This window comes from Triturus cristatus, chromosome 7, assembly GCF_964204655.1.
Source record: "Triturus cristatus chromosome 7, aTriCri1.1, whole genome shotgun sequence".
Lineage (NCBI taxonomy): Eukaryota > Metazoa > Chordata > Amphibia > Caudata > Salamandridae > Triturus > Triturus cristatus.
The window spans coordinates 952,773,476-953,671,480 of NC_140590.1; the positions used below are offsets into that span (position 1 = coordinate 952,773,476).

Below are 898,005 nucleotides of genomic sequence, written 5' to 3' on the forward strand. Positions count from 1 at the left end.
TTGTGTGGTTGCCATAAGTTGCTGTGACACGCTTGTAATGGTGAGCGTGTCACCGAAGAATGCCGACACTGTGAACGAAAAAAAAAAACGTAAACGCGCCTCTTCCTGGTGCGCATGAGAAACAGCGAAAGGAAACAAGAAACACTAAACCGCCGAACTTCAACTCATACTGGTGGCACGCCTCATATGTCAAAGTAATGGTGTGCGTGTCACCGGTGTTGGGCTTTGTTATTCTATTTTTGTATTTCCAAGATGGCGGCACATATTACGTGGACGTCGTGCGTGACCTCTAGATCGGAACGTCTTGCAGATTAGTCATAGCGAGACGTCATCGGGGATACATCATAGAGCGAACTTCCAGATGGCGATGGCGAGATTTGAATTCAAGCGGGATACACAGTAAGCGCACGGGCTTTTTCCTTATCTAACTGGTATGCCTCTTTGAAGGTAAACACGTTACGTTCCTCGGTTGGAGTTATGTCCGATCAGTTGAAAAATCGGACTAGAAAACGTACGAGTCTTTTAATAAAGAGGCGAATGGACTTCTCAAAGAGTACCGTTCTGAAGGAGCAAGCTTCACCATACAACAGTCAGAGTCTTTAAAAACAAACTTGCCTCGCTCTACCTTTAACATCAAGCTTGCCTCGCTATATATATATTCGGTAGAATCCCTTTTTCCACAACTTTTTTTCAATGTTCCTTAACGAAAGAAACAACCCAAAGAGGTTGTTCAAATGTGGTAGTTCCAGACTTTCTCAAATAACTGGTGAAAGAAAGAAAAAATCACATCCAAGCAATTTCAAGTGGAAACTGTTACCACTTCTTTGGCTAGGTGGACACTACAACATCAGTGTCAGTATATGTCCAAAAAGACAATCCAGGGGTCACTTACAGTTTGAAGCGCGGTCCTCTTCAGTAAATTATAGATTCAAATCTCATACATTGCTGTCCTCTTCCCTAAAAAGGGATCCCATCCTCGTCGCCAGTTTTGAAGAGGCAGGACACATAAGGAGGTTGAAAGATGGTTTAATGAGATGTCAGGAACGACCCCTGGAAACACCAGCCACCTTCCTCTGCAACTGCTTTCTCTCTCTGCCCTCTACATTCCAATAGCAGGCTCAGAGAAGACAGGTTGCTAGGGAGCAGCCAGTGTTCAAATGCATCTTATAAAATGTACATGTAAAATACTTTTATTAGTTTGGAGAATATAACACACTCTTCAACCAAAAAAGGACTAGTTCACTAAAAACAATATGGAAATGAGATCAAGGTAGAGAAATATAGTAGGCTTTAAGGGATCCACAAGGTATAGAAACAACTTCAGCAACAGTGAAGTTTGCAAAGAGCAGTGTCCAAACTTAACCTAAGGGGGAGTAGTCCACTGCAAAGGTTAAAGAACCACACTAAATAAAAATCTCCTAAAACCAAAAATCAAAGATGCGTGAAGGTGCACTTACTCTCTAAACATAAATTTACACTCTGTTGCTATGTGACGGGAAACTGCCGCAGCAGCAGTGCACAGGAACATCGGATCTCCCTTCAGAAATGGACACTGCCGAAACGAATCTTCCAAAATGGCAGCACGCAGCGTATGTATTCAATGTCAAGAGTGATGTCGGGAGCCTCTATCCGGCTACTCGAGTGCAGCCATTCCACAATCTAATATGGCGGCCTGCACGGTAAGCAGAACGTGGAATGATGATGTTACGCTCAACAATCTAGGATTCCACCAGCACTTAAGCTTCATGGAACGCTGCATACGTAAGGAAACACGATCTGAATTCCACACGCGCAGGAGAAGATGCTCGGTAGATCCGGGAAAAGGTAAAGTAAATTTCCATAAGTTGAATCCAATATACTTTGATGTTAAAGCCGTTGTATCTGTAGTAGTATCCAAGAGTACCAGTAATTAAAACAAATTGTAGCAATGAATACCAACAAGACGCTATCCTTTGTAAGCCAAAAGAAATAAAGTAATCCAAACAAGGCAAATTTAAGCCTCCGTGTGTTTCAGGTGTTCCAACAGCTCATTGCCAAATTTGTTGAGTCCAGACTGTATTTAGCCAAGATACTTTATTGAGGTTAAAACACCAATACAAAGTAGATAGATTCTAGGCTCCTTCCTTCCTCTCCAACTGTTCCCAGTGTACTGCAGCAACGCTCCAGGACACTATCTAAAAAGGACCGGTGGGATGGAAGCAAGTTACAAAAGTAAACAATGTTACATGCAAGGCTGCATGCGCTAAACAATAAAATATTTAAAACAAAACACAACAAGTGACTTTCAGATGTTTTCTGTAGCCCTCGATTTCACAATCGAAAGGAAGATAGAGAGTGATAGAGGAAAAACAAAGACAGTGAGCAAACTGCTGCTGCTGGAGCAAAAGCAGTGGATTCTATGCTTGTCTTCCCTAGACAACTGCCTGGGGTCCCGTTTCAGGAGAGTGCAGATTCAGTCTGATGAACCACCACCCGTGCCCTACCTTAAAGGCACTCACCAGAAAATGAACTGGTGGCTCTCTGGTTTCTCCACTAGGGTCCACAGTCGGCACTCTTCTGTTACCATGGTTTTACAGCAAAGCATTTTGGGAATTGTATGTGCACATTCACTGTGACGCATGTGGAGCCTGGGGCCATCTCTGTACACAGAGTTCTATGGACACAGGTTGCTGCCTTCTGTGGATGGTCACTCCCATGCATACAGAATTCTCTCTGCATGACTTAAGGCATTGTGTTCTGCACTTTGTTAGCAGAGTGTGATTATTTGCTATGCCAGGGGCAGCCTTCAATCAGACTCTCCACTGGATGAATCAAATCTGGCACCCTTTCTTGCTCCATTTTCATCATAGCTGTGACCTACAATTTGATATATAAGATGTACAAAGAGCAAACCATTAACTGCACTGACTTTGCCATCTGGAAGTTGTAGCCCTATGTTTTAGTGAGGACAAACACAATTATAAATGCTAGAATGTAAAGATAAACTGTAGAACGTAATAAAATAATACCACAGATCACCTTTGCTATCATTTATAGTTATTGAGGTTAAGCTGCTCCTGATCCACACCTTCACTGCTTTGCTGGCTGCTTTCTTGTTCGACCATGACTTCCTCCAGGGCAGGCTCTAGGGCGGTGCGATCGGTGCGCCCGCACCGGGCGTTGACTTGGGGTGGGGGCGTCATTTTTGAAAATGTGTATCATCATTTTAAAAGTACCTGCTGCCTAGTTCCTGGCCTCCAGCAACTTTCAGACATCAATTAAAATGTCAAGAGAAGTCCCATGATTAATCGTCTTCCTGGAAAGAGGCTGGAGGATCGTCTAGTGGAAATTTTGACTCGTCCTAAGGTAATGCAGAGGGTTCAAATGCCTGCTGCTAAGAAAGGGTACCTTGCAGATAACAAGTGGATATAATGTAAATAGGTCAGTGGGTTACTGCTTCTGTAAGAGAGCTCCTTTTGTTACTTGTCGCTTCTAAGTCAAAATCCTAATATAGGACATTGAGCTATTAACTGTCACCCTAGAGCTGCTGCAAACTGCAAGGTATATGTTAGAGCTATATGTTTTTTTGCCCAGTCTTTCATTATCCTAATCTTATGAAAAGGGTTTATTTGGGTAGAAAACAATTCTTATTATGAAAGAAAACCCTAAACAATGATGTTGCGTTTTAAATTCGGAATTTGTGCCTTTCCTGAATAAGAACTTTAACTATATTGCCTACCAGTATTGATGACATGCCACTCCTACACTACACCTTGCAGTACTGTCTGATGTAACATTTCCTATACACTGATTTACACACATATGATTGTCTCTGTGCAATGTGTGTGTGGTACAAAGTGCTCTGAAACCTTACACTGGTATGAGTGGTGCTATAAAACTAAATGAATCCGAGAGACAGTTGTTACGGAGACTTGAGAGGCACTGTTAAAGGGTGCTAGTGAGGGAATCCGTGGCAGAGGTGGTCATTGGGGGGCGCCAACAGACATTGTCGCACAGGGCACCACCAGCACTAATGCCGGCCCTGACTTCCTTGCTGCTGCTCAGTAAAATGTGACAACAGGTGAGTCTTTCGTATTCATTGGTCCGGTCTTGGCTGATTACACAAACTTCCCTATGTCTTCCTCACCCTCAAATGAATCATTCACAGCTCATCTCGTTTCTTCAGGCCTAATTGTAGGTAGGGAGTAGATGGGGAATGGGTGGAAAAGAGATTGGAGGGAAGGAAGATGATTAAAAAAAGGTACCTGTGACTTGTTTAAGAAAAACAGACTGATTAAATGCAGTTTTAGCTAAATCGCTGAGACCAGGTTAGATGGAGACTGGTGCATGATCTATATTCAGACATCTCGGTTTCAGTACAGAGACTGCCCTTTTAGAGGTGGCAGATTTGGTGAGAATGTCGGTAGACTCAGGGGCATCAGCGATGTTGGTGCGCCTGGAACTATCCGCGGTATTTGACACGGTAGACCACACAAGACTGGCACAGAGACTCCAGGATATCGGCATTGGGAGAGTGGCACTAGCCTGGTTGAAATAATTTCTTACCAACCGCACTCAGCGGGTGGCTCTGCAACCTCACCGGTCGAAACCCAAACATCTATAGTGTTTTGTCCCTCAGGGATCAGCACTAAGCCCCCTTCTCTTCAATATATATTTGGCCCCACTCTTCTCACTTATTGCCAACTGGGGCGTGAAGGCGATATCATATGCAGACGATACCCAGTTGTTATTCTCTTTTAACGAGCAGTCGGACACCTTTAAGAGTTTTAAAGACATCTCACTATAGATGAAAAATAATAAGCTTAAACTCAATGCTGAGAAAACGGAAGTGTTGTTCTCTAGAAAAAAAACTCCGCCAGCATCGGATTTGTGGTGGCCACTAGAAATGGGCTCTCCTCCCACCTCCAAAGTCATGGTCAAAAACTTGGGAGTTAAGTGGGAAACTGACCTCTCTTTCTCTGCCCAAATGTTGCAGATATCGTTGTCTTGTTTTAGCAAACTTGAGAAGCCTGCGGAAATTCCTCCATCTGCTACCAGAGCAATGTCGCCGAGCAATAGTCCATGCCACTGTGACAGCTAGAATAGACTATGTGAACGGCCTCTATGTAGGACTGCCGGCATACCTGGTCAGGAGATTGCAGATGGCTCCGAATGCGGCTGCGAGATTGATTAGACGGGTACCATTCCGTAATCATATCTCTCCGCACATCAGAGCTCCACTGGCTCCCAGTAGCTAGAAGAATTGAGTTTAAGGCCTTGACATTAGCATTCCGTCAATCCATGGTAACTGCCCTAGCTACTTCAAACAACTACAAACAATGCTTGTGTAGCTATAAGCTGACCCGACTGCTGAGATCTAATGCACAAAATCTCCTCTGCAGTCCTCTATTTAGAAGAGCGCGGATGGGGGGGTGGATCTTTCACGGTGAAGGCTTCTCAACTCTGGAACATTATTCAGGAATGCCGTGAAAACATGGCTCTTCAGCTGTGATTAGTATGACCAGGGCGTTTTCTCTGTTTTAGACCCTCCTCTGCCTGCGGCCAATTGCTATAGCGCCGGGATGCCTCTGTTTGAGGTAGCTGTTTGCACTTTATAAATGTCGGTATTATTATTATTTATCTCAATGTGCCCCTTTAAAGTTCTGCATCCTGGGCCATGCCTTCACACTGTCTGGTAACACCATAATCTAGTATTCACCACGACTGGTTACAAGGGCCACGCCATGCATTCAGTCCTGTGCCCTCAAAATTCCCTTGTAAGTAGTGATAAAGATAAATGGGCTAATTTTTCTCCTGTGGAATTGTGGGAGAATTTTGAAAGTCAGATCATTGTTTAACCCGACTGAGCTTTACATCCTTCTGTTTTTGAGAAAAATTAGTGCAGGTGAATTTGGTGATTAAGCAAATTTACTGTCTTACTTAGCTACAAGGCTGGTTTATTTAAAAAAAAAATAGTCATTACAATAAAAGTGTAGCCTACAAAAAGCCAAAGCTATTGCATTCCAAATGCTTGTTGTATTTGGGTATGCATGTTTCTATTGCTTTGGCTTTCTCCCTTTCTCTCAGAATTTGTATTTCATTCTCTTTAACAGTTTCATGTGTATGTTATGTGCAGGGTGGAACTATGGCTACTGGAAGGAGTTAGTTGCCCTTTCTTCAGGCAATTATGAAGGAACCATCAGTGAGTTTCGTTGCGTCCAGTCTTTGACAGTGCTTCTTCCTTGCATTTTTGCATACCCTCCACCACCACACGCGTTTGCTATATTTAATAATAAGGGACAGAGTGCCTCATTTACAACAATTGAGCAATTTGTTTTAAATACATCCCGTTTTCCTAAATGAAAAATAGAATTCATTTGCAAGTAGAAAATGAAAATGTTTACAAACATGGGACCACTGCCTACTCTTAAAAAAATGTTTTTTTTACCATCCACACAATGGAAGGGGTCCTTTAACCCCTTCAGCGCGGCGGGAATTCCCCCGCGGTGCTGAAGGGTTCGAGCGCGGGCGGGGCCATGACGGAACGGTTCCGTCATGAGCACAGCGCAACCGATGCTCATGACGGAACCGTTCCGTCATGGGCATGGAAGGGGTTAAAGATCCCTTCCCGTTCGCGAATGGCTTACCCCCTCCTTTGATATGTGGTAAAATATTAGTCTTTTGCATCCGGATTTCGGTCGCAAAACATTAATACATACCTTAAGGGATCACTATTTGGAAGGCATGCTCATTCTAAATCGCGATTCCTGTTTCCTAAACGCATTTAATGATTTGGATAACCTTTTCCGGATTGTAAATAGGTTTAGTACATTTCTAAAAGTGTTTTAGTGGTAACAAGGCCTCAGGTTCACCAGATCTCAGAGTTTGTGACTGTTAATATACTTGTACATGGGTCCAGACTCTACTGGGTGAATGAGCAATTTTAGCATTGGGACTTTCTGAAAACACTTCCTCTATTGGCACCCACTGCCAGGGCCAGACTGGGAACCCAAAGCAGCCCAGGCAAATTTTGCCAGACCTGCTCCCACATGGTGCATAGTGATCGAGCATGCCTGACCACTGCAAGGGGGGTTGGTAGGGGTACTCCCCCCCCCCCCCTCACCCCCCCCCCCAGAAAATTTGGGAAAAAATTGTAAAAATAACCCATTTCACAACACATTTTTCATTATATTTTCTATTGTATTCGTTTTTAAAGCATAGTAAATGTACACCGTACTCGTTGACGCACAGATCGCCTGGGATCCTCGATTTTGGATTCTGGAACTGAAGATTTTACTTCGTACAACTACTTGCTAATTTGAACCATTGGACCCTATATAATCAGGGTTTGGAAAATATAGAATCCCTCGTGGGACGGAATTATAACCACGAATTATAAGTTTCAGAGCCTTGAAAAAGTCGCTGGATATTGTCCCTTTGGCGACCAAACACGTGTCGGCTGCGTTTGTCCGAAGAAGTCTTCCAGTCTGAAGACATACAAGAATAAAAAAACAAGGGGACATTTTTTTTCCATATGTTTGAAAATAGCGATATTCTAATTCATCCTCCGCTAACCCTGAGAGGAAATTGGGGATCTCAATTATATCATTCACAGGAACTGCACCCCGTCGCAGACACCAACACACCCATCTTGCCCAAGACGAGCAGTAATGTTTTGTTGTGCTGTCTGACCAAGCTCTGGATAGGAGGAACTCCGCGTGGCTCGAAAGGCCTGGGAGTTTCCAGTGTTGTAATCCACCACGCCATGAGCTACAAGGACCCCTCCTCCCCCAATCGGTGCAGTTCGCGATACGGACATATCAGAATGTGAGGAAAGTGGGGGAGTGGGATTGGAGAAGCCCAGGAAAGTTCCAGTGGAACCAAAAACCACACTTGATACTTTCATATGGGAGGTATCAGGACCACCTCTACAGACCGTAAACTTGAGCAGACGTCTGGGTGATCATCGAGAAGGAGGAAAACGCATAACCCTTCTCCTGACTCCAGTCCTGGAAGAACGCATCTGTCGCCGCCACTAGAGGATCTGGCCTCTAGCTTAAGAATCGTGGTAGCTGGTGATCGAAACGTGAGGCAAAGAGATTGAACGAAATGGGGCCCACCTGTCGGCCAATCTTTGGAAGGCCTGAGAGTCCCACTTCCACACACTCTAGTCCTGAAGGTAACGGGAGTGCTAGTCCGCTACCTGGTTTGCCTGGCGTGGGGGGTCCTCTACTGTAACCGATATCTGGTTCTTCAGGCAGAAATTTCAAAAGTCTTTTGCCAAATTCACCAGGGCTTGCAACCAGGTGCCCCCTCAGTGAGTGATGTATCTCACCGCTGAGATATTGTCCATTTTTAAAAGAACAGAGGATCGAAGGCAATCTTTTGTACAACATTGGACCGCAAAGGACCCCGTCAGGAGTTCCAGACAGGTTATTTGCAAGCGTTGCTCTAGAGGTGACCAACTTTCTTCTGTGGATAAATCCCCAAACTTGGTGCCCCAGCTGGACCTGCTGGCATCCAGCTCTATCAACAGGTCAAGAGAGGATCTAAAGATTGCCGTCCTGTTCCAGTCTTCCATATGAGACAGCCACCATTCTATCTCTTCCCTGGCCTCGTCTGCCAACAGCCCCATTTGAAATTATGTTAGGCCCCTCCTCAGATGGTGCTCCTTCATCCGCTGCAAGGCCCAATAATGGAAAGGGCCGGGAAAAATCATTTGGATCGAAGAGGAGAGGCGCTCCACCAGATGGGCAGTGTTTGTCTGAGCTCGTGTCTGATCTTTGCAATCTTTCACGATGCTAGACTCCGAGTCAACTCTGTGGAATCTATCTTGAAACCCAGGAAGGTCACCCTCTGATTTGGGCAGAGAAAGCGATTTCTTTTAGTTGATAACGAACCCCAAACTCTGTGAAAGTTTATTGTTGTTTGGAGATGCGCTATCAACTTCTTGGGACATTGGGCCAGGATGAGTTTGTTTTCCAGGTAGATTATTAGGTAGATCCCCTGCGCGCGGAGGGACTTTATCACCAGCTTGAGGACCTTCGTGAAGCATCAGAGTGCAGACAATAGGCCAAAGGGACGAGAGAGGAACTTGAAGGTCTGGGAGCGCCATATGAACTGCAGAAACTGCAGATGAGGGGGGGAAATTGGAACCATAAGGTATGTGTCTCTGAGTTCCAGGAGTACCATTCAATCCGATGGAAGCAACATGTTCCTGAGGAGATGAATACCTTCTGTCTTGAAGTGGTGCTATACCAGCCCTCCTATGGTTCCCTTCTGTAGGAGGGCCAGATCATTCTGGTCTATAAACTCTGCGTTGCCCACGGAGAAGCAAATGGGTCATGGGCGAGCAACTTGGTGCGAGGAACTGAAAAATTTGATGTGGAAACTCTGCACTGTCTGCAGGACCCACATATCCGACGTGATGGAAGCCCATGCTGGAAGGTACAAAGCCAGCCGCTTACCAACCTGTATCTGGGTGGAAGGAAGGACTCTTACCATTTCCAGCATTGTAGTTTGCCTGCCCTTTTTAGCATCTGCTGGAGCATTGTCCTCTAGTCGGGTAGAACTTATTGAAGCATGGGTTATCCTGATACTGGCTGTGCCTGGAGCCTTGTCCCCTGGAGTAAGGGTAGGAGGGTTGGCCGGTCAAGTGGCCCCTCCCACGACTCCCCCCCCCCCCCCCCGGAAAACCTGTGGGTCAAGACGCGTTTGATGTTCAGCTGCACCTTGTTGAGTGAAGTAAACGTGGCCAAGAACATCCCCATCTCCTTAACAAATGGTATCCCAAATAATCCTCCCTGGGCCACGGCGCCCGCCTCTGAGGAGGCTAGGTTTCCCTGCTTGGGGTCCACCTTAGTGAGAAGGGAGCAGCTATGCTCCGTCAATAGGGCGCAGTTGGCAATGCCCGTAAAGCATATAGCGCGTTGCGCCCAGCTGGAAAGGACGTCAGGCGCAATCGGAGATCCTGACCACTTGGCCTCTTCAGCCATATCTCGTATCTTGGTCATAGGACCAATGGCATCCAACCAAGAGTTTGTCCTGGCATGCCCGCCAGGACCTATCCATGTCCTTTTATTTGTCCTTTATGAATTTTGCCAAGAACATTGCCATCTTGGTGTCTATGTCTAGGGTCATGGCCACTTTCCCCTCCAAGGAGGGGCGAGGGCATTGTGCCTTAAGTCGATTACAGGCTTCCTTCTCAAGGGGTTTTCTCAGCATTGTGTTGACATAGGTTACCACCTTATCCACTGGGAACCACTCCTGCTGACTTAGGGTGGACTATGTTGTAGGGGCCCAGCATGACTGAATTTCCTGCCACACGGGCAGGGGCTGAAGCTGGGTGCCATGACCTAGATGAACCTGCCTCATTGTCTGATTCTCCATAAGAGTCACCTTCCTGAGGCTGTGGGGTGTCAGGGCAGGGGTGGGGTTCGGTGTAGGGACCCGCAGGACCCTCCGGGCCCTCCTAGGTGAGGGAGCCCCTGCCAGAAACATGCGGTTAAGACGCTCAAACTCATCAACATCCACCCTCTCCTTGCACTTTTTCTTGGGGCATCCTGTGGTGATTATCCTGGGGTAGGGGCAGTGGATTGGGCAATCTTCGTGCACTCCTGTGCAATTGTGTTGGCAAGCCTTTGTCCATAGGGCCCTTTAGGTCATTGACTGACCTATAACTGAGGTATCATCTGCCTCTTATAAATATTCATCCCATTGAAGATAGGTTAGGGAATCCGCCTCCTCATACGCTGTTTGGGTCATCTTTGGTGCGTACATTTAGAGGGGAGCGCAGTGCGTCCTGGGTCAGACCCCTAGGAATGTGTAAGCTATAAGCCCCTGGGGCAATCTGTAGGCCTAAGGCTGGTTCTTGGAGCTGGGGAGGCCCTGCTAATGCTGTGTGCCCACAGGCGCAATTCTTTTTTTAATGGTGCTGGGAGGGAGCCCAGTCTGGTATGGGTGTGCTAGAGGCACACAATCATCTGGGCACGAGCCCTGGGGACACCACACGCCCTTGTTTTAATCTATAGGGCAAATCAGCTGCCCCCACACACAGGGTTTGTTGAACAGTATGGACTCTGCAGGGCCTACACGTGTTGAGCACAATACAAACTCCTCACAGAGGGTTAATTAGTTAATTATGAAAAATGCACAGGACTGCAGACCTACCTGCTCGCAAGGAGTCACCCTTGAGCAGCTGGGACAAGGCTGGAGGCTACTTCAGGCTTGGTCGGCGCTTGTCTGAATTCCAATGCTGGAGACAAGTGACTCCGAGCCAAAGTGTCTCACCTTCTCACAGCACCCCCTACGGGACAGAGAGAACCGTGGTCAAAGCCAGGGATTATGTTGCTTTAGAAGCACTGAAGCGGTCCCCCGACTTTGGGGATCTAGGAGTATAAAAAAACGCATGACAGCACGATCAATGTATACAATTTCAACACCTATCATGCACCAGCACAGTATAGAAAACACTAAACAGCAAAGCAAAACATTAAATCACTTAACTGACAGCCTTCATCCTCTTCGACCTCTCGGCCACCTTCGATACCGTCTTTCACTGCACCCTAATCACGAGACACCACGACGCCGGCATCCATGACAAGGCTGTGAACTGGATCTGTTCCTTCTTCACCGGTAGAACACAGCGAGTCAGACTTCCCTCGTTCCTCTCAGAACCCACAGAGATCAGCTGCGGAGTGCCTCAAGGCTCCTCCCTATGCCCCACGCTTTTCAACATCTACATGGCCCCGCTCGCAGCCATCGTCAGGAGCCACTGACTTAACATTGTTTCTGACGCCGATGACACCCAGCTGATTCTCCCCTTCACCAATGAGCACACCACCGCCAGAAACAACATTTATAACGGGATGAAGGCCGTCTCCTCCTAGATGAGAGACGGCTGCCTCAAGCTCTATTCGGACAAGACCAAAGTCCTCATCCTGGGGCCCAACACCTCCGCGTGGGATGACTCCTAGTAGTCCGTCCAGCTAAGAAATCCCACACCCACTTACCACGCATGAAAGCTCTGCATCATACTGTACTCCTCGCTCACCATGAACCACCAGAATAATACACACACCTCATTATGCTTCCACACTCTTCGCCTGCTTCAAAGAATCTTCAGATGGATCCCCACTGTGGGCAGAAATATGGTCATCCACGCACTCCTCAGCAGCAGACTCGACTACCCCTAAGCACTCTGAGTAGGCACCACCCAGAAACTTCTCAGAATACTCCTGAACGTGTGGAACGACGCAGCCAGATTGGTCCTCAACCTCTCCCCTCCGCAGCAACATCTCCAAACACCTACAAGAACTCCACTGGCTACCAGTCAACAAAATAATCACCATCAAGCTCCTCACACATGCTTACAAACCCCTCCTGGACGCCAGACCTGCTTACCTGAACCACTGCCTCTCATTCCACACACCCACCAGACACCTCCGCTCTGCCCAACTGGCCCTAGCCACCGTCCCTCAGACCTGCAAAACCAGGACCAGAGGAAGATCCTTCTATCTCGCCACAAAATCCTGAAATGTCACCTTAGTCTCTCCCCGTCTCTGACACAATTCAGGAAGGATCTCAAGATCTGGCTCTTCGAATGAACCATAGCGGCCAGTCGGACCTACAACCTCCTCCCAACACCCCTTCCCCCCACACACACAGCACCTTGAGACCCTCACGGGTGAGTAGCCATGCTTAACAAGCACTGATTGATTGACTTCACTGGCTGCTGAGCAGTGAAGAAAGAGGGAGAACAGGATGTGACAGTGGACCTTGTACAGACTTGGTTATGGACAATGAAGATGGACTATAAAAATGTGTCGTTTTTTCCCCTAGTGTTCACGGGAAAAGTAGTTTTTTGTATGGCTTTAATGGCTGCTGTGTTTATGATGGTATTAAAGCGAAAAAGGAATATAGTATAATCCTTGCCTCCGGTCCTGACATGGAATTACAGCGCTAACTAATAAAAGTTTAGCGTGGTCGAAAAAGAGGGGAAAATTAACTCCGAAAATAGCTGTGGAAAGTGCTGCATGTATTCAGGTCTGTAGGTGAGGATACATACGAGTGTTGAAGTCAAGGGCTCCAGTTTGTTTCTTAATCACTGCAGCTACACCACCCCCTTTTTTGCCAGCTGGCCTATTGGCATGAAGTATGTAATAGTCCTCAGGGAGGGCAGCTAGGATGTCAGGTGAGAATTCACGAGTAAGCCAAGCTTCAACCAATAAAAGGATATCTCTTTAGTAGGAGTCTAATAAATGGAAGATTTCAATTTGTTGTTTTACTCGGGAACGAGTATTACGGTACATAATAAGTAACTGGTCAGAATAGGATCAGTGACTAGTGTGATTAGTGCTCCCTGCCCTGTTAGCAAGTAATGGATCCATCGATTCAGCAGGATTAGTAATGGAAGCAGTAGCTTTTGAGAGTACTAAAATCCGCAGGTTAAGCTGGAGTAGGGGTCTAATTGGTGACTCACCGATTGAAGGTCTTTGATTTAATTTGACGAGTAAGTATATTTTTGGGCGTAGATATGTATAATTTCTAGGTACTGAGAATGTTGTTGAATTTAATTTTGTTATATGTGTTAGTTTGTTTAACACAGAAATACGATCTACCTTAGTGTAAGTAACTGATGTACAATTTGGTAGTGTGTACAGGGGATGGGATATCATTTACCTTTTGAGTCAATTGTTTGACAACTTAACAGTTAAGGCAAACCATATATTGAGAATATTATTTTCAAAAGTGTATTTAAGTCTTCATTAGGCCATGACACAACGTAGTGCATGACATTTCTAGCCATAGTCATGTACATTTTTGGAATTCTGGTTCAAAGTTAATGCAAGACAAGACAATGTGATGGATGGACACTGCACCATAGTACTAGTGCTTTTTAAAGTTTAGTACTATTCTTTCCAAGCATGGCCTATATTTCACATTGTAATGCAGTAGGCCTTCTGATTCATAGTACCTCTACACCATTGTGTTCTGTTTATAGGTTAACTCATTTCAAAATGTCAGAGTCCACAGTCCATAAATGAAGGCATGTATGGTCATTGTTTAAGTCAAGTTTATTTTTTGTCAAGGTACTTTCAATATTGACACTGATTTTTTTAAAGTTAGCAACCACACCCAGGACATCCCTTTACTCTGATAGTGCCATGTCGAAAAAACTTTGTCATTGAAACAACATTCACTGTTAGACCTGAAATGCTTAATGATACCATGGATTTTAATATTTGTGTCATTGTTGTAGCCTGCAGGCCCTCAACAGTGTTATAATTTTGTTGTTACTATAACAGCAAATCTTCCTGATTCCTTTTTTTTGCATCCTTTTTTTCACAAATTTCCTATCTAATATTTCAAAGCAGTCCTTAAAGGTACTGAAATATATTACACAGCCGCGGCTTGTGGAGGTAAGAGCGGTGGGGAGGATTTATTTAGTTTTCCTTTGTCGTTGTCTGTCGAAATCCCTCCCCCCCCCCCCCCCCCACCCGGCCCCACCACCCCACCTGTCTTACCTGCACCCCCCCCCCCCACCCGGCCCCACCACCCCACCTGTCTTACCTGCACAAGCCGCCGCTTAAATTAAGTACAACTTCTTTGGGTAATAGAGTTAAAAAATGTTTAAACGTAACCTCAATAATGTTCATCTGTGTGTGTGTGTTTATGATAAATATTTAAATTATTTTTTGACCATGCATTGGCATATCCTATTAAAAGCTGGGTGGTTACCACGGAGGAGACCATGTTTTTCACATTTCTTGGTGTCATTTTAGGCTTATCAAGCCAGTTTATATTTATTGTATAGGCACGGAAGGTTAACATCAAATGTGGTATAACATTACCTTGCTTTTCAATGTCAATTAAAAATAGGCACGGAAGGTTAACATCAAATGTGGTATAACATTACCTTGCTTTTCAATGTCAATTAAAAATTATTTTTATGTCTGATGTGAATATTAAAACATTACTTGTAGTCTGAAAGTCACAATCATTTTTAAATAATCAGACCTATTAATTTAAGAGCATTTAATCTCTGAAGCTTACCTCACTCTGCTGGCCCCTACAGCTGACGTTAATTGATCAGGGTCCCCATCGCAAGGATGTCCAGTTCATCCTGATGAAGTTGGAAGACCTGTCAACTGATCCTTCTGCCATGGTAGGTTCCAGCAGCAGAAAATGAGCAACAACGGGTGAGGAGGCCTGCTGCACTTGAAGGTTTGGAGGCAATTCACGAAATGTTCCTTGAAAAATGTGTATACCAACGGGATGGGTATTGTGTCAACGGACACTTGCACAATGTACAACAGACCGTCAGTCGTGGACCATTTTAACCAATGTTTGACAATGGAGCCAGGAAAAGGTGGGTACAGACTACAGTTATTAGTCCAGCGTCCATGACAGATACGTCAGGCTTCCGCCATGTATTGTCTACCACCGTAAAGTTATATTGTCAGTGTTGGTTATGCCTGAGAATATGGCAGACTGGTAGTGCATTTTCAACGCAAGCATCTGTCATCGGTGATGTTGCTTCCGTAAAAAAAAACTAGATTGGCTGGCTACATTACAAAATATTCAGGTACACTGTCTGATGTAATATATGTCAACTTTGACAGAGGATATGCCAAATAATATTTAATAAAAACAACAATTTAAAAAAACACAGCATACATAGTTAAATTAATATTCTTGTCTAGAAACATATTTTTAGGAGAAATAATATAAAATTTGAGCTAAAATGTTTAATAATCAAATCTAGACATGTTATTACGATAGAAAATATTGATATTGAAAATAAGTTGTTTTATATTTTTAAAGAAAGGTAAACATAATGTATCAAAAATACTTCAAAAAATGTTTGGCTTTATTATATGCATTATGTGTATTCATATTTGCATGGGATAAATCATAATTAAATCAAATAAACACCCATGTGTAAACATACAGTATTGATAAGGTGCAATCCTATACTTGAGATATGCCCATCCACCAGCCCACGGAACAGGATTTGCTCATCAACACAAGGAAAGAGTGTACAAACCACACCCTGATCTGGAAACCATGTGAGAAAGTCACTTCATTAAGAAGTACAGGTTGAACCGTAACTCCATTGAAGCCTTTGCAGACTGCAGTCCCCCCTATTTTGAAGATAATGGCAGTGTTACATTTCTTTGTGAATGACTCCTTCCATCACAGAGTTAACTACTCCAATGGGATGTTGCAGCCAATTTCCTCTGTTGTCCTCAGCCAAGTTCTGGATGTTATGTTCAGACATATGACTGACTTCATCCAATTTCCATCAGATAATGCTACACTCAGCAATATCAAGGTTGGGGTCTCCGGTTTGGAAATCAAACTGCATGTTGTTGGTGCCTTAAATGGAATTCACTTTCCATGCATTTCCAGTCCTTCAATGTGCAGGTGATTTACATACCAGATCTCTACATCACCAGCCTCTGTGCACGTTTTCCAGACTCAACCCATGTCTTGCTAGTACTACGCTGCAGCTGCATACCACAGAAGATGCAGACCTTGCACCAAGTGGGGTCTCGCTTGTTGGTAAGTGTTAACATTAGTGTTATAGTGATATTTTATTGAAAAGTTTGGGTCTTCTGTAAATTAGTGAACTTGTGTTTATGTTTGTGGTTCTATTTCTCAGGGGACTCAGCTTATACCAGCAGCACATAGTTTTAAACACTACGGAGAAACCCAACAATACCAGATGAAGTCTGCTTCAAAGAGGCCCATATGTGAACAAGGATGCTTGTGGAATGGACATTTGGTCTCCTGAAGGTCTGGTTCTGATGCCTTGGCAAGTCTACAGGGGCCCTCTATGCTCCTGGGAAGGTCTGCAAGATAGTTGTGTTATGTTGAATGCTGCATAATCTTGCCCTGCGGAGGAACATTTATTTCTTCCCTGATGGTGACTACCTGGAGAAACCCTAGGGGGATGTTGGTCAGATGTGTCAGCAAGATGACCGTGATGAGGATGAAGGTAGTGTTCTTAGGCATGAACTTAATTAAACCATCTTTGCCTTATGGTAAGTGAATTTAAGTACAATGTAAATGTTTACAAAATAATTGACATATCCTGTTTTGTAATGTATGCTACTATTTTACTAATGAAATCCATTTCAGATTATTTAGGACATTATATGAAAAATGCTTTTTCTTGATACATTTTTATGAAAGTACATTAGCATATGTTCAAAATGTGACATATAAAGATGGGTATACTATATGAGATTGTATCCGTTTCAGCTCTTGTTGATTTTTCTTGGGAAAAAATTACTATTTGGATTTGAAAATGGAACTCTTTGTTGCAAATAAATTATTATGTCTACTTAATACTTCCTAGAAAATTTCATCCTGTCACTAGCTTGAGGACCAGCAAGTCATTGGTGGGTATAGTGTTGCCGGAGCGGGAATCCATTAAATAAAACGGTTTAGCATATTCTATTTCACACCAACAGTGTTGATCTCTGCTCGGGTGTTCGCTCTTACTTTTCTGTGACTGAATTTTGCTGTAGTTAATGAGAAGATCAGGAGCTATGCATTTCATAAATTAAAATTACAATAATATTTCTAAGTTCAGTCAGTAACGATTTAGGTGAACGTTTTAAGGGTTTCATTTTCATAAAAGCTTTGTAAGTTGTAATTTAAAAAATATATATATATATTTTATTCAATCAGTTAAACTATCAGTCAAATTACAGAACTTATCATAAAAATATATGGTGAGAACAAATCAAACAAATAATGCATTCAGTGCGTGCAATAAAAGGAAAGAATTCCTATTTTAAATAATGGGGTGAAAATGTTGTTAGCATAAACCCATAAAGAGTTCAAGTTTGAGAGAGAAGATTGAGATTAGACCATAAAGCTCAGAATTTCTGTATTGGCTGAACTTCCCATAAAGAGAGCTCACGAAAACACAGAGTCTCAGCAAATATAAGCAAAAATAATTAAACAGTAGCAACTGAAATTAGCGATTAGTTTGGATAGGATAGCAAATCAGCATTCAGACTTCAGCATAAAGCTGTTAGCATTCAGCTTCAGAATGGATATGATGTATGGGTCAGAGCATAAAGGGAAAAAAGCGTTAACCTACTCTAGGAACATGCACTAATATAAAAAATCTAAAGAAATGTTGCAGTTGTAGTATCTTCTTCTCTTCTTGTCCAATCAGCTGTCAGTTCTTCTGGGAACAGGCCCTCCTCTGCTTTCACACGATTTTACACAAAGCGCTTGCAAAGATTTATCACAAGATATGAAACATTGAACAATGTGTACATATGAGGCCTTATTGATTCTTAGACCTCCTTTCTGATGGGGATGATCATGTTCTTAACCTTCTAATAAAATTAATTGTATGTTAGCTAAACAATAGTCTATGTGAATTAGAAATATCTACTGCGAAAAATATTATTCAGCACCACATCTCTTTATTATGAAATGAGGCAACTTAAGTTAAAGATCAACATTTTCTATTCATGCATTGTATTCAGTGTGTGAAATTAGGATTCATTTTATTGAATAGTAAGAATTTCTAGCAAGTATTTCAAAATATTATTATTAATCAGTAACATTCTGCAGTATGATGTGAAGCTTTTTTATTAAAGACATTTCAGGGTAAGGTCAACCCTTTGTGCACGTCTAAGCACATTCAGTTAAATTGCTTTGTAAAATAAAGCTTGTTTAAACATCTTGGGCCTACTACTATTAGGTATAGTTACATAGTATATTACGCACATTTTAATGGCATGTCAGTTTAATGCATATTGCACATTAACGTTATACATGTGACTTTTAAATAAATACATTTTGCATTTAAAAAAAACTTTCCCTCAGTTTTGCACAGAAACTAATGATGGAGAGAACTGCAGTGCAAGATGCCTGAACATTGTTGTGATGTATTTGAAAATAATATCTATACACTTCCTCTCAGTCATGGTTTGATGACAATGCCAAGTTTTAACTGAGGCAAATGACAAATGTTTTGTGTCTCCAAGCCTAAAACTAGTTCTTGATTATGTCCTCTTTTAGCATAGTTGTAGTAATTGGTTGTATTTTCTGACCGTGTCTGAGTCTAATACCTGTGTAAAACATGAAGACAGGCCCAAAGAGTGGCTGAAGATTCCCTTTCATGTTGCTGATCTATTTGGAGGAGCAGTTAACAGAATGTAACACTTACTTTTATGTCTACATAATAAGTGAATTTCTTCGATACTTGCCATTGTCCTAGTCACTTTTTTCACTATACATCCTAATCATTTGCTTGTTGATTACTTTCTAATGTTGTGTCTTCTCTGCTTGGTTTATATTTTGGCTAGTCTTTCTAGATTTATACTTTTCCTATGCTGGTCTATTTTGTCCTACAAAATGTATTATTCCACGAATATTTGATTAACGTCCTATAGTGGAACTTCAAAATAATTAGATTCTAGTCATATACAGTTTTTGTGGGAAATGTGTATTGTTTTGGCAAATAAGTGTATTTAAATTGTTAACTATATCCTAGTATGCATGTTTCATAAAAAAATTCAATGCATTTATTTTAGGTTGAATAATGACACAACACACACTTTTTTTTAAATATAATTATTGAAATAATATAATACATTTCACATTCTCAGGATATGAGTCAACCTGTATGTTGAATGATAAATGAAAGTTGAGCCTACAATTGCTTAGAGCCCTTTTCCAGGTAATTGCCCATGGGTAGATTTGAAATGTGTGAACAAAAGGTGAATATGATCAATAGTCCAGATGTTCCTATTATAACATGCCTTTTTGCATACTTTGTTGGAGGCTTGGGTGTTGTCCTCAACCGGGCCAGACAAGCGATCCTGCCTAAGGGCTGCTGAGGTGGCCTGATTGTCAGTTCAGTAAGTGGTGGCAGGTGACTCGATGACCAACAATGTACCCCTTTCCATGGAGCTGCCAACGAGAGATATTTCTGGGACCAAGCTGGCAGCAGATGTTGCATCACCACGTATAGCGCGAGCTAAATTTTTACACTTCTGCAGACAATTCCCTAAAGCCATCTTGCGCCATCCCAGAGTGTAATCTGTAGACACTTGGGTGCCATTCCAGTAGATCATTTTGGGCCCTCTTAGTCTCATTCTGGGCCCTCAAGAGATCGTTCTGGGACCTTTGAAGATCTTGAATCTGGGCCAGCTGTCCTTCTGCTATGTAGCTGCACCCATCATGTTTTTGCCCATGGTCATTACATATTAAGCAGACCTTGAGCCACCCTCCCCGCAGCAGGTCCTGCCCCAGGTTTGCTAAACAGCAGCTGTGATGGCTGTGGTTGCCACAGTATACAGGACAGGGGTGGCCAGAGTTGTTGGGTGGGGACGGGGGGTGTTATGGGGCTACTGGGGTCTTGCAGGGGCAGAGTAGTACATAATTGGGAAAGGACGCTACTTTATGTATTATCCATGATATCTTGGGGAAGAGGCTTAGGGTGTTGACCACAAACCTGATGGGCCAGGCAGCCCTTCAAGATGTTTCTCATTGACTGGCAAGCTGCTCCAATGGAATCCTATGGATCTTTCTTAAGATGAACACTTTTGAAGCTGATGATTGAGAAAATGTAGCAAATAACAGTGTATGGTTTTTTAAATAATATATTAACTTCCGAACATTTGGTGCTTGATTTACAGTTGACCTTTCTGCACTTCAATTTGTTCAATGCAGTGCTGTTTAATTGCATTTTTAATGGCTCCCGCTCCAACAATTTGTGATGCTGTGCTCTTATTCTCACTGAGATCACTTGCTCCAGAGAGTCCCTAAATGCGGTGTTCTCAAATAATGATTTGTAGTCTCCAAGTTGAAATCAGTGTGGCATGAACTACCCCCATCTCAGCCTCGTTATCTGCAGGTTGTGATCTGAGATGTACCCAACATGTGGTATAGCAGTTCAAAAGACCCTGGTTCCAATGATTCGGCCCAGCCTTTTGTGTAGGTCATGTACTGGTGAGTAAAAGGAGTATTCTCTTTCCGCTGAATCTCTGCCTTCAAATACGAGTGAGCCGCCAGTCATCTCACCACTTCAGGAAGGCCTGGACTACGGACAGGTGCTGGGTACCCACTAATGGTGGTACGACCTATCATAAAAAGTGTACAACACATCCTTCCTGTCACCGCCCAGAATGAACGGGAGATTAGGTCATTTGGCTAATTTAGGGAATAGCATATACATGTTCAATTGATCCTTATTTGGAGCATATATACATGCTAATACATTTTCAAGTCCATCCAGTTTACCCTTAACTATGACACATGGGACATCACCATCAATACCACATTCAGATTCTATGGGCAGGTCTACTCCATATGAGTACTCCCCCTTGCATAGGTAGTAAACCCAGTTCTGTATGTCGTCCCTCTCCAACTCTACTGTAGTCTGTTCATTTCTGTTGTACACGTGAAGTTTCCGGAGAAAGGCCGTTTGTACCCACCCCCCTCTTTAAATATGAGTATATCTTGTATCTTTCAACAGCAGTGCCCACTCTTCTGACATTTCACTTAAGGAATGCATATTTCTTTACTGAGGTCATTGTTTATTTTAATGCTATGAATGTAGGGCAATGCAGTACTGTAATGTGACCTCCACCTCTTCCCGTCCTTCAAAGTCCCCATGTCCTGTAGGCAACTCTCCAACTTGTTCTCCCATGGACAGAGCACAAAGCGTTAACAAACCATTCCCAGCTCCCATATCCAGAACAGAACACCGTAGAGTAGAAGAATTGGTGGTAGTGTGGTGTGCAACTTGCCTATAAATAAACTGCTTCTCTGTGGCATCCAAACACCTTTAACTTACATTCTGATACATTCTAATTATAATGATGAAACCATTTCTAAACTGATCTAACAGCACAAAAAGCAGCATTATCCGACAGGCACATCCCATAAAAAGAAACTAAATTAGAACATGCATTTGCAATGCACTAGGTCTCGCATGTACGCGAGTTTAAGCAATTGGCATTGTGAATGACAATGCCTTTTATTTAAGTTTTAAAAACGAAAACAAAAATAAAAGGCATTGTTATTTGTAATGTGAATAGCTCAAACTTGCGTAAATGTGAGACCTATTGCATTGCAAATGCTTGTTTAGGACTTGTGCCCTGTGAAAAAGTCTTGACAAACCAAATATTTCTATATTAAAATAAAAAGCTCAACACCCGAATGTGCGACAATCTCCCAGCGGCAAAGTTAGTGGGAGGTTCAGAATCGCCGCTGTCGCGATTTGAAATGGTGATGGATGCTTTCAGGAAGAAAGAGCAGGAAATTAACGGACTGCACAAAAGGACAGGGAGGGGGGAGAGAGGGAATCAGGAAGCAGAGGCGGAGAATGAACAGATGGGAGGGAGAGGTAAAAGAGATTTGAGGGGTCGAGAACCTGGATGAGAGGGGGGGATGTGGTACAGAGGACAGAGAGAGGAGAGGCAAGAGTGTGGAAAAGAGAGGCAGAGAAGAGTGTGAAAAGAAGAGACAAAAGAGTGTGGACAGAGGGAGGGAAGAGTGTGGAAAGAAGAGGCAAGCAGAGGGAGACGAGAAGAGAGGAAGTGGAGGAAGGCAATTTGAGGGGAATGGCAAGGGAGAGAAACACGGAGAGGGAGCCCAAGACTGAAACAAGGATGAAAAGCATGGAGAGGGAGACAGAGAGTGAAGGAAGAGAGAGAGCGCGCAGACAGGGAGCCCAAGAGTGAAGCAAGGGAGAGAGGAACGGAGAAGGAGCCTGAGAGTGCAGCAGGGGAGAGAAGCACAGAGGAAGCCCGAGAGTGCAGCAGGGGATAGAATCACGGAGAGGGAGCCAGAGAGTGCAGCAGGGTAGGGAAGCACAGGGAGGGAGACAGAGAGAAGCAAGGGAAGAGAAGCACAGAGAGGGAGCCCGAAAGAGCTGTTAAGAAGAGAGGCGCGGAGAAGGAGCCCAAGAGTGCTGTTAGGGAGAGAGGCACGGAGGTGGAGCCCGAGAGTGCTGTTAGGGAGAGAGCTAATAGCGCTGTAGAGTGTCTGCGAAGCCAATGAATGCCCAGCAGCCCAACACTGCCACAGAAAGTGTCCTTGGAACTTGAATGGTGGTGTAAGTATTGCGAATACCTGGAATAAAGCTGCAGTTGGGTTTAGGATATTGTGGTATTTTATCGACTTATTATTTATCGTGTTCTAAAAGGAGCAACAACGTTATGGCGGTAGGGTGACCAGGCATCCCGGATTTTCCGGGACAGTCACTGTTTTTCACAATGGAATATACAAGGTAGCCTAATTTGGAGACTGAAATAATTAGGCTTCTTAGCAGGTACGTGTGAGTGACCCTAATAACACCCAACTCAACCTTTGGGCTGAAGCTCGAGCAAAGTGCCATTGTAGTCCCTTGACTATGTCGAGGGCAGAGATCGATAGTAGATTAAGTTCGGCCTCCTTGTTGACGCTCGCACGCTCTGTGGTACGAGTTGGGGGTGCTGTACTGAGGCAACGACTAACTCCCCCTAGAGGTAACTCCAGTGTGTGTATTTGTTTACCCTCTGCAGCTGGACGCTGCTCGCATGTTACTTAACACAGTAATAAACAAACTCTTCATATTTTTTAAAGTATACGATACAATTTGAGATTGAACTCTAATGCTGACAGTTATGAGAAGCATGCCAGAGGACGCGAACTGTTGTATTTTAAGGCCGATTGAATTGTTGTGACTATTCTTTCATGTCTTCGCGTTCTCTGGTGATCGAAGGTGATGAGATGGAGAATGACAGTTTTTAGGGGATGTTCAGGAAAGGGCAAACGCGTTGTTGGTTGTGCTTTGCTGGGGTCTTTATGCCAATAAAGTGCGACTTATAATAAACGGATTATGCTATATTCACATTTCCCCTTGCCTCACACTAAAGGTTTTAAAAACAAGCACTGGCCGCGCGAGCGGCCACGAGACGCGATCTGGGGGGGGGGGGTAGGGGGGGGAAGCGGGAGTTCAGTGCATACGAAAACTGGTGGGCAATAGCAGCAGGGAAGGGGGCGGAGAGGGGCTATGAGGGAGAGCGACGGCTGCTTTGCGCGTGTGCACGCCTCGTGCACTGTAGCTCTACGACAGGGGAAGCACTTTGAAAAGTCCCTTACAAAATGTCTCTCCGAGCCAGCGCATGCGCTGGGCTCAGCGAGACCTAAAAAGGGAGGAGGTAAGGCTCGGAGGAAGCTTCCCTTACTTTGCTGTTCTAACTGCACCTTCCACCTCCATTGCCACCAGATATTCTGCTGTTGTCTGAATTGTTGTAGATCTTTCTGCCTTTGTCATTGGATGGCTATCTTTTCTAATATATAGTTCCAGTGTTACCTGTTTTTTTATCTTCAAACTAACCCCATGCAGTTTCCATCAGTTATAACTTAGCTCCACCAGAAACAGTAGCATGCACAGGATGCCAGCATCCCACAGGTTCCTCCTGCCTTCAGTAAAATGCTGCAATGTAATCTGGGATAATTGCCACCAGTTAATTCTTGATTTTGAGTTGTCCTTTAGTTTTGGCCTAGTGGAATATTATATTACTGTCTGTGTAATGGAGTCATCTTGCCACCAGTGACCAAGGAGATTAACTTGAGCCTCGGTCACCTTGTTGGCCGTCTGTTTGCCTTCTCAAGGGCCAAAAAAGTTTATCAGGCCTTACATTGACACTTTTTCACTGGTCCACTTTGCCGGAACGGCCACCATATCTACGCCCTCTGCCCCTTCCAGAAGACTAACCATCCTTATATTGTTTCTTCTGTTGTGGTCTACAACATATGCTCTAGTGCCTTCACTCTCATCCAAGACAGTGACACATTTTTTAACGGCATCTGACCTCTTCAGCCAAGTGAACGCTGTCTGACAATTTTTGTTTGGGGTCATCCTGTAGGAGGCAGGAGTCTTATGTTGACTACGACAACCACTGTGACTATTTTGACCTCCAGGGCTTTCCTCGTGGCTGCGATGGCCTCCAGGATTTTGTGAAGTTTATGCTCAGACATGGTCTGTTTGCAACTTCAGCAACATCCTTCGTGGGCTTGGCTGTCTTTGCGGGTGTCCTGTAAGCATACCCTTGTTATTTATTGTTATCCCCATGTTGTGTTATCACTGTGACTCAAGCGTAAGTTCAAACCAGCCCCATATCCCAATCAGGGCGGGTCTGTACAACAGGTGATCAGTTAGATTGCGCAGTTCCTTAGAATGTGCCCTCCTGATAATGTGTCATCTTGATAATGTGCCCTCCTATAGTGCTAAACAGCAAGACCCACTTAAGGGGCTGTGGGTCCAGCAGCCAACTAGGCTATACTCTAAGTAAGCAGGGAGGTTTCACTCCTAGTCTTTTCGCGTTGTGAGTTTATTGATGTGTCTCAGTTGCTGACTCTATAGGGTAAACAGCAACACCCTAGTGTGGTATGATGTGTTCGCCACGCAACCGCATGCCCAACAACTTTGGAGAGGAGTCTTCCAAGCCCCCAAAGGAAGGGGCCAACTTGCGTTTTCCATCAGGCAAGGCATTGACGCCTCAATACTGGATGACCTGGGAGGTCTGGAGGTGTAATAAGTCGTTTTTGTCTCCCCTGAAGGATGGTGTGCCATTACTCTGGCACTTCCTCTGTTATTTACATTCTTCTTGTGTTCCAGAAGCATTACAGTGGTTGTTTTGCCACTTTCATCTGCGGGCTGCTCCATCTTCCCTCCCTCCACCACTTTTAACTTCATCCTTACATTGAGGAGTACCTCTTGGGAACTCTGTGCCTGTTCCCATTGTTTATATCTTAAACATCGCCCCATGGTGAGGCAGTTCCACATGCCACCTCTGCCAGAACAGTGCAGGTAGCATCTCCAGGAACTCCTTCAAACAAACTCCATTCCTCTTCAGCCACCCAAACCATGGCTCACCTGTGGCTCCACGGGGGTAATAGTTGTCCCACGGCAGGTGGTTGTGGCTGAGCTCAGGGTTGGCACTTCTCTTCATTTTTGACTGCTACCCTCTTGAGGCCCAAGTTGGTCACACTCTGTCTGATCCTTTAGCTGCTTGAGGACCAGGGACCTGCTCTCACTGCTTTGGTCCTATGGCACTCACCCCCACTGTCACCTCATAAGATAGTCAGTTAGTAAGCTCTGTCACACACAGATGAGGTAAGATGGTTGCCAGCCTGCCTGAGCTCAACGCATCTTCCTCCATGTGCCTCGGGCCATGCAGGTGGAAACTAGGTATTCTTTGGGGCAGAGACCTCAGCCTCCTTACTTAATTTCAGACCTAAATCATCCTTCTAACAGCTGAAATTACTTAAAACTAAAACCTTCATTCTATTAAAAAAAAACTATGCATTGTTAGTCATGTGTGTCCCAACATTGAGTGACTACAAAAAGGTAAGATTCTCAAGTTCTCAATCCAAAATTTAGCAGAATTATGACATCGGACGGGGACCATTGACGGAAGCAGGTCCACGTTATTTTGAAAAGATTGGCTGAGTAAAAAAAAAGTTACTCCCTCTGGTTATTGCTGACACCGAGACGGCCGCGAAGCAGTCGCACACGATGTGTGCATTTTCACCGTTAAGTTTCGACTGAACAAGTTTTTCTCTTTGCCCTGATGATGACCTCCTAAAAGACTTGTACATACCCCTATTGTTCATGAGGTTGAAGCGCGTTGACATTTCTTCCAGGGGATTTGTTGGAAGTAACACCTCGTATAAAATTATTGTTTAGGATTAAGAATCAATCTACTCTAATAAAGCAACGTCAATTTTATTTGGACACCCCTGAGTGTGGTACCACAGTATAGGCTATACAACCCCATGCTATACACAAGGGGTAAGGTAATAATTGGAGAAAGTTACATTGAACTTATTGGCAACAACTCCGGTTTGTGCAGCAGATAATGTATTTTTGAATCATTTCTATGTTTTGTACTAGATCGTGTTGTGATTTCTCTTGATTATTGTTGATGTAGTTAGTCTAAATTAGTGTTTTGATTGTACCAGATGGATAAGATTATCATAATGACAAGTACTAAAAAGAATATATGTGAAATAAGATAAATACTCAAACACACGAGATTGATGTGCACGTGAATTAATGATTGCTTAATGGCCATGTAGGGGTCTTGGAGAAATTTTGTGTTCTAATATTTATCCCTCCCCGCATTCTCTGCCTTACTGGATCATACCCCCTTTTGCGTTCTTATCACTGGAAATGACAGCACACAATCTCGGCCGGATGTTAACATCATAGGAAATCATGTTGCACATTTTATGACTTGTGTCAGAGGACAGAACCATGTAACATCTAAATCAGATGACATCATGAGAAATGCATGTAATGAATTAATGTGCAACGGAAACATATATGTGCCATGCATTGATGTCTGTCAGAAACACCAGGAGCTGGGAACACATCATTTTAGAAGGATAAGTGAGATTAGAAGGTTCACAGTAACATATTTAGTCAATGAAGAGGGAGACTACATAACAAAAGGTTGGCAAGTATGTCATGGTGCGTTAGTTGAAAATGTTGCTTACTACTCTTACTGCTCGTAGTAATGTTATTACTCTTACAGGAGCTAAGCTGTATGGGACTCATTGGTTTCTTTAATTATGCTCCGAGCCTGTAGCCCCGTTATATCTCGCCTGTTATTACTATAGTCTTTGTTGCACAGCAGTTGCTGGTGATTCCTTTTGGCTTGTTATATTAGTAGTACTCTTGTACTATGAGGAAGCTTATGTTTAATTTTATCAGTGGTATGTGTGGCTGTAGTGTCATTTTCAACTTACCGCCTCTGGCTTTTTCACAACTGATTTGCCGCTATGCATTCATTGTTTGTATTTTTGATATTTGTAATTCACATAATGTTGTACTCTACATTGTGCTAGCTCCTATTTCCCATCCAAAGGTTCTCTTTATCTAGCAGGAGGTCTAGGGGAAGTGGGGTGTTCTATGTCCTCCATGCCTCTTTGCAGCTTAGTGCTTGGTTTTTCCGTTTGCGCCGAGACTACCTTCTTTTCACAGGGCTTTCCACTCTTTGCTTATGGAGTTGGTTGTGTTTTCTTATCTTATCTCTGCTTCTTACCTTTCCTCCTCTCTCCCGCTAGACATGGCTACAGCATTTGTGTTTTGTTTTGCATGCTGCCTTTGCTTATCCTTTGCAATTGCTGTGGGCTCTCTCTCCTAATCATGTGGTGGTCTGCCTGCACTGTATGGTCTTTTTCTAGCACGTGCTCCAACTGCACTGTCTACTTAATTACTCCAGTGGTTTCATGTATGTCCCTATCCCATAAGTCCTTATTGAATTTAATTTCTCTGAACAACAAGGGGTTTAGTCATTCAGTGAAGCATAAGAAAATTCTTGATTGTTGTAAGTCTTTGGGGGTGGAGTCCTGATTTTCCTGCAGGAAACCAAAATAGGATATAGAGAAGCCCTCTCTATGCGACATAGCTGGGCCCATGACTTAACGTGTTCCACAGCTTCTGCGTAAAAAAGAAAATGGTGTACCAACGCGAATTTCCTGTTCCCCTGGTCTCTATAATTTTGGCTGAACATGACAATGAGGGGAGATGGCTGATCTGCCTACAATGTGGGTCATCAGAAGTATATGCAGTGAATATATATGCTCCCAATTCTGAAACTGTGTCTTTAAGCCAGATTATCTCACCTTGTCCCCAACTCCAGTATTATATTGGGTGGTGATTTTAATTTTCCAATGTACTCTATTTTGGATAGGCAATTGGCATGTGCTTATCTTCACCTTTGTGCTCACAAACACATGCATAATTTATGCTCATCTCATGGCTTGTCTGACGTTTGGAGAATGCGTAATCCAACTGGCGGTGATTTCACTTTTTTCTTCTCTCCACATATCACCTTTTCGAAGTGACCTCTTGGTTAATTCATCCCTGCTTCAGTCCTCTTTTGACCCTACTGTAGGACCAGTTGTCATCTCAGACCACACCGCTATCACTGTCTCTTTACAGAATCTACCCATACAACCAAAGAATAAGTCTTGGCTGAGGATGTTCAAGGTCTGTACAAAGCTATATGTGAGCTTATATTAATCAAAACACGCTCTTTTTCTTCCCCTGTATCTTTTTGGCACGCCATAAATGCACAATTAGAGGGGTAATTATGATTGTATGGCGACTAAAAACAAGTTAATAAGGTCCTCCTTTGACATGCTTACAAAAGATATCAAAGATCAGGAAATATTACTTAGAAAAACTACTGACCCTATGGATGCACCTTCTCTCAGAAATCTTAAATCTAAATAAAACTCGATTGTCAGCAATCGAAGTCCAGAAAGGGGGAAAACATTGTTACTTCAACAAAGCAGGTAAGTCCCTAGTCTCTTATTTAAAGGTAATGCTCTCTTCTGGCTCCCTCAAAACTAAAACTCCTGACATCTTAGAAATCTTTAGAGACTTTTATCCTAACAGTAGGGAAAGTGTTGGATAGCGGAGGGCTAAAAATTACTATTCCCACTCCAGTGAGTGCAACAGTTGGTAAAGTGTTGTTTAGTGTAGGGGTAAAAATTACTATTCCCACTCCAATGAGTGCAACAGTAGGGAAAGTGTTGGATAGTAGAGGGGTATTATATATATGTATATATATTTACTTTAAAATTAAACTAATAATTTTAATGTATTTTATAATTTTAAAATTTTATAAAAACAAATAAATGTATATATACACATATACCAATAACATAAAATCTATTTAAAAAACATTCTATAATAAATTAAAACATTAAACTATTTAAAAGTCTTTAAACTTAAATTTCCCACTCCAGTCAGTTCAACAGTAGGGAAAGTGTTGGATAGCCAAGGGGTAAAAATTACTATTCCTACTCCATTGAGTGCAACAGTAGGGAAAGTGTTGGATAGCAGAGGCGTAAAAGATACTATTCCCACTCCAGTAAGTGCAACAGTAGGTAAAGTGTTGGATAGCAAAGGGATCAAATTTACTATTCCCACTCCAGTTAGTGCATCAATAGGAAAAGTGTTTGTTTGCAGAGGGGTAAAATTTACGATTCTCATTCCAGTCCTTTCAAAATTAAAAACGAACAAAATATCATCTACAAAATTAAAAAAAAATTTTTTAAGTGAATAGAAAAATAAATATGTTAAAAACAAATGTAATATTAAAAATAAAATAACATTTTATAATGTTAAATACATATCACAAATATCTACAAATATTCTATTAAATAAAATAAAACATATCTTCAAACCAATATTTTTATTTAGAAATTATTTATTAACAAAAACATTAATTATTGCATAAATTTAGTCCGTTTACTTCCTACCCTATAACGCCACACAACTCAAAACAAAACAAAAATTGCATAATTGACATAATAATCAATCAAACAAATATTAATTAAAAAACAAATTAAAACACATACAATTTAATTAACTTCTCACCCTTTACACCTATAATCCCCACAATGCACACCTAAGATTAAACTGTAAACAAATTAAGTACACAATAAAAAAATGAATCAAATAGCTAGTAGTATTTAACAACTTATTATAAAGTAAGTAAAATGAATTTACTCCCCAACCTTCACCCCTATAAACCCAAAACCCCCACACAAAAAATAATTCAACAACTACCCGACTTTATCAATTAGTATTAATTATCACCAAATAATTAAAAATAAATTGCTTACCACCCTTTACCCTAAAAAAACCCCACAACTAAAATTAATTACACAATTTCTGTATTTAATTGCTAATTAATATTAATTAACAAATAATTAATGAAAAATAAATTACTTCCCTCCCTTTAACCCTATAAATCCCACAACCCGCACCTAAAATTAATTACACAATTACCTTAATTAACCATCAATTAATTAATATTAATTAACAACTAATTATTTATTAATCAAAAATAAATTACTTTCCACCATTTACCCCATAAACCCCACAACCTGCACCTAAAATGAGCCGTAACAAATTAAAAACACAATTAACATTATAACATCTCAATTGAATAAATACTAATCATTAAAAATATTCATTAATTTATTATAATTAAATTACTTCCCACCCTATTCCCCTATAAACCCACAACCCGCTATGGAACTAAAAACACAAAATTTACTTAAAATAAAGTAACTACTAAAAATTTAACACCTATATTAAAAACATAAACAATACTTATACCAAGAAAATACATCACATACATTTTAAATAAATACTAAAATACATAACACCAATTAAAAAAAATCGATATTTTAAACAACTATATTTTTGTAAATTATATTAATGACTTCTATATTTTTAAAATCGATATTTCTTACCTTAAATTTGATATTCCTGACCACAATATTCTTGCTGTCGATATTTCTGTGTCACGACATTTAAAGCTCGATATTAGTGTAAGTCGACATTTCCAAATTAATATTTTGACTGAATACCGGTGAGTGGTGGTGTGTGAGTGTCAGTAGTTGTCTGAATGGGTTTTGTGAGTGGATGTCTATGTGAGTGGGGCTGTGTATGTGAATGGGTGTGTAAAAGTGTGAGTGGGTGTGTCATACGTCCCATTCTGATGGATACATCTGCCAGTGGATTCCTCACCTTGTGAATATCCCCTGCGCCAGCAACGTTCGGAAACTTTTGTAGCAGTCCACGCCGATTTGGTCGAAGATGACGTCACAGAGACACGGCTCCGCTCGCGACTCCGCTGACGTCACCGGCTCCATAAGAAGACCTCATCGGCGTGATGACGTCAGTTCCCTTCTTTCCGCGCCGACGACGCCAACTGATTTTGGGAATCGTTACTTGTAGCTTTACTGGTTACTTTGTGTGTTTTCTGGGTTTTCTCTGTTCTTCTTGGAAAATGTCGACAAGGAAGCCTGGGTTTAAGCCTTGTCGAGAATATGGCAAACACATGTCTATCACCGACCCACACGACGATTGTGTTTGGTGTTTGTCTTCAGACCACGATGTGGAAGGTTGTTCGAGCTGTCGGAAAATGAGCTCGAAGGCTCTTAAAGAAAGAGAGGCGATGCTCTTCATCGCCCGGATGAAGAAGAAGGAAAAAAGAGGAAGAAGGAGGTCTGGATCCAGGTCGAGGTCGGCGTCCAAGTCGACTTCGGGGCATGCTTCAAAGAGTAAGAAGCATAAGAAGAGGAGGAGGCATGCTTCGCATCATCATTCCGATAAAGGTTCGGCTTCGAAGTCGAAGTCGCCTACTCGACGTCGGAGAGAGTCAGTGTCTCCTTCTCCAGTCCCGGCTTCGCCTCCAACTCCTTCTTCTCCGGTGACTTCGCCGGTTCCAGCTGCTTCTCCGGTGCCGGTGTCATCCCCGATGCCGGTTCCATCTCCGGCTCCAGCGAGTCCTCCGGCTCCGTCTCCGGTCCCGAATGAGGATTGTCAGCCTCCGGGTGAGACTGACGCCGCTTGTTCCACCGTCGGCGCCGGCAGGCCCGAGTCCGGTGTTACCTGACCAGTATCCTGCTTTTCCTGGTCCAGGTCAGGACCCTACGCATTACCTAAATGCTATGTATGGGGTGTTTTCAAGGGCCATGTATACCCCTGGTGCACCTATGGGTCCGATGGCTTTCAATTTGGGAGTGCCGCAGGTCTACCCTCAAGCTCCGTTCATGCCATTCTTTCCAGCGACGCCGTCTTGGCAGCTGTCGGCGCCGAGAACATCGACGCCGCTTCCCTCTTCACCGGCGCCGCTGATCCGCATTCGACGCCGCTGCCGGCGCCGTCAAATTCGAACACGGCGCCGCAGACGCCGCAGGTGCGGATTCGTTCAAGAAGGGAAGCACAGAGAGTGCTGGAAGAGAGACGCTTTCTGTTGGAAGAGGCTGAAGAGGGAGAGTTGGTCGAATCTGATGATGTGTTTGAGGAGTTAAAGGAGGCAAGTGGGCTGGAATTGTCTCCAGAGTGGGAGATCACTCCACCATCGGATGAACCCTCTAAAGAGGCAGCACCCTGTCATGCGGTGAAAAGAAAAGCTGCAGAATTGTTGGACCTCCAATTACCGACAACTGAATTTAAGTCCAATATTCTTACGGAGGTGTTGCATTCACCGACTGCGGTCTCAGAGCCTTTGTTACCATTTAACGAAGCTATTCTGGAACCTGTGCTGGAGGTATGGCGCAAACCTTTTTCAGCTCCTGCAGTCTCCAAGGCAGTCGCAAGGAGGTATAGAGTGGCACCTGGGGATCCTGAATTTTTATCTTCGCACCCTTCGCCTGAAAGCCTGGTAGTTCAGGCGGCTTGTTCGGGACGATCAAAAGGGGCATTTCCTCAGGTTCCAGGAGACAGGGAGGCCAAAAAGGTATTTTCATCAGCCAGTATGGCGTTAAAGTCGTCAAATGCAACGTGTCTGTTGGGGCGCTATATCCATGCACTTATGGACTCGGCAAAAAAGTTGGCTCCGAAGCTGTCAGAAGAGGATCGGGCCGGCTTCAATGAAGTTCTGACTGATGCCCAGGCGGCTGCTCGCCAAGTTATTCAAAGTGGTCTGGACACAGCGGACTCTGTTGCCAGAGTCATGGGGTCTTCGGTCGCCACCAGGAGGGGTGCGTGGCTAAAGTCCTCTGAATTCTCCTCTGATATTCAGTCAACTTTATTAGACTTGCCTTTTGATGGGTCTGGTTTGTTCGGGAAGAAGGCAGATGCTGCTCTCAAACGCTTCAAGGAGAGTAAGGCTACGGCTAGGTCGTTGGGCCTTCAATCCCAGCCGAGAGGTACTTTCAAAAGGTATAGAGGCTTTGGAAAGGCGACTTTTCGCTCCTATAGACCGACCCAGCAGCAGCAGCAGCAGCAAGGTTCCTCGTCGAGAGGTTAACAGAGGAAGAATTAGGGGTCGCACACGTGGCCGTCAGCTCTCCTCCTCCTCTTCCTCCTCCTCTGCCCCTCCCACAACCGCAAAGCAGCCCTAGATTCGACATTCCGGATCATGCTGGTCCTGTGGGGGGCCGGCTTACCCATTTTCTACAAGATTGGGAGTCTGTAACTACAGATCTCTGGGTTCTGGATCTTGTAGAAAATGGGTACGCCCTGCCCTTTCGGGAGTTCCCTCCAAATTACCCTCCTTGCCAAGGGGCTTGCTCGGAGGACCACCGTCTTCTCCTGCAGGAGGAAGTTCTGAAGTTGTTTCAAAAAGGTGCGATAGAGGTGGTTCCGGAGCAGGAGAGGGGTCAGGGGTGCTACTCCCGGTATTTTCTGGTTCCGAAAAAGGACGGCAGATTGCGTCTGATATTGGACCTCAGAATCCTGAACTTTTAGCTGAAACAGGAGAAGTTCAAGATGCTCACCCTTGCGCAGGTTCTTCAGGCGCTGAATCAGGAGGACTGGATGGTGTCGCTCGACTTGCAGGATGCATATTTTCACATCCCAATCCTGAAGTCACACAGGAAGTACCTCCGGTTTACGGTAGGATCGCAACATTACCAGTTGCGGTCCTCCCGTTTGGTCTTACTTCGGCACCTCGAGTCTTCACGAAGGTGATGGCAGTGGTGGCAGCCCATCTCAGAAGGTCGGGGATTTCAATTTTCCCTTACTTAGACGACTGGCTGATCAAGGCGGAGTCGTCGGAGAAGGTGCTGCGTCATCTGCAGGATACAACTCGGCTGTTGTACAAATTGGGTTTTTCGATCAACGTGCCCAAATCTCACCTGGTGCCCTCTCAGCGCAACCTGTTCATAGGTGCGGTACTGGACACTACTGTGTGTCGAGCATTCCCTCCTCCTCAAAGGATTCTCGACATACAGGAAATGATTCCTTTATTTTACAACGGAGCGGACGTTCCGGTTCTGAAGGTCCTTCGCCTGCTGGTCTGTTTGCTTCCTGCATCCTGTTGGTCAACCATGCACGCTGGCACATGAGGGCGCTCCAGTGGTGCCTCCGCAAGCAGTGGTATCAACACAAGGGAGATCTCAGGGAGTCTGTGAGGATCTCCAGAGAAGCTGCTGCGGAACTGTCTTGGTGGGGCGTGGAGGGCAATCTGTCTCAAGGAAAGCCCTTTATCTTCCTCCATCGGTGGCCACAGTGATAACGGATGCATCCACCTTAGAGTGGGGTGCTCATCTGGGGTATCTGGAGATCAAGGGTCTTTGGTCTCCAGAGGAAAGGTTACTTCATATCAACCTTCTGGAGTTGCGGGCGATTCGTTTGGCACTCAAGGCCTTCCTCCCTTCCCTTCGCGGTCAGTCTGTTCAAGTCCTGACGGACAACACGACCGCGATGTGGTATATAAACAAACAGGGAGGAGTGGGGTCTCTTTGTCTCTGCAGAGAGGCTCTGCGTCTATGGTCCTGGGCTCAGGACCATCAGATTTGTCTGATGGCAAATCATCTGGCCGGGGTGCTGAACGTGCGTGCGGACTGTCTCAGTCGGCAGTTCTCCGCCGACCACGAGTGGAGGCTTCATCTGGAGGTGGTTGGTCACGTCTTCCGGATGTGGGGAACTCCTCAGGTGGACCTGTTCTCCACTCACGAGAATGCTCACTGCCCGTCATTCTGCAGTCTCCAGTATCCAATGCAGGGAGCGTTAGGGGACGCGTTTCAGTTGAGTTGGGACTCTTGACTCCTTTACGCTTTTCCTCCCATACCCTTGATTCCTTGGGTTCTGAGGAAGATTCGCCAAGACCGGGCCCAAGTTATATTGGTCGCCCCGGATTGGCCAAGAAGGGTGTGGTACACAGATCTTCTCCACCTCTCCTCGTGCCCTCCGCTCCGTCTCCCTCTGAGGGCAGACCTCCTCTAGCAGTCGGAGGGGCAGGTTCTACACCCCCACCTCCAGAGCTTACACCTTCATGCCGCTCGTTTGTCTAACATTTTGCAGTTTGCCCTTTCTCTTGCTCAGCAAGGCTTTGCTGTGGCTGCAGTTAAAGGATATTTATCGGCTTTGTCGGCATTCCTATGCCTGCCGGATCAGCCGTTACCTATTGTTCTTCGTTTCATAAAGGGTCTTACAAATAAGTTTCCTCCTACTCCCTTTATTGTGCCCCAATGGGACTTAAATCTTGTATTAACCTATCTTATGGGTTCTCCCTTCGAGCCCTTACATAAGTGTCCCTTGAGGCTGTTGTCTTTCAAGACGGTATTCCTTATCGCAATTACCTCGGCAAGGAGGGTAAGTGAGCTTCAAGCTCTTAGTTCAAAGCCCCCATTCTTGACTGGTAATCACAATAGGGCAACCCACTATTCCCCAAGGAATTGGGTAGATCAGTTAAGTAACAATAGATACCTTGAGGATTTATTCAGTAGAAATTAATTAATTAGATAGTCACAACCGTGATCTTAATTTCCTTGAACTCAAAAAAGAAGAAAAAACTCACAAAGTGCAATTTTCAAAAAATGACCCAAGTTCATTTTTAGTTTTTTAACAAAAATAAATTTGTATTTTCAATTTTTAAAGTAGTGAAACAATACACTTTACATTTCATGTACGGCAACATAAAACTACTGTCTTCTTTAGAATCTCATTAGCAGTAGTCAATGACATTTCTTACAAACAAAACAAAGCCAACCACATATTTGGCCATATATTGAACTTAATCCATACAAAGTAGAAGGATTTTTTAGGCTACCAATGCCTATTAATTGTGTAAGAAAAATGTCGCAGCGTCGACGTTTCGGTCTCACTCTTGAAGAACAATCACAGAGACCATCCTCAGGACCGAAGTTGCACCATGAATCTATTAAAATATATACATACATTCTGTTCATAAGTTTGTATTGATTATACACGAAAGGAAAACAGGTGTGATCTGTTCCAACCACCCAAAATGTGGTGGCAATTTGAAAGAAGTGGCAATTTGAAAGAACCCGACACCTCTGCACCACACCAGACGAGTCTCCCGTAAATAGTGCAAAACATAACCACCAAATGTATGGTAACAAAAGACTCAAAACTCACTGCAATGAGAAATCGGAAATTCAGCCTGTTCTAGGAATTTAACAGCGTATATACAGCGTTCTGTGGTAAACAAAATACTGGTTTCAAAGAACCAAGAGAGACCACAGTTACTAATCACACCTTAAAATCCTATGTGAATAGCGTATTGTAGAAAAACTCCTACTAAAACATACCGGCTGCTACTCGCCGACAAGACGGCAACACTCGTCTCTTCCGTAATAGTGAGGAAATATGAATTTTTATGGTCAATTGTGTCCCCTATCTTAGACCCCAACGGCTCCATGTACATGCTACAAGTACATGTATGTTCCCTCCAGTTCCAGCTATGAAGACGCAAATACATGTGCGTCCAACGTTAACATGTCCTCTTTCATATCTGCCATGAATGGGCCGGATATTCCATTCCTAAGTATGATTGGCCACCGACTTTATATGGTACACTTTTCACGTTTTACAGTTCAGGCGAGTAGGCCCTGAATGCTGCCATCGAGCTTTTTCTTGCTTCTGCCTCTGAATGCTCCAGCCTGGACCTGCATCTATATCCATGAACTTTGTCCTACTCCCTGCGCGGCTAACGGTGCCTGACGCGGCCTGTTGCCTGCCAAAAACTGTATTTCACCTTCAAGTTATCTGCTCCGTTCCTCATCCAATGCATTCCTGTCTAGTAGTTTAGGTAAACATCCTTCCAGCTACCGAGCAAAGGGCCCGGCCTCACTGTCTTTATGCAAGTAATTCATAGTCCCTGTTACCAAGGAAGGCCCATGCCCCCCCTCGCATCCCATGTAGACACTTAGACGCTTGTACACGCACTAACAGTCAGTATAGAATAGGATTTGTCCGCGAAGACCTTTCCTTCTAGATAATATAGTTCCTTAAACACAAGATATTAGATATGATTTAGGACTAGGTTGTCCTGACACCCCAGACTTCTGTCTCCTCATGTAGGGCTAAATGTCAAGTTCCCTTCACCCCCTAGTTACACGTCAATCACACGTCATGCGGCTGCGCGCGCATCTCTGCCATGTATTTTTGCTGACTTTGCAGGATTCTCTTATGGATCCACCCATTTGTGTCACCATCATAATGACGTTTTTAGTATACGCCTCTATGCACGCCTATTATTACGCCTTTTTTATTACGTATGTGTATTCTTATCTGTATTATCAAGCTGTTACGCCTCCTGCATCTGTCTTAATGTAATGCATTTCTTATATATACTATTACTTGTCAATAATCTATTGCTGATCCCTTCCTGAACCTTCGTGGTGACGGAACTCGATTGCCTGGTTCGAACCATCATTCCTTTGTAAGGAATAAATACCCTATTATACCCTCGAATACCACGGATTCTGCCTCTTATTTTACTGAGTTATTCTCATTGTATTTTACCGCATAAAAATAGTACAGGTAATTTAAATATTTACCACATAAATTGGCGCCCGAATAGGGACACCTCTCACACCCCACGCGCCGGAGGTGCGTTGCAGACCCGGTCTCCTGCCACAGCCGGACGGACAATTACGCGTACCCGCAGGATTTCCTGTATCTCCCTCAGGCCAACGGGGGCGACTGAGGCTGCGATCAACACCCAGACGAGGCGGTGAGGAGTGCGGAGAATCCCGACCAGAGCCTAGCTGAGAGAGCAAGATCCGAGGTATACAGAGGCCCACCAGATTCCGAAGTTCCGAAGTATCTAAGTCACGAGTCGAGTCGAGTCCAGTTTGGTCTAGTCCAGTCCAGACTTCCGAGGCCTTCCGTTCCGTGCTTCCCGGTGAGTACCGTTGCTGAGGACGCATCTAGACGTGCACATTAGTTTGTGCCGGTCAAGACGGGTCTGGGTACACAGACCTGGTCTGCACTGTTTTAGCAGTGTATCTGTACTGTTTAGCAGTACATATAGTATATTTAGTATTATGCAATTAACTAGTTTTATTCTAATTATTATTGTTCGTTCTAAAACGTTTTGATATGTTTTAAATGTCGTGGTATGAGTGATTGTTCGATCTTCATTATTGTGTTTATTGTAATTATTGTGTTCAAGAACCGAGTAAGAATTAAGTAGCAAGGTTCAAGATGCCGTTATTTTCAAAATTAAGACAGATAAAAACTAGAAAAGGGATACTCGAGGAAGCTGTTCCTATCCCACCTAGGGACACTCCAGGGTACTTTATGTACCATAAACATGGCCTAGATGCCGTATTATATCTTGATCTATGGGTGGACTACACCAAGGATTTAGCAGAGAGTCAGAGATGGCCCGCTGCCGGAACATGGGATGCAGATTGCATCATGAGAATAGAAGAAGCGTTATGGAAAAAGAAAGCCAGACAGTCACAGAAAGATGCCATTGAACTATGGCGTAAAGAATCGCATAGGCGCACAGAGAAAGCGCTCAGAAAGGAAGAGAAAAGTAGGGAAGATTCAGAAAAGGCCCGAGAAAACATATTAATTGACGAAGGTACCCGAGTAAAATCAGAACAAGTAGACAGACAACGAAACACTCTTATGAATGGTATGTATCCTCTTTTGGCCGAAGGTTTACCTAAGGCCACTCCGGAAATACCGAAAGATCTGCCACCTCCATTACTCCCGATTAAAGTACATCCCAAGACCGCAAAAGATATTTTCCTTTCTTCCTATTTAGACGATGTAGCTCCCGAATATGTTAATGTTCCACCACACACACCACCTGTCGATGGTGCTCAACCCCAAGATCATCTGCCCCCAACTCCGCAACAACAAACTCCTCCTCACATTCCAACAGTTTCATCTGTTTCTACCACTTTTCCTACATCTACCGTCTCTACTTTACATTCAACAAATCCTTTCGCGCCTAGCACCTCAGAAGGTGCAGCAGGAGGTGCGACAGCGATTTTTTCCACGCCACCGCAAAGAAATAAATTGTCCTTTAGAGATTTAGCATACCAACATACACCTCAAACAGCAAGATCCGATATGTTTAAGGAACATCTTGTGGATTGTAGATATGATCCAGTGCCCGGTAAAAATGACAGAATGCTGCTGTCATCACTACGTATACGACGAGCGTCCACATATTTAATGACACTACCAGGAATGGTTGCTCATCTGGACAATATATATCACTTTGTCCAATCAGGGCAAGGCCCTGAAAGTATTGACAAGGCCATGGAATACCAGAAAGTAGATATACAGAAACTACTGTTAAGCTTCCTCATAAACTGCTTGATCAGAAGCAGAGATAGGCCTGAGGTAGATCAGGATGAAATGCAAGTGCTTACCAGATGGGGTCAGAATATATCAGAAGGGAAACATGATAAACAGAAGTGTATAGTAGCTATGTGCCGAAAGATCAGAAAAGAAATAGAACGAATACATGAAAACAGATTAGAGGCAGACAAAACTGAATCAGAGGGAGAGGAGGAGGAAGAATCAGAAATGCCCACGGGACAATTAGAAACGATAGCTTATGTAGGTAGGGGAAGATCTTGTAACAATACCAGACACTTCAATGATCCAATGCGTCCGATACGTCCAGAATGTAGCAGACATTTTCAAGCCCCTATGTTAAATGCAAGGTCCCCTGAACACCTATTCCAGGCTGCTGATAAATTACTCCGAGACCGAAGGGGGTATTATATGCTCGATTCTATGGATGAACAAGAATTAGCCAGGTCAGCAGTACAATGGGCTGACAGTTCTGAAAAATATAGTGATGATGCGCTAGCACACACGTTTCTGAATCTTACCCCAGACGAACAGCGTTTAGCTGGTATATACATGATACAACACCTCCTTATATTGTATAGAAGCCAACACTCCGATCCTGGTCCCCTACCTGATATACTGATAGAATTACTCATGAATAAATGGAGAGGTTCAGGTACTGATCTAATTAAAGAAATTCTAGAATATCGGCACCAGTACATTGTCTTCGTATGCCCAGAACATGTTTCAGTTCCCACCGTGGAAAGAAAGACGTATCACATAGACAGACAGAACCCCTTACGCGAAGTACACCCAGCCAGAAATGATGACAATACGTTTAGACGCGTGTTCGTGTACACGCCCATAACCAAAATAGAACTATTGGAAATGAAAAAATTAGTGCCCAGCCATGACAAAGATCCAGCAGGTTTTCACCGTGAACTAAAGGACATGTTACTCATGGGTGATTATACCTATCCTGACATTATGAAAATATTGAAAGTATTATTGCCTGCCGGTATTTATGAGAAACTCAAGGAAAAAGAATGGGAGGTGGGAGACCAAAAGATTGATTGGACCGCATTGGAAACTGAAGAAAATAGCAGAACTGCAGGCGTAGGGCTTGGGGGCAAAACAAAAGCATTACCAGGTCTATTAGTACAAGTATTGCCACGTTTATTAACTACGAAAAAGGAAGATTGGGGAGCACTCTCAGCTTGTAAACAGAAACCCGATGAAGACACTAGTGATTTTTATTCCCGATTTTGAAAAATGTTTTGGTATTAATAGCGGCCTGAAAGCAAATAGTGAGTCATATCCACATCTTTTTGTAACAAAACTAGTCGAGAATTCCCTGCCGCAGGTTAAAAACAGAGTATTGAAAGTTGAGAGCACTTGGCAAGCTAACACTCCTTCACAAATGTTACAGTATCACCAGAATAGAATTAGAGAAGAACAAGAACACGAAACAAGGCGTATGAAAGACACGAAAATGAAAATGCTTGTCGCTCAGTCAGTTCCAGCTGACGGTCATAAAAAGGGTACGGCAAGTAACTCAGCGGTTCCCGTTAAAGGGACATGCAACTATTGTAAACAACCAGGTCATTATATAAACGATTGTGCAGTTCTAAAACATAATATCTCCACGGGTAAAACGAAGGAGAGACCACGTCCGCCTAGACAGGATCAGATCCAACAACAAGTACCTCAGAATATACAGCCTATGCAAGCTGCACAACAGACCGTACCACAACAACAGCCACAGCCTATTGCCGCAACACAAAACACGACACAACAGATGTACCAGTATGCACAAAATGACTATCCAGAGTATCAGCGCTACACATGAAATAGCCTAGAGAGGGAAGTTGGCTTACCCCTTATTGAGGTTCCTGTAGATCAAGAGGGTCCTTATGTACAGAGTCAAGTATTAGGGAAAGACAGAAAGTTTCTACTCGATACAGGGGCAAGCAGAACAACTATAAGTCACGATGAAGTTCCAGGGGCACCCCTCTCAGGCTCACAAAATATTTCCCTTGGTTTTTCAGGAAAGCCCACTATTAACGAAGTATCGCAACCACTTGCATTTACCGTCGGTCCATTAACACGGACTACAGATCTATTGCTTACGAAATCATGCCCAGAAAACTTGTTAGGTATAAAAACATTGAAAGCTCTAGGAGCTATAATATGCTGTTCTCCGGACGGAGTACGACTATTTTTGCGTGACTTTAAAGGTCACTACGTGTCTAGAGACATGGATCACCGGTTACAGAATCTACCTGCACATTTATGGGCGCAAGGCCCCACTGATGTAGGTTGTATGCACATTACACCATATCGAGTCACACTCAAAACAGGAGTGGTACTACCACGAATGCGACAATACAAGTTACCGCCAGATGCTGTAGTGGCTTTACTGCAAATCATTGACGAGCTCATTGCACAAGGAGTGGTTGTAGAAACCGACTCCAATATATGTAACTCTCCGATTATTCCGATTCTTAAACGAACTGATCCAAAAGCACCCCCAGTATATCGATTAGTTATTGATCTGCGCGAATTAAACAAATGCATTGTACCACAATACCCCGTGGTCCCAGATATCTCTTAATTACTGACAGCTATTGATTCAGAGGCAACGTTCTTTACTGTAATTGACCTCAAGAACGCCTTCTTCAGCGTCCCAATCGATCCGGAAAGCCAATATTTGTTCGGATTCAGTTTAAATGGACGAAGTTTTAAATTCGCACGCGCACCTCAAGGATTTACAGAAAGTCCTAGCATCTACAGCCAAGCACTGAAAAGACAACTTGACAGTATCCACATGCCTGCTAATGCTGCACTGCTTCAGTATGTCGATGATCTGCTGATCACCGCCCGAAGCGAACCCGAATGTGAAAAAGCATCACTGACGGTTTTACATTTCCTAGCCGACAAGGGGCACAAGGTGTCTCCTTCAAAGCTGCAATTTTGTGCCCAGCAAGTTGTGTACCTAGGGCACTTGCTGTCCAAATGGGGGAGACAGCTCACACCTGACCGTATCCAGTTAATTGTAAACATGCCACCACCCAAGACACAAAAGGAGGTACGGGCCTTCATAGGCCTCACTTCATACTGTAGGCAGTGGATCCCCCAATATGCATTTTTAGCTAAACCACTCATTCAGTTGACAACACAGGAGGCAGCGACATCGACTGTCCTCCCTTGGACTCCAGAACATACACAAGCTTTTAAGGACTTAAAGAAAGCTTTATGCCAAGCACCTGTCTTAGCGACACCATGTTACAGTAAGCCTTTTACACTCTTTGTTACAGAACGGGAAGGTACTGCCTTGTCAGTACTCACGCAGGAACAAGCAGGATCACACAAGCCATGTGCTTACTTTTCTAGCACGTTAGATCCCGTAGCCCAGGCTCTTCCTGCGTGTCTGAAATCAGTTGCAGCGACAGCTTTAGCGATCAGACAAAGTGATTCCATAGTATTAGGACATCAATTGACAGTACAAGTACCACACGCAGTAGAGGTTCTCTTGAACCGGACACAGACACAACACTTGACTATAGCACGACTGACTGGTTAAGAACTCACATTGTTTCAGCCCCACATAGAAATCAGACGTTGTAGTACATTAAATCCTGCCACACTTTTGCCATTAAATGGAACAGACCCACTGGCACATGATTGTATTGAAGTCATTACTATTACGACGAAACCCAGACAAGACTTGACAGATGTCCCATTACCAGATCCAGACTTGACACTTTATGTAGATGGTTCATGTATGAGAACAAGTACAGGAAAGTTAGTGGCCGCCTATGCAGTCACGACAGACACCGAAGTAATTGAAACAAATTGTATCGACACATTATCAGCTCAAGCAGCAGAGCTTATCGCTCTGACACAAGCCTGTATTCAAGCCAAAAATAAGAAAGTCAACATATACACAGATTCACGTTATGCATTCGGAGTCGTCCACGACTTCGGAGTCCTTTGGCGAGAGAGAGGTTATTTGACTTCTCGCGGTGCCAACATTCAACACGGTCCCCTCATTCAAGCTCTATTAGATGCAATACATCTACCTACTTCAATATCTATCATGAAGTGCAAAGCCCATACGAAAGTGACTGACATTATTTCTCAGGGTAACGACCTAGCTGACAGAACAGCTAAACAGACTGCTCAGAATCAGACTCATATAACTGACACGACAAAGACAATAGTTCCGACGCCGACACACTGCATGACAGTTAAGGATCCCGCCCTTGATGTAATTGACATACAGACACATGCCACACCAGAGGAAATAAAGAAATGGACCGAATTAGGAGGGATCCAGACAGATCAGGGATGGATGACGAAGGGAAAATCCATATGGTTTCTCCCCGACTCAATGGTTCAAGTTATCATTAACACAATACATAGTCCAGCACATCTAGGAGAAAAAGCCATGTTAGACAGTATTCAACACATTTGGTTCAACAAACACTTACGAGCTGCAGCCAAACAGAAAGTCCGAACTTGTATGATTTGTTGTCAGTTCAATCCAGGTAAAGGCGTACCTGTAGAGCAGGGTGGATTTCAACCTCCCGATCACCCTTTTGAAGTCCTCCAGATGGATTATATCCAGATGGAACGATGTCGAGGATTCAAATATGTCCTCGTAGTTGTATGCGCTCTTTCCCGTTGGACAGAGGCGTATCCCGTCTCAGATTACACTGCCCCGACTACTGCCAAACAGTTAGTTCGAGAATTCTTCCCACTGTATGGTATGCCCCGTGTCGTGTACTCAGATAACGGCCAGCCGTTCTCATCCGAGCTAATGAAACACGTTTCACTTCTGTTAGGCTATCAATGGAAATTCCACTGTGTCCGACATCCCGAGGCAGCAGGTCTCGTGGAACGCCATAATCAAACTCTGAAAATTAGACTGTCCAAAATCTGTAGAGAAAAAGGTGTCGACTGGATAGTAGCCTTACCAGTTGCGCTCTTTTACATGAGAATGGTAGCACATTCTCGAACAGGGCTATCCCCGTATGAGGTGATCATCGGTAGGCCACCAAATATGTGGTGGACGCCTATACCTCGTAAAATCACTGATGTTGATTGTAATATGCTGACAGATTACCTGGCTTCCTTGATGTCTGCACTACAATCTTGTCGTTCACAGGTAGCTGCAGCTTTTCCCGATAACACTGAGGTGAAGCCTCATGAAGTGGTTCCAGGTGACCTGGTGCTTGTGAGAAACTTCGACAGGAGGAGTCCGTTGGAGCCTCGCTGGCAACAACCGAAACTCGTTTTACTGACCACGAGGACAGCCGTGAAGATAGAGGGTCGCAAAGGGTGGCTGCACTCGAGCCATATCAAGAAATTTCATGGACTACCATCGGATTTAAACGTTCAGCCCTGCATTCCCTCACAGACTGACTCAAAACTCCCCCTGGTTGAAAAGTCAGAAAAAGAGAACTATAAACTGAAACTAAGATCTAGCAAGTCAGACAATTTGATTGTTTAAGTCCTCTCCAAGGTGAATCGGTTGAATTTGTCTCTGACATGTATCCTCTAGACCGCAATAGAGAGAGAAATAGACAGAAACAGCTCAAGAAACATGCGTACTGTAAATCACTTCGTAGTCACTGTATAGTGACATTATTAATTATGTTTTTTCTAAGTCTTCTGATCATTGTCGCAAGTATACTATTACACATGTATTATCCTATTTTCAAGCGTGCTTACAATGTTACAGCCGAACATTCTTTTAGTGAACTACCTCCACATGAGTTGTCCTATAGATTTGCGCTGCGCAACAACACATTCATTAGTATGTTACATCATTCCCATCAGACCAGCAACGCTACAAATTGTTGGATATGTGGCCGACTCCCTCCCTATCAGAAATACAAAGGAGTCCTGCCTCTCTTTCCATATCCGTTTACACACAATGGTTCCTGTGGAGCATGGTTTAGTTTGATTAACTCTTTAGATTCAAACACCGTAGTTTACCAGAGCAACTGGGTATGGGGAAACCTGAACTTAGTTTTGCTTAAAGCCTGTTATCCTAACAAGGAGGGACTTCCCAAAAGAACAGGAACTGACCTAGAAAATGAAGTATATGGATTAGGTAATTTTACACTTAACCTCATGATTCTAAATGTTGAATCCAAAGCTACACTAGTCTTGCCTGCTATGTCCGTATTACCAGTCAAAGGTGAATTATGTGTAAGAAAGAATGGTTCAGTACACCTGGGTCATAGTAAATGTACTACTGTGATCGAATTCAGTGATAAGGGCAAGTCTACATTTAGAGCCTCCCGTCACTCCTACTTCATCTGTGGTCACACCGCATATATACGCCTACCCCTAGATTGGGATGGTACCTGTTACATTGCATTCCTTCTGCCACCTGTTTTCCTAGCCCCTCCTGATTATCATAGAAATACCAATCTAGTACACCATAGACCCCAGAGAGATATCCCGATTGTTGACTACACCGAAACAGCATGGGAACAATATACCGACTTCAATAAAGGTCTCTTTCCTTACATAGGTGTTGTCTCAAACAGTAAACTAATACGTAGATTAACCAGAACCCTTGAAGCAGTAGTGAATGAAACTACCTCTGCCCTAGGCAACTTAACAGAGGAGCAGTCTGCGATGCGGATTGTTGTTCTTCAAAATCGTCTTGTCCTTGACGTCATCCTAGCAGATAGGGGCGGAGCCTGTAGGGTCATCGGATCAAGTTGCTGTGTTTTCATCCCAGAAAACGCGCCATCCGTATATAACGCCATAACTCGTCTTCACAAGATTGCAAACCAGATACATCAAAATGCAGGCACCTGGACATGGTCCGGTTGGTTCTGGAGCGTGTTGTCAGCCTGGGGATGGAAAGTCCTATCCTTCCTAGGTATTGGCCTTCTCATAGTATTCAGTTGCTGCCTATGTCTACAATGTGGACCAGCGATTTGTGGCCTGTGTGCCACATCGTGTATTCCACGTTCAAGTTTTCATTCAAGATCCCGGAAGAAGAAAGAAGAACAAATGATGTTACATGAACAGATTGATGGATTCCTGAAGATCGATATTTCATGAGGGTCCGTAGGGGACAAGGAGGGAATGAGGAAATATGAATTTTTATGGTCAATTGTGTCCCCTATCTTAGACCCCAACGGCTCCATGTACATGCTACAAGTACATGTATGTTCCCTCCAGTTCCAGCTATGAAGACGCAAATACATGTGCGTCCAACGTTAACATGTCCTCTTTCATATCTGCCATGAATGGGCCGGATATTCCATTCCTAAGTATGATTGGCCACCGACTTTATATGGTACACTTTTCACGTTTTACAGTTCAGGCGAGTAGGCCCTGAATGCTGCCATCGAGCTTTTTCTTGCTTCTGCCTCTGAATGCTCCAGCCTGGACCTGCATCTATATCCATGAACTTTGTCCTACTCCCTGCGCGGCTAACGGTGCCTGACGCGGCCTGTTGCCTGCCAAAAACTGTATTTCACCTTCAAGTTATCTGCTCCGTTCCTCATCCAATGCATTCCTGTCTAGTAGTTTAGGTAAACATCCTTCCAGCTACCGAGCAAAGGGCCCGGCCTCACTGTCTTTATGCAAGTAATTCATAGTCCCTGTTACCATGGAAGGCCCATGCCCCCCCTCGCATCCCATGTAGACACTTAGACGCTTGTACACGCACTAACAGTCAGTATAGAATAGGATTTGTCCGCGAAGACCTTTCCTTCTAGATAATATAGTTCCTTAAACACAAGATATTAGATATGATTTAGGACTAGGTTGTCCTGACACCCCAGACTTCTGTCTCCTCATGTAGGGCTAAATGTCAAGTTCCCTTCACCCCCTAGTTACACGTCAATCACACGTCATGCGGCTGCGCGCGCATCTCTGCCATGTATTTTTGCTGACTTTGCAGGATTCTCTTATGGATCCACCCATTTGTGTCACCATCATAATGACGTTTTTAGTATACGCCTCTATGCACGCCTATTATTACGCCTTTTTTATTACGTATGTGTATTCTTATCTGTATTATCAAGCTGTTACGCCTCCTGCATCTGTCTTAATGTAATGCATTTCTTATATATACTATTACTTGTCAATAATCTATTGCTGATCCCTATCCTGAACCTTCGTGGTGACGGACCTCGATTGCCTGGTTCGAACCATCATTCCTTTGTAAGGAATAAATACCCTATTATACCCTCGAATACCACGGATTCTGCCTCTTATTTTACTGAGTTATTCTCATTGTATTTTACCGCATAAAAATAGTACAGGTAATTTAAATATTTACCACAATAGTCTAGGAAGACAACAGTAAAAAACTATCAGTCACTGATCTACTAGACCCGTCTGGATATATAGCAGTGGCCTAAACCGAAGCGATATTAACTTACTTTTTAACGTCTGATTCTAGCAGCTATGAATTCTGCTTCTGATGGATACATCTGCCAGTGGATTCCTCACCTTGTGACCCGCATGACGACTGCGTTTGGTGTTTGTCATCGGACCACGATGTTGAAGGATGTTCGTGTTGCAGGAAGATGAGCTCAAAGGCTCTTAAGGAAAGAGAGGCAAAGCTCTTTATCGCCCGGATGAAGAGAAAAGAGAAAAGAGGTAGAAGAAGATCCAGGTCGAGGTCGAGGTCGGCTTCCAAGTCGACGTCGGGACATGCTTCAAAGAGCAAGAAGCATAAGAAGAAAAGGAGGCATTCGTCTCATCACAAGGCCTCGACGTCGAAGTCTAAATCGCCTGCTCGGCGTCGAAGGGAGTCAGTGTCTCCTTCTCCTGTTCCGGCTTCGCCTCCTGTTCCATCTTCTCCTGTGTTTTCTCCGGCTCCGGCTGATTCGCCGGCACCGATGGCTTCTCCAGGTCCTGCAGGTCCTTCGGCTCCGTCTCCGACTCCGGCCCAGGATGAGGATGATCAGGCTCCGGGTGAGTCTGTGACGCCGCAAGTTCCACCGTCGGCGCCGGCAGGCCCGAGTCCGGTGTTACCTGACCAGTATCCAGCTTTCCCTAATCCAGGTCAGGACCCCTCGCAGTATCTCAATGCGATGTATGGGGTGTTCTCACGGGCCATGTATTCCTCTGGTGCACCTATGGGTCCGATGGGTCCGATGGCTTTTAATCTGGGAGTGCCGCAGGTTTATCCTCAAGCACCGTTTATGCCTTTCTTCCCAGCGACGCCGTCTTGGCAGATGCCGGCGCCGAAAACATCGACGCCGCTTCCCTCTTCACCGGCGCCGACTCGACCTCGTTCGACGCCGGCTGCTCCAGCTGATCCGCATTCGACGCCTCTGCCGGCGCCGTCGGATTCGATCACGGCGCCGCCGACGCCGCAGGTGCGGATCCGTTCCAGGAGAGAGGCGCAGAGAGTGCTGGAGGAGAGGAGCTATCTTATGGATGAGGCTGAAGAGGGAGAATTGGTCGAATCCGATGAGGTGTTTGACGAATTGAAGGAGGCAAGTGGGTTGGATTTGTCTCCGGAGTGGGAGATCACTCCTCCTTCAGATGAACCTTCTAAAGACGCGGCTCCTTATCATGCTGTGATAAGAAAGGCTGCAGAGTTGTTGGACCTTCAATTGCCATCTGTTGAGTTCAAGTCTAATATCTTGACTGAGGTGTTGCACTCTCCAACTGCGGTGTCAGAGCCGCTGTTGCCTTTTAATGAAGCAATATTGGAGCCTGTGTTGGAGGTGTGGCGCAAGCCTTTTTCGGCTCCTGCGGTGTCCAAGGTGGTTGCAAGGAGATATAGGGTGGCTCCGGGGGATCCTGAGTTTTTGTCATCACACCCTTCACCTGAAAGTCTGGTCGTTCAGGCTGCTTGTTCTGGACGTTCAAAAGGTGCGTTTCCTCAGGTCCCAGGGGACAGAGAGGCCAAGAAGGTGGACCAATCGGCCAAGAAAGTCTTTTCTTCAGCCAGTATGGCATTAAAGTCTTCTAATGCGACTTGTTTATTGGGGCGCTATATCCATGCGCTTATGGATTCAGCTAAAAAGTTGGCACCGAAGCTGTCGGAGGTGGATAGGGCAGGCTTCAGTGAAGTACTGTCGGATGCCCAGGCGGCTGCTCGCCAGGTTATACAGAGTGGCTTGGATACAGCAGACTCAGTTGCCAGGGTCATGGGGTCTTCAGTTGCCACCAGGAGGGGAGCATGGCTTAAGTCCTCCGAATTTTCTTCGGATGTCCAGTCGACCTTGTTGGACTTACCTTTTGATGGGTCTGGTCTGTTTGGGAAGAAGGCTGATGCTGCTCTCGAGCGCTTCAAAGAAAGTAAGGCTACGGCTAGGTCGTTGGGCCTTCAATCCCAGCCGAGAGGTACTTTCAAAAGGTACAGAGGTTTTGGAAGGGCGAGTTTTCGTTCTTATAGACCAGCCCAGCAGCAGCAGCAGCAGCAGCAAAGCTCCAAGGGATATAGAGGAAGGCTTAGGGGTCGCTCACGTGGCCGTCAACTCTCCTCCTCCTCTTCCTCTTCCTCAGCCCCTCCCACCACCGCAAAACAGCCCTAGATTCGACATTCCGGATCATGCTGGTCCTGTGGGGGGCCGGCTTACCCATTTTCTACAAGATTGGGAATCGGTTACTACAGACCTTTGGGTTCTGGATCTTGTAGAGAATGGGTACGCCCTTCCCTTTCGGGAATTCCCTCCAGTTTACCCTCCTTGCCAAGGTGCTTGCTCGGAGGACCACCGTCTTCTCCTGCAGGAAGAAGTCCTGAAGTTGTTTCAGAAAGGGGCGATAGAGGTGGTTCCGGAGCAGGAGAGGGGTCAGGGATGCTACTCCCGGTATTTTCTGATCCCGAAGAAGGACGGCAGATTGCGTCCGATTCTAGACCTCAGAATCCTGAACTTTTACCTGAAACAGGAGAAGTTCAAGATGCTCACCCTTGCGCAGGTTCTTCAGGCGCTGAATCAGGAGGACTGGATGGTGTCGCTCGACTTGCAGGATGCGTATTTTCACATCCCCATCCTGAAGTCGCACAGGAAGTATCTCCGTTTCACGGTAGGGTCGCAACATTATCAGTTTGCGGTCCTTCCGTTTGGTCTTACTTCGGCACCTCGAGTCTTCACAAAGGTGATGGCAGTGGTGGCAGCCCATCTCAGAAGATCGGGAATTTCGGTTTTCCCTTATTTGGACGACTGGCTGATCAAGGCGGAGTCGTCGGAGAAGGTGCTGTGTCATCTGCAGGATACAACTCGGCTGTTGTACAGTTGTACAGATTGGGTTTTTCGATCAACGTGCCCAAATCTCACCTGGTGCCCTCTCAGCGCAACCTGTTCATAGGTGCGGTACTGGACACTACTGTGTGTCGAGCATTCCCTCCTCCTCAAAGGATTCTCGACATACAGGAAATGATTCCTTTGTTTTTCAGCGGAGCGGTTGTTCCAGTTCTGAAGGTCCTTCGCCTGCTCGGTCTGTTCGCTTCCTGCATACTGTTGGTCAACCATGCACGCTGGCACATGAGGGCGCTCCAGTGGTGCCTCCGCAAGCAGTGGTATCAGCACAAAGGGGATCTCAGGGAGTCTGTGAGGATCTCCAGAGAAGCTGCAGCGGAGATGTCTTGGTGGAGCGTGGAGGGCAATCTGTCCCAAGGGAAGCCCTTCCATCTACCTCCATCGGTGGCCACGGTGATAACGGATGCATCCACCTTAGGGTGGGGTGCTCATCTGGGGGATCTGGAGATCAAGGGTCTTTGGTCTCCAGAGGAAAGGTTGTTTCACATCAACCTTTTGGAGTTACGGGCGATACGCTTGGCGCTCAAGGCCTTCCTCCCTTCCCTTCGCGGTCAGTCTGTTCAGGTTCTGACGGACAACACTACCGCGATGTGGTATATAAACAAGCAGGGAGGAGTGGGGTCTCTTTGTCTGTGCAGAGAGGCCCTGCGTCTATGGTCCTGGGCTCAGGACCATCGGATTTGTCTGATGGCAAATCATCTGGCCGGGGTGCTGAACGTTCGTGCGGACAGTCTCAGTCGGCAGTTCTCTGCCGACCACGAGTGGAGGCTCCATCCGGAGGTAGTTCGTCACGTCTTTCGGACGTGGGGGACTCCTCGGGTGGATCTGTTTGCCACTTTCGAGAACGCGCACTGCCTGTCATTCTGCAGTCTCCAGTATCCGATGCAGGGGGCGTTGGGAGACGCGTTTCAGTTGAGTTGGGGCTCACGACTCCTTTACGCGTTTCCTCCCATACCCTTGATTCCTCGGGTTCTGAGGAAGGTTCGCCAAGACCGGGCCCAAGTTATATTGATCGCCCCGGATTGGCCAAGAAGGGTGTGGTACACAGATCTTCTCCACCTCTCCTCGTGCCCTCCGCTCCGTCTCCCTCTGAGGGCAGACCTCCTCTCGCAGTCGGAGGGGCAGGTTCTACACCCCCACCTCCGGAGCTTACACCTTCATGCCTGGAGATTGAACGGGGCAACCTGAATTCTTTCTCTCTCCCGCCAGATGTGGTGGATGTTATTTTATCGGCCAGGCGACACTCCACCAAATCCATATACTCCTATAGGTGGTCTAAGTTCGTTCTCTGGTGTGGAGAGAGGTCGATTGATCCCTTGAAGGCTCGTTTGTCTAACATTCTGCAGTTTGCTCTTTCTCTTGCCCAGCAAGGCTTTGCTGTGGCCACTGTTAAGGGATATTTATCGGCTTTGTCGGCTTTCCTATGCCTGCCGGATCAGCCGTCCTTATTTAAATCACCTATTGTGCTTAGGTTTCTCAAGGGCCTTACGAATAAATTTCCTCCTACTCCCTTTATTGTACCTCAGTGGGACTTAAACCTTGTACTGACTTATCTTATGGGTTCTCCTTTCGAGCCCTTACATAAGTGTCCCTTGAGACTGTTGTCTTTTAAGACGGTTTTCCTCGTTGCAATCACCTCGGCAAGGAGAGTAAGTGAGCTTCAAGCTCTTAGTTCAAAACCCCCATTCTTGACTGTGCATGCTGAAAGAATGGTTCTCCGGACCAGGGCTGCGTTTTTGCCTAAGGTGGTAACTCCCTTCCATCTGGGGCAGTCCATTACCCTTCCTACCTTTTATCCTCCCCCTCACCCTTCCAAGGAGGAGGAGAGACTTCACCGTTTGGACCCTAAGAGGGCGGTGAGCTTTTACCTGGACAGGACTAAGGACTACAGGATTGATGACCAGCTCTTTGTGGGCTTTGCTGGCTGCAGGAAGGGTCGTGCGGTGCACAAGCGCACCCTTTCAAGATGGATTGTGCTATGCATCAAGATCTGCTACTCCCTAGCTGGTAAGGAGCCTCCGGAGGGTTTAAGAGCTCATTCCACTAGAGCAAAGTCTTCTACCTCTGCTTTGTCTAGGGGTGTTCCTGTGGAGGACATTTGTAGGGCGGCAACTTGGGCCTCCCTTCACACCTTTGCAAAACATTATTGTTTAGACTCTGAGGTGAGGAGGGACGGACATTTTGCCCGTTCCGTCCTTCAGGATTTTCTGGTATAGAGGGATGGACACCCTCCTCCGGGAGTGGGGACTGCTGTGGAATCTATTCACAAGGTGAGGAATCCACTGGCAGATGTATCCATCAGAAGAACAAGTTACTTACCTTCGGTAACGCTTTTTCTGGTGGATACAGTATCTGCCTGTGGATTCCTCACTGACCCACCCGCCTCCCCGTTGTCCATCCTTCTATTCCAGTGATTCTATGACGGTAATTCTATTGATGATTTCAAATGTATTTATGACTGTCAAGGACATTGGGTTATTTCTAGTGCTTTGATGTTTCTTTTCCACACTGTGTGTGTTGATATGCATATTGTGTACTGTGTATGCTGTTTATGTACATATTGCTGTCAGTCCGTCCGTGTGCCTCGAAGGCACGGAAAAAAGGGGCGGAACTGACGTCATCACGCCGAGGAGGTCTTCTTATGGAGCCGGTGACGTCAGTGGAGTCGCGAGCGGAGCCGTGTCTCTGTGACGTCATCTTCGACCCCATCGGCGTGGACTGCTACAAAAGTTTCCGAATGTTGCTGGCGCAGGGGATATTCACAAGGTGAGGAATCCACAGGCAGATACTGTATCCACCAGAAAAAGCGTTACCGAAGGTAAGTAGATTGTTCGTTAGGCCTAAAAGGAAAAGTTGCCATTTTACATGAACACGGGGCTTTTCCTAAAGTTGCCTTCCCTTGTCACATCGACAGATAGTGACTAAAAATTGGCACTTGATTCAGAAAGCCGAACCACAAATGGCACTACCCCGTTTTGCTTTTAAAAGGGCGAGAAATCTAAGAGATTACCTTGTGAAAACATATAAAGAACCTACCCCGAGCACTAAACCGAAGCGATATTAACTTACTTTTTAACGTCTGATTCTAGCAGCTATGAATTCTGCGTCTCACTCTCCAAGTCAGTCGAGCCCCGAGTGCACGCTGGCTCAGGGATTATAAATCCAGCGGCATGCTGGTCTCGATACGGAAAAAAGAGAATCGGCCATCTTTGAGTGGTATTAATTCTAATAGGCAGAAACCTTCCTATTCGTAATCCAGTTAACATTAAAGGAACCAAACAGACAGTAAGATACTGTTAATTGTAGCTATTCTAAATATTACGTGTGTTACATTTACATGGTATTGTAGTCCTAAGTATAATAAGTAAAGAACCAACATTAGGTATTGTGTCGGCCATCTTGGAATTGTATCAGTTACTACCACAGTATAATGGTGGGAGCCAAAGACCACCACTGCGGTATCTACTGGACATGTGTGTTTTCAGTTTGCTAAATCATATAGCCTACATTCAATATGATCTTTCATAACAAGCATAAGTAGGTGTCACAATTATAAGGTTGACAAGGTTTGCCATTCCACAAAGGAATTTAATACCCTTTCCACTGTTTTAGCTGACCAAATCCACCTGTTTTCCTTTAATGTAAGCAAACGATCTACATTCAGCCTGCGTTTATTCATTTTTACAGTTTCCAGTAGAAACCATTTCATGTCGGAGGGCAAATGTTCCTTTGTTAAATAGTGTTCAACCATTGGTGCTGTTTTAATCCTACATCTAATTCGTCATTGGTGTTGACTAATTCGTTTTTTTACCTCCTGTGTAGTTTTTCCAATATAGAATAACCCACATGGGCACTCTATACAGTAGATGACATTTCTAGTGAGGCAATTTGAGTGTTGTCGTAGTGTCCACTCTTTCCCATTCAGTACACATGATTTTACTACTGATGTGGTTGGACAAGCAGAACAATGACCACAAGGATAGTGGCCAATGATCGGGGGTAAACCCCAAAGATTTGTCAAAGTGCTCGGGGTAGGTTCTTTATATGTTTTCACAAGGTAATCTCTTAGATTTCTCGCCCTTTTAAAAGCAAAACGGGGTAGTGCCATTTGTGGTTCGGCTTTCTGAATCAAGTGCCAATTTTTAGTCACTATCTGTCGATGTGACAAGGGAAGGCAACTTTAGGAAAAGCCCCGTGTTCATGTAAAATGGCAACTTTTCCTTTTAGGCCTAACGAACAATCTACTTACCTTCGGTAACGCTTTTTCTGGTGGATACAGTATCTGCCTGTGGATTCCTCACCTTGTGAATATCCCCTGCGCCAGCAACGTTCGGAAACTTTTGTAGCAGGCCATGCCGATGTGGTCGAAGACGACGTCACAGAGACACGGCTCCGCTCGCGACTCCGCTGACGTCACCGGCTCCATAAGAAGACCTCATCGGCGTGATGACGTCAGTTCCGCCCCTTTTTTCCGTGCCTTCGAGGCACACGGACAGACTGACAGCAATATGTACATAAACAGTATACACAGTACACAATATGCATATCAACACACACAGTGTGGAGAATAACCATCAAAGCACTAGAAAAACATAATGCCCTTGACAGTAATAACATATTTGAAACCATTAATAGAGTTACAGCCATAGAATTACTGGCATAGAAGGATGGACAACGGGGAGGCGGGTGGGTCAGTGAGGAATCCACAGGCAGATACTGTATCCACCAGAAAAAGCGTTACCGAAGGTAAGTAACTTGTTCTTCTGATGGATACATCTGCCAGTGGATTCCTCACCTTGTGAATAGATTCCACAGCAGTCCCCACTCCCGGAGGAGGGTGTCCACCCTTCTATACCAGAAAGTCCTGAAGGACGGAACAAGCAAAATGTCCGTCCCTCCTCACCTCGGAGTCTAAACAATAATGTTTTGCAAAGGTGTGAAGGGAGGCCCAAATGTCCTCCACAGGAACCCCCCTAGACAAAGCAGAGGTGGAAGACTTTGCTCTAGTGGAATGAGCTCTTAAACCCTCCGGAGGCTCCTTACCAGCCAAAGAGTAGCAAATTTTGATGCACAAGACAATCCACCTGGAAAGGGTGCGCTTATGCACCGCTCGACCTTTCCTGCAGCCAGCAAAGCCCACGAAGAGCTGATCATCAATCCTGATGTCCTTTGTCCTGTCCAGCTCACCGCCCTTTTAGGGTCCAAACGGTGAAGTCTCTCCTCCTCCTTGGAAGGATGAGGGGGGAGGATAAAAAGAAGGAAGGGTAATGGATTGTCCCAGATGGAAAGGAGTTACCACCTTAGGCAAAAACGCAGCCCTGGTCCGGAGTACCATTCGTTCAGCATGCACAGTCAAGCATGGGTTAAGTAACAATAGATACCTTGAGGATTTATTCAGTAGAAATTAATTAATTAGATAGTCACAACAGTGATCTTAATTTCCTTGAACTCAAAAAAGAAGAAAAAACTCACAAAGTGCAATTTTCAAAAAATGACCCAAGTTCATTTTTAGTTTTTTAACAAAAATAAATTTGTATTTTCAATTTTTAAAGTAGTGAAACAATACACTTTACATTTCATGTACGGCAACATAAAACTACAGTCTTCTTTAGAATCTCATTAGCAGTAGTCAATGACATTTCTTACAAACAAAACAAACCCAACCACATATTTGGCCATATATTGAACTTAATCCATACAAAGTAGAAGGATTTTTTAGGCTACCAATGCCTATTAATTGTGTAAGAAAAATGTCGCAGCGTCGACGTTTCGGTCTCACTCTTGAAGAACAATCACAGAGACCATCCTCAGGACCGAAGTTGCACCATGAATCTATTAAAATATATACATACATTCTGTTAATATATTTGAGTTCATAAGTTTGTATTGATTATACACGAAAGGAAAACAGTTGTCATCTGTTCCAACCACCCAAAATGTGGTGGCAATTTGAAAGAAGTGGCAATTTGAAAGAACCCGACACCTCTGCACCACACCAGACGAGTCTCCCGTAAATAGTGCAAAACATAACCACCAAATGTATGGTAACAAAAGACTCAAAACTCACTGCAATGAGAAATCGGAAATTCAGCCTGTTCTAGGAATTTAACAGCTTATATACAGCGTTCTGTGGTAAACAAAATACTGGTTTCAAAGAACCAAGAGAGACCACAGTTACTAATCACACCTTAAAATCCTATGTGAATAGCGTATTGTAGAAAAACTCCTACTAAAACATACCGGCTGCTACTCGCCGACAAGACGGCAACACTCGTCTCTTCCGTAATAGTCTAGGAAGACAACAGTAAAAAACTATCAGTCACTGATTCTACTAGACCCGTCTGGATATATAGCAGTGGCCTAAACCGAAGCGATATTAACTTACTTTTTAACGTCTGATTCTAGCAGCTATGAATTCTGCGTCTCACTCTCCAAGTCAGTCGAGCCCCGAGTGCACGCTGGCTCAGGGATTATAAATCCAGCGGCATGCTGGTCTCGATACGGAAAAAAGAGAATCGGCCATCTTTGAGTGGTATTAATTCTAATAGGCAGAAACCTTCCTATTCGTAATCCAGTTAACATTAAAGGAACCAAACAGACAGTAAGATACTGTTAATTGTAGCTATTCTAAATATTACGTGTGTTACATTTACATGGTATTGTAGTCCTAAGTATAATAAGTAAAGAACCAACATTAGGTATTGTGTCGGCCATCTTGGAATTGTATCAGTTACTACCACAGTATAATGGTGGGAGCCAAAGACCACCACTGCGGTATCTACTGGACATGTGTGTTTTCAGTTTGCTAAATCATATAGCCTACATTCAATATGATCTTTCATAACAAGCATAAGTAGGTGTCACAATTATAAGGTTGACAAGGTTTGCCATTCCACAAAGGAATTTAATCCCCTTTCCACTGTTTTAGCTGACCAAATCCACCTGTTTTCCTTTAATGTAAGCAAACGATCTACATTCAGCCTGCGTTTATTCATTTTTACAGTTTCCAGTACAAACCATTTCATGTCGGAGGGCAAATGTTCCTTTGTTAAATAGTGTTCAACCATTGGTGCTGTTTCAATCCTACATCTAATTCGTGATTGGTGTTGAATAATTCGTTTTTTTACCTCCTGTGTAGTTTTTCCAATATAGAATAACCCACATGGGCACTCTATACAGTCAATGACATTTCTAGTGAGGCAATTTGAGTGTTGTCGTAGTGTCCACTCTTTCCCATTCAGTACACATGATTTTACTACTGATGTGGTTGGACAAGCAGAACAATGACCACAAGGATAGTGGCCAATGATCGGGGGTAAACCCCAAAGATTTGTCAAAGTGCTCAGGGTAGGTTCTTTATATGTTTTCACAAGGTAATCTCTTAGATTTCTCGCCCTTTTAAAAGCAAAACGGGGTAGTGCCATTTGTGGTTCGGCTTTCTGAATCAAGTGCCAATTTTTAGTCACTATCTTTTTAATCGAATTAGATTCACTTCCAAATGTCGTGACACAAGTGATCAACTCTTGTTTTAGTGTTTGCTCATCTTTGGTCTGTAACAGTGCCTCACGGTCATAATACCAAGCCCTTTTTAAGGAGCGTTTGACCAACCTATATGGGTAGCCTCTCATGACCAATTTTGTCTGTAAGATTTTTGCCTCTTTGAAATAATCCTCCCGTCTGGTCGAACCCGATTTGGTGGTTATTTAAAACAGATCCAGCAGAGAGAAAATACTCTAATCCTAACGTGATTGGTGTTTCTTCCACCTTTCTCTCCTCATTTTTAGGGTCCTACAAGCCCCTCCACCCAGCCAGACCATGGGGCCTATTAGTGCTACCATATAAGTATGTTGATATGTCAATACGTTTGTACAACGTTACATGTTGAGTGTGTGTTTACTGTCACAAAGCTTGTCCAGGAAGATGAGTGTTTTTAAAAGGTGGTGGTTTTTAAAAGTTGGTGTTTTGTAACCAGTTCCGTTTTCTCTAGACTGGAGATTTGTGTGATAACAACATGAAAACGAGCACTACTAACTGTTCCTTTTATTTGATTATGACAAACAAGCAAAGGAGCTAACTGAAAAATGAAGAGTGCGAAACTACCCTCCCAAGACCATTGCAAAGGCAAAGAAAAGAGCAAGAAACAATCATAGAGATGCCCTGCTTGAAACCTATGAAAGGAATGAAAACGAGAAAGATAAAAGACCAAAATGCATAACAACTTTCAACATAGCTTCAGACAACATCTCAAAACTAGTGAAAAAACATTGGCGGATCCTAAACAGTGGAACTCTAAACATACCGACACCAATGTTCTCACATAAAAGGGAAAAAAATCTGAAAGACCTATTAGTACACACTCGTCCAAAACCACAAACCAAAACCAACCAACAGGTGTTAAGTACATTACCAACCGGCCACCATCCGTGTGGCAATTGTAGTGTCTGTCACCTCACTACCACCACCAAAAGAGTGTCCTTCGACACAGGCAAAACATGGGACTTGGGGAAATTCACTACCTGTAACACTATGGGAGTGGTATACCTCATCACATGCGTGTGCGACCTACACTATGTAGGGATGACCACAAGAAAAATAAGCACAAGAATCTGTGAACACCGAAGTAACATCCGGTGCCACAGAGCAAGCACCAGGATGACAGCGCATTTCAATGACACACAACATACCCCTAATGACATGCAATGGGTAGTCCTTGAGCATGTAAAACCATGCGATAACCTGACACAGGTCCTACTAGAAAAGGAACAAAGATGGGTTTTTAAACTACGCACAGACATTAGAGGGCTGAACGAAGGTATACCTTGGGGACATTTCCTCAGATGACCAAAGTATACACAATCCTGATATGATCCACTGTGGTGTAATAAACCAGCTACACCGGGTATAAAAGCATAGGAATCACGCCCAATCCGTTAGAAAACATAAAAAAGAGGACACTATAACTAAGAAAGTTAAGAATTTACTTAAAGAAGTGCAAAACTACTAGAGATTCTTATATGTGTCACTCCTAAATGTATGTGTAAATGTTATACATCATGTTAAATGTATTTGTCATGTATTTTCCCCAAGAAAAACACTCACTACAGTAAAAATATGATCAGAATACTTGTTTATCTAATTAACAACCCTTAATTATGAATTATCGACCTTTATTTGCCAGACACGGGCTACCAAAAACATGCCCAATCCAAGATGGCTGCCGTTAACACCCTTCATGGAGGGTTCGATTCCTGATTAATCAAGTGGTTTCTGGTCTTCTTTTTTTTTTTATAAACAATTTTTATTAAGACAAACAGAGAACAAAAGTACACCTTTCGTCAGTACATGTTGCATCCGTGTGGTACAGTTTGCTGACCTATTAATCAATTTCTGACATTTAGTGAAACTGTCATACAGTTACATCCAAGCCTATATATCCACCACCCTTCGCCCCCCGCTCATACACCCACTCTTTTCCGACCGGATTCTTATGTCGTGATGATGTCTCTATTTCATTCGCTCAGCTCGGACTCTGAGTCCGTTACAGAGGGTTCGCATATATTGCCTCTAAATGCGTTCCACTTTCCCCAGATTCTCTGCCATCTCCGGGGGCAACCTCTGTTTGCGCACACCACCCTCTCCGCCATCATGGCACTATCTAGGTCTCGGCACCACCTCACGTGGGAGGGGGCTGACTGCGCCCCCCAGTATTGCGCAATATTCCTCTTTGCCAATGATAGTCCGACGGTCACCCATGTTTGGTTAGCCTGGTTAAGATCAGTAGCGTCCCACACATTCAGTAAACACATCCGAGGTTCTGGTGGGACATCATGACCGGTAACCCGTGAGATCGTCGCCATGACCTCCCCCCAGTACAAGGTAATGTCAGGACATTCCCATATAGTGTGAAAGTAAGTGCCCTGTAGGCCACACCCCCGCAGACAGAGCGGAGTAAGTGCCCTCCCCATTTTATGGAGTGTGTCTCTAGTGTAGTATATCCAGTGCAGTATTTTAAGCTGCACCAGTTTTATTTTGGATGGGATGGCCACCTCTCGGGGAGACGCCAACGCTTCATACCATTCTAGTTCGTCCATGGGCCCCACTGCTGCCTCCCACTTTCTTTTAAGGATCTCCGTGGGGTCTTTTTGATGATTCACCAGTTTACGGTAGGTCAATGATATAGCTTTCTTGGAGAGGTGGTCTGTGAGCAGCCGATCCTCTAGCGGGGAGGACTCGGGTAGTGTGGTCCCCTTGGGTATAGCTTTCTGTAGTGCATGTTGTATTTGTAAGAATTTAAAATGCTCGGTCCGGTTCATCTGATACTCTGATTGCAGCTTCTCAAACGGTATCACCCCACCTTTCCTCCAGAGGTCCCCGACCCTGGAGATGCCGATGAGGTCCCACCCCTCGAATTCTTTACGTAAGTGACCCATACCTATCTTAGGGGAGATCCATAGCGGCGTCTGCTGCGTAATCACCCCCTCCCATCCCAACCTGCGCTGTGCCATGCGCCATATCTGTACCGTGTGCGCTGTGGGGCCTTGTAGCTTATTTGTCCCCGATTTAACATATAAGGCTTGGAGGACTCCGTGTAGTCCCAGCATCGCCCTGTCCATTCGTAAAGCGGGTTCATCTTGCGCTGCGTGTATCCATTGATTGATTATTATAAGTTGGGACGCCCAATAATATAGACGTATGTTGGGCAGCGCGATTCCCCCATCATACCAACTCCGCATAAGTTTGCAGAGAGCTATTCTATGAGGTTTACCCTCCCACAGCAGACATCCCACCTCTGCGTCGATCGATTTAAAGTAAGAGTCTGGGACTGGAGCGGGCGCATTTTGCAGCGCGTAGAGGAAGCGAGGGAGAGCCATCATTTTGAATAGCGCCGCTCTCCCCAGTAACATCAGTGGCAGGGAATGCCAATATTTGACATCACTTTTCAGTCTTTTTAGGGGCGGAAGCAAATTGCGTTCTAGGAATAGTGCTGGATCCGGCGTGATGTTTATACCCAGATATTTGAAACCATCCTCCGCCATTGTTATTAACACTCCTTCGGGGAGTTGTGGCGGGGGCCCATGTAGGACGTAAAGCACTGACTTCGTCCAGTTAATCGAATAGCCAGAGAATCTACAATAGGAGTCGCAGATATCCAGTAGTGCAGCTATGGACCGTTTCGGTTGTGTCAAATATACCAAGATATCGTCCGCATAGAGTGAGATACAATCATCCCAGCTCTCCGTCCATTTTAGCCCTGATATAACTGGATCCTGCCTTATCCATGCCGCCAATGGCTCCAAAACCAGGGCGAATAGCAGAGGGGAGAGAGGACACCCTTGTCTAGTACCTCGTCCCAGTGCAAAGTCTCTCGAGAGCCGGCCATCCACCGCCACCTGCGCCAGAGGTTCTGTATAGAGTAGCCGTACCCATGCGCAGGGGGTTTCTGGTTTTTAAAAAAATATGAGGTAAATGTTAGGAGTAGTATTTTGATCATTAAGAAATATTTTTCACACCTATAGTGAGCCTCATAACCAAATAGTTACAATTTGGGAGTTACAAATCCCAACAAAATGGCGCACGCATTGTGCCAAAATCAAGTTTTCGAACCATACACGCACTAGTCTTTTAACAACAATGCCAACATGACTTGGAGATTCACAGAATATAAAAACAGCACCGAGGCAGAGACACGCTAATATGCGGTCGAGCCTAGGACTTACAGGTCACACTGACGGAGGGATGCCGAGAACAGTAAGATTTACCTCGTTTTCTCTCCTAACAGGAACCCGATTTGGTGTTTATTTAAAACGGATCCAGCAGAGAGAAAATACTCTAATCCTAACGTGATTGGTGTTTCTTCCACTTTTCTCTCCTCATTTTTAGGGTCCTACAGGCCCCTCCACCCAGACAGACCATGGAGCATATTAGTGCTACCATATAAGTATGTTGATATGTCTATATGTTTGTACAACGTTACATGTTGAGTGTGTGTTTACTGTCACAAAGCTTGTCCAGGAAGATGAGTGTTTTTAAAAGGTGGTGTTTTGTAACCAGTTCCGTTTTCTCTAGACTGGAGATTTGTGTGATAACATGAAAACAAGCACTACTAACTGTTCCTTTTTAATAACATTATATCACTTTCTCATTTTATTTTGAAAGGCACTGACAAGATGAGTGTGCCAAAACGCAAATACCAGCACCTGCCCATTGAGGCAGCATGTATTTTTCTAACCTGCATTTCTTTTTCTCTAATACAGATACTACGTGTTCATCAATAACCGTATGTATATAACCAAGTGCGCTCAATAGGCGCACGTTATTAGTCTAATTTTTCACCTTAATTTAGGTTTCTGCACGGAGTGGTACACGTGGGGCTGGATCCCATGCTGTCCTGAAGAAGAGGTTAGGGGATACCTCGAAACATGTTGACAAAATAATAGGCAATATAACCACATAACAGTTATATTTTTCCTGTTATTAACCCCTTTTTATCTTACCAGCTAGGAGTAGCAATAAATTGTTAACTCACTAGTTAGGTATTTTTAACTAACACAAACACCACTCCCCCAACACTGCACAACACATAGTTTCACACAAAAAAGTGCTCCTACGTAAATCTCGCAAGTCGTAGCACGCCCCAAGCAGTAGATGCTTGGGATGGCCCCAATGATGAAGCATGTCACCTAGGGGCAACCTTGGGTGAGTGAGGGGACTCTAGAACAGCATTTTTCTTTTCTAAATTGTAGAGGCTCACCAATTTGGTGAACCCACTGTCTGTTGACTGAGGCTAGTTTCTCATGATCCATTATCTATGGATCAATTGAGTGTACTTTAATGATATAGGAGGACAAACCTAGCCTGAACCTCCTTCTCCCTCTTATTCTGACAACTATGTACAAGGCCTACATGTACGTTGTGAAAATGTGTTCGTTATTTTCTTGTGTCCATATGGCGACACAGCTATCTGTAGCACACAAACAATGGTAGCCTCATCATATTTTAGCCCAATTCAAGGATGCCTTTTTCTATAAATAAACATCTGATTCCAGGTGTAGTGAGAGGAGTCAATTCTGCTGACATCAAGATGTCTCTATAGGCTGATGCTTTTGCCCAGCCGCTGACTAACATCTCCGTGAGGGGTGTCCAGCTCGTGACCAAGACAGTGTCCTACATTCTTACCCACCAGGTAATGGGGTTGGATCATTCAGTAAGGGTATTCTTGGCAGAACATACACACTAAACACGCAGGTTAGGGTTTGCATAGTAGCAGTATGCTAGATTGTATATTATTTCATATGCTTGCATATATACGTCGTTTCATTACGATGGTGGAACTTTTTGTATTGTTTACTGTCCCTCTACTTGTAACTGTTATCTGCTTCCCTCTATTTATTATTGCAGCACATATATTCTATACAAGAATCACTTTGGTTCAGAAAACATAGAAAACGCCCCTCTGTGTATTCTTTGTATATTTCTCAGAGCAAAAGTGAGCAAGAGTGTGTAAGCGAAAGGTTCTAGATCTGTCACCACGGTTCCTGAGGGAACGGAGTTGCCATGTTCAGTGGTTACCAGAACTGTTCGCCCTTTGTCTAGGTTAGGAGGGCTTATGGTGGCACTGTGAGCTAGCTGGTCTGAGACCACATATCTTACGGGGGTGCATGGAATCAGTCTGGCACCATCCCAAAGTTTGTTGTCCACAAAAGCGCTGTTCCTATTGATTAGTGGAAACTACATGACATGGTGTCGCCATTTTTGGTTGAGTTCTTACTATGTATGGATCAACTGAGTAGCCTTCTCAGAGACCCCTACACACCTTCTAATCGGAGACGTCTGTGGTGGTACGGAATATCCTCCTCAGCTGAGTATGTATACCCTATGTATTGGCTGTTGGAAGTTCAAACTTGAAATAATCTAGTTCCCATTGTGAAAGCCTAACTCTGTAATTCTTTTTCTCATACATGGCACAAAACATCACTGAAAACTGCATATATTTAATCACTCAAACTACTACAAAATGGTCTCACACTAGATGATGGGGACGTTACCTTCGTGGTAGAGGCCCACGAAGCATATAGAACAGATGCGTCTAATTCTTGGGTTGCATTCCCAGTGGCAGATGCAGTAACACGAGTATTTCACACATACACTGAGGATGAAATACCATGTGAATACACTCCATATGAGGCAGTACAAGTTCCTCTCACTTACCAAGAACATATTAATTGGTTTAAAGGCGCCCTCCCCCACATCATAGAAAATGTGAGGCTGGGCCCACTCAGTAATGAGGGAGCGACATAGCCAGTCCTAGCTAGATACACACCGCATCCAGGTATCAATAATATGTCTGCCGCTCAGATGCGAACATTAACACTTGCTCCTTTGTGGAGTGTTCAAGGTGCACCACCACAATTGGTTACACAAAGCATTGCCCACAAACACTAAATGCAGTTATGGGTAAGGTTCCCACCAAGAGGGAAGACATTCTGTTTTGGATTGCACAAAAAGCAACTCTACTTGAAGCAGTATTTCCCCATACTGGCCCACACAAAAAACACAGAATATTGACAATTTGCTTGCCAATGGGGATGGGGATAGCTCCCTCGGTGGAGGACTGTGCAACTTGGGGTTTGGTCTATCCTGCAATATATACCAGAACACATGGTACCCTTTCTGTGGTTGTTCTGCATAAAGTGCTGAAACAGCTCCAGAATGAGTATGGGGCTGCACCTGCCCTGGACCTGAGGATGAAACTGAAGGGCAACTTTGCCTCAATATCTGCTGTAATGTTGAGCAAGATTAAAGGGGAAGCAGCAGCATTAGGTATACGCCAAAGCCTGAGGGATATGACTCCCGCACAGCAGAAGCGTGAATTACCTAAAATTATCAAAGTAACCTATGCTACACTTGGTAGAGATAATTTGGAAGCCAGACCTGGGAAACCACAGTTGTAGAGTAATTCAGAAAAGGATAACTCTAAGCAAGCACATGACTCTTCAACAAAGATGCAGTGGGATAGTAAGACAAACAAAGATAAAACAAAATTACAGGGTGGGTCTCCTTCACAGGAATCCACTGAGAAATGTTATAATTTGAACCGTGATAATGTTAAACCAACTGACAGGTTTCCAGATATTGAAACATATTCATCTCGTTCCTTCCAGTATTCATCCGATAAACGTTCAGAGCGCAGATCAGAAGAGCATGTGAAAACAAGGAATGACTCACAATGTTCGTCTGACTACATTATTAATCAAGAAGAAAAGCCTGAAAACATCTAAACCTCAATTTATTAAGAAGGTAGCCGGACTTAAGATCAGGCATGCACCGGATATTGAGGACTCTGCTTCTAAATGGGGAATCAGCATTGACATTGCGGCAGAAGTCACGATAGTTCACCAGAACCTGATGGATTGTCTGATGGAATTATTGCTTAATAAGTACATTACGGTGGAAACACCAAATACCAGGGTAAGCGTTCCACATCGTTTGTACGAAATCCAGCTGCGGTTGGAGGGGTACATGCCCAGGATTATTATTGCCCTCTTTTGGGAGAACCTCACTCAAGGGTATTATATTCTTCTGGCTGAAAATGTTTGTCCACCTGATTTTGTAATGGATTACTCAAACAGGGAAATGGTAATATTACCAGGTTTTGTGACCTCGTTCCAGAATCCGTTTAACATTCATAAGAAAAGGAGTGGGCCCTATCGCTAGATCATGCATTATACTGCAACCCTTTGGGGTGGGATGACTGTTCACCTTATCATGACATTCCATTGAGGATGACCCCACAACCTCAAAGACAATATCAAATAAAAAAAGAAGCTAAACAACAAGTTGGGAAAATCCCAGAACTACTTGAATACCAATGTATAAAAAACAGTTGCACCTCTTCAATGAATAATCCTTTGTTTTAGGTCATGAAACCAGATCACTCATATCATCTAGTATTGGATTACAGTCAATTAAACTCCGCTACTTGCACATTTGCATTCCAAAACGCGCACAGCTTTGCATCAATAAATAACATTGTTTGGAAGAAATACAAAACAACACTAGACATCTCAAATGAATTTTTCTGCCAAAGTATAGCACCTGGAGGCAGATATTTGACAGCATTCAGTGCGCTCGGTTCTCAGAAACAATTCTGCCGCTTGCCCCAAGGATATAAGAATAGCTCTGGGCTGTTGTAAACCAGAGTTACAGAAATACTTGAAAGTTTTGATGATGAAGCATTTTCCTCTGTTGATGACATATATTTGACGGAAGATGACCTTATGGAACACTAGAATAGAGTAGATTGCATAATCTTGGGATTTGCTCACATGGACTATAAATTTAATTTTAAGAAATTAAAAATCTCCGCCTCGGTGTCCTATTTCTGGGATATGAGTTGTCAAGTAAAGACAAAAGCCTGGCTGCCCATTTTTTAGAATAATGTGCGTTGCTCCAACATCCAACGACTTTTAAAATATTACACACAGTCTATTACACACAGTCACAGTGGCAGGGCTGAAAGAATGCTTGCCACAGACCCATGTCATTCACACACTGAGCCATCAATGTGTTGGCGTTCATGTTACAGGGATTTCCATGGCTGTTAAAGCGGCAAAAGTGAAAGTTTGCACTGCTGCGGTTGCTGCAATCACTCTTTCTAGTACGAGGATAGACGGGGACATCATGGTGGCCGTCAATGCTGCTCCCAGTGACATACACCTGCCGAAGGGCTTTCCACTCAACTACCCTTACAAGTTAGATGCACAAAACACACCTTATGCTCTGATTCCAGGAGTGTGGAATAGATTATTACCAAACAGTGATCGCAGACGGGTTAATTCTAGCTGCACATGATGGTCTGGCTTCTGAAACATGCAGGGGTCGCTGCTACACTTTAATTATTTCAGCAACACAATTGGTGAGCAGGTCTTTACAAACAGACTAGGGACTTTGTCCTTAGATGAGACATCTGCCAGCAGATGAAGGGTTCCACAGTGACTCGTCCACCAGAGACACCTCTACTGATTTCAAACAAGCCACTGGCTTGTGTTTACTTGGACCACTGTGGCCCCCTATCATCAGACAGGGCTTACAATTATATCTTGGTGACAGTGGATTCCTGCTCTCAATTCCTGTGGGTGTGGTCACAGCGATCAGCTGACACCCGAACTATTATAAAGGATCTGCGATTCTTTATCAAGACATACGCAGTTGGCACCTTACATTGTGACCAGGGTCCAGAGTTTAGCTCCAGGGCTTATGAAGAGACCATGGGAAGTTTAGGTCTGACCCTGTGTTTCACGCCTCCATGCCATCCCCAGGAAAACGCTGTCATGAAGAGGAATAACCGTGATTTAAAGCAGTCTTTAACAGCAAGGGTCCTAGACTCAGGTCACAGTTGGGCCTATCACCTATATGGGGTCCAGAGGGCTTTAAATAACATGTCAAGAAAATCCCTGGGTGGTCTCACTCCCTATGAAAACCTGTTTGGGATTAAGATGTTGGTCCCAGACCTCGACCATGCCAGCAAAGAGGCGGCAGAAACACCATTTGACATCACTGAACGTTTGGCTGTTTTACAGGAACTGAATGATTTCCAAGACGAACAAAGCAACTTCCAAGTAAAACGCCCTGCCACTGGAGATGTGAAGGTAGTTCTGGGAAGGCCTGACTCGACTCTGAAGGTTGGGAATCTGGTCAGGGAAAACATGGTGGACACAAAAGAGTTTGGTTGGGCCGTCCAGCAGAGCGCCTCTGCCTGTCCTGGCTGCTGAAGGTACAATAACTGTACTCTGTCAGCCCCTTGCTGGGCATCGAGACAGAAGGTTTGTCTCTATTGATCTGATCAAACTACACTATGCCGATTGTTAACAGTAAACCATGTGGGCTCCTGGGTGGCTATAAGTCTCCTCTCGCTATTGTTCAGGAGTTTTAGATGGAAGCTTTAATTATGAATGAAGCTTGTTCTCTCCAACGAGAGACAACACTAAACAACAAATAGGTCTTCTACCTGTTGCAAAAACCACAACTGTACAGTCAACTAGTACAGAATCACAAATTTCTATTTGAAATCCTGAAAAGAAAAAGGTCTTCTTAAATGTACCACATATTGAGTCTCCAAGTTCTACACGATCTGCTGAGCTGCCAAGGATAGACCTGATGGCTTTTGGCTACTTCATCGACTTTGATGACTTCTCCTCAAACACATCGAAGCAACCTTTGTCTCCAAGGCACCTACCTTTTGAAATGAAGATACGTGTTTTCTATCTGTGGCTGAAAATAACATACTTTCTCTCTCCATGGATACACCTTTGGGTTACAATTATATTACTTTTCCTGGTCTTTTGGGATGGTTTTCTGACAGTGTTTTTTCTACTTCTGTATGGACATTTCGTCCCAGAACGCTCTGCAGTGCAAATGGTTAACTTGATTCTGAATCATTAACGTGGCCAAGTGTAAATGGTCATTTGGACTGAGTGCACTGCTTTGGAAAATATTATCGAAAGCAGTTCACACTTAGTCCAAATGCCCATTGATACTTGGCCACATTAATGATTCTTCTCACTTATGTTGGCAGCATAAGATAGAGTGTAACACGCAGCACAGGACAAATTGGAATAATTGGACTTAGAGATAATTATCCTTGGAGTGCACATTGCACACTTATATTTGGTTTAAAAAAAACTTGATTCTGAAAACACACACGTCATCACGCCGTGAGCAAAGGAACCTTTCCCTGGTTAACATTTCAGCTGCCCCAGTTCTGGATGGAATTTTATGGGATAAGGTATCATTTGATGTGTATGGTTCCATTAAGCTGTTACAAATTCCACATATGTTTCAAATTTCTTTAAATTATATCATCAGCCCTAGTACTGTTTCTGATGATTGGGACATTGGTACAGTGCATGAAAGGCTTGAATATCTAGAGCATTCAACTGTGTTTTCTTCTGATGAGTTATATACAGCTAACTATGATGAGATGTTTTGTTTTCAACATTACGGACATCATTTTCTACACAAGGCTAATATTCTTAGTGAAATGTTTAACTTTACACAATGGGAGCATTGCTCTACACCATCAAGGGGTAGTTCAAAGGCATACATAAGTTTGATTATTTTTCTCTGTATGACAATACTGACCCAGCCTCTTTCTATTATAGGCTTGCACTGTCACCTGCAAAGAAAAATATGTTAACAGACACAAACCTGATTTACTCTGCTTCTTTCCTTTCCCAGCTCTCTGTACAAGGTTTCGACTTTTGGAGGAACACAATAGATGTGAAGTCTATCTGGGGGACTAAGGATTGGCAGGTTCAGGGAACTGAGGCTTTATTTAGAGCCTGCTTAATACCACAACAAATGGTTTTCCTGATGTAACTGTGCAACCGACAACATGTCTTGGCCTCGCCAAGATAAAAGATTTGAACACACTACAGGCAGCAATCGATACCATACAATGAGGATACTATAGATACCTTGCTGTGTAAGAGTAAGCACAAATCGTCAGACACCACTTGGAACGGATGGTTAATATGGCCATTAGACACAAACAAATGTCAGGCTCGATTCCTAGGTCACAGCAAGGGATTTACAGCTAATTAGCTAGACATTAGATATGTGCAGACTGAACATTCGGGGGTGGTGACAACATACAGTGTTGGAAAGTTGTGCTTTGATTGGTTAAAAAGCCTCAACACTTCCTCAGCTACAACAGCACTGGAACTACAGGACATTTTATTAGGTCCTCAAAAACCACATCAAAAATGCTTTCTTTATCCCATTTATAATGAGGTATGGAAAATATCTCAACAGGAGGGTACTGAAAGATTACGAGAGATTAACAGAGCCAATTTAGAACTGGCTCTTACAGTAGTGGACAACGGTAGGACTACCTTATCATCCAGAATATACTCTTTGGGTAACATTGTATCATCAACAATAGACATCATACAACAAGACATGTCTGCATTACAAGATGGCCAGTTCCAACTGAGGTCTATTCTATTGTTGAGCTGGACGTTACAGACACTACGTTCTGGCCATGTACCGTGGCAATACATTAACATAAATCTGTTTTCACCATACAATCTTTCAGAACAACAGATAGTGTATTTTGCATTCTTTGGTGCCATAACTATGTTACATATGGAAAGACTGGAGAAATTTTCTTTTGCCGCTGCTGAAACAACATCTTTGGATTGGATAATCCATGGGTATATTACACTACCAATCTTAACATTCCACTTTGATTACTGTCTACAACACCATCAAGTGGGCAGATATGAAGCGTTAGGTGAAGGGGTTATACATGAACAGTGGGAGTATCCTTTGAAATTCCGGTGTCGGAATAAGGATGCTGAAGTTTTTCTCAGTGGTTCTGACTGCAAGAATACTTTGAGTGGGTCCCTAGTTTGCAAAGATGTTTTGCTCGGAACATGCAATGGCTCTGTGGCCAACTTGTCTTGCTACTTGAAAGACTCCCCAACGGCCGTGATTTGTCCAATTCTCAGATTACTCTAGAATGGGAGTTTGCTGATGTTGAACAGTCCAAGTTGCTGTGGAATGAAACCAGGGGTTGCCTATGTGGTGAACGTGTCTTCCATTGTTATTTATTGCACACAAGTCCTGTTTCCGCCTGCCCATATAGTTAGGGAGGATACGCTGTGGCCTTCAATTAATCTTCGCAACCTGCGTTTTGGTGCCCTGAGCAAACTGAAAGCCTTATTATTTCAAAAAGATGTTGCCTTAACTTCTGCTAAGGAGACGTTTGATATTCAGGTGGCGAAGTCCTCTTCAGAGATACAGGCGCTACTCCACACTAACTTCCCATGACATTTTGGAGAGCGGGTGCATCATATTTTTAACATATCTAGTACAGCAAGAATAGCAGGGTTTTTAAAAAGTATAGGCTCAGGGTTGGTTAGCACCTTCCAGACTGTGTTTGGAGTCATTCCATCTTTTACCAATCCGTCTTCTGAAGCATCCTTGGAGGTCTTCCGCTGGGCCTGCCCCTAATTGCAGGGATAATGCTTTTAATATTTTTGCTCCGCAATGGCTGTCCCATTTCGAAATCATTTGGAGCTGGCACTGTCTCATGTCCTGTTGTGCCGTGAACACATGGTGTGCTGCTTTGGCACACCTTTGCTTCGGGAACTGCATGAGCATTGATTCCTGTCATGTCATTGCATGCCGCCCGTTTTCTGCTGTCTCCTGTGCACGTAAGAATGTGCTCTGGACTTGTACTTGGGGTTGAACCTTTGGGCATACAAATACTGATGGACCCACTGAAGGCCCATTTGTATAGCTGTCCCCTGTTGCTTTCATTTCCCTTGGGTTCCTTTCCTAGAAACATCGACCTTGCTTACAATAGTCAACTTTGCAATAACACTGTCGGATTGCCTTGGCACTATGTACAAGGCCCACACGTACACTGTGCAAATGTGTTTGTTATTTTCGTCCAATTGGTGATACATATATCTGTAGCGCACAAACATTCACAGCCAGATCACAGTCCTAGCCCAAGGCAAGGATGCCTTTTTCTATAAATAAACATCTGTTGCCAGATGTAGTGAGAGGAGGCACTTCTGCTGACATTGGGAGGTCTCTATAGGCTGATGCTTTTGCCCAGCAGCTGACTAACATCTCCGTGAGTGGAGTCCAGCTCATGACCAAGACAGTGTCCTACATTCTTACCTGCCAGATAATGAGGTTGGATCATCCAGTAAGGGAATTCTTGGCAGAACATGCACATACACCCGAGACACGCAAGTTATGGTTCACATAGTAGGAGCAATCCAGATTGTTATATTATTTCATATGCTTGCACATATATGTTGTTTCAGCACGATGGTGAAACTTTTTGTATTGATCAATGTCTTTATGCTTCTTATAACTTTTATCTGCTTCTCTCTATTGATCATTGCAGCACAAATAGTCTATACAAGAATCACATTGGTTAAATAAACATCCAAAACGTCCCTCTGTGTATTCTTTGTATTTCTCTGAGCAAAAGAGAGCGTGTGTGTGTGTGTGAGCAAAAAGTTCTAGATCTGTCACCACGGTTCCCGAGGGTACAGAGTTGTCATGTTCAATGGTTGCCAGAACTGTTCGCTCTCTGTCTAGGTTAGGAGAGTTCATGGTGGCACTCTGAGCTAGCTGGTCTATGGGGCAACATTTCCTAGGGGGTGCACAGAATCAGTCTGCCACCATCTCAAGGTTTATGTCGTCCACAAACGTGCAGTTCCTACTGAATAGTGGACACTACATGACAAGTGTGAAAGTATTTGATTGAGTGAGTGGCTGCACGAGTGTAGGTCTGTGAGTGGGTGTGTGAGTATGTGTATGGGACTGTGAGTGGGTGCATGAGTATCTGGGTCTGTGAGTAGCTGTGTGAGTGTGTCTGTGAGTGGGTGTGAGAAAGTTTTAGTGGGTGCGTGAGTGTTGGAGTGGGTCAGTGAGTGGATGTACAAGTGTCTGAATGGGTATGTGAGCGGGTGCAAGAGTGTCTGAGTGGTTTGTGAGTGCCTGTGTAGGTCTATGAGTGCCTGTGTGAGTTCCTGTGTAGTTCTGTCAGTGACTGTGTGTAGTACCTGTGTGAGTCTGTGAGTGATTTTATGAGTGACTGTATGAATCTGTGACTAGGTGTATGAATGAGTGGGTCTAGGTATGTGAATAGGTGTGTGAGTGTCTGAGTGGGTCTCTTAGTGGGTGTATGAATGTGTTTGTGGGTCTGAGTGGGGGTGTCTGAAAGTGAAAAGGGGTCTGTGAGTGCGTAAGTATGTGAATGAGTCTGTGAGTGGGTGTTGCAGAGTGTGAATAGCTCTGAATGTGTGTGTGTGTATGTGTGTGAGTCTTTAAATGGCTGTGAAAGTCTGATTGGGTGTGTGAGTGAGCGGGTCTCAGAGTAGGTGTCAGTGGTCAGTGAGTGGGTGTATGAGTATCTCAGTGAGTGTTTTTTTTTTTTTTAATTTACGTCTGAATCCGCAGATCCACCTTGAGTTTTCATGGGGGCCGTGCTGAGCATCGCTGCAGATCTGCGGATTCACGCATGTGGGAAAAAATATACGTGTAGGCCAATTTCTTTAAAATCATGGGTCCCTCATAAACCCCTACATTGCACACATGGGTTTGGGGTACCTCTACTATTCAATTTTTTGTGAATTCTCACGACCAGTGACCGTTTCCTCATATCTTAAATGGCAGCCACAGCTTTCCTCTCAGGTTGCGACCAGCCAATAACAGCATTGGGGGTGTCACGCGAATCCGCAGATTACCTGCGGGGGAGTCACTTCCCTAGATAATTCTATTTATTTTTTCTTTAATAACTCAAAAACTACTCAATAGATGTACACCAAATCACAAAAAGCACGCTTTCTGGACCAACATCTATCTTTCTGCTAAATTTGGTGTAATTCCGTTCAGCAGTTTGGGCTGTAGTCGTGTCTAAAATACCTATGGAAAACTGCATGGGGAAAACATGTTTTGGGACCACCCCTTTTTCTTGGCACCCGCTTGACAAATCGCCCTGAAGCTTTCAACACAGCAGCTGAAGTGAGTGCCAAACTAGTTTTGAAAATTTCATGAGGTTTCATTAAACAATGCTACATTTATTGTCAAAACCACAAAAAAAACGCTTTTACTTTTTGAAAGTATGCATATACTTATCTGGCATAAACGTACATTTTCGTTGTAATAGCATGCATGGTAAAGGCATAGGTCTGGGAAAGTTGTGCTTAGTATAGAGCATGCGTGTTAAAGACATTTGCGTAGTAATGAATGAGTGGTAAAGGTATTGCGTGGTTTTGACCACGTTGCTAGGGAGGGGTCCCTGTAAGGAGTTCCTAAACTCTCTCCCGCACCAATCTCCTTCAGAAGCCAATAAACTCTGCCTTGGAAACCAATCAGCAAAGATCAGATGCAAAGGCCATTAGACGTATCTCAAAAGGTTAGGCCGCAGGGTCTGATGGCAGTCCCAGCACCTTTTATAAAACATTTGCTGATGTCCTGATTTCCCTGTTAGAGACAGTGCCCAACCACTTTGTTTCTTTTGGTACGGTATCCTGCTCTGCAGCCCAGGCCAAATTGTGGCTATCCATAATGTCAGGAAAGATCTTCTGTCTCCTAAAAATTTCAGGATGATTTCGCTAATCAACCTGGAAGCTAATATATATGCCAGAATTCTTGCTAAAGGGCTAAAACCTCCATTGACCCGTTAATTTGTATGCTGAATGACTTGGCTTGTATTGATGTTTCCGTTTCAACAGTATCTGCTTTAAAACGGCTGCATATGCAGAGGTTTTTTTTTTTTTTTTTGTGTGTTTTTTAGAGCTCCCTGGTTTGGCCATCCTGGCAATTTTGATTGTCATTTTGCCTTCTCCAATTATTCCCCAAATAGAGAAAAGACTGAAGTACTTCCTCTCATTGTCCACTGTCTCCCCTCCTGTGCAGAGCATTCTGACCTTTCCTGGCAACTATCTAAAATACTTGGGGATTTGGTTCACTCTTGACCTAACTGACCCCCTGGCTTATAATGAACAGATGACAATCCTTTAGATCAAAGACTTATTATTAGCCTGGTCAACTAAATACATTTCGTGGTAACGGGCTGAAATTGATCATTACCCCTCTGGTGAATTTTCTATCTAGCATGTTACCTCTCATTTATCTCATTTGTTCTCCTTCTCCCTTGATAAAATTGTATCTGAATTATTATCGAGTAACTAAAAACCCAGAATGTCCCTTAAGAAGCTAAGATTGGACTTTTGTGAAGGTGGCGGCAAGTTGCCTAATTGGTTTGATTACCAAACAGCCTTCTTGGCTGCACAAAGTTCCCTGTGGCTTGTGTGCTCCCAATGGTGTCCGTCGTGGTTAAGTTTTGAGCAAAATCTTTGCTACTTATATTCACTGACCACTTACAATGTCCAAACTCCCCTTGGCTCACACTATCCTTCATACTCTAAATGTCTTAAAATTGGTTGACAACCATTTGATGGGTGACTTCTCTGAATCTTCTCACATGTCTCTATGGAATAAAAAAGAAAAAAAGCTTTCTTTGCCTTTTTTATCCGAGATAAGACATGTCTGGGCAGGCAAAGCTATTATTCTGATTTGTGACCTTTATGTGGGATCGGAACCTCTCTCCAACTCCAATTCTCTCTCTCTCTCCAATTTAGACTTCTATACATGTTTTAACTTAAAAATCTTAATTTTGTAACTGGGCCTGTTACAACCACCAGCCTTTAAAACCTTTCTGTCTGGGGGGCGTGGCTTACCCAGCTAAGATGGAGGTCGCACCTTGAGGCCGCTCCTGCACCAATGTCCCTTAGGGGCCCTACTTTGACTGGGTTGTGCGTGCCTTGGGTCCTGAACGCTGCGCCTTGGGGGTTGGTTTGCTGTATCTCCCCGCCTACCATGGTTTGCTGCCCCTGTGCTGGTTCCGCCTGACAGTTCCCTGGTGCTGCCTCCTGTGCCGCCCCCTTGGATCCCCTGCTGCACTTGTCTTGCAGGGGGGGGCGTTCCCCAGCGCCTGGATTACCCGCTCTGAAGCTGAATTGGCTTCCGGCTCCTTGTCTGCCCTCGGTCCCTCCTCCTGTCTTCCTTGTGTTGCCTCTGTTTGGGGAGTGCGCCCCTGGGGGCGCGCTTGGTCACCCGCGGTGGGCGGCATGGGACCCTGGCAGATAGCTGCTCCTGTTGTCCCCCTGCTCCTGAACCGTGGCCCTCCTGGTATCTGGAACGACCTCTGGCCCTGCTGCGGAGGCTGGAGTTGGAACTCTCTACTGTCGCTCTGCCGCGGGCGACCGCTGTTGGAGACCCAGTCGGCAGCGTGTCCCGGGTGCCGTTGGCTTCTGCTGGAATCCTGGCCCCCCTCGGCCGCCTTGATCTCTGACCCCTGCTGTAGGACCTACTCGGGAGCGTGACTGGCCCCCTGTCCTATGGACTGTGGCCATGGGTCGTACCCAAGCCGCCAAAACCTCCGCCACTCAAACCAAAATGGACCGCTTCACAACTGTGGACTCAGGGGCGTCTGGTGGCGGTGTGGATAAGGATGCCTCACCTGCAGCGGACCTATCTACTATTCTTCAAGCTATCCATGCCTCGCAGTCCTCTGGAGAGGGCAAGATTGCTGAGGTCCGGGTGGACGTCACTCTCCTACGGCAGGACCTTCGGAACGCCACTGCCCGGATCAAAGAAACAATCCCGAATCTCTACCGTGGAAGATGAAGTTCAGCAACTCAAGGGTCAGCTCGTTCGCCTCCAATCCCACACTCAAGAGTTGCACCGGCGGGCGGAAGATGCTGAAAATAGGTCCCGCCGCAATAATCTCCGCCTGGTAGGATTTCCGGAGGGAGCGGAGCAGGGCCAGGTGGCGAACTTTGTGAAGAGGTGGCTGCGCACCTGGATCCTGGAGGGCTCCCTCTCTCCATGGTTTGAGATAGAGCAGGCGCACCATTCTCTCGCTCCCAGGCCGCCCCCGGGGGGGCCTCCCAGACCGATTATTATGAGGATTCTCAACTTCAAGGATCGCGACTCTGTTCTGGCCGAGGTCCGTAAGCAGCACTGCCTCAAATATGACAATCACACCATCATGATTTTCCCTGATTACACTCGCGAAGTCCACGGTCAGCGCCGTTCATTTGCGGAGGTCAGACAGAAGCTCCGCGCTCTTAACGTCCAGTACAGACTTCTCTTTCTGGCATGACTGCGAGTGGTGCACTCTCACAGGACCCTATTTTTTGACACCCCCGAAGAGGCCTGGACTTGGGCCACGGAGGAATACCCCCGACGAGTCCGGGCCCATACTCTGTTACCTGGGAGTGCTGCCGAGAGAGGCGTCCAACAAGGGGCGTCCGGTCCCCGACCTCAACGGAACCGCTCGTGTAGACGCCGTGGTCATGGCCGTGCCTGCTCGGATTCCCCGCTGAGTCCTTCTTGACGACCGACACCGCTCCCTGAGAATGACCTGGTCCTGCGGCGGTCTGGCTCCTCTGACCACCTGAACTCTGGGGGTGCTTCGCCTCGCCCGTCGCCGCCGGACCTACCTGACACAGATCTCTCACGTAGCCCGGCGCTCCTCTTAGGCCCCTGCCTAAGCTCGCCTCTGCCTGCCGGGCAGGGCTACGCAGCCGGAGGCGACATGCTGGCTCGCTCGTTCTTCTACTCCTGACGGACTTGACTATGCACATCCTGAGATGAGGAGGGGTCCTCCATGCTTCCCCATTCCCAAGCGTTCTGTTTGGCTTTTGTTAATAACTCATTGTTTGGGCGACAGGTGCTTCCGTTCCTGAAGTATAGGGTGGGGGTTAGGGACTGGGTTGGGGAGGGGGCACCGTTGTCCCGTGTTTTTATTGTTTGTTCTTTTGTTGTTGTCTCGCACCAACCTGCCTGCGGACCTGGGACACGACTGGGCAATGCTCAGAATCGCAACACCATTTGTTACCCCTTGCATCTGCACTTCTCTAGGCGTGCGAGCGCCACCTTGTGCGACCTTGCGCCAGGACACCATACTCACCGGCTCTAGATGCACACCCGCTTCCATGATCCTTGTCGTGCTTGCCCTAGCCCGGCCCCCTGCAATCCTTTCCCCTCCACGGTGACTCTGACGGCGATACACGACTTCAGATATTGTCCTGGAATGTTAATGGCCTGTTAGACAAGGTCAAGCGCACAGCTGTCCTGCGATATGCCCAGCGTCAAGCTGCAGACATACTTATGCTTCAAGAGACCCACTTGTTGGGCAATCATTGCCCCTTCCTGGCGCGGCATGGCTATGGCGGTATTTGGCACTCTGGATTTAGTAGGGGGTCGCGGGGAGTGGCTATCTTGGTGCGTCATTCCCTTCCCCTGGTGGTACGCAAAGTGACGCACGATCCTCAGGGCTGCTTTATTCTCCTGGAGGGGGCTCTCGGAGATCGCCCTCTTAATTTACTGGCTGTCTATTCCCCTTCCACCCTGCTGGCCTCCACACTCCAGAGACTTACCTCAGAGGTCGCTGCCTTACCCTTAGGAGTGACTGTCGTTGGGGGTGATATTAATGCAGTCATGGACCCCAGCCGAGACACCGCTTCACCTCCCTCCGCCTACAGAACTGCCCAGTCTGGCCTCCTCTCGACGTGGGCTTCCAGCCTGGGTCTTGGGGATGCCTGGAGACTTTGGTACCCGACGGAGCGACAATACACCCACACTTCAGCCTCTCACCACACGCATGCACGCATAGACTATGTTTTCCTGCCGGCCCAAGACTGCCAGGCAATCCAAAAGATTGTTATCCTTCCCTGGGGCTTGTCGGATCATTCCCCGGTACTGCTACAAATCGGCTCCCAGTCCTCGCAGCAGATCTGGCGACTTAATGCCTGGTTCCTCCAAGACGAGCAGTTTAAAGACCAAGTGGGTGCCAAACTCCGCCTCTACTTCACCACAGGGGTCGGTGCCTTCATCTCGTACTCTTTGAGAGGCCGGAAAAGCAACCATTTGGGGCTTTGCCAAAGGCCAACTTAGGCTCACCCATATGAAGCGTGATTCCCACCTCACATATTTGGAGGCGCAGGCCACCCAGCTTGAGGCGCTACCTGTGGCAGGGTGGCCAGGTGCGGTCATATGCCGTCGAAGGGGGACCATCCGCACGCTTTAGTTTCACAACTAATCTTAGTATATCAATTTGCTTGGTTGTTCATCTTGTGTGATGTTGTTCACTCTCATACTCAGTGGCATCTTCGACGATTCGTTGTTATTATTAGCCATCGCCACAACTGTAATGTATAATTAGCACCTTTTCTGGTTTCTTATTTTCCACTCTGTATTTTATGGAAATCTTTCAATAAAATGTTCTGAAAACAAAGCAAAAAAATAGATGTAAGAATTGAACATCCGATACAACTGTGAAATAGTGGAGTGCAAACACTGGCCACTTGCTTGATCATGCCTATCTGTTCAATAAGTATATTATGTACCTCTGACACTGAATAATGACAACAGTTGAATATTTTCCTTGAGTGACTGACTCTATTCAAAATTCTTGCATACAAGTTTCAACATGTATACTTGAAATAGCAACTAAAGGGGCACCTTTTATATATTCTGGATCATTTTGATTTAGATTTCACAAGCTCTTTTTCAGGGCCAGAAACTGTGGAAAAGTGGCGTCTCCATTGCCCATGATGGTACAGTCCATGCAACTGCAGATACTCTCACGGTCTGAACCCACTCCTACACTCATATTCATCCTAGGCATCTAAGGTGTTCTGTCTAGAATGACTGGTGGTCAATGTGCTCATTGTGTATCGCCTGGATTTTCTAGGACTGCTTATTATTATGATGTCTCGTAACTCTTTTTAAACTGAGATCACAGGATCCATTTCCTTTGTTTATTCTCTCTTTAGATCCCTCTCCTTTATGCAACCTTCTTCCCTCCTCTTTCTCGTGTTTCTGACCACAATAAGTTACCAGGGACTTGCCATACCACCTTGGTAATGCAGGCTATATGAAATCTGGCTCACTTGAAATATGTTGGAGATGTGATAACTGTGCAACAGGCATCTGAGTCAACCCCTCTTTCTTGGAAATCTTCTGCAGGATCTTCTTCTGGGCTAAAGGGTCGAAGCTGCAGAAGAAAGCTTCATCTGTCAGTGGGTTAAATGTGGGATGAGGCTTCTTCTGCATGATAACACAAAATATGGAGAGGAGAAGAGGTGGAGCCACAAGCAAGCTCAAGGCAGCCTTCTGGATAGAAATATGCTGAACACATGCATCTATATTGAGAATATCTGGACCTTTTGGCAGGTTTTAACACAAATAGGCATGTGGTATCATAAAAGTTACTTCCTATTTCACTGTTTGATCCAGTTAATATTGGTGCTGATGTCCTGAGATTTTAGTAACCCGAAAGGCCAAATTACTGCTACTGTCATTTTGTAATAACAGAATCTTGCTGCCCTCTGGGCTAACCTCCAACTGCTTTTGCTCCTGTTAAGTCTGGTTGTGGCAATGCTGGAGTCTCTTGGGTGCACCAGGCCAGTCATGTATCTGGGTTATCTGATAGAGACTATTACCTTAGAATTACCTCCAGGCATTAGTCTGGATCCAAAGATTTTTCAACAGCACTGGCCCTGTGCATTAGTAGGTGACGTCGGTCGACTCTTCGTCAGTCGTCAGCGTCGTGGGCGCTGGGATGACGTTGCAGGGCCTAAATAGATGCTGCCCATGTGCGCTGACGTCAGTTCTTTATTTTTCTGAGCCACCCTAAGCACCGATCTGGAGAGATCTTCCCCTTGGCCATTTTTGTCAAAATCTTTTTCGAGTCTTGGACTCCTGGTGCATCAAGGATGTCCCAGTATAGGACTGGCTTCAAGCCCTGCGGCTCCTGCCGCCGGATGATGTCCGTGCCGGATCTGTACCTCTTGTACCTTTGGTGCCTGGAGCGCGACCACAACCTGAAGTCGTACTCAGATTGCCGGGCCCTGAATCCGAAGGCTTTGCAGGAGCAGTCCCGAAAGTTGTTGGAGGCCCGGCGCTCGGCTCCGCGTCGCTCCTGTTCTCGTTCTAGAGGAAGGTCCCGAGAACGACTGTGGAGCCCACACTCCTCGTCGCATTCCAAGTCGTTGGGGAGGTCAGCTAAGCACAAGAAGCAGTCGAAGAAGCACAGGCACGGGGGACTCTGAGGGACATTGTTTGAAAGCTCCATCCCCGAAGCCTCCTTCTGAGATGACTCCGCACCTCACCACGGTTCCGGGAGCTGTGGTGTCTCCTGCCCAAATTCAGGATTTTATGAGGCCCTCTCCCTCATTTTTGGGAAACCCGGCTCCACTGGTGTGCCTTAAGGCCCAGCGGAATCGGTTGAGGGCCCTAGGTCTTCGGCGCCAGCGGCTTCGGCCCTGACTCTGGAAGGCACCTGTGGATCCGTTCTCGAATCCGGACCAACGCCAGTCGATCATAATCGACCTTCCCCGACGTCAGCCCCGGCGATAATGCTCCTGAAGTCGACTGTGCCCCCGGTCGGCGTCGACCCCATCCTTGTCCTCGGCGTGGACACTGAGCCGGACTGACACCGCTCAACATTGATTCCGACACTGGAAGGGACTTTTGTCCCTGCATTTATCCGTGTTGTGGATTTTGTGCCAGAAGGTGGGAAAGAGGACTGGGAGGGGCAGCTGGACCCTTTATTTGACCAGCTTGAAGAATCTATGGTCTGGTGGATGGACCTGGGTGAGGCCAGTGGTTTGGGCACCTCCCCTGACACTGGCTTGCTTTCTCCCCCTAGCGTGGCTACAGAGGAGGGAGCTTCTTAGGCCGTGGTGGTAAGAAGGGCGGCCGAGGTACTTGACCTCGAGCTCCCTTCGGTGGCAGTCAGGACTAACCTCCTGACAGAGGTGCTTCAGCCAGCAGCTACCTCTTCAGAACCCCTTTTTGCCCTTCAATAAAGCCCTCACCGATGTCCTCCTGGGCACTTGGTCCAAGCTCAGCACAGAAGCTCCTGTGGATAGGACAATCGCCCGCCGCCATTGCCAGTTTTTCTCACACAAGATCCCTCCCCTGAGGGCTTGGTAGTCCAAGCCTCATCTTCAAAGGGTGCATTCCCTTCTGCACCCACAGATAGGGAATCCAAGAAGCTGGACCACCTTGGGAAGAGAATGTTTCCTTCCTCCAGCTTGGCATTGGGGTCAGAAAATACTGCATGCCTCTTGGGCCTATACTCCCATACCATCTGGGATACGGTTGCGCAGGTGCTGCCTCAGTGCCTGGAGGAAGCCCGGGCCGTTCTCTCCCAGGTAGTTGTGGATGGGAGAGAGGCAGCTAATTTCACCATACGTTGTGGACTGGACACCATCAACTCACTGGGCAGAACGGTTGCTTCGTTGGTAGGACTCAGACACTACACCTGGTGGAGGACTTCTGGCTTCTTTGGGGATGTCCAATCTACTTTGATGGACATACCCTTTGATGGCAGTCTCCTTTTTGGCAACAAGGCGCTTGAGTGCTTCAAGGATTCTTGAGCTATGGCCAAATCCTTGGGCCTCAGGGCTTCCTCCTGAACACCTCAGTCTGCCTTTCATCACTTTTGTAGGTACGGAAAGGGTGCCCAGCCACGTCCTGTTTAGCCCAGCCACAGAGTCATGCAAGCTGTCCAGCCTCAGTGTGGCCATGGACGTGGAACACAGCATTCAACTGGTCAGTCCACCCTTTCACCCCCTGCCACTGCCTCCAAACCTTTCAAGTCTGACGTTTCTGGCCCATCAACTTCCCATCAGAGGCAGGATTCACCATCACCTCCTCCGCTGACAATCCATCACGTCGGACAGGTGGGTTCTGCAGATCGTCTGAAGGGACTACTCCCTCCCCTTCGAGACTAATCCTCCCGCTATGCCACCCTCCTATGACCGAATGTCGGAGGATCATTTGGCACTGCTCCGCGAGGAAGTTGCTGCTCTCTTGGGCAAGGGGACCATAGAGAGGGTCCCTGTGCCAGAAGTAGGACATGGTTGTTATTCCCCCTACTTTCTGCTGCCTGCGCCCTATCTTACACCTTCCGGACCCTCAACTTCTTCCTCTGAAAGGAGAAGTTCAAGATGCTCACTTTGGCCCAGGTCCTTTCTGCCCTCTATCCAGGAGACTGGATGGTAGCATTGGACAGGCAGCAAGCTGATTTCCATATCCCCATCCTGCCTGCCCACAAACGTTACTTACTGTTCACGGTGGACCACGAGCACTTTCAATTTACCGTGCTCGCCTTTGGCCATACCAGTGCCCCTCGGGTGTTCACAAAGGTGAGCGTGGTGGTCGCAGCTCATCTGTGCAGATCAGGGGTACCAGTCTTCCCCTATCTCAATGACTGACTGTTGAAGGCGAACTCGTTCCAGGCTGTCGTCTCCCACCTCAAGACCACTGCGAACCTCCTGCACTCGCTGGGGTTCACTATCAACGTGCCGAAGTCACACCTGACGCACTCTCAGACGCTCCCTTTCATCAGGGCGGTTCTAGACACAGGGCAGTTTCGGGCCTATCCTCCCGAGCAGCGAGTCCGGGATATTCAGGCTATGATACTGATGTTTCAGCCTCTGTCCCGGAATTAGGTGAGAATGACTCTGAGGCGGCAGGGCTTCATGGCCTCCACCATCCTGCTTGTAGGTCACGCCAGGTGGCATATGTGGGGTCTGCAGTGGGACCTGATGTCCCAGTGGGCGCAGCATATGGGGAATCTTTCAGACTACATCCAGATGTTGAAGAGAACTGCACAACAGCTGCTGTGGTGGCTAACGAATCAAGATTGGGTCAGGCAGATCCCTCTCCTTTCCCCCAACCAGATCTTACGGTGGTGACAGATGCGTCGCTCCTGGGTTAGGGCTGCCACCTGGGAGAGGCGGCGATCAAAGGTGTCTGATTTCCAGCGGAGTCCGGTCTCCATATCAACCCTCTGGAGCTCCAGGAGATCAGACTGGCACTGAAGACATTCCTTCCCTCTCTCAAAGGGAAGGTGGTGTAGGTGTTCACAGGCAACACCACACTATGTGGGACTGTAACAAACAGGGCGGGATGGGGTCGTGGACCCTGTGTCAGGAGCCTCTCGGCCTCTGGGTGGAACATCAGGGCATAACCCTGGTGGTTCAACATCTGGCGGGTTCTCTGAACGCCAGAGCGTACAAACTCAGCCATCCGTGCCTGGTCGATCAAGATCTGTTCACCACCGAAGAGAATGCACAATGTCAGCAGTATTGCACGTTGGAGCTTTCAAGGCAGCGCTCGCTTTTCATCATGAGTGAAGCTTCTGCCACCTCTATTCCTTTCCACCTATACCACTACTGCCCAGAGAGCTCAAGAAGATCAATCACAACTGGGCTCAAGTCACTCTTGTGGCTCCGGATTGGGCACAAAGAGTCTGGTATTCCGATCTTCTGAGCATGGCCATCGATCAGACTGCCCCTTCGGGTGGATCTTCTGTCGCAGCAGCAAGGGTCTGTTCTTCACTCGAACCTGTCCAGCCTCCAAATCCTTGTGTGGAGATTGAGAGGCGGCAGTTGACAGCTTTCGACCTCAGACTTCTCACTGTAAAAACTGCTTTCCTTCACCTCTCCTCCAGGCTCTGTCTTCCAAGCCTCATTATCTGTCTGTCCATCTGAAATTGGGGGTGATTCAACACAGTTTGTTCCTCCCTAAAGTAGTCATGCCCTTTCATGTGGAACAATCCATCACTCTGCCCACCTTTTACTCACCCCCACATCCCTCCAAGAAAGAGGAGGGACTCCACCGTCTGGACGCCAAACGTGCGTTGTCTTTTTATCTTGATCGTACCATAGACTTCCGGGTAGATGATCATCTCTTTGTTGGCTCTGTGGGCGCTAAAAAAGGTTGGGCTGTGCAAAAATGGACCATCTCTCAATGGGTTGTCCTCTGCATTAAAATATGCTATGCATTGTTGAAGAAGGAACCCCTTGTGGGGTTGTGTGCTCACTCCACTAGAGCAACAATTGCGTTAGCATGCGGAGTCCTGGTCCTTGATATCTGTCAGGCAGCAACGTGGGCATCTCTGCACACGTTTACCAGACACTACAGATTAGACATCCATGTCAGGAGGGACGGATACTTCGCCTGTTTGGTCCTCCAGGACTTCTGTTATAATCTTGGTTCGCAGCCCCCCCCCCGGGTTGGTATTGCTGGGGTATCTATTCTAAGGTAAGCAATCTACAACTAATAGTCTTTATCAGATGAAAAGCTGACTTACGTTTGGTAATGATGTATCTGGTAGAGACATATATTAGTTGTAGATCACAAGAAGTCGGAGACTAAAACAGGAATGTTGGTGATTTGGTGGTTGCAGTTTGCGCCATACCTACCACATAGGCCCCTTCCACCTTCTCCAACGCCATGCACATGCCTAATGTGATGCTACGATCTTTTTTTATTGTAAATCAGTACAATAGAGACTGCTCCGGCCAGAACAAATAAGGTGATGTGACTTGAGGGGGAGCATAGATTTGTCATGGCCCTAGCAGTATGGTATTTTAGTTTTAACTTTATTGTAGCTTTATATAGAGAAAGAATCAAATTGACACACACCGTTTTTTGACTAATAGTTTTGGCTATATTTTGGTACGGCACAAATAAAATTCTTTGCATGGAGTGCGTTCACGAGGAAAGAAAGATGGTAGTGCATACAGTTTGTAAAGGGAAGGTAACTGAACAATAGCTCTGATCACAGTTGTTTTTAAAGATGGAGGGATTGATTACCCTGCAGAAAATGAAAGCCACCTTATGGAATGTTCAGCGAGTGGTTGAGGGCTACACTTTAACTGTCTCTTATGATATTGCCAGGAGAGGGAAATTAATGTAAACTCAGTGAGGTGGTATTGCCAAGGAATATTCATTCAAAGTGTCTTTCTTTGTTTTGTGTGTTTTTGTTAAGCGTCAGTCGACCCTGAGGACTGAGTTTGCTGGTCTTCGTCAGTACTAGGGATCCAGGATGCTAAAAGTGAAGGGGGACTAAAAATGAGTTGAAGGACTCGAGGCAGATGGTGCTGTAAAACGTAGCTACCTATCCTTTAGAAGGGAGAAGAAGATACGTTCTGTGGGGGGTGAGAAGCGATTAGCTTGGTGTAAAAAGACACATATACAAAAATAGACAAGGAAACGGGGTCCATATTATGGTTTATCAATGGCTTAATTAGGATTTCCTGGAGGAATGGTTGTGAGAAAGGTGAGCAATAACGCTGTTGGCTTATCACTGTTAATGACATATCGGGAAGGAAACACGTGTATTTATAATATCATTCTGGAATACGTGTTAAGTTGTTTAGAGGGCAGCTATGTCTATGTTGTGCTCGAGTCTGCCTTACGAGGGGGCTGTAAAAAAGTGCCCAAGGTTTCCTGTTTTCATATTTGTCGAGCTGGATCATTCTTACTTTGCTGGGACCGGGTAAACGTTCCGGTCCGGAGACTTAATTCTGGGTGCTCCAAATTGTGCAGGACCAACTCATCAGATTTGTTGAGTTTATCACTAGAAGAAAAGCAAGCCCTGTAAGATCACAAACAAGACCTAACAATTGTCATCAAGCCGGCAAACAAAGCATAATTCTTTTGGCCTTCACGTTTTCGGTTGATTGATACCTTCCCTAAATGCAGTGATCTTCTGATTATACAGTGTATCAGTTGAATATTGATATGTAACTGTCGATTTATGACTTCATTAAAGGTTTAAATTTATAGGAATGTTAGAAGTGGGGTTTTCACGGTAGTAGATATTTTTAACTTGACAGGTGTTTAGCAAAACAAGAATTAGATGATTTTGGATTGTCAGTATTATTGGCTATAGTGGTAATTCATTACAAAGAAATAGGGGCAATTGCACGGGTTTTACCACGTTTTCTTGACTCTTATTGGTCTTTTCATCTCTGTGATTTGTAGTTCAGTTCCTAGTACTCTTGTGATTTGAGGCTTTTAATATTAGCTTGGCTGCTGTACCTTGCATAAAGAACACTAAGTTTACTTATTGAACCAGGCCCTTTCTGCAGGGTCACCCCCAAACGTTTTGTCTTCCTCCCCCCTTTTTGCTGAATTCGTTTTTGTTGGCTTTAAAACTCTGGACACTTTACCACTGCTAACCAGTACTAAAGTGCATGTGCTCTCTACTTCAAAACATGCTAACATTGGCTTATCCACAACTGGGAGATTTTAATTGCCCTCTACGTCTAGTAATGTGCACTACATGTGCCCAGGGCCTGTACATTAAATGCTACTAGTGGGCCTGCAGCACTGATTGTGCTACTCACTTAAGTAGCCCTTTAAACATGTCTCAGGGCTGCCATTGCAGAGCTTATGGGTGCAGGTTTAAACTTGACCCGGAGGGCGTGGCCAAGATGGCGGGGTGAGCGGACGCTTCCTCCCGTAGCTCCTCCGGCCCGGCCAAGCTAAAGCCTTTTTGTTATGCTTTTCTCCCCCCGCTGAGGCTCGGCGCGGGAGAGGAGCGTGGCGGAACATCAGGGGCACACATTGGTGCTGTTTTGGTCCGGATCGCCCCGGGGGAACCCCCCCAAAAGTTCGTCTGAGATCAGGGGACGACGGCGGTGAGCCCGAGGGGCGGAGCGTATTGGAGAGCTGTCCGGGCGCCTCGGTTGGGCCTGGTGCTGAAAGCTGCGGTCTGGAGGGGATCTGGCCCGCCGCTCGACGGTGACTGAAGGAGCCTGGCGGGAAGGGGCCCGACGGTGTGGAGGGCTTGGGACGGGTGCCCCGGCACTCGGACTGGTGACGGCGACACCTGGCACTGCGGAGGCCCTGACCCCTAGCCGAGGTACGGCGGACTCCTTGTTGGGGCCGGATCATCTGGCCCCCTGTGCGTGACTAACGGGGGCCGGTGGTGGAACTTATTTCACGGCGGGGCACCTCGGAGGCCCCGGGGGTGTCGCCGGGCCTAGTCGGTGTGGCTTGCTCCGCCCGGCCGCCATTTTGTCCCCGAAGGAGCAGTGGTGGCGACCTCCGCTGAGCCCTGGATGCTGGCTGCACACGACCTCCCGATATTGCTGTCTTGACTACCGGAGGGATGAGCTGTTGGGACCCCCTCGCTGCGGCCCCCTTGGTTGTCTCACGCTAGCTCTTGCGGCTGACGGTGACCGGGCTCGGCCGCCATTTTGTCACCTGTGACGCAGCGACCTCACTTGTGGGGGATCCCCCGGCCCGAGTGCTTGCCGGCGGCTGAGCATCTCTGGGGCGCCTGGATCGGGGCCCGACTGCGGAGCTGACGATGGCTGGGAAAGGAGGCCCGAAGAAAGGGGACCGTACTCTGCCGGACATGCTTGGCAGGGCCCAGCACTTGCGGGACAGGACACAGCCCTCGCCGGGGCCCTCCCGGGCTCCGGCGGATGTGACTGGAGGGGAGCCACCCGTCACGAGGGCCTTCATGGAGGAACTGTTTAGCTCCCTCAGGGAGGACTTCCAGACACTGAAGCGGGAGGTGGCCAGCGAGGTCCGAGAAGTGCGCAGAGAGGTGGAGGGCCTAGGTGAGCGTGTGGAGGCGGTGGAGACGGAGGGCCAACAGCGAGCGGAGGAGATAGTCCACCTCCAGCAGGACGTTCTTCGCCTCCGGGAACAGTGTGTGGAGCTCCAGGCCCACTCTGAGGACCTCGAGAACAGATCTCGGAGGAACAACATCCGAGTGCGTGGCGTGCCGACTGCGGATGAGGGGTCCGATCTGGGGGGCTATCTGCGGGCCCTGTTCCGAGAAATCCTGGGGGAGGCCGCGGACTTTCCCATCAGCATCGACAGGGCGCATAGGGTTGGCCGCCAGCGCCAGCCATCGGCACCCCCACCGGACATTCTGGCCTTCCTGCCCGACTTTCCACTAAAGGAGCGTATCATGGCTGAAGCCCGCAGGAAACAGCCCCTGACCTTTCGGGATCGGCCGGTGGCGCTGTACCAGGACCTCTCTGCCATCACTCTACAGAAACGCAGGTCCTTTAGGATTGCCACTGACTTTTTGCGCGAGCATGAGACGCCGTACTCTTGGGGTCACCCCTTCCGCTTGATTTTTCGGTGGAACGGGGTATTGCATCAGCTACGCTCCTTGCAAGACATTTGTGGTGTCCTGGGGCTCACGGCAGCGGAGGAAGAGGGAGCTACGCCGTCGTGGAGGTCCTCGGAGGGACGGAATCGGCGGAGGTCATCGAGGCGGCGCTCAGCGACCAGTGCAGGGCGCCCGGACTCCCCTACCATTAGGGCGGACATGGCAGACGCCCTGAGGGCGGCGGCCGGGGACTCGATCGGCTCCTCTAGCGTGGCCTTGACGGCCTAACATACACTCCGGGGGGAGATGTCTTTAGCTTCTTAACATGCTTGGCACGGGGCGGGGGGGTTGGGGGGGAGCGGGCGGAGGTGAGTGGCTGGACGTCCACTTTGCTATTTTCTACGGACTTGCCCGTTTTGGGGCTTGACTGAGACTATGGGGTGTTTGAGTTTGGGGATGGCTAGTTGCCAAGGTTGTGTTTTGGGTGGGGGAGGGGGTTGTTTTGGGGTTGGGAAGGTCCCGTCCGATGTTGTCTTTGCCCGCTTTGTCTTGGCTTGTCCCGCGCTGCGGCCCCGCGCGCCCCACCCGCTGATTCCCTACCCATTGCATGGCGCTCCCGATCCCTGCGAGGAATGCCGGGCCTAAAGGTAGTGACCCTTAATGTTCAGGGTCTGAATAACCCGGTGAAGCGCAGGGCGATCCTGTCGTTGCTGGAGGGGACGCAGGCGGACATTTGCCTTTTGCAGGAGACACACTTATTGCCCCGAGACTGCCACAGGATGCGCTCTGCTAAGTTCCCCACCCAGTTCTTTTCCTCGGCAGCGAACAAGACGGCAGGGGTAGCCATTCTCCTAGCGAGCTCCTTTCGGGGGGAGGTGTTGCATAAGTGTGCTGAACAGAAGGGGAGGCTCCTTGCGTATCGCATGAGCCTGGGAGGCATAGCATTTACGGTTGGCTCCGTTTATAGCCCAAACGAGCACCAGGAGCGCTTCCTAGACTCCGCGCTGGTGGATGTCACTGCTTCCCCGGACCGACACGTTATCTTGGGCGGAGACCTCAACATTGTCTTTGACTCTGGGATGGACAGATCGGCGCAGCGCTTCCCGCAGACGGGGGAACTGTCCCAGGCTGGGAAGGCCCGAATTGCGGACATGGACTTGCATGATCTCTGGCGCTCCCTGCACCCCACGGATAGGGACTACTCTTTCTTCTCGCACGCACACCGCACTTACTCACGGCTGGACTACCTCCTGGTGAGTGGACCGATGCGTGCCGCTGCCACGGCGGCGGACATCGGGGTCCTGACCCTGTCTGACCACTCTCCAGTTATCGGCGTTTTCCAGTGGCCGGCGGCCTCCCCCTCTCGGGGGGTGTGGCGCCTCCGGGACACACTTCTACACAAAAAATCGGTGGTGCAACGCATCGGGGAGGTCATACAGGACTATCTCACTCACAATAGCAACACTGACACCTCGCAGGCGACACAGTGGGCGGCATTGAAGGCCGTCCTACGGGGGGAATTCATCTCTATCTCTGCAGCCGAGAATAAGGAGCGACAACTGAAGAGGGATGAGTTGACGGCTCAAGTTCGGGAGCTTGAGCAGGTCCACCGCCGTACGGGAGCGCCGAGGGTCTGGAGGCAGTTGAAGGCAGCGAGGAAGCTCCTCTCGGCTCTGGATCTTGATAGGGCGGAGTACGCCGCCTTACGTTTGAAACATGCCTACTACACTGGGGGGGACAGATGTGGCAAGCTCCTAGCACACCGGCTCCGGGTCGCGCAACAGCGCAGCGTCGTGAAAGAATTGGTGGGCGCGGACGGGGGGGTTGTCTCCGGGGACGCGGAAGTAGCGGAGTCTTTCCGCGGCTTCTACGAGGCGCTGTATGCTGAGGAGCCCTCCCCGCCACGGGAGACCGATAGCTATTTGGAGTCGGTGACCCTCCCGGTACTGGACCCGGCTCAGGCTGACCACCTGGAGCGGGACATCCATGTGGAGGAAGTGATTTCAGCTATTGCGCGGCTGAAACATGGCAAGGCCCCGGGCCCGGACGGGTTCACGTCGCTATTCTACAAGACTTTTTGCACGGCCGTGGCCCCTGTCCTTACGCGGCTGTTTAACTCTTTCTCCGCACCGGGAGCCATCCCTCCGGATCTCCTGAGGGCGACGGTCGCGGTAATCCCGAAGCCTGGGAAGGACCGGGCCCTTTGCGGCTCATACCGGCCCATCTCTCTCCTAAATGTCGACCTCAAGTTGTACACGGGGATTCTCGCAGCCAGGCTGGGTCCACACCTCCCCGACCTGGTGGAGGCGGACCAGGCTGGTTTTGTGCCCGGTAGACAGACGGTTGACAACACCAAGAGGGTGACACATGTTCTGGAGAAGGCCTCAAGGATCTCGGGGGAGCGGATGTTGTTGTCCGTTGATGCAGAGAAGGCCTTCGACAGAGTTCACTGGCCGTATCTTGAGCGGGTCCTTAAGAAACTGGGAATCGGCGATAAGTTCCGCACCATGGTATTTAATTGCTATAAGCATCCTTCAGCGTCGGTGCGGGTAAACGGGTGTAGCTCTGGTAGCTTTGCCATCGAGCGCGGCACGCGGCAGGGCTGCCCTCTCTCGCCGCTCCTGTTTGCCCTCTACATGGAGCCGTTTGCTCAGAGGATTCGTGACAATCCGGATGCTGTCGGGGTCCGGATGGGCCAGTACGTCCACACCGTCAGTCTCTATGCGGACGATGTCCTGCTGACTTTGGACGACCCTAGGAGGTCGCTGCCTACTTGCCTCCGAGAGTTGGACGCCTTCGCGGGGGTGGCCGGCTTCAAAATGAATATGAGCAAGTCGATGGCACTGGACGTGTCCCTGGCTGCGGAAACCAGGAGGGATCTTCAACGGCTCTTCCCCATGCAGTGGTCCTCGTCCACGGTGCCGTATCTGGGGATTCTGCTGGCGCCTACACTGTCGGAGATGGTTACGGCCAATTATGCCTCCCTCAGCAGGAAGATCAAGGACGAGCTTGGCCGCTGGAACAAGGGCCTGCTGTCCTGGCTGGGGCGAATCGCGGCGGTCAAAATGACGGTGCTGCCCCAGATACTATATCTTTTCCGGGCCCTTCCACTCCAACCCCCGGTGGGCTGGATACGACAAATGCAGGCTGACATCTCCCGCTTTGTCTGGCAGGGCCGCAGGCCACGCATGAAGAGGGTCCTCTCCACGCTTGCTCCGGAAGCGGGGGGTCTCGGCATTCCGGACCTCCGTAAGTACTTTCAGGCGGCACAGCTCCGCTATCTGGTGGAGTGGAGCAGGTGGGAGTCCGACAAACATTGGCTCTTCCAAGACCAGGCAGTGGCGGGCCGCACCTTACAAGAGGTTCCATTCCTGCGCCGCGCGCACCGCCCCGCTAATCTTTACGCTTCCTTTGTTACGCGGGTCCCCCTGCGTGTGTGGGACGCGGTCTGTGAGGCCCGGGGCCTTACCACCTTCCCTTCGCCGCTCACGCCCATTGCGGGCAACCCGGACTTCTCCCCTGGGATGGAGCCGGGGGTTTTCTCCCACTGGGTGCAGGCGGGCTGCAGGGCACTCTTCCAGATCTATGGCCCGGAAGGAGTGGTTCCTTTTCAGCAACTCCGCCAGGAGTTCGGCCTGACGGAGCTGGACAGATTGCGCTACATGCAAGTTCGGCATTGGGCCCTCCAGCCTCAGGTGCGTGCCGCCGCTGCCCGTCCAATTACACCGTATGAGCGGTGGTTGGCTACTCGGACCTCCGACGCTAAACTGATCACTGATCTGTACAAACACCTACAACCCCCGCCGTTTCACTACTACAATCCGGGGAGGGAGCGTTGGCACAGGGAATTGGGTAGGACACTCAGCCACAAGGAATGGGACAAAATTGCGTATCGGGCGCGGCACTCTGCATACCACACGGGCCTTACGGAAACCTTCACTAAAGTGTCCACATACTGGTACTACACCCCGGAGAGACTGTATGAAATGCATAGACACACTGACAAGGGGTGCTGGCGGAGCTGCGGGCAGGAAGGTACCCTTACACACATCCTATGGGATTGCCCAGTGCTGACCGCCTACTGGAAGGAAGTTCTGGACGAGGTGGATGAGCACTTTGGCATAGAGCTGCCGCGCCTCCCGGCGTATGTCCTGCTGGGCCTCCCCAATGACCTAATGTACCCACTGAAGTCCCGCAGGGGTAGGCAGATTGCGATAGCGCTGGGGTCTGCGGTTCAGAACATTCTGATCCACTGGCGCACATCCACCGCCCCCTCCATCACCGGTTGGTTGCACAGACTCTGGCATGTGCTGGGGATGGAGAAGCTGTCGCTTACGGTTGCGGGGGAGATAGACCAATTTGAGGAGCTATGGCAACCCTTTCTAGCGCTGCTGTCCACTGAATTCCGGGAGCTCACCTGCCCGAGGTATCTTAGGCTTCTCAGGCTGCGGCCGCCGGTGACCCCGGCGGACTAGCTTACATGTGAGATGGGGACCCCCGGCGGGGGGGGGGGGGGCTGTGCGGGGCTTCCTGGTTAGGGCTACTTTGCTGCGGGACCATAGGACGGGGGGAGGGGGGAGTGTTGTTGTTTTTGTACTGGGAGGATGGGGGATGGGAGGGGGGGGACTGTGTTCTGTTGAGGGGTTGATTGGGGGGGGTTTTACTGCTCTGCTTTTGGGTGTCGGATACGCGCGTGGGATTCCACAGCTTGTAATTCTAGCGTTCATTTACTGTGTTCTTCCCTCTGAGCCAACGCTTCACCTATTGCCAACCCTCTGGAGATGCATCCCTTCTTCTTTGACTGTATTCCACGTATCCTGCCTCCTGTCCCCCTCCCCCATGGTTTGTTTTGTCTCAATAAAAACGTTTTAAACATAAACTTGACCCGGAGTGAGGGTAGGATCCAAGCAAGTTGCTCTGTAGACCTACCATCAGAGCAGTGCTCTGCCACTCCTGTCAGCTTTTAACCCTATACAATTGGGGTCTTTTACCTCGGGATCCTTTAACTCGGGGCTATTATTTGCAGCTGGTTACCATTTGGCAAAATTCCAAACCAGTAGTGCTATAGTGCCAGAGTACCTATCTATTTACCTTGTTCCTGAGGAAGTGCCACTTGACCCGTTAGGGGCTACTAGACCGAAACATGTCGACCTCATGCACCACACCAGCCCTACAGGATCATTACATGCAGTTAGGGGCCAGTTTTTTAGTTAGGCTAGTGTCCCTTGATAATAAATACTATGGGGTCGGTAAAAAGGCTCTACGAATCGTTGTACGGAGTGTTTACCCCGTATGACTCGTAGCCGGTAAACTTTTCGTACAACCTAGGAAGTACGATTCGTACAGAAAGCCTATTTCCGTACGTTTCGTAAAAAAGCCCGTACGGGTAAAAAAAAACTACGATTCTGATCCGGAACAGCTTGTACGCGACGTCCAGACGTATTCAGGCAGCGGTTTCCGGCCCAGCAAGTGTACGGAGCCCCGGTACGCGACGTACACGCCATGAACCCCGTCGTACGTGTCATCCCGGTCCTCTTGGCCTATGACCTGGTGCACTGCACCCGACGCACACGCCGCAGAAGGTGAAAACAACACCCAAGGGCCAGGGAGGGGGTGAGGGGCAGGAAACAAACCCCATACCAAAGCCAAACCTATAATATGGAGGCCGTACATTACCACCAGGGTCTGGTCACATGGGGGGGCGTGGCCAGCAACCCCTGCGTACCGCAACAACGGAAGTGTACGGTGCGTGTCACACGTACCCCTATGGCACCATTAGAACAGTGATACAGACCGTACACACGCAATGAATGCGTGGGTATGGTGCGTACCACACGTACCCCTACGGCACAGTAGAACTGTGATACGGACCGTACACACGCAATGAATGCATGGGTACGGTGCGTGGCACACGTACCCCTACGGCACCATTAGAACAGTGATACGGACCGTACACACGCAATGAATGCGTGGGTACGGTGCGTACCACACGTACCCCTATGGCACAGTAGAACTGTGATACGGACCGTACACACGCAATGAATGCGCGGGTACGGTGCATACCACACGTACCCCTACGGCACAGTAGAACTGTGATATGGACCGTACACACGCAATGAATGTGTGGGCACGCTGCGTTTCACACGTACCCCTACGCCACAAGTACAATGGTGAAACGAAGCGTACACACGCGATGATAGCGGGTGTACGGTGCGTTTCACGCGTACCCCTACGGCACAAGTACAATGGTGAAATGAAGCGTACACACGCGATGATAACGGGTGTACGGTGCGTTTCACACGTACGGGTATGCACTGGTTTACACGTACGGGTACGCACTAGTAGTACAGTGCGTTTGACACCTACGGGTATGCACTGGTTCACACGTACGGGTACGCACTAGTAGTGCAGTGCGTTTGACACCTACGGGTACGCACTGGTTCACACGTACGGGTACGCACTAGTAGTACAGTGCGTTTGACACCTACGGGTACGCACTGGTTCACACGTACGGGTACATACTAGTAGTACAGTGCGTTTGAACACCTACGGGTACGCACTGGTTCACACGTACGGGTACGCATTTCACACGCTTACAATGGTAATACAGGCGCACACATGCCAGGAATGGAGGGCTACGAGTCGCACAAGGATGTCCATCAAGTACTTGTCATTGCATACTGTTATGTGCAGGCCCTAGGTGTGGCAGGCAGTGATATTGCACAGGTCATTTCATCTAGTTGCACAATTGATGTGTGATGACCTGTGGACACATGTCATGTGTGATGGGGCACTATGTGGCACACATCACCTTGACACTTGTGTCTGTAGTCCAACTATGTCATGCACAGCAGCAGTGGGATGGCACAGTCATCACCACCCGCACCTGTATCCTGATGCCAGGGACAGGGACACTCTATCAACTGACATGTCACGATCTGCATGCCCCTTTGTGACTATGTCAGGTGTGTGTAATGTGTTCCCATGACCTTGATGTCAGTGTTCCGTCAACTGCATCTGCTGTTGGTGCATCCAACATGGGTCTGTGTGGAGATGGGCATGGGACACAACTACGCACACCATGCCACATGTGTATTTCCACCGCTGTAGGGTAGGGTCTGTGTGCATCGGACATCATATTTTCCCAGTCATACATGTCTGCGTTGTCTCAATGGCTGTGTCTTTCTCTTATCACGTGTACCCCTTCATCGCAATGTGTTTGATATGTACATTTGACATTCCTTGTGACCTGTGCATGTGCCTTGCAGTCAGCTGCGTGGATGAGATGACATCCTTCCAATGCAGCTATGTGGTTGTGTGTCACTTCGGTGATATCTGTGGCTCTTCACTCAGACTGGCCACCAACTCATTTCAGGGCATGTCATGTAGACTTGACAATCAACAGGTGTATCTGGCTTTTTGTAGGAGTGCCAGCAAGCTGGCATATGTGTCCTGTATGTATTGCACACACCCGACTCCATAGTTACCTGATGTGTATTAGCAGTGTAGCATGTGCTATGTTCATTGACATTGATATTGGCAGACTCTCAATCTTCATTCTTACAAACAATGTCTTGCAGGGCACCGCCTGTACCAAGACCAATGCCAGACTTGGGTGCCATGAGGGAACGTGCCTGCATCCGACGTTACAGATTCACTCAACACTTGATTGAGGACATGACCGACAGGCTGGCACCACACCTCCAACCGCGACACAGGTATCCTACTGCGCTGACCCCAAAAATGAAGGTGGTGGCAGCCCTACATTTTTTTTCCACAGGTACGTTTCAATTCACCATAGCTGATGTTGGTGGCATGTCACAGACAATGTTCAGCCGTGTCCTGCGTGATGTTTTAGCAGCCATGTTGGAGCACCTTGATGAATTCATCACATTTCCTACTCCTGAGGAGTTGACAGATGTCAAGGGTGATTTCTATGCCCTGGGAGGGATGCCCCATGTCATTGGGTCCATTGATGGTACACATGTGGCTTTGGTACCACCACAGGCACAGGAACAAGCCTATCGCAATAGAAAACATTACCACTCGATAAATGCCCTTGTGGTGTGTTTTGCTAACATGCTGATTTCCCATGTCTGCACGTTTTCCAGGATCAGCACACGATGCCTACATCATGAGGCGTAGCAGGGTGCCACAAATGATGCTGCGGCTGCACAACGAACAAGCATGTCTTGTTGGTGGGTATACTCTGTTTGTCCTGTGTGTTGCGGTATCTTTGGCTCTTACGGCATCTCCTGACCCACTTTTTTACATGATGTTTCCACGTAGTGGACTCTGGATATCCCAACATGCCATGGCTAATGACACCTCTCCGCAACCCAAGAACAGCTGCAGATCACAGGTACAACAATGCACACGGGCAGACCAGGCGAGTGATTGAGAGGACGTTTGGCCACCTGAAGAGCCAATTCCGGTGCCTGGACAAGACAGGCGGGTCCCTCCCTTATGCCCCGGAGAAGGTCTGCCGAATCTTCCTCGTGTGCTGCATGCTGCACAACATGGCAGTTGAGAAGACAGTGCCACTCATCCTGGATCCGGATGAGCAGGAACATCCACCCGTGGAGGATCAAGGGCTTGCTCACGAGGCTAGTGAAGAGGAGGAGGATGATATCTGGAGTCAGCTCATACGCAACTTCTTCTCATAATGGTGAGTCACTGGGTATGAGTGTGCAAGCTTGTAGCATTGAGTGGCATGTGTTGCAATGTGTGTGTCCAGCTGACTGAATGCAAAGTGACTTTGATGTGTGTTCTGATGTGTCACTCGAGTGATGTTGTCATGCCACACAGTTTTGCAGAGAGACTTTCTTTGAAATTTACATGTGTCCAACATTGTTCATGTTTTGTAAATGTCCATGTGTGCGGCGAGAATTGTTTTAGGTGACTTCTTGTGTGTCTGTCATTCCCAGGTTTTTGCGCCTGTTGTCTGCTCGTGTCATCTTTGTCCTCCTGCTATTCCTCATGAGGATTGCAACGTGCGCTGAATCAGTGTTCCATGCACGGACATGTGGAAATGTCAGTTTGGGTAAGGATAGCAGCAAAGCCTTTTGGTGGTGGTACGGGTTGGGAATGTGTGGGCCTGCTTCTGTGCATGTTGTGGTACCATGCATACATGTCTTCTCACCATGGAGCATATAACATGTAGCATCACTCCCATGACATGATAGTCACCCTTCTTGACTGTCATCTGTAGTGGAGTGTGGTGTCTGATGAAGGCATCAATGTGTGTAAACCTTGCATCTGAAACATTGCGGACGCTAAGGGTGGACATAGTGTGGGACATCACAACAACAGGCTCTATGGGGAATTGCTGCCTCTCCGTGTGCAGCAGGATGTGTTTGGCTCATCCCCTTGACTTGTGTTACAGTTCATTGGGATTGACATCATCCGTGTCGTGAAGGGGGGGTCCAGCGCATGTCCCACATGTTCTGTCAACTGACCTGTGAGTCTGTTCACATGGATGCATTTCCCTTTGTGTGTGTATGTGGAATAAAGGTGTTCAGCACAATCCAAAGTGCCTCATCTCTGTCACCGCAGCTCTCTTGCCAGTTTGCATGTGTCATCTATGGCATACTTGTCAAATATTGAGCATATGTGTATGTGTACTTCGGCAACATGCATGCAGTTCTTCATGGCTAATAATATCTATTGTGCATGAAGTCCCTGGTTGTGTATGTATTTGTGTAGGTTGCTCCCCACAACGGGACGTGAACACATGCTGATGGTGTGTCTCCTGTGCGCAGCTCCGCATTTTGTTTCCTGACCCTGTGACCGTCATTTTTGGTGATTGGTCATACGTTTTCTCGTAGTGACCCATGAGTTACCTGACACTCCTTCCTTTACATACACCTGTTGCACTGTGCCTTTCTGACCTCCTTGTCTTTGTGTGCTACTTTTTGCCTAGTTTCTCACCCCTTCCGCCTGCTGCTGCGTCACCTGCGGCACCGCCCCGCCGAGTGCCCTGATTCTGCAACCCACACGCCTCCAAAATGCTCCTCCCTTCCCCCCTCCACCCATTCTTAATGCAGCCAGCAGCTTGTCTGTGCCACTGTTGCACCAATGCCGTGCCAAAGGCAGGACCGTCTGCGCCTGCAACGTGCACAGTGCCTGAGCCTCTGGTCTTTGCATGACCCACGTCACACAACAGGCTCATACTGCAGCCAACATCCAAGCAATGTCCTCCACACACTCATCCGCCTGCTATCAGGCAACCCCTAAGCGCACACATGACACCTTCGCATGCTGAGTGTGCAACTCAAACTGTCTACACAGCGCTGCCCAGCCTACCAGACCCTGTCAGAACAACCAGGTCATGTGCCTCCTACTCCACACCTGCTCCGTCCACCAGCACGCCATTGGACTCTGTTACCTCCTCAACACAACAGGCCCACACATCACCTTCATGACAGTAACCTGGACATAAGCATCCTCAGCACACGACTTTTTCATTGCTATCTCAGACGGATACAATAACACCCGCAGGGACGGCACCAACAATCCCGGAGGATGAATTGCAATTCATTCACAAGTACACCCTCAGAGTCACAAATCCGGGTTTGCAGCAACTCACTGGCAACCCTCAGAGTAACACTCATCTACAGATATCCAGGCCTACATCCACAATTGCGCTAAGCCATCAACACGTACATCTGCACGCATGCCCTCACCTCCACAGGCTACATGTGGCTGGGGGCCAGTAACCTCTGGCTGGAGGAGAACCACACCACCATCCATCATTGGTCCATCAACATTTTAATCGACGTCTCCGACAAGCAACACACTGCCCCACACCCTGCTAACGATCCCCCAAAGATGCTTGATGTAAGTCACCACAGACAAGCTGTGTGGGACACTCAAAACAACACCAACGCAACACCCTGAAACCTCACGCACTGGATCAGCAACTGATCCAACAATCTTGCCACATTGACTGACTTTCCTGTGAAGCACAACAATAGTTAAGGCACCTGGGACAAGGCAGACCTACTGGACTCCTACAGACATAGCCGGACTCTTGTGCACACCTTGCAACACAAAGAGCCATCATTTACCTTACAGGTCTGGAAAAGACCACACACAGCCATCACCATATCATCAGCAAGGACAAGTGGAGATCCTTCAGATAGTGCTGAGACACCAAAACACACGACATCAAGGAGCTCATCAGCATTGTGAGTGAACTGACAGCAGATCTCCATCCAAGACACCCCACCCTTGCAAGGCAGATCACATCCCTTGCAACTTTGTACCACTGCTAGCTCATGGCCATACACAACAGCCTTGGCACACAGAGGCAGACAGCACTATTATCCGCAGGACAAACCCCCCTCAGGTTCTGGACTCCCGGCAGCAGCAAGTACACCACCTGGCTCATGTGCACCATCCACTCTGGCTCTCCATCAGGCCCCTTCCCACACAACATCTCAACCACATCATTCCCCATCCTTGAAGCCCACGTCCAGCGCGTCCTGAATGTCTCCTTTGAGTTAGCTTAGATCAGATCGATCTTTTAAAATATTTGAGGCGACTCGTTGTAGATTGGATTTCAGTTCATGTATTTTATTCATACATTGTGAATATCTCTAAATTGATAATCTTTGTAGTTCTGTTTTATGGACTTTTTTCTCCAATGCATTTCGGGTATAGGTACCCTTCGTCAGGGATTAGTCCTGCAGTGAGAATGTAAGTATCATGAACAACTGTGCACAGTAGTATATTTCATATTAAATATTCTGTTGGTTCTCTCTCATTTAGCTGGTATACATTGGTAATCGTATTAGAGCCCACCCCCCTTGACCTCTCAACGGCATTGTACACCTTGTGCTACCACACTGTCAGCTCACACATCTCCAACACTGGTATCCAGAGGAGGGCCCAGGATTCAATCAGAAAGTAGCTCACCAGCAAGGCCCAGGGAGTCTGCCTCCACCCTGAAGCATGTAGTACACTGGGGTCATGTGGCACATGCCCCAGGGCTCTTCTCTCAGCGTGACGATCTTCAATGTCTCCATGACCCCCCTCTCCACCATCACATGCGCACACGACCTCATCATCATCTCGTATGCCATTCACACCCAGCTGCTCCTCAAACTCACCAAAGAGCCAGCCATTGCCAGATCCAAACTTCAAGAAGGCATGAGATCCGTTGACGAATGGCTGAACATCAGCCACCTGAGGCTGGACTTGGACAGGACTGAGGTCATCATCTGAGGATTGTCCCCTTACGGCTGTGTCAACTCCTTGTGTCCCACTGGTCTGGGCACCGCACCCTGCACCCAGTGGCCATGCACGCAAGCTGGTGTTCATCATGGACCCATCGCTGACAATTACCATGCAACTCACCACCATCTGTACCTCATACTGCAACACCCTCCGCATGCTGCAAATGATCCACAGATAGATCCACTACTAAGCAAGACAGACCGTCCCCAAGGTCCACGACACCAGCCGGCTCAACTACAGCACCGGCCTCTACGTAGAACAACAGCAAAACTGCAGGAGAACTTGTCCACATCCAGGGTGCATCCGCACACCTCATCTTCAACATCCCCATCCCCAGTCACATCACCGTCCACCTGAGATAGCTAGAATGGCTCACTGTCTGCTGCAGGATCACCTTCAGACTCCTCAACCACACTCAGGATGCAGTCCACAACTCCAGACCCAAAACAAACCTTGGACGTCTGTCATCCAACACCCCGTTGGCCCAACTCCATGCAGCCCACCTTGCCCTGGCCACCATTCATCACATCCACATAAACACTGCATGCAGGAGATAGTTCTCTCACCTCGCCAAACAGACATGGGACTCCCTCCCCGGGCACATCAACATGACCCATGACCTCTACACCTTCATGATACTCTTCCAAATTGGTCTGTCTGAGCAGTATTGCAAGCCCCCCCTCAGCAGCTTGAGGCCATCACGGGTTAGTATTGGGCTCCATGTCTGTATTTGGTGATACATTGAGACACATGTGTGTCCTCGACCGCACTCAGATCCAAGTGTATGGATGGCTGGAGTTAGTTCCACACTCAGGCATACTTTGACATATCCCCACACGTATGTTGTGGACTCATGCTAAATGACTGCAACATAAAATTTCACGTATTCATTATTTAATTATAGCTCTGTGGCGTGATTTGTGCACTGAAAAAGGTGCAATGCAGGGACCATAGAATCCAAAGTTCACAGGGGGAGATGGGATCCTTGCCATTTGAAGTCATCAGAGTCCAGACCACAGTGTTTGGCATCATTAGTCAGACTGTGACCAGCAGGTCCATGTGGCAGATGATGTCAGTCAATGAGGTGATGCTGTCGCACATGAAGGTCAGGTGCCAGGCCAGGTGACCTGGGAGATGTGGATGGTCCGCTGCCTCTCACGGTCTTTTCCATGGACGACCCACCTTCCTCGGGGGACCCTCAGATGCAGGCCTTGACGATGCTTGGGACGCTCCGTCGGACGAATCCTCCGCCTCCTTCCCTCCCTGTGGCTGGTGGTGGTCTTCGCCTGGTGGCACAGGGAGGGTTGCCCATGTTGTCGGCGATCCGACGGAGTGAATGGCTTATGTCCCTTTGCACCACCAGGAGCTCAGCCAGTCTTGCCTCCATCCGTCCTTGGTGTTCTTCTTGACTGGCGTGTTGCTCGGCCTGCTGGTTCTTGATCTCTGTGAGGGTCACCACTACCTGGCTGAACTCCCTGGTGTCACACCGGTATGCCTCCATGATGTTGCGTATGTGTGACATACCGGTCCCTTCAGCTGGCTGGTCAGGTTCTCGCCTCCGCCTGCCTCCACTCCCACCACCCCTGCCCACACGAGCCTGGCCTGCCGTTGTGGACACATCTGGTCTACGGGACCCCTGAGGGATGGCAGTGGCAGTGTTGTCTGCCTCCTCCTGGGTGCCCGGCGCTCCTTGTCCCTCCTGGTCAGACGGGCTCAGTTGTTCACTGCGGGCAGGGCTCCTCGGTGTCTCCTGGGATGTGGCAGGAATGGGGGTGGTGGTTGGCACAGATGGTCCTGAACCAGGTTCTGCAGGGGCTTGGACACCAGAGGGTCCAGGTCGGTTGGGGTCATCCACGGAATGTTGAAAGGCGTCGCTGCCAGTGGGATCAGGTTCCTCCCGGGCCAGGGACTGTGAATCTTCACCCCCATTGATGGGGGTAGATTCATCACGTTGCCCTGTGTGTGAGAGACAGACAATGTTAATGCTGTTTCATGCAACATGCATGTATCATACACATTCAAGTTGGCACTGTTCCTCCAGGTAGTTGTATGTGCCTAGCATTCTCCTCAATGTTCACTTGTGGATGGGTATGTTGCGGGGGACAGATTGATATGTTCTCCTGAGTCTTTGACATGTAGATTTTTGGCTTGGATGCTTCTTTGCCTATGTATTGGTGTTGTTGTGTTACATGTCCATTGTGACAGTGGGTAAATCCATTGCCTGTCCCGGAGGTGTCTGCTTGTGTAAGGGGTGTGTGTGTGACAGGGCCTGCTGGTGGGTGTAGTGTGATTTGGCACTGGGGCTCCCAGGTGATGTAGCTGCCCCCCCATGGAGCATACTGCCATGACAGTGAGTGTGAGTTCCTGTCCCAGATATCTGACCTGGTTGTCTTGGTGTTTGTACTGGTCACAGGAGGGCCTTGTGCTGTCTACACCCGGGCCGAGTGTGAGCTGTCTTGTCAGTACTTTCCCAATCCCTGTGCATTGCGCATGGTGCATGGGTATGTACCTGGGCCATATGGGATGAGGGCAATTGTGTCTGATTTGGAGTTCAACAACGTGTTTGGTGCCACCCACCCTCCCAGCATACCGGACATCCATTCTTTGGTTGCTGCTTCATGTAGCATGGGACATAGCATGGCCTTGCTTTCTCAATGGAGCATACACATGTTAGTGGCATTAGCGTTATTTTTTACTGTGGTTCTGGCCGGTGGGGGCTTGGGGGTAGTTGTGTGCATTTTGTGTAGTTGGGGTGTGGATGCCATTACCCCCATGTTACGTAAGTTGTTTGTGTACTCACCAGGCTCTGCAACTTCTTCGACTCCGTGTACTCCCACCGGCGGAAGCAGGGCCATCACCTTCTCCTCCCAGGGATGGAAATGTACTGGTCTGCGGGGCGCACCACCTCCAGTGATGTTGCTCTGGGCGTAGTCATCATTCATTTTGCGCTTGACCGCCCTCCGCAGATCGTACCACCTGGCTTGGCATTAATTCCTGGTCCTTCTGATGGGTGCAACAGCAGTCACCCTATCGACGATCCTCTGCCACAGGCGTGATTTTTCAGCTATGCTGGTCTGTCTGACCAATGTTCCAAACAGCTGTGGCTCGACTCTGATGACTTCATTGACAAGGATCTCCAGCTCCTCCCTTGTGAACTTGAGATTCTTGTCTGTGGGCATCGTGTGGGGTGAGGGTGTGGATGGTTGTGGATGTGTGGGTGTGAATGTGACGGCGTGGGTGTGAATGTGAAGAGGGGGTATGTGTGAAGGAGGTTGTGTGACTGTGTATATGTTAAGGAGGATGGGTGCAGTTGTTGGTGTGTGCTCTCTAGCTGCAGTGAGTCTGTTGCAAAGGCTCATGGTTTGTGTGTGTGGGCCCTTTTTATTGGTCCATTTGTGGGTGGGCCTCAGTTTGAATTTTTGGTGGGTGTGTTATAAGGGGTGGTTGTGAGTTTGCCCCTCTGTTTGCCTGTTTGGATGTGTCCAGGTCAGTCATTTCCCTTTTTAATGCACTCTAGACGTGTTTTGTGGTGTTGTGTGAGTCGAATAGACCCTCCTTGTGCTGTTTTACAGTGTCCGTGGTTCAGTACGGTACAGGGGTACGAGTCGTACAGGCACACACCCCCATGCGTTGTGTATCTACGGTGCATACACGGCCATTGCTATGTACGGTGCATACACCGCCATTGCATATGTACGGTGCGTACACCGCCATTGCTATGTACGGTGCGTACACTGCCATTGCTATGTACGGTGCGTACTACAACATTGGTGCGTACAACGACATTGCGTATGTACGGTGCGTACACTGCCATTGCGTATGTACAGTGCGTAATACAACATTGGTGCGTACAACATTGCGTATGTACGGTGCGTACACCGACATTGCATATGTACAAGTCATTCCCCGTGTACGGGACGTTTTCTGTACGATTCGTAAATCGGAAAGCCGGTCCGGATCGTACTTGTACGCTCGGACTGTCTTTTTACGATTCGTATGGAAAAGTGTCCGGGTCCGACTCGTACAACTTTTCCCGCTACGATTCGTACGGATCGGGCCGATCCGTATGTACTTTTTCCTGTACGAATCGTACTTCACGTGTCGGACGTGACTTGTACGATTCGACAGAAAAAAATACGGATACGAGTCGTACGGGAAAAAAAATACAGGATCGGAATCGACCCCTATATGTTAGGGTAACCCTAGACCTATTTTATCCTTCACATTCACTGCACTACCTAGCCCACATACCCGCACTCACCCTAAGGCTTCATCACCAAAAGATCTCCACCAAAGAGTCCCTTCGCAGGTGCCCGTCGGGCATTGCAGCGCCAGCCCGAAAAGAAGCACGCCCAATGATGAAGCATGACATCCTTTGTGGTGTGTTAGGGCACCTTTGAAAAAGACCTCCCCTTCCCCTACCCTAGGAACTGCACGCCCCTGTGATTTACTGCAGGTTTAAACTGTCATGTTGACCTGGCAAGTTAACCTTCTTGCCAGGCCCAAACCTTCCTTTTTAATACATATGTCACCCCTAAGGTAGTTTTGGACAGCCCCAAGGGCAGGTGCAGTGTATTTAAAAATTAGTACATGTACTTTTAAGTTTTACATGTCCTGGTAATGAATAACGTTTACATTTGTTGTTCAGTACTGCAGGCCCTATCTCTCCCATAGGTTAACATTGGTATTATCTTATTACACTTTATAAGTGTAATTTCCAATTGGGAAGAAATAGACTTTTCGAGTTTGGTGTCTGTGGACTTTAATTTGCATGTCTGAAAATGCCATGTTTAGAAAGTTGGCATTTTCTCACTTAAACCATTCTGTGCCTTCTGCCTGTCTCTAAATACACATCTGAGGTGGGTGACAGCTGGGCTTTGTGCATTCCCTCTAGACAGCCACACACAAAAGGAGCTTACGTGTGCCTGATGGGATATCCTGGGCAGGATGGGGGGAGGAGATGACACACCTGAATAGGCTGTGCCTGTCCTCACGCAAATGGCTGCATACCCCCCTGTAGTGAGTCTGGAACGATGGTAGGAAGGCCTCTCTTTGAAGTCTCCCCACTTCTAAGGCACAACTTGGTATAAGTACTGGACCTCAGATATCACCTCTTCAGTACACTTCTGGACCTGACGTTCAGAGCAAGATGAGCTGGAACCAGAGAGAGCATGGCACGAGGCAAGGGTAGAGGCATGTGCAGCAACAGTGAGGCAGTGAAGGAGCAGAGGGCTGCGAGCAGACTGACACCTGACACCGAACTACAATCAAATCCAGGTGCCACAAAATGAAGAAGCAGCGGCAGCAAACACGGCACCCAGCAGCCCTGAGCCTGCCGTTTAGTGCTTAATGGTTGGGCAACTCTAACCCAATAACTCGGAGTCGAAGTGCAGCAACTGCAGCAGGTGTGCCACACCAGCTTATGCAACTCTCACATGCCCTTGCTTCTCCTTGAGGTAGGAGATTGATGTCCCCCTCTCACCATCAGCATTCCGGATGAAATTTGTGCAATTATTTTACCGTGGAGGCACACAATTTGTGAAAATTTGTGCCCAACTGTGTTTAGTTCGTTTTTGAGACTACATTAGTTTATACCAATCTACACTAGTCTACACTAGGGGCGTAAGGCTGGATAATATCAGTGGAGCCTTAGAAGCTCAGACGGTCAAACAAGCTGAGTGGCCATTGCAGGAGAACATACGCTGGTGGGGAACAAGATTGGTCAGTGGAGAGTGTGGTTGTGGTGTTAGAGCCGCCATCCTAGGGTTGAACCAGAGCAATACAGAGGCGGCTGGGCTGGTGCACGGTGCGGCATGTGTCTCTCCGTGTGCTCCCCACCCCCTATGCCCAATGTCTGGTAGTCTCACTCCTGTGGAACACAAATTACATTACTGCAACGGTGGAAATGTACCTTTTTAGGGGTACACTGGTGCAGGGTCACCCTTTTGTCCACGGGTTCAAAGACCAACAAAATGGAGATCGGCACTGGAGTTGGAATAAAACTCATGAGTGGGACCACATCCATTCAGCACTCTCAAGTGCTGCATGAGGCAGTACACTGAATTCACAAACCGTTGTCCCTTTTATACCGGTTTTCTGCAATGTAAGCATGTGAACAGAAATAGGAAGAACAAGTTTTAGAAATAGTTATCAGCAACCAAGGGCAGATGAATAACTATGTGGTGAGCAAAGTGGGAGGGGGAGCAGGAATGCTTATGGCAGCAGTAAATGGTCGACAGTTAACATCTGAGACCAGGTGCACTGGCAGCTACAAACCCTCAGCACGTACATTGCTTTTAGCCGAGTCAGGAAGTCAACTAAAATAGATAACACAAGCAGAGTGAAAAGACGAGCAGCAGAGGATGGGAGAGTTACGAAGGAAACAAAATAGACACCACAGCCAAAATGGCTGTTGCTTATGCTAAGCAAAATATAACACATTTCCACAGACGACCCTTTTAGCATAAGCTAAGACATTTTCTTATACTTTAAAAGGGGTACGATAAACATCATGTATATCAATCAGCATCATATCACTGACTTCTCAGTCTATTGCTAAACGGGCATTTATATTTTGGACATTCGTTTTAGATGGTAGACAAGTAGTACAAGTGGAAATACAGAGGGAACAAAGCATTGGCCCGCATTGGATACATAAACAACAAGAGAAGAGAATTGCATTAATTATGAACAAGGCCGATAATATTTTTAAACCCCATACAGAAAATACGCTCCAGAACCATCCAGCCCAAGTCCATGTTCCTGAATCTTGAGGTATCTCAGTGGCTATTTTATGCATTTTGGAAATGGCATTATAAACAGAAGGGGCATGGTCAGGGATAAATACACAACTACTACCGAAAATGCGACATACTCCACCACGATCAGCTAAAGTAATATTAGCAATTTCAGAGGCCCACAACAGTGCGAACCAGGCTCTACAGTAGCCATTATGTGAGCATGGCAAGGGAATGAAAGGCCTTCCTCCCTTCTTCTGATGAGCTGGCATAATTCCACATACCCAGCAGTTGGTAGTGTTCGTAGCATTAGGAGTATGATGCAACATTTGTATGAAAGTGTTATTGAGATACGACTTTCGGTGCTTTTTTTCATGATAGGGGAAGAGTAAAATAATAATGTTCGGTGGGGACAGGAGTAGTAGCAGTCAATAAGTTTTGAGCTGGAGCTACTTCCTCTACAACCCACATTATTACAGCAATGATGACAACAGTCAAAGTTAGTCCAATAGCAAACATCATATTTTTACTACAGACTTTTGCAGCGTTCGATTTCTTCTCTGGTATGTTCATTTCGTCGGTAAACAACAAAACAGATTGTGCCCTAAAGTCCTGGGCAGGCGTTGGTTTCTTCACTAACATTGAGACGAATAGTCACTAATAGGCTACCCCCCTTTGTAGACAGTCTTTAACCACCCAGGACAGTGGCTCAAACAGTCTCTTTCTGCGATGAAATGTCTTTCTTCCTGGATCGAAGCAGATATCTAGATGTACCAGGGATCGTGTGGGGCCGGAAGACTTCCTCAGGTCTTTCAGGTGACACAGCTCGTCCTTTCTCAGTAACCAGGATGTCGCGGTGATCTGTCAACGCAGCTGGGCTCATGAGGGCATGCGGGACTTAATGGCATGCACCCAATTCTTCCGGTTGGTCACTCGCACTGCAGTTCTGGTAGCCAGGAGGACTTGTTCCGGTCCGCACCAACGAGGTGCCAAGGAACTGGTCCATTGAAACGACTTTGTCAAGACAAAATCACCAGGCCGCAGATCATGGCCATCACCCTGCGACCTGTCTGGAAGGGCATCCCGTACCCGCTGATAAATAGAAGACAAGCTGTCAGTTAACTGGGACAAATAGTCACTCATCAGAACATGGGGTACATCGTGTATAGGGCGAGGCTTAGGGATTCCCTAAATATTCATGGGCCTGCCAAACACAACCTCATATGGTGTAAGGCCAGATTGTGTATGTGGTATTGATCTGATAGAAAGTAGTGCTAGGGGCAGTACATCAGGCCATTTCAAAGACGTGAAAGCCTGTATTTTAGCCAATTTCAATTTCAGGTCGGAGTTGTAAAGCTCCACCAAGCCTACAGATTGTGGGTGAAAAGCGGCATGAAATTTCAGCTTACTCTCTAACCCTTTCATGACATATTCGACAACTTGCCTAATGAAATGAGGTCCGTTGTCACTCCATAAGACCCGACAAATGCCGAATCGAGGGAAGAACTCCTTTAGGAGAACTCGCTGTCGTGAGAGCTGTATTATCCTTCGTAGTATACGCCTCCACCCATTTACTGAAGGCACAAACCTACCAAGACATATTTTAAGTTATTACAGCGCTCAAACTGAATGTAGTCCATTTGCAGGATCTCACAAGGTGCAGTTGGTGACGCAAACCCTCCTGTTGGAGTTTGCGTTCCCTTTCCAGGATTATACTGGAGACAGACCAAACAAGACTGGGCCAACTTTTTAGCAGTGCCGGTAATATCAGGATGATCCCAAACTTGCATATGTTGCTTTGCCATTGAGGATGCACCAACATGTGCCGGCCCATGTGCCATGTGAATCATGGGGTATAAGTAAGCTCTGGGTAACTTCCATTTGGTCATATCTTTATTCCTCAAGCAGCCCTCATCATCCAGTGCTCCCTCCTTAGACCATAGGTCTAGTTCATCAGGGGAGGCAGATTGTTGCATGTCCAGCACCTCTTGCCTGGCATCATGCCAATGTTCAACTTGTGACTTCACAACATACTTAGATGTGGTACTTCGCTGCATTGCGGTTTCACAGGCTGTGATCTGCAAAGGCATTACCTGCTCCTATTTTATCAGTCACTTTCTTGTGTGCACTACACTTAACAATTGCCACTTTCTTTGGCTAGGTTAGAGCAGTAAGGAGATTATGTACTAATTCTCCATTCACTATCTGTGTCCCATGTGAGGTGAGAAAGCCCCTTTCTTTCCACAAACAACCAAAATTGTGTGCCACCCCGAAAGCGTACTGGCTGCCGGTAAAAAGATTAACAAGTAAGTCTGTACTAAGCTCACATGCTCTTATCAGTGCAATCAGTTCGGCTGCTTGGGCCGACTTCTATGGGATACGAGCTGTTTCAACTACTGTTTGAAGTGTTGTAATCGCATAGGGAGCAGATGTAGTGCCATCAGGCAATTTTAGACTCAAGCCGTCAACCCATAGTTCCCCATCAACACTAGGGGGAGGTGTATCTTGTAGGTCAATGCGGCCCTTTGTTTGCTCTTCAGTAAGGAATATACAATCATTTAACTCTTGTGACTGAGACTGAGTAGCTGGAAATGGCAATAGTGTAGCAGGGTTTAGGGTCAAACATCTTTTTAGCGTAATATGAGGGGCCAAAAGTGTCAATTCATACCCTATCAAGCGAGCACTAGTCAAATGCTGTGTTTTCGTTTGATTTAGCAAAGCATCAACAGAATGGGGTACTAACACAAGCAGTTTGTGACATAACTATTCCTTCACTCTGACGTATTGATACAGCGGTTGCTGCCACTGCTCGGAAACATCCAGGCAGTGCACAGGCGACTGAGTCAAGGACAGCTGAGAAATATGCACATGGACAGTTGCTTATCACCGTGTGTCTGTGTTAAAACTGAGGACACAACCTTCCCTCTCGTGTACATAGAGTGTGAAAGTCGTAGTGTAGTCAGGAGTTCCTAATACTGGTGCAGAGCAAAGAGCTTGGCGTAACTGTTGGAAGGCATTCTGATATTCAGTAGTCCATGGGAGGGGCATCGGAGTGTCTTTAGTAAATAGGGCCAACAAAGGTTTAATAATATGTGAAGTGTGAAAAACTGGGGATCCACTACAAAAAGAAGTAAGGCCAATCAGTGCACAGACATCCTTCTGAGTACGGGGCATGGGAGTATCTAAAATAGTCTGAATGCGGTCTGGTGTAAGTGCACGTCCCTCCTTAGACAGGAGGTGACCTAAATAGGTAACCTGTTGTCTACAAAATTGCAATTTCTTTCTAGAGACTTTGTGATTGTGAGAGGCAAGAAATGATAACAATAACAGTGTTCCTTCTTCACACTGCTCAGGGGTATCTGCAGCCAACAAGATATTGTCGACATATTGCATAAGGGCCACCCCTGTAGGTAGAGGAAAAGAATCAAGCTGCCTTTTTAATGCCTGACTGTAAATGCTAGGACTCTCTCTATAGCCCTGTGGATGTCTACAGAACCGAAATGATCTATTTTTCAGGGTGAACCCGAACAAATAACGGCTGTCAGGGTGAATGGGTATAGAGAAGAAAGCATTCTTCAAATCGATCACTGAAAATGTAGTGGCAGTAGGAGGGACCATAGTGAGAAGTGTAGTGATATCAAAAACTACCGGATATTGGGGCACTACAATTTCATTAACTTCTCGCAAATCAATAATGAATCTGTAGATTTTAGTGTCAGTGTCTTTTTTCAAAATAGGAAGGATAGGGCTATTGCAAGTGTCATAGGGGACTGCTTCCACTACCCCTACTTTAATCATATCCTGAACAATATGTGCAAATGCTTCTTCACCTTCTCGGGATATTTTGTATTGGGGCAGTCGAGGCAATGAGACACCCTCCTTTACTTGAATATGCACAGGTGGAATTACCATTTGACCCACATCAGTATCTGATCTAACCCACAAAGTACTGGGTAAGGATGCCAGAGCGACATCCTCATTGATAAGACAAAATCTCTCAACCATTGGATAATTGTCATTCAAAATAACACGCACACCTTCCGGAGAACAACGTATTGTGGCACGAAAATATTTAAGCATATCGATACCCACAATGTTGTCTGGTGTGGTAGGGGAAGGCAAAAATGGACATGCTGCAGTGAATTTATCAAGTCTAAATTCAAGTGGCTGTGAAAATGGGCTAGGTGTAGGTGTCCCATCGAATCCGATCAATGTTATCATTGTGCCGGACAGGGGAGCCCTAGGAACCAATTTTTTTAGACAGAGTTCTACGGGTAGCCCCTGTATCAACCAGAAACCGATCAGTAGATCCCAAGATGTTTGCGTCAACATAGAGACCCATTTGATCTACTGGCACCTCAACCGGTTCCTTACCCCATCCTAGGCATCCCTATGCATGATCGGAATCCGCAAGGGCATCAGCTGAATTATCAGACATTTGATATTGATTTTGTCTATCAAAAGTATGAGAGTAATTTGGTCCTTGTTCAACTGCTTCAAATCTGGGGGGAGCTCCTGTACCTCCCCTGCTTCCTGAATTCGCTGGGCGTCCTCTTATACTGCCCCTTCCCCGCTGATACTGCTGACCTCGCAAAAAGGACACTCAGAGTGCCAATGCCCAGTCTCTTTACAATAAGCACACTGATCAGGGGACAAATTTGCTCGAGGAAGAGGGGGTACTCCAGGTGTATACATTGCACATCCGCCTCTTCCACCTCCCCTAAATGGTGGAACATATACTTGAGCCAGCATAACTTTTGTCTTTAATTCTTTAACCTTCTTATCCTCCCTGCCTTTCGCTTCCTGTTCCTGTCGCTCATAATATTGGGCCATAGTCAAAAGGGAAACTGGGGAAGACGTGGTCCAAGAACTCTCGCTGGCCTTTATGCGACTAGCTGTTTCCGCTAACATATTAGAGACAAATTTGTCAGCAAACAAATGCTTACCCGTATCATCGGCCAATGACTGACCACTAAAATCATGGACTGTCTCTTCAAAGCTTAAAAAGAAATTAGAAACCAACTCATCCTTTTTCTGTTTATAGGACGCTAACTTAGTCCAATCTATTTTCTTAGGGGGTATGAGAGTCTTTAACTTAGTCACAATAGCTTTAGGAAGATCTAATATCTCCTTCTGAGGTTTCTGCGCAGGCTCCCTTTCCGCATCTATTTGTTCTAAATGTTCCCAGGTATCACCATATGCTACATTGTCATCTATTTTGCGTATCGTTCTCCACATATCAGGAGGCAAAATAAGCCCAAAGAACATATCAATATCTGGCATGGTAATAGTGCAGGAGCTAATGGCTCCTACTACCTCCTCATAGAAGGCGGCAGGAGTTTTCCGGGGGTCGGGCAAAGCAGTTTTAAGAGCCATCACGTTAGCTCTACTCCAAGGAGTGTAAACCCAATTATATATAAAATATCCCTTTGCATCATCCGAAGTTTTATCATAATTGGTTCCCGCACCCTTCGGAGGAACATACAGTGGTGCAGCTTCACGCATAGGTTTCACAGTAACTATAGTACTACTGGGTGCAACCTCTTCCACCGGATCATCTACGTCTTGTGCTTGAGTTTGAACTGCTTCTATACCTCTCTGTTTTCGTCTAATCATATCAGATAGGTCAGAAAAAGGAAAGGTCCCCTCAGTTAATTGTTTATAATCAGTATTTATATCAGCTGGCTGTAGTTCCTGAGAAATCCGTCTATAATCAAAAATTACCTCCCAAGCAAATTTCTCAACAAAATAAAATTGTTCTGTATTTTTCCACTGTTGAACCATAGTTACAATGAGCGATGCAGTGTGAGGCCGATGAGCCTCCTCCCTAGCAGCGGTTTTTAATTTATATTTTTCTACTCTAGTCAAAGTAGAGCGAGTCTGTCGCCCATCTTGTTTATCTTTTTCCTCTGAAGACAAATGCTCCTCGTCAGAAACCTCATCCTCAGGGGCACTTGAAGTAGGAAATTTATACGGGGGTGGGGGGTGGTCTAATAGGATAAAATCATCCTGAGGCGTATTAAGTAGTGGATAGATAGGGCGCCTAATAGGGTACTGACCATTTACCTCTAATCAACGTTCTCAATCTTCTTTTTCTATTTTTTCCTTCTTTTTGTTATTTTTGAATTCTAGCGCTTTTTGATATATCGTTTTTCGTTGTTCTTTTTCTGCTATAGCTTCTGCTCTCTTCGCTGTCTCTCGTACTTTTTTCTCCCACATATGCACACATTCAAACATATCCTTTTAAATAAACACTGCTCTACATATTGAACCTTTTTCGAATCAAATGACCCATTCACTGGCCATCGTAGATCGGAATCTTTCTTTGTGTATTTGTTCCATAGTGGACCGTACATTGTGGAAGAAATACCATATTTGACATACATGTCTCTATTAGGTGTCCCTTCTGGGGGAGCTGGCTGACTTTGTTCCAAACTTACTTTGGTACCACCAGAGCAGCAACACCACCTACGAAGTGTGCTGAGAACAGGCATGTTTTATAAATATATGTAAAATATTACTACTCCAAACAAATATTCCAATAGGAGAAAAATCTCCACATTTCCTGCCTTCAAACTTTGCAAAGAATGAATAACAAATCGAAACAAAAATCCCAGGCCAAACAAATCAAGAGTGCCGCTTCCGCGACCTTACCAAATAGAAGTCTCCAACTCCCATCTGCCGATCTCTGGTTGACCTAATGGTCACTGCAAGATTGCGCCAAAGAAAACCCCATTCGAGACCGGCCACCACCTGGAGGGTCAAATCAGGAAAACCGGAAAAATCACGTCTGCCTGCAAAGACAAAGGTCTCCATCTGCAGTGTGCTTCCTCAGCAATATTTTGATTCTCCGTCGAGACCACTCCATCGGACGGCCGCGTCTCCAATAGGGCCCCATGTGTCGGGCGCCAACTGTGAAAATGTACCTTTTTAGGGGTACACTGGTGCAGGGTCACCCTTTTGTCCACGGGTTCAAAGACCAACAAAATAGAGATCGGCACTGGAGTTGGAATAAATAACAAGTTTATTAAACACTCATGAGTGAGACCACATCCACACAGCACTCTTAAGTGCTGCATGAGGTAGTACACTGAATTCACAAACCGTTGGCCCTTTTATACCGGTTTTCTGCAATGTAAGCATGTGAGCAGAAATAGGAAGAACAAGTTTTAGAAATAGTTATCAGCAACAAGGGCAGATGAATAACTACGTGGTGAGCAAAGTGGGAGGGGGAGCAGGAATGCTTATGGCAGCAGTAACTGGTTGACAGTTAACATCTGAGACCAGGTGCGCTGGCAGCTACAAACCCTCAGCACGTACACTGCTTTTAGCTGAGTCAGGAAGTCAACTAAAATAGATAACACAAGCAGAGTGAAAAGACGAGCAGCAGAGGATGGGAGAATTACGAAGGAAACGAAATGGACACCACAGCCAAAATGGCTGTCGCTTATGCTAAGGTAAATATTGCACATTTCCACACAACTACACCTGTTTCACACCTGTTTTAATACCAGCAGCCACAGTAGCGGTTAGTGCCAATATCTCCAATCAGCTTCCAACAAGCCAAACAACCTGCGTTAAGTGACTTTTGTGTGACCTTGCAAGACTTGGCAAGTACCAGCAAGATTTCTGTGATCAGCGTTACTTTGCCTGCAGCATTTTGAAACATCCTGGCCCAGCCTTTTCCCATGCCACAAGTAGAAATCAGGAGCGGTAATGAGGACACACAGTTCGCTCCTATTACAGGCTGTGATAAGGGGAAAAAGTATTTGCAATGCAGTAGGTCTTGCATTTGCGAGAGTTTGAGCTATTTCCATTGTAAATGGCAGTACCTTTTATTAATGTGTTTTGAAAACCTGCAAGCAGTGCGTAAACACTGCTTGCAGGGTTTGAAAACACATAGATATAAGGCATTGCCATTTACAATGCTTAGCTTTCTTATCTATGATTTTATTGCAGAAAGTATTGCCTTAGAGAGAAGAGGAAATATGATATCAGAGTGCATATCGGGTATAGTACTATTAAACAGAAATTGGAGCTTATAGGACTGGGACAAACTGAAACAACATAAATCATAGAATCAAACATGCAAACAATCCTGGGTTATGCGGACGGAGGGAGAAGGTAAAAGGGAAGCCATAGCAAAGCTTACCGAATCCAGAGCAGATGGTGTCACCTTTGGACTCTGTTTCTGCTCCGCCTGAACTTTTGAATTGAGGCTCCAGCCAACACTGCAATTTTTCCTTTTCTCAGCCACAATATTAAACGCACACTGGGCCAAGAAAACCTGGCCTTTTGAACTGATAGAGATAAGGGGTACAAAGACAAAATTAAGAATTGGCGATTGCATACTTACGAACATTGTGTAGCCAAAGCCATGAAGCAGAAGGTAAGAGGATGCGCCAGATGGTAACATAATTCAGTCACCAACAGTGTACCTAACGTTTGCACTTCCAGTTAATGACTGGAGGTCTTCTGGCTTCAGAGTCAGAGACGGAGTGCTGTGGGGTGAGTAAGGGACGGAGTGCTGTGGGGTTCAGGCAAGAGTCAGAGGACAAGTTACCAAGTTTGAAGCGTTATGGAATTGAAATTTAACAAAACTATTTTCCAAAACAAGTGTGACAATTATTAAAAATTCAGGAATCTACCTGTTTTAACTACCCTTGGCTCGTTCAGAGACTGAGCTTCAAAAAATAACAAGCCACACGAAGGGTATGGATGGCGGAGGGAGGGGGAACAATGGAGGAAGCTTCCGCAGATATGTTTTATTAACACAGCACCCGCTTCGGTCAGCGTCGGTGCAGCGGGGTAGGAGGGGAGTCAGAGCATATTTACCATATGAAATGGCCCCAAATAATCAAATATTTTTGTTTAAAAATGTTCATGTATTCAATATAAATAAATAAAAATCTGATATGACGGCAAAACTCTTCCTTGTGTTTAATTTTTAGTTTAATCTGGTTCTGGCCCGCTCGTTGGGGAGGTTCACGGATCCTTGCTCCTTCTCCTCCCCCTCGCTCATGGCTGGGCTGTGAGCCTGAAAGTGGTTAAGCCTGGTGTTGGGCAGCTGCAGGAGCACTAACTACAACCGGACGAGAGGCAATGCTGTGTGTGCTGCGGAGGCACAGCAGACGGAGTAAGGGAGGGTGAGGATTGGCCCAATAAGCCTAGGGAAGAAAAACGAAAACACAATGAAGCTGACACCGCGTCCACTAAAAACAAGCATTGTTAGCACAGCGCTTTCCAAAACAAGAAGCACAGTGTTGGAGTTTACAGCGCTTCATGTTTTGGACAGCCCAGTGCTAACAAGGTTTGTTTATTTTAGCGCAGTTTTGCTAAAATAGACAAGCATTACTAGCACCCTGCCGTCCAAAACATGAAGCGCAGTGTTAGAGAAGCGGGTGCCGAAGGAGTGAGGCGGACTACTGCTGCAGGGGCGGTGTGAGCTCTGAGGAAGGCGCGTCGCTTCAACAGACTATAACAAAATAAAGTACCATTGTTAGCACCATGCTGCGCAAAACATGAAGAGCAATGCCAGAGAAGCGGACGCATGCTGATATATGAATTGAGGGAAAGCAAACAAAGAGTGTGCAGTACGGAACATAAACTAAACAAGTGTATGTACACTGTATTTTACAAGTGCGCTGCAGCCTTGAAGGGAAGTAAGGTATCGGCACGGGAAAGAGACAGGAGGCAGCAAAGAAGAGCGACGCTGGAATGCACCAATGGTAATTAGGAGGCGGAACAAAAGTGGTTCTATTGATAACAGCAGGTCTTTCAGACAGCGCATGCGTGCTGATGCCCGACCTAAAAAAGGGACGATCCTAAGAAAACCCAGACAAGTGTGCACTCAAGAGGGTAGTCCCTCCTACCACAGCACTGAGCAGAGTTTATCGCCTACCCCCTGGTATTCTGACTATTTTCCCATCTACATGTTGCCTATAGAGGTCACAGGGCCAGGGCAGAATTGCCTCTCCCAAGGCAAGAATATTAGTTCCTATTTTAGGAGTGTCTCCAGGAAGCCCCAGTTTGAGATAAATATGCACAAGAGCAAAGAGAAGTATGAAGGAAACAACTCTTTACAGGAAATGAACGTGAACCCAATCACCTTCGGGGGAAACAAAGTACCTGGAATAATCCCGTTAATGTCACCAGATATATCTAGCGAGGATGACCAGGAAGAGGTGGGCAGCAAAGCTACAATTTATCAGCTTTCACCCTCTATAATAGTATACAATAAGAAGATGAATGGCGTATGCACAACAGAAACAGGAGAGAGTGTCTGGGTACAGTGGCGGACACTATTTACCGATGTGGCGGGGTGGGGTTGTGAATATAATTTTTTTTTTTAAACAACACTTTCCTTCAGGCAAGACACCTGGCCAGCCGCTGCCTCTCAGTCCGCTTGCTGCCGCCTCGGAAGCAGGAACCAGGAAACGCCCAGGCTCCTGACTCCCCTAGCCAATCACAGCGTTGCAGTGCAGCGTTGTGATTGGTCTGAGCGCTGTGGTTTGAGCCCAGATGGGGGTTGGGGGCCTGGACATGTTCTGCACCCAGGCTGTAATGCAAACATGCGCATGACTGTTATGGTCAGCCCGAGAGGGCCGGCCAAACAGTTATGTTCCCTTTAGAGTGGGGCAACCCCTCCTCCTCCGGGCCACTGCCCCCACAAGGCCGCACCAGGAAATGGAAAACTTAAATGAAAATACCTCTGGTTATTATCATTTTAGTTTTCCTTTCGACTGCTTGCAGAGAGCAGTAGGGCGACACTCCTATGCCTTAGCGGAGGAGCTGCCACTGTCTGAGTACAGAAGCCACGGACCCTGTAACATCGCTGCTAGTAAAGGAATATTGCTCAATAAAATAATGCAAGGGGCAATATCAATGGCCTTGCAAAATACGACAAACCAGTCAAAAGTTGATGCATTAAATAAATCAATAACAGATCAAGAGCTCTCTGTGGCGTTGGACTTATTTGTCCTTCAACGTAGCCCCATGTTTGAAAAATCTAGTAAACATTCTAAGGATTCGTCCCCGCTCTCTCTAATTCATTTTTTTCCTCAGTAAATCAAAATGACTTTTTCCAGCACTTTGAACATTATAAAGAGCAGTGGGCCCCAGTAGCAAGAACACGGATGACTATAGAACAAGCAATGATACTGCATGCCGATTAACTTGACGTCCAAATTTCGGTATGCAAACGTTGGCCACTTACATTAGGGAAATAGACATGAAACTAGAAAAACTGAACAATTTAATTGCCAAAGCCCAATCGACATTTCAGGCCTCAAAATCACTGTGCTTTTGCATGTACTTAATGGACAAACTAGCTAGTCTTCCCAAACTTTTGTCAAGTTTATTCAAAAACTTAAAGAGCAATTTGGCACCCCAAAAGGAGGTCAACTCCACAAGCACGAGTCCGGAATTAGAGACTTCAGTGGTAGGAAATGACCCACATTTGAACCAGAGCACCAAAGAGGAAACTGTAAAACAAGCACTTGCAACCCTATTTAACAGGGATCCTCTGCAGAAAGAAGACAGACCAACAGAGGATGCGAATGCCCCACCAGTGCTATCTAGGAAAAATTTAAAACGACTGAGAAAAACTCAACAAAATGGAGAAACCCCCAACCTAATAAGTGGACGACTTCCCATGTTTAAACAACCAGACATCCGTAGGGCTTCTTTTGATGGGTTGGAACAGAAAAACGACTTCAACACTAGCAATACGGGGACAACAGCCGATGGAATCACATCCAAGAGTCCTATGGATAGACTAAGTGAGACTCGCACAGAGAGAACTTCGACGTTGTCTGCATGTTCCACTGAGTTGACTATGCTTGAAACTGAGAAAAACCTGATACAGATGGAGTGCCCAAAGGAAAATAGGACGAAACCAGAAGGCAAGAGGCATAACAGTTCAGTATCAATTCAGACTGAGCATTTGATATCAACCATCGCAGGAGACACCAGTAATAACAATGAACAGAACGCGGGTTTGCCATGTTCAAATAAACTTCGCCCCTTGGAGCCATCAACCTACTTAAACCCTACAGGGACTGGAGCACAGTTACTCATTGGTAGATCAACTAAAGAAAAGGCAGTAGAGTTTTGCAAGGCAGAGAAAATCCTAAGAGCAACAGAAAGTTCTATGACAAGAAATTTAAACTTAATAAGACCGCCACAGGGCATAGCTTAAGCCCAAGGAGAGCCAGTCCTGCTACAGTCATTTAAACATAATCAAACTGCCTGTCTACCTCTGAAAGAAGAAACATGCCTACTAGTCTTGTGCCCTGAGTATCCATCCCAAGGGAAGCATGACATATTAAATACAAGTAATTTGCTGGAACTATTCTCTGCATTGTCCGGTTTGAAGACAATCGCCTCCTCCAACATTCTCTTGATGGTCTTTATCAGGGGGAAAAATGGAGACATCGACAAAAGTGCGAGTTTGGTAATGCCTAAGGAAATTCAAGCTAAAATATTATCTCATAAAGCAACCCTTGAAGCATGGGTTGTCCAGATGCTGACCCCCTCCGTTCTCCAATATCCAGAAGTTTTTTCTCGACTAACTGAAAAAGGAATGTTATCCAGGCAAATGGGCCACAGGAATGCACCTGAATACAAAACCCTGCCAAGGTCTTTTTTCTTCGTAATGATTAAGCCCATGAATTAATTGGCAATCCCTTCAGTGAGGTGTCCATCTCAAGATGTGTAGAGTCCATTACTAGTCCCTTGGAATGCAATAATGATCACTGTCCCTAACATTGAAGAGTCTATCTACACTAGAGAACAAAAGGAAACCTTGAATCATGAGTTAACTATTGTATCTTGGAACACCAGAGGCATGAACAATCTGCTTAAAAGACCTGACCTACTAAAGGAACTGCAAAAACACTAAATATTATGTCTCCAAGAGACCTGGTAGCGATCATCTCACCCGTAGCAAAATCATAATGAATTCTACGCCCCAGCCGTGTGGTCGAGAAAAGGAGGAAACCCTTCTGGAGCAGTTGCTATTTATATTACTAGGAACCTGGGAGTTGAAGTCTCAGTATTACATAGAGGAGAGAGTGACCTTGTCATCTTTAAAATACACTTCTCAGTCACTGGCCCTCTGATGCCAGCAACAACAATCATTGGAAATGATTGGATTTGCAATTTTTACAAGTTTGTATGTGCTTTTAAAACAGTTTAAAATACATAGGATTTACTTTTGATTACTTTATGATTACTTTTCAGCTACTTAACTAATTGGGGTGATATGCCTAGATATCACACCAGGGTACTTACAAGTTACAGGTAAGTGCGACAATTTTGGGGTTGAGGCAGCGCTACTTGGTTTTCCATACAAAAATCAGTTTAACACTTAGAACATTTTTGGCACAAAAATCATAATATTGGCTCCCTGGGAAAACGAGTGTTAACGTTTACAGGTAAGTAAACAACTTGCAAGTATAGCTTTTGGAGGTTAGGACCAAGGTTCTCCAAGGTCCAGTTAAACACTCAAATTGCACCACCAGCGGCAAAACGGTGGCCGAGTGCAGAGCGCAGGGGCCCAATGTTAGCCAATGGGATTAAGGGGCACTTCGGTTGGGGGCTGCTCACAGGCAGGCCACTCGGTCCTGGGAGCCAAGCTCCTAGCGTTAAGGTCAGGGCAAAGGGGGTCCCAGGTTGGCACCAAGTCCACACCTCCAGCGGCGCAGGGGCGCCTGGGTGCAGGGTGCTTAGAAGGTGTCAGTAGCTCAATGCAATCCTATGGAGGTTGCTAGTTATGGATTTTGGCTGCAGGCGTGGTCCAGGACGTCTTCTGGGAGGAACCAACAGCTGGGCAGGTAAGATGGAGGGCTCGGGGATGTAGGTGCACCTCAGGTCCTCTTCTCCAGGGCACAAGGCGGCAAGTACCTTTTTGAGGTTGGATTTCACCTTAGCGGGCCACTCAGTCCTGGAGGGGTCAACCCACAGTGGACTAGGACCCTGGAGGGCTGGGGGACCTCGCTGCGACCGGTGGGCCACTTGGACTCAGGCCATAGGCGATGGGTGCAGTGGTGGTTCCAGGCTTCGGGCTTCTTCGTCGTCAGCAGGCTCAGAGTCTTTCTTTGGAGTTTCTTTTGAACAGAGCTGCTGTTCACAGGAGGTCCGTTGTTTGTTGAAGGCAGTCAGTCCCCCCAGGGGTTCTGGAGGGCACCGTCTACAGAGCCAGTACCCCAGGTACCGTCTACAGAGCCATTACAAGCAAAGGGCTTGCGGGAACCGAATCGGTATCCCAAGGCTCACCGGCACCCTGAGGAAGCCTGACAGAACGCTCATAAGGTGCAGGTACTACAGGTCTGACCTCATAGTACAAGAGTGGTGAGTACACCTCTCTGTTAAGAGCCAAAATGGGCTCTGTTTGAAACACCTCGGTCCTGACGAAAGCCCCTAGAGTCTCCAGGGGGCTGAAACATGTTGACCCAGATAGTGCGTTAAATTAGTAACTTGATCTAAAAACGCACAATTTTTATTTTTAGTCTCCCACATCACTACTTCTCAAATAAATTATCTAGGACGCAAGTGATGTAGGGATTTTAACTCAGCGCACAAGCACCCCCTCGTTTTATTTCTGACCACTACTGACAAGCCAGCAGGTCTTCCTCCAGGTGGAGGTGGGTACATTCACAAAGAAAAATACCCGATGATGATGCTGAAACAGTACAAGTAGGCGGAGAATCAAGATATACCGCCATCGGCCTGTGTACTTGTATGAGGGTTTTTTATGACGGTTTCTAAACGAACAAAAGACCCTGTTCACACAGGACAAGTGGTCCATTCTCCCCCTCTTTGATTGGAATAATTAGCTGTGTCCCCTCATCTTCAAGATGGAGGGGACTGAAATGTGTGCTTCTCCTGGCCTCAACCACCTGAGGGGTGGGTTTGGCAAAGGTGGGCCTACCTCTACTCCTAACTTGGTTTTCCCTCTGATTCTTCTGCCCAAAGTGGGGGTCAGAACCGGTGGGAGCCATTTGCTGGGGCCAGTAAAAGGCAGGGACAGCTTACAAAGGTGGCAGGCCTTTGAAGCTTCCCCTGTGTGGATCCAGCCCATCCTGGTGGAGGAAGCATGACACCTCTGCCCAGGATGAGCTTTGTTTCTTGACCCAGCGAGCGGAGGCCCTCTACTCAGGGGTCCAGAAACCTGTCTAGTGGTGGCAAGTGATGGGCAGCCATTCAGGAACCACACCAGGGCTGGCCCTCTGAGTGCATTTTACATTAAATCCCACACTGGCATCTGTGTAGGTATAATGTGCTGAGAAGTTTGCTACCAAACGACCCAGGTGTCAGTAAAGCCATTATGGAGCTGTGGAGTTTGTAAAGACCAACTCTCAGACCATATGCTCTTTATGGCTTTACTGCACTTACAAAGAATGGACTTATTAACAAATATTGAGAGGTACCCCTACCAATGTAGGGGACTGGGTGCACTACAGTGAAATCAAGAAATTATCCCCCACATGCAGATTGTCAAACCTTATTTATATTTTGACACTTCAAATCAAAAACTCACACACTCTCTAGTTTCATAACACTGAACCCCAGTATATGCAAAAATGTCTGATATTTATTATGTCAATTCAATGTACATATACAAAACAATTGGATTAAAAACAGTTAAAAGATCCTTCTATTGATATTCACTATACACGTCATCTGCTATATCCTTTTTTTGTCAATGTATTCATACAGTGTCATAGGAAAATCACGATTTGATTAAAATAAACAATTTAGTTTGAATGTTTACTTTTTATACCACAGTGTGCAAATAAGCAAGATAAAATAAAGAAATGTTCTTATACAAGTGTCACATCAATTAATAAAAGCTAAACAGCATGTAGTTGTCAACGCAGAAGTTCGGTGGAAGAGAATCGATAAACCACCTTCTTCAGGACTTTAGTTCATGGCAACAATCATCTCTTCATATGATTGTCCAAGATAAGCATTTATTAGCTTTCATTCTTGATTAAAATTTGTTCTCCTAATTAGTATTCATGTAGTTATCTTCAGATCTCATAAGTAGACGTTTCGATCTGTATAAGATGATACCTTTTGTTCAAATTCTTTTCCACATTAATAATTTTAACATTAATAATTTTAGTGGTTAATAGGGATTGACTCCTCCAAAAAAGTTCTATTGATAGTCACCAGTATTCTTATTTTCAATTTAGGTTGCAGCACCCTTTTCTCAATTGCTGGTGCTGTTACAACGAACCAACCAATCTGATGTCTACTGTAATTCAAATGTTGAATTAACAGTAGACACTGGCCCCGGTGTCTCTTGTTAATTCAACATTTAAATTACAGTAGCCACCGGATTTGTTGGTTCGGCCCCAGTGTCTACTTTTAATTCAACATTTGAAACCTCATCATCCTCACTACTTTCCCCATCTGCCAGGGGATCTTCTAAGTTGTGCTCAGGTAAGGTTGTACCCAGTTGTTATTTGTTTAGCTTTACACAGAAGACTTAACTCTCTAAACTCTAAGCTCCGGACCTACAACTATATTCCCTATGTGCTCAGGCACACGGTGCACGTTATTGGCTGCACCCACATAACTACCTCCCACGCATTGCAGTTAAAAAGGATATTTCGCACCCTGTACCACCGGCCACCCTTTTCCCGCAGGTAGCTACTGGGGCACCTCGTGCAGGAATCAATCCGGTCCTGAGCACTACGGCGGCTTGGCGGGCACTGGGGTGGCGAGCTCAAAAGCTCCCACTCTATGCTCCAGCCCTCCCACTAATACAGCATACAAATATATCTGTAACGTACGAGCAGGGGTTGAGGACAATCTTGGCTGAGAATGGCTGGCATATTATGGGTGACTTGTTTCACGAATAACTTTTCATTGATTCCCCAGTTACTGCCCAGGACACTAGGGCTGCTCCTTTGACTGTCTTCACTTACCTGAGACTGCAGCTGGCGATAAAACAAATATATCTGTCATTATCCCGGGAACCACCTACGCTCCATACACTACAGGTACTGTACGCGCGTCCACCTCATCACAACACTCTATGCCACAACAAGAGCAACACTGGCAGGCTGAAAAGACGATGGATAAGTGGAGTGCCATGTTGGGCACACCATTATCAACTGCAGAGTGGACATCCTGCTGCTCCTTAACCGAAATGCTTACACCTAACTTTAATTTGTGCATTATTAATTTCAAATTTCTGCTGCAAACATACTACACTCAATGCAATTGCATAGATACGGCCTCCGTGAGCACGATACATGCACATGATGTGGAGCTGCGCAGGCTGACTTTTTACACGTAGCATGGACATGCCCTATTATAAAGGAATATTTTGATAAGGTGATGAAGGTCTTGCACGACGTCATCAGAACAATAAACCAACACTCCACAACTCTGCCTCCTAGTTACAGGTTAAGTAAGTGTTAAATAGTAGACTGATATCCATCACTCTTTTACTGGCCAAACGACGGGTTGCGATGAAGTGGGGTAGCAGGAAAGCTCCCACTGTCAAACACTGGATAACAGACTTGGTCTATTGCAAAGAGCAATTAACAACTTATGTGGAAGAACTGCCATCAGCCTCAAGATCAAAAGACATTTGGGGACCTCTGGGGCTACCTGCAAACACAAGGTGCGGATTAGGGTGGACGGGCCTGATTACATACTGTTCGCTGGTCTGATATGTATTATGCTTGTCAATAGGCTCAATATGGAAATTATTGTCAACAGCTCTTGGGTTATATCCTACTGTACTGTGCATGTGATGGTGGTGAAAAAGTATGCCTAATCGAACAGTGTTAATTAAATGGAAAATAATCAATTAAATAATACATTTAAAAAAAACTCTAAGCTGGAGTAAGGGGTGAGGTTGAGCTCCTCAGTCATCTTCTATGGGTTGCTCATTATTTTACTAAAGTGGGGTTCTTTTTAGAACACCTAGACAAAAGGTTCTAAGTCCTTACCCCCCGAACTTCAGTGAGTTTTAACTTTCTAAAAAATACTACAGGGACTTAATTCAAGGCCCTAACAAGACTTTTAGAAATTTGGAAAATAGTCAGTTGAAAAAAAGAGTTGTATGTACTTAAGTCAATTTTTGTATTCTTATTGTGTGATCAGGTGTTGACTAAGTTAGTCCAATAAATGCAAAGTCTTAGGGGCCGATTACGATGGCGGGTGGATCGCCCCCGCCGGGCCAGCGGTGGTCACCGCCATATTATGATGGCTGGGGGGTCCGTGGCGGACGGAAAGACCGTCTGCCGCTTTTCTGCCGGCCGACTTGTCAACCGGCGGAAAACGGGTTTAAATGGTGGCGGTGTCTGGAAGACACCGCCATCCATATTACGTTGCAGGCTGTGATCAGCCTTTCCATGGCTGCATTGCCGCCATGGAAAGGCTGGCGGTTCCTGCTGTTGGGGGGCCCGTTGCGGGCCCCCAGGGTGTTGGGGGGTGCACATGGGGGGTACCTATAGTATCCCCCTGCGTTTGCATGTACAATGTGGCAGGCACCGAGCGGTGCCTGTCACATTGTGCATGTAAAAGCACAACATGTATTTTTTACATTGCGGTGGGTGCTGCTTGCAGCACCGCCCGCTGCAATGTAAAATATACAGGATGCGCCCGCCACACTGGCGGGCGCCTCATAATTCGTATGGTGGGACCGCCGCTACTATGGTGGGTGGTCCCTTTTGCAGCTGCGATGGTGGGCGGACTTTGTCTGCCCGCCATCATAATCGGCCCCACTTAGATCCACTGCTGATTCTCCAATGTAGGAAGCGTTTCTCCTGAAGCTGTTCATAATTTCCAAATGGACCTGTACTTAGGGCCAGATTTAGGGTTTGGTGGGCAGGGTACTCCGTCATAAATGTACCAAAATGGCGAAGTACCCTGTACACCAAACCCTTTGTCGCTTCTCCTCATTATAAATGGATGGACCTTCAGCTTTCCTATTGACGGCACCCTTGTTGACTCTGTCGATGGAATGGTTGCTTTGATGGCCTGATTGAGTAGGGGCTGTCAAAGGATGAGCATTACACCGCCTGCCCTATTTAGGGTGGATGGTGCAGTGTTCTTTTTTTCTGTCCATCTGAAAAAAGTAAATGATGATCCTCACAGGAAAAAAAGTTCCTGGGTGTAGCAGGATTAACTATTTGTTTTACAGTATACAGTAGCAAAATCTTACTTTGGAAGTTTGTTTTTGAAAAACAAACACTTTGTTAAAGTTTGACAAACGGCCATCTCAACAGATGGCGGCCATCCACCAAATGTTTTGTACCTTAACAGGAACTGTTGTGATGGTGATCTCAAGGCACATAGATCACCGCTGGGCCAATAGTGATCTCTCAATATGGCGGATGGTAGTCCGTCAGGTGACAGACCTAATGTCCTCTGCCACTCTGATGGACTGTACTCCGTCTGTCAAACTTTAAATCTGGCTGTTAGTGTTGACATGTCTTATGTGGCCTCCTTCGAAGTGACTGCACAACTGTTTGGTGAGACCAATGAATGCTGAAAACAGTCTTTCTAATTACCATCACCTCTGCGTGCTGTGTGACTGCATTGTAGGCGTTCTCGATACAACTGCCCTCCACCACCTTCTTTCTGGACAAGGTAGTGATGAGGATCCTGGTGGCCTTCTTATCCAAAGTTGTGATGCCTTTCCACATTGACCAATCTATCATCCTGCCAATGTTTCTCTGTCCACCACCTATTGATGGAGGAGGAGAGACTCCATAAACGGTATTAAGCTATTACATTGGATACACAAGGGACTATCGTGTGGATAACCAGTTCTTTGTAGGATTCTCCAGAGCAAAGAAAGGGAAGGCAGTGCAGAAAAGGACCTTGTCAAGATGTACAGAACTCTGCATCAAACTCTGTTGTGCGGTGGCCAAGGAGCAACCACCTGAAGGTCTGTGAACTCATTACAATAGCGGCTCCTCCACTAAGGCGGAGGAGCGTCGCCCTTCTGCCTTTCAGAATGGCAAAAAAGAGAAAAAAAAGGATTTTTCAATGCTGAAGGAGTTTTGCGGGGCTAGGCTGGGCAGCGCAGGGGGGGGAGTGGTGGCACCCTTCTATGTGTGCATGAATGTTTGGCTAGCCCTCTGCATTACAGCCTGGGTGGAGAACATGCCCAGGCTACCTGCCCAGTCTGCTTGTCGAACCCCAGTGCTCAGACCAATCACAACACTGCATTGCACCGTTGTAATTGGCTATGGGAAGCCTGGGTGCTCCCTGCCTCGTGTAGGAACAGAGGGCAGAGAGAGGCGGCGGCCGGCTAGCCGACAGGCTGGCCAGCAGGTAAGTGATCTTTTTATTTATTTTATCCCTCTCTTAAAATAGTGCTTACAGACTGAATAAGATATACCGTGTAACAACAGGATTAAAAGTGCCAGTGCTCATGGGAGGTTATAAATGAAGACAAGGCGGTACTAAGGAGGGACTAACAACCCTATTAATGAATCAGAAGCCAGCATTTACAAAGAAATATGACACAAGCCAATGAAAAATATGGGCGGACAGTGGGCGAAACTTCAAGTCCATACTTAAATACAGCAGGCCTCGGAAAGCAGCGCATGTGCTGCCCAGGCTCAACCTAAAAAGCAAGTCAGATCTTTGTTTTTGGAGCTCTTCAATATCCCTAGTGTGCATATGTCCCAATTGCCCAGGATGACATGGCCGGACAAGTGGGGCAATTGGGCTATCACTGCAGCCTAGAAGTATGTCAGTGCGGGCCATTTTCTTAGGACCCCACCCACAGACCCTCATCTTGGGCAAGAGACATTTGCTCCTGTTGCCGTAGACAAGCACATATTGGTCTTTGTGCTCTGAGAAAGGTGTATGGCGTTTGCCAGCTGACACCAAAAAGCACTTCGGCATGAGACAGAAATTATAAAATCACCACAGGACATCAACTGAAGTTGCAACAGGTCTAAGAGCACATATATGTAGGACTAGGGAATTGTAAAACAAAATAATATGATGTAATTGGTTATCAGGAGAAAGAGGATATTAATATCTACATTTGGATGAAATAATTAATTTATATGAACTTGATGAGACTATGATACTTATGACAATTTGAAAAAGAGAACACAGCTTTTGTTGGACACTGTTGATGTACATATGGCTAAAAGATTTTATGGTACGAATGAGGATGTGTGAGGTATTGATGAATTTGTTTTTTTTTAAGAAGGGGTGACTTGTGCAAAATGGGGAGGCAGTGATAAAATTGTATTTTTAACTTTATGATTTGGTTTTATAGAATACAAATAATTATAACTATAAAATTACATCTAATTGAATTTTGACAATGAAATTTTGCCTCAAATGAGAATGTTTATATAAAAAATGTATATTGAATGACGATATAGGGATTCTTTAATATTTTCGGAGGCAGTGTTCTTTTGGTGTTTCTTTGCAGTGGACAAGAACGCTCTGTGTCAAATAAAAAATCTAATGAGCTTGAATCTGGCATTTCTTCTTTTTTTAAATTTATTAAGTGTGCAACTCAATTCGCCGCAAAAGTGCTGGAGAAATTGCTGAACAAACAGTTCTCAAGGTACTTACTGGACAATAATTGGCTCGACCACTCGCAATTTGGTTTCCGTGAAGGGCATGGAACGGAAACGGCCCTTCTCACGGCCACCGAGGAACTTAGAAGTATACTAGACAAGGGGGAAAAGGCCGCCTTGGTGCTATTGGATCTCTCGGCGGCCTTCGACACGGTCAGCCACGAGATACTAATAAAACGCATTAGAGAAGTCGGAGCTAGCGACCATGCGTGCAGTCTCATCTTATCCTATCTCAAGGACAGAAAATTCACAGTTGAATTAGGAGAAGCAAAGTCAGACTCCTTTAAAGTACCTTGTGGTGTCCCACAGGGCTCTTCATTGAGCCCAACACTTTTTAACTTATATGTTGCCCCCCTTGCTGAAGTAATAAGAGAAAATGGCTTTACACCTATATCCTATGCCGACGATACATAGATTGTCATCTCCATAGGCAAAGACAATAAAGTAACAGCCAAAAAATTCCAACTATGTATGCTAAAAGTTAGTCAATGGATGCAACAAAATTGCCTCAAAATCAACGGAGAAAAGAGTGAGGTATTGATTCTAGGAGGCAATGCTGATATTTGGTCCCCAGAGTGGTGGTCTCCTGAACTGGGAACCAGACCAGAACCCTCAGAGAAAGCCAAAAACTTGGGATTTATGATAGATACCAAATTAACTTACGAAGCCCAAGTAAACAAACTAGCTTCGTCTTTCTGGCTGATATTAAAAATGATAAGAAAAATACTGCCATAATTGCCTCAAGACACACGTAGAACGGTAGTGACAGCCCTTGCACTGTCTCGACTGGACTACGGTAACGCATTATATGCGGGAGCCAGAATAAAAATTATAGAAAAAATGCAACGACTCCAGAATGCAGCGGCACGACTGATACTGGAAATTCCAAAGTTCCAGCCTATTAGCCACAAACTAGAGTCTCTCCATTGGCTACCTGTGGCCAAAAGAGTCAAGTTCAAATCACTGTGTCTAACCTACAAGGCACTGCAGGGTAAAGGCCCCCACTTCCTGAAAACATACCTGAAACATTACGAACCTTCAAGGCTTCTCAGATCCGGTCAAAAGAAACTGATAGCAATACCCAAGTTTAAACGATCAAACTGGGGAGGAAGAAGTTTCCTCGTTCACTCAGCACGGACATGGAACTTACTACCGTTTGATGTAAAAAACAGCCAAACTCTAGAGATATTCAGAAAGAAAATCAAGACTTGGCTTTTCACCGCATAAAATACACTAATGTCAGACCTACACCGGAACCGGACAATTCTTAGCGCCAAGACACCTACGGGCATTCGTGTGCTTTATAAATAGACAAATCAAATCAAATCAAATCAATTACATAGAGAGAAATTCAGAACTGCAGAGCAGAACATTTATAGAGACCATACAGTATGAATAATCAAGTTTGATAGGTTACACTGATAGCAACAGCGGTCTCAAGTCAATTCAATTGAAATGGCAATATGCGATATAGTACGATCAAAGTACAACAAAGAATGTGGGAAGGAAAGAACATGGGAAAAGTGGAGGGGGAGAATAGTCACAATATGCAAGAGGGACACAGGGGCTTTTGCAATTATAACTCCAAACAGTAATCAAAGATGACCTGGCAATGGTCGATAAGCCCCACTCCCATAGAGGGCGCCGCACGTGGTGGGTGAGTGACAGATCTCAATCATCCAAATTATTCTCGTGCGAATTGGACGATTCAAGAGGGGTCCAGATATCTTTAGGGCGTGAACAGACTGACATTAAGTCCTGATATGCCGTTACGCAGAAAAATGCCGGATGATCTTTCTAGCCATTAGAGCCTCACGGAGTGATGGCCATCTTGCCGCCGGGCTCCCTAGCTCCGAATCTGGCATTTCTGGATGCTTTAAAAACTAGGGCTGATATATGGTCCCATTTAACGTTGTTAAACGCTCTTCCCAGCTCCACCTTCCACTTCTGTCTCAGCTCTTTCAAGGGGATCATTGTGCGTCTAATATGCGCTGTTGTTATTCATTTCATTAAGTGGTGCCCAGATCTCACGTGATGTAGCATTTGTGATACCTTGTGTGGTGGAGGTTCATCTGTGATGTTTCGATATCGCATCTCAAAATGTGAGTCAGTATGTTGTAAGGTAGTAATTGGTCAAGCGGGACCCCATACTCTTCAGTGGGCTCTTATAAGGATAGCAGATGACATACTTCGGCCCTGTAGCTCGGCGGGCGGAGGTTTAGGCAGCGAGTTTGGGGGCTGGCTTAACTGACCAGTGGTAGTCCTGCCCTCCCTGTCAAGGCACAGTGCCAATAGCGTGATTGCTGCACATGCGTAGTTGTTACTTGAGGGGTACTACCTGCACTCTCTATACATACCCCTTGGCCCGGCGGGACGCAAATCTAGGGGCTACTTGTGCCTGCCCCCCGGCTCTGCGGCGCTGAGACGGCAGCACACCTTCCAACCAGAATCTTACACCAGCAGGCTGCACCATCCTCCTGCGCTCAGAAGTCTACAGTGGAGGAGACCTGGTAGCCGGCTCACCTGCTCAATACTGGATCCTTGACGTTGGCTATACGCCGCGGTGCAGTGCATCCTACTCCTCCTCCTGACTAGCTTGTGGATCAGTTCGCCTGGAAGAGACGGTCCTGAGTGGGGCCGGAGCGGTTCCCCCCTTGATTCATTCGGAGGGTGCCTTATAGCAGACCACAACTGACTTGCAGCAACATGTCATAAACTAAAGGTCGAAGGGACAAGCCCCTGAAGGGCCTTTTTGCAAAACACAACGGGCCAATCCGCCTCTCAACCAGATGCCAGGACACCACAAGTGGAAGATGAGGATGCGCCAGCGACCAAAGCTTTTATGGTTGAGTTGTTCACAGTCATCAAGGAGGATATATATCTTAGAGATGTTAGGCGGGATGTCGATGCCATAGGAGAACGAGTCGCGACTTTAGAGGAGCATGACCTGGGAAGGGAGGACGACCTGCACCAACTTCAGCAAGAGATGATTCGGCTCAAAGAACAGAATTTGGATCTACAGGCATATGCAGAGGACTTGGAGAACCTCTCCAGACGTAATAACATTCGCATACGGGCGGGTCCGTGGAAGAGGGAGAAGACCTTCGTGCTTACATCAGTGCCCTGTTTCAGCAGATCCTCGGAGATGAAGGGAGTCGGGAGATCCAACTGGACAGAGTCCACCGGGTGGGACTTCCGCGCGGTGCTAAGGCTCCCCCTTCGGATATTCTTGTCTGTGTGCATGATTTCCAACTTAATGAGCGAATCCTCCGCAAAGCTAGAGACCTCCATCCGGTGCAATTCCGAGGTCAGCAACCCGCTCTCTACCAGGACTTGGCTGCCTCCACGCTGGCTAAACGCAGAGAGTTTAAGCCGATCACCAGTCATCTCCGAGAACGGGGCATCCCTTACTCTTGGTCATCCATTCTGCCTCATGTTCAAGCTCAATGGCAAACTCCTGCAGCTCCGCTGCCTAGAAGACGCCTACACCATCCTGGGCCTGGAACAGCCTTCTGCCCCGCCTGAGACTGCTCACCCTCTCCCTCGGCGACGCCGGCGCTCCTCGGAGTGGCAGCGAGTTGGGAGATCGTCGTCTAGCTCTAAACCGGATGCATCTGCTAGAAAGCTGGAGAGAGAGGCGGAGCTTTCGTCTGTGTCACAGGTGACCGACAACACTGACGTTCCTTGATTCACATGGCTTTGGCATCCTTCTGGGTTCAGTTGCTGGCGCTGGAGGGAGGGAATAGCCCGAAGGCGAGCAGTAACTCCACTCTCTGACGTGCGGGGAGATTGCTCTGTGCAACATGGTTCGGACTGGGAATGAGCTGCACCCCCTTGAACATTTGACCATTGAGACAAACTATTGTCATATCTTTCGACTTCCTGTTTTTGCTTTTTTGCTTTGTTGCTTTTTCTTACTAGTGGGCTGGAGTTTTTGGGGGAGATAAACTTTTGTCATGTTTCCTTGTTTGCTCACTGTTTTGTTTTTTTCTTGTTTTCTCTCTGTTATATCTTTTTCAGGGATTTTTTATGTTGTTGACAGGGGGTATTTTTGGGTGTTCTTTTGGGGCTCCGCATCAGTTCACGGACGTGATAGGCCAGTAGCCCGGTTTGGGGGAATTACCCTCATTAGAGTTGATCCCGTTGGTATGGGGTCGGTGCATGGATATTCCCTCCTTCACTTTTCCGATGAGTAGGGACCTGAACATTGTTAACTTGAATGTACGGGGGCTGAATAGTCCTGTTAAGCGGTTAGCAATACTGTCCCTTTTAGAAAATGCTGGGGGTTATTTGTTTGCTAAAAGAAACCCACCTTTTGCCTAAAGACACCAAGCATATGAGGGATAGGCGCTTCCCACAACAGTTTTGGTCCTCGGGCCAGTCCAAACAAAATGGGGTGGTTATACTCTTTAATGCACGGTCACAATGCAAGTTAGTTTCTACAATAGCAGAGCTGAAGGGACGGTTCTTGGCAGTCAGGGTGCAATGGGGGGATATGCATTTTACGGTTGAGTCCTTATATGCCCCGAATGAGCAACAGGAACCCTTTTTGCGCTTAGCCCTGTCTGAGGCTCTTGCTTCTCCTGATTCAGCACTTCTGATCGGGGGAGACTTAAATGTAGTGATGGATCAGGAGTTGGATAGGTCGGGCAGCGTTCTAATCCGGAAGGGGCATTGTCACGAGCTGGGAAACATTGGCTCTCTGCCTGCGGGCTGTGTGGCGAATACAGCATCCGAAAGAGTGCGACTATACATACTTTTCAGCGGCACACAAAACATATGCGCGTCTTGACCACTTTCTAGCCTCTACATCTCTTTTCCCTCACTTGCGCGCTGCGGATATTACTCCTCGATCCCTCTCAGATCATGCCCTCATTTCAGTCCAACTCCCAGTGCGCTGCGCGAGTTCTACTCCTCCGGGCTGGCGCCTTCGCGATTCCCTCCTTCACTCTGACGACGTCACTTAACGGATTCGGGACGTTATAAAACATTATATCTCTGAGAATGCTCAGGGAGACACACCCCTCGCATCGGTTTGGGAAGCCTTGAAGCTAGTAGTGCGGTAGAATTTATGACGGTTGCGGCATCTTTCGCGCGACTCCGCAAAGGAAAATGAGCGGAGCTGGAGACAGTGGTTGGTGAACTAGAGGCGGTTCACAAGCGCACGGGGGCGCCGATAGTGTGGAAGGAATTGGAAACGCGGCGCCGTATGCTGAAACATCTGGGTCTGGATAGGGCTGAGCATGCGCTCCTGCGGCTCCGGCACAAATTCTACCTCAGTGGGGATAAATGTGGGAGGATGCTCGCACATAGATTACGGGCGCAGGCACAGATGACCGCATTCCCCATCATATGGGGTCAGAATGCAGTAGAGCATACCAAGTATGCCCTGGTTGCATACTTTCGTCAGTTTTACCAATGCCTTTATTCGAGGGAAGACACCCCTTTGCATGACCCAGGGGAATATTTGGCCTCCTGTAATATCACCCCCTTACTCAAAACGTCGGCTGACGATTTGGACTCCCCTATTCGCCTTGAGGAGGTGATATCGGCAATAGCGCGGCTCAAACTGGCTAAGTCGCCGGGCCCGGATGGCTTTTCAGCCCTGTTCTACAAGCAATTTTGTGTGGAGCTGGCTCCCCTTTTAACAAAGCTTTTTAACTCCTTCCTAGACACTGGGGAGGTGACGCCTTCCATGTCTGAGGCGTCCATCTCTGTAATTCTAAAACCCGGGAAAGATCCAGAGGAGTGTGGGTCGTACAGACCGATCTCGCTCCTTAATATTGACGCAAAGTTGTTTACAGGTGTGTTAACCTCCCGACTTAATCCCCTCATGGATAACATTGTAGACCCGGATCAGTCCGGCTTTATACCGACGAGGCAAGGAGGGGATAATACTAAGAGAATATTGCACCTCATTGATTTTATTCACCGATCGCATACTCTGGCCTTTCTGCTCTCGATAGACGCGGAGAAGGCTTTTGATCGGGTTGACTGGGAGTATTTATTTGCGGTGCTACGTACATTCGGGTTCGGAGATAATTTCATCCGTTGGGTTAGTTGTCTACACGCCTCCCCCAAGGCGGAGGTGCGGGTCAATGGCTGCAAGTCGACCCCGTTCCCTATTGCCCGGGGCACGCGGCAGGGCTGCCCCTTGTCCCCCCTCTTATTTGCGCTCTACATGGAGCCTTTCGCTCAACGCGTCCGTTCCAACCCTGACATTGCGGGCCTGAAGTTTGGAGCTGATGTTCATAAAATTAGTATGTATGCTGATGATGTCATCCTCTCCCTCACACAACCCCGAACGACGCTGCGGTACTTGACTAAGGAGCTCTCTACCTTTGGAAATGCAGCGGGGTTTAAGGTCAACTTAACAAAATCGTAAATCCTCAATATTTCTATCCCGGAGACTGAGATACAGGATCTCCAACAAGATTTTGACTTCCAGTGGGTGTTCACGGATATTACCTACCTGGGCATTCGTCTGACCTCTTCCATTGTTAGGACGGCCGCTCCTAATTACTCCCTGTTGCTGGGGCAGACGACCAAGGCACTGGCGTTCTGGTCGCGTCTCAAATTGGCGTGGTATGGCAGGTTGGCGGCAGTGAAGATGACGGTTTTACCGCGCATCCATTACATCTTCCAAATGCATTCTTTGAGCCCGCCGCCAGGTGCGCTTCGCAAACTCCAGGGACTTCTTAATAAATTCTTGTGGGACAAAAAGAAACCACGTCTTGCATTTGCGCATGTGACCTCCCCGAAGGCACAGGGAGGGCTCGGCTTCCCGATAGTGAGCGCCTATTATCAGGCAACATGTCTCCGTTTCATCACGGAATGGAACAGGCCTCTGTCCAGCAAGCACTGGAATTTTATGGACCAGACGGTGGCCAGTCGGAACATATGGCGGGAACTGTGGCTTCCACACCGGCACAGAGCATGGGGCCTACACTCCTCTCCGGTTACCTCCCCGACTCTCAAAGTTTGGGATCGATTTGCGGGCCCGAAAGTGTGGACTACTTTCCTTTCCCCTCTGTCCCCCATAGTAGATAACCCCAACTTTCAGCCAGGATGCGCATCCCAGATCTTCCAACGATGGCGGGAGGAGGGTTGCAAAAGGGTGGGTGCCCTGTTTGATCTCGGTGGCGTGATTCCCTTTCCTCAGCTGCGTAGGGATTATGATTTGCCTGAGTCCGATGCCTTTCACTATTCGCAGGTCGTACACTGGGTTACGCTGCCGGAGAATTCCGCTCTAATGTCTCGCCCCCTGATGTCCTTCGAAAAATGTCTGGGGTGTAAAATGGACGATAGTAAACTCATCTCTGAACTTTATGCCATGACCACAACACAAGCGAAGAGACACCGCACAAAAGCGCAAGTCAGATGGGAAACTGACCTAGGGAGGCCGGGGCGGAATCTGCCTATAAGGTGGTTACTCACTGGTATTATACTCCAGTGCGCATTAAGAGTTGGGACAGCTCCAAGTCAGACCTCTGCTGGCGGGGGTGTGGTCTTGTTGGCACTCTGTTGCATTTACTTTGGCGCTGCCCCAAACTGGTGCGCTATTGGACAGCAATCATTGATGATATTGATGCAGCATTTCAGATTACTTTGCCACGTACTCCCGAGCACACCTTGTTAGGTCTCCCCCATCCTAAGATTTTTCCGCTGAAATCACTGAAGGGTAAGCAAATAGCCATGGCATTGCTGGCAGCGCGACAGGTGCTCCTAGCACATTGGGGATCGCTGATGATTCCAGACTCTCGAGATTGGATTCAGAAACTTTGGCAAATCTTAGCAATGGAGCGGTTATCGCTGAGTGTAGATGGGAAAGGCAAGGACTTTGCAAAACTGTGGGCTCCTTTTTTGCAGATTCTTACCAAAGATATGAGATAAGTCACGTGCCCGAAATATCTGCAAATTTTGCGTCTCGTACCTTTAGAACCGCCTGGTGCAACCATGAATTAACTTACTAGTTGTCTGACCAATGATTGGAGACAAGAATGAACTGGCCTTACCAGATTCAAACTGATGCGGAGGGAGGGTGGGGGTGGGTTGAGTGAGGGGGGTTTGTTTCTTTGTTACTGTTTCTTATAAAGTGGCACTCCCAGTTGGCGCCTTACTGACTCACTATGGCTTGAACTCATTGCGAGGTCGTCCTCAGGGATGTAGACCTACACGTTGTGTCATTCTCAGTGGTTTTCGCTCTGCTGGCGCTATGATGTAGGCAGCTAAGCTGTGGATTTGCTTCCTTGTGGCCACGTAATATAAATGATTGATTCTAAATAAACATTGTAAACTTCCTTTGTTCCTCTTTTTTTATCTTATTGTGGACAAGTATGAATGAAAGAGCGAAAGTGTGTGTCCTGTTACCCCTATCCCTGTTGTGTTCTGGGGTGCAAAATCACTTGTCTCTCTGGAAAGGTTAGGAGGGCAAGTGAGGCACTAAAGCTAGTCGGATTCGGTCTCATAGATACTAAGGTGATATGGTGACTCCGTCCCCAAAATACTGATGTTTTATGGTCTCAAGCATAGTTCTGCTCTTGAGCAGAATCCCTTCAACAGTGTGCCAAGGCCTTCGCATTGTGTGATGTTGGTGCTTGCAGGAGAGGAGTGAACGATGGATGAGTGTGACATCTCATACGCAATTAATATCCTCCAGCCCAGGAACAAGGTAGGTGCATCCATTACACCAGATTGGAAGATAGCCTGGCCAGGAGGAAGAGTTGATCAAAGATGGGAGTGTAGACGCAACCCATCACCAGTGAAAGACCCTCTAACCGGCCATGCAAGAGGACAGTGGAGATGTGCTGGTATGGATTACCCACCCTGATTCAGATCAGCACATCACGAGCAAATGCGGAACAGTCAGTTGAAAAGACCTAGCCATGCAAGTGCCTCTGTCATCGTGTGACTTCAAGGTCAGTGAAATGTGTCTCCTGAAAGAGGGCAATATGTGTGCCTCTACGCTTCAAATAGGAATAGATGGTGTATTGTTTGCTTGCCCTGTGCATGCCCCTAATGTATTATAGTCGGCTAATACCGGAGTCTGAATTGTTGCTGCCACGTGAAAGTTTGTTCAGTGCAGTCATCCACGTGCCACTAAAGTGGTATTGGAAAATCTCCTGGATGCAAACACCTCTGTGTTCGTAGGGTTGCAGAGAGTAATTATCTGATCACACCTCTAAACTGGTGTAACTAAGAACGTAACGGGAAGGCAGCAAATGGCTCTATGTCCAAACATGTGATACAAAAAGAGAACCATTGCAAGGGGAGGTGAATACAGACAGTGGTCAAGCAGGATGAATGATGTCTGTCCATAGTAAGTCGAGGTGATTTTTACAGCACCAAAGGACCTTTCAGGTACGTGGAGTAGCAGGAGCGGTGTGGCCAGAGTGCCAATTGAGGTAAGTGAGCTTGTTGGCCGTTTGGCAGTCATAAGGTTATGCTTATGCAAATAGGGGTCACCACAGCGCAGGCGGTGGGGCATTACAGTGATGAGGAGTGCAGCAGCAGAGGGACCTTCCTACAAAAAAACTGTAGATTGACAAAGCATATCATACGAGGGCTTCACAGTTGAACCATATATCACAGAAGTTCATCAGCAGTCTGATGGGGTAAATCTGGTTGCGCCATTCATTTCAAGAAGAGACAACTTGTAAAGCGGTGGAATCAGGGTCAATAGTGGTGTCATCACGTTTGGAGTCCGGGACATGAGTACTTCCACAGAACGTCTTTGCCCCCTCGAGCTGATCGCTGGTTCTACTCCGCTTGGCTACCGGTCTGGGTCATTTCATTCTGCATTCAGGTCCGTTGCCTGCGCTGGGACTGCCTGCGGGTCTGCGGGAGAGGAGGCTGCTCCAAGCCATCAGCCACTCCATGAGGGGCAGAAAAGGAGAATCGTTCCACCCAGTCCCATGCAGCAACAGGGGTTTTTCAGGAAGTGAGACGGTATGCAGACAGAATATTGAGTTGGAAAGGTCGACTTACACAAATATCGAGTTGGAAATATCCTGATACAGAAATATCGACAGCAAGATTATCGTGGTCAAGAATATAGACCTGAAGGTAAGAAATATTGTTTTTAAAAATATCGGTCATTAATATCATTTGCAAAATTATAGTTGTTTAAAATATCGATTTTTTTTATTTTATCAGTGTTATGTATTTTAGTATGTATTTTAAATGTATGTGATCTATTTTATGGTATAAGTATTGTTTTCATTTTTTAATATAGGTGTTAAATTTTTAGCTGTTTTCAATTTTATTTTAATTAAATTTTGCGTTTTTTAGTTCTGTAGCGGGTCGTGGGTTTATAGGGTAATAGGGTAGGAAGTAAATTAATTATAATAAATTAATGATTTATTTTTTAATTAATAATTAATTTAGATTTTATAGTGTTACTTTTGGAAAGTAATATATTATTAATTAATTCTTAAGTGGTTGTTAACTGATATTCATTGATTGGAAATCAATTATAGTAATGGCTTTTATAGTGCTAATTGTAAAGTCATTATTAATTGGTTAATTATTATTAATTAATTGGTAATTGTCATTTTTTTTAGGAGCTGGCTGTGTGGTTTTCAGGGGTAAAGGGTGGTAAGTAATGTATTTTTAATTAATTAATAATTATTTGTTAATGAATGCTATTTAATTAAAATTTAAATATGGCAATCGTGTAATTTTAGATGTGAGTTGTGGGGTTTATCGTGGTAAAGGGTGGGAAGTCATTTATTTATTAATTCATTATTAAATAGTTAATTGTTATTAATTTATTATTTTAAAATTAATTTTAGAAATTGTGTAATGATTTTTAGGTGTGGGTTGTGGGGTATATAGGGGTAGAGGGTGGAAAGTAATTTATGTTTAATTGTTAATCATTAATATTAAAACATCAATTGATAAATAATTAGGGTAATGGTTTATTTTTTTGTGTGTGAGTTTTGGTTTTATAGGGGTAATGTTTGGGGAGTAAATTACTTTTTATCTGTCTTAATTTGTTTTTTTAATTAATAGTATTTCTTTAATTGATAATTATGTTAATTATGGAGGTACATTTTTTAAAAATTTAGATGTGTTATGAATTGTGCGGTGTTATAGGGTAGCAAATAAAAAGATTACATTTATGTAATGTTTTTGTTTATAAATAATTTCTAATTTGAAATAGTTATTTGTTTGTAAATTATTTTTTAATTTATTTAATATAATATTTCTAGGTATTTGTCCTATCTATTTAACATTATAATATGTTTCTATTTTTTAAATATTTTTATATATTTTCATTTTATTTAAAAAAATATATATATATATTTTGGGGTGGTGATATTTTGCTTGTTTTAAATTTTGAACTGACTGAAGTGGGAATATTAGTTTTTACCCCTCCGCTATCCAACAGTTTCCCTATTGTTGCACTAACTGGAGTGGGAATAGTATTTTCTACCCCTCTGCTATCCAACACTTTTCCCTACTGTTGCACTCACTGGAGTGGAAATAGTGATTTTTACCCCTCCGCTATCCAACATTTTCCCTACTGTTGCACACACTGGAGTGGGAATAATCATTTTTATTCCTCCGCTATCCAACACTTTCCCCACTGTTGCACTAACTGGAGTGGGAATAGTAATTTTTACCCCTCCGCTATCCAACACTTTCCCTGATGTTGCACTCACTGGAGTGGGAATAGTATTTATTACCCACCGCTATCCAACACTTTCCCTACTGTTGCACTCACTGGATTGGGAATAGTAATTTTTACCCCTCCGCTATTCAACACTTTACCTATTGTTGCACTCACTGAAGTGGAAAATATAAGTTTAAAGACTTTTTAACCCCTTCAGTGCCCATGACGAGCTGGACTCGTCATGGGCCGCGGTGGCGCTGTGCCCATGACGAGTCCAGCTCGTCATAGACCCCGCCCGCTAATTCAACGGCCGGCACAGGGCGGGGAAAGGGGCGGGCACAGAAGGGGTTAATAGTTTAATGTTTTAATTTATTATATAATGTTTTTATATTAGATTTTATGTTATTGGTGTATGTATATATATTTATTTGTAAATTTTCATAAATACAATTATAAAATAAAGTAAAATGAATAGTTTATTAATTGTAAAAGTAAAAAAAATATATATTTCATTTTGCTTCGATTTCCTCCTAGAATAAGGCGATCACACAGAAGATACCACACCAGCCGTTGGTTTATTTTCAGTTACGCGTTTCGTCTGCACAGCAAGCTTGATCTCACACTGAATTGTGGGACAACTTGCAAAACATATAGGTTCCAGAAAGCAAAAATGGACTATAGATGCATAAAGCCATTATAAAGCTAAGATGAGCATTCAGGCTAGCGACACATTTTGCGGTAGTAAATCAATAATAAGCACTGATTTCGCTCTATTGAGAAAATTGCAAGCCCTGCAGAGTAATGTTTAACTGTTTCAAATATGCACGTAATATTGACTGCATTGCTAACATTGTATTTGCACATTTCAAAATGGATTCCATTTATACAAATTTGTATGCAAATAGTCCCTTTTTGCTTTCTGGGAACCTATTTGTTTTGCAGGTTGTCCCACAATTCAGTGTGTGATCAAGCTTGCTATGCAGGCGAAAAGGGTAACTGAAATTTAACCAACTTCTGGTGTGGAATCCTCCGTGTGATCGCCTTATTCTTGGAGGAAATAGAAGCATTTTGTCTGGCGCGCTCCGCCGGTACTGGCGATCTTCTGCTTTGGGCGTGGGGAGACGGAAGGAGCACTAATTGTAAAGATATATTACATTTTATATACGTATGTTTACATTTTTTAAATTACATTTATTTGTTATATTTGTTAAAATTTATTTTATATCTAATTTATTTTCTAAGTTAATTTTATTATTTAATATATTTAATATTATTTTTTATACATATATTAAAATCGATATTTTGTACAACTATGGGGCCGATTAGGATTGCGGGTGGACAAAACCCTAGCCAGTGGTGCAACGGTCCAGCACCTTCAATTAGAATGCCACCGTGGCGGTGGCATCCTCTATTCCCAGCATTGTGGCGGGCGGTGCTCACAGCATCACCCGTCAGAATGCTGGGAATGCACTGTGTGCATAAGGTGACAGGCACCGCGCGGTGCCTGTCACGTTGTCCATGACAGTCCCCCCCATGTGCACCCCCAATACTCTGGGGGCCCGCAACGGACCCCGCTAGCAAAATCTGCATGCCTTTCCATGGCGAAAGGCTGCTTCCCTCACCCATGCTAATATGGATGGCGGTGTCTAGCAGACACCGCCACCATATCTAGCCCCTTTTCCGCCCGGTCAACTGGTCGACCGGCGGAAAACCTGCGTGCGGACGGTCTTTCCGTCCGCCGGGGTCCCCCCGCCATACTAATATGTCAGGGGGGAAATGGGTGGCAGGCGGTGGGAAATGTAGGGCGGACCGCCATGCGTGTGGTGGCGATCCGCCCTACATCGTAATCAGCCCCTTCATTTTTTCCATCACTTTTTTTCTCGATATTTTTGTACTTACTTTTATAAAAATAGGATGTTGATATTTTTTACATCGATATTTTTAACTCGATATTTGTGTGTGGGGATATTTTGGGGGTCGATATTCTATCAGTAAACAGTTTCTGTTTTACCCCAGCAAATGAAGCACAATTTTGCATTATGCAATTCTGTGGCTGTCCACTTCGAGTGGGTCCGCCCTCCTTGTTTCTCGCAGTATTGCATTGCACTTTTTATAATGTAACAACTTTGGCATCAGGGGGATAAAGGGGTAGACCCCGGAGGAGGTCAACATCCCAGAACTGCCCACTCTTTCTATGGAGGAAAAGGGAGTCAATGAATGAGGTGCATAAAATCCTTAATCCAGGCCTTCAGGTAAATCATCAAGTCCGGCCCTCCACCCCCTCTGGAAGGCCCACTATCCTGAGATTGCTCCTACAGGAGCAGCCTTCTGTATCTTCTGCTTTTCCCTCTGAATAGCACACCATATCTGTTTGGGCGAGCCCTGTCTGTCTGCATCCTCAATCTTTGACTGCTGCTCCTGAGGGTTTGTTCAGTGATGGTGCCACATTTAACAAGCTTTTTGTGGTCACCACAGAAAAGGCTTACCTCAATGGCCATGGTGCCAATTTAATTAATCAGTCAGGTACTCAGACTTTCTATTGAGTTCAGGTCCTGTTTGTTGGGAGCATTCAATGTTTCTGATAGAGGGGTTGGCTCCCTGTTCATACTCTAAGGAGGAGAGAGGGTCAGATCCCTGCCTGTTTGAGCCTGGGATGTGGATCGAAAGTGCCCTATGTCAGCGCAGAGGCAGAGTGCTTGCTTGCAGGCATGTGTAAAATCACCTAGGTCACGGACAGGTAGTAGTGGGTACAGGTCTGCTTCTGGCGACATGGTGAACACAGTCCACAGCAGTTTTAGGCAGGTCGCCGCCGAAGCAATTGCAGCCCTCAAATATCTGATGAGTCATTCTGGGGCTAAAGGCTGTGTATGAAGCTGTGGGCAAAGTCATGAATGGAAGCACTGGACTCCAACAAGGAGGGTGCATTCAAAGAACATGTTGAGTTGTAACACTGGGAGCGACAGGTTTTTCAGTCTCCCGGCAGCTTCCAGCACAGTGCAGCTCATGAAGCAAGTATTGGTGGCCCAGAGTGAGAATGTCGACCAGTATTTAATGCCTTTGGAGGCTAATACTCAATTCTGTCATCAGCATTGTGTCAGATACTGAGGGGCTTAAGAGGGAGAGGGTCCCTCACGTTTCTAGCACCAACCCTTCCCGTTAAACCTGTGGTGTTCTGCAACAGTTTGCGCTCTTTACCTTCATGATAAGGATCCAAAACAGGTAGGCCAGGTGATAGAGGATGCCCAAGTGGGTGCAGGTTTGGACTCAGACTGCGATTCCACGCCTCGAAGGTGGGGCCCTGTTAGACCTAACATTCTTGGCGTGGTTTTCCCCAACTTTTATTTCTTCAGTCTTCCTATTTTTTCTGACTTCGTTTTTGCTGGGATTAAGACTCTGCATACTTAACTACTGCTAGCCAGTGCTAAAGTGCATGTGCCCTCTCCCTAAAACATGGTAATATTGGCTTCCACCCAATAGGCACCTTTAATTTACTTGTAACCCCCCCTTAAAGTGGTACTATATGTACCCCGGGCCTGTAAATTAAATGCTACTGGTGGGCCTGCAGCAATGATTGTGCCACACTTAAGTAGCCCTTTTAAACAGTTCTCAGGCCTACCACTTTAGCTAGTGTGTGCAGTTTTTAACTATTTTAATCTGGCAAAATAAACCTTTTGCCAGACCTAAATCTTCCTTTTTAATACATATAAGTTATATTTAAGGTAGGCCCTACACCGCAAATAGTGCACTATGCAGTGTATGTAAAAAGTTGGCCTTGTACTTTAAACCTTTACATGTGCTGGTAGTGAAAAACTCGTAAATTTGTTTTTCACTATTGCGAGGCCGACCTCTCCCATAGGATAGGGTTACCTTATTAGATTTAGGTGCCAATTACGATCCGGTAAAAAATTTCCCCGTACGACTCGTATCCGGTCTTTTTACCGTACGAATCGTACAAGTGCCGTACAAACTGGCAATCACGATTCGCATGGTAAAAAGTCCATACGAACCGCATTGGGAATCATTCCCCACACGTCCTCGGGTCGGAAAATGTGTCCGACACGTCCTCGGACGATTTACCATACAAATGTGAAAAGTGAAGTCCGACCGAGGAATCACGATCCAACCCGTGCGTCCGATCTCACAACCGTATGGTAAAAACACCGTCCGCACCGAACTCCCATTGCAACCATGGAGACATGTGCCCGCATACGCGCCCAACACTCCCCCCAGCACCCATACGTTCGAGTCGTACTCCCCGTGAATGTACACCCCCCCCTGTATGTACACCCGTGTACGTGTCGAACCCCCACCCGTGTATGTACACCCCAGTACGTTCGAGTCCTACCCCCACCCGTGTACGTGTCGTACCACCGTGTATGTACACCCCTGTACGTTCGAGTCCTACCCCCACCCGTGTACGTGTCGTTCCACCGTGTACCTACACCCGTGTACGTCAGAGTCGTACCCCCACCCCTGTACGTGTCGTACCCCCGTGTACCTACACCCGTGTATGTCAGTCGTACCCCCACCCCTGTACGTGTCGTACCACCGTGTATGTACACCCCTGTACGTTCGAGTCGTACCCCCACCCCTGTACGTGTCGTACCACCGTGTATGTACACCCCTGTACGTTCGAGTCGTACCCCCACCCCTGTACGTGTCGTACCACCGTGTATGTACACCCCAGTACGTTCGAGTCGTACCCCCACCCCTGTACGTGTCGTACCACCGTGTATGTACACCCCAGTACGTTCGAGTCGTACCCCCACCCCTGTACGTGTCGTACCACCGTGTACCTACACCCGTGTACGTCAGAGTCGTACCCCCACCCGTGTACGTGTCATACCACCGTGTATGTACACCCCTGTACGTTCGAGTCGTACCCCCACCCCTGTACGTGTCGTACCACCGTGTATGTACACCCCTGTACGTTCGAGTCGTACCCCCACCCCTGTACGTGTCATACCACCGTGTATGTACACCCCAGTACGTTCGAGTCCTACCCCCACCCGTGTACGTGTCGTACCACCGTGTATGTACACCCCTGTACGTTCGAGTCCTACCCCCACCCCTGTACATGTCGTACCACCGTGTACCTACACCCGTGTACGTCAGAGTCGTACCCCCACCCCTGTACGTGTCGTACCACCGTGTATGTACACCCGTGTACGTCAGAGTCGTACCCCCACCCGTGTACGTGTCGTACCCCCGTGTACCTACACCCGTGTACGTCAGAGTCGTACCCCCACCCGCGTATGCATGGAGCGTACCCACACCACAACATCCTAAGGACGGAGCGCACCCCAGGCCCCAACATCACAACCGAATGTACGACTCGTACCAAGCCACACACAAGGACAGCACTGTACAACAAAAAGGCCCATGTACACACCGTATACACGCCAAAAAACGCACGTACACAACCAGGACAAACCAAAACGACACAAGAATACACCATTCGAATGGCACAAAGCCAAAAAACATGTCCAACAACTACCAAAACAACACATTCACTGACCTGCAATAGCCAAAAACAAACAGAGGCCCAAAACACCACCACTCCTTATAACACACCCACCCAAAGTTCAAACACAGCCACACCCACCAATGGACCAATAAAAAGGGCCCACACACACAAACCATGAGCTTTTGCAACAGACTCACTGCTGCCAGACCCCACAGACAACCTACAGCACCAAACTAGAAGCTTCACCACACCTTACACTTGCACACCTTCACACAACCACCTTCTCAAACACACCCTCATCACATTCACACACACACCTGCACAACCACACCCACACACCCACAACCATCCACACACCCCCCCCCCACCATCCACACCCACACCCCTCACCATGCCCACTAACAAGAATCCAAAGTTCAGTAACCGAGAGTTGGAGGTCCTTGTCGATGAAATCCTCAGAGTCGAGCCACAGCTCTTTGGAACCTTGGTCAGACAGACCAGCATGTCAGAAAAAACAGCCATGTCGATGCTGTGAATGCTGTTGCGGACACCAGAAGGAACAAGCAGGAATGCCAAGCCAGGTGGTACGATCTGCGGAGGAGGGCCCGAGCCAAGATGCTGGATGAACACAACCAGGCCAACGTCACTGGAGGAGGGCCGTCCCGCAGACCCGTACACTACCATCCCTGGGAGGAGAGGGTGATGGCCATACTGCCGGTGGAGGCAGTCGAAGGATTAGGAGGACTCCGAGACCCGGGTGAGTACACAAACAACGCACCTCACATGGGGGGAACGTCATCCACAACCAAAATCACAAACAGGCACGCAACCACCCCAAGCTATCGCATGACTCAACCACACTCCATGAACACGCACATGACACTGCCGCCACCATGCCCCATGCACCCAGCTGGACAATGTCAAGTCACAGGCCACAGAAGACACCAAAACATGACACGGTAACCCGGATGGCGGGAGGGTGGGCCCCAAAAATCACATAGTGCAACTCAGAAGCAGACAACAATGCCCTCTGCCCATATGGCCTAAGTCACAGCCAGACAAACAGTGTGTCCCCACACAGGAAAGACTTGCCAGCAAATGGCGGACACCTTGCATTAACACATGGGGGTGAAGGCACGTTTTTGCACATGACAGCAGCTAATGAACAGCCAACACTGTGAAAGAGTGGCAGCACACACCACCACAGCAGCAGCGCAGACACAGACACTACACCCAATGGGTGCCTGGAGATCAGAAACAAACTCACAGCAACAATCCAAGTGCCATTGAAAGAACTGCTAACAGTGTGTGCCCAGGAAGCTGGGCTGAGGTGACAGAGGGTGACACACAGAGGGAGGGAGAGGGGGACAGAGAGGGAGGGAGACACAGGGAGACGGACAGAGGGAGGAGGCCGACACACAGAGGGAGGGAGAGGGGGACAGAGAGGGAGGGAGACACAGGAAGACGGACAGAGGGAGGAGGCTGACACACAGAGGGAGGGAGAGGGGGACACAGAGGGAGGGAGAGGGGGACACAGAGGGAGGGAGACACAGGAAGACGGACAGAGGGAGGAGGCTGACACACAGAGGGAGGGAGAGGGGGACACAGAGGGAGGGAGAGGGGGACACAGAGGGAGGGAAACACAGGGAGACGGACAGAGGGAGGAGGCTGACACACAGAGGGAGGGAGAGGGGGACAGAGAGGGAGGGAGAGGGGGACACAGAGGGAGGGAGACACAGGGAGACGGACAGAGGGAGGAGGCCGACACACAGAGGGAGGGAGAGGGGGACAGAGAGGGAGGGAGACACAGGAAGACGGACAGAGGGAGGAGGCCAACACACAGAGGGAGGGAGAGGGGGACAGAGAGGGAGGGAGACACAGGAAGACGGACAGAGGGAGGAAGGAGGCTGACACACAGAGGGAGGGAGAGGGGGACAGAGAGGGAGGGAGAGGGGGACAGAGAGGGAGGGAGAGGGGGACAGAGAGGGAGGGAGACACAGGGAGAGCAAATCAGTCCTTTGGTGTGTGGGAATGTCTGCTCGTCAGCAGGTGGACTGCGTGCATGTAGACAAGGGTGGCCAGTGCCAGCACCCCCCCTCTCCTCCATGGCAAAACACAGGGCCATGTCACAACCTGTGCACGAGCACAACGACAGCTACCTGCATCATTGAAGTGTGTGTAACTACTTCATGTGCCCACGTACAGTGCAACACGGAAGGCGCCAATGCACGGCTCGCCACACCTGCCCACTCCACTGCTGACTGCAGTCACACTTGACGCAGCAAGTAAGACTGTGCCACACATAGTTAAAGGCGCCAAACCTGTGCCCAAGGGACACACCCATGCACAAGTGCACTGTGAGTGGAATGCCAGACAGATCCAAATTCCCAGAGGAAATGTTCCAACTTTGAAACTGATGAAACATGGATGTTGCATGGACCTAAATTAACATTGTCTCTCTCACACACAGGTCAACCTCGTGGTTCACCCCCCAACACTGGGGGGGAAGACTCACAGGACCCGGCTCTGCGGGAGGCCGATCCCACCGGCAGCGACGACTCTCACCACTCTGTGGACGACCCCGACCAACCTGGCCCCTCTGGTGTCCAACGACCTGCAGCACCTGCGTCAGGTACAACGGGGCCAACCACCACCCCCACTCCTGCCACATCCCAGGAGACACCCAGGATCCCTGCCCCACCACCACAAAGCAGCCAGGCTGGCCAGGAGGGACACGGTGTCCCGGGCACCCAGGAGGAGGCAGGCGACAACGCCAATGCCACCCCTCAGGGGTCCCGGAGACCCGATGTGCCCACAAGGGCAGGCCAGGTGCAAGTGGGCAGGGGTGGTGGGAGTGGAGGACGGCGGAGGCGCCAGCTTGACCAGTTGGCTGGGGACCCGGTATATTCCCATGTCCGAAACATCCTGGACACATACCGGCAGGACACCACGGGCCTGGCCCAGGTTGTGTCCGTCCTCGAGGGGATCAAGACCCAGCAGGCCCAACAACATGCGGAGCTACATGCCTGTCTACTGCAACACCAACGGAGGATGGAGGACGGACAGGCTGAGCTCGTGACGGCATACACGGGAATTCACGATACACTCCGTCGGATGGCCGACAACATGGGCAACCCTCCCTGTGCCAGAAGGCGGAGAACATCACCATTCACCACCCACAGGGAGGGATCAGGAGGAGGAGGAAACATCCGATGGAGCATCCCAGACGTCGTCACGGCCTGCTTCTGAGGGTCCCCGCAGGAGGGCTGGTCGTCCACGGAAAAGACCGTGAGGGTCGGCGCTACATCACCATCTCCCAGGACACCTGGCCTGGCCCACTGGAGCAATAGCATCACAGCATCAAAAGACATTCTCTGCCACATGGCCTTGCTGGTCACTGTCTGACCAATGTTGACAAAGACTGTGGCATGGACTCTGAGGATTTCCAATGGCAAGGACACCAACTCCCCTACTGAACTTTGGATTCCAAACAGCCGGAAAGCCCCTCATGTCATACCCCCCTCCCCCCCCCCCCCCACTAAAATAAAAAGTCACACCATGATGAGAAGATGCCTGCTGGTTGCATTATTACCTTACATGTGTCTTGTAAAGTCTAACCATGCTTGAGTTCTCTTTTGACTTCAACCATCCACACCCTGGGGCATGAGTCTGGCACAGGACACACGGGTCACAGTGTATTAGGCAAGACAGACATGGAGCACCATACACACCCGTGATGGGCCCAACCAGCTGAGGGGGTGGCCGCACAACCGTGCTGACAGACATATTGAGTACAGCAACAGTCATGCGCAGAGGTCAGGGATCATGTCCAGTGTCCTGCGGGGCACCCAGGTATGTGTAGACAGGTGGCAGAACCATGTCCTGCAAGCTTGAGTCCGGTGGATGCACCTAATGGGGGCCTGGCCAACGTTGGATGCATGGGGATGGCACATGTCACAATACCCACACAGTCATGGACATCATGCACGGTACACAGTCACATCCCACACACACAGCTTGCATCTTGCTACTCGACACATAGCCACTATCAGGGAAAACCATGCCAGACATGCTGGATGCACCGTGGCAACACACCAGCATTGACTGAGAAGAGGCACCTTGGAGGCATAGGGACACTTTTATTAGTCATGTTTTCGGGATTGCAGAGGCAACTTGAAGTACACATGAACACTTCATGTGGAGTAACATGTGGGTCCAACACTGGCACCCCCCTTCTGCAGCACAAATGCGTGATAGCCATGGAACTGGCACACAAGCGTCGGCTAACAGCTAAACACCCACAGCTGCTCACGGAGAGCCTGCCATACACCATTGATCAGCTGATGTGGAAGTCCCACAGCATGTCAACCCAATGCAAACCGTATGTGTCCGAGGGCAGTGTTACACACATTGATGCCATCATCACAATCCACTATCCCATCAGTGATGACTGTCAACAAGTCTGACCATCTATTCAGGTGTACCCAGCTGCATGTCATGTGCACCATGGTGATGCGACATGTCTGCAGAGGAACCAAACATCGACAGGGGCAGTGTGCATACATCGTGAACAACTGCCACACCCAATACACCCCTGATGCATCCCTTACCCTAAGGAGACTTCCAAACTTGTCCGTGCGTGTAACGCTGAGTCAGCACACGATGACGTGTCCATGAGGAATAGCAGTGCCACAACAATGCAAGCAGCAGACGGCATGCGCAAGTACCTGGGGAAGAGAGACACACAAGCAGTCAGACACAAGAAGCACAGCCACTTGCATGTGCATTTACTCGACACATGTATGGATGACAACATGCTAGGTCACAATTATGACTGGGGAAATACAACCATCACTGGCACCATCACTCCAGTGACACACCCAAACACACCTCTGACTCACGTGCCATACATGCAGGTGGAAACACACATCACAACACATGCCACACGGGGAGCAATGTGTGCACACTCAGACACTGGTACTCACCACTAAGCAAAGAAATCGCGTATGAGCCGAGTCCGGATGTCCTCTTGCGGCTCCACATCCTCCACATCACTAGCCCCATTGCCAAGCCCTTCGTCCTCCACGGGTGGATGGTCCTCGTCATCTTGATCCAGGATGAGTGGCACAGCTTTCTCAACTGCCATGTTGTGCAGCATGCAGCAGACCATGAAGATCTTGCAGACCTTCGCCGGGGCATATGGGAGTGCGCCGCCGGTCTTGTGTAGGCACCTGAATCGGCTCTTCAGCAGGCCAAACGTCCTCTCTATCACTCGCCTTGTCCGGCCATGGGCGGTGTTGTAGCGGAGCTGGGCCGGCGTGATGGGGTTGCGGAGAGGTGTGATCAGCCATGGCATGTTGGGATAGCCAGCGTCCCCTACATGGGAAGCACATGGACATCGTTAGAACAGGAGAAGCGGTCGTGCTGGAAGTCTACGCAAAATACAGGACAGACAGACTGTACCCACCAACAACACATGCTCGTTCGTTGCGCAGCTGCGTCATCATTTCAGGCATCCTGCTACGCCTCATGATGTAGGCATCGTGTGCTGATCCTGGGAAACGAGCACAGACATGTGAAATCACCATGTTGGACAGACACACCACAAGGGCCTTGATGGAGTGGTAGTGCTTGCGATTGCGGAACGCTACCTCCTGTGCGTGTGGTGGTACCAAAGCTACATGTGTCCCATCTATGGACCCAATGACATGGGGCATCCCTCCCAGGGCATAGAATCCACGCTTGACCACAGTCAACATTTCAGGGGTTGGGAAATGGATAAACTCATCCAGGTGAATCAACATGGCCTCTAAGAAATCATGCAGCACACGGCAGAACATGCTCTGGGACATGCCACCAACATGAGCTATGGTATTTTGAAAGGTACCCGTGGCTAGAAAATGTAGGGCTGCCATTACCTTCAGCTTGGGTGTCAGTGCCGTAGGATACCTGTGCAGCGGTTGCAGGTGTGGTGCCAGTCTCGCCGTCAAATCCAGAATCAACCGTTGGGGGAAGCGGTAGCACCGGATACAATCATTCTCCCGCATGGCAGCCAAGTCCGGAATTGCTCGGGGAAGAGGCGGCGCTCTGCAGGAAATTGGAAATGACAAGGAGGAGTGAGTGCACCACAACAACAAATAATTTGTCCTGAGCACATGTTAATCTGTCTATACACATATGCTACATACGGAGTGAGGTATGTGCCACATGCCCTGGACACGTATGGCTGGCAGGTGATACTCCTACCAAGACCCAGCGACACACGCAGATTGAGAACCTCCACATGCCATGGCATGGGATTAGCTGTGTCCCAGTGCAAGTGAACAGCCAGACGCAAGACAGGAGTGACATACACCCACACATCAGCAGAAGTAGGATGTCGATTGCAGAGACTGGTAGCGGAACACTAGAGCCACAGGTCACATGACATTACACGAGGACAGGCCACACACCTTGCCATGAAGGTGCACATGTGATGACTCACCACACATTCATAGAGAGGATGCAGACATGTCCTTGTTACGCTAATCCGTGTCCCATGCATACATATGCACCTCTCGTCCGAGACCACATGTGGCCTGGTGTGCGTAACAGTGTGCCATGGCCATCTACACACAGACACATGTTGGTTGCTGCAACGGCTGCAGCTTTTGAGGGAGCTCAAACATCTACCTAATGTGAACCCCCCACACATACATGACATAGTCACATCGTGCACCGTGGGTAGTGACATGTCAGGTGTGGTAACCCCTGTACCGGGCCTCAGGGGACACTTCCGTGAGTTGGTGTCCGTGCCATGCCAGTGACGCTCATGCCAAGTGTGCAGTACGACATGCACACATGTCAAAGGAGTCAAGGGCATGCCTGGCACACATTGCACCGTCACACATTACATATGTACACATCTCATCATACATCTGGTGCCTTCTCCACTCAGGAGTATTGTGCCACATCACACCCTTTCACACCTGTGCCCCACACATGTAGTACTGCCCAGACAATGCCTTGATGTCCATCCATGGACAAGTATGTCAGCCCTATCCCTTCCTGTGTGCTGCCTGTCATCACTGTGATGTGTGAAAAACACCGTACTACTGCTAAGAGGGTCTGTGTACCTTCCCGTATCACTATGGGAGTGCTGCCGTATGTGTACCCATCGTGATGGTGAGCGTACAGGCGTGTGTACGAGCCGTACCACTACGAGTACGCATACGCTTGGACACCCATAGTGATAGGGAGCGTACAGGCGTGTGTACGGTCCGTACCACTACGAGTACGCATACGCGAGGACACCCATAGTGGTATGGCGTACGTTCACTATCACTATGGTTGTTCTCGCGTATGCGTACTCGTAGTGGTATGGCCCGTACACACGCCTGTATGGTCCCTATCACTATGGGTGTCCTCGCGTATGCGTACTCGTAGTGGTACGGCTCGTATACACGCCTGTACGGTCCCTATCACTATGGGTGTCCTCGCGTATGCGTACTCGTAGTAGTACGGCTCGTACACACGCCTGTACGGTCCCTATCACTATGGGTGTCCTCGCGTATGCGTACTCGTAGTGGTACGGCTCGTACACACGCCTGTACGGTCCCTATCACTATGGTCAGGCTGGACAGTGGACACTTGTACTACATTTCACGTCAATATACATGGTGCCAGGGGACAATGGCACAGAGCACAACCTATGCTGTAGACACAGAGATTGTCGACATTTTCGGATTACACACATGAGACCTAGGAAAATATGCCCCTGGGGACAGTAGTGGCCACACAACTCCATGCTGCTGAATGGGAATGGCTGCAACACACGCTAACATCCCTGCACTATGCGTACCGCACACTCATGCACATCATGTCACAGGCCACCACATAGGACATGCGTGCTGGAAGGCCTTGCACTTGAGAGATTAACTCCCATGTCTGGACTCAGCATTAGTGCCAACTGACATGGAACCCACAAGTCCAGAACCGGACAGGGCACAGGCAAGGTCCCAATACCTGTTACACACCACCCCCACACATGATGCTGCAGGCATAGTACACTTTGAGAAGGTGCCAGGCTACATAACCTTGTGACGGAGTGACTACACACAGACCAGGGAACACATTGCAAGGAGGGGAAGGGAGGCAGGAGAGCACTGCAACACTGTGGGTAACAAGATCCGCACAGCACCATAAAACCCTGGCAGTGTGCCCATGGAACAGTGCACGTACAAATGCTGGTGAAACACAACAAACACACATGTACCTACCCCCTTGCTGCTGCTGCATCTCCTGTAGGCGCCTGTCCAAGTCTGGAAAGACCACCGCCAGCACACGCTTGTGGATGTGGGAGAGACGGCGGCACCCGCGGGTCTTATGGCTCTCAGGTGAGTCCCCCAGCAGGACCCGTGCGATCCTCCGCGTCCAGCACCGGATATCCTGCCAGCGTTTCCTCACCTGGGACAGGCTCCGCCTCCGACCATCCGCACCCCTCACGGCACTGACGGCGGTCAGCCAGATCTGCTCCTTGGCAGTGGCGCCTACCTGTGAGGATGAAAAAGTGACACTACATCAATACACCTGCAACATGTCACAGAGACACATATGGGAACAAATTAGCTGGTTACAACAAGGCATGTCATGCAGCCAACGCATTGCACCTTTGCCATAGGGACATACTCCTCTGGGGAAGGGCAAAAGCAGTATGTGCCAGTGAAAGTACACAGGTGGAATGAGGGCAAAGACACAATCAATTATCAAGGCTCACACTGTGCATCACACCCACCCCTCCTGCCTCTGGGCACTGCTGGGAGTGATAGGCACCCACCCCTCCTGTCTCTGGGCACTGCTGGGAGTGATAGGCACACACCCCTCCTGCGTCTGGGCACTGCTGGGAGTGATAGGCACCCACCCCTCCTGTCTCTGGGCTCTGCTGGGAGGACTCTGCACCCACCCCTCCTGTCTCTGGGCACTGCTGGGAGGACTCTGCACACACCCCTCCTGTGTCTGGGCACTGCTGGGAGTGATAGGCACACACCCCTCCTGTGTCTGGGAACTGCTGGGAGTGATAGGCACCCACCCCTCCTGTCTCTGGGCACTGCTGGGAGGACTCTGCACACACCCCTCCTGACTCTGGGCTCTGCTGGGAGGACTCTGCACACACCCCTCCTGTCTCTGGGCACTGCTGGGAGTGATAGGCACCCACCCCTCCTGTCTCTGGGCTCTGCTGGGAGGACTCTGCACACACCCCTCCTGACTCTGGGCTCTGCTGGGAGGACTCTGCACACACCCCTCCTGTCTCTGGGCACTGCTGGGAGTGATAGGCACCCACCCCTCCTGACTCTGGGCTCTGCTGGGAGGACTCTGCACACACCCCTCCTGACTCTGGGCTCTGCTGGGAGGACTCTGCACACACCCCTCCTGTCTCTGGGCACTGCTGGGAGTGATAGGCACCCACCCCTCCTGTCTCTGGGCTCTGCTGGGAGGACTCTGCACACACCCCTCCTGTCTGTGGGCACTGCTGGGAGGACTCTGCACACACCCCTCCTGTCTCTGGGCACTGCTGAGAGTGATAGGCACCCACCCCTCATGACTCTGGGCTCTGCTAGGAGGACTCTGCACACACCCCTCCTGTCTCTGGGCACTGCTGGGAGTGATAGGCACCCACCCCTCCTGACTCTGGGCTCTGATGGGAGGACTCTGCACACACCCCTCCTGTCTGTGGGCACTGCTGGGAGTGATAGGCACCCACCCCTCCTGTCTCTGGGCACTGCTGGGAGGACTCTGCACACACCCCTCCTGTCTCTGGGCACTGCTGGGAGTGATAGGCACCCACCCCTCCTGCCTCTGGGCACTGCTGGGAGTGATAGGCACCCACCCCTCCTGCCTCTGGGCACTGCTGGGAGTGATAGGCACCCACCCCTCCTGCCTCTGGGCACTGCTGGGAGGACTCTGCACACACCCCTCCTGTGTCTGGGCACTGCTGGGAGGACTCTGCACCCACCCCTCCTGCCTCTGGGCACTGCTGGGAGTGATAGGCACACACCCCTCCAATTTAACAATATGTACGCTTAGTACATACACGTGTGTGGGTTCGCTCCATGGGGGTACGGTTTGTACTTACACTGTTGGGGTGGGAGTCGGCTACATACGTACGCGGGTGGGGTACGGGTCGTACTTACACTGTTGGGGTGGGAGTACGCTCCATACGTACGCGGGTGGGGTACGGGTCGTACTTACACTGTTGGGGTGGTGGTACGGTACGTACATGCATTGTTGGGGTTGGGGTACGCTCCATGCATACGAGGTGGGGGTACGGGTCGTACTTACACTGTTGGGGTGGGACTTATATGTACGCGGGTGAGGGTATGGGTCGTACTTACACTGTTGGGGTGGGGGTACGCTCCATACGTACGCGGGTGGGGGGACGTGTCGTACTAATACTGTTGGCATGGGGGGTACGCTCCATGCATACGAGGTGGGGGTACATGTCGTACATACACGGTTGGGGTGGGGGTACGCTCCATGCGTCCGCGTGTGAGGGTACGGGTCGTACTTACACTGTTGGGGTGGGACGTATACGTACGCGGGTGAGGGTACGGGTCGTACTTACACTGTTGGGGTTGGGGGTACGCTCCATGCATACGGGGTGGGGGTACGGTCCATACATATCCGTCCCCACGCTATGTGATGCTTGTGCGGCCCGTACCCAGGCCTTTGCCACGTGGGTACGAGCCGTCCCGCCATTGTTGGGGTGACGTAGGTGTGGGCGTGGTACGACTCGTACCCACGCTCTTAAGGCGTGGGTACGGGACGTACCTGTCTGGTTGTGTTGCCGGTTCGCGTCGTCAAGAACTTCCGTTGTGGCGGTCGCTGGCTTAGCTGGACACGCCCCCACCCCCTCGTAGTGACCAGGGCCTGAGGGTCAGGTATGTCCAGGGCATGTGTGCTGTGTGACTATGGTGGGGGTTTTGTGTCCTGCCCCTGGTCCTGCCCCCCCCCCTTTCCCCCCTCCCTTTGTTGTTCTGACCTTCTGCGGCGTCTGCGTCGTAACCTGTAGAGGAGGTGGACTGCTATGAGGGCCGGGATGACACGTAGGTTCGGGTCCATGTCTCTCCGTCGCGTACTGGTACTCCTTGTTCGCGTCGTCCTGATTTCCCGGCAGTTTTTGGCTGCCGGAAAATATTCACTGTGCGCTTTCCCGGATCGCATTTGTATGTTTATTTTCGTCGGTCGGGGTTTTGTACGATTCGTACGGAAATGGTGTTTCCGTGCGAATCGTAATTCCATGTTGGTAGATTTTGACGACCGGGTACGCATCGGACGGAGAATATGCTCCGTCCGACGGTTCGTACCCGGTTTTTACAGGATCGTAATTGGCACCTTAATAAGTGAAAACTTTTATTTGGGAGCAAGTAGGGAAGTCAAGATTATTATCTAAAGAATTGTAATTTAAAACCCTCTTTAATTATAGAGTTTAAGTGACAATTCAGAAAATTCCACTTTTAGAACGTTGACATTTTCATGTCCCAACCATTTGATGCATGCAGCCTGTATCCTGGGTCACATGACTAGGTGCAGCTGGCTGTTGGTCTTTGTCTATTACTCCCAGACAGTGAGACAAAGAGGTAATAGGTGTTGTCAGGATGGGCCATCTCTCTCAGGATGAGGGGGAGGAACTGTCACCTACCACACTTTAACATCAGTAAGACTCTGCCTCAGCACACCCACAAAGGGTTTCACACATGTCTTTTGTGCTCCAGTACAAGCTGTGGCTAGGGCAGGGCGAAAGCAAATACCAGACACCTCTTAAGAGGGAGGACTTTAGAAGCTTCTCCCACTTCAAAGTGGGCACCAGGTATAAATAGTGGACCCTCAGGCCCAACTCTTCTGTACACTTCTGGACCTGTGGAAGACTCAGAGGAAGCTGAGAGGACCCGTCTGTTTTACCGATGATTGACGAGAACAACAAGATAATGCGGCTATAATTGTCACAGGACGAGAGGTTGCTTGAAGTTGCTTTTCAATCGTCATATCGCCAGTATCTTCAATGCTTGTACCCCTGATGAAGGGTTTTTTTAAACCCGAAATGCATTGGGTCGCATTTTGAACTTTTATTTTAAACAACATTTGAAGCACAAAGATTGTTTTTGTCAAACAAGTCTTGGCACATAATGACTTGATTTCATGTTTTGTCATTTAACTTTTGGTTGTTATTTTCAACACAAGTATATAACATTGTAATAAGAGATACAGGATTCTAAAGAATTGGTGTAAACGTTTTATTTGATGAGAACTGTATGAAACTTGACATATATATATGAAACCGTAAGGACTCAGCTGTGCACTGCGCATGCTCGGATGTTTCCGGGTCCTCGCATTCATAAGTTTGACACAGGGGTTAGGGCTATACCCCACAACGCAGTAGCACGCAGAATACAGAACATAATTTCTTTGATTTACAACCATAAATTTCAGTTTTTGAAATAGATTGAGTAGGTGTGCAGGTCTATTCTCATACAAGGTAATTATAGTTTACAAACCTGCCATCAGCGCCAGCACTAGGCATGGGCAGTGTGAGCAGCTGCCCAGGGCCCCATAGTCAGCCCTCCAGCGTAAGGCCCTGCACCAGTGTGACAGTCAGACCATGGCATGAAAGGTGACACCTTGCAAGTGCACCACATTAGGAGGCCCACTCTCCTGGCCTCACTGCTTTGGTGTAGCAAGGGGGGGGGGCCCTCCTCATTCACAGTTTCAAACTCAGGTTTGTCCGGCAATTAGGCCTCCACCCCCCACCCACACACAGTGGCACAGCAGGATGGCTATTGCCCTGCTGTTGTTGGCAGTATGGAGATAAGCAACCCTCACACCTTGAGCCCTTGATGAGCTGTTGAGAGGTGCTTGAAAGTGGCTGAGAGGGAGGGGCTGCAGCTTAAGGAGCAGGGGCATCTATGCAGATGCAGACAACCCTGAATGGGTCAAGTCTACACAAATTAGAAGGGCCTCGCACTTTCCCTTTCTGCCCAGGGCCCCAAATATCCTAGAACCGGCCCTGCCTGCCATTAAGTGAGTGCAGAAACACCACAATTACGTACATCTCTAAAGTCACCTATCTATCCAGTCAGGTCCTACAAAATCAAGGATTCCATTATCCTGATTGCACCCCTTATTAAGTAATCCATGTATAAGCACTCTGTGACTCATTGTCGGCACATTGAATCATTAAAGTCCTGGACACCTACATAACCACCTAGTCCTTTGAAAATAATCCTGCTTCACCATAGACTCCTCATCCAACAGCCACTTTCCAGTTTCAATCTTTCAGTTATGTTACAATGGAAAATCGTGTAGACCAAATCAAAGCTAGTGGTACAACCCCCCTCCAATCCAACCCAGTGCACCTTTCTCTTCTGGTCCTCAGCACATCAGCAGATAACCCCTTCCAAAGACATTATCTATCACTGCCTTTACTCAGGTTTGTTCCCTAACATACGCAAGACTTCTACATAAGACCCTAACTCGAGAAACAAGTTTTTGTTCTCTCAGAGCGAGCCCCCTTCAAGCCGATTGCAAAAGGATCCTTCTTAGTAAAGCTCCTCGAAAGAGCTCCCTCTGTGCCTATTTGTAGAAAACAACAACAGGCCTGATTTATAGTTTGAAGTAAACGTACTCCAAATTTATAGATGATTGCTGGCCCAGCAGACATTTGTAGTTATTGATAAGAACCACTTTCACAACAATTTCTATCAAGGAGGTAAACGTTTGACAGACAGTACAACCAAAATGAAAACTTGTTTTTATTTTTCAAAAACAAAATCCCAAGGCAAGATGTTGCTTTTGAATAAACAAAAACGAATGACCCGTATACCATGGGAGTTTTCTCCATGGTGTGGGGGTAATTTAAACACTTTTGCTGTCCCTTACCGCCATATTTTTAATGGCAGTATGGGAGACTAAAAACTGGTCATTCGACTGACCACTTTACATCGGGCAGGCCGTTGGATGTCCAAACGTGATGGCTTGTACTCGGTCAGGCCTTCGGAGAAGTATGCTTCGATGGAGTCAGAGTAGTCTCTGTCCCTGACATACTTAAGATCCGCCCAATCGGAAATCAGATGAGTGGCCCTTGAGTTTGGCTGAGGGTACTCCGTTGCCGTTGCGATGGAGTACCGCCCCAGTTAGGCGCCGATCACGATCCTGTAAAAACCGGGTACGAACCGTCGGACGGAGCATATTCTCCGTCCGACGCGTACCCGGTCGTAACAATATACAAACATGGAATTACGAATCGCACGGAAACACCATTTCCGTACGAATCGTACAAAACCCCGACCGACCAAAATAAACATACAAATGCGATCCGGGAAAGCGCCGACGTGACGTCGGGACGCACGCTGCCTGCCATTCACGAACCAGGAATTACGATTCCCACCGACGTCATCCCGCACGGACAATATTTTCCGGCTGCCAAAAACTGCCGGGAAATCAGGACGACGCGAACAAGGAGGACCTGTAGGCGACGGACAGACATGGACCCGAACCTACGTGTCATCCCGGCCCTCATAGCAGTCCACCTCCTCTACAGGTTCGGACGCAGACGCCGCAGAAGGTCAGAACAACTAAGGGAGGGGGGAAAGGGGGGGGCAGGACCAGGGGCAGGCCACAAAACCACCACCAAAGTCACACAGCACACATGCCCTGGACATACCTGACCCCCAGGCCCTGGTCACTACGAGGGGGTGGGGGCGTGTCCAACAAAGCCAGCGTCCGCCACAACGGAAGTGCCTGACGACGCGAACCGGCAACACAACTATACAGGTACGCCCCGTACCCACGCCTTAAGAGCGTGGGTACGAGTCGTACCACGCCCACACCTACGTCACCCCAACAATGGCGGTACGGCTGTACCCACGTGGCAAAGGCCTGGGTACGGCCCGCACGAGCATTCCACAGCGTGGGCACGGGTACGTACGGACCGTACCCCCACCCGCGTATGCATGGAGCATACCCCCCACCCCAACCGTGTATGTACGACCCGTACCCTCACCCGCGTACGTATGGAGCGTACCCCCCACCCCAACAGTGTAAGTACGACCCGTACCCCCACCCCAACCGTGTATGTACGACCCGTGCCCTCACCCGCGTATGTATGGAGCGTACCCCCACCCCAACAGTGTAAATACGACCCGTACCCTCACCCGCGTACGCATGGAGCGTACCCCCACCCCAACAGTGTAAGTACGACCCGTACCCTCACCCGCGGCCGTATGGAGCGTACCCCCCCAACAGTGTAAGTACGACCCGTACCCTCACCCGCGTACGTATGGAGCGTACCCCCACCCCAACAGTGTAAGTACGACCCGTACCCTCACCCGCGGACGTATGAAGTGTACCCCCCACCCCAACAGTGTAAGTACGACCCGTACCCCCACCCGCGTATGCATGGAGCGTACCCCAACCCCAACAGTGTAAGTACGACCCGTACCCCCACCTCGTATGCATGGAGCGTACCCCAACCCCAACAGTGTAAGTACGACCCGTACCCCACCCACGTACGTATGGAGCGTACTCCCACCCCAACAGTGTAAGTACGAACCGTACCCCCATGGAGCGAACCCACACACGTGTATGTTCTAAGCGTACATATTGTTAAATAGGAGGGGTGTGTGCCTATCACTCCCAGCAGTGCCCAGACACAGGAGGGGTGGGTGCCTATCACTCCCAGCAGTGCCCAGAGACAGGAGGGGTGTGTGCAGAGTCCTCCCAGCAGTGCTCAGAGACAGGAGGGGTGGGTGCAGAGTCCTCCCAGCAGTGCCCAGACACAGGAGGGGTGGGTGTAGAGTCCCCCCAGCAGTGCCCAGACGCAGGAGGGGTGGGTGCCTATCACTCCCAGCAGTGCCCAGAGACAGGAGGGGTGGGTGCAGAGTCCTCCCAGCAGTGCCCAGACGCAGGAGGGGTGGGTGCCTATCACTCCCAGCAGTGCCCAGAGACTGGAGGGGTGGGTGCAGAGTCCTCCCAGCAGTGCCCAGAGACAGGAGGGGTGTGTGTAGAGTCCTCCCAGCAGTGCCCAGAGACAGGAGGGGTGGGTTCAGAGTCCTCCCAGCAGTGCCCAGACACAGGAGGGGTGGGTGCCTATCACTCCCAGCAGTGCCCAGAGACAGGAGGGGTGGGTGCAGAGTCCTTCCAGCAGTGCCCAGAGACAGGAGGGGTGGGTGCCTAACACTCACAGCAGTGCCCATGTAACGCAAAGGGTGGAGTAGCCACAGATACCATGCCCACAAATTTCAGTCATGTGCACAAAGACCCTGCAGTACATGTACCACATGTGTGCGAGGCTGGGAGTATACGCATGCATAGCGCTGAAAAGAAAACATGTCCACATGAAGTCATGTCAATAGTCCACATACACAAGTACAATGACTACCAAGGATGCCACGAATGATGCAGGTGGAGACATTGCTCAGCATGCATGTGCAAAGTTGAAGGAGTCCGTCAAACACCCAGCTAATGTACACACAGCTCAGCGCTAAATATTGGGAACACCCTGCAGGGAAGATGTCAGGGTACACAGAGCAAGGAATACACCTTTGGACAATTTCACCATGCAGCAACTGCTTACATGAACAGAGAAACCTAGCTAACACCGTGTGATGGCACACAGATCCCAGGGTCCCCCCTATGACCAGCACACTACTGCATTTCCCACACACCCAACACATGAACACCACCCAAAACCATGTAGCAGCCCCACCAACAGCAATACCAGCAAAGCAGTAGTGTTCCAAGAGGAAAAAAATTAATTGCTTTATTCAGCATGAATCAAAAAAGTCTTGTGTGTAGGAAGTTCAATATTTACACAGCCCATAGGGCAGTCCAGAAGTCACAGCTGGATGGGGGACACAGTGGGATGCGTGTCCCCTAGCTTGCCTGCACAGTTAGATTCCGTCGTCTTCCACAGGGGTGAGGGCATCATGTGGGGGGAAGAACCAGGCACCGCAGGAGGGCGAAGGGTAGGCGTCGTGGGTGCAGGGATGGAGGACTCCACCACAGGGGGTGGGACTGGGCCAAAGGCGGAGGCCAGGATCTCGCTGCACACCTTAGCAAGGTCCTCCAGGGAATCCCCTGCACCCGAAGGAACCACAGGCCCCAAGGAGGGGGGGGGGTCAGAGGGACGGGTCGCAGCGCCACTGGGGGAGGGTGTAGACAGTGGGGGGGAATCAACCACCCTGACCGGGGACTCCCTTGACCGCTTGCGGGGTGGTGTCACTGTGGGGCTCAGGGACAGAGCGGCCATGAAGGAGTCTTTGTGTGATATGTGGCCAGGAGAGCTGAGGGGAGGGGATTTGGAGGGAGTGGATTGGGTGGAATGCGGACTCCCACTCTGGCTGCGTGTCTTACGTTTGCCCCCCGACCCAGTGGGTGTGCCTACTTCACCCTGTGTGTGCGAGCCAGGAGGTGTGCGTATGACCTTCCCTGCTGGTGTGGTGCCTGTGTCTGTTGTGGTGTGTGCATGCGTACGTCTGGGTGTACGTGGGACAGGCATGGGAGTGGGAAGTGTGGATGGGGCAGGGGTAGGGGGTGGGACGTAGCGCTGCAGGAGACCCACTGCTGCAGTCAGTGTCGAGTCGATGGACCTCAGCAACTGCCGTTGGTCAGCCTGCGATGAAAAAATGCCCTCCAAGTATGCCTCCATGTTGTGGAGCACTTGGCTGTGGCCATGGAGGACATTAAGGATCGCCGCCTGACCAACCTGCAACTGCCGCTGGATGTCCACAGACTCGGCATTGGCGGCAGCAGTGGAGACAGGGGCGGGGGTGCGGTGCCTGGCAGGAAGGAGACATGTGGTGACCGTGGACGTTGGGAAGGGACACGAGCAAGTGGGAGGCGGCTGATGGCAATGGAGGGGGCGGGGTGCGATGTTGTGCCGCTTTCAGCTGGTGGTGCAGCCTCCGCCCACTCGGAGAGATCATCCTCGGACCCGTCGGCTTCATATTCGGTGGTGCCAGTGGACAGGTCCTCGGCCTCACTCTCCTCCGCCTCTGTACCACTCAATGTGCCAGCCACGATGTCAACGCTGGCACTGGTGTCCATGTCTCCCTCCGTGTCCCCCGACGATGCTGTGGGCAGGGTGAGGAGACAGAAATTAATCATACACCTGTATACATATGTCACATGAGTCCAATCAACGTAGGTTACAGTGCATAGCCTGAAAAGTAAGATCAGTAACATCTACAAAACAAGGCACAGATGTAGGGCATGCAACACACAGTTGGTTGACCCACCATGCCAATGAAAATCCATGGAGAGCATGACACAATAGCAAATGACATGAAATGGAGTTTGACAGAGGAGCCAGGCCCTGGGGACAATCCAGCACTGCATCTGCACCACACAGCGTTGCCGGCAATAGGGATGAGGAGGGACAAATTCCATGAGCTTGAGGCACATGCTGCATAGGTAATACTGAAAACATGCCCAACATGACTGGCTCACTGCACCTTGAGTGTATGTCCAGCCAAACATCACACACTGGCCAGAACTAGCAAGGAGATTTCAGGTTTTGACATGTAGGCTTGCCCCGCACCAACCACCCCCTACATGAGACAATCTGTTGAGACACAGGTGGCACGTACACCTCTTAGTCTGGGTGAAATACACAGGGGATGCATAAATGCAAGATTGGACGCCAAATACCCGAGGTGCGCCTGTCCAAATAATCATATACAAATGGCCAGCATCAGATGATTGTAACAAGACACACAGGCACTGGCCACTGTGACTATGAACAAGGAAAGTCAGGTCAGGCTGTACAGTGGACACTTGTACTACATTTCACGTCAATATACATGGTGCCAGGGGACAATGGCACAGAGCACAACCTATGCTGTAGACACTGAGAGTGTCCACGTTTTGTGATGACACACATGACACCTAGGAAAATATGCACCAGGGGACAGTAGTGGCAACACAGCTCCATGGTCCTGAATGGGAATGACTGCAACACACGCCACCATCCCTGCACTATGCGTATCGCACACTCATGCACATCATGTCACAGGCCACAACATAGGACATGCGCACTGTAAGGCATGACACTTGTGAGACTAACTCCCATGTCTGGACTCTGCATCAGTGCCAACTGACATGGAACCCACATGTACTGAAGTGGACAGGGCACAGGCAAGGTCCCAAAACCGGTTACACACCACCCCCACACATGATGCTACAGGCATAGTTCACGTGGAGAAAGTGCCAGCCTAGATAACCTTGTGAAGGAGTGACTACACACAGACCAGGGAACACATTGCAAGGAGGGGAAGGGAGGCAGGAGAGCACAGCTATACAGTGGGTAACTGGATCTGCACAGCACCTTTAAACCCTGGCAGTGTATCCATGCAACTGTGCACTTACAAATGCTGGTGAAACACAACAAGCACACATGTACCTACCCCCTTCCTGCTGCTGCATCTCCTGTAAGCGCCTCTCCAAGTCTGGAAAGACCACCGGCAGCACACGCTTGTGGATGTGGGTCAGTCGGCGGCGCCCGCGGTTCTTATGGCTCTCAGGTGAGTCCCCCAGCAGGACCCGTGCGATCCTCCGCGTCCAGCACCGGATATCCTGCCAGCGTTTCCTCACCTGGGACAGGCGCTGCTTCCGACCGTCCGCACTCCTCACGGCGCTGACGGCGGTCAGCCATATCTGCTCCTTGGCAGAGGTGCCTACCTGTGAGGATGAACAAGTGACACTACAGCAATACACCTGGCACATGTCACAGAGACACATATTAGAACACATTTGCTGTTTACAACAAGGCATAGTATGCATCCAACGCATTGCACCTTTGTCATAGGGACATGATCCTCTGGGGATGGGCAAAAGCAGTACGTGCCATTGAAAGGACACAGGTGGAATGAGGGCAACTACACAATCAATGATCCAGGCTCACACTGTGCATCACAAGCTACACCAGGATAATGTGCAGCACCTCTAAGCAGTCACATGCCACAGGCCACTGACGATACGGCAGCTGAGTACACAGACACACACAGGCACAGGACATTCACCTGCCATTGCCAAATGCAGCGACAAACCTCACTCTGCACATGTGCCACTAGACTGTGGGGTGCTCACAGGTGTGGGGCTGGCTCTGCACGTCAGACACACAGCACTGCTCCCTGCTCACATCACATGGCCAGGGTATATCCATCCCTCATGCAGCTGGGGAGCTACACTCCACATATGCACCCACCCACATGACAGGGGACTTACACACACACCGATGTCCAGGGTACGAACACATCATGTGGACACTCTCAGCACAGGTACACAGAACTAACACACATCTGTGGGTACAGTCACCTGTCACACTGGGCTGACCACATTATCACATGAGGACTGTAGAGGCAACATTCCCAGGAGGATAAGACAGGCAGAATGTGGCATGCACCATGCAGTGATTGTCACAGTAAACACGATGCAAGTGAGGACGGCAGACATGCACCACTGCATGCTCTGGCTGGGAGACATCAGGCATTCCCCCCCCTGGGACCCCCCCTACAGTACATAGCATGTGTGAGACACCTGGACACAATGCCAGAAGTCACAGTCACAAAAAAGGGACACAGTCTGTGCCAGTGGACTCTGCACTCACCTGATACCCTGAACGCCCATACAGCATGGGGTACTGTGGGAGGATCACATCCAGCAAAGCCAGGTTCTCCTCCAGGGTGAAGGGCTGTGACCTCTCCACAGACCTTGACATGGTTCCAGGGAATCAGTAGCAGCAGCTGGGTCGTGGAATCCAGAGATGTGCTCCCTCATGGGACCTGGCTGCCTTATATCTGCCTTGCTGGCCTGTTTCATGCACAGGAGTACAGAGTGATTGGTCACTCACATTTGCATCCTATGTTTCCTCCAATCCCTTCAAACCTAGCACAGTCAGTGGGTTCTTATTGTGTTTTTTTCTTCAGCATGATGTCAACCCCACAAACACATTGCAACAAAGTAGATTCATTCCAACTGACTTCTGCTGTGCACCTTCCAGAACAAATTCAAACTTTAAACTTGGTCTCCATGACAACCAGCATGCATGCAGGCCTTAATACTTGTCCCTCATGTGTCCCCTATGTAATTTTGAGCTTCACACACAGGTACGGTGCGTTCCGGGGCCCTAGGGCACCCCAAATGCATAGCAACGGCCCGTACAGGCGTGTGTACGGGCCGTACCACTATGTGTACGCATACGCAACAACACCCATAGTGGTACGGCCCGTACACACGCCTGTACGCTCACTATCACTACGAGTACGCATACGCGAGAACACCCATAGTGATAGTGAACGTACAGGCGTGTGTAGGGGCCGTACCACTACGAGTACGCATACGCGAGGACACCCATAGTGATAGTGAACGTACAGGCGTGTGTACGGGCCGTACCACTACGAGTACGCATACGCGAGGACACCCATAGTGATAGTGAACGTACAGGCGTGTGTACGGGCCGTACCACTACGAGTACGCATACGCCAGGACACCCATAGTGATAGTGAACATACGCACGCGTGTACGGGCCGTACCACTATGGGTGTTCTCGCGTATGCGTACTCATGGTGGTACGGACCGTACACACGCCTGTACGCTCACTATCACTACGAGTACGCATACGCGAGAACACCCATAGTGATAGTGAACGTACAGGCGTGTGTACGGGCCGTACCACTACGAGTACGCATACGCGAGGACACCCATAGTGATAGTGAACGTACGCACGCGTGTACGGGCCGTACCACTATGGGTGTTCTCGAGTATGCGTACTCATGGTGGTACGGACCGTACACACGCCTGTACGCTCACTATCACTACGAGTACGCATACACGAGAACACCCATAGTGATAGTGAACGTACAGGCGTGTGTACGGGCCGTACCACTACGAGTACGCATACGCGAGGACACCCATAGTGATAGTGAACGTACAGGCGTGTGTACGGGCCGTACCACTACGAGTACGCATACACGAGGACACCCATAGTGATAGTGAATGTACAGGCGTGTGTACGGGCCGTACCACTACGAGTACGCATACGCGAGGACACCCATAGTGATAGTGAACGTACGCACGCGTGTACGGGCCGTACCACTATGGGTGTTCTCGCGTATGCGTACTCATGGTGGTACGGACCGTACACACGCCTGTACGCTCACCATCACTATGGGTACACATACGGCAGCACTCCCATAGTGATACGGGAACGTACACAGGCCCTCTTAGCAAAAGTACGGTGGTTTTCACACATCACAGTGGTGACAGGCAGCACACAGGAAGGAATAGGGCTGACATACTTGTCCATGGATGGACATCAAGGCATTGTCTGGCCAGTACTACATGTGTGGGGCACAGGTGTGAAAGGCTGTGATGTGGCACATTACTCCTGAGTCGAGAAGGCACCAGATGTATGATGAGATGTGTACACATGTAATGTGTGACGGTGCAATGTGTGCCAGGCATGCCCTTGACTCCTTTGACATGTGTGCATGTCGTACTGCACACTTGAGATGAGCGTCACTGGCATGGCACGGACACCAACACACGGAATTGTCCCCTGAGGCCCGGTACAGGGGTTACCACACCTGACATGTCACTACCCACGGTGCACGATGTGACTCTGTCATGTATGTGTGGGGGATTCGCATTAGCTTGATGTTGGAGCTCCCTCAAAAGCTGCAGCTGTTGCAGCAACCAACGTGTCTGTGTGTAGATTGACATTGCACACTGTTCCGCACACCATGCCACATGTGGTATCGGATGTGAGGTGCGTATGTATGCATGGGACACGGAGTAGCGTAACAAGGACATGTCTGCATACTCTCTATGAATGTGTGGTGAGTCATCATATGTACACCTTAATGGCAAGGTGTGTGGGCTGTCCTAGTGTAATGTCATGTGACCTGTGGCTCTAGTGTTCCGCTACCAGTCTCTGAAATCGACATCCTACTTCTGCTGATGTGTGGATGTATGTCACTCCTGTCTTGCGTCTGGCTGTTCACTTACACTGGGCCACAGCTAATCCCATGCCATGGCATGTGGAGGTTCACAATCTCCGTGTGTAGCTGGGTCTTGGTAGGAGTGTCACCTGGCAGCCATACGTATCCAGGGCATGTGGCACATACCTGACTCCGTATGTAGCATATGTGTATAGACAGATTAACATGTGCTCAGTACAAATAAATTGTTGTTGTGGTGCACTCACTCTTCCTTGTCACTTCCAAATTACTGCAGAGCGCCGCCTCTTCCCCGACCAATTCCGGACTTGGCTGCCATGCGGGAGAATGACTGTATCCGGTGCTACCGCTTCCCACAACGGTTGATTCTGGAGTTGACGGCGAGACTGGCACCACACCTGCAACCGCTGCACAGGTATCCTACGGCACTGACACCCAAGCTGAAGGTAATGGCAGCCCTACATTTTCTTGCCACGGGTACCTTTCAAAATACCATAGCTCATGTTGGTGGCATGTCCCAGAGCATGTTCTGCCGTGTGCTGCATGATTTCTTAGAGGCCATGTTGATTCACCTGGATGACTTCATCCATTTCCCAACCCCTGAAATGTTGACTGGGGTCAAGCGTGGATTCTATGCCCTGGGAGGGATGCCCCATGTCATTGGGTCCATAGATGGGACACATGTTGCTTTGGTACCACCACAGGCACAGGAGGTAGCGTACAGGAATCGCAAACACTACCACTACATCAATGCCCTTGTGGTGTGTCTGTCCAACATGGTGATTTCACATGTCTGTGCTCGTTTTCCAGGATCAGCACACGATGCCTACATCATGAGGCGTAGCAGGGTGCCTGAAATGATGACGCAGCTGCGCAACGAACGAGCATGTGTTGTTGGTGGGTACAGTCTGTCTGTCCTGTATTTTGCGTAGACTTCCAGCACGACCGCTTCTCCTGTCCTACTTATGTCCATGTGCTTTCCATGTAGGGGACGCTGGCTATCCCAACATGCCATGGCTGATCACACCTCTCCGCAACCCCATCACGCCGGCCCAGCTCCGCTACAACACCGCCCATGGCCGGACAAGGCGAGTGATAGAGAGGACGTTTGGCCTCCTGAAGAGCCGATTCCGATGCCTCCACAAGACCGGCGGCGCCCTCCCATATGCCCCGGCGAAGGTCTGCAAAATCTTCATGGTCTGCTGCATGCTGCACAACATGGCAGTTGAGAAAGCTGTGCCACTCATCCTGGATCAAGATGACCAGGACCATCCACCCGTGGAGGACGAAGGGCTTGGCAATGGGGCTAGTGATGTGGAGGATGTGGAGCCGCAAGAGGACATCCGGACTCGGCTCATACGCGACTTCTTTGCTTAGTGGTGAGTACCAGTGTCTGAGTGTGCACGCATTGGTCCCCGTGTGGCTTGTGTTGCGATGTGTGTCTCCATCTGCATGTATGGCACGTGAGTCAGAGGTGTGTGTGGATGTGTCACTGGAGTGATGGTGCCAGTGATGAGTGTATTTCCCCAGTCATAATTGTGACATAGCATGTTGTCATCCATCCATGTGTCGAGTACATGCACATGCAAGTGGCTGTGCTTTTTGTGGCTGACTTCTTGTGTGTCTCTCTTCCCCAGGTACTTGCGCATGCCGTCTGCTGCTTGCATTGTTGTGGCACTGCTATTCCTCATGGACACTTCATCGTGTGCTGAGTCAGCGTTACACGCACGGACAAGTTTGGAAGTCTCCTTAGGGTAAGGGATGCATCAGGGGTGTATTGGGTGTGGCAGTAGTTCACGATGTATGCACACTGCCCCTGTCGATGTTTGTTTCCTCTGCAGACATGTTGCATCACCATGGTACACATGACATGCAGATAGGTACACCTGAATAGATGGTCAGACTTGTTGACAGTCATCAGTGATGGGATTGTGGAATGTGATGATGGCATCAATGTGTGTAACACTGCCCTCGGACACATAAGGTTTGCATTGGCTTGACATGGTGTGGGACTTCCACATCAGCGGATCAATGGTGTATGGCAGTCTCTCCGTGAGCAGCAGGGGGTGTTTAGCTGGTAGCCGACACTTGTGTGCCAGTTCCATGGCTATCACGCATTTGGGCTGCAGAAGGAGGGTGCCAGTGTTGGACCCACATGTTACTCCACATGACCCGTTCATGTGTACTCCGACTTGCCTCTGCAATCCTAAATACATGACTAATAAAGTTATCCCTATGCCTCCAAGGTGCCTCTTCTCTGTCAATGCTGGTGTGTTGCCACGGTGCATCCGGCATGTCTGGCATGGTTTTCCGTGATAGTGGCTATGTGTCTATGTGTAGAGTAGCAAGATGCAAGCTGTTAGTGTGGGATTAGACCGTGTATTGTGCATGATGTCCATGACTGTGTGGGTATTGTGACATGTGCCATCCCCATGCATCCAACGTTGGCCAGGCCACCATTCTCTGCATCCACCTGACTCAAGCTTGCAGGACATGGTTCTGCCACCTGTCTACACATACCTGGGTGCCCCCCAGGACACTCGACATGATCCCTGACCTCTGCGCATGACTGTTGCTGTACTCAATATGTCTGTCGGCACGGTTGTGCGGCCACCCCTTCAGCTGGTTTGGCCTATCACGGGTGTGTATGGTGCTCCATGTCTGTCTTGCCTAATACACTGTGACCCGTGTGTCCTGTGCCAGACTCAGGCCCCAGGGTGTGGATGGTTGAAGTCAAATGAGAACTCAGGCATGGTTAGACTTTACAAGACACATGTAAGGTAATAATGCAACCAGCAGGCATCTTCTCTTCATGGTGTGACTTTTTATTTTAGTGGGGGGGGGGTTTGACATGAGGGGCTTTCCGGGTGTGTGGAATCCAAAGTTCACTGGGGGAGTTGGTGTCCTTGCCATTAGAAATCCTCAGAGTCCATGCCACAGTCTTTGTCAACATTGGTCAGACGGTGACCAGCAAGTCCATGTGGCAGAGAATGTCTTTTGATGCTGTGCTGCTGTTGCTCCAGTGGGCCAGGTGCCAGGCCAGGTGTCCTGGGAGATGGTGCTGTAGCGCCGACCCTCACGGTCTTTTACGTGGACGACCCGCCCTCCTGCGGGGACCCTCAGAAGCAGGCCGTGACGATGTTTGGGATGCTCCATCGGATGTTTCCTCCTCCTCCTCCTGATCCCTCCCTGTGGGTGGTGATGTTCTACGCCTTCTGGCACAGGGAGGGTTGCCCATGTTGTCGGCCATCCGACGGAGTGTACTGTGAATTCCCGTGAACACCGTCACAAGCTCAGCCTGTCTGTCCTCCATCCTCCGTTGGTGTTGCATTAGACAGGCATGTTGCTCCGCATGTTGCTGGGCCTGCTGGGTCTTGATCCCCTCGAGGATGGACACAACCTGGGCCATGCCTGTGGTGTCCTGCCGGTATGTGTCCAGGATGTTTCGGACATGGGAAAATACCGGTTCCCCAGCCAACTGGTCAAGCTGGCGCCTCCGCCGTCCTCCACTCCCACCACCCCTGCCCACTTGCACCTGGCCTGCCCTTGTGGGCACATCGGGTCTCCGGGACCCCTGAGGGGTGGCATTGGCGTTGTCGCCTGCCTCCTCCTGGGTGCCCGGGACACCGTGTCCCTCCTGGCCAGCCTGGCTGCTTTGTGGTGGTGGGGCAGGGATCCTGGGTGTCTCCTGGGATGTGGCAGGAGTGGGGTTGGTGGTTGGCCCCGTTGTACCTGACGCAGGTGCTGCAGGTCATTGGACACCAGAGGGGCCAGGTTGGTCGGGGTCGGGTTGGTCCACAGAGTGGTGAGAGTCGTCGCTGCCGGTGGCTCCTTCATCCCGCCGACCCGGGTCCTGTGAGTCTTCCCCCCCAGTGTTGGGGGGTGATCCACGACGTTGACCTGTGTGTGAGAGAGACAATGTTAATTTTGTTCCATGCAACATCCATGTTTCATTAGTTTCAAAGTTGGCACATTTCCTCTGGGAATTTGGATATGTCTTGCATTCCACTCACAGTGCACTTGTGCATGGGTATGTCCCTTGGGCACAGCTTTGGCGACTTTACCTATGTGTGGAACAGTCTTACTTGCTGCATCAAGTGTGACTGCAGTCAGCAGTGGAGTGGGCAGGTGTGGCAAGCCGTGCATTGGCGCCTTCCGTGTGGCACTGTACGTGGGCACATGCAGTTGTTCCACACACTTATATGATGCAGGTAGCTGTCGTTGTGCTCGTGCACAGGTTGTGACATGGCCCTGTGTTTTGCCATGGAGGAGAGGGGGGGTGCTGGCACTGGCCATCCTTGTCTACATGCACGCAGTCCACCTGCTGACTAGCACACATTCCCACACACCACAAGGCTGATTTGCTCTCCCTGTGTCTCCCTCCCTCTCTGTCCCCCTCTCCCTCCCTCTGTGTGTCAGCCTCCTCCCTCTGTCCGTCTTCCTGTGTCTCCCTGCCTCTCTGTCCCCCTCTCCCTCCCTCTGTGTGTCAGCCTCCTCCCTCTGTCCGTCTTCCTGTGTCTCCCTCCCTCTCTGTCCCCCTCTCCCTCCCTCTGTGTGTCAGCCTCCTCCCTCTGTCCGTCTCCCTGTGTCTCCCTCCCCCTCTGTCCCCCTCTTCCTCCCTCTGTGTGTCAGCCTGCTCCCTCTGTCCGTCTCCCTGTGTCTCCCTCCCTCTCTGTCCCCCTCTCCCTCCCTCTGTGTGTCAGCCTCCTCCCTCTGTCCGTCTCCCTGTGTCTCCCTCTCTCTCTGTCCCCCTCTCCCTCCCTCTGTGTGTCACCCTCTGTCACCTCAGCCCAGCTTACTGTGCACACACTGTTAGCAGATCTTTGAATGGGCCTTGGATTGTTGATGTGAGTTTGTTTCTGATCTCCAGGCACCCATTGGGTGTTGTGTCTGCACTGCTGCTGTGGTGGTGTGTGCTGCCACTCTTTCACAGTGTTGGCTGTTCATTAGCTGCTGTCATGTGCAAGAACGTGCCGTCACCCCCATGTCTTAATGCAAGGCGTCCGACATTTGCTGGCAAGTCTTTCCTGTGTGGGGACACACTGTTTGTCTGGCTGTGACCTAGGCCATATGGGCAGAGGGCATTGTTGTCTGCTTCTGAGTTGCACTATGTGATTTTTTGGGCCCACCCTCCCGCCAGCCGGCTTACCGTGTCATGTGTTGGTGTCTTCTGTGGCCTGTGACTTGACATTGTCCAGCTGGGTGCATGGGGCATGGTGGCGCCAGTGGCATGTGCGTGTTCATGGAGTGTGGTTGAGTCATGCGATAGCTTGGGGTGGTTGCGTGCCTGTTTGTGAGTTTGGTTGTGGATGAGGTTCCCCCCATGTGAGGTGCGTTGTTTGTGTACTCACCCGGGTCTCGGAGTCCTCCTAATCCGTCCACTGCCTCCACCGGCAGTATGGCCATCACCCTCTCCTCCCAGGGATGGTAGTGTACGGGTCTGCGGGACGGCCCTCCTCCAGTGACGTTGGCCTGGTTGTGTTCATCCGTCATCTTGGCTCGGACCCTCCTCCCCAGATCGTACCACCTGGCTTGGCATTCCTGCTTGTTCCTTCTGGTGTCCGCAACAGCATTCACAGCATCGACGATGGTCTGCCACATGGCTGTTTTTGCTGAAGGGCTGGTCTGTCTGACCAATGTTCCAAAGAGGTGTGGCTCGACTCTGAGGATTTCATCGACAAGGACCTCCAACTCTCGGCTAGTGAACTTTGGATTCTTGTTAGTGGGCATGGTGAGGGGTGTGGGTGTGGATGGTGGGGGGGGGTGTGTGTGTGTGGATGGTTGTGGGTGTGTGGGTGTGGTTGTTTGGGTGTGTGTGTGAATGTGATGAGGGGGTGTTTGTGAAGGTGTGTGTGTGAAGGTGTGCATGTGTAAGGTGTGGTAAAGCTTCTCGTATGGTGCTGTAGGTTGTCTGTGGGGTCTGGCAGCAGTGAGTCTGTTGCAAAGGCTCATGGTTTGTGTGTGTGGGCCCTTTTTATTGGTCCATTGGTGGGTGTGGCTGTGTTTGAACTTTGGGTGGGTGTGTTATAAGGAGTGGTGGTGTTTTGGGCCTCTGTTTGTTTTTGGCAGTTGCAGGTCAGTGAATGTGTTGTGTTAGTGGTTGTTGGACATGTTTTGTGGCTTTGTGCCATTCGAATGGTGTATTCTTGTGTCGTTTTGGTTTGTCCTGGTTGTGTACGTGCGTTTTTAGCGTGTGTACAGTGTGTACATGTGCCATATTGTTGTACAGTGCTGTCCTTGTGTGTGGCTTGGTACGACTCGTACATGTGGTTGTGATGTTGGGGCCTGGGGTGCGCTCCGTACTTAGAATGGGGGTACGCTCCATGCATACGCGGGTGGGGGTACGACTCTAACGTACACGGGTGTAGATACACGGGGGTACGACACGAACGTAGAGGGGGGGTAGGACACGTACACTGGTGTACATACACGGGGGGTACGACACGTACAGGGGTGTACATACACGGGGGTACGACACGTACACGGGTGTACATACACGGGGGTACGACACGTACACGGGTGTACATACACGGGGGGGTACGACACGTACACGGGTGTACATACACGGGGGGTTCGACACGTACAGGGGTGTACATACACGGGGGGTTCGACACGTACACGGGTGTACATACAAGGGGGGTGTACATACACGGGGGGTACGACTCGAACGTACGGGGGCTGGGGGGAGTGTTGGGCGCGTATGCGGGCACATGTCTCCATGGTTGCTATGGGAGTTCGGCGCGGACGGTGTTTTTTCCATACGGTTGTAAAATCGGACGCACGGGATGGATCGTGATTCCGCGGTCGGACTTCACATTTCACATTTGTACGGTAAATCGTCCGTGAACGTGTCGGACACATTTTCCGACCCGAGGACGTGTGGGGAATACTTCCCAATGCGATTCGTATGGACTTTTTGCCATGCAAATCGTAATTGGCAGTTTGTACGGCACTTGTACGATTCGTACGGTAAAAAGACCGGATACGAGTCGTACGGGCTTTTTTTTTACCGGATCGTAATCGGCACCATAGACTCTAAATCAGCCCAATACTGTCCAATTAAAAAACTACATTCTGTCCTGGCCAATGCACAGAAATATCAAAAATTGCCATCTTGGACCATATCAAGGTACTTTACCACAATATTGTGTATTCATTATTGTCTTGCAGCAGTACTGAGTACATGATAGCGACTACCACTATATTGTCAAGGTAAGTATACAGAGGAAGTATGGTGCTACTATATATAAATCCAAATATATGTACCCTGGCCGTATATATATCGTCAAAGTTTGTGGATGGAGTTAAGAATGATAATTGGACACTTAAGTATATAGTGGTTATCAGTATCCTAGACTCAATATTTTTGCAGGATGATATTTTGTCATTAGATGTTATGACAAATGGCCTTCACGATCAGAAAGGAGTCACTGCTCTCATACGTTCTGCAGCTTTTGATACCATACACTACCTAACTTAATGCAAAGGGTGGGTGAGATCTGAGTACAGGAGACTGCACCGGTGTTTATCTTCTTATTTTTCCTTAACAGATATCAAATAATAATTCTCCATCCGTTCCAGAGCTCACCTTTTCTCACTGATACAATCATCTCTCCGCTTTTGCTTTCTTCCTCTTTAAAACTTACCTCAACCCTCTCCAGGATATTATCAAATCCTTTAATCACTCCTGCTACAGCTAGAGTGAAGATACCAATATAAGGCCTATTGGAAAAGCCTTATTTATTGTATTTGAAGTTTCTATACAAAAGGGATTTAGTTTTGTTAAACAACATATTTTATAGGGCAATGTTTAATGTAGAGCCGCTACCATGCATGTCCAGGCACACCTGCCACCAGTGTTACCAGAAGCGAGGGGATCTTAGCTGGGGACCAATAAAGTTGCATCCCATATTTTTATAGTTCCAGCCCTACTCTTTAATGCAAGATTTGCAAATTATTATTCTTTACACATTTAACTTGTCATGGTCGGTTTGTAGGGACTTACGATAGGTGAGGTGGGTGGTCCGACATTTTCATTCCAATTAAGGCCGGTGGCAATACTGCCCAGTAGCCTCGTTTGTGAAGAGCAATCGTAGTCTAGTCTTTGCCGAGCTGCCTGGAAAGCAAAATGAAGGCCTTTGGGGGGGCGGGAAGGGAGCAGATAAGGCAGAAAATAAGATGGTGAACAATGGAATGTACCTATGTGTTCAACAACCAAGCATGTGATCACCTTCGTCGAGCCAGGAGCACCACAGTCTTTAATTCTGTTAGGCTGGCCACATCACAGCCCCATAACCAAGCCAACAATGGTCCAATGATCTGCCTACCTAAGAAGCGTCACTATCGGGCAATCTATCCAGGGGAGAAGTGTCCTAAACTACTGATTTATCCAACGAGGAGGAGAGCTCCCAGCTTTTATCTTTGTGCTGCACGCTCCATTTGCTAAGTGTCTCAGGGCAGAGGCCCTGCTTGGAAGGGCTTCAGGCCCCAGGACCTGACTGAGGTGATGGTACCATCTCCACATGAGCAGACCGATCCCACCACCACTAATTCCGGGACTCCCATTTGCATACAAGCAATCCCGCAGGTGAACAGCTGCATGATGCATTGTAGGCATTACACCAGACGTGTCTGTGAGTCGGGCTGAAGTCTGGGGTGGTGTGCCCAAGGGGTCAAGAGGTCTCTGGAGATGGGATGCCAGGAGGGCTCCACAAAGCAGCTTCAAACCCCCCTCTAACTTGACTTGGCATTTTAGACCTACCCCCTATGTACTGGCCCCTTGCCTCTAGCAGGGAACCGGTGGATGTCACACAACCATGTAAAACTCAACACTTCAAAAACAGAGGTCCTCACTTATGCAAATAGACAACGCAATATGCAACAACCCCAAGAACTTGGACGTGCCTCAACTAACGCCAGAAAGGTAACACAACGAGGGGTGATTATAATAAATACTCCAAAACTGGTTCACTACATCAGCTATTCCTTGTTGCCAAATTCTCCTTTTTACCTTTGGCAGTCAGGCAATGCATATTTGTATTACAAGGGTTATCTTCCTCAGGGTTCAAGTCTTTATCAGCTTAATTTTCACTCATTTGGATAAAGTCAATCGCCTATACTTTGGTGAACACATTGTCATTTCATGCAAACTTCAACATACACAGAACACCCACGAGTCGTTTTCTACATCTATGAAGGAACGATATCATGGCTCTGTCATGCTGAATACTGATAGTGTTGGGATTGGAATGTCTCCTGCATGGTACATTGGCATATTCCCATATCCTCAGCCCCTGACAGTGTGTGTACCTGGTTATCATGATTTTTATTTTGGCCTAGTGGCACACTAATCTAAGTATGAGCCCTGTCCCTGACTATGCAAGGTCCTGACCCTGTCCTGTGTCCTAAAGGGGTGCACCAAGCTTCTGTTCTTGTCCTGGGAGTAGGACATTAAGTTGTGGTGGCAACATGCCGTGTTTTGAAATTGATAGTGTGACTAGACCTTTTTATATGCGCCACTAAGAATGTGGCTGATAGGCCCCTCTTGTGTAAAGTCCTGGTATTATGTGAATGCCAAGAATATTCCACTGACTTCCTGTATGTCCAGTGCGAGTGTGGGCATAGTGTGCACATGTGCAGTAGTAGGACTCTGTAAATGAGCGAGTTTGATAACTGAAGCCAGTGGGATCCATTTTGGATGCCCCTGGTTTGGAATAGCATGACATGGAGAATATGGGCAGCTTCCCAGATAGTGGAAACATATTGCATGCATTTCTGTGGCCAGAGGGTGGTGGTCCAGACACTGAGGTGAGGCGGATGCAGGCAGGGCTTACCTTTAAATATTCCTTGAGGACTTCTGGTAGCAAGGGTCTGCTGATACGTTTTCTTTTAGCACTGCTATTTGATTGATGGTAGGGGTAAGAAACTGGACTACAGTTTCTGTTGTGCAAAGTGAGGAAGTTTCTAGGTCAGGCTTGCCCTTTTTTCTATCTCTGCTTAATGCCTCAGAAAAGCTGATGATAGCCCGATGCACACACCTCACACTTCATTGAGCCCAAGCTGGGGGTGTTACAGTTTTGTTTGGGACAGCCATGGTGCTACCAGCTGGGGAAAGCATCACTTTACATAAAAGTTGTGTTAGTAAATTACCCTGAGTAGGAAACTTGGAAGAGAACACTCCAAACCGGTTCTGAAGTATGAAACAGTGGGTTCACATCCCCTGTCTAAAAAATGCATACACAAGTGGACCCATCCATCTTGGGATGGTAACATCGCATTTTATGAACTTCACACCAATCTGACACCATGGTATAGTATTCAGTTCAGAAGTTGGACTCTCACCAGGGCTATTTCACTGAGGTTGAGCTTGACAAATGAAGAACTGTTAAGTTGGGTGTTAGTAATGAGTCTTATTTACATGGCCTAGAAACTACAAACAATGCAAATGTTACACAAATAGATATTATCTCTGTACCAATTGCCTTATCCAGTCAGCGAGCACGTATGCTTTAAAAATATACAGATGTTTCTTCATGTCAACTGTAGTTGTGAGGGTCCACATCTACTTTTTCAACTTTTCCCCACCAGATCCTTGTTAGCATATCTGGTGGGCATTAATCTCATGGAATACCCAAACAAAGGCTCTCACGCTACCCCTCAAGATGTGTAGACTTCTGTTTGGTGAGGAGAGGGCCCCCAAGTATCTTCACGCATTGTACTTCCTTCATGAGAGGCTGGTTGTTGGTTGCAGTGATTTCTAGGATTTGGGGAGCACATCCATTCAGTTGTACCCTAGGGATAATGTACACCAATCCTAACATGTAAAATCCAGCCACCTCCCTATAATGCAGTACTTGTTTTTCCACATGTTGGATGCAAGTTGAGAATACTGGTTTAGTGCGTATGTGCCCTTGACAAAAGGTAAAGCAGATGTGTGCCAGTTGTTCAAAGACTTTCATAGTCCTGACTTGCAGTATTTCCTGGACTTTGAGCTGCATGCTGTGCATTTCTCTTAATTTTAAATCTCAGGCTGTGCTGGTATCTGGCAGCACCAGCAGACACACGTGCACCTAAACCCACACCTTTTAGTTCAGACAAAGTTTTTTTATCCATTCCAGTCTGGATTGCAAGTTCTTTGTTCGAGATCTGACAGACTCCTTACTTATTGCCTCACTGAGGGACTCCCTGAGGACCCAGGACATTATAAATAATGTGGCTAGTGCATAGGATTCTGAAGATACAGCATTATTTAGTCTTTGAAACCCTTGGCCCCTTTAATGGGATAGTCATGTGGCTTGCAACCAGCAACTCACAAGATATAGATATTTTTGAATCTAGCAAAACTAACATCTTGCGTACAATACACAGAGTGATCTTAGAATCCGACTCCATTAGTCAGTGGCTTGTTTAGGCCAGAACCTCTCAGCCATTTCTTTGAAACATTGTCAGGTATTTTGGATCAGACAAAGGATTATTTCTCTATTGGCATCATGCTATTGGCTGTTGTGTGTAGAATTCTACCTCCTAGGGGTTGCTTTCGTTGGAGTGCCTAATGCATATTATTGCACTCTTAGCCAATGCTTTGAAACTGTCAGTTATTAAGGATCAGCCAAAGGATTATTGTTATATCACCATGATGCCATTGGCTCTTGTGTGTATTTATCTCAGTCCTAGGTGGTGCTTTCATTGGAGTGTCTTGTGTGTATTGTTTTCATCATATGGCAGAGACTAATTGGTCATGCAGAAGCCATCCTGAAAGAAAGATGTAATGGTTGAAAAACTGAAGTGGTTATGCTCCTGCAGCACCAGAAGTTATTCCTTGGGTCTTGTGGTAACCTGTGATGTAAAGGGTATTGTATCAGGTACAATAGCCTCAAAAGAGGAATCAGATGTCCGAATGTGGAGGTCAAGGAAAGTAATGGGGCTGATTTTTGGTGGGTTGCAAAACTTCAAATAATAAACAAATATGTCTTCAAATTCTATTTTAGGACCAAAGGCGAGGATTATGTTCAAATTTTCTTCCATTTATTAATTCAAGCAGCGTTCAACTTTAAACTACCTTTGCCATCCAACACCGGGAAAGGACTACAAAACAAACTTAAACCAATCAGAACAAATGTCAAGTCCATATAGCCAACTGCGTTCAAGTCAGTGTCCTCTTTCTTTCCTGCTGCCAGCAGAGCTAAGTACCTTTTACTAATATTCCTGGTTTCTGCTACTCTGCTAAGGTGCTAACGTTTTTTTTTTCCTATTTAAAGCCCCGCTGCGGGAGCTCATGTCAGCGCACCATTCGCGGATTGTGTTGCACTTGTTACAGGGCTGTATGAGTGTGGTAAGGCATTTTTCCCACTAGAGGATGCCCAGCCGCTTCAGAGATGCATGCCGTATCTCGTTGCTGCGCCTGGGCTGAGCTCATTCTGTAGTCAGTGACTCAAATGAGCCAGCATCCCGCGGAGCCCTCTGCCTTCCCTGTATTGCATTGGAAGCCCTTAACCTTCCGCTGGGGTCTGTGTATTAACTCATAGAGCAGCTATTATTAATAGCGGCTGATGCCCGATCGATCCAGGTCTGTATTTTTAGTGACATTTCCCTGTCAACGCGTTCAGTGCCGCTGGTGGGGCTGGGCCCAGGCAGTAGTTGTTCTTGTCGCTGCTTGAGATAGAGGCCCCCTCCCAGTACTTATCACGCGACAAATCCATACTGGCTTTACCCAGTGTCAAACGTTAGCCCCCCTGGCCTCCCCTAATTCAGGACTTAAGGTCCTACCGTGCTCTGCACGCCAACATCTGCCCAGTTTCCCCAGAGCTGCGCCATGTCCCTGTTTGAGTCTTTTGCACTGTGTCCCTTGTTGTGTCATATATTTACAATGCAGGAATACCAGAAGGAAGAGACCATTGCAGCCCCTCCCTTGGATGAAGAATTCTGCGAGGCAGTGGACACCTCCATCCATCAGGTGGTGGTGGCCGCCATTGGGCCCTTTGAAAGGCACCTGATGCAACTGGTGCATTCCTACCCAGGTCCCTTAGACCTGCCCTGAGCTCAGTCCAACACCTTTAGTGCTCTTCATGAACCCCAGCAGCCACCGCTACACCCTACAAATGCAAACGGTACCCTACAATGGACCTCAGTGCCTTCGATAGATTAAAGAACGATTTCCTTGCGAGGACTGCCCCTCCTGACCTAGATAATGTGGAAGACCCCTTTGGCGCGCCGCTTGAGTGCCTTCACCTCATTCCCTGCCACTGGGGGAGGACTGTGAATCCCATAGGGATTCCAACAATGAGTCAGGCCCCTCTAAGCCCTGGAGCCCTTCCCCTAACCCCTCCCACGTTGCACCCTCAGAAGTCCAGACGGAAGATACCTCCGACATGCTAGACCCTGACGGCTTGGTACATGCACGATTGGCAGATTGGTTCCCATCGGTGAAACGCAGGCAATTATGTGGGAGGCTGATTGCGGAAACCTCTGGAGAAGGAAGCATTTTCCCGCTTTAGAGCAGAGTGTCTGTACCCCTCCCTAGCCGGCAAGGTGGCCCTTATGTTGGAAATAGACACTTGAATGGCCACTTTCCTCCAGAAGTATATTCAGGACTCCAAAAAGAGTACTGACAGGTCCAGAAAGTTCTGTCAGGACAAGTTATTAAATGTGATAGGTCCCCTTGCAAATCTTTTTTGGTGCTAGCAGAGGAGGCTAAGGCTTCCGGTGCGACAATCTCCCCATAGTCACTATCTGGTTAGGCACAACACACCGTAATCTTCCTAGGGAATGCCAATTGTGCCCCACTGATCCCTTTTAATAAAGGCTGATCCCAAATTAGGGTATTTGTCGACAACTGAGGCAGGCGCAGTGGCACAAAAAGGGTTTTTTGGGGAGCCTTTCATTTAAGAGCTAGGCAAATGTGTTGCCACATTTACATGTATCGACAAGGCGCAAGCCTCAGTTAAGAAAATCTTCCACCCTAGAATTATTGTGGGAGCTGGCCGTGGCAGAAGGTGCTCAGCTGGCCGTTTCTACACACAAGGCCCTCCCTGGGCTCAAAGCTTCCGCAAAGAAAAGGATCTGCCCTGCGCCGGAGAATTCTTCCCCACCAGAAGAAGCTACAGAGGGCGCAACCACAGAGGCGCCTACCAGTCGGCCCTAACAGCTGAGTGTTCTCCCTTCTTCCCAACTAAAGGTGGAAGGTCATTTGGCTCTATTGTTGCACAATAGGGAGTACTATAAACGATACAAAGTTTCCATATAGAATTTTACGGTTCTCCCGCCCAGCCTTCGTGCCCACGTCTGCTAGTTTTTTCAGAGGACCAGGCTGCCTTGATAGATCAGGAAGTAGTGGATCTGCTTTGGCAGCAGGCAATTTCCCCCACTTACGTTCACCTGCGTGGCATTCTCAGCAGTCTGTTCGGGACAAGGACCAGAGGCCTGTTATTGATTTCAGTAAGTTCAATGGATGGTTAGTGTATCGCCACTTCAAGATGGAGGGTTTACATCTTTTGCAGGATCTTCTGAGACAGACAACTTGATGGTGCATTTAGATATCAAGTATGCATATTTAACAGTCCCAATTTTTCCCCTGCTGTGCAGATTCCTCCAGTTCAGGTGGCGAGAACAGGTTTCGAATTCAGGACTTCACCGTTCTGACTTTCTTCAGTCCCTCGGTGCTTCACCAAGGTTTTGAAGCTAGTCATATAGAATCTCAGGGCCCTAGGTTATCACCTAATTATCTAGACGATCTCCTTCTAATGGAACAGTGTCCGGTCACACTGTCGCAACAACTGCAGATGCTGATTCACCTGTTGGAGAGCTTGGGGTTTATAATTAACAAGAAGAAGTTGCTCTTCTGACCCCTTCAAACAGACCTAATTTCTGGGGTTTGTGGTCAGCTCCACAGAGAAAACTCTTTTGGCCAGATGTACGACACTAAATTGCATGCGCAAACGGGTTTGCGACCCATTTGCGCATGCAAAATAGCCCAGGGCCATGTACAATTCCTAAATAGAAAGTTGCAATTTATTTGCGACTCGCTATTTAGGAATTGCGAGTTGCAATTAGGAAGGGGCGTTCCCTTCCTAATTGCGTCCGCAAATCAATGTATGAATGTTTTGTGACCGCAATTGCGGTCGCAAAATACTCGCAAATTACCACCCTCTTCAAGAGGGTGGTAATGCAGTCACAATTTGGAAGGGGTCCCCAGGGGACCCCTTCCACTTTGTGACTGACTCTAACAATATTTTTTTAAGGGCAGGCAGTGGTCCCAGGGACCACTGCCTGCCCTTGAAAAAATGAAACGAAAACGTTTCTTTTTTAATTTTTAAATGCATCCCGTTTTTCTTTAAGGAAAACGGGCTCCATTTAAAAAAAAAAAAAACTCTTTATTTAAAAACAGTCCCAGACATGGTGGTCTGCTGGGCCCAGCAGGCCACCAGACCTGGGAGGGCCTGTCATTCCCAATGGGCCCGCAAATTGCGAGAGGCTCATTAATATTAATGAGCCTCGCAATTTGCGACCCCATTGGAAATTGCAAACAGTGTTAAACACACTGTTGTACATGGCAAATTGCACCTTGCAAACTGCGAATATCAAATGAGTCACAATATGCGAGGCGCAATTTTGCTGGTCGTACATCTGGCCCACAGTCTCCTGTCTCAGAGGATAGCGAAAATCCGGCGGGAGCTCCAGAAGACATTGTCCAGACCCGCAACCTCGTTGCAACAGATTGTACGAGTGGTAGGTCTTCTATCCTCCTCGATCAAAGTGATCTTGCCAGCCCATTGCATTACAGGGTCCTGCAGCTGCTCATAGACTTCCACCTCCCCTGTAGCCTCCAGTACTCGGAACATGTTCCAGTGATGGAGGAACTCAGGAAAAAAATGTAGTGGTGGCTGGCGCATATGGAAGCCTGGAACGGGCAAGCCATTTTCAGCTCGGACCCAGATTTGGTCATCAAGTCCGACGCCAGTAAGTCTGGATGAATCATTTGCTGCGGGTACTCATTTACTGGTGGAAATTGGTCAGCTGAAGAGCAGACACTACACATAAATTGTCTGGAGCTCATGACAGGCTCGTTCGTGGTCCAATTCTGGACCAAAGAAAATGTGACTTGTTCTGTTCTTCAAAAAATGGACAACCTTTTGGCGGTACGTTACATCAACCATCTGGGGGGCACCAGATTAAAACTCCTGGTGGATCTGGCCAAAGATTTTTGGGCCTTTTGCCGGTCCAACAATGTGTCGGTGACGGCAGAATATCTCCCAGGAGTCTCCAACAGGGTGGCGGATTGGTGCTCGAGAGAATGGTCGGACACGAACCTGTTAGAACTACAGCTGAAAATCTTCAGGAATTTGGAGGAACGCTGGGACCTGTTCACTGCGGACCTTTTTGTGTCTCGGCTGGACCAACAAGTGGCCAGATATTTCAGTTTGGATGCTGGACCCGCTGGCGGCGGACACCTTCCTTTAGTATTGGTCTGCGGAGAAGAGAATACACGTTTCCCCCATTTGCTATGATCATGCATCTCTCGACACAGGTACGACGTCAACAGGCGTTCATGGTTCTGATCATGCTGTATTGGCGATCTGAAGTCTGTTGCCGGTTCTTCTGGAATTTTCCTGGGATTCTCCTATCCTTTTACCCTACACACCAAATCTCCTTCGGGATCCTCTGGGCAACTATCACCTGCATATTCTGCAGAGGAGAATCCAAGGTCTGGTGGATCATAGGGAACGCTGGCAAATCCTGGGCTTTCACGAGAGGCTGAAAGTATGTTGGCCATTGCCTGAGCAGATGGAACCATGAAGAACTACAAGTCTGCGTGGCCCTAATGGGTTCGTTGGTGTCTTTAACTCGGCGAGGATCCTGTGGGTTGCAAAGTTGTCCCCGTCATGAATTTCTTGGCCTTACTGGCTTCACGGGGACTTTCGCATCGAACGATTAATTCATATTGATCAGCCATTTCAGCAGGTAATTTGCCAATTCAAGGCATAAACGTTGGGCAACACCTGCTGATGTGCAAAGTGATGAGAGGGATCCATTTGGCCCTGCCCCCAGAGTCGCTGCATTTATCCTTGTTGGATGTTAACAAGGTGCTTCAACTTTTCAAGCCTTGGCAGCGCAACAATATTTTGTCAAGAAAAAAGATTTCCGCTAAGTTGGCAATGTTGTTGTGCCTAATCTCCCGTTGCAGGGTTTTTGAAGTGAGAGCGCTCGACATTACCAGTCAGGTTTTTACTCCACATGGGGTTACCTTCAATATTTTATGAAAAACTAATTAAAATTCAAGAGTGATACCTCATCCGGCTTTTGATAACTCCCCCAAGTTATGTATGGTGAGATGTCTAAAGACCTATGAAAGTATGACTCAGGATGTCCACCCTCCTGGGGAGCAACAATTGTTGATAGCATTAAAGAAACCTTTCAAAGCAGTCTATTCTCCCACCATTGCTCGCTGGATCCGTTGGGTCTTGCAGGAAGCGGGCACTGATGTGTCATATTTCAGAGCTCACTCCGTACGAGGGGCTGTGGTCTCTAAAGCCTTCACTGTAAGGGCTCAACTAGAGGATATTCCTAATGCGGCAGATTGGTCTTCATACTCTATGTTTAAACTGTTTTATTTTAAACCGGTGCTTGATATGGTATCTTTGGTGGTGGACAAGCTTTGAACAAGCATAATCCTCGCCTCCGACAAAGAATGAAAAGTTTCCTAGCTGTCGTAACGGAAAGTTTAAATTCTATTAAGGACACGGAGGCGAAGATTATTCCCGCACAGGTTTCTATGAACTTCAATCAATCAATCAATCAATACATTTATAGAGCGTGCTACTCACCCGTGAGGGTCTCAAGGCGCTGGAGGGAGGGGGGGATCTGCTACTGCTCGAATAGCCAGGTCTTGAGGTGTTTCCTGAAGGTGAGATAGTCCTGGGTCAGTCGTAGGTGTGCGGGGAGGGAGTTCCATGTCTTGGCGGCTAGGTAGGAGAACGATCTCCCTCCGGTGGTGGTTCTGCGAATCCGTGGGACGGTGGCGAGGGCGAGGCTGGCGGAGCGGAGCTGGCGGGTCGGAGTGTAGAACATGAGGCAGTTGTTGAGGTATTCGGGGCCCATGTTGTGGAGCGCTTTGTGTGCGTGGGTGAGGAGCCTGAACGTGATCCTTTTGCTGACGGGGAGCCAGTGCAGGTTACTCAGGTGGGCAGATATGTGGCTGTGGCGTGCGATGTCGAGGATGAGTCGTGCAGAGACGTTCTGTATGCGCTGAAGTCGTTTCAGAAGTTTGGTTGTGGTTCCTGCATATAGGGTGTTCCCGTAGTCCAGTCGGCTGGTGACGAGGGCCTGGGTGACCGTCTTTCTGGTTTTGGTGGGGATCCACCGGAAGATTTTCCGGAGCATGCGCAGGGTGTTGAAGCATGAGGATGAGATGGCGTTGACTTGTTTGGTCATTGTGAGGGAGGAGTCCAGGATGAATCCCAGGTTGCGTGCGTAGTCCGTGGGTGTCGATGCGGCGCCCAGCGCTGTGGGCCACCAGGTATCGTCCCAGGCCGATGGGGATTGACCGAGGATGAGGACTTCTGTCTTGTCTGAGTTCAGTTTCAGACGACTGAGCTTCATCCATTCCGCGACTTCTTTCATTCCTTCCTGGAGGTTGATTTTGGCGGTGGCTGGGTATTTGGTGAGGGAGAGTATCAGCTGGGTGTAGTCGGCGTAGGAGATGATGTTGAGGTTGTGTTTGCATGAGATGGCGGCGAGGGGGCTCATATAGATATTGAAGAGGGTTGGGCTGAGCGAGGAGCCTTGGGGTACGCCGCAGATGATCTCGGTGGCCGCGGAAGGGAGGGAGACGGACTCTCTGGGTTCTGTCGGAGAGGAACGAGGTGATCCAGTCCAGGGCTTTTCCTTGGATCCCAGCGTTGTGGAGGCGGGTTATTAGGGTGCGGTGGCAGATGGTATCAAAGGCGGCTGAGAGGTCTAGGAGGATGAGGGCGGTTGTTTCCCCGTTGTCCAGCAGGGTCCTGATGTCGTCGGTGGCTGCGATGAGGGCGTTCTCGGTGCTGTGGTTGGCTCGAAATCCGGACTGGGATGGGTCGAGGGAGTTGTTTGCCTCGAGGAATGCAGTAAGCTGTTTATTGACGATCTTCTCAATGACTTTTGCCGGAAAGGGAAGAAGAGAGATGGGGCGGAAGTTCTTGAGGTCTTTTGGGTCCGCTGTGGGTTTCTTCAGAAGGGCGTTGATCTCTGCGTGCTTCCAGCTCTCTGGGAAGGTGGCTGACGTGAGGGAGTTGTTTATGACGTTCCGGAGGTGGGGTGCGATGATGGTGTCGGCTTTGTTGAAGATGTGGTGAGGGCATGGGTCCGAGGGGGAGCCAGAGTGGATGGTGGTCATGATGTGGGTGGTGTCTTCAGTGCTGACGGGGGTCCGGGTGGTGGTGGGGGGCGTTGGTTTGGTAGCTGGAGGTGGAGTCTGGGCGCCGAAGCTGTCGTGTATATCGGCGATCTTGCGGTGGAAGAACGTGGCGAGGGTGTTGCAGAGGTCTTGCGACGGTGTGATGTCGTTGCTACTGGCGCTGGGGTTGGAGAGCTCTTTTACGATGCTGAAGAGTTCCTTGCTGTTGTGGGTGTTGTTGTCCAGCCGCTCTTTGAACGATGTCCTTTTGGTGGTGCGGATCAGTTGGTGGTGTTCACGAGTGGCGTTCTTGAAAGCTGTCATGTTTTCTGTCGTCCGTTCATGGCGCCAGATTTTCACGAGAGTTCGGCAGGTATTTCTTTGATTCTTTGAGGTCGTCGGTGAACCATGTGGTTTTCCTGTTGCCGGCCTTGCCTGGGGGGTTCTTCAGTGGAGCAAGGGCGTCGGCGCAGGTGGTGATCAACTGTGCGAGATTGTGGGCAGCGTTGTTGGTGTCAGAGGTGTCGGTTGGTGGGTTCTGGCTCAGTGATGTAGTTAGCTGGTCTGTGGTGACTTTGCTCCAGCATCTGCGGGGGATCTGTTGCGGGCGGTGGTGGGATGTAGTCTTCTTGAAGGTGAAATGGATGCAGCTGTGGTCGGTCCAGTGTAGTCCGGTGGAGTGGCTGAAGGAGACGTGGTTGCTGGCGGAGAAGATGGGGTCGAGCGTGTGGCCAGCATAGTGGGTGGGGGTGTTCACCAGTTGCTTGAGTCCGAGGTTGTCGAGCAGGGTGGTGGTGGTGTTGTCGTTATTGTTCTCCAGGTGGAAGTTCAGGTCCCCTAGGAGGATGTATTCTGATGAGGCGAGGGCATGCGGGCTGATGAAGTCGGCGATGGTTTCACTGAAATGTGTGCGCGGGCCCGGGGGTCTGTAGATGAGGGTTCCTCTGAGGGTGGTCTTGGGGTCGGTGTGGATCTGGAAGTGTAGGTGTTCGGCGGCAGTGAGGGTGTCTTCGGTGTTGGTTGTGACGCTGATGGTATTCCTGTAGATGATGGCGATTCCTCCTCCGGTTTGGTTGACGCGGTCCTTGCGGGTGATCTTGTAGCCGTCCGGGATGGCTACGGCCGGTGCTGTTGTATCGAGGAGGTCCCAGAGTTCGGTGTTGAGTGCGTTGAGGGTGGCGGTATCGTATCTCAGTCGGGTTTCCTGGATTTCGCGGGGGCCAGGGGTTCTGGCGCTGGGCGCGGTCCAGGCGCGGACGGGCGCAGACGGGCTTGCCTTTGGCGCGCCTTCGTCCTGTCTGGGTACAAGGGAGATGTGGTCAAATAGACATTGGTCTTGATTCTGGATATTCGTACGGTATTAGTATGACATTCATAACTTGAAGCTTTGGGAGTATGTATTATTGAAAAATTAATGTTTATTGCATTGTTGTTTGCACTGGATGTAATCTTTTTTTTTTTTTTTTTTTTTTCTCCGAAAACCTTTATTGCACATAAAAACTCAATACAAACATGGGCCTACAACCACCAGGGCCGGCCGCTAATATATACATGTTCAACAACATCAAGGCAGTAATAGGCCCCCTGGGGCTCAGCCGAATTAACAAATTACTGTGTGCACCTCAGAGGTTATCAGGATACATAAATTTTAGAAATACAAACAAAGAAAGAAAAATAAAATAACACCAAAAAGCAAGGCGGAAACCATCGAAAAAGGGGCGTCTAACCACAGCCGGGGGACCACACAATACCTACTCCACCCTCGGGTGGTAAACGAGGATGATCAAGGGGGAGGTGGGGGCGACGGGAGAGCCACAGCCATCTACAGGTAAAAATGTAATAGTCCGGGAACCTCAGGATCAGGGGGACAAGGCAGCATCAGATGTGTCCACGAGGGGGGGTGTGCAGATGTTCCCTCGGTACGCGTTCCACTGACCCCAGATTCTACCCCACGCCCCCGGCTTACCCCGAGCCACATACACAGTCTTCTCTCTGCACATGCACCAATCCATGTTCTCCTTCCATACTGACACGATGGGAGGCCGCCGGGAACCCCAAAGCTGTGCGATGTCCCTCTTAGCAACCATGTTCCCAAGGGCCGCCCACCGAGTCTGAGCCGCATTATAGTCATTAGGCTCCCACACGTTCCGCAAACATCGGCGAACCTCAGGCAACAGAGCGACCCCAGTGACACATTCCATGACAGCATGCACCCGGCGCCAATACTCCGCCACCTCACAGCACTCCCAGAGAACATGGAGAAAAGTGGCGCTGAGCCCACAGCCGCGCCTACAGAGCCCGTCTGCAGAAAAACCCATCAAAACTAAACGAGGGCCCGTCACGTAGACACGGTGGAGAATTTTAAGCTGGACAAGACAGAGACGCGCGGGTATGGCCACCTCCTTAGGGGAGGACAGCGCAGACTGCCAATCCTCATCGTCCAGTTCCACCCCATCCCCGATCCACGCCTCCCGAAGACGCACGAGGAGATCCGCCCGAATGTTTATTAGTTTTTTATAGATAAGGGAAATAGTACTGTCGGGCAAGTGACCGTCGAGTATGCGGTCCTCGAGTGGCGAAGACACAGGGACTGCAGACTCGGCCCCGAAGGCCGAGAGCAAGGCGTGCCGAACCTGAACGTACCGAAAGAACTCCCTCTCACTCAATTCGTACTCACTCTGCAGCGCAGCAAAGGATTTAACCGCACCCTTCACCCAGAGGTCACCTACTCTGCTGATGCCAATCGTGTCCCAACGCTCAAAGCCCTTCGTCGTCCAAAGGCTTCCCAGTCTTTCAGACACAAACAAGGGGGTCGCACCCGTCAAACGATCATTCCAGCCCATGGCCACATTCGCAGCCTTCCACGAGCGTACTGCTATCTTAGTGGGACCGGTTAAGTTCCTCCCAGCCGATCGAGAGTAAAGCGCTCTGTTAAAGTTGCCGCCAGGCAACAAAAATCTATCCATTTCGAAAGCCGGATTCGGACCAGGTGCGTACGTTGCGTGGTTAATAGCAGATAGCTGGGAAGCCCAATAGTACCTCCTGATGTCCGGGAGCGCAATGCCCCCGTCATACCAGGGGAGAGTCAGTTTTGCAAGAGCAATACGTGCACGACCATCCCAAACAAGTCTCCTTTGTAAGCTCTCCACTTCCCGGAAGTAGGCCGCCGGAATAATATCAAAGGAGTTCTGAAGTGCGTAAAGGAATCGGGGAAGAGACATCATTTTAAAAAGTGCCGCACGTCCGAGGGGAGACATGGGAAGCTTACGCCAACGGGCCACGTCTAACCTCAATCTCCGAAGTGGAGAGAGGAGATTATGCTCGTAGCGGACAGCCGGGTCCAATGAGACGTACACCCCCAGGTACGTAAAGCCGGAGTGGGACGCCTTAATGGGAAAACGAGAAGGCAAGAGAGGAAAGCCACCGGATATAGAATAGACACAAGATTTGGACCAGTTAATGATCAAACCAGAGTTCTTGCCGAAGGAAGTGAGGATGTCAAAGAGCACATTGAGTGACTTACGTGGTGAGGTGAGGTACAAAAGAATGTCATCCGCGTACAACGAAACACGATCCTCGAAGCCAGGAGCCCACTGGATCCCTCTTATCGACGGTTCCCAACGAAGCCAAGCAGTGAGCGGTTCCAAAGCCAAAGCGAAGAGCAGGGGAGACAACGGACACCCCTGCCTAGTGCCCCTCCCAAGAACGAAAGGCCGGGAAACCCTACCATTAACGACAACCTGTGCCAACGGAGCAGCGTATAAGAGTTTAACCCAACTAATAAATCCCGCCCGAAGCCAAACTTTGCCAGGGCGGCCCAAAGATACGGCCATTCTATCGTATCAAAGGCCATCGTGGCGTCCAAGGAAACCAAGATGGCCGGCTCTGAAAGATATTCCGCCCTTGCAAGTACGCCATGTAGGCGCCGCAAGTTAAGGGCCGTATTCCGGTGCGGGATAAAACCGGATTGGTCTGGATGCACCAGATCACAAATAACAGTAAGCAGGCGGTTAGCAAGAACCTTGGCAAGGATTTTTGGCTCGGCGTTCAACAGAGAAATAGGCCTGTACGAGGCGCAACGGTCCCGAGGCTTACCGTCCTTGGGAATCACGACTATAGTGGCCAGACGTTGGTCATCAGGGAGAGAACCAAGTTCAAGCGACTCCGAAAACATACGACAGAGAAATGGCGCAATTTTATCCGGTTGCAGTTTATAGAGTTCAATCGGGAGTCCGTTGGGGCCCATAGCCTTGCCTGAGCGAAGGGAACAAATCGCGGTAGCAATCTCGTCGACCGATAGTGGGTCATCTATCTGCTCACGCTCATCCACCGACAGGCAGGGCAAAGCAATATCCTTCAACAAGTGACGAGAGTCAGCCTCATCTCTAGCAGACACCGGGGAGTACACAGCACAGAAGTAGTCAGCAAAACACTCCACAATCTCACCAGGGTCAGTCACACTTACTCCCTCCGACGTCTGAAGCACGGGGACCACTCGATTCACTCTCTCCTTCTTATCAAGCCAAGCAATCAATTTACCCGCCTTATCCCCAGCATCCTACAGTCTACCCTGCTGTTCCCTATACATTGTCCGAGCAGCATCCGTAACAAGGGACTTATATTCGAACTGCTTCAGGCTGAGGGCGTGGAGCCCGTCCTGAGTGACACCCGTCCCCAAGGCAGCCTCCAACCCCGATATCTCAGCCTCCAACGCAACCACCTCCCCGTTCTTAGCTTTCTTGGCCTCCACAATCAGGGATAGGGCGTGTCCTCGGAGAACCGTTTTGAAAGCCTCCCACAGGGACACTGAGGACAAGACGGACCCCTCATTCTCAAGAAAATACTGATCAAGCGACTTAATGAGACCCTTGCGAATCTTGGGGTCGCGCAAGTACCAGGGGTTAATGGGGGAGGTCCGCCCGGCGGATCGCATCCCGGTATCGAAGAGGAGCCACAATGGGGAATGATCGGAAATGCCCCGGGCCAGGTGCTTAACCTCCCGGACCCGGGTGGTCTGGGCCGCGGGCATAAGAAAATAATCTAGTCTGGAGAGACTCCCGTGGGCCCCGGAGTGGAATGTGTACTGACTCTGTGTCGGATGTATCAACCTCCAGCAGTCCACTAGACCGAAAGTGTCCAAGAACCGGCTGAGCCACGCCTGGGTGGCAGAGAGGGCTCTGGGGGGGTAACGATCCAACTCGCCAGAAATCACGGAATTAAAATCCCCACCCACAAGCAAGAGACTGTCAGGAAGTTCAAGTAACATGCGACCCACATCCGAGAAAGTGGAGGTCTGGAGGCCCGGGGGAACATAGACCGAAACCAATGAAAGAGTCTGCCCCTCCCACCGTCCAGTCAAGGACGCATAGCGCCCTCCTGGATGTAATCTTATGTGAGCTATCCGAGTGACACTACTGTTGTTTTTCCCAGGTTCTGATTCAACCAAAGGGATTAAAGAACGCTACTGGAAAGTTTTGGTTGCACTCAAGAAAGAGGACGTTGACCAGGACCAGTTGGTTATATGGACTTGACCCTTGTTCTGATTGGTTGAACTTTGTTTTGTAGTTTTGTGGAGAGGTGTGGCTCACTGGTTAGAGGCGGCAGACCCGTAAGCAGAGGACGGCCCGGGACCAGGGTTCGATTCCCGACGCGGCAGGGTCGTGGACCAGGGTCAGCGGGCTCGATACTTCTCGCCTCGGTGCCTACTCCAGTCAGGGACCACACTCGGCAACTCTGGGCATTAGCTTGCCTCATCTTCACAACGGCCCCCCCAGACCGCCGGGGATGCTTGGTCGCACCTTAGAGATACCCATTAGGGACCATCTCTCAGGGTGAGCCAGGACGGGTTCCCCTGCGGTCGAAGCGCGGAGATACTCCTCCGGGAGTCGATTCTAGCGCTATATAAAACCCACAATTAAATCAATTAAATTAGTCCTTTCCCGGTGTTGGATGGGAAAGGTATTTTAAAGTTGTATTTTTTTTTATAATTCTTTTGTATTGAAACAACAACTTTGTTACTGATGATGAGATACTTAACATCGCTACAATACGATGACAATTCAGTACAATGGAAGGTAACGTGCCATTTTCATACAGCTGCAGATTTGCCCCCGTCCATCCCCTCTCCACTCATCTATCTCATTCATCCGGCAATTTTACTTCTCGTCTTAATCTCTCGACCGGTCTGTATATCATCCCTCAATATTCATTCCATTTCCTCCCATTTTGGTCCATATCTATGGGCAGCCTCTACTCTTGTACATCGCTCTCTCTGCAAGCATACACCAGTCCATATCAGCCTTCCACTCGCCCAACGTGGCGGGCAACTCTGTTCTCTACTTTTGTGCGATATTGCGTTTTACTACCATAAATCCCAATGTTACCCAGAGACGTTCTTTGTTAGTGAGGTCCGAGTCCCCCACACATGCAGCAGGCACCACCTCGGAGATTTAGCCTCCTCGACCTTATATACTTCTCTCATATTTGCCAGTATTGTCTCCCAGTACACTTGGAGAAGTGGACAACCCCATATTGTATGGAAGAATGTGCCATTCTGACCGCACCCCATAGGGCAGAGCGGCAAGCCCGTTATCCCCATCCTCACCAAAGTGGTGCATGTGAAATAGGCTCTATGTAAAATCTTGAGCTGCACCAACCTGAAACGCAGACGAATGGCCACCTCTCTATGGAAGGCTGTTGCTTCCAACCAGTCCTCATCCTCAAGAGTGCCCAGATCACCCTCCCATTGAGTTCGGTTAACTGACAAGGGCTCCAGGACATTGTATATAATTTTACAGAATACCAAGGAGATTGCTTTCTTGTCTAAGTAGTCATTAGCGGTCTATCCTCCAATGGGGAAGCTGCAGGTAGCACTGTCCCCTGAGGTATTGCTGCTTTCAATGCATGGGTAATCTGAAGGTATCTAAAGGTCTCCGACTGCGACATCTGATGATCCCTTTGCAGGGTTGCGAAGGAATTAATTTCTCCTCCTTCCCAGAGGTTGCCCACCCTAGAGGTTCCAATCATGTCCCACTTATCAAAACCTTTCTGTTGGACCATTAGGTCCAGTCTCTTGGAGTCCCACAGCTGAGTCATTAGGGTGATTTTGTTTTGCCAGCCCTGTGCTCTCCGTCCCTCATGCCAGGTTTGGATATGGTGGAGGTTGGCACGTGGAACAAGCCCAACTCCTCCCCCCTCTCCCCCCCCCCCCCCAAATAGATCTCCCTGAGATAGCCACCTGGTTACATATAATGGGAATCCTTTCTGTATGCCGTATCATCCAGGGGTATATGTACCCAGTGGTTGATCACAGTAGGTTGGGCCGCCCAGTAGTATCTCCGAAGGGAGGGAAGTGCTATCCCACCATCATACTACCCCCTGGTCAATTTTGCGCCACCAACCCATAATAGTTTGAAATTGAAAAACTATGGACAGAGCACATCATCAAGTTAGTTTTTTAAACTGACCCTGTTGTCAGTTAGATTTAATCGCAAATATAATGCCAAGGAAAAACACAATGGACAAGGTGATACAGTCCAAATACAAATATGAAAATTTAGAAACTCTTGATGTTGTTGACACGAAGTTGTAGCATAGATGCAGACAGCTGACACGTGTTTCGTCGTGTAGACGACTTTTTCAAGGCTCAAACTTTAGACTGTGCAAGCATATATAAAATTCAGAGTCCCCTGATTAGGTTGGGGAGTTGAAACAACAGTAGAAATCGTCCCAACGTCAGAAGTCCTGAGTATGGAAGCGGCACTTGTGTATAAAACAAAGAAATAGTGTGCTTGTTATGCTACAAGTAGCCTCAATCCAAAGCGTAAGTATACATCTGTAGGTCATCCATAGTCACGGCTGAAGTAACCCGTAATGTGTAAAGTGTCCCGCTTTGTACGGAGAGGTCTCCCATAACAGCTGTCACACTGCAGTGTCTATCTGTTGAAAGTAGGGTGGGGTCACCACGTAGGGCGTATTATGGAGTGCATATAAAAATCTGGGCAATGCCATCATTTTGAAGAGTGCTGCCCTACCCAGAAGGGACAGCGGCAATGACCGCCAGTGCTGGATGTCTCTTTTTAGGCGATCCAGTGGGGGTGCTAAATTTTGCTCAAAGAAAACTGTCGGGTCCCTAGTAATATATATACCTAAGTACCTGAACCCGTTTGCGACTATACGGAGTGTACATCATCTAGTGAGTTTGGGTGAGTCTGCTGCTAGGACGTATGTCACCTATTTCTCCCAGTTGATGGTGTAGCCTGAATATTTACAGAATCGGTCAAATATATGCAGTATCCTATTGATCGTTGTAGTGGGACATGCCGTATATAGTAAGGGTAGTTTAAAGTTGAACGCTGCTAGAATTAATAAAAGGAAGAACGTTTGAGCATAATTCTCACCTCCTCCTTAATAGAATTGAAACTTTCCGTTATGACAGCTAGGAAATCTTTAATTCTGTATTTATCTTATCACATTTGACCCGCTTTAAAGACAGAAGTCAAATGTTAAGCTGTGTCTTCTGAAAAATAGCTGCTTATGTTTTTTAAATGGGATGTGTGTTTACAAACTTCTCTCACGTTGCAATCAGAGAATGAAAGGTAATGTTGAAGTGTGATGTTAACAAAGATTTTAATCGGCATTTCCAGAGCACCACAAAATTAAAGTATCTTGGTCTGCAATCCGACAGGTCCAATAATTGGCTTCAAAGAACAGAGGATTGATAATCAATGAATTAGAGTCCAAAATACGGAGACACGTGTGGATCAGGAATTCCAAGAGCTTTTTATTTATTTAAGCATTCAATCTGATAGTGATCCGAAAATGAAACAGCCGACGCGTGTTTTATCACTTGACTTCTTCCTCAAGGCTGTAAGTTTAAGAAATACATATTTAAAAAAACACTAAACAACCGCAATTGTTTTGATTCATCACGGTGTATTTTATATTGTCTAATGATCATTAAATACGCCAAGCACTCATGTGCCAGATTTAAGACGTATTACAGTTGCAATTTATAGAGAGATCAGAAGGGGAGAAAGTGGCCTTGAAAACCCCACGGAAAAGGTCTTTGTCCAGCTTCCAGGGGAACCACCCAATGCCCAGTCCGGCCCTGCTCATGCCCATTAAAGCAAGGTGGGTCACGAAAGTTTGTCATTATAGGAATTGAGTTGTGGCTCTAAAAAGTTTGGGAAGCTCTTCTATACAAATATTTGTCAGCTATTTTCAAGATCTTTTTCATTTGCTCAAAGAGCTACATTTAAAAAAAAAGATTTTCTTGACATAACACCTGACAAATATAGAGCATTTACATGCTTTTCGTCACATAGTTCAAGTAAGCTTTTATTTTCAGTTTTATAGATGTTCCTGGATTTCCTGCATGGGTTGTGCGAACCTAGAGGAGGCAGGATTTATTGCCTGAACACAAACAGGAGAATATTTCCATCCCTTTCTTTGTATAGATTCTGGGCCGTTTACTTTCCAGGTTGAGACAAGAGCTTCAAAAGTGCTACAGCCATGTGCTTGCATAGCATTCATACAAATACATTTTTCTCACCATTGCAGGTTATTTTTCCGTGAATCTCCCTTGAGGCCAGAAAGACCTTAATACAAGCACTGCTAGTCAGTAGACTAGATTACGGTAATTCACTACTAGTAGGAATGAGGGAGGATCTATCATCAAGGCTGCAAGTAGTTCAAAATACAGCAGCGCAGCTGGCTCTTAACAAACCGGTACGCACCCAGTCATTACCTCTCTTGCGACAATTGCACTGGCTGCCCATTAGGAAGAGAGCAGTTTTTAAGCACTTGACTATAGTGTTTAAAGCACTGCAAGGGACGGGCCTGGCATACCTAAGGACGCCAACTTAGATCGAGTAATCGGAAACTGCTCTGTCCCTGTAAAATCAGTAAAAGTGAAGATGGCGGCCGGCTAAGGAGCCCGGTCGGACGCTCCTGAAGCTCCGGTCCTAATGGCGTGACTTGATTTGAAACGACACAGGATTTCTGCCTGATAACTGCTTAACTGAAAAGATCGTGCCGATGTGTGCTCCGTAAGGCTTCGTACGGCGGCTGGGCGAAAATCAGAGGAGCATTTTTTCGAATCACCGGTGGAAAACGTCTCCAGCCAGCGTTGGAGATCCCTGGGGGCAGAGTGTACGGGAGAGCAGGAAAAGCGGGAGTCACCATTCCCAACACCAGTTAGTCGGATGAAGATCGGGTGAAGATCGCAGGAGTTGGGTGAGCCGAGGTGAGAGAACGGGTGTGTGAGAACAAAAAAAATAATAATAATCCAGCGAGAAGTACAGAACTCACTCACCTCGTCGTCTAAGAGTGTCTTAGACACGGAAATGCGCGATAACGCCACGGTACTGCTCTCTACTATTGTTGGCAAGTCCCCGTCCTCTCCTGCCTCAGCATATGCAACGAAGTCTGCCGTTAGCGCTTGGACCGCAGCGCTCTATGCTCGGCGAAGCTATCGCCTAGCAACGGGGAGATTTTCCTTCCGGGTTGGGCAGGGCAGAGCTGCGGTTTCAGCAGCATCAGCGTCAGCGTTAGCATTTCCTCTCTCTCGGCGATCTCTCAATCCAGCTCCTCTACCCAGCTCCATAATAGAGGTGGAAAAGAGAACTCAGAACCCTCGAGCCTGTATGCATCGAACAGACAACACACGTGGGGTGGTAGAAGGGCGGATTGACTCTGTAGCAGACCACCAGAACTATAAACTAAATAGTGAGACCCCAGGGGAAATAAACAGTCAGTTTGTAAACTCAGAAAAGGGCAGTGGAAACAAAGGACCTAAAGGGATAAGCTATTGCCTTAGAAGCAAACAGTTTTTTGCAAAAAATCCTCTGAACACCACGGATTCAGGCATTACCCCCCTGAATACAAAGAAAAAAACTAAAAAACTAAGTGGTCCTGAGAGAAAAACACTCAAATCTTTACCTAAAGAAGGAACTAGACCTAAGGTGCCCTCTACATCTACTGACTCAAGCTCTCGAATAACTCCTTCACTCAGAACTTTTTTCAAGTTACAAAAGGTCGAAGGGCCAGGAAAGATGAACTTACTGGCAGAGACCTCTCCACTCTCCGGCGCTGTGATGCCTTCCACGTCACCTCTCAGCGTAACATCTCAGGGGTCAAGTCCACTACTCGATCTTACGATGCCTTCTTCGTCATGTTCTAGTATAACTTCTCGGGGGCCGGCTCAGCTGGCTCCGCCGACATCAACTGAGCCCAGGGTCCCAAAAACTACCCCTGATATTCCTGTGTCTCCCCTCGCCCCACAATCTCTCCTGATGCCCCCATATCGAGAAACGGCCCTAAATGGGGATGTAGCGCCAGATGTTGACGCGGGACTCGCAGATGAAGAAATGAACAGAGGGGGGGGAGCAACCAGTGAGAAAGAAAGAGAAGTTAGTCAGACATCAAATACGAGAATGGAGGTTGAAGATGAAGAAGAGGATTGTACCCCCGAGAAAATGGGCAAATCCAATTCAGACAAAGTTCTAGCTCTACTACTGACTGAGATCAAAAACAAATTTGACGTCTCGGAAAAAAACCAGTCAAAGATTCAAGACACCTGTGAAGCTCTAGACACCAAACTAACTGCCCTCACAGGGAGGGTCACAGCAGTAGAAAGGGAAATGGAACTCCTCAACAAAGAGACCAAAACACATCAGAAAGATATGGACGCCTTAAAACTTAATGAAAGCGCATTAAGAGAAAAGATTGAGTCGCTGGAAAATCACTCTAGACGCAACAATCTAAGACTCCTGAACATTCCAGAAGGGGTGGAAAATGAGGACATAAAAAAATTTGTCCTTTCTTTGCTGGAAGAAAGTTTCCCTTGGGCTAAATCTGAAAACTTAGCTGAAGACATTCAAAGAGTACACCGAGACCCATTTGGAAGAAATAAGTTAAAAAAGAACCCAAGGAAAATATTAGTAAACTTCAAATCCTACACTCTTAAAGAGAGATTACTCTCGGAGGCTCTGAAAAAAGGCAATCTCAGAAGCAGTGACTGGACTTACAAAATACGCTCAGATATTTCGAAGGCCACGCAGGACAGACAATGGGAGCTGGGCCAGCTGATACCCCAACTAAAAGCTCTGGGGGCCAATGCACAGATGCGCTTTCCAGCCAGTCTGAGAATTATGTGGCGAAATAAAATGTTTAACATAAGAGAACCCAGAGAAGTCATTTCGCTAATGGAGAACATGAAAGACCCATAAAAAAATAGAAGCAGCAGAATCCTACAGCACTAATGAATTTAAGGTCCGGAGCCAAGGAGTATGAACAGGGCCTGTATGAGGCCCACTAAAGGAAAAAGGGAGGTCCCCCATGGGTGGGCAAATGTGAAGAAACATAAAAAACACAAAAAACAAAACACGAAAAAAAACTTCACTAGGGTGGGGTGCAAAGTAGGGAAAAAACCATATAAAATTAGTCCTCAAGTTGCAGAGTTTACAAAGACCGCAGGAAACCAGTCCCACAGCCACTTTGGTACGAAAACCAAGGCCGAAAAAAAAAAATGGCCAATTATGTAAAGACTAGCATTCTATCTTGGAATGTTAATGGCCTAAGAACACAAAAACGGAGAAAAATCATATTCGAATATCTTAAAAACTCGGCATGTGAAATATTAATTTTACAGGAAACCCATCTGTTGAAGCAGGAATGGGAAGCTTTCACTAAAAATCTAAGGTGGATAGACACCTCAATTTGTACAAACCAGACATGTAACATAAAAGGTGTGGCAATTATTTTTAAAAAGTCTTTGAACATGAGAATAATTTCTTCGAGGGTAGATAGTAAGGGAAGATGGGCAATAGCAGAGGCAATCATACATCAAAACCCATTCACTATAGTGGGATACTATGGCCCCAATTTAGATGATCCAGAACCCCTCCAGAGTCTATACTCACAGCTACTCGATTTTACATCACCTATAATCTGGGGGGGGGACTTTAATATCATTATTGATCCGAAAATGGATAGAACCCCAGTTAAAAAAGGCATCCCTCTCCCGAAAATGAGAGAATGGTTAAAAATAGCAATGAAAGATCTAGCGCTCAGGGACATCTGGAGTCTTAAAGGGGATCAACTAGCAAGGTTCACCTTCCAAAATAAAAGATTGGGTCACTCTTCTAGGATTGATTTCTTCCTCCTCGATAGCACCCTAGCCGTAAAAGTAGAAAAAGTGAAACACTTACCGGCACACCTATCAGACCACTCTGCTGTTAGATTAGACTTGAAGTTAGAACAGCTACCCACTCACAAGAGATGGACGGTTGATAGATCCCTTTTTTTAGATCAATCCTTTATAAATCACTTGAAGCTAGAAACTACTCAGTTCTTCAACCAGAATAGCGATGGAATGAGCAGCCGGGTAGTATGGGACACTTACAAGGCGGTGATGAGGGGAAATATTAAGAGCTTTGCTACTTATAAGAATAAAACGGCGAGACAATTAATAAATAAATTAGAAGGAGAAATAAGAGCGATTGACATACAGCTCCACAGGACCAACCCTGATCCAATAATTAAATCCCTTAATCAGGAGAGGAAGGAGAAAGAAGCATTCCTAAGAAATTCCCTGGAGGCGAGGGCAAAAGAAAAGTGGGAGACGAGTAAGCTTGCTCACTATGAATATGGCGAAGGATGTGGTAAGCTACTCGCCTGGAAAATAAAATCAGATCACTCTAGAAATAAAATCAAAGAACTTTTAGTAGGGAATCCCCCTAAAAAAACCCTAGATGAAATAATCATTAAGGAGGAATTTAGACAATTCTTTGGGGGCCTCTACTTAGAAGATAGCTTTCCTACCAAATCTCAGATCGACCGATATTTAGAAAATTTAACTCTCCCGAGTACGACTCCAGCCCAGATCGCAGAGCTAAATGAAGAAATCTCAGAAGAGGAAATTACCCAAGCTCTAAAAGACCTTAAAAAAGCGAAAGCGGCAGGCCCAGACTCCATCCCAAATGAATTCTATACTGCTCTCCAGGAATCCTTACTTCCTCATTTAACACTTTTATTTAACGAGATCTTTGTGAATAAAATGAAACAACCAGGCTCATGGGATGAAGCAACAATAACTCTAATTTTAAAACCAGACAAAAACTCTTGTAAATGTGAATCTTACAGACCCATATCACTTTTGAACTGTGATTACAAGATTTATACTCAGATCCTCACAAAAAGGTTGAGCAAATGTGCAGTGAACTTAATCCATGAAGATCAGAAAGGTTTCATAAAAGGTAGACAGTTACAAGAGCTCACTCATCAACTTATTGGGGCAATAGACATTTCAGTCCAACAAAAGATACCTCTTTCAATCGTAACACTAGACGCGGCGAAAGCCTTTGACAGAGTTAATTGGGCTTTCCTACATGCTGTCCTAGAGAAATTCAAACTAGGGGCAAATTTCTTGGAGGCCATTAGAAACATCTATAGTTCCCCTTCAGCTAAGATCCTTGTAAATGACAGCCTATCAGAAAAAATCTACATCAAAAGAGGCACTAGACAGGGCTGTCCGCTCTCCCCCCTTCTTTTCAACCTATACATAGAACCCCTCGCCTTATCTATTAGAAATAATATAAAGATAAAACCATTCTGCTACAAAAATTGGACAAAAAAAGTTGCACTGTATGCCGATGATCTAATGATTTTCACTGACAATTTCGCCGAAGCAAGCCCTGACATTGACCAAATGATAAAAGACTTCGGAACTATCTCAGGCTATCAAACAAACCAAACAAAATCAGAAATCATGGAATGGAATACTAGGAGCAACTCATTGCTGGTAAAATCAAAGATTAGATATCTTGGGTTGGATATAATCAAGGATCTAGATACGATCTCACAAACCAATCTTAATAGAGTCACAACAGAAGTACAGAAGCTCCTAAGAACATGGAGTGGTCTTGCTTTAACTTTTTTAGGTAGATCCAATATTGTCAAAATGGCTATACTCCCAAAATTCACCTTTCTATTCAGTGCAATTCCCCTGGAATTTAACAAACCTGCCATACTCAAATTACAGGGAGAAATAAACGGCTTCATATGGAATTCCAAATGCCCAAGAATAGCCTGGAAAAAACTCAGAAGAACAAAAATCCAAGGCGGAATAGCAAGCCCAGACATATTAGAATATTGCAAGGCCTTCCAATTCAAATACACCAGGATACTCCTACAAAATTATGAGGCATATCCACCACACTTACAAGCGATGGTAGATACAGGGGGACATTTCCTATACAAATTTGGACACCAAAAGTTTTTCAAAAAGATTAAACTGAAAATTCTCCAGTCGGCAGCTAGATTATGGCTGCAAATTAGGAAATCCACCAAAATTCCTTATTACAGTCAATATGCCCCACTCTGGGATTCCCCTGGAACTCCGGATTGCCTTAAAGACCAACTGGCCTTACCGTTAAGGAGAGCAGGTATCATGACCTGGGGGGCACTAATCCTAAATGGCAAACTAATTAGCTGGGACTTGCTGACGGACATCACAGAAACTCACTTATCAAAGTTTAAATATTACCAACTATCAAGTTGGATAAGTTCAATAACAGAACCTTTTGAGGGAAACCAGCAACTGGAACTTAAAATGATTGGATCTGGCCCCCAGAAAAAAGAAGTCTCATTGTGGTACTGGTCTCTAATAACAGCAGGAGAAGAAAATTTCACGACTCCAGAATCGACCTGGGGAACCTCACTGCCGACTACAGATCTTTCGTACATATGGCATGCATCAACGAGAAAATGTTGGGATATTATCCAGTCCGCCGCACTAAGGAGAAATCATATTTTCACTATTCATAGAGCTTATTGGACCCCAAAGAAACTTTCAAAGTTCAAAAGTCAACAACAACCGAAAAAATGTCCGAAATGCGGGGAAGATAAGGCAGACGATATCCATATGTTTTTGCAGTGCCCCCAGCTCGAAGACTTCTGGATAAAAGTTGGTAAGACTCTGACGGATCTCTTCGGCAAACAAATACCTGTAAGTATGGAACTGGTGTTTTTTGGGATCCATAAAACAGAGGTAAACACAAGTAATCTAGGCCTAAAACAAGAGAACCTTCTTTTTATATTAATACTTTTGGCGCGTAGAGAAATATGTATAAACTGGGTTTGTACTACTCCACCTAACCATTTAGATTGGTGGAAATCAATAGCTAGAGTTAACAAATTGGACAGAAGTGGAAGACCTAGAAAAAAATACAACTTTTGGGAATTATGGGAGTGCTTTCACAATTCTTATGACCAAAATCAAGTCCAATGATTTTACTACTGGGAATACTCCAAACGACTAAGGGCTATCGGTCTCCTTGAGGTGTCGAGGTGATAAACAGATCTCCAGTTGCAAGGAAAACTCACTGTTGACGAAACTTTGAGTCGCAGCCTTAGGAACCCGAAACGATAGCACTGGTCTCCTATATCAAAACCTGACACATGTATTGCAAAATGAGGACAAAAAAAAAATCAGTAAAATTAAAATGGGTGGGCATGCATTCCCTCATCTTGCCCCCTTCCACTGGAACAGACTACCAGACAAGAACCGAGCCTGCACAACCCTGGTGCAGTTTAAGAAACAGCTTAAAACATGGATGTTCTAGCTGCCTTATTGTCATGAGTCACCGGTAGTGTGCTGCCAAGGTGCCAAGAGATCCCTCTGGGGATGATTCTTTGTGCGATACAGGGTCTAATAATAATAATAATAAATTTACGGTTTTTGGTTGGTATTAGCTCATTAGAATTGCTAGAGATGTACAGGCGCTTAGTGTGGCGTCTTGTAACTTTAAAGATGATGCAAGTTCTCTACTGAGTAATACAAAAAACGATCATCCTTTGTCCTTTTGCATGTCGTTTAGCTCAAGCAAGCTGAAGAAGGCAACGCGAGTCACAGGCGCAGGACAAGACGTTTATTTGGAGATAATGTCCCCAACAGCAGAAAGCAAACAGCACTCTCTGAGCAGAAACGGTCAACTGACAACGGTAAGCAAAGATAACAAATTCAAGCATTCAGCCTGCAAGAGAATACACAAGCCTGAAAATAAATTAAGAACAACATGCACGAAAAGACATAAATGAAACAAAATACTTCAAACACTAATCACAACACCCCTCCATTTAAAACATAATCCTCAAATCATTTATCACTTCTTGCCCTTTTTGGACGTTCAGAGGTACTTTCAGTCGAATGCAAAACCGAATCAAAAGTAAGATTATCCTCTAAATTGACATTGAAGGTATCAGTAGAAATATCCTTAAACTTCATTATAATGGGTGCCGAATCAGCAGATTCAGAAGCACTGTTTCAAAATGATGCATTACCCACTAAGCTTTACCCCGTAAACTCTTAGGAACAGATACTCCAATGCCAGCTGTAAAAAAAGGAAATTGTGAGCAAAAATCTAAACATATATCAAGATCGGAACAATTATGACCCACGTTCATAAGATCGGGCTCGTAGGGGAGGATTCAGGGAGAGGGGTGGGTGGTGGAACTTTGGTGGGTATCTGTATTCTAACATTGGAATATTTCTGTTTAGAGTGGGTGTATGGTGCGATGGGGGGGGGGTTGGGAGGGGGTTGTTAGATCTTGATTGTAATACCTTTAATTTTTCTTGGGTACTACTCTGCAAAATGTCACAGTCAATGATATATGTTCTGATTGTGCGGATGGCCCTGGGGTACAGGGCCCTGCAGTATATGTGCCGCTTGACAAATAAAATTTGTTTAAAAAAAAAAAAAAAAAGATCGGAACAATTATGGTTTCTCAGGACACTCTCACTAATCGTAGACCTATCAGCCAAACAATGAGGCACCTTTAGCCGTTCTGCGCACACTCCACCACATTTCATTGTTGAGCTTCGTGGATGATCTTCCCCCCTGATGACTTTATAAACTCTTGAAAATTTTGACTCCCCTATTTTACCATGACAGTAATTTTATCTTTTTCTTGAATAATCTATTCATTTTTTTCTCCAAAACAACATACAGCTGTAAATACGACGTATTATAAAATATATTGCAGTATATCACCATTTGCATTTTTGTGCCTGCTAGGTAGGGGGAGGGGGCGAGACATCATATTCTACATTACAGATACTGAACATAGACATCTATTCACTTCCGAGTTTATCAACAGATGTCACTGTATGAAGCTGCGTCAAAACATAACACAAAAATACCCCATAATACCATTTAACTAGTGTGCCTGTCCTATGATTACTATGAATATGTTGCCGCTAAATGTGCTGCTCACGAGTGGTGCGATCTACCGGGGTTCTACTGTGGTGCTTAACAAAAACGGTAGGATAGAGGAGGAATTGTGCAGTGCAGATGCCATGTTATGTGAGGGTGTGACCGGGTCTGACGAAAGTATGAGCCTGATGTGTCCATTTGCTATGCACGCTTGTATGTAGCTTGACGCCCCTCTTGAGTGTATGCCTCAACATAGGTGTATAGAGTATCTTAGACATGTCCGCTGGTTGCAACGTCAGTGCCGCCGGCATGTCACCCGTTAGTGTGTGTGTGTGGCGTGAAGGCTAGATTCTATAGTGGTTATGTAGTGATGCAAGTCTACAGGTTGTGTCCTAGACATTGGACGTGGGGTCTGGGATGCCAGTACCTCGTGTTCGCCCACCAAGGCTCACCGGAGCGCGATCAGCCAGTGTCTGGTGGAAGGGCCCGTTGGGGATTTCCAGGCCACAGCCAGGGTGCCTTTGGCCAAAACCAGCGCCAAATCTAGGAGTTTGTTGAGATTTTTTTGGCGTGCATTTTGTTTTGTGGTGCCTAGCAAGTAGTGTGCACCTTGAGCCGGGATTGCGGATCCCGTTGCTGTTGTCAGTATCTCAGATACTTTCCCCCAGTATGTTATGATGTGAGAGCACATCCAGACCATGTGGACAAAGTCAGCGTCTGAATTGTGACATCTGGGACATACATTGGTGGAGGACACGTATGATGTAAATAGTTAAATTGAGTGAATTTTAGCCTAGCGTTTATTGAAATGGTCTTGGGGTTCTCCACGCATTGCTTCCACTGCTTGTCTGTTATTTCAGTGGAGACACCATTGTCAGTATTCTTGCAGTGGAGCCAATGAGGGGGTTGTGTCTATTCTAAGGGAGGTATAGATGGCCGTAATGCCTTTCCTGCCTGTCCCGTGTGTCAGCAGTGTCTGCAGGGCTTCAGATGTTGGGGGTACCGTGCTTATGTCTCCCCAGATTCGTGTCGCCTGCTGCGTTAATGTCGCATAGAGGAGGAACGTTCCTGGTGACACACCATAATCATCTATCAGAGTGTCAAAATAGCCTAGGGTGGAGTCAGTGAATAGGTTGCCCCATGTTGTCAGGCCAGATGTCTGCCATTCGGCCAATTCCGGTCGCTTTAGATGGGTATAGGTCCCTGGTAATGTCTCTATGGGGATATCTGGGGCATACAGTGGAGAATGGCGTTAGGGAATTACATAGTTCGACCAGGCGTTGCGGGCTGCCCGCAGCAGAGTACAGCCCTCAATCCACTGGAGCTGGGTTTTAGAGCCTGATAGCCATTCAAGCAGGTCTGGTTGCGATACCGCCATAGCCCAGGTGTCTAATTCTGCTAAGTTTTTCTTTGCGAGCCAGCGCATGGGCAACTGGAGCTGAGCGGCTGCATAATATAGCTCGTAATTAGGCGCTCCTAGACCTCCCTCCAATATGGGGAGATGGAACTTCGAAAGGGCTACCCTTGCCCTGGAGTTGCCCCATATCAAAGATACTAGTAACAACCTTAAATCTTTGAATAGCTTCTGGGGAAGTCTATAGGGGGGGACGCTGAAAAAATATAGGAGCCTGGGGAGGAGGAGCATCTTGGATATTGCTATCCGACCCATGGGGGAGAGCGGAAGAGTGGTCCAAAACGGAAGTGACGCTCTGTCGCTGGTGAGCGCCTTACCCAGGTTACCATCGATCAAATTGGACGGGGTATGGTAGTCCTGGACTGCTAGGTATTTGAACGAGTCATACGCTCAGGAAAGTAGAGCGTGAGGTTGCCGCTGACCGTGTTCGACTGGGATGGGTATCATTGGGAATAAGACAGACTTGTCTCAATTGATTCTTAAGCCTGATAGCCGTGCATGTGCGTCTAGTAGAGCAACGAGTCATTGGAGCGCCTCATCCTGGTTGCGGAGGTAAATCAATGCATCGGCCAAATAAAGGGACACTATATGCCACTGTGTGCGCGCTCGTATTCCCCAGTCTATGACATGGCTACGGAGCGCACAGGCCAGGGGCTCCATGGCCAGGGCAAATAGGATTGCTGAGAGTGGACAGCCTTGGCTGGTGCCATGCTCGATGTCCAATGGTGATGAGATAACACGACCCATTTTAACTCGGGCGCGTGGGTTGGTATATAATATTTTCACCCAGCGTAGGAAGTTGGGACCTATGCCGAATAGAGCCAGCACCACCACTAATTAATCCCATCCCAGGGTGTCCAAGGCCTTTTCTATGTCAAGGGCGGCTATCCAGTACTGCTCCGCTGCCGTTTGGGCCCATTCTAGGAGTATGAATGAGCGACGAAGATTCAGACCTGTACTTCTGCCTGGGATAAATCCGTTTTGGTCCCTGTGGACAACCTCTAGTAGCCTGTTGGCCAGCAATTTTCCCAGGATTTTATAATCCAAGGTAAGTAATGATAACAGACGTTACGAGCGCATGAGGAGGGGGGGGGTCCCTACCACGTTTTGGTCGAACCACTAGCATAGCCTCACATAAAGAAGATGGCAATGTGCCCCTACCAAAGGACTCTTTGTATATGGTGAGAAACCGGGAAGCCAGCTGGGTCAAGAATGTAGTATAGAACTCCGTGGGCCAACCGTCCATCCCTTTGGTTTTACCTCTGGCTAACTGATGGTGTCAGAGATTTCTTCCTCTGGGTTTTCAGCAACCATGCGAGTGTCTTTCCTGCTTTGTCACCCTCATTGTGGCTTCTAGCCGAGGTCTGCTTGTAGTCTAGGGTGCATAGTTTATCCACTATTTCCTTGTGTGTTAGTCTGGCTTTGGTAAGTGTAGGTTTTATGTGCGTTTCCGTGGGGGCCTTATGTTCATATGTTGTATTTCAGTTTCCAACTCTTGGAGATCTCTAGTTAGTGTCATACGGGCACCTTATACTGCCTGTATGACCTGCCCGCGCAGGACAACCTTAAGGGCGTCCCATTCAATGCCGGCATGTGTGGCTGTTCCCTCGTTAGTTTGGGAGTATGAGTTTATGGATTGCTATATGGTGGCGTTCAGAACAGGGTCACGAAGTGCCTCCAAAGGGAGGCGCCACGTTGGTATGCTGGGTCTAGATGCTCCCCAGTTCAATTGAATTTGCATGGGGCTGTGGTCCGATATCGTGTGAGCTAGACAGTCAGCGTGGGATACGTGCACCAATGCTGTCTCTGTGCAGTAAATGGCGTCAATGCGGGTGTACAGGTCGTGGAGAGTGGAGTAGTGTGAAAAAATATATGGTCTGTGGGATGTTTTGCACGCCACCCGTCAAACAACTGCATCTGTGTGGCCCAGGTGGACATACTGTGTGCAAGCCCAATGGCCTGGGCTCCGGGGAGTGGAGGGCGGGAGCAGTCTAGGACTAGGTCGGGTACGCCGTTGTAGTCACTCCCCTCCCCACCCCACCCCCCAGTAAGTAGGAACCGAATGGTTCCTAAGAAGTGTTGGGGTTAATGTCTTTAGGAATGTGGATTGCCCTGAGTTAGGCGCATAAAGAGAAACCAGGGACAATCGACGACCATCTAGAGAACCTTCCAATATTGCAAAGGGGCCCTGGGGATCGACACGCGTGTGCATTATTTGTAATGGAGTGCCGGGTGCCACCCATATCAGGGCCCCTCTGGCGTAGCCAGAGTTGGTTGTGCCAATTGCCGTGCCCCTCCATCGTTTACTAAGCGATTGCAGTGTTTGCTGTGTTAAATGGGTCTCTTGAAGTAAAGCTATGTCAATTTAGTGTATACGTAAGTATTAGTACACTTTGTGTCGCTTGACACAACCAGCTAAGCCGCGCACATTCCAGGTCAACAATAAATAAATATTTCCTTGCATCTACAATAATGGAAGAAAGAAAGTAACAATAGGTATGTATTCCCCTTATGCAACATCATTTAAAATAACGTGGATAGGACAATTCTGCATCCCAGCACAGCACGTAGGAGTAAATTATGGACTGGCATTTTGTTGTACAACGGAAACCAAACCCCGCCCCCCCCCCCCCCACACCAGGCCATATACACTTTTATGCAAACATATTAAATTAAAGAAAAAAGAATAATATTAGATCACAGAATTCAAGATAAGTCTATAACAGTCACTTATCGTGTGTGGGGTGTGTGGATTCTCGCTCGTTCTCGCCTAGTTCTTCATGACCACCGTAGTAGAGTGTATGTTAGTAGGCCAATCAGGGGTCAATAAGATCTTAATTCCAACGGTTGCTTTCTATTCAAGCACAATAATCCATTAGTGCGAGTCCAACAGTCCCAGTGATTCTCAGTACCATGATTGATCAACCCAGTTCGTCCGAGGTTTGCGAAGTTACGGTGGGGCCATCGCTCAGCATCAACTGTTGCTGTGAGTCCGATAAGGAGTATTCTTGCTCCAGGGAGGGCTCCGTTTCTGAGTCTGAGCTGAGGGGGGAAGCGGTGGCTCTATGCTTTTTGGCATATTGAAGACCTAGCCCCTTTTTTGCGCTGCTTGGGCTTTGGTAGGGCGCTGTTTGTGACTCAGGCCACGACGTCCGCAATGTGTGGCCTTTTTCCATTGTTGGTGTAGGCTCGGTTTGGACTTTGGAGCTGACGCAACCCCATTCTGTTCCACCCAGTTCCAGGTGTCGTCAGGAAAGTGGCAGAAGGCGGTGTTGCCTTTATACTGTATTCGCAGTGAAGCCGGGTATTGTAATGCATATTTTATCTCATGTTCACGAAGGCAACGTTTGACGTCCATGAAGGATGTCCTGCGGCGCTGTACAGATAGCAGGTAGTCTGGATGTATGTGCACTTCTGCGTTTTTGATCAACCATGGACCCCGGGCCCTTGTAACCTGCAGGATGTGGTCTCCGTCACAGTAGTTAAAGAGGCGTACGACCACCGGTCTAGGGGGGGTGCCCGTACGATGGGGACCCCCCTGGAACTCTATGGGTACGCTCCACGGAGAAGAACTTGGAGTGTTTGCCTTGGAGGACTTCTGAGAAGCAGGTTTCTAAATATAACTCCATACTCTGTCCCTCAACGCGTTATGGCAGGCCTCCCAGACGTACGTTATTCTGGTGTGACCCGCCTTCCTGGTCGTCAACACGGTCTCTGAGGTATTCCACCTCCTTTTGTAGTGTCTTGATTTGGGCCACCGTTGAGGACACTGAGGCTTTCACAGTTGCAATTGTGGACTCCACATCATCCACTCTGTCTTTTAGTTTCTTGTTGTCCCCTCGCAGGAAACTGAGCTCAGCGCATAGGGTATCTATTTTAGGGACTAGGGTGGATTTAATGTCCATCACCGCCGCCATTAGGTCGTCGAGGCGGTGTGAGCGGTCAGCTTGTGGCATAGGTTGTCCCACTAATGTCTGGTCGGCCCCCATGGCGCCACACGATGGGCCCCATGGGTGAGTGGTAGGTGGCTCTGTTTTTCAGGTCTTATCTTGCCCATCTTGGTGGTAATAGCACTCCGTAGGTCCCAGAGAGAGGAGGAAAAAAGAACGCGTTGGTTTTAGTAGTCGCGTCCCTTTTCTGGATGGACCGCCGATCAGGGTGGAAGTTGTCGCTGATTTTTGCCCCCAACCCAGGCACAGCACCATGACCAGGGCACTGAGTGGTGGTGCCGAGTGTGGTGCAAAAGGGTGAGACAAGGAGAACTTCAGGTCTCGAGCATCAGTTGTCTAAGGGACGCCATTTGCAGGGTGGTATGGAGGTGTTCGGCCTTGTCTGGTTTTTTATTTGCAAGTAAAGGCACCTACAGTACAGTCTCTGCAAGTAGTTGCCATATGTTGGGGCGATGCATCACGCCAGTTAAAAAGTCACTGTGAGCTTTACACGTTTGCCCCCCTGATCAAAAAGAGGCCTCCTGGACCTGGTGATGAGGGAGTGCAGCGCCGAGTAAATGTGAGGCAGCCATATGCCGGTTCTCGGTGAAAAGCCGCTACAGGCCATGCTCGCTGTCCCCCGCAAGCACAAAAAGGCCTCCCAGGTCCAGGAGCAATGAAGGATGTCGTCTAGCAAGTGTGGTGCAGGGGCTGCAGGGCTGCGTTCGCTGCTGGTCCATGGCAGGCCTGGTGAGCATCGGGGTGTGGGCTGGCCTCGTGGGCCTAGCAATGTGTAGTGTAACTAATGGAGGCCCAGCCCTCTGTGAGACAGTCTGGTTAGTCCTGTGCTATGAGGGGGTGCCCACAGGTGGAGATCTGGCCCCCGGGTGCAGTCGCCGGTGTAAGGCAAACAGCCTGAGAGGTACCAAAGAGTGTTAATGGGTAGCCTACGTGGGTCCGTAGATGGGCCCGTGGATGGGCCCGTCCCCAGAGTGGCGCTGGGGACCCTTTACAATGTCGATGAGGCAGCAGGCGCTCGGCCGGGCCGCCCCCCACTGTGCCGGACTTCTGTTGTACATACGAGCCTGCAGGCACCCTGTGTAATCAGAGAGGGCCGCTTGCAGCAGGTCAAGCACCCTTGGCCGAGTGCACCTTCAGCATAGGTCCGGTGGGGGAAGGGCTGCAACCCGGAGCCAGAGTCTTCGTTGCTCAGTCTCGCTTCCCCGTAGTTGCAGTTATCTCCGAAGGGCTCAGATTGTTCGCAGGACACCCGGGGCATGTCCCGCAGTGATTTTGTGAGCCGCCAGCAGGTTTTTGGAGGCTAGATGCAGGATATTTGGTGGTCGTGGCGGAGCAAGCTGTAGAAGTGTCTGCTCACGTCGCCATCTTGGACACGCCGTGACACAGTAATTTTATCTTAACGAAGTCTCCCACAGATAACTTAATCTTGCTTGTCTTTATATCATTTTCACTACAGTTTTAAATAACATTAGTTTGTCGTGTCGTACATTTCCTTGAGATAACGAATGGGTATTTTTTTTTTAATCCAAGATGGGTTGGGATCAGTACAAAAATGGGGAAACCCCAGTAACAGAATTGGGAGAGGTATGATAAGGCCACATTTTTCTTGCAACAAATTCTTAAACATCATCTTTATTAGCTAAAGCAGTTTGGACTCCCTCCTCTATGATTGTTGAATCTCTCTACTAAACAATTTATTTTGAAAAAATAAAACGTAGTATTCTTATAAAAAGTATATCTGAAAGAAACACGTTAGTTAGGTTCCTCACCTTAGAGTATCCCCAGGCGTCAGGCTGGATCCGGAAAGATTTTTGTAGCAATACCCCTTGCGCGTCGGTAGGCATCGTCTGCGGCTCCGCGTCCGTCTTCGGCGTCGTGCGCCGGAATGACGTCGTCGGAGTACTTAGATGCTGCCCTCGCGCGCTGACGTCAGTTCTTCTTTTTTCCGCTCCAGTAAGCGCCGATCCGGGAAGAGCTTACCCCTAGTCATTTTTTGACTAACTTTTTTGACTCTTTTGGTCTATCGACTCGACTCTGGTGCCGGTAGGATGCCTGGTTTCAAGGCCTGTGACCCCTGTCATCGCCTGATGTCGGTGACGGATCACCATCGCCGGTGCCTGTATTGCCTGGGGCCCGACCATGACGCGGAGTCATGCCTCGATTGCCAGGCCTTGACGTCGAAAGCTAGGCGGGAGCGGTCCCGTAAGCTTCTCGAGCTTCGGCACTCGGCTCCGCGTCGCTCTCGGTCCCGGTCCAGGAGGAGGTCCAAGGACCGATCGCGGAGCCGCAGCCATCGTCATCGCTCGTCGGGGTCTTCGGGTAAGTCGAAGCACTCCAAGAAGTCCAAGAGACGACATCGCTCTTCGGACTCCCCTCGCCGGTCGCGCGACTTGGCTGAGGGTCAGGGTGGTCCTACCCCTGCGGCTCCGTCGGAGCCGCAGGAGCCGCGTCCGTCCCCATACCCGCCGGTCCCTGGGACTGACGCGACTCCGACAGAGATCAGTGCCTTCCTCTCGGCCATGAGGGGCCTGGCTCCGCCGTCGACGCCTGTAGGCGCGCCTTCGGGCCCCGCAGGTTCGACTGGGCGACCTCGCGTGCCGGCGGCTCCGGCGCCGTCGACGGCTCCGGCCCTGACGCCGCAGGCCCCCGAGGGATCCAGGCCTAGATCTCGGTCGGCGCCGGTCGACCTCACGACGCCTCCTCCGCCGGCCCCGGCACCGGTTCCACCTCCGGCGCTGTCTCCGGATGACGCCGTTTCCCGGTTCAGCCTCGGTCCGGACCAGATGCCGGTACAGTGCCGTCCGGCGCCGCACCCGACATTGATGGATGACCATTTCATCTACCGTCCGGCTCCGATCGTTACTCCTGTTTATCAGGAATCGGATGACGGGGGCGACTGGGAGGGGTCTGAGGACCCTATGGCCCTCCAGGGTCAACTTGCACAGGACTGGGCAGACGAACTGGGGGATGCCAGTGGTCTGGACACTTCGCCGGACGCTGGCTTCATCTCTCCTCCGACTGTGGCCTCGGAGGAGGGTGCAGCTTTTTCAGTGGTGCTGCGCAAGGCGGCTGAAGCCCTAGGGCTGGAGTTGCTTGCTGTGGCCGTGAGGACTAACGTCCTCACAGAGGTCCTTCAACCGAAAGCAAGCTCCACTGAGCCTCTGCTGCAGTTTAATGAGTCCCTCATAGACGTTCTGCAGGGCACTTGGTCCAAGCCCTCCACAGTTCCTCCTGTGGACGGAACGTTGCCCGGCGCCACCGCCCTGCTCCGGGCGACCCCAGTTTCCTCTCCTAACACCCCACCCCCGAGAGTCTGGTTATCCAGGCCTCAACCTCCCAATCCTCCTTCCCGTCCGCTCCTCCGGATCGGGAATCCAAGAGGTTGGAATAGTTTGGCAAGAAACTGTTCTCGTCCCTGAGTTTGGGGCTGCGGTCTTTAAATACCGCTTGCCTTTTGGACCATTATTCCCACTCTCTGTGGGATACGGTGGAGGACGTGCTGCCCTTGTGTCTGGTGGAGGCCCGGGCATGACTGTGAGAAGTTGGCCTGGCATATGCTGGTCACTAGTTATAGTGGCCAACTTGCACCAGTCCAATTCGACTCTTATGGTAGATAGGTTTAAGACAACCTTTTAAAGAAAGCTATCCTAGTGGTAGCTGTGGAGAGCAGCCTTCAGGCTAAGTCTCTGAGGAATGTAAAGCAGCTTCGTTTACCTTATAATCTCTTGAATTACCAAATGAAAAGGACACCACACAGGTATATATATCAAATATATATGTATTTATTCTTAGATACACTCTACTAATCTCTTTATGAGATTAGAACCCAGATAAAAACATTCAAATGTCAACACTTCTCAATAAATTAAGCACAAATATGACTGTAGCCCTATGGGCGTACCAGACCATATACTAAGAAAATGGTTTAACAAACTCGACTTGCAAAAGGAAAAGGCCTAGGGCCTTGGGAATCGCTGGGGCTTCACTCCTGCAGTGTTAGCAGGTAAGTAATCAGCCCACGGGAGACGCGTGCAGTGTCTAAACACAGCAGCGGGTTTCCTATTGGTTTCAATGGCACAAGTCGCGGTTTGTAATTTAAAGTTTTAGGGCACTTCGGAGAAGTAAACAAGCAAGCCACTTACAGGGTAAGTATTTCGAGGGCCAACACACACTTGGGCACCGGAGTGCACGAGTTACCTCACCCACGGCAGCCGGGTGCATAGGTGTCTTTTGGTGTCGGGCCGCGATGCTGTTTTCAATGGAGATCACTGAAGACTTGCTGCTTATGACGACTGGAGAGGTGTCCGCTGGAATCCGAAGATGGATTGGAGTTGAAGCGGACCTGAAAATTGAGGGCACAGTGTTCAAAGTCACTTGCCAGTGACCGGTGGCCAGCAGGAGGGATGACCACTGATGTCGCGTCGTTTCAGGTCGTCGATGGTGATTTGTCTCTTTGCTCACGAGGTCCAGGAGAGATCGACGAAGACCAGCAGCTGGATTCGGAGGGTCCCACAACGTCTGCAGCTAATGACGGTGTCGGCAACCGGATTGGAGCCAACAAACCTTGGCAACTGCAAGTCTGGTGTGGAGTGAAGATTGAAGATGATGCAGACCAGCAAGGTCTGATGGACTTACCCAGCGAGGGTAAGTGAGGGCAGGCCCGGAGCAACCAGGAGAGCCCTTGAAGTCAATGAGAAAGTCTTCGGGTGAGTCACTAGCCAACGGGCAAGCAACCGCGAAGACGCCTTTGCAGGAAAAGTTCCACAGGAGCCCACAGTCACTCGGGATGGGGTAGGCCGCTGATTTTCGGTACCAGACCTGCTAGGGACCTGGACTACAGATGGTCCAAAGCACAAGTTCGTAGAACGTTGTTTAGGGTTTGCACTCAAAATCAGTGCACGGTTCCCTGGTATTGCTGTTCCTCGTCACTCGTGGGGTCCAGACGCCACAGCTTCGCTGGGGACTCAAAATGGCCGTCGAGAGGTCAGGAAATCCGCTTCAGGGGACGCAGGGACTTCGGACTCCGGCGGGAGCGGTGAAGTTTGCAACCGTTGATCAAAGTTACTGGTGCCTGCCAAGCAGGGGAGTCACTCCTTGACTCCAAGGGAGATTCTTCAGTCTTCCAGATATAGTGGAACCTCGAAGGGCCAGGATTCTTCTTTGTAGAGCGTCGTCCTGGGATAATCTGAATTGCATTGGCAATGCTTGGTATCTTATAGTGAAGATAGGGGAGGGACTAGCTCTATGACCACTCCTCTAGGAGGGTCAGGGCAGTGGGTGGTTACACCCACTTCCCTTTGTCCAGTTTCGCGCCAGAGCAGGGGCAGGTAGCCCCTGAACCGGTTTGAGCTGGCATATGCACAGAGGAGCCTACTGCTCCCCCAGTGCAGGACTTCAAAGCACTCTAAGAGTGCACCCACTCAGCTCCAATACACTAAATCCTGTCTGGGAAGTGGTGACACCTCCCTGTGACAGGATACCCTTTGTTGGGCTTCCGCCACTGCGAGTTTCGGTCAGCAGCAGGAGGGCAGCCAAGTGTCCGTGCTGGTGGCATCCATTTTGTGATGCCAGGGCTCTAGAAGATTTCTACCGTTTAGTGCAGTGGGTACATGTACATGTCGTCCCCTCTAGAAGGGTGGGATCATACTCCCACACCAGTTACTGGTGTGGGGGTATGATTCCAAGTTGTTTGACACCAAACACGACATGTTTTGATGCAGTCATTCCAAAGTTAGCATTTACCGCGAGGTTATAATGCACTTAAGAGTATATGGTTTAACCGCATCCACAAACAGCAGCAGAGAATAGACTCTGCCAGCTGCAGAGGGGTCCTGCTCATGCAGAAGCACCCCCTCGCATAGTAAACCAAGCACCCTGCCCTCAGGATTGTTAGGGCCTGCAAGAGGGGTGACTGATAGGTTTATATGTGTGTGTATGGTGAGATATAGGGACCTATAGCTCAGTGAGGAGTGCTAACACTACCTCACACAGGCTGCAGTAGCAGGCCTGTGGTGTCAGATTGAGAATGCTTCCCAGGGGTGGCATAATACATGCTGCAGCCCCTGGTAGGCCTGTGAAGTACTAATGCCCTAGGTACCTAAAGGTACCATATACTAGGGGCTCATAAGGTACCACAGTATCCAATCACTAGTGCATCTAATATGAACACCAAGTTGTTTTAGAGAGATCAGTGAGACTGGGGCCCTGATTAGCAGGGACCCAGCCAGACTATAGTCAGAAACCAGTGTATACATCAGAAAAAAAGTGGGGGCAACATAAGTGCAGATCCTACTCTCCTACAACGATTCACTCAAGCACTTGCTGACGGTCGAGATGCAGCACGGCACGCCATACGGTGTGGACTTGACACCACGGACTCGCTGGGTCGGACGATTTCCACCACGGTGGCGCTTCGGCGTCACGCCTGGCTGAGGTCCACGTCATTTTCAGGGGATGTCCAGAGTTCCCTCATGGACATGCCCTTTGATGGCACTCGCCTTTATGTTGAGAAGGCGGACAGTGTGCTGGCTCGGTTCAAGGACTCCCGGGCCACGGCCAAGTCCTTGGGTCTTTCGGCCCCGCGGCCGCAAACTTGCGCCTTTCGTCCCTTTCGTGGCCAAGGAAGGGGCGCCTCCTCACGTCCGCCCAGCCACCGGCCGCAGAACCAACCTGCACGCGGTCGCGGATTCCGCTGAGGCGGTACTGGAGGTCAACGTGCCGGTCAGTCCACATTCACCCCGGCAGCATCCGCCTCAAAGCCCTCCTAGTCCGAGCTTTCAGGCCCATTCAACGCCAGTGGGCGGCAGAGTTCGCCATTACCAGCTCCACTGGCGCTCCATCACGTCGGACAGGTGGGTGCTGCAAATCGTCCGAAGGGGCTACTCCCTCCCCTTCGAGACGACCCCTCCAGCCATGCCACCGCTGAACCACCGTATGTTGGGGGATCATTTGCATCTTCTACGAGAGGAAGTTTCGGCCCTCTTGGCCAAAGAGGCCGTTGAGCGCGTTCCTGGTCCAGAAGTAGGTCGTGGTTGTTATTCCCACTACTTTTTGGTTCCCAAGAAGGGCAAAGGGGGCCTACGCCCGATCTTGGACCTCAGGAGCTTGAACTCCTTCCTCCGGAAGGACCGTTTCAAGATGCTCACTTTAGCTCAGGTTCTGGCTGCCCTAGACCCTGGAGACTGGATGGTAGCATTGGACTTGCAGGACGCTTATTTCCACATCCCCGTCCTGCCAGCCCACCGGCGTTACCTGCAGTTCACGGTGGGTCAGGAGCACTTTCAGTTCACCGTGCTCCCCTTCGGCCTCACCAGTGCCCCTCGGGTGTTCACGAAAGTGATGGCGGTGGTCGCAGCTCATCTGCGCCGATCAGGGGATCCAGTCTTCCCCTATCTCGACGACTGGCTGTTGAAGGCGGGCTCGTCCCAGCAAGTCGTCTCCCACCTCCAGACTACGGCCAACCTCCTGCACTCGCTGGGGTTCTCCATCAATGTGCCGAAGTCGCACCTGAGTCCCTCCCAAAAGCTCCTTTTCATTGGGGCGGTTCTCGATTCGGCGCAGTTCCGGGTCTATCCGCCGGAACAGCGGGTCCGGGACATTCAGACCCTGATTTCCATCTTCCGGCCTCTGTCCTGGGTTTCGGTCAGGTTGGTGCTGCGGCTTCTGGGGCCTCCTGCATCCTGTTGGTACCTCACGCCCGGTGGCGGATGCGGGCTCTGCAGTGGGACCTGAAGTTTCAGTGGGCCCAGCATCGAGGCAACCTGTCCGACCATGTCTTGATCTTGGAGGGCACTGCGAACCAGCTGCAGTGGTGGCTCACGAATCGCGATTGGGTCAGCGGCAGATCCCTCTCCCTACCCCAACCGGAGCATTTCGTAGTGACGGATGCGTCCCTCCTGGGATGGGGGGGCCATATGGGAGAGGCGGAGATCAGAGGACTCTGGTCTCCGGCGGAGACTCAGCTCCATATCAACCTCTTGGAGCTGAGGGCGATCCGACTTGCACTAAAAGCCTTCCTTCCCTCTGTCCGGGGAAGTGTCGTGCAGGTGTTCACGGACAACACCACCGCCATGTGGTATTGCAACAAACAGGGCGGGGTGGTGTCATGGACCCTTTGTCAGGAGACTCTGCGCCTCTGGACATGGCTGGAACATCAGGGCATCACCCTGGTGGTTCAACATCTGGCGGGGTCTCTGAACGCCAGAGCAGACTAACTCAGCCACCGGTGCATGATGGATCACGAATGGCGTCTGAACTCGGACGTGGCGCAAGGTCTCTTTCTGCAGTGGGGAGAGCCTTGGTTAGATCTATTCGCCACCGAAGAGAACGCGCAATGTCAGCAGTTCTGCGCGTTGGAATTTCCAAGGCGGCACTCGCTCGGAGACGCTTTTCGTCGCGATTGGAGTTGCGGTCTGTTGTACGCCTTTCCGCCTATACCACTTCTGCCCAGAGTGCTGAAGAAGATCAGGCGCGACCGGGCCCAAGTCATCTTGGTGGCTCCGGGTTGGGCACGAAGGTACTGGTATCCCGAGCTACTCAGTATGTCCATCGATCCCCCGATATGACTGCCTCTTCAGGAGGACCTTCTGTCGCAGCAGCAGGGGACGGTCCTCCACCCGAACCTGTCCAGCCTCCACCTCCATGCGTGGAGATTGAGCGGCGACAGTTGATGCCATTTGATTTGCCTCCTGAAGTCTGTGATGTCATTCTGGCAGCCAGGCGTCCCTCCACAAAGACGGTATACGCCTGCCGGTGGAACAAATTTGTGGCATGGTGCACAGCAAAGGCTGTGGATCCCCTTTCCGCCCCTCTTTCTGAGGTTCTCCTCTTTCTTCTTTCTTTGGCAGAGCAGGGCTCTGCTCTGGGCACCTTGAAGGGTTATCTTGCTGCAATCTCTGCTTTCTTAAGGCTTCCTGATCAGCCTTCTCTTTTCAAGTCCCCTGTTGTCTCCCGTTTTCTAAGGGCATTACTCATATGTTCCCTCCTGTTCCATACGTAATGCCTCAGTGGGACTTGAACCTTGTTCTTACTTTTCTGATGTGCGCTCCCTTTGAGCCCCTTCACAACTGTCCAATTCGTCTACTGACTCTGAAAAATGCTTTCCTGGTGGCTATCACCTCCGCTAGGCGGGTGAGTGAGCTCCAGGCTCTGTCAGCTAAGCCTCCCTTCCTTTCGGTTCATCCGGATAAGGTTGTCCTCCGGCCCCGTCCTTCTTTCTTTCCTAAAGTCGTGACTCCCTTTCACATCGGGCAATTTGTCACGCTGCCCACCTTCTTTCCGCCTCCGCATCTTTCAAAAGATGAAGAGAGGCTCCACCGTCTGGACCCAAAACGTGCGCTGTCCTTTTATTTGGACTGCACAAAACAGTTCCGGGTGGACGACCAACTTTTTGTTGGATATGTAGGTGCTAAGAAGGGTAAAGCTGTGCACAAGCGGACCATCTTGCGATGGGTCGTGTTGTGTATTAAACTCTGCTATTCCTTGGCGAAAAAGGTCCCTCCTGTTGGCCTGAGAGCCCATTCCACCCGGGCCACAGCGGCGACAACTGCCCTGGGACGGGGAGTCCCTTTGCAGGACATCTGTCAGGCGGCAACGTGGGCTTCACTGTACACGTTTTCTAAGCACTATTGCCTGGACAGCCAAGTCCGGAGAGATGGCCACTTTGGCTGTTCTGTTCTCCAGGACTTTCTGGTGTGATCTTGGTTCGCAGGCCCACCTCCGGGGTTGGTATTGCTGGGGTATCTATTCTAAGGTGAGGAATCTAACTAACGTGTTTCTTTCAGATGAACAAGTTACTTACCTTCGGTAACGATGTATCTGTAAGAAACATTAGTTAGTTAGATTCCTCACCGACCCACCCAGCCTCCCCGTTCTGCAAACCGACATCTAGGGTTAAGGTTCTCCCTTTCAGGGCCCTAGATTTTTTGGCACCAGTGTCGGTCTCTTGCATGGTTCAGCGTCCCTGGCACGGAAAGTTATGTATAAGAATTGACATCAGCGCGCGAGGGCGGCGTCTAAGTACTCCGACGACGTCATTAAGGCGCACGACGCCGACGACGGACGCGGAGCCACAGACGACGCCTACCGACGAGCAAGGGGTATTGCTACAAAAATCTTTCCGGATCCAGCCTGACGCCTGGGGATATTCTAAGGTGAGGAATCTAACTAACTAATGTTTCTTACAGATACATCGTTACCGAAGGTAAGTAACTTGTTCTTATATCCTAGAAAGATTTCTGCAATTTCAAAGAGGTGAACTGCATACCATTATCAGTGACAACACTACATGGCAAACCCACACTTGTAAAACAGTCTGTAAGAAGCTCAATGTCAGTGGTAGGTTGAAATGTCCATTTTACTTCAATCCACATAGACAATGTAATCAATGAGAACAAACGCATAATCTTTACCTTGAGAAAAATTGTCATAAGGACCCAATAAGTCCAAAGCTAATTTCTCCGACGGCTGTTTAGGAAACTGTATCACAAAAATTTACCTTAGTGGTATTAAGGGATTTGTCAGAATTCATACATATTGAACACTATTTAACAACCCTCACTATTTCAGTATCCATGTATGGCCACCAAAATATTTCTCTAAGTCTTCATGGTAAGCGTTTCACCAAGATGTCCCGAATGAGCCAACTTAATAATAGTTTGGTGAATACTTTTGGGAGGAATAATGCACTCCTCTTTGAAGACAATACAATCAGAAACAGAAATTACTTCTCTAACCTTCCAAAACACTTGCATAACAGGAGAAAGTAAACCTTTGTTGGTGAAATCATGAACTTGGTACAAATCATCATCTGCTTTACAACCCTCTGTCCAACTCTCAATAGACAACTCATTCTCACACAACATCAAAACATCAAATCACTGATGCAACCACACATTCTTCAACTATTTCAGATTTGACTTTGACATCACCAACAGGTAGGTTTGGCAAGCCATCATCAACAACGTTAGAATTTCCTGGAATATAACTAGCATGAAAATTATACTCATACATTTGAGACAAAATCCCTACTAGGCGCGGAAAGGCTTTGCCCATACCATTGCTGTTCAGTAAAGTCAATAACGGTTTATGATTCTTCTTGTTGGTAAAGGCCTTCCCCCACAAATAAAATGTTGAACAACCCAAGAACAAACTAATGCCTCCCTCTCAATAGTAGAATATCTAGACTCTGCATCTGAAAGCGGCCTTGATGCAAAACCCGCTTTTATTCGCTTATATGAACCCTCTGATTCAACATGGCTCTGAATCCTTAAGCACTGGCATCAACATAAATGACACAATGCAGTTTATGATTAAATGAAAAGAGTGGAGCAGAATTGATAATAGACTGCTTAAGAGTCTCAAAAGCTGATTTATGTTCCTGTAGCCAAGTGAATGTTTCACTCTTTTTGTTAAGTTGCTAAATATAACAAATTTAGAATAAAGCCCCAGATAAGATCTCAATTTATCTGTATCGGCGGGGGTATGTAGTGATTCAATAGCTCAAAGCAAGCTTTATTTAGGGGAAGTGCTTTTTTTTCAGAAATAACATGTCCAAGATACTCAATCTCTTGAGTCAGGGATCCTCCATGTTTACATTTGTAATGTCATTCATATATCATGTAAGATCTGCAGTATCTTGAAAAGCCTATTATGTGAATCAACTGTAAGCATATATTAATATGTCTTCCTGAAATACCATGACACCATTAATACCCTCAAACACGTTAAACATAAGTTTTGGAAAGACAGACGCAGCTGATGCTCATCCGAATGGCATCCCAATATATCTAAAACCTCCATCAGGAATAATTAATGTTGTCAGATGTCTATAACTTTCTTCCAATTCAATTTTATGATATGCAGATTTTAAATCCAGTGACGGATTGCAGTTGTGCTAGCAACTCACGAATTTTGGGAAGGGGAGGGCAATTTACTAAAATCTGTTTATTTAAGGATTTCAAATCAACACACAATCTGAACAAACCAGACTTCTTTTTAACTAACACAATGTTGGAATCCAATTTAGAAGCATCAGCTGCTTCTTAAAGGTACACATCTGAGTTTATGTCTAATATGAGACACACCCTCTTTGAGCAATATTTTGTGAGAAAATCCTTTAACACCCAATCCTTTATGGAAAACATTTTGTACTGTGAGATAATCCCCTCAATGCCTTGTTGTATGACATGCAAATTACAGGTTAATCAGCAGAGGGATCCCAAACAAGTCCTTAGTTTTATTGGTCTGCAACCCAATACACGTTGGCCATTTTTAGTAACATAAATCTTGCCTAGAATGGTGTGTGATGAAAATGAAATAGAAGCTACAGAATAACCAAGGATATTAATGGTAGACTTTCTATAACCATAAGCCTTAATGTCATTAATCTCTAGGATTCTGTCTTTTTCACATCAGAAATTAAAGAAAACGGTGACCCAGTCAACTAACATCACAGTCTTAATTCCATCAATCAAAACTTTGCAATTGGATGGTTCACATGGCTGTGTGTGAATAACAGTTGACAGTCTCTCATGACCTTATACAACAAGCACCAAGTTCTCCTTCCCAACCATTTTATTTTGGGAATCGTTCTTACACTCCAAAATTGTATTTGTTTCATTGTGACCAGCCCACAATAGAAACAATTCCCACCTTCCCTCATTTGAAACATTATTTTTCAGTAGCAAGACAGTAACTTTAATTGAAATGTGGTCTTGAACCACATCTAGAACACTTTCCTTTGTTAGAAAAAGGGATGTTTCTTACTTTAGTTGACCTATTTCTGGTGTAATTCAAAACAATCGCTACTTGAAACGGACTTTCTTTCTCTTCATTTAGCATTTTGAAAGATCTGACGAATCTTTCAATCCCTTTGGCAACTTAGACAACTTCTGTAAACGAAGGATTTTTGTGTCTGAATAGTTGTTCATGAATGTATTGCCAAAATCACGTGTAGCAGCGAAAATATGGAACGCCACTATATAATTTTCAGTGTGTTCAGATGGACATTGATGCCTAGAATAAGTTTAACCATTTAATGACAATAGTGGGTTCAGCTGTGAAATTTAATTTTGGTCTGTCCAGAGCCTCTTGAATCTCATCATATACTTTAACATCATGAGGGGGAAGTCACTCTGGCAAATGATCAAAAATCTCTTGTGCCTCAGTACCCATAGCATTCAATAATAAAATCTTTGTCCTGGAAGATGTAAATGAACCGGCCTCAATAGCCATCGTAAAGGTATTGAACAAGCCCTACCATTTGCTCCACTTCATGGGTTGGTCCCCAGGATTCTGTAATAAGGGTCTTGGTGGATTATTGCATACTTTAATTGCTGACTAAAGCACAACCCATAAAAATTGGGCGCAATAAAAGAGTAAGTAACACACCCAGGCGCTTACTGAGACACAGCTGTAAAATGTGTAGGAAAGCTGCAAATGGCTGGCAAAATGGCAGCATATAACTTCCATACATGACGTAGGAAAATTATTTTGGAAAGCTGCGACTGTCAGGAAATATGGCGGCACATAAACTGCTGTACAGGAAGTTTGGGCCTATAGGTTCACTGCACTGGCATGCATGACCGCTGCTGCTGATGATGTTCGTACAGTAGTTGCTGATAATGCATGTATAACCACTCCTGCTATAACTTGGGTACAGGCGTCCTCTGAAAGTTGCACTTCAAAGTTGGACAACCGAGAAGGGGTCAAAGAGTCCACCCTGGAAGCATCATAGCTGGGTGGCTGCTAAAGCAGGAGTGGAGTCACCGTGAAGCTGGAACAGAACCCTCCTTTCCTTCCTATGATAGGAAATCCCTTTCCACAGTAGTGAACATGGCTGGGGATACTGGAGAATATTGTTGCCAAAATGAAAAAGACACCGCAAGCATGTGGAGCAGGATAAGAAGTTTATTCGGAGATCATGTCCCCAGCAGCAGAAAGTGATCAGCACTCCCCAAGCACAAATGGCCCATTGACAAATGTAAGTAAGGATAACAATTCTAGATTTCAGCCTACACAACAATGCACGAGGCTGAAAACACAATATGAATAACATGCATGAAAAGACATAAATGAAACGTTCCAGTTCCGTGGCCTGTTGTTTCTTTTCTTGTCATCTTAATAACAATAACCTGTTTTTGCCTTGTGCAGTAAATGCAAACAATATTATTTGTACATATTGAAGCATTTAAAATAACCCTATGCGTAGTGAAATACATCCATACAGGGGCGGCTCCTCCATTATGGCGGAGGAGCGATACCCCAACGCTGGAATCAGCAGAAGCATGTAAAGTAAAATGATAGTAAAGCAATTAATAAAACTGCTTTATTATCATTTTATATCTGAAAGAGACACGTTAGTGATAGATTCCTTACCTTAGACTATCCCCAGGCATCAGACTGGATCCAGAAAGTCTTTTCGTAGCGGTACCCCTGCGCGTCAGTAGGTGGCGTTGTGCGGCACCGCCTCCGTCACTGGCGTCGTATGTGCAGAGATGACGTCACGGAGACTACTTAGGCGCCACCCATGCGTGCTGACGTCAGTTATTTCTTTTTCCGCGTCAGCAAGCGCAAATCTGGTTAGAGCACGTACCTTGGTCACTTTTTTACTACACTTTAGAGACTTTTGTCTCCCTTTTTCTCCTTGGTGCACGTAGGGATGCCTGGATTTAAGTCTTGTGTGGCCTGCCATCGCAATATGTCGGTGGTGGACCCCCACGATGTTTGCCTTTACTGCCTGGAGACCGATCACGACTCCCGGTCCTGTCGGGCCATGGCCCGAAGGCCTTGAGGGAGCGGCGCCAGAAGCTGCTGGAGGTCCGGCACTTACCCCAACGCCGTTCCAGGTCCAGGGACCGTTCCCAGGAACGTTCGTGGGGCCGCAGTCGTCGCTCCTCGGGCTCCAAGTCTTCTCCCTCGGATTCTTGTAAGCGACGACATAAAAAGAAGTCAAAGAAGCGTGTTCGCCTTCCGACGTCCCCCCAGTCAGTCCTCGGATGCGGACGAGGGGTACAGAGGTTCTGCCCCTGCGGCTCCTTTGGAGCCTGGGAGTCCCGCGGCCTACCCGCCTTACCCGGGTCCGTCGGCGCCTCCCGAACAGGTGCAAGAATTTCTTGCCACCATGGACAGCCTTGTTAGGCCTCGGGCTCCCGCCCTGTGGTCCCGTGTCCAGATCCTGTTGGGCGGTCAGCGCCGCTGGCATATCCAGCTTCATCGCCACAGGATCCAGCGCCGTTGGCCCCGGCGCCACGAGGTCCAGCGCTGCCGGCTCCGGCCCTAGCGCCACCCTCGGCTCCGCCTCCGGACCATTTCGTTCCTACCTAGGATCCGCATTGGGACGCAGTGCCAGCTCGGCCCCGGCCGGCGCCGTTCACGGCGCCGTTTCCGACACTGTATGTTCCTTCTACGGCTCCAGCTCTGCCGCCGTGGTCTGTTCCCCATGCAACAGAGGTGGAGAATGACTGGGAGGGGTCCGAGGACCCTCTTGCCCGTCAGTGTGACTCCGAGCAGGACTGGGTAGACGACTTGAAGGACGCCGGCGACCTCGATGTCTCTTCTGACCCGGGGTTTGCCTCTCCCCTGCCTACCATGGAGGAGGGCGCCTCCTACACGATGGTGCTCCGTCGGGCAGCTGAGGTCCTCAACCTCGATCTTCCTACGGTGCCCCTCAAGACTAATCTCCTCACTGAGGTGCTCCAGACAGCGTTCACTTTGTCTGAGCCCCTGCTTCCCTTTAACAACGCCCTCACTGATATCTTATTGGGCACTTGGTCGGGGCCGGCCACAGGGGCCCCTGTGGATAAGAATGTCGCCAGGTGTCACCCCCCGGCGCCTGGTGACCCTGCGTTTCTGACCACTCATCCTACGCCTGAGAGCCTGGTCATCTAAGCCTCGACGTCACAGAGTCGCCGGATAAGGACTCTAAGAAGCTGGAACAGTTCAGAAAGCAGTTGTTCTCTTCGGCCAGCTTGGGGCTGCGGTCGGTGAACATCGCCTGCTTATTGGGCCGCTATTCCCACACAGTGTGGGATACGGTTGCTCAGGTGTTGCCTCAGTGTCCTGAGGAGGTCCACGCTGTGCTGTCCCAAGCAGTTGCTGAGGGTAATGATGCGGCTAAGTTCGCCATTCGGTGTGATTTGGACACCGCTGACTCACTGGGCAGGGCGATTTCTACGACGGTGGTGCTTCGTCGCCACGCCTGGCTGAGATCCACCGGGTTCTCGCCTGATGTCCAGAGCTCGCTCATGGACATGCCCTTAGATGGCACTCGCCTGTTTGGCGATAAGGCAGACCGTGCACTGGAGCGTTTTAAGGACTCGCGGGCCACGGCCAAGTCCTTGGGTCTTTCTGCAAAAAGCCCGGCCACTCCTGGGTTTCGTTCCTTTCGTGGCCACGGCAGAGGCGCCCAGGCACGTTTCTTCAGCAAGCCTGTGCAGAACCAGCCTAAGCGCGGATGCGGCTTCCGCAGGGGCGGGTCTGGGAATCAGCGTGGGAGTCAGTCCACCTCCGCCCCCGCTGCTTCTACCTCCAAACCTTCCTAATCCGAGCTTTGTGGAGTACCCCACGCCGGTGGGTGGCAGGATCCGCCACCATCTCCACCACTGGCGCGATATCACATTGGACAAGTGGGTGTTGCAGATCGTCCGCAGAGGTTACTCTCTTCCCTTTCAGTCCTCCCCTCCAGCCATGCGACCTCGGTGCAACCGCATGTCGGGGGATCAACTTGGTACTTCTCCAGCAGGAAGTCACGGCCCTCTTGGCCAAGGGGGCCATTGAGTGCATTCCTGGGCCGGAAGTCGGGAGTGGTTGTTTTTTCTGGTCCTGAAGAAGGACAAAGGGGACCTGCGCCCCATCTTGGACCTCCGAAACGTCAATCGCTTCCTCCGGAAGGAGAAGTTCAAGATGTTGACTCTGGCTCAGGTCCTGGCTGCCCTCGACCCTGGAGACTGGATGGTAGCGATAGACTTGCAGGACGGATATTTTCACATCCCCGTCCTGCCGACCCACTGGCGTTATCTGCGGTTCACGGTAGGCCAGGAGCATTTTCAGTTTGCCGTGCTACTCTTCGGCCTTACCAGCGCCCCTCGGGTGTTCAAGAAAGTGATGGCGGTGGTTGCAGCTCATCTGCGCAGGTCAGGGGTGTCAGTCTTCCCTTACCTCGACGACTGGTTGTTGAAGGCGGGCTCGCCCCAGGCAGTCGTCAACCACCTTCAGACTACGGCCGACCTCCTGCATTTGCTGGGGTTCTCCATCAACATGCCGAAGTCGCATCTGAGTCCCTCTCAGAAGCTCCCCTTCATCGGAACGGTTCTGGAATCAACGCTGTTTTCGTGTTTATCCTCCCGAGCAGCGAATCCGGGATATTCAGGCTATGATTCTGATCTTTCAGCCTCTGTCCCGGATTTCGGTCAGGATGACCCTCCGCCGTCTGGGCCTGATGGCCTCCTGCATCCTGCTGATGACACATGCTAGATAGCATATGCGGGCTCTGCAGTGGGACTTGAAGTTCCAATGGGCGCAACATCAGGGCAACCTGTCCGATCATGTTCAGATCTCGGAGGGCACTGCACGACAATTGCGGTGGTGGCTCACGAATCGGGATTGGGTGAATGGCAGATCCCTCTCCCTTCCCCAACCGGAGCACACAGTGGTGACGGATGCGTCCCTCCTGGGATGGGGAGGCCACTTGGGAGAGGCGGAGATCAGAGGACTCTGGTCTCCAGCAGAGTCCCGGCTCCATATCAACCTCTTGGAGCTTCGGGCGATCCGGCTTGCACTGAAAGCATTCCTTCCCTCTGTCCGGGGAAGTGTGGTGCAGGTGTTCACAGACAACACCACCGCCATGTGGTACTGCAACAAACAGGGCAGGTGTGAGAAGTTGGCTTGGCATAGGCTGGTCACTGGTTATAGTGGCCACCTTGCACCAGTCCAATTCGACTCTTATGGTAGATAGGTTTAAGACAACCTTTTAAAGAAAGCTATCCTAGTGGTAGCTGTGGAGAGCAGCCTTCAGGCTAAGTCTCAGAGGAATGTAAAGCAGCTTGTTTTACCTTAGAATCTCTTGAATTACCAAATGAAAAGACACCACACAGGTATATATATCAAATATAAATGTATTTATTACTAGACACACTCTACTAATCTCTTTATGAGATTAGAAGTCAGGAACATACGCAAATATCAACGTTTCACAATAAGTTAAGCACAAATATGGCTGGGGCCCTAGGGGCGTACCAGACCATATACTAAAAAAGAGGTTTAGGAAATTCGACTTGCAAGGGGACAAGGCCTAGGGCCTGTGGAATCGCTGGGGCTTCATTAATCCACCCAAGGCAGGTAAGTAAAGGACCCACGGGAGACGCGTGCAGTGTGAGAACACAGCCGCGGGTTCCCAGTTGATTTCAATGGAGCAAGTCGCGGTTGGATTTTTAAAGTTTAAGGGTACTTCTAGAGAGTCTACAAGCAAGTCACTTACAAGGTAAGTAGTTCGAGGGCCACCACCCACAGGAGCACCGGATTGCACGAGTTACCTCACCCAGGGAAGCCGGGTGCATAGGTGTCTTTTGGTGTCAGGTCTCGTCGTCGTTTTCAATGGAAGCCGAAGAAGTTTTGCTGCAAGTGAAGACTGGAGAAGTGTCCGGTGAAATCCAAGGCTGGATTTAAGATGAAGAAGACCTGAAAGCAGAAGGGACAGTGTTCACAGTCACTTTCCAGTGACCCAGGGCCAGGAAGATGGATGCCCACGGATGTCGGGTGATTTCAGGTGATCAAGGGTGTTTTGACTCTTCAGCCACGAGGTCCAGGAGGCGTCGACGACGACCAGGAGCTGGATTCGGAGTGTCCCACGAAGTCTGCAGCTTACTGAGGTGTCGGCAACCGGATTGGAGCCAACAAGCCTTGGCAACAGCAAGTCTCGTGGAAAGTGAAAAAAGTCAGCGGTGCAGACCGGCAAGGTCTGAGGGACTCACCCAGCGAGGGTAAGTCAGGGCAGGCCTGTAGCAACCAGGAGAGCCCTTTGGTTCGATGAGAAAGTCTTCAGGGGACCCACAAGCCAGCCATCAAGGGATCGCAAAGACTCCTCGTGAGGATTCGCTTCACAGGAGCCCATGGTCACTCGGGACGAGGTAGGCCTCTGATTTTCGAGGGAAATCCTGCTGGAGGCTTGGACCACACGTGGTCCAATGCACAAGTTCGTAGAACGTCGTGAAGGGGTTGCACTCGACAACAGTGCACCGTACACGGGTATTGCTGTTCCTCGTCACTCGTGGGGTCCACTCGCCTCAGCTCTGCTGGGGACTCACAATGGCCGTCGAGAAGTCAGGAAATCCACTTCCGGGGCTGCAGGGATTTCGGACTCCGGCGGGAGCGGGAAAGTTTGCGACCGTTGATTCAAGTTTTTGGTGCCTGCCAAGCAGGGGAGTCACTCCTTGACTCCAAGGGAGATTCTTCAGTCTTCCAAAGGAGTGGAACGTCGAAGGGCCAGGATTCTTCTTGTAGAGCGTCGTCCAGGGATATCTGATTTGAAATGGCAAGGTTTCCCTAACTTATACCAAAAGAAAGGGAGGGACTAGCTCTATGACCACTCCTCTGGGAGGGTCAGGGGAGTGGGTGGTTACACCCACTTCCCTTTGTCAAGTTTCACGCCAGAGCAGGGGCAGGTAGCCCCTGAACCGGTTTGAGCTGGCATATGCACAGAGGAGCCTACTGCTCCCCCAGTGCAGGACCTCAAAGCACTCTAGGAGTGGACCCACCCGGCCCCAATACACTAAATCCTGTCTGGGAGGTGGTGACACCTCCCTGTGACAGGATGCCTATTGTTGGGCCTCCTCCACTGCGAGTTTCAGTGAGCAGCAGGAGGGCAGCCCAGTGTCTGTGCTGGTGGCATCCATTTTGTGATGCCAGGGCTCTTTCAGATTTCTACCGTGTTTCCACAGTAGGTACATGTCGTCCCCTCTAGAAGGGTGGGATCATACTCCCACACCAGTTACTGGTGTGGGGGTATGATTCCAAGTTGTTTGACACCAAACACGACATGTTTTGATGCAGTCATTCCAAAGTTAGCATTTACCGCTAGGTTATAATGCACTTAGGAGTATATGGTTTAACCGCATCCACAAACAGCCACAGAGAATAGACTCTGCCAGCTGCAGAGGGGCCCTGCTCATGCAGAGGCACCCCCTCACAGTGTAAACCAAGCACCCTGCCCTCAGGATTGATAGGGCCTACTTTAGGGGGGACTGATAGGTTTATATGTGTGTGTATTGTGAGATATAGGGACCTATAGCTCAGTGAGGAGTGCTAACACTACCTCACCCAGGCTGCAGTAGCAGGCCTGTGGTGTCAGATTTAGTCTGCTTCCCAGGGGTGGCATAATACATGCTTCAGCCCCTGGTAGGCCTGTGAAGTACCTATGCCCTTGGTACCATATACTAGGAGCTCATAAGATACCACAGTATCCAATCACTAGTGCATCTAATATGCACTCCAGTCATTTAAGGGAGTAAGCAGATGGGCTGGGGTCCTGGATAGTAGGATCCCAGCCAGACTAGTCAAAAACCATTCAAACACCAGGAAAAAAGTGGGGGCAACCATGCAGTCAGATTCCACCTTCCTACAGTGGGGTGGGGTCCTGGACCCTATGTCAGGAGGCTCTGTGCCTCTGGACATGGCTGGAACATCAGGGTATTACCTTGGTGGTTCAACACCTGGCAGGTTCTCTGAACGTCAGGGCGGACGAACTCAGCCGCCGGTGCTTGATGGATCACGAATGGCGTCTGCACTCGGATGTGGCGCAAGGTCTCTTTCACCGTGGGGAGAGCCTTGGTTAGATCTATTCACCACCGAAGAGAACGCGCAATGTCATCAGTTCTGCGCGTTGGAATTTCCATGGCGGCACTCGCGCGGCGACGCTTTTTGTCATGAGTGGAGTTGCGGTCTGTTGTGCCTTTCCGCCTATACCACTTCTGCTGAAGAAGATTCGGCGAGACCGGGCCCAAGTCATCCTTGTGGCTCCAGATTGGGCACGAAGATACTGGTATCCCGAGCTACTCAGCATGGCGATCGTTCCCCCCGATCCGACTGCCTCTTTGGGAGGATCTTCTGTCGCAGCAGCAGGGGACGGTCCTCCACCCGAACCTGTCCGGCCTCCACCTCCATGCGTGGAGATTGAGCGGCGACAGTTGACAGTTTTTGATCTTCCTCCCGAAGTCTGTGATGTCATTCTTGCAGCCAGGCGTCCCTCCACTAAAACGCTATACGCCCGCAGATGGAACAAGTTTGTGGCATGGTGCACAGCTAAGACTGTGGATCCCCTTTCTGCCCTTCTTTCCGAAGTCCTTCTGTTCCTTCTCTCTTTGGCCCAGCAGGGCTCTGCTCTGGGCACTATCAAAGGTTATCTTTTGGCCATCTCCGCCTTTTTGCGGCTTCCTGATCAGCCTTCTCTTTTTAAGTCCCCGGTTGTTAACCGTTTCCTGAAAGGCATTACGCACACGTTTCCTCCCGTGCGGTTTATAATGCCTCAATGGGACTTAACCCTTGTCTTGACATATCTGATGTGCACTCCCTTCGAGCCCCTTCATACCTGTCCTTTGCGTCTTCTCACTCTCAAGACTGCTTTCCTGGTAGCTATCACCTCTGCCAGAAGAGTGAGTGAGCTCCAGGCTCTTTCTTCTGAACCTCCATTCCTTTCTGGTCATCCGGACAAAGTGGTTTTATGGACCCGTCCTTCTTTCTTGCCAAAGATTGTCACGCCCTTCGACATCGGGCAGACCATCACTTTGCCTACCTTCTTTCCGCCTCCGCATCCTACTAAAGAGGAAGAGAAGCTCCACCGTCTGGACCCAAAACGTGCGCTCTCTTTCGACGCGCACGCAACAGTTCCGGGTGGATGACCAGCTCTTTGTTGGCTATGTGGGCACCAAAAGAGGTCGGGCTGTGCACAAACGGACCATCTCTCGGTGGGTCGTTCTCTGCATCAAGGCCTGTAACTCGTTGGCTAAGAAGGAGCCTCCTATGGGGCTGCGTGCCCATTCTACCAGGACAACGGCAGCCACTACTGCCCTGGGAGGCGGCGTCCCCTTGCAGGACATTTGTCAGGCAGCTACATGGGCCTCGCTGCACACGTTTACCAAGCATTACTGCCTCGATAGTCAGGTCCGGAGAGACGGCTTCTTTGGCCGCTCTGTTCTCCGTGACTTTCTGGTGTAATCTATTCGCAGACCCACCACCGGGGTTGGTATTGCTGGGGTATCTATTCTAAGGTAAGGAATCCATTACTAACATGTCTCTTTCAGATGCACAAGTTACTACTTGTGTAAGTATATATCTGTAAGAGACCTTAGTTAGTGATAGATTACTTACCGCCCCGCCCATCCTCCCCGTTCTGCGAACTGATTTCTAGGGTTAAGGTCATCCCTTTCAGGGCCCTAGTTTCATGGCACCAGTGGTCAGTTTATTGCATGGCTCTGCGTTCCTGGCGCAGAAAGTCATGTACAGAACTGACGTCAGCGCGCCTGGGTGGTGCCTAAGTAGTCTCCGTGACGTCATCTCGGCGCATACAACGCCAGTGACGGACGCGGAGCCCCACGAAGCCACCTACTGACGCGCAGGGGTACTGCTATGAAAAGACTTTCCGGATCCAGTCTGATGCCTGGGGATATTCTACGGTAAGGAATCTATCACTAACTAATGTCTCTTACAGATATATCGTTACACAAGTAGTAACCTGTGCTTTACACCTCTGAGGGGCAACAGCAGGAGTGGTGGGCACAGGGCACTACAAGAGTGCATGTCCGTTTGGCCAGACTTCTTAGGACAGCTAAACCGACATCCGCACTTGTATATCTTCAAGCTGTTGTCGGGAGCTCAAGAGGCGGCAGGCACGTTTTATTTTTATTTTTTTGTCCCCTGCGCTGCCACACCATTTTTCTCTGCTAACAGCCTCCACTGCATCCACGGTGCTTCTTCGTGTGAAAGATGCCCCCAGGAGATGAAGTTTATGTCCCTATGCATGGGCTGGTCATCCATTTCCCGTCATTTTAATAATAACTTTTTTGTACATAGAGATCCATTTTGTACTCATGCAGTTTGTAAGCGCTGTTAGTAATTAATATAAGCATTTACTTAATTTATGCTACTTCATTTGCCGATTTTGAAAGGATAAAAGTTGAATTAGCCTTGCCATAATATGAACTCATGGCCTTCAAATAAATGCAATTTTTCAGTGGCAAGTGCTGGACTCACTGAGCTATCTGGATGGAGAAGGACAAGTAAGCCTTTGACCTCAGGAAATCAGCTGTGTAGAATCTGGGCATTACGCACTTTGTTATCTTAAAATGAAATCACGTAGCACTCCACCACTGGGTCTAGCTTGCACTATGTAGGACTGTTATCAATCCTGCACACGGGAAACGACCCGATTGGTGCACAACCGTATCCTCACACCTCGCTTAGGGAGTCCTCTTTGTAGGGCTCCCCACTGGACCTTGCTCCCTTCCATGCTCTCCTCTTCCTCACAGGGCACACTGATCTTGTCAAGCAGGCAGGGGCTGGTGCTCCAGAGCATGTGGTCTAGGTTTCCTTGGGTGAATCCCCTTACCCAGCAGGGAAGCTAGCAGGCCTTGGCTCCCAATCCTATTCACAGCCAAAAATCTTGCAGCGCTCCCTCTTCTCACACAGTCCATCTGACTGCTTATCAGATGACAAATTTTGGAGTCTTGAACTTTTCCTTCTTCTAATCCATTACCATTCGCCAAATGTGGTTTAGGGTCTCAATTTTTGAAGTTCTATGTTGGGGTTCTGCTTCTTTATAAGTGAATACTTTTCTTTCTCTTCTACCTCTTGAAATGCTGTCTTTCGCAGCCGGAAAGACTCTGAAGCTGACTGCCCCACAACACAGGCCATAGGAGTGAATAGAGTTCACACCTGGATGTCAGCCACCATGATATGTGCATCAAAAGGTTAATCACTGGCTCCGAACCCAACTCATTATGATTCCCTTATCAGCCCCATATCCTTCCTGAGATGTGTCCGATCCCCTTCTTGTGATCTCTCACTGACTCAAAGAGCAACCTTTTCAAGTGTAATGGGTGAATCTTTCTCCCTTCCTCCAGTATGTCCCATCCAGCACACTGGAATGCAGCAATACACTAATCAGTCTTGGGGAGATTCCTCTATTCCTCATGTCTTCACCAGGCAGGCCTGGGCTTCCCAAAATGGAACCCAGGGTCCTCCATGTAATGTATTATTGCAGGCACATTTGCACTCAGTGAACATTCACAGCACGCATACTGCCCAGCACTGTTACCTCCATGTATTGTTCCACCATAGATACACATACATTCCATCTGCACACACTGTTCAGTACTGAAGCCTTCTTGTATTGTACCAGGATGTGCTGTTGGCAAACACACACACACACACACACAGCTATGTGCGCTGTACAACATTTCACCCTTCATGTATTATGCTTCTTGCAAGCGCACATACATCCAGCACAAGCTTTTAATTGTTCATGCACTGCACAGCACATATCTCAAGTAATGTATTCCTTGCAAGCATACATACACTCAGTACATACACTAATCATTTATGTACTACACAGTACTGCTCTACGCCTGTACTGTAGTCTTCCCAGGAACACATACACTCAGCGCAGTCACTACTCCTGCGCTGCACAGCACTCTACATCTACCTGATGTAGGCCAAAGGTAAGTTAACTACACAGCAGCTGAACTTTAAAAATGTTAGTGAGCCTGTAGACCTCACTCCAGTGACAAATGGTAAAAATGACCTGTTCACCCCTACAGATCAGTACACTGTACGCTGCCACCACCACACTTGTGCAGTTTAACTCGTTGTGAAGGTGGTAGACTTCCACCACTATGACGGTAGCCGTTGGACACTGCTCACGGTCCAACAAGTCTGCAATCTGTGAGACAGGTCCATATAATGGTGCACAAGCAAACTCAGTTTAGGCTATGATAACAAAAATCTACTTTAGGGATCCAGACAACAGTACAGATGGGCACTCAGGGTAGGGATACATGTATTTTACCTTGCAGAGGACTTTTTCGCCCCAAAACATGGCATACCCAGTGTACCCTAACTGTAGCAGTGCAAATAACTGCAATTCGACCTGTCAAAATAAACCCTCTTGAGTTCAAAACCTCTTTGAAACATTAATACGTCACCCCTATGTAGGCCTTGTTGCCCACAAAATAGGGTACATGATTTTTAAATGTAGGACATGTAGAAATGTAATGTTACCTTGTCCTTACATTAACAAGCACCCAAAAGCTATTTTCACTGTAGCAGGGCTAGCTGTCTTATGTAGAAAACTAGACTACAGATTAAAAATCTAATACCGTATCTTGGAAATGGGATGAACTAGAAAAATTATTAAACAACTATTTTTAATAGTTATTAAAAATCCAATTCAATTGTGGTCTTGTTTTCCATAAATGTTAAGGAAAAATAACATTTAGAAAGTTACCTTTTCCCTGCTTAGAAATTCTGTAGGTTACATTTGCTCTCCCACTTCTACCAGCCAGTAATTGGCATTTGTATAAGTGGGAAAAGGTGTGAAGTGCCTCCCGGGAGAAAAACAATAGGCTCACCTAAATGGCCAGAGATTATTCCTCTGACTCACAGAATATGCAAAGTGGGGGTGTGAGCATACTTTTTGACTTTACATTGCTTGAATGTCAAATCCTGCTTGACTGGTCTGCTGGGTTTACATATAACACTTTGAGTACACCTTGAAAGGAAGGGAAACAGCATGGCAAAACAATGTTTTTGTATTATTTTCTGGTTGCTGGGAAATCAGTTTTGTTCTGCTACACTTATTTCTCTGAGTTTATTGTCGGTACAGTGGCTGTGCCAAACTGGGTTTTAGAGTTGTTTGTGGGAGGACACTAGGCTTACCATAGTACACCCCCCTTACACACCCAAACACCCAAGTTTAGTGTGGCCGAAGACTTTCGCCATCTTGAAAATGCCCAAAGTGGGTATGGTTGGTCCTGGAAACTTTTCTGTCATTGGTTAGGGTGTGCCCCGGAATCCTTTCCACCCAGTAGCTATTGCTAGGCATAAATGAGGCACTTCCTGGTACCCACTTTAAAACACTGCTGGGCCTGAGAAAGATCAGAAAAGGTGTGAACCTGCTGCCTGCGACGTGAGAAGAGCTCTGCTTTATCCTGTACCCAGGACAATGAAGTGGGCTCCAAGGTTCATAAGGCTGACCTGTTAAAGCTACAGGGACCCATCAAGCTACAAGAGGACTTTTCCTACAACTGCTCACTTAGCGGTGGCAACTAGACCTGGACTGGACCTCGCTGTTTGGCCTCTCTCTGATAGTTTATAAGTCTCTAAAGTGCCTCCTCTCAGATCCTGGGGAGTTTTAGCAAATGTACTCCTGTAGTGGGTTGGGACTTAAAGGACTAAAGTTAGAAGGTAAAAATGTTGACCAGGACAAACCTGGTTGGTGTATCTGCATACGCCCTCCGCATAGCCTAGTGTCAAATGCTTTTGCCAGGGTTGACTTGGTTCTATTTACTTTGTGTATAAAACGGGTATCAAAGCATTATAAAAAACAGTTACTACTCCTTTGTCTATTGCCCATTTGATGATATAAGCAAGGAAATGCAAGGGAGGCAACAAACACCGAGGAGAGGGGTGTTATATTTTTAGGTCGAACATTTGAGACCTCTTGTATATACTTTAGTATATACTTATATGTGTATGTACTTTGGGGGCTCTGGAGAGCGGCCCTAGGACTTGTCTGCTTCCGCTTAGGGACTTTTTTCTGTTCAACTGCCTCTATTTAAAACGACCAGTAGAGGTCAGTAAAATACCAGAATTGCTTTCTGCGTAGGGACTTTTTTTTCTGGCAATCTGTCAGGGTCCCCTTTATTTCCCCTCCAGTTCTATCCCCTCCACCCTCCCCTTCAAAACCCCTTCACCCACTCGCTACTCTTTCATACAACCTCTAGCCACACGCACGACCTTCCGCTGATTTTCTAACCCCCTATTTACCTACTCTCTCTGTCTCCCTCTCATCCCTTCTCTCTCACCCTCTCCCACCTACTCTAGCCTTAGTTCGAACTTCCCAAGTTAACTAATTTGATTTCTCTTGTAAATAGCATTCGTATTTATCTGCCTTCTTGGTTATATGAACTCTTTTTGCAATGTTTATTATTAAGTGTTCTTGTATACTGTACCTCCTCACATTCCTGTAAAGCGCTCTGATGCCTCTGGGTCTAGCCAGTGCTATAGAAAACCTTTAAAATAAATAAATAAATAAACTGCCTCTATTTAACTTTCTTGACAGAAAACGACCAGCAGGTCAGTAAAATACCAGAATCACTTTAGCATTCTCTAGATTCCAGCCCATAGAAATTGTCTTCCACGAGCACCCGTAGACAATAATATTTTTTTCAACTCTTGTATTTTCAGTGATATGACCGCCGAAGGCCCTGATATTATATTAAAAACAGAGCTTTGACTATAGCATTTCCCGCTGAAAGACAATTTTTCTCTGTGTTCCCGCCTCCCAGCTGCTCCTCCCTCACTCTCCCCCTCATATGGAGGCCGCGAAGCGGTAGAGAGAGCGACCTCTGACCCTGTCCTCCAGGCAGGTCGCTCCCCGCACCGTCACGCGGCCCCCAGTGTGACATCCATCCTCGCTGCCACTCGCTGTAGCCCTCAGCCTTGGTTCCTGCCATCTCCGTGCCTCCACGCCCCATTGCCTTCTGTATCCCGAGTGCCTGCGATCCCTCTTGCCTTCTGTATCCCGAGTGCCTGTGATCCCCATTGCCTTCTGTATCCCGAGTGCCTGTGATCCCCGTTGCCTTCTGTAGCCTGAGTCCTTTTGTCCATTTGGGCCCTGGTTTTTGCCCCCATTTTTCTTCTGTATCCCTCGTTTTTTCGCCTCCTTTCCTCCCCCCCGTCACCCTTTTCCCGCCGCTGCGTCCCAGCGGCCCTGTCCCCTCGCACCCCATTGGCCGCCCCGCTCCCGCCTCCCAGCTGCTCCTCCCTCCCTCTCCCCCTCATATGGAGGCCGCGAAGCGGCCGCGCCGTTCGCTCGCCGAAGGCGCGCCCAAGGCAAGCCCGTCCACGCCTGGAACGCGCCCAGCGCCAGAACCCCTGGCCCCCGCCAGAACCCACAATGGACCTACGGCGCCGCCACCCTCATCGCACTCAACACCGGCCGGACCCCCGGCTGCTGCCAAGCCACCCCAAGACGCACCCACGGACCCTTCGCCTGCCACTCCTGCAAGTTCTCCTGTATCCGGACCCGTACCGCACCCACCAAGCCAAGCACCAGCAGCAACCACCTGAAGTGCATCCTGCTCAACACCCGCTCCGTCCACAGGCACGCTGTGGAACTCTGGAACCTGCTCGACGCCACATCCCCAGACGTCACCTTCCTCACGGAAACATGGATGAACACCTCATCGGCGCCCGACATCGCCATCGCCATCCCGGACGGTTACAAGATCACCCGGAGGGACCGCGTTAACCAGACCGGAGGAAGCATCGACATCGTCCACAAGAACACCATCCGCATCACGACCAACTCCGACGACACCCTCACAGCCGCCGAACATCTCCATTTCCCGATACACACCGACCCCAAGACCACACTCAGAGGCACCCTCATCTACAGACCCCCAGGACCCCGCACACAATTCAGCGAAGACATCGCAGACTTCATCAGCCCACACGCCCTCCCCTCCGCCGACTACATCCTCCTAGGGGACCTCAACTTCCACCTAGAGAACAATAGCGACGACAACAACACCACCACCCTGCTGGACAACCTCGCCAACCTCGGACTCAAGCAACTAGTGGACACCCCCACCCACTACGCCGGACACACGCTTGACCCAATCTTCTCCTCCAGCAAGCACATCTCCTTCAGCCACTCCACCGGACTCCACTGGACAGACCACAGCTGCGTCCACTTCAGCTTTAGAAGAACCACGACTCACCACCACCAGCAACAGGTTCCCCGCAGGAACTGGAACAAGATCACCACCGACCAGCTCTCCACCTCACTGAGCCAGAACCCCCCGCCAGCTCAACGGACCCCAACCAAGCAGCCAACAACCTCACACAGTGGATCACCGACTGCGCCGACGACCTCGCACCCCTGAAAAGCCATCCCAACAGGCCCAACAGCAAGAAAGCCTCTGGGTTCAACAACGACCTCAAGAACTCCAAGAAGAACTGCCGTACCCTCGAGAAAGCCTGGCAAAAAAACCCGACTACAGACAACATGACCGCCCTCAAGCACGCCTCCCGCAAACACCACCAGCTGATCCACACCACCAAAAGGACAGTATTCAAGGAACGACTAGACAACAATGCACACAACAGCAAGGAACTCTTCAGCATCGTTAAAGAGCTCTCCAACCCCAGCGCCGGAAACAACGACATCACTCCCTCACAAGACCTCTGCGACTCACTCGCCTCGTTCTTTCACCGCAAGATCGTCGACATACACAACAGCTTCGGCGCACAGACCACGCACCCAACCACCGAACCAACACCCCCCACCACCACCCTCCGCACCTGGACCCCGGTCAGCACCGAAGACACCATCCACACGATGAACACCATCCACTCCGGATCACCAACCGACCCATGCCCCCACCACGTCTTCAATAAGGCCGACTACGTCATCGCACCCCAACTCCGGGACATCATCAACTGCTCCTTCAGCACCGCAACCTTCCCGGAGAGCTGGAAGCATGCCGAACGCAGCGCCCTCCTGAAGAAACCATCAGCAGACCCCACCGACCTCAAGAACTACCGCCCCATCTCGCTCCTCCCGTTTCCTGCCAAAGTCATCGAGAAGACCGTCAACAAACAGCTTGCCGCCTTCCTCGAGACGAATGGATCCCTCGACCACTCACAGTCCGGCTTCCGAGCCAACCACAGCACCGAGACCGCCCTCATCGCAGCCACGGACGACATCCGAGCCCTACTCGATAACGGGGAAACAGCGGCCCTCATCCTCCTGGACCTCTCCGCAGCGTTCGATACTGTCTGCCACCGCACCCTAGTACAGCGCCTCAGGAACATCGGAATCCAAGAGAAAGCTCTAGAGTGGATTGTAGGAGAGTAGGGTCTGCTATCCTATGGTCACCCCAAATTTTTGCTTTTTGCTTCACTGGTTTTTGACATATTGAGGCTGTGGGCCTGCTAATCAGACCCCCAGCCTGCTGTTCTCTCTACTAAATTGACACTATGCACCCTAGGTGCATAACCAATTGGAATTGGATCACCCTGTGAGCCCCTGTACCAGTGTACACTAGGTACCCAGGGCATTGGTTTATCTAAGGCCTACCAGGGTCTGAAGCATGTATTATGCCACCCCTGGCCTGGCCTAGCAATTTGACACAACTGGCTGATCACTCCGCTGGGGTAAGTTGGTGTAACCACCTCTTACTTAGGTGTAGTATACCTATACCTAACCTTAAATGGGACACCTGGTAACCTATAAGTCACTCCTATGGCAGGCCTTGACAATCCTGAAGGCAGAGTGCTTGATTCCATGTGAGATGGTGCTCTGGCATGAGCTGAGCCTGTCTGCAGTGGTCGGAACAACTTCCTTCTACCGTTTCCAGATATTGTCATACCATATACTCTTAAGTGCATTATGAACCTCGTGGTTAAAGGCTATCTTTGGTTTGGCTTTATCAAAACATGTCGAGTAAGGTGTCATACGAATTGGAATACTAACCCCTCGCCAGTTCTGGCGACGGGGTTAGCATTCCACCCTTCTAGAGGGACACGACATGTACAGTACCTGAAACCCGGGTAAAATAGACATAGCCTCAGCTCCACAAAATGGATGCTGCCACCACAGACACAAGTCTGCCCTCCTGCTGCTGGGAGTCCTTCCAGCTTGGGAGACGTGGACAAAGGGTTTCCTGCCAGGGGAGGTGCGTGCACCACCCCAGACAGGATTTGGTGTATTGGTCAGGTAGGGCTTGAATGGAATCAGACATGCCTGAGGCTCACAAGGAGCCTCGGTGCATATGCCAGTTCAAACCGGTCCTGGGGCACACCAGCCTCGGACCTGGGGCGAGCTGGACAAAGGATTGGGGGTGTAACCACCCCCCTTCCTGGTCCCACCCTTAGGGAGGGACCTAGCAGGTAGTCCGGCCCCTAGAATCCGCTTAAAGGTAGGAGCTGTGTCCTAAGACTTCAGACATCCTGGAATCAACTTAACTACAAGAAGAAGATGGGAACTTCGACGCTCTGCTGCACAGAGGACAGAAGGAAATCTCCCCTATGGTCAGGGAGTGACCATCTTGCTAACGCAAGCACCAACCAGCTACTCGACGTCTGCTTTGCCGCCGCCTCCCGCCGGAGCCCGAGCCCAGAGCCCGACAAGACCTGGACCCCCAGACCTCTCACCGCCCGATCCACAGTCCCTGAAAAGAAGGAACCCGTGGAGGCACCGAGACACGTGGAGCCAGCCATCTTGAAAGACCCACGACAAGCTGCGAGCGCGACAACAGAGGCTCCCTCCAAGTTGTGCTTTGGGTCCTGAGAAGCCCAACATCCGAGCAGCATCTGCACCAAAGGTGAGCCCTCCAGCATCTCCACGATCTGCGTGGGGCCCCTCTGCACTTTGCATCTTGACACGCCTGCCCGGTCCCTGGCCCGTTGGCTAGTGGCCATTTTGGCGACGGACCTTGAAATCTACGACGCTGGTCTGGTTGCTCCAGACTGGCCCCTGCTGCTCTCCAAAGGAGCAGCCCCTCTGACCTTGCTGGTCAGAACAATCAGCTTTCTTTACTTTCCACGACTCCAGCCTTTGCCAAGGCTTGTTTGCTTCCTTCGAGTCGCCGACACCGCCGACAGCGAGAGCCTGCGTGGGACAGCTCGTGAACCGGCTCCTGGACGTCGTCGACCTTCAGGGACCACGTGGCTGCGGAGACAAGCTACACCTCATCACCTGTTTGCACTCGACATCGCCTGGTACCTACCTGGTGCCACGCCGGTCACTGGCTAGTGAGTGTGAACACTGTCCCCTCTGCTTTCAGGTCTTCTAAAACTCCGATCCACTCTTGGATCCACCGCATCTCTTCTGGACCGACCGGCTGCAGCATCTTTGTCATCAGGCTCCATTGAATCGATAGACGAAACCCGACGCACTTCGAGACCTATGCACCCGCTTCCTGTGGGTGAGGTAAAGCTGGCACTCCGGTGCCCAAGTGTAGAGAAACATCTCTAGTGTCTGTGTTTAAAGTCTTAAGTTCGTAGTCCATCCAGAAGACCCTTCTAGCAGTAACTTTTGAACTTTTACGCACCCATTGAAAACCTATGGGAGCCCGCGTGTAACTTTCCTCACTGCACACGCGACCCGTGGACCTCCTGGTCACTAACTGAAGTTAGCTCCTTGTAGGCCCAGCGATTCTAGAGGCCCTAGGCCTTTTCCCTTTCCTGTTCGTGGTACTTATACCACTATCTTAGTATCTGGTTTGATCGGCCACCAGGGCCTATCCATATAAAGTGCAACTTCTGTATATTGTAATACTTTCTTGTTTAACGATTTGTGCTCCTGTGCTCATAAAGAGTCTAGGGGATACTTTGAGTAATAAAAACATATATATTTTGAATATATATCTGTGTGGTGTCCTTTCATTGGTATAAAGGGGGGTTACATATGGTAAAACAGCTTGCGTAACACGCTTTATCGAGTTTAGCCTCAAAGACTGCTTAGCCTAAGCTACCACTAGGGCAGCTAGTCCGAAAAGGTTGACTTACAACCACACCATAAGGGTTGCTTGGCATGGTACAAGGTGGTCACTTTAACTAGTGAACATCATATACCAGGCCAACTTCTCACATGGATCATCTCGTTCCTCGCCGGAAGAACCCAGAGAGTCCGCCTCCCCCCTTCAGATCCAAGGCCACCGAAGTCATCTGCGGCGTACCACAAGTATCTTTACTCAGCCCCACCCTCTTCAACGTCTACATGAGCCCCCTCGCAGCCATCGCACGCCAACACAACCTCAACATCATCTCCTACGCCGACGACACCCAGCTGATCCTCTCCCTCACCAACGACCCAGCCACGACCAGAACCAACCTACACGAAGGGATGAAAGACGTAGCCGAGTGGATGATGAACAGCCGCCTGAAACTGAACTCAGACAAGATGGAAGTCCTCATCCTTGGATCATCGCCTTCTGCCTGGGACGACTCCTGGTGGCCCCCTGCCCTGGGCAGCGCACCCAAACCAACGGACCACGCACGCAACCTGGGCTTCATCCTGGACTCCTCCCTCTCGATGACCAGACAAGTCAACGCCGTCTCATCATCATGTTTCAACATCCTACGCATGCTCCGAAAGATCTTCAGATGGATCCCCACCGAAACCAGGAAGACGGTCACCCAGGTACTCGTCACCAGCCGACTGGACTACGGTAACACCCTCTACACCGGAACCACAGCCAAACTACAGAAAAGACTCCAACGCATCCAGAACGCCTCCGCACGACTCATCCTGGACATCCCCCGACACAGCCACATCACCGGACACCTGAGAGACCTGCACTGGCTCCCCGTCAGCAAGAGAATCACGTTCCGACTCCTCACCCACGCACACAAGGCCCTCCACGACCTGGGCCCCAGGTACCTCAACAACCGCCTGACCTTCTACACTCCCACCCGCCAGCTACGATCGTCCAGCCACGCACTCGCCGTCGTTCAACGCATTCGAAGAGCCACCATGGGAGGAAGATCCTTCTCCTACCTGGCAGCCAAGACTTGGAACTCCCTCCCCATCCACCTCCGTCTGACCCAAAACCACCTCTCCTTCAGGAAGCAACTCAAGACCTGGCTGTTCGAGCAGTAGCAGACCCCCCCTACCCCATGCGCCTTGAGACCCTCCGGGTGAGTAGCACGCTTTACAAATTTCTTGATTGATTGATTGATTCCCATACCTGGCGTGTCACGCAGTTTGGTGCTTACTTTCCTCCATGTTAAAGAACAGCAGATGTTTCAGCACCCAGGCTAATGTACTGCAGAGCTAAATACATATAAGGTCCCAAAGGCGAGACCAATTGCATTGCAAATGCTTGTTAATATATTGTATTAATTACCCAAAGCGCTACTCCTGAGATAGTGGATAAACATCTGCTAAGGTCTTTAGTGCACCATCTGTTACATTATCTGTTAATTAAAGTATATCTTTTGCCAACTATACTGGCTAGTGAAGTGGGGCTTTGTCAGTATGTGGGATCCTTGGAAGGGAAGACGACATTGCTGGAGGCAAGCATCGTGACACCTCTAAACCTTTTTCTGTGCAAATACTGGCATGATACTGCTACAGTAATATGCCTGTAGCATCCTTAATTTTATTATCAAATGCGGACAAGCTTTGTCAAAGCTAATAGATATGGCTTTAATCTACAAATGCGTGGAAACAGCACTGGTGAGCCATTAAAACCGGGCCTGGTGCTTGCCAACCTGGAGCCTACCTGACTCAGTTCTCCAGAACTACTCGGTGTACAGGTAATCTTTCTCTGCAGCCGATGGGTCTTGGGATTCTGGCCCTGCTTACGTATTTTGACCCATGAACCAAATTGCAAGGTACCATGTGACGTAGTACCTTAGGGAATTGAAATGTTTTATGCAGTCAGTAGAATTGGGATAAAAGTAACTGTATTTGACTTTGAAATTAGTTTCTTGGACTTTTTGTTTTTGCTAAAACAACTCAAAATGCAGGTAAAAGGCTAGGTGACTGATACATGTAGTTGATACAGAATCAACCACATGAGATTAAACTACCATGCCCTAGGACTCAGTCATAGACTCCAAGATTAAACACTTTTAGCACCCAAGATGGCGATGGCACTATCCATGGTGCTGAACTCTCTCACACGATAAAATTAGCCAACTATATTCTAAAGTGGTTCCTTGAAAATAAACCGGCGGGGGGGGGGGGGGGGGGGGTGAGGGGTACTCCTAAAAGTATTCTTTTTAATACCTCTTGAAAAGTCAGGGGAGGAATTTCATACGTTCACCGTTTTTTCTCACTTGGATAACCCATCATAAAACTTAAGACAGCTTTGAAAATTCAGTTGGTGACTGGGGTGTCTAAAATGATAACTTGTTATCGAAGTATATTGGGAGCAAACATTCTTAAAAATAAAAATGAATAAACTGCATCAGGCGGGTTGCGTTGCAACTGAGAAGCCACCTCTTTTCGCTTCAAAGCTCACTGAAATGGGATTACTGCTTCGACAAAATCTAAGTTTGATTAACGCTTGGATTCATGTTGGTGTAATGCCTTTTTCATAAGTGCATCCTGATCCTAGGCTGTAAAATGTAATGCTCCAATGTAAAGTGAACCGGAGGCGGTTGGTTGCGAAGCGGGAAATGGTGGGTGTGATCAAGACAGCACTGGTGATATTAGAATGAATAAGAAAACACGACGGCTTGGCAATCTGCCTTCATAAAATCAAACTCGCCCCCTCCAAAAGATAAATGCCAAAGGCAACAGGGGAAGGCTGTGCTACTACCGTCCACTCTTTCAGTTTCACTTCATGTGCTTCTTGAGCTCCATTATTTGTGTCAGGCTCAATGTCAGACCGCTGTATGTTGCAGCTGGAGTGCCACACGTATGGCTGCTGCTTGCTGATTTTCCTTTAGGGGGCGGGAATGAGCGGATACAGTCCAAAGTAACCTGTTAAAAAGAAAGACAGCGCGTGATGGGAAAGGCAAGAGTAACCACCACGCCCACAGAACACGCACGTAACGCTGGCAGACGTTTTATTACATGCGGGAAGGTGATTTGAAATCGATAACGCATTTAATCCGGAAACTAGTAAACCCCCTGCGCTCGAGCTGCTGGGCACCACATCGTTTTTGACACGAGACCACAAGTCCCTTTGCAAGTGGCAAAGTAATTGCTGAGCCCCCGCTCATGTATGGAACGATACAAATGCACACGCTCGTAGTCCAGCAGAAATACGGCAAATTTGTATTTCTTAAAGGATACGATAATCTGAAATGTCTTCAGATGCAAAAACGTACTTGACAATTTGGAGCCCTTCTACGTAATTTCAAGACCGGTAAAATGCCTCCCTCTTTCTTAAACATAAGTTTTCTAGCCCGCTCGAAAGAGCTTTCACTTCTCTCCATCCGCCGTTGGTAAAACGTCTGTTACGGCGAATTCTAAATCGCCATCGAAATTCATGCGCGGAGGGGAGTAACGCAGTTTCATTATTTAAAGCAGCCCGTCTTTCCCTTTTGACGCAGAAAGAAATGAGGAAATTGTAAGTACGTCATTAATATGGCGCCAAAAGATTTTTCAAGTCGGAGCGTTGATGGTGGCGTGGAGGCTGCAGCAGCAGGGACTGCTGCCACTGTGTGTGTGTCGCTTGAACTAAAGGAAACGAAAAGTGAGGGAGGGGGGGGAAAGAGGAGGGGACGGAAAGTGGGCTTTTCTAACGTGCGTTGCGAAACCAACCTGATCCGACTTGCAGCAGTTTGCAACCTGAACCCTCCGAACTGCGTGTGTGTGTTTATGTCAGAGGGAGATGGGAGAAGGTGGGAGAGGAGGAGACTAGCACTGAGATAAGCAACCCGTGCCCATACCTGGGTCCGCGAAAATAAAGGACGCCCAAGAGGATTAAGGTCGATATTTAATTTTGGGATTTTTTGGAAGGGCTTTTTGATCCTCCTAACAGACTTTCACCGGTTGGTTGGATTTGACAGCAGCGGCCATCTCCTTTGGAAACGTTTCATTTCTGTGGTACAAACATGGAGTTAGTTTGTATCCGTTCCTAGAAGAGGTATCCACGTCTTGTTTTTTTATGGGATTTACTGTGTGGTTGTACCGGATTGATCTTGTCTTTTCGTGTTTTTCAATGACCCCGCTCTCCCGCCCGCCCTCTTAATTTTTTTTGCATTTCCGTTGCATCTCTCCCTGGCATTTTGATTGAACTCTGGGACATCGTCGTTCCTCGAGCCTTTAGCGAGGGCGGCACGGTAAGGCAAAAACCACCCCGCCGCGAGCTGGGGGGTCTCTTTGGCTTGTTCTCACAGGGTGTTGGTGAATGGGAAGAGGGAGTGTGCGGCGGGCAGGCTGAGGGATGGCGTATGTTGGCCGGGGCAGCTGCAACTGGATGGGACAGGGGAGGTAAACAACTTTTTCAAGGTTTGCTGGGGGGACGTCATTAATGACTGCGGCATTCAGACTAGTGGTCGCCCGTTCGTGCACTTTGAAAGTATGCAGGGTGCCATGGTGGACTGTGTGTTTTTTGGGAGGGGGCGGGGCCGTTGTTCACGCCCCCTCCCAAAAGAGAAAACCATGCGGAGCAGCATAACGCTGGAGAGGGGCGTGCCTGTGCGAGATGACAGAGGGAGCGTACTTCGATTTATCCTAGCTTTTTGAGAGCATCCTTGGACACTTTGGGACTCTAATGGTCGAAAAAGGTAGTGGATGAACAATCCCCCACGCTGTTGGATAAAGTAATGACGTATTATAATAGTCGCCACCTTTATTTCCCCTCCTTCCCATAACAAATAGTATTCCTGCCTGGAAGCGCCATGCTCGGGTCTTATAAGTGGACTTTTTAGCAAGCGCTGCTTAGTGGTTAATGCAGGTATACCTCCCCATTTTGCTCAAAACATTACTTCTGTGCCAGCAAAGCACTCCACGGGAGGCCGGGGAACCACCCCTATATATATAATTAGGTTACGTGTATCGGGCATGATGTAGACGTTATTAAGAGAGAATTGCTACAGCCGTGCCAGTGATATTGTTGGCGATCCAGGGGGCGCGGTGCACGAGCTGCTGAGAGGGTGCTGCGTAGGATGGACAGTGGAAATGTACAACACCAGCAGGCACTGGCTGCACGCTTCGATGGGGACTGTAGGGGGAGTGGCTGTTTACCTTCTCAAAACTCTCACGGCTTCCCAGAGGACTCCTCTAGGGGCGTCTTACTAGTAGTGCATCACTCCTTGTCTCTTCCCCCCCCTCTCTCCCTTTCCATGGCGTGACAGGCATTCTCACACGGAAACTGCAAGTTATCTTCCCTCTTCACCTCCTTACACAAGACACCCATCGCCTTAGCGCTCACGCATCAACAAACCGCCCCTCCTCTAACCACAGCGCTTCACATATTGCTAACAACGCCTGCCCCCAAGCCACAGCATAGCCCGCCTCCTCTACTATTACACCCACACTGCGAGCTCCACCCCCCGCACATGCATCACAAGCCATTGCCCACCCACATCTCTGAATATTACTGGCACTGACAGCCCTTCTCTCACACATTATGCCAGCCCCCTATTGCGCATACTTCAACAACGCATCTCCCTCAAGCCACAACCTCTACGCACCTACCGAACCCTCCCACTTTCATTCCACGCCACTGTCTTTTCCAGCCCCTTCTTACCCTCTAACCCTTGCATCCTATAGCGCGAGACCCGCGGTACTACTCGCCCACCTCACATGCACTCGTCGGCCTTGCACGTTACGTAGCTGCTGCTAGCTTGCTCGTTTAAAACACCCCTCCCCCCCTTCCCCAGCTCTTTACATACGCATTTACCATCCATCATCCCAGGCCCTGCTGCTAATTCACACTTGTCCTCTTTGACATCGAGGCTTTGCTGACGCAGAACATGATGCAGCATCTGCGGGAGATCCAGGGAAGAATGTGTTGGACTAGAAAATCAATACACGCCTTACGGTTAATGATTTGAAAAGCTCTTGTTTGTGTAACGGAAGGACAATGGCCATTGGCACTCTTTTAATTCTTATATTTATTTTTTTATATTCGTCTCACAAGGTTGTCGCCCCCCCAGTGACTTCAGATCTTCACATACATGTATGTAATGTATCATTTTGGCTCTGGGGTTAAACTCACGCCCCAGGAATAACAATACTTTTGCACACGGCGTCTATTACCAATTACCTCGTACATTCCTGTATACTCCCCTTGCCTCCAGCCGCACTCCAGCATCGGCGGTCTGCTAGGTCCCATCCCATTCATTAAGTACGTTGCCCACTACAACGTAATCTTTTTACATAAATAACAAGCAACCTACATTTCACAGACCAGTAATGCTGTACCTTGGTGTAACATTTAATGACCGGTCTCCGAGTCCATTAACCTATCCGACACCAGTATCGATCTGCTTTCTTGCTTTGCGATATGAATGTGGCTTCCCGCCACACACTGAGTACACAGCCACACCCACTAGAATGCTGCCTGCTCCCATCACACTGTATCAGGCCGCTCCAGTGCCTTTCTTAACCTAGAATGTCACCTCAGTGTGGGGGCAGCCCTTCCTCTTGATTCCCACTGTAAAATAATAGACATGATAAGACTGATTCATAATTGTTTGAACTTTTGCAACCAATGTTTACCCCGAATCTAGCATACGTTCAGGGCCGTTTCTAGATGTTTTGCCCCTGGGCGAGAATTGAAAAATACCGCCCCCTCCCTTTTACTACCATCACTCTCTCCCCTGTCCTCCAGGCTAGAAGAATTAATGCATTAGATATTCCCATAATCATGTCTTTTTCCGCCCTCCCCCTTTTGCCACCCTAGGCGGCCGCCTAGTCTTGCCTAATGGTAGAAACGGCCCTGCATACGTTTCAGGACGTTTGGCATAAATGAATAGGAACTGATTAAGCCTTTATGAGAGCAAGAATCAATCCCTGTTAAGTATCCTTGAGTATTTTTTTGAAAAATTGACTAAAGTAATGCCCTCTTGATTACCTTGTGGATGAAAAGTATTCAGAAATGGAAGGGGTATAAAATGCAGCTGCAAAGGCAGTATCCAATATGGCTGAGAGAGAACACATGGCTTCCTCACTTTAAAGACTACATTGGCTTAAATTATAGGCAAGAAGTATGTTCAACGCCGTCATATTAATAAATATGACCTTGGGTTGGAGGGCTCTGAACCTTTTGAGTGCACTTAAACTGCATTTTAGCAAGAGCGCTGCATTGAGGTAGAAAATGAGTTCTATGTGTACTCAAAGGAGAGTCTTCATATACCCTCTATGGCAGTGCACTCAGAAATTGAGTAATTGAATTGCAGATGTCCTCCCTGCCTTCTAACTACATGTTTAGCGCTTCATAGGCACAGTTAATATTGCTCACTCACTCATCATTCTTTAGTTTTTAATAGCATATCTTTAATCTGTTAATTTATCCAGCATCACTTACAAGTTCGCTTTCTATTTAACAGATCATCCTGTCTTCCAGAAACAAATATTAACCTGTTGCTGTTAAAAAAATGTCATCCAATCTCCTTTTCTGTGTAAATTGTGCTTTGGTGTCAATGAGCAGACTCCATTAATTTCGTAACTCTGAGGTAAATGCTATTTTGGTCATATTTATTCCCTTATTCACTTTGTGTTTTGCATCGCCTCATAATTCATCAATCGACTAATTTCCGACAAATCCTTTATTACCACAAAAGTGAACACTGATGATAGTTCGTTGTTTGTAGTACGGTTCTCAACCTTTTGACTTGTGAGGACCCCCACTTAATCATTACTGGAACCTAGGGACCCCACTGAACAATTTTTGGGATCTGGGGAGCCCCCACTCAGTCATTACAGGAAGCGGGGGACCCCGGCCTCAGCATTATCAATGATTTGAACCGCAAAACAATGCACAAAAAATGCAGAAAAAGCATTCATCAAATACACAATGACACATTTTATTTAATTAGCAAACACATATAAATTATTTTTATTTTAATAGAAAGGTTGAAGCTTTTCTAAATTCAATCGAGCCCTCTCATCGCCCATACTATATTTTGTTTGATGCACCTGCACTGCTCCCATTAATGGGCAAATCACTTAATCTCCCCCGTGCTTAACAAAAATGAATGTGTCCGTCTGTAACGCAACTGGTGTCCATGTAAAGCACTCTGATACCTTCGGTCGAGTTCACGCTTTATAAAACTAAAAAAAATACAATACAATTGGAGGATGCTATCTTAATTTTTAGCCTCCAATTTCTAATTCCTTCACATTTACAGTACATTTAAACATTTTCAGTTGTGCATTTTGCTTATTTACATACACTTTATTCATCTGTTAATATTATTTAATTTTCTAAGTTGTCGCGGACCCCCTGAGGAGCCTTTGCGGACCACAGGTTGGGAGCTACTGCTTTAAACAATTTTCTACTGGCCGTTCATTAACCAAAGAGATTCATATATATATATTTTTTTTAAAGAGATAGACATGCATTCTCCCAGCTAATCCTAAGCCACTAAAACAGGTTTATCTTGTGGACCACACCTAAAGAACCATGAAAAAGTGATACCTTATTTAAGGTGAATGAAGTGCTTGACAATTCTTTTAATGGGATGTTGGGCCCTCACCCACAAGATGTAGCATTCTTTATCACCGGCCAAGAACTTTGTGGACAGGACAGCTACTATTGGTAGTGAAATGTATTTGGTGGTTCATGTATTACATTTGTCGAAACAGGGCAAGGTAGATCTACCTAAAGACGCTTCATTGCTGTTAAAGGATCTTCATGATGATTCCAGTTCTTCGAAGAATATACTCCGAAAAGTATTAGTAAACCTCATTCTTTTACATAATATTTCATCCTACTGATAAGTGATGGGAAAGTGGAATTTCCATAGTTTAGAATAAAATTGTACTTTTGTAAATATTAAAAAATAATGTAATTCTTTGCAGGTATCCATCTTCAAGAATTACTACACATAGGTTCACAACACACGTTTACTTTGATAGTTTTCCCATACAGTCCAGTATATAGTTTACTCAGTTTCATACGTCTTTATTTCGATATTTGAATCATAAAAGACAAATACATAAAATATTACAATTAAACAGTCGGACAACTATTATCTAAAACATCTTTTTAAAATTTAACCGGGGGAGGAGCCAAGATGGCGACCGGGACGGCAGCGTAGATTCCCGGCTCCGTGAACCTCCGCATCCCGCACGGATATCCTGCACGAGATCCTCAGTCTGCGCTATGAGATCGTGTTTGTGAATGAGAGTGGCAACCGATCGTGTGACTCCGAGGTTTCTGGCTGCTGTACCGCCGGAGAAATCTGCAGTTGAACTTTGCGGCCCGTGCAGCCCCGGAGCCGGGACCTCGAGTGGACGCCTTGGCCGGGTGGCAGTTCAACAACAGCGGCCTGTGGTGACTGGGTGGAGTCGGTCCACCGGAGCGGTGCTGCCCTCGGCCTGCATTTCGCCGTGGTCGCTCCCACTGCTGAGCGTAGCGGACCGAGGGCATGCCCGGGGGTGCAATTCTCAGATTCTTCGGTGCTTGCCCCTGCCTTTGACGGTGAGCTGCCCGGACGCCGCCCCTAGCTCGCCCTGATCCTTGCGGGCTGCTCCCGGATTTTCGCGGGAGCTGGTCCGTGGTGGGGACGATTGTTGCCAGTGTCCACGCAACGGCTGAATTTGTGCCTGCCCCCGGACCCCTGTCTCCAGCGACGTGGACCTCGAGGCGCTTGTCCCCGGGTCCCGGCCCCAATACGAGTCGGGCCTTCCCGGCGGCCAACTTGTTGCGATGCAGCCTACCATCCTGTCCACTGGGTCGCAGCAGGATTGGGAGTGTGTGACTTTTGGGAGTGTGGCGGAGCGATCGCAGAGAGCTGTGCTGGGGTACGGCGACCTCCTAGAGGCCCTTGGTGCCCTTCATTTCTCCTTGGCTCGTGGCGTCGGGGTCTTGGGGAGTAAGCTTGATGGTGTGGCATCGGCGTTGGGACAGTGGCGGCATGCTGGTCCACAGGTGCACAGGGACTTCCCACACTGCACACAGGAGGATAATGTCGCGGCCACCCCTGCGATTAGTGCACAGCCGGACACTCCGGACAGTATGCTACCGTGTGATCGGCTAACTGAGGGTTTGATCTGTTCCGGAGGTATTGGACCTGAGTGGAAGGTGGTGGCCTCGTCCCGTGCACGGCCTCCGGCGACCCAGGGACAATTCCAGCAACATTTGTCTACTTCGGCTGATTCAGCCTTCCTGGACCTTGTGTGCAGTGCAGATCCTGGGGCAGCACTGGGAAAGACGTCCCTCCATGCTGCGGACTGTGTTGGTACTCAGAGACTTCCACCCCACCTGTGTGCGTCGCTTCCCGGCTGTTTTTGGACACTCCTTTACCTTGGAACATCGGACATGGTGCTGGGTCGAGGGGTAGGCATGGGCAGAATTGCAAAGAGTGGTCAAGGATGAGGCTGATCCTTCGGGGGTGGTCATCTAGTAGACGGGCGGACTCATGGTTGCGTACTCTCAGGACATAGCTATTAGCATATTTGGTGCATAATGCTCCCCATCCCCTTTTTTGATATGATCGATTTGGTGCTGCTTATTGTTTGCTGTGGGGAGACCTCACCGTGCGGGAGGGAGAAGCCGGGGGTATGTTTTGAAGGCCCTCCTCCAGTTTATTATACTTTCTCCACCCCCCCCCCGTCTGGTGGGGTTCTTTCTTACTCCTTTTTCCCTGTTTCTTCTATATTTCGGGTCTGGTTCCAGGGCGACAGGCACACTGCTGGGGGGGGGGGGGCCATACTCATTCGCAGAGGTGCAGGGTGGGGGGTTGGGGGAGGGGACTCTTTCGTCTTTATCTCTTTTTCCATGGCCTCCTTTTTCTTCTCCGCTTCTTCTTGTTTTTTCTTTTCTGGGATCAGCGCGGTACACCTCCTTTGTTGTGAATCGTCGCCTCTTCATGTGTGCCACAGTTTCCGGGGTGTTCTCTGGGCGTTAGGTACGGGGGCCTGCGGGCGCAACTGTTTTTGATATTCTTCCCCATCCGGAATTTCCTGTGTCTGCGCCATTGATCCAATAGATTGCTGTTTATTGCTTACGTCTATTATTCTGCCTGCCCCTTATCGCTGTTGGGAAATTGTTTGGCACCTGATCCTACTGTCTTGTTCCATTATAAAATGAAAAACCCTTTTTCTCCTGGTGCCCTACCTGCGCGGCTCCCTAGCCGGACTATATTAACATGAAGATTCTGCTCTCCGAGGTGCCGCCTGTGTTTACATTTGATCTTATTGCTCTGATTGCTTAGCGGCCGGCCCCGGGGGGTTGTAGGCCCATACTTGTTAATGATTGAAATGTCAATAAAGGTTTTTCAACAAAAAAAAAAAAAAAAAAAATGTAACCAAAAACACATTTTTAAAAGAGGAGTAAACAGTATTTAAAGACGCAGTATGAATAAATAAAACCCATATTTAAAAGAAAGAGGGAACCGGGATACTTAAAAATATCTGGCTCTAATAGCCCAGGCCCACCCTAGGTACTTTGCTACCCCTATTACAACCAGTTCTGTGGTGTTGGTTCTTAAAGCCTACAATGCCTCTGTACTTCCTCTAATGTTCATCCGTTGAAAGATGGGCCTAATCCATTTATTCCTTGGTGCATAATAGGCAGGACAGGCAAAGAAGAAGTGACCAACACTCTCTTTTTGGTCAACACACCATGGGCAATACTCATTCAAGTTACCAACCCATTTTTTAGAGAAAGACCTTACTGGTAAACAGCCTACTCTAAACTGGTGGTATAATTTGTTATCCAGAGTCTTGGTGATAACATCCCAATAGTTCTCTAAACAGGGATCTAGTTTATGCACCAAAAATCTACCAGTGAGGGAGGCACCGTTTGAGCACACAACGGATTGTAATCTAACTGATGCCCAATATAGTGACTTAAAGGCCTGCTTGGGAGGGAAAACAGAGCTCCCCGGAGAGTCCCACAAATGGATAAGACCCATTTCATCCAGAATTTGTTTCACTTCACGGAACCAAGGGATATTTCTAGAACCCAGGATTGCTCTTACTTCCGCAAGTTCGGTAGCAAAGAGACTTAGATCCGGAGATATCCAGATCCGTCTCCATAACGCAACCAGCCGGTACCGTGCCAGGTCTTTAATATCCAACAAAAGAGGTTTTATTGGAGTGGATTGTGGCAGTCCTATCAGGTTGCGCAAAAATTTGTTTTGGACTGTTATCAGGGGAGATAGATTCAGAAAACCCCACAGGTCAGCCCCATACAAAATAGCCGAACTGATTTTTGCGTCATAGATTTTAAGTGCTGGCGTGACCCTTTAAGTAAGAGACATTTTTTGCTCCTGGATCAGACAGCCCGTGAGGCGTGCAAATTTTAGACGGAGAATGTCGATCTGGGGCTTCCAGCTTAACCGGGAGTCCAGGGTTACTCCTAAATATGTCATAACCTCCACCTGTTCCAGGCCCACTCCATTCATACTTACATAACTCTTTGTTGGGCGTTTTTTTGAAAAGACCATGAATTTAGTCTTGCTCACATTAATTTGCAGATCATTAAGTTTACAAAAATCCTCGAATTTATGTAAGGCCGTTTGTAGGCCCTTACGCGTCTTGGATAAGATTAATGTATCATCTGCAAAGATGAGCAAGGGAAATTTAGTCCCGCCCAAAATTGGTGCATCAGTAGGGGTATCCGCAAAAAACTTCACCACCTGGTCAATAACTAGTAAAAAAAGGGTCGGTGCTAAAACACACCCCTGTCGGACACCCCGTGTAACGGGGAAACTGTCTGTCACCTGCCCTTGACCTCCCCACCTCACTCTCGCAAAATTGCCCTCGTGTAGTCTCACCAAGAGCTCGAGGAGTTCTTGCGGAATGCCTAAGGTGCCCAGGACTGCCCACAGTTTTGCCCTGGGCACCAAATCAAAGGCGGACTTCAGGTCCACAAAGGCGGCGTAGATAGACCCGCCGCCCAACAGCACCACCTTCCAGTATATCAGAATAAATCTGAAGACCTGGTCGATGGTGCTGGTGCCTGACCTGAAGCCAGCCTGCATCGGAGAGAGAATACTCTCCGATTCCATCCACCCCTGAACCCTGGTGAGAACCATCCTAGCAACTATTTTTTGGAGGGAATCAATGAGACTGATGGGGCGATAATTCCCGGGGGCCGAGCGGTCCCCTTTTTTGAAGATTGGAAGAATTTCCGCCCCCATCCAAGACTCAGGGATCCTAGCCCCCTTAACAATAGCATTAGCAAGCTGGGTAACATAGGGAATCCAAAGAGGGGGGTCGATTTTGAATAGATCTGCCGGGATACAGTCCATCCCAGGGGCTTTCCCAGCGTGGACCGAATAAAGTGCAATCTTGGCATCGTCATTCGTGAAGACCAAAGGGTGACTGGGGGAAAGCGACACTGGTACGTATATCCCTTGCTCATCAAGAGGTTTCAAGTCTGGGTCCCTAAACTGGGTTGAGTAAAAATCCACCCATGCTTCTACGGATACATGATTTGCAGGTATTTGGGAATCCGGGTTTCTACCCCATTTCACAACTTCCCAAAACTTAGTCTGATTGGACGTTTGACAGGCCTCAAGCAGGTTGGACCAATGGGCTTCGTCCCAGTCTCTCTTCGCCTCCCACTGAGTCTTTTTGTACCGCTGGCGAGCCGTTTTGATGTCAGTAGACACCCGAGACTTTATGGCTTTAATTAAATCACTGTGGGCTTCCCTGCATTTTTTATTATACCAATTCCCAGAATGACTAGGAGTTTTCAGTTTTCCTGTCTTGGGTGGTAAAGTAAGATGGGTTTTTAATTTATGGAAACACTGCTCGTGTAAGTCGGTTATCCGATGGATGCGGTCATTCGAGGATATGTTCGCTATGGCGATCAAAGTAGATGACACTTCTAATGATATGCCAATTAGTATGGAGGGGTCCTCCAGGACCCTACTCCATTTCACCCTTCTTCTATCGTTGGTTAAGAAAGCCTCAGCGGTAATACACGGGGCTACATGGAATCTATCATGTCCATCAGGGAATTTTATGCTTAAGGACAGGGGGTTATGGTCACTCTCGGGACGGTCAATAACGGCCATGTCCTCCAAGAGCGACCAATACTCCATTTTAACCAAAAAGTAGTCAATTCTACTTCGGCTAGCCCCATTATCAAATGTGGGTTTACCAGCCTTGTCGGATATCGTACGACCATTGGCCGCTCTCAAGCCCCACTCCAAACACAACCCTGCCCAATGTAAGGACGCTTCAGTGGCCTTTTTGATATTAGTTAATGACAGGGATGGAATGTTCCACACAACATCCTCCTCAAACCCCAAATCCTCACCGTCACTTAACAGGGGTTCGAATGTGCAATTTAGATCCCCCCCAATAAGTATAAATTTATCCCTCCCAATAAGCTCAAGATAGGTATCCATCTCCTCTATAATTACCGGGCTTCGCCCACCGGGAAGGCCTCGAGCATAAATGTTAATAACAATAATTTCCCGATGTTTCACCTTTGATAGCTTAATTCCCAACAGATCGGGGTTATTAACAAGAATTTCCACTGGTGTATAACTGATGGATTGCTTGACCCAGATTACTAAGCCCCCAGAAGCTCTGCCCTTAGTGCCCTTCTTCGCTGGTTTAAAAAAATTAAGAAAGCCTTCCCGAAATATCGGTTCTGGGGCCCAACTCTCTTGGAATATTAAGATATCATAGTTATCTATGAAGTCTATCCAATCTTCTGAGGATGTTCGTCCCTTTAGGCCAGCGATATTCCAAGAGGCTATCTTAAGTGAAGAGCCCAGGACAACATAAGGGGATTCAGTAAGACCGTCATCCCTACACACAGGGTCAGGTAAGCTGGGGGCGACCAAGTCTAGATGGAGAAGATTGGGAGTTACAGAGTCAGTGACTTGGGGTATATTCAAGCAATCCAAGTCTGGAGCTAAGCGGGCGGTATTACTGCAGAGTGTATTGGGAGAAATACTAACAGAGGTGGTATGGAAACCATCCAAACCCCAAGGGGCCCCTCCGTGCCCACCCCAGTCTTCCTGCCCCGCTCTAGGGCAGCTAACGTGGCCCACTGGGTTCGAGTACGCGTAGTCCATAAGGGTTGAGGCAATCGGAAGTCAATCAACCTCCTCCAAGGAATTTAAGGGTGCGAAATGATTAAACAAAGGGAGGTGGGGTGGTAATCTTGGCGAAAATCTATAACCCCTAGTCACCCTTTCCCATCTAGTGGATGGTAAACTCGGTATAGTGCGAGAGTCACAAGGATAGAAATAAGAAAGGTCCACAGAGCAGATACCAGAAACACCCAAAGTGTTGGACACAGAACAAATATGGCTCACCACCATAGGATTTCGAAAGTTGATAATAACACAATCACCCTCCACATTTTTTGCCCTGACACCCACCCATCCCACCCTACGCACAGTCAAAATTTCGGCACTGGTTCTTGGTGGTAATGGTGTTATTATTTAGCCAGTGTGTTACTTTATTCTTCAACTCGGTGTGTGACTCAAACTTTTCCTGGGCAAGCCTAGGGACACCTATCAAGATAACAGTATAGGGTATAGACTCTTCAGGAAGATTTATACAAGGAAGATTTGAAGACGAGTCTTCACCCAAGGAGAATGGCTGTCTAGAGGCATGATTGTCCTTGCTTTTACTAGCAGCATAATTGCTGGTTTGTTGGGAGGACGGGACAGCGGTGGTAGATATATGATTTGCTACCGCAGTCAGTTCGTTGTGGTTTGGTGGGGGAGGGGGTCTTCAACCATAACAGTAGAGATAGTTGGAGCTAGACCCATTTGAACAGAAGCATCTGAATTAGATTGGATCTTAGAGTCAGCACGGGACATGATTATTTTCTCCAGATGCGACGTATTTGTTAGGACCAAACTCTCTAATTTCCCTATGGTGGTAGAAAGTTTCTTCATTCTCTCATGAAGAGGTAAAAAAAAGGACTTGAGCAATTGTTCTATGGGTTCAAGAGGGCAAATGAGCTGGGAATTAGACTTAGATAGTGTTTCAGGGCAAGGGGAACATAAAGGACTCTCAGCAACAGAAGGTAAATCTGAGGGAAAATCGGGACAAGCCTTTCCTAGCTGGGATTTGTGAGAGACTTTACTGCGTTTACTTCTAGGTGGCGCTCCCACTAATTTCCTTTTCCTAACGGCCGGCTTATGCTTGTTTACCAATGACGGGATAACTAACCGAGGCTTCTCGGAGGGAAAAGGGGTGGGGATTACATGGGGAGTTACATGTAGTTCAGTACCTTCAGTAATATCAACAGTACCGGGAACATCATCTAGTGAGTTACGTATAGAGGGATTCAGTAGTCCAGGCTCAATAGTATTCAACATGTCTGGGGCTGCTGGAACAGTCCTACAGTCGGGAGATGTGGCTAGCATAATATTGCCAAGTGACGATCTTTTGGCTGATATTTCTAGTGACAAGCGCTTTTCAGTTAGAGAGATTTCCTGTTCAAGGACCCGGGCAGCTCTGGTGATGAAATTGTCTAGGGTCCCAGAGATACAACCCCCCGAGTTTCCCTGCATGATCTTTCTACCTGATCTTAGAGAGGCCATCTTTAGGAGAAGATAGACCAGGAGCAGGGAGAATGATATGTACAATAACCGTGAACCTTGAGACAACAAATAGCTCAATGAACTACAAACTTTACAGAATAATTAATAGGCAGTAACTAGAAGAATGTAACTACACAACCGACAGTAGACAACCTATCAGGTGGCACACATGAGCAGGATACAGGGTGGCGGGTACCATATGAATGAGTGTCCAGAATGAGTAATATCAGAGGGGAAGCCCGTCCCGTCCACGAACGGCCAAAAACGGCCTGCTCTTTGCCCGGTCTTCGCCCCGGGCACGAACCGCTGGCGCGGTGGGGTGGAATAGATATATCGGGGGAGGGAACGAAGAGGGGGGTGGTGCCGGGAAGAGTCTCCAGGTGTGCGAAGTTAGGCAGGCAGGCAGCACCCTGGTCCTCGCAGTCCCGGCCTCTCAAGCTTCACAGCGGCCCCTCCTCAGGCAGCACAGCCCACCCCTCGGTAAGTGAGCAACAACAGGACAAGAACAGACTCCAAGGGCAAAGTCAGCAGTAGCGAGCGGCTCCCGCGAAGCGGGGGCCGCGAGGAGTAATATAGGCAGTGGGGGCGGGGCCGGGAAGAGTCTCCAGGTGTGCGAAGTTAGGCAGGCAGGCAGCACCCTGGTCCTCGCAGTCCCGGCCTCTCAAGCTTCACAGCGGCCCCTCCTCAGGCAGCACAGCCCACCCCTCGGTAAGTGAGCAACAACAGGACAAGAACAGACTCCAAGGGCAAAGTCAGCAGTAGCGAGCGGCTCCCGCGAAGCGGGGGCCGCGAGGAGTAATATAGGCAGTGGGGGCGGGGCCGGGAAGAGTTTCCAGGTGTGCGAAGTTAGGCAGGCAGGCAGCACCCTGGTCCTCGCAGTCCCGGCCTCTCAAGCTTCACAGCGGCCCCTCCTCAGGCAGCACAGCCCACCCCTCGGTAAGTGAGCAACAACAGGACAAGAACAGACTCCAAGGGCAAAGTCAGCAGTAGCGAGCGGCTCCCGCGAAGCGGGGGCCGCGAGGAGTAATATAGGCAGTGGGGGCGGGGCCGGGAAGAGTCTCCAGGTGTGCGAAGTTAGGCAGGCAGGCAGCACCCTGGTCCTCGCAGTCCCGGCCTCTCAAGCTTCACAGCGGCCCCTCCTCAGGCAGCACAGCCCACCCCTCGGTAAGTGAGCAACAACAGGACAAGAACAGACTCCAAGGGCAAAGTCAGCAGTAGCGAGCGGTTCCCGCGAAGCGGGGGCCGCGAGGAGTAATATAGGCAGTGGGGGCGGGGCCGGGAAGAGTCTCCAGGTGTGCGAAGTTAGGCAGGCAGGCAGCACCCTGGTCCTCGCAGTCCCGGCCTCTCAAGCTTCACAGCGGCCCCTCCTCAGGCAGCACAGCCCACCCCTCGGTAAGTGAGCAACAACAGGACAAGAACAGACTCCAAGGGCAAAGTCAGCAGTAGCGAGCGGCTCCCTTTACTCTTTACTGAGTTTCTTATTTTTCTGTTTTATATTGTTTGAATATGGATTACCATCTCTTAATTGATCAACGGTCAGATCCTCCTTGCATGTTTGTTGATTAAATATTTTTAGTGGGTTTTCACTGTACGTGAAAGAAGTATTACCACATTGCGGACATATATCACAAGTCCTGGGGTACATACAACGATGCGGTATAAAATTAGTTTGAAGTAGTTTTTTGTGCTGTTAGCTTGAATCTTCCATTCACTGAACTTTTGTGGGAATTCTAGGTTACGCCTTCAGTTGTTTGCCTAAGTCTCCATCCTATGCTTTGAATTGTTCAAGCATTCTATGAGTCTTTTTTCATAGACTGATCTAATATTTAGATTGACTTGCCTGCACTGCCCAGTGTAGTAGGTGTGTTTGAGGTTGGGAATGTTATTCCACGTTACACCTCTGTATGTGCATTAATATTTGTTGTTTCACATTTGAATTTATTAATGTGTTTTAAGATGGGACTAATGCAATTGAAGCAAAATCATTTTGATGTATTTTAATGTGTTTTTTCGGCTTAGACTAAACTAGGCCTCAGTTAGGCCTCAACACCATCATTTTTTAAAATGGCCGCTGTAATAAGATGTTCATTGTGTGTTTATATTTCTCGCTTAATATCTCACACACCAAGATGTGCACTGTTATTTTGTATGACCTATTGTGCTTCAAGAACTTGTTGTAAAAGCCTTTTGCTACTTTCCAAAGCTATTCCTGCTAGCATACTCTTTGAATTGATTCACAATTGTTTTCTGTTCATGTAACTAGTTTGTTTTGAAATTTCTGAATGACAGTTGGACTTGAGGGAGGAAATCAATATTCATGTAGTGGGTTAGCAGTAAGTTGGTGGGGTTATGTGATGTTTTAGAAATAGGACGTTTGATTTTTTATAAAAATACTCAAACCATGCTGACTTTGCAGATTCCATATGCTGAAAATGGCCTCTAGGAATGCTGCCCGATTTTCCTGTTGATTTGCTGTACATTTGAGACTTAGATTATTTTATAGATTTTTGCCTTATTGCATCATTTCTGTATTTGAGAGCCTTTATGGTAATTGGTTTCTATGTACCTCTATTGATTTATTATGATTGTTGCTATATTTGTATTTTTCTATTTTTTCTGTATTGGGCTTTAAATCTTAAAAACCTGTATGGTTTTCCCCAGTTACCCATCCCAAACTCCCTTTTTGAGTCATTAGTTTCTTATTGATGGTATTTGAAATTGTTTTGAATCTTGTCTCTATGGGCATATCGCCATATAGTTCTTGCTATCAACACTGTCCCTCAACCCCAAAATTTGGCGCTACTCTTCTCTTCTAGATTATCTAAGGGATATCTGAATAACTTTAACTTTATTCGATGTGAAGAAACATCATAATAGTATAAAACAGATTAAGAAAAAGCACTTAATTGATTACATGGTTTGTACAGTATAGTGAACTAATGACCACTTTCCCCATTGTAGCCATACTATACATTCGGTGAGAGATGTAACATACATAATAAAGTAATACATAAGTCGAATTGCAATACATTAGAACCCAACCACATCAAATAAAATGAGATGAATTTAGATCACAGCAAACTTGTTTATCTATTGTTTCATTTTGATAAGCTTTTGTCTTCTCCTCCATGCGTTTCCAAGAAACTTTGCTGTGCCACAGGTTACGCTCGAAATTAATGTCTCGTATGTTAAAATACGTAGAGCCACCCTGTGGGATGAACAGCCCAGGTTATTGCAGACTGGTTTTAGCCACCTTGACAATCACTTGACTATAAGCCCTGCATGCAAACATAAAATGTGCGATGGATTCCGTGGGGGAAGCACAGCCCGGGCAGCCCGTATCATTTTCCGTCTGGCCATTCCAGCCTCTTTGGAAATCACGGAGAGGAAGTGTGCCATACCTAAATTTTAGGTAGAGAACCCTGTCCCCCGGGGTCTCAATAAGGTCCAGGAAGGGTTCCAGTCTGGGGACATGCTTAGCATCCAGAAATCTCTCAGACAAGATGCCGTTCTGATTCTTGTTAACAGTAGCAGAAATCCAGTCCCAGTAGAGCTTTTTTACTAGATGTCTAGGCGGGGGCGTCTGACTCTCCCATGCCTGATCTAAACCAATTGCAACCACTAGTTTTTTCAGGTTGGACACCCAGCCTACTTTATGACCTGCACCGAGATTTAACAGTTCAGTTAGGCAAGAGGCATAATGGCTTAAGTCAGGAGACCTCCTGAGCCGGATCCAATACAGCAGGGGGCGCAGCCTCGCCACTTCATTTATTGGGTGTCTCCCAAGGTCATAGCGGAGCGGGACTAAGGGGGTAGACGAAGGGAGCGAGACTAAATCTCTGTAGAATTTATTCTCAGATCTTACTAGCTCGGAAAGATTTTCGAACCCCCACTGTTCCGCCCCGTAGAGGCACCCAGGCAGGGCCTTGCCCTCATATACTTTAATAGCTGGAGCTACGGTATGCCTATAGGAAAGTCTCTGGTACCTGGCTATGGGCCCTGAAATCCGTTTGTGATTTAGAAGCATTTTTGTCAAATGGAGAGGCCACTTTTATTATTCACCCTTACCCCTAGATAGTCAAATGCCTCCACAAGCTCTAAAGGGCAGTCGTTCAGCTTGATTTTATTCCTGAAGCTTTTTGGTGGAGCCAAAGCCATTAGCTTGGTTTTAGATGTGTTGATAACCAAGCCTCTGGCTTCACAGAACATGGAGAATCGATCAAGGAGTTTCTGCAGGCCCATGGGACTTTTAGAAATCAGGAGGGTTATCATGCCCATAGTTTTGGTGTCAAAAGTCAAATAAAGAGCTAAGAAAAAAATATTTTTTCCGAGATAATTTTAGTCCTTAAACTGGATTTTGTCTAGGCACTTGAGAGTCTGTAATTTTGATTATTTGACGCGTTCCAGGGCTGGTCCTAAGCAAAAGAATTTTGGGCCACATGTACATTATTTCAAGTAGCGATTACCTAATTGTGATTTTCTCCGAATTGCAATTTGGTAATTGCTATTCCTAATGTATGAAACTCCTTTGAGTTTCATTAGCGATTCCTAATGGGTCGCAAATAGACCTAACTCATGCATATTAATGAGGTGGGTCGCAATTTGCAGCCCATTAGGAATTTACACCATCACAGGGATGGTGGCCTGCTGATGTCAGCAGACCAGCATGTCTGTGATTGCTTTCAAATAAAGCAGTCTTTTAAAAAAAAAAAAAAAATGTAGCCTGTTTTCCTTAAAGGAAAACGGGATGCATTTAAAAAGAAAAAAATGAAACTTAGCAGTTTCATTTTTTAAGAGTAGGCAGTGGTCTGTGGGACCGCTGCCTGCGCCTAAAAAAAATGGTATTCCATTCTCAAAGGAGAAGGGGCCCCCGGGACTCCTTCCCATTTGCGAATGAGATGCCACCTCCTTCAAAGAGTCAGTAAAGGGGGCGTGGCCAAGATGGCGGGGTGAGCGGACGCTTCCTCCCGTAGCTCCTCCGGCCCGGCCAAGCTAAAGCCCTTTTCTTATGCTTCTCTCCCCCCGCTGAGGCTCAGCGCGGGAGAGGAGCGTGGCGGAACATCAGGGGCATGCACCGGTGCTGTTTTTGTCCGGATCGCCCCGGGGGAACCCCCCCAAAAGTTCGCCCGAGATCAAGGGACGACGGCGGCGAGCCCGAGGGGCGGAGCGTATTGAAGAGCTGTCCGGGCGCCTCGGTTGGGCCTGGTGCTGAAAGTTGCGGTTTGGAGGGGATCTGGCCCGCCGCTTGACGGTGACTGAAGGAGCCTGGCAGGAAGGGGCCCAACGGTGTGGACGGCTTAGGACGGGTGCCCCGGCACTCGGGCTGGTGATGGCGACACCTTGCACTGCGGAAGCCCTGACCCCTAGCCGAGGTACGGCGGACTCTCTGATGGGGTCGGACCATCTGGCCCCCTGTGCGTGACAATCGGGAGCCGGGGGTGGTACCTATTTTACTGCGGGGTGCCTCGGGGCCCCAGAGGTGTCGCCGGGCCTAGTCGTTTTGGCTTGCTCCGACCGGCCGCCATTTTGTCCCCGAAGGAGCAGTGGTGGCGGTTTCCGCTGAAGTCCTGGCTGCTGGCGGCGGGCGACCTCCCGCTATTGCTGGGCTGCCTACCGGAGGGATGAGCTGTTGGGACCCCTCCGCTGCGGCCTCCTTGGTTGTCTCCCGCTAGCTCTTGCGGCTGCCGGTGACCGGACTAGGCCGCCATTTTGTCACCTGTGACGCAGCGACCTCACTTGTGGGGGATACCCGGGCCGAGTGCTAGCCGGCGGCTGAGCTTCCCTGGGGCACTTGGACCAGTGCCCGACTGCGGAGCTGGCGATGTCTGGAAAAGGAGGCCCGAAGAAAGGGGACCGTACTCTACCGGACATGCTTGGCAGGGCCCAGCACTTGCGGGACAGGGCACAGCCCTCACCGGGGCCCTCCCGGGCTCCGGCAGATGTGACTGGAGGGGAGCCACCCGTCACGAGGGCCTTTATGGAGGAACTGTTTAGCTCCCTCAGGGAGGACTTTCAGACACTGAAGCGGGAGGTGGCCAGCGAGGTCCGAGAAGTGCGCAGAGAGGTGGAGGGCCTAGGTGAGCGTGTGGAAGCGGCGGAGACGGAGGGCCAACAGCGAGCGGAGGAGATAGTCCATCTCCAGCAGGACGTTCTTCGCCTCCGGGAACAGTGTGTGGAGCTCCAGGCCCACTCTGAGGACCTTGAGAACAGATCTCGGAGGAACAACATCCGAGTGCGGGGCGTGCCGACTGCGGATGAGGGGTCCGATCTGGGGGGCTACCTGCGGGCCCTGTTCCGAGAGATCCTGGGGGAGGCTACGGACTTTCCCATCAGCATCGACAGGGCGCATAGGGTTGGCCGTCAGCGCCAGCCATCGGCACCCCCGCCGGACATTCTGGCCTTCCTGCCCGACTTTTCACTAAAGGAGCGTATTATGGCTGAAGCCCGCAGGAAACAGCCCCTGACCTTTCGGGATCGGCCAGTGGCGCTTTACCAGGATCTCTCCGCCATCACTCTGCAGAAACGCAGGTCCTTTAGGATTGCCACTGACTTTTTGCGCGAGCATGAGACGCCGTACTCTTGGGGTCACCCCTTCCGCCTGATTTTTCGGTGGAACGGAGTATTACACCAGCTACGCTCCTTGCAAGACGTTTGTGGTGTCCTGGGGCTCACGGCAGCGGAGGAGGAGGGAGCTACGCCGTCGTGGAGGTCCTCGGAGGGACGGAATCGGCGGAGGTCAACGAGGCGGCGCTCAGCGACCAGTGCAGGGCGCCCGGACTCCCCTACCATTAGGGCGGACAGGGCTGACGCCCTGAGGGCGGCGGCCGGGGACTCAACCGGCTCCTCTAGCGTGGCCTTGACGGCCTAACACGCACTCCGGGGGGAGATGTCTTTAGCTTCTTAACATGCTTGGCACGGGGCGGGGGGGTTGGGGGGAGCGGGGGGAGGTGAGTGGCCGGACGTCCACTTTGCTCTTCTCTACGGACTTGCCCTTTGGGGCTTGACTGAGACTATGGGGTGTTTGAGTTTGGGGATGGCTAGTTGCCGAGGGTGGGTTTTGGGTGGGGGAGGGGGTTGTTTTGGGGTTGGGAAGGTCCCGTCCGATGTTGTCTATGCCCGTTTTGTTTTGGCTTGTCCCGCGCTGCGGCCCCGCGCGCCCCGCCCGCTGATTCCCTACCCATTGCATGGCGCTCCCGATCCCTGTGAGGAATGCCGGGCCTAAAGGTAGTGACCCTTAATGTTCAGGGTCTGAATAACCCGGTGAAGCGCAGAGCGATCCTGTCGTTGCTGGAGGGGACGCAGGCGGACATTTGCCTTTTGCAGGAGACACACTTATTGCCCCGAGACTGCCATAGGATGCGATCAGCTAAGTTCCCCACCCAGTTCTTTTCCTCGGCAGCGAACAAGACAGCGGGGGTGGCCATTCTCCTAGCGAGCTCCTTTCGGGGGGAGGTGTTGCATAAGTGTGCTGAACAGAAGGGGAGGCTCCTTGCGTATCGCATGCGCCTGGGAGGCATAGCATTTACAGTTGGCTCCGTTTATAGCCCAAACGAGCATCAGGAGCGCTTCCTAGATTCCGCGCTGGTGGATGTCACTGCTTCCCCAGACCGACACATTATCTTGGGCGGAGACCTCAACATTGTCTTTGACTCTGGGATGGACAGATCGGCCCAGCGCTTCCCGCAGACGGGGGAGCTGTCCCAGGATGGGAGGGCCCGGATTGCGGAAATGGACTTGCATGATCTCTGGCGCTCCCTGCACCCCACGGATAGGGACTACTCTTTCTTCTCGCACGCACACCGCACCTACTCACGGCTGGACTACCTCCTGGTGAGTGGACCGATGCGTGCCGCTGCCACGGCGGCGGACATCGGGGTCCTGTCCCTGTCTGACCACTCTCCAGTCACCGGCGTTTTCCGGTGGCCGGCGGCCTCCCCCTCTCGGGGGGCGTGGCGCCTCCGGGACACACTTCTACACAAAAAATCGGTGGTACAACGCGTCGGGGAGGTCATACGGGACTATCTCACTCACAACAGCAACACTGACACTTCGCAGGCGACACAATGGGCGGCACTGAAGGCCGTCTTACGGGGGGAATTCATCTCTATCTCTGCAGCCGAGAATAAGGAGCGGCAACTGAAGAGGGATGAGTTGACAGCTCAAGTCCGGGAGCTTGAGCAGGTCCACCGCCGTACGGGAGCGCCGAGGGTATGGAGGCAGTTGCAGGCAGCGAGGAAGCTCCTCTCGGCTCTGGATCTTGATAGGGCGGAGTACGCCGCCTTACGCTTGAAACATGCCTACTACACTGGGGGGGACAGATGTGGCAAGCTCCTAGCACACCGGCTCCGGGTCGCGCAACAGCGCAGCGTGGTGAAAGAACTGGTGGGTGCGGACGGGGGGGTTGTCTCCGGGGACGCGGAGGTAGCGGAGACTTTCCGCGGCTTCTACGAGGCGCTATATGCTGAGGAGCCCTCCCCGCCACGGGATGCCGATAGCTATCTGGAGTCGGTGACCCTCCCGGTACTGGACCCGGCTCAGGCTGACCACCTGGAGCGGGACATCCATGTGGAGGAGGTGATTTCGGCTATCGCGCGGCTGAAACATGGCAAGGCCCCGGGCCCGGACGGGTACACGTCGCTCTTCTACAAGACTTTTTGCACGACCGTGGCCCCTGTCCTTACGCGGCTGTTTAACTCCTTCTCCGAACCGGGAGCCATCCCTCCGGATCTCCTGAGGGCGACGGTCGCGGTAATCCCGAAGCCTGGGAAGGATCGGGCCCTCTGCGGCTCGTACCGGCCCATCTCGCTCCTAAATGTCGACCTCAAGTTGTACACGGGGATTCTCGCATCCAGGCTGGGTCCACACCTCCCCGATTTGGTGGAGGCGGACCAGGCTGGTTTTGTGCCCGGTAGACAGACGGTTGACAACACCAAGAGAGTGGTGCATGTTCTGGAGAAGGCCTCAAGGATCTCGGGGGAGCGGATGTTGTTGTCCGTTGATGCGGAGAAGGCCTTCGACAGAGTTCACTGGCCGTATCTTGAGCGGGTCCTCACAAAACTGGGAATCGGCGATAAGTTCCGCACCATGGTATTTAATTGCTATAAGCATCCTTCAGCGTCGGTGCGGGTAAACGGGTGTAGCTCTGGTGGCTTCGCCATCGAGCGCGGCACGCGGCAGGGCTGCCCTCTCTCGCCGCTCCTGTTTGCCCTCTACATGGAGCCGTTTGCTCAGAGGATCCGTAATAATCCGGATGCTGTCGGGGTCCGGATGGGCCGGTACGTCCACACCGTGAGTCTCTACGCGGATGATGTCCTGCTGACTCTGGATGACCCTAGGAGGTCGCTACCTGCTTGCCTCCGAGAGTTGGACGCCTTTGCGGGGGTGGCCGGCTTCAAAATGAATATGAGCAAGTCGATGGCATTAGACGTGTCCCTGGCTGCGGACACCAGGAGGGATCTTCAACGGCTCTTCCCCATGCAGTGGTCCTCGTCCACGGTGCCGTATCTGGGGATTTTGCTGGCGCCTACATTATCGGAGATGGTTACGGCCAATTATGCCTCCCTCAGCAGGAAGATCAAGGACGAGCTTGGCCGATGGAACAAAGGCCTGCTGTCCTGGCTGGGGAGAATCGCGGCGGTCAAAATGACGGTGCTGCCCCAGATACTATATCTTTTCCGAGCCCTTCCGCTCCAGCCCCCGGTGGGCTGGATCCGACAAATGCAGGCTGACATCTCCCGCTTTGTCTGGCAGGGCCGCAGGCCACGCATGAAGAGGGTCCTCTCCACGCTCGCTCCGGAAGCGGGGGGCCTCGGCATTCCGGACCTCCGTAAGTACTTTCAGGCGGCACAGCTTCGCTATCTGGTGGAGTGGAGCAGGTGGGAGTCCGACAAACATTGGCTTTTTCAAGACCAGGCAGTGGCGGGCCGCACCTTACAAGAGGTCCCATTCTTGCGCCGCACGCACCGCCCCCTAATCTTTACGCCTCCTTTGTTACGCGGGTCCCCCTGCGTGTGTGGGACGCGGTCTGCGAAACCCGGGGCCTCACCACCTTCCCCTCGCCGCTCTCGCCCATTGCGGGCAACCCGGACTTCTCCCCGGGGATGGAGCCGGGGGTTTTCTCCCACTGGGTACGGGCGGGCTGCAGGGCACTCTTCCAGATCTATGGTCCGGAGGGCGTGGTTCCTTTTCAGCAACTCCGCCAGGAGTTCGGCCTGACGGAGCTGGACAGACTGCGCTACATGCAAGTTCGGCATTGGGCCCTCCAGCCTCAGGTGCGTGCCACCGCTGCCCGTCCAATTACACCGTACGAGCGGTGGTTGGCTACTCGGACCTCCGACGCTAAACTGATCACTGATCTGTATAAACACCTACAACCCCCGCCGTTTCACTACTACAACCCGGGGAGGGAGCGTTGGCACAGGGAATTGGGTAGGACACTCAGCCACAAGGAATGGGACCAAATTGCGTATCGGGCTCGGCACTCTGCATACCACACGGGCCTTACGGAGACATTCACTAAGGTGTCCACATACTGGTACTACACCCCGGAGAGACTGTATGAAATGCATAAACACACTGACAAGGGGTGCTGGCGGAGCTGCGGGCAGGAAGGTACCCTTACACACATTCTATGGGATTGCCCAGTGCTGACCGCCTACTGGAAAGAAGTCTTGGACGAGGTGGATGAGCACTTTGGGATAGAGCTGCCGCGTCTCCCGGCGTATGTCCTGCTGGGCCTCCCCAATGCCCTAATGTACCCACTGAAGTCCCGCAGGGGTAGGCAGATTGCAATAGCGCTGGGGTCTGCGGTTCAGAACATTCTGGTCCACTGGCGCACATCCACCGTCCCCTCCATCACCGGTTGGTTGCATAGGCTCTGGCACGTGCTGGGGATGGAGAAGCTGTCGCTTACGGTTGCGGGGGAGGTAGACCAATTTGAAGAGCTATGGCAACCCCTTCTAGCGCTGCTGTCCACTGAATTCCGGGAGCTCACCTGCCCGAGGTACCTTAGGCTTCTCAGGCTGAGGCCGCCGGTGACCCCGGCGGACTAGCTTACATGTGAGATGGGGACCCCCGGGGAGGGGGGGGGAGTGCGGGGCTCCTGGCTAGGGCTGCTTTGATGCGGGACCATAGGACGGGGGGGAGGGGGGAGGGTTGTTGTTTTGTTAATGGGAGGATGGGGGATGGGGGGGGGGGATGGTGTTCTGTTGAGGTGTTGATGGGGGGGGATGCTCTTGCTCAGCTTTGGGGTCTCGGATACGCGCGTGGGATTCCACAGCTTGCAATTCTAGCGTTCAGTCACTGTGTTCTTCCCTCTGAGCCACCGCGCCACCTATTGCCAACCCTCTGGAGATACATCCCCTCTTCTTTGACTGTATTCCATGTATCCTGCCTCCTATCCCCCTCCCCCATGGTTTGTTTTGTTTCAATAAAAAGTTTTAAACACAAAGAGTCAGTAAAATATGAATGTTTTGCGACCATATTGTGACTGTTAATTCCGTTGTAAAACGTTCATACTTCCCATTCAAATTTGCTATTTGGAAGGGACGTCCTAAACACACTCCTCCCAAATACCGAATCGCAAGCACAAATGGTTAATCGGTAACATGTTACCGAATCGCTATTTGTGTTTCATACATATCTAAAAGCATTTTTGCGGTCAGAAATGGATCAATCGGCCAATTCCGAATGCAAAAATGCTTAATACATGTGGCCCTATGAGTATTAGTAGTGTGGAATGAACACTGTGTGGTTGAGAGTGATTTTGGCACGTTGCTAATTCACTATGGGGTTTTTTGCTTAAAAGTGCAGATTTGCGTTAATCATAAATGACACTGCATGTGAAATGTTTGGGTATGCATTGTTAATTTGTAGTTCATTAGGTGGTCTCATCGCTGATTATGATGTTGTCATATCTGTGCGTTAAAATGGATGAATTTGCTTTAATATTTTTAGGCTTGGATTGTATATGAGTCAAAGAAGCTATTCAATATTTATGTTCATTATTGATTAAGGTAATCTGATTTGTCGTAGTCCAGTATCTCGAGATATATTGTTGAAAGACTCCGCAGGGTAGTATGTTGTGTGAGGCACTGCATAGAGACATATACGTTTTCTATCTTGATTTCTGTATTATCCGAACCTCTCGGTTGAGTGTGTTTAACTTTGATTAGTGCTTGTTTATTCTTTAGTGCACAGAAGTAAACACTCTAATCAGTATTGGACTATTTTTGGATGGGAATCTGCCGTATTATGAATTTGTGATTGAGAAGGGCCGCAAAGGAACTGGCTCTGTTTTTATTGATTGTGAGATCATTTTCTTTAATATCTAGTTTCCTTCTTATTTATGTTGCACAGACAGTGTTTGTTGAATTAGTGAGGTGTTATCACACGTCGCTCTGTCATTGGGTGGTTGCCGCTTTAAGTCGTGCTGTGATAGGTTGACTGTTGCCATAGTCACGTTGGGATTGGTTGATCGTTTATTTTGCGAGTTTTTGGAATTAGTGTGAGTGAGAATATGGGTTCATTATTGAAAAAGCCTAAATATCCTAATATATCTGTTATGGAAGGTGAGAAGATTCCGCCAGAATGTTCTCCTGCATTCAAGATGATGACGGAAGTCGTTTTATTTTACACGTATGTGTTAAAAAAAACTGACATGAGTTCACATTTATTGACAAGGACATGCAATTTCCTTTAGAGGGTACTTATAATGCTGGAAAGCATGATTTTTTTAGTCAAGCAATGTGTGAGAGAAAGCCACAACCTAGCCCTACACAATTTGAAGCATCAAGTGAATGGGATCGAGTGGCCATAGACAAGGAGAGAAATAAAATGAAGCAGTTTAGAAATACAATGTACCAGTGGTTAGAATCCAAGTGGGGTATACAGGAAAAGTGGTGAAAAGAAGATGCAATGCAAAGTATGAGGCCATCTCGTGCCATAGTTAATGAAGCAGACCAAAAGAAAATTGGCGATTCCAAAAATGATAATGGAAAAAGAGATCGATAAATTCACTCCGATTGGGAGGATTATTTTTTGACTGACAGATTCTAGACCTCCTTACACTGATGGTGCAGAGCTACAGAGATTGCCAGCAACTGACAGGGGTGTGGGCGATCCAGGCATTAGTACACCAGAAATAACAGCATCTGGTACTGGTACTAGAAGTGCTTTGCCTGAGAGTTAATTGCCAGCTTTACCTGGTCCTAGTGGAACTGCAACTGCTGTGGACACAATGATTTCTTTTGTTGAAGCTGTAGTAACTACATTACCTGTAAATGGGGAAATTTATTTTCGCTAATTTTGAATTTGGGGAGACTTTGAACAGTACAATTGATATAAGAAGATTGCTTGTCTATAACTCAGATTAATTGAGATATTTAATTGAAGCAGCAGGATGAGAAAATTAATTACACAATAAGGTTAAAGATTTAGCAGAAGAATTTGACATTGATTTGCACAAAACTATGATGCTTTATGCTAAATTCTGTAGTGACAGTTTTCATGTGAAGCAGAAAAATAATAAGGAGAAGTTGATTATTGCACAGATGAAAAATATTCAGAGCGGTAGTAAAAATCAGGTGACAAATTCAGGTACAGCTTTTGTGTTGTCTACAATTACTGGTGTGAGTGCAGATTCAAGTTTTGGAGTGTAAGGAATGCAAGAAGTTGGAACGAGAAGCGATGTGTTGGTGTAAGCCCCAGATAGGGGTAGAAGGTTGCGAATAATTCCGCAATAAATGTGAATGTCAATTTATTAAAGAAGAACAATGCTTGTATTAACTGCTGGAAAACTGGTCACTGGAAGCGTGAATGTGGACAAAACCCAGATTGGATTTAAAATGATTTTGTACCTGTGCCTATAGCTCCAGTGTTGACCCATTTTCACCAGTTTGTGACACATTCCCAATGATGGTGCCTAAGAAGGGAGGAGGAGTGCATGCTTGATGTAGTCCTGGAGGTAGACCAGAGTGGTCCATATATAGAAGGTCAGGTGAATGACCACTCGGTATCATTTCTAATTGATGCTGGTGCTACCTGCTCCACGTTTCGTTCCATGGAGGTCCCAAACCTACCCCTCTTGGGGGGGGGAAACGTCTGAGTTGTAAGGATAAGAAATAAACAAATTACCAGTATAGTTTCAGCACAAATACCAGTTAAAATAGAGTTTGGAAAATTACCTCCAAATCATATTTATTCATAAGTTTTGTAAACAGCTACCCAACAGCGACCCCAAAAGGGTTTCCCGGTGCTGAACAAAAGAGAAGAAATGCAGATTACAGCTTAAAACAACCAAGTAGAGAGATGCATTTCCATAGGGACTCGGGAAGCGAGTTCCAGAGTTTCAGACCTAGAACTGCTAAAGAACGACCACCCATATGATCCAAGTGAAACCTATGCACAGTACATAAGGCCTGTTTCAGCTACCGCAGCAAACATGGAGGCAGGTAAGGTACCATCAGATCCTGAATACAGCGTGAGCCTAACCCGGCTCTAGCCTTGAACATGTAGCATAGAGCCTTGAATTGACTACACTTCGTAACAGAAAGCCAGTGAAGCTCTTGAAATAAGTGTGAAACCGAAGCATGCTTTGAGAGCCAAAACAACAGTCTAGCAGCGGGGTTTTGAACCATCTACAAACGGCGTATGGATGCCTGATCTATACCCAAGTAAATGACATTACCATAATAAAGTTTAGATAAGATTTGGGTTTGAATTACTATCCTTTGGGCTGAGTGGGAAATCATCCAGATTATCTTTTTCTCCCACTTGAGCACCACAAAGCAGGTGGAGGTAACTTTGATCACCTGAGGCTTCATAGAAAGATGCTCATCCACAACAGAGCGTAAGTTCTTAACCTTGGGGGATAAGTCCGGGAGGGTGCCTAGAGAATCAGGCCATTGTTGTGGGCCCCAGAGTTGTGGACTCCTACCCAGGATAATGACCTCCATTTTATTGCCCTTGAGTTTAAGGGAGTTGTTGTTCATCCAAATAGAGATTCGCCTCAAGCACAGGTTAACATTGGACAGTCCACGATCCTGTGCAAATTAAAAGTAAAAAATTATTTGGGTGTCATCTGCTTAAGAGGATAAAGTCAAACCACAACTCTCCACTACATCTGCCAGAGAGTGGACATAGATAATAAATAACATTGGGCTAAGCACTGAGCCATGAGGGACTCTGGAAGTCAAATCTGTATCTCTGATCTGCCATTGGTCGAAAAGATTCAGTCAGATTCTTCTGGAATGAAGTTAGCCATGCAAAAGCTGTTAGTTCTAGACCCAATGTTGACAGTCTATCCACAAGATGGAATTGAACACAGTCTCAAAGGCTGCATTAAGATCTAGTAAAATTAATGTGGCAGTTTCACCCCCATCAATGAGTCATCTAAGAAGATCAGTGACTCCAAGAAGGGCAGATTCGGTGCTGTGCCTGGCCCTGAAGCCCGACGGCGAGGGATGAATAACATTTTGGGCCTTAACATGTGTTGTGAGCAGAGCATCCACTGTTTTTCCAAAACTTTGGAAAAACAAGGCAGCAGAGAAATTGGTCAAAAGTTTGACCAATTAGTTGGATCATTGCTAGTTTTTTTTTTAAGAGTGTAAGAACCATAGTTTGATCCAACTCTTTTGGCATATGACCCTCTAGTAAGGAAGCATTACGAAGATTTATCACCATCTGTAGCACCTCCAGGTCCTCAAGACAAAGCTTAGAGGGTGGTAAGGGATCCAGAGGAGAGCCGTATTTAATTGTCTTAATTTGTCATAAAAGTCGCAGTATTCAAAGGAGGCAACGATTTCAGACTAACGATTGGATCCAAACTTTCAGTGCAGTCATTTTGGTCCTGTAGGGAGTGGTTTAAGGTGTAGTTAACAGCAGAATCAGGAGACTGTATTCCATCCTTGAGATTTTTGGACAAATGAAGATGGAAATTTGCTACCTTATTAAAAAAGAGGGCAAGCTCCTAGCAGTGAGACTGAGAGAGCAAGGGCATATTGTGTGATTCGAGTCCTGTTAAGTTACATAACAGAGACTTGCTTTGCTAGATGAATTGTGTGATCTGTTGCTCACTGCATGGTGTCGCAATTGAAGCCTGAAATAAATAATCAGTATTTGAAATAAAATCACAATAATCAAGAGTTTAGTTCCTGTTCTTACAATAGATGACGTATCTCTTGATTTAAGACACATTGTGAAAGAATAGGAAGGACATTTCACAGGTAAAGAAATGTGATTACTGAAGAGTGTGAAACCAGTTAAAATTCAGATCAAACCAAGTGCCGTTTATCCTACAATTCGACAATATAAGTTTTCATGAGAAGCAGAAGAGGGAGTGATACTTCGCATAGAAAAAATGTTAGATTAGGGTATTTTACAAGAGGTCGATGCAGCTCACCCCTGATGCGTGTAATGAATGTCTCAATTATATCCTAGTATATTTCTATATATTATTAACACAGAGTTATAGCATTACCAATATTTCTCTCTTAATTACACAATATAGCTTACGAAGTGGAATCCATATTTGTGCTGCAAAACTATTCACAACAATGCGCGGTATCTATTTAATCATCTTCAATACTACATAACAGTTTACTACTGCATTCGCATATTGCAGCAAAGCTGAAATGTTTGTTTAATACAAAATTATGTTGGAGCCTAGTTGCATTGGTTACATGAGGTCTAATATAAATGAGAACATAATCAAGTGGTCACAGTGAGATACACTCACACATAAAAAAAATGGGCACAGTGTGTAGTTTGACCATGAGCGTGAACGAATGGTAGAAAAACATATTTGCTAATGTCTACATCTGATGCACATCTTTACTCCATAAAAAACACTTGTCGTTACCTATCATGGCTAAGGCTCGTTCAACTGACCTTAGTCTAATTATCTAGGTAGCCTCTTACTTGCAAAAGCTAAACAATCTATTTCCCCCCTTTGGGTAGTTGGGGGTGGTAGCAATTGCATGAAATGTAATACAAATTTGTTCACATTGCACATTTTCTGAGTGGTAATGTTTGGCAAAGGGATAATTGTGATCCAAATTTTAAATGGCTCTCGTGAGCTCTTCTAGTTTTTCCTTGAGTGGTCTTATGGTGCAACCCACATATTTTACAGCAGTGGCCGGTGATTACAGAAGTTGCAAAACAAATATTGCAGTTTATGAAGTTACCAATATTATTGGTTTTGCTGCCATTGAATTGTAAAGTAATAGTTGTATCCAGTGCATAACAGCACACCTTAGATCTACCTCATCATTTGGCATAGTAGTGTTGCCTTTAGGATTGGTGAAACTGTGATATATAGTCACAACTCAAAATGCGCCAATGTTTCATCAGAATTTCATATCTTTTATTACTTTGAGCACTATATTGAGTTATATGTGCAGGAAACTTGAGGCTGGTAGGTTTACAGGACTTTTCTCTCAAGAGAGTTTGCTTTTTGGTCTTGCAAATTCTGTGGCATTTAAAAAAAATTGTGGGTGGGTAACCCTGATATAAGAATCTTTCTTCTAATTTTCCCAATTCTGTCATAAGCACAACATCACTACAATTTCTACGTAGCCCTGTCATCTCTTCCAAAGATATGGATGTTGTTTGTGATTGGGGATGTGCAGTACTTGTATGTAGGATTATGTTGCATGCCTTAGGTTTGCAATAGAGCCTAGAAGTTTTTCTTATCTCATGTCGGTGAGATTTATGTCCAAAAATTCGGTTCTGGACTTGCTATAGTTGTGGGTAATCTTATGTGTTTTAGAGATGATCAAAGAACCCCTTCAACTAACTAAAATGTCCTGTCCATAGCATAAATATGTGTGTCAATCAAGTATCCCCACTCTAATAAATGTTCTGTGAATTCCCCTGGGCTTTTTACCACAGATGGATCACTTCGAGCCACCCAGCGTGAAAATTAGCATATTATGGTTAAAATCGTGAGTCCATCGACTCCCTGTGTCTTGTGTTACTACCTTTGATTATGTATGAATACATTAGTATCCAGAACCAGGGACATTTTGCTGACCAGGATAGTTATGTGTTCGTATAGGTTGGCATCTCGGTTTGAAAGAAAATAGTTAATTGCAGAGGGCCCTTTGTCCTTGAGGATACAGTTGTATAGTGACCGTTGTAACATTTAGGAGCCGATTCCGATCTTGCTGGGAGAAGGCTCTGTCCGACTCTGATCTGGAGGGCTTTCCGACCGACTCATACTCTGGGGCTCAGAGTACGATGCGAACAAGCGCTGACGGACATGGGTCGCTCGGAGCCCCATTAAAGTCAATGGCAGCCTGTTGTACGACGCGTACATAGGCTCACATTGATGAAAAAGGTATGTTGCGCACAAGGGCGCCCCCTGTAGTGGGGACGTGTCTGTGCCACCCGCATCGTACATGCATGTGTAGGGGGGACCCAAGGGTCCTGTGATCGACTCGTAAGTCTACGGGTGAAGGGGGGTCCGGCGCGGACCCCTTAAGTCCGCTTCCCGGAGCGTTTACGTTTCGGATGCCCAGACTCGATCCGCTGTCCGAATCATGCATCGTACTGGCTCGGTTGGAAATCGCCTCCATTGCACAGCATGGATTGCTTACGGACGAGACGTACGGATCGGTTCGGACCTTGAAACGATTCGGTCGGCGAATTCACGTTTCTCGCATCGTACTTGCTCGTACGTACAGCTGTACGAGTCGGTCGGAAAACGCGCGTACGGCTCGTGCTTTTTCCGTCCGGAGCCCTTCCGAGCGAGATCGGAATTGGGCCCTAAGTGTTACAAAGGTCAATTGCTATGCATGCTGTATGCCATTAATTTTATTTAACGAAAATTGTGTCCAGTTTGTGTGATGGTAATTTTGTGCCAACGGTTGGAGAAACACGTCTACGTACTAGGGCATATACGTACTAGGGCATATATTCTATAGGTACATTTATAACCGCAATTATTGGTCTGACCAATAGGGAACTTTCTGGTTTTTGTATCTTGAGTAAGACCTATATGGACAGTGATGCTGGACATGTTTTTGAAAGATACCTAAATTCTAAGTTTGTGATCAGACAATGTTTGTGCAAGTTTCACGGTGTAGTATCCATACATTTCGGTATTGCTGGAATGGGGGTTTGTTCCTGTCTTATCTGGGCTTTGTTTTCTGATATTTGTCCCTCCATCTCTCTGATGTAGTCCTTTTGATCCATGATTCCTATATTTCTCCCTCACCTACTTCCTAGATGACCTTATCATTTTTGTTAAGGAAGAGATTTGAACCTATTGCTCCAAGAGGATTCAAGATCAAATTTGGCCTAAGGACACTATCTAGGTTTAGGGTGTTAGGAATTTCTTGTTTCTAAAGTAGCTCCTTGACTGAAGGTGACCACATCTGGGTCTTCAGTCGAGATCAGGATTTTATGTCCATTATGTCCCGGATAGATCTAGCACAGAGATCTATAGTGGGGGTTGGATAGTACAGATGTTTGTCCTGAAAATTTCAGACATTTAATTTTATGTACAAATTTGAAGAGGTCTGTATGGGTCTTGAAAATGTGCCAAATCTCGTGGAGCGTAAACCAAGATCTTTGCTTGATAGGTTTATTTCATCTTGCTCAAGTACATGATTATTAAGGTTATCATTAGAAATATTATCTCATAACAGGACTGACCAATATCACCAATAAGAACATACACTTACTAGTCACTTTTTGCTGTATTAGATTTATCTAAGTTCCAGTTTTTGGATTGTATATTGTCTCCTGCATGAGTGGTGACAGATCCTTTTGTGGTGTCTCCTTGATCTTTTCTTCCCTATTTTTCTTTTCTTTTTTTGTTAATTGTTCTTTTCTTTATTTCTATATACTTTATTAATTATAATGAGCTTCTTTTGATTATTTTTTGAATTTGTAAAACAGTTGTAGGCCCCCTGTGTAAGCCTTCCAAACCCCCGGGGGTCCTCAGACCACAGGTTAAGAACCACTGCTATATGCAATTTAGAGATACTACTCAAGGTGTCCTGAATCATTCAGATAATGCTTCTTGCAATTAATATTTCATGTGAGTTGGAAGGTCTGTAAAAGGGACCAGCTTTTCCACCCTCTTGTCTTTTTCCTCTCTACTGGGGACAGGAAGCTCTTTTCTTTTATTTTTTAAATATCTTTCTATTAACTGTACCAATTTCTACATTATATTTAGACATTTTGCATTATGGAGACGATAATGTTACAACATCACATTATACAGCACTTTCATGGAGGTTGTTTTGTTACTAAATTTATGGCGTCAACGGTTTGTCTGGGGGGGGGAGATTAAGGGGAGCACATATATTCCCCCTGTATTCGTTCCAATTGTCCCATATAGCTGACCATTTTCTGGGACAACCCCGTACAATGTACACCGTTTTCTCTCTGATCATGCACCAGTCCATGTCCGCTTTCCAGGCCTCAATTTTCTGCAGCGTCTCTGCCATCCACAGCTGTGCCATATTTCTTTTTGCCACCATTGCACCCAGGGTGACGCATAGTTTATCTTTACTAGCCAGATCTGTGGGCCCCCACACATTCAACAGACATCGTTTCACATCCGTCCTAATCGCGGTGTCCAATACCTCTCCCATGAAATCATGGATGTTCTCCCAGTATTCCCATATTCTCCTACATTCCCATGTTACATGTATAAAGGTACCCATCTCGCCACATTTTCTTCTACATCTTCCATCTGTCCCTCTCCCCATTTGGACTAGTCTGGGCCCTGTGACATAGACTCTGTGTAAAATGTTTAGTTGGACTAGGCACAATCTAGACTTCCCTTGGGGCGGCCACCGTGTCTTGCCATTCTTCATCATCTAGTTCTAATCCGTCTCTCTCCCAGCGCACTCGTATCAGTCCAAGGGGGTCTGTCATGTTATTCACTAACTTTTTGTATGTCCGAGAGATTGCTTTTTCTGGGAGGTAGCTATCGAGCAATCTGCCTTCTAGTGGAGAATATTTCTTGCCGTGTGGTAGGTTGGACTTTAATGCATGCCTTATCTGAAGATATCTGAAGTATTCAGTACCGGCTAGTTCGTGTTCACGTTGGAGCACAGCAAATGTCACTATCTCTCCCTTAACCCACATGTCCCCAATTTTGGAGATCCCTGTAAGGTCCCATTTGTTGAACTCCTTTGTGCCCCCCCCATGTTGCCCAGTTGTTCTTACTCCTATAAGGGAGTGGCTAGTGTTAGTCTCTGGTCCCATCCCATGCTTCGATTCGCAGCGTGCCATACTTGGACTGAGTGGTTGGTCGGACCGGTTAGAGTATACCTTTGGGGTGCTCTGTTATAGTTCCCGCCAGGGAGAAGCCACTTGTCAATTCTATACCCAGGGTCATCACCTCCTCAGTATGTGCAGTGATATATAGCTGCCAGGTGTGAGGCCCAATAGTACTTTTAATATCTGGTAGCTCTATCCCCCCGTCATACCAACTGAGCACCAATTTGTGCAGCGCTATTCGGAGTCGGCCATCTCACAGTAGCTCCCTCTGTACGCCCTCTATTTCCTTCAAAGTATCCTGTCTGCACCGGGTCGGGGGAGTTTTGCAGGGCATATTGGAAGCGCGGGAGCGACATCGTCTTGAAGAGCGCAGCTCGTCCCAGAAATGAGAGGGGCAACATCTTCCAACTTGCTACATCACTCTTCAATCTCTGCAATGGGGGCAGAAGATTACGTTTGTATCTAATCTTTGGGTCTGTGGTGACAAAGATTTCCAAATATCTAAATCCCACCTTCGCTACTTGTATAGGACAGCCCCCTGGTGGAGAGGGGGGTATCCGTGCAGTACGTAGAGCAGGGACTTGCTCCAGTTAATGGTGTACCCTGAATATTTCCCAACATTTGTGAAGATGTCAAGTGCTACTTGAAGCGACTGTCTGGGGGAGGCGAGGGATAGTAAAATGTCATCTGCGTATAATGAGATGCGATCTTCCCATCCCTCCTGCAATTTTAGCCCCCTTATCACTGGATCTCTGCGGATCCATGCTGCCAGTGGTTCCAGTGAGATGGCAAAGAGCAGGGGCCAGAGCGGGCATCCCTGCCGGGTCTCGCGGCCAAACTCGAATGTTTCCGATTCTTTTTTTGTAATTTTTTTTTATTATTGACCACTACTTGCGTCAGTGGGGCCGAGTATAGCAGCCTCACCCAACCAATGAGTCTGGTCCGAAGCCCATCTTGTCTAAGACCGCAAAAATGTAGGGCAACTCAATGGTATCAAACGCCATCGTGGCGTCCAGTGATAACACTACCGCGTCTTCCTGTATCGTATCTAGCCTACCTAGAACTCCATGTAGCCTTCGCAAATTTAATGGAGTGTTACGATGGGAATGAAGCCCGATTAGTCGGGGTGTATCAATTTGGTTATAACCTGTATCGGGTGGTTTGCCAGTAGTTTCGCCAATATTTTGGGTACTGCATTTAACAGCGAGATTGGCCTGTAGGATGAGCATTTATCCCTTGGCTTTCCTTCTTTATGGATGGTTACCAATGTTGCTACCCTCTGGTCCAGTGGGAGTCTGCCTAGTTCTCTGATTTCTTCTAGCATGGCTCGTAGCCGCGGAGCTATCATGTCTGGTTTTAATTTGTAAATCTGTATGGGCAAGCCATTGGGTCCCAGAGCTTTCCCAGGTCATAGGGGTCTTATTGCCTGTGCAATTTCGTCATTGGTGAGGGCACTGTCTAATGTGTGCCACTCCTCGTCAAGTAAGCTGATATCTGATAGGAGGGCCCGTGAATCTTCTTCTGGCAATTCTGAGCTTCTTTGGTATATCCTTCTATAGTAATCTGCAAATTCGGTAGCTACTGCTTGCGGCTCGTTTATTTTCTCACCTGAATCACTAGTCCGTTCCGGCACTAGCCTTCTTATCCTGCCAGGCTATCAATTTTCCAGCCTTGTCTCCCTGGTTGTATATTCTACCCTCTTTTTCTCTGCCTAGGGTCTTGGCCATTTCAATGGCGATGACTTTATACTCCTCTCTATTAAGTTTTAGGAGTTGTAGGTTCTCTTGGGTGTCGTTCCCTTCCATCTCTTCCTCCAGTCGGTGGAGTTCATCTTCTTGTCGGGCTAGGTCTTTTGACCTTTCCTTGCGCGTTCCAGCAAGGGCCAGTTGGGTCCACACCGGGGGAATGTCCAGAGATTCCTCTGGCCATATGTCTGATTTCGCGTATATTTGCTATTTGGGATGCGGATACCAGCAAGTAGTCTAGCCGGGAGAAACTACTGTGTGCATCTGAGTGGAATGTGTATTGCTTTCTCTCTGGGTGATCTGTCCTCCATGCATCTATCAGTCCCAAAGCGTCTAGGATGTTTGGTAGCCATTTATGTGCAGTTCCAATATCCCTGGGTGGATGCTGGTCCATGGGGCCCAAAAGCACCGAGTTAAAGTTTCCCCCCCACTTTTATGTAGCCTTCTGGGAACAAGAGCATGGCCGTCTCAAGATCTTTGAAGGTACGGCCCTGTAGACCCGGTGGAACATACTGTCGTTAATGTAGGCGTTTGACCCTCCCACTGTCCAGAGATTGCGGTGTATCGTCCCAATTCGTCTGTTCAGGTGTGTTGTTTGGAGAGTGGGAAGGAAGGCCTAAGCAGAATGCCAGACCCTCTTGAGCACTTGGTGAAGCCAGAGTGGGCTACTACATTGTAACCCCATCTATTTAATGCCTTACAGGTGTTGCCCACTAAGTGTGACTCCTGAAGCAGCACTACATCTGGGGATTGTCGCCTAATATATTGGTGGACCACAGATTGTCCCCCATACTGTTGACGTTCCCACTCAGGAGCTTAAAGCTCCTGTCCCAATGTGTGCTCATCATGGGTGGTGTGATTTTGGTGCATGCATCGTTGTCTCTGAGTTGGCAATGCTGATTGAACTTGTGAGTATAATTTCCCCCCATCCCCTCTCTGCTCCCCTGCACATTGGGCTTAAAACTGCCCATGAAAAAACTATGCAGAGTGCCTGTCACCCAACTTGGAACTAAAAGTAGACATGAATGGGGTGAGCTACTCCACCACTCCCCTCCCTTCATCTGGTTGATCCTATTCGGTCCCCCCTGTGGTGCAGTCCGTTTCTGCCTTGGCCGAGTGATAGTAGTATTGTTAAACGATAAATCTACTCTATCTGGTGTTACCAAACAACCCACATAATATACCACGCTTGCAGGTTATACCTTGCCAGATTTTTAGTGTCTATTAAGAGCACCCTACTTTCTCAATCCAGCCACTTCCTTGGTTGGGAAGGGTTTTACCTTCAGTCTGCGTTATGCTCCTTCGCCCCCCACAGCCCTCCAGCCAGTCCATCGCCTCTTCAGGTTGATTGAAGAACCAGGCTTTACCGTCTGCCTCCACCCAGAGACGTGCTGGAAACAGCATTGCGTATTTGAATCCTTTGTCTCTCAATTGTTTCTTTATTGTGAGAAATGAGCGTCTTGGCATCTGCACTTTGAGGGTGAAGTCAGGGAAGAAGGCGACTTCTGCGTTGTCGTATCTCAGTGGTGGGGTCACTCTGGCATGCTATAAGATGACATCTTGATCATGAAAATTTAGTAACCGCGCTAAGGGACGACCCCCAGGTACTCTGAGCCCTTTCAACCACCAATAATTTGGACAAGTTCTTAGGCTTTAGGTGCTTAGTTATGAGATCTTCGACGAACAGGTCAGTTTCCTGCCCCTCCGCCCGCTCTGGCACTCCAATTATACACACCTTATTTCGTCTAATGCGTCCCTCATAGTCATCAAGCTTCTCCTCAGCGAATTTTCCAAAGTTCTGCAACTTTTTGATGTCACGTTGCATTTGAGATGTGTCGTCGAGTAGGTTGGAGGGGGTGATTTCCATTTGTTTAAACTTCTCGCTGATTTTTATTTGGTCCGCTCTGAGTGACACCTTCAACGTTATTGTATCCATTCTCGCTTCCAGGGATGTGCGGACCCCTGAGATTGCTTCCATGACATCCTTCTTTTTTTTTTTTTTTTTTTTAACAAACTTTGTGTTTTTCTTTTTTCGTCTTCTATTGTCCATATAATATACATACCATACTTTCATGACACATTAAAGTATACAAGTCGCCTTGTAGGGTCTCCATGCAAGAAGTAGTATGTTCATCAGTATTCATGGCTGGAGAATGTGATAACACACATTACAAACAAAAAGAGACATCGAATTTTCCCCATATCTTGACTTCCGTCAGGTAGGTCATAAAGCATGCGCATGTAAAAAACTGTTCAACTATAACCCTTAAACACCCCCCACCACAATTTGTTGGAAATCCCCCCTGCCACCCTCCCCAGGCTCTGACTGTATTATATAAAATCCTAGTTGCTCATCCCTCTCACCCCGTATTGCAGTAAAATGTATTAACTTATCATACCATTACGTTTTGACCTATCCACCCAGGACTGCCGGGGAACTCCATACTTCTGTCTATTGTTGTGTATGTGGGCCGTCGGGGACATCATCAAGATTGGCACTTTTGTGGGTTTCCACCATTGTGTCCCATTCCAAAGAAATTGGGGTTTTCCGCAGGTCACAGGCCTCCTCTCTACGCAGTGCCTGGCTTTCAACCACCGCCCACCTGGTCAGCTCACTATGCCATATGCCCACCGTTGGGCCTTGATCGATTTCCAACGCATAGTAATAGACCTCTTTGCCAATATGAGTGCCAAGTCCAGAAAGCGTAACTGAACCTTGTGGGTCTTTCTGCGCTTACGGATACCTAGTAAACATTCCTATGACACCCCACCTATTGAGAGATGAGTAGTTTTCTCTAACGAGCTCACCACCCTGCCAAAAATTCCCCAAGGCTCGGGCACGCCCATAGCATATGTAGGAGGTCTGCTGCTGGTAATTTGCATCGGGGGCAGTGATAGGCGGTAGCCTGGTATATTCTTTGTAATTTACCCCGGGTCAAGTAAGCTCTATGAAAAATCATACATTGAATAAACTTAAACTTGGCGTTGCAAGGTATTTTCTGTGGTTATTCCAACATATTTTCCCATTCTTTGTCTGTGAACTCTCGCCCTATATCCGCCGCCCATTGTGTTCGAAGCATGTCTAAGGGGACTCTAGCATGTGTGCGGGCGCTAGTGTACAACCACTTAATAAGGTGACTGCCGTGTCCCATGTAATATAGAGACCTAATTCATCCATTCACTTGGGGTTCTTCCCGCCGTGGAGCCCAGTGTTAGATATAATATAAAAGGGCAGCATGTGTCATGGACATTGTGTTAGGTCAACTAGAAAGGCAACGTAGCACACCACCATAGTCTAATGATACCCTGAATCGACCAATTCCTTGGGTATTGTCCATGGATTGTAAAGTTCATAGAAAGATGCACATCATTGTCCAGTCTTGGTAAGGTTGTTGTGTTGAATTTGTTTATTATTAACCAAGTAGATATCCAATGTTCAGAACGCAGCCGACGCGCGTTTCGCCCACAGGGCTTTCTCAAGGCTGCATACATACAAAGAAGAAAATAAAACATAAAGTCTGTTTGATTCTATACGTAAGTATGCAAAAAAAAACATTGCAATCTGCACCAAACCATGAGTAATAAGGGAAGAGAAAATAGATTGTGCTGAAACCCATGTTAAGGGCAAGACTGGAAGAAATAGATCCAAGGAATACCACCACCGAAGACAACCCCGTACTTGGGTGGAATAAAGGATCAGACCGATGAGTAAAAGATGACAAAGTGTAATACCAGTAAAGTATAATAGAAGAACTTTCTGTGAGTAGTATTGAGAAATGAGTTAACGAATGAGTGGATCCCCATTGTATGAAAGACAATTGTGCTAATGGGAGAACCGTAGTCTCACCTTAAATAGTTCGAAATGTGGATTGTACCATAGGTAATTCCTGATATTGTTGATCTTATTTAGTAGAATCTGCAAGTAGACATATGTATATACATGTTATGACTGTCAGGGTCACCGTGTGTTCACGGCACCCGAACTGATAAAATATTTCATAGGTAACTACATTATATCAGTATCGTCCTTGTTTGTTATATGTTGGAAATCTTACCTAATGTGATAATTTCCATCGGGTGATCATATGCCAATACGCCGAATAATCCAAGTAATAAAGCTCCTATTTCAGTATTGTCCAAAAGAAAATGCGTATTGGGACCAGTATCCGTCCTCTCTGTTAAAATACGACAAGAAAATATATTCTATTGGGGGTTGTCTAATATGTACGGCGAACATGTTTAGACATAAATAAGTAAAGCCACTAAGTCCATAATAACGTATCTCAGTCGTTTTAAATGAAATACTAATTGATAGACGATCTGGATTCTAATGATAGAAGGATCATTTACAATCATAATCCAGATATGTTAGACTCCCATAGTAAAATAAAGTTGCTAGCGAGTTTCAAGCCTGCACCCGTGTAACCGGGTAGCACAAACAACGGGCCAAACATGAGTAGGCTGAATCAAACGAAAACATAAATGTAATTGTTTTCGAATAAAGAAACGTAACGTTCTCACTGTTTCAACATTGAACGTCTAAAAGCAAACCACAACTCTATACGCAGTATTCCTGGAACTGAAAGCTCACCTCGTAACCATGTGTGTGATCACCTCATCCTGTCGTTGGCGTCTTCACGCTAGAGGGTTCCCGCCAGTGTGTGTGAAATAAGAAATAAGTAGAATAATGACAATAGAAAGTGGACTATGAGGACCATAGTCAGTACTAGTATTAAAAATTACTTTTCAACTCATCAGTAGGCATGATGGAAATTCTTATCAAGGATGCTGAACTTGAGCAGAGTAAAATTTTGGTAGAAATTACTAAATTGGAAGAGGAAATCCATGAACTTAATTTACCAGAAGTAATGGAAAAAAACCTAGTGATCCTTAAGGAGGAATTATATAAACACCAACTATACTTAAAGGATAAAAAACTACAGAAAATCAGGAGGGATGAAAGGGACTACAAAAATGGCAGAGTTTATACCTTTGCCAAAAAATGTGACAATATTGGAATTGACAAAAACAAAGTTACCTTGGAACATCTTCCTCAGTCAACTGATACAGCTAGTACTCCGGATACATCTAGTATCAGTAGTGCCACCAGTAGTGAATCACTTAACATGCAAACACGTATGGAGGGTATAACATCTGACCCCTTTTTTTTAGAATTACAACGCTTCAGGAAAGGGAACAAACAGGCTTACAAAAGAGATATGGGCCAAAAAAGACAAGAAGGGGAAAATCTAGGTCCAGGCGGACCACAAAAACTGGGTGTGACAACGAGGTCAAGTGCACGCAATCAAAAGAACTAAGCGGCATCAAAGATACTACATATATGGATAACGTGAATGTTGTCAATCTATCAAACCATGTTTTGAACAATCATGAAATAAATGTATTGAGCAAGGGATTGAGCTTCTGTCCTAGTGCTTTGCCTAACTTTACATCTTTACATGTCAGCTGCTTTAAATTTGTGAGGAAAATAAAACTATTTAAGTTTTTCCAAGATAAACATAAATTGCCCAGTACAGCAAATGGTGACACTAATACAGAGGCCATGTCTTCAATTAGGGACATCAAAGACGTACAATTACTGTTATCAATAGGTGAGTGTGATGATATTCCTACATTACAAGATGTATCATTAGATCTAGATTTGAATACATTTGCCAGCATTGACAGTGGTCTAAGACACAAATCTAGATTCACCCCACAAATGTCAGGCTACAACCTGATTGACAAATTTCAACACAATGTTTTTGATGACCTGTATAAATTGGAAGACAAGACTCTTATTAAAAGAACACATCGGTCACAAAATCTCTCGATGGAAGAAAAACAGGCATTACTAAATCTCAAGAATGACCACTCCCTTGTCAACCGAGAGGCTGACAAGGGAGGTAATGTAGTACTCATGAACAAATCTGACTACATGGCAGAAAATAGATAGACAACTGAGTGATGGCACAACATATAGACATTTAGACCAGAACCCACTTGCCTTCACCAAAGAAACAATATATAACAAACTATTGTATTGGAAAGATAGATGCCTGATTTCAGATATTGAATTCAGATATCTATATAATGACACACCAACCATACCATGTATATACGTTCTACCCAAGATTCACAAAAAAGGACATTTCCCCCCGGGTAGGCCCATTATTTCAGGGATTGGATCCCCGACGGAGAGAATCTCGGAATAACATTGACTCTTACTTACAGCCATTAGTGATGAACTTACCATCATTCATCAAAGACACAACAGATGTACTAAGTAAGATTGCGGATGTCGATTGGGTGGAGGGACACTATTTGGTTACACTTGATGTTTGTTCCCTCTACACTAGTATACCTGGTGATTTGGGAATTCAGGCAGCACAATACTTTTTGGAGTCAAGACCAATACAGTTTTTTGAACACACAGTGATGCTACTGGAATTAATTGAATTGGTTCTCAACAATAATATCTTCCTACATAATGACAACTGGTATTGTCAAATTAGAGGCGTAGCGATGGGGCTAGAAATTTTCGCCCTCCTTTGCAAACCTTTATATGGGATACTTTGAGCTTACTCACCTTTGGAGGAAGGGTCCTAGTACACTAATGGAAAATGTACTATTTCTAGGGAGATACATTGACGACATTCTAATGTTCTGGGCTGGAACCAAAGAGATGCTAGAGGAATTTTTTCTCTACTTTAACAATAATCCCTTCAATCTAACCTTTACCAAAACAAAGTATTTCTCATATAAATTTTCTCGACATCACTATTGTAGTTGAAAAGGATAAACTACCATCCAGACCTCTTAGAAAAGATACGGCATGCAATGCAGTGCTTCATGCTAAAAGTGCACACCCTCCTTCACAAATCAAATCTATTCCTTTGGGGGAAATGATAAGAATAAAAAGAAATTGTAGTGACATGAAAATACTAGATGACGAACTTAACGCAGTTGAAAGGAGATTTATGGCCAGAGGCTATAATAATGCAGTGATCAAAAAGGCACGCCATACTGTCAATAAAATCAACGGAACACACTTACTTACAGGCCATGCTAAAACTAAGAAACAGACATGTAATAAAAGATTAATTGGATTCATCACACCATACTCAACTGCCAGTACTGACTTATTCAAAATATTGAAGAAACACTGGCATCTACTAACGGATGACAACAAAATATTGGAGGTAGTGGGATACAAACCAAACATCACATTTGCAAGGGGTAATACGCTCAGACAATCATTGTGTCCTAGCTTCATTCCAACAACTCCTAACAGGACTTGGTTACCGGAAAAACCCAAAGGCTTTTTCAAATGCGGGACTTGTAACGTCTGTCCTTTCACATTAAATAAAACCAGAACTTTCAAATACAATTCGGAAAGAATCCATACAGTTAATGACTTTATAAATTGCAATACGTAGTTTGTAATTTATTGTATCATATGTATATGTGGGAAAATCTACATAGGAAGTACCATCAGACCTCTTAAGGAGCGGATACAGGAGCATATTAGGGTAATAAGAAACAATAATGCCCAATATCCGCTAGCCTCCCACTTTAACACCATGCACAATCTTACAGAGCTGATTAAAATAACCTTTCATGGCCTCGAAGTAGTACTTCCAAATTTGAGAAGTGGCAACAGAGTTACCAAATAACGACAAAATGAATGCAAATGGATCGTTTCTCTTAGAGCAGTGGAACATGGTATTAACATTGACAAAGAGCTGTTTGAATTCTTGTAATGTAACAATGTATATATCACCATGAACATCTGCTTTAGATCCAATGAAATGCAACCTGTATACGTATAGTTCTTGTAAAACTATGTTATATGCGACAACCACCAAGCACTTGCTTTTATTATTCTTCACATCCTGACCTTATTCCACAATTACAGGGGCACTACCTGCTGGCATCTGTCCTTTTCTACCCATGTATGTGCAATTTCTATCACAGAAGAGGGTAGCCCGCTAATGAAGTACTACGCGGTGAACACAACAATAAACCAGGGACACTTCCATTGAAAATTCGGGAGTATTTTTTGGACAGTTAAGAAACTATACACTAAATTTTACCGCTTCTTTTTGATAGCCACAGACACAGTGAAACACGGACATGCACTTAAATGCACATATACTTCCTATACCATCTTTTTACCATCTTAATAGTAGCTACATACGTTAATTAATTAGCCATCAGACTCTCCCTTATGTGGACATGGACTTATATATACTCTACTATTTAACTGCAACATACTGGCAACAGTACGCATATCTGACGAGGTACATAACGTTCCTATATTTATTTTTTTGAGTGGCACCATTCGACCTAATCAGGGTATTCATTTATCACTACAAGATGGCCGCAACTCTTTTAATACTAGTACTGACTATGGTCCTCATAGTCCACTTTCTATTGTCATTATTCTACTTATTTCTTATTTCACACACACACTGGCGGGAACCCTCTAGCGTGAAGACGCCAACGACAGGATGAGGTGATCACACACATGGTTACGGGGTGAGCTTTCAGTTCCAGGAATACTGCGTATAGAGTTGTGGTTTGCTTTTAGACGTTCAATGTTGAAACAGTGAGAACGTTACGTTTCTTTATTCGAAAACAATTACATTTATGTTTTCGTTTGATTCAGCCTACTCATGTTTGGCTCGTTGTTTGTGCTACCCGGTTACACGGGTGCAGGCTTGAAACTCGCTAGCAACTTTATTTTACTATGGGAGTCTAACATATCTGGATTATGATTGTAAATGATCCTTCTATCATTAGAATCCAGATCGTCTATCAATTAGTATTTCATTTAAAACGACTGAGATACGTTATTATGGACTTAGTGGCTTTACTTATTTATGTCTAAACATGTTCGCCGTACATATTAGGCAACCCCCAATAGAATATTTTTTCTTGTCGTATTTTAACAGAGAGGACGGATACTGGTCCCAATACGCATTTTCTTTTGGACAATACTGAAATAGGAGCTTTATTACTTGGATTATTCGGCGTATTGGCATATGATCACCCGATGGAAATTATCACATTAGGTAAGATTTCCAACATATAACAAACAATGGCGATACTGATATAATGTAGTTACCTATGAAATCTTTTATCAGTTCGGGTGCCGTGAACACACGGTGACCCTGACAGTCATAACATGTATATACATATATATACATATTTCTACTTGCAGATTCTACTAAATAAGATCAACACTATCAGGAATTACCTACGGTACAATCCACATTTCGAACTATTTAAGGTGAGACTACGGTTCTCCCATTAGCACAATTGCCTTTCATACAATGGGGATCCACTAATTCGTTAACTCATTTCTCAATACTACTCACAGAAAGTTCTTCTATTATACTTTACTGGTATTACACTTGGTCATCTTTTACTCATCGTTCTGATCCTTTATTCCACCCAGTACGGGGTTGTCTTCGGTGGTGGTATTCCTTGGATCTATTTCTTCCAGTCTTGCCCTTAACATGGGTTTCAGCACAATCTATTTTCTCTTCCCTTATTACTCATGGTTTGGTGCAGATTGCAATGTTTTTTTTTTTTGCACACTTACGTATAGAATCAAACAGACTTTATGTTTTATTTTCTTCTTTGTATGTATGCAGCCTTGAGAAAGCCCTGTGGGCGAAATGCGCGTCGGCTGCGTTCTGAACATTGGATATCTACTTGGTTAATAATAAACAAATTCAACACAACAACCTTACCAAGACTGGACAATGATGTGCATCTTTCTATAAACTTTACAATCCATGGACAATACCCAAGGAATTGGTCAATTCAGGGTATCATTAGACTATGGTGGTGTGCTACGTTGCCTTTCTAGTTGATTTAAAAACTTTGGATTCTCTGTAGTCGCAAAGATAATTAATACTCTTAGTGGATGAGTATTTGGCTCCATGTCAGCACCCAATATTACTTTTTGAATTGTTACTGTTTGTTGGCATTACTTATGTACACCAAATGATGTGCAGATCTTTTCAGCAAATCCACTAAGTTTTTTTGCATGCATACATTGTGTTAGGTGTCCCCGTTTCGCTTGTACATGCATCATGGCCCATGAGTGTCTCCCCCCCCCCCTCCCCCCCCCCAGCCACCTCCCATTGAAGAACGGCCCGACAGACTCCACCCCCGCATCCAACCAGGGCCAGAGTGCCTGTTGCGTTAATCTGCCACTCGCCAGTGGTATACCCACTATCGGAATATTATCTGCATAAAGCTCACCGGTGGAGGCGATAGTTTCGGTGGAGGTTTGCTGTGTGGCAGAAGCAAAGTATGGAGCGCTCCTTGCTCTATATGTCTAGCAGTGTAATCTATTTCCTGCAAATTACTTCACGCCGTCCAGTAGAATAACCATTGAAATTGGCATGCATAATAATATGCCCTAAAGTCTGGCGCTCCTAGGCCCCCCCCCCCCCCCCCCCCCCTGCGTGTCCAACTGAAGTTTCTTAAGACTGATTCTGCGACAACCCGCACCCCAAATAAGACCTAGTAAAATGGTGTCTAGTGTGGTAAAATTGGTTGGTGGTACCGCCAAAGGTAGGTTCGTAAAATAATATAATAGGTGAGGGAGCACCAACATTTTGGATAACGCTACGCGCCCAATAACTGATAAGGGAAGCGTAACCCAGAAAGCCACCTGGGATCGGATACTCCGTATCGCCTTGTTGAGGTTACCCTCCAACATGTCCGCCTGCGAGCGGTATATGTTAATAACGAGATATTTAAAGGTGTGTGAGGCCATCGGTAGTGTGAGTCTCCCAAATTGGATATTGTCCGGGTGCATGCGATGGTGGAAAAAGAAAGCGTTGGATTTAGATTCATTAATGGCTAGACCTGAGATTAATTCAAATTCGGCAAAAATACGAGGGACTGGGCCCAGGCCCTCCAGTATATTCCATGACATCCTTTAAGGTAAGTTCGGTAAACTCTTCCACTTTTTAGGTCTCGCCTTGCTATCGCGTAAGCGATCGCAAAGCGAGACTATTGTAAGGGGGTTTTAAAAGTGCTCCCAAAAAGCGGATTGCATGGCTAGCACGCGCACAATCACGCGCATCGTGCCGCCATGCAATCCACTTTTTGGGATCGCACTTCAAAGGGTCCGCTCCCCCGCCTGGAATGCGCTCCCCCGCCCCCAAGCGCACGCGCGCCACGCTCCGCCGGGCTTGTCTTGTTTTTTTAAGCTAGCCTTGTTTTCCTCCTCCCGAAGCAACATCTCTTCCCCTGGCTTATGGCTACTGAAGCAAAAGCTTCCGGCTTCTACTTGACCCCCTCCCATCACCAGCATAGTGTTCAAGATGCTCCTGCACTATTGCCACACACGAGCGCATGCATTTGTAAATGAATGGCATCACATTCACTTTAGGCGCGCCTTTAATTGTATTTATTTTCATTTCTTTCCCGAACGCACACAGCAGCCTGTTCTTCCCCCATCCCCCAATCAGCCCCTCCCGATGTTCTGTTGAGAGATCTCGCTGTCCTGTCCGACCTTCATCTACCCACCCCTCCTCCACTCTTAACCATTTCCCTTTGCTGCTGTCTCCTGAGCGCCCCTCTTGTTTTATGTGTGTGGTCATTGTACATTGGTGGTGCGAGTATGCATGCTTCTGTCTTGTATGTGTGGGTTTATGTGTGTGCTCTTGTGCGATTATGCATGCTTCTGTTTTGAATATGTAAGTGTGTGCGTGCTCTTGTGCTGCCCGTATGCGAGCTTCTGTCTTCTATGAGTGCGTGTGTTGGTGTGTGCGCGTGCTTCTGTCTTGTATGAATGTGCAGTTATGTGCGTGCGCTCTTGTGCCGTATGTGTGCATACGTGTGCGTGTTGTGCATGTTTGTGCATGCTTGCATTGGCGTGGCCCAGGCTCACTAGAGGCAACAGTGGGCATGCACGCGTCCACGCTATGCACTGGCTGTTGCAGTGCCCATCCCCCAAGAAGCAATACAATTACATGCCAATCAGGAATTATTGAACACGCTTCCCGTCTTCCAAAACACAGGGGTGTCCCTCCTTCGACCAGCGCAGGTCCCTAATCCCCAGCGGGGTTCCCTGGCGTGCGAGTGCCCTGCTAAAACATAATCTCTTTAGAACCACCCACGGCTTATTAATATATGGCGGGCGTGCGATCCCCTGTTCGTAAGTGTCCTTCCGGGTCTTACTACAGCACCAGCCTTAAGAACCCGCATTCACTTGCGCGCGTTTCCTTCATTCAAACAGTTATTTCACATCGCACCTCCTTGAGCGCCAAGCCGTGCTAGAGGTACCTGTCATAAAATAAGAAATAACCTTTCCTGCAGCTCTTCTGGGGAGGCAGAGGGCCGCGTTTGAACCGCAGCGTTTCCTCCTATTAATAATTCTAATTGGCTGGGGTCAGGTGCACTGGAAGGTGTGGTATACGAACACGTGTTTGTCTCCTAGTTACATCTGCCGCTTATACGTGAAATAACAGGATCGGAAAGTTGATGGAAAACGGCGTTATAAGCTCCGAGGGATGAATTGACACATCACACCAGATACCGGAAATGCAGACACGGTTTCAGGAAAAGGCTAATTAGCTAAGGATAATTGTGTTTATTCGTGAAAGACGGCGATTGACGAGGGCTTCTGGTGACATTTGTAGGTTAATCCAGACAGGGGCGTCATTCAGGGGAAACCGATGGGCAAACTCGCTATCAGAATGTTGAGACTTGAAACTTCCGTGATTAACCCACCCTCACTTCTGAGCTTTTCAAATTAAGTATGCCCCCAACATGGTTTCTAGATTTAATACATAGGAAAATAGCCAATTTACTTGCCACAGCCAATATTTTTCAAATTAAGTCTGTCAATAATGATTATAACAAGCATTTGCAATGCAATAGGTCTCGCAATTACGCAAGTTTGAGCTATTGGCATTCTAAACGACAATGCCTTTTTTGTTTTGCTTATTAAAACATAAATAAAAGGCATTGTCATTTACAATGCCAACAGCTTAAACTCGCGTAACTGCGAGACCTATTGCATTGCAAATGCTTGTTATCCTTAAGTGGCTGTTTTGGTGTTGCCGACTTCGGCTGGTTGTATCTGTCCAGTTTATTTTGTTGCGTCACCTTGAGGCCCCTGCCAGACATTGCAGCAGGTTGTGGCGTGCCCTCTGTCCCTCACGGCAGGGCACCGTACTCAGCGGCAGGAGTGTTTTGGTCCCCTTCCTCTCCTTCACAGGAGGCTTGCGCCGTGTCGGTGGTGAGTCGTTAGGGACATTGCAGGGTGGGGGCAAAGCACACCGGTGGCGGGTGGGGGCCCGTTTATCTCACAACCTCTGCCACCACCCTGTGTTTTGAGCACGATGTGCTCTGGTGATGGTGTCCAATCCGATCCCTGGCCCTCTCTCCCTCGGGTCGCAGCTTGCTTGCTTGTGTCTATGGGGCACTGCCTTTTCCATCTATCAGGAGCCTTCCCATGTGATAGGGCCTTTCACTGGCTCATAGTCCTCCCCTATTTCGGGTTTCTTTTGTTTAGCCCCGCTTCACTCACTGGAGCCTTCCGGGGGGGGGGCGATCGGGTCCACTTCTTTCCTGACGACGCTGCGGTGAACCTGAACCCTTTACGTTGCCGTATGCCTCCTTGGTGGTGCTGGTTGATCCCCCGCTAGCTTGGGTAACTACTGCGTTTTAGTTAAGTGGCGGTCGGGTGGCAGGCCCGTGTGTTATTTCGGTTACGCCGTTTTACAGAAGCTTGTTGCCCCTCCTTTGCTGTCTCCCTTTCTCAGAGCGGGCCAGGCAGAGAGGACCGTAGGTAGAGGAATACGGCTCTGTGGCATGGGTCCACGTACCCGCTGGGCTTCCACTTATGTTGCCGTAGTGTGTTCCGTCTATCGGCGGGCCTGCGCTCCCCGTGATTTTCACGACCTCCATCAAGGCCTGGAGCCACGGCCACCAGTCGTTACGGGCCGATGCTTTCCCTCGGTCACGGGGTGTTACTCGGGGCCCTGGCTCCAAGGCCCAGTCCGATTGCGGCTTCCCGTAGCTGCAACTTTCCTAATTAATGTCCGGGTGTCACAGTTTTGGGAGCTATAATGTCCTGGGTGGTTACGACAATCAACCCACAGGTTTGGGGTTCGAATTAGTTTATCGGATTCTTGGAAGGAGCGGGTGTCTCGGGAGCCGCTCTACAACGCGGCCATTCCGCAGCGTAGCCACGCCCCTTTCTTGCCTATCTTGATTGGTTTGTGTTTTTTTTTTTGTGCACCGTTGTCTGTTGCCGATGCAATATCTTTGAAGACCCTCTAATAAAGAAGACAAGGTCGTGGAAGTAGGGGTGTTGGCTGTGGGAACTGGATTGTCATTGGTGTTACTAGCTATGCTATGCTTGTCACTAACACTGTTGTAAAGTGTGCTGGTACCCCACAGCAAATCAATGCAGCTGACACAAAGAGAACAAAGACTGCGGATGAAGAAGTGGTAGTGACAACCACTGATTCACAGTGTCTCAAGTTAACTGCGTGGATCTAGAGGGGGAGAAGAAGATCCTAGTGAAGGTCTAAGTCATCAAATTACAAATTGACAAATTGAAATTCAAGAAGAAACGTTGTTGAAAGTTCGTGAAAACGTAAAGCTGAAAATCTGAGACGACAACCCCCAATGGAAAGAGGTTTAAAGTAAGTTAGTTTGCTGATATTGATCAAAGCACAAGTCCAGGTGTGAATGGAGAATATTCAGCAGAAGTCACAAGTGAAGAAATCGAAGTTGAGAATGCATTTTGAGGAGAAAAGTGGCCTGTATTCGTTAGGAGCAGCAAAGGATTGCACTAGAAGACTGAGTCCCTAATCTATCACAGAAGAACCAGACACAATCGAAATTAATTCTGAGAATAGCGCAAGTCAACCACGTATAGCCAAAAGACCGAGAAAAATAGAGCGAAATGGCAGGTCCACAGTATGTGAGTGGGCTTATCTGCAGACAATAATGTCAATGAAAAATCAGACGTGAAAGGAATTAATATGACAAATTGCTGTCAGTTCATCTTTGAAGATAAACCAGAAGAGCCACATTGAACTTTTGCTATTTCCTGATGAACTCTGAGCTGAGAATTTTGAACCTATAAGAATTGATTTTATTTTGTATTGTGCTTTAGGTAACCAGAATCCTTATTCTAAACATCTAAAGAAGATTGCACAACCTAACTTGAAAATAGTAAAACTACAAATAAGCATGCATGTTGTCTGAGTAAAGATGCGTGCGAGTTTAAGTGAACTAATGAGAGGAGAGTGAAGATCTTGGTAAATTGAAAAGAAGCAAGTGAAATCGGTCAACAAATTGAAGCTGAGGAGAATTTGAGAAATTCAGATCTGCATCCAAGACGGAGAATGTAGCATGAAAGACAGAGTTGTGTATGGTGCGTCAATAAATTAGGCCAGTAGAGTTTGTTGGACAGAGTGAGTGTGAAAGAAATTATGTGGTTGAATTTTGGTTAGTGTGGAACAAATATTTAGAGGTATTTATTACGCATTTGGTAAGACTGTCTATTTTAACCTGCTTTGTAATTGGGTGAGTAGTACTCCCTTGGGTGTTTACCATGTGCATGCTATGAGTGATGTTAGTTTGAAAAGAGTCAAGCGTATATCTGGACAAATTGTTTTGGGTGCTATGATTTTGCTTATTTGAGTGCCTATTAATGATGTGAAAATTAGTAGATTATCTACACTTGTAGATCGCCTTTCCTTTTGCACTGCAGGAACACTAATATTAATCAGGAGTTAATGGCTATGCGTGCCATGATTATGCAGATCCACTGTGCATTAGATATGCTTGCGAAGGAGGGTTGTGTCTTTAGGGTTTTGAGGGTGTAATAGTGCATGTGCCTTCCACCCAGATAACAGTAAGCTTATTAATGATTATAAGTAATGTGACTAATATCTCTTGTGAAGCAAAAGCTTTTGAGGAATTTGGTTTGTGGGTATTGGTTAGCTCTTGGTTTGGTGAGTTTGGAAAGGAATTTAGGAAGGTTGGTTAATAGTTTCATAGTTTAGGTGGGGCATGTTGCGTGTCATGTTAACTCCTATAATCACGTTAATTTGTGCAGTTCTATATTGTTTGTTTAAATTCACTGAATTAATATTCTGAAAAATGGGAACAAACTATAGGTCAAAGAAGATGGTGTTGAAGACGTCGAAGAGGAAATGCGATATGATAGAGTTGGAAAACTTCAAGGAAAGAGTCTGATAGTCTCCAAATGTTGGAAAAATCGAAAACTGAAAGTGAGACATAGTTTATTGTTGATAGTTTTGGATTTAGTGATGATGTAATGATCAGAGGAAGGAGTTCATGGAAGAAAATCCACATTACACCTGTGCATTAATATTTGTTATTTCACATTTGAATTCACATGTGTATTAACATGGAACTAAGGCAATTGAAACAAAATCATTATGATGTATTTTAATGTGTATCTCTGGCTTAGGCTAAATTAGGCCTCAGGCCTCAACACCCCCCCCCCGTGTGCTAAGCCTTTTTTTTTAGCTATTTGGGGTAGTTTTCGCTTAGGCCCCTGTAACTTTTTGACCACATAAGGTATCCACGCCAAATTTGCGTCCTTTTCTTCCAACATCATGGGAATTCTAAAGGTAGCCAGGGTTTGGGGATTCCCCTCAATGGGACCCAGAAATTAGCCAAAATACAGCAAAAGTTGGTTTTATTTTGTAAAAATGGGGAAAAAGTGCTGCAAATAAAAGCGTCTTGGTTTTTCCCTGCAAATGGTATCAAAAAAGGGTTTGTGGGGCTGAAATCTCAATATTTTCCCAGCTTTTAGGGAATGACCAACTTTCGTAGGAAAACCAAAACCTTTTACACAGTTTTGGTATTTTACTGGGACATAATCTGTTTTTGCTATTTTGTCTGCTTTCAACCCCCTTCCAGTTAATGGTAGAAATGGGTATGAAAGCAATAATGGATCCTGGAAAGCTATACATTTTTAGAAAAGTAGAGAAAATTCTGAATTCAGCAAGGGGTCATTTTTGTAGATCCTTCAAGGTTTCTTTATAGAAACTAACAGTTAAATATAGGAAAAATTGAAAATTAATTGAAAACAGCAGCCTTTTGTGTCAACGTTTTCACCTGTAACTTCTTCTAATTATGACAGCTCTTTGAAAGCAATATACCGTTACATCCGCTGGACCTTATTGATTGCGGGGATACATAGGACTTGTAGGTTCGCCAAGAACCCGACGAACCCAGAGCCAAAAACTGAGCAGCGACTTGCAAGGTTTTTTTTATTATGTACCGGGTATATAGCAATTATTCTGGGAAAATGTATACATGGAAAAATCTGTATGAAAGACACCTATTTATTTCTGAAATGGGAACAAAATATAGAGTTTAGAAACAGTAGATATTTGCACATTTCAGAAATTGGGAATACTCATACTAGCATGAGAATTATCGGTCATTTTTCAAAATGACTTTTTTACACATTGTCTTTCATTTGGAAGGCAGAAATGCATCAAAAGTCAATAGTTAATAACAGTTGCTCTACAAATCTGAACTACCCTAAATCTCCCGATAAAAATGGTACTTCACTTGTGTGGGTAGGCATAGTGACCACGACCGGAAACTGCTCAAAACTCAACGTGAAAACACCGCATTTTCACAATGAAAAATTACCCTTTTTTTGCAAAGTGCCTAGCTGTAGTTTTTGAACCCTAGTTACCTAGGGAAACATAGCAAACCTATACATTTTTGTAAACTAGACACCCAGGGGAATCCAGGATGGGGTGACTTGACTGGCTCTCACCAGATTCTGTTACCCAGAATCCCTTGCAAACATAAAAAATTGGCAAAAACCACATTTTCCTCACGTTTCTGTGGTGGAAAGTTCTGGAATCTGCGTGGATCCACAAATTTCCACGCACCCTACATCCCCCAAAGTCTCCCGATTAAAAATGGTGCCTCACTCGTGTGGGAGGCCCAAGTACCTGCGACATGGAAGGGCCCAAAACGTATTGAGGCAACTTCAATATTGCCTATCTCAAAACGACCTGGTTTTGCAAGGGGGGTCACCTGGATTTTTGGCCCCGTGCTCTGCGGCCATCTAGGGAAACCTACCAAACCCACCTGGGGGATTCTAGTGAGGTACAGCTTGCGTGGATCCCCCAATTCACACACCTTTCATATGTGTGACACATACAAAACCACTCGCACCAGCAGACAGCGCCATTCAAGGGCCCATCACTTTCACACGCCCACATTCCTGACACAACAACCACACCAGCTCACGGATTGCATGGAGTGGCGTTTAGCTAGCAGTGTGTGTATTGACCAGCAGCAAGTCACTACTCACACAGTGCCAGCCAAGTGCCCGTCCATGCACCCCGCCAGCCAAGCGCCAGTTCACGCACCCCGCCAGCCAAGCGCCAGTTCACGCACCCCGCCAGCCAAGCGCCAGTTCACGCACCCCGCCAGCCAAGCGCCAATCGACGCACACTGCCGACCAAGCGGCAGCTCACTCACCGCCAGCCAAGCACCAGTCCACGCACACCGCCAGCCAAGCGCCAGTCCATGCACACCGCCAGCCAAGCGCCAGTCCACTCACCGCCAGCCAAGCACCAGTCTACGCACACTGCCAGCCAAGCGCCCGTCCACACACTCCATCAGCCAAGCACCCATCCACGCACACCGCCAGCCAAGCGCCCGTCCATGCGCACCACCAGCCAAGCGCCCGTCCACGCGCACCACCAGCCAAGCGCCCGTCCACGCGCACCACCAGCCAAGCGCCCGTCCACTCACCGCCAGCCAAGCGCCAGTTCACCCACACTGCCAGCCAAGCACCAGCCCGCGTACGCCGCCAGCCAAGCACCAGCCCGCGTACGCCGCCAGCCAAGCACCAGCCCGCGTACGCCGCCAGCCAAGCGCCAGCCCGCGTACGCCGCCAGCCAAGCGCCAGCCCGCGTACGCCGCCAGCCAAGCGCCAGCCCGCCCGCGTACGCCGCCAGCCAAGCGCCAGCCCGCCCGCGTACGCCGCCAGCCAAGCGCCAGCCCGCCCGCGTGCGCCGCTAGCCAAGCGCCAGCCCGCGTACGCCGCCAGCCAAGCGCCAGTCCACGCACACCGCCAGCCATGCGCCAGTTCACTCACCACCAGCCAAGCGCCCGTCCACGCACACTGCCAGCCAAGCGCCCGTCCACGCACACTGCCAGCCAAGCGCCCGTCCACGCACACCGCCAGTAAGCCAAGCGCCAGTTCACGCACGCCGCCAGCCAAGCACCGGCCGACGCACACCGCCAACAATGCACCAGTCAGTGCACACCGCCAGCCAAGCGCCAGCACACCGCCATCCAAGCGCCAGTCCACGCACACCGCCATCCAAGCGCCAGTCCACGCACACCGCCATCCAAGCGCCAGTCCACGCACACCGCCAGCCAAGCGCCAGTCCACGCACACCGCCAGCCAAGCGCCAGTCCACGCACACTGCCAGTCAAGCGCCCGTCCACGCACACCGCCAGCCAGCCAAGCGCCAGCCCGCGCACGCCGCCAGCCAAGCATCAGCCCACGCACACCGCAAACCTAGCACCGGCCGACGCACACCGCCAACAAAGCACCAGTCAGCGCATACCGCCAGCCAAGCGCTAGCACACCGCCAGCCAAGCGCAGACCGCCAGCCAAGCGCCAGTCCGTGCACACCGCCAGCCAAGCGCCAGCCCGCGCACGCCGCCAGCCAAGCGCCCGCCCGTGCACACCGCCAGCCAAGCGCCAGCCCTCGCACACCGCCAGCCCTCGCACACCGCCAGCCAAGCGCCAGCCCACGCACACCGCCAGCCAAGCGCAAGTCCACGCACAACGTCATCAATTTTGTTTTAACAAGGTTAAAAACACAAACAAATTGCAACTAGATACAAAACTATAACTACAAAAACAGCAGTAACTAAAGACATCATTCTAATGCCAACAGTGAAGATGAACAACAAATATATATAACCATACAGACCAGGCAGTACACTATTAGACTCACGGTTGCTCCCACAAACTCTTTCAAGTGTGATACAATCTGAAACTTGTGGGCACACACAGCCCAGGATTAGAAGGACAATCGGCACAGTGCATACGACTGTCCTTCCTCATACCTATTCGCAAACAGACACTACATCTTTTAAAGGGATTGGTTTTTTTGGGTGTTGGAGGAATTAAATCGGGAATTGGCGCTCTTTCAATCTAGGCAAATCCTCCACCACTCCAACTCTAGGAACACTTGCCTGTTCCACAACAACAAGGCTGCCTATCACAGACTCCTGAAACTGAACAAAAGTCATCTTTGACGCAGGAGAACACTCCTTGAACACAACAAAAGCATTAAAAGTTGCTAATTTGAAGAGATGGATGGCCAACTTCTTATACCAAATGTAAGCCTTCTGAACAGCAGTGTAAGGTTCCAACCTCTGATCTACTCTATCAGCACCACCCATGTGCTTATTGTAGTCTACAATGCACACAGGTTTGCTCATTTCACCAACCTGACCCCAAACAGTCAAAGGTGAAGTACTCTCATCATGGATGGTAGTCAGCATGCACACATCCCTCCTGTCGACAAATTTCACAGCTAGCAGTTCCTCACTGCGCAAGGCACTGCACTGTCCCCTCTGAAGCTTGAAGCTTTTTGCCAACAAGCTCTTTTGGGTAACCTTGACGGTTGGAGCAGATTGTGCCACAAGCAAAAGTGTCCACTTTGAACAATTCCTTAACTTCTACACTGCTGTGCAATTGTTTATCAAGGTACAAATGGTGACCTCTGTTAAACAGTCCTCTAGCAAGTTCCCACACAATTTTCTCTGAAACTCCTAAAGTGTACAGACAACCAGGGGGGTCAATAGTGGAATCCTTACCAGTGTACACCCGGAAATTAAAGACCTATCCTGTCCTACAACATGTATATCTTAATTCCATAACGTGCCCTCTTGCTAGGAATGTACTGCCTAGAAACCAAACAGCCCTTGAACAGGACCAAAGACCCCTCAATCAATATTTCTTTGCCTGGAGTATAGATCTCTGAAAATCGATCTACAAAGTAATCAAGAATAGGCCGAAGACGGTCACAGTCAGGGTGATCTCGTGGCAACGCCAAAGCATTATCAACAAAATGCAGCATCCAAAGCAAAAGTAAATACCGATCACGACTCATAACTTCAGGTAATATGGCCGTTGCCATCAAGGGACTGGTAGACCAATATGAAGCCAGGGACGGCTTCCTTATCAAGCCCATCATAAAAGTCTAACCCAAAAACTTCTTCATCTCATCCAGATTTGTGGGAGTCCACCAGCTAGCTCTAGAGCGGGCCCTAAGTCTGGCACTGTTGTCCCTCAAAAAACTGTTCAGCATACAAATTAGTCTGCTCAACTATCTCAGCCAAAAATACATCATCCATAAACAACTGAAAAAACTGTATAGGCAAAAACAAATTCACAATTCACTCTACACCCTTCATCACCACTAAAGGCAGGCAACACCAGCTGTACCATGTTTGGATCAACCCAGAGTCCAGCACTACCAATGGGAAGCCTTGCAGCCCCAGGCTGCAATCTAGATGCCTCTTGCACCATCGGCACATCAGTGCCCTCCTCTAAAACAGGCACTTCATCCGCACTGAAAGTAGCTTCATCATCCGATGATTCCATGTGTAGAGAAAACTCACTGCCTGAATCTTCCACTCCCTCCTCTCCCTCAGACTCGCTATCAGTCTCATAATCATGGTCAGAGGAAGATTCAAAAAGCATAACAACCACCTGCTGAGCAGTAATTCTACGGCTAGCCATAATCCTTACTAATAAAGGTATATTGTCAAACAAGTCAACAACAACAAACACTTTGTAAAATAAGTAATAAACAAAATGTGTGTTTGTCACAAAGACCTATATACTCCAAAACTATACCACTCACTTGCCAGAAGCAGCTAGACTCACCACCACCTACTCTGCACAGTCACAATAAGGATCAACAATATCCCACTAAAAATGAAAAAGAAAAGAAAATTACACATAAGACAATGCAAAACACATCGCGAATAATTTCATGCTCAAAACACTAACTAAATATGCTGCCATTATCACACCACTTACAAAAAAATTAATGCATGACAATAATACTCATTTTGAGTAAACACAACAAAAATGTTTTTCTTACCAAATAAATGCAACTGCGCAAAACTGCAGAACACCACTGCTGAAACCGCAAGCAAGAATCAAAAGCTTTACACTAGAATAAAAAGGAGAAAAAAACATTACAATCACATATGCAAATATGAACCAGCCAAGCTAAGGGGTAGGTGGGCCTAAGAGTATAAATAAAATATTCATCCCCTTAAAAGGGGAGCAACCCTTGCCCAAGAGGCCACACCCCAACACCAAAATTTTAAAAAGCCAGGTGTCTAGTGGCTTCTGCCCCCCATTGGGAGCAGATGGGCCTAAAAACATACTGCTGATCTGCCACCCAAAGAGGGCAGAAATGGCCACAATCATCCTCCCATAAAGGGGAGCGACCCTTGTCCAAGGGGCCGCTCCAACATAAAAAAACAAGCATTGAAAATGCAATAGGTCTCTAAAAGGGCAGGGATGGGGTCCTCAAAGGGTTGTAATCTCTTATTTATAAAGCTGCGGGGATGATCGTCGCTATTAAGCGCTTAGATGAACCAGGACCAGTGCCCACCCATCCCCCCCGCTCTAGGCGCATCCTGCTTGTGGGCAAGAGGGGGCAGCCTCGTAACCGCTCCCAGAGGGCAGAACACCCTCACCTTCGAACAGCTTTGGGAAATTACGGACAGCCCCTCCCAAGACGAAGGACGCTTTCCGTGAACTATTAAGTTTGATGTCAGCACACAATAGGGGTTATTTTTAAAGTTCCGGGGATGTGCCTGAGGCCTTTGACCCTTCCACCGCAGCCTGTATATGGGAAGGGTAAGAGGGGGCTGAAGCAGCTCTGCCCCCCTCGGGATAGAGGTCACCAGACAAACTGAGTAATGAGGATAGCTGGGAAATACGAGCTACCCCCCTCCAGGCTCCATCACACCACTGAACGGGCATCAGCTACCACCCCGCTCATGAAATGAATGAAGCCGGCTGCTACATGTGTGGTGGGGGTAGTATGGTTTCTGTTCAATTAATTGGGAAGTGGGGGTGTTCAACCACAGACGTTTGCTTGAGGGCACATTCACTGCACGCAGAAAACACAGAACACACCCCAGGCCTGACACCCGTGTTAGAGAGGGTGGAGCGCACAAAAGTAGGGCTTCTCTCCACTGTGGACGAGAGAGGTGGCCACTGGCGGTGGGTAAACGTGCCGCTTCAGAGTATATTCTGCTGAGTAAAGATGCATTTTTCGGTCTCATTTTATTTCTTGTGGAGGTGTACAAGGGGAAGGCGCAGTCCCATTATTTCCCATTCCCTGTCCTCCATCGGCCGATTCAGATCTGCCTCCCACTTGCGGCGCAGCGGGTCTAGAGTCACCGCCGCGTGCACACGAAGGGACGTTGCAAACCAGCGGATCAGGTGCCTACCCTGTCCCATAACATGAAGGTATTGATTGGTGAGGTGTTGCGTTAGCTCTTCTTGCAGTTCCCCCCCCATTTAGAGGACAGTGTCGCGATGAGTGTGCGGTGTGGTAGAAATTGTCCCAGTGGGAGCCCCAATTCATCCACCAGAGATTCGTAGGATATAAGCCTGCCGTAGCGATACAGATCTCCCAGTGTGTGTGTACGTCAGCTTCATGCCAGTCAGCGAGTGTTGTCAGCACCCCGGGCCCACTGGGGGAGCCCGCTAGTGGTATGGCCAGCGCATAAGGGATCACCGACTTAGTAAGGTACAGGCTGCGACTATAGCATTTATAAGCCACCACTAGGAGGAGAGGGGTAGGCACCGGGGCCTTGGAGGCCGAGTGTAAATGTCTGGTGATGGACGCAAGGGAATATTTGGGGCTTCTAGTCGCAGTGTCTTCACGTCCTCTATCAGCGAGCCAACGGGCTATCCACTGCAATTGTGCAGCCAAGTAGTAGTGTTCAAAACCGGGCACAGCTAGTCCTCCCTGATCAGTGGGCAAGTATAGCTTCGCCAGTGCTAGCCTGTGACGCGTATTGCCCCATAGGAAGTCCCGTAGCAACTTAGTGAGTGTAGCAAAGAAGGACGCTGGGATATATAGAGGCAGGTTAGCAAAGTAATACAGTAGTCGGGGTAAGACCACCATCTTAGATAGCCCCACCATGCCCGTGACTGTCAGGGGTAGCGTGCTCCAAAAACTCATTTGTGACTTAATTGCCCTCACTGTCCGTCCCAGGTTACCATCGAAGAGATCTGCCGGTTGACGGTAGATCTGGATACCGAGGTAGCGGAATGTGTCCGCACTCCACCGCTCCCTCGTGCCCTCTAAAACATAGCCCGGATCACGTGTGTCTCCTCCAAAAGGGTAGAGGCAGGACTGGTGGACGTTCACTCGGAGGCCCGAGAGAGCGGCAAAATCACGCAGCGTGTGCTCCAACTGAATCGGTATATCGCCCACGTCTCTCACAAAGACAAGGAGATCATCCGCGTATGACGCCTGGTGTCGCGTCTCCCAGCGGTATGCCATCCCCTAGCGTCACACGTATAGCCGCTGCCAGGGGTTCGATGGCGAGGGCGAAGAGGAGAGGCAACAGCGGACACCCTTTTCTTGTGCCCCTACGGATAGGGACGGCGTCGGATATGTATGGTCCCAACCGCACTCTGACAGTGAGGTTTTTGTACAGTAAGTTGACCATCTGGAGGAACCCCAAGCCCAGATCGTACCGTAAGAGCACTGCTGCCAGGTAACTTCACTCTAGGCAGTCGAAGGCCTTCTCTAGGTCGAGAACCAGGCATCCCGCCCTAGGCCAGTCCCTCACCCCGTCTGTGGCCACACGAAAGAATCTCCTCAGATTCAGCGAAGTGCTACGCTTGGGCACAAATCCGTTCTGGTCAGCATGAACCAGCCCGGGGACCACTGGCGCCAGCCGCTCCGCCAGCACTTTAGCGAGTATTTTATAGTCCACGTTTAGGAGCGCCAATGGTCTGTATGACCCTAAACTTTCCGGGTCTCTGCCTGGTTTCAACAGCAACACCAGATAGGCCTCCCGCATCGATGGGGGGAGTGTGCGCTCCTCCAGAGCCGTGTAATACAGGGCATGTAAGTGCCGCGTCAGAGGCTCCCGGTAGGCCCTGTAGTATTCCGCCGGCAGGCCAATCGGGCCTGGTGCCCTCCCAGAGGCCATCGACCCTATGGCATCGTTTATTTCCTCTAGGGTGAGGGGGCCGTTAAGTGCCTCTTGGTGCTCCCCCGTAGTTGTGGGCAATTGGAACGGTTCAAGGAACCTCCCAAGGTCAGAGCTGGAGCATTGTACTTTGGATTGATAGAGCTGGGAATAATGATCCCACATTACTTTGTGTATTTCCCTCTGCGTAAACACAAGGTCCTCCTCCATTGTGCGTATTGCTCCTGTAGGAGTGTGCCTATCTTCTTGTTTCAGCAGCCAGGCCAGGCCAACAGACGCCCTGCCCTGTCCCCTGTGGCGTGGGTACTGGCTGTATGAGCGGTGTAGTTGTGGCACCGTAGTTTTTCTATGAGTTTTGCGTGTTGCGCCCTAAGGTTTCCTAGCTGGGCAGATTGTTCGCCTCCACCCTCTCCCCCCCCCCCTCCCACCCCCCCACCCCCCCTGCTCATATTGTAAAAGCCGTGTTTCAATCTGGCGTAGCGATAGCGACAGTTCCCTGCGGATGTTCCATGTGGCGCCCAGGCAATGTCCCCTAACAGCTACTTTATGAGCATCCCATTCCACTAGTCTAGAGCTCGCCGACTCCTCGTTGAGTTCAAAGTATTCGAGAACCATTCTTTCAAGGGAAGTGCGGAACTTTGGGTCTTCCAGCGCAGTTGTTTGGAGACTCCAAGTGGGTACGGGGGGCCGGCCGGGCTCCCAATTCAACCAAAGTGTCATAGGATTGTGGTCTGAGTGTGTCCGTCCTAGGTATTCCGCCTCCTCAAGGAGCGGAAGCAGTGATTGGGACCCCACTATCCGGTCGAGACGCACATGTAAGTCGTGCACCGCCGAGTAATATGAGTTTATACGGTCTGTAGGGTGAAGTACTCGCCACAAATCCAGTAACGCCCACTGCATCAGCCAGTCAGAAAGCGCCCGCGCATTCGAACCAACCGTTGTTGCTTGGAGGGGTGGGAATGATCTATCCAAGTGTACATCGAGTACCGAGTTATAGTCCCCACCCAACAGCCAGGGGAGTCCAACATAGGGGGTCAGGGCAGCGGATAGATGTGACAGGAACGTGGGTTGGTCCTTATTTGGGGCGTACACGGAACCAAGTAGTATTTGTTGGCCATTGAGTGCTCTCTGCACGAAAGTAAATCGGCCTTCTGGATCTACCACTGATTCTGTGCAAGGAAATGGAGTACCCGCTCTCACCCAGATCAGTGTACCCCTCGCGTGTGTATTGTATGTTGTGCCGTATACTTGTTCCCTCCAGCGTTTACGCAGCCTGTCTAACTCCTCTCTGGTCATTTGTGTTTCCTGCAGGAGGGCGATTGCGGCAGAATGTCTATGAAGGTACGCAAAAATGGAGTAGCGTAGAGTAGGCGTGTACACACCCCGTATGTTCCATGTGACTATGGCCGCACGTTTCATTGGTGTTGGAATTTAGGTGACGAGAGCGCTAGGGGTCGGGGGCACCACAAGGTGTGGAAGCCAGGGGTATATGTGAACGTGCCGATGTGCTGCAATAAAATCAACACCAATAAGAATACTGCAAAAAACAACATCATAACATCTGGGGCAGGCATTGCGAGATGCCTGTCCAAACCTCATACAACAAATGAGCGATATAAACTAGGCCAACGTGTTGCCTATGGGGTGCGTGTACTAGTGTTGTTGTTGTAAAATGTCCACCCCCTCAGTTCCAGTGTGTCTGTTGCGCCAGTTACTTAGCCTGGGATGTTGTTGCATGGGTCCCGTACGTTACAGGCCTGACCATCGAGGCCGGGCGGGAGCATATTGACCCACAGTCTGTGTGCCACAAACTATAGCAGGAGCCCCGTTACTGCCCCTGCGCATTGCATGGTATGTGACCCAGCCTGTCTAGTGTTCCCAGACTGACTAATGATGTCTTAGACAGCAACAGACATAGTTCTACTTGTGTGAGTTTCTCATGCCGCCGGTTTCCAAATCTGTCATGCTTCATATGATACTGTCAGCAGTTTGTGGAGTGATCACTGGCAGGTTAAATTCTTCGGAGATCTCCGTGGACGGGGATGAGGAGTCGCTGGCCACCAGTATCTCCCGAGTGGAGATGCCCGGTCTGTCCGTGGACGGTGGAGTCCCCAGGGTCGTGACCGCCATCAACACATCTGGCTGTTCCTTCCTTATCTTCTCTGGGCTGAGCGCCACAGCCGACAACTTCGCGCTTCTTGGGGGTCCGCGTTTTCGCCGTCTCCGGGGCCTGTTATTTACGGAGTCACCCCCGTCTGGGGGCCTCGTTCCTGTCCACAGTCCGATTCCTCCAGCCAGTCCCATGCATCTGCCGGGGTGTCAAAGAAGCGAGTCCCTTCTTTCGTGACCACTCGCAGGCAGGCCGGGAATAGTATTGAATATGGCAGCTCCAGAGATCGAAGTTGGCGCTTCACCGCTGTGTAATTGCTCCTGCGTTTCTGGACTGAGGCTGTGTAGTCTGGTAAGAGCATGACCTGGTTGCCGCTCATTTGGATGCCATTCAACTTGCGCGTTTCACGGAGGACCACGTCTCTATCACTGTAATTGAGCAATTTGAAGATGAATGGACGTGGTCTAGCTCCTGGTTTAGGCCTCTGCGCAGGGATGCGGTGGGCTCTCTCGACCGCAAATTGCGCTGATAGAGATGCCTGGGGTAGTAGCTCACGTAGCCATTTTTCCGTGAATGCCTCCGGGTGTCTCCCTTCCTTGCCCTCTGGCAGACCCACCACACGAACATTGTTGTGTCGGGAGCGTCCCTCCGCATCCTCTGCCCGGTCCTTTGAGTTCATTCACACGGTCTATCAGGTCTTGTAGTGCAGCTGCGTGGTTCCGCGTTATGGGCTGCAGTTCTGTCAGTGGCTGGTCTTGTGTGGCAACTTTGTCCGCCAGCTTGCGGTGATCTGCATGGAGTAGGGTGAAGTCCGAGGTGACCTTGTCTATCCTAGTTTCTAGGGATGTCCTTGTGTGGTCCAGCGCGGTCCCGAGCTTTTCCACCGCCGCTAGTACGGAGTCCATTTTGGACTCTAGTGTTGCGGTTGCCGTCGCCGCCCCTCCTCCCGCAGGCATGTTGGCGGGGTCCGTGCAAGACGTGCTCTGGGTACCCCTCTGAAGGATGGCTCTCTTCCAATTGTTGCACCGTGGGCAATGGGGGCAAGTGTCAGTTGTATCAGTGCGTGGGCGAGCGACTCAGCTACTCAGCGGTGGGGTCCGGATTCTAACTTCGGATGACGGCCTTCTGTATTCTATGTCTTCGTGAGTCACCGCTGCTGCAATGGCCTCGGTCGGTGCACCGCGCGCCGTCACTCCCAGCGACGCCGGAGCACAGCGACGGGGCAATTATGCACGCCCCAGCCGGGGGTTCGCCGCAGCCGCCACCACCACCTTTCGTCCACTGCCTCACTCCACCGCCCAGGGCCAACCTCCCCTCACGGGGGGCCTACATGGTTCTGTCGTTCTGCAGCCACACACTCTTCGCCGCGACCGATTCATTTCAGGGGTCGTAGTGTACTGGGCTCCGAGCTCAACCTGTGTCGTTGATGCCTCCGATGTCGTGACGCCCACGGGCGCACCTATCTCGCACCTTCTCCACCCCGCAGCGCAGGTGGCTCCACCGCACGGGCTATGCGCTCCTTGTAACTTCAACCCGCAGGTCCTCAGCCATCACCTCCGTCGCAAGTGGTGTTCCTGGAGGTCAGGAGATTGTGGCCAGGTGATTAAAGGTAGGCGCAGCTGAGTCTGCAGGGGCTAGCGATGGGAATCCTGACTGCATGTCTTCGCCACGTCAGCAGCCATTCAGGGCCCCCGGATCCTCTTTCGCGAGTGCCACGCATCCGCTGACTTCTCCGGTGTGACCAGGGCTTCTGCTCCCCACGCTCACAGGGCTGATTGCCCATTCAACGCAGGGCCTCTCCAGGTACCCACTGGTTCGCTAGACCCAGGCTCCCCAGGTCCCTCGCCCACTTCAGGTCCCGTCTCCGCAGTCCCAGTGGTGGAGTTAAACTCTCCCCGGGCTCAGCGGCGATGGCGATGTCAAACAAACTTCTCTGTGCTCCCCCCGCACGTCTCAGGGGCCCCAGCTGGTTTGCCTCGCGCAGCCCCCACCTACAATTGGTCTTCACAACAGCTGGTGTCTCATGTAGATCCCGGCCCCGGTGTCTCGCCGCGAGGCTGCTCAGCACGGTGGGTGCTGGATGCTGGTTGTCACCGCTTCTCACTCCAGCGCCTCGTGGGGGTCTTGCGGGTCTCACTGCACTGTTAGGCGCTCAGAGGCCGCCCGCACCCCACAGTTCTCCACTCACGGGGTGCAGCGGCAAACGCCGGTAGTGTTCTGCATCCCAGGCATCAGGGGGCCGCAAATAGGATCGCGCGGGAGTCCCTGCTGCCGATCGCCGCCAAGGTGCTTCCTGCTCCCGTGCAGTGTTTTTTTTGTCGCTCACCGCGTCTGGTCGGCCGTCTCCGTCCCCCGCCTCCTCCTTATCTCGACTCGTCCGGTTACACCAGGGCTCTCCACATAGCTCCAGTCCACCAGGGATGGAAGGTTGGCTCCCGGGTGCTATCGCGCCGTTGGTTCCTTCACTAGGCGGCGACGCGGGCGGCCATCCTCTTCCGCAAAATGTCCGCGCTCAGCTTCCCCATCAGCCAGGACTCACACTCCGCTCCTGTGTCTTCGGTCTCCCGCTGGGTTAGTTGGCACAACCCTGGTCTTGAGGGATGCAGCACACCGTCCGGTGCCCAGATCTGGCCTTGAGGGACCGAGGCGGCGCTCATAGGAGAAACGTAGCGGATACTGGGGGATTAAGGGACGGAGGACTAGCAGATTGTGTCCGCCATGATGGCCGGCTAGCCACGCCCCCCCATGAGGGTTTGGTTTATAAAGCTCAAAGAGATACTTTTCCCACTCGGAAGGGGATACTGGAGAGGTTAGATAGATGTCCTTGTGCCTGTTGCTTCTGCTGCAAACCTCCAGAACTCCTTACTATGTTTTCGGTTTACTGCACTTTGAATAGCCACCCAGTATTTATCATTTTGTGCACGTCGGATTTTCTCCCTTTGTTGTTGGCACTCTTTTTACAGCTTTGCAATCTTTCTGTCTGGCCCCGGAATATTTTAGAAATTACAGTCTGGTCAGGTTATTTAAGTTAGATTGTACAATGTCTCAATGCTTTAGTGCTCGGTGTACCCTATGCTTACCACACCTGGCTGTATGGCCGGTCAAAAAGATCACAATCGCAGATACCGTCTCCTCGTAAAATGTTATCGGGTCAGTGACTGAACCTCCGTTGGTCAGTTGTGAAGAAATGATAGCAGTATTTATTTTAGCAATCACATTGGAGTTCCATGGTATCCACCCGTTTTTTAGATGAACTTCTACGGTTCCATTTTGGTGAGTTGGAGACCATGCGTCGGAGTATTACAAGGGGTTCTCAGTTCCCAAGTACAGGATTGCATGATCCCTTTCCTTTGTGTTTTTAACAGTCTGGGTCTGTATTTTTCCGAAAAGGTCAAAACTGCATATTATGTTATCAAGAATGGAGGAACTAAAAAGCCCCTTTCTGGTGTAAGCCGCGGGAATGTCGCCTTATAGACATCCATTTAGTATGAGTTCATTGGATGCAATCACTGAGGCGACAAGCATTTCCCCCCTTTTATCTGCTTTCGCATTTATCGGAAATAACGGAAATGAAATTGACAGCATTTCCTCGTGAGCTTGAATCCCCCATTCAGTCAGTAGAGTGGGTGTTCGAGATTTTCCCATTGAAGTCCCCCATTATCGAAGCAAATCCTTTGGATTTTATGACAGAATCGATTTTAGAAAATGTTCTAATCATTAGATGATCATTCAAAGGCCCTTGGGGGGACGTAGACATTAAAGATATGAAGATCATGAATGGAGTCTGGGTTCTCTTTCCTGTACTTGATCTTTATACATTGGGTGTTATACCACCACATGTTGACTACTTCCTGATCCCAGAATATATCTTCCTTCAATAAGATGGCTATACCTCCTTTTGCATGATCCCTTATAACAGCCTCTGCCAGGAGATCGTATACTATATAATCTTTTTGATCGAAGGTTGCTAATGCCCAAGTTTCTTGCAGAGTCACTATCGATGGTGAGTTTTCCAGGATCAGAGATAATTTTCCAGAACCCTTACCAGCTATATTCCAGGATGCAATGTTTTAAGTTCTGCTAATAGGGAAGGTTGTTTGCCTTGCCTTGTTGCTGTTCAGTTTTCTGGATATCCAAGACCAAGAAAGATCGTGAGGCTGGGTCCTACGATTTTCTTTTTTTGGGTATGGTCCAAAATCCTTCGCGCTCTGTTTTTTATGAAGATAATTAACGATCCTTCGGGAGCATTCTTTTTGGCTCCAGGGCGAGGGAGAGTATAATTCTGATTCTTTGAATCAACCCTTACCTTTTGGTTTTCATGGCACTTTGCGTTTTCCTTAATTTCTACCACATCAAATCAGTTTTTGTGGAGGGTATCCCTCTTTTTTAGGATAATTGACGATATCACATTCGACCAGAATTCAACATTTGCCATCATGTACTGAGATTCATTTGGAAAGTCCACTAGTTTTAGTTTAGAAGGTGTTAAAGAGGGGAGTAGATCTATTTTCTGTAGCAGATTTACTATTCTCCCTCGATTCAAAGGGGCCTTTTCTACAGGAAACAGATTGGTTATTTCTAGAATACAAATGGGAGTCGGCTTCTCTTATTCATTTGCGTTTCCTGGGGAAGAATAGCCTTCATTGCTTAGGATTTTCACTAGAGGGCGATCTTTTGTAGAATCTGTGATGAAGTTTGGCGCAAGAGGATTTAAACTGCATTGTGAGACCTAAGATGTTGTGCAAAAGTGGTAACTGGTCTTTTATTAAGACAGATTCTAGAGAATTTAAGATTTGTACATTGACCATCGTTTCCCCTTCTACGTGCGTAGAGGGTGGTAATTTTATTTTTCTTGTTGATTGTTTAGAAAGTTTCCGTTTTACTCTTTTCTTATTCCCTTTACAGTTTTTTTGTTTCTCTTACCCTTATGATTTAACTGTGGTTTGGGCTCTATTGTGGTTGAAGATTTAGGAATGACTATTACCTCTTTGCCGAAAGTTTGATTTGTTATGTCTTAACATAAGTTTTGCGTTGAATGGCTGCTTGGTGGTGTCTTTATTTTCAGTAGCCCTACCGATCTGCGTCGCCCTTTGAGTCTTTACTCAAGAGCAGGGTTCAGATGAGGGAAAAGGTGTCAAACTTTCTGCTGTTTCTTCGTCAATTTTTTCTGGTTTTCTTGAAATAATTTGTTGTTATTGATTAAGTTGTCTTTTCATCTTTTTGTCTACTAAATATTGAAGAATTCAGGTTTGGGTTTCCAAAATCTGATCAGAATTATCCATATAGTTTTCCATGAGAGCCAGTATAGATTCCAGAATCTTTTTGTGAGAAGTTGGCCTGGTATATGATGTTCACTAGTTAGAGTGACCACCTTGTACCATGCCAAGCAACCCTTATGGTGTGGTTGTAAGTCAACCTTTTCGGACTAGCTGCCCTAGTGGTAGCGTAGGCTAAGCAGTCTTTGAGGCTAAACTCGTTAAAGCGTGTTAGGCAGGCTGTTTTACCATATGTAACCCCCCTTTATACCAATGAAAGGACACCACACAGATATATATTCAAAATATATATGTATTTATTACTCAAAGTATCCCCTAGACTCTTTATGAGCACAGGAGCACAAATCGTTAAACAAGAAAGTATTACAATATACAGAAGTTGCACTTTATATGGATGGGCCCTGGTGGCCACTCAAACCATATACTAAAATAGTGGTATAAGTACCACAAACAGGAAAGGGAAAAGGCCTAGGGCCTCTAGAATCGCTGGGCCTACAAGGAGCTAACTTCAGTTAGTGACAAGGAGGTCCACGGGTCGCGTGTGCAGTGAGGAAAGTTACACGCGGGCTCCCATAGGTTTTCAATGGGTGCGTAAAAGTTCAAAAGTTACTGCTAGAAGGGTCTTCTGGATGGACTACGAACTTAAGACTTAAAACACAGACACTAGAGATGTTTCTCTACACTTGGGCACCGGAGTGCCAGCTTTACCTCACCCACAGGAAGCGGGTGCATAGGTCTCGAAGTGCGTCGGGTTTCGTCTATCGATTCAATGGAGCCTGATGACAAAGATGCTGCAGGCGGCCGGTCCAGAAGAGATGCGGTGGATCCAAGAGTGGATCGGAGTTTTAGAAGACCTGAAAGCAGAGGGGACAGTGTTCACAGTCACTAGCCAGTGACCGGCGTGGCACCAGGTAGGTACCAGGCGATGTCGGGTGCAAACTGGTGATGAGGTGTAGCTTGTCTCCGCAGCCACGTGGTCCCTGAAGGTCGACGACGTCCAGGAGTCGAGTCACGAGCTGTCCCACGCAGGCTCTCGCTGTAGGCGGTGTCGGCGAATCGAAAGAAGCAAACCAGCCTTGGCAAAGGCAGGAGTCGTGGAAAGTAAAGAAAGCTGATTGTTCTGACCAGCAAGGTCAGAGGGGCTGCTCCTTTGGAGAGCAGCTGGGGCCAGTCTGGAGCAAAACACAGGGCACTTGTATGGGCAGCACCTTTGCGCCCAGTCTGGCCTGCCTGTAAATGTCCGATTTCGAGTCACGCCACATTTGTCACCATACGAACCCCTACAATACTGACATCTACCTCTGGAAGAGGTTCATAGACGATATCTTGATACTATGGAAAGGAGATATGTCAACTTGTCTAGACTTCTGTAATTGGATCAACACGTTGGATCCACATCTTAAATTCACACACACAGTGTCAGAAAGTAGTATCCCATTTCTAGACCTTAACATTAATCTCCATGGAGGTACACTCTCTACTACACTATATAAAAAACCAACGGATCGCAACAGCCTGCTACTATACTCCAGCCACCATCCACGGAGTCTGAGAGATAACCTACCCGTGGGACAATTCCTAAGGATAAGACGCAACTGTAGCAATCTAACTGACTACAAGACTGAAGCTGAAAAACTAACTAGGAATCTGAAAGCACGTGAATATCCAGCGAAACAGATCGCCCTAGCCAACAAAAGAGCCCGTAATAACCCTAAAGAGGCCTTACTAGAACCTAAATCTAAAACACAAACAGAGAACCTCACGTGTGTTACCTCTTTCACCCCGGTATCTAACCAGATCACCAAGGTGATCAAAAAACATTGGAAGATACTAAACACAGGCTCAATGACCTTAGCAACACCTAGGTTCTCTTTTAAACGCACCAGAAATCTGAGGGACTCTGTAGTACATACTCGTCCTCGACCACAGAGACAGACAACGCAGAGACCACTATGGGAGTTGCCCCCTGTGACCGGGCATTACCCTTGTGGCTCTTGTTCTGTGTGTCACCTTACTAACATACACAAGACAGCTGATATCAATGACAATCTCAAGTGGGGAAATACGTCGCCACACCAATTGCAATACCACCAACTGTGTATACATGATTACATGCCCTTGCACATTACAGTACATAGGAATGACAACACGCCCTGTCAAGACACGCATTATTGAACATCGCAGCAATTTTCGCTGTAAAAGAACTAACACCAAAATGTGTGCGCACTTTGTAGAGAAAGGACACCCCCCTGATTCCTTCAGATGGCTTATTCTGGAAACATTTCCGAACATAACTAAAGAAGCCCTTTTAATCAAAGAACAACGGTGGGTGTACAAAAGTGGCACAGACACCTCAGGACTCTATGATGCCATCCCGTGGTGCTCCCTCAAACCACCTTAAGACAAAGTACACACTAAGCGTCTGAGTTACTGCACACATTTTTGACTAGCTTGCTCATATACATAAGTGGCACAGACACCTCAGGACTCATTGATACCTTCTCGTGGTGCTCCCTCAAACCACTCCTAGACATAGTGCACACTGAACTTCTGAGCCACTACACCTATATCTGACTAGCTTGTTTATATAACCGAGCTATGTCCACACCCACTAGACCTAGTATTAACATTCAGGTCATTAAATAACTAGTGTGGGGACAGTAATCGATTCTATTGATGCCCGCGAGTCTAATACAGGGTATACCTATGGCTGACTAGACCCGGTTGCCACGGATTTTTTAGTTTGGCAAACCGCCATTACGACAACATTAGAGGATATACTACTGTCATATAAAATAGATTTTGTAGTTCCAATACAATCACAGAATATATCCCCCTATATAATCAACAAAATAGATACGTACTCTAAATAGCTTACATCGACGTATACAAGGCACTAATAACATGTTTATATCCACCACATGGTCACTAAGCGACCGCTCCGCCACTCGCTCTTCTTCCAATATGGCGGCCATTTTAGTCGCTTGCAACATTTACGAGTAGCATTGCAGTCAATCCCGCACGAGCGGTTACATGTATCCCTTTAAAACACACGCGAGACCGTTGAACTCCACCCCCCAGTCCTGGTAGTGCGGGGTAGGTCGACGAGCGACACGGACTCGGCGTGTCAGTAAGTAAAACCGCATGGCTTTTTACGAATATTTAGTATTGCTAGCTCTACAACGCGAAAAGGTTTTGAGTATTTTAGACTCACATAGCGATGCCACACTTACCATACTTGAGTTCTTTTACTACCGGTTCACTAAGTTTGAGACCTTTTTCCATCTGCATAAACGGGAACACGCAGACCCGTACAATGCATCACAGTGAGCATTTATACTTAACTCTGAGATACGATTTCTTGTCTTGCTTCCCGCTCTACGTGAGACTTTTATTACTTCAGGAACGCGTATTTATATTGACTGACCACTACAGACAGTAGTTGCTCTCTTAGCGTTCCCGGGCTCTATTCACACTCATTAGTGATCCTCATTAGAGCTGCTATATATAATTGTTGTGGATTCAAGAGAAGGGGTGTTAATGACCCTGGAGTATTGTATTTATTAATCTAACCTGTTTTTAAGCACTGCCCCCATACACCACTACAGAACGCAAGGAACTCCTTGCGCAGCCTACCAGGGACTGCAGTGGTTATCCTATGGAGTATATAGGGTAAGTCCATTTAGTGCTGTTGAAACACTTCTTGAGTGATCACTTCACGTGGCTATTGTGTGTTTTTATAAATTCCCCCCCCCCCTCCCTACACAGAATGTGCACTTGCACTAATAACGCACGTTCCACCCGTACCATGTATGATAACTGTCATTGTGATTGAGCGTTCTATAATGATTTTGGTCTCCCATTTTCCACACAGGTAGACCGAGCTGCAGGTAAAAATACCAGATGTATATATGAATGCTTACTGTCTATCATATAATCCTCCTGGGATAGACTTGTAGATAGAATTTTTAGGTCCTGATGAATCACTTGAGCATATCTCAGTTATAGTGAGAAACATGTTGACCATGACGAGGCAGTGTAGATAACACAGAACATAGACCTGAGTTACTATCACTTTACCTCATGTTTTTAATTAGGTGAGGAGACATCATAATAAAATTGTTGCGATAGTACTCCCTCGCCTATATATTTTTAATATTCATCTACATTCTCATCGAGCCCCACATTTCCATTTGAACTGCCGGCTATCTTGGATATAAAAGATCTCCAAAAGAGTGCTCTCCAAACAAGAGCCTGTCGGGTATTGCACCAGCCGACTCGACGTAGGAGCAGCCCGATGATGTTACATTACATCCTGAAGGGTATGTGATTCACAATATCCCGATGGCTGTGTGAGGGCTCCAATATCCATAACAGACACCTCCTTACATGGTACGTCCTCTTCCCATCCCCTTTAGGAACAGCTTTGTCACTTTTATATTGCCAGTCTGGAGCAACCAGGCCAGCGTCGTAGATTTCAAGGTTCATCGCCAAAATGGCCACTAGCCAACGGGCCAGGGACCGGGCAGGCGCGTCGAGATACAAAGTGCAGAGGGGCCCCACGCAGATCGTGGAGATGCTGGAGGGCTCACCTTTGGTGCAGATGCTGCTCAGGTGTTGGGCTTCTCAGGACCCAAAGCACAACTTGGAGGGAGCCTCTGTTGTCGCGCTTGCAGCTTGTCGTGGGTCTTTCAAGATGGCTGGCTCCACGTGTCTCGGTGCCTCCACGGGTTCCTTCTTCTCAGGGACTGTGGATCGGGCGGTGAGAGGTCTGGAGGTCCAGGTCTTGTCGGGCTCTGGGCTCGGGCTCCAGCAGGAGGCGGCGGCAAAGCAGACGTCGAATAGCTGGTTGGTGCTTGCGTTAGCAAGATGGTCACTCCCTGACCATAGGGGAGGTTTCCTTCTGTCCTCTGTGCAGCAGAGTGTCGAAGTTCCCGTCTTCTTCTTGTAGTTAAGTTGATTCCAGGATGTCTGAAGTCTTAGGACACAGCTCCTACCTTTAAGCGGATTCTAGGGGCCGGACTACCTGCTAGGTCCCTCCCTAAGGGTGGGACCAGGAAGGGGGGTGGTTACCCCCCCAATCCTTTGTCCAGCTCGCCCCAGGTCTGGGGCTGGTGTGCCCCAGGACCGGTTTGAACTGGCATATGCACCGAGGCTCCTTGTGAGCCTCAGGCATGTCTTGTTTCTTTTCAAGCCCTACCTGACCAATACACAAAATCCTGTCTGGGGTGGTGCACGCACCTCCCCTGGCAGGAAACCCTTTGTCCACGTCTCCCAAGCTGGAAGGACTCCCAGCAGCAGGAGGGCAGACTTGTGTCTGTGGTGGCAGCATCCATTTTGTGGAGCTGAGGCTATGTCTGATTTTACCCGGGTTTCAGGTACTGTACATGTCGTGTCCCTCTAGAAGGGTGGAATGCTAACCCCGTCGCCAGAATTGGCGAGGGGTTAGTATTCCAATTCGTATGACACCTTACTCGACATGTTTTGATAAAGCCAAACCAAAGATAGCATTTAACCGCGAGGTTCATAATGCACTTAAGAGTATATGGTATGACGATATCTGGAAACGGTAGAAGGAAGTTGTTCCGACCACTGCAGACAGGCTCAGCTCATGCCAGAGCACCATCTCACATGGAACCAAGCACTCTGCCTTCAGGATTGTTAAGGCCTGCCATAGGAGTGACTTATAGGTTACCAGGTGTCCCATTTAAGGTTAGGTATAGGTATACTACACCTAAGTAAGAGGTGGTTACACCAACTTACCCCAGCTGAGTGATCAGCCAGTTGTGTCAAATTTGTTAGGCCAGGCCAGGGGTGGCATAATACATGCTTCAGCCCCTGGTAGGCCTTAGATACACCAATGCCCTGGGTACCTAGTGTACACTGGTACAGGGGCTCACAGGGTGATCCAATTCCAATAGGTTATGCACCTAGGGTGCACAGTGTCAATTTAGTAGAGAGAACAGCAGGCTGGGGGTCTGATTAGCAGGCCCACAGCCTCAATATGTCAAAAACCAGTGAAGCAAAAAGCAAACATTTGGGGTGACCATAGGATAGCAGACCCTACTCTCCTACACAACCCCCCCCCCCAAACGCAGGGACATTAAACTAGCCTTGACCAGTCTCGTCTTCATGTCCTAAGTGGAAGTACCTGGAGAGACCATCTGCATTCCCATGGTCTGTACCTGGCCGGTGCTCCACTGTAAAGTCCATCCCCTGTAGGGAAATGGACCACCTAAGCAGTTTGGGATTTTCACCCTTCATCTAATTTAGCCACAAGAGGGGCTTATGGTCGGTCTGAATCTTGAAGTGAGTGCCAAACAAGTATGGCCTCAGCTTCTTCAGGGCCCACACCACAGCAAAGGCTTCCCTCTCAATAGCTGACCAATTCTTCTCTCTGGGGGTCAACCTTCTGCTAATAAAAGCAATGGGTTGGTCTTGACCATCTACATTAAGTTGTGACAGCACAGCTCCCACGCCCAACTCAGAAGCATCTGTTTGGACAATAAACTCTTTGGAGTAGTCAGGACTTTTCAGGATAGGTGCAGAGCACATGGCCTTCTTCAGGTCATCAAATGCCTTTTGACAGCTTACTGTCCACTGAACCTTTTTGGGCATCTTCTTGGATGTCAGATCATTAAGAGGAGTCACAATGGACCTATAGTTCTTAACAAACTTCCTGTAGTACCCAGTCAAGCCCAAGAAAGCTCGAACTTGAGTCTGGGTGGTTGGAGGGGACCAGTCCTTGATGGATTGTATCTTACTCTCCAGTGGTTGAACTTGGCCTCCACCTACAAGGTGGCCCAAATACACAACCTTACTCTGCCCTATCTGGCACTTAGTAGCCTTGATAGTGAGGCCTGCCTTTTGCAGAGCCTCAAGTACCTTCTTCAGGTGGATCAGGTGATCCTCCCAGGTGGAGCTAAAGACAGCAATGTCATCAAGATATGCTGCACAAAAGTCATCCAACCCAGTAGGGACTTGATTCACCAACCTTTGGAAGGTGGTAGGTGCATTCTTCAGACCAAAGGGCATCACCAAAAATTGATAATGCCCACCTGGGGTTGAGAATGCTGTTTTGGCCTTAGACTCCTCAGCTAATCTGATTTGCCAAATCAAATGTGCTCAAAAACTTAGCAGAAGCCAGTTTATATATGAGGTCATATGCCCTTGGAATAGGATGTGCATCTGTCCTAGTGACAGCATTGAGTCCCCTGTAATCCACACAGAACCTCATCTCTCTCTTGCCATCTTTGGTGTGAGGTTTGGGGACCAGAACCACTGGGCTAGCCCAGGGGCTCTCTGAGGGTTCAATGACACCCAATTCCAGCATTTTGTCTACCTCAGCCTTTATACAGTCCCTGACGTGGTCAGGTTGTCTGTAAAGTTTGTTCTTTACAGGAAGACTGTCACCAGTGTCCACCACATGGGTACACCAGTCAGTTTGACTAGGTATCAATGAAAACATGTGTTGAAATGATTGTAGAACCTGTCTACATTCAATCTGCTGATGCTCAGTGAGGTTGCCTCCAAGGGTCACTCCTTCAACTGAACCATCTTCAGGGTTCTGAGACAACAGGTCTGGGAGAGGGTCACTCTCTTCCTCCTGTCCCTCATCTGTAGCCATGAGCAAGCCCATGTCTGCCCTGTCAACATATGCTTTTAACCTGTTAACATGGAGTACCCTGTGGGGACTCCTGGGAGTTCCTAGGTCCACCAAGTAGGTAAGCTCTCCCTTCTTTTCCAGGATTGTATGGGGTCCAGACCATTTGTCATGGAGTGCTGCTGGGGCCACTGGCTCCAACACCCATACCTTCTGTCCTGGCTGAAACTCAACCAAGACAGCCTTTTGGTCATGCCAAGCTTTCTGTAAGGCCTGGCTTGCCTCAAGGTTTTTGGATGCCTTCTCCATATACTCAGCCATCCTGGAGCGGAGACCAAGTACATAGTCCACTATGTCTTTTTGAGAGGTAACTCCCATCCTTCCTTCACTAAACACAGTGGGCCTCTTACAGGGTGCCCAAACAACAATTCAAAGGGGCTGTAGCCAACTCCTTTTTGTGGGACCTCCCTGGAAGCAAACAGAAGGCAGGGTAGAAGGATGTCCCATCTTCACCTGAGCTTTTCAGGTAATCCTTTGATCATACCCTTTAGGGTCTTGTTGAATCTCTCAACAAGCCCATTGCATTGTGGAAGCCCATTGCATTGTGGGTGATAAGGAGTGGTGAACTTGTAGTTGACACCACATTCCTTCCACACAGCTGTCAAGTATCCTGACATGAAGTTGGTACCTCTGTCAGAAACCACCTCCTTAGGAAACCACACTCTGGAGAATACTCCCAGCAGGGCCCTGGCCACAACAGGAGCTGTAGTGGTCCTAAGGGGAATTGCCTCTGGATACCTGGTGGCATGATCCACTACCACCAGTATAAATCTGTGCCCAGATGCAGTGGGAGGATCCATGGGACCCACTATATCTATTCCCACTCTTTCAAAGGGGACCCCCACCACCGGTAGTGGTATTAGGGGGGCCTTTGTTGTGCCACCTGATTTGCCACTGGCTTGGCAGGTTACACAGGAGCGACAAAACTCCTTGGTATCTTCATTCATGTGGGGGACGAGCCTGTCCCAAGTCTTGTTCTGGCCTAAGTGTCCTGCTAGAGGAATATCATGGGCCAAGGTAAGAAGGAAGCCCCTAAATTGCAGAGGTATAACCAACCTTCTGGTTGCACCAGGTTTTGGGTCTCTAGCCTCTGAATAAAGGAGCCCATCATCCCAATACACTTTATGGGTACCTTGAGCATTCCCAGCAGCCTCAGCAGCAGCCAGCTGTCTGAGGGGTTCAAGAGATGGACAGGTTAACTGCCCCAAGTCAGCCCTGGAAGGTCCCCCTGTCCCCAGAAACTCAACCTGGTCAGGTTCAAGCTCTTCAGGAACAGTTCCTTCAGGGTTCTCTAGATCATCTTCCTGGGAAGGCTGATCATTACTTGGAGGCAGGGGGGAAGGCACAGCCTTAACCCTCCTGTTCTTCTTCTTGTTAGGTGCTTGGTCCATTGTTCCAGGATCCAAGACCTGTGGTTCAGTAAGGCACTTTTTGGCCTGTGACCTGGTCACAGCAAGGACATGTGGTGATATACCTAACATCTCTGCATGTGTCCTGTACTCCACTTCTGACCATAGAGAACTCTCTAGGTCATTGCCCAACAAACATTCTACTGGGAGGTCTGCACTAACCACAACCCTTTTGAGGCCAGTTACCCCTCCCCATGAGAAGTTAACAACTGCCACACTATGTGAAGTAGTGGCATTGCTGGCATTGGTCACCAGGTAATTCTCACCTGGTATGTACTGTCCAGGGTCCACAAAGCCTGGTGTCACCATAGTGACACTGGCACATGTGTCCCTGTAGGCTTGAGCCACTTTTTCATTTATTAAAGGAGTCTGTCTGTACTTGCCCAGGTTACTGGGGCTTACAGTCAGGGACAAATCCATGTCCCCATCACAGATCAAGACTGCCTGTGTCAGGGTTCTGTCTAAGTCAGAATCTCCTTCAGTTCCCATAGTGATTCCCACTACACCCTCTGTCTGGGGACCAACACTGCTAACAGTAGTACTGGGAGCAGGTGCCTTAGGGGCAACAGTGTTGGGGGCTCCACCCTTCTTACAATCACTAGTCCAGTAAGTTGTATTCTTGCAAGATTTGCACCAGGGTTTCTTTGGACCTTCTTTCTTCTTCCCTTTAGGCTGGGACCCACCCTCGTTAGTACTAGTTTGGGGCCCTGTTGAAGACTTCTGTTCTTTAGATTTCTGATCTCCACCCTTTTGGTCTGTTTTCTTCTGATCACCCCCTTGGCCCTGGTTCTGGTTCTTTTGCTTAACCCTGGTTCTGACCCATTTGTCTGCCTTCTTTCCCAATTCTTGGGGAGAGGTCAGATCTGAGTCAACCAAGTGTTGATGCAGTTGCTGGTTCTGACAGTTATTTAAAATCTGTTCTCTCATCATCAAATTGTACAATCCTGTATAATCCGATACCTTACTTCCCAGCAACCAACCCTCCAAAGCCTTAGTGGCACATTCAATGTATTCAGACCAGTCCTGAGTCTGTGTCTTCTGGGTGTCTCTGAACATTAACCTGTACTGTTCAGTGGTTAAGCCTAACCCATCAACTAGGACACTCTTCAGGGCTCTGTAGTTTCTGACATCCTCCTCCCTAACAGTGAGGAGTCTATCTCTGCCTCTTCCTTGAAAGGAGAGCCATAAGATTGCTGCCCACTGGTCTTCAGGAACCTGCTGCACTTTGCAGGCTCTCTCACTTTTGTAGGGGGGCACAACCTTGGACAGGTTCCTATTATCAAAGACCCTATCTTTGTCCTTAGGGACAATGCTGCCACCAGTGGGTATAGACCCACTCTCTCTAGGTTGCCTAGCCTTACTCAGTTTCTCTTCCATCAGAGCTACTACTATCTCCTGTCTCCTGATTCTCAGCTGAGCTTCCTTCATTCTGGCCTCATGCTCCCTCCTCTGAGGGCTGGTCATCCCCCTTCTGGAGCTACCTTGAGAGCCTCTAGAGGCATGAGAAGCATTAGAGTCACCTGAGTGATTCCTCTGCCTCCCAAACCCCTGGTTAAGTCCACTAGGGAGATCCAATGGGGTGATCCCATTGTCAGTCCCCAGTAGCCTTAGGGTAGCTGGGCCACGTATAACACTTGGCACTGGGCTAGTTCTCCCTTCATCCCCACTACCTTCTGTATCAGTACCCTTATCACTTTCATTCTCTGTAGTATGATTCTCATCTAAGGGGTGACTATTGGAAAGGGGTACCTCAGTAGCATCTTCAGGAGGGGGGCCTCCTGTTCCAGTCCCTAAGGGGCCTAACTGGGAGGCTTTCTTGAGAGCTCTCTGATCTTCATCAGCTTGTAAGAGTTCTCTGAGTTCAGCAGAGGTAGGGTTCTTGGGCTGTTTAAGGCCCCTGATATTTGCCAACTGCCTGAGCTCATTTTGGTTTAGGGTAGCAAAGATGGATGGTGCCCTCTGGGGGTCACTCTCGACAGAGATGGGTACATTATTTATTTATTTAAAACATTTATAGAGCGCGGCTGTCACCTGGCAGGTATCCTGGCACTGTTAGCTTACTCCTGGGGTTAGAAGCGATGGGTATTGATTAAGGGGGGGCGGGGGTGGAAGGCTGGGGGAAGAGCCATGTTTTTATTCGTTTCCTGAAAGGTAGGAGCTGTGGAATTTGGCGAATGTCGGCAGGCAGACTGTTCCAGAGCTTGGCGGCAGCTACTCTGAAAGATCTTGCCCCGATCCTGGCCTTCTTAAATCTGGATACTTTCACAAGGCAGGCGGTCGCGGATCGTAGCGTTCTGGTAGGGATGTACCAAGAGAACAGATGTTGAAGAGGTCTTGGTCCTGAACCGTGTAGTGCCTTGAAGACCAAGCAAAGGGCCTTGAAGGCTATTCGTTGCTTCAAGGGAAGCCAATGCAACTCGGCCAAGGCAGCGGTGGCCGAGGATCTCCTGGTCCATCCAAGGGCCAGTTTGGCTGCTGCCGACTGGACTCGTTGGAGTCTGTCTAACAGTATCGAAGGAGATTCAAGCAGAAGGGCGTTGCAATAGTCGAGGCGACTCAGAATAGTGCATCTGACTATCAATGCTCGGGCTGGAGGTGGTAATAATGGCAGGATTTTGCGCAGTGAGCGCATAAGGGCCGAGCAGGTGGCGACTGTTCTTGTTACCTGCGTTTCCAAGCTAAGTTTGTTATTTAGCATGACGCCCAAATTGCGAACGCTGGCAACAGGTAGCGGATTGTTTGGGACCCCTCTGCCCCAGCCATTGCTCTTAAGTGTGGGTGGATGTGTTGCAACTACCTACACTTGGGTTTTCCTACTAAACCTATCTAGTAGTTGTAGTCAGGGTGTGCTACTCCCTTTGCTCTACAACAACTAAGTTCAGTAGAACTTAAGTATATCTAATCTTGTTTTATATGCACCTAAAGGTACCTGTATGATCTTTCAATTGGTAACAAAGAGATTACAGAGGTAAAACACAGCAAGCTCAAATCCAACCGCTGCTCACCAATGTGAGAAGTTGGCCTGGTATATGATGTTCACTAGTTAAAGTGACCACCTTGTACCATGCCAAGCAACCCTTATGGTGTGGTTGTAAGTCAACCTTTTCGGACTAGCTGCCCTAGTGGTAGCGTAGGCTAAGCAGTCTTTGAGGCTAAACTTGTTAAAGCGTGTTAAGCAGGCTGTTTTACCATATGTAACCCCCCTTTATACCAATGAAAGGACACCACACAGATATATATTCAAAATATATATGTATTTATTACTCAAAGTATCCCCTAGACTCTTTATGAGCACAGGAGCACAAATCGTTAAACAAGAAAGTATTACAATATACAGAAGTTGCACTTTATATGGATGGGCCCTGGTGGCCACTCAAACCATATACTAAAATAGTGGTATAAGTACCACGAACAGGAAAGGGAAAAGGCCTAGGGCCTCTAGAATCGCTGGGCCTACAAGGATCTAACTTCAGTTAGTGACCAGGAGGTCCACGGGTCGCGTGTGCAGTGAGGAAAGTTACACGCGGGCTCCCATAGGTTTTCAATGGGTGCGTAAAAGTTCAAAAGTTACTGCTAGAAGGGTCTTCTGGATGGACTACGAACTTAAGACTTAAAACACAGACACTAGAGATGTTTCTCTACACTTGGGCACCAGAGTGCCAGCTTTACCTCACCCACAGGAAGCGGGTGCATAGGTCTCGAAGTGCGTCGGGTTTCGTCTATCGATTCAATGGAGCCTGATGACAAAGATGCTGCAGGCGGCCGGTCCAGAAGAGATGCGGTGGATCCAAGAGTGGATCGGAGTTGTAGAAGACCCGAAAGCAGATGGGACAGTGTTCACAGTCACTAGCCAGTGACCGGCGTGGCACCAGGTAGGTACCAGGCGATGTCGGGTGCAAACAGTTGATGAGGTGTAGCTTGTCTCCGCAGCCACGTGGTCCCTGAAGGTCGACGACGTCCAGGAGTCGAGTCACGAGCTGTCCCACGCAGGCTCTCGCTGTCGGCGGTGTCGGCGACTCGAAAGAAGCAAACAAGCCTTGGCAAAGGCAGGAGTCGTGGAAAGTAAAGAAAGCTGATTGTTCTGACCAGCAAGGTCAGAGGGGCTGCTCCTTTGGAGAGCAGCTGGGGCTAGTCTGGAGCAACCAGACCAGCGTCGTAAATTTCAAGGTTCGTCGCCAAAATGGCCACTAGCCAACGGGCCAGGGACTGGGCAGGCGCGTTGAGATGCAAAGTGCAGAGGGGCCCCACGCAGATCGTGGAAATGCTGGATGGCTCACCTTTGGTGCAGATGCTGCTCGGGTGTTGGGCTTCTCAGGACCCAAAGCACAACTTGGAGGGAGCCTCTGTTGTCGCGCTTGCAGCTTGTCGTGGGTCTTTCAAGATGGCTGGCTCCACGTGTCTCGGTTCCTCCACGGGTTCCTTCTTCTCAGGGACTGTGGATCGGGCGGTGAGAGGTCTGGAGGTCCAGGTCTTGTCGGGCTCTGGGCTCCGGCGGGAGGCGGCGGCAAAGCAGACGTCGAATAGCTGGTTGGTGCTTGCGTTAGCAAGATGGTCACTCCCTGACCATACGGGAGATTTCCTTCTGTCCTCTGTGCAGCAGAGCGTCGAAGTTCCCGTCTTCTTCTTGTAGTTAAGTTGATTCCAGGATGTCTGAAGTCTTAGGACACAGCTCCTACCTTTAAGCGGATTCTAGGGGCCGGACTACCTGCTAGGTCCCTCCCTAAGGGTGGGACCAGGAAGGGAGGTGGTTACCCCCCAATCCTTTGTCCAGCTCGCCCCAGGTCTGGGGTTGGTGTGCCCCAGGACCGGTTTGAACTGGCGTATGCACCGAGGCTCCTTGTGAGCCTCAGGCATGTCTGTTTCTTTTCAAGCCCTACCTGACCAATACACAAAATCCTGTCTGGGGTGGTGATCGCACCTCCCCTGGCAGGAAACCCTTTGTCCACGTCTCCCAAGCTGGAAGGACTCCCAGCAGCAGGAGGGCAGACTTGTGTCTGTAGTGGCAGCATCCATTTTGTGGATCTGAGGCTATGTCTGATTTTACCCGGGTTTCAGGTACTGTACATGTCGTGTCCCTCTAGAAGGGTGGAATGCTAACCCCGTCGCCAGAATTGGCGAGGGGTTAGTATTCCAATTCGTATGACACCTTACTCGACATGTTTTGATAAAGTCAAACCAAAGATAGCATTTAACCGCGAGGTTCATAATGCACTTAAGAGTATATGGTATGACGATATCTGTAAACGGTAGAAGGAAGTTGTTCCGACCACTGCAGACAGGCTCAGCTCATGCCAGAGCACCATCTCACATGGAACCAAGCACTCTGCCTTCAGGATTGTTAAGGCCTGCCATAGGAGTGACTTATAGGTTACCAGGTGTCCCATTTAAGGTTAGGTATAGGTCTACTACACCTAAGTAAGAGGTGGTTACACCAACTTACCCCAGCTGAGTGATCAGCCAGTTGTGTCAAATTTGTTAGGCCAGGCCAGGGGTGGCATAATACATGCTTCAGCCCCTGGTAGGCCTTAGATACACCAATGCCCTGGGTACCTAGTGTACACTGGTACAGGGGCTCACAGGGTGATCCAATTCCAATAGGTTATGCACCTAGGGTGCACAGTGTCAATTTAGTAGAGAGAACAGCAGGCTGGGGGTCTGATTAGCAGGCCCACAGCCTCAATATGTCAAAAACCAGTGAAGCAAAAAGCAAAAATTTGGGGTGACCATAGGATAGCAGACCCTACTCTCCTACACTTTTGAAGAGTAAAAAGGGCACAAGATAGTAACTCTTGTCTTTTTGGTGAATGTAGAGAGTTAAATAGCGGAAAATCTGTGGCTGTGAGAAATGTTCTAATTGGTCAGAGGTGAAGCTTGGAGTACTATTGAATATTTGCAGGGTCTCCTCTGTTGGTTTCAGGACCTCTGAAGGAGGAGCAGAGTTAAGATTTATGTCTGGTAGGGTAAAGTCATTTATTGATGTTGAAAGTGGTTCCTCCTCTGCCTTTTGTATTTTTGGTTGCTGTAGGTCTTGGAGTTGTTCACCTTTTGTGTAAGCGATGGATAGCTTACTTTCGTGGTCCTTCTCTGGGGCCGATCATGGTTGAGAATTGAGGATTCACATTCACGATGCATGTGTTTTCTCTGTAGGTATCAGTGATCAGCTCCTATCGTTGTCACATTATTTTGGTATACTGGAAAGGAATTTTGTTATTTCAATAATTCCAGGGACTGCTCCAATATGGTATGCTTTGCACTTATTCTTTCCTAAGGGCTGCTCTGTGCCCAATCTTTTCATGTCAATAGTTCTAGTTCTAAGTTTGTTATATGACCTAATTAAGGAGTACGAGGAGAACCCCAATCTTACTGTTACTTCTGATATATGTCCTTTAATGTGCTTCTGCTACCTAAACTCCTGATATTCTGGTCGACTTGCGTTTGGAGGGGACGCCCATGGTCCGGATGGGCAACAGGCACCTCCTGGGCGTGCCTTCTGGGGCTCAAGGGGACCTGCGTGGCACCACTGATTTTCTTAGCCCTTCGTGAGTGAGGGCTGTTACTGTATATCCTGCAGTGAGGCACTGCTGGCAGAACTCCTGATGTCCTGTTCGACTGGAGGTTGAAGTTGAATCACAGGGTCCGGTTGGGCTGCAAATGTCTCCCAGAGCTGCCTTCTGGGGGACGAGTGGACCAGCCAACACCGCTATAGAAAGTTTTCCACAAATGAGCTGCTTGAGCGGGTGTCTTGTAGCGGGCCAGGCAAGATTCCAAATACTGCCAGATGTCTCCTTGTTTCGGTACCGAATTTGCATTTAGTAGCCAACTCTCTCCGCCTTGTTATAAACTCATCAATTGTTTTGTTAGCTCTTAGTAGAGAATTTCTACCTAGTCATGGCAATGTTAATGGGCTTGGCAACTATTCCCATTTCTTATTGGAAGCTACAGGCTTTAGAGGAATTTAAGTGGAGCCATAGTATTGTGTAAGGAAGCCATGCTATGATCTGGGCCACACTTTTCAAAGGTAGAATAATTTATAAGTAGGGTAATTTTTAGGTCTCGCCTGGCCCAGCGCATGCGCTGGTCTGGCGAGACATTTTGTGAGGGCTCCAAAAAGTGCTACCAGGCCAGCCTAGAGCTACAGTGCATGAGCTCGGGCGCGCGCGTCGCACTTTACCGCGATTACTTTCACTTTCGCTGCCGCTTTGATGTTTGATCGCGGCCGCTTTGATGTTCTTTGTGAGGCTTCAATAGATTGCAGCAGTTAAAACAAGCATTGACATAGCCAATAGGTCTCGCTTTTGGGACCTTATAAGTGTTTAGTTATGCAACTGTTGCATGGCTAAACACTTTTAAGGTCCCAAAGGCGAGACCTATTGGCAATGCCAATGCGTGTTCATAGTACCTTTATGATGGGTGTTCAGCTGCTTAGGAAAGAGATGCACAGTTCTATATTTTGCCAGTAGGTGGCAGTGTGGTCGTGATCACATGGGTACAAGGATGTTCTTTTGAGATGTCCGAAACTACATGATAAAGCGTGGAGGATGAGTAATCAATTTGTTTAACAGAAAAACAGGGTTTCGTTTGAGTTTATAACACATTCAAGTCTTTACTAGCATTATGTTTGACTTGGCATTAAACGCACATAAACTTTAAATTACTTGGCCGCTTCCCATGGGTGGCACGCATCGGCATGTTTCTCCAGAGGGTCGCCCGCTTCCGAGAGAGAATGTGTTACTACTGTTCTTGTTGTCTATTTTACTGACAACATGGAAAACCGCATAAATTAGATATGGTGGCAGTCTCAAACTTGACTCTAGATGCTGGAGAGATTGTATGATAAGAAAATTCAATTGTTATCGTTTGTTGCTGTTGAAACGAAGTGCAGCCACTAAAACTGTCTTGGTTTCTTTGTAGCAACAGGGTCCCGTCGCCATTCTGGCCTTTGTTAATCGTTGACACAAATTGTTGTAATAAGGATACAAATACAGATTATCTTGATAAGATTTATTGGTGACAGGACCTGTGTGCCACTGGTCTATGCTGAGTGCGGTAGGACCAATGAGAAATGCGCTGTAAATTGCTTGTTAGGGCTTGAAAACAGTGTAGATTTACAGTTCCCAAATAAATATTTTAAAATGGCATTTTATATTGTATGTCTACTGAGGGTTTGATCTTTACACATTGAGGTTATTGTGCTGAACAAGCAGACATTAAGAAATGGAAATATGTAGACCTCAAAAATTACTTTACCATTATTATGGTTGTAAGTTTCAAGGTTTGGTGCTCCGTAGAATACATTTTTTGAATGAGATTTATATTCCAGGTAAGATATTTCTGAATGTGGGCATTATGAAAGGAATGCAGATATGTATTATTTGCAATTGTTATTCAGATGATAGAGGATCATCATCTAAAGAAGTCTTGAGTACATGTATATTTTGAAATAGAATTTAATTGTTGAATGGCTCATTACTATCAGGTTGGTGTAGTTATGTCGGTATAGAATATAATTAGGTGCTAAGAATGTCGTGATTACTTTTTAAAGACCGAAGGATCAGGTTTAAGGGAGTTAAGGGTAATTTTAGGGTTATGGGGTTGGTAGTGTCAAAGGGTGGTATGGATAATTTTAAGGTTTATGGGTGGGTTGTGGTTAAGGGTGTTAGGTTTACGGAGTGGTAACTCCATTTTTAGGGTTTAGAGGTGGGTAGTGGTAATGGATAGCAGGGGTAATTTTAGGGTTTGGTGGGTAGTTGTTAAGCCCACCACCTCCGGACCAAAATCCTTTTTTGTTTTATTATGAACAGTACTGCAGATCCACTCTTCTGGGCAGGAAACACAACTTTGTTTCTCGTCTGGTGGAAGCACAGAAAAAAGCTGCTCCTGCCTGGTGTGGTTGGGGAGGGGGGAGCAAAGGAATGGAGCAGCTCCACCCCGCATCCCCAAACATTTACCTGTGTTGTGGGTGTCCTAGGTAGGCACAGGGCTACCCACTATTTAAAAAAAAAAAACAAAGAAAACATGTCTCCTGCTGGCACCCAGTATGGGTGCCTGCTAGTGTGCCAGCAGGAGCTGTGGAGGCCTTGGAGATGCCGCCGTAGCACCCAACATTTGCCATGTTGTGGATGTCTCGGGTGGGCACCGGGACACCTATAAAATAAAAGAATAATTAGCGGCCGAAGCCACTTACTTGTTGTTCACAGCTCCACGCAAGGAGTGCCCCATAAAAATCTGCAAGGGCTTTTTAGTTATAAATTTGGATGATGGTGGTGTCCCTAGAAGGGACAGGGCCACCACCAGGCATTTTCTTTACTGTTGTGGAAGGCTGCAGGGAGTGCAGCAGCCCGCCTCCCCAAAGCAAAAACAATTGCAGGAAGTATCCTGGTTCATTGATTCCATGACCAAAGGAGAGCTTACCATATTGTTTTTAAAGCACACTGATCTGGAGCTGTATGCCCCTCAGCTGGAGTGCAGGGGAACCCTGTAGTTGGCTCTATGGCTGTACTTTGTGGTTTGAAAAATGCAAAAAGACTCAAGGACCTATTTAATGTTTTTATGACTTTCTGAAAACGCCAATAATCAGTTTTATATATGTAGAATTGCTGAACCCTTAATAAAGCCAATAGGCCACACATTAAATATGTTGGTGTTCCGAACCTTTGACGAAGCCAGTAGGTCTGCCTTCCTTAAAATTACACAGCCTGTATATTGTTACATGAGATAATCAGCCATGTGCTGTGGTAGAGGGTTTGGCGCAGGCCAAGTGCCTGTATCCAGGCCCCTGCAGCCATCCCTTTGGCTTGCACAGCTGACGGCCATGGGTGGCAGGTGGGTGGGCACGAGCAGGAAGTTGGGCCCTGCTCCCAAACCCCCACACGGCGATAGACGACATCATACTTTCTTTAATAAAAAAAAAATCCACCATAGAAATTCACTGAAAAATCCCAAAGGGTAAAGTGACATTATTTTTAGGAATTATAATATATTGCTGTACATAAAAAAAGAAAAACCTTGGAAATTCACTTAAAAACCAGAGGTTAAAGATATGATATAGCTATATGAAAATATTAGCTAAAACATACCGTTTTAAACAAACAAAACCACTGAAATTTACCAGTTATAGTTATCTCGAGTAACTGTAACTCATTACCTAAGATATCTAGCTCGAGCCCTCACGATTCACTGCTCGGACCCCCCACCCCCAGGAAATTGCGGCATGGTATAGCAAATTTTGCTGACCAAATTGGGAAGTTTTACGGTATAAATGTGGAAATTTTGCGGCACAGCATTTTACCATTCTGCATAAACTAATGCCCCCTGGGCCCACAGCGTGCCCCATGGTCGACGGACCCTAGATTTAATTTAAAAAGAATTGCCCATGTGCCCGCTGCCTACCCTGTGGGTCCAAAACTACATAAAATAATACCCCCCTGGGCCCGCTGTATGCCCCATGGGCAGTGGGCCCTAGATTTAAGACTTTTGCTGTCGAGTCGGAATCACTGTATAACGCCCTCCGTGGGGCCTCCTCTTTCAACGTGTGCATGGGTATCACGCCCTACTAATTTTATTAATTATGCTTTAAGTGTGCAGCACCTTCCGGACTTTACGGTTTCGGAAGTGAAAGCAACTTCTCATTTGCATACACAAAATAATAATTAAAAATACATATGTGAAAGAAATAAATGCTCGACGTCCGCGCTTTTCAGACAATGCACTTTCTCCCCCTGCTGGTCATTTCATTAACAGGCACGTCTGTTCTTAATCTACGGAGCAAGCGGTGGATCTTCGAAGTTCGTGAAGCACCTTTATCTCAAGTCAGGTTATTGGTTTTCCCTCATGTGTAAAGCATCCATCCATCCATACATAAAGCCCACTTAGCATGATGATTTCAAGACACCCTCTCTTCAGCTATGCAAAGCATCGATGCCAGGTCTATTTACGTCGCATCCAACCTGTACGTAAAGCACAATTTTCATGATAGTTCCAATTCTTGCTCCCTAATGCGAGCACGCATTACTGCTTCCCGAGTTAGCCATGCTCAAGTAAGTAAATCACATTTATATACGTGTTCATGTTTCTTCCACCTCAACAACCATGCACTGTCTCACTTTCGTATTAATGGCCCCATGGCCCGCCGCACCATTCTCCAAATTTTGTGGGCACTTCTGTAAAAAGGGCAGCCTTTTTACAAAACTGCTGATTCTACATTTTTGTTTTTTGTGCAAGATCCTGGAGAGTCTGACTGCTGATTAACTCCCATATTACATCACTCATGCCATTTTCTGTGACATCAGTGATAAAATCTGAAATGACATCATTGATGACAACGCTGTTCATTGGGAGGGGCTTTGGGGCACGAGTTTGTTTTCTCCGACCACCTTTTGCTTTTAATTTGTCTTCAATTTACTAAGTGTTTTTTGTGTGAGATGCTGTAGTTATTCATTTAAACAAACACAAGCAATGATAAGGTATGTTGAAATGAGTGATGTCGCAATAGAGAATAGTTTTGCTGTGCTAGGCTCTGAAGTAGCCGCAAGGCAGCCTGTTTGGCACTATATTAAGCAACTTCTATAAATATTCAGTGAAATAATTTTCTTGTTTAGGAATTTCAACATTTTTATATTCCGGGGATGTCATTCAGAGTTCAATTCAGCTTTCATAGGAAATGAATATGTGAGCCATACATGTCTACTTCCAAGAAATGTGGACCTCGAGCCAAAACTTTTAGGTAACTTGTGTTCAAGCAAGCAAAGTCACCCTATTAAAAATAACCTTGAAACCGTTGAAACCTTTCCAGTATACAATTGTGTTCATGTTAGATGAGCATTCTAGAATGTTAAAATAAGATTTTGTTGTTCTGGTGGCCCTTGAATCAATTACGGCTGAACATGTTTACCTGGAAATGGAGCCATTATTTTGACCTTTTGCAAATGGAGATTTTGAGCAAACTCCAAGCTAAATAAGTGGGCATGCGTGAATTTTCAAGCAAAGGGTAATTTAGGTAAAAGATGTTTGTGAAGATTTTGTTGTTTAATAGTTTTCCAGTAATTCACAGGACAGGCAGTATTTAAAAAAGAAAAATGAAATATAATGTTGACTTCTGAACTGCGGTGATTAAAGATTTGCATTGTTACATATGGAGCATTCATGTTTCTGAAAATGTTTTAAACTTCACTCAATTGTTAAATGGCTTGGTTATGCCTTAATTGTGGTAAACCCAAGCGTGACTCCTGCAGCAAAACAATATTTTGTAAATTAAGGGCAGGTTTTAAATTCAACGTATGCGTTCTAGAGAACCCAAAATGCAGCCATTAGCATTAATACCTGTTGGACTTGGCTCTCTGCAGGGTCACTCCCAAACGTTTTGCTGTCATCCTTCCAATTTTCCTATTTTATTGAATTTGTTTTGGCTGGCAATAGGGCCCTGTGCACTTTGCCATTGCTAACCAGTTTTAAAGTGCTTGTGCTCACTCCCGAAGACATGGTAACATTGACTTGCATTTGATTAACATATTTAATTATTAGTCCCTAGTAAAGTGGTATGCTATATACCAGGAAAGGTACAATTAAGTGCTACCAGTGGGTTTGCAGCACTTTGTGTCCCACCCACTCAAGTTGCCCTTTAAAACATGTCTTAAGTCTGCCATTGCAGTCTTAATGCAGTTTTAAACTGCCAATTCGACTTGGCAAAATAAACCCATTGCCAAGCCTTAAAATCTCCTTTTATTACATATATGCCCTCCCTTAGGTAGGCCCAACGTGACTCTTAGGGCAGGCTGCATTGTACTCAAAAGGTTTTAAATGTACTTTTAAGTTTTATATGTCCTGGAAGTGAAAAACTCAAATTAGTTTTTCACTACTGCAAGGCCTACCTCTCCCACAGGATAACATTGGATTGATTGCCATATTACATTTCAGAAGTGCTAACTTTTGATTGGGATCAGGCAGAGATGTCATGTTTGCTGTCTGTAAAGTTGTAATCTAAAATCTCATTAATGAGCGGTTTTAAGTTACAATTTTGAAAATGTCACTTTAAGAAAGTAGGCATTTTTCTGCCCAAGCTATTTGGTGCCCACAGCCTGTTCCCGGGTCACATGACTGGGTGTAGTTGGCAGTTATACTTTGTATATTCCTCCCAGACACCCACACAATAGAGGGATCGGGTGCCTGAATGGGCCATCAAGAACAGGATGTAAGTGGGAGGGCGCAGCTGGGCACAGCTCCACTTGCAAATCAATAGGTTGTGCCCTGTCTTTGCACAAAAAACTTCACACTAGTCCATTGTGCCTGCAGCCAAGCTGGAACCTGAGAAAGGAAGACAGTAAATTCCAAGCACTTCAAAGGGAATCTCTAGAAAGAGGTCACCAAGTATAACAAGCATGTGCAATGCAATAGGTCTCACTTTCATGCGACTTTGAGCAATTGGCATTGTAAATGACAATGCCTTTTTTTATGTTTGGGGTTTTAAAACATAAATAAAATACATTGTCATTTACAATTACAATACTAATAGCTTAAACTCTCGCAAATGGGAGGCCTATTGCATTGCAATAAAGGGTCTTCTCGACCGCTTGTTAGATTGAAAAAATCAGAGGAAGGTGGTGGTATTGGTGGTTTTGGTGGTGGTGGTATTGGTGATGGTGGTATTGGTACTTAACGTATTGGTGGAGGTGGTGGTATATATGGTGGTGGTGGTATTAATGGTGATGGTGGTATTGGTGGTGGTGGTGATAATAAAACAGGCTTTTGAAAACAACCCATCAGCTGGCTTTAGTACAGATGACATGTAACACAGATGTGCTGTTGTCAGCTTCAGCCCATTAGCACAGGATTATGTAGTACCTGGAATTCACATGACTTAATTTGCTAATCATTACTAAATCTATTTTACTTGGGGGGGGGAGGGGGAGTTGTAACAGACTTGAGATAATGCCGGGCTAAAGTGATTGAAAGCGGGCGCCCGTGTTACGGGGGCAGCCGTGCTGCTTAAAAAAAAAAAGCTGTTTCCGTTAAAGCAGCACCTGTCCAGCCTACAGTAAGAGAAACTCAATAAAGTAAATAGTGCTTACAGACTAAATAACAGGTCCAGTGTAACAACCAAAGTAAATGGGCCAGTCGCCATGGGAGGGTACAAATGAAGACAAGGCCATCCTAAGGAGGGACTAACAAGCTTATTACCGAATCTGAAGGCAGCATTTACGAAAGACAATGACACAAGCCAATGAAAAATATGGGAGGAGAGCGGGCACAGCTTCTCTCCCATACTCTACTACAGCAGTCTCGCAGACCGAGGAGTGCATGCGCTGCTGCTAGGCTCTACCTAAAAATAGGACCCTCAAACCCACTCATCAGTACACTCCTGGGCTTGTGGATACTACAGAAGGAGGACGCATTTCTGCTTGAGGTCTGCCTGGCTTGCTGAGAAGGAAGACTGGACCGTCGCCTTTCATCACAGGTGGAAGTGAGTCAACACCACAGCAGCAAGGACATAAAGTGGCAAGTGATTGAACCCAGAAAATTAGACCAAGCTGGCCTGCTTTCCAAAAGGGAACTTTTTTGAATTGACCGATGCAAAATGATCTCTCAGGGTCTGAACACCTTTGATGGCTGGAGGCAGGTAACCTTTACATGTACATTAATTTAAATGAACAATGATAAAAGGATGATATCTTAAAAAAAATTACAAAGATGGATTTCCACCCTCAAATGTGAACTGTGTATTGTGTAGCTAGCTGTCTACCGACCACATGTTAAGCCATTTTAAGAATGTGATATACTGTCTTATATGCCTTTCCAAAGAAGCGGTAGAAAAGTATTACATGCCTTTCCTAGGAAGTATGTAGGAAAGCATTTCTTCCTTTTTTACAGGTCTCCAGCAAAAAGGTTTTTCTTCACTTTAATAAGGTGTTGATCCCCCCCCACCACCATTTCAATTGTACATCTAGTAGTCCACTGACATATGCTGTGCCAGTTTCACTATGTGGTTTGTCACTGACCGTGGCCACTTCCTTCATGAAACCCAGTAGGAGAGTATTTCTTCTACTTTACACTTTTTAAGTATGTGGAATATTCTCCATCCTAAATAACAAGGGCTATATCTCCTTAATTTCTGAAGTTTGTCATCCTATTACATACACAAGCAGGGCAACAGGCTTTCTCTTAGCCCTCTCGCATTATTTCCCCACAGGTATGTGTCCTGTGCAACTGCATGCACGTGCAAGGCAGAGCGTGCACGCTGGCTTTAAATGGAGCGCGCTTTTTCCTCCTCGTGGGTGCGGTGAAAGAGACAGACATGGCTGGCGCACTAAATTAGTACAAGCAAGTCTTGACAGTGGCCTCCTGCATCCTCCGGTTGGCCTGATAAGATACTATTTGTTCCTGTTTATATATTCTTCACAGCCTCTTCAAAACTCAATGAAAAAACCTTCATTGGGTGAGTGTGAAGCACCTTTTTTGGCACCTTGGCTTCACGCTGATTAACATCAAGCACTTTAACGATAAGGTCTTGTTCTCTTTGTAGATAAGAAACACAGCCCTTGAAGTACTCATAATGGGCAGGCAAGTCCTTTTGGTGTTTCGACAGCATGGCTGCACAAAGCCGTTTTTTAAGCAGGCAAATTATTGTATTTTATTGTAATTGCATTTATATAGCGCTTACAACCCCTGACGAGGCGTCAAAACGCTTTTTTGGCGAGTAGCACGCTACTCCGGAACCCATAAAGGATTAGTGTTGAATTAGTATAGTGAAATATGAAAGTCATTTGAGTGGTGGATATGTTAGTCATTTATTTGGATTGAGAAGGGTTGGAGAGGGATAGAAAAGGCAACAAGGTTTGCATTTATATAGCATTTGTTACCTCTGATGGCGCATTGAAGCGCTTTATTAGGATTGGATGCTACTCTGGAACCCATAAAGGGTTAGTGTCGTAAATTAGTATAGTGATATAAAAGTAATTTGAGTGGTGGATATGTTTTTCAATTATTTGGATAGAGAAGGGTAGCGGAGGGCTAGAGGGAAAAAAGGTTTGCATTTATATAGTGCTAGCTACCTCTGATGAGGTGTTGAAGCACTTTTGTGGTGAGTAGCACGCTACTCTGGAACCTATAAAGGATTAGTGGTGAATTAGTATAGTGAAATTTGAGAAGTGAACATGTTAGTCTGTTATTTTGATTGAAAAAGATAGTGGAGGGATAGAAGAGTGAAGGATTTAGACTTTTTTTTTTTTTTTAGGTCATTGCAGTAGGCAGAGGTTTTGGGATGAGTAAAAAGGGGATGTGGAGGGGAAGACTCAGAGGGAGAAGTTTAGAAAGGCTTGTTTTGGGGGATTGTTAGTATGAAAGAGGTGTAAGATGATTCAATGAGGGGTAGAGTATGGCAGAGTCTAGAAAGGGTTATTTTGGGTATCATAGTAGTGGTATGGGGTTTGGGATAAATGAGGGAGTGGATGTAGAGGATATATTGATAGAGTTATAGGGTGAGAAATAGGCTAGTGTATTGGATATGGTGAAACGGAAGTCCGTGATAAATATATGGATCCATAAGTACATGGAAAGTATATAGATGCATAAATGAGGTAGGTATATGTAGATTAAAGATATTGATAGAGATATAGGATGAGAAATAGGGCAGTGCATTGAATATGCTTTTTTAGGAGAAAAGCAATAAATATATAGATCCAAGTACATGGAAGGTATATAGATGCATATAGGAAGTAAAAAGATACATCAGATAAACTCTGGTTTTCAAGTGTTATTGTACTTCAAAAATGATTTGTATTTATTTTTTAACAACACAAATACCCAAAGATAGGTACGTATCTATAGTAAAAATAAATGCTTATATACGGAGGGATATGCTGTAAATTTCTGTTTGCGTATGGTGCTCATGTAGGGAAGAGACAATTTTTGAGTAGTTTTCTGAAGACAAGGTGGTTGTCCGTGGATCTTATGTTGGGGGTAAAGAGTTCCCTAGTTTGGCTGCTTGAACAGAGAAGGATGTCCCACCCATGTTTTTTTTCCTGCATCGTTTTTATCTGATTTTGAGGCAAGGTGCCACTTTAGAGCGGAGGTCCCTTTGTTGAGTGTGTTTTGTGATTTTATTCCTGATGAAGAGCTGTCCCATTCCATGTATTGCTTTGTGGTTGATACAAAGCAGCTTGAATGTGGATCTTCTGGTAACCAATGCAGGGCTTTCAAGGCAGGTGAGATGTGGTCTCGCGGTTTGATGTGCGAGAGTAGTCTGGCAGCCGAGTTCTGAATCCTTTGTAGTCTTTTCATGGTTGTCAAAGGTGGTCCGTGGTAGAGGCTATTGGCGTAATCGAGTTTGGACACAACAAGGGAGATGGTAGCTTGAACCTTGTGTAGAAATCCCAAATGGGGGAAAATTTGTCGCAACGTTTTTATAGTGACAAATCTTGATTTTGCTAGGTTGTCCACTTGGGCATTCATCGATAGCTTGGAGTCCATGGTCATTCCGAGGTTTCTTACTTCCTTCAATTCTTTAGGCAGTGATCCCAGTTCATCAGGCCAGGTGGCAAGCGGGTCATATTTCCATTTTGGAAGCATTCAATTTAAGATGGCCCCAAGTCATCCACTGATCCACGGCTGTGAGACAACTGGAAATTGGAGAGTTTACAATGTCTTTGTGGCATTCCAGTTGAAGGAGTATTTGTGTGTCATGTGCATAGTTATAGCACGTGATGTGAAATTGGTTGATCAGTACCAGTAATGACTTCATGTAGATGTTGAAAAGCATGGGCAAGATGATAGAGCCTTGAGGGACCCCTGCTTTTGTGGAGTATGGTTTGGACGAGAAAGGTGGGGTATGGATGACATTAGTTCTGTTTCGAAGGTAGGACTCTATCCATTCTAGAGCAGTCCCCTCTATGCCGGCTTCATAGAGTCTTTGTTTCAGAGTGTCATGGTCAACCATGTCAAAGGCAGCCGAGAGATCCACGAGAAGTAGCGCAACAACCCCATTGCGGTCTACTGTGTTCTTCAGGTCAACCCAAATGGTAAGAAGGGCAGATTCTGTGTGTCTTCCCGGATGTAATCCTGTTTGGAAGTCTGAAAGTATGGCATTCTCTTCAATGAATTGTGACATCTGGGCGAATGCTGCTCTTTCTACCAGTTTGCCCAGAAAAGGTCCATTTGTAATGGGACTGTAGTTGTCAGGGTTCAGCGGGTCCAAGTTTGTTTCCTTCAGTAAAGGGCGTATCTATGACTTTTAGTTCTTCTGGAAATATTCCGGTAGTTAAGGAATCGTTGGCGATTCTTCTCACTGGAGTGGCAGCAGATGTTAAAAGAATTGTCTTGAAAGTCTGTGGTGGACACTGGTCAGAAGGGCTGCCAGCAGGCCTGCTTGCTTTGACCAGGTTCATAAATTAATTGTGCGAGATGTGTTGGAAGGAAATGAGAGGCTGGGTTAGAGTATTCTTGGATTGTTGTTTTTTTAAAAGGGTAAGTGCTGGTGTTTTGTCTCTGTTTTAAGTACGAGTCCCACATGTCTGCTTTGTCCGTTTAATGATTTGCCAGTTTGTCTGTGAAATCTTGAGTAACGGGATGAGTTCCTTCTAGGCAATTTGGTTTACGAAATTCATTGAGTATTTTATAGAATTCTTTATTTGCACATTTAGCGTTTTGAATTCTGTCTCAATAGTCCCTTTTCCTAGCCTTTTTAATAGCTGACTGTATAATCTGTTAATTTTCTGTAGGTCAAGTTTGTCTTCTTTGGCGTTTGTTTTGAGCCAGGTACATTGCAGCTTTCTAATTTGCTGTTTTATGTCTTTTATCTCTATATTTCTCCAAGGCACTTTTTTCTTTTGTTCTGTTGTGTGGTGAAAAGCTCCCTGTAGCCTCTCGTATAGTTTTTTAACCTAATTTATTGTTTCCAGATCTGTACCGGATGTTAGTTGTGTTTCCAAGTGTTCCAAATTGAGTTTGTTCCACGGTCGATAGGTGGATGCATGTAAGGCAGTTTTAGGTGAGTCGCGTAGTGTTTTATGTTGGAAAGCAAGCAAATGGTGGTCTGACCATATGACTGCAGTTATTGTTATTTAACTTCCCCTTAGGTGATTCTGTAGGCATATTGTTTACATACAGCAACGCACATGCATTCGCAATTTATTAATCCATTGCAGTGCCTGTAACTATTTGTTTTTGTTACATTCAGCATCCCTTTGTGAAAACATTTTCATGTGATTATTTCACGGTGCGCGCTGATGTAATTAACCCCCATTGTCTGCGTAAGTACACTGGAACTTAAACTCATTAGGGGATAGTCTACTACATGGTCCCTTATGTGTAATTTCTTTTATAGATGGAGATTATATTTTTAAATTAATAACCATTTGTTTTTGTTACATTCAGCATTCCTTTGCAAAGACTGTTCCGCGGGATTAATTCATGGAGCCCGCAGATGTTAATAACCCTATTACCTGCATAAGTAAACTGGAACTTGTCAGATTCATGATGGACAAGTCCAATATGCGTTCCCTCATGCTTAATTCCTTTTATAGATGCAGGTGATAATCTCCCTGAACAATTGGGGGCCTTGATGCCTATAGGACCACACCTTTCAATACTATCAAATTCATTTGATATGTGGATCTCCGCGCTTATACATCCATATCACTTTTGGATGCACTATCCTAAACACATCTATTTAATAGCCTTCAGTCTGGACCCGAGCGTTAGTAGATTCTCTCTCAGCCTGGTCTGCTAAAATTGGTGGCACAGTCCTTCTGGTAGACTTTATGATCATATTTCTACCTCTTTACATGTAGGTTCAGGATGCAGCCTGCTTTGAATTTAGATTATTTCATTGTAGCTTCTGTAATACAGTTTTCTGAGGTTTTCCCATGAAACCATGATTGATACATCTTCGGTTGTGGGTCTCTCTGCCCCAATCTTTTGGTATGTAAACTTGGGTTATTCATTAGAACTATGCTCGTAATTTTGTTACAATGTGCACAATTACTTAAATTGATATATGATTCTTTTATTTTTAGGTGTCTCCTGTTCTTATTTTGTCCTGATGATGACCCTGTTCTAAATAAATTGTATCAAAGGGTCAAAACTTTGACATTAACATATGTGGACTTGTTTTAAAATTTTATTGCGGTTTTCGATATTCATATTTTGAGTGCCGTTCGTTATAGCATATTGTCCCAATCAGTAACCTGTATATATTTTTGTATATCGCACAAACACGCTTTTTATTCACTTTGTATCACTTTCACTGCACCGTCACTTTGTTAGGAGCACCTTGTTCTTCGAGAAATTTAAAAGTTGTGTTTAACTGTTATGAACAGTTTCTGCATTATATGGACGGAATTGGCAAAACAAATGCACTTATTGCATAACTATAACTCTCAGAGGAGTTTTCTATGAGACTATTGCCGGGGAAGTCGAAGGCTACACTCCCCCATAGGGACCACCCTTTTTGATAATTGTCCAGCTCAGGTTCCTGGGTTTCCTCGATTGTCCCTTTGTTAGGTCTCGCCTGACCCAGCGCATGCGGTCTGGCGAGACCTATTGAGAGGGCTCCAAAAAGTGCTACCAGGCCAGCCTAGAGCTGCAGTGCATGTGCGCGGGCGCGCGCGCCGCAATTACTTTCACTTTCGTGGCCGCACGGCCTCTTTGATGTTTGATCGCGATCACTTTCGCTGCCGCACGGCCGCTTGGCAAAGCCAATAGGTCTCGCTTTTGTGACCCTATAAGTATTTAGTTATGCATCTGTTGCATGGCTAAACACTTATAAGGTCCCAAAGACGAGACCTATTGGCTATGCCAATGCTTGTTCTAACACAGTTTTTGGATGGTCACAGGATTGGTTAGACTTATCTTTAGGGTTGCTTCAGTTCTTGCTTGTCCTGAGGAAGACCACCCCCATGGGAATTATTTTTAGGGTTCAAAACGTCAACTAACTCCATTGTTACCCAACGCTAAGTTATTCTGTTGTACAGTAAAAATGTTATATATATATATATATATATATATATATATATATATATATATATATATATATATATTCACTGAAAAAACCAAAGGTTTCAGGCACGTTATAGTTAGAAATGAGCAATTAAAAAACCTTAGAAATTCACTGAAAAAAAACATAGGTTTTAGAGAAAGTTATAGTTAGCAGGACATTTCACTTGTACAGAACCAGTGAAATTCCCCCGTTATAGTTAGTTCAGCTAACTATAACTCGCGCCCCCGCAATGCATTGCTGATGACGTCACATATTACATCACTCATGACATGGTCCTGGCACATACTGGAGGTACCTGGTGGGCTAGCTGGCCCCCAGGGACCCTCAGTTTTCAAGGGGAATTAATTCCCCAACGTACAACGCACCAGGAGGCGCGTTTGCACAGTGGTGAAGGGAGGGGCGGGCCACACGCCCTGTGGCTCGTTTTAAGTTGGGGAATTAATTTGTCTTCAGTCCTGAGGGTCCCTGGGGTCCAACTAGCCCACCACGTACCTCCAGTAAGCGCCACAGGGCTGCGTTGCAGAGAGGTGTCCCGGGCCACGCCCCTTTTTACACCACTTTGCAACGCAGCTCTGTGGCGCTTACTGGAGGAACGTGGTGGGCTCGTTGGACCCCAGGGATCATAGCCTTTAAGCTCCCCCGAGGGAACTATTTCTATATGTTATTGAAAGTGAATAGACTGTATTAAGCAAATGTTTGAATAAACTGATTCAGCAAAACTGTTTAGCCAGACTGCCTCTTAGCCAAATAGGAAGAACAATTTTCGTCCTCCCTCACCGATTCAATTACAAATAAAGAATCTACCAAATTCTGGATAATTATATCTTAAACTTTGGATTGGATAAAAAAAAATGGACATCAGTTCCAATTACTGAATATAAGGCACTCTTTTGTGATTCAGTTATATAAAGCAAATAATCCTAAAGATCACACGTGGTCAGTTATAGATTCGAAATACAAAAAACATAGTTATAATCCTAATGCAGCAAGTAGTCCGCTTTATTTCTTCTGCAAAACTCCTTCATTGCCAAGTCCTTTATGTATCTCTGTAGTGTTAATTAAAGAAGCATCCAAGAAATGGACTAGGATCATAAAAATACTTTGCAAAGAGTGCTTAACCTTCCATTTCATCCCCAATTCTGAAACTTTTCTTACAGTCCCCATTCACAAGAAAGTTCCAGGTCATTAAAGGCAGGTTGCCCTGCTAGATAAGACAGGCTAATATCTAAATATTTACTTTGCCTTCTCTGGCCCTGGTTAGGGGAAAACGAGCTAATGTCCATAGAGCAGAACAGCTTTGTGTCAGGTTGCTCTTCAATGGCTATCTTTCTGCAGTTAACTTGATAACCAAAAATATCTCGAAAGGAAGCAATGCCAGTAAACTTCGCATCTATCAATATCTCATCGTTCAGTTCTGTTGACCACCCCACCTCTGTGCGGAACATGTATAACTTAGGAATTCCTCAGGCCTTCTGAAATGATTAGTTCTTTATATGGATACAGGTAGAGGTAGACAGATGCTGATGGAATGTGCTAGGACTCTTAAATTGTTTTTGTCTCAGTGGACTAAAATGTATTTGTATACTGGCTGCCCTTGTTTCTTTAGGTATTTGAGGGATCTCACATCCTCCTTATCTAAAGCAAGAATGTGTCCGTCTGTACTGAGGAAGAAGGTTGCAAGTGACATGTTTTTATTTAAATCACAAAAAGTTCAGTTAGGCTTAAACAACGTTGAGCTGCATGTGCAATACCATCTTCTCCAGATAAATGTAAATAAATCCAATGTAATGTTTTTTAAACATTCTAAAAACTGAATTTCTGGTGGCAGCTTAAGTTCATGTACTGTGAGAGGGTAAAAGGGTAGTCGTTCTCGATAAAGTAGTTCCCTCATAGAAAGAAAAGTTAATTTGGCAACCAAACATGCAATGAGATTGAAGTCTTTCATGAAAGTTAAGGATAAGAGACATATGTCTTCCCTGTTTATGGCGTGTGAGATCAGCAAAAATCCTCGCACTCTCCTTTAGGGGATTGAGAGCGTCTGTTTGGTGAATTGGCACTCTTAGGGAAAATAGAGAGGAGGGCCTTGAAGTTCTTCTGTGGCAATACCAATTCCCTGGTAAATCCCTGAGATTTGAGATACTCCAATTTAAGTAGCAAACCCTTTCTCACTTGTATTAAAACATGATTTTGGTTTTGTGGTGCTTCCCCCAAGCTATGAACAGATTTGTTTATGGAGAGCTGGTTAGGGACAGGTATTCTTCTTATTCAAGTAATTCTTACCTCGAAATTGGGTTCAACAACGAAGTACTAACTTGTTTTATTAGCAGCCCATCTCTTCTTTGTCTCACGCCGGGGTGTGGAATTTAATCAAATATCTACTTGTCCATGGGGCAGGTTGCTTCATAAATCTTCTCATCCTATAACAAAATCCACTTGTGCTTTTTGTGCCATGTAATGCGGCGACAAATTATGGCAGCAATCTCATTATATATAAGAGGTCTGAAATAGCCTCTCTGATTATGCCAGGGCTCCTTCCATAGTATGGTTTGAATTCTAGCAATTCCCTTATGTTGCCACGTTTCTGCAGATCTACATACTGGGGCTGAAGGTAATGGTAAGCAACAGTTTCAGGGATGGAATGCCCTTTTGAGTCTGTTCAAACCTACTAAGTTGCATGTTTTAAGGGTTTTCGCCAACTTTTCTCTAATCTTTTCCCATACTGAGAAAGGTTGGAAATGTCATCCTGACAATACCAGACATAAAACTTCTTCTAGGGTTGGAAAAAGGTGGTTGGAGGTAAAGTGAACTTGCAAACACTCAGATTTTTGCATGAGCAAATCTGCACCTGGATATTTTCTCATGCTGAAATGCAGTTCACAATTGTTTTGTAGGAGTAATATTTCTTCGCCTACTTGTGTAAAGTCTTGTGAATTCACAAAAGTAGAATGTTCGAGGCATGTGGGCTGCTGAATTCATATCTGTGCATAGATCGCCGCCTAGTGTTGGGTCCGGATGTTTGCACGTTGTTGTCCTGGAAGAGTCTTCGAAGTATCCTTGGATAGGTGACTCCTCCCCTGGACTACAGTGCGCATGGGCATCCTCTCCATCCTCAGATTGTTTTTTTCCGCCATTGGGTTCGGATGTGCTATCTTAGCTCAAGTTAGGAAAAAATGTTGTCGAGGCCACAAGGCCTTTAGTTCGCGTCGGTACTGTTTATCGATCGGTTTTCGATACTCTCTGTTAGTTTACTAACTTTCAGCACCGACTTTGTTCGCATTTACCTGTCCATCAACTACTTCGACGATGGAATCGAGGACGCCATTCAAAAGGTGTCCGGTATGTAATGCGAAGTACCCACACATCGACGTCCATCCGGTGTGCAACAAATGCCTTTCGCCGGACCACGACGAGTCGACATGTATGGCCTGTGCCCGGTTCCGTTCAAAGAAGACTCTGCGGAATCGTCGAGCGGCGCGGCTCGAAGCGCAGCACGCGGCACCGGCCCCAGCTGACATCTTCGACGACGCGGACGACGTCGAAGAAGTAGAAGTCTTACCCTCCAGTCCCGTTTCCGACCAAGAACCCGGATCGGACGAGGCCGACGAGTCACTCTTCCACAGAGGTGAAGACGACACCGAGGTAGGAGACGACGAGGAGGCCTTAGGGGCCGAAGAGAGTAGCTCCGATGATGAACAAGGCCTACCTGTTCAAACCGAGAATTCACCAGTGCCACAGACTATGGCTCCGGTCGAGGGATCGCCTTCGGGCCTTACCCGAGACCTATCACGCAGTCCTTCGGCCCCGCCCTCGGGCCCGGCCTCGGACGTTCAGCGGCAGCCATTACCGCTTAAGCCAGCTGGTTTCCCTTCCACGAAACCGAAACCGAAAGCTGCTCAGGTTCCTACGAAACCGAAACTGAAAGTGGCGCTAGTCGGATCGAGGCCTTCAACACCTTCGACGCCGGCGCACCGTGTCGGCACCGACCGCACCAAGGGGGACTTCGGTGCCGAACTCGAGACGGGCGACATGGGAGTCGACAAACTGAAGAAGGCCATCGGCGCCGAAAAACCTGCTCGGTTACCGGCGTCAACGCCACCGACACCGAGGGCCGTCCCGCCTGCTACGCCTCGCAGCACTCCCTCGACGACACCGAAACCTTACGTGTCGAAGACGTCGACGGTGATCTCCGCACCTCGGCTCGATGCACCACGGGCGCAGAAGATATCTGCAGCCGCCTCGACGACCCTGGCGGGGGCCACGACCTCTAAGGCGCCCCGAGTACGGCCTGGCGCAATGCCAGGCTGCAAAACCAAGGCTGCCCTCCAGGACCAGTCGGGTTCGATCGATCCAGCGGTTTCGTCGGTGCCGACCAGCATTACCTTCGGCTTGCCTCCATCCACAATCCCGAAGGCGTTTCAACTCAGGACACAGGCCACCAAAACTGCGGTTACGCCTGTCGAGCCGTCTCCGTCACGCGTCATCGACGCCGACACTGGCAGGATGATTCTCCACGACCGAAGGATAACTTCGGAACCGCCATTGGAACCTTTCAGGATCCCGCTAAAGAGGAAGCTGCCTGTGGACACAGAACCTCTCCTGTATGAACCCTTTCATTCACCCTACCAGGATCCACACCGGGCCTCCCCCACACGCTCCGACACGGATGCATTGGAGGACTACATGGGTGAACAAGTCCCCTACCATGTGGACACGGACCCTGATGACCAGCAGGACCCTGACCAAACTTGGGGCGACCCTGCAGACCCCAGTGCACCTCTTGATGCACAGGACCCACAACTATATGGGGCAAAAACGTCACCCACAGAGGATACTGCGGCGTTCAACGCTCTGATTGAACGGGCGGCGAACAACCATGATGTACAGCTTCACTCTGATATCATCGAAGATGACTTTCTAATGGACACCTTTGCATCCTCAGAAAGACATGTAAAGACTCTGCCAATGTTGAAGGGGGTCCTTAAGCCAGCCACTGACATTTTCAGGGAACCCACCAGGGCACGAGTGATAAACCCCAGGATCGATAAGAAATACAGATCAGCACCTGGAGATCCTACTTACATCAGAGGACAATTACCACTCGACTCCATCGTTGTGGCGAATGCCCGCAAGAGGGCACACTCGCAGACAACGGGTGACGCTCCTCCCCCGGACAAGGAGTCCAAGGTGCTGGAGACCTCCGGCAAGCGAGTTGCCGCACAAGCTGCAAGCATATGGCGCATAGCTAACACTCAAGCGCTCCTCGCTCGCTACGATAGGGCGCACTATGACACAATGGAGCAACTCCTTCAACACCTCCCTGACCCCTACAAAGAAGGTGCAGAAATCCTTATCAGAGAGGGACAGCTACTCACAAATGCTGCCATCAAATGTGCACTAGACGCTGCTGACACGGCTGCCAGGGCCATCAACACTAGCGTCATCCTACGACGTCACGCCTGGCTACGTATCTCAGGATTCAAGCCCGAGGTACAAAACAATATCCTTAATCAGCCCGTCAACCCCGACTTTTTGTTCGGGCCTGAGGTTGACGCCACCCTCGAGAAGATAAAAAAGGACACGGACACTGCAAAGTCCATGGGCGCCCTACAAACTCAGTCCTTTCGGAGCGGCTCCTTTCGTCGCCCCGGAAACAAGGGAGCAGGCAGAGGACAGGGGTCACAACAAACATATAACAAGGGTAATACGCAGACCACCTACGATAAGAACACCCGAGGTGGCTATCGTGGCTCCAGTACCAAGGGCAGAGGACGTGGCTACGGCAACACCAGGTCCTCCCCCAAGAACAAGCAGTGACGCCCTCTCCCTTCCTCCCGACCACATAACACCTGTCGGGGGAAGGCTACAACGGTTCCTGTCCACGTGGAACTCCATCACCACGGACAGGTGGGTCAAAGATATTATAAAATACGGTTACTGTCTGGAGTTAACTTCCACTCCACCCACAATACCACCAAGAAACCGTCCTATGTCCTCAGAGCACTTGACGCTCTTACAGCAAGAGGTAGAAAGTATGCTTCTAAAAGGCGCTATCGAGGTCGTACCCGTCCACGAGCGGGGCACGGGGGTTTACTCCCTCTACTTCTTAATTCCAAAAAAGGACGGGTCGCTCAGGCCTATATTAGACCTGAGACCCCTGAACCAGTACATTCTTTCGGAGCACTTTCACATGCTCACTCTACAGCAAGTCCTTCCGCTTCTCCAGCAGGGAGACTTCCTAGCATCACTGGACCTCAAGGATGCGTATTTTCACATACCCATCCACCCCTCACACAAAAAATACCTCAGGTTCACTGTTCAGGGGCAGCACTATCAGTTCAAAGTCCTTCCCTTCGGCGTGACAACAGCGCCCAGGGTTTTCACAAAGTGCCTAGCTACGGTGGCGGCACATTTACGGAGACAGCACATACACGTCTACCCCTACCTAGACGACTGGCTCGTTCAAGCGAGATCAGCCCAGCAATGTGCAAGCCACGTGTCCCGTACCATTCACCTTCTTCACAGTCTGGGATTCTCACTAAATTACCAAAAGTCTCATCTCCAGCCCGCACACGTACAACAGTACCTAGGTGCGACTATAGACACTCTGGCGGACACAGCTCAGCCAAATTTAGTGAGGATCAACGGCATACAAGCGCTGATCTCCAAGTTCAGACCCAACCACTCGCTTCCAGCGCGAGTGTTTATGCAGTTGATAGGCATGATGGCCTCCTGCATCTTCATAGTCCCGCACGCGAGATTACATATGCGCCCACTTCAGGAGTGCCTAGCACGTCAGTGGAATCAGGCTCAAGGACAGTTGAAAGACCTAGTGTTGGTGAGCGGTCGGGCATACAACTCTCTGCATTGGTGGAATCCACAAAACCTTTGCAAGGGCCGACCGTTCCAAGAGCCTGTTCCACAAATAGTACTGACAGCGGACGCGTCTCTCCAGGGATGGGGAGCTCATGTACTCCACTACACAGTGCAGGGACTATGGACGACACAACAGAGGAAGATGCACATCAACCTTCTGGAACTGATGGCAATCTTCCTGGCCATGAAGGCTTTCAAAGTACATCTGTGCAACAAGGTCGTGTTGATCCGGACGGACAACATGACCGCAATGTACTACATACAGAAGCAGGGAGGGACACACTCTCCACAGTTGTCTCATCTGGCTCAGAGCATGTGGAAGTGGGCCATTCAGAGGAACATGTTCCTCATGGCGGAACACCTCCCCGGCAAGGACAACCAGATGGCGGATCTGCTCAGCAGACACAGCCACCAGATGCACGAGTGGGAGTTACACCCATCGGTACTCCAACCGTACTTCCAGCAGTGGGGTCACCCAGAAATAGACCTATTCGCGACAAGCGAAAACGCAAAATGCCAAAGCTTCGCCGCCAGATTCCCACACCCGCAGTCGCAGGGCAATGCGATATGGATGAACTGGTCCGGCAAATTTGCGTACGCTTTTCCCCCAGCACCGTTGATACCGCTGGTGGCTCGCAAACTCCGACAACACTCCCTGACACTCGTCCTAGTTGCTCCCACGTGGGCACGCCAGCCGTGGTACACCACCTTCCTCGAACTTTCCGTGGTACCGCATCAAAGGCTGCGGATCAAACCCGCGCATTTGACGCAGAACCATGGAGAGGTTCAGCACCCAGATCCGCAACAGCTGAACCTGGCGATCTGGCTCCTGAAGTCCTAGAGTTTGGCTATCTCAATCTGCCACCTGACTGTATGGACATCATCAAGGAGGCCAGGAGACCCACTACAAGAGCTTGCTATGCAGCCAAATGGAAACGGTTCGTCATTTATTGCGGTAATAATGACATTAACCCGCTGGACGCATCCATCCACAACATCATATGTTACCTCTTACACCTATACCGATGCAATCTGGCGTACACCTCTATACGTGTCCATTTGACCGCAATATCAGCCTATCTGCAAACCAGGCAGCACCTCTCTCTCTTCAGAGTGCCTGCCATCAAAGCATTCTTGGAAGGACTCAAACGAGTCATTCCACCTAGTCACCCACCGGCTCCAATGTGGAACCTCAACTTGGTCCTCACACGCCTGATGGGTCCACCCTTTGAACCTCTACACTCATGCGAGATTCAATTCCTTACCTGGAAAGTAGCCTTCCTGGTAGCGATCACTTCCCTAAGAAGAGTTAGTGAACTCCAGGCACTAACCGTTCAAGAGCCATTTATTCAGGTTCACGCCAACAGGGTCGTACTACGTACCAACCCCAAATTCATGCCCAAGGTAATATCGCAGTTCCACATGAACCAGACTATTGAACTGCCCGTTTTCTTCCAAAACCCACAAACTGTTGCAGAGAGGGCATTACATACACTAGATGTACGGAGGGCCCTCATGTACTACATCGACAGGACTAAACCCTTCAGGAAGACAAAACAACTGTTCGTTGCCTTTGCCCCACACCACAAAGGTAACGCCATCTCCAAAGCAGGGATAGCCAGATGGATAGTTAAGTGTATTCAAATCTGTTATCAAAAGGCAAAACGCACATTAACTATTCCACCACGAGCCCACTCAACACGCAAGTTGGGGGCTTCCATGGCCTTCCTAGGAAATATTCCCCTGCATGATATATGCAGAGCAGCCACATGGTCCACTACACACACATTTACAAAACACTATTGCGTAGATGTGCAGTCAAAACAGCAGGCAGCTGTAGGACAGGCTGTTCTCAAAACACTTTTTCAGACCGCTGCAGCTGGCACGGGTAGCCGCCGCCAATAGAGGGCACTGCTATGTATTCTATGCACAGATATGAATTCAGCAGCCCACATGCCTCGAACTGAATATGCTACTTACCAGTATGCATCTGTTCTTGGCATGTAGGGCTGCTGACATTCATATCGCCCTCCCTCCTCCCCGGCGCCTGTCGCAGCTGCAGCTCTCAGAATTATTGCAAGCATGGTCATCACTTTCTGTATCTACTCCATCACTGCCACAATGGCGAAAAACAATCTGAGGATGGAGAGGATGCCCATGCGCACTGTAGTCCAGGGGAGGAGTCACCTATCCAAGGATACTTCGAAGACTCTTCCAGGACAACAACGTGCAAACATCCGGACCCAACACTAGGCGGCGATCTATGCACAGATATGAATGTCAGCAGCCCTACATGCCAAGAACAGATGCATACTGGTAAGTAGCATATTCAATATGCACTTAATGCAAGGACATGGGTGCAGATTTGAGACTTTATTTAATAATCGGGCCCCTAATTAGGTCTTGCGTTAACCAGAACCGTTTGTGGTTATTAAAATTCTCTCTCTCTCTCTCGGCTAGCTTCACTGTGAGTGACAGCATTCTGTTTTTTCCCAAGGAGCATATCGACACACAGTTGTTTTGTTAAGCGCTAGGTACTAGTGTAGCAATGTGTGCTTTTTGAGTCCAAAAGTGTTTGCTTTTGTCATTGTTTGTCATTGTTTGTCATAATGGTGAGGGCCCAGAAGCTCCCACACCAATAAGGTTTTACAAAACCATGCCAAAACAAGCCACGCATTGACAAAACCAAAAGGGTGAGCAGCAATTTCAGACCTAGTGGCTTTACCAGTGCTTGTTTATTTTTGTTTCTCATAATCTTATTAAAACTGGTTACACTGATTTTCCATTATAATATTTTTGGGAAATACTAGCATACATCACATTTTACTAAGTGATGTTGCAAAGAAATGGTACCTAAAATTTCACAGTAGTTAAGCGAAATGTTTTTGCATTTGTTTGTGAACATTTTATTTTGAAAGCAAAGAATTATCAATCTTGCTTTCAAGTGAATCTAATCCAAGAGCATTCTGGGAGCAGTATACATAGCCTCATATTGCTAAACATTGAAAACGTGTGTACACGTTTTTATACTGGAACCACTATTAGTAATGAAGTATGAGCTTACAACATTTACTTAGTGCGCTCACCCTAATTATAAAGGCTTTGCATTAATGAACCGTAAATAAAAGTTTGAACAGCATTAATATATGGAGACCTATAACCTTAACTGCAGACATTGCCTTTCCCTGATCTATTATGTGGTACTGTAAACTGGCAGTAGGGGTTTGGGCCTACTTGTCCCAAGAACAAAATACACATGAAAACTTGTTGCCCTTGACCCCAAACAATATGTCCCGGGTGTCAGGCTATAGGAATTTCACATCATTGCTCAAGTTTGCTGCTCAATGTCTCCAAAACATACTGAACGATATTTTCTGACCTTGATGCTCGCAAGTTTGTTTTTAATTTGTGTGCATGAGTTCTTGCACTACAAGTTAATAAGAAAGGTGGTGTTGTTTTTATCGTTCATCTGTAAAATACAGGGAATTGTAACTGCTTTTTCTTGTAACCTATTTTTTAGATATGTTAGTGAAAATATTTACTGTTGTCCTTCTTCAAAGGGCTATATCAGTTAACAAATTCTTATCTTACAAAATTGTATCCGTCTGTTATACAGTACTCTTTGTCTTTATAGCTATGTTTGTGCTCTATACTTAAACGCTTTGTATTACTATGCACCACATACTGCATTCCTAAGCAGTAAGCTTTGTCTTAAAGCTTGCCCTCCTTTTCTCCTTAAAAATTAACGTAGGCTTTCATGTAGCTCAGGACATTTCTCTTCTGTCATTTTCCCTCGATGCTTACTTCTGCAGATAGATCAGTTGACATACTAGTATAAAAACTGCAAAACCGAGCCTTAAATTTACCCAAGGAAGTGCTTTCTGTACCTCCGCAGTCTCTTCCTTTTAGTTTTGTTCTCTAATCTTGCTGTGATTGAGTGAGTTATACAACACTGCAAGCTTGGAAATAATAGAGTACAGAAAGAAGCTCAATGCAGAGACTTGAAACCAGTGGGTTGTGCACATTTACACCTATGTTTGTATGCGTTAGATTATTAAGCCAGACCTATTGTCTTTGCCAGTGTTTGTTCATTAAGTTTCATCTATGTCCAGTAGCACATAATATTATGAAAATAGTTTCTTGGATATGTTTTCAAGTGAGAACAAATTGAGATTTAATAAAAGAGAGCATGAAGAAATTGCAGAGTAGTGTTTGCCTTGCTGTCCCGACCATGCATCTCAATGATGTTCCTTCACTAAAGGGTTCTTTTTGGTATGGTTTCCTGAAGGGAAACTTTGTTTCAGTTCATAACATAGATTCCATTTCTTTTAAACCAAGTAAATAAAAAAAGAGAGACTCCCTTTATGTTGCCTTATGGTATGAGTAATTGGGTCCCTCTGTGTTTCATAGTCTATCCTTGCTTGACAAAATATGAATGTCTCGCTGTTAAAACGCTTGGTGTTTTGAGCTGTTCCCTGCGCGCCAACCACACTGGCATGCCTAAAGTGGTATTAATGCGTCAGAGCTGCTACTAAATCACCTTTGTTTATTATTAACGGTTGGTTTTAAAGGAATGGTTATATGCCAGTGATTAAACACACCGGAGCTTCTACTTGGCCGGTCCTGCCCTCCACTTCCGCTCTCTCCAACGCGGTCTAGTGACCACAGGGGTTGTCAGGGCTGATTGGCCGGGAGGGGCAGGGGTCACAAGAGGCATTTAAACAGCACGCTGGAGCGGACGCAGTTAGAGAAGACGCACTAGCCCAGGCGGTGCATTTATTGCTTTTAAACTTTGTTTTATTGAAACCTACTCGCTTTTACCCTTTTTTTAAATATTAACTGTTGTAATCCCTTTGTAAACCTGCTCTTTGCCGCGCAAACTTACCAGGCACACAGGAGCTTCTACTTGGCCGGTCCTGCCCTCCACTCCAGCTCTCTCCCAACGCGGTCTAGTGACCACAGGGGTTGTCAGCTGTTGCACAGCAGGGCTGATTGGCGAGGAGGGGCCAGGGGTTACAAGAGGCATTAAAACAGCACGCTGGAGTGGGGGCGCGCAGCGGGCGCGCTGCTGCCGCACCAAAGGCGCACCTAAGTCAAGCCCGTCTGTGCCCGAATGGGCCCAGGGGCCAGGGACCCTGGCCAATTTCGGACATACTCTGGTGATGAATTAAGAGCCCTTGATCATAGATCCAGCCCCCTAAAACAACAAACAGTAAATATACTCCATAGAGAAGGACTCTTCATCTCACAGGAGAGGGAGATACCTAGCTTTATACCCACACACACCCCTGGAAGTTACAACCCAAGCGACAGTAATAACATAAAAATCTCTGTCCTCAACATGCGCTCCCTACAGAATCATGCCCTTGAGGTCTTCACCTTCCTACAAGAGGAAGCCCCTGACATCTTAGCCCTGACTGAAACCTGGCTCTATGAGGACTCCGGACCTACTATAGCTACATGACTCCCCGATGGTTATGACGGCATCTGGCATAACAGGTCAGTTGGGAAAAAGGAGGCGGGTGGCGCTTCTGTACAAAAATCAACTGACAATTGAGAAGTTGTCGGGAGAAAACCTGGAAGCAGCAGATATTTTAATAATTAAGGTCTGTCACAGCTCTTCAAGCATAGCTATCTTGGTAGCATACCACCCACCTAAATGCCCCCCACGTTTCGTGGATCTCCTCACCGAATGTGTCAAGATTCCAACAACTTCTGGTGGTAGGAGACTTCAACTACCACTGAGACCAACAACCCAGAGGGGCACAGGCCCAACAGTTAGAGGAAACGCTGACCACTCTTGGGTTGAAACAGTTAGTAACGACCACTACCCACGAGAGAGGACATACCTTAGACCTGATTTGGGCAACCCTCCCATTAGTGAACTTAGTGGATACAACTCCCTGTAAGTAGTCAGACCACTATTTTATCAATCTCCTACTTCCCCTAGCTAGATGTTATTTACGCCCTCCACTCAACTGGAAACTGGTGCGAAGTTGGAATAAAATCGAGGGTTCCAGCTTAGAGAACACTCTTCGAGAAAACTCCCCTAGGAGGCCGGAGACAGCTGATATTGAAGAGTGGTTGAATCCATCTCCAATCAGCTATCATCTGCCATTAATAAATTAGCTCCAGCTATGAAAATTAAAATTGGAAACAAGGGCAAGGGCGCACCTTGGTTCACGGAAGCGCTAAGGGCTCTGAAACGTACGCTTCGCCACCACGAAAGACTGTGGCGCAAAGCCTATGAGCCGCAAGCTCTCGTAGATTACAGGGCAAAAGTCTCCACCAATAAAAAAGCACTTCTTAGTAGGAAAGCTGAATACTAGGAACACAGGATCTTGGAGGCAACAAACAAACAAAAAAACATTTTAAATCCTCATGGAACTGAGTCAAAAGCAGAAGCTGGATGCGCCGTAAAGCCAGGAACAATGTAATACATTCTTATCCTACTTTTCCGACAAAGTACAAGATATCCTGGCTGACATTGACAAATCCCCCTTTAAACCACCCTTCAAAGAAGAGGCTGTGACACAGGGAAATAGGGTAGTACCGATCTCTTCCTTCCAAGCTCTTGACCTAGAGACCCTGCGACGCATTGCGACCAGAATAAAATCAGGCTCACCCGCAGATCCTTGTCCACCTAGGATCTTTAAACTTGCACTTCCAGCAATTGAGGGAGAAATCCTCGCCATGATGAAACTCTTGCTGGAAACAGGGAAGGTCCCCAGGAATTTAAAGGAGGCAAGAGTAATCCCCCTAGTCAAGAAGACAGGAGCTGACACTTCTAACATGAAAAACTACAGACCTATATCCCAACTCCCTTTCTTGGCCAAAATCATGGAACAACATGTCCTGCAAACTCTATCCAGGTTCATGGAGGACCACCAACTCCTTGGAGACAGGCAGGCAGGTTTCAGAGCTCACCACAGTACCAAGTTGGTGGTGATGTCAGTACTTGATGAAATAAGGATCACAGCAGACAACAAGAAGCCATGTGTCCTAGTCCCCTTTGACCTGTCGGCAGCGTTCGACACGGTCAATCACTCTCAACTCCTGGAAAGAATCCAGGACATTGGTATTGGGGGGACCAATCCTACAATGGTTTACATCATTCCTGACAGACCGCACCCAAAAAATCCAGATGGGTGACTGGGTGTCGGAGAGGGGGTCCATTCCCTGTGGAGTCCCACAAGGGTCGGCGCTGTCCCCACTCCTGTTCAACACATACCTCAGACCTCTAGTGAGGGACCTGGCCCTGATGGACTGCCAGGTATTTAACTATGCGGACGATATTCAAATCATCCTACAAATAAAAAACACCCCACAAGCTCATACACAGGTGAAGGACTTACTGCGATTTGTGGTAAACTGGATGACAGCCAATTCTCTCAAGATCAATCCGGATAAAGCGGAGGTTTGGCTGCCACCAATGATAGCAGCCCTTGGAACCCTCCGTACTGGCCACACGAGCTGGGAGACACTCTTGTCTCCAGCTCCGGTGGTAAAATATCTGGGCATTAAAATAGATGCCACACTCTCATTGGTCAATCAAGTCTCCGCTGTATTCGGGACTTGTGTGGGCTTACTCAAGCAGTTGAGGAAACTCTCCCCCATCCTCTCCTTCTCAACCATGTGGACAGTGGTGGCCACCCTGATCTTGGCCCGTCTTGACTATGGGAACTCACTTAACATTGGACTACCCGACTCATTGCTGGTCAAACTCCAGGTGATGATGAACGATGCTGCCAGGCTAATTTTCAAGTTGCCAAGACTCACTCGGGCCTCAACCCTACTGCAACAACTGCACTGGCTTCCCATCAAGCAGAGGGCTAAATTCAAAGGCCTCTGTATTACACATAAGGCCCTATATGGACAGGCACCCAATTTATCAAGAAACCCCTGGTGAAATATGCCCCCTGCCACACCTTAAGGTTCTCCACGGAGGGCCTGCTAAAATGTCCATGGTTCAACTACACCACTTAAGGTGGCTGAGCCTTCTCGGTCCTTATCCCGCAACTATGGAACAGGCTGCCTGGTCAGCTTCGCTCCAAAAGCGACCTCCTTCCGTTCAGGAAGAAACTGAAGACTCCATTATTTACAGAAGCCCGGGCATAGCACTCCCCTCTGTGAGATAACTCTCCTCTCTCCCCCCCTCCCCCCACTCCCCCTGGGACTATCGCTGATCTTCTTGCAGTGCTTAGAGACCTGCAGGTATTAAGTGCTCTACAAGTCAAAATTAACAATAAACAAGAGTCTTTCCACAGTGGAAGAAAGTGCACAATTTGTTTCACCCCATAGCTCAGCTCCATGTATTCCACTAATTTAATATGCTACTCTTCAAGTGGTACCACTGTCGATTGATCCCTCAGATGTTTAGAGAATTGTCTGTTTTAATACCTTCTAATTCCCTCTGTTCACTGCTCTCAATGTCCACTGAAACTCAAATCAAAATGTAAAGCAATATTTCAGGGAACATCACAGATTGAAGGATTTTGGCAAACCTTATATCTTGAATATACTTTAAATGCATTTGTTTTACTGATTGTAATGGTCCGCTTTCTAGCTCTGCACCAGTTAGTAAAAGTCTGTAATAATTCTTGGTTCTAGCTAACAGCATTGCATCATACTCAAAATATAATTAGAACTGGTTCCCATTTCATTAAATGTACATGTGCTCTAGCCTCCCCCATTTTTGTGGCAAGATCATTGTTTATTTTTATTGATTTTAATGCGTCGTGACATAACTTGCATAAACAGTAATAAAACAGTGCTACAATCCCAACCCACTGCCCAGTCAAGGAATTACTAGTACATTGCTAAGAACAAAATGAAAATAAAAGTACAATCACGTACATTATGTTTAAAGATTTGGGCTGGCACACAGCTCAATAAGATTCCCCTATGCTCTTCTTAAGCTCTCACTTGATATTTCTAAATTAATATTTGTATAATTTCAGTGAGCCAGGTTTAGGTCCCCAGTGAACCATATGTTCCTGAAAGGAGCGTTCTATTAACGTAATCAAAAACATCTAGGAGGTCAGTGACCTTCTGGGACAGCTAACACGTTTTAAGGGAAACTTATTCATAATAATCAAAAGCTGAAAACATTCATTTCTCAAGAGTTCCCACTTACCTTGTAACCCCAGATTGCACAATTGAAATTTGTATTCCTCCAATCAATCATGCACACTGTTTAATCAAAGAAAGAGGTCTATAGTTGGCAGAAGAATGCCAAGAACCTATCCTGAAAGTAGTTACGGTATATGTCCCTTTTCCTGATTCTGAGATATTTATCTTTAATGTACATTTGTATACACAAAATAGGATTGGATCGCAGAGCATGGCGTCTTACATATACAGATCAGCTGGAATTGAGTCCAAACTGGAGCAGTTATTATGCTCTCTGATTTTAATAGCTTCCTGTACTTCTTGAGAGGCAATAAGAGCATGCTCTGTGTCTGAAACCAACTGCTCTCTTGAAGTACTAGTATTTGCCCTGACTAGTATCAGTTAGTAGAAAAACAATCACCCACACATGGCCTCGTATAAGGAAGTTAGGCCCACATAAATAACCATGTCTGGCAAAAAAACTAAAGACAGGAATTTTCTGGTATCTTGTAGTGCAGCAATCAGTGATTTCTATTTTCTTATCTTTTATAATCTTCTTACATGAAATATTCATGCAAGTTATCTCTACAGGTGGCATGTCGAAACTGATGAAACCCTCTCAATTTCCTATGGAGTACCTACTTTGCAATTTGACAATCCAGCATAGTTGTTTTATATGTCATAGTTGGTAAATATTATTGTTGTTATTTAGGGTTTTTCTTAAAACGCTTCTAACCTTTAGTCCAGCCTCACTCCACAGGAGACTGGCCCGTACAACCCCCATAATAATAATCTAAATTATCCGTGAAGCCAGCAATTTGGCCAAGTCTCTGCGTTAAGTAGAGAGATAGGCCGATAGGATGAGAAGCATTCTCGCGGTTTACCTTCTTTATGGATGACTACGATTGTGGCCAGTCTGTGGTCTGCAGGGAGTTTACCAACTTTCCGACTCTATGTACATGTTTTTAAGGTAGGGGCGATCTTAGTAGTCGCCATCTTGTAGAGCTCAATTGGAGGGACATTGGGTCCCATTTCCTTCCCCATTCTAAGCGCGTGGATAGCCTGAGCTAGTTCGTCTTCTGTTATGTCGGACTCTAGTAGTGCTAAGTCTTCCGAGTTTAGGGTGGGAAGGGGCATATCTGCCAATAATTCTTCAGATGCTTCACTAGTAGAAGCATTATTCTAGAAGTAGATCTGTTTGTAGTAGGTGGCAAATTCGTCTGATAACGATTGTGGGTACTGGAGGGCGTGGCCTGACGCAGATGTAGAGGGACAAGGATCTCGGAGCTCCTCCGCGGCCTCTCTCTGTCTGCATAGATCCTGAGCCATTGTGGGTAGCCCCTACTCCCCCAACCTGACTGGCCATACCTGGTGACCGGGTGGGTGCTCCCGCGACGGTGGAGGCGCCCCGGTGAAGACACAGGGCTAGTATTTCGCTCCAGCCGCGTTGCTGATCGGAGCGGCCCAAAATGGCGGCCGCGACCTGCCGCTGAGGTTGCTGTCCCCTGCTGAGGGGTGGAGGCGACGCATTGACTGGCGGAGCGGCGGAGAGGCTTGGCGCTGACCCAGTAGCGGCGGCTGGCGGAGGATGTGCCTGGGGAGAGCGGATTGAGCAAAGGGCAGAGGCTGCGCGTTACTGCTGCCTGGCCCCAAGATGGCGGCTCGGGGCGGACGATGAGGAGCGGCCTGCTGGGCGATGTGGCGGACGCTGCGGAGATCATACGTGGGCGGCAGAGTGGAACCGCTGCTTGCCTCCTGTTGGGGACCGGAGCGCTGATCGGCTCTGTCTGAAGTGGAGCGAGGCTACAGGGAGGCTCCTGCAGCGGAGGGGCAGCCCCTGGGGCAAGTGACTGCCCGGCTTGGGGCCCCCATTACAGCTGGTTCCTGGCGAGGGAGGCGCGGATCGGCTGGGGGCCCGTTGGTGCGGCTTGGCGTTGGCTTGGTACGCTGATGCCCCCTTGGGTGGCCTCTTCTTGACTGGCCGGTGCGAGTGCGTGACTCCCGTGTAGGGGTTGCCAGTGCTGGACGGGGACGGCGGATGCTGGAGGAGTAGCGGAGGGACCTGCCCGTGGTGCCCCGTGTTCGCCGCCGGTGAGCAGGAGACACTTGAGTGTAGTGCGGACTCTGGGGCCCTGCCCGCGGACAGCTGGATTTCGGCGATTCATTATACGCCGAGGGTGGCTTGTGGAGGCACGTGGGCACGAGTGGCCGGTTGACCCTGGTGCTGTGTTGGTGGCTCAGTGCTGGCCCCCTTTCATCCTCCTAACACTGACGGCAGGAGGGTGGGAGTCGGTGCCTGGACTCACCTGGACTGTTGGGGGCCGGTGTGGCTGCCCTGCCCATCTGTGCGCTGTCCGGGGCTTGGCCTGCCGCAGCTGTCGTGCCGACTGGATTGGCTGCTTTGCTCCTTCGCTGCCGGGGCGGACGGTGACCTGCGGCTGGTGGTGGCTGGTGGGGCCTTGAGTGAACGCCTAGGATGGGGCGCACGTCGAGGAGAAGGGGGTTTGAGGTCCTCCAGGGCGAAGAGGGGGAGCACCGGTCGGAGGATGAGGAGGTTGTGACATGTACCCCCGGGGTGGAGATCCCGAGCGGCCCTTCCTTAGCGGATATTATGCAGGCCATCACGGCTTTGCGGGAGGCCCTCGAAACGAAGATAGACTCTATTGGAGTGGACCTTGCGTTGCTGAAGGATGATCACAGGAAGCTGAAGGAGCGGGTGAAAGCGACCGAGAAGACGCTGGAGGAGGTGCCGGATAGGGTGAATGCCTTGCAACAGTCCCACACCATTCAACTCTTAATCTACGTATGAGGACCTTAAAATTTGTAGCGGATTTATATCAAATTTCAGGCCTATTGGACACGTCCAACTAATCATCAAACCGTTAGTCTGTCTGTGAATCCAACATTTTTTAGAATTGTGGCTTTTCCTGACGAAGGCGTACTTTTCGCCGAAACGCGCGTAGAAGACTATTGTTTGGCCACAGAAGTGACCTTATTCATGTATTGTTGTTGGAAAAACTTGTTAACAGAACTATTGTACTGAATGATTACACATCGTGGATGTGCATTTTATTGCTGAAAAAAACTTGTTATTTTTGTGATATCTAGTAATATCAATAATAAACACTACTGTAATATTTTATTTAAATTGTTGTGGCTAGCTTATTTTGACACTCCTCTAGCATCATTACTCTCAACTCACCAATTGCCTAGGAAGTTACTGTTTCATTGCATAGTGAGTACCTAGCCAGGACAACATCTGATCATAATCCACTGCTGACAGTTTTGCACTGGATGCGGGATCGCCCTGCCATTCCCACGTGGCGACTTCGACCTGACACATTGGAGGACCCAGTGTTTCGTGCTACCATTGGGTCGGCCATCGAGGACTATTTTCGACTTAACGCCAAATACGGCATCGTCCCTGCTGGTCGAATGGGAAGCCTTTAAGTCCGTAGTTCGGGGGGCGCTGTATAGGCGAGGTAGTGGGAGCGCGCAGAGTGTTACTGCAGGACGCCCAGAAGGCGGAACGGCAGGTGCGCGATTTGGAAAAGGAGCGTCCGGAGCGCCCGGGCAGGCAGGGTTGCTTGAGGCTCGAGAGGCATTGGCAATCCAAATCGAGAGATTGCGCTGTTTTGACTATAAGGCCTACATAGATGAGGCGCATGTGGAACGCGATAAGGTGGGGACATTGCTAGCTTGGCTGGCCAACCCGGCGCGCAGAGGGACCCCGATAGTGGAATTGCGGGGGCAGGGTGCTGAGGTGTTTTGCACCCAAAAGCACATTAATGATTGCTTCCTACAGTATTACGCCGAGTTGTACCGGAGCAGGGCGGGTCCTGGGTGCCCGGGGGATGAGGAATTTTTTCCAAGGGTGGGGCTCCCACAGCTTGCGACTGTAGACGCTGAGGCTCTGGGTTGGGACATTGAAGCGGGCGAGGTTCGTAATGCCATAAAGCACATGGCCAGGAACAAGACCCCGGGCACAGATGGGCTCCCTGTTGAGTTATATGCAGCTTAGGTGGATGTTTTAGCACCCTGTTTGGTGGCGCTTTATAATGTGGCTCGCCGAGAGGGGGCACTCCCTGCCACCACGCGGCAAGCCCTCATAGTTCCACTTCTTAAGCCGGGTAAGCCTGCGTGGGATCGTTCCTCGTATCGACCCCTGGCGATGCTCAATCTTGATTACAAGATCTTGAGTCGCATTTTGGCTAGTCGGTTGATGCCCATATGCTGAAGCTGATCCATGAGGACCAAGCTGGGTTCATTCCCTCCCGCAACACTGCGATGAATGTACGCAGGCTGTTGCGCATCTTGGGGTCCGACTCCTATGACAAGGAGGAGGCCTGCATTTTTGCGGCCGACATCGAAAAGGCCTTCAATAGCCTGGAGTGGCCTTACCTATTTGACGTGTTACGGGCATTCGGGCTGGGGGAACGTTTTGTACAGTGGACGGCGCTTCTCTATAGTGCTTCCACTGCTAGGGTGAGGACGGAGGGCTTGATTTCTGATGCCTGTGCGGTCGCTCGGGGGACGAGACAGGGGTGCCCGTTGTCCCCCCTATTATTTGCACTGGCAATGGAGCCCATGGCTGCTCACGCCAGGTCAGGCCGGTATTTTTCAGGGCTCTTAGTAGAAGGACGAGTGCAACACATAGCATTTGCGAACGATCTCCTCATTTTCCTGCCGGACGCTGGGGAAGCCCTGCAGGGGGCACGGGGCTTGCTGGAAACCTTGGGGAGGGTGGCGGGCCTCCGGGCGAACTGGACCAAGTCATGTCTGTTTCCTGCCGGTCCGGACGGGATGGTTCGCCCGGGGGATGTCCCGTGGGAACCTCGGTGCTTGCCCTACTTGGGGACTCAGATTTATCATGCTCCCACTGATCTATTGGAGGGCAATTTGGGGCGAGCAGTGCGCGGGGCGAAAACCTGTTTTGATTTCTGGGGGACTCTCCCATTGTCGGTGGCCGGTAGGGTTGCCCTGGTGAAAATGGTCATATTGCCCAGGTTCCTTTATTACTTTGGGACCCTCCCAGTTTGGATCCCGGGTATGATTTTCGCACAACTGAACAGTTTGCTTACAGGGTTCATCTGGGGCGCTGGGAGACGGAGGGTAGCGCTGCTCACTTTGCAGAGGCCCAGGGGGGAGGGGGGCCTTGCGTTGCCAGATCTGGAGGCCTACTACCATGCTGCGCAGCTCCAGTGGTTTACGAAGTGGGTGGCGGGTCACATTAGGCGCCCGGAGGAACAGGGAGGGTCGGATCCGAGCTGGCACCAATTGGCTAGTGTGTTGCTACGAGTCCCGATGAGAGATGCTTCGCTGCCCTCGGACTTAAGGACGGTGCGGCAGTGTTGGGCGCGCTTGGCCAGGAGGACGAATGTCGCAATTCCTTATGCGCCCGAGATCCCTATGCGGATGTGTGAGGCGTTGCCTCATGGGGGAGATTGGAGCCGGTTGTTGGCTTGGGTAGAGGCGGGAGTCGTGGCACTGGGTGACCTTTATGAGGATGGTAGTCTTCTCCCCTTTGACGACCTTAGGGAACGTCATGATCTCCCGCGGGGGGACTTCCTCTTGCATGCAGCTCTGACTGCGGCTGTTAGGAAACACTGGCGGCAGGGACTGGTGGAGCCGGACATATCTCTTGCTTGTCAGTATGTAGTGATGGCGGCGGGTACTTTTAAGGCGGTGACCTGCCTTTATCGGCGGATTACCTGTGATGTGCGTCAACCCCTGACTGCACTGCGACTCAAATGGGAGGCGGATTTGGGGGCACCCATTGTGGACAAAATTTGGGAGGAAGTCATGGAGCGGCCATGGAAATGTTCCCGAAATGCGCGTTTCCAGCTTATTCAGTTCTATGTTTTTCATAGGGCATACCTCACGCCTAGTAAAATAGCTGAGTATTTTGGGGGGTCGGATGCTTGCCCCCGGTGTGACCATGCTGGGGCGGACTTTCTCCACATGTTCTGGGGCTGTCCACGGGCAGGAGACTTTTGGCGGGAGGTGACGACTGCACTGCTGACTGTGACAGAGAGGGCGCTGGAGGTGGGTCCGGGGGTCTGCTTGCTGCATTGGTTCCCGCACACTGCCAAGACTAAGGTCACCAGCCGGTTCATTGACCAGGGGCTGGTCCTGGCCAAGCGGGAACTTACTTCTCATTGGAAGACGAGGCAGGGGCCTCATTTCTTGCGCTGGAATAGGGAAATGGTGAAATGGGCAAGAAGCGAGGGGAACTATAGACTATGTCTGGCTTGGCGTAGTGGTAGTGAGAAATCACAAGAAAAGGCCCGGGCATGGGTGGCACTCCTGGAACTGTTCACACAACCAGCTGAAGACGACGAGGGGGATCCTGGGGAGGGGGATGTGATCCGGGACCCTTGAGACCCCAAACTGCTTCCTCCTGTGATCTTGATGCATTCTCTGCTGTGCCCCGTGGGAGGGGACTCCGACAGGTGGTACGGGAGGCTTAGTTGCCTGCTTGACTGTCTTAGCTACTGGCGACATGCTTGGGAGGGTGGTTGGGGAGGGGGGCTCTGTTGGGGGAGGTTGACGGGGAGTGGGGTGGGGGGGGGGTTCTTGATTGCGTCACACCGTGGCATTGGCTCACCCTTGGTGGGCGGACTGTATTACAGCATAGATGTCTTCTGTGCAGAGAGGTATGTAGTTGTCCTCAGTTTGGTGAGCCGGTCGTTATCCTACAGCCTGGCTTAGTTGTGTGGCTGGGTAGCGGACAAGGGGATTGAATGTATTATCTTTTGCAATTCAATAAAAGTCTGTTATAAAAAAATAAATAACGATTGTGGGTACTGCAGAGTCACCCCTTCACTCATCAAGAGATTGTTACTAACTTACTTGCTCTCTCACCTTTGTCGAGCCAGGCGAGTAGTTTTCCTGCCTTATCTCCTACTTCATAGATTTTATTCTGTATGGCTCTGTCTCATGCCTTAGCAGCATCAGTGACAAGATCTTTGTATTCCTTCCTTTTAATACTCAGTGTGTGTTTAACAGTCCCTGAGGCGTCACCAGTCAATTTTGCCTCTAGTTTAAAAATTTCAGTTTCTAGTTTATCTATTACTACTCACTTTTCTTTCTTAATCCCGGCTATCAAGGAAATAACCTGTCCCCTCGCTACTGCCTTAAAGGCTTCCCAAAGGGTCAGCGTGGAATCCACCGATCCTTCCTTGTCTTGCAAGTATTACTCTGTTTCCTACGCCATACCTTCCCTCACTTGTGGTTATTTTAGATACCAGGGATTGACTGTTGCAATATTCCTGTACTGTTGGGTGTCTGATCCATAGAGGGCCCATATCGGGGATTGGTCTGAGATACCTCTTGCTAAATGGTGTATATCTTTAAATTGTACAACCTGTTCAGCTAGAGTGAGTATGTAATCTATTCTGGAAAGGCTTTTTTGGCCACCCGAGTGGAATTTAAAGTGTTGCCTGTCTGGAATATGGGTTTGCTAAATGTCTACTAATCCCAGGGCTGCTAAAAATTTGGAAAAGTGTGACGGCTTGCGACACAAGTTGCAAGGGGTATAGCGATCCAGAATTTCTGATAAAGCTGAGTTAAAGTCCTTGCGTAAGCATCCCCACCTCTATGGAACTGGTGGAGAATCCAGCGTGTACCACAAGTTTGTACCCCCAAAGTGTTAAAGCTTTACAAGAGTTGCCTACCAGTTGTAGTGTCGTTTTATATATTGGAACACTATCCCACGTTTAAGTTTATCTCCCAGCCCGTTCACATTCCAAGATAGGAGTTTCAGTCCCTTAACCGTTGGTGCGTCTATTTTGGCTTTTGTGGAGTTTGAACCATAATCCCTTCCATGTCCCCCGCACCCCATGCGGGGAGAGTCTGGCAATATTTGCTCAAGGTTTGGCCCGAAGGTCCTATTCTTCCCACCGCAGTGCTTCAGGAGGATCTTTGCAAGGTTTTTCCAGCGTGTCTCAAAGGGTGAGGCACGTGCCCACGTAATATTGACACTTTCACCCTTCATGTGACCTACAGTATAAACAATTAGAACACAAAACATGAATCCCACCTCCCTGCAATCCGGGTTTAAAACTACCCATTCCCCCAACTATGCAGAGTGCCAGTCTCCACATTCCCAACTTGTCTACAAGAAGAACAAGCATTTACAATGCAATGGTCTCGGCAATATTATAGGTAGAGCTATTGGTATTGCTCATTATTTTTTTAATCATTTTTGTATCCCTAAATAAATGGCATTGTCATTTCTATTGGCATTAGTTTTTTTTGTGCATATGTGATACCTATTGCATTAGCAGAGAGAGAGTGAGGTAGTGAGATAGAGAGAGAGTGAGGTAGTGAGAGAGTGAGGTAGATAGAGAGTGAGGTAGTGAAAGAGTGAGTTAGTGAGTGAGGTATTTTCTGACGTAGTGAGATCGAGAAACAGTGAGTGATGTTGTGAGATAGCGAAAGATTGAGGTAGTGAAAGAGAGAGTGAGGTAGTAAGGGATGTTGTGAGGTATTAAGATAGAAACAGAGTGATGTAGTGAAGTAGTGAGATAGAGTGATGTAGTGAAAGAGTGAGTGTAGGTGGCCCCACCACTTTTATCCATGGCCCCTTGTGCGCCCCCTAAAAATCTCTCCTCGAGATGCCACTGCAGAAAGTGTCTGGGGGTGGATGAAAGAGGCATGAGGTGGATTCAAGACTACGCGGTGTGGGCAGTCCTTACTCCGAGCTTTGATAGCAACACTTGGGCACCTGCGGTTATTATTTTACAAATTAAGCACTAGAGTACGTCCCATCACGCAGTCTCTTGCGGCTCCCCCACTCGAGCACTGCACCGTGACCGCACGTTTTGTGCCATTGCACAATTTTACAATATTTACGTTCCCAGCGTTCGTCAGATATATGTCATTATGTGTAAGTAGTTAATCTGTTTTAATGACATAAACGCATTTCTTGCGTGTTTTGCTATGTGCAACTGCGACAGAAGTCATTATGTATGGTGATATTGCCCTTAGCCCAGCCCACTTGCCACACCTCTATTTTAGTGAGTACCTGCACTTATTTGTTCCCATTTAAAGCACTGGTGGTACGGTTCATAGGTTCATAGGGTGGTACAGGAGCATGCTAACTGAAAAACAAAACAGCACACGCCTTTAAAGCTCGTTGCACTCAGTGGTTTAAAAAACACTCATAGGTTCTAAGCTAACAATTACCATCTAACTAACTCAGACTTCTATCCTTCTGAGGACAATAACCTGAGTGCCATCAAATTGGGTAACATCAACATTTGTTATGTATAGCGCCTGGAAAGTGTAATATCAAGCACAGCGCACTATGTTAAAACGGGTTCGTATTGCGCTCAGCTCTTCTGGCATCAGTTTCCCCAGTGGCAGAGATTCTACAAGGGTCCGTTTTTCCATCTCACCTCCTTTGAACAGCGAGGCCCTCACCACGCCCACTGAGGGACGCGTGCATTTTCCCGGTTGGGACCTCAGACTCTCCCCTGGGATCGGCGATTTCAGGCCCTTGGAGGCTCTTCACTGTTCTCAAACCCTCATTGCCTGCTTATATCGGCGGACCCTCACCTTCCCATAGAATTGGAGTCCTCAGACCGGAAAACGGAAAGCGGCGAGACACACTAGTGAGCGGGCGAGGGGGAGCTGAAGGAAGAGAACGAAGGAGAGATGGAAAGATCGGGAGACAACGACAGCGTGAAAGGAGGGGGAAAGAAAACTAGAGGGGCATGAAGAAAGTAAAGACATGAAAGGAAAGAAGGTAAAGGCATGAAAGGGAACGGCGAGAAGGAAGCGTCCTGGGGTGAGACTAGAGGGGGAAAGAAAAAGAGGTGAATGGAGGCAGGGCGAGGAGTGCGTGCTTGGACACTGAAGGACTGGTAATGAATGGCCGGAGGCAGAAAGTGAAGGGAGGGGCGAGTGGAGAGGCGGTCAAAAAAGGGACGGAGAGAGGTGAACAGGGATGGCAGGGCTGAACAAGGCAGAGCAAAAGGCAAGCACACCACTGCCTTTCTCCGAGGCAAAGCAGAAATGCCTCGGAGAAACGCAGCGGCGGTTTCAGATTCGGGGGCGTGTTTCTTTTTCTCTCCTCTTGCCATTGGCAGGAGGAGAGAAAAACACGCCTAAAAAAGGGCGTTGCTAAAAAGTGGAAAGAACAGCAAGAAACACGCCCCCGAATCTGAAAAAGACGGAGCCTATTTGGAGGGACGGCTCTCTCCTCCAATGGCTGGCCTCCGTTTAGGAAGCCAGCCAATGGAGGAGAAGCAAAAAGAGAGGCGGGCTAAATAGCCACTCTAGGAAACATTAAATCTCCGACTTCCGGTTCTGCCTTCGGCAGACCGGTAGTCCTCGACCTAAAAAGAGGGGGGTGCCCACGGTTCAAGAGCGCAGACCCCGCCCCCCCAATTTACTATGACAGTATCTGCATTATGTATTCTACTTAGAAAGGATATTGTTCAGTATCTGCTGCTTTGTCCCTTAGCCTGAGGTCCACCAGGCCAGTCTCTCCTTGTCATCTCTGAGGCGCGGACTGAGCCGCCATTAGGCCCTATCCAACAGGTCAGTTATTTTTGTCCTCGATATTCAACTTTTTTTGATGTTCGCTGTCCTGCGGTCTCTATTCATTAGTATTTTTGTGGGGCTTCTCATGTCATGGTCTAGGACTGTTCCCACCTACTGTTCTCCAAACGTCAAGCCATTCCTGTGCCACCTCTGGAGTCTCAAAGAACCATGTCTTGCCTTCTGCCTCAATCCACATTTTGCTGGGAATAACGTGGAGTATTTCACCCCTTTATCTTGTAGCACCTTCTTGATTTCTAGAAAGCATCTTCTTTGCCTTTGTACTTAGACTGTAAAGTCCAGAAAAAAGGATATAGTACAGTTTTCGTATTTAACCTGCGGTGCACTGCTTGCTGTTTGTAATTTGGCGTCTCTATCGCGGAAGTTGAACAGCCCAGCCAGCAGGGGCCTAGGAGGCGCCCCACGCTTTGGACTGCCCCCCAGAACCTGGTGGGCTCTTTCTTGACCGAGAAAAAGTTGTAAATGCCCCACAGATGCAAATGTTTGTGACTAGATCTTCCACAAACAAGTATGCAGAGGGTCCCTCAGATCGTTCGGGAACTCTCAAAATTCTGACATTATTACGGCGAGATCTGCCTTCGTAATCATTAAGTTTCATTTCCAGAATAGACCGGCGGTTTGCAGTTCTTTAATTTGTTGTTTCAGAGTTTCCGATTCAGATTGAAGCTCACTAGTGACGGTTTCTATGGTTTTGACTTTGTCATGTATTTTCTGAAGGATGGCCCTGATAAGAGTAACCTCCGTGGTAATTGAGTCAATTTGATGTTCAAGTGAGGTGCGCACTCCACTATGTGCTTCCATTATGTCTTTTAGTGTGAGGTCTCCCCGTCTGGCCACTGGTTCCGCTGATGCGACCATCTTGGCTGAAGCCGCCATCTTCATTTTGGGGGCTTTAACATTGTATATTTGTTGAGCTTGGTTTGGAGAGTTTCCTTCTGTCCTTTAGCACCAGGCATGCTGTTTATGATGGGAAGGGGATTTTTCCCCCATGGCTCGCGCACTATAATCCCTCGGGTAATAGCCGCCGCCTGGCCATGAGGAACTAGTACCTCACTCGGCCTGTCTGGTTTCTCTGGGGATAAGGGATCTCCTTCCCAGTGGTATCAGGGAGCCCACCCTACTTATTGATCCTTTGTCGCCGGCAATTTCCCCTCTCTACAGTCATTCGCTCTTCAGAGTATTCGGGATGTTCAACACTTAGAAGGGAAGCTCAGTGGTGTTGGTGAAAGCCAAATGTCCCCCCACGGGTGGTGTTGGAGGTAACTAGTTTGTTATTTAGGCGGGGCGATGAGTATTGCACCCCACCTTTTGGTCGCACTGCTGGACCTACCACACTCATAGGTCGGCCTGTCCACTTTTTCCTGTCCCTCACCCCAGGTATTATTCATCATAGGTGGAGATTCCTGGAAGTAAGCAGTTTGACTCTCCGCCCAGCCAAGGGGGTGTTGTGTTTTCTGGGAGCCCTTCAGTTTACTGGAGCCGTGTTCTCGCCATGTATTTCATTAGGCTCCCCCCAGAAACAAGCAGCCCACAGAGTATGTAGTCCTGGGCTAAGCCTCTCCTCCAACGTCCCAAGCCCCTTACCTGGTTTCCCACGCTGCTTCAGTTCTCCAATAACACCTATGGCCCTCCAAGTCTGGTCTGGGTTACTGTGTTTGGTTGATGACTGTCTGCCCGGGACCCTGCGGCCGGGCCTCTTCTGTGGGCCCCTGCTCCTCCCGCGTTGTTTTGCGGCATCTGATGGCCGCTTCCTTCAGTCTCCACTTGGAGGGGCACGAGACAGTTCACCGATAGCGGGCCGCGTTTCTGGCTTCTGGATTTAGCTGTTAGTCTTCGTCACATGAGACTGCGCCTGGCTCATGTGAGTCCGATGTGGATGGCCCTCTGAAGGCCGCAAGTGAATTCTTCTTCTCCGGTCTCGCTGAAAGTGGTCGATGTTCCCTCCAGACCCGGAGAGCTCGGTAGGTGAGCGGCAGTACCCAGCACGTACTCCGATTTTCGGATTAGTTACGGATTAATTGATGTGGAAGGCAGCGGTCCGCAGGAGCCTCGTTAACTAGTGCCCATCTTTGGCATCTGGCCACGCCCCCCTCAATTTCAAGGGCTTTCTGAATGGAATCGAAAGATCTGTGGGTTGGATGGGGTGCTTATTGACAATAAATACTATTCTTTCAACCTCCGTGGCTCTCCCCTCGCCGATCTGTTACCCTGCTTTTTCACTATGACCTTTGACCCTATTGATCATGGGAGGCTTGCAGAGAACCTGGAGATTAGGCATGGGATTTTCAGGGACTGTCCTAAGCTGGTTTATCTCTTATATTTTCATTTGTACAAGTTGTGTGGAATGGGAGATTTCCCCCTGAACTTACTTGAGGTTTTCCACTGGGCTCAATTTTTATCCCTATTCTGTTCATTTTAACATGGAACTTTTGTGTGTCTGGATGGAGGTGTCTGGTGTTTCCATTCACCAGTATACAGACCACACACAACTTTATATGAACATTGCCACCATCAATGACTTCACCCTCAAAAACATCCTGACCCACATTCAAAGGTGGATATCAACGAATTTCATTCAATTAAATCCTGAGAAGCCCAAATTATAACCTTATGCCGACAGCACCCACCAGAAATGAACAGAAACTGAATATATGTGGTTGCAAAATACTTCATTGCACACAGAGTGGGCCATGAGGTCAAATCCCTTAGCTTTTGTTAGATGCCAAATTCATAAGGAACGCACAGTAAAATTGACTAGACCAGTGGTACGTATATTTAAATGCTTCAAATTTCTTCTGAAGCAGTGTGACTATCATGTAGTCATTCAAGCAGTTACCATCGACAAAATCTACTTTGGGAATGCACTGCTCATTAGAGTGCCATATAGTTTACGGATGACCTTGAAAGCTCTACCACACTGGACTGCTACCAGGCTCAAATCAATTTTACCATATAGAACCAGTACTCTGAGATCTCCACTGGTTACCTTTTGGAGGCACTAATCAAATTCAGACTTGACTGTCTACTTGTGACGCCTTGAACCTTACACACCATAACTCCTTTCCTCCCTTTTAAGATATTAAAACCAGGCTCCGCTGCATCTAAATCTTTTTAGACACTGCCCCCAATCCCCATTATGAAACTCTCTGCCCAAAGATATCCGATGTGAAGACAACATTGACGCCTTCTGTTGAAGAATCTCAAGACTTTCAATTTTTACTTGCAGCTGAATGTCTAACTGATTTTTTTTTTCACTCTCCTCCCATGATAAAACTCTCTTACCCCTCAGTTGATTTACTCCTCTATCTATGCTCCTCTTCTTCCTTCACCTCATTTTCATTCCGTGCACCAATCTTCTCATTACCGTGTGTGTCCCTTCCCTCTTCTTCAACTAAACCTCATGTCGCTGTTTGAACCCTCTCTGTAAAGTGTATTGACTCCTACAGGGTTGAGTAATGCCTTATAAAAACTGTAAATCTGTATGTTAGACATGGTCCCCTGTGCAGGGTCACCCCCAAACATTTTGCCTTCACCGTTCCTGCGCACTTTACCACTGTTAAAGGGCTTGTGGTCTCTCCTTTAAGCATCAGGAAATGGGCTTACACACAATTGGCACATTTAATTTGCTTATAATCCCCTAGTAAAGTGGTATTACAGGTACCCCTTGACTGTACATTAGAGGCTACAAGTTGAACTGCAGCACTCGTTACAGCACCCACTTACGTAGCTTTTTATTTATTTATTTATTTAAATTAATTAAAAAAAAATTCTTAATTTCTCCCTGTTGTGTCACTGTTATTGTGCCTATCTGTGTCTTGCTCAAACTCCACCACTGTTTTTATTTTCTCATGCCTGCCGTTCCTTTCGCCTTTCACTGCTGCTGTCCCTGCGCCCCCTCCCCCCCGGAATTTCCCCGCTCCTGCCTCAAGCCTCTCCTCCCTTCCACCTCCCCTGCTTAATGGCAGGTGCTGCGCTGTCGCACAGCGGACGCGTTCAGCTGGCGCGCCGCCGGCGAGCAGAAACCGCAACAAAGGCAAGCCCGTCTGCGCCCGTCCGTGACCCGACCGCATCCAGCGCCAGAAATTCTGGACCTCCCACTACCCATCGCTACGACACCACCACCCTCCTCGCACTCAACCCTGGAAGACTTAGAGCATGCCAACAGGCCTCGCCGAACACGACCCATGGCCAGTTCTCCTGCCTCCACTGCCGCCAGACCCTCACCGCCACCCCGGCCTCCAACACCGCCGACGCCCGCACCGGTGACACCATAAAATGCATCCTCCTCAACGTACGTTCCGTACACAAACACTCCATGGTAATCTTGGACCTCCAGCGAAACCTTCCTCCGCCGAACACCTACACTTCCAGATCCAGACCACCCCCAAAGCCACACTCCGAGGAACCCTCATCTACAGACCCCCGGCCTCCGAACACCCTTCGCCACCACCATCACTGACGTCATCGCACCCCACGCCATTGCCTCAACAAACTACATACTCATTGGAGACCTGAACTTCCACGTCGACAATCCCAGTGACCCCCAACTCCACTATCCTTTGTGACAACCTCGCCAGCATCGGACTTAAACAACTGGTCAACACACCGACCCACAGAGCAGGACACACCCTCGACCCCAACATCGTCCAATTCAGCCACACAACGCAGCCGCCATGGACCGACCACTACTGTGTACACTTTGCCATCAACAAACCTAAGGCAACCAAACCATCCCCACGCCCACCACGAAGGAACTGGAACTGCCTGAGTTCTGTTGGCCTCTGCAAGAGTAAGTCCCTGATCCCGAGAGGTGCCTCCCCTGGACCTTTGGCTGGCATCAGAGTGCACTCTTATGACTTAAAAAGGAGAAATCCTGAAGTTTTCGATTCTTTGCAACTGTGAACAAGCCTGTTAGTGCAAGATCTTGCCGACTGCTACACAAAGCTCTGGTGAACCTGATTGTTTGCGCTGCAGCGACGACCCGCAACTAATGACAATGCGACATCAACACTTCGCGCTACAGCATAGACAGGCCACGGTGACCAGCAATGCGAATCTTCAGCATGATCATCTGCAACACTTCAGGGTCTACAGGATATTCGTGCTGCAGTGAGAACCGTCCGCAACGACCGGTCTGCTCTTCATGCTACAGGTACCCACGATACTCTCCCTGAACCTCGCGGACTCCTCTCTTGTGCACAGAATTCTTCGCGCTAGACTTTAGAAGGTAATATTTGTAGTCTGACAACATTTTCAGTCAGATGAATCTCGCCCCTGTAGCCAGCCGGCGTTCCATTGCTGTCACCTGCGCTTGTGACTTTCACTCAGTCTTGCATGAACAGATCGCTGCGAGTGCCATTTTGTGCTTTTAGTACTTTTAGTTGTATATCTCCGCTTCTATTCATTGGATTTTTTTCTTTTGGTGTCAATTTATTAAATTTTACTTTATTTTTCTAAATTGATGTGGGTTTTTCTTATTTTGTGGTTTCACTTTATTACTGTTTGAGTGCCGCATAAATACTTTGCACATTGCCTCCAAATTATGCCTGACTGCTTTTGTGTCAAGCTACCAGAGGGTTAAGCACAGGTTAATTTAATGACTTTTTGTGGTTCACCCTGAGAAGGATAGTGGCTGTTGCTTGAATAGTAAGCTTTTTCATGCATAGTTAATTAACACCATTGAATTTACATTACAATTGATACACATTATCATAAAATAATTACAAATATAAACATTAAAACAGATGAGAAGGATGAGAAATTGCCGTCTATGCAGGATATCATGTATTGCATTACGCAAAGGTAACATTTTACAAAGATGCAATATCTTTTTAATAAGAATAAGGACTACCACTCGGTGTAAAATACAGGACTGTTGCAAACCTCCCCTGACCCCTTTGTACTGTATGCTTTCTAAAGTGCGTCTTTGCCATGCAAAGTGTCTCCATGAGGTGCGTAAAATTTGATCGTTTAACCCAGTGCACTTACTTAAACCTCCTTACAACCTGATAAAAATGATTCTGCCTCTCCGGGGCATCGTTTCCTACTATTTCTAAAACAAATCTATTCATACAGTGCAAAATGTAGACGTATAGTACGAAAAAAGGCAGAGGATTAAACCAGCCAGGATATATTCAAGATAACTTTCTTAAGTCTAAGAAGTTTTCATTTATCTCTAGCAATCAGCCATAGTTGCGTTTTTTTCCCAGCACTTCTTACAAATTTCATGTATCAATAGTTATCTCACAAAGTAGTTATGAGAGCTGAACCGAGCTTCACATGGAAGTTGCTGGAAGGCAGTACGCCAGAGGTGAAAGGTAAAAAGAAAATTGTGATGCTGATTATAATTTGTGCTGCTACCAGTGTTAGTGTCCCCATAGCCTGGGTATGAAAGGGTATGTCTTAGTCACAATCCAGTGATGAATGACAGAAATGAAGTCCTCAATATACATGTGGAGCCACTTGGACCCCATACCATATTTACATTCATCAGCATGACAAATACAGCCCTAAAAGTTTATCTTTTCCTGCTGTCATTTCAATATGTACTGTTCATAATTCTAACACTGCAGGCTTTAAAAAAAAAAGATGTCCATGATGGATGCCCACTGACGTTATATGTGGTATCTGGTGACTGATCACAATGCCAAGATTTTATTCATGTCCAGGTCCCATGTTGTTTTCATGCACCCACAAGGCCATCGTGGAGAAGGGAGTCAAAACAATACATTTTATAGGGATTAAAAAAAACATGACGCAGATTTTTGATGTTGACCAATGAGCCACACTCTATGCCAGTGCAAATGATGGAGACTTGAACTATACCAGAAGAGTTTTAGATACCAATGTAGCACTGATGCCTGCTTTGAGAAACAATTGTCATGCTGAGCAACACATTCCTTCTCTAGTAGGTATTTCTCAAAGTAGTTAATTGGACTTGGTTTATGGGTATTCATCTCCACTGGACCTGACCCAGGTTCTCTGCCTCCCCTCAGGGACCTCATGACTAATACAAAACTTGAAACTGCATGAGACAATACTAGGTAAGATTTTGAACCTTCGTTCTCCCTCTGTTTTTTGCCTTGGACTCCACTGTTTCGTATGCTGTCCAGAAAGGAAATCTTATGTATTTATTTGTTTTCTAAATTTACACAGTGCATGGCTACATAAACAGGAATTCTTCATGCTAAGACTCCCAGACAAATTAAAACAGGCAGGTCTTCAGTTGTTCACAGAATCGCGCCTCGGTCGGCCTGAGGCATATGCAGAGGGGGAGAGAATGAATAATTTTGGTGCCAAATATCTAAAGGAATGCCCTCTCTGTCTGGCACGAACAAATCCACAGTACCTGAGCCAGTCTGAGGTTAGCTGAGTGCAGGGATCTCGAAGGACCCAATTGTGAAAGTACTCTGTAGAGAAAGCTTTAAATTGGATCCGTTATGCCACTGGCAGCCAGTGGAGGGGTCTCAGCTGAGTCGAGGCCCCAAAGTATTCAAGAATGTGGCCCATGAGACATGAGACTGCATTCTGGATCATTTGGAATCTTGTAAGTGAGGCCTTCGATGCTCAAAAGTACTAGATATTGCCATAGTCCAGGCATGATATAATTAATGCCTGGGCAATAGTCCTTTGAGTGGACACAGGCAAGAGCCCCGGGGGATCTCTTGAGGCACCTCAGCGTGGCAAAGCAGTAGCCAGTCAGTGTTGATGTGATGGTTGAGTATCAGTTCCTTATCACGCCACATTCCCAAGTTCTTCACAAATTTTTAGCCTCCCGCAAGGGACCTAATACCTACGGCCACCAGGGCGAACCCCACAGACTTGGCAGGTTCCAAACTACCAGAGTTTCCACTGTGTTGCTGTTGAGCTTGACGCATTTCGGCCCCCATGCAATAGACAACAGCTTCTAGACATTGTCTGAGTGAGGGGGACTCTTTTCTGAGTCAGGAGTCTAGGAGAACACTATCTGAGGATCATCTGCCTGGGAGATTATGGAGAAGCTAAAGGGGTCAATTGTATTTATTAATGAGTTGATGTAAATGTTAAAAAGTGTAGGGCCCAAAGGAGAGTCATGCTGCACCCCAAAGGTTACATAGTGTATAGTAGATGGGTATGATTTAGATGCAACCTGGAACGAATAATGCTTGAAGAAGGAAGCCAGCAAAGAGCCTTACCAGTAATTTCGTAGTTCGAAGTTTGAGGTGGTATACTGTGTCAAAAGCAGCACTCCAATCTAAAAGGATGAGTCCTGCAGTTCTACCCGTGTCCCATATCTCTTTGAGATCTTCCATGATCCACAGGATCTCAGGCTTCATACTGTGGCCTAGCCGGAAACTTGATTGAGACATGGGGGAAGTTGTTGGATTCCAGATAATCTGACAATTGTGTATTGATATGTTTTGCTGTGATTTTTAGCCCTTAAACGTAAGAGTATTGGGCCTGTAGTTTTTCAACTTTGATACATGTAAAGTGTTTTTTTTAAGCAGCAGATTAACGGTTGCCTGTTCCATACCTGGGGTGTTGGGGTGAATTTATTAGATTAAGGCGACCTTTTTAGGGGTTCAAAAAACAATAAACTTTCCTTATAAGAGAGAATAGTATCACTTGCAGTGGAGGGCTCGGTGCCAGACACTCCAGGAACAGATGAATAAATAGTGGCAACTTTATTAAGACCTAAGTTGGCCAGTTCATTGCACTTGTTCTCAAATATAGTTTGACTGAATCTATGTTGTCATCCCGCAGTCTTTTTCCTCGCAGGGAATCACAACGCGGTTGTTACAACGGCCGCATTGTGATTCCGCATACCATTACTCCGCAAGTCGGAACAACGTCTTGAGGAGGGGGGGCGCTGGATGTGGGAATAGTATAATTTACTATTTCAACTCCAGTCTGTGCGGACACTAGGGAAGGTGTTGGATTTTAAGTCCAACCCCCTAATCCCCCCCCCCCCCTCTTCCCCGGCAAGTCGGCGTTCTGACTTGCGGAGTAATGGTATGCGGAATCACAACACGGTCGTTGTAACGACCGTGCCAGCCAGCTCCAACAGGGATTTTACGACGGAAAAAAATTACGCGAGTTGTCAATATCTGAAGCATAGTACACCACCCGTGCCTTCCTGATAGCTTTATGATACTCTTTAGGGGCCTCTACGCCAGGTGCATTCTAAGATTTTACATTTTTCTCAAGTTACCAAATCCTGATTGAACGACTGAGCTGTAAGGTGATTCTTACTTTTAAACCTAGTAGATGTTGGGATGAGAGAATCTAATGCCAAATTGATCCAAAATCTCACCCTTTTTCCAGTACCTCCGTCTGAGCATCCAGTGATGGACTGGAAGCAGACCAAAGATTACGGAAACCGTAGAGTCCAGTTTGGGCCATTTCCTAGATGGAACAATTTGTGCCTGAGAGGATCTCAGGCAAGCTCTTATTTATTTTTGGTACAGACTCTGCGGAGATGACCTATGTGGTGGTGGTGGTTAACCTCTTGTTACACCTTTTGGGTCAGATTTCGCATTTTGTTTGGGTCATTTTAAGCATAAAAGCTTAGTTGTGCACGTATGTAATGCCACAAATAGTCATAATATGTTTACAAAACCTGTCATGCCCATTTCTTCCAGCAGTAATTTATGGCCTGTAATTGGACCTGTGCACTTGTTAGTTTCTTTTACTCTACGTGGAAGATTGTGTAGGGGCAAGATGTCGGCTGCGTGAGTGTTGTGGAAAGCCGCTCTCTTGGCGAGCTGACCAGAATTCTATGAAGCGAGAAAAAGGCATTTATCTAATGTGCTAGAACGCTATCCAAACGCTATCCAATTTATTTATAGATACTTCGACGAATTTGGAAATATAACCTACCGCCGGATGAAGAACTAATGAGGCTACAGTTGATCGGTGCCTTGACGGCTTCTGCCTTGAAGGCGTTTTTATCGGCGGGATTGGCGTCCGAGGAAGGCTGCATCGGCGGATCAGGGAGGCTCGCCGATACTTTGTAACCACGGGAGGACTGCCAGAGATTGAAGAGGTGAAGGGAGATCACTACACTGTAGCCGTGAAAACAAAGCCGACGAACAGCGATCTGTGCAGTATGCCGGCGAAAGGGAAATCCAGACAGAAAGACATCGGCGCTCCCGCCAGGGCCAAAAGAGCATCCGCGACTCAGCGCGCGGCCACAGAGGAGAGGGGCCTGATCCCGAATCTAAACAATGGCGATCTGCAACCCGGGGAACGGAGTAAAGACTGGGCAGGAACGAGAGATCTGACGGTACACAACGGCTTAATGAAACGGGAACCAGACCAAAGCAGCAAACTGTTCCCAGAATGTTTGCTGGTCGGGGCTCTGCAAATGCTCTGGGGAAAAAAAAGCAAACAACAAAGGTAAAGATTCCCTTTTCGCTAAAATTAAATCCAGACAGTTCTAGCAAGGTGACCACAGAAGGAGGGCAGCCCAATAATAGCAGCCATTGCACACAAGAGTGTGCACCAGAGGGTGTAGAACTGGATAAATCTACCACTAGATCTGCCTTGTCACACTCAAAAACTCCTGGAAAAACTTTATCAGCCTCAGAGGAGGGGATGTCAAGAAGGGAGGACACTGTACAACAAGAAGCCACAGACACTGATAATATCATGCAAGCTACAGGAGAACTCCCCCTTACACAGTCCACAAGGTGGGATTATCTGTCCGGCGCTCAAGGAGATGGCAAATTTTTAGCTACTCCAGACCTTGATAAATGATACTCTGACAGAAGAATCCGAACTGTCCAGTAGTGAGAAGGATGGAACAGGAGACGACTTGACTGGGGGGGACAGTGGCAGCTCTCCCACGAAATTTGACACACCTGTTAGCATTAAGAAAAGGAATTCAAGAGGGTCATATAAAGACAAGGGGTTCGAGACAGCGCTGAATCTCAATCATTACCTCCATCTATGGAACTAATATATTCAACTCTTAAGCAGATGCAAACTGAGGCACGCCACAAACATAAGAGGGCACACTAGGCAACCAAAAAACTTCAAGGAGCAGTGCGGAAAGTCAACAAAGTCTGCACGGAAATATCAGAACGCACTATGGCTTTAGAAGAAAGAATCGTCTAAAGGCGTCTAACGCAGAGATTTCTGTCCAACACACCTCGATCAATGAAGACAGGATGACAGATGTTCTCTGGAAGTTGGAGGACTTCGAAAACAGACAACGTCGTAACAGCCTCCGATTACATGGGATTCGGGAAAAAGCGGAAGGGGATGACATTCGTGGGTTCGTGCTGAGATTACTTAAGGAGGCCTTCCCTGAATTGGCTCATTGGAACTGGGAGTCTGAGGTGCAGAGGGTGCACCGTTTCCCCTTGATGCTTAAAAAGAGGTCTGGACAAGATGAGAAACCAAGGGCAATCCTAATATTCTTTGGCAGGTTTCTCCTCCGTCAATCCATCTTTGGAAAAGCCAGGCCCAATGCACAGAGGGTGGGGGAAGGACATTCCTTCTTTGTCCAACCTGACTTCTGTCATGCATCGTTGGAGAGGAGATGGAGACTCCGCCTGCTTATTACTCCCTTCCAGAAACTGGATTGCGAAGTTTTTTTACAGAATCCTGCTAGACTTAAAGTTAACTGTAATGGCACAACAAGAATATTTTCGTCAGAGATACAGGCTCTGGAGTTTTAGACTGAACTTTCTAAGAAATAAGCTATAGTAGCAGGATAGCAAATGTAATTGAATAATCTTCTGTTATACTCGCTTTTTTTTTCTTATGCTTTGCATTTTTCTCTACACGTTTGGGTTTTCTTTGGCAGGGAGCGGCTAGGGGGCACAACACATGCAGGAGGCATCACAAGGGTCCTGGGACCTTTTTTGCCTTTTTGTAGGGGTTGGGGAGAGGAGATGGGGGGAGGGGGGGATGCTAGAAACCAAAGGGAGGTAGGGAGGAATCTTTGCACGGTGATGAACACCTGGTAATTTAGTTTGGTATCTTTTGTTATGTACTGCTATTGTTAAATGTTTTGGAATTGCAATCTATTTTGTAATGAGGAAACTTAGGATTGCATCCATTAATATATGTGGTCTGAACGATCCTCAAAAAAGGAGGAGAGTTAGCTATGACATTCAATATTTGAAGGTTTATATTTTATGTCTTCAAGAGACACATATTGAAGGCAGTAGGAAAGGGGTTTTAGAGATTGCTTACTATCAACTTATTGCCAGCACGACACAAGAAACTCGGACAAGAGGGGTGCCCATACTGGCTCGAAAAGGACTAGGTCGTTTTTTGCGATCATCCGTAGATAGAATAGGAAGATGGGTAATTCTGCAGTGTGGTTTTGAAAACAAAATGTTTACTCTGTGCTCAGTATACGGCTCAGTGCTGGATGACCCTGCACTCTTTGATTGGCTGAAGGTTGAATTTATAGGCAGGCCTCTTCCTCTGATTCTATGCGGGGATTTGAATATTAATATGAGCTGCCAGGTCTCCATTGATAGAGGAGTGTCATATCAAGGTTGTAAACCCAAAGTTTTTAAATCACTATTACAACTTATGTTAATGCACGGGGTAGTAGATGTATGGGCGGCAAAGAAGGAATCTGACCCTGGCTTTACGTATTTTAAGGCACCACACCAAGTGCATGCGAGATTGGATTATTTTTTAGTGTCTCACAAGCTCTTACAGGGGGTGTTCAATAAACAAATATCCTAAAGTCATGTCGGATCACAACCCATTGGTGATGGAAATAGACATTTGTCGACAATCCTCTCAGATACAATGGACATTTAACAGTGCCCTACTAAGTGAGGAAGGGTACACTCAGCAATTGGGGGAGTGGATTCCCAGGTTTATAGACGAGAATCTTGGTAGCACTAATATAGGTATAGTGCGGGATGGGATCAGAGGAGAAACATCTAGGTATGGCTGGGAGGTGCAAAGGAAAGAGAAAGCCCTGCTAAAGACCCTGTATGAGGACCTGGGCAAGGCAGAAGCAGAACTGATAAAGGTACTGTCTGCAAGGGCAGAATCCGAGGCAGCTCAACTCAAGATAACTATCGCAAGATCTGCTATCATGGAGATCTCCCTCCAAAAATCGTCTGGCAAGTACTTGGCTTGGAGTAGGGTCTACGAAAACAGCGAGAGGGTGGGCCACTTATCAGCTGTACGCACTAGGGAAAAAAACTGTACAAACACGGATCAGTGAAATCAGAGACCCCATTATGGGTATGGTAAGCGAGCCTGAGGCTCTTCACGCCTCATTTCAAAGATTTTATCAAAGACTATATACTGATGATGTCGGGGGGGGGGGTCAAGAAATTGAAGAATATTTAAGGGGGCAAACTATGGAGCAGTAATCTCCAGAGGAGAGAGCTAGATTAGACTAGCCAATTATAATTGAGGAAGTAATGGAAGCTATAGATTCCCTTCCACCAGGCAAAGCTGCGGGACCAGATTTATTTCCAGGGAATTCTATACAACGTTTAAGTCTCAGATCTCAGCAGTTATGCAGAGCACAATCAGACCTATTAGCCCCTGACTCCTGGAAATACACCAATATTATAGTCTTTCCTAAAAAAGGCAAATCTGTCAAAGAACTGGACTTGTACCGGCCAATCATGCTGGTTAATAGCGACTTTATTCAAACATTTTGGCAAGGAGACCAGCCGTAGTTGTAAAAAAACTAGTTTCCCCCTTTCAGCACGGGTTTGTCCCAGGAAGGGGCACGACTGAACATATTCGACGTATAATCACGCTTTTTGACTATACAAAGGTTTCAGGAGACCCTATGGCTGCAATATTACTCAACGCTGAAAAAGCGTTCTATAGGGTCTCCTGGCCTTTTTTATGGGCAATCATGGAAAGGCAAGGTCTGGGTAAAGGGTTCATTGGGGCTATCAGATGCATGTATCAGGAACCAGTGGCCAGAATAGCCATGTTGGGTGCTACATCCAGTGTAATCAAAATTACCCGTGGTACATGTCAAGGGTGCCCCTGCTCCCCACTATTATTTGCGTTGTACATAGACCCTTTGACCCTTTAATTAATAAAATTGCATAAAATAACAAGATACAGGCTATTCAGACTATTGGCGGTGATTCCAAGATTTTAGCATACGCCGATGATCTGGTGATAACAAGAGCTAACCCATTGGAGACTATTAAGGAGGTAGAAAGGGAGGCTAAAGACTTCGGTAAAATTTCAGGATACTATCTCAATGAGAATAAGACGATGATTTTAAATAACGCCAGAGCAGGCCTGCATGACACAGGGGTAGTGGAAAAAGCCAGATGCTTAGGGGTTGAGATCTCTGCCAATATTGACGAAATTGTGCAAATTAACTTGGAGCCTCTGCTATATAAGACCAAATCAGATTTTAATAGAATCAACTGTTTACATCTTACACTTTAGGAAGATGTAATGCTATTAAGATGCTACTTTTACCTAAAATATTATACTTTTTCAGAGCCATTCCAGTTGAAATAAATAAGGTCTGGTTCTTCGCTTTTAACCAAATAATCTCGAAATTCTTGTGGGCTGGGAAACGCCCACGCAGAGCTCTAAGATATATGTCCCTACCCAGACACCGGGTGGTCTGTTCCCAACCTCCAAATTTACTATTGAGCGTCAGCTCTTCAACAGATGGCTGAACTATTGGGAAAAGAGATGGTGGCTACAGAGGATACATCCTATACCTCAATATATAGGCTAGTATTGGGGGCAGAGGCCCATGGCTGTCTTATGGGGCACATTGATTTTGCATCAACATTTTGTTGGGAGCGTTTAAAGTTTGGACGTTAGTCAGAAAGAGGCTCAAATTAAGCAGGATTCATTGATATACTCCTCTGGCGGATAACGATTTTCTGCTGGAAATTTTCCGAGATGGATATATGAGAATATGGATGGATAGGGTCATAAGACATATTGGTGACCTTATGGAGGATAACCTAATGTACTCGTTTGACTCTCTCAAGAGTAAATTTGGGATTGGAAATAACCATTTCTTACAAATGAGGGACTATTTATCTAAGAAGGAAATAAGGGGTGTTAGTCCCCTTATTGGTTCTGGCATTAGGGGCCCCATCACCATTATCCAAATTTTGTAAGCTGCTTAATAACTTGATGGAGGACGACTTTATAAAGCATATTAACCGCTGGCATGATGTGGTTCAAGCAGGGGTAGGAGAATGTGAGGATTCTCTAGTATTGAGCCAGACTGCATTCTTCTCGGCAAATTTACAAGTCAATGCTTTAAAATTTTTTTGAATATGTATATTACTCCAGCACGGATATCTAAATGGGCTGGCACCACAGGCATACACTGTTCTCGTTGTGGTTGTTTTGCCGCCGATAGTGTACATATGTTCGCAACTTGCCCCTGACTATCAACCTGGGTCGGTGAGATGGGTAATAATCTTAAGCTTCTGCTGGGGTTTGAGGTTGACCTTACGCCACAAGTAATTGTGCTGGGGGTAAGCAATCAAATAATGACTGTTCCAAACCGAGCTTTGTTATTTGCAGCTATGGCGGTTTTTAGGTTTTGCTTGGCCACTGCTTGGCTAGACAAAGAACCTCCCTCCGTACACTGTTGGTTGTGGAAACTGTTAGCTACCTATCGATGGGAGAAAGCAAAATACACGAGAAAGGGTTTCAGAGCTAAAAAAAGGGGGCTTGAAATATGGTCACCAATCACCAAATGGATTAATGAAGCAATTACGTGAAATGAGTTAAACTTCTAATTTTTCTTTTTCTTTTACATGTTGCATTATACCAAACTTCAAGGTTTATAGCACTGCAAGGCATAATCCAAATCTTTCCTTTGGTTTCGGGGGTGGGGGGGGGGGGGGGGGGAGAGGTTAGTTTGAGAGGTTTGGTGGGGTGTAGCTCTGAAAAGGGGGGGGCGTGGAAATAGGAAGAAATAACTGACATCCTTTACATACGCACTGAAAGGATAAAAGTTTATTGCTCAAATGTACTTATTACAAGTGTTTATATGTTCAGGTGTCTAAATAAAGATTTTTTTTTTAAAAAGGAAGAATGTTTAGATACTGTCCAATTCTTGCCTGTGGGTACTCATCTGGCTTATCTTCCACTTGTTGCCAATGTAATGAATGCAGCAAAACTTAGTCTCTTTATTCTTCAGGATATAATAGACTTAGTTACCTATTTGATGTGCTCCAAAGTGAAACTGGGTTAAATTTGCTGTCATGCAATAGCACCATAGTTAAGATTTACTCCTGTCATTAGCTCATGCCAAACCAGTGCCAGACAGATGTGTACACTGTAGAAGTGTATCTAGTAACTCTCTATTTTTAAGTCACTACCATAAGAATCCTATTTGAATACTATTACTCTGCGTTGGAAAGGGATAATGAATGGATGTATATCAATACCACGCAGATGCCTTTACCACGCATATGCCTTTAACACACATGGTATTATAAGGTAAGAGAAATTGATATATATATTTTTCCAATCCACAACGCGAATGCTGGTGTGCTGCCAAATCACCAGTGGTGCTGCTATGCCGAGGCGTCCGCCTAGCCTCATATATCTAAAGTATCTTGTTCTCTGATCCAAAGAAGAGAGTAGCACTCCAAAGTTGAGGGTCTTAAGGTGGTTTAATCAAAAAGAGCAAAACGTCAACACATTTTGATTGCAAACTCGCAACCTTGTTCACGACGGTGAACACCATTTTTCTCTTTACATGTGTAGTGTCAAATGACATGCGTAATCAACACAAAAAAAGGAACAAAGAAAGACGAGCCGATTATATCGTGGCCGCCATTTTTAAACAAGTTCATATGATAAATTCACAAAGCAATTAATTCTAGCTGTGGACTGCTTCTTATTAGAGGGCATATAGTGGTAGAAAATAATAAATATAAAAAAATAAAATGTTAAATATCTCAGTGCATTTAAGTGCCTTTCAAACAATTCTCTAGGCACAGCAATTAAATTGATATTTGCATTATTCAGATTAGGGCTATGCATAACAAACTCGATCTATGCGTTTTACAGAGCGTAGAGATAGGTGTACACTATTCAGTCTCCAATCCCCAAGTGGGTAAAGAATGTCTTGACATATTCATCATTATGGTTTTAACTTTTATTTGGCTTGTAGTATTCCCCAGTGGGTAATACTACCCTGTGATATTAGGACCTAAGATGTATCCTCCAGAGTTGCAGAATCTCCCTATTCTCTGACGTTGTAATACTAGTGTATGAGCTGCTAAATGCCCCTTACATCAAAACAAAACTGAAAATAAAGTCTTTGTGTGGTTTCAAACATGTTCCTAAATGGTATAATACAATGTTATATGAAAAGAACAGCATCAGGAGGCTGTGCACTGGGGGATGAAATAATAGACTCTAGTATAAGCTTGTATACAGCTCTTCATCCACGTTAAACCCATTGTGTTCCTTACTATCCAATGTGAGAATGAAATACGTTTCAAGCTGTCCAAGTTCCCTTTCTCTGTCTCCACCCTCCCCCCTACTCTTAGGATTTTTGTCTGTCCTTTCTCAAAATCACGTGCTACTGGGTAGCTACAGTCATTATTGTTAATCATCCTAATATGTTGCAAGATACGTTTATGCATATGTTACTAGGGTTCCTATGACGGGATCTTACCTAATTAGGTGCCAGTGCTTTTGTAAAGCTTGCTAAATTCTCATATGTTCAGGTTCTTAAGTGGTGATAAATCTGTGAGTCAGACTTTGAGTTCTTTTTCTTTTTGGTCAACTGGGACGAATTGATCAAGGGATATCTCTCACCTTTGTTTGCGTGTTCTCTGTGCTGCAGTGCAGAGTATAGCATTTGAATATCCTCGCTGTTTGAAGCATTCCTTTATTTGTATCTCTACTGCATCATAATGCTCCATAGTACTACATATGCGTCTAGCTCTGTAGACTTCTTCAAAGGGAATGCTCTTGATTAAGTGGGGTGGCGTGAAGACTATCTGCATGTAAGATTGCATTTCCAGTAGTTGGTTTTCTGTATATTGTGGTTTCCAATTTATCTCCATTCACCTGAATGAGTACATCCAGGAATTCGATATGTGTGCAACTAGTCTTGCTAGTGAATTTCAGATTTAAATCATTCTGGTTTATCTCTGTGATAAACTGGTTGGCTTCTTCCTCCTTGCCTTTCCATAGCACAAAGAGGTCACTGATGAACCTAAGCCAAAGTTCTATATTGTCTGACCAATGGTCCTTCCCACTCAGCACCTGCTCCTCCCACCAGCCCATATGCAAATTAGCATACCTGGGGGTGAAGCAGGGGACCATAGCTGTACCTCTTAACTGCTGGAAGAGATCACTGTTAAATATGAAGATATTTTTATTCAAACACCATTGCATCCTTTCCAACAGCATGTTATGTGCTGCATATTTTATAGGTCTCATTCTTTGGTAGTGTTGTGTTGCTTTTAAGCCTTCATGATGTCTAATTCTTGTGTATAATGTGGATACATCAAGGGTCATTAGGAACGTCTTTTTCCCACCGAATATCAAAGACACTTTGCAAAAATTCATTTGTATCCCAGATATATGCTGGGGGTGTCATTACAATAGGATTGAGGAAAAAGTCAATATATTTTGAGACTTTTTCAAAGAGACTGTTTTGTGCAGCTATAATTGGTTGTCCTAGGGGTGTTGTAGAGTTTTTATGTACTTTCGGTATCCTGTAGAACACTGGCAGTTTAGGATGGTCTTGCTTTAAGAAATGAAGAGTATTAAGGTGGGATTAATGTAATGACCTCTCCTGGAATCTGCCCATATACCTTGAAGAAATGTCCCTGCCAAGGAACACGTAGCACAGTTTGATGCACATTATACTTATCCTGGAAGTGGTTTGCTAAGGAATAGGTTTCCCTTTCTTAGAACTCCAAAACAAAAAGATGACCATCAGCAATTCAATCTTTTGTTCTGGAGTCATAAAATCTTGGGTCTTTTTCAGGTGAAGCCCATAGAATATTCCCTTCAGTCATGGCTGGAGAGTAAACATGGTAGGGAGTAAAACATGAGAGTATGCTGGGGGAAAATCTAGTCTTGCACCACTTAAACAGTCTAACCGGTAGTTATTTATCTAAAGAGAAAGCTTGGCATTGTCTCACCTACCAAGCTGATGTGATAGCCACTGGAAAAACAGTTGTCATGTCCAGAAGCTTCAATGTACTGGGAAAGTATAGTCTAAAATGGTTCTGGTATCAACTACGGGTTATTTATTGACGAGAACAGTCAACCACAGGTATCGCTGTGCATTGGTTCAATTCCAATACAGTCTGAATCCGCCAAGTTGGAAGGAGATTGGGAGCAAAAGAAAGTCCTGATTATTTTGGGGATCAATAATCCTTTAGCCTCAAAGTAAGGCACTTAACCTAGGGTTACCCTTTTTAACGATCTTGCCCTGTGACTGCTTTAGTTGTGCTACCTCATGTTCCAATAATTCTAAGCTAATATTCGTACCTTTTATTTGCAACAATAAGAATCCTATTTTCTTGCGATGTGCATTAATAACTGAAAAGCGGCTCTATAGCTGCTATAACTACACCTACCTGCTAGGTAGTACACGCACTGTTAATTTATAGTAAGCCCCGTACTTTTTATATTTTTTGTCATATACTTGCACAGGCCTTACAGAACCAACTTGCCACTCATTATGAGTTCGCAATGTAACGGGGCAAACTATTTTTAGGGCCTACTGGCCTGTTGTGGCGAGAGAGCTCCAGCTGGCAAAAAAAACAGGTGTTCTGTTCTTTCAGAAAGTCGAGGAGCAATACTTTAAATCTTGTTATTATCTTGTAACATTTGCTGTGTATTCAAAGGCCTAAGTCAAATGTAAGTTTGTCTTCATACAATTTGCTGCTTATTTTGTCTGCTTCAGGGCCGGTTGCTCCACACACTGTGTGCCAGGCTCCACCGCTGCTGCCTCGAGCTGAGCTTTTGATTTTTCCTTCGCCGGTTTTTCCGCTCGTGTTTTGTCGCCGCTACCGCTAAGTATTGTATTTTATTGCTACGTATTGTATTCTGTTCTTGTATTTTGTATTTTGCCTTGTCTCTGTGCTCATTGTACTGCCCGTTTTTGTCCTGTGTACCTGCCTACCTCGCCCGTTTTTCCCGCTCTCCTTTCCCCCCGCCGCTGCTCCCCTGCGGCCCCGCCCCCTTTTTCTTTCTGTACCCCCATTCGCCGCCCCGCTCCCGCCTCCCAGCTGCTCCTCCCTCTTCGCCATTTATGGCGGAGTCCACGCGCACGCGCAGCGAGCACGCGCAGGGGGCGTGCCGATTGTGCGCCGAAGGCGCGCCAAAGGCAAGCCCGTCTACGCCCGTCCGCGCCCAGCGCCAGGACCCCTGGCCCCCGAAGATGCCAGCCCACACGATGGACTTACGACGCCGCCACCCTCAACGCACTCAAACCCGGCCGGAACCCCGCCAGCTACTGGGCCACCCCGAAACGCACCCACGGACCCTTCACCTGCAAAGCCTGCAATTTCACCTGCCTCCGGACCTGCACCGCACCTGCCAAACCGACGAGCACCAGCAACAACCACCTCAAGTGCATTCACAGACACGCCGTCGAACTCTGGAACCTGCTCGACACAACATCACCAGACGTCGCCTTCCTTACGGAAACCTGGATGAACGCCTCCTCAGCGCCCGACATCGCCATAGCCATTCCGGACGGATACAAGATCACCCGGAAGGACCGCGTAAACCAGACCGGAGGAGGCATCACCATCGTCCACAAGAGCACCATCCGCATCACGACAAAACCCGACGACACATTCACCGCCGCCGAGCACCTCCACTTCCAGATACACACCGACCCAAAGACCACCCTCAGAGGCACCCTCATCTACAGACCCCCGGGACCACGCACACAATTCAGCGGAGATATCGCAGACTTCATCAGCCCGCACGCCCTCGCCTCCTCAGACTACATCCTCCTAGGGGACCTCAACTTCCACCTGGAGAACAACAATGACAGCAACACCACCACCCTGCTGGACAACCTCGCCAACCTCGGACTCCAGCAACTGGTTAACACCCCCACCCACTACGCCGGCCACACGCTTGACCCAGTCTTCTCCTCCAGCAAGTACATCTCCTTCAGCCACTCCACCGGACTCCATTGGACTGACCACAGCTGCGTCCACTTCAGCTTCAGGAGAACCACGACCCACCACCACCCGCAACAGGTTCCCCGCAGGAGCTGGAGCAAGATCACCGCCGACCAGCTCACCACCTCCCTCAGACGGAACCCTCCCGCCAGCGCAACGGACCCCAACGTAGCAGCCCGCATCTTCACACAGTGGCTCACCGACTGCGCAGATGACCTCGCACCACTGAAGACCCCTCCCAGCAGATCCGGCAGCAAGAAAGCCTCTTGGTTCACCGATTAACTCAAAAACTCCAAGAAGAACTGCCGCACCCTCGAGAAAGCCTCGCGCCACGACCAGACCACAGAAAACATGACTGCCCTCAAGAACGCCACCCGCATACACCACCAGCTGATCCGCACCACCAAAAGGTCAACATTCAAAGAGCGACTGGAAAACAACACCCACAACAGCAACGAACTCTTCAGTATCGTCAAAGAGTTCTCCAACCCCAGCGCCGGAAACAACGACATCACCCCCCTCGCAAGACCTCTGCGACTCACTCGCCTCATTCTTCCACCGCAAGATCGCCGACAAACACAACCGCTTCGGCGCACCAACCACGCACACAACCACCGAACCAACGCCCCCCCACCACCACCATCTGCAACTGGACCCCGGTCAGCACCGAAGACACCACCCGCACGATGAACACCATCCACTCTGGATCACCAACCGACCCCTGCCCCCACCACGTCTTCAACAAGGCCGACTCCATCATCGCACCCCAACTCCGGGACATCAACAACGTCTCCTTCACCACCGCCACCTTCACGGAGAGCTGGAAGCATGCAGAGCTCAGCGCCCTACTGAAGAAACCAACAGCGGACCCCACCGACCTCAAGAACTTCCGCCCCATCTCGCTCCTCCCTTTTCCTGCCAAAGTCTTCGAGAAGACAGTCAACAGACAGCTCGCCGCCTTCCTCGAGACGAACGGATCCCTCGACCCCTCGCAGTCCAGTTTCCGAGCCAACCACAGCACTGAGACCGCCCTGATCGCAGCCACTGATGACATCAGATCCCTGCTTGACAACGGGGAAACAGCGGCCCTCATCCTCCTGGACCTCTCTGCGGCCTTTGACACTGTCTACCACCGCACCCTAGTACAGCGCCTCAGCAACATCGGAATCCAAGAGAAGGCACTGGAGTGGATCATCTCGTTCCTCGCCGGCAGAACCCAGAGAGTCCGCTTCCCCCCGTTCAGATCCGAGGCCACCGAAGTCATCTGCGGCGTACCACAAGGATCATCACTCAGCCCGACCCTCTTCAACGTCTACATGAGCCCTCTCGCAGCCATCGCACGCCAACACAACCTCAACATCATCTCCTACGCCGACGATACCCAGCTGATCCTCTCCCTCACCAACGACCCCGCCAGAGCCAGCCTACACGAAGGGATGAAAGACGTCGCTGAGTGGATGAAGAACAGCCGCCTGAAACTGAACTCAGACAAGACGGAAGTCCTCATCTTGGGATCAGCCCCCTCCGCCTGGGACGACTCCTGGTGACCCCCTGCCCTGGGCACCACTCCCAAGCCAACGGACCACGCACGCAACCTGGGCTTCATCCTGGACTCCTCCCGCTCGATGACCAGACAAGTCAACGCCGTCTCTTCATCGTGCTTTAACACCCTGCGCATGCTCCGTAAGATCTTCCGACGGATTCCCACCGAAACCAGGAAGATGGTCACCCAGGCACTCGTCACCAGCCGACTGGACTACGGAAACACCCTCTAGCCGGAACCACAGCCAAACTACAGAAAAGACTCCAGCGCATACAGAACGCCTCCGCACGACTCGTTCTGGACATCTCCCGACACAATCACATCTCCGGCCACCTGAGAGACCTGCACTGGCTCCCCGTCAGCAAGAGGATCACGTTCAGACTCCTCACCCACGCACACAAGGCTCTCCACGACCTGGGCCCCAAGTACCTCAACAACCGCCTGACTTTCTACACGCCCACCCGCCAGCTACGATCGACCAGCCTCGCCCTCGCCGCCGTACCACGCATTCGCAGAGCCACCACCGGAGGAAGATCCTTCTCCTACCTGGCAGCCAAGACATGGAACTCCCTCCCCATCTGCCTTCGGCTGACCCAGGACCATCTCTCCTTCAGGAAGCAACTCAAGACCTGGCTATTCGAGCAGTAGCGGACCCCTCCCCCCAGCGCCTTGAGACCCTACCGGGTGAGTAGTGCGCTATACAAATGATAGGATTGGATTGGATTTTATCCTGGATATTGGTGATTACTTTTCTTTCTCTGACTGCAAAGTTAGAGTATTTTGTAAACTGAACTTTTCAGACACGTATGTTGAGGTAGAGGGAGAATGAAATGAAAGGCTGTAGCCTTTCAGTTTTTCTAACATTTATCATTTAATTAGCTTGTAAATTAACTGTACAAATGGTTAATGATATATCTGCTGTTAGGAAAACATATTTTTTGTAATTCTGAAGTGTGATGGAAACCATGATTTCAATACGATAAAAACAAATCATAACACTCTACTTTGTGATGTGCAGATTCTAAATATTTGTTGAAACAAATTTCCGCACATTATTGTTTTTACACTATAAAGTTTTATCAGTAAAACTGCATGTCAGTGGGAAATTTTGTGGTCATTTCAATGGAAAATGAGCTGTATTTAAATCATTGCTTTAGTAATATATTTATTAAAAGTGAGTTTTTAAATATGAACTGAGAAACATTGTGGCCCAGCCCTGATGACAATGCTATTGGTGAAATAAGAGGCAAGCCAAAAGAAGTGGGCTATGTCCTTATTATCCATAAACAATAAAGCAAAGTTTAGTGTATTAAATCGAGCAAAACTATTTTTGTACAGCAGATATGCTGAACTCTGATATTTGAAGGTGAAATAAAATATTTGCCTAGGATTGCACAATTTGAGACTGGTTTGTGGGTCAAGTGCACAACAGTTAGGTCAAATAGATTATTCAAGCCAGTAGTCCTTCAGGTGTATATTATGAATTTTCGAGGCCTGTTGTAATACTTATCAATGAAAATCAAGCCCCAGGCAATGATGTGTGCCATCTCACATTGGCCAAACCATTATTTATATATATATATTCAGGCGGCAGGGGAATTTGAATGCTTTTGCACATGACTTGACTAAGAACATAGGGCTTTTCTGGCTGTCTAGGACTTGAACAAAGCCTATTAGATCAGGAGAAGCTGTTACCTAAAATGCAATCCTCCCATTTTATGGTTTAGTATCTTTGGTACTGCTCTAAAATTGATTTATTGTGTTGCAGATGGAAGTAAACCAGAGAAAGTACTCATTCAGCAGCGATGACTCGGACACAGCTGACAGTAAGACCTTGAATTTTATACTGATGAAGATTACTAAAATAAATTAAGTATTTAAACAAATTACTATGTGTAGTTCTGTAGTGGTAATCTCAACGTTAGAGAGCTAATCAGAAAGCTTCAAGATCCGTTTTTGCTGACCTAAAATGCAGGAGCTCCTTATTTAAATTGTCGAATTTTCACTCACTTACCTTTGCTACATTGCACCTAGACTATTAAACCCTCCTAACCAATCCCTTTTCCCGTCTTTGGAAGGCTTCCATTCCTCAGTCTCCAATGTACAGATGTGCATTTTGGGCAACATGCTTCAAATACAGAAACTACGTGGCACAGTCTTGACATAGAAAGCATCATCTAGCTTTCATTCATCATGGCATAAAGGGAATTTCATCCTAGCTAGTTCTGCAACCCGGAGAATGTGCTCCAGTCAGAGATCTGCCTGCAGTGGACATTTCATGCATATGGATTAGCGGTTTAGGTCGAGTTTTATATAAATCTTACTTGATGAGCGTTTGTGACCATCCATTATCATCATCACTAAAACCCTACACCATTTCCCTATTCCTAGACCATTTTTTAATATTCTATTGTAAATGTTTGACATATTTTAGACCAAACTCCAGCATAATGGAGTATTTTGTAGAGAACATTGTCTGTCACTTTGCCAGGACCACCGTTAGTATTTTTATTTCTTTTACTTTCCTCCAACAAAAACTGATTCTTTGCTGCTGTGTTGGGTCCACATACAGAATTGTCGGAGGGAGGGTCGGAAATGAAAGCTAGGAGGCCGGAGAATGGTGGCAAGTGGTTTTATTGGCGTCTTTGACAAGAAGTGTTTGCAAGTGTTTAGTTGTTGGGAGACAAGTATTGTCCAGAGCAAATCCCAAAATCCGAATATGGTGCAGCAGAGGCAGGATGGTTGAGTTGCAGGGGTTGGATGACTTCTACTTCCAGGGTGCGAGGCTCTTCTGGCTGGTGGTGGTTTCCCAGGATACTCAGAGGGAACAGAAATAAAGCGCGGTGAGTATACTTGTTGATATCTACACTACCCTTCACCTATCCTTGTGACAATCGTGCTGTACAAAGGCCACAACGGTGAGGGAAGGGCGTGCCAGGAAAATGCGAAGGAAATCGTGCGTTAGAGTGAAGGTACAGACTGCACCCCTTTTCCAGTCCAAATTAGATACCCCTCCCTTCCCGTATGCCTAAACGAAACCGAAAGATCTAACCGGACAGGCTTTGGCTAATCGAGTAAGAGTTCCTACAAGGAACTTAGGACAAAAAGAAAACGAATAAACTGGTCTATTTGAATGGCTGGTTTTGCCAGTATGTGCTCTAGGTTGTTTTCCCAACCAACCGGTGTTGGCCCTCCATTCAATGGACGTTCCTCGTCCCCCAAACCCCCCCCTTCTTTTCCATTCAGAGTCCCCAGGTCACGGTGTACTCACCGCCAAAGCCGTAACTCTCCCTAAGTTACTGCGGCCAGCTCGTGTCTCCTGGGGGCGTCCACCAGTCTTCGCTCCACGTCTCGGATTCTTCCTCCGGGGCTGCGTTGACTGCGTATTCGGTTCGCGGTGTTCCTTCCCCTGGTTCGGCAGGACTTTTCCACGGCCCGACGTCTTCTTGCTCGGCTCCCGCGGCGTCTTCGGCTGCACCGGCTCCTCCTCCTTCAGCTAACGCGTTCGCCCCGTCTTTTCGCGAGAGGCTTCTTTTCTCCGCCTCTCTCAGCAGGGATTGGTTGTCCTTGTCGAGGTCATTCTGTAGAGGAGAAGGCGCGAGGAGTCTGTTAACCCCTTCATGACTGAACCCTTTTCCTTCTTCCTGCAAGTGCAGAGACACCTGGTTCTCTTCCAGGGGAATCCTCATCAAAGTCATAAGCACTAGAATATTCCCACCCATGTGCGGGACCCCGGAAACACAATCATATATGATATATTGAACATTAAAGCTGAAAAAACACTTTGCTTCAAATCAGAACAAAGGAATATTGACATCTAGAAAGGTGATATCGGAAGAGACACAGCCAGGAAGTCTATCTGTGAGTGACATGGATCTTTTATTCAATTTAAGATCAATGGATAATGAAACTGATTCCATTGACAATGATGCCAGAATAACAGATGTACTTCAGGAACCTGTAATGACCCAACTTTCTGCCAGCCAGGCACAGGATGTAGCAAGACAGCAGGAAGTCGATATTGGTGGCAGTGCCCCTACTAACTTTAAACTTACCTCCAGATTTATACCGTTAACCTCGAGAGATTCAGTTGATGTCTACAATGAGTTAGACATTAATGATTTAAAGAACTTAGAGAAATGCACAAGTGTGAAACATAAAATTCTGTCTAAGCATGAAAAAGAATATTCTGCGTTGATCTCTAAATTAGCAATGGATGATAACTGTATAGTCCGCAATGCGGACAAAGGTGGCAATGTGGTTTTGTGGGATAAGACTAGCTACCTCGCAGAAGCTTATAAACAATTGAATAATGGGAGTAACTATGTCAAGATTACCGAAAAAACGATGCATAGCAACCTTAAGTTGTTTAATGAACAATTGTATGCATGGTATAATCAATGTCTGATTACGCGAGATGAATTAGCATTCCTAAAAATTGAAAAACCCGTTGTTCCAGTATTTTACTTAATTCCAAAGGTCCACAAAAGCGCTGATAACCCCCCAGGCCGTCTGATCATCTCTGCAATTGGGGGGGCTTTCGAAAATACATCCAAATTCATTGACTCTTTTTTATGTCCCCTAGTACAAGCACTCCCCGTTTACATCCAAGACACGGGAGACTTCCTAAAAATGGTCTATGACCTTCCCTGGGAAGAAGACCTTTTGCTGGTTACAATTGATGTTTCCACCTTATATACCAGCATTAGGCACGAAGATGGTTTAAAGGCTACTAAACATTTCTTGGGCAATCACTCAATTAAATTATGGTCGCACACTCAGATGTTGCTATCCATGATTTCTACCGGTCTAAAAAATAACTTTTTCCTCTTTAATGACGAGCTGTATCACCAGATCTGCGGTACAGCTATGGGCACCTGCTTCGCCCCCAGCTATGCTAATTTGCATATGGGCTGGTGGGAGGAGCAGGTGGTCAGGGTCAACTACCAGGCAGAATGGGAGGCAAATGTGTTGCTTTGGAGTCGTTACATCGACGACCTTTTCATTATATGGAAAGGGACTGAATTGGCAGCCCACAATTTCATTGATAAACTTCAAGTCAATGATCTTAATTTAAAATTTACCATTACAGTCAGCAACACTTCGGTGAACTTCTTGGACTTAACGATTTATATCAAAGAGTCAAAAGTCCATACCAAGCTATATAGGAAACCTACATCCAGGAATACATTGATACATGCAACGTGCTTCCATCCCTATAGCCTTATTAGAAGCATCCCGTATGGGGAGAGCATAAGAACAATACACAACTGCAGTGAAGATGCAGTATCCAAGCAAGAACTCAAAAGTTTACAAAATCGCTTTAAAGCAAGAGGTTACACAGAGGAGGTTATCGACAGTGCCATAGCAAGGGCCAAAAAAAGAACTAGAGAGGATTTTCTTTTTAAGGATAGTCGCAGTAAAAGTAATCGACAACAGCGAGAAAACAATCAAAAGAATGATTACTTCCTTTAATAAATGCCATGGGCAAGTAAGGAGTATACTCTCTAAGCACTGGCATTTAATTCGAAATGATCCTCTTCTAGGCCAACAAGTCCAGAAAAAAACGGCGATTTCATTCAGGAAAGCACGTTCCTTTAAACAAATGTTAGTTAGCAACACAAAAAATCGACAGAACACTCAGGGAAGCTCTTGGTTAAAAAGAAAAGAAGGCTTTGTGAAGTGTACCAAATGTAAGGCCTGTAGCTATGGTAAAAACACTGCTTCCTATGCATTGGGTCTTTCAAAGAGAATAAAGAAGATCAAAGGTTTCTATTCCTGCAAAACAGATTATGCTGTCTATGTGCTGCAATGCCCTTGTGGCATGAGGTACGTAGGCAGCACAATCCATCCAGTTCACAAAAGGGTGTTGCAACACCTAAGGGCAATTCGGAATGGTGACAAAACATACCCTGCGGCACGTCACTTTGAGTCACATCATGAGAAAAATGAGCAGGGTTTATTGTACTATGTAATCGATTGCATACCGCCAAATGCCAGGGGGGGCAATCGTGAGAAAAAATTGAGTCATGTTATATTCTGACACTCAATACTCGTACCCCAACAGGACTGAACATGGAAGAAGATTTAATTACACATCTGTGAGGATTAGCATAGTTAATGTAAATGGAACATAATATTAGTAGTCATCCTCCTCGAACTGTTTTTTAATAAATTATTAGTATTTATTTTATTTTGTGCACTATGCTTTTGTTGGAGATATAAGACTTGTTCGAAGGATTTAATAATGCCCATTAGGGCGTAAGGACAGTATATATCAGATGTATAGAGATTCATGTATACAATCTTCCGCTCGTTAATTATACCCACTGGGGTTTTATTACGCTGTTTCGGTTATAGCTGACTGAGCGCCAATAGGATTACGCATTCCAGCTCACATTATCTAATGAGATTCTGTATTTATGAGATTGATCGGCTCAATAATTTACGTGGCCGTTTCAATACTGCATTCTAATAGGAGTGCGGTTATTGAGAAACTTGGGAGTTTTGAATAAAGATATCAATCTTTAATAATTGTTCTAAATATCAAGCATCTGTTTAGCGCTACACTCTACACTATTATGTGACAGTATTTTTCAATTTTGCATTTTTTGTTGATTAATTTTTTAGAGTGTAGCTGCAATGTATTAAAAGAAACTACAAGTCTTTCTTCCAACACACTAACTCTGTAGTCACATCACGTGACATTTCACGAGCACAAACGTGTAAAATGGTTGGTTCTATGTTGTAACGATCGTTGGTGATCAAGCCTGCAGGTCAGGCGAAGGCATTTGGATATATATATATATATATATATATATATATATATATATATATATATATATATATATATATATTATATATATATATATATATATATAGGGATAAACAACAGCAAAGCAGGTTTTAATGCTTAGCATTTAGCACAATCCCTCAGATAGGACTGAAAGCATTGACAGCTCACAGGCTGCATTGCAGAAAACGACAGCCTGGAAAGCTAACTCATAGCAACATAGAAATAAACTGGCACCGTGCCTTTAAGGCAGCCATGACCCCTAGCTTGCCATCATGCCTCAGGGGTGACAGTTAAGTCAGTTGTTCTTTCCGGCGCCTTCAGTCAGGACCCTGATTACACCGCTCCACTTTTTTCTGGTTTTACTCAGAAATATTCTTCAATTTTCAGGAAAAATGTATCTTACTTCGACGTTTTACATCTAGTCAAGTAAGGTGCTCACTTTTTCTGACTAATTTGGGCATTTTTTACCACTCAAAAATGCCATCCCTTTTTGATCCCTGCCCTTCTTGTGGAAAAAAGAAGGCCAGGTCAGATACTCATGCAGTCTGTATTCTCTGTCTGCCAAAAGATCATGTTCCCAAGACTTGTCCTCATTGCCAGTCTCTCTCTAAAAGAACTTTAAAAGACAGGGAGCGTATACGTCTTTATGGGCTGGCAGAAAAGGCTTCCAGAGGCAGGTCTCTGGTGAGAAAGGGCTCTAAGAGGCCCGGATCCTCTTCTAGAAGCAGGAATTCATCAGCGTCGGGCTCGGCGCTGAGAAAACATCCATCGGTGGGGCATATGTCCAAGAAAAGACCTTCGGCGGGCTCGCCGTCGAGAGAACGCAGACATACAGGTACGTCCCTACATTCAAGGTCGACGAATCGTGAGCCTCCGCCGTCGTCAACCCGGTGGCGATCGGCGTCTAGGATCAGCGTCCCTCTGCAGGCGTCGTCTCGACGTTCGGTGTCAAAAGCTGGCAACCCTCCGTCGTCGTCAATCCAACGACGATCAACGTCGAGGGGAGAGAGTCCTCCGCCGTAGTCAACCCGACGACGATCGGCGTCGAGAACAAGAAGCCCTCCGCCGTCGTCAACCCGGTGACGATCGGCGTCGAGGACCAGAAGCCCTCCGCCGTCGTCATCCCACCGACGATCGACGTCGAGACGCAGAAGTACCCAGGCATCGTCGGCGAGACATTCGACGTTGAGACATTCGCCGTCGAAACACACGGAATCGACGCCGAAATCGATCCCAACACCTGGTCGAATTTCGATGGCTAGAAGAAGATCTAGATTGACGTCGAGAAGGGCTCCGTCAGAGCAGGTTATACGCCAGACGTCGAGACCCACATCAGTGAGATCTGAAGAAGGTTCAGTGGTTTTGGTTACTGAGTCAGTGTCACGGCACTCATCCTCTCATTCCTCGAGACGTCCTTCAATGCATTCACCATCTGCGTCCCCAGAACGTCATTCGAGGAGGTCACGACAGAGATCTGTCACGTCAAACGGCTTCCCCTTCGGTTCACCTATCTCCAGGATGGCTTTTACCAATCCATCACTGGAGTAAGGATCCGGTGGGAGTATCAAGAAGGGAGGAACAATATACTAGCCCAATCCACAGATCTCCTCTACAAAGATTAGTACAAGAGGTGGATAGATCACCTTCACCTGCACGTCAGCGCCGTGCGGGAAGATCGCGAGAGCGCAGGCCTTCTACTTCCCATCACCAAAGAAGGAGGTCTCCTACATGGTCATCTTCCTCCACCCGCTCCTCTAAAAGATTATTCACCTACCCTATTGGACAGCCCACAGTCGAGAGTGTCTCCGATAGATGATATTAACACGTATCATGATGTGCTACAAAGAGGGGCTCAGAAGCTGAACATTGAGATGTCTACTCCTCAGGTCGCAACTACGGTAATCTTTGAGACGCTGCACCAAAGATCTGCTTCTCGTCCGTTGCTGCCTCTGATTCCTGGGCTTCTGGAACCAGTGATGGACATTTTCCTAACCCCCTCTGCTATTAAGGCTACACCTGCCAGAATACAGAAAAAATACAAACCGGCTGATACAGACCCGTTTAAAAAAAAAAACGATCCGCCTGCAGATTCGGTTATCGTCGCAGCGGCACGAAAAACGCACGCAGTCTCTGCACATTCGTTGGTCCCTCCGGACAAAGAGAGTAAATCTCAGGATTCTTGGGGACGGAAGGTTTGTGGATCTGCAGCGTCATCACTAAAAGTCTCCAGCGCAGCAGCCTTATTAGGTCGCTTTGACAGAGCCTTATGGGACTCTTTGGATCGTTTCAAAGAGAAGCTACCAAAGGAGGATCAAAAGGACTTTGAGGAGGTCATTACAGAAGGATCCCTGGTAGCTAACCAAATGATTAGCATGGCAGCAGATGGTGCCACACTATCGGCGCATTCTTATGCGCATGGCATTTGCGCTAGGAGGTCTGCCTTGTTAAGGCTTACAGCTCTCCAACCAGATGCTCAACAGAGGATCCTTAACCTGCCTTTTTCTGGCTTCTCATTGTTTGGCACCCATACAGATGAGGAGATGGGTAGAATGAAAGCCGAATTAGACACTCTGAAGGTGGTGAGATAAGAGAAGAAGAAAGAATTCAGGCGGAGATACAGACCCAACCAGCGCAAGGGCTACCAACAGAGGGTTCAAACCCCTCAGTGGTCCCAAAACAAAAATCTAGGAAGATCACAGTTCCAATGCCGAAAGTCAAACAGAGGTAGAGGAGGTAATCAGCAGCAGTCCTCTTCCACAGCTAGATCAGCAGGGAAGCACTGAGCAAGAGCTTCCTCTGGCGCCGTTGCCCACTCCAGTGGGAGGAAGTGTTTCACATCATCTGAAAGAGTGGTGCAACATAACAAAAGATCGCTGGATGCTCAGTACACTGCGCAATGGATACGCACTAAGTTTCCGTGAGTCTCCGAAAGACATCCCTCCAAAAAGATCTCGTCCTCACCAGCTAAAGTTACTACGACAAGAAGTGGTGGCCCTTCTGCAAAAAAAGGCCATAGAGAAGGTTCCTCCCTCTCAGCGGGGAAAAGGGAGTGTACTCCAGGTACTTTCTTGTACCAAAAAGAGATCAAGAGCACAAATTCAGACCTATCCTGGACCTTCGATCGCTGAACAAAGTCATCTTGAAAGAGAAATTTCGCATGCTGGCACTTCATCAAATATGTCCACATCTGCAAGCAGGAGATTGGATGTGTTCAGTGGATCTCCAGGATGCGTTTTTCCACATTCCTATAATTCCCCGTCATCGCAGAAATCTGCGATTCGTGGTTGGCAGCAATCACTACCAGTTCAGGGTGTTGCCCTTTGGACTAAAATCTGCCCCACGAGTCTTTAACAAGTGCATGGCGGTGGTCGCGGCGGCTCTACACAGAAGAGGTCTGTTCGTGTATCCGTACTTGGACGATTGGCTCCTGAAAGGGCCATCCCCTCAGCAAGTACAGAGCGACTTCCAAATGTGTCTATCTCTACTCCGAAGGCTAAGTATGCACGTGAATATGGAGAAATCGGTTCACCGGCCTTCTCAGGTGATCCATTATCTGGGCTCCACTCTGGATACAAGCCTAGGAAGAGTGTTTCCTTCGGAACAGAGACTTTCATCAATTCAACAGAAGTGCAAAACTCTTCTCCAGACAACTCGTCCAACGGTTCGACAAGTGGCGTCTCTACTAGGATTGATTGCTTCTTGCATATTTCTCAGTCCCAACGCCAGGCTGAGAATGAGACCTTTGCAACAGGACCTAGAGGAAAAGTGGGACCAAGCATCGGGTCTCTGGGAAGACCGTATTGTGCTTTCACAAGCAGCAAAGTCGTCCTTTCTATGGTGGACTCGACCAAAGAACCTCTTAGTGGGAGTCCCTTTCCATCAACCTGTTCCGACCCAGTCCTTGGTAACCGATGCATCTCTACAAGGGTGGGGAGAGCACATGGATTGCCTACAGATGCAGGGACGGTGGTCCTTCAAGGAGCAATCCTACCACATAAACATGTTGGAGCTGCGAGCAGTCCATCTAGCTCTGAAAGTTTTTCAGCCCTCAATCACGTCCAACTCGATCCTGATCCAAACAGACAACACGACCACCATGTATTACCTCAACAAACAGGGTGGTACGCGCTCTTGCCTGCTCTCCCTGATAGCTCAAACGATATGGCACTGGCTTCTAGCCCGAGGCCTCTCCATCACAGCGGTGCATCTTCCAAGGGAGCGAAACGTGCGAGCAGACGCACTCAGTCGGCACTTCGAAGATCAGCCAGACTGGGTGCTAAATGACGAGGTAGAGGCAGACATTTTCCATCAGTGGGGGCAACTTTCCATAGACTTGTTTGCAGACGATCAAAACAAAAAATGCCAGGCCTTCACGTCCAGGTTCCACCGTCCAGGGACGAGGGGGAATGCTCTTTTGACGGATTGATCCAGAGTATTTGCATACGCCTGTCCTCCTCTGCCTCTGATCCCGAAGTTGGTACCCAAGCTCATCCGATCCAACATGTCTATGATCCTGATAGCCCCAGACTGGCCTCGTCAGTGGTGGTACCTGGATCTCTTACAGCTGTTGGTGCACCCCCACAGGAGGCTTCCTTACAGATCGGACCTACTGACCAAGATGGAAGGGAAGATTCTACATCCCATCTTTCCCTCACTGAACTTGGCAGCATGGCACCTGAGGTCCTGCAATATGGACATTTGAATTTACTGCAGGACTGTATGCATATACTAAAGGAGGCAAAGAGACCTTCCACAAGGGCATCATACTCCTTTAAGTGGAAAAGATTATACTTATGGTGCACTCGTAATCCTTTTAATCCTACCACAGGGCAGGAGAAGGTAATTCTTCCTTATCTCCTGTACTTGGCTAAATCAGGTTTAAAGTATTCCTCGATCAGAGTACATTTAGCGGCCATTACGGCTTACAGAAAGTCTCCAAACGAGCCTTCCTTCTTTCAACTACAGGTGGTCAAGGATTTCCTACAGGGGTTGAAGAAAGTGTATCCCCCTGTTCGGCCTCCTCCTCCTTGGGAGTTGAATCTAGTCCTCTCTAGATTGATGAGTCCTCCCTTTGAGCCCATCCATAAAGCCACGTTGCAGCATTTGATATTACATCACTGATTAAATATGTGTCTTTCTGAAAAAATAAATATTTGTAATATATGTATAGCTAAAGATTAATGGAAGAAGACATGGGTAAATAGGTGTCTAAGTACAGTGATGTAATATCTGACGTCATCAGCAGAGGATTGCGGTCGCGTGAGTTATAGTTGCCTGCACTAACTATAACGGGGGAATTTCATTGGTTTTTTACGAGGGAAATGTCCAGCTAACTATAACATGTGTGAAACCTATGGTTTTTTAAGTGAATATATATATATATATATGTGTGTGGAGATACATATATGTTTGTCGCATATATGATTGTGTTTCCGGGGTCCCGCACATGGGCGGGAATATTCTAGTGCTTATGACTTTGATGAGGATACCCCTGGAAGAGAACTAGGATTACAGGTAAGTAACTAATCCTTTGCGGTACTCAGTCCCTGTCCGGGCACTCCATGACAAGAATATTTTATGTTCCCTTGATATTGCTTTCTTTGTCAGGGTTTGAATATAATCTCCAAAATGGATCATGGCCAAGTAAGAAAAATGTTAACAAAAAAGTTACAAAGTCAACGTTTTTATTCAAAACCTAGCAATAGTAAGGATAGCACGTTTTATTTTTGAACAGCTTATGTCTCCATTGTGTTTCAAGAAGTATGCTTTAACTTTTTACATTTATATAAACATACCAGAAAAAGCCTAAATCAAGAAGTTTCATATTGCATTTTAGGATGATCATTTACAGCAATGTTTTCTTATCTTATTAAGGTCATGCAACCTCCTGGTCAAGATGTTCTAAAATGGCCACTACGAAAAGCAGCTGGGCAAGACAAAAAGACAAAAAGCCTTCTGAGGTTAGTGTTTCCATACATTTTAATGTGTTTCATCAGTTACAAGACATCAGATTATTTCTAAATGTACTGGTTTGTATGTTATTTGTAGAGTTTCCTGTGTAGTCATTGTGCCAGGTATGTTTTTGCTTGATGCAATCGACGCTTTTACTTGGTCTAGATTTTACCCCACATGCCATCCCATAGGCCTGCACTGCACCATTGCCAAGCACACCTTGTGGTGATCCCCAGCCTTTCATACTTGCATGTGGCTATTCACCTGACCCAGTCATTAATATACCTGCTCGTGTTTTTTAGGTTTTGCATGAAACCATGACATGCACTGACAGTGTAATCTTTTGTTTAAAAAAAACCACACAAAAAAAACCTTTAAACTGAGTTAGTCCACCCAATACTTACCAGTACTTACCATTGGTTGGCTTTTACGACGTCACTCACATTTACTTGCTTCTTATTGGTCATGCGTTCTGCTTCCACCCAGCTGCTCTCCTCCTTGTTTTCTCCCCGCTTCTGTCCCTACCATGGAGCAAGAACCTAGCACTGCATCCTGTTTGCCGCCAATGCCTCTCCACTGGCCGCCCATTCCTCCATGTTCTTTTAATAACAAAATGTTTTACTTTTTGCCATGCACTCTGTTTTCCCATGCAGCTCCCTTGTGTTGCTTCCCCACCCACCCCCCTCCCTCTGTCCGTTGCTGATCCATCCCTACTCCCACGCACCTCCCTATTGTTTCTTGCCACCCCCTTGCGCAACGTGCTGTGCAACAAGAGTTAAAGAAAAAAAGCACTATGATGTGGCCAACACCCGCTGCATCATAGCACTTTTTTCTGTACTTTAGGCCGTGTTACAAAGCAGCCCGCAATGCTGTGCAACAAGTCTAGAAAAAAAATCAACATTGACAAAGTCAATAGATCTCGAAAATACAGCACCTATTGGCTGTGCCAAAGCTTGTTCCCTACTGGTAGTACATCACATGGGAATGGGTCTCTTTTGCTGGAGCTTTTCCAGCTTTACTGTTTTCTGCCCCCTTTTCCTGACTGTATCCTCTCACAACAAGGTACACTCTAAAGGGTCTTTCGACTTTGTTCTGCAGTTTATCCTGTGGAGGGTGTTAGTTACAAGAGTAAAAGGCTAAGGGTGAGTCCAACAGCTCTTTCCTGTCTTTTCTTGTTTAGTGGGTAGGAAAGTATGTGCACTGACCACTTTGCTTTTGGAAATTTCAGGTTGCCGTCTTTTTGTGCTTGCCAAGGTTCTGAGCTGATAGAGTGGTGAACCTCATTGATTCACTCATTCATTGACTAGGGTCTGTACTAAGGGATCTAAGCACACCGTTGTCCTCCTCTTCCTCTCCCCTCCATAGAGCCCCCTGCTCTATATGGTTGATTGCTCGCACACGTTTAACTGCAGTTATTCTAGCATTCCCCACGCACCTACCCAGACAGGTTTATTTTGGCTTTACCTACACTGAAGACAATTTCAACATCTCAGTTCATTAAATTTATACAGTTAATAAACACAATCAAACTTAATATTTCATAAATTTCTAAGCGTACTCAGTAAGTTGAACACGGGATGTCCTCCACCCATGTCCCCCCAAACAATGGTCCAGCTTTGGACCTTTGGAACGTGGGATTGTAATACAGATTCCACCCAGCACCACTTTTTGTCTCCACTAAAGTGCAGGCACTCCCTGGCACCAACACACCAGGATGGTTAAGGAAAACCTGCACACTAGTCGAAGTCTGGGAAGGTTTATCAATTAAAGAAACATTTAAATTTGTTAATCTCATAATTTATCATATATAGCGTCCCTTGAGCCATGAAAAAGAGTGCGGTATTTAAGCAAAGGCAGTACACAAATATACAGTGGTTTGAATATACGCTTTCAATGATGCACACGTGAACTCATAAAACAGAGTATTCAGAACTCTTAGACCATGAAAAAGGAAGTGATGTCTTTCTAATGTAACAAGAACTTACATTCTTGGCTTAGCAAGCTAATTGTTACTTGTTTTGAGGACAAAGATGTGAAAGGAAGCTCAAAATCATAATGGACCTGTACTTCTGCCTTGGGCACTGTTAGCAAGAGCAAGAAAAATATGGCTGCGGTGGTAACAGTTACACTAATATTCAGTCTTCATTTACACTGTAAATAGACTATTTTCTTTAAAAAAAATCCTATTTAGAGATAGATCTTTTTTCTATATATTTTAGTTGTTTCTCAGATCATCATTAAACCATCTACAGCCCCAATATTCCCACTTACGAGGATGTTTCACCAATACGTCTATTTCAATGAAAGCGTTTTGAAAAACATTGTTACAGTCAGTCATAATAGCTTAATTTGGTTAACAAACCTTAAAAACTCAAGATATTAAAACATTTGACATCCTTATACAGCTCAGAGTGATTAATAAATGCTTATTTATTTGCCCAACTTTGTTCTAATCTTAAGTACTGCTATAATCAATTTGGAAACTGCGAACCTAATCATGGAAAGATTCCTCACAAGCCAATTGAAAACTCTACAGGCGCGATATCCGGGATTTAATCATATAGCTTCTAAATGTGGGGTTTATAAAGCTTATGTTCGAGGCATATGAGCTGCAGATCACACACTGAGGATAAGATCGCCATCTGGTGTTGGGCTCGGATGATTGCAGGTTGTTGTCTTCGGAAGAAGCCTTTGGTCACGAGATAGGTGACTCCTCCCCTGGACAACAGTGCGCATGGGCATCCACTCCATCGTCAGATTGTTTTTTTCCGCCATTGGGTTCGGATGAACTTTTTTCCGCTCCAGCAGAAAACTTCCAGCAATCGAAATAACCCTTCAATTTTCATTCCATCGAAATCAACTCGGACCGGTTCCGGAAGCGGCTGATGGACAGGACACCTTTTAAAAAATGCCCCCAGTGTGGAGCGAAGTTCCCCCACAGTGATCACCACGAGGTTTGCAACCTCTGCCTGTCGCCGGAACACAACGAATCGAACTGTCCAGCTTGTGCCGCTTTCCGTTCCAAGAAGACCATCCGGGACCGAAGAGCTCGACGCCATATTATGGCCAAACCAGCTCCAGAACCGGACGACATCTTTGCTCAGGATGTTCCCGAAGATGACACCGAAGATCTCGATCGTGTCCGAGGCCGACGATTGCGATGACCTCATCACTCCAGGGCAGCGTGTGAGTACCATCCCCCCTGCCCCTACCCCATCCAAAAAGACATTGGTCAAGACTCCGCCAGCTGGGCCCAGTCGCGACCGAAACTCCTCTTCAGAAGCCCCGCCCTCGGGCCCGGCTCCAAAGACATCTAAGCCTGTAGGTGGCTCGGGCTCGAGCAAACCTCATGTTATTGTACCTATAACACCTTCGGCACCGAAAACCCCACTGTCGGCACCGAAACAGGCTTCAAGACCGAAATCTCCTTCGGCACCAAAACGTTCCTCGGCACCGAAGTCTCCACCGGCACCGAAACGTTCCTCAGCACCGATGCCAAAAAGTCCCTCGGCACCGAAAAATCCATCGGCACCGAAAAATCCATGGGCACCGAAGATTCCATCGGCACCGAAAAAAGTTCATAAAGACCCGAAACGGCCATCGCCACAACCACTTTCGGAGCCAGATGAACTTTTTCGCCCAGATCCTACTCAAAAGCGGATCTACATTAATCCCAAAACCGGACATGTGACTGCAGTCCCATACAAAAAACGGAAGCTGGACATCACACCACCTCCAGCTCCCATACGGAAGAAGGACTGTGCTACTTCACCACTTCGTCCTTCCTCTCCTGTGTTACCTCCTAACCCATCCCCCCCTCCTCCTCCTCCTTTTCCTTTACCTTTACCATCTCCTTTTCATTCACCACCTCCACAGGATGATGATGATGATTTAGGGGGAGGGGCGGACCCTGATTTGTTTAATGATCTTCTCGATCCAAACGACCCTTTTACATTTCCAGACACAGCACCAGTAGATGACTGGTCTTACCCGGTACCTGACATGCCTGACCCCACTACCTACCCTTCCAAGCCCTCCCCTCCTGATGACCATTTGGGGTTTGGCCAACTCATAAATAGGGCAGCAACATTCCATGGCGTCACAATGCACACAGACGCCCTTGAAGAGGACTTTCTCCTCGATACTTTTGAGCAGTCACAGAAAACTGTTCACATACTGCCCATGATTAAAGGGGTTATAAAGCATGCCACTGAAGTCTTTAAGGACCCTGTTAGAGCTAGGGTTCTCAACCCCCGCATTGAAAAAAAATACAGACCAGCCCCGCAGGACCCCGCATACATCAAACCTCAGCTCCCTTTAGACTCCTTGGTCGTGTCAAATGCCAGGAAGCGTGTTAACTCACAGACAACTGGAGAAACGCCTCCCCTGGACAAGGAGTCTAAGCTTTTAGAGGCCTCAGGCAAACTAGTCGCCGCACAAGCGGCAAACCACTGGCGTATTGCCAATACCCAAGTCCTCTTAGCCCGGTATGATAGAGCGCATTATGACCAACTTGAGGACCTTATGCAACATCTGCCTGAGCCATTTAAATCCCAGGCTAATGACCTCATTCAAGAAGGCAAATTAATATCTAATGCCTCCATTAAATGCGCCTTGGATGCAGCAGATACTGCATCTAGGACGGTCAATACCAGCGTCTTACTCAGACGACATGCCTGGCTCCGTATTTCCGGTTTTAAACCGGAGGTACAAACCACAATTCTAGCTCAACCTTTTAACCAGGAGCAGTTATTTGGCCCTGCAGTGGACACTGCATTAGAAAAAATGAAGAAAGATAATGAGACTGCCAAATCTATGGGAGCACTGCAGTCTCCTCAAACCCGGGGTTCCTTTCGTCACTCCTTTTATAGAGGAGCCTCCAAAAATCTGGGAACTGAGACCACGTCCACCTTTAAAAATTCTGGACAAACATCCCCTAACAGAGGATATTTTCGAGGGGGTTATAGGGGGAAGAACACCAAAGGTCGAGGGCGGGGCAACACCACTACCCGCACCTCCCCAGCCACTAAACAGTGACTTGCCACCACTCCCCCCAGACCATTCCACTCCGGTCGGGGGGCGGCTCCAACAATTCCTGCCTGTCTGGACTTCCATCACCACAGACAGGTGGGTAAGACAAATTATCCAGTCTGGCTACTGCCTCGAACTGATACAATCCCCCCCCAACATACCGCCCAAACACCGTCCAATGTCCTCACATCATCTCTCTCTCCTCAAACAAGAAGTTCAATCCCTGTTACAAAAACATGCCATAGAACCAGTCCCTCTTCAACATCGGGGAACAGGAGTATATTCCCTATACTTCCTCATTCCCAAAAAGGACAAAACGTTAAGGCCCATACTGGATCTCAGACTACTAAACCAGTATATACAATCAGATCATTTTCATATGACCACCCTCCAACAAGTCCTCCCACTATTACAACAGGGAGACTTCCTCGCCACATTGGACCTCAAGGACGCATACTTTCACATCCCTATGCATCCTGCTCACAGAAAATATCTACGATTTGTGGTAGACGGGCAACACTACCAATTTACAGTTCTCCCATTCGGAGTAACAACAGCACCCAGGGTGTTCACCAAGTGCTTAGCAGTCGTGGCAGCGCACCTCAGAAGACAACAGATCCATGTCTTCCCCTATCTGGACGATTGGCTCATGAAAGCCAATACTCACCAAAAATGCGTTCTCCACACTCATCGCACTATTCAACCCTCCACAACTTGGGATTCACTATCAACTACCCCAAATCCCATCTACAGCCCTCCCACGTACACCAGTATCTAGGGGCAACCATAGATACATCCAAAGCCATAGCTTATCCCAGCACCGCCAGGATAACCAGTATACAAAATCTCATCTCTCAATTTCAAACTCATCAATCTCTTCCAGCAAGAGTGTTCATGCAGCTCTTAGGCATGATGGCGTCATGCATCTCCATAGTCCCACACTCACGACTTCAAATGCGTCCCTTACAGGAATGTCTAGCACAACAGTGGAACCAAGCTCACGGACAACTTACCGATCTGGTGTTGGTGGACAGTCGCTCACTTCGCTCACTGAAATGGTGGAACACCATCAACCTGTCCAAAGGGCGGCCGTTCTTAGAGCCTCTTCCACAAGTTGTGCTGACTACCGACGCATCTCTCACGGGGTGGGGAGCCCACCTCCTTCAACATACCACTCAGGGCAGATGGACCAGTCAACAAAAACTGCTCCACATCAATCACCTAGAACTTTTAGTGGTGTTCCTGGCACTAAAATCCTTTCAGGTACACCTAAAGAACAAAACTGTCCTCATATGCACAGACAACATGACGACAATGTATTATATACAAAAGCAAGGGGGGACACATTCTCTCCAACTGGCACAGCAAATCTGGAGATGGGCAATTCCCCAAAACATCTACCTGCTAGTAGAACATCTCCCAGGATTTCACAACCAGGTGGCCGACCTCCTAAGTCGCCACAAACAGCAGATCCACGAATGGGAATTACACCCCAAGGTTCTACTCCCATTCTTCCAAAAATGGGGGCAACCAGACATAGACCTGTTCGCCACTCCCGAAAACACAAAATGCCCAACCTTCGCCGCCAGGTTTCCACACCCACAGTCGAAGGGCAATGCCCTATGGATGAACTGGTCCGGCAGATTTGCATACGCTTTTCCCCCTCTCCCACTCATTCCATTTGTGGTACGCAAACTGAAACAACAGTCGCTAACACTAATTCTAGTAGCTCCCACTTGGGCACGTCAACCGTGGTTCACCACACTTCTGGAACTATCTCTAGTCCCACATCAAAAACTACACCTCTCCCCGGATCTATTAACCCAGAACCGTGGAGAAATCAGACACCCAGATCCTCAAACACTGAACCTGGCAATCTGGCTCCTGAAGTCTTAGAGTTCGGGTACCTCAACCTCCCTCCAGACTGTATGAATATCATAAAGGAAGCCAGACGACCTACTACTAGAGCATGTGATGCCGCAAAATGGAAACGATTTGCCATTTACTGCGCTAATAATGACATACATCCATTGCATGCTTCCATCCAAAACATCATTTGCTATCTACTACACTTGCAAAGATGCAACCTAGCGTATTCCTCTATACGTTTACACCTAGCAGCCTTGGCAGCCTACTTGCAAAATAGGCAACACCTGTCCCTCTTCAAGGTACCAGCCATCAAAGCGTTTATGGAAGGTCTTAAAACAATTCTTCCTCCAAGATTACCACCTTCCCCAGTGTGGAATCTCAATGTTGTTCTAACAAGACTTATGGGTCCCCCATTTGAACCAATGCACAAATGTGAATTACAGTTCCTGACATGGAAAGTAGCTTTCCTTATCGCAATCACTTCCCTACGAAGAGTAAGTGAAATACAAGCCCTAACTCTGGAGGAACCTTTCTTACAACTACACCGTAACAAAGTAGTTCTTAGGACAAACCCTAAATTTCTTCCAAAAGTGATTTCCCCTTTCCACCTTAACCAATCAGTAGAGCTACCAGTCTTTTTCCCTAACCCAGACTCTGTAGCTGAAAGGGCCCTACATACCTTAGATGTTAAAAGAGCCTTGCTTTATTACATCGACAGGACAAAACCTTTTCGAAAGACAAAACAACTCTTTGTTGCTTTCGCGCCACCACATAAAGGCAATCCTATCTCCAAATCAGGTATAGCCCGGTGGATAGTTAAGTGTATCCAAATTTGCTACCAAAAGGCTAAACGTACTCTTACAGTTCCCCCTAGGGCGCACTCCACGCGTAAAATAGGGGCTTCTATGGCCTTCTTAGGTAACATTCCCTTAGAAGACATTTGCAAGGCAGCCACATTGTCTACCACGCATACCTTCACTAAACACTACTGTGTTGATGTGCAAGCCAAACAACAGGCCTCGGTGGGCCAGGCTGTCCTAAAACCTTTATTTCAAACTGCTGCAACAGATACAGGTGACCACCGCTAAGGGGAGACACTGCTATATAGTCTATCCTCAGTGTGTGATCTGCAGCTCATATGCCTCGAACGGAATATGCTACTTACCAGTATGCATCTGTTCTTGGCATGTAGAGCTGCAGAGCCACACACGCCCACCCGCCTCCCCGGGACCTGTACCTGTTCCAGCATTTGTCTTACTTAGACATTGCACATGGACATCCTTTCTTTTCATTCCTATAGACTCCATCTTTTCCCATCATGGCGAAAAACAATCTGACGATGGAGTGGATGCCCATGCGCACTGTTGTCCAGGGGAGGAGTCACCTATCTTGTGACCAAAGGCTTCTTCCGAAGACAACAACAACCTGCAATCATCCGAGCCCAACACCAGATGGCGATCTTATCCTCAGTGTGTGGCTCTGCAGCTCTACATGCCAAGAACAGATGCATACTGGTAAGTAGCATATTCCTTTTGAAGGATATGCTGTCCACATGTTCTCTTCTGCAGCTCTAGTCTTAAGGAGGCTAAGCAATTCTGAAAGGAGACTAAACCGGAAGTGCATTTAAAGTCTTTTTCTTCTTTTTTTGTGATACGGAACCCATCATAAGTACGGCTCCACCACTGAAAAAATCCTAACTAGCTCATAAACCTTCAGTGATTTGCTCAGCTGTCTACTTTAGTGAAGCTACAGGATGGAACAATGAAGCAACTTAGTAATAGATCAAAAAAAATTAATGATGCCTAGTAAAGTATTCACTCATATTTTCTCCAATTTGATCTGAATATAATCTAGCCATGGGATAGCATTAAGAGTTTTATCCATGACAAGAGTATCTGTCAGAACTAATCTTGTTAACCAACAATTTGACCCCATTGACACCCTCAAAAGCACATTTTATTGTGTAGAGGCCAAGAGTCTGACACAATAATCTATTTTCGTCTATTTTTTTTTTTGAAAAACCTTTATTGTGCACAGTTTCATCATCCCACAATGTACACTCACCATCCAAGGTGTCAAAGCAGTTAGACAATAAACCCATGCTTCCAGACAGTAGGACACAGCCATTCAGCCGGCAACCCGGGGGTCCGGCGGCGTTGTGCAGGTTGGCATTGTTACAGGAATTATTTGTGTACTTTGTGAAACGGTAGGTCTATGTTACTTTTTTGGTGTTTTGTTGTGGTGTTCCTTATGCGTGTTATCAGCGACAATGGATGGCGCTGAATTCCAGCCCACACCGCGGCTATCTCGGTCGCCACCCAGGCCCCTATCTGGAGTCGTGTAGGATACCGTGGTTGACCCCAAGTTTAAAGGCCTCCGGTCAGCTCAGTGTCAGTATCGCGCTCGCAATGCGGGCCGTAGCGCGGCAAGGATGTGTTGGTATAGCTCACTGAGACATAGATGCTAACGTGTAGATCCGGCAAATCCAGTCAGCAGCTTCGCAATTCGAGTCCATGCGTGAGCTATGTGGCGCGCGTCCGTCCCTCCAGCGCTACACCCCTCAAGCAGCTGATTGTCGGGGTACATCTGGTAGTCAATACAGTGTGCCCTGGGCAAGATCTTTCCGTGTTCTCTGGGCGTACCCGTCCCTGGTAGGGTGTGTGTGTGTCATCATCGCGTCGCTGCCAGTGAGCGGGGCACGCTAGGTATGGTAGCGCTTCGGGGACGCCCGACGGCGCATCCGCCGTCTGTCACCTGTGATTAGGTAGTAATCCGGTCAGGGAGCTTAACCAGTAAACAAACTGCTCCCTGTGTGTATGTGGCGGTAGGGGGAGTCGAGGTTGGGGTCAGAAACTCAAACTGGATCGAGGGGAAGGGGGGGGGGGGAGGAGATCATCTTGCTTTTGAGCCGGAGGGCTAGCAGCTGTCGAGTGGGGCACAGCGGGACTGCGCGGCGCGCGCAGGAAGCAGCAGGCCGGGGAGGGGGCCGCCAGGCAGGCTGGAATCCCAAAGCGCCGACGCCCACACCCATTTTCTCGATGCATAGGATAATCTATTTTCGTCTATATTGGGAGATTTCATTCTGGTATATCAACGTAGATCAGCCCAATACATAGCTTTTGCAACACAAATTCTTTGTATGGATAGAATGTGCTTTCCTCCACTGAGACTTAATTTTTTTTTTTTTTGAATATCCAGATCATTAATATACAGTGAAAAAAGGAAGGTGCAAGTATACACTCCGGTCATCCCCTTTTTCTGATTTTAAAAGATCTTGTGCATTAACACCTATTGACATTGCGGACTGTTGACCACAGACAGTGATAGTTTTTGGACTTCGCTTTCCAGCTTAGACATCATCTTTAATGCATTAAATAGAAAGTTGTAGCCTAAGGTGCAGACATGCACTAGGGGATAATGGCAGGGAGCTTTGTTTGTAAGAGAAGAGGAAGAAGGAGCACTGCTAAAAATACATATAGCACAAAGATAACTTTATTATTCACAATCCTGGTAATCTTCAGCATAAATAATTCACCTTTCACTTCTTGAAGCAATGAGTAAATATTCAGGTGACCAGTCTTCTGTGTGCTCCAAATGTCTTCCGAGCTTCAACATAAACTGAAAGTCACCTTCTACAGCTGTGCATTGCAGAATAGGTTTAAAGGAACATCCATTTTTCTCCTGGTCCTTTTATGTTGCCTGTCTCCACAGTTTCTTAAATGTTGTTTTTTTTTTTTTATAAAAATGGTAACGTTCAGAGTGATGTCCTAATAAAACGATCTTGATTTCCTTTGTAGAGGGGTCCAAGGTCATGCAGATATGTGGAACTAATCAATGTTAATGCATTTAGTGAGGATTATTGTGGAGGCGAATTAGGATCACTTTTCCATATTACTTTGCTAGCAATGTCAGTGAGGTAATGATGGATTTGAATCATGGCTCTAGTTCAGGAATGGAAAATGAAACTTTTTTTTTTTTGTTAAAGGTTTTTCGTACTGACCTGATAACTGCCATGAAAATTCCCGACTCGTATCAGCTTGGACCAGATGAGTACTATATATTAGCTGATTCATGGAGACAGGAATGGGAAAAAGGAGTTCAAGTTCCAGCAAATGTGGAGGCAGTACCTAATGCAGAGGTTAGGTATGTATATGTGCTCTATTTGCTGTCCTGCACATACTAATCGTTAACTATCTGTATTAGTCATTATCATGCAGTTACTCATCATGTGTTTCAGTGTAAGATGGGTTGCATGTAAAAGTGGTTTTTTTCTGAGTGAAATTTGACATTTAAGACATCAAACTCAATCAGGTTTTTAATGCAACCATATTGGAAAATTTCTAAGGCATAATAGATTGTCAGTTCCTATTGGAAAATATAAAGAATCTACTGTTGCTCAAGAGGTTCTTTCCAGAAACGTATTTAAAGGAATCCAGAACTCTGGTACAATATATTGGGATTATTTAATTCCACCCTAAAAATCGTTCGCAAAATGCATTTCCATTGGCCTTCACTGGCTGGGATTTGCGTATTCCTGTGTTTACACTTTAATGTTCTTGTGATCAGTACAAAAAACAGTCTTTCTTACGACATTAAAAACATACTGATTGTGAAGATACTGAAAATCACCAGACTCTAGCTGACGTCAGTGTGTTGGTCCATAATTTTTTAGAGCATTGTACATATATATAATGTCAGAAATCAGACCGGCAACCGCAACTATAAAACCTGTAGGTAATGTAAAGTTTCCTAGCTTCCATAATGGAAAGTTTCAATTCTATTGAGGACACGGAGGCGAGGATTATGCTTCACTTTCTTCGTTTATTCATCATCATCATCAGTCTTTATTCGATTTAACCCCTTCAGTGCCCATGACGAGCTGGACTCGTCATGGGCCGCGGTGGCGCTGTGCCCATGACGAGTCCAGCTCGTCATAGACCCCGCCCGCTAATGCAACGGCCGGCACTGGGCGGGGAAAGGGGCGGGCACTGAAGGGGTTAAAATGAATCATAAAAGACACAAACATAAAAACAAGAGCACAATTATTGTGCCCACAATGGTACAAAACAGCAATAAATACATTAAAAGAATGTTAAGAAAAACATTAAATAAGTAGTATGCTGATGAATAGATCTTGGAATATTAAAAAAAGAAAAAGGAAAAAAACACACTATCAGTTACACGTACTAAATCACTAGGCAGAAAGACCAGGCTAGACACACGTTAATAGCCCATTTTCCATGTTCTCTAGGAGAGCTCCTGGGGGGTTCCTGATCGCTTTTCTTCGTAGAGACCATGCCCAACCCAAATATTTTGCTAGGGCCACTGAGACAATTGTTAGAGAACTAGTGCGCAGAATTCGAAATGCCACAGCACTGCTCCTGGTACCAAGTGCCTTACACAAAGGGGAAAGCCAGACACGTCTTGGAGTAATAAGTATCGGGCAAGCAAACAGGAAATGAGCAATTGATTCTGATTTAGCCCCACATACAGGGCACGATTCCTCCTGTTTCCTATCCCATCTCCCTGTCAGGGATCTAAGGGGTAGAGACCCAGCTCTAAACTGTAAATAGAGTTTCCTGTCCCCCGTATTAGTAACCAGGTTCCAGTATGACTCTAGAGCAGGGACAATTTTGGCCTCTAGAAAGTTAGCAGACATCCCTGAGGCTCTATTCAATACCTGAAGGTCTACCCTATCCCAGTATGCCTTTTTGAGGGAGTTCTTTGATGGAAACAGGGCTGTCGACGGGTCATACCATAGCACCTCCATACCCATTCCTTTCAGAGTCTCATGTAAATTCTTTAACCATACAATTTTATGGAATTCATCAGTTTTTATAATGTCCATGAGACCGTTGGTGTAATGGGAGAGCTCGGGAGTAGTCCAGAGTCTCCGCCAATATAAAACCGGCCGAAGCTTTGCGATGTCCAAAATGGACCTCCTGCCTAAATCGTGTCTAAGTGGAATCAGTGGAGTACTCTGGGGGAGACCAGTTATACTCCGAAGGAATTTGTTTTCAACACTAGATAAAAGGGATAACTGGTCAAAACCCCAAAGCTCCGCCCCATATAGCGCAGAACTTAAAGCCTTGGCTTCGTAGACTTGCAGTACTGGGCTTATTGGTTTTGTAAATGACTTACTGAATTCCCTACATAGAGCACCGGTCAGTTGTTTGAAACGCAGGGTGGCCAGTTCAATGTGTTTACGCCATTTGTTGTCATTTGATATTTGGATACCAAGGTACGTAAAATTAGTTACCGTCTCCAAGGGTTGCCCATTCATAAATAGCTTTTTTCTTCGAGAACTCACGTGGGGGTTAAAGGCCATGAATTTTGTTTTTGTCACGTTAACCTCCAGACCGTAGTCAAGGCAAAAGTTGTCAAACAAGCGCAGGGCTTTTTGCAGACCACTCAACGTTTTGGACACGATAAGCGTGTCGTCTGCAAACATTAGTATAGGGATGGGAACTCCAGCCAACCTTGGGGCGTCTATGTTTGCAGAAAGCATGAGATCAACTATTCCATTAATATATAATGAGAAGAGCGTGGGTGCCATGGTGCAACCTTGGCGCACACCACGCTCGACCGGGAACTCAGGGGTAACCTGACCTGGCCCGCCCCATTGAATCCTAGCGTAGTTGGACTCATGCAATCGCATAACCAAAGTCAGAATTTCGTTAGGGAGACCTAGCTCTTCCAAAACTGCCCACAGCCGGATACGAGGCACGAGGTCAAAGGCAGCTCTCAAATCCACAAAAGCTGCGTAGAGGCTGCCTTTGCCCAGTGTCACCACCCGCCAGTGGAGTTGGACAAAGCGGAAGACCTGATCAACTGTGCTGGTTGATTTTCGGAAACCTGCTTGGAAGGGTGACAAAATGTTATTGTCATCAATCCACTCCTGGATCTGGTTCAGGACCATCCTCCCAATCACCTTCTGTATGGAGTCTATCAAGCTGATCGGCCTGTAGTTGCATGGAAGTGCCTTATCGCCCTTCTTAAATACAGGGATTATGACAGCCCCTCTCCATGATTTGGGGACAGGAGCACCCTTGGCCACAGCATTGGCCAAGAGAGTAATATACATGCTCCAGCTGTCTTTATCATGAAGGAAGACATCGGGAGAAACCCTATCTGGCCCAGAGGCACGGCCACTAGTGACAGAGCCCAGAGCCTTCAAGGCATCTTGTATACAAAAGGGATCTAGGGGGAAGGGAACATAATTTGGGACCCAAGCAAAATTAAACAGGGAATTACAGGCGTATTGGGGTTTAAAGTATTCATACAGCAGCCATATTTAATGGAAATAGGAAACTATCAATCCATCCGAACAGTATATGAGTGCCCTTTCATAGTCATTTGTTGACTTTCGTTCCACCTCTTTCTAAGTGCGACATCAGCCAGAGTTCATCTGGTCTAATCTTGTTTTATCGACTCAGTTCCTGTGGACCAATGGCGATCGTTAAGTCAAGATCCTTAAATATCGCAGGTAACCTTTACCAATTAAGTATGTATAATATGTTTTTATGTTATATCATGTGTTACTACATAATCTTATAATCCCTAACTGTTATCAAACATTGATGACTTACTCTGAACCCAGCCAACCTTCTCCCTCTATGATCATATGCATTCATACAGGGCAGGTCAGCTGATATTTGATCCATGGGCAAGATAATCCTCACCTCTGTGTCCTTAATAGAATTGAAACTTTCCATTATGGAAGCTAGGATACTTAACATTCCATGTCAGCGACAGAGGCGATGATTATGCTAGTTCAAAGCTTATCCACCACGAAAGCCACAACACTGGGGAGTGACTTAAAATAGAGGTGTTTGAACATGGAGTCAGAGGACCAATTAGTTGCATTTAGAATGTCTTGCAAGCATGCCCCCAAGATGAATGCTTTAGATGCCATTGCTCACCTGGTGGAGTGTTCCCCAAATATCTTTGCGTCGATGCTGCCTTCCCGCATGGCCCATCGGACCCATCTAGCAATCGTAGGGGAGGAAACACCCATGTGGAGCTTTCGAATGGCTATGTGGGGTTGTTCTCCTGAGGGACGAAGCTCCTCTTTCATTGCCTCATACGCCTTTATACAACGAACTACACATAATTTGGAAGAGCCTGCTAAAGCCGGGTATGAGGCAATCCGAGAATTGGTCTTTGTTCGTGGGAAAATTTGAAAAATAATCCCATCCGGGATAAAGGTTCTGCCTGTGATGTCCAGAGCTCCAAACATGGCAGGTTGCCAATTTGGCAGAAAATTCCTTTTGGGACAAATTCTGAGTCCAGGAGAAAATTTGGTTGAGCACTGTATTGACATCCCACAGTACTGAGTACTGTGGTTCAGGTGGCAGCGATAGTAGGATGCTTCTGAGTAATTTTCAAACCAACGAATGTTGACCCATAGGGTGGCCTTCAATCTGAGAAAGCCCTGCTGAAAGAGCTGAATAGAAGCTGTTCGCTGACTTATAAGCCAGTCCCTCAGAGGCGAGGGAAGCCAGGAAGTTCAAGATATGGACAATTCCTGTCCCCACGGGATCCAGGTGCCTCTGATGATGATAACCTATCCAACTGGACAAGACCGATCGATAACGTTTGACAGTACTGTCAGCCCATTTCTTTGAGAGTAAATATGCAGTCTGGCTCGAAAGTACTGGAACTCTACATCGTCTCCGGTAATCCTCTACGCCATAAACTGCAGAGAACCTTTCAGAACCAGATGATGGGGATTACCTGAGGGAGACCCGGAAAGAGGGGTAGAATGATTGGAAAATCCTAAGGAAGTCCCATCATACCGGGATACTAGACTTGAGATCTTTAGAAGGGGGTCACTACCACTATGTCTGCTTACTGTCTCTGGACCTGCGCCGAGAGTCTCTTTATCGTGGAGGACATATACCACCTCTGTTGTAAAGTCATGCAGGAAGATATCTGTCGCTGCAGCATTGGGAGCCAGCTGCAACTGAAGTACCTGTCTATGTGGTGATCCAACCTGGATGCAAACAGATCCACCATGAACGGACACCATTTGGATGTAAGCGCCTAGAACACGAAACAATCCATCCTCTACAAGCTGAGATCCTGGTGATATCTTGACTGCCAGCCTGCTACTAGGTTGGCCGAACCTGGGAGGTGTTCCGCCGTGACCGAGATCTGATGCTCGAGGCATATTCCCAGGAACTCTGGGCTAAGTCCGATAGGGGTTTGGACTTGGTACCCCCTAAATGGTTGATGTAACAGACCACTGCTACATTGTCTATTTTGAGGCGAGCGCAACATTGAGTCTTCTCCTCGGTCCAGCATTTCACTGCGAAGGAGGCCACCAGTAACTCCAGGCAGTTGAAGTGAAGAGCAAGTTCTTGATTGGACTATTTTCCACCGGTGGAGAATTCCCCACACTTTGCTCCTCAGCCTGTGCTGCTGGTGTTGGACTGTCCACGAGGTCTGGTTGGGGCCCAAAGATGGCCTGGCCGTTCCAAGCCTCCCATGTGAGCCAACCACCAACGAATTTCTGCTTTTTACTCATTGGACAGTGGAACTCAGAGTACGTGAGACCTTTCCGGAAATCGAAGATTTTCAGTCATTGAGGGGCCCGATAATGAAGGGGGCCTGGGAAAATAGTCCTGTAACGACAAGAGGAGGCCCACCACCCTTGCATTTTCCTGCAGAGAAGTAGCATTCTGGCCAATATCCTTCTTAGCTAGTGTCTGATTTTGGCTAGCTTCCGAGAGGAAAGACTCAGATTGGCTCAGCCTGAGTCCGCTACAGAACCCAAGAAGGTTAGGGACTGAGTCGCGGATTGAACTGATTACTCCCCAATTATGATGAGGCCCAGGTATTGGAACAGGTCGAGTGTTGACTGGAGATGACCTGTCAAGGTCCTTGGACATTGATCCATGAGGAGGAAATCGTCCAGGTATACTATAAGATGTACACACTTTGAATGGAGGAGTTCCACCACAGGTTTTAGGACTTTGTTAAAGCACCAAGGAGCAGAGGACAGCCCCAAAAGGAAGTGCTGTGAATTGTAATGTCTAATGGTGCCAGAAAAACGGCAGGAGTCGCTGGAGTGGCGTGGAAATCGCTTTGATGCGTCTTGGAGATCCAGATGCAGCAACCAATCGTTGGGTTGTATTAGATTTCGCAGGAGATGGATGCCGTCCATCTTGAAGTAGTGGAAAACTAGTCACTCACTGAATTCTCTGAAGTTTATGACTGCCATGTTGTTTCTCCACCAAAAATAGGTTGCTGATAAAACCCCTGATAAAACCCCTTGGGTGAGGGGTCATAGGAGTGATGACTCCCTTGGAATGGAGGTTCGTCACATCTGCGTTGACCAGGGCTGGCTCCTTATCGGAGAACCTTATGGGAGGAGGACCGGGGACCCATAAAACTTTATTCTAAATCCCTGAATTGTTTGAAGGACCTAAGCGGCGGATTTCACTGTCCTCCAGTTGTGGGCAAAATCTGCCAACCAGCTCCTCAAGCTTACGTAGGAGAAGAGGAGTAAGCTCACAGTTCAAGGAGCTTTGGGAGTGGCCTCCTCTGGGGTCCGCCTCTGTGGCTGGGGTATCCTCTAGTGGGGTAGAAGCCCTTAAATCTGTTCTGGTCCTTACACAGTTCTTGCTTGGAGGTTTGGCCTCAGGAAGAAGCTTGGTGCTGGAAGCGGCTGTCCGAGTGCCTCCTACCACGACCGGCTCCGGTGAAAACTAGAGGGTTGAAGATCTTTTTAATAGATCATTGGGCCTTGTCCAGGGACTTGAGTGTAGTCACAAACTTACTCATTTCTTCTGTGAAAGGATCCCCAAAGAGGCCCCATTATGCTACTTGTCTGGCCTCTGAAGTGGCAAGATCCCCCAATTTTGGGGTCAGTCATAATCAGGAGTGACCGGCGCCGCTCCATGGAGAGGGAGCAGTTTGCATTTCCCAAGACGATGATGACACGTTGGGCCTACCCTGATAAGATGTCATGGGAGATAAGGGACCCTGAGACTTTAGCGTTCTTGGCCATGTCAAGGATTTTTGTCAGAGGGCCGGCAAGGTTAAGCAGTTTATCTTATAAAGACCGCCACAAGCAGTCAATCTCTTTTTTGGGATCCTGGATATATCTGGCTAGGAAGGTTGCCATCCGGGGATCAGTCTCTGGGTTGAAGGCCACTTTGCCCCCCAGGGACAGACAGGGGCACTCTGCTCTGAGGCGGTTGCTTACCTCTTAATCAAGAGGCTTGTGGAGTCTTTCGGCCATGAAGGTGGCCACCTTCTCTTTGGGCGCCCAGTCTAATGAGCGTGGGTGTACCAGCTCACCTGGAGTCAGCACATTCGATCCTTGATCGCGGTTGTCTTTGCTGTAATCTGATGACTTTGGGTCAGAGTATGGACACTAGGGTCTGTTCGGCTAAGTATTCACATCGGAACCAGTGGCAGCGTTGCGACTGTCTAATGGCTATGGAGAGACGGGTGAGTATGCTGGGTTCAAGGCAGATTTGTCAGGGTCTCCTACGGGAGGGGGAGGACACAGTTCTATCCCTAACAGGGTAGCATGGTCCAGAAATGCCCATTTGAGCCAATCAAAGGCATCTAAGTAAACTCCTGGGTCGCTGGCCCGCTTCCATTTCAACTTAGGGGGTCCTGTGTTTGGATACCCTAGTGGTAGAATGGTCAAAGGCCCTTGGGATTCTTCTCTCTTATTGAGGAGTTGAAAGCACTTTTCTGCCATCCTAAGGAGTTTCTGCTCTAATGGTGCAACTGCGTCAGAGACAACCTTGTGAATAGAGGCGTTGATCATAAGGGGGATCTTTCCGTTGATGCTGCTAACTTGAGGGAACTGTTTTTAACTGTTAGGGAATTTTTATAACTCTTTTAACCGGATATGTTTTACAGCTGAAATTGCACTGTTGCACCCTGGAAACGATTGGAGCTGACATTTTTGTTAGCTCTCCAGCTTTCTTGGACTCACTATAAAATGAGAACAGGTTTGCGGACGAGTGCAGTGGACGAGCCGCTGCCACGGCAAAGGCAAGCACATACGTGTCCAACGGGGCCAGGAGCCTTGGCCTCCCACATGTAAGCCATCGTACCTATGACCCCTGCCAATTACTGGCGATACGGGGAAACACTAATGATGGATGACGCCATTCCATAGATCTAAGTAAGGGAGACATTTCATGCAAACTGTGTTTCCTCCCCAAAATTACTTACCCCGTGAAACACCCGAACAAGAAAGATAGGTGGCATACGTTCTAAATTAATTGCAGATTGCTGCCTGCACATAAGTTGGATCTCCTTGTCCTGATTGAGGGGAGAATACCAGATGTGAAATTTTTAACTGAGACCTGGCTCCATGCTGATTCAGATCCAGACCTGGTACAAGCCCTCACTCCAGAATTTTATATTCTGCGGATAGACCGCAAGAACAAGAAGGGTGGATGGATAGCGATTATACTTAAAGATTATAGCTGTCATAGCGAACCAACATTTTAACTGTGAAAGTGCTACCTTTGCTATCACCTTCTCCCCTACCTCTTCATTCTCTGGAATGTTACTCTGTAGACCACCTGTCCCTAGTGTAAAATTCCTCCACTGACTCTGCAGTAGTGGCAAATTTTGCCAGTACCACAGTTGATTTCGCCCTCTTGGGGAAATTTAATCTTCACCTGGAACAATCCGCAAACTCTCAAGTCACATGCCTTCCTTGGGACTTACTTGCCATCCAACTACTCCAAAGGGTCCTACCCATGAGAAAGGCTGTTTTTCCTACCCATCAGAAAGGCCATCTTTTTAGCTCCTATTTTTTTTAATGATATGTTAAAAGTTTCCAATCCTTCTCCAGTCACTTGGCCTGATCATTTTTTGATCCCACTGGCCTTGGAATACTCTTCTGCACCTGCAAACTCCAACCCATCAGCATGAAAGACCGATCTTGGTCTAAAATGCCAATAGAAGTATGGAAACAGGTATTGAGGAAATCAAGACCAACCCTAGGGTCAGATGCGAAGCATGCAAATGACAAGATCTCGGAGTGGCTTGAATCCACGCTTGATCAAGTTATTCCCTTCAAGACCCATACTAGACGAGCGAAAGACAAATCCGCACGTGGTATACTCACAATCTCCAAAAGCTTAAACAAGCATGTAAAAAAGCAGTAAGAATTTGGAGAAGAGATTATGGGAAGATAACCAAGCAGAAATACAGTGATAGTATCGGAGTATATTACACTGAAATAAAAAAAGCTCAAGTAACATACTTTGAAGGAAACATTTATGGCAAGGCTAACTGTTCACTGGCAATATTCTATATAGTAAAAACCCTCCCTTCCTCATCGGGCCCACTTTGGAACCCGTGTCATCACAGTGTACAAATTTAGCAAATTATTTTCTGAAAAACAATCCGAACATTTATAACATGCTCCATCAGTCCCCCGAAACTGGCAATAATAGATCTAAGCATAGTCTGGCTTGCTTGAATCCATACTCGCTGAATGTGATCCCTTCCATGACACTGGATAATCTCACAAATATTACAGGTAAATACAAGTATATTACAAGTAAAATTAAATCTGGCTCCTGGTACCCCCACGGATACTAGCCAGAAAATTAGATGACAATCCTTGTGCTCTCTTAACTGGCTTCCTGTGACCGAGAGGATAACATTTAAATCGCTCTGTATGGCCCATAGGGCACTTCTCAGTAAAAGCCCTCTCCCATCTCCCTACTCCCCCAGGAAATCTCTGCCCTCTTCTAATGCCCATCTGACCAAAATTCCCATCATTCTATGGGCAAACTATGGAGGGTGATCTTTTGCTTACAATGTGGCCAAATTGTGGAACCGCCTCACCCCACCCTAAGACTAATAGGAAAGGAACTTGACGTTCGGAAATCATTGAAAACCTGGCCTTTTTAAGATGGCCCTTCTAGATCCCCTAACGACTGCGTCACACTGTCAGCGCTAGGATGCCCATGGGTAGCTATGCGCTTCACAAGTGTTGTAATAACAATAATATTCACCTCACAAAAATTGTTGGCAATGGATAAGTAGGAGACACATTCCTCCTCCATTTATGAGTCCTAGAACTCCTACATGTTAGGGGCGATCGTAGCTGGGAAGTTTCCAGGCAAATTCAGGAAGTATAGGTAAGCCCAAAAGGTTAAATAAGGGTCAGAGCCCTGGGACACAGCACACCCTTTTATTTCAATAGGGCAATTCTGCGCAGCTTTTATGTGTATATATAATCATGTGAGATCTTGGGTCAGTGTCCCTCCAACTGGATGACACACTCTGGAAGCATTCAGGTGATTGCAAGCACGGAATTGAGGTGAAGGCCTCCAATGCGATCCCCCCGTATTAGGGTGTGCGACTCCAGGCAAGCAGGGCAGTAGCGGAGCTGACATGGATGGTCACGCTGCTTCGAAGGGTCGGGGAAATCGATCGGACCAGGCATGCCGGTCGTGCAGCCCAAGACATGGCTCAGAGCAAGGACGCAGTGTGAGGCGAGCAGGTGCCCCTAATGGTCGGAAGACCGCACTGCAAAAGCCCCGAGACACCTCAAATGAGGCACAGGCCTGTAAAGTGCCTGGGCTGCCATGTAAGGAGTGCAGAAGTGTTTACGCTGTCGCGCTGTACAGAAGCATAGAAAAAATAAGTAAAGACTACTTGATTAAATACAGTGACTTATCAGTGAAAATGAGACCCGAAGGCACCAAGCACTTATCTGCAGGCTGCTTGGGCAGCGAAGAAAGAAGTGTAAGGAGAGTCAACAAGGGACTATGAAGGGGCCCTTACAATCTGATTGGATTGACTGATATTTTCCTATTTCCCTATGGTCAATGGGATTCGAAGTTCTCTTTTATAGAAGTGTTAAATATGACTGCTGTATGAATAAAGTGAAGAAAGTGAAGCATAATCCTCGCCTTCGGTCCGGACATAGAATTCACGTCAGAAGTACAATATTTTGGACAGACTGCAACCTTGTCCTTCTGGATTGTTTTAGCTTTTTAAAATCAAGTGCAAGCTGTAAAGCCTGAATAAATGCTGGTTCTTCAGTGGAGCAACATTGAAGATCTTGTATCCCTTATCCTTAGATAGTTCTCATTTATTGTGGAACTCAGACAGTGGCAAGCTACCCAGTCACACCTTATGCACTGGCTTCATCTTCTGTTTTGTAATCTTCTGAAGCATGCTGTACTGTATCACAACCCCCTTATTAATTATCTGTTTTTGAAAAAAAAAAAGCAATGAAAGAAAACTGTGTGTGGGTATAATCCACTGAATCAGTTTGTCGCCCCAACCCCTTTCCTTTTCCAGTGGGTAAAGATTAATTCAGTACCAAATAAGGTCTGCTGTTTTCATACGTCCAATTCCAACTCTAGGACTGAGGATTCAGATCCTCTAACATTAAGTTTCAACTCCTTCCTGACCTATTAAAGAAGGTCTGTACTGAAAGCTGAGAGCACAATCAGCCAGGAAATCTCTTAATACTTGAGCCTGGAGCTTTTAGAGGTAAGCTGAGCGAAGTGTTTAAACAGTCTGGTGAGTCCATTGAATTAAATGAGGTTGAAGGAACCCATGGTATGGGATCCTAGCCACCATCTTAATATCATACAAATTCCTTACCACGGAAAGTAGGATTTCAGGCAGATCTCGTTGAATAATATTGGAACTAGTATAGTATTTGTATAAAAACACTGCTTCAGAAAATAGTAAAAGCATGGCTAGAAAAAAAAATCACCTTAACCTGAGAGATTTACCAAGCCAGTTAGCACTTTAAGGTTCTTCAGTGGGCTCCTCGGCATTTGTCAATCTAACCATGTACCTGGCAAAGCTCAAATAACATAGATAATTATGCCCTGATTTCAAGCTGTAGTTGTCTTACCGACGACGAGGGCAGTAGCATGCAGCTGGATATTATAGTTGGATAGGGTAATATTTTTGGCTAGATTGATAATGTCTAATGTCACAAAAGGGGAAATTGCCACAAATTCTTCAGTAGTACTGTGTAGGTTAGTCTGATATAAAATTTCCTATGTGGGTGAGCTGTACTCGATGTTCCAAATGAAGGTATCTGACCAGTTAGTTTGCACCAGAAACCTTGATGGACCTCCATGTTCTTCAATCAAGTTCCTAAGTTGTTGTACTGTCTAGTTAGGATTGAAAGTTCTTATGATAGAATCAGTTGTATAGAGACTCATTTTTTTAATACTTTTTATTTTCATTTGTGGGAGAAAAGAACATAATTATCAAACAAAGTAGGCATTGAAAAGAAAAAGGGATAAGGGATGGAATGTTTTTAAGAAATGGACCCTTATTAAATCATTTAATTTATTCAGTCGTATAGGGTTACAATTATAGTTCTATTTAGGCTTATCTATTTTCAGTTTGTTTGTCATGAATTCTGGTGCGATTTCCAAAGTTTTAAATAATTGTAGAGATCTGTGGTTATCAGTGTTTGCTCTTTTTTGTTCCTTAAAAGATCACAGGGATAGTGTTTTTCTGGTGCTTATAAAGAATTTGGCTTTTTTATTTGCTTTCTTCCCTTATTCATTCCTGCTCCTAATTCTCTTCTGTCTACCTTTTCCTTGTATTTGCTTTCCCAAGTAACCTTTCAATATTTCTCTCACCTCCCTTGTCTGTCCGCTTAGCCTGCTCTTAAACTCCTATTTCAAGCAGTCCAGCCCCACCCTATGCTCGGGATGCACACAGATGGGGATATGGTTGCATCCATTAACATTTTATTGCAGTAGATAAAAGGTTAATGGTGAGCATTTAATACACGTTTCTTCTGTTCCATTCCTCAGACACATACAAAGTTTGACTGAATGAAGATTTCTACTTGGGACATGAGATATGTTTTTGGATACTCAGTACTCCAAAATTGCTAATTACTTTGTCTCGAGATAATAAGAAAGGATTGGGTTAATAAATGTGGTACAGCTGTCCGATGTAAGCCTGACCCTGTCCTACCTGTTCTTAGGTGAGATGTCTGCTAAGGAATTAATATGCATACAGTTAGCTATACAGTCTTTGAGAGCAAACGTCTGCTGTGCAGCTGAGGTAGTAAAGAAACATCATCACCTGTAGATTGCCTTTGGTTGTCTGCTTACTTTACATAGTTGGGCCATTCCTGTAGAAATGTGTATTTATTTTAAAGCCAGCACAAGGACTGCTGGAATTTATTTGTATAAAGCATGTGGCTTTTGTTTATTTGAAAAGTTAGGGGACTATGGTCCTTTCAGGCTTGAATGAGAGTTGGCAAAACATTTTATCATTGTGTTGAATGCAGCATTTAGTGTTCCAGTGCATTTCCTGTGCTGGGCAAAAGAGTGAGAGCAGCTCAATATGATTCCATTAAACATGTCACTGTAACTTGAAAATTGAACCTGGTAATCCTTCAGCAATGTCGCGAACATGTTCCACTTCAGTACACTGGTTCAGGACAGGTCTGTGTACTCTCCGAAATATATACACTCGTTGATTTTTTTAGTTACTGTGTGTACTGTTGGCAGCTCAGTTTCAACAATGTCGTGAACATGTTCCTCTTCAGTACACAGGCTTTCTTTGTCATCGAGCGGGCCGGCTCGCTGCTCACCACCTAGGGCTAACCCAGGGCCTTTCCTACTCTGGTTGCTCAACTACAGAGATGGTGATTCCATTCTACGCAAAGCACGTAAGCTGCCAGAGATAAAAGCAGAAATTCTTCCGTCATGCTATTCCCTGAGTACACTACAGCGTTGCAGCGACAGAGAAGCTCATTATTGGTGCAAAGGGCACATGTCCTGAAGTCTGGTGGACACAGAATATGTATCCCTTGTTTGCTTATGATTTTGTACGCCTCCTGTCCTTGGTCTTCTCCATGTCGGACAAACACAGAGGAAGATAAAATGCACTCAGAAGAACAATAAGTTCCTGGGAGTACTGCACTGCTCTGTACAACATTCTTCGTAACTGCATAAACAGTTTGTATTTCCAATGACACACTCATTATGGTCCAGCAAAGTACTCTCCCCACAAACATAGGTAGATGACTAGGTAATGGGCATTAATATAACGGACTGTGATATTCATAGGTGTGTTTCTGAAGTGACTGCAACATGCCTCTGATTAACTCCATAAATCTGTGCGAGTCAATACTACCTGAGCTGGAATCAATTGCACAGAATACAAAGAAGAGTTTAGTCTGAAATGTGAAAAGAATAAAAGAGCAGTAGACTGTGCTTGCAGACGAGCTGGCATGTCTGCCTTCCATGCGGACAGACTGATCTCAGGAAGTAGGAATACTCATAGGCTGATGATCAACTATGGTTTAGCAGAGAACAGCAAACCTCCTTTGCCAGCAAACTCTAGACAAAGGCTAACGTGGGGCAATGGGTCACTATTGACCCAGAAATCTTTAGGTCCTGCCTTTATGGACACTTGAAGCTGTGCTTGAAAGTGTCAATCTAAGCACTGGAGTGTGCTTCATGAGCACACCTTTTCTGAGATATTTATTCTGCATCACACAGGTCTGAGAGAACTACACAATTTTGAGGTTTCAAGATATGGGCATATCGCTAATGTATTGTGTGGTGTAGGATGAAGATCTCTAATAGGGTCATTTGGTTTCCTGTATAAAACAGTGTTTTTATGCTTATCATTATGTTACTTAAGAATATCAGAATTAGGGTTTCTGGATTGTTCAAGTGCCGTGGTCATAATTTTTGTTGTTTGTGGTGTTCAGGTAATGGATTGCTTTCTATGTTTCCAGCATTTTCAGCTTTCTTTGCAAGGAAATCTTCACAGCTGAGAAGAGTTTCAAAGTTTTACCCTCCACTTCACTGTCTCATTTCTTCCTCACCTCCCCCAGCCCATTCAGTATTGACTTCTCCCTCACCCCATTCATCTTGGCCTTCCTTATTTCAAGACTTCCATGGATTCTTTTGCTTTTCTTTCATCTCTATTTAATGGATCTTCCATCCACATTTTCCTGGTAATTGGATATCCGTTTTCCACCCATCGTATTATTTTATATACACATCTATAGTTATATGCAGCGGTTTCTGGCATTGTTTACTCTCCTTACTTAAAAGACCTGGCTATCAACAGCTCTAGCTGGCTGAAGAACCCCAGGTCATCAATTCTGTAAAAAAGAAGTAGGAGAAAGAGAGAGTGCTTTGGGTCAGCCTCCTTCAACGTATGGCTTTTATGGGTTTTTCATGGTTTGCCATTGCTCGAATGAGCTATCCATCAAGGCTAAAGTATTTCATTGACAGTTACATTGTCCCATTTGAATTTTCATTCACTTATGGTGATAGTGCATCAAGTAGTCCTTTTTAAACTACAGAGGCAACATGGCATGTAGCCTGAATTTAAGTCAGTGTGTGTTTTTGGTTGTATTTATTTTGTGGACACAACATTTTTAATACTTGTTAAGCTTTTTGATTAGGAAGTGTGCGCTATTTGGATATGTTAGCCAGTCATTCTCAACTAACCCTTGGAGGATAATGTATTTTACTTAACTGTCATAAGAACATGATGGAATTAGTTTTTTTGTTCACAAAGTAAAGACGCATGAATACATAGGCTTTCTAAAGGATGCAACACAAATACTGGGCTTTTGTCAAAAGTACTCTTCTCTACAATACAATATTTTGCTGAGTTTGCCTTTTCCATTCGCCACTTAAATGTAAACTTCATATTCTGACTCTGCTAAAGCACTCTGCTTAGGAAAGTGGCTAACTCCCAACTTGCATTTTGTAGTAGCCAAAGATGTGCTTCATTTTGTGATTTTGTTTTCTGGAAATGCTGGGGACAACACAAGCAAAATCACCCAATTCTTATCCAGCACTTCCCTTTACAGAAAGCCACGCCTTCTGTTACAACAATGCTTTTCCCCTTGCTTTGTATATCCCATTCCAATTTTAAGTCACAATGATATCTGTACTCAGAATCTGGATTTCTCTGCACCTCTTCTCAAGAAATGGTCTTGTTACAGTAGTACTTCGTTCATATAACTGTAACTGGCCAATTTCAGGGTATTTTCGATTTTGTTAAGAAATCGCAACTTCCCTTTAACTTTCTTTAAAATAATTCTGAGTTCTATGCCGGGGCGAGGCGCATTACTCATAAACAGAGGCTGTGTCTAGAGAGCAGGCTGGAAAGAACACCTGAAAGTAGAACCAAACCAGTTCAGGGGAGCCACATCTCCCATCTGCCTTGACTATATAAAAGTGGGAGTCACTGACCCACTTCTTCCAGTTCCAAGTCCCTTTGGGACAAAGGAAGAGAGTGCTCCAGAGTACTCAAAGGGCTTCTGTACAACCAGAGCTTATGTCTGCCTGACATCCAGCTTCCCAGAGGTGAGAGAACATCACCTGAAGTCTTGCCTTGCTAGAAGAAGCTGTTCCTCTGACCGGAGCACCTAGACGTATCCTGCCTACGGAGGGAGGGAATGAGCCTGACATTCCTGCTGTAGTAGAGAGTATCCAGAGATTGCCAGAGGCAGCTTGACCGAGTTTTGCTGAAGTGGACTGTACTGCTGCAATTAATAGCGGTACCCAGAAAGACTGCCACCTTAACCAAGAACTGTGCCCAAGGCGGACACTGCCCTGCATTTAAAGACTGCAAATGCCTAGAAGCAGTCCAACTCCTGCCGCGAGCCTCTGCTGAATTACAGTGCCTGCGTCGGTCTGCAAGCAGGTAGGGTGGTGGTCCCTGCTACTGTATTGCACTGTGGCCCACCTGGATCACCGGCTGAGGTGAATCTCCTCCAGAATCAAAAGAGAAGAGACATGTGCTGCAGGTCCCTGACAGCTGCCAAAAGAGAAACCTGAGTCATGCTCTGTGCTGGGGAAGGAACATACTACACACAATGGAACTCCAAGCGGAGCAAATTAAAGGGAAAAAAAGAGTCCCTGAAAAACACCCATATAAAAGAAAGAGTAAATATATCGGATATTAGGCACTGCTTAAGTGGGAGTTTACAAATGACAACAGGACTGGACAAAGAAGAAGGCTTAACCACTAATGAAGAAGCCTTTTTGAAAGACAATCCAAGTTACCAATAAAAGTACAATGGGTGGGCTGTAAGCCTAGGCTCGACCTAAAAAAGGAGAGTGCCCATAGTCATTTATACTATTCAACCGCTACAGCAAACCTCTAGAATAAAGACTGAGGCAGAACAGACACGTTTTCTTTCTCATGCAATGTATATGAAAATAAAATTAATCACAACTGCTCATTCAGGCCGACTACAGAGACATGGCCTACAATGAATGAATGAAATTCGACTTGTAAAGCACACTACTTTTCCATAGAGTGTCCCGGCACTGCCTTCATCGGCCACCTACAGAGTGCAGTCCGATCATCTATTCTTGTTGTAAAGGCCAGGCTTTCAGCCTTTTCCTGAAAAGAGATAACATCCACTGAGCATAGCTAAAGAGTAAGCTTGTTCCATGCCACTGGTCTAAAGATAAGAAAAGGTCCGTCCACCAGTTCTGATGCGGCAAATCTTCTTGATCCTTACTAGAAGGCTGTGGCTGACCGCAGGTTTCTAGAGGGGCAGAGAAACGGATTCTGGCCCCAAGATAACCTGTACGGTGAAGAACTTTATGGACCAAAACTAACGTTTAAAGAGAATTCTCTTCTTTATCAGGAGCCAGTGAAGGGCACGAAAGTGCAGGAACACGTGTTCTAGGAAGCAGGTTAAGGAGAATTTGGGCTGCCGTATTCTGACCAATTGAAACCTATTGAACAGATAGTCAGGGAGTCCCAGATATAGGGCATTTTCATAATCCGGCCTGAAGGTTGAGTGCCTGGATGACCGCCTTACTTGCAGACAAAGAGAGGAAATGTAAGAACTTTTTTAATATACACAGAAGCCCGAAACATGTGCATACTACTGACCTGATTTGTGTTTGAAAGGAGAAAGAATTATAACATTTAACGCTCAAATTCTTAACTATTGCCCCTTGAGGGCCTGAGTGTGGGGAGTCTTTAGGCCACAAGGTCTGCCATGTATTGGGGCGTTGGAACCGAAGAATAATATTTCGGTCATGTCTGCTTTACATTTTAGTTGATGTGTGGTCATTCAGTGAAAAACAGATGTAAGGCAGATGTTAATGGATGCTGCTCTAATCTCCTCTCCCACAGGTGAACAGCAGTTGAGTATCACTGGCGTATTTATTCACCCTTGCCCCCAAGGCCTCTGCCAGCTGGGTGAAAGCAGTGAGGTACGCATTAAATAATGTGGGGCTCAGAGCACAGCCCTAAGGCACTCCCACTGTCAGCACACATGCTCTTGAGGAAAAAAGGACGGACCCATGCTTTCTGTCCTCTTTCTTGCAAAAAGGGAGGCTAGCAAGGTCGGGGCCAATTGACCTATTCGGATAGATTGGAGGCATGCTAAAGGCCTGGAGTGAGGGACCATATCGAAGGTTGCTGACAAGTCTAACATAATCAGAACGGCCATCCCCCCCCCAGCATCCAATATGTAATATGTTTGGCGACTTCCATCTCAATACTGAAATTTGGTCTGAAGCTTGATTGGCCAACACAAAGCAGAACATTAATTTCAAGATACTGAGAGAGCTGCTGATTTACAAATGTTTCCAGTACACTGGAAAGGGCCGGCAGTAAGGATATTGGCCTATAGTTTGATTGCACACTAGGGTCAGCCGAGGGTTTTTCTTTAACAGGGGCAGAATTTTTGCTGGCTTCCATGAGTCTGGGATTATTGCTGTAGCCAACGATGCATTGAGCACCCGGTGAACCAATGGGTTAATGGTGATTGTCCCCAATGCTAGCAGTTTCGGAGGACAAGTATCTGATGGAGATCCTGATTTGAAGCATCGTATAGCTGCCAGTGATCTCCCCAAAGGGATAGGCTGGAAGTTTGAAAGTATAGCCATAGTGGTAGTAGCCGTACTGGAGCGTACTATATCCATCAGCCTCTCCTCCAACTGAGTGTCCGACGAAAGGCTTGAATGGTTATCTTATTTAGGAAATCCGAAGCCATTCTGCTGTAGGTTGATGGACTCTGGCGCTCGCCTCCGAGTTTTTTCAACTCTGAAAATGTCCCTTGATTTCTTGCCTGCCTCCTCTATCCTATTCTCAAAATGTTCTTTCTTAGAAGTTCTTACTTTTGTATAATAGTTTTTTAGAGCTTTCTTATTAATGACTTTATCATTAGCATTATATTTTTTCCATCATTGTCTCTGTAAACTTTAACAGTGTTTCTTCTCATTCCTAAGACTGTCTGTAGATGGCTTATTTCTGCAGGGAGTGAGTGAAGAAATTGTTGCAAGCTTATTGGATGGGTTATGGTTCTAGCTGTCGAGCAGGCTGTCATCATCTTCCACTAAGTCATAGAGAGAGAAGGGGTGCAATAGATGAAGAGTCTTTTAAAATACATGGATATCAACCTCCCTAAAAAAACACAACGAATGTTAAGCTGCAATTTTCCCAGGCCTGTTAGACATCCTTTTCAATGACCTATATAGATATATAGGTCAGTATATATTTAAATCTCCTGGTTTGGCAGAATAGCTTGCACAAAAATTAACTTTCTCCCTTGACCTATTTGTACAACCACTTTCCTTAATGATCCACATCCAACACAATATTAAAACAAACTAGAAGCTTTTTTTGTGGAATGGTAAAAGAGCATGGGTCAAAATATCTACATTACACCAACCTGCAAGTGATTGAGCTCTTGCCATTCCCACACAGAAAATTACACTCAACCTGCTCAATTGCAGCCTGCTTTAGATTGGACTCACCTAAACTCAACAAAAATATGAGTTCTACTAGAGCAATAACACTCCAACATTACCTTTACCTATGTGCTATGGTTACCCTAAAGTTATAGTAAAAATATAGGCAACTCCCTAAACATTGTTACATCATTGGGATTTGGGCAAGGTCTCTACAATGAACACCCTTAAAACTTACCTGTCTCCAATGACTCTTAACATTTAAACCGGACTTTTGCAGAGCTCTGAAACTGGAGCTTTCAAGCCCGGAAACAGGATACACCTTTAAAGTTAAGACACTAATTTGGCGGGGGGGAATTGAGAGACTAATTAATGCATAGATCTGTTCCACCTCACTGCCAAAGATAACTTGCTTTTGCTACAATTACAGCACTGGGGTGAGACTACCTGAATAAAGTGAGAGAGACTCCAGGGACTTTTCATATAGAGAGGAATTATTCCACTGTGCTTTATTGTACAGGGGAATCTTTGCTAAGACCATTGAGATTATGTAAATATAAAGACTAACGGAAGGAAAAATGTTGGCATCCGATTCCAAAAGTGCATGATCTATCTATTGAACTAGAGCAGCTAAAGGCTGCTGTATGCACAAAAGATAGAGAAAATGCATATCAAGTTCTAACAAGGTGATATATAACCCTAGCATGCTTTAGAACTATAGATGGGACTCAAGATACATATTGTAATTGATGTGGCCTCAAAAGTCCAGTCAGTAACCTTGGAATAAGTTTCACAATAAGGGATTTCGAGGAAGATTTTGTATCCATGAGAAACCATGTTACCTAAGGTGAATAACTCAATTTACTGAGGAAGAGGCTTTTATGATGCAGTTGAAATAGCTAATGAGTGGCAAAAAAAATTGGAATGGCGTATAGCTTCTAAAAACCAAAACTTCTCAAGGATAGAATTTATTCAAGCATATCTCCAAAACAAAAAGCATATCTCCATTTGTCTATTTTTTCCCCGTTTTGTGTTTTTCATTTTAGTAGCTTTCTGCAGTACTCTACCTTTGTGAAAGACAAAAATATCTGTTTTTCATTTAGCATTTCTTTAAATATTGTGCACTGCATGTTAAATTATGTTTTCTCCCTTAGGGTTTTATATGCACTTGAAGAATATCCTCTTTTGATTTCGAAACGCGTGGCACCTTCTTCCGAGAGTCCAGATTTCTTAAGGACATATGCTGTAGGATCCTGCCGCTATGATCTGGATGAGATTGATGCCTGTTGGATGGAACTTGTTAACATGGAGCTCAAGGAAATGGGTAGGAGTTTATAATATGATTACAAAGTAATGCAAACAATACTCTGACAGTTTTTAGTATCTCATGGAAAAAGTAAAGCCGCTGTGTAAAAAGCCTTTTTCTTTTGAAGGTTTAATCTCTTATAATGCTACTCTCTAGATGTGTCTGTCATCAGGGAGGACTACAGACCACCTTGCAGTTAATAAGTATAAGAAGAATTATACCATCTGGCAGCCTTGGCCCTATGCAGTAAAATCTTCATTGACACAGCTCTGCTAACCCCCCACAAAAAGAACAATGACATGACTTTATTTTGCTGCCCATGATTAAAAGACGTGGCAGACTCTGGCAATGTAACAGTGCCGTAACTTTTTTCACAGACCTATATAGCTTTAGGCTCTGTCATTAAGTTTAAAAATTATGCCAAAAAGTATTGACCTTTTGATTTCTGGGCAGGTTGATTTTAATACACTGTATTTTACGTAGTGTAAGGTTGGTGCAAAATCAAAAAGCATTCGCCATTATCACATCTCTGTTTGCCAAGTCATTGCATTCCTACATCTCCCTCTGTTCTTTTGGGAATTCATGTCTGTGCAGACTTTTCTGTGCAAACTTTTCTTTTTATTTGTTTTTATTGGCATTCGCGTAATAACAGTACATCTTCATACTGGTGTATCACATCAATTTACATAATCCCTACCTCCGCACAGTGGAGATACAAATTTCACTTATCATAGGCTATTATTTACATCTCTTCCTCTGTTCCAACATTATCATACAAATTGCATATATCACTGTCATGTTTTTCAACTGCGAATAACAATAACTTTTAACTCATCCCCCGTTCCGCCCCCGGTCTGTGCAGACTTGTAGGTGGAATCTCGACTCACTAAGACGTGATTTAATTTTACATTTTAGTCATCTCACCTTCGATAACATTCTAGTAAATGATCCTTAGTTCTTGCAAGGGTAATTCTGTCTTCAGTTCTGGGGTATGCTTTCCAAGTACCAAGAAGAATTTCTTTATTACTATGAATGTTATCTAATGCATCATACTAATATGTTAGGTTACACATATTATTCAAATGAGTCCTGTTTGAATTAATCAGATTTCAAAAGGGCTTTTGTCCAGGCAGTTTGGGGTATGTTTTTAACATACATTTCCAAGTCCGCTAGTTCTATTGTCATAATTTCACCATTACAGTTTTTGTACTCCACTCAATTCTCATTTAAAAAGAAAATATAAAATCACTATACTGCTTAACAGCTCAAGGGGAACGGACTCTGCTCTATCAGTCCAGGGGATGCATGGTTCTATCTTATGTGGGTGAAGCATGTTAGGTTATACAAACACAATAATACAATATCTGTGTATTTGGTTCAGTAGCAGGGTTCCTTTTGTCTTGTGTTTTTTTTTTTTTTTTTTAGGCTGGAGAAGAAAGCAAATTCTACAGTACCTCTGATAATCTAAGCTGGTGCCTGCTTATCTTGTTTGGTGTTAACCTGTGAAACAGGAGAACTTTCGATGTTCTCTTTGACGACTGGCTGTCCTGAGTTTTTATACATTTCTGTGGAGGAGCTGGGTCTGTCCTTCCCTGTGTTAGTATTTTGTCACGGGGCGAAGATTCTCATAGTGTCATCAATAGTCCTGGCCCCTTGAGATATATATATATATATTTTTGATTTGTGTTTTTGTATCATTTGAGAAGTAATTTAGCTTGGGTAGACATTGCTGATCAGGGACGAATTTTTCTGGACAACATTTTAAAACCGGCGGATTTGTTGCAGTGATGATGTAATATTTCAGGAGCCATAATACCTATATACTTCATTTTTGTGTCAAAATATGTTTTGGGGGTCGAGTAGTCTTATAGAGACAGCAAATAACTCCTTAAAGCAACCCTTTAGCCATTTTCCAAAATGGCGACTCTAGAATGTGTTTTATCCATCATATTGGTAATTTATTTTAATATTGTTCTTGTTTCAGGTTTTTTGTTGATTAACATTTGTAAACATGAGTGAAGTAGGTGGTGGCAGAGTATCTTTACCTCCTGGCAGAGCGTTGCTAACTACAAAATCTGGGGACTACTTCAACAAAGAAAAATGTGTCCTATGCCAAACTAATTGGAAAGAAAATCTAACATCAACTGCAGCTGGACAGAAGAGAGTGTGAGATGCTGCAGAAACACCGCAAGACGAAGTTCATAAAAGATTGAAACTAATGGGTGAAAAGGATCAAATATTTTATCATTGTAACAAGTGCTACAAGTCATATAAAATGGAAAAAAAGCCTGGGAAAAATAGTTTAAAAGAATAAATAGCAGAATCAATGAATCACAATAAGAATCCGACTCTTCAGAGAAGGCGTTGACAACCAAACCCAATGCCTATCCACTTAGAAGATCGATGACTACCCCTTGTCCACCACCAGCAACTGATCAGAAAGGAGAGGATCTTCAATGGGTTATCTGTGGCTTAGCCAGAACAAGGGCCAAAGGGGTTGCCGAAAGAGCAAAGAATAGAGTATTTGTGTCTCAAAGGGCAAACATGTTTTTTCAGGTTTATATTTGTTTATTCGTTGCAACATAAACAAATCTGCAATCAGTAAAATCTCAGACGTAGCGTCAACGTTCGGCCAGTCAGTACTGTTAGCAATGTTTATTTTAATATACAAAAAGGAACTCAACACCCTTCATTCCTGTCCACCTTAAACCCTCCCTCCATGGGTGTTCATAGAGTCCTATGCATCTGTGTATCTGTGGTTCTTGGATTTCAGCGGGTCTCCTTCATAGAAACATGGTTATGGATGAGTCAAGCGTAGCACATTTAGATACCTAGGACAGGTGAGTACTGTGAATTCCTTCGACAAAAGTGAGATAAACGTCTGCCAGACCTCCCCCAATGCATCCTCTTGTCATTTCAAAGTCATTGTAATTTTTTCCATCCCCAGGAGGAGCCACCCTAGTTTCGTTGGGAGCCTCTCAGTGCCCTAGAGGGCTAGGATTGTTTGATGAGTCGCCCCCAGCGCCTGCGCAAGGTCTCTTCCTCTCCAAGCTTTAAGGGGAAAGGTCAATGGATTAGAGAGGGCCAGCAGTGCATATGCCGGGAAAATCAAGTTTTTATCTGCAGCTAGTTTCTTCCAAGATTAAGTTTTCAGCCGAGTAGCTGATCTAAACAGCGAGGTGAATGTATTTGCAGCAGATTTGTTTGCCCACCCAAACTGCATGCATGCATACATTTGAAAATATGAATGTATGATGAGCTCCCAGCAGCAACGTAACCCCCAGCCTTCAGTTAAGTTTGCTGTCTTTGAAAAAGCAAATTAAGTTTTAAAGCCACTCTTTAGTGCTGGCTGTGGGTTCACACTCAGTGAGATCAGAGAAATAATAGTCAACCTTGATGAAACTGTATTGATCCATAGTAATGAAATTATGATTTTTCTTGTGAGAATTTACAATGACAGAATTCGTTTCTGTCGGTGTAACAAAAAGAATGAGCCACTATGGTGTTCTCAGCTGATTTGATCCGTGAAGTTCTTGCTGCTAAAATAAGATCACAGGATGCAGTAAAATTAGCAGGAACAGTTTTAAGAAACGTCCTGAAAAGTTTAGATTTGGGCTTAATGACCCATTTTGTGATACTCTAGCTCTGCAAATCATGGGCGTCAACAAGAATGCCTGATGTGTAAATCATTGTTTAATATCAGCAAAGCAAAACTGTTGCATACTAAAGTTCTTGAGTTCGGAACAGAAGCCGACAACATTGATGATGGGTTTGAAGATATAAGTGAAGCAGAAGAAGGTAAAACCATGCTAGACAAATGTATTGTCTTTTCCAAATCATGTTTTATTAATTACATCACGTCAAAAAGAAAACTCTGCTACACATGAGGACTGCCCACGCAATCTATACGTAGAGAGCTAATCACTTCAATGAATAGGATTGGTGTATTAACAAGTTATAATAACATAGTACGGAGCAGGAACTTGTTAGCAGCTCATGCTATAAAGTCTTGTGAATCCAACAGCACACCACTTCCAAGTTACTTTACCAGGAAAGGATTTACAATTGTTGCTCTTGATAATTTTGATTTTGAAGACAGCTCTTCTTTGTCCGGAACATTCAGCACACTTGATACTACCATGGTGCTTTTTCAACACTGTACCAATGAAGTATCTGCTGGAAAACAAGCTGTGTCCGCTGAAGGCATAAACAAACGAAGCTGTAAACTTATAACCCAACTGCCTTGCCAATGTAGGCAAAATCACTACAAGCCATCAACCCGTTCCAGTCTACCAGAAAGTTTCAAAGTCGCTGAGGACGAGGACATAGATCTTCTTCTGCCTGGTGCTGCAGTCTGTAAAGCTCATTTAATTGAATTTTTTATATTGCGTATTCAGTGTGGACCGAATGATGAAGAAAAGCCAGTTCCTCCATGGGCTGGATTTCATTCTCTGATCTCCCAGAATACCGTCCCACTGAAGAAGGTGGGGTTTTTACCAGTAATACCATCTCAAGTGACACTATGCAACAGTATACACAGCGCTAAAAAAAGAAATCCACATTGTGCTTGTGTGAAGACTGGGGAGTCACTAATTACTGTGTTTTGCAAATTCGATTACATAAGCCTTCTGAGATATGGGTCCTGGTATTTGGAGAGAGTGAAGAAGCTAGAGGTGGGAAAACTGTACCTCTACAAAAAATTGATCAAAAGACATTGGGTGAAAGACGAAGAAGGAAGGTTCAATGCTGTGGCTCCAGATATAAAACTGGAACAGATGATCCAGAGATCACAGAAAAGCTCCAAGGGAATTTAGTCAGACACATACAAGTGAATATGTTGCTCAACAGCAGCTAGTTTGCAAATAGAAAGGACTTCATGGTAATGTTTTCAGAGAGATGACCAATTGAAAATTAATGGACCATCGTGAAACTTTTCCTCACCACGAACCTGTGGGAAAGAGAGGGGAACGTTTTAATAAACATTTTGACAGCCTTCATTTCATGCTACAGCAGTTGAATTTGAAATGACTGAGCCTGTGCGGCTACACAGCTTTGTGACCAAACAATATGTGGATAGTGATATAAAGACACGTCTACTGGAACATGGATCAAAACTGTACGTAAAACGTAAGCAGGAGAAATTTGTATTGAAAGAAAAAAATGCTGTTTGACATAATCACTGAAGCTAAACTTACACACTTTAATTGCCATCGTAAGAGTTTCGTCCAACCGGCCACTGCAAAATAGGTTACAAAAAACCAGCTTTCACAAGCACATAGAGCGATGGATGTAGAAAAAGAAAGGGCTGAATTTATCAAGGACTACCTGTTGCATGATCTTCTACCAACAAACGCATTATTTGATGGAGATGCTGCATCCAAACCAGTGAAGTACAAACTCGTACAAGAGTTCGAAGTGATGTTTCACCTGAAGAATTTCAGTTCGCAAAGGTGTCCTCATTGAAAACTGCTGTTGTGGACTATATGTCACATTTCCGAATAGTCAAGATTTCATCCGTGCAAAACTTGGAAGAGGTGGTTCAGACTGCTCTACAAATATCAAAGTCAGTGTGCACCTTGCAAGAACTGCACATTTTCTTTGACCGTTATCTTGAACTATCTGTCAGAGAATGTGAAGGAGTCAGACGAATTTCTACAAGTAGAACAATTGACCTTGCCTGTATCAAAATTTCGACACCTATACCTGTGCAGCTTGATAAATTCGGGTCATCAACATTGAACAAGATTAACTTGGAGATATTAACTCTCCAAAACATTGCTGATGCTTCAGTGAACACTCAATTTCCAATTATTGCAAGTGGAATGATTGTCAATGAGGAGTTGGTGCCTGCAGAGATATATTCAAAAGGTATGTGCCATATTGTTCAAGAACTTAACAGCAAATTGGAGGAAGCTGACCTTCGTGTTGTGTCACATGTTGAGTGGGCTGTTCGAAATGTTTACTAACGAGTTATTGTACTGTCAAATGACACAGATGTTATTATTGTGCTACTTAGATTTGTTGCAATGTTCATAAGTCAAGGATGGTCAGAGTTATGGATACGTTCTGGAACAGGCGAGAAAAGACACTTAATCCCATTTCATATTTTGTACAAGAAACTTGACCCAGAGATACCCAGTGTTCTTATCAAATCAAGGCACATATTCTTACGGGTAATAACACTGAGCAAAATTGTAACAAAGCTTGGACATTTAACTGCTGAACCTGTTAAGTTTCTAAAAGGGATTTGCAGAGACAGGAGAAGAATGTGACTTTAAAGACGTAGAAAAATACATTGTGCATGTGTGGAAAAAGAGTTCTGACTCACACATTTGACGATCTTTGGTACAGTGAGTTCAAGAGATCAGTCCCGCTAAGTGACCTTACACCGACATCCTATTCTGTGCATGGGCAAATTAAGAGCATTCTACTTGACAGAATATGTGTACGTGTTTTTTATCATGCATATGTAGCGAAAGATCTGTGTACATTTGGTTGGGAAGATATTGATGGGGTACTGAAGGCCAGGGTGCTCCACAGTATAGACTGCCTCAATTGCGATTCTTCCCAGTGTGCTCCAGGCATTTTCACCTCGTAGACTTCACATGGGCCTGGTGATCGTCCTCCAAGGGCTTCAAACACTGTAGTTGTCCTTCTGGTGCCAGCCTCCGTCTCCTCACCTCAGCAGACAGAGGGCCACCTCAAGCACAAAGTCTTTTCTCCCAGACACAGCCGGAAGGCCAGAGTTGCTCCCCTGCACTGCATCTTGCCTAGATCTGTTGGCTCATGAGTTATAGACACTGTCCCCAATGCTCCAGGCCTTTGTGCCGATCCACTGCGCCATACTACACCGCACGTTCGTCAGGGCTGCTGCCTCCCACAGACGTGTGGGCTACCTTCTGCTTTTCAGGGACGTCAGCCCGGGTTTCACTCCATGCCTATCGGCCACCGACGCTCCTGGTCTTCTCTGCAGTGCATTTGCAGAGCACCACCATCGTGGGGTGCCTCAAGCACCTCTTTCAGGTCTCTGGGTAGCTCCCTGGGTCTTGGGCACTTGCTTTTTCAGTAATGATGGCAGTCTCTGCACAGGATTAGGTAGGATTTTTCTTTTGGATTGGCTTAGATCGTAAATGCTGCCTTCTGGTTTTTGGCTTGTTAGTCCCTCCTCCTGACGGCCATGTTCTGATTTGTATCCTTCCATGGCTATCAGCCCCTTTACTTTAAAAACTATTTAGTTCCTCCCGCAGTCCGTGACTTATCAGGCCCAAACCCTCACCCCCCCCCCCCCCCCCACTCCAAATCGTGCCTTCTTGGACGCCTGCAGTTCCGTTTTGAATGCAATAGGTCTCGCGTAAATGAGTCCTATTGCATTTTAAATGCTTGTTTGTTGTGTGATTTGCTGGGTTAATTTGCACTTGTTTTTTGTCTTGCGCATGCGTGACAAATAAATTACCCAAAACACATATGGTTGCGGGGCTGTTGCTGCACGAGCTCTCAGGCCCCTCCCGGAAGTCTGGAGCTGGTGTCCGTCTCCCACCCCCTTGCCTCCCCAGCAGGCCGCCCGCCTTTCCTGTGCTCAGAGTCAGATCGCAGAGACAGGCTGGCCGGGGCCGCCGTATCTCGCAGGGCTTCCAATTCTGCCAGCACAGAAGTATTTTGCGGCTGGGACATCTGGACTTGAAGCTTCGGCTTACAATTTAAAGTATCATGGCGGATTGGGCTCGCCGAGCCCTTGTTTGAGAGAGCCAGGGAGCAGCAGGAATTGCTGGCCGCGGCGCAAGGGGCCATGGAACACAGCTTGCCCGACCTCCCCCAAGTATGCAACTCAAACGCGCTGAACACCTTCTGCAACGGTAAGGTACGGCGTGCGCCTGCTGCCTTTCCGGGCTGAGGGACATCTTCGATAATGCACTGCTTCAAAAATATGGAACCAGTGTCGATTATCGGCTTCTTAACACTTTCACAGTAAACCGCAGATCAGTCCAACTCTGGGTGTGCTTAAATAAACAATGATTTTGAATTGATGTTGCAACGACCAAAAGCAGAGTATACTTTGCTGTAATTAATTATAAAGGCCTTAATTTGTTTAAAGCAAATGCAAGTTTACTTTCGTTAGTGGTATGAGAACGTATACAATATATCTGGAGTGGTTAATGTTATTATACTTTAAATCAACCCTTGTTTCCAATGTCCCATGTTTTTGTATTTTTCCACTTCTCTGCTACTTGTGAACTGCTCACAGTGTTAGTTTTCATTTTATGTGCTCGTGTTTTGTTTGTGCGACACTACTTAAAAATACGGGTGGGACATGAAACCCTACGAGTACAACATACTTAACCATAGAGCTGCAAAGTCCAGAGACCGATTTGGGTATGTTAGTGAGGTTAGTTCACATGTCGGAATAGTGGGAGAACAGCATATGCGAGGAGCGTCGATGCATTTACGAGGAGGGTGGACAGAAAAGGTCCCCTGCATGGCTCGGTAGAGGGGGCTCCCCTGGAGGGGCACATCAGTGCCTTCTCCTTTTCTGAGTGCGATTACTGTTAGTTTACTGGACGGTGGTGGTAGGAACAGATGATAGTGGCAGGGCACGCCTTTTTACAGAAAGAGTTGTTTTCTGTGTTTTTAAATTGTTCTGTCATTTTTCTATAACAGGGTCCTTTGATCCATCCACGTGCGGCATGGGTGATGCTTGTGTGTGTAACTTACGTATATGCAGTAGGATGTGCATGGAGTTTGTGTGTCAGAATGCCTGTAGCTGCACAGGAATCCATTTTAAGTTCTTGCACTAGAGTGGTCTTCTCGTCTCTCCTTCGTTGCTCCCCTCTCCCTCCAGGCTTCTCTTCCTTCTATGCTGGTCTCTTCTCCCTCCAGGCCCCTCGTCCTTCCACTGCTGCTCTCCTCTCCCTCCATGTTTCTCGTCCCTCCCTTGTTGCTACACTCTCCCTCCAGGCTTCTCGTTCCTCCCTTGTTGCTACACTCTCCCTTTGCTTAATTTGAGCCAACGGTTGCAGCACCCAGGATAATGTGCTGCATGGATAAATGCTTATAAGGTGCCAAAGGCGAGACCGATTGCATTGCAAATGCTTGTTAAACCTTGAGCACCCTCCAAAAAGAGGTTGTACTCTATTCACCTTAACGGGATCACCCTCAGAAAGACTTTACATGACCCCCAATGTTAAATCAAGTAGTGGACAAGTAGGCATTTGCCACTGATAAGACACCTTCTGTCAGGCACTATGGACAACCGCCTGTAACTGTAAAATACACCACACACATTCCTGAGATGAGAACAATGGCATACAGCCTTAGAACCATGTTTACAGTCCCAAAAGAGTTAACCCCCCTCTAAGTGGGTTACCCCTACAGACTACATTATTCAACAATATGCAGTGCCTCAAAATCATCAGTGAAGTTCTTGAAATAAACATCCACATCTTATAAAAGTTCTTGTTACATAGAATTTCTCTATACCACTCTATTACAGCTATTTAACATGGGCACCATACAATTTTCAAAATGCACAACCACACTTCCCTCCAAGGTATACACTATTTCCATAGGAAAGGCATTTTTTGTTTTTTAGTAACTTTGGCACCATTTGCCGAATCTGCACTAAACTTTCCAAACAAAGTTCATCCACTGTGGCTCCTTCGTGGAAATTTTTGCAGTGCTTCATCAAGCCGAGCCCCAAGAAAGGTGAGGACCCAATAGTGCGGTTTCCCATTTTAATTTTCCAATACAGGAAAAAATAGCTGAATGGAATTACACCAAATATGGCACAAAATTATAACTTTACTCATAAAGCGTGTTTTTTTGTGATTTGTTGTAAATATGTTTAGCTGTTTTTGAGACATTAGCATTTACAAAGGTGCTCGGTGGGTTTAAAGGGGTCAGTGGCAGCTGGTGACATTTGAAAGTGGTGAGGCGTAAAAGTTCAGGGTGAGTGCCCAGTTGTGAGTGAGCCTAGTGAGCGAGCCTGACCGCCAAAAGGGGAGCTCGGTGGTCCTCCTCACCATGTTTTAAATCCCTCTGGCAATCACCAGAGCTCAGCTAACCACGGCCATCAGTATTCAGATGCTGATGCAGATGCTGTGTAATATCTCCAACCTGCACACCAAACATTTCCTTTAAGTGCACCCTGATAAACCATCCTTCAGTTTCTGATGCCACATCTCTCCGTCCTTCCACTCCAATTAACCACCCCCTTATACGGCTTCTATCTGTGCCCCAGTAAGCACCTTTTATGGTTATCCTGTTTGCACTCCCTTGTGCTTAGATGCCCCTTCTATTTTTGCCCCATCAGTAACTCCTAGGTGCCTTTCCCGCTGTGACTGCGGAGTCCAGACTTCTAACTCTAAGTTCTCCCTTAATCTATAACCCCAAATCCGATTTTTATTGCCATCCTCCCCAAAACAAATGCACTGGGAGGCCCACACCAAATTTTGAAATGTAGCTGGAAGAAATCAACTAGCAATACGGCTTTGCAAGACTCTTCTTCAACAAAAAAAATACATTTCATTCAAATTAAAACATTCAGTCGGTCTGCATGAAGTTTTACTGCCCATTGAAATACAGATCGCGGACAGGAGAACCAACCTCTGCCATGCATGTCACCCTAATGCAAATTTCCTCTCACTATAAACATTTGGGACTTGATTAAAACATTTATTTTCCTTTTGCATTCTTTATTTCTGGTGTTCTATTTTTAAAAATAAATGATTGCGACCATCTCAGCTATGTCCTTCATTATGTGCAAATGCAATATAGTTGCATCAAAGAGAAAGTCACAAAAGACACATTGGTGTGCACCCTCATTGAGCTTGTCAGATGGCCGCTTAGGCCGCCCACTGGCGAGAAATGAGAGAATCTGACACTGCCGCCCAATCCAGCACCTCAGTTCGGGGGGCTGTGACTAGAACGGGGTCCCTTTCACGTGGTTGTCCTCTCTGTGCCTCAATTGGTTTCTGTAGCAGCCTGCCTTCCCATCTTTATATCCGGCTGCTGTCTGTCTGTGCCATCTATCATGCTCTGTGTTTCCATCCTGAACTCGCCATCTGTCTATACGTACAGTGGGCACATTGGCATCGCTGCACCACCACCAGCCTTTTGTCATCCTCAGAAGGGCAGGGAAGTGTGAGAAGCACCCCCTTATAATAACCGCATCACTGGGGCTCAGCACCGCTATCGGACAAGCACAAATCACAGCAAAGAACTACCAACAACAAACAATTTCGTACAAGGCCTTGCAGTGTGAGATAAACTGCAATTTTGGTGATGAACATAATACACTGTTTAAGAAGCACAATCACTCTTGCTTCCAAAACGGAATGTAAATTAGATCCCGTTTTGGAAGCAAGAGTGATTGTGCTTCCTTTAAAACAGTTTATCAATCGAGGCCAGGCCCAGGGGGATCGAGTAGGTGGAATCTGAGGGGCACGCGGACGATGTATGATGCACATACTTTTACCCTGGGCCCTGATGTACACAAAAGAGCATGCAAAGTTCCTGCGAGGCGAGCGGCCCCTCCCCCCAACTTTCTCGGAAACTAGGAACAAAGACATACGTTTTTCTAAAATTCGAGTCCCCTTCAGCACGCTGGGATGACCTTAAACTGGTGTAAACAGCTTTACAAATGTCAAATATGACTAGCATACCTACTTCCCACAGGTCAAAAACAAACAGGCCTTCTGAAGGTCAGCAAAGAAAGGGGGCACTTCAACAGGTTTCCTGTCGTCTAAGCTCATGCCTCGTAGCTCCTCTACAGACACAGACCGGCCCCAGTATCAGTTATCACCTAAAAAAAGAAATGTCATCTCCAGCACAAGCCCAGAGTGTAACGTAGCACTACAATAATGTATAGAAATAAAAGCAGCTGAACCACTGAAGGGTCGGGCCACATGGGTGGCTCTGGCTCGGCACGAGGTTACCTGGGGTCTCTTGGCCCAAAATCGAGCCAAATCCATCTAATCCCTTCAGAGAGCCTTTGCTCTCTCTGCCTGTGCTGTCACTGCTTCCTTCGGAGAACCCATGCTGTGCCAGTGCTGTCGCTGCTTCCTGGTGCTCCCCTTCAGAGAGATTATACCGTGCTTATGCTGTCGCTTCCTACTGGCACTCCTCTTCAGAGAGCCCATACTCTGCCTATGCTGACAGCAACCAGAGAAATCTGTTCCCCATAATTAAAGAACAATGGTGTGAATATTCTTTCCTAATCTAAAGACTAACGCTTTCCTGGCAGTGTGCTCATTGGTGGATTCATGGGTGCCTCTGAGTCCCTAAAGCCACTTACTTCTGTCATTCCATCTAAAGTGACTGTCTGTCCCCATGACAGTGCACAGCACTTTAAGCAGGACACAGCACAGGGTAGGGTATTCAGGAGTGTGCAGCAGACATTATTGATCATTCCCTGCTTCAGATGATCCCATCGCTTCAAGAGGCAGAAATGCTGTGATTTTTAGCGGCGACCGCCATGCTCACGGTAGGGAGGGGCGGGCTCGCAGGTGGGGAATAAAAAAATTAAAATAAAACGTACCTTACTACCGGGACTCGGGAGTTCCGGATACCGCACCGCCTCCGCTCCTGGCTGGTCACCCTGTAGCGGTGCAGCGGCAGCTGGGTCCGCGTGTTGTTGCTGCAGGAACAGGAAGCAGCCAGCAGGCAGCTTCCCTCCCCTACCCAAGCCAATCACAACACTGCAATGGCAGCATTGTGATCGGTGAGGCGCAGCGGAGAGCGCCCCAGGCAGGCCATTTTCTCTATGTAGACTGCATGCAGCAGCCTACATAGAGAAAAAGGGGAAGTATGCATGACTGCTTTGTTCGGCCCTGGGGCCAACCAAACAGTCAGTATCCACAACAGTGGGTAAGTCACTCCCCCCTGCCCTCGAGCAAGACAGCCCACCCGCCCGCCCCCAACCAGGCACACAGGCCAGGCACTTCTGCTTTCTCGCAGTGCGAGAAACAGAAACATAAATGTTAGTTTTTACCATTTGTTTCTGCCTTCTCGCAGCCGCCACTGAAACTGTAACTTGCACCGCTAACTCACTGGAGTAATAGGGTGAAGTAATATAGTATCAGCGCACTGGGACTTTGGCAATGCTGAAATTAAAAACAAAAACAATTAATACTCAAACCTAATTGGTTGAGGATTTTTTTTTTTCTCCAGATGGCCAGTTTAGTGCTGTGGTTTCTTCTGATTGGCTGCCCGCACACATCAGAACCAATGTTGCGGCTGTCATTACAGGAGTCCAAGACTCTGTCTCTGAGTCCTAGAAAACAGTCAAAAAGTGCAAATAAGGGTGCAGGGTGAAAACCTTCTCCCCAGGTCCACGTTGTGGGGGTCCATAGAGATCACCAGTGATTTACATTTTTTGTTTGTTGTGGTACCGAAGTAACGTAATACACAAAAATTATTTGGAGAAAAAGGGTTTGCTGCATCGCATCTGGTTGGGCACATGCACAGCGGGGGTTGGCCGCCCCTGGGCATTAGGCAGGAGCCAGGCCCTGCAAACAACCCCTTTTGCACATTGACCTTAAGTATTCCGTCACCTAATGGTCACTTAAACCGTAGGTTTTTTTGATAAATTGTTTTATTACTTTTCTTCTTAACGTCATCAAAATATTTTTATCATACCTTTCTGATGGAGACTTCTGCCCGCAGAGTCCTCACCTTTTAAATATTCCTCAGGCCTCAAACTGGATCAGGAAACTTTTCGACAGTACCTCTGTGTGCCAGTAGGTGGCGCCGTGCATCTGCACTCTAGAAATGACATGCAGAGTCTAACTAGGGGCCACTCCCACATGCTGATGACAGTTGTTTTAAAGACTGTGCATGTCCCCAGACGCAGAACCCTAAAAGTAAATTGGCGAGACCAGTGTGCAAATTCCTAAACTTAGGATCTAATAAATGGATCGCGTCCAATCACTTTAAAAAAAAAAATGATGCGGAAAAACATACATTCATATTGCCACAGTGTGTGTAGTTCTACTTAGGTCTATCATAGGAAGAGTTTTTGTACTAATAACTTTGGTGCGAGTGACAAATCAAAAAGTTCATTAAACTTAGCTCCTTCCTGGAAGGTTTTAGTGGCGTCTGTCGGGGAGCGAGGGGGGGAGATTGAGGCTGAAGAAAGACAGGCCTCAAAATGTTGTTTTCCCATAGGAAATTTTGGGAAACGATACAGAAAAAATATCTGAATTGAAGTGGTGTTGGGCTATATGTCTAGCCCCTTGTAGGAAGCTGGCTCTGTATATACTACACCAAAAGGAGGTATGGTATGCACAGAGTCCAGTGGAACCCCAGAGGTAGGCAGAGGTAAAAGTAGATAGCACCTTACTCTTTATTTGTGGTAGTGCGGGCAAGCAGTAAGGCTTTATCAGAGTGTAGTATTAAGCATTTGTTGCACACACTCAATCAGCAAATTATGTCACACACTCAAAGACTGAACCCAGACCAATTGTGTTTGTATAAAAATATTGTTAAGTTATTTTATTTCTAGAGCCAAGCCAAGCCTGACACAGGTAAGTGAAATAAATGCTTTGCAAAATCTTATGCAGTGTTTACAATTGAATGCAGGTTCAAATGCAGTTTGATTGCAGTACGGGTAAGTCAAAATATCGAAATAACTGTTCACATTACTTTTTAGTTACTTTTCAGATTATTTTTTAAGTAACTTTTTCTACTCTGTGTGACATGCCTAGATATCACACTGGGACATTTCCTAGAGAAAAGGTAAGTAAAATCAGTTTTGCACAGTTGTAGTTTTTCAGGTTTTCATACAATTTAACTCCAAACACGACAAGAAAAACAGTCAGTGTATTCCTATGGAGAGAAATGAAGGTATCGGTTAACAGGTAAATACTTGGTCTTTGGGGTTGAGTTTCTGGGGTTAGAACAAGGGTGCCCCCAGGGTAAATGATGCACTCTCAACGCACCCTCAGCTGCACTAGGGTGGCTGGGTGCAGAGTGGTGAGGCCCAATATTATCCAATGGCTTACAAGCAGGCCACTGTGTTGAGGGAGCAAAGCTACTGGTGTTAGGCTCAGGGCAAATGGGGATCCGAGTTAGCGCCCAAAGTACAGCGGCGCAGGGGCGGCTGTGTGCAGGGTGCTGTTTTGGCGTCAGGTACCCTGTTGGTTTCAATGGGTTTCTCCGGTTTCAAAAAAAGACTGCAGGCTCGGGGACGGAGATCTTCTGGAGGTGACCACTGGTTGGAGAGGTAAGTTGGGATGCCTGGGGATGATGGGACACCGTCAGTTGGGCTACCCAAGGCCGTGGGACTTCGGGTGCAGGGGTTTCTTTAGGAGTCTGGTTTATCTGCAAGCTCTGGTCGCAGTTGGTGGGCATCCTCCAGAAAGAGGCTGCAGTCTTCTCTGGGAGATTCAAGGCAGGTCAGAGATCACCAGATATGAGGTCAGGGTTGCCAGGGAGACGTCCTCGTGGTGTTGGGCCACTCTAACTCGGGCTGTGACTGACGGGTGCAGAGTGGTGCAGACTCGTGGATTTGGCTGAAGCCAGAGTCTGTGGGTGAACAAATCCGGTGTTCACAGGAGACAGACTTTTCTGTGGAAGGCAGGGCAGGTCCTTGGGATTCTTGAGGTTGCTGGCTGCTGGGCACACTGGAGTTTTGCTTCTGCGGGTTCGAGGTGGGGACAGGCCGGTAGGGCTAGGGCCAAGTCAGTGGGGGCCCTCCTCTTCTTAGCTTCCACACGGCTGTTCGTTCTTCCTTATTTTCTTCTTGGTTGTTTCTTGTCTGAGGAGCCAAGGTTCAGGGGTGCCCCTAAATACTAGATTTAGGGGTGTTACAGGTAAGTAAAGGTTGGGACCAATGGGTCCCTCCATGGGGTGGGTACACCACCTATTATGCCACCCTTTTGTGGGAGGGGAGAATATGCCTCTCTGGTTTTTTAAGATGGCGGGGCCTTGGAGTTGTGCTTCACCTTGCCTCCCCTACCTGAGGGGTGCTGTTGGCAAAGGTGGGCACACCTACCTTCCTCACTTTGTTTTCCAGCTGATTCTCCTGCTCCAAAGTGGGGGTCAGAACCGGTGGGGGCCAGTTGCTAGAAGCAGCAAAAGGCCTGGGGAAGCTCACAAAGGCTGCAAGCCTTTGAAGCTTCCCCTTAGTGGACCCTGCCCATCCTGGGGGAGGAGGCTTGGCACCTCATCCCAGGATGTGCATTATTTCAGACCTCCGAGAGCAGCAGGCTCTCGACCCAGGGGTCCAGAAACATGTCTGGTGGTGGCAGCTGGTGAGCAGCCACTCCGCCTGGACACTAGTGTTAGGTCATTTTTCAGGGGGCATCTCTAAGATGCCCTCTGTGTGCATTTTCCATTAAAACCCACACTGACATCAGTGAGGGTTTAATGTGCTGAGAAGTTTGATACCAAACTTCCCAGTTTTCAGTAAAGCCATTATGGTACTGTTGAGTTTGTAATGACAAACTTCCAGCACCATATACTCTTAATGGCATTACTGCACTTACAATGTCTAAGAAGTGACTTAGACACTGTAGAGGTACAGGGCTCATGAACCAGTACCCTCACCACTGGTATAGGGCACCCAGCTAGAGGGGTGGCTGATCCATGCCAGGGCAGTGGGTTGTATGCATGGCACACAGGGATGTGTGCCATGTCGACTCTTCACTTTATTCTGCACCAAAGCATGCGGCCTGCAAAGGCAGTGTGTGTGTGTCTGTGTATGTGTGTATGTGTAAAGGTACAGGGCCTCTAAGGGTGGCACAATAAGTGCTGCAGCCCTTAGAGGCCTTCCCTGGCCACAGTGCCCCCAGTACCTGTGGTACCATTTACAAGGGGCTGACTTGTGGCCAGAGAGTGCCAATTGTTTTATTTTTCATTTTAATGCAGTTGTAGGGAAAGATCATAGGCCCTGGGTACCTGTTTGGCAGGAGCCCAGGGCATACACAGTCAACGTACATCAGCAGTTTAGCAAAAAGTGGAGGCAACCATGTAAAAAAAGGGCACTTTCTTACAGCCCTACCTCCAGCTTACCCCCAAATTGTTATTCCATGATGTATGTTTCTACAAGTTAGCGCACCAATTTTTGACTCACTTCGAGGGGTACAATACAATACACACTCTCTTCAGATTGTTGGGCTAGTCACTTCACAAAATTCCAAAGACACATATTGAAACTTGGGATCCCAATCTACTCAAAATACTCTAATTTTCCTACAATTTCCATTGTCAATTATTTGATGGCCAAGAGGTGTTGTATTCTTTGTAGACAGACCTGCTCTCATGACGCGTTCCTCCTGCTTCCACCTGGGATACATCCCCTGTTGAGCAGCAAGTTCCTTCTTCCCTCTCCCAGAATAAAGCGGACGTACGTACTCCACTGGAATGTCCAGTAACATCTCTGGGAGGTCCTTTAGTAGAATGATACTATAAACCCTTGTCATGCACCCAATATCTTGGGAAGGACACGGAGGTAGATCGAAGCCCCAAGAAGAATACTCCGCATACCTCTTTGGCGCAAAGGAGAACCGGGTGGTGTCTCAATCCTTGCTACTTCCTATGTTCATTCAAAAAAGGTGTTAAGAGTTAGATCACCCTGTCAGAGAGACTCCTCTCTAGGGGGAGTATTGTTTATAGATGCAGCTCCATGCCCTGGTTCCTAGAAACACACACACAAACATACCTACATTTATGTACTGCAAGTCTTGTGTATCTGAATGATTGTAATTTTTATGGTAATCACAGCACAGTAATATCCAACAAAATGGACATTAGGAAAACTCCAAGCATATTTAATTGCTTATCCCTACATTCCCTATTCAATTAGACTTATCCCTACCCGATATTACATGTTCTCAGCCTCATGATGGTTATATTGACTAAATTGTAATGAAAATTCCCTGATTATTTCGATGCCAAGTTGTGTAAAGATTCCCACATACCGTCTACATCCTTCCAGTCTGCCGTCGGATATCAGTACTTCAGCATGTCCTCCTTAGCAGTCAGTCCTAGCTGCTGCTCCCAAATGCTTACATCTCTTTACATCTTCTACTCTAATTATTCTCTATGGAGATAGGAGGATGAACTCCTCTGCAGTTGCTCGTATCATCGCTTGGGAACACTAGCATTTCCACTGTTGCATATTTTCTGCACTGTTCAAGACGGAGAATGACATTTTCTGGGGCCGGTGTTGTAACCCAAGCTGTAAACGAAGATTACCTTGTAGCTTCTGTCATGGAAGGAAGAAGAGGAAAGTAGCATTAGCTTGACATCCCAGAGGTGAGCAAAATGAGTATTGCAACTTTTAACATGGATCAAAATGAAAAAAAATGAAATTCAGGTGAACTTAAGGCACTTGAAGGTAACATAACGTGTATTTGTAAAGCGCACCTTCAACCAGAAGGGTATCTTGACACTGAATAACAGATGTTTATTGTTACGCAACTCAGTGGTGCTCATTTTATCGACCTCAGAAGGATGCAGGGCTGAGTGGACCCGCCAGGATTTGAACCTGTGACCATGAGCGTTAAACACACGCCCCTAGAGTGGACGCATGTGTTCACTCAGCCAACAGACCCGGTTAAGCAGCCCCTTTTTCTATCTGTGCCTCTCAAACATAACCATAAATCTAAGAGCCTTTGTACCTGGGGCTTCCTCAAAGCCACTCTATATTGATGATGAAAATGAGGCATTCTTTAGACTTTTTTAAAGTGTATTTTTCTAGTTAGTGTAATGCTAATAAGGTTTATTGATAACCCCTTTTAGAGGGCCACAGGGCATACAGGGGCTACTGGGCCCAACCGTGGTGGTTGATGCCTTTTACTCCTGGTATCCCGGATCCCGGCCTGCTTATGGGTCCTGAGCAACTCGGCCAAGTACCCCTTCTGCACTTGACTCTCCTTGGTAGCTGTGGTTGAGCAGTCAAGGCTCCCTCTCAGGGGGTGGGGAATGTAGATAAGTCAGTGAACATGACTCTTAACTCAAAATGCAAACAGTACACGCAATAAATCAGTCTCCAGTCCAGAACTCGTTGATCTAAGAAACTAAAAAAAGGGAGTAATTTGTTTCTAACTCTTCATATGCAAAGGTATACAACAATCAGAAGCAATAAAACAATCCCCCTTGAGGTCAGGCCAGTAGTAGTTATCAGGCAAATTCTTGTCCCACCATCCTCCTTGTAACACGTTGGGGGTTATTCCCCATTCACTGCTGGCCACATCCTGGTATTTCTGACTATTAGGCCATACTCTAGAGTTCGCCCTTTGATTCTTTAGGAATGTGTCTTTGGTGTCGCAGCACCATTAGCAGCAAGTCCCCCGGGGCCTAAAGGCCCAATTTCAGTTTTGCCCACTCTGGTGGTATGGCAGTGTTCAGCGAGTGCCTTCTCCTTGGGCGCTCCCAAGTCTGGATCATGTATAGCAAAGTTGAGCCACCCGCTATGGACACAGCATTACCCAGCGGCTCAGGCTCTTTCTGTTGAGTAGTGCTTCTGTGCGTTTTCCAGTGATCGGAGCCGCTGCTGTTCAGTAGGCACAAAAGGTAAGTTGCTTCCCCTACCCCCAGCAGAGGTAAGGGGATGCTATTGTGATCCTCCGGCTCCCGACTGGAGCTCCAACGAGGGTGTGACGTCCACGATGGCATCTCAGTGGCTTCGTCAGGTGCAGATCACAGCATGCCAGGCTCGGCCTGCTGGCCACAGCAGTTCTCCTTCGGTCCAGGCAACGACCCGAACCCTAGGTCAAAGTAGTCCCGGCAGCCCCTCCTGGCATACGGGGTTTCCCCGGTAATCGCAATACGTTTGCAAACTATCCTTAAGTGATCACCCTCACTATGGTGACCCCTTCTGGCATACGGTGTCGACGATTTTGGTAGTCACAAGTGGTGCACACCTGGGCCAGACTCAGTTCGTCGACGACCTCCCCTCTGGCATAGGTTGTCACCACAGTGCGGTTGGTGCTTCCCGCCCAGCATGGCCTGAAGTCCTGGTCACAGGCAAAAGTCTTGCAGAGCTTCCCCCTACCCACATAGCCCGCCTGTCTGCATGGCAGATAACAACTTTTTGGGGACTCAGCCTTCCCTTCTTATAGTCCTTTTCCAGGGACCAAATGTGATTTAGGGTATGAGTCTTTGATGTTTTATGTTGGGGTTCTGTTTCTTTTGTTTCTTCTCTTTCTTCTTTCCTCATGAAAGATGTCTCACAACAGGCATGACTCTGAAGCTGATTGACCCACTACACAATTCATGGGCGTGGCTAGAGTTCACACCTGGATTTCAGCCACAGTGATATATGCATCAGAAGGTTAATCCCAGGCTCCCAACTCTACTTTTTATGATTCCCTTATCAGCCTCATCTACCTTCCTGATATTTTTCTAGGCACCTTCCTTGTGATCTATCACTGAACCAAAGAGCAAAGGAGTCTCACCCCTTCCTCCAGTGTGTGTCCCTCCCAACTCACAGGAATGCAGCAATCCACAAATCTGTCCAGGGGGATTACTCTCCTCCTCATGTCTTCACCAGGCAGGCTTGGGCTTCCCAAAATGGAACCCAGGTTCCTCCATATATTGCACTCTTACAGGGACATTTACTCAGTGTATACTCACAGCACACTTACTGTCCAGCACTGATATCTCTATGCCTTGTTCCCTTGCATGTTCACTTGCAGTGAGCACACACAGTCAGAAAGCACTGTTCAGAGGTGAAGCATTCCTGTATTCAACCAGGGTGTGCTTGTTTTAAAAGAAACACTCTACTAGCACACACTCACTATGTGCGCTTCACAACATTTCACTCTTAATGTATTGTATATCACGCACGCAAAGGTACACCCAGCACATGCTTTCCCTGCGCATGCACTCCACAGCCCTGACCATCTCATGTAATGTATTCCTCTCAGGCATACATATACCCTGTACATGTACTAGCCACATATGCACTCCTCAGTACTGCTCCATCCCTGAACCCTTCCCAGGCACACACATAACCTATGTGGAGTCAGTACTCCTATGCTGTGCAGCACTTCACATCTACTTCATGTAGGTCAAGGGTGAGATAAGCACACAGCAGTATAACATTTTAAAATATGAGTGAGCCTGTGGGCATCACTCCAGTGAGACAGGGTGAATGTTCCTGTTCACTATTACTAACACTTTACCGTATGCTGCTACTAATGCACTCGTGTTGCCTAACTGCTGGTGAAGGTGGTAGCCTTCCACTAATGAGAGTAGAGCATTGGGTGCCTCTCCCTTGTCCAACAAGACCGTAATCCATGAGACAGGCCTATGCCATGGCACACACACATGACCCATGACCAAAAAAAGTCTGCCATAGGGATCCAGGCAACAGTACAGTAGAGCACTTAGGGCAGGGTACACTTCTTTACCATGCAGAGAACTTTTCCATCCCAACAGGTTTTAAGCTCACCTTGTATAAGGTGAATTTTTCCACCTTTGTCTTGCAATATTCATATTTATGCTTGTTTTATTAAAATGAAATATTTGTTTCTGCCTTATTCTGCAGACATTCCAAACTTAGATGAATCTACCATGGAGAAGGTTATGGAAGAGCTTGAGATGACGTGCTATCAGAATATGAACATTGCAATTGAGACGGAAGAGGGTCTTGGAATTGAATATGATGAGGATGTAGTTTGCGATGTGTGTCGATCACCAGAAGGAGAAGATGGAAATGAAATGGTTTTTTGTGACAAATGCAATGTCTGTGTGCACCAGGTAAATTGGCGATATGCTCTTTATCTTTACATAATGCAGCATTGTAGCAGCTTACATTTTCAAGAATGGTAGAATGTACTTCACATATGACAAAACGCGGGACAGCAGCACTCAATTATATATTGATGATGGGTACACCACTGAAGTAAAAGCATAATTAATGAAACGTAGCTCCCTAGATAACCCGGAGTGTTCAAAACTGTAAACTAGAGCTATTTGTATTTATTTTTGTTATTGATAAGGGGTTGACAAAACACTTGAGGGAGGTCAGCCACGGCCCGTGCAGGTAAGAGCGGTGGGGCCGGGTGGGGGGGATTTCAAAGGATGATGACGAGGGAACATTAATTATTTATTTAACTTTCATTGTCATCCGTCTAATTTCCCCCTCTCCCCAATCAGCCCCACTGTACCACAGCTCTTACCTGCTTGGGCCGCGGTTGCTCAAGGTTATCAAAGCACTATAGAAAAACTTAAACACTCCATGCAAGGTATATTTGCCGTTAAGTAAATACGCTAGTACTGATAAATCCCCATTTTTAAGCCTTTTAATTACAGTAGATTTGTTTACATGCGCAGGAACAGGTGTATAGCATTCCAGGGAGGTGGTAGAAACAGAATAGCGCCCCTCCCCTAAACCCAAACAGAAGGATCTGAATAAGTATGAGATCAGAAGACTGTGCAGTGAGCAATGATTGAGTCTTTTCATGGTTTTGAAATGGAACTAGCCTGATAGCCTTCAAGTTTTAGTTTTTGCACAGGCAGACTGTACAGGGATAAATCATTCTTAAAGGGCCACATGTATCAACCAAATTTGCGTTCGCAAAAATCGGGCCCGTTTGCCAATGCAAAAAAGGCTTTTTGCATATATCAAAACCCATTTTGCGATTCGCGAACTTGTTGTGAATCGCACAATGGGTTTGCGATTAGGTATTTGGAAGCGGCGTGTTTAGGGAGTCCCTTCCAAAAAGCGAATCCTAATGGTATGTATGAATGTATTGCGACTGTTAATGAGGTCGCAAAACATTAGCATTTTACCACCTCCTTCAAGTAGGTGGTAACCCATTCGCAAATGGGAAAGGGTCCCCACGGACCCCTTCCCCTTTGGAAATGATTGTAAAAACGTTTAAGAGCTGGCAGTGGTTCCATGGACCACTACCTGCTCTTAAAAAATGATAAAACTTTTCTTTTTTTAAACGCAATCAGTTTTCTTTTAAAGAAAAGGAGCTGCATTTAAAACAAGCATTGGCATAGCCAATAGGTCTCGCCTTTGGGACCATATAAGTGTTTAGCCATGGAACAGTTGCATAACTAAATACTTATAAGGTCCCAAAAGCGAGACCTATTGGCTATGCCAAGCGGCCGTGCGGCCGCGAAAGTGAAAGTGATTGCGGTAAAAGCGGCGCGCGCCCCCACGCACATGCACTGTAGCTCTAGGCTGGCCTGGTAGCACTTTTTGAAGCCCTCTCAATAAGTCTCACCAGACCAGCGCATGCGCTGGGTCAGGCGAGACCTAAAAAAGGATTGCTTTATGTAAAAGCAATCATGGACATGGTGGTCTGCTAACCCTAGCAGGCCACCATCCCTGTGATTTTAGCTATTCCTAGGGGGTCGCAAATAGCGATCTACCTCATTAATATTAATGAGGTAGGTCGGTTTGTGACCCTCTAGGAATCGGTATATGAAACTCTTGGAGTTTCATACATTGGAAATTGCGATTACCTAATTGCGATTCTCAGAAAATCGCAATTAGGTAAACGCATTTTCCAATTTTGATAGATTTGGCCCTAAATGTCTTATATGTAAGAGTCTGTTAGACAAACGGATCAAAAGGTGCGTGTACTTCACAAAGTGAGCAGCAAGAGCGAGATTAAGGGGCAGGGAGTGCCTGGTAGTGGATTAAAGAGATCATGAGGTGCTTTAAAATCATCAGCCACCGTATTTGGCGCATCCACCTCCGGCTTCAATCTGAGTAGAGCTTCAACACTGGCAGTCACTGCATTACAAATTAAGCACTGCGGCCTGGGCCTTGTACCATGTACATTCACTGCTTGTCTATTCCTAGGTGATTTTGTTTAGCTCACCAGCAATGAATATTTCATATGAAACCGGGTCTCCCTTTCAAAGGGAAGGGAGCCCACCCTGCCTCAGTCCCTTGTGCAGTTCAACCTGAAATCTAAGTTCTTACCTCTCCAGGCTGCCCCAAAAATCTCAAAGCTGCTCTGAGAAGGTCCTACACTGCACTTTGCACTATGCCCCTCTCCCTCCTTTTTCTCCCTCCCGTTTTAAAACGGACAAAAATAAGGGAGCAACATGTGAACATTCTCATTTTTGTTTATAACCAATTTTTATTGATTTTGAGTAAACAAAACAAAAGTAACAACACAGCACTGATACGCAATTCCAGCTTGATACATTGATGAACCATTATCACCAGCTAGACACAAATATGAGAAGTGACCCAAATCCCTTTACAGTTCTGGAGGGAGAAACCTTCTTTATTTCATTTGGCCCAACAATTTGCCCCAGCCCCAGTGTTTGGCCTGACATCCCCTGGCCTCATATAGTGGTTTTTCCTGCGCTGCACACCAATGTACGCCTTTGCTCCCTTTTACTATACTCGGTGGGGTTTATCCAGAATGCTGCGATGTCTCACTTAGCTACCATGATGCAGTACGTAGGAGGATTTTGTCTGCCCTGGATCCGTCCAGTCCGTCCATTACCCCCCGGAGTAGGTTTAGGGGCTTGTGTGGTACCTCCCAAACCAGGACGTTAGTGAGCTCAGATTCCAATGTTTGGGGTGAGATGCGGACATGTCCACATCATATGGTAGAAGTCAGCCGGTTCCAACCCACACATGCTGGAGTGGCTCTTAGGCCCGCCCTGTGAAGTCGACTGGGGCTGAGATATATGCCGTGATGATAGTATAGCTGGACCAGGCGAAGCTGGCTGAGGTAGTGATGGTTTTTGGTGCCATCAAGGCGCCCCGCCAGTCTTCATCCTCCAGGGGTCCCAACCAGGCTTCCCATCGGTGTCTGAGCGGGTCGAGTGTTGTTGGATATTATTGGTTAAGGAGGGGTATATCCTTGAGACCCCCCCTTTCCCCAGATTTCCCATCATAATCTGTGCTTCCATTGGGCTAAATTCGGAGAGCGATGTGTCTGCTGGTATATGTAAGTTCAGAGCATGGCGTAGCTGTAAATATCTGTAGAACTGAGAGGGATGGAGAGTGTAGCGAGCCTATAAGTCTTGGTATGAGGGTAAGTGATCCCCAAGCCACATGTCACCCAGCTTCATGGAAGGTGGAACAGGGTGTTTTGGACGAAATACAAAAAAAGTAGTAGTATCATCATTTTAAATAAGGCTATTCTCCTGAGAGGGTTAAGTTGGAGGTTTTGCCAGCTTCTGAGGTTCTTTTTGGCTTTCTTAACCAACTTGGTGATGTTGAGTGACCATGCCAAGTCTGGGTCCAGATCCCGCGTTATTTGAATGATTGTCGCCATATGGGGATGTTTGACTGTCAGTCAAAGCATTCTCTTGAGATGTGAAGGGGCACCAAGGCCGAATTGGCGGGAATTAGGCGTAATCCCGATACCCGCTCAAAAGCGCGGAGGAGCTGGAGGCATCTGAGTCCAGATTCTCCTGGGTCTGCTAGGAAGAGCAAGACATCGTCCGCTTAGAGTGCGGTCTTGTCTGCGTAGGAACCCCTCTGTCTCTAACCTTGGACCTGCTCAAATGACTGAATGAGGCATGCCAACGGCTCCATTGCCAGAGCGAAGAGGGGCGAGAGGAGGCATCCTTGCCTCGTCCCCCTTCCGACCAAGAACAACTCTGAAAGTGCCCCGTTTATAAGGACTCGCACCCTGGGTTTGGAGTATAGGACCTGAACAAGGCGGCGGAAATGATGGCCAGACCGGCTGCAGTCAGCACGCTATCTAGATACTGCCAGTTGACTGTATAGAATGCTTTTTCAAAATCGACTAGCAGTAGTGCCAGATAGTCGGTGAGTGGGTGACGGTCTGCTAGGGCTAGGTGGAGGCGCCAAGGGCATTGCCTTGTACCTTATGTCGGCATGAAACTGCATTGGTCCGGGTGGACAAGTTTACAGAGGAATGGTCGCAGCCGTTGGGCCAGTATTGTGGCATATATTTTAACCTCCATGTTGATGAGTGAGATCAGGTGGTAGTCCGCACAAAAGGGTGAAGGGGGTTGCGTTTTAGGGATGATGACCAAAATTGCTGTATCCGTTTCAGGGGCGAGTGCCCCTGACTCCACAGCCTCAGCGAACAGATCGTGGAGGTGTGGGACCAAGACATCATGATAGGCAGCGTAATACTCTTGTGGGAAGCAGTCAGTACCCAGTATTTTCCCAATTGCGAGCCGCGAGATGGCTTCACCTATTTCCTCCCGGGTGATGGGAAGGTCCAAGCTGGCTGCTTCAGCCGCGCAGAGCTGGGGAAGGTGCAAACCTTCCAGGCTAGCCAGCTCTGGTAGCGAGGCCTCAGTCTTCTGGGCTGTGTAAAGCCGGGAGTAGAAGCCAGAGAATGTTTGGGCTATAGCGGATGATGTGCGGTGTGTGACACCGGATGAGTCCTGGATCTCTGGGACTATACGGTTAGCAAAGGGGTATAAGGCCAGTCTGTGCAGTATCTTTCCATTTTTGTCACCCCAGCCATACACCCGGGCAACTGAGGACCTCCAAAGCAGTTTAGCTGAGTCTAGTGAGATTTGCTTTATCTCGTCTCTTGGTAATGCTAGCTGCCTCATGTTGCCCTCCTCCCCCGCCCCAGTCATGCAACCCTCCAGGTGAGTCGCTCGGGCCTCGAGGAGGGTCAGACGGTTGTCCTGGGCCAACCGCCTAGCCCTAAGTTGGCCTTTGGCGAAACCACAAATAGTGGCCTTGCCTGCCTCCCAGAGGGTGCTTGAAGAAGATACTGAGCTCTGGGTGAGGAGATAGTATTGTCGGAGTTCCTCCCCAATTTCTTTTTTGAGGTTTTTGTTCTGGAGGAACCAGGCGTTCATTCTCCATATGGGCGCAACGTGCCTGTGGTGTCCCCCAGGTGCAAAAGGAGCGGCGAGTGATCTGAGATGCCTCGGGGTAGGATATTGATGTTTGTTGCTCTCCGGCTTTTCGGGGCTGGCATGAAGACCATGTTGATGCCTGCATGCGTGTAGTGCGGCGCGGAAGTGTGGGTATATTGAGTTCGTCTGGGATGCCACTTTCTCCAAACGTCACAAAGACCCAAGGGTTTTGCCCAGTCTGCCAGTCGTTTTGCGTGGTGTCCTACTAGATGAGGGTGTACCTGTGGTGTCAAGGTTTTGGTTCATAACCACTTTGAAGTTGCCCCCAATTACTGTCTCGCCTAGGGGCAGATAGGAGACAACCTCGCTAACTTACCCCAGGGTAGCAGTGAGGATAGCTGGTGGCGCGTATACAGATACAAGATTAATAGTGTTCCCACCCAATATCCCTGAGAGGGCTACGAAGCGGCCATGAGGGTCCTTGAAGGCGTGAACGGGTACGAAGAGGAGGGTGCATCTTAAGAGGATTGCCACCCCACGTGAGTCCCGCTCAAATCCGGAATGCCATACCCTGTCGAACCGGTGTTGTGCAAAGAAGGGGCAGTGGTTACCCACAAGGTGAGTCTCCTTGATCAGAAGTACATCAGGGGGGTGTCTGTGAGCGTTTCTCAGGGTCGCTGTGCGCTTGACTCCATCGAGCAGGCCATTAACATTCCATGACATGATTCGGAGGGGCTCATCCCTATTTGACGTTTGTGTCATGACTTGTGTGTGTGGGTCCAACAAATGTGTGGGTCCAGTTCCCCAAGGGGTCAACTAGGGCCACAGGTAGAAGCGCTTTTGGTATTTGGCGTGTGCTGGTTGGTGAAACGGGAGAGTGCTGTAAACATAGAAGAACGGTAAACTAAAACTAAGGACAACTGTCCTAACACCCCCTCCTCAACCCCCCACCCTATACTTCTAGAACTGAAGCATCTGTCGCCCTAAGAACTTCAAAACCAATACGATAAACTGTTGCGTCTAGGGTGTGAGATGCATGGCGGACCCCTCATTGAACCAGGATATGTCCTTTGCATCGGCAGATGGAATCTGATGAATAGGTCATTTGAAAGGGACAGTCTATCCCAACCCCTTAAGCGGGCTTCTGACGGCCCCACGGGATGCCATAGTTAGTCCGCTCCTGATTCAGATCGCTGGGCTCCTGGAAAGGTCTTTGTCAATGGATTCAGTGTCAAGAGTCTGGGGGGGGGGCTACCCCCGGTGGTCGGTCGCCTCGAGGATCGGTTCCGCTGTTGGGGATAAAGGCTGGACGACACATGTTGGGACCTCAGGCCCTGGGTAGCTAGGGTCGGTGATGCTGATTAAACTCTGCGACCTCCATGCCCTCTACGTGACCTCCATGCTCCAGGAGGTGCAGATGGGGAAGCGTTGGCCCGGTGCCCTGGAGGCGAGGTCGTGGCCCGAAGCCTGAGGTGACGTTCTTCCGTCAGGCATGTCCATGCCAATTCCAGGGACTCAAAGAAGTGGGCTTTGTACTGTACGACGACCCGGAGGTGGGCAGGGAAGAGCTGCCTGTATTGGAGGTTAAGGCTGCGCAACTTCTGTTTAACGTCCTTGTACGAACGCTGCTGCGCCTGAACCTCCCTTGTGTAGTCCGGGAAAACCATGATGTTGTGGCCGTGGTAGGTGAGGTTGTTCAGAGAGCGAGATTCCCGTAGGATTGCGTCCCTGTCTTTGAAGTTTAGGATCCGAGCAATGATGGGGCGATGCCAGGTGCCCGGCGGCGATCTTGGTGCCAAGGATCTGTGCGCCGGCTCCACTGACAACCATGCGGATAACGTACCTTCGGGCATGCATGATTTAATCCACTTCTCGATAAGGGTCGCTGCTTGTCCTTGCTCAGACCCATCGGAGGTTGTTGCAGCACGAACGGTTTTCGGTGTTGTACGCTCTTCTGTGTAGCTCTTTCGTGTGGGTTTTTAGGTGGGCCACCTGTTCCTTCAACTGGTGGACATCGTCTTCGACTGTGGGGAGATGAGATTCTGCTTCGGAGGTGTGAGCCATGGCGTTACGGAGAACTTGCCTTATCATGGCCATATCCACCTGGACTTCGCCAATTTTGTTCTCCACTGAAGCTTGTGAAGAGCTAAGGGCTTGAAGGATTGTGGTGAGGCCACCTTCGGGGGTGAGGGTTTCTCTCTGGCGTCTTCTGGGGGCCCAGATCCATTCTTTGTAAATTGGTCCATTTTAGTTTGCGTCGAGGTCGGCTTTGGGCCACGGTCCTTCCCCATGCTGATCAACGTCCTTGTTGGACAGAAACAATGGCTCGTATGGCTTAATAACCAAATATGTAATATATAAAGCCCAATGGCAATAACAACAAAGGGTTAACGTGATGTCAGAAAGGAAAGTTGACCACACACATTAGAAACCTGGTAAAAAACATTGTTCTTTATATTTACAATGAAAAAGTCTTTACTAAAAACTATTTCACAATATACATTCCAAACAAAATGACAGTTTCTTTAGACAATTCTGAAAAGTGTCCCAGTGAAAGACAGTGAATAAACCTAAACAAAAAAATTAACAACAAAGTGCAACATAAAAGGTTTCAATTATTCATTGTATGGGCGACCAAAGAAAGGGAATTAGTGAGATGTAATATACCACCACTTATTTCTCATAAGTGTTGGATAGTGGTTCGCCTCTTAAATCTCGTCAACGACGTTTCGAACCTATTTGCAATGGAGGGTCTCTTCAGGACAATTTAATATAGGGACACCTGAACAATAATAGTATTGACCAACACGTCAAAAGAGTGTCACGGTGCTAGGAGTGAAGCAAAATAACTCTCAGAGTACCCGGCCGGGTGCCCTGTGAGGGTTAGAACGGGAGGAATCAATTCCACAATCGGTATTCGTCTCACATATGCCCAACAAATACTTTTTAGCGCAAGCGAGTCGGTCTGGTAACGAAAAGGCTAAGGGATATAGCCATAGTATGTCAACCGCGTTCTTAATATCGCTGGTATCAGGAGTTACGATATACTCTCCCAAAGACGTTATGTCGTCTGGCGCTACTACGAGCAAACGGCAAACAGTCTGCTTGGTACAATCACCATTTTAGTGCTTGGGGTTTGAACGCTGCTCCGATCGCTGCGGTGGGGTTGGTGACCGGCCCCCAACGTGGTCCACGTCAGGGGTAGGGGAGATTGTTGGAGGTTTCCCTGGTGGCGGGGGGTTACTCTACACCTCCAGGAGTGGTGCAGTAGGTTGGCCCGTATGGTTGCTTGGTGGGCCTGCAGGACTACCCTGCTCCACGCCTCAGGCGCCTCTGCTCCCATGCCGCCGGATGTCAGTAACTTGATGGGGGTTCCGGGGCTTCACCGTCGCCGGATCTGTTTGTCAGTGCACTGTGGGTCGGGGAAGGAAGAACTCACTTTCCTGTGCCGAGCGGCCCTCCGCCGTGTGTCATGTCAGGGCCTATGCGTGTATTTCCTTGGCCAGTCCGGCGTGTGAGTTGTCTGTGAGGCTCTGGTATTGGGCCACGACCCGATGCCTCCAGGCCCCTGCAAGTACTTAGTTGAATGCTGTCTTGGAGCTAGCGGGTTGGAGAAAGGATGTGAGGTAGTCCAGGCCCACTCTTCCAGTGCACCACTCCCCAGCGTTGTTGCTTTGGCTGAGACCGTGGGGTGGCGCAGGGGACCCAGAGTCTTCTGGCAGCGTTGGAATGAATGGCAGGCCACGGGCTGCCCCCACGTTTTGCCTTCCCTGGGGCCGCATGTGGTGGATAGGAGATGGCTGTGGGGTGGTGTAGGGGGCCCGGAGTCTTCTGGCAGGAGTGGACGTGGTCCCCACGTACCGCCCTCCGGGGAACCGCAGGTGGTGGATGAGAGGTGGGGGGGGGATGTCCAACCCCCGTGTGTATCATCACGGACTGCAGCAAAGGCCCGCTGTCTCAGGACCCCCACGGCCCCACTTTTTTTGGCATAAGGGTGCCGCCAGCGTCCTGCGCCCCCGGCCGCCTCCCCGCCCGGGTCTTCTATCCACAGCTCTGGGTCTCTGAGGCCAAGGGGGCGCGAGTCGCTGGGGTTCTGGGCAATGCTGAGGGCCGTGGCAGGGACGGGACACCCCAGGTCCTCCTCGAACGCGCAGCACCACCTCACAGGTGTCCTCTGGGATACAGGCCTAGCCAGGCTCTTGCCGCTCGGGGTCTCCCCTCCCGGTCTGCAGGTTTCGCACTCACCGCTGGGCTCGGGTGCTCATTTTTATGATTCATAGTTGTCTGATTGTCAGATATTCATATTCAACATCGTTTAATATATTTCACAGGTATCCTTCAGGGTTTTTTTTATGAACTTTTTTTGCAAGTATTATCACAACAAAGAAACATCATGCCATAACTACCTTTGAAGTGCTTCTTGAGCAACTAGAAAAAAGTTTGAAAACATTTTTTAAAAAAGGAGCCACATCTGATTGCACCTTTCTTGATATACATTGAGAGGTAGCAGATCGAACATTAATGTTGAAAAAAACCAGTGTCTGTGTTTAACATCCAGGTGTTCAACCTCTAGTGCCATATTGATATTGATTTTGATAAGCACCTGTGTGACTTAAAGACAATTAATGTTGAGATATGATGTCACTGAGTCATCGTCAGACTTCTGAGAATATTGATGTTGCGTTCATCTTATCACTCTTCACTAAGTCCTTTCGATAAAAATTAATTTGTAGTGAGTTCCTACTAGGAAGACCATAGCCGAGAAGAAAAACTGTTCAGCATGTACAATGGCTTTTACTACAAGTGGGTGTACACTGGTGCCATTGTTGCAAGAATCGTGAAGGGAATGGCGTTCCTTAATTTCCAGAATTTGCACATCAAATTGATGTACTCCGGCATGAGTAATCTCTCGAAGATTCAAACTAAGAGGGCTAATTCCATATTGGAGCTGTTGACAATATATACTTCTAAATCTCTCAAGGACTCTGTATCTAGAATGTCACTTTGTTAACCGACAATAATCGGGAAAGTAACAATACTAAACATACAGTGCATGATTGCTCACAATAGCTCCTCTTTGAAGTTTTAGATGCCTAAACACATGGCATCATCAATGTTCCTGAAACCAGTGGCGCCTTCATCCTTGAGCTGAAGATAAACATATTTCTGATGGATACATCTGCCAGTGGATTCCTCACCTTGTGAATATCCCCTGCGCCAGCATTCCACTGAACTTTTCTTTCCCAGCACTCCACGTTGACGTGGGTGACGTCCTAATGCATCGGCTCCGCTCGCGACTCCGTACGACGTCACCGGAGCCATAAGAAGCCCACGTCGGCGTGATGACGTCAGTTCCCTTTCTTCCGCGCCGTCGACGTGCAACGGTTTTTTCCAGTGCTCTCTAGCTACTTTGTAGTATATAGCTGTGTTACTGTTTAAAATTCGGTATGTCTTCGACGAGGAACTCGGGCTTTAAGCCCTGTAGGGAATGCGGAGGTCTGATGTCCATGACTGATCCGCATCAAGACTGCTTATGGTGTCTTTCTTCGGACCACGATATGGAGGAATGCGGGTGCTGTAGGAGTATGAATCCTAAGGCACTGAAGCTGAGGAAGACTAAGCTCTTCATGAAGAAGATCGGTGAGGAGAAGAGAGGGAGAAAAAAAGAGAGGTCGAGGCGGGAGTCGTCGACTTCGAGGTCGTCGAGGTCAAAGAAGCATCACAAAAAGAGAAAGCATTCTTCTCGATGTCGGTCCTCGAAGTCCAGGAAGTCGAGGTCGACTTCGCCCCGTCGGCGTCGGAGCAAGGACTTGTCACCTTCTCCTTCTCCTTCGAAGTCTCCAAGAGGTTCTCCTTCGTTGAAGCGGGCTCCAGCTCAGTCCCCGACGCAGTCACCGGCTCCGTCTAAGGCGTCGACTCCGGTTGGAGTGGAGTCTGATGTCTCCATGGATGAACAAGAACAGGAAGAGCCTGCTCCGGTGCCTGTTAAATCTGCGACTCCGGTGGAAGATACTGCGGAGCCGACGCCGGAGACTCCACAAAGGGATACAGGGTCTGTTCCTTATCCGCAATTTCCTGCTCCAGGTACTGATTCATCAAATTTTCTAAATGCCATGTATGGTATATTTAACAGGGCGGCCTTCCCATCCGAAGCACCAACTGGTCCTGTGGGTCCGATGGCGTATACGCTAGGGGTGCCGCAGCATTATGCTCAGGCCCCCTTTTTGCCCTTTATGCCGATGGCGCCTTCGTGGCAGTTTCCGGCGCCGTCTGGGGATCCGACACGACTTCGGATGGACCATCAGACTTCGGAACCTTCTTCGACGCCGCGTCCGACTCCATCGGCGCCGCGTCCGGCGCCGCCGACTCCACCTGTGGCGCCGCCGACTCGGTACCTCTGGCTCCACCGACGCCGCGTACGACGTCGACGACGCCGGCTCCCCGGATTCGATCAAGGAGGGAGGCCCAGAGGGTTTTGGAGGAAGGAAGATATATGGAAGAAGGTGAAGTCGACTCTTCTTCAGATGAGTTTGAGGGGATTGAAGAAGCAAGTGGGTTGGATATCACCCCTGAGTGGGAGCATACGTCAGCTAGATCTTCTCCGCCTCAGGAATTGGCGCCCTATCATGTGGTGATCAAGAAGGCCGCAGATCTCTTAGATTTGCAGCTGCCCTCTGTGGAGTACAAATCGAACTTACTTACTGAGGTGTTGCATTCTCCATCATCTACTTCGGAACCTTTGTTGCCTTTCAATGAGGCCATCTTGGAGCCGGTCTTGGAGGTGTGGAAGAAACCTCTCTCATCTCAGGCGGTTTCCAGGCAGGTGGCAAGAAGGTACCGGTTTGCACCAGGGGATCCTGATTTTTTGTCTACACATCCATCCCCAGAGAGCCTAGTTGTGCAGGCTTCTTGTTCAAAACATGCTTCGGGTGCTTTCCCTCAGTCTCCAGCTGATAGGGAGTCAAAGAAAATTGATCAGGCGGCCAAGAAGTCCTTCTCCTCAGGAAGTATGGCGCTGAAATCATCTAATGCCACATGCCTTCTGGGGCGTTATGTTCATGCCTTGATGGACTCTATTAAATCTTTGGCCCCTACGTTGCCTGAGGGGGATAAGTCGTCCTTCTTGGAGGTTGTTGCGGACACTCAGGCAGCTGCCAGACAAGTGATCCAGTCAGGGCTGGATACGGCGGACTCGGTGGCGAGGATTATGGGGTCGTCTATAGCCGCAAGAAGGCAGGCGTGGCTCCGTTCCTCTGGTTTCTCGGCAGATGTTCAGGCCACGTTGGTTGGTCTGCCATTCGACGGACAGAAACTGTTTGGGGAGAAAGCAGACTCTGCCCTTCAACGTTTTAAGGACAGCAGATTGACGGCAAAGTCCTTGGGTCTGCAGGCTCCTGCTAGGGGTTCAGCTTTTCGGAAGTTTATGGGTTTCGGAAGAACATCCTTTCGCTCCTTCTGACAGCCCCAACAGCAGCAGCAGCAGCAGCAGCAACAACAGAATCCCCTCTATAGGTCCTATAGAGGGAAGCAAAGGGGTCGGAGAGGTTCTGGTCGCAACCCCTATTCTTCCTCCTCCTCTTCTGCTCCCAATGAGGCTTCAGGGAAGCAGCCCTAGATCCCCCATCCCGGATCATGTAAGTCCTGTGGGGGGTCAGGTGTCCTACTTTCTACGGGGTTGGAAATCTATTACAACAGACCTTTGGGTTTTGAACCTCGTAGAGACTGGGTACGCCCTTCCCTTTCGGGAGTTTCCTCTTCCTTACCCTCCTTGCCAAGGTTATTGCTCAGAAGACCATCTGCTTCTCCTACAGAAAGAGGTTCTAGCCTTGCTTCAGAAGGGTGCAATAGAGGTGGTTCCGGAGCAGGAAAGGGGTCAGGGATGCTACTCCCGGTATTTCTTGATTCCCAAAAAGGACGGCAGATTGCGTCCGATTCTGGACCTCAGAATCTTGAACTTTTACCTGAAACAGGAGAAATTCAAGATGCTGACCCTTGCGCAGGTTCTTCAAGCATTGCAGCAAGGAGACTGGATGGTGTTGCTCGACTTGCAGGACGCGTCCCAATCCTGAAGTCGCACAGGAAGTATCTCCGTTTTATGGTTGGGTCGCAACACTACCAGTTTGCGGCCCTCCCGTTTGGTCTTACTACCGCACCTCGAGTCTTCACAAAGGTGATGGCAGTGGTGGCTGCTCATCTCAGGAGGTCGGGGATTCCAGTTTTCCCCTACCTGGATGACTGGCTTCTGAAGGCAGAGTCCCCAGAGATGGTGCAGCGTCATCTGCGGGTGACATCTCAGCTGTTATACAACTTGGGTTTCTCGATCAATGTGCCCAAATCTCACCTGGTGCCCTCACAACGCGGCCTGTTCATAGGGGCGGTACTGGACACTACTGTGTGTCGGGCATTCCCTCCTCCTCAAAGGATTCTCGACATTCAGGAAATGGTCCCTTTATTCCACAATGGAGCGGTTGTTCCAGTTCTGAAGGTCCTTCGCAGGCTCGGTCTGTTCGCCTCCTGCATACTGTTGGTCAACCATGCACGCTGGCACATGAGGGCGCTCCAGTGGTGCCTCCGCAGGCAGTGGTATCCGCACAATGGAGATCTCAGGGAGTCAATCAGGATCTCTGGAGAAGCTGCAGCGGATCTATCTTGGTGGAGCGTGGAGGGCAATCTGTCCCAAGGAAAGGCCTTCCATCTTCCTCCATCGGTGGCCACAGTGATTACGGATGCATCCACCCTAGGGTGGGGTGCTCATCTGGGGGATCTGGAGATCAAGGGTCTTTGGTCTCCAGAGGAGAGGTTGCTTCACATCAACCTTCTGGAATTGCGGGCGATTCGTTTGGCACTCAAGGCCTTCCTCCCTTCCCTTCGCGGTCGGTCTGTTCAAGTCCTGACGGACAACACTACAGCGATGTGGTATGTCAACAAGCAGGGAGGAGTGGGGTCGCATTGTCTCTGCAGAGAGGCTCTGCGTCTCTGGTCCTGGGCTCAGGACCATCAGATTTGTCTGGTGGCAAATCATCTGGCTGGGGTGCTGAACGTGCGTGCGGACAGTCTCAGTCGACAGTTCTCCGCCGACCACGAATGGAGGCTCCATCCGGAGGTGGTTCGTCACGTTTTTCGGACGTGGGGAGCCCCTTGGGTGGACCTGTTCGCCACTTGCGAGAACGCGCACTGCCTGTTGTTTTGCAGTCTCCAGGATCCGATGCAGGGGGCGTTAGGGGATGCGTTTCAGTTTAGTTGGGGCTCACAACTCCTTTACGCGTTTCCTCCCATACCATTGATTCCTCGGGTTCTGAGGAAGGTTCGCCAAGACCGGGCCCAAGTTATATTGATCGCCCTGGATTGGCCAAGAAGGGTGTGGTACACAGATCTTCTCCACCTCTCCTCGTGCCCTCCGCTCCGTCTCCCTCTGAGGGCAGACCTCCTCTCGCAGTCGGAGGGGCAGGTTCTACACCCCCACCTCCAGAGCTTACACCTTCATGCCTGGAGATTGAACGGGGCAACCTGAGTTCATTCTCTCTCCCGCCTGATGTGGTGGACGTTATTTTATCGGCCAGGCGACACTCCACCAAGTCCATTTACTCCTACAGGTGGTCTAAGTTTGTTAAATGGTGTGGAGAGAGGTCCATTGACCCTTTAAAAGCCCATCTTTCTAATGTTCTCCAGTTTGCTCTTTCCTTGGATCAGCAGGGCTGTGCTGTGGCCACGGTTAAGGGCTATCTTTCGGCCTTATCGGATTTTCTATGCCTTCCAGATCAACCGTCACTTTTTAAATCTCCGGTTGTTCTGAGGTTTATAAAGGGCCTTACAAACATGTTTCCTCCCACTCCCTTTGTAATGCCTCAGTGGGACCTTAATCTTGTTTTAACCTTTCTGATGGGGTCCCCATTTGAGCCTCTACATAGCTGTCCTTTGAGGCTGTTGTCCTTTAAGGTGGTCTTTCTTGTAGCCATAACCTCGGCAAGGAGGGTGAGTGAGCTTCAAGCTCTTAGTTCTAAACCCCCGTTTTTAACCTTGCATGCTGAAAGGATGGTTCTCAGGAACAGGGCTGCTTTCATGCCAAAAGTTGTCACTCCGTTTCATTTGGGGCAGTCCATTACTCTCCCTGTTGTCTATCCGCCTCCTCATCCTTCCAAAGAGGAGGAAAGACTCCATCGCCTGGACCCGAAGAGGGCTGTGAGTTTTTATTTGGACAGGACTAAAGACTTTCGTCTTGATGACCAACTCTTCATTGGCTACGTTGGTCGTTCAAAGGGTAAAGCGGTGCACAAGCGCACGCTATCGAGATGGATCATCCTTGCCATCAAGATCTGCTACGCCCTGGCTGGTAAGACTCCTCCTGAGGGCATTAGGGCTCATTCGACTAGAGCAAAGTCATCTACATCTGCTTTGGCCCGGGGTGTTCCTGTGGCAGATATTTGTAAGGCCGCGACTTGGGCCTCCCTCCATCCTTTCGCAAAGCATTATTGCTTGGACTCTGAGATGAGGAGGGAGGGCCACTTTGCGCGCTCTGTATTACAAAACTTTCTGGTATAGGAAGGTGGACACCCTCCTCTGGGAGTGGGGACTGCTGTGGGAATCTATTCACAAGGTGAGGAATCCACTGGCAGATGTATTAGAAGAACAAGTTACTTACCTTCGGTAACGCTTTTTCTGGTGGATACAGTATCTGCCTGTGGATTCCTCACTGACCCACCCGCCTCCCCGTTGTCCACCTTTGTATACCATGAAAGTGGTCTTGTTGGAATGTTTTGATACTTTCTTGTACATTTGTAGGAAATGCTTGTTTGTTTAGCATTCCTTTTCTTTGTATGATATGTATATGTGTTGGTATACTGTATACTGTGTATACTTGGAGTTGTCGTTGGTTCACCTGTTCGCCTCGAAGGCTCGGAAAAAATGGGTGGAACTGACGTCATCACGCCGACGTGGGCTTCTTATGGCTGCGGTGACGTCGTACGGAGTCGCGAGCGGAGCCGATGCATTATGACGTCGCCCACGTCGACGTGGAGTGCTGGGAAAGAAAAGTTCCGTGGAATGCTGGCACAGGGGATATTCACAAGGTGAGGAATCCACAGGCAGATACTGTATCCACCAGAAAAAGCGTTACCGAAGGTAAGTAACTTGTTCTTCTCTTGCCAACCACCTGAAAGTTTCTCTTCTAAAGTTGCTTAAAAATTCAGTCCGTTGAAACTACATCAAGTATTTCCTGTCAGACCGAGCATCTCCCCCCAGCCCCTCAATAAGAAGGTTCTGCACAGCCTCAAACATCCAAGGTGTGTCTGGACAAGGGAAGCTGGAAACTTGTCGCATTAGACTGGAAGATCAGGTACAACCAAAAAATCATCAAACTAAATATGCCTATTGAAAATATAAGACCAGTCTCTGTATGAGACAATACAGAGATTGCCAAAGAACTATACAGACATCAGAGGCAGGATTTTATAGAAGTGGTGAACATGGACATGCTTGTGTGTAATTGATAATAATAAATGCTTCAGCTGACACTTATGTCATTGGCTGTTAGTTTGGAATGTAGTTGTGAGGAAAACGTTTTATTAGATGGTGTGATTGTGCGACCTTACCGTGAAATAAAAACCCATTTTGGGTACAGTCAGGTTTGTTTGTAAAACCTTGACTCAACCCTGGGTAGCTGTGTCTTCGAGCAGTCACGCTTTATCAAAATAACTGGTGTAAAGCACTTGTATGTGTCCAAAACAGTTGAATAAAGAACACAACACAAGGACAATCTGATTCCAATTAAAAAATACATCTCCTATTTTTATATTTTTTAGAGACCAATACAAACAAAATCATCCAGATTGTTCCCGAGATATAAATTATTAAGCAAATCATAAATCACTGCTTTTCATTCAAATCACAAACAAGCATTGTCAACTACTGCGGATACTTTGAAAAAGTTTGTAAAGTTGTAACTTGCTACTCCGGCCCTCTTTGGGCAACCAACTCCAGCAGGGCGCAAGTGACAAAGGCCAATGAGGTTTGCTTGAGCAGTTACCTCTTAGTCAGAGCAATCTTCAATCAAGTTCCAGGTTCTGTGGGTAAACATCTGTAGACTTCAATGGAGGGGTCCTGATGCAAGGGATACAGGATGCTGATCCAGTGACTGGGGTTTTCCTGGGACTACTCCTCTGTTCACGGTCACAGTGGGGCGACTTTAGCCACAGAGGTCGATGTCCATGGATGTCTGATTGTATCCAGCCAAAAAGAAGTGCCCACTGGTCTACAGATCTCTGGTTACAGCGAAACCAGCATTTCCCTTTAACTGGTGGTAACTCCTGACATGCACTCTGACGACTCTCCCAGGACCAGCAGACTCTGGTGCAACGTTTGATGCTGTACTTTGGTGGTCAAGCAATTGTAGCTACCAACTTTACAAGGCAGGCTACTTCAGCTTTTATGGCGCTGTAGCTGTAACAGGAAGACAGCCAACTAACTCTTGGAGGCACTCCTGTCTGGGGTGGCTTTTCGTCCTCTTTTCTAGACCAAGGATCAGCAAGTGCAGTCCAGTCTTTAGTGCAGTCTTTCTTTGCCAGATCCAAGAAACAACAGGACAGTCCTACTTCGGTCCTCTCTCCTGTGTAGAAATGATCTGAGGTCTGGATGTCAGGAGTGCCACTTTTATCCAGTATTGGGGTATCTTTCATAGATTCACATGCCTGAATCATTCCCCGTCGCCGAGATGGGAGTCCCGCAGTAAAATACAAAAGTTGTGCCATAAGTAATAAATAGGCCAAAGGCTATTTCTTTGTAGCCTATCTACGTCCTTATATGAAAAGGACTAAAAGTCCGCTCCAACCAATCAGCTATCGGCACCCTCTAGAACACTCCCAACAGAAGCAGTTCTCCTCAGATTTTCACCGCACGTCGTGTGTGAAGGGAGTCTCCCTGAGCTCTGCTCAGTTTCTTCAGCTATTACTTATCCAAGATTATACTTCATGTTTAATTTCTCTGACCCTGGCGCTAATATGGCAGTATTATGGCAGAGTGGCAGAAAACAAGGTAATAGACTATGAAATATGTCTAACCTTTTCCTTAAAAACTCTCATGTTCTGAGAGATGAGGCTTATATTGGGACTACAGAAACTTAAATCTGTCACTTCTGATGAGGTCAATGAGGATTCTTTCACCTCATAGGAGAGGTCAAAGGGAGAGGTCGCGCCAAGAGTCTCCAGAGCGCGCGCAAGAAAGCCATAAAGAAGACTTACTTTGAGTCTTGATAAGCCATTTCTCACAGAGAGGCAATAAAAATAAAAAAAAACCTGATCAGAGGCAGATCCTACAACTCCCTATTCATCCCTGACACTACATCATGGAAATCCTCATAACCTGACAATAAGGAGTCTATAACAAAACTCCATGCCTGTTATTACTGCCTCACCAATATTGACCTCATCTACGATGGCCTTGTCTAAGATGGCCTCCGACGACGATCGTCTGCGACAGCCTCATCTATGACGGTCGTCAATGATGACCTCATCTACGACGGTCGTCAACAACGGGCTCGTCTACGACAGTCGTCAACGACGGGCTCATCTACAACGTTCGTCGTCGACGGCCTCATCTACGACGGTCGTCGACGACGGCCTCATCTTCGACGGTCGTCGCGGCCTCATCTACGACGGTCGTCGACGACTGCCTCATCTAAGACGGCCGTCGACGACGGCTTCATCAACGATGTCAGTCTACATGACCTAGTTTATGATGGTCTCGGCCTCATCTACGATGGCCTCATCTCGATGACAACCTCATCTACAATGGTCATCCACAACGGTAGTCTATGACAGCCTTATCAATGAGGCCTCATCTACGTATGGCCTCATCTACGTATGGCCTCATCTACGTATGGCCCCACCTACGTATGGCCCCACCTACGTATGGCCCCACCTACGTATGGCCCCACCTACGCATGGCCCCATCTACGATGGCATTGTCTATGACGGTCGTCTACGACAGCCTCATCTATGATGGTTGTTTATGAAGGTCATCTATGATGGTTGTTTATGAAGGTCATCTATGATGACGACCTAGTCTGTGATAACCTCGCCTACATAACCATGTCTACGACGGCCTAGTCTATGATGAGATCGTCTTCGATGGCCTCATCTATGACTACATCCTGTACAATGGCCTCATCGATGACAAAAGTTTGTCAACATCCGCATAGTTGTCTGCATTTACCTCGGCAACTATGATCTCAATGGCAATACACCATAGGTACAAAAGACATTTAGTCCAGAATAACTTAATGACACAAATTAAGGGAACTAATATGAGTAAGTCTATAACAGCTCCCAATAAATGGAGAGGCAATATGTGGAGCAAACTCACTACTTCGCTCCGCTTCCAACTTTACAGCATAGGTCAGATCTATGTCGCTCTAGTACTAAACCTATAGGGCGTGTTACGGGACTACTACTAGCACTGTCCCGAGACTGCAAAGCCACATTGTTCCCGATATGTCCGCATACTCCGATGCTCCTGCCACAATAGAGTTACCCCAAGGTCAAAAAACAAAAACAAAAAAGGAAAGAAAATATTTCCTTTCCTTTCCTGGGAACGACCCATTCATATCTGGTCTTGATAGGGATTCCCCACCAGATAATTTTTGATGGTTTCCAGACCCTTAGGAAAGTGCAGCCAAACGCTTCTAACTTCCAAAAGCAAATAAGAAATGGTCTGTTCTCCTTCTGATTTTAAATAGAAAAGCTGTGAGACCTATTCCAATTGTTGATTTATCCGGGAGGAATTGCAATCATGAAAAACCCTGTCGCATATAAGCCAGCCTTACCAGCAAGGAGACATTCTCAACTATGCCTGGTGCTACTGTGTGGGCTGCCCAATCACTGGCAATATGGGGCTGGTTTAATTACGAGATGTAGTTCAACATTGCCACATACATAGAATTTCTGCCGGAAGACAGATAGGGCAAAAATTACAAGAAATAAATAAATATAAAAAAATATATATATACAACTGAATATAGAACCTGAGGTGCAAATATATCTAATATTTTTACCATACCATTGCAATGTTCTGTTTGGCAAGCACGTTGCCGACACCTTGCAAGCAGTCAAGGATGACTGACACTGCAATATTTTTTTGTCACATTCAATTTCAGAAGAAACACCCTTTTTGAGGCACTTGTGAAAGAGATGCTCATCTGTATCAAGAATTATGCCAAAGGTAAAAGACTTAATGATGCTATCAGTAGCCTTTAGGCTAGCTTACCTACAGTGACAACGTTCTAGTGCTGCTTACGCCATCCTCTGGGAGAATCAATTCCAAAATGGGGTCATCTACTCCCCCCAAAAGGAGTCTGCATCTGCATCTGCTTCGAAAAGGAGTGATGGCTACGCTACCCGGAGGTTCCATAGAGAAAGGTGTACATTTTAAGCAAACTGGCTTCTAGTCTCGTTTTTTCTTCATAGACACGAAAATAAAGGATTGGATGTCCATCGTAGACCTCTGGAAATCAAACCATTATTTCTGAAACCAATACTGTTACGTGATCACCCTCTCCGACACCACATGGCAGCTCTGAATTTACAGGATTCATACTTCCACTTTTCTCTCACGCATAAAGCCCTCACATTTGGCTTCAGTTCAACTTCCTGCATTTTACCTACTGCATAGCCCTGTGGCAGTTTCTTTCAGGACAGAGGGTCAGTAGGTATTCCCCTACCTCTGCAACTGGTTGATTAAAGTACCAAAGACATTTTAATTGTCCACAGCCACAGATGCTTGCTTAAAGTTGTTTCACAAACTAGGTCCCCTTGTGAAATATCTAAGATCATCAACTCCCTCATTCCAGAATATTCTGTTCCTAGGCCGCAACACGTGATACTATCCAAGACAAAAGACTTTCTATCCTAAACCAAGGAACTAAAGTTGTAGGAACTGGCTCTCAAAAATGAATAAATAAATACATAAATAAACAGTGCGTTGGATCAATTAGCTTCTGGACATCATGTCCTCAGCTATAAATATCCCTTCTTGCGCACCTGGAAATTAGACTCTTACAGGTACAGCTACAAAACAATAGATGCAATCTAAAAAATCGTTCAGGGGTCTGGTGCTCTTTGCACATATATGATAAAAACTCTAGACTGGTGGTCCCAGATCTTCCACCTATTAGAGGGCCTCACGTTCTTACCCTAAATTCCTCACTTCGTAATGACTATAGATGCCACCCTGGAGAGCTGGGGTAGTCATCTACAGACCCTACAAATTCGAGGAAAATGGTCTCCACTCTAAAAGATCATGCATATCAATCGCCTGCAGCTCAAATCCATCCAACTCTGTCTCCAAGTTATCCTGCCAATGATAGCAGAGTCTTTGGTGTTAGTTCGCACAGGCAATACCACCAGTATGCAATGAAGCGGCCTCCACGAATAAAGTTTGATCGGTCGGCACCAAATCGTTCTGGGACAAACTGGCTCTAGATTTCTTTGCAACAAACGAAACCCGCAAATGCCAATTCTATGCAACTTGTCATTCATATCCAAGATCATGAGAAACTTTTCGACACATAGTCTAGAATCTCGGTTTAATTTTTCCCCTGATACCTTTAATTCATAAGGTTCTCAGCAACAGAAAAGCGGAGCAGGGTCCTCTCATCTTGATAGCCCCCACTATTTTCATTTTTTTTTTTTCTTTTCAGTTTGACTGTTATTTATTTTAAAAACAATAGTATTCATGTGCTTACACAAGTAAGTGACAATAAGTGCGATGTGAAAAGTGAGGGCGACATCAAAACAAAGACATCACCTTGACAACAACAGAAGGAACTTTTTGAAACTAGGACAACAGGAACTCCTTTCACTCTGTTAAAACTATTGTTGTCAATGCGATGTCTCCACTCCAACATCCCCCTCACCTCTCACGTCACGCCCACCGTCACTTTTTTTATTTTATTTTATTGGTGTTTTGTTGTAACAAACATGAGCATTATCAGAAACGTCACCGTGGTACACAATGCAGTGGTCATACATCTACAGCGTCATCTAAAGCATAATCTTCAGATACATTTACATCATCAACACATGGCATAAATTACCTGATTCTCTCAAGGGCCAGTTAGGATAGCTTTTGTGGTACAGTTCAACATCATCACAACCCTCCTAAATGAGTACCGTGCAGGTCAGCCACTCGACACTCCACATGATACACAATCCAGCCGCTCCGCAACCGCAGGAGAACATCTGTTATCCGCATGCATAACACCCTACTAGTTTTGCGCTGTCCCCATCCCTCAATCTCATAGCCACTGCCCTCAACCTACTAGTGTGCTGCCCCTCCGGCCTCCTGTCCCGTTGCCTCCTGCGGGTGTTCAAGCAGATAGCAGGTCAAGGGGGCCCATATATTCTGCGGCCTAGAGGCGCTAGGCAACAACTCCGCGTATGTGTCAAGCTGCTCCCGGCAAGTCACCAGGTCATTAATCCAGTCCTTGAAATTCGGGGCACTACCCCAGCGACAGGCCACTCTCCGCTTTGCCATCAAAAGCCCCAGTGCCACATATTTCCTGTGTGTTGCCTGTATTGGCCTGACATATCCAAGCAACGCCATTAATGGGTCGGGGTCAATGTGCGTGTGTACCATAGTAGTCAGCGCCTCAAATACCAGTCGCCAATATTCAGTCACCTCCAGGCACTCCCACGCCAGATGCAGAAAATCCGCTCCAGGGGCCCTACAGCAGTCCGTCTCCCTCAACCTGTATTTATACATTTTGACCAGTGTATATTATAATCTATGCAAGTACTTATAGTGTATCATTCGGAGTCTACTGCTGGCATTTACTCTCTCTGTCTGGAGGCAACAATACTCCCATTGCTCGTCCGAAAGCGTCATGTTAAGCTCCGTATCCCATCGCGCTAGGGAGAGTGGGTCGGGCAGTTCCCTTTGAGTGTGTACTACTTTGTAGAGTAATGAGACCAGCCGTGTTGCTGTCTTACATTGCAACATTACCTGCAGTGGGGCACACGCCGTAGGTTCATGCGGTAAATCCGGAGTAACAGCACGAATCCCCTGCCTCAACCGGACATATAAAAAAAGATCAAGTGGGGTTTGTTGCAAGCCCTGTAACATCTGCTCCGCGGAGCGGAACCTTCCCTCTTGATACAAGTCCCCCCCACCTCTGAATCTTCATTCTTTCCCTAAACTTGTGGAACAATGTCTCCTGCAGTAGAGGTAAATTCGGGTGATACGTGAGCGGCAATGAAGCTGCGTACTGCATGGGTGTCTGTAAGATGCGCCTGATCCGGCACCAGGCATCAACCGTACAAGTGACCGTAGTTGGCGCCTTATCTCGAGGTGCCACCGGCTCAAACAGTACTCCGTCTATCGGTATCTGGTGTGCTAGCCAGTGCTTCGCCGCCACCTGAGGCATATACCGGGGCTGCTTCACCCAGTACCAAGCATAATGGGCCTGCGCACTGAGATAATATAATTCAAAGTTTGGCACCCCAAACCCTCCTTGCGAGTAGGGCCTAGTAATGACGTCAGCCCCCACTATTTTCATGCGTGGCTCCTGAATTCTTTCAATTTAAGGATTTGACTATTACACAGGAGAATAAAGAAATTATTGCCAGGTCTTGTGCGGATGGCACCTACAAGACTTGCAGACTGAGATGTAAGCAATTCTGTCTCTGGTACCATTAAAACAACGTGCATCCGTGTAGCTCTGCTTCAGAGCAAATCTAACCATACCTTGGCAAAATCAGGACTAGTATATTCTTCAATTAGAGTTCATCTAGCAGCTATCTCTCGATATAGATGCTCCCCTAAACGTCTGTCTCTTGGCTCTACCAGAATTGTACAGCAATTCATGAAAAGCTTGTTTCGCATTTATCCACCTGTTAAGGCTTCACCTCCTAAGTGGCACTTAACTATAGTCCTTTCTAAATTGATGAAGCAACCCTTTGAACGAATCTATAGGGCTGACTTCTAAAACCTGGCAAGTAAAGTGGCTCTTCTACTCTCCCAAACATCAAACAGGAGGGTTAGTGAAATTCAAGCGTTAACAATAAAACATCCTGTTCGAGGCATATGAGCTGCAGATTGTACACTTAGCATAGGTCGCCATCTGGTGTTGGGCCCGGATGTTTGCAGTTTGTTTTTCTTCTTGGACAGTCTTTGGAAGTCACGAGTTTGGTGACTCCTCCTTCGGTCCGTACCGCGCATGGGCTTCGGCTCCATCCTCAGATTGTTTTTTTCCGCCATCGGGCTCGGATGTGATACTTCGTGCTCCGGCTTCGAACTTCTACGGTTCCAGCCTCGACGGAAAATCCTCGATTCTTCGAGTTCCTTCATCATCTTCATCTCTCGAAGCGGCACTTTCTCCATCCCGTACATCGACACCGGCCTTCGGGCCCTCCGCGACTCCGGTCCCGGCCGATGGAAAGGACTCCGTTCAAAAAGTGCCCAAAATGTGGGTCTAAATTTCCCCACACCGACCTCCATCAGGTGTGTAACCTTTGCCTCTCTCCGGAACACGAGGCTAGAGACTGCCCCGCCTGCAAGTCTTTTCGATCGAAGAAGACCATCCGAGATCGAAGAGCTCGACGCACCATGGCGCACTCATCCTCTGCAGCTCCACCGGACATCTTCGGAGACGACGCCGAAGCTTCGGGGCAAACACACACCGAGCAGGAGGAAGACGTCGTCAGCGCTTCCGAGGCCGACGACTCCGACGTGGAGGACGTTACACCAGCGCAGCGGGCCGTGAGTACTATGCCCCCTCCCACCCCCGCGCCGAAAACCAAAGAGACTCAGGTTACTCCCTCGCCTGCCGGCCTGGGCAAAACCAAAACCAAAACTTCGATCACCCCACCTTCGGGCCCGGTGTCGAAGCACCCAAAGTCTCATGGCAGCTCGGGATCGAGCCAGCCGACACCCGGTGCCGAAAAACAGCATCCGGCACCGAAGACTGCAAAATCCAGCTCGACTCCGAAACCACCAGTGCCGAAGCCTGGACACTCGGTGCCGACCAAACACAAACACAAATCTGTCGGCACCGACGCTCCGGCGCCGAAACATCATTCGACGCCGAAACAACCGGAGACCTCAAAAAAGCATGGCGCACACAGACCATCGAAACCCCCGGTTCCGAAATCACCGGTGCCGACAGACGACTCGACACCGTTGGCTCTGTTTACACCAGACCCTTTACAAAAGACTTTGTCCAAAGATCCAAAGACTGGGCTTTTGACTTTAACTACCAAGAAAAGACGCCTTGATGCTCCGGCTCCTCCTCCTCCACCCAAAAGGAAGGACTCTGCTACTTCTCCCGTCAGAGTGCCCTCCCCACCACCGCCTCCCCTACCCCCTCCACCTCCTCCACCGCCTCCACCTCACAGGTCTCCGCCACCTTTACCTCACTACGATCCGGCCCCATCCCCAGATCCGGATGATGGGGATCCGGACAATTACCCGGCGGACGCCCCAATGGATCCCACTCCACCAGGGACCCCAGATCCATGGGAGGATTACAATAACCCTGATATACCCAATGTACCTCAGGACGACCTATACCCATCAAGGCCGTCTCCTCCAGAGGACTCCTTAGGGTTTCATCATTTAGTGCAGAGAGCAGCACACTACCATGGGGTGGACATGCACAGTGAACCAGTAGAAGAAGACTTCCTACTGGATACATTTGATATACAAGACAAATCTACTTCCATTTTACCCATGCTTAAGGGTGTCACCAAGCACGCTACAGAGGTGTTCAAAGACCCTGTCAGAGCCAGAGTACTGAACCCTAGAATAGAGAAGAAGTACAAGGCGGCACCCACAGACCCTGCTTACATCAAGGGCCCTGCTCCCCTAGATTCCCTAGTTGTCTCCACAGCTAGAAAGCGGGCTAACTCCCAATCCTCAGGAGATGCCCCACCGCCAGACAAGGAATCTAAACTTCTGGACGCGTCTGGTAAACGCACCGCCTCCCAAGCTGCAAACATGTGGCGCATTGCAAACACACAAGCACTGCTTGCGCGATATGATAGAGCACACTATGACGAACTAGAGGCTCTTATGCAGCACCTTCCAGAAAAATACAAGCACAAGGCTCATGACCTCATACAGGAGGGTAAACTAATTACAAACACCTCCATTAAGTGTGCCCTCGATGCAGCCGACACTGCTTCTAGGGCCATAAATACCAGTGTCCTGCTTCGCCGCCACGCCTGGCTCAGGATCTCAGGGTTCAAGCCTGAAGTCCAGGCATCCATACTCAATCACCCCTTTGACCAGGAAACACTCTTTGGGCCAAAGGTAGACGAAGCGCTCGAAAAGATGAAGAAAGACACAGACACAGCAAAGTCTATGGGGGCACTCCAAACACAAGCCTCCAAACGTTCCTTTCGACGCTCGTCCTTTCGTGGCACAGGCAGAGGCTCCTCCACCGATAACACCTCTACCTCCTACAAGTCCCCTCCTCAAAATACCTTTTCAAAGGGCAATCAGAGAGGTGGTTACAGGGGTAACAACAATAAGGGCAGGGGCAAAACCAACAACACCCGTTCTGCCACCCCCCCGCACAATGACTCCCCTCCGCTCCCCCCAGACCATTCCACTCCGGTCGGGGGCAGACTACAAAACTTTATCCACGTATGGGAGTCCATAACATCGGACAAATGGGTGACCCAAATCATTCGGTCAGGGTACTGTCTAGAGCTAACATCTACCCCACCCAATATCCCACCAAGGCACCGTCCAATGTCTCAAGAACATTCCACACTGCTCAAACAAGAGGTACTTTCACTCCTGCAAAAACATGCTATAGAGCAGGTCCCCGTCAACCAACGAAATCTAGGGGTCTACTCTCTATATTTCTTAATACCAAAGAGAGACGAGACCCTCAGACCCATTCTGGACCTCCGGCCTCTAAATGCCTACATACACTCAGACCATTTTCACATGGTCACTCTACAACAAGTCCTCCCACTCCTCTGCCAGGGAGACTTTCTCACAACCTTGGATCTGAAAGACGCATACTTTCACATTCCAATACACCCCTCTCACAGGAAATACCTCAGGTTCGTGGTGGACGGGCAACATTACCAATTCACGGTTCTCCCCTTCGGGGTCACCACTGCACCACGAGTGTTTACCAAATGCCTAGCAGTAGTAGCAGCACACCTCAGACGTCAACACATTCACGTCTTCCCTTACTTAGACGACTGGCTGATAAAAGCCACGTCCTACCACCAATGTGTGCAACATACAAACAGCACCATCCAACTGCTCCACCAGCTAGGCTTCACGGTGAACTACCAAAAGTCCCACCTCATACCATCTCACACAAAGCAATATCTCGGGGCCACTATAGACACCTCCAAAGGTATTGCCTATCCAAACTCAGCCAGAATCACAAGCATTCAAGCCTTACGCAAAACATTCCTTCCCCAACACTCTCTTCCAGCAAGAGTGTTCATGAAGCTCATAGGAATGATGGCGTCTTGCATATTTATAGTGCCCCATGCAAGACTCCAGATGCGTCCACTTCAAGAGTGCCTAGCACAACAGTGGAACCAGGCCCAGGGTCAGCTGACGGATCTGGTGTTGGTGGACGGCCGCACACATCACTCTCTGCAGTGGTGGAACACCACAAACCTTTCCAAAGGACGGCCGTTCCTGGACCCGGTTCCTCAGGTGATTCTAACAGCGGACGCATCGCTCTCCGGCTGGGGAGCGCACCTCCTACACCACACAATGCAAGGTCTATGGACGCCACAGCAAAAATCGCTCCACATCAACCATCTGGAGCTCTTGGCGATCTTTCTAGCCCTAAAATCTTTCCAAAAACAAATTTCGGGCAAAGCAGTCCTCATTCGCACAGACAACATGACTGCGATGTATTATATACAAAAACAGGGGGGGACACACTCTCCCCAGCTCTCCCGCTTAGCCCAGAGCATATGGAGATGGGCAATTCCCCAAAACATCTTTCTCCTGGCACAGCACGTTCCAGGAGTACAAAACACCATAGCAGATCTGCTCAGCAGACAAACGCAACAACTACACGAATGGGAACTGCATCCACAAGTTCTTCACCCATTCTTCAAACAGTGGGGGCATCCTCAAATAGACCTCTTCGCCACCCACGAAAACAAAAAATGCCCAAGCTTCGCCGCCAGATACCCACACCCATTGTCCAAGGGCAATGCGATATGGATGAACTGGTCAGGCAGATTTGCATACGCCTTTCCACCTCTCCCACTAATTCCATTAGTGGTCAGGAAGCTACAACAGCACTCCCTCACACTCATTCTGGTAGCTCCAACATGGGCCAGGCAGCCGTGGTACACCACGCTACTACAACTATCAGTGGTACCACATCAAAAACTGCACCTTTCCCCATGCCTCCTAACCCAGAACCATGGAGAAATCAGGCACCCGGACCCAGCTCAGCTCAACCTGGCGATCTGGCTCCTGAAATCTTAGAATTCGGATACCTTAATCTTCCCCCTGATTGCATGAACATCATCATGGAAGCCAGACGTCCTACCACTAGAGCATGCTATGCCGCAAAGTGGAAAAGATTTGTAATTTACTGCCGTAACAATACAATCAACCCCCTAGATGCATCCATACAGCACATCATATGCTATCTGCTCCATCTTCACAGGTGTAACCTGGCATATTCATCCATACGCCTACACCTAGCAGCGATCGCTGCTTATCTACAAAACAGGCAGCATTTATCACTCTTCAGAGTGCCCGCTATTAAAGCCTTCATGGAAGGCCTTAAACGAGTAATTCCTCCCAGGGCACCACCTTCCCCTGTATGGAATCTAAATTTAGTTCTTACACGACTAATGGGTCCGCCCTTCGAACCAATGCACAAATGTGAGCTACAGTTTCTCACCTGGAAAACAGCTTTCCTTGTAGCTATCACTTCCCTTAGAAGGGTTGGTGAAATACAAGCGTTCACCATACAGGAACCCTACATACAAATGCATCACAGCAAGGTCATACTTCGCACAAATCCGAAGTTTCTGCCCAAAGTCATTTCCCCCTTCCACCTCAATCAATCAGTGGAATTACCTGTCTTCTTTTCGCAACCCCAATCTGTTGCAGAAAGGGCCTTACACACACTTGATGTAAAAAGGGCGTTACTATACTACATACAAAGAACGCAACCCTTCAGGAAGACTAAACAATTGTTCGTTTCCTTCTCTCCACCACATAAAGGCAACCCCATTTCAAAATCAGGGATAGCTAGGTGGATTGTAAAATGCATACAAATTTGCTATCAAAAGGCAAAGAGAACATTATCTGTTCCCCCTAAAGCCCACTCTACAAGAAAGTTAGGGGCTTCTATGGCTTTTCTAGGGAATATACCCTTAGATGACATCTGCAAGGCAGCCACATGGTCTACACCGCACACCTTCACAAAACACTACTGTGTAGATGTGCATTCCAAGCAGCAAGCTAGGGTGGGCCAGGCTGTACTAAAGACACTTTTTCAAACAGCTGCAACGGATACCGGTGGTCGCCGCTAAGGTTGGGTACTGCTATATAATCTATGCTAAGTGTACAATCTGCAGCTCATATGCCTCGAACGGAATATGCTACTTACCAGTATGCATCTGTTCTTGGCATGTAGAGCTGCAGAGTTGTACACGCCCACCCGCCTCCCCGGCTACCTGTATCCGTTCCAGTACATCTTATTTAGATACAACACATGGGTTTATCACTGTTATTACTACGCTCCATCATTTCCCTGTTGGCGAAAAACAATCTGAGGATGGAGCCGAAGCCCATGCGCGGTACGGACCGAAGGAGGAGTCACCAAACTCGTGACTTCCAAAGACTGTCCAAGAAGAAAAACAAACTGCAAACATCCGGGCCCAACACCAGATGGCGACCTATGCTAAGTGTACAACTCTGCAGCTCTACATGCCAAGAACAGATGCATACTGGTAAGTAGCATATTCCTTCCTTTTTTAAATAAATGGTTATCCTCTAGACGAATCGAATCCCAGATTCATCCCTAAGGTTCCTTCACAATTCCATTTAAACAAACCTGTCATTCTTGAGTTTTACTCAGAACTATGTAATTCTGCGGCTGAATCCCAAGTTCATTCCAAAGGTTGCCACGCAATTTCGCTTGAACAAACCGGTAATGCATTGGATGTAAAAAGGGGTTTGAAGTTTTATCTTCAAAGGACTAAGGATATTAGAAAGACGGATCAACTGTTAGTGACCTACGGTCAAGGAAAACAGGGAACAGCTGTTACAAAGCCACAATAGCCAGATGGGTCGCATCTGCCATTCAATTCTGCCACGAAAAAGCCAACAAACCTCTCAAGTTGAAAGCTAAAGCGCACTCCACCAGAACTGTCGCTGAATCCATAGCTTTGTTCGCTGGAGTTACGTTGTGCAAGATATGCCATGCTGCGACATGGAAGAATGTCCACATGTTTACAACACACTGCTGCCTCCAGTCTGCACAATAGGAGGATGCAGCGGTTCGACAAGCTGTGTTACGTCATCTCTTTCACTAAGGTCAGATTCTTATTTCTTTAATGCTTGTCTTTTAGTAGCTTTCTTTACTGTTGCATTGCTTACAGTGTTCGTGCTCCTATGTTTATCAGCTTATACGTTTCTTATGCTGATATTCACTGTATGATTATTGCTTTTATGCAATGTTTCAAGATTGTGGATGTATATTGGGAGTTTTAAACTACATGTCTCCCACCATCCGCAAACAACAGTACAATTGGGAAACTGCTTGCTATTCTGATTCAGGCATGTGAATCTATGAAAGATACCCCAATACTGGATAAGAAAACAAGTTACTTACCTGTAACTACAGTTATCCAGTATTGGTATCTTTCATAGATTCACATGCACCCACCCTCCTCCCCGTGGAACCAGTTCTCAGTGATTTTAGGGCTATTTACTTACCACTTGTGCTTGGAAAATCTGAGGAGAACTGCTTCTGTTGGGAGTGTTCTAGAGGGTGCTGATTGGTTGGAGTTGACTTTTAGTCCTTTTCATATAAGGACGTAGATAGGCTACTAAGATGTAGCCTTTGGCCTATTTATTACTTATGGCACTACTTTTGTATTTTACCGCGGGACTCCCATCTCGGCGACGGGGAATGATTCAGGCATGTGAATCTATGAAAGATACCTATACTGGATAACAGTAGTTACAGGTAAGTAACTTGTTTTCTTATGCCCAGAGCATGCCCTTGGGATGTTGTGACTACTAGCGAAGGGGCTACCAGATTCCCTTCTGGCTGATGGCGACTTCTTGCAAAGTGTGGCATCTGGCTATCCCAGAATGCAATATTCTGTCCACTCCCAAGATAGCAGCACCCCTCCTCGTGTGTGGGGCATGGTAGCCCACCGTAGAGGTGTGGCAACGTAAGGGCTACAAGCCCAAGGGAAAACTTGGTTTGCAGCTGTTTCCCACTCTGCCCCGACAACAACCTGTCTATCAGAAAAAAGAGCAGCCCTTCTTGTGTGTGTCCACCATTTGCCCTTCAAGGCAGCTTCTCCTTTGAAGCTTGTCTTTTGGTTTCACACTTTTGTTGGCCTTGCTGGCAGGGAGAGGTAACACCTCTTCCAACTGCAGGCCCTTTGTGTTCTTTAATGAGAGTCGTTCACACTTCCCCCAGGAAGCAGAAGGCTATCTTGTGACCAGTAACCATAAACTGTCGCTGGAAAACTTTGAGCAATAGAGTAGCAACTCTCTAAAGTTGTCATATACAAAAGTCACATTAAATTTAAACTTTGCGGGTTAAACTATTGACCCTAAGAGGCCAACTGACCTCGATCCTTAACCGACGGCTTCAGGAAAGATGGGAGGCCAGTAAAATCGCACATTTTCAGTATGGGGAGTGTGCTGGTAAATTATTGGCATGGAAAGTAAAAACTGATCAGGTTCGTAACAACATCAACCAGATCTATGTCAATAATGTCCCTCTTTCTTCGGATGCAGATATCAGAGCAGCATTTAAAGATTTCTATCAAGATATTTATCATGAAGACAAGATATTGGATACTGATATGTTAATGAATGGCTTGGGAAAATAGATCTACCAAAACTCTCTGTTGATCAGTCAGCAATGCTAGATAGTAAAATCTCGGAAGAGGAGGTAAGGGAAGCCATTCGGGATGCCAGGAAAGGCAAGGCCTCTGGGCCCGACGAGCTGCCTGCTGAAATATATAAATCTTTGGAGCAGGAACTTGTTCCTTTCCTAGTTATATTGTTTAATCAGATACTGCTAGATGGAGTACGACCACCTGTGTCATGGGATAACGCATCCATAACTGTTATTTTGAAACCAGGGAAGTCTCCAACCGCCTGTGGCTCCTACAGGCCGATCTCTGTTTTGAATGGTGACTATAAGATCTTTGCCTCCATTCTTGCAAATAGATTGGCCTTGGTTGCTCCTTCCATTTTACATGTCGATCATTAAGGGGCGACAGCTTTTTGAACTAACTTTTGATTTGATTGGTTCAATAGATATGGCATGTTTGAAGTCTCTGCCCTTGGCGGTTCTCACGCTGGACGCCACCAAGGCCTTCGACAGAGTTAATTGGTTGTATCTGTCGGAGGCCTTGGCAAAGTTTGGCGTGGGGGGTAGATTTCGTCAGGCGATTAGTCTTCTTTATAGTAACCCTAGTGCCCGTATCTTGGTTAATGGTATACTCTCTGACTCATTTGACATCTCGAGGGGTACTAGGCAGGGATGTCCTCTCTCCCCACTCCTGTTCGAATTATATGCTGAACCCTTTGCCCAGATTCTGAGGGATAGTGTTAACATCAAGGCATTTTCGTACAGGGGTTGGGAGAGAAAGGTGGCACTTTACGCCGACGATATTCTCATTTTCACCTCTGACCCGCACGAGGCCCTCCCAGTAATATTCAGGCTGGCATCGGAGTTTGGGAGGGTCTCTGGATATGAGATTAATGCTCTAAAGACTGAGATGATGACCTGGAACATCGATCAAAGTATCTTCGATTCTGAAATCCGGCCGGCGAGTCGGATGAGATACTTAGGTTTGGATATTGTATCTGACCTCGATCAGATTACTATTATTAATTTTTTTTAAATTGCAAAGGATTGTCGTAGGTTGCTCCAGTCCTGGGCCCATCTTCCACTCTCCCTACTGGGCAGGGCCAACCTTGTCAAAATGTCCATCCTGCCTAAGGTTTCTTTTTTGTTTAATGCGATACCTTTATGTTTTGATCCCGCCTCTATCAGGAAATTACAGTCGGATATTAGCACCTTTATTTGGAATAAACATCTGCCAAGAATCTCCTGGAAAAAAATTAGGAGACGTAGGGAAAAAGGAGGGCTTGCTGCTCCCGACCTCCAGGCCTATGCCTGGGCTTTCCAGCTTTCACATGCTAGGATTCTATTAAAAAGACCAGTAGGGGTTGGAGTGGGTTCCCTCTATTCAATATTATTGGATGTAGAAGGTGTAAGTCAGTCAGGGTTTCTTTTTAAATTTGGAAACCCCAAGTTTTTCAAAAAAATTTAATTGAAAATTTTAAGGGGTATGGCAAGAATGTGGGCCCAGGTGTCTAAAGCAATTAAAGTTGGCTACTATGGAAGTAGGACACCTTTGTGGGGCCTTCCTGATGGTCCAGCATGGTTAAGGGATGCACTAGCCACACCTATGAGAGAGGCGGGGCTGGAGGAGTGGGGTAACCTATTTGTGGACGGGGACTTGTTACCCTGGGATTATCTTTGTACAAAAATTGGTCCACACTTCTCCAGGCTTAAATATCTTCAGATGTTGAGCTGGTCTCGTGCATACTCTGCTCAACCTCCACACGGTGTTAAATATTCCTTGGGCGCATATAGCTATCTTATCACGCTTTTGGCAGATAAGCCACCTGCCAAAAAGGAAATTTCACTGTGGTATAATTTAATTTTGGAGGAAATGGACGGAACTTTTTCATTGCCGGAGGATCTTTGGTCTCAACACGTCATCAATTCCGATTTACAACATCTTTGGAATTCGTCTTGTAAGATGTTGTGGGATATTGTCAAGCCTGCATGGTTACGCAGGAACCATCTTTTCACCATTCATCGAGCATACTACTCACCCCTTCGTCTTTCTAAATTCTCTGAGGGGAGTAGTGTGGCCTGTGCGAGGTGTGGTTTGGTGGCTGCTTCTGACATTCATATGTTCTTTGATTGCCCACATTTGTCCTCATTTTGGGATGCCATTAGTAAGACTCTTTCACTTTCTGTTGGAGTTAACATTACCCTAGATTTAACATCAGTAATCTTTGGTTGCTACCAAGGGGTCCCCTCCTCGGCAAAAAAGCTTATTTTTTATGCTATCCTGCTAGCCAGGAGGGAGATATGCCGAAAATGGAAGGATTCTTCACCTCCTTCCATTAATGACTGGTATGCTTCTACTTTGCTGGTCTCTAAGCTAGACCTGGCTAGATCTGGTAAGCCAGATACAAGATCTTTCTGGTACCTCCTGAATTGGGTTCATTGAACATCTGGGTTTTTTTTTTTTTTTTTTTTTTTTTTCCCCCCCCCCCCCAGGTCCAATGATTATGCCATCAACCCCATTCCGGGGGTTACTTGTTTCATGGTGCTAAGTTTAGTACCTTGGCTGGACTTTAGCAATTGCCTGTCTGGTAGCAAATTAGTGATCATTGTAGGTTGAAACATGTTGCTGAGGGGTGAGCTTTCCGTTCTATTACTGCCCCAACCAGTCTTGGCTACTGAGGCAGCACAATGTGTGTAAACCTACAAGATTGCATATTGAAACTTGCTTGGCGGATGAGGACAAAAAAAAAAAAAAGTCACATTAAATTTGATTAGAGTATCAGGTCCGGTTTAATGTAACAATTGTTTTGATACCTTGAAGTACCAACTTTAGTTGTCCCATTCAGAAGTTAGCACAGCTGAGTGGTCAGCGTGAAATCCTGTATTAGCCAATACAGCTTCTAGCCTTTCTAGAGTACAATCGACAATATGGTGTTTTTATTGTTTGTAATATACAGCGCTCTGCCTTAGGGCTCGATAGGCCTGCCTTAGGGTGGCATATATATTACAAAGGAAGGTCTAGATTTTGTCATTGTTTTATATTGCAAAGTTGAGTTAACAGATCAGGAACTGCTTTGCCAGCCAGCACTGGCAGGCTAGGCACCATGCTTTGCTTAGTATACCTCGTGGTCGCACAATAATTGCTGCAGTCCACGAAGGACACTTTAAATTAGAGGCCCTGGGTACCCCTTGTACCATAATCTAGTTAACTTATGACATTTGTGGGTGAACCAATCAGGCATACATGTTTTAAGGGTCAGCCTACTGGCACTGAGGCCTGTTTGGCAAGACTCTGCACCTTCAGAGTCGAAAAAGCAGCAGCATCAGTCCAAAACTTTGTGGATGACCATCCAATAAGAGGCATTTCCTTGCAGCAGATTTTACAGTTCCCTAAGTCATTTTGTTTATAAAGATACTTGAGCATATACTGTAAAATATTCTAACCATGAGAGGCGTGGCCTGAGGCGTCAAGATGGCGGTCGCACTCTAAGAGTGCTCCGGACCCCTCCGTCCTCCGCCTCGGATCCCGTTGTCTACGGCTGTCATCTGCACTCCATACCTGCTCGTAGGGATCCCCCGGAGGGCACACGCTGAACCGGTGCGTCCGGACTGTGGATTCTGGGCGACAGGAGCCTGATTGGGTTCCGGATTTCACAAGGCTCTGGGGCCGCAATATGGCAAGATCTGCAGGTGACTGCAGCGCATTATACTGGGAGGCGCCGGTCAGCGCTGCACCTCTTGATCCATAAGGATCCACAAGACGCATTACCTGGTATCCGAGATCTGCCCTGGCCATCTGCCGGCCTGTTTGCTGCTCCGGCTCTCCCGTGCATGCAAGATGGAGGCCTCCGGCACCCGTGGCTGGTGACCTGAGGGACCTGATATCCGCCTTGGTTCTCTGCACGCAATGACCTGGCGCGTGGGGAAGCGGCTGAGGTGTGGGCGGTGGTGTGCTGAATAGCTACAAGCCTGGAGCTGAATCGCCGCGCCGACTCCTAACAACTGAGACTGGCGCGGAGCCTAAGAAAGAGGGATCACCCGGTGAGTGGGGACGGGACCGGGGATCGGCTGCCGAGTCGGGCAGGGGTGCGGCATGTCGCGCTAAGGCCTCTCGCCCCCTCTCTTTGTTATCTCCAGTGCTGCGTGTCCCTAGGCCTGTCTGAACTGTGGCACCTGAGTCTTCCCTGTGTCTGGGGCCCAGCCAAGTCAGGTGTGGTGGGCTCGCCTAGCGAGGTGGTGTGGGTGCCATTCGGCTGCACACTTCGGGCAGCATGGCCCCCGGTGGGTGACTACCACTGACCTCCTTTCGCCCCCGACCTGTGCTCCTTCTGTCCCCTGCGCTGGGTGTGTGAGGGGCTGGGAGGCCTGCGACTGAGGAGCGACGGACCCTGCCAGGGCCTGCAAGCAACATCGAGGCCGGGAAGACCTAACTCCCTGGACCCTGTTCTGGTATTCGTGGGTGCAGAGCGCCCATTCTCCCTCCTTCGACCGCCATTTTGGGCAGCAGCGCGGGGTCCGGGTGGTGCACCCCGGTCCCTCCCCATTTCCTGCAGCCGCCTCTCCTGGGCGCATTCTTTAAGGCGACCAACACATCCCTCCGAGGGTGCTCTCTCGGCGTGGGTTAACTCCCGTTGCATCCGACAGGAAGGGCTGAAGCTGCAGGTCCCCACGTACAATCGGTGGAGGCACACGGTGCCAGACATTAGCTGCTCGGGCGGAGAGTGGGATCGGCAGCATTGGCCGGGCAGCGGTGGATCCCGGGATCGGGCCCCCCCCTCCACCCCTGCGCCTTTGAGACGTCGCCCACAGGCAGTCAGGGCCTCCTAACCTTGGCCTTCAAGAAGGCCACATCGTGCCTCTACCCAGCTCTGGGATCACGGTGGGCGCCTGTCGCCCTTGTCTACGGCCCCAAACTTTACCTCCCCCACTGGAGGGCTTCCCCAGCAACCTGAGTGAGTGAAACCACCCCCGTCTGCCTCTCGTACAGTGGCCTCCAACCCTGCCTTGCGGTCCTCAATCCGGGTGAGGTCGCACACTCTTCATTGGGGCATTTGACTGTATTTGGTCTCCTCCTTCTGGCTCCTGGAGCTCGTACTGAAGCGTGTGCCGACACCCACCATGGGGAGAGAAGGCCTCTAAATCCGCGACCGCCCCTACTCAAACGAAGATGGATCGGTTCACCACTTCCGAACATGACCCCTCGCACAGACTGATGGAGACCCCCCCTTCCCTTCCGGGCAAAGACTTAGCAACCATCCTACAGGCGATCAGCGCCTCCCAGGCTTCGGTGAAAGGGAAGATCAGGGAGGTCAAGGTGGACGTGTCCCTCCTTCGGCAGGACCTCTGCAATGCCACGGCCCGAATAGCAGAGGCCGAATCTCGCATCTCAACGTTGGAGGATGATATCCTTCAATTGAAAGACCAGGTGTCCACTCTACGCTCATACACCAAGGAACTGCATCGACGTGCCGAGGATGCGGAGAACCGGGCACGCCGCAACATCCTCCGCCTAGTAGGGTTTCCCGAAGGGTCGAGACGAACCAGGTACCCGCCTTCATAGAGACCTGGTTCATGTCATGGATGACCAAGGACGCCCTCTCCGCGTGGTTGGTGGTGGAGAGAGCGCATCGGTTCCTCACACCGAAACCGCCGATCGGGATATCCCCTTGCCCTATCTTACTAAAAATTCTTAACTTCAAGGACCGAGACGCTATCCTGCGCGAGGCACGCTCCCAGGAACCTCTCAAGTTCCAGAACCACACTATCATGGTATTTCCTGATTACACCAAGGAAGTGCAAGACCAACGCCGCTCCTATATGGACGTTAAAAAGAAAATGCGATCCTTGGGTCTGCAGTACCAACTACAGTTCCCCGCACGCCCCCGTGTCATTTTCCAAGGAAAAGTGCAGTTCTTTGACTCGCCCCAGGCGGCCTGGACCTGTCTGACGGAGGAACGTCCCCTCCGACAGCGGCCAAACCTGTCCCCATGCCATCGGGCTCTCAGTCCATGAGGCCTCGGTCGCCAGGGCTCCAGCGCCGGAGGCGCACGCAATCTCGCAGGAGGCGCCAATCCCAAGCAGCGTCTTCCAGATAATCAAGCCTGGCTGCCTACAGAATCTGAGACTCTACAAGCCCATCAGGCTCTCCTCCCCGCCTTAGGCACCACTCATCCGGTGCACCATCCATGGCTCCTTCATCACCGGGTCAACGGGGCTCACCGAGGGCGGATTCGGACATTGCCCGCAGCCCAGCTCTCTGAGAATCCAAGGAGCGCTGCCTGAGGTGCGGTCTCTCTGGGAACATGCTCCGACCCCCAAGGGGGCGCGGAGCAGCGGCAGACTTTCTGCTCTATTTCACCGTCTTCCTGCCGAGACATTGCACATCCGTGTACATGGAGGGGTCCTCCACGCAACTCAACCCGAGCATTCTAGTTTGGTTCTTGTTCCACTAGGGGGTCCGACAGATGCTTCTGTTCTCAAAGTATAGGGTGGTTGGAGGGGCTGAGGGGAGGGACTGGGATTATGTTTCCCAATGTTGCTGTTTCTTATTGTTTTGTTGTACCAGCCATCACAAGACATTCTCTGATAATCCCTCACCAGGTATACAAGGCCCCTTCACAAGCGCCCCTCCACATAGATGTGAACCCCCGCGTGTACCCACGACTTTTTGTGAAGCTACACACCCCCACCACAACCACCAACAACCATGACTGACATACCTGTTCCAAGGGCCTCCCTTCACGTTCTGTCCTGGAACGTTAACGGTCTCCTAGATCGACTTAAACTTATGGCTGTCCTACGCGATGCGCAACGCCTCGGTATAGAGGTCCTCCTGCTTCAAGAGACGCACTTGCTGCGTAATCACTGCCCCTTCCTGTCCCGCTATGGATATGACAGAGTGTAGCGCACTGGCTTCGCCCAGGGCTCCCGTGGGGTGGCTATCCTGTTAAAACGCACCCTTCCCTTTGTGCTTACACCGTTTATTCACGATTCTCAGGGAATGTCAGTGGCCCTCTGTGGCTCGCTGGGTGGTAATGCCCTTAATCTCGTATCCATGTACTCACCCCCTCGATGCTCGGGACGACCCTGAAACATTCCATTGCCTTGCTGACTTCCTTGCCCTTGGGCTCCACTATCATCGGGGGCGACTTCAACGCGGTCTCCTCGCCGGCCCTTGACACAACATGCCCCCCATCCACCACTAGACTTGCGCAAGCGAAGCAATTAACGAACTGATCCGAGTCTCTTCGCCTCAGCGATGTATGGCTTACCTGGCACCCTCACACCAAACAGTTCTCATACCTCTGCAGCTCACCACACGCAGGCGCGCATAGATGCGATTTTTGTCCCTTCGACTGTTTGCATCATGATTCAAGATGTCCGTATCCTTCCCAGGGGTATCTCCGACCATTCTCCAGTGCTTCTTAGCACGCCTCCCCCTATCGGCACCCCCGATGATGAGAATGAACGCCTGGTTCCTTCAGGATAAAGAATTAAAAAAGGTGGTGGGGTTGGAGCTTAAGCAGTACTTTAAGACCAATGATGGGTCGGTGTACTCTCCAGGCACCCTGTGGGAGGCGAGCAAAGCCACCATCCGGGGCTTCGCTAAGGGCCAGGTCAAGTGTCAGCGACAGGCGCAGCTGCAACAGATCACCTTGCGGGAGGCGCAGGCTTTACGCCCCGAGCAATCCCCGCCTGCTGCCGATAACAGTTCCCGAGAACGACAACTCGCTCATCTTCAGAGATCCGGCAGCTCTCATTAGATGCCGCCAAGCTCCTTTGGAGATCGTCAGGAGCTAGGGTATACGGCTGGGGTGACAAGAACGGCTTGATTCTCCACAGACTAGCCACTTATCTAGGGCGAATCACATTATTCCTGAAATAATAAACATGGACGGGTCGTCACACCGATCCCCGGTGGCGATTGCTCACACCTTTGCCTCCTATTATTGCCAGCTCTATGCTGAAAGGACCCCGGTAATGTCGCTCACTGCTCTTCTAAATACAGGAGGCGCTCGCCTTTCTTAGCTGGATTCGGCCGCCCAGGCGGATTTAGACCGCTCGATCTCCCGAGAAGAGATAAGCGCTGCAATAACCCTTACTTCGTCGGGTAAGACCCCGGGTCCTGACGGCCTCCCCCCCAGGAGTACTATGCCCTCTAGCGCAAGACTCTCGTCCCACACCTTGCTGACCTGTCCGACATGGCTTTGGAGAAGGGTTCCTTCCTTCCCGAGAAGGACATGGCCACCATCGTGGTCCTCCCACAATCTCAACCGCCATCTCCTAGCTGTGCGGACTACCATCCCATCTCTCTTATCAACACTGAGGTGAAACTATATGCCACAGATCTCGCACAGCTGCTGAAGCCCTACCTATCCATATTGGTTCACCCTGACCAGTGCGGCTTCATGCCCACACGTGGTACTCAGCACTGTCTCCAGAGGCTGTATCTGGCCTTGGCTCACCCCCTATATGGCTATCCTTCTCGTGGATTTTGAGGCCTTTGATTCGGTGGATTGGAGGTATCTCAAGGAGGTGCTGGCAGAGATGGGTTTCGGTCCGCACTTTCGGGATCTGGTACGTGTCCTGTATGCCCGGGCGCGAGTCCTAGTCAATGGAATCTTGTCGGAGGCCTTTCCTATTCAAAGGGGAACGAGACAGGGATGCCCCCTTTCGCCCCTGCTCTTTGCCCTGTCAATGGAGCCCCTGGCGTCCCTGATACGGTCTGAGGATCGCGTTCAAGGATGGGAATGGCCCAACACGGAGGTTGACAAGATCTCTCTACGCGGACGAAGTCCTAATTTTTTTTTTAGCTGATCCCGATCAGTCCGGCCCTCAATGCCTCCAGATCATGCGATCCTTTGGGCAGGCCTCCGGACGAATCCCGACAAGTCGGTCCTGGTCCCTTTGCAATTGTCTAGACACTGCTACGATTGGCATTCCACCATACAGATTCAGCGACAGTCCTTCAAATACCTAGGTATATGGGTGGCTCTTCTCCCCGAACTGGGCTGGTCCTTTAAGTATTACCCCGCTGGTGAAGAAAGCCAAGGCAGACCTTCAGAAGTGGCAGACGTTTCCTCTAAATCCCCTGGGGAGAGTCGCCTGTTTAAAATGATGATTCTCCCCAGGTTCCTCTGTCCTCCAAAACATCCCCTTTTGCTTTCCGAGGGCTTGGTTTCAAGAGCTAGACAGCATGGCCACCAAGTTCCTATAGGGGAGGGGGAGGGCACGCTTGGCCCTGACCGTATGCCGGATTCCTCCATTCGATGGGGGCATGGGGATGACACATTTATACTTGTACTACTTGGCTACGCGCTTACTGTCCATACATGACTGGTTTAATGGGGGTTGGTCCGACTCAGCCTACAGGCTGGAATTGAGCAAACTAGGTCTGTCCAAAATCCAATCTCTGATGTATGGGGAGTCCATTCCATCCAGCTTACCAGATATAACGCGCTCTGCGCTGTTGGCCTGGCGGGCCTCTCTGGCATGGCACTTGGCTCCGAGAGGTCAAAGGGCTGCAGGGCTTTAGTTCATGAGACCTTATAGGGATCTCGCAATTGGGGGATGTGTGGGCGAGCAGCCATATGTGCTCCTTCCAAGACCTCCGAACCCGATATTCCCTGCACCCAACCCAATGCTACAAACATTTGCAGCTGCGACATGCCCTCCACGTACACATATCGGATGACACACGGATCTCGGAGTACAGCTGTCCCTAAGCGCAGACTATGCTGGGTGACCTGGGGAATGGGGGTATCTCCCACATTTACTGGACACTGGTTAACAACACCCTGACCTCACTAGACCGGCTTAGAAGCCAGTGGGAGGAATGGGTGGGTACTCTGGATGAGGAGGACTGGCGCGATGCCTTCATGGCACCCAAGACGGTTACTGCATCAGCCAAACTCCGATTGGTCCAGCTATACTATTTGCACGCTGCCTACCTGACCCCAGTACGCCTCCATTGGGCCGGTTTTTACCCGAGCGCTTCCTGTACGAGGTGTGGCCATAACCTGGCCAATTTTTGCCACATGCCCCCATTTGGCACGGTTCTGGGGTGACATCGAGGAAGAACTCACAGAAATATTGGGGTGAGAAGTCCCTCATGACCCACGACACTCTCTCCTGGGGGTTACAGAGGGGCTGGATGGGTCTAGAAATGAAAAATAGTTTTTCAACACGGCAATGGTAGTGGCTAAGCGACATATAGCTGCATCTTGGAAGCGTCCAGATCCGCCTTGTTCTGGGAGCTGGCAAAGGGGGGTGGATTGGTGTGCTACACAAGAAAAATCCATGTATGAAGTGCAAGGTTCTCCCAAAAAGTATCGCAGGGTATGGGTCAAATGGTTGGGTGCTATGGGATAGTCAAGCTGTATCTGTAAGTTACATATCTGTTTGCACATTAGGGGATCCGAAATCATGGAAGGCTCATGTATTTGACTGTGATCTGTCAGATTCAATGTCCAATGCTGATTTGCTGGTGTTGTTTATTATTAAAACAATAAAATTGCTTATAAAAAAATAATATTCTAACCATAAACTCTGTTTTAACTCAATCACTGTAAACAATTGCAAATCTGTGCACTTACCCCATACTTTTATGCCCACTGTACTACATCCCTTACCTATGTTAACCCATCCCTTACCACTCCCTTGTTTCACTTTCGAGTCAAACCCTACCCACACATTTACCCCTAAAATCAATCACAGTCCTTTTCTCAGCCCTAACCCTAACCCTTTTCTGGTAGAGACTTCTAGTCACAGATTCCTCACCTTTAGACTGGATCTGGAAACTTTTCAGCAGTACCTCTGTACGCCAATAGGTGCTGCCCCGAACCTTCACACAGAAACCGTTTCACTATGGAAATGGCATAGTGGAGCCTACATAGGTGCCACTCCTGCATGCTGTCAGTTCCTTACCTTTTCCACGCCACCAGATGCTGATCCATAACTCTTTTCTCCTCTCTGAGACATTTACCTATCAAAAAAACAATTTTGATCAAATTTCAACAGTGTGCTAGGGAAAGACAGCCCCAAAAACAGGTTTCAATCCCAATAGCTACTGTTGCAGTCAGATGTCTGTGAAAGATCCTCATCAGGGGTGACTGGGGTCGAAGCATGACTTGAAAGCCTGCAGCAACTGGGCGTCAGTGAATTTGAAGGACATCTGGAACCGTGGTGCGAAACTCTACATAATAGTTTGTCTAGATTCAGCGCATATAACATTTCATTTAGTCTGTAGATGTTGCATTAACGTTTGAAGAGTATGTCTTGAGCATCCAAACACACTAGTATGAGTAAATTTTCTTATAGCAGTTGTCTCTTCATTCACTACGGTGGTACAACCAGCAACAGAAGCATTGAAATTGACTTTAGTCTCCACAAAAGCTAAATCTAATATTTTTAGAGATTGTGCAGCCCTCCTGTTCAGTTTCTGAGCCGTTACCTCACTCCAATGAGGCACTCCATAAGCCTGTTTAGCTTCTTTAAAAAATTAATGTTTTTAGTCCCAAGCATTCCAGAGACCAAAAGCTATATGACACATACCTGCTCCATGTGACCCGAAGTTCATATCTTTACATCCTTTGCCAGAAAGTTTGATGGGCCAAGTCTCTATCTTGAGACTGAACCCAAATGTCTATCCCACGGTCCCTCCAGTCCGAGTTTTAAAAAACAAAACTCTATATGATGTGAATTCTTTGTTTCCAGCAGCCTCACCCTCAACACGGTGAATTTCCGGCAGCCTCACCCTCAACACAGTGAATGGCACATGGGTCCTGTGGAGCTGTGTACACGCCTTATAGGACCTTGCAATGCTGGCTGTCTGCAGTCCTCTGGGCCACTGAGCATTGGGCTACAGAGGTAGTACCAGAGAGGAAAAGGACATATGATTTTACACCCTTTACTTCTGGGTTCTCAAGAAAAGCAGATGCTTGAAACCCATTCTAGACCTTTTCCTCCACAATCTTTTTACTTGGCAAGATAGTTTTTAAGGTGTAGTTCTTATTCTAGGTCCTACTGACCCTCAATGCAGTCTATTGGCTGACATCTTTAGATCTCCAGGATGCCTATTTTCATCTTCTAATTCTCCCCACTTGTGTGGGAAGGTTTACTGTGTGGTCATCCTTTATATGCCACCGAGTGCTCTTGGCTCGGGTCCATATTTTCAACTTGGTCCATCCAAATGTACAATGGTGGTTGTTTCCCACCAACCTGATGGGAGTTGTTCCTTCAGCCCTCCTAGGTGCTAGCATTGGTAGTCACAGATGCCTCCTCACTGGGTTGGGTTGCCTACCTGAGTGACATGCTGGTACAGGGTTTTTAGTCAGCACCAGAATAACAACTGAACATAAATGTACTGGAGCTCCTGGGACTCTGACGTGCCATGAAGGCCTTCCTCCATTTATTCTCGGGGAATGCCAGTCAGTTCCTGTCTGACAGCACCTAAACTGTCCCATCTATCAACATAAAGAGCAATTTGGGTTCACGCATCCTATGTTGAGATAAGATTCACCTCCTTGGAAGACCATGAGATGGTAATACCCCCCAAATTATGGCATGATCGTCTCCAGATTGGGGTGTCTATACCTAAATAACTCCTCCAAGGCTAGAATCTGAAGCTTCCTCAGTTTTGTGTGATACACTTCCCTCTGAATGGTTTCCTTTGGACACTACCGGGGTTAGTTGGTCCCGAGACCTGGTATACCCGTTTACATCAAATTCTTCTTCTGGTGAAGTGCCTGTTGAAGTTGCCAAAAGATCAATCACACCGGACTCTAATCTCTGGTATGCTAATCTGTTTGCACTCAATATTACTCCAGTATGGGAGCTTTCATTGATTCACATGCTTGAATCATTCCTCGTCTTCGAGATGGGAGTCCCAGGTATATGAAAATATCAATGCAAAGTTAACATAAACTAGAATAAAGGCCTAGGCCCATTTCAGTTTTGTAATGTATCTTAGTTGTTTTGTAAAAGAGACAAAACATAGGCTTCGGCCAATCAAAACACCCTACCCTCTAGAACACTCCTGAGAGAATCCTCAGATCTTCAGATTTTCTACCACATGTTGTGCTAGGGAGTCTCCACTGAGCTCTGCTCAATTTTCATTTCAACTACTTCATGGTTTTTTTAAACCGTTTTTTCCTTCTTCTTTAACAATTTACTACTGATTGTACCACTTTATTCAGTCCGAAGTTCTGAGTCTCTTCAGAGCCTTTGCCACCTGCTGCTACAAAAGGCTTCATACTGATGACCCTCACAGCGACTGCATCTATTGCCTATATCCCAACTACAAGGCTAAAGATTGCAAGGTATGTTGTACCTTTTCCACCAAGACATTTGCTTCAAAAGTTGAACGCCAGGAAAGAACTACTTTCCTGTGACGACAGTGATGAGGCGTTTTCTTCGTCATCTAGAAGATCTCACAAGAGGGAGAGATCACCTCACACTTATTCACCCAGCGAATGCCCTAAAAAAGCCTCCAAAATGGCCACTTATGGGTCTTGCAGGCGAAGTCCATCTAAATCTCCTCACAGAATAGAGAAGTAGAAAAAGGGACATTACTCAGGGGTCATTATGCTAAAAAGGCAAGTTCTGAGCCGCCTAAATCACCTCCTCAGGGCAGGTATGCTTTTAAAAAGCCTTCCTTTGTACCCCCAATGGATAAACCGGTGAGGAAAACTCTACCGTTGACGACGGCTTCATCGTAGAAGTCACCGTTGGCGAAAATATCGTCATCAATGCAGAGTGATGTCCAGCCTCCAAAGCCAAGGTGCTTTCATGGACGATGTCTGCTGCACCGTTGACACCATCATCGATGGCACCATCATCGCTGACCCTTATCCCACGACGTCCTCATCGTTGGCGGTAACAATGGTGATGACAACGACAACATTGACAACGGGGTCTATGTTGCCGCCTGTATCGACAACACCAAGTGACTCTGTCGACGACGCCATTGCCGATCTCGTTGATGAGGGGAAAATCGCCTAAAAAATTCTGAATTAGACACCTAGCAAAGTGACACCTTTAGTTCCCTCACATCTGCTGGAAGAACAGGATTTCAATGATGTTGATGGGCCTTTCAGCTATGCACGTAACCCATCACAGTTGCATGAGACGTGTCAGGATGATGACTATGAGGAGGAGTATGAGGAACAACACTATTATGTTCCTCAAGAGCAGTATCGCCATCAGTACGAAGAGATAATCTGCATGCCATCTTCATTGCTCACGGACTTACAGTTCATGTTATCGGACTAAAAGAAAAGGTTTCTGTCAGCGTCTGCTCCTGCTAAACACTTTACATTACCACCTCAGCACCTCTGTCTGTCCCTTCCACTCCAAAAGTCCATTTTACAACTAACAGTTACTCCATGGTCACCACTGCCTGCTGCTCACAGGTTCCGGTAACTACTGATGATGACCATGAGGAGGGAGAGCTTAGAGATCTGTACCAGGAATGGGATGATTCTCATACCCACACCCTCTTCCCCCTCTCCAGTTCCCATCGATTTACCACCCGAAGACATCGGTGGATTCCATAATTTGCGGGAAAGGGCTGCCAAACATTTTGACTTGCCAAAGCCAACATCTCAAACGGAAAGCTTTCTTTATGACTTTAAAGAACTGTTTAGGAAGTCTGTATGGGCCATTCAAGTCAAGTCAATAAAACTTTATTCGGTTTTTTACAACCATAAAAGTATAAGCAAATAGAACCATAAAATACACAATACATTTCTTAAACTTATAATTAACATATCCTTAAAATAATATCTTTAAAAATTCTTTTTTAAAACAAGCTGTCCTTTCTTGGGTCTCATCAACCTTCAAGTATGTCTTACACCATACTTCTATCCATATATACCTCATACTCCCTATCACTTAAAAGGTCTATATTTCATCAATACTCTTTACCTTTAAGAAACTCTAACATTGTTTAAATATTTGGTCAGTGCTTACCACGAGCACAAATTATCTATGGCCTTAGACAGCAAGGATGAGGGGTCACTAACATTTGTATTCGCGCAAAGCAAGGACTCATACCGGCTGGAGAGGGTTCTGGACGCTATGTCTCCTGTGTTGGCCAGGAAGCTATTCCTCCAATGGAGATATGGCACATTGCCTCTGCGATCTTACACCTGCTCCTGGTCAACACTGCCATCTACCAAGCTATGTCCGGCATGTGCGGGAGCAGAGGAAAGCGATCTGCATGTGGTCTTGTTTTGTCCAACTTACAAGGCCGCCAGGAAATATTGGCTCCTACCACTCATTAGAAACCTTGGTTTTAGGGAGTACCTCCCGGTGTATAGAATTTTAAAAACTGACGTTTCAGGTCCAATTGTGTTTGCACTAGCCAAATTTCTTACTAATGTCTGGCATATTCGCACCCGTATTTTAAAGTCGCAGGCTCCCACCTAATTTTAAGTTCTAATTTTAATTGTATGGTCTTTTATCTGATGTGTTTCCTGTTTACTTTCTGATGGTTTTACATGTTCATTGTGCTTCTTTTGTACATCTTTTATGGCCAAATCGGCCGAAATAAAGATTAAATTAAATTAAATATTTAAATATTTACCAACGGCACAGGCTATATCTAAATTCATAATTCCCACTAAAAGATTTACAGCTTGCATCCTATTTTTAATATCATATTTTTTAAAAATCGGCCCTAAAATCTCTCTTCGTATATCTAACATCCTCCAGCAATCTACCAATATGTGTAATATATCACACGTAGTACCTAAAGTGCAAGTGCATTTTCCATTGCTGTTTATCATACGTTTTTTTTACCCCTTTGTTCATGTAACAAGGGTTTATCCCAATTCTCAATCGTAGCACTTTGCGCCTATGTATGGGCCATTCCAATTATCAGCTAGATATGAGAGGAAGGCCTCAAAGTCATGAAGACCCCATGAGAAAAAATATAACGCGCCAGAGGATACGAACGCCTGTCTTGTGTACCATCCAAAGCCTGACTCTGTGATCTCTCAGGCGGCACAGAGAAAATCTACTATCAACCCGTCTGCTCCAATTACAACACCTCCAGATAAAGAAGGCAGATGCCTTGATAATGCTGGCTAACGATTCTCCTCAATGTCAGGTTTCAAAGATAGGGCAGCCAATGCTTTTGCGATCTTAGGATGTTATGATCATCAGATGTGGTGCAATCTAGCTCCATACATAGATCAGTAAGATATATAGATAAGTACATACATAGATCAGTAAGATGGAAGCAAAAAAGGTCCTCCAGCAAGGGGAACAGGCATTCTTGGAGGGTACAGACTGTGCCATGGACATAGCTACCACAGCTTTTCGATCGCTGGGCGGCGCAGCAGACTTGCACCGTCAGGGCTGGCTCAGGACTACATCTTTCCAACCTGAAGTGCAAAATAAAATCCTTGATCTTCCCTTTGGTGGAGAGGCCCTGTTCAGGAACCTTATTGATGAGGCGCTTCAGGACACCAAGAAAGACTCTGACACTGCCTAGTCTTTAGAGATGCTTCCGTACAGTAAGGTACCCTTTAGGGTAACACGAGGAAGAGGTCTTTCATCATATAGAGGTGGATACCAACTATCTGTATCCCTTTTACACTGCCCCTTTTCAGCCATATCAACCACAATACACCCAACGCCATCCACCATTTGCGGCATACTACAGATCTGCCCCTAGAGGTAGAGCAGGGTCACAGGGAAAGGATTCCTCGTGTTGCCAATGACAATTTTTAGGCTCCGACTATCTCTTCCTCCCTTTCTTCACATATGACCTTAGGGGAAAAAATGTCTACGCAACTCCAACATTGTCAAAAAATAACAGTGGACCAGTGGGGCCTCAACCTAATTCAGTTTGATATTCTGGAATTTCTTCAGATTCCACCATACACCCGCCCACCTACAAGTGGTGAAACATCTACATCTCCTGCATTTGGAAGTCCTTTTGATGCTCCAAAAAGGAGCAATAGAACACGTTCTTGCGTCCCAAAGTGGGAAGGGGTTCTATTTACAGTTCAGAAATATTTCAGGCAAAGGCGACCTATTCAATACTTGAGAGCTCTTAACACCTACCTCCAAAAACAGTCCCTCTGCATAGTCATGTTGCAGGACATTTTATTACTTCTAAACCCAGGAGAATGCATGGCCACTATCGACATACAGGACTCTCACTTACACTTCCACATCCCCATCCATCTCTCCCACAGGAAGTATCTACGATTTACTATAGCCAGGAGCCACTATCAATTTAAGGTCCTGCCATTCGGCCTGAAGTCGGCGCCAAGAATATTCACCAAGTGTTTGCCTCCGGTGGCAGTCTTTTTGAGGAGGCAAGAACATCAGGTATTTGCCTACTTGGACAACTGGCTGATCAAATCACCATCAATATCTGCAGCTCTGTTATCCACGGCTGTTTGCACGAGTGTTCACCAGTTTAGGCCTTACCTTAAACAAAGAAAAGTCAGTCTTACACCCTTCCACCAACATCACCTTTTTGCGGGCTATTCTGAACACAACTCTCAACAAGGCCTTTACATCACTCGAAAGGCAGCCAAAATTGATATCGCTGGCTCACGTAATCCTAAGAAAAAAGTCACTTTCAGTTTGCCGTTACAAGTTTCTCCTGGTAACAATGTCATCTTGCATCCCTCTTATTCCCTTCTGTCGTCTACGAATGCTTCCTCTTTGGGAAGAGCTGGACTTGCGATGGCAACAAGCAGAAGGAACTTTTGAGGATGTGATTACAATTACACCAAGCCATCTCTTGGTGGACCCAGCAAAAAAAAAATTCTATCTCTTTTGTCGCCACTCCCTCTCTTCCCTCATAATCACCACCAATGCCTCCCTAGATGGATAGGGAACTTTTCTACAGGATCTGCAGGTCAGCTGCAGTTGGCAGCAGCAACATCGGCATCTCTGCATCAACTTACTTGAGCTCAGAGCAGTGCGTTTACCCTTGCAAGCATTCCTGCCAAAAATAAAGATCTCTGCGGGTTTTAGTCCAAACAAACAACACGACCGTGATGCATTATGTCAACAAGCAGGGGGGGGCACCAAATCTCACCTCCTCTCTTAGGAGGCACAGTGCTCCTGGGAATGGGCTATCCAAAATGGAGTAGAGCGGAACACTGTCTGCGCATTCATAACGCTATGGCAGACATGTTAAGCAGGCTCAAGTCATCATACCATGAATGGGAATTAGATCAGGGGATACTCAACAAGATCTTTCTCCGGTGGGGCAAACCAACCGTAGGTCTTTTTGCGACTCCAGAGAACAAGAAATGCCGGTACTTCGCAAGTTGGCATCACCATCCAGCTTATTGGGGGAATGCGTTTTTTGATTACACCTTTGCCTACGCTTTTCTGCCGATTCCCATCCTGTCAATGCTGCAGATGAAGGCAGAACCCTGCTGAATCATCCTCATAGCACCATCATGGCTCCGTCAGAATGCGGATCTCCTCCTACTTTCAGAGAGACAGCTCATCTCTTGGATCCTATTCCATCTCCTCTTATTATGTCTCAGTGACAATGTTTAATCCGGATCCCAAATCGCTTTGATTAGCAGCATAGCTCCTGAACACCTTGAGTTTGACCATCTGAATCTCCCATCTGAATGCAAGGAGATTATCACCAATGCCCGGACACAGAACACTAACAAAACATATAGAATGGAGTGGAAGCGACTTTGCCTTTGGTGTCAAGAATCAAAAGTACATCCTTTTTCTTCCTCACCTCATGATATACTTCCTTACAGCCTTCTTTTCGGCAAAATCTGGATTAGCTCATGCCTCCATTATTTTCATCTTGTTGCAATATCTCGTTTTAGAAGGACCTCTTCAGGGCCCTTTTTATGGTCAGCTAGGATCATTAAGCAGTTCATGAAAGAGATATTTAGAGTCTTTCCACCAGTCAGACCTCCTCCACCGCTCTGGCATCTTAAAGTAGTCCTTTCGCAACTTGAGAGGCAACCTTACTTATCCATAAAGTCTCAAGTTTGTTTTATAGAAGATTGACCTGCTTCTAGCATTGGCATCTGCTAGAAGGGTCCGTGAAATTTAGGCTCTTACAATCCAGGAACCATTTCTTCAATTTAGGGATGATAGAGTAGTTCTGCGTACCAACCCTAGATTAATTCCCAAAGTTCCTTCAGACTTTCACTTGCATGAACCTCTTATCCTCAAAACCTTCTTTACACAACCTACAACACCAGCGGAAGGAGCTCGTCATTTGCTGGATATACAACACTGTCTTAAATTCCATCTTCAAAGAACTAAAGCCTTTCGGAAATCCCTCAGCTCTTTGTGCCCTATAGTGCCCCTCATAAAAGCTATCCCTTATCCAAACAGAGTATTGCACGTTGGATCTCCAGTGCTATTCAATTCTGCCATCAATCGGCAGGAAAACCTCTCCTCGCGCCTGTCGTGCCCATTCTATGGTCTCAGTCGATCTATTTGCTTGAGTACTGATCCAGGACATCTGCCGAGCTGCTACCTTGAAGAGTACCCACAGTTTTACCAAGTACTCCTGCTTGGACTCCACAGTTTGCAGTGACACAGCAGTGGGCTAAGCGGTGCTGAGAAATCTTTTTCATTAACTGTGAGCTTTCTCCTTCACTCCTCCTTTCTTTTTACTTTAAGACAATGCTATTATAAGTTATATGCTATTTATTGCCAATTTAAAGATCATATTTAAGGCATGTCTTGGTTTTAATATTCAGAAGATTGATACTTTAAGCTAGTCTATTAACCAAAAATGTGCTACTAACTGCTGGCTCCTCGGATTCAAGCATGTGAATATATGACAGTTCCAATATTGGAGTAAGAAATTAAGTTACCTGTAACTATAGTTCTCCAGTATAGGACTCTTTCATAGATTCACATGTGAACCACCCTCCTCCCCTGAGAATCTTATCTTTCGGACCTTTGTAGGTGTATATCTTGCACTAGTGCCGTGAAAATCTGAAGGTCCGAGGTTATACAAAACAGCTAAGCTATGTTACAAACCTGAAATGGGCCTAGGACTTTTTTCTATTTTGTTAACTTTGCATTGCTATTTTGATATACTGGGGACTCCCATTTCGATGACAGAGAATGATTCAAGCATGTGAATCTATGAAAGATTCCAATACTGTAGAACTATAGTTACAAGTAAGTTACTTATTTTCTTCAGCCTCCTCTCCCTCTCTCACACATGGTAGCCATCTGAAGTTGTGAATATTATCTTGACTGTAAGAAAACCGATCAATGCGGCAAGTTGGAAATATTGTACATGTTTCAGTCTCATCTTTATGATGTTCTATTCTTTGTACTGTCAGTTTTCCAGCTATGTTTAGAGTGTGTGTACTGTTATTTAGTGGTACTATTCACCACCCTGTGTCTCCTTTGTTTAAGTCTCCACTAATGGAAATGATGTACTACTTGTTTCCTCTGACTCCTTTTTTTGTTCCTCTGTTGGATCTAAGTTTTGTGTTAGCTTTTCTAATGGCATTTCCACTTAAGCCTACGTGCAGTTGTCCACTTTGACTTCTCAATTTGAAACTGTCTTTTTAGTGCCAGTGACTTCAGCTCGTAGGGTCTGTGAACTGTTTTGACCAGGCCGCTATTCGTTATATTCTACCTAGGCAAGATAGATCTTTGTCCCTGCCCGTCTTTTCTTCCCAAAGTTGTGTCTGCTTTTAAATTTTGTCAGTGCATCACATTCCCATCTTTCTTCCCCCCTCCTTTTCCCAGCAATGAGGAGGCTACATAAGTGGCTACATAATCTGAACAGCACTCAACACGTACAGTGGGGGATCAGCATTTTGTGGGCTTTGCCGAAGCCAAGGAAAGCAAGGCGTTGAAATGATCTGCTATGACATGTCCAAGAAAGAGCTTCCAGAGGGCATGTGTGTACATTCGGTCCATGGTGGCTTCTACTGCTCTTTTACCAACATTCCTGTACCTTACATCTGCAAGACAGCTATCATTGTATTCTGTCGCAATCCTCTACTGCCTCAGGGTTCAAGGATACAGTGGCCCGTACTTTGCCCAGGCTGTGTTGCATAATTTCCTGTCATAATCAGACCTACTCACTCCCACCTTCTGGAGAGTATTGCTTTGGAACTAACTCATAAAGCGAGAAATCTACGAGAAAAGGTATCCATCAGAAGAAAAAGTTACTTCTTCTAGTTACAATATTTCTGTTATATACATAATTGTCTGGCAGATTCCTCATCACTGTCCTTCCTCCCATGTCAGACAGTACCATTGTTAATAGGAACCCAAGGTATGCAGCAGCAAAGTTGTGTACTGTATTTGTCTCTCTTCAGGCCTCAATGGGCCATGCAAAAAGCAAGGATAGCTGACGCTAGTGTGCTGATTGTCTCCTAATATGCTCTGATTTCATCACTTCTGGTGGGCAGAGTCACGGATTAAGCCGTTTGGGCCGTTTGGCGACTCTGAATTGGTGCCACTGGAGAAAATGTTTCTGTATCCAAATTGGCACCTGGAGGATAGTCATAAGATGAGAAATCTTCAAAAAGGTTGTGTATCCAACAGAAATATTGTTACATAAGGTAAGTAACATATTCATCAGTCTACAGCATTTCTGTAGTTTCTCCTTTGGTGGTGTGAATACTGACTGAAGTTACTTTCCAAGGGTCTAATTTTCCATAGTAACTAAAAGAATGTGTCTGACATAATTTGTTTATAATGGGATACCTGTATGCTTTCCCATATATGACCAAAAGAAAAGCTTGTAAAAAAAGTAGTTTTAGTATTAGCAGCTGCAATTGCATATTTTATCATTTCTACCTCGGAAATGTGAAAAGTTGAGGAAATCTGGGATTCAAACCGGTGACACCCAGGTTGGCAAAAAATTGTATTTCTGATGGATACTTATAACTGCAGATTCATCACCTTAGAATTTTTCGTAGCAGTGCTCCTGCCTGCTGGTAGGCGGCATCGCACAACTCTGCATTGGCTCCATACTTCTCCGAAAGTGATGTAGTGGAGCTGCATGAATGCAGCACAGTGATGTCATTTCCTTTCTTTTTGCATATTTCGACATGGATCCAGTACTCTGCTTATGAATTTGTCTGGCTTTTCAACGACTTCCAAGCTTTTTATAGTATGCTAGAGTGCGATGCCCCCACCGAAAACATTGATTCAAGCAATGACAGAACTGCAGAAAGCAGATGTCAGTCATAAATCTTCACGAGGTATGTCTGTGGTGCCTGGGCTCAGGATAAGAATCTTAAGTCATTTGATAAGTGTGCCCTCATGCACTCGAAGGTGATTTGAGACCGGGAGGTGAAACTGTGAACTGCTGAGTATAAAAAGCTGTGGCCTTGGCTTCGGTCCTTTTCCCTCTCCACGTTATGGGCTTGTACTCTATACCGGTCACGGGTCCGATCCTGTGACTGTTTCACTTCACACTCAGTCTTCTGGAAATTTAAGCAAGAATAAAAAAGCAAACCAAGACTCAATCTCATCCTGCCAATTCCAAGGAGAAGGTGCAAGGGTGTCAATTAGAGGCAAGTCTAACTCCGTTGAGGTCACTGAGGTGATTCCTCATCTGGTCTCAACATTGAGTTTCTCGGGCCGTCGTTGACCACGCAGCAGGTTGAGGTCTTCAAAGCGGCCATGTTGCAAATAATCAGTGCGCTTCTGGCTACTTTGTAGCGCTTTTGGTCCAGCAGGAATTGCACTTGCATTCACTTGAGTTACCACGGGCAGATCCCACACCAGTGCCATCTGTCTCCTTGAGCCCAAATACCAGGCCTGTACTGCCAATGGTATGGCTTCTATTTCAGCCCCATGATCAACACCTGTTCCCGCCACCCTGGGCCAGTATAGATGCCCATGTTGCACCCTGAACCGATGTCAGCCCAATCTCAGCCGATGTACGAAATGACAAAAGTACAACCGGTTGTCATACTGCTTGACTTTTAACTCTGCTTCAACCACGTTGCAGCTATCTGCAGAAGCTCTATTATCTATTTGGTTCCGTCTCTGACTCCCTGCTGGAGCAAGATGCACCCTGGAATGATGATGGCTTTCTTCTTCCTCCCTACCCTTATGATGTCTTATACCTTTCTTTACAGAACACCAGTGGGTCTGACACCTCTCCTGGCACAGAACGTGACTCGCCACATGGGCAACCATTCCAAGTGGTGGTTCACAGGGCAACCGAGGTGCTAGAAGTGCAGCTGCCCTACTTATAGACTAAAACAAATGGTTTGACTGCAATTCTACAGTTGGAGGCAGCAACATCTGAGCCTCTACTTCAGTTTAATGCTACCCTCATGGATTCTTTGACCAGCGCCTGGTGACATGAATTTTCTCCCTAAGCACACCACTCCTCAGATCCTTATTGTGTAGCCTCGACAAGTAAACACAATCATAGTTAATTTCCCATGGCTGAGCCGGTAGAGAATCTAAAAGGATAGATGCCTTTGGCAAACATATGTTTTATTTAGTAAGTCTGGCATTGCAGTCTATAAACGCAGTCTGTGTTATGTGCTGACAAACTGATGCCCTATGAGACATGGCCAGGGAAATCTTTCTTGCAGTCCTGGAGGATCTGAGGGCCTTTAAAGCCCAGATGAAACTGAATGGGCAAGATGTGGCAAATTATGTTACCAGGCAGGTTTGGCTACTAAAGATTTCCTTGGCAGAGCAGTTGGTACAATTGTAGTCCTTTGTCGACATGCCTGTATGAGATTCACTGGGTTCTTTGGCGATGTGCTGCTTAGATGATGAACATGCTCTTTGATGAGGCAAACCTCTTCAGTGTGAAGATGGATTCCATGTTGTAACACTCTAAAAACAGTGATGCTACAGCACATACCTATGGTCTGCTGACCTTTGCCAATAAATTCCCTCTCCAGTTTTGGAATTTTAGGGCCCACTGCAGAGGGCAGATGTTTAGACAACTCTACCTGCCAGTGATGCAACAGACCGCCCAGTCCTTTCAGGGATATGGATTCTGCAGGCAAAATGTGGGCCAACAGGGGCACTAGTCTTTAGCAAAGTCAGTGAGAGTCCGAGCTGGTGTGCCAGGTGCCACCCTTGTGTCCCGAATAAACAATGGAAGGCTGTCGTGTATAAGGAAATCATATGCGTTCTGTTCCCCATTTGGATTCCTCAGTCTGGTCCAGCTGCTCGATTAGCCATGGCAAGTGGCTCAATATCTTGGGAAAAGAGCAGTGGAGAAAGCAGGCAACCCTGTTGGGTACCCCTGCTTAATGGAATAGGGCCCGAGACATAGGAGCCGGTCTTAACTCTAGCGGAGTGGGTGGTATAGAGCAGCTTAATCAGCCGAATGATTCGGGCCCCAATACTATATTATGTCACAACAAGAAACCACACTCGAGCAAATCAAAGGCCTTCTCAAGGTAGAGTATCCGGCACCCAGAGTGAGGCCAGCGCTGCACAGCGTCTGTAGAGACTCGGAAGAAGGAAGGAATTGCAGGAGTGTGTTCTCAATACGCGTAATGTCACCGTCTAGTTGCTTGCGAATGTTCCAATTGAGCCTGAGGCAGTGCCCCCCTGATGGTTACCTTAAAAGCGTTCCATTCAGTCAGCTTGTCAGTGGCGGTATTGGCGTGGTGTTCAAAGTAGTCCTCTAAGACAATGCCCAGAGAGGTATGGAAGGGTGGGTCTTCTAACGCAGCAGGTTGTAGACACCAGGTGGGTATGACAGACGTGCTATTGTCCCATGCCAGTTGTAGGGGTTGGGGGTTTTGATCATTGCGTGTGCCCCAGGTAGTCCGTGTGTTGAACTGTGAAGAGGAGGCACATCGATCCCACAATTTGATCTAGTCGGACATGCAGGGTGTGTGGTGAGGAGTAGAATAAATATATGCATGCGTGGGGTTTACAGGCAGGCCAGATATCTACATGCTGCCAGTGAAGCAGCCAGTTGCCTAGTGCTTGGGCATTGAAGATAGCTATTGTGCGGGGTAGAGGAGAGAATATGCAGTCCAAGGCTGTGTGTAGTACAGAGATGAAGTCTTACCCTAAGAGCCACGGGATATCACTCCACCTCGACAGCTTGCTCGACAGTGTGCGTAAGAACAAGGTCTGGTCAGTATTTTGGGCATATATTGTTCCCAGCAAAAGGTGGTGGCTATCTAGTCAGCTGTGAATTAATACATATCGCCAGTCTGCATCAATCTTTACCTCATCTGCTGCAAAAGGGATCCCAGGTCTCACACAAACCAATACCCCTCTGGCGTAGTATTAGTAGTCAGTGGCGTATACCTGTCCCCTCCTCTGCTACTGGAGTATGAGAGCTTCAGCCAGTATCAAATGTGTCTCCTGTATTAGCGCAATGAGAGCAGACCTGTGTTTAAGGTAGGAGTGTACAGCATAGCGTCGCGAGGGTGTGTGCCTTAGCCTCACTTTCCAGGTAATAATGTTAGTACGTGACATGAGATGATTGGGTTGGGCTTCCGCCCATGACCGTGTTGCGCAATTCAGAGGCCTTTATTATGTGCAAAAGTGGTGGTGGTGAGTAAGGAAGGCAGGGGGAGAGGAGGAGAGTACTTTGAAGGCAGTTCATGTAAACTGGGTAGAAAAGGGAAATCCGAACTGGAAACATTATGAGAGCGGAGGAACAATGGGTATCTGCCCAAACTGTGAACGGCAGTTACTGGCTGCAAGGGCTAGTTGCAAAAGTCATGGGGTGGGAGAAATTGGGAGAGAGGGGGCTTCAGCGCCCCATGTGTCAAGGTATGGAGATGCCAATTATAGAGATCAATTTTTGTGAATTAGCAAAGCTGAGCACTGCATTAACTACCAGTGTCCCAGACCGGGTAGCGTGCTCCGGGTGGGGTGGGGGGGGGTGGCGGGGGCAAGGCCAGTTACAGCTGTGGGTTAAGAGGTTATTACATGCATGAACAATACAGTCAGAATTAAGGGAGGAAGACCAGTTAAAGGCATGTGAATGACAATAATCATTGTAACTAAAGGACTTCATGGAGGTTGTCAGCGTCTTTGCTGTGGTTATGGGTACGCATGGTGGATGCCATCTGTAGGGCTTCACACGTCTCCTTGATTACTTGTTCCAGATTCGGCGAGGAGCCAGGCCCCGGGGAACGACACCCCTGTTACCGACACCCCCGGCGGCGTTCCCGAGCCGGCCTGCTCAATGGCAAAGAAAGGGGAGGGCGTTGTGTCAGAGAGCAGAACGCGGCTTCAGGACTCAGTGTATGTCATGGTATCCGAGCCCTCCATACCTTCTGGGAGGCCCACCACACCTTCTGGGAGGCCCACCACACGTATTTTGTTTCTTCTTAAACAGTCCTCCGCACCCTCTGCCTTGCATTCTAGTTTGTGCATGTGGTCTACCAGGGCCTGCACCAAGAACACTGTTTCGCTTGTTACCGGTTGCTGTTCAGCCAGCATTTGTTCAACGGTTTGTACATTATCTGTTAGTTTGCGGTAGTCAGCGTGTATCAGATTAAAGTCCATTGTAACTTTGTCTATTCTGCTTCCTAGTGACGTGCGTGTCTTTTCAAGTGCTGCTCCAATCTTTTCCACGCCTTGTAGCACTGACTCGAGTTTAGTGCTTAGGTACTCAGGATGTCCTGTTGCTGCATTTTCTCCCACTTGTCGCACTATGGCTGAAAATTGTCGCGGTGATCCCTGCTGGGCTCCCGAGCATAGGCGCTCCATGCTGAAGTGATGCATGTTGAGCGTCTGGAGGTCCCAACACGACAACGCCCACCTGGGAAGTTGTCACCTCAACCTGTACAAGTGTATCAGCAAGGATTGCATGCCAACTACACTAGGACGAGCCCAGTGTCGGCTAAAGATCCTCCATTCTATCCATTGGGATGTGAAGTGGTGGGGGCTGCGTCACCGGATTAGGCCTGTTTGAGTGCGCCTCAGAGAGTAGCAGGTGTCGCCGCACGAGCAGCCCAGAAGTGTTACAAAAGAATTGTTTCACCTGAGGTCGTGTGGAGGAGTTATAGATTTTAGGGCCAGCTTGTAAACATTAGACCAGTCAATGGCATCACAGGAAGAGCAGCACTGCTCCTCTGATGGGGCGTCCCGTGATTCTAGTGTCTTGGGGACTGTATCTGTGCCGGACAGACACACCAGCTGCCTCCCCCCACTACGTCACCCAGACTGGTTTGAGTAATCTTGGGCTGGCTTGTTTGCTTTCTCTGTGATCCCCAACGTTGTTTAGTCCATGGATGGGTGGCCAGTGATGCCCTGCAGTAGGCCCCAGTACCCCACGGGTCATCAACGACTCAGCCCTACCGGGCTATCTCCTCCGCCGGGCAAGCCATGGACCCTACGGGTTCACAATATCTGGGCCCTGCAACCATCCAGACTCTGCCAGGCAGTTAAAGGGCCCACATCAACATCTAGGGAGGTCCCCCCAGTCTTCACAGGCTGCAGGTATAGCAGGAGCAAACTATCTGCAGCACTGCTAGGGTCCGCGGCGTGTGTGTACCCAGCTATTCTTAATCAAGGCCACCCCGATTCTCTAATGCCAGCTGGTCCTGGACCTGAGAGCGGTATTACATAGGACTGAAGTAGGCCCTGAGGGTCCTCAGGAGGGTAACCAATGTTGTGATTGCGTTTTCTAGCCCCCTGCTCGCTCTGCAGGGTTGGCTGCCAGTTGTTTTCTGTATTATTGCACCCATCCGCCCGCAGCGCCTGGAGTGTTTTTCACAGGTGGCATGCGGTGGGGGGGGGTGGGGTGCGGGGTTAGATGAGCAGCAGCAGGTTTTGCGGCACCACCCAACCGCCGCACAGTGGGGTCAGGCTTCCTCAGGGTCCTGCCGTGTGCACTACTCACTGCCTCGTTTCCCACACAGAGGTCTACTCCAAAGATGAGACTGGTGGCCTGGCAGAGCCTGTTTCGTGGCACATCAGCCTGGGCTCAGGGGTTGTGTTCGACTAGCCCCTCATGGCAGAAGGCCCCGACCGTGATCCCAGCAATGGCGAGCTCTCCACTGTCTAGCGGCTTGTCAATAACCCCTGCAGCCGCAGGACAGGTCCTGGAGCAGGCTACAGCTTTCAGGCAATGTCCATGCTCAGTGGCGGACAGGAGAAAACACGGATAAGGGGCAGCCATGCAGAGCTGCCCCAAGCATGTCTGCCTTTTTGGCCTGGCTAGCTACGCCTCCCCATCACACCGACCGAATCATGCACGCCTAAGGGTGCAGAAAAGGAAATAACAAGTTATTGATGTCCGCGTGCAGGGATAGCACTTACATGTGGTACTGCTTTATCATTTCCGGGGCTCTGTGGAACCAGCGAGGAGCTGCAAAAAACAACCTAGCGCCATGCAGGAGCATTGCTTTGAAAAATCTGGAGGCTTTGAAAAATCTCCAGATCTGATCTGTTGCCTGGAGATATTCTGAGGTGAGGAATCTGCAGTTGGATAAAATATCCACCCAAAAGAGCGTTACCAAAGGTAAGTAAATCTTTGGTATAGTTAAGGCTTGTCCATAACCTTGCATATGGCAAATTACTTTTTTAATTTAAAATTCACCCTTCCTGGCCAGCCTTTTACAAAGAACATGTATTTGAACATTACTTTACTACTGTTTAAAGTGGAATAGTTTAAACGTTGTGTATGCAGATATCAAACATATTTCAACTACTTATAATTACATTGCTATTAGTGAGCAAAAAGAAAACCCTTTTTGATTTATTATGCAATAATACATTGCTTAAAAAAAAAAAAATCTGCAGCCAATATGCCTGAAATATTGCCTTTTTGTTTGTAGGCTTGCTACGGAATCCTGAAAGTTCCCATTGGTAGTTGGCTATGTCGCACTTGTGCCCTGGGAGTTCAGCCAAAATGTTTACTCTGCCCCAAAAGAGGAGGTGCTCTGAAACCCACAAGAAGTGGAACAAAGTGGGTCCATGTGAGCTGTGCCTTATGGATACCTGAAGTAAGATTTTTCTACATGTGTGAGATGGTACTGAACTATACTCCATGATCCATACTTATGGCATACACTGTTTTAGTTAATTATGTCACTAATTAGTCCTTGTTTGGAAAAACTAGCTGGGTCAGCATTAGCTCACTGTGTTAGTGAAATCTTCTACTGAAGGGTGTTGTAGTGGCATAATAAAATGGAGGGGGGCTGCTCATGTTGGCAGATAGTTTGAGCAGTGCAGGTGCATAATCTTTCAGCTGTTCCAAATGCTGAAATTTTGCTGGGGTTTATGGGTATTAATAAGCCAACAGTTCAATGGTGTGAGGAGGGACAATGCTTGAAATGCTTTGCTCAGTTATTTAGAGTACAGACATTAATGCAACACTGTAGAACAACAGCACATTGATTAGCACCTTTAAGCTTTTCTGTTGCAGAGAGATAAGCCAACATGCCATTTTCTTTAGCATCCATTGAAGATGCATAATCATGCATTCATGATTCAAGGGCTCAGTTTACAATCCCAGAACATAGACTCACTTTGTACATGTAAATGTCCGTCTAAATAGAGTGCAGGGATATTCAGGCAGTTCAAATCTATTACAGGCCCAGGCTTTTTTCCTATAATGCAGAACTGAGGACTTTTTCCATAAGCACTCCTGTAACAGAATGAAAAATGTAATTAGTAGACAAAAAGAAAGGCTTACCAATATTAAAGAACTTTCTTAACACCCCCTCCATACCTACCATTGCTATCCTTTCACAGAAACCTTTAGTAGTTCAGTTCATCTAATTTGAAAAGAAGGTCAACAAAATTAGAAACCAGTACATATTAGTAGCGTGCAATGTATCATGTTGAGCATGAACCTGATCAGATACAAACTGTCACAGATCTTCTTCATTTCTCTCCCCAGCAGTTCTGCCAAACTCAGCTCTGTCCAACAGACGGATGGGGGAGGCACAAATATTATCCCTATGGGCATTCCATCTATCCCACAGCTGGTCCCACTTACCAGGACATCTTCTATTTCTATAGAAGTCTTTTTCTGCTTTCATACACTGGTCCATGTCCCCCCCCCCCCCCCCCCCAAGTCTTCCCCTTCTCTGGCTCCCTATTTTTAGGCAATGTTTCGTTTAGCTATGATCATACCAAGGGTAACCCATGTTTGCTTTATGTGGGTCGGGTTGGTGGCCTCCCGTATATTGAGCAGACATAGTTGGGGCGTTGGGTGAAACTCCCTTCCACACACACTCTGCAGCTGGGAAATTATAGATTCCCAATATGTTTTGAAGGCAGGGCACTCCCAGAGAATGTGATAGAACTTGCCCTCTTGTGTACAGAGCCATGTGCGCTTAGCGTCGTCTCTCCTATTTTGGTCAGAGTGCCACAGAGAGATAAGTTCTATGTTGTATGTTAAGCCGGATTGGTTTAAGTTTCAGTGTGATGGCTACCTCACGCGGGAAAGCCAGTGCTTCCTGCCAGTCTTCATCTTCTATGTTTCCTAGATCCCCTCTGCCAAGGTTCTCGAAGACACAAGAGAGGGTCTGGCATATTGTTGACAATTTTTGGGTATGTAATGGAGATTTCTTGCCGGTCTATATGTTCAGATAAGAGCCTATCCTCCAGTGGGGAGGCTTCCGGCAAGACTTCTTCTTGCGGGATGGCGGTCTTCCGAGCAGGACGTATTTGTAGATACCTAATTGTTCAGAACTATATGTTCGAGGCATATAAGCTGCAGATTACACACTTTTGCATAGATCGCCATCTGGTGTTGGGCCCGGATGTTTGCAGTTTGTTTTTCCTCTTGGAAAGTCTTTGGAAGTCACGAGGTCGGTGACTCCTCCCTTGGATCGTATTGCGCATGGGCTTCGGCTCCATCCTCAGATTGTTTTTTTCCGCCATCGGGCTCGGACGTAATACTTCGCGCTCCGGTTCCGAACATTTCCAGTTCGACGATCGAAGCGGAATCCTCGCTCATCGCGGTATTGTTTAGATCCAGATCTCCTCAATCACCTTCTCTTCGACACATCTTCGATTCCAGTCGTCCACGGCAGCCTTCGGGCCTACCCAAGCTCCGGTCCCGGCTGATGGAAAGAACTCCATTCAAGAAGTGCCCTCGATGTGGGTCCAAATTCCCCCACACTGATCTTCATGAGGTGTGCAACCTCTGCCTCTCCCCGGAACACGAGGCTCGAGACTGTCCGACCTGCAAGTCTTTCAGATCGAAAAAGACTATTCGAGATCGAAGGGCCAGACGAAACATGGCGCACTCCTCGACCTCCGTTCCAGTCGACATCTTCGGGGACGACGTCGAAGATCCGGGACAGCAGCACACCGAAGAGGACCTAGTCAGCGCTTCCGAAGCCGACGACTCAGATGTGGAGGACATCACCCCGGCGCAGAGGGTCGTGAGTACTATACCCCCTCCCGCACCCGCGCCGACACCCAAAAAGGCTTGGGTCACGCCTTCGCCTCCGGGCCTAGGCAAAACCAGAGACTCTGCTTCAAACACCCCACCTTCGGGCCCGGCTCGAGCCAGCCCTCCAGCGGTGCCGAGAAACACATTTCGGCACCGAAAAAGAGACCGGCCTCTACCTCGGCACTGAGCTCCGCACCAAAGTCCTCGGTGTCGAAACCCAGCCTTTCGGTACCGACCAAACCCCATAAGGCCCTCGGCACCGACACTTCTACGCCGAAGCCCACCTCGGCGCCGACCAAGAAATCTGAGGTTCCCAAACCCAGTGCTAAGCACGGCACGGACAAGCCTAAAAAGTCATCGGCCCTGAAACCTTCGGCGCCGACAGAACAAACCCTGTCACAGGAACTGTTTACACCGGATCCATTGCAAAAGACTCTTACCAAGGATCCAAAAACTGGACATTTGGCACTCTCTTCTAAAAAGAGACATTTGGACAAACCGGCTCTGCCTCCACCTCCAAAGAGGAAGGACTCTGCTACCTCCCCTTTCAGAATGCCTTCCCCACCTCCTCCACCCTCTCCACCTCCACCCCCTCCGCCTTCTCCACCCCCACCTCATTGCTCCCCGACCCCGTCTCCAGACGATGATGATCAGGGGACCCATATTACGATCCAGGGGATGTGCCCCAAGACCCCACCCCTACATGATCCCCAGACCCATGGGACAAGTAAAATAATCCAGACATTCCAGACGTCCCACAAGATGACCTTTACACTTCCAGGCCATCTCCACCGGAAGACTCATTAGGTTTCCACCACCTACTTCAGAGGGCGGCACATTATCACGGGGTAGAGCTACACACTGACCCAGTAGAGGAGGATTTCCTCCTCAGACACCTTCGATACCGCACATAGGTCTACCTCCATACTACCTATGCTCAAGGGGGTGATAAAACATGCGCCAGAGGTTTTTAAGGACCCAGTCAGGGCTAGGGTCATTAACCCACGCATAGAGAAAAAGTACAAATCTGCCCCCACAGATCCTGCCTATATCCAAGGGCCAGCGCCACTAGATTCCCTAGTGGTTTCCACTGCACGGAAGAGGTCAAACTCCCAGGCGTCAGCTGAAGCACCACCACCTGACAAAGAGTCAGGAAAGCGCACTGCGTCACAGGCAGCTAATATATGGCGTATCGCCAACACTCAAGCGCTATATGCCAGATACGATAGAGCGCATTATGATGAATTAGAAACCATAATGCACCACCTCCCAGAAAGATACAAAAATAGGGCCAATGAATTAATTCAAGAGGGTAAGACTATAACTAACACCTCCATACGCTGTGCCCTAGACGCAGCAGACACAGCCTCCAGGGCCATTAACACTAGCGTCCTCCTCCGTCGCCATGCTTGGCTGAGGGTATCCGGTTTCAAACCTGAGGTACAGGCCTCCATTCTAAATCATCCCTTTGACCAAGAACATCTATTCGGTCCAAAGGTAGATGAGGCCCTCGAGAAAATGAAGGACACGGATACGGCGAAATCTATGGGAGCCCTGCAGTCACACCCTCCTAGGCGCTCCTTTCGCCGCTCTTCCTTTCGGGGTACGGCTAGAGGCTACTCCTCAGATAGCGCGTCCACTTCCTACAAATCCCCTGCCCAGTCCACCTTCACAAGGGGTTATCAAAGAGGCGGCATATAGAGGCAATAACAATAGAGGCAGAGGCAAAACAAATACCGCCCGCTCTGCCACACCGCCTACCAAATGACTCCCCCCCCCCCCCCAGCTCCCTCCAGACCATCCCGCTCCGGTCGGGGGCAGACTACAAAATTTCCTTCAAGTCTGGGAGACCATCACCTCAGACAAATGGGTGACCCAAATTATACGCTCAGGGTACTGCCTGGAATTAACATCTACCCCCCCAAACATTCCACCCAGGCAACGCCCAATGTCACAAGAACATTCCACATTACTAAAACAGGAGGTAATCTCCCTCCTACAAAAACAGGCAGTAGAACAAGTTCCCGCCAATCAGCAAAATTTAGGGGTCTACTCCCTATATTTTCTAATACCAAAAAGAGACGAGACTCTACGACCTATTCTAGATCGCCGGCCTCTAAACACATACATACATTCGGACCATTTTCACATGGTAACACTTCAGCAGGTACTTCCGCTCCTCTCCCAGAACGACTTTCTCACCACACTGGACTTGAAAGACTCATACTTTCACATTCCGGTACACCATGCTCACAGAGAGTACCTCAGATTTGTAGTGGACGGGCAACACTACCAGTTCAAGGTGCTCCCATTCGGGGTCACAACAGCACCAAGGGTATTCACCAAGTGCCTAGCGGTAGTGGCGGCACACCTCAGAAGACAGCACATTCACGTCTTCCCATATTTGGACGACTGGCTGATAAAAGCCACGTCCTACAACCAATGTGTACACCACACCGCCACTACAATCCAACTACTTCACCAGCTAGGCTTCACGGTCAACCACCAAAAGTCCCAGCTAACACCATCCCACATAAAGCAATACCTCGGTGCCACCATAGACACCTCAAAAGCCATAGCCTACCCCAATCCGGCCAGGATTGCAAGCATTCAGGCTTTGCGTCAAAGATTCATACCTCAACACTCTCTTCCAGCAAGAGTGTTTATGCAACTAATAGGGATGATGGCCTCTTGCATTTTCATAGTGCCTCACGCAAGACTCCATGTGCGTCCACTCCAAGAGTGCTTAGCGCGCCAATGGAACCAGGCCCAGGGGCAACTGACAGATCTGGTGTTGGTAGACGGTCACACCCATCGCTCTCTGCAGTGGTGTAACACCACAAATCTTTCCAGAGGTCGACCGTTCCTGGACCCGGTTCCACAAATAATACTAACAACAGATGCATCGCTCTCCGGCTGGGGAGCTCACCTATTACACCTCACAGTGCAGGGCACATGGACGCCGCAACAAAAGTTACTCCATATCAACCATCTGGAGTTACTGGCAATCTTCCTAGCCCTAAAATCCTTTCAAACACAGATTTTAGGCAAGGCAGTCCTCATTCGCACAGACAACATGACGGCCATGTACTACATTCAAAAACAAGGCGGCACACACTCTCCACAGCTCTCTCAGCTAGCACAGAGCATATGTAGATGGGCAATTCCACACAAAATCTTTCTCCTAGCCCAACATGTCCCAGGAGTCCAAAACACCATGGCAGATCTGCTCAGCAGACAGACGCAGCAGATCCACGAGTGGGAACTTCACCCACTGGTTCTTCACCCGTTCTTTCAGATGTGGGGGCATCCACAGATAGACCTCTTCGCCACCCACGAAAACAAAAAATGCCCAAGCTTCGCCGCCAGATACCCACACCCATTGTCCAAAGGCAATGTGATATGGATGAACTGGTCAAACAAATTTGCGTACGCCTTTCCACCTCTCCCACTAATTCCATTAGTGGTGCGAAAGCTACAGCAGCATTCCCTCACACTGATCCTAGTAGCTCCAACGTGGGCCAGACAACCGTGGTACACCACGCTGCTGGAACTCTCGGTAGTACCACACCAAAAGCTACACCTCTCACCATGCCTCCTAACCCAGAACCATGGAGAGATCAGACACCCGGACCCAGCTCAGCTCAACCTTGCTATCTGGCTCCTGAGATCCTAGAATTCGGATACCTTAACCTTCACCATGACTGTATGAACGTCATCAGAGAAGCTAGACGCCCTACCACTAGAGCCTGCTACGCTGCAAAGTGGAAAAGATTTGTTGTTTATTGCCATAATAACACAATCAATCCTCTAGACGCATCTATACAGCACATCATATGCTACTTGCTCCATCTACAAAGGTGTAACCTAGCATATACATCCATTCGGCTACACCTCGCAGCAATTGCCGCTTACCTACAGAACAGACAGCACCTATCACTTTTCAGAGTGCCTGCCATTAAAGCCTTCATGGAAGGCCTCAAACGAATAATTCCCCCCAGAGTACCACCCTCACCTGTGTGGAACTTAAATATAGTTCTCACAAGGCTAATGGGACCTCCCTTCGAACCTTTGCATAAATGCGAACTGCAATTTCTCACATGGAAAACAGCTTTTCTTGTAGCCATCGCTTCCCTTAGAAGGGTCAGTGAGATACAAGCACTTACTATACAAGAACCTTTTCTTCAAATGCACCAGAACAAGGTTGTTCCCTGTACCAACCCAAAATTCCTACCCAAAGTCATTTCCCCCTTCCATCTAAACCAATCGGTAGAATTACCGGTATTTTTCTCGCAACCTCAAACTGTTGCAGAAAGGGCTCTACACACGCTAGATGTTAAACGGGCCTTACTTTACTATATCCAGAGAACACAACCTTTCAGAAAGACCAAACAACTGTTTGTCTCTTTCTCTCCACCACACAAGGGCAACCCCATCTCGAAATCAGGGATAGCTAGGTGGAATGTAAAATGCATACAGATTTGCTACCACAAAGCAAAACTAACGCTATCTGTTCCCCCTAAAGCCCACTCTACACGAAAGATAGGGGCTTCTATGGCTTTTCTAGGGAACATCCCATTAGATGATATCTGCAAAGCAGCTACATGGTCAACACCGCACACTTTCACTAAACATTACTGTGTAGATGTGCAAACCAAGCAACAAGCTAGTGTGGGCCAGGCTGTACTAAAAACAATATTTCAAACCACTGCAGCAGATACTGGTGGTCGCCGCTAAGGTTGGGAACTGCTATATAGTCTATGCAAAAGTGTGTAATCTGCAGCTCATATACCTCGAACGGAATATGCTACTTACCAGTATGCATCTGTTCTTGGCATGTAGAGCTGCAGATCTACACACGCCCACCCGCCTCCCCGGCTACCTGTATCTGTTCCAGTCTATCTTATTTAGATACAACACACATGGGTTTCTTCACTATTATTACTATGCTCCATCTTTCCCTATTGGCGAAAAACAATCTGAGGATGGAGCCGAAGCCCATACGCAATACGATCCAAGGGAGGAGTCACCGACCTCGTGACTTCCAAAGACTTTCCAAGAGGAAAAACAAACTGCAAACATCCGGGCCCAACACCAGATGGCGATCTATGCAAAAGTGTGTAGATCTGCAGCTCTACATGCCAAGAACAGATGCATACTGGTAAGTAGCATATTCCTATATCTTTGTTCGGTTCACATCCTTGAATGATTCACCATTGTTGGGCTAAGAGTCCCATAGCAATAGTCCAACAGCAATAAAATTCAGTAACCTGTTTTCATAATAGTGCCCATTTATTCACTTCATTGAAAATAACTCCAACCTGTGAGGCGAAAGCCAACTGAACCCCACTCCTCCCAGATGTGACAATACTTTATATTCGACCACCCATTGTGTCTGAGATGCTTCCCTCACTCATCTCTGCCCTTATTTTGATAAGTGGCAAAACAAACCTGTTTTTCCTTCTCTTGAATATTCTAACCCTCTGGTATCTTCTACTTCTTGCTGCTTCCGCCGAAAAGACAAATAAATAGGGCCAATTGGACATGTCTAAACTTGCGATACTTTCAGATGTGGTTCTGAAGATGATGTGTTGTGTGCTGCAGTATGAAGTCTGACACACATCTTAAATTATGTGCTGAAGGGAAAGAGAAACACCTTAATTTACTGTTCAAATAGTTGATGACCTCACCTCAGCTTTGTGTGTCAGCAGCACCTACCATGTTTGCCCTACCAATGCCCTCCACCACTCGGCTTCCCCCTGTCAGTGACCTTTGTGCCACTCCTGTCTCTGGCTAGAAGGTTGACAACCTTATATTTTCCATTGGCACAGCCACCATTGACGAGAAGTTCCTCAACACTGCCTTCACAGATGTCAACGCTGAAACTGTCCCTTCTCTAGAGGCTGAAGAACAGGAAAAGGATGACCGCCCATTTGGGCCAGCTTACAGCCCCCTGGCTAGCTGCATATAAAATCCCTGGATGAAAATGATGGTCAAGACGCTGACAAGCAGGATGATCATGAAAATGTTAAGTATCAAAATGACACAAATTACCATGACCTAGCTGATCAGCTGGATCCAGTGGTTAACCCTACTATGGTATGTCTGGCTGTTCAGAGCAGCCTGTGTACCTAGTTGCGATGTACTTCATTAGGGACCTACATACGATGATGAAAGATTTTTACTCACATTTTTTGAGTCAACATCTGCAAGGCCCCCGCCTCCACAACAGCCAGCTCAATTGGTAGTTCTACCACCTCCACCTCCACCACTGCAACAATTGCCACTGGGTCCATTACACCGGCTCTCAGAGCAAATACACCAAAGATACTGAAGCAAAAGAAGAGTATGAAGTGAAGAATCTACTCTGGAGGACAATGAATGAAGCATTTATGTTGCACTGGAAAGGGAGGCTTCTTTACCTCCGCCAGCAGACTTCCCTTCAGTTGACCTATTGAGATTCCAGTCTTGACAAAGGGCCCCAAGAAGGTTTGAGGTTCCTGCAGCCACATATGAGATTTTTTTCTTGTATCCCCTGAAGAAAGTAGTTTGCTCTATCTTGATTATTGATCTGATTTGGAAAGAAGAATATTATTCAGAATACCACCACTTGCCTAGTAGTGGTTCCAAAAGTGGATTCAAAGTATTCAGCACCATCAGTACTCTCAACTTCATCAACAGGGAGCCATAGAGCCAATTGCATATCACAGCTAAACAAACACTTTTACTCCATATTATTTCTGAAAACATGAAATTAGCGTCCTTTTCCGACCTATGCCATTCCAGCAAGTACCTGTAAACACAGTTGTTCCAAATTGTGGCACGCCACGAGTTTCTGCAGCTGTTCCAGCCGTGGAGTTCTTGGCCCTTGGATTTACACAAAATAACAAGCAAGCACTGGTGGCAGTGAAGGAAGAGGCAACAGATATTTCAAAACTTTGATGATTGGTTGTTCAAGGGCACATCCTGGAACACAGCAGAATGATCAACAGATGCTTGCATTTGTATTTTCCACAGATGGAGCTTAACCTTAAATAAGGAGGAATTATCATGGCGACCTTGCTTTTGGATCCAGTTTCTAGGACCAGTACTGGATACATAAATTGCTCATGACTCACTGTAAGCAGGTCAGACCTACAGGCTGTTGGCAACAGTTTGAAAATTCAGAACCAGAACAACATTTTCAAATGCGACAAGGTGTCAGATTGTGACCCTACTGAGGGACTCGTTAGCTTGGTTGGCCCAGAGATGGCAGGTTTCAAAGGGCTTCTGGTTCCAAGCACCAGTGTAAGGTTCATCATGCTACAGATGCATTATTGAAATTTGGTATGCTTACTTGTAGGAACTGTCCACCAAAGGTCTTAGGAGCCTAAAGGAAGTTCAACACTGCATGAACATGTGGCTTACAGGTGATTTACTACATATTGGCGGGGCATCTTTTCTCACCAGGACAGGCATGACCTCTATGTTCTACATACCTTCTCTGGGCCAGTGTGTCTCTACGTCTAGCAGAATTGTTAAATCTGCTCCTTTGGACCAGGAGGTGCTGAACCAGTACTTATGAAACCACTCCCAGCGCTTTTCTGACCATGCTGTTCCCCACCGGAGCTCAGATTCTTTTGGTGTACTGAGTTTGCAACTGATGGCTAAGTAGTCACCCTGAACTCTCAGCCTCCTATCCTAGTGCATTTTCTGCTAACTTTAATTCAGCTAGTGAAACCAGAGATCAGTCTCATGTACCATTCCCCACACCCCCTTCCCAAACTGTTCTGCTCAACCTTGTTCTGCTGCTGGTATTCATTTCCATCCTTATATTCCAGTAGGACCTTCAAGGATGGACAATTTCTCAATGGCTCAATCACCCAGGCCACCTTCATGCAAAAGGGATTGCTTGCTGGAGCCTGTCACTTACAAGTGCTGGTGACCAAAATAACAATATCCAACAAGCTTTTATCACTTTGGAAGCACTTTCCGTTAAGGCGCTCACTCTCTGCAGCAGAACTAGGCATCTATATGCTGATGACAGTGGAGATCGAAATGAAGCATTTAACTAACCGTGCAGTCTCGAAGTTCTTGGACAAGTACCAGTCTCCCAAAGAGAGTCCAGTCTTTGGCCATGCCTCAGCTCAACATTGATCAGCTTTCCTAAGATTGAAGCAATATCTGCTCTCATGGACATAAAGCCATTTGCCAGGGGACATACAAAATGAGGATATCCCAGTCCATTGTTCTCTCCCTGAGACAGAAGAACGTCATTGGCCTAATGGTTTATTAAGGGCCACATCGAAGCCATGTGAATTGACTGTTAAACTGTTAATCCAGTATTAGGGTATCTTTCATAGATTCACATGCCTGAATCGTTCCCCGTCGTCGGGATGGGAGTCCCCGGTACATAAATAAAGTAATGTCCCATTAGACATATATAGTAATAGGCCAAAGGCCTCACATAAGTAACGACTCCATGTCCTTTTGTAAAAAGGACCAAACTCTAGAGTAGAGCCAATCAGCTATCACAACCCTCTGGAACCCACCTGGAAGGAGGTCTAGTCCCTCAGATTTTCTTCCGCACGTCGTGCTAAGGGAGTCTCTCCTGAGCTCTGCTCAGTTTCCCTTCATTTCTGGATTTCCAGTGATTTTTCGTCTTCAGGATTCCTTCTTCTGTGTGGAGCTCCCACTCTCTTCATGGCAGATACTCCTAAGAAAGGCCTTTTTGATGACCAGCACAAAAACTGCCTCTATTTTCTTTACCCGGACCACTCCTCAAAGGACTATAAGGTATGTCGTACCTTTTCTTCAAAGAACCTTAAAGATTGGGAGGGACGCCTTCTAATTTGGCTGCAGAGACTTAAGGATAAAGACCAAGTCCTGTCTTCTGAGGAGAGTGAAGGCTGCTCTACGTCTTCAAAATCCTCTCAGAAAAGGCCCAGAGTTGCTACTCCAGGACCTTCGTCGCAGCCCCCTCAAAAGAAGGTGCACAAAAAGTCTTCAGAGGCTCCCCTTAAAGCTTTCCCATCAAAGGTTTCTCCACAGGAGGTCAGTCATACCTTTTAAAAGCCTGGTTCCACCTCGTGAATGACTGCTTCGTCGACGGTGAGAAAATCCCCGTCTACAGCTGTGGGGATAACTTCGTCGACAGTGACCTTCTCCATCTCTTTGGCATCTTCTGCCTCGTCCACGTCGACGACTTCCTCGTCGACGGCTGCTAAACCTGTATCGTCGACGATAAAAATTAAAGTCATTGTCGACGTCCATGTCCGCGTCGACGCTACGATCGCCGACGAGCGCGTTGACGCCCTCGACGACGAAGAGTGTTTCGTCGAAGTCTATTCAGTCGACGACGAAGACGACCCCGTCGACAAGGGCTCCGTCGACAACGACACAGTCGACGGCGGTTCTGATGCCGACGACACCGTCGACGACTGCTCCGGTGACGGGACCTTTGTCGACGTTTCCTTCAATTGTGCCAGTTGCTACTTCACCGCCGACGACTACACAGACGACAGGCTCGTTGACGGCTCTAGAGTCCAAAGTGGAGAGTGCGTATGTCCATTTCAAAATCACAACACGCACGTTGACACCTGCCCTGACTTCTGCTAGCAGGGTCCCGCAGTTACCTCCGACTCAACTTTTGGAAGAGCAGGAAGATTGAGACGATGGTGGTATGTTCGGAGCTGCCACAAGTCCTTCCGAACTTCATGTCAAGTACCAAGAGAGTTCGGACTATGATGAACAAGAACCAGAAGACCAGCCATATTATCTTGATGACAGCCATCCTTCCCAGCCTCCTATGGTTTGTCTGCCCGCGTCTTTGGTTTCTGACCTCCAATTTCTGATTACTGACTACAAGCAGAGATTTTCTACTTCTGCTACGTCTTCTGTTCCGGTTGTCTCTCTGCCGTCATGGCTGCATCCTCCACCTCTTCCTCAACAGTCTGTACCTGTCCTGCTACCGCCTCCAGATTCCACAGATGATGAGGATGACTAGCAGCAAGAGGAAGGAGAACTCCATGATTCTCAGTCGACTCATGATGAGTGGGATGATTGTTATCCCTTGTCCAGCGTCTCTGGTGCCTCCTCAAGCTGATTCGCCTCTGGAAGATATCGGAGGTTTTCATAATGTCTTAGAAAGAGCCGCACAGCGTTTCCAGATCCCTATGCCTTCTCACCAACAGGATTGTTTCCTGTATGACTTTAAAGAACCTTTCAAAACATCTGTACGATCAGTCCCTATTATTGACTACATCTGGGATCAGGGTGTAAAAATAATACACAATCCATCTTGGATGGGCAAAAAATACAGAGCTCCGGACACTGCTCCAGCCTACCTTACCGGACATCCAAAGCCTGATTCCGTCATCACTCAGGCTGCTCAGAGAAAATCTAGAAACCCTGCTGCCCCACTGTCCGCTCCTCCTGATAAAGAAGGCAGACATCTTGATAATATTGGAAAACGATTTTCTTCTATGTCTGCATTGACAGTACGTGCCTCAAATTCTTTAGCGTTATTAGGGTGCTATAACAGGCAGATGTGGGCGGACATTGCTCCATACTTGGGTGCCTTGCTGGATGACTCGAGGGAAGAAGCGAAGAAGATCTTGCTGGAGGGCGAACGTTCGGCTGCCGAGATCATCGATTGTGCGATGGATATCGCCTCTGCTGGTTTTCGTCAACTAGCTGGCGCTGCTGTACTACGACGCCAAGGTTGGCCGAGGGCAACTTCATTCCGGCCGGAAGTCCAGACAAAAATTCTGGACATGCCATACGATGGTCAGCTTCTCTTTGGCCCGCATATTGATGAGGCTCTTCAGGGTATAAAATAGGATACCGACACGGCTAGGGCTTTGGGTACCTTTCAGTTTAAAAAAAACTTTTTTCGTGGCTCAAGGGGTAGAGGTCAATCTTCCATTAGAGGAGGCTACAAACACGATCGGCCTACCTATTCCTCCTCTAACCAACAATAGCGGCCACAGTACCAACAATGTCAACCACAGCAATCTTCTTACACTAAAACCTCCTTTCGAGGAAAAGGAGGACGACAGAAGGACGCTGCTCAGCGGCAATGACTTTTCTCTACCGCTGGTCTCCATCTCCTCTCCACCCTTCCAAGTTGGAGGAAGGGTTTCCCACTTCCTAAGCAATTGGAAACAAATAACAACGGACCGCTGGGTTCTTCAAATGATAGTTTGGACGTTCACTGGAGTTCATTCACACTCCTCCCCAGACCCCTCCTCACCTATGCTTCACAAAAATCTCGGCCCGTTGCTCTGGGAACTTTCACTCATGCTCCAGAAGGGAGCTATAGAAAGAGTTCCTCTTTGTCAGCGGGGAAAAGGGTTTTACTCCCGTTTTTTCCTGGTGCGCAAAAAGGAGAAGAAATGGAGACCAATCCTGGACTTGAGAAGTCTCAACACATTTTTTAAGAAACGGTTGTTTTGCATGGTTACCATCTAAGAAGTGCTGCAACTTCTCAACGCAAACAACTACATGGTGTCTTTAGATCTTCAGGATGCCTATTTCCATATCCCTATCCACAGAAACCACAAGAAGTTCCTGAGGTTCGCCGTGGCAGGCAGACATTACCAATTCCGAGTCCTGCCCTTCGGACTCAAGTCGGCTCCAGACATTTTTACAAAATGCCTCTCTCCAGTGGCTGCATATCTCAGACAGCAACACCATCAGGTCTTTCCCTATCTCAACGACTGGCTTGTCAAGGCACCTTCTCTGGACGGCGCGACCAGGTCTTCGACGCCTGTCTGCAGCTTTTCAGTCGCCTAGGACTCACACTGAATCAGGACAAGTCCGTTCTCCAGCCTTCTCAGCGGATAACCTTTCTGGGTGCTACTCTCGACACAACACAGAAAAAGGCTTTCCCATCACAAGAGTGGCAGAACAAACTTCTTCATTTGGCAACTCACATAAAATCCAAGAAGTCTCTCTCAGTACGCCTCTTCAAATCCCTTCTCGGAATGATGTCATCCTGTATTCTGCTTGTTCCTTACTGTCGCCTCCACATGCGCCCTCTCCAGGAAGCACTGTCGGCTCAATGGATTCAATCCGAAGGATCCTTCGACGATGTCATTCAAGTGACCCCTCAGATGGTCACTGCTCTGCAGTGGTGGACTAGTCCACGGAATCTTTCTCAAGGTCTGCCTTTCTTGCTTCAGGCTTCTCCACAGGTCATCACAACAGATGTGTCCCTAGAGGGTTGGGGAGCTTTCCTCCAAGAACTTCGAATCATCTGGCTCTCCTGGCATTTCTTCCCAGGATCAAAGGTTCTCTAGTGCTCGTCCGTACGGACAACACTACAACGATGCACTACCTGAACAAGCAGGGAGGGACTCGTTCCTTGACACTATCTCACGAATCTCAAAAAAATCTGGAACTGGTTGCTCCATCACATTTCCCTTCGAGTGGAATATGTTCCAGGTACAGACAACGTACTGGCCTCTTCTGTAAGCAGGCAACAAACAACATGCCACGAATGGGAGTTGAACCAGCGGATTCTCGACCGCATATTCTCCCAATGGGGCACTCCTCTCCTGGACCTATTTGCTACCTAACAGAACGCCAAATGCCAAAACTACGCAAGCTGGTATCCCCAGCGAGGATCTCTAGGGAATGCATTTTCGATCGCATGGTTCAACGTCTTTGCATACGCTTTTCCACAGATTCCCCTGATTCCCAGGGTCCTCAGGAAAATGAAGACAGAACCCTGCACGCTAATCCTAATAGCTCCGGCGTGGCCGCGTCAGCATTGGTTCGCAGAGCTCCATCTTCTCTCTTGAGCCGCCGATCTCTTTGAAACCGTTTCCCACTCTCCTCTCCAAAATGAACCGGGAACAAGTCCTACATCCGGATCCAGCTTCTCTCAAGTTATCGGCTTGGCTCCTGAGTTCCGAGAGTTTCATGGCCTAGACATTCCTCCAGACTGCAGGGCGGTTCTGGCTCGGGCTCGAGCCGACAGTACTAACAGGACATACTCCATAAAATGGAATAGGTTCTGCATCTGGTCAGCGAAAATACACCCTCTTTCGTCTTCCCAAGAACAAATACTACCTTACCTTCTCCATCTGGCAACTTCAGGTCTTGCTCACGCCTCTATTAAAGATCATCTAGCAGCAATATCCCGTTTCAGAAGATCTTCTGCAGGCCCTTCTCTTTGGTCTAGTAGGCTGATTAAACAATTTCTCAAAGGCCTATTCTGGACTTTTCCTCCAGTGAAGTCTCTGCCTCCCACTTGGCAGCTCAACACACTTCTTGCTCAGCTCAGCTTACCCTTTCAAGCCGATACACAGAGCTGATCTTAAATATCTTTCTTGGAAGACGGCACTCCTTCTAGCCCTTACCTCTGCCAGGCGCGTAAGTGTGCTCCATGCATTCTCAGTTCAAACATGACCGGGTCATACTGCGGACTCATCCTAAGTTCGTGCCCAAAGTCCTGTCAGACTTTCACCTCAATGAACCTATAGTCTTACTGACCTTTTTTCCGAATCCTCAAACGGCGGCAGAAAGAGCTCTACACTCTCTAGACCTTAGACGCTGCCTTAAATTCTATCTTCACAGGACAAAATCGTTCCGCAAATCCAACCAACTCTTCGTGGCTTACAGTCGACCTAGGAAAGGTCTTCCTCTGACTAAACAAAGTAACTCTCGTTGGATCTCTGGAGCTATTACTTTCTGTCATCAGCAAGCGGGCCACCCCTTGCTTTCCACGGTTCGAGCCCATTCCACTAGAGCAATGTCTACTTCCATGGCACTCGTTACGGGTGTCCCTATCACAGACATTTGCAGAGCGGCAACATGGAAGATGCTGCATACATTTACCAAGCATTACTGCTTGAATACGGAACTCATGAAGGATGCTGCGGTGGGACAGGCGGTGTTGCGACATCTATTTCGCTAGATGTGAGCCCTTTTTTCATCCCACCATCCTTTTTTTATACGCACATTTCTATATTATGTTCCATAATGGTTTCTTTGATTGACCTTTAGTACTTTCTATGTTTTACATTGATATGTTATTATCTGATGGATTTTTTATATGCTGTGCCATCCGAAATGTGCTTATCATTGCTTACTACTCTGACTCAGGCATGCGAATCTATGAAAGATACCCTAATACTGGATGAGGAATGCGTTACTTACGTGTAACTGCAGTTATCCAGTATTGGTATCTTTCATAGATTCACATGCAACCCGCCTGCCTTCCCTGGAAGGACTCACCTAGTTCTCTCAGTGATACACCTTCTTAGCACTGTGCTTCCGAAAATCTGAGGGACTAGAGCTCGTTCCAGAGGGTGGTGATAGCTGATTGGCTCTTCTCGAAAGTTTGGTCCTTTTTACAAAAGGACATGGAGTTGTTACTTATGTGAGGCCTTTGGCCTATTACTATATATGTCTAATGGGACATTACTTTATTTATGTACCGGGGACTCCCATCCCGACGACGGGGAATGATTCAGGCATGTGAATCTATGAAAGATACCAATACTGGATAACTGCAGTTACAGGGAAATAACGCATTCCTTTGCTCTCAGACTATGGTGAGAATTAGTTTAGGCTCATGCTTAGCCTACTCGAGCAAGCTGCAGAGCAATAGCTAAAATAACTCATTAGTACTGCTGCCAGAACCATGAACACTAGCTTGTTTATGGGCTGGCAGACGTGTCTAAGTTCTTGGCTCCTCAGCCTGTAGCCCAGAATAAGTCACCCACATCTTCTGCAACAGAAAGAACCTGTTTGATCCCTCGATGGATGAGGTCCTAAAGGAATAGATGTTGCCTCATCAGCGAATGCCACCAAGACACCACTCTCTTCCAGCCATGTAATGCCTTCAAGTTCTTCAAGGCCACTCTGGTTCGAGGCATGTGGGCTGCTGAATTCATATCTGTGCATAGATCGCCGCCTAGTGTTGGGTACGGATGTTTGCACGTTGTTGTCCTGGAAGAGTCTTCGAAGTATCACGAGATAGGTGACTCCTCCCCTGGACCACAGTGCGCATGGGCATCCTCTCCATCCTTAGATTGTTTTTTTCCGCCATTGGGTTCGGATGTGCTTATCTTAGCTCAAGTTAGGAAAATTCAGTTTAAGGCCAAAAGGCCTTTAGTTTTCGTCGGTACTGTTCCCATTCGGTATCGACTACTTTCTTTACTACTTTAGAACCTTCTTCCAGCCTTTCGGATCCGTTTGGTCCGAACATCGAACTTACATCAACGATGGAATCGAGGACTCCATTCAAACGGTGTCCTTTATGCCACGCAAAATACCCACACATCGACGTCCACCCGGTATGCAACAAATGTCTCTCACCGGATCACGATGAGTCAAAATGTATGGCCTGTGCCCGATTCCGATCGAAGAAGACTCTCCGGAATCGACGGGTGGCGAGATTAGAAGCGCAGCAATCGGCGCCTGCCCCGGCCAACATCTTCAGCACCGAAGACGAGGACACAGCGAGCGTGGAAGAAGCAAACTCCAGCCCCGCTTCCGAACACGATTCCCGATCGGAAGATGACGATGAGCTGCTTTTTCAAAGGGAAGAAGTCATCGACGAGGTAGGAGACTACGATGAGGCCTTTGGGGCCGAAGAAGATAGCTCTAGCGAGGAGCCAGGCCCACCCGTCGATACGGAGGCCGTTAAAGTGCGTCACTCTAAGGCTCAGGTCGAGGGATCGCCTTTGGGCCTTACCCGAGATCAGTCTCAAAGTTCTTCGGCCCCGCCTTCAGGCCCGGCCTCGAACATCCCGCACGAGCCATTATTAACGAAGACGGCTGGATTCCCTTCAACGAAACCGAAACCAATCGTCGCACCAGTTCCACCGAAACTAAAAGTGAAACTGGCTGTAATCGGCTCGAAGGCCTCGAAGCCCTCCACTCCTTTGACGCCAGCAAAGGCCGTCGGCCCCGAACGCAGTAAAAGGGATTTCGGCGCCGAACTCACTGCAGCGGATATCGGTACCGACCCGAAGAAAAAGGCCCTCGGTCCCCCCAAAGCGCCTCGGCCTTTGGCACCGAAGCCGTCGGCCCCGACCACCAAAGTCAAAATGGCCGCTCCATCTGCGTCGATGTCGGATCGATGACCCCATGGATCCAAAGCAGTCGACGCCTACCTCCACGGTGCCGACCGGTTCCAAAGAGCCTTCCGCGTTCTCCGTGCAACAAGTCGCGGCGTCGTTGCAACGCATCAGGGAACGGGCAGCCCTCAGATCCACGTCGGGCCCCGACACGCACAAGGCTCCAAAAGCACCCTCGGCGCCGACCAACATCACTTTTGGCTTGCCACCGTCCACGGCGCCGAAGATGTTCGAGATCCGAACACGTGTCCGCCAGACACAGTCCCCGTCTACTGAACACACAGATTCTGAGCCTTCACAGCCACAATTCATCGACGCCGACACTGGTAAACTGATGCTCCGCAAGCGGAAAATCACCAGAGAGGGGATTGGACTCCTACAGAATACCTCTCAAGCACAAATTGCCAGCGGGGTCGGAACCAGTTCTTCATGAACGCTTACAACCCTCCTATCAGGATCCCCAGTCCTTTTCTCCTACGCCTTCAGAGACAGACGCAGTAGAGGACTACATGGGAGATGATACCACCTACCCTGGGGATGTCGATGTCAGGACTGGAGAGTCTAGGTTTAGATTTCCCAGGTTGAGTATACAACCCAGGAGTCGGGCTTGGCGCCTGGGGGGGAGGCGAAGAGTGGTTTCAGTGAGATCGCTCTCTGCCTTCCTCCGTTCTTTACGATCGTAGTCTTTTTCCCTCTCCCAAGATGGCCGCTGCGATGTCAGTCTTACTCCTCAGTCTCACTCTGGCAGCGGTGCAGGCATCCTGGGTTGATGTGGCGCGCGCTCGTTCTGAGCGTGGCGCACTTCAACCGTCGAATTTTCTGTGAAGGCGGTGTTCTCTCTGAGCTCCGCGCTTCCTTCAGTTAAGGTTCCAGTCAGAGTGTCTTCAAGGAGGTTTAGGGTTCCTTGGGTTCCCATTTAGTCCAGAGTTTCCAGGGTTCTTCAGAGTTCCTGTTCATTCTGCAAGTTTGGCGGAGTCCTCAAGAGTGTGGAAGAACTAAGGACTCACCTTGCCTCACAGCGCCCCAGTTGAGAGGTAAACAAGAAGTAAGGCTGGCGAACATTCTTCTTGAGAAGTAAGTTCAATTATATCTATATTTTCGTGGAATTGCCAGCGCTCAGCAAAAGCTTCCAGAGACAGTATTATAGAAGGACAAGGATTTCAATTCACAGACTTGAACAGAAAAATTGAGAGAGTGAGAGTCTCATGAATAGGATTTTCATTTTAAGAAGTAGCAGCAGTAAAGGCTTTCATCAGCAAGACTGAGTACTGAATAAAGATTGAAGAGTTTAAAGACTTTCCTGTATCTCCATGTAGTTGCAATTATATATATATATATATATATAAGGGTTCTACCAACGGACTTCACCTGCTTGGTTCTGGATCCAGCAAGAGGAGTAGGCTGCAAGTTGGAACTATAGAGCATTCTGTAAATGGACAAGGTTCTTCTAAGGGAAAGACAGGTATAAGAAGACAAGGTGAAGGGAGGGGAGCAAGGTAGTAGGTAATTGGGTTTACATGTGATTCTATTTGCAGGGTTTCACACACCACCTGTTCGACTCCACTGCTCCTTAGAAGACATCTGTCAAACTAAACCAGAGAGTAGCAACCCACTGTGTCAGGACAGGTATAGTGAGTAATAGTACCACAACTAATAGTGTAATTAACTGTAGAACAGTTGTTGAGTAACTCTCTTTGCAGGAGTTGTGAGGAAGAAGCTCCGAATCCAGTCCAAGAAAGAAGACACGGTGCAGTCTCTCTTTTCTGTCCAATTCCCCTTTCCCCCGCTCTGCTGCTCGTGAGCTATTAGCTGGCGGTAGCGGAGTGGAGGAGTGGAGATCCAGCATCTGCTCCTGTGGAATCCGTTGAAGCTGCTAAGGTACTTGACAGATTGAAGTGCCCGCAATTAAATTCCACCTGAGCACGATGGCTGAAGGAATTGATGTAAAGGCCTTGGCCACAGTTTTAGATAGCATACAAAAGCAGTTAAGTGATACTATGGAGGAAAACAAGTCCCTTAGAGAGGAGGTCAGGAAGTCTGCCCAAGATGCTAGTTATTTGCGTCAACAGTTTGAAGAGTTTTCTGGGGGTTCCCGTTCAGCAGTAAAGGAAGAAAAGACGCCCTCTTTTGCCCCTGCCCCCTCTGCGGCAGAACTCACTACGCAGGTGATTCACGCAATCTCTCCTACAATTCCACTGGCCGCTCCAGAAAGGTATAGTGGGGACCCACACAAGGCCCAAATTTTCCTCACGCAATGTTCTTTACATTATCTTTGTCGGCCAATCATTTTTAAGGAAGACCAGTCAAAGGTGGCGTTCATGCTGTCGTACCTGAGTGGAGATGCCGCCGCTTGGTCCATGCCTTTGGTGAACAACAACGATCCCATTTTGTATGAATTCGAAGGGTTCAAGAGAGAATTTCTACAGATATTTGACAGACGGTCCATCTCTCAATCCACAGATAATGAGTTATTAGATCTTAAGCAGGGGAATCGTGAACTAGTGGCCTACCTGGCTCAATTTAACAAGTTAATTGTGGAAACAAGTTGGCCAGAGGAGAAACGAGCTGCTATATTTTATCGTGGATTAAAGGATGAGTTGAAGGATGGGTTATCACAGATCCCTAAACGTCCCACTGAGGTCTCAGAATTAATTGACTTGGTTCTTCAGATCGATCAGCGTCAAAGTGAGAGGAAGAACGAGAGGAGAAAGGAAACTAGATATATACCACCCCGTTTCGACAGAATGAAATCAGAGGGATCCAAGTCTAAGGATTCGTGTACAGAGGATGAGCCTATGCAGATTGGTTCGGTCAGAGGACCGTTGTCGAAGGAAGAAAGAGAGAAGAGACGTTTGGGCAAGTTGTGCATGTACTGTGGGAACTCCGGTCATTTCGTGAAGGAATGTCCTAAGAAGCCAAAGAACCCTTCCTGGGTAAAAGATCGGCTCCACCAGTAGAAGGGGTTGCCCTGGTGGAAGCGAAGGAACAGTCAACTCCAGATCCGAAATTAGTGGCTAACACCCTGCAATCATCGGCTCCACATTTAATTTTATCTGTCCAAATAAGGTTTGGAGGGAAGGTCAAGGAAGGAATTTCGGTCATGATTGATTCAGGGGCCACGGGGAATTTTTGTGACATTGGTTTTGCCAAGTCACTTGGAATTACCTTTTTGAGGAAAGAGCGGCCAGAGCCAGTACGAGCTGTGGACGGAACTAGTTTGTCCTCTGGGCCGATTGTTTTTGATTCCGAGGAGATTTTATTGTGTGGACCCGGACAACATCTTAGTTCTTTGCAATTCAGCTTAATTGATGCTCCACAATTTCAATTAATCTTGGGTCTGCCTTGGCTCACGGAGCATAATCCTCAAATTGATTGGGCAAAACGATCAATTCGTATGAATTCAGATTACTGTATGCATCATTGCTTTCATTCAAATCCAGAACCATCGGAAGCTTCGCAATCCCAACTCTTAGCAAGCTTTCCAAAGACCATTTGTGCCGTAGACACCCAAGAGATTCCACCAGAGTATGAAGATCTCGCCTCGGTGTTTGATGAAAAAGAGGCAGAACGTCTACCTCCCCATCGAGAGTATGATTGCCGAATCGAGCTGGAGCCTGGCGCCTCCCTGCCTTGTAGCCGAATTTACGCGCTGTCGGAAGCTGAGAATGTCCATCTCAAAGAATACCTGAGCAAATATATGGCCAATGGTTTCATCCGCCCGTCACAGTCACCAGTCTCGTCTCCACTCTTTTTTATTCCTAAAAAAGATGGCCAACTGAGGACTTGTATCGACTACCGCGCCCTCAATCTGGTAACCAAGAAGAATCGATATCCGCTACCCTTGATTTCGGAACTTTTGGACCAAGTCAAGGGAGCGAAGGTATACACGAAACTGGATTTGAGAGGCGCGTATCATTTGGTACGCATGGCCGAGGGAGAAGAGTGGAAGACGGCCTTTCGTACACGTTTTGGATTATTCGAATATCAGGTCATGCCATTTGGTTTATGCAACGCTCCGGCAGCCTTCCAACATTTTGTCAATGATGTTTTGAGAGAATTTCTGGACCGATTTGCAGTGGTTTACATTGATGACATCCTCATTTTCTCGGCCAGTTTAGAGGAACATATCCAGCACGTCAGATCCATCTTGAAGAGGTTGTTGGAGAATCAACTTTTCGTAAAATTAGAGAAGTGTGTGTTCCATTCCACGCAAGTAGAGTTTTTGGGATTTGTTCTGTCTCCAAATGGTGTCTCGATGGATGAATCTAAGGTGCAGGCTATCAAGGAGTGGCCCTCTCCACGTTCAGTGAAAGAAGTTCAGAGTTTTCTTGGCTTCGCCAATTTTTATAGACGTTTCATCATCAACTTTTCAGAGCGAGTGGGTCCACTCACCAGACTACTGAGAAAGAAGATCAAGTTTGAGTGGAACGCGGAAACTGAAGCAGCGTTTAATGAGCTCAAGAGAATTTTTGTGTCATCTCCTGTGCTGCTCCATCCAGATCCGGATGACCCATTCTTTGTGGAAGCAGACGCTTCCAACTTGGCCATTGGTGGGATTTTGTCTCAGCGCCATAAGCAGACGGGCCAGTTACATCCAGTAGCGTTTCGTTCAAGGAAATTAACTGCGGCAGAAATAAATTACCCAATTGCGGATAAGGAACTATTGGCAGTCAAGGATGCGTTCTCAGAATGGAGGCATTACTTACTGGGGGCCAAGCATGTGGTCACTGTTTTTACAGATCATCGGAATCTCCAGTTTTTGAAATCTGCCCGAACTCTTACCCCTCGTCAATTGAGATGGTCCCTATTTTTTGCAGATTATGACTTTGTCTTAACGTACAAACCTGGCTCGGCAAATGGAAAGGCGGATGCCTTATCTCGTCTACATGTGAGCACCGATGTCCCAACGGCAGAGAAAGGTGTAATTATTCCAGTGGATCGAATAATCGGAACACTCACTTCCACAGACATTGAAAAGAAGCTCCCAAGTTTGTTGTCCCCTGAAGAGGAGAGGGAGTGGACGGCTAAAGGGAAAGAATTCCAAGTCAAGAAAGGGAGACCCGTCTACCAAGACAAGTTGTTTGTGTCCGATCTGGAACTGCAAAGACAAATCATTGAACATTTCCATGACGAGCCATTGGCTGGGCATAAAGGGGTGAAGAAGACTTTGGAGCTGATTCGAAGAGTGTTCTGGTGGCCGGCGATGGAAGCTCAGGTGCGGCAGTATGTAGCCACTTGCGAGGTGTGTATCAAGGGGAAGACTCCCAGAAGGGCTCCACAAGGTCTATTACAGCCCCTGCCTTTAGCCCCATACCCATGGCATACCATTTCCATGGATTTCATTGTGGAACTCCCGTCCAGTAGTGGTTATTCGGTCATTTGGGTGGTAGTGGACCATTTCTCCAAGATGAGCCATTTTATCCCTCTAAAGGCTCTCCCTAACGCTACACAGTTGTCCAAACTATTCACTCAGCACATAGTAAGGGCTCATGGTATTCCAAAGATTGTCATCTCAGATAGAGGCCCACAGTTTGTCTCTCGTTTTTGGAGATCCTTCTTGAAGAGGTTGGGTGTAGACTCCCGTCTGTCCACTAGCTTCCATCCAGAGACAGATGGACAGACGGAAAGAGTTAATCAGGATTTGGAGCAATACTTGCGTCTATTCTTGATGGATCAGGAGGGAGAGTGGCCAGACTTGATTTGGGCAGCAGAATTTGCCTATAATAATGCTCAGCATGCTTCTACTGGTTACTCCCCATTCTATTTAAATTCTGGTCGACATCCCAACACTCTTGTAGATAAAGAAAACAGCGATGTACCTGCAGTGGAAACGATAGTACAAGATCTACATGAGGCCTTTCGGTTAGCTGCTAGGAATTTGTCTAAGGCTAAGTTTTCCTATAAGAGGCAGGCTGACAAAAAGAGACGCCCAAATCCAGTCTATAAAAGGGGAGATCAGGTCTGGGTTTCTACTAAAAATTTACGACTGAAGGGAAATCGGAAGTTTCAGCCAAGGTTTGTGGGTCCCTTTCAGGTAGAGCGAATGGTAAACCCAGTCAGTGTAAGGGTTAGGCTTCCTCCCCGGCTAAAGATACATCCAGTTTTCCATGTTTCACTACTTCAGCGTAGTCCAGAGGGTTTGAGGGCTGGTAATTCCCCCTCCCCAGTTTTGGTGCAAGGAAGGGAGGAATTTGAGATAAAGAGAATTCTTGATTCTAGGCCACAAGGAGGGCAGATCTTCTATCTGGTTGATTGGAAGGGTTGTGGGCCAGAGGAAAGGTCCTGGGAGCCACAATCCAATATCCATGCTCCACGTTTGCTCCGAGAGTTTCATCGCACTCACCCCACCAAGCCCAAAGAGGAGAGGAGGGGGGTTTTGGTGGGGGGTACTGTCAGGACTGGAGAGTCTAGGTTTAGATTTCCCAGGTTGAGTATACAACCCAGGAGTCGGGCTTGGCGCCTGGGGGGGAGGCGAAGAGTGGTTTCAGTGAGATCGCTCTCTGCCTTCCTCCGTTCTTTACGATCGTAGTCTTTTTCCCTCTCCCAAGATGGCCGCTGCGATGTCAGTCTTACTCCTCAGTCTCACTCTGGCAGCGGTGCAGGCATCCTGGGTTGATGTGGCGCGCGCTCGTTCTGAGCGTGGCGCACTTCAACCGTCGAATTTTCTGTGAAGGCGGTGTTCTCTCTGAGCTCCGCGCTTCCTTCAGTTAAGGTTCCAGTCAGAGTGTCTTCAAGGAGGTTTAGGGTTCCTTGGGTTCCCATTTAGTCCAGAGTTTCCAGGGTTCTTCAGAGTTCCTGTTCATTCTGCAAGTTTGGCGGAGTCCTCAAGAGTGTGGAAGAACTAAGGACTCACCTTGCCTCACAGCGCCCCAGTTGAGAGGTAAACAAGAAGTAAGGCTGGCGAACATTCTTCTTGAGAAGTAAGTTCAATTATATCTATATTTTCGTGGAATTGCCAGCGCTCAGCAAAAGCTTCCAGAGACAGTATTATAGAAGGACAAGGATTTCAATTCACAGACTTGAACAGAAAAATTGAGAGAGTGAGAGTCTCATGAATAGGATTTTCATTTTAAGAAGTAGCAGCAGTAAAGGCTTTCATCAGCAAGACTGAGTACTGAATAAAGATTGAAGAGTTTAAAGACTTTCCTGTATCTCCATGTAGTTGCAATTATATATATATATATATATATATATATAAGGGTTCTACCAACGGACTTCACCTGCTTGGTTCTGGATCCAGCAAGAGGAGTAGGCTGCAAGTTGGAACTATAGAGCATTCTGTAAATGGACAAGGTTCTTCTAAGGGAAAGACAGGTATAAGAAGACAAGGTGAAGGGAGGGGAGCAAGGTAGTAGGTAATTGGGTTTACATGTGATTCTATTTGCAGGGTTTCACACACCACCTGTTCGACTCCACTGCTCCTTAGAAGACATCTGTCAAACTAAACCAGAGAGTAGCAACCCACTGTGTCAGGACAGGTATAGTGAGTAATAGTACCACAACTAATAGTGTAATTAACTGTAGAACAGTTGTTGAGTAACTCTCTTTGCAGGAGTTGTGAGGACGAAGCTCCGAATCCAGTCCAAGAAAGAAGACACGGTGCAGTCTCTCTTTTCTGTCCAATTCCCCTTTCCCCCGCTCTGCTGCTCGTGAGCTATTAGCTGGCGGTAGCGGAGTGGAGGAGTGGAGATCCAGCATCTGCTCCTGTGGAATCCGTTGAAGCTGCTAAGGTACTTGACAGTCGATCCTGATGAGCATCTGCAGGACCCAGATCAGGCATGGGATGACCCTACAGACCAGTGTACCACGCCAGATACCCAGGACACGCAGCTTTACAGCACCAAGACATCTCCCACAGAGGACACTGCTGCCTTCAATGCCCTCATAGAACGGGCTGCCGCCAATCATGGAGTAGAACTCCATTCTGACACTGTCGAAGAAGACTTCTTAGTGGACACTTTCACCTCTTCCGAAAGAACTGTCAAGACTCTGCCCATGTTAAAAGGAGTTCTCAAACCTGCAAAGGACATTTTCAAGGAAACAACCAGGGCACGGTTGCTAAACCCCAGGATTGAAAAAAAATACAAGCCTGCACCCGGAGACCCTATGTACATTAGGGGTCAGTTACCTCTGGACTCCATGGTAGTTGCTAACGCTCGCAAACGAGCCCATTCGCAGACAACAGGTGATGCTCCTCCCCCAGACAAGGAGTCCAAAGTGCTGGAGACATCAGGCAAAAGGATTGCAGCGCAAGCAGCAAACATCTGGCGCATTGCCAACACACAGGCACTCCTGGCCCATTATGATCGTTCACACTACGACACGCTAGAATCACTACTCCAACATTTGCCAGATGAATACAAAGAGGCAGCGGAGCTCCTCATCAGAGAGGGACAACTCCTTACCAATGCATCCATCAAGTGCGCCCTGGATGCTGCCGACACAGCAGCAAGGGCAATCAACACCAGCGTCATGTTGAGACGACACGCATGGTTGAGAATCTCAGGATTCAAGCCGGAGATTCAAAACAACATCCTAAATCAGCCAGTCAACCCCGACGACTTATTCGGGCCTGAAGTTGACACTACCCTCGAGAAAATTAAAAAAGACAGTGACACTGCGAAATCAATGGGGGCTCTGCAGACGCAGCAGTTTCGTAGTGGCTCCTTTCGTCGCCCCGGGAATAGAGGAGCAGCTAGAGGCCAGGGGTCACAGCAGCAATACACTAAAGGGGGCACACAGAGTACCTACGATAAAACCAACCGAGGTGGATATCGTGGCTCCAGCACCAAGGGCAGAGGACGTGGTTACGGCAACACCAGGTCCTCCCCCAAAAACAAACAGTGACGCCCTCTCCCTTCCCCCCGACCACATAACACCTGTCGGGGGGAGACTCCAGCGGTTCCTGTCCACGTGGAAAACCATCACCACAGACAGGTTGGTCAGGGACATTATCCAGCACGGTTACTGTCTTGAATTAACCTCCACTCCACCCAACATACCGCCAAAGCACCGTCCTATGTCCGTAGAGCACTTAGCATTATTGCAGCAGGAAGTGCTAAGTATGCTGCAAAAAGGTGCAATAGAGGTTGTGCCCGTCAACCAGCAGGGGACAGGGGTGTACTCTCTGTACTTCTTAATCCCAAAAAAGGACGGGTCACTCAGACCGATACTAGACCTGAGACCCCTCAACCACTACATTCTCTCAGAGCATTTCCATATGCTCACCCTACAGCAGGTTCTCCCGCTGCTCAGTCAGGGAGAGTCCCTAGCCACACTAGACCTCAAAGATGCGTATTTCCACATACCCATACACCCATCACACAGGAAATATCTCAGGTTCACTATTCAGGAACAGCACTATCAATTCAAAGTTCTCCCCTTCGGAGTGACAACAGCACCCAGGGTTTTCACCAAGTGCCTAGCTACGGTGGCTGCACATCTACGGAGACAACACATTCACGTCTACCCTTACCTCGACGACTGGCTTGTTCAGGCAAAGTCAGCCCAGCAATGTGCCAGCCACATGTCCCTCACCATTCACCTTCTTCACAGTCTGGGATTCTCACTAAATTACCCAAAATCACATCTCCAACCCGCACACGTACGACAGTACCTGGGCGCGGCCATAAACACTCTGGCAGCCACAGCTCAGCCAAATTTAGTGAGGATCAACAGCATACAACTGCTGATCTCAAAGTTCAAACCTCAACACTCCCTTCCTGCGCGAGTGTTCATGCAGTTGATAGGCATGATGGCCTCCTGCATTTTCATAGTCCCGCACGCAAGACTACATATGCGCCCGCTTCAGGAGTGCTTGGCAGGTCAATGGAATCAGGCTCACGGGCAATTAAAAGACCTAGTGTTGGTGAGCGGTCGGGCATACAACTCTCTGCATTGGTGGAATCCGCAAAACCTTTGCAAGGGCCGACCGTTCCAGGAGCCTGTTCCACAAATAATACTGACAGCGGACGCCTCTCTCCAGGGTTGGGGAGCTCATGTACTCACTTACACAGTGCAGGGACTATGGACAACGCAACAAAAGAAGATGCACATCAACGTTCTGGAACTGATGGCAATCTTCCTAGCCATGAAGGCATTCAAAGTACACTTGTGCAACAAAGTCGTGTTGATCCGGACGGACAACATGACTGCCATGTACTACATACAGAAGCAGGGAGGAACACACTCTCCACAGTTGTCTCATCTGGCTCAGAGCATGTGGAAATGGGCCATTCAGAGGAACATATTCCTCATGGCAGAACACCTCCCCGGCAAGGACAACCAGATGGCGGATCTGCTCAGCAGACACAGCCACCAGATGCACGAGTGGGAGCTACACCCATCAGTACTCCAACCGTACTTCCAACAGTGGGGTCATCCAGAGATAGACCTATTCGCCACAATCGAAAACGCAAAATGCCAAAGCTTTGCCGCCAGGTTCCCACATCCTCAGTCACAGGGCAATGCGATATGGATGAACTGGTCCGGCAGATTTGCGTACACTTTTCCCCCAGCGCCATTGATTCCGCTAGTGGCACGCAAACTGCGACAACACTCACTGACACTCATCCTAGTTGCTCCAACATGGGCGCGCCAACCATGGTACACCACCTTTCTAGAACTTTCCGTGGTGCCGCATCAGAGGCTGCGGATCAAACCCGCACTTTTAATGCAGAACCATGGCGAAATTCAGCACCCAGATCCGCAACAGCTGAACCTGGCAATCTGGCTCCTGAAGTCTTAGAGTTTGGCTACCTGAACCTGCCACCTGACTGTATGAATATCATCAAGGAGGCCAGGAGACCCACTACCAGAGCTTGCTATGCGGCTAAATGGAAGAGGTTTGTCATTTATTGTAACAACAATGACATTAACCCGCTAGACGCATCCATTCAAAACATCATCTGTTACCTCTTACACCTATACCGATGCAATCTGGCATACACCTCAATACGTATCCATTTAACCGCAATAGCAGCCTATCTCCAAAACAGGCAGCACCTCTCTTTATTCAGAGTGCCTGCCATCAAAGCTTTCTTGGAGGGACTTAAACGAGTAATTCCCCCAAGACACCCACCAGCACCGGTGTGGAACCTCAATTTGGTCCTCACCAGACTGATGGGTCCACCCTTCGAACCTCTCCATTCATGTGAGATTCAATTCCTCACCTGGAAAGTAGCTTTCCTAGTGGCAATCACTTTGTTAAGAAGAGTTAGTGAACTCCAGGCACTGACCATTCAAGAGCCATTCATACAGGTTCACGCAAACAGGGTCGTACTACGTACCAACCCCAAATTCATGCCTAAAGTAATATCGCAGTTCCACATGAATCAAACTATTGAACTGCCTGTTTTCTTTCAAAATCCACAGAATGTCGCTGAGAGAATGCTCCATACACTAGATGTAAAGAGGGCCCTCATGTACTATATAGACAGAACTAAGGACTTTAGGAAGACAAAACAACTTTTTGTTGCCTTTTCTCCACAACACAAGGGCAACGCCATTTCCAAAGCAGGTATAGCCAGATGGATAGTTAAATGTATTCAGATTTGCTACCTAAAAGCTAAACGCACATTAACGATTCCCCCAAGAGCCCACTCAACACGGAAGTTAGGGGCGTCCATGGCTTTCCTGGGAAACATTCCTTTACAGGAAATATGTAGAGCAGCCACATGGTCCACTATCCATACATTTACCAAACACTACTGTGTAGATGTACACTCAAAACAGCAGGCAGCTGTAGGACAGGCTGTTCTCAAAACTCTTTTTCAGACTGCTGCAGCTGGCACAGGTAGCCGCCGCTAATAGGAGGTACTGCTATGTATTCTATGCACAGATATGAATTCAGCAGCCCACATGCCTCGAACTGAATATGCTACTTACCAGTATGCATCTGTTCTTGGCATGTAGGGCTGCTGAAATTCATATCGCCCACCCTCCTCCCCGGCGCCTGTAGCAGCTGCAGCTCTCAGAATTACTGTATAGCATGGTCATCTCTTACTGTATCTACTCCATCACTGCCACAATGGCGAAAAACTATCTAAGGATGGAGAGGATGCCCATGTGCACTGTGGTCCAGGGGAGGAGTCACCTATCTTGTGATACTTCGAAAACTCTTCCAGGACAACAACGTGCAAACATCCGGACCCAACACTAGGCGGCGATCTATGCACAGATATGAATGTCAGCAGCCCTACATGCCAAGAACAGATGCATACTCGTAAGTAGCATATTCATTCCTTTGCATCAGGAACCCAATGGGCACTCTCTTTTCCTCAAGACACTAGAAGTTGGCGATGTTGCATTTTAAATAGACGGATGTCTGCTACCTCTGCGGCAGTAGATACCAGTACTCTGGTAACAAGGGTTGACCAAGAAAGATAAGCAGGTACCTGGTACAATTAAACATTTAATGAAAGAATGGTTCATGTGGATAAATTCTAACACACCTTTATATAGCAAGTTAATGTTAAACACAGAAAAATTAATTGATAATTTGAGAGGCCAAGTTGCAGAATATGCAAAGTATTGAATTAGTGCAAAAACTATGTTTTCCGAATTCATACACAGTCCTTATAATCTAGTATACTTATTTAATGCATTTGGGGCCAGGAGTGCGAAGAAATTTTGCATCCGAAAGGCTCTGATTCCAACTGCAAAATGGCCTTTCAATATGTACAAAAGACAAATTACGAGTTGGTAACATATTACATTATTGCAATGTGAGTTTGCAAGTGGATACCAAATCGATTTTTGGAAGAACTGTGTTTCAAATTTTGATGTGCAATGGGATGTATTAATGTTTTGTGACCGAAACTCTTATTTTACCCCTACATATAGGTAGTGGTAACCGATTCAAAAATGGGAAAAGGTTACCAAGGGACCCCCTCTCCCTTGTGAACGTTGACAAACATTTTCTTAGGAAAATACAGTGGTCCTGTGTAAAAGTACTAAAAAGAATTTAAGTTAAATAAACGTATCCCGTTTTTCTTAAAAAAAAAAAAAAAACAGGCTGCATTTAATAATTATAAAAAATAAAAAGGTTGCTTTATTTGAAAGCAATACCAGACATAGTGGTCTGCTGACGCCAGAACAGCACTATCCTTGCAATGGTAATGAATCTTAGTGGATCACAATTTGCCTCTTAAATATTCATGAGGTAGGTTGAATTGCAACCCATTATGGTTCCATATTTTGCCAGCCCACCATATCACAGAATACCACTGGATTCTTGAAAATCGGTGAGCTAGTTGCGAACACTTTTAGCAAATCCAGAATTTGTACATCTAGCCCTTATTTACTTAATCACAAAAATCGAAGACAAAAAGTGGACGGTGTGGAGGTGCTCAGTGTGCTTCACATAACATGAGAGATCAGAAAGTGTGACAAGGACATCTAGCCATCTATACACCTGGCATGTTTTGTACAAGTCATATGGCAAAATGTTGATAACTTTTCCCATTTGATGGAAGAGTCATCAGGTCAAATTACTTAAAACACCCTGAGTAGTAGTGGGTTTAGGGCCACAGGAACCAATTCTGGGCAAGGGGAGCCCACGATTCAAACGCAAAAATATGCAACGTGTTGCAACAGCAGTATCTGAGCAACACAGGAGACTTTACATGAGGACAGAACCGGCAATGCTGGTAGGTGTCGCCGCAATAGCAACCACTGTGGACTGCAGGGTGACAGACCATAAATCTTGATCCATTGTGTGTGTCTGCTTTCTGCGCTCTTCTGACATTATTCAGACACAACAAGACATCTGAACATGGCCTAGAGACTTCATCATCATCAAAAATACTTTTATTTCGGTACACAATGACCATAAAAAGTGTGCACATAGCATAAAGAACACATGTGAAAAATCACAATCAACTTAATTAATTCAATCAGTGCATTCTGGAATTCATACATTGAATACCTAGATAGCACAGGGAGACAGAACATTAAAAATAGATCATAAAATCAAGAAAAGTTAAAACAGTAAATAAAAAAGTAAAAGAGATTAAAAACTAGCATTGAGTTACCACCACTATTAATACACAGTAATAGTCCAATCGATATTAATAACCAGCAATATAGTTAATTAAACAAAATTTCTACGCTTGTGCCACATAGCTGTTAAAAATTGGGAGACAGCAAATACAATACATTCGGATGTGTCAGACTTCAGTATTCTTAGCGCTTGCATACAATAACGAAACCCCATATTTTTGCATAGGGGCAGCAGCCAATATCTCCTAGATTTAACATAAGCCGGGCAGAAAAAAAAGACGTGCGTCTCCGTTTCTTTCTCATACTCACAGGCTGGGCAATTCATTGGTGCTATAAGTGCCCACTTACAAGTAGAGGCCCAGAGAGGGAGAACACCATGCCTATACTGGACATACAATTTTGTGGCTAGGATGGGGTATATAACGTCCAGAAAAGGCTCAAAAAGATAACAATCCTTCGCAGATAAAAAAGAACAAATGGCCGAACCAGAGGAGGGATTAGATTGAGCGGCCATTTTTTTAGAGCGAAAAATAGCTACTAGCATTTGGCGTGAAATTAATTTACATTGACTTTCTGGATCAGCCCACAAGGCAGGAACACCAATTCTCGTCAGTTCATTCTTAATGTAAATGAGCCAAGGGATTTTTTGAGCTCCAGAGAAGGACAATATTTCTTTTAGTTCCTGTCTGTAGCTGGTCAGCTCTCGGGTCACCCAGAGCCTGCGCCAAAACCTAAGGGGTTTTAATGCAAGCTCGTCGTCGATTGACCTAATCCCTAGGTCAAGCCTCAACGGTAAAAGCGGGGTGCTCGATGGAAGTCCGATCAGCTGCCGCAGAAATTTATTCTCAACCTTTGTAATAGCAAGCCTATTAGAATGTCCCCAAAGCTCAGCCCCATACATACAAGACCCCCTGGCTTGTGCCTTGTAGACTTCCAACGGAGGACCAATTAGTTTACTAGAAGACTTGCTTAACAATTTGATGATTCCCCCAGAGAGTTGAGCCAGTTTAAGTTGTGTCTTAGTTATCTGGTGTCCCCACGTCAAATTTTCATTAACAGTGACTCCCAGATAATCAAAAACAGCTACCCTTTCAAGTCTTGTGTCCCCCAGTTTAGGGTTCGGGCGTGTAGAACGGGACGGATTAAAAATCATATATTTAGTCTTGAGAATATTTATCTCAAGACCCCGAAGAGTGCAGAATTCTTCAAAGCTATCAAGTGTTCGCTGGATACCCATAGGTGTCTTAGATAGTAAAAGGGTATCATCAGCGAACATGATAGCAGGCACTCTATTGCCAGCCAACTTGGGAGCGTCATTGTCCTGCACTGCATTAAGATGTGCAATAACCCCGTTGACAAAGAGGCAGAACAGGGTCGGTGCAAGCACACATCCCTGTCTTACCCCCCTGCCAACTGGGAACTGTGACGACAGAGAACCATTCTTCCCGCATCTAACCTGGGCATAATTTGCCTCATGTAATCTCATCAGGACCTCTAATAAGTCAATGGGGATGCCCATCTCGAGGAGTACAGACCAGAGCTTACCCCGTGGCACAAGATCAAAGGCTGCTCGGACATCCACGAACACCATATAGAGGCTGCCACCCTCTATTTTCACCGTTTTCCAATATAATAGTAGTAATCGGAAAATCTGGTCCACGGTGGAGGTGTTCGCCCGAAACCCGGCCTGGTAAGGACTTAAAATTGCAAACTCCTCCATCCACAATTGAAGACGATCCAGGATGAGTTTTGCAAATAATTTCTGTGAGACATCAATTAGACTTGTAGGTCTATAATTAGAGGGTAGGAGAGGAGAACCCTTTTTGTATATAGGCACTATCTCTGCACCCATCCATGTGTATGGTACCGGCATACCACCTAGGACCGCGTTAAACAAAATCTGACGGTAAGGACCCCAGACTTTGGGTTCATGCTTAAAAAGATCGCCCGGTAATTTATCGAGACCAGGAGCCTTTCCCGAGGGGAGTTTAGCAATAACATTGCAAACCTCCTCAACCGTAAACTCGGTCACCTCGCACTGCATATTTGCAATAGATGGAATCATAAATAATTCCGGGTGACCTGGCAAAACCTCAGGAGAATACAGAGCCTGGAAGTGATTATCCCAGACATCTGCCGCTAAGTTAGTCATTGGCCGGGTTTGGTTCACTACTGCCGGTGTTAATTATGGACCAAAATTAGCGAAAGTCTTTAGTGTCTAGCGCCACTGTTAACGAAGACCACTTTTCGTGCTCCCATTCTTCCCTCGCAGCCTTGGTTAATACTTTATAGTCTGTCCTTCTAACTTTAATTTCATCCCGGTTGTTTGCTTTTACAGCCGACAGTAGTTCCTTTTTAGCCTTCCTACATGCAGTGTTATACCACAAACTAGGAAGGGACCTCTTCCCCTTCTTGGGAACCAAGGGATTGACTATTTCAGCCATATTGGTAACTAATCGCTTGTGGAAAACCTCCAGCTGACCATAAAAATCTGCAGGCAGAGATGAATCAACAAGAGCTGCAAGATCTTCTAAAATTGGAATAGCCAAGCTGTAGAGTTTTTCAATTTTACCAGGGTTTTCCAGCAATAGCTGCCATTTAACTCTGCGCCTATCGTTTGTTAGAGTTAAATCACCTGAATTATATTCAGAAGGCAATGCACCAATCTTGCTGACATTAGGTAATGCCATGTCCAGAATCAGGGCATTGTGGTCACTATCAATTCTAGAAACAACCGCAAAATCTAGAATTCTCGACCATGAATATCCACAGAGCCTGGATTTAGTATTTTGCACGTGCATCCCAAGTGGGAACCAATCCAGATGGTTAAACCCCCCGAGGGGCGACCTCGCCCACCCCACACTGCTGGAACAGAAAATGAAGCGAAACCCACCCGATGCTGCTCCGTGCGTGCCCAGGTCTCTTGGAACAGACAAACATCACAGTCATCCACAAAGGAACCTCATTCAACACTCATCATCTTACTGGTTAAGCCTGCAACATTCCATGAGAGAATTCTAAGTGTTTCCACCCACACTCCTTCGCAACACCTGCGCTGAGGCGAGCCTACTGCAATGCGGTTGACTGTGCCCCATCCACTGGGCAGGATGCTACCGACTCATTGGTATGGAAACTAGTATCTGCGGCATGGATGGTAGTGTGGGTATTACTGTTGTTATTAGGGCTGGTGGCTAGAACACTAAGAACCTCTGGGTGGACGCGTTCCAAACACTCCGCAACGTTTCTTGTCCCTTCACTGTGAACTGAGGCCCTGATGCCTGGTTCCTGACTAATACTACACGCGTGGTATGGACTCATAGTTGCCCCACCGGCTATCTCCCCACTTTTGGGCTCGCTATTTGTTTGCGGCACCGGAAAAAGCGGTGCCAGAGTTACATCAGTTGTCCCTTTTCTCGATTTGACAATCAGAGGTCGGCCACTGGTAGTAGTAGTCAAAGTTCCACTTGCTAGGCTACCCCTAGTGGTAATTCTACCACTCCCTACAATATTCTGGTTGCATATGCCAATACTCCCTAAGCCACCCTTCTTTTCATACCCGACTATATTTTCAGCTGCAATTGGTAGTTGCGAGCTCTCAAAATACAGTCAGTCAACTAAATCCAGAGGACTGTATCTATTGTTCTGACTAAAAGCTGTATTAGGGGGTGGTTCGCAGTGTCTCCCTCTGCTATATATACCACCTGTCACTGTCCCTGCAGCATCAATGGCCCGATCAGAACCCGGATTAGGTTGCAATTGAGTGGTGGGATAGAAATAGGACAATGGGTGGGACTCAATGCCTTCCACAGACCTAGACTGGCTCCATCCACAAACATAGTTCACCAGCCAAGTATTCCTAAAATTAATCAAAATACAATCCCCCCTAGTGTCCTTTATCTTATGGCCCACCCTTGCTACCCTCCTGACAAACAATACTTCACTGGTTACGTGTGATGGCAATGGTCTATACTTATTGAGCCAGAACGTAACCTTGTTCTTAAGTGATGGGTAAGACTCCTCCGTATCATTCCCCAAATGTGGTACACCAGTCAAAACAACTACATACGGATTAGATTCAGGGGGTAAATCGACTCTTGCAAGCGGTATTTTATTATTGCTGCGGGGTGATACAGCAGGGTAACGGGTAGTTTCAGGGCGAGATGGAAGTTGGCAGTGCTGATCACTGCCACCGCTAGTGTTTATCGTAGCTGAGCCTGCATTCTTTAATGGTACCCCCCCCCCGGCTGGATAATTAGTTCGGACCATAGCCGATGGCCGCAATCTCTCCGGATTGATTGCGTCATTTGAAGTAGAAGGACAATCAACAGTTAGAGGAGATGGTATTTGGGGCGTTGATTCAGCATTGGAATGACTCTTCCTACCCACACCCCCACAGTTTTGAGCAGCAGTGTTAGCAATAATTTCCAATTGTTCTTCAATATTTGCCAATCTCTTAATAAGTGGTGACAAGCAGCCAGTAATTAAGCCCCCTAGTTTTTCCAAGAGTACATCATTAAATGTTGGAACTGGAGCCTCTGGCTCCATGAGATTCACCGAACATACTGCAATAGGCTCAGTCTGGGTCCCCACACTCTCCACAAACCCTGCGGTCTCCATAGTCCATTCCCGAGATGTCATTCCTCCCCCATCACACCTTGGTGTTTTAGAGTTTTTAGAGTTGTTTTTCTTAAGCTGGCCACCTTTACAGTTTTTCTTCTTGGCAGCACCCACATTTTTTTATATATTTTACTTCTCGTGGAGGTGGTAGGTATCGGATTCGACTTCGACCTAGTTGCGGTGTTCATCGCTTTTTCTTGAGTTATCCCATCCAGCCCACATTCATCTTGGGCATGGCTATTGGGACCGTCCCCCAAAGTTGTGGCGGTTGGTGATACTACCACACAGGGATCCGCATCAGATGTACAAGCGGTCCTTTCATCGTCAAAACAAGGGATTGGCGTACGTGCGTTCATAATGGGACCCAAGGAGGAACGTTTTGTAAATATTGGCTCAGTGGACAGCCGTCGTTCTGTATCCTCTATTTCACGCGCTAGAACACTGGAGACTCGCGTGATAAATTGATCCAGAGTTCCCATTACGCTCCCACTTTTAGTCCATTTTTTATCCTTGCTGCCCGCTGGAGGCATTACACAGTCAAACAAGTGCAGCTACCGGATTCAAAATAAAAGTGGTAGATCTTACGGCAGCAGGTCCAGGGAACATGTGCTGAAGCACACGAAAGAGAGTGGGCCCAGCCCAGCCTACTCCAGACTCGAACGGGCTCAAACGGGCCTGCCCTTGGCCCGGGCTTTGCCCGGCGCGCGCCTACGCGCGTCCCGCGAAGCGGGAGCGGCAAGATGTTTTGTAGCCCCAGACGAGCTGCACAGGTGAGGGAGATTGAGCAGTACACAGCCTCCTGGGCAATGAAGTCCTGTCTTCCCCTCACAGGCAAAAGCCGAAGGCGCAGCGGCTCCCGCGAAGCGGGAGCGGCAAGATGTTTTGTAGCCCCAGACGAGCTGCACAGGTGAGGGAGATTGAGCAGCACACAGTCTCCTGGGCAATGAAGTCCTGTCTTCCCCTCACAGGCAAAAGCCGAAGGCGCAGCGGCTCCCACGAAGCGGGAGCGGCAAGATGTTTTGTAGCCCCAGACGAGCTGCACAGGTGAGGGAGATTGAGCAGTACACAGCCTCCTGGGCAATGAAGTCCTGTCTTCCCCTCACAGGCAAAAGCCGAAGGCGCAGCGGCTCACAAGAAGCGGGAGCGGCAAGATGTTTTGTAGCCCCAGACGAGCTGCACAGGTGAGGAAGATTGAGCAGCACACAGCCTCCTGGGCAATGAAGTCCTGTCTTTCCCTCACAGGCAAAAGCCGATGGTTCAGCGGCTCCCGCGAAGCGGGAGCGGCAAGATGTTTTGTAGCCCCAGACGAGCTGCACAGGTGAGGGAGATTGAGCAGCACACAGCCTCCTGGGCAATGAAGTCCTGTCTTCCCCTCACAGGCAAAAGCCGAAGGCGCAGCGGCTCCCCTTCGACTTCAACTGATGTCGATTTGGAGTGCCCATGGTGAGTTTTTACGGAGTAAGTGGCTTTTTTACTGCACTCCTATGGAAGGTTGCCGAAGTTCTTCACCTGCCCATGTCGGTGGAAGAAGTAAAATCAAATCTCCACACAAAGATTCTCCAGCTTACCTCCAGTGCCTCTGAACTCTTGTTGATCTTCTACAGTGCCTTGAGGGACCTGATGTTAGTGGCTTAGAGGTATACCAGCTTCTGCATGTGCTGTTAGCCTGTTAGTCTTCAGGTGGTTGTGCACCATCATGGTCCTTCCCCTGAGTGCATAGCGCTTACTTCAGTGACAGTCTTTAGATTTTCATTCTTGTTGGTGTCACCAGTGCTATGCATCTCTAGACACGTGTTTCAGGATAGTTGTCCTTGAGTAGAGCTACACATTCTTCTGGGGGTGCTGGACATGCTGCCCAAAGTCTTCTCAGGTCTCTATACCACTGACTGGGAGCAGGCGAGGTCCGAGAGTTAATTGTAAAGTAACAATATGTGGGCTAGCAGCCTGAGGCTTGAACCATGCATGCACTTTCCAGAATCAGAAGACACCACCACCCACAGAACCTGTTTAATGTCCTCAGCTGACAATCTCATACATTTGTCTGACGTTCATCTCCACTGTACCTTTTGAATGGGTAAACGTTTTTCCAGTTAGAAATGCTATTGAAGTTCCTGCAATACAAGATAAATTAGATTTGTAATCGCCGGCATTATATTCAGATAACTGTTGTTTGAAGACCTTTCGAAAAACTGTATTGTATTTTAAGAGGCAGGTTAGTGTTGAATTACACACACCCTACCCACACACGCCCCTTTTACCCACTAACTGCAGCTTGTTGAAATAAATGTTAGCTTTGTTTCCTGTAGTACGTTCTGCCATTTCTAAAACATTTATCTTCTACTCAGGTTAGCATCGGATGTCCCGAAAAGATGGAACCCATCACAAAGATCTCACATATTCCAGCAAGCAGATGGGCTCTGTCGTGCAGCCTCTGCAAGGAGTGTACAGGGACTTGTATCCAGGTATGTCCGTAAATACATGTGGAAGTATTTTATATATGCCGTATGAGGGAAAGGTATCCAACTTTTTATTTCAGGTGGGTTTATTTTTTATAAACTTTGTCAAAAAGTAGGTTTACAGGGCACGATTGTCAATCCTGGTCCAACTTCGCACTCCTGGAGCCCCAATTGAGGCTGCCAGAAAACAATCTGAACTATGCCCATAGGACATATTCAGCAAGTGTGATTAATGTCCCTATGGGCTGCACGGGGGCATGTGCCACAACTGCACAGTATTGAGGTAACTGATCAATCTTCACTCTCGTCTACGTGTAAAGGCTTTGATATAGCGCAGGCCCTGTTCTTGTGTGCTTTATAGGGCTAGAAGTTTTAGATTTCGAATGTCACGTGCCTGTATCCCTTTTAGGAACCACGTTCCTCATGCATGAACCATGCCTTATATCGGTTGTTTCTCCCACCCCTACAAACTGTATGGTCACCGCTTCATTTGGTTTTGTTGCTGTCAGCTGGCAATTTGTATCCTCACACTCTAGTAAAACTTAGCTTGTGCCAATAATTTGGATGTAAGGACTAAACTTTTCAGATGCCTAGGTGGCACATTTTGAGCATATTTCCTACCTCTGGCTTGCCATTCAGCAACGTAAGATTTCTATAAGTTCAGACTATTCACTTAAACTAGATTCAGAAAATGTCGGAGGTGTTTAAGTGTCTTGTTCCAGGAGCATATGTTGACATACCATTTCTTTGAAGGAAGAGGACTTGCATGCTCCCTTTCTGAATGCAGTGTCCACAGCAGCAGAACTGAACTGATAAACTGGACCAGCGTGTTGAATACCTTAGCACTTTTACAGAGTGTAATATAATTTAAAAGATGAGGATTTGCAGCCTCGCTACGATCCGGACTGCTTCAGCTGTCGGTGATAGACAGAATTACATTTGATATTGCATAGAGTTGCTTTTGGGTCAGCCTCTTCCTCATGATTGAGCTATCCCAGTTCCATGCTCTGCTTTAATTGCTTTCTTTCCTATTGTGTTATTTTCGTCCTGGAGCATTTCTTCCATAAAATCACGTTTGATTGGATGAGTTGTACCCTTAAACTCCTGAATCAACTCGCTCAAAATTTAACAAGCATTTGCAATTCAATCAGTCTCGCCTTTGGGACCTTATAAGTATTTCGCCATGCAGCACATTATCCTGGGTGCTGCAACATCTACTGTTCTTTAACATGGAATCTTTAGCACTAATAGACACATTATAGCACTGCATTGAGAAGTACTTGTCATGAAACAATTATGGTCATGTGTGTGTGCAATGTCCAATATAAAAATAAAATAATCTGCATTCCTAATTCTTGGTACTAGAGAGCAGCACACACCCATTTTTAGGCAGTGTATTTTTTTAACGGTCTTGTATGTTCCAAACATTAATGCATTGTGCACTTTGGGGTTTTGAGAGGTAATTATAGGAATAAGCTAGATATCCTTCATAAAATGTAAAATTTACCTAATATAATGAGTATTTTGTTCACCAGCAATACTGATCGCAGTGTATCAATTTGGCTCCTGAAAAGAATGCATCAACTGTTGAATTTTTAGTGTTGAACTGGAGGGAAAATGGATATCATCCAGTGACTGAACTGCAGACAGTGTGACTAGTAAACGTCTGGCCAAAAACAATCTTCTCTGCTTAACCAAACTGTGTGATCCTAGGCAACTAACTTTGATTAACAGAGTATTATCTATAACTATCAAATGTAGGAGTTTAGAAGTAATCCAGTCTAAGTAGGAGTCATATACAACATTGTCCATGATCGCTTCCTCGTTATTCCATTGAAAAACCATCTGCATTCAGCTAAAAAGCCAACATTAAGCAAATTGATACATGTTATGAATCATCAGCCACGGTGACTGCGTAATTATGGTTCAGATGCACTGTCTGCTTATTCAGCCTTTTCTAGTTTGGTAAGAACATTGGTGTCATTTGATTTGAAGAATATGCACAAAATTCAGCATTCACGTGGCTCATCCAGTTAAATATCAGCATGTCAAGCTCATGTGGAAAACGTTTTTAGCAGGTCAAAATGAAGAGTTGGCTATTTGGCTCCAAAATGAACTTTTAAGCTCTGTTAAATAAAAAAAACACTAAAAGCAATTACTTGAAGCATGGCATAAAAGTAAATCCTTATTTAGGAAGACTGTTTTTACTGTTCTGTGTAAATGTACCCAGCAGTTTTTAAGAATCTAGACTTACCAAAAAGTCTCCGGAAGGCATCAAAGGGTTAGTTCTTGTGTTTATCTTGCTGGGAGGTTGAGTGAACCCAAGAATTCTCACTGGCTGGTGGCAATTGAACAGGTTTTTTCCCGAATTCTGTACCCTGAAAAAAAATGGTGGGGCCTAAGGTTGCAAGGGAAGAATGCACTAACTGTAAGTAGAATTGTTGGGAGGGTATGGGGAGTCTCGGAGAAATAAATACTGGCACTCCCAAAAAAGGGTCCGTTTTTTCTGGGTATGCAAATTTGTGAAAAGCATCATTATGCAATTTAATTTTATTTTGTTTCTAATTCCATGACCTCTCTGCAGCCTGGCCCTGCACCAAGAGCCTGCTGTGCATGGCCAAACTTCTTAGGGGCTGTTACAAGGCTTGACCAGAGGCCGGGCCCGCTACTCAGTGAGTATAACTAAAGGTTATGCACTTCAGGCTTGATTGCACAGGCAGCGTTCCTGCATGGAACTGGCACACCACTAAGCCTCGTATCCCACGCCAGCTTAGCACAACTGAAGCTCAAATCACGTGCACTGGTGCAGGACCTGGCCCACAGCCAATTGACGAAGGCCATTGACAGCGGGCTTGGAGGCACAGGGCCAGGCCACAAGACCAGGACAGAGTCGAAGGCTATGTAAAGCTGCTTCAGTGGCATGCGGGCTGCTGAAAACAAACCCACTTACTGAGCACAGCAGGTTTGGAGGCCACAAGGGGGCAAGTGGCATGGAGGCTGCTGCCAGTCTGGTTTGCACTCTGAGACTACAATGCAGTTTGCACACAGCTCGGTGGAAGGCATGGAGACCTGGAGGGCTGGTTCAGGCCATGGCCGCTTGTCAGGCACTGCAGGCAACCTCCTCTGAACATGGGTGAAGGCAGCGTACAGTGCTTTTAACTGTATGGAGTGGACATATTAAATATTCTGTTTGGTAAAGGCTCGGTTAGCATATTTTATAATCTATTTTTTATCTGTGTAAAGAAAACAACAACAAAAAAACAGAAACTTACTGGGGGGAAAACACCCAATGAAAGAGATGTTATAGTTCCAGTGTAATAAAGTCGACGACATCTAACAGCAGGGGACTATACAGAGCGTGTACCTGTTTGAAGTTGGCCAGCAGTTTGCTCCGTGGATAATTGTGGTGGATGTGGAACTCCACCTCAGTGTTCATCCTGCCGTCATTGCTAACTGAGAAGGATTTGGGACCTTATGCCACACAGGCCGGTCAGAGCTGTGGCTGAAAGGGTGACCCGGTGCTTCCCGAACCAGGGAGCTTGCGGCTCCCACAGCGAAGGTGTCACTCTCTAAGACTGTATCAGCGTCAGGCACCTGCTTCCAGGTTTCGACTGACAGGAAGTCTCAACATCACGTCCTTTGCTTGACACGTCATCCAGAGAGTTCATGAACCGCACCTGGCGTCTGGAATTAATGTGGCAATATTTAAAGTTAGTTGTTTATTTAACTGTGTGTAAAGAAAGTCAACTCGGTGCTTTCAGAAAAAGACGCTTATGTCAGATAGGTGGCCTAACTTCGTAAGACACATGAGTCTGTCATATTGACAATAAATACAACAAAATAAAGTAACATAAGCGCATGAATCTGCTGTTAAAAATGCTAACAAATTTGCCAAATGTTTCATGTAAGCGCACTCCGAGTTGCACTACGTAGACACAATGTAAGTAACTCTGCTGGAGATAAAGCATCTTGTTAGCAAGGCAAGGGTGGGGCGTTAACAAACACAAGCATTGTTAGCACCGTGCTGTTATAACCAAAGTACGGTATCGGAAAAGTGGGTGACGATGGACTAAGGCAGACTACTACTGGAGGGGTGGTGTGCGCTCTGAGGGAGGGGAGGTGCTTCAACTAACTGCAACAAAAAAAGAAATGGCCACGGCATCCCTGCTGGAGATGTTTGGGAGATGGGAGGGGTGTTCTTTACATGGAAAGCGCATCAGCGGCGCTGTGTGTGATGGCCTACTAAAATGTTCTCAGAGTGAAATCGCCGGAAGAGAACTGAACAAAGGAGAGCCATTGTCAGAAATGGACCAATAAGAAGCCAGCATTTCTGATTGCTGCAGCTAACAGCTAGTGGCAATGGGTGAGTTTGCCAGAGCCCCACAGAGAAATACTACAGGTCATTGCTAATGCTCGACCTAAAAACTAAAATGGAGGCATAGAACAGAGCTGATTTAGTACTTGTACTTGCTATACCCTCTCCAAAAGAAACAGGGACATACATTGCTTCGGATGGCCTCACAGTGCATAGCAGTTAAAGTTTTCCATCATGGAATTCTTTCTGGTGTTTATAACCTTAGAATATCTTTGTGCATTCGCTGGAGGGGTGATACCAGAACATTGTTGCCCGAATGCAAAACTATCAACTCGTTGGAGTTAATAATAGAAAAGCCACAACCTCTGAAAGGATAACTTTGTAAACAATACTTGGGACAAAATGTGGCATTTGGACTATATTTCTTTATAACATATGGGTCCGAGGACCCGTTTTTAAAGGTATATTTTCAATTTTGAAAATAAATTAATCAAGCTCACATATATGCATGAGAGAATAGTCTGTCTCATTTAAAGCAGCCAATTAAACTGAATCAATCTTAACAAAGCACATTTCACTGATTCTGCCACACCATCAATGTGTTTTAAAACAGAAGAAAGTAACAGTAAATAGTTCTCCCATGTATAGTCTGTTGAATGAGAACTACCATTTAAGGATTTTTAGAAGTGAGGCTGCCCTATAATGCACAGCAGGTTAAATGTGCTATAGAAAGCTGAAGGACACAGACTCAATGAGAGCCTGTCTAGTGAAATAAAAAAAAACTCTTGGGTGCTTTTTCCGAGGGAAGAGGTGTCTTTTCCTACTTCTCTGCCTTGGAAAAGCCACATCTAACCCCCCCCCCCCCCCCTAGAGTTTACTGTCGATACTAGATGTCGCAGTCACTCATGTTGAATGAGATGCCACTCATCTTTCAACATCAAGGCCACTTTAGATGCTCCCTTTCAAGCGGAGGTCATTCTTGAAATCGAGAACTCTATTGTTCAGGGTATTACGGTCTTTGACCTTATTGATGTGAGTTCTGTCTGTCTCATTGCAAGGGCCCTGTTTGTGAACTACCTTACCTCCCACCCTAAAATGTTATTGCTCACTTTAGGAAAACATGGTTTTTCGATTACGCAGTGAATAAGCCTAGTGCCAAGAAACCCCATGGGGTAGTGGACACAGTATAAATTTGATCAAGGCTAGTCCAGTGCATGGTTCTAACCATCAGGCTTAAGTCAGCTCCTCGGGGTTTTTTTCAAAGTGCATGATGGGTGTAGTAGCGTTATTTGTCACAAGATCTTTGTCTCCCATAACCTAAATGATTGACTGCTCCCGGCTGGGCACAGCTCTTTTTCCAGAAATCTTGCAGTTTTGGTCAAATAATTTAGGGCCAGAAGTACAAAGCATTTTAATGGTCGCAAACTGCCTGATTCGCTGTTTGCAACCAGAACATTTTTTTTTTCAAATGTACAAAATGCAATAAGGTAATTTGTTACCGAATCACATTTTGCATTTACGATTTGATATTTGGAAGGGGCGTGTTTAGGGTGTCCCTTCCCAAATACCGAATCGGTATGGTATGTATTACTGTTTTGATACAGAATTCTGGTTGCAAAACAGTAATACTTTACCACCAGTTTAAAACTAATAAAAGTAAATACAAATATGTTCGAGGCATATGAGCTGCAGAATTCACACTTTGTGCATAGATCGCCATCTGGTGTTGGGCTCGGATGCTTGCGCCTTGTTGTCTTGGAAGAAGTCTTTTGTAGTCACGAGATAGGCGACTCCTCCCTTGTACGCTAGTGCGCATGGGCATCGACTCCATCCTCAGTTTTTTTCCGCCATCGGGTTCGGATGTAATCTTCAACGCTCCGGTTCAGTACCGTGTTTTCCAAATTTTTTCGCCGCGCAAATCATCAAAGAAACTCAACGATATTGTTTTGTTCGCGTGTTCTTTGATGCGCTCTTCAAATACCCGATTCCAGTCGTCGACGCGGACCGCTGGGCCTATCGACGCCTTTCGGGCCTAGGGCTAATGGAAAGGACTCCATTTAAAAAAATGCCCCCAGTGTGGAGCTAAATTCCCACACAGCGACCAACACAAGGTTTGTAACCTCTGTCTCTCGCCCGAGCACGAGGAGAGTAATTGCCAGGCCTGCGCCTCTTTTCGATCCAAGAAAACTATTCGTGATGGCCGGGTCCGACGACACGTTATGGCGCAACAAGCAGCTCCGGTGCCGGAGGACATCTTCAGCAAAGGCCCGATGTCCCGGAGGAGGATTCGGAGGATCTGAAAAACGTTTCTGAGGCAGACGACTCCGACTCAAATGACCACATCACTCCAGGTCAACGAGTGAGTACAACCGCCCCTACCCCAACCCCACCTGAAAAAAAGAAGGCTCCCGTCAAGACTTCACCTGCTGGCCCCAGTCGCGACCGAAAGCAAGCTTCGGTAGCCCCGGGCCCGGCTCCGAAGATAAAGGAGAAGCCTTCCGGTGACTCGGCATAGACCAAACAGCATATCAGTGCCCTGCAGACACCATCGGCACCGAGTACTCCCGCATTCCCCAGAAAACAATCGGCACCGAGTACCTCGGCGCTGAAGGAAGAGGCCTCGGATCCGAAACCCAAAAATTTGGAGCCAAAAAAGATTTCGACATCAAAGCCGAAGAATCCAAAAACCCCTTTGAAGGTTCTAGAGCACAAATCCAAACCTCACTCGGACCCGAAAAAATCAGCGCCGAAAGCAACTACTGAAGAGGAAGAATTTTTTCGACCGGATTTCATCGATCCGAAGCAAAAAACATTCCAAGTGGACCCCAAAACAGGGCATGTGGTTAATGTTCCTAATAGACACGTTTGCACAGTCACAAAAAATTGTACAAACTTTACCAATGCTAAAAGGCGTAATTTAACACGCTCCAGCCATATTCAAAGACCCTGTAAGGGCTAGAATTCTCAACCCCAGAATTGACAAAAAATATAAACCCGCTCCCAATGATCCTACCTACATCAAGGGTCAACTACCTTTGGATTCTCTAGTGGTCACCAACGCTAGAAAACGTGCCAACTCTCAAACCTCCGGTGATGCTCCACCTCCGGACAAGGAGTCTAAATTATTAGATTCTTCTGGCAAACAAGTTGCTGCCCAATCAGCTAATCACTGGAGGATAGCCAATGCGCAGGCATTATTTGCCAGGTATGATGGGGCTCATTACGACCAACTAGAAACTCCATTGCAGCATTTGCCTCATCAATATAAGACCCAGGCCAATGATTTAATTCAAGAGGGCAAATTAAAAACTAATGCATCAATCAAGTGTGCCCTTGATACAGCAGACACCGCATCCAGGTCCATTAATACTAGTGTGTTACTGAGAAGACGTGCCTGGTTGCGCATCTCTGGCTTCAAACAGGAGGTACAGACAACTACCCTCAATCACCCGTTCAATTATGAACAACTTTTTGGCCCAGCTGTGGATACAGCCTTCGAAAAATGAAAAAGGACACAGACTGCTAAATCCATGGGAGCATTACAGTCTCCATCCACGCGAGGTTCCTTTCGGCGCTCCTTCTATAGAGGGGCATCATACTGGGATTATGGCGATTCCTACCCTTGGTTACTAATTGTAGCCTATGCTTCCACAAGTTTACTTTGCCCTTCTCGTTCTGTAGACAAACGGGTGACATTGAGCCATGTTCACAGTCGACAACACTGGGGGGTGGCGGCGGCGGGCCTGGAGGAACGCTCTGTACACAGACCAAAAAGGCGTCCATAGCAATCTCTCCTGACTTTTAAACTGGGCACCACCTATTATGTTAAAACTCTTTCCCTTAATGTAAAGGGCTTTTAAGCCCCCAATAAAAGATGCCAGGTATGGTGTTACTTACTTTTGCAGGACCCGGACATCGTATCTTTTTTACAAGCGACCAACCTCCTACACTTGGTATAAGGGTCGCGGAAGCTTTATGAATGCAGAGTCGACGTAATATGCCAGCAGGAAACGCATATTTCATGGGGAGACGGAGCATCCTAACGATTAAAGGGTATCCTCTTGTTGCATGTTCCCCACAAACCTCCACCGTAAGGGGGGTAGCTATTCATGTGAGGAATGGCATTGGCCCTGTAAAACGTGTTCTGGAGGATAAATGGGGAAGATGGGCTATTGTGTCGCTACCCATAGGGCTGACAGTCTGTACAATATATGGGTCAAACCAGGATGATCCAAAGACATTTAACAACCTAGAAATTGAGTTGGCATCATGGCCAGGCCCATTAGTAGTCTCTGGGGATTTGAATGTAAATCTTGAGGTGAGCAAAGACCAAACCCAAAAATACTTTGGAAGGGAGCCACAAGTGTATAAGGCTCTGTCTGCCTTAACGGCTATTCATGACCTGGTTGATGTATGGGCCGCTAAGTATCCTGCTGACCCAGGGTATACATATTTGCGCTCATAAAAAGTATGTCAGGCTGGACTACTTTTTGGTCTCCTCCTCCATGCGCATGGCGGCAGGAATCATTAAATTGCATAAATTATGGTCCGATCATAACCCGCTAATTATGGATCTGGTATCTCAAGTGAGGGGTCAGGCCCGATCTGAATGGACATTTGATAGAAAACTACTTACTAATAAGCTGTATATTCAACATATTAGGCAGTGGGTGGTACAGTATTTTGAGGTAAACTGGTATAGCTCATTGCGAGGTATGGTTTGGGATAGTTTCAAAGCGGGCCTATGGGGAGAATCAATCAGTTTTGTAGGAAAGGCCAAGAAACAAGAAAGAGGAAATTAATGTTTTGATTGAAAGGCTGGGGACATTAGAAAAGGAGCACACCCTAGCCATTAGGCAAAAGCAAGAAGCGGCTGAGTTAATATCACGGCAGAAAACAGTGGTCACGAAAGCAGAAATCAGCAGCTACTATAGTAGGAAGAGTGCTGCAGGATTTCAAACATAAAAACATGAGCTATGAATATGGGGAGTCCGTGGGCAAGCTGTTGACGCTTCGTATTAAACAGAGGGCCACCATGAATAACATCACTAGGGTCAAAGAACAGGATGGACGGCATGTCACAAATTAATAAGATATTATTAGGGTGTTTCTATCAGGACCTATATCGGCATGATAATCTTGACCCTATAACTCCAAATGAGATTGAAAGAATTATGGGGGCTCAACGGAGGGTCGACGAGGAGACCAGGCAGGAGTTGGAAAGGGATATAATAATCGAAGAGGTTTTACATGCCCTACACTCTATGGCCTCAGGGAAAGCGGCAGGTTCTGATAGAATTCCTCCGGAACTTTACAAGGCAAGTCGGGTAGAGATTGCACCCCTATATCTGGATTTGTTTCTAGGAGTACAATATAGTGGGGTCCCCCCAGAATCTTGGCAGGGAGCAGATATAGCTATTTAAAAAAAAAGGAGAATCCTTCAGACAACCCTGCATTCTATCGGCCCATATCTCATGAATGTGGACGCCAAGCTATATTCTAAAATCTTAGCTACTCGATGAGGGAGGATCATAGCCCATCTTGTTTCACCATGGCAACATGGGTTTATACCTAGAAGAGGCACGCTATTGCGCTATTCGACATAGCAGAGGTAACAGGAGAGAAGATGGCTATGATCCTCCTGGATGCAGAGAAGGCCTTTGACTGAGTTTCTTGGCATTATTTGTGGAGTATCTTGGCGCAAAAAGGGTTAGACCCAGGCTTCATAAGGCCATACATGCAATGTATTTTATACCCTATGCAAGACTACTAATTATGGGCCAGGAATCAGGCTGTATCGAGGTAGCAAGGGGGACAAGACAGGGCTATCCCTGCTCTCCAATTTTATTTATCCAGCAAATCCTCCAAGATCAGACAATTAAACCAGTCTGCAGCAACGGCTTTGAAACCAAGATAATGGCATACGGCGATGATATCGCCATAGTGACCACAGACCCTGAAACGGCGATAATGCAAATACAAAGGCTGGGTGGGGAGTATGGTCGTAAGTCAGACTACTTATTGAATACAGGGAAAACGCCGATAGTTTATAATTCCAAAACTCCCTGTGAGTATCCTCGAAGACGGGATGCAGCAGTTTATCTTGGGATCAGGGTTAGCAGCAGGGTTAGTTCCACTTGAGGAATACATTTTAGCCCCATGTTAAATAAGATCAGCACAGACTTAAGGTACACGGATAAGCTCCATCTCTCAATAATTGGAAGGTGCAACATACTCAAAATGGGAATTTTTCCCTAGACATTATATTTATTCCGATCTTTCCCTCTTGAAATCGAAGGCCAACTCTTAAAGAAACTGGACTCGATTTTCAGCAACCTCATCTGGACATATAAGATAATTTGGCGATCCCTTGAATTGTTTACTCTGCCACAAGAACGGGGGGGATGGGTGGTTCCTAATCTAGGATTTTATTACTATGCAGCTTTCTTGCAGCAGATGGCGGTACTATTATCACCAGGAAACGGTATTGTGACTACCAGGGATCAGAAGGTCAGCAGGGATATCCCCTCTACATACGAGCTGGCTATAGGCACATCGGCTCGTGGCATACTCCTCGGCAAGTAGAGGCCAGTTATTTTAAGACGACGTGGTTTAAGGTTATAATAGCGATCTGGAAAATTTGGAGTAAAGTGGTCGAACTCCTGCAGATACACAAATATAATAGGTACACACCTCTGTGGCGATCTCCCTTATTTCCTGAAACATTGTACAATACTATGGGCAGGAAGGGGGTATAATGAAGGTAGGGGATTTGTACTCCACTAATCAAAGGTGCTAATTTATAGATCTGCAACAGAGATATGGAATAACGGCAGGGACTCATTTCAAGTACATGCAGTTCTCTAGTTTCTTAACTCAATTAGGGACTGAAAAGATTTCCAGAAATAAAATTCCATTAGTGGCAGTTATAACTTATCCCCAGACTAGGATCAAATATATATATATATATATGGCGGCATCTACTGCGGGTAATAAAAGTAATTAAGCACAAGTTGGTGTCCGTTTATATATATATATATATATATATATATATATATATATATATATATATATATATATATATATATATATATATATATATATATATATATATATATATATATATATATATATATATTATGTCACAGTTCCTGATGACTTGGACAAGGTAGAAACAGGAAATTGGGAATCCTTGATATGGATTTATATCAATCGATCACACTAGGGAGGGGAATATTTCTCTCAGCCAATTTAAAAGCCCTGCATTATCAAACCATTTTTAACCCTGTTTTACTCCGGCTGAAATCTTCTGCTGGGGCCAAAGAGGGGATGATAAATGTCCTCGTGTGATCAAGGACCGGCGGATACAATACATATGTTTTTCAGAAGTGGGAAACTGGTGCTGCTAAAGGAAGGGATAGAGGAATTTTTGTATGTGGCACTGGGGGTTAGGGTTCGTATAACTCCATCATTGATGCTATTGGCCTATGACAACAAGCAACAACTTGATGCAACTTGATGCATCACAGATCAATTTTGTTTTTATTGTGGTGGCCGTAGCTCGGCTTCTTATTGCTACACAATGGAAGGATGCTGATCCTCCCATGTATCATGCCTGATTGGGACGTTTGTTGGCCATATATAATCTAGAAAGAACTTTATATAATTGTAAGGGTCTGTGCCAAAGCAGGAGAGGCTTTAAAATCTGGGTACCAATGAGAAAATGGCTCACAAAGCATAAGGATGGGAGAGACTGGCTGGCCTAGGATGGAGGAGAAAAGAACGGATGGGTTTATAGAAAGACCTAGGTATTCCAGTGTAGGAGAAATTGAGCACTTACTTTTCCCTCCCACTGGGGTCGTTCTGTATTACTATCCCTTTTCGCCTCTTTATGTATTAGTCATATTGTACCGTGTTAAATTCTACCCATTCTTTCACCTCTTTCATTGCTTCTCCTCGTCTGTCCGTATGTCCTACAGGATGTATATATATGAAATTTTCCGAAAACTGATGACCAAATGGCATTATTTGTATTTGACTGTTTTTATTATTCTTAATATTTAAGAAAAAAGGAATAGTGAGGTCACTTATGAGGTGAATACTTTATCCAGTATTAGGGGTGTCTTTCATAGATTCACATGCCTGAATCATTCCCCGTCGTCGAGACGGGAGCCTCCGGTACATAAAAAAGTAATGTCCTATAGACATACATAGAGAAAAAATAGGCCTAAGGGCCTCCCCTTAGCAGCCTATCCTAGTCCTTATGTAAAAAGGACCAAACTCTTAGAGTCAGCCAATCAGCTATCACCTCCCTCTAGAACCTTCCTGGCAGGAGCCTCAGTCCCTCAGATTTTCTACCGCACGTTGTGCTAGGGAGTCTCCAACCTGAGTTCTCCTCAGGATTTCTTCAAACCAGATTGTTCACTTTTTTGGTGACTTTCTTCTTCAAGGATTTCAACGCTGACTACTTCAGGCCTCTTTTTGCTGCAGTGAGTGTGAGTGTTTATTTCATCTACAGCTCCTGGCATGTCTGACTCCCAGAAGAAAGCCCTTTTCAGGGCTTGCTCTTCATGTGGGAAGAAGAGGCTTCATGTGGACGACAAGCATGACTTGTGCTTGTATTGCCTTTATCCGGACCACGTCCCTTAGGACTGTAAAATATGTAGGTCTTTCCCTCATAAGACCTTGAGAGACAGAGAGGGTCGCCTGCTTATCTGGCTGGACAGGCTCAAGGACAGAGAGAGTGTGGTGTCCTCAGAGGCGAGCTTTTCTGGAACCTCTGAAGTCTTCCTGAAGAGGCCGAGAGTGACATCTCCTGGCCCCTCAGACGCTCCTCCTATGAAGACACACAAGAAGTCTTCAGAGGCAAGATCTTCAAAATCTTCAGCGTCTGACAAGGACTCTCTCACTTTCAAGAAACCTACTCTGTCGGCCACAAGAATTGCGACACCTTCCTCGGCGCAGAAAAGGCCATCAGGACATGTCTCCACACCAACGACGACCGTGTCCACATCGACAGCGTCGTCTGTTTTCTCGTCGACGACGACTACCCCTTCTTCATCGTCAGCAGGTACTCCTATCTCGTCTATTATACTGTTAAAACCGTCGTCGACGTCTAAGTCATCGTCGACGTCGAAGATTGTCCCGTCGACGACGACCTCGTCGATGAGGAGCCCACCGTCGACGGAAGAGTCGACGACGAGGATGTCGACGACGAGTGCGTCGACGACGAAGGCATCGTCGACGAAGATGTCGACGACGAAGGCGTCGACGACGAAGGCGTCGTCGACGAGGAAAATATCGTCGACGGGGACACCGTTGCTGACAGCCATACCGTCGACGACCCCGTCGTCGTCGTCCATGGGACAGAAGACAGCAGGGATTTCTGTACAAGGTTCTGCTTCTGGCAAACTAGCCAAACCACAGATTACACCGGAAACGACATCTCCAAGCAAGGTACAAACCAGTTTGCCTATGGAGATTCTTCAGAGTGAAGAGTCTGAAGAGGAGCTCTTTGAACAGGCTACTTCCCCCTCTGAACTTTATGTCAAATGTCAAAGCACGGACGAGGAGCAGGAAGACATGAGCGCGCAGGAGCGCCCCGTCCAGGAACAGGTTCGCACGGAGGTCACTCCGATGGTTTGCCTTCCTCTGTCAATAGTTCAGGACCTCAAATTCCTTATCCGGGACTACAAGCAACGTTTCCCGGAATCGACGACGTTGGACGCAGGGGTCCCAGTGCCAACTACAAACCCGCCAACGACAGCCCCAAGGCAATCACGGCCGGTTACGCAGGTCTGCCACGAGAAACCGCCTCCGCAGGTGATAGTCATCGGATGAGGAGGCTGAGGGGATGGAAGAAGGAGAGGTCCAGGGTGACCAGACGGACCAGGATGAGGAGGAGGAGTATGTGGCATCCTCACCACCTTCCCCACAACCGCGCCAATCTGATTCACCGCCAGTGGATATTGGTGGTTTTCATAAGGTAATTGAACGGGCCGCGACGCGGTTCCATATGGTCATGGAGTCGACGGAGACTGAGTGCTTCCTGCATGACTTTAAGGAGCAGACGAAGACGACGAAATCGATCCCGATCATCGACTTTCTCTGGGACCAGGGAAAGAATCTAATGCTGACGCCGGCTTCCGTTCCTGCGGTTGTTCCACGCCTGGATAAGAAGTATAAGGCTCCGTCCACGGCACCAGCTTGCCTGACTGGCCACCCGAAACCGGATTCGGTTGTGACCCAAGCGGCCGAGAAAAACTCTCGTAATCCCTCCTCTCCTCTGTCAGCACCACCGGACAAGGAGGGCAGAAAATTGGACACGATTGGCAAAAGGTTTTCGACCACTTCGGCAATGACCATCAAGGTGGCCAATTCCATAGCCCTCTTGGGGCATTATAACCGCCAACTTTGGGAGGATATTGCCCCATATTTAGCAGAACTTCCGAGAGCAGTTCAGGAAGAGGTAAAGGCACTACTTTCTGAGGGCCAGACCTCTGCAGCCGAGATCATCGATTGCGCCATAGACGTGGCCATGACAGGCTTTCGTCAACTGGCTGGGGCTGCGGTCCTGCGCCGCCAAGGATGGCTGAAGGCAACATCGTTCAGGCAGGAAGTGCAGACGAAGGTGCTGGATATGCCCTTCGACGGACAACATCTATTTGGGGATAAAATTGATGAGGCGCTCCAAGCTATTAAGAAGGACACTGACACAGCTAGAGCGCTTGGAACCTTGCAGGCAAGGAACCAGTCCTTTCGGGGCAACAAATCTAGAGGCCAGTCCTCCTACAGAGGATCCTTCCAGAATAGGTCCTCGTATTCCTTCCAGAATAAGACCCAGTACCAGCAGAAACAGCAACAAGGTCGGCAGTCGTCTTATGGAAGATCTACCTTCAGGGGTAAGAACCAGAAGAGGGGCACCGGCGGACGCCAGTGACCAGTTACTCCAGCCAGTCCTGCTACCATCTCCCTCTTCACAAATTGGAGGGAAATTGACCCATTTCCTGGAAAATTGGCGCATCATCACCTCAGATCGTTGGGTGCTCCAACTCCTCAGATTCGGCCATTCCCTAGAATTTACCACCATCCCGCCTGCAACCCCACCACGCAGGTTCCCACACAAGCACCTACGGCTGCTGCTCCGGGAAATATCGGAGATGTTGAGGAAAGGAGCGATCGAGCGGGTTCCATCGGCTCAGAGGGAGAAAGGATTCTACTCCCGGTTCTTTCTGATACGCAAGAAAGAAAAGAAGTGGAGGCCCATTCTATATCTCAGGGCACTCAACGCTTTCCTGAAGAGTCAGTCGTTCAGGATGGTGACGCTCCAAGAAATCCTAGGCATTCTAGAGGAAGGAGATTTCATGACATCCTTGGATCTTCAGGATGCCTACTATCACATCCCGATACTCAGGGGGCACAGGAAGTTTCTACGTTTCGAGGTGGCAGGTCAGCACTACCAATTCAAGGTCCTACCGTTTGGCCTCAAATCCGCTCCGCGGATTTTCACCAAGTGCCTTTCTCCTGTGGCAGCTTTCCTACGTCAAATGGGTCACCAAGTTTTCCCCTACCTCGACGACTGGCTGGTCAAGGCGCCCACGGCTGTAGGCGCAACCAAATCCTCCAACGCCTGTACCAATCTTTTCCAACATCTAGGATTGACTCTCAATCTTCAGAAATCACATATGTCCCCAACAAGAAGCATCACCTTCCTAGGGGCGACCTTGATAACGGAATGCGCGAGGGCATTTCCTTCAGACGAAAGAAAAAACAAGATCATATCGCTGGCCAAGGCGGTGGCATCAAGGAAATCCCTAAGAGTTCGCACTTTCAAATCACTCCTGGGAATGATGTCTTCTTGTATACTACTCATCCCTCACTGCAGGCTTCGGATGCGTCCATTGCAGGAAGCTCTCACGAACCAGTGGACTCAGAGTACAGGTTCGTTCGAGGACATTGTGAGGATAACACCACAAATATCCAAGAGCCTCGAGTGGTGGAAGGATTACAGAAACCTGTCGAGGGGACTGCCGTTCCTGCTTCCAGCGGCGCCACTTGTGATCACCACCGATGCATCTCTAGCAGGCTGGGGAGCTGTCCTTCAGGACCTCAGAGTAAGTGGCAAATGGACAGATCAGGAGCAACGCCTCCATATCAATCTGCTGGAGTTGAGGGCTGTGTACATAGCGCTGCAAGCCTTTTTCCCACGCATCCAGAACTCCCAGGTGCTCGTCAGAACGGACAACACCACGACGATGCACTATCTAAACAAACAGGGAGGAACGCGTTCGCTCACTCTATCGCGCGAGTCGCAAAAGATCTGGAACTGGCTTGTTCTCCATGGGATCACCCTCAGGGCGGACTATGTCCCGGGAAAGGACAACACCATTGCGGACGCCCTAAGCAGGCAGAAATCCCTCTCCCACGAATGGGAGCTCGACGAGAGTGCACTGACACAGGTATTCTCAGAATGGGGAGTCCCAGGAATCGATCTGTTCGCCACCAGGGAGAACGCCAAATGCCCAAGCTACGCAAGCTGGCATCCCCAGCCAGAGTCGCTCGGGAATGCCTTTTCCAAAGGCTGGTTCAGCGTATTTGCGTACGCTTTTCCACCGTTCCCGATGATTCCCAGGGTCCTCAGGAAGATGAAGGCGGAGCCCTGTACCCTGATCCTGATTGCCCCGTACTGGCCGAGGCAGCACTGGTTCTCGGACCTTCATCGCCTCTCCATCAGGACACCGATTCGTCTACCACAGCACCCCAACCTGCTGACAATGTCCAATGGGCAGGTGCAATTCCCGAACCTGCAATCGCTCAGGTTATCGGCCTGGCTCCTGAGCACAGAGAGTTCTGTCATTTGAACATCCCGCAGGAATGCAGGGACGTGCTAGCAAAAGCAAGGGCGGACAGTACCAACAAGACCTACTCTCTCAAATGGAAACGCTTCTGCGTATGGTGCTCGGAGAAGGGCCTGAGACCACTTCATATCATGCCTGAACAGATATTGCCATATCTCCTGCTCTTGGCGCAGTCCGGATTAGCGCATGCATCCATAAAGGTGCATCTGGCGGCAATTTCACGTTTTACCAGGACTTCCAAAGGCCCGTCTCTCTGGTCCAGTAGACTTATCAAACAGTTCCTTAAGGGTCTATATAGGTCCTTTCCAAGACCTCGACGGGTCCCACCGACATGGCACCTCAACTTGGTCCTTAACCAACTCATGAAGCACCCTTTCGAGCCCATTCATCGAGCTTCCATCAAGTACATCTCATGGAAAACGGCTCTGTTGCTCGCTCTAACGTCTGCCAGGAGAGTCAGCGAGTTGCAAGCTCTCTCCATTCAGGAGCCCTTCATGCAGTTCAAACAGGAAAGGGTGGTGCTGAGGACAAATCCCAAGTTCATACCGAAAGTGCCTTCAGACTTTCACCTCAACGAGCCGGTGGTCCTGCGTTCCTTCTTCGCAAACCCTACCACGGCAGCAGAAAGGACGCTCCACTCTCTGGATCTCAAACGGTGTCTTAAGTTTTATATAGACAAGACGAAAACTTTCAGAAAGTCATCGCAGCTGTTCGTGGCCTACAGCAGGCCAAGGTTGGGTATGCCTCTAACAAAACAGAGCATTTCAAGGTGGATCTCTTCAGCAATAGCATTCTGCCATGAAGGGGCCGGACGGCCTTTGCGAGACAGGGTGGAAGCACACTCCACCAGAGCGATGTCCACATCAGCAGCGCTGTTCGCTGGAGTGCCGATTTTGGACATCTGTAGAGCGGCGACGTGGAAGTCACCGCACACCTTCTCCAGACACTACTGCCTGGATGCCGAACTTACGAAGGATGCGGCAGTGGGCCAGGCGGTGCTTCGCCATCTATTCCAGTGAGGTGAGCCTTCCAACATCCCGCCATCCTGGTATGCACATTCTTTACTGATTTACTGTTTTGATGTATGCCAATGTTTCAAACTGTTATGATAATAGTGTATTATCTCAAATATCTTTATGGCATGTTACATCAGAAATGTGCATAATGTATTGCTAACTACTCTGATTCAGGCATGTGAATCTATGAAAGACACCCCTAATACTGGATAAGAAACGCGTTACTTACCTGTAACAGCAGTTATCCAGTATTGGTGTCTTTCATAGATTCACATGCAACCCTCCCACCTCCCCTGGAAGGACTCACGTCTCTCTCTAACTGTATTACGCCTACCTAGCTTGGTGCGTACGAAAATCTGAGGGACTGAGGCTCCTGCCAGGAAGGTTCTAGAGGGAGGTGATAGCTGATTGGCTGACTCTAAGAGTTTGGTCCTTTTTACATAAGGACTAGGATAGGCTGCTAAGGGGAGGCCCTTAGGCCTATTTTTTCTCTATGTATGTCTATAGGACATTACTTTTTTATGTACCGGAGGCTCCCGTCTCGACGACGGGGAATGATTCAGGCATGTGAATCTATGAAAGACACCAATACTGGATAACTGCTGTTACAGGTAAGTAACGCGTTTCTTCCCTACCCTACTATGCATACTACTGTGCCTGAGTAAAGATGTGAGTGGAGAGGTGGTGTCTCTTTACACCTTGCTCTACACACTGGTTACCTTCATGAAAGGTCTCACTGGAGAGGCCAGTCTTTTCTTATAGTCTACTATACACAGTTGTTAGGCTGTGAACATTGTCAGTGAGACCCCAGTGTCTCCTTACACTCTAGTGTGCACTGTTATACTGAGAAAATATCAAATTTTTGAGTCTTTTTTCCCCCATCCTACTAATGGGTGTAGTAGGCATAAGTACTGTAATAAAGGTCAGTATAAGTTCTTCCTCTAAAAAAGATTTACGATCTCTTGCGGGATGGTAGCAAAAAGTAGTGATTGAGCTTTTTCTAATAATAATACATGGACTTAAAGAAAATAAATGAGTATCATTGTGCGCTATGTACCAATGTTGGTCTCATACACACAAAACATGTGGGTGTTTTTCCTAAATCTAAGTGATTTATTTTTCCTCACAATTATATAATGGATTACATTTCGTTGAGCTTAAACACACTGTTACTGTTCTGGTGTATATAAATGATAGATACTACATCAGGATATATTAGGGGGAATGCAAAGTCCATTTTAAACAGCACAATCTTGCGAGAGCCTCACAAGAGCAAACCAGGAAGCACTGCCCCCTTGGACTGCACAGTAGGAATTGCCTGCCTGGCTCTCGTAAGAGTCCAACAAGAGATTTTAGGAACCGGCATAAAAGGGAAACCTAGTACAAACAACATGGATCATGAAAGTAGAGGGTACCTCTGAAACGAACCGGTTGTTACCAGTGTTCAACAACTATAAAAAGAATTGTGTTTTGAAATATTTTAACTATTTTATTTTTGTATTGTAGGACAAAAACATACAACTTGCGGTGTTAAAGCAACATCTCCGTAAAAACAAAAAGGAGAAAAATTTGGGGAAAAACTGCCTAGGGGTAAACTTGTGATCTTGGACAAGCTTGTCTTCGTCAGACCGGCTTGTCTCAGATGAAGAAAATGATTTGCTTACACAGGCAGCAAAGTCCCAGAGAACATTATGTGGAAGCCTCTGCAGTGTCTAGCTCCGACGGATGAGCCAACTCTGGCCGTGGAGGCCTTTGTGAATACATAGATCTGAGGTGTCTCTACATGCCTGTGGTAAACCTGCTATATTGTTTATTTCTGCTCCCCCGCTGAACTCCTTCTTGCAAAGTTTACAGATGACATACTTTGCAGAAGCTTTCTTACTGCCTGGTCTCATATCAAAGAATTGCCACACCAAGGATTCTTTAGGAGGCTGAGATGGCTGAGTTAGTGCAGGTGCCCCCGGCTATTAATCAGAATCTGATGGAGACATCTTTGAGATGAATGGCACAGAGTAAAGGAGAGCAAGTCAAATATGTCCACTCTCCCCAAAATCCAATACTGAAATAAAGCAACAAGGATGGAATATTCTTCTTCTAAATAAAGACATCCATATAAACCAATAACAATCCTTCCTCTTCCGGACCTCTCGCGAGAGGCTCGCGGGCGTCTTACGCAAATGTAAAAAAAAGTCATTGCTTTATATCTTCAATGAACAATACATTATCAATTTTTCGACTTAATCAACATGTCTAATGTTTTACTTCCTTTATAATTGAAGAAAAATACTACAATTAAATTCTAAATGTAGGATCTTGCGAGTTCTTCGCGAGTGCCAACAGGAAATCCATCCCCTCCGAGTCCACGCAGGAGATTGTGCATCCGATTCCTGCGAGCTATCGCTTACAAAAAATATATATATATCTCCAGCCATCTTTTATTCACTATTTTATTATAGATAAGCTTTAATTAATCACTGAAACCATGATAAAAAAAAGTATTCAATAGATTAATATGGAATTTAGAACACTACGATCTCGCGAGTATCCTGCGTGCTGCTTGCAAGCCTCTCACATGAGTGTTCACAACTCAAAAAAAGATTTCTGGTAACATGTCTCAATATGAGAATTAGAACAACTAAGGAAATACACAATCTCAAATCAAATATTGCTATATTAATCTGTTTACAACTCACACATTTTTGTAGAAACAGTTTGTGAACTGTGAATCCTTTCCTGTTATGTTACAATTGAAAAAGCATTCCTATATAAAATATGTTGGGTGCAGACATTATTTTGAAAAGTCATTGTACCATACATTCCTCCGCAAAATACATAGATTTTCTTTAAAAAAAAGAACTTATAAATTTACTGAGGAACCAAAGGTTAAAGTAACATTATAATTAGGTGAATTTCTCAGTGACAACATTAACGTTTTGAACAAAACGAATCACAGAATCTCAGCAGTTATAGTTAGCAGCACTAACTATAACTTGTGCCCCGCCATGCGCTGCTTAGGACCTCACAATTATCACTCCTGTTCTATGACTTACATTTCAAATGACATCACTGATGACATCACTCAAACTTCACTTTCTACATATTGCTCCATAAATATCTATGCCATTAGTAACTATACAATAGCTCTGGTGAATATTAGCCATTCCTACTACCACATCAACAGATACAACTCACTTAGGCGTTTGAAAACAAGCATAATGCTCAACATTAAGCACATAGCATACATTTTACAGTTAGCATATATCAGATTAAGAATCGACCACACAATAAATGCAAAACCCTCATTCACTACAATCTCTGAGCGAATACCAAAATAGTGAATGCCAGTTCAAAATAAAAGTAGCCTACTATGTACAGCTTTATTCTGTATTATACCTGTGACACTCACTGAACCTATATTAATAAAAAAAAGTTGATATGAGCAGAAAAGTGGGTACTGTAAACATTTCTTCCCTATGGAAAGAGTTTACCCTATCAAATAGTTTGCAGACTGAAACCCTCATGCTAAATACACAAGAGTATTAAAAAAAAAAATACTGAGAACAGTTGTAAAAAAAAAAAAGCATTATGTTTAAAAAAAAAAAAAAAAAAAGTACCACGATCTGAATGTGCTAAATAACATACTCCCTGCACCCTTCGTACGTTGGTGAAAACTTTACAAATAGCTCATATTTTCTAGCAAAATTAGGACAATTACATATCTTAGTACTTGGTGCGCACAGACTTCTATATTAAGTATAAATTGGCAAGATTCTCTCTGATAACTCAAAGCTCCTTACAAAAGTTAGTATCTACTTTGTTTAGTCTTTCTCCTCTTGGAATCTATTTGTGCACAACCAAAAAGTTGTGTTGAGCACAATGAATAAAAGTCAACTCTCTCTTGCACACCAAATTACTTTTTGATGCAAACAGAACATCTTCAATGCATCTACACAGCTATAGTGCAATAGGAGTACATGCGTTTGGTAAACACTTACATCCCTTAGCTGGACCCAAACTGTACAAAAGTATGTAGAAATGTAAAACAATAGTTACCCGCCACTATGTAAACGGCAAAAGAAACTTGCACACTCATTGGATGATGTCATCAGTGATGTCATACAATGTTGTCATATGCGTGGTAATTAGCAGTACATGGCAGGGGCGCAAGTTATAGTTAGTGCTGCTAACTATAACTGATGAACATTTGTGGTTTTCTTTTTTAGTTTTAAAACGTTGTAACTGAGAAATCCACCTAACTATACTGTTACTTTATTAACCTTTGTTTTTTCAGTGATTTAAAAAAAAAATGTATATTATATATATATATATATATATATATATATATATATATATATATATATATGTATTATATATATATATATATCCTTTAAAGCGAAGCTCCTTCTGGACAGCTGGCCCCCATGGAAAGTGACGTACACGCCAGCGGAGCGTGCTGGCAATCCTCAATGCAAAAATCCAAAATAGGTACGCTCTCAGTCAATGAAACAAGCTCTCACGAATAAATGCGACTAGGCTTTATTCCACACGACGCGTTTCAACTGCTTCCGCAGCCTTGCTCACGTGAATATGGTGCGCTGACTCAAAACATACATTAAGTAATCACGGACATCGCGTCATAGTCATAAGACATAAAGAAAGGACACTATCTGTAAACATCTTGGCAGCCATGTTGGAAGTGCCAAAACCGTTCGTTACTATTGTACAAAACGTCAAATCAATGTCAGTACATAAATCATATACAGTGTTACGTATATTGTGCCCTCGCATAATAATAATGCAAAAAATCACAAAGTATGCGTGATTACATTCTCATGACAAAATAAGGTAACTGAATGTTAACTTCACACGGAAAAGCCAGGAGGGAAAAAAAAAGTGACACAGCCATATTGGACTCATTAATTATGACTCTCTACTCGCCGTATTTAACTCCGCCTAGTGCGTGTTAAATGAAAAGAAAAGCACAAGTAAAGCGTTTCATGCAGTAAGAGATAAAAGTGTAGAGAGGCACAGTGCTCGTCTTCGTATAAATAACAAAGAGCATTATGGTGCTATTCACTCTGAAAGTATTCGAAAGTGCTGAGAGAAAAAAAGTTCATTATGAAACATATATTGACTAAGCAAATGCCAGATCATTGCGTCTCTCAGCCTTGTAGTGACAGTAAGTAATCAACACCATCTCAAAATAAAGGCAATACTATGCATTGGGCATGTTCGCAAACCTCTTCTAGGTAAAACTTTCAAAGAATATCAGACAATGCATGTGAAAATTCATCAAACAATATTGTGCTTCGTGCACCATAATCTTCTATCTGTTATCTTAGATTAATCCAATGGTCCAAGTGGTAAAATTGTAAATACGATACCAATTTGTCAACCCAGAGGATCTTCGCACTTAAAGAAGAGAGAGTATATACTTGTTACCCTCCGCAAGTGTAATCACTACGAACTGTCCGTGATAACATCATGTACATCAGATTCACAAGATGTAACCAAAATAGTGATATCAAAAAGTGAAGTCGAAGAAAAGGTTAGGCAACCCGTGTAGTGGTTAGGTACCTTCCTTCTCTCCTGCAAAAGAAACAAAATAAAATAACGTTACAAATTGAAATGACAAAATTGTTAAAAACACAGTTCCTAATGCACTCATTACATGGATGGAGGAGGCTCTTCAATACATAACATCGCCTATGATCATTATGCTATAGCATGAAATCCAACGTCCTGAAAGACAGTATAGAATGCAAGAAACTGGAGAAGAGAAGCATGGAACAGAACAAGAGAAATTACAGAGTCACATGATGCGAGATACGGTCTACTCTTTTTTGAGGTGTATCGAAAGTTCTTCATCCTGATTCATGCCACCTGGGGCTCTAGTCTGTAAATCTATGATGTACCTAGACTCTTTTTGCCTGAGTCTAAGTGTTCTATTTCCTCCTCTATGATCCGTCCGGATCTGTTCAAAAATAAAATATTTAAGTAACGAGGAGTTGGAAAAATGTCTTTCTTGAAAATGGCGAGCCACCGGATACTTGGGATCTTTATTAGTGATTGCTCGCTTGTGTTCAAGAATTCTCTTTTTAGCCATAAGAGTGGTACTGCCAATGTAGTACAGTCCACAGGGACATTCTATGGCATATATAACAAACGTGGTGCTGCATGTTAAAAAATTGAGTGATTTCTCTCTAATTAGGACCACTAGTATATTCTTTGCGGAAAGTGCTAGCCGAACACACTTTACAATGCCCACACCGGAAGAATCCTCTGAGATTCTGTATACTTCTGTCATGTATCTGAGTGATGTCACTGTGTACAAGCTGATCTCTAAGGTTCCTACCCCTTCTATAGGTGATATTGGGTCTATCCTTGATGGTATTACCTATACTCCCATCATTTTTTAGTGTATTCCAATTTTGTGCTAAAATCCGTTTGATGCTATCTGATTCAGAGTTGAAAGTAAGGATCATCCTAGTGTCTACATCCATAGTGTCTTCTGAGTTGGATGTTTTTTCCATCAGAGTATCCTTCCTTTCAATGCCTGCTACTCTGTCAATTGCTTTTTAAGGACCCACGTGGGATATGTATATTCTATATATATATGTATATGTATATTATATATATGTATGTGTGTATATATATGTATGTGTGTATATATATGTATGTGTGTATATATATATTCACTTAAAAAACCATAGGTTTCACACATGTTATAGTTAGCTGTACATTTCACTCGTAAAAAACCAATGAAATTCCACGTTATAGTTAGATCAGGTAACTATAACTTGCGCGCCCACAATAAACTGCTGATGACGTCACATATTACATCACTCATGACATGGTCAGTGACATCACTCATGACATCAATGATGACATCTGAAATTACACATTGTGGATTGCGGTCGCGCAAGTTATAGTTACCTGATCTAACTATAACGTGGAATTTCATTGGTTTTTTACGAGTGAAATGTACAGCTAACTATAACATGTGTGAAACCTATGGTTTTTTAAGTGAATTTGCAAGGTTTTGTAAATGATAATTCCTAACTATAACGTGTGTGAAACCTATGGTTTTTTCAGTGAATTTGTACGGTTTTTTAAATGCTAAGTTATGTATTTATTTTTTATTTTTTTTCTGGTTTTTCACTATGCGCACACCCTGCGCGCACGGTGCGCAGTCCATGCCGTGCGCGCCTCGCCTTTTTTTACACAGTAACATTTGTTTTTTTTCTCCCTTGTGGGTCCTTTAATTTATTTAATAAATGTGATTGTTACTACTTTATTTTTTAAAAAAAATTTTTTGCCGTGCGCGTATGGTAAGCTTACCATACGCGCACTCCGCGATTTTTTTTAAAAATTATTAAATGTTTTTTTCGTACTTTTGGGTCCTTCTTGGACCCCCTGACAAACACTAGGGGGGTCTGCAAATCTCTTCGTTGACCCCTTTTCACGTTCCCCACCTTTGTTTCTCAGTGCGAGAGACAGAAAATGGCGGCCGACACTTCCTGATTTCGACCGATTCGAATGTTTACAGTCATGTAACCACCAATCAGAATTGAGCTCGCGCACGGCACCGTACGCGTACGGTAAGTTTACGGTAAGCGCACGGAGCGCGCTTACAGATATATATATGATTTACATGCTATTTTCTCAGGACCTACTGAACAGATTTACACCAGACCAACAAAAGGCACATCCTTGACCTGAGGACTACCTCTCTGCCAAATTTCAAGTAATTCTGTTCAGCCGTTCGGGCTGTAGCTCGGACTAAAGGTCCTATGGGAAAATGCATGGGGAAAACGCGTTTTGGGACCCCCCTTTTTTCTCAGCCCCCGCTTGACGAATCCCCCCGAGACTTTCAGGGTAGGAGCGGAGCGTAGCGCCCCATTAGTTTTGAAAATTTCGCGAGGATTCGTCGACCGGCGCCAAAGTTATTCCAAATAGAATGTTGCGGATTTCCTATGGAAACACGGTCCTAACTATAACTATCTACTGGCGACCGCCAGTAGATAATATATGCATGTGTGTGTGTATATATATGTATGTGTGTGTATATATATATATATATATATGCATGTGTGTGTATATATATGTATGTGTGTGTGTATATATATATATGTATGTGTGTGTGTATCATATATATATGTGTGTGTGTATTATATATATGTGTGTGTGTATCATATATATATATGTATGTGGGTATCATATATATATATGTATATCATATATATATATATATATATATGTATGTGTATATCATATATATGTATGTGTATATCATATATATATTCAAATTGAGTTGCCCCCAAGGAAGAGCCGCCAGGTAGGTTCATATTGCACGCATTTTAATGGTTGACAGCAATGGCGGAAAAGCATCTTCATTTTCTTAACGCCAGATGCGTTTCAGGTTACACCTTTCTTCAGTGGTGTGTCTTGCAGGCAAAGTTCAAGCCAGAAATGCTGCTATTCATACACCTGGACCCTCGACCAGTGGGCGTTGCTGCTCCCGCAGCCTTGTGGTCCTTGTAGTGGCATTAAGTTTTCCTCGAGTGAGTCTGCACCCAAATTAAATCAAATTAAAACCCCAGGGGAGTGCTGTTAAGTAGAGTGCATCTTCTATTTTGATTTGTTTAAGGGCTTTAAAAGAAGCACCAATATGGCGCATTTTAGGTCGAGGAAGGCAGCGTGACTGCCGAAACGCGTCCCTCGTATGCTCTAACATGTGTCTGATGCAAATGATGCAATAAACGGGAGAAACAACCATAACAATGAGTGCAGGCTCCTTAATCAGAAGAAGGTTTGGGAGAATTTTTCTACATTTCGAGCGCTAGCAGTAGCGTTACTTCCTGTGCTCCACCAGCGATTTGGCAGCACGCCAGTATTACCGCAACTGTATTTGAATATATATATATATAATTTAACTCTCAACTTTGCCTTTGGAATCTGTTTCCTGGTGTTGCGCCTTTCTTTGGATGGTGGTACCCCTGGGATCCTGCTGTGGAAAATATATATACTCCTCTCCCGCTCGTCACAGAAAAATGTCCGGACACTCGTGCAAGGTGAAAATAGAGGGTATAATGGCTCCACAAACAACGCGTTTCGGCTTTCGTCTTGATCATGCTTGTATATCTCATATATATACATACATACATATAGTTGAATATCGAGTAGCACCTCTGTTGGAGTTATGGGGGAAGTGCAGCCGAATCACCTGAAAGTGGTGGTTTTTATGAAGGAATATATATATGATAGAAATGTATATAGGTATATATAGATAATAAATGTTTGTTGTTTTTATTTTTATTTATTTCTTTCCTCAACTCACCTTTAACGTTTATAACAGAACACTGCCAAGTTCCACTAAAAGCAACTACTGTTTACCTGCATACGCGTATAGTTCCACTTTAAAACAAAAAGTGCATAAATAATACATTTTAAGGCACTTGATCATACCGGTGACAGTTAATAGCTCTTTATAATAGGCTATCATCACAAATGCTATATTTATAGTAGTCAAGATGTTTACTTAAATTAGCAATATTGACTAATTATCATAAATCAGCTTTAGCATATTAATTTACTGTGTAGAAAACAAGCACAGTCATTGGAGTTGCAATAGTGTATATGCAAATTTCTAGGTTGAAGTCACAACCCACTGAGCAGTATGAAAAACCTTTCAAGCTATTGTATCTGGTGCTACAAGGACATCTATCAAGGGACTTGTGGTATCCTAGCTTTGTAAATTCTTGAAGCAGTTACCTTGTGACTGAAGAGACGCCTAGTAAGAGTGTGTAGTACTACAGCTTTGTGAGTACCTGACGCGAGAAGGACACCTAGTAACCAATTTAAGTAGTGCAGCTTTTTGAAAAACTTCAGACTTCCACTCCTGACTCACGAGAAGCCAAACTCATGTTCTCTCTCTTGCTCACACACACTCGCACATAAAAATATGAATTTCTTATAGTTTCCGTGCATTGCTTTGATGAAATGACTGAGGTTTTATAACAGAACACAGTCTAGTTTTAATAAGTTACTTCAATTTACTAGCACGCATGTATATTCCCATTCAAAAGACAATTTGTTAAGAATATATTTGAAGCAACTTGATCATAGCAGATGGTGCTGGTACCTGTTTATGTGAGGGTGCCATCACAAAGGCTGCATAATAATAAAGACATTTATTGAAAGTAGCAATTTTAACTAAACATCATAATTCAGCTTTGGTATATTTATTTGTGTAGAAAACAAGCTCAAATTATTAGAGTGGTAATGTATATGTAAATTTCTTGGTTGAAGGCACACCCCCAGAGCTTTATGAGGAGTGATATTTTGAGCAACTGCTCCTGATCAGGGAAACTTGGTTGGTAATGACTTTGCATTTCTACAGCTTTGTGAAGTCTTTAATTAGTTAGATCGGACTTAAAAGTCCGTCTAATAACATATTGAGGGGCTGTTGTCAGGTTAATAATGTCATGCTGTTGATTCTGATTCTAGAGGGACAGCTAGTAATGGCTTGAGCCATGCCATAGGCGACCTATTGGCTTTACGTTGCTAGTTTAGAGTTTGGCAGGGAATTCACCGAATTCCAAATAAGGCCCGAGGTGTCTTTGGTGTAGTATTCCGTTTTTTTTTTTCACTCTGGGATTTCCACAAATGGTATTTTTAAAGTCTTTTCGATATTATTTCATTCGTATGGTCCTCTTTGGTCCTGATGAAGACAATACCACTATTTCCTGAAGCATACCTGCTGACACGCCAACGGTGGCGTTAACCCTATTAAAGTATAAAAGCCACTTTAAAGATTCTGTGACATACCAACTAATTAATTCTTAATGAAAGTGAGATATTTGGGTAACTTCACATACAAGCAATCCTAGAGATTAACTTTAGGTTTTTTGAATTATGGCATTGGATGGCCAAATAAAACACAGACCGGTTTATCCATGTTACCTTTGCTAAGTTCAAACTAGTTATACTTGGTCCATAATACGCATGTTGTTTTGCCTATGAATGTGCTGCATTTATAAATACTTGTTTTGGGGCAGATTTTCTATATGTTTGATCCTTATTCGAAGTTTTTTTGTTTAATATATGGGGCACAGATTTATACCAATCATATAGGTACTGAGATGATTAATGAGAAAAAAACATTGACAACAGTATTGTTTTTGATAAAAAAAAAAATTGTATCCAGGCATGGGTTACAATAGATCTGTAGTTAGAGTGGAAATTACAGGCACATAGCAGGGTAAAACTCTTGGAAATGTTTCCGTAAAGAAAGTCTTTTTTAAGGAGCATAAATAAAATAATGGTGTAACGAGTCCCAGGAAAGGCGGTTTTTAGGTCGAGCCTGACCCAGCGCTTGCACTGGTCTGGCGGAGACCTTATGTAAGGAGGGCTTCAAAAAATGCTACCGCCAGCTACAGCATGCAGTGCAAGTGCGCGGGTGTGCGCTTGCACTGCAGGCTGTGGCCGGCGGTACCATTTTTCCCCCCCAGCTTTTTTCTTTGTAAAGAAATAGATGCTTGTTTCTATTTCTTTACTTTTGCTATAATCGGGCACCGGTGCTTTACTTTTAATGTTAAAAATAAAGCGCCGGTGCCGCGATTATAGCAAAAGTAAAGAAATAGATGCTTGTTTCCATTTCTTTACCTTTGGTATAATCGCGGCACCGGCGCTTTACTTTTAATGTTAAAAATAAAGCGCCGGTGCTGCGATTATAGCTAAAGAAATAGAAACAAGCATCTATCTCTTTACAAAGAACAAGCATTGGCATAGCCAATAGGTCTCGCTTTTGGGACCTTTATAAGTATTTATTTATGCAGCACAATTTCTTTGGTGCAACAACAACTTGCATGGCTAAACACTTACAAGGTCCCAAAGGCGCGACCTATTGGCTATGCCAATGCTTGTTCTATTTGGATGTAGGAATAAAGTGATACCACGGGGCAACGTTTCTTTCTACTGTAATCAGAAAAATATAAACACTGATGGGCTCCCTTTTAAATTTGAAGGGTATTACAGGGCACCCATTCGTGCAGAGATATTTTGGGCTGTATTTTATGACGTACTTATGTGAGCATGCAAAAGTATTCTTTAAAAAAATTACACAGCAGTTTACGTTCCCACTGCTAGGTGGGGGGTGCCCACAAGTTACTAATAAAAAAAGAGATTAAGTGTAGCAGAGACTGCTATTGTACTGATATTCCTTAGTCCTACTTCCTCCATATGATCCACTAGCCAATCCTGCTCCGTTTTTGTTCAAGATTTTCAAAGTAAGTAGAAGCTGGGATATTCGATGCCTTGGGTCATACATGGTCGAGGCTATGCTGCTGTGATTATCAAAATACTAAGGAGTCTGTACTTGGGTGCAAGTAATTGCTCTGGTTCTCTGGTCTTGTGTCCAGACAGTTCAGGATTATGGATGTGGAGTTAATAGGGGCAGCCAGTGTCAGGACTCACCGTGTGAACAGTTTACACTTTTTAAATACACGTGTGATTAACTTTTGTACTTTTTTTTTTTTTTTTTTTTTACTCTGTTCACTTAGCTTGTTCTAAACAGGATCCACTGGCAAACACTTCCCAAAAACAAAGTCGTCAATTTAAAACTTGACTGGGATCCCTGTTATTGGTGTTTTTTGCCTCACAAAGCAGTCTAGCCCAGTTCTCATTTTTCTGCCTTACAGTAGAGCACAGGGTTTGACTTGGCTGCCTGGGCACTTTAACTTTTTTGAATCATGCATCTTATTTTCGATATTCTCCTTTGTTGATTATTTCTGCAGTTTTTTAGTTCCAGTTGGCTAAACTAGAGACGGTTCTCTGTTTTTCCTACTTAAGATTTACAACAGTTTTCAAGCAGGCCATTAAGCGCATCTGCATCACGCCCTGGAAGCTGCCACCTTGTGCTTTCTTGTGGCTGGTGCTTTAGAGTTTGACTGAGGAATCGTCTCCTGACAATGTATGCCTAGGTGTTGGAACTAGAGGAGGTTCACTTCGTCGTCAGACATAAGTTGTATATTCTTAGTAGCTGAGCCAACAGTCATCTGTATGTATTCCACCTTCTAGGGCCTTTACCTGTCCATTTCAAAATTAGCATTCTCAGATGTATGCATTTGTGGGTACCTCCGGGGAGGGGAAATGGAAGCTGAACTTGGTAATGGATGGCTCATTCACCCCAGAAGTAAATGATTAACCGAGAAGTGCTCCTGCAGCAGTACCAGTCTTCAGGCTCGAAACACACTTTGGTGAATCAAGCTTCTAAATCCAAACCCCTGGGTAATTAAGGTTTGAGTAAATCATTTACATCTGAGCTAATCTCGATCTCCCTAGCACAGGGCAATACATTTCGAAGAAAACTGTTGACAAATGAGTGCTTGATGGAAACCTAAATGTTACTGTCACATAGAGTCCAGGAAAATGAAAATGAGGGGGGGCGGGTAGGGGGTAGGGGAGTTGCCTACACTGTAATGGACTCAGTTGGCATAGCTGTACCAGAGCTGCCAAACTTGTGTTATTGTCTCTATCTCCTCAGATTTGACTCCATCCTTAAGTACCCGTCCATTTAACGGACACATTCCTCCTACAGACGCTTAATTTTATGAACTAGTCCTAAACGCATAGAAGACAGAGACTTCTAAGTCTGACAGTACCTTTATCATATCTCTCACCATGTTGACTTTGCTGTCTGACGGCAGAAGAGATGTTTTGAACTGTATAAATGAAAGCGTTTATGCCCATCCCGCCCCCCCCCCCACTACACACAAACACACACAATTTTTATTTTTGCTGTTTGGCTACCTAGTTCTTTTTAAAATAATGTATTTTAATGTTACTTCAGAAAACACTGGATGTTTGATCATGCAGATCGCAGAAGTAAACTTTGGTTACATCACCCATGCCAGTGCATTGTATCAGTCGGTGGTTCGTACATTGGTCTAGGAAAGCGTGTTGATAGTCTTCACTTACTCCGCTGAACTGAATGCAGCTGCTGTCAAAAGAGGATGAGAAGATATATAAAAAAGAAAAAACAACAGTTTAAATCTCCTGGTTCCTCGTCCTCCTGCATGCATTGTTCATTTTGAGCTCTAGAAAGGCAAGCAAGCGTCCAATGAGGGTTTTCTGTCTTTCATAGCACCTACTTCCCTCTTTCTCTCCAGGCTAATTATAGAAATTCCGTCTCTGCCATGAATACTTTTAATCCAGCAAGTGCTAGTCACACCCTTACTTCTTCCCAAGCCCTGCTGCGTCTTAGTTGAAAACAAAAATTGTAACCATTGGCATGGACAGTTTCTTCTAAGGTCCCACTGTTGGCTACACTGCGTCAAAAGATACCTATTGCTTATGGGAAAACGTCATGGCCTTGGCTGCTCTTATGCCCACAAAGCCTACCCTATTTTTCAGCACCAAGTTAGTTTTAGAATGGGAAGTGGTGTGGCAAGGCACACTTTGCATAACATACTTGATCCAGTGTACGCAGTTGCTTGCTCTGTATACACCAGAGTGATCCTTTGATTGCATTCATGGATGAGGATGTCTGAGTTCTCATGCACTGTGACTAGATAGTTCCTCAAAATATCTTTTGATATATTCCACATATCTGTCACCTAGGCCTACACATCACTTAATGACAGCAAGACAATTGTTCACACACGTCTCCCAAGAAACAGTTTTCCCAAACGTTCAAGAAATTCAGGCTATCGGAGGGATGGGGGAATGGTTGGGGGGGGGGGGGGGGGGGGGGCTTTCCAGCAGAGATCAAGGCAGATCCTTCTGCAGCAGTTGCTGTACTTAATATTGATCCCCCGGGTGCATAGCTTCTAGTTTACATCCAAATGCCAAAAAAGTTGTTTGTGCTTTGTGTTTCAGCTTACTGCCCTTTTTTTTTCACCCTACTTCTGTTTGGTCATTATCACATAGGTTATTGTAGTAGTAGTTGCTCACCTAAGGAGAACGAGAACATATCCACATTCTCTATGATTATTTTTGTATTGATGAAATCTTTCTTGATTCCATCTGATAAAACAGCCTATAGGTACACTTCTAGACACACACACTAGTTGGGATGCCCCATCACCAGAGAGCAAAGTACTTTGCAGATTTATTGGATCTTTTACTCACATATTTAATTTCTAACAGGGTTGTTCCTTTGAATTTTTAGCGTGAACGTTTTCTGTATATTTATGATATAACTGGCCTGTCTCGGATGTGTTAGCTGCTGCGGGTAGTCTGCACCTCCCGAAACCTGCTCAGTGAGTCACTCGGATTTGATTTGAGTATTTAATTGTGTATGAAGGAGAATCTTTCGGTGGGAGTACCTTATTGCAATTACTGACCAAATTTGAGATGCACAAGGTTTCTTGAGATATGTCAACATTGTAAAATTGAGTGATCAGCTTAGTCATTGTAGGATTCCTCATCTCCTTGGACATTGGTCCTTGGTGCTGATCCTCAGGCAATCGTACTGCAATATATTACCTAGAGGAGAGAATATTAGTGGATTGAACCAGTTGTGGAGCAAACCTCATCTCAGTGAACCTTGCTTATCTGGAGTGCTAGCAGAAAACTTTGGCAGATGCCTTCAGGAGCTAGTGAAAGCTCATCCAGAGGGTAGTGCAGGCAGTCTTAATGAGGAGACAAATCCCTTAGGGAGATCGATCTTCCATGTGTCAGAGGAGCAGGTGATGCCCGGAACTGTTATATTTTTTAAAGACAAAGATCCAGAAGACTGAAAAAACGCCCATACTTCAAGCAGGTTATGCCTGCTATTTACCATTGACCCATTCTTACTAATCTTAGTAATCCTGTGATTTCTTTGGGAGAATAAAAATGTCTAACTGGTTGCCCTGAATGCCAGAGAAAAAAATACATACAAGATAAAAAGAAAAAGGACCCCTTAGAGCCCCTGTTAGACAGGTATCTTAAAGTAATAGCCCAAGGGTTGTGTAGAAAACAGTTCCCTTTCAATATCATGCAGGTGTACATACGACCGCCTATATTCTCTCTCTGGACTCCAACATAGATTCACTTTATATAATTAGTGCATTTGTGCTTTAATACATCTCTAATCCTACTACATAACTCATCTCTTTTTTAAATTTTTTTATTGTGGGCTATTGCTCCTTCCATAATAGAGACTTGACCAGCCTCTCTTAACCAAATAACAAAACGGGCGGCAATGAACTGCCTTCCAGTGTCTGACTAATAAAAGCGCATCCCAATCGTAATCCTTGCCAATGACCTGGGTTAATCTAGAGTCTTGTTGAAGTCGGCAGTTTGAACCTTACATACTGTAACCCTAGAGGGTTTTCCTATCAATCTCTCTTCAGAATTCTGTCAATTCAGAGCATTACTTAAATGTATAGAGATGTTCTGCTCTCTCTTGCTTACACCTAGAGCAATATGGGATGATTGCATTTAACCACATAAAGAACAGGTGGAAAGGGAGTAATCGATGCTTCTCAAATGCATAATGTGGTCGAGCTAACCAATTATACCACTTAATATCCCGTCAGGACATACCAACCATCTCCAGTCTACAAGACCGGTTTTTCTGCGATATGCAGGATTTCTCATTAGCCCATATAAGAGTCAATTATTGACTTTTGTTTCCTAGAGAAATTATTAGGATATATAATAATAAGCCCTGAAACTAGAATAAAGCTTTAGGCATGATCACCATCTTTAATATACTTTATATGGCTTGTCATTGTAAATGGTAGATTTTGCTGCATGGCAAGTATCTTATTGACTTGTCTTCATTTAGCTAAGTAGGTTGATTTAAAAATATAATTTGGATCTTTAGAAATTTTCACACCGAGATATGAGCCTGATGCTAGCTTTCTCTTGCTAGGCTATAGCTGAGAACCACCATTGTCATTGTTCTGTTACCGCATGGTGGCCTAGTCCATACTCAAAGCGAAATTAATCAGATGTTTGCCAACTATTATATAGAACTCAACCTAGCGCAGCAGAAGGTGATCAATTAAGAGATGTAATCCTACAGAGGTCAGGCTAGATGAAATTGCTGCCTCAACAAGTCCCTAACTGCAGCCCAATTCAGGAAAGCAGTAAAAGAGATGACCAGAGGGAAAGCACCTGGTCCCGGAGGCCTACCTGTATAATTGTACGCAGCCTGTTCAGATTTCTTGACCCCAAATCTCTGAGATGTACTTAACTGCCTTTCAGCAAGATATTTTGCACATATAACGTATGAGGAGAAATAGTGTTCTTCCTGGACCCAAGAAGAGACCCAGTAAATAAGACATCCCAGCCACTATTAATGTTAAACACCAAAGCTCTCTCAGCTAAAGTTGAGTTGAACAAAATCACACTTATTCATATTGCACCCTACATTTAACAAGTGCTCCCACCATCCTGCAAAGTAATAGGATGGAAGTTGGTTACATTCTGCTACTTGGGGGTAAGAGTATATTGTGAAGATTCAGATGTCATAGACTGAAATGTAAGAGCAGAAATAGTGACACTAAGGGGCATTGCAGCATTTTTATAAGTCGTTGCCACTAACTGGGAGGGTTGTAGTATCTAAGATGGTGGTTTTGCATCAGACACTGTATATTTCACCACCCAACCTGTGCCATTGCCAAAATTGTTATTGTTCACTTAGCTGTTGGAGCTCGTTCTTGAATTTACCCATATATTGATTGTTTATCAGAGATGAATATGCAGACATAAATATCAAACAGTCCTATTCGCAAAATGGGGCTTTTTTTACTAAGAACTGAAATTGTAATTGATATATAGATATGTCAATGAAGTTTGTTTGCCTGTTTCAAGATGGTAAGACCAAACCAGACTTTCTTGAGGGTTATGCCAAGTAATTACCTTTGCTTTTGATTGATTTTTCCTATATTTTGATAAAGATCCAAAATGATTTAATTTGAGAATAATTTGACTAAACATTTGGATTTCTGGTCAGGATTAGTAAATTGTTAGGATGGAGCTGGATATTAATTGTTCTATCTACAGAGAAGAGATGTCTAAGTGATCTCAAGGACCTATGATTAGTACAATGGATTAATTCTTGTTAAAGAAGTTCACCCTTTGAGGACCGCTGGGAAACCGATTATGAATGGGAATTTTGCCAAGTTAAGCACCTTCCATAGGGTTCCCTTAATTTGAAAGAAGCTTAAGACATTCAGGCACTATGATCCAAAATGCACCAGCGTGGGCAAGGTGGAAGTGACATTCATAAGTGAGGGAACTGGAGATTCTTCATTGGTGAAATGTTTCTTAGAGAAAGGACCTCCTCGCTGCTGAAATATGATGATTGTTTTCTCTGGGGGTGTATTGATTGCAGTCCGCATTAATAGAAGATTATCTTCAGGCTTCTTGTTCTGATGGACATTACGTTGTCTTCAATATGACAGTGGTCATTCAGGTAGCTTCTTTGAATCTTAAAGTTGTAACTGAATTCCACTGTGATGTACTTAATTGGTTTTGGAAACTGTTCAACGTTTGAATGTGTCCAGAGCCACGATATTCTACTTTAAGAGAACACTTTCCTTTAAGGTTTCAGATAATTTATCAAGAGTGGGCGAACCCCAAATAACAAGGCTTGGAAAGCTGCAATTGCAATGCTACGGGGACTTCAGAAACCTCTGAGACTTCATGAGCATTCCGCTTTAGCATTGACGGCTTTTCAAAGGCACTTGGGCATCACATGTATTTCTGGACCAACAACAAGGGGTACTCATGCTTTCTTTAAAAATTGTCAAGGTGTAGACCGTATCTTTTCCCAAAGGCTTGAATCAGCCTTTTTTAATTGTGAAATCAAGTTCCTGACCATTTGTAAAGGAGCCAGAGCTGGTTGAAAGGATAACAAATGTTTACTTTTGTGGTGATTCTCAGCCATCTCCTTATACAGCTCATATCATACTCCAGTCTTATGTGTATGGAAAGTCATGACTTGGGAGTTAGTGGTGCATGGGCAGAAACCAAGGTCTCCCCTTTTCAAGTTTTTCAGCAGGTTTTTCTGATCCTGGCTTCAGTCTAGCCAGGTCCCAACCATTTATGTAGGAGGGGAACAAGGACATTCTTTCACTTATCAACCTTGCTAATACTGTTGCATTGATTCTTATTTTTCCAATCGAGGAGGAGAGATGAGATGAGACTTTTTCACAGGGGATTTCTCTTATTAAAATACTTGGTGTGTAGTTTACCCAATAAGGTTGTCTATTCCTAACAATGCAAGGGGAAGTAATCTGATAATTGACCTTCTCCATGCTTATTGCTTGGCCTGTGATTGTTTACACCACCATGCAGAGTTACTCATATTATGCTTTGTCTCTTTTCCCCCTTAGTGTTCCATGCCTTTCTGTATCACTGCATTTCATGTAACATGTGCATTTGACAACAATCTTGAAATGCGAACTATTTTAGCAGAGAATGATGAGGTGAAGTTCAAGTCCTTCTGCGTCGATCACAGTAGTGGAACAACAAAACCAGAGGACTGTCGTCTCCCAAAACCGGCTGCTCATGCCTCGTTGCTAGAAACTGATCAACAAACTAAAGTGGACTTGGAAAAAGTAACATTGAGGAAACAAAAGCTCCAGCAGTTAGAGGAGGAATTCTACGAACTTGTCAAACCTTCGGAGGTGGCTGAGAATCTTGACTTAAAGGAGTCGCTAATTGATTTCATCTACCAGTACTGGAAGCTTAAAAGGAAAGCTAACTTTAACAAACCACTTATGTCACCTAAGACAGATGAGGTGGACAACTTAGCTCAACAAGAGCAGGATGTGCTCTACCGACGTCTGAAACTCTTTACACACCTTAGGCAAGATCTAGAAAGAGTAAGTCCAACATTATGTTTGATTTCAACCAAGGTTATTGTTAAATCTCTGCTTGCAACTTTTTAAATCTTCCATAAATTAAATGTACCTTCTGCGCAGATTCTAATAGCAGTTAGGTGACTGCCATATTCTTCATCAACTGTTTGAATTTGCTTATTGAATGAACTTTTGTTTTCTGCATATTGGTATGCCTTAATTCTCTGAAGTATGTCATTCTAATAGACAATTGTACATGCATAACTCACACTCATTTGGAGGGTGTCATTTGTCTTGGGTTCATTGGGGCCCTGTTACCTAACAGATGTCTCTGTTAGACTTTAGTGGTGGTCACTTGCCCTAAAGGCCCTCTCCACTTTTGAAAACATTTCTCTCTGTTGGTTCAGTAGTATCACACGCCAACAAAATCTGACTTTAACTGGCTCTAATGATTTACAGATTGAGAAATATGCAGTAGGCTTGTTGGGTTATTTCGTTGTGTGCACTTTCAAAGTTTTTCTTCTTTACCCTTTACCTTATGGGCTGAGGATCTGCGGGATAATGAGTTCTGCAGCTGTGAACAATTGGCATGTCTCTCAAACTCCAAGCAGAGCCAGAGCCTAATTTCACAATGATTTGTTGGACTGGAGCCTTAACAGTTCATTTTAAAATTGGATTTGAATAGTACAGTACAATAATGTTTTGAGGAAGTTACAGTACAAATAGCCTTATAAATAACTTTCCCTCTTCCAGAGCAGCCATGAAGTACAGAAAGGTCGGGTTGAGGGATTTTGAGGAAAAGTGTTTAGTTAACACACTAAAACCAGGGATTATCTGGGGAAAAAAGAATGGAGTGGGGCAACCTGCCCTTTCATAGGTCCATGACACCACGACCTGACGGCCCCAACAGTCTTTGTTCCCTGTGGAAGAGTGTGTATACCGTTTTTATCTGGAGAAGTGTGGAAACTCTGAGTGGCAGCAATTTTGTTGATCGCCTCAGATTCCTGGACTTTCCTTCACATAAATCTGAGGCAAATTGTGTGGTTTTAGCCAAAGGTTGAGGTTTACAGGGCATTCTGGGTAATAAAATGCTGTGGGATCCATGCAACTTAGACACTCGTCTGTATCTAGTAAAACAAAATGTTATTACATTTTGGTCTTTTCTTGCTTTCCTACATGGGAACCAACAAACTGAGTAGCTTCAGAATCCCCAACATGTGGGGAAGGGGGTGTGTATTTGGCCTTGATACCTTTTATGTAGAAAAATAAATAATGCTAATGAAGGATTAAGCTTGAACTTCCTCAAAAATCAAACAAAGGCTCAGTACTTGTGGGATGGGGGAGTCTCAGCTGTTAAGGGATTGAAAGTACTGTTCTTGCAGTGATATTTCCAGTAGAATAGACTTTGAATACTCAGCGAAGATCGGTTTCCCTACTACCTTTGTTCATAACTCTTGTTAATAAGCAATTTATGTAGCAGCAGATTCCAAGACGCAGAATTTATGAAGAATAAATACACAAAAGACACAACAGTAGTACCACATGGTTCCAGGCAAATCAAATCGCATATAACAAATCTGGATATAAATTAAATTTAACCCTACATCTGATACTACATAGATTTCTTGTCTCCCTTTTAAAGCCAACATTTTCAATTTCCCTCAAAGACTTATACCTGTGTTTGTAACCCGGCATCACCAGATTTTATTGTATATATTTTTTTAGGCCCCCTCCCTTTATACACTTATTTTGGGGAAAGCGTTCACCAGTTCATATTTTAACTCCGTGCTGTGATGGATGAGTAGGGAGCTATTAAGTGAAGTGAGAAACATTTTGATATAATGTGCACATTTTTACTCCCTTCTCCCAACACCATGGACTTTGGCCCTTCAATCCACACTTTTTCTGCTTCTTATGACAAAAAAATACCTACTTGTTCCCAGAAGATTCTTAAATTGGGACAGAGTTTGATAGTATGGAAAAAATCCACCCTGCCCCCACAGCCTCTGAGGCACATATCAGTGTGCACCCAATGTAAAAACGTTTGTTTAGTTAGTGTGAATCCTCGCATATTGGTTACTGCGTCGGGATAGTGTAAGGTTTCCTGCTGTTAGGTATCATCATGATCCCCTGGCTCTGACACCAGCTGAGATGTCAGTTTGTTTCGATGTCCTTGGGTGGTGGCAATCAGAGTTTTTGGACTTGCAGACTCCTGGTTTGGACTTCAAAGAACATTTCATGTTTCAAAGATGTTCCAAATGTGATCAAGGTGTGTATCTTTAACACACGCCTAAATTGCAAGTATCAGAATACCTCTACTTGTTTTAGATTATACTCCTATTGTAGTAGTTAAATATTTTTCAGGTAATTGACACCCCTTACATCTCCCAGGATGCTCAACACTTCCCATTTTTCACATCCTTGCAGGTGCCTCAGTGCCTTCAATCCAGTATTTGTCGATTATGGCTTCAGGCCCATCTACCCTACCATCCTAATGTAATTTTCTGATAGCTACTTTCTATGACCCTACTACTAATTGATTGTGTTGTGGTAATTGGTTAATCTGAGCTGCCCAACATAGCACAGCTGGGTACCACTGGTCTCCCAGAGCATATATATCAAACCTAAGTGACAGTTCTTCTTGTGACGGTGTTGGTTTACTACCTTCAAGTCCAATCTATAGTAGTACCTGCGTATATGAGGGTATGCAATGCCACCATCATTAACACCATAAAAAACACAGGATGTCATCTGGATAAAACAGCATTCCGTCTTCTCATGATAATACTATCTAACACCTCTGACTGAAGCATCTCTCCTGACCCGTAGGAGATATATACATATATATAGCCTTCTCCATTGCTTAATTGTAAAAGGATGATTGCTGTTGCCTTAAGCTCTGCTATTAAAAATCTGTCCACCGACTGCCAAGGCTGCGTAGTGTTGAATTCATCTCAGGCCTCTTCAATCCAGTACCAGACACCCACTACCCCTTTATCTCACTGTTGGCTGGTCCCTGCTTTCACGCTTTGTGCCTGCTTTTCTGTCTTTCTCTTCCTCCTCCTTTCCTGTTAGTGAGTTTTTCTCTCGTAGTCAATATCTGATGAGGAAAAATAGGAGCCGGTCCCAAACAATTAGTAGAATGGCTGACATGTCCATTTGACTGTGTTAAAGCCTTTAGCTGCATTCAGTTCAAGAACCACCGTATGCTCTAAAAAAAATTTTTTTTTTTTATTCATACGACCATATAAACATCATACTTCAGTTGGGTTTAAATCCAATCTGGACTGGGTGTTCCTTTAATGTTCTAAAGTTGACTCTGATGGATACTTCCAATCACAGATTCCTCGTGAATATATGCAGGCACTAGACTGGATCCACAAGTTTTTTCAGCATAGCCCCTGAGTACTGGAAGGTGGTGCTATGCAGCTTTATGTCTACTCTGCTGCACACCAGAATTGATCCCTTTGGTCAACATAGGTGCCACCCATTCACACTGATGTCAATTGCTTTCTTTCTGCACCTTCATATATAGATCTGTAGTTAGTTCCTCTTTTTTTCTCATCAGTTGACTAAGATTTTCTTTTGAATAATTTTTTTTAGTGTGTAAGGCAAATGTCACCTCCAAAGACTACATGCTTTAGGCCTTCTAGGAACTGTCACAAACAAATGTATAGATCTCCCTGAGGTATTCCTTTGGTATCTGAAAGTCGGGCCATGTCTCCACGTCATGCGGGGAGTGTACCCTGATATAATTGAACTAGTACAAAAATAGTGGTCCCTAAAATATAAATAAATATAAATAAAGAACAATTGATAGCATCCTCTAGGCTGCGTTTGCTCCCCCAGATTTCAGCCATCCACTCCTACTTAGGAGATAGTAAACTAGAAAGATGACCACTCTCTGCAACACCTACATAATACCACGTACAGGAACCTATTCTGGTAACTGCACTCGGCTTACTGCCCATGTGCTCCTCGAATGGTGCATCCTGTAACCTTACTGAAACCACCACTGAGCGCACACATCCGAGAGGCATTCTGCATACGGTGGCATTCTCATGGGACAGTGTTTTATTACTCCCTACTAAGTTAATCTTTTTCCGTTGTTTCACTCTCTCAATCCCACCGCATTGATTCAGGCATGGTAACTAAGGAGCATTTTCTAACCTATCATGGCTTGACTATTATTCGTGGCACCATTCATTTGAACCTATGGCCAACTGACAACCTGAAATCTGGTGAGCCTTTACCCCATTGTTTAATTTATCTGCTGTTCTTTCCTTTGGGACAATTTTTAGTCACTTCTGACCCTGTTTTCATAGCTTTTCATTTCTTTTTTCCATATAATTCCTCTGACTTTAAATATGTGCGTGTATTGGGTTCTCTAGCCCAACCTATTGACTTCTCTTGTCTATCTTTTTCTTGTACAAATTTCAGCTCTACCCTGTGGCTCCACCATTCAGAGTCCTGATGATGATCCCATATCTCTGATGGGATTGAAACATCATTGACTGTGGCGTGGCGTGGCCCCTTAAAAATATTTAGTTTCATGCTCTGACTGGCTTTTTCGTTCCTGTATATTTGATACACACTTTTATCACACAAGTGTATCACTTTTACCGAGCACGTTATAGTCACTGGCACAAACTGATCCTCGCAGTAATACATTCTCTGGTTTCCGTTTTTTGATTAAATTCCTTTTGGATGCGTTATCAGTTGTTCTTTATTTGTATATTAGAGACCACTTCTTTATTCGAGCTATAATACCCTATGTCCCCATTGATTTATGGGTTTACCCATGTGTCAATCAAACGACCTTTGTGCAATCGTAGGATTGCAAGGTTTCTTTGATTCTGAAATTGAGTTCAGTAACCCTTTCTCCTTTTTCCTGTCAGATGTAGTTATTATGTCTGATTTCACACCAACTTACTCAGAGGACTATAGCAAAACAATTCTTAAGGGCTTGTCTTTGTTCACACATAGCACAGGCAATACTGTTGGACTACAAGTCAAGAGCGTACGAGGTGTATTTACTGAGAATAAGAAGTATAAACACAGGTTCAGCCATATTGGCACTACTTGTTCCAGACACTGGATGGTGATTGGTATTGATTCAGCACTAAAACATAAATAAAACTCCTAGAGGAAATTTAAGTGCTAGAGAAACATAAGGGACTCTTAAACAGTCTATGATGCAAAATCCATTCTTGAGTCAACGATACAGGAATTCAATCACATAGAGCAAGCCAAGAAAGTCACCAAAGTTACAGAAAATATAGAAAATTACAAATTCGAAAACGCATATCCATATTCCGGTATCGACTACTATGTCAATAGAACCTATAGAAATACCAGTTACAGTCAGTTTTTCAAAGAGACCTCAGAAGACTCAGCCGATGGTTCCGACACTGCTGAGGGGATGAGTGGGTCTTCAAACCACATAGGGAAACGTGAAGGTTATTATTTTTTTAAACAAAAGGACCAATCTGAAAGAAACATGTAGTGATGGATTCCTTACCTTATAATTACCCCCAGGCGTCAGACTGGATCCGGAAAGTTTTCATCAGCAGTACCCCTGCTCGTCGGTAGGCGTCGTCGTGCGGCTCCGCGTGCGTCGTTGGTGCCGGCATGGCGTCACTGAAGCTACTTAGAAGCACGCAGACATCAGTTCTTTTTCCGCTCCAGTAAGCGCAGATCCGGGAAGAGCTTGTACCCCTAGTCATTTTTTGGGGGGGGGGTTTTGTAGGCCTTTTGCCTCTTTTTTTCTGTGGGGACTGTCACCGCATGATGTCGGTGACGGACCCACACCGCGTGTGTCTCTTACTGCCTGGGGCGCAACCACGACTCCGTCGTACGCCGACTGCCGGGCCATGGCGCCGAAGACTTTGCGGGAGCGGTCCCGAAAGTTGCTGGAAGTCCGGCAGTCGGCTCTGCGCCGCTCCAGGTCCCGTGGGAGGTCAAGGGAACTGTTGCAGAGCCGTCACCATCATTCTTCTGGATCGAAGTCTTTCCACTCGGGGTCAGGTAAGTTGAAGCATTCCAAAAAGAAGTCGAAGAAGCGTCGTCGCTCCTCGACTTCCCGTCGCGCGACATGGGTGCGGGTGGTGCCACCCCCGCGGCTCCGGTGGAGCCTGCGATGTTGCCGCTGGTCTACCCGCCCTTCCCGGGTCCAACGGCGACGCCTGCCGAGGTGCAAGAGTTTCTTGCGGCCATGGCGCGACTCTTTGGGCCGTCTGGCCCTGCCGGGGCGCCTACGAGCCCCGTGAGCCCGACTGGGGTTACTGACCTTCCATCGCCGGCGGCTATGGCGTCGCCGGTGGCTCTGGTGCCGCAGGACCCCCAGGGATCCGGGATCGGACCCCGGTCAACGCCGGTTGACCTTATAACACCTCCACCGACGTCGACCCTACCGGCACCACCTCCGACTTCGCCCGCTCCTCAGGACGACGTCGTCCACAGTTTCAGCCCTGAACTGGACACGGTGCCGGATCAGCGCCACTCGGCGCCGATTCAGATGCCGATGGGGCAATTATTTCTCTATGTCCGTCCTCCGTATTTTCAGCCTGTTCCACAGACTTCGGAGGAAGGGGAAGACTGGGAGGGGTCTGAGGACCCTCTCACACAAGACTCTGCTTATGACCCGGACTGGGCAGAGGATTTGGGGGATGCCAGTGTTCTTGACACCTCACCTGACCTTGGCATGCTGTCTCCACCTATCGTGGCCACGAAGGAGGGAGCCAGTTACGCAGTGGTGTTGCGTAGGGTGGCCGAGACCCTCCACCTCGAATTCCCTACAGTGGCAGTCAGGACTAACCTCCTGACAGAAGTGCTCCAGCCGGCAGCGACCTCTTCGGAGCCCTTGCTGCCCTTTAATGAAGCACTGTCTGACGTTCTTTTGGGCACCTGGTCCAGGCCCGACACAGGGGCTCCTGTGGACAGGAACGTGGCCCTTCGCCCGGCTCCGGGCAACCCCCTCTTCCTCTCCAAACACCCCATTCCTGAGAGCTTGGTTGTCCAAGCCTTTGCATCCCAGAGCGTGTTCCCTTCCGCACCTCCAGATAGGGAATCCAAGAAGTTGGAGCAGCTTGGCAAGAAGCTGTTTTCATCTGCCAGCTTAGTGCTGCTGTCGGTGAACATCGTATGCCTCTTGGGCTGTTATTCCCACTCTGTGTGGGACGCGGTTGCGCAGGTGCTGCCTAGCTGTCCGTAGGAGGCCCAGACAGTACTCACCCAAGCTATTGCTGCTGGGAGAGACGCAGCTAAGTTCACCATCCATTGTGGGCTTGACACCGCCGACTCGCTGGGCAGGGCGATTTCCACGACGGTGGCGCTTAGGCGCCACGCCTGGCTGAGAACAGTTGGCTTCTCGGGGGATGTCCAGAACACTCTGATGGACATGCCCTTTGATGGCATTCGCCTTTTGGCAATAAGGCAGATAGTGCGCTGGATCGCTTTAAGGACTCGCGGGCTACGGCCAAGTCCTTGGGCCTGTTGACCACTCGGCCCTCTCCACCTTCTGCCTTTCGTTCCTTTCGTGGTGACGGAAGGGGTGCCCCACTACGTTCGCAGGGCCACAGGCCAGCACAGCAACAACAACAGCGTGGACGTGGGAACCGTCGAAGCGGTGCAGGTGGCCAGTGGGCAGGTCAGTCCACCTCCACCCTCGCAGCATTCACTGCAAAGCCTTCCTAGTCCGACCTTTCAGGCCCATCAAACACCAGTGGGCGGCAGAATTCGCCATCATCTCCCCCACTGGTGCAACATCACTTCAGACAAGCGGGTGCTGCAAGTTGTCCGAAGGGGCTACTCCCTCCCTTTCGAGACTTCCCCTCCAGGCATGCCACCTCAATACCACCGCATGTCGGGGGACCATCTTGCGTTTCTTCAGCAGGATGTCACGGCCCTCTTGGCCAAGGGGGCCATCAAGCTCGTTCCTGGGCCAGAAGTAGGTTGTGGTTGTTATTTCCACTACTTTCTAGTCCCCAAGAAGGACAAGGGTCTGCGTCCTATCTTAGACCTTCGGAACGTCAATCGCATCCTCCGGAAGGAGAAGTTCAAGATTCTAACACTTGCTCAGGTCTTGTCTGACCTAGACCCGCAAGATTGGGTGGTAGCATTGGACTTGCAGGACTCTTGCTTTCATATTCCCGTCCCACCAGCGTTACCTGCGGTTCACGGTAGGCCACGAGCATTTTCAGTTCACCGTGCTCCCTTTTGGCCCTACCAGTGCCCCTCGGGTGTTCACGAAAGTGATGGCAGTGGTCGCAGCTCATCTGCGCAGATCAGGGGTCCCAGTCTTCCCCTATCTCGACGACTGGTTGTTGAAGGCGGGCTCGCCCCAGGCAGTCGTCTTCCACCTCCAGACTACGGCCGACCTCCTGTATTTGCTGGGGTTCTCCATCAATGTGCCGAAGTCGCACCTGATTCCCTCTCAGAAGCTCCTCTTCATCGGAGCGGTTCTGGATTCGGCGCAGTTTAGGGTTTACCCTCCCGAGCAGCGAGACTGGGATATTCAGGCTATGATTCCGATCTTTCAGCCTTTATCCGGGGTTTCGGTCAGGATGACCCTCCGGCTACTGGGCCTGATGGCCTCCTGCATCCTGTTGGTAGATCATGCCAGATGGCATATGTGGGCTCTGCAGTGGGATCTAAAGTTCCAGTGGGCACAACATCAGGGCAACCTGTCTGATCATGTCCCGATCTCGGAGGGCACTGCACAACAATTGCAGTGGTTGCTCACGAATCGCGATTGGGTCAGTGGCAGATCCCTCTCCCTTCCCCATCTGGAACACACAGTGGTGACGGACGCGTCCCTTCTGGGATGGGGCGGCCACATGGGGGAGGTGGAAATCAGAGGGCTCTGGTCTCCGGCAGAGTCCCGGCTCCATATCAACCTTCTGGAGCTTCGGGCGATCCGACTTGCACTGAAAGCATTCCTTCCTTCTGTCAAGGGGAGAATAGTGCAGGTGTTCACGGAAAACACCACCGCCATGTGGTACTGCAACAAGCTGGTTGGGGTCGTGGACCCTATGTCAGGAGGCTCTGCGTCTCTGGGCATGGCTGAAACATCCGGGCATTTTCCTGGTGGTTCAACACCTAGCAGGTTCTATGAAAGCCAGGGCGGACGAACTCACTATTATCGTTACCGAAGGTAAGTAACTTGTGCTTTATGTCCACTCAACTTAGGCTGGGGGAGAACAAAGGGTCAAAGATGGCTCTGCAACACTAAAGTGACAGACAAACATAACAGAAATATTACCAGTGGGGACCACTTCCACAAGACAATCGATCAGTGCCCATTTTTTATTTGGCCTCACATATTTTATCTTCTAGTGAAATTTCTCTGAGTAAAGGTTGATCATCTGTTCCCACCCAAGGAATCAATTTTTTCAATTGCAGGCCCAATAATTTTAGATTCTTTTGCATAGTACACCTTAAGGACTTTTATGGAGGGGAGGCCATGCACTTCCAAATTGAATATATCACTTTTAAGGTCTCCTTCGAGCAGCCCCCCGCAGAGATGCTTCCATTTGAAAGATTAGAGTTAAAACATTGCACATTTACAGCACAAGAGTATTTTTACTCCGTACATATTTTTCTAGAACACTCAGCATTCACTAAAATCAAAACAGATACTTCACTGATTATAAAACCTGCTATCTGAACGAGACACGTTAGTGATAGATTCCTTACCTTAGAATATCCCCAGACGTCAGACTGGATCCGGAAAGTTTTCTGTAGCAGTACCCCTGCACGTCAGTAGGTGGCGTCGTGCGGCTCCGCGTCAGTCACTGGCGTTGTAAGCGCCAAGATGACGTCACGGTGACTACTTAGGGGCTACCCATGCGCACTGACGTCAGTTCTTTCTTTTTACGCGCCAGCAAGCGCAGATCCGGATAGAGCACGTACCTTAGACACTTTTTGACTACTCTTTTGGGACTTTTTGTCTCCCCTTTTCTCTCCTGGTGCACGTAGGGATGCCTGGCTTTAAGTCTTGTGGGGCCTGCCATCGCAACATGTCGGTGGCGGACCATGATGTTTGCCTCTACTGCCTGGAGACCGACCATGACTCCCGGTCCTGCAGGGACTGTCGAGCCAATGGCCCCGAAGGCCTTGAGGGAGCGACGCCGGAAGCTGTTGGAGGTCCGGCACTCGTCCCAACGTCGCTCCAGGTCTAGGGACTGTTCCCGCAGTCGTCCGTCCTCGTGCTCCAAGTCTTCGCCCTCGGATTCTGGTAAGCAACGTCAACAAAAGAAGTCTAAGAAGCGTGTTGCTCTCTGACATCCCCCCCCCCCCCAGTCGGTCCTCGGATGCGGACAAGGGGGACAGGGCTTCTGCCCCTGCGGCTCCCTTGGAGTCTCGGAGTCTCGCGGCCTACCCGCCTTACCCGTGTCCGTCGGCGACTCCCGAACAGGTGCAAGAGTTTCTTGCCACCATGGACCGCCTTTTTAGGCCACGGGCTCCCGCTGTCGCGCCTTCAGGCCCCGCAGTCCCGTGTCCAGATCCTGTTGGCCTGTCAGCGACGCCGGCGGATCCAGCTTCAGCACCACAGGATCCCTCGCTGTTGGTCCCGGTGCCCCGAGGTCTGGCACTGCCGGCTCCAGCCCCAGCGCCGCCTTCGGCTCCTCCTCTGGCGCCGCAGTGGGTGCCGTTCGTTCCACCCTTGCCCCGGTTCCAGGACCATTTCATTCCTACCTGGGATCCGCATTGGGAGACGCCGGGGCTGGCGCCGTTTCCGACGCCGTATGTCCCTGCTCCGGCTCTGCCGCCGCGACCGGTTGCTTCAGCAACGGAGATGGAGGATGACGGGTATGGGTCCGAGGACCCTCTTGCCCGTCAATGTGACTCCGAGCAGGACTGGGTGGACGATCTGGAGGACGCCGGCGAACTTGATGTCTCTTCTGACACGGGGTTTGCCTCTCTCCCACCTACAATGGAGGAGGGCGCTTCCTACACGTTGGTGCTCCGTCGGGCTGCTGAGGTCCTCAACCTCGATCTTCCTACGGTGGTCCTCAAAACTAACCTCACCGAGGTGCTCCAGACGGTGTCTACTTCGTCGGAGCCACTGCTTCCCTTCAATGACGCCCTCACCGACGTCCTGTTGGGCACTTGGTCGCGACCGGCCACGGGGGCCCCTGTAGATAAGAATGTCGCCAAGCATCACCGCCCAGCGCCTGGTGAACCCGCGTTTCCAACCACTCATCCTACGCCTGAGAGTCTGGTCATCCAGGCCTCGACGTCGCAGAGTGCTTTACCTATGGCTCCGCCGGATAAGGACTCTAAGAAGCTGGAACAGTTCGGTAAGCGGTTGTTCTCTTCGGCCAGATTGGGGCAGCGGTCAGTGAACACCGCCTGCTTGTTGGGCCGCTATTCCCATGCGGTGTGGGATACCGTTGCTCAGGTGTTGCCTCAGTGTCCTGAGGAGGTCCAAGCTGTACTTTCCCATGTGGTTGCTGAGGGTAAGGATGCGGCTAAGTTCGCCATTCGGTGTGGTTTGAACACCACTGACTCGTTGGGCAGGGCGATTTCGACGACTGTGGCGCTGGGTCGCAACGCCTGGTTGCGATCAACTGGGTTCTCGCCTGATGTCCAGAGCTCACTCATGGATATGCCCTTTGATGGCACTCGCCTGTTTGGCGATAAGGCTGACAGTGCACTGGAGCGTTTTAAGGACTCCCGAGCCACGGCCAAGTCCTTGGGTCTTTCCACGAAGAGCCCAGCCACGCCTGGTTCTCTTTCCGTTGTTGGCCAAGGCAGGGGCGCCCAGGCATGTTCCTTCAGTAAGCCTGTCAGAACCAGCCTCAGCGCGGATGCGGTTTCCGCAGGGGCGGCTCTGATATTCAACGTGGGGGTGAGTCCACATCCGCCCCCTCTGCTTCTACCTCCAAACCTTCCTAATCCAAGCTTTGTGGAGCACCCCACGCCGGTGGGTGGCAGGATCCGCCACCACCTCCCCGACTGGTGCGATATCACATCGGACAAGTTGGTGTTGCAGATCATCCGCAGGGGTTACTCCCTTCCCTTTCAGTCCTCCCCTCCAGCCATGCCACCTCGGTGCCACTGCATGTCGGGGAATCACTTGGTACTTCTCCAGCAGGAAGTCACGGCCCTCTTGACCAAGGGGGCCATTGAGTGTGTTCCTGGGCCGGAAGGAGGGAGTGGTTGTTATTCCCACTAATTTCTGGTCCCCAAGAAGGACAAAGGGGGCCTGTGCCCCATCTTGGACCTCCGGAACGTCAATCGCTTCCTCTGGAAGGAGAACTTCAAAATGCTGACTCTGGCTCAGGTCCTGGTGGCCCTCCACCCTGGAGACTGGATGGTAGCGTTGGACTTGCAGGACGCATATTTTCACATCCCCGGGGTTACCTGCGGTTCATGGTAGGCCCCGAGCTTTTTCAGTTTGCTGTGCTTCCCTTTGGCCTAACCAGCGCCCCTCGGGTGTTTACGAAAGTGATGGCGGTGGTCGCAGCTCATCTGCGCAGGTCAGGGGTGTCAGTCTTCCCCTACCTCGACGACTGGTTGTTGAAGGCGGGCTCGCCCCAGGCAGTCGTCCACCACCTTCAGACTACGGCCGACCTCCTGCATTTGCTGGGGTTCTCCGTCAACGTGCCGAAGTCGCACCTGAGTCCCTCTCAGAGGCTCTCCTTCATTGGAGCGGTTCTGGATTTCTCGCTGTTTCGGGTTTATCCTCCCGAGCAGCGAGTCCGGGATATTCCGGCTATGATTCCGATCATTCAGCCTCCGTCCCGGGTTTCGGTCGGGATGACCCTCCGGCTTCTGGGCCTGATGGCTTCCTGCATCCTGCTGGTGACACATGCCAGATGGCATATGCGGGCTCTGCAGTGCGACCTGAAGCTCCAGTGGGCGCAACATCAGGGCAACCTGTCCGATCATGTCCAGATCTCGGAGGGCACTGCACAGCAGTTTCAGTGGTGGCTCACGAATCGCGATGGGGTCCATGGCAGATCCCTCTCCCTTCCCCAACCGGAGCACACAGTGGTGACGGATGCGTCCCTCCTGGGATAGGGAGGCCACTTGGGAGAGTTGGAGATCAGAGGCCTCTGGTCTCTGGTGGAGACCCGGCTCCATATCAATCTGTTGGAGCTTCGGACGATCCGACTTGCACTGAAGGCATTCCTTCTATCTGTCCAGGGAAGTGTGGTGCAGGTGTTCACAGACAACACCCCCGCCATGTGGTACTGCAGCAAACGGGGCGGGTGGGGTCCTGGACCCTATGTCCAGAGGCTCTGCTCCTCTGGACATGTCTGGAACATCAAGGCATCACCTTGGTGGTTCAACACCTGGCAGGTTCTCTGAACGCCAGGGCGGACGAACTCAGCCGCGGGTGCTTGATGGATCACGAATGGCGTCTGAACTCGGACGTGGTGCAAGGTCTCTTTCTGCAGTGGGGAGAGCCTTGGTTAAATCTATTCGCCACCGAAGAGAACGCGCAATGTCATCAGTTCTGCGCGTTGGAATTTCCAAGGCGACACTCGCTCGGCAACGCTTTTCGTCGCGAGTGAAGTTGCGGTCTATTGAATGCCTTTCCGCCTATACCACTTCTGCCCAGAGTGCTGAAGAAGATCCGGCGCGACCGGGCCCAATTCATCCTTGTGGCTCAGGATTGGGCACGAAGATACTGGTATCCCGAACTACTCATTATGGCGATCGATCCCCTGATCAGTCTGCCTCTTCCGGAGGATCTTCTGTCGCAGCAGTGGGGGAAGGTCCTTCACCCGAACCTGTCCAGCCTCCACCTCGATGCGTGGAGATTGAGCGGCGACAGTTGACAGCCTTCGATCTTCCTTCCGAAGTCTGTGATGTCATTCTGGCAGCCAGGCGTCCCTCCACTAAAACGGTATACGCCTGCAGGTGGAAAAAGTTTGTGGCATGGTGCACAGCAAAGGCTGTGGATCCCCTTTCTGCCCCTCTTTCTGAAGTTCTTCTGTTCCTTCTTTCTTTGGCCCAGCAGGGCTCTGCTCTGGGCACTATCAAAGGTTATCTTTCGGCCATCTCCGCCTGATCTGGAAGGCTTCCAGATCAGCCTTCTCTTTTTAAGTCCCTGGTTATTAACTGTTTTCTTAAAGGCATTACGCACACGTTTCCTCACGTGCCGTTCATCATGCCTCAATGGGACTTGAATCTCGTTTTGACCTATCTGATGTGCGCTCCTTTCGAGCCCCTTCATACCTGTCCTTTGCGTCTTTTTACTCTTAAGACTGCTTTCCTGGTCGCTATCACCTCTGCCAGAAGAGTGAGTGAGCTCCAGGCTCTTTCTTCCAAACCTCCTTTCCTTCCTGTTCATCCTGGCAAGGTGGTGTTAAGGACCCGTCCTTCTTTTTTGTCAAAGGTGGTCACAGCCCTTCCACATCGGGCAGACCATCACTTTGCCTACCTTCTTTCCGCCTCCGCATCCTTCAAGGGAGGAAGAGAGGCTCCACCGCCTGGACCCAAAAGGTGCGCTTGCATTCTATCTAAAGCGTACACAGCAGTTCCGGGTGGATGACCAGCTTTTTGTTGGCTACGTGGGCGCCAAAAAAAGGTCGGGCTGTGCACAAACTGACCATCTCTCGGTGGGTCGTTCCGTGCATCAAAGCATGTTACTCCTTGGTTAAGGAGGAGCCTCCTGTGGGGCTGCGTGCCCATTCTACCAGGGCCACTGCAGCCACTACTGCCTTGGGACGTGGCGTCCCCTTGCATGACATTTGTCAGGCAGCTACGTGGGCCTCGCTGCACACGTTTACCAAGCATTACTGCCTTGATGGTCCGGAGAGACGGCTTCCTTGGCCGTTCTGTTCTCCGTGACTTTCTGGTGTGATCTATTCGCAGACCCACCACCGGGGTTGGTATTGCTAGGGTATCTATTCTAAGGTAAGGAATCTATCACTAATGTGTCTATTTCAGATGCACAAGTTACTACTAGTAATGTCTGTAAGAGACATTAGTTAGTGATAGATTCCTTACCGCCCGAACCATCCTCCCCGTTCTGCGAACTGATTCTAGGGTTAAAGTCATCCCCCTTTTAGGGCCCTAGTTCCATGGCACCAGTGGTCAGTTTCTTGCATGGCTCTGCGTTCCTGACGCGGAAAGTCATGTACAGAACTGACGTCAGCGCGCATGGGTCGTGCCTAAGTAGTCTCCGTGACGTCATCTCGGCGCTTACGACGCCAGTGACGGACGCGGAGCCGCGCGACGCCACCTACTAACGTGCAGGGGTACTGCTACAGAAAACTTTCTCGGATCCAGTCTGATGCCTGGGGATATTCTAAGGTAATGAATCTATCACTAGCTAATGTCTCTTACAGCTATATCGTTACACAAGTAGGAACTTGTGCTACAAGGGTGGAGGAATCGTTTTGCAGGATTAAATGGCTCAAAAATCCGAGATGCACCACCATCTGTCCAATATGAAATCCTTTTCAATGACTCACAAGAGAGCCCACTCCTGGCATACAATTGCAAATTCTTAAAACCACAACTGTAGCATAAATGCCAATAAATATAAGTATTTACATGTAAACAACTCTGAAACACTGTTCATCTAAACCCTCCCAAAAGTCCCCAAGGATGGCAGCAAAACTCCGGGAAGCCCATTATCTCCGGTTGCAGCTCTGTTCTGGAAAGCATTGGCGAATACATTGATTTCTTTATTAAACCTTTCTCCTCCCTGACTGACTGTTACATCTTTGACAGCATGTGTTTTATCAACCTGATAAAGAAAATGCGCTTCTCAGTTTACTCACCACGCTTGACATTGAATGACTTTATCCAAACACACCTCAGGACGAGGGTATCAATGTCTTAAAGAATCTCATCTACACACGAACTAGGCCACACCAGGTACCCACACCATTCCTTATTTCCATACTTGAATTGACATTAACTTGGAACTACTTCCGTTTTGACAAGGAGTTCTTTTTTCTGACCAAGGGCACATCTGTGGTAGCGGATTCACGCCTAACTCTGCTATTTTATATATGGAGAACCACTACCATCTTGGCCCCTGCTAATCTGTTTAGAAACCAGGTCCTCTTTTGGAAAAGACATATTGCCGATATTGTTCTCCTATGGGAAGGGACATATTCCTCTGAACCAAAACGTCAGTGCCCTTAAATTCACTCTGTACCACTATAGTAATGTTAAAATTCCATTTCTTGACTTAACTTTAAAAGTGGAAGACAATCAACTTTACACTGCTCTATATTGAAAACCTACAGAAAGTAAGACTTTCCATTCCTATAAAAGTTATCATCCACGCTCGCTTTGGGACTCATTATCTTACAGCCAGTTTCTGAGAAACTGTCACAATTGTAAGAAATAGGTGGATTTCTTTTGGGAGGCCGAGATTCTAACTGATAAACTCCTGGTGTGAGGCTACCCTGTTGGCTTTCTAAAACACTCAGCAAAAAGAGCTTGGTGTTCACCTAGGGACACTTAATTTGCCTGAAAGACTAATGAAAACTCAGAGAGACTGGTATGTGCCAACACAGTTTCCTCAGCCTTGAATGTTGTCTCTAAATGTATTAGGAAACACTGGAAAGTACTGGCAGCTGGAGACCTTGCATTTGAGCTTCGAAAGTTTGCATACAAAAAAGGTAAAAATGTGACAGACCCACCTTGTGTGTGAGGCTCTGTCGCGGATGAGAACCCCTATCACTGACCACTGGGGCATTCCTCCTGTAATGGGACATTATAAATGTGAAAATAGTATTGTATGTTTCCTAACTATCGAGACGTAGGTGTTTACCACAATAATATGACTGCGCTCTCGAGATTCTCCAGTTGCAACTCATGTAATGTTGCTAATGGCAAATTAATTGTTGCCCTTGTAATTTGCTTTATATCAGTCGGACTACACAAAAATCAAAATCCACATTTGTAAACAGAAAAGCAAGATCAGATGCAAAACCCTAACTGCACCATTGGTCTCACATTATATTGAACATAGCCGGCAGGTGATTCAGACTGTTTCTATCCCTGGAAGAGGTGGTACATTTTTGGGGTTCATCTCCTTAACAGGGAAAAATTGAGAGAGCTTCTGTAAATGGACATGATGGGGTTGATTAGGATGCCTGTCAGACTGGTTTCCGCGGTCCTGTCGGACCGTCAAAGGTTTCTTCGGAAGTGTCGATCCGCCCGCCGGATTACGATGCATGGTTTGTTTTTAGACCGACCGCTAAAAGAATGCCGACTCAGACAGCTTTCTCTGACCGCAGAGATGGCGATTGGAGACAAACTGCTTCCATAGAGCTGTACGGGGATCTACGACTACAGATATGTGTGTTTCCGATGACCCAACTGTGGTGGTTCGACCCGCTGCCTCGAGTCATCAGAAACAAAGGATTTGGGGTACACACCCCAATCCGCTTCTCTCCAGCAGTCTCCAGTGGATCCCTTTCTCCAGATCCCCCCCTCCAAAGCTGAACCCCAATGATAACGATCCTGTGGGCGCCAGAATCAAGGTACGTCCCTCTGCGGTATGCATGCCCATTGACTGGACTGTGATTCTGCCACATTCCTTCACTCATTGGGTACAGGGTGCACAAGGCATATCCCCACATATGTTATGCATGTGTGTACATATCATATTTTTCTTGAGTTTTGTACACATTTGCAGTGACATATTAGGGGATATGTGCATTGCAATACGGCAGGGGGACGCTTCCCGGCCTCGGAGGTTGGACGGTCTGTCTGACCGTTACTGTAATGAGGCCCTATGAAATCGAGATTAAACAGACAAGAGTACCGGACATCACTGATATGCTCATTGCAGTGAGAACTCCAAGCGTTCATAGCTCTTCACGTGCAGTATCCACAAAGACTTGTGTTGAAAATTAGCTTCCGGCATTGCCCCACGGAATTACGATATCAGACATTTTGGGTTGTGGTGACATCCTGATCAGCCCTAATGTGTCCTCCTCAATGACTTTGCAATGTTCAAGAAATGTGTGCTTTATTCAGGTTTTTTTTACATTGATTGTTTTTGATTGTTCAGTATGATTGCGTTGATTAGGAATCGTTATTCCAAGCCTTTCTCCTTTATTTTTCCATCTTCTCCAATCTACCTGCCCACTGTTTTAGGAGTAGTTTTTTCGCTTCATCCTTTTTTTTAAAGGCCTTTTCACCAGCCTTAAAATATATCGAGGTTCCGTTTACCCTTCGTGCTCCACTTTTTTGCACAATCACTTCTAGGCCGAATTTGCTTCCTCCGGATTGCAGCCATCCGCGCCTATTAAGGAGATTTTGAAGTAGACAGACCGCTCTCGTAGGTCCTACTTGTTTTCCTCTCACATTCTATTTACTCTCCATTTTGACTATCCACTTAAAGATGGCTACTGCTCTGACTCTTAACAGATTAGTCTTTTCTCGATTTTTTTGCCCCAGCCTTCATATTTTTGCGCACCAACCTCTAGGCAGAGATTGCTTCCTCCGAATTGCAGTCATCCACTCCAATTGAGCAGAATTTGAACTAGACAAACGACCTTTCACTGTGGCTTCTTTATAAGGCCATCTACAGGAACCTATTCTAGTAACGGCCCATAGCGTTCCACCCATGCGCTCCTCGAATGGTGTGCACTGTAACTTTACTGGCACCGCCATGGAGTGCATACATCCCGAATGCATTTTGCACATGGCATTATCATGGGACGTTTTTTTTGACTCCCTAATAAGGTAATCCATTTTCCTTGCTTTCACTCTCTCCATTCCCCTGCATTGACACAGGCATGATGTCTAGGGAGCATTTTGTGACCTTTAAATACATGCAAGTTATGTATAAGGTTCTTTAGCCTTATATATTGGCCTCTCTTTTCTTACCTTCTTTTTTTCTACTAATTTCAGCTGTAGCCTCAGGCTCCACCATTTAGTCCTGATGATGATCTCATATCTCTGACTGGATCGCAAGTCGCTAGCTGTGGCGGGTACCCTTAAAAATATTTTGTATCCTATATTGGCAGGCCGTGCTGTTCTTGTATATTTGATCAGCACTTTTAATATACTTGTGTGTCACATTTAAGAGAGCACTGAGCACGTTATAGACACTGGCATCCACTGCGTCATCTGCGTTTTTTATTTTATGATTTATTGGTACATTAGGGACCACTGCTTTTACACTGCATTAGCAAAAATACCACAGGTCACTAGTGACTTGTGTCATTAAAACTACTGAAGAATTTGAAGGCAATCCGGGACCGCAAAATTAAGCTGTATGCCGCCGAACATCACCAGAAATCACACAATGAGTGTTCCCACTTAGTCTAGGACTCGGACCTGCTCCCATTACTGGGGTCAGTTCCTCAACAGATCTTAATCGCACTGCCTGCTTTTGGGTAAGCCAAGTCGAAGAAGAAGCACAAGAAGTCCAAACAGGCCTCGCCTGCTTCCCCACTCTATGTCAGACACTTTGCAAAGGTGTCAAGGAGCTCTGCGGTCTCTGTCCTATTTCCCAACCGAGGAACCAATTCTGTAACTGATTCCGAATGCAATCAGAGTTTCATTGTCCATTGGTGATGCCCAACAGATCGCTGCATTTAAAGATGTCATGCTTCTCATCTTTCGCACCTTACCGATTTCCTCACCGTGCCTTTGGGTCCAGCGTCGGCACCAGATACGACTTCTGACCCCAGTTCCACACCCGGTGCCGGCCACTATATATATATATATATATATATGTATGTATGTATATATATATATATATATATATATATCGCAGCATGAAAGCTCAGTGCCTCCTAGCTTGGCACCAGTCCCTTCTGATTCAGATAAGAGAATTCCTCTAACAAGAAGTAGCCCATTTAAACAATTTTTGGGGTCTAACTCAATCTGTACTAGGTGATGAAGGTTGGGATGATTTTATTGGACCCCCTTACAGAGCACAGAAGTTCGTGAAACCGGCACTGAAGAGAGCCATTGGAGGCTTGAAACGCGTCTGCCTGAGCGTTTCAGGAACTTTGAGCACTACGCGCCTTTGAAAATAAAGCCTTTGTCAATTTTACCCCGGAGCTGTATTGCGCTTTTTCTTCATGGGAGGAAGCTTTGGTTTGGATGTTAAAGTCAGCAAGCAGGTCGCTGACTAGCGATACACCCTCTCGTTCTGGAGCACCGTGAAGAGACCAGCACGTTGTGGATTTCTTGCATGGACTGCATCAACACGGCGCCCCCCAGCTGCCCAGACAGCCACATGGTTTGACAAGCGGCAAGGGGAGAGAGTAGGCGAAACGATTCGCCTGATAAGGGGCTGGCAATAGACTTTGTCCCATACCGCTGGGCATCTGAAGCTAACGTGTGGAACACAACCAACTTCGTTGGGGCATCACTTGTTGTTAGGAGAAACGCTGTTACTACACAGACACTCCATGTGAACTACACTAACCAGCATGCATCTGCTCAGCAAGGTGTGAGCTCAAGGGGCTAGCACACCTTCCATTGGAGGAGGAGTGATGACATCACAGAGGGAGCGGTCTATTTCACAGCTGCATCTTGTTGGACCCCCTTACAGAGCACAGAAGTTCGTGAAACCGGCACTGAAGAGAGCCATTGGAGGCTTGAAACGCGTCTGCCTGAGCGTTTCAGGAACTTTGAGCACTACGCGCCTTTGAAAATAAAGCCTTTGTCAATTTTACCCCAGAGCTGTATTGCGCTTTTTCTTCATGGGAGGAAGCTTTGGTTTGGATGTTAAAGTCAGCAAGCAGGTCGCTGACTAGCGATACACCCTCTCGTTCTGGAGCACCGTGAAGAGACCAGCACGTTGTGGATTTCTTGCATGGACTGCATCAACACGGCACCCCCCCAGCTGCCCAGACAGCCACATGGTTTGACAAGCGGCAAGGGGAGAGAGTAGGCGAAACAATTCGCCTGATAAGGGGCTGGCAATAGACTTTGTCCCATACCGCTGGGCATCTGAAGCTAACGTGTGGAACACAACCAACTTCGTTGGGGCATCACTTGTTGTTAGGAGAAACGCTGTTACTACACAGACACTCCATGTGAACTACACTAACCAGCATGCATCTGCTCAGCAAGGTGTGAGCTCAAGGGGCTAGCACACCTTCCATTGGAGGAGGAGTGATGACATCACAGAGGGAGCGGTCTATTTCACAGCTGCATCTTGTTGGACCCCCTTACAGAGCACAGAAGTTCGTGAAACCGGCACTGAAGAGAGCCATTGGAGGCTTGAAACGCGTCTGCCTGAGCGTTTCAGGAACTTTGAGCACTACGCGCCTTTGAAAATAAAGCCTTTGTCAATTTTACCCCGGAGCTGTATTGCGCTTTTTCTTCATGGGAGGAAGCTTTGGTTTGGATGTTAAAGTCAGCAAGCAGGTCGCTGACTAGCGATACACCCTCTCGTTCTGGAGCACCGTGAAGAGACCAGCACGTTGTGGATTTCTTGCATGGACTGCATCAACACGGCGCCCCCCCAGCTGCCCAGACAGCCACATGGTTTGACAAGCGGCAAGGGGAGAGAGTAGGCGAAACGATTCGCCTGATAAGGGGCTGGCAATAGACTTTGTCCCATACCGCTGGGCATCTGAAGCTAACGTGTGGAACACAACCAACTTCGTTGGGGCATCACTTGTTGTTAGGAGAAACGCTGTTACTACACAGACACTCCATGTGAACTACACTAACCAGCATGCATCTGCTCAGCAAGGTGTGAGCTCAAGGGGCTAGCACACCTTCCATTGGAGGAGGAGTGATGACATCACAGAGGGAGCGGTCTATTTCACAGCTGCATCTTGTTGGACCCCCTTACAGAGCACAGAAGTTCGTGAAACCGGCACTGAAGAGAGCCATTGGAGGCTTGAAACGCGTCTGCCTGAGCGTTTCAGGAACTTTGAGCACTACGCGCCTTTGAAAATAAAGCCTTTGTCAATTTTACCCCGGAGCTGTATTGCGCTTTTTCTTCATGGGAGGAAGCTTTGGTTTGGAGATATATATATATATATATATATATATATATATATATATATATATATATATATATATATATATATATATATATATATATATCGCAGCATGAAAGCTCAGTGCCTCCTAGCTTGGCACCAGTCCCTTCTGATTCAGATAAGAGAATTCCTCTAACAAGAAGTAGCCCATTTAAACAATTTTTGGGGTCTAACTCAATCTGTACTAGGTGATGAAGGTTGGGATGATTTTTTTCCCCCCACACTATGAGGATGATATCTTTAAATGGACAGACGAGAGGCCAGGGGGATAGACATCTTCTTTGACACTGGGCTGGGACCCAGTCCCTCTACTGATGAGTGTTCGCCCTTCGCCATGGTTATTAAAAGGGTGACCAAGGTGCAGGTGAATATTTTTTTTATTTTTTTATGGTTATAGTCATCGAACATTGCAGAGCAGTGTGGCTAAAGAGACTTCATGGTTCTAGCTCTTGTATCCTGTTTCAGTCTGCCCTGGCCTCTGCCTGCTTCAATGGTGATTCTACACACATGTACTCACAAGCAGTCCCATGCGACTGGCCCCTTGCTTCTGCCGCCTATTTTGGAACGCAAGGCGATTCTAATTAATTATTTTTCCACTGATTTCTGATGGGGCGTTATTACGCTTCTCAGTGACTGCTAATATGGTATTAGGCTCATGATGGATGTTAAAGTCCTGATGATGATCCTTTTATTCCTTGAGGATAGAATCACTGTCAACTGATTCGAACGCAAACCCAATTTTGCATATATAATTTGTTATGAAGGACTGTGTTCCTGTTATTTTCACACACAAGATGTTCACATTTATCACATGCGTGTGTCACCTATGAAGAAGCATAGAGCACAACGTTCTCCACTGGCACTCTGTGTGCAGATTTCGTAACTTTAATTGTTTCATTGATTGAAATTGTCATTTGACTGCATGTAGTTTTCACGTATTCCTTTATCTAGAGACCTCTGTTCCTTGCTCTACCAATTGCCCCCGATCCCTGGCGAATACAGGGTTTCCTTTGTGTTAAACTATCCATGACAAGGAGGCTTGTTCAGGTTCTCACAGACAACACCACTAGTATATGGTACTGTAACAGAGTGGTGTGGGGTCCCAGATTCTGTTACAGGTGGCATTGACCTCTGGAGCTAGCTGAATCATCACAGCATTTCCCTGGTTGTGAAACCGGGCAAGATATTTAAATGGTACAACAGATTAACCTAGGCGGCGATGCCTAGGAAACCACAAATGAAACCTGATGTTAAGAAACTACTCTCCTGTGGCCGTGCTGCCCACATGCGCTTACCCGTCACGCCAGCTGAGGAGTCTGCTGGGATTTTACCGGGGGATCTTGCAGGGCCTGCCTATGTTCTGGAAAAGGCTGGGAAAACCTCAGTGACCTCACTCATGGCACCAACCACCTTAAAACGGTCCACCGTTTCTTCGAGGTGGCAGACAACAGGTGGTAAATTGTGGCGGAGTTCCTGCTCTCAATTAAAGCCGCTCCTGTTCTCGCCCCACTGTTGCTGCTGTTTTTGTCTGCCACCACTGTGCCGGTCTGCTCGTGGAGACGGGCATGAACGGGTAGCAGGCAGTGTTGCAGTGCTGCGACTGTCGGTACCTGGAAAAAACAAGCATTTGCAATGCAATCGGTCTTGCCTTTGGGACCTTATATGTATTTAGCTATGCAGCACATTAGCCTGGGTGCTGAAACATCTACTGTTCTTTAACATGGCGGGAAAGTAAGCACCATACTGTTTGACATGCCAGGTATGGGAAACACTTGGAGAGAAACATTGCCTTTCAGCAGGAAATGGTATAGTCCAAAGCTCTGTTTTTAACATAAAATGAGGGCCTTTGGTCGTCATATCACTGAAAATTGAAGATTTGAAAAAAATATTATCGTTTACGGGTGCTCGTGGAAGACCTTTTCTATTGACTGGGTTCTAGAGAATGCTAAAGTGATTCTGGTATTTTACTGATCTCTGCTGGTCTTTTTCTATCAAAGTTAAATAGGGACAGTTGCCAGAAAAATTAAAAAAGAAAGTCCTTCAGCAGAAAGCAATTCTTGTATTTTACTGACCTCTGCTGGTCGTTCTCTATCAAGACCGTTAAATTGAGGCAGTTAAAAGTCCCTAAGCGGAAGCAAGCAAGTCCTAGGGCTGATCTCCAGAGCCCACAAAGTATATACACATATAAGTATGTATTAAAGTATATACAAGCGGTCTCGAATGCTCGACCTAAAAAAGCCCGGAGCAGAACTTTTCATTATTACTTTACCACGGACCCCACATCAAGACCTTTCAACATGAAGCAGACCACCGGGTACTGAGTGTGCTTGGAGCCCAACCAGAATGCAGATCACATAGAGGAATGGCACAGTTGTGGGTGGAGGCAGCGGCTTCTAAACAGACAAGGAGAGGGGGTAAGTGACTAGTGGTACCACTCAGAGCTACTCCGTAGGGGCGCTACCTATATCAGTCATATAATTAATTTATCCTTCCCAGACATTTAGCATTTACGGTGTATATGCCTCCACTTCCTCATCCAGCCATTTCACAGCCCACTCCAACTGGTGCTGTGTTTGTGGCTGAAATAAGAAAAGCAGGTTTAACAGGACTAAAGGACAAGTTCTTCTCCCTTTTCTTGGGTGGGTCAATTATGTCCCCGCTGCATACGAGGTCCACTACGTGCGAAACAAAGGCCTCGATCAGCTCATTGACAGGATGTGCTTCAGGAGCTGAATTCTCCAGCCCCCCAGTGAGAGCGGAGTCCAGCCTGTATCCTGAGGTAACAGCAGTCTTGCTGGAGAAGGAGGCGATAACTCTTGGAACAAATCCTGAGCCAAGCCTGCCAACCCTCCATATTAAAAATACCCTATGTGACACAGGATTGTCTGATTACTTAATGGACCCTGCAATGTCTACCCTCTTTCGAAAAAACAAGTAAAGGAGAAGTTTATGGCACACAAGAAGGAGGCTAGGCTTGTAAATATGCTAGACTCTGTTATGGTTAAATCATATGTTCCATTGTTAACTAACAAAGGTGTGTAGCCTTACCTCACATGGGTGAAGGATTCAGGGCTCAGGTTTCATCTCACTTGGCTCCAAATGAATAAGATCCACTTTCTGGTGCCTGGTACCTTGGTCTCCAAGTTTACCATGTTGTCCTTGTGATGGGTGATTCCATCAGTCTACCAAGCATTTTTTCTGTTTCCCTCTCCATATTCTGCTTTTAGGTCACGTTTCTCTGCACCATATTAAGTGGGAGATCTTTTAATAATCATCAGGGGGCTTACTTTTCCCTCAGCGTCTTGAATCTCTGGCCATATGTTATTCAATTCCGAATTTTATCACGCAATCGCTGAAAGTGAAGAAAATATGCTGTGTAATTTGAATGATGTTCGTGTTTTAATATTGAAGTATACTTGGTGATTGCTCTTTTTAGGATTTTTATGAAATGTTATTTATTTATTTATTGACCAACTCTTTATTCTCCCGAGTCTTGTAATGAGAGAGCATAGAAATTTAGTTTTTGATGTATTATAGTTTTACTGCGATAAGATGCTTTTCTGACCCTGTTGTTGTGATATTATGTGCTTTTATGGTCGATTGACGGCATAAAGTGGTTCGACTTACTGGTAACTACATCCAGAGGTTGTGCAGGACGTCTTTCATCAAAGGGAAGAGCCCTGTCTAGATCGCTACCGCTAAAAATGTGCAGTGTCAAAACGTTTGTATGTTGGAATTGCCAAGAAGGCTGTCACTCAGAGATTAATTTCTCCTTGAATGGAGCAAGCTATTTCTATATTGTTTTTCTCCCCTTCTCAGAATTTTGAAAAAAGGTCAGAAATGACTGGCCAAATTCAATGAAATGGCTTCAGATTGGGTCGGGAGAATGTTGTCCCTTAACCTCTGGACAGAAGCATCTGTCCTCCAATCAAGCTGCTGCTTTAGGGGATCGTGTTTTGTAGCAGCAGGGTAGGGTCTTGCACCTAGGCTTGCGCAATCTACACCCCCATGTGTGTTGATTGAGTGGCATCAGTTGACTGTTTCCTGAGGTTGTGAATGTCACCCTGGCAGCTATGCGTTCTTCCACGAAATCAGTTTACGTAGGATGCGGTGTCAAGTTTGTGGTGTAGTATGCTTTACATGGAACTATTACAGGCCAAATTGTCAGATGTGCTACTTTCTGTTTTGTCTTTGGTCCAGCAAAGACTTGCAGTAGGCATTGTTCAAGATTATTTGTCAGCCCAGTTGGCTTTCTTCCAGTTGCCAGACCAGCCATCCTTCTTCAAATCGTGATGTTTCCTTAAAGTTTTTCTCCATTTGTTTTCCCTGAATCATTTTGTGATGCCACAGCGGGACCGTACCTTGGTCCTTACTTTCCTGATGTGCACCCCTTTTGAGTTGCTATGCAGTTCTCACCTTTGTCTGCTGACCCTGAAGACTGTATTTCTCGTTGCGATAACCTCAGCATGTGGCCTGAGTGAGTGTCAAACTCTGTCAGTTCTACCACCTATTGGTCCCAAAGACCACAGAGTGAACAAGCAGCTCTTTTTGGAGTTCTCCAGGGCAAATAATTGCAGAGCAGTACATATGCAGAACTTATTCAGATGGATAGTTCTCTATGTTAAGATCTGCTACTTGATGTTGGAGAAGCAGCCTCCAGAGGGGTTGGGGGGGGGCCTTCCACCAGTCCAAGGTGGCTACCACTGTGCTGTCACATGGAGTACCTGTCCTGGTCATCGGTCAGGGTGCACTATGGGCTTCAGTTCACATGTTCACCTAGCACTACTGCCTCGACAACTGGCCCGACGGGAAGACATTTTGGCCATTAGGTCTAGAAATACTTTTTAGTCTGTGCCATTCCACGGTCCCCCCACCTTGGGAAGTATTGCTTTGGTATTTATTCACAAGGTGAGTAATCTGGGGTTAGAAGTATCCATCAGAAGAACAAGTTACTTACCTTGGTAATGTTCTTTCCTGTGGATTCTCTATCTCATCTTGGATTCCCCACCGCCCTCCCACTGCCCTCTTCTGTGGGATGGACTCTTGATCTCTAAAGCTCCCAATTGTAGAGATCTACTAATGGTCGCAATTGATTACTACTCAGCTCTGCATCTGAGGGTACAGACAATCTTCAGAAAGAAACGGACGTCAACGAGCTTGGGTGGTGCTTATATATGGCTCCAGTCATGGGTGGTGCAGAGTAGACGCAGAGCCACACAATGCCACCTATCAACAGCAGGGGGTATGCTAAAAAATCTTCATAATCCAGTCTGGCACCCGGAGATATTCACTAAGTGAGGAATCTGCGATTAGAGTATCCACCAGAATGAGCATTACCAAAAGTAAGTAGCCTGTTCTGTTCTAGCATGTGCAGCCCAGTCTTTCTTAGTTCTGCTGTGGTATTCTGCATAGTTGAGGATTTGTTGGCCGATGGTAGGTTTGAGGCAATACCCAGCTTGGAAGGCTTCTAACTCGACAGAGAGACCTATTGCTATCAAACTCAATTGACATTGGAAATCAGTAAATAGACCACTTCTAAGATTGAGACTGAACCTAATTTCCCTATATTGTGCTGCAAGTTTGCTCTAAGTTAACTGAGGTTGAAAATAACCCACAGTGGTAGCGGACTATTATAAACTGCAGCATCTATGCATTCATTATTTATACAGCCTTACCTTGCATCAGGAGAACAGGCCAAAGGCAGGAACCAAGGAATACCTACACACCAGTAAATTGCGAACCTGTCTGGCCTGATCATCACATCTGAAGGCCACTTTACACAGTGACACAGCCTCATTAAATCAAACATTTTCTCTGCTAAGTTTGATCCTGCGGCTGTTCATAACCAAATGAAGATAATCTTTACTACAAAATAAACAGAGCAGGTGAAACATTCAGGTCGGACACCTACTGGTGAATTAGAAGCAAACCTAACTTCCTAGTTTCTCACCTGTAAGTATAGAACACATATTAAAGTAGTCCTTAAGAGAAAAGTCAGCACACACAGCTGTGGGAGCCTTACAATCCTGCGGTAGTTTTTATGTAGCCTGATCATCATGTTTTTTGGGACTGACTCACTTTATTTGCCTGGAGATGTCACTGCCTTGAAGCTTCACGACCCCGGCCTCTGCCTTTTGTTGCCTTATTCTTTGACATTGCTACCCTATTCATTAAAAGAGAACACTGTTGCATGCTGACCATGAATACATTGAGGCAGTCGGCCATCACTGCAACCTCCATTTCTAGCATGATCCACCTTCATTGCATTTTCCTCCAATGACACAACCCTGGGTGGACTTACCCCTTTCATAACTGACTTGTCCGTTTACTCACCACTACATACACCCTCTACAGCACACCCCTCACCACGTCACCCTACTTGTTGATAGGCTGCTTGACATATGCACTTTCAATGCTTCTTCATTCCCATCGTCCGATCCAACAAACAGGAATAAAAAATGCACTCTCAGAATCTCGGATCACTGCCGGATCCATACCAAGCATGTGTCTCTCTTGCTTGCTTCCAAATGTAAGGTCAGTAAATTGCCACTTAGTCATACCTAAATGAACATTCCAACTCCATATTAAATCTCTTGGTACCACAAGGCTACAAAATATTCAGGGCAGATAAACAGCAAAGGAGGTGGAGGTACTGCAAACATCTAGTGCCTCAAACTATCTATAGACTGTAACTTTATCACTACACACAATTTACCATGCTCGAAAAAACACCAGATGTGTAGACCATATGACACAGTGTGTAGCAGAAAGCTGCATATTCTGCCTTAACAGCATATTTGTGTGTAACTCACATTAAAGGGGGTAACACTTCAAATACTTATTGGTACTAAAGTACCTGATAACATTAAACAATCCATCAAATGGTCACATCCCAACTCCTGTTTGATGGCTCCAATCGAGTAAGCTTCCTTCGTCTCTTGACCATAGACTGTTCTGTTGATTTCCCTATACCATTTCATATTCTCACCCACACTATAACCCATTCACCTCTGAACTCACCAGAACCAAACTACTCAGTCTATTTGCGAATCTCGCTCCAGCAGCTCTGAAGAGCACATTGCTCCCAAACTCAAACAACGCAATCGTTCCAAAAGTACAGAAGAAATAACACAAGGATACAACAACATTTTTAGAGCAACAGTGGATCATTTGACTCTTTTTCAACACAAAATAACTTTCACAAGATGAAAGACTTTGTTCTCCAAATTAATAATCCCAGCATGAGGCCGCTTTTGGAAAAGCGAAAAAAGATGGAGAAAATGAAAGACCGTCTAACTACTTTTTAGGCTTAGAATGCTACAGAATGAATGTAAACCCATTCATACCAACACCGAAAGCCATTTACATTCTAAAAGAAATTATCACCTCCCCAAACCCCACACTATTGCTGCTCTAGCACCTTAAAAGTCCATTAGCACCGGTTGAAGACACCTTCATCCACATACGGAAAAAATGTTAAGAATTCCTAAGCCATTTCACAGAGAAAATACAACTCCTAAGAGATATCCTCAACAGAACCACTGCTCTAACTGCTCCTCCCCAAATTCACTTGCGCATGGATCATCTTCATCCCTATCACCTAAGTGGAAAAGCTAAAATCACTTCTGGGATCATAAAGCTGCCTAAATTATCGAGGCTAACACTCACATCTTCCAAGACACGTGGTGTGATACCACCAATGCCTCTGATAAAGGCGTATTCCCTACTACTCTGAAGACGTGCCAAAATCATCACTATTATTATCAAGCATTTGTAAAGCAATCGGTCTTGCATTTGTGGAAGTTTGGGTTTTTTGCATTGTAAATGATTTTTTGTTATTTATGATTATTTTTTTGTAGTGGAGTGGATGTATTTTTTGTAGTGGAATTATGTGGTTTGATTTGGATTTGTTAATTGTGGGATTGTTTACGGTACGTTCTTGTTCAGAATTCATCAATCCTAGATGCTGTAAATATTATTAAACCATGATCCAATCATTTTAGAGCGGTGCAACATGAGAGTGCAACAATGCCAGGTGGGCACAGCAACTCAAGAATGGGGGGCCATTAAGAGAGGTAGGGAATTGTGCAAAAGCAATGACGCTGAAGCAGTAAGTCATCAGAGACAAGGCATGGGCAAAAAAAAAATTCTCGCAAACGCAATGCATTTCTTGCAAAAGTGCTAACATTGTGAAGATTTCAAAGCTCAACACAACTTTGCTTTGTGTGAAAATCTTAACTTCTGATGGGCTTTTATGCGAAGAACTGTAAGTCCACTTGTATTTCAGACCGTGGCTACAGCATTAAAGCTTTATACATGTTTGCAAAATTGAACACATGCATGCTAGTCATGATGTTACCGGAATGCGTCTACTTTATATGAAAATGAATGTATAAGCACAATAGCAAAATTGGTTATTGTCTGGTTTGAATAATAAACGTACACACTAAAAACTGCAACTTGAAAAAAGGTTTTCTAAAATACAATTACTAAGCAACTTTAAATGGCATTTATTTGAAGTTGCATTTTGAAAGATTAGCTTGATGCATGCAATACTATTAAAAACCTGAGGAGCCTGTGACACTCCGAAACAGCATGTCTTATTACACTCCGACAAGTTAACTGTCAGACCTGCAACAAAAGACGCGGCGACCTGCAATGTGTATATTGCACGGCTGGAAGGGAGAGGCGGGTAGAAAGTAGGAAGCCCCTGTGTTCACTCAATTGTGCATGTACATCGTGAGCATGCATGCGCTTTAGATACCTTACAAACGCACGAACACGAGCCATACAACACACCGAGGCAAGCACACATCTATGTTCAATCAATAAAATATGTTGCTTTAATGGACTAAAGAGGCTTGCATTTACCTGAACTTTCTGGGAACTGAGTAGTCGACTTCCATGATTTTTCCATTTAGTTGAGCTTTACCGAAGAGGGTCTCTATGTCCCAGATGGAAGGAAGTTAAACAAGCAGAAATGAGGGGAAGGGCGGATGGGACGTTGAAACAACGTTGGGAGGGGTGGGGATGAGTAAGTAACAACAAAAGAAGCAGAAGGTGAGTTTTAAAATGAAGTGTGGCACTCGTGTATCGACAAGTTTGACGCCGTCCAGTAAAAGCGCCCTTCTTTCCCTATAGCCATGATGACGCGCTTCATTGTGACAAGGGGAGGGGAAAGCGGGAGGCAAGGAGTGCGTGCCGCGATGTCGCCTTGTTTTTAGCTTACCTGAGGCACTGATATGCTTCACGGTGACAACGGGGAGGGGAGCGGAAGCGTGGAACTTTCATCTTGGACAGCATAGGGAGGGAGGGGCTAAAGACAACACAAACTATGGGTGAATTGAAAGCAGGACGCATGGGTGCGCTTAGAGCTAGAGGAGGCAATATGAACATGAAGTGTAAAAAACAAGCCGAGGCAAAAGAAAGTAGTGAGCAACACTGCAGTACATGGCCAATCATGAAATTATCCATGCACCCAGGGCAGTCTCCAGGGCGTGACCAAAACAACAAAAGGGGTAAAATGTAAACTATTCACCAATAAAAACAAAAGGATTTGGAAAAGCACATGAAGGAACCAATCATAAGCAACAGACATGCTGAATGCCCATACCCTAGATACAGCATGTCTCAAGAGACAGCGCATGCACTGCCTAGGCGATACCAAAAAAGGCTACTCTTTATTTTACACTGACTTTTACCAGTATCCAACTTCCCCAGGCTTGAAAAAGTGAAAGAAAAATCATGTTGCAGACCCAACTTCACCACCGAAACAGCAAGCCTGAAAGTCGGGGTTGATGTTCTTCACTTCCTAGTCAAAGGGGTTCATGACTTATTGTTCTGCTTCACCTGTTGCCATTCTTTGAAGCAATTAATCATTAAAGGCTACTGCTGATGCAGTAGCACCACATGGATTCTAGTGACAGGATCCTAACCTGATTTTAGTCTTTCTAAACAAATAAATCTAAATTGGTGAAGATTGGTTACCACACTAATACCACAGCAAAAATAACATATGGAATCCCCCAAGTCTCTCTACTGACACCAACACTGAGTAAATTCAACCCAAATTTCTTGGAATTGCTAAAACGGGATGGCTTCTTTCCTCTACCAAGACCACTAACACTCACCCTTCATGTAAACAAGGCGGCAAAAGCTGCAATCTTTCATCTACACTCCATGAAGAACATTTGCCACCATCTCTCTAGATTATCTGGAAAAATCTGTTCATTTACTGCTCATTTTGGGACTCTTCCTCAGAAATTCAGTACTTGCAGGGGCTTACTAATCATCACTGATTCTTTTTAAAGCTGTACTACATTCTGCTGCTATACTCATTGATTTTGCTAAAAAAATGTTGATCTCATCACCCTCATTTCGCTTGTACCCCCACTGACTTCCCATCTCTGCCAGAATTCAGTTTAACATTTACTGTCTTCCCCATAAAGCTGTTCATGACAGATTTCCTCCTGCTCTATATCTGTCCGACCTAAATGAAGGATCAGTTGGCTCATGAAATCATTAAAGCAAAAAAACCTCTCCTACTTGTAATTCTCAAATTTAAAACCTTAGCAGCTCTGAAACAGTACTACGGTGTGGCTGCCACCTCTCGGAACTCTCGGCCACCCTGAGTTTTAATCTCATTCTTTAAGGCAACTCAAGGCTCACCTCCAAAGACAATATATTTATCAGTTAGCTAGTTTTCAAAGACCTATAATGTTGCCTTTTACTATTGCACATCAGGAGAATCTAGGGTACCGGGTGGGGAGGCGTTAAAGTTGGCAGAACCCCTCAGCAGAAGGGTCTGTGGTTAGAGGGAGAGTTGAGTGGGCTTCCTCTTTTCCAAGATGCCTTTTTTGTTCCAGGCATATCAACCTGCGCTCTAAAGGCGCCACCATATGTAACACAGCTATATATAGATCAGCTTTATGGCTTAATTGTTTTTATTGGTTTGCAATTATCGAATAAAATTACGGTCACATAGCTATTCGCATATACAATAGAGATATAACCATAAATCGGGTCATTGTTAAGGTTCATATGAACAGTGTGCGCATAGCTGAATAATAACCTTGGCCAAGAGGAACTCCTGAGTGAGAAGGAAAAACAAAAACCCCCAAATTTTTTTTTTTAAAAAGACCCATCCCCTGCCCCCATCCCTCCCCCCTCCCGTGCTCCGCGCCCTCCCCAAAGCCTTGCCAAACCCCTATCGCCCTCCCTCCCCCCGGACCTCTGCAATACCCAACAGCCGGAGATATCGGGGGCACGTGACTTCCCTAAATTCAGAGGCCAAGAGCGACAAGAAGGGCTGCCACAACTCCCCATATTTGTCCCCCTCTACTGCCATAGTCCGTGCAAATTTTTCCATACCCAGGACATACCACAGACGATGCAACCAGCCTGTGAAGGTCGGTAGTTGAGGTGTACGCCAGTGAGTGAGTATGTTTTGTGTAGCTGACCCTAGCGCGATGGCCATCTGTCTGCCCCTACGAGATTGCAATGGATAGGTCAGAGGATTGGGAAGCCCCAAGATTACATAGGCTGGGAAGCGCGGTATCTCCGTCTCGAAGTGTTTGTCCACTTCATCCAATACCTGAGTCCAGTAGGATTGGAGATGTGTGCATTCCCAAAGCACATGGACTAGACTTTCCACCTGACCGCAACCCCTCCAGCACGTCGCCTCCCGAGAGCGATCCATCGCGTGTAAGCGCTCCGGAGTGTAGTACCAGTATGTCACAATCTTCGTAAATGTCTCCGTAAGCCCCATGTGGTATGCAGAATGCCGAGCCCTATAATAGATGCCTTCCCATTCTTTATGACTCAGTGTTCTTCCCAGTTCCCGTTCCCACCGTTCCCTGCTAGGGTTATATGAGTGCTTGTGTTTAATTTGCAGTTGTTTATAGAGATCGGATATGAGTTTTTTGTCTGACGTGCGTGTGATGAGTCATCGTTCATAGGGGGAGCGGACCTGTGGCTGGAGCGCCCAGTGCCTCACCTGCAGAAACCGCAACCTCTCCGTCTCCGGCAGCCCGAAGTCTCTCCTTATCTGGGCGAACGAATGTACCCCCGCTTCCCCATAAACATGATACAGAAACCGACAACCAGCCGCTCTCCAGCCCGCGAAGGCGGCGTCCTCCATTCCGGGAGTGAAGTCAGGATTGCCAATCAACGGGGTGAGTGGAGACGGGAAAGATGTGAGCTCGTGAGTGAGGTTAGTGGCATCCCACACTTTCAAAGGGACTCGTGTAATATAAGAGGCATACAGATTAGGAGGCCTGTGGGGTTTGCGCAAGAAAGGAATCTCTTTCAAGGGTCGCGCCGCCACCCCCTGGTCTTGAAACAACCAGTGTTTCTCCGATTCCCATCTGCTCCATTCCACTAGGTATCTCAGTTGAGCAGCCTGAAAGTAGAGCCCAAGATCCGGAGCCCCAAGTCCCCCAGCTTCCGGCGCTAACGACACCAGTGTTCGACGCATTCGTGGCTTCCGACCGTTCCAAATAAACCGGGCCAAGTCAGTTTGCATCGTTCGAATCCATCCGACAGGCGGACGGAGAGGTATAGTGCGAAAGAGGTAGAGGATCTGTCGGAGAATGGTCATCTTGACCGCTGCAACCCTACCTAACAGGAGAGGGGGTAGTGCCGCCACCGGTCGAGCTCACGTCGAACTCTGTCGCGCAGCAGTGTATAGTTCGTATGAACCACCTTAGGAAGAGATGGGGCTAATTGAATCCCTAGATAAGGTATCGTGTCTGTCGCCCAACGAATGGGAAGCCGGGTTTGCAAATAGTTTCGGGTGGGACGTGATAACGATAAATCCAGAGCTAAGGATTTCCCTGCATTCACCTTGAACCCGGCAGCCTGAGCAAAAGTATCCAATTCTGCCCAGCAAGCCGGAAGAGCGGACATCGGGTCAGACAACGTTATTAACACTTCGTCTGCGTATAGACTGGTTGTATGGACAAAGCCCCCGAATTGTATCCCCGTGATCTCCGGGTTTTGCCGCATCCTCTGAGCTAAAGGTTCCATGTAAAGGGCAAAGAGGAGGGGCGACAGCGGACACCCCTGCCTCGTACCCCTCTCAATGTGAAATCGAGAGGATGTGCAGCCGTTCACCCGGACCGTGGCTGTGGGGAATCGGTAACCATTAAGGACGTGTGCGCGGAACCGGTCACCCATTCCAGCCCTCTCCAACACCTGTTCCAGAAAGGGCCAGTGTACGCGGTCAAACGCCTTTTCGGCATCGATGGCCAGCAGCATAAATTCCCCCGGGACCCGGGTAGCCTTCTCAATAAGATGCAAAATCCGTTTTGTATTATCCGCTGTTTGGCGTTCAGGGATGAAACCCGCTTGATCCGGGGTCAATGAGGCTTGGCATATGGGGGCTAAGGCGGGCGGCCAATATCCCTGTGTACAATTTAAAGTCTATGTTGAGGAGGGATATTAAGAAATGGTCTAGTCTGGCATAGATCTTATGCGCTTTGGAGTAAAAGGAGTATTCCCTGTCTCGAGGATGAATGCTGCGCCAGAGGTCACATAGCCCCAAGCCATGCAATCGCGCAAGCCCCTCTGCAGAAAGAGCCCCGGCCTGATGAGTGCGCTGGCTGGATCTATCCTGAACATTATCGAAAAACAGGTTGAGGTCCCCTCCCAGGATGACATTGCGATCAGGTGTAGCCATGACCTCTGTAAGAGCGGAATGTAGGAACCGCTCGGACCCCTCATTCGGAGCGTACAAGGAATTACAAGGAATTAATCGTGAACGGCACTTCCCCTAGGGCAAAGCGATATGTCAATAGGCGCCCTTTAATCTCAGCCACCTTATGTAGAACCTCCCCCCGAAACCTCTGAGCCACCAGAATCGCCACTCCCGCTGTTTTAGTAGGCCCAGAGGAGAAGAACTGGGTGGGGAGTTTCCGGGATCTAAGACGGTGGCAATCGCGCAGCAGGAGGTGGGTTTCTTGCAAAAGGCAGAGATCTGCTTGTGAATTCTCTAAACGTGACAGGACAGCCCTACGTTTAACTGGGTTGTTAAGACCCCGACCGTTCAGGGTCAATATCTTAAGTGTGGTGGGTGGCATGATATGGATCGGGTAGAAGACACTGCAGCAGTGAGGCCTCGTGTAATGTGGTCCCGGAATGTCCGGTGCACAAACGGGTCAGGGACGCGTGGGTCGTATTAACCCTAAAGGAAAGGTGGACGCGGAGCACTAAGTTCCCTCCCGAGCCCTCCCCAAAAAACCCTAACAACAGGGACAAACTACCATAATAACTGAGAACATATAGTCCATCACTCGTCAGTGATTGGTGAAAAGTCATTGGGGTGTGTCCACCAACAGGGAAAGAAAGCCCCCCTCCCGCCAACGATCTGGATAAAAGGAAGGAAATCCCTTGGGTACAGCGTATCAATCCAGTCAGCCAAGAGTAGAACCAGAAAGGTCCGCGGACACAGCCTCCAACGCCGATTGTCAGTCCTTCGTAATCTCTGCAGCTGGTGGTTTCCTAGAACGGCGTTAACAACCCTGCTGGTGCCAACGAGGCCCACTGTTCTCTGGTCCTGTCTTGGATTCCCCCTCTCCGCCTTCTTCCTCCGAGAGGTCCACACCTAATAATTTGCTGGCCTTGGACAGAGAGCGCAACTGGTACAGCTTGTCATCCTTACGGAATACCAAACGGAAGGGATGGCCCCAGCTGTAGGGAATGTTGTGTTGCTGAATGTGCGCCGTAATGGGCTTGAAGAGGCATCGTTTTTGCAGCGTGAGGGTGGATAAGTCCTGGTACAACACCGGTCTGTGATCACGAAACTGCAGGGGATGCATGTGACGCACTTTTTGCATTATCGATTCCTTAGTGCGGTAGTCCTGCACGCACACTAGAATGTCCGACGGGGGAACTGACGGCCCTCTGGGGGGACCCACCCTATGCGCCCGATCTATACACAGATCCGTATCCAGAGGACGGCCCAGGATGTGATTGATGAGCTCCCTCGCGTAGGTGAAAAGATCCCTCGAGGTATCATCCACCTTCACCCCTCTAATCCGAATGTTGTGGCGGCGGGAACGGTTTTCCAAGTCCTCAAGGTGAACCTGAAGATCCACCTGTGATCGTGAAGTCTAATGATCTCCTGCTGTAAGGTCGCTATCTCCACGTCCCTTCCGTCGCTCTTGCCCTCCAGGTCTGGAACCCGCTCTCCGATGCCATCCATGTCGCGGCGGACCTCTTTGAGCTCGGATGTGAACTCCTGCTTGAGAGTGTGAATGTCGTCCCGTAACGCAACACACAGGAAGGCCTTGGTGATGGGCTCCGATCCACCAGCCCCCGACGTCCCCCGTCCCGAGCCCCCCACATCCGCAGCAGAGGTAATCTGTCCGACTGGGGTCCGGGAGAACAGGTCTTTAAGAGTTTTGTCCTGCCGCTTCCTGGAGGTGGACATAGCGCTTCCCAAGGGGCCTGAAGAACGTCATGCAAGGATCCACTCCCTCCTCACCAGACCTCCGTCAGGGGATAGGACCCAGAGGAATCCCAGACAGGGGGCGCAAGATCCAGCGTCTCCGACCCCGCAACAGGCTTCTCCAGCGCACTCTGCACACCTGTAGCGCTACTACACCTTGACTCCGTAGGCATGCTGTATAACTCGAGCTAACCTCCACACCCGCGGGGGTATCACTGTTGCCCTCTGGCAGCCTCTGTACCACTAGTCTGGGCACCGATCTCCTCGTCTTACCCAACAAGCCGGTGTCTTCACTTTTATTAATAACAGGTGTGCTGCCCGCCCGTCGTGTCCATGGCACACCAGGCCACGTTCTCCGTTGTGCGGCGATGGCCAGGTGCGGCGCTCCGATCCCAGGGGGCCGCTGGATTCCGGGCCCCAAATGTCCACAGTCCCCGCATTGGCCGCGATGAGGCCCTAGACGATGGCACAGCTGCTGGGGGGGAGAGCACGCAACAAGCCCCCAGTCTCCGCCGCCCCTGCCCCAGCTCCGTTCTCTCAAACAATGGGCCACTCCCCAGCGCTGCTCTTCTTCGCACTCTTCTGTGCTCCTCACTGTCGCGCCCAGTGTCACCGGATGGGGGGGGGTGCGCAGCCCCGCAGGCTCTCGCTGGTGCTTCAGTCCCAGGACATGGTCATGCGGTATGCAACAGGCCCCCAGGCTACACCGCCTCTGCTCCAGCGCCGATCACTTTCCTTCAAAATGGCGGCCGGACCGGGACGCGGCACCGCGCTGTGCTCGCCCGCTGCCTCTCACCTTCACTGCCGCAGCACCTGGGGGTCTCCACCGGACGCCGCCAGCTCTAGACGCGAGAGGCCCCAGTCCTGGCCCCGCAGATCTCCGCCGCTACTGCAGGCTCCGGCCACTCCTGCGCGGCGCCTCTGCGCGCCGTCTCTTCGCACCGGCGCCGAAAACAGCTCTCGGCCGCCGCTCTCGCCACCACGTCGAGCCTTCTGGGTCCAGGGACTCTGGCAGCCGCAAAACAGGTACCGTTGGTGCTAATGACGGCCCGCCGGCCGGTGCTTGAACAGATCCTCGGCGGGAGCTCCGGAGCAGGACGACTGCTCACTCCGCCATCTTGGCTCCGCCCCCTATATAGATCAGCTTTAAGAATAAAGGTGTTCACAGCCTCATAGAATTTGTCAGTTCCCAGCATGAAGAACATGTAATTGTCTTCTTGAGGGGCGTTCTACTCTGTGGCCAGCTAGCAAGAATGGGAACTCTGCAGATGGCACGCTACAATCTATTTGAACCTGACCGTGAAAGAAAGCGTTACTCCAGCAGAGGACCAGAGTACCCTTTAGCGGTCGGAGGGCCACATTGCATACACACCACCTGCTCCGCCAAGTGTGTCACTAGAGGGATGCACAGAGCGCCCCCGCAGCAAGTAACCGCAATCAAGGCAATCTACAAGTACTGTAGCGTAATAGCCTTAACAATAAGAAAATCCATGAATATGAGATATCAGAGACAGACAGGCCCACAAAGGGAGACAAACAAGAGCAATTTAATTGCTGCTACTGGAGCAGTGAAGAAAGAGGATCATTGAGGCTGATTTGGGAGCGTTATATACCCTGCTGGACTATGAGTGCTTGGTGCAGTTTTCCCAAGTTCTAATGGGAAGCGCAGTCTATGAAGTTCTGTTGGCTGCTGTAGGAACAATAAAGAAGAACGTTTAAGCATAATCCTCCCCTCTGGTCCTGACAAAGAATTCTATATCATGGCCTGAGCCAATTTAAGACAATCATGTTCCTTTGTCGATCCCGGGCTAGGTCTGGCTGAACCGAAATGCCCTCAGGGTTCAATGGATACTGCTGGTGTAGGTTTAGCTGTTGGTTTTACAGTGACTGCTGCTTCAGCTTTCGATCATATCGTGCTCAAGAACTGATGCTATGAGTGATGCTTCTGTTTCTGTGACTGCAACAATTAGTTATTCGATCTCTAGATCTATGGGTCTCAGTCTTTTGACTTCTGTGGGCCCCTCTGAATCTGTGGTAGAACTGGTAACACCAGCCTAAGCAGTTACTACAATTTGAACCTTGAAACAATACAAAACTAAATAAACAAGTATACGTCAAACAAATACACAATTTATGAAATGTTAATCTCAGGCCTGTTTGAGTAGGTCAGGCCCTTAAGTGAATCCAGTTGAGGCATGTACCGTGAAACTCAATGGTGGCACGGTTCCGACATCTATCCGTTGTAAGACCTGATTTAGTGTGCAGAGAGCACAAAGTTCTTGGTCAGAGCTTCATACTTAGAGATCTACAATACGGAAATTTGGGATCTGTTGGGCGAAGACACCAAACAAAAACTAAAGTTGAAGGAGCACCCGAAATCGCAGGGTTTACGTAAATTCACTGTCCAAGCACACGGTGCAGAGTGTGAGCAGATTATGGAAGCTGGTTGAAAAAACCATTCTGTGGGCTACACACTGACAAATAAATTCACCATCCACATTGAAATCTGCTCCATTGATGACAAAGGAAAGGACTCACTGCGAGCTGGCCAACTAAACTTGGTGGATTTAGCTGGTAGCGAAAAGCACTTCAGGAAATGCTTTGTTATAATTCATAAACAAAGAGTATACAGAAATCTAAATGTTAATTTTAATAGCAGGTTAGAACTTTTCAAACTTTGATTTTATTTCTGAAAGACAGATACGCTGGACTGCAGCTTATTAATAAGTAATTTTTGCTCCTCATGCATGCGTGCATTTTTTTGTTTCATCGCATTAAGAGTCTTCAATTGAGGCCACTAATCGCCCATTGTATTCATTGATTTACTTGTTCTACTAATCAAGCAAGTAATACCAACTTATTTTTTATGCTCCAATTTCAAATTCCATCCACTTACAGAGTGTTGTCAAATTTTCTGTTTTGCTTTTTATGTATGTATACTTTTTAACTTGCAGGTATTATTTAATTTTCTAAATAGTCACAGAGCTCCCGAGTAGGCGTCACTGACCTGCAGGGGACTAGGACCTACTGATTAACAACTGTTGCTCTAGATGGCAACCACGAGTGCAGAGATGGAAACAGTAGGTTAAAGTACCAGTAACCACAAGCAACCCTGAGCAGTGTTATCAGTTGGGGATATTTTTGGGTGAAAATTGTAGGATTCATAATCTGTGAGATTACACACTGCCCACTATTACAGAGAAAACAAGGTTTCATTCTGTACTTATTCATCTTTTGGTGAGGGTAAGAACAGACAGTTTCAACTATTCTGATTAGACATATCAATTAAGTTGGTCTAAGCCTTTTAGACCTGATGTGTTGCTGAGTGGAGCCATAAAACACGACTCATGGATCAGCTCTCTGACAGATCTCCAAATGGGACAAACTGCGCCCTGTTCAGTGGGAAAGAAGTTGATCATGTTTTACATACCCATGCTGTAGAAACATATTATCACATGACACTACACAGTCTAAAGTGCATAAGACCACCACACTCTATCCCACTAGGGAATCTAGGAGTAGGAAGAAACCAACTTGAGACAGCAAAGCAGGTCTGCGATAACACGAAAAAGGACGCACTGTCGCTGCTTGCAATTTTTCATGGTAAATTCGCAATAACTTATATTCAAGACGTATAGGTGAGAAGGGGATTCAGATAATGGTTTGGAGGAAGAAGCAGCAGAGGCAATCCCAAAATATCAAATGTTCAGGCAAGGAAGATGCATTTTCAGAGGCAGGGCCAGGTTAAGCATTAACAATATAGAGAAGCGCACTCTTTGACCACCCATATCAGTTATGTTGATCACCACTGGATACCTCCGGGAGCCATTTTGAAGCGGCAGTAGCATTTCTTTGCCTCCGTTTTGATTGATAAAATAAATTAGAATAATCCTAAAACGTCACTCCATTTGTATGAAGTATGTTAAATACTAAAGACCTCAAGCCATGCATCGGTTTTAAAAGAAAATTATCTGCAACTTTCTGGTACCCTGTCTGCGACACCTGCCGTATAACCTTCTGCATCGCGAGTTCCTGCCCTCTTTGTACTTGTATTGCTGTAAGGTGTGCTTACCAGGGACTGGTACTACAGGTTACAATTAACTAGTAGTTGACCCGAGTTGTGAACATGGATAAGAGGGGTCTTGTACGAGCTGCAAAGTCTTTCAATGCCGCTTTGCTGCTTCTGACCCACTCGGAGATCATTTAGAAGGACAGGTGTTGATAAACGTGAAAAAAATCAGTGGAACATTTTTTTTAAATCCTTTATTCAGCCCACAGTTAGGGAGCAAGAGTAACAGGCTACATCAATAATTAACCAGGAGGCTTGCCGATGGCCCACAATATGGAATCCTAAACATAAGGAAGCACAGAACATGAGATGGACAATGCTTGATGCATGAGCAACAGGCACAAGTTAAACAAGAACACGAGTGAGAGGAATGCGAATGGCAAACTCAGCATAACATAGGAGAAGATGTGGACATTATAAATGGTATAGCACAAGGCCTAATAGTGTGCACTTGCTGCTACCTTGTAACAGTATAGAAGGAAAATATAAGATATAAGGCTTTTATGGTGTCATTCACAGATATATTTTGGAGACTTGTCCCTATTGTATCACTTGTGCCAATTATCAGGATGCCTCATTTGATAATTCCCAGTTGAACAATGCAATCAGACCCCCTTTTATTCACCATCATGTCCCCCTTACATAGTGAAAAACACACCCAATTGACTTACAGGGAAACATAGGCTTCCCATCCTATCTCAGTGTATTTCCTAAGTAAGGTGGTTCCCAAGATGTGTATCTTTAGATATGAAGTGATTTCGTGTTTTATTTTACTTAGTGTTTCAGTCCTCCTTCCTCCTGTGTTCCATGTATGTGATGATTCTCTTTCCTGCTCCCCTTTCTACAATATTCCTAGTACTTAGGCCACAACTCTTGCAGACAGTTTTGGCTTCCACGGGCCTGTCTATCAATAGTCACTGGGTCGCAAGGGTGTAGTGCCAGCCTCCCTTGTTGGACATTTCTCTGGGTCACTGTCTTTCCACTACACTTCCTCCACCTCTTCTCCTGCTCCTCTATTTTACCATGCTCTTAGCAGCCTTACCTCTTTTTCAGGCTCTGAGATCACTTTTCCTCGACTTTTCCACACTATCTCCCTCTAGCCTGTTCTACATGCTTATGGTGTGCGACTCCTCTGCTCTTCCACTTACTGCTCTTCCCCTTCCCTGATCTTGTGGTCCTCCTTGACATAGCTGCTCTAACCTCTGCACTGTGAACCTTTTTCTCATCTTCACTATGCTCCTTCAGCTCCTTCTGGAATGGGCAGGACCTCTTTAAACTTCAGGGCTAGAAGAAGATTGTTTGGGATTCTGGTCTACCCTGGAAATAGGTGACATGTATGTTTTGGTCCTTCACTCGGGGGTTGACCATCTCTGTAGTTCTGTACTCTGAGCACAGAGCAACTCCACTGGTCAGTGGAGCAGATTATGTACTGCACCCTAGCACATAGCTCGACAGGTGTGCAGGGAGACAGGGCTAGATGTAAAAGCCTCTAGTGGCAAAACAGTGATTCCTGTGGTGCTGAGGACCCTACTGATCTGGGATACTTCAGTTACAATACTGCAGAGTGACGTCTGTTTGTATATTGATAAGCACAAATGTTGGCTATCCTGGGTTTCAGCCTAACTGGATTTCTAAGGTGCATCAAAATCTGTCTATTACCGCATTTAGAAAATGTGTCAATCAAACAATCCAACTTTAATTCTGATATTGTGACTAGGGCAACCTCTGCCTTGTTATCACATATTCTGTGCTGGTGAATCTTGAAATTGATATAGTCCAATTCCTCAGAATAAGCAATCCTTCCTTACGGCTGTCTTGAAAAGATTAGTTTAGATGAGATGGATTGGAGATCATCTTAAGATTTCTATACCGCTAACTAGGCCTTCCTGATTTCAGTTAATTGGACACACTTTTCAATAGCAAGATGCACAAAAGAGCGAACGTGATTTTCTGTGGCCATGCTTGGCTCCATCGTCTCAAGAGAGACCAAACTATTTAGAACCAGTGCCAGAGGAGTTTTTTCAACTTCCATCACCAAGCCTCCAAGAGAAAATTAATCATATAGATTCTAATAAAACTTACAGCACTGGAGATTAATTTAGTCCTTCTGTTTTTAAAGATTCCATCGGGTGGGGCTACACGGGGCTTCTTTTAAAATATGGCAATGTTCCTTGTTCTCTGTTTTCTCCCTCAGACCTGTGTATCTTTCTAGCCCTACATTAGGGACCCTTCTATCAAATATTTTCGTCAGTTTCTGCTGTGGTCTCCAGTATTTCAACAGTGTACACTGACTGCCCTTCCATCGCCTTTTTGTTCATTTAATCTTTAATTAGTATTTAAAGAGAATAAGTATATCAATAAACACGACAATCCTAAGAACAAGCCAAAACATTTGTCAGGATGTGGATGAAGAGGGAGGTCATTGTGTGAAACAGTTCATAGAGTTTAAAATCTAGTTTAGAAAGTCAATTTATTTTCTCTAGAACCAGTATTTGTATGCTATTTTTCCTTACAGAAAATCTGTTACACTGAAAAAATCCAACATTGACGGTAATTTCCTCACTTGGACCCTGGTCTCTTATCACTTCGTGCCACAATGATACTATTATGAAGATAATTTTGATATGGCACCCACTGATTTTGTGACATTTTGGAGGTATATATTCCTTGCTGGAGTAGAAAATGTAACTCCGTTTTCTGCATCTTAGAATCTTTCAGTCATACATTTTAGAATATTCTTGTCTGCCGTGTCAATCTCGTTACTCTCTTAATCTACCCAAAATACTCCTAAACACTTTAAAAATGTGAATCTGACACATTGAAATGAAAAAATACTCTTTGTAGCATATTATATTTTTAACTGCTTTTTTTTTTTTTAAACAATTCAGTGAACCAACTTATTAAACTAAATTGCAGCTTACAGCTGCCAAACAAGATTAACTGTTAGAAAACACTAAAGCTAAAACGTCGTTGTTCCTTTAAGAAGCCAGCCTCTTCCTTATCTCATCAAGCCTTGTACTAGCAGTAGCCTACAGGAGTCTGTGTGATTTTTACTCATTTTCGAAAGGTCTCTGAACTCAGAGGATTTTATCACTCTTTCTTATAAGAAATTTACTCAAAACTCTTCGAATTCTTGTTGCACTCGAATTTTTTAAAATCAAAGAGCCCTTTTCATCCTTTTTAAAAATATTATGCGCAATGCTTTTCCTAGAATGAGCTACACTGTTTGTGTCCTTCCTCTGGCAGAAAGAAAGCTGTTTTAGGTGCGTGCCACTCATGTATATGTATAATCTACTGAATTTTGTAAGAAAATATCGAAACCTCCGATTCTTCCATTGGAGGCAGTACGAGTTCCGTCCATCATCATCCTCCACCACCTTTGTCTACCTTACCTACAGAGGCTCCTATTTTCATCCATGCACCATGATTCAGCCAGCCACCACACCTAGCGAACAGCAGCATGTGTTCCCACATCCATGCACATACAAAAGAAAGAAAACTGCAGCTACAGACTAATAATTTACCTGCTTTATATACCCATCCTGCATATCTTATTGAAAGGGTCCTTGAAACTAAGTATTCTAACTGGAAGTACTTCAAACTGCAGTTTTAATCATTATGGAAATCCTTTGGCCATGTTTTTCTCCAAGACCATTGCTGTCCTTTATTTTGATGGATACTTCTAACCACAAATTCCTCAACTTTGAAATATCCTCAAGGTCCATCCTAGATCCGGATTTTTAACAGCAATTGCACCTATGTACCAATAGGTGATGCCATCAGGCTCCGGACAGACTTGTGCTGCCCTGAAACTGACTGTGAGAAGCCTCATTTAGGCACAACCCCTTTGTGCTGATGTCAGTTTTTCTTTCAGCACCCTTCTACATTGATCTGGATCTCCTCTCCCAACTTTGTTGGTTTTATGGACTCCATATTGAGAGTCCGACCATGTTCCAAGGGAGTTGTCTACCCTCAAGACCACAGGCTTTAAACCATGCTGCGACTGCAGGAAGCAGATGGCAGTCATGATCTACATGACACTTTCCTGTGGTTCCTAGGTTCTGCTCACGATGCAATGTATTGTGACAAATACTCTTTGATGCATCCAAGGGGATCAAGGAGCGCAAACTGGAACTTGGCTTCGCAGAACACAAGAAAAATCTATGATTAAGATAGCGATCCCAATCCTGCTCAAAGTCATAAGACCGTTCCCACATCCAATCTCAATATCGTTCCAAGTCATCAGGTGAGTTGAAATTCAAGTTGCACCATAAGCAAAAAAAAAAGGCCAAGTGTTATTAGTCTTCCTTCTACCACTCCCATGTGGGGGAGAAACAGTGCAGTTGACACTTCTAGGTGCAGACTCTGCATGTGTCATGTGACCTTTAGCCCATTCCAATGCTCGTCCCAATATATATGCTCAGTCTCCTGTACTGGCACCGAAACGCAAAAGATGGAGATCTTCTAAGAGACAATTCTTCAGATTTTCAAGGTGTTGTCTGTTCCCTTTGCAGCAATTTTGGGCCCTGTGGAGTCATGGAGGGCCCCACTTGCACTTCTGCTGACATGCCCTTGCGCTGTGTGAACTGACCTCATTGGGCCTTTTCCTGGCTTGTTGCCGGCACTTGCCCCTGCTTCCACTCTTGCTCTGGGGGATTCGTTGGTCGTCATCATATGGACACATATTTCAGCAGTGCTCACTCTGAATCTAACCGCAGACCCAATGCTGAGGTTGGCACAATATGAAATCATCAATATACTGGTGCTGAATTGTATCTGTAATTACAATGTTAGTGGTCTAGGCACTTTTCCAGAGCCTAAATTAGAATATTCTCCAGGACAACCTACTAAGAGAAGTGTCTTGTCTGCAGTTATTGTCCTCTCACAGCAGAAGTAATTGATTGACAACACCCAACCATTGAGAAGAAACACAACTTATTGATGGAAATCTTGCAGCTTGGGCCACAGTGGAGACCTGGCTACCATATGAGACCCTAAAAGACATCTTGATGACCTCATTGGTGAAGCTATGCTCGACTCTCCCAGTTAGTCGTCCAGTAGCTAGGCAGTGCAGGCCAGCCCCGGGAGACCTGGCCTTCCTTACTTCCTATCTGACCCCTGAGATTATAGTGGTCCTTGTGTCCACCAGCAAGGGTAACTCATATATTTTCCCTTCAGCACCAAATGATAAGGAGTCTGGGTGAATTGATATGTTTGGTTAAAGAGTGTTTTCCTCTGCCTTGTGGCCCTAAAGGCTGTCTGTCTCCTGAGATGATAGACACATGCCCTTTGCGATATGACTAGTGAGATCTTGCTGGCAGAATTCCGGAATTTCCTTTGCTTAACAATTCAGAATGGACAGGACACTGCATTAATTTATATTTTGAGGGCAGGCTGTGATACGACCTTGGACTTCCCCCATGGGCACCAATGTTGTGATTCGACATCATGCCTTGAGAGGTACCCCATATTTTTTACCAGTGATGTGCAGGCATCACTAATGGACTTTAATGACTTAAGACTCTTTGGAGAAAAGGCTGACTCAGTTCTTGAATTCTGAATGCAGGCCACTCTTCAGCTTTATTTTCGCTGGCTTTCAGTTCCACAAACGTAATAGCAAATTTAGAGGGTACTTCCTCAGCATAGTGTATCGCCAACACAAACCTTACAGCCCTTGCAATAGCCAGCCCAGAACTTTTGCTGCTCCAGAGGACGAGGTGGTGTCCGACTTACAGATGCCACTAATAACTAATTTTCATCCATCTTCACCCACCCAACAATGGCTTCCAGGACTCTTTGATTACTTCTTCCACAGGCATGCTTAGCTGGTAAGGGAGCAGGGTCTGATTTTTTGCTTCACGGATTCAAAGCTATAACATAAGATCAGTAAGTGCTCAAAATTGTTCAGAGGAGTTAATCCCTGCCCTTCACATATCCTCTGTTTGCATCCCACCCATTTCCACTAAAAGCCTGGATGATATCCTCGCACTTACAGGATGGATGCTTTCATGTGCCTGTCCTGCAGTTCCATGGACTCTACCTTCGGTTTGTTATGGGACTGAAGCATTTCCAATGTACCCTTCTACATTTTGGCCTCACCTTGCCCCTTCAAGTGTGCACTAGGATCATGGTGGTGTTCAGAGCGAACCTATGGAGGTCAGGGATAAATATGTTCCCATACCTCAACAAATAACTACTCAAGGTGGGCGTGCCAGCAGTCATTCGCAGAGCACCTTAGGATGGCAGTCACCCTTCCTTCACACCTGGGGTTTTCCATCAGTGAACCAATATTGCATCGAACGCCTTCATGGAGGGTTCCCTTCAGCTGAGCGCCATGTTCGACTCTAAAGCTTTCTGGCCCTTTCTTCTCCTGCAATGAGTATGAGACATTCAGGATGTGATTCCAGTACATTTAGCTGAATCCTGGGTCTTGGTTAGAATAGTTCAGAGCCTTCATGAAGTCCTAGCCTCATGCATTTTCCTGGTTTCTCATGCTCGCTGGCACATGCAGGTGATGCAATATAACCCATGTTTCCTATGGGCACAGAACCGGGGTTGCCTAATGAACAAATTCTGTATCTCAAATGAGACAGCCCAAGACCTTCAGTGGTGGCAGGTGATAATCAGGTTGTCCATGTGACATTCTCCCTACTCCAACCAGAGCTCAGTGTATTAAAAGCTGTATTGTCTCTGGCTTGGGGCAATCACATGGAAAAGGCAGATATCAGGGGTCTCTGGTCCCCAGTGGAACGAAAGCTCCACATCAGTCTTCTGGAGCTTCCACCATCCATCTGGTTCTAAAACCTTTTCTCCCATCTATCAAGGGGCCACAAGTGTAGTTCCTGACTGATAACCTGATCGCCATGTGTGCCTGCAATGAGTAGCGTGGTTTCAGGTCTTTGATATTGTGCCAGTAGGAACTACACCTTGGGAAATGGCTTTACTACCAGGGAATCTACCTGGAGATTTGTTATCTGGTGTGCCACTCAACACCAGGGCCCAGAAGCTCAGCAGATGTCAACTGGCAAACCACGAGCTGCGCCTTCACCCCAGGATGTCTCAGGACATCTTGGCCTAGTGGTGTATGTCTTGACTGTATATTTTTCTCACCACCAAGAATGCATATTTTGATGATTATTACACCCAACTGCCTGGAGGATCTATAGGAAATGCATGTCATCTGCAGTGGGGTTGTTAAACGGTAAACAAATGTATTCTGTTAACTTAGCCTCTGCTTTCAGCCATTTTGCCTGCCAGCCCTGTTTTGTGTTTCTACGGGGACTTTCTAAGTTAGAAATTGCGTGTTCACTGAAAGCTGGTTATGCTGATAACGTTTGCGTGTCAGAGTAAGCAGCCCTGCCGAAGGGCCTACGTGCACAGATGTCTAAACTGTTAGTCCACCAACGCCTGTAACCTCCCTTGCTTATCTATGAAAGTGACGTGGGTAGGGGTTTATCAGGATTCTACAGTGCAGCATGTAGGCATTGTGTAAGGGGGTTGTGTAAGTGTTATGTAAAAATGCCACAAGAGGGTTATGTAAAGCGTTATGTAACCATCACTAAGGTGTTTTCTAATGAACTCCTATGGTACCCAGACTGTATAAAAGGCTGACCACAAGCTGTTTTAAGTTTGTTCCCTCACAGGCACTTGTAGTGTCTTTATGACAGAGCCATCTCATGAGATATAATAAATGTATGTTTATTCCCATTCCAGTGTCAATCCTCATTTATTGAACCCGTAGACAGAAAGGTGTCCCTGCACCAGTGAGACTGATAAGAATCTCACTTCTACAGGGTGCTGGGCTCCTGGATATTTTCACACCCCTACCCCTTTTGCTTCGAGTGTTGTGGAACATGAGGACAAACTCCGCTCTGTCATCTTGATAGCTCTAGATTGAGACCGGAAGGTCAGTTACCTCTACCTATTGAGTCTAACCATTTGCTCTGTTATCAGCCTGCCTCTTTGGGCAGACCTTTCTCAGCAGCAGAGCAGGGTCCTGCAACTGAATCTCCACAGCCTGTACCTCCGTGCGAGGAGACTGAGCAACTACAACGGAGCTGTTTCAACTTGCCTGCTGAAGTGGTGGATGTGATTCTTGTGGCTAGATACCATTCAACTAAATCTATTCAGGACATTTGATTAAATTACGGCTTGGTGTGTGGACCATTCTCTTGATCCTCAACAAGTTAAGCTATTTGTTGTTTTATTTCTAGATTTATATTTTGCCCAGCAAGGCTTAGTAATGAGCACAGTTAAAGGTTATGGTTTGTGTTCACCTGGTGAGCCTTCTTTGTTCAAGTCATCCATTGCGATGAGACTTCTAAACTGGCTGATACATGTTTACTCTGACTCTTTTCATTATGCCTCAATGGAACATTAATATTTCTGATATGTATGCTGTTCTAACACATGCATAACTGTTCTCTAAGGTTCCTCACGTTTCAAATGTTCCCTGACAGCAGTGTCTGGTCTCTAGTCTCAGTCTCTGTGCTGTCAGTAAGCTGCAGGCGCTGCAAGGGCAGCCTCTGAATGCCACTTTCCATCCAGACAAACTGGTGCTGAGAACACAGGCTTCTTTTCTGCCAAAGGTTGTATCGCCTTTCCACATAAGTCAATCCATCACTCTTCCCTCCTTGTTCTCTTGCCATATCCCTCTAAAGGAGAGGCTTAGCTGGCTAGACTCAAAGAAGGCTGTCCAATTCTGCATCTTTTGTGGTCCTTGCTGTTGCTTAAAAGGATAAGGAGGTTTGGACTGCATTGGTGAGGGTGGTGGACATCTGCTCTCTCTTCAACACAGGTGTTCGTGCATTTGTCCACCAAGCACAACTGCATCGACAGTCAGGTCTGCAGGGTTGGCCATTTTGCCTACTCAGTCAGAAGGACTTTGTCATTTTTCCCAGCCCATCAATCTTATGAGAGATACTGCTTGATTATCTGTCCAGTAGCTGAGGAATCTGCAGTTGGAGGTACTCATCAGAACAAATTACTTGACTTTGGTAACGCTATTATTGGTCGATGCTTAACACACCTTCCCTCCTCCTCATTCTGTGAAATAGGTGCCAAGTTAGATTTGGAACATTGTTACCTCCAGTCTGTTTTGTTTCATCCGCTTCGTAGAATGAAGACACGTGCAAGAAGAAGTGGATGTCCAAATTCAGGGTTGGCACCTATATGAGGGTCTGCATCGTCACTTCCGGGACGGTGCAAGGCCGTTGTGGACTCTGATCTCTTGCCCCATGGGATCAATTGCTGTTAAAAATCAGGATTGAATCATGCTCTCGGGGATATTCAAAAGGTGAGGAATGTGCAGTTGAGTATCCAGCCACAACAAAAGTGCCCAGTCCATGTCTTTTAAAGGGATTTTAAAGCAACAATCTCAAGCTGTTTCTTTTATTGTATTACCTCTGTGGACTGATAATATTTTAGAGTTTACAGCACTGTTCCATCTCAAGAAGGTTTTTTTTAATTGACATAGGTTATTCATTGTATTACTATTGGAAAGTGAATATACATGCAATGTGTAGTAGCCAGCTCCCCTGCACCAATTCTCCAACTCCATGTGTCTGGTACCCTGACTTTTATTTTTACCCTAGCATCATTCTAATCTAGCAGTAGTGTAGAGGACTAGGCATGTTCCTATAAGAGGTCCTGGGGCTTTTGATGTGACCTGCAGAGGTCTATGCTTGATGAAGGACTTGTGTAACTTTCCTGGATATAGCACATAAAACAGTGAGAGCAGGATACCATTTTTTTTTTTTTAGATTGATAACGTGGCTAGACCTTATGAACTGTGTTATTTAGTGTGGTCAACAGGCCCCACTTGTGTAAAATTTCACAGTTAAGTTTATGCCCTGTTTTGAAGAACGATCCAAAGAGAGTTCAGGCCAGTACTTCATCCCAAGATTGCCAAAAAAAGCTTCAAAAGAGAAGGTTTTTGCATGCCGACTGCCCATAAAATATGCCCTCACCTCAAGAAGAGAGATTAGATTTGTGATGTGGATTTATAGGACACTTACGTCCACATTCCTATCACGACGAAATACAAGGTTTCTGACAATAATAGAGAAATCACACTGATAGTACCCAGTCCTACTCTTCAGCCTGAAGTCTGCTCTGCAAACTTGCACCAAAAGTATGGCAGTGCTGGGGTTTTTCGTATGACACATGGGGCACGTTTGAAAGTGGCCTCCTCAGTCTCAAGCAAATGTTAGCGGACAGTTGAGCAGGGCCATTTTTTTGTCCACCCTCTCCCTGCCCCCCCCCCCCCCCCCCACCCTACCCCCTTCCTCAGCCAGACCAGCCTCAGTCATAGCATGATTTATTTCACGTTGCAGTATCAAAGCCTGTTTGACAGGTCCGCTGGGTTTACATATAACATTTAGGGGGCACTTCAAAGAAGTGAAACAGAATGCCAAAAAAAGTTTGTGTGCATCACCATCTGGTTGCTAAAAACAGCTTTGACTTCTGTCTCTGAGGTGGTTGTAGGTACAAGAACCGCTTCAGCCTGGATTTTGGTGTTAGTTGTGGGAGGGCACTAGGATTACCATAGTATACTACCAACCGAGATCCCCAGCCCTCAAAGCCCAAGGTTAGTATGGCCGAAGACTTCAGCCATCTTGAAAATGGCAAAGCAGGTAGGGTTAGCCCCGGGAACCTTTGCCCCATTGGTTAGGCCATCCCCAAGTGATATTCTCACCCGCTAGCTCGTGCCAGGCGTAAATGTGGCTTCTACATGCCCCTACTTCAGAACACTCCTGGGCCTGTGGAATATCAGATGAGGAATGAACATGCTGTCTGAAACCTGAAAAGAGCCCTGAAGTTCTGGACCTCCTCTCTCTCTTGTACCCAGGGCAAAGAAGTTGACTCCAAGGATTATAAGGCTGACTTTCTGTTCAAACTACAGCAATACAACAAGCTCCAAGAGACCTTTCCTGCACTGGCCCTGCTGATCAGTGGCAACTGGACCTGGAGTGAATGAACTCTGCCTGTCACCGTGTGAGTCTCGAAGTGCCTCCCCTCCTGGGTGGCTTTATAAGTGTACCCCTGTGGTGAATTGGGACTTGAAGGACTAAAGTCAGAAGGTAAAAACTTTGACCAAGATGAACCTGGTTAGCATATCCGACCCACACTCCATTACGGTCAGTGCCAAAGTGTGCCTAGGCCCTGTTCTACTGCAACTGTTGACTATCATTGGCACTTTTTGCTTCTTGGCACCATTTCAACTTAACACTGTAAAAATTCATATCTCAGGTTCATTTTATGTAGGTAATGTTGGTGATATTTAATTAAATTTGACCCTTCATTCCTAATTCATTTTGGGGCTTTTATTGTTTCACTTATCACCATTATTACTGTTTTAGATCAGTCGCTTCAAATTTTTTGGAAGGGGTGAAAAGGGTCTACCGTAAGCCATTCGCTCCATGGAAGCTTACCCTGCTTCTGACTAAATTAATGGCTCCTCCGTTCGATCTTGTACACAACGCTTCAGTGCAGTATGACTCGAAAGACCGGCTTCCTAGCTGCAATTACGTCTGCCAGTAGAGTGAGTGAGAATCTAGCTCATTTTACAGTTCAGCCTTATACAATCTTTTTCTTCAACAGGTTGGTCATGAGAACCTTTCTTTCTTTTCTTCCCTAATTGGTTTCGGAGTTTCACATTAATCAGTCCATGTCTTTTCTGGTATTCTTTAGTAACACTTTCACAAAGGCAGAGCGGTCTATGGATTTCCAGATATGAAAAGTCTTATAGCTTCTTTTGAACATGATTTAAGGACACCCATTCATTTGTTTAAACTACAACCCCCTTAACCCCTTCGACGCGCATAACGGAACGGTTCCGTCATGCACGTCGGTTGGGCTGTGCTTATGACGGAACCGTTCCGTCATGGCCCCGCCCGCGCTCAGAACCTTCAGCGTGGCGCGGAAATCCGCGCCGCGCTGAAGGGGTTAATACAAGTGTGGCCACTTCAAAATACAGTTTTCTAGGTGGATAGTGTCATGTGTTATACTATGTATGGTCAGAGTTATCTGATGAGAGTTTTTCAAGTAAGACCAGCTCCATTTAGTAAGGGCAAAGCTGATATGGCTGCATGCATGAGAAATAGTCCTTTGATTCACATATGTAAGCTTGCGACATGAAGGTCGGTTCATACTTTAACATCTAAATCTGAAACATTAATGCTAGTCTAAGGCGATACGTTTGTTGACAAGCTGATCTGTAAATCTTCTTTGGTTTACTGTAGTTTGCTCTCAGTGGCTTAGCCTTTTGGGTGTTTGTCTTTATGAAATTAGGTAGCTGATTGTGAAGGATAAGCTAATGACCAACAATTTTGATTCTCTATTATGAAGGAAAAGTTATTTAAAATCCTGGTCTCCATTGTAGGAATCTACATTGAAGTTAAAAAAGATTCTCCACCCTCCCCACCGCCACCTCCCTGGTGTCTCCTTTTTCTATATAACAAAATACTGTATGGTTGCAATACATCAAACTTAGTCAAAAAGAACTAGCTCGGCTATTAAAGGGCATGATGGGAAACGGAAGCTGCTTATCTCTTATAGGGGCAGCCATGTGTTTTAGCTTTACTATTCATGCTCCCTAATGGTCTGTATCTTCTTTTATTTTTCCTCATGTTTGTTCTAGTTTCTCTCCCTGGTTAGCAAGGTTAGGATTTATGTTGCAGTGTAGTTTTAGGTGTTGGTCCACTGAAATGATACACAATGGTTTCTGAAAACAGGGTACAATGTAGTCAAGAAATGTGAGGGTAAAATGTTTATTTAATTTTAAAATGTCAGGTTTTTTGTAAATGGTGTTTGGATATATTAAGAAAGTTCTGGAATCTCCGGTTGAAAGACTAAACGTTCATGATTTCAAGGAAGATTCCTCCAATAAAAAGCAAGAATTACAAGTGAATTTCTTTTCCTTACTCGGTTGATTATGATCATGGACAATTTAGTCGCCTCTGCCTTTGATGTGTGTGGGGTTTACAGTTTAATGGAGCAAGGTGCATTGGGACAGTACACCAAATAATGATGTGCAGTCTGATAGTGCACCAAATAATACATCATAGTGCATGAAGTACAACATCCTAGTTCAAATAGGAATTACAAGGAATCCTCTGAGAATTCGGCTTTTCACTTTTCTCAGATTCCTCAATTACCCCCAGGTGCACTACTTCACCTGGGACTTGTCAAAGCAACTGCTCTTGGCCTATTGGCTCCATAGCGATATTGCAGCATCGACACAGAGGTGTATGAAGGTGCAACCCCTGAGTGCTGAAGTCTGTTCTTTTTTTTTCTCTTGTCCTTTGACATTCAACTGGAGCTGGGCTTCCAACTTTTTATCGGTATTTACTAACTCTAAAAAACTAATTTTCTAGACAGTATGCTGAGGAATATGTTCCACCCAAGGACAGCAGACTTCAAACTGTGCTGTGTATGCAGGAAGCACATCAGTTGCAGATCTACATGTCGTCTGCATTTGGTGTATAGGGTCTAGGCTAAAATGTTGAACATAAGAACTGTCTTTTGGGACTTATTCTAACTCGGAGTAATGATTCAGCGGTGTGAAGGCTCTGAATTCTACTTCTTCACTTACAATATGCAGTTAATTTCAACCGCAACCATTCTTCATTGTCAATTGCTCAATACTGATAAACAGATATATAGTCATACGTATGAGAACAAATAAAGGTGTAGTGTGAAAAAGTGAATCAATATAGTGCAGACGATGTAGTACTTGCATGATACAAAGAAGACAATATTTACAACACACTTTACAATCCCCAAGGGTTATGAACACTTTAACGGGTTTATGTATCTGAGGTAGCTTTTATGAAATTAGCCAGTCAATTACAGCGCTTAACTGGTTGGGGGCTTTTTGTCGACATTTTAAGCCCAATATCTTTGAGGGGGTCTCCTATGTGTTCACAAATGAAGTTACGGGATTTGAACAACTTCCACCGGGGCGTACGAGTCGCCGTCTTTAGCAGTGGGAGACATTCGTATTCCTCCATGCAAAGTAATAGCTCGTGTCTGGGACTTTCTCTATATATTAATTTATGTTTTTCCTATGTCCTGTGGGCATACTGGTATGTCCTTGTTACAGACCTAGAACATAATTAATGTGACAGCGCACACTCCAAGCAGCAGACCCGCTCCTGTGGGCCGTTTTTAGGTCTCGCCTGCGCATTGCGCATGCGCTGCATAGGAGGACCTTTAGCCGTTGCTTTGCTCTTTTTCGAAGCACATACTCGTGGCGTCATCCACCTTACGGGAGCGCGCAGGGGCACGCCACAAGTACGAGTATGTGCTTCCAAAAAGAGCAGACTGCGCGTGCACGCACACACCACTGCCGGGCCAGCAAACACCCGATTGCAGTGCCAGCAGTGTATTTTTCTTTTACTTCTTCCCTCTCTCTCTGCCCCACTCTCTTTCTCTCTCTCTCTCTCTCTCTCTCTCTCTCTTTCCCCCTTCATTCTCTCTCTCCCCCCTTTCTCTCTCTCTCCCCGCTTCATTCACTCTCTCCCCCCTTTCTCTCTCTCTCCCCGCTTTCTCTCTCTCTCCCCGCTTCATTCACTCTCTCTCCCCTCATTTCTCTCTCCCCTTCATTCACTCTCTCCCCCCTTATTTCTCTCTCTCTGTCCCCTGCTTAAAGGTATATTTTATTTAAAAGGGCGGATAACATTCAATAGTCCTGTCCGCTTTGATGAGGACGCGGTTTGCGAGGAGATAGTCAGGCACTTTATAATTTTCCGAACGCGGTGCGATCCCAGAGGTGATATGCATTCAGTATTTACTCTTTGATATCAGATTAAAGACCCTGGCTTTTTTTATTCAGAATTTTCACAATCCATGGACAGCCTTTTAACCATGCTTTATGAGGCTCCCCCACAAGGAACTTGCAGAAACAGACAAAAGCACTTTGTAGAAAGAAACTACTCACGTGGCACTCTTCATTCTGGGATAATTAGGCAAATCGAGGTCACCGCGTGAGTTCTGTAACCAGTCCCTTATCCAGCTGTTCCATGTCAACAGATGGTGCAAATTACTGACGGCGTTTGGCTAATTGGTTAATAAGTAGGACAGTCTGAAACTGGTCTTCGGATTACTTTACTAATCAACTTAAAAAAAAGGAACATTTCTCAAGAACATCCCTTTTCAGAGCTGGCAGCAAAGACAATAACAGGCCATCGTGAAGGCTGCTGGTGAATCCAAGACAAGGCGATGGCAGGCCTCGCGCTTGCACAGAAATTCTGCGGCTGTGTTCCACACCAGTCGGTCGCTCACCCAAAACAAAACAAACAAGCATTGGCATAGCCAATAGGTCTCGCCTTTTGGACATTATAAGTGTTTAGCCATGCAACAGTTGATGTTGCACCAAGGATATTGTGCTGCATAATTAAATACTTCTAAGGTCCCAAAGGCGAGACCTATTGGCTATGCCAATGCGTGTTGTTTTTGTTTCGGATCCGGGTCTTGATCTCACTCAAATTTGCCATCTTCGGGTAAGTCGAATACTAAGTCAAGATACAAAACTCACCACAAACGCAAGAAGTACAAGAGGTCCTGTCACTCCTGCTCCAGGGTGATGATGCATAGCTGGCACTCAAAGGACTTGATCCAGCTTCGATTGCTAGATTACAAACCCATCCTGAAGCTGGTCCCGGTGCGTCTGACTTCCGGGGATGCCTCACTTCCCCGGGCCATTGTCTACCTCGAAGATTAAGGCCCTGCTGCTGCTTTATAAGATGATGCAAGCTCACTCTAGAGTGTCTTTGGGCCCTGTGGAGCCTCAGAGCCCCATAGTCAGACATCTGCTTTCAGGACCCGCCCTGGTGCCACGTGACTGCATTAGAAGTCCATGGGGTCGTTTACCAGCGTCAGCCTGTACTTCCACTCCTGTACCTGAAGCCTTGTCATTTGTGACTGCCCCAGGACTAGCTTTGACCCCAGCACCACCTACCCAGACCCGACCCAGATGCCCATCTTAATCGAGAGCCAGTGTTGGCCTGGGCCAGGCCTATTTCTTGTTATGAGATTACTAAGGCGTAGCCTCCAGCTTTGTAAGAACCCCAGCCACTTTCCTGATGCCAGTATTTTCATAGACTAGAGTCTAATACTGACGCTGTTCAAAGGCTTACAGATGCTCCATGTGATCAGGCTAATGAGGAGGCAGACAGTTTGCTCTTCTCTCATTACTATATAGATGCTGGCCTCTACTTAGGCCTTCAGCATGCCAGTGGCCTCGATACCTTCCCTGAGACTGAATTAGACTCCCCACTGGGGCCCCTACTGAGGAGCACGCTTCCATTGTGGCAGTAGTTCCCAGAGGTTTTAGATCTCCAGTTGCCTACAATAGAGACAAATGCAAATGCATTAATAATAGAAATATTACAGCCTGGGCCTGCTAATTCAGAGCCCTTGCTACCTTTTAATGAGACATTGACAGAAAACATAAATGGCATCCTGGTATAAACAGTGTTCAACTTCCCCTGTAAGATGGCTAGGCTCCATAGACCTGCACCAGTGTGCTCCAGATTGTGTGATTTCTTTTTTCTAGGCTGGACCATGCGGCTAAGCTCAATTTGAAGGCTTGTGTTCTCCCCATTATAGTCACAATAACGACTATGCATTAAAGGGGAGATTGTTCACCCATCAGAGTGAATCCTTTGGCCCTTCTGCTTCATGGAATTATCCAGGTCTATTTTATCAGTTGGATGACTCCGGCATCCAGGTATGGGCAGCTTGGTTTTGTTATCTGGTTTTAACCAGCTATAGGGTGTTTAATTGACACAATACTTTTCTATACTCTAAGAGATGACTCCAGCTTTCTCTATAGGTTGCTCCTTCACTTCCCTAGTCTTGATGAAGACCCACGCTTGATGCATTCAGTGGCCCCTTTCCCTCCCCAGGTGTCGAATTGAAACGTTGATGCTCTTTCATTAAGCCTGGATCGTTTGGATATCTGTGCAGAGTGGCTATAGTAACTTAACAACTGGACCACTTCCAGATGTGACATATGTTATATAGAAATTGTATACCGGAGAGGCTTCTATGTACAATAATATGATTTGTGAAAAGGTCTAAAAGATCACTCCTTTTTCTTTTCCATTTTCTACTCTTCTGTTTTTTAAATCTTTTCTACTATCCTAAACTTGTAACTGTGGATTGAATCTATGAGATTGTTCTTCTTTTCCAATTAGTGGTAGGAGCTGTTTTGATATATTCATTTCTTATATGCCTCTTGTTGCTTTTTTCGATCGGGTCAGACCATTGTTTGTCTGTATCACAGGTTTCCTGACCTAGCAGCTGATTCCAAAGGCCTTGGCAATTTCCGCTGCCATCAGAAAATATAATTCTAAAGCATTTCCTCTCTTGAGAAATGCTTACTCCAGTCTGTCAGTTTCATCAACTATCCCTGAAATTTAGAGGATGTGCTCAGGGTCTTGCCTACAACCGGGGGCAGCCCTCAAAACCCATACATCAATCACCACGGCCCTTTTACGGCTCAAGAGGACCAGGCGGCAGCAGAGGTCTTGGGCACCTCCATGCACATGAATTATCTTCCTCTTTCCATGTCGCAACTGTGGTCAACTGCTTTCATTCCCCAGCCAATGGGGGGCAGTTTGTTTTTTACTGCTCAGCTGACATGGTAGAACTGCAGACCAGTGAGTGCTGTAGATCGTCAGGCATAGTTATGCCCTTCTCTACACATCTGCCTTCCTCTCAGGTTCCACCTGTTTCTGTTCAGACTTCAGCACATTATGCCTCCATTTTGCCCCAGATAGTTCAGTCTCTGCTGGTCAAAGGGGTCAATGACAGGTTCTTGGAGGTGGAGATTTACGGGTGTTACTCCCACCGTTTCTTTGTATCTAAAAGAATGGAGGATTTGGGCCAGTGTTTGACCTTTGACTTCGGAACACATTCCTTCGGAAGTTCAAGATTTTGACCGTGCAACCACAACACTGGATAGTCCCCTTATACTTGCAGGATGCATACTTTCATATGCCCGTTGTGCAGTCACACATACATCCTTTGATTCGAAGTGGGGTAGAAACAATCCACTCATTGTCCTGCTCTTTGGCCTCACCTCAGCCCCTCTGTTGTTTACAAAGGTGATAGAGGCGGACAGGGATGCATATATTTCTGTTCCTCGACATTTGGCTGCTGAACGTAGGGTTGCCGTAGTCATTTGTAGACCACCTGCTGACAACTGTCACTCCTCTATCCCCACATTGAGCCCAAGACTTGTAGGTTATGATCCTAATGTTTCATACAGATTCCTGAGTTCCGGTGTGGACTCCTCTGAGGTTTGCTGGCCTCTTGACCCCTGATGGTCCCTTGGATTCTGCAGTGAAGCCTACGCTTGCAGTAGAGTTAACACTGGGACTCCTAGTCAGGTAACATCTGTATTTCAGAGGATGCTGCTTAGGACCTCCAGTTGGCTGTCAATTACCATCTGGACCTGCAGTATACTGTTGTTTCTACCCTACCCATAGTTTATAGTAGTGAGGGATGCATAATCTGAGGTGGTCAGCTGGGAGAGGAGATCTGGGGCCTTTGGTCTCTGGCAGATCAGAGGCACCACAGCAGCTTGCTTTATCTTATCGCCATTTGGTTGGCTCTAGAGGTCTTTTCTTCCACCCATCAAAGGAAAGCTGGTTCAGGTCCTGAAAGATAGCACAAACGCCATGTTGGACAGCAAAGAGAAGGGCAGTGTGGGATTGCAGGTTCTGTGCCAGGGGGTGGTGTGTCTCTGGAACTGGCAGGACACAGATGGATCCCTTTGATGGTCAACCATTTGGCAGGTTCACTGAATGCTAGGGCAGTCGAGATCAACAGAAGAGCTCAGCAGACCACGTTTGGCAGAACACTAATGGCATCTTCACCCAAAGGTGGTTCAAGACATCTTTGCCTGGTTGGGGATACCCTGACTGGATCCTTTCATTATCCAGTATTGGATCATTCATAGATTCACATGCTAGAATCATTTTCTGTCAAGGTGGGAGTCCACAGTACTATAATCAAGCAGTATGTATAACTATCATAAGCTATTATTTAAAAAAAGGACCAAACTTCAACTGTGACCAATCAGATGCTATATGTGAAAAAAGGAGGAACAGGGGACTATTTAGGACAGGTCCAGCATACTTAGCCCAGGCATGAATCTAAACGTACAGAGGTATGCTGTTCCTATAAAGGCTGTCAAAGATTGTAGAAAAGTATGAGTCAGGAGGAGATTCCTCCTTTAGGAAAGAGACCCTCACACATCCGGCAGACTAGCTGTCATATATCGTCAGCAGGTGGCCCAGATGTCAGGTATCATCATCAGGTCTGCTCCGAATCGGGGCGGCGCTGCAATCCCCGATCAGCGACCTCAGAGGCGCCTTTTAGTGGAGATCTTTATTCCATTCTTTGCCGGTTGGTGAGTGCAAGGGAGGGCCCTATTGTGATGTGCGTGTGAGACTAAGTGTATTAAAAATAAGTAGTGGAGATCCTAAATAGCAAATTTTAATAAGGAAGGTCCCACTCTTAATTAAAAACAGTAGCATGCGTAATCTTCCAGTGAGGGTGTCTGATTTACGCTCTAGTGAATAGTGGTCAACATGTTTCTTGCATCGGTCAAGTTGGCCGCAATTCTTCAGGACCAGAAAGTTCACACACTTATTGGTAGTGGTAGCAACTAATACTTACCACTGTTACAGCACCCTAATAAGTGGTTACTTAGAAATATAGAATTATTACGCCTGTAAAAGAGAAAATAAGGGAACAAACATACAAATCAAACAAGCATATTTGCTGTAAACAATCATAAGATAAACTCGCCTCGTGAACTGCACCCACGAGGTGTCATGCAGTATTTGGTGATGTGCTAGTACATAACATGCTGTGATGTGTTAGCCACAATTCTCAATAGTTTAAGGAATGCAATAGTCAAGTGTGATAATTGTAGCTGCAGAGATAGTGTGTTAAAAAATATATATATCTCAATGTTGGGACAAACACAGGATGAACCTAAGTCAATACTCAGACATGGATCTCACTCACCCTGGTATACCGGGCCTCTGGCGTCAGCGAGAAGGCGCTGGAAAAACACTGAATAGTGCAGTGTTCTGTTAACATAAAACACCCCCCAGAAAAAGGAGTGTAAATAAAGCAATCAAGTAAAATGACTGAAAGTCACTTATTGCGTGTCACAGTCCTCTCAGAATCTATCAACATAGCAGTGTCATTTAAAAACGCCCGCTGGGGACGTATGTCTCCGGATGATGCCAACAAAATCATGAGATCACGAAAGAGACATCAATATAATCTTCAAATTCTCATAAAGGAAGTGAGTAAGTATTACCTCTATACTTGTTAGTGGGAGACTCAGCAGAGCCATAAGTTCACCCCCGGACCGTAGTAGTTACTTACGGCAGTTCGCGATTCTGAATGCCTGGATCCTAATCTCCGTCCGCGCCAGCTCGGTGGACAATGCCGATCACTGTCGCTGAACATACATAGGCACTCAGGTCCAATCAGATGCTAGCACCCTCTAGAACACGCCCAAGAGAGGCTGAGTCCCTCAGACTTTCACCGCACGTCGTGTTTGAAAGGAGTCTCCCTGACCTGTGCTCAGTTTTTTCTTCAAGAACAATATTGAAAGCTTCTCTGCTACTACAATGTCTGACAGTAAAGGCCTTTTTCATCCCTGCAAGACCTGTGGGAAGAAAAGGGTACATGTGGATGACCCACATAAGGATTGCCTTTACTACCTCTACCCCCCGCACAAGGTAAGGAGTACAAAATGTGTCATACGTTCTCCTCAAAAATGTTATAGGACCAGGAAAGGAGGTTGCTTGTGGCTTCAAAAAGCCAAAACTCAGAAAACATCTTCTGACGATGACAGTGTTATCTCTCCTAGGTCTCACAAGAGAGCTAGGTCTCATGAAGGGACTTCTGAGGAGAGCAGGAAATCCCTGAAGACTTCTAATCAGGCTAAGGGCTGGAAGAAAAAGAAGAACCAAAAACTATTCTCCTCAGGCACACCCCAATCTGCGCCATCGATACCTTCTAACAGGGATAATGATCATCCTCGTACCTCCTCAGACCCATCGACAACAAGGCATGAATCCTCTGTCAAGGACCCGTTGGCAACATGATTACCGTTGATAGCAAGATCGTCAACCGTTACAACTACCTCGTCGTGAAGCCTGACCACGGCTAAATCTATGCCGACCGCATCCATAGATGTTCCCAACTCGTCAACAAAAATGCGGCATCAACTAAGATCCTGTCGTCGACAACCTCGTTGATGCTACCACCACGGATGATGGCCCCATTGATGAGCCAGTTGACAACCACCCAGCTGACAATGATCATGTTGGCGAAGACTCAGTCGGTGATGACTCCGAAAACGATTGTCTACAAGAGGCACAACATGAGCAAAGGTATCAAGACAATACTTGCATTGTTCTGACGACGTCACTGTCGATGAGGTTCAAGATTACAAAGATAAGCAAGACCTCATTACGTTCTGAGGTTACTTCGTCCAGCAAAGTGCCACTTCTGCCTCCAGGCCATTTACTGGACCTTGAAGAGTCCAATGATGATGGTCCAGCTCACAGCCCTTCAGAGCTGCACGTAAAATGCCAGGAAGATGATGACTTTGATGAGGAAGGGACAGTATTATCAAGACTCTTATCATCCTTCTGATCAAAGACGTTATAAGCTCTTCAGATACTACCTAAACAGTATGACGTACTAATGCCTATATCCTTGGTTCTGGATCTTCAGGCTGTGCTCGCTGACTACAGGAAACGTTTTCCGCAACTTTCCGAGGAGCAACCAGTGACACCATCACAACCTGTGTCTCCTGTTAATCCAGCATGTATCCCTCCACCCACCACTCCTAGAATGACGTCTGCTTCCCATATAGCGGCACCACCAAGGGACGATCCATCGTCATCTGATGATGAAAGAGAAGGGAAGATTTCTGAGCCTCCGCCTTCACTAGATGACTGGGATGACTACGTCATACCCACACCATCCCCAGCTCCCCATTATCCAGTTGATTCGCCCGCAGAGGACATCAGAGGGTTTTCATAACCTCATGGAAAGAGCGGCAAACGGGTTCCACCATCCCTATTTTGGTTAAGCAGGTGGACTGTTTCCTTTATAATTTCAAGGAAAAGAAAAGAAAGTTAGTCCAGGCTATACCCATCATTGACTACATCTGCCAAGAGGAAGTCAGGATAATGGAGAATTCTGCCACTGCTGCGGCTATCCTGCCTCATATTGACAAGAAGTACAGAGCCCCGAGGATTCCCCTACATGCCTAACAGGACACCCCACACCTAATTCTGTCATTTCTCAAGCAGCACAATGTAGATCCAAAAACCTGTCCGCTCCTATATCTGCGCCGCTGGACAAAAAAGGGTGCAGTTTAGCCAACATCGGCAAGAGGTTCTCCACCATGTCTGCCATCACAGTTCATGCAGCCAACTCCCTGGTATTCTGGGCTGCTATGACCAGCAGATGTGGTCCAATATCAGTTCCATCAATGACCTCATTCTGGAAGACAGAAGACTTGAAGCCAAGAAGATCTTACAGGAGGGCTAACACACCTCCTCTGAGAATATAGATTGTGTCATGTACATCATCTCCACAGGATTTTGTTAACTGGCAGGCGCAGCTGTTTTAAGGCACCAGGGATGGCTAAAAGTGACTATTTTTATGCCCGAAGTCCAATCTAAAATACTTGACATGGCGTATGATGGGGGACACACTGTTTGGTAAGCACATAGATGACACACTTCTTGCCATTAAGATCGACACGTACACAGCCAGATCCCTCGGCACCCTCCAGTACAGGAAATTGCCCTTTCGGGGGCACATGGGTGAGGTTTCTCAACCTAAAAGGGTGGCTACCAGCCCTAATACAGGTCTGCATACCAACAGCAAACATACCATCAACCATCCATAGCGGGTTTCTCTAAGCAAGGTCTCTGCAGAAAGCCACCACTTCAAAGCCAGGACACAGGACCCAAAAAATGACCCCATCCTGGTACCAGATACACCACCTTCTTATCACCCTGTAGGTACGAATATCTCCTATTGCCTCCATCATTGGGAAAGCATCACCTCAGACCATTCATCCCAAACACCGCTAATACCTCCGGTTCACTGTAGCTGGTACCCATTACCAGTTCAGAGTCTTCCCATTCGGCCGCAAGTCAGCTCCTCACATATTCACCCTAGTGTTTGGCCCCAGTAGCAGCCGCTCTCAGGAAACAAGGTCATCAGGTATTCCCCTATCTAGATGACTGGCTGCTGAAGATTCAACTGTAACGCAAGCTGTCACAGCTATGAAATCCTGCCTGTCACTATTTCTCAAGATGGGTCTCACTGTAAATCAACGAAAATCTTCCCCTGCTCATCAAACAATTTCCCAAATCAGGGCCTTATTGGGTATCCTTTCGGAAGGCACTCCAATTTAGGAGGAAGTCCTACAAACATCTTCCGACATAGATCAACTGCCGGAGGAGGAGACGAATGCGGCAGAACTGCTCCTAATTAGACGGCAGATCGCAAAGGGTAGAAAGGAAGGGGCCCTGGGCCCGAACGGAATTCCACATGTCCTGTTCAAACAGAGGGCGGCAGAGTGGGCAAGTATTCTTCAACCACTATTCTTGGAAGTGAGATCACTGGGAATAATACCAGACTCTTGGAAATGCTCCACGATTGTCCCGATCCACAAAAGCGGTGACAAGGCCTTGCCTGGTCATTACCGACTGGTGGAACTGATGGACAATGAGGCCAAATACTTTGCGTGAACTGAGTTGGAGGAAATCGCAGCCTGGGCTGATGCCAACAACATAATACCACTAAACCAGACAGGCTTCCACAAAAAGACAGGTACAACAACCAAAATCCTATCAATCTCTCTGCTTATTGATGCAGCAATATCCAAGACAATGCTGCTGCACCTTTGTTTTATTGACTTCAGCGCCGCTTTCGATAATGTTGATAGGGTGAGACTGTGGGGGAAGCTAGCCATTGGGGCATTACACAAGCCCTCCTAAAAAAAAATGTAACACTCTTTCATACAGACACCTGGGTACAGGTGAAACTGGGAACAGGGACCCACCTTTCGAGAAGAGTAACAAAAACCAAAGGCCTGAAACGGGGCTGTGTGTTGGCGCCTACCTTATTCAATCTATTTATGGCAGATCTCCCACAAACTCTCAACTCAAACCATTCTCACACGCTCAGGCTGGGGGGCACAACTTTGTCCAATCTCCTGTACGCCGATAACGTAATTCTGCTTAGCCACACTGCAGTCGGCATGCAACACCTTCTTAATGAAATGCAGGTCTATGCCAGAGGAAACATATTGACAATCTTAAACAAACATGGACAATGACCATTAATAACGAGGAAACTAGCAAGGTCCTGGCACCTGGGAGGCACACAAATAGAATCAGCGTCGGTTTATAAGTACCCAGGCGTTTACATAGATAAACAAGGATCCTTAGCACGACATCAAGAAGAGATTAAAAGAAAAGGGCAGGTGCTAGCACGAACATTAAAAAATCTAAAACGAACTGGTCCAACTCTAAGCCCCTCCTGAAGGTAGCACAGGCAAAGAATTCTACCCACTATAACCTATCGCTGCGAAATAATGCGAGGCAGAGATGCCAAGTTACTGGACAAAACTCTAGCCAAAGCATACAGAACCAACCCAAACTACACCTTCCCGGTGCAACTAAGGCTCAAATTTGGCCTATGGAAGTATTCATGGGCCAGGTACGGCGCATACATCATCTGCTGGACTAAGATCAGATTATCGGCCCCAAACACTCTAATCCAGCTCTTATGGCAAGACATCCAATTAGAGGGAAAATTCCCCTGCAAGAAGCTACCTTTAGCAGGCTCTGGCAAGCACTTGGCTCTCTGTCCTCTGGAACACGCAGATCCATCACCCATGCTTTAAAACGCTGGTCTGGAAATCCCTAAATCAACTTTCATTTATGGAGGATAAAGCCGCCTTTTAGGCCAGATCTCATGCATGGATGACTTTGAATAACTATAAGATTTTAGCCCCTCAAAAATACTTCAACATGGGATATTCAAAATCAAGGAAAATAAAATTCTTAAAACTTCGCCTTGGCATGCTCCCATGCACTCAGAACCTTCCACCTTGGCTGCGGGCATCATCCCCAACTTATTACAGCCTGTTCAAAAATGGCCAGGGAGATATCATCGATCTACTATGCTCCTGTACGGAGATGGGGCAGAAAAGGAGACCGCTGCTAAACATCCCCTTCAACCACAGGGGAATTACTCAAGGAGGCAAGCAGTTCAGACATGCTTTGAACCAGGAACACCACAACTAAATTGCAGACTAGTAAGATTTCTTACATTAGTCAAGCAAAAAATGTAACCATAAGATCATGCCTTACCTGGGATTCAGAGCAAACCTACCAGTAATCACTCTACGAAGGCCTAGTCATTAAGAATTGCCGGCAGCTTTATACACTGGCGATCCTAGCACCATCTACCCAACTAAAGAACAGAGGCCGCTCCAGCTAAGGGAGAACTGTGAAGCCCCAATTGTGGTTAGCAGCATAGAAACACCGTAAAGTACCTTTTTTCACTGATTGCAGCGGTTGATTTGGCAACACTGACTGCATTCCTTACACCAGCAACAATGTTACTGTTAGTGATCCAACTTATTTAACATTTTTAATGCTTATGGATACTATAAATGTGCACCTTATCTTTTATCATGTTCTTACGGTTTTAATTGAAGTTTCTGTTTTGCAATGATTTTTAGTAACTATGCACATGAAATAAATTAATTCCTTAATTCAGTCAAACAATGCATTTTTTAGGAGTAGTCCTAGATATAACTCTGAACAAAGCCTTGCTTTCTGAGGAGAGACAAATGAGACTAGCAGACTTGGCTCACAAAATCTCAAGAAAAAAGTACATTTCAGTGAGGCTGTTCAAGTCTCTACTGGGCATGTTTTCCTCCGCAATCAACCTAGTTCAGCTGGCATAACCCTCAAAATGAGACCATTTTAGGCATTGCAGGGAGAGCTACAGCTATAATGGATTCAATCAGAAGAGTACTTTGAGGACTTGATAACCATAACCCCAAGGATGTTAGACACGCTAGCGTGGTGGGCTCACAGATCTCATCCATCGCAAGGCCTCACGTTTCTGCCTTTGGTACTCGATATTGTCGTCACCACGAATGCTTCGCTAAAAGGCTGGGGAGGCCTCTTGCAAGACCTACAGATCCAAGGAAAGTGCTTGACTCGTCAAAAGGCTATGCACATCAGCAGCCTGGAGCTGAATGCCATTTTTCTGCTAATTACAGCTAGACAAGATCTTCTCGCTGTGGGGGAAACCGCATTGGATCTCTTTGCGACAAACAGCAACACCAAATGCCAGTTCTACGCCATTCGATATCCCCTCCCAGATTCGTGTGGGAATGCACTTTCGATGAGATGGTCCGAAATTTATGCATATGTTTTTCCCTCCTCCCGCTAATTACCAAGGTTCTCATCAAAATGAAAGCAGAACACTGTTGCCTCATTTTGATCGCTCCCAGGTGACCCAGGCAGCACTGGTTTACAGAGCTCATCCTGTCAGAGACTGGTTCCATATGCCTTACAACAACACAAATGCTCCTGACTATGCACCAGGGTAAGATTTTGCATCCGAATCCAGCCTCTCGCCACTTGCTCGCTTGGCTCCTGAGTTCTCGGAGTTCAGAGACTTTAAGATCAATCAAGAATGCAGAAACGTCATATCCAAAGCAAGGGATGAAGGCTCAAATAAAACGTGCAAGTTAAAATGGAAAGGATTCTATTCATGGTGTCAGCAGAATCACTTACACCCATTTGAAGCATCTCCTAAACATATTTTGCCTTATCTTCTCTCGCTTGCCAAGTCAGGCATGTTCATGCATCTGTCAAAATTCACCCTTCAACCATTTCAAGGTACATACGCTCTACACAGACTCTATCTCTGTCAAACAAGATTCATAACGCAAAGCATTAAGGGGCTAATCGGAGCTTTCCCATTTGTGTGAGCTCCTCCCCCCAGAATGGCATATCAATGTGGTCCTCTCGCAATGAATGAAACAGTTATCAAACCCATTCACAAGTCTGGCCTAAAGCTTTTCACATGGAAAGTTGCTCTATAACTCGCTCTCACATCTACCAGAAGGGTTAGCGCATTACAGGCTTTTATGACACAAGAGCCTTTAATACGTTTCACAGAAGAGTTTGTACTTCTCAGAACAAACCCAACATTAATTCCAAAGGTTCCTTCTCAATTTCATCTCAATGAGCCTATCATACTTTGAACTTTTTCCCCCCAATCCAGCTACACCTGCTGAAAAGTGCTCCCCATACATTGGACATTAAACGATGTCTCCACCGATCTAATCATGTCTGCAAAACAGATCAGCTACTAGTATCTTATGGACAAGGTCATCAAGGGACTGCAGTAACTAAAGCATCAATAGCACGATGGATTTCAGCAACAATTAAGTTTTGCCACTCCAAGACGGGCAAAACCCTAACGGTGAAAACTTAAGCACATTCTACAGTAGCAGTGTCCACTTCGGCTGCTCTGTTTTCAGGTAGTCCGCTGGAGAAAACATGCTGTGCTGCAACATGGAAGACCACCCACACGTTTACGCAGCACTACTGCCTAAAATCTATGCAGCGAAGCAGCTGTAGACCAGGCAGTGTTACACCATCTATTCTAATTAGGTGAGCTTCTTTAAATAGAGGTGATTATTCATTGTGTGTGTGTGTGTGTGTGTGTGTGTGTGTGTGTGTGTGTGTCTCTGTCTCTCTGTCTCTCTGTCTGTCTGTCTGTCTGTCTGTCTCCTATTACCTCCATCATTGGGAAAGCATCACCTCAGACAGATGGGTTTTGGACATAGTCACCTATGGCCATACCCTGGAGCTTACAGAAAGACCACCAAACACTCCAAAAAGGGGAGCGCACCCCCTCATCTTCACTTATTGAGAAAGGAGGCCCTCACAATGCTAAGGAAGCAATAGAGAAGGCTCTGGTTTCACAAAAGGGAAGAGTATTCCGCTCCTGTTCTTTTTCTAATACGCAAGAAATCAAGGGACTAGAGACCCATCCTAGATCTCAGGAAGCTAAACAAATTCCTCCACAAGCAATCCTTTCAGATGATTTTGCTTTCTGCCATCCTTTCCCTCCTGAACAGCGGAGACTTCATGACATCTCTGGACCTGGAATATGCATATTCCCATATCCCCATTCATCCCAAACACTGCTAATATATTTGCTACTTGATGGTTTTGTTAACATTTATTTAGCTAAAAGTTAGATCTGAATGCTTACAATCTCAATATGGTCTATTTTTTAATATATATTTATTTCATTTATATATGGACTAATATAAAGGTGTATTGCTTTGTGGCCCATCAACCTCTAAGGGTATTTAAATTACCTGCAGTACTGCTTGCTATTCTGATTCAAGCATGTGAATCTATGAAAGATCCAATACTGGATAAGAAAATATGTTACCTACCTGTAATTGCAGTTATCCAGTATTGGTATGTTTCATAGATTCACATGCTACACACCCTCCTCCCCTGGGAGGCTTCCCTTATGACTAGGGATGTTTGTTCCACTTGTGCTTGAAAATCCGAGGGACTGTTTTATAAACGACATAGATAGGCTATTAAACTGATGGCCTAGTGCCATTATACACCAAAACTTATGGAGTCACCCCAATACAAAGAAAAAGGGGACGGGATGTATTTGTATCAGTATATGATAGATACCTATACGGGATAACTTCAGTTACAGGTAAGTAGCTTATTTTCTTACTGCTGTGAATGCAGTATCCCAACTACTGCACGTTGGAGTTTCCACCATGATGTCTTCCTGAGAACGCTTTGCTCCTGAAATGGGACTCTGGTCGCATGTATGCTTTCCTGGCATTTTCTCTCCTGCTTCCTGTCTACAGTATGTCAGACTTGAATGGGCTCAGATCATTCTGATAGCCCTGGATTGGATCAAAAGAGTGTGGTACCACTCTCTTCTCAGCCTGAGCATCTGCTCCCTAAGCCTGGTGGCTCTTCGAATTGACCTCTTGTCTCAACAGTAGGATAGGTTTCTCAACCCAACTCCTTACATCCTACACTTTATTGCGTTGAGATTGAGCAGCACCAATTGAATGGGTTCAGTTTGTCTGCAGAAGCAGTGAATGTTATTCTAGTGACTAGTTGTCTATCCATCAAACCTGTTCATTCTGTTTATTAGACCAAGTTATTTGATTGGTCCAGAGACCTTAAAGTTGATCCTCTCAAATCAAAACTGACCAATGATTTGATATTCATTTTATCTCTGGTCCAGCCAGCTTTTGCGATGGGCACTGTTAAAGATTACTTGTCGGCTCTTTAGGCCTTTCTACGTTTTCCTGAGCAACCTATGTTATTCAAGCCGCAAGGTGTGATGCGTTTTTAAAGTGGCTCTCATATATGCTACTGTGTGGAATGTTTAATATGCCTCAGTGGGATCTTAACCTACACTTTACGGTTTTGAAGAGCACGCCCTTTGAGCCTATGCACAGTTGCTCACAAATATTGCAGGCAATTAAGACAATATTCCATTGCACAGTTACTTCTTCACTTCGTGTTAGAAAGCTGCAGGCACTGTCCGTGCAACACCTATATACCACCTTCTTTCAAAACAATTGGTGCTACAATCTTACGCCTCTTTTTTGCCAAAAGTGGTGTCACCATTCCATGTGGGACAGTGCATCACCCTCCCTGCTTTCTTTGCCTTACCGTGGCAATTGAAAGTTGTACCCTAGAAGTGCTCTTAACTTCTACATTGAGTGCACAAATGAGCATCGGGTAGATAAACATCTGTGTATTGGCTTTGCTGGTGGTAGGAAGGGGAAGGCAGTCCAGAAGCATACCTTTTTCAGGCGGCAGGTCCTGTATAAATGAAAACAGCCTATGGGCTCCAGTACTGACATCTATCCAGCTCCAAGACCTGCTCTGGGCCTTTCCTCGTCAACACCAGCACTGGAAGAGCTGAAGACGTAGAACTGACTTCAGCCCAATCTTGACTGATGTCACATTACAAGATTACAAAAGAGCCCATGGTTGTCATTCAGCTCTGAACCAGTGCCTCTATCGGGACGGAAGTGCTAGCAGAGCCTCCATTTTCTTTTTGGCTTTGTCTCTGAACAGGGTACACCCCCAGATGGACATCTTGGTGGAGAGGAGCATGGTTTTCTTCTCCCTCACAACATTTACATAGACTTACAAGAGTCCAGGGTGCTTGACACCACCCCTGAAACAGAGTTTGAGTGGCCACTTGGACTAACAGTAGGATGGGTTGAGAAACCTAACTCCTTACATCCTACACTTTATTGCGTTGAGATTGAGCAGCACCAATTGAATGGGTTCAGTTTGTCTGCAGAAGCAGTGAATGTTATTCTAGTGACTAGTTGTCTATCCATCAAACCTGTTCATTCTGTTTATTAGACCAAGTTATTTGATTGGTCCAGAGACCTTAAAGTTGATCCTCTCAAATCAAAACTGACCAATGATTTGATATTCTTTTTATCTCTGGTCCAGCCAGCTTTTGCGATGGGCACTGTTAAAGATTACTTGTCGGCTCTTTCGGCCTTTCTACGTTTTCCTGAGCAACCTATGTTATTCAAGCCGCAAGGTGTGATGCGTTTTTAAAGTGGCTCTCATATATGCTACTGTGTGGAATGTTTAATATGCCTCAGTGGGATCTTAACCTACACTTTACGGTTTTGAAGAGCACGCCCTTTGAGCCTATGCACAGTTGCTCACAAATATTGCAGGCAATTAAGACAATATTCCATTGCACAGTTACTTCTTCACTTCGTGTTAGAAAGCTGCAGGCACTGTCCGTGCAACACCTATATACCACCTTCTTTCAAAACAATTGGTGCTACAATCCTACGCCTCTTTTTTGCCAAAAGTGGTGTCACCATTCCATGTGGGACAGTGCATCACCCTCCCTGCTTTCTTTGCCTTACCGTGGCAATTGAAAGTTGTACCCTAGAAGTGCTCTTAACTTCTACATTGAGTGCACAAATGAGCATCGGGTAGATAAACATCTGTGTATTGGCTTTGCTGGTGGTAGGAAGGGGAAGGCAGTCCAGAAGCATACCTTTTTCAGGCGGCAGGTCCTGTATATATGAAAACAGCCTATGGGCTCCAGTACTGACATCTATCCAGCTCCAAGACCTGCTCTGGGCCTTTCCTCGTCAACACCAGCACTGGAAGAGCTGAAGACGTAGAACCGACTTCAGCCCAATCTTGACTGATGTCACATTACAAGATTACAAAAGAGCCCATGGTTGTCATTCAGCTCTGAACCAGTGCCTCTATCGGGACGGAAGTGCTAGCAGAGCCTCCATTTTCTTTTTGGCTTTGTCTCTGAACAGGGTACACCCCCAGATGGACATCTTGGTGGAGAGGAGCATGGTTTTCTTCTCCCTAACAACATTTACATAGACTTACAAGAGTCCAGGGTGCTTGACACCACCCCTGAAACAGAGTTTGAGTGGCCACTTGGACTACCATGGTAAGAGAGCTAGGATCCTGGATTTTCAGCTGCTGCCTTTCGAGACCAAAACGAACATCCTTGCAGAAACTTTACAAGGTTCTCACCAGTATCTTGTTGTGCACTTAGTCAAAGAAGTGTTTCTTCCCACTGATGAGTAGGCAGGTAGCCAGGCATCACAGGCCGGCTCCGGGTGATCCTGATTTTCTCACTACATATCCTACTTCAAAGAGCCTTGTGGTTCTGATTTAAACCTGCAAGTTGGACCCTAGGACATTCCTCACCACCACTCAGGATATGGAGTCCAAGAGGACTGAGGCATTTAGAAAATGTATGTTCTTCTCTACAAGCCTTGCATTGAGATACAATTAGTGCTGTCTGTTTATTGGTTTACTATGTGTGTACTCTATAGGACATGGTCAGCGAGATTTTGCTGGCAGTTCCGGAAGATCTCAGGGTTTTCTCTCAGTACGAAAATTCATAATGGACAAGGCACTCCCAAATATGTAATTCGCGCTGGTCTAGATACTACCTATTGCCAGAGAGGGGGGTTTGTAGCAGTTTTTACTCCACCAACATACATAGATGCGTTCCATTGGATTGTCTGGATATGGTCAAGCTTTTCTTATGGATATGTTTTAATGACTCAAGCCTTTTTGGTGAAATAATAAAGACAGAAGCCCAACGCACTGTCCATGTTGATCTCTACCAAGCAGTTTCCACATATGTTCAAAAAATGTAGAGGCTACTCGAAGGGGCTGGAGTATAGACAATGGCAACAACCAATAGAGCAGTTACCCCAGTCCTTTCAATGCAGAGGACATGGGTCTTGCAGATATTATGCAGTCCAGCAGGAACACCAGTCCTTCAAGTCCCGTTCTCCTGCAGCGACAGCCACAAAGCCACTTTAGTTTGCCCTTAGTGGCGCACATCCATCCTGCGAAGGGGCAGAATTCATCATCAATCAATCAATCAATGCTTGTTAAACGAGACTACATGCCTGTGAGGGTCTCAAGGCACTGGCAGGGGGGTGGGGGGAGGTGCGGGGGCAGCGAATCCGACTGGGCGCAGAGGTTCAGTCGAAGAGCCAGGTCTTGAGATCCTTCTTGCATTGAGTCAGCAACGAGGATATTCTGAGGTGGAGAGCCAGGGTGTTTCCAGGTTTTGGCGGTGAGATAGGAAGAAGATCTTCCTCCCAGAGTGGCGATCCATTATTTCTGAAAGATAGGTCCTATAAATTGCTGACCATGGATATACCCTACCCTTTATTTTTGCCTGTCAAATCTTCACCTCCCCACATCAGAGTTACTTTCAATGAAGCATCTGCCCTTCTGTTACAGGCGATGCAAAAGTTACTTTCCAAAGGTGCTATTGAGAGGGTTCCACACATTCAAAAAGAGGAGTGGCTTGCTGCTCTTGTTTTTTCCGTAAAGCGCAAAAGGACATAGGCCTTCAGTCTAATTTTGGGTTTCAAACTTTGATTGCCTTCCTGCACACTCTCTAGGAAATGCATTCTGGTTGGAATGAATCACTGGACTATTGTAAGCCTTCCCACATACCCAGCTACCCTCTTTTAATGAGCTCTGAAAAAAGATCAAGAATGACTGGACCCAACTCATCCTAGTGGCTCTAAATGGAGCCAGGAGAGTGTGATACCCAGATCCGTCTCCGCAGCAGGGCATTTCAGCCAAACCTGTGCAATCTACACCTCCGATTTGTGGATATTGAGCAGCGGCAGTTGACTACATTTGATCTGCCGCCTGAAATTGTGGATGTCACCCTCGCCGCCTAGGCATCCTTCCGCGAGATCCATTTTTGCTGGCTGCTGGGACAAATTTGTCGTCTGGTGTGGTATCTGCTAGAATGACCCTTTACATGCCAAGCTGTTGGATGTTCTTTTGTTCATATTGACTTTGGCGAGCAAGGCCTTGAAGTGGACACTAGTAAAGGTTATTGATCAGCCCTTTTGGCTTTTTTACTTTTACAGAACCAACCATCTTTGTTTAAATCATCTCTTGTGATGAGGTTTAGTAAAGGTTTGACACGCGGTTGCTCCCAGACTGTTTGTGGTACCATAGTGGGACCTTAATTTGGTCTTGACGCATCTCATGTGTGTACCATTCGAGCTGATGCACAGTTGGCTTCTCTGGCCTTTATAGACTGTGTTCTTTGTTGCGATTACTTCAGTGCATTGCATGAGTGAGTTTCAGGCAATATCAGTATAACCAACCTACACTGTCTTTTTCCCGGCCAAACAGGTGCTGAGGACTCGGGCGACCTTTTTGCCTTAAATCATAACTCCTGTCTACATGGGGCAATCGACCCACCCTGCCAGCATCTTTTCAGCCCTTCCTCCCCCTTGAAATAGGAGTAGAGGCTTCATCAATTGGCCTCCAATAGGTATTTGGCTTTTCCCTTGATCGTACCAAAGACCACTGTGTGAATTATCAGCTTTTTGAGTTGGTCTCTGGGGTGTAAACAGGGAAGGCTTTCCAGAAAGGGACCCTGTTGAGGGGATACCTTTTGTATTGAGATCTGCTTTGCACTTGTCAAGAAGCAGCTGCCAGACGGTTTGAGAGCCCAGTCCAACATGGCTAAGGCTGTTACCACTGCGTTGGCACATGAAGTGCATGTCCTCGACATAACCCGGGCGAAGTGGCCCACGTTGCATACATTTATGAAGCACTATTGCCTTGATAGACCGGTCCAATAGGAAGAATGTTTTTCCCCCTTAGTCCTGCATGATATTTTCGTACGAGTCCATTCCACAGACCCTTTATCTGGCAGTTACTGTATTAGTATCTCCTTCTAAAATTTTAAATGTGCAGTTAGAAGTTTTAATAGGAAGAACAGTTACGTTTGGTAATGCTCTATCTAACCTCAGATTACTCACTGCTCTCGCTCTTCTGCGTTATGTAGAGTGGTATCTTCTTAACATCTAAAAAGGTCCCTAATTAGCAATCAAACTGGTTTCAACAATTGTTCACACTCTGTGTCTTAGGGGAAGACTAGTACAATCCACTGTTGTCTGCAACTGCAATTGTCAGGTTGAGGCCTCTACTCTAGCATTCCTGGCAGGAATAAACCAGGGCTGTGACTTTGCAGTTCACTCATTCTCACTGTGCCTGCTGGGTCCTCTTTTTTCTTCATGTTTTTTATGATTTATCTTTCTACAAGGAATTTGTAAGCAGTGTGACAAGCTTAGGTCCTGACAAATGACTCCACACCTAATAATGGGCAAGAGAAGGGCAGAAACATGTTCACTACTCTCATTTTGGGGGCGAAGGTCCCCCCAATACTCCGTTTTTAATCCTATCTTTAATAAACTAGTTGTATTGCACCAACAAATAGTTTTAGTTCACACTGCTTCTCTTTGAGCACTCTGCAACACCACCCCACACTTGTGGCACATTCATTCAAAATAGCTCCTCCCAGTGGTAGGAGTTGTACCCTACACCACCTAGTTGTGGTTTGAGGAGGAACCCTATGATGAAGCATGTCACCTTAGGGTGGGCAAGGGTTTTTGTTCTACCAGACACATGTGTGTAAAGCAACACAGACTGCACACTACTCTCTAGTTGGCAACACCCTGCCATACTAGTGGATAGACCTGAGTATTCCTCGTGTTTAGATATATAAGAGAAGTCAATACTTGCTGGTCTTTAAATAATCCTTTCCCTTTTTGTGTTCTTTGAATTTGAGTTGTACTTGGCCTAATTTGAAGAGCCATAATAGGGCGTACCTCAGTACTTCAGAGGATCTTAGCCACTGTGTGAGGCATGGTAGCTCCTGCGTCCCTGTGAAACCCTCCCAAGCAGGGTCTGGCAAACAGCTATACTGCACCGCCACTAATGAAACAAAACCACCAGTCAACATCACAATTAATATCAATAACCTTAATATAACACCACTAATACCACAACCACTAATATCAATACCATTATCACAACTACTTCCATGCATTGGGAAGGCCACTATCAGCATTTGATGTGCTATTTCGTGAAAACACATCTCTTGCTTGTGTTTGCCTGCAAAACCAGCTCCCTCGACTTTGCAGTGCATTCCAAGTATGTGTATCAGTTTTAATTTCCTGAACAGCTACTGGAAAGAAAAAAATGACGGGCTCAATCAGAGCTGGTTCGACTGTTATTCCCAGCGCCTAGCCAGGTAGGTTTAATAGCATCTCTAGGGTGCCATAAAATATCTCCACTGTCTCTACCAGAGTTTGGCAACTCCCCTCATTCACCTGCCACCACCTCCCTGTTGTGCCTTTAGATTGGCCACTTGTACCAGACTGATAACAGTCTGGTAAGTCAACTTCAACATATGCAGATAAAGGTTGCTGTATGTTTAGTTTTTGACATTTTTATTTAAACATATACAAAGATTTTAATTGCAAACGCATTAGTTATTGCAGTCTGTGTTGTTGGTGTCCTCACAGGTCTCTCGTCTATATTGTCTACACACAACAAACACCCTTGTCATAACCACCATTGGTGTCGCAAAGGTGTGCACTCAACAAATGTTTGTGTCGCAAAATTTCCCATATCTGTAATTTTCCACAGTAAAGTCCAACGTGAGGCCTATTGCAGTCCTAGCCAACCGCAAGATCTCAAACGCCACTAATTTCCTAATAATATTTTGTCTGAATAGTATTCATGATCTACAACTCCTGTCATGCCTTTAAATGTCACTGTTGTTGAACCCAACAGTGTCATGTTATCTAAAGTACCTCCATGATATGCCACTTCACCAAAATGTTGGGCCAGTATCCTTAGGACAGGATTCCACATAGTAAAGCTAAATTGTCTACCGCTTTATACATGTTCAGCACCGACACTTACTTGTCAGCACTTATTATGCTTTGCCACATGGCGACACTGTGTGTTTAATTTTGAAATGAGTACGAAAGCAGTTTCTTTGTAATTCAATGTACAATAAAAGAAATGGCTAATAACTGCCGCCAAAGCCATGTTTCGAGCGGGTTGGGGCTGAATTATTCCGAATTGGCTCACTCATAGGTGTGTGTTAGGTAGTGCAGGCTGCAGTGGCATCCTGACAAGGGCCCTGGCACTTATTATCATTTTTTTTTTTTACAAATTAAGCTCTGATACTAATTACATGTCCCAATACAGGACTGTTCATAGTGGCAGTCACTCAACATCCTCTGATCCAACACTACCATCCACCCATTATGTCATATTATGGTACACTCAGCAAGATCCAATGTGTCCTAGTTAACCTACTGCTGTGCACCTTCAAACTCCTTTTCTTCTCCTTTTTTTCATGTAACAGATGTTTTTACCAAGTTCTCATGTGTCAACCTGCACTGTTGGACAGTAGCTGACATCATGGGGTCCATCCATATATAGAGCACCCTTGGAAATGGTAGGAAGCACTTGTTACTGTCTAAAATCAATGGGCCTTTGCAAGCACCATGAAACCAGCATTCAGGATTAAAGTTAGGAACAATGTGCATTACTGTACTCCTAAGTCACACTGTATCATGTATGACAACTTTTCAGTGAACTTAGGAATATAAAGGAATTTCTTCTCCATCAATTTGTCTTGAACTGCGTCTTTCACAAACAGTAAAGCCTCTTCAGATAGCAGAGAAACAGAAGACCTTCTGATCAAGGCCCCAAAATGTGGCAATTCAGGATGCTGAAGTCCGCATCTTTGGTTTCAAAACTACTTCAGTCCAGTTATTAGGGAGGATTTGTTGCCCCAAGTCAGCAGTTGAGATAGACTGAGGTTCATGGCTTTGTAACCTTCAGCCAGGATTAAGAAGTAGACTCACCAACCTCACAGGGAGCCAAAAACAGGCACCCCAGATGGAAGAGTCACAGAAATTGTATGTATGGCTACAATCCCTGTATCTGCCCAACTAAAGCTCTACCATAGGAAAGCTCACATTGAGAACCTGTGGGGCTGATTGCAAGAAAAAAAACGACTCATGAGATGATGATTACTCCTTCACTTTCTGTTTTTTATTGCTTTAATGTTTGTGTTCCTTCTGGTGTGTCTTACGGTGCTTCTCTTGTCGAGAACTAGATCTAGATTTTAATCTCGTCTGCAATCTGGTTTTAGCTCGAAGGGGAATGAAACCCCACCTTTACTGATGCTAACATAGAGTTTGACTTCCTTTCCCCCCGTGCCTTGGGGTGCTGTCTCTGACCTAAGTCACGAGGAATAATCAACCCAAGCAATAGAAACACAACAAATGAGGGTCTATAACTGACACCCGTCTCCTAAAGGGTCTTGCAGAGGTTACATTCCAATCCTTTGGGAGAAGACATGATGTACAATAAACTGCACAATGTGCTAAAAAACTAACATCAACTTTTGGCAGCATGTTGATACTTAATATGATCCCTTTTTGTTTTACTGATTAACGGTGCCCTTCTCCTACTTAAAGAACTGGGTGTCCAGAAAGTATAAAGAGTCCCTTTCCATTTACAAACCCAAGAGGCACTTGGTTTTTCACTGTACTTTCTTTATCTGTTCCCAGACAATTGTATGTCAAAATAACACCACCTTAATATGGGAGACAGCGTTTACAACGCTGTCAGTACCACGCGTGTTGGTAACAACGCGGACGATACATGCATGGCATTACATCGCAAGTCACTAGATGGCGTGCAACACCGGTGAATGTGTTGGATTTTAAGTCCAACACATTCCGTGCTGTTGCGCTAACTGGAGTAGGAATAGTAATTTATACTATTCCTAATTCCAGCGCGCCACCTAGTGCAAGTTGTAGAAACGACTTGCGATGTAATGTCATGTGTGGTAATAACGCGGACGATGTAACGTCCGCGTTGTAACCTACCGCGTGGTATTTGATCGCGCTGTAACATCATATATTCCCTTTATATTGCCATGCAATTGCATCAAACGCACTATATCATCTAACACAATGCTGCGTAGGTAAGCATTTATACAAATACATTGTTCTTTACATCATACCTATTGTTTTAACTTAAGTTATGTTTGTTTAGTTTATTTCTTAATTTTTTTTGTGCTTTATCACTTTATTTTGTTATATATTCTGTTTTTCATTTTTTATTAGTCTTAACTTTTTTATTGTGTGTGATTGTACGTATAGAACCCTGAGATGGAATATATAGAACCATATTACACATTACTTATTACGTATCTTTTAAATTACATGTTTATTTTAGTGGAAGTTATTAAAGGAGGTAATGTTACTGAAAATAGCAGTAGCGGCCCATAATTGGAGGTAGTGGTGAGACAGACACAAACACGCACACACATGTTCTTACTCATCCACATGCACACTCACTCACACCCACCCATTTGCAAGTGCGCACACATGCACCCCACATACATGCGCACATGTACCCAAAAATTATAAAAAGTACTTACCGGATGTCAGCAGGTCCAGAGGGTTGAATACATTTTGTTGGGGAAGCAGAAGACACACAAAGGAACTGGATGCTTTGAGGTGGGAAGGGAAAGCAGGATGATACTGCTGCCTCCTTTCATTGGCTGACCTTGTCATGAGTCCACCAATGATAGGAGGGCCTTCCCTATCTCCTCACATAGTGGGATGATATCAGTGACAGTTGCAGACCTCACCCCAATCTTTGACTGGGTGTCATGATAAACACTCAGTCCTGGGCACTTCAGGGTTTAGAACTGAAGCGTCTCTATCCGAGGCTAGCAGTGACGCTTCCCATTGTCATGACGGTGATGACCTTGCAGAGCTCTGCTGAGCTGAGGCCATGCTTACAGGCTGTGAAATCTTAAGTCCAGCAAAGCTGGCTCAGGCTGCCAGGCACCACCACATTTACACATGTACAGTCCCTGGCTGCCTGACCCGACCATGAAGAGTGTCAGTCTGACCTTTGCTCAGCCGTGACAGACACTCTTCATGCTTTGCAAAAGGGTAGGGTCGGAGGGCATGGCGTTACCATTCACCCTTAATTAGGGATACACCTGGAATATTGTAAGTGAAATGCTGGACTGTTTGGTTGTCTGCAGTAGAAAGAGAACAATACTGAATTAAGTAGTTAAGGATGTCAAATATTAGAAAAAATACACATTTTGCATTGTTAAAAAAGCACATTCCGCTTCTAAGAGATTGAAGTTGTTGAAACTGTTCTCTTCAATGTGACCCTAACATCTAATAGAGACTTATAGCTGCAGATTTCTTACCTTAGAATTATCCATAGACATCGAACTGGATTCAGAACTTTTTCGTGAGCAGTTCCCCTGAGTGCTGGTATGTGGTGGTGTTCTGCTGTGCGTGTCGTCTGCGCCGGCAGTAGCGTGCGCAATGCCTATATAGGCGCTACCTCAGTGCGCTGATGTCAGTTCTTTTCTTTCCACGCCAGTCACCGCAGATCCAGAGAGACCTACCCTCAGTCCGTTTTCAACTTCTTGTCAAAGTCTTTTTGAGATTTTTCTCCTGGTGTGGCAGGATGTCCACTAGGAACGCCAGCTTCAAGCCCTGTGGCACCTGTCATCGACAGATGTCAGTGATGGACCCGCATGTTGTTTGCCTCTGCTGCTTTAAGCGCGACCACGACGCGACAGCCTCCACCGACTGCCACGCCATGCACCCCAAGGCCTTGAGGGAGTTCTCCCTGAAACTCTTGCTGTCAAACGTTACGCTGTTCCATGCGACTTTGCGACGGTCTCAATCCTGATCGAGCTGAAGGTCCTAGGATCGGTTGTGGAGCCCAAGAACCTCATCGCACTCGCAAGTCATCGTGTAAGTCCCATAAGAGTAAGGCGTTGAAAATGTGTTGGACTTCGCCCAGTCCATCGAAGTCATCCGACGAGACAAGGGAGCATAGTCATTCGAGGCTTGGCTCCACAGTTGAGCCTGTGAGTTATATGAGGCCATGAACCTTGTATTTGGGCAGCCCGTTCTGGCTGGCTTGCCTTCCGGCCCTACGTGTTTGGGAGGAACCCCCACTGGTTCCCCGCCAGCGTCTCCACCAACTGCTCCAGTTGGGCCCCTTGGATCCACGGATGGATTTAGATCGGCGCTGCATCGCCGTCACCATTCTCATCCCAAGCTCTAACACGGAGCCCAGAAGGCATAGTCCGAATCTGACTCTGGCGTCGACTGAAGCCATGCCTTCCAGGCTGGAGCCTGAGCCCTATTCCTATTGGCTGGGACTCAGCGAGGATTGAGAGAGGTCGCTGACCCTAAAGAATACCAGCCCCTAGACCCCAACATTGGACTGGTGTGAGGAATTGGAGGATCCAAGCGAACTGGACACCTCTCTAGATACTCATTGCAAAATAATGGGGTAACCCAATAATCGCCACAAGACCTGGGTACAATGCGATATGAAAAAAATGGTCCGTGACTGACTTTAGAAAATCAAAATACAATTTGTCATATTTGTCGCCATACCAGTCAACCACTAGTAATCAAAACAATTAGAATGCAACTTCATACCCTGGAAGGGGAGAACGGAATAACTCATAACATACAATATATGTGAAAAAAAGGATGCGCCAACTTTAGTTCAGTATATTCATTTTATATATATGAGTTTAGTCAAGGTTAATTGAAAAACAGGAATCCTTTATCATCAAGGTAATTGAAGAATTGCTCAAGAAAAGAGGGTGGAGGAGGGGTGTGCTTGTGATGGATAAAGAGAAATGAAAGTCACTAGGTTCAGAATCTACACACTCTTCAATATTTTAACAACAAACTGCTTAAATAGAGCAGTACAAAGCGGCCTGTCCAAAGCAAATTATTTACAACATATTTTGCAGTTTTTTGTAAGTGCATAAATGCAACATCAGACGGTAGGGATGAAACGCGGTACAGGCCCTGTATTGGCGCATCCCTGGTTTCACATATATTGTATGTTTTGAGTTATTCCGTTTTCCACCTCCATGGTATGAAGTTGCATTCTAATTGTATTGACTACTAGTGGTTGACTGGTATGGCGACACATATATGACAAATTGTATTTTGATTTTCTAAAGTCAGTCACGGACCATTTTTTTCATATCACCTCTCTAGATACTGACCTGCTTTCTCCCACCACTGTGGCTTTGGCGGAGGAGGCTTCTATTGCTATGGTGGTGAGAAGGGCGGTCGAGATCCAGGACCTTAGCTTACTCTCAGTGGCAGTCAAGGCTAGCCTCTTGACATAGGTGCTTCAGCTGGGAGTGACCACCTGAGAACCTCTTTTCCCATTCAATGAAGCCCTCACAGATGTCCTGTGGGGGAATTGGTCCAAATTCTGCAAAGGAGGTCCTGTGAACAGGCTGATTGCTTGGCGCCACCGCCTGCCCCAGGGCACCCCAAAGTTTCACACAACACTCTATCCCGGAGAGCTTAGTGGTCCAAGTCTTCATCTCCCCACACCCTCGAATAGATGAACACCCAAGGAAAGAAATAATTTCGACCACCAGCCTGGCACTGCGGTCTGTGAACACCAGGTGCCTTTTGGACCATTACTCCTATTTCTTGTGTGATTTGGTTGCGCAGGTACTGCCTATTGTCCCGGAGGAGGCCCAGGCCATATTCTCTCTAGCTATGGCTGATGGAAGAGATGCAGCCAAGTTCATGATTCAATATGGTCTGGAAACAATCGACTCGCCGGGCTGAGTGGTATCTTTGTTGATGGCCTTACAGCGCCATGCCTGACTGAGAACTGGCTTTTCCGAGAGTGTCCAAGTATTGCTTATTACTCCGCGCTGGAGCACTTCAAGGATAGCAGAGCTATGACTAGGTCTTTTGGCCTTTCCATGGCCACTCTTCAACCACAGTCCTCCTTTCGTTGGCCACAGAAGGGGCTTCCAACCGTGTCTTTTCTAGCCGAGCCACCACAACACACAAGCTTCCCAGCCTCTTTGTGGCCGAGAACGCGGTACCCACAGACCCCATGGGTCAGGCATCTAGAGGTCAGGCCAGTCCACCGCTCCCCTGGCAGTCGCAGACATCCAAGTCCTTGTAGTTTGCCCTCTTACCATCATGGGCACCCAGTGGGAGGCAGTATAAGCCATCAACTGCCCCGTTGGAGGTCTAGAATATCAGACCGCTTTGTTCTTCTGATTGTCCAAAGGAGCTACTCCCTTCCCGTCGTGACTACCCCTTCACCCATGCCACCCTCTTGTGACAGTCTGATGGAGGCCCATGTCTCTTTGCTCTGCCAGGAAGTGACCGGTCTCTTGACCAAGGGAGCCATAGATAAGATGCCAACACCAGAAGTAATTGTTATTCCCATTACTTTCTGGTGCACAAGTGGGACAGAGACCTTCGTCCTATCCTAGACCTATGCAGTTTCTTCCTCAAGAAGTTTAAAGTGATCACACTCACTCAAGTCCTGTCTGCCCTGGACCCATGAGACTGGATGGTAGCATTAGATTTGCAAGAGGCATACTTTCACATTCACGTCTTGCGTGCCTACAAGCATTACCTGTGGTTTTCATTGGGCCATTAACTCTTTCAGCTCTCTGTGCTTCCTTTCAGCCTTACCAGCGCCCCTCGAGTGTTCACTAAGGTGATGGCAGTGGTTGCAGTTCATGTGCGGAGATCAAGGGTGCCAGGCTTGCCCCAGCATGTCATCTCCCACCTCTAGACTACAGCAGATCTCCTGCACTTCCTGGGTTTCACTATCAACGTGCCGAAATCACACCTAACTCCTTCTCAGACGCTCCCTTTCATCTGAGCTGTTCTGGACACAGTGCAGTTTCGGCTTATCGTCCCAAACTGCTATTCCAGGATATTCAGGCTATGATACTGATGTTTCAGCCTTTATTATAGATTTTGGTGAGACTGACTCTGAGGCTGCTGAGCCTTATGGCCTCCTGCACCCTGCTGTGAGGCATGCCCGCATGCATATGTGGGTTCTGCAGTAGGACCATTGGGCGCAGCATCAGGAGAATTTCTCCAATGTGGTCCAGATTTCGGAGGAGACTGCAAAAGATCTGCAGTGGTGGTTAACGAACCGTGATTGGATCAGCAGCAGACCCCTCTCCCTTCTGCCCTCCATCCAAGGAAGGCTAGTGTAGGTGTTTATGGACAACACCACCGCCATGTGGTCCTGCTACAAACTAGCCTGGGTGGGGATGGAACTCGGTCAAGAGGCTCTTCATCACTGGTCATAGCTGGAACATCAGGGCATTTCCCTGGTGCTTCAACACTTAGAGGGCGCTATGAATGCTAGGCCAGACAAACTCCGCCGTAGATGTTTAGTGGATCACAAATGGGGAGAACCTTGGTTAACCCTGTTCACCACCGCCGAGAAAGTGCACGTCCGCAGTTCTGTGTATTGGAATTTCCAAGATGGCTCTCGCTCTGAATCGCCTTTCGTTTCGAGTTTAGTTCAGGCCTCCTGTATGCCTTTCCGCCCATACCACTCCTGGCCAGAGTTTTCAAGAAGATCGGGAACGACCGGGCGCAAGTCATCTTTGTGGCTCTGGACTGGGCCTGGAGAGTTTGGTATCCCAAACTGTTAAGCATGGCTATCGGTCCTCCAATCAGGCAGCCTCTTTGGGAGGAACTTCTTTATCAGCAGCAGGTTAGAGTTCTCCACCGAACCTGTCAAAGCTCCGCTTTTATGTGTGGAGATTGAGCGGTGACAGTTGACGGCTGTTGGCCTTCTGCCCAGATTCTGCACTGTTATTTTGGCAGCCAGGCGTCCTGTCACCAAGACTGAATATGCCTGCCATTGGGTAAATTTTGTATCATGGTGTGCAAAGAAACAGGTTGACGCTCTTTCTGCTCCCCTTTCTCAGGTCCTTCTCTTTATTCTTTCTCTTGCCCAGCAGGTCTCTGATCTGTGCACCTTAAAGGGCCATCTTGCTGTCATCTCAGCCTATCTGTGGTTACCTGATCAGCCATCCATCTTCGAATCCCCTGTTTTAAATAGATTCTTGAATGGTTTGCAGCACGTTTTTACCTTCGTCCTGTATCATGCCTCAGTGGGACCTTAATCTGGTCTTAATGTTTCTGATGTGTTTTCCCTTTCATCAGTTACACAACTGTTCTCTCAGGCTACTTACCATGAAGACTGCCTTCCTAGTGGGAATAACATATGCCCGGAGGGTTAGTGAGCTTCAGGCTTTGTCATCCCAGCCTCTGCACCTGAACATCTACCCAGACCAGCTGCTTCTTTGCACTAGAGCTTCCTTTCTGCTGAACGTTGTCACTCCCTTTCATGTAGGCCAGTCTATCGCCCTTCCTTCTTTTTATGCTCTGCCACATCTGTCCAAGGAAAAGGAGCAACTCCACAAAAAGAATGTTGTTCTACCTTGACCGCACAAGAGTTCTGGGTAGATGACCAACTCTTTGTGGGGTATGTTGAAGCAAAGAAGGGAAAGGCTGTGCAAAAACAGGCGATCTCCCGATGGATAATACTCTGCATTAAAATCTGCCACAGATTGGCCAAGAAGCAACCCCCTGAGGGCTTGTGTGCTCATTCCACAAGAGTCAAGGCTGCAACCACTGCGGTGTCACGGTCCCAGACATCTGCCAGGCAGCAACCTGGGCCCCTCTGCACACGTTCACAAAACACTACTGCCTGGACAGTCACCTCTGTCGGAACGGACACTTTGCCTGTTCGGTCCTGCAGGACTTTTTAGTGTGAAATTGTTTCGCAGACCTACCTCCAGGGAGGTATTGCTTGGGTATCTATTCTAAGGTAAGGAATCTGCAGCTAGAAGTCTATAAGATGAACAAGTTACTTACCTTCCGTAACGCCTTATCTGGTAGAGACTCTATCTAGCCGCAGACTCCTTACTGACCCACCCATCCTCTCGGCTCTGCGAACAGATTTCTTGGGACAGGGCTTTCACCTTTCAGGGCCTTAGTTTTCCACACCAGTGGTCAGTGTTTTTCGGGGCTTCGTGCTCTTGGCGTGGAAAGTCGTGAACAGAAACTGACATCAGCATGCTGGGGTGGGGCCTATATTGGCACGTCTCTTCTTACTCCGACTGTGCTGAAGATGGCAAGCAGAGCCGAATGATGCCACCTAACGGCGCACACGGGTACTTATCACAAATTCCAGATCCAGTCTGGCACCTGGGTGTAATTCTAAGGTAAAGAATCTGTGGCTAGGTGGTCTCTACCAGATATCAGATAAGGAGTTACCAGAGGGAAGCAACTTGTCAAATAGGCACTGATTGGAATTAGAAAAAAATATATAGAGATCTATGTATGTGTGTGTGTGTGTGTGTGTGTGTATATATATATATATATATATATCATGTGATCAAGGCCGTGGCAACACGGCCGAAACGCGTCATGCCTACTGACTCTAAAGAATAAACCTTTTCATACGACAATCTTCAGCGTGTGGTGGTCTGTACCTGTTCCAGCTATCTACTGGAGTCTGGGAACTCCTCTTGTGATAAATACATATATATATATATATATATATATATGTGTGTGTGTATATATATATTTTTTAAATATATTACCTACTGTCGCCAGTAGGTAGTTCTAGTTAGGACCCAGTTTCCACTGGAAGAGTGTTTTTTGTTTTGCCAATAACTTTGGAGCCATTTGACAAATCCTCATGAACTTTTCAGAACTAGTTTGCTACTCACTTCAGCTGCTGTCTTGAAAGTTTCAGGGTGATAGATCAAGCGGAGGCTGAGAAAAAGGGGGTGTCCCAAAACGTGTTTTCACCACTCAGTTTTCCATAGGGACTTTATACACAGCTACAGCCCGATCTGCTCAATGGAATTACACCAAATTTAACAGACAGGTAGGTATTGGTCCAGAGAAGGGTCTGTTTTCTAATTTGGTGTAAATCCATGAAGTAGTTTTTGAAATATTAAGAAAAATCCAACTTTGTATATATAGCGATGCGGATCCTCTGAGTATCTGACAGTCCTCGTACTAAAATGTGATTGGCTGCCAACACTTCAACCAAGAAGGGTTGGCAGCCATCTTGGGAATCAACTTGAGCCGAGTCCCACCCAAATTGTTTTTTAAAAACTACTTCTGCCGGAAAAAATAAACAATAGAAGCACGAGTTCCATGAAGACAATCCGGTCTGGACAGTTTTTTTTTTTTCAATATTTGTATTTTATTTTACCATTTTGTGCAGAGAGGACGGTCTATGCGTTTCGGCGCTATGCCTTGAACTGGACCATCATATATACTTTTTATTCTATTCAAATTTTAGTTTGTTGATATTTTGTGTGGTCTTTTATTTGTATCCCTTACATTATTCCTGGGCTTCCCTTGACAAAGGGGTCACATAACATAGACAACATACATAATTTGCTTCAATCAACAGATTTGAAAATGACCTTTGTTCAAGAAACTAAAACACATTCATGTACATACAAAGTTTTGTAAACCGTTATTAAAGTTTTTTTATAATACTTTCATATTGAAATAACATAATTATGACATTTTAAAGTTGGCATTCCTTCTAACTTATTTTTCATATATATAATAGTACATTACAGATTAGTAAGTGAGCAACAAAAACAATGGATAATTCATGTTACAGTCTCATAGAAGTCCATGACAGTTTAGTCCAAGTGTGCGACCTATCTTAGCAGGTGGTTCCTGCTTAACCTCTTCAGTGCCCATGACGAGATGGTCTCGTCATGGGGCGCGGTTGCGCTGTGCCCATGACGAGACTATCTCGTCATGAACCCCACCCACTAGTGCAACGCCCGGCACAGGAGGGGGAAAGGGCGTGGCACTGAAGGGGTTAAGAGTTATGGCTATTCCAGAGAACGTCAGTCTATTTTCATTTGATGCATGCACATCCCATTTGTGCCTTGCCACTAGATGGTTCTTACCAACACTGCAAATTGCCCAGAGGTAACCCAGAATTCTTTAACGTAAAGGGAAAATGGTACTGCCACATATTTTTTGAAACAAAGAGAAATCAAAGCATATGTTCTATAATTCAACCTTCTTTATCTTGAATGTGCCTAAATTATGAGGTTGGTCATACATTCTGCAGTGTATACCATGTTTACATGCTTTACAAGTGCTACATGTGTAAAGGCCTAGCTTTTTTTAGCCTTGTTCTATGTTTATTAAATGACTGTTCACCAAATAATCTCTCAATGATCTAGCCCTATAACATTTATTAAAGGTCCAAATATCACTTCGATCCCCACTACTATCTCAATGTTTTTGTTGAATTCTAATTTGTTGTTATTTTTGTATATATTGTAATAAATCTGATGTTTTGTTTCTTATCCTGTGTTTGTATGTCTTTCTTTGGTGTAATCAGAGAGCACTCCCTCACTTGGCACTAGACCTTCTCTACTTCAGTCTAGAAGACTTTCAAAAGATATCCATATTCTTTCAAATCCTTTTTTTCTCTTTTTTCACATCCTTTCCTTCTCCTTTTGAAAAGATCTATCAGTGCTGCAATTTCTTCTTGCCCTGGGGAGTTCCCCATATGAGACACTACATTTTAAGGTAGGAAGATGACAACTTATGCATGTAAGAAGCAAAGACTCTCCAGCATTGCCAGGTGGCTCCATGCTGCGCTAGCTGTGTCTTTTCTTCTGGACGTGATATCACCAGAGTATTTTAGATGCTGACTAGAGCAATGACATCAGTTCCTGTTTTTCCGTGTCTCATTGATGTGGTCTGGAATTATCTCCCTGTGTCTCACCAGTGAAAATCTCAGCTTTCAAGAACTAGATCAAATGTCTCAAAGGGCCTCGGGTTTCAAACCTTACAGACTGTGCTGTAAGATGATCTCCCTTTTGGATCCTTGCCATGACTGTATGTGTTGTCTGTGTTTGTGGGTTTGTGATACGATACTGCAGTTTGTAACTCTTCTACCTCCTTGAACCCCAAGTCCCTTAGGGAGCGGGAGGCCAAGTTCTTTTTTGGCTAGAACCTGAAGTGAGACCCACAAGTGAACTTCCTTTCCCAAAGGAAAGTCCCCTTCCAGGGAACGTTCTCATAAGAGTTCTTACCTCAAAATACCGAAAAAGCACCATAGGAAGGATAAGCCTTGTTTTAAAAAAGAATAGGTTCCCATGAACATTCAGTGTCTTGGCATTATTCGCCACCTGCAAATTCTCCCTTGATATCAAGCCAACCTCAGTACCTAAGAAGTTGAGGGTTCCCCAGTTCTTTGGCCAAGCGCATGCAAGTCAAGGCCTTTTGGCTAGCAATGCTGGATCTCTTTCGTACAGCCCTCCAAACCTTTGAGCCACTCTTAAAGAGGGTAGGATGTCTGTTTTTGCAGGTTTGGTGATTACAGCAGCATAGACTCTGTGCCTTGAGGGGCTTTGGTTCTGGTTCCTGGGACAAATTCAAACCAAGTAAGGCACTGTCCATTATTTGTTTGGCGGCCTCCTTGGTGCCCACTCTGAAGTCAGTGGTGGTGCTGGCCTTGAATCTGGCTCTGGTGCCAGTAATAGAGTTGATAGGAGGAAATCCCATCCATGTGGGAAAGGAGAAAGTCGATGATCATTTCAATAATGAACCTTGCAGGGCCCAAATGTTCGCTTAGCAGCAGGAAAGGATGTACAGAGACAAAGTAATCAGAAGCTGATCACCTCTTGCCTCCTTAGTGATGCTGCCTATATTTGGATTTAGAAAATGCCAGAATGATCTAGATTTGTAGCCAGAAGGGGATACTTCTAACCGCATATTCTTCGCCTTTAGACTTTGTCAGGTGCAAAGATTGGATCGGTAAAATTCTCCTTTCAGTGATTTGTGTGCCGATAAGTGGAAACCAGTGGTGGCCACCACAAACAAAAAGTGGGAGAAGGGGGGAACGTGCGGAGTTTAATAATAATTTTACAAAAAGGAGCACTAACCTGAAGCTGCCGGCCATCTTCGTCGTTGCATCTCAGTATTCTTCTTCCTGGTCGCGTCACAGAGATGCAGTGAAATCCCGGCGCTGCTCTCATGCTATGAGAGCAGCGCGGGATTGGCCTGAGCAGGCTCCTTTGACTCTCCACTCAGGACAGGGAGTCTGTGCTGTTTCTCCAACCTGGCTGTTCAATACAGCCAGGTTGGAGAAACCTAAGTGCGCATGTGTGTTAGGCCGGCCGGTCAGTCCTCCACCCCTTTCCATTTCCCCAGCTCCACCCCTCCTTGCACACACTGGCTCAGAGCCGGCAAATGAGAAATAAAACGATTATAGTAGATCGTTTAATGTTTAGGTGCTGGCTCTGAGCCAGTGGAGTGAAGCTCCATCGCCATTGCGGAGGAGCCGCCACTGGTGGAACCATTTGGTTCTGCTCCAATCTGATGCTGTCCAAGAATTGACCTGCGGACCACTTATACAAGCTACCTCTGTGCACGGACTTCCATTTATTACTTTTCATGCCTTTGAACCTGAATGTGAAACTCCGCTACCAGCTTTGTTGGTTCTCTGACGACTCCAAAAGAAAGTAGATCAATTTTCACCCACTGTGCCACAGGCAATGTCTCCCAGAAGATAACTGGGTTAAAATCATGACTGGCCTGCAGGAAACAGATATCAGCTACAGACCCACAGTCTGGAACAGTGATTAATTTGAGCCGATGGTTTCTGGTGTTCGGCATCAGCACCTAATTGTCAACACTGGCACTTATGATAGTCTGCCACATGGGGGTGCTCTTTGTCTAATTTTGAGAGGGCACAACAACAGATTTTTGTTAATTCATTATACCTTAAAATTACTAATACCTGCCTCCCAAGTCATTCTTATAGCTGTGGGTGCCACGAATAGTCTGAATTGTCACATTTGGAGGTGTATGATACTTGATAGCTGTGTTGGTACTGTCATTGGTGGCGCTGGCAGGGGTAATGGGTGGTGCAAGCTGCAGTGGCCTCCTGACAAGAGTCTCAGCACCTATTTTTCACAAATTAAGCACTGGTCTGGAGGCAGTATTCAGCTCTGATTATGACGTAGTATAATGCCAACAGAACATTTCCACAACACTGAGAATGACGAGGAGGTGGACAACCTGTTCCTCCCTAGTTATACTGATGAAGGACTTTATCTGGAACTGCAGTGTCAGTGGGCCTAACATCATCCCTGAGACTGAACTGGGCTCCCCACCTGCTCCACCAATGGAAGAAAGTGTCTCCTTTACAGTAGTAGTCCGCCGAGTAGCAGAGGTGTTCGAGTCACAGCTGGCTAGAGTTGGACCATAGCCAATTTGATCACTGAAATAATCCATCCAGGGCAGTCTGTCAGTGCCTTCATTGCCATATAAAGAGGCACTTCTAGGCACCCTCATGACCTCTGGTCAGTCAACATGTGGCCAGGTGAGACAGACTGGCCCATGGTGACCCTGAGTTTTTTAACAAAACACCCTTCACCTGAAAGCCTTGTGTGCAGGCATTAACAAATCTGAAAGACAGTTATAGATTCCTTACCTTAGAATTACTCCCAGGCGTCAGACTGGATCCGAAGAATATTTTCTCTTGGCAGTACCCCTGTGCGATGGTAGGTGGCGTCGTCGACTCCGTGTCCGTCGTCTGCGTCCTAATCGCCAGGATGACATTGCTTTGTCTACTCAGACGCCGCCCCTGCGCTCTGACGTCAGTTCTTTCTTTTTCCGCGCCAGCCTAGCACAGATCTGGAGAGAGCTTACCCCTTTAGTCGCTTTTTAACTTTTGTTTATTTCTTTTTTCGAGTCATCGACTCCTGGTGCACGAAGGATGTCCCATCGTCATAACAGCTTCAATCCCTGGGAAGTCTGTCACAAGCTGATGTCTGTGATGGACTCGCACCTCGTGTGCCTTTGGTGTGTGGAGCGCGACCATGACCCGAAGTTGTGCTCCAACTGCGTCGCTCCCAGTCTCGTTCGAGAGGAAGGTCTCGACCGTTAGCGGAGCCACCACACCTCGTCCAAGTCTTCGCACTCCTTGGGTAAGTCGAAGCACAAGAAGAAGGCGAAGAAGCACTGTCGCTCTTCGCCTTCTCCCCGTCGGCCGACGCAACGTGGGATCCGGAGCGTCGTCGCCCTAAGTCTCCGTTGCCTGATTTAGGGGCGACGCTTTGTCTACCTCTGTTTCCAGGAGCCGGGGCATCCCCTGCCCAGCTTCATATGTTCTACGAAGCCCTTCACCGTATTTTGGGCAGCCCAACTCCTCTGGGGCACCTTCGGGCCCTGCGGAGCCCGTCGGGGGCCCTGGGCCTTTAATACCGACGGCTCCAGCGCCAGAGGGCCCCCATGGATCCAGGTCTGGATCCGGATCGACACCGGTCGACCTTATTCAACCTTCCCTGGCGACGATCACGGCAACGACACCCCTGGCGTTGGCCGTGCCCGCAGCCGACGCCCTCCTCATCTTCACCCCTGAGATGGACCTGGACCGACGTCTGATCCAACGCTGGAGGATACTTTTGTTCCCTTGTTCATCCCGGATGTTCCCTATCACCCTGAGGGTGGTGATGAGGACTGGGAGGGGTCGCTGGACCCTTTGGCAGACCAGCTGAAAGAACCGGACTGGAGAGAGGAATTGGGTGATGCCAGTGGTCTGGACACTTCCCCATACCTTGGCATGCTTTCTCCCCCTACCATGGCTACGGAGGAGGGAGCGTCCTATGCTGTGGTGGTGCATAGTGCTGCCCAGGTCTTGGGCCTGGAGCTCCCAACAGTGGCAGTCAGGACTAATCTCCTGACGGAGGTGCTTCAACCTGCGGCACCTTCCTCAAAACCCCTCTTGCCCTTCAACGAAGCCCTCGTGGATGTCCTTCTGGGCACGTGGTCCAAGCCCCAACACAGGGGCTCCTGTAGAACGGACGATGGCTCCCATCAATCCCATTTTCTTCACACAACACCCTTCCCCCAAGAGCTTGGTGTGTCAATCTTCTTCCAAGGACCCTTCTCCTCCAGACAGGGAATCCAAGAAGCTGCATCATCTTGGGAAACGCACATTCTATTCCTCCAGTGTGGCACTGCAGTCCGTGAATACCGCGTGTCTCTTGGGCCAATACTCGCATACAATCAGGGATACGGTTGCGCAAGTGCTGCCTCAGTGCCAGAAGGAGGCCCGGGCCGTTCTCTCCCAAGCCCGTGGCCGTTCTCTCCCAAGCCGTGGCAGATCAGAGAGATGCAGCAAAATTCATGATTCGCTATTGACTGGATACCACCAACTCACTGGGCAGAACGATTGCCACGTCGGTAGCCCTTCAGCGCTACACCTGGTTGAGGCTGTATGGCTTTTCGGGGGATGTTCAGGCAACTCTGCTGGACATGCTCTTCGATGGCCGTTGCCTTTTGGTGACAAGGCAAGCGCTGGAGCTCTTTAACAATTCTCGATCTACGTGCTGATCCTAAGGCCTCGCGGCGGCCTCCCATCCACCACAGTCTGCTTTACGCCCCCTATCATGGCTACGGAAGGGGAACACCACCACGTCCGGCCCAGTCTAGCCAGCAGTCCATGAAGCTGCCTAGCCTATGAGTAGCTGCGGACGTGGGACCCAGTGACCTTGTAGGACTGGGAGTCAGTGGGCGGGCCAGTCTACCCCAGCAGCCTCCAAACCCTCCTAGTCTGACCTTTCAGGCCCATCAGCGGCTAGTAGCAAACCATCACGTCAGACAGATGGGTTTTGCAGGTAGTCCGAAGGGGCTACTCCCTCCCCTTCAAGACTACCTCTCCCTCCATGCCACCGTCTTTCGATCGTATGTCGGAGGATCATTTGGCGCTTCCCCAACAGGAAGTTTCAGCTCTCTTGGCCAAGGGAGCCAACAAAATGGTTCCTGCGCCAGAAGTAGGTCGTGGTTGCTATTCCCGCTACTTTCTGGTGCCGAAGAAGGACAAGGGCCTGCGTCCTTTCCTAGACCTCAGGGCTCTCCACCGCTTCCTCCGCAATGAGAAGTTCAAAATGCTTGAGTTGGCTCAGGTTCTATCTGCCCTCGACCCTGAAGACTGGGTGGTGGCGTTGGACTTGCAGGATGACCAACATCAATATTTCCATCCTGCCAGCCCACAGACGCTACCTACGGTTCACTGTAGGCCACAAACATTTTCAGTTCTACGTGCTCCCCTCTCCCTTACCAGCGTCCCTCGGGTGTTAATGAAAGCGATGGCGGTGGTCGCAACTAATCTGCGCTGATCAGGGGTTCCAGTCTTTCCCTATCTCGACCACTGGCTGTTATAGGCGGGCTCGCTCCAGGCTGTCGTCTCTCACCTCCAGACTACAACGGACCTCCTGCATTCGCTGGGTTTCACTATCAATGTACCAAAGTCACACCTGACACCCTCTCAGTCGCTCCTTTTAATCGGGTCTGTTCTGGACACAGTGAAGTTTCGGGCCTATCCTCCCAAACAGCGAGTCTGGGATATTAAGGTTATGATACCGATGTTTCAGCCTCTATCCCGGATTTCGGTGAGAATGACCCTGAGGCTGCTGGGCCTCATGGCCTCCTGCATCCTGCTGGTGGATCATGCCAGATGGCAGTTGCGGGCTCTGCAGTGGGAACTGAAGTTCCAGTGGGCGCAGCATGAGGGGAATCTTTCCGACTACGTCCAGATCTCGGAGGGAACTGCGCAACAACTGCAATGGTGGTTAACGAGCCAGGATTGGGTCAGAGGCAGATCCCTCTCCCTTCCCCAACCAGACCTCACGGTGGTGACCGATGCATCACTCCTGGAATAGGGCACCACCTGGGAGAGGCAGAGATCAGAGGAGTCTGGTCTCCGGCGGAGTTCGGACTCCATATCAACTTGTTGGAGCTCCGGGCCATTCGCTTGGCATTGGAGGTATTTCTTGTCTCCCTCAAGGGGGAGGCAGTGCAGGTGTTCACAGACAACACAACTGCCATGTGGTACTGCAACAAACAGGGTGTGGTGGGGTCGTGGAACCTTTGTCAGGAGGCTTTTTGAACATGGCTGGAACATCAGGGCATAACCCTGGTGGTTCAACACCTGGCAGGTTCTCTGAATGCCAGAGCAGATTAACCCAGCCGTGGGTGCCTGATGGATCACAAATGACATCTTCTCTCCAAGGTGGTGCAAGGTCTCTTTCAGCAGTGGGGAGAGACTAGTTTAAATCTGTTCGCCACCGAAGAGAACACGCAATGTCAGCAGTTTTGCACGTTGGAGTTTCTAATGCGACACTCGCTCAGTGACGCTTTTTGCTGCGATTAGAACAGTGGCCTCCTTTACGCCTTTCTGCCTGTAACCCTTCTGCCCCGAGAGCTGAAGAAGATCAACCCTGACCGGGCTCAAGTCATTTTTGTGACCCTGGACTGGGCACAAAGAGTCTGGTACCCCAAGCTCCCGAGCATGGCCATCGATCCTCCGATCAGACTGCCCCTTCGGGAGGATCTTCCGTCGCAGCAGCAGGGGACAGTCCTCCACCCGAACCTGTCTAGCCTCCACCTCCTTGCATGGAGATTGAGCGGTGACAGTTGACATGTAATGTCATCTTGGCAGCCAGGTGTCCCTCCACTAACACGGTATACGCCTGTCGATGGAACAAGTGTGTGGCATGGTGCACAGCACAGGCTGTGGATCCCCTTTCCGCCCTCTTGCTGAGGCTCTTTGTTCCTTCTTTCTTTGGCCCAGCAGGGCTCTGCTCTGGGCACTCTTAAAGGCTATCTGGCAGCCGTTTCTGCTTTTCTTCGGCTACCTGATCAGCCCTCTTTGTGCAAGTCCCCTATTGTTAATAGGTTCTTTAAGGGCATTATTCACCTCTTTTCTCATTCTCCTTTCATAATGCCTCAGTGGGACTTGAACCTTGTTTGTGTGCTCCCTTTGAGCCTCTTCACAACTGTCCTCTCAGGCTCCTTACTCTGAAGACTGCTTTTCTTGTTGCCATCACCTCTGCTCGCAGAGTGAGTGAGCTTCGGGCTCTTTCTTCTCTGTGCGTCTGGACAAAATGGTGCTTTGGATGAGACCCTTGTTCCTTCCTAAAGTAGTTACTCCTTTTCGCATAGGACAAACAATCACTGCCAACCTTTTTCCTACCTCTTCCAAGGAGGAGGAGAGACTCCACCGTCTGGACCCAAAATGTGCGCTGCCCTTCTACCTTGACCGCACTAAAGATTTTCGAATGGACGATCAACTCTTCGTTGGCTATGTGTGTGCCAAGAAAGGTCGGGCTGTCCAAAAGCGTACCATCTCAAGATTTGTTACACTTTAGCGAAAAAGGAACCTCCAGTGGGGCTGCAAGCTCATTCCACTAAAGCTATGGCAGCAACTACTCCTTTGTCACTTTGAGCCCCACTTATTGACATCTGCCAGGCGGCCACGTGGGCATCTATACACAAGTTCACCAGACATTACTGCCTGGATAGTCAAGTCTGGAGGGATGGCTACTTTCCCCGTTTTGTCCTCCAGGACTTTCTGGTATGAACTTGGTTCGCAGACCCTCCTTCGGGGATGGTATTGCTGGGGAATCTATTCTAAGGTAAGGAATCTATAGCTAAATGTCTCTTTCAGATTAACAAGTTATTTACCTTCAGTAACAATGTATCTGTAAGAGACGTAGGTTAGTTACAGATTCCTTACCGCGCCACCTATCCTCCCCGCTCTGCGAACTGATTTCTAGGGATAGGGACACCCTTACAGGGCCCTAGTTTTGGTGCACTAGTGGTCAGTGTCTTTCATGGCTCTGCACTTCTGGCATGGAAAGTCGTGTCAGAACTGACGTCAGTGAGCAGGGGAAGCATCTTAAGTAGACACTGCGATATCATCCTGGTGACCACGAACGACGGTGGCAGAGTCGACCAAAGCCACCTACCGACATTCAGGGGTACTGCTAAGAGAAACAATTCTCTGGATCCATTCTGATGCCTGGGGGTAATTCTAAGGTAAGGAATCTATAACTAACGTATGTCTCCTACAGATACATCGGTACCGAAGGTAAGTCACTTGTTCATTAGGTGAAACCCAAAGGCTTCCCCCAGAGCCCCCAGGCAGGTAGTCAAAGCAAATTGACACATTTGGCAAAAACAAGTTTTCGGCTGCTAGCCAGCCCCAGTGCTGCATTCTGAGCAGGTACACCGACTCTCTGTGGAACATTGCCAGCGAGATCTTGCCAGCTGTCCTAGAAGAACTCAGTGCATTACTTGCTTGAAGATACAGGATGCAGCAAAATATGTACCATGACTGGCCTGAATGCCACAGATTGCATAGGCCAAGCTGTCAACACCAACATAGGTCTTAGATGACATGCCTGGATGCTGGCAGCTGGATTTTCTGGGGACATCCGGGCGTCCCTTATCGACATCCCCTTTGACAGTTCTAGACTTTGTGGAAAAAAGGCTGACTTGTGCGATTTTTAAGATGGCAGTGCCATGGCATAATTCTTGGAGTTATTGTTCCCAGCCTGCCAATTACACCAGCAGTACAGAAAATGTAAAAGTTACTCTAGAAGCTTAAGTTACCTGCAACTTCGACTGGTGCAGCAACCGGTCCAGCCTTTTTGAGGCACAGAACGTGTAGGCAGTTAAACCTTTTCACTCCAGCAGGGGCAGCATTCATATATTTCCTCCTCTCCTGCTGCAGAAGCACCAGAGCTGCTTTGATTTGCCCTCGCAAACACAAAGTCAGCTGGAAGGGGACTGAATCTGACATTTCCTTCTCTGCTGGAAATACATCATGTTAGACAGATGGGTTTTGCATTTATTCCTGTATGCCCTACTTTTTATTCCTCCTATGTGCATTTCTACCATTACCTCACCTGCCTCAATTTCTAAATAAACTTTGGTCAGGAGGGTGTGGTACCCAGAAAAAGAGATCTGAGCATTTTTCCTCCAATCCAACTACCTTTTTGGAAGGCGAGGGTCGTACACCTGACCTTCTACAGCCTATACTTCTGTGTGCAGAAAATCCTTTTACGTTGGACTTTGGGAGAAGTTTATGGGCTGGTGTGGGACCCATCATCTTGATCCTCTGCAGGCCAAACATTTAGAAGTGCTGTTAGTTTTGACATATGCCCAGCAAGGTCTTGCAGTGGGCACAGTTACGAGTTACTTGTCAGCCAGTGGGCACAGTTAAGGGTTACATGTTGGTGATTTTGCTTTTGTTTGCAAAATCATTCTTCCCTTTTCAAGTGACCTGTTCTTTTTGACATGCTTCCTCCGAAACATTTTGTCATGCCTTAGTGGGGCCTCAATTTGGTCCTCACATTCCTTGTGCACCCCTGTTGAGCTGGTGCATAGTTGCTTACTACTGCCCTAGTCAGTCAAATAGTCTTTATATTTGCACACCATTTGAGTGAACTGCAGGTGGTGTTGGTACAATAACATAACGTGTATTTGTAAAGCGCACATTCACCCAGAAGGGTATCTTGATGCTGAATAACAGATGTACAACATGCCTACACCACTTTCTTTACAGATAAATTGATGCTAAGGAGTGGGGCCACATGGCTGCCAAAATAATGTTTGTTGTGTTTTCATTTTGGACAGTTAATTACTCTACCTGCCTTCTTCACTCTGCCATACCCCTTAAAATCGGTTTGACCTAAAGAGTCTAGCGCTTTTAAATTGACTAAACAAAGGACCATAGCCTGGCCGATCAGCTCTTTGTTGGTTTCGCTGGGACCAAACAAGACTGAGCAGTGCAAAAGAGGACTTTGTCTGGATGTCTAGACCTGTGTTTCAAGATAGGTTATTCATTGGTTTTAAAAGAGTCTTGTGACTGCACGAGGTTATTCATTGGTTTTAAAAGAGTCTTGTGACTGCCCACGTGCAGATTTCACCTGAGCCTAATCTGCAATAACTGCACTGGTTATGGGGGTGCCTGTACTGGGCATCTGCCAGGCTGCGATGTGGTTGTCTGTGCTTACCTTTAGGAAGCGTTACTTCATTGGCAGACAAGTCCATACAGATGCCCTTTTTGCCCTTTCAGTCCTGCAAGACTTCTTAGTTTGAGCCTACTCCTCATACCCTGCGCCTGTGAGAGGTACTGATATGGTATCATAATGTGAGGAATCTGCAGTTAGAATTATCAATCAGAAGAACAAGTTATTTAAATTATTTACATGCTAATAATGACCTTTGGCCGAGGGCATGGAAGAAGAAAGATTAAGAAACTGACCTTAGCACGCAAGGATGGTGCATATATGTGGCCTTGCTCCATCACTTGTGGGGTGGTATGATCTCGCCATCTGTTGGCTGCTGAAGTTCCTTGCTAGGAGACTTTTCCGATCCAATCTGGCACCTGGTATAGTCTAAAGGTAAGGAATTTGCAGTTAGATAGAGTTTCCCTTAGAAAGAAAGTTTCCAAAGGTAAGTAACTTGTTCTTTCTCTCTGGCCCTTCTCACATTTCCAAACAGTTTTTCTGATGGTGGCAAAAGCCTGGGAACTGATTTTGCCTTATATGGAAGTGAAGTTAACATTGTGATTTAAATCTTGCAATCCGCAACAGTTTCCGCAAAGCCCTAGCTCCCATTTAAAGGGACTCTCATAGACACTATAATGGCTGCATAGGAACAACGTATTCCATACCCAGCAGTCCATAGCCAGATACCATAAATCAACTCGGGTGACCTGCACTTTTTGTTTTCCCCATACTTCTCTAGCGAGTTTGGTGTTTCATAAGTCCTCAATCATCTATTTTGGAAGTTCCATGGTTACTTTAGGGACATGCGGTCCTCCTGACAGTGGCAACTATCTCATCTTGGTCAAATGCCTCAACAGTTGTGATCCACCCCGTTGAGGCGGGGTGGATCAAGAAGGCATCAGCCACAGCAGTAGCTCTATTCCCCTCCTTCCACTGCAAACTTTGCTGCCTCAAAACCCCTCTAACTACTCCCCTTGAATATCCATCTTTCTGTGTTGGGGAAGGTCTTCACTATTTGGGAGTCCACCACTAAGGACTTTTTGGTCAAGCAGCTGATCAGCCTAGGCTACGCCCTTACTTCTTTTTCCTTTCTACTGGACCTCCCCCCTCTTTATGAGCATGCTCACCGATTCACACCTCAATCTTGGAAGCAGAAATCCTTGTTTTACTGGAAAAGATTACCAAAAAGTTGTACCTCCCGGAAGATAGGGTTGGACATTTTTTTCCCTTGGCTTCCTGGTCTCCAAAAATGAAATAAGCGTAATACCTATAATGTGTCCCCTCCTTCTGAACCTCTGTATGCAGTAAGACAAGTCCTTTTGACCTTGAATTTGGGTGTTTGGTTCTGGTCTCCGGATCTCCAGGCACCTTTTTTCATCTGCCATTATTCTCCAACCACAGGCGTTAGTTGAGGTTCACAGTGGGGTCCCAACAATTTCAGTTTACAATCTTCCTGTTCGCACTGATAGGCCCTGGTGTCTTTATGAAGGTGCTGGCACTCGTGGCAGCATTCACTGCAGAGATTAGGACTTTTTCCAGACTTGGACACCTTTCTGGTGAAGGCAGAGTCCCCAAATCAGATTAAGGAATATCTTCAGCAGACAATTATTCTTATGCATGATCTTGGCTTTTCCGTCAATGTTCAGAAAACCCACCTCGCCCCACATAGAAGCGGAGGTCTATTGGGTCAGTGCTCGACACAACTCTTATGAACTCCTTCCATCCTTTTCAGCGAATCACGGATATTCAGGTAATAACTCTGATGTGTCTGTCTTAAACCCATAAAATCCAATTATTGCGGTCACGGATGCTTTCTCACTAGGCTGGGATTGTAATCTATAAAACATGTTGACATGGGGCCTTAAATCCATGTGGGATCCGCACCTACACATAAATGTGCTTGAGGTGCAGGCGGTCTGTCTTGCAGTCAGCTCTGACTTTGAGAATTACGAGTGGAAACTTCAATCCAAGGTAACAGAGGTCATCTTATCCAGGCTGAGGATTTCATTTGTGGTCCTGATTACCACAGCCAGGAGCAGGAAGTGTTCTCAGTTTTGTGACGTATATTACCCTCCGAATGGTTCTATGATTCATGCCTTCAGTTTCATCTGATCTCAAAGCCTGCTGTCCGCATTTCGGTCTATTTGGCTTCTATTCTAAAGTGTGAGTGTGAAGAATTAGTGGTATCAAAACGAGTGTCCCCTAAAGTGTCCTTTGTCTATGTTACTTCACATTAATTACATAAGGAACTCCAAGTTCTTAATTTAGAGGTAGAGAAACCAACTTGTAAACCAGATGTCACAAGAATGGTAGCAAAAAACCGCTGTTTTCATGATCCTCCCCCCACCCTTAGTAAGGGAGGTTCATTTGTGTTCAAATGTGTAACATTCTGTTCATAGAATGCAGAGAGTTATTCTAGCTAAAGACAATACTCCCCATTGAGCTACCTGACCGTGATGATACGCTCAAGTGCAAACAACAGATGTGCCATCGAAAGGTAATCCTACTCCCCCCACTTGTGGCAGTGGTAACGCTTGGTTTTCCTCAACCGTATCAAAGATGTCTGGACATCTTTACCAATAAAAGATGGCTTATACAAAGATTAATTTGATTGCCAGATTGATCAGGCGTCGGGGCTAAGCTACAGTGCATCAGAATTTATGCATTGAATGAACAAGAAACTAAGCCTCTCTGGTAGAATTTAAATATGTAGTTAGCGAACAGCTTCATTAGATATTCCTAATCACTGGTTGCTTCACTATTATCCTCATCTTTGGAAAGGGGGGGAGCAGAGGATTTGCATAGATTTCAGGGTATTAAGTCAAGTGATCATTAGAAATTGTAATTTACTTCCTCGTATTCTGGTACGGCTATACCAATTACACTTGTCCATTATTTTAACCAAGTTGGATATTGAGTGAACATTGAAAGAAAGAAAAGTTAGGTGGATAATGGCGTTTGGTACTAAATTCAGCCAATTTGAATGCCAGGACATACTTTTTGGTTTATGCAATGCCCCACCTGCATGACAGCATTTTGTGAAGTGTCTTTAGGGAAATTATTGATATACTTGTTGTAGTCTCCTTAGACGTCATAGTCCTTATTTTTCCGAATCTGACCATGTAGTTAAAATTAAATTGAAAGTAGTTGTTTCAGGCCTCACGTGAAAACAGCCTGTATGCAATGCTAAATAAATGTTTGCCATGTTTCCAAAGTAGAGTGTTCGAGGTTATTCATATCCACTAATGGGTAAACTATGGAGGAGTCAGGATTCAGGCAGTCCTTTGGTGGCCCATACCCACAAACATCCAGAGAACCATTGTGATTCATGACATTACTACAGTACGAATTTGGCAAGCCTAGTTATTTGACCGTAATTTACTTGTTATGCGTACTCATTATTATTCATTTGAAAACTGTCGAGCGTAGGATTTATGGTTGCATGGTGAAAACAATCTTATGTAATATTCTAGCATGATGCAGCGTTGTGGACTTATTTCAATTCTATGTGAACACAAACTGTTAAGTGCAATCATCATAGAGAAGTTGAGGATCCTGGAGATGGTCTCCAGGTACCTTTACAGGGTCCCTCTTGATTTTTTAGCACCTATTGGTAAGGGAAATCCTTTTTGTTTTAACCTTTGCACGATTGCTTTTATAAGATGCAGGGAGTTATTATATCAAAGGCTCACCATCACACTACCTGACAGCTGTAGGTAGGGGTTCATGTATAAATATGTATGCAAGCATAAACAACAAAGGTGGGGGAGTTAGTGGTCATCAAGTAGAATAGATGAATGGTCGCGTTTCTCTTCCTTTCCAGAGTTGAATGTGTATCTTGGTTTTTTGTGTGTGCTTATTTTGTGGTTTTTATTTTAGTTTTTTTCCCCACAACTACCTTTCAGTGGGATCACCTGCTCTGCTCCGGAATGTTTCTATTTAAGTGGTGGTTGAATGGTCACGAGGATTGTTTGATGCATGCTACCTCTGCATCCTTGCAGATAAAAGAACATGCTCCAATGAGTTCACCTCTACAGTAGCCATCAGAGCAAAATGGTCAGGTCCTCCACCCCAATATCGGAGTGCTGTGGCTGCAATCATGGAGACTGAGCAGTGCAAACTAGAGTCCTTTTGCCTTTCTGATGAGGTTGCAAACATATTGGCAGTCAGAAAGCTTGCTACTAAATCTATCTGTATACAAGCTGCTGGAACAAGTTTACGCCGTGGCTTGATTCGGAACGCATTAATCAGTTTACAAATTGCCTGTCATTTTGAGGATGTCATTGTCCCTTGCAAAACAGGACTTGATAGTGGCTGACAGGTAAAGGCTATCTAGCAGCTATGTTTACATTTTTGAGCCTTACAGATCATGTTTAAGTCGTCACTAGTGGTGCTATTTTAAAAAAGTTCGCTTTACTTGTTACCACCGACTCAGTTTTTTTCCTTAATTTATTTTTAATAGAGTGCGCGAATGCCAGTTGTCATCTTGGTGCTATATGTCCACACAGGGTACTAGAAAAGAGGATAGCCCTCATGTTTAGTAAAGGAAGGAAAAAGCCAGGTTTTGAGTGGTTTCCTAAATATGTTAAAAGACTTGTCTGACATCTGAGATGGTCAGGTAGTGATTTCCACCATTTTCATGTGGTATGAGAGAATCTTCTTCCTCCGCAGTCAGCGTTCTTTATTCTGGGGACAACTACCTTTTTTGCCATGGGAGATTGCAAGTTACGAGTGGGTACGTACCATTGGAACGTTTTTTTTTTTTTAGAGGACCAATCTTGTATACGGCTTTGTGGACACAAGGCTTTGATTTTTATCCGTTCCCTGATTGGTTGCCTGTGTAAATCAGAGATAGTTTGTGAAACTGAGCAACATTTGCGAAGTTTCATCAACACTCAGGCTACTGCATTTTGAAGTCTGTAGTTCTGTACGCGCTGCTGGACACCTCCATACAATTCATTGCAGTTATCCAATTTCGAGATTACCGAAGCACATATTACTGTTTTCTGCATCCCTATGGGAAGAAACAGAAGAATCTTCTTCAGGATTTGTAGTGTCAAGGAGGAAGAAGATGTTATCTCCTGATTAATGGGATTGGTAAATACAAGTTTGACATAAAAAATAATCCCCAAGTTCTTAGCTTTTTCAACTGGAGACAGAAGTGTTCCTAAAATGGAAGGCCACCAAGCAGCATTTCAGAAGGAAGTGTTCTTGCCAAACAACAACACCTCGGTGTTCTCAGATTTTAATTTCAAACAATTTTTGTACGTCCACTTAACAATTTTCTGCATACAGATGTGAAATTCTTTTTCTGGATTAGAAGAGACAGACACCACTATCTGGGTGTCGTCGGCATAAGAAAGTACTCAGAAGCCATGAGATCTAATAAGTTCAATTAGAGGGCTGATGTACACATTAAAAAGGGTAGGACTAAGCGAGGACCCCTGAGGGACCCCGCAATAAAGTGTAAAAGGGGCTGGGGTGAAATTTTTCAAGACTACAACTTGCTCTCGATTGGATAGAAAAAAGGTGAGTAGTTCCAGTGGGTTTTGAACCTTGTTTTGACTTCCTCGATGACCTCTCTATTCGAGCTAATGCACAGTTTCTGTGTGTCAGAACCATTCATGGCGACTGGGATAATTTGCCGCTCGTGTCCTGGGGTATGTACAACTACGGCTCTGCATACTGGGCTGAATATACCCTGTCTGCACTTGATTCCAAGGATAGCAAGAGCAAGCAGTCAAAGGCTTGTCAGGGAGGAGGGGAGGGTGGGAGAGCGACTCATACCCCAAACAGTCTCAATAACTCCCTGTTCACTCCAGTGCTTGTCGTAATTAAAACAGAATGTACTTGAATGTCACAGCAGTATGGAATACTACTGTGGGGGAAACTCAGTTTATTATATGGCCTGATTGTGCGACCTCACCATATAATAAAATCACAAACCAGTCAGGCTCATTGCAAACCCTTAGCTGAACTCTAGGTAACTGTGGTTTCGAGCAGTCGGGCTTTTTAAAAATCCCATGTGTAAAGCATGTAGAAGTACCAAAATAATAAGAAATAAGCATGGCACAAAGGAAATCTGACACCAATTTATAAAAATAGATTTTATTTTGATGAATTTTTAGACACAAACAAAATCCAGCAGATGGTTCCAGAGATTTGAATTTTTAGGCAAATCGAAAATCACAGCTTTTCACAACAAATGTAAACGAGCATTGGCAACTACCACTGTTAAAGATTACTTTGGAAACGTTTGAAAACTTTTTATAAAGTTGTGTTCGGGTACTCCAGCCCACTTTGGGCATTCATGTCTGCAAGAGAGCAAGTCACAGGTCAGTAAGGCCTAGCAGGTCTTTTACCTTGCAGTTAAAGAAGTCTTCAGTCCAGTTCCAGGCTCTATGGGTGAATAACCATAGGCATCAATAGAGTGCGCCTGATGCAAGATTCTGAAGATGCTGATCTAGTCAACGGGTCTTCCCGGGGCCACCCCTCAGCCCACGAACATGCTGGAGCGACATAGGTCACAGATATCAGTGCCATTTTAAGTCCGGCAAAAAAACAGTTGCCACTGTCTCTGGATATCAAAACTAGTGGTTCACTAGTGGACACTGCGCCTAGTGTCCATCTGGCCGACCAAACTGCACTCTTGCCAGTGGACTCAAGTGGAAGTGTGGCATCTGGCAACCCAGAGTACAGTATTCTGCCCATTCCCAAGCTGGCAGGACCCTTCTTTTGCTGTGTGGAGGTTAGTAGCCCACCGTATGTGTGTGTCTACCTGAGGGCTAAACGCCCACTGGAAAACCAGTTTGCCAATTGTTTTTCCCTCTTTGTCCCCGACCCCAACTTATCTTCTAGTACAAAACAGCTTTCCCTCTTGTGTATGTCCATCATTTGCACTTCAAAGGCGGCTCACCCTTTGAAGTTTGCCTTTCAGGTTCACACCCTGTGTGGCTTCCTGCCAGAGAGAGGTAACACTGCTTCCAACGGCAGGCCATTATTGTGTCTTTTCCTGTGAGCTATTCACACCTCAACCCAGGAGGGCAGAAGGCTGTCTTTGTGGCAAGCATCTGCTAATGTCCACTGGAAAGCTTGGGCAGCAGAGTGACAACATTCTAAAATTGCCTTTTACTCAAATGTTACATTCAACTTTGACTTGGCCATAAAGTTAGATTTAATGTAACTGTTCTTTTGATACCTTGAAGCATCTACTTTAGAAGTCCTATTCAGAAGTTAGCACAGCTGAGCTGTCAGCGTGTAGCTCTGCACTCTCCAATGGGGCTACTAGCCTTTCTAACCTAAAAACATCCGTTTTAGGTCTCGCCTGACCCAGCGCTTGCGCTGGTCTGGCGAGACGTTAAGTAAGGGCTTCAAAAAATGCTACCGCTGGCCACAGTTTGCAGTGCATGTGCGCGGGCGCGCGCTTGAGCAGAGGCGCCATATGGTGTGATTACTGCTGTGCGCGCACCACTCGCACACATACACTGCAAGCTGTGGCCGGCAGTAGCATTTTTCCCCCGTGATCACTTCGCGGTTAACTTGGTCACAGAGGATGCTGTTGCCTGGGGTGCGTGGCCGGCGCTGACGTCACTCCCGGGCTGCATTCCTCCCTGACGTGCTCAGCATAGCTTGCGCACCTCCCTTCTCCGCACGAGTCTGTGCGGCGCCCTCTCCGGCTTCCTGCGCTTGCAGGTATGTACAGCGCCAACTCTGCATCGGGGCGCTGTGCATGAGCACCAGTTGCATAAAACAAGCACACGTTCATATGTTTTTGATGCAGGGGGAGTTGTGACTTGACTACTTACTTCTCTTCCCCTCCTTTCTCTCTGCCCCTCATGCTCACTGCCTCCCTCACTCTGTTCGCTCATTCTCCACGTTATCCCAGTCCTTCTGTCTCCAAACACAACAGCTTTCCACACTTTTTATTAAATACGAGAAAATGAAATTACTACGAAGAAGAGAGCGTTAACTCTCAGAGTTCCAAAGTTCCCCCTGAGCGAAATCCCTCAGTTCAGATTTAATCTCTCCCTCATTCATGTGTCCTTTTCCCTTCATTTCTCCTCACCGCCTGTCACTTCTTTCCCCTCACAACTGTCTCTTACATCACTCCTTCATACTTACCATCTGCCTCGTGTATCACTCCTTTCTCCTCACCACCTGCCGCGCGGTGTATCACTCCTTTCTCCTCGCCACCTGCCTCGTGTATCACTCTTTTCTCCTCACCACCTGCCTCGTGTATCACTCCTTTCTCCTCACCACCTGCCCAGTGTATCACTCCTTTCTCCTCACCACCTGATTCGTGTATCACTCCTTTATCCTCACCACCTGCCCACCTGTATCACTCCTTTCTCCTCGCCACCTGCCCCGTGTATCACTTTTCTCCTCACCACCTTCCTTGTGTATCACTCATTGCTCCTCACCACCTGCCTCGTGTATCATTCCTTTCTCCTCACCACCTGCCTCTTGTATCACTCCTTTTTCCTCACCACCTGCCCCGTGTATCACTTTTCTCCTCACCATCTTCCTTGTGTATCACTCATTACTCCTCACCACCTGCCTTGTGTATCACTCCTTTCTCCTCACCACCTGCCTCGTGTATCACTCATTTCTCCTCACCGCCTTCCTTGGGTATCTCTCATTGTTCCTCACCACCTGCCTCGTGTATCACTCCTTTCTCCTCACCACCTTCCTCGTGTATTACTCATTTCTCCTCATCACTTGCCTCCTAGTTCACTCCTTTCTCCCCACCCCCTGCCTCATGTAACAGCTTGCTCACTCCCTCATTCCCTGTCTTCATGCCTCCATTCCCTCCTCCTCCCCTCATTCCTGACTCTTTCTAGCAGTTTCCATGTTTCTCAGATATTTCTGATTTCCTCTCTTTGGGTTGACATTTTCTTACCAGATTTCTTTGTATTTTGATTTTAAATTATTTTGGTAAGATCCAACGACTGTGAACATAAATCATCGTTTACAAGAAATGCCAAAAAATCTAATTTATTAACACAAGTTGCCACAGTTTAATCTGCTCTCCCCTCCTGTCACTTTAATCAAAATCTAAGCAATGCAGAAACCTTTTGTCATGCCCCCCCTCTGCGAGACGGGTACACTTCTAGGGTTCATGCAGCCTGGTTAATGCTAACTTGGCGACCTGAACCCTAGAAGTGCACGTACATATTCAGGAGAATGGACATTTCAAGCCAGACTGGAAACTAAAATAAACCCTAACAAAAATATCCAAGTCAGCAAAATACTACAGGACGCTGCAACTACAACAAGGCCACCCAGGTCTTCCTTTGTTGGGTCATGGCAGCCGTACTGCGGTGGACGCAGCCCAGCCCTATTCTGAAGCCTACCAGGGAAATATCAGTCCTGTCCCGAGGGAAACGTTTCAGGCACTACATCTCGCGGGCTGCATTCCAAGCCATCTTTTTTGCCTACTGCACCACTCCAGACCTGGAGCAGACCTATGCAAATCAGCTTTGGTCCTAAGTGAATAGTAAGCAACCTGCACGTATCAGACAACATTTGAGGGGGTGGGAGGGGTGGTTGGGGATCAGGCGTGGCCATGGGGCCATCAAGGAAGAGCAACTGGACACACTCATGGGGTTTGATGTCATTTGCAACTGGGGTCAGTCTTACTATAGCTTTGCCACCTGGGCCAAGTACAATCTTTTCTGCACATGACTCTCAGTAGTAGTGGGCACCACTAGTCCGAAGCGTCTCATGGAAGTAGTGTGGGGGCAGGGACTCTGACCTCAATACACAGACACAATAACATACTGTCCAGCACAATGCTAGTCTCATTTAAAACAACTGACACTGAACAGCAAGGCAACTATGTTTAACAAAGCATTGGCATAGCCAATAGGTCTCGCCTTTGAGACCCTATAAGTGTTTAGTTATCCAGCACCATATCCTGGGTGCAACAACATCAAGTGGTGCATGGCTAAACACTTACAAGTTCCCAAAGGCGAGACCTATTGGCTATGCCAATGCTTGTTTTATTTTTATAGTCAGGACACACAAGAACACATGTCCCACTTTTAAATATAAAGCACCCTGCTTTAGGGCTCGATAGGCCTCCATTAGTGGTGACTTATATATATTAAAAAGGAAGGTTTGGGCTTTGTCATTGCTTTAAATGACAAAGTAGAGTTAGCAGTTCAAAACTGCTCTTCCGATCTGCAGTGGCAGGCTGGTAGACATGCTTTTACGTTGTCATGCTCATGGTGGCACAACAAGTGCTGCTGTCCATGAGGGACACATGGTACAATATACTAGGGACTTGTCAGTAAGTTAACTTATGCCAATAGAGTAGAAGCCAGTAGAACATCCACTTTGGAGGGTTAGCACGCTGGCACTGAGGTCTAGTTAGCCGGTCTCGGTGCACTCCGAGTCAAAAACCCAGCAGCATCAGTCTGAAACTCTGGAGGTGATCATGCAAACAGATGCATTACCTTCCAACTACGCACATAAATGGTGATTCAGGTACAGGGTTTTGCAATCTCATCTACTGTTTCGGTCCAGCTTCACAGCATATGCAATGGTCTAACTCCAGCCTTATGATGTCCCTAATATCTACACTGTGTCTTTGCAGAAATAAAAGGTATTGGGCATATGTGAAAGCTTACTTATCAGGCTGAGCAAGTACCATGTTTGGTAACCCGTAGGTCAGTTAATTTCAGTTTTGGACAAATGAGTTCAAAGAATTCATGTTTGCAATCGTTAATCTTAACAGCAGGCTTATCTTTACAAATTGAAGATACAGGCTCTCAGTCTTTTGATAGGCTTTGTGTTGCCTTTTTGCTGGGATGCAGCTCAGTATGAAGATTAGTGATGCGCTCTTTGCAGTCACTTCGTCAGCAGCGCAGGATAGTAGGCAGTGACCTCACTTCTCACTCTAACTGCTGAGAATGAACAGGGTATCCGGAATATTGTGAACAAATGCTGTAATCGGAGAGATGGGGCTTACTGGAGCCCACAATGAGTTTATCCAGAACATTTAGTGCATGGGACCAAGTTGGATGCATGCATTTGAAAAAGTGGGTAAAAATAATTGTCATTGGACCCTTATTATACTACATGAACTCTCTTGTTTGAAATACTTGAAAAATGTGTATCTAAAAAAAAAAATCAAGACCAAATGGACCTTAAGAAGATCCTTCGGTTGGTAACAAAACGTGTTAGCTAAATTGTGGCTGTCTCTTCAGAGAGGAAGTAAAAATGAGGAATTTGTTTTGATATACGTTTTATGTGGACTGCATACTTTGGAACTGAGTTTACTCAATGAAGAGTAGGTCTGATTTTTATTAGATCTCGCCTACGCAGCGTGCATGCGTTGCATAGGAGGGCCTTTAGCCGTCGCTCTGCTCATTTTCAAGCACACACTCGTGCTTGTGGCGGCATCCACCTTGCGGGAGCGAGCGGGGGCGCGCCACAAGCACGAGAGCAGTGCTTGAAAATGAGCAGACTGCGCACGCACCACTCGCGGGCTCACCTCCTGCTCCCCCCCTCCCCCTCTCACAACAATTAACTTTCGGGGGCGCGCTTGTGTTTCAGTGCTTGTTCTTCTTTTCTCTCTGTGCTTTTGTTTCTTTCACATCTTTTCCCAATTCACGTCTCCTTTAATCCCGATTCACGTCTCCTTTCAGCACGACTCGCGGCTGCCCTCTCATCCATCAGCTTTTTATTTCATCAAGGGGGTCCTTCGGTCTGCTCTCTCCGGCTGTTCCTACCTCGCTGCTCCCCTTTACTATTGCTGGCATACACACACATTCGTGGCCCCAGTAAGCTATCTATTGTATATTTCATTTTTTTGTACCAAGAAATGGAAAAACTGCCCGTATATAATTTTACAAGAAATTGCCAGGCCTGTCAAGAACATAAAAAAAAACAGCTGCAGGTTCTTAGGAGAGAACGAAGTCAAGAAACATTCTTGACTCCTGAATCGTATTTTCAAGGTACAATCAGTGGTCGAAGTGGGCGGGAACGGCAGGGCACGGCGTGCCCCTACTTCTTAAATTCTAAAGATTCCGTTCCCCTACTTTTTTATTTTGAACGTGCGTCCGGGGACGTAAGAAATATCCAAGGCCTGCAGAGAAGGCTCGGCATTAGTGGCTGTCCGGGGATGGGCGGGGAGCAGAGAAGGAAAAGGACCCGGGCCGGGTAGGCAAAGCCGGACCCAGTAGAGGCCCGGGCAAAACGCCATCCGGGGGCGGAGGCCCTCCCCCCGCCCCCCCACATTAACATATAGGCTAGACCGACGGGGGCCAGGTTTGGCCCCCCTTTGGCGTAAACAAGCCCCCCCCCCCCATCAGGGGCCGAGCGTAGGAGCCAGGGGGGGGGATAAAAGGGGACATACGGCCCTATTGGAGTCACACATCCCCCACCCCCCGCATTTGGACAAAGGAAGAAGAATTCCACCCACCCACACCTAAGAGACGGGCGTCGTAGCCGCATGGTGGAGGGTTAGCGGAGCTAACCTAACTAAATTATCAAAAAAGTGAAGAACTCACTAGAAGATAGATGGGAGGCTCTCACAGTGTCCTTGGGATGCCGCACGGCAGGGGCACTGAGGGAGCCAGAGGGCGGCATGCCGCCATCAAAGATTAGAGGTAATGCTCTCCCATGACCCTTGGGATGCCTCACGGCAGGGGTTCAGTGGGAGAAGGGACCCAGTCGCAAGAAAGTAGAGTAGATGCTCAAGAACGGTCCTTGGGATGCCACATGGCAGGGACCTCTGGGATAAGGGAGGGCCCACGAAAGGGTACAGGGCGAGCGGGATGGCACTTGTGGCCCGGACAGGTCCAAACGGAAACCCGCCAAATCGGTAGCAAGCTGAAGCCTAGACCCGAAATCAGAAGCACAAAAAAGGGGTCCCTCCCCTCCCAGGTGATTGAGAAGGCTGGGTCTATAATGCAAGGCAATGCGAAATGAGCAGAAGATATGACATGGCTAGCAATGCAACGTGTACATAACCATGAACAATGTGATATAAATATATAAAATTGTTGTTATACGAATAAACTGCGACCTTTTCAGGCACCCAAGAAAGTTGTCAGTGGTGATTTAAGGTAGAAGAGCGCAGATGTCTTGAATGATGGGGGGAGCGAGGAAGGGAGACTCGCCGCCTGGAGGGGGTTAGGTCTCCTTCTCTTGCTTCCTGCCCAGACAAGACAAGGAAGGTGTCCGCTTCTGCTCTGCCGCTGGCAGCTGCCCTGTCACCCACCCTTTTTCTTACCCCTATTCCCTCTCTGTCTGTCTAACTCCTCCTCACTTAACGTGACTCAAGAAATGGTTCTCACCCTCTCTTTCTTCCTGTCGTTCATTTGTTCCCCTGTGAAATGGATGCTTAAAATAAAACAACTTTTGCTGGAAATGCCGTTTTGACATTTTTATATTCCAAAGTGCAGCCTCTGAAATAAAAGGGTTCATAATATGAAAAATCAATAACTAAATAAAGCAAGATGCAGTGTTCTTAAAGTGGCCAGATTGGTTTTATTCAAACCCTCAAAAACATTAGCGTCACTTTACCGAGTTTGCCATACCTGGTTGATGGGTGGATTGGAAAACAAAATGTGTACGGCGGCTTTGTGTTCACGAATGTGGTCTTTTAAACCATACTACTTACGTTTTGTAAGCATATAAGCAGTGGACATTGAAATGTGTCCTTTCTGGGCCCTGTAGTTTTCAGGCAAAAATACTCGTTGATTTCTGCATAAATGTAAAAGCGTTAAGTTCACCATGTTGTTCCTGCTTACATTTCACATGCTTTATTTAATCTTTCATTCCCAATGAGTGTTTGCTTTTTCCAGGGTGTTGTTACTATTTCCTTTAGGCAGCATATTGTTCTTGCCTAGTGTGTAATTTGAATTGAGTCGCATCCAGTTGTTTATAGCAGGTCAAATTGGATTGTAGATGAAGGTAGTGTGAATTTCTCTCAGTGGGGCAGTATGGTGTTCAGTGAGGGAGCGGATGTAGTAGTGTGGGCACAGTTGCCTAATTTAGAACTGGGGAACCAGGTTCACCCTTCATGAACAGTCCCCCAGACCACTCCCCCTGAGGGAGCACATTCCCATGCTAGACCTTACAAGGCCCCGGAAAAGCCCTGGTGTCTTAGCACCAGCAGGTGGACCCTAGCAGTGGCAAGTGTGGGTTCACCTTGAAGGCTTGCCCACAACAATCCATACTGAAGTTCACCTCCAGTCTTGCGGGCAGGCCTACGAAGTAGCAGACCCTAGACCAACAGTGACTCTGTCACTGAGGTCACAGGACCCCTGAGAAGAGCCGGCTCTAGGGCGGTGCGACTGGTGTGACTGCAACGGGTGCTGACTTTGAGGGGGGGGGGGTGTTGTAAATTTTGGGTTTAAAAGCACTTGCTGCCTCCTTCCTGGCCTACAGCAATTTTCGGCAATAATAAAAATGTCATGATCACTCCGGTGAATAAACTTCTTCCTAGAGCGAGATCGGAGTTTTGTCTAGTGGAAGTTTTGACTCATGGAAAGATAGAGCAGAGGGTTAATGTGCCTGCTGCAAAGAAAATGTACCATGCCCATCACAAAGAGCACATATTTAAAATAGGTCAGTGGGTTACTGCTTTTGTCAGTAAGATCCTTTTGCTACTTGCAGTTTATAAGTTAAAATCCTAACAAATAACAGTGAGCTATTAACTTTCATCTAAGAGCTGCATACAAACTGCAAGGTATAAACTAGAGCTTTGTTTTTTTCCCTAAGCCTTTGATTTTCCTAATGTTGCAAAAAGTGTGCATTTGGATAGAAATCAATAATGATTATTAAAGAGAACCCCAATCATGGTATTAAGTTGTAAATTCTGAGTTTGTGTTTCTCCAGATCAATCACTATTAAACTATACTGCCTACTAATATGGTTATCATGTGACTCCTACACCTGTAGTCCTTTGTCTTATGTAACATTTCCTATACAGTGGTTTACACACGTAAAATTGATTGTCTCTGTGTATATTGCTGACGGCAGAAACTCCATGGCTCGGAAACAAATGGCTTGTGCTTCCACTTTTAAGCATTTTTGGGACATTCTGTGATTAGAAACATATCCCACTTTGTGAATTTATTTTAATGTCAATAACTCATATTAATCGTTAAATATTCATGTGTATCCATTGGTTGTATTACATAACATAATAAGCTGTCACTGGTCAGTGAAATGCCAAACAAATACTAAAAATTGGGGTGTTTTGCCAATCCTGGCCACACCTCTAACTCCGCCCACTGATCCAATCCTCAGGTTATTCCCGGCCTCTGATTCTCCGCCCACAGTTCCCCTACTTTTTTTTCCCCACTTCGACCACTGGGTACAATGCTTGTTCAAAGTTTAAAGACTTTGACGGAATCTCGTCATTTGATATTGCAACAGTTCCTTTGACATTTGTTTCATTACTAAGACCCCGGCCCCGCCTAAAATTAAATATACCTAGGTAGGGGGCTTATGTACAAGCCCCTTGCGCCGCCTGTTACATAACTTTATCCCATATAAAAAGTGAGGCACCGGCGGCTTGTAAATAAGCTCCCTACAGTACCGTTTAATATAGGGCAAGCATCTCTAACCATATAAACGTTTGAATACGTTTGCCTGTGCCTCTGGAATCTTCCGGAATGCCTCGCTCTGGTGACTAGAGTGTCCGACAGGAGACCAACAGGGACCAGGCCGTGGTGGTGGGAGAGCTTAATTAGATTTAACGGGTTGGAGTGTCTGGTAGGGAGGGGGCACGGTGGTTGCAGAGCCCAGCAGCGGACTAAGCCGAAAGACTTGGTGGCTGACACCTCTCGGGCTACTCGGGACCCTTCTGAGGCTTAACTCTGATTCCAGGTTCGCGTCATTCGAGGTTTCTCCCATCTGCCCCCTCCCGCCCCCAAGGAAATGACGAAACCCCACAAGTGACATTGTGCAGTGATGCAATCGACACGCTGCCGCTCTGCTTTGACGAAGTCAATGGAGGTGTCCAGCTGGGCCCATGGGCCACTGAAGCACGGGCCAGGGGGGCAGGAATTCAACAACAACTTTGCCGAGGAGCAGATACACTTCTAGCCGGACGCTGTTACAGAAGGAGGTGTGAGATTTTTCAGATCTGAATTCAGCTTGAAGCGCGACCATGCCTATAACCTAGGTGTTGTTTTTTTGTGTGTCTTTAATATAGGGCAAACTTGGACCACGGTCATGAGAGCGTTTTACATAAACGACAGATTATTTTACAGAAGGTCAGATTCATTTTTAAAGGCACAGACACAATTATGTGATTTGAATCACAGACTGTTGATTGATGCCGGTACTCGAACCTGGATTCCTAGTTCCAAAGTCGGCAGCGTTGGCCGTTAGGCCACATCTCCTCACCCTGTTCTACTTCTAAAAACCCTGCTCAAGCCCCGGTTACATTGTGCCACCTCATTAAGTCATTTTCCCAAGCGAAGTCGTCGACAGGGCTCGGAAAGACTACACTTTTTTGTATTCAACCATCAGCAGGTTTTATGTTACTGTCCAAAAACTATTACCATTACGAGAAGCATTTGTATGTTTGCGTACAAAGTATGGGATCTCAAAAGGCCATGGTGCAGACAGTTGAGTTAGCATGTGAAATCTAAAACAGGCCTGGGGACCAATATGGGGCTAATTCAACCACCTTCTGTATTTTAGACACATCCCTCTATGGCATTAAAAGGGCCAACTCCTTTTTCACATTTCTTGGGTTACATCAGTTGCAGCCACATTCCTCATTCCATCAGCGGCCTTCAAGAGTAAGGAGGAATTTACAGTAGTCTCTCCCTTAGCTTCCATCCACCCACCAACCCTAGGCAGTGGCCCCTCCACTTCCACTCATGTGCGTAACTCTGATGCAGGGAAGTCTCAAAAAACCTCTAAGCGACTATCAGTATTTCAAATAAAGTGCTCACACCCATTCCACCAAAACGGCTCCACTGCGTATCATCTACATCGGCTCCAAATAAAGTCCACAACATAATTTAAAAAAATGGAGCACAGAACCAGTACCTGCATCTAAAGTAGGAGGCCATTTATGTTTTAGTTACATAGTTGTTGCTTGGTTTGGTACTTACCTACGCAGTTCAACACAAGAACCACACAGCGAGGTTGGATGACACCTCACAGCTAGGTCCACCCCATTCACTCCCAGGGCATGTCAGAATATGCTGGGTGCTCTACATGGTGGGTTTTTCCTGTTGGACAGTCTCTCCCTCTGCAAGTCTTCTAGGAGTAAAGCAGGACAGCATCTTCTTCAGCAAGTTGTGCAATCTTCTGTAATGTACCCTCACCTCTGGAAGACTTTCTGTTAAACGGACACCAGCCCTAGGTCACATCAGCTCTTCAAAGAGTACTCAAGTACCCTACGGAGCACTCTCCTCCTTGGTCAAGAAGAACTTGAACAAAGTGGGTTTGGTTGAATCCTATCTTTATACTCGTTGTGGGACGGGGAGTATGCATCCACTGTCTAAGGTTGGTGTGAATCTACTGCCTAAGGTTTCACAACTTGTTTGGGTTGGTTCTGTTTCAAATGTCACTTACTGCCTGCAGTGCAGATAAAGCTTTTGCGTATGGTGATTGCTCTCACAGCATGTAGTGAGGATGCTAGCTCCAAGCAGGAGTCTTAAAAAAACATGGCACAATGAACTGCGAAGAGAAACATCCTTTATCATGCAGTCTTTTCAAACCATGCAGATGCCTTTACCACACAACAATTTGTAAAGGAAACTAATTTTAGTGTTCAGGGGGCAGGTAGTGCTAAAGGTAATTTTAGGGTTCTAGGGTACGTAGTGGTAAAATAAGGTATATGTAATTTTAGGGGTATGAAGTAGTCAGTTTTAAATAGAAGTAAGGTTAATTTTAATCTTTATGGGTGGGTAGTGATAAAGGGAGATACGGCTAATTTTAAGGTTTAGGGATTGGTATAAGTAAAGGGAGGTAAGGATCATTTTAGGGCTATGAGGTGACAGTGGTAAAGGAAGGTAAGGGTAATTGAACGGTTTAGGAGTGGGCTGTGGTAAAGAGAGGTGAGGGTCATTTTAAGGTTCAGGGGTGGGTAGTGGTAAAAGGAGGTAAGGAGTACTTCATGTTTATGGGGCGGATGGTAAAGGGAGGTTGGGAGTAAATTAAAAACCAGATAATTGGGGGTTTCCGTCAAAAAGGAAATTATTAAATTAAAACTACATATATGTGTGTAAATTTTTTACGTACCTTATAAAGGCATGTGTGGTTATGTCATTAATTCAACTGAAAAGACTCATCACCTGTCTGCCATCAGGCTTCTTGAAGTAGCAATCGGGGAAAGATAAAGGAGCAGACCCTGCCTTAAAACTTCCTCACACTTAACAACAAAAAACCTCTGACTCACCCCTTCTTCCTGCCGTTGATCAAATGGTGCTGTTCAGGAAGTCTGATCAGCATTCCCCCGCTAAGAATTCCTCACATAATTTCTCTCTAAAGGTAGTCCTGTCTCAACCCTCCAAAACTTCAGTATCTGGATCTCCTCCTTCAGCACCAGGAGTGCAGGCAATACACTTCCACTGTGAAAGTTATATCCCATCCGGCATTTTGTGTCTTATTAAACTAGGGGCTATTCAAAATGAATCCCATTGACCCCAGCAATCAGACTCTCCCTAGAACACGGAGTTTTGATACCATCCTGATGTCAACTACACGCTCTCTCAGCACACACCAGCATATCGGTACAAGGATCTAGGTATCACATCTAAGCTGAACTTTACATGAGTAGAGCTATTACCCTTCTTGAGGAAGGAAAAATGTCTGTTCAGTATCATTAAGCCACAAAAATCTGTGTGAAGCCACCTCCACTCCATGCCAACAACCCAAGACATGAACAGTTGTCTCATGTTATTATCAAGCATTTGCACTGCAATAGGTCTCGCATTTGTGAGAGTTAGAGCTATTGGGATTGTAACTGACTGTTCTTCATCTATGTGTTTTGGTTTGGTGTGGAGTGGAACTATGTGGGTTGAATTAGATTTGTTAGTTGCACAATTGTGTGGTGTGTAGTGTATTTGTGTGGAAATTATGTGGCTTGGTGTGCAATGGAATTATGTGGATATTAAACTAAGTGGTATTGGTGCTGAACCTTGTTGTCCAATCCTGGGCTAAACAGTTCTGTACTATGCAGCATTGCAATGTGCTGTGCTGGCCTACATTGTCCTGTTCTATGATGTACGCAGCTGGTCCTGCTGGCACAGAGTGTGCTAAACTCTGTTGTACTATTTCAAACTGCAATATGGTGTTGTTTACTGCACCAGACGGTGACTTAATCTATGGTATCTGCTTTACTTTTCACATGATATACCATACTCTTATTCTATGGGTTGCTGAACAATATTATAAGGCAATCATAGAACGACCAAACAGAACAGCGCATCCGCACTTGACAAATTACACATATGTGGCGTAATCCATGGAAAATAATATGAACTGTATTTATGGTTTATAAGTTTCACCTTCTTTTGCATGCACTGGCAGGTTACAACGACGAGCCTCACTTATGCCAGAGAGCAGTACTAAAATAAACACAAGAGCAGGAAGAAGATAGGAAGTAGGGATGACTTAGAACAGCTATTCTACTGGAGGTTGGAGACGGAGTTGGTAATGGAGTGTCTGGCATTCACAGATGTTCTTGGAACCCCCCTGTGCTAAGGAGAGGGGGTGGTGGGGTTCTTACATCTAGGTGTCCGATTCATTGGGGGGTGGGGTGGCAGGGGGTTGAAACTCTCATTAGTTCTAGATGCCTTGGCAGTGAGGTGGTCATCCTGATTTTAAAGCGTAAGAATGCAGGCTGTGCAATACGAAACAAAGGCGGGCGGTCACCTTGATTAAAGATAAACCGTGGCGGCCATGAATTGGTCTGAATGTACAGTATGAAGTACAGCATATTACTTGATTATGGCAAGGAGTGCTGCATGTCATACACAAACTGTAGCTGCTAATTGGGGAAACTGAGAAAAGGCACAGAATGTAAAGCACTGATCGCACAAAATAGAAAGTAAGGAGAGCAGCTCCCGGTTGTTGTGCTCTGCTGATTCACTCACATTTGTCCCGGGCAGAGAGGTGGTCATCCCGCTTTTAAAGTGCAGGAGTATCACACCGTGCAGAACAAAACAAATACGTGCGGCCCCCATGCTTAAAGATAAAGCATGGATTGCCGCTCTTGATCAGGGCTTTGATACTGAAACGCATATTAACTCCGATAGCGCTAGTTAAAGTACATCAAGTTGGAAATGCTGCACCGTGCAAAACTAAAGAAAGGCGCTCAGTCAACTTGATTAAAGGTAAACCATGGCATTCGTGAATCAGTCAGTGTGAAGTAAAGCACATTCCTGGATTAGAGCAAACACAATGAGATGATGGACAGAGTGCATCATCGTTCTTTAGCTCACTTTGCCACCTCAGTTCAGACCCAGCTATATGCAAATCAGTCTTGACCCTGTTCCTCATGGGAACAGTCCAGCCTGAACTGCCAAGCCAGGTCTTCGCTGAACCGGAAACAAGCATCCTGGGACCCGTTTCTGGGTAACACCCTTCATCAGCCAGGCTAGCTTGAATCCAGTGGCAAAGGAGAGCTGCATGTCATACACAAACTGCTACTCAGGGAAACAGAGCAATGTCACAGTATGTAAAACACTGACCGCACGAAGTAGAAAATAAGGCAAGCAGCTCCCGTATTTTGTGCTCGGCACTCTGCCGCACGACAGCCATACTTCAAAATAAACCTAGGCATGCCTAGCTGCATCAATTACAAAAAACAGGGTTCTCCGAAACAACAGATGAAGAATGAAAGTGGAAGGAAACTGAAGTTAGGCAGTGCTGTTCTGTGAAAAACCGAAGTGACATTTTGCTGCATGTACCAGTTAGGAAGTAGCAAAGAAAAGCGACACTGCACTAAACCAACGGGAAGGCAGCAGGCGGGAGCAAAGTCCTTTATCGAATACAGCAGGGCTTTCAGACAGCGCATGCTTGCTGCCTAGGCTCGGCCTAAAGTGGGCATGCTCAGAGCACCCCTCCAGGTCACAAAACAGCATCTGGACTTCAGAATTGGTGTGGACCTGCCTGGGTTTCAGTGCACATGCTACATTAGCCTGCTGGCTGGATCAACAAAAAGCAGGATAGCAGTTTCACATGCAGGAGTACGCACCATGCAGGGGCCATTCCCTCCCATAACCCGGTTCAACTTCTTCCTATAAAAATAGTGCTGTTGATGTTCATTACTTCTGCTCACAGGGACAGAATAGTTAAGGATGGTTCATATTGCTCCCTCAAGACAAGTTATTTCTAATGACCAACCCATCCTTACCAGAGGTAGTTTCGGTATTTCATATGACCATCCTTTCAACTTCCAGCTCTCAGATCCTATCAAGGAGTGGGAACAACTGCATTGACTGGATCCCAGTTTGCTGTGTTCTACTCTATTCACTGCATTTGACAAAACAGAGTGGATGATTAGAGCTTGGTGGATGATTAGATGCCCTGGCTAAGAAAGACCCTCTGGAGGGCATTCATGCCCATTCTCCTAGATCCATGGCTGCATCCGTGGCTTTTCCCAGAGGTATCCCTTTTGCTGACATTTACTGAGCAGCCAAGCTGTCATCTTCTCATACTTTTTCAAAACACTACTGCCTCAGGCATTCAGTGATGTGTACGTTGCCAAGCTACATGGCATGATTTCCTTAATTAATTAGCAACACTCTGTCTCTCCTCATTGGGTGCTACTACTTTTGGTCCCATTCATCTGTGGGAAGATCCATTTTTATGACATGAAAAACTAACCTTTGATAATATAATATCTGGAATGTGCATAATCTTCTCACAGACTCCCCACTGCTCCCTCTTCTCCCCAAGGAGTTAGTGCAGTGATTAGTAAGGTCGCATAGTATACAAATTTATTGTGTACTGTATTTGTTGCTTATTGTAACCCTAATGGTTCCTCTCTTTATGCCTCATGAGGATTGCATAAAATATCAGCAACTGACATCAGCATGATGGTGTGCATATTATAGACTCTGGTGATAACACGTTTGTAAGCGGCAGCTCTGAAGATTAATTGATGGGGAAAAATATTCTCCACCATTATGAAGAGTAAAACAAGTATTCATAAGGTGAGAAGTCTTTCGGACTGTCAGCACCCCCACCCCCTGCCCCCCGCCTCCAAATATTGCCACTAGAGGTAAGTAACTTTTTCTTTTCAGACTTCCTACTGTACTTTAGGCACATTCTTCTATGGCATAAAAAGTGCCAGCTCCAATTTTTCCTGTTTTTTCTCACATCAGAAGCAGCCACATTCCAAATTCCAAAAGAGAAGGTCTTCAAATGTTAAAAGGACTTAACAGCAGCCTGCATCAACTGCTATTCAACCACTATCCGTAAGAAGAGACTCCTCTTCCAGTCACTGATGCGGGAATGTGTCACAAAACATGTTAGCGATTACCATTGTTTCAGAAAAATGCTATAACCAGTTCCACCAAAAGCTGCACCTTGTACCATCTATACCGGTTCCAAATGGAGTTAACAACATAGTTGAAAAAAATGAGGCCATAGAACCAATTCCCACATCTGAAGGAGAAAAAGGTATTATTCAGGATACCTCCTCATCTGGGAAAAAAAGAGGGAATCAGAACATTACTGTATCTGAAAGTCACCAATAGCTGAACCCGGAAAAAAACTGTCTGCTTCGTTGTTCTCCATCAAATTATCCCCAACTCAGACAAGAGCACTGGGATGTGTGCAGTAGACCTGTGAAATGTGTACTTCAGAATTCCAATTGCCAATAAACACTGACATTAAGGCCAGCTCTCTGAGGAAGATATAGTAGCCTTTTCACTTGACATTGCACTCCTACAGTGTCTGGGGCTTTAAGTCAACTTTATGATATCCACAGCATGACCAGTTTAATTTCTATCGCACCTAGAAGCGACTGATAACAAACCAAGTAAAAATGTTTCCTTTGGAGCAGAGTATGTCATCAGTCTTTCAGAAATGCCTTTGTCTGCTGGCCCAGGAGAGTCCTGGAATATACCAAGTGAAGCTACTCCCTGGATCAATTGTGTCATGGATCTGTATTGTATTGGCTGCCAAACGTCTGTGTGCATGAAGTGCAGTTGTTCTCCAGTCACTTTTCCATGTTTCACCTATATATGCATTATCTTACATCAGGTTGGAAAGATTGCTATAGGGTGGCCCAGTCATTGTGAATGAATGTGTTTTTTGCTGTACTCACGTAAACGCAACTTGTCACCATAATGCACAGCACTCAGTTGATGTGCAATCGATGTCTGATGGAGGATGAAACTGTCATCTATTGCACAAGGAAAGACAGTTAACACATAAGCAAAGTGGGCCCTGGCATTGTACTCAGCTTGATCTTTGATGGAGTGCCAGCAGCGTTGATTGTGTTAATAATCGGCTGGCTATTATGCCACACGTGCTGTTGGTGCCTCTGTAGAACATGGGAATGGACAATGGCTTAGAAACTGCATGTGATCCATTGACTGTCCTTCGGTGACTGTGGCAGGGTAATTGACTACTACACTCAGCTGGTAATGTATATCTTTACCTGGTGCCAGGACGGACTTCCGTATGTGATGCCAGCCATGTCATCTCTAGTCCAGTGGAATGATTCAGCCTTGACATCCGCATAGAAGCATGGGAGCGGGCTGTTGGTGAAGTGAACTCTTAGTCTCATTCTGCATCATGTGTTAGGTAGCAATATATCACTGCCACCTCTTTCTCAGAGTGGATGCTGAAATGGAGCCAGCTGTGGATGTTTGACCTATTCTATAAGATGTTTTTTCTCCATTTGTTCATGTAATGTTATCCTATGCGTCCATTCTTACCTGTTTAAATCCAATGTAGTTCCAGTGATTATGCTGATGTGGTGCATGATGTAATTTAAGGCTGGGTTGAAATAAATTTGAGCCAGGTTGGCTTCTTATGTGCAGTTTTGGCTATACCTTTAGTGGAACTGGAAATGACTTGGGCTTTTATGGATGCTTAGGTCAGTCTTGCATTGATCTCCTTTATATCCCATCATGTTGTTATGTATATCCTATGTTTGGGGTCCTTCACCGTGTCCATGCCCAGGTATGCATCTGAGAAGTATATTTTCATGAATGGAGATTTCCATACTTGTGGCTAATTAATCCAGATTCACAGTTTAACTTTCTACTGCACGCATATTTCTAAATGTGTTAGTTGTCATTCCACATAAATTGTTATTTGCATAAAGGAACCATCCATTTTTGTCTAGCTTTACTGTATCTCGCAGAAAAAAAACCAATGTTCCTCGCACTTTCGTATTATTGCAAACAGGACAGACAGAATGACTTTGATTTGTAGAAGACCATTTTGAAGTGAAAGAAGCCAAAAGGAGAATTCCAAGCCTGAGTTTAATATATAAAGTGCTGATTACAGAAGGACTAATATAATTTAAAAATTCTTTGTATAACCAGTCACTCTTGAAACATAAAAAAATATGAAAGGCTAGGGGGCAGGTAAGATGCTAACCACTCGCCAAAGCAAGTTCCCAATATCTAGTTTTACTAATTCAACACTAGAGAAGAGAAATCGAAGTAGGTTCCTCCCAAAAAGTACCCAGTCCAAATGTAGCTAAAGAAGTTTTTACATAGGCCACCCAACCTATCTTAGATGCAGCTGACTTGCTCAAAACATCACAAAGCTTTTCTATAATGGCTCAACTCATTGACTGACCAGATTCGCACCCAGTAAAGAAGTGGTTTCAGGCTGGCCATTAAATCAATAGGTCTTTGTGCAGAATCATGCAAAAAAGGGGAGGGTCAGTGAACTCGCTGGGATCTGCAGAAGCGATTTAATACACTTATTTTCAATCTTTAAAGCCTCTTTTGTCTTGTGGTGGCCCTGTAATTCAAGCCCATAAAAACCTGCACTAGCCCTGAAAATTTCCAGTGCAGGAGGTAAAGGGCGGATAGTTGAGTGATTAGCAAGCTTCAATATTGTAACAGCGCCGCTTTTTAAGAGAAGCTCACATTTAGCTAATTTGAATGACCAGATATGTGAATCATACAGTCTAATAACTAGATAATCAAATGCATTTATTGATTCTCTCTAAGGAATAACCAGTTTTTCTAAACAGCCCCCTAAAAGACCTTTTGGTATTGAACACCATCAATTTTAATTTTGCATCGTTTATTTCTAAGATGTGGACTCAGAATTGAGTAAACCTTTGCAAGAAAATCCTAAGACCTATTTGGTTTTTAGATAATGGCAATGCGCAAATAAAGGAGCCGGGTCTTTACGATTAGAAATTAAGTGAGTCATCGACACAGTTCCTCTTGGTTAATACAGTCATTGATGAAAAGTATGAATAAGGTTGGAGTAACGACACACCCTTGTCGAGCTCCACTTTTAAGATTTATTCGTTTGGTTAATTCACCATATGCTCCCCATCTCACCAGGGTAAAATTATCTGTGTAAAGTTAGATTGTCATATGAAGTAAATTTGATGGCACTCCCTGATTTTTTTGAAGACCACTCAGAGTTTAGGCTTAAGAACTAGGGCAAAGGCAGTCCCTAAATCTACAAAAGCCATAGACAAGTGGGCTTGTTCTGTGACAGCAGTTTTTCACTTAATTAACAGAATCGGAAAACCTGGTTTACGGTGCTAACCTTTGACCTAAAACCTGCTTGAAAATAAAATACTATTGGATTTTTCTCCATTCCCAAAGATAGAATATCTAGTACTTGTTTACTAAAAACCTTTTGCAGGTTATCTATAAGACTAGCGAGCTGGCTGGTAGCTCCCTGGAAGGTTTCAAAAGCATTTTTTGTGGATTGGAATAATTTCAGCACTCTTCCAGGTATCTGAGACCGGGTCTGAACGAAACAAATCACACGGAATTGTATCTAACCCCAAAGCCTTCCCTGGATACTAAACATGGATGGTTTTCAAAGTATTATTTAACGAAAAATGGACTGGGGAGATAGCACCTAAATTAATTGGCACATACTTTGAAGTACTTTGAAGCAAGTGTTTGAAAATGTTGCAAATGGGCTGCATATAATTCTGTGAAATACATCTCCCATTCTTAGGATTGGATATGTATTTATGGCTTTGTTTCTCCCCTCTTGTGATGGGATTTGCTGAAATGTATTAGTATCATGGGTCTGGGCTAATTCCAGCAAATTTTTCCAGACCTCATTCTCCCAACATTGTTTAGAGCAGCGGTTCTCAATCTTTTGACTTCTGTGGACCCATTACTGGAAGCAAAGACCCCAAATATATCACCTTTTAGGAATAGTAACAAGGGTTCATGGTCACTCTCTGGGCTTGGGCAGATGACCATAACCAACATTTTATGCCAGATTCGGAGATCCAGTATAACATAGTTGATATTACTCTTGAAATTAATTGCCCCTCCTGAAGGTGGATTGGGATATATCAGAAGATGGGACATTGTTAATGCAGCTAACGTATTGGCAGATTCGGACAATATGTATAGTCGAGAGAGATTTTGTTCTTTAGTACTCATCTTCCTACTTGGTGAGACCAGTTGTCAAATCAAGTAGTTCAAATGTGGTGCTCCTATTTAGCTCAAACAACAAAATGCAAAAACCTAGGGTCAGGGCTACGAGCTCGTGACAAAGCTTGTGACTACTTCAGCAAATAAAATATAGTAAATATGAAAATGAATCCCATCAGCTACCTAGATGGTAACCATCATCATTTGGGATTGGGTGTCCTTTGCTATAAACCCCATAGCAATCGGGGCAATAGCACCAATGGACAACATCAGTATAAGGTATACTATCAACCAAAGTTTTCAATGATGTGATTAGGTTAATGCTGATGGTAAAAAGCAGTGCAATGAAAAAGTGAAAAGCATTAAAATCATCTACTAGAACAGTTCTAGTGCTTTATTATTACTGTTCAAGTGACGAGATAAAATAAAAACAGTGCGGGAGCTGTTTTGAAAAAATAACTGCTCAAGTTCAGTTAGAAAAAAGGAGGTCTACATGTTTCAGCCTATCGATCATACGGTGATCAGGCTTTCGTCAGGACCTTTGAACTTAGCTACTGCTCTTTATTAATGTGCAATCCTCAAAGTGAAAACACAGTAAATATGGAAATAATACAATCTACTTTGGTTGCGTATTTCTTCCCAAGTCACTCTAAATAGATTCTTCAAGAGTGTCGATCCATTTCCTACAAGTGAAAAAAAACATTAAATGCCAATCGTAGTCTAACATTAAGGCTTTATCAATAATGACTAGTATGCTCAATCATTTTAAGACTCCTAGTACAATCAAATGTTCTAACAGTGTTGACTGCGTAGATCAAAAAAACGAAAAAAAACGCTTACCCGTTCATGTACGGGAGCTCTCCTCACCTCACCTGGCATCCGCTCAGAGAACTGAGGCCCCGCTCTATATAAAAGTAAACGGGTGTGTCACGTGTTGGAAAAGTCAACCGATGTATCGACAATGACCAACAAATAAAACAAACGAAACAAACGCACATCTCTCATACCAAGTGGTAAAGAAAAAGGAAGAGAACCCAGAAAAACATCTGTGTCTCTCTCATTTTAATAGCCAGGCAATCTAACAGCCACCTATCTAAGTGGATATCCAAAATTAGCGCTCAACTAGGTAGATGCTTCTAGGGAAAACTTCTTATGAGTTCTGACAAATCCAAGATTTTTCCTCATGTCTATATCGTTGAAGTAACAACCAATATAAATTCAAACCAAAATGTGGATGCTGTCCGTGACCCGAGCCATTCTAATTTAAAAACAAGTGTAGTCGAATAGCTTATGTAAAGAACACTCTTTATAACAATTTATGGCTATCCCTACACTGATTCATTGTAGATTGCTTCGTGCAGCATTTTAAAAGAAAAGTTTAGTAACAAGACCCAAATGTCTGCTCATTCACGAGTACACAAAGGCAACACTGACTGTATTGCAAGTTCGCAACATGATTTAAGGAGACTGACCTGTCCGTCGGTATCTCAGTTGTTTACAGAGCAGGAAGGGGAGGCACCGGCCTGAGTAGGACGCCGGTTTAAATACACCCGCTAACTCAAGCAAGGGAAGCGCACGTCGACAAAACGCGCGTCAAGACCGCACCCACTCAAGCATCCTGGGAGTTGTAGTTCATAAGACCGCAATTGGGTGTATTGCCCAAGTATACATCAAGAGGCCTAAAGAAACCACCTGGCATCCTGGTGGGGTACTGAACAGTGTATGGAATACGTTTAAAAACATTTTAGAAACAGCAATGTAATTGAAACCGCAGAGTCGGCTTTTTAAGTTGTTCTAAGCCGGGTCACCATGGATAAAGTAATAACTAAATATCCTGATGCTGGCTTATGACAAACTACGGATATCGCAATGTTCCAAAAAAGGGGAGGGCTCTTTTCCTTCTGTCGAGTCGTCCACATGTCTTGATAATATACCAAAACATTTATGAAGTGATAGAGGTAATCGTTCAAGTATGGATAGGAAATTTCCCAGAGGAGTTCCCACTCCAGCCTTTTAAGTTTTATTCAAAATGGGACAAAAAAACGGGGCAAAAAAACCCGCATTGGTCGAATTGGATAAACCAAGGATATTTAACATCATTTAAAAGTCATTGGTAGTAAACTTTCTAAATAGTATGGTACCATTAATTGTTTACTAATTCAATATAACTTATCATATGGTCCTGAACCTCGCGTTTTTTTACTCAATTAGAGACCTTGCATGTCTAGCTCATATTTATGAGGAATCGATGGACACACTGGTGTTGCAAAAAAGGGGTGTAACAATGGAACCAGGCAACAGATCGTTCCAAGAAACCTATAAAGAAAGCAACTAATACTTGCTTGTAACCTGCAAATCATTGTAGAATATGTGCAGATCTAAAGTGCAGTCCACGGTATTACATCGTTCAATCCCTGTATGTCACTCTTAAGTTTGTAAATCCATTTTTGTTCCCTATGAAAGAGAAAGCGAGTGATGTCACTTATATGAGAAGAGATATAGGGTTGTTAAAGCACTAGCCACTTCAGGTCTTCGACCTTATGTTTGTAAACAAGAAAATGATCAGTTAGTCTTGTAGACTGTTTCTTACAGCGAATAGTGCTTTTATGCTCATTGATCTAAAGTTTAATTTTACGCGTGGTCATTCCTACATACTTAAGATGGCAAGGACATGTAATCAAATAGATAACCCTTTCTGAATTACAATTCGTATGTTTGTGTAGGATCCACGGTCTGGTGGTGCCTATGTCTACTTGTTTAGTCTGCTGAGTTTGGGCACACACTGAACAAGAACCACAGGGAAAATGACCTTGCACTGCGGGTAGATTCCACAGTGTGTTGTTCTTGTCCCTGTTGTTCTTGTTCAGTGTGTGCCCAAACTCAGCAGACTAAACAAGTAGACATAGGCACCACCAGACCGTGGTCCTTGCCATCTTAAGTATGTAGGAATGACCACGCGTAAAATTAAACTTCGGATCAATGAGCATAAAAGCACTATTCGCTGTAAGAAACAGTCTACAAGACTAACTGATCATTTTCTTCTTTACAAACATACGGTCGAAGACCTGAAATGGCTAGTGCTTGAACAACCCTATATCCCTTCTCATATAAGTGACATCACTCGTTTTCTCTTTTTTTATAGGGAACAAAAATGGATTTACAAACTTAAGAGTGACATACAGGGATTGAACGATGAAATACCGTGGACTGCACTTTAGATCTGCACATATTCTACAATGATTTGCAGGTTACAAGCAAGTATTAGTTGCTTTCTTTAAAGGTTTCTTGGAACGATCTGTTGCCTGGTTCCATTGTTACACCCCTTTTTTGCAACACCAGTGTGTCCATCGATTCCTCATAAATATGAGCTAGACATGCAAGGTCTCTAATTGAGTAAAAAAACGCGAGGTTCAGGACCATATGATAAGTTATATTGAATTAGTAAACAATTAATGGTACCATACTATTTAGAAAGTTTACTACCAATGACTATTAAATGATGTTAAATATCCTTGGTTTATCCAATTCGACCAATGCAGGTTTTTTTGCCCCGTTTTTTTGTCCCATTTTGAATAAAACTTAAAAGGCTGGAGTGGGAACTCCTCTGGGAAATTTCCTATCCATACTTGAACAATTACCTCTATCACTTCATAAATGTTTTGGTATATTATCAAGACATGTGGACGACTCGACAGAAGGAAAAGAGCCCTCCCCTTTTTTGGAACATTGCGATATCCGTAGTTTGTCATAAGCCAGCATCAGGATATTTAGTTATTACTTTATCCATGGCGACCCGGCTTAGAACAACTTAAAAAGCCGACTCTACGGTTTCAATTACATTGCTGTTTCTAAAATGTTTTTAAACGTATTCCATACACTGTTCAGTACCCCACCAGAATGCCAGGTGGTTTCTTTAGGCCTCTTAATGTATACTTGGGCAATACACCCAATTGCGGTCTTATGAACTACAACTCCCAGGATGCTTGAGTGGGTGCGGTCTTGACGCGCGTTTTGTCGACGCGCGCTTCCCTTGCTTGAGTTAGCGGGTGTATTTAAACCGGCGTCCTACTCAGGCCGGTGCCTCCCCTTCCTGCTCTGTAAACAACTGAGGTACCGACGGACAGGTCAGTCTCCTTAAATCATGTTGCGAACTTGCAATACAGTCAGTGTTGCCTTTGTGTACTCGTGAATGAGCAGACATTTGGGTCTTGTTACTAAACTTTTCTTTTAAAATGCTGCACGAAGCAATCTACAATTAATCCGTGTAGGGATAGCCATAAATTGTTATAAAGAGTGTTCTTTACATAAGCTATTCGACTACACTTGTTTTTAAATTAGAATGGCTCGGGTCACGGACAGCATCCACATTTTGGTTTGAATTTATATTGGTTGTTACTTCAACGATATAGACATGAGGAAAAATCTTGGATTTGTCAGAACTCATAAGAAGTTTTCCCTAGAAGCATCTACCTAGTTGAGCGCTAATTTTGGATATCCACTTAGATAGGTGGCTGTTAGATTGCCTGGCTATTAAAATGAGAGAGACACAGATGTTTTTCTGGGTTCTCTTCCTTTTTCTTTACCACTTGGTATGAGAGATGTGCGTTTGTTTCGTTTGTTTTATTTGTTGATCATTGTTGATACATCGGTTGACTTTTCCAACACGTGACACACCCGTTTACTTTTATATAGAGCGGGGCCTCATTTCTCTGAGCGGATGCCAGGTGAGGTGAGGAGAGCTCCCGTACATGAACGGGTAAGCGTTTTTTTTCGTTTTTTTGATCTACGCAGTCAACACTGTTAGAACATTTGATTGTACTAGGAGTCTTGAAATGATTGAGCATACTAGTCATTATTGATAAAGCCTTAATGTTAGACTACGATTGGCATTTGTTTCTTTTCACTTGTAGGAAATGGATCGACACTCTTGAAGAATCTATTTAGAGTGTCTTGGGAAGAAATACGCAACCAAAGTAGGTTGTATTATTTCCATATTTACTGTGTTTTCACTTTGGGGATTGCACATTAATAAAGAGCAGTAGCTAAGTTCAAAGGTCCTGGCGAAAGCCTGATCACCGTTTGATCGATAGGCTGAAACATGTAGACCTCCTTTTTTCTAACTGAACTTGAGCAGTTATTTTTTCAAAACAGCTCCCGCACTGTTTTTATTTTATCTCGTCACTAGAACAGTAATAATAAAGCACTAGAACTGTTCTAGTAGATGATTTTAATGCTTTTCACTTTTTCATTGCACTGCTTTTCACCATCCGCATTAACTAAATCACATCATTGAAAACTTTGGTTGATAGTATATCTTATACTGATGTTGTTCATTGGTGCTATTGCCCCGATTGCTATGGGGTTTATAGCAAAGGACACCCAATCCCAAATGATGATGGTTACCATCTAGGTAGCTGATGGGATTCATTTTCATATTTACTATATTTTATTTGCTGAAGTAGTCACAAGCTTTGTCACGAGCTCGTAGCCCTGACCCTAGGTTTTTGTATTCTGTTGTTTGACATAGAGAATAAGGGGATGAGAAACCTAGTGGTCAATAAATATTTTTCCCTTTGACCCTTTTGATATACCCGACAAATTTTAGGTTTATCTAAGTGATTTAGCTCCTATTTAGCTGGCAGCACATTGGTGTCTAAATCACAAGAAGACACTTGGTCATTTTGTAGAAAGACATGATATCCATAACCCTGAATTCTGGTGGAAGTTAGGAAGCAGTTGTAGTGCCTGGGATGGTGATTGTTACAGAGAAACCTTATTTATATTCTCAAATATGCAACCAACCACCAAGTACCCGATGGAAACTGCATTCTGAAGTCCAGGCATGAGTGGAATCAAGACTGGTCAAATTAGGGCTGTTGGATAATGACTCCTGCTGCAAGTACTTCAAATGCAGGAGTCAACTTCCATACAATGTTGCTTCCACTCTCCATCTTTTGGCAAAGTGTTAACTCTTATGTTGCACAACACACAAACTGCTAGGTCCTAACTCACTCTTTTTATGACTCCCAGATCATGTAGAGATCTTCAGTAGAGCTCTAGTTAAACCATGGGCAACGTTAATAGCAAGAAAAGAAAGTGGTTAATGTTTTAGTGAAAACATAACGAGATATTGACATGTCTATTGGTTTTCCTCTTTGTCACCTCTTTTATACTTTTGATTTTCTTTCATATATGTTGTTTATATATCTTCAGTTAAACCAACGCTAAAAGTTCTTGGGCACTGCTGTGATACAACTTTGTTTTTGGGTGATGTCCACTATTTTTGTTATTATAGATAGTTGTTGTTTTATATTGGGCTCAAAGCCCAAAATGTCATCACAATGCATGGTATACAAAAAGACTTATAGAAAATGTATCCCCTAGAGTTCTGTACAGAGTCTACTTCTAGCATTCTCCTTTGGAGTGAATTTCATAAAGCCGAAAACTGAAGCAGAAATGCAGGATATTCAGAGGCTTGCCCAAATGTGCACACATGAGGGCTTCTTAGATATGGAAATCGGAATACTGTGCTCCTCCTGGCACATGGAGAAAGAGGCTTGAGTTCAACTGCATGAGCCAGCACTAGGAGGAGTCTGAGAGCAGCGACAAGGAAGAATGTGGGAAGGGAAATTGCATTACTAGTACATGAAGCTAGTCATCGTCTGCAGGGGCTTTACATTTTGAATGCAGTCAACACAAGAGACTTTAAGGATTATGGTCCTCACAACCTGAATCTTGGCAAATCTCAGCAGTAATTGAAATTTTGCAGTAAGGCTGCTATCTTTGAGAGGGAATGAAGTCAGGAGGAAATTAGAGAATCTGTGTCGGGCTAGCAGCACCCACAGGGACACAGAAAAGCAAAAGCTCACAGCTGGGAAGAAGGTCTCTGCAGTCACCCACTGGACAAAGATCCATACTGCGCTATGGTGCTTGGCTAAACTGTTGGAGAAATTGTAGGGGATTCTAGCAAACACACTCCAAAGGTATTGGAGTGCTTTACATTAGTACCAGTTACTTTACACAAGGGCACGTTCATTTTTGTTGGCATGGGGAGATTAAATGATTTTCCCAGAATCACGAATGTTAAGTAGACGCCGAAACTAGCCTCTGCCTCAGTTTCACATTGTGTGATTACTGGCAAATCGCTCAATCTCCCATGGCTGCCCATATTTGCTGTTGTTTGCTTGTCCAACTTCCTGCCCGTCGCTGGTTTCCTCCACTAAACTCCTCCACCGACTGTTTTTCACATTTGCACATTTTGTGAAGTTTTATATGGCGGCAACACCACCGAAGTTATTGGAGTGCTTCACATTAGCACCAGTTATTTTGCACAAGGACACATTTTTGTAGGCACAGCGAGTGTAAGTTATTTGTCTAAAATCAAGGATGTTAAGCCGATGCCAAAACTCAGACCCGGTTTACCAGCTCCATAGTCGGCAGTTTTGGCCCTTACATCACATTTTCTCCCAGAAGGACGCCATACCATCTCCCTAGCTTCGGCTTCATTTCTACATTCTTTGATTACTGATCAATCACTTAATCTCCTTGTTTCTAAACACAAGATTGGAAAAGCTGTGCAAAATTAATTGTTTTGAGGTCTCGGATTGACAGGCATGCGAGTCTCAGCTAGACAGCGCATGTGCTGTCTCGAAGAGACATGCGTGTTCTATCTGTGGGCTTACAGGCCCCCCATCGCCTACCATAGGTAAACTTCAGTGTCGATCTAATTTTCTTTGATGCCATTTGTCATGGCATGCGGATGTCATGCCCTCTTTTTGTGTTTGGCCTTCGCTTATTGCATGGACCAAGTACATGTCTCCTTACACTGCTTCCGGTTTGCGCAACTATTTTTTCTTTGTTTCCAAGCACTCCATAGGAGTACTTGTTTTTTCAGGCCGCCTTCCTTGTACAACATACACATTCTACTAAAATGCATGCACGTGTACATAAACAAATGAATTGCTTAAAAAGTTGTTAAACCGCGAACAGCACTTTTTAGTGTTAGGAGGGGCAGGACAATAAACTCAACGTGGGGGTGAAGAGACTCGACGTTGGCTAAACATCCTGTGATTCTGGCTTTTTGGTGATTTTTAGCCATGAACAGCAGATGTGCTGCTAGATTACATGGATAAAAGACATTCACATTGGCAAGGCTCTGGCATCGCTGAGACCTATTGGCTTTGCCAATGCTTGTTTAACATCTTTCAGAATGTTCTCTGAAAAGTAAGCAGCAGCCCAGTGTTGCTTGATGCTTTTCGCACTTGTCTCTGGATAGTTAACTCTCGTAGAACAATGTCTGACTTATTGATCTTACACACTTGCATCTGAGTTTGATTATGTGGACATGATCAGTTGATCTGGAATAATACTTGTTTTGAATTTCTTTCCTCATGGATTGTTACTGTGCTCTGATATTTTATTTATTTAAATATTCTCAATTGTATTTATCCATTTCTGATACACAACATTTATTTTCGTTATTGCTCTGATTAACCTTTGTGGTCTTTTTTTAATCGATTTAAGAATATGGCAATTTTTGATGGCGTTAAGTTATTTTTCTATGCAAGAAAAATACATTTTTTTTTGTAAAATCACTTTTGAAGACTTTCTGGAAGATATGCTGATAGAAACAAATGCAAATCCAAGTTGACTGTAATCGGCAAGTGAGCACAGCCAAATCTGATAATTTTTGTTTAACTTTGCAGGTTCGAAATCTGTGCTACATGGTGACGAGGCGGGAAAAAATGAAACACTCAATCTGCAAATTTCAAGAACAAATTTTTAAATTACAGATGAAACTAATTGAAAAGGATCTTTGTCAAGGTAGGCACAGATAAAACAATTCTGCATGGTAGTAAGCAGCCTCTTTCTATCCATATTTCACTCATATATTCTGCCCACTGTTCCTGACAGTACTGGAGAGGAGTAGCCGGACCTTGTCAAGAATTTGCCACAGTGAAATTTAATAACCTTTGTTAAAGGACTTTGTCTACTATTGAGTGAAAGGTGTTGTGAAAGCATTGCAATAACGTTTACTATTACAAATAACAGAAAAGTGAAACATTTCATGAATGTTGAGTATCAGAGTCCTGCTAGGTATTTAACTTATAAAATAGCATTAATTAAACGTTCCATATAAAATGTGTGGTGCTAATGGTTAAACAAGTCTCTGGGTCTGGCCCACTCGCTTGGGCACTTCATTTCACAAGGTGTTTTATGTATTTGCTTTTATTCCCGTATTAAGTATGAAATACTACCTGAATTTCCAGCCCTGAATAACAAACCACGTTTAGGACCTACTTTATTTTTTCTGTTTTAGTACTCTGCACAATGCGTGTGCTTTTACTGGCTCCGTCGTCTCCCACTCGCCCTCATGCCCCATCCAAAGATCACCCCTTCCCTGTCACTGCTTTTCCCTTCATTGCTGCTTTCAGTTTCCCCCCTCTTTCCTTCTGTCGCTGCTTGCTCCCTTGCTCCTCCCAGTGCTTGCCTTGTCCACAGATCACCCCATCACTGCTTTTCCATTCGTTGCTGTTTTACGTTTCCCCCACCTTCTACCTGCTTGCTCCCTCACACCTCCCGCTGCTTGACGTATCCACAAATCACACGCTCCCCCATCACTGCTTTTGCCTTTGGTGCTGCTTTTCATTTCACCACCTCCTCCCTCCCGCCTGTGCTTGCTCCCTTGCACGTCTCGATCCTTGACGCATCCACAGATCACCCACCTCCGCCAACACTCCTATTCCTATTGTTGCTGCTTTTTGTTTCTCCCACCTCCTCCCTTCCATCACTGCTTTCTTCCTCTCACCCCCCTGGTGCTTGCCCCAACCGCAAATCACCCCCTCCCGCGACCCTGCTTTAAACCCCATTGTAGTCTCTTTTGTTCTAGTGAGTAGTGGTGTTCTGCCTTTTAATATCCTGTTAGTGTACAGCTCACGTGCTGATTGGAGCATGTGTGCACAGCTGCTACTACTTGGCAAACATGTAGTCTGTTTTTGCGTACGTGTTTACACCATATGTGGTCGTTCGGCATTGGTGTTTATAGCTGGAAAATCAGACCTCAAGTGAATCAGGTACGCGTTATCACAGAACATGTCAAAGCTTCTAAAGTACCTCTGTCTTCTGATGTAATTGCATAGCCACGTTTCTACTGTGTGAAATGATTGAACTGTTCGTGTCATCTTGATGCTTCTCATTTCATAAGGTGGGACTCTATTTCTTGAAATGTCTCCCTTCCGGACTCTTTCCTACCTTTTCTACATTCACTGGTGAAGTTTTCCGTGCACCATTGTTGTTTAACTTGAATTCTCTTCAAAGGAGCCGGGCTGGGTCTTGATGTCATCAAGGTCTGCCTGCCCCTCCGTTTCAATGCTAAATGTAGTCCTTTTAATGTGGTTGCTGATGTGATGTATTTCCTCATGTTCACTACTGTAAACCAGCATAACACAAGGATTCTTTCGGTTTTTTGGTGCAGTTTTATATAGTGCCAAAACTCACCTGAAGGTATTGGAGCGATTTACAGTAGCACCAGCTACTTTACAAAAGGACTCATTCATTTATTGTAGGCACGGGGAGATTGAGTAATTTGCCCAGAATCAAGTATATCTTAGAGACATGTTAGTGATAGATCCCTTACCTTAGAATTACCCCTAGGCGTCAGACTGGATCCGGAAAGTTTTCATCAGCAGTACCCCTACGCGTCAGAAGGTGGCGTTGTGCGGCTCTGCGTCCGTCGCAGGCGTCATGATTGCCGGGATGATGTCGTGGCAGCTACTTAGACGCCGCCCTCGCACGCTGACGTCAGTTCTTTCTTTTTCCATGCCAGCAAGCGCAGATCCGGAGAGAGCGGTACCCCCAGTCAATTTTTGACTTGAGTTTTTTGGGTCGCTTGTCTTGTTCTTTTGAGTCTTTGACTCCTGGTGTATAGGGATGCCCGGTTTCAAGTCTTGCGAGGCTTGTCCCCGCATGATGTCGGTGACGGACCCGCACCACGAGTGTCTCTACTGCCTGGGGCGCGACCATGACCCCGCGTCGTGCCCAGACTGCCAGGCAATGGCTCCGAAAACTTTACGGGAGCGGTCCCAAAAATTGCTTGAGGCCCGGGAGTCGGCTCCGTGCCATTCAAGGTCCCGGTCCCGTGGGAGGTCAAGGGACCGGTTGCTGAGCTGCCACCATAGTTCGACGAAGTTTTCTCACTCGGTGTCAGGTAAGGCGAAGCACAAGAATTCGAAGAAGCGGCATCGCTCTTCGCCTTCCCCTACCTAGCCTGTCGCGCGACATGGCTGAGGGTGCAGTTGGTGCCACCCCCGTGGCTCCGACGGGGCCTACGCAGTTGCCGACGGCCTACCCGCCCTTCCTGGGTCTGTCGGCGACCATGCCCAGCTGCAGGAATTTCTGTCAGCCATTGCCCGCATCTTTGTCCCGTCGGGCACCGCCGGCGCACCTTCATGCCCCGCGGGTCCGACTGGGGGTCCTCGCCCTTCTTCGTTGCCGGTCCCGGCTCCGCAAGACCCCCATGGATCCATGCATGGATCGCAGCCGATGTCGGTTGGCCTTGTATGACCTCTACCGATATCGACGTCGCCGGTTCCCCGGCTTCCACCCTGACATGGAGACGGTGCCGGACTGGTGTCGATCTATGCCGATTCAGACGCCGATGAGGAATTTCTATCCCTTTCTGCATCCTCCTCCTTCTTTTCCGCCTGCCCAGCAGGTTCCAGAGGACGGGGAGGACTGGGAGGGGTCTGAAGACCCTCTTGCAGCCCAATGCGAGTTTGACCTGGACTGGGAAGAGGATTTGGGGGACGCAGGTAGACTGGATTTTTCTCCAGAACCTGGCGCACTGTCTCCTTCTACCGTGGCTATGGAAGAGGGTGGTACTTATTCAGTGGTGTTGCGTAGGGCAGCCGAGGCTCTCCACCTCGAACTCCCTACAGTGGCCGTCAAGACTAACCTCCTGCACGAAGTGCTTCGGCCGGCGGCTTCCTCTGCGGAGCCGCTGCTGCCCTTCAATGACGCACTTTCAGACGTTCTTTTGGGCACCTGGTCCAGGCCCAACACAGGGGCTCCTGTGGATAGGAATGTGGCCCGACGCCATCGCCCGGCCCCGAGCGACCCCATATTCCTCTCCCAACACCCTATCCCTGAGAGCTTGGTTGTCCAAGCCTCTGCGTCCCCGAGCGCATTCCCTTCTGCACCTCCGGACAAGGAATTCAAGAAACTGGAGCAGTTTGGGAAGAAGATTTTCTCTTCCGCCAGTTCAGGGTTGCGGTCTGTGAACACCGCATGCCACTTGGGCCGTTATTCCCACTCTTTGTGGGATATGGTGGCGCAGGTGCTGCCTCAGTGTCCGAAGGAGGCCCGGACGGTGCTCTCCCAAGCTATTGCTGAGGGGAGAGATGCAGCCAAATCCATGATTCCTTGTGGCCTTGACACCGCCGACTCGCTGGGCAGAGCGATTTCCACAACAGTGGCGCTGCGCCGTCATGCCTGGCTGAGGACAAGTGGCTTTTCTGGGGATGTCCAGAACACTCTGATGGACATGCCTTTTGATGACACTCGCCTTTTTAACGACAAGACAGACAGTGCATTGGAGCGTTTTAAGGACTCGCGGGCTACGGCCAAGTCCTTGGGCCTTTCGGCCACACACACTACTTCGGCTTCTGCTTTTCGCTCCTTTCATGGCCAAGGAAGGGGCGTCCAAACACGTTTGTTTCAAAGCCACAGGCCTGCGCAGCAACAGTCTCAGCACAGCTGCTGACGTGGGACCCTCCGAGGTGGGTCACGGGGCCAGCGGGCGGGTCAGTCCTCCACCTCCCCTGCCACCACTGCCTCCAAACCTTCCTAGTCCAGTGTTTCAGGCCCACCAAATGCCAGTGGGCGGCAGGATTCGCCATCACCTCCCCCACTGGTGCACAGGTGGGTTTTACAGATTGTCCGAAGGGGCTACTCCCCTCCTCCAGCCATGCCACCTCAGTACCACCGCATGTCGGGGGATCACTTTACACTTCTCCAGCACAAAGTTGCAGCCCTCTTGGCCAAGGGGCCCATCGAGCACGTTCCGACGCCAGAAGTAGATCGTGGTTGGTACTCCCACTACTTTTTGGTTCCAAAGAAGGACAAGGGCCTGCGTCCTATCTTAGACCTTTGGAACATCAAAAGCTTCCTCTGGAATGAGAAGTTCAAGATGCTCACACTTGCTCAGGTCTTGTCTGCCCTAGACCCGCAAGACTGGATGGTAGCATTGGACTTGCAGGACGCTTATTTTCATATCCCCGTCCTGCCGGCCCACCGGCGTTACCTGCGGTTCACGGTAGGCCATGAGCACTTTCAGTTCACCGTGCTTCCTTTTGGCCTTACCAGCGCCCCTTGGGTGTTCTCGAAAGTGATGGCGGTGGTCGCAGCTCATCTGCGTAGATCAGGGGTTTCAGTCTTCCCCTATCTCGACAACTGGCTGTTGAAGGCGGGCTCGCCCCAAGCAGTCGTCTCCCAGCTCCAGACTACGGCTGACCTCCTGCATTTGCTGGGGCTCTCCATCAAAGTGCCGAAGTCGCACCTGATTCCCTTTCAGAAGCTCCTCTCTATCGGAGCGGTTCTGGACACGGCGCGGTTTCGGGTTTATCCTCCCAAACAACGAGTCCGGGACATTCGGGCTATGATTCCGATCTTTCGGCCCTTGTCCTGGGTTTCGGTCGAGATTACCTTGAGGCTGCTGGGCCTCATGGCCTCCTGCATCCTGCTGACCAATCATGCCAGATGGCATATGCGGGATCTGCAGTGGGACCTGAAGTACCAGTATCAAGGGGACCTGTCCGAGTACGTCCAGATCTTGGAGGGCACTGCACAACAGTTGCAGTGGTGGCTCACGAACTAGCATTGGGTCAGTGGCATATCACTCTCCCTTCCCCAACTGGAGTACACTGTGGTGACAGATGCATCCCACCTGGGATGGGGCGGCCACATGGGAGAGGCGGAGATCAGAGGACTCTGGTCTCCGGCGGAATCCAGGCTCCATATCAACCTTCTGGAGCTCCGGGCGATCCTACTTGCACTGAAGACATTCCTTCCCTCTGTCAAGTGCAGGTGTTCACAGACAACACCACCGCCATGTGGTACTGCAAAAAGCAAGGCAGGGTGGGGGTCGTGGACCCTATGTCAGGAGGCACTGCGTCGCTGGACATGGCTGGAATGTCATGGCATTTCCTTGGTGGTTCAACACTTGGCAGGTTCTTGGAATGCCAGGGCAGACGAACTCAGCCGTAGGGGCATAATGGATCACGAATGGCGTCTTCACTCGGAGGTGGCGCAAGGTCTCTTACGATAGTGGGGAGAGCCTTGGTTAGATCTATTCGCCACCAAAGAGAACGCGCAATGTCAGCAGTTCTGCATGTTGGAATTTCCAAGGCGGCACTCACTCGGCGACACCTTTCGTCACGAGTGGAGTTGTGGCCTATTGTACGCCTTTCTGCCTATACCACTTCTACCCAGAGTGCTGAAGAAGATCAGGGGCGACTGTGCACAAGTCATTCTTGTGGCCCCGGACTGAGCTCGAAGAGTTTGGTATCCTGGGCTACTCAGTATGAGCGTTGATCCCCCGATCCGACTGCTTCTTCTGGAGGATCTTCTGTCGCAGCAGCAGGGTACGGTCCTCCACCCGAACCTGTCCAGCCTCCACCTCCTTGCATGGAGATTAGCGGCAACAGTTGATTCCATTTGACTTGCCTCCTGAAGTCTGTGATATCATTCTGGCAGCCAGACGTCCCTCCATTAAATCGGTATACGCCTGCAGGTGGAACAAATTTGTGGCATGGTGCACAGCAAAGGCTGTGGATCCCCTTTCTGCCCCTCATTCAGAAGTCCTTATGTTCCTTCTTTCTTTGGCCCGGCAAGGCTCTGCTCTGGGCACTATTAAGGGCTATCTTTCTGCAATTTCGGCCTTTCTCAGGTTCCCTGATCAGCCCTCTCTTTTCAAGTCCCCTGTTGTAAATAGATTTCTCAAAGGCATTACTCACCTTTTCCCTCCTATTCCTTTTGTGATGCCACAGTGAGACTTGATCCTGGTTCTTACATATTTGAAGTGCTCTCCCTTTGACCCTCTGCACAACTGTCCTCTACATTTACTAACTTTGAAGACTGCTTTCCTGGTTGCCATCACCTCCGCTAGGCGCGTGAGTGAGCTCCAGGCTCTTTCCTGTAAACCTCCTTTTCTGTCTGTTCATCTGGACAAGGTTGTGCTTCGCACTCGTCCTTCCTTCTTGCCAAAGGTTGTTACTGCCTTCCACATCAGGCAAACCATCACCTTGCCCACTTTCTTTTCGCCTTTGCACCCTTCCAGAGAGGAAGAGAGGCTCCACCGTCTGGACCCAAAACATGCGCTTTCATTTTACCTGAATCACACACAACAGTTCCGGGTGCATGACCAGCTCTTTGTTGGCTACGTAGGCGCCAAGAAAGGCCGAGCTGTACACAAGAGGACTATCTCCCGCTGGGTCGTCTTGTGTATAAAAGCCTGTTATTCTTTGGCTAAGAAAGAACCTCCGGTAGGGTTGCGCGCCCATTCTACCAGGGTGACAGCAGCTACTACTGCATTGGGACGTGGTGTCCCCCTGCAAGACATCTGTCAGGCAGCCACGTGGGCCTTGCTGCACACTTTTACAAAGCATTATTGCCTTGACAGTCGAGTCCGGAGAGACGGCTTCTTTGGCCGTTCTGTCCTCCCTGACTTTCTGGTGTGATCTTGGTTCTCAGACCCACCACCGGGGTTGGTATTGCTGGGGTATCTATTCTAAGGTAAGGAATCTATCACTAATGTGTCTCTTTCAGATGCACAAGTTACTTACCTTCGGTAACTATATAATTTGTAAGAGACATTAGTTAGTGATAGATTCCTTACCACCCCCCCCCCCCCCCATCCTCTCCGTTCTGCGAACTAATTTCTAGGGTTAAGGTCATCCCTTTCAGGGCCCTATTTTCAATGCACCAGTGGCCAGTATTTTGCATGGCTCTGCGTTCCTGGCACGGAAAGTCGTGTACAGAACTGACGTCCGCGCACGTCAGTTCTGTACACGACTTTCATCCCGGTGATCATGATGCCTATGAGTGACGCGGAGCCACACGACGCCTCCTTCCAACGCGCAGGAGTACTGCTGACGAAAACTTTCCGGATCCAGTCTGACACCTGGGGGTAATTCTAAGGTAAGGAATCTATCACTAACTAATGTCTCTTACAGATATATCGGTACCGAAGGTAAGTAACTTGTGCGTTAAGCAGATGCCAAAACTCTGGTTCCCCAGCTCCCTGGTTAGCAGCTGTGGCCCTTACGCCACATCTTCCCCCAAGAGGATGCCACATCATCTTTCTAGCCCCTGCCTCAGTTCCACATTTTGTGATTATGGCCAAAGCACTTAATATCCCCATGACAGCACACATTTGCTGTTGGTTGCCCGTCCACCTCCCTCCTGTCGCTGCTTGCCCAGCTGAACTCTTTTGCACATAAACCCTGCTCCCCCGACTTTGCTTTTCACATATTTTATGTGTATATTTATATAGCACCAACACCACTGAAGGTATTGAAGCCCTTTAGAGTAGCACCAGTTTTAAGCCGACGCTGAAACTCTAACCTGGTTTCTCCAGTATTGTATCTTTCATAGATTCACAGGCTTGAATCATTCCCCGTTGTCGAAGTGGGAGTCCCACGGTACCATAATAAAGCAGTATTTATCGCTGTCATAGGCTATGATGGCAAAGAAAAAGTCAGTTTAATAGCTTATCTATGTCCTTTTTAAAAAGGACCAAACTTGAACTATAACCAATCATGCCACAGCACCCTCTATAACACTCCCAACAGAGGCGGAGTCCTTCAGATTGTCTACTGCACATCATGTGAAGGCCGACTCCCTGAGCTTTGCTCAGTTTCTTCAGCTATTACTTCTTTTTGGATCAATCGAAATTATATTTCATATTTATTTTCTCTCTTACCCTGGCACTAGTATGTCAGAGTAGCAGAAAACAAAGTAAAGGACTACAACATATATCTAACGTTTTCCTGAAAAACTCACGTTCTGAGAGACAAGGTTATTATTGGGACTGCACAAACTTAAATCTGTCATTTCTGATAGAACAGTTAGGATTCCTTGAGCTCACAGGAAAGGTCAAAGAGAGAGTTCACTCCATGGGTCTCCAGAAGGTGCGCAAAAAAGCAATAAAAAAGACTTTCCATGAGTCTTCATAAGGCATTTATCACAGAGCGAGAAATGGAAAAAACGTCCTCAAATGCAGATCATACAACTCCCTCTTCAGCCCTGACACTACATCAGGGAAACAACTGATGTTCAAAGGGGCAGGACAATAAACTCAACATGGTTGGGGGGGGGGGGGGGGGGGGGAGACTGCGTCTGCTCAACTTACTGTGATTCTGGGCTTTTAGTGACTTTCAGCCATGCCGAACAACAGATGTGCTGCTAGATAGCATGGCTAAAAGACATTCACATTTGACAAGACCAATTGCGCGCGCATTGCTGAGACTTATTTGCTTTGCCAATGCTTGTTTTTTTCAGTCCGTTACCCAGGTTCATTTGTCACTGGACATGGCCCTGATCAGTACAGAGCATTCAGTTAGTAAGCATGACTTATGAGTAAATCTGATACAGCTTCTCAGAAAAAATGTTATGTGAACCAGGCATGGTAATTCAGGTCTAATTCACACCTAAGATAGAGTTAAGGCACCGCTACTCACAGAGAGGGATTTGTGGCAAGTGTCCTCCCTGTGTGCCAGTGTCCATGAACGGCGGATCATAAAATTTGTGTAGATAATGATTCCATGACAAATTACTGTCTCACGTTGTGAATGATGCTAAATAACTGCAATATGGCTGATAATGTTTGCAGTTTAGTTGGACCGATTAATGGACTAACCTAAGACTAACACTTTAAAGACCCAGAAGTGGTGCAATTCGGTTTTGCCTGTAATGTCACACTGAATTGCGTCAGTGGTCAGTATTTTGTTACTGATGTACAGCGTCAGACATTTTGGCAAATTGCTTATCAGAAATTTTGCCTTGTAGCTAAATACGGTTTTCTCTTGGATGTAGATTGGTAAATTATCTAGGGTATCATTGGTAGCTTGAATTTAAAATATTCTGTGCCAGTGGATATACGGCTTGTATTGCAAGGTTCATTGACTAGCTGGGGTATGGTCAGTAATGTAGTTCTTTAGCAAAATACTCTCTCAGGTGCACACATTTTCTAAATCTAACTGAGCTGTGCCGTGCATTTCAATGTCAGAAATTCCATCTGCTTAAGGTAAACACCCAGACATTTTATGGGTGCTCTGGATTTCTGACCTCTCCTTGGGAACAGCCCTCTTCTCCTATTTACTTTTAAAGATACGTTGATTCTTGTAAGACTCTGTCAAGAGGGCTTGTGTATTAGTTTGCAAGGTGTATTTTTCTACATAATTGTGATTGTATCGCTGTATGGATGATGGTTGCCAGCTTATGTGCTCCTAAATGAGCTGGTTTTTAATAAGTCTGAAGCCAGTGTTCAAGGGTAAAGGCTTTATCGGTTCATTGGAAAAGGATATACCAGATTTAATAAGTTTGATTTGTTTTATTATGAAATGTTATGATAAAGCCATTATGCCTGACCTACTTATTGTGAAAAGCATCTGTTAAACATATTGATTGACTGCTACGCTAACGCCACGCTGTGTTTTTTAATTATCGCTGCTGCTGCAATTATTGTCAAGTTTATTTTTAAAATTGTGTATTTGCCGTTCTGTTGTTACAAAACTCTTTTGCCAGTCCCTCAACTGCCCGCATTGCCTGCACATAAAAATTTTGACTGCACCACTCACCATTTGGGTGTTTGTATTCCACCAAGATCCCGACCGCCATCTTGAGAGTAGGGCTGAGACGCCCCCAAGACGGTTCCGGGGTTGCGCTCTAGTTGGAACGTGCACCGCCTGCCACACGCTATTTAAAGGCCATTATGGTCGCGCGCAGCGTCGCGCCGGAGGAGCGCCAGAGGAAAGCCCGTCTGTGCCCATCCGGGCCAGGACAGGCCAAAGGGCCACCTCCCCTGGCCGACCACGGGTTTACTCACCTGCTACCCTCAGATCTCTCCGAACAGGTACAGCCGCATTGGATGGGATAACTTATGCCAGTCTTCGGTCGGAGGCTTTGCTACAAGGAGAGGACACACCTAACTACATTAGCACACAAGGTCTGATAATCGCCACGCTTAACACACGCTCTTTGCATAAACACCATCTGGAGGTATTTACACTTCTGGGTGAGGGCGAGATAGACATCCTTGCACTCTCAGAAACATGGCTAGGTACCTCGTCAACACCGGATATTTTAGCAGCCCTACCTCCAAACTTTGATGCTCTGTGGTATAACCGCCCCAAGGACAGCAGAGGGGGAGGGGTAGCAATTGTGTTGAAGAAGAGCCTTAAGGTGACACAGATTATTGAAGAAAACTGTGATTGCGCAGAATTATTAGGGATAAAAATATCATTAAAATCCTCATGCATCCTGCTACTGCTAGTATATCGTCCACCTCAGAGTTCACCAGAATTTAATGATTCTTTTTTCGAACTACTGACGGATCTGGCCTCCAGATATAAGTCCCTTATAGTGGTTGGGGATTTTAACTATCACTGGGACAAGGTCCCTAGGGGGGGGGCCCATTGCGACTGAGTTCGAAACCAACCTCTCCGCTCTCCATCTAAACCAACTTGTAAAGGGCCCCACCCATGTGAAGGGCCACACCCTTGATCTTGTTTGGTCCTCTCTGTCACTGATGACAATTCTGGAAGTTAGCCCTTGCATCTGGTCAGATCATTACCTGATCAAGTGCTGGGTTCCGGGAGACCCCTTATTAGCGGCCCCTCTACAAATTATGAGGAAAGTCCGCTCTTGGAAGAAGATTGAGGCTGATTCCTTAGTGTCGACTCTACTCTCTTCCCCCCCTCCTAAGATGAAGCAGGTGAATCTGGACTCATATACTATGGCCCTTACGACCTGGATCCGATCTGCTTTAGACAAGCTTGTCCCAGAACGACTGGAGCTCACTCGGAAAAGAGGAAAGGGTGCTCCCTGGTTTGATGCATCACTTGGAGAAAAGAAGCAAGCTCTCCGTAAGGCGGAGCGTAGGTGGAGACTGAATTATGGGCCAGCAGAGTCACTTACGTTCAAATCACTTCTGGCCAGCTATAAATTGGCTATCCTGGCAAGGAAATCCGCCTTCTATGAGAGTAGAATCAGGGAGGCCACAAACAAACAAAGAGAAACCTTTGTGATTCTAAGGGAACTCACGCAGCTAAGTGATAAAAGTCTCGGGTTGGACCAACCCGACTGTGACACCTTTCAAGGCTTCTTCCTTCAGAAGGTACAGGATATCCTGATGGACATTGCCACGCCTTCAGACAGTACGCCACTACCACCGTGCCTAGACACCCAGCAGCCAGCTGGGGCTTTGAATAGCTTCCCTGATATTGATGGTAAGCATCTGACAGAACTTGTCAGTTACATCAAATCGGGATCCACTATAGATCCTTGTCCCCCGAAAATCTTTAAACTGGCTCTGCCAGGTATTCAGCCCCAACTGCTGCACCTATTGAATGCCTCTCTAGAAGCGGGCTACCTTCCAGTATCTCTGAAGGAAGCCAGAGTTTCCCCACTTCTGAAAAAAGCGGGTGCTGACACTAAGGCATTGAAAAATTACAGGCCCATCTCCCAACTGCCTTTTCTTAGTAAGATCTTGGAAAAACATGTCTTGAACGCCTTGGCCAGCTATCTGGAAGAACACCACCTACTTCATGCCAGGCAGGCGGGTTTCCGGCCACAGCACAGTACAGAACTGGTTATGGCTACGGTCACCGATGAGTTACGAATCAGAGCAGACAACAAACAACCATCTGCTCTGATTCTGCTAGACCTGTCGGCAGCCTTCAATACGGTCAGCCATACCATCTTGCTGGATCGCATCGCGAAGCTGGGGATAGCTGGCCAGGCGTTCAAGTGGCTAGAATCCTTCCTAACAGGCCGCACTCAGAGGGTTCAGATGGGGGATCAGTTGTCTGGGATCAAGGATGTGACATGGGGGGTGCCTCAGGGGTCCGCACTATCTCCTTTAATATTCAACATCTACCTGCAACCTCTGATGGAAGAACTCACGCGTAGAAATTGTGAGATCTTTAATTATGCGGATGACACGCAGCTACTGGTGCAGCTGGAAGAAACAAAAAAAGCCCAGGAATCAGTAAGGAGCTTGCTTAGATTTACGGTCAACTGGATGACCAATAATTTCCTCAAGGTGAACGCCGAGAAAACGGAGGTGCTGGTGCTTACCAACAAGGCCAACCCTTGGGATGATCTGTACTGGCCCCCAGAACTCGGTAAAACTCCCATTCCTGGCACAGTAGTGAAGAGTCTCGGCCTAAAGATCGATGCGTATCTTACCATGGCCCCTCAAGTGTCGGCTGTGGTGGGTTCCTGCACAGCCGTGATGCGGCAGCTACGTAAGCTTACCACCATTCTTTCAGCTTCTACGCTGCAAACCATCGTCTCAGCGACTGTTATTTCGAGGCTTGATTATGGTAATGCTTTGTATCTGGGCTTATCGCAGAAGTTGCTGAGGAAACTGCAGGTTGTGCAGAATGACGCAGCCAGGCTGATCTTCTCTCTCCCGAGAAGCTCACATGCAACCATACTTCTTCGTAAGCTGCATTGGCTGCCCGTGAAGTTTAGGATCCAATTTAAATGTCTCTGCATGGCTCACAAGGTTCTCTTTGGCAACGCCCCAGAGTATATCAAGCAACGCCTGAGGAAGTATGTTCCTGGCAGATCCCTACGCTCTGGTTTTGTCTCCAATCTGGTTCAACCCAGATTTAATCTAAAAACTAAAGGAGGCTGTGCTTTCTCAGTACTCATTCCCCAACTTTGGAATGACCTTCCGGCCAGTCTGAAGGAAGACTCACAGTTACTCTCTTTTAGGAAAAAACTGAAGACATACCTTTTTGGAAAGGCAATATCTTCAGTCTAATTGGAGCAGGCAGAGAGCACTGAGGCGTCAGTATGTGTGTGGTTGTTCTGTGGAGCGCTTAGAGACTGGTGGTGATAGGCGCTATATAAGAACCCTATAACATAACATAACATAGGGGCTTTAAGGGTGGATTTTTCTTACACCATGCTAAAGCCTGTAGCAGTTATTTTGTTACATGGAATTTCACAGCTTACAGTAGTAGACCAGGATTTTGGTGTTGGTTATCTTCCGAAACAAACCGTGGATATAGAATATACGGACTACAAGAATCCCTGTCAGGGGTCTCTTAGGAGAGAATTTTTCTTTATCAACTATACTTTTGTATAGATTTGTACATTTATAACTGGATGCTGGATGGTTGCCTGAATGTTTATTATGAAAAGTTATGATAAAGGCAGTAGGCCTGGTATATTTATCGTGAAAAACACATTAAAAGTTAATGGGCAATGATGGATATATTTGCACTCTGAGAATCCATGTTAACTTCTGTTAGGAGAGATAGTATTTTGCATACATTTGCAATTGCATCTCTGTATGCCTGATGGTTTCCTCGTGGCAAAGCTTACGCTCAGTACAGTCGACCTGAGTTTGTTATGGTAACAAGCAATACCTGCCTAATGCCTTGGGTCTGCCCTGTTTATTATGAAAATATTATTACAAAGGTAGTAGGCTTGGCTTATCTCCATTTGTTGTGAAAGGCATATGGTAAAGCCAATAGGCCTATAATAGTGGATTATTATCAGATTGTTACAAGCCATAGAAAGGTCGTTGGTTACATGTAAACTCGCATATTACCATACTAGGCTGGGATTTTGGTGCTGGCCTCACATTCAGAGAAACCCTTGGAGTAGAATTTTACTGTGATTAATTTTGTTAGACCCTATTGAGAAGGGTAGTAAGTTGTTTTGCCAAGTGTAATTTTGTACTTATTTGTAATTTTATAAATGTAAGCCTATGGTTGCCAGGTTGTGTGCACTTCAGTAGGCCTGGGTATATAGTGTCAAGCCACTGGTAAAGAGTAAGAGGCCTTATTGGTTCACTGGGAAACGTTGTGTCAGATTCCTTAGGTGTGATCTGTTTATAATGAAAAGTTGTGGCATGGGCAGTAGGTCTTATTTGCTTATTGTGAAAAGCATGTTTTAAAGGCAGTTGGTTTTTAAGGATGGACTGTTATTACATTGTGCTAAAGCCTGTAGCCAGGTATTTTGTTATTAAGAATCTTGCAGATTAGTAAAATCTGCAAGGGTTTTGGTATTGTGTGATCCACCTTAACAGACTTTGAGAATACACTATTTGCACTATGGTAATCCTAATGCTGCTCTATTGGTAGGTATTTTATACTGCTTTCACAACTATATGTTGTATATATTTGTAGTTTGGTTGGTTTCCTTGTGGAAAGGATTATGAACCGACGCAGTCGGTCTTAGTTGGTTATAGTGACATGCCAGTGATGAAGTTATAGGCCGGATTGTTTATGATGAAATGTTATAAACAGAAAGTAGGCTTAATATATTGATTGTGAACAGCATATGTTCAAGTCAGTATGTATTTACAGGTAGATTATTACTTTGTATTAAAGCCTACTAATATGTATTTTGTTACATGGAATGTCAGAGATTAACTTTGTAGGGAGTGATTTTGGTGTTGATCACTGCCTCTGACAAATCCCAAGTGAAGATGATTTGTACTGTAATACTTCTTGCTAGAATATCCACTATCTGCCAGGGGCTTATAATAATAAAAACAATCTTTAAATAATACAAACCTCCGCATGCATAAATATATATTCATAAAGCTACATAGAGGGACATTGGGTTAGCTCTGTTCTGCCATTTGTCTATCATTTACACTCTGCTTCCACCCATAACAGCGAAATGCATGGGGTATTGGTGCATTCAATCCACATGAGTCATTGTCTCTTGCTCTGTGAATGACCGAACTTTCTGAAGATGTGTGTACATCCACCAGAAACTGAGTGCGCTCCCATTTTTCTTTAAATATTTCTTAAGATAATACTACAGCTCTCCTGACCCGCATCCCTCGTGGCCACTTCCTCTAAACCAGGAGAACATTATCAAATGCTGCGTTGTACATAATGTATTACTGTTTTACCATTCAAAGATGGCTAAAACGGTCCTAAATATGGTGGCAGTGCTGGGACTTAAAAAAAAAAATGCTTGACTATTTACAATACCTTTGCACTATGGTCACCCTCTGCTATATTTAGTTTTGTTATTGCAAGCATATGCCCACCGTGTGTAGACCGCAGCATGTTTCTTTTTCTACTTGTATCAGACGGTGAATGCAAGTGTGAGTCAGTGGATTGTTAAATGGATACATGAGTGCAAAGATGAATTACAAGAGTGCATGTATGATTATTTATTGAGTGCCTAAGTCCATTATTTACACAAAATGAACTTTGTCATAAGCCAGATCATTTGGCACTGCCTATTTCACTACATGCATGTTTGTGTAATCATAGCATACAAGCAAGTAGGGAGAGTGAGGATTTGTTTGTTTAATGGATTTTCATATCTGTATTTTTTCATTTGCTTAAAATATTTTTTTTATATGACCTTTACTGCTTTTAACTTTTCTTATGCGTGATCGAAAATAGGACAATTGGAGAAAAGCATTAAGGGAAAGAAAAGTGAGCTCAAAAGAAGAGGAATCGATATCAGGAAAAGCAGCCGAAATAAAGAAAAGACAAAGTCAGCAAATGAGTCTGTGCTGGGACATCTTGGTAAGTTCTCGTTCAAACAGGTAAAAACTAAATCTTAGTACCTGATAAAGGCATGGTGACCTCCTCCGTTATTTTCGGTAAAGCCTTTCGTACCCTAAACTTCATAATTTTTATATTCATCCTTTTATTTTAAAAGGCACGACTGCAAATGCAGTCATACCAGTAAAGCTGCAATAATGACTGTAAAAATTGCAATAATAACGAATTATTTTCGCAAGATTATCCAAATCACTAACCCGAGGAAGAAAATGAAAGTAAAGGGAGAGCTGAAAAAAATAAGATCCATAAGGGAACATTCATATCTGGCACGCACCAAGTGTCTGCCTTAACAAGAACATTAACCAGCAGACAAATGAACGTTACCTTTGAAAATTGAAGCCAGTATTCTGATGCCAACATGAACATGGAATCTCGTTTCGAAGGAGTGATCCGAGACTTCTGCCGCTAACTATATATCCATTGTTGTAATTGTTTCTGTGTGTGTTTGAATCTGTATAGATCGCCCTATAGATGTCTACAACATTTCTCTTCTCGGCCCTATCTCTAAGAATGTCCTGGAGTCCATTATCTGTTGAGAGAAAAGAATACAGTGGGAATTGTTTCACACTACTACTTGTTTGAGAAACTGTCACACATACCTAACAGGGTTCTCAAACAAAGTCTTGTGTTCAATTTCTTTCCTGTTTCATCCAAGCAAACTGTTTCAATGTTCCTAATATATATATTGCACGGTGGTCATTGCCACTGTATAGTTATAAGTAAGTCAGTTTCTATAGAAAGAACGTTTTTTGTTTTGCTTATAACTTTGGTGCCTTTTAACTAATCATCATGAAACTTTCCCAAAAAAAGTACATTTGCCTCAGCTCTTTCATGGAAAGTTTTGAGGTGGTCTGTCGAGTAGGGGCTGAGAAAACAAGCATTTGCAATGCAATCGGTCTCGCCTTTGGGACCTTGTAAGTGTTTAGCCAGAGCAATTGGCACTGCCAATGTGTTTAAGTTGTGTTATAAAAAATACTTAATCTAAAAGCTATTAGCGATCCCTTTCAGTGATGCCTCCACCCACGATAGTGCAGCAGAAGGCAGCAACTCCTCCCTTCCCAGCATTGTCACGCATTTTGCCACTGACCAGGCTGCCAACGCCTGCCTGCCTGGTGCTAGCACGCGCGCCGGCGCCTCTGCACCTGTGTGCCGTGCGCCGGGCCCGGGCCGCAGCAGACTTCACTTGCGGCTGCCAGCAGGCTTAGTAACAGTTACAAAGATCGTGCTCAGCTCTGCTACAATGAATCAATCTGCCCTTCTGCCGGGATAGAAATTCCTGCCCGCTGCGCAAGGCTGCGGCTGTCACACACACTAGTCACACTGACGGCCCAATACGAGAGACCCGGCGAGGCCTGCCCTCGTTGCGTACAGGCCGTTGTGGCGCCGGGGGGGGAGGTGTGACCTCATGTCCGGAACAGGAAGAAAGTGAGGTACCGGTCAGAAGCAGTGGGCCGAGCACTCGAGAAGTTGTGCTCGTTAGTCGGCACGGAATAGGTCCCTCTCAGTGAGTCTGAGAGTCAGAGTGTGCTGCTTCCTGCGCAGGTGGCAATAATTTATAGGATGCATTTTACTGAGGTCAAGTCACTGCATGGCAGTGGTTCGTACTGAGTCATTTAGGCAGTGAGGTTAGGAGTGTGAGTTGTCATCAGACTCACAGATTTAGGCGAGTGCGACAAGTCCGTGGGCTGCCGCCCGCCCGTTGCGCGAGCACGCAGCAGTTGAATTTAAGAATAATGGCTTTGCTGCCCATAGCTGCCAAGGTGTCAGATTGCCATGTGTGACAATTTCATAATTTCAGTGTAATTACGAGTGACATTTCATCGACTATGAGTGACACATTCTTGCGAGCAAAATCAATCATTGAAGACGAGGGAAATACATAAATATCAGAAATTAAACCCATTTGAGCAACGAGAAATTCTAAAAAGATCTTAAAACTGCTTCAAAGCGCCAGAAATAAAGGGCACTGTTGGACCCGACTGTACCAAACAGGATGTTAGAGGTCATACTGCCTGCAAATGAGGCTCATGTTCCATAACGCTCCATCCACCTCACTTCCCACAAAAACAGGATAGAACCACATGCCTCATCCTCCCTCTGCATGGACTGATCAAACTGTGCTGAGAAACCCCAGCACGAACCGACACAAATTCCTGTACCATGAGACCCTCAAAGCTACCTTCTGACACAAATGTCACCTTATAAGTAGGTTAGGGCCTTAATAAGAAGTGACAAACAGGCCGCACATTCTCCTCACTCTGAACATTGACACTCCTCCCAGTAATAAGCACCTGTGTCTGACCGGGTCTGGACTGGCCTCTGTGTATTATTGCTTTTATTAACTGCAGCAGTTCACAGGTATGTCCTCCTGAACTGACCACTCACCAGTAGGGCTACACCTGGTTGTCTTTTCATTGGCATGAGGAATGTTCTATTGCTTTTGCAAAAGTTGTGAAAAGCACCTAAAGCCTGTATTTTCCCCTCAGTAGTACATACTTAAGACAGCAAAAACGAGAACAAAAAAGCACTGTGCAGTGTTCTGTAGCTGCCAACTTAATGATCACTGGCTGCTAATTAAATTAAACAGACAGAAAGGCGATCTATAAAAATTAATACACTTTATAAAGACAATTTTTATAGCGCTGTATATCTTATTTGACACTTTACATATCTTGAAACAAAGTGAACAAATGGCAGGTATTTCTTTATAAAAGGTGGCAACCCTACTTACCAGTCGTTAACTACGCTGCTTGGGCGTTGGTCGTGCGGTAGACCGGGGCACTATTGGAGGCTGTCTCTCACTGTCTTGGAGCTCAGGACAGTTCTGAATCCCCGCAAATCATGCATCAGTCCAGTTCAAAGTTTACTGGCCTCAGTCAATGTTGCTGATGAGCTGCTTCAGGCAGTGGATCTCTGGTGGGCTGAGGTAGAGGATTCAGACTGCTGGCAAAGTGGAGTCCAGTCACTGTGCGCTCAGTGACGCTGGCAGGACCAGGCACGTATGTCTTGGCCCCCTGGCACCTTCACAAATGGGCAGATGGTGTTTTCTTGAGCCGGCGGGGGGACTGTGAAGTTTACTCCCTCCAACACGTGGAGAGCTGGGCATGTGACATTTGCTTCCATCCGGCAGGTTCGGACGATTGCCAGTGCCTCAGCATGGGAGGCCGGGGATCACACAGTATTTAAGAAATTACAAAAGACCTCTTCCTTCCCCGATGTCATGTCCAATGCCAGTGAGTCCGTCACACGCTACGAACTAAAAAGCACATTTGTAGAATAATACTCAAATAGCACTGTTTCCCTGACACTTTGGTCAAAGTCTGCCTGTTATTTTATGTGATAAAAGCCACACTGTCTGCAGACATGTGGCTGGTGCTGGCTTCAGACACAGGTGGTCCACTTTAAATGAAGGTAACGTTTTGCTCGCATAGCTGCCAAGCTTTCAGATTGCTACGTGTGACATTTCTATAATTTCAGTGTAATTATGAGGGACATTTTTACCACTATGAGTGACACTTTCTCCCGAGCAAAATCAGGCAGTAAAGATAAGGGAAACATGTACATTTCAGAAATGACACCCAATTGAGCAAGAAAAAACAAAGAAAATCTTAAAACTGCTGCAAGTCACAGAAATAGAAGGGATCTAAGCTAGTGCCCTTGTAAACTGATCGTAATTTTTGAAATATGCAATGTATCATTGGTACAGTCAAGTGCTTTCAACAGGGTTATCGAACACCTTCGCTGTGATAAATCCCAGCGGTAGCATTCATTTAATAAGGACTTACCTTTTTTCTATTAAAGTCATAACACTACACTGCACAACCTAGGTAAGGAAAATAAAATTAAAATAATGTAGCTGCCGCTGTCGTTGAGAAGTGTCTTTATGTGTGTTACACTCATTGGCTCAGCCGGCAGCATGCACTCTCAGCTGCTGTACAGTACAAAAGTCAGTCTCTCCCTAGTCGTGACCTCTGAATGCAAAACTGGTCAGTGGAATGCATATTTGTATTTTGTGTTTTCACGAGAACCTTTTCTCTGAATTAGCGAGCTTCAAACCTGCATGGATTCTGTTAAAAATTGCTCAATTAGATTTGCAGTCCCTTGCTAGCCGAGTTTGAGAGAGGCGTGCCTACCCTAAATATCACCTGCTCAGCCTCTCCCGGACTTGGAGCATGTGTTGAAGGAAAGTTTTAGTGTTGCCAGGCGACTAAAACAATTATTGGAGGCGGGCTGGTGCACGGGCTGAGGGAGGAAATAAACATCGGAAAGCACCAGAAATGAAAGTGCACATAGCTCAGGACTGGAACAGCAACTTATATATGGCAGTTACGGAGAAGTATTTTTAAAGAGATGCAAGTGATGATTTTTAGTTAATACATTACCTGCTTTCTCAGGCACGGATTATTCATCATATCACTGGGCAGCTGATCCCGGCTGGTGGCGCCGCAGTCCAGTGGGCTGAGTCCCTGTCGTGTAAGATATTACCACCCCCGCTGTGCCGCTAAACATACTGCAACCAAAGCATCAGCTTGCTGCACTCACCCTCACTGCGACTGGCCCCTGCTCTGCCTCTACTGTAACACTGGCTCGTGGTGCTACTATGGCTGAATGGTGCAAGTGGGCTCTGATTCCATTTCTCGACCCTCAGCCGGCCCGGGCAGTCTTTGCGTGTTAAGCTAAATGTGCACGTCAAGTGTGTGTGGCTGCAAGTGCGGGTAGTGTGTGCGTGGAAGCACATTTGGAATTTAAAGCATTATCCCACGATGCGCTGGCAAATGATTTATTGTCCCTCACTCTAGACACACTTACTTTTGAAGCGGCAGCCAGTGAGAGCAGGTACACGGCTGCCTGACTCGCCTCTCTCCTTGTGCCTGGGGACGTACTGCTCTGAGCAGCCCAGCTGAGCTGCCGACATACCACCCCTCCGGCAGGCGCAGGGAATAATCAGTTAGCCCCGGTGGGCCCGGCTGGGTCTGGTTGATCATGGATTCAGTCACCCATTATCACAGGAAAATTATTGCAGGCAGGCGGCAGTGAACAAAAAGCAGGTTCATGGATGTCACCGGCTGTGCGGGAGCTCAGAGACAGGCAGGGTCCCGCGAGTGGTGTGTGCGGCGGCCGCCATTGTGAAACAACAATGAAAGTAAAAGCGCGCACGGTGCGCCGAAAACAAGCATTGGCAAAGGTGCAACGCTGCTCCTGGGCACCTCTCTCCCTAGAGTACAAGTGGCAAGCAGACAGGGCGGGGGGGGTCTGAGAAGTTACAGACTGCTGGAGGGGGCTGGGGGAAGACAGGGAAGAAAATAGTGCAGCATGGGGCTTCCTCATCTGGATCCCTTTAGCCCTTTAATGAAGCACTGACAGTTGTCCTTCTATGGGCATGCTCCAAGCCTAGCACAGGGGCTACCGTGAACCGGACAATAGCATGCCGACATTGCCCAGCTCCAGGTGATCCAAGTTTCCTCAACCAACTCCTGAGAGCTTTGTAGTTCAGGCTTCCACGTCACATGGCGCTTTCCTTTCTGCTCCCCCATACAAGGAATCCATGAGGCTGGATGCACGTGGGAAGAAGACGTTTTCTTCCACCAGCCTTGCGTTGGCGGTTGTTGAACACCGCATGTTTATTGGGCTGTCTCTCATACACCCTTTGGGAAATGGTTGCTCAAGTGCTGCAACAGGTCACGGAGGAGGCCCAAGCCGTGCTCTCCTAGGCAATGAATGATGGGAGATATGTAGCAAAGTTCACCATTAGTTGTGGCTTAGATACGACTGACTTGCTGGGTAAAGCAGTTTCATCAACAGTGGCCTTACGGTGCCACACCTGGCTGAGAACATCTGCCTTCTATGGTGATGTCCAGGCCAACCTCATGTGAATGCGCTTTGATGCGACTCGTCTTTTTGGAGAGAAGGCCGAATCGGCATTGGAGCACTTCAAGGAATCTCGAGCTATGGCCAGATCCTTGGGCCTCTCAGTAACACCTTGCACTCAGTCTGCCTTTCGCCCATTTCGTGACAATGGAAGAGGTGTTAAGCCACATCAGCCATACCCCAGCCACCATCCTGCCCAGACTCCCCAAGTTGTGCGAGGGCATGGTACATTCCAACCTCATGGGAATGGTAGTCAGAAGTCGTCTGCCACCCAGCCCCAACCAGCTGCAGCCTCCAAGCATTCCTAGTTTGGTTCTGCAAGACCATGCCAGTCCAGTTGGAGGGATAATTCAACATCATCTGCTCCCCTGGCAGTCCCTAACATCGGATAAATGGGTCTTGCAGATCATTTGGGGTGGCTATTTTCTTCCTTTTCTGTCTTTTCCTCACATTTTACCGCCAACCCAAGAACAGCTGGCAGAGGATCATCTATTATTACTCCGAGAATAAGTTACATCTCTCCTGGCCAAGGGGAGCTATAGAGAAGGTTCCAGTTTGAGAATTAGGCAGGGGTTGTTACGCCTGCTGCTTTCTGATACCAAAAAAGAACAAAGGTCTTCATCCTATTCCGGCCCTCTGGAATGTCAATCTCTTCCTCAAAAAGAGAAATTCAAGATGCTCAGGTCTTGTCTGTCCTAGACCAAGGAGACTGGCTGATAGTGTTGGACTTGCAGGATGCGTATTTTCACATCCCCATCCTGCCGGCCCACAGGCATTACCTGTAGTTCAAGGTAGGCCACTAGCACTTTCAGTTCACTGTGCTACGTTTTGGCCTTACCAGCACCCCTCGGGTGGTCACCAAGGTGATTGCAGTGGTTTTAGCTCCTCTGCACAAGTTAGGGGTATCCGTCTTCCCAGGCTGTCGTCTCCCACCTCTAGACTATAGTGGACCTCCTGCATTCGCTGGAGTTCTCTATAAACGTGCCAAAGTTGTACTTGACTCCTTCTCAGACACTCCCTTTCATTCATTGAAGCTGTTCTGGACACAGTGCAGTTTTGGGCTTATCCTCCTGAACAGCGAATCTATTATATTCAGGTTTTGATACAAATGTTTAAGTCTCCATACTGGATTTCAGTGAGAATGACTGAGGCTGCTGGGACTCATGGCCTCCTGCATCTTGTTGGTAATTCATGCCAGATGGCGTTTCTGGGCTCTACGGTGGAACCTGAAGTTACACTTGGCGCAGCATCGGGGAATTCTCTCTGACATGGTTCCGATCACAGAGGGAATTGCAAAGGACCTGCAGTAGCGGTTACCAAACCGCAATTGGGTCAGAGGCAGACCCTTCTCCCTTCCCCAACCATATCTCACAGTAGTGACAGATGCATCACTCCTGGGATAGGGCGGACATCTGGGAGAGGTGGAGATCAGTGGACACTGATCTCGGGTTGAGTCTGGGCTCCACATCAATTTGTTGGAGCTTTGGGCGATCTAGCTAGTATTGAAAGCATTTCTTCCCTTTGTCAAGTGTAAGTTGATGCAAGTAGTCACAGACCACACCGCTGCCATGTGGTGCTGCAACAAGCAGGGTGGAGTCGTTGACCCTTTTTCAAGAGGCCCTGCGTCTCTGGACATGGCTGGAACAGCAAGGTATGAACCTGGTGGTTCAACATCCAGCAGGTTCTTTGAAAACCAGGGCGGACAAACTCAGCCGTCGATGTCTAGCGGATCACGAATGCTGTCTCGAGTTGGTGGTGGCGCAAGGTTTCTTTCAACCGTAGGGAGAGCCCTGGTTAGATCAGTTCGGCTCCGAAGAGAACGTGCAATGTCAGCAGTATTGCACACTGGAGTTTCCATGGCGGCTATCACAACGCTTTTTTGTTCGAGTGGAGCTCTGGCCTCCTGTATGCCTTTCCACCCATATCACTTCTGCTCAGAAGATCAAGAACGACTGGGCCCAAGTCCTCTTTGTGGCTCCGCATTGGGCAAGGAGAATCTGATATCCAGAGCTTCTTCGAATGAGCCTCAGGCTGCCCCTTCAGGAGGATCTTCTGCTGCAGCAGCAGGGGAGAATCCTCCACCCAAACCTGTCAACCCTCTGCCTCCTTGCGTGGAGATAGAGCTTTCGACCTTCCTCCCGAAGTATGTAATGTTATCTTGGCGGCCACGCAGCCCTCCACTAAGACGGTATACACCTGCCATTGGCAAAAATGTGTAAGAAATTGTACAGAAAGGTCTATTAACCCTCTTTCTACTTCTCTATCTAATATTATTCTTTTTATTCTTACCCTTGCCCAGCAGGGCTCCGCTTTGGGTACTCAAGGGTTATCTTACTGCTCGGTCCTCTTTCTTGCTGCTGCCGGACCAAACCTCTTTATGCAAGTCCTCTGTTGTAAATAGGTTCTTGAAAGGGTTTGTACACACGTTTCCCCCTACACACTTTATCATGCCGCAGTGGGATCTCAGTCTGTTCTCACGTATCTTATGTGTGCTCCCTTTGAGCCATTACGCAATTGTTCTTTCCTGCTGTTGACCATCGAGACAGCTTTTCAAATTGCGATAACATCTACCAGGAGGGTGAGCGAGCTGTAGGCTTTGTTATCCAAGCCTCTCTACCTTATGACATTCCTGGATAAGGTGGTTCTTCACACCTGTGCCTTATTCCTACATAAAGTGGTGACCCCATTCCATCTGGGATAATCGGTCACACTGCCCACCTTTTTTGCTCCTCCTCATCCCTCTAAGAAAGAGGAGTGTCTCCACCATCTGGACACAAAAAGAGGGTTGTTCTACTCTGACTATACAAAAGAGTTCCAGTTGGACGATCAACTCTTTGTGGGTTACATGTTAGCTAAAAAAAAGGTCAGGCAGTGCCGAAACAAACCTTTTTGTGCTGGGCCGTTAACTGCATTAAAATCTGCTATTCCCTGGCTGGGAACCTACCGCCTGAGGGCTTACGTGCCCATTCCACCAGGGGGGATTGCAGGTATAGTACTGCCTTTTCTACACATGTTAGTCTTTTTCGTTATAAAAGTCTACGTTTTGGTGTGTCATTCACAACAGTTTTGAAGGCGTCATGTGACATATCATACAGCCAGTCATGAATGCGTTCAATTACAGCGTTGAAATATTGGTTTTCAGAGCTACCTACAAAGAACGTGATAAAGCTCTTACAAAGGTATGTCGTTTGCTTGCTGAAGCAGGTTTGACTTTGAAGGCAGACAAGTGTGAGTTCCATGAGACAAAGCTAAAATTCTTTGGCCATATCTTTTCTGATCGGGAATGACACCAGTGCCTGCTAAAGTACAAGCTTTGTCAAATGCTGATCCCCCCCAGAAGAGGTATGGCACATTCATTTCTTGGCATGGCCAGTTACTGTTCCCGATACCTACAAGACTATGCCACTGTAAGTGCTCTGTTGAGAGACTTGACGAAAATTGTTAAATTCCGTTGGTCACATGAATTTTAGAAAATCTTTAAAAGAGTTAGACAAGCCATTGAGAATTCTATGGGAATGGCTTACTTCAATCCTAAGTTTCATACAGAGGTTGTTGTTGACGCTAGCCCATTCGGGTTAGAAGCTATCCTTGCACAGCACAGTGGGCACTCGAATGCTCAAAGGCATATTATCCACCTAGAACATATTCGGCAAATTAAGTTGCGTGAATTGAACCAGTAACGTCTGGGAACCCCCCTGAAGATAGATACGACTGGGACTTTTGTCAGACCAAGCAGGATGTGTATAATTATACTGCACTAAGTTATTGAATTCTTAAGCAAATGGAAGCTGAATTTTAAGAGCTCACATTTCTTATCTATATAACTCTAGAATTCAACCGATACACTAGCACGGATGTAAACTGTACCCTAGATTGTATCAAGGATTTAATTATTTGGTGAGATTCTCAGCTATCTAATTGTCCTGATGATGACCGTGTACTTGTGACAAAGGTCGAAACGCCGTCGACGCATTTGTGGCCACAATTCATAGAGTACAACAATAATAACAGAGCTGTTCCTATATGTGAGGGAAGAAAAGGGGAGGAAAGTGTTCACGGACACTTAAAATATTGGATATTGAGGCCCTCACACAAACTCAAGGGTATCGTAATTCACGTTACCCCTTCGAATGTATTGCATCATCATCGGGCTGCTCCTGCGTCGAGTCGGCTGGTGCAATACCCGACGGGCTCTTGTTTAAGGAGCACTTTTATGGAGATCTTTTTAATCCAATGAAGCCGGTGGATGCATGCGTGTGTGGGGCTCTAAAGTGATGTAGATGAAAATGCGTTGGTAGTTAAAAATAGGGGTCGAAGTACTTGCTCAACTAATTTATTGGGAAGTCTTCTCCCCTAGTTAAAAAATGCTGAGGTCAAGTGTTATTAACCTAGAGTTATCAAATAAACTTATTTGATAACTCTAGGTTAATAACACTTGACCTCAGCATTTTTTAACTAGGGGAGAAGACTTCCCAATAAATTAGTTGAGCAAGTACTTCGACCCCTATTTTTAACTACCAACGCATTTTCATCTACATCACTTTAGAGCCCCACACACGCATGCATCCACCGGCTTCATTGGATTAAAAAGATCTCCATAAAAGTGCTCCTTAAACAAGAGCCCGTCCGGTATTGCACCAGCCGACTCGACGCAGGAGCAGCCCGATGATGATGCAATACATTCGAAGGGGTAACGTGAATTACGATACCCTTGAGTTTGTGTGAGGGCCTCAATATCCAATATTTTAAGTGTCCGTGAACACTTTCCTCCCCTTTTCTTCCCTCACATATAGGAACAGCTCTGTTATTATTGTTGTACTTTCTGAGGGCACACATAGCTGGACCTTTTTCAAAAAGCACCCTTACGCCCCCCCTGTTCATTTTTTGGATACACAATTCATAGAGGACACATTGTTCTGTGTGTTGAAGTTCCAGTGTTGTTTTGGAACTCCGACTTTTATGTAAATCTCTGTTTGTGTACGCCATTTTTGTCTGGTTTTATATGTTTATTGAATTGATTATTTGTACCAGCTTGTATGTCTGAGCATTATATTTTATTTAAGAATATTTTATGCTGATGATTAAAGTTGTTTTTTGTATAAGGGCTTTATTTTCCATTTTTCTATCCATTTTTATAATTTGTTTGGTTTTTCATTATTTTTAGGAATACGGTATAATTTGTATGGTTATGTGTTGATCATATATATTTTTTATATGTTGATTATTTTGTAAACACTGTGAACCATTGTTAGGATACATTATTGATTGCCCCTGGTTCAGGTGGTTAGGGCTGCCCTTGTGGTAGTTAATTATTTTTTCAAAGGCATATTGTGGCATATGCAAGTAGAAGTTTGTCTCAAACAGAACATGCTTACTCGCAACCTGAAAAAAAAAACTTAGCTATGGTATGGGCTTGTGAACATTAACATTTTTTCCAGTACGGAAGCCTTTTTTCGCTAGTAATGGATCACCAAGCTTTACTGACTGTATTTGGCAATCCAGTTACAAGAGTATAATTACGCCATTGTGCATCGTCCATGGAAAGATCAGAACCAGCTGACTACTTTTCCAAAGCACCTATACAAGGTCACGGTACTCCTTCCAAGACGGCTGAGGCCTAGATCAATTTCATTCTACAATCAAACACACCAGCTGCTATTTTATTAGCCCAGATTATCATTGCCACAATAGTGACATGTTAAAGCTGAAGGATATAATTATACGTCATTCGTGGAACCAACACCCTTGACAGCTCATCAGTGATGGTGAATATCAAAAATATAGAAATGTCAAGGATGACTCTATAACTCAGCAACAAGTTATCTAACCAGGTTAGAGAATTCTGATTCCAGAGAGTCTGAGACAGACAATAATTGAAGTGGCCCATTAAGGACATCAACGAGCTCTCCGAGACAGTGTCTGGTTTCCTTATCTTGATGACAGGGTTGGAAAGGAATTAAAGGCTTTTATTTGTTACGTGTTGCACTGGGAAACAGAGGCGTATCTTGGTCAGTGAGTTCCAGATTTTCCAATCTGCTAAAATGGAGGAAACAGAATAATTTGCTGACTAACCAAAATGTTTGAAGACTTTCAAAACCGAGGGGTGAGTGAGTGTGTGCCTAAAAATCCAAGGCGAAATCCGACCGATATGTCATCATACTCGACTGAGAGAACCTGTACCCAATTATTTACTAGAAAATAAATGTATTAGGAGAAATAGTTGCTATTGTAGATATTAATGCCATTACTCTCGCACCACACTTCCACACAGGGCATAAATACACATAAATAAATATGAATACAACAAATAAAATGTTGCACAGCAGCATGAGCTGCTATCAACGGCTTAAAGTATATTAAAAAAAAAAAAAAAAGCAGTGACGCTTCCAGAAGTGACCGCGTTCTATCCTATCTTTTTTTTGTTGTCCTTTAAGCCAAGTTGCACAGCATACCGCACTGCTGTGGAACATGTTAAAAATACAGCACAGGAGTTACCGGGTTTAAGCAACACAAGAGGAGGGTTTAAAGACATCAGAGAGCACGAGGAGGGTGGGGAGGGGGTTTAGGTGAACCCACAGGGATCAGGAGGAGGATGGGGGTGACAACATGGGGAGCGGGTGAAGGGCAACACAATAGGGAGTTGGAAGGTTGACACCACGGGGAGCCAGAGCAGGACGTGGATGAATGAGAGGGACTGCAAATGCATGCACTCTTTTGAAGAGCATGCAGAAAAGTAAAAAAAAAAAAAAAAAAGCACTTGCCGGAGTCTGCAGCCAGTGGAAAGACGCTGGTCACAAGAAGCTGTACTTGGTCCATTCCTCATGGCAAGGATGAAGACTTGAAGTACAAGAGGAAGACTGAGGAGGCGCTGACCAATAGGAAGCAAGGAAACATGAGTGACGTGGGAGCTAGTCAGTTGTATGTGATGGGCAGGCACTAAGCCCCTTTTAAGATTTTATTTTTTCCTTTACAAGAGATTTTGCAAACACAGGGCAAGCAAAATCTAGAAAGGAATTGTCTTTGACCTATGCAGACTTGGAGAGCTCAGGAATGATCCAGCCCAGACTGTAACAATGCTGGACTCTGAAAAGAAAGTAATTAATTGTCAACATTAGTGGCATCACGTTCCCAAACAACTTCAATAACACCTTCATCTTGGTGAAAAGACGTACATTGTTTGTTGACAATGGTCCGTACTGCGAACATGATGAAAAGAGCCATAGTGCCATTCTGCATTCCATAAGAAGGTGTTCCATGGATAATGAGAAATAGAGTCTTACTATTATAGGGAAAAAGGAAAACTCTCCACAACATTCCCTTCACACATTTATTTGCTGTCCTTTAACACTGCTGACGATTATAAATTCTTTACATTACTAAATACCCTGTACTCTATAGTGCTCTGAGGTGACCACAGATGGTCAATTGACACTTTACAATCAACCTCTATATCTGTATCTACAACGCATTTTGAGTGTCCATGTTGTCATTCAATCGCCCACATCTATGACTGCATCCCTGAAAAAGTATAATTGTGGTTTAAAGCTAGTGCTTTCTGAGAACACCTGTTTTTCTAAGAAAGGACGAGGGTGCTGTCGGAGTGGATCTTCAATGGATGCCAAATGGATGCTCACCAGGTTTGGGTGGGGATGGGATTAGAATGCTCCCTAGGTTTGTTCTTGGAAAGATGTTTATATGTTGCATCACTCTAATGTTTTATAGTTCCAAGGGGGAGGAGCGAGGAAGCAGTTTAGTGGTGGTAGTAAGGATTCTTTATATCTGAAAGAAACACGTTAGTTAGATTCCTCACCTTAGAATATCCCCAGGCGTCAGGCTGGATCCGGAAAGATGTTTGTAGCAATACCCCTTGCACGCCACTAGGCGTCGTCTGCGGCTCCGCGTCCGTCGTTGGCGTCGTGCGCTGGAATGACGTCGTCTGAGTACTTGGACGCCGCCCTCGGGCCCTGACGTCAGTTATTCTTTTTTCCACGCCAGACAGCACCGATCCGGGAAGAGCTTTACCCCTTAGTCCATTTTTGACTAAACTTTTTTTGACTCTTTTTGGTCTTCTGTCGACTCGACTCTGGTGCCGGTAGGATGCCTGGGTTTAAAACCTGTGACTCCTGTTATTGACTGATGTTGGTGACGGACCACCATCGCCGGTGCCTTTACTGCCTGGGGGCCGACCACGACGTGGAGTCGTGCCCCGATTGTCAGGTTTGACCTCGAAGGCTAGGCGGGAGCGGTCCCGTAAGCTTCTCGAGCTTCGGCACTCGGCTCCGCGCCGCTCACGGTCCCAGTCCAGGAGGAGGTCCAAGGACCGGTCGCGGAGCCGCAGCCACCATCATCGCTCGTCGGGCTCGAAGTCTTCGGGTAAGTCGAAGCGTTCAAAGAAGTCCAAGAGGCGACACTGCCCTTCGGACTCCCCTCGCCGGTCGCGCGACTCGGCCGAGGGTCAGGGTGGTCCCACCCCCACAGCTCCGTCCCCATACCCGCCGGTCCCTGGGACTGACGCGACTCCGGCGGAGGTCAGTGCTTTCCTCTCGGCCATGAGGGGCCTGGCTCCGCCGTCGATGCCTGCTGGCGTGCCTTCGGGCCCCGCAGGCTCGACTGGGCGACCTCGTGTGCCGGCAGCTCTGGCGCCGTCGACGACTTTGGTCCCGACGCCGCAGGTCCCTGAGGGATCCAGGCCTGGATCTCTGCCGGCGCCGGTCGACCTCGCGACGCCTCCGGTGCCGACACCGGTTCCGCCTCCGGCGGCGTCTCCGGATGACGCCGTTGCCCGGTTTAGCCCCTGTCCGGGCGCGGCGCCACTCGACGCCGCTTCCGACGCCGATCATTCCTCCTGATTATCAGGAATCGGATGACGGGGGCGACTGGGAGGGGTCTGAGGACCCTATGGCTAGACAGGGCCAACTTTCACAGGATGGGCAGACGAACTGGGGGATGCCAGTAGTCTGGAAACCTCCCCGGATGCTGGTTTCATCTCTCCTCCGACTGTGGCCTCGGAGGAAAGTGCAGCTTTCTCAGTGGTGCTGCACAAGGCGGCCGAAGCCCTGGGGCTCGAGTTGCCTGCTGTGGCGGTGAGGACTAACATCCTCACAGAGGTGCTTCAACTGTCGGCAAGCTCCACAGAGCCTCTGCTGCAGTTCAATGAGGCCCTCTTAGAAATGGGATTTCTGGCTGGCTAGGGCTTGCGCCAAAGCCAGGCAGAAACCACCACTCTAGTCAGGGCTGGGGAGTTACACGCCAAAGATAACCCCTGCTCACCCCCTTGGTAGCTTGGCACGAGCAGTCAGGCTTATCCCGGAGGCGATGTGTAAAGTGTTTGCGCGCGCACCCAGCGACAACACCCAAGGCCCACCACAAAAGAAACTCCACACAAGGTATTATATAAAAATAGCCTTTGTATTACCAAAACACATTAGATAAGAACACACACTTTACAATGTGCCAACAGGCACAGGCAGAGTTTACAAGGGATTATATGTACAGGGGACAGGGCCACATGGACCACTGTCAGGAATTAGCACTTTGTAGAAATTAGCACTTAGAACATAGGAATAATACTTTAGAACATAGCACATACAATCACTGTAGCACTAAAATAGAACATGTAGCACACAACCAGTAACTACTGGTAACAGGTAAGTACCACCTACGCAACCCTAACCACCTTAGGAAAATGTCACGCAGGGAACTAGGACCTCACTAGCACCACCTGTACTAGGAGTAAACAAACAACCACCTAAGTATCACAATACCTGTAGGGGTAATAGCACGTTACACATGATGCATCACATTCAGAGGTGTAGGGAAGGAAAACACATGATGCATAAAAACATTCAGCGGTGTAAAACAAGGCACATGACGCATAAAAACACATTCAGAGGTGCAGGAAAGGAACAATAGCGCAAGAACTCACATGAGCCACCACCTGTGGCAGTCCCTAGGCCAACTGGCCTTGTAGGGGCTAGGACGCCCTGTGTCCCAATGTCAGGGGGGCCTAAACGTGGCAGCTGCCCACTAAGTGCTGGGCAGCTGTGGGGACTGAGGCCTGGGCACCTCTGGGCCCTTAGAACAATTATGGCCTCCTGAGCCCCTCTAGGCTCTAAAACAAGAAATGCCCCCTGAGCCTCGCAGGCTCTAAACAATAATGCGACCCTTCGTTGGAGCCTCGTGGGCTCTGAAACACGAATGCCCCCGTAACGCTGGAGCCTAAACAAATAATTTGCCCCCAACCTTGGAGCTACACTGAGCTCTACGCAAATGCGCCTCATGGGAGTCCCTCTGTACTCCACGAAATGCTGCCCCCGTCGTTGGAGCCTCGTGGGCTCTGAAATGAATGTGGGGCAACGTTGGAGCGGCCCGCTGCCTTCCGGGGCCGCTCTACTGATAGCAGAAAAATGCCCTTACGTTGGAGTCCCGCTCGGGGGACTCGGAAAGCAAATGCCCCAACGCTGGAGCGGTCCGCTGCCTTGCGGGACCGCTCAGACTCTGCCTCCCCCAACCCCAGCCTACCGCGAACTCCACTCACCGGCCTTCTTGCTGGAGGGGGGAGACTCTCCTCGGGTCTTCTCTTCGGGAGGCTCTGGCGGCAATACGGCTTTCTCGGCGGCAGGGGCAGGCACCGGCAATGTGCCTCGGCCCCCGCCGTTTCCTGCAGTCTTCTCTCGTTCTTAGAAGCGCGGGGTAGGCTCCCGTCGGCTTCTCTTCCGGGCAGAGTGCCCCGGGGCGCAGGGTAGGCTCCTGCCTGCTCCGGGGCTCAGAGCAGTCGCGATGCTTCGATGGGAGGAGGGGTAGGCTCCCGCCCTCCTAGTTCAAGTTCCGGTTGTCCCGGAGGCCCGCCCTCGGCCTGCCTGACTTCCGGGTGAAGCCCGGCTGCGGCGGTGATTTTCACAGCGGCAACGAGGGGTAGGCTCCCTCTGTAGATGCGATATACGGCGGGGTGGGCACCCGCCGTAAAATAAACAAATTAGCGGGGTGGGCACCCGCGAGCACCAAAAGCGGGGGAATCCCCTTTTCAAAATGCGCGCAGCCCCAGGCTGCAGTGAAACAGAAGCGATGCCCCTCAAAGTTCGCCAAAAAGCGCTCCCAGGCGCTAGGTCCCACAAATAAAGCGCTCCCAGCGCTTAGGGGAGAATAAGCACAAAGTCCAGCAAAGTTTTATGAAGGTAGACAGGGGGGCAAGGCTGGGCCAGGGGCCAGCTCACTGGGCCCTCCAGGGCAGGAAGGCAATCCTAAGTGGCGGTTCCTCCTGGCCACCAGCAGCAGCAGCCCCCTCCTGTCAGGATCCAAAAGCAGAACAGTTTCTGTGGGGACACAGCCCCATTTTTATACAGTAAAACCCTTTGTCTCAAGGTGCAGGGAAGGGGCGAACCAGTTACAACTGGTTCCTGAGCACTTTGTTTTGCTCAGCCCCTCTCCCTATTCAGAGTGCAGGCCAGGGTCATCAGTCGCACCACAGGGGGCGGAGCCAGCATTGTGTGGGGAAAACCCAGCCCTATTCAGGACCCAGGTGTACTCCTCCCACCCATCTAGGTGCTGATCTCCCTATTCACCACTGGGTGACTCCTCCTGACTCCGGGGATTCCCTAGCCCGTCACATGACCTCAGCCAGCCAATCACGCGACAGGCAGTCACTGCACATTTTACACTAATATGCCAACTCCTAGAAGTGGCACTTCCGCACATGACATAACCACGCATCATACATCATTGCGAAGCATTCAATCACACGAGTCCGCACATACCAAACTCGAGCCTGCACACCCCACGCATCAGGAACTACCAGGGACACATACATTCCCCATGCATTCCTATGGGAGGGCAGGCCTATCTCACCAAATGCACCCAGAGTGCACACGCACTTTACCCTGGGACACAGGGAAAGTGCGCAGAAACCAAAAAGCACTATCACCAAGTCACCAATAAAAGCAAAAAGTTTCAGGGGTGAACCTGCCAAAAGGGCCAAGTCCAACAGGCCCTCATAGACGTTCTGCAGGGCACTTGGTCCAAGCCCTCCACAGTTCCTCCTGTGGATCGGAACGTGGCCCGGCGCCACCGCCCTGCTCCGGGCGACCCCAGTTTCCTGTCCCAACACCCCACCCCCGAGAGTCTGGTTATCCAGGCCTCGACTTCCCAATCCTGCTTACCGTCCGCTCCTCCGGATCGGGAATCCAAGAGGCTGGAACAGTTCGGAAAGAAGCTGTTCTCTTCCCTGAGTTTGGGCCTGCGGTCTTTGAACACCGCTTGCCTCTTGGACCGTTTCTCCCACTCTGTGGGATACGGTGGAGGACGTGCTGCCCCTGTGTCCGGAGGAAGCCCGGACACGTCTCTCCCAGGCGCTTGCTGACGAGCGAAATGCAGCACAACATGCCATACGGTGTGGACTAGACACCACGGACTCGCTGGGTAGGGCGATTTCCACCACGGTGGCGCTCCGGCGCCACGCCTGGCTGCGGTCCATGTCTTTCTCGGGGGATGTCCAGAGTACCCTCATGGATATGGCACTCGCCTTTTTGGTGAGAAGGCGGATAGTGCGCTGGCTCGTTTTAAGGACTCCCGGGCTACGGCCAAGTCCTTGGGTCTCTCGGCCCCGCGGCCGCAAACTTCCGCCTTTCGCGGCCAAGGAAGGGGTGCCTCCTCACGTCCGCCTAGCCACCGGCCGCAGAACCAACCTGCACGCGGTCGCGGACGTGGATTCCGCCGTGGCGGTACGGGAGGACAACGTGCCGGTCAGTCCACATCCACCCCGGCAGCATCCGCCTCAAAGCCCTCCTAGTCCGAGCTTTCAGGCCCATTCCACGCCAGTGGGCGGCAGAGTTCGCCATCACCTGCTCCACTGGCGATCCATCACATCGGACAGGTGGTTGCTGCAAATCGTCCGAAGGGGCTACTCCCTCCCCTTCGAGACGACCCCTCCAGCCATGCCACCGCAGTGCCACCGTATGTCGGAGGATCACTTGAATCTTCTGCGGGAGGAAGTTACGGCCCTCTTGGCCAAAGGGGCCGTCGAACGCGTTCCTGGTCCAGAAGTAGGTCGTGTTTGCTATTCCCACTACTTTCTGGTTCCCAAGAAGGGCAAAGGGGGCCTACGCCCTATCTTGGACCTCAGGAGCGTCAACGCCTTCCTCCGGAGGGAACGGTTCAAGATGCTCACTTTAGCTCAGGTTCTGGCTGCCCTCGACCCTGGAGACTGGATGGTAGCGTTGGACTTGCAGGACGCCTATTTTCACATCCCCGTCCTGCCGGCCCACCAGCGTTACCTGCGGTTCACGGTGGGTCAGGAGCACTTTCAGTTCACCGTGCTTCCCTTCGGCCTCACCAGTGCCCCTTGGGTGCTCACGAAAGTGATGGCGGTGGTCGCAGCTCATCTGCCCAGATCGGGGGTTCCAGTCTTCCCCTATCTCGACGACTGGCTGTTGAAGGCGGGCTCGTCCCAGCAAGTCGTCTCCCACCTCCAGACTACGGCCGACCTCCTGCATTTGCTGGGGTTCTCCATCAATGTGCCGAAGACACACCTGAGGCCCTCCCAGAAGCTCCTCTTCATCGGAGCGGTTCTCGATTCGGCACAGTTCCGGGCCTATCCTCCGGAACAGCGGGTCCAGGATATTCAGGCTCTGATTCCCATCTTTCAGCCTCTATCCTGGGTTTCGGTCAGGTTGGTGCTGCGGCTTCTGTGGCTGATGGCCTCCTGCATCCTGTTGGTGCATTACGCCAGGTGGCGAATGCGGGCTCTGCATTGGGACCTGAAGTTTCAGTGGGCCCAGCATCGAGGCAACCTGTCCGACCATGTCTTGATCTCGGAGGGCACTGCGAAACAGTTGCAGTGGTGGCTCACGGACCGCGATTGGGTTCAGGGGCATATGCCTCTTCCTACCCCATACGGAGCACGTAGTAGTGACGGATGCGTCCCTCCTGGGATGGGGGGGCCATATGGGAGAGGCGGAGATCAGAGGCCTCTGGTCTCCGGCGGAGTCTCGACTCCATATCAACTTGTTGGAGCTGAGAGCGAACTGGCTTGCACTGAAAGCCTTCCTTCCCTCGGTCCGGGGAAGTGTCTTGCAGGGGTTCACGGACAACACCACCGCCATGTGGTATTGCAACAAACAGGGCGGGGAGGGGTCGCGGACCCTTTGTCAGGAGGCTCTGTGCCTCTGGACATGGCTGGAACACCAGGGCATCATCCTGGTGGTTCAACATCTGGCGGGCTCTCTGAACGCCAGAGCAGACGAACTCAGCCGCCGGTGCATGATGGATCACGAATGGCGTCTGCACTCGGACGTGGCGCAAGGTCTCTTTCTGCAGTGGGGAGAGCCTTGGTTGGATCTATTCGCCACCGAAGAGAACGCGCAATGTCAGCAGTTCTGCGCGTTGGAATATCCAAGGCGGCACTCGCTCGGAGACGCTTTTCGTCGCGAGTGGAGTTGCGGTCTGTTGTACGCCTTTCCGCCTATACCACTTCTGCCCAGAGTGCTGAAGAAGATCAGGCGCGACCGGGCCCAAGTCATCTTGGTGGCTCCGGATTGGGCACAAAGGTACTGGTATCCCGAGCTACTCAGTATGTCCATCGATCCCCCGATACGACTGCCTCTTCAGGAGGACCTTCTGTCGCAGCAGCAGGGGACGGTCCTCCACCCGAACCTGTCCAGCCACCACCTCCATACGTGGAGATTGAGCGGCGGCAGTTGATGCCATTTGACTTGCCTCCTGAAGTCTGTGATGTCATTCTGGCAGCCAGGCGTCCCTCCACAAAGACAGTATACGCCTGCCGATGGAACAAATTTGTGGCATGGTGCACAGCAAAGGCTGTGGATCCCCTTTCTGAGGTTCTACTCTTTCTTCTTTCTTTGGCCCAGCAGGGCTCTGCTCTGGGCACCTTGAAAGGTTATCTTGCTGCAATCTCTGCTTTCTTAAGGCTTCCTGATCAGCCTTCTCTTTTCAAGTCCCCTGTTGTCTCCCGTTTTCTCAAGGGCATTACTCATATGTTCCCTCCTGTTCCATTCGTAATGCCTCAGTGGGACTTGAACCTTGTTCTTACTTTTCTGATGTGCGCTCCCTTTGAGCCCCTTCACAACTGTCCGCTTTGTCTACTGACTCTGAAAACTGCCTTCCTGGTGGCTATCACCTCCGCTAGGCCGGTGAGTGAGCTCCAGGCTCTGTCAGCTAAGCCTCCCTTCCTTTCGGTTCATCCGGATAAGGTTGTCCTCCGGACCCGTCCTTCTTTCCTTCCTAAAGTCATGACTCCCTTTCACATCGGGCAATCTGTCACGCTGCCCACCTTCTCTCCGCCTCCGCATCCTTCAAAAGATGAAGAGAGGCTCCACTGTCTGGACCCAAAACGTGCGCTGTCCTTTTATTTGGACCGCACAAAACAGTTCCGGGTGGACGACCAACTTTTTGTGGGATATGTAGGTGCGAAGAAGGGTAAAGCTGTGCACAAGCGGACCATCTCGCGATGGGTCGTGTTGTGTATTAAACTCTGCTATTCCTTGGCGAAAAAGGTCCCTCCTGTTGGGCTGCGAGCCCATTCCACCCGGGCCACAGCGGCGACAACTGCCCTTTGACGGGGAGTCCCCTTGCAGGACATCTGTCAGGCGGCGACGTGGGCTTCATTGCACACGTTCGCCAAGCACTATTGCCTGGACAGCCAAGTCCGGAGAGATGGCCACTTTGGCCGTTCTGTTCTCCAGGACTTTCTGGTGTGATCTTGGTTCGCAGGCCCACCTCCGGGGTTGGTATTGCTGGGGTATCTATTCTAAGGTGAGGAATCTAACTAACATGTTTCTTTCAGATGAACAAGTTACTTACCTTCGGTAACGATGTATCTGTAAGAAACATTAGTTAGTTAGATTCCTCACCGACCCACCCAGCCTCTCCGTTCTGCGAACCGACATCTAGGGTTAAGGTTCTCCCTTTCAGGGCCCTAGATTTTTTGGCACCAGTGTCTGTCTCTTGCATGGCTCAGCGTCCCTGGCGGAAAGCTATGTATAAGAACTGACGTCAGCGCACGGGGGCGGCGTCTAAGTACTCCGACGTCACTCCGGCGTACGACGCCGATGAAGGACGCGGAGCCGCAGACGACGCCTAGCGACGCGCAAGGGGTATTGCTGCAAAAATCTTTCAGGATCCAGCCTGACGCCTGGGGATATTCTAAGGTGAGGAATCTAACTAACTAATGTTTCTTACAGATACATCGTTACCGAAGGTAAGTAACTTGTTCTTTTGGTAAATTGGAATTTCTGGGCTTGAAAAACCTAGGCGATGTCTTGAGAGGGCAGGCTTACATCACTTTTGCCACTCTACGAATGGAATGCAGTATGGGACAAGGAGAGTGGTTAAAATATTTTCAGCTGGGCCATGCCCTTCGGGGCCACATCTGTGAGGGGTAAGAACTAGAGGAAGCATCACCCTTAAAGGACTGCTTATTGACAGACCCATTAACTGAGAAAGCAATATCAATAATATATAATAAAATAGTGAATAACTCGCCAGACCCATTGGGACCATTGAGGATGACATAGGAGGGTTATCTGGGCCCGCTTGATGATGAAGACTGATTTTGATTGATACAGTTAAAGGTGCTACATCGGGTATATTACTCTAAGTCAGCACTGCACCACATGGGACGTGTAGAGGGCACACCGTGTCAGAGAGGATGCGGGCTAGAGGGGACCTTCTATCACCTACACTGGGATTGTCCAAAGATACAATCATACTGGCATTAAGTGGGGAGGATTATGGTCATGGTGGTGGGAGCGATGGTCCCTATTGAGTACAAGTGGTTCTTGTTAATGATTCTAGGTGGGGAGGCTTGGGCAAGACACACCAAACTGTGGTTAACGTTGGCTACAGTGGCAAAGATTTGGGAGCCTAGGCAAGCTGATCAGGGACTGTAGGGAGGGAGAACTAAGAGCTGAACTGTTGCTGCACTGTATTGATGACTTGGTCAATAATCGTTAAACGCCAAACTGTCAGTAGACTGAATGGACAGGACATACGTCGTTATGATTGTTTCTGATAAACTGTTTACTGAGCACATGGCGATAAAAATAATATCTGAAAGAAACAAGTTAGTTAGATTCCTCACCTTAGAATATCCCCAGGCGTCAGACTGGATCCGGAAGATTTTTCGTCAGCAATACCCCTTGCGTGTCGCTAGGCGTCGTCTGCGGCTCCGCGTCCGTCGTTGGCGTCGTGCGCCGGAATGACGTCGTCGGAATACTTAGACGCCGCCCTCGCGCGCTGACGTCAGTTCTTCTTTTTTCCGCGCCAGTAAGCGCAGATCCGGGAGAGCTACCCCTTTAGTCAATTTTTGACTAACTTTTTTTGACTCTTTTTGGTCAATTCTCGACTCTGGTGCCGGTAGGATGCCTGGTTTCAAGGCCTGCGACGACTGTCACCGACTGATGTCGGTGACCGATCATCACCGCCGGTGCGTGTACTGCTTGGGCCTCGACCACGACGCGGCGTCGTGCTCCGACTGTATGGCCCTGACCTCGAAAGCTAGGCGGGAGCGGTCCCGCAAGCTTCTCGAGCTTCGCCACTCGGCTCCGCGTCGCTCTCGATCCCGGTCCAGGAGGAGGTCCAAGGATCGGTCGCGGAGCCACACTCGATATCGTCACTCGTCTGGCTCGAAGTCTTCGGGTAAGTCGAGGCACTCCAAGAAGTCCAAGAAGCGGCACCGCTCTTCGGACTCCCCTCGCCGGTCGCGCGACTCGGCCGAGGGTCCGGGTGGTTCCACACCCGCGGCTCCGCAGGAGCCGCAGGCGCCGCGCAAGTCCCCATACCTGACGGTCCCTGGGACTGACGCGACGCCGGCGGAGGTCAGTGCCTTCCTCTCGGCCATGAGGAACCTGGCCCCGCTGGTGCGCCTTCGGGCCCCGCGGACTTGACTGGGCGACCTCGCATGCCGGCGGCTCCGGCCCCGGCGCCGTTGGAGGCTCCGGCCCTGACGCTGCAGGGGCCCGAGCCTGGGCGACCTCGTTACGCCTCCTCCGCCGACACCGATATCACCCCCGACGCCGGCTCCGGTCGACGTCGATCCCCGGTTCAGCCCCTGTCCGGTCCCGACGCCGATGCGGCGCCGCCCGACGCCGCATCCGACGCCTCTAGAGACACATATTGTCTATCGACCGGCTCCGATCATTCCTCCTGTTTACCAGGAATCGGATGACGGGGGCGACTGGGAGGGGTCTGATGACCCTATGGCCCTTCAGAGCCAACTTGCACAGGACTGGGCAGATGAACTGGGGGAGGCCAGTGGGTTGGATACCTCACCGGACACTGGATTCATCTCTCCTCCGACTGTGGCTTCGGAGGAGGGTGCAGCCTTTTCTGTGGTGCTGCGCAAGGCGGCCGAAGCCCTCGGGCTCAAGCTGCCTGCCGTGGCTGTGAGGACTAACATCCTCACTGAGGTGCTTCAGTCTGCCGCATGCTCCACTGAGCCTCTGCTGCCATTCAATGAGGCCCTCACTGACGTTCTGCAGGGCACCTGGTCCAAGCCCTCCACAGTCCCTCCTGTGGATAGGAACGTTGCCAGGCGCCACCGCCCTGCTCCGGGCGGCTACTACTGCTTTGGGACGGGGGTCCCTTTGCAGGACATCTGTCAGGCGGCAACGTGGGCTTCGCTGCACACGTTTGCCAGGCATTATTGCCTGGACAGCCAAGTCCGGAGGGATGGCTTCTTTGGCCGTTCTGTCCTCCAGGACTTTCTGGTGTGATCTTGGTTCGCAGACCCACCACCGGGGTTGGTATTGCTTGGGTATCTATTCTAAGGTGAGGAATCTAACTAACGTGTTTCTTTCAGATGAACAAGTTACTTCCCTTCGGTAACGATGTATCTGTAAGAAACATTAGTTAGTTAGATTCCTCACCGACCCACCCACCCTCCCCGTTCTGCGAACTGACATCTAGGGTTAAGGCTATCCCTTTCAGGGCCCTAGACCTTTTTGGCACCAGTGTCGGTATCTTGCATGGCTCTGCGTTCCTGGCGCGGAAGGCTATGTACAAGAACTGACGTCAGCGCGCGAGGGAGGCATCTAAGTACTCCGACGTCATTCCGGCGCACGACGCTGACGACGGACGCGGAGCCGCAGACGACGCCTAGCGACGCGCAAGTGGTATTGCTGACGAAAAATCTTCCGGATCCAGTCTGACGCCTGGGGATATTCTAAGGTGAGGAATCTAACTAACTAATGTTTCTTACAGATACATCGTTACCGAAGGTAAGTAACTTGTTCTTTAAAAAAAATCTGACACTTGTGTTGGAAGTCAAATAATACATTACCATTGTCAACATAACTATTTTATTGAGAAGCCTTTTATTATTTGTGTTGAGTTCCCATATTGGGTACATGTATCCGGTTTTACTATGATGAACAAATCTGTTGACACCAGTGTTTTTCCCAGCAGCTGTGACACTGTATTTGCAATTAACATGTGGTAATGCCACTTTTTGGGCCTTTTAAAATCATTTCTACTAAATCGTTTACTAAAGTTTTCTGTTCAATTTCCACATTTACTGCATTTGCACTGGACATGCAGAAGCCACGATAATTAAGCTTTCTTAGACAACTCTTTGTGTTTTTTTTCCAGATTTGTCAGCATCCTTCCCGATAGATGGCACTTTCTTCAACAGCTGGTTGGCTCAGTCAGTCCAGATAACTTCAGAGAATATGACAATGAGCCAGTGGCCTCTGAATAATGGGCATCATGAAGATAGCACTCCTCGACTTCTTTCCAAGGAGCTTTTGCAAGATGAAGAGACCTTATTGAGCTTCATGATGGATCACCCCATTAAGCCTGCATTCAGGCAAACTGAAACTGCAAAGAGAATTAAAAGCAAGGCAAAATCTATCAATAAAAGAAAGCAATCAAAAAATGGCACTGCCACAAACTTTAAAAGTTGCCAAGATGATTCAAATTATTATGACACAAAATATTTGCCAGATCATTCCATTCAGACATTCAATCACGATTCTAGAACTAATAAGACAGGTAAGGGGTCAGTCAAACTCCAAATGGATCGTAAAGGGAGTAGTGAAATGAAAAAGACAAGAAAGGTGTCAGCATATTGTCCTCTCTTTGCAGCAAATGGACCTCAGCCTTCATTTCATCTAAGAAGTTCGGTAAGCAATGGAAAGCCTATCACATTTTCTCATTCCGAGTCTCACATTTTGAGAAATGTTCCTGGCTCAGTGGATAGTTCAAAAACGTCAGTGAAGATAAAATTACCAAAGGAAAGCAGAGTAAGCAGGGAATCTCACATCAAAAACCCACAAGCAACTGACGAACCTGCAAGGATCAATGAAAGATCTAAGGCCAGTCTGCACTTTGACAATGAGACTGAGGGTTACTTTTCTGATGCTGAAATGAGTGACTCTGACAAAGAATCTGGCTGTGGTGAAGTGCATCTCAACCCGTTGGATTCAGGAAATGGGGATATTGTGCGAATGGGCATTTTAGCATCCTAAAGCTTCATGATGTACTGACTGCGATAGTTCTCTGAGACCTAAACCCGGATATATCTGCCATGTTCTCTTTCTGCTTAAATTCATGAAAAAGTTGTTTCCATCTAGTATGAAATTCAATACTGTTGTCTTTCGCTCCGTACAGAATAGATCCTAAGCTTCACCAAAATGGATTACTCTGGTGATCCCTTTTATTTAGCATACATATCCTGGGTAATGATGCTTTGCATGCATGCACATTACAGGACTTCCAGTTAGTAAGCAGGATGTCATTGAATGTTATGTTGCTATCGGGGTCTGCTAGTATCTGTGAGTGTGCAAGTGTCTGTTTATGGGCATTATTTCAAAGTGAAAAGTGGATATTGTTCTTTTCCTGAGACGAGCTTGCAAAGCCAAGGTGACTCAAATGTACTCCAGTAACCAGCTACACTTGCAGCACTTAGTGAAGATATTAAGACTAGAAGAACTAGTAAAATAAGCAAAACTAAAAAAAAAAGCACAAACATGCTTATTTGAAGAAAGCACTTACTGACGGAGGAAAACGGCGGTATATTTATATTTAAGCTGCTCAGCAGTTTACCCTAAGTGACCTAGTGCAGGTCATGCTCACAGGTTTGAAAGTCAGAGTTTAAAATCATTATAAAGAGCCATCAGGCCTCTGGGTACCAACACACCTGCTATATCATTGGATGGAGCAGTGATTGTGAATTTATATTTAGAATGAAACTCGAGTTCCCTACAAGATGTCTCTTCCACGACTTTGCTCAGGTTATCGAAGTAGGCTGTATTATTTCAGAATTAGGTTCAGTAATTTTTGGGATAATCAAGTACAAATACATAAATGCTTGAATGATTTTATCAAATAAAGCGACCTACTAGTGAAACCCCTAAATGAGATTACATAACCAAACAAAAGATATGGGTGGTGCAACCTAATTTAGTGAGTTTGAGTTCACAAACCTTGAGAGCATTCAGGGGACAAATTTGCCTCATGCAAATCTATGCTCTTATTTTTGATGGACCTTCAAACAGGAACCTATGCTTCATTGTCCCTTAATTTGAATTTGGCACTAGAGGAACAATGTCTTCAGAGGAATTCTACCTTTTGCCTTTATCATGTGGTAAACACATTAGCCCTTATGTGAAAATGAGTCTCTCTCGGAGGTGAGAGATCATCAGGCACATGCATTTATGTCCTTTTGAAATGTTGCAGGAGATTTATTTGCTGATTTCTAAGTTCGGAGATTTCGAAAATTGAAAAAGTCCGTTGTAAGCCTTAAACAGAGTACATTTTACTGATGTCAGGCCAGTTTTCATGTTTGCACTTAATATACCTAACGGTATATCCAGTTCATTTTTCAAAGGTCACAGTTTAAGTCTCACTTCATGTTCAGTTGAAGTGACCCCAGTGCGAGCTCAGGGAATCCAGAACCAACAAATACTCTGACAAAAAGGAATTTCAATGGAGCGCGTCTCTTTGTGCCTGGGACACTCCTGCAACCGCAGAACTAAGAACATTTCAGAACAAGAGAATACGAATCCCTGCAAAATATGAGATGAATCGGGTCATTTTGCAGATGCCAAAGAATAATGTCGCAGTAAAACAAAACAGACACTGAACCTTAAATCTTATTTCTCTGAGGACGAAAAAAAGAATGAGATATTTAAGAAAATAAGGATCAAGATCATCGACAGCACAAACCACGCACCGAACGGAACCCATTTAGATTTCGTGCTTTCTGAGCAGGATGCTTCTGTCACATGAAGAGCACCTCTACGGTTTTGATTTAGTGTGTTTTTGAGGCAGTTCTTGTCTCCTGAGTTTCCTTCAATAGCTGTTTTTCAAACAAATTTTGGAAAGCGTATTAGTCTGGACTTTCAAGTTAAGGTTTGAAGGAAGAATATTGTATCCAAATTATAGCTCAAAACAAAACAGTGTGATAGATGATTGCGAAGGGCAAACCAATGCCAAATACATAATTCTAAGCATGTAGAGGTGTTTCTTCATTTGTATAAGATTTTTAAAGCTACTAGATTCCTTGGTTTACCAAAGTTTAATCCATTGAATTAAGTAACTAAACTAAGCTCCTAAGGAAGGTTGAAGCTATGGTTAATTTGAAATACTACAAATAGGACAACGTTCAATTTAACCATTAATGTGCTTGGTAGATTTTAGTTACAGTTACTAGAATAGTAATCATGACAATAACCAATATGCCGTCTTTTACTGGATTTTTCTTCAATGTTCTTCAGTTCAACTATGATAAACAAAAACATAAAACCGCAAATGACTGTACACTGCTTCAAGTATTTGCTTCCATGCAATCTGCTTGACCGAAACAGGAAGCAAAATTTAAAATCTTGAGATTGCCTTAATGAACAACCAATCTTAACAGATGTTGAGTTTTTATTGTGTTACTGGGTGATGCATTTCACAGTTGTCCTATACAGATAAGGATGGGATTACCTGATTTATAATTAAACAACATCTTCTTTCACACCTTGTACTTACTATCCTGTTTCAGTGATTTGACTATTGTCTACAACAAAGAATAGCTCCCATTTCAGTACTGCATTAGTTCATACACAGTCTTCCATAGGAAGAACATAGTAACTGAATAGAAATGACTCAGTGAATTGTTTACATGATTAATTAAGTTAGGAAAATATGATGTAGATCATAGTACGGAGCATTAGTAGAATGTTCTAGCAGGTTAGTAGAGGCTGAACCCTTCTGATGGACACTATTCTTGTGGTGTAACGCAGGGTGATGAGCTGCCCTTACAGAATCTTGCTATGGGACCCGTGAGACTCTGTAACTCCTAGATAATTTTTGCTTCAAGTTGAATGGTGGGGCTTAATGAAGGATGGATGCCCTCCTGCATTGCAGGTGCTACAGGGGCCTGTGCTATGCTACGTCCCTACACTATTTATTGTATCTTTGCTGTTGATGAAGTGTATCAGCAAGGGCATATTGCTAACTAGTTTGGGAGTTGCTGCCTTGCAGAAACGCGTGTTTTTTCCCCAAGAAGCACGGTTTTGTTAATTTATTTTCTGAGCTCAGAGAGCTATTAGACTACAGAACACAGTATAGGAGAGAGAGGTAGAAACCTTCTAATATTGCCATTTTGTTTGTCCCTCGGTTCCTTGACAAATAGTAAAGTTCTGATGGGTTGTGAGCAGAGATGGTGCTGCAGTGCAGCATTATATACGTTTAAAGACTTATCAATGTCTTTTGGGAATTTTAGAAAAATACCAATGCGGTTGGTTGTGTGAGCGTTAGCTTCATTTTTTTATATTGTGCTTGAGTAATTACATTTATTTTAGGAAATGAGACTATATATTCTAGGTTTTCATAGCGTATCATGTAGTTTACCCCATTTGAAATCCCCCCTTGTAGTTTTTTACAGTGCAGTATTTTGCAGTTATAGATTCAATTGAAAATAAAAAAAAATTGTGGTTTTTACATCGAGGAAAATAAAAAAGATGTTAATATTTGGATGATCATAAATCATTGTGAAACCAACTAACACATTTACCACTCATGTTACAGTAACCTTGGGATATACATGCATTTGTTTACAGGCAGATCTCTACTTCCTTGTTATAGTTTTTTCAGTTGTCAAAATCGAGTGTTTGAATTTCCTTTATAACTTAAAACCGCACTGCTGCAGTTGTTAGTTACCATATGTAATGTAGTCTTCTGACAGTTTGAGCATCTCAGTTATCGGCCTGCTGAATAACTGATCTGCTAATTTTTAGGTCTGTCTGACCAAAAAGAATGCAAGTTTTAAATATCTTGTGGTGAAGCAATATACCTTTTAGGAAGCCCCTCACTAGTAATGTATACGTTTATGAGTCTTGGCAAACAGATTGCTGTGGATCATTTTGAACCATCTTCAAACCACCACTCTACCCACGCTCTTGACATTAGATTGCCAAGGTGTATCATTGATTTCCTTCTTCCAATTAGGGAATACCGATAATTACAGTGCTTGTCTGGGAAGTGCGTAAAAATCCAGAAACTGTTACCTCTTTGCTCAAACACATCTCGATTCGACTGTGTGTTGTCTGTTGAAATAGATCTGAATATGACCATAAATTTGATTCAATGCATCGTTTTACTTCAGCGAGCTTTAGTTTTTTTAAGGGAGAGAAAGGGGTATTATTCATGCCATACCCCCATGAGAAGACTAGTACAGTGTAACAATAAACAATTGTGATGAAGTACATGTCTACTAAACCAAATCAGTCCCTTAGATTTTAATAAAATGTTTAATTTTGCAGAAAATGTCTGCTATTTATAAAACTATTATTTTGAAATGGCAATATCCTTAATGAAGGCACAGTTCTTTTAGATATTAACTATGTAAACTATTGTGGAAGTTCAAGGACTAAAATTTAGTACATCTTCAGTGCACTGTGATCTTCTGAAGATGTACTGAGTTATTTAATGAATCCGCAAAGTTTTATTAGTTTATTTTTAAATAGACATTGAATGTATCCGCAAAGTTTTATTAGTTTATTTTTAAATAGACATTGACCTTGTTTAGTAGTTCCATTTGTTTTATTTTGTTCACTAAGACAGGTTTCGTTGATCTTACACTGCGTTCACAATTTTGTGGGAATTCCCATACATTTTGAAATGCATTTCACATCACTTATCTGCTAGTTTTCCTTGCACCTGAACTGTCTGACTGTAAGTGGTTACGCATGAACCGGTAGGGTTAGCAAAGTAGACGGATGTCATCTGTATATGTGAACACCTTACAATGGCAGGTATAAATGTCTGTGAATTATCCAAATGCTCCCAAACTACGATCTGGAATTGCCATAAATTAAGAATGTTGTTGTTTACCAAATTAACTGCTTGCTAGAGTCTCAACTGTTTGTAATGAGCCAGTATAGTGGCCTACTTGAATGCACTCCTGAAACGTTTGAAACCATCGGTTCAGATAGTGAGCATGTATGCACTGCTGTAGTTTAAAACATTTACTTGATTGGCATCATGGAGCATAGTGTTAATTATTCAACTTTTGTGTCTTTTCCAGGCTTATCATGTTATAGAGAACTTTGATATATAGTAGGCCCAGCCTTCAGACTCCCTCTGGGAGATAATATGCCTGTCATATCCTTTTTAATAAGTGTATAGTTATATAGTAGTATGCTGAATCCTTGTGTATTATTTTTTTCCGCACATGTAAAAAGATTTCTCAGATACATCGAATAGAAGATTTTCAAGGTCTGTCTTCGAAGTAACCGTGGCACCAACCAAAACTCGTTAATGAGCCATGGGTGCAGGCGGAAGCCGTTTCCAAAGGCAGCTGAATTGTGCATGAGTAAAGCTGACTTAATTAAATTTACTCCTCTGGAATAGGGTGGCATTACCATAGACTGGCAGACATGTAGCTCATATGTTTGTTCTCAATTTCAGAGAGGACAAAAACATGAATTCTGCTCTTATAATGACCTGACTATTGGCTACTTTGTCAGTGCCATTTGTAAGGGCCTCATTCCTAATGCCACTTGCTCTGTCACAGCCAAACGCTCTTAATCCTAATGGGATTCACTCCATGTACAGAAGATCCAGGAGCTTATATACAGCACAGTGCAAAACTAAAAATCTATTTGGAAACATAGCCACTATCCCACTGGATTCATCCAGTCATGTGAAATTTTCTCTCCACTTCAAAGGCTTTTTGTATAAAATGCTTTAGAATCCATTTCTGCGTTCTCTCTTGGCACTTTTAAGTGTCTCATTCCAATTAGTTTGGGGATCCTGCAGTGTCTGGTGATTCATTTGACTAATGCATCTATTGGATGAATATGTATCAGACCGCACGGTGACAGGTTTAAATCTTGGCCAGTGACTAAGGCTGTCATTTACTGAGATTTATTAATTGGGTGTTATTGAGTTCTGTGAACACATATATCCGTTATCTTCCATAGCACCAAGATACTCATTGGGATTAACGCACTCTGGAAATCCCCCTTTTATGTTATGTTGTCTGATACAGTTAACTTGGTTCAAGGAGCTAGACTCCTCATCATCCTATGTTCCAGTGTGATTCCTTGTCAGCAATACCTTTATAAAGTTGATTGCTCTTCAGGGATGCACATCTAAAATTTGTCACATGGAAACCGAAAGTGAATCCTCTTATTTTCACAGGCCCCTGTTGGGCACCTCTTTCCAGCCACAGTTACCCAACAGAAGAAGGACTCTTGGAATTGGAAGGAAGCTTGCTCCGGCATCTTCCTCACTAGGGCTTTAATTTGGTGCATACTGTCCTCTTCAACATAGTGCTTGTGCTGCTTACTACTGAGGTGCCGCTAGATGTTCCTTCGTAGCCTACGACCTGTGCTCTACCCCAGATGCTGCAGCACTCAATGGGCTTGCTCTGGTATTGCATCGTGATCTCACCTTTCTTATTCTTCATGGTCCCTTCCATGGTTTGTTGCATTTATGGTTTCTGTCTCCTTGTTTTATGTACTGAGAGACTCACACAAGAAGTCTTTGGTGCCGCATGGAACTGGAGAGATTAGTCTTGGTTCCAAGGTTCTGAAGTATTTCTTTTTTATTGATTTAAAAAACAAAACAAAAAAACATTGACTTTTTGAATGTTTTCTATTTTTATGACCGTATGAAAGTGTACCCTATGTGGATAACCTGAAAATTAGGAATGTATACGTCCCTAGTGGCCCAATGATGGGCACTGATGGCATGGATATACCAATGTTGTGGAAGAGGGACACTACTAGCCACAATTTCCTGTGCCGAGAAGTACCCTAAATAACACAGAAGAGTCAATTTCATTTAAGTTTATTTCCAGGAGCCTATGGCTTGCTCATGATGGCCTAAAGACTTTGTTGATGAACAAAGTTTAGGATTCATTAGTTCATTCCTGAAATTAGGATTATGAATTTTGGCCCCAATAAGACCAACTTGCACCTGCATCCTTGGACATGTACATTGGCCCTTTAAGGCCTATTACGGTTTGCTATAGGCATCAAGGATGGAAGGAGAGTATCTCCATGTATATTTGCTCGACAGGGTAAGTAGTCTCTATTACTTTCTACCAAACTCTCTTGCAGCACAACCTCGTAGCTGCCAGATCACAGAGCCTCAGTATGTTTGTCAAAAAGGAGTCATCTGATCCCAAGGCAAGACACATATGTAGTAGATATTCAAAGCTGTATATGATTTATTAATCCAAACATATTACTGTTAGAGTAAATGCTGTTAGAGAAACAAATCTGTTAACAAAGCAGTAAAAAAGGTGTATTTTTGTTTACAAAATCTAAGTTTGTGGCTGTAGGTACTGATTCCAGTAAGCCTTTTCATTATTATCTGCAGTGCTTATGGTGATTCAGAAGTAATCTTCCATTCCCCAATTAAGTCCCTAAATATCCAAATGACTCTGCCTCTTTGTCCAGATGAAAATCCCAAGGCCTGCAGAGTCAATATCCATAATAAAGCAGACTGCCAATTCAATATTTTTTTCATCTGTCTGGGAATTAAAACGGAGGTTGGCTTTCAGGTGTACTTTACTTAGCAAAGTGATCTTCAATTACTTATTGTTGGACAAACACTGTTTCAGCACATCAGATTGTCCAGAAAACTCTACAGGTTTGACAGGGTCATGGGCAACTCTTGCCTCTCATTCAACCTCCGCTTGCAAACTCGATTTTTAAAGAACTCATCTCAGATGCAGGTAATAGGTTTAAAATATTCAAGATACGTGATTTGTTGTGTTAAATTTAATTGCGTCAGAAAAGTTGACAACAGTTTTTCTAGCTATAGTGAAAATTAAAAATACAACTGTAAATACTATTTCTGTGAAGCATCATTTAATACAATTGTGTTTGATACATGCTACATTTTAACTCTTACAAGACTTTGCAGGGCTCTTCTAGTTGGAAGAAAAGTAAATATTAAGTCATTGATATAGATGTTAGTAGAGGTTCTCAAAATGGGGAACTGAGGCACTGTGAGATGAAATGATTTGCCCAAGATTAATCAATGTAGTCATTAACAGAATATCAGGCTGTGACTGGTCTCTTACCCTCCATTGACAGCATAGGCACTGGTCAGCATGTATTTTCTGGAATAATTTGTAGTAAATATTTTGTAAATTAAACTGAATGATTTACATTAAATACCCCGAGCACTTTTAGGAGCCGTAGTTCAGAAATCAAAGTACAGGGGAGCACCATGGCATAGTTAGAAAACTGATATATTCAGCAATCTTAACCCCTGCAGAATGAGAGAATTGACATATCTAGAAGCCTGCTATCTAAAGAATGAGTGTCCTTTACCAGCATCACATTTGTATTTTTGAGCTCCCCTTTGATGTTTTGGAGTTTCATTTGGCTCCTTATCCAGGCTTTCAACAACCCTCCTTCACTCCCTGATAGGAACAGAGTTAACATGGGTAACGATTTTGAGTAAGAGTGCTAAGGATAACCATCTTAGCAAGAGACCATGCCAAGCTGTGCTTACTCCTCCAGAGTTGTTGCAAATAAAATGAACAAGTTCAGCACTCCTATTCGCAAAGATGTTTTCTTTAATTATTTGGCATAACCATATTTTTTTCATTGGCAGTATGGAAACTGTTCATTATGCTGACATTGTGTTTGCATTGCAATATTTAAGCATTTCCAGCAGTAATAAGAAAAACTGCTTAAAGGGACCAAACTGCAATGCCATTACATTGTTCTCCTGACGGACTCCTAAATTGTTCTGAGGTCTCTGGGCCTGCAGATGAATGCTGCTGCATACGCAATACAAATAAAACCTGAATAATTACTCGTTTCTGTTAAATAGCTGAAAATGAATTGCTATGATAAAATGAAAAATAAGTAGAACAACATTAAATCATCCAAATCAATCACGGAAACAGATTTAAATCTGGTTCCCTCCGTAGTTCATTTCCAGTGCACCACACATTAACACTGTATGATTTCGCGAGTTTCCAAAGCTAACCATTTCTCCTCCCAAAGATGCTGTTCGCATATCTAAGGATTTTGGGAAAGAAAAGACATTCCGAGTCTCGGAGGCTTGTTCCTCCATGTCACTATTATGTTTTGCCCCCGCAGCAATACTTGTAATTACTTACTGAAAACCTACTCCACAAGTATTTTCTTGGATTCTCAGTCATGTTCTTTCAAATCTAGAGGCTTCTAGATTACTCTAGCATCAGAGAGGAATCTTGATTGCTCCTGTGTCAGCATACTTGGGTAATGAATCCATCTCCACTCATGATGCTTGATGCAGGCATATTTATACGCTCATTGTGAGCATTCTCAAAAATAATTACCAAGTACTTGTATTGCGAAATGCCTTAAGAGGTCTTTAACAAGGGACCAAGTTGATTTCTCTAGTCTCTTATCAAAAACAAGCATTTAGGGCTTCTTGTTATTAATGACCAGTTTGTTCTCCTTACAATATTTTGGTAAATGGTAGCCCTGACATTGTAAACAAATCGGTATTTGAACAGTAACAACAAACACAGAATGATTATATCCAACTACTACTGAATACCACAAATATTACAGCAATGAATTTCACTATGAGAAGAACCTTAGTCTACTTTTTCTGTTTCTCTTATGAGTTTCTTATTTCTAAACTGACTACCTTAGACGACTTTGGGGTCTTAATTCTGTTTCAGTCATTACAGACTACCCTCGGACCACCATCCTTCTATCCACACCCATAGACAGTAAAATCTTCTATACAATGCTTATGACAGCCCTGACTGAGTCCTCATATTCAGAATTTAGAGTTGTTTGCCGGCCAAGCGGACAACTCTAATTAATTACAGGAACCACCGTGAGGACTGTTCCTGTCAATAAGGTAAATGTTTGACGTATGGCTATGTCTAACATGATAGCCCCTTGTCAAACTTGTTTTTGTAAATGAAAAAAGGGAGGTAAACAACAATAAAGTATGACTCCACAGACCACAGGAGTCTGGGTCATTAAAAAAATTGTACTGTCCCTTACTGCCACGTTTTTCACAGCAATAAGGGATAGTCAAAACTGGCCATTCTACCACCCACTCTAAATCAGGCAGTGGTCAAATGGCCAACCTATGACATTCCTTACTTCCATCTGGCCATCGGAGGAGTAGGTCCGTGAAAGAGAACGAGTAAAGACAATGGAATTTTTAAATATCATCTGATATTTTTTTTCTCTCAATTGCTGTTAGCTTATTTTCATGTAAATCAGTATATTTTCCTTTCTTATAGCTTTTCACTTGGCCAAGCATACAATAAACTGATGTTATGCAATTCTTTTGCTAGAACAAGTGCAGCGAGATAAAACACCTCTTTGTAGCTTATGACTGTACATCAAATTCTTCCCCAATCTATGCTATATTGTGTAATATTGTGACTAATCACCCTCTACCTTTAGATTCTATATTTCAATGCTACACATGGTAAAAATGATGCAACAGTACGTTTGGTGTTATCATCCTTATTGCTGTGTCCAGCCTAGTTGCCAACCTTTCCATAGGTTCTGCATGTGTGTTTTCTTGGGTATTGGCTGTGATGCATATGTGCAATTTGGTCTGCCTGTCTTCAAAAACATATCCTATGTAAGTCTCATTTTTTCGTTGCATTTCTCCTGGGCTTGGTACTTAATTCAAACCAAGCAAAATCATAAAAGACCCAGTGCTGGAAAAGAAAATATTACTTACCTAAAACAATATCCAGCGCCCAGAACCTCTAAACATTATATTTGTCCATAAAAAATCTACGTAGGTTTTTCACTTGGGGAATGAAGTCCCTGATTCTGTTTCAAAATTAACCTTAATGACACAGGCTGATTGCCTTTTTACAGACACGCTAGAGTTGGCTCTTGATACAAATAAGCTTTTTTCCTTCTATGGACTAGAGCCTCAAATGGAAGAAATCCTCCATTTCTATATAAATCTTTGGTGTTCATTAGTCAAGTATTTGAGGAGCAAAACTGCCTTTCCTTCCAACGAGTGAGAGCCCAGTTGATGAAAGTACATGAAATAATACAGTGCATTCCGAAAATTTGTTCATGCTATGGTAACACAGAGAACTTGCCATGTGTGTTGTCACAATCATCCAAAACCCATAACTATAGGTTGTTCAGTTTCACATCCTGTTAAGATTCTTAATTTCCTTAACAGCAACCCAAAATTAAATTAAATTTAATTTTGCCTTTTGAAAAATGTCTTTTTAAGACTGTGACAAAACGAGGAAACCAAAGAAATAACTAGTAATGCTGGGTTTGCTGTGTTAGTTACCAACTACAGTCATGAGACTAGATATTCCTTCATCGTACCATTGCCTGACTGCCATTTCAGACTCCGGCATGTGTTGTAGTTCTTTTAAAAAGAGCGGGCCCAAAATGAATAGCTTTGCTAAAGGGGCATATAGGTTACATAGCAGTAGTGAAGTAACAAATATAAAACCTCTTTTTCTACACAGTAGCATTTTATTCCGGGCTATGCTATGAAGACATTGGAACCAGCTTGCTGGTCATTGAAAAGCTGGTAACACACAATGTGAAAGAATGTACTGATTAAATCTAGGACAGTTCGTACTGTGGCTATCTTGTTCTATTTTTGTTTGTTCTTCGGGTTCTGCTTTTTATATTAGGGACCTTGTGTTTTATGTGCCCGTATTGTAGTGTGCCTTGAAACAATGGATCTCATTCGCTAACCTTTAATGGAAATCTAACAACCTTTTCATAACCTGGAGTTCCAGTATACAACAAAACTCGTTGTCCCATCATTTTTAAGATAATCCACAAAAGTTCCAATTTATGGCAACTTTACTCTTGAATAACAGGTGGGTCCACTTTTGGTCCAGGATAGCTGGTTATAGGTAAGATTTTTGTGATAGCTACTTAGTGTGTAAATAAGTCCCATTGAAATAAATTATACATTTATTCTGTGTGGAAATTCAGCAAAATGTATAATGGATCTGCTGACCCAAGTAGGCCGCCCTACTTTGTGCCTCACCCATTCATTTCAGGTGTTCTGTTACTAATACAGCAAGGTTAATCAACAATTTGCCACAAATCTAGCGCTTATTGCATTAGTTGAATAGTGAAGTTCCAGCTTAATTAAACCACCCACAGCTATCATGATAATTTATTCTCCATTCTTCCCCAGTCGCTGTTGTATCCTCTGTGATACTTCTTAACTACAATGTTATATTCCTGGGTGTCTAGGGTGCCTATTGACTCTGTGCTGTGTAGGACATATGTATCTATTTTTAATACATCTTTGTACAGATAACTTAAACCAACAAGGACAAGTAGGAAAATGAACAATACCTTTGGCATAAACATTTACAAGAGGCTGTACAAAAATGGTTGTCTAGCCATGCTTGCAGGATATTTTGCAAGTATGGTCCACAAGGTCAAAATACTGAGTTCTTGCATCTATTCACATTTACTTTTTGACAGTTTCAAACAGAAGTACAGGAAAAAATGCACTTGATTGTTCACACATAGAACACGGCAGCAAAAAATAGTCTCAATATACAAATTTTTGTAAGGAACATATTTTACTTTTGTATTCAGACAAATGATATGTGGCCTAGCAGTATCAGATGTTAATCAAATTGCTGTGTTTTTCCAGTTTCATGTTAAGTTTTGGTTGTTCTTTAAGGTAATCCTTGCATAACGTGATTTAGGAAGCATTTGAAACAGTGATTCTTCACATCAGTCACTGTACATGGAATAGTATGAATGTCACAGTTGGAAAAGCCTTCTGTCTTTGTTTCAACGAAAGTGATGTGCCATTTGTTAATATAAAAGAGAAAAATATATTGAAGAGAGCAATTTTAAATTATTTTTGGCTTATGTTGCAATATTTATTTTCTTGTATTAGGAATTCCTTTGTAGAGAAGAAAATGTATTTTTCATTAATGCAAGAAAAAAAACTATTTCTCCTTTTGTACATTTTCTGTGTTAGGCAATCCTTGAAGCAATATAAAGTAACCAGTGTGTTCAATGTGACTGTATATGCATGCTATTTGTGTTGCCTTGAATTAGACGTCTGCCTTTGTTTCTTGTTTAGACTCAATGTATTCTTTAATACATTTGGGGACCATGGCCCGTTGCTTATGTAAAACCTTTGCATTCCTCAATGTGTTTGCAAATGCAGTCAATAAAGCAGTGTTTTGTGTGACTTAGTGTTTTTGGATCCTAAAGGGTGTAATTTTTAAAGGAAAAGTCTCATCCAAGCATACAACTTGTAATACTTTCTGAAGAGGGTAGTGCACGATTGTTGTGTGCACAGGGACCTTGAGTCATTAAAGGTGAAGCCTGGAGAGGGTAATGCTTTCACTTCCATCCCTCAACAATGGTAATAAAACAAATATTACTCTGTGTATACAGTTTTTGCAATGCCGTTCACAAATGTGTGGTACTGAATATTTTTTACATTTACATTGCTCCTCATGGTCTTGTGGGGAGCCGTAACAGGGGGCAGACTACACCTGGGGTAGTGTGTGGCATGCAGTCTATTATTTGATGTGATCCTGTGTGGGAAGTATTTTAGTGTGGTGTGCGAGTCAGATTAGAGGTTCTCTTGCCTTGGGGAGCAGCACCTAGCAGTGCAATGTAGGAGGAGGTATGAGAGATAGGAGCCTACATAAGCTATAACTAAGTGGTATTTATACTTTACTGTGCAGGTTCTTTGTTACATTTCATAGTTTCTATTATGCTTTAGTTCATATCCCTTGCTGACTGGAGTAGTTGTGTCTCCTACTCTTTAATGGTCAATGAGTCTTGGAGGAGAAAGTAGAAAGATGAAAGGGGTAGGGGAGTGGTAGTAGCTGACTAAAACATATATGCTGGTACATAGCACCAGCCTAGTCACAAGGTTATCGGAGTGCTTTCTGTATTTCCAACAAGAAAGGCACAATCTGAGAAGACCTGGTAATTTATATGGCAACTTGGGCAAGGCACAGATGCTGGCAAATGAGTAAAAATATGCCACATAGCAAACAATTTAAGTTGGTGACATGAGCGGCAGGCATGCAGGTTTATATAGCAGGGATACTGCTTAATGCTGTACAAAATAAATGCCTTATCTTTGACGAAGAGCAATCAAGGTTGCAAACTTGGGAAGAGCCTACACAATCATTAAAGGCCCAGATTTCCCCTACTCCTGCTATATTGAAGGAGGCCAACATTTTGAATAGCGGCTCACAACCTGAGTACCTCTCATGCTCCTGGAGGCTCAAAAGAGCACCAGTCAGACAAGCCCTAATCAGGTCATTGCTCAAATCCTAGCTAACTTCCACCCTGCAGATGTAAGGGTGCCTCATTGGTACAACTAAGGCTGGAGTTTAGGCTAGTGGACAAACAACTCGCTCAGAAAGCAACCCTCGTTGAATATACTACCGTATTGAGGCAGGCAGAAGGCCAGACACTAAAAGCTCTTGTCTGGAGCGAGCTACATTTGTGTGTGTGTGTGTGGGGGAGGGGGGGGAGAATCCCTGTATTTGATCTTTTTATTGCTCCCGACGCACTTTTTTGTTTGCATTGGTGCACTGGCATAATGCCATTCAGCAGACCCTAAATCAGAGCGCGAGTTTACATCGGAGCACGGTGCCCATATATCTTAAATACAAATGGGTACTACAAATCCCAGAATGCCCTTTGTTTTTTTTATGAAAGTCTTGTTTAGAACGTGCTGCCCCAGTTGCATGGAGCCATTTGACAACTAAGGCGCACCACAAACTGCACCTTCATGACTTAAAATGGTATTTTAATCACAACAGCCTTTGGGGCGACTGCTGCAGATGGGCGCTAGATCCATTTGGGCTGGCACCCTAAGGGATCCCTTCTAAACTCTGTGCTGTGCTATCATCACTGTTCTGTGAGAAACTATCAGAGATAGCCCAAACGTTTCTGCAGTGTGCATGGGAGTGATGGATACACAGGTAATTCTAACAAGATTTCTGGGAAAAAGGCTGAAGCCTATTGGTGCTCAGTTTCTAAATACATAATAACTAAAAAGCCTCGGATTTCACAGACAGTTCTGAAAATAAACTCGTGAAATATTTTCAAATGTAAGCATGCGCATAGGGGAGCTTTATGTTTATGCTACAACATATTATGCATGGGACTTCTGGAAATGTGTGTGCGCTCAGCTGTCTTTGGGGCTGAATAGGGTGAGAGGCCTGCATCCGTCTGTTTTCCCTTGACCTCCAGCAGGGTTGGACTGGGACCCTGGCACCAAAATAGTGAAAACGCTTAAAAAGTGGCCCACGTTTGCAAATTGTGGCAGTTTTTACCTGCAAAGACACGCTGTATATATATTTAGCGCGGTATGGTAGACTGCATGGGTTTGAGCTTGTTGCAGTCAATGTTTGTTTTATTATCGGGAAAATCAGCAGTATAAACTGTCCCAGCAGACTATAAATCAGGGCCACAAACAGCCAAAAAAGCATTTGCAATGCAATAGGTCTCGAGACGCATGTACGTGAGTTTGAGCTATTGGCATTGAAAATTACAATGCCTTTTATTTATGTTTTGGCTTTGAAAACATAAATAAAATGCTTTGTCATTGACAATGCCAATAGCTTAAACTCACGTAAATGCGAGACCTATTGTATTGCAATTGCTTGTTTTGTCTTGGGCTCATTATATCTAGTTATTACTTATTTTTGTTTTTAGAGAACTTTTATTATGCCATGATTTTTTGTCATACTGTCAGTCAGCTCAGTGCTAGTTAGGAACCCAAAGCAGCACTGACCTGTATATGTTGTACCCAGCAGATGCGATTTTCCGAAGTGCAGCCCTCTGCTGCCCCACTGCGCTAACCTGTATGGGTGTAAAAACGCCGCAGCAGGAGAAAGCACCAAGGTGAAACTGAGGAAGAAAACAAGATAAAAAGTGGGGGGAAAGAAACTGCTCGAGTATCCGTCCTGGTTCTGCCACTGGCCACCCTCTGGAATGCTAGCTCGCGGACTTCTGTGTCATGTACCAATGGAAGGATCAATACCCCTGCTACTCGTGTTGTCTGGAAAAGAGAGGTGTAAGAACATGAACAATGCTACTGATGATGTTCTATATAATGACCTATAAACATGTAAATTCTATACACAAAACTGTGTAAATTGAGCAGTGTTCTGAAACTTAATGGCACATGCTGATTCGTGACACTGTCGTAGTATTCAAGACCAGGCCCAGCAAAATTGGGGTTGTAGATAGGTAGGTAGAACTCAAGATATAGTGGGAAGCATTTGGGATGAGAGTGCAAAGAAGGGCTCTGGAACCTTCAGGAGGGTGTGTGTGATGGAATATAGTGATAGATCTTTGATGCATATAAAAAAAAATGTCATCTGGTCCCGTGATCTCATCTCTGGACCATACCCCTTCCAGTCAGCCAGGTAGTAAATACACCCTTGGGTACTTTATGAGTTTAGGATTTGTTTAACTTGGAAATCTTGTTCTCCATCAACTATGATGGGATTAGGAGGGGTCATCAGTTGTGTAATGGGGCAACATCTTTTAGAAAGGAAAGGTGAAAAACAGGATGGATCTGCATGGAGAGTGCAAGGTCTAACCTAACTGTGACTGGATTCAAAATCTTGGCTATGGCAAAAGGACCCTTCAAACTGGGGTTTCAATTTACGATTGCCTTATAATGCAAGATGTTTGGTTGCAAGCCGCACTTGGTCTCCCACTTGATAATACGACTCGACCGTGCATTTTCTATCAGCGTATTCCTTAGTGAGTATCTGGGCTTCTTCTGAACTTTGTTTTCCATTCTTTAATACTCTATGCAAATGTGTGTGATGTTCCCCAACTGAGGGTACATGTGATTGTTCGGTTAGAGTAAAAGGCAACATTTTGGGATGAAAACCTAGTAGACAATAGCATCCTAACGTAATGTATTCTGTGTTGTACAAACATTCTGCCATCCATAGTAGTCGCCACGTAGTAAGGCTACACTGCGTAGGTATTGGCCTAAGTCTGATTCATCTGTTTCTGGATGATAGCTAGTTGATGAACGGGCATCTATGTGTAGTGTTTTGCATAGCTGGTACCAAAATTACTAGGTAAATTGAGAGCCCCAGTCAGTAATGAGTACATTAAGAATCCCAAGCATTCTACAAATGATGGGCAAAGGTCTGTAGCAACTGTAGGGCAGTGGGTAACTTGAGTAAGGCGATAAAGTGTCCCATTTTGTACCACCAAAATTGTGCCCCTGACTGCGTGGCATTGTACCACGAAGTCCATAGACATTATGCTGCTGGGATTGGAATGGGTTGTAGCAGACCAGCTGGTTTAGTATGACTTGTCTTGAGTTGTGCACAAATGGAGAAAATGTGTATCACTTTTCGACATCAGCCCACAGCGTTGGCCTCCAGAAATACCAGAAGATTAAGGACATAGGGCCACATGTATCATGCAATTTTGCATTTGCAAACTGGCTGATTTGCAGAATCGGCCCGTTTGCGAACGCACCAAAATGCTTTTCCCATGTATCAAACCCTATTTTGCAATTCGGTATCCTGCTACCGAATTGCAAAATGGGTTTGCGTTTCGGTATTTGGAAGGGACGTGTTTAAGGAGTCCCTTTCCAAATACTGAATCTCAACGGTATGTATGAAGGTTTTGTGACCGTGAATGCGGTCGCAAAACATTTTTTACAACATCTGGCCCGTAGTCTTAAGTGAGCCCAAATGCCCTACTAGGTCCGAGCAGTGTGCCCACTGTATTAATTGGATTTGAAGTTCAGTAAAGTGTGCATAGATAATGTGACAATGGAACTATAATCCTTTACATTCTGAATGGGTTTCATCAGCCTGTAGCCAATCAATGATATGTAGAGTTTACAAATGGTTACTGAGTCACTGTAAGAAATACCTGCTAATAATAGCAAAGCTAGGGTTTTCAGTGTTAGAGATCATGATTCGGTCTTGGAGGATAAGAGGTGGGCCTTTTTCAGGTTGTTTCTCTTGTGTCTCATAGGTATTGTGACAAGCCACTAACCTTACCGTTTTGGACCCCAGGTCTGTAAGCTAGAGTGAAATCAAAATCTGAGAAGGATAAGGACTAACGTAATTGGGGAGGTATAAGGGCCCAAGCTGATTTTAGGAAGTGAAATTCCTATAATCCATGTAGATTTCAATGGTATGCCTAGCCCTCATAAAGGAATGGTGCCAGTCCTCAAAAGCTCTTTTTATCACCAATAACTGTTTGTATGCTATTTTGTAATTTACCTTGCACTGAGTCAATTTGTGTTAGTATGCCACCTGATGTATCTGACCCATTTCAGGGAGTTGTTGAGACAAAAATGCACCTAACGCTAGTTTGAACGCATCTGCTTCCCAAATAAATATTAATGTGATATCTGGGTGACTCAGAATAGGTATCTGCACAACATGTTTCTTCAAATCAGAAAAGGCCTAATTGGTGTCTGATGGCCATTGAAAAAGAACCCCTTTCCATAGGAGTCTGGTCAGAGAGTATACGATAGCAGAGAAGATCGCCTGTAAAAGTGTGCAAATCCTAGAACTCTGCAGACTCTTTACAGTCATTGGTGCTGGCCATTGGAGAATCACCTTAACCTTATTGTCATCGAGTTGGATACCTGCTGTGCTTCTGATATAACCCGAGAACTCTTTTGTGGATACATGGAATATGAACTTTTCCAACTTGGCAAATAAGTGGTGCTGGTGGAGCCGAGCCAGGACTTACCTTACATGTTCCACTGCTCCTTGGCTAGGTTGGAATAAATGAGTAGACCATCTATAAAGATGATACAAAAAACATCGAGATAACCTGTCAAAACATAGTCCATGTAGTACTGAAAGGTGGCCGGTGTGTTAGAGTTCGAAGGGCATGAACTGGTACTCCTACAGAACAAATTTGTTTCTAAACATGGTCTTCCACTCCTCATCCCTACAGACCCTGACTAGATGGTACACATTCCAGAGATCAAGTTTAATAAAAAATCACTGTCATCTTCAATCAATCTAACAGGAATTAACTGTAGAGGATACCGGTTCTTTACGGTCATCTTGTGTATGGCCCTGTAATCGAGAAAAGCATGCAACTCCACGCCCTTCTTGGGGACAAAAAAGAGAGGAGAGTAAGCCAGGGATCGAGAAGGCCGAATGATCCCTGATGTGAAGTGTTCCTTGATATAGAGTTTCAGATGTTCTGTTTCATAAATGCAACTACTTGGAATAGATGTCCCTGGAACAAAGTCAATGCGACAGTCATAGTTGCGATGTGAGAATGAAGCGGACTCGTTCCTGCATTGTCAGTGGTGTAGCGATCTGAGACGGTGGTTAAGCAACAAACGTACTCATACTGCCATGTGACGATAGCCTGGCAGGTCTGGGTTCCGACAGGACTTAGAAGGACAAGTGTTGCTTACAAAAGCTAGAAGTCAACTCTCTGGAAAGTGTAGACCAACATACCACTGAGCCATGAAGGGTGAGTGTGGAAAGGGGCCAATTTTTCCCCTGGACTTGTGAATGTGACTCCCTCAGAGATCCTTGATCAATACCAGCTTATCTGAAAGATGAAAGAAAACAAAGCGTTGGTGGGTCGAGGGGCTGACGTCATCTACCCGATCCCAGAAAGTAAGAAATTACTCTATTTTCCAGGAGCTGGTAGAAGTAGGTGAGTAAATACAAGAGAAGAGGGACAAAAAGGAGGTGGTCCCTGAATACACAAAAGATGCCGACTTTGGGGGCGAGGAGAGGATAACTGAAGAAAACGTGCAACAACAATAGAGGGCCCAGAATGGGTGTGAGAGCGAACAGAAACAGGTGAGACGCATTCAGGTGAGAATGAAGAAACGAACGAGGGGCCAGAAGAGTGCAGTGAGTATTGGTGGGCACCCCCAGCCTTCGCATTACAGCCCGCCACAATTCAGGAGAGTTGTGGCTATTCAGGTGAGTGACTTGGGAATACACATCCCTGAAGCCATTGTGCTATTGTTCAAGTTGTTATAGTGTCATTTTTTTCTTCTTTTCATTTTCCCTTTTCAGTGAACCAATCATCTAGTTCACATCTATTCGAGGGGTGGAAAAAAAGAGAGAAATTACCAGTAAGTTAAAGGGTAAATGCTTTCTGTTGATATTATGCAAAGAAACCTGATAGATAAAAGTGAAAGGGCTTATCTGGTTTCCCAAATCCTGAGTTCGTATATTTTCTGTATCCTTCGCCATCCCATGCACACAATCAACCCTGGTGTTGGCACCAGACTTGCATGACCCTAAAAGGCAAGCAGTTATTTACATTAGTAGGATGTTTTCCCCCCTTCCCTCCTCGTGGTTGACTGGTGACGTACTTCCAGCACTTACAAGTAAACTTTTGGAGCAGGAGGACTGATGACAGATTAGAGAAGATATCCTGCCCATCTTTAGGTCTCGCCTGACCCAGCGCATGCGCTGGTCTGGCGAGACTTATTGAGAGGGCTCCAAAAAGTGCTACCAGGCCAGCCTAAAGCTACAGTGCATGTGGGCGGGCGCGCGCGCCGCGCTTGACACGCGATTACTTTCATTTTCACGGCCGCTTTGATGTTAGATCGCTATCACTTTCGCGGCCGCACGGCCGCTTGTTGAGTGTTGTCACGAGATGAGGTTCACAATAGGCTGTGGTAGCATTTTTTTTTGTTGCATTCTTGTATGTCGCTAATTCGACCCAAATATATTGGAGCCTTTACATGAGCACCAGTGCATTACACAAGGACACATTCATTTGTGTAGGCCTGGGAGATTAATTGATTTGCCCAGAATCACAGGATGTTAAGCCAATGCAAGCCTCGGAACCGGAGACTCGAACCCGGGACCCCACTTCACAAGTCGGCAGCTCTGTTCATTACACCACAGATTTTTGTAAATCTTTATTTAGTTACTCCAGAGTGCACTGCCGGAGCTCCAACGACAATTCTGAGACACATCTCCGCTGCAGCCGGCACAGGGAGGCATAAACACGGCACAACACGCGCTTATTTTGCATCTGCAGGTTTTTGGAGAAAGCCATCCTTGAAATGAAGGCCGCTGCCTGCCCTCTCTGGTCCATCATCTCGCAGCCCCCTCCTCTTTGACCCCTCCTCCACACCGCTTCCCAGGAGACAGCAGAGTAATCGCCCACTAATCCCAGCTCTCTCTTGAGGCCCCTGATGGCTTGCAGACCCGGCCTGACGACTGATATAGTTGCAGAGTCCTTTCCCTATCGGCTAAGATCGAATTTCACCTAGTTAAAGTGATCTGGAAAGAATGTGACTTCCACGGCTGTAAATCATCGGCAGAACTTAGCAGCACAACCTCTGAGGCGGCATTAACCGGAGCAAGGCAGAGATACCCCCTTCTGTCAGCCAACTGCTTCAAAACACCCATAAAACCATTAAAGCATTTCATGGCTATCTATGAAATTCTGTCTGCTGCACTTATGATTTTTAACTCACCCGATCAGCAAAACTAATAGCTATGTAGATGTCACGGAAAGAAGTTCGAAACACAATTATTCAATTTTCATTTGGTTAGACAGATTAAATATTTTGGGGTCTATGTTGATTATTCTTGAAATGTATTAATTAATATTACATTCTTTTACTGGTATATTAAGTTAAATATTTTAAACAATTAATATTATAATTGGTAAATATGAACATAGGAATCATCATTTTTTTCTCAATGCACTTATGTGTATGTGTACCAGCAAACCCATAAAGAAAAGTAAGGCGCAAAGGAATGAATAGAGAAAACAGTGACATCAGTCTAATATAGTTGAAAGCAAAAATAGGGAAGTAAATAAATGCGAATTCGAGAAAAAAGTCGATTGTCCCAATATATTAAAGTCTCGTCGTTTTAGCGCCGGTACCGCAATTATAGCAAAAGTAAAGAAATAGAAACAAACATCTATTTTTTTACTTTTGCTATAATCGCGACACCCGCGCGTTACTTTTAATGTTAAAAGTAAAGTGCCGGTGCCGCGACTATAGCAAAAGTAAAGAAATAGAAACAAACATCTGTTTCTTTACTTTTGCTATAATCGCGGCACCAGCGCTTTACTTTTAATGTTAAAAGTAAAGCACCGGTGCCGCGATTAGAAAGAAAACAAGCACTGGCATAGCCAATAGGTCTCGCCTTTGGGACCTTATAAGTGTTTAAGCCATGCAACAGTTGCATAACTAAATACTTATAAGGTCCCAAAAGCGAGGCCTATTGGCTATGCTAGTGCTTGTTTTGACTTACCACTATGTTTTCCCTGCTTATTCCAACGGTGTTGGTGGTGGCCACCCAGAGAGACCTAGGAAGAGAAGACAGAGGAAAAGACTAGGTTAAAAGAGTACATACCACCTAGAAGAACTAGTTATATAATAAGATAGACTGTGACTTTACATTGGTGTCTCTATTAATTTTTTTATTTGTTTTCTCTCATTTCTCGCTGTGTACTTAATAAAAGTAAATGTACAGAAAAGCCTCCGAAGCCATATTTTCACCCATCCCTCTATAGTGAGCCATGGCATACCTAGAATCAAGTTGAACTGCTGGGCCTCTTTCAAACTGAATTGTTTTAACATGTCGTACCTATAATCATGAGTAACTCTTGAGTGTGAAAGCATATCAGCCCTGAAGTCAAGGCAGAGCCATCCACTGCATTCCCTGGTTCTGGCACCTTTTTAGGTCTCGCGTGTTGAGAACTCTTGTAATGAAGGACATTTCAGAAGGGGGCTTTAAGCCCCACCCCTCATTTCCATTGGCTGGCGTCACCGTGTATGCTAAACGGTGGCCTGCCATTGGAAATGCCTCCATTCGCCTTTTGGTCCGGCCCATCCGGACTGGATCACCTGCTTCACGGCTGTCGTGAAGCAATTTCTTATCTCAAGGAGGCATGAGATCCAGTCCGGATGGGCCGTCCCAAAAGGAGACAGGGCGCAGCGTGTTTATTTTTGCATCGCGCTTTCACTTACTGAAAGCGCGATGCAAAAATAAACAGCGGGAATGGCGACCACCGCTTGCTAGAATGGGCTGCAACCTGTGTACTTTTCAGAAGCGAGAAGAACACTACAAGCGGCTGCACTACGAAGTTGCACAGGTGAGAGAGTGCGGGACGCTGCGTTCCCTGGGAGCAAGGTAGCGAACGGGCTTGCAAAGTTTTATACCAAGCCTTAAGAGTTGTGCACTCTCCCTGTGTGGGGTCCAGCTGTGATCTCCATGCAAACACTAAGGGCGCCTGCAAGTTGTCACATTAACCCTGTAGCGCAGTATGTGGTTTAAGAAAAGGGTTGGGGTGTAATGAGGCTCTGGAGTCTAGTCAGAGATGCCCGTGCAAAGGCGGATATTATTTACAGTTTACATTTGGATAGTCCCAGGTCTTTCTAAAATATGCCAACTTTATTTCCAAATCCTGGTCGATGAAGGATGCTCCAGCGATAGTTGGCATCGTGTCACCGCTCGTTGTTAGGGTTCATTATATCAGTTTGTGCGTAAAGTGCATTACAGTACATCGATAGCCAGGGGATTGTGGTGCTTTGTGACCCAATATTTTCATTGTGTTGAACTCTGCTCGGTGCGTAGTTTGGGCACTTGGTCCATGAAAAAAATGCCTGCGGGGTATTGTTTTGGAAGTACAGAATGGTACGTACAGTGTGTGTGCGCTGAACCATGGAGAACACATGCTTCTGTGCCATGTGCTCATGGCGCCTTCCCGCCTTGCTCTGGTGGCGTGTGCAGCAGGAGGCGAGGCTGCTCTGAATGAGGGGGACATGCCTTTGGGGCCGGTCTCTTCTGTATGCATCTGTCATAGAGGGGTGACAGATGCATGTTGACAAAGGCTCAGCGCGCCCGGCTTCCGGAGGCACTGCCGGTGGCAGGGAGCCCTTTTCAGTGCTGGTGGTCCTCTGGCCCAGGTCGGAAAAAGTGTTCATCCCTCGTGGTACAAGAGAAACATGAATTGGTCAAAACCTGTTTTCCATCCAATTCGCAACAGCTATTTACAAAGCACACTTCCTATTCGAGATTTCGTAGCTGGGTGACGTGCCACCGATTCTAAACAATGGAGTAACACAAGATGATCGGGGTGAGGTGGGGGTGATGATAGGGGGGCGCAGAGTGTGGAGAGGCCCAAAGTATTGAATATCTCATAGACAGGTACTAGAACTTGGGCTGAATGCCCCCTCCCATGCGCTGCAGGGCCCGCTTTACGCCCCTGATTTTGAATACTTGGTGTCATTTTATTGCTAACTCGCGGGATAACTCGGTGGGTAGGAAGATTACTGCAGAGGGCGTTGCACGCCCTGCATGTCATTGATTGGGAATCTTAACAGAACCACCTTTAATTCGTCATTCTGAGGCCTACAGAGAAAGTAGTGTTGAGCAATAACAGCTGTTTTTAATAAGCAAATGCAAAACAGTCGAGTTGTGGCAGACACTGCGTAAACGCCCAGTGTTATTAAAAGTGCAGGCAGTCGTATACTGTGCTTGAATGACTTTTTTATTTTGGCACAACACCCTCCGTTCATGTGCATTCAGTGTGGGCACCGACTCTTTTGTCTGGTTTCACTGACAGATGTCATTATGCAGGAGGTCGCTGGCACTGGCCTTTCCCCTCTGCTGAGCCACGTTTGAAATCTGTGGAGACTGCTGCTAACTGACCTTTAACCTACTTGTAACGGACCTTCGTGTTTCACTCCACAAAACCTTTTGGTTTCTAGGATGAGCCAGTGCAGTGCTGGAATGTTTCAAATATCAGCTGCGCCTTGTTCGTATTTTGTGCCTCCATTTGACGAGTAAAGTTTGCCACCGTAGTTAAAATCCACGAAGGGAACGACAATAAAAACGGAGACCAGCTCAACAAAGACTTCAATTGCTTGTACAACTCTCATTAAGATGATTATTAAGCGTCATTAAAATGCAAAACGTCATTTTCTTAGAGTATTTCCTGTTTCTCTTTGTTTTCTGGAATGCCTAGATAATGTTCTTTAATAGCAGAGATTCACCTGTTACAAGAAGCTGCCAATGTTTGCACGTACAGAAACTGAGTCACAGGCTGATCGAGTGGATCACCTAGGGTGACGCCATTGAGTCGGGGGAGTCCCCGGATGACATTTCATGTCTCCTGCTCCCAGAATCGCCAAACGGTAATTTCCCAGCCCTACATTTAATTCTATCCCTGGAGTCTACTAATGTTCACCTCTCTTCCTCAATTAGTTGTAACATTCTATTAGGTCTTTCTTTCCTTTCAATTTTTTCTTTCATTCTGTATTCTAGAATGTTAGTGAATGTTATTTTTAACTGGTTATGCTGTTGAGCTTGCCGCTTCCTGCGGGTTCGCTTATTTGGAACTTATCAAATAAAGAAACATAAAAGACTTTGCGCCTCAACTGCTGTTTCCTGTACGCTACATAATGGTACCAGGAGTGGGGTTGAAGAGAGATTTCTCGCCTTCGCACCTTTCACTCGGAAGCTTCGTTAATCCATAAAGAGCCTCTTCGTTTGGAATTTCTACTTGTGTTACTTTGTTTCCTCTACGGACCCGCAGGAGGACACGCCCCTTCAGGTTGGATTGCTTTATTTTATGCGCTAACTTTCTTTACTTGATAAATTGTAGCGTGAGGCTAACGGTTACTGTAGCGCGAGGCACGATCTATCACGTGTTAATCTTCACGCGCTGTGTCAGACGCGCTCCCTAGCAAGCAACGCGAGCTGCCTTTCTCTGAATACGCTTCGTTTACACGCTTCTTGCATGCTGCTTAGCAACAAAGCTGTCTCCTACATTCCAGCTGATAGAATGGTAGATTTCTCACGCGCTTTGGAATTCCTTAGTGAATACGTGTGCTTACAATAACGTTCTAAAGAGCTGCAAGTTTGGAGTTTTGCAACAGAAGTGTTCCACGAGTTGCTCTTTGTATTGAACATTGTGAAAAATTAACATTCTCAAGTGTTTGTTCCAACGTTCCAACCAGCATTCTTAATAACAAAGGCTTATTTTCTAACCAGCTTTATTGTTAACAAAGACCTTTTGACAACATAAGTATACCAATATTCTTTTCCTTGGAAATTTTACTTCTGAGCATTCTGTCTAAGAAATATTTTGAGAATTTTATACAAAGGATTTGTTTTCTCTGCTGTATTAGTCTTGAGTTTTAAAAAATATATATATAAAAGGAGATTTATTTCAAAGCAGCAGCACAAATATACTCAACAATATAACAAAATCTTTTCATAATACAGTATCATTTTACTGGGAATCACCATGTCTGCTTCAGATAGCGCCTTACATCCTCCTCCGTTTTTACAAAGACCTGGCAAACCAAAAATTGATTGGAAACAATGGATTCATATTTTTGAAAATTATCTGGTGGCTATTGATGGAAAAGAGTTTTCTCCAGAAAGAAAACCCGCTCTTCTTTATAACCATTTGGCGTTGCTGCCCAGAATATTTTTGACAATTTACCTCCTTTTCCTAGACCTTCCAGTGATGGCACCTGGAATATGTACATTGAAGCAATAAGCAAGCTCAAGAAACAGTTTTCAGATGAACCAAATGTTCTTTTGGAAAGACATAGCTTCTTTAAAAGGAAACAAGCCAGCGACGAATCTGTTGAAGAATATGTGGCTGCTCTTCGGGTGTAGTATCAAAAAAAGAGAATCTTCCTTTACATCTCCTTACAAAATTCGGAAGGTGGGTTTAAGTTCTTGTCTTCTTGAGGATGGAAGATGGTGGAACAAAAGCAGACTTGTTCCCATTTCAGAAGAACAAGCCATGATTCATGCTAAAACTATTGTAAATTCTGATTCTGATGAATACATTTTGTTTGAATATCCAGTTTTCCCTTCTCAACATGAAACTAATAACACACCCACTGCTCCTTCTTAACATGAAAATAATAACATGTCTACTTCTCTTTCTCAGAATGGTACTAGCAACACCTGTTCTTCATATAGTTCTCCTTGATGTATTCCTGTGTTAGCTTCTAGGAGAATTTGTAAGCTACCTGCTCACTTTAAGGATTTTGTCATATCTTGATTAAAAAAAAAAAGAAAAAAAAACCTGTACTGTGCTCATATGTTTAATATACTATGTTATTGTAAATTCTTTGTGTTGATTTAAAAAAATATATATATACATACATATATATATATATATATATATATATATATATATATATATATATATATATATATATATATTATCTACTGGCGGTCGCCAGTAGATAGTTATAGTTAGGACCGTGTTTCCATAGGAAATCCGTAACATTCTATTTGGAATAACTTTGGAGCCGATTGACGAATCCTCGCGAAATTTTCAAAATAGGTGGGGTGCTCCGCTCCGCTCCTTCCCTGAAAGTCTCGGGGGGATTCGTCAAGCGGGGGCTGAGAAAAGGGGGGGGGTCCCAAAACGCGTTTTCCCCATGCATTTTTCCATAGGACCTTTAGTCCAAGCTACAGCCCGAACGGCTGAACAGAATTACTTGACATTTGGCAGAGAGGTAGTCCTCAGGTCAGGGATGTGCCTTTTGCAGGTCTGGTGTAAATCTGTTCAGTATTTCCTGAGAAAATAGCATTTAAATCAATATATATATCTGTAAGCGCGCACCGTGCGCGTACGGTAAAACTTACCGTACGCGCACGGCAGCGCGATTCTGATTGGTTGTTAGATCTTTGTAAACATTCGAATCGGTTGAAACCAGGAAGTGTCGGCCGCCATTTTGTCTCTCGCTGTCTGAGGGGGTGAAAAACAAAGGTGGAGAACGTGAAAAGGGGGCAGGGTGGACAGTTCCTGACCCCCTAGCCTTTGTCAGGGGGTCCCAGAAGGACCCCCAAAGGCCAAAATTTGCTTACATTTTTTGGCGAAAAATCACGGAGTACGCGTAGCGTGCGCGTACGGTAGAAACGGAAAAATTCCGCGAAGAAGCGCACCGTGCGCGTACGGTACGCGCACAGTGAAAAACCTTAAAAAAAAAAAAAAATACATAACTTAGCATTTAAAGAACCGTACAAATTCACTGAAAAAACCATAGGTTTCACACACGTTATAGTTAGGAATTAGCATTTAAAAAACCTTGCAAATTCACTTAAAAAACCATAGGTTTCACACATGTTATAGTTAGCTGGACATTTCACTCGTGAAAAACCATTGAAATTCCCCCGTTATAGTTAGTGCAGGCAACTATAACTCACGCGACCGCAATCCTCTGCTGATGACGTCAGATATTACATCACTGATGACATATGTGTCTTTCTGAAAAAAAAATATTTGTAATATATGTATAGCTAAAAATTAATGGAAGAAGACATGGGTAAATAAGTGTCTAAATACAGTTATGTAATATCTGACGTCCTTAGCAGAGGATTGCGGTCGCGTGAGTTATAGTTGCCTGCACTAACTATAACGGGGGAATTTCAATGGTTTTTCACGAGTGAAATGTCCAGCTAACTATAATATGTGTGAAACCTATGGTTTTTTAAGTGAATATAAATATAGATATTATTTGTTCTTTCTATAAGAGGAAGATGTGTAACATTCTATTAGGTCTTTCTTTCCTTTCAATGATTTCTTTCATTCTGTATTCTAGAATGTTAGTGAATGTTCTTTTTAACTGGTTATGCTGTTGAGCTTGCCGCTTCCTGCGGGTTCGCTTATTTGGAACTTATCAAATAAAGAAACATAAAAGACTACGCGCCTCAACTGCTGTTTCCTGTACGCTAGATTGGTCTTCTCCATTTCTCTCTCACGACCTGGCTTTACTACTTTCCTCTCTGCAGCTCCCTTCTCTCAATGCTCCTCTTTCCCTCAACATCTTTGTCCTTGCACTGTCCCACACGTGCCCGCCCTCTTTGTACCGCTCGCTGAATGTATCCCTGTCAAGGCCTCTTCCTCTTGCACCCTGTTGTCAGCTCTTGTCTGCCATTCATCAGCCAGCCCCTCGCGACGCGCTATCCACCCCGCTCACCCTCTGCCTCAATGCTTGCTCTGCCTTCTTGACATCCATTTCAAACCCACAGAGGCATGAGACAGGCGCGCAATTCATTAAGCAACTATGTGGTTCGCATTGGTTTTCCTTCATGCACTGCCTTTCTTTTTCACTCCTCCTTGTATGCCTGCATGCTTACATAGCTTTCTCTTAGCAAACCAGTATGAAACAAACATTTGCAATGCAATAGGTCTCGCATTTACGCGAGTTGGAGCTATTGGCATTGTAAATGACAATGCGTTTTATTTATGTTCCAAAAACCAAAACATAAATAAAGGGCATTGTCATTTACAATGTCAATAGCGCAAACTTGTGTAAATGCGAGACCTGTTGCATTGCAAATGCTTGTTCTTATTTACTGGTAGCTCCATTTTTTGGGCAGATATCTGGTCAACAAAGTTTCCAGTTGCTCCAGAGTCAGGCAGAGCTGAAACTTGCATTTGCCTACCATTCACTACCACAAGCTCCACTAATACATTTAGGTGAGCCACGGTGTTCTGTAAAGTATTAGCCAGCCGTGCTGAGGTTTCTGTGGCCTTCACTCTCGAGTATGGAACCTCGAACATGCTCTGGAGCTTCAGTTTCCCACCACCTGGGAATGCTGCTCTAGGTTGTTTGCCCCGATCACCGTCTGATTGGTTACCAGCGTCCTGGGTTCTCTTGATTCAGGGGCCATTGCCCGTGTCCTGCATTCTTTGATAAAATGGCCGCTATGACCACAATAAAGGCCCAGTTTTAATTTTCTTCGTCTATTTCTCTCCTCTGTGGACAGCGACCCTCATAGGCCTCCTACTTGCATCAGTTCCACAACAAATGACTTCAAGAAATCATCCATAGATGGTTTATTGGGTCTCATGTATAAATTCGCTACAATCAGTAGGGAGATGTTTTACCTGCGCCAAAACACTTTTAAGTCCCTCCCGAAGACCTTGGTAGAACATCTCTTTTTTTCTGACCACTTGGTTTCTGCTACTTACCTTTTGAATGTGGTAATATAGGTTAAGAGGTCTTGAGAACCCAGTGTGAGCCAGAAGGTCCTTGTCCAACGACAAGGTATGTGCCTTTCTATCAAATAACTTTAGCATTTCTATTTGAAAGTTACCAACATGATATACTATAGGATCTATCTTTTCTATTTAAGGACTAGACCATGTTGCTGTATTTCCTCTTAAGTAAGACAACACAAAGGTGGTTTTGGACAGGGGGCGTGTCCAAGATGGCGGCGGCGTAGTAGCTCGATTCTGGAGCTCTGCTGGGCGAGGCCCTTATCGGTGATGCATCCAGCTCCCTCAGTGCCGTAGCTGCTCTGGCAGAACCTGCGAGGTGGTTTGACTACCGTGGTTGATTTCGGGGGGCATGATTGTTGTGGCGTGAGGCTGTTGCAGCGATCGCCACGGTCCTGACTTGAGGGCGCAAGATGGCGGATCGTGACCTGGCCTGAAGGGGAAGGTGGCGGCTGGAGTTGCTGAATAGACTCCTGATTAGGCGAGGGACTGTGGGTGGAGTGCGGAACCCTCGGAGCAGCAGATGAACGGGAGCAAGGGGGCCGGCTCCCGCTGGGATCAGCAGTCAATCTCCTGCAGGGCTACCCACAGGGCGATCCAGAGGCTGTAAGGTACAGAAGGGTACCCTCTGCAGGAGCACAGTAAGGGTGCTAAAGCCAAATATCCCCAGGGAGGTCCTCACGTTGGACCTTGGAGGAGCGATGGTGCCCCATTAGTCCTACGGGCGTTTGCGGACCTGAGCAACCGGGGGTTGCCTGCAACGCTCCGCCCCCCCTTAGCTGGGGGGGCGTGAGTAAGGGGGTGGACTGGTTGTCCACCGGTGGGAGGGGCTATCCCCTCCCAAAATCTAACAAACACCGGTTGGCTAGGGCCACGGTGTATTTTGGCTCATCAGGTGGGCAGGCGGCGCGGGGCTGCCTGCCCTGGGATCGCTCATAAGATAACCCACCATGTTGGCATATCTGTTATGCAAATAAACCTGCAACAATTTTCTCCACTAAGAATGTGTCTTGTCTGATTATTTCTCTAAGTGATTGCTGTGGGAGGGATGGGGAGTGTTGCCGATATTGGCACTATGAGGAGGTGAGGGGACTGGAAGATACTCTGGCTCACCCAGGGCTCCCGGGGTGGCACGGACGCAAGAAGGCAGTGTTTCTCGGAGCTGTCTGGGCCTCCTGTGCCCATTTGTGAGACCTAGCCTGGGGGAGTCGTCCCGGCAAGCGGTAGCAGCGTACCCACACAGAACAGGAAAGGCCTGCTCTGGTGTGCGGTGGCCCGGGCAGCGGTGGTGAATTGCGGAGGCCATCCCATGAGCCTGCCTCATATGGGGACAACATTCGCCACCCTGAGCAGGTGAAAGGGTTGCGCTGGTGGGGATCTCACCTTGCAAGCACTGAGCACCTCCTGTGTGTTGTGTGCTGAGGTGGGGATCCATGTAGAGGCCTGAAGCGTGCAGGCTAGCATTTCCCCCCCGGGCCTGGCTGCAGCTGCAAACCATCAGCGGCAGTTGCCTTTGAATCAGTTGCGCATAGGGAGTGTCCAGGACAGGTGCCAGCGACTGCCCCTATACTTTTCGAACCCCGACATAATGGCCAGGTGAAGGACGCCTCATAAAGGAGCTCTTGGGTAAATCCAGCACCAAGAAAAATGAAATGCGCACTAACTCTCTACCTAGAGCATCTGCCAGTGTTGTGACCCTAACTGCGAGCGTCGCTAATGCAGAGGAACCAGTCACTCACCAGTTATTGGAGCAAATGTTTGGCACCCTGCAGGACGACTTCGCTGCCCTGTGTCGGGAAGTAGCCACAGACATTAGAACCCTCAAAACAGATATGTCTGAGGTTGGGGACAGGGTGAATGCCCAGTAGTTCACGCATGTGAACTACTGGAGCTGAGGGACAGGCACGAGGAGCTATGCTGCCGTCTGGAGGGTTATGAAAACAGAATAAAACGCTCCAACATCCCAATCAAGGGGGTTCAATGTCAGGCAGATGAAGGGAGACTGGAGGACCTAGTGGTGCAGCTCTTTAAACAGGTGGCACCAGAGCTACGAGATAAAGACATCCCTCTAGACCGCACCCACAGGGCTGGGCGTCCAGCCGCCGGGTAGGCAACAGGACATTCTCACCTGTCTCCACTCCTACACGCAAAAGGAGAACATCATGGCGGCGACATGAGACATTTCTGTTATATCCTTTTAAGGGATGCAGGTTGTAATCTTCCAGGACCTCTCTTCACTTACCTTCCAAAGACGCAGGGCGATCACGATGCCAGCGATGGACAAGGAAGGACCGTATGACGAAACCATCGGAGTCTGAAAGTACCAAGGAAAGGGAAGTGCTCCTGTGGCAACTCCACCAAGGTGAGGAAGTGTCAGAGGTTGGCGGATCGTAGGCCCATGTTAGGGCTGGCCTGGTGACTTTCATCACTGCACCGGGAAGGGAGGCTGGAGGTCTCCATCTGCATTGGCTTTGCCTGGCGGGGCCTCCATCTTTACCTTGAGCCCGAAACATGGAGAGGGCTGGATGCCAGGCCGACGGACTCTCCTTATCTGGTGATACCTTTTCCCAGCTATGGGATAGTGGTTAGAAAAGTGGTTTATTTGTTAGTGTTCTATTTTAATGGGTTTCCTACTTCTTCCCTGCCCAACCCATCTGAAAAACTGTTGCTGTATGCCTGGTGGGTATGATACGATGCTGCCATACAGGCCTCCCACTGTATACAATGGAGGAAGCAGCAGTACACTCTTTGGGAGTAATCTCCCAAATCCAGGTTCACTCTCTTTCTTCACTGACTTGCACCTCTATGGGATGGTAGTGTTCATTAGCAGGATTGGAGCTTGGTGGACTCCCTCATAAAAAGTGTTTATGGGAGGCCCTTGCTTTTTTCTTTTTCAACTGCACCCGCTGTGTATTGTAGTGTTAATTGGGTTCTTCTCTCATCAAGGTGCTCTTCCAGCCACACATTCATGCTCTCTGCTCTGGGAGCGGTTAGTGAGCTACACACAGATTAGCTACTCTTACTATAGACATGCACGAACACCTTCTTAAGACATTTAGCCTCAATGTTCGAGGCATTAATGCCCTGGCGAAGCGATTGACCTTGCTTTCATTTCTCAGGGAAACTAAATGTGATGTATGCCTCTTGCAAGAAGGGCATCTATTGCGCTCTGACTGGAAGTGCCTTAGTTCAAGGTGGTTCGATCGTCAATACTTTTCATCCACCCTGTGGAAATGGGCGGGGATGACCATTCTGCTTGCAACACATTTTCCAGGGAGGGTTCTTTTGACTCAAGCTGAAGTTCCAGGCCGGCTGCTATCCTTCCGAGTGGAAGTTGTGAATCGCACTTATACTATGGCTTCCATATATGCACCTAACGACTCACAGGAAGCCTTACTTAGGAATGCTCTGGGTGAGGTCTTGGCCTCAAGAGTGGGAAGGACTGGGGCGTTCTCAGAATCCATGCAGAAATGGTTGACGGAAGTGGGACTGATGGATATATGGTGCTTGCGTAATCCTTCTGCCGTATAATACACTTTTTTCTCAGCAATACACCAGTGACTTACGCTTGCTTAGATCTCTTTCTGACTTCCACTCGCATGTCCTAGGCAGCAGCAGAAATAGGAGTGGTCAGACCACTCCCCTCTCACGCTCTCATTGAAATTGCCAAGGGGTCCGGCTCCTCAAAGGGGGTGGCGACTGAACCACAGGCTACTCACATATGACCCCAATGTTGTGGAGATTCGGAAATCCATTCCGGATTACCTGGAAATAAATGATGATGGCTCTACACCAGTTACACTATTGTGGGATACACTAAAGGCAGTCCTCTGGGGGCAGTTCCTGGCTATCGCAGCTAGACTAAACAAAGAAAGGAGGGCCAAGCGGGAACAATTAGAAGGTACGGTTAAAGAACTAGTAGGGGTTCATCAATGCAAAGGCTCTACTCAAGCCAGATGTCCGCTTACGGTGGCACGGAAACAACTGAGGGCACTGGACGTTGACCGGGTGGAATTTACTCTCCTGAACACTAGGTAAAAGCACTACGAGGGGGAAATAAGGCAGGTAGATAGCTAACACTCAAACTGCGAGCACAAGTGGCTCAACGTCTGGTGGTGGAGGCCAAGGGTTGGACGGGAGGGGATTGCTGACTGATGACCTTATAGCAGGTGAATTTGAACGATTCTACTCCACGCTTTACACTGCGGAGACACTGGACTAGGTGGCGGCCTTGAACTATGTCACGGGGGTCCTGGTGGCTCAACTCTCAGACCTTGAAGCGATTTAATTGAACGTCAATATTAGCCCAGAAGAGATACACCGAGCCATCCGGAAACTTACTATGGGCAAAGATCCCAGAGACGATGGCTTTACCTCTGAATTTTATAAAATTTTTGTGCTTGCCCTTGCCCCCAACCTTGCTCACCTCTACAACTCATTCAGCAAGACAAGGTGTCTTTCGCCGTCTATGCAGATGTCCTCAATTGTTGTTCTCCCAAAGCCGGTTAAGGATCGGGGAGATGTGCCTCGTACAGGCTTATTTCCCTACTAAACGTCAACTTAAATTTTTTACCAGTGTGCTGGCTGCACGCTTGCCACCTTATATGCAAGGCCTCATTGACCCGGATCAGTCAGGGTTCATCCCTGAGAGGAGTTGTAATGATGGAACCAAGAGACTTTGCCACATCCTCGATAAATCAGCGCTCCAGGTGCCAGCCTTGCTCCTGTCGGTGGACGCCATAAAAGCCTTTGATTGGGTACACTGGCCCTATTTGCAGGCAGTGCTTGCTAGATTTGGGCTTGGGGAGAGATTTCAACGCTGGGTTAACTGCAACTGTGTTCTCCCGGAGGGCAAGGTCAGGGTGAACGGAACCATGTCCCGTCCCTTTAGTATCGCCCGGGGAACTTGTCAAGGGTGTCCCCTGTCCCCTTTATTATTTGCACTCTACATGGAGCCATTTGCAGAGTATTCACCAACACACTGGTATCACTGGGCTGCACATGGGAGACCGGGGACACAAAATATCGCTTTACACATACGACATACTATTGATTCTGGCGCAACCATTCACTTCCCTGCCCCCCCCCCCCCCCCCTCCTTTTACAGCGAATGGCGGAATTTGGCAAGGTGTCAGGCTTCAAAGCCAACCTGCAGAATACAAAGGCCCTTAGCCTGACGATCTCCAGGACAGACCAGTTACGACTGTCGGGCATGCACCCGTTTGATAGGGCCCCCAGTGGGGTGACATACCTGGGCCTCCAGATCTTCTCCACTCCTGAGCGTACGGCACAAGAAAACTATGCCACCCTTCTTACCATGACAAGATCAGAACTCTCAAACTGGAAAGCATACACATTGTCCTGGCTCGGTAGATTGATGGCTGTTAAAATGACCTTACTCCCCCGGATCTTATATGTCCTGCAGATGCTGCTGTTCCCCCCCCCCCACCCTCCCACCCTCAGTGTTATCCAAATTACATCATTTTATAAGCAATTTCATATAGGGTGTGAAGAAAGCTTGCATGGCCCGTAGCCAGATGTATCTAAAACAAAAAGATGGAGGGTTGGAAAGATATTATCAGGCGGCCCAGCTTCACTACATGATAGAATGGTATCGAACGGCATCCGAGAAACACTGGTCTTTTGTTGATCGCTCGTTCGCCGGGATTCATGTGTGGAAGGTGCCGTGGCTTCTAAAGAAATTCTGACCTATTGGAGTATACATCTCACCCATAACTAGGGCGACAGTGGGAGCTTGGGATAGGGTGCAAGGAAAGAGATGCCTCTCTACACCGACATCCCTCGGACCCCTTTTATAAGTCACCTGGAGGTGACTGGGGACAGCTATGTCAAGTGGCAAGAAGCCAACTGCAAGAGACTAGCAGACCTATTTGATGAGAAGTGAATGATGGGCTTTACAGAGCTTTGCTCCGGGTATGGACTATCCCCAGATGCCCACTGGCAATAGATTGCCCTGAGACGTTGGGTCACACAATCCCACATACACCCCATGCTAGCCGCTCACAGACAGAGTTTGAAAAATGGTTTGTCACCCGCCACTCCGATAAACGACTGCTTTCAGATATATACGCCTTTCTCACTGCACCCTCACACCATGCTAAATCACCAGCTCAGCATAGGTGGGAGAATGAATGTGAGCGTGAATTCTCTATCAAGTAATGGCAGGACATTATACATCGAGCAAGGGCATCCTCATGTAGTACTGCTGGTAAAGAAATGTTTCTCAAAATTGCCCATTATTGGTATCACACTCCGGTGAGGGTTGCGCGGTGGAGGGTCGGCGGGGATACAAAATGCTGGACACAATGTGGGCAGGAAGGCACTTTAGCACATTTATTGTGGGGCTGCCCCAAAATCCAGCAGTTTTGGTCAGATGTCCTATTTCACAACGATCATTTTTATGAAATGGAGCTGCCTAGATTTCCAAGATACATATTGTTGGGCTTACCCAACGCTCTGACCTTCCGCCTACGGTCCTGTCATAGAAGAGCTATCACTCTGGCCCTGGAGCAACAAAGTGCAGTTCCGACACACTCTGGACTGGCTGCATAAAATGTGGGACCTTCTGTGTATAGAAAAGTTGATGGCAGGAGTCATGTGCATGCTACCACGCTTTGATAGAAAATGGGGCTCAACCATTAGATTATTAGTGAGCGAGTTTGTCGAACTGACTTGTACAACATACCTATGCGTGCTTCGCCTCACTCAGGCGGTTAAGTGATTTGCTTAACTATGTTGTGCAGGATACAGTTGCAGATGAAATGCACCCAAGTGTAGCCACCCCTATCTTTGGCTGTCAAGCTCTTTCTTTCCCTGTTTCTGTCTTATGATTTGTCCCTCTTCTATAGATCCCTTCTCTCACCTTTGAAACAGTTATCATTCTCCATCCGCCTATGGATGTAGATGGTTGCTGTCGTTCTCGGTTCTTAAAAAGTCAATAAAAAGATTTAAACCAAAAAGGCAAAAAGTGCAACTTACACTGACTCATAAAGACTTCACATTTCTTTGGGTGCTCCGTCCATCATCCCCTTTGGTATCGCTTTGTTCGCCCTAAATTGGCAGGGTATGCCCAGACGTGGGTCCCTTGCTCAATTTGCCACTGGATTCAAGATAGCCTGGCTGACGAGGGTTATGAACCCGAAACCGGTCTCAGGAGGCTTGTTTCCGGTCCAGGGAAGACATGTCTTGGCAGTTCTGGCTGGACTGTTCCCATGAGGCACAGGGTCAGACTGATTTGCATATGGCCATGTCTGAACTGGGGTGGTGGAGTGAGCGAAAGAACGATGATGGATTAAACCCAGATCAGTTGACTGGGGGTGAGTGTTTGATTTGCTCAAATGCTCCGTCCATCATCCCCTTTGGTATCTCTTTGTAAAACCGCTCTGGCAGAGATAAGGCAATAGTCGGAGGTTGAAAATCCTAAATTGTGGAAGGGGCAGGCTGGGATGTTTCACCCTATGGCCGAAGAAGCCCCGGACATAGAAGAATGATTAGTGGAACTACCTGATCATAAGCCAGGTGGAGGCAGGGTCCATAGTCGCAGGGGATAGGCATTCTTCCTTGTTTCTCCTTTCCCCTGTCTGGCTAACCCTACCACTTCCCAACATACTGTCCCCAGTTCCATTCAGAGTTCCTCGTTTTCTAGTCTTGTATCTTTAACCTCCCCCCATAACGCTGTGATGGTGTCTAAAATATTCTCCAGAACCTTGCCCGTATTCCTCTCTGGGCTGGGAAAAATATGTGGGTTTGACATTTTGTCAGACAACTCATTGCTGTGTAGGAAACCACAGCAGCACTGACTAGTATGTCGTACCCAGCAGGAGTGATGTTCTTAAGTGCAGTCCTTCACTGCTGCACTGCGCTAACCCTGTTAAGTGTAAAAATGCCCCAAAAGGAGGAAGCACCGATGGGAAACAGGGGAAGAAAACAAGGTAAGTCAGGGAAGAGAAACTGCTCAAGTGTCCGGGATCTGACACCGGCCGCCCTCTGGAATGCTGGCTCACGGACTGCTATCTCATGTACCAATGGAAGAATCAATACTCATGGGACTTGTGTGATCCTGGAAAAGAGAAAAGTGTAGGAACATGACCCATGCTATTAATGGTGTTTTATATAATGACCTATAAACATGTAAATTCTATACCTGGAACTGTGTAAATTGAGCAGGGTTCTGCAACTTAATGGCATGTGCTGATTTGTGACTCCTTGTCCAGGCTCAGACCAGGGTCCAGCTAAACCAGGGTTGTAGAAAGGTAGGTAGGACTCAGGATTTAGTGGGAAGCTCTTGGAATCGGAGCATGAAGAAGGGGTCTGGAACTCTTAAAGTCAGAGCCCGGCACAAGGTAGGTAGAACTCTGGGTATGCTGGGGGAACACTCACTCACACTAATGCTCTTTCCCCACACACTACTGCACGCATATCAAAAGAAATATAAATGCAAGGCATACAAAGGAACTGCTTGGTATTGTATGGCTTTTAGGCAGTGGTCTTCAAACTTTTTAATGATGTGACCGCTTAAAAAAAAAAATCGTCATCCCCTTCCCCCACAATTTTCCACAATTATTCTGTTAAATTTGCAATGTTTAGATATGTCTAAACATACATTGCACTTAAATTGTGTTAGCCCTTTTAAAAATGTAATCAAATACATGATTACTGAAATGTACTGTTCTTGTCAGCCATGCCTCATTAAAGTATCCACAGTTTGATTATCAGAAATGTGGGGAGAAACGTTTGCAGAATATTTAGAATCCCTTCCCCTTCGACACCTCTTCCCAGCCAGGATATAAGTGATAAAAGATGTTTGTGATGGCTCATTACAGAGTAGCTTACTGCCATTCATTTTTTTTTCACTTAAAACAAATCACTGTTATCAGCATGATACTCTTCTTGGCCAGAGCCTGATGCCCACCCCCTCGGGATCAATTAAGGACCCCACTCCCCAGGAGGACCCGCTGCCCAGTTTGAAGACCTCTGCTTAAAGGACTATTGAGGTCTGGTAAACATAAAAATAATAAGCTCTTGGTAATAAGGTGCTTTCTCTCACACACCCACAACCACAGGTAGCAATCCCAAATGCAGAACTGCGCAGTTTACAAAAGATTTCCCATGGGCTAGCCTTGTAGCTGAAGATCTTGTTGATGTACTTTACATGCAAGCCTTCTTGCTTGCCGTTGGATACATGCCCCTGATGCGCATGCACGCTTGTTGATACATTCTACTTAGCTTTTCCATCATTTTGCAGGATAAGGCTCAGCGTCTTGAAGCAGCCCCTGCCACGATGCGGGGACTTGAAGGAAGCCGGTATTGCCATGATGTGAGGACTGAGTAGGCATTGGAACACGCATTTGCAATGCAATAGGTCTCTCATTAATGAATGTTTGAGCTATTGGAGTAGCAAATAATAATGCAACACCAATAGCTCAATCTTTCAGTAATTCTAGACCTATTGCATTGTAAATGCTTGTTTTTGGGTGGATTGGGGGCACATTTTATGCACTTTCTTAATGTTCTTGGTGTGCGCCAAACTCGACGCCACCTTTGATTTTGTCTGTAGAGTGCCCTTATTTTGTTTATAAAATTGCACTGAGCCCGGGTGTAGCCCCACTACGTCCTCAAACTGCATTGGGCCCCTTGGCTCCAACGTGCACAAAACTTGGATTACTCGCTTCCATTTCCTACGTAAAGCGTCCTTCTAAAGTTTATAAGCGCCACCACCTTATGTGTATTCTGGGCTGCTTTTTAAGCTTTTAGACTGCTTTCTTTACATTACGAATTACATGCTCCACTCATGCTAAAGTACCCCCGATCCTCTGATACCCCATATTGCATCAATTCCAAAGTCTCTCGCACCCCCCCACGCCTCCAATTTTAAACCCACCATCTCCTGGGAATGTTGCAGCTGTGCTTAATTTGCAATGCACTGTGCTCCGTTCCCGATATCTGAGCCATGCGAGCACCCCTCGAATTCTCTCCCCACTGCTGCAGCCTGCACTCCCCTGGGCTTGTGTGAGCCCAGCACAGTCGCACCAACTTCCAGTGCAGCTAAGGAAGGGGGAGAAGACGTGGGTCGGACGGGGATGGCCACGTAGAAGCAACATTCACCATGCGGGGTACCCTCTTGCTCCCTAACGTCTGTAGTGCACACGAAGCTCCCGCTCTGTCCCCTACCTCACCTGGATCCCTCTGCAGGCTGGAAGAGCTCTTGGCGGCTGGACTTTTTTTTCTCGATCCTTCAGCCACTTCTTGGCCCAGGAGCCTGCTGGGATTGGTCTGTTTGTGTCTCTTTCCCCCCTCTGCCTCCCGCCCTTTGTCTGAACGGACTTTGTGAATGGAAACCCCTGTGCAGGACGCCTGAGCCAATAGGAGCGTAGGGCTCGCCTGGGCGGGCTGCATCGCAGCTAATCACCACGTGAACCCGCCAGCTCAATTCACAGTTTTCCCCTCTCATACATAAAAAAAACACTTGGTAGTGTTCATTAATGCGAGACTTATTGCATTGCAAATGCTTGTTTATATTTGCATCGCGCTTCGTGGCTGAATGAAAAAAAAGTGCTTACTGACTAATAAAGGAGACGCAGTGTAACGCCGCAAGTAAAACATCCAGTCCTGATGGGCGGTCACAAAAGGAGACAAGGAGGGACTAAGAAGCCTCATTATCAATCGGAAACCAGCATTTACCATGGATGATGACGGCAGCCAATGAACAATATAGGCCGGTCTTCCACACCACTTCTAAAACATACCCTACTACAGCATGCCTCGCAAAGCGTGCAGCGCATGCACTGCAACGCTAGGCTCGACCTAAAAAGGAGATGCTGCCGGTTCGAGAGCTGGAGCGGATTGTCAAGCGAGGTGCAGCTCCGTGCACAGCCCTAAGATGGCCGCCGAGACTGCCACAGCTTGTGCGACCAGGGAACCACCAATTCGGTGGCTCCTCATCGCGGCATATCGGGGAGCATTTCTAGACTGTGTGTGGGTATGTCTGGGGGCATGGCCTCGCCTGGTGCTCACTGCATTAATCCAAACGCCCCCTGACACACACATGTAGTTCTTGGTAAGAGCACTATGTTTTATGGTTTTTATTACCTGAAATAAAAGTGCTAATGACTGAAGGTGAGAAACTAAGCACTTGGTAGCTTACTACCCTACAGAACAACAAGACTGAATTGGCTTGTCCAGTGTTACCGTTCTGTCCTCCCTCCTCCATAATAGCCCAATACTTTTCTTAGATAATAGTAACTCTTGCTTTTCCCACTGCATAAGAGGCATCCGACTGCCTTTGTATAATTTTCTCCTAGACTATTTCAACTCATTATTAGTAGGAAATTATATTTAGTAAAAGGCAATGTGGTGAAGGGAGACGTGTCCTACTTCGATTGTTATGGCTAATCAAGCTGATTGGCATAGAATTGGTAGATTTCAGTTTGTTCAGTCCTACCTCTGCTTCTCTCTTACCGGCAAGGTCATCACAAGTGAACTTTAATTTCGATCACCTGTGCTCAGTCCCTTCCCACTACGGCCTCACACCACTTACTCTCACCTCTAGTGAGAAACTTTTGATTCTAACAGTAGTAGGCAAATATGCAATTTCCTGTTCTAGACCACTAGATATTCAGCTTGTTTGAATGCTGGCTGCAGCCAGCAAAATGTGTGGAGTGAAACTTCTGAACTCTGCAGCACAACTCTACCCTGGGAGGAAAGAGTCTGTGCCTGTCTTGTTTATCCAAGAACTTTGGTCTTGGATAAACAAAACAACCTCCCCGAACAACTTCAAGGCTGGTCACAATGTTGTGGTCTAGCTTGATTTCTAGACACATAATCCCATCCTCCCGCGCCTTATCATTGCAGAGATGTCACCTGCAACTTGTTTTCTTCATTTTAAGGTTGATGGTGCTACAGAGCCCTGCCAACTAGTATCTTTACACACCATTATCTTTTACTGGAAATGTCTTGGTTGCAAGGTGTTAGTTTGTGCAGTCTACTAGCTCTGCCAGCTCGCATCGTCCCTGGGAGAGATGAGCCTTTGCCCGCCTTGTTCATCCAAGAACTCTGGCCTTGGGTCCTTATAGGAACTTTTTAAAGGAACGACCAAACTACCCCCCTTCTATTTCAAGGAACGTCCATAAATATACTATGTTAAGATGAGTTTAAGCTTAATCTCACTGTGAAGGGCCATAATGAGAGGCCTTCAAGATCAAGAGGTTTAGAAATACAATATTAAAAAAACTTACCTTTTGCAGCCGGCCACCTCCACTGCCACATCTCGTCGCACCGTCTCTATTCTTTCGCCCCAGGGGCAGACTCCCTGCCCAATCCTTGGATTGGTCTGAGCAGGCAGGAAACACACCCTGCTCAGACCAGGGAGTCTGTGGGGTTTCTCAAGCCTGCTCAATGCAGCTGGGCTGGAGAAAACCTAAGTGCGCATGTGTGTTTTGGTCGGCCTGAGATGGCAGGCCGAAAGCACATGAGCACTTAGGGAGTGGAGTGCACGTAGCACTTCTCTTCCCTCCCATGTCTCGGCCCGCTCCTCCCAACAGCGCTGGCTAAGAGCCGGCAAATGCAAAATAAAACGATACAAGAGCATAGTTTTATTTTACATTTGTTAGCTCTGAGCCAGGCAGTGGGGGGACGCTCCTCCACCATTGCGTTGGAGCCACCACTGCACACTGCCTAGACGAGGGGGACCGCAAGGGGCTGAGAAAGAGGGTGACTACAAGGATCTGAGGCAAGATAAGCCCACTTTGGCTCAGGTGAAGGCCTCGCATTCCTAGATCGTAGGGTAGGGCCTTGAAACCAGGGATGCTGGCAGTGTGCTCAGAAGAGAAATTGCCTCTGATTGCCCAAATACTCACAGAAACTGCAGGTGTACCAACCAGATTGTCCTGCCAAAGAAGACACAGCGCTTGTGACTGCTTAGTGGTGAGAAAGTGTGACCACACTCCGCAGTATTACCTGAAGTACTGCATTGTCAGGAGAGGTGCTGCACCAATATGAGATCACCGCACAATCGGAAGGGGTGGTAACCTACACAACCACGTGGACGTTTTGCTTTGTTTGAGAGGTGGGTTTGTGTTTTGGTCAGAGGAAAATTAATTAGTAAAGATCCACTGGATCGTGAGCAATGAGGCCTGAACGCAGACTCTTCACGGTGCTAGCACTGCCCATGATCATCTAACAAGAGCGTGGGCATGTGCGCCAGATGTAGAATTCTGAACTATCATGTTGACCAGGGTCAGAGACAGTGAAATCTCACTTGGGCTGTGTGAGGAGATGCACCACCCAGAGCAGCGTTGCCAAGCCTGTCAACAGAATGGCAATGACGGAAAGAATTATGAAGTGGCTGAAACACCTGTGAAGAAAATCATCACTTTTGGTACTCACCTAATCGTAAACTCTTGAGAGCAGGACTCCGTCTACCCATCACTGTTTCCAGCCTTGACATGTTGAGCACATGCTCCCAAACATATGGTGACTTGCCCATTCTTCCCCTCTCATCTGCAACTCAAGTTCAGAATGAAACTCTCACGAGTATGAGGAGCTCAGTGAGAAGATCTCTGGTATGTGCATCAGATCAGATGTTTACTCCATATCAAAGTGTTGGAGCTAAAAGTCATCTTCCTATGTACCAATATTGAACATTGACAACATTGTTGTCTCCTTATATGTCCAAAAAACAGAAGGAAGGGCACAAGGCCAACAACTTTACTAACTGGCACTGGATCTGGGAAGTGTCTAAATGATCACGGCATGTTGCATCTGGGGTCCTGCATGATGGCAAACAAAAGCCCCAAGGTAGTCACCCTAACTGGATTGCTCACGTTTTGATAGCCAGCTATTGAAGCCTGCAATACTTACTTGATCGCCAGATAAGGCCAGTACACCATCAGCAGGTGGTCCAGTTCGATGATATTGGTTTTTCTTTTTCTCCTATGATTCTGAAATTCCTGCAGAAATTTGGAGACAGACTTGGCTACTCAGTCATCTTGGTGGCTTCACTTTGGCAAGGAAGTTCACCTCAGCTTCCCATTTGTTTCTTCTCTGTTCTCATTGTTGTGGTATCTACTAAGATGCTGGGAGTTGGAAAGAACCACATCACAGGAGCAGCGTACCGTTTTCTTTATGGTGACTTAGATACACTCATTCTGTAAGCTCTTTTCCATTATCGGTTCCTTCCACAGACCCTTACGTCATTGGCCGAAAGTACACAATTGATTTTTTTTAAGGGAATTGGCAAGAATGTGCATACAGATAAGAAAGTTACATATCAAATATGCATGGATGTTTAGTACATGGTATCCTAAGCTCTGTTTTAACAGCTGCCCGCTCAATTGCTGTTTACGCAACACGGCAGGGTGGTACCATCAGGTAATATGGGAGAAAATATACAGTGAGTGATAAAGATGCCATAAAGGTACATTTATCCTTTACCCTTTTGATTTGTTAAAAACGTCTGTGTTAAAACACACATACAAATCCATAATGCAATGGGCAATAGGAATACTGGCTTGAAGGCATTTCTAAAATTCTGCTCTGAAATTTCACTTCTTAATATGACAATTTTAAATATCAGTAACATGCATCGGTGCTAATGCACCTTGTTGGGACAGAAAAGTCATTTGCATGGTTAAAGACGTGTATCCCTCCCCTGAGTGCCTAACTGTATTGTTGTCTGGATCCCTAATGCTGATTTTTCATCATAGGGAAACACAGATCATGGGTGTGCACCATGACATAGGCCTGTCTCGCGGATTGCCGTCGTGTTGGACTGGGTGGTGCGTCCAAACTGCTAGTCTCATAGTGTTGGAAGGCAACCGCTTTCACCAACAGTTAAGCAGTAGAAGTGTGGTGGTGGCAGCATACCGTGTAATGATCAGCAGTAGTGAACAGGTCCTTTTTACCCTGTCCCACTGGAGTTTGGCTTACAGACTCACTCACCTTTTTTAAAAGTTCTGCTGCTGTGCACTTAACTCACCCTTGGCCTACATCAGGTAGATGTGGAGTGCTGCACAGCGCAGAAGTAGTGAGACTGCACTGGAAGTATGTGTGCCTGGGAGAAGGATACAATACAGGGATAGAGCAGTATTGTGCTATATATGTGTGGTTAGTGAATGTACAGAGTGTGTGTATGCCTGTTGGGAAAACATTACTTGAGAGATGTGGTGCTGTGCAGTGTGCGTGCAATGAAAGAATGTGCTAGATGTATGTGTGCTTGTGGGAGGTACAATACATGAAGGGTTAAGTGTTGTGCAGCGCGCACATGGTGAATGTGTTTATTGACTGAGTGTTTGCAAATAGCACTCCTTCGTACAATACAGAAAAGCTATATTACTGAACAGTGCATGCAAACTGAATGTGTGTGCTGAATTTGTGTGCCTGTAATGCATAGAGATAACAGTACTAGACAATATGTGTGCTGGGAAAGTACACTGAGTGCATGTGTGCCTGCAATGGTACAGTGCATAGAGGACTCTGGGTTCCATTTTGTGGAGGTCATGCCTGAAGGCATGAGGAGTAGAGGAATCCCCAGAAAGATTTGTGTATTGCTGCATTCCTGTGAGCTGGGTGTGACACACTGGAGGAAGGGGTGAATGGACTCTCCCTTTACACTTCAATAGGTTTGATTCAGTGATAGATCACAAGGAAAGGATCTGGAGTCATCTCAGGAAGGGAAATGGGACTAATAAGGTAGTCGTGGGGTTGGGAGGCCAGGGTTACCTTTTTGATGTATATATCACTACGGCTAGCATCCATGTCTGAACTCTGGCACTCCCATGAACTGTGTTGTAGGACAATCTTCTTCAGAGTCTTGCCTGCTGGACAGACACCTTTTCATGAGGAAAGAAGAAAAGGAGAAACTTACACTTCAAAAGAAGCAGAACCACAACATAAAATTTCAAAAACCCAGACCCTACATCACATTTGGTGTCTGGAAAAGTACTATAAGTAGGGGAGGTTGAGACCCCAAGCTTTCAGATGGGCTGTGTAAAAAGGGGAAGCTCTGCAAGACTTTTGTTTGTGTCCAGGACTGGGGGCCAAGACCTGCTAGCCTCCCTGCTGTGAGAGGGGACATCACCTGCCCTGGAGCACCACCGCCTACTTGCCAAGACCAGCGTGACCTGTATGGAAGAGGAGAGGGTTGGAGGGAGCGAGGTCCAGTGAGGACCCTACGAAGAGGACTCCCTGAGCGAGGTGTGACGAAAACCACTGAGCACCAATTGGATCATTTCACATGTGTAGGAATGGTCCGGCTACTCCCGTATGCACGGAGAAGGCTGCCGTGATCTGAGCCGTGCAAGGAGCCTAGTTCAGGTAACTGCCCAGATGGTACGATTACTGCTGTGAACAGCAGGTCACGCCACACTATGTGATCTGCACCGGGTGCATTCTCCAAGGATCACAAGGACGTCGCGCAAAGACATCTTACCCTCACTGGTGCTCCAGTCAGGAGCCGGATAATCGAATCATCCCCTCTACCCCTAGCCATCTTCCCCCCTCACAGCCTCCCCCCTAGTTAGGGGAAAAATGACTTACCTTGTGTTTGCCGAGTGGGAACATCTCTGATCTCGCTGTAACGTACCTGCAGCGCTGCTCGATAGAGAGTCTGTGCCTGCCAGGTGCGAGCACATGTCATGTGAATAGCCAGACTTAGACAAGCAGGATCAGGTCTTGAAAGAGTTTGCAGAGAGGACACTTGCTGCACCATTGAACACTTCAATACTGCTGGAGCCGGTAAGACAGCAACTGGGCCTTCGGGGCACCGGGGGATTCACTGTTAACAGTGATGCAGCGCCATAGACACTTTTGACTAAACCCTAAGGAGCCATAAGGGAACTCTTTGTTAGGCCTACTTGTAAGTATTCCCTGGAAGCAGCCACAAGGAATGGGGAATAACACTGAGCACGTTATAAGAAAGAGGGTGGGACAGGGATTTTCCTGTCAATGACTAGCACCCTAACCTCAAGGGATTGTGTTATTGCTCATGAATGCAGTTATTCCTATACATGTGTAGAGTTATACATAAAATACTTCTTATTCTTACAAAAGCAAGTATTTGACTGGATATGGATATGTTGCCAGTCCTGTGCGCTCTTTGAGTTATGGGTCGTGTTCATCCCCCCCCCTGTATCTACACTTTCCCGCAGAGGTAGCCTTCGACTGCCTGTCCATTGCTACCACTGAGAGTCAACTGCAGAAGGGGTACTTGGCTCAGTTGCTCAAGGTCCATAGTAGGTCGGGCCCTGGGGCATCAGGAGTAAGAGGACTCAGCCACCACGGTTGGGCCCAGTAGCTACTTTTAAGATCTCTACGTAACCTGCGAGTCATTAGTTCTAATCCTAGTGAAAGCTCTCGGTGTCTAGGAGTCTGGCCAGCTCCCTCAAGGTTATGAAATCCTGTCTCAGCACATCTTACTTCTTTTTGGATTTTGGTAATTTTGTTTCTTGGATAGTAGGAGAAGGGACCATATCTTATCTACAGTGAAAACCAAGAATTATAGGGATCTGGAGGGAATCAGAACAGACTTTTCTTTGTTTTTTATGAAGCCAAAGCCTTCTAGGAGATTTACCACTATATTCAGATTGTAAAATCTGAGAGTGATGTTGGAACATAATGACAATATCGTCGAGATAAACAATCAGTCGTATGCCTCTTTACTTAAAGAAGGATGCAATAGTTCTCATTACCATGGTGAAGCACCAGGGGGCTGAGGTTAGGCCAAAGGAAGGGCCCGAAACTGAAAGAAACGTTGGTTCTATATGAACTGGAGGTAAGGTTGGCACTCTATAGCCATGGGGATGGTGAAGTAGGCATCCTTCATGTCCAACTTCACTAACCAGTCTTTCTCTAATAGCATATCTCTCAGGAGAGGGATTCCCTCCATCTTGAAATGTCTGTAGATCAGGAACCTGTTCAGTTCTCTGAATGTATAACCGATCTCCATCCCTTGTCTTTTTTCTCTACAAGGAAGTGTGTCCTTACAAAGTTCATGCATGCCCATGAGACCTCTAAAATTGCGCCCTTGTGTAAAATAGAGACTACCTCTTTTTCTACCACTTTCTGTTGTTCTAGGGTAAGTATTAAATCTCTTGGGTGACAAGTTTTACTGAGAGCTCAAAAAATCTATTTTGAAGCCTTGAATTGTTTCTAAGACCCAAGGGTCTTGTGTAATTGATTTCCATACTTGAGAAAAAAATCTGAGTTCACCTACCACCTTTTCCAGGGAAGAGGAAACATGAGGGATATTTGTACTCACTCTGTAGGTTGTTTGTCCCTTGTCCACGGGATCTGAATCCTCTGGTATGGAAGTATCTTCCTCTTTGGTGGTAGAATGATGTTGAGCTACCCGGCTGGTAACCTCTACCGAAGCCTCTTTGCCTGAAGTTGGGCCTTTGGGTAGGCCGGTCGGTAGACAGGACCCTTCTCCCGGCCCGGCCCAAAATACTAGGCTTGAAGACTCTTCTCATGTTGTTCTGTTCTTTGTCAAGGGCCGTAAACGTGGCTATTTTGCTATTGTTTTGATCATGTCCTCCCCGAATAAGAGGCCTCTGGGGGTTGCCGAAGGCTCTTTATCGGCCATATCACCTGATTTGGGGTTAATCTTGCACAGAGCATCTCTACTTCATTTAGCATTAATGCCTCCATTGGTGTTCCCTAGAAGAATCAGGGCTCTCTCGCTCCAATCCCTAAGTAAATAGATATCCAATGGTGTTCCATTAACATGAGCTTCCTCTGCCATGTCGATTGCCAAGGGGCCTAATATATCAAGGAGGCGGTCTTGACAAGCCTTAAGTGACCTTTCCATGCCTTTTCTGGGGTCTCTTTCCAGCTTAGATAAAAATGTGACCAGTTCGGGGTCTAGGTTAGTGGTTAGGCAAACTTTCTCCTGGATTACTGGTCTGGAGCACTCTGCTCTCAGGATGTTACAGGTTTCTTTTTCTATGGTGTTTCATATCCACACTTTGACAAATTTACTCACATGGTCTTGAGGCCAGCATTCGACACTCCATGGGTGTCTGATGTTATACGGGGAGAACATCTCCTGACCTAGGAGGTTTGTTATAATTCCTTTGGAGGATGATGGTCGCTCTTCTTCTGATAAGATGCCTTCTATGTCTGTATCATCCTGATCAAGGTCAAGTATGTATTAATCAAATATATATCTTCACTTTGATCCCCTTCCTCTACCATGGCAAAATCTTGTGTTTCACTCGGGAGCACTAAGTATATGTGTCCTGCTCCGGACACCCTTATAAGTTGTGCCGCATATGACACCTGATACTTTCGAGGCGCTTAGACTTCCTGGCTTTTTTGAGGTGCTTATACCTCCATTATAAGTTGAGGTGCTTAGACCTCCCATGTACGTTTAGGTGCTTGGACCTCCCAATGTGCTCTAGGAAGTTACCCCTTCCATGTTGTTAACTTTTTAAAATCTTTTGCCTCTTTTCTTATTATGGTCAGCTTCTCCCACTAAGGGGGTTTCCATATCAGTAAAGGCCTTTTTGGTGGGAATAACCCAGAGTTTCGTGCATACAAGAGCGCATTTCTTGCTGTATTATGTTTTTTAATCCGTTCCCCATTTAGGTTAGGGGTAGGGGCATCAGGGGCATCAGACTCTATATCAGACATAATAATTTCAATATTTTGTCAGAGGGCTTACATGTGTAATAACTTAAATCCTCATTTCTCCTTTTTTTTGGGTGAATTGTTTTAAAATTAAGCTATTACCGTATTAAAAAACCTGTTCCGTGCTTAGCTCCGACTGTAACAGCTGATCTGCCAAAACGCCGTAACTGTCAGTAATTTCCTGATGTTACAGTGTGTCTCGAGTGTTCAACTGTCTAAGCTGAAAATAATACAGATTTTATTAGCCAACAATTAAATAGACCTGGTGTGCCGACCCTAAATTCTGAAATTAAATCATGTTAGTCATGAACACATCTGCAGTAGTAAGCTAATTAATGTAGTCCAACAATAAAATAGAGAGTGCTGATCTTGGGTACTGAATGTATAAACTTTAATCAGACACACAACTATGCTATAAATATAAATAATGTAAATTAATTGAGCTACATTTATGCTATTTAAATGAATTACCAGCTGTAAAACCGATGCTCTTAACTGCTTTACATTTTTTTACTAGAGTATGGGCTGGTTGCATGGCTGTGCTATTAAACTATGATTTACGGCATTAATATACTTTTTTAACTACCAGACACAAAAATGATGGTTTTAGTAAAACATTCTGATCTACTTGGGCAGCAACATAAGAAGTGTAGAAAAATTTCCAATTTGTGTTAAGAGAATCTGCAGCCCCTATTTACCCCAGTGTTTCTGAATGTTGTCTACATCAATCAGCCTGACTCGTAACCTAGCATAGTCCTGTTTTTAGGTCTCGCCCGAGCCAGCGCTTTAGCGCTGCTCTGGCGAGAGCTATAGAAAGCGGGATTTGGAAGTGCAAACTAGTGCTTTTGAGTCCGCCAACTACAGTGCATGTGCGGCGGGCACGCGCACCATTTGTCAGCCTGCTGATCACATTCGCGGCCGCTTTGATGTTCTTAGTGAGTGTCATGAAAAACTAACTTTGCCAAAGAACACAGAGGATCCTCGTATACCTCCCCAAATACCAGGGCAGCGGTTTTAGACTGGAGCTCGACAATTCCCCTCCAGATTGTAAGAAACATCTGGAAATAAAGTAAGACTAATCTAACCAAATAACTGGCACTTTATTTTCATAGAAATTGATTGGATCGCCCTTAATTGCTTTGTATCAAGGTCCACGCTATTTAAAGGCACATTCATACAATCCGATTGCTCTACAGCCCTGTTTCTTACCCGTTTGAACTCTGAGGGTCCCCACTGAATTACAAACCCCTGCCTAAGCAATGCCTACTATCTGAATCGCAAAAGAATGTGCAAACACCCAGACACAAGAATACGTTAGACAAATGCACATATTAGGGTCTATTTTATTGAATTCAGAAACAAATGATGTTGACATTTTAATGGGAAGATTTAGCTTTTCAGTACTTTTATTTTTAAAAGACGAAGCCTTATTTGAGTGTTAACTTTTTTACTTCTGGGGACCTCCAATGAAACAGTTTTAGTAGCCACGGATCTTTGCCTAACCGATTATTTTTACGATTTGAACCCCAAAAGAATTCACAATAATACAGAAACGAGTATACATCAAACAAATACATTGGGAAGTATTTTATTTAATTCACAAACCAAAAACGCAGACATTTTAATGGGGAGGTTTGAGCTTTTTCAACATTTAGCTTTATTTCTAAAAACTGAATTTATGTGCATGATTATGCACATCACGTGGTCTTCTTTGCTCCCCATACCTGCTCTCTTTTTTTGTCGGTGCATGCAGCTGCTGCTTCATTTGAGGCCACCAATCATCCATGTTAGATTACGTCTGCTGTTCTAGCGCTGCTCCCACTAATCATAAGGATTCCAACTTAATTTTTGGCTTCTAAACTAATATTTTTACATTTTAGAGAGAATTTAAAGCATTCGATGCAATTTTGCGTTTTTATGTACAGGTAATTAATCTAATATTTTATTTTTTAAACTGTCGCGGACACTCTGAGAATGCGTTGCGGACCCCAGGGATCTGCTGACCACAGGTTAAGAACCACTGCACTACAGTCATGATAAAGACTGACGTTAAGTCCCTCAAGCTCCAATTCATTGAGTCGTTCAGCTTACATGCTTGCACATGTGACATTTCATAAGTTAAATAACCCTTTAAAACGACTTACGAAGGGATAGGAAAAAATGCCCCCCCCCACACACACACACATTTTATCCCTTCTCTCCCGCTAAACTCCTTGCCAGAGTGGGGATCTATTAAATGCAGCAGTTAGTAAAGAGGCACTGGAACAATTTTCAAAGTGCGGGAACTGCCACCAATGTGGTATTGGTTAAGTCATAGGGGTATGAAAAACCCAAGTGTTACACAGATGTACAGCAAATGAGCCGCACCTATTCAGCAGGTGAATGGTGGGCGAGTGTTGTCCAGTGGTGCTTTTTATCCCAAGCATGTGACTAAAGTATGGTGTGCTACAATACTGCCTTTTACAGAGAGCACATTTTTCATTTAAATGGACTCTTGAAACAGGCACTAAATTTAAATGGACTCTTGAAACGGGCACTCAATTTCCATCAGTCATGCAGCTTGATTGATAAACCTATGTGGCTTATAGGTATAAACAATAATGTGAAATTGAAAATGTTTGCATATTTATCATTTGTGCATCGCACAAGTAAAGTGTCTTTGTTTTGATCTTATGAAAATCTTTGTTTCACTCACACTTCAGAATAAATTAAAAACGAAATGTCTTTTTAACTTTTCTTGCTGCTGACAAATTTTGAAATATATGTAAACTTAATTTGCAAGTATTTACTTTGTTTTGTGTATTCGAAAACATTTGACATCCTGCAGCTTTTTCTTTTATACTTAATGTACTCCAGCAGGTTTGTCACTTAGTTCACATTAAAAACAAGCATTGGCATAGCCAATAGGTCTCGCTTTTGGGACCTTGTAAGTATTTAGTTATGCAGCACAATATCCTTGGTGCAACAACATTAACTGTTACATGGCTAAACACTTATAAGGTCCCAAAGGCGAGACCTATTGGCTATGCCAATGCTTGTTTAGGGTTGAGCCTGTGAGAACATGCTGTAGCGCATGTGTCTCACTTCTTTGCATCCTACGTAATTGGACAGTGAAGCCGAAACATCACTTCACGCTGTGGAGTTGGGACAAAGCACAGTTTGATTCAACTTAAACAGTATCCGTCTGCTGCTCCCGACGTGATTCAGGTACTATTATTTCTCCCCTCCCACTGCCTGCTGATCCCTCCATATCTCTTTTTATTCTTGTTTTTCCTGCATGCAGCAAACATTATCACTAGCTCAATTGGTAACGGAGCTAGTCTTTACAAACAAAACCCCTTTTTATGCAATATTTTTTTTCTAGCAAGATATTCCCGCTCCTTCTCCAGCCTTTCTGTGTTGTATCGCTTCACACTCCTCACTCGCGTAGCTTGCACCCCATTGTCCACCCTCTGTCCATCTCGCCCTGCCCCCATCCATCATAGCAAAACAAACATTAGCAAAGCCAGAATATCTAACATAGGCAAAACCTATTGGTTTTGTCAATGCTTGTGTTTTTAATGATGTCCTAATCTGTTGACTTGATCCCAGACATCTATTGACCGACACACTTTGCGGGCACTGTTTGCAGACGGACAATGCTATTTCCTCATACTGTGAAATGCTGTCGAGTTCAGGAACATGAGCTCCAGCTTGCCTTCGAATTAAGGGGAAGTTTTACAAGTTTATGTTTCGCCTCTACATAAGACTGCAATGAAAGCAGATTGTGAGGAAGTGAAAATTGCTTTTATTTATACTTCTTGTGTGCTCTTTATTGCTGTTAAATTGTAAAACTCTGGAAATCTTGGGCGATGAACAGTGGCTTGTCCATCTACATCCAACAGTCAGACTCCCTGCAAGCATGAGCTGCTTTAAAAGGAAAACAGTGGGGGCGTGGTCTCGCTGTCAATGGCGTGAGACGCAGGTTGAGGAGCTCCGGCTGGCTGCCACACTTTTGAGCCATTATCGCGGAGCTGGGGCTCAATCGGCGCCACTTTTCGGGGCACACTGATTGCGGAGAGTGAGAGGCCTCCACCGACGAGCAGACGACAGCGGGGGCTCGCTAGCAGCGGTGGGATTGTAGCCTAGCGCCTGCCTCCTGGCTCTGGGTGCTGCGGCCGCCATCTTTTGGCCTCCTGATCCGGGTCTCCCCTGAGGCCTGCAAACTATCTCCCGGGCACCCCTGGACTTCCATGGTGCTGCGTCCCACCAGCAGAGGCGCTGGAACACGCCGGAGACGGGCTGCGGTGGCCGTCGGCGCCTCATGATCTAGCCGGGGGCTCCTCTCTGTCGCTCCGGCTGCCCGCCATTTTGAGGTCGGGCGTGGGCCTGGTGGCGGCCGGGATTGCCTGGAGAGGGCCGCCATCAAGGCGAGCCCCTTAGGAGAGAACCCGGTGGCGGTGAGTGGCACTGCTGTGTGGCTGACAGTAAGCTGGGGTAGAGGCCCCCGGACCTGGGAGGGGCCCCGACCTGACCCTACTGGGACGGTACATTGGACTTGGCGCGCTGGGGCCCTGCTGAAGGTGGAGAGGTGGTGTCGGGACGTTGCCCCGGATTGTAGACCCCAGCAGTGACCACGCACCCTGCATGAATTACCCCGGCCTGAGCATTAGACCACATCTTGGAATCGCTGCTGAGGGGGCCTCACACACAGCCTTCCAGGCCTGCACCGTCCCACCGGACACCGACGCACTCAGCCATACAGCTGGGGCCCGCGGGGGTCCGGCTTGATGTTGCTGCGCTCGTCCCTCAGAACGGACCGACCCAGACACTGCCTGGACCGTTGTGGACTAGTGGGACTGGGGCGCTGCGACAACTTCTCTGCACCGCTTTTACCCCTGTGGGCCTCTGTCCCTGTGCTCTCTTCTGGTGACCCCTAGGCCCTGCAGCTACCCGGCCCCAGGACAGGGAATACAGTGCCTAGGGGTGCGTGGATGCTGGGTATTGGACTGTGACCCCGCTGCACGCCCCCCGCAGCAACCTTATTTCTTGCCTGCCTGCTTGCGGACTCCCCTGCCACATTCCGGCGCGGGATACACCGGAGGCCTTCCCTGACTGCGTAGGCTGCATTGGGCCTTGCTGCGCTGGACTGCGTGGCCGCGGCCTATGAGACCGGACTAGCCTGGGCGCGCTCGCCCTGCGGGGGTACCTCGCCTCTGCGCCAGAGCACTGTTTTTTTTTTTATGCCCTGCTGGCTGGGGCCCCTGGAGAAGATCCTTGGTGCAGCTGCACCTTGATGGGCTTTGCCCGCCCCTTGGCCACTGGCTGGGCCCTGCGCTGCCTCACCACGGGGACCCGGCCGGCCTGCCGGCCCTGCTCCGGACACCTGATCAAGGTAATATTTTGGCCTGCATTGTTAGACTGTGGGACCCTGCCCGCGTTGGCGACGACACTCTAGCCTACCCCTGCACGCCGTGGCTCCATCTACCCTCCCCCACTCATACTCACTGGGAGGCCTCTCTTACCGTGTCTCGTGTCCTGCTGCCTAGGATTGGGGTAGATACGGCTGTACCCCTTAATTGCCCCCCCATGGCCTTATGACCTCCTTTCACCGTCTAGCCTGGCTTTGGAAAGTGCTGGACTCTGCTGGGAGATGACGCGCACCAAGGCGGTGAAGGACGCAGCGGCACCCCCAAAGGACAACCCTGTAGCTGCGCTCTGGGGCAAGTCGGGCGCTGCGGCCCCCGGAGCAATGGCCTCGCAAAATGGAGGAGACTCGCCACCGGTCACCCAGTCCTTCATGGCCGGCTTCATGGCAGAACTGAAGGGTTCCCTGCGCACAGAGGTCCATTCATGTGTCTGGGAACTCCGGAGGGAGATCACTGAACTTGGGGAACAAGTGGACGGTCTTGAGCGAACGGAGGACCAAGAGCAACTCTGGTAACGCCTGGCTACCCTCGAGGAACAACACATTGAATTACAATTAAAGCAGGAGGACTTGGAAAATCAAACCGCCGCAACAACCTCCGCATCCAGGGGGTTCCAATTGGGGCCGAGGGGTCGGACATCATGACCTATGTGGCACAGCTCCTCCATGAGGTCTGGGGTGACAATGACGCCTCTCCACCGGCGCTGGATCGTGCACACCGGGTCTCTGGCCCCCCTGTACGACCGGGCCTCCTCCCTGACATCCTGACACAGGCTCACTTTTTTACAGAAAAGGAGGCAATCCTAAAGGATGCGCGTTCCAAGCAGGGACTTACCTATAAGGGTGCCAACATCCAGATCTTTCAGGACCTCGCGCCCACGACGCTTCGGAGACGCCGAGACTTCAGGCCTGTGACCGACAAACTGCGAAGCCTGAACATCCAATACCAGCGGGGCCACCCCTTTGCGATAATCTTCCAGTGGGAATCCAAGCGTCGGATGGTACGATCCCTCCAGGAAGCGGCAAATCTTCTTCATCTCTCTCTCACGCTGCCCTCGAGTCCTGCACATCCGCCGCCCCATGCCTGGGCTCCTGCCAAACCTTCCTGGTCCCAGGTTAGCCGCAACCGGCACTCTCTGCATTCTGGGGAGCAATCGTCCTCGCAAGCCAAAGACGACATTATACAGCACATTCGCTCCATGGAGGGGGATCGCCCCTCGCCTATCCCTCCGTGCCTAACTCCCTAAGTTGGCTAGGCTCTCACACACACTGGTGGTGGACCACTCCGGACTATGTACTCGCCTCCTGTGCCTGACGCGGTGTCGCATAGCTCCATGACTCAACAGCATCCCAGCCCCCTGAAAGCAGTGTTGGCGGCACCGAAACACCTGCCCAGATGATATCTCCTGTGTCCGGCGACTCGCCCCCCGTCTGTTCCTGGGAGAGTGACTTCTCCGGGACCGCCTGCACCCCTGGGCCTCGACTGTCCCTAGACTGGAACAGGACACTGTGGCCCTGTTGGCCAATGTTGATCGTTTTCGTTTTGAAAACCTGTCCCTCTTCTTTCTCTTTCTCCTTCTCTCACCTTTCCTCTGTCCCTTTCTCTCTCCTCTTGCGGTTTTTCTTCTGCTCTCCGGAAGACAGCGGTTCTCCCCCTTCTCCTTGCCATCGTCCTGCCTTGCTCCCCTATGAGATACTTAGGCCAGATCGCACTCCCCATAGGTCATAACCACTACCCCTGCTTGAAAATCCTCTCCTTTAATGTCAAGGGGCTCAACTCTCCCATTAAGCGGCACCAGATATGGCGATATCTCCTTCAGCAGCTCCCTGATATAATTCTTTTACTGGAGACTCACCTGATGAAAGTCGATGTCCCTCGCATGGCCCATCCCCGGTACCCCCTCCAATTCTGGGCTTCGGCCTCCTCCAAAACAGCTGGTGTGGCAGGCATTCGGCAGGGGAAATCTAAAATCTTCCGCAGCCCAGATGGCCGCTTCCTTAAAGTTGAGGTCTTGATCGGACACCGGTCTCTCACATTGTGCAATATTTATGCCCCTAACCAGGCACAGGATTCTTACCTCCGAGCCCTCTTGAGGGAACAAGTGCCGCAAGATGACCCTTCACTTATTATAGGGGGCGACTTCAACCTGGTTTGCGACCCCGCCCTGGATCGTAGCGACGGCTCCTTTCAGGGAGCCGGGGCTATGTTCTCCGCCTTAAAGGGGCAACTGGCGGATCTCATGCTACTTGACTCTTGGCGGTATCACTCCCCTGAAGCTCGTGACTACTCATATTACTCACACATGCATCGCTCGTTCTCACGCATTGACCATATCCTTATCTCGCATGCCGTTATCGGTGAGACGGTTTCTGCTTCTATGTCCGACATCTCGGTCTCTGACCACGCTCACGTGGAACTTCTTCTGCGCCATAGTTCTGCACGCACCCCACTTCCGCCTTGCTGGCGCCTCCCTCTACACGTCCTCCGGGACTCTGTGGACGTGGCAGAATTGCGAACGGCCATTGATTCCTACTTTGAACTTACCGATATCCCTGAAACCCCCTTCCCTGTTGTGTGGGACACATTCCAAGCCACCATCCGCGACCATATCACCTCCATCGCGATTGCGCAAGTACGGGAAGCGCGCCTTTTCGAAGTTAATTTCACTAGGGACATGAAGGCCCTTGAAAAGCTCGACCAGGAACGCCCTTCACTTACTCATAAACGAAGACTGGCTACCCTCCATGGTCAGCTGCGGGCCAATCGAACTAACAAGGCTGAGGCCGCTCTGTTAGCGCTGAAATAGCGCCATTACGAGGGGGGCGACAAGGTGGGCATGGTCTTGGCTCGGCGCCTGCGGAAACGTGCAACTAAGGCCCACATCGCTAACATTCAACTTGGAGACGGCACTCGCGTGACCGCGGAAGCTTCTAAATACGCCGCCTTCCAAACATATTACTCCTCCCTATATGCCCCAGCCTCGCCCTCCCCAGACCTGATACGGACTCTGCTCGAGGCCTCCCCCTGGACCCCACTCAGTAACTACCATGCCCAGCAACTGGAGGACCCAATTACTTGTGAAGAGCTTGCTGGGGCCCTGAAGGGCCTTCCCATCTGGATGTCTCCGGGGCCCGGGCGGTCTTCCCCTATCTTTTTACTGCATGTTCCTGCCGCAGCTTCAGAAGCACCTCATCCATCTCGTTAATTCCTTCGCCACCGACGCTGGTCCATCCCAATCTATGGGGCTGGCGGAAATTACTCTTATTCCTAAACCGGGCAAGGACCCTGCACTCTGCTCGTCCTACCGTACCATAGCACTGCTTAATATAGATCTGAAGATCTACACGAAAATACTAGCTAAACGACTCAATCCACTTCTCCCCAGCCTCATAGAACCGGACCAAGTTGGCTTCATCCGCCATCGCCAAGGCGCGGATAATATGCAGCGCATTGCACACCTGGTGAGTAAGGCCCACCATTGAAGCATCCCGGCTTGCCTTCTGTCGCTTGATGCAGAGAAGGCGTTCGACAGGGTGGAATGGACCTTCCTTCTGGCAGTTCTACATAAAATCGGGCTCGGCCCGTTAATGACAGCTCGGATGATGGCTCCTTATTCATCCCCGACGGCCCAGGTACAGGTCAATGGCCGGCTTTCCTCTCCGATCTCCATAGGCAGAGGTAGCCAGCAGGGGTGTCCCTTGTCGCCCTTATTATTTGCTCTTGTAGTGGAACCCCTCGCCATTTTAATCCACCAGGCCCCTGACATCCACAGCATCCCCCTTGGCGGCCACCAGCATAAAGTGCCCCTTTTTGCGGACGATCTCCTGCTTACACTCTCACAGACCCGCGTCTCCCTCCCGGCCCTCCTGGCTCTTCTTCGATCATTTGAGTTGGCGTCCGGTCTTAAAATAAATCACGAGAAATCCTGGGCTCTCAACCTTACGATCCCTCAGAACGAGATCTCTGAGCTCTAGGCCTTAGTTCCCTATCAATGGGCCTCCCACTCCATTCGATACTTGGTCTCCAGTTAACCCCCACTCTCGCTTCTTGTTCCCAAATTAACTGGCAGGAATGCCGGAAGTCGGTCCTCGGGGACCTACGAACATGGAAATCACTCACTCTCTCCTGGGTGGTGCGACTACATGCAATTAAAATGTCGGTGCTCCCAAATTTTTTGTATCTTTTTCAATCTCTTCCGGCTCCCATCCCACTCCACCAGATCAGCAGCCTCCAACAAGATATCACCAGGTTCGTCCAACAAAATTCTCATGTCTCCTCGCGATAGGGGCGGGCTGGCTTGCCCCAACCTTTTGGGGTACTATTGGGCTTCTCACCTCCGCTTTATTTCGGAGTGGATGGCTTGGCAAAGCGAAAAGGTATGGTTCCACATGGATAGGGCGGTGACTGGGAGATCCATCTGGGACCTTCCGTGGCAGCACCGGGCCTCGCGGTTGCGCAGTGCCTACTTGGCCCCCCCCCACTTCGACAGTACTAGATATTTGGGATAAAATTGCAATCCCTAAGGGTCTCACCACATTCCCGTCCCCCTTCTCCCCTATCGTGGGAATCTCCAATTTCCACCGGCAGTGCGTCCCCTAGCGTTCTCTGGTTGACTTGACGGTGGGTGTCGGACCATTAGGGACCTCTTCCTGGGTGACACCTTTAAAACTTTCAATCAGTGCAAGGCAGACTTCCAACTCTCGGAGGGAGCTCAATTGCAATATATCCAACTGCGACATTGGATACATACCTTCTCCTGGGCGCAGGCAGCCACTCGACCACTTCGCCTTTTGAGCGCCTAGTGCGCGCCTTTGATGACTCTAAAGGGCTCATACCACATATTGCAACATCCCCCACTCACTACTCCCCACCTCTATCTAATCGACCATAACCCCCGCCCAGTGGACTCGTCTGTGGCGTGATATCCTGAAGGTCTACCGCTGTATCTCCCAGCGGGAGACCGCCTACAAGACCATGACCCAATGGTACTATACGCCTCTCAGATTGCACAAGATGTTCCCTGCGACATCCCTTTTATGTTGGAGGTGCTCGAGCGCCGCTGGCGACTTCCTATATATTTGGTGGTCCTGTTCTTTCTTGACCTCATACTGGAAGGAGATCCTTAGCCAATATCAAAGAGGCGCTTGGCTTTCCCTGCCTGCCACCCCTGCCACAGCTGTTCTAGGCCTCAAACCTGACAATTTGCGCGCACTCACATGCAAAGACTGGCACATTTATCTTCACATGCTAGGCGCTGCCAAACAGCTCATTGCCCTGTACTGGAAAAAAACGGAGACCCCCCCCCCCCCAATCAATGTTTGGTTCACGCGCCTATGGCACACTGTCTCTATGGAATCGCTCACTGCTCGCCTGCAGTCCCGTGATTCCCATTTTACTAAACTGTGGCAACCACTTGTTACTCATCTCTGCAAACTGGAACATGCCCGCTTCCAGCCCCCAAAACTCCGAGCCCTACGCCTCTTTGAGGATGCAGTCTACCCCCCGGATTCAGAATAGACCCCCACTCCATGCCGTTCGCTACCCCTTGGGGCTTAGTGCTTCCACCTCGCTCACCTCCCCTCTTTGTCTCTCCTACTTTTTCTCTTCTTCTCCATCTTTCCCTTCTTCTTTTGACTTGCCATCTGCTCTTTCCATATTTATGACACGTATTGGCAATTGCTCTCTGACGCGGCCAGCCCACATTGGGTTGTAGGCGACTTGCTGTGTAACTCGCATGCCATATTGTTCAGTTGTGCTTCTTACTGCTGCCTATCGACTGCCTATCTATCCTACGCGGCTGGCCCTGAACATAGGGTTGTAGGCGAAATGCTGTATCCACGAGCAGTCCCCTCCTGTCTTTTTTTGCAAAATAAACAGTTTGAACAGAAAAGGAAAACAGTGAGATGGCCAGTCCAGGCTTCAGAATAATACTGCACCCTAATAGATAGATTGTGATGGGATTCTGTACTAGTTATGACGGACTTGTTGGGGGAGTGAGCGGGTCACCGACAGGTCCTTTTACTAATGCAAGTTCGTAGAACACATTGTTTTTACCCAGCACATTTATATATTGCATTTCCACTGCGCTTTCTGTTACGAGCCTAGTTATACCTCTCAAGCACCCTGTGCAACCACAGCAGTCCATAAGTGTTGCACGGTGCACTGAGATGCATTTTGGATAACTTCTAGGCGATTCCCTGCTAGAAAGGTTTTTCTTTTTATGTACATTTCATAATTATTTACAGCCTGTGCCCGACTGCTCCAATGCTGGCAGATGTGCAAAGTTGCATTGTTGGTTGACTGGGGAGTGAACCCTGGTCAAGCAACATCCACAATCCCTTGCAGGGTGAGCCACAAGAAGTCACTAAATTAACCTGTACTTAACACTAGGTAGCATGGCACAAAAACCAGTCAGGCTTAACTTAGAGGCAATGTGTAAAGTATTTATGCAACACACAAACAGTCATAAAGTGACAACACAGCACATGAAATATTCCAAACCAATTTAGAAAAATAGAGTACATCTTAATAAATTATTTGACACCAAAACGACAAAATTGCACTCAGTAGAACTGGAGTTATGAATTTGTAAAGAATAAAGTGAAAATGAGTGCCTAAAAGAATAAAGCCCCAACTGGGGACATCTGGTTGCAATGGACCGGCTCAAAGTCAAACGCTTAGGCCACCCACGATAGAGTGCGGGTTGGATGCAGTCCCAGATTTACCTCAAAGGTGGCAGTCGGTGTGGTGCGAAGAGTAGGCCTGCCATCACGGATGGGTGGACTGGAGCTTCATGTTGGCTGTTCCTCACAGGCTGTTGATGCTGCTGTGCGAAGAGACGGACTGGTGGCAGCTTGCGCTGGATTTTGGTGCCAATGAAGCAATTCCAATGCAAATGGACACAACGCCATCGCAGAGAGCCCAAAAGCTTGATTTAAGAGCCCACTTAGCCACACCAAGGGTCCAGGGCCTGAGGGGCACCACTTGGGGGTCAGGAACTCGCAGAAGACAGGTCCAGTAGCTGTTGGGGAGCCTTTTATGTCTGTGAGGCTCAGATCAGGAGGCCAGCAGACTAGCCTTTTGAGTCACTCTGGAGTCCTGGGTTCAAGATGGGTTTGCGCTCCAGTTCTTCCCCAGGCAAGAGGGCAGCAGGTCAGCACAATAGGGCAGTACTTCCTTTAAAGCAGCAGTCTAGCAGAATGGCAGTTCATGTAGCAGCACAGCAGTCCTTCCTGGCAGAGTATCCACAGGTCCAGAAGTGTACTGAAGAGTTGGTATCTGAGGCCTTCCTATTATATCCTGGTGCCCTGGCTCTGGAAGGTGGGAGAAGCTTCCAGACAGTGTCTTTGAAGTGCATGGAATTCCCTGCCTCCAAGCTGGCTGAAGTGACAATGCAGGGTTGGTAGGCCCTTTGCGTGAAGGCAGAGCGTAGGCTATTCAGTTGTAAGTGGGGCTGTGCTCAGCTCCGCCCCCTCCAATCCTGCCAGCAGTTGGCCTATTCAGTAACGCCAAATCCATCTATTGTGTGACTTTCTGGGAGTAATTCACAAAGTCTGTCAGTTACAGACAGTCATGTGGCCCAGGCCAGGCCATAGGGACTAGAGGGCTAAGGGCAGAAAAATGCCAACTTCTAAAAGTGGCATATTTAAAATTGTGATCAAAAACTCAACTTCACCACTAAATAGGGATTTTCACTCCAATTCCTAAGATACTAAACAGGAACTGGTTATTTCTTCCCATTAGGAAATTACACTTATAAAATGTAATAAGGAAACTCTAATGTTGTTGTATGGCAGAGATATACCTTGCAGTAGTGAAATACAAATGTAAGTGTTTTTCACTACCAGGACATGTAAAACTTAAAACGTACATGTTCAACTTTTAAAAACATTGGACCCTGCCCTCTTGGCTGTCCAGGGTCTACCCTAGGGGTGACCTATATGAATTAAAAAGGAAGGTTTGAGCCTGGCAAAGGGTTTATTTTGCCAAGTCGACATGCAGTTTAAATCTGCGCACACAGGCTCTGGAATGGCAGGCTTGAGACACATTTAAAAGACTACTTAAGTGGGTGGCACAGTCAGTGCTGCAGGCCCACTGGTAGCATTTTATTTGCAGGCCCTGGGCATAGGTAGTACCACTTTAGTAAGGGCTTATAGGTCAATTAAATAAACCAATTGGGTATAAGCCAATTCTACCATGTTTTAAGGAAAGAGCACAAGCACTTAGCACTGATTAGCAGTGGTAAAGTGCAGCCATAAGGCCAACAAAAATGAATTCAGCACAAAGTGGAGGGTAAAAGGCAAAACGTTTGGGGGTGAACTGCAGAGAGTGCCGGGTCGAACAATAGCTCTATAATTTCAGGGAGGGAAAAGATACTTTTTGATGCTCTTTTTTTTAAACTTCACTGCTGCCACCTTCGCTCTCAGAGTAATCCTGTGCAGAAATGAAAATGAAATACAAAATGGTATAATTTCCTAAACACATCAATGATTTCATTTAATTGGATTTGTATAGCATGGTTTCATTTTAGCCTCTTAGCACCTCCAGGAGGATGGCAGATTGAAATATCCCGCCTGTATAGCCATGCCTCACTTACACTGGTTCTTTCTGTTCTCTTTGCTTTTTAGCTTGCCTCTTTCTTGGTCAATTTGGGGGTTGAAGGGGCGATCCACCTTTTCCACCAAACTGCCTGGACCTCTCCCTTTTTTATTTTGGGTAGATAAGGGGAGACTTTCCCTTAACCCTAAATATAGTTTCTTTCCGCTTCTTAATTATATCAGTGCTGTTAAGATATTTCAGCTGAACATGCCTCTCTGCAGCTTGAAGATTTCATTTATAGATCTGGCTTAGCCATTACCTTTTGTTCTTAATAAATATGTATGTGTTATACAAGCTTACTGTAAAGTGACTGAGTCCGTATGCTCCATCCCATCCATTGGTGTGCTGTAGTGCCCTTCACATTTTGCTTCCGCACACCCCAGCATACAATATGGGGCTACCCACTGCAGCCATGGCTTAACTTGCTATGAGTGACACGGTTCTACTCTTGCACAATGTGCATTTATGCTCAATAAGTAGTTCCCTTCAGTGCTAAGAGCAACTGGTGCTTAAAAATACATGTTTTGGCTTTTATGCAATGCTTGTCTTCATATAATGTCTGTCTTCAAACAAAAACATTCACAAACAAAAAAGCACTGCCAAAGGCAAAAGGTCACAGTATTTTTCCAGACCCTTTAGTGTATGCCGTAACCCTATACTATTTCTTACCAAAATAACAGTGTCCAAGAGGGTATTCAGGCTCTGAGTAGGTGAGTGTAGGCGTGGGGTGAGGCTGGGCCTGAATACAAGCAGTTTCGATGGTCCCGCAAAAAGACTAGTTGAATAGTCTGGTCTTCAGCTTCTTGTGGAATTCAAGAAGTGAGGAGGAGGCACTGATGTGTTGGGAGAGGTCACTCCAGGATCTGGCGGCTTGGTAGGAGAATGATCAACCTCCCGTTCTGTAGATGAGGGCGGGTGGTGGGGTGCAAGTGAGAGTGATGCTGAGTGAAGTTGTGTGGTAGGTTGGTGGAAGTGAAGCCGGTAATTGAGATATGCAGATCCCAAGTTGTGTAGTGACTTGAATGCGTGTGTGAGAAGTTTGAACTGGCAGCGCTTCTTGATGAGGAGCCAGTGGAGCTCTACGGAAGGTTGAGGAGGAGTATGGCAGCAGCATTTTGGATGGATTGAAGTCTGAGAAGGAGATAGGTTGAGATGCCGGCATAGAGGCGTTGCTGTAGTCCAGTTTGCTTGTGATTAGGGCCTGCGGGATGGTACGTCTGATGTCCAGTGGGAGCCAATTGAATATTTTACATAAAATGCAAAGGATGTGGAAGCATGAGGAGGTGACAGAGTTGACTTGGGACTTCATGGTGAGGTTGGTGTCCAGGATGAGGCCTAGGTTCCTAGCGTGGGCCGTTGGAGTGGGTGCAGGTCCAAGATCGGTGGGCCACCAGGTGGAGTCCCAAGGTGAGCTCTTATTTCAGAGATTAGCACTTCAGTTTTGTCGGTGTTGAGCTTGAGGCAGTTTTCTTTCATCCAATTGGCCATGCTTATCATGCATTGTTTGAAGTTTGTCTTGGTGGCGACAGTGTCGTCTGAGGGGGAAAAAATTAACTGAGTGTCATCGGCATAGGCGATGATGTTGATCCCGAGGGATCTGATGATGTTGTCAGAGGAGTCATGTCTATGTTGAAAAGCGTAGGGCTGACTGATACCCATGAGTCGACTACAGTGAGGTCTTAGTGCTGATCTATTCATTTCACATTTATTTTGATATTTTCAAACATTTTATTGATTTTGAATCCTGACTGGTCATTGACTTCACTGATCGGGTGACATAATTTCTTGTGACGTCATCAAATATGCGAATTAATTCTCACTCCTAAAAAATTTCAGAATTCAAAAGAGAGCTCTCCAGTTGTGGGCATTACCTGGGTAGCCACAGGTCTTCACAGAGGTGGGAGGAAGACTTAACAATCTTGTCTCTGAATGGATTTGACCCTGCTCACTCTCAGCCCCTAGACTCAATATTCTAATCTCCTCTCCCTAGGTCACCAGCACACATCCACCAGAGCCATTTTTGTTTTTGTTAAAAATACAACTGCACAATAGGACCAAAAAGAAGCAGCATCAGCTTTGGGAAGGAACCAAATTGACTTGGGAACTGGAAGTAATGCATGGTCCAACTTGTTTTCATCCTATACTTTCACTGTGCATGTTTTACTATTTCTTGGAGCCAGGGTTGACACTCAATTTTTTTTTTATGAGGTATGAATTTGAATATAACTTAGTAAAACTTAATTTAGCTAGGCAATCAGGGGCTACTGGACAACAATTTTAACAAGCTTTTACAAAGACAAAAATAGGTCTACAATAAACTGCCAAATCAACGCAGTATCCTCATCCCGCTTCCACATTCTCCGCCTGCTTCGAAAGACATTCAGATGGATCCCCACAGAATCCAGAAAGATCATCACCCATGCACTCATACCAGCTGAATTGACTACGCAATGCACTCTACGCCAATGTCACAACCATCTCAGGAAACTACAGAACGTCCAAATTGCCGCAGCCAGACTGGTCCTTGACATCCGCTGCTGCAGCCACATAACACAACACCTCCGAAAACCCCACTGGCTTCCAATCAACAAGGGAATAACCTTTAAGCTCCTCAGACATGCCTACAAAGCTCTCGACAATGCAGGACCAGAATATCTGAACCACTGCCTCGCATTCCACACACCCTCACCTCCCGGTCTCCTTTGAACTGGCTTTTGCGTCGGGACACTTCTGAGTATCCATGAGCGCTAAAAATGGCGCTAACATAACATAACACACCAGCCAGACAACTCCGCTTCGCCCAACTCGCCCTGGCCTCAGTCCCACGGATCCACAAGACCAGAACCGGAGGAAGATCCTTCTCATACCTCACCCTGCCCCTCCACCTCATGCATTCCGCGTCGCTGACCAAATTCAGGAAGGACCTCAAGATCTAGCTCTTCAACTGAACCCTCCACTCCCAGATGGACCAGCAGCCCCCCTGTGCCTTGAACCCCACACGGGTGAGCAGCCACGCTATATAAACTCTTGATTGATTGATTGAGGTCTGGCCTCAATAAGCTGGTGAAATGCTTATATATTTTATTTTATTTGCAAGTGTATACCACATGTACGAAGAAGAAAGAAAAATAAACCATGCTGCTTCTTAAACGTGCAGCCATATTCATGCAATAAAAAACGTTACATTGAAAAAAATAACCATTATATATAATTGTAATAGAAAAGCACGGGTGCTTCCTAGCATGGAGTTATAATAATGACTAAAGTACAAAAGCATGAGGAATAAGAAGGAAATAGCACATTGGTAAAGTGAAGCATTTGTACTGTAGTGTGCTATTTTACAAGTAGTTTTGCACATGCCAACAGGCAAAATGTGGTCACTCACAGTGAAAACTACTCAGTGGGCGGAAGTGGGCTGACCCATTGCCCCTTGCTCTATGCTGTGGTTGGCAGTGCAGCTCCCCAAGATGCTCAGGTAACTGAGCTAATACACCTCTTTCAGACAGACTGTCCTCTGTGGAGTGCAGTCCAGCAACCACAACTTCCAGCAGGCATAGCACCTCTCCTTGCTCCAGGTAGGCCAGCTGAGGCGCGAGCTGAAATCTTGACCCAGGACGAGTCCTCAGAAGGGTAGGAAGCAGTAGACAGGCAGAGTCTACCTCTTGATCACAATATCTTCTCAACTACACCAGTGTGCAGTTCCTCCTTGGTCACTGAAAATTCTCGGAACACTGAATAGCCCAAGGAGATCAGTTCATGTCTCTGAAGCTGACCAGTCAGCTCTTGTGCTCTGTTTTTATTTTAGGGAGCTCTTCCAATTAGTTCTTGCATGCACACTACATTATCATGCATCTCTGGGTGATAGTCTCCAGGAGCTCTTCTTGAGCTAGGTCCATTTGGCTCAAGTGTCTATGTGTATTGTGCTCCGAGATCCAGGGCAAATCCTTTGTCACACACATGTGGAGCTTATAGTGCTTTGGCGTGGATCTGCTGACCAACAACAAACTAGCTACCTACAAGGCACTAGAATTCAGTACATTAAAGAGAAGGGTTGGAGTGTAAAGGTGCAGATTTCCAGGCCAGCACAGAGCTGAAAAGCCTTCCTCAATGCCTTATTCCACTTTATATTGACAAACACATACACGGAAGCCAACATCGATCCCTTATTGCACCCAACCAAACATGCACACAGGCTGAACACACTTCCAGGACCGCTCACACAAATTACTTGTACGTTTCACTCATAACCCACAAAGGTTGGAGTATGAGATCCTAGTTAAGGGAGACTGGAATAACTATTTAAACAAGAAAGAATTGTAGTATGCTGGTGCCCCGTGACCCTCATGAGCTGCACTGAACGAGAGTTGGCCAAGGCCGTCTCCCTAACACTCACCTTCCTTTCCCTCCCATCACCACCGGGCCTGGACTGATAGCCCTCAAGTCTCCACGGGGACCTAGACGTGAGCTGTGAGCATTTTTGCCACTGCACTTGGGGAGGCCTCCACTGCGGCAAGTGCCAGGCAGCAGAGCCTCCCAGCCACTATAAGGCTAACCAACTGAGCCGGAAAACGGCGGCCGGAGGAGGAGCAGTCTTCACATCCCACCAGGCGGTGAGCTGGGCTGACAACCATGTGGGTGGAGGGGCCGGAAAGAGAAAGCTGGAAGTGAAGACTAAGGGCCAGGTGAGTTCTCGATCACTGTGCCCCCTCTGGGGCCTGCTGAAGCCCAGCCATGGGGAGGGCCTCCGGGAGCACACCAAGTGACAGTCGCGAATGACACTGCCCCGCCACAGCTGACCTGAGGGCACTACTGCGGAGGCAAGAACCAGAGTAAGGCAGAACAGAAAATAAATAAAAGAAAGTCCCCTGCCACCTACATTGGCTAAGTGTGCTGGGGCTGGATGTGGACCTGAGCCCAGTTTGCGGTGCAGTACCAGCACAACGCACCTCCTTCAATAGCCCCGACTACAGGGACAAGCTGGACACTTTCTGCTCTGGCCTATTGGTCTGCTGGTCCCCTGACCCCCAGGGTGCTCACCTATGTAATGGAGGGTAACTGCTGGACCCCTAACTACACATTCATTCAACACAGTTCTCCGGTCACCCTCTTTGCCAGGATGGGCCATCAGAGATCGGTAAGGGGAGCATACTGGCCATCATTCCCTTCTTCCATGTCTTTGGAACAGACAGAACCTGGCCACGCAGAACCTGCCCGCCCGCTATAATCAAGTGACAAACTGTACACCATAATACAGGCCATAGAAACCGCCAGGTCATCAGTGGAAACAAAGATTGAAGAACTGCGCACAGAATTTGACCTACTCTGTCATGAACAACTGAAGCTGGCCACCGGAGTGACAGAGACAGAATGCAAATTGACCGATATAAAGCCCCAACTGGAAGACCAAGGGAAATGCATGTGTGACCTTGTCGAAAGGATTAGATGCCCTGAGGACCTGGTGGAAGACGTGGAGATAAGGGCAGATCGGAACAACATAACAGTGGTGGGTCTCCTGGAGGAGTCTGAGGGACCAGAGGGCTTCCACACAGTGATAATCTTTTTGGAAAACTGAATGAGATCCTTCACCCCGGCACAGGAAATATCCCTGTACTTCTCATTCAAGTGAGCACACAAAGTGCCGGCCAGCCGCCCACTGCCGGGCTCTTTGCCTTGCCCCTTCACTGCAAGGATCCTATACTACAAAGATATATGCCATCCTGCAAGCATCTGACGAGCAGTCCCATGTGAAGGTGAGAATTGTAGGGTCTCAGTGTTCCCAGATCATATAGTAGTGGTGCAACAGCAGCGATCTACCTTCCTAGGCGTGAAATGTAGGCTCCAAGACCTCCACCTTCAATACTCACTGCTATATCTGGCGAAATTGGAGATCATCAAAGACTTGTGTTTCTATTTCTTCACAAAGCTCTCATACGCCTGGGACTGGATCGAGCACCCATCTTCCGAGGGATAAATGCGGTACACAACACCATAGGTAGAGGTGCACCCATAGTGTTTTCCCCACTGACAGACCTCTTGGAGACCCTCGGATGCCACCCCAACAGGAACTGCGAAGGGAGCAGCAGTCGCTCATAGCCATGGTACTGGTGTTTCGCCAGTCCTCACCCCTATCAGACTCCAACACTCACTCCACCGTCAGTGGGGATGACAGTGCCTCCAGCCCTTCCCATCACTCAGGATCTCCTTTCTACCCACAAATCACTCCAGACAGCTGACGAGCTACTGTGACACCGTCCCTGCCCACTATGTCCGTTCATAAACTCTGCCCCCCCCATTGCAACCAGCGTCGGCCTAGGCACCCTTATTGCCAGAAGCTAGAGGCCACTCTACCCCCGGTCACACAACCCCCTTGCGGCCACACAAGACATTTGATCTGCAGTATCCTGCTGCATGACTCCCCTTACCGCTCACATCGAGCCAGAGACACCATGAATACTGATTCCCTGCTATTTGCCCAAGACACCCCCTACTTCTCCCAGATTATTGTTCAGCACAAGCCCCTCCTTCCCCCCACCTACTGGATGTTTTCTTGGCTGCTGTTTGGACGTGCAGCTATTTGTTACAGGCTCTTGAAACTGTTCACGATTATTTATATGTAAACACAGTTACTCCAATTGCAGCATGAGAATCACATAATCCACATCCGAATGCACAGGACGGGAAGGGACGGGGATAGACAGGCCGCACAGTAGTGCATTATCAGGGCTTGTCCCATTGCACCCCCCACTACATGGCACACCGCCTCCAGACAGGGGTGTTAAACACCAATGTCAGGGGCATGCATGCAGCCCGCCCCTGTTACTCGGTCTACTCCTACATGAAAAGACAAAATGGACATATAAGCGTCCTCCGGGAAACTCACCTCGTGAGTTGCTCCAGCAGCTGCAAAAGCGCTGGAGAGGCTCCATATACTGCACAACATATTTTGCGTGTGCACTGATTTGACTTCACCCTGGCACACTCTTTCAGACACTCAACAGGACAATCAACAACAAAGGCACATATGTCTTCATAGTGGGCCTGCTGAATAGCACACAAGTACTCCTGAGATGTATTTATGCCCGTAATTCATATCAATCCAACTTCTGGTCCTCACTATCAGATCCTGAACCAATGGGTGGACATATAGTGGATAGTAGGCGGGGGCTACAACAGGGTCCTCTAAATCCACCTGGACAGGTCACACACATCGCTCCCCCACACACCCGCAAGTCACCCGCTGGGTTTTACAGTGATCACTGTTAGATGCCTGGCGATCACAAAACCCAAAAGTCAAATTATATGCTCATTACTCTGCTCCCCATGTCTTATATGTCTGCCTTGACCATTTTCTTTGCTCTACTTCCATACTACCCTCATTAAAACACTCAGACTACCCTCGGTCATATCATCTATGACCACACAACCCACAAAGGCACCCCTCTCGCCAATTCTTACCTGGCATCTACAACGAAGTTTCAGATAACCCAGTCTTCTGAGACACCCAACTTGAACACGTAGGTCACTTTTTTGCTGAGAACCATGCAACGACTAATACTTGTGCAGTTGAGTGGGATTGCTTTAAAGTGGTCACCCGGGGCATATGTATTAAAAGAATAATAGGATTACGCAGGCACACAACACCCATTGGACAGAACAGGCTTCAGACCCGTCAGCTGCCGTCAGCTCGGCTGTCCAAGCTGGATTTGGTGCCTGCCAGCCTGACCTTCAAGTAGGGTGACCAACCATCCGTAAATTTCACAGACCCCCTGATTTGGATCTCACGTCCATTGTCCGTGATGAACGCTTTTACGAATGCCTTTTGTCCATAAATTTGGGCATAGGGGAACAGCACTGTTCCCCTGCGAGAAGCCTGAACTCACTGATGGGGCCGCATCACACTCTTCCTCTGAGCAAAAGAGCAGCCCTACCCTGCCCGTTGTTATTCTGTCTGCCGGCTGATTGTATCATACAGAATGACAATGTACCAGTCTGGGCTGTTAAAGCATGTGGTGGGCCTCCTCCTGCCTCGGTCTAGGGCAGGGCATTCTGTTTTAACCGTACATAAAGAAAAATGTTGCACCTCACGAAATGAAAGAAATGTACAGAATCCAGTTCATGAAAAGAAGTTAAAAAGATGGGGTTATAGTCCTTTCACAGTCTCGTCATTTTAGAAATTAAGCATTTTCAATATTATATACAACAAAGCCATAGTTGCAGCTTTTTTATTTTAGGCGACTAATAACCATTGACAAAGTCAATAGTCCTGGCTTGTTGTAGATGTGATGTATTATATATCTGGATGTAATAACAGAAGTAGCAGAATACCAGTCAGGCAGCACACTATGCTAAGCACAGCTTTTTAGCTAATGTGTTTTAAGCCATGCCCTTAATTACATCGGACTTGCCTTTTGGAGAGACCACCACGTTTTTTCAACCCACTTAAAGCCCTAGAAACAACACCATGTCACAGCCACCTCGGGTCCCAGCACTGGGCATCATGCATGGCTCATGACTTCCAAGTTCTCAGATTGCCTATGTGAAGGGGCATAGTGAACCTTCCGGCACAAAAACAATCCTGCATGTAATGGAGGCACCCTTGCACCATTGTGCAAGGGTACCTGTGTTGGCGCTAGGCTGCAGAAACGGCACCAGCGCAGGGCGAAAGGACAGGAATGCACCATATTGCAAAAATATGATGCATTTCTGCACATTCACTTTGGCATAGTGCAGCACAGAAAATTGTGTTGTTACACTGCCCTATGGCAAATTCCAGTAAATAAGCCACTAAGGGGCAAGACAGTTGTCATGTGCACCCTATATGTGGCTTAGATTCTTATTATACATGTAGAAGCATTATAGACTATTAAATCAAATGCAAGACATTTTTATACAGTGCTCACTTATTTTAAGGGCTGCCATGTGCATTAATTAAATGAGGTATGGCAAAATTAAATATTGCCTAGGATCACACCATTTAGTCAAGCAAGGAAGCTGGGATTGAGCTCAGTTTTTCTGGTTTCTTATTGTGAATTTCAGACACTAGATGGCTACTACTTTCTCCCGTTTTACATCACAGGCCAATGCTTTGTTTTTAATTCTTGCTGCATAAGGTTAGAGTGTGAGTGAGTGAAAGGCCTCAAGCCAACTTGGCTCTTTTTGGTCGTAAGGATCTAAGAAGACCTCAAGGTGAGCCAGAGGAAGGCATCTGTCTCGAGCCTGGCTTGAACCTTCAGTCACTCAACCAACTCTAAAGCCTGCCAGACATGGATTTGAATTTGAATTCCAACAAAGGCATCTTACCTTTTCATCCTTCTGGGATCGATAAAATAGCTAACCCAATCTTACAAAACTATCAAATATCCTGTAGCCTGTCTAATGTAGAACACAAATGTATATATTTAACTTAAACAGTTTTCAAGCAATGCTAAGTTTACAATGTATTGTATACTAGAGCCCCTATAAATAAAAGTCTCAAAAGTACAGAAGGGCATCAGTTATGTTGCTTTTTTAAAGACACAGCACTTGCAGATATCTTTATTATATTGTGTGCAATGGAGTAATGGTTAGTCATTCAGAATTAAGTCCAGCTTTAAAAGCACCATCAATTATGCTTTTCAAAAACGTTTGAGATGTATTTTTTAAGTGTTGTAGTTTGTAGTACCCACCTTTGTACTATGCTGAAAACTTTGTGTTATATAAACTTAAGTGGTGAAAGCCACCGATTCTGTTTGGCCTAGTTAATTTCTAAATGTATGGTAGCTCCTGGTACAGCACAAATCCACATCACAAGCCCCACAACCACAAGATTTTTCCCAGGAAAATGTCAACAGGTTTCCCTTGCGAAAATGTACCTTGGAAAAACTTTGCTGGGGATAAGTGCCTTGTAAATAACAAAGCATGCAGGTTTTGGTGCAGAGAACACTAAAATCTGTATCTTATGTCCCATTTTCAGACCAAACTCACAATTGATGCTATTTATCACACTGGATACATTGGAGCCCCTCTTAGTATCTAACTTAACATGTGCAATAGATATCACACTCTCCTCCAAGGCATTTGTAATCAGGGCCTAATTAGAATTACGTAGTGCACAGTACAAAATTGTGCAGTCCTAATGAGCATTAATTTTCAATGTGTTTTGGGGAAAAATATATATGCATGCAATATTGTTAGATACACTTAAGCTTGGAATGGAGCCAAGAGGAGTGAAAGATGTAAATACCGACCACCAGTACATAGGTGACTGACTTTGTGGGGTTGTTAGGATTTGGGACTGCTTTGCAGTAGGGGTGTCACCTTTTACGGAATAGCCAGGTCTGTACTGCATCTCTGAATCTGAGGGGGTTATGGATGTTTCTTATCTTTTCAGGGAGGGAATTTTAAAATGTTGCTTTGTGGACAGAGAAAGGAGTTCCATCAGTGTGTAGCTTCCTGAAGTAAATGAATGAGGGCTGGGATGCCAGTGTTGAGACCAGAGTTCTAGTCTGTGTGTATCATTGAAGCTTTGTTTAGATTCCCCTGTTGGTAATGAAATGTGATTTGAAAGAGGAACATCTGACCAAGTATTTTGAGAGCAGGACATACTAGGGCAGGCCAAGAAGAACCACTTAGAAGCAGGAGCTCCCCCCCTTCTACTTAGGGCCTCAAGGCAGACCTCTCATGATCCTCGCTATAATAGTTACATTTAGCTGAGGAGGGAATGTGGAAGGGAGAGATGACTTCTTTGAGGACAGAGGTCAGCATGGTTGTCTTGTCTTCTGAAATAGTTTATAGAGCAGAAGGTTATGTTAGCAGGAGGGGCAGTGCTTAAAATGGATAATACTTCGTGGAGGTATTTTCTCTCTCTGCGGTTATTGCTTCCTGCTCAGATGAACCAATATATTCACTCAAATGAGGTTGCGATTAGGTTTGCAGGGCCTAGAGATTGTGCCTGATTCCTGCCTGCCACAACAAAGCAGAGACTAGTTTGTCTGCAGCCCAGTCTTTTTCTCACACTATGATTATTCCAAAATGTTATGCAATTGTTCTAATTTAGCCCCATCATTCTTATTAGACAGACTAATGCATACAAAGTTCTTTCTGGGATTACTTTGTCATACTGCTACTAAGCTTCCACCTCAAGAAGTCTGATTTCATACATCATTTGTTTCACAAAATAATTCAATAGAAATCTGCAAACATTGTTATCAGTAAATACATTCTCATTCTTCGAGTACTGTTGCAAATTATTTTCACAAATGTTATTGCTATTTAATAATCTGCTCCCATTTGTGTTCAGGGGAACGTTGCAGGTTTGAATGTCAGCCCTGAGCTGCCATGGCATGTATTCACTAAAATGGCAGCAATAGCTGTAGTGGCATCAAAGGTTGATCCCTTTACCCATGCTTAGCTCCACAACAGCTTCTTATTTGCTGCCCAGTGGCTATATAGAGGGACTTGAATGTAAAAAAAAGTACATAAGGCTTTTAAAGCTCTATTTATTTTCTGATCCTTTCACTTAGAAAAGGGGTAGTGAGTGCATTGAGATAAGTGCCAAATGGAAAACCAGGTCAACATCTCTTACCCTTGGTAATCCCAGATTGACACCCATCTGTGATGTGGGGGTATCATCTATAATCAAGGTTGTGTGCTCAGTTTCTATCCTTAATGTATGTTATTAGAGCAAATCTTCTCAAACATGGGTTGTTTCTTGCTAAATGACTACCCAAGCATCTTCCCCCCTTTCATATTACTCAGCTTACTTTACTTCTATCTCTTATTTTCACTCCATAACACACATCTTTGGGTTTATCGAATCTCCATTTGCTGTTTTTCTCTTATCTAGCATCTGTTTCCTGGATTTTGCTTTGTAATTCTAGACCCTCGGGCCTCGATCGATCCTCCAGGACTCTATGCATTTGATCTGTATATTTTAAACTGGACCCTTGTATTCTCTGTTTGTTGCTTTCTCTCTGTTCATTCGTTTAAAAACTTTCTGCTTAATAAAATTCTCTTGAAATGAAAAAAATATATATTTGGAGGGAGTTGTCACAAAGTACCAAATTATATATATTCAACATTCTTTGTGCTAAGAGCTAGGATATGCAGCTTTCCCCCAAACAGCTGCAAAGCTGTTTACTATACAAACATCATATTCAGAAAATAACATAAAAGTGTTGTGCGCAGGTAAACGACACATAAACAGAGCAGTAACTAAATAAATGTGCTTAAACTGCATTATTTGCTTCCAATTTTCAAAATCTTCTTTTGGTGGAAGGATGGTGAAATATCTTGTAAAAGATTTTTTTTAAGACTAGTTAGGTTGACACAACTGGCCTAGTATTTGGAGTGTACAATTTGCCAGAGATTGTGAAGTAAAATAGAATCTGGTGTTTAACATTGCACCAGGTTTACTGGCCTAATGTGCATTAAAATAGAACATTTGTCATTCACTGTGCTGAAATTCCTTGAGAGACCCAAAATCATGTTATGCCGAGAATAATGTTGCTGACCCTGTGTGCTTTAAAATGCACTATTTGCCACATGTAGTCTCAAAGACTGACTCGGTGTTTTACAAACTACATCAAAAAAGTGAAGGGAGCCCCCCACAAGTAATTTTGATTCAGCTCTTCCTTTGTCTCTTTCTCCACTAATTCATGTGTTAGCCCCCCCACCCCCCTGAAGTTTGAGTCTAGTTGTGCCCCTGGCAGTATGACACACACAAGAAAGAGACCTTGTGGATGCCAAGGCGACATTGGCGGATTGCGAGCGACAAGCGCCCCTTGACGCTGCTCAGAACCTAGCTCTAGCGACAGCCAAACATACCCACGCAACCCTAATAGAGCGCCTGTGCTGTTTTAACCTCACAGTCTACACAACTAGGATACAATAGACTGGGGACAAACCAGGCCGTCTCCTGGCAAAGTTGGCAAGTCAGGAAACCAGCGCACCTTCCATCACCGAAATAGTCACCACTAATGCCCCATCCATGCTCGCAACAAGCTATACTGCAATCTTTTTCGAACTACCCCTTTATCGGCGCCCCCTGCTACAATGCTAGACACTGCCGGGGAATTCCTGGCGAACCTAACTCTACCCAACATTTCACCTATTGAATGCAAATATCTCAATGGCACTAATATTAGTAACAGAGGAGAAAGAAGCTATCCATACCTTGGCTAGAAATAAAACACCACTGATGGAGGGACTTCCTCTGGAATGCTGTGACTGTTTCACCACTCACCTAGTCTCTAAGTTGACCAATGTATACAATGAGGCTCTCAATACTGGTACACTCCCCACATCCCTTCAAGAGTCCTGCCTCATCTCTCCAATCAAACCCGATAGGAATCCTACCCATCTTGCTCTTGTTGGCCCACAGCAAATCTGGGCGGTGACTACAAAATACCAGAGAAAATACTTGCACGCTGCTACCTCCAGATACTACCTAACATTATACACCCCGATCAAAACTGATTTGTCCCTGGATGTAGCATGACGAACAATCTTAGCAGTTACGGATGGCTGGTACAACTCGTGGGGGGAGGGGGGTCGCAAGGGGGAGTGTGGGGGGAGGGGTGGGGGTTAATTTAATTAAAAACATAAAATAAAGATAATTAAACATACCTGGCTGGGTCCCGGATCCTGCGTCTTCTCTGCTCTCCTGCTCTCCAGGAACAGGAAGCAGAAGCAGAAGCAGGCAGCCAGGCTCGCTCCCTCCCCTAAGCCAATTACAATGCTGTTCAAGCAGCGTTGTGATTGGTCGGGACGCCGACCAGCCAGGGGCTAATGGGAGGCTGACCAAACAGTCATTGCGCACCCGGGAGTGGGCTCTCAAAGCAGCCCCACCCGCCCGCAACCAAACAAAAAATGGTAATAACAAAAGTTGTTACCATTTTATGTTTCTGCTTCTCGCGCTGCGAGAAGCAGTGGGGATATGCTCCTCCGCCCCTGAATCGTAGAAGACTTCCTTGTGATAGATCAGGTTTCGCTGTGGTTCCCTCACGAAACAGACTGCTCATAAATTCCAGTTTGAAAAGGATTTTGGGTCTACCTGAGAAGACCCTCACTGATATCTAGAATTTTAGATAACTGTCGTATTAAATCAATAGCATTGCCCTTGTAGGAAGAGCAGGAATGGATACTCTTCTGGGGGGCTCCTCTGTACTTTGAATAGAACAGCTCCATGTTAGGGTCTACTTATGGAGTGGAAGTCAATTTGTGCTCAAGGGAAGGTTGTGGGCATTCTGAGTCCGTCTACTGTGTACCTTTATCAAATAAGCACGGTTTGCACTGATATCTTTACACCATTTGTCTAAGGGAACCTGTTCTGTAAAATTGGATTGATTAATCCATGGTGGGTCAAACAAAAGCCCCCAAACAAGTCTCAGCCCCTCTCTCTCTCTTAGACTGTGGTTTAGACTGCTCTTGATCGAATCTCAAGAAACCTGATTCAGAGACATCACTGTCTCATGGTCGTCATCCGGGTCAGTTACTTAATGTCATACATTAAAATATTATTTCTGAAGGTTCTGCCTTTTGTCCTGACTGTTGGTTGGCTCCAATTGATCGATTGCTAGGCCTTTTATTGAGGTAGTCACCAGCCCTTTTCAGATTTCAGATCAACATCAGTCAACCCACTGGAAATAACAAAAGTATTTTTAACTGTATCACTTAGAGAAGCATTTCTGGATTTATCATGTATGTTGGACCATTGTACACCATGCAAGAACTTGTGAGACAGGTGGCTCAATCTCTATTGTGAACTTTTTCATAGATGAGGACATGGCACGCATGGCTAAATATGCAGTGCAGCATGGTGAAGAAATGTAAACTGCATAACTTTCCTCCAGCACTTCAGCCTCTTAATATGGTTAGAAGAGGAAATGAAGTCATTTAAAAGCAATGTAATGAATCTATGGTTATCGGCAACAATGACCGTAATACCTGAAAACGCCACTAGAGGGACTGCAGCACCATAAACCCAGTGTTAAATAAATAGAACTTTTAATAGAGAAGAGCAAGTGTCGGCATGAAGACTGAAAATGAGGCACTGTTGAGTGAGAGCTGAAAAGGTAGGATGTTCGTGACAGATGAGACTGCCACAATGTTGTCGCGGCTGTCGCCCCAATCTTACGGCACTAGGATGCTCCGACGCTTAAAGGAAGGAGAGGTGACCGCTTGGGAAAATAGTGACGAGGCACGAAAACAAAGCTGCGCCACCAATAAAGCATTGCAACAGAGCAAATAAATAAATGCACGTGAAAGGTGAAACGAATCTCAGGCAATGCAAAATTAACGAAAATGCAAACCTAATTTAGCACACACTATCAGGGTCGGCTTTAGAGTTGCTGGCGCCCGGTGCAACCATCTTTATTGGTGCCTCCCCAACCTCATCATGACCTCTTTCTTCATGAATTCCCTCTCTAATACCCTCCAATGCCTCCCCTAACCTCTCCATAGCCCCTTTCTCACATCTACTTATTTTATAGTGCAACTCAACACAATGAAGACTGTCGGAGCACTTCACATCACAAACATATTATACAGTAACCCACTGCCTTATTTATATTATGCAAAATATGTTTATTGATTAACATTATATATCTCTCAATAGTAATGCAAGCAGGAGCTTTCACTTACGTAAAACATCCTAATGCACAGCATTCCTTATAGAATCATGTCCACTGTTACCTGATGGTATACTAGCTGAATTACCACTCCCCATGCAAACCTTGCAGGGTACTACCTAGAAATTCCACCATCATATTTCCGTATTAAGTCATACTGTAAGCATATGAATAGCAAGAACCTTACCCAAAAGCTCCATTGCATAATCAAGTTAACTAACACAAAATCTAGAACCTGTACCATGTTACATCCCCTCTCCCCTCACTCCACCCCCGTCCCACAACTCCTCCGGCATGACTTATTGGCTGGATACATAATAAGGCACTCAATTCTTTGTAAGGTACACCTTAGACTTTCCCAACACAGGACCACTGACAACCCAAGTGAGATAGTGTCTTTTCCCTCAACGCCCTTCTAACCAGATTCAGGGGAGGGCAGGCTTTGCGTTTCTCTAATCTCCGAGTCCGCATCCATATCAGAGTCTGCGGATTTCAAAAGGTCTGCCAATGCCCCCCAGGCACGGGCTGAGTCCAATGCCCTATCGCTAGCCGTTTGCAGCCGAATAACCGCTTCACAGTCTGCCCACCGAATAAATTCCGCCTTCCACTTCTGCAATCTCGCCCTACTCTGCGCCTTCCAATTAGCAGTAATTTCCCGCTTGGCCAGTACCAGCCTTAGATCTATAAATTTACTGGTTATTTTAGTCTTTGAAGTGTGGGGAAACCAGTGTAACAAGCATGGACTTATACCATTGTCTTATTTATATTATGTGCACTTTGTGATCTGCATGGTACATGTTCTTTGCAGCAGGCACATTAATCCTTTGCGCTTCCTTTCCATGAGTCAAAACGTTCACTAGACAAAACACCATCTCGTTCTACTAAGAACATTAATCACTGGCGTTATTATAACATTTTTATTGTTATCGAAAATTGTTGGAGGCCAGGAAGGAGGCAGCATGTGGCTTTTAAAACCATATTATACTTGCAAACACGACGCCCCCACCTGACATCAACACCAGCTGTGATCTATGCAGGTAACAGCGATGAGGCTGGGTAAGAGGAATTTTGAGGGACAAAGCCAAGGGAAAATTAATTATTTATTTAATTTTCCCTCGACATTGTCCCTCGAAATCCCCCCTTACCCGGTTCCTCTGCCTCACCGCTGTTACCTGCACTGACCACGGCTGGTCAGTGCCTGGTGCGGTCGCACTGCCCTAGAGCCACCCTGCTAAAGGATCCTGTGACCTCAGTGACAGAGTCACTGTCACTCTGTGGTGTGCTTCTTCATAGACCTGCCTGCAAGACTGGAGGTTAACTTCAATATGGATTTTGGCAGACAGGCATTCAAGGTTAACTCACACTTGCCACTGCTATGGTCCACCTGCTGGTGCTAAGACACCAGGGCTTTTAAGATCTTGCGGGCCTTCTAAGGTCTAGCATGGGAATGTGCTCCCTCAGGGAGAGTGGTCTGGTGGACTGGTCATGAACGCTGAACCTGGTTACCCAGTTCCAAATTCAGCAGCTAGGACCATAGTACCACATCCTCTCCCCCACTAAACACCACACTGCCCCACTGAAAGAAACTCGCACTGCCTTCAACTACAACCCAGTTGTGCCCCACTATAAACACCTGGATGTGACTCAATTCAAATTATGCACTAGACAAGAGCAATATGTTGCCTAAAAAAAATAACAACATCCTAGAAAAAGCAAGCAACCATAGGGAATGCAAGATTAAGTAAAGTATGTGAAATATAAGCAGGAAAAACATACCTTTTTCTTTTAACACTCATTATTCAGAAATTAGTGAGTGCTTTTACCTGCAAAGTTAAGGACATGACTACAGGACCTGGAAGGGACCCATTTCAATGTCCATTGCTTATATCCTTACAAAACGTAAGCAGTAAGGGAAAAAGACCTCATCCCTGAACACACAGCCGCTGTACACGTCAAGCAGGTATTTCAGTATCTCCAGGAATAGTGCACTTTCCCACCCAGGGAAATCAATGTTGTTCAAAGAGAGATGTGGGGGGGGGGGGGAGTAGCACTTCACTGGCAAACACTGTAAATTGGCGCTAATGTGTTTATTAGGTGTGAATAAATTAATCTGGCCACCTTTCAACCACTCTGTCTTAGTAAATGAGTTAGTTATATTCCATATTTTGAATGTTTTATTTCTCTCCACCCCGAGGCTGCACTTAGAAATTGAAAAGTGTCAGAAAAAGATGACGTTTCCAGCAAAAGTGTTTTTCTTTTTTGGATCCCTTTCACAGGGGAGCAAATAATCAAAAGGAGGAAAGAGAAGGTAATACCTGTTTCTTGAAGTCTCGGCTTTCACTAAATGAGGAGGAGCGAGACAGAAAGAGAGGGAAGAGGGGGGACAAAGAGAGGGGAGGCACTGTCTTCTGTGGGCACGAAGGAAATGGCAGAGTCCTTTTCCTTCTCTGCCCGTCCCCAAAAGCCGAGCCTTAACTATCGTCCTTGGGGATTTCTGCCGTCCGGGAGGAATGTTTAAAATAAGAAAGTAGGGGAACGGACTCAATGAAATTAATGGAGTAGGGGCACGCCGTGCCCTGCTCATCCCACCCACTTTGACCACTGCATTGAGTCATACAAGTGTAATTCAATGAATAGGAAATGTTACCTAAGATAATGAGGACTGCAAGGTGTAGGAGTCGCATTTCATCCAAACTGGTAGGCATTATATGTTAAGAGTCCTTAGTCAGAAGAAACGAAGGCGCAGATTAACTGTGTTTTATGATGTGCAGTAACCAAAGTTGTTGCACTGTGCTGCATGAAAAAAAAGAGCGCACTATATCTCCTAAGACAAGGTGCTGCTGCGCTCTCCTCTGGTGCTGGTGTACCTAAGGTTGCCTTGTGCCAATGCACACACCCTTGCACCATTCAGTCCAAGAGTACATATGACCCAGGTAGCAAACATTTCAGCCCCCGAAAAGCACACAAATCAAAGGCACACTGCCTCAAAGGGATAAGGGTACACGAAATCAGAGCTGCAGGGCAACTCCCCAATCAATTAATCAATCAGTTCATTTGTAGAGCGCACTACTTACCCATGAGGGTCTCAAGGCGCTGGGGGGTGGGGGCGGGGGATGCTGCTACTGCTCGAACAGCCAGGTCTTGAGGAGTTTCCTGAAGGCCAGCAGGTCCGGGGTCTGTCGCAGGCGGATGGGGAGGGTGTTCTAGGTTTTTGTGGCGAGGTGGGAGAATGATCTGCCGCTGGCGGTCGCTCGTCGGATGCGGGGGACAGTGGTGAGGGCGAGGTCAGCGGAGCAAAGCTGGCGGTTCGGGGTGTTAGAAGGTGAGTCGTTCGTTGAGATACGCTGGTCCGGTGTTGTGGTGTGCTTTGTGAGCGTGGGTGAGGAGCTTGAAGGTGATCCTCTTGTTGACGGGGAGCCAGTGTAGGTCTTTCAGGTGGGCTGTGATGTGGCTGTGGCGGGGGATGTTGAGGATGAGGCGTGCAGAGGCGCTCTGTATGCGTTGTAGTCGTTTCTGGAGTTTGGCTGAAGTTCCTGCGTAGAGAGCGTTGCCGTAGTCCAGCCTGCTGCTGACGAGGGCCTGGGTGACCGTCCTTCTGGTTCTGGTGGGGACCCATCTGTAGATCTTGCGGAGTATGCGGAGGGTGTTGATGCAGGAGGAGGAGACGGCGTTTACTTGCTGGGTCATTGACAACGCTGAGTCCAGGATGACCCCCAGGTTGTGTGCGTGGTCATTGGGCGTCGGTGCAGCTCCCAATGCGGCCGGCCACCATGAGTCGTCCCAGGCGGAGGGGGTGGATCCGTTGATGAGGACCTCCATCTTCTCCGAGTTCAGTTTCAGGCGGCTGTTCATCATCCATTCGGCGATGGCCGTCATTCCTACGTGGAGGTTGGAATTGGCGGTGGTGGGGGCCTTGGTGAGGGAGAGGATCAGCTGGGTGTCGTCGCCGTATGAGATGATGTTGAGGTCGTGCGCTCAGACGATGTTGGTGAGCGGTGCCATGTAGACGTTGAAGAGTGTCGGGTTGAGAGACGATCCTTGGGGTACGCCGCAGATGATCTTGGTGTCTTTAGAATGGAATGGGGGGAGGGGGACACTCTGGGTTCTGCCGGTGAGGAAGGAGGTGTTCCAGTCCAGGGCTTTGCTGCGGATCCCTGCGTTGTGGAGGCGTGTGCAGGGTGTGGTGGCAGACGGTGTCAAATGGTGGCCGAAAGGTCCAGGAGGATGAGGGCCGCGGTTTCTCCGTTGTCCAGCATGGCCCTGATGTCGTCGCTGGCGGCGATGAGGGCTGTTTCGGTGCTGTGGTTGCTGGGACGGGTCCAGGATGTTGTTCTCTTTGAGGAAGGAGGTCAGTTGCCTGTTGACAATCTTCTCGATGACTTTCACCGGGAACGGGTGTAGGGAGATGGGCAGGAAGTTCTTGATGTCCTTGGGGTCTGCCTTGGGTTTCTTGAGTAAGGTGTTGATCTCGGCATGCTTCCGGCTCTCCGGGAAGGTGGCGGTCTCGAAGGAGCTGTTGATGATCTTGCGGAGATGGGGTGCAATGGTGGAGCATGCTTTGTTGAAGATGTAGCACACACACATAGCAATCACTGAACATCAGCAATGACGGCAATGTGGTTTAAAGTGCAACACCTACACCACAGGACAGAGGACACAACAAGTTCCGCTTGTGCATAGTAACTGGCCACTCACATCTGGCATTGACTGACACTGTGTGATGATAATGTACGGGTACTACCACACATCCATCATGTAGTCGAAAATCCCACTGTCTGCCATCAAATAGCCAGCTCCACCAAAACAGTCCCAATGTGTATTGTCATGCAGTCTGTATGTAAACATCTGCAAAGCGTCAACATACAGGGAACCTCTGTTAACCTGCATCTCCCCTTAACGTTGCAGAGGGACAATCAACACTAACTGCAGAGCAGACCACAAACCCCATCAGTGATGATGACGAGGACAACCTGCACATATGTCAAGACACCCTCCAACTGATAATGGACAGCCTCCACAGCCCACCGCCAGGCGCAGGGCAAGCCAGCTGCCTCGAGGTGACTCCACCACCTGCACAGGCCACACAGCAGGAAACACACCACCACTGCTCTCTCCCAGGACCCCCACGAACAATACATGGAATTTCAACGCCGTGTTTTGGGTTGCCAGGTGGAGTTGGTGGATCAGCTGCGGGTGGGTTTCGAACTCGTGGCAGCCAAACTCGAGGCCATACGTGGGTGTCTGAGTCCCATCAGGGACCACGTACAGTCCCTTACGCACACCCCCTGTCTGCACCATGCTCACCGACAATCCTTGACTGACCTCGCTGGGGCCATTACTCGGATACAGGAACTGTCTAGTCAGACAGGCGCCAGCACAGAATTGGCACAGATGCGGAGGACAAGGGAGACCATGGAGCAGATGCGGGCTCGAAGTGGGGCTGCCACGGCTGAACACCAGTGAGATGTAGCTGGTAGCTTCCAGGCCCTGCAGTTCATCCTCTTGCCATTGCTGCCAGTGAGCCAGTCCCAGATAACTTCAGCGGGAACTTCGACACACACATCGCCAACCCCTGATGCATCATTGGCACACAGTGATGCAGCCCCATCACCTTCGCACCCTGATGTGTCAGTGGCACCCAGTGATGCAGCCATTACACCACCACACACCGGACAAAGAAGAAGTATCAGAGGAGTAAGATGTGGATGGTAATTACTGTGCGAGTAAGGAGGAAGTAGCATCCATCACCGCCAGATGGCCTGTTCCTGCCTGGTTCAGCCCTATGCATCATGCCCTGGGACAAAACCTCCCACTGTCCCCCGGAATACTCTGCAACATCCACTCGGACCCCGACATGGACTGTCACATCTTCACTGCTTGACAATTACACAGCAATCCTGCTGCCGACTGCACTCTTCCTCTTCCCAATCTCTTTACAATCCCCAAAGGACTCTGGTTGGCCCACCACTGGGCTTCCATGTTATGTGGGCTTGGATGGTCAGGTACAGCTCCAGCTCCATCATTCACCAGAATCTGAATAAAACATTCTAAATCACACAGATGTGTCATGAATATGTTCACTCATGTATGGAAGAATGGCTGGATGTAGGGACAATGATTGCACAAGAAGGTACACCCTGGTGAATGACATCAATGCGCATGTTTATCCCTGAGACACATGGGCATTTGGATGACTTTGAAGGTGAATACTAGCTGTGTCCCCATTGCACAATCTCCCAACCCCCCAACGAAGGCACACGTCCATGTATTGAATAGAGCAGTGTGTAGGAATTACCAAATCGGTAGCAGACCAGGAGTGGTGTCCTACATCACATGTGACAACAGAACATCAAATCGCATACCTACTCACACACATCTGTGTTGACACATTCTGTTCTGATTAATGACATTGCGCCACATGGTCAGAGGTTGGACACCATACTCACATTGCTGAAGACACAAAAGTGCACTGGTCTGCCAGCAACTATCTCAAAACAATGTCTGGCTCACAGAGTTGGAGCTGTCAAAAGGGACCCACCCCCCTTGTACATGCGTCAGTCAGACCCTCCCTGTGTAGGGACGATGCTCATTGTGGCACACGAGTGGTCATTCTCATCAACACTGTTAGACACCAGTGAAGTTGCGTAGACTTTATTGGCATGTGCGTGTCAGTACGGACAAGGCAAGGGCCAATAGGCAGGGACATGCTTAAGACACTTGCACGCAGCATGGGAACCTTTCGAGGTGCAGGAAATGGGAAGGCAGAGATGAACACCAATCATTATGGATGGCAACGGTCTCAGCCCACCTTGCCTTACTGGACGAGTCATGTGTTGTTTGGCGTCTGCCCATTGCTCTGTGTGAGGGGACACGACTTACAGCCCATGGGGTCTGCATAGTGCCCTGCCACTGCGCCGACTGCCTGCTCATCTGACAGTGATCAGGTGAAAGGGTCTCAACTAGGTCACATGTCGTGCTACATTGCCATGTGTTTGCTCTCTCCCAGCAGTGTGTCCGAATTGGTAATGTTGCCAAACGACGCTGGGCTGCTCTGACCATGGAACTGCATCACCTTGCACAGGTGTGTGTACACACGCGTAGTTCCACGCACATGCATTCAGAGTCCAAGTGAAGGCAGACATGTCCTCTGTTGTGGTGGGATATGTGAGAATTCCCCACGATGCAACAAGGTTTTGGGACCTGTGCTGTGGGTGACAATTCGATGTGGCTGCAGGAACGTAGTTACTTGTCCATGAATGCCAGCGCAGCCTCATGTGCAATGTTTTCCAATAGTACGTTGTTGTCGGGTTCAAGGAACACCAGTGTGAGCCAATCCATTAACTGGTCCGGGCAGATGTGCTCAGTCCATGCCGTTTCCCCAATCCGCAACACAGCCCAATAGGGGAGCGCCTCGATGTGGTCACTGCACACGAGGAGTTGTGCAATCTCTTATGCGCAACTGCCAGCACATAAACCAAAGATCAGTGCATCCCATGCACAGCTATCCCGGTGACTCTCCTGTTCGTGGGCCAACAGGGGGTGCACTGTTAAGTCATAATCCAATTCAGCTACCGTTGCGTTGGATAGGCAGACCTCCATAGGCCACTCGAATGTGCATGATTGACAGTGGAACCAGGGCTGGACGCAGGTGACGTAGGCAAGACGGAAACTCAGACGGTAACTGATTCACAACACTGCCATTGGCAGGGATCCCAACAGATGCAGCATTCGTGCATGGTACAGTTTCACGTGACAGGGGTTGTGCATGCGCCCGGGAATGCCTGCCATTGTGTTTGTTGGGCTCATGGCACCGGCACTCCTCAGACCGGCGGAAGTTCGTTGGGTGATATGCCACTGCTCTGGGCAATGAGTAGTATGTGTGTGTGAAGTTTGGACATATGGGTAGTTTTTGACTTATGTGTCAAGGGCATCCCCTGCAGGTGTAGGTCGTGCAAGGACGAGTGTGTGTGTGGGGTGTGGGCATGTTGGTGTTTCATTAGCACAGTTCGTGGTGTGGGAGTCATCGGAGGCTGGTATGGTATCTCACGCAGGGTGTGCCAGCCGCATTCAGGACCAAGGTCGGGGTTTGGTTCGACCTTCAGCCTTGTGTGTTGGGACAAAGGGGCTTTCATTCCAGATATCAGTCTGACTACTGCTTGCATTACTTGAATGTGATGTGGACTTCGTGCTGACTTTGAGGCCAGGCCTGTGATTTGGGGTGCACAGATTTCGAGACACACGCAGCTGTTGGCATGTTTGCATTAGTCATTGGCCCGATTGGCCTTGCGCTCCTTGTTCAGTCTCTCTCTTTCTTTCTCTCTCTCTTTCTCTCTCCCTGTCCTTTGATAAGTGCCCAACACACCTTCTTATCTTGGATATTGTCTTGCAGGCTGTGAGTCACAGATTGTCCAGGGATGCCCCGCCATGACTCTTCAGAATAGTTGCTTGGTTACAAATTAGGATGTGACATTTTGTTTGGTCTTTCAATGGTGAATGTATGAATCAGGATTTCAGTACTCACATGTATGTTGATTGTTGCAATTGTGCGAGATCAGGCGGGTGCTTTTGTTCATGTTTTTGTGCCGTTGATGTGCAGTGTCTTGGTCCGGGGGAGGTGGGGGGTGCCGGGGGTGGGGCCTGGGGGGGGGGTCCTGGGGCTGGTGGCGGTGGGTGTTGTGGCCCTCTTGGGTGTCCAGCACACATGTTCAGTGGCTCCATGACATCTGTTGTTCTTCAGGTGTGGCTTTGGGCTGGGCTCCCTTTTGTGGTGCAGGTTGTAGTCCGACTTTGCAGCAGGTCGGAGCAGGGGTTAGTTTCCTGGTGCCTTATCACATGTTTTGTGCTCTTATCGCCGATCTGGCTGGTCATTGAGAATGTTGAGGTGTGGTGTTTTCGCGGCTTTTTGCTCGGGAACCCCTACTCTGCATCTCATTAGCGATAGTTGCCGGGGTCATCTGTGCCGATGTTTTTTGCGGATGCTTTCGCAGGAAAACTGGTGGTATCGGCTCTTAGCACAAGCTTGTGAATGGGGAGATAAATGTATTGCAACTTTGGCTATGATAAGGTGGCGTTAACTCAGCGATAGCTCCTTGAGAATATGGCCCAATGTGTTTATTTTGTAGTGTATACTGCACCGTGCTGCGCTGGGTAATAAAGCCCTTCCATAGTTACTTTTCCAGAAGGCATGAAGTCTTTCAACAGGCTGGAGCTAACAACGGCTGTTATCAGTTCTCTTGTGGAGGGCCATCAAGGAGGTTTGGGAATAGCATAAACATGTTCTAAAGTGGACCATGTTCTGAAGATCAGTGTAAAACCGGATGTCTCCTTACTCGGTGCTATTTTGATGAGGCACTTGTACAACTACAAGCCTTTTACCTTCAGAAGCTGCTGAAAAGCAGCCAGTTGAACCAGAACTTAGTAAATAATTAGGGACCATAATGAGAGCAAAAGGCATGATTCGGGATTGGTAATGTTAGTTTCCTACCTTGAATCTGAGATACTTTTGTGTTCCTATAGAAAGGGTATGTGAGCACAGCGTCTTCTAGGATGTCTGAACACGGTCATTGTTCTGGATGGCTGTCAGACCACAAGCAATATTTAGTATCATGAACTGCAGGGCGTGGAACTCGTTTAGAAAGTAAACATCTTGAAAAGGTTGGCATCCTCCCCCATTCTTCCTTACGAGGAAATAGTGCATACAAGATTCTTATTGGAGGATGGAACAGACTCTTTTGCCTCGTAAAAGGAAGAGCCTCTTCACCTCCTACAGAGGTCATTGGGACTTCTGAAGGGTTAGAGAGGATATGGACAGCTGAACAGCAGGGTTATTCCAGAGCACGAGAAAACCCGTGTACCAGTGGAAAACTGGGTACAGTGACGGTAGGGAAGAGATAACCATCTCCCCACTGGAATGGAGTGGGCCTCCAGAGTTGGTGTTGAGAAGGTTAGTGGATCTCCAGGGAAATCATTAGGAGTTCCTATTCTGTGTTTAGGTTGGGGGAGTGGTCTTCTGCTTTTCATTGAAGCATCGCCTCAATGATGCTCTCGTTGCAACCAAGGAGGAGAAGACCTCTCCTTGGGCTTAGATTGAAAGGATTCCATAGCCTTGAAAGCCTGGAAGGCTTTTAACTGGCTGGAAGGGAGGTAGCAGTCAGCTTGGCTGTTTCTCCTCGATCTACATGGGAATATTTTGTACTGCTACCTCGTCATTTGAGGGATCGTCTTCAAGCGAGCGATCGGGTCAGTGTCTTTTTCTTGGGCTTCTGGGTGGATGTGTGAAGATTTAAGAAGTGCTTTGCTAGTTGATTAGCACTCCAGTAGCTCTCTTATTGCTTCACCGATGTGGTTGTTAAGATGTGTCTATGCTTATAGTGTGCATTTGCGGCTGGCCTGTTGGTTGTAGGCCCATATTTGTATGTCTCTGAAACTGTAATAAAGGTTTTCCCAAAAAAAAAAAAAAAAAAAGAAGTGCTTTGCTGCTTTATAGATAAGCTCAGTGCTTTACATGGTACTGTCCAGGACGGAGTACCGGCACTTTTGTATTTTGTGAGGGAGAGTCCCGGCACTTCTCAAGAGAAAAGCAATACTTTGAATTGGAGAGTACCGGCACTTCTCAGAAACAAGCAGGCACTCTGGTCCGGAGTACCTGCACTACTAATTTTCCATTTCAAGCACTGGATAGGCTAGAGTTCATATTCGTGGCTGCTGAATCATGAGGCCCTAGTACATTAGCAGTTTCTGCTCCGCAGTCTATTTACCACATTAGCCACAAACATATACTTCTCCGGGCCCTGGACAATTTAGCATACCCCATAGTAATCTCATGAACCCATCCTCCGGAGCGTGTTCAGTGGCTGTAACTTCTCCATGATTAGACAATTCTCTATCTGTGTCCGTTTCTGAGGGGAAATGGTTTAGGAATTGTGAGAGTGACATGTTTGTATTCTTTGGGATTTAATAGTATTTTAACAAAAATTAAGAAAACATTATTAAATTATTCGGTACCAACAACTTCAATAATTATTGATAAATATTGAAACAGTTAATTAAATATTTTTTCAATACATGATATCTCTTTTTGGACCAAGTATTCAACATTTGATAGCTTATTGTATAAATACTTGTAACCCCTTCACTATTATAATCCATTCCTTCTTGCATACAAATATTTGCGCTTGCAAATCTTGCCCACTTTACTCAACCATTCCAAAATTGAAGGTGGTCACCCTATTTCCAATGATACATGGTTAATGAATGTGCAAAAACAACTGAGACAAAAATAAATTTGTACATTTTCATAACCAAGTTTAGGACATGCAACAGGAAGCGATCAGTGGCGGCTGGTTATAACGGGCGAAAGGGGCGTTGCCCTACAAAGCATCCGAGAGGAAAGAGAGAATGAACGTACAACACGAAGCAGCTTTAAATAAAGTGCTCTCTGCTTCGTGCTAACACAGATTCTTTCGGTTGCCTCTTAATGAAGAGTTGAGGAGCGAGACAAGTCGGAAGTCCTCGTGCGCATGTGCTAGGCAGCTAGCTGGGGCGACGGCTATCGCTCGCCCTTGAGGCACACACACGAGGAGAGTGATGTCAGCATGGTAGGAGTGGCCAGTAGAAGCGGTAATGGTTAACTTGTATATGGGGCGCTTATGCTGTGGCCCAGGAGTTTTCAGCAGAGCGCCATTGAAATAAATGGTAAGGGGCAGGGCTGGCCTACATCGAGGAAGTGAAGTGGGTGGCAACAACTGAAGGACTCCCTTCATGTTTGTACTTCTGTTTAAGCCTCCTGATTGGATGTTGGAGGCTGGGGGAGTGGGCTGGCTGTGGAAGATTTTGTCTAGGCAGCTCCGATTTCATTTCGGGGTCGGGATAATAATCAGAATGCAGCAGGTGTGCGTGCGTCGTGTATTGTGTTGTTGGCGCCTTGGCGGTTTATTATCCAGGAGGGACACCGACCAGACGAGATGGGACATAACCAGGCGGCACAAGCTTTTGAGGTAAGTGAACAAGTTAATTTAATGTGGAACATAATCTACTCTCTTCCGGTCGAGTCGAGTGTTCATTGTGCTTTTTTTGTGTCAGCTTTATTCGGAACGAGATCACCAGTCAAATGCGAGCAAGGGTACAGTCAGTAGAAGACGAGGCCTGGGACTATTCCTTAAATTCGTACGGATAACAGACTGAAGACTATTTAGAATTTTGTTGGGCAAGTGCACCAGTGTTAATTACGGCAGTGCCTTGTTAGCGTTTCACTTACTGTTTGCTAGCCACAATCGCAGCCGCAGAACAAGCTGCAATCTGTCTGTGGGCACGTGCGCCAACATATTGAAGAATTATTAATAGCCTGCGGGTACTAACAAGCAATGCAATCTGGCAGGGATGCAGTTTATGCCCTTGCATGCGCAGTTACTACGCTGTGCCTTCAGATGAGAATGCAAGTTTATGGAGATTGAGATGTATTTTACCGAGATTATTATAGGCACTGCACTCTGATTAATAGCGGCCAATATCTATCTGCAGTACAGGTTGAGACCACCCTCCACCCCTCTCCCTATCAGAGCGCTTGACTAATGTGGCAACAGTAGGGCTCAGTGAAAGCCCACCCAGTGTTACATGGGTGGGTATAAATATTGTTAAACGAGGCCCGTTATGTTACAAGCTGACGGAAACTTAATGCTGAAGCCATCAGAAGGGGCCCTGAGAAACACGACCACACAACAGGTCTAGAATACACAAAAGCCAAAAAAGTACTTTTGCATTTAATGCGGAGAAGGTAGTGCAATGTTTTATAGGTGAATACGCGTGCGAATGTCGCACTACCAACAGAGGAAAGGCAAGCCCTCAGTCTAAGGTTTAGTGGTGCTTTCCTGCATAGCATCTGCCAAGTAACCTGTGGCTGATTGGTTGATCTAGTAGGGTTTCAGTGTAATGCTTTTTGGGTTCGGTTCAGCATTCAGTTCACATTGTTGGTGAAGGCGGTTCAGTAAGTACGCTAAGCTGTATATGCCCTCGCACAACATTTTTCGCCCTACCACTTTCAAAATCCACCAGCCGCCCCTGGAAGCGATAGAGATCACACAGCAGGGCTCTGTCTATTTCGATACATGGGCTGATAAAGGAAACTATATCATGCTAGTATGACTAATTGTGGGAAAGCCCAAGCCACATGAATCCATTCAACCCTTTTGTCATTTTAGCACCTCATGGAATTGAATGACATGTGATCATTGAATGTATGGAGTAATTCAAGCTTATGGTAAAGCATCTATCTAGCTGCATTCTTTGCAAATTTACTACTCTGCTGCATGAAACAATGAACTTCCACAGTTCAAGCCACATTTTGGACATAATATTAATGGGTGTTTTTTTGCTAATTTTTGAATATTGAATTACATATTATAGATAATTGTTTAATTAAATACTTATGTAATTCATCAATCCCTTTAAACTGCTTATTTTTAGGAATCAGTTTACCTGTAAAATCTGCTAATTACATTTTGCCAAAAGATAAAATCTTGAAAGGGCCTGCTGTATGTGGGAGTGTACTATAAGTTTGCTTTGTCAATTCCCTGCCAATAACATCCCATGGGATCAACTGACCTTCAGAAACTACCTCTTTGAAATCGATTATACTACACTTAGGGGGATATTCTCAAGAACGTGTGATAATCATCACAAAATTAACTTAACGCAACTTTGCATATCGCAGTCTATCACGGGAAAATAACACTGTGTTAACGTTGTATTCTCAACCCGACAGCACCATGCGATAGTCCCACGATAACGCGTCAAATGACCACACTAAAATCAACGCGATGCAGAAAAAAGCGAAACACCGACGCGAAAAAAGTTGAGATGAGGCCAATCACGATACAAAAATCAATGATAACCAGCGACAGGCCTGCAATTCCCACGCGTCATGCGGGAAAATGCACCATAAAAGCAGTACAAGAAAAACACACCAAAAAACAAAACAAACTGCGTAGCAACATGGATGCTCCCGGACCAAGTGCCCAGGTCAACGCGAACCCCACAAGCCCCACAGACCACCAGCAAGGAACCTCAGGGTCGGGGAAGGCCAAGGAGAAGAGGAAGACGCGGTTCAGTCCGCATAACAACCGGATCGTCGTCTCGGAGGCAACAGAACACCACCAACAAATGTCTGTCACCTCCACCGTGTCATTGGCAACACAGACGGAAAAATGACATTCCATCGTAGTATCGAGGAGGCCAAGATGTGAAAAACGAATGGAGGTGGGAGTCCTGTGCCACAGGAGGAGCTGGAGCAAATGGTGGCCGCAGTCATCAGTTTGGAGACAGTGCAATTAGTCGGGAGTCCGGACACTGCTCGACATGACCTGACACTGGGGGAACGGAAGGTGATGGGCACAATGGCACACATGCACAACGACGTGTAGCACACCGCACACCCACAATGACCCTGGGTCATGTCCCTCATCCCTGTGGCACACAGCAGCACACATACCAACAACAAGTAGGCCCCCGTCCACCATGTTCCCAAAGGGGTCCCACCCCACACATCACCAATTCCACAACACACACATGCACCCATGCCAAACACAGCAAATATGGGTATTTGTGAGCCACACCGACAATGAAAGTGACACTATATGATGAGCAGCATGGCTGGAGTACAATCACCATGACATAGTGCACGCCACGACACTGAGGTGGCTGAGTGTGGACCACATCCTTAAAGGAGCAGGTCACACTCTGACACATCCATGTGCACAAACAACTACTGACATCAACAATACATTTCCAGACAAATAATGCACATGAGTAAAAAAAAGTCCAAGAGCACAAATGACCTAAGTCGCCAACATCACAGCACTCTCCCACAGTGCAGCCCATACACATAGCAATGACAGCACATCCAAATGGACGACAATGTCGTACACAGTGCAACACTTACACTGCAGAACAGAGGACACACCTGGGTCTGCTTGTGCGTAGAAAATGGCCAATCACATCTGTCATAGCAGGAAACTGAGATGAAAATGTACATGTACAACCTCACCCACGTCATGTAGTCCAAATGTCCACTGTCCCGCATCAAATAGTCCGCTCCTCCCAAACAGTCACAATGTACATTGTCATGCAGTCTGTATGTAAACTTTAACAATGCGTCAACATACATGCCAACACAATGTCAACAAGAATCTCCCCTTCACATTGCAGAGGGACAAACAACACCTCCAGCAGAGCAGACCAGACAACTCTACAGTGATGCTGAAGAGGACCTCCACACTTTCGACACCGACGCTCTACAACAGTTCATGGAAATCTTAGGCAATCAACCTCCAGGAGCAGGGCAGCCCAGCTGCATCGAGGATACCCCACCCCCTGCACAGACCACACAGCTGTACACACCCACCACCATGGCCGGCTCCCAGCAGCCCACCGAAGCACACATCGCATTCCAAGGCCAGGTGTCAGACTGCCAGAAGGGGGTAGCCGAACAGGTGCGGGTGGGGTTCTACCACATGTAAGCTGAACTAGATCACATACTTGGGTGTCTAAGTCCCATCAGAGACCACCTACACTCCCCAACGGAGACCCACACTGCGACAGAGACACATGCCTTTGCACATTTCCAGTACTGAACCACACCCAAAGCCACGGGACAATCATCCACACCCCCACGCTGGACTGGCGTACGCCGGCCCAGTTCACTCCTCTTACGTATTGAGTGGGGGACGACAAAGCTACATGTGCAAGGTCTCCCCTGCTGCCTGCGGTGACATGGCTGCGTCCGCTGTACACGGCACAATGTAATGTTATAGGGCCCGGGGCCCTAATGCATACATCATGAGCACACGGACACACTCAGATAGTTCGTTGAACTGTCTACGGGCACGTGCGCTCAAAACCTTTATTGCCAGTTCACATGTACAGTGACGCCTGTACTGGATGTGTGTGGGGTGAGTGTAAGCCAGCCCTAATGGAGTTGTTGGTGCTGGCAACAACTTGAACAGTGATCACAATTAAAGTGGAAACAGAAAACACCAGCAAAACAGAAACAACTGTGAAGCATCATGGTGGTAGCCGGAGAAAGTACAGTGTTCACCCAATATGCAACCAGAATGGTCCATGAGTTGTGCTGCACTGAGATAGTGGCACCTGAAGAGCTGAGCAGGGTATCAAGCTGATGATGGCACCCACAACAGGTGTGAGCAACTCTGATAGTCTGGCAGTAAGACACCTCAGACTCTGGCACCTGTTGTTTGGAGTTGGTCCTGGCGGTGGTGGCGTGTGCATCCTGCGGTGATACGATGTCCGGGCAGGTCAGGACTTGATTTGATATTTGATGTGTGAGCCCTGGTGGACCGCAGTTGAGGCCGGAGGCAGCGGACAGCGCTGGGCCGCAGACACATGGCCTTGATGACCCCCAGTCCATCGACCCAGAGGCCATCCAATATGCTATCAGACAGGGTCCATGACTTGAGCTGCACAGTTAGTGGCCCCGGATGCACTGCGGCCGGCACAGGCACACCGCCATGGGGCAGTGACTTGCAGTGCAGTGAGATAGGGACACGCGAGCTGAGCGGGTACTTGTCGATGTCGAAGGGGAATGTAGCAGAGGGTTGCGGGGGACAGTTGAAGGTGTCCTCCAGGGCATGATGCAGAGGGCAGAAGCTGGCCGGAAACGGCAAATGGAGGAGTGGAATGCTACAGCCTAGTTTTTGCCACAAAGTCAATATCACAGACATTATGATGAAGACAACCCCCAGTCCATAGACTCAGTTGCCACCAAAGTTCAACCAGAAAGTGTCCATGGATGTCGGGGAACAGACTTAGTGGCACCAGAGTTAAAGGGGATGCAGTCTGCGATGAGGCCAGTACAATGCTATCAAATCTGCCATAAATAAATCAAGACTGAGTTCCCAATGTGTGACCTACTCGACCGCAGTGTAGACCTGAGGCAGTGGTCAGCAGGGGCCCACAGCCACGTGTCGTTGGCTCGCGATGCACAGAGTTAGTGACACCAGAGCAGTTGTTGGCAGTGTTCGATCACCTCCGTAACGATGATCCTTTTTTCCTCCGGACTGAACCACGTCTTCTTCTCACTCCTCTCCTTGTGTGCAATGATATGAACTCTGCCATACACAAATAAAGACTCAGTTCCAAGTGTGTGACCTACTCGACCTCAGTGTAGGCCAAAGTCAGCAAGGGACCACAGACAGGTGTCGTTCGGATGCTAGGCACAGAGTTGGTGGCACCACATCAAAGGGAGTACAGTGACATAAAATCTACCATAAAGTGTGTACTCTGCCATTGCATAATCAAGAATCAGTTCCAAATGTGTGACCTACTTGACCGTAGTGTAGGCCGGAGGCAGCAGTAGAGTACGTCAACGAGTAAGGAGTACAGCAGGCCTGTGTCGCGGAGGCCGTGATGGTCTGAGGAGGCTGTCAAGGTCGTGTGCCTCAAGCTAAGGAGCTTGCACCGGCACATGGTGGGCCCTCTTGGAGACACGTCGGTGTAGGCAGATGAGCAGTGAGGCCTAGATGCTCAGGGTGGACAAGACTGGTCGGGGACCAGCAGCCCAGGCTGCAACAGGCGCAAAGGATCGCAGGCACCGCCGCACAGGTCGTCGGCCTCGTGGCGGGGTTAGAGGAGCCGCCCTGGCAGACACGTTGGCCATTCCGGAAGAGAACCAGTCCCAGGGCTACATGCTTGTTATTCACCCCTATGCTTGCCTGGCGTAAGCCGGGCCAGCCCACTCTGCAAACGCTTACAGGGGGGACGTGTCGACATGGATATGTCTGTGGTCTGCATACTGCAGTCTGTCCAGCACTTCCACACCACACTTGGCATTGTGTGTATTCTCATTCATGGGTCACTTACCTCCTTTGCACATGCCTGGTTCCCAACTCTCCCCACATTCTGCTATTGTGTGGCTGAGGTGCCATGCCGTTGATGGCTTATGTACAAGGCTAGCCCAGTTTACCGCAGTACGTTGTGCTGTCGTGTATGGTAGGTGAGCATGTTGTTTGGCATGTTGTATGTGAGGTTGTAACATGTGCATTCCCAGAGTTGTGAGTTGTATGATTGTGGATTTGAGGTGTGCGGTGTGTTCATTTGGTACTTACCAACGAGCAGTGCATTTACTGGAAGCGCCGGTTGATGATGGACTGTCGGAAGATGTATGAATCATGCACACTGCCTGGGTAGTTGGCGACGACATTGGTGAAGAGTCCCCGGTGGTCCACTATTGACTGCACATTGATGGAATGTTTGTGCTTTCTGTTGCAGTAATTGTGTGTAGTGTCAGCAGGGGGCACAAGTAGGACATGTGTGCTGTCAATTGCCCCCAACATGTGCAGGAATCCAGCTATGGCGTAGAAGCCTTGCTTGGTCTCCAGCTGTTCCTGCGCAGTGTGGGGGAAGTATAGGTACTGGGGTACCAAGCTGATGATGGCATCCAGGACAGGTGTGAGGAACTTGGATAGGGCTGGCAGTGAGACTCCTCCGACTCTGGCGGTTGTTGGTTGGAATGTCCAAGAGGCCAACAGGTGCAGCACAGCCAGCAGCTTTGTCTGAGGTGGGATGTTGGTTGCCCGCTGTGTTGGTACGGTCAGCCTGTGGGCAATGATGTTCAGGATGCGGAGGATGGTTGTCCTTTTGAGTCTGTTGTGTGTAATGACATTCTCTGGTGTTAAGTCTGTGAGTCTGGTGCGTTTCCTGAAGGTCTGCTGTCTTTGTCTGCGCCGCTTCTGTGGTGGTCGGGAGGGGGCGGGGGGAGGGCGAGCTGCAGGTGGTTGCGGTCGGTGCTGTGGCCCTGTTGGGGCTCCGAGCTACATGATGAGTGGCTCCATGGCATCTGTTGTTCTTCAGGTGTGGCTGTGGGCTGGGCTCCATTTTCTGGTGCAGGTTGTTGTCTGACTTTGCACCAGGTTAGAGCAGGTGTTCATTTTCTGCTGCTAACGCGCCTTATCGCCTGTTTTGTGGTCTTATCGCAGTTCTGGCTGGTCGTTGAGAATGTTGCGGTGTGGTGTTGTTGCAGCTTTTTGCTCGGGATCGCCTACTCTGCATCTCATTAGTGATAGTTGCCGGCCTCATCTGTGGCGATGTTTTTTGCGGCTGCTATCGCAGGTAAACTGGTGGTATCGGCTGTTAGCACCAGCTTGTGAATGGGGCGATACATTTAGTTAGACTTTGGCTGCAATAAAGTGCTGATAACTCGGCGATAGATCCTTGAGAATATGCCCCTTAGCCTTTGCTTTCACCCCCCAAGATTGGGACATACATGGGAAAACAGTTACACACTCAGATAGTATCAAGTCAGCATGAACTAATGGAATTATTTGTGTGGTATAGAATTTTTTTTTTCTTTTGTCTCTCTTGTGATCTTATATCTATCCAATTGGTGATTCCTAGGACTAGAGATAAATGCATGGTGGTCATTTTGAAAGTCGATATCTAAAATTATTTTTAACAAATTAGTATCAAAATAATGGTCCGACTTAGGCAATGTAAACCAAGTTTGATACAAGGCAAGTGCAGCACAGTAATATATCTGTATACTGAGAAAGATAAAACGTTTTATCTTTCTAGAATGTTCCTCAGTAGCTTTGACAGTTGAATGGTTTAGGTCGAGCATTCGAGATCTCTTGTATATAGATTAGTATATACTTATGTGTATATACTTTGTGGGCTCTAGAGATCAGCCCTAGGACTTGTCTGCTTCCGCTTAGGGACTTTTTTCTGTTCAACTGCCTCTATTTAACTGTCTTGATAGAAAACGATGAGTAGAGGTCAGTAAAATACCAGAATTGCTTTCTGCTGAGGGACTTTCTTTTTTTTCTTCTCGCAACTGCCCAATTTCTACTTTCTTGATAGAAAACGACCGGCAGAGGTCAGTAAAATACCAGAATCACTTTAGGATTCTCTAGCTTCCAGTCCATAGAAATTGTCTTCCACGAGCACCTGTAGACAATAATATTTTTTTCAAATCTTGTATTTTCAGCGATATGACCACCGAAGGCCCTGATTTTATATTAAAAACAGAGCTTTGGACTATAACATTTCCTGCTGAAAGGCAATATTTCTCTCCATGTGTTCCCATACCTGGCATGTCACGCAGTTTGGGGCTTACTTTCCCTCCATGTAAAAGAACAGTAGATGTTTCAGCACCCGGGCTAATGTGCTGCATAGCTAAATACATATAAGGTCCCAAAGGCGAGACCGATTGCATTGCAAATGCTTGATGTGTGGTGCTGTCAAAATGAAGTGTAATGTATGTTAAACACTGTAACAAGTACTACAGATGGTTTTGTTGCTATTTACAATGATTATTATTATTTGAGTTTTATATAGCGCTAGCTAGACCTATAGGGATCAAAGCGCTTTACAACAGTAAATGTTCACATCAAAGATAACAAGCCGATATAGAGCATCTGAGTCAGAGCGCTTTACAACAGTAAGTGGCAGATTTACAAGAAAGTGCCGCAGCGCAGCACCGCAAGCCCTTTGGCAGCGCCATGCTGCGGCACTTTCAGAGCCCAGGAATGCAACATATTTACAATGATATGTTGCATTCCTGTGCTCTACCCTGCGCTGGCACCCAAACAGCTGCCATGCGCTGGCACCCTTGCTCCATGGTGCAAGGATGTCTGCGTCATGGAGAGATTGTTTTTGTGCAGGAAGGGGCACCTTCCTGCATGAAAACAATCACTACAGGCATTTTCCCCTTTCAATGCATGCTGTAGAATGCAGCACGCATTAAAAGAGGAAAAAAATGAGGAGAAATTAAAACATTTCTCCTCGTTGCACCTCCCTACACGGGTGGTGTAGCATACTGATGCATTTCCAGGTTTACGATTCCTCATAAATCTGGAAATGTGTCTGGTTCCATGGGTGTTAACACCCACAGCAACATCCATGGAATGCCCCTTTCACGCAAAGTGCTGCGTGTAATGGGACCGTATTTACGAGAACCGGAAAAGCCACGCAGGGTGGTTTTTCCTGTACTTGTAAATATAGGGCAGAGAAATGCGCTGCCAGTGCGTCACAAAAAGTGACGTACTGGCAGTGCAAGGGGCTTGTAAATCTGCCCCTAAATGTTCACAAAATAGATAACAAGTATAGTAGACCTTTATTATAGCGCTAGCTAGACCCGAAGGCATCAGAGTGCTTCACATGTGACAATGTTTACAAGATTTAGACATGAGATATATTTCCCACCTCCACAACAACACATGGTTACAATTAACCTGTTTTCAAAGAAGCCTCTCTCTCGAACCCCATGGTCAATAAAAGTTAATAAGAATTTTTTTGCATAGTATAAAACATGCTGTTTTGTATTTTAATTAATCTAGTTTGTGTATTGTGGATTACATGTAATGGTTGTAAGGACTTTGTGGTCTAATAGGCTAGTTTAATAATAACAGTATAATTCATTTAGGAACAGTCTAGGAGCAAGGTCTACCAGTCGAACTTGTGCCAAAGATGCAGCCCATAGGTGGCCCGTACAGCATTGACATTGGACTGTCTGGAGCAGAGGAATCCTTTGTACTCATACAGTTTATTTCCATGTTTTGAGACATTTGGTCTCCCTGTCTTTGATCATCACTGATGCAGACATCACCACCATAGGTTGAGCTGGTGGATTCTTGGTGTCAAGAGTGGGGTGTATTACTAAACAAGGACTTGTGTGTCTCAGACTTAAACTATTGACTTGCAAAAATGGCTTCCTCCACAACTATGTGTCAATCTGAGGTTCTGTGGTTTTCTGTAGGGAAGCTGTGGCTGCCATCAAAGCGTAAATACTTCTATTTTCTCATGGGAGCAGAATCTCCATTGAAGCTACTCCATAGTCTTAGCCTTGACCAATTGGTAGCACCTGGGTGAGTGCAAACTCTTGTGGTCTCTGGCACTAGTGGCCATCTTGATGTCCAGATCCTCAAACCACGGCCTCTGGTAGAAAGATGGACAGCAGTATCACTCATCCCCAAGGGTCCTAATGGAGTGTCCAGGAGTGACGCCTAAACTGGCAACTGGGTCAACACCAGCAGCAGCAGCAAAGGAAAGGGGGAGCTGACATCTGTCCCTGGACGCTGTACTAACACCAGGATTGATGGAAGAGGAACAAACTTCAGAAACACATGAGAAGGAGCAGAGAGTAAGTGCTAAACGGATGGATTGCTGAAGCTATGGTTGTACTATGAAGACCAATTCAAAGTCCTAATTAGCCAACATCTGGATCAGGTGTGTGGTAAATAAAATCTTCTTTACCGGACTGAATTTCATACGGAATCTTAAAATAAAATAAAATAGCTCAAAATAACAAGAGGCAGAATCCGTGGTATAAGAGGTTTTCTAAATGGGCTTTATTCCATCAAAAATGGCCGACTCGAGTCGCGGCCTTCAGGTTCCGTCACCACGAGGGTTCAGGAAGTGAAGTACAATACTTTATTGACAGACATGCATTTTTATAATAAGTACATTACAATGAAACGAATGTAGAAGGCGTAACATTTGATAAGAAAAGTAACATAACAGGTACGTAATCGAAACTAGGCGTAATAAGGAATAAAAGAAACATGATTGGTTAGGATTATCAGACATAGGTGGATCTATAAGATGATACTTGGCATAGATGCGCGCGCAGCAGCATGACGTGTGATTGACGTGCAACTAGGGGGTGAAGGGGACTTGACATTTAGCTCTACATGTGGAGACGAGAAGTCTGGGGGGTCAAGTCAACCTAATCCCAAATCATATCTAACATCCTATGTTTAGAGAACTATGTTATCCACAAGGAAGGACTCTCGGACAAAATCTAGTCTATACTGACTGTGTGCGTGCACAAACGCCTAAGTGTCTATATGAGAAGCGAGAGGCAGAAAACTTTCCATGGCAACAGGGCTATGAATCATTTGCAGGAGGACGGAAAGGCTGAGTCCTTTGCTTGTGAGCTAAAGGAAATGTTTACCTAAATCACTAGACAGGAATGCATCGGCTGGAGAGCAAAATAGATAATTCGAAGGTGAAATACAGCTTCTTGGCAGGCAGGCGAAAACTGGCCGAGGCAGGCACCGTTAGCTGCACAGGGAGTAGGACAAAGTTCATGGATACAGATGCGAGCTCAAGCTGAAGCTGTCAGAGACAGAGAGCAGGGAAAGGCTTTGAGGACAGAATCGGGCCTACTTGCCTGAACTGTAAAAATGTAGTAACTTAGCCATATAAAGTCGGTGGCCTTTCATACTTAGGAATCGAATATCCAGCCCATCGATGGCGGATCTGACAGAGAACATGTCGACGGTAGACACACATATGTTTGCGTCTTAGAAACTGGAACTGGAGGGAACATACATGTACTTGTAACATGCATATAGAACCGTTGGGGTCCGAGATAGGGGACATAACTGATCAGGAAAATCCACATTTCCACATTCCCTCCTTGTCCCCTACTTGCCCTTCAAGAGATATCAATCTTCATCATTCCATCGATTTGCTCATGGAGCATCATTTCTTCTTCCTTCTTCTTCCGGTATTTTGAACGAGAACTGTGATATGGAATGCATGATGTGGCACACAGACCACAAATCGCTGGTCCACATTGCAGGCATAAACAACAACTGAAGAGCATAAGAAGGCCAATACCTAGGAAGGATAGAACTCTCCATCCCCAGGCTGATATCACACTCCAAAACCACCCGGACCACGTCCAAGTGCCTGGATTTTCGTGTATCTGGCTTACAATCTTATGAAGGCGTGTTATAGCTTTATATACAGATGGCGAATTTTCTGGTATGAATATGCAGCAGCTGGATCCGATGACCCTGCAAGCTCCGCCCCTATCGGCCAGGATGACGTCAAGGACAAGACGATTCTGGAGAACAACAATTCTCATCACTGATTGTTCCTCTGTCAGATTGCCTAGGGCGGCTATAGTCTCGTTTACTACAGCTTCAAGAGTCTTGGTGAGTCTGCGAATCAGCTTACTATTTGATATGGTACCTATATAGGGAAAGATACCTTTATTGAAATCTACATACTTGTCCCATGCCGTCTCAGTATAATCGACAACTGGGAGATCTCTACGCTCTCTATTGTGTACTAAATGAACATTTCGATAATAATCAGGGGGAGCTAGAAAAACAGGTGGCAAAAGGAATGCTATGTAACAGGTACCATCCCAATCTAGAGGCAGACGCATATATGCAGTCTGACCACATATAAAGTAAGAATGGCGAGAAGCTCTAAATGAAGATTTACCTTGATCACTATATTCTACTGTAGTAACGCATTGGCTATGGCCCATGTGTATGGAACCAACTTTTCTTACACATAATTCACCCTTAACTGGAAATACTGACATAGTGGGCAGAATTAGTTCAACTTCGGATTTGACATTCAAAATCATAAGATTAGGCGTAAAATTACCTAATTTATACACTTCATTTTCTAAATCAGTTCCTGTTCTACTGGGGTGACCCTCCTTATTAGGGTGACAGACTTTGAATAAAACTAGATTCAGATTTCCCCATATCCAATGTTGTTGATAAACTGCTGTGTCTGGGTCTATGGAATTTAATAAACTAAACCATGCTCCACAGGAGCCATTGTGTGTGAACGGATGTGGAAAGAAAGGCAGAACTCCTTTGTTATTCTGATAGGGAGGGAGTCGGCCACACACCCAACAATTGGTGGCATTACTAGTCTGATGGGAATGATGTAACATACTAATGAATGTGTTATTGCGCAGCGCAAGTCTATAGGACAACTCATGTGGGGGTAGGTCACTAAAAGAATGTTCATCAGTTATATTGAAAGCACGTTTAGAAACAGGATAATACATATGCAACAATATACTTGCAGTAACTATTAAAAAACTCAAGGAAAACAAAATTAATAAAGTCACAATACAGTGGCTACGCAGTAATTTACAATAAGCATGTCGTTTCATTATGATTCTGGACTCTACATCATTCAGACCTAAGGGATACATGTCGGGACAGATTCAACCGCTTCACCTTGGAGAGGACTTAAACAATCAAATCGTCCGACAGTTTGGATCTGGACCTGAGTTTCTGCTTATAGAATTCAGTGCTACTGGCCTCAGCCAAAGGTAGCTTTGAGTCAATGGGGGAAGACACACGGGGAGTACTGTTTGTGTCAGGAGGAAGTCCATGAAATTTCTTGATATGGCTGGAATGCACCCAGCCTTTTCTCCCTTCGATCTTCACAGCTGTTCTGGTCGTCAGCAGGACCAACTTAGGAAGCCTCCACCTTGGCTCCAGTTGGGTTTTCCGATCGAAATTCCTGACGAGAACATAATCGCCGGGAATTACATCATGAGGTTTCACCTCGGTGTTGTCGGGAAAAGCTGCGACTACCTGTGAACGACAAGATTGTAGTGCAGACATCAAGGAAGCCAGGTAATCTGTCAGCATATTACAGTCAACATCAGTTATTTTACGGGGTATAGGCGTCCCCCACATATTCGGTGGTCTACCAAAGATCACCTCATAAGGGGATAGCCCTGTTCGAGAGTGTGCTACCATTCTCATGTAAAATAGCGCAACTGGTAAGGCTACTATCCAGTCCACACCTTTTTCCTGACATATTTTAGACAATCTGATTTTTAAAAGTTGATTATGTCGTTCCACGAGACCTGCTGCCTCGGGGTGTCGGACACAGTGGAATTTCCACTGATATCCCAACAAAAGTGAGACATGTTTCATTAATTCGGATGAGAAAGGCTGGCCGTTATCTGAATATACAACACGTGGTAAACCGTACCGTGGGAAGAATTCTCGAACTAGCTGCTTGGCAGTAGTCGGGGCAGTGTAATCTGATACGGGATACGCCTCTGTCCAACGGGAGAGAGCGCAGACAACTACGAGAACATATTTGAATCCTCGACAACGTTCCATCTGAATATAATCCATCTGGAGAACTTCAAAAGGATGGTCAGGAGGCTGAAATCCACCCTGCTCTACGGGAACACTCTTTCCTGGATTAAACTGACAACATATCATACAGGTACGAACTTTTTGTTTAGCTGCTGCTCGTAAATGTTTGTTGAACCAAATGTGCTGAATGCTGTCTAGCATAGCCTTCTCTCCTAAATGTGCTGGACTGTGAACTGTAGCTATAATGGCTTGAACCATGGAATCAGGGAGAAACCATACAGATTTCTCCTTCGTCATCCATCCTTGATCTGTCTGGATCCCTCCTAGTTCAGTCCACTTCTTTATTTCTTCTGCTGTGGCATGTGTCTGTATGTCAATTACGTCAAGTGCGGGATCCTTAATTGTCATACACTGTGTTGGTGTCTGAACTATTGGCTTTGTCATGTCTAATATGCGATTCTGAGCAGTCTGTTTAGCTGTTCTGTCAGCTAAATCATTGCCTTGAGAAATGATATCAGTAACCTTCGTGTGTGCTTTACATTTCATAATCGATATAGCAGTGGGTAGATGTATTGCGTCTAACAAGGCATGAATGAGGGGTCCGTGCTGAATGTGGGCACCATGGGAGGTTAAATAACCTCTCTCTCGCCACAGCACGCCGAAGTCGTGTACAACTCCGAATGCATAACGTGAGTCAGTGTATACATTAACTTTCTTATTTGTGGCTTGAATACAGGCTTGCGTTAGAGCAATAAGTTCTGCTGCTTGGGCTGACAAAGTATCTATACAATTTGTCTCAATAACTTTAGTGTCTGTTGTGACTGCATACGCGGCCACTAAATCTCCTGTACTTGTTCTCATGCACGATCCGTCTACATACAACGTCAGGTCTGGATCTAACAATGGAACGTCTGTCAAGTCTTGTCTAGGTTTCGTCTTTATTTCAATGATTTCAACACAATCATGAGCTAGTGGGTCTGTTCCAATTACAGGTAATAGTGTAGCAGGATTCAATGTATTACACCGTCGGATCTCTATGTGTGGTTGAAACAATGTCAGTTCATAACCGGTAAGTCTTGCTATGGTCAAGTGTTGTGTTTGTGTTCGGTTCACAAGAACCTCTACTGCATGTGGTACTTGTACTGTCAATGGATGTCCTAACACTATGGCATCGCTTTGTCTGATTGCTAAAGCTGTCGCTGCCACTGATTTCAGGCATGCAGGCAAAGCCTGAGCTACGGGATCTAATGTACTGGAAAAATAAGCACATGGCTTGCGTGATCCTGCTTGATCCTGAGTGAGTACTGACAAGGCAGTACCTTCGCGTTCTGTGACAAAGAGTGTAAAATGTTTGCTATAACATGGTGTTGCTAAAACAGGTGCTTGACATAAAGCTTCCTTTAGGCTTTCAAAAGCTTGTGTATGTTCCTGAGTCCAAGGGAGAACAGTCGATGTGGCTGCCTCCTGTGTGGTTAACTGAATGAGTGGTTTTGCTAGAAATGCGTACTGAGGGATCCACTGCCTACAATATGAAGTGAGGCCTATGAAAGCCCGCACCTCCTTTTGTGTCTGGGGTATTGACATGTTAGCAATTAACTGGATGCGATCTGGTGTAAGCTGCCTTCCCTCCTTGGACAGCGAGTGACCAAGATAAATAACTCGCTGGACACAGAATTGCAGCTTAGAAGGAGACACCTTGTGCCCCTTGTCGGCTAGGAAATGTAAAACTGTCAGAGAAGCTTTTTCACATTCTGGCTCGCTTCTCGCTGTGATCAGCAGATCATCGACATATTGAAGCAGTGCAGTATTGACTGGCATGTGGATACTGTCAAGTTCTCGTTTCAGTGCTTGGCTGTAGATGCTGGGGCTTTCTGTGAATCCTTGGGGAGCGCGTGAGAATTTAAAGCTGCGCCCATTTAAACTGAATCCGAACAAGTATTGGCTTTCCGGATCAATTGGGACGCTGAAAAAGGCATTCTTGAGATCGATTACAGTAAAGAATGTTGCTTCGGAATCAATTGCTGTCAACAATGATGATATATCAGGGACCACAGGGAATTGTGGTACAATGCACTTGTTTAGTTCACGCAAATCAATAACCAATCGGTACACTGGTGGGGCAGTAGGATCAGTTCGTTTAAGAATCGGAATTATCGGTGAATTACATACATTGGAGTCTGTTTCTACAACTACTCCCTGGGCAATCAGCTCATCAATGATTTTCAGCAAAGCCACTACAGCATCATGCGGTAACTTGTATTGTCGCATTCGTGGTAGTACCACTCCTGCTTTCAGTGTGACTCGATAGGGTGTAATGTTCATGCAGCCAACATCCGTAGGGCCTTGTGCCCATAGATGTACTGGTAAAGTCTGTAGTCGGGGATCCATGTCTCTAGACACATAGTGACCTTTAAAATCACGCAAAAACAACCTTACTCCTTCCGGAGAACAACATATTATGGCTCCTAGTGCTTTCAGAGTTTTAATTCCTAACAGATTTTCTGGGCATGATTTAGTAAGCAATAAATCTGTAGTTCGTGTCAAAGGTCCTATCGTAAGTGGTAGAGGCTGTGATACTTCATTAACAATAGGTTTTCCCGAAAAACCAAGGGAAACATTTTGAGAGCCTGAGAGGGGTGCCCCTGGAACTTCACTACGTTTTATAGTTGTTCGACTTGCCCCTGTATCGAGTAAGAATTTTCTATCTTGACCTAATAATTCACTATGTACATAAGGTCCTTCTTGATCTACAGGAATCTCGATAAGCGGTAAGTCAACTTCCCTCTCTAGGCTTGTTCATGCGTAACGCTGATACTCAGGATATTCATACTGTGCAGTCTGATACATTTGTCGTGTTGTGGTTTGTGTGGCAGTAGCAGGCAACGGTGGTGCAGCTGGCACAAACTGTATGGGTTGCTGTGAGGCTGGCATGGACTGTTGCTGAACTGGCATGGACTGTCCATGCTGCATAGCTCCTTGTTCATTCTGATCTTGTCTAACTAATCGTGGTCTCTCCTTTGCAATGCCTGTAGCTATATTACGTTTCAGGACTGGGCAATCGTGTACATAATGGCCTAGTTGTTTACAGTAATTGCAGGTTCCCTTTACAGGAACTGCAGAATCACCAGAATGTGTCACACCCTTTTTGTGACCATCTGCTGGTACTGTCTGAGAAACTAGCATTTTCATTTTTGTATCCTTCATGCGTCTATGCTCGTGTTCTTGTTCATCCCTAATTCTATTGTGATGATACTGTAACATTTGTAGCATTTGCGACGGAGTGTTACTTTGCCAGGTACTCTCGAATTTCAATATTCTATTCTTCACTGGGGGCAATGCATTTTCCACTAATTTTGTCACAAATAGATGTGGATATGAGTCACTACTTGCTTTTATACCACTATTTATACCAAAACATTTTTCAAATCGAGCATAATAATCGCTTGTGTCTTCATCTTGCTTTTGTTTGCAGGCTGTGATTGCACCCCAATCTTCCTTTTTTGTAGTTAATAAACGTGGCAGTACCTGTACTAGTAAACCTGGTAACAGTTTAACTTTATCCCCGAGCCCTGAACCTGCAGTTCGGCCCCTTTCTTCCTCTGCTAATGCTGTCCAGTCTATCTTTTGGTCACCCACTTCCCACTCTTTTTCTTTCAGTTTTTCATAAATGCCAGCAGGCAAAAGCACCTTTAATATCGTCATAATATCAGGAAAGGTGTACTCTCCCATCAGTAACATGTCTTTAATTTCTCGGTGGAAACCCGCTGGGTCTTTGTCATGACTAGGTACTACTTTTTTCATTTCTAATAATTCCATTTTTGATATGGGTGTGTAAACAAATACACGGTGAAACTCATTGTCTTCGCCTTTTATTGGGTGCACTTCTCGTAGGGGATTTTGTCTATCCATATAGTACGGCGCTCTTTCTCTGCGGGGCAGCGAGAGAGAATCCGGACTTACAAAAAGGACATACTGCTTACGTGACACTAATATCTCTTTAATTAGCTTGTTACTAGAACCTCCCCATCTGTTTGTGAGTAGTTCCGTTAATATATCAGGTAAAGGACCAGGGTCAGCATGTTGGCTCTTATATAATATGAGGAGTTGCTGAATCATATAGATTCCAGCTAAACGTTGTTCATCTGTACTGAGATTAAAAAACGTGTGTGCTACGGTCTCATCACCGTATTTTTCAGGACTGTCAATCCAGTGAACAGCTGATCTGGCTAATTCTTGCTCATCCATGGAATCGAGGAGGTGGTAACCCCTTCGTTCTCGTAGTATTTTATCTGCGGCTTGAAACGAATGTTCAGGAGACTTCAGATTTATTATAGGCGTCGGATACGTTCTGCTATTATTTGGGCATACTGAGTGTATGGGATCAGAAAAACATCTAGCATTATCACAGGATCCTCCTCTGCCTACATAGGCTATGGTCTCTGACTGTCTTGCGGAATTCCCTGATTCGGACACTTCATCTTGCTCAAACTCGTCTGTTCCCAATCTCTCTTCATGAATACGCTCTATTTCTTTACGGATTTTTCGGCACATGGCTATTATACAATTTTGCTTATCGTGTCTCCCTTCTGATATATTCTGACTCCATCTTGTAAGAATAAGCATTGCATTCGGGTCTACCCCCGGACGGTCTTGATTTCTGATCACACAGTTTATGAGGAAACGTAACAGTTCCCCCTGTATTTCTACTTTCTGGAATTCCATAGCTCTGTTAATACATCCTGGATCTCGTCCTGTTTGAACAAAATGATATATGTTATCTAGATGCGTAATCATCCCTGGTAACCTCGCTAAATACTCTGCGGCTCGCCTGATACGTAATGATGCCAGGACCATTTCATCCTCTTTACCAACCACCGGGTCATATCTACAATTTACAAGGAGTTCTTTAAGCGTACGTTCACTTACGAATTTAGGTGTACGAGAATGCGCTGACTCTTGAAAAACAAGTTTATTTATTCTGGGTGGTGTAAAGGTACTGCTAGCACCTCCCGTGGCCCCATCTGGGGCGTCGGGTGTGAATGGGTTCGTTGAACGTGACACAGCAACTATGGGCGTCGACACCCCTGTAGAATCGACTGCGGAGACAGATGCGGAAACAGATGTGCTTGCCGATGCTTGCGTCGGGACTTGCTGTTGCACGGGTACAGATACCTGATCCTGACGTTGAACCCCTCCGCCAGACGGTCTATGTGGTGTGGCGTTAGCATACTCGGGAGCTGCATCGTCTAGATATGAGGAAAGAAAAACATCTTCTGCGGTTCTGGGATGCCCTTTTTGATGTACCTTAATTGGAAATAATGGGGGTGGCAAGTCTTTTGGCATCTCTGTAACAGCCTTAGGTAGTCCTTTGGCTAGAAGGGGATACATACCATTCATAAGAGCATTTCTTTGTCTATTTACTTGTTCTGATTTCACTCGGATACCTTCCTCAATTAATAGATTTTCTTGAACTTTATTTGAACTTTCTTTACTCCTCTCTTCTTGTCTACGTGCTTTTTCTGTACGTCTATGAGATTCTTTACGCCATAACTCAACAGCGTCTTTCTGTGACTGTCTGACCTTTCTTTTCCATAACTCTTCCTCTACTTTCATGATGCACTCTGCATCCCAGGTTCCCGCTGCGGGCCACCTTTGACTTTCCGGCAATCCCTTGGTATAATCTACCCATAGATCAAGAAACAATATGGCATCTAAGCCATGCTTATGGTACATAAAATGCCCTGGAGTGTCCCTAGGAGGAATAGGAACTGCTTCTTCAAGCACCCCTTTTCTGGTAGTAATCTGTCTTAACTTCGAGAAAAGCGGCATATTGACAACTGATCTGATACTTACTCTTGAACTTACTTAATACGAAAAACACAATAATGAACAGTGAACAATGAACAATCATTCATACCACAATATGCAAGACATTTAAACACTTTAAATATTGAACATTAAACAATGACCGACAATGATGACAGTCTGCCTAACTAATCACCACGCTGAATTCTTGACAATAACTGCATACTTCGGAATACTTGATATACTGCTAAACAGTACATATACACTGCTAAACAGTGCAGACCGGATTTGTGTACCCAAATCCGTCTTGACCGGCACAACCTATGTGCGCGTCAACACGCCTCCCCGGCGATGGTACTCACCGAGTAGCTCCTTGAAACGGAAGGCCTCAGAGAATGGACAGGACTCGATGACTGCGGACAGCGGACCCTCTGGACATCGGGATTTCGAAATATCTGGTGGGCCTCTGTATACCTCGGATCTTGCTCTCTCAGCTAGGCTCTGGTCGGGATACTTCGCACTTCTCACCGCCTCGTCTGGGTTGATCGCAGCCTCAGTCGCCCCCGCTTGACCGGAGGGAGCTTACAGGAAATCCTGCTGGTACGCGTTTATGGTCCGTCCAGTTGTGGCAGGAGACCGGGCCTGCAACGCACCGCCGGCGCGTGAGATGAGAAAGTGTCCCTATTCGGGCGCCATTATGTGGTAAATAAAATCTTCTTTACCGGACTGAATTTCATACGGAATCTTAAAATAAAATAAAATAGCTCAAAATAACAAGAGGCAGAATCCGTGGTATAAGAGGTTTTCTAAATGGGCTTTATTCCATCAAAAATGGCCGACTCGAGTCGCGGCCTTCAGGTTCCGTCACCACGAGGGTTCAGGAAGTGAAGTACAATACTTTATTGACAGACATGCATTTTTATAATAAGTACATTACAATGAAACGAATGTAGAAGGCGTAACATTTGATAAGAAAAGTAACATAACAGGTACGTAATCGAAACTAGGCGTAATAAGGAATAAAAGAAACATGATTGGTTAGGATTATCAGACATAGGTGGATCTATAAGATGATACTTGGCATAGATGCGCGCGCAGCAGCATGACGTGTGATTGACGTGCAACTAGGGGGTGAAGGGGACTTGACATTTAGCTCTACATGTGGAGACGAGAAGTCTGGGGGGTCAAGTCAACCTAATCCCAAATCATATCTAACATCCTATGTTTAGAGAACTATGTTATCCACAAGGAAGGACTCTCGGACAAAATCTAGTCTATACTGACTGTGTGCGTGCACAAACGCCTAAGTGTCTATATGAGAAGCGAGAGGCAGAAAACTTTCCATGGCAACAGGGCTATGAATCATTTGCAGGAGGACGGAAAGGCTGAGTCCTTTGCTTGTGAGCTAAAGGAAATGTTTACCTAAATCACTAGACAGGAATGCATCGGCTGGAGAGCAAAATAGATAATTCGAAGGTGAAATACAGCTTCTTGGCAGGCAGGCGAAAACTGGCCGAGGCAGGCACCGTTAGCTGCACAGGGAGTAGGACAAAGTTCATGGATACAGATGCGAGCTCAAGCTGAAGCTGTCAGAGACAGAGAGCAGGGAAAGGCTTTGAGGACAGAATCGGGCCTACTTGCCTGAACTGTAAAAATGTAGTAACTTAGCCATATAAAGTCGGTGGCCTTTCATACTTAGGAATCGAATATCCAGCCCATCGATGGCGGATCTGACAGAGAACATGTCGACGGTAGACACACATATGTTTGCGTCTTAGAAACTGGAACTGGAGGGAACATACATGTACTTGTAACATGCATATAGAACCGTTGGGGTCCAAGATAGGGGACATAACTGATCAGGAAAATCCACATTTCCACAGGTGGGTGGGGTAGTGGGTTTGGCAGGGCTACCTACTTTGAGGTCAGTGAGTTGCTGGTGTAGGATGACCTCAATATGCCTACTGTAGTTGGCTGCCTTGAGATTCCGGCTTGAAGGTGTCCAGTGCTTTTTGTGGTCTTCACTTATTCTTGTGCCTCCTGTGTCTAGGTAGAGAGGTGAGGTGCTGAGCAATAGGACAGGTGGGCTTTCTGGGTATTTTCTTGTGGCAAGGTTTTCACTCACAAACTGAGTTATCTCCGTCCTCAGCTACCACCTGCACTGCACTGCATGGCGGCTGGGGGCTCCCACAGGGGTGGAGGAGTAGTCAAGAGATGAACGTGTCTAATCATGCTAGGACTAAACTAGAGACCACTCTCAGGAGGAGTTGAGCATTACACCCCAGTACAAGTCTGTAGGCACTGGACTAAGTTGGCATTTGGTCCCTTGACCTGTCCCTAGGGAGGATACTAGTTTGCCCATCTAGTTTACCAGACGTGCTGCACCAGACAAGTAAGATATAATTGGATCAGTCTTAAAATGAGCGGCAGCTGGGATTTTTGCACACATATCGGGAACTCGGCCCAACCTTGTAGAGCCAAGGAATCCTCTAAGCAGAAGAAAGTCATCTTTTTCCTACACCCTTAGTTTTGCATCTTGCTGAAACAAGTTGTCTGGGACCGGGGAAAGATGGCTGTGTGATTGAACTTACACTTTTCCAGGGGACAGGTGAAGGTCACTGGAACGCACAGCAGTGTGCGGGGTCAGTGTCACTGCAAGGCTGTGTAGTGTGCTTGGATGCTGCATGGCTAATTAGTGTCTCTAGGAGGCAACACATTGTGGTTGGTAGTGTTCCCAGGGTAGAGTGCAAGGCACTGTCAACCCTAGTGTGCCCATGTGTACAACTTTGATAGGGAAAGGATGATTCAAGTGTACATAAGAAAGGCGGAAAGCCATTGAGGCATGGATGGGACAAAACAACCACTAGCAAAATGCCTCCTAAGGCGCATACCTATTCCTGAAAAGATGGAGTCTTTCCTCCTACATTTTATAGTGGACAGGCACCCATAAAAGTCATAATAAAAAAAACAGATCAGTGGTAAGCCATCTTCATCTTCAATGCCCACAACAGAGCAGTGCTTGGATCAGCTCAAACCCCTGAAGCATATCCTGACATTCCTCCTCACCAAGAACTACCAAGGAAATGCTATTCACACTGATGACCCCAACTACCAAAACCAAAGAGTTCAAAACGTAAAAAGTGTTGCAGCTCATCTGATCTTAAGCCTCAGAAACCCATGCTGGCTCTACCTCAAGCCAGAAACCCACGCTGGCTCTAAATCAAACCAGAAACACACGCTGGCTCTAGCTCAAGCCAGAAACCGACGCTAGCTCTAACTCAAGCCAGAAACCCACGCTGGCTCTAACTCAAGCCAGAAACCCATCCTGGCTGTACCTGAAGCCAGAAATCCACACCGGCTCTAACTCAAGCCAGAAACCCACGCTGGGTCTACCTCAAGCCAGAAATCCACACCGGCTCTAACTCAAGCCAGAAACCCATGCTGGCTCTACCTCAAGCCAGAAACCCACGCTGGCTCTAAATCAAACCAGAAACACACGCTGGCTCTAACTCAAGCCAGAAACCAACGCTAGCTCTAACGCAAGCCATAAACCCACGCTGGCTCTAACTCAAGCCAGAAACCCATCCTGGCTGTACCTGAAGCCAGAAATCCACACCGGCTCTAACTCAAGCCAGAAACCCACGCTGGGTCTACCTCAAGCCAGAAATCCACGTTGGCTCTAATTTAAGCCAGAAACCTACGCTGGCTTTAACTCAAGCCAGAAACCGAAGCTGGCTCTAACTCAAGTCAGAAACCGAAGCTGGCTCTACCTGAAGCCCAACATCCACTCCGGTTCTAACTCAAGCCAGAAACCTACACTGGGTCTACCTCAAGCCAGAAACCCACGCTGGCTCTAACTCAAGCCACATTCCGACGCTGGCTCTAACTCAAGTCACAAAACAATGCTGGCTCTAACTCAAGCCTGAAACCCACGCTGGCTCTAAATCAAACCAGAAACCCACGCTGGCTCTAACTCAAGCCAGAAACCCACGGTGGCTCTAACTCAAGCCAGAAATCCACGTTGGCTCTAACTCAAGCCAGAAACCCACGCTGGCTCTATATCAAGCCAACAATAAAATTAAAAGCGTTCTACCTGACCTTCAAATGCATCAAAGGCGCTGTCCCAGAAAATGATCAACCTGCTCTCAGTTCTCCCCCTCATACATATGCCCAAAACCAGATACAAAGGAAGAGGTGATAGATGCTTGTTCTCCATCACACCCGGATGTCACATGAGCCCTATCCGCAACATGCAAATACCACTACAGTTTCAAGCACTCTCAAAACGCATCGATTCTCACCTCAGCCTAACAGCCACCATCCTTTACTGCTCCGTCATTGACCCCAGAAGCTTCTAGGTGCTTTACGACTGTAACCTCACAGGTTCGCTGACTCGGAACATGTCACTTGACCAGGGTTGTTGCCTCATTAAAGTCACTGTAGGCAGTTGCCTAGCAATGACCCCACAAGTGGACACCACATTGCAGGGCGAGATCTAAAAACAGAGTGTGTTGCTAGGGGAGGCCAAATGAAAAATTGACATTTTGCCTCCTTTCTGAAAATCAGTGCGCTGAAGCCGCACTTTGCATCCCTGCTGCTTGTTTCCCGTTTTTTTTAAATATAAAAATTACTCCTGTTCCACGTTGTTTGAGGAATACCTCATTTTCAAGTGACAAGGATATGTTTATGAACCTTTATGTGTATAGCGCCTTTCTTAAGCTTGGAACAGGACGCCTGGAGTTTACCTGCAAGTTACAATGGCACAAATTGCACACATAAGGGAGGCCGGCTTCTAGTAACTTATAACAATCTAATAAAAACTTTTGTTTTGCCACAAATGATGGGAAGCATATTAGCTCCTCTCATTTATTTCCTAAGTATGAACTACAAAAGGGTCGAGAAACCTGCACCTGGAAAATCTCTTGCACCTGAAGACGCAGGGCACCAAACATTGAAAAGGCCAGGGCAGTGGTTCGCAACACTTTTCAGAGTGGAGGGTGCTGCTCATCAACAGCACCTAACCCAGGTGCCTTGGTGATACTATCCATACTGGTGCTATATATTTAGAAAAAGTGGTGTTTTTCTTTGCAAATCAATGACATCTTTATCTAGAAAAGTGTTAGAAATCGGTTGGAATACTGTGGCCTTCTCCTTTCACCTACACCCCTGCAAGAGTGTCACTACTTGAAATTTAAAATTACCTGAAATATGTAGTCAGAGAAAGGAATGGTAAACACAGCTCTCAATGATAAAGGAATTAGCAGCACTTTGTCACACGAATTGTTGCCTATCATGACAACGTTTGCGCTTGTACGCAGAGTAAATGCTTCAAGACTAATAAATAAAGACCTCTAATGTCAATACTCCATCAAGGATACAAGGATGTGTGGCAGCAACCCCCACATCTACTTTCAGCGCCATTGTTGAAGGGGGTATGCCATGGTGTCAGCTCGCAATAAAAGAAATACCTTATTTCCAATCACATGTTGCATACACTGGCATTGCCTTTCATACCAAGACACAGAGCAATTTTGCCAAGGTTTTTTTCGTTGTTTGTTGTGGGATTTGCCACAGTTTATGGCAAAAACATAGTAAGATGATGTGAATGGCAGACATTTTTTTTACAAGCAAAAAACAATATTCAAAGAGGGTCATCGTGCATGTGCATGCATGCGCTAGCACGGTGGCCATATTGGAGGGCTGTTTGGGGGACAGTTTTCATGAGGCAAGCAAACACAGCGTGGGTACGCCTGCAGATATAAAGAGGAGCATGGGAACAGGAAAGAGAGGTGGGACAGGAAAAGGAGGGGGTGAAAAGGGAGAGCAAAGGATGAACTGAGGGGGCACAAACAGGCACTAGTGAAAGTGAAATAACTAAATAAAGACACAGGGAAAGGATATTCAGAGAAGGAAAAGAAAGGAGAGAGGAAAAGCAAATAATCCCTTACGCACTGCATGGTCGCGGGAGCAGCAGAGGACGGTTACTACTCATTCAATCAAAACGCAGAGAGGCTGAAACGCTCTCTTTTTTGTGGCTTGTAACAATTGCCCCTCTGAGCCAATTTGCAACAAGGTATCCGAAAACTTTTTTTAGGCTAACCTACAGGATGTTTTGTCACTATGTACCTGAATAATGGTTAACCAAATGTTAAAGGTGGATTGTCCTTTGTTTCAATCTGCCCCTTTTAAAAGTCTGGCCAAGAGCACCTTTGCTGTCTTGCCTACCTTATGTCATAAACAAAACATTTAAGATATATACATACACAATAAAAGGGTTTGCGTCAGCCACTGATCTGTTCAACTGTCATTCACAGTTTGCTTCCAACGACCACAGCATTCTGCGTGGGACAATGGGTCATCCTACTGGACACTGGCTCTCTTGCAGTGTACTATGTGTTCTGGTTACAATAATTCACAATAGTATTTTTGCTCCAATAAAAATCAAATTTCCTGTAATTTACATAGTAACTAAAAAGAGTTTGTGTAAGTACACCTGCCTTTTAGGAAGCACCCTGCCCTACTAAAAAAATATTTGAGAGTCAATTTTTTATTTGATCTTTTTACTGTAAACATGTAACTGCCACATTTAGGAAAAGGCATGTATTTTTTTGTCCTTTTTATTGCTTCCTTCATTTTTGTGGCATGTACTTGTAATAAAAAAATATGAAAAAACAACCATCACACCAGCCTCTCAAGGCCAGATCCATTGGCTTTGCCAATTCTTGTGAAATTCTTCCAGCAGTTTGAATGATATTGAGGATAAATTATGACCCTAACAGACACCTTTATCAACAATTATCCGCCACCCGTAAAATTGTTACCATAAGCTGGTGACAACACTATATGCAGGAAAATCAAAGATATTATGTTACACAACATTTTAACACCAGTATTAAAATTACAGAAGGACATTTCTGTTCTAAAGCCTAAAAATTCCTGAACTTCAATAGTTGAGGTACCAAAGCACATTCAACACTCTTCAAGGTTCAATAAACTCACACACTCATCCTCCACAAGTCATGCCCCTCTGAAGAGCTCCCCTGTTGAGGGATGATGCAAGCTACCTTTGGTCATTAGCTTCATCCGGCATTTGCAGTTAGCTCCAAAAAGTGCCAGCATGCCTATGTGTACATCAAA

General features: G+C 46.7%; 1 protein-coding gene across 3 annotated transcripts; it reads left to right on the plus strand.

Moving 5' to 3' along the window:
- Nucleotides 1–249,546: 249,546 nt before the first annotated feature.
- Nucleotides 249,547–783,424, plus strand: JADE2 (jade family PHD finger 2). 3 transcript variants are annotated; one of them, XM_085617976.1, is made up of 12 exons: nucleotides 249,547–249,671; nucleotides 399,419–399,476; nucleotides 410,321–410,406; nucleotides 421,284–421,441; nucleotides 442,137–442,306; nucleotides 463,779–463,990; nucleotides 524,804–524,971; nucleotides 564,413–564,529; nucleotides 602,046–602,537; nucleotides 737,504–737,621; nucleotides 753,464–753,589; nucleotides 779,096–783,424. In XM_085617976.1, the coding sequence occupies exons 2-12, from the start codon at nucleotides 399,419–399,421 to the stop codon at nucleotides 779,971–779,973; spliced, it is 2,583 nt and encodes an 860-aa protein (XP_085474102.1). In that variant the 5' UTR covers nucleotides 249,547–249,671; the 3' UTR covers nucleotides 779,974–783,424. The 3 variants fall into 3 exon arrangements, with proteins under 3 accessions (XP_085474102.1, XP_085474100.1, XP_085474101.1); XM_085617974.1 differs by lacking the exon at nucleotides 249,547–249,671 and adding an exon at nucleotides 249,709–250,190; XM_085617975.1 differs by lacking the exon at nucleotides 249,547–249,671 and adding an exon at nucleotides 250,723–250,833.
- The last annotated feature ends 114,581 nt before the right edge of the window (nucleotides 783,425–898,005 follow it).

Excerpts from the sequence above, each read along its gene's own strand:
- JADE2 (XM_085617976.1), top strand. The coding sequence starts at position 399,419 with ATGGAAGTAAACCAGAGAAAGTACTCATTCAGCAGCGATGACTCGGAC. Across the intron at positions 410,407-421,283 it reads AAGACAAAAAGCCTTCTGAG|GTTTTTCGTACTGACCTGAT; the intron begins GTTAGTGTTTCC and ends TTTTTGTTAAAG. Across the intron at positions 737,622-753,463 it reads TGAAAAGGATCTTTGTCAAG|GACAATTGGAGAAAAGCATT; the intron begins GTAGGCACAGAT and ends GATCGAAAATAG.